A 1,153,433-nucleotide genomic window follows, 5' to 3' on the forward strand; every position below is an offset into this window, starting at 1 on the left:
TTCAGGTTCTGTAAACTTCCATTCATATTCATATTCATGCCCTTTCATCCTTCTTGATTTGTGGCTTGAGTAACAGGGCCACAACTTACATGTACCTATTGAGGAGAACTCTGCTCTTAATCGTGATTGTGAGTTTTTAAGAGTGTACTTAATTAGGCCTTAATAAATGCCTATGTACCATTTCTAGTCAGGTCATATTTGTTTGACTTCCTTTGGGGCTTTACTGTATGAAAAAGAAGAGAGAGAAGAAGTCTATGTTCCTTTATGTTCAAGTCTTTAGGAGTAAACATTTAATAAAAATGATTTTTATGTGAAGTAGGACTTTAGAGATTTAAATGAAAAGTATGTATATATTCACTTTACAGTGACAAAGTCAGCCTGCAGCATTGCCAGAACATGACTAGGCACTGCCAAGCCCACAATTCTCCCTTTATCTCAGCTGATGATTTCATTTTCTAATCCTAGATTGTAAACAGACAATGAAGATCTGGTGCGATGAGCATCTTGAGTGCGAAACAGGTTCCTATGGTAACAGAAGCAGAGTCTCTTTCTTAGGCTTGGTAGGGGAGGGAGGTCTGTAAGTCTTCCTGGAGGAAGGGATAGCTTCAATAAGAGTATAAAAAGAAATTGATTAGCCTTCAATTAGCAGTCAGGACAAGGGTGGGGGGAGAGAAGCCCAGAAGTGAAAAAAGCTGGGCTCGAAAATAAATTCAGCAGGACTGGAGATTGTAAAGCATCATTCCATTTCAAGTATAGCACTTGTTACCTTCTGACCATTTCTTGTTTGCTTATTTGTTTACTGTCTGTTCTTCTACCCCCATCCCCTCACACAGAACAGGAGCCCTACCTGGCCTGCTGATTCCTCAGCCTGGAACATACAACTGTTAAGTCTTTCCATGTGTCAGATCCAGCTTCCCTCACCACCACACCAATCTCCCCTCCCTCTCCCCCCAATACCGTCCAACAGACAAAATTCTACTTCCTCAGAGTTGGCTCAAATGCTTCCTTCTCTGTGAAACCTCCCCCCATCTCTTTGCCCAACCCCTACCTTTAGAATTCTTTAAGGGTTCCCACAGCTAATGACCCTTCCTTGCAGTATAAATTGAATTCTACAGCGTTAGTTTGCTGCTCCCTTCTCTCCCCTATTCCTCATTAAATCTTTTTTTTGTTGTTGTTCCTCATTAAATCTTAAATCATATGAAGATAATGTGTTTTAGGCATCTCTGTAATCCTCTCAACATTTCTTGCAGGCTTTTACACACAAAACGGGCTCGAAAATACTTTGAATAAATGAATTCAGGAGAAGGTCATGAACCCTTCTTCCTCCCTTCCCCCAGTGCTCAGAGCAATCTTTTCAAACTTAAAATCTGACCACATCACAGCCCTACTTAACTGTGGTGAAGGCCGCTCTTCATCCTTGGAATAGAATTCTAACTCCCTAAGCACACTGGTTACCTCAGGGCCCTGTGTGAGCTTGCTCCCATCCACGTCGATTCCCAACACCTGGTCTAATAAAACGGGACTGCTTAATGTGACCGCACCACAGGGCTGTCCTGATTCATGCCACCAGGCTTTTATTTCAACGACTCTCTCTGCCTGGAACGCCCTTTCCATTTTCCTTGCCTGGTTTGGCTCAGGAATGACCTCAAGCAAGCTTTCCTTCTTTGACTATAGATCCTATTAATAATTAAAAAAACCAAAACCCAAAAAGCTAAGTACAGAAAGGTTTATGGTGCTGCCCTCCATTTATGTGATTAAAAATGAAAAAAACCGTAAAATGTAATTCTTAAATGACACACAACTTACATGGATGCTAGATTTAGAATACCATCTGTTTATAATTTTTCTTTCATTCACCCTCTCTCTGCATGTACCCATTTTGACCCAGAGTCTACCCGATAACCCCACTGCCGGAATCTCAGGTTGGGTCAAAAGCCTCCCTCCTCCGCTTCCGAACACCACTCTATTTTAAATTAACTTGAACAGACTGCAAGTTTGCCTGTCCCACTAGGGTGTGAGCGACAGAGGTGGCGCGAACACCATCCCTGTCCACGGAGCGCCGGACCCCGGTCGGCTCCAGATTTATTTTCTGAGTTGAAGTAAAGGCTCCTCCCCAGCTGACAACGCATTTCTTCTTTAAGAAGACATTCCTTCCTCGCCCAGCAAGTGAAACTGGCTCGCACCTACCAAGGGTTGGTGCTGGAAAAAGAGCGACCTATCGACCGGCCCTGAAAGCCAGGACGAGAAGATTCTCTAAATTCTCGGGCCCAATAACGCGACACGCCACGGAGACGCCCCCAAATATTCAGCGGAATGGGCGGGCCCGGGAAAATGACCAACACCGGAAGTCACGTGGCGAAGTTCCTCTTGAATTTCGCCAAGTCGGCAGTCGACTATTCGGTCTTGCACGCGCCTCAGGCGGGCTCCGCTGAGATCCAGTCTTTCGGCGCTCGACTCGCCCGTGCTGCTGCCGCTGCCGAAGGAGGGGCAAAGCTCAAGATGGCGGACAAAACGCCAGGCGGCTCTCAGAAGGCCAGTTCAAAGGTAATTTCTTAGAGGATTTAGTAAGTCAGTGAGTGTATCACTGTCGTCTGGGGACTACAGACGCTTCTGGCCAGAGGGAGGAGATTGGGGTGGGGGTCCGCGTTCTGGTCGCGACGGTAGGCCGGGCGCAGACGCACCGTGGTGCGCAGGTTGAGAGGCCTGGTATCTCCCCTTAGTCCCAGCCTGGATTCGGCTCGAGACTGGCGGGCCCAGGGCGGGTGGCGTGAGTAGTTCGGCTCCCGCTTAGCAGTGGAGTGAAGTCAGTGATTTAGACTGAGGTCTGAAGTCGGGAAAACGCGCCCCTGTATTTCAGCTTATTGAGCTCTGAGGCCGCGGGACAGAGCCTGGGAGAGGCGGGAAGCGCTTCCCGGTGCTTAAGTGTCTGCTTCTGTTTCCTCGGCTCTTTGGGTTTGGACCTCGCACGCTTCCGGCCTCGCTCAATTTCCTTCACGTCCTCCAGGGAATAAATAATCTCTAGGGCCGCAAATTGTGAGGGGAGGACCAATAGTGGAAGGAAGCGGGGTGGGAAGTGCAGTTCTCCTTTGCGGTGATGCCTCGCCAAGGTTAATGCTACGCTCTACACGTGGTCTTAGCTCACATAAGAGGAAGTGTAAAATGAGCCCTTCTTTGGAGGGCTCGTTTTCGAGGACTCGGGGTCTTCCGCTTCTTCTGAAAGGAAAACTTCCGTAGACTTGGAAGCCACCTAAGATTAGTAAATTGCTATTGAGTTTACAGGGAACCGCGTGCACGTATTGTGAAACCACTGAGCTGTAGAAGTGGTTTAGCGTTAGTTAGGTTGTGATTAGCACCAGGTCCTAAGTTGCCATCCTGGAGGGGTCGTATAATCGTTTTCTGCTTTGAGTTTTTCATCTCCATCCAACACGATATTAAAAGTAATAGTGCCCGAAGTAGTTGTTAAGCTTTTTGATGCTGATGCAAGAAGTGTAATACTTAAAGGTTCTAAGGACTTACATCTTAAAGAGTGTGTACGATAGTAAGTAGGTTATTAGGAAGTTACGTTTACGGTAGACGGGGCTAGTCTTGTGTGTACAGTTTGTTCTGGGAAACGTAAGCTATTATACACTTGCTTTCTCAGTTTCTATTAAATCATAGTCTTTATGCCATTTGGTGAATGATGTTTATAATTAGTTCGTAATTAGTGATGGATTTACCAGAAATCTTTTAGTTACGTAGAAACTGTGGTAGAGGGCCAGTCTTGGCTGCTTTACAACCTGCGTTTACTCCTTGTTTGTTTCTCCCCTCCCCAGTACATTTCTCCTTGGTGAGGAGGGGCATAGTTGGGTCCATGACTGCCCACTTCCTCAGCGGACTCTGACAAAAACAGCCCTGCTTACTATTAGGGAACTATTACTAAAGCTAGTGCATCCATAAAATTCACGCAGAAGCCTCACTATTTTTGTTTCTACTCAAAGTAATATTTAAGTGTCTTCTGTTTGAGGCTTTGGCTACATTGAAAACATATTGACGTATATATATGTTCAGGCCTCCTTCTCTAGTAGTACTTCTCACGGTTGTGACTGTGTGGCTGCTCCCTGTAAGTAAATTGTTGGATCTTCCAGTCATCTTCTTAGTTTATATTGCTTTAGATTATAATCAGTTGATGCTGTTAGATTTCCTACCGATGTCTGTAAAATATCTCAGGAGAGTGCATGACTTAGTGGAGAGATTATGGATTTTGATAACAAACAAAAGGTATTTGGATTCAAATCCTGACTTGGTAATAAATTATATTTGCGATATCAAGGCAAATTGCTTAAACTTTTCAGCCTCAATTTCCTTGTTTGTAATATGGACATAATCCCTTTTCTACAGGGTTGATGTAAGGATTAAATGAGTGAATATCTATAAAGTACATAAAAAAAACTTAGTTCCTTTCCTCTCCCCTTTGTTCTTAGAGGAAATAAAAAGTACTTTTCAAAATGTCAGGTTAAGTTCTAATCCTGAGATTTAGAATCTGTTATCCATGACTGCTCAGATTACTGCTTTTTATTCCTAACACAAGTCCAGAATTTATTGGAGAGAGTATAAGATCATTTTGGTTAATATGACGGTGTTTGGAATTTCTAGCCTTTGATCTCTGTTTTGATTTCTTCCTTTGGGGAGTACAGATGAGTGACATATTCTACCATACTGATGGAGTAAAAAATTCTTTAGTTTCATGTTCATTCTTACTCTTTGGTAGTTAAAATTCCCATTGCTATGGGTAGGGATGCTTGTTAATCATATTTCTAGACCCTGAGGAAAATGTTAATTAAAAATGTACAAGAGGATGTAATGTACAGCATGGTGACTGTAGTTAATAATACTGTATTGCATATTTGAAAGCTAAAAAGAGAGTAGATCTTAAAAGTTCTCATCACAAGAGAAAAAACTATGTTTGGTGACGGCTATTAATTAGACTTATTGTGATGATCTTTCTGCAGTGTATACAAATACTGAATCATTATGTTGTATATCCAAAACTAATACAGTGTTGTATGTCATTTATACCTCAGTAAAAAAAAAAAATGGAGGTAATTGAGGTAATTTAAGGTATTGAGGTAATTTAACAAATAAAATGTATAATAGGGTTTTTTGCTATTGACAATGGCAAAATTATTTGATGTGTCTTAATTACAAAGTAGATTAAATTAGATAGCCTCTACAGTTTCTTTTAGCTTTGAAAATTACATTTTAAGTGTGTATAGTCAAATGATTTAACCTTTATGTGTAGTTGTCGCTAATGAAGAGACCCTTTATTTTCTGTGTAATTTTGCTGTACTTTTTATTTTAAAGCCTGACAAATATAGAAATTCAGTAAATGTTTTAGGAATTAGCTAAAAATTTCCTGTGCGTTTATTCTTGTATCACCAGACTAAAATGATGCTTTGGGGGAGAGGGGTACCATGTTGTAGCTTTGATTTTGGGAGGAGAGGCAAAGAGCCTATAATTGCTTAGAAAAATGTTAAATTTAATATATAAAATTAGAATTGAATTCATAAAAACTAATTTATTTTGATTGTAAGAGTTGTTTGCTTAGCACAATGAGGATATGAAGAGAATGTGGTATTCTCGTTCCCTCTGCAGCTCGTGTGCTGATAATACTACTAATATAATGGAATTGTGTGCCCTGTTATTTCACTCTGTGACAGTGCTTATTTTTTTGCCATAGTGTCAAAAATTGGGTTAGAGAGGTAAATGAGCTAAGTAGGAAATACTGCTGGCTTCCTTGGACACCCAGTGCTAAATTGGTGTGGGAACTATTTTAATTGACTGCTGATTAACAAAAGTATTTCAGTTGTACGAAATAGGTAGTGATATAATGAGGATCCATTCAAGGCTTATCCTTAGGGATATATTACTGCTTGTGTACATTTTTTTGGTGGTACCTGAAGGTATGTAAGAGTTAAATATGATCAAAAACTCCAAACAAAACACAAACCTTGAAAAATTAGGCTCTGTTTGCCAGTTTTAGTTTCAACTGAATCTTTATTATGATATGGTTGTAAGATAAGATAACCGTCTTATCTTAAAATATAAGGTGGTTAGTTTTCTGGGTGGAAGGCTGTGTTTTGGGGTGGAGAGAGGAATTAGGAACTTTTGTTTTCTTGATTGGTGTTTTTTAGAAATTGGAGTATTTGTAGCACTGGTGCTCGAATATGACTATTAATATGGTTTTAAAAATTTTCTATCTTATTGGATTGAATTATTTGTTTTCTGAAAGTTTAGTTTTTATTCTCTTCTGGTTTTTATTCCTGAAGCTTTTTTTTTTCCTGGAAAGTATAATAAATTGACAAAAAGATACTCATTTGCCAGTAAGGCAAATGAGAGGAGGGCTCATTTGGTATGCAAGTTGAAGACTCCTGCCTCTCTATCCCTTTTTACAGAGAGCATCATTTTTGAAAAACAAAAACAAAGAAACAAAAAAGAGCCCAAAACTTCCTACAGGATATTAAACTCAAAAATATTAATATTACAAATAATTTGCCTCTTATACTGTTAAGTAGCTTTAACAGTTTATTGCAGATTGGCCACATGCTAGATATTTTGCTGAAATAATTTTTTTTTAAAAGCAAGATACATTTGCCAATAGCACTTGAGGCTGTTTGGTACTGTTAGATGTCTCTTCCTTGAGCAGTTAATTTTTTTCACCAGGCTTTCCTCATTTTAGATTAACTACAGATCATTCAAAATGTACTTACAACGTTTCGTGTACTGGTAGTGTTTTGGATGTAATTTTAAGGATAATTTCAGGTTTATTATTTAACTCAATAGATTTGATGAATTCTTTTGAGAGGTAGACTTTGGTTTGTCTTGGAAAGTGGTATTCAGCTAGGTAGCTGTTACTTGTTGGTGAGTGGACAGCTTAGTATGTTGATAGTGAGGAGTGCAATTTTGTTGTGTAGGTCCTCGTTCCAGCTGGGTACGTCAGCAAGTTTATTGAGGCTCCGTCACTTGCCAGATTTTGTTTGACTCTGAGGAAGAAAAAATTAAATAAGATGATAATCGGTTTTGGGGAACATGCTGTCTAGTGGAAAAAGAGTCAACACATGATAGTTCAAAGCGGAGCCATCAGAAGCGTCTAAAACTTTAGGGAAAGAAATGACAGCTGGTTGATTGGAGGGTGGGTGGGGAGGCTGCAGGAATAGAGGAGTTTGAGTCTTTTTAACAGTGAACAGAGTTTTGAAGGGTAGACATAGGGGTATAAAAAAGAGATGGGTGAGGTAAAATAAGTCACTGGCAAATGGGTTGATATATGTTCTGGTTTAGCCAATGTATATAGGACATTTGCATAGGGATAAACGTTTCTGAGACGGAAGGATAAGTTTGAGCTAAATTGTGGCGGCTTTAAAACCTATGGAATAAAATTAGAGAGCCATGGAAGATTCAAGGCAGGAAAGTCCTTTAGGAAAGCTCTTCTGGAGACATAGTTTAGGAAGAATTTGGGAGTGAGGAGGATTAGTTTGAAGATTTTTGTAGTGCTGCTGATAAATATTAAAGATTGCTTCAAAAAATCTCACCTCAGATACTCTTTGGGAAGCTTTTCTGACGTCGTCCCCACTCCCATTAAGATTTGCTTGCCCTCTGTGCTCTGGTGGTATAGCCATGCTGTTTTACTTGTCTCTTTTATTTATTAGCTCCTAAGGACATTTATATCTCTGATGTAAGGCACAGTACCAGTAAGTGGTTGCCCAGTAAGTGGGTTGAATAAAGGGAAGATCTGAATCACAATAGTGTCTTTAGTAAAAAGGGTCCCCAGAGAAGAGTTTCAGTAGAGGTGGGGTGAACAGAATTTGATTCAGTTGGTTATGGGGGATAGGGGAGTAGTCAAGGATGACCCTGGTATAATGCTGCTGGCTAACACTCATTGAGCACTTTTATGTACCAAACACTGTTCTTAGTGCTTCACCTGTCTTTGTCCTTCACAACAATCCTATAAGGCAGGTGCTATGCAGCATTACAGATGAAGGAACTAGGCCAAGGTTACAAAGCTGGTAAGTGCTAAAAACAGGAAGTCTGATTCCAGAGTCTGTGCTCTTAACATTTTACTATTTCCATATTATGACTGATTGAGAGTTACCATTCGGTGTCAGAAGTAAGAAGGTCAACAGGAGAAGCTAGTTTGGGAGGAAACTATATTTTATATATATAGGATGTGAGGAACTTGCAGATACTCAGGTGAAGATGTCCAGGAAGTTGTTTAAGAACAGATTGGAACCGAGGAGAGGCACCAAGGTTGAAGATAAGGAATTGGGAGTCATCTCAGCACAATAAAAGTGTTGATATGCTTCCTATGGGAGTGATTGTTAAACTTGTGGAAATGTAAGTTGATGCTTTAGAGGATGTGAGGAGGAAGGAGGCAGATGGGAATGGAGAGCGGACTAGGCAGAGTGGAGGTGTTGGAGGAATGTTGCTGTGGGTAGCTTGCTAATTTGAAAACTCAGGTGTGGCGGTTTTTCAATTGAAGTGAAGTAGGAGCAGCTGGAAAAAAAAGTTTCATGGTATCGTTTAGTTGGCTTCACCTCTATCTCCTCAGCAGCCATCAGAATGATCCTTTTTTTTTTTTTCCCCCTTGCTGTCCTTCCCCACATCTGTACTATATTTGCTTTCTCAAACTTGAGATAAGTTTTTCTTGTGTTTGCTTCTTTATTGCCTCAAATCTCCCTTATTTTGCCCTTTCATTTCTTGCTTTTGGGTCTTTTCATTTGGATGAGGAATTGTGCTGTGGACTTCAGAAGTTCTTTAAACATCACTAATTTACTGTTCTTCAGTAAAAACATAAAACCCAAACCCAAGACAAATAACGTAGTGCAGTTCCAGGTTAAGTAGAGGGAAAGACTCGGCTTCAGAAGTAGCGTTACATTTACTGCTTACCTGGACCATTAGCTTTAAAAGTTGGTTATTACTTTAAAATTTTTATTCACTACTATTTGCATCTCTTTAACTGTTCTCAAGCCTAAAATTTCATTCTGATGTTGTGTAGCTATAACTGCATATCAGTGGAAAATGTTTGGTTTGCAGTAAATATGACTCTTAGATTAATTGAAATCAGCTGATGCATCGTCTTAAGCCATGCTGTTATTTTTAAATCCTAGAAATGATGATTTGGATGTGGTGGCGTAGATTAAAGAAAGGCTAGCACTTTCTTAGCTGCTCTTTCGTGCTTATTCTTCTGGGTGAACTTCAGAATTATTTTTGGCAATCCCTCTTGTCCCCTTGCAGAGACTTCCCTTTAGGATTTTGAGCTGTGGAATGAAATTGCATTAAATGCATAAATAAATTTAGGTGCAGTTGACTTTGTCTTAATAATGAGTTTTCCCATCTAGGAATGTGATGAATCTTTTCAAAAGTTGACTTGAATAACAACCCTTCTGTGAAGTTTGTATTTTTTTTGCACAGGTGGTACATATTTCTTTAGTTGGTTTCTAGGTGTTTTATGTTTTTTCTCACTATTATGATTACCGTGTTGTTTTTGTTACCTAGCAGGTTAACACTGGTATATTAGAAGGCAATTGAATTTTTTTTTCTCCTCAATTCACTCAGTCTCTTGACGGAACTTTTTTTTTCTTTTTTAAGAGGAGTTATTTATTCTCTTGTATTTTTTAAGTGTCTGCAAATGGGTGCATTTCAAACTGATTCAAAGTAGGTTTCACAGGGTTAAATTTAAATACAAAAATTTTTTTTCATGCTATCTTGCCTTTTAGGAAAGGTTAGCAGGGAGAAGAAAGTGAAATAGGAGGGGCACAATAAAAGTTGGGGACAGAAAAAAGATGGGTAGAAAGAATGGAGATGGCTGGTGGCTCAGTGCTTGGTTGTCTTGGGCTGATTTTGCCTGGGGTCCAGTATGGAGTTCAGAGGAATAAATTGATTCAGTATGGAAATCCGATCAGCTGTTCTTAGCCTTATGTTTCAACAAGATAAGTAAATCAGTACTGTGTGGACCCATAGGAATCTTATTGGCTTTTTTCTACATCATACAAATTTTTAATTTTTTTCTTAAAAATAAATATATTGTCTTGTGCATTACATTTGAAATCTAGAACTGGGAGCTAGGATGGATGAGGTACTCGTGATCTCAAGATTCTTGATTTCACTTTTAATACTTAAATATATATAAAATAAGTAAAATCTCACTACCCAATACCTTGAAAAATAAAAACAACTCAGTGCCAGAGTTAAATTCTGGGCATCCAATTAAAATTTCAGAAAGATACCACATATTATTTATTTAGTTAATAGTGTTATAGCTTGGCTTCTTCATCCTTAGCTGCATAGTGAAAAATCAAATAAATTATTATATGCCATATGTAATCTGAAATGTAGATCAATTAAAACAACATCAGGTGAAACTTTAACACTTGACCTTATTGGAAAGTGCCATTATTTGAAGACTGAACTTGACTGACACATTTATTTTGGATCACAATTCTTTTTTGTAAGTCAGAGATTGCCTTTGTTTGGTTTTATTAGCTGAGAAGAAATTGCTACAAGTTTGGAAAGATTGTCTGTATAACGCGAGAAATACTTGTTTTGTTAGCATAATACATTTTCTGATTATTTAAATGTTGGCTTTTATTTTTAATGCTTGCAGACCAGATCATCAGATGTTCATTCATCTGGATCTTCAGATGCCCACGTGAGTATAAAAAGCAATCGTTGTCTTTTTTCCTTAAAATTTAATTTCTTATTGTATATATCTCTACTTGATATGTCCCTTATGATTTTACTTGATAAATAGATATGATTGCGTTGTATGTGCATATTTTCTTTAACCTTTTTTGCTAGATGTTCTGTGTTCGTTTTTTGTGTTGTTATTCACGTAAGTTGGCCCCTCAAACCATGTTAGAAACCAAGTGTGTATATTTCCTTTTTTTTTTTTTTTTTTTTTACTGTGCTTGTAAAATTTTGTACATAGGTGTGTGTGCTTATACATTTTTTTTAACAAGTTTTGCGTTATACACATTTCTTTTCACAGTGCACAGTACACCTATTGCAAATCCCTGCAAGTCAACAGATACAGCTCTAATCTAGTCTTTCTAATGGCATCTTAATGTTCCATGGGGGAGGTGCAATTATTTATTAAGCTGTTTCTCTGTTGATGGGCATAGACGTTTTGTTTCAAGCTTTTTGACGTTTTGAATAAACTGTGATAAACTTTCCTTTACATGTGTTATTATAGCAGTGCTAAAAGTGTGGTCTTCAGACCCCTGGGGTTGCTGAGAATTTTTCAGGGTGGCTGAATTCAGAACTATTTTGTAATAACACTAAGACATCATTTGCCATCACTGTGTTGACATTTGCACTAATGGTGCGAAAGCAATTGATGGGTAAACTGTTGGCACCTTAGCATGCATCAAGGCAGTGTCACCAAAATGTGCTAGTAGTCATTGTGTTCTTCCCCACCAGACACAGTAAAAATATGCTAGTTTCACTTAAGAATGTTCTTGATGAAGCAGTAAAAATTATTAATATTAAATCTTGTCCTTGTGTGTGGGTGTTTTTAACGTTCTGAGTGATGAAATGGGAGGCACATATAAGGCACTTCTGCTTGCCAGAGTGTGGTGTTTGTCTTAAGGAAAAGTAATACTTGTGGGATTGTTTAAGTTGTGAAATAAAACTGGCTCCTTCTTTCATGGAATACCATTTTTACTTGAAGGTACAACTGACAGACAAACTGTGGTTAGTCAGACTTGGGTGTTTGGCAGATATTTTCTTGAAAATGAAGGAAACTAACCTGTTCTTTTAAGGAAAACAACTATTTGTTAGTGATATAAAATTTGATCTTTCAAGTGCAAGTTGGAATTATTGAAAACTTCCTGTGCTTAAGAACTTTTCTGATGACATCAGTGGTATTAAGGGATGGGATTAAGGGATAATTAGTGAAATATTTTGATAGTGTAAAATGAAGTTTGTCAATATTTGAACATTTGGGTTGATTCTAGTTTCAGTACTACATATATGATTTTTAAAAACTCGTTTTCCTTTTCTCGAAGATGGATGCATCTGGACCCTCAGATAGTGATATGCCAAGTCGGACACGACCTAAGAGCCCAAGAAAACATAATTATAGGAATGAAAGTGCCCGTGAAAACGTTTGTGACTCTCCTCATCAGAATCTCTCAAGAGTAAGTGTTGATAAAGATAAGAAAGGATAGATAATGATTTTGATCTGCCCTTGATTGAATTTGGTAGTTGAATATCTTGGTTTTGTACTTGTTGTTTCATCTTGTACTATTTGAAAATAGAATTCATTATTCTTTTTGGGTTAACAATAAATTCAGACTCATTAAGGAAATGGTTTTTAGCTCATATGCAAGATATGTTTCATTTAAAAATTTTAATTTTATTTTAAAAAATCAAGGAGTGTTTTGAATGTAAAATGGTCAATAGATTTATTGTTCTCCCCTTATGCCAAACCTTTACTGAACCAAGTGCCAGAGGCCAGTCACTGGAAATACACAGATGATTAAAACACACTTCTTGTTCTCAGCTTATACATAGTCCCAGCCTGGGAAGCTAACAGGAGCAGATGCTATTCACTCTGGTCAGTGCAGTTCCCAGGGCGATGCAAGCACCCAGAGAAGGAGCATCTTCACTGCCTGTATCTGCAAAGTACTCTCGTGTTCTTCTAGTCTTTTTTAAATTTCAAATAATGTTTTCTTGTCATGGTTAAATTTGGAAAATATAATAAAGAGGACAGTCATTACCAGCCAGTATTGATACTGATAACACTTTATTTTTCTTGTTTAATATTTTTAAGCATAAATATATTTTTACTTTGCTGAGGTCCATTTTACAGGAACACATTTTAAAAGATTCTTCAGGTCTAATTTTTTTTAATTTTAGAAAAAACTCTATAAACAAACTTTTTAATGGATGATTATATTTTTTGAGTAAGTATTCCATAATTTCCTTAACCATTTCTCTCTTAGGTGTCTAAGTTTAGCTCTTAGGATATAAATAAAATTGAGGACACAAATTTTGCTTTGTAAAATTATGTTTCTCATTGAATTTGTATGTAATTTTACCATTTGTTTAAACTTCAGAAGTTGAAACCAAAGGTGCTGAATGATGGCAAAACATTTTCCTTTCTATTTTGGGAAAAAATTTACTTTGAATGTGTTCGTGAAACCCAGTATTGACTTTTGAGTTATGAACTGCTTTATTTTTTTTTTAAAGGGATTTTAATGTAACCTTGAAGTAGTTCGCAGCAATATTACTTTTCCATTTTGTATCTTGCCAAGGGCAAGCCTGTTTAATAACCAAGGGATTGATAGTTTAATTTCATAATTGGTTAACTTCTCATTTTGGTAGGTGAGAGAGAAACCTTCAGATTTCAACTACAGATTAGTATTTTACACTGTATTTTTGAATTTTATTTTATTGTTTTATACAGCAGGTTCTTATTAGTTATCCATTTTATACATATTAGTGTATATATGTCAATCCCAATCTCCCAATTCATCACACCACCACCACCCCTCACCGCTTTCCCCCTTTGGTGTCCATACGTTTGTTCTCTACATCTGTGTCTCAATTTCTGCCCTGCAAACCAGTTCATCTGTACCATTTTTCTAGGTTCCACATATATGCGTTAGTATACGATATTTGTTTTTCTCTTTCTGACTTAACTTCACTCTGTATGACAGTCTCTAGATCCATTCACATCTCTACGAATGACCCAGTTTTGTTCCTTTTTATGGCTGAGTAATATTCCATTGTATGTATGTACCACGTCTTCCTTATCCATTCGTCTGTCGATGGGCATTTAAGTTGCTTCCGTAACCTGGCTATTGTAAATAGTGGTGCAATGAACATTGGGGTGCATGTGTGTTTTTTTTTTTTTTTTAACATCTTTATTGAAGTATAATTGCCTTACAATGGTGTGTTAGCTTCTACTTTATAACAAAGTGAATCAGTTATACATATACAATATGTTCCCATTTCTCTTCCCTCTTGCATCTCCCTCCCTCCCACCCTCCCCATCCCACCCCTCCAGGTGGTCACAAAGCACCGAGCTGATCTCCCTGTGCTATGCGGCTGCTTCCCACTAGTTATCTATTTTACATTTGGTAGTGTATATATGTCCATGACACTCTCTTACCCTGTCACATCTCACCCCACCCCCTCCCCATATCCTCAAGTCCATTCTCTAGTAGGTCTGTGTCTTTATTCCCGTCTTGCCACTAGGTTCTTCATGGCCTTTTTTTTTTTTTTTTGTTTCCCCTTAGATTCCGTATATATGTGTTAGCATACTGTATTTGTTTTTCTCTTTCTGACTTACTTCACTCTGTATGACAGACTCTAACTCCATCCACCTCATTACAAATACCTCCATTTCATTTCTTTTTATGGCTGAGTAATATTCCATTGTATATATGTACCACATCTTCTTTATCCATTCATCTGTCGATGGACATTTAGGTTGCTTCCATGTCCTGGCTATTGTAAATAGAGCTGCAATGAACATTTTGGTACATGACTCTTTTTGAATTATGGTTTTCTCAGGGTATATGCCCAGTAGTGGGATTGCTGTGTCATATAGTAGTTCTATTTTTAGTTTTTTAAGGAACCTCCGTACTGTTCTCCATAGTGGCTGTATCAATTTACATTCCCACCAACAGTGCAAGAGGGTTTCCTTTTCTCCACACCCTCTACAGCATTTATTGTTTGTAGATTTTTTGATGATGGCCATTCTGACCGGTGTGAGAGGATATCTCATTGTAGTTTTGATTTGCATTTCTCTAGTAATTAGTAATGTTGAGCAGCTTTTCATGTGCTTCTTGGCCATCTGTATGTCTTCTTTGGAGAAATATCTATTTAGGTCTTCTGCCCATTTTTCGATTGGGTTGGTTGTTTTTTTTAATATTGAGCTGCATGAGCTGTTTATATATTTTGGAGATTAATCCTTTGTCCATTGATTTGTTTGCAAATATTTTCTCCCATTCTGAGGGTTGTCTCTTCGTCTTGTTTGTAGTTTCCTTTGCTTTGCAAAAGCTTTTAAGGTTCATTAGGTCCCATTTGTTTACTTTTGTTTTTATTTCCATTACTCTAGGAGGTGGATCAAAAAAGATCTTGCTGTGATTTATGTCAAAGAGTGTTCTTCCTGTGTTTTCCTCTAAGAGTTTTATAGTGTCCTGTCTTACATTTAGGTCTCTAATCCATTTTGAATTTATTTTTGTGTATGGTGTTAGGGAGTGTTCTAATTTCATTCTTTTACATGTAGCTGTCCATTTTTCCCAGCACCACTTATTGAAGAGACTGTCTTTTCTCCGTTGTATATCCTTGACTCCTTTGTCATAGATTAGTTGACCATAGGTGCGTGGGTTTATCTCTGGGCTTTCTATCCTGTTCCATTGATCTATATTTCTGTTTTTGTGCCAGTACCATGTTGTCTTGATTACTGTAGCTTTGTATTATAGTCTGAAGTCAGGGCATCTGATTCCTCCAGCTCCGTTTTTTCCCCTCAAGACTGCTTTGGCTATTCGGGGCCTTTTGTGTCTCCATACCAATTTTAAGATTTTTTGTTCTAGTTCTGTAAAAAATGCCATTGGTAATTTGATAGGGATTGCATTGAAGCTATAGATTGCTTTGGGTAGTATAGTCATTTTCACAATATAGATTCTTCCAATCCAAGAACATGGTATATCTCTCCATCTGTTTGTATCATCTTTAATTTCTTTCATCAGTGTCTTATAGTTTTCTGCATACAGGTCTTTTGTCTCCCTGGGTAGATTTATTTCTAGGTATTCTTTTTGATACAGTGGTAAATGGGAGTGTTTCCTTAATTTCTCTTTCAGATTTTTCATCATTAGTGTATAGGAATGCAAGAGATTTCTGTGCATTAATTTTGTATCCTGCAACTTTACCAAATTCATTGATTAGCTCTAGTAGTTTTCTGGTGGCATCTTTAGGATTCTCTATGTGTAGTATCATGTCATCTGCAAACAGTGACAGTTTTACTTCTTCTTTTCCAATTTGTATTCCTTTTATTTCTTTTTCTTCTCTGATTGCTGTGGCTAGGACTTCTAAAACTATGTTGAATAATAGTGGCGAGAGTGGACATCCTTGTCTTGTTCCTGATCTTAGAGGAAATGCTTTCAGTTTTTTACCATTGAGAATGATATTTGCTGTGGGTTTGTCGTATATGGCCTTTATTATGTTCAGGTAGGTTCCCTCTATGCCCACTTTCTGGAGAGATTTTGTCATAAATGGGTGTTGAATTTTGTCAGAAGCTTTTTCTGCGTCTATTGAGATGATCAAATGGTTTTTCTTCTTCAGTTTGTTAACATGGTGTATCACATTGATTGATTTGCATATATTGAAGAATCCTTCCATCCCTGGGATAAATCCCACTTGATCATGGTGTATGATCCTGTTAATGTGTTGTTGGATTCTGTTTGCTAGTATTTTGTTGAGGATTTTTGCATCTATAGTCATCAGTGATATTGGTGTGTACTTTTCTTTTTTTGTAGTATCTTTTAAAAATATATATATATATTTATTTATTTATTTTTGGCTGTGCTGGGTCTTCATTTCTGTGTGAGGGCTTTCTCCAGTTGCTGCGAGCGGGGGCCACTCTTCATCGCGGTGCGCAGGCCTCTTACTGTCGCAGCCTCTCCCGTTGCGGAGCACAGGCTCCAGACGCGCAGGCTCAGTAGTTGTGGCTCATGGGCTTAGTTGCTGCGCGGCATGTGGGATCTTCCCAGACCAGGGCTCGAACCCGTGTCCCCTGCATTAGCAGGCAGATTCTTAACCACTGTGCCACCAGGGAAGCCCTTTTTGTAGTATCTTTGTCTGGTTTTGGTATCAGGGTGATGGTGGCCTCATAGAATGAGTTTGGGAGTGTTCTTTCCTCTGCAATTTTTGGAAGAGTTTGAGAAGGATGGGTGTTAGCTCTTCTCTAAATGTTTGATAGAATTCACCTGTGAAGCCATCTGGTCCTGGACTTTTGTTTGTTGGAAGATTTTTAATCACAGTTTCAATTTCATTACTTGTGATTGGTCTGTTCATATTTTCTATTTCTTCCTGGTGCAGTCTTGGAAGGTTATACCTTTGTAAGAATTTGTCCATTTCTTCCAGGTTGTCCATTTTATTGGCATAGAATTGCTTGTAGTAGTCTCTTAGGATGCTTTGTATTTCTGCAGTGTCTGTTGTAACTTCTCCTTTTTCATTTCTAATTTTATTGATTTGAGTCCTCTCCCTGTTTTTCTTGATGAGTCTGGCTAATGGTTTATCAATTTTGTTTATCTTCTCAAAGAACCAGCTTTTAGTTTTATTGATCTTTGCTATTGTTTTCTTCATTTCTATTTCATTTATTTCTGCTCTGATCTTTATGATTTCTTTGCTCCTACTAACTTTGGGTTTTGTTTGCTCTTCTTTCTCTAGTTCCTTTAGGTGTAAGGTTAGAGTGTTTATTTGAGATGTTTGTTGTTTCTTGAGGTAGGATTGTATTGCTGTAAACTTCCCTCTTAGAACTGCTTTTGCTGCATCCCATAGGTTTTGGATCATCGTGTTTTCATTGTCATTTGTCTCTAGGTATTTTTTTTTTTTATATAAATTTATTTATTTATTTATTTATTTATTTTTGGTTGTGTTGGGTCTTCGTTTCTGTGCGAGGGCTTTCTCTAGTTGTGGCGAGCGGGGGCCACTCTTCATCGCGGTGCGCGGGCCTCTCACTATCGCGGCCCCTCCCGTTGCGGGGCACAGGCTCCAGACGCGCAGGCTCAGTAGTTGTGGCTCATGGGCCCAGTTGCTCTGCGGCATGTGGGATCCTCCCAGACCAGGGCTTGAACCCGTGTCCCCTGCATTGGCAGGCAGATTCTCAACCACTGCACCACCAGGGAAGCCCAGTCTCTAGGTATTTTTTGATTTCCTCTTTGATTTCTTCAACGATCTCTTGGTTAATTAGTAACATATTGTTTAGCCTCCATGTGTTTGTATTTTTTACAGTTTTTATCCTGTAATTGATATCTAGTCTCATAGCGTTGTGGTCAGAAAAGATACTTGATACGATTTCAGTATTCTTAAATTTACCAAGGCTTGATTTGTGACCCAAGACATGATCTATCCTGGAGAATGTTCCATGGGCACTTGAGAAGAAAGTGTATTCTGTTGTCTTTGGATGGAACGTCCTATAAATATCAATTAAATCTATCTGGTCTGTTGTGTCATTTAAAGTGTGTGTTTCCTTATTAATTTTCATTTTGGATGGTCTGTCCATTGGTGTAAGTGAGGTGTTAAAGTCCCCCACTATTATTGTGTTACTGTCCACTTCCCCTTTTATAGCTGTTAGGAGTTGCTTTATGTATTGAGGTGCTCTTATGTTGGGTGCGTATATATTTATAATTGTTATATCTTCTTCTTGGATTGATCCCTTGATCATTATGTAGTGTGTTTCCTTGTCTCTTGTAACATTCTTTATTTTAAAGTCTATTTGATCTGATATGAGTATTGCTACTCTAGCTTTCTTTTGATTTCCATTTGCATGGAATATCTTTTTCCATCCTCTCACTTTCAGTCTGTATGTGTTCCTGCGTCTGAAGTGGGTCTCTTGTAGACAGCATATATATATGGGTCTCATTTTTGTATCCATTCAGCGAGCCTGTGTCTTTTGGTTGGAGCATTTCATCCATTCACGTTTAAGGTAATTATCGATATGTATGTTCCTATGACCATTTTCTTAATTGTTTTGGGTTTGTTTTTGTAGGTCCTTTTCTTCTCTTGTGTTTTCTACTTAGAGAAGTTCCTTTAGCATTTGTTGTAGAGCTGGTTTGGTGGTGCTGAATTCTGTTAGCTTTTGCTTGTCTGTAAAGCTTTTGATTTCTCCATCAAATCTGAATGAGATCCTTGCCAGGTAGAGTAATCTTGGTTGTAGGTTCTTCCCTTTCATCACTTTAAATATGTCCTGCCACTTCCTTCTGGCTTGTAGAGTTTGTGCTGAGGAATCAGCTGTTAACCTTATGGGAGTTCCCTTGTATGTTATTTGTCATTTTTCCCTTGTTGCTTTCAATAATTTTTCTTTGTCTTTAATTTTTGCCACTTTGATTACTATGTGTCTCGGCGTGTTTCTCCTTGGGTTTATCCTTCCTGGGACTTTCTGCTCTTCTTGGACTTAGGTGGCTGTTTCCTTTCCCATGTTAGGGAAGTTTTCACCTATAATCTCTTCAGATATTTTCTGGGGTCCTTTCTCTCTCTCTTCTCCTTCTGGGACCTCTATAATGCGAATGTTGTTGCGTTTAATGTTGTCCCAGATGTCTCTTAGGCTGTCTTCATTTCTTTTCATTCTTTTTTCTTTATTCTGTTCCGTGGCAGTGAATTCCACCATTCTGTCTTCTAGGTCACTTACCTGTTCTTTTGCCTCAGTTATTCTGCTATTGATTCCTTCTAGTGTATTTTTCAGTTCAGTTATTGTATTGTTCATCTCTATTTGTTTTTTCTTTTATTCTTCTAGGTCTTTGTTAAACGTTTCTTGCATCTTCTTGATCTTTGCCTCCATTCTTTTTCCGAGGTCCTGGATCATCTTCACTATCGTTATTCTGAATTCTTTTTCTGGAAGGTTGCCTATCTCCACTTCATTTAGTTGTTTTTCTGGGGTTTTATCTTATTCCTTCATCTGGTACATCGCCCTCTGCCTTTTCATCTTGTCTGTCTTTCTGTGAATGTGGTTTTTGTTCCACAGGCTGCAGGATGGTAGTTGTTCTTGCTTCTGCTCTCTGCCCTCTGGTGGATGAGGCTATCTGAGAGGCTTTTGCAAGTTTCCTGATGGGAGGGACTGATGGTGGGTAGAGCTGGGTGTCTCTGGTGGGCAGAGCTCAGTAAAACTTTAATCCCCTTGTCTGTTGATGGGTGGGGCTGAATTCCCTCCCTGTTGGCTGTTTGGCCTGAGGTGACCCAAAACTGGAGCCTACCCAGGCTCTTTGGTGGGGCTAATGGCAAACCCTGGGAAGGCTCACACCAAAGAGTACTTCCCAGAACTGCTGCCAGTGTCCTTGTCCTCACGGTGAGGCACAGCCACCCCCCGCCTCTGCAGGAGACCCTCCAACACGAGCAGGTAGGTCTGGTTCGGTCTCCCTTGGGATCACTGCTCCTTCCCCTGGATCCCGATGTGCACACTACTTTGTGCCCTCCAAGAGTGGAGTCTCCATTCCCCCCAGTCCTGTCGAAGTTCTGCAGTCAATTCCTGCTAGCCTGCAAAGTCTGATTCTCTAGGAATTCCTCCTCCCATTGCCGGACCCCCAGGTTAGGAAGCCTGACGTGGGGCTCAGAACCTTCACTCCAGTGGGTGGACTTCTGTGGTGTAAGGGTTCTCCAGTTTGTGAGTCACCCACCCAGCAGTTGTGGGATTTGATTTTATTGTGATTGTGCCCTTCCTACAAGGCGCAATGTGGCTTCTCCTTTGTCTTTGGATGTGGGGTATCTTTTATGGTGAGTTCAGTGTCTTCCTGTTGATGATTGCTCAGCAGTTAGTTGTGATTCCTGTGCTCTCGCAAGAGGGAGTGAGAGCACGTCCTACTCTGCCATCTTGAACCATTCTAGGCTGTATTTAATAAACATTCCTCTCTTAAAAGTTTATGACTCAAAATTATCATTCAAATAAATAACTGAACAATTAAAAGTCTACAATTCGTTCAAACCATATTTACAAGGAAATTGCTTCTAAGTTACATAAATGAAGAATTCATTAAAATACTGTATTCTCATATTCAAAATTAATTGATGACTATTTACTTGTCTGAAACCTAGAACACAGTATGTGATATTTTCCCAGCAATGAAAATGAAATTATTTTGTTCATAAACATCAGTTTTGTTGATGAAGAATTAGGTAATTTACTGAATTACAAAAGGAAGTGATGCGATTTTTGTACCTGAATTGGGGGTTCTAGATGGTAATGATTCCTGCTACTGAACCATGGAAATAGATGCCTCTTTCTCCCTATTTGAATATCTGTTTTCTATCACTGCTTCTTTTGCCCAGAAACATCTATACTTTCCTTCCTCAAGTGCTTGTATTCTTGCCGCCAAGTAGGTTGCATGAGTTCTAAGCCTTTGTGTCTCTCTTTGTGTTTTATTTTTACTTTATGTATTTAAAAATGGCTTTTTAAGTTACTAACCTTGAGGTTAATAAGTTAAATTGAGAATGTGTATGTAAAGGTGTGCTTTTTCTTTCTTTTCACAGCCTCTTCTAGAAAACAAACTTAAAGCATTCAGTATTGGAAAAATGAGTACAGCTAAGCGAACTTTAAGTAAGAAGGAGCAAGAAGAATTAAAGAAGAAGGTAATGCTTAAAATGTATTTTTATTTATCTTTATAAGTGTGTCTAAGGAGGCGTTACGTGTATGGACAGTAGAGAAATGTTTTTGAAAGATTCTTGACCTCCAGGGTATTCTCAGCTCCCACCCCAAGTTAAGTCTATAACACAAGATATATTTGGAGAAGTCCAGCTTTATCCCTGTCCCCTCCACCATTTCCTCTCTTCTTTGTAAGAGTTTTGATTATTTTCTGGTCTATTCTTTTTGTATAAGCAAGTTTTTATAAATGTATGTTGTGCCTGCTCTTTCTTAGATGAACAATAGCTTGCTATATTCAGTACACTTTTCTCCACCTTGCTTTTTTCACTTAACATTATATCTCAGAGATTACTGCAAGTATATTGAAATATTGCTTGTTCCTTTTTTATAGCTCTATAGATATGCCATAGTTTATTCACTGAAATCCTACATTCACTACAATGCCTATTGAGGGCATTTGTGTTTTGGTCTTTCGCCGTTTCCAGTAGTGCGCTTAGGGATAGTGTTAGGAATATGGGTTTATTCCTAGTGTATCTTTAGGATATATTCCTGTAAGTGCGATTACTGGGTTGAATGGTAAATGCATAGCTGTAATTCTGCTAGATAGTGTTAAATTGGTCTCTCATGTATATGGACAGGTCCATTTTGCATCCCTATAAGCAGTGTTTGAGAGGTTGGTTCCCCATAGCCTTGCCAATATTTTTGAAGGACTTTTGCCAATCTGCTAAGTGAAAAATTGTATCTCGGTGTAGTTTTAAATTTGCATTTCTCTTGTAAGTAATGTTGAACAATTTTTCTTGTGTTTGATTTTTTGAACTGTCTGCTCATATCTAAACCATTATTTCTCTAAGTTAGTAGGATATTTCTGTTTTTAGAAACTCCTGTATTATGTATATTGTAACACTTGTCTATGACATAAGGTACAGTGTTTTTACTCAGTTTGTTGATTGCCTTTTTATTTTGCTTCTGGTGTTTTTTTTCCATGCAGAAACTATTTTTTGTTATATGGCCAGATTTATTATCAGTCTTATGATTTCTGGTTTTTCAGTTTACATTTTTTTACTCCAAGCTTTTAAAGGAATTTCCTCATGTTTTTCCCAATACTTACATTTAAAAAAAATTAAATCTGATTCATTTGCAATTTCTCTTGGTATGTGATGTGAAGAATTGGTTCATTTTTATCTTTTTTTCAAATAACTTTCAAATTATCCCACCATCATTCATTGAAAAGTCCATCTATTCTCCACTGATTTGAGAGGCCCCTTTTATTGAATACTAAATTTCCACGTGCTGTTGGATTTATTTCTATATTTTCTCTTCTGTTCTATTGGCGTTCCTATTTATACATGTTTTGGGGACATTTAGAATAGTTATAATTGTCAAGGTTCTTTTGAGGTTTTTTTCTTTAATGCCAACTGTCTGGAGATACTGCTTCTTCAGACTTCTAATACTCATGTCTTCAGTGGTTTGTGAAGGAAATGTTTATATTCAGAGTTAAACTGTTGTGCCTTAGAAATGTCATAAACATTAATAGAATAATATATTTTGTGTAGTCAGTTGTCATACGGTTGGACCCTTGAATTTTCTCTAAACAGATTTACTTAGTGGGTCCTTTTCTTGTTCCACAAATTACCTGTAGAGGAGCAAAGCCCCTTTTAATTCCAGTGTTAATTAGTATCTTAAATATCTACTAAGCATTAGATATTACTGCCTGTTAAGGTTGCTTAATAACCTGCTTTCCCCATCGGAGGGAGAGGTTTTGTTTACATTATTCTTGGGTGAGTTTCACCGTATGTACAGTAATTTTTATATCAAGTGATGTTAATATTTTCGTGTGTATTTAGGAGGATGAAAAGGCAGCTGCTGAAATTTATGAGGAATTTCTTGCTGCCTTTGAAGGAAGTGATGGTAATAAAGTGAAAACGTTTGTGCGTGGAGGTGTTGTTAATGCAGCTAAAGGTTAGTGTGAATATTATAGTCCTTGAGCAAACCCAAAAAGTCTTGGTTGAATTGCTTTTGAGTTTCATGTTTCCTTTCTATCAGCACCCTCTAGTGGTGATAATGATTAGTAAAATTAATGGCCAAATGTGGATTAATGACAAATTGGAGCCAGATAAGTTTAAAAAATGTTTTTAGTACCTTTCAGGTTTCAGGATGACAGAGAACTTTGCAAACATTTTCAAGTATTTTATAGTTTTACTGTATATTCCTAGGAGTGGAGTTACTACTCATATGGTAACTATTTGTTTAACCTTTTGAGAAACTGCTGTACTGTTTTCCAAAGTAGCATTTTACAGGTTTTATAGTTTTACTATAAAATGATTAAATTAGTATTTTTGAGAGTAAGGCAGTAATATTTGAATAATATTTGAATTAAATTTCATATTTTGTCACTAGTGATATATCTTAATGCTAAAAGCATTTTACTAAGTTGTGTTTATTTTTAATAAAAATAGTAAGTAAACAAAATCCACATAATGTGAAATTAGTTTTGAAACTTAGTATTTTAAATTTCAGAAGAACATGAAACAGATGAAAAAAGAGGTAAAATCTATAAGCCATCCTCAAGATTTGCAGATCAAAAAAATCCTCCAAATCAGTCATCCAATGAAAGACCACCATCTCTTCTTGTGATAGAAACCAAAAAACCTGTAAGTCATACTTAAATAAGTGACCATTTATGTTCAGAGATGACACTGCCAGTAATATTTTCTGTACTTCCATTGTAAGCAGGACTTTTGTTTCTCGTTTCTAATTATTTTGGTAGTAGATGTTGAGTTTTGATGCTTAACCTTCCTAGATGAGAGATAATAAATTAGGGCACATAGATGATACTCTTTCTATGTTTGTTGAGCAGTGAACATTTGCTGTTACTCATAGCATACTGCAAGTTGAAAGTTAGCTATAGTTTAGGCATAAATGTAAAATAATGGGATTGTCTTTTTAAGCAATGCTGAACTTGGGTATTTAAATGTCAGCATGTGTAGTATCAATTACTTTGGAAGACTGTGTACTCCAACAATGTGTCTGTTGCCTGGAACATTCTTGGAATTTATTTGGATTTACTATTAGAACTAGTGACACTTTCCTTTAAATATTCTCAGTGTTAGAAAGTTTTTATGTTTTGAGAGTGGGATTTTTCATGGGGGATGGTAGGTAGATGTGGTTCTTGTCATTTGGAGCCAAATTTGAGGAAATGTGATTATGCTGAATAGTGAGACTGATTTTTCTTCTGTGACTTTTAAAATAGCTCCGAAAGCAACTTAAAAAACAGCTGTATTAAGTGTTTTTTGACGTATGTTGATAGTTGTGCAACAGTCACTAATCTCTAATTTTGAAGCATTTTTATCATCCCAGAAGGAAACCTTATACTTAATTTCAGTCATCCCTAACCTCTGGCAACCACTAATCTACTTTCTATTTCTTTGGATTTGCCTGTTCTGGACATTTCATGCAGATGGAATCATACAGCATATAGCCTTTTGTGTCTGGCTTTTTAGCATAATGTTTCAAAGTTCAACTACATTTTGGTGTATGTATCAGTACTTTGTTCCTTTTTATGGTTGAATAACATTCCATTTTGCAGATGTACCTCATATTGCTGATCCATTTATTACTTGATGGACATTTGGGTTGTTTCTACTTTTTGGCCATTATGAGTAATGCTTCTGAAAACATTCATGTATAGGCTTTTGTGTGGACATATATTCTTAATTCTCTTATATTCCTAGGAGTGGAATTGCTGGTCATATGGTCACTAATTGTTTAAGCTTTTGAGAAACTGCCATACTGTTTCCAAAGTAGCTGTACCACTTCACAGTCCCATCAGCAGTGTATATGAGTGTTCCAATTTTTCTACATCTTCATCACCACTTGCTAAAATTATTTTAGTCAACTTAGTGGGTGTGAAGTTGTGCCTAATTGTGGTTTTGATTTGCACTTGCCTGTGATGTTGAGCACCATTTCATTTATCATCCACTTGGAGTCTTCTGTAGAGAAATGTCTTTTCAGATCCTTGGGGCAGTTTTTAATTGAGTTATTTTTCTTTTTATTGTTGAGTTGTGAGAGTATTTTACAGCTTCTAGAGTCAAGTCTCTTATCAACTGTGTTGTTTTCTCCCAGTTTGTGGGTTGGCTTTGCCCTTTTTTGTTAGTGTCCTTTGAAGAACAAAAGCTTTTAATTTTAATGAAGTTTATCAGTTTTTTGTTGTTGCTTTTTCTTTTGTTTCTCATGGTGTCATATCTAAGAAACTATTGCCGAATTCAGGCTCATGATGATTCACTCCTGTGTTTTTAGGTCTTATATTTAGGTCTGTGAACCTTTTGAGTTAATTTTTGTATATGGTATGAGGTAGAGGTCCAACTTCATTCTTTTTTATGGGTGGATATTCAATTTCCGTACTTCCATTTGTTAAAAAGACTATCCTCCCCCATTGAATTATTTTGGCACTTTCAAGAGGGATTCCAAAAGCATTTTTGGAAGCAGTTTTAAGAGAGGAATTCCAGCGGTGTTACTGTTTGTTTCAGTAATTCATTTCCTTCTAGGGTGATTGTTTTGAAGGGTGCATATTTTTGGTAGTTGTTCATGGCAGTTATTTACATGGCAGTTCAGTTACTTTATGTTTATTAATTTTCCCTCCAGTACCCTTCCAACAGTATTCTGGCCTAAGTATTGTACGCTTTGGGCGGGGGGTGGGGCAGGGGATAAAGTTGGTAGCTCCTTTAAGACTGCTGCTTGTTGTTTTAATAATGTGTTAAATTCTCAGTTTTAGAAAATAGGAAGGAAAGTTCAGTGGTAACAGAAGCATTCTTTCTTTTTAATTTAAATAATTAGATCATAATTGGCACTAAAATAAAAGTTTATTTAAAGTGATCTGATTATCGAACCATTAGTTTTGTTTAACCTTGTTTTCTTTGAAGTATAACTTATCATATCCTTCATAGCCACTGAAGAAAGGCGAGAAAGAAAAGAAAAAAAGCAATTTGGAACTCTTCAAAGAAGAATTGAAACAGTAAGTTTTATAGTGTTGAGAATGGCTCTCATAGATATTTTGAGCTGATACTTACAGATGCACATATGAAGAATGTAGTCTACCAATTCGTTTTTAGTAACTGGCTTACCATGAAGCTGTTTTAGATATTTTGTGGGTTATGTTTGAAAATGAAATTAGCATTTTGTCCAGCATCTAGGTTGCTTCTATTAACGTGGATGCAATTAAATTGATTTAACTAATGTCCAGAGTCCTGTTTGCAGTGGAAACAATATAGTCACTGAGATATGGGTGAGGAGTGGTCAACCTTTAGCTAAGAAAGAACAAATTAAGTGGTTTTAATGTTGAATTTCCTTCTCACCTTAAAAGTGGGCTTTGTATTCCACTGCTTACATGATATATCAGAAGTTTGCTGATGACTTGTAGCTGAGGGACTCTTTAATCTTGGTTGTCAGTACTGGCATTACACACAAATATTTCAGGTTATTTCAAGATGATACCTGGATAAGTTCTGTTATTAAATGTGAACAAACAAATTTTGGCTCGTTATTAGTGATTATATATATTTTCAACAGAATTCAAGAAGAGCGTGATGAGAGACATAAAACAAAAGGCAGGTTAAGTCGATTTGAGCCGCCTCAGTCAGATTCTGATGGTCAGCGTCGTTCTAGTAAGTGACATTTGTTTTAATGTTTGTTTTTGTGACGAACTATTCCAAAAACTAAGAATTGTTTTCTTTTCCCCCTTTTAAAGTGGATGCGCCTTCAAGAAGAAATAGATCATCTGGTGGTAATACAGTTTTTTGCTTTTTTTAATTCATAGAAATTGTCCAAACTTTGTATTTTGCAGGTTATAATTTTTTCTTCTCTTTGTCTTAGTTCTCGATGATTATGCACCTGGCTCACATGATGTAGGAGATCCAAGCACTACTAATTTATACCTTGGAAACATTAATCCACAGGTAATATTAGAAAAGTAAGATGAATGTTGGCTCATATGCTGTATACTTTTGTAGGAAAACTGCTTTGTCAGTCATTAAAAAAAATGAAGTCAAGAATCTGAAGTAAGCAGATGTGGTGGAACTAGATAAGTCTCTAAAATTATCTTGTGAAATTGAGCCTTAGCGGTATGGGCCGAATTTTCTTGCTACAATTCCTAAGGGCTTGTCTCCCCTTTCTTTCTTTTCTTTTCTTTTTTTTTAAAAATACATTTATTTAGCTTTGCTCTTCTTCTTATTATTATTTCTTTTAAATATTTTTGGCTGTGTTGGGTCTTCCTTGCTGTGCGCAGGCTTCCTCTAGTTGCAGTGAGTGGGGGCTACTCTTCGTGGTGGTGTGTGGGCTTCTTGTTGTGGTGGCTTCTCTATTGTGGTGGGTTCTCTGTTGCGGAGCACGGGCTCTAGGCATGTGGTAGTTGCAGCACCTGGGCACTGTAGTTGTGGCGCACAGGCTTAGTTGCTCCGCGGCATGTGGGATCTTCCCACAGCAGCGCTCAAACCCGTGTTGCCTGCATTGGCAGGCACATTCTTAACCACTGTGCCGCCAGGGAAGTCCCTGTCTCCTCTTGCTGTAACTGGACTGTCCTCTGATTTTGAAATGTTTTGCTAGGTGCTGATTTTATTTATCAGGATATGACCAGTGGTAGACAATATTCTTTTGAGACTGTCCCCTTCTGATGCATAGCCTACTTCCTTATGGATTTTTTTCTTTTTTCATCTTAATAATAACAAAGTAATATTTCTGCTTTGTCTTTTATATTTTAATTCTTTCCCCTGCTTCATTCTTAATTGTTATGGGGAATATAGTGGTTGTTCTGCATAATAAGATCTTTTAAAAAATACTATATATTTTGGACCTCATTGCATATTTACCCTTTTTTGTTTTCTCTGTTCTTGATTACACTGGCAGCTGGGTGCTGGAAAAAGAAAAAGTGACCAGATCCTTTATTTCTTTCATTGCCAACAAATATTTCCTCCTTGACTTAAGTGTGGTAATTATTGCTGCCTGAAAAAGGTTGCTAAATGCTGAACAAACCATTGCTGTAGAAAGCGTATTTTAGGTGCAGGATCTCAGAAGGCGGAAGAGTGAAGGTAAAGGTGTGCTTTTGATTTCTCCAGCCACCCAGCCTCTTCACCCGGCCACTTACATAAAACAGAATGTTTCTGGTGTGAAAAGATTTGTGCATGCCCCATGAAGGCAGGATTTCACCCTTGTAGAGGTCCCAGTACTTGAATGGAAAGCTGTAACATTGATAGGTCTCTTCTCATTTTGCAAAAACTGCTCTGTGCTGCATAGAGTTCTTTTTTCTTTCCTCTTTGCTTACCAAAAATATCTTACGCCTTTTAATAGATGAATGAAGAAATGTTGTGCCAGGAGTTTGGAAGATTTGGGCCCCTGGCCAGCGTGAAAATTATGTGGCCCAGAACTGATGAAGAAAGGGCAAGAGAGAGAAATTGTGGCTTTGTGGCCTTTATGAATAGAAGAGATGCTGAAAGAGCTTTAAAAAACTTAAATGGTAAGGAAGCCCATCTGTAAAACTCAGATATTGCTTTGGTTTTGAAAAGTATTTATAAAAACTCGAGAGGAAAAATGGACCAGAAAGGTAAAGGTTAAACATGAAAATTAATTTAAATCACCAGAGAGCCTTTTTCTTTTGAGAGTTACCAGGGTGACTTTTCTTTTCTTTCTTTTAGGAAAGATGATTATGTCTTTTGAAATGAAGTTAGGTTGGGGTAAAGCTGTGCCTATTCCTCCACATCCAATATACATTCCGCCTTCCATGATGGAACATACGCTTCCCCCACCTCCGTCAGGACTGCCTTTTAATGCGCAGCCTAGAGAGCGGTTAAAAAACCCCAATGCTCCCATGTTACCACCACCTAAAAACAAGGAGGATTTTGAGAAGGTAATTTAAAAAATGTACATAGGGCCGCATCTAATTTGTAAATACTAAATCTGTGGTAGTATTTCTTTTCAACAATTTATAGAAAGTGTGTGTGTAATTCTGTTTGGCATCTCTTAAAATGAAATAACTTAGATGTGTTCCCTGCCTTAGCCCATGGAAACCCTGTATTGGGATACTAGGTCATATTTTTATTTGTGGCTATCATTCCTTTTTTGACCACTTATTAAGTTTTTTTTTTTTTCCTTTGTCCACTGTTGTATCCAGGTTTGCTTAAGTGTAGTATCTAAATTTACTTTGTTTTGAGAAAGTGATACTTTGTATTTGGTTAAGTGCCTTTTCAGTTAGAAAGACTCCTAAATAGTTAAACTGTTTGGATGGCAGCTAGCTAATAACTTCGTTTTCAAGATCTAAGGTATTAGAATATTTGAGAGCATATATGGTTTTTAAAAAGTTAGCTACTCTAGTAAAAGCAAAAGGTATTTTCTTTTTATTAAACATAAAACCAACTTAATTTCAAGTTATAAGAATTTGTTGGTTCTATTATGAATTAATTACACTTAAAATGACAGGGCTGGTTTTAAAGGCTTGGGAACAAAGTAGCAAACTGTATGGTCAGAGGCAAACAGTTAATGATTTCACAAATTAAAATCTTTATCTGATAATTCTCAGTGTAGTACCTATTTCAGTGCATTGATGTGCATTCTGGCAGGAATGTTCTGATTCTTTGCATTTGGTGAACGTCTACTGTTCACTGAACACATCCATTTGCATTTATGTAATTGCTTAGTGTATAATTACTTCAAATGCAGTGATTGCCTGCAAAACTTGTGATTAGATGTGTAGTATTTTCAATGCATATGTATATTTTTGCTTGTTACTTGTTAACAATACTCACATATTCTATGTTTATTATCTGATGTGACTTCATATACAGACTCTGTCGCAAGCCATAGTCAAAGTGGTTATCCCAACAGAAAGGTACATGTTTTTCTTTATTATTACTGATCTAAATATAGACAATATCCCCTTCTGAATTAAAAAAAAAAATGGTGTTGAGGAAAAGGTAGTATCTTGACTGAGCAATGGTTCCTTCCCAGTACTTTTTGGGGGGGATATGTGAAATTTAACTAACTTTAGTATACTTTGCAATTTTATGTCATTATCTTTTTTGTTTTATTGTTAACAATGTAGGGTATTTTGTAGCTTTAGTAGTTACAATGTGTTTAATAGATTTAATCTGGAGTTGTTAGTCTAATAACATTAGATTATTGGGATGGGAAAATAGGTGTTTTAAATGTATCTTAAATTTTAGATAATGTTACATTTTGACCCAATCTGTTATTTTTTTTCTTGGTTTCTGAATTGTGTGTGTTTACTATGCAACCTTAGTTTGAGTTTTCCTTACTGAAAGCATAGCTTTATTTTTCCTAAATGATTTTAAGAAGGAATTTCTATTCTCGTGAACACTGACCATAACTAGAAACTTTTTTCATGGTAACAAAGGTGTTTGGAATTCTTTTATTTTCCTTTCTTCCGTTTTTTCTTTTTCAACATAATGTTAAAGCAGAAGAAAGAATTCATGCCGTAGGTATGCTCTTGCTCAGTCAAGCTAAGCCTTTTCCCAAACACAGGAACACAACACTGGTTGAATAATAAATGAACACAAAAGAATACCAAATTCTCTTTGACATTGGCCTTGGTGAGCAACACCAGCTGAAGTGTCTGCGGCAGCGGGGGACCAGGAAAGCAGCATGGGATGGATTGGGAAAGTATACAGGTTTTGACCAGACATTGGTACGATCGACTCCAGTAAATGTGGTTTTATTATAACTGAGAGACAATTTTTGTTTTTTTGTTGTTGTTGCCCAGAATAAGATAATTACCATTTTAAAATAAAATAATGCACTTTAAATTATATCATCTTTTTGTACTACACTGTTTCATTCTGATAGAAAAGTCACCTTTTTAAAAATAAGCACATAATCCTTAAGGAAAAAAGAATGATTACCGTTCTTTAAGAATCTTGAATTTAAGTTAGCAACGACTAATTGTCAGATTTTGATTTTAAATAATCATGAAACATTCTAAAACTTCTTTTAAACTTTAAATTTTCTAAAATAGATATATCAGTTACAAGCCTGTTTAAAACTATAGTGGGTTTTTTTTTTCCACTGGTAAAGCACTCACAGGAAAGTAGTATATTGGCAGCACTTAAAAAGCATATATCCAGTATTAACTTTATATGTGGCTCAGCTTATTTCTAAACAAAATTTTGAGTGTACATTTTGCTGTAAAGTCTTGACTCACCATTACAATGAATCCTTTGTTTTAAACTTGCTAAATCATTTTTCATCTATCTTTAATATGCAAGTCAAGTTGCTTTTGACTTAATTCATGCAAATTTCTGGATGTGTAGTATTTGTCCACCTAGTCATTGATTTTATATATTATGATACATAAAATTTCCCTTTAATTTGACATATACCAGTGGGAGTTTTGGGACTGAATCAGTACCATAGCTCCCTTCTTTTAAAACAATGTCATTAACCATATGGATGTTGAGAATACATTCTCATTTGGATATCAAGAACTGCATATTTGCAGACCAATTAATACTTCTGTGAAAGAATTTTTAGATTTAAAATTGATACTTTTGGGTTTTTGTTTTAACAGTTTGAGGTTGAATTAATAATTTTAATATATAGTTTTCCCTCTGTTAAAGATTTATTAAACCTTCATATTTTTCTTTGACCTCTATTAGGAGGTCAAAAAAATTCATTTTTTCACTATAGAGATTTTAGTGTCCACTTAAGTAGGTTTGTTTGAAAACTGAGAAAATAATTATAGTCAGCATGAGATAAATTATTTTACTGTTCATGTACTCTGAAGCAGGGCTTTATAGAGCAAAAAAAAGGTCTTATTCTATAACTATATATTTATTTATATTCTAGCAGTTATATGAACTTAATTTGAGCTGGGAATGCTAAAGGTGTAATTTAGTGTGTGCCTTGTACCAAGAGCCAATATCCTTTTGCTTTTCCCATTTGTTATGTGCCAACTCTATATGGTGGAGACTGGTGAAATGAGAAATCAGAAGTAGCTATCATAAGCTGAATCATTTTTGCCTGACACTGTAATCAATGTCTAAAATTGTGTTTGGAGCCTAATAAGGTATCAGATTTTAAAAATACTTTATAAGCCCAGTCAACAAAATGATGACTAAAAAGTTACATATGTTTATTTTTGGCTTAAATATTGGGAAGTAATTGTTATGAAAAATGGGAAGGGCATATCACCATGTCCCTTATTTTGGAATATTTTGGAAACAGGACTCCATTCGTTTAAGGCTTTGGCAATATAATTGCTTTATTGATTCAGAACACACAGGCAGAATTATACATGTCATGAGCTATGTGAACTAGTTTGAAGTGTGGTCCAAAGGGATGTTGCCTCATTGAAGGTCAGATTCAATAAAAACTCCATCTGCTATATGTGTACCAGAAGAGCACAGGAGTTGGATGGATTTTTTTAATTATTAAATCAGACCTTAAACTTGTTAATAGTTGTGCATTTTTATAAATTATAGTCATGTATATAACATTTCAGTATCACTATAAAAGTGCTTGGTTTAGGAATGTTTTAAAACTGAGATAGTGTGTAAGTTTTTAGATGGTTATGATAACATGTAAGCTTTAAGTTTCTGATTTTATATATTTGCAGCTTTCCAGTTAGTTGTGATTCATAATTTAATGTTTTGCATTTGGAAAGTAAAACTAAGTGGTGTTTAGACATTGAAATCTTTATTACTGTGAGGCTGTGTTGTGGTTTCCCACCCTCCCTTCCCTTCCCCTCCCCTCCCACTCCCTTATCCCCATTGCCCCTCTCCCTCTTAATGCACAAGGTGTTAACATATGCTCCAGGTTACTTTCTTGGTATAAAATTCTGTATTAGTCAGCAGAATAATCTTTTTCTGCACAATTATAGTAACTTAGGTCAAGTGTAGTTTTATTTAGTGGTAGGTCTGAATCCATTTTCTTTAACTGTGTTGTTGTTGTAGGAATTTGCTCGCCCTGATACATCGAATGATAGAGTTTGTTGTACGTGAAGGGCCAATGTTTGAAGCTATGATTATGAACAGAGAGATCAACAATCCTATGTTCAGGTGTGCATTTTTTTTTATTGTGGTAATAACATTTACATGTAACATACAACTTACCATTTATTTATGTACAGTTCAGTGGCATTAAGTACATTCATGTTGTTGTGCAACCATCACCATAACTTTTCACATTTTCCATAACTGAAACTCTGTACCCCTTAAGCAATAACTCCCCATTCCTTTGGTCCCTCAGCCCCTGGCAACCACCATTCTACTTTCTGAGAATTTGATTACCCTAGGTACCTCATCTAAGTGGAGTCATACCTTATTTGTGCTTTTGAGACTGGCTTATTTCACTTAGCATAATGTCTTCAAGGTTCATCCTTGGTGTAGCATGTGTCAGAATTTCCTTACCTTTTAAGGCTGAATAATATTCCATTGCATGTATATATCACATTTTGTTTATCCTCAGATGTGCATTTTAAAAAATACTTTAAAATTATTTTTTGGAATTAAAAATACTCAAAGAAAAAAGTCCTAAAAGTATGAGGTTATTTTCATAATGGGGTGAGAAGGCAGTTTTAATAATTAGACTAGAATGTGCCTGGGTCAGTTTTCCAGTGATTTCCATGGTTTGATTAATTAAATAGCTTTGTTTTTAGCATTCTCTAGGAGGAAAATATTTTTCATTGTGTTTTTCAATGAAAGAGTCTTTCATAAGCAAAATACGGTAGAATAAATGAGGTTTATAAGAAACTACTTATCTTCTGAATAGTTATATCTAACACTTCATTTGCAATTTACTTAAGTCATTTAAAAACCACTGCTTTTGAAGTTATATCTTGGGAAGACCTCTCCATTGCCAGACACAGTACCCGACACATAGTGTTCAATAAAACTGATTGTAAGACTCAGCAAGATGCATACATACCTTCTGAGTATTAGTGTCAGTCACAAAGGCGGTCTCGGGTTGGGGTGAGGAAAGGGATAGATGGCAGTGGGTGAGGATTTCTCTTCAGGGATCTTTGCTTTGGGTTTTATTTAGAAGTAAATAGGCAAATAATATTTCTCATTTGTTCATATTTACTTGAAGATAGTTCTCCATGAAAGAATCCAATGTTTAATTTTGATTTTGTTTTTGTTTTTGTTTTAGATTCTTATTTGAAAACCAGACACCAGCCCATGTTTACTATAGGTGGAAGCTTTATTCTATTCTGCAGGCAAGTATAATCAACTACTTTGTTATTTTGACTCTGAGGTATTAGATCTTTCTAATAACATTCTGGACACTTAACTAGGGAGATTCTCCAACTAAGTGGCGGACAGAAGATTTTCGTATGTTCAAAAATGGATCTTTTTGGAGGCCACCACCGTTAAATCCATATCTGCATGGGATGTCAGAAGAGCAGGAAACAGAAGCTTTTGTAGAGGAGCCTAGTAAAAAGGGAGCACTTAAGGAAGAGTAAGATTTTTACCTTTCTTGTTTTATATTCAGAAAAGTTGCTTTAATGGTCAGTTTAATTAATGGTCTTAATAAGATGTGTTAACCCTAAAATAAAATGGTTTTTAAAATTTGTGATTGTTTAAAATAGTAACATCTCTTAACGTATGCATTGTAGTTTTAAAAATCTTGGCAAGTATTATAAGTATGTGTCCTACTCAACTTGACCTCTTCCTACTGATAAAAATTATTGATGATCTCTTAAGTGATGGTACTCCAGCAGTGGAATACTTTATATTCTTATAGAAATTATTTCATGGCCCTTAGAACTCTTGCCTCTTTGAATGCAACGTAAAGAGGTAAAGTTATTTTATGGCTTAGTGAAGTCAAATGGGTGACTGCAAAGCTGCTCCATGCAGTGCCGTGTGCGGCCACCATGGAAACATGTTATTATTAGTGCTCAGTCAGCACTGCTTCAGGGCAGTTAGCCTGGTTTAAGAAGCAGAAACAAATTTAACTATTGAAATGTTTAGAGGAAATTCTGTATACCTGAAGGGGGAAAAAAAAGGCCAAAATATTTTTTAGCTTATAGGATTATATACTTCACTGTCAGTAAATCTTAGTGCTAGTTGCATTGATGCATTGTTTGTGAGAGCATTGCTGATAGAGAACTATAGCATTTGAGAGTATATTTGCTTCTGAAGATGTATGTTCATCATTACTTTTGCCCAGGGATCTGCATACTCAGCCCATAGGCTAAATCTGGCTACCTCCTGTTTTTGTAAATAAAGTTTTATTTGAACACGGCCATACCCATCCCTTTGCATGTAGTCTGTGGTTGCTTTGGTGTTATAGCAGCAAAGCTGAGTAACTGTGACAGAGACTGTATGACTTTCAAAGCCTAAAATATTCACTCTGTGATCCTTTACAGAAAAAGTTTGTCAACCCTTGCTTTATAGCCTGTCCTAATCCTATGCAGAAGTGCTAAAGTAACAGACTTCCTTCAAAGGAGAGTGAAGGCCATGAAGGTTCTTCTTCAGTGTAATAGGATAATAGGAGTGGGACATTTGCGAAGACTCTTGAAAAAATGCCTATAATTTAAAATTTACTTAATTTGTAAACTAAAAGTCACTAAAATAATTTATTAGTTCCTGGGATAGTTTTCTTCCCCATATAAATTCTTTAAAAAAATGTAACATATTTGGAATACGTAACACAAATCAGACTTAACACAACTTAGTCTTCATAATTTTATCTGAGTGGGTTTTAAAGAAATTAACGTGCGAGCAGAAACTATAATGGCATTTGAAATTTGTATTTATAAATACTTATAAGTTAAAAAATTCGTATTCAGACAGAGGGACAAATTAGAAGAAATTCTGCGGGGGTTAACTCCAAGGAAAAATGATATTGGAGATGCAATGGTTTTCTGTCTTAATAATGCTGAAGCTGCTGAAGAAATAGTGGATTGCATTACCGAGTCATTGTCCATCTTAAAGACACCCCTTCCCAAAAAGGTATGGGAATAATTTCTCCTAATGGAACACTTAGTTAAGTAAAGGAGAGGTAATAGTTGGCTTCTGTTTGAATTGAAATTGGTTTCCTTTTTGAATGAAGAAGTTGACTGAAGAAATCTTTCTGGTGCAGTTTCATTTTCCTTCTGCCTGGGAAATTTATCTTAGTTATTAACACACAGATTATCAACAGATTGAAATGTAAATGAGTTACAACTTTTGTCCCTGCCAAAGTCATGGTTGTGGTGATACTGAATTTCTTAAAACTCTTCTCATTAGTTAGGATTATTAAATTATGGCTAAACATTGGCCTTATGCTGTTGATTCAAAAAATTTCAATACGGAAATTTTTTTAGATACGTTTTTTGCTGTTGGTTTTTTATTTTTAATCCATTTTATGCTATCTTTTGGTATTCTAGATTGCCAGATTATATTTGGTTTCTGATGTTTTGTACAACTCTTCAGCCAAAGTTGCCAATGCTTCCTATTATAGAAAATTGTAAGTATAGTGATGTAAGTTGATATGCCTGAACTAAAATATTTAAGGGTAAGGAGCTCAGAAAAGAGGATAGTTTTGTTAATTAATACCCTCAATAATAAGAAATAATTTGAATTTCTTCATAGTTTGTTGAATATTCTAAAAATTGGATTGTATTCATTGAAGTAAACCACTTTAAGCTAAATTATTATAATCTTTTGAAAGTTTTTCTATCAGTTTCTTGATTAACTTGATAAAAGAACAAATAGGAAGAGTTAAAAAATCACTTTATTCCTGTTGTGTATTTAGCCACTTGTGTAATAAATAAGCTGAAACACTAGAAATAGTGGCCAACAAAGGAAGAAAACAAAGGAGCATTAACTATTTACAGAATCAGTGTTCTCTGATCATCATTGTATTGGTTGTGGTTCATTGTTAATGTTTTCCTAGGTAATAGGAAATTATGTTGCTGTATATTAATATATAACTCCTCCTCAGTTCCCCACAGTTCCTTTTTGGTGTTTATTTTATGAATTAGGGAAGCTTTTCTTTAGGAACTGGCTCTGAAGGGAAATTTGGAGGTTTGGGCCCTAATCTTAGCTCTGCTATTCCTTCTTTTGCCTTGGACAGGTCACTTACCTTTTCTATTTCCTGTTTTATAAAACAAAGTGGTTGGACTAGATGGCTCAAGGTATCCTAGATGTAAGAGTTCCTTGTTAATTAAGGGAACTAGTTCTTAAGGCTCTTCGTGCGATTTTGCAGAAGAAAAATTCAGAATAATAGGAGTTAAAGTTATAGTTTTAGAGTTTAAACACCTAATTCTTATTTTTAAAGATTTACTTGATTAATTTATTTATAAAATTAAAAGTCCAGAGTGGTTTTCATTGGCCTAGCATGTTGAAGTAGATAAGGATTTTTAAACACGTTCTATTGTAAAAAACATATTATTTGAATTTCAGTTTTGAAACAAAGTTGTGTCAGATATTTTCAGACCTCAATGCTACCTATCGTACAATTCAAGGCCATTTACAGTCTGAAAACTTTAAGGTACGTTTATTGTTTGGGTGTTTTTGCCTTAGTGTTTTAAATGGGAAGTGGGCACCGGAAGCACATTGGAGGGCTAAAAGAGTATGTTAAGTAAGTGTAAGACATAACTTAGATGTTTCAGAAATTATTGTTTTAAAATTTACTGCCATTTTACCTTCAGTATCAAAAAAAGTCTGAAATTTAAAAATATGTCTAGTGTTTTGTTGGGTGTCTGTTTTAGTTTTAAGGATTTTATTTAAACATTTTAAATACTGGTCTTTTCACAGAAAACACTCAGAAGATCACTTGTTTTATAGTGGTATATATTATTTGGCTGGATTAGGAATATAGTTATTCATGTTGAAAGTATATTCAGTTATTAATTTTTTATTAACGCTCAAGCTGTAGACCAGTGTTTAAGAAAAGCCAAACAGAATACCTTACTTATAGTTGAAAAAATAGATACACTTTCATGGGAAGAATACTCATTAAGGAAATTTTTAGCTTGGGAAGATGCCCAATGACCCCACCATTTAGGAGATTCAGACAAACAACTCCATTAAAATTTTTTTTGACCATAAGACAGAGATTATAGAAAAGTTTAAGGAGGGGACAGAGAGAAGTGTTAGCCAGAATCAGGAAGTACTTCATCGGACCGTAAAGGAATTCAGATCAAAATGTGGGCTACCTTGATATCCAGCTTTCATAAGTTTCTAAGCTAGTGTTTCCCAGAATGTGGCCTCATGTGTACCACCAGTGGTATGGGACCTTGATCTTAGGTGACTGAGAGCAAACAGTTACTGTTTCTTTTTTATTACATTTATTCTTAGTTTCTTTCCTCTTTTAATGGGGAGGTAATATTCATTTTTAAAAAAAATATTGTAATGATGAATAGTTATTTCCCTTAAACTTTAAAAAGAATATTGGTTTAAAGGAAAATTTAGCAAATTGTGATGGTCATTATCATGAGATGACGTTGGATAGTTATTGCCCTAAATAATAATTCATTGTCTTTTTCCTGTTAGCAACGGGTAATGACCTGCTTTAGAGCATGGGAAGATTGGGCAATTTATCCAGAACCATTTTTGATCAAACTACAAAATATTTTCTTAGGACTTGTAAATATTATTGAAGAAAAGGAGACAGAGGTAGGTATTCAGTGTATTTGTCTGATTATCTTAAAATTTATTTCTGGAATGCTGTGGAGGTATGATATGTTACAGATGTGAGTAACATTTCTTTGTGGAAAATGCCTACTGTTTACCACTGAACAGTGGATTTTTGTTGCTGGCATTGCTGGAGCCCAGGACTTGAAATTATATGTAATAGGAATTCTCTGTTTTGTGTCCTTATGTGAAAATTGGTGACTTTTTAAATTTGATGACATGAAAGGATTTATAGTATATTAGTAGAAGAAAAGCAAGTAATAGAGCAATGTATATAGCATGATTTCATTTTGTTAAACTAAAGATAGCTGTGTAAGTAAACATGTACCTGAAAAGATGCACCAGTGGTAGCAGATTGTATTCGTCACCATTCTGTTTTTTTTTTTTTTTTTTAAACCTCCTCGATAGTTCTTAAATCCATCATCTTCATTTCTACCATCCTAATCCAGCTATCATACTTTCACTTTCACTGCTCCAACCACATGGTCCTTGTTTCAGTTTCTTAAGTATGTTTCCTCCTACCATAGACCTTTGTACATGTTCTTTCCTCTTTCTGGAACATCTCTTCTTTGTCTGAGACACTTCAGATCTCAGTTTGAGCATAAATTCATTGAGCCTTCTCAGACCTCTTTAGGTGGAACCTACTTATTACACATTTTAATAATACAGTGCACCTCTTTGTTATAGCAGTCATCGTATATTGTTGTGATTATCTGATTGCCTGGCCCCTTCTCTGCCCCCCGTCCCCCCCCACCCCCCAATTGTACTAAGCTCTACGACGGGAGGGACTAGGGGACCAAGGCTCGTTTTTGCTCATCATTGTATCCTCAGTGCCTCACATGGTACCTGGCATAATTAAGTACTTGGTAACTATTTGATAAATATTGCACAGATGAATGCGTCTTTGTCAGCTGGATGATAAAAATATATTCTTATTATATCCTCACATTGTACCTGGGCATGTTAGTTGGTTTATACTGGATTGCAAGTTAATCTTTTAGCAATATGACTTTAGCAAGCAAAAGAAAATGTTAACAGTAGTATGTGTTTTTATAGGATGTACCAGATGACCTTGATGGTGCCCCCATTGAGGAAGAGCTTGATGGTGCACCTCTAGAAGATGTGGATGGAATTCCTATTGATGCTACTCCCATTGATGACCTTGATGGAGTCCCTATTAAGAGCCTTGATGATGATCTTGATGGAGTGCCTTGTAAGTTCAAACTTCAAACTCATTAAATCTAGCTAATAAGTTTGATTCCAAGCCTCTTTAATTTCCACACATGCTGATATGGAAAAAGGTTATAATTTCTCAGTAAGGTTGTCAGTCATTAACTTTTTTCTGTCTTTTAGTTCTGACTTTTCAGAATTGAACTACCCAGTAATACATTTGTGCCAAGAAAAAGGTTTCCTTTCTGGTCACGTTTATTTGTTGGGACAGTCAGCCTCTTAAAATATTAGCAGGTTTTTCCTGTCTTAATTGTTAGGAAACTATAGGCAAAATCTTGTGTTCAATTGTATGCATAATCCCAGGTGCTTGGTCTTATCAGTTCTATTTTTATTATTAGTTTTCCTAACTTATAGATTCAGTTTTCCTAGTTGCCTGGAATCATTTTTGGAAATAAGTATACATAATCTTTAGTACATTTGGATTATATGTTAAAATATTGAATAATATATGAATTCTGCAGTTTAAACAATAATTAGATAAAGGTACTAAAGTTTCTTTTACTTTCTCAGCTTCTCCATTTGCTTGCAGTAACCACCTCTATGTTCTGGGTATATGTGTGTGTGCGTATATATATCTATATATCTATATATATATATATAGATATATATACGCACACACACATATATATGCATATGTATGTATATAAATTATATTTATACTTATATTTAAAAATTGGACCTCAGGTGCAGAGAGTTGGATTAGTCATAATCCTTGTTCTTGACACTAGCATTATTAGTCCACGTGTGACCTTATTTAATTTTACTTTTTAATAATAAGTGAATGTTCATGAGCTCTTTAAGTCATCCTCTAGTAGTCGGAGTTAATGGCTCATCTTTCTTCAACAGTGGATGCGACTGAAGACGCAAAGAAGAATGAGCCTATATTTAAGGTTGCCCCGTCAAAATGGGAAGCTGTAGATGAATCTGAATTGGAAGCACAGGGTAAGTAAAAATACAATTAATACGAAGCTTTAAAAAACTGAGTACTTAAAGTTTTACCAAATCATTGTTGTGTGTGTGTACGTGTACATTTTCCTTTTGTATTTTATAACATGTTTCAACCTTAAGACCCAGTGTGGTCATATTTTATGTCTAGTGGCTAAGTTTTCATTGTGGTTGCTGTTTAAATTATCTTAGATCCTTCAGTTTGGATGCTTCAAGAGTAATCAGAGAAATCACTAAAAACCTTTTAGGTTAAGCCATTTCAGTAGAAAATGTAGATGGGAAGCTGTACCTATTTGGAAATTAGAGGTCAGTTTCAGAAAAACCAAAGCTTTGTCTCTCTTATAATGCTTGACTTCTTAGATGCAGTTTAGACCTACCTTTCATACTTGCTTGGACATGTATCCTAGAGCTTATAATCTATAATTGTTAATTTAGTATTTGTAGGTTCTAATGAAATAAATCTTACCATCTAGCATAGAAATAAGGATGACATTATTTGTCACCTCATGAATTTGAATAAAATTATAGTGTAGGTGTGAGGAAAGAAATACATTTAGTACATAGAAATGGCTATTCAAAGAAAAGATAAATGTAGATAACTTCTGTAATATAAACTTTCAGTTCTAAAGCTGGGCTTCTACTGTGCTGCTGCAAAAATGCTGATTTACCTTATGGAATTACATCCTTTTTTTCCTTCCATTCAGCTGTAACAACTTCTAAATGGGAGTTATTTGACCAGCATGAAGAATCAGAAGAAGAAGAAAATCAAAAGTAAGAATCTAAGTTTCGAATATACTCAGTTTCTTATTGCATTTGCACTCCCTTTTTCATTAAGAGGTATGCTTGAAATAATAGTGACGAGGAAAACTTAACTCAAAAAAACTTGTTTTAAGAGGATCATTTTTAGTTCTTCATTGTTTTTCCAGTGAATAAAGAGCTTTTGCTTTCTGGTTTTGACGCATCTGGTTTCACTTTGCTTTTGAGTTTGTTTTCCTATGCTAGGTTATACATTCTTACTTTGTAGTTACTAAATGGTCAACTGCATTTATTTTAAGTCTTTGTCATCAAGTATTGTTTTGGCTCCACAAAAAGTGTTTTTTAAAAGGTGAATGGGAAGGTTATGCTCCTTTTTGGGGGGAATTGTGCATTCCTAAGAAAAATAATGCATTATGATCATTATGACCGTTAAGTTATTTAAATATTAACACCTCAGAAGAACTAAGAATAACTAAAAGAAAAAAACCATTTTACCTTTATTGTATGGAGAAATTATAGTTTTCAATTTTGCTCTTTGGTAATTACCCCCGGTTGATTTTGAGTTTAACACTGAATGTGATTATAGGAATTCCTGCTCCCAAATTCTCCTGCAAGTTTATGCTGGTAGTTTTTTTTTTTTTTAAGATAGCACTTGACACCTTTAAAAATCATTGCAAAGAAAGTTAGTTTTTTTTAGTAGGGAAAGAGATGGCATCAAAGCAGAGGTTTCTGGGTTTTTGTTTTTTTTTTAAATCTTCTTTTATTGTTTTCATATGGAAGAGTGCACAAAAGGAAAAGTCCCTTTGTGTCCCAGCACAATTTGAGCATTTGTATGGATTCAATAAATGGGTGTTAGCATTTAGATTTAAGGCAATATGATTGATCAGCATTTGTGGAAACACAGTTTGATATGATGAAGAAAACTTGGCAATGGTGATGTCTTTCCAGAAACAGTGTGATCAGACAGAACAAGTCAGCAATGATTATGACAACATGTTTACAAAATATAGATGTGGTTCGCTGATGGAAGTACCTCTCTGAGGCTGTTTAGGAGTACAGGAATTGGGAACAGTCCAGTTTGTTTTCATTTTATGTCTGCAGTCCCATCATTAGTAACATCTCTCACCATTGTAGAATCACTGCTTTTTAAAATGAGTCTGTGTATTCATAAAATAATTATTTAATTTAAGGGAAAGAAGGGTAGAAAAGCCATTGCAGAACTCAAATATTGTTCAAGCTGTTTTGTTTCTAAAGGTGCTAATTTTTTTGCATTGAATTTGATATTTATGTTAATGTTTGAAATGTGAAAGCATTTTTGTGTTGATGGTAATTGTACATTCATACAGTGAAGCATGGATCACTGAAAGTATAATTTATATTTTTGATGTTTCCTAGGAGCTCCAAGTAAGTCATGATAACGTGAAAATAACTTTTTGAAAGTACAAAGCAGGGAAAAATACTTTTTCACATACTACTGCTTTCTGGTCCTTGAAATTTTCTTGCGCCTCACTGCTGCTCTCTAGTGGCTGAATCCAAAATGCCTTTTTACCAAGGAGCTGCTTTTTTTGGGGGTGGTGGTGCTGAGTTGGGTCTTCGTTGCTGCGCGCAGGCTTTCTCTAGTTGCGGTGCGCGGGCTTCTCATTGCAGTGGCTTCTCTTGTGGAGCACGGGCTCTAGGCACGCGGGCTTCAGTAGCTGTGGCTCGCGGGCTCTAGAGCACAGGCTCGGTAGTTGTGGTGCACGGGCTTAGTTGCTCTGCGGCATGTGGGATCTTCCCGGACCAGGGCTCGAACCCGTGTCCCCTGCATTGGCAGGCGGATTCCCAACCACTGCACCACCAGGGAAGCCCTGGAGCTGCTTTTTGACACTAGTAATTATTGTCTTTGTGGCAGAAAGGTGATTAAAAATATATATATAGCACTACTAATGCTTTGGAGAAAAGTTCCAATAGTAATTTAATTCGTTGGTAGTGAATTCTGTATGGGTTTAGAGTCTTGAATTTCCAGTTCTTTAAAAGAAGAGCAAGATGAGGCCGTGGTGAGATCTGAACCTAGAGCTGGTAACTAAGAGCTAAAGTCAAAGCCAGTTAGAACAGATCACTCAGGCCTTACAAAATTTAAATAGCAGCTGTAAAGTATGTATGTATTTTAAATTCTCAAATTGTGTAGTTCATTTTAAAAGTCGTAAATAATATGATTAGTGTTTAGTGCCTAGCCACCTATATTCTTTCTCTGTGTGTATAAAAACATGCATATCTATTTAAAGCATAAGTTATGTAATATTGTACATATTATTCTGTGACCCATGTTTTTCACTCAAGTATCATGGGTTTTGTTATTCCATGTCAGTCCATATGTTTATCTGCTGTGTATTCTGCAAACATTCAGATAAGTGTACAAGGAAGTTTATCAAGGAATATTTCAAATTGCAAAAAAAATTTTTTGAAAAAATTGTAAATAACAGGCTGGAATTGGTTGAGTAATCTCCATTGCATAGATAACACAGTTTCATTAGCTATGTTGCATCTTTATTGATTAACTCTTTCCAGAATAATCCTTCAGTAAATAATCTGTATTTACACACACACACACACACACACACAGTTTAACCACTAAAAGCATCTGAGACCCTTGTAAAACTATTTTGCACCATAAAACAGGAAATTCTCGTCTTTTAAAAAATTAGCTAAGAACTGCATTTAGGAAGTTTCTGACAAATTAATGAGAAATATTAAGTAAAAGTTTATTTCTGAAAAGAATATGTTTTTTAATCGTTGGTTTTGACTTTTTCCTCTTTTTTCCTCACCTAAGTATTGTATTGAGTTGTGCCTATATGTGCTACTAATAATTTGTGGGGCTCTGAGAGTATAAAGTGTGAAAAATATTTTATTGGTATTCTAGAAAGGACCTTTAGATGAGAAATAAAAAAGCTAGTAGCATAGTCCTCTCTTTATTTTTATCTAGCTTGCTTAAATTTTTCTCATTCAGTGTGTGACTCTAAAATAATTAAAATTTTATTTGGAAAGAATTTGGTTATAATTGTTTTTATATTATTATGAATAGTTTTAAATATATACTAAAAGAACTCCTCTTATTCATGGTAGAGTATAGTACCCAAATACCAATATATAAAGGCTTATCAGGTTCAAATATTAAGGGAAAATGGCATATATTCTAGGCTGTGCCAGTAATGTTCATATCACAATATTGTTTATGAGGAATTTTGTTTGTATATACATAAACATTTTGACTTTGTACATGGAAGACTTGTTTTGCCCAGATCCAACATTTACACTCACAAGGCCCAGTCCCAGAGCATACGACTTTTTTTTTTTTTTTTTTTAAAGTCCCATCATTCTTTGTGCTTCAAGAACATTGAAGAACATTTGTTAATCCTATCCTGGCAATGATGAGCAGCTTGTCATAGTTGCTTCCCTGTCTGTTTCCACTTGATTGCTTCTGGAAGGACAGGAGAATTTTTCTTCGTTGTATCCTTAGCTATGGTAGTCACTTAGTTTATCATTTTCTTTTTATCTGACATAGAACCAATACAACTTTCATAATCAACTATGACATGAATACTAATGTGTGCTAAAATTTAAAATTAATACACTGTTTTATTCTTAGGGTTATGTGTTAATTAGATAAGGTCTTTTACTTGCTGCATAGAAACTCTGTGACTCAAACTTATGTATTTTCTAGCTTACAGGCTCTGCTGAAGGAAGGGTAAACATTTGGCTTTTTAAACATTGACCATCATGAAATCATTCTGAACTATGAAGTATGCAGAAATCACTGATTGATTATTCATTTCATTTAACAGTTGAAAGGAAAGTTTGTGGCAGAATGAAAAGCACAGAAATAACATTAACATAAGCAGAATTTTTAGAAGTGTGATTATGTTGAAGCTCAGATTTTTTCTATGGAGGAAACATAAGAGTTTTATAAAATTGTTATTTGATCAGATATTTAGTAAAAAAATGTTTTAGTGATGAATTGTCCTCTTATGTTTTGTTAACATTATTTAAGCTCTAAGGCAGTGAAAAAATCAAAAAGCTGTACTGTAAAATGTAATTTTTTTCCTTGTTGTCGTGACATACAATGTATTCTGCTTATTTATTTCCAAAGTCAAGAAGAAGAAAGTGAAGATGAAGAAGATACTCAGAGTTCCAAATCTGAAGAACATCATTTGTACTCTAATCCAATCAAAGAAGAAATGACTGAGTCCAAGTTCTCTAAGTACTCTGAAATGAGTGAGGAAAAACGAGCTAAACTCCGTGAAATTGAGGTTAGTATTGCATTGAAGTTTAAACTACACTACACTGGCCGCCTTTCACTTTTCCCACCAAACTGTGCTTCCTCTTAGCATCATACCTTGGTCCATACTGTTCCCTCTCTGTCTGGAAACCTTCATACCAGCTGTCTTCCTTCAGGTCTCTTAGTTCAAGCATCTCTTCTGTCTTTCTGTTACGATTTTACATGTGTTGTGGTATGTGTTTTTTTTTTTTTTTTCTTGCTTGCTTGTTTAGTGTGTTCCCCACTAGGCTGTGATTTCTGCAAGGGTAAGGGACCATGTCTGTTGTCTGTTCAACATCGTATCTCCAGTGCCTGGCACATAGGAGACCCTCTGCAGATATTGATGTAATGAATAGATTATATCTCACATTATGAAATCCATCACATTTTGAGCATAAATAGTATGTAACAAAAAAAGTGAGATATTTTCTGACACGTTCAAGTTATGTATACATGGTACTATAGTAGGCTCATTTTCAGTGTCTGCACGAGTGATGGGGAGAGAGTAGACGTTGATCGGGGCTTAACAATAAGAAGGGGAATAACTTAAGTGGGAATCCAAACTCTCAAGACTTCTCTCTCTCCATTCCCTTTTCTATTATAATGCCTTTTTAAAATTACCAAAGGTATTCAGACACGTCAGTGAGGGGAGGGTTCTGTAATGGGAGACTTCCTTATTTCTTGCCCCAAGGTGGTGGAACATTCCCAGTAAATATTAGCAATCGTGTAGCAGTCAGTCCAGAATCTCAAAAGTGTACATGAGAGTGAATTTTAATACTCTGTCCATTCATTTAACAGTATTTTATATGCTACTGGTTGTCAGTGCTGTTCCTCTTACTAACTTATAATACCTACCACCTTAATTTCCACTTCTCCACTTACTCACTGTTGGGCTGGTACAAGTTCTTGCCCACCTCTTTCTCGATATCACCAAGCCAAAAAGTTAATAGAGAAAACGTTTTGTTTCAACCTTACACAGAATCAGTATGATGTCAATTTTAAGTAGAGAGGAGGGATTTTCAGAGTTAGTAAGTTGATTCATTTTTCCTGAGGTATATTCATATACATTCTTTATAAAATTGTAGGGGAATAAGATGTTGTGTTATCAGTGAATGTGCTCACCCGTGGACCTTTTTCAAGCTGCACTCTCCCAGTCTTACTGAACTGTGCCTTACTGACCTGATGGATCTGTTGGAGTAGAAACAAAGATTGAGTTCAGTAAACAATGTATTTTCTTGATAATTGAATTACCCTCTTATAAATGCCAAAACAGACTGTTTCTAAATGTTCTGTTTTTTTATTGACTTGAAAGAAAACCGTATGATACAACTTTTTTGTTAATTTGGATGGTTCTACACTGTATATGTATATACTGATATGTGCTATACATGCATACACAGAGGTGCACATACCAACACACCTTATATATATACATATATATACATTATATACATATATATATATACACACATTTCCCTACATATACATTACATATATATACATATATATGTGTATATATATACATTTCCCTACTTTATATGTTCTTTGAGAATCTGGCCTCTCTCTTTGTTAGATACTCAGCAATTGTTCATCCTGCTCTCATAGTGGCTACCCTATCGCAATTTACTTAGCCTTTTGGGATTTGAACGTGAGCCAAATCCTGATTTTAAAATGTAGATCTTGGCTTTGTTATAGAATTATCTATTCTTCTCCCTTATTTACTCTGAGATTTAGTCACCTGAGTAAAGGTCCACAACTGGTGGCAAATTTGAACTAGAACTCAGGGCTCATGAGCTTTATTCATGCACGCTTTCTTCTCTGCCCCTAAATTCAAATGTCAGTTTCTGAATTGAGAATTCAGTGAATACCTTTTTATTGGAGAACCCTTAAATAAAGAATTAAGTTCTAATTAGTTTTATTATATACTATAGTATATATAGTATGTATAATGTATATTTATAGTGTAGTTTTTCTTTCTAAAAGCTCTTTTCTTCCCCACATGTGTCGTAATAAAGACGTCTATAGCTGAATATTTTTTACCATGGGATTAATAAAAACCAAAGGATTTGTGTTATAAAATATTGACATTCTCTGCAAAGCACTTAGAAAACATGCAGCCATAAATTACAGTGTTTACTGGAAGCAAGTTCTTAATCTTTCAGATTCTGCTTAGAGCAGTGCCTAGGCTGGCGTTTTCTTTTCTCATTCTGCTGTTGTCTCCGTTTCTATCATAAGGGTTGGAGGAGTGGAACACTAGGTGGGGAGCCAGGTGAAGGGTCTTCTTTGTTGTTGAAGTAGAAAGATCCCTTTTCTGCCCTCATCCCTGAGGAAAGAGTGAATAGTTGAGGGGAAAGGTGATACACTCGGCACTGTCCCAGGGCAGCCAGGGGATAGATGGCTAACAAGTCATCCCATGGGCTGCTCTCTTTTGAGTTGGGACCTTTGTGACCTGTTTTCTGGGTGCCCTGGACTTGTGCTTGTGCCTGGGTTAGGCCACATCAGCAGGAACTGTAGCTAGGGATTTTATAATAATCTTCAAAAGGTGCTCTAGGAATGCCTTTCTTTCACCAAAGTAACATTCAGGTCTGTTGTTTGACTCTGGGATGCTTAACTCTTAAACTGATTTACCACAAATTAGAACAGTCATTTTTGTCAAGTCATCTCGTGTGGCTCTGCAGAGAGCACGTGGGCCAGAGTCTGATTACTTGAATTCTGCATAGTTGGGCTTGTCTGACAAGTGGCCTTCCGATTAGAGAGTTACACATTGATGTTATATTTTGACTGAGTCCTTAATCAGTTACTGTATGTTTTTATGTTTTATGTTGCTATACTTCTGCTTTTCGTTTTTATACACTTGTTTCAAAGAAGAGAGTGTTTTTTAAAGGAGCAAAGCACTGCTTGAGAAGCTATAGTGATAAAAAGATTTATTTTAAATATGTGTTATTTCACAGCTCAAAGTTATGAAGTTTCAAGATGAATTAGAATCTGGAAAAAGACCTAAAAAACCAGGCCAGAGCTTTCAGGAACAAGTAGAACACTACAGAGACAAACTTCTTCAACGAGTAAGGAATAAGTATATGCAGTAATATGCATTTTCCAGAGTTATTTGTTTGACTGCCTACAATATTGATATGTTGGGGTATTTAAGGAAAAGAATATTTCAAATTATATCCTTTGTCTAAATGCTGAATATTGGTAGCTAACTAGGGACATTTGAAACTTGACGTTTTACAGTTATTTCAGCGTGGAAAGCAGTCTTAGGGCAACAGCACACTGTTTTATTCCTGATACTACCTGTGGAGCATGAAATCCTGCTAAGAACATGCTTTCAGAACTGGAAGATCCTATAGAAAGAGTCACATTTGTGACAGTGAAACACCAACAACCCTGAGAAGTAGCACAGGGTCACAGATGGAGTTAGGGTTTGGGAATTTCATTTAGGACTCCTTTTCCATTGTGTCCAAGGAGGGACAGCAAGTGGCAGAACATCTCATCTGTGAGTTCTAAGCTTTTGAGGGACCTCGTATTCTTATACATAAAAAAGTGTGTAGGGATATACAGAGAATTTTAGAACAAGGAGGCCTACATGATAATTGTTGAAAGAACCTAGGAATTTTATTGGAAGTGCTATTAATTTTTACCTATATCTTGACTGTCATTACAAATAAAAGATTATAGAGAGAAATAGAAACAACTAGAAGGGAGCTTAAAATCATACAAACCTATTAATGGTGACGGGAGCACAACAGTATGGTAAAGCAGCTCGTCGCTGTGCAGCACTGTGGACTCCCGGCGCCGCTGTCTGCTGTGCGCTCCCAGGCACGCCACTGAAACCTGCTTTTACTCTGTGGAACTGGGTTGATAAGTCCCAATTTTGCAGGATTGTGAATTAGATAATAGCTGCATTACTCTTTATTATTGAATTAAAGTGTTTAAAACATCTTGAGTGTTTTAACTGTAGTCTGATTCCTATGAAAGTATCGATCAGGAAAATGTATCCTACAGATCACCAGAGGAATTCAGTCTCCTCAGCATCACTTTTTAAATTTGTGCTCAGTATGTTGTATTTGGAAAAAAGATAAATGAGTTGTTTTTTTTAAAAAAAAGATGTTATGTATCGGAACCCCACGAGTCCCTTTGGAGATGGTGGTAGATGTTTGATCTGCATGGAAGACTACACCTTGAGATGCCCACTGGGTCTAATGTAGTAATACATGTATTACCATTTTAGTCTCCTTGCATTCCATGGTTGTAATTGGAGGGAAGAATGTATTTTTTGAAGGTATATACTAGGGGTCAGCAGACTAGGGCCATCACCTCTTTTTTGTAAATAAACTTATTAAAACACAGCCATACCCCTTCACTTATTATCTGCGTATTATCTATTGTGGGTTTTGGACTAAAGTGGTAGAGTAGACCGGTTGTGGCCCACAAAGAAAATATTCACCACCTGGCCCTTATGGAAAACATGTGCCAGCATCTCGTGTAGGCTTTTTATCAGATATCAGTTAGCTTTCTTGATGCATACAAATCATAGAGAAATTTAATTCCTGTTAGTGGAGAGCTGAGTTGGCTTTGTGGGTTCATTGTCTATAGCCACTCCTTTAATTATCAATAGAAATCATAATTTCAAGTGAGAAGTGGCAGTTGTAGCAGTTGGGGATTAAGCAAATAAGTTATTTTTTGGTTTATATAATTATATAGTCATGTAGTCAGTTTGTACTTTTATAAATTAGGATTTAAAATTTCCAATATGATTGGTACTTGTTTCTCACTAATAGTATTATCTGATGGCCGATTATTGTGAATAGCTCTTTCTCCTTTTCAACATATTACTTTGTAAGGGCTTTCCTTTGATTAAATCAACTTGCTGTACCATTAGAATCACTATTGACAATTTTATTGCAGTCTGAGTTGGAAAGGTCATTGTACTGTTAGCTTTTTCCAATTTTTTTTAAAGTGGAGGGACAGCACTCTATAGGTAGTGGCTAAGAGAGCCCTGGCTCTAGAGCTTTGGCTCAAATCCTGACTTCACCATCCTGTATGACCACAGGCATGGTACTTAGCCTTTCTGAGTCTCATTTTTCATCTCTAGAATGAGGATAGTGCTATTCCTAGGCATGTTTTGAAGAATTACATGAAATGGTATATGGAAAATTGTTTATTAATTGCTTGGCCTGTGGTAGGCACTCAGAAAATGTTTAGCTGCTGTCTCTGGCATCACTATTATTATTCAGTATAAGTAGAAGAGTAGAAGAAATGACTGGTTTTCTGGAAGAGTAGGTATTTAAAAAAAATAGTTATACCTTCAATAGTAATTTAAAAAATAGTTAACTAGAAGAGGCAATATTGTTTCATAAATGAGATTAACCAGGTTGGTGTTTTTAATGGCTAAATACTTTCTCTTTAAAAAAAAAACAACAGGAGAAAGAGAAAGAATTAGAAAGAGAACGAGAAAGAGATAAGAAGGATAAAGAAAAATTGGAATCTCGATCCAAAGACAAGAAGGAAAAAGATGAGTGTACTCCAACAAGGAAAGAAAGGTATAACATTTCTCATTTAATGCCTATACTGGTTTCAGGATTTAGAATCATGTTTCATTTTGTAATATTTTCATCACTGGTGCCAACAAACTGGAAAAGTATTTTTGTGTGTGTGGTAAACATGTTTGGCTTCTGCCTGCAGGAGGCAGAATTAGCTGAGAAATGGGGCAGTCAGTTGGCACTTGGCTTAGTTATCTGGGACATCATCCCTTTACATGGTTCGTATGGTACCTTAGCCTTAGTTCAGTGCAAGAATTCAGTTACTGTATTAGGTATCAAACCTAAGACTTAAATAACTAAACAGCCTGCTAGATCTTACCTGTTGCCTCCAATATAAGCTTTTCTTCTGTGCTGAGGCTGATATCTGTAAACTTGAGTCTCCTGGTCCTGTTTGTAAAGGGAGTTTGTGTACATAGGCCATAGGGACTTGGTCCTCACTTTAAGTCTTTATTCTAATCAAAATCATTTCTCTTTTAGTTTTTATTTCTTACTTTCACAGTTCCTAAATCTCTGATTAGTAGAGAAAATTACTTCAGTTAACAGAATTGAGGTTTTCCTAATAAAAACCAAGCAAATGCCAAGAAAAAAAATTTGGCTCAGTCACTCTACATATAGTTACAAGTAACAGTTATACTAATTGGTTAAGTAGTAAATCTATCACTTTTTTGTTTTTTATTATTATCTTGATATAATTTCAGATTTATAGAAAAGTTGCAAGAATAGTATAAAGGATTCCCAGATATCCTTCACCCACATTCCCCCAATGTTAAAATATTTCTCCTTTTGCTTTATTTTCTTCTTCCTCTTCCTTTCCCCCCTCATCCCCAATCATTTAAGAGTAGTGTGCCTACATGATGCCCCGTTTTTATACTTAACTACTATAAAAGTTTCAAGATCAAACAACAACAACAAAAAAGTTTCAAGAGCAGGAAATTAACATTTTAAAAAACACTATTGTCTAATCAGAGACCTTGATGAAATTTGGTCCATTGTTCCAATAATCTTTCTTAGAGCAGGAGAAAATCTAATTTAGTTGAATTCAGTTTTTGTCTAGATCAACCTATCTTTAAGACTTATTTGTTCTTAGTATAAAAGGCTTTGAATGTTGTTGGAAAATAACATTAATAAGGTTAGTGAAAATAAAGATAGTGTAAGCTGGTAGGAATTAAAAGCTAATTTAGTAGAAGGAAAATGAATACCTGATCCTTTGCTCACTTATGGAATGTTTTGGGGGCTTTGTTCCGTAGGAAAAGGCGACACAGTACGTCCCCTAGCCCATCTCGCAGTAGCAGTGGTAGACGAGTGAAATCCCCATCACCAAAATCGGAGCGATCAGAGCGTTCAGAAAGATCTCATAAAGAGAGCTCACGGTCCAGGTCATCTCACAAAGATTCTCCTAGAGATGTTAGCAAAAAGGCCAAAAGGTAAACGCAAGTCATTTTTTTGTAATACTTGAAATGCCAGTTTCCTTGTCATTCCACCAGCTTTTGAAAATAATTTGGTTGGCAGCCATTTTTTAAAGGATTTTAGAAAACCAAACAGATATACTTTCATTTTAGAATCTTCCTTCCCATCTCCCCACCCCAGCCTTGTCATGACTAAAGCACAAGAAAGCTTCCAACAAGTAAAGACCAGCCAAGAATTTTAAACATCAGTTTCCTGTGGAGTAGGGATAGCTGCTTTCCTTTCCTTTCTGTTCTTTAGCTTCTATAGAATATTCTTTGATTTTTGTCAAGGCTGAAAGAAAAATACATTCTCCCTCCCCACCCAACAGTAATCTTATTAGCAAGTTCTTGGGTAGAGGCTTATGGACATAGATACCATTTCTTCAGTGTTTAATTTAGTGTGTTATATACTTTTCTCCTCCTAGTTCCAGAAAGGTGGTTCAGAAATGTTTTATTTATCTAGTGTTTTATAGAAGAATTTTTCTGAGAGCTAAAACTGCTTTTTATCCTAAAACGTTTTTATTGTAACCATTTTTAGTAAAATCTTTATACAACAGATAAGTTTCTTTTTCTAAATGGTGCTTGTGCATATATTTATATACATGTTCATGAAAATTATATATATGTATATATAATTATTTGTTTTGGTAATTTTCATGAATAGCACTTACAGAGTTATGCTGTCTTAAATGATTCCCTCAAATGATATTGCAGTAGTTGGTTCTTTTCCCTTCAAGAAGATAGGCTGCAAAGCTGCTGCATTTAAAAGTTTGTGAATGATCTTGGATGCCATTTTGAACTTTGGCTTATATAATCTGGGGAGCTTGTTAAAATGCAAATTCCCAGTCCCTACCTCTTGAGATTTTGATTCAGTAGAGCAGTGGTAAGGCTCAGGAGTCTGTCTTTCTAAGCATGCATACCACCAATGATCACTGATGCGGTGCATAGGAAGTACAAAATCTGTGTGTGTGCGTGCACACGGTAGGCAAAGTATAAACTTGGAAAGTTTACAGCCTTTTTTATTTCAGTGACTTTCATTGTGCTCTCTTAAAGATCACTTTAGATAATTTAAGGATAGTCAGTTTTGATCACATGAGTACTTTGGTTAAATTGTTTTTGTTTGTTTCCTCAGATCTCCATCTGGTTCAAGGACACCTAAAAGGTCTAGGCGATCACGGTCTAGATCCCCTAAAAAATCAGGGAAGAAGTCCAGATCCCAGTCCCGATCTCCACACAGGTCTCATAAAAAGTCAAAGAAAAACAAACACTGACATAAATTTTTAAGATGCTGTCACTTATTGGAAATGCGATTTTGTTTTGTGCCTGAATGGTCTGTTTTTTAAAAAAAAACAAAAAAACAAAAAAATCTAATGAAAGAGCATTCCTGGGGTTTTTCTTTGTTTGTGAATGCATGTGTAAACTCATAAGTAACTGCATCTGTAGACCTGTCGTTGTTTTATATTGTATAAATACTTTCATTGTGGCTGTTTCTCAAGGTGAAATTTTTATTGTGCTAATGAATTTCATCAAAAATGTGTATAATGGATCTGCTGGCAGTAGTAATATTTTGTTTTAGGATGTTGTGACTTAGCAAAAAATAATACAGATGTCTTCCCCCCTTTTGTAGCTTTGACAATTTGAATTAGATTTCAAATAAAATCTGAACAGAAAACTATAACGTTGTTTTTTTGCCCTATCGATGACATCAAGTCCCTTAAAGTCCTACTTAAGTGAGTTTAGCACTTCTGCTGTGTTTCTTATACCTAATGCACTTTACAAGCTCCATTGTTCAGGTAGCTAAAGTTTTATATTTACTAAGATGACTGTCAAAATTTAGGGACCTGAGACTCATATTTGGTAGGTTTGCCAACCAGTTTCTTTGGTAAGGTTCCCTTAAGTAATACTGATACCCAGAGATCAAAAGACTAGGCAAATGTGGTGTAGTCTTTTGTTAATGCAATGCCTGGTTAAAATATTTTTTTCTTTTTCCAAAGAAGCAATATGGTTTCAATACACTTAACCTGTGTCCTGAGCAACTACTTATTTTCAGGGAAAAATTAAATTTCCATCTTTCGATTTCATCTACTTAATTCATTTACTTAAAAGAAGTTTTCTAATAATAGTTGGCCATAGAATTTTTTTTTGAAGGTTATCCTTTTACAGCCCTCTGTAGGCTGTCTTTCAAACACTGTTATCAGAATATTTCTACAAGGTTCAGTTTAAAGCACCTTTGTTGGTTTTTTGGGGTTTGTTTTTAAAGAATTTAGTTTTAGGTTTAGCTTTAAGTAAAATTTAAAAGTAAAATAATTTTCAGGAAACTTAACATCCAATGGTTTGTAAATTAAAGGTGCAAAAAGTGGATTTAAACCATTTGCAGAGTTGGAATCTGTAATACAGTGGTAATAAATTGCAGTATGAGGAAGAAATAAGAAAACTTGTGTAATGTTGAATATAATATTGCTATAATGTAATAAAGGGTTATGTAGACTTGAACTGACACTACTACTATTTGTGAATCTTGCTTTCAGTTTTTCACTTAGGCACTTTATACAATGGTTTGATGTTTTTTCCCCCTCTTAATAGAGTAGAAAACTGTTCTAATAATGGATTGTTTTGAGTTAGCTTGTTTTTTAAAAATATCTTTTCAAGTTGTTTTACTTAGTCTTGCCTAGTCACAAAATAAAAAAGCTGTACTCATGATTCAAGGAGTAGGCATATCAGCTGAGCAGTGAGGCATGTTATTGCCAAACTGGGCAGACCTACAATAGCTGTAGAAATGAGCCAATCAGATTATTTTACTTAGTGGTTCTTATCAACATGCAATATTGCTTGAAAGTTATTCCTTTATCATTCACTCTTTTGTTTGTCCGTATTGTTAGGGTGTTAATTACTAAATGTTGCTCAGAATAATTAAACATGAACATTTGGTGCTGGTTTTTAAAAACCTACAAATATAGCCATTTTTAAAGAGCATGTTTTTCTCCCCTGTTCATTGCCTGGGAGAGTGGAATTTTATATAATTACCTTTTTTGCAGAAATAACAGTGTTGAGTTGCTGGTGATTGCGGGCACTCTGTCATTCATTGGTATCTAGTATAGGCTTAGAAATTAGTCAGGAAATGATTTTGCCAGTCAAGTTGCAAGGAGTGCTTCTTTTTCTCTCTTTAAAAAAATATCCTGGAGAAGCAGGAGTGTGTAGAAATTGTTAGGTCAGTTTCGGGTGCTTATATTTAGTATTTTTTCTACTGCAGTGGGACTTAGCAGTTCTTTTAATCTGCATCGAGATATAACGAACATCGTTTATCTATCTTAGTTAGAGTGGGTGAGACTGGCTTCCTTTTGGGTGATGGGTGGGGATTGTGTAGGCTTGGTAGAATATGTATTCTGTGAAGTTTGCTGATGTTCGTATTAGATTGTATTGGATTTTTTTCCCCTGGAATTGCAAATGGTATTGTGTTAGGTTATTTCCAACTTAATGAGAAAATATCCAGAGTAAGTGTGTTTAATTCTCCATGGATTCTTAACGGTCAGAAATTGGTGAATTGTAAGGGAGGAGATATTCTCTACCATATTTTTATAATAGTATTTTATTCCTGTTTCCTGTCTAAAAAACACTTAATTAGATAGCAAGACTTCTACAGGGTGGCTAAAATGTTTGTAGGTGTGGCCATCCAGTTATAGGAAACACCCTGTTTCAGCTCTGTGATAGACGGTTATCCTCTACCACAGGTACATGTAGGAGGAAATCCTGTTGGCTACTCTTTTTATAAAGGACGTGGCTTAAACCCTTCACTCTCTAACATGCACAGGGATTCCTTACCAGGTTAATACCACTTAATCTCTCATTCTTTAGCAGGTGAGAGAAAGTAAATCATGTTTGTGAATCTTTTCTTTGACTTTGTATTTCCTTATTACTGTTAATAAGCTTATGGGCACTTCTGGACTGCAACATGTTGAGAAGTTAGAGACTAAAGAACTAAAACCAAAAGCCCTGACCCAAAACATCACTTTTATTTGGCTCAGAGTGTTCTTGGCATTTCTGCTAAAGTTTGCAGAAATTACTATACACTGACCTAGTTTTTCTTTATTGCAGACCATTCCTGAGACTTTTATCCCAATTAAAGAATCTTAGAGGGAGGAAATACTTGCTTATGACTTTTGCATTTTTTCCCACAAACTTTAATATTCTTGAGCACTTGAAAATATTTTAAAGAAATTCTAATCGTGAGCCAATATAGTTTATTAGAAATACTCTGCACATATTTGCCTCCATTGTGGTATAAGTTCTGAAAAATTACATGGCCACGATAATAGTATATGATTATTAAAAATGAGGTAAAATAAGTATTGTCAAAGTGACTTAACCTGTTCTGATGACCACAACAGTGTGATTTCTTTAGCAGAAAAAGTTGTTTTTAAAAATAAATAGTACCACTTTTGTAAGAAAATAAGAGCTTCTTTTTGCTTTGTTGTTTTCCTCTTCTATTATATATTAATGGAAAAGCTACAGAAAATTCAGTGCAGGTACTAATGAAGACACTAGTATAAGTTTAAAGGAACATGTGACTATAAAAACTCATGAAGTGCTTGGTTTCTTCATATTTCACATGCATGTTTTAGAGTAGATTTTAGGGAGTATTTAATTCATTTTCCTTTTGGCATTTTTCTTTATTTTGTTATCAACTTCCCAGGACTTAGATGATACACAAATACAGATCCCAGGGGATGTGTTGTGATGCTGGACGAAAAGGTGGGAATGCGCTGCTGTCCAGAGTGAGCCATGTTCCAGTGTTGAAAATTCAATGCCTCAGTGTTTTTTCAGTACCACCTCATGGAGCGTCAGTGTACACGGATTATATGTATAATTGGTTATTTGTATAGTTTTGTAGATCTGTAGATAAATGCCCTCATTCATTTTTATATGTAATTGTGCTTGGAGTATTTTTGTGTTTTATTCTTTGACTTCAACAGGGTCTTGTACGTTATATCTTTGGTGATTTGAAATATCAGGAAAGACAAATTTTCAGAAATGAGAATAATACAGTTGAAATCAGCTTAGCTGAAATATTCTATAGCAAGACAATTTCTTTTGGGTGTACTGATTCCATAATTTAGTTACTCTTGATGTAAGGATTCAGTTTATTGTGGAGTTGCTTTCCAGACTGTCACTTTATAGTTTTTCTACATAAAGATTATATAGTTGCAAACAAAGGTTGTGGAATTTCCTTTTTGTTGTTGTTTTTTGACTTTTAATTACTTTAATAAAATACGTTGTTTTCATAGCAAACTTTAGACTGTTCATGTAATTTTCTCCATACAGTTTTTCTAATGTATCTAGTTTTCAGCAGTGTTATCCCAAGTGAAATAAGTGATGTGTCGTATTTATCATTTATAGCTAAAATGTTACTACATTTTACATGTTTAAACCATAATAAAATATTGTCATGATAGATGATTTTTTTGATAAGGAAATTTTAGTTCCTTATTGGTTCCACTTTTTTTTTTTTTAATGATTTATTTATTTATTTATGGCTATATTGGGTCCTCGCCTCCGTACGAGGGCCCTCCCCAGCCGCGGCAAGCGGGAGCCACTCTTCATCGCGGTGCGCGGGCCTCTCACTATCGCGGCCCCTCCTGTTGCGGAGCACAGGCTCCAGACGCGCAGGCTCAGCAACTGTGGCTCACGGGCCCAGCCGCTCCGTGGCATGTGGGATCCCCCCAGACCAGGGCTCGAACCCGCGTCCCCCGCATCGGCAGGCAGACTCTCAACCACTGCGCCACCAGGGAAGCCCGGTTCCACTTTTTAAAGAGAGTTTGTTCAGTTTTATGGAGGCAATTTTCAAACATATATGAAAGTAGAATAATAGGATGAGCATTCCTAGTACCCATCGGTCTGCAAATACCAAGTTATTAGTCTCTAAATGTCTCTAAGTGTTTTCTTTTAAAAACATAACCACAGTATCACTATCACATTAAAAATAATTTATTGGTTCCTTTAAAATCTTGTAAATTGTGGTAAAATACTCATAACAAAATTTACCATCCTAACCATTTTTGGGTGTACAGTTTAGTCGTGTGAAGTTATGTTCACATTGTTATGCAACCTGTCTCCAGAACTTTTCATGGTACAAAACTGAAACTGTGTACCTATTAAACATTGCTCCCCCATCCCCACACCCACACCATTTTTTACTTTCTGTGAGTTTGACTACTCCAGATACTGCATGCAAGTAAGTGGAATCATACAGAACTTGTCTTTTTGTGACTAGCATATTTCACTTAGCATAATGTCCCTTCAGGTTCATCCATGTGGTAGCATGTGCATTGGTTCTTTTTTAAAGCCTACTTTTTCTTTTAAAATTTCTATATTTCCTTATAGAATTTGAAAAGTTTTTTCTGCAAATGGCACATTAGCATTTTCTATTTCGAGTAAAAACTTAAAAAAGAAAGTAATACCAAGTGTATATGCCAACCACTGACTTTTTAAATCACTTTTGTGCTGTGTTCTCTTTAAATGATTATGTATGATATGATTTCACATCAACATTTCATAGCATGGGGTGCAAAATACACTTGTAAAGCATATGTGATTTTGAAATTGTAGTGTATTAATATAAATGACCATACTCAAATGCTTTTTTAGTTTATTTATTGCCTGATGAAAAGGAAACTAAAATTTTGGCATTTAGTATACTCAGTGTTTAGATTAGACACTCATTTTGCCACAAAGGAAGAAAAAACTTTTGTTTTAAGTTTTTTTTTTTTTAGTTATTTTTTCCTATTAGAAAACACAGAGCATGAAACTGTTTAGAATAAAGAACTTACTTTTTGATTTTTAAATGAGATGTGGCATAGCATAAGGGAGGAAGAGGAAGAGGCTGGTCTGTGGCCTTATATTTGAACTTATTTGAACTTGAATACCAGCTCTTCCCCACTACTAGCTGTGTGATCCTTTGGAATCTATTCTTCTTGCCTGTAAGATGGCAATAACCTTGCCTGTTTATTGTAAGGATGAAATCACATGTAAATCACTGGCGTGTAGTTGTCATACGGTGATAGTTTAATAAACTTTCAGTGTTCCTGGAGACTAATGATGGGAACATCTTTTAACTAAAAATAGATTAACACTACAATTCTGTAGTACTGGTACCTTTAAAAGATATATTTGTGTACTTGATTTGTATTTATTTAACAGATTTTGTGGACTTACACTTAGGGATGTGTTGCTTTGTTGCACACTGAATATCACTTCATAATTTGCTGTCAAGTCTTATAGATGACGTTTAATTCTTGATCTCCTTTGAGAAAAACATTTTCATTAAGCAGGTTTTTAAAGATACTTTTAAAATTGTCACTTGTTATTATCGAATTCCATTAACCAAAGTTCCTGAAAGGAAGCTCATAAAGCAAAATCCAAATGTAAACAGCTTAAATAGGGTATATGTGTAAAGAGCCTGGAAAATAGTATAAAATAGGATGAAACACTGGATTCTTTGACCAAGTTCAAAGTAAAAAAAAAGAAGAAAAGCTATACCAGTTACCAGAGCTGAGCAACAGTATGTGCTGTTCACAGAATGAGTGGACAGAACAGCATGAGGGAAGACTAAAAAGAGGGTTAGTAATGTGAGGGGAGTTGAACTCCTGTATTTTGTGTATATTTGCAAGTTACGATTTGTATTTTCAGATTATGCAGAAATAAGAAATGTACCCTAAAACTACTTTTAGAAAGGAGAGTTGAAACTACATAGAATTTGAAAAGGAAATTACACTTTAAACTCTACTCAGAAATAATGGCTTTGTAGTAAAGTATCTTTCAGGACATATGTAATGATCTTTGGAGTTCTCAGCAGCTGCACCAACATGAATCTAGAAGAGCAAAACTTTGGTTAAAAACACTATTTCGTTCTCCATATAGCTGAAACACTGAAATCGAAACAAATAAGTACCTCACTATCCATTGGCTACCTTAGCAGCTTAAATAGTCCTGTTACATGAAGTGCTATTAGATGATTTTTCTTCTTTCAGCATATTTTGTTTCATTGCTGCAATAACTATTGGGTGTGAGCAGTTTGTTAAAAAGCATTTAGGAAGATGTTTTTTAGATGGTTTTTAGCCATGCTAAAGTTTTAATAAAGGATGTGTCAGACTCTTTACTCACTTCTGGGAAAGTTAGCTATCTGGGCCTAATACAGGCCTCCCTTATAGGGTGTAGTGTGGTATCAAAAACCAAAAGGTGTTCTGAGTAGGTTTTCTAATCTTTATAGTCTCTAATCACAACATTTAGCTAATGGGAATTTCAACTCTAAATTTCGAGATCACATATGTACCTTATGTATTTCATAGGGTGCTTATCCTCAACTTCTCCTGATATATCCATCTTACTTTAAGAATGTGTCCTCTCCAGAAAAATCTGCAGCATGACCAAGTCTGTGCTAAATACTACTATATATGTGTGCCACAAAGCGGAAGTATCACTCAAGTACTTCTCAAGAGGCATCAACGTCAAAGTACCGGTTGAATTCTGAATTGATTGCACTAACTCAAATAGTAGGCATACGTTAGAGAACGTCTTTAAGCAGGGAATCATCTTTTTACCTGTTCTCTTGACTGATGTGGAACTTGTCGAAACCTGTCAGAATATTCTTCATTTGCATGTATTATGAAATCTAATGTATTCTTTTTCTATTACATAATAAAATGGTGACTAACAATATATGAAGAACGAGAGAAAGTTTTGGTGCTAAGATAAAGAATTACTCTGCCTGCTGTATGTTTCAGAGCTTATGGTACCATTCACGACAAGTTGCAGAATTCTACTAGATCTGTTTCCGTGTATTTCCAGAACAGCTTATCTTATAATAGTCTTCATGATTAACAATCACGGCACATACACTGATATTGTCCTACTCAGTGAATAGTTCACATGATTCTCTTCAGGTACCATAGCCTATCACAATGGAATTCAAAGTACTTAGCTACAGAGATCATCACATCGTGGCTTTCCTTGTACCTTATACATCCTTGGAATATAGGAAAAAAAGCCTTCAAGCTATTTCTAGTGCCTGAGTATACTAGTACCTACCCCTCTTTATCCTAGACTTTGGCCTTTTGTCAGTTTATCTTGATGTCCTTACATGCACCCATTGGGGATCCAAAGGCCCTTGAAGACCTTGCAAAGCTCCTCATGTCTGTGTGGAAGGTGTTTTACCTCTGTTGAAACAGACCCTTTTGTTGAATATGGAGGATGATATAATGTACTTTTGGAGAAAATAGAGGACTTGCCTGACCTCCTTACCTCTTCTGATTGCCTTGTAGTGCTTTTTTTTTTTCCCTCCCCACTTTCTCTGAAGTTTTTAGTTCTTTCCTTGCAGAATGTGTTGAAGACAGCAAGGTAAACATGATAAAATATCTGATCGTGGCTAAAATGATATTTCTCATTGATTTGTACAGATGCTTACCTCTGACCCAAACACTGCCCAGGGCAAGAAGGAAGACTGAGGCGAAGACACAAAATGTTAGACATAATGTCTTCCATCATCTCATGTATGAATGAGTCTAGTTGTCAGACCTCAAGACCTTAGAGCTTTTTGGATATTTTGGGTGGAATGTGATTTCTAAAGAAGAATTTCTGACCTTGATCATCTTAAATAAATCTAGATTAGCTCCTACAGGGCTTGATAGAAAGTTCACAGAAGCTGAGTGCCTCCTTGAGAACCAAGTTCTTTGTATTTTGTAGCCCAGCAGGACTTGGCCAAACAATATAACACGATACCCGGACTCCAAAGACTCCCTTCAACTTTGCCTCGTTGCAAAACGTGGCTTCCAATCACTTCCCAGCTGTGTGGCCTTGGTCACAATGCCTATTTCCTTATCAGCACAAGTGCACCATCCCCTTTATAGGGTTCATCAACAAACTGAGCATTTGCTGCGCACCTGGCACTGTTCTAGGCGCAGGGGGGTATATGGTGATAATAGAATAAGGTCTTTCTCGTGGAATTTACATCTTAATGGGAGGAACCAGACAGAAGATCAAACAAGATCATTTCCAGTGGTAAAAGGTCCTGAAAAACAAAAAGCGGGCGGTGAGACAGAAAGTGGATGAGAGGTGCCTCTTTTAGATAGGGTAGTCAAGGAGGGCCTTGTAGTGGTGGTAATGTTTGAGCTGAGACCTGAGTAATAAGGTAGGACTGGCTGTGTGAAGATAGGGCACTGAGTGCTCCAGGCCCAGGGAGCTGCAAGTATGGCTGTGTTAAGGAAGGAACAGTGTTGGTGTGATGAGGGATGGAAAGCAGTCAGCGTGGCTCCAGTGCAGTGAGGAAAGGAAGGCGTGGAATGAGGTGAGGTTAGGAAGAACTTGACAGTTTTAAGCAAGGGAGTGATGTAGTTTCAGATCACTGGCCACTGTGCAGAGAGGCAAGAGGGGAAACGGAACTTAGGAAATTCTTGGCTGTGAAAATTAAATGAGATCGTATAAGTGAAATATCTGGCATTGCCCCGAGCACATAGCAGCTCTCTAATAATTCAACCTCTCCTCTCATCATTTTCTTGGATCTTGTGATTCCTTTCTTCCCAGCAGAGGCCAAGCATTCACTTTAAGATTAACTTCACTTGACCTCTCTTAAACAAATTCAACCAGATCAGGACACAGCACCCCTGTTGCTGGTATATGAGGAAATTATAAATTGTGTAGACTACATAGCATTCCTTCACTGCCACCCGCTGCTACTACTGCCTACTGCACTGCAGGGTGTTAATAGGCACTACTTGGAAAAAGGAGTTGTGTGGTCAAATCAGTTGAGAAACACCAGGCTAGATAGGCTTCTTTACAGCAGTCCTTCTCAGAACCTTGACTATGGACTATGTATGCCCAGGCAGGAGACATTATGTCATATTTCCCAAACGTATCTGATCTCAGGGGGCTAAAGTTCCTCTGAACATACTTCAGAAAACACTTTCAAACTGTGATTGGGCAACTTTATGTTTTGGAGTCTGATAATCTGAGTAATGGGTTGGTTAGATGAGTCAGAGTCCTTGGGCACAAGTCAGTGAGACCATCTCTCGCTAAATTAAGCAAAAAGGAATTCAGTGGAAGCCTGTCTAGACTGAGAGAGCTGACAGTGCCCTATGGAAAGCCAGATGTGGAAGTCAGCAGGATGTAGAGCGCAGCAGGCAAGGGAGCTGGAATCACAGTGGTGGGCAGTCTGGCGAGGCCCCCACCAGGAAGGATCACAGCTCCAGCCTTCTTCAGCCTCTTTGTTCTTCTCCTGGAGGTTTGGGTTCCAGGAAGGGGGCACCTGATGGACCTAGCTTTCCAGTCATAAGCTTTTAGAAAATATATAACTTTAATGGCTACAAACAATCCTTTACTGTAGTTTGCGAAGACCCTGTTAGAAACTTGGGTTGTTTCCACTTTTTTCTAAACAATGCTGTGATGAACATCACCGTGTATAACATTTTTGTTTTCATTCTTCAAAAAACCTTTTGGATTATTCCCAGATATGGAATAATTGGTTCAAAGAATGTAAACATTTTAAAGCTCATGTGATGCATGTTGCCAACTTTCCAAATAGGTACCATTTTAGACTTTATGTAATGTTGGGGGTTGGGTATTTCACCACACCTTTGCCACCATTGGGAACTTGTGACGTACAATTTAAAAAAGTAATTCAAATTGGATGAAATTACTTGCTCCCAGCTGGGGAGATTTCTGGAATCCATAAAACAGAGGGTGATTTTGGCAGGCTATATAGATGAATGAGGTAACTGGTCCAGTCATCTGAAGAAACGTGTAGGTTTAAAGCAATCCCACTTGCAGGAGCCATACTGAGTGGCAGCCATATCCCTAGAGCCACACTAATTTCCTCTGACATCTGAGGCAAAAGGCCAAATACTCCTGATATGAATCTATTGTCACTCAGTTTTTTTAAAAAATCACTATATTATCTTTAGAAGAGAGAAATTATATATAATAAATGTAAGTCTTTGGGTGGCTTTAGCTGTTTTCAATTTTTTGTGTAATTTTGGCAAGTTAGTTTTCCATGTGCATACGTGTCTGAGTATGGTTATGTGTTACAGAAGGGGGCTGGGGGAGATAGAAAGGAAGACACCTCTGGTACATGAAAAAATCAAGCCAAGCAATGCTGTGTGTCCTCTTTTCCAGACCAGGGACCACCTAGGCAGGTTTCCATTTTTCTTCTATATCCTGGTACGTGGTTAAGAGGAAACTTCTCCCAGATGACTCGAGATGGAATACTGCGAGATCCTCCCTCACTGAGTCAATAAAAAATTGGACCTTAAGATTCTTATCTTCCAAATCTTGTGTTTGATTAAGCTAAAGAGTAGCAATATTGAACATTAAGCGTGGTAGATAGCAAGGTGGAAAGGGGAACCATACCTCCCAAGCTTCCTAACCCCATCACCATGCACCCAGTGATGAGACACCCCCAGCTTCTGGGCCAGGAAGGAGCCCGTGCTTTTGGTGTGGGTTTGCCCCTTTAACAACAGGGGTCAGATCAGCAGTGAACCTCCCTTAAGCCTCTACCCCCATCACCAAATGTCAAGAAGAGGTCCTCACATCTCCTGTGGTCCAAAGAAAACCACAGACACCCAACTCTCCCTCTCTCCCTTTCCCTTCTCACAGCTTCTCACAACTGATTCGACCATTATTTTTCTTTCATCCACCAAGGCTGAATTTTCCCAATCCTTCAGCCCGGGTTATGTCAGTTATCATGAGGAGCCCCAGACTCCCGCGTCACCCTTCACCTCCAACATTCTAATACACCTCAGGCTGAATATTCCCTGTTCTGTTCAGGATTCACGGACCAACAGAAACAAAATCCCCAGTGTCCTCAGTCTCCTTTCTGAATGTTCCTGCTGCCTTCTGGTTTTCATTTGAGCAGAATGTAATAGGATCATTCAGAAAAGGTGTTGCAGATACAGGAGATTTTGCTACTGTTGGACTGTGAATCCAGGAGGACAAGGTTTATGACCTCCGTGTATAATCTCATTCGGAAATAACATTGGAGATTCTTTCTTTTGAATTTTTGAATTGTATTTTATTTACTCTTTTATACAGCAGGTTCTTATTAGTTACCCATTTTATACATATTAAGTGTATACATGTCAATCCCAATCGCCCAATTCATCACACCGCCACCTCCACCCCCCCGCTGCTTTCCCCCCTTGCTGTCCATATGTTTATTCTCTACATCTGTGTCTCAGTTTCTGCCCTGCAAACTGGTTCATCTGTACCATTTTTCTAGGTTCCACATATATGCGTTAATACACGATATTTGTTTTTCTCTTTCTGACTTACTTCACTCTGTATGACAGTCTCTAGATCCACCCACGTCTCTACAAATGACCCAGTTTTGTTCCTTTTTACGACTGAGTAATATTCCATTGTATATATGGACCACATCTTTATCCATTCATCTGTCGATGGGCATTTAGGTTACTTCCACGACCTGGCTATTGTAAATAGTGCTGCAATGAACATTGGGGTGCATGTATCTTTTTGAATTATGGTTTTTGCTGGGTATATGCCCAGTAGTGGGGATTGCTGGGTCATATGGTAATTCTATTTCTAGTTTTTTAAGGAACCTCCATACTGTTCTCCATAGTGGCTGTATCAATTTACATTCCCACCAACAGTGCGAGAGGGTTCCCTTTTCTCCACACCCTCTCCAGCATTTGTTGTTTGTAGATTTTCTGATGATGCCCATTCTAACTGGTGTGAGGTGAAACCTCATTGTAGTTTTGATTTGCATTTCTTTAATAATTAGTGATGTTGAGCAGCCTTACATGTGCTTCTTGGCCATCTGTATGTCTTCTTTGGAGAAATGTCTATTTAGGTCTTCTGCCCATTTTTGGATTGGGTTGTTTGTTTTTTTAATATTGAGCTGCATGAGCTGTTTATATATTTTGGAGATTAATCCTTTGTCCATTGATTTGTTTGCAAATATTTTCTCCCATTCTGAGGGTTGTCTTTTCATCTTATTTGTAGTTTCCTTTGCTTTGCAAAAACTTTGAAGTTTCATTAGGTCCCATTTGTTTATTTTTGTTTTTATTTCCATTACTCTAGGAGGTGGATCAAAAAAGATCTTGCTGTGATTTATGTCAAAGACTGTTCTTCCTATGTTTTCCTCTAAGAATTTTATAGTGTACGGTTTTACATTTAGGTCTCTAATCCATTTTGAGTTTATTTTTGTGTATGGTGTTAGGGAGTATTCTAATTTCATTCTTTTACATGTAGCTGTCCAGTTTCCCCAGCACCACTTATTGAAGAGACTGTCTTTTCTCCATTGTATATCCTTGACTCCTTTGTCATAGATTAGTTGACCATAGGGGCGTGGGTTTATCTCTGGGCTTTCTATCTTGTTCCATTGATCTATATTTCTGTTTTTGTGCCAGTACCATACTGTCTTGATTACTGTAGCTTTATAGTATAGTCTGAAGTCAGGGAGCCTGATTCCTCCAGCTCTGTTTTTCTTTCTCAAGACTGCTTTGGCTATTCGGGGTCTTTTGTATTTCCATACAAATTGTGACATTTTTGGTTCTAGTTCTGTGAAAAATGCCAGTGGTAGTTTGATAGGGATTGCATTGAATCTGTAGATTGCTTTGGGTAGTATAGTCATTTTCACAATGTTGATTCTTCCAATCCAAGAACATGGTATACCTCTCCATCTGTTTGTATCATCTTTAATTTCTTTCATCAGTGTCTTATAGTTTTCTGCATACAGGTCTTTTGTCTCCTTAGGTAGGTTTATTCCTAGGTATTTTATTCTTTTTGTTGCAGTGGTAAATGGGAGTGTTTCCTTAATTTCTCTTTCAGATTTTTCATCATTAGTGTATAGGAATGCAAGAGATTTCTGTGCATTAATTTTGTATCCTGCAACTTTACCAAATTCATTGTTTAGCTCTAGTAGTTTTCTGGTGGCATCTTTAGGATTCTCTATGTATAGTATCATGTCATCTGCAAACAGTGACAGTTTTACTTCTTCTTTTCCAATTTGTATTCCTTTCATTTCTTTTTCTTCTCTGATTGCCATGGCTAGGACTTCCAAAACTATGTTGAATAATAGTGGTGAGAGTGGACATCCTTGTCTTGTTCCTGAACTTAGAGGAAATGCTTTCAGTTTTTCACCATTGAGAATGATGTTTGCTGTGGGTTTGTCGCATATGGCGTTTATTATGTTGAGGTAGGTTCCCTCTATGCCCACTTTCTGGAGAGTTTTTATCATAAATCAGTGTTGAATTTTGTCAAAAGCTTTTCCTGCATCTATTGAGATGATCATATGGTTTTTCTTCTTCAGTTTGTTAACATGGTGTATCACATTGATTGATTTGCGTATATTGAAGAATCCTTGCATCTCTGGGATAAATCCCACTTGATCATGGTGTATGATCCTTTTAATGTGTTGTTGGATTCTGTTTGCTAGTATTGTGTTGAGGATTTTTGCATCTATATTCATCAGTGATATTGGTCTGTAATTTTCTTTTTTTGTAGTATCTTTGTATGGTTTTGGTATCAGGGTGATGGTGGCCTCATAGAATGAGTTTGGGAGTGTTCCTTCCTCTGCAATTTTTTGGAAGAATTTGAGAAGGATGGGTGTTAGCTCGTCTCTAAATGTTTGATAGAATTCACCTGTGAAGCCATCTGGTCCTGGACTTTTGTTGTTGGAAGATTTTTAATCACAGTTTCAATTTCATTACTTGTGATTGGTCTGTTCATATTTTCTATTTCTTCCTGGTTCAGTCTTGGAAGGTTATACCTTTGTAAGAATTTGTCCATTTCTTCCAGGTTGTCCATTTTATTGGCATAGAGTTGCTTGTAGTAGTCTCTTAGGATGCTTTGTATTTCTGCAGTGTCTGTTGTAACTGCTCCTTTTTCATTTCTAATTTTATTGATTTGAGTCCTCTCCCTGTTTTTCTTGATGAGTCTGGCTAATGGTTTATCAATTTTGTTTATCTTCTCAAAGAACCAGCTTTTAGTTTTATTGATCTTTGCTATTGTTTTCTTCATTTCTATTTCATTTATTTCTGCTCTGATCTTTATGATTTCTTTGCTCCTACTAACTTTGGGTTTTGTTTGCTCTTCTTTCTCTAGTTCCTTTAGGCGTAAGGTTAGAGTGTTTATTTGAGATGTTTGTTGTTTCCTGAGGTAGGATTGTATTGGTATAAACTTCCCTCTTAGAACTGCTTTTGCTGCATCCCATAGGTTTTGGATCATCGTGTTTTCATTGTCATTTGTCTCTAGGTATTTTTTGATTTCCTCTTTGATTTCTTCAGTGATCTCTTGGTTATTTAGTAACGTATTGTTTAGCCTCCATGTGTTTGTGTTTTTTATGGTTTTTTCCCTGTAATTGATTTCTAGTCTCATAGCATTGTGGTCAGAAAAGATGCTTGATATGATTTCAATTTTCTTAAATTTACTGAGGCTTGATTTGTGGCCCAAGATGTGATCTATCCTGGAGAATGTTCCACGTGCACTTGAGAAGAAAGTGTAATCTGCTGTTTTTGGATGGAATGTCCTATAGATATTAATTAAGTCTATCTGGTCTATTGTGTCATTTAAAGTTTTTGTTTCCATATAATTTTCTGTGTGGATGATCTGTCCATTGGTGTAAGTGAGGTGTGAAAGTCTCCCACTATTATTGTGTTACTGTCGATTTCCTCTTTTATAGCTGTTAGCAGTTGCCATATGTATTGAGGTGCTCCTATGTTGGGTACATATATATTTATAACTGTTATATCTTCTTCTTGGATTGATCCCTTGATCATTATGTAGTGTCCTTCCTTGTCTCTTGTAACATTCTTTAATTTAAAGTCTATTTGATCTGATATGAGTATTGCTACTCTAGCTTTCTTTTGATTTCCATTTGCATGGAATATCTTTTTCCATCCCCTCACTTTCAGTCTGTATGTGTCCCTAGGTCTGAAGTGGTTCTCTTGTAGACGGCATATATATGGGTCTTGTTTTTGTATCCATTCAGCGAGCCTATATCTTTTGGTTGGAGCATTTCATCCATTCACGTTTAAGGTAATTATCGATATGTATGTTCCTATGACCATTTTCTTAATTGTTTTGGGTTTGTTTTTGTAAGTCCTTCTCTTCTCTTGTGTTTTCCACTTAGAGAAGTTCATTTAGCATTTGTTGTAGAGCTGGTTTGGTTGTGCTGAATTCTGTTAGCTTTTGCTTGTCTGTAAAGCTTTTGATTTCTCCGTCGAATCTGAATGAGATCCTTGCCGGGTAGCGTGTTCTTGGCTGTAGGTTCTTCCCTTTCATCACTTTAAGTATATCATGCCACTCCCTTCTGGCTTGTAGAGTTTCTCCTGAGACATCAGCTGTTAACCTTATGGGAATTCCCTTGTTGCTTTCAATAATTTTTCTTTGTCTTTAATTTTTGTCAGTTTGATTACTATGTGTCTCACTTATTTCTCCTTGGGTTTATCCTGCCTGGGACTTTCTGTGCTTCCTGGACTTTGGTGGCTATTTCCTTTCTCATGTTAGGGAAGTTTTCGACTATAATCTCTTCAAATATTTTCTCAGGTCCTTTCTCTCTCTCTTCTCCTTCTGGGACCCCTATAACGCGAATGTTGTTGCTTTCAATGTTGTCCCAGAGGTCTCTTAGGCTGACTTCATTTCTTTTCATTCTTTTTTCTTTATTCTGTTCCGCAGCAGTGAATTCCACCATTCTGTCTTCCAGGTCACTTATCCGTTCTTCTGCCTCAGTTATTCTGCTATTGATTCCTTCTAGTGTATTTTTCATTTCAGTTATTGTATTGTTCATCTCTGTTTGTTTTTCTTTAATTCTTCTAGGTCTTTGTTAAACATTTCTTGCATCTTCTCGATCTTTGCCTCCATTCTTTTTCCGAGGTCCTGGATCATCTTCACTATCATTATTCTGAATTCTTTTTCTGGAAGGTGCCTATCTCCACTTCATTTAGTTGTTTTTCTGGGGTCTTATCTTGTTCCTTCATCTGTTACATAGCCCTCTGCCTTTTCATCTTGTCTATCTTTCTGTGAATACGGTCTGTGTTCCACAGGCTGCAGGATTGTAGTTCTTCTTTCTTCTGCTGTCTGCCCTCTAACATCGGAGGTCTTAAATGTGAGTTCCTGTGTGCAGATGTGGCTCAAAAGTCCTCTTCTTCTCCATGATAGACACTGAGGTCCTCACGGATCAGGTAGCCCCATGGGACTATGATTACAGAGTGATGAAAGATCCTAGACCCGTCCCAGGGTGCCTTCCGGCCACGTGTATTTAAACTGGGTCAAAGCATCACGTTGCCTAAGAGGGGAATACATTTAGGAGTGAAGGCATTTGCATTCAAGAGGCTGCCTATTATTCTGAAAATGATCCTGGGCCAGAGTCAGGCAACTTGGGTTCTTCCATGAACTAGCTGTGTGACTTGGGCAAGAAATGTGCTGTCCTTGCGCCTCAGGGTCTTTGTGAGTCAAACCACTGTTTCCCAAACACCAGTCCACAGACCAGCCACATCAGAATCACTGGGGAGATCTCAGAACTCAGATTCCAGGTCCCACCTCTGAGATCCTGGTTCAGCAGATCTGAGGTGGGACTTAGGACCTGATATATATATATATGGCTTCACTTTTAAGTATGGAAAATTCAAACATATGCAAAAGTAGAAAAAATAGTATAATGAACCCCCCGACTACATCACCCAGCTTCAACAATTATCCCTTCACAGCCACTTTAATCTGTATAAATCCCAGACATGTTATTTTAATCATACATATTTTTAAAAAATTTTTATTGGAGTATAGTTGCTTTACAATGTTGTGTTAGTTTCTACTGTACACCAAGGTGAATCAGCTATACGCATACATAAATCCCCTCTTTTTTTGGATTTCCTTCCTATTTAGGTCACCACAGAGCATTGGGTAGAGTTCCCTGTGCTATACAGTAGGTTCTCATTAGTTACCTATTTTATACATAGTGTCAATGTTTCTCTACAAGATACAGACTTTTAAAATATCCACTATGCCATTATAAACCAGAAAAAAAATTAACAGTAATCCCTTAATATCATTAAAAATCTTGTCAGTGTTCACAAATCCACAATTGTCTTATTAAAAAATGTGGTTTTTTCCTGTGTGTTTGACTTGAAACCCAAGTAAGGATCCTGCATTATGATTGGCTAATGTATCTCTTAAGTAACTTTTAATCCACCGGTGTCCCTCATTTTAATTTTTTTCCCCTTAAATCTTTTGTTGAAGAAGCTGGGTTGTTTGTCCTGAAGACTTTCCCATAGTCTGGATTTGGCTGATGGCACCTCTGCCTCCTACCAGGTTTATTCTCTGTAAAGCAGTCATTTGATCTAGAGGTTTGATGCCTTGGGTTCAAAAGTTTTGGCAAGGAAACTTCATAAGAGGTGGTGTGCACTTCCATTAGGGCACATAATGTCTGCTTGTGTCTCTTTTTGTTACATTAGCTGCCACTGATGGCCATTGCCTATGTCTATTAATCCATTATGGTTGCATATGGTGATGTCCTAAATTTATCATTTCTTTTCCATTTGTTAGCTGAGATGATACAGAGAAACTTCCCCTCATCTACTGTTTGCTCAGGCCACAGTACAGTTCAGATAGGAAAGGCAGCCTAAATGCTTGATTCTTTCCCTTTATTTTCCAGTTTGCAAAATCATCTCGATGCAGGGAATATCACTACCATCCTCCAAAGTGACCATTAAAGTTTTATTATTATTATTAGCATCATTATAACCGCATGGATTTTTAACATGTTTGATGTGCTTTTATCCATTGCTTCCTGAGTCTTTTTGACACATGACATTGGTCTTTCATAGCTTCCTTGTTTTCTGAAATGACAGAGTCTCGAGACTCATCTTGTGCATTTTTTACCCCCAGACCTAAACAGCCATTTGTCAAGCTTTAGTGGAACTCATATTATTAAAAGACTCCTCAGGTAATTCTGATTTGCAGCAAAGTTTGGGAACCACTGGGTTGTATGAGATTCCAGCTCCAAAATGCTATTTTTTTCTTCTTGCTAATTACAGTAGCAAAAATATATTTGAAGTGATTTTAAAATATTTATATGAAATACAAATATATTTCCATACCTGATATTCTTTTCCTTTGCTCACTGCACTTTAAATTGGTACAACTTTTTAAAATGCACTTTGACCACACCCTGAATATTTTCATACACTTTGACCCAGAAATCCCACTTTTAGAAATCTGGTTTAAGGAAACAGTAAAAAATATATATGTATCTGGAAAAATATGCATGCACCAACGCTATATTTGCAAACTGTAAAAAAAATTAGACATAGCTTGAACATCTAAAAATGGGGGAGCAGTTTGGTAGATTGTGGAGAGTTTACTGGAAGGAATATTATGAGGCCATTAAATAATGCCTGGGAGGACTATGCAGCCAGATGCAAAATTGCATTTATGACATTATGTTAAAATATGCATATGAGGGCTTCCCTGGTGGCGCAGTGGTTGAGAATCTGCCTGCCAATGCAGGGGACACGGGTTTGAGCCCTGGTCTGGGAAGATCCCACATGCCGGGGAGCAACTAGGCCTGTGAGCCACAATTACTGAGCCTGCGCATCTGGAGCCTGGGCTCCGCAACAAGAGAGGCCGCGATAGTGAGAGGCCCGCGCACCGCGATGAAGAGTGGCCCACGCTCGCCGCAACTAGAGAAAGCCCTCGCACAGAAACGAAGATCCAACACAGCCATAAATAAATAAACAAAAAACAAACAAACAAAAAACCAACTGATGGATAATTTAAAAAAAAATATGCATACGAAAATATTTAAAATGGAATATATCAAAATGAGAGCAGTAGGTTAGTAGACTTACGGGTGATTTCTCTCTGCTCTCCCCCTTTTCCAAAGTTACTTAAACGTGTATTTAAAAATTCTACGAGTCTGTGATATTTCATGGTTAACTGACTTGCAGTGCCCTGTCATTTAGAAACAACAGGGCTTGGGGAAAAGGGGCACAGAGCATAAGACACAGCCCAGAGTTGGTGGGGGGGTGTTACCTAGGGAGTGATGGGGGAGGGGACACGAGCACCGGGCTGAGAAGGGCCAGCAGGGGTGACAGTGGACGCGACTGTGGCTCCCCTTCGGTCTTACCTGAGCTTTGTCTCCATCACGCTCACGAACAGTTCAGCTACAAGCATGGGCTTGGAATCTTTCCAAGCTCCTAGTCTCCTTGGTGGACCCTCAGGCATTTCATCGGGGCTTGATGGCAGGGATGACTGTCTAGCCTCGCAGGCTGAGGAATTTGGCTTCAATGTATTCAGGTAACCAAGGGAGTCAATGAAAATCTGTTTGGGGTTTGCCCTTTCAATTATTTAGACTTAGAACAAGCGTCTTTGGGTTGTATTTATTGGTATGTGAAGCATCTTTTCTCAAACCACTCCTCACATCTGGAAGGCCCTCCCCTGGCTTTCTCTCTCTCTTGTTAGGAGGTGGTGCCTGAGGGGAAGCTGAGGGTGAGGAAAGGGATGAGCCCAGGCCAACTGCCAGCACCCTTTGACCCCATCTTTTGAACTCTAGTCATGTGCCCTTATGGTCCCAGGATTTCCCCCTCACAGGAGAGAAGACGTGAGAGGCTGGGAAGGAAAAGTAGAGAGAAGCCACATTACAGGACTTGGAATGCCACGCTGAGAATTTTGGACTTTCTTCTCTAGGAACTACAGGGGGTTTTGAGCAAAGAAGTGATACAATCTGACCTATAATTTAGGAAAACCACTCTGGCAGCTGAGAAGGAAAGACATTGGCATGAGGTAAAGTCAGTGGGAGGGCAGCCAGAGCCAGGGGCCAGGTGAACAAAGGGAGCTTGAATGGACATGGCAGCAGCAGAAAGGGTAGCATGGATTTCCCACTGAGGAAAAGGCTGCGATTATTTACCAGCGTCTGTTGCCTTTTCCTCCTTGGCACGCAGCTGGACCACATGTATTAGTCCCAGTGCAGCTGTAACAAATGACCACAAACTTAGTGGCTTAACTCAACACAAATTTGTTCTCTTACAGTTCTGGAGGTCAGAAGTCGAAAATCCAGGTGTTGCAGAGCTTTGTTCCTTCTGCAAGCTTCAGAGGACACTCCGTGTCCTTGTCTTTTCCAGCTTCTAGAGGCACCACCTTGGCTTGGGCTACTTCCTCCATCTTCAAGTATGTTACTCCAACCTCTGCTTTCATCTTCACATCTCCTTTTCCTGACTTTGACCCTCTTGCCTGTCTCTTCTTAGGACACTGTGATTACACTGGGCTCACCCATATCATCCGGGACAATCTCTTCATCGCAGGATTTTTTAACTGAATCACACCTGCGAAGTCCTTGTGGCATGTAACATAGAACATAGGTTCTGGGGACGTCTTGGGGCCATAATCTGCCTACACACCACTCATCCCAGGCTCCCACACAGTTAGGTGGGGTTATGAGGCCAAATTCCAGCCATTGGAATGTGACCAGAGGATGTGATTTCTACTCTTCCCTTCCAGGCCTGGACCATAAAGTCTCCCTTGTTGCCCTCCACACTCTCTCCCTTTCCCTGTGCTGAGGACACAAAGGAAGGAAAAGGCAGAGATGTACGTGCCTGGGACCCTGGATGGCCAAGCAGAAAGCTGTCTGCCACCGAGGAACAGCCACATTGGACCTAGTTGAGTGAAAAATAAACCTCTGTGTTAAGCTACTGAAATTTGGGAGTTTGTTGTTAGTATTACTTACCCTAATACCTCAAGTGGCTGACTGTTATTCAGGATTGAGAGTGAGAAAGAGGGATGGTTTAGAGTCTTAGGAGGTGGGGAGGCTGGAGGCCCTTAGTGAAGATAAAAATTCAACTTGGGGTGTACCTTGAGACACTTTTGACTGAGATGTCGGGTGGGTGTCCTGTTCCATATCCAAAGTCCAAATGTGAAAATAAGAATACATCCGTAAACACACACACTGCTATATACAAGACAGATAACCAACAAGGACCTACTGTAGCACAAGGAACTCTACTCACTATTCTGTGACAACAGAATATATTGTTGAGAAAAGAATATGAGAAAATATATATGAGATGTGAAAAAAGAATATAAGAATATAAAAAAGAACGAATATGTGTATATGTATAACTGGATCACTTTGCTGTACACCTGAAACCAACACAACATTGTCAATCAACTATACTCCAATAAAATTAAAATATTAAAGAAAGAATACATCCATACCTCAGAGCGAAAACTAAATAAGGCAAAAGATCTGAAAGACATTCTATAAATGCTTCTTCTCCTTTCAGTATTCTCACTGGGTTTTTATAGGAGCCCATTTCTGGGAAGTACTGAGCGTGTTTAGATGCAGCAGATTCAGCTGTAGTCTTGCTTCAGTCAGGCACCTGAGAGGCCTCATGGCAGCGAGTGGAGAGTTACAGGGCTGGGACGTACAAAGTAAGAGAGAAAAGGGACAGGGCTGAAAGGACGAGGGGGGAGAGGGGAGGGAGTGACCCGGCTGGTGGTCAAGGTTTCTGGATGAAAACAGTTTTGGTGAGGGTTTTAAGTATTTTTTTAGTTCTACGTAAGCTCAGAAATAATAAAAGAAGCAACTTTAAAAGTTTAAAATTTAGAGTGTAAGAGTGAAAATTCCTGGTGGCAATGGCTAACAATATATTGTTTCGATTTTCTGATTTTTTTTTCTATTCATGTGCTAACACACACACACCCATTTTCAACTTGCTTTTTATACTAAACAGATCTTGAATATACTTCCTCGTCATTACCTATAAATCTGCCTCATTCTTTAACTACCATTGGTAAACATTTGATTCCAGACACCATATCAGTGAACATCCTTTGAGCCCCGGGAGAGCACTTCAAGGAATCTATCCACCGCAGGACAAATAAATCCCTTGGAGTGGGATTGCTGCGTCAAAGTGTAGAAACGCTTTATAACTTTCACAGGTATTTAAGTTTCCCTCCAAAAAATATACCAATACCCCCTTTTTGAGGGGCAGAAGTTGTGGAGTCAAGGAGGTGGGGCATGGTGTGGAGGGAGGGTGGATTGTTGTGTGGAGACATGAGGGAGACGGGAGGATGGGGCAGAGCAAGACTCAGGACTCGCCTGCCTGCAGCCTGGGGGCCCAGGGACCCAGCCCTGGGAAGAAGGGTGCGTGCTTGGCTTGATGCTCTGTTGTCACTGTACCGAAGCTCTTAATTTTTAACAAGGGGCCCCCTGTTTTTATTTTGCTTTGGGCTCCACAAATTATGTAGCTGGTCCTGGAGAAGGAGGAAACAGGGGCAGAGCCAGTGATCACTTGTCCTCGTGGTGACGGGGTGCTGCCTGGACAGCCCTTGGCCCTCAGGTCAAAGCGAATGGGCCTTGGGCCGGTCCAGGGATGTCTGGACTCCTCAGGAGGGGGGCTCACATTGAGCAGCGGGGGCCTGAAGAACAGCTGGATTGGGGCGCCCCACAGAACCTGTGTCCACTGGCCCCCTTAGAGTGTCCTAAACCAGTGACCCATCTTGGAACCCCACTGGTTCTAGAGTGTGGTCCCCAGGCCAGCTGAGGCAGCATCTCTGGCGACTGGTTAAAAACGCAGATTCTAATGCCCAACCCCAGATGAACAGAATCAGAGACTCTGGTGGGACCCATCCATCTGTGCTCCCGCCAGCCCTCCAGGTGTTCTGATGGGCGCTGAAGTATGAGAACCCCCATCTAGACCAACTCCTATCCTCAGGTCGCCTCTCGGAGCTGGTTTCCAGAATAGCGTAAACCTTCTGGCCTCTGAAAGGCAGAAGTGAGCCCAATGAGGGAGCCTGCCTTTTTTCTTGCCCAGGCTGGGGCTTCTCCCTCCTGCTTCGGCCTGAGGGAAAATCTTTGGACCATTACAAGTCTCCTGGGGTATCAATGTGCTTTTTCTCCCTCTCCATCATGAACATAATCTATTGGGCTAATGACATGCTATGCAGACCTCATTTCTGTGGTCCCCTGGTGGATCCAAGATAGAGTCTATAATAAGTCCTCCTCACGTAGGGGGATAGAGGAAAGCTAGGCAGAGATGAATATCCTAAAAGACATATTAATTATGTGAGTTCTGCTTTGGAGAAGCTAAAAACCACTGTGTTAGCTAATAGCTTTATGATCGTCTTTTAGACTCCTGGAAGTTACACATATCTAAGGTAAATATCTTTGTCAGGAAAGGGGCCTCTTGGGATGCACAGAATATGAGAATATTAGAATTAGAAAGGGCAGCTAGAGATGGTAATAAAGTTGTGTCTCATCGAGGAATAATATTGAAAAATGCTAACACGAATGGTTTAAACTCTCTGAAGAGTCAGGACGGACTGTATAGAATGGAAATTACAGGCACGTATTGGGCCCTATGTGGAGTCCAGGTCTGCACGGCCCCCTCCACATCTCCTTGGGCTAGGGAGAGCCGAAGCTATTTGAACTTGTAGAGGCTGATGCTCAGGGCTGCACACGTTTTGAATGCAGGCGACGGAAGTGCCCATCTCGGACTGAGTGGCGGCCTTTCACTGTGCCTGAGCGAGGGGCACCGTAGGCTGAGGACAAAGCTGGGGCTCCCGGTATCCCCTATTCTGGGAGCTGGGGCACCCCAGGCCTCTTGCACCACGTTCAGCTGATGACTTCAGAGGTACAGCGAGAGGTTGGAGCTTGACCCTGCCACTGCCTGTCTTCCTCATTTTTTTTTTTTTTTTTTTTTTTGCCTGCATGTGGGATCTTAGTTCCCCGACCAGGGACCAAACCTGCACCCCCTGCATTGGAAGTGCAGAGTCTTAACCATCGAACCGCCAGGCAAGTCCCTGTCTTCCTTCCTCTTAATCCTACAAGTGCTTGTGAGTTTGTCTGTCTGCTGGGCACTCCCTCCAGGAGTGTGGAGGGATGAACAAAGTCAGCCTCTGGGGGGAGCCCAGCGGTCCTCTCTCTGCCCCTCGGGCCCTGTGACCAGGGTCTGGTTCTGTGCAGACAGCAGGAGGTCTGCAGATCCCTTCTGGGCGCCCGGGCCTTGACAATCTTTTGGTAGCACCTTCCCCTAAAAGGAATCTCTCTTTGCCTCCAGCCAGCTGCTGCAGCCCCATCTGTGCCTGTTAGAGATGTGCAAAGGGTGAGCTGGTGACAGACTGATTCACAGAATTGTCCCTAAGCTGCAGGTGTGAAAAGGAGATGGGTTCAGAGCGTCATAACTGAGGAACAAGGCTCAGTGGAATAGACGTGACTTTCCAAGTCATTGACACCGGCAGGAAATGTTACCTCTGGTCCCAGCAGCTTGTTCTGGTCTGATGTCCCGCATTCCCTGGGGCTCCCTCCTCCCTGTGGGGTCACCCAGGGCTGCCTCTTGTTCCTTGTCTGCAACACATATGCAGCGAGAGGGGGCACGATGTCCTTGGATGGATTTGCAAGTGTGTGATATTCTCTAAAGGTTGTGGGTACCTTGACCTTACAGGCTTTAAAAGAAAGTCTTAATGAAGCAGTAGTCTCCAGATGCTCATTTCCTTTTTTATTTTTACCTGTAAGTGACCTTTTCTTCTAAGAATGGGCTTCTGATGTGCAAGGTTTTCTCGTGTTTGCTGCTTTTTTTTTTTTTTTTTTTCCTTCTGGGCTCATTCTTCGTGACTTGATTACCATGTCCCTAGCCTCTACCTTGGATGCTACAATTGGACATTACAGCTGGTGAGAAGAAAAAGGCTCCAACAGATGAATTCTTAAGAGACGGAGGTTCTGTATTTATCTCAGCAGCTTAAAAAAGATACAGGGAAGGGAAACACAGAGATGCTGTGACACACAGGGGAATTATGGCTAGGTGGGATGCTTTTCAAAGCTTTAGATGGCATTGTTGGGTCCGTGAAAAAAACCCGTCTCTTCTCCTAGGTGGCCCCATAAATTCTGAAGTCCAGTCAGGTGGCAGTGCGGGCTGGATTTCCACTTACTGCCCAAAGGATCTAGAACAAGGATATTCAGTGCAGTATTTCTGCATGGGGGCTTTTGTTTTCTCCTCTAGCTTTGAAATTTGCATTCCTTTTAATAAAAGGTGCTGGTTCAAAAACATGTACGCATATGTGTTTTGTCTATGTTACTTCATTTCAAAAATGTTTGCATTTTTACAAGTTATTCTTTTCAAGAATTCGGTGAAACAGAGTGGTGTTAGTAGCTCCATGTTTTAGGTGGGAAACAGAGGCACGTTTGAGGTCTGGCATCTTGTCCAAGCACAGTGTTCTCACATTCCTTGTTCAAAAATGAACGAGTCAGGTTTTTTTTGTTTTTAATTTTAATTTTTTTTATTGAGGTAACATTGGTTTATAACGTTATATAAATTTCAAGTGTACAACTTTATGTTTCTATTTCAGGATACCCTGCAGCCTACTCACCACCAGAAATTTAGTTTCCATCCATCATCTTTATCTATTCCACCCCCTCACCCCCATGGCCCCCTCCTCTCTGGTAACCACTACTCTGTTCTCTGTATCTACATGTTTATTTCTGTTTGGTTTGGCTTGTTCATTTATTTTGTTTGTTTGTTTTTTAGATCCCACATATGAGTGAAATCATAGTATTTGTCTTTCTCCTTCTGACTTATCTCACTTAGCATAATACCCTCAAGGTCCATCCATGTTGTTGCAAATGGCAAGGTTTCATCCTTTTTATGGCTGAGTAGTATTCCATTGCATATATATACCACATCTTCTTTATCCATTCATCTGTTGATGGGCACTTAGGTTGTTTTGATGTCTTGGCTATTGTAAATAATGCTGCTGTGAACATTGGAGTGCATTTATCTTTCTGAATTAGTGTTTTCGTGTTCTTTGGATAAATACCCAGAGTGGAATCGCTGGATCATATGGTAGTTCTATTTTTAATTTTTTGAGGAACCGCCATGCTGTTTTCCATAGTGGCTGTACTAGTTTTCATTCCTACCAACAGTGTATGAGGGTTCCCTTTTCTCCACATCTTTGCCAAATAAGCCAGGGTTTTTAGCTGAATGCAACAGAAACTGACTAGTGCTGATTAGGGGGAAAAACAGTTACTGGGCACCTCCTAGAATCACCAGGACGGCAGTGAGCCAGGCTCACAGAATGAGTGGGAATAGAGGTGCTAAGGGCACAGACGGCTGTCGGGCTGGATTCTCATCTGTTCTGCATCTGCGAGGCTGGTTAGTAGAACTGTAGCCACAGTCCTGGGCCCTCCCTACAGAGCTGCGGAACGTGAATTTCAGCCCCCCTTTGGCTCCTCTAGTGGAATGGACTCATGTTGGGCAAGTTTCCGAACATGGGAAAGGGATTTGGTTGCTGGCGAAGTGTCTGTTCATATCTTTTGCCCATTTCTTTATCGAGTTGATAACTCATTAAAAAAAATTCTTTCTGAAAAGTCCTTCTTCAACATCTATCTTTGGGAAATTTCTGGGAAACAATAAAAAGCTTAAGAAGCTGAGAGCTAGCTTATCCCTAAACCATATATTTATAATTAAATATATTTATTTCTCAGACTAAAATATTTATTGTCAGCGGTGTATTATATAGGGTTATTTGGGAATGTTTGGTGTGTAGAATTAATAAGGGGTCCTGAGATGCCTTGATCTCCCATTTTTCTAGCTATCAGGCACAATCCCAGGGGTGAACAAAAAATAATCAAACAACTGGAGAAAAAAAGGAATCTCATTTGCTGTGCTTTTGATTTTCAGAAAAGATAATGTTCTCAAGACATAACCTCAGAAAACTAAGGAACAGTTTATTTGGAGCCCCTTGTTTGAATCTCTTAGTTTTTCTGTAATTGTAATAAAACACTTAACCCAGAGTGCATTGATCTGCTAGAATTTCATACCACTTGTTTCAACTGCACAATCCATTCTTCCTACCGCATCTATGAACATGTATCGAACATTCAGTACAACCTATCATTTAGGAGACGTAGAAACACCCAATCTCGAAGCGTTTACCAATTAGGTGAACTGAGTCGGTTCCCCGTGAGTGCCCCGCATTTAGCTACTGCAGTTCATGAAGGAACAAGGCTGCTGGACCTCCCAGCCTCGGAGAAGTCAGGCAAGGACCTCACCACTTGATTTCTGGCTTGAGGATCTGGTCAAGATATTTCACAGGCTTTTCTAAGGGTTATATCTTGAAATTTCCCTGCTTCCTGGGCCCACCACCATTCGGCTCCTCTACTTTCTCCCTCCCCCTTTCCCTCTTCAGACTCTGCACATACCTGACAGCCACAGGGCAGTGCCCTCTGTCAGCATGTTTCCTGAGAAAAAGGGAGAAGCTGTCCAGTCCTTCGCCTCAGAGGGCCAGTGCAGGCCCAATGCAAACAAGGGAAAACTCAGATAGCTCCCAGATCAGGAAACAAAATCCGAAGATCCCTAGGCATCTTGGTGGAGTGGCATTTTGCTAGATTTAGACCAATGCTCTGGTCCAATTACAAGTAAGAGTTTTCATTTAGTTCTGTGACAGGTTTTCTCATGGAAATCACGCACACTTGTATCCAGGGACCCTGGCACCAATGCTGTGTGAAGAGTTGATTCCTATGATCTCAACTCTGTGGGTTAAGACTGTGAGTTTGTGACACAGACAGACTTAGAATATGCCAAGCATGCTTCCCCTTCTCACTCCTGCACTCTCGCCCAGACTATGTTTGGCTGGCTCCACTCTTCCTTCCATCTTGGTGTCCTGGACGTCCCTTCCTCAGAGACGCCCCTCTGACCACTCTCTGAAATGCTCCAGCTCCTCATCTTTCATGGTGCCTTCATAGACACACAGACATAGAGAACAGACTTGTGGTTGCCAAGGGGACTGGGGGATGGAGAAGGGATGGATTGGGAGTTTGGGGTTAGCAGATGCAAACTATTGTATAAAGAATGGATAAACAACAAGGTCCTACTGTATAGCACAGGGAACTCTATTCAGTATCCTGTAATAAAGCCTAATGGAAAAGAATGTAAAAGAGAATATAAAAATACAAGAAAAAATGATCTGAAGTTGAATAGGTAAAATCCAACTTCCTTAGTTCTTTAAAATTACTTGGATAAATCACCAAAATTAATATATAGTCAAGGAAATAAAAAAGAACAACCAAAGCATCTTTTTCATAAAAAAAAAGACTGTGAGTTTGTGGAACTGGTGTGTTGAGAGCGTAGGAGTTCCGAGGACTAAGAAACCGCTTATTCTCTCATCTTGTCCCTTACAAGCCTCTGACTTCTTCCCATAGGAGAAGAGAGAGAAATATTCTCTCATCTCTCTAAGAGCTTTCTCCATCATCTCTCAGCTTCACCCCTTTAGTACCCTCAAGGTGGCATTGGGCTAAACATTGCAGTTTTTGAGCCCCTCTTTTGCAAGTCTTGTATGGGGGTGTCTAGTACCAACCTGTGAAATATGGAGAGTACTTGACACTTATTGATTTGTTCTTTTTTTAAAATTTTATAAATTTCAGTTTTATTTGACATTTAAAAGAGCTATGTTGACAAATATTACAGTAATACACAAGCCTTCGATATCATAATGTATATTGTATTCTTCAACCTATTGATTTGTTCATGACCATATGGAGTTTTGGCCAAAACTGAGACTGAAAGAGGCCCATCTTAACATTCTGTTGTGTGTGTATATTGTATTTGCATCTTCATCATCATCACCTCCCAGCTTGTTCTGTATCATATTTAAGGTACCTTTGAAGGATACAAAGAGCGAATAATATGGCGTAAAAGGAAGTAGGTAGAGTTTAGGAAGGAGTGATACAAACAAGAAAAACAAGCATGAATATATAAAAATGGAGTGAGGCTAAAACCAGCACAGTTTCCGTCCGTGGACCAAAGTTTGGCTCTGAACTTTCTGGTTAAAAGAGGAGGAGCAGCTGGTCTTCGAATGTGAGCCAGAAGGAATTTCTTTTGGGTCCAGGTAATCAGTAGATTGTGATGATCAGAGTACTTTTAATCTATTTAAATCAGATTTATTTTTAAAAGCTGGACAACTATAGTGTTATTAAATGTCCTCTGTGACCCAATCTTCCTCCTAAAAGATTCCAACATCAAACCAATAAACAACATAAGATCTCCCCCAAAGAACCAAGTCTGCCCAAAAGACACAAAAGTATTTCCACCTTCAGAATAAAGTTGGTGAAATACTCTACCCATGAATATTTCTGCAGAGGCAGTCTTCAGTTAAGAAGGAAACAAGAGTGGACGCTGGGTGTTTTGATGGTGCAGCACCCATTTTATCATTGCACCTGAACCAGTTGCTAAGAGGTGGGCAAGGGACCCAAGCAGGATGAAGGGAATTCCCCCCCTGGAATTTGAATCACTTTTTGATTTGACCTAGGGACAGAAGATGCTTGGCGTCATTCACTCCAGCGGGGCTGTGCCTGGCGGAGGCTGGAACACAGTCTCCTGGGCACCCGCCGTCCCCTGACCAGACCAGACTGGCTCTGTCCCTTGTGAGCCTGGGACTTCCACCTTCCTCTCTCCTGTGACACTGCCCTCCCCTCCCTCCCAACCACCCCCATAGCTTCCTAATAAAATCTCCATTCATTTATGATGGTCAGACTTCATTCCTGTTTCTTGGCTCCCAAGTATTCTGACACTTTCTCAACGTGGCTTCAGTGTCCTCGGTCCACCGTCAGGGGCCAAAAGGTTAGAAAGTTTTTTTTTTTTTTTTTTTAAATTTTATTTATTTATTTATTTTTGGCTGTGTTGGGTCTTCGTTTCTGTGCGAGGGCTTTCTCTAGTTGCGGCGAGCGGGGGCCACTCTTCATCGCGGTGCGCGGGCCTCTCACTATCGCGGCCTCTCTTGTTGCGGAGCACAGGCTCCAGACGCACAGGCTCAGTAATTGTGGCCCGTGAGCCCAGTTGCTCCGCGGCATGTGGGATCTTCCCAGACCAGGGCTCGAACCCGTGCTCCCTGCATTGGCAGGCAGATTCTCAACCACTGCGCCACCGGGGAAGCCCCAAAAGGTTAGAAAGTTTTTATCTCGGGTTGTTCAAAATTCTGCTTATAAAATATCCCCTGCACGGAACACTTTCCCACAAAGAATCTATCAGGTTTATCTGTATGCTGAATTTCTAAGGTAGCTAATGTGTCTTGCGTCTAGATGCCCGATTATCAGGAAGAAGATGCAGCCTCTGCACATTCTTTGGTTAATTAGATCTGCTATGAAATCATTCATTTGATGTCCAGCTAATGAAGCTAATAAAAGCCTCCTCTGAAGCGGGCTATTCTTCGTACCTTAAATACTGTACCTCGCTCAGCGACGCTGGCAGCCGAGCTAACAGACTCATTATCTTCCAAATTCTGATGTCTATTTTCACGCTCCATTGATTTCATTAGATACAAAATAAAATCACTACTTATTAAAATTGCATTAAAGTCCTAACTTAAACTGACAAAAGCTTGGAAACTTAGAGGCCGGGCTGTTGTTCAGCCTCCCGTATACGAGAAAGTCCTGCATTTTGCAGACTGAGTGGATTGGACCTGGCCTGTACTTTATGGCCTAAACATTCGGTGTTTCCCCAGGCTGGGTGGGGAGCCAGCAGTGCGAGCTGCCAATGAAATTACTTGGTTTCTCATCAGTCGGTGATTCAACCATATTTTAATGGGTCAGCGGTTATTTTCTGATTTCCGGAATCAAATGAGGCAAATGTGAGGATGGGAAGAGAGACGATTTTTACATGGCCAACTGCAATGCCTTCAGAAAAGATCACCAGTAGAGATGTTTCCGCTGTTGATGCTTTGGGGCTGCTTATGGAGAGGCCGGTAGATTGGTTATACTTCCATATCACATCATCAATGTTACTTCCCGCAGAGAATGTAAAAAACAAAAAATAACCAAAACCAGCCTTGGTTCTTATAGAAAATAGGAACAGAGGGTTAAGTGGCCACGACTTTCCAAAACCAACGTGTAACCTGACTGTATCCGGGGGAGAGAGGCAGAGTGGGCATCTGAGGGACGCTTGGAAGCAAGAAGCTGGCGGTTGCACAGGGGAAAAGGCGTTGGCTGAGAAAAGAACTCTGTCCCGGGCGCGGATCGGGGTGAGCCTGTGACCTTCAGCCAGTTATTCTGTGGACTTTAGCTTCCTCATCTGTAAAATGGAGCTGTCGTACCATATTATACTATTACTCTCACCAGACAACTCAGTGTGTGCGTGTGTATGTGTGTGCACGTGTGTAGGTGTCTTTGTACGTGTGTGTGTGTGTGTGTGTGTGTAAATTTTAAAAGCTGCCTTCCTCAAAATTGCCCCTCCTCAAATTGAGTACCACTGTTCTAACCCATCCTTCCTGCGGCTGCCAGGGAATGTCCCCTTTGGACCCCACATGAGGAATTTTGTTCTGATCACCTTGAAGACTGCAGTTCTGACAGCCTCTAAATCAGTGTTTAGGAGGACAGTGGCCGGTCATCTCAAGCATCGGAGGAGGGAAAACTCTGCCTCTTCTCCTCCCCTCTTCCCACACTTCCGCATCCCCTGATTTCCATTTGAACTCTCCCAGCTGATTCCTGAAGTTGGGACCTCAAGGCAAAGATCCAGTCGGTGACAGGACACTGTCCCTGACGCACTCACTGAGATCCTGGCGGGTTCACAGCAGCTCTCTGGGTGCCATGACATTCTAATGAAAATTGCCATGCAGTTGAAGAATGACACAAAAACGTTAAAGAAAAACTGACAACAAAGCCACTGTTTATTGACCGCTTGTTATGTCTGAGGTGCTGTGATAAAATACTTACATACACTATCTTGACTCCTTATGACAAGCTAGTAAACATTATTATCCCATATTACAGATGAGAACACTGAGACTCAAAGAAGTTAGGCAATTTTCCCAAGGCCTCAGAGCTCCCTAAGCGGTTGATCCAGGATTGGAGACAAGCAGAGCTCCTTGCCACCTGGCCAAAGAGGAATCATGGAGCAGACTGATTTTTGGTCTGTGTTGCAAACAATTTATGGGTCATGAAAATAATTCAGAGGTTAAGGACAGTATTAAAAAAGTAGAATAGACTAGAAAATGTCAGAGGACCTCTCATGTTTCATGAGTGGCACACATGCGCACTAGTTTGCGTGTGTGTGTGTGTGTGTGTGTGTGTCTGTGTACAGGATTGTAACGTAAGATCGGTTTCCTACTGTGAGTTGTGATTTAAAAAAATGTTTGTAAAATTCTGGCTTGGAGAAGTTAATGAATGAGATGGAGTGAAAAGGGTTAGGTGTTGGGGAGTCTAGGTTTTTCCATCCAGAAATTGACCATTAATTAGTTTTTGCGTTTCAAACGCTCTCATTACATCTCTCTCTTCTTTTCTTATCGTTCTTCCTAGCTCTGACATTCTATGATCTTTTGAGAAGCACACACAGTTAATTTGTGTCTTAGCAGTTTAGAGCATGACCAGGTCCCTTGGCACCGAGGAGCTTTATGGGGGATGTCACCTGAGCAGAGAGGAGGAGGCTATCTTTCCTGGACAGGGGGACCAGCTGAGCCAGGGCCTGGAAGTGGGGCTCCGGGAGTATAGGAATGCAGGGGTAACACAGGAGGGGTGAGGATGCAGCACTGCTCATGCTGGGCTGAGGACGCTGAGGCAGATCTTGGCAGTGGGGAGCGAATGAAATCTTTGGATCAGGAGAACGGCTTGATAAAAGTGCATTTGATGCTGGGATTGCAAATTTCTCCGAAGCTAGGCAGGTATCATGAACGAATGAAGGGCACCAGGTGTGGGCTCTGGTGACCTGTCCATCACATGGTCCCACTGAGGGGACAGCCACCCCTCAGCTCTGGAAGATTATCTTATGAGAATGCAACTCCAGTGTTGCTAGATCTTCCGATTTTTCAACAGAAATCTGAATTTTTATGTGAAATCTCCTGATTGGCAATGTAGGCAACTGCATTAGTTATGGTAAAAGGCAGTGCTGCTGTAACAAATACATTTCAAAATACAGTGGCTTTAAGAAGATGGACCTTTATTTCTCTGAGGTGGTGGCCCAGGCTGGTGGGCTGGGAGGTTGGGGGCCAGCTGAGCTCCACGTGGTCATTCGGGGACCACGCTCCCTCCATCTTGCTCTGCCATCCCTTAGGGGACTGTCCTTAACTGCACGATCAAAGCTGGGTCACCAGCCTGTCTGTGGTCCAGCATCTCTATAGCTGCGGTCTTTCTGCTTTTGATCACTCTCATTTCTCTCTCCCTCACTCCTTCTTTCCTTCTCTTCCCCTCCATCCCCCTCTCCTTTCTTTCCTTCCTTTTCTTGCTTTATCTTCTTCTCTTTTTACTTCCTCTTATAAAATATACCACACATAAGAAAAGTACATAAAATATACATTATAATAAACACCCTCTAAGTTAAGAAATGTAATATCATGAGCTCCCTGAAAGCACCCCCACCTGCCTTCTCAATCAACATTTGCTTTCTCCTCCACAGAGGTAACAACGACTGACTTTCGTGGAAAGCATTTTCTTGATTTAAAAAAAATATAATTAAAAAAATATGTAAAGAACATAGTGTAATTTCTCCTGTTCTTGAACTTCATAGGAATGAGACAATACTGTATGTCTTGCTTCATTTTTACTCAACAGTGTCTGTAAGATTCATGTTTTTGTTTATACTCTAGTTCATTTCTTTTCATGTCATATTCCATTGTTTGACCATATTATTTATTGATCTGTTTTGATGTTTTGGATTTTATAAACACTTCTGGTCTGTCTCCTGGTGCCCATGTCCACAGATGCTCTAGCAAATATGCCCTATGAGTAGAACTGCTGGGTCATAGAGATGAACTTTTTCAAGTTTATTAGATAATGTCAAAACTTTTTTCCAAAGTAGCAATAGTTTATGATTCCCACCAGCAGCGATTGAGAGTTCCCTTCCTCACCAACAGTTGGCACTGCCAGATTTTTTATGTTTTTAGCAATTTGGTGGTGTGTAGTAATATTGCTTTCTGGTCTTTAATTGCATCTCCTTGATTACTAATAAGATTGAGCACCTTTTCGTGTATATTGGCAATTTCAGTTTATTCCTTTGTGAAGAGCCAATGCAAATCTTTTGCAGTCTTTTCTATTAGGCCACCTGCCTTTTTCTTACCGAGCTGTGAGAATTCTTTGTGTAACGTGGATTGAAGTCCTTTGAAACTTACATGCGTTGCAATATCTTCTCTCATTCCACGGTTTGTATTTCCATTTCCTTTATGCTATTTTTCTGCTGAACGGAAGCTCTTATTTTTAATGTAGTTAAATGCATATATATATATTTTTCTTCATGGTTAGTGCTTTTTTATGTTTACAATTTTTTTTTCTCTATTGAGATCATTAAGCTATTCTTCTACATTATCTCCTAAGAGCATTAGTGTTTTACCTTTCACATTCAGGTTTGTAATTTAGCTGGGCTTGAATTTTTTGTATTGTATGAGATAGGTGTTCAATGCCATCTTTTTTTTTTTTTTAAATTTTTTTTCTTGTGATTCATTTATTTATTTATTTATTTATTTTTGGCTGTGTTGGGTCTTCGTTTCTGTGCGAGGGCTTTCTCTAGTTGTGGCAAGCGGGGGCCACTCTTCATCGCGGTGCGCGGGCCTCTCACTATCGCGGCCTCTCTTGCTGTGGAGCACAGGCTCCAGACGCGCAGGCTCAGTAATTGTGGCTCACGGGCCCAGTTGCTCCGTGGCATGTGGGATCTTCCCAGACCAGGGCTCGAACCCGTGTCCCCTGCATTGGCAGGCAGACTCTCAACCACTGCACCACCAGGGAAGCCCTCAATGCCATCTTTTTCCATATGGACATTCAATTGTCCTAGCATCATTTATTGAGAGACTGTCTCTGTCCTACCCCTTTGCAGTGACAACTACGTCACAGCTCAGGTCCGTATATGCATGAGTCTGTGAAGGAGCTACCTGGTCTATTCCAGTCCATGCTCGATTTTTCTGTTCCTGCACCAATATCACACTGTCTTAATAACGAGAGCTTTATACCAAGTCGTGATATCTGCAACAGCAAGTCTTCCTACTTGTTCTTCTTTGAGGTTTGCTTGGCTTTGCTTGGTCCTCTACACTGTATATCCACTGTGAATGAAAAATGGTGCTTGCCTTCTCAGTAAATAAAGGATGCTGCAGCCTTCAAGCCACTACAGCCGCTCCTGACGGTGAGCCTTGAGGGAACTCAGGATGGAGACAAACAGGCTGCCCGCTGCCAAGCTGTCAGCCACGGAAGGCACCCCCTATGGTGCACCCTGAGGGGACTCGGGCTGGGAAAGCACAGGATAGTGGCCTTACCTAGCTAGCTGAGGTACATATCAAAGGAATGATTTCAATGAGCCCAGACTCTTGCATCTTCCCGTACATTAGGAAAGTGCTAATTTCATTAACTTGAGGTGGCTGTTTTTCTTTAATTAGCAGTAATCTTTTGATGTTCCAACTACCTGGTGTTTTGTTGCAAAAGCCCCCATGTATCCTGGGTCCTTCCTTCCTTCCTTCCTTCCTTTCTTTATTTTATTTGGTTGTGCCGGGTCTTAGTTGCGGCAGGCGGACTTCTTAGTTGCGGCATGCCTGTGGGATCTCATTCCCTGACCAGGGATCTAACCCAGGCCCCCTGCATTGGTAGCGCGGAGCCTTAACCACTGTGCTACCAGGGAAGTTCCCTCCCTTTCTTCTTCCAGTCAGTCCCTCAAAGCTATCTGATTGGCTGCGTCTCAGGGTTAAGTCCTCAGTTCTGTCTGCCAAATAAAACATAATTCTCAACTTTTAGGCTGTGCATTTTTTTTCAGTTGACACCACGAACTTTCAGTAAGTGGGTATGTTAATCCGAATAACCAAGTTTGTCACTAATGGAAGCAATACCTTCTGAGTAGAACATTTATAAGGATTTGCATATGTTACCCCCCCAATGGCACTCTAGAAAACAGGATACAAATGTACACCCCCAAAGCAGGTCAGAACAAGATTTAGCATGGAGAAGGACCATTTATATGTTTTGTGATTTAATTTAAGTGGTGGTATAATGTTGACCTCATGCCTCTAGTAGCTGTTCAAAAAGTATGTGCTGAATATAAGAATCTTTTGTATGAATAGAAATGCCGAGTGTAATGGCAAGCAGAACGTGTTTTCCCTTCTCATTGTAACTGTATGTGTGGCACTCATGTGGCTTTGATGCTTGAAAATAATTGATTATATACTATTCTGAAAAGAAGAACGAGATACACTTAAAAGCAAGTTGAGTGTTTTAGAAAGGTCCTTCTTAACTCTAAACCTTCACAACAAAAGGGAATTGTATGTATGTATATAGTTCACAGAAGCGTTTCAATGGAATTATCAGATTTGGGGTGCATGGAGTTTGCCAGCACCTTTTGGAGTGCTCATGAGCCTGGAATGGAAATATTTACTGTTAAGAAGGAAATAGCATGAAGTCGTTCCGTGAGCTGGAGCCAGGGCTGCAGGTTGAGCATAACCGCTTTGGGTTGCACAGACGTAAACACAAACCCTCAGCAAAGGAGAAGCTAGAAACTGGAGGATTAATATTAGACATACAATCCTAAACCAAAACCGGAACATAAAAACCAATCAGTGGCTCTAGTAAACCGTGTGGTTCATGACCTAACATAAGTGAGTGGGAGTGCTCTGGCACGCCAGATGCAAAGTGTAATAAACAAACCGAGAACCCCACTGCAGCCTCTGTTAATGAGCATTCTGACCCTAATCTAACCACATGCAAGTCAGGAATTGTATAATCGGAACTCACCACACAGGGGAAGGAGTTCATGGGGTAGAATCTGCATTGTACCAGGAAGACCCTGAACTGGACCACTAAATGTTAACGGACTAATTAAATGGAGGAAAGTTGCACAATCAAATTTTACAGTCAAGATGTTTGTACATTCCCTCATTCATTCACTCAACAAATATTCAATCTTTGTTCAGTGCCTCCATATGCAAGGCACTTGTGCTAAGTCCTAAAGCAGTTTTAAAGATGTACATGATGGTATTATAAAACGTTCAGACAGATTTCTTAAGTGGCAATCTACTTTTAAATTGTTACCTTTCCCATAAAATACAGTCCTTGTCTTTGAGAAACTTCAATTTCTGGCACGGTGTTTCTTAAAGACTAGGAACCCTACCACTCAGGGTACGTCAGATTGTTTTCAGGAAAATGAAGAATAGTTTTCAATTTCGGTCTGGGGCTGGTCTGTCTTCAATACCTACTAATTTCCCCCTCCTTTTAAAAACAAAACAAAAAAGCAAAAACAAAACAAAACAAGACAAACAACAACAACAAAAAACACAAAAAACCAAAACAAAAAAGAAACCAAAAACAAAGAAAGGCTATAATCTCACTGAATTTAATAACTTTCTTTTGTTTTTTATTACATTTGTATTTGGTTACTTTTCATTTGCAAAAACTGATAATGGTTTTCCATTTGTAGTGGTGATAGACAATTTCTACCTAAAATAAATATAGGTTAGCTCTTGAACAGTGAATCAGATAAAATAAAATATTAAATAAACAATAAAACAGGTGGTATCTGGACATGACAAGAGCGAGTGAAAGTGGAAGAGGAATGAATGAGGTTTGGTAAACTGCCAGAGGAGAAGTAAGAGACGCACACACATATCTGCTCAGCTAACTCAGTGGTTCAGACATGAGCTACAGACAGAAAGAGCTCTGGGAATTGGCTGCTTTTCTTCCTGTAGTAATCATGGAAGGCTCCCTGGAGGAGGCTTTTCAGCCTATCTATGGATGGGGACTAGCATTGGAGCCAAGGGCCTTGCAAAACGGGGGAGATGACTGTGAAAGCCTGAGGGTCAAGGCGTGTGCTGCAGTTGACAGTGGTCCCCCCATTTAAGCGCATCAGAATCAACTGGAGAGCTTTTCCAGGACCCTGCCCTTGGAGATAATGATGCTGTGGGTTGGGGGAATGGGGTGTTTAAACCTCACTTTGAGCAGGTCCTTGGACCACAGTTTGAGAGGGCCTGTGAATCTAGAGACTAAACACAGTGCTGGAGGTCAGAGCCCATTGAGCATGGAGTCAGCATCCCTCTTGTGGTCATAAACTTGCAACATGGCTGGGCTGCTTCCACTTTCCTGTGTCTTCACTGCAATCCCGGCTAACATCAGTTTCAGCACTCTCACGTGGCCCATGAGGCTTATACACATATTTGCTACCGGTTTGGCTGTGTTTTTGTGGGAGAGATTGGGAGGAGAATGCCTGGATGTGGGAAGATGGAGAGAGAAGATCTGCTATGAGTTCTCTGTTCATGCTTTCTATATAAGCCTCGTGCAGGGCTAGGCATCCAGTACTGGGTCCTTGGAGGACAGGATGAAATAAGGATGCTAAAATTCTGCTGGACCTAGCTATTCATGGGTAAAATTAGTGCCTCATTTCCAGTCTTCGTGAAATTTCTACCCTTCTCTGGTGGGAGGTTATAAGGACGAGCTTCTGTAAATTGCTTTGAAAGTGAACCATGATTATGCAAACAGATGACATTATCTACCTTCTACTGACAGCAAGAATTGGTGATATGGGGAGTCTTGCAGGTAAATAAAGACTTTTTGAATCAGGAGGAACCATGGGATTAGATTAAATGGGAGCCCCCAAAGCACACAGTGCATCTTCAGCACTTTGACTTGAACTACCAGATGGATAGTAATCTGTTAGGGGATATTCTGAGTGGGTTATTTAAAAGGATGTAAAAGATTGCTGACCCAGGCTGGGATTGTGGGCAAGCTGTGGGCACATCTGCAGCTATTGAGTACATATTTCTAAGGGTTTCCAGCAGAACATAAGCAAACAATTGCCTGCCTGAGCGATATGGGAGTTTCATAATAGCCATAAATACTTAAGTTGATGGCCAGCATGGTTGGACAAATCCAGCTGTGTGCAGAAACAATGTCGTTCAGCCAAAACATACCAAATGGCACCATCTCTCTTGGGTTCTTCTCCAACACAGCACACCAGGCAGAAGGGCAAAACTTGAGCAATGGATACCCAAGTGCTCTGATGTGGTGACACTGGCAAAAATGCTGCAAATAGGGGAAGATGTTGTGGCTTTCATGTCATTATGGACAGAGTTCAACAGGCCAGGGATCCAAAAGCTTCCAGAGCAGTGCTATGCATATTAATTGAGAAGAATTAATTTTCACCAGAAGGAGAGGGCTTTCTTCTGTCATTAGTGACCATTATTCCCACTTTGTTGTTACTGCTATTCTGTCAAGCACATCATCATATGCTATGATGCTGTCCATCATATCTTCATTCTCTGGGTACAGAGTCCGGGCGGTGGCAATGGCTGAACGTTGCTTCTCTATAGTGAGTATAAAGCCATGACCACTATGGTCTGGGCAGAGGAGATTTGAGGGAAAAAGAAACAAAACATCCATCATTAAAACGATAATGGGGGCTTCCCTGGTGGCGCAGTGGTTGAGAATCTGCGTGCTAATGCAGGGGACACGGGTTCGAGCCCTGGTCTGGGAAGATCCCACATGCTGCGGAGCAGCTAGGCCCGTGAGCCACAACTACTGAGCCTGCGCGTCTGGGCCCTGTGCTCCACAACAAGAGAGGCCGCGATAGTGAGAGGCCTGCGCACTGCGATGAAGAGTGGCCCCCGCTTGCCGCAACTAGAGAAAGCCCTCACAGAAACGAAGACCCAACACAGCCAAAAAAATAAATTAATTAATTAAAAAAAAAAGATTAATTAAAAAAAAATGATAATGGAAAAATAAATCTGGAGGAACCCAGATGTTTGTCATAAAAATCAAAACAGATAGTTTAGTATAATAAATTCCTAATTTCTTACGTTGTACTGAAATTTCATCGAGTCAACTAGATCCTGAAATAAATGAGAAATGGGGCATTGGCTGGAGATGAAGAGAATGATATATTTTTGTACGAAGGCTAGGAGTTTAGACATTTATTGGATTGGAATTTGACCTGTGGCATTAAGATGTAGATTGTCTCCCAAAACTGTAAGTGGGGCACGGATTTGCAGAAGAAACTTCTCTGCATAAAAAGTTGTGTCCTAACAATGAAATCTTGCATAAAAATAGACAGCTAACAAGGCGAAGGAAAAGAAACACTCAACAGATCAACAGAACATTTTGTGTTCTCAAAATGGAAGTGGCAGAAAGCACGCTTAAGCCGAAAGGTTGCTCCTTTGAAGGAAGTAAAGCCACTTGTTACGTCGTGACTGAGAAAAGAGAAATCTGTCGAAAAACAAGGATATATCATCTGAAAACTAATGAGACGTTACATTCTGAGCCAAAATTGCGTCCAACTTTTCAGCATGTAACTAGGCAAGATCTGAGCCAAAGTATAAAGAGTTGACCTAAAACTTTGGGAATTCAGAACTCAGAAGCTGCCACAGAAGATGAAAGCGGGGCGTGGGCCAGGGAGGGGGGAAGACCAACTATAGACGGAGGAGATGCAGAATGCAACTATCTAGGTCAAGACCTACTTTCTTTCTCCGATTTTTTCCCCGCTTGGATTTTCTATCTTGTGACTGCCAAAACAATGTATGCATGAAATTCTACATTCCCCTGCATTCACCGACACACCATAGAAATTACACACATAAGCATGGAGGTCACCTGTGGAAAATCGCTGGCTTTCTGCATAATAGTTTGTCTATAAGTTACAAGGACGGAGATAACTTGGCCCAGAATGGAATTTGCTTTTGTGCGTGGGGCTGAGTACCATGAGACTCAGAACATGCCCAAAGCACTTGCCTTTCTTCAGAAAAAACTGATGTCACGATGGGTTGCTACTGTAATTAAGTGCGGGCATAGTTTCTTTTTTTTTGTTTCTATTTAATGCCAGCAAAGCAGCTATTTCTATGGCTTTAGGTAAATACGGAAGTTGAGAGTGAAGGACTAGTTCTGGACATTTGTATTATTTTTACTGATTTTTGTGCCAAGAACATTCCCTCGTGTGGTTGTGCAGGTTGTATTCTGCACAAAGTTTCCAGCATCTGCTCCGCTGGCTGCGCACCCTGGCCTGGGGCTGTACCTGGGGTGGGGACGGTGGGGAGGAAGCATTTCTTATTAATATGTGTGCTAGCAACTGCTCCAGAAGGAGCCTGTACTAGCCACCTGATAATCCTGCGCAACAGAAAAGGGAGTGAAAAACCAGTCCACCCACCTGCGTGACCTTAAGTTATTTATTTAGGTGTTCACGCCCATTAACACCAGAATGGCTGCTACCAGGCTTCCCAAACTCTAAAGTGCAGACCAGTCACTCAGCGATCTTGTTAAAATGCAGATTCTGATGGAAGCCGTCGGAGGCCTGAGATTTTGCATTTCTAACAAGCTCTCAGGTGACCTTGATTCAGCCCATCCACTGACCATATTTTGAGTAGCAAGGCCCAGGGGACGTCAAGGCCAATGAATCCCAAGGTCAAACTCCAGTCATGATGGCTTCATCCTTCTGCTAACCACTGAATCCTTCTCCCATCTTTCTGCCCCTACAAATCTCAACCAGAACACTCCCTGCCCTGAAAAAAAATCCCTCGCTGAGCCAGATCCCCAAATGTCCTCACCAAAAAAGGGGTAGAAAAAGTGATATGGCATCCTTCTTTTTGCAGACCCCAGAGTTCACTCCTCCCTAAGGAGAAGATGCCCTTCACCTGGGGTGGGGGGCAGGAACTGTTATTTACTAACCACCCTGAGCCACGCTGTGTGCCTTCCTCCTGCACTTGCCCTGGCTTTTACTAGCCATTCGAGGAGATGGCTGTTATTATCCCATTACTACAGATGGAAAACTGAGGCCCGAGGAGATGACATACTTTGTCTGGGAACATAGAACTAGTAAGTAAACTTGCAGGGAATTGAATCCAGGGCTGATTTCAAATTCTGTACATGAGCCACTATATCTTTTTTTTTTCATTTATTTTTTATTTTTTAATTTTATAAATTTATTTATTTATTTTATTTTTGGCTGCGTTGGGTCTTCGTTGTTGCGCGCGGGCTTTCTCTAGTTGCGGCGAGTGGGGGCTATTCTTTGTTGTGATGCGCGGGCTTCTCATTGTGGTGGCTTCTCTTGTTGTGGAGCACGGGCTCTAGACGCAGGCTTCAATAGCTGTGGCACGTGGGCTCAGCAGTTGTGGCTCGTAGGCTCAGTAGCTGTGGTGCATGGGCTTAGCTGCTCCGCGGCATGTGGGATCTTCCCGGACCAGGGCTCGAACCCGTGTCCCCTGAATTGGCAGGCAGATATAATAATAAAAGAGCCCAGCAGATCAGGGGTTATGAGTGAGCAGCGCAATCAGTGTTAGTGTGAGATAATGAGAAATATACATATACTGGTCTCTGTCTTTGGTTCCCGGCGGCACAGGACTCCTAAAACCCTTGCAATTTCCTAAGTGATAAAAGTACTAGGAGCATCTTTTGTTCTAATGAGGTGACTCTGGGTAGGCTCCTGGGTGGCTCCTGGATAAGGGATGGTCACCAGAAGGACCAAGCCATATTAGAAACAGAATTCTCAGCCCCAGCCCCCATCTTCCAGCGAGGGAAGAAGAGCTGGAAATGGAGTTAATCACTGGTCATGACAACATGAGAAGCCTCCATACATTCCAACAGTAGGGGGTTCAAAGAACTCCTCGCCAGTGAACACGTGTTGGTGCCGGGAGAGTGGTGAGCCCAGAGAGGGTGTGCAAGCTCCGTGCCCCTTCCCACATACCTCGCCCTGTGCATCTCTTCCATCTGGCTCTTCGTCCGTATACTTTATCATATCCTTTTACAATAAACCGATAAACATAAGTAAACTTCTCCTGAGTTCCGTGATCCGTTCTAGCAAATTAACTGAACCCGAGGAGGGGGTCATGGGAAACCTCTTACTTAGGACCGATTGGTCAGAACCCCAGGTGGCAATCTGGATTTGCGATTGGCATCAGAAGTGGGGGGCAGTCTAGTGGGACTGAGCCCTTAACCTCTGGGATCTGACACTATCTCCAGGCAAACAGTGTCAGAATTGAGTAAAGTTGCTGGACACCCAGCTGGTGCCACAGACTTGCTTGGTGTTGGGGAAAGAATCCACACGTTTGGTGACCTGGAGTGTCAGAAGTGAAGTGAGTAGCAAAGTGTTCTGTGGAGGAGAAAGACACAGGTGGGAACCTGTGGGTTCTTCTCATCCAGCTGGTGATAAACAAGGCCAGGGAGAGGTGTGAGTGGTGAGGTCACTGGTGCTGATGTAGAAGCTGGGCTGGAGTTCCTCAGGATGACTGGTGGCTACACGCTAGAATTTGAAGGTGGGAACTCCAAAGAGTTCCTTCACAGCTGTCAGACGACTCAGGCTATTTCCTTTTTTGACAGTTAAGGCAAGCCCCTCTCCCCCCACCCTGAACTTGAGCATTTCATTTCAGCTTTTAAACTCAATTAAGCAGAGCGGTTACCTCTGGAGTTTCGTGGGCTCTGTAATGGGTTCATGAGTATTCATTATATTATTTAAAATCATATAAAAAAGAAAAGGGCCACCCTTGGACTAATGACAACAGCGTGTTTTAGCATTTTTTTTTTTTAAACTTATTTATGGCTGTGTTGGGTCTTCGTTTCTGTGCGAGGGCTTTCTCTACTTGCGGCAAGCGGGGGCCGCTCTTCATCGCGGTGCGCGGCCCTCTCACTATCGCGGCCTCTCTTGCTGTGGAGCACAGGCTCCAGACGCGCAGGCTCAGTAGTTGTGGCTCACGGGCCTAGTTGCTCCGCGGCATGTGGGATCCTCCCAGACCAGGGCTCGAACCCGTGTCCCCTGCACTGGCAGGCAGATTCTCAACCACTGCGCCACCAGGGAAGCCCAACAGCGGGTTTTAAATCAAGGATTATGATTAATCCAATTCTGTACACTCAAGTTCCCCTGACAATGCATATTCGCTGAAACGATGACTGACTGAATCTATCTTGGTGCCTGGGGGGCAGGCATTCCCCAGAGGGGAATTTTGTGGTTCCACAGTGACACAGACAGGCCTGGACGGAAACTGGCCGGGTAACCCAGCCTGACATCTTTTCTCGACAGACTATGGAGGAAGGTCTGGGAAGATCTCTCTGCCACGTCCCACAGGCTGGGCCCTGGGCCTACAGCACCCCAGAACGTTTGGCCTCCTATCTGTCCAGGATTAGGTAAATGCCACAGCAAGTTTCCAACAGCAGTTTCCTTTCCACAGCCCAGACCGCAGAGGACGGACTGAGGAGCCTCGTGGAAAAGACTCTGAATTGCAATAAACTCAACAGTGAACTGAAATTAAGGACAGCCCTGTGGCCTGACTCCTCTGGCAATGAAATTATGTGACTTCTTATAGGTCTGGGTCATTACTATGCTAACGGGATAAGTGGCTTAAAATGAAAGGACATCCTGAACCCACGTGTGAAGACAGGCATTATCAAGTCTTTGGGTGTCATTCGTTGTGACGAAGGTTGGAATTAATCGTGACACGCAAAACGGTAAAACATTTGCAAGCAAGGAGAGGGTGGAGATGCTGGAACCTGTAAATTGATGCCAGCTGAGCACTCACTGGGGGAGTGTCTGGCAAATGGATTTACTATTTTGCCAACTTCAGGAAAGTGTTACAGAATGGCAGACAAAACTGTTTCTATGCAAACAATTGTTTAGAAAAGGGTCCTTACAGCAAATAACTGCAATTCAGGGGCTTTCTGAGTAACCACAAAGCCAGGGACTAAATTTTAGATATTCGACATTATTTTTCTTGGAACCAGGCTGAATACTAACGTTGAGGTTTTCTTGCCTCCCTAACTCCCTCTCTTCCACCAGTCTTTTAATGTGTCAATATCACTTCAGTTTTGTGGGGAAAGGGTAGAGGGAAAAAGGGAGAGGGATAGAGACAGCAGGGGGAAGGGCAGTGGGTGGGCCCAGAAATGGAGAGATGGGAAGTCACTCCATTAAACTATCACCTTCATCTGTAAACAGGGATTAAAAATGTCTGTCTGTCCTGACACGCTCCCAGGAGAAATGCCATGCTGCTTGAGAAAGCTGTGAATAAAATTCGATCTCTACTCTCCCTCCCTCTATTTGCATAAAATCTGTCCCAGAAACGTCTCACCCTTACATTTTATCAGAACCACGGGGGGAAAAAAATTATCTGAACTCTACCCGTGGCATTATGGATTTTTCTGGAAAACGAGGCTAGGTCAAGTTCTTGGAACATTTTTCTACCCTGAAAACTCATATGAATTAAGTCACTTTCTAAGACTCCTTGCACTCCGAAGATTCGTACTTCAGTAAGACTCACTGAAGAATAATGGCGCAAACAACATTTTTTAATTTAGAAGGATCTTGCTGAGAAAGGCTGCCCCAAATAGTACAAAGATAAATTCGCAGTAACTTTGTCAAACTTCTAAAAACTCCATCAGGACAGGAGGCAGCAAAACGTCTCCAGGAGATCAGTCTGTTACCAGCGGCCCGTGAGCTTCAAGACCGGTCGCAGTTCGTAGCGATCCAGCCCAGGGCTCAAGAGGGGTTTAATCATCGGGGCATCTAGCTCCCCATCACCGTTCAGTTACTGGAGGTTACTATAATTGTCCCCATTTTGCGGATGAAATTGAGCTATGGCTCAGTCTCTTTTGGTGAGAGATTGAGAGAGAAAGAGAGAGGAGGAGGAGGAGGGGAGGGAGGGAGGGAGGAAGGGAGGGCTGTTCCTCATTATCCTAAAAAAAAAAGTACTTAAACCTTAACTTAAAAAATGATCTACTTCCAAAAACTGCGTTTCCTTTAGGGTGAAATCGTTTGATCTCATCTCTAACACCAAGAAGCAAAACAAGTATTTTACTGTAAATTGGAACAAAGAGTCACCCCCCGACCCCCCATCACCCCAATTCCCGAGGACGTCAGTCACAGCGGACGCGTCATTACGATCGGAGGTGGGGAGAGCGTCTGCTGGGGGCTAATAAAACCGAAGAGGCCCTCTCCGTAGGTGGAGTAGAGCGGGGAGAAGACGCCCCGCTGGCACACACCTCCGGAAAACTGAAGCTTCTTCTTTGACCCAGGGGTCAGAAAGATTTATTACTTCCTCGGTGAGGGAGAAGCCTCAGGCCAGCTGAAAGGGACGAGCCGGGAGTGGGACGCCTGAGAGCCGCGCTCGGCCTCCTCGGAGCGCTCCGGGGCGCGGGTGCGTCCTCGGTTCTCGGAGAGGCCCGGCGGTGCCGACCCCGGGGGAAGAGCGGAGTGGGAGGCCGCTGGGGGATTTCTGCCCAAACTTTATCACCAACTCTTTCCGAGAGCAAAACTGTGCGGTTGAGCACGGTAGGGGCACGGAGAATCCAAGTTTCCCAGAGGTCGGGACGCCCGAGCGCTCCGCACCCCGCGTCCGTACCCTGGCGCTTGGCGCACGGATTGCTACGGCCTACGCCGCGCGGATGGCGGCCCAAGCGGCGCCGCTGTAAATCGGAACCCGCATCTCCAACCCCCAAGGTGGCGGCGGCGGGAGCTGGGCGCTGCAAGGGGGGGGCGGGCGCGGGACGCGCGGAGGAGGAGGGCAGCACGCCGAAGGGGAGGAGCCGCAGCGACAGACGGCGGCGCGCACCAACCCGGCGCCGGCTGGCAGGAGCCGCGCAGAGGCTGGCCCGAGCGCGTTGCAGCCGCTCCGCGTAGGGAGAGTCGGGTAGCAGCATCCTCCCGGGCGCCGGCTTTCGCGCGGCGGCTGCGGCGGCGGCGGCGGCGGGGTATTCTCTGCCCCGATGCCTCGTTGACCTGAAGAGGCTGGTGCCTCTGGCGAGGCGGGCAAGGGAGCGCTGCGGACCCCGGCTCCTTTGCCTAGAGCTGTGTGTGTGTGTGTGTGTGTGTGTAGGGGGTTTCCAGGCCAGTCGGAGGCTGGGGAGCGGCGGGGGCTGCCGGCAATGCCCGCCCGGGCATCCTTCGGGTGATGGAAGAAGCAGCTGCTGCCGCCGCCGCTGCCCAATCGCGCTGCGCCCCATCTGCCACCGCCAGAGACATGGGAAGATTCGGGGCGCGGAGGCCGAGAGCAAGAGAGGCGGAGCCGCTTTGCCGGGAGCTGGGTCGCGTATAAGCCCCCTCCCCCTCCCCTCCCTCGGCCAGCTTCACCCCCCCCCCAAGCGAGGAAGGAAGCTACAGTCCCGAGAGGGCGTTGGAGACGCCGATGGAGCCGGGCGCACTGGACTCAGCGGAGCGCAGAGCAGGGCTCCGGGCCCGGTGAAAGTTTCCCTTCCCCAGCCGCAGGGCGCCCGCTGCCCGGAAACTCTGCCCAGAGCTTGGGCTGCCAAGTCCCTCGGCCCCCTCGGAGGCGCGCGGACCCCGGGCGGAAAACAGCGCTCGAGAAGGCGAGGAACGAGTGACAGCAGGACTGACCGCCGGGCCGTGCTCCCGGGCCGCTCCGGGGAGCGCCCGCGGCTCCAGGTTAGCGGGGTAGCCAGGCAGACCCGAGGGTGGGCGTGAATTAGGGGGAGGAGGCGGCTGGGGAGGAGGATTGGGGCGCACCAGCTTACTCCGCTTCCCCTCGCAGGTCCTTCTCAGAGCCGCTGCCATGGGAGAGCCAACCCTGGGTGCCGGGGACCAGCCGCCGCTGCTGCCGCGCCCGCCTCGGAGTCGCGGCCCAAGTCCCAGCGCCCGAATCCGGGCCGCTGCGTCCTCCTCCCGGGTTGCAGGGCCGCCTCCGCCGCGCTGCCGGCCCGGGTTGTGCCTGTGATGAGCCGCAGCCCGCCGCGAGCCCTGCCCGCGGGCGCGCCCCTCCGGTTGCTCCCGGCCGCGCCTGCCGCCGGGCCGCGCGCCTTGCTCCCGCCGTGGCCCCGGCGCCCGGGTCGCCGCTGGCCCGCGTCCCCGCTCGGAATGAAGGTGTTCCGCAGGAAGGCGCTGGTGCTGTGCGCGGGCTACGCGCTGCTGCTGGTGCTCACCATGCTCAACCTCCTGGACTACAAGTGGCACAAGGGGCCGTTGCAGCAGTGCAGCCCCGACGGGCCGCTCGGTGCCGCGGCGGGGGCGGCTGCGGGCGGCTGGGGGCGTCCGGGGCCTCCTCCGGCCGTGCCGCCCCGCGCACACACCCGCTCGGACCCCCGTACCCCATACCGCTCTCCCGTCGCCCCCGTCCGGGCGGCTCCGGCAGCCGGGGCGGGGGCGGCGGGGGCCGCAGCCCCTCCGGGTAATGGCACTCGGGGCACCGGGGATGGCGGGGACAAGAGGCAGTTGGTGTACGTGTTCACCACGTGGCGCTCGGGCTCGTCCTTCTTCGGCGAACTTTTCAACCAGAACCCCGAAGTGTTCTTCCTCTACGAGCCAGTGTGGCACGTGTGGCAAAAACTGTACCCAGGGGACGCCGTTTCCCTGCAAGGGGCGGCACGGGACATGCTGAGCGCTCTCTACCGCTGCGACCTCTCGGTCTTCCAGCTGTACAGTCCCGCTGGCAGCGGGGGGCGCAATCTCACCACGCTGGGCATTTTCGGCGCGGCCACCAACAAGGTGGTGTGCTCGTCGCCACTTTGCCCCGCCTACCGCAAGGAGGTCGTTGGACTGGTGGACGATCGCGTGTGCAAGAAGTGCCCGCCGCAGCGCCTGGCGCGCTTCGAGGAGGAGTGCCGCAAGTACCGCACTCTGGTCATCAAGGGCGTGCGTGTCTTCGACGTGGCCGTGTTGGCGCCACTTCTGCGCGACCCGGCCCTGGACCTCAAGGTCATTCATCTGGTGCGGGATCCCCGCGCTGTGGCCAGCTCACGCATCCGCTCGCGCCATGGTCTCATCCGTGAAAGCCTGCAGGTGGTGCGCAGCCGGGACCCCCGAGCGCACCGCATGCCCTTCCTGGAGGCCGCTGGCCATAAGCTGGGCGCCAAGAAGGAGAGCATGGGTGGGCCTGCAGACTACCACGCCCTTGGCGCCATGGAGGTCATCTGCCACAGCATGGCCAAGACGCTGCAGACGGCCCTGCAGCCCCCTGACTGGCTGCAAGGCCACTACCTGGTGGTGCGGTACGAGGACCTGGTGGGAGACCCCGTCAAGACCCTACGGAGGGTGTATGACTTTGTGGGGCTATTGGTGAGCCCTGAAATGGAGCAGTTTGCCCTCAACATGACCAGTGGCTCAGGCTCCTCCTCCAAGCCTTTCGTGGTGTCAGCACGCAACGCCACGCAGGCCGCCAACGCCTGGCGGACCGCCCTCACCTTCCAGCAGATCAAACAGGTGGAGGAGTTTTGCTACCAGCCCATGGCCGTGCTGGGTTACGAGCGGGTCAATAGCCCTGAAGAGGTCAGAGACCTCAGCAAGACCCTGCTCCGGAAACCCCGGCTCTGAGAGGGGTTCCCGGGAGACCAGACTCCCTGTGGTGACACCCACAGAAGGATTGTGGTGTGTTTCAACAAAAACAGCCCAGATCCAAACTGAGGAAGCCCACACATTCTGTTATAGATACATAATATAAATAACCACACAGGCACTTGCTGTCAGTGTTTTGAGTCATTGAATTTCAAGGAACAGCCACAATACACACACATCTCAGAAAAGGCAAGGCTTGAAAGTTCTGACCCGCTGCCCTTCCTCTTCTCTCCCCTGCCTTTTCTCCCTTTTCTTACCCTCTCCCCTACCTGCCTTCCATTTTGAAGTGGGATGTTGATTAAATCAAGATCCAGTAACCCAAATCTTGTTTCCAAAATTTTCGTGGTATCTGTGAACATGTAGAAGAGTCATTTGGATGTCGGGGGTGGGGTGGGAGGTGTGGGAGGGTAGAGAAAGGGGAAGTGGTCCAGGAGCAAAAGCCCCACTGGGCATGCTAAACCAAGGAGGCATTCTTCTAAGTAGACTTTTGTGTAAAAAGCAAAGGTTATACGTGAGTATTAATAAAGAAAATAATAAATAATATTCTTTTTTATATTTGCCTCCATTACTTTGGCTTTGCTTGTGTTCCTTGTCCTGTGCAGCTTCAGACAGAATCTGCTTCTCCTCCCCCCACCCCCTTTTCCTGTCTGTTTCCTAGAAAACAGCTAAGATGGGTGGGAGCAGCTTCAGACTCCTTGATAAGAGCTTTGGAGTTGTGTTCTCCCGTGTAAATCACAGCCTGTCAGGTGCCCAGGAATGGGAACAAATCTTCAGATTCTAAAGGCAAAAATCAAGCAGGGCAGTGGAGAAAAAAGCACAGCACTACTTTCCTGTTCCACTTGGAGCACGGAAAGGAAGAAGCAACCCCTTGAGGATCTGAAGGCATTCGGTTTTGATTACTCTTGAGTAAACACTGGGAAACCTTGAAGCAGAGACCAGTGTTTTGGTCCTGAGGTTAGTTCAGAAAAAGGATTTTTAAAAAAAGAGAAGTATGTAGTTCAAAAAACTTCTGATGATAAGAACACAAACCTCAAAAATTAGTGTGAACGTTTTGTTGGCAGCGGTAGCAAGTTCTTCGGTTAGAAAAGTGACAGAAGTATTTGAGTTTGGAGCGTTTTTCTGCCTCTGACACAGTCCACGGAGGCATATGAAAAGGGAAGTTTGATCTGGGAACTGTAAGGGTACCCGCAGGTTATCCCCCTTATTCCTGGCTTCCCATCCAAATTAGTGCAAAAGAGAATGTGAATTTATAATGGTTTACTTAGGTTGCTTGTGGGGTACATTGCTTTTCTTTTATCATGTTTTCTGAAAGTAAAAAATTGCAAAGAAGCTACGTGTTGCTGACAGTATAAGTCTTCAACCAAGAGCTTCTTTCAGATATGAAAATAAATTATGGGAAAGAGGAAATAAAAATGAATTATGAGTTTGTATGTTGGATTTTGAGATTTGGTATTTTCCAGGGAAAAAACCATTGCAATTTTCCTGTAGTGGTAATGGTGTTGCTGCTGTCCTGAGCCCATTTGTACTGAAGCATTCTGCAGAATGTTGTATTATGATAAGAAGTTATGAAGCTAAATAGGAACAAGGGAGTGTAGTTGTATATTACATTAAATACGGTACAAGTTCAAGTTCATCATAATTTTATTTTACTGTAATTTATTGTGAGATTTGTGCAAGCCAATCTGTATAGGTTAAATGCTGAGGATTTCATTTTAAGGAAAATATAATGAATGTGTACGTGGGAAATACTTTAAGTATAATTTTTATTACAATGTGAAATCTAACTACACTGTTAAGAATTCTGAGAGTTTAAAAGCACAGAGGTTAAAAAAAGGGATGTATTTAGCAGTGGATTTTATAACACATTCTAGAATGGTTATTTCTTAATTTACTAAAATTGTTTATAGTAATTGTGTTTATTAATCCAGATTACAGCTATAACACACTGATCATGGTTTCTATGATATTTTCATGGTAGCGCCTATGCCGAATTATCTTCAGCAGCAGTAGAATATTTGTAACAACTTTAAGAATACTTTAAAAGTAAATGAACAAAACAAATATTAATGTTGGATGACTAGAGATGAAACAGGTTTAGCAGGAAATTAAGACAGCATCATTAAAAAGCAACCACTCTGAATAAAAGAACCATTTAAAAACAAATTTCATGTGGCATTAGAATCAACTCGTTTCACTTAATCACAGTAAAATTCATGCCTAGTGTTTGAGTGAAGGATTTTTAAGCAGTTGAATTCATTCTTCTCTCTGGATAGCTAAGGACTTTGATTGCATTAAAGTGGAATCACGATGTTTTTGAATCTTGTATTTAAAAAATGTGAGATGCCACGTAGAGGCTTTGTAGCCTGCAGCACATTCGCGGTCTCTGCTCCGGTGAAATTTTAAGCTAAACACCAACAGTTCTGCCGTTGCTGTGTTTGAACGGGGTTTCCGCCCATAATATCCTTGTTTTGTAGCAGCTGCCTTCTCTCCACTCTGCCACTCCTGGGCTCGGTAATTTGACAGGGTGAATTGTTGCTCCTGGAGATTTGTACCTCGCTGCATTCTAGGAAAGCGAGACAGGTGTATTTCCCACTAACAGCCGAGATCGTCATATCAGTGACATTCACCTTCTACAAGTCTGAGAAGGAGAGAAGCAATTTTGGACGTTAGTCAGCTTCTGTCAGCCCCCCGGAGCAAGCAGACTTGTGCCACAACAATTTGTGACAGCCTGTGACCATTTCTGAAGCAGCAAATGTGAAGGAGTTCCTTTCACCGTTCCCAACTTGGCAATATGTCCATCAGCAGGAGGACATATTCTTCAGAGCAGGTTATCAGAGTGATTTTTATTTTCACATTCTGCTTGACTGATAGCACGCCTGATTTACCCCATTGACTTTGGAATGCCTTTGTTAATTAGAAAGCTCTATTTGTAAAACAAAGTCTACTCAGTGCATTTAGCCAACAAATATGAGTTTGGAACAAGGGCAGCAGCTCAGGCTGAGTGCTTGAGTTTCAGGGAGCTCAGGCCACTCAAAGGCCTCATTCAGACTGACCCGTGGGTACCTTGTGGGCAGGCATGGGGGCAAATCCTGTACCCTTCAGTGTCTACTACACAGTGGGTACTTGATAACTATTTATTGAGTGAAATATGTAACTATCCAATTTTGAAAGTGCTCAGAAGGGAGAGAGTGGGGAAACGAGTTACCTGTTTGGAGAAAGTGCCAGGCTGTTCATCAAAGTTTGCTCAAGAGGATGGGCCTTAGGCTCTATTTAGATGTGGGGCATAGGCACTAGGAACACCTTCAAGATTTCCAGGGGGATCTGCGTATAGACCAATATTTCCCGCTGTTGAATTAGAATTTCTGAACATGGAGAGGTAAAAGTCTCCAAATGAGGAATTCTATTTTTATTATTTGTTTTTCCAACGGCATGAACAAGATAAAAGGCAGGGATCAGAACATACCGGCAGAATAAATGCTGCCCTGGTACCTAAGGGATGTTGTTCATGATTGCAGAAGCCTGTGATATTTATTTATGGTTTCGAGTGCTGTGAATTTCACCCAGGCAGAGAATAGTTACTTGCAGGAAGCGAGTCCTATTGTGGATAGTGGACGAGACAATGGCTGCCTGTCCCCATGCATCCCCTGCCTGGCCGTGGCCAGTTCTGTCCAGGCTTTCTGTTGCACACTGGAGAGTTGTGGCTGAATTAACGCTGTCTGTTTGAAATTAATGTGAATCTGAGTGAGGCCGTTAAATGAATATTCCCTTGGTCTGAACAATGAAATAAACATCATGTTGGAAACCCAGTCTCTAGAGATGACTTCAGAAAGACTAAGAGGGAAGTAAAAAGGCGTGTCTTATCTGTAGTCGTGAATAAAGACGAGGTGTCACTTTACCACCGTCCCCCGACCTCCTTCCCTTCCCTCTCTACACACAGCACACATGCCCGCCCGCACATACAGGTGTGTGCACCGTCTTGAGGTCTGGAAGAGAGAATGTTTTTATACCAGCTAATGGGTGTGTGGCGAGGGACACTTTTTGATCTCAGGCCTCTGAGAGCTCGTGGGCGATGATTCTATCAGAACCAGTGACAGTTCCGTGTCAGGATCCAACGTGGACAGGTAGAAAATGTCAGTTGCAATCTGCGGAATGGCTCGAGGTAGGTGATGGGATGTCCCAAGGTAAATGAACAGTTTGTAGACCCCTTTTGTCACTCACATTGAGAAAGACCCTTTCAAATCTGTCACGGCTAAGAACACAGTTGGTTTCCATACCTTTCCTTCTTTCTGGCAATCCAGCTGCTACTTTTGCAGTTCAAGTACGAGCCACTGAGCTGCTTGGGTATGGGCTCTGGTACAAGTGTTTAATAATTGAAATTACAGGGCTTGACTTTTATTACATCTGATACAATTCTGCACACCCTTCATCAAATTATGCTAAGGAAATGGTTCAATTCTGACTAACACATTAAGTTTGTAGAATGGGAAACTTTATGAACCAGTGTTTGGGGGGTGGTATTGTTTATAAACTTGAAGGAGCCTTGAAGAAATAGAGCCTGTCTGTATACCTGGCAGGATGAGAGAGGATGGCCAAGGCCAAAGCTTAACTTTTGACCAAGCCAGTTGTTTGTAATCAGACATCAAATGTGTTCTGGGGCTGTTTGAACATTCAGGTTGGTGACAGTCACCCTGCCAAGTAAATGACTGTGAAAATGATCACTGTAACCAAAAGCTATACTCAGAACCATTCAGTAATGGCTCCCATCCTGAGTGTGTAGACAGGGCTTGATAGAAATTCACCTTGAGGCAGTGAATCCTCGAGACAGGACCAGCTACATAATTTGTGGGGCTCCGTGCAAAATGAAAAGGCAGGGCCTCCTGTTAAAAAATTATTAAGCATTTCAATTCTGCAGCAGCAGAGAATTAAATCAAGCATGGGCCCTTCTGAGTGTAGGGCCCACAACCTGTAGGGGTATTTACCGTGAAGCCAGTCCTGCATCCAGACACAGAAACGAAATGCTTAATTATAGGAGAGAATAAATAACAGTGGCCTACAATTTCCTGGAAAGTGGCTGCAGGGTATCATGTGTAACTATAATTAAAGCCCAGACATCCTAGTGAGACAAGTTCACTCTGCATGATGGAATTCTAAGGAGGTGAGCGCACACATGACAAATAATCCTTGATGATTGTAGCAAGTGATTGACAAGGCCCTCTGAGTCATCAGTTGGGCTTGAGACAACTTGGGACCAATGCTGTTCAGGATGGATATTGCTTTATTAACTTCTGGTCCTGATTTTTCTTCCCTTGTAGCTAACCTGTTTATTCTTTTTGTTTGTTTTATTTTCTTTTGTTTTTTCCTGTCTTCCAGAATTCTTTTTATGAAAAATTAAAATGTCAAACTTCCACGAGAACTAGTCTCTTTATGTGAATTTTGTCTAGTATTCATCAAGCCCATTTGATCTGAATATTTACTTCTTAAGTTCAAGAAGTTATTTTCTATAACTTTATATAAATATAAATATATATATATACGGTCTGTGCCGTCAGGGGAACCCTTCTGGCAAGAACAGGTCAGATAGTCTTCCATGAGGATGGAGAGCTCGACATTCTTGCCCTCAGCGTGGATATGCTAGCAACTTCTGCTGACAACAATGTTCCCTTCCTTCTGAAACTACTGTGGGACTCTCTGCATTTGCTTCGTGTATAATAGAGAGGGAGAGTCTATGCATAGAAAAGCAGGAGGTCAGGTTACAATGAACGCAAGGAGTAAAGGTGCAGGGTGTGCTAAGCCAACAGCTAAGTCTCCTTATTGCGCCCAGTCTCTTTGGCTAAGTTTATTTCATTATAGGTGTGGGATGTCCCGCTCTTCTCTGGGGAAATTTCTCTGCACTTTCCTCCCCTCTCCTGCCTGCCATTTCTTCTCTACTTTGTAAATTCCTACTCATTATTGAAGAGCCTAGATCTGTTTGAAGGTTTTATTTATCAGCCCTGCTCCGAGATGCAGACGTGTCTTTCTGTCTCCTATTCCCTCCGACTGCCTCGTGCATGAATCTATCGGTATGTATCCCTGCAGATTGGGATTCTTTGTTTATAATCTACTTCCTCTTCTAGTCATGGTCCTTCAAGAGGAAAGAAACTGGATCGTATTTGTGTGTGTGTCTCCCCAACACTGAAGCAGCATCTTGCTCGTAGGTCTTTAAAAAGTGAGTGCTGGGGACTTCCCTGGTGGTGCAGTGGCTAAGACTCCAATGTTCCCAAAACAGGGGGCCTGGGTTCCATCCTTGGTCAGGGGACTAGATCCCACATGCATGCTGCAACTAAGAGTTTGCATGCCACAACTAAGGAGCCCGCCTGCGGCAACTAAGACCCAGCACAGCCAAAAAAAAAAAAAAAAAAAAGTGGAGTGCTAAATAAAAGAGATCACCCAAGAAGCCACCACAGCAGAAGGGATTGAGGGGAGCAGACACTGTCAGAGGCTTTCGAGTTGGGATGTGACATTCCACCATGGTCTGAGTTTCATATGTGTGCCAGACAGAAGCGGGAAAAAGCCAGACAAATCAATACGGACGAAAAGGAATTCCAAAAAGTCTTGTGGAAGGCCTCAAATGTGGTCTTTCCATATTAATGTTTGAAACAGAGGAACAATAAATTGGAGCCCCCCAAAGAAAGATAACAACTGAATTACAGTCAATAGAAATGATACAATTCTTTTGGTCCTACCCATGCACATAATATATATGTATTCTTTTTACATATTAAAAAAATTTTAATACAATTTTTAAAGGTTACTTTCCATTTACAGTTATTACAGAATACTGGCTCTATTCCCCGTGTTGGACAATACATCCTTGAGCCTACCTTACACCTGATAGTTTGCACCTCCCACTCCTCTACCTCTACCTGCCTCTCCCCCTCCTCCCCACTGGCAACTACTAGTTTGTTCTCTATATCTGTGAGTCTGCTTCTTTTTTGTTATATGCACTAGTTTGTTGTATTTCTTAGATTCCACATATAAGTGAGCTCATACAGTATTTGTCTTTCTCTGTCTGACTTACTTCACTTAACCTAATGCCCTCCAAAGTCCATGCATGTTGCTGCAAATGGCAAAATTGCATTCTTTTTTATGGCTGAGTAGTATTCCCTTGTGTCTGTCTATCTATCTATCTATCTACCTATCTATCTATAGATATAGATATATACACAATGGACTCTATCTCTACATATAGATAGATATATACACAATGGAATCTATATATATATATATATATATATATATATATATATACCACAGTTTCTTTATCCATTCATCTGTTGATCGACACTTAGGTTCCATATCTCAGCTCTTGTAAATAGTGCTGCTATGAACATTGGGGGGTGCATGTAGAAATGATACAGTTTTTAAGGGCCCACTAGGAAAATGTACTGCGGTCATGTAGGCTGAGCCCATGTATTTATTTTATCATATGGAGCTCATCACTGGTATGATCATCTTTTAACTTTTTCAGGGACTGGAAAAGTTTCAAGGAACAATGTGGAGGTCTGAATATTACATTTCCATTTTCAGATGTCCCAGTTACTCTGGCAAACTCTTATTCTCTCTAGGACTGAACTGGCTCCTGGGAGGAATTAAAATATTTGATGTTCTCATATTCATGCTCAGCATCTTTAGATGAAGGAGGGTATTATGTTATTTCTTTCTAAAAGAAAAATAGAAATGAAACACATTTTCTTTCTGAAAGAATGGGCATTCACATTTACAGTTTTTAACCCTGTTATTTAACCAGCCATACTTGCTGGTGAGACCAGTAGCCTTCCAGAATGTGAGCTCCGAGTGCACTTTTTTAGGTTAAGTCTTCATTTATATTTTTACATTTCCCAAGTGACTTCTCGATGTGTTGTGCTTTTTATAACTTTCTATCACCATTTTAGTTTCACTTTCAGATGCCCTAATTGTGATGGTGATAATAATACTAATACTGTCATTTACCCTTTGTAGAGCATTTGCTATGTGCTAGTCAGTGTGCAAAGTACTTTATATGTAGGATTCTATTTGATTCTCATAACAATTCTATGGAATAAGTATTATGGTCTCCATTTTTTTCTTCCAATTTTATTGAGGTGTAATTGACATATAGAACTGTATAAGTTAAATATGTACAGCATCATGATTTGATTTACATACATCATGGAATAATTACCACAATAAGCTTAGTGAGCATCCCTCATCTCATATAGACACAAAATGAAAGAAATAGATTTATTTTTTTTCATTGTGATGAGTGTCTCCACTTTACAGAAGGGAACTATAGGGTTAGATGCTTAATTTTCCTCAGCTCACACAGCTATTTAAGTGACAGAGCCTCTTTCTTTTTGCTTGGTACATGAGAGGTCACAGTATTTCCATATAAGGGATACCAACAAAATGGCAAAGCTTTTTATCCCAGCCAAATGCTTTCTGAGAAATGCTTCCTAAATGCTGGAGGCATTATGCCTTCAGCCAGGGAACAGGTGTTATCAGTATTGTTAGAGATGCATTTTTTTGCAGCAGAAAGAAGGAAGCAATTGTTGGTCAGAATTCCTCTTGGAATGACCTTTGTTTAGCAAAACATGTAATAGGCCATTTTGGTGGTGGGAAGAAGGCGTGGAAAATCTGAACAGGAAATTTGGGGACTGGGAGAAAGAGTTTGAAAGGAGAGGGGAAGAGGTAGAGGGAGGAGAGAAGCCACATGACGGGATGCTGGAGCCCAAGGAGGGGACCCTGCAGTGATGTTCTGGGAAGAGAAGGGAACGGCCAGTGACAGGAAGAGCCATGTTCAGCCTGGAGGTATTTGCCTTCCTCCGCTGCAGTGTGTAGTAGCCTCTGTTACTCCAAGCCTTCAGCAAGGCTGCTACGTGCTTCGCCTTGAGCGGGTGGTGCTTTTCAGGCTGAAGGGATCAGGGTAGTGCCACCCAGGACGACATGGGGTGAAAAACTACAGGAGGTGAAAGGCAGGGAGGCAATTGCAAATTCAGTGGAAGCAAGAACTCAAGCTAGAATTGACCTGTGGGAGTGTGGGCTTACCCCAGGACTCCCTGGAGGCGTTGGGAAGGGAAGGAAACTTCTCTCCCACTGTGAGATGGGGCTTCTAGGCAATCTTATTTAAAATTTCAAGGATGAGGTGGTGTGAGCACTGCTCAAGGAGTAGGGGTGTCCAGGAGGTGGATGTATGGCTTGCGACTCCAATGCTTTGCAGGTAGGGACTCAGTGGGCAGGTGGAGACCTAGTAAAGTTAGGAAGTACTGGCATATCATAAAGGTTGATGTGATAGAGACAGCTCAGTCATCTACAGGTGTGGAAATGGAGGTGCAGAGAGGCTGAAAGATGTCCTCTGTGTCTCTAGTCAGAGAAACTGCCCAAACTAGAGATCACAGCTCTTGGTTTCCTGACACATCCTTGCCCTAAGACTTATTTCCTTGGCTCCTACCAGCTTTTTGGCCACTCCAGTGTTTCACAATATCTCTATAGAATGTCTGGGAATCAGAGAAGAAGTGCCCTTTGGGATTCTGGTCAAGTTTTAGTAGGAGATGAGGTTGAATCCAAAGCAGACAGCTGAGTTTCTGGGTGGTCTGCAAGTGTCATTCTCATAGGCATCAGTCAAGGTTCTCTGGTTGAAAAGCAGACTCAATTACAGTAAGTAAAACAGGAAATAAGCTGGAAAATATATTGGGAGGCCACAGAATTGAAGAACAGCTAAAAAGCGAGGCCGGATACACTGGTTTTCTTGTTTCTTTCTTTTTTCCCTCCCTCCCTCCTTCCCTCCCTCCCTCCCCTTATCCCTCCCACACTCCCCCCCCTCTTTTTTACTCCCTCCCTCTCCTCATCCTCTCCCTCTCCCTTTCTCTCTCTTTCATTTGCCTTGCTACACACATTCAGAATTCAATGTCTAGGAAGAGAGAGTTGCATTGGCTGAGGTTGGGGCACCTGAGCAGGGCATCTTGACTGACAGTCCCACTGAGGCAGGAGATAGACGGACCCCAGGCTGAGCAGCTAGAATCTGTCCCCTGTGGACAGATACTTCAAGATAAAGATAATGGCAGGAACAAGGAGGAGATGAGCCCTGCCAAGATAAAAGATAAAGAGACCACATATTTCTCATTCTTGAGGTCAAGGAGACCTCCTGACTACACATGCGCAGAAACGCTCCTTGGGGGTCAAAAAGGGAGGGGACACCACCCCATAATAGGTGGTGTCAACCTTCCCACAGGCCTCTGCGCTGGAATCCATCTTGGCTAAGAGATGTGCGTGCACGGGGTGGGGGGACCCTGAGATAAACCAAATATGGACTCAGAGCCAGGCAAAGCAAGATGATTGGCCAGAGGAAACCTGGCAGAAATGCCCCATATAAGTGATTCGAACTACCACAAATCGTGACTCTCTCTCTGAGCCCGTCGGTGTGTGTCTATTCACAGGTACTTTTTCCCTCCTAATAAACACTTTACTTGTTTTACTACTTTCTGTCTCTTTGTTGAAATTCATTTCTCCAAAGCAGACAAGCCAGGGTCTTGTCACCAGCCACTGGCCCTCGTGGTCTAGTGGTGAGGAGTCAGTGCTGTCTGTGCTGCGGCCTGGCTTCAGTCTCTGGTCGGGGAACTGAGATCCTGCTTCAAGCCACTGCAGGCCGAGGCCACCCGACTTCACCACCAACCTGCACACAATGTGGGAAAGTAGTGTTCCACGAGAAAATCAGGGTGCAATGATCAAAAGTAGGTGAATAAATTCCAGGTGGCCTTAAACCAATAAAAGTCTTCTATATTCATTTACATACTTTCTTATTATCTCCTGTTACCTTGAATAATTGGGTCCAATCTTCTTCAGAGCCCACTACACACAAGGTGGTTCGCTCTGCGTTGCTACGTTAAAATGTGGGCAGCGATATACCTTATTAGTGAATTGGGCAGCCATGCTCGTTGGATGTAAATAAGAACATTCACTTATTTAAGTGATGGGGATTAATTCAGGTAATGAAATTCATGTAGACAGTGCATTTTGTGATGTGCTTTCATTCAGGTTTTAATAATAACGCCTCCTTACCCTTCTGTAATGCTTTGTAGTTTACTAAGTATGACAGGTATTGCTGGTTTCCTACCCACTATCCATTATCCCCTTCTTTCTTACTCACAGAATCTTAGGAGGCAATATGCTCAGCTAAAAATATTTCCCAGTCTCCCTTGCAGGTAGGAATGATCCTGCGACAGCCAATGAGATGTAAATGGAAATCTGCTGGGGATTTTTAGTGTCATGTCTCTGATAGAGACAGAGCTTTTTCTTGCCTGTTTTGTCTTCCTACCTGCCTTCTTTCCTTGCTCCCTTTCTCCTCTCCCCCGTCCTTTCTGTCTATCTGTCTGTCTGTCTGTCTGTCTTGAGTCTGGAAGGGGAGACTCTATGCTGTGGCTGAGAGGTGCCCATGAAGGTAAAGGCCACTTGCAGAAAGACAGAAGCCGGGGATGTTGATGAGATCATGAAGTCACCGCACCAGTCATGGACCACCAGCCTTCAGAATACCTGTGTTGTAGGAAAAAAAACACCTAATTGTTTAAGCTGCTGCTGTCAAACTTTTTGTTACTCACAGTCAAATACAATCCTAATGAATACACTAAATATTCTCACTAATACTTTATTAGCTTATTGGAAACTTGCCACCACCCGGCAGAAGTAAGAGTATGATCCATCTTCTATAGGAGAAGGAACTGACTCTCAGAGAGGCTAGTGGCTCGCTCAAGGTCAAAGTACATACAGTAAATGTCAGTTTTGAGGTCCAAATTAGTACTCTTTCCACTCAGCCACTGGTTCTCACAACTGTCCTTTCAATCTGCTTGGTGGGGAGGATTGAGGGCCAGCCTTTGGAAAACTGTGTGTGTTTGCCATGACACTGGCATTTAGTGGGCTGGGAGCAGTATTGCTGAATGTTCTGTTGTGCACAGGACTGTCCCAGGTAATGAAGAATTGTCCTGCTCCAAATGCCAATAGTGGTTCCTTTGAGAAATACAGAGCTAAATTAAGCCAAAGAGAATTATGTACTTACTGACTCAGAACCAACAATAAAGCTGCCTCATAATGATACTCCATAAATGTTAGGTGATAATGATATCACCACCATCGTCAACATCATCATCATTGCTATTTGGGGCATTTAAGGCGGTAATGAATTTAAAGTTTGCATGTTTCTATAGCTACATTCTGTGGCTTTAGGTCAGGTGTAGAGAAGAGGGCTGATTGGATGATGGGTAATGAATAGGGAAGAAGTAGGAGAGATACTGAAACTCTCAATGAGAGCAAAGATTTGAGATTATATATATATATATACAGTTCTGGCAGGATAGATTATAGAACAAGCAGTCAGGAATTCTTGAATCTTATATTTCTGAGATGGTGCAGTTGTTCTCAGTCAAGGGCTAAGGTAGTTGTGTGGATTGAAGGGGAACATGTTAAGGAACTGAAAAAGTCTAGGATATCAGATAGGTTCCCAATGTGGACACTCAAATCATAGATAATGGTGGTCTAGGCCATGGTCGTTGATCTGGGCGCTCAAATCTTGCACTTATCCCTGGTGTTTGAAGTTGACACTGTCCTCTTCTACAACTTGTTTAGTCTCTTCATGTCCCAATGCACAAGCTAGATCATTACTGCAACTCTGTGTTCATGCCTGTGGAAGCTTCTGTTCCAGCTTACACCAATGCCTCCTTTCTTTGAGGACAAATCAGTACTTAGCTACACAGTATTTTGTATTGGCTTTAAAATATTTGATGTGTCAATCTGGTCTATATTCCAATTTAACTCTAATCTCGGAAACAATTAAACCATACTTTTCACTTCTCATTTCCTGCACGGAAAGTAATGAATGAAATATTTCTGGAGTGACTGAACTACACCATTGCTGAGGTAGAGGTGGAGCAGTGTCATGTTAAAGGCCCCCAAGAAACCAATCAGCAGTCTTTTCCAGATTGGGCACTGTGTGTGCTTTGCCTGTGGCTGGTGACACACACACACACGCGTGTGCGCGTGCATGCGTTGTCAACAGTATTTATCAGGTACCAGTGTTTTTCTCTATGCACATGCTTCCATCACACCTCTGTTGTGGTGACTGTGGCCTTCTGGCTGCCTGGCATCCAACCGCTGATTTTCTTTTGGGAATCCATGCCTCCTGCTCTTTTGATGCACGTGGTTCTGCTGGGGCTAACTCCACCCTAAACACTAGTGTTTGCCATGGCGGAAGTCTGGCTTCCCAGGACACAGTGATTGGTTAAGTGTTGAACACATGACCCAATTAGAGCCAATGAGATACCTTGAGATTTTTGCTGAGGTTTCTGGGATAAGCAGGCACTCTTATTAAGAGGAGAAGAAATATGGACTGGTACCCACATTGCCTCCAGGAGAAAAGAGCCAAACCACAGGAAGCAGAGCCAAAAGACTGAGAGAGAGAAAGCAGGTACTGGTGGAGAAAGAGAAACTAGGTATTCATGATGTCATTTTAGCCCTGCTTCAAACCGGACCTGAAGTCAGCTTATCCGAGCTTTGCAATTACAGGAGCCAGCTACATTCCCTTTTCACTTGAACCACTTTGGATGGGTGTTTCTTGCTTGCGATGCAAAGAATCCAAACGACGGCTGAATTTTCCCAGAGTGTTTTAAGCTGTCTCTCCTATGACACCAGCTTCTCTAAGGCAGGGCCCCCGTCTTATCTTTGTATTTCTAGGAGAAGGCACAGTGCCTGGCACCTGGGATGCCTCCAAACTATGTTTATTTAATTGTGAAGGGAAGTGGGGTCCTCAGATCAGTGGCATCAGCCCCTCCCTATCCCGCCAGATTGGAATCTGCATTTTAATAGGCTCCCAGGTGATCGATGTTCACATTCAAGTTTGTGGCCGACCTATAGGCAATTTCATTTTGCCAACATTCAGCCTGGAGTGGTTCTGTACGAGGAGCACCGTCACAGTTCAGTAATTCTGGCTGCATGCCAGGCTTCTTTCAGTGGGCATCTTGCTCACTTCCATAAATGTATAGATAAAGATGCTCAGAAAGACAGGAGCAGCACGTGTAGCTGGTCCAGTCCCATGGAGTGAGGGACGTGAAAGCCCCCCATGGCTTCACCATGGATACCTGGAACTCACCCTGCTCCACATTCCTGGCCACCTGTCAAAGGACCAAACGTTTGTTTACTTATGAATATGCTAAGAACCCACTAGATTCTTCTTGATTTGGAGAGCCTGAAGAAAGCTAATTGAAACCTGAATTCTGTCACAGTCTAGGGAATACTACATGTTAAAATGAATTCTGGGCTTCCATCCTGCAGCACCTGAGCCATGTGGCTGACTCCAGAATTTGATTTTTACTCTTTCTGAGTGTGCATTTTTAGAAGGACCAAAGGCAAACAAGCATTGTATAAATCACAGAAAAAATGACGGATAGTCTCATTTCTTAGCATGTTTTCAGGTGATAAGAAAACTTGACATACCAGACCCTCTAAAGATTAGATGCTGGTTAAAAATGACAATGTCAATCTTGTTCTTTTTTTCTGCTTTCTGCTCACCTCAGTTAATAAGAATATATTTCTACCATGAGAGCTTTACACCAAATCATAACATGAATTTTGAGTAAATTTAGAGTCTCATCTAAGGGTCATATATGCATGTTTTATACATATGTACATGTAACGTAAATAATTTGCATAACTTTTGATTAACACAGGGCAGAAAGAATGAGTCATTTCTTTTCTGTAACTTAAGAATTTGTTTAAAAATGGCTGGTTGGAGACTTCAGGCTGGGGGTAGGCGAGGAACATGGTCATGTGCTTCCTAGCTGCGGTTTGCTCTCCAGGACGAGGGAGTGATGACTGATGCAGCATTGTCCCCAGGGGGGACGTGGTCCTGGCATTGCCATTGGCAGTTGCTCTTCAGAAATAACTTCAGACTTTTGGCTTTCATTGCTCAGTGTAGAGCTGAGAGTCAGCTGTGGATCCGTTATCTGGGCTGCCGTGATGTGATGATGCCTGATGCTCATATCTAAGGACTTCCAGGAGTTCCTAATGGCCTAGAGATGATTCCCTAACCACTCTGATGAGAGCTGCCCAGTGTGGTAACTTACATTTTAATATTCAACATGTTACTCATCCTTTGTTTCTTTGTGGCAGGTTAAATACCTTCGTTTCCACAATGTTTGCCAGCCAACATTGTTTACAGCTCCAATAAATGGTAGGGAGCAAAGACACCACAGCCTAAACACGACACATTGTGCAGGACACTCAACCGGCCGTAGCCTGGAGGAGCACTTATGGGGCAAGAGCTCAGGACAGTTGGCCACACCAGCTCTCATTGCTAAGGCTGAAGCCTCAGAGTGTGGGGAAAATCAAGATCGTGGCCATAGATGGTTATCTATACATTATATCCATTTATCTATATAGGTACACACATATATATGCTTGTGTGTATACATGTATTTTAAAGGAAGCCATTTTAGGGACAGACAACTCTTTAACATATCAGAGCTGAGCAAAGAGGGGGAAAACACCCCCCTTGGGCTTGAGTACACCTCCCAGGTGGTACCTAACCTAACAGCTTAGGGCCTGAGTGTACCTATCAGCCAGCTGGTGCAGGCAATGTCTTCTTCCTCCAGGAGAGGTACCAGCCCTTTTAGATTTGCCAAACTGGTGGTTGGTTGGTTCACTTTTCAAAAGCAACTTTATACTGACAGTGAATGAGTAGGAAAGATCCTCTTGCCTTTGACCTGCAGAGGATGATAATAATTTGCTGACCTCCACTGGGTGTGCTGTTCCGGCCACTGTGCTAGGCATATATGTCATCCACCCAGTGACCCTCTAAGGTAGCCACTTCTCTTAGCCCCACTCACAGACAAGGCTCAGAGACAGAGTAACCTGCCCATGGTCACACAGCCAGGAACCGGGAGAGCCAGCAGTCTCAGCCCAGAGCCCAAGATCTTACCATGCAACTCTTTTTCCCAGTTAAAGAGTTTGTAGTTGTTCTCATTTCAGACCGACATAACTACCTTCTAAGTTGAAAACCTAGAATAGACCTAATGATTTGCCACGAAGAGGAAAACTCCTTCTTTACATGTGGCTAATTATGAAGGGATCTTTGTTTTTGGCTTTTTCAGGCTTTCTATTCTTTCTTTTCTTTTTTTTTTTTTTTAAAGAAAACTTCAAGTTGTTTATCCAGAGACCCAATTAGGATCTAATTTCCTATTTGAATCATCATCACGTATCATCCTTATTTTGAATCAAATGAACAGTTTGCATGGAAATGTCCTATCTGGGTGCAAGAGGAAAGCAATTATTTCTGTTTTGGTGCCATTTAGAATCAGCTGACAAGGAATGATTTAGGAGGACTTATTTACGTGTTTTCTTAATCAGAAGTGTGAGCGGGGGACTTCAGTGACCCCATTGCTAATAAAGATGCACATTGAAAACTTAGTCACACGTGGATGTTGGTTTTTTAGAGATTGAGTTCTCAAGTCATTATGAAAATATCCGGTGATGTTCTGAGCAGGTTGAAAAAAAAATTGCCAAACCTGTCATCTTCCACAGCATTATGTACTTAAAAATAAGGATAAAGACATTGCCTGTGTGTGACAACTGTTACTGTTTCATGTCATAGCTCTGTGTTCACCGACAGGAGACGGCTGTGGAGCACAGATTTTGTTATCCAGGGAGTACACACAAATCGCTCTGGCCTGTTGAACAACCAGTAAGAGGCAAGAAGGTAGGGAGATTTTGATTTAGAGTGGTGTTATGGGCTGGTGACATCACAGACTAGTATGGGCCAAGGACCCAGAATGATGTATGGGCTTATTAACTTCCTCGAGAAAGAGTTCTTGGGTTTTCCTTAACTTTCCTTGAGTATTCAAAGAAAACGTTGTATCTTTGGCTTCTTTTCCCAGGTGGGAGGTGTCTGATGAGAAGACATTGTCATTTACCAGCTGGGGACCATTCTGATCCCTGCTTTGTTATTGACCTTCTATCATCGGCAAGAAAATTAAAGGAGATGAAACTTCTGCTGCAGCCCAACGTTTAGAGGGCTCGATGTCTAATACTGAAAGAACTCTTCCTCACAAGAAAAAAAGCAAGCCCTCCATTGACAAACTCATGTTCAAAACTCTGATTTGGGAGTGAGGGAAACGGCCCTCAGGGAGGAAAGGACGATGAGCCGGGGTTCTAAGCCTGGTAGTAGAATGAGAGTTAGGATTAGGTTTAAGATTAGGTTTCCTTCAATACAGCATCCTTAGCAATCGGTAACTTTATTTTTTTTTTGAATACATAATTGCACAAAGGAGGAGACAGAGCAGAAGCACATTTTTCCTATCCCCAAAGCTAAAGTTACAAACAGAAAACAGTATTGAATCCACAGTCCAAAATTTTGACTGGAGGATGTTGCTAGCTGTGTTCTTCTAGGACTTTCCTTTGGTTTCCCAGAAACCCACCATCCCTACTCTGTTCAGAGAGATGCCCCAGACCAAGGGATGACCAGGCTTCCAATTTCCTTCTCTATCTTGCTTCCAAAGTAGTGATTAAAGGTAGACGGCTGGGAGGAGTAAATGAATGACCCTCCCGTGAAACCTTTAAGACACTCACAAATTGGTAAGTTTTTATTCTTCCATCTGAGCTTAATATTTTTCTCTCTTCCCCTTTGTTGAAACTTGGACAGCAAACAGCTTAGAACTACTGATATATCCTTCACTCTCTTACCTCAAACAAACCAAAACAAACATTGAATCCACAAACATGTATTTAAGACACTGATTTGGGACTCATGGAAATGGTATCAAGCAAGGAAATTTAGAGTTTTGGTTGAAATGCCCTTTCTCCTTGGCTCATACAGTTTTGTGTACAGCTTGCAGGGCACCGAAGGAATTAATCTGGAAAAAAAACAATCAAAGGCTTTTAACATTAAACAGGCTTTTCATGTTCATAAGCCATCTGTGCTGTGACTTCAACCAACAGAGTCCTGATGTTGCCACCCGAATGCTCCTTGCCCAGGAAGCGAGCCTGTGCTGTCCTGAGCTAGAGACGGCCCCCAGTCTGGCTGATTTCACGGAGGGAGGCATTGGTGATGGGGCTGTGTTGTCCTCCAGCTCAGCCGGGTATAAACAGGAGTTGGGGGCAGAACAAACATTCCCAGGGTCCTGTGGGGCCCACAGCACCTGGATTCCTTCCTTTCTTAAGCAGTGGGTCTGATTTCACTGGTATCTTCTCTACTACCTGCCTGGGTCCAGGGTGGTTATGTTCATGCCAAGAATATTCTTCCACTGGGCAAAGCAACAGTAGCTTGGAAATTCAAATACAGATTCTCAAAAGTATATATACTTAATAATTCAGCAGAAATTTAAAGCACTGTAATGTGCAAGGGATACAGACAAGCATATTCTCTGCCCTCTTGGAGTGTATATTGTAGTAGGAGAGACAGACTAATAAACAGTTTAGGTACAGTGTGACAAGTGCCACTGTAGGACAAGTTCAGGGACAGTGAAAGACTTGCATGGAGGGAGGAGGACCTAATCCCTACTGGGTGGTGATGGGGGTGCTAGAAGTCTTCCAAGAGGAAGTGATGTCTCTTCAGGGGTCTGAGAGGTGAAACAGGATTTTCTAAAAGGTGCGGGGTTGAGGCCAGGCTAGGGCACCAGGCAGAGGGAACAGTGGGTGCAAAGGCCTGGGAGAAGTGGAGTGGGGCTGGCTTCTAGAGTGGGAGAGATGAAGCTGGCGAGATTGGAAGTACTGCTGGTGGCTTCCGAATAGCGTCATCCTCTTCATCTACAGTAACAGAACCACCAAAAGCTAGCAAGGCATATGGCTGCCCAGAATAAAGACTACATTTCCCAGCCTCCTTTGCAACTGGATGTTGCCCATGTCTAAGTTCTGGCCAGTGAGATGGAAACAGAAGTGCGTGTATATCCTGTTGGCTGTGCCCTTAAAGAGTGTGTCCTTCCTCCTGCCCTTTCCTGCTTCCTGTGGGCAGGAATGTGAATGAGGTCATGAGCCTTCTGGGAACGGCCCTGCCCCAAGAGTCCTGTTCCTGGAAGCATCTTACAGTTATGGGCTGCTCATACTCAGATGACTATGTGGGAGAAGAATAAACTTCTCTCTTATTTAAGTTACTGGTCTCTTGGGTCTCTGTGACAACAGCTGTATTTCTGTTCAAAATAATTCCAGAGGGAAGCTGTGCCAGATGTTTCTTTCTTCCATTTGAGTAGCATGCCTTATTGAGTGTCTGCTCTGTGGAGGGACCATGTAAAGCTGGAGTTACTGAGGTCACCACGCTGGACAGAGTGCCCACTCCCATGGAACTAGACTCTAGTGAGGCTGTTTGTAAGGCTTTGCAAGCAGAATCATAATAATGATGATGATGGAAAGGAGTATGATTGTTAGAGCAGCTAACATTCATCAAGAGCTTTCTCTGTGCCAGACACCATGCTAAGTGCTTTTCATGTTATGTCATGTAACCCTCACAACGGCCCTATGACCTACCTGCTATTATGGCCCCATTTTGTAGACGGAGAATGAAGAGGTTAAGTACCTTGTCCAAAGCCACATTAAGGAGTTTGTTCTCTATTTGGAGAGCAGTTGGAAGCAGGGTGAGGTCTGAAACATATGTGGGTATGAATAGGTGTGGCCAAAGGTGTGGGTTCGGGTTAATAGGTTAGTGCGGGGTTTAGGCTTGATCTAGACCTTGCTCTTTCAGGTCACTGCTGCCTCCTGTTGGTGGCTGACTCCTTAGCTCTCTGCCAGACCACACAGTTTAGTCTCTACAAAGCTAGCTGCCCCTTGCTTGCCAGCTCCAACCACAACCCCAAGGGGAACCATTTTATCTTTTAATGCTTAATTTTGAAATAATTTCAGACTTACAAAATGTCTCAAGATTAGTACAAAGAATTTTCTTATCCCCTTCACTCAGATTCCCCAAATGTTAACATTTCACATAGCCACAGTAAAATGATAAAAACTAGAAAATTAACATTGATGCCATACTGTTATGTAATCTAGAGACCATATTCATGTTTCTCCAATTGTCCATCTGATGTCTCTTTTCTGGTCCAAGATCCAATCTGGGATAGCATGTTGCCTTTAGCTGTTATGCCTCCTAGTTTCCTTTAACTTGTGACAGCTTTCTCCTTAGTCTTTGTCATTCATGACGTTGACCTTTCGTGGAGAGTACTGGCCAGCTACTCTGTGGAATGTTCCTTAATTGGATTTGTCCAGGTTTCATGATGATTGAATTCAGGTTATGCGTTTTTGACAAGAACATCACAGAAGTGGTATTGTGTCCTTCTTGTGCAACGTATCAGGAGGCACTTGAGATTGATTTGTTCCGTAACTGGGGATATTAACTTTGAAAACTTGGTTCAGGTGGTGTCTGACAAGTTTCTCCTTTGGGAAGTTACTATTTCCCCCTCCGTAACTAGTAGGTATTTTAGGGGGAGATACTCTGAGACCATGTAAACATCCTGTTTCTTATACTCGTGCCTATTAATTTTAGCACCCATTGATAACTCTTGCCCGAAACAATTATTACTGTGGTATTTGTCAAATTCTCTACTGTCATCATTCTTTCTACATTTATTAGTTAGAATTCTACTGCAAGAAAGAGCTTTCCCTTCATTCTCATTTATTTGTTTATTCTCAATTGTTTATTTATATCTGTATAGATTAATGCCTTTTATTTTACTCTATGGGCAATTATCTATTACTATCTTTATTTATTTTATTGCTGAAATTGTCCCAGATTTGGCCACTTGGATTCTGTGTCATTTTGACATATCTCCATCATTTTTTGAGCATTTCTTACTCTTTGGCGCCATAAGATGGTCCAGGTTCATCTTCTTTTCTTTCCCTGTCCTGGAATCAGCCATTTCTCCAAGAAGCCGTGATTTCTTTTATTGTAGAATGGTGTTTAGAAATTAAGATCTGAGTGCTAGATCTGGTCATCAACTAGAACAAGTGTAAGCCTCTATACAAGGGGGCATGGTTGCATGTTGCCACTTTTCATTCTTTTCAACTTAGTTTTATGGCCTGTGAGATACTGGGATAAAAGCCACTGTTCTAACAGTCACAGAAATATCAGTGCGCGTATTTATGTTTATTTACTATCTTTTGACAAATATTTATTGAATATTTACTGTTCTAACAATTCATCTTTTTACCTGTGAGCATCAAAATTTATTGCTACTAGAGCTGAAAAGAAAATAGATTATGGATAATCTAACTCTGATTATATACATGTATGTGTTGGTGTGAATAGACTAGATCTATTTAATGCCTTATCACCTGGTTAACTCAGCCCATTTGCTCAAGCTACTGGTCAATTTAGTAAAGCAAAAATCAGCTTGGCTAGTTGTTTGGCATAGTTAGATCCTAATCAGCTAACTACATTTTTCATTTTTTAAATAATTGTACTGTTGTGTAGAGACAGCTTTAGTTAGAAATTCAATTTCCCAGTTTGTAATACATTTGCCAAGATGGTTGAGTCATATCAAATCAGCATAGCTAATACTTCTTCTCCTGATGGATATCATAGTTATATGCATAGTCAACAGGTAATTTATGAACTCTAAGGCCAAATCTCCCAGTGCAAAAGCTAATGCTGGTCTGTTTTGGTGAAGGATGTCTCTATTTCATTTTCGATGGATTCCTAAGCAAATTCACTCTATAGATCAAACAGAAGTGCAGTGAGGAAACCCTTGGAACATGATTCAATCATGCTGATTTAGCCAACAATTTCCCACATGGGTAATGCAGTTAGAGCAATCATATAAATCAAAACACCTAATTCTTCTTATCCAGAAAGTCAAAGACTTTTCTACATTGTATTTGATGTATTTGGTGGCACATAATAGATTAAGAAGGAAAAATACAAGATTTCGAAAGAGAAGTTAGGAGGAATTATATTCTTCTTCTTTTTTTTAATTTTTTAAATTTTTTTTTAATTTTTATTTATTTTTTTTATATTCTTATAAAAAGATTTTTTTTGTGTTTCTATTGTCCAGAGCTAGTTCCCCAAAAGATGAGCAGTTCCTGATATGATCAAACCCAGGTTGTGATTATAAAAGTAATTGCTGTTCAAGAGATACATCTGAATAGGTTGTATACCAGACTTGATCATGGCACCATCCTTCCAAAGAGAAGGACACCCCCAATAGCCTTGGAAAGATCACCCAGAAATCTCTATTACTCCCTGTGTGCCTCACGGGACAATTTCAACAGAACAGTGTTTCTTACGGGTAGTTCTTCCCTGAAAATTGTATTCTGAAAAAATAAGGTCCATTCAAGTCTTCCATCTTAGCCTCTTGAGACACACTGTGATACCATTTTGAAGCCACTTGGCAGCATCAGTTCTTCATTCAGAGCTCCTGATGGAGAGAAAGTCAACTTCTCTCACCCCAGCACAGAGACTCCTCTTCCAGTTGGCTCCTGCTCCAATGGATAGTCCTCAACTCCAATTCTCCTTCGTAGATTACCCCCGAGGGCAGGTGTTGCTGCCATCATGAGAATCGTGGGGAAGAGGAAAACTCGAGACAGACCCAGATCAACCAATTTGGCCACAGAATATGCTCTCCCTCAGTATTTGTTAAAAACCTAACAAACAACCTGGTGCTTGTTAAACACCTTCTCAAGACCACCCCCCAGCCCCACATACATTTTGAGTCCATGTGTCATTTCTATTGGTAATTGCCCCTAGAAGGTTCAGAGGGGGTTCTGCAAACCAGTTCTTGCACCTTGAAAACAGCACTTATGTTCTCCTACTCTCCTGGGATTCTGTGCCCTTATGATTCTTTAACATTACATTCACTTCTTCAAAAAGGTGCTCATTTTCTATGTTAGAAACATGCCCATGTTCTACCCTGGAGAGCTAGGCCATCTGTTCAAGAAATGCTGCAGTGAGATCTGACAAGACATGGACCTGTTTTGATGGTGAAAGGAAAGGAACACGGCACAGACTCACCCCAGGGCCTTTGCACTTGTGGTACCTTCTGCCCAGAATGTTGTTTCCTGAGATCTTTGCATGGCTGTTCCCCTCCGGCCATCAGGTCTCAGCTTAAATATACCATCCCCAGAGAGGCTTCCCTGACCGCACAGGCACTCTCTTTCCTGTCCCAGTTTTATTCTCTTCATAGCACTCATCATGACCTGATATTATTTTGTTGGTTGATTTGTTTACTCGACACTTGGGGGCCTAGAATACGAAGACCTTGGGAGCTGGGACCTTGTCTGTTTTGGTCGTGAGCATATATCCCTGGTTTAGAATAGGAACGGCGAAAACTTACCACATGTTCACGATGCTTGTGTCAATTTGTACATAGAACCGTCAACTTTACCTGGAAGAAACAAGTATGCACCTCCTTCATTTGTATGCTGTGGTCTCGGGTACATCCCAAATTGTAAATCCACATGCCCCTGTAAGCTGCCTGTCTTTTGGAATTTTATTATTATGATCACCCTCTTTGTAAGAGATTAGAAAAGATGGATTTTGGTGGCAAGTGAAGGGTCATTTGCCTCTTACTTACTTCCAAGCCTTCTTCCCTCGCTGAACATTACATAAATTAAGCAGTTGTAGTGTCCAGGCCAGCAAGCTGTCAACTGCGTGCCAAGTGTACTTCACACCGTAAGTCACTTCATAATGTAGGGGTGCCGATAGGATTTGCTTTACTCTGGCATCCGGGTCTGGCTGTGGCTTCTCAGGGGCAGAGGAGAGACTGTGCCACTGGCCACCTCCCGGGGTAAGCCAGCTCTGAGCCCTGCCATCTGATGTCTCTCTCCTAGCTCATCTCTCTTCACCCCAATTAATATCACGAAAGGGCAATGTTTATGTAAAACCACATGCCGAGCGGCCTTTCGTTCCTAATTTAAACTATTAAAATGCCATTAAGAATTGCACAGCACATTTCAGCACTGTTTTCCTTCATTATTTCTTGTTGAAGAACAGCCACGTGGAAAGGAATGCGTTTTGTTTCTGTGCAAAGTGGAGCTCGTTTTTTTCAGGATGGTTTATGGTACCCACTGGTGGAATTTATATCCCCAAATACAATCCCCTCCCACCTAGAGATGGAGTTAGTAGATACACTTTCTGTCAGCGAAACTCAGGACAATCAATACGAACATACCAAGGCATTTCTTTTAAACATTTGGCTGAATAAATCATCGTGGCCACCATGCCGGAGACAGCCTTCATTTCAACTGTGGAACATCTTGGAGCCTGTGAAATTTCTATTCTGTTGCTTGTTTCTTTTCGATAAAGCATCAGCCTTTACTGTACCATGGCAAATGCCTCATCAGAGGTTACACCTGCTGCTCCGATGCAAAGCTGTTTATCCAAAGACCAGTTCGTATGTCACGGGAAACTCTTCATGAATATATAGTCTACCGGCAGGGCTTGTTATTTTTGAAATTTTGGCCCAATTTACATGGTTTGGAGATTAAAACACACGCAGTTTCATCTCAGCTTTGACCTTTTAAGTTGCTACAAGTTAATCTTCGGCTAAAAGCATGGAGAGTGGGAATAATTATATTTTGTGAAGGAAGCAGGCTATGAGCACAGAAGGGGACCGCGGTTATGGAAATGTGTCTCTTAGACAACGTTTCAATGCTAGAAATGGTATCAACAAAGAAAGATGGTGTTTTCGTGCATCTTTAAAATTGAAAACGTGCACTTAGATTCTGGATGGCTGCTTTGCAAGCAAGCTGCTCTTGGGTGTTTTTCTTTGCCCTGCTTGTCTTCGTGGGAGGGATGGTGTCCCCGGGCAGACGCACCCGAACGGTTCATTCAGGGAGCCAGTGTGGTTGCATCTGAAGCCAGGGTCCCTTTAGGCAATGTCTTCCTGACCTTGGAAGGAAGAGCAATTTTTGCCTCCTCTGCCCTGTTAAGGGCCCACAGTTAGCTGGGTGGTAGTGGCTCCCCCAGGACCCTCCATTTCCAGCTGAAATAATGGCGAGCTTGCTCAGTGCCTGCGCTGAGCTCAAGGCTTTGCATCATGAGTTCATCCAACCCTCATGTCCACCCCTGAGGAGTGCACCAGCTACCCCACTGTATTGCTGGGGGAAACTGAAATTATTCACCCGGTGGCTGGCAGAGATGGGAATGGAACCCTGGTCCACCTCACTCCAGAGCCCATGGCAGGCTCCAAACCATCGTGATAGGTGGCCTGTCATCTATGGAATTCAGAAGGTCCTTCAATCCCACCATTTGCTAGACTGAGGAGATGAGCAGAAATGCCGAGAACTCTCTACGCCCCAGTGTCCAGGGGAATACATTCTGCAGAGAGGGCCTGATGATATTTCCTCCCTGGGGAAAAGAACCACCAAGCCTTCACGTAATGACATCTCAGGAGTCGTGACTATGAAGTAAAATCAATGGCTTTTTAACACACATGGGGATGGCGTCCTCCACCGTCAAAGCCTGAGCCACGATGGGCTGATTCCAATGACACCGCCGGGTCTCTCTTCCTCTGTCTCCTCGGCTTCTGTATCCCGTCCTAGACAATGAAGCTCCTCTTAGAAATGGAGGAAAAGCACAGGGTTTAGTGTCCTAAGATGAGAGGTCAAGCCTGAGCTCCGCTGATGACACAATACATGACCTGAGCCATGGAGTCAAGCTCTGAGCCTTCGCTTCCTTCCTTATAAATTGGAGCTAATTAGAACCTCGTCATCACCTCCAGTGATGCGCCAATCTTTATCCTTTGAAGGTGGGTTTGATTTTTGGATTAGAGCTAAAAATCCTTTGCAGAAAGAGGCTGTGAATAAGGTGAGCTTTCTCTCCGGGAGAAGCTGGGCACATACGATGAGACGGCCAAGTCATAATGCTCCTTTCCTCGTGTGATTTGTGAATTGGCTCTATGGAGATTTCGGAAATGCCTTCCTCTTGGCATAATTGTTGGAAGAAGTATAGCACCTTTTAAACTAAGATGAAAGTGTCCTGTTTGTTAAACTCTCTTATGGATCTTTATTTCGTTTGAGACTGTGATTGAATGTTTACTGCCTCTCAGATTTTCCTGGTGAAGATCTCAGGCCTGGGAAGGCACTTAATTCTTCCACAAGATGGTGAAACTTGGTGAATAGGAATACCAATCCTCCATCCCCTCTTTATGACACAACTTTAGACAATTCATTGAAACTCTTGAAGGCTCTGTTTCTCAATTTAAAAATGGAAAAATGCTGCCTTCTTTACAGGATTGTTGAAAGGATTAGAAATAACGTACGAACAGCATCCAGCACATTGCTGGCATGAAGTAGGTACTCAAATTATATCTGTCCTTATTGAAATTGCCTGAGCAGAAAAAGATAACTATTTTCACAGTTGGCTTTAAAAATGTAGGTTATTTCCAACAAACGATGACTCTCTCAAGCATTTAAGGACAGTCATACAGTTTTTAATAAATGTTTACTAGTGCCTATTCTGTGCCGAATTCATGATGGGTTAAACGAGGCCTGGGGTCACTTCAAGCAGTAGGAAGAAGGGAGAAAAAGATTAAGAGGTAAGGATAACTGCAGAACTGAATGAAGTCCCTGAACAGTAGACAGGCACTGCTACAACCCACCCCACTGTGTTGTGGAAACTTCTACAAGGTGAAGGCAGAATAAAGCAGTGGCTAACATCTTTGCTCCGGAGCCACTGTCTGGCTTTGAGTCCCAGCTCTGCCATTTACTGTGCAACTTTAACTTCACTGAGCCTCAGTTTTCTCATCTGAAAATGGGATGACAGCATTTACCTCATAGGGTTGTTGTGAAGTTTAAGTGAATTAATATATGTAGAGCATTGAGAATCATGCCTGGTAATATTTGATAAATGTTTACTTAGAAGTTCTTGGACTGACATTTATTGAGCATCTTCTCTATGCCAGGCACTGGTCCAGGCACAGGAGAGAGTGTTGGCAGAATACTTGCCCTCGAGGAGCTTTTAGACATGTAATAGAGGCACCAGGCAGGAAAATAGAGAACAAGGAAACACCAAATGTATTAGGCAAGGTGGCCAGGGAAGGCCTCTCTGAGCAAGTGACATTTGATGTGACATATGATGGATGTAGGGTGACCTTAGAGTCTAGATCAAGGATTGGAGGTAGAGAAAGACTAACTTTCATGAGAGTTTCACCTGTGACATAGTCCTGTGGTCAGGATCTCCCTGAGATATTATGTTGTTCCACAGCCACTCCCTTCAATGGAATTAGATAATGGGTAATTATGGGAACACGTCATCACAAATGGTAGACTCTATGCAGCGGCGGAGGAGAACTAAATCAGATACATGTTCCACACTTTTAGGAGGGCTATTTGCTCCGTCTCCTCACCAGATAATTCTAACTCCGCTTAGACCCATTTCATAGATGTAGAAAACTGAGCTACTGACAAGACTAACTCATATACTACACACTTATCAGCATTATACATTAATATAAAATGCCAGTGTTCTTCAGACAGCCACCTGAACTCAGCAGATTACAACACAGGAACTGAACGACAGACCCACTAATTGTCTGGGCTGGTGCTTGTGATCGTACATGGTATAATTAGCTCAACTCTTGCGGTGGCCCTGCTGTTGCCTATCCAATATGTATTTTAACTTTATTAATAGAATGGTCATTTTGTGTGGGGTTGGCATTGTGTCCCACTAGAAACGCACACCTCTCAGACTCCATTGCAGCTAAGAGTGGCCATGGGACACTATTCTGGTCACTGAGGTGTAAGCAGAACGCTGCTAAGGGGGTTTTGGAAAAGCATTCGCTTTCTGGATGCAGTGCTTCCCCTTTCTGTTTCTTTCTTTTCTTCCTGCCTAGAATGTATATGTGATGACTTAAGATGCAGCAGCTATTTCGGAGCCATGTGGCAACAAGCATGAGAACAGAGGCCTGAGATACAAGACTTGTGGGACAGAAAGAAGAGGAGAACCTGGAATCCTGATGCCAGTGTTGAGTTTCGGAGCTATTGCGAGACTGCAGACCCCCAGATTGCTTCATGCATTAGACCAATAAATCCTTATCTATTTAAGTCCCTGGTAGTCAAGTTTTCTTTTATTTGCATCTGCACACATTTCTAACTGATACAAATAGGTTCCATAACAATGGGCTAGCAGACAGCAATAAATTTCCCCATTTGGAAATGGGCACTCGATTTTATGTGAAAACAGAGGGCATATGAGCAGATAATGAAAACAGTATACGGTCTAGTTCTCTGTAGGAGAATTGGCTTTTCTAGCTACTGCTTTGTCTTAACTTATGGCATCTGGCTTCCTATGTCTTTTGTTCCTTAAAAAAATTTAAATTGAAGCAATCATTTGTGAGGATGCGGACAGGCCACTTACATCTCCAGATCTGGCAGGGTTCCTTCTGCTTTTATTTAGCCTGATTTCTTGTCCTGGCTCTTTTCCTCTGGGTCACATCCCCCAGCATCTTCTTGGCTCTGTCTGCCACCCAAATATTGCTCTCTCTGCAGTTAATGATTTCGGAGGCAGTTCTTGTCTCTTCATTTTGACCGGGAGTGACTTGACCTAAAGCCATGAGAATGGCTCAAGAGAGACCAGTGTAGTCCTAATTGCTTTTCCTGGCCCTTCAAAAAAGAAATTCAACAACCAATACATTCGGAGGTAATTGTATTATCTCAATTAACCCCCTTGTTTTAGCTCCTGGTTTACTGGATGGGAAAGAGGAACGTGGTTTTAGGCAAAAGGCTCCTGGTGTGCAGTTACAGCTCGGAGTGTGGTGCCCCCCTACCCACTCTTCCGTGTAAAAGCGAGAAAGTGCTGGGAACAGCCTATGCCCGCTCCTTTAGCTATCAGCGAGTAGGGGCTCTGATGTCTGCCAAGATGTGACCAAGCCTTCAGATTCCTCTTTGTTTGTGTCCACATCTGCCCAGAGATGTCCCAGATTAAAGAAATTCACGTATTTCCTTTCCTGAAGTGATGAGGGTCACGTGGAGACAGCCTGGGGTGAAATGCAGAAGTGAATATGGTTATTTACGAATAGCTCTTACACACGGGAAATAATCACCTTCCGAGTCCCTCCTTTTCCAATAAACATGTAATTGCATTCTAAATCAAGAAGCGCCAATACCTGCAAAAGCTGAATGTGGTAAAAAAAAAAAAAAAATTCAAATGAATGGGCCTCTCCAAAGATGTTTTGCTCTGCTTTGTGCTCTGGAAGCTACTGCCTGCCAGAGGAGCATGCCTCATCTAAACTCCTGGTTGTGTCAAAGAGATTTTTTTCCCTAGTCTCCAATTTCATTTTTTTCCCTCCCTTTGTCCTTGTGTTATTTATGGGACAAGGCTGAGAGTGAGTTGCTGAGGCACTTTTCAGCATATGCTTCATGAGTTCTATGAACCTCAGTTGAATTTGCTTTTTTGTCTCCCTAGTCTAGGCTGAATAACTCTTCTCTGGAGTATAAACTATCAGCCTGCTGAAGGCAGTGGATACAACCCACCAGCCCTTGCAGCCAGCCAGCCAGCCTAGACACTTCCCAATCATTTGCCTCATTTCCTGATGCAATGGGGCACCTGAAATGGGGCTCATCGTTTCAGCTGAAGGCTGTGGGACAGGGCATCGGTCACTCCCTCTGCCCCTCAGCTCAATAAATACTCATCTCGTGGATGTTGCCACTGAAGCCTTCTTCAGAAGTGAAGGCTCCTCTTCTCTCTGGAGCCTCCCTCCCTCACGCGGTTTGTGAAGTGCTAAGCTGACTTGAAGTGCTGGAAAATCCAAAGCAAATAAATTTGTTAGACCAAGGCAAGTGGACCGGCAGGTGGGGCATCTCTTCAATAATCAGGCAAAATCTGAGTCGAACTACCCAAGTGTGGTGGACATTCATCATCGTTGGCTTTCTCAGCATCAAAGAACCCTTCTTATTTGAGACAAGCCTCTGCTTGTGGGAGTCTTGGGGATGGGCAGGGCCCAGATGTCTATGACAAAATCAAGGAGAAGGACAGATACTCTTTACTCCTTACTCCTTGCTTGCTTGGCAAATAAGACGTTTCCATCAAGGCTTGGAATTTTCAGGGAGTGATGCAAGGATGCAGGGTCCATTGGAGCAAGTTGTAGCAGGCAGAGGTGGGTGCTTTTGGCTCTCCTGGGGGTGACCTGACAACACCCTGCCCGGATGGGAACTTGTCTATGTTCTTGGGCTGCCCAGGTTGCCTTTTTCTGTCTGTTTTCCAAGCTTACATCTTCAGTCTTCCAGTGGATTCAGAGAGTGCCTCCATCCTTTCAATACATCCCTTTTGGTAAGACCTACAACCATAACTGGCACGTGAAGGAAAAATTAAATCTCCATTCCTCCCTCCACCACCCAACCCATTAGAACAAAATCAGGAGAAACTGATAGGTGTTCCCTTTCAGCCATCATTTCTAGCTGAGATGGACAACAGCCCATTTCTTGCATGAGAAGAAAGGCACTCCTCACCCATCACGATCTGAATTAAGGTCAGGATTGTTTTCTTTATTGCATTTTCAGGAGAGGTTTGGAGGAGGTGACCGATTGCTCATGTTTTTACCACACTAGTAATACATGAATGCATAGTCCTCATAAAAGACTCCAGCAATGCAGGAATATTCAGAGGGAAACAATGCAGGAATATGCAGACAGCCTCCCTGACAGCATGCCCCCAACCCTCTTGCTTCCTGCCCCAAGAGACAAGCACTGTGAACACTGCTCTGTATTCGTTCGGTCCTTGCACTTTTAAACACACAAATGGGATATACTGTGGGTTTTGCTTTGTGACTTGCTTTTCAATTAACAACTTGTCTGGAAGATCTTTCTATAAAGGCTCAATATATTCTTTTAACAACTGCACAGTATTCCATACCATGCTTTATTTAACCTCTTCCATTTAGGAAGTAGGAAAAATATTTTTTTGCTGGTAGAAAAAAATGCTCCCACGAACAACCTTGTATATCTTTGTGCTTATACATAATTTTCTTTTCTAGAATAGGTTTTTCTAGAACTGAGTTTTTTCTAGAATGGATTTCCTAAATCAAATATTATATGTATATTTTCAACAAGGACCTACTATATAGGACAGGGAACTCTACTCAGTATTCTGTAATAACCTATATGGGAAAAGAATCTGAAAAAGAATGGATATGAGTATGTATGTATATATGTATAACTGAATCACCTTGCTGTACACCTGAAACGAACACAACATTGTAAATCAATGATACTATAATATAAAATAAAAATAAAAAATATTGTATACATGTACAATTTTGATAAGTGCCATCCAACAGCTTTTGAAAAAGGTTTTACCAATTTACAGCCCCTTTAATAGAACGGCCTAGAGCCCAATTCTCCAGCCCTTTCAATGATTTTATAGGCACTTAATTCTCTTTCCACTTAAAATTGCCAAAGTGGTTTTGATTTCCTGCAACAGAATCCTGCCTGATAGTCCATGCTATGATCACAGGACTCCTCTGCTTAAACCACTGCTGTGCAAAAAACCCAAACAAACCAATCAAAAAATGGGCAGAAGAACTAAATAGACGTTTCTCCAAAGAAGACATGCAGATGGCCAACAAGCACATGAAAAAATGCTCAACATCACTACTTATTAGAGAAATGCAAATCCAAACTATACAGTGAGGTATCACCTCAATCCGGTCAGAATGGCCTGTACCATCAAAAAGTCTACAAATAATAAATGCTGGGGTGTGGAGAAGAGGGAACCCTCCTACACTGTTGGGAGGAATGTAAATTGGTGCAGCCACTATGGAAAACAGTATGGAGGTTCCTTAAAAAACTAAAAATAGAGCTACCATATGATCCAGCAATCCCACTCCTGGGCGTATAGCCAAAGAAAACTCTAATTCAAAAAGATACATGAACCCCAGTGTTCATGGCAGCACTATTTACAATAGCCAAGACATGGAAGCAACCTAAATGTCCATCGACAGATGTATGGATAAAGAAGAAGTGGTATATATATATATATATATATATATATATATATATATATATATATATATATATATATATATATATATGGAATAATGGAGTGTTACTCAGCCATAAAAAAGAATGAAATAATGCCATTTGCAGCAATATGGATGGACCTAGAGATTATCATACTAAGTGAAGTAAGCCAGACAAAGACAGATCTCATAAGATGTCACCTATATGTTAAATCTAAAAAAAAAATAAGATACAAATAAACTTATTTACAAAACAGGAAGAGACTCACAGACATAGAAAACAAAGTACAGTTATCAAAGGGGGAAGGGGAGGGCAGGGATAAATTAGGAGTTTGGGATTAGCATATACACACTACTATATTTAAAATAGGTAAATAACAAGGACCTACTGTATAGCACAGGGAACTCTACTCAGTATCTTGTAATAACCTATATGGGAAAAGAATCTGAAAAAAAGAATATATACATATATCTGAATCACTTTGCTGTACACCTGAAACTAACACGACATTGTATGTCAACTGTACTTCAATTAAAACAAACACACTCACATACAAAACACCACTTCTGTGTATCAAATACAGTCCAAACTAAAACATTCTGTGCTTCCCTTGAGTCCTACTTTTCCTCAAGAACCAACCACAGTTTCTCTTGCCTCTAGCATCCAGAACAACTCAGGCCGCCTTTCAGGCTCTCCAGAATTCTGCTCCATTCCCAAGTTAGTCAGTGTGGGTTTGTTTCCTCACATTCATCCCGTGATCCAAACGAATGTATCTCCCACTGGTCTGCCTTTATCTGTAAAAATAATGGAAAAATAAGTGAAAATGGCTGGCATCTACCCACATGTACTCCTGTCTTCATGCCTTTGCTTCTTCCCCTCTCGGGCTCAGTTGTGCCCCCCAAGCCCCATCCTCTCCTTGTCGGTGCGTGCCACGCTCAGGACAGCTCCACTGCTCTTGAAGGCTGCCCAGGGGATGCTGGATCACATTTCTCCCTTCTCTACTTTTGTTTGGGTTGTGCTCTGGTACACACTGTCCCACTCTCAGGTGAATGCAGCATTTGATTATATCAGAGGGTAAAGCCATTCTTTGGTCATTATTTTACACCTGTGTACATTTTGTCCCAATCTAGATTATAAGGCCCTAATGTAAAAGGGAGCACATCTTGTTTTCCTTTTGTATTCTAACATGCTTAAAACAAGAGAAAAGAAAAGAAAACAAATTCACTGAATACTTACTATGGATAAAGTGCTTTCTTAAGCATGACCTCATTTAATATTCATGACAACTCTGGAAAGATCTTATTGAATTTCAGAGGTGTGAAACAACTTTCCCCTGACAAATTCCCAAAGTTCAGACTCAGATCTGCCTCAGCCCAGTGCCACAGTGCTTCCTAAATCCATTGCCTCATCAACAGCCCCTTAGGGCTTTATATTCTTAGCGGGGAGAAGTGGTGAACTCCTATTGTGAGTTACTAACTCATAAAAAATGAAAGTGTGCCTTCTTTGCCTAGAAAGATGATGTCTCAGGACTCTCAAAGTTTTCACTCTGTGTGCCTGTATTTTTCTTCAGATATTTAAAAAACGTTTAATTTTGAGATAATTTTAGACTTTCAAGGAAGTTGCAAAAGTAGTACAGAGAGTTCCATATACCCTTTATCAGGCCATCCCTAAGGTTAAAATCCTATAGAAATGTAGTATAATTATGAAAACTCAGAAATTAACATTGACACAGTACTATTAACTAAACTACAGATGATTTTAGAATTTCCGGAGTTTTTCTGAGAATGTCTTTTTCTGTTCCAGAATTCAGTGAGAATGTACTTAGGCATAATGTCCCTTTCATCTCCTCGGATCTGTGACAATCCCCCAGTCTCTCCTTGTTTTTCATGGCTTTGATAGTTTTGAAGAATACTGATCAGAGATATTGTAGAATGTCCCTATGTTGGGGTTTGTCTGATATTTTCTGGTGAGTAGACTGGAGCTGTGGATTATTGGGACGAACACCACAGAGGCTATGTGCCCTTGTCAGTGGGACATGTTGGAGGGTACATGATGTCATAATGACATCACTAGTGATGTTAACCTTGATCATTTGACTAAGGTGGTTTCTCTGCTGTACAATGACCATGTTTACCTTTGAAATGAATAAATATTTATTTGGGGGGAGATAGTTTGAGATTATGGAAATATCCTATTTCTCCTTAAATTTTCACTCACTAATTTTAACAACTATCAGTGGGTTGTTCCTCCATTGGGCACTATGGTGGTGTTCTAATAGTGATTTCCTATTTCTCTCCTTCCTCCTACACTTATTTACTGGAATTCTTCTGTAAGGAAGTGTTGTCCCTTCTCTTCTATCTATTAATTATTTAATCATTCAATCATTTATTTATCTCACTATGGACTCAGGGGATATTTATTTTAATCTTTGGATTATGATCCAATACTTTTGCTATTTATATTGTTGCACACATTGTTCCAGCTTTAGCTATTTCAGGTTGGCTCCTGTGCCTTGTAGCATGCCTTTATCTTCTTATTTTTTGGTAAAAAACCCCTTTTTAAGTTTCTGCCAGTGTGAGATGCTCCAAGTTCATCTTTTTTTTAAATAACAGAATGGAGTTTTACTTTGATTTACTGAAAAGATAGACATTAATAAGCAGCCAGTTGATAACTAGTCACAAGACATTATTGTTGGGCATCAAATTATTCTACTTTTCATTGTAAGCTAATCAAGATTTTAGACACAATGCAGATTAATGGCCATCTTATATTTTTCCTGCTCCAGCCCTGGAATCAACCACTTCTCCAAGGGGCGTGGGTTCCTTTCATGGTAGCATGGTATTAGAAACCAAGATCAGGGTAGTAGGTATGCTCATTGCTACTGGGTTATTACTACTTCTAGAGATTTTTTTTTTTAATTAAAAAATTAAAAAATTTTTTTGGCTGCACTACACGGCACATGGGATCTTAGTTCCCCAACCAGGGATCAAACCCCTGTCACCTGCATTGGAAACGTGGAGTGTTAACCACTGGACCACCAGGGAAGTCTCTATTACTAGTTCTAGACTCTTTCAGGAGACACACTGAGCTAGGACACACATGTGTGTATACTAACCTATGCATACATCTATATTTCCTTCTGTATTTTTGTAGCTGTATATATATTACAATTAACCATGAGCCTTGATAGCAAAACCAAAGACACTACAAGAAAAAAACAATGGGACAATGAGAAGTTATCATTGAATGGGTACAGGGTTTCAGTTTGAGGTGATAGAAGAGTTCTGGAGATGGATAGTGGTGACGGTTGCACAACAGTGTGAACGTAGTTAATGTAGCTAATATTTTAACCACACACAAAAAATAGCCATAAATTCACGTTGCTACCTCCCATTCCCATCTAGCAGGACAGGGATTATTCTAGCCTCCTTCTTGCCTTATTTGGAACTTCTTCCTCTAGCAGTAGGAAATTTAGCTCTCATTATCAGCAATATATGTTCTTGTATGTTCAACTCTAGCATACATAGAAAATGGTTTCAAAATTGCTAACCCAATACTCCTGTGAGAAACAAAGTTACCAACTAGAGTACATTCTTTATGTCTTTAGCCTTGTAGTATCCAGTCAAGATATTGTTTTCCAAAGTTACTTAGCTCGGTTCCTTCCTTCCTCACCTTCTTCAATGTGGTTATGTCGTTCATTTGTAATACACTTGGATTCATTTGTCACAAGTGCTGGCTTGACGGTCAGTGAGATAATGCATGTGAAGTGCCTAATGCACTACCTGGCATGGCTCAGGGTCTTAAGAAATATGAGCTGAACCTGAATTTGTGGCAGTGATTAGTGTTGTCCGTCAGCTTCATTACTCCAGCCCTGTGAAATGTCAAAAGAGCTTTGATCGGGTTTCGAGTGCCATTCTTGGCTGTGACTCAGAACTAAGGTAACCAGCCCACAAAAATCAAGTCAGAAGTGCTGCCCTCATTAGCATCATGCCCTAGGCAGCTGAGTTACCTCTCACAGGACGATAACTCTATGGGCTTAAATGGTGAGTAACCGTAAAAGGTGTGAATCATGCAAGGGACAGAGAATTTCAGGGGTTAAAAACTATCTAGAAACCCAACAAAATGAGAGCCTATTCTTTCATCTTCTTGTCTCTCAAAACAGCCCCATTTCTCCACTCATTTGCTCTCCAGTAACAGTCACCCTCTGATCTCAGTAGTGGATTCTAAAGGTTCAGACTCACCAGTGTCAAGGGGTGCCTCCCCTTGGGCAACTGGAGATTCAGTTAGGATTTTTTTGGTTGCAGGCAACAGGAAAAAAACCCTAGCTACCTTAAGCAGAAAAGGAATGTGCTGGAGGATATGAGGTTGCTCACAGAATGGAAGAGAAAGCTGCTGGACCCTGTTTCAGAACCACAGGGACTTAGAAGCTCTGGGAAACTCCATAGCAGGAAACAACTGTCACTGTGTCCAGGCCATGGCTGCCAGAATGAATCAATTCCAGAAACCTCTCTTTGTGTGTCTCCACACAAGACTCAATTTCTGGGAGTGTTCTATTGGTCTAGCCTGGGCCACATGCCCACCTCTGGTTGTGGGAAGGCAGAGCACCTTGAATAGAAACCCACCAATGGGGAGAGGGGGGTAAACTGCCAATAACAGAAGTCCAGTACTCTCTGTGATATGGTCATCTTTCTTCCATCTATTGTGAGCTCTAAGTTAATTTAGCAATAAAAAAAAAAGTTGAGCAATAGGCAGTCTTTCCCCATATTCCCTACATGTATTCGCTGTAAATCCTACGAAGTTCTCCCCTCCCTGCCAGGGTAAGTGTGAGTCAGATGGTGACACATGGTTGGCTTTGCTGTTGTCCAAAATGTGCTCTGGGTCATACTTCAGGGTGGAGTGTAGCGAATGGTCAGGGTGTGTCACTTGGACGTTCACCCAGCTTCTCTTGAGACAGTCCTTTACTGTGGAATTGGGTGTTGGTTTGAAGCCCTGGGATTCCCCTGATTTCACATTTTATGAAATCCTCAAATAAAATGCAAATAGAAGTTAGGTTGGGTGTGAAAGTCAATTTAGTACAATACCAAGTTGAAGAGCGTGGAAACTTGGAATTAGGATGACTGGAATTCAAGTCCTGACGTGGCCACTCACCAGCTGTGTGTTCTTTGATGTATTATCTTCTCTAGGGCTCAGCTGCCTCATCTGTAAAATGTGGGAAGGTCTCGTAGTCAAAGGCACGAGCAATGGGATCAGACACTTGGATTGATTCCGTGGTCCACAATCCCTAGCTCTATGACCATGGGAAATAGATTTAGTGTCTTTACATTTATTTAATGTCCTTAAATTATTTCCTGATCTGGAAAATGGGATAATGATAGTGCCTCCCTCCAAGGCTTGATCTGACAAACAAAATAATTGACATAAGTTGCCATTGTTATTATTATCACAGAATTTCTGTTTTGTTTTATTTTTTGGCTGCGCTGCGCAGCTTGTGGGATCTTAGTTCCCTGACCAGGGATTGAACCCTTGCCCCCTGCAGTGGAAGCGCGGAGTCCTAACCACTGGACCGCCAGGGAAGTCCCAATTACAGAATTCCTTGAGGATTAAATTCCTGTATGTGAGGTGCTGGGCATAGGGCCTGCCCTACTACACTAAACCTTTAATAAATGGTGGCTGTTGGTATTATGTGGCTTAATGGCAGTTTGTGAATTACCTGTTCTTCCTTTCATTTGTCTGGGTAATTGAGTTCCTGTGTTCGTACATATATTTTAACTAAATTGCCTTGTATCTGGTGAGAAACTATGTAGCTTTTGTTTTCTTCAGAGACTAATAAGAGATTACAAAGACCTCAGGAGACTTTTAGAAAAAAATGTTTATTAAACTGATTTGATTCAACAATCTAACTTTCTCTGGAGCTACTGAAATGGTGAGCCTTGTCTTTAATTGCAAGGTTCTATTTGTAGAGCTCTAAAGGTAGCGCTGAAGATACATTCTAATAATTCAGATGAAGAAAGCAACAGACAGCCCTTTCTTAAAAAGCCTGAATCCTTTGTCCCCAGTTTCCCAGGGATGTGCTGAATTCTCTGCTTTGCTTGTGGAGACAGGAACGTTTGACTGTGTCCCGCGGGTAGGAGTGGTCCACAGATCCCATGAAAGTGATTTTCTTTTCTTTTTTTTTTTAATTGAAGTATAATTGCTTTATCATGTTGTGTTAGTTTCTGCTGTACCACGAAGTGAATCAGCTATATGTATACATATATCCCCTCCCTCTTGGACCTCCCTCCCACCCTCCACCCCCATCCCACTCATCTAGGTCGTCACAGAGTACCGGACTGAGCTCCCTGGGCTATACCGCAGATTCCCACTGGCTATCTATTTTACGCATGGTAGCATATATATGTCAGTCGTAATCTCCCAATTCATCCCACCCTCCCCTTCTCCCCACCCCCCGTGTCCACATGTCTGTTCTCTACATCTACGTCTTTATTCCTACCCTGCAAATAGGTTCATCTATACCATTTTTCTAGATTCCACATATATGTGTTAATATACGATATTTGTTTTTCTCCCATGAAAGGGATTTTAAAGCTAAACTCCTCATCGGCTTCTGCATCTGAGTGTTTCTCTTTCTACCGCTTAGATTTCGTTCTTTGTCATGAGTTCTACCATTTTGTTTTTAATGCCTTCTGAATTCTTGGACAACTGGCCTTCTGTCCTCATGATTGATCACCTCTGTGTTTCTCTAGAGGCTGCCTTAGCTCTTCCCTGGAAACCTTAGCCTCTAGCTCTGGTTACCCCATGATTTCTTGCTGACAGTGTCTTTGAGATGGAAATTGCTCCATCATCTCTTCTGAGGGGCAGGCTGTTTTGAAGAACTAATTTAACTTCTCAGTAACCACACTCACCCCCTGCGTGGACTGTGGCTTCTCTGACCCTCAGACACCCTGCCCTACGAGGGCATGGCTTCTTAGCTGCATTTCTTGGTGCCCTTTGAGCTTCCAGTGTGGGCGTCTGTGGCCAGCAGCTCAGCTCAATACCTTATATCTTTGGGACGCCTTAGAAGCCTCCTTTTCCAACAGTGTCCCATGATTCAGTCTTCAGTTTCTTTTGTAATTCCTCTGTGTCTAGCGGCACATACATGTTTCCTATTTATAACAAAGCTACAGTTTTCTGGAGACTTAACTATTTTTGAAGGGAATTTACGTATTACTTTCTTTTTCTTATTGAAGCATAGTTGATTTACAATATTATATTTGTTTCGGGTGTATAACATAGTGATTCAATGTTTTTATAGATTATATTCTATTTAAAGTTATTACAAAATAATGGCTATATTTTCCTGTGCTGTACAATATATCCTTGTTGCTTATTTATTTTATACATAGTTGTTTGTATCTCTTAATCCCCTACCTCAATATTGCCCCTCTCCCCTTCCCTCTCCCCAGTGGGAACCACTAGTTTGTTCTCTGTACCTGGGAGTCTGTTTCTGTTTTGTTATAGTCACTAATTTATTTTTAGATTCCAATATAAGTGATAACATAGAGTATTTGTCTTTCTCTGTCTGACTTATTTCACTAACCATAAAACTCTGCAGGTCCAGCCATGTTGTTGCAAATGGCAGAATTTATTCTTTTTTATGGCTGAGTAGTATTCCCCCCACCCCACCCCCCACACACATATATTCTTCCTAATCTGTAAAATAGGGAAAATACACCACAGGATTGTGAAGATTAAATATGATAACATGGTACTTGACTGATGTGCCAAGTTATTTCAATGCAAGACAAGAAAGTCTTTTCAACAAACTGTTCTGAAACAATTGGATAGCCCTGCAGCAGGAAATGAGCCTCGACCCCCTACAAGTCCACATTTAAAACTAATTTGAGATGAATTATAGACATAATATATAAAATCAGAGTCCTAAATCTTCTAAAAGAAAGTATAGGAGAATATCTTAGTCAAAGATTTCTTTGTCAGGATGTGGAAAGCACCAACCATAAAAGATAAAATTAGTAAGTTAGACCACATCAAAATTAAAAAATTTTTGTTCATCAAAAGATACTGTTAAGAAAATAAACATACAAGATACAGACTAGGAGAAAATATTTGTAATACATGTATCTGTATAGATCTGACAAAGAATTTGTATCCAGAAAATATCAAGAATTCTTACAACTCAACAGTAAGACAAACAACCCAATAAAAACACGGACAAAAGATTTGAGCAGAGACACTCACAAAAGAAGATATACGAGTGGACTAAAAATACATGAAAAGATATTCAATATCTTTATTCATCAGGAAAAGGCAACTAAAATCAGAATGAGATACCACTAGATATCCATTAAAATGACTAAAATTAAAACAACGGATAACACCAAGTTGTAGAATACCTGGAACATTCGTATGCTGCTGGTTGAAATTTAAATGGTGCAACCACTGTGGAGAACTGTTTGCCAATTTCTTATAAAGTTAAACATACATCTACTCTATGACCCTGTAATTAAACCTGTAGAAATTTATCTAAGAGATAAGAGATATGAAAACTTATGTTCACAAAAAAGGCTTGTGCAAGCATATTCATGGCAGTCTCATTCCTAATAGCCAGAAACCAGAAACAACCTACATATCCATCAACAGGTTGAAAAGATAAGCAAATTATGGTATATCCATGTGATTGAGTACTGCGCAACAATAAGGAAGAACAAATTACTGACACATAACAACATGGGTGAACCTCACTATGCTGAGTGAAAGAAGACAGATACAAAAGAGAACATACAGCATGATTCCATTTATGCTAAATTCTAGGACAGAACTAGATGAATCTAGAGTGATAGGAATCAAACAATCGTTATCTTCATAGGAGGGAACTGACTTGAAAGTGACACAAAGCAACACTGGGGTGTGATGGACGTGATTTCTATCTTTACAGGACTGGTTGCACGAGTGCATAGAACTGCCAGAACTCATTGAGCTGAACACATAAGATGTGTGCATTTTACTGTATGTAAACTATTCCTGAAAAAAAAAGGACAATGTGGTAAAGGGCACAGTACAGGGTAACTTCTCAGGAATGGTGGCTGTGGGTATTACAGGCATGGACAACAATACCAGTAGTTTTAGTTTTGATCTGCTGCCCCAATAAGTCAGAGGCTCTGTCAACCATGTCCTTTGCCTACCAGGGTCCTGTGGACTCACAGGGGACTTTTAGTAGATGTTCTGATTTGATTATTGTTACCCACAATGATGCACCTGAATTCTTTTTTTTTTATTAAGGTATAGTTAATTTACAATGTTGTGTTAGTTTCAAGTGTACAGCAAAGTGATTCAGTTATCTATATATATGTATTTTTTTCAGATTCTTTTCCATTATAGGTTATTACAAGATATTGAGTATAGTTCCCTGTGTTATACAGTAAGTCCTTGTTGTTTACCTATTTTATACATAGTAGTGTGTATGTGTTAATCCCAAACTCCTACTTTATCTTCCCCCTACTCCGCTATCCCCTTTGGTAACTGTAAGTTTGTTTTCTATGTCTCTGAGTCCCTTTCTGTTTTGTAAATGAGTTCATTTGTATCATATTTTTAGATTCCACATATAAGCAATATCATATGATATTTGTCTTTCTCTGTCTGACTTACTTCACTTTGTATGATAATCTCTAGGTCCATCCATGTTGCTGCAAATGGCATTATTTCATTCTTTTTAATGGCTGAGTAATATTGCATTGTCTATATGTACCACCTCTTCTTTATCCATTCATCTGTCGATGGACATTTAGGTTGCTTCCATGTCTTGACTATTGTAACTAGTGCTGTCATGAACATTGGAGTGCATGTATCTTTTTGAATTATGGTTTTCTCTGGGTATATGCCCAATAGTGGGATTGCTGTGTCATATGGTAGCTCTATTTTTAGTTTTTTAAGGAACTTCCATACTGTTCTCCATAGTGGCTGCACCAATTTAATTCCCACCAACAGTGTAGCAGGGTTCCCTTTTCTCCACACCATCTCCAGCATTTATTTGTGGACCTTTTAATGATGGCCATTCTGACTGGTGTGAGGTGATACCTCATTGTAGTTTTGATGTGCATTTCTCTTATAATTAGTGATATTGAGCATCATTTCATGTGCCTGTTGGCCATCTGAATATCTTCTTTGTAGAAATGTCTATTTAGGTCTTCTGCACATTTTTTCATTGGGTTGTTTGTTTTTTTGATATTTAGCTGTATGAGCTGTTTGTATATTTCGGAAATTAATCCCTCATCGGTAGCATGGTTTGCAAATATTTTCTCCCAGTCTGTAGTTTGTCTTTTTGTTCTGTTTATGGTTTCCTTTGCTATGCAAACGCTTTTAGTTTAATTAGGTCCCATTTGCTTATTTGCACCTGAATTCTTAACTCACACATAGTCTCTCTCTTTCTCCCCATCTCTCTCTCTCTCAAACACATGCACACACACACACAGACACAGAAAATCATGGACCCTCTCTTTCTTTCTTCCTTCTTCCTTCTCTCCTTCCTTCCTATTCATTTCTCATCTTTATCCCACCTCATTCCAAAGTCAATTTAACGCGGTTATAATAATAATAGAGTCAGCTACCGGATAAAATGGTGTAGGAAATAAATGTAAACCTAAAGCCACAAGGAAATAGACACCATTTGGTTCTCAGCCCTTGCTCGAGGTAGGCTACAAATTGGGCTCTGAGCTTCCTAGCCACAGCAACAAAAAGGGAAATATGATTAGTCACTAAACAGCCCACAGAGCAGATTCACAGATGCCCTCAAACAGCATCTTGAGCTGGTACCTGTTATTCAGAGCCCCAGGTGTCCAAATTTGTTTGCCCGAGTGGTGGATTAGTGGTGAGGCGAGAAGGAGCTAGAGATTTATTTGCTCTTGGCTCAGTTTTCCTGGCGGGGAGACATTGAAGGTTTCCTTCTGGAAGCTAGTGTCGCCAGGGCTCTCCATGCAGTGGAGATCACATTATCTGTATTCTGAATCTCTGTGGTCATCCTCTGGGTGAGCAACCCACTCCACTGCCCAGTTCATCCTTCACGCTGTTTTTCTGCAGTTTCAGTTTTGATGTTGACACCTTTTCTTGAGTGGTATTCTGGCAAGACAAGCTTGTTGCTGAATGGCCCTTCCCAGCAGAGGTCTCTTTCATTCGTCTTGGCTGTATTTCTTTGATTATGGTAGACTTATTTTTTCCCTTCCCCTTCTCAGAGTTATTTTAGACTTTAAAGCCTCTTCTTAGGGTTTCAGCCGAGCTATCAAGTGCATGGATGCAGGAATTTTTTAGATGGAGAGCCCTCTCCCATTGACCCTTTTAAGAATGAGCTTCCTAATTACGGGGAGTCACTGGCCTTGCAAGATATTACAGATCCATCTCCCTCTTGTCTTGAAGAGTTACTTTCCCTAAGAACTTGCTGTTTCGTAGCTGGAAATGAGATTTTCAGGCTGCTCACTGGAATTAAACCTTGACTTCCAAGAATGAGCAACTTGTAGTGTCAAGTACACCAGACTGGGTGTTGGCAGATGTAGATTCCAGATGAACTTCCAGGGCTGACCCACTGTGTGATGTTAGGCAAGTGCTGTAAACTTCCTGGGCCTGCTTTCCTCATGGTGTAATGGAGGAAGTAATCTCAGAAGGTCGTTGTGATGATCAAACAAGATATAACACTTGAAAGTGTTTTGAAAGTCTCAGTGCTTTAAATTCTAAGTCTGTAATGGAGAGGAAATGAAGGAAATAGATTTTCAGTAGTATGGAAGTTGCAGGTTGTATTCAGTGCCTTGGTGTAAAATGTAAAACATTTACTCTTGACGGCTCTCTGAAGTGTTTGTTTTTTTTTTTTTGGTCTGAAGATTTTGGAGTCAGACTTGCTTCTTTAACCTCTCTTCCTCTAAATATTTAACTTCTTCCTCCTCACACTGACCTTTAGGCATTACAAAAATAGCTCTTACCTCCCTTGAATAGTATGTTTCAGATAATGAGAATTTCAGAACTCATCATGTTTCTCTCTTTGCTTTGGCTACCAGTAACCTCAAAGCCATAACTATTGCTTAGTTTAAATAACCATGATATTCATGGTGCTTGAAGCATTTCCTTTTGCTTCTTCTTTTTCCTACCTGATGTCTGAATTTTTTTTCTTTTTTTGGATTTGAATAACCTTATTGAATATATCTTTTTTTTTTTTTTTGCTGGAAGTTGTTACAGATTATTTTTGGCAGTATAAATAATTTATAAATTAATTTGGAAGTATAAATAATGTCGGCACATAACAACAGATAACAAGCACTGTCCAATGGGAAAAATGCATTCTGAGTTCTAATTCAGCGTTTCTCCTGCTGTCTCAGTGGTTGAAAAGAGGACTCTCTTGAATTCTAAAGCATCAGCTGTCGCAGTCAGTGACTCCCACTGAAGGAACTGAGTGCCAGGTGGAAGTCTCTGACCACTTGAGAATTCTCTAGATTTGTAGAGGAGAAGGACAAGCTTAGGACTGGTGCTTTCTCAGTAGCTCAGAATGGTCTGTTCAAACAGATTTCCTGGTCTCCATTTGTAGATATATGTGTAGCCAATGCTTGCCACTCAGAGCAGTTCTCCTCAAACTTTAACATGCCTATGAGTCACCTGTGGATCTTGTTAAAATGTGGATTCTAATTCACTACTTGTGGGATGGGGTCCAAGAGCCTGCATGTCTAACAAGCTCCTAGGTGACGCTGATGCTGCTGGTCTGGGGACCAGACTTTGAGTAATGAGGACTTAGAAGTCACTCGACCCAATCTGTTGAATGGATGAATCTGACCTGTGCATGAGTCGTACTTCCTAATTTTAGAACCACTATATTGCTAGACCTGTCTCCTCTTAAGAACCCTAATTCTTCAACGTTCCGAATTTCTTACTGTCAGTTGAGCATCTCTTCCCCTTCTTGATGAGCTTTCGCCTTTCTTTTCTTCCCTCCTGGCCCGCACCAAACTCAAGTCCATTCCTAAAGGGAATATACTGTGAGCTGCAGTGTCACTGGATGGGTCCAGTCTCTCTAGTCTTAGAGGTAGACTAGCTTGTACTTTTCCTTAGAACTGGGGTGATGGGGGGAGGGGTGGGGTGGGCCTGCAGGGTTTTGTGCCTAGTGGGTGCTTCTTAGATATTTGTTGCTTGATTGATTTGCCTGTGAGTGTAAAGGTTTTTGATAATGGAGACTGAAAAATTGACAAAAATTGGCTATCCTTTACCGACCTCTCCCTGCCTACAGAAGCAGAGGCTAATGGATGCAGTAGTGATTGAATAAATCACTGTGAAGATTAAGGCCCTACTCTGCAAGGGACCAAAGTGAGAGAATGGGTACTGGGGTCCAAACACTGGTGCATTTGGGTCAGGCTCTCAGGCAGTTCCTGTAATGCTGGTTCACCACAAATTAGGCCGCAGAGACCAAAGGTATTCACAACTCAGTGGCTGGAAAATGGTACAAAGTGTACTGTGAGGGTTGCATATTTGAAACCATCAATACTGCCTCTATACCACATGCTCTCTGCCATGGTCCTTTTCCACTCTCGTGATTCTCCATCACTTTCCTCCCTGCTTCAGTCAGAGAGGTGAATCAGAAACGTAAGGTGCAATTAGCCAGGATTCCTTTACCTGCCCACATGACATGCAAATTAGTAATACAAAGTAATACTTAACACTGTCATCTTAGAACTTACATATCTGCATAAATGACTCTCTCTACTGAGTCCTTCATCTTGGAATAAGATTATAGTTGCCCCCAACAAGGAAAGTTTCCATTTATGTTGCAGAACATCAGTCATGAGGTGTGTCAAAACAAACTTGTTATTAGTCATGCTTACAGTATGCAAGTTCACTAACAATGTATTTAAAAAAATAAATTAGAGTAGATTCAGGGATTTCTGTCTAACCATTTCATTCTCACTGACTTGCATTTGATATGGTCTCATGAATGAGTGGGAGAGAAAGGTTTTGTAACAATTAGTGAGTGGTAACTTGCGTATCCATCAGGTGCTGAATGGCACTTCTGCCATCTTGAAAAATTCAGCTGAAGTCCCAAAGCCAATAATGATTGGGTGAAAAGTTCCTAGGGAGTTGCTGTTAGCCATGTCCCTGCAGCCCCTACTGAGAAGGGGTCAAACCAGCCCAGTGAACCTCAGTCCAAGAACCACCTCCAACCTATATGAAGAGAAGACAAGAACTTCAAAAGGATCATCAAGGAAATGAGTGATGTGGCTTTGGCTCTTCCTTCCAAGCCTGAGATGGGGGCTCCCCCAGGGCACCAACACTGAATCACAAAAGCACTGATCAGGTATGTCCACTTTACCCCATCCCCCTTTCCCTGCTCCTACCCCAGAAGAGAACTGGGTGGAGGTGGAGGAGGCGTGAAAGGGTGGTGGAAATACAGACAACTCTCCAGCCTCTGCAGGTCAGTGCTAAGCTTGAGGGGACAGGGTATCAGTGGTTGAAGGAGAGGAGGTTGAGCCTTGAATTGCATGGGACTGATATTTTGATTTTGAGTGGACCAGGCTTGAGAGTGAGTCTTGATGGCCAAAATGAGGCTTGTTCTTAGAAGTGGCAGAAACAGGAAAGTTATGGGATCGGTCAAGTATGTCAAGGGGTAGAGGAGGGCGGTCTGATAAGGCAGATCTGAGGGCAGCGGCTAGAGGAAAACAAAGCTGTTTCCTGTTTGAACCCTGCTTGCTTCAGACTGTTCCATGAGCTGGTTTCCCACGTGAGCCTGGGTACACCCATGGGAGTATGTTGTGTCCGTGACTATCACCTGACCTGGGTGTCTCAGGGGAAAAAGTGTAGGGAGACTTGGGGCTAGAACTCCTTTATCTCCCAGCCTCAAGGAAGACCATCCTGGTGTGGAAGGGGCTTTCGGAGGACTAGTTGTGGGTGCTGTCCCAAGATACGTCCCTTGAAGATATTCTCTCATTTGACACCTATTTCTTTGCATAAGCAAACACATTTTTTTTTTTTGCCTTTATGGAGTTTTTTTAAAAAAATTAAAAAAATTTTTTATTTTATATTGGAGTATAGTTGATTAATAATGTGTGTTAGTTTCAGGTATACAGCAAAGTGATTCAGTTATACATATACATGTATCTATTCTTTTTCAAGTTCTTTTCCCATTTATGTTGTTACAGAATGTTGAGCAGGGTTCCCTGTGCTATACAGGAGGTCCAGGAAGTTTTAAATTGAAATATAAATATTTCCTGGAGGGCAGCACCTTGAGGTAATATTAATCAGTGGTTTTGGGGAATTGTTTGGTGGGATCAAGTCCCCATCCCTTCTCAGAAGCCTTCAGTGGCTCCCCAGTGCCCATGTGATTAAGTCTGAATAGTCTAGCCTGGCCCACAGGGGCTCTCAGAACTAGTGCCAGCCTACTCTTCTGGACCGGACTCCTCCTGAATTCTCCCATCCTACCCCGCAAGTCAATATTACAGCTCTTCCGGAGTCCGTGCATCTTCTTGAATGTGCTACTCACTTTCCCCATGGATTCCCATCCTGCTGGCCTCCCATCACTGTCTTTAAAAAGTCTACCCATTGGGCTGTGTTCGGATGCCACCTCCTACAAAAAGTCTTCCTTGAGCTTCCTAATTCATTTCTCTCTCCCTTAGTGATCCTTAATGCAGAAACCAGCCCCTACTTTGATAACATCGCACATCAGGAGTTAGAGAAAGAGAGGTAAAGTTTCAGCAAAATGAAAGCTCGTGAAAATTTTATCTGACAAACACTGAGACTTCTTTCAAGTGTATCATCGGCAACTCCCCTTCCTCTCCCCCCGCATTTTTTTCTTTTTTACAGTTCTAAGGTTTACCCTTCCCTCTCATATGCAGTCTAATGAGATCTCCTCTCCCCTGAGTGTCATCTGGGTCCCCTTCCGCTGACCACAAGGCAATTCTCAGAGGGCTTTGCTTGCAAATTCTATGTGTTAACTGGCTAATGAACACTCCCCTCCTCCCTTCCCTGCAGATCTTAGTACCACAACGCTTAAAAAAATTCCTGTGTCTGTAGCCATAATATTTACATCACCCTATAGCTTGGTCTGTACACAATTCTAGCACACAGTACTCCCTGCCAGCCTTAGAATTTTCTGTCTGCTCCCCTGACAGATTGTATACTTCTTGGCCGTCCCTTCATGTGGTACACACGTTCTACCTACTTCATGTAGAGAACTTTGTAGGGGCTTAGTAAATATTTAGTGAATGACAACTCATGAGATCTCAATCTGCAGGCGAAAAACTCCAGGGAGAGGCTAAAAGAGAGCTGTTGGAGGAGGTGTAGAACTAGCCGTTCTGTGGACCAGCTTCCGTCATGCTGCCATTTTGTCTGAGATTGATCTGGAATCAGGCTGCAACATCCCTATTCACATAAGGCTACAGACCTCCAGCATATAAGGAACATTACACCTTTCTCCTTGATTTACCTCTTCATGCCTGCTCAGGCACTCACGTTGGGGTGTGTGTGTGTGTGTGTGTGTAAGATGGGGGCAGGCAGCACACGTGGGCTTGGGAGTGAGGGAAGTTGTAGTTTTGACCGCTTACTCCAATGTGTGAGGAAGAGGGTTTGAGTTTTCAGTCTGATCTCAACACCAGGTCTAGGATATTTCATTCTTCCCTGGCTGGTTGGCAAAGTGCAGTACACATGTTATACCCAGACTAAAGAGCGTGTGAGAGACACACGAGTGTTTCCAGGGTTAATTCTCCCTTCTCCATGAAGTCTGCAGATATTTACAGTCTACACACATCACCCCTTTACAGAAGATCCTACAGCATTTAATACTTGATACTACTCCAGCCCTTGATTATAGCCATTTTTGGTTAGTTTCTTTAATAACGTCTGTCTTTCATTTGCTTCAAAGCTCATCTCTTCCACTGCTCCCTTGCTTCCTGTCATATGAAGCAGTGTTGAACATGTAGGAGGAGCTTGGTAACTATTAACTGTTTTACTCTCTAATTAGATCCACCATGGAATAGCTACCAGAAGGTGCTGGGTTTTAGGGGGTGTAGGAAAGTAATTTGGGGGAATCATCTCTAAAGACCAAATGTATGAATATTAATTTAGGTTGCTTCTCCGTAGACCTCATGGGACTTAGATCAGATCAACAGACTTTTCAAGAAATAAACCACAAGTAGCTGAAAAACACAAAAGTTCAAATTACATCCGGTGTAACCCTGTGAGAGAATTTCTACAGCAGAGGAAGTCAGTTATTCTTAACCTGAACTTCAGTCTTCTGCGATAACATGGGGGCTGCAAAAGTGTTTCTAATCTCACTGATAAAGTTATATTCTTACCCGTAAATCTATCTGAAATGAGAGGAACCAACTGACTGAGAGCAGAGAAAAAATTTCCCCAGTGACAGTACACAGTCTATGCATATGTGTATATATATTTAAATCAAAGTAATTGGTTAATATTATGGAAACTTCATCTCGGTTTTAAGTGGTGTTTCTCTTAATTTGATGTGCATTATTTTAAAAACATGGCACAGATGTAGCCTTTAACAGCCCCCGACCTCTGGCATTATTCATGCTGAAGCTTTCAACCAGCCGAATAGGAAAGCACTTTTAATTACAGTCCACTTCATTAATGTTTCTGCTGTCTAAGCAGAAAAAATTGGGATATGGCTCAGCAAAAGGCTGAGGAAAGCATAAAACAGGAAGAGTAATATATCTATTTCTCATAGAGTTTTCCTATGTAAGGAGCATCTTAATGATTTTCTTTCAATTAACATAGTTTCACACATCTGAGAATGAGAAATGCAAGAATATATTGTTAGGATAATCTGTATTTCCCAAGACGTGTTCAGTTTGGAGTCGCTGGTCTTTATTCAGCTCTTGCTCTGCCAGTCTTCCCCTTCTGGGCCCTCACAGCTTGGTGTCAGCTCCTGATCTTGCTTCTGGGTTCCAGGCTGAACGTTTTAGCTCTCTAATAAACATTTCAGAAAAGTCCTATTGAAATTTCTAACTCAGAAAGCTAACAGTGACCTCAAGATATTATCCCCAAACAATATTTGCATCAATACCATTGACATCCTCCACAAGCCTGAGTCAACTTTGACTTATTTTTCTGTCTCCTACAATCAATCCGTGGTGGCTGAGTCTTGTTGATTCTGCCTTTGAAATGTCTACAGAATACGCTCTCCAGTTTCCATTTCTCCTTCCACTGCCATAGTTCCTGCTTGCCTGGGTCATGACAGCAAAGAATTGTCCCAATTGGTCTCATGGGCTGCCATCGATTCCCTCTCAAAAGCACCCTCATGAGGCCTCCGGGTTTTCTTCCTAAAGAATGACTTGGGTGATGCCCTTCTCCTGCTGAAAAACTTGTGGTGGTTCCGCCACTGCCTATTGAATCTGTTTCCAACCTAACGCTTCAGCCTCATTTTCTGCAACTCCCCGCCATCTCCCCACACTGAGCTCCAAAAGACAACTCACTTTGCTCAATGAGATGCCCACTGTGCTTTTGCCTGGGCTGTTTTCACCCTCAAGAGCCTCCAGCAAGACAACATGCAAATATCCTGTATCTTCCCCTAGCCCCTCACCCCCGACTGGTCCAAGCATCATTTGTCCTCTGTTTTAAAAACAACCCTTCTTGGCAGGCTTTCTGGAGACTTTGTTTACATTTCCGTCTCTCCTGTGCACCAGATTTGAGCTCCTGGAAAGCAGGGACTATGTCATTTTTATCTTTTTTTTTAATTTAAAAGATTCAAATGGATGGATATGTATTCACTGCTCAATGAATTCTTCTTGTTGAATGGATGAATAAATGAATTGTTACCTCCTTTGTGAATATCTGATCCTCTGAAGCAAAACTATTTTTCTCCTTTATGTGACAATAACATTTTGCATATTCTTCCAAGATTTTTCTCTTTGCATTTGGCTTTTAGCAGTTTCCTGTGATGTGGGTTGGTATATTTTTCTTGTATTTATCCTGTTTGGGGCTTGAGGGGCTACTTGAATCTGTAGCTTGATGTCTTTTTTCAGCTTTGGAAAATTCTTTGTTATTATTTCTTCAAATATTGCTCTGCCCTTTCCTTTCCTTCTTCTCTTTGGGACTCTAATTCCATATGTTAGATTTTTCTACTGGGTCCCCTATATCTTTTTCAATATTTTCCATCTTTTTTTTTCTCTCTGTGCTTCATTCTGGATAATTTCCACTGTCCTATCTTCCAAATTATTAGTCTTTTTTCTAGCTGTGTCTAATCTATTAAATCTATTTACTGAGTTCTCAACTTCTGATATTAGTTTAGAATTTCCATTTGATTCTTTTTTATAGATTCTAATTCTCTGGTGAAATTCTCAACCTTACCATCTATTTTTATTAACCTATAAATCACAGGAGTTTTAAAGAATTTAAATAACTCCTTGCATTGCTGGAGGGGGAAGGTCTCTTTCTACTGTCTTTCTCCCCTCTTGGTCATCGCTCTTGGATGTCTGAAACATTTTGTTGAATGCCAGATATGCATATAAAAATTTGTAGAAATTATAATAACACTTTCTTTTTCCAAAGAGAATTTAAAAAATCTTCCAGCGCTCTGGTGTTGCTGATAGCTCTGCCCAGCTTGTTATAGTCTTAGAAACCACTATTTGCCTTTCCTTAGGTGCTTGTATGAATCAGTAAATGCCTCAAGGGTAAATGCTGCTCAGATTGTTGGGTTAGCCCCTCTGGCTTCCCTCTTCCCTGAATCTTGGCCTTTTAAGTCCTGGCCGTCTTGCTGGCTCTGAACTCCAATTTTTGTCTCCTTATCTCTGTGAGATGGTGAAAGCTCTGCTCAGCCTTTTTGTCTCAGCCGTTGTTTTCTGCTTGGCTTCTCAGCCGTCACACACACTGTGTATGAATCAGAAAATATCCTAAAGGGAAAAGTGTTATGAAATATTGGGCTCACCTCAGTGAGTTTCTCCTCTCTCTGGGCTCCTGCAAATCCTGGCTTCCTTAAGAGTTTCCAATGTCTTCAAACAGATTTTTTTTTTCTTTTCATTTTAGCACATCTTTGTAGTTTGTTCAGTGGGATGATTGCTCTGTTATGACATAGTCTGCTGTAGCTGGAAGTGGTACTCTGTGTATTCTTCTATTACAGCATGCTCTTACATTATACATTTTCAGGTGTGTTTCTTTCTCCTCATTTATGACTTCCCTGAGGTCAGGAACAGTATTTTCTTTCATTTACCTTTCACAAAATGCCAATTCATTCATCAATTCATTCATTGATTTTGTTTTTGAGCAGCTACTATGGTACAAATGCTGAGGATACATCAGTGAATAAAACAGACAAGGTCTCAGCTGTTATGGTGCTCCTGTCCTAGTGGCAGAGAAGGTACACAAACAAACAAATGAATAGCAAAAAACCCCATGCCCAAACCAAATAGTAAAAGATGTTATGTACAGGATTAAATTAGAATGTTGGGGTCCAAGGTGGGTCACCATTGAGATCTAAATGATAAGAAAAAGTCAACCATAAGGAGATCTGGAGAATTGCAGGTAGAGAGAGGAACCAAGGGCAAGGAAGGAACCAGCATGTTTGCTAAAGTTGATGAATTTTGTGAGAGTCTAAATTAAAGATTTCAACACAAGCTTTTTCTTTTTTTTTTTGAGAACATTAATTTATACATTTTGAAACATTTCGAATATTTGCTAAATAACTGTCTCTGAGGTACTTTAACTCATTTAGGAATCATGAATGTTACTTATGGTTTTTAAGAGCTAAAATATCTGCAATAGGCATAACTCCCTATAGGAGGGTCCCTTGCTCACCAGGGTGGCAGAGCTGAGTAGAAACAATAATTGTTTTTTTCTTACCTTTGAGGTTATGTGTATCTGCAAACATGCTATTTTTGTTTAATAATTACATAAAAGTATTATATTTTTAGTACTGCTCTGTATCAGTCAGGATCCCAACAGTAAACAGAAGCCCATTCACATAGTTCAAGAGACTGCAAAGAAGAGCCTGCTGAGAATAAAAAAGAATGAAATAATGCCATTTGCAGCAACATGGATGAACCTAGAGATTATCATACTAAGTGAAGTAAGTCAGACAGAGAAAGACAAGTACCATATGATATCACTTATATGTGGAATCTAAAAAAAATGATGCAAATGAACATACTTACAAAATAGGAACAGACTCACAGACTTCAAAAACAAACTTATGGTTACCAAAGGGGAAAGGGCAGGATAAATTAGGAGGTTGGGATTAACATATACACACTATTATATATAAAATAGATAATCAACAAGGATCTACTGTATAGCACAGGGAACTCTACTCAATACTCTGTAATAACCTATATGGGAAAAGAATCTGAAAAGGAATAGATATATGTATATATATAACTGATGCACTTTTCTGTGCACCTGAAACTAACACAACATTGTAAATCAACTATACTCCAATATAAAATAAAAACTTAAAAAAACTTTGATAAGGAAAATACAAAATATAAATATCCAAAATATCTATGTTCCTAGGCCTGAAGACTTGGTGGACTTGGGCTAAGTCGTGTTTAATTCATGCCCCGTGTTTTTCTCTAAAATATCTCAAACTGAACAGTCTCTCATCCCACATCTGAATATTGTGTAAATTTTCAGTCAATATTTTTTAAATGTCTAGCTTAAATTTCCATCGTTTCTTTTTCGCATTGAAAATGGGACAGTTCTTGGATGGGGTGTGGCAATGGGATAAATCTCATTGGTTCAAAGGGTATGTATACTCTTTTGTTCCTGAAAGTTTGAAACAATTTATGTCACATATTACTTTCCAAAAGCTTAGTGTTTACCATTCTAAGTACTTTATAAAATTTTAACTCATTAAATTTCCAGCAATGCTGTCAGTAGGTACTATTATTACTATCCTCCTCATTACACGTATGGGGCAGCTGAGAAGTGTGGCACAGAGGGTTTAAGTACCTAACACAAGGCTGCACAGTTAATAAATCGGATTAAAACTGGGATTCAAACACAGGAAGTCTGGCCCCAGAGTCTGTGCCCTGAACCACTACCTCAGGCTGTCTGCATTCAGTGGAGGCTTGAGTTTACAATAATTCCACTACTGTGGGGTTCAGATTTCCACACCATGAATTGAAGTGTTTATCAAACAATTAAACCAAGATTTTCAAAAGTGCCTAGTAGATAAGTCCTCACCTTAAAAAGACTGTTGATTAGACTTTTACCATTAGAGAATCCATTAACGTTTCTTTGGGCCAAAGAAACGTTAATGAATTCTCTTAAGGTAAAAGGGAAAGATCTAATTAACATTTCTTAAAATGTGTTCCTTGCAGGAATGCCCTTCTAGGATGCTCCCTGTAAAAAGATTTCCATCATCAAATAAGTTTGGAGAACCTCACATGCTATATACATATATTTGAGATTCACAACACACATATTAAAGGTACTGAAAAGTCCTTCAGGAAAAACACTTTCTTAACTTTTTTCAGCCTAGAATTTACCAAGTTAAACTGACCAAAGGATTATTTTTTCACAAAATTCTTTTTAACATCCTATAGCACCAGTGTTGTACAATTTTAATCGGGTTCCTTAAAATCAAAGTGTTGGCTCTGAGGCTTCTAGAAAGCAAGCAAAAAGGGGCTGAAAAAAATGACCAAGAAGTGAAACAATGATACAGACGATTGTCTTTTTGCTTGTACTGTCTGAATTCACCTTTTAAGTCTATGATAATCTGCTAAACTGACATTTCCCATCATGGAATAACATATTGTTGGATTTCTTCCTGATCTTGGTCAGCTCTAGATGTAAGCTTGGGAAGTATTGTGGAGAAGCTCACTTGCCCTCCCCATGTGTGCTGTGGATGTCTCCTCAAATAGCTTTGCTTTGTTTGATATTTTACAGTGATTTCTAAATGCTCAGAAAGGGCAGATTCTAAATCCAGATCTGGTGAGAGACGTTGTTACTTATCTGAGAAGAACAGCTATGGAGTGCACACACATATGTGAAAAGATCTTTTTAAAACAAAGAAATGAGAGAGAGAGAGAGAGAGATCGAGAACTTGATATAGAGATTTGTCATGTACTGAAGACTCTGTATTCGTCATATCACTTCATGCTTTGTCTACATCTGGGGACTGGAATTCCCAACCACATTCTAAGAATACTGTTAAAAAGATTGTATGCTCCCTTCTCTGCCATACACTCTCTCTCTCTCAACACAGTCAGGTTTAAGTTCACTGTATTTTGGACACCTGGTTCTGACTATGGTGTTGAGCCCCTGGCTTTGTCCTCTCTCCCTACCCCTTCCTGATGGTAGTGACCTCACCCCCAATCTTTTGGTTCCAACAATCCCAAGAGCAACACAGAGAACAATTTCCCTTTCTCACGGTCATTATTGCTCTTCCTGTTTCTCTCCCTCAACTGGGCTCCCAAAGCCCAGGACGGTCGGGAACCACTGTCTGCAGGGACCCTGGGTGCTGCCCTTCAGTTGTCCATTAGACGCGGGCCTGTTTGGGCAGGGAGGAAACTGCTCTCTGAAAGTGAACCTGTGACCTGTGCAAAATGAATTCACTTTTCCATGGCACTAGAGGGCTATTTAGTAAATGACTTTCATTGCACAGAATTCCACCCTGGTGTCCTGGAAGACAAGACTGGTGTCACACAGGTGAGCTATTTTCTCCCTGAGCAAAAGTGTTCCTACACAGAGGGTTCTGGGGGGCTCATGTGCCTGAGTCTTGTAGGCGGACTGAAGGATGTTTGGCTGAAGGTCTGCTGGGACGGGACAAGCATGGGGATTGTGTTTGGCCCCTGAAGCTTCTAGACCTGGGTCAGGAGGGTTTTCTGGAGGACTCTGAAAACTGAATTCTTTTTTTTTTTTTTTTTTTTTTTTTTAAATATCTTACAATTTTATTTTTCAATCATACATCAATAAAGCTGAAAAAAAAATCCCTAGTAGCACCTACACAGAAAAAAATAATTAATTAATAATTAATTAAAATATTGGGGGGAGAAAGGAAGTGGTGCTAAAGAACCCACAGATGGGCTCAGTTCCAGCACCACACAGTCATGTTCATAATGGAAGGTGCTCAGGGTCTAAGATACAGAGCCCGGGGGAGTCAGGGCAAGGCCTCACCCTGGTCACATTTGAGCATAGATGGGTAGGAGTTTGCTAAAGGGATTGCTGGGGAGTGCCATTAGGGTTCTTCAGACAAACAGAACCTATAGGGTGTATATGTGTGTGTGTGTACAGGTGCATTTGTATGGAGACAGATTTTTTTTTAAGGAACTGGTTTATGTGATTGCGGGGCTGCAGGACGGACCAACAGGCTGGTAACCAGGGAAGGCTGATGTTGCAGCTTGAGTCTAAAGGCAGGTCTGAGGGCAGGATTTCTTCTTTTTGAGGACCTCAGTCTTTCTCTCTTAACTCCTCCAAGTGTTTGGATGAGGCACACCCACGTTATGGAGAGTAATCTGCTTTACCCAAAGTCTACTGATTTAAATGTTAATCACACCTAAAAAAAACTTTCATAGCAACATCTAGACTGGTATTCTACCAAACATCTGGGCACCATGACCAAGTTGACACGTAGAACTGACCATGACACAGTGGGACCTGAGAGTCTTGTGTCCTCTCTGTGAGCTGGGAGGCAAGGTCATCTGCTGAGAGCCAGGTGATTAGGATGCCCGGGAGGCTGAGGAGAGTGGGAGTCAGAGAGGTAGTGGCAGGACCCTGGCAGGGAGTTCCTGAGCCACGTGGGGCGCGCTGAGCCTGGGTGAGTGCATGAATGTATGAATGAGTGAATATCTCAGTGACAGCAGAGAGACTAGCTGATGCTAGGATGTGTGACACCTCTGTCACAGAACTGGGAGAGGAGATAAACACGGGAGCAGGTGCAGATAGGTGTGTGGCTGGGGCAGGAGGATGAGGGAACCCAGCAGCCCTCCCCTCTCTTCCGCTTCTCTGCCCTGAGCACCCCAGGGGCAGTTCATGGTTTCAGTACTTCTAACTTCATTTCACTGGTATTGGATGAGGACCTCGTCACATGGTCCCTCCTTATCTGATGTCTTGGAACATCCCTGGGCCTCTATTTCTCCTGCACTTGATCATGCTCAGGGCCCCAGCTTCCTGGAATCTGCTGTCGACTGAATGATCTGGAGTCTCACGTGTGAAACTGCACACTAGCTATACAAAAGGGCCCCTAAGGGGAGAATCATGTGATGAGGGGAAGGAGGGAAAAGTGCCTAGAGAGGCAGCTGGGGTTAGGCGGCAGGAGGACGGGAATTACAGCTGGGGTTCTGGTCCCAGCTCTGCCCTTTACCACCTGTGTGACTTGGGCAAAAACTGAGGCTAACAGTACCTGCCCTGCAAACCTCGCCAGGTTATCTAAGGGTATAACAAGTTCATGAATGCAGAAATGCTTTGAACATTAGAAGACATAACAACCACAACAGGTACTATTTAAAGACACTCAATATATGCATGAAGCACAGAAAAGGGAATTTCCAGTGTACTGGTTGGAGTGGGATGGGGTAGGAGAAGGTGAAAACTGAATTCTTGATCACCTTTTGCTGTGGCAACATCAGTGATGACCACAACAGTGGTAACAACTCCTTATGTGGCTCCTATCAAATTCTGGCACAGTTGAGGATACTTCACACACATTATGTCAGTTAATTTAGCAATAGCAAAATGAGATATGTTCTGATATCATTTTATGGGTGAAGAAATGAAACTTGAGAGGGTTAAGCCCCATATTTAAGGTCATGCACATAGAATACGATGGAGTGAGGGTTCAAATTCATTCATTTATTCAACAAATATTGACATTCTAGGAATAGTTCTAAATGCCAGGGATGTAGCAGGGAACAAAATCCAGAAGTGAATATAGTCTATTAGAGGATGAGAAGACTAATGGAGAAAAACGGAGCCGGATGAGGAGATAGCATTTGTGTGGATGACTGTTCTATTTCATGTGGGAAGGGGTCAGGGATGTCCTCTCTAACAAGGTGACATTTAAGGACAGAGTTGAAGGAAATGTGGAAGCAAGCCATGTACATATTCCAGAGATAAGGGAACAGTAAGTGCAAGAGCCCTGTGGTGGGCGTGTGCTTGGCCTGGTCAAGGACGGAGAAGACCAGTGTGACTGGAGCAGAAAGGGTGAGGAGGAAGTGGGTACTAATTGAGGTCAGACAGGTGGCCAGGTCATGTAAGGCCTTATAGGGCACTGTTAGGGCTTTGGTACTTACTCTGAAAGCCATTGGAGAGTTCTAGCAGAGGCATGGTATTGAGGCCTTACATTTAATTTTATTTTCATGATATAATAAAGGACATTTTAATCCAACAGTAATTCATTTCTATATTACATACTTTGAACATTTCTCTAATTTCTTAAAGGTAATTAACCAGTTAACCACCAGAGATTCCCAATAATGTAACAGAAAGAAGGTAATTCATAAATTTCTGTTTTTGAAACCATGAAAAATTATTAAAACATACCAGATAGAATTCTTAACATCTTTTCTTTTTCATGGTATTTGAAAGGCATTATAAAATGTCATAAAAGCCCTTCAGGAAAGAAATCAAACAAAGTGACAAAGGGACTATCATACTTTACAAATGCAGTATAGTACTGTCTCTGGGGTCAGAGGCCTTACATTTTAAAAAGCTGATGTGGAGTATAGACTGTCAGGAGGCAAGGACAGAAGGTAAAATACCATTATGAGCTCTTGTAATAATCCAAGCAAGAAAGGATGTATTGAGGCCAGGATGGTGGCCATGGAGGTGATGAGAAGTGTTTGAAGGCAGAGGCTACAGGATTTGGTGATGGTTTGGATACAGGATGTGGGGAAAGGAGAGGAGTCAAGGATGATGCCGAGGTGTTTGTGCCAGGAAACCGAAAGGATGCCATTGTCATATATTGAGATAGGAAGACGGTAGGAGGGGCAGGTGGGGGAAGGGTTGGGAAGGGCAGATCAAGAGCTTGGATTTGGGCGAGTTAAGTTGGAGATGCCTAGTAGATACCCAAGTGGTGAGACTGAGTGGGTTGGTGTACATATAAGTCTGGAATTCGGGGCGGAGGTCTGAGTTGGAGATCACGAATCTGGGATTCTTGCTGTTTTCTAAACCATGAATCAGAAGAGATCACAAAGGAGTGAGTGTAAATAGAGGAGAGAAGAGGTTGGAGGCCTGAGCCCCAAGTTAGGGACATGAGATGGGCATGAACACAGGAGACAGAGAAGAACCAAGGGAGGGTGAAGTCCTGGAAACCAAGTACAAAGGTGTATCAAGGAAGAGGATGTGATCTTCTGTGAAAAAATGCTGCTGACATTTCCAGTAAGATGAGAGCTGGGAATTGACCACTGGATTCATTCATTCAACAACAACAGCAGATGAATAAATTCAGTAGAAAGGAGCTGTTTTGGCAAAGTAGAGAGGCTGAAAACCTGTTTGGAGTAGGCTCAAGAGAGATGGGAACAAGAGGAATTGGAAGCAGTGGATAAACAAAACAAAACAAAACAAACAAAACAAAACAACCCTCCAAAACTCCTTTGAGAAATTTTGCTGTGAAGTGGAGTTTTGGGATGGCATGGGGAGCAGAGTTAAAAGATTTATTTTTTAAAAGATACTTGGTATTAGGGCAAGTTTATAGGCAGATATAAACAATCTAGCCAAGAAAGGAAAAAAGTGATGCAGAAAAGATGGGGTAAATGGTGGAGCAATATCTTTGTGTGGGCAAGAAAGGAGGGAGAAATCTTGGGCACAAGGGGAGAAGTTGGTCTTAGAAGTATGGATGGTTTATCCACTGAGGGAGAAGGGAGGCACAAAATAGAGGATCACATGTGTGGGTGGTAGGAGCATGTGAAAATTCTTCTCTGATTGACTCTATATTCTCAGAGAAATTGGAAGCCAAGTTGTTAACCAAGAGGGAAGATGGGGAGGAGATGTTGGAGGGTGTAAGAGAGGAGACAGGAGAAATCTAGGAGCGAGGAGAGTGAGTGGACTCAGGAAACAGACGTGGTGGCAGCATGAAAGACTGTAGATAATGGTCCTGAACTTAAGTTGGGACCTGTCAGCCTGGTTGTGTGCTTTTCTCCAGCCACATCCAGCTGGAGTGTACGAGTGTGGATGAAGGAGGGTATGAGGTTAAACTAGGGCTGTGTTTTTTTCCAGATGAATAAGAAGAAAGGAGGAAAGGGCAAGGGAATGATTACAGTGGTGAACCATAGATTCTAAGCTATGTAGAGAGGGAAGTGAGAATCTGAACAATAAAAGTGGTAGGATCAATAGATTTTATCCTGGTGGGTCAAAGAGTTGTTGCAGTTGGGGTACCAGAGGGAGTGATGTAATTGGTGAATGGGCAGCAGGAGATTTAAAGTGAGATTGCAGAGAGCATGTAGTTATTGATACTGACAAGATTTAGGGCGACCATGTGACTGAGCAGTTGAGGTAGATCAGCAGTGGTGGGGGGAAGGAACAGATCATTGGAAGAAGGGTAGGTCTAGGAACTGGGAAGCCAGAATATTGGAAGGTTCATTTCCATGGGTCTTGAAATCAGCGAGTATTAAGGCAGGCAGGTGCTAGTTTGTGAACTTGTAGCTAAGAGCAGTAAAGAATGAGGGAGTGTGACGAGGGTCTTGCGATCATGGCAGCAGGAGAGGTAGTGGACGTCTAAGCTGATAGCTGGCTGTGCAAAGCTGGGAGAATTTTAGGAGAGGTGAGATGTCAGTGAGAAGCAAGCAAGTCACCCACTCCACCTCCAGGCCCTGTGAAATGATGACCGCGAGACAGAAAATAGCTCACAATGCCTGAGGGCTGAAGGGGAGGCAGCGTCCTCAGATGACAGGCGGTTTCAAATGGAGCAGGGAGGTGATGGAAATGTTTAGAAAAGATGTTGCGATGTGGGATTTTGTGGGTGTGCAGTGAGCTTCAGAGGACACAGTGGGAGAGTTTCAGGAGTTGGGGAGGGGTGGGAGGGAGAATCAGAGTAGAGGATGTCTGGGATGAGGGCTGGGGTATAAGGGATGACCTAGAGTAACGCGTCTGTAGAGGCTGGCAAACGGGGATCCAGATGGTCTCTACAGCAGACAGTGATGTTGAGGCTATGAGTGTTGGTGGCGGGAGGGGGCAGGAAAGGTGTGTGGGGTCTTCCCAGGAACACACAGAGCTTTGGAGCCCCCTCTTGTCTCCTGCCAATGAGGGTGTGGGGACATGGCTGGGTGGTGGTATCCAGAGCACCTGAGCTTTTGGCCTCATTTCCATTCCTGTGGACAGAGGCCATGAACTAGGTGCCAGAGTTTGTGCTTAGCACCGAGGACCAAAGCTGGGGTCAGTGGCTCCTGTGCCACACCATGGTGAGACTGTCACATGTGGGTGTCCTGCACAGGAGAAACAAGATCATCTAGCTACCGTCTCTCTTCATTTCTTCACTCTGCTCTCCACTGAGTTGTCTTCATTTTCAGGAAGATTCTCTCCATGCCATGGTAAAGTCAGCCTAGCAGCTCCAGCCTTGTATCCATTCATATGACCACCCCTTAGGAAAGAAATCTCTCCCCCAGTGATTCTCCAGAAAGATACCCTGGGTTCTTCTCTCTGGCCTAGCCTGGTTCATATTCCCATTGTGGCCAAGAAGATGTGGAACTGCAACTGGCCAAGTACACCCCCCGATCCTGGAGCTAGTTCACATGAACTGGGAGTGTGGAAGGATAGGTCCCCGAAGGAAAAAAATTAAATGATTTGCATCACGTTTATTTGGAGGAAATCTGAGTGAAGAGATTGAAGGCTGTGGGGACAGCATGTCCAGCCTTCCTCTGTTATCCTGAACAATTCAACATTGGCCCCAGATTTGCATAGACGTTCAGCTGAACAAAAGCCCAGCAGTTCATCAGACCCATCCATTTTGGAAAGCAAGTTAGGCATCATCCGTTGTTAATTACCTTTTTCCAACATCAGTCAAGATAGTCTAGGTTTTGTCACTGTTACAAATAACTACCAAAGTCTTAGTGGATTAAGCTTAATTATTGCTCATACAAAGTCCACTGTGGGTCCCGGCAGCCATCTGTCATGTGGTTCCTCAGGGACCCAGGATGCTTTGGTCTTATATGGTTTCACCATCTCAACACGAGGCCTCCCCGAGAGCATTGTACCAGGATGAGAGGAGACTGGAGAATTGGCGGGGGTGGTGGGAGTGGGGGAGCTTGTCACCGTCTCTGCTTGACGTGACAGACTTCACTTCTACTCACATCTCATTGGCCAGGACTTGTCACGTGTCTGACGGGAGACACAGGGACTCCTCTTTGCTTCCATAGATACCTGTACACTCCTTTGTCATAACACCTGCTTTACAGTGTGGGAACTACCTGTTTAAGTGTCTGTCCTCCCCCAAAGGCCGTGGGTATCTAATTCATCTCGGTGTCTTTGGTGCCCAGTACCAGCCAGACACATTACAGCATTAAAAAAATGTATGAATTGAATTAGTCCAACCTATTCATTTGGCATATAAACCAAATAAGACCCCTAAAGATGAATGAGCTCAGAGAGGAGAAGTGGTTGACTCAAGTTTGCATAATCAGAACCAACACAAGAACCCAGTGCAGCTGACGTTTAGTCTGCTTCCAGCCTGTGCCACCATGTATTACGTGCAGGTTGTGCATTATAAGGGGGACACTTGGCTGAGCCCATGTCAGGCTTGGTGTCCTTGTTATAGGCTGTGCTTTCTCAGAGGAAGCAGAGGCCTTTTCTTTCTATAAAGCACTGTGTGCTGGTCAAGCCAGGTACCTTGGAGGTTGCATCTGCCTGGAGAGAGTGTCTTTTCCTGATTTGCATTAAGGTACTGAAACATAGACTGAATGTTTGTGTGCCCCTAACATTCATATGTTGAAACCTAATCTCCAATGTGATGGTATTAGGAGGTGGGACTTTGGGAGGTGATTAGAACACAAGGGTGGAGCCCTCCTGAATGGAATTAGTGGCCTTATAAAAGAGACCTCTGAGAGCTTCCTGTTGTTTTTGTTTTTGTTTTGTTTTTTTTTTTTTGCCATGTGAGGACACAACGAGAAGACAGCTGTTTAATTACCAGGAAGTGAGCCCTCATCAGACTCTGAATCTGCTGGCTCCTTGATCTTGGACTTCCCAGCCTCCAGAACTGCAATAAATATATTTCTTTTGTTTATAAGCCACCTAATCTATGGTATTTGTGTTATAGAAGCCCAAACAGACTGAGATGTACTGTAAAGACCAGTAATGGTTCCTCTTTTGCCATGGGACATGCCTAGCACCTAATACCCTTTAATCACCCAGGGTCAGGTGACCTAGCCTCTAAGGCCCAGGAAGAGAATAATCACCCTCTGGGCTTCCAAAAATAGATCACAGATAGATGCTCTGATTCTTCACCCTTCCAGCCAGGGAGAGATGGGAAGACCCCCTTTCTACCCCCAGCCTTGTACATTTTAAAACTTGCATAGGAACTGAATTGCTCAGCAGAACAGCTCGGAGGAGGCCTCTGCCATCCCCTAGACCCACGCATCACTTTGAGCCATAAGAATGGCCAGCTTGTTCTGGATCTTTCCACATTTCTTCTTGAGAGACTTCTTGGACCAACCCCCTGTGGATCATGAATATTTTTGCCTTAATCCTTACTCCCCATCTGACAACCCCTCGTTACCTGCATGTTGCCTTATCCCTACACTGTTCTGTACATCCTAAAATATGACCCTTCTTCCATGCCTTTGCATCTGTCCAAACCCTTCCACTATGCCCTTTGGAGCTCCTGGTTTGTCTTTATCAGACATAAATTGTCATCTTTTCCCCCGAATGTTCCCTTTATCTTCTCACTCTAACTGGAACCTGGCTCTCCCTGAGGACTCTGCTTCCTCCACAGTTCTCTCAAGGAGAGACTTTGATTTCATACCCCATGGATCTGAAAGCCTGGAAAAAGGGTAAGTCTCTACCTTAGCCCCCTTTACTGCTTCTAATTAATCATTGCTCTTGCTTCTAACTTCAAAGACCTGAGCCCCTTTGAAGCACAGCATCAGATGTTACCACCTGCAACACCTGCTTGCTGCTGTCATTCACTGACCTTAGTCCTTGGTGCTTCCAGCATCTGCTTTGCTGTCCTTATCTCTACTGCCAATGATAATGACAATGATAGTTAGCATTTACCAAGTGCTCTCTTTTCTCCTGGAACTCTTCTAAGCTCTCTAAAAACATTATTTCATTTAACTCCTATAATACTATGAGATGGGTACTATTATCATCCTCATTCTATAGATGAGTAAGCTGAGGTGCAGAGAGTAATCAAATATCACACACAGTTAGTGACAGAGTCAGGGCTGGAAATACAGTCGGGCTCCAGAGCAAGTGCCCTTAAATACTGTATTAAGCTATTTCCATGTCGACGTTCCTGGCAACCTTAACATCTCTGCAGATGACCCACTTGACACCCTGGCCATTCTGCTCCTTAATCTCCTTGGTTCCCCTGTTCTACCACAGCTGCCCACTCCTGCGATCTTTGCTTCAGTTACAACAGCATTATCTCCAAATATGGATTTCAAGTTCCCTCCTGTCTGGCATCAACCCCTGTTTTTCTTTTTCTTTTTTTTAAAATTTTAATAAACTTTAATTAGCATACAATAGGGAATCACTGGAGTTGTTTTTAGTAGGAGCTTGGCCTGAGAATATGTTAGGAGGACCGATTTCCAATACTGAGCAGGTTGGATCAGAGAAGAAGAGGAAGGAATCAGAGAAACAATTCAGGAATGTGTCCCAATATTCCAGGAGCAGAAATGAGGAGGACTAAACTCAGGAATGAAATACAGGGAACAAATGCAAAAGATGTGGTGACTGAAGAATCAGTGACTTGGTCTGGTGTGACAGAAGAGACTGAGGGTATCACAGGGGAAACACAAGTTTCCCCTGAGGGCAAATGGCCCTCAGAAGAAGAGCTGATTTGAGGGACAGTGAAATATTGTCTGGCTTTGGGGAAGTTGTCAACTCCTGTTTTTCCAACCCTCTACTGTAGTGATTCCACTCCAGAAATTCCTCAGCCTCATGGAAGCCTCAAATCCAACAACTCCATTGACTCGGTATTATTTCACTTATAATAACACCCCCTGAAATCCTCATTTCCTTTTGGTGGACGATGGCAACAAGCTAGGGGAGCACTTCCTGTTTCAGTTATGTAATGCCGTGTAACAAATCACCCCAAAGCTCAGTGGTTCAAAACAACAAGCCTTTTATTCGCTCACAATCCTGTGGGTCAGAAATAGAGCAGGGCTTGATGGGATGGTTCTTCTTCTCCAAGTGGCATCAGCTGGAGTCTCTCATGAGGTTGTAGTCAGATGATGACTGAGATTGGAGTGTCCACAATGGCTTCTGTCTCATGTCTGGACCCTTGGTGGTGATGGCAGGGATCTCTCACTCTCTCTCAATTCATACTGCACTGCAAATGTCCATCCTGGGCTTCTTTACACAGCAGTTGGATCTCAAGAGTGAGTATTGTAATTAACAAAGCTAGAAGCTGCAGAAGTTACACAGCATCACTTCTGCTGCATTCTCTTAGTCCAAAACAAAATGTATGGTGAGCCCAGATCCAAAGGGAGGGAAAATAGACTGTGTCTCTTGTGGGTGAATGGCAAGATTACACTGCAAAAGAGCATGTGGAAAGAGGTGGGGGAAGATTGTTGACACTATCCTTGGAAACAATTTAATTATGACACAGCATTACAATTTCTCCTTGGAATGGGCTTGTACCTCCCTTATCCTCTTTCCCTTCCTGCTTGCCTGGCAATATTCCTGAGCTGGTCAAACCCAACTATCAATTGACTCCGTGTTTGCACCTGGGTAGCTGAATGTTTCTGGAGAAAGACCACACAACTTTCTAATTATTCTCACTTTTATATTATTACCATGAGTCTCAAACGATCTCTGAAGACTTCTAGACAATCTCCACACAGTTTCCTGATGTTCACCCTTCCACTCTCCAGCAGGACCATTTCACACCTCTTCTCCTTCCTTAAATCCCCAACATCATTCTATCCCTCTAGCCCACCCTGGGGTTAACTTTACCTCACAAATTATATACACAATCAGATGAGAAGTACCTCATTTTCCCATCATCATATCCATCAACTTACAGGAATCTGCACTCACACACCTTGCCTTCCATTCTGTTGAAGTGGAAAAAGAATCCCTGATGCCACCCAAGGCAAACCCTTCCAGTCGGGCATGGCATCCTTTATCCTTTCTCACCTCATTAAATACTTCATTCCTGCATCTCTCCCTCCTCTCTCTAACATCGTCAACTTCTCAGTCTCTGGGGATGTCTTCTTGTCTCTATGTGCACTCTCTTCTTCGTGATCACAAATAATCTCATGGTCTTAATACAATCCGTCCTTTGATGATTCCTAAATTATATCTCTAGCTAGGGCTTGTATATCCTGCTGCCTACATCATGTCTCCACTTGAATGTCTAATAGGCATTTCAAAATTAACTCAGCTAAAACAGAACAATGGATGTAACCCCCTTCTCCTACCCTAAACTGCTGTTCCTCAGCTTCCCACTGGAGCAAAGTCCCCCACCATCCATTCTGTTTCTTATGACAAAAATCCCACGGTCCTAACAGATTCCTCGCTTTTCTCCATCCACCCATCCACCCATCCACCCATCCACCCATCAACCCATCCACCCATCCACCCATTCCTCCCTCCCTCCCTCCCTCCTTCCATCCCTCCCTCCATCCATCCATCCTTAAGTCCTTCCACTCTACTTCAAAATATTCTGAATATGACTGTTTTACCATCTCCACTGCGATCATCCCAGTCCAAGCCACAATAACATCTTATAGCTGCGCATCCTGCCTTCACTTTCACTGGCAGCAACTTACTTTATTACTAGTTGGGTAAAGCCATCACTATGTGGTTAAAATCACAGTGAATTGCATCAGACTGCCTGATTCAAATGACAAACTAATTAAAGAGAGTGAGAGACAGCTTATTAAGGAGAATATCAGGCCATCTCACTCTCCTCCTTAAATCCCTTTAATGACTTTTCATTGTAATTGAACAAAATCAAATAATCATGGCTGAAAAGGCTCCTGCCAAACTTTCTGAACTCAGTTCCTATATTCAACCTCCCCTTTTCCTACTCCGTTCCAACCAGCTGGCCTTTCTAGCCTGAGAACATGCTCCTTCCAATCTCAGCCCTTTGAATGTGATACTTCCTGCATGGCTGCTCTGAGAGCATCATTCACAACTCAGTTCAAGTCACCTCTTCCAAGAGGCCTTCTTTGATTACTGTAGGTAAAGGAGATTTCATGTGACCCTTTGTAGACTCTATATCAGATTACTCCATTTTCTTCAAAGCAATCACTATCTAAAATTTGCTTATTCATCAAGTTCCAAGTTTATTGTTAATCTTCCTCACCAGAATGTTAGTTTCTTGAGGCCAAGGACTCTCTCTTGTGATTCTCGGAACCTAGACGAGGCCTGGCACAGAGTATGTATCTGTAAATATTTATTAACTAACTGGACCAATGCTTTTAATTTATTGAATAATATGAGTAATTCAAACACATGAGAAAATTTTCAAATAGCATCAAGGCATAAAATAAGTAAAATTATCCATCTGTGTGTTCTCAGGACACCAACCCCTTCACCCCCATCCGGTTCTCACTCCCAAGAAGTAAGTTGGTTTTGGAAGTTTGTAGAATTTATCATATTACCATCACTTCTCTCCTCTTCTTTGTCCATTTTTAAAAGTTACATTATTGTTTAAAATGTCTTCTTTTGGTTAACTTTATAACCATAAATAGCACACATAAACCACTATTTCTTGTCTTCCCATTATGGAAGAGGAGAAAATATACACAGATACTTCCTTCCCCTTTTCTCTGGGCCCTCCCCTCTTAGCTTCAGTCATTACTTTCACATGATCAAGGTTTATTACATTTATATTCTGATCTGTAACTATAATTAAGTCTTCTGTGCTTTGATGATAGGTTGGTTTCTTAAAATTGAATACTATTAAATGGCAATTGGAAATTATGATTATGTAAATATTATTCAGTGTAGAACCAAGTAGTTTGATTAGACTTGTAGAGAAGGAAAAATAATCCCAAATTACCAAACCCATGAAATGCAATGGAGAAAAATCCAATCTTCAAGGTCAAATTAATTCTCTGTTTTCCACTCCACATTCTTTTACTTGCTAAATTCACCCTGCGGTTTAATTTGCTTTGACATATGACATTTCTTGACAGCTTTGTTTTGTTTTTTCCAAAATCTCTAATTGTCTTTTTTTCTGTTGATACGAAAATTATAACAATAAAAAACTTACTGAGGGCCAGGCACTAAATATTTTGCATGTATTATTTCACTGAATACCCACAATGACCTATGAAGTAGAAATTATTTTTATACCTATTTTTCAAACAAGAAAACTGAACCAAAGAGAATTTAAGTAACTGCTCAAGGTTACACACATAGTTTGTAATTTGAACCAAGCAGTCTAATTTTGGAGACTGAGATTTTAATCACTTTGTGATGTCTTTACCCAATTAGTAAGCATATCAAACTTCTTAATTACAGTGTTATTGAAGTAAATATTTTTTTCTAAATTGAAGACCTTTTGTGGGAAGGTTTCTGACATCCTGTTTCAATTTAAACTTTCAGGTTTAGTACTGCTGCATAGTTGTCATCTTACATTTTTTATTTTATTGTACTTCTGGTTTGGTCCATGTCTTCCTCTTTCTTTTATTTCACTTAAATTTTTGCTGGCATGCAATGACAGGTAAGTTCTTCAGAATGGGTAACTGGAAAGTAAAATTTCTGAGTCATTGTATGTTTAAAAAGTTCTTGCACTATGTTGCCCTCACACTTGACTGATAGTTTGGCTGGTTATAAATTTAGGTTGGAAATAATCTATCAAAACTTTGTCAGTATTGCTCCACTATCTTCCAGCATCCAGTATAGTTGATGAGAAGTTTTATGCCAGTTGTTTTGAAGATATTTTTCCCCCTCTGGAAGTTTTATGTTCTTTTTATCTTTGATGTTTCAAAATTTTATAAGAATATGTTTAGGTGTGGGCCTTTTTGTTCAGTAATTGGTACATCCCAGACTTGTGCTTCCTTCTACTCTAGGAAATTTTCTTCTATGATTTATTTGATGATTTTCTTCTCTCCAGTTCTTTTTTTTCCCCCTCTCCTTCTAAAACTCCTGTTGGATTGGTGTTGGAATCCTCAGAATGAAGTTAAATCTACCATGTTGCTTAAGTTTTTCTCTTTTTTTTCTTTAAAAATTTTTTCCTTCTTTCCTTTCTTGTTTCTTTATAATGTACAATCTTTCTTTGACTTTGTCTTCTAGCCCTTCTATGATTTTTCTTTTGACAATTAGGTCTTTAATTTCTGAAAGGTTGTAGTTGTCTCTGCACATGTTCAAGTGTCCTGTTCAATTTTGATGGATGTGGTGTCTTTTTGAATCTGTCCATGTATCCTTGGTAATCAGTTGCTCTGCTTACCTTAGAGTTTCTTTCATGTTGTTGATTTCTTTAACTGTTTGCTGAGCCTTGGCTGCTTATTTCTCTTTGTAATAAAAGGATTAGATTTTCTACTATGGGCCACTAAAGTAAGTTTCTTCTGGAGCTGATTAGATCTGTTTCTACAACTGATATCATCCTTCTCTTTCAAAAAAAATGTCTGAGTTACTCATCCTCCAGGGTCAGTATATAACCCGTTGTATTTTTATCCAGCTGAAGCCAGAATAAAGTGAGTCTTGTGGGAAGATTTAAGAGAAAAAGACATAAAAAGTCAATGTGTGGCTTGAGGGATAGATGTGCAGAAAGGGAGTCTGTCTGATAAGTGGAGGTTCTGGCATGGGTTAGTATTTAATGTGGCTGATTGTGTACAAGGGAACCTTAGAGGGTTTTTTTGCTTTGTTTTGTTTCTTTAAAGAAAATTTTTTTAGAGCAGTTTAAGGTTCATAGCAAAATTGAGGGAGAGTTACAGAGGTTTCCCATATACCCCTTCTCTCCTTACATGTGTAGCCTCCTCCATGATCCACACCTCCCACCAGAGTGGTACATTTGTTACAACTGATGAACTTACACTGACACATCGTTATCACCCAAAGTCCATAGTTTACATTATGGTTCATTCTTTGTGGTGTACATTCTATGGGTTTGGACAAATGTATAATGACATGTACCCATTATTCTAGTATCATACAGAGCATTTTCACTGCCCTAAAAATCCTCTGTGCTCCACGTATTCATCACTCCCTCCCCCCAACCTCTGGCAACCACTGATCTTTTTATTTTCTCCATAGTTTTGCATTTTCCAGAATGTCACGTCGTTGGAATCATATAGTAGCCTTTTCAGACTGGCCTCTTTCACTTAGTAATATACATTTAAGGTCCCTCCATGTCTTTTCATGACTTGAGAGTTCATTTCTTTTTAGGACTGAATAATATTCCTCGTCTGGATGTACCACAGTTTATTTATACATTCAACTATTGAAGGACATCTTGTTTGCTTCAATTTAGAGGATTTTTGATGGTTGTGTTATTTCTCCCCTTCTCAAAACTCAGAAATCAGAACCGTCTCCTCCAGCCCCTGGGCACCTACAAAGTCACTTCCCAGCCATAACCATTAACAGCACAGCAGACCTCTAGGACTCAGAATATAGAGCCACTGTTTAAATCTATATTGTCTAGAGAAGGGGATGGGCATGCTACCCCTGGACCAGCTCTGGCCTCTTCCTAACTTGGTATTCTGTATTATTTTACTAATAATATTTTTCTCTTGTGAATATAAGATCATTGTGAAAAATTTGAAAAATTCAGAATTTAAAATATTAAATATCACTCAATATTCTACCACCCAGAGAAAAGGTTACAAATTCACTGTATACCTTTCCAGTTTTTTGAGAAATAGATAGCATACGATGTACATAGTTTTTATTTGACTTTAGAAAAATTTATAGTTTATGTCTTTAAATATGCTTCAAAACATGATCCTTGATGTTGCATGATATTTATCACATGGCTACAGTACAGTTTATTTGCCTATTCTTTACTTTTGATTTTTGGAGCATTTCTAGATTTTCTATTATGAGTCATACTATGAGAAATATCCTTGTTCATAAAGCTCCTCCCGCCCCCCATCTCTTAGTTCCTTGGATTAATTCTTAGGATGGCAGATATAGGCCAAAGTGTTTCAGCACATTTTAAAGCTTTTGGTACATACTGCCAAATTGTCCATCTGTTGAGATAGTATCAATGAATACATTTTTTTGTTAGTATGTAAGAATTCCCTAACATCTAAACTTGATGTTATCTTTTAAAAAAAGAGAATGGGAAAAAAGATTTTCTATCAGCATGTTAGAAGAACATGTTTTTCAATGTTCTTTTGTGTTTTTTTGATTCTTACCAAAATTAAATATGTCTGTCTATCTATCCTATTTGCATTTCTTCTTTTGTAATTTTTCCTGCTCAGATCTTTTTGCCTATTTTTCTGTTAGTGTGTCTCTCTTCTATTATTTATAAGACTTTTATGGATTAAGAATTCTTCTCTTCTATATATATGTATATGGAAGAGAAGAATTCTTGAATATATGTATGTGTATACATATATGTATATATATTCAAACAATTTTTTTAGTCTCTGAATTTCTTTTTAGTTTTGTTTAGGCCTTTTTTTTGAATAGAGAAGTTTTAAGTTTTTTGCATGAATCCTTTCTCTTATGGGTTTACTTCTTTGGCACTTTTGAAATTTAAATCTTTAAACCATCTGGAATTTACCTTTCTGCAAGCGCGATAGAGAGATCTAACGTTATTGTTTTGCTAAACATATGGCCAACTGTACCAACACCATCCACCAAATAATATTTTATTTATCCACCAAATAGAAATGTTATTTTTGAAATATACTTAATTCTTACATACGTTGGGATCTGCTTCAAGGATATCAATTCTTTCCTACCACTGTATCTGCTTACTGAAGTGCTACTACACTGTTCTAATTGTTGTATTTTTACAGTATATTCTTATAAGTGGTAGTGAATATTCCAATGACTTGCCTTTCTCAAATATTTAAAAGCAATTCTTGCCTACTTATTCTTTCATAAGTACTTCAGAATAATTTAATCACACTCTTTCCTATCCCCAGTGAACTTAATCTAATGTGTTAAGCCTATAAATTAATTTGAAGAGAAGTAGCGTCTTCTCATTACCCAGGCTTCTTTTCCCAACATGATCTATCTTCTCATTTATTCAAATAGCTAACTTGTTGTTATATTCAGTAAACTATCTACAGTGTAATATCTTTGATAAACCCATAAAATCATGAAGAAATGTGATTTGACCCAAGCGGTCCTGGAACAGAAATCAGGAAACTTGGATTCCTGCTCCAGCCCTGCCACCGATTGGCTGTGTAAACTTGGATGATGAGCATCTTTGGGGCTCTGTGTTTTCACCTGTAAAATGAGGAAGTCTTGATAAAGACTTCTCTAAGATCTCTCCAGCAACAGCATCTGTGATTCCATGAATCATGATGCAAAATTTGTACAGCAAGTGGTCCCCCGCCAGGAGAATGTTACTCTAGCTCCCTGCACTGGCATCATAGGTGTGCACAGAACTCTGAACACATCCACCCACCATTCCTTACATGAAAGTCAGTAAGAGAAGAACTGTGCACACTATGGAATTAGTTTCATTTCTTACATTTTCTAGCTTTCAGTGCTGTGATAAAAACAAATTTAAAACCACCTTACCAGGCCATTGTTGCTGTTCCAAAGCAGGGTTGAGATGTGAGCTCTCAGTGGGAGGAGGGGGGCCTCATGGAGGGGCATGGAGCCGTGGGCACTGTTACCATTTTGCAAAGCTCCAGGGAAGCGAAACAAAAGAAATGGAGCTGCTTTGAAGGTCCCTGCCAAGCTCTTCTTAAGAGCAACGGGATTAGGAGGAAAATGAGGCTTCTAAGAGCATGACCAAGCATTTAATACCCCCTGGAACCCACAAAACAAAAGCACAGTCATCTTTATCTCACCAGTAAAAAGAAAACACGAAGGACAGTGGCTTTGCTTGATCTCATTAATTGGATTATAAAGTTTTTATGGAAATTCTACTGCAACGAAGTGACCAAAGCTTTACGGCCAGGACAGAATAACTCAGAGCAAAGCTACAGGTCCACCCAAGATCCTTCATCCCTAGAAAAATGGGGCTTAATTTCCACATCATAAATGGTTTGAATCTGCACAACTTTTCCTATTGCTTTTGAAAACAATTCAGTTTCAAGAACAATGGAAGATTGAACTCAGTTTGGTGATGGCCATTAATAGTTCTCATGTAGAAGGATATTTTGGAAAGCTCTTTTTTTCCCATTGTCACAAAAAAAATGAACTGGTGATGCCTAAGCCAGCACTAGAAGAAGAGCTTAATATATTGGCAGATAAAAACACAGCACATACTGAAGGAATGTATTATGGACGTAAGCCATAAAAATGTTTTCAATTTCTTTTGGTGTTAAGCTACAGTGTAAGAAACTAGTCAATTTCTGGAGACTCACTTGAGGCAATTTGCATGTAGAATGTTTATTGCAGGATGGCAGCTGTGACTATGAATAAATGCAGCCAGTTCTTGTGAACGTTGCCTCCCATCTCTGTCCAGGCTACCAGCATCTGGAAGTTGTGACCACGCTGCATTAAGAAAAATGATTCAAGGGACTGAGAGACAGTGTTCAAAGTTTATATAATTTTAACTTAATTTGCAGCTAATTGATGTAGTCCTTTATGAGGTTTCTGTGAGTCCTCTTAAGGAACTCTTCCAACAGCAAGAGAAATAAATGTTTTCTCCCAACTCCAGAACCTTCCTTTTCTTTTCCTTTGTTCTGTTTTTAAAAGGATAAATTCACCCTGTCGGTACACATTGAGATCCTGTCCCTTTTCTCTTTGGAAAATAGCTGACTGCGAAGCCTCCTTTACAACTGGATTCTGGGGAAGCATTTAATTACACACCAAGGAAGGAAGGTGCTCATGTGGATAAAAGAATGATGAAAATGCGATGAAAAGTGACAAGGATTGAAAGAGAGGATAATATGCCAAATTATAAAACCAAACAGACAAACGTCTTTGACTTCATTCTAGACCTAAGAAAGAGGGAGTGTTTACAAACCATCCTGCAAACAGAAGGCTTGTTTTCCCTGGGAGCCCTGGGAAAGGAAGGGGGTGGAGGCAGCAGAGCCAGCCCACAGGTTGCAGCTCCTGGGAATTTCTCGCTCCAGATGCAGTGAGGGCAATGGACCAGCTCCACTTCCTCTTCCGGTTGCCTTTGAGGTCTGGTCCTAATGCTGAGGAGCCCGCGAGCTCCACGCCAGCCTCTCTTCCCGCTGCCCTGCACAGGCTCCCAGTGTTTCTCAAGAGCAAATGTCACCAACGGAGGTTGGCCTTCCATGACCTGCAGGTCTAACTCAGCTCTCCCAGTTGTATTTGCTCATGGCATCCTGTGGGTTTCCTTCCCGGCTCTCACAGCCGTCTGTAAATGTGCATTGACTTGTGTGCTTACTGGTTTCTCTGGCCAGGTTGTACATCCCCGTCAGGGCTCCGCTGGGCTCCCCAGCACCTGGAACAGGCTTGGCACACAGCAAGTGCCCAGTACATCCTCGGTGACCAATGAGCGAACTTTGTGGTTTTCCGAGGAGGATTCATCTCCACTCCCGTCCCTGCCTTGTCCTGGCAGAATTCTCCAACAGCTTGATTTCCATCTGTCTCCTTTTTACTTTCTCACTCCCTTCCTCTGTCCTTCCCTCCTTCCCCTATTCATTTGTAACAACTTTATTGGTTTCCTTGTTTTTTCTCCCATACAGCTCTAGAAGGAAACAGATGGGTAGAGGATTTCGGATGAATACTGAATATCACATCCCCATTGATGAGATCATTTTGGAATTTTCTAAAAGTACTCTTTGTGGTTACGTGGCCAGGGAGAAAATATCCCTGGGTTTTTGAGAGTGGGGATGCTTCTGCCAGGTTTAAGTCATTATTAAAGAGACAAAGACTCATCAGGATAAAGCTGCTGGCAAGTTTTCTTTCTCTCTTTAGCAGTAGAGCCTATTCAATAAATAGCACTCACCTGGAGGTACGCTGGATGAGAGCTCCTTCTTTTGTGTGTGTGTGTGTGTTTATGTGTAATTACTTGTCACTGTATCTAAATGTCATATCTGGGAGAAATTATCTTCCTTTAGACATTTCCAATAGCATCCACTTTGGGACTGCCAATAGGAGATTACTCAGCCCCAGAAAGAAGATTTTTAATGGCTCATATTAATAGCATATGATTTTCCTCCTCCCTTTAAAAAATGTGGGCAAATGTGTCAGAAAGGCAGTGTCGTGCCTTGACCATATGAAAGACGTTCCAGGTATTATTGCCTGCTTGTTACGTTTATCTCATCCCTTACTCTCCAGAAAATGAAGTGCATACGGACTTGGCTCCTTCAGAGAGGCAATCTCAACTTTGTCAGGGTTAAGCCCATCGGTTGGGTGTTGAGCCGTCTCTAGCATTGATACTACAAGCTGGGATGTTAGATTCAAAGAGCAAGTGGACACTGCCATGGTACTTTGTGGCTAAATGCCCTCTCTTCCCAGCGATGTCCACAGCAGTTTGACTCTAGGTCAACCACCTCTCTCTCCCACCTTCATCTCAGCTTGAGAAAGGCTGCCCTTGGTGCAAAGCTGCAGCGAGTCTCGAGTCTCGACATTTCAGGGAAGACAGGGAGATCTGTCGGTAACCTAGCAACGTGGCGACATAAGCATCCGTGTGCTGTTTAGTTTTTCAAATAATGAAATGATAGTCGCAACATTTTGCATTTAAACAGCACAGTCTCCAAAGACCTTACAGACTGTTGTAAATAGAGAACAGGAGTCACAAGAACCTGCTCTTCTGGAGATGGTTAGCTCTATTTTACAGATGGCTAAGCTAGAGCAAACACAGCACAAGAGTCCATTTTACATGAGCGGCAGAACTAGCTAGGAAGCATGCAGAACTTCCAACCAATGGAAAATGCTAAAGAAAAGGATCTGTAAACCAGCTCATGTTTTCTCGTTAAACTTTTCAACTCCTAGGGAGCAGAGAATGTGTTCTTCATATATTTTGAAAAGTAATTGCCTTACTGATTGCTAAATGGTAGATGAAGTCAGTGGGTAGGTGGTCTGCCTTGCAGCCTCACTGCTGAAAAAAGAATCAGCTCTAGGAAGGGTTTGCAAGATGTTGTTAGTTTTCTAAACTTGTGGTTATTCTGGGATTGTTTTCTGAAAATGAAATTTATTTCTGATCCGAAGGCAGATGCTGTTATTTATCTACTCCTTTTTTGCTAACAGTGTGGTTTCTAAAAATTGGCACAATTTTTTTTTTATCATACTCCTTCCTTTGAGAGATAGGGTCTTTGTAATTTCTCCTTGAGTCTGGTGGGCTTATGACTGATTCAACCAATAAACTTTTGTGGAAGTTATGCTAGATGACTTTCTAGGCTGATTCATACAAGGCGATACAGCTTCCCTCCTGTTCACTGGAACATTCACATTGGGAGCTCAGGAAGCCATGAAAGAAGTCCAGCTACGATGAGGCCGCCATGCTGTGTGGAGACCCAAGTCGCACTGTGGGGCTATGAGTAGGCATTCTGGTTGAGCACCACCCCCCCCCCCCCCCACCAGCTGAGCTCAGACCTCCAGTCATTCCCGCCCGGGCACCAGATATTTGAGTGAAGAAGCCTCCAGATAATTATGCTGCCCACCACCCCACTCTGGCCATTCTCATTGTCCCATCTGAAATCTCAGACCTTGTGAAACATATTAGCCATCCTTTCTGTACCTTTCTAAATTATCGGTAAGAATGATTAACTCATCATTATTTTATGCCACTGCGTTTAAGGAAGTTGGTTAAGCAACAGTAATAACCAGAACACTCAGAACCCCTGTCGTCCACCCTCCTTTGCAAGTTTATGTCCTGAAGGAGAGGCTGTGGCCCTTTCTTGACTCCTGAGGGTGAGTATTTATTTGTCCAAGGCAATTGTGGCCATCTCATTTCTCTTACTACGTGTTTAGGTTGGGTATGGTCAGGAGATGCAATTCTGGTCAATTAAGTGAGTAGAAGAGTTTGCTGGGGCTGCTTTTGGGAAAATTTCCCTTCTTCTCCATAAGATTTGAAGGACAGACTGGTTCTCCCTGCTACCTTTGGATGCTGTTGTCTGCACATGACGCCTACACCCGTGGTACCCATCCTAGGACCATCAGGAGAGCAAAGAGGACAAGCCACACACTGAAGGGGACAGGTCAAAGAGAAGGATGGAGAATCTACGTCCTTGATGAGGCTCAACACTGATGACGCCCAATCCTGGAACTACCTCTGCTTTTGCACTTGTTACGCTGACATTTTCCTCATTGTTTAAGCCTGTTTGTGTTGGGCTTTCTGAGAGCTTCAGCCACAGATTTCACATTTCAGAGCATAGGTTCTGGTCCTAAAGATCTAGATTCAAATTTTGGTTCTGCCACTTATTAGCTGTCAAACTTTGAGTTGTTCTCTGTTTTCTTAGGCTAAAAAAGATTTTCATCACTCAATTCTTGCGAAAATAAAATCAGTCATGCAGTAGGTGCTTATTGAGGGCCTGCTGTGTGCCAGGCGCCATTCTCAGCTCTGGGGAAATGGCTTTGTATCAGACAGATAAGCTTCCAACCCTCATTGTGGCTACATTCGTGTGAGGGAGATAGATCGTAAATGAGGACATAAACAAGATAATCTCAGGCAGAGGCAAGCACGATAAAGCTGACATAAGATGAGGTCTGCAGAATGCTTAGCACTGGGCCTGGCACAGTGCAAGCAATCTGTAGTGGCATCTATTACCTTTATCATTCAAGTTAATAAATAGTATTGAAATCGCCATTAGGGAAAGTAAGTGCGCATGAGTGAACTTTGATTTTGGTCTGAGGATTATAGAAACATGAAGGTTGTTTGTTCCCCCTCCCCCATTTCCATCCATTAGGATTCAGTGGGTAAGGCCTTCTCTGCAATGCACTGGCCTGAATTTTTACCCTTCAGGATCTTGCAATTGGCTCTTCCTGGGTGCTGCCCCTCCCCAAGTGAGCCGAGGAGAGATGTGTGGTTGGTGGGAGAGCTCCACGGACAGTCCCCCGCTGGGTCTCTTCTGACCCTTGGGCAGCCAGGGCTATTGAAGTATGTCAGATGGAGGTGGCCAAGTGCCAGCATGTTCCCCTCCACGGTTGTCCCCTGCCTCAGGTCTCCCAGCCCTGCAAAGTGGGTAGATGGGTAACACTGGCTCCTAGAGTCCACACTGAGGCTGTGCATTGGAAGGCGTGAGGGCTTGGCTTGTGATGAAGCTTGTTTAGACTTTAGAGCAGCAGTTCTGTGTAAGTACCCCACGCTAACCGATTGTGCCACTGGAGCTCCTAGAGCAGCGGTTTTCATTCTGAGTATCCCAAATACCTAGAAATTGGAGAATAATGACAGAAACAGCGCAGTATGGATTTTTGGTAGGGACCTACGGGCCAGGCATTTGTGAACTATTTTCAAGTTATAGTGGTGTCTAAGAAAGATTAATGTATGAAATGTCCTGATTCCCAGCTCCAAGTGGCAGAGCAAATTCTCTCATAAGATGGCCCGCTGCTAATCCCCTTCAGTGACAGAGGCTGGACCATGTTTTTTGCACCGTCTTATTTCTCTGTTAAGGCATCCAACTACTCCTGTTTGCTTTCTCCCTAATATTCACAGCTTGTCAATGCTAAATAGTGCTGAAAAGCAGTTTTGAAACCTACCCACACCTCCAGCTGAGAGATTTAGTTGAAGGGTTCTCTGCCCGTGTGTTTCGAAACATTGCTTATGCCATGCACTGCCTTGACCCTGGTTATCCCGAAGAATATCCCCTTCTCACGTTTCAGCTTGCTGAGCCGGGTTGGAATTCAATCTGGCTGTCTTGCCAGGCAGCGCTTCAGACCTGACTGAAGTCTTCAGGCTGCTGCTGTCAAGTGTGGAGAAGAAAAACAAGTCACGTCTGCCCAGCCCTGTCTGCTGGGTTCCTGAGAACGGCAGCTGTGTAGCCCTGGTGTCCTGAGTGATGGGCCACGACCACTCAACTGTGCAGAGTCTCGCCTCCGAAAATGCACATGCAGCCCTTTCTTTCTGTGTGTGCATTTGCAGCTGCTCACTGAGGCATTTCCCTGGAGCTCAGGATAGTGCATTTTTTGTTTAAAGGGGATTTTTGGTTTCAAGCGCTTCTTGCAGTCTTGTGGAGGAAACCTGTTGAATCACTGTGGGTGGCCAAATGCAGGGGCCAGAGGTGGCATCTGATGGTGTTTCTGATGGAGGGGCCACCGACAGTTCCAGCCTTAGGCCTCTGCAAAGGGGTGAGGAGGTCTTATTAAGAAGGGGTGTAGGTAAGTAGTTGCCTTCTGGGACCCCACCTGTCATCCCACATTTTCCATCTCCTCTTTTGGTTATAGAGAAAATCCCTGGGCTCTTAGACAGACCTAGGTTTGAAAGCCGAACTTGCCATCTAGATACAGTTTGACCTTAGGTAATACGCTTAACCTCTCTGAGTCTGGTTTTTTTTTTTTTTACCTATGTTAATGAAAATAATGTTTAACTCACAGGATTGATGGAAGAATTAGATGAGCTCACTGCATAGCACGGGGCTCAATAAATGTCTCATTTTAGATGTCCTCTTTGAAAATACAAGTGTCACATCAAGGATTCCTACAATACAATGAGTGCTTATCAATGAACACTCACTCAACACTTAACGATAATTAAAACAAGGATTGGCAGGAATTAAGTGGAGAGGGTCAAAGGGGAGAGAGAGAATCTCATAGGAAATGGGTAACAGCACCAAAGACATTGATCTTCTCACCTCACAGCTTTCCTGGATGCCAGGTCTTTTATGGAAAGCTAGTATATATATATAATATATTATGTATGTTAAAATCAGTTCTAAGGTATATATATATATATATACATAGTATATATAATATGTATATATATTATACATATTTTAAAATCAATTCTAAGGTACACATTTTAAAAAGTTAATATCTCTGAGTTTTGAATCCATTTGACAACTTATGACATTTATAATTACAATTTTTTTATGGTATACGAAATAACATATCTCGTAATTGATGGCATCTTAGTTTGGATGAATAGGGTAATACTTTTGATAAACAACAATAGTTTCAGGAATCTAGGGCCTTCTTTAGGATCTCTTAGAACTGCACTGCCCAAAACTGTAGCCACTAGCCCCATGTGGGTTTTGAGCACCTGAAGTGTGGCTAGTCCAAACGACGATGTGCTGTAGCACAAAATACTCACCAGAGTCTGAAGACTTCTGTATGGAAAAGAATAATGCTAAGCTATCTCCTTAATACTTTTCTGTTGATTACATGTTGGAATGATAATATTTTGGCTATATTGGATTAAATAAACTATATTATTAAAGTTGATTTCATCTGTTTCTTTTTCCTTTTGTAAGGCTACAAGAAACTGTAAATTTCCATATGCAGCTCACATTTTTTTCTCCTGGAAAGTGCTGCCTTAGAACAAAGATCGCAGAGTTGGTCTGCTGTGACCACCCGGTAGAAGCTGGATGGGCTTCAACCCCAAATTTGGTTCAGATGTTGAGACTGATTATGCCACATAACAAGAGGGTACGAAAAGGTTTGCTACTCACGAAATGAGGCTTTCTGGGGAGAACAGTGTAGGTCCTAGGCAGTTCCAAAAGTACCCTGAGAGCTGAGGGATAGGAGACTGGCTTGGGGTTTTTATGGCCGTTCGGGAATGGGACTGGGGTGAGGGTTCCCATGTGCTGGCAGAGGCTTGAGTGACTAGAAAGTCCCCGGAGGGAACATCTGGGCTTTCTTTTCAGCTTTTCCAGATGTGGGGCAGAAGGGGAAGAGGGAGGGTGAGGTTAAAAGCTGTCAATTCCAACTGCTGATCATAAAAGAGTCAGACGTCTTATTACGTGATCTAATCCTGTGCCTTCATTTTACCAATGAGGACTCAGACGCAGAAAGGGAAGGTGACTTGCCAAAGGTCACACAGCCAGCTAGTGGCAATGCTGGTGCCGGAATCCAGGCCTCTGGAGACCAGAGATTTTTCCTCCCCTTCACAGCACCTGGTGGAAAGTCTTCTTGGAGGACAAGGAAATTCTTTCTCCAGGGGACAACAGTCTCCACGTTTTGTGGATCTGTTGGGAAGAAAGAAGTGCTGAAGGATGGCGGTCAGGCTCAGCATCAACCACCTGGGACTCTCTCTCTCTCTCTCTCTCTCTCTCTCTCTCCCTCTCTCGCTAGGGCAGCTCCAGGCCACCTTGCCTGATGTTTGCTGACAAGCTGGCTCAGGAAAGTGACTTGAAAAGTAAATACTAACTCAACCTAAAATGAAAAGGAAATCAAGAGCTGAAAAGGAAAACAAAAGAGAAAACCCCCCAAAAAACAAACAAATCTGTGAGAACAGAGTAGGCATTGTGTACTCACTTTTTTGGATGTTAAAGTGGCTTTGAATCAAGCCAGAAAGCTCTCACACCTACATTCTATGCGGATTAAAAACTTCCACGAGAGGTTATGAGTCCAGGGACAGAGGGTTCCCATTGCAGGTGCAGAGCTTAAATGCTTTACAAAGGAAAGGAAATAAGCTCGTTGGGGTTTGTTTGAATACTTCCAGGAGAGTTGTTTCAAGTTGACAGCATGCATTTTGGAAGCCCGAGTACTTAAAAACACACTTGAGAAGGAACTGGTTTTAAAATCTGAAACTTTGCCTGGTTCTTGGTTTCTCTGAAGTGTCAGTAGTTTTGTGTTTTCTATTTATTGTATCACACAAAAATCAGTCGGAATTTGTTTTGATTTTTTTGATTTTCTCCTACCCAGGGAAATTGAGCTACCTTCTCAGTGGAAATAAGTTTGCATAAAGTCTCCAATAATGACCAGTTTCAGCTGACACTCGATGGGACCCTGGAATACGCTCTCTCTGCTGCCTTCCAGGAAGAACAAAGGGTAGAAGAGGTTGATTGAGAAGCAGATAAAGAGCTCCTCCTGTGTCATGGCCAACCAAGAGAATTTCATCCCTATTTGTGTGTAGGGTCAGCCCACAATTGTCTGGCAAATGAGACATGATGGATAGAAAAATGTGACAGCTGTGGATGATACCCAATTACTTATATTTAGCTTTGAACTGTCTTTTGTTGGGTTGTGTCTTTTGAATATGGGGAATTTTATGGTTATAGCAATACCAGCATATATCAAATTATATATTCTATGCCTACCCTGAGGAAATAACTTGTGATATTGTCTCTATTGATTCTATTATTTACTATCTGAAGGGCATTTTTTTGCTTGGAGAGGAATACTCGCTACTACCTATCTTTCCTCTCATGCTCAATTTATTAATTTTTTGGACTTTATAAAACAATAAGCATTCACATAATTAAATAATTAATATTCTTCTAAATATTTGCATGCTCTTCAACACAACTAATAAGTCAAAATTTAGGAGTTTGAGAAGATATTCCCCCCCCCCACAAACTTAGAAAATTATCTGATTAAATGTTTTCACACAGTAAATCTTTACAAGTCCTATGTATCAGGATTCTTCTAAATGCTCTAAACACCCAAGAGGGAGGTAAAACACACAGAATATCACAATGATTGCAGCCCTTATTCTTGTACTTACACTATTGATTGCAATGTTTTATTGTTTCTATCCAAATCTGTATCCTCATTCGCATCTGTATTCTTATACTTTCCCAGGGTGGCAGTAAGTGTACCAGACCAACTTAGATGCCAAGTTCTGGGATGCATCAGCAGATTCTTGGTCTGGATGTAGGACCAAGTTCGAGATGATTTAAGCCAGAACCCTGGTCAATGGCCCTGGCTGGGTCCACTTTTTAATTGCTTCTCTTGCTAGTCATGAGATTTTAGATTTCTGAGGCTTTTAGGCTTTTGATATTTGTTGTTCTTTCTCACTATCCTGCCATTATTGTATGTTGGCCAGGTCTTTAGGTCTTATTGGAACGTAGTTATGCATTCCTAGAATCTCATTCTTATTAATAAATGCATTTAGAAGATTAGGTTTGTACGGTAAGTTCTCTTCTTTGGGTTACGTATTGGATGCTGTGATGTGCCTTCCAGCTCCTCCCCTGAGGACTGGGGCACTCGTTTCCCAGTGGGTAGGCGTGTTGCCTGCTGACGGCTCAGCAGAAACTGTCCTTGGGCAAAGGGAGCTGCCTTGCCCCAAAGACAGGTTGGTGTAGTGGTACAAATGCTGATCCCCTTGCTTCAATATTCTAAATCTTCAATATGGGAGCCAGTCCAGTCTTGGAGCTCCGCGTGGGCTTGGCTTAGGCTTAGCTGCCATGCATCACAATTCAACTCCCCCCACCCCATTTGGCTTTCCTCACTTGCTTACAGGAGTCTTTTCCAACAAGACACCCTAACAAACCTCTATTTCAGAGTTTGTTTCCAGGAAGCCCACCTACAAATGTTTGTGCCAAGCATAGTCCTAGCAAGCGGCATCCAAAGTAGAATTTTGGAGCTGGATCACTGATCAGGTGGCAATGAGGACCCCATCATTGGTGGTAGCCCCCTGATATGTGGTGCAATTGCTAAAATGTCCCTGGTGGTGAACCGGGATGGGGTACTGGTGGAAGGGAATTCACTGGCAGGTGCAACACCTCAGCAGTCGAGAGGTTCAGGGAAAGTAAACTTTTTTAGGATTATGGAATTGGATGGTGGTTGGTTGGAGAGAAAGAAAGGCTGAAGGTGATTAATCACCAATTTCAGATGAAGTGTGAAAAGCAGAGCCAGCCCGCATGTCTGGCAGCATGTGAAGAGATTCTCATTTCCTGCAGCCAAAGGGCAGAAAACAGTCAGCATCAAATCTAAGACTTCATTATAAGAGTGATGGTGCTCCAGAAGAGGTTGAATTCTTAAACATGGCAAGTCTGCCACCCCAAGTTTAGGATTCTCATGAGAAAGGTGTAGGACTCTGAGATTTGGAATGGGGCCATCTGGGTTGATGTAATTAAACTCAATCCCTGGAGTCCCCCAGAGTCTCTGAGCTTGTAGAAATGGTCAGAGCCCTCACTATTAAAGACTAGTGTACTCCTTTCCTGAAGACAAGGAGGAAGTCTCTGCCTTGGAAAACAATACATCAGCCATGCCCGCCATCCCCAGGATCTATCTCCACCTTTTCTCTAGACCAGTAACTAGAGTTAAGCCACAGTATAACCTGGCCAGAGAAGTGCTGGGTCTGCTAAGGGAGGAGAGGGAACAGCAGTACCTGGGCAGCACGTGGTTCCCAGAACTGGGAGAGTATGAATGGGAGGCCGGATCAAGTGCGGGTGAAGGTGAAGAGGAAATACAAGGTTGGTCAAAGGGGAGTTTATGGATATGGGAACACCCTCACAGGATACATGATTTAACACCTTGGCAAGGACCCTGGGGGATGAGGCTGACACGCTGCTAGCACATTGCTCTTAGAAGCTTAGAGAAGGTGACAGTCTACACTAGGTGAAGTAGAAATTCCAGAACTGTGGCAGATGGTGGAAGGGATCAAAGGCTCAGAGAATTGAGGATGCTAGAGAGAATACACTAAGGAAGGATAAAAAGTTCCCAATTAACTTCCTGGCGTTCCATGAGAAAGCCAGAAGAATAAGGTCAGAAGGATACCAGCCTCACCGAGCAGTTCAGTGGTGGCTGTGTTCTGAAGGCCAGGGCTAACACAAGGTGACGCTGTTATAGCACCTAGTTTGGTGACGGCAATGGGGCTGATAGGATCCACAGGACTTCACTCTCAGAAGTGAGGAGGGCACAATAATCATAATTAATGGCAAGATCAAAGTGGCAGCCAGAAAACCTGACCCACTGAGAGCTATGGAGGTGGTTAGTAAAATGTAGCATTGCTGCAGGTGAGATAGACGGGCAACCACAAAGGATTGCTCAATCCATACAATCAAAAGACATCAAGGCTAGATGATCAGGAAGTTGAGGGAACTAATCTAATAAAAATTCATGATGTCCCTTGTCTAGTTTCCAGGCCTGAGCCAGTTTTTGGACTTGGAATTTTTCGACTGAAAGAGAGGTAGAGTCCCTAGGAGGAAGGACACTGCAACACCATGGCAAGGGAATATGATATAATTCCTCTGGGTAATGATGCCCCAGAGGGCATTCCAATCATTTACTCAGTTAACTGTACACTGGATAAAGGGGAATACCCAAACATTTCAAAGACTGTTGGCAACAGAGTTGATATTAGCACCTGGGGTCCCTTCCTCTTCAATAACATAGTCTAACTCACAGAGTACATTGAGTTCATGGACTCATCCAGAGGTCTTTCCCTGGAACAGACATACTCGGTAGTTTGCAGGGCCGCCATATTTATTCCTAGGTTCTAAGCTAAGAGATACTGTAGTGGAAAAGGCCAAGTGGAAGACTTCGCCGCAGCTGCTCTCCTCCTAATGGTCAATCAGGCAGTAACTTTGGTGGCCCTGAATGCACCACCCCTCCCAGTATTCACAGCTTTGAGTTGTCCCCTCCAACACTGAGTCTGAGCTTGGGAAAATGGGTATGAGCAGGCATGATGCAAGCAAAGGCTTGATAAGAGTTTGCACATAAGGGCTTGTCTTCTTGGAATGCTTGCTCTTGGGATTGGCTGCCATGTAAAGATGCTCTAGGTAGCTACGTGAAGAGATGATGTGGACTGCCAGCCATCTCTGCTAAGATGCCAGCCATGTGAGTGAAGACATCTTGGACGTTCCAGCCTCAGCTGCCATCTGGTTGCATCTGCGTGAGAGACTCCAAGCAAGACCAACAGAGGGATGGTCCAGTTGAGCCCCTGTTAACCCACAGAATTGTGCTAAATAATAAAATAGTTGCTGTTTTAAGCCACTCCATTTTGTGGTAATTTGTTATTCAGCAAGAAATAAACAATTGTAAATAAAAAATATAACATCCTGGTGGAAATGGCGGCAATTAGCATAACTGATAAAGACCTAGAACCTCTCAAAGGGCAGAATTTTGAGTGTTGCATCTGGTCTATACTTTTATGGAAAGAGAAATGGTTCAAGGCAGGAATACGAATGGACTCCTGGGCAGTGGCAAACGACTGGTTGGCCAGAGGCCTGGCAGGAGAAAGATTAGCAGACTGGGGACAAAGAGGTCTAAGAAAGAGGTGCCAACTAAAAATTGGCATTTGCCATCTGCCTCTACGAGGATTAAGCCACTGCAGCCCCTGACCCTTCAACACACCCTGAAAGGAGTTCAGGGTGGAGACCAGGAAAGAGGCGCTCTGTACTCTGGGAAAAACTGGCAGAACAAGCTTTCAGAGCGTTAGATATTTTCAGGAGAAGATTTTATAAGCCCATTTTTGGCCTCTCCTTCTGTCTAGAAGAGCAATAAAATCATTCATGGTGACATCTGCTGCTTATGACTAGCAGCAACTTTCTGCAAAAATCTGTGCTTGATTGCATGTACCCCCCTTCACCAAAATCATATATATAATGACCTTCCCCCCTGCCTCTTCGGAGCAGTTTCTCAGAGCTATCTGAAATGCTGTCTCCTGGGCTACAGTCCTCATTTTGCCCCAAATAAAACTTAACTCACAACTCTCACGTTGTGCTTTTTTTTTTTCAGTCTACAGAGGCATGTGGATGGACCTACAGGAGTGGCCACAAGGTGTACCCTGTGGGTCTTGGAGGACATTTCACTTCTCTGGTCCAAGCATCTCTCCTCCATGCTGTATGTGAGAATTACATTCCTAAGTTGAAAGTCTCTGTCATTTTTGTACTGGTTTATACCTTCCTAGGAGCAGGTAGGTCATTATATGCTTAAGGCTGAAATGACTTTCCTGATGGTTGGGTCTGAATGTGGTGAGAAAACGCCAAACCTTCCTTCCTGGGGGATGGACTAGGGTTCAGATGATTGTGCAATCACTAATGACGTTTTTCTGATCTATTGGTTTGAACTCTGAGGTTTGCACAGATTGTGAACGAGAACTGCTACATCAGTTCTAATTCATCCTTAACTATGTAATCTGAATCTTGAATCCAAGAAACATGTCCAGAGATAGCCAGGATCACACTGCAATTTATATTATTTGAGGTAGAAGATCTTATCTTTCCTTGATTAAGAGGCCTGAGTAGGTAGTTGGCTTGGCCTTTAACTTGACTAGGTACCTGGCTGCTTTCCCAGCTCACACTTCATAGAGAAGGACTCCTGTCCTCACAGGGGTCTTGTCCTGCCCGCCAGGTTTGTTCTCCTGATGCTGTCTTTCTGGCCACGGTTGACTGGAGCCAAGGTGAGCAACTGATCCACGCTGAACCAACCATATTTTTTCTCCTTGGACCTTGGAACTGAGCTATGACCCAGTTAGTCCTGGCTGCTCTATTGAAGCGAGAGGACAGAGACTTGGGAGCTGAGACATATTCACCCTTTGCTCACACACGCACAGAGAAGCATCAGAGGCCCTTCAGAGGGAAAAGAGAAGTGGATTCCACAGAGCTTTCCTCCTTTTGGCTTCCAGATCCCACCTTCCTTTTGCTTCCTGAATATTCTTATATCTTTATAAGAATTTTTATATCTTATGTCTTTATTCCTATATCTTATATTCTTATACCTTTAAGCCAACTTGAGTTACTTTCTGTGACTTAAAACCAAAGAGATTTAACTAGCATAGACCCATTTTCCTGAACATACTTCTGGTGCCTGGATATTGCTGCTTGATTTTCCTTTCTTCCTTCTTCCCTCCTGCTCTTCTTTCCTCTCTCCCTCCCTCCCTCCTTTCCTCCCTCCCACGCTTTTCTTTTTTTTGCTTTTCATTTACCCCCAGGACTGCATTGCCATTGTGTATTCAGGTTACAGAGAATCCCTGTTCTAACCCAAAGTGGTTTTCTTGCCAGGAATCCCATAGGTACAAACCCTCAGCTTTGAAGCCTAAATTAAGCTTAAGGGTGTACCTCCCAGAATATAGCTCACAACTTATTATCTGAAGAAAATAAGCAAAGTCATTGTTCTTCCCTAAAGGCAGCCTCCTCTTAGTTAAGTACGTATGTCTAGTTCCATTTGTGTGATCTTCAACAGCTCTTTGCACTGAGAAGGGAATAACAAACCCCCAGAGACAAGGGACAACAAGAGGGCCTTTCACACGAGTTTCTTCATCTTTTCTCAATGTTCTTTAATAGAGAAGAAGAGAGACTTGACAGTCCCTTCACCTGTCAGTCCAGGAGAGGTAAAAATGCAACACATTTGTTTAAATATATTTGATAAATCTCCACTCAAATTCAAGTACTCTTGCTTGTCATGGCAAAGAGAAAACAACAAAAGCCTGGAAGTAGGACACATTTTCAGAAATAGGAGGATGGTTGGAAAAACTATGATCACCCACACTTTAGAGAATTGAGCGATTATTAAAAAGAATGATTGGGGGCTTCCCTGGTGGTGCAGTGGTTGGAAATCCACCTGCCAATGCAGGGGACAGGGGTTTGAGCCCTGGTCCGGGAAGATCCCACATGCCACGGAGCAACTAAGCCCATGCACCACAATTCCTGAGCCGGCGCTCTAGAGCCCGCAAACCACAGCTGAGGCCTGTGTGCCTAGAACCCGTGGTCCACAACAAGAGAAAACACCGCAGTGAGAATCCTGTGCACCGCAATGAAGAGTAGCCCCTGCTTGCTGCAGCTAGAGAAGGCCCGCACGCAGCAACAAAGACCCAGCATAGCCAAAAATGAATAAATTAAATAAATTAATTAAAAAAAAAGAATGATTGGTTATTAAAAAGAATGGTTATTAAAACCAGCAATATGTATTATAGTAAGAGCTTTATCTGGGGCAAAGTCTGTGCGTTACCCCCACCCCCCAATAAGTCTATCCCTTTCCATGAAATTTAGCTGGCCACATAGCTGCCAGGGGAAAAGACTACATTTCCCAGCTTTCCTTGTAGCAAAGTGTAGTCACGTGACCAGGCCCTGGTTAATGACATATGTGGAGAAGTGAGATAGGCAACTTCTGGGCATGTCCTTTCCTCCCTTCTTTCCTTCATCTTATTTCCTGAACGTGGCTGTGATGGCAAACTTAGGCCATGTAGATGAGGGGTACTGCTTGGGGAGAATGGGTAACAAGATAGAAAATTTTGGATGCCTGGCCCACGGTATGGGGCAGAGTTCCAGAAGGCCCCTTGACCATCTACCTAGGGACTGTTAAGTCAGATAGAAAGAAACTTCTGTCTTCTTAATTTGGATCTCTGTTACCTGCAGCCAGACTTAGAGCCCAATTAATACCTCATATAAGTAGGAAAAAATTTTCAGGTGTAGAGTCATGTGTATAGTATGATATGATTTTAAAATATCTGTGAAAGAATTTGCCTTGTATGTATGCATATATGCTTGAAATGTTTAAATGATCTTCAAGAAAGGTGGGAAAGTATATGGCCAAGCTTCTAACTTTGATTTCCTAAGAGGTGGGGTAGAGAGAAATTGTTCACACTTTCAATATCTTTTTTTTTTTTAACTTATTATAACAATCAAAACATTTTTTTAATTTATGGAAAAAATTATTTCAAGTCTTCCTGAAATAGGAGTAGCTAACATGAAGGTGCTAATTAAAACCATGCAGTGGAAGGCTTTTGAGCTAAAAGTTCAGGAACAGAAGCCCAGCCCGCTGTTCTGCTGTGACAGGACGCTATATCTGCCTGAGAGACTTATGTGTGGGGGGCTATTCTTTTTTTTTTTGGCTGCATTGGGTCTTCATTGCTGCGTGAAGACTTTCTTTAGTTGCGGTGAGCGGGGGCTACTCTTCGTTGTGGTGCGCAGACTTCTCACTGCGGTGGCTTCTCTTGTTGCAGAGCACGGGCTCTAGGCGCGTGGGCTTCAGTAGTTGTGGCTCGCAGGCTCTAGAACACAGGCTCAGTAGTTGTGGCAAACGGGCTTAGTTGCTCCGTGACGTGTGGGATCTTCCTGAACCAGGGCATGAACCTGTGTCCTCTGCATTGGTAGGCGGATTCTTAACCATTGCACCACCCGGGAAGTCCTATATGGGGCTATTCTTACAAACTTCTTTCGAGATAGAGGTCTTGCTGGCTCTTTTATGTGGTTGGGTAAATGCTACTGAGGAGGACTGATTATTTTGTAGTAAAAAGAGAGGATCTATTTTGTTTCATAGAACATTATCTCTCTATTTGCTTCTATTATGGAGCAATTGTGTGACGAGGTGGACAGAATAAGTGAGGGAAATAATTAAACTGTGGAAAGACATCTCCCTAGTGACTTCTGACCAGTTGACCACATGGCCAAAACTCAGAGTGAGAAGGGGTGTCTGAGAGCTGTGAATTTACTGCCCGCAATGAATACAGCACCCTCACCCACAGGATGCAGAGAGATTTGCACATTTGTTGATACGGCCCCAGTTGGAAATGAAAATTTGGAAATCCTGGGCTTCAGAGTCAGTAACCAGCAGCAAAAGCTTTCAAATTCTTTTTCTAAGCATTTGTTGAGACGATATTTTTTCTTTTCGTACTCCGCCCTACCTCCCTATTTTTCTAAGGAAAGAATGATGCCACAAGACTATAGTTTGACAATAGTTAAAACGGCGCTATTCATTGAGAAGAGGAGCTAATTAAATTTTTCCACTTGACCAAGGAAAGGGAAACTAATAGCTTCCTTTGGTTTTCCATATCTGGGTAAAGTGGTCAAAAATCACTGAGAAGAGAAGGATGTGGCACAGACACATTTGGAAGGACATCTTTTCCAGCACCAAAATGAAGACTATCCAAAAAGTACTAAATAAATTCTAAATGGAATTCTGAATTTGAATTTGGAGGTTGTCTGGCATAATAGAAAGAATAGGGAATTTGGAATCAGCTAGGTGTGGGTTCAAATCCTGATTTTCCACTTATAGCAGTGTAATAGGATGTTAAAATAAAACTTTTTTTTTGGTATCACTTTTGGCCAGGGCTTTAAGACCATGATATTAATTAACATTACAAAGTGGGGTATGACACCACCATGTAGGACTTGCAACAAAGTGTTTAACACCGTTTTGGGACTCTTATCCCCTCAGCATCAAGGATATAAAAGGGTTGAATAGAGATTAGAAGATTTTTATTTGGAAAGGTGGGACATTTTTCTTTAACCTCAAGCCCAGGGAGAAGGTCTTCAGTGGGACCACCAGTGAGTTTGACATGTGTCCCAACGGATTGATGTTTGAGTCACGCTGAAGACATCAGAAAGGTAAGAGACCGTTGTTGCTTCGTTTCACCAAGAGAAGAGTGAAAAGATGCTGCATAAGGATGACTTTCACTCCCCAAGCTGACTGGGGCAAAGAGCCTATGTTTCCTTCTGACCAGATGTTGCCCAGGAGGGCTGTCTTAGCTGCCAACCAGGAAGGTTGCCTGAAAGGGCAAAGTGAAGTCAGGAGAGAGTGTGGTTGGGTCCTGCTGGGTGAGGTTTGTGGGAGAAAACCCAGTCTTTGAGGAGTCTCTGAAGAACCCACATAAGTGCCCCTTGAGACAAAGAGTCAGTTGTATACAGCTGCCCATCCTAGGAAGTGCTGGTGTCACAGCACTGCGGTGGCAGGTGGGGTAGGATTGCTAAAGAAGACTCACAGGACCTCAGCAGTCAGCGCTTATCAATCTACAGTTCATTGCAGGAAAAGGATGAAATAGACCATCAGCATTAAAGCCAGGACATACATCTCAGCCAAGGGCGGCCTCACAGCAAGGGGTCAGGAGAGCCCAAGTTCCAGGTGTCTTCCTCTGTAAGGGCTGAGGTGGGCTGCCCCTGCTCTGTGAGCTCAGGAACCACTGATGTGTGCACAGAATACCTAGGAACCGGGGAGCCCAGAGGAGAGTCTGGGCCAGGGTTTCTCATACTCTGCCGGTCACATGGATATAATTTTGCTATGCAGCCAGCTCCAATGGCCAAGGTTTTTGGGGCGGGCTCTCACCAAGACCAGGTGCAAATCATCAGCCTCACTGTTATCTAAAAAGATGCTGTCAAGCTTGTACAAACCACCCCAAACTCCTCAGACACATGGTTATAAAGTGACACTATTAATCATGCCTTGGCATGTCAGTGCCATACTGGTGCATTTCATATCTGAGTAAAACAGCTCAGAATTATTCCAGGCTTGCTGGCATTAATCCTCTCCATGCACCAGCTCATGACTATCTCTGTCTAATAAGAATATTTCTGCCCCTGGCTTCTCCCTGCCCTCTAAGCCTAGAAGAGGTGAACGTGGCCTAGGGATTGGAGGGGAACAGAAACTCAAGATGAAGAAACAGAAAAGGAGCTGACCACATCTATTTCCTTCTCAAAGCATGTCTGACAGGAAGAAGATGTCATTCTAAATGTAATCGAATCTTGTGACTCTTCCGTAAGACTGGATATTTTAATTATTGAACTGAGACTATTTTCATGAACTACACATAGCTGGAAAATTCTTTTTTTTTCTTATTGGAGATGATTGACCATAAAACCATGAGACTTGTCTTCAATTTCATCTAGCAAGCAGGGAAAAAATTAGGCCTCACAGGATGTGTTTGAATAGGTAGGAGGAGAAGATGATCAAGCCACATGAGCTTGATTCTTTTCCTATATGGATTCCATGAGAATATCAAAGGTGAAATTGGACAAGTGTTAAGGAATGTCCCAGAAAAATGAGAGATGTGAAATAAGTAAAAATTGATGATTAAAACTCTCCCTTTCCCACTTCAGACCTAACTAGAAATAAGCACTGGAATCCTATTGCTTTCTTTTTTTAAATTTTAAATCTAAATTTAATTTTTTTCATTGAAGTATAGTTGATTTACAATGTCTCAGGTGTACAGCAAAGTAACTCAGTTATACATATATATATATATATATATATATATATATATATATATATATATTTATCTATTCTTTTTCAGATTCTTTTCCATTATAGGTTATTACAAGATACTGTGTACAGTTCCCTGTGCTATACAGCAGGTCTTTGTTGTTTGTCTATTTTATGTATAGTAGCGTGTATCTGTTAATCCCAAGTCCCTAGTTTATTCCTCCCTCCCTTTTCTCCTTTGTAACCACAAGTCTTTTCTTTTCTTTTTTTTTTTGCTTTTATTTGCATTTATTTTTTGCGGCATTTATTCCCGGGCCATAAGTTTTTGTTTCTTCAGTTTCTTCTGGGATATCTTTTTCTTCTGGGCAATCTCCTCTTCTGGTTTAGGAACAATCTGTTCTTTTTCTGTGAGGATCATCTCAATGTGCCAGGGAGAGCTCATGTATGGGTTGATCCGACCATGAGCTCTGTAAGTCCTGTACCGCATCGTTGGGGCTTTGTTCACCTGGATTTGCTCAGTGACCAGAGAATCTACATCTAAGCCCTTAAGTTCAGGCTTACTGCCAGCTCCAATGGTCAAGGTTTTTTACTCTCTGCATTTTTGAGCATGTGCAGTAAAAATTCAGCACTCTTTTTGGGCCATCCACCCTGTGTCCAGCCCCATTGTTTGGCCTGGGCACACCTACCAACTCTACCATTGTAACAACGGAATGGCACACATTGCTTCTTTAAAGTGACACCCTTCAGATATTTGGTGGCTTTTCGGATATGCATACCCTTAATGGCCTGGGCAGTTTCACAAGTGTTCTTAAGGTGAACATGAAGATTTGAACCTCTTGACTTGCATGATTTTGTGGGGTTTTCTGGGTCAAGTGAATAACAAACCATTTATAGAGGTCACCTCAGGCCGCTTACTGGAAAAGGAAGCGCAAGTCTTTTCTTAACAAAGCAAAATGTTTACTTACATTGTTTGATTTTATGATGAAGGAAAAGGGATTAAGATACCAGTTTCATGAGTTTTAGAGCTGGTTTGCAGGATTAAGAGAGATCTTGAACAGCTGGGAAGATTGCAGGATTGACACATGGGACGTGCTCTTCCAGGCCATTAAGGCACGTCACCAGGAGCGGAATGATAGCTCCTTTTCCCCAGGCCCTCTTGCAGTTCTTGGTTTCTGGCCATCCGATGAGGGCGGAAGTGGTGTAAGCCACTTGCAGACCTGGCTCTTAAAAGCCAGGCAGACTCTCCAGATTCCTCTTTCTCTGCTACTCTGAAGTTTTCTAGATGAAAACAAGACAGAGGAAGTTCCCCTGACCTGTATAGGGCTTTGTGTGAGCAAGTTCAGCCATAGAAATGTTGGGTTAACTGTAGGTTAAACCATCCTGACTAATATGTGGGAAAAGACCTAGGAAGAAAGGAAGCAGCAAAAACATAAAGCAGTTTTCCCAAAAGAGATCTAAAGGTGGAATCAATATTTCTCCTACATCAATATTTGTTGAAGGGAGCAGGGAATAGGGAAAGAAAGAAGAAATGATATTAAATAATTTTACCTTGTGGTTACACTAAAAAAAGAAAAACTTCTAAAAAAGAATAATACATATAAAGAAATGTATAAAAATCATACAATTTTCACAAACTGAATATGTCCATGTAACTGACAAGTGAGTAATAATATTAATAATAGTAATAATAATAATAAATCAACCCAGAGTATTACCAGGATCCTAGAAGCTCTCTTCGTGACCCTGTCAGTCACAAGCCCACAGAAATACCTCTGTTCCGACTTCAAACTCTGTGGTCGCACCTGAGCTCTGCTTGACCATGTGGTTACAAATGAACCTCACTCCCCAGACCCACTTAAGTTTCCATAATACCCAGAAACTCCAGGCTTCTCAAAGTTTCTTAATTTTTTTGCTTTCGTAACTAGTAGAAAAAAAATAAGTTAAAACAATGAGGAATTGAATGAAACAATTATCAAACTGATTTTAGTTCTCAGTGGATTTTATTTTCATTAATTTTAATTTCATTTTCTTGGGATAAATAGCATATGTGTGTATGTCCACAAAAATTTATAAAACTAGTTATATGTTACCAAAAAAAGGTCATCTTATTACATTTTTAAAGGTAGAGATTTTACAGGCAAATTGTATGGTTGTAATTCAATACAATTAAAAACAAAGACTGGAAATACCAAAATATCACTGCATGGAGAATAAAAATAAATAGAAAACACTTGGTACAATCCAAAATCAAAACTGAAGTTACAGTCTTTTTAAAACCATGAAAATAATGCTTTATCTTAAAACCTAATAGCCACTGCAAAAGCTATTCTCATAGAAAAATCCATAGCCTTAAATATCTTTATTATTATAGAAGGACTGAAAATAAACATTGCCTATCTTAGAAAAAAATATAATAAATCAAACAAAATAAGCCAGGAAGTGAGGATTACCATATTGCATCAATTCTAAGGCCCACTTTCCTTTTTCTTTTGACATCTCTTAAATCAGAACATGTCCTCAATTTCTGCTGACCATGTAGCAGTGTGACCTCGTTATTACCTGTGCCTGTAAGAACTTGGCTGTTCTTCCTGGTGGCATGATTGAAATCCCTTTAGATGTCAGTCAAAAAACCATTTAAGCACTGTTTGAAGAAGGGCTACGAATACTGGTTGATGTCTGAAATACTTTGAATGACACTTCCAGTAAGAGAGAACTAGCATCAAAACTTGAAGAGTGAGTATCAGCAATTCGGAAGAAAATCTTGGAAACAGTTGTGGGATGCTCTTAGGAAATGCTGTGTCACCAGCACGGAGGACAAAATTGTGTGGAAAAATTGGAACATTGATGACTGAGTGGATGATGATTTAAAAGAGCTGGTCTCTCAATCAGAAGACATCTTAGAAGTACTTTAAGTGATTTTATGTTTTCTTTTATGGATGCATAAGAGAAATATGATTAAAATTTATGCCTAATGAGTCTAAAAGAGCTCTTCCAATAAGTAAAAATTAAACATTCTAAGTGATAAGAAAGCCTTATGTCCTAGATAACGTCGAAGAGTTTTATTTTTTTAGCGGTGTCCAAAATAATGATAAAATGTGGTTACATAGCCAAAAGTTAAAGTTATGAAATAGAAAAATGAAAGAGTAGAATGTATAAATAAATGGAAAAACTAGCTTTTTGCAGAGATTGGTAACGTATAAATAAACTCTTCATGGGCCTGATTAAGGACAAAAGTGTGGGAGCAAAAATATACAGGATTAGGAGTAAGAAAAGAGACAGAACTAACAGAGAAGGTAGATTGAAACAGTAAGAGAATATTACATGCAAATCATCAGCAACCTATCTGAAAATCAAGAACCGGGGTTGGTTGGACCTAGGGTCCGTCATACAGAGTGAAGTAAGTCAGAAAGAGAAAAACAAATACCGTATGCTAACGCATATATACGGGATCTAAAAATAAAATAAAATAAAATGGTACGGATGAACCTAGTGGCAGGGCAGGAATAAAGATGTAGACATAGAAAATGGACTTGAATGTAAAGCAATTATACTCCAATAAAGATGTTAAAAAAAAAAAAAAGAAAATGGACTTGAGGATATGGGGTGGGAGGGCGAAGCTGGAGTGAAGTGAGAGTAGCATCGACATATATACACTACCGAATGTAAAATAGTTAGCTAGTGGGAAGCAGCAGCATAGCACAGGGAGATCAGCTCGGTGCTTTGTGACCACCTAGAGGGGTGGGATAGGGAGGGTGGGAGGGAGGCTCAAGAGGGAGGGGATATGGGGACATGTGTATGCAGATGGCTGATTCGCTTTGTGTACAACAGAAACTAACACAGTATTGTGAAGCAATTATACTCCAATAAAGATCTATTAAAAAAAAAATACCAGGGGTTGGCAAACTTTTTCTCTAGGAGGCCGGGTAGTAAGTATTTTAGGCTCTGTGAGAGGTAAATCGAGGCTATTACGTAGGTATTTAAATAACCATTTAAATATTTATAGAGAAAGATGTGGCCAAGACGGGGGAGCAGGAAGCCCCTGAGCTCATCCCCTTCCATGTGCACACCAAAATTACAACTATTTACGGAGCAACTATTGATGAGAATGACCTGAAGACCAGCAGAAAAGATTTTCCACAACTAAAGATACAAAGAAGAAACCACAGAGAGATGGGTAGGAGAAGTGGAGGCACAGTAGAGTCAGGATTCATCCCCCTGGGGCAGGCAATCCACAAACAGGAGAACAATCACAATTGCAGAGGTTCTCCCCAAGGAGTGAGAGGTCTGAGTCCTGCATTAGGCTCCCCAGCCTGGGGGTCCTGCACCGGGGACATGAGCCCCCGAATGCCAGGCTTTGAAGGCCAGCAGGGCTTGCGTACGGGAGAGCCAGAGGGCTGTAGGAAACCAAGACTCTGCTCTTAAAGGCTGCACACAAAAATCTCACACGCTCCGAGTCCTCGCACAGAGGTAATACTTTGAAAGAAGCCTGGGTCAGACCCCCTTGCTGATCTTGGAGAGCCTCCTGGAGAGACAGGAAGCAGTTTGGACACCCCCTAGGGACAAAGATGCTAGCAGCAGCTATTTTGGGCGAGCTCATTCTATCCTGAGGACACTGGGGCTGACAAAGGCCATTTTGGAGTCCTCCCTCTAGCCTACTAGTGCCAGGGGCTTACTGCCCACCGGCAGGCCAGCACCAGTCTTGGGACCCAGTCCTCCCCCACTTATGGGCCGTCATCAGCCCTGGACACTCTGGGCTGTGCAGCCAGCTGCACGGGGACCTGGTCTGGCCCAGCAGGAGGCTGGCAACCACCACACGAGGCCGGGCCTGGCAGCCAACTGGGCTGAGTGCTAGCTTCAGTGACCAGTGGGTCCACAGCAGTCACCCCTACCACAACAGAAAGGCCCACACAACCCAGATGAGGGGCACCCCTAGAGCATAAAGCTCTGGTGACCAGCGGGGAGTGTGCTGCTGGGTCCCACAGGAGGTCTATATAAAGCCACTTCTCCAAGATCAGGAGACGTAATTGGCCTACCTAACATGTACAAATAAATACAGCAAAGTACCGAGTGAATGGTATATTATAACCAAGGAGAAAAGGCAAGGGTGGGTGCCTCTAAATTATCGAGAAATTTATCAATAATTAATTATATCAGCAAATAAGAGAAAAGCAAATATGATCAGAGCAATAAATGCTAAAAAAATTTGATTAAAAACAACCGCAGCAGTTATTCCTAAAAAAAAACCCCTCTAAATAAATGGCAGTTAAGAAAAGCTATTTAAATATGATTAATGAGTGAAGAGGGTCAAAATATACAAACTACCAGTTATAAAATAAATAAGTCATGGGGATGTAATGTGCAGCATGGTGACAATAGTTAATAATACTGTATTGCACATTTGAACATGGCTAAGACGTAGATCTTAACAGATCTCATCACAAGAAAAAAAATTTGTAACTATGTATGGGGACAGATTTTACCTAGACTTATTGTGGTGATCATTTTGCAATATATACAAATATTGGATCATTATGTTGTACACCTAAAACTAATATAGTTATAGGTCAACTACACCTCAATTAAAACAAAAGGCTCTTTTTTGAAAACAAAATAGGAAACATCACTCTATGTACTGAAATGATGAAGGCAAGTCAATGAAATTCATAAAAGACATGCCAACTATTACCTTTATCATTCTATATTATTTTGGAGGTTCTATTGTATATACTAAGACAAAATAAAAATAAAATACAGTAAGTCCCCTACATACGAACCTTCAAGTTGCAAACTTTCGAAGCTGCGAACGTGCATTCCATCAACGTCTGGCATGAGTGAAATTGCAGCTTGCCCTCCGTCTGCTATTGCTGACCTTCCTTCAGCTCTACCATCTCCCTCCTCCAGTCAGTAACTCTTCTTGCCTGTTCACTCGATGCCAGCTCCTGTATGCCAGATGTTATACTGTACTACTGTACTTTTCAAGGTGTTGTACTGTAAGATTAAACATGTTTTATTTTTTGTGTTTTTTTTCATGTATTATTTGTGTGAAAAGTATTATAAACCTATTACAGTACAGTACTATAAAGCTAATTGTGTTAGTTGGGTACCTAGACTAACTTTGTTGGACTAACGAACAAACTGGACTTACGAACGCACTCTTGGAATAGAACTCGTTCATATGTAGGGGATTTACTGTAGTAAGTATAAGCAATGGAGAAAAAAGAGGTAAACTGATCATATGATTCTACACCTAGAAAAACCAAGAAATTCTAGTTTTAAAAATTTCTAGGAAAAGAATTTTTCCTAGAGAATAAAGAGGAAATAAGAGGATTTGGTGATGTGGAACACAAGCTTTTCTTTATTCTAGAAATAAGACATGGAAATGGGAAAACATTTCATCGATAACATCAACAAAAATTTAAACATATAGATAAGAATGGTACAGAACCTGTAAAATAAATGATAGTATGAGATGGAAGGATGTAAATCAACATCTGAATAACTGGAAAAACTTTCATGTTCTTGGATTGGAAGTGTTAAAATCAAACAAAATCAATTATGTCACTACTAATATGTCAATGCAATTTCAATTAGAATTCCAATGAGAGGTTTTGGGGGGATAATTGATTATGATGATATTACATTTCATATGGAGGAAAAAATGCCTATGAACAGCCAGCAAAAGTATAAAAAGAAGCATAGTAAGGAGGCATCTGCTTAACTAAAAAGCCACCATAATAAATCAGTATGATACAGGCATAGGGATGGCCATATAGATCAAAACACAGATGGACACTTCAGAAATAGATCCCATTTTATAGGATTAAAAAAAAATTTTTTTATTGAAGTACAGTTGATTTACAATGTTGTGTGAATTTCTTCTGTATAGCAAAGTGATTCAGTTATACATATATATTCTTTTTCATATTCTTTTCCATTATGGTTTTTCACAGGATATTGATTATAGTTCCCTGGGCTATATAGTAGTACCTTGTTGTTTATCTATCCTATATATAATAGTTTGCCTGTGCTAGGATGATTTTACATATGAAAATGTGGTATTTCGATTCAATGGAAGAAGAATGATTTATTTAATAAATAATGTGTGCAACAGGCTATCTGTCTGGAAGAAAATTAAAGAGGACTCGTATCTAGTATCATTTATAAAAATAAATCCCAAATAGATTAAAGGAATGAGACTTGTAGGGTCTCTTTGATCGGATGGACTTCACATTTTGAAACTCTACTTTGGCCCCTGTATCTGGAGTCAACCCTGTCCAAAGTCCTCACAGGATGAAAGGGAAGCTGGCATCTTCCCATCTGCCTAGCTGCAAGGGAGTGGAGGCTTTGAACACAATGAAGGAAGACAAGGAGAAGGCATACTGAGTAGGCGACTGGTGGTATCTGCTAAAGAAAGCCAGTTGGAGAGAGAGAGAGAGAGCGAGAGAGAGTTTATATTGGAGTATTTTTGTCATTGGTTGGGATCCATTGCTGTTGCTACAAGACAGGATGGCTTTCCCTTGCTTTGATTGGCTTTGGCTTCTGGCCAGGTCTTTGCTGTGGTACCTGCAGCCCCTAGGAGGACAGGAAGACTGACTTCTATCTTAGGTACCAAGGAGGAAAGAGTCCAAATATCATGTCTAGGACACCCGCCCTGCCCTGCCCCCAACTCTCTAGAACCGCTCTTTCGCAGGAGGGAAAAGACATGTAATGACTGCTGCGTCTTCCTTCTTACTTAAGTACTCTGAAGAAAAGGGGATGAAAGCCAGGAAGCTAAGCAGAAGGCCAGCTGCTTTCTTCACCCACTTTTAAGGGATGCCCAAGACAGGTGCGGGGTCATTAACCGTTTCGCCAGCATCCTGCACGGGACGACCCTCGGGTGGGGTGTCTGGAAGTGAGCCGTGAAGGCCCATCCGATAGTCGCCCTTGAAAGATGTCCTATTCCTGGTGCTTCTGGCATCTGGTCCTGAGAGACAGAGGGCCCAGCATCACCTGAGGAGCGGCGGGTGTGGGGAGGAGAGAAGAGAGGCCAGCTGAGCGGAGAGCCCGGGAGAGGATTCTGCACTGTCCTCTCAGGCCTGGGGCTTGCTGGGGGAGCCGCTGACCGGAGCTGAGGACCTCAGGGAAGGGAAGGAGCCCTCTGCCACGCTGCTCACGGATGCAGAGGACGCTGAGCTCGGATCCCGAGGCGAAGCGTCGCTGCAGCCACAGGAAACCGTCTGAAGGACTAGAGGTGCTGGCGAGGGCAGGGGTGGCATTCTCCCCAGATGCCACATTACCCTGCCCTGGCCAGAGAGGTGTTTATTTCAGGGCAGAGGCCGGACACATCCAGAACCTTCAAGGCTTCTGTCAGGGGTTCTCTGACAGAGCCGGGGCCTGGGTGGGGCCTCTGTGCCCAGGAAGTGACAAAGAGGCACAGCACTAACCCCCCCCTTGCCCTGTCTCTGGCTCTCACCAACAGTGCCAGCTCGGAGAACTTCCCAGGCTGCCCCTCAGCAAGGGTGTCTGAGGGAAGAAGTGTGGTTTTGGGGTCAGACAGACCTGGGCTTGAGTCCTGAGTGACCCACTTGCTAACCATCTGTCTGATCTAGGGCAGGTCTCAGTTTCCATGCTGTTTGTTCATTTGTGAATTAAGAGATCACACAGAGCTGGGGGGAGTGGTCAACAGGAATGAATGACACGGCACTTAGCACAGTCTGGCACAAAGTAGGCACTTAATCAATGTGAATTTCCTTCCTTCTCTCTGAGGAAGCAAGGTGGCCTTCCACGGCAGGCAGCCTGGAGGTCCTTTTGTTTTCCTTTTGTTGGGCTCACCTGGCCCTGCCTCTGGTGGGTGCAGCGGGCATGGCTTAGTGAGCTCTATCTCCCGGCACCTTAGCTTACATTGCTACCTGCTGCTTTATCTAATTTCTTTACTGTTGTTTTGCTTTGCCTAGGACAGTGCCTGGCACATAGTAGGTGCTCAGTGAAAGTGTTCAATGAATGAATGAATGAGTTCGTCTCTTCCATCCTTAGACTGCTTTGAGTGAGACCCCCAAAATTCTATAATTTGCACCTGGACGATTACTGTCACTTGGAGATCCATCTCTGTTTTTTGGTTTATAGTTTTTCACAAAGAACTGTCACATTCTAAGGTCAGTACCAGGTTTCAGACCACATTCAGACATTATATGTATTAATACATACCCAAAGCCTGCATTAGAAAGAACTATTTTGCTGTAAAACAAGCCAAAGATTTCTTTGGAAATTATTGGCTACTGGAAACTTACTTAATTCACAATTTGCTAGGATTTCTTGGCAATCATCGTGCCTGCTCAGGAGTTTCTGCAAAGTGAGCAAATCTGACTTACAAATGGTTTTCAGATGTAAATGAAATTTTTATGAATACTAAACTGAACAATTAACGAGGTTGAAATAATGTTGTATTTTGGCAATAAACATTTATTAATTTATGTTTTGCTGGTTTCTTTTCACATTTGAGAGCCAATGATTTTATATTCTGGCCTCAAACATTTTTGTAGGTCCCTGTAGAACTCATGTGACATGAGCACAGGGCTGAGAGCGTCTGTTGGAGAAAATAGTCTCAGAGGATTGTAGACTCGGAATGTCTGTAACTTATTCTTATCTAGAGTGGGTCATGGGCTATCTTGGTAAAGGGAAAGGACATCTTAGGAGACTGTCTTTTCGCTCTAGCCTCTTTGGCATTCAGCCCTGATTCTCCTTTTAGTGTCTTTTAGTATCTTACCCCCTACCTATTTCCTTTTGGTTTTCACCCTCTGCACTGAAACCTGTTATCTCATTTGCCCTCAAGTCCACAATTCTTGGCTTATCAGGCTCGCTGATCTGCATTATTAAATTCTTGCATCGTTGGGCTGAGTCATTCATTTTTGTATTCCCTTAGAAAGGAAAGTTAGTAAATGTAAGTTGAAGGTAAGAAATAGTAGATGAAGTCTTTACATCAACTAAAAGGCATCTTCCCTTCCCAGGCAATGTGGCTATATCCCGTGGCCTCTGGTGGAGGTGTTCCTATCTGGAAATCCCCTCATTCTGTGTCCCTCTTCCTCATTCTGGCAGACGCCTCCGGTCTTCTCCCTTTTCAGAGAGAGGACAATGGGGATGAGAGGGGGAAAGGAATGGAGAGTGAATATCTGAGAACAGTTTATCAACTGCTTTATTAGACTGCTACGCAGACTATGGTCTGAGGGCAAGTAGCATCTGTACCCGCTGGGGGCTTGTTGGAAATGCAGAATCTCAGGCTCCACCTCAGACCTGCGGAATCAGAAGCTGCATTTTAAGAAAGTCTCTGGGTGAATTCGTGTGAACATTAAGGTTTGAGAAGCCCTGGACCAGACATCATCACCTGGATGTCCCTTAAGTACTCAATGTCCACAGGTCTGAATCTAAGCCCATCATCTGCTCCCACAACTTGCCCCCTCCTGAGCTTCTTCTCTTCCTCTGTGTTTCCGGGGTGCCTGAAATTATATTTCATCACAGGACTTGTTTACTGTCTATTATGTTACTTTCTTACTGTTTTCTCCCAATTAGATTGTAAGCTTCCTGAAGACGGGTATTAAGTCCATTTATTTTCTGTCACCAACAGTGTTCGCTGAGCCTGAAACAAGTTTTGGCTTCTCTAACCTCAGTTTCCTCATCTGTAAGGTGCAGGGGCTGGGCTTCATCTCAAAGACTCTGTTTACCCATAACATTCTGTGATTCTATGATGTGCCTTAAAGAATCAGAACTGCAAGTTTGAGAAACACCTTGGAAGTCACCTAATTTGACAACTGCTCCCCAAACCCCCATATCGCCCCATGATACTCTGGCTAAAGCAGAAGCCCCTTCAGCCACATCCACATGTAATGACTGTCCCACTTAAGCATGGACATCTTTAGTGACAGAGAAGTTAGGACCTCTGCGGTCAGTACATTCCATTTTCAGAAGGCTCTACCTTTTTAGAAACTTACTTTATAGTTTTGAGGCTTCATAGCTAAATTAAAAGAGAATGGATATTGGAATAGGATAGAAGTGGTCTCCAATTCCACGAGAGTTACTAACTGTGTGAGTTGAGCAGACTCTAAGACGAGCCCATGAGCCCTGTCTCCTGGTGTTCCTGTCTTTGTGTAATTCACTTTCCTTGAGTGTAGGTGAGCCCTGTGACTTATTTCTAACCAACAGAATGTGGTAAAAGTAATGGGTTGGCACTCCTCTGGTTACATTATGCTGTGTAGCCAAGGTGATGTCACTCCCATACCCATGATATATAAGACTCCATGTCCCTCGCAGACCACCTCTCTATCTTCAATGCTGGCTTTGAAGAGGTAAGCTGTGATGAATCTTACAGCCACAAGGAAATAAATTCTGTCGTCAGCCTGAGACAGCTTAGAGGTGGAACGTTCTCCAGTCAAGCCCTCAGATGAGAATCCATCTCTGACTGGCACGTTGGTTTCAGCTCTGCAGAGGACCCAGTTAAGCCATTCCCGACCTCCTGACTCTCAGAAACTGTGCAATAATCAATGTGCGTTACTTTAAGCTGCTATTTGTGTAATTTGTTACACAGCAAAGAAAATGAATAACATACTGTATAATCTTGGGCTTGCTTCTCAACTTCATGGATTTTCTATAAAACATAATAATACCTACCACCTAGGGTTCTTGTAAGGACTGGAGACAATTTGCTTGCCGATAGTGGGTGCCATCAATGGTAACTTTTCTCCTTGTTGTTATTGTTATTTTCTCCTTGTATCTCCCGAGGCTTTTCATAGCCAACTTCATGAGAGAGTTGTCTTTGGAAGCCATCTCCAATTCCTTGCTTCTCGTTCACTGGTCAGCCTTCTCCCATGTAGTTTTTGTCTGCATCACTCCATTGTCAAGATTACCAGCAACCTCTAGTTTATAAATCCAATGTCTCCTTTATTCTGTCATCAGCTTACTGACCTCTCAGACGATTTTGTCATAGCTGACTGCTCACTCCTTCTTGAGATACCCTGTTGACGGCCACGATAGAACACTCTTCTGGCTTTTCTCTTTGATGCTTTTTTTTTCCTACTTGGCTGATAACCCATCTCTACCCAGTCTCTAAGTTCTAATACAGCACGGTGTTAAGCCCTCCATTTCCTTACATACTGCTCCCTTACATGATTCATCCGTTTTTTCCATGGTTTTCATTAGCATCTGCAGGGTCCCAAATTTGTAGGTCCTTCTCTGAACAATCCTCTGAGCTCTAGACTCATATATCCAACTGCCATCTTGACTCCTCCATCTGGCTACCTCACAGGCGTCACAGATTAACATGTCCAAAACTGAACATTCTATCCTCTTTACCCATTCCTCTGTGGATGGACACTTAGGTTAGTTCCATGTCCTGGCTATTGTAAATAGTGCTGCAATAAACATTGGGGTGAATGTACCTTTTCAAAGTATGGTTTTCTCCAGATATGTGTCCAGGAGTGGGATTGCTGGATCATATGGTAGCTCTATTTTCAGTTTTTATAGGAACCTCCATACTGTTCTCCATAGTGGCCGCACCAATTTACATTTCCACCAACACTGTAGGAGGGTTCCTTTTTCTCCACACCCTCTCCAGCATTTGTTATTTATAGACTTTTTGATGATGGCCATTCTGATTGGTGTAAGGTGATATCTCATTGTAGTTTTGATTTGCATTTCTGTAATAATTAGCGACGTTGAGCGTCTTTTCATATGCCTTTTGACTATCTGATAAAGAAGATGTGGTATATTTATACAATGGAAAATTACTCAACCATAAAAAGAATAAAATAATGCCACTTGTAGCAACATGGATGGACCTAGAGATTATCGTGCTAAGTGAAGTAAGCCAGACAAAGACAAATATCAAATGATACTGTTTATATGTGGAATCTAAAAAATGATACAAATGAACTTATATGCAAAACATAAACAGACCCACAGACATAGAAAGCCAACTTATGGTTACCAAAGGGGAAAGGTGTGGGGAGGGATAAATTAGGAGCTTGGGATTAACATACACACCCTACTCTATATAAAACAGATCATCAACAAGGACCTACTGTATAGCACAGGGAATTATACTCAGTATTTTATAATAACCTTTAAGGGAAAATAATCTGAAAAATATATATGTATATATGTATAACTGAATCACTTTGCTGTACACCTGAAACTAACACAACATTATAAATCAATTATACAAAACAAAACAAAAAAAACCCCAAAACCAAAACTGAATGTTCCATTCCCCACTCTCCCAGACTATTCACCAGCCTTCTTCCTCATCTTGATAAATGGTATCACCGTCCACCAATTTGTTTCAACCAGAATCACCCTTGATTTCTTGCTTTCACTCATTCTTCCTGCCCCCCTGTAAGCAAGTCCTATCTATTACAACTAAAATAGTATGTCTTGATGCGTCCCCTTCGCTCCCTCTATACTGCCACCACTCTGTCCAAGCCCCCAGGAGCAACCCCTTGAACAGGGACAACATCTAACTGCTCTCTGCCCTTTCCCTCAGGCCTCTCTTCAAACCATTCTTCAGGCCACAGCCAATGATCTTTTAAAAATTTAACTTGAATTATATCCCTCTACTTTTAAAAAACTTTACAGGCTTTTCTTTGTATTTAACATAAAATTCAGACTTTTAAATGACCTAAAGCCCTATATAGTGTGGGTCCTCCCACCATTTTCCTGTTCTTTCTTTTCCCGTTGTTACCTCACCTTAAATATTCTTCCCCTTGTTCTCTGAATAATGTCTTCCTTTCAGTGTTTTGGCTTCAGTTTAAACATAACTGCCTTAGAAACATCATTTCTTACTGCTCTATTTACTTTAGAATTCTGCTCCTCTTCTCTAATTCAGCACCTTGCTTCATTTCCTTCTTTGCACATTTTATACTTTGTAATAATTAATTTGTTTGCTTATCATCCATCTGCCCCACTAGCCCATAAGTTTCATGAGGGCAAGTTCTAGCTGTTAGGTTGCAACTTGGTAGATCTTTATTAAATGAATGAATGAATGAATGAATGACAATAGTGTATTCTATTCTTACCCTCTGGGTCCACCCAGAAACAGTGTCATCCCTCTCACGCACTCTGCCCCTTCAGTTCCTTGAAGACACTCTCCTTCCCTATCCCAAACAAGGCTTCTTCTTCCTTAAAATAAAATATTTTCCAGCTTTCCCTTTGTCACGTGATTTTGATGTCACTTTATAATCCTTGCTACTCATTCAATAAATCTACTCAATAAAATAACAAATATTATTCACTCTCCTTTGGACAGACCTCAGCTCTATTTTGTCAGGTTCTTATTAATATGTGTTCCCCTGTCCCCAGTAAATGGATATTTCCTAGAGTTGAAGAAACTCTTGTAGATGTTGACTGACTAGTCCAGCTCAGAGTTGACGAGGACTGTCATATCCCTCATTTCAGAGTCCATACTTCTATTGATTCATCCCAAGTGGGAGTTTCAAGAAGTCTAGAAGGGAAGGTGACATCATCACAATAGTGGGGAGGCGGGAGTGTATCAATTACATGACTTTGGGTGAAAGTAACAGAAAACTCAACTATTAACAATGGATTGAACAATAAAGATGTTTAATATCTCCTATAACCAGAAGCCAGTCTTTAGACTTGGTTAAGAAAGTGGTTCAGTGATGTCATTAAGGACTTAGGTCTTCAGTGTGTGTCTTTGTCCATCGGTTTGCTTTCCTCATGCTTGCAAGATGGCTGCAGTAGCTCCAGGCATCACCAAGCCCAGAGGTAGAAAAGGCACCTTTCTTTTCTTCTCATGCATCTTTTTTTTTTTTTGGTCTGGTAAGTTTAGGTTGAATTTATTAAGAAACATTGTCAACTTTATAGCAAAACTAAATACCAAAATCATTCAGTACTCAATAATAGTGTCTGAGGACAGTTCTCATTCAGAAAAAATTCAGTCTCAGTCCTAAGCTCCAAAAATTAAAATGTAACTTTACCACCATTAAGACATTAAGCTGCTATAAGGTAGGACCAGTCATTATATTCACCTTCTACTTCTGACAAAAAGTCATGGAACTGATGATATTTAAGTCCATAAGAGCAAGTAAAATACCCCATGGACAGTTCTGTTTCAATAACACATGAATATTTTACACAAGTGCTGATAAATAGTACAAGGAATAAAGATAGACTTTTAGAATTTTACATTTTAATAAATATAAAATGTAAAATTTGTAAATTTCTCTAAACCTTTTTCTGCCCCACATGTATTTTTATCACCATCAGTTGTAGCACATCTTAGCAGATTCCACTTCAGGTTGTAATAAATTAGTGCTTTTTCAACTTCTTTGAAAATATATATATATATATATATTTTTTTTTTTTTAAATTTTTATTACTATTCAGAAAAGCTTAATCCATATGGTGTTAACTGAGGCACCAACTAACTTTTGACCCAGTAGGAAAAGATGAAATAAAAAAATAGTAAAACTAGGACAAAATCAAATACACGAAGCACTTACATACATAAGTAACATTCAAAAGCAAGCTAATTGTAAAATGTCTCAAAATTCTACTATTACATTATAAAGTCACAACTAATATAAATCTAAAAAGTGTAGCTGGATCTTTTTTTACTTTCTCTTTTTCTTTTTAATTTTTGAATTTTATTTTATTTTTTTATACAGCAGGTTCTTATTAGTCATCAATTTTATACACATCAGTGTATACATGCCAATCCCAACTGCCCAATTCATCACACCACCACCTCCACCCTGCTGCCACTTTCCGCCCTTGGTGTCCATAGGTTTGTTCTCTACATCTGTGTTTCAATTTCTGCCCTGCAAACAGGTTCATCTGTACCATTTTTCTAGGTTCCACATATACGTGTTAATATACAATATTTGTTTTTCTCTTTCTGACTTACTTCACTCTGTATGAAAGTCTCTAGGTCCATCCACGTTTCAACAAATGACCCAATTTCGTTCCTTTTTATGGCTGAGTAATATTCCATTGTATATATGGACCACATCTTCTTTATCCATTCATCTGTCGGTGGGCATTTAGGTTGATTCTATGACCTGGCTATTGTAAATAGTGCTGCAATGAACATTAGGGACATGTGTCTTTTTGAATTATGGTTTTCTCTGGGTATATGCCCAGTAGTGGGATTGCTGGATCATATGGTAATTCTATTTTTAGTTTTTTAAGGACCCTCCATACTGTTCTCCATAGTGGCTGTATCAATTTACATTCCCACCAACAGCGCAAGAGGGTTCCCTTTTCTCCACACCCTCTCCAGCATTTGTTGTTTGTAGATTTTCTGATGATGCCCATTCTAACTGGTGTGAGGTGATACCTCATTGTAGTTTTGATTTGCATTTCTCTAATAATTAGTGATGTTGAGCAGCTTTTCATGTGCTTCTTGGCCACCTGTATGTCTTCTTTGGAGAAATATCTATTTAGGTCTTCTGCCCATTTTTGGATTGGGTTGTTTGTTTTTTTTGATATTGAGCTGCATGAGCTGTTTATATATTTTGGAGAATAATCCTTTGTTTGTTGATTCGTTTGCAAATATATTCTCCCATTCTGAGGGTTGCCTTTTCGTCTTGTTTATGGTTTCCTTTGCTGTGCAAAAGCTTTGAAGTTTCATTAGGTCCCATTTGTTTATTTTTGTTTTTATTTCCATTCCTCTAGGAGGTGGATCAAAAAAGATCTTGCTGTGATTTATGTCAAAGAGCGTTCTTCCTATGTTTTCCTCTAAGAGTTTTATAGTGTTCAGTTTTACATTTAAGTTTCTAATCCATTTTGAGTTTATTTTTGGGTATGCTGTTAGGGAGTGTTCTAATTTCATTCTTTTACATGTAGCTGTCCAGTTTTGCCAGCACCACTTATTGACAAGACTGTCTTTTCTCCATTGTATATCCTTGCCTCCTTTGTCATAGATTAGTTGGCCATAGGTGTGTGGGTTTATCTCTGGGCTTTCTACCTTGTTCCATTGATCTATGTTTCTGTTTTTGTGCCAGTACCATATAGTCTTGATTACTGTAGCTTTATAGTATAGTCTGAAGTCAGGGAGTCTGATTCCTCCAGCTCCGTTTTTTCCCCTCAAGACTGCTTTCACTATTCGGGGTCTTTTGTGTCTCCATACAAATTTTAAGATTTTTTGTTCTAGTTCTGTAAAAAATGCCATTGGTAATTTGATAGGGATTGCATTGAATCTATAGATTGCTTTGGGTAGTATAGTCATTTTCACAATGTTGATTCTTCCAATCCAAGAACATGGTATACCTCTCCATCTGTTGGTATCATCTTTAATTTCTTTCATCAGTGTCTTATAGTTTTCTGCATACAGGTCTTTTGTCTCCCTAGGTAGATTTATTTCTAGGTATTCTTTTTGATACAGTGGTAAATGGGAGTGTTTCCTTAATTTCTTTTTTAGATTTTTCATCATTAGTGTATAGGAATGCAAGAGATTTCTGTGCATTAATTTTGTATCCTGCAACTTTACCAAATTCATTGATTAGCTCTAGTAGTTTTCTGGTGGCATCTTTAGGATTCTCTATGTGTAGTATCATGTCATCTGCAAACAGTGACAGTTTTACTTCTTCTTTTCCAATTTGTATTCCTTTTATTTCTTTTTCTTCTCTGATTGCTGTGGCTAGGACTTCTAAAACTATGTTGAATAATAGTGGCGAGAGTGGACATCCTTGTCTTGTTCCTGATCTTAGAGGAAATGCTTTCAGTTTTTTACCATTGAGAATGATGTTTGCTGTGGGTTTGTCATATATGGCCTTTATTATGTTCAGGTAGGTTCCCTCTATGCCCACTTTCTGGAGAGTTTTTGTCATAAATGGGTGTTGAATTTTGTCAGAAGCTTTTTCTGCATCTATTGAGATGATCATATGGTTTTTCTTCTTCAGTTTGTTAACATGGTGTATCACATTGATTGATTTGCGTATATTGAAGAATCCTTGCATCCCTGGGATAAATCCCACTTGATCATGGTGTATGATCCTTTTAATGTGTTGTTGGATTCTGTTTGCTAGTATTTTGTTGAGGATTTTTGCATCTATATTCATCAGTGATATTGGTCTGTAATTTTCTTTTTTTGTAGTATCTTTGGTTTTGGCAACAGGGTGATGGTGGCCTCATAGAATGAGTTTGGGAGTGGTCCTTCCTCTGCAATATTTTGGAAGAGTTTGAAAAGGATGGGTGTTAGCTCTTCTCTAAATGTTTGATAGAATTCACCTGTGAAGCCATCTGGTCCTGGACTTTTGTTGTTGGAAAATTTTTAATCACAGTTTCAATTTCATTACTTGTGATTGGTCTGTTCATATTTTCTATTTCTTCCTGGTTCAGTCTTGGAAGGTTATACCTTTGTAAGAATTTGTCCATTTCTTCCAGGTTGTCCATTTTATTGGCATAGAGTTGCTTGTAGTAGTCTCTTAGGATGCTTTGTATTTCTGCAGTGTCTGTTGTTACTTCTCCTTTTTCATTTCTAATTTTATTGATTTGAGTCCTCTCCCTGTTTTTCTTGATGAGTCTGGCTAATGGTTTATCAATTTTGTTTATCTTCTCAAAGAACCAGCTTTTAGTTTTATTGATCTTTGCTATTGTTTTCTTCATTTCTATTTCATTTATTTCTGCTCTGATCTTTCTGATTTCTTTCCTTCTGCTAACTTTGAGTTTTGTTTGTTCTTCTTTCTCTAGTTCCTTTAGGTGTAAGGTTAGATTGTTTATTTGAGATTTTTCTTGTTTCTTGAGGTAGGCTTGTATAGCTATAAACTTCCCTCTTAGAACTGCTTTTGCTGCATCCCATAGGTTTTGGATCGTCATGTTTTCATCGTCATTTGTCTCTAGGTATTTTTTGATTTCCTCTTTGATTTCTTCAGTGATCTCTTGGTTATTTAGTAACGTATTGTTTAGCCTCCATGTGTTTGTGTTTTTTATGTTTTTTCCCTGTAATTGATTTCTAATCTCATAGCATTGTGGTCAGAAAAGATGCTTGATATGATTTCAATTTTCTTAAATTTACTGAGGCTTGATATGTGACCCAAGATGTGCTCTATCCTGGAGAATGTTCCATGTGCACTTGAGAAGAAAGTGTAATCTGCTGTTTCTGGATAGAATGTCCTATAAATATCAAGTAAATCTATCTGGTCTATTGTGTCATTTAAAGTTTCTGTTTCCTTATTTATTTTCATTTTGGATGATCTGTCCATTGGTGTAAGTGAGGTGTTAAAGTCCCCCACTATTATTGTGTTACTGTGATTTCCTCTTTTATAGCTGTTAGCAGTTGCCTTGTATATTGAGGTGCTCCTATGTTGGGTGCATATATATTTATAATTGTTATATCTTCTTCTTGGATTGATCCCTTGATCCTTATGTAGTGTCCTTCCTTGTCTCTTGTAAGATTCTTTATTTTAAAGTCTATTTGATGTGATATGAGTATTGCTACTCCAGCTTTCTTTTGATTTCTATTTGCATGGAATATCTTTTTCCATCCCCTCACTTTCAGTCTGTATGTGTCCCTAGGTCTGAAGTGGGTCTCTTGTAGACAGCATCTATATGGATCTTGTTTTTGTATCCGTTTAGCAAGCCAGTGTCTTTTGGTTGGAGCATTTAATCCATTCACGTTGAAGGTAATTATCGATATGTATGTTCCTATGACCATTTTCTTAATTGTTTTGCATTTGTTTTTGTAGGTCCTTTTCCTCTCTTGTGTTTCCCACTTAGAGAAGTTCCTTTAGCATTTGTTGTAGAGCTGGTTTGGTGGTGCTGAATTCTCTTAGCTTTTGCTTGTCTGTAAAGCTTTTGATTTCTCCGTCGAATCTGAATGAGATCCTTGCTGGGTAGAGTAATCTTGGTTGTAGGTTCTTCCCTTTCATCACTTTAAGTATATCATGCCACTCCCTTCTGGCTTGTAGAGTTTCTGCTGAGAAATCCGCTGTTAACCTGAAGGGAGTTCCCTTGTATGTTATTTGTCATTTTTCCCTTGCTGCATTCAATAATTTTTCTTTGTCTTTAATGTTTGCCAATTTGATTACTATGTGTCTCAGCATGTTGCTCCTTGGGTTTATCCTGTATGGGACTGTCTTCGCTTCCTGTACTTTGGTGGCTATTTCCTTTCCCATGTTAGGGAAGTTTTTGACTATAATCTCTTCAAATATTTTCTCTGGTCCTTTCTCTCTCTCTTCTCCTTCTGGGACCCCTATAATGCGAATGTTGTTGCATTTAATGTTGTCCCAGAGGTCTCTTAGGCTGCCTTCATTTCTTTTCATTCTTTTATCTTTATTCTGTTCCGTAGCCGTGAATTCCACCATTTTGTCTTCCAGGTCACTTATCCATTCTTCTGCCTCAGTTATTCTGCTATTGATTACTTCTAGTGTAGTTTTCATTTCAGTTATTGTATTGTTCATCTCTGTTTGTTTTTTCTTTAACTCTTCTAGGTCTTTGTTAAACATTTCTTGTATCTTCTCGATCTTTGCTTCCATTCTTTTTCCCAGGTCCTGGATCATCTTCACTATCATTATTCTGAATTCTTTTTCTAGAAGGTTGCCTATCTCCACTTCATTTAGTTGTTTTTCTGGGGTTTTATCTGGTTCCTTCATCTAGTACATAGCCCTCTGTCTTTTCATCTTGTCTCTCTTTCTGTGAATGTGGTTTTTGTTCCACAGGCTGCAGGATTGTAGTTCTTCTTGCTTCTTCTGTCTGCCCTCTCACATCTTTTTTTTTTTAATCCAGAAGTCTTCCCTCCCCCTCCCACTCCCATATTTTCACATCTCATTGGTAAGAACTGGGCCACGTGTCACCCCTAAAACAACCAATGGGAAAGAGAAGCAATCATGATGTTGGGATTGATTAATGAAACTTCTCTGGAGTGGAGAAGGAACAAGTCTCTTCTGAAGCACAAGGCCCTGTCAGCCTTGAATCAACTCCGGGTTCTGCTAGCAAGGAAGGCAGGGCAGGGGATGACAAGCAACAGCAACTGCTTTAGGGCAGGTGATGCTTTTGGGTATGCAGACCTGTCTCTATGTCTCATCAATGCCTGCAGTGGTTGCCCTCTCCTGAAATGTGAACTTATCTTTTTCAAATTCTCAAGCACTTTAAAGGGTTTTCTTGGAGGTGAAACTTATTCTGGACATACTATATTTCATCAAACCTAAGAAACCATAGACTACAAGGTTCACCATTATCTAGTGAACTTCTAAGATAGAAAAAGTTATTTTAAACTCTTACGTAATGTCTTAACAGTCATTCTGCATGGTCCTTGATTGGTCATACTAACCTGTGCTGCTTTGAAATTTCTTTCATCTCTTCTGAAGTATTTGTCAATTTCTCCTGCATTCAGTTGCTTTGCTGGATGTGGGGCAAATATAACTGCTTCATTTCTTGTAGATTTCATCCTTTTTGAGGTCTTGAAAGAAGTTGATTGTTGCTTTGTGAGAAAGTATAGAATGGCAGTTTTCCTGTAGCAAGAAATACTTGCTTCACAAATGTCAAATTTACAGCCCCTTCCTCTGTTTCTTTTTGCATCCACAATAGCTCATTGTTCGAATACCAAAATATAGGATAATCTTTGGAGGGCCTTTTAAATGGCATTGAACCTCCACACCCGTCCTTGCAGCCATGCATTGAACTCAGCTGAAAGTATGATAGCATGAACAGCTGTGACCAAGTTTGCCACACAGAGGCCATGACAACTATCCCGTGATTGCCTTGATTCTAAGGCACATTTTGATTTTAAAAGATGTTAAAATGTGGAGGGCGGGGAAGCCTGTCTTAGAATCTGTGAAATATGGTACATCTAAATAGCATGGTAGTCTGTGGCTTAATCAAAACTATTGATGGTTTCATGTCCCTCATTAATGGCCAACTCGGGCATGGGCCTGCGTGGACTAAAAATGCAGAGACTGGCTGGGCAGCCATGGCCCGAGTGGTTCTAATTAGATCAGAGAGACGTGGAGCGGGGCTCTTTGCTGAGCTGGCTGTTCGACATGAATGGTCACCACTGGAGCCTGTGATTTTCTTATTGCTAATTGGACAAAGGCTTGTGTCGTCTGTCACTTCCTGCATTTGTTTTCTGCTTCACTGCACTCTTTGCCAAGGCAGTAAGATGTGGCTAGAAAGGAAGAGGGGTGTGTGTGTGTGTGTGTGTGTGAGAGAGAGAGAGAGAGAGAGAAAGAGAGAGAGAGAGAGAGGGAGAGAGAGAGGCAGGCTTGCCAGTCTTGAGTTTAGTGATGAAAAACACTCACCTTTAAAAAATCGGTTCCTGGACTTCCCTGGTGGTGGAGTGGTTAGGAATCTGCCTGCCAATGCACAGGGAACATGGGTTCAAGCCCTGATCCGGGAGGATCCCACATGCCGTGGAGCAACTATGCCCATGTGCCACAACTACTGAGCCTGTGCTCTAGAGCCTGCGAGCTGCAACTACTGAGCCCGAGGGCCACAACTACTGAAGCCCACGTGCCTAGAGCCCATGCTCTGCAACAAGGGAAGCCACTGAAATGATAAGCGTGCACACCGCAGTGAAGAGTAGCCCCCGCTCTCCACAACTAGAGAAAGCCCGTGCGCAGCAACGAAGACCCAACGCAGCCAAAAATAAATAAATAGGATAAATAAACTTATAAAACAAAAATAAAATTAAATTAAAAAACAAACAAAAACAAAAAACAAAAATCGGTTCCTGAAATGATGGGATCCAGTAGGCCATGTGAAATCAAAGAGGAAAACACAAGCCCTGGGTGGGATTCTGGCAAAGGGACTCATGGGCACAATTTTCCTCTAAGACCCCCTCTCTGAGGCAAGGTCGGGCTCCTGCTGTGGCTGGGTCTGGACACTGCAAATCATGGAAAACAAAACCAGACCCAAGATCAGACTGCCTTCTGATGAACCTACGGGCAGGACAGGAATAAAGATGAAGACGTAGAGAATGGACTTGAGGATATGGGGAGGGGGAAGGGTAAGCTGGGACAAAGTGAGAGAGTGGCATGGACATATATACACTACCAAATGTAAAGTAGATAGCTTGTGGGAAGCAGCCACATAGCACAGGGAGATCAGCTCGGTGCTTTGTGACCACCTAGAGGGGTGGGATAGGAAGAGTGGGAGGGAGGGAGATGCAAGAGGGAAGAGATATGGGGACATATGTATATGTATAGCTGATTCACTTTGTTATAAAGCAGAAACTAACACACCATTGTAAAGCAATTATAGTCCAATAAAGATGTTAAAAAAAGATGATCAATTAAAATAAAGAATAAAGAAAGGAAAAAAAAATGTGCGAGAACCGTCTTGTCTGATGTCAAGCAAGTGAAAAGGCCCTCTCGGTTCGGATGATTCGCTGAAAAAAATGTGCCCTTTCGGCCAAGCTCCCTCTGCCTTGAAGTCTGTTGTTTTCAGCGTCTCAGTCCCCGGCCCACCCACTCTGCATTGTGTTCGCAAACCATCCTAACACGTCAGCGTGTGCTTGTCAGCTTCAGAAAGGAAGGACCAGACGGAGGTCTGTTCCCTATGGTGCCCTTTTCCCCCCAGCACAGGCAGGCTGGGGCAGAGGCAGTTTCTGTTTCTGTTTTAGTAATCCACGCCCTCCTTCTCAGTTCTCCTAGCCCCCAAATCATGGTTTCTTCTTATAACGTTTGCATTGTAAAATTTCTCCTCTTGGTAAGGAGCAGAGGAAAAAAAAATAGTTCTTTTCTTTCTGGAAATAGTAAGTGGGATTTGCACCGCAGGTTAACTGTTTGTGCTCTGCACTCTGATAAAATTGGTGGCAAAACCCGGCTCCTTCCCTTATAATGTATAACCCGGGGCAAGTCCCTTAACCTCCACAAATCTAGGCTTGCTTATTTGAAAAATGAAGACAGAAATGGGAGACATGTTGCCGATCGTTTGGGGATGACGTGGGATCACTCATGCACTTCCTGGCACCTGCTAAGTGTCCAACAAATGGTAGCCAGCACCGGCGTATTATTTTTATGCATTTGAGGGGCTGTAAGTTTCTTATTAGTCATTACAAAGTCCATCACTGTCAACCCCTCTTTTTCCAGAGGGAGGATTCTCGTCTTGACTACGTGTGCATCTCACAAACACGCTTTCTGTGGGCAATCACATCTCCCTCCATCCTGTATCCCCAGTTTTGTATTTCTATTGTGGTCAAGCCTCTCATCCCAGCCCCAGATTTACACGTTCACCTGCTGACAGGACCCAGCTTGCAACTAACACTAAAACTGAACTCTCCCCAAACACGCTTTCCTCCATGGTTTCTCTCTCACCAGCATCTCCCAGGCACCCAGGGCAGCAACCAGCTCATCCCAGCCCCCACTTTCTCTCCTCCTCACTCCTGCCTTGGTGCCCCTTGATTTCTACCATTTTATGCAACGAGCAATCCCAACTGGCTTCCTCATTTCCATTTTCTCCATCTTCCAATCCATCCTTCACTGTGCTGGTCTTATCCATTCACGACACTGTTTAAGACCTTTGGCGACTCCATGTTACCTTCCGTGTAAAATCCAAACTCCTTAATGGGGGTCCTCAAAAGCCCTGTGATTTGGTCCACCCCTCCTGCTCATCCCATCTCTTTCCCTTTGTCTTTGAATTCCTCACAATCCAGCTGTGCTGGATTGCTTGAAACACTCTTCCTGATCCACGGACATGTCTTGGACTTTGCATAAACTCTTCCCTCTGCCTGGAATGCAATTTCCGTAATTTTTCTTTGTGTTATTTATTTCATCTCAGTTGAGACTCCCATAAAGCCTTTCCTGACTAAACCCCTCAAATCTGGCTTTTGTTCCCCTCACATTGCACATTGCATCCTAGGCATTCCTTCATCCCAGCTCTTTCTGAAACAGAGCAGGACCCTATGGTCCTTCCCCGCCATGTCCTCAGCCTGCTTTTTGTCTGTGGAAAAACTTTAGCCAAAGAAGAAGTTTAATCAAAGAAGTGAGAAAATGCAGAAACAAAGGAAAACATCCAACAAGACTAAATAATAATAGTTTAGTCAGTAAGCAAGGTCAAGAACCTTGAGTTCCTCCTCAAGGGCTATAGATAATATTCTGAGCCGTATCCTGTGAGCTGTCTTATAGACACTAAAACCCCCGCCAGGTGGAAGAAGTGAACTACATGATGACCAGACTGTAACCATGACATAAGCTGCCACAATTCCAAGAATTAGCCTCAAAGAAATGGGAACAAACTGACCCTGGAGCTGAAGATTCATTGTGCTTAAAACAATCAAGATGACGCTGGTCAGACCATTGATGACCAATTTCAAGATGACTGTCAGAGCTGACTGTGCTGTTTCTGCATGTGACCCCCTCCCTCCATCTATAAAAGCTGTTGCCCACTGATTGTCAGTGGTGGGGAGTTGGCCTTTGGACAGGAGTCCGCCCTACCCCCAGTTGCTGGCATCCAAAATAAAGCAAACTTTCCTTTCCACCAACCTTGCCTCTTTAATGGCTTTTGAGTGGTGAGCAGCCGGACCCCCCTTTCAGTTACATTACCACACTCCTTGAATGAAGGGAATTTTTTTTTTAAGCTTGGTATCCACCATACTTTGCATTAGGTCTGGCACACCGTACAAATATAATATGTTTCCTGAAAGAGTGAACAGAAGAAGGAAAGAAGAGATGAATCATTTTGATGGGAATAAATCAAGAAGGTAGGGACTTCCCTGGCAGTCCAGTGGTTAAGACTCTGCCTTCCAAAGCAGGGGGTGTGGGTTCAATCCCTGGTCAGGGAGCTAAGATCCCACATGCCTCACAGCCAAAAAAACAAAACATAAAACGGAAGCAATACTGTAACAAATTCAATAAAGACTTTAAAAATGGTCCACATCAAACAAACAAAACTTAAAAAAAAATAAATCAATCAAGAAGGTAGATGGTTCTCCAGGATAGTATGTCTGCATCTCGGTGCTTACTGCAGGGGATGGCATCCTGAGATGAATTGCCTGCGTTCCGTCTCGGTTATCTGCACACGGAGAGAACCCTAGTTGCTTCCTGTGCTCTCCAGAATCAAATAACATTGCCCACTAGGGTCAGGTCCCCGGCCTGGGAGGAATTAACCAGCCGGCTTCCCAAGTTCTGTCCTTCTGACAATGGCGATCACATAAAGAGTTTAAGTCCACTTTCTCAGCTACTCGACCTCGGAGTACTGAGGACTTTGGAAGAACGAAGGCTAAGCTGCATCTGTAAGTCAGCCCTGACCCTGGTCTTTCTCACTGGATATTGTTTAGTTTTTGTATTGGTTTTTATTGTTAAGAAGGCTTGTCATGGTTAATAACTTTCTACCCTTATTTCCTGTTTATCTGTAACAAGAAAGAAATTTTGACAAGGCACGAATTCATCTGTAGATATGGAGTGCTCTTTGAAAGCTTGTGGGTTTTTATGCTTTTTTAACAGATTGTTGAGACTTCTGACGCTCTGATTTACCCTGAACATATTTCAACTCTGAGTAGCTCTGATCAGCTTAATTTTCAAAACATTTATCTTCAGTGCACTGAGGGAGCTTTAATATGTCCTTAATCTAGTTTGGTGCATTTCCAGTGGTTTTGTCTCTTGTTTCTGTAAATAGAGAAGTAAAGCAATGGGGAGGGAGTAAAGGTAGCATTTATCAGGAGGAATTGTCCTTCTCTCCCATTAACAACTTCTGTGGCTTGTTTTTTCATTCATTTATTATAGGTCAAAAGTTACTTTTTGATGAGAGCTAATGCCTTTTGTTTCTTTAAAGGATCTTTAAAGGGTCAAGAAGGCCATGCCTATTCCTCAAGTGGGTAAACTTGACAAGGGAGGTTAATAGACCTTATCCAAGGTCATATAACAAACGAGTGTCAGAGTCTGGGAAGAACAAACACCCAGGCCTAGACATGGTGTCACTGTGAGATTTTGCTAATTGTACCCTGGTGGTCTGATCCTTTATAGCTTAGGGGACAGGTTTCCTTTATCTGTCATTGTCTTCCTTTGTGAGTAGACAGTTTTTTTCCACATAAGCACGGATTTGCCCTCCTTTAAAGCTGACCTCAGGATCCTTTAATTCTTAAGCTCATCATCCTCAGGTATTCAAGACACAATGAACAGGACACACAGTTCCTACGATGTTTGTAGATGTCTCTTCCCAGGTGACACCAGCCTGCAGATGAATCAGAAATGATGATCTGGACTCATTCCCTGAGAAGCCCAGCATCTTCTAAGCCAGGTGTCCCCAACCCCCTGGCTGTGGACAGGTACCGGTCCGCAGCCTGTTAGGACCCGGGCCGCACAGCAGGAGGTGAGCGGCGGGCGAGCGAGCGAAGCTTCATCTGCCGCTTCCCATCGCTCGCATTACTGCCTGAACCTCCCCCCAACCACCCTGGTGCCAGGTGCCAGAAAGTTTGGGGACCGCTGTTCTAAGCAGTAGTTCTTAACTTAGCTTCACGTTTAAAAGAAAATTCCATAATTTAGGCCCCAACCTCAGAGATTTGTATTTAATGGGTTTGGGGTGAGGTTCTGGCATGGTAATCTAAAAAAATCTCCTTGAATGACTTTAACGTATAACCAGGGTGAAGAACACATATTCTCGGCTATCTTGCCGATTTGGTGTGGAACCACTTTATCCTAAAAAGCAGGCTCTGTAGAGCCATGGCCAAATGGGTTGGAACCTTGCTTTATTTTTTTTTTTAATTAATTAATTTATTTATTTTTGGGTGAGTTGGGTCTTCGTTGCTTCGCGCGGGCTTTCTCTAGTTGCGGCGAGCGGGGGCTACTCTTTGTTGCGGTGTGAGGGCTTCTCATTGAGGTGGCTTCTCTTGTTGTGGAGCACGGGCTCTAGGTGCACGGCCTTCAGTAGTTGTGGCATGTGGGCTCAGTAGTTGTGGCTCACGGGCTCTAGAGCACAGGCTCAGTATTTGTGGCGCTCGGGCTTAGCTGCTCTGCGGCATGTGGGATCTTCCTGCACCAGGGCTCGAACTCGTGTCCCCTGCATTGGCAGGTGGATTCTGAACCACTGTGCCACCAGGGAAGCCCTCTACTTTTTATTTAAGCTACATTTATTGTACTCTGCAGATGCTGAAGAAAAAATCTCATCCTTGGGAATTACAGACTGATGATATAACTTCTCTGTAACGAGGCTGAGACAGACAAAGCAAAATGAATCACTCAAGAGTCTTCTAAAGCACCTGGATGGGTAGAATTTGAATGGAACAAGCTGGCTTGCCTCTGGAGTGGGTAAAATTATGCCTCTTGAACCTGTCAGAAGTCCTTGAAATAAAGCCGTGGATAAAAGGGACTAGTGGCTACAATTTATTTAGTCTTTCCAGAAGCCTTTGATAAAGTTCTTCATGAGAAGAGAACCTGGTAACTGGGGAGGGAGACTGCAGAACTGCCAGGGATTAGGACTGATTAGGAACTGGGACTCCTGGGGTCAGGAACAAATGTCTGTTTTCAGTGTAGCCAGCTTCAGCGGGGACCCGCACAATGATCTGATCAACAAACTTCGTGATGTCTAAGATTCTCTTTTGTTTTTATTACCCAATTTTACAGCATCTTTTGAGAGACAAGGGTTCTCAAGCCAAGTGGTTAATGACCAGCTCTCTGCCCTCCTCCTTGTCTATGACAGCTTGTCCAGAACAGGGCAACAAGGTTGAGTGGCTATTTGTCTGGCTTTGACCCCAGACCTTGATTCACACTCTGAAAATGTAAGATCCTCTAAAGTGCTGTAAAGAAAATGAATCATGGGTATTCCAGAGACTGGAAAGGCTGATGGGATGTGGTAATCTACATAATCAAAGGCAGACAGGGCAAGAATTATAAGCAGAAGAGCTGCTAGGAAGTTATGTGTCTCTCCTCCCATCTCTGGGGTCTGCTGTATTTGCTGGGGACCTTTTGGGGCTCAGTTAACCCAGGCCCCCTGTGTCTTAAGTCCCCTGGAAAGTTGTGCTTCGTCAGCGTCTACTTCTGCTTCTTTTAACCTTAGCACTTTTCTCTTTCTTTGGCAAACGACTCATCACCCACTCAATCCATGGAGCTCAGGAGGGAGCTGTGACTCACCCGCCCTCCCAGCACGCACCTATCTTAGCTCCAAGGTGGGCATGTTCCCTCAGCCTGGCCATTAGCATATTCCATCTCTTTGGCCTCAGTGACTTGTATAGGGCTGGTCACCTTGCCCAAGTTGGTCCAGTGAATTCCAACCCAGGGATTTTGTTGGAACTCTTGAGAAAGAGGCTCCCTCTGTCCATTGCATTTGCTAAGCTGGTGACCAGGGGCCACCCTGAAGAGGGTAGCTTCTTGAGACAGGGAAACAAAATGGAAGAAGGCAAAGCCAAGAGGTGGAGCATGACATACTTCTTGACAACATCTTTGGAGTGTCAGGATCTAGGCGTATTTACGAGATATGTCCACTGGACTTTTCTGTTATATTAGTCAACAGATTTTTCATCCCACATAGTCTTTCCTTAAGCTTCTTAAAGCTGTGTTTCTGTCATTCACAGGATCCTTTCATAAGAGGTCCCTAAGTGAATACCCTCCTACACACCTTAGTGGCCCATCCCATTAAAACTAGTCTTTCCTTTCTCCTTACGGACAGGCTCTCTGGACAGTGGTAGTGGCAAGCTCATCTAAGAAATGAGTCTGTGTTGAGGAGCCAGTCAGGGGGTTGTCTCAGGTAAAAAGTTTACATTAAATAGAAATTATTTTATTGAAGTATAGTTGATTTACAGAGTTGTGTAATTTCTGCTGTACAGCAAAGTGACTCAGTCATACATATATATATATACACACACACACACACACACACACATATAAATATATATTCTTTTCCAAGGATACTGAATATAATTGCCTGTGCTATACAGTAGGACCTTGTTGTTTATCCATCCTATATATGAGTTTGCATCTGCTAATCCCACATTCCCACTCCATCTCTCCCCCACCCCCTGACCCTTCGCAACCACAAGTCTGTTCTCTATGTCTGTGAGTCTATTTCGTAGATAAGTTCATTTGTGTCGTATTTTAGATTCCACATATAAATGATATCATATGATATTTGTCTTTCTCTGTCTGACTTACTTCACTTAGTATGATAATCTCTAGGTCCATCCAGGTTGCTGCAAATGGCATTATTTCATTCTTTTTTATGGCTGAGTAATATTCCATTGTATAGATATACCACATCTTCTTTATCCGTTCATCTGTTGATGGACATTTAGGTTGTTTCCATGTCTTGGCTATTGTGAACAGTGCTGCTATGAACACAGGGGTGCATGTATATTTTCGAATTATAGTTTTGTCTGGATATATGCCCAGGAGTGGGATTGCTGGATCTTATAGAAACTCTATTTTTAGTGTTTTGAGGAATCTCCACACTGTGTTCCGTAGTGGCGGCACCAATTTATATTCCCACTGAAAGGTTTACATTTTGACAGCATTTTTCTGGAGCCAATAGTTCTTCTTTTCAGTTAACCTAGCAGAGTGATTGTGAGGAACACAGGGAAGGAGGGGATCGGGAATGAATTGTCACTGAGCATCTTCTACATGCTGGGTCCTGTGTCAGGTGCTTAACATAATGTTACCTCATTCTTACACAAATTGTGTGTATATTATTATCTTTGTTTCACAGAAGGGAAAAAAATATCAATAACAATAATAAATAGCTACAATTTATTGAGTGCTATGTTCTCATGTTAGCTATAATTCTACTTTATTCATTACAATAATAACCTGCAAGGTAGAGATTAGAACCTATATTTTATAGATGATGAAGCCAAGGTTCAGAAATGTTAAGTTCACTGTCATGCAGCTAAAAAGAGGGCAAATCTGTATCCAGACAGACTCAAGTTGGAAGCCAAGCTTGATAGGAAGCAGGTCTTCATTATAGGCTTGTGATGGGACTGGATGGGAAGATATTTGGGGCTAAGGAGGGACTCTTGCCATGGACGCACAGTCAACAGGAATAAGTCACAGATAGTGTTGACCTGAGCTACCTGACTCAAGCCCTGGCATACTGACCACCAACTTTAGTTGGGACCTCTGGTCAGGTTACTTGCTTGATGAGATCTAAAGGAGTTTTCTACTTGGGACTTTATAAAGAAAAGAAGAAAGTATAATTAAGAGCACAATGTAGAGCACAGTTGTCATCTAGCCTATATATTGTAAAATAAACCCTAAACACACTGGACACTCCTTAATTTGAGCATCAGTGTCATTACCAGTTGGTAAACGTGGAGCTGACTGGGGCTCGGGATGTCTGCCGGGCACTGTTAGTATTCTCTCCTAGGTTGTGCCGGTCCTGGGAGTTCTGTTGGTCCGTGCTAATGTCCTGTGGTGATTTGTGTCCCACGTGGATCCATGCCAGCCCCCTTCAGATGTGCAGCTCCTTTCTCAGTCAGAATTGATATCCAAGATACAAAGAGTTCTCTGTCTTCTAGAATGCAGCCCCTTGGAGCTCAGTCTTTAAGGTTTATCAACTGCATTTCAGTTGTGCCATTTACTTCTGTCCCAACCGTTACATTAATTAAACAAGGAGGCCATTAGACTGGCTCCAATGCCTTGACGGCCTACGTAAACCAACCAACATCTGAGCCCATAAATGCCTCCAGGTTACAAATCCAAAATGCTAAGGACAACGAATCACAAACAGCCAATCAGGCTTTACGCTACAGATGATCAAATCATTTCCTTTCTTTGCTTTTGTACCTTCTCTGCATAAGTCTTTCCCACTGCGCCTGTCTGCAGAGCGCTCCTAACCACTTCTGGTTTGGTGCTGCCCCAGTAGAAGAGATTTTTGCTCAAACTCTTAAAATTTCAAGTATCTTACTTTAAATATTTTATCTTTCAACACCACCCATGGCTATGATGCTGTTGTAGGCTGGAAATGGCTCCCACAGACATCCAGGTCCTCATCCCTGCAACCCGTGGATGTTGCCTTACGTGATGAAAGGGATTTTGCAGGTGTGATTAAGTTAAGGCTTTTGAGATGGAGAGATTATCCTGGCTTATCCAGGGGGGCCCAATTACAAGGTCCTTCTAAGAGGAACGGTCAGGAGGCTCAGATTCAGGAGAAGGAAATACGATCACAGAAGAGGTTGGAGTGATGCGGGGAAGGGGTGATGAACCAAGGAACATGGCAGCTTCTAGAAGCAGAAAAAGGCAGAGAGACTCTTCTCCTGATCCTCCAGAAGCAACCAGCTCTGCCGACACCTTGACTTTAGGCCAGTGAGGCTGATTTTGGACTTCTGACCTCTAGCACTATAAAATAACAAATTTGTGTTGACTTAAGCAACTGAATTTGTGGTAATTTACAGCAGCAATGCTCCAAACCATAGCTTAGATGCTTGAGGAACTTTTTTGTTTTCCTCCAGCAAATGCCTTTAGCAAACACATGCCGCACATTGTTTTACTGATGTTCGTGAAGGTGTACAAATGACTTCCCCTGAGCCACCTGGGGTGGGGGGTTTCAAGGGTTCCTCCGGCTTGAAGAGGGGAGAGGATAACTTTTGGTTTGTGTGCAGCCTCAAAAACGCTCCCCTTCCTTACAAGGTCTCGATTCTCCACTTACTTCCTGTGTTGCACTAACAATCGCTCCCCTTGCCACAGCAGCTGCCTGTAAAAACTGTCCCCTTGCTCTTTCACTGGGTTTTACTGTGATAGAAGAGTTTTTGTCAGTTGATGGATACAAAGTTAACCATTTAATTCACACTTACATGTTGTAATTTGAAGATAGTGGTGGAAGGCCAGGTTCTTCTGGGTTACTGAAGGCCTCGGGGGGTGGTGAATTCATCACGGGGCTGGGCTTCAGCTGGACAGGAGGATGACTTGACTTGGGACATGACTTGTGTGTTATTGGAGCCAATTAAACTCAGAAGAGACTGATGATTCAGCTGGATTTTATACATCCATAACTGAGCGTATTGAATGCCACCGACTGGTATTGATACTTGCCATTTGGAGCCTAAGGAAGAAGAATTATCAGAAGCTTCCTTGGTAGACATGAAGTCAGAGCAAAGGGAGGTATTAATATATCACAGTTTGGGGACATTTAATTCAGGACAGTTTTCAAAAGAAGGCACTTAAAAAATGTTTGGGGAAGTCTAGTATGTGGAAGTTGGTGCATCAGGGGTGGAGGTTCCTCTGCCCCTGTGGTGGCCCCCAAAGGCCCTCAGAAACCCACCAGGGCTCTTCCAGGGACAGGCCTGGTGTGTCAGCCCTGTACCATGGCACGATATGCCTGCTTGCTGATGCCAGCTTTGGGATCTCTCCCATCCAGCCTGACAGAGCTGAACAAACACTGTCAGTGATGGGGTCTCTGGGCTTCCCTGCTGTGTGCTCCAGGCCAACCACGCCCCCTGAGTTCCAGAGACTGTTCTTAAACTGGGTACAATATAATTGATTAGGATTGATTTTTCTAAATTACAATTACAGTTTGGTTTTGTTTCTTTAAAATTACACTCTGGTCCCCTTGATTGGAGTTTTGAATATTCCCAATCTTTTCAGTTACACATTTACAGTCTCTGGGTTTATTTCCACAGATGGCTGAACTCATGCATTATGTATGGGTTTTACAGGTGGTGTCTCGGAGGGCAAGTCTGTTCTTGAATGTTTGCTGGGTCCTATGGTCACTCCCATGTTCTATCCACATGTGTGGTGCTGTCTCCCCGTTGAGTGGGGCTGCTGATACTCCTCATGGGAAACCGACCCCTTAGCATTGCCAGTGTACCTGTGAGGGAGTCAGGATGTGTTTTCATCTTCCCACCAGATTCCTGTAAGGGGAGGGGATTGTAAGTGTTGACATTGGATCAGAACTGTCAAAAGCGTATAAACTCAGCTTCAAAACTTGAGAAACTTGAGTTGTGGTTCTCTTTGTTCTGCAGCAGGGCTAAATCCCCTTGTTTCTAGCAATCTAGAACAGAAAAACAAAGAAACACATGGAACCCTCGGGTGCTACTCAACTGATGAGGACACTTCCATGCCAGCATCCCTGTCCTCAGGGGGGCCGTGCTCACTCAGCTTGGGTTGGCGGAGGACCCAGATTTCTTACTCTCCTTTAATCAATTGCGATTTCAGCTGTGGTTGGGTGGGACTTCTTGTAATTTTGTTTAATTAACATTGATGTCGAAACAAGAGTTCCCCCCTACCCACAACCCAGGGCGTCCTTCAGGGACTGCACCTATAGTAGAGCTTCTGGTCACCCTCTCTGCTTCCTTTTCTCTCCCACCTCCACCAGCTGTGCCCTCCCCTGGTTCAGAATTCCTGTGAAAGGCTGAATGGGAGGAGCAACTACACCAGCACACGTCAATCACGTGCTGCCTGTCCCCCATCCCCAACTCCTGTCAACACTTTAGTCACACACTGTAAGGTTCAAACTATCGTCCTGTCTCCCAGGGCATCAGTGTTTGTTCAGAGACCCTCAGGGCTCCGGCCCTCTCTCCACAGAGGGCTTGCTCTCATCTTCTGCAGCTGTACCACCTGCCTTCCTCCCTTGAACTTGACCTACTAATGCTTCCCTCCAGAGGATCAGCACAGTGTGGGAGATGCACCAATGGGCTAATTACATATGGTGGAGAAAAGCTTACCCCTCAGAGCAGGAACTCTTTTGAGGTTAAAGCCACCATAAGCGCTTATGAAATGCTGATGCCTGGACAGAGAGAGAGAATCATTCCTTCTGCCCCCTGCATCATTTCCAGGCCACAGGAGAAAGCCAAGGCTAGTGGGTGTTGGAGGAAGGAGCTGTCATTGGAATAAATGTGATGGCTAGAGGTCACCTTAACTGAGCTGCTAAATGAAGTTGTGTGCTTTGTCTTTTTAATGTGGATGGGTCACTGTTTTTATGGCTGTACTTATGTCATCTTTCTTATAACTGGCTTGGCTTATTGGCACCGCTGGGTATTGTGGACTGAGAATTATTGGGAGTAATTTTTTTCCCTTCAAATGAAAAGCCTGCCCTACTTCTTCCGAGCTTATCCGTCAAAAGTACTTAGTATCACCTGACTGGTGGTAAGTGAGTGACTGAATTGGGTTTACTTGCAGCTTCTTGGCGTGTGTTTCTCAGAATGTTAGCCTACCAGAATACCTATCAGACATTTGATACACCCACGGACCACCGTTTTCATAGAAAAAAGATGCAACACAATTTTTAAAATAGTAAAGTGAAAACTGCATTCAAAATGAAAAACAATGTTTTTTTTTTTTTCCCGGTGAGAGACATGATATAGTTTACCATCTTTCACTAATGTGTCCATATCCATATACAGACCCATCATAACGTATCTGTTCAGTGAGGGAGAGTTTGAGCCACAGAGGAGTTTCCCTATAATCTATTGCTTTTTGGTTTGTATTTCTCCTGAATTTGAAAATCCTTATTCATAATTATGTGTTTGGTAATGGAGGGACATATAGGGTGACTCTGTCAGCTAGTTCTGGATATCTGCATAGGAAGGACAAGAACCCCAGATTATGGGGTGCTTTCTCATTATTGTCTTTCTGCCCATCAGCCCCTTGTCAATTAACATGTCCTACTAATGGGGATGTTTCAACAAGGAAGATGATGGCGAATGAATTCCTTATTTCTTCTTTGGTTTTATTTGTAAGTTTTCTTCATATTCTTCTGCAATATTCAGATATGGATTTTCAATATGCCCATTAATAAGCCATATATTTCTCTCTATCAGAAGACAAGAGAAATTGTTTTGGAAAATAGCTACTTCCAGGGATGGAGTTGTCTGTACCACTGTTTGTTTCTTAAAAATCCAGATGTCTCATTTCCAATATTAAAAATGATGGCATTTCAGCTCTGAAGTGAGAGTTGCAGGCTGTTTAAGACACTGAAAGTTCAAGTGTGATATGTAACTTGAACAACACAGTTGAAATGATTAGTTACAGAAATGGTTCCTACTGGAATCCAGAGTCATGAAGTAAAAAATCATACTATCCATTAAAAAAAAAAACTACGTGAGTCCCTTTCTCCTTGACATTCAGGATATTTTGGTGAGTCAAACACAGAGGACTCCCCGTCCATGCTTTAGGTGGTACACGGAAAAACTCTATACTTGGTGACCACAATTTGATTTGATATGCCACTTTTTATTGTTAAATCAAGATCATGGCTTAAAAGAAAAATACCATCTATATGCCAATGATTCTACTGAAAAGAAAATTCCAGGTCTAGCCTGCTGGTCCCAGAGGAGGATGGGATGGGAGGTACAGCAGGGCTAGACCGGTGACCACCCCAGTGGGACCCAGCCTGGATTAACAGACATGCTCCCCGCCCCCCAACAAACGACTCATGACACATGAGTTAAATAAATGCATACTGTTTGTATTGCTGAGATTTTTGTATTTGTTTGTTATGTAGCGATAGCTGATCAAAACACCTTATTTCTATCATTACCTTCCTAGAGTCTATTTTCAACACAGCAGTTGGAATGATCCTTTTAGAAGCCAGATTTTGTCAGTTATATGCTGCCCATGCCATCGGTTCCCATTTCACTAAGGGTCAAACAAAAATTTTTACAAGAACCCATATGGACGACCTCTTCGCCCTACTCACTGCCTCCTGATTTCATCGTTCACAAGCCTCCTCCTTGCTAGCTCTCCTCTAGTCACACTTATTTCCTTGCTGTCCTTAAACATTCCAGACAAGACTAGAACTCTCTCCCTGCAGGTATCTCCATGGTCTTTGCTCAAATGCCATCTTCTCAGAGAGGCCGCCTCTGATCATCCTACTTAAAATCCCAACTTTCATGCTACTCCTCATCTTGTAATCTCAACCTCCCTTACACTGCTCTATGTCCTTCCCCTATGGTGCTATCACTAAGTAATCTACCACTCAGTAATCTACCAGACAGTCCTTGTTAAAGTCTGTCTTTTTCTGCTAGAATGTAAGTTTCGGAGGTCAGGAAACTTTGTTTTATTCACTCAGTATCCTAAGCACCTAGAACCGTGCCTGACATAGTGTAGGTGCTCATTAAGTATTTGTAGAATAAATAAAGGTCAAGAGGTATACTGGTGACCAGAGAGGTTCTCTCTGAATAATGCAGTGTGTGGATGGACATTTCTGCTTGCTTGTCAAAGCCCTCGCTGGCCACCTAACAGTATTTTGTCAGTATGATCCAAGCACACCTTTCCTGGTCTACCTCACCAGGTACGAAACAATCATTTCCAAAATAGTCTTTTCTGTAGCAAAGGTTTTTAGTAACAAAGAGAACAAAAACTTGCAGGGTGTTTTTTACTTCATTTATTTATTTCACATAAGCCTAGAGCTGATTTATATTCTATTCAATGGTGGTATTATCCAAGTGAAAACTGAAATACCCACTCACAAACTCACAAGATCACAAAGACCTTTCACCTAGAAAATCGTGTCCTAAAGTTTACTCTTGTTTTCCCTCTAAGCGGAGTATTTATAATTAAACTGGTTTAACAAACATTTTGGCGAAAAGTATAGTTTGACCCATTTTTTGCTGTTAGGCATACAACTTTGAATGGTGTTTCTGTGGCTTATAACTCTTCTTCAACTTTGGGCCAAATTTGTTAATTTTGTACTGGAATGTATTATTTTGTATTTGTTGTAGAAAAATGGAAAGATTTTTTTAAAATTAATTAATTAATTAATTTTTTATTTATTTGTTTTTTTAGCTGTGTTGGGTCTTCGTTTCTGTGCGAGGGCTTTCTCCAGTTGCGGCGAGCAGGGGCCACTCCTCATCGCGGTACGCGGGCCTCTCACTGTCGCGGCCTCTCTTGCTGCGGAGCACAGGCTCCAGACGCGCAGGCTCAGTAGTTGTGGCTCACGGGCTTAGTTGCTCTACGGCATGTGGGATCTTCCCAGACCAGGGCTCGAACCCGTGTCCCCTGCATTGGCAGGCGGATTCTTAACTACTGTGCCACCAGGGAAGCCCCCAAATGGAAAGATTTTACCACAGAAGGAAAAGAAGTTTCCCTCTGCGCTCTGAAGTGGAAGTAAAGCTTTATGCCCTCCTCTCACAAGTTTTGTAAAAGATGGCATTCTTCGAGGGAGGGGTGACCTGATAATTGAGTTTCAGATACTTTTCCTTTGTGCTGCTTGTGTGCAGTTGTCATTCGATGAATTCACCTGCCTGGTCAGACACCAGAACCGCAGAAGCAAGCTCTCGCTCGAGTCTTGTTTGCTACCTATGTGTATAACATTTTGAATTATAGTATTTACATGATTATTTCTATCCCTACTTTTATGCTCCAATGACCTACTTTTGAGTCATCGATCCATCTTTGGGAATGTGGTGACACAGTACTAAGGACAAAAATGCATATATAACAGACATAGCCGTTTTGCCCAAATAAGGAGAAAATATATTAATTAAGATGAGTTGCGCCCTGTAAACTGAAGATTAGATAACTGAAGGATTAGCTAACTGAGAAGTAACTGGGGAAAACTGAGTGATACTATCCTTACCAGACACGGACAAACTTTAAAAATAGAAGAATTTTTGTGAAGATCACAGTTAACATTACATTTCATATGAGTGCCCTGGCTGCGAACCGAATGGTTCTGTCACTTCATTTCTGAACCCGCCAAACTGCTTGCCGACCCCTTGACAGATAAAGATTGCCTGTTAACTGCATCCCAAGCCTGAGAAACACTGCTCTGGCCTCTAGCTACGTGAAGTGTGGTCCAGGGACCAGCAGATCAGCATCACCCAGGAGCTGGCTGGAAATGCAGAACATCAGGTCCCGTCCGAGACCTTCGGAATCTGAATCGGTATTTAACACAGTCCTCAGGGCATTCAAATGCCCTTTAAAGTTTGAGAAGTGATGCTCTAGACAGCCCTTCTTAAGATGGGTGTCAGGAGGGCGGGGTTACTCTCCTAATAAAGAACAGCAGCCTTGTAGGCCTTCGAGGATGGCAACGACACCCGCTGAACGGGCAATTGAGGGCCAGCAGAATAAGCCACCCCTGGAGGCGCCACTTGGGCAAGTGGATTATCTCAGCCTGAAGACAATCGGGGCCCAGCAGGCTCAGGAAGAGCTTTTTACCTCCCCTTTAACTGCCTAAAAGAATTTAGATAGGGGGTCTGTACCAGGAAGAGAGCTATTGCCAGAGAGAATTTTTATACCCAAAAGACTCATCTGCGTGGCGAGGCAAACATTTGTTCCCAAACGTTGGCTCTTCCCATCTTCCTGTGAATTGTCTTCCTCCTCTTTGAAGCCCCAGATCCCTACTCCCTTCTCCTTAGCTCAGGATGGCATAAAAGCCTCAATTACCTGACTGCGGGGGTGTGTCATATTGTTATGGGGCTCCCATATGTACAAAATTTGTTTTTCTCCTGTGAATCTGTCTTACGTCAATTTAATTACTAAACCAGCCAGAGAACCTAGAAGGGAAGGAGAGAAGAGTTTTCCACCCTACGCAATCCCTTACTGTATCAAGAGTCATCTCTTGGGCTTCCCTGGTGGCGCAGTGGTTGAGAATCTGCCTGCCAATGCAGGGGACACGGGTTCGAGCCCTGGTCTGGGAAGATCCCACATGCCGTGGAGCAACTAAGCCTGTGCGTTGCAACTACTAAGCCTGCGCTATAGGGCCCGCGAGGCACAACTACTGAGCGCGAGCCACAACTACTGAAGCCCGCATGCCTAGAGCCCGTGCTCCGCAACAAGAGAAGCCACTGCAATGAGAAGCCCGCACACTGCAACGAAGAGTAGCCCCCGCTCTCTGCAACTAGAGAAAGCCCGTGTGCAGCAACGAAGACCCAACACAGCCAAAAATAAATAAATAAATAAATTAAAAAAAAAAAAAAAAGAGTCATCTCTTCATTTCTAGCAGGCGCAGATTGTTGGGGGAGGGTGGGAGGGGCAGGGCTGGCTCTTGGTCAAGGTTTCACCAGGAAAAGGATGCACTTGGAGACCAAGGCCAGCTCCTGATGCAGTTCGTATCTTTGGACCCAGTGGTATGAAAAGGAGACAATTTGAAGTGATTTGGTGGGTGACGTTGCATGGTCGCGGGGGCTTGAAGGGAGCAGTTATTTTTTCTTCTTTTGTTCAGGCAGCAGCTGTGGCTCCCAAATGCGTTGCCTGCTGGGGATTTGGAACTTGATGATTCACAAGTTTTGTGAGTTGGTGCTTTTCTAGCCGGACAGTGGTCTCGGCCGTGCGTGTGGTTATAGCCCGAGGGTTGAGAATCAGACACAAATGAAGGCAGCATCCTCATGACCTCTGTTACTTCTTAGCCATTGTGTGGTTCCTTGTTGCCCCAGCAAGCAGGATGCCAGGGACGCGCCCTCCGGCCCCTGCCGTCACAGTTTGCCCTGCTCTTCCCCTTCCCTAGGCTGTCCCCCCGCCCCACATTCCCAGCCTGTACTGCCCGTCCCAATCACCACTTCCTCTTTGATGATTTTCTGCAACTGGGTGATACTGCTCCCTCCTCCAAAATCCCTTTCATCTAGTGGTTTGCAACCTTGGCTGCACATCAGAATCGTCTGAGAAGCTTTAAGAAATCCTAATGTTCAGGCCACAGCCCAGACCAGTTAAGTCAGGATAGCAGGGGGTGGACCCAGGCATCAGGAGCTTGTAAAGCTCTCCCGGTCCCTCCAATGTTCAGCCAGTACTGGTACCATAACACTTGTCTGATCACTGTAAACTGCATGAAGCTGAGGTACATCTGTCTGGCTTTCTGCCCCCGGTGCTGGGGCATCAAGGGTTCTTAGTGCATATTGACAGATTTGTGCTAAGTCTGCCTGCAGCCTGGTATAATTGCGGAAGAAGTCATGGTCTTTGGAACTATACGGTTCTGGGTTCAAAGCTCCCCTCTGCCATGAATCAACTGCGTGATCTTAAGCCAAGACTTAACATCCCTTTCTCCCAGGTCCACGCACGTAAAGCAGGAGTTGAAATGTGATGCTCCCAGGGTGATTGTGAGGATGAAATGAGATATTGTATCTGGAAAAGTGAGGCCCATATCAAAAGGTCAACTAATATTTGTTTCCTTTTCTTCCTTTTGTCATTTTTCCTTTTTCCCTTTAGGCATGGTGCCAGGTACAACCAAGCTCTACCAAGCCATGACTGAATTCAGTTCAGTTCTGTTAAGTCAGCATATCCTGAATGCTGGCCATCTGCAAGATAATGAGTGGACAGTGGGGTTTCAGGGAGGGGGACCTGGTGATTTTGGTTAACTGAAGGCTGCCTGTAGACCAGGCAAAAGATGGGTGAGTTTCACAATACGACTGCATTGCTTAGGCCACATCCTGAAGTAGGGGGCATTTGAATCTGATCTCTTGTGTTTGGTCCTTGCCGAGCTGCTCCCCTCCCACTCATCAGTTCCCAGTGGGGAGGGGGCACAGAGGAGGATGCTGATCTTCAGAGAAGCTGCCTCCTGTGGTGCCAAGGCGCAGATGGCACAGTCCCCTCCTTTACCTCCAGGCTGGCTTGGTGGAGCTCCCCTCTCCTCTGCACTCATTGCTAAAACTAATCAGTCTGCCTGTTGAAGTGATGCAATGAACCAAGATGTCTTTGAATTCATGTGCTGTCTGGACTCATCATTAGTCATCTGTGCCATCTTTACTGATCCCATTAATGATGTTGACACTGGCAATTCCTAACTTGGATTATCAGCAGTATATTGTAAGCCTCTAACAAATGTTTGTGAAACTGAAGGGATGACAGGTTGATGAACAATATTTGGGAAGACTATGGAACCTTCCATAGGCAGGCGTCTTACTCCTTGCAACCTCCCCAAACCTAGCCTAACAGCTGCCAACGCTCAGTGATAAACACACCTGAAGGCTTCTTGGCTAATCTCACAAGTACTTCAAGAGCGTGCTTCAGGATCATCCTATGAACATCAGTTATCCTTGAACTGTGCTACGTATCTCCATGCACAGGGATAAGAGACTGGGGCAACGCTATGAGTAAATCAGAATACAGCACGGAAGGTGGTGTTTTTAGAACCAAATCCCTGAAGTGCTCCTTTCAAAAACATTTGAATTGATCAAATAATCTACCTGTTTCATTTATTTTTTATTTTATTTTATTTTTTTAACATCTTTATTGGACTATAATTGCTTTACAATGGTGTGTTAATTTCTGCTTTATAACAGAGTGAATCAGTTATACATAAACATATATCCCATATCTCTTCCCTCTTGCATCTCCCTCCCTCCCACCCTCCCTATCCCACCCCTCTAGGTGGACACAAAGCACCGAGCTGATCTCCCTGTGCTATGCGGCTGCTTCCCACTAGCTATCTATTTTACATTTGGTAGTGTATATATGTCCATGCCACTCTCTCACTTCGTCCCAGCTTACCCTTCCTCCTCCCCATATCCTCAAGTCCATTCTCTAGTAGGTCTGTGTCTTTATTCCCATCTTGCCACTAGGTTCTTCATGACTTTTTCTTTTTTCCCTTAGATTCCATATATATGTGTTAGCATACTGTATTTGTTTTTCTCTTTCTGACTTACTTCACTCTGTATGACAGACTCTAACTCCATCCACCTCACTACAAATAACTCCATTTCGTTTCTTTTTATGGCTGAGTAATATTCCATTGTATATATATGCCACATCTTCTTTATCCATTCATCTGATGATGGACACTTAGGTTGCTTCCATGTCCTGGTTATTGTAAATAGAGCTGCAATGAACATTGTGGTACATGACTCTTTTTGAATTATAGTCTTTGTCCTTCTGTTCCCATCTGGAAGGAGAGGGGAAGGGAAGAGGGAGGGGAGAGAGATCAGGTGAGGGAGGGCATATCTCGGCAGGCAGGCCATCAGAGTGGGCAGTTTGGAAGTCTCTGCTGTGAGCTGACACTGTGGTCACAAGCAGAACTTCTCCTCCTCAGAAACCTCAGTTCTGCTCTGAAGGCCTTTAACTGATTGAATCAGGCCCACGCAGATTAGCTAGCCTAGTCTCCTTTAAAGTCAACTAATGATGGATGTTAATCACATCTACAAAATATGCATTCATAGTAACACCTAGATCAGTGTTTGAATGGGGATTATATCATAGCCGAGTTGACAAGCGAAACTATCACAGCTGAGGAGAGGTAGGGTCATACACGACCTCTAGAACAGTAACGGTAGAAGTCGATGTTTCTCTGAGCTAGTTCCCTGTCCCCGGAATGCCAGAGCTTCTTGAATTCTCCGTGAGGGCTCATCCAGGCTCTTTTCCCGGGTGCACACTCCATCTATCCACTGAATGTAGCACTTAGCCTCTGTCCGATTCTCTCTTTCTTCTTATTGTCAGTGGTTCTCCCCAGGGATTGAGTGAGAATCATCTGTGGTGCCTTTTGAGGAAGAATATGCTTGTCCTCTTGGAGATTCTGGCACGGTCCTTTTATGGGGAGGGCATATCAGAATCTCTTTGCAGGAGTTAGAGAGAGGTGATGAAGGTCATGTGGCATTTGAGAAACTCTTCAGTGAAGCTGTGATGCACATCTCATCCCTCCAAACACACAACTCCAGCCTGGACATTTTCCTTAAACTTCAGATCCTTGTAAACCTCTGGATAGCTCCATGAAGCTCTACATGGGAACCTCAGGCTCAGCATGTCCAGAGCTGAATCCACTGGCTTTTCCTTGTTCCTCCTCTTAATACCCTCAGTGAATGGAGCCATCAACCTATTGTCACCTAAGCCTTAAACTTGGGATTGTTCTGGGCTCCTCCAGCTTCCTCACCTTCCATATCCAATCAGTTACCAACTTTGTAGATTCTCACTCTGAAACCTATCTAGAAGGTGCCCCCTCTCCATCCTCCTTGATTCCACCTGAGTTAAGTCTCTTATCATTTCTCTCCTGGGCTAGTAAAATAGCATCCTAACTGGGTTATTGCACCAACTCCCAGTCTTACTTGCACTCTGTCTCCTCACAATACATGTAATTTTCTTCCCTGTTTAAAATATTTCAATAACTCCCCATTCTCAAAGGATCATGGCCCAGACTGCTTCATTTGATCTACATCTCCAGAATTATCTCTTATTCTTCCATTTTCTCACACTCAAACACATAAACAGCCCCATGTGGAATAATTTACAGTTTCTCTAATGTGCCAGGCTGCTTCATACCCCTTTGTCTCTGCCCAGGCTGTTCCCTTTGATTGGAATGCCTTTGCCATATTCTAATGATCCACCGCACCTCTTGCCCCACGGGCCAGCACCCATCATGTCTGCTTGGTCAAATCCTCTCATCTTTCAAGACTTCACTCAAATGTAAGTTCCTCCTTGAAGCCTTTCTTGACCATACCTTCACCCCCCACCCCCATCTTGAAGCCAGAGCCACTCTAAGAACAGATCATACATGAAAATGGTATCATTGTAAAAATTAAAAGTCATGTGGATAAACCAAAAGGCTCTCTTGATTCAGTCCTCCTATTCCCACTCCTCTTTTTGTTATCAGTCTGCTGTGGATCATTCCAGACTGTTTTTTCACTAACAATTTATCTTGAAAATATTTCCATGTTGAGTGCATATGTATGGGTCCATCTCTACATAGAGTATAACTGCTGCAGAGTATGGGTACAATACAGTTTAGTTAACTCTTCTGCTACTTTTTTTTTAACCTTTTAAAAGGAGTTTTATTGATGCTATGCAGGCATTAACATTTCTCAAAAAATTTCAAATAGAAAGAATTAAATTGCTTTGCTTAGCAATCTTTTTTCCACTAATTTATCTTTTTTTTTGAATTTTTGAATTTTATTTTATTTTTTTATACAGCAGGTTCTTTTTTTTTTTTTTTTTTTTTTTTTTTTTTTAACATCTTTATTGAAGTATAATTGCCTTACAATGGTGTGTTAGCTTCTGCTTTATAACAAAGTGAATCAGTTATACATATACAATATGTTCCCATTTCTCTTCCCTCTTGCATCTCCCTATACAGCAGGTTCTTATTAGTCATCAATTTTATACACATCAGTGTATACATGTCAATCCCAATCTCCCAATTCACCACACCACCACCACACCCCCGCCCCCCACTGCTTTCCCCCCTTGGTGTCCATACGTTTTTTTCTCTACATCTGTGTCTCTATTTCTGCCCTGCAAACCGGTTCATCTGTACCATTTTTCTAGGTTCCACATATATGCAATAATATACGATATTTGTTTTTCTCTTTCTGACTTATTTCACTCTGTATGACAGTCTCTAGGTCCATCCATGTCTCTACAAATGACCCAATTTCGTTCCTTTTTATGACTGAGTAATATTCCATTGTATATATGTACCACAACTTCTTTATCCATTCGTCTGTCGATGGGCATTTAGGTTGCTTCCATGGCCTGGCTGTTGTAAATAGTGCTGCAATGAACATTGGGGTGCATGTGTCTTTTTTTTTTTTTTTAAGCTTTTTTTTTAAAATTTTTATTTATTTATATTTATTTTTGGCTGTGTTGGGTCTTCGTTTCTGTGCGAGGGCTTTCTCTAGTTGCGGCAAGTGGGGGCCACTCTTCATCACGGTGCGCGGGCCTCTCACTGTCGTGGCCTCTCTTGTTGCGGAGCACAAGCTCCAGACGCGCAGGCTCAGTAATTGTGGCTCACGGGCCTAGTTGCTCTGCGGCATGTGGGATCTTCCCAGATTAGGGCTTGAACCCGTGTCCCCTGCATTGGCAGGCAGATTCTCAACCGCTGCGCCACCAGGGAAGCCCGCATGTGTCTTTTTGAATTATGGTTTTCTCTGGGTATATGCCCAGTAGCAAGATTGCTGGATCATATGGTAATTCTATTTTTAGTTTTTTAAGGAACCTCCATACTGTTCTCCATAGTGGCTGTATCAATTTACATTCCCACCAATAGTGCAAGAGGGTTCCCTTTTCTCCACACCCTCTCCAGCATTTGTTGTTTGTCGATTTTCTGATGATGCCCATTCTAACTGGTGTGAGGTGATACCTCATTGTAGTTTTGATTTGCATTTCTCTAATAATTAGTGATGTTGAGCAGCTTTTCATGTGCTTCTTGGCCATCTGTATGTCTTCTTTGGAGAAATGTCTATTTAGGTCTTCTGCCCATTTTTGGATTGGGTTGTTGTTTTCTTAATATTGAGCTGCATGAGCTGTTTATATATTTTGGAGATTAATCCTTTGTCCAACTTTTCTGCTATTGATGGACATTTTCCCCCCAGTATTTTGCAATAACAGTGTCACAATGAATATCATTTTATACACTTCCTTATGCATAAATGCCAAGTATTTCTTTTCTACAGGGATGCCTAAAAGTAGAAGTCTGGATAGAAGGTATACATATTTGATTCTACATTTCTTGACATATTTTTTTATTTGGTAGTTGTTTTCTTTCTTTCCTCATGCATCAGTAAAAGTTCTTTGTATATTTTGAAGAATGATCCTTAGTCACACAAACAAAAAGTATATATATATATATATTTATTTATTTCTCCACTTCATTTAAAAAATTTTGCTTACTGTGTCTTTAATTATAAGAAATTTTGTATTTTTATGTAGTCAAATGTATCATTCTTTGTTTTTGGTTTTTATCTTTCTCAGGAAGACCATCTGTATGCTAAGGTTATTTACATATTCTATTTTATATTTTTTGTTATTCTGTAGCTTATTTTTTACATTTAGCTGTTAAAGTTACTTGGAATTTAATTTTATGATGTTTGAGAGTATTACCTAATTTTCCTTCTTTTTCCAAATTGAAAGTCCACTGGTCCATACTATTTATTGAATAATAGTCTATTCATCCATGCCCCCAAGTTGAAATGACATTTTTTATGTATTAAGTTTCTAAATATATTCATGAGTCCATTTCTGTCCTTTGTAGTAGATTTTCTTGATCGCTTTGTTTATTTCCGGGTCAATACTACACTGTTTTGGTTACTATAGCTTTATTGTATGTTTTGATACCTTATAAGGAGTCATTATTTTTTAGCTGTCTGTCTCTACTAGATATAGGCTGGATGGGGCTGCGTCACATGTCTTTGAATTTTAAAGATTTTTACATCGTTTGCATCCATGTGTGTTGAATGATGCAAATGAATAAACCAGAAGCTATTGGTGCTACTGATCCTATAGTTTGTATTCTCAAGGTCTCAAAGATTGCAGTGTAAAATAGCTTTTCCAGTCCTTACTTCATATTGCAACTCAGTATCTTAATGTGTTGCTTCATAGGAATCTTCTTCTTATTATTATTTTGAATAAATAGTGCACTTACAGTGTACAAAACCCAAAAGCTGCAAAAGTGAGAAATCTCTCTTTAATTCTTAAGAGGCAATCATACTACCAATTTCTTCTTCAACATCCAGAATGACAGCACACCATCTGTTCTGCACCTTGCTCTTTTTGTTTAACAATATATCTTGGAGATCATTCCATATCATTACTTACGGTGCTGTTTCATGAGATGGCTGTGTCATGTTTTATTTAACCAGGATTGCAATTCAGTTGCTTTAATAAATATTCTTTATATGTATAAAATTCTCAAATATCTGGAATAAAAATTTTGCTTATGAAACTGGTGGGTCAAAGGGTATTTGAATTTTCAGCTTCGATTTTTATCATTAAGTTGTCCTCCAAGAAGTTTCCAGAAACTTCATGAATGAAGACCGTGATGGCATTTGCCACCAGGCTTCAGACTTGCTCAGACGTGTGCCGAGTACCAGGGAGAACACTACAGAGATGTTAGCTGGGACCCTGACAGTGAAAGGTACTCGTGTGTGTGTGTGTGTGTGTGTGTGTGTGTGTATGTGAGTGTGATGTATACATGGTAAGAAGTTCAAGGAAGAACCTTAAGTGAATTAATTAGGGTCCTATTTAAAGCTCTAATAATGAATGCAAGCATTAATGGTTTGAATAAAGCTCCTTTGCCTTTATTATTCATTAGAAACTGGCAGTAAATAATAGGTTTGAATTCCACCATCCTGATGCTGCTAATCAAAGCACAGAGCATTTCTTAAGATCATAAATTATTATCCTTCACAACAGGAGCAGAAAGGGAATTTGGTTTTATGAATTGCTAATGGGACACTAGCTAGCCTCTGTTCTGGTCTTGGTCTGATTCAGAGGCAAAGAGGCTGGTTATCACATCTCGAAGCTGGAACCCTGTCCAGTTGGGCAGGACACACATTTCCTCAAACTCACAATATCATACCTACCTGGAGTCAGCTGGGATAAGTGGTCCAGCCCAGATTAAAGAGCCCTCATTCTCCTTGTGGGTAATGGTTCATGATGTTCAGATGGAAAGAGATGTTTTTCCAAGCAGGAAGAGGGCTTTGCCTGTGGGCCAGGAGGCTATTTCGTTGTCTGCCCTCTTAGCCAGTTGGTACTGGGTGTAGACGGTGTATCGTCCCCTCTCCACCTCACCTCATTTCCATCCAGTGTGTCATATTTCTCTCCCTTCTCTCCACTCCTTCCCTCACTAACGTTTGTCTGTTTTGGGGGGATCTTCTCTTTCCCTGATGTGTCTTTCTCCACGCAGAGGAAAAGAAACAAAACACCGAGTTCTCATCCCTCCCTTTCACATGATAAAGGCAGAAATAAGATGAATCCTTCTCTCCCGCCTTTCCTTCCATCCTTTCTCCTCTAGCACCTCCTCCCCTGTTTTGGAAGTTTCTGGTCCCCTGCAGTGTGAAAGGAGGAGGAGCTCCCCTCTGCCTGACTCCGCCTTCCCTTCTCACATCCTCCCAGCCCGCTGTGCTCTCTCCACGCGTCACTGACTAGGCCAGCAGCCCCCATGGCTCTTCCTGGCCCAGAGGACCCCTGCATCTCCCTTACATCACCTTTCAGTCCCCCTTCACCTGGCACTTCGAGAGCAAGGGCTTAGCACTGCCAATTGGCGTGGACAGTAGAAGATGGCTTTAAATACATAAATAAAACAATCGTGCTTTTTAACAAAATTTTATTAGGATTAAGTCAAATTAGAAAACTTCCTGCTTTGCCATTTGCCATATTTACCCGGAATGACCATGTTATACTTAGCTGAGTAGAAAACAATTTGTGCCCTTGGATTCTACTGTTTGGAAAGCAAGAGAATCTGCGTAGTGGCGTGCCCGGCACCACCATGGTTCACGTCTAAAGCCAAATAACTGGTCAGCAAAGCCTATGTTACTTCCGAGCTTTGGGTCCCAGGAAGATGCCATTCCTAACCTGTGACTGGGGTCTGCTTTCTTGGAGTCTGATATTAACATTTGTATTTCAAGAGAAGCTGTGTTTGAGGTATCTTAATGGCTTAAAAGTTGTGCAGCTAAATTAAAAGCTATTGCGTTGGTCTCCCCGCCATGGGCCGTGAGCCATGCCTTGTAAAAATGCCCCTGATGCTGAGCCCTTGTCTCCTCCGCGCGGTCTCTGCGCACCCTCCGCCCTGCTCCTCTCGCTCCTGCCCCTGCGCTGCTGCTGAGCTGTGAGAGTTGGAATCGGAGGACAGGTCAGGGTTCCTGTCCCGACTCCTGCTGTGTGGAGAGGAACCTGTGCTAAGGAATCTCATCTCTCAGCGGACAGAGGGACCTGCCACGGAGCCAGGAAGTGACTCAGATGCAAGCAAGGACATGGTACGGAGGAGAGGACCCCGCTGTCCCTGGAAGGGGTCCTACCAAGGTGAAAAGTGGCACTGCATTTAGTGCAGAGCGCAACAAAGCTGTCACCAACGGCTTCAAGCAAGGGGAGGAGCAACTTGAAGAGGATGCGGAGGAGAACGGCGGGTCCCCAGGCGCCGTGGGTTCTGTGAGGCCGGCAACAGTGGTATCAAGCAAGCACTTATCTGGGCCAATATCCCCGGATCATTAGGAGCGAGTGGGCGCCTAGGTTCTAAACATATAAAACGTCTCACTTCCTGAAGAACTGGGCATTCCCTCCAGCTTAGGAGGCACACATTTAAGCTCAGTAACTCTTTTTCTGATGTTTAAAGTCTCCTTAATGAAGGGAATAGGATCCCAAATCTGAGTGAAGGGCCCAGAGAGCTGCACACAGAAAAGAAACACCTGCAGACACAGCACATCTGTTTCATCCTCCCAGCGGCTAGACTCCTCCCTCCCTCCCCCTGCACCCTTCCCACCCCACCCGATTCACTAATAAAAATGGCGCTGTCAAAAACTTAAATGCAGTTGCGTAACGTAGAGGGATGATAATAAATTCTCATTTCTGCAGGCACCAGAGGATACACGTGATAAGGTTTTGAATCTCTCCAATTTATGCCCTTCAGACATTTTCCAGCCTCTCCTCCATGCAGCCTCATCGGCTTGGCTTGATCGTCAGTGATCCCTGCATTACCTGTGATTACCTCGGCGTTGTTCACGCCCATTAATTCAGCTGGGATTCACCCGGAGTTTGCTCAAGCTTGAGTTCATAGCCTCCTAGGCCAAGGTCCCCCTCATAAATGCTTTCCTTGCTTGGAGTCTGGGGTGAAGCTTTCTGGTCCAGACCCGGCCTTGCAGGAGGGCTGCAAGGTGAGGTGGTTTGTTCCTGGTAATTCATGGCCAGTTCATCCTGGTTTACAATACATTCTACATCATCCTCTTTAAGCTGTTCCTGGTTTTGGAAAGAAAGAGAGGTCACTTCCTGATAAAAGCAGAAAACAATAGCAGTCCTACAGTGTTAGAAACTAGGATGTTTGCTTTCCTTTTTTAACTGCCCTGTCTTGTCTTGGCTGAAGTGGCTGGTATGGCAGATGTCACGTTTTCCCTCTCTGTGGGTAAGAGAACATGTGCTAATTGAGAACCTCTGTGGATAAGGAAGTTAAAATAAAATGCAGTGGATTTTTTGAATGGATACCTAATCTGGGTGAGAGGAGTTAGGAGTTTGCAGAATCCTGTGACCTCAGAGTATGGAATGATTCTCAATGTAGGTTTTGTAACGCCTATCACAAAATTCTTAAAACTCAATGTCTGTTATATTTTCTTTGAAAAGTATATCCTCACAGCATGTTTCTTGGGATGAGTGTCACAGGGCTAAAAAGGGTTGGAAGTTACCATAGCAGATAATGGTGGAAATGAACTAGATCCGGCCACTAAAGTTTTCCTCAGACAGAGATTCCCTTAAAGAAAGGAATTAAAATCTCAACTCTTCTTCCATTGTTTTTTGGAAGACCACACGAAATTACCTGTAGAATGAACCCTGGCTAGGTGACCTCAGCTCAGTGGTTTCCAGCTTTGGCCTGTCTTGGAATCACTCGTTGAAGCACAGATGCTGGGCCCCTGAGACCAGAGTTGTGATGTAGGGCCTGAGAATTTGCATTTCTAACAAGTTTCCAAGTAATGCTGAGGCCGCCGGTCTGAGGACACACTTTGAGAACCACTGGCTCAGGCTGCGGTGTCCTGAGCACTTCTGAGATCTGAGACGCCTTTTTCTCTGTTTAGACAAGGGGTCGGCCAGCTGGACAACCCCCAAGGGTGCCACAGACTCCAAGATTCTGCTCCTCGCCAGTCCCTGACACTCTGATTTACTGATAAGGATTCTTATTGCTTCTCAGCATTTTTGATTCCACCCCCTTGAGCTATAAAGCACAGGCCTAGTATTCTAAATCTCAAAACACAGCACTTTGTGAGGGCACATTCCTTCTTTTATATTTTCTAAATTCATTTTATGGTTAAAAATAGTGGTCACAATAAAAAAAAATTGCATTTTTTTAAAAAAGAAGAATGAGCCCACATCAGCAACAACTGAAAAGAGAAGAGAGATGATTCTTGGTGCCGTGAATTTTAAAAATGCTTCCTCCTCAAGCTGGGAAGAAATAGCTCCGAGGTTCCCCGGGCTCATCAATATTCACCATGCCTGTCCCTCTCGGGATATTTACTCACCCCGTAGGCCTGAGGACTGGTGAGCAGTCTGGAAATTGGGTCGCACCATTCAGGTAATGTTGTGGTCAGCGGAGGACCAGAGTGGGTTAAAATTGGTTTCAGATATCTGCGAGGGCTGTTAGGGAATACTTGCCAAGAGGAAGCCAGGATTTAGTTTCTTACACAGCACAAACATTTGCATGCCGCGAAAGAGACAGTTATTTTTACATTTAAATCGCCTACTCCCTCATTTAGGAGGTAATTTGGCCCGCAAAAGTGGCTAATTATATTCTTTGCTCCACACACATTCCCAGCCCTCCTCGTAGTCTTTAATCATGGAGAAATGGCGCCTCGACCTGAATGACTTTAATAGCAGCATACGAGACTGTGTTTTCCTAAAACCGCACACACATCTTAAACCAGAGGTAATTGTCACAAAGAAGCAAGAGGTATTTCATAAAACGTTCACTCATTCTAGGACTGGGTAGTGAACAGAGATTGTTTACCAAAATACTTTATTTTCACTATTCAACACAGTCACTTTATACTTCATACATCAATGCATCTCCATACGAAATAATGTAAATAAGCTGGAGCCAGGTTTATTCTACTGTCTAGCACCTGCCTTTCTCCTCTCTTCATCCCAAAGTGCTCTAACAAGTGAAAAGAAAAACCTGTTCATCTAAAGCCGTTATGTTTCCCTCCAATCTATCTATAATGAAATCCCTAGAGGCTGCCTCAGGTTGCCTTATTTATTTATTTTTTTCCTCCAAGAAAAGTAGTGAAATTATTTCACCATTCTATCAGAAACAGTTTTTAAGCTTTGTATTATTTCCTCTTCTGGAGAATAGCTCACCTCATCGACTTTCTGAAATGCTCTAATAAATAGGGAAAGGGAAAACAAAATGGAAAGCAGTTACCATCGGCTCGTGAGGATGTACAGTCACCCCCCAGGCACTCAAGACAAGAGGTAATCCAGGCAATGGCTCTGTCTGGAGCCCACCCACCGCTGGACGACACCATTCTGTCATGCCCTTGATACTCTGAGCGTGTGGGACAGAGGGAGGATGCAGCCCACATGGGCCAAGAATCTGGTTGCCTCTGGCTTCAGATCACTCACCACCACAGTGGGGACAAAGCAGACGAGGCTCATGAACACAGCCTAGTTATGATGCGAGGAGAGCAACTGAAAAGATGCTTGAGAGGGTCTGTAATTGCAACTGCGAATAGAAAACTTGACGACTCTTTTCAGATGAGCAGCTGTTGTGCTCAGTTAAGGACCGGGAAGATATTAAAGTTCAGAGCCTGGCATTCTCTGCAACATCTTGTAAGTCTATCTACAACTCTGGGAAGCCCTTGATGATTTGCCATTAATTTTTATTACAGAGTGTTACTACCTTCATTTTATGCATGAAGGAATTGAAGCCTAGAGATATGATGATTTTAAATAATCCGGAGGCTCCCTTTGCTATTCGAATCCACCACCGTCACCCCCTAGTGAAAGGTAATTTATCAGAGCAGAATCGTGCATATGACCAGCTGGTTCTCTAGAGAGAAAAGCTTGCAGACAGCACCCCTGCTGGTGAGCTGCGGACCCTCTCAGGCAGGGGGCATGTGGTCTTACTAGGTTTTATGGTGTGCATAGGTCAGAGAAGGTTTTTTTTTTTTTTTAGGGAGGTGAGGTGGACGAGATATATATAATATACAACTGGAGTATAAATCAAAGAAAATCCAGCCAATTTTATTTCCAGATGGAAAAGTGACAGCAAGTAAGCAACATTTTTAGCGATGTTGTGTAAATAAAAATGAGGTCTGTTGTTCAAGAGAGGCCTGGGCAACTTCCATTGTTTGAGATTCTCAATATAATGAAAAATCAAAATGCCAAAATCATGTTACAGAACGAAAACACAAATTTAAACTTGCACAAGGCACATTTTCTTCTTTTCATCCTGATGAGGGATCTCTTCAACTTTATGTGTCTTGTTATTGGAGCTAACACTTATGACTTACTTTGTAGCTTTCTGTGACTGTGAGGCCTGGACAAAATGGGTTACCATCTGGCCCCTCTGGACAAGCTCTGGGATTTCCGACTCAGAAGACCTGAGCACAACTGCCAGCTCTGCCCCTTCACCGACTCTATGACATGTGGTCTAGTGATTGACCCCTGTGAGCCTCGAGCATTGCCATGGGTATTAACTGAAATAACATGGAAAAGAGGTGTTACACTTTCACATGCCATTCAAATGCTATTTTATTTAAAAACATTATTTTCTAAGCAATACTTTCTGGAGAGAGTGGTGTGTCAATTATTGTTCAAATAACAGAGGGGAAATGATATGAGGGTAGAGATGAGAGAGTGGCACTCCTGGCATTTGCTGCGGCATTGAGAGTCACAGGCTAGTTAGTGGTTGGAAGATTTGAGCTGCTCCTACACCAAAAATAGCTATTTGGGTTAAACATTGTTGTATGGGGGGCTGGCGTCAGGTAGTAGGTGAGAGCTGGGAGAATTTGCTGACATAAGACTCTTCTAGGAAACTCACAATGCCATTCTGGCTGTGCTGGAGTCTCAGTAGCGGCAAGTCAAAGGAAGGACACATACACCGTGTGGCAAAAGTGAACGGAACGTGTAAGCACCATCTGCAGACACGGCAGATGTGGACCAGAGTCTACGTTCTCCAACGTCTTGGTTTGCCCAGTGCTTGCCATATATAATGTGCTCAGTGGATGTTCGTTGAATTTATAGTTTAGGAAAATATTCAGGGGTATTATGAGTGATGGAGGTGGATTCTGGGTGACTGTGTCAAGGGAAGAATGAAGGGAGCAGATTACAGCCAACAAATGAGGATTTCCTGAGGATAAAAGCCTAAGGAAGGTCAAGTCAGAGATGGATCTCTTGGGCCTAGGTTATCAGAGAAAGGGGACCATGTGGTAATGGCATAAAATAAAGTGGTTAGAAAACAACTTTGTGCTTTACTCATTCAATCATTCATTTGTTCCTTCATATACTCACATGTTTTTATATTATGCGCTAAACTACTGAAGTACCCACACAAGGAAATTAACAATTACATTATAGAATGGAAAGCTCCCTTGTCTCTAGACGGTGGTCTCCTTGAGGGCAAGGCTGTCCCCTTCAGCTGGATACAATGCTTGGCACATTTTAGATGTTCAAGAAATAGTTGTTGAATTAATGATGAAAACAGGCTCAAAGAGAGTAAAAGAATTGCTCAGTGGAACAGAGCCAGCTAGTTATTGGCAGAGCTGGGCCCGAGACCCCAGACATTTCCACCACATTGGGCACCTTCCTGCTGGTATAGAGACACTGAGTAACAAGTCTCATCTAATTGGATAACTTATATGGAATTGCGGACTCAGTGACTTTCTGCGTTCTTCATTGCTGAGCAGTATCTGGGAAGTGGCTGGATCTCCAGGATTACCTGAATTATTAAAAAATAAGAAAACTCTTTTGATCTACAGGAAACCCCAACTGCCAATTTTGCAAAATGTGTTATTTTTCTTATCAGGTTCTAGTATATGTTCGGAGAGAGAGAGATTCCCCATTGGATATTTCTGGTACAGCTAGTTTTGCTTTTCTGATAAGCTCGAAATGCATCGAGATGAAATGTTAAGCTCTGGGGGGAAAAAAAACAATGACTTTTCTCATCTTTAAAGGGCATAAGTTTGGGAAGAGCAGTCTGGTTCAGGAGATGTAAGTAAAAGCTGGAACTCTACCCGGAATTAAACATGTGTGAAATAGGAAAGACAATTAACTCAGGCCAAAGGCGAAAATGCATCTGCTATCAGCAGGTCCAGAGCTAAATTTATTGCTTAACTGAACCAACATCCAAACTAGTGGTGACATTGATTTCTCTCTTTTGTTAGTTTCTGTTTTGATTATTCTAAGTCCTCATGTTTTGTCCTTTGTAAGTTGCCAAAACCAATGGGTGCACAGCTTGCACTTATAAGAGGCCTATGCCTCTTATAACATGGTCCTACATACATTGGTCAGATGCAGAAACCCCAAGCAAAGATTCAGCTCCACAAAGAACATCTGCCCCTTTGAAGGGAGTAAGCCCCATTGCCCTGTACTATGGATTGAATGTTTGTGTTCTCCCAAAATTCACATGTTGAAGCCCTGACCCCCACTGTGATGGTATTTGGAAATGGCGCCTTTGGGAGGTAATTAGGGTTAGATGAGATCATGAGGGTGGGACCTTCCTGAGGGGATTAGTGTCCTTCTAAGAAGAGAATCCAGAGAGTTTGCTCTCTCTCTCTCCACATGTCCACAAAGGGGTCGTGTGAACACACAGTGAGGTGGTGCCTGTGTTCAAGCCTGGAAGAGAGTTCTCACCAGAACCTGACCGTGCTGGCATCCTGAGCTCAGACTTCCAGTCCCCAGAACTGTGATAAAATAAGTTTCTGTTGTTTAAGCCAGCATTTTATGGTATTTTGTTATGGCAGCCTGAGAAGACTAACATGCCCCTGTTTCTGGACTTCTTGAAAAGTCTTTGATTTTAGAACCCTGAAGAGCTATGTTCTATCTTGGCTTTCTCTAAACATACCTCATCGTGAAGACCATCTTGGCATTTGTTAAAAATTCAGATGTCCAAGTCTTGCCCTAGAGATTTTGATTTGGCAGGTCTGGGAAGTGGCCTGGGACTCTGTATTTTCAATGGTCCAGGCGACTGATGATCAGGCAAGTATGGAACACAGTGGTCTCTCTCCAGAGTATTGCCCTCCATATGAGATTTAGATCTTAAATAGGAAGAAAAAGAACATGGCCTCTTATGTCCATAAAGTCATCATTTTTAGGGTGATGATAGGTATAAGATAAGCCCATTTTGCCCAGAACCCAGACCTGACTAATGCCAATTTTTTCAACTTGTCCCTGGGGGATGGGTCAGCAACTTGGCTCAACAAGATACAGTCTTGATGATGTTACACCTGAGAGTGGAGTAATGAAGCATTGCATCTTGTAGGAAGACTTTATAGGAAGTCTTTGTAGGCTTGTGTAGGAAGACTTTGTAGGCTTGTGTAGGAAGACTTTGTGCCTATTGGGAGCATTTGCATGTGTTTGTATGTATAAGCTTGATAAATGGTCTTGTTATCAGGAAAAAATTCTTGTTAATTCAGAGGTGTGTAGAGAAGGAAAGCACATTTATCTTTTTAGGAATACACCCTGCATCTTTTTATTTATAAGACATTTCTCTATACCTTATTTTCTCTTTACAACTGTAGGTGGGTATTATAGTCCCATTTTATAGATCAAGAAATGTGTAATCAGATGGCTTTTCGATTCTCTTCTAAACTATCTTTACCTCCCTTTCCAGAGTGCATTTAACTTCCAGGGCTGACTTGCTACCAGAGATGGTCAGGGATCAATGGCAGGTGGGTGGGGAAGGGTAAGTGCATCCCAGAGTGGGAGCCGACCTTGCCCTCCAAGCCCATATGTTACTGCAGGAAACCAGGTCCCATTTGCTATGGACTTGCTGAGTCCCCATGCTGGTATTTACTCAGCATCCATGAACAGAACAAGTAGAGGATACCCCCAAATTGTACACACCCCATCATTCTTTGATTCCAATATACAAATCACACCCTTTATGCTTTATTTCACAGGAAATGTGGGCTAACAAATTGAATTGAGTGTGTTCTCCCTCTTCCTTAGGATATGTTGGATTCTGTAATTGGAAACACTGTCTTGCCATCTTGCTTAAGTATGTGATGAAAAATTTTGCCGAGGTGTATTTGGGGTTCAGGTTGGAGGAAGGCTTTAAGAGTCCAACCAAAAGCCCTCTTCTTTAAGCTGTTTCATCACTCTGTTCTCTCTAGCTTGAGGGAGGACTTCCCTTTCTGCACTGGCACACGCAGAGAACGTAGAGGTGTGGTCCTGTCTTTGCAGCAGCCACTCTATTTCAAGAACAAGCTATCAAGAATATACAATGGACTATTACTCAGCCATAAAAATGAACAAAATTGTGTCATTTGTAGTGATGTGGAAGAATCTAGAGTCTGTCATACAGAGTGAAGTAAGTCAGAAAGAGAAAAACAAATATCGTATATTAACGCATATATAGGGAATCTAGAAAAATGGTACTGATGAACATATTTGCAGGCCAGAAAAGAGACACAGATGTAGAGAATGGACTTGTGGACACAGGGGGGAAGGGGAGGGTGGGACGAAGTGAGAGAGTAGCACTGACATATATACACTACCATGTGTAAAATAGATAGCTAGTGGGAAGCTGCTGTATAGCCCAGGGAGCTCAGCTTGGTGCTCTGTGATGACCTAGAGGGGTGGGATGGGGGGGTGGCAGGGAGGCTCAAGAGGGAGGGGATATATATATACATATAGCTGATTCACTTCGTTCTACAGCAGAAACTAATACAACATGGTAAAGCAATTATACTCCAATTAAAAAAAAATAAGAAAAAAAAAAATAAAAACAAGGAAAAGGCAGAAACCCGCTATTCACATACAAGGGTGAACATGTGTTCCTTTGGTTGACAATCCTAACCTTTACCATTTTAAAGGAAATTGCCCTAGACAACTGCTAGGGCAGAAAGGAAGCCCGAATAAACACGCTGAGCGGTAAGCAGAACTGCCTGGAATAAGATAGCAAGGAGTGACTGCAAGCCCCTTCAGCCTGGTCTCTGAGCTCTGCTACTCGCATGTCTGTTTGGAGAATGGCTCTCCCTTCAAGGCCAGGCTGGTGTGTCCCTTCCTCCCAATAGCCATCTCAGATCTGCCACGCTGAACTGCTTCAGCTCCATGGCGGATCTGGAGCAACATGTATAATACGTTCCTGCCTGACTGCATTTATCACATTGTCTTAAAGCTGATTGTTTACATCTCCATCTTCTTCTTTAGACTCTAAGCTCCTTGAGGGAGCTTATAAAATAAAATCTTTTTGTTGTAAAATGAAAAAGTGATACATCAAACATCACAAATCTAATGTGTATCTTAATGGATCATTATAAGGCATGGAAACCTTCCAGATTCCAGGAAACGGAACTATGTCGCCTACCCTTGAAACCCTTTTCAGGTGTCTCATCCTAGTCAAAACGTCTTCCTTTCTCCAAAAGTAACTACTTTCCTGATTTTTATACAAGTCACTTCCTTGAGTTTTTATTACAGTTTTGTCACTTAAATGTGCATTCTGGCACACTACAGTTTGGTCTTGCCTATTTTAAAAAATGTGTTATGTCTTTTAATCTATAGATTCCTCTTCCACCCTTTTCTTTATAATTTATTTGCTGAAGATCGTGGGCCATTGGACCTGTGGAGTTTCCCATGGTCTGTATTGCTGATTGCAAACTCATGTGTAGCCCAGCATGTTCCTCTGCCCTTCGTATCTCCTGCAAATTGCCAGCTGGATCCAGAGACTGGATGAGATTCAGGTTTTATTCTACCCCTTCTGCAAGACTAAAGAAGGCACATCATATCTGGTTGTCTCTCTTTGTGTGATTTTAGCAGACACTGATGTGTAATAACTATATCTATTTGCTCACTGGGGTGTGCAAACAGTGAAATTCTAATTTTATCTTTTTATTATTTTATTAGGTAGAATACTTTTATAAAGAGACACTTTTCATTTGTCCTATTGGGATATTCAGTGGAATAGTCAATACAGGAAAGGCAAGATAAATGTTTGATTTATTCCCTCTATTTACTAGTTTTCCAGATAATGATTGGTTATGACCCTCTGAAAATGACTGATACTTTGTTTAAATATCACCATAAAGTAATGCATTTAAATGAATTTGATTGCAATTTTTATCACTGTTGAAGCTCAAACTGAAGCTCTTTGGTCAATGGGAATCTTCAGATTGGCTTCTGAGTCCTATTGACATGATGCCAGTATCTTTGATAGCTTCCTTGTCATCTGCATGGCAAGTTGTAGGTTCATCTTATACATTTCTGTTTCAGACCTCAAAGAAGCTATTTCTCCAAACTTCTCTGGGTTTTTTTTTTTTTTTCCAGTGAGAAAGGATATTTTAACAGCACAACCTGGGCACCAAAGGTTGCAATATAAAATGGGGTGCTGGCAAATGTTTAACAACTGGCTCTCTTAAAAAAAGGGCAGATTTGTAGCATTTCCCAATTTTCCTGGTGTAAATACTCCCATTATGGCTGACTCCAATATACCAACATGGAGTCATTAAATGTGGAGTTGGGACAAAATGTGTACAATCTGTTCTTACTAGCTCTTGTAAACCAGCTTCACCATACCACTGATTATATATCTCATGAGTTCCTATGGATACTTCCAATTCAAGTTCAAGAACTTCTGATTCTCAAGGACATAGGGGATGATAGAATTAGAATACTCCACAATGACTCATTTGTTTTATCCATAGTATTGTACTTACAGTAGTCTCATAATCATAATATACTACCACCATAATAATTACATCATATATTAAAAATTTTTGCTTATCCTTCCTCCATTCTAACTTCTCATTAAAAAAAGAAAATCTATAGTAGAACTATTCATAGTTGTACTATATTTACATTGTCAGAATATATAACCATTACATTCTATACTCTCTCTCAGCCCTAATGTAATCTTAGCACTACAGGTAACTGTATATTTAATGTTCACATTCAGGCCTTATGTCAATGTCTTTCTAGTCATTTTGATTCTTTGAAGCTTGTTCTTTAGTAGATTCCTTAGGAAGCACTAATGGAAACATTCTGAGTTCTCGACTATTGATAAGAGTTAGTGCCCTTTATATATTGAAACTCTTTTTCTGGAAATAAAATTGTTGGCTTATACTTTCTTTATTTGATTACTTAAATATGTTTCTATTTTCTTTTAACATAAGGAGTTGCTCCTGAAAAGTCTAATGAAAATATAATTTTCTTTCCCTTATAAATCACGTTTTTTTTCTCTAGATGTCTGAAGGACTTTTAAAAAAATTTCATTAATTTCACTAATTTTTTTCTGATGTTTGCTGTTCCTAGTTGATAGTCTCAGGTACATGGTGTGCTCTTTCAATGTGTAGTTCCCAATGTGTCAAATGTGTTGTATTTCAGGGAAGTTCTCTTGAGTTAGGACTTGTTCTGTTGCCTTGCTTTGCTTTTTCAGGGATTCCTGTTTTCTAGATGTTCAATCTCCTGTGCCTATCTTCAATATTTGTCACTTTCTCTTGAACCTTTTTAATATTTTTCTTCATTTATTTTTGACTTAAAAACTTCTCTTTCTTTTCACTTGCATTTTCTCTTAAGGTATTATCCATTGTGTTTATTTGCTTTTGTAGTCTTTCTAATTTACTATTCATTTCTGAAATAATTTTTTAAAAATCTTAAATTGTTTCCAGAGTTTTTTTCTAATTCTGATTTATTTCGTTCTTTCATAGCGCGTATCATTTTCTTAACGTCTTTTAACTTGTTTTAATATAGTATGTTATAGTTTTGATCTATTTATGGGCACATCTTTCTGGCATGCTTTCATTATTTGTAGAGATGTTATTCTGCTCCTCATCCTCTATTTTTTTTTTGTTTTCCTTATAATAAGTCTCTATGGGATTTGACTTCTATTCTTTTCTGTTGTCCGTTTTTATGCAAAATTAGTTTTCCTAAAGTTATAGAATAAGGTAGGGTTCAGGAAAGCTGTTCTGACTTCACAGGGTTCCCTCTTCTGTTGTTTTTATATAGTGGTAAACATGGTGGCTTGCATTCTGAGATTTCCTGCCCTGTTTCCTGTGCCCACCGCACTTCTCCCCACCCCCCAGCTGATCTGGACCTTGTCTTTCCTTTATCACTATTGTCTCTATGCAGCTCAATTTTAACTCCACTCCAAGGCCATTTCTCCTGAGTGTAGGGCCCTGACCTGGAAGGGAGACTTCTGAAAAAATGCCTGTGTGCTCATCACTCGTGTACAATTTTGAGAGCTCTCAGGGGTCTCGACAGCTCCAGCCCATTCAGTCCTTCTTCCTGGGACCTTCCACTTACTCCTCTTAGAGAAAACTACATCCCCCACTCCCTGCCCCAACACCAGGTTTAGGGATGTTTATCAAATTGGTCCAACTACACTTTCCAGGAAATACTATTGGCCATTCAGTTCTCCTGATTTCAAGCCCCTCAGACGCTACGCTATTGCTTCCTTTTTCCTCCTGGATGGACACTTGTACTATTGGTGGTTTGTTTCCCCTCACTTTTAATTTGGAGTTTGTGAGAAAACTTGCCCCTAGTTTTGCTGTACATGTGTCCATGGATTTTGGTTTTGTTACCTAATTGTTCCGCCTATTTTTTTTTAAACTTAAAAATTTTTACTTACTTTTTAAAATTGTTCTGCCTATTTTTATGTAGGGATTTGGAGAGATTGAGAGACTGCTGTTGATGTCACTGCCGTCTTCCCAGAATCCTCCAGGACTGTATTTTATTTGATCTTCTATGTTTGGTGATTAGTATCTAGCACATTACTAATGAATGGGGATGTGGTCTAGTTAGATTTGTAAATTGTGCTCTGTCTGAATTACCTAAGCTAACTGGGGACTGTCCATAATTCAACCAATGTGGCTTAGATTTATCAAAATGGACTTTCTATGTCACAGCCAGGTGAGCTGATGGTACCTGGAGCCATGATTCCTAACCTTCTCTGGCCTTGGACTGGCATCTCTGAAAGAATGCCCATGTGCTCATCATTTGCGTAAAATTTCATGTGACATTTCAGAGAGTTCCCAGATGCCTTGAAATGCATCCATGTTCCCCTAGAGGTCCTGAGCTAGGAAACTCTGGTGATTAAGTATTAAGGACAAGGGCAGACTAAAGGCCGATAAAATGATGTGCTTGCTATCTTATTTGTACCGGGGCTTGGTTTTATCAGTGATATCTATAAGATCTACCTATCAAATGTTAATTCTGTTGGGCTTCTCGGTTCCAGATAGACAATCCAGGGACAGAGAAAGGGCAGTGGAGTTTGTTTAAAGGTTAAAGGAAAGAAGACAGTTGTAAGATACCAAAGCAGCCAGTGTAAGTAGGGCAAGTGGACAGGAGATAAACAGGGGGAAATATTGGAATCATGAGGCTGGAGGAAACCTGAGAGTTCATCTGAGCCACAGCCTTGGATCTCAATACAAAAGAAAGTCTAAACCTGGGGTTTCTGCAAGTGCGGTCACCTGCTCATCTGCATCAGAATCATTGTTGCTTCTTAAAATGCAGATTTCCAGGCCCTTGACCCTGACCCCCTTAGGTGGGGGCCTAGCAATCTGCATATTAAGAACTCTCTGAAAACCACTGGTCTAAATGATGCAGAGCAGAATGGCATCCTGTCTCTTGAAGAACTCTGGATGTGGAGGTACAATATCTATGAGCTGCACAGCGCAACAATAACAATAATAATGATGACAATAGTATTACTTTCACTCTTAACCACCATTGCTTCTCTTCCTACTATTGTGGCCTTAAAATTTTTCCCTTTGGGCACAGGATGGGATCACAGATTTCCAGGAATCTTTGCTGCCTATCAGATGCAGTTAAATCCATTTGCACCATATGGGAGGTGACATTTGGCTCATTGTTTCCAGAGAAAACAGTTCTGGAGAAGAATGCTGCTGATACTCACATGGAGTGGGTCTTGGCTTTTCGTGGCCTTCTGGTTATTAGGGGAAGTGTTGCCAAAGACCCAGACCTCCTCTGTTAGCTCACGGTGATTTTGACAAGAGGCCTTTATGGGTCGCCTCCCTTGCGGTGTTTTGGAGAACCGGGCTCTGAGAAGTAACTCTGTTCCAACGTTCCAAGTCTACACTCTTGTTTGGAGGGAAATTTTTATTTGATTTCTTCCCCCCAACACTGATTGCGTCTGGTCTTGTGAGTATTGGAGCCTCAGCTGGCTACCCCAGGATTCACATTTAAGACGGAGGTGGCCAGCCCTGCCCAAGCCCTCTCGGGCTCATCCACGGGGCTGGGCCCTTCCAGAACAGAGTGCGTACCTGAGGGACATGCTTCCCCATGTGGGCATGGGCAAGGACCCCCTGGGGATGCAAAACTGTACTCATCTTCTACCTCTAGGGAGCCAGGAACAGTCACTTTTGCACTGACAACTTCAGCGTGGACTCCAGGGGTCAGGATACTCAGAGCACGAAGCTAAGGAGGAAATTACCTTCAATGTTTTCATGGGGAGGCAGATGGCAGACACCAAACACAGATGGCTGAGGTTCTGGCTCCATGACTGCTTCTCAATTTGAGCAAAAGTCTCCAACTCTTTGTGGCTCTATTTTCTCATTACTGAGGAGACTCATAATGCAATGTTAGATCTGGTTAGGTAAGTATTTAGAGATTGCAATTACCTCGTGTCTTTGTTTCCCAGGGCTGCGTTAACAAAGCACCACAAACTGGGTGGCTTAAAATAACGGAAGTGTATTATCTCACAGTTCTGGAGACTGGGAGTCTGAGGTCAAGGTACTGGCTGGGTTAATTCCATCTGAGGGCTCTGAGGGCCAAGCTGTCCCATGCCTCTCTCCCAGCTCCTGGTTACGGCCAGAACTCCTTAGTATTCTTGGCTTGTAGGTGCATCACTGCATTGCTACCTTCATCTTCCCATGCTGTTCTCCCTGAGTTTTCACAGGACTGTCTTCTTATGAGCAAACCAGTGATATTGGATTAGGGACATGCCCTATTCCATTATAACTTAATCTTAATTTAAGTAATTACATCCGCAACGAACCTATTTCCAAATAAGTTTACATTGTGAGGTACTGGGGCTTAGGACTTCAGTATGTCTTTTTTTGGGAAAATAATTCAGCCAGTGATTTCCCGCTACTTCTGAATAATCCCAAGTCTTCTGTGTGTTTATCTATTTATTTTGGGGGGAGTAGTTAAAAAGTCAGACAGGCTGGGTTTGAATCACAGCTCTTATTATCTGTGAGTAAGCAAATTTCCTAAGCTCTTTGAGCCTCATTTTTGCCATCCATAGAATGGAAATAGCTTACAATAGTGACTTCATGGGGGGGATTAAGTGAGATAAAAATAGATACTTTTTAAAGCACAGGTCTGGGCACATAATAAGCACTCAGCAAACATTAGTTAACGTTATTATTATTATAATTTTCACTGTGTCCTTTGAGGAGTTGTATGTATTAGAAATATATTCCAAATATCCCCAAGTCAATTTACTCATGAAAACCCTTCCATGTGCCCCAAGGATTTCCTAGTATTTCTTCTGCTGGCTGCTGGAGCCCAGAGGAAGGTACTGCAAAGTTTGTCTCAGGAGATTCTCTTCTGTTCTTGGAGCTGTGCCCCAGGTGATGGTGCCCAGGGAGGATCTGCTCACTGTTTCATGTCAGCAGGGTTTCAATGGAGCACTTACGTTCCGAGGCTCCTGACACAGGAACGACCTGTCTCCACGGGAGTGAGGCACTCACTCAGAAGGGGGTGTTTTCATGTTGGGCATCGGGTTTTTAAGGTCGCCCTAGAGCAGCCCTTTCTCATCATTGTATTTGTTTCTCTGGGCTCTGTTGTCCTTGAGGCCGATCCAGCTTTCCTGTACTCTGAAGACACCGTCTCTTCCTGGCCATTTAGTGAACTCCTTACTATTGAGAAAGACAAATCTCTGTCGCTCTGTCTCTCTCTCACACACACACAAACACACACACACCCCAGCAACACTGACTGCTGTAACCCACTGAGTTAGTTACGCATATGGGAGTCAGGGTATGTGTCACTGGGTTATTTGGAGCTATGGAATGAAGCCCCATTCAGGAGACATTAGAAACTCTTTTTCCTTTGACTGAGAGGACACAGGAGGAGAGCCCTTTGTTGTTACAGGGTCACATGTCATAAATAATCGCATTCTGCTCTCCAGGCACATTTTTCTCTCAGATGCAGTCACTTTCAAACTTGTTTTCACCTCTAACCCCTACCTGGAAATACATTTTATAATTGTTTCTCAGTACATGTCCTAACATCTGCCGAGTCATAAAACTAAAAATACTTCTGTGATGCACTTGGGTCTATTCCTATTCCTATTTTTATTTATTTATTTATTTTTAATTTATGGCTATGTTGGGTCTTCGTTTCTGTGCGAGGGCTTTCACTAGTTGTGGCAAGTGGGGGTCACTCTTCATCGCTGTGCGCGGGCCTCTCACTATCGCGGCCTCTCTTGTTGCGGAGCACAGGCTCCAGACACGCAGGCTCAGCAATTGTGGCTCACGGGCCCAGCCGCTCCGCGGCATGTGGGATCCTCCCAGACCAGGGCTCGAACCCGTGTTCCCTGCATTAGCAGGCAGATTCTCAACCACTGCGCCACCAGGGAAGCCCCCCTATTCCTATTTTTATTCTTTGTCCTATTCTCCATCCTATCCTAGCCTATCCTATCCTGTCCTATCCCATCCCATTCAGTCTGTCTTCTATATGTTTCTCTTGAGCATTACTAGGATGCACCAATATCCAGGCCTCCTCGTCTTTCAGGTACATCAGCATCTTTAAAGAAGGTGCCTCGGCTTCTTTGAAGTAGGTGGGGCTATATCACTAATTCTGGCCAATGTGCTGTGGTCACGGTGACTAGTGTCACTTCTGCGCTGAAACATAAGAAGCCAGCAAACCTCCAGCTGACTCTTTCTCTGATATACTGATCCCAGGAGGCCTCAGGTTGAGTTAGTGGAGCCACAGATCAAAGCTGCCTGCATCACTGAGTTGCCTCATGGAGGTCTGTTGCCCTAGAGGGTCACCTGCATCCTTAGCAGCCTTGAAGTAAGAGAGAAATAAAAATGTCTGATGGGCCACTGAGATTTGCGAAGTGTTTGTTACCACAGGATAGTCTATCCTATTCTAATATGGTATTCTCGTGTATTTCTTTTCTTTCTTTTTTTTAAGAAATGCTGGTCCTGGGTTACTGAAACGATTCCATGACCCACTATGGGTAGCCTCCTACAGTTTGCAAATCTTTTTTTCAAAGCATCTGTCACATCGATAGCCCCAAAGTTTAGATAGAGAGAGAACGCCACAGAGGAGGGCACACACATGTCAGTGCTGTCTCTCTGCAGGGCTCCAAATACTGGGGATTGGTTGACTTAGGACTACTTGGTTGTATGACTTGGGACCTAGAGAGTGAGGTTACAATAGTTTTGGTGGGGAGGCACCAGAGACCAGTTCCAAAGGTGACTGAGTAGTGCATTTACCCTCTCTGTGGCACTTTTTTTTGGCTTTTGGATGCACATGGATCCAGATTCAGGCCTCATATATGCTGCATTTTCTCAATAGTCCTATGTGCACTGAGAACCGGAATAAGCAGTGCATCCTGCTTATTATTAAAAGAAGTTGGAGTACAGTCGCATGGCTGCTACTACTGTACTGTCAGGTGCTGAGATCAGAGGCCTCCTTCATGGCTGCGTCCTTGACTAGATACTTGAACTTCATTATCCTCTCCTGATCCCACTTACTTTCCCAACCCCATTCCCCATACTGTTCCACGATCCTTAGTCTCTGATGAATGTAGTTGGGCACTGATTCCTGTTTATGTATCACTGTCTCTCTGGGCCTTTGCATATGCTGGTCCCTCCATTTGAACAGCTTTTCTTTTCACCTTGGCACTAGGAAATCCTACATCCTTTCAGACACAGCTCAACTGTCACTGTCTCTGAAATCCCATTGATCTTTTATTTACTCCTCTTCTAGGACTTACCACTCTCTACCTTATGATGATTTTTTTTTTTTTAAATAAATTTATTTATTTATTTTTGGCTGTGTTGGGTCTTCGTTTCTGTGCGAGGGCTTTCTCCAGTTGCGGCGACCGGGGGCCACTCCTCATCGCCGTGCGCGGGCCTCTCACTATCGCGGCCTCTCCTGTTGCGGAGCACAGGCTCCAGATGCGCAGGCTCAGTAGTTGTGGCTCACGGGCCCAGTTGCTCCGCGGCATGTGGGATCTTCCCAGACCAGGGCTCGAACCCGTGTCCCCTGCATTGGCAGGCAGACTCCCAACCACTGTGCCACCAGGGAAGCCCCCCTTATGATGATTAAAGTTCAATTCTCCTCCCGCAATCCTACCTTGAGCCAGAGCTGCTCTCTTTTAGCTTTTTTTATCTTGGGGTTCCTCATAAAATTCCATCCAAATAAAAGGCTGCCTATGAACAACAATAACCATAACACATACCCTAAAGTTAGAAAATCCACTGACTTAAAAAAATAAGGTTGGGGCTTCCCTGTGGCGCGGTGGTTGAGAATCTGCCTGCCAATGCAGGGGACACGGGTTCGAGGCCTGGTCTGGGAGGATCCCACATGCCGCGGAGCAACTGGGCCCGTGAGCCACAACTACTGAGCCTGCGCGTCTGGAGCCTGTGCTCCGCAACAAGAGAGGCCGCGATGGTGAGAGGCCCACACACCGCGATGAAGAGTGGCCCCCGCTTGCCACAACTAGAGAAAGCCCTCGCACAGAAACGAAGACCCAACATAGCCATAAATAAAATAAATAAATAAAATTAAAAAAAAAAAAAAGAAAATGCTCCCTATTTCACTTACAAAATTAATTTAAAAAAATAAAATAAAATAAGGTTGAGGGACTTCCCTGGTGGCGTGGTGGTTAAGAATCCACCTGCCAATGCAGGGGATATGCGTTCGAGCCCTGGTTCAGGAAGATCCCACGTGCCACGGAGCAACTAAGCCTGTGCACCACAACTACTGAGCCTGTGCTCTAGAGCCTGCGCGCCACAACTACTGAGCCCGTGTGCTGCAACTACTCAAGCCTGCGTGCCTAGAGCCTGTGCTCCGCAACAAGAGAACCCACTGCAATGAGAAGCCTGCGCACCACAACAAAAGAGTAGCCCCCGCTCTCCACAACTGGAGAAAGCCCGTGTGTGGCAATGAAGACCCAACACAGCCAAAAAATAAAAAATAAAAATAATAATAATAATAAATTAAAAAAAAATAAACCAAGGTTGATTTACTAAGACATGGAAGGCCTTTGTAGGCTACTCACTGTTCCCATAGTTACCAAATACTATACGGACTTTTATCTTTGCATGCTCTGTTTCTTTTACAAGGAATGTCCTTCCTCACTGTCTTTGGGGGAGGCCCATTTATTCTTTAAAGCCTGTGGGATAGATTGCTTTTTGCCTATCCAATATCCAGTCTCTCTTTCTTCCTTATGATAGCAAGTGGTTCTATTTCCTCAGCAGATTAGGTGGCCAGTGAAATTGAAGAAGTTTGTTGGGTAGAATTTCTAGAGAAGCTCTGCAAAGAGAGCTTCAATTTTGTCCTTTTTCCTTTCTTGCCTGGGACTTGTATGTGCTGTCTGAAGCTCCAGCAGCCGTTTCGGGGTCATGAGGTAAACTTGAGGATAGAAGCTGTATACTAAGGATGGTAGAGGAGAAAGATAGGAGGACCATAGGAATACTGATGACATCATAGAAGTCTGTTACCAGCTGTAGACTGTTTAATGCTGGACTTCTTTTACATGAGATGAAACCTCTATTTTGATTAAGCTATTGTTATTTGGATTTTTGTTATATGCAGCAAAACATAATCCTAATGGATATACTGCTCAATTCTTCTTTGTCACCATCCCTGTATCCTAACTAGGGAAATTTTTTACTGGGGCTCCCACAGGCCTTCACTCAACTTTCTGAGTATATTTATGTTGATATATAAGAACTATTTGACTATATATCTCCTCCCCTGTAAGACTGTGAGCCCCTTGAGGGAGGAACATTGTCTCATTCCTTTTCGTGTCTGCAGTGCTTAATGTCCAGTAGCTAGAAATGAGTCCTCTCAATTGATGTTTGTTGAGTTGAATTGAGACTTGAAAAGGATTTCGGGTTTTCTGTTAACTTGCAAATTCTTTGGGAAAGGGTATTATCTGAAACCTGAACCTTATTTGGGATTTAATTGGCAAGAAATAAAATCATGGGAAATGACACTGGACGGGGGCCTTTGGGATGAGGGTGTGAGGGATGAGTAGGGCTGAACTGGCCACAGAAGGAAAGGTGGGAAAAACCACAGCCATGGATTTCAGCCCATCTGGATCTCCCTAGGGCAGCTCTTGTTTGCTGTTATGCTTTTCTGTACACAGAACCTCGCTCCCTGGAGAGCCCTAGAGGAGGCTGCCTGCGTTAGGAACGCTTTCCCTCGTCCCTCCTGCCTCTCTGAGAGGCAAAGCTTCTCTCCCGAGACCAGGTATCACAGATAACTGGCTCCTTGGGCATAGCTGCGAGTGCCTCCTGCATGCCCCAGCCCTGTCCCCTTGGTCCTCCCAAACCACTTTGGAAGGGTCTGTCACTCTTGAGTTGCAAGATTAAATGAATGCATGTTTGGATAAGATGCTTTTGGGCCCTAGATCAAAGCCTTCCCTACCTGGGCTCTAGACCCCTTTCAGAGCGAGTATAAAACCTGCCCCCCCCCCTTTCAGTGAATTACAGGTGCAGGAGAGAAGTCCTACATATCCACCGTATCAACACATCTTCTCAGGAGCAGAGCTCAGGTGGCGTCCTCTGAAACCGGTGCGCTGAGAAAATGGAAAGATGCACTTTCTATTAAAACCGTTCAAAAATTTTATTGGCATGGACAAATATGATCCTTTGGCTAAATAAAACCACTGGAGGGCCAATTAAACCATGCCACATGATATGATTATTCTCTCCTTGTAAAAATAATAAAAAATGTTTTGGTAGGTTTGCTGTGCTTTTGTGTGTCTGCTTTAATAAACGGTTCCAGGGTCTTTTTTTTTTTTTTTTTTTGTAAGTCACAGATCTGGATATAAGCCAAACCAGTGGCAGGAGCTGTCCCGCTTGCCACAGAAAAGGAAGAAAAAGCACCGAGTCGTACAGTTTCACCCTCCTAAATCAAACCTTCCATTTGCCACAATTATTTACCATTGCTTTGTAATTGTGAGGAGACAGCTGAGCGGAGTTGGAAGTCTATTCATTCTTTAAAGTGACATAAAATGGCACTTGGAGTGCCAAACGATAATTGTTCTTTTCTCCTTGTTAATATCCAACCGCTGCTAGGAGTTCTGTGAAAGATTCATTTAATGCCAGCTCCAGAAACTTCTGTGGGATTTGGCTCTTGGCCTCTCTTTTGAAAACCAATTTGAAATCACCCTCAGGAATTGGGAAGGCTGAATTGGTTGTGACTTTCAGTCAGAATTCCTCTCTAAATATTTTAGCAGGATGGAGAAATTTCCCTCATTTACAACCCTATCCTACTCGGTAGGGGTATGGGTGAGAAATATTGGCCGTTTCTCAGAAATATGATCACTTCAAAGACATTTCCAGCTCCACCTGAATCTTAGGAACTGGAATTTGGTAAGGAAACTAGATCTTATGAGATTTTCACCTAATCTAATAGGACCTTGGTGGCGAGACAAAATCTCGAAGTCCATGGGAACCACTCTGCAAGGATGGGAGGGTCCTTGCTCTTTGGCTACGCTCTCAGGGGTTCCCCCACCCCACAATGAAGTGACCATTTATGGGTAAATCTGCCAATCCAATGAAACTTTCTGCTGACAAAATGAGCGATACAGATTGGCTGCGTCCTTTGGCTTTACGTGAGTTTCCAAACACCCTTGAGATCCCTGTTGATTGACTACAAATAGGGCAGGGAAGGTAAAGACGTGCTGATATCAATGGGCCTTTCTACTGTACGGATGAGTTTCTGCTACTCCTGCCCTCCAGTTTCACATTCTATGCAACACTGTCGAGTTTCTGACCTGGGTTAGAATCAAAAGCAGCAAGCTCATGCCTCTCTGACCCTCTGGCTCAGAAGTGCAATATTAATGGTGTCCAGCATTTATTAACGCTAAGTATATTGGAAACTCTGTGTTAAGTGCTTTACATGAATCATCTCCTTTAATCCTAGGAAGTAGCTTTATCATTATCCCCATTTTACGGGTGAGGAAACTGAGGCCCAGGGAGCTGAAGCCATTCAGCTAGGAGATGGTGAAGCCAGAATGCACACTTGAGCTGCTACACTGCCAGCCTCACTTCCCCTCGCTTTGACTCTGGAGCTCAGAGCACGACGATCATATCCCTGGCTTCGGAAAAAGTCAGCAGAGGTGCCTCTTAGAAAAGACCTTCATTTTCTGTATTCTCGGAGCCTGCTTCAGCACCATTCATACCTGAGGCCATCAACCCAGTAGGTGACTGTGGCCCAGGAACTTTGTGGATTGATAATGGGCTTAGGTTCGGAACAGAATTATTGGTGTGAAAAGATTTGCCGTGGGGCAGACTTCCATTTGCAATGGTTGGAGTTTTAATAGTTTGTCCCACGTAGCCCTGGTTCCTTGAGGAAAAAGAAGAGAAGGAGAGGAAAGCAGAGACACCCTGGAAGAGGAACTGGGCTGTCTCAGCCTCCTCCCTTCCTTTCTACGACATATAGTTTTGAGGTTCTATTCATGCGCTGTAGTGTTTTGAGCCTTTTAGGAATTGAATACACAGTTGAGGGAGTATGAGATGTGACTTAATAACCCAGAACCCAGGAGGGGTTGGATACAGAGTTTAGTAATGTACTCAGAACTGAAAGATTCTCTTCTCTTTCAACCAGCAAAAGGGAGGCCGAGGACATTCAAGAACTGGTGACTTTGGAAGTTGGGGAATTTTCATCTTCCACGTGCCATCTGCTGATTGAACAGTAGTTGTTATTTTCTCCTAACTGAGCTTCTTTTTTTGAGGCTGATTTTAAGAGTGTTTGCAAAGGAAGGCGAGTGTGTGCTCTGGAGGTGGTAGGGGTAGGAAGCAGTGGGGTCTCGATAAACCTTCCCAGGATCTGCCTGAGAGCTTCGGCCAGGCCCTGGGCCTGTGCAGTGTTGCCAGACATAGTGGCTCTGCGACCTTCTTGAGGATTTGAAGGAGGCCAAGCCAAGCATTCTACGGCTCTTTCCGTTGGCTCCTGCAGGGTCACAGGGCTCCTGATGCCATTCAGAGCCCTTGGAGTAAATCTGACATTTTGAAAGGAGGCCAGGGCATTCTCGGTATAGGCGGTGCCCGGGCTCGAGCCGATTACCGAGATTTATAGCCTGGTGACATTCCCTCTGGCTCCCAACCTTCCTCTCGGCCAGGGCCTCACAGGGTGTTCTTGTTCAGGCTAAGGCTGCATTGTTTTGTGCTGTGGACGGACATTCTTTTTCTCCCATTGATTCTTCCCAGTTTAGGGATGCAGCTCTGTCTGGATATAAATGGAGGTGGAAACAATCACACCAGATTTCGGTGACTTCAGATAACCATCACAGTGGCATCTTCTGGGGTTTCCCCCAGGAAGTAAATAACTCAGATTAACTCCAAACTCTTTAGAATAAAACTTCATAGTGTCTGCTAGACTGTGAAATGCAGGTGCCAATGCAGGCCACCTTTGAGTCATCATAGCCCGTGACATGAGAAGTCTTAGAGCAAAATGTGGCTCCCCTATTTCTGGACCTCACAAGGTAGGTGTCAGCAAAATTCTCCATCTCTCAACCCCTTCTCTGTCCTAGTAGCTGGGCTGGTGGGGAATGGGAGATAACCACTGGCAAACAGGGGAGGCCCAAGAATGCCTGGCCAAGCAGCTCTAGAGGGGCCGCTGGCGTGACCTGGATGCGGCGGCAAAGCAGATACCATTTCCTAGTCTCTGTTTGACCTGAGGCTTGGCCAGCTTACACCCTGGGCAAAAGTCTTGCGTTGCCAATTTAGAAGAGTGCTAATCCAGCAAACTATGAATAATTGGATGACTCAAAAAATAGCCTGTTAAGGGGCAGACATCAAAGGGTGCAATGGACCAGAGGGAAAAATTCTTTTCTCTCTTCCTTATCCTCTGGGAGCTTCTCTTCCTGTGCTTACCATTGTTAGCTTCTCTTGTGATTTCGCGTCTCATTTCTGTGATTCACAGGTGACTGAAGTGGAAATACGATCCAGGAGCAGATCGCCCATTGTTTTGAGTTATCCCTGCAAATTCACTCTCTTTGCCGACACAGTGAAGGAGCTGACTGTGTAGCTATTCCCCCTGGGTTTGGAATAATTCCCGTTGCTGCTATTCATGCAGGACAGGACAATCATTTTCCCATTTTCTGCTCAGCACCTTGTCCTTCAGTGGTGATGGAATAATAGTGAGTTTATAGAATCGTGGTATCTATAGACCTTTGCACTTTAATTAGGAATGGCCTGGGCTAAGAGGAGAATTTGCATGAAGTGGATGCCAAAGGGGATTTTAGAGATTAAAAAATGTCCCAGAGGTAAACTATTTGGTTTTTCCAGAAGGGCTCAAAATTATGCCAAGTGCTTACACTTAAGTATCACTAGGATGTTATTCTCCAGTAGATTCTGGCCTGTCCCCCCAAAATGTCTTCCTGGAAGAAAAACAAATTTAGGCTTTTGATTGGTTTGTTTTTATTCAGAAAAGCTGAAATGGAATTAATTTTATATGTGGAGAACTGGTCTTTGCTTCTACTGCTGACAGTAAGTACTACAATAGGAAAAAAATGGAACATTTCCTTCCGAACAGAATTGTAGTGAATTGAGAACTAAAGAGCTTATGGAAAATAGCTTTCAAATGATTATTTTTGTTTGCTTAAATGCTTGATTATGATGATTGTAATTCCAGCTATACACAGAGAGAGCATGGAAAAAAAGCTAAGCCTAGACTCCTCTTATAACAAAAACCACAGAACACATCACACTTCATAAAATCCAAGTGCTCATAGGTTTCTTGGGACTGCTAAGTAAAGTATAAATACACTGTTCAGGTTCTACTTGTTTGCATTTTCAAGGCCAAGAATTCTTTTTAGGCTTTCTTTAAAAGGTTTACCTTGGCCTTGGGTCACTGTAACACTTATGAAGTGAAACTTGAACTTGGAATTTTCTTGATTTGCCTGCAAAGGTTGGCCCTCTGGATTACAACAAGGGGCTTTTGGGGGTGACGAATACATCTGCTGGTGGCTCAGGGTTTCAGACAACAGGATCATTCCAGCCCCTGAACTGGACAGTTTTTGGTGGGATGATTTCATCACTGGTACAGAGGCGAACCCGGCTACAGCATCACTATCAAGCAGAGCTCTATTGACAGCCATGTTCCGTGAAGTAATTTTTCTTGTTCTTTGCTTAGAAAGAGTACGACCATTACAGACAGGCAGTCACTTTAACTTCTCAGACCATGACCAAGATGAATAATATGAATAAACCCTGAACCAAGAACCTACAGGCAAACATGATGGGACAATCAAGTAGAGAACTTCAAATGATCTTGGAAGATCCAATAGCTGCCTTGGCAATTTTAAGCTCTGATCTTCTCTGGCCAAAAGCAAACCAAATCCCCTTGCCTCTGCCCTCATGCAACCTGCACAATGGCCCCAGGGGTGATGAGGAAGCAGTGGCAAGAGAACTGACACTGTTGGTGGATGGCTCAGGGGGCTGGCAAATGGCTTCGAGAGCATTCCACCGTCAGCCTGTAAACCTGCCTCAGCCTGAGAACGACTGAGGCCACGTGATAACTGCTGGTTTGCTCAGCGGGGCTGTCAGTGGTAGCACAGGCTGGGAGCAGAACATTCTGTGCTCAGGGTGAGTGGGAGGGATGCTTACAGGGCCCTTGTCTACACCTGCTCTGTTTCAGAGCGAAACAGATGAGCTTGGTGTTGGAGGCTCAATTCACTGCCTCCCAAAAAACCGGCAGCCAGCGACACGTTGTGCCAGTAGCAAGGCTGCTACGGTACACTTTGACTGGGCTTTTTGTTTCATTCCGTTTCAAGAACGTTTGTGAATCGTTTTTTAAAAATGCGCCCTTGTCTTTACCCCTTCAGCCCTGAAGCTCTGGAAAAGGCCAAGACACGGCAAGGACACTTCACATTTGTCCTGGCCAAAATTGACCTCCTTGTCTCCCTCTCCCTAAGACCTGTTCCTCCCCTTATACTCCCTGTCTCACTGAAGAAGATTCCATCATTCAGTTTCGTGCTCAAGCATGGGGTTGCCCTTCAGCTCTCTCTTCTTCCATCCCCACCATAGCCAATCAATCAATCAATCACCAAGTTCTATCTATTCCACCTGCCAAAGACCTCCCTATCCATCCATCCATCCATCCATCCATCCATCCACTTCTCTCCAGCCCGCAGCTGCAGTCCTCACCCAGGCTGCCAGCACTTCTCCCCTGGGTGGCTCTAACAGTCTCGTCACTGGTCTAGGGGCTCTGCCGACTGACCCCAGTTCACTGCCCCACTTCCACTCCCAGTCACAGAGTGGTTCTTCTTCAATGTCGACTAGATCATGATACTTCCCTGTCTACAGCACCATCAAGGGCTTCCCATGGCCCTGAAAAGTCTCACCTCCTTAGCCTGATACAACTGGACTCTTTGAGACCTGTCTCCTTCAATGTAACCACACGTGCTGAGTCCTATCTTTTCTCATCCTTTGCACTTGCTCTTTCCCCCACCTGAGTGCTGACTCCACCACTGTCCGTGGCTCCTCTTCTTCCTCAGTTTTCAGGACTCAAGGGTCAGTTCCTCCCAGAAGCTTCCCCTGACCCTCCCTCCTCTGGACTTCCACAACCTGCACCCATTGTAACTAGTGGGACGTTGTCATCTAATGTCAGAACTAGGACACCTATGGGAGTGAAAGGGGCACTTGTACATATTATGCACAGACAACAGGCAAACCCAGGCTGTATGGTCACCCTTATCATGGCATTTATCACACCTTCAAATTGCTTGTTAACTGGCCAGGTCACTCCCCGCCCTGGCCGGCAGACGGCAAGGTCCCTGATGACAGAGAATGACCAGTTTTCAATGTAGTTGCTTCCATAGTAGGTGCTCAATACATATTTTTTAAATGAATGAAAGGAGGGATGAAAATGACTGAAACAAATAAGAGTCTGGTCATGTGGTCCCAGACTCCAGAGTCTGATGTAAAGTCATTTGTCCCCAAACCCTGCTGGTAGGCCTTGACGTCTAATGGACCTAGGTTTTCTCTCTGTTTCTCCTCTGAAGAAGCCCTCAGCCATCACAAAGAGCACAGAGAAAGGGTGTATTAGATTTCCTTGCTAACACTCCCAAAATTCTTAATTCCAAAGCACGTCTGGCTGAAATGAAGCAGATGGGTCGGGTCTCGAAGTGTGTTTCCTGGTGGATAAGCACCTTAGGATGTTGCGACATGTTAAATGATAAATGGGTTCTGGGCCCAAATGAGTCATGGAAATTAAGCATGTCTCTTTATTGCTAAGGCTCACTGTGAAATAAGCAGTGTTTCTGAAGTTTAGATAGTCACAGAACCTATCCCCCTTACCTCTCCCATCTCCCAGCCTTCATGTTCCATGCAACCTGCTTTGAGAACCAATAAAATCATGTTGCCAGGCCATCTCTATGTAGGTGAAAGCTTTGAGTCCCTCAAGGCCAGGCCTGTACTTTGCTCATCTCTCTCCATTGCCTAGACCAGTTGGCACACAGTTGACACTCAAAAACATGTTTGTTGCATGTGGGCTGAAATGCCATGCACTCAATGGAAGACAGAAGAGCTTGGGGTTGAGGGAAGCCATGTCATCCTGCCACGCTGGCCCCGCAGGTGGCCTAGGAAAGGGGAGGAGGCCGACTTGCCTGAAAGTGACACGGGGAAGCGATGAGGTTGGTGAAACTTGTCTGTCACGCTTTGAGCCATGCCCTCCTTGACCTCATACCCTGTTCCCATCCCACCTCCCCCATGGGATTTGGCTGTCATTGTCTGTTCACCAAAACACTGAGCTGGTGAAGCTTAGTCTCACCCAGTGGTGTTTGCTTAGATGGTTCCTGCTAACACCCTCTGGCCTCAAGGGAGAGCAACTCGAGTGGCAGAAGGCCAGGTGGCAGGGCTTATTTCAAGCAGGCTCCTGCTGCCCCACTAAGGTATGTTGCATTTCTCGCTCTGCCCACTTGGGTGGTTGGCCCTGATCATGCACCAAAGCCAAATGTTCTGTCCATCGCCCAGAGGGGGGCCTCACGGGTGAGTGTTCAGAACGGAAGAGTGTTCCTGAGACATCAGGAAAGAAAAGCACAAAGCCAACCTAAAACCACCCAATGAGGGAGGAAAAAACAAAGATGGCACTCAGAAGTTAAACGCTGCTCCTTTGGAGCAGGTTTAAGAGTCTGTCTTGAAGAATTTTTTGGCAGTGTAACTTCTTTTTCCTTCTGGGATACTATTCCTTCTTCCAAATTAATTATTTATTGTAGAATGACAAAATTTCATGAAGCTACAAGCTGAATCTTCTCCTTTTTCACTGTCCTTTTTCCAATCTAAAAGGGGAAAAACAGTCAGAAGATGCCATCCTGAAACTTGGCAGTTGAGCCAGTATGGGCTGCAAGCGGGTCCAGTGGGAGGGCCTGTCACCCACAGGGCTGCTCTAAGCCAGCGATGCTGGGGCCAAAGGGACTCTCCTAGGAAAGAGGGGGTCCATCTGCAGGGAAATGAATTACTTTAAGCTTTTAGAATACGAGTCAATGTGACTTCTCCCTGTACCTTACTAAAGAACGCTTTAGACTTTTAGATTTTGCTCCTATAAAGAAGAGCCGACCTCTTGGCCTAACCTGCTACCAACCAGAACAGCAGGCAGGAGTCAGGGGCTTAGAAACAGCAGAAGCTTCTTCATTGAGCACGTGGGATGAGGACACAGAGCCAGAGGGCTTCCATTCGGCTTAGAAGCCCCTGGACTGGCCCCTGGCAGGTGCTCGGCTGCCATGGGATTAATAATGACGCTATGTAGCCTCGTTCCTTCAGGTCGGCTTTTGCCTCCAAGTAAGTTCAGTCTGGGCTGACTCTGCTACCAAATGAATTAGGAAATGCTTTTGCTTTTCAGGGCCGTTTAGATTTCTGAACTACTGACGACAGCTTGTGGATTTATACTGTTATTTCCACTGTAGAGGTGAGTCGCCTGAGGATCAGAAAGGTTGGGGATTTGGTGCAGTTTATACATCTGTGATCTGAACACAGCTTGGCCTAGTTCCAGAACCCATGTTCTTTCTACTACATCCTGCCTCCTTCTGGCCACATGGAGGTCCCCTGCTTGTGTTTTCCTGCGTCTATGTGGCTGGGGGATGTCCCAGAGTTCTAAAATGAGAGCTGTGGATTGGATGTCCTAGAAGGTTCCTTCCTGACCCCTCATTCCATAACTCGAAGCAAACACATGTTCCACTGTCTACAATGGGGTATATACATCCAAGTGGATGCCTAGGAAGGGAAATCTGCCCCCTTTAAGACCTCTTTTCCAAAATGTAAGACCCTGGTGCTTTTGGACCAAGTGACATATGTGAATCCCTTGATCCCTCTGTGCCTTGATGGCACTGCTCTGGCTGCAGCATGGGTGGTCTTAACTGACACAGGAGACCCGGGCTGGTTAATGCTACACTTTCTGGGGGGCAACATAGAAGACCCTTAAGTACACTAAGGCCCCAGAGCTATAATTAAAGCTCTAATTTTTTTTTTTGGAGGAGTTGGGGGTGAAGGTGGGGGAAGAGACCCTTTAAATTGAAGAACTTGTGGGTATAAATCTCTCTTCTCATCTGCCTTTATTTTGGAGTGTGTTTAAGGATACATATTTATAATATGCATTCCTCTTCCCATATATCTCTATGCTTATATCAACTCATAAATAAAATATACAGCTGCTCGGCTGAAATGTATTACTTGTCTGCAAGATTCCTCCTGCAGGTTAATATCTCCTGCCAGGGGAGCTGCCCTGGTTTGTATTGACTTTCAATGACCTACTTGTATGCACTGGTTCAGGCAGGGTTTAACAAGTGGTCTGGTAGATATGTGCATCTGCATGTATTCTTCATTTTTACTTTATTTTAGTATTATTTGGCTTCACTACACCAAAAATCAATAGTATGTGTATAAAGTTAACTTGGCAATTGCACCTTTAGACAGGAAACCTGTCATGAACAGATACTTTAAAAAAAAATGTATTTATTTATTTATCTATTTATTTATTTATTTAGGCTGTGCGGGCTTTCTCTAGTTGTGGCGAGCAGGGGCTACTCTTCATTGCGGTACACAGGCTCCAGGTGTGCAGGCTTCAGGAGTTGTGGCTTGCGGGCTCTAGAGCACAGGCTCAGTAGTTGTGATGCACGGGCTTAGTTGCTCCACTGCACGTGGGATCTTCCCGGACCCGGGCTCAAACCCGTGTCCCCTGCATTGGCAGGTGGATTCTTAACCATTGAGCCACCAGGGAAGCCCTGAATAGATACTTTTGGAAATGGCTCCGGAGGGGAGACTAATTCATGCTGTTTATCATTCTACAGCTGTTCTGTTATTGGCATAATCGGCATTTTCCCGATAACTGCCTTCAAGATCTTCAGTGCTTATGGGAGAGAGAACCTTGAAAACGGAACCCACCTGAGGACTGCACATCATTGTGCAAGTTCCCTTTCTGTTGTTGAATGTGATCTGAGACTGAGGTTGGCGGCTGTGAATTTTAGTATGTTACTGTCAATCACGGGAGCTTATCTGAGTCTATTTGGCTTGGAATTGGAAATTCCTGAATAATGTGACATTTAAGCATTGGGTAGTCTCAGAATCAGAAGGCAGTTTAATCTCCATGATCAGATTTTAAAATATGATTCCTACAGTATTTACTAATACCGTAGGAATTCCATCTTTGAGCACAAGTCAGTGTTTTGAATGTGCCTGTAACCCTTGCAGGAGGTATTTCTTGTTAAAACCAAGCATTCAGTTAGGGACCAGAGAGCAAAAAAAAAACCATTTATAAACCTCTTTTCTTACACACATCTGTAAAAACAAATAGAACAAATAATATGAGATGATGAAACGTAAATTCATATAAAATGTTGTAGAATATACTCAGTCAAGTCAAGCACTTGGTGCATTGTGAATAACTGTTTCTTGTAAACTAAATTACAAAAAATTGGATAAAAAAATCAATGGACTATTATTTATGTTCCATTTAATCTAGGTGCTTTAATAATGTCTATCTGGCCAAATACAATATTGATTTTTCATTGCTGTGGGATTCACTTAACCTCAAACAAAACTAAAGAAAACTAAACCCCAATTGCTTAACCTCTCTTGTAATTGTTGGTGTTTACAGTGGGAAACAACACGTTGAATTTAGGCAGCTGATGGGGAAAGGGGAAGAGATGTAGGAGCCTTGGTTTTCTGCCTGTTTTCAACTGACAAACACTTATATTAGGTGTGAGATAATAGAAAAAGTGTATATATATGTGTTGGTCTTTGACCCTGGGTCCTGACACTGGGCTCCTGAATCCCTTGTAAATTCCTAAGTCATAAGCGTACTCGGAGCATCTTTTGTTCTAATGAGGTGACTCTGGGTGGGCTCCTGGGTGGCTCCTGGATGGAGACTGGTCACCAGAAGGACAAGCCATGATTAGAAGCTTAGAATTTTCATATCCACCCCCCTCCTCCTGAGAGGCGAGAGGGGCCAGAAAGGAAGTTAAAAATTGGTCATGACTACGTGAGGACGCCCCCATAAATTCCCTACAGTAGGGGGTGTGGAGAGCTTCCAGGTGGGTAACCACATCCATACCAGGGGGGTGATGCCTCCCAACTACACAGGGGCAGACGCCTCTGCGCTCGGAACCCTCCCAGACCTTGCCCTATGTATTGCTTCATCTGCTGTTCATGTGCATCTTTTATCATATCCTTTAATAAGCTGGTACATGTAAGTGTTTGCCTGAGTTCTGGGAGCCTCTCTAATGAGTTAATCCAACCTGAGGAGGGAGTCATTGGAACCTCCAATCTACAGCGCAGGTGATAAGCTGGGCTTGTGGCTGGCGTCTGAAGTGGGGGTAAGGGTAGTCGCCTTGTGGGACTGAGCCCTTACCTGTGAGATGTGACGCTATCTCCTGGTAGGTAGTGTCAGGATTGAGCTAAATTGCAGAACACCCCGACATCTGGTGACCGGAAGTGTCAGAAGTGAAATGTGCTAGGTGAGTAGTAAAGGAGATTACCAGGAAAGAAGCACAGCAGAAAGGAACTGGGTGTCCTCTACTCTGGAAGGAAAAATCTGGTACGAGTAGGGTAAGGCTCAAATTCGTACTGTGCATTTTCAAATATATGATATATCAAATGATAAGGCAAGACTATTGCCAAACAAGGTACCCAGTAAGTGTGTGACAAGGAAGCCGAGAAGTCTAGTGGAGGAGACTGCTTCAGACAAAAGTAGAAGTTCCAGTTTCTATTTTACATTAACTTTTTGAGAAAATCAGTTGTATTCCAAGTGGGTTGTCCAAATATTGAAAGAAAAGAAATTTTCAGGTGAGGGAGGGTAGAGGGGTGGAGGGGGGTGCAGTGGCAACCCTTAGGGCCTTGCCCAAGCTCTTTCTGACAGGCCTTGTGCACTATAACTTCTAATAGTTGCCTAATTTAAATCTTATTTTGATTTCGTAATTCACATGTCAGTGTCTCCATTTTGCAGATGAAGAAACTGAATACTCAGAGAGGTTGAGTTGCTTGCTTTAAGGTCACACAGCTCTTGCTTAGCAGGACTGGGGTTCTAAACTTGATCGGACAGCATGTTTTTTCTACACATGTCCCATGTAGGAAATAGATAGAAATGTGTCAAAAATAACATTATCATGGGGATTAATACATGTACAAGATGGAGGAGCTGATCAGAAGATCATTGATTGAAGTCCTATCTGTGATAAAGTTTAATGATTTGAGATTGGATTAGAAAAAGCTGAAGTCACCTCTGGAAGTCCATGAACAGAAATTAGTTTGCAGATAGGTTTTGTTTTGTCTGTTAATGAAACAGGTAAACATCTGAGGTTAAGATTTTTTTTGAGCTAACATTAAAACAAACACTAAACCTTATATAAACTTTATATAAAAATCTGAATAATCAGCAGATCTGGCAATTGAGTCTGCACTCCTGAAAGGTAACAAACAATTGGTTCTGAGTACCAGCTGTTCACTTTAGATGTTGTCTGCAGTTTTCCACTTTGCCATAGTCCCTACCAATCCCTAATGTCTCCCTGACACTGAAGCCATGTATCGATTGCTTTTACTTCTTTTTTTCCCCTCAAACCTGGCAGCTCCCTTTATTTGTCCTGCCTGCTTTGTCCCTGTAGGCACTTTTAGGTGGGTTTCCTGCTACAGAAAGCAGTAGAAGCTAAAAGAAGAGGGACTTGCATTCAAGAATCTACCATGCCACTAATCAGTTCTATGATCTCAGGCTAATGCATTAACCACTCTGAGCCTCAGATTTCTCATCTGTTACGTGGGGATGATGAATGATTTGGGGAAGATTAAATTAAAAAGTTTATGAGATTAGGTTCAATAAATGTTAACTGACTCTAAGACATTCTTAGAAAACAGTTCTTAAAGAAATTTTGCCCTCACTACTAATCCACAGAGGATGCTAAAACTTGACAGTGTACCAACAGCCTCTCACATCCATCTTATAGCTAACCTTTCAAATCACCTACACCCTTTTCTAGACCATTTTTTGCTCTCTTTCATTCTTCCTTTAGTCAAATGATTTTTAATTGTGCTTCAGACCGTTTCCAACATTACTGTAATTACATAGCAACATCTTTTCATAATACGAAATGGAGCAATTGAGCAAAACATGCAAAGACCCCTGCCTCCCCAACACCCCTTCACACAGCTGCTCATGGTACACCTTCTTTGCCCATTGGGAGATGAGGTGCCCACACTTTCTGGCATGTGGCTACCATTTTGGATCTTTCCATCATCACTCCTGTTTCAAGGGCCTACAATTGTTAATAATATGGTAGTGCCCAATCATGTCTGAATAACTTTTTTCTTGACTTTAATCTAAGAGTCAGTCACAGTGGTGGTGTATTTACTTGGAAGGTACAATGGGAAGTGGCATTTGGAGTCCCAGTAGTGACAAGTAAGTGGTAGTAACCCTTGGGCTGGATGCAGGTTTTCAAACAGTCCCTGACTTAACCTCAAACAAGAGGGAAAATGGCCCATGGAGGCCCTTACAGAAATAACTGACCTGCATTTTGGCCAAAACGTATAATTCAAATAAAATTACTCAGAGTGGAAAATGGCTTTCTCCTTGCATGAATGAGAAAGGTTGAAATGCAATTTTTGTTTTGCCTGCTGATTTCTGCATAGCATTGATCTCTTTGGACCAAGTGTTGGAAGGGCTTCCCACATCTTGGGGTTCAGATTAACCAGTGTGTGTCCATCCTGCGGGTAAACGTGGTGATCGGGAAGAGGGTGTTTAGAGGTTGTTCTGGGCAGGTGCTGAGGCAAGCAGACAGCAAAGGAAGTCTGTATGGATCCACGACCCAATGCTAACCTTTAACCAGGTGTCCATCTCATTCTGTGATTGAACTAGCCAGCATCCTTTTGGTTGGACTTGTCGGATCATAGCTCAGAGCCTTCTTGCATTTAATGGCATGAACGTGAGCTCTTACTGGGGATGTGGGGAGGACGTGGCTCACTGGCACTATCTTCACGTGCTCCTTTCTCTTGGGATTTCATTTCCCAAGTTCTAGGTGTGGCAAAGAGGTTCCCTGGTCTTCTGAAGAGCGAAGCTCAAGGCTGCTTAGCAGGGCATTGGCAACGCAGGACCCGCTAACTTGGAACATTCGCTGCCGGTGAAGAATAGATTTCTAAGTGTTTCAGGGTGCTCAAGCACAGCTGAACTATTTCACTTTCCATGGCTGATCTATTCTTATGCTTTGAGAGCAGCTTCCGTAGTGCAGCCAGAACACACAAGAGGTTTGTTGAGCTAGGCATCCCGGGGCTTTGAGTAGGCGGATCTATTTTGGGAGCTTGCTGTGAGAATTCTGAAACCCAACCATTCCAGATACTGAGTGTGCCCTAAGCTCTTTACCTTTCCTGCTGGAGAGGAAGGAATACAGGAGCACAGGCTGTTGGAAAAACCCTGGGGCTACCATTGCCACTTTGTGATTTTAGGCAAGTCACATCATCCCTCTGAACCTCAGTTTCCCTATTTCTCAGACAGGGATCACTCTGTTAAATGAGAGGATAGGTGAGCAGGGTATATATGCTGTATCGCTGTATGCCTGATGCCTGGCATACAATCGGTGCTCAAGAAGTGCCAGTTCTCTTTTCTTTTTCTGATGCCCCCGTGTTTCTTGCCCTAGCAGAAAGTGAGCTGAAGGCATGGAAAGCGTGCTTAATATTTAATCTGTTATCCATCATATTCTTTCTCTTTTCTAGAGCATTACGGTTCTTTCCTGAGAGGTGAAGAAGGCCCTAAAAGATTAAATCAGCATGTAAATTTCAGCTTAGTTCAAAGCTAAGCCCCTTAAGAAATCTTTATTTTGCAGAGGGTCCCCTCCTGTGGCAGGGGCTCAAGCACAGGAGTTGCGGGCAAGCACACTGGCAGGGCCACTGGGGCTGCTTGCCTTAGTGTGCTGGCTCAGGATGGCCTGGAGCGCTTGTTAAAACAACTTGCTCGGTGGGTCCTGAACATTTGCATTTCTCACAATTCCCGGATGATCCTGATGCTCCTGGTATGGGGACCACAAGTGGAGAAACAGTGCTTTGTGGGAGGAGACACGCAGGCAGTTGGGACTCCAGGGCTCTGGACCCATGCTGGCTTTGAAAGGCTGCATGACCTTAGGTAAGTCATGTAAGCCCTAGGAGACGTGGCTTCTTCTCTGTCCAACAACAGGCAAATAGTGTAATTTGGAAAAAGTACAATTTAGAGCAGAGCTTCCTAATCTTTTTTCTGTAGCGAGTGGCCACCCCAGGTCCTGCTACACTGATGGAGGGCTGAGGGGATCACTATTTTGGCACATCTGTAACCCATCCCAAGTGTTTGGCTGGGAAAGTCAGATTAAGTGGTTAAGAGCGTGTGCTTTCGAGTCCTGGAAATCTTAGGGTAAGTCCTCCCTCTGCTTATCTGTGTGGTCTTGCAGCTGTCCACCTAGGTCTGAGCCTCAGTTTGGTCAGCTGTGAAATGGGCCCAGTGCTTGTATCTATATCATAGGTTTGTGGTAAATATCAAACAAAGTTGTGCACGTAGAGTGCCTGGCATGCAAAGTACCTTGCATAGAGTGAAGGCTAATAAGTATTAGGTAATATTTCTTATTACTAGCTATCATTATTGCCATTTCTAAAATTCTGTGATTCACTCTTGCACCTATTCTGGACCTTATTGGAAGAAGGAGATAAACCTTCAGTGTTTAGAAATGTAAGAACATTTTTGCTTTATAAATTTTTTTATTTTGGCAGGGGCATGGCTCTAAAAGAATGCTTCTCAGACTTGAATGTGCACCCAAAGCACCTGGGGTTCTTATTAAAATGCAGATTCAGGGGGCTTCCCTGGTGGTGCAGTGGTTGAGAATCTGCCTGCTAATGCAGGGGACACGGGTTCGAGCCCTGGTCTGGGAAGATCCCACATGCCGCGGAGCAACTAGGCCCGTGAGCCACAACTACTGAGCCTGCGCGTCTGGAGCCTGTGCTCCGCAACAAGACAGGCCACGATAGTGAGAGGCCCGCGCACCGCGATGAAGAGTGGCCCCCGCTTGCCACAACTAGAGAAAGCCCTCGCACAGAAACGAAGACGTAACACAGCCAAAAATAAATTAATTAAAAAAAAAATGCAGATTCAGGTTCAGTAGGTCTGGGGCGGGGCCTGCGAATCTGCATTTCTAAGCAGCTCTCAGGTGACGCCCGCACTCCTGGTCCAGCTCCTACTCCACAGACCTACACTTTGAGTGGCAAGTCTCCTCAGCAGTTGCTCTTGAACTTGGTTGCACATTGGAATCATTTGGGGACTTTTAACAACCTCAGACCATACTCCCAGCCAATTAAGTCCCAGTCTCTGGGGTGGGGTACAAACATCAGTCATGGTTGAAGCCCCACGGCTGATCCCAACATGTAGTTTTGACAGCACTGGTTCTCAAAGTTGGCTACATATTGGAGAGTTTTACAAAATAATGATGCTTGGGTCCCACTCCCAGAGATTTTGATTTGGTCCAGGGTGAGGCCCAAGCATTAAGGTTTTCAAAAGCTCCCGGGTATTTTAATGAGCAGTAAAGTTTGCGAACCTCTTTCTAAAGTCCAAAGCACTCTTTAGTAAGGCAAAGGGAGAAGTTAGATTGACTTGTATTCCAGGAGATTGAAGCAATTAATTTCCTTTCAAATGGGCCCCCTTTTCCCTAGGAGATCTGCACTGAAATATGGCCAAAATAAGAACATTTTTTACTCTTATTTTAAAGGCAAAAAACTGTTTAACATCTGTATTCAGGAAGCTGTGTTGTACAGTAGCTCAGAAATAGGCTCAAGAGAGAGCATTCAGCACCTAATTCCTTCCATCACCACCTTCAGCGTGACCTTGGAAAATCTTTTCATGTTTATGTTTCCATATTTTCTCATTTGCGAAACCTGGCTAATCCTACAAAGTGACCACAGGGCTGGTGTATGGTCAGCTGCAGCTTCAAAAACACTCCTGCTGCACTTCTCCCGAATTGTTCTGATTTGCTGACTACATTTGGACATTTATGCAAAATGCATACATCGTGAGTCTTGAAAATCTGTCACATTTAAACTATAGTTTTCTCTCTCTCTCTCTCTTTTAAGGGTACCAGTTGCTTCCTGTTCTATTCACACAAAGTTTAGGCTTAACACACCCCAGGGATTCAGAAAAATCAGCAAGAGGGCGGAAATGGTTTTTGAAAAGCTGTGGTTTTGCAGGCTTGGCAGGGTCAGTCTTTTTCTTGACCCCCTAAGTGGAAACGTCCCACAACCTTCCAGTGGTCCACTTGGCCCCCCGGCTCGCACTTCTTCTGCATGATTGCCTGTACTTTAGCTTTGTGAAACAAGCTCATACATCTTTGTTTCCCTAGCGCTTAGCACACTGCCTGGAACATAGTAGGTGCTTAAGAAGTGCTGGTCCAACAAATGAATGAAGTGGCAGAAAGAAGTAAAATCGGACAGTATGGAGGAGCCAAAGGATTTCAGGAAACAGAAAGGGTACGATGTTTAACGGGAAAAGTAGGTAAAAATGAGGTATTGATGCTAATAAATATTGAAGGGAATGAAGTGAAGGGCTGAAAAAGCTCAGTAAATGAGATGCAGGAAAGGCCAGGAGGCCTGAGTGAGGTTTGTGAGGGGCAGAGAGGATGAAGGGGCCCCTGGGACAGCTAGAGAAAAAGGGGGAAATGACCGGAGAGAAGGAAGTAAAGGTAGTGACTGACGAGGGACCTCGGGCAGTTGAAGATAGAGGAAGGGAGTGAAGGTAGGAAGGAGGAGGCGGGGGAGGGGGAGAGCTGTCATGGGGACAGAGCCTCCCAGGACCAGGACAGCTGGTCCCCTCGCTGAGGATAGACAGGAGTGGCTCAGGTCTGACTGAGGCAGGGCTGGAGGGAAAAGCCAAACCGGTGCGAGTGAAGTGGGCCACTGTCAGCGTTCATCACATTTTCTGGAATCGGATAGTTTCAAACTGCATAATTCTCTTTGTTTTCAATTATCCTCTGCGAGAGAGCACAGTCCCTGCCACCTCGCAAATCCACCTCGGTTAAGCCCAGACAGCCACTGCTAACACCGGGATGACCCCTTGGCCGCCTCCCGGCCCTCCCTTTCCAGCCACCGCATCCTGCCCCTCCGCCCCCAGAGCCCCCGTTGCATCTCCAGTCATTTCCCCTCCCGACTTCCAGGCACTGCCGGCCAGTGTGACACACGGACTCTTAAGCCGCCTTCCTGTCCCCACGGACCCTCGTTCCTCCAGGGCCACTGCCAGCCTATCCGCAGCCTTTGTGCAGTTGGGAAAAAGGGGCCCGTGGGGTCCTGGGCAGATGAGTTGGAGAAAAGTGCCGGTGGGATAAGACAAGACTTGTGTCGCAGTCAGCAACTCTGCGAGGGTGCTGTGTGTGTGTGTGTGTGAGTGTGTGTGTGTGTGGGGGGGGGAGGGGTGTGTATACAGAGGTGATTGGCGGAAGCTGCTCATAAAAAGTGATATTTGAACTGAGTTTTCAAAGATGAGCAAATGTTTTCCCTCTTCCAGATGGTTTTGCGGGGGGGTGGGTGGAGCAAAGGGAAAGAACTGCTTTGGGGCAGGAATAGTGTGTGCAAAGGAGCAGAGGTGGGAAACAGTGTGATTTTCAATATTGCTGGAGCGTTTGTGTGAAAGGCGGTTAAGAGGGGACCCAGTGATGGAGATGAGGTTAGAACAGGGAGGAAGGACCCGGTCACGAAGGAACTTGAAGGCCAGGCTCAGGACCAGATATCACTTTACAGGAACTAGGTAGTGTCTGGTTCGAAGCAAGGATGAGATATGTGATTTGCATTTGCGAATGATTACTTTGGAAAGGTATTATTTTTTAGTTTTTTTAATATATGATCAAACTCAGCCTCAGAGGGGTATTTATAAATGACCTGCTCCATGTCACATAGTTAATGGCAGAACCAGAACTTGACTCCGTTTTGCTGTGCTTAAACCTGGATCTCTTTACCCAGACCTCAGGTCTGAGTGACCTGTGAGATTTTCCTTGCAGAACTTGCTAGGCCCATCTCACCTTCAAAAACCACAAAGGACTAGATTCAGGCCAGTTCAGAGGATGCCCCTTGGGCCCCTAAAGAGATACTTTAAAAAATCTAGTTGCTTCACTTCTTAACAGAAAGACTTTATTCATACTAGGCTAGTCTTTAGAAAGCTGAACCAAAAAATGCTCCATTGGGCATTTATTGACACTGATTTCCAGAAAATATGTATATTGTCAGCTGGAAAGAGGGAAATTGGGGAAAAGAGGACTCAGTGATCTCTTAGATTTCCGTGGGAAGACAGCAACTACAGTCAATTGTTAGTGGCCACTGGATGGTGTATCTACTGGTTTTGGTCTGTGACCTCAACATAACTTCATTCCAGGTCTGCTTATGAAAACAAAATGGAATTCCTTCAGCGTTTTTCTCCTTTTCGTGTCTCCTATACATAGGTGAGATCTCTACCAAAGACAGATGGCCTCAGGGAGGAGAGAAATGATAACGAGCCTTGAAAATCCAATTTCTGGGGTTCATCTTCTGAATCACTGGTGGCCGAGGCATCCAGGAAATATCCACCTTAATGGTTGTGCCTGGGAAGTGCTTTTGTTCAACTCCAGCAGTGAGAAACTGCTTCCTGTGTCTAAGACATGAAACTGAGAGAGGAACCCAAAGTCTCTTAGTCATCTGGAGTTCTGCAAGAGAGGCACTTTGGGATTAGAGGGGATGTTTATACCTTGTTTACACTCAGCTTCATCTTGGTGGCATTCAGGCCTCGGTCAAGAACTTGGTTTCAAGTTGACAGACTTGATAACAGTCCAGCCAAGGCTGGCTCATGAATGAGACACCCAAGGTCTATCTTCAGAGCAGCCAATAAATTACTATTATCACTGCTGATAAGGCTGAGTTCTTTGAGATTTCTCTAAATAAAGATAATGCGAACAATAACGACTTCCCAGAACATTCCCACAGACATTCAAAATACATCTTCTATTAGTAATTTTTTTAAAAAGCGTTGGTTTAACATCCTCTCCTTCCTTCTAGAGTATTCCTATTAAAATTGAAGTCCAGTGACATTAAATGCGTTAGTTTTACACACAGATTTTTTTTTAGTTTTATTTTTTTAATTTTTTTAATAAATTATCTATTTTATACATATTAGTGTATATATGTCAATCCCAATCTCCCAATTCATCCTACCACCCCCCACCCCTGGCTTTCCCCCCTTGGTGTCCATATGTTTGTTCTCTACATCTGTGTCTCTATTTCTGCCTTGCAAAATGGTTCATCTGTACCATTTTTCTAGATTCCACATATATGCGTTAATATGTGATATTTGTTTTTCTCTTTCTGACTTACTTCACTCTGTATGACAGTCTCTAGGTCCGTCCACATCTCTACAAATGACCCAGTTTCGTTCCTTTTTATGCCTGAGTAATATTCCATTGTATATATGTACCACATCTTCTTTATTCACGCGTCTGTCGATGGGCATTTATGTTGCTTCCATGACCTGGCTATTGTAAATAGTGCTGCACTGAACATTGGGGTGCATGTGTCTTTTTGAATTAACACACAGATTTTTTTTAAGGGTTGACTATTTGCAAGCCCAGGTGAAGAGCAACCCCACCCTTAGGTCACACCTCCCCTGTACACACACACACACACACACACACACACACACACACACACACACACTGGCATTCTAGCTCCTCCTGCTGGTGGCCACTCAGCTCTGCTTATAACTTTATAACTCAGGGTCAACCAATTGATCTGGGTCTATAGATAACAGCTTTGGAGAATATTTTATATTTTGATATCTGATCCTGGACCAGATGTCAAAATTAGATTTTTGGGCTTAAGAAAAAATTCCCTTTTCCTTTGCTCAGGAAGTGACAAGGCAAAGTCACAGCTTTTTTATTAGTATCTTGGTGCTCAAGAATCCTAATGCCAACTGTTGTGGGCCATTTGGGTAGATAGGGAAAGGGAGAGTTGAGGCCAACTTTTTGAGAAGCTCCGTTAGGCCTTTTTTTCTGCTGCTTCTCACTCTGTTCCAGCAGGTGACCCCTGTCTCCTCTTCTAAACCTCTCACTGAATCATGATTATTTTGTTACGCAGAGGTAGCTACCGATGGTGATGCTAATAGCGACAGATACACTGAAGGCTAAGAACCTCATACTCTTTACCTCATTTATTCTTCTTGACAACCACATAAGGTAGGTAATGCCATTTTACCGTTGGGAAACTCAGGTTCAGAGAAGTTAAGTATATTTCCCAGTCACACAACTTGAAAGTGGTGGAAACCAGTACTGGAACCGGGTCTATCTGACCTCGAAGTCTGAAAGCAATTTTGTTGTCTTCATAAAAGTTCACGACTATTTGGATTTCACTTTCCTTATGACAGGGCTGCTGGGGGGAAGTGAATTGATAGGAAGAGAAAGTCTGGGGAAGGGGCTGCAAATGAAAATATAAATACTAGAAGGTGGATTGGTCTCAAGGAAATCTTTTGGCAAATTTGATGGATCCGGTCAATGACAGTCAATTCTACTTAAGACCTCTGATCAAAACTAACTGGCCATCACTCCATAAAAAAGAAATGACTGAAGATAAAAAGAAATATATTTTTGACCAGAAGTGGATTGGCAGAAAACCCAGCTCAAGTCATAGAACCGTCTCCTCGGCTTCTTTCCTGGCTTGTCTCAATTTCTCAGCTGTCAAGTGGTGAAGAAGAATGTTTGCTATTTGTCAAAGTCATATTTATTTGAGAGTGAGCAAAACAGTCTAACAAAACCTCCTTTTGTGGTATATTCGGTAATTTAATCAGATTATGAACATTTGTTTTTCTCTCTTTGGCACATATGACCTGAAAAATCATAAAAGTGGAATTCCTTAAAAACATTCTGAGACACGGACAAACATGGACATTGTTTTCCTTACTGTCCGACTCCAGCCTTATTTTTTCCTGAAAGATATTAATGCAGCTCAGAAGCACCATCAGGAAGGCTGTGGGGAAGTGCAGCAGGGGTGCTGGGTAAGAAGGCAGGAGTTTGCTGGCTCCCTGGAGGACCCGGCCTCTTTCTGCCATCACACCGGCATCCACCTGCCTTCCAGCTAAACCCAGGCACCAGCACCATGAACCTACCTGCTTTCAGTTTATGACCTAATATTTCACGCAAGGGCAACATTTAGACCTCCCCTCTAGAATTATTTGAGAATTAATGAGGCAATGCATGTAAAATGGTACTGCATACCATGCCTGCCATGCAGGAAACACTCCAGAGTTAGCTATTATTCTATCTTTTAAAACAATTTCTCCACTTGCCTAGAAGATCCATGAAGGTTGGGGCAGTATTCTCACTGATGAATCACCAGGACCTTGCACAGGTATACGTATATGGCACAAGCGCAATAAATACCTGTTAACACAAATATATAAAACCTGGCCCAGGACACCAGCATCTTCCACCTGGGATGCTGCCATGGCCTGCCTGGTCTCCCTGCTTGCCCTCTTGCCTCTAGACACATTGCCCACACTTAGCCAGAGTGATGGTTCTAAAATATAAGTACTATGTCCGTGGCTGCCTTATCATAACACCCAGCTCTGGAAGCTGGTGAACTTGGCCCCTACACTGTCTAGCTGTCTGACCTCTCCTTCTCCACAACCTTGTCTTTCCCTGCTCCAGCTCTTTCTCAAACATGCTTTCCTTTCTTCCTCCCTCTCTTTCCTCCTGGCCTGCAAACATGCTGTTTCCTTCCCCTGGTCATGTCTATGGTCTCACATCTATGTCTTCAGGTCTCAGTAGAAATCTTCTTCCTCAAGGAGGTCCTCCCTGCTCTCTGTCCACAGTTATATTGACCTGTTTCCTGCTCTCCTTTTTCTTCTGTAAAACTTTCAGGGTTATAGTTTGTTCTTTCTAATAGATGGTAGCTCAGTGATATGCTGGCATAGGTTCCCTAGAGCAGATTCAGCACAACTTTTCCCAACTCTGTATTCGGTGACCTCACACTGGTAGATTGATATCAGCCATGGTGGGAATACTTATACCATGGAAACTGGCATATATGACAAAGCAATTTTTTACTTTTTCTCCAGAAAGCTGGTTGTTAAACATTTATTGGCACACCCTTGGTTAGTCCCACAAGAGCTGAAGGTATCCCCGTCCCTCCCACAGAGGCTGGCTCATAATAGGGTTCTTTAGATATTTATGGAACTAAATAAGTATAAATTGAGACTTTCAGGGTGACCATACTGAACTGTGCACTCTATCTATCTATCATCTATCTATCTATCTACCTATCATCTATCTATCTATCTATCTATCTATCTATCTATCTATCTATCTATCTAATGTCTCATTCTGACAATGACCTCATGAAGTAGGTACTGTGTCTCTTATCTTTCAAATGAGGAGAGTTAGGCTCAGCAAAGTAAGTGATTTCCCCAGTGTCACGGAGTGAGTAAGCTGAAGATTCCTTGAGCCTGTGCCCTAGGGCTCTGCTCCAGCCTGCTGCCCCCTGCTCCTGGCTGTCTGCACCCACGCTGTCTCTAGCCCGGCTTGGGTCTCTGAATATGGACCGAAGCCTGCCTGTTCCCAAATAGACTGGTCCCTCTGGATTCACTTGCCTGGTCCCCAGGTCTCACAATGACAGCTGGTTGGTTGCCCACCCTCTGCTATGACCTCCAGCCTGCCCTCTGGATGAGCCCTGTCTTTGGGGACCTACATGCGGCCCAGTGGGCACAGGACGTGGCACAACTGATAAGGTCTGGGAAGCCTCCAGAGCCCCATGCCTGCGACTGCATAGTAGGGTAACCAACTCATCTAGGTTTGCCCTGGACTTTCCCAATATTAGCACTGAAAGTCCCATGTCCTGGGAATCCCTTACAGTCCCAGGCAATCTGGAATGGTTAGTCATCCTATTTAGAATACAGAGACTTCTGAGGCCAGCAGAGGAAGGGAAATCCCAAAGGGGCTTTGGAAGCACAGCATCCTCTTAGCCAGTCCCTTTGGTCACCTTCACACTGCCTGCTGACTCTGTACGTCTGTGTCCCTATCTTTGTGAGTGGCTAGGACCAAGAGCAAGCCATTTAATTTCTCTAAGTCTCTGTTGATACATCTGTAACATGGAGATAATGAGGACCAGCTACATAATTTGTGGGGCTCAGTGTGAAATGAAAATGGGGGATCCCTTGTTCGAAAATTAAGAATTTCAAGATGGCGATCGCAGAGCACAGGGCCCTTCTGAATGGTGTCTGTCTGCGACACCACTGGTCTCAAGCCCATGAAGCTAGTGCTGGTTATCAATGACACCTATCATCCAGAGGTGTGGGGATTCCATGGCCCAAAGCATCGACAGCATCGAGCACGGTGCTTGGCCCAGGGAAAATGTCCAGAACGCGGGGGTGATTGTTTCTGTGGTCTGGCCTGGCTCCCCCCTGGCCTGCTCAGCCTTTTCCAGAACAAATCCTGAATTCTTACCTTGATGGTAACGTGAATTGGGTGATTTTTTGTAAGTCACTTCAGCTTTTCTAGGCTCAGATTTTTCCCTCTATAAAACATGGGGATTGCAGGAAATCTCTAAAGAGCTTACCAGCTCTAAATCTGTTTTGGCCAACTCCGTGACATTTGTACATACGAGCAAAGTCTTAATGTTCTTTTGAAAGCAATTTCTCCCTCCCTGGGTTTGCTGAGATTCTATCTGGCCCTCAAGTTCATTTCATATCAAAGAGTCTTTCCAACCCTGAATACATAAATCAGGGTATGTATTCTTTCTAAAGTTCCTCTAATTCAAAGGTCAACCCATTTTACACGTGAGCAGTCTGAGGCTTGGGATGGCTGAATGCTTCTCCTGGGGCCGTATAATGAGATGGAGGAGGGTAGGAATCAAGACCTGCTCCTCCACAGGATTATACCATTTCTTTCCTGGTGAAGGAAACGTCAGAAGACATCTTTATAATCATATGTTGCAATTATTCTCTTCTGAAAAAGTTTTCATAAAAACCAAGAAGAAGTAGAAAAGCAAAAAAAAAAAAAAAGTAAATTTTCCTTTAGGCTCACTGGATGATATTTTTTTCAAGTATGTTCCTTCCTACTTTCTCAAATGCAGGACACCTGACCCAGGCTTAGTTTCATCATTTCTCCAGTAATTTCTATTTAGTAAGGATGAGGGTTTCCTCTCTTCCCATTTGAGTGTAGGATTCCCAGACCCTTTCTTCTCATGTTTCTGTACTCCCGGGTGAATAAACAGATGTTCCTTTAAAAGCACATCTTCTTTTATTTATTTATTTAATTTTTTAAAACATCTTTATTGGAGTATAGTTGCTTTACAATGTTGTGTTAGTTTCTGCTGTATAACAAAGTGAATCAGCTATATGTATACATATATCCCCATATCCCCTCCCCCTTGCGTCTCCCTTCCACCCTCCCTATCCCACCCCTCTAGGTGGTCACAAAGCACCGAGCTGATCTCCCTGTGCTATGCAGCTGCTTCTGACTGGCTATCTACTGGTCAGAATGACCATCATAAAAAATCTAGAAACAATAAGTGCTGGAGAGAGTGTGGAGAAAAGGGAACCCTCTTGCACTATTGGTGGGAATGTAAATTGATACAGCCACTATGGAGAACAGTATGGAGGTTCCTTGAAAAACTAAAAATAAAACTATCATACGACCCAGCAATCCCACTACTGGGCATATACCCTGAGAAAACCATAATTCGAAAAGAGACATGTACCACAATGTTCATTGCAGCTCTGTTTACAGTAGCCAGGACATGGAAGCAACCTAAGTGTCCATTGACAGATGGATGGATAAAGAAGATGTGGCACATATATACAATGGAATATTACTCAGCCATAAAAAGAAATGAAATTGTTATTTGTAGTGAGGTAGATGGACCTAGAGTCTGTCATAAAAGCATATCTTCTTAACTTTTTGTTTCCCTCTATCTCAACTGGTCTTTTGGGGATATCTAATCATTCCCTTAAAAGAAAAGGTTGAAAAGAAGGAAGGAATGTTCTCAGTCATTCCCTGGGTCTGGTCCATGTGAATTCCCAGTAGACCTCTCCATGGGGCATCTGGTCATGTGCCTAGTGGCTGGAAATTTTTGAGCTTTTCCCAAGGTTGAGAGTTAGAGACAAAAAAAAAAAAGTCTCTGTCTCTGGAAATCCTGTTACTTCTAAAAATCATACCCACCCCCATTTGTGCTGGTTCTTTCACTGCGGGAGCCCTGGCTGGACAATGGATCCAGCTTATTTTTGAGTGATATATTTTTAAATTTAAGGTTGTACTTTTCACATGAACTGGCTCAGGGCTAGACTAAACATGTATTGTTTTAGTGGGAGTGAAGACTGTAATTTTATCTCTTCTCTTAGTTTAATCTGTCCTTCTTCTGCTGCAGTGGTCCTGAACTGACAGATACTTCAGAGACAAAGGGAAAGGGTTTTTTGTGCCACTCTCAACATTCATTGAGATTTAAGGCCATATGCCATTTTCTCCATTTTCAAACAGCTTAGAAAGGAAGCCCAAAGGCTCAAATTCTAAGGAACTGTGATTTGCCAACCAGTTTGAATCAGCCTGTGAATGAGGTTTGTAAACTAAGAACAGTTTCCAGTGGGCACTCTCTCCCTTTTCCATAGGCTGTGTAATAATCTCCTTTCTAGAAGAAAGTCACAGAAGTCTGGGGCTGCTATGAAATTTTCAGCTGGTATCAGGCCAGAATGAGGGCTGAGAAGCTTGGAGTGAAATGTGGAGGTGGTGTGGCCTTTACAAAACAAACCCAGATAGTCTTGCACTTAAAAAAAAAAATCCCAATTTAGAATCTAGGTTTCCACCAATTTCAGAAATGGATACTTTCTGCTTCCTGCCCCCATCCTGACACAAGGGATGCTTTCTAGTTGTAAGGATTATAGAGCTGTAGGGGTAGTTATAGCTGTGTAGGTAGATGGAGCATTCCCTAGAGGGACTAGGAAAACTAGGGGGCAAATCCTGTGTGTGCAGGAGAGGGCAGTGATGAGAATTGGTGTAACCACAAGAATTTGTGTCTCACAGGCTCATGAGATCATGGAGACACTAATAAGCACAGGTGATCATAATATTCATGAATAGAAAATCAGAAGAAAATTTCAGATCCAGAAAGATATTCCGGGCCTAAAATCCTTCAGGGCTAAGAATGTCCTCAAGTCAAACCGGATTGTTGATTTGGGAGGATGTCAGATGTCCTTAGACCTCACATAGTTTAGAGATCAGAAAATGGGCACCCTGAAAGGTTGAGTTACAAGAGGTTGTAAAAGCTCTCTGTGTAAACGACTTGATTTCCAGAGAAATTTTCCCACCCAGTTTAGCCCAGACTAAAACTGGCTTCTTACCTACCCTACACGGTCAGTGGGAGATGGTGGTCTTTTCTTTAACAGCAAGTCCATCGTGCTCTAATTGGCCCTTGGTCAGCTGCCTTGTCTTTAGGGGCCAGGACTCTTCTTACCTGCCCGGTCTCTCTCTTGTAGGAGGGTTTATACTTTGCAATAAAAGGAAGGATGTCTCAGTGAGCAGAAAAGACAGTGAAACACTTCTGATAGCCAGAAACCAAAATCAATACTGATAGTACAGGTTTTGATAATTTGGGCCTACCTAGGGAAGACCTTACATGGCTGGTGAAGTGAAATGGCATATTATTTTGGTATGGGATCATAAATATTCTACATTAATAAATTAATGTGCCTGCTTTCCCTATTGGTTATGACCTTCTCTTACAGTTAGTCGGGAAATGTAATGGAACAAAACCATTTAAATATCATTCAGTATTATACATTTGTATGGCACTCAACAGTTAATGAGAACACAGTGTTTCATCTGCCCTAAATGTCTGTTTTGTGAGGTATGTGTTCCCATTTTCACAGATAAGGAAATTAAAAACATAGGGAAGAATGACTTGCTCAAGGGCAGTAATTAAGCGGCAGATGTAGGGCTTGACCCAGGGACTTTTTATTCCAATTCAAAATTTCCCTTCCATCTTAAAACAATTCAACTTTTCCAGGTTATGAGAAATTCTTTTCTAGGACCCTGGTGAAAGCAGACTTCACTCCCAGGCAGGTTAGGTGCTTCTACTGACAATAACTACACCTTTTACCTTGCAGAATTAAACAACAGTAATGGGGGAGATTAGGACAAGTAAAGTTGTATTAGAAGCAGGTGATATGTCAGGTCTTATTACATAAAATAAAAATATTGGGAAAAAATGTCTCTTCTAGTTATGTTGACATAATTAGTGGGGAGAGGAACTACCTTCTGAATGTTCTTTTGTCTCTACCTGTTGCTCTGGCTGACTTTGCTCCCCTGTGTACTGAATACCAACCCTAAACATTATGAGACAGAAGAGTGATGATTGCCCTTCCATATTTTAGTTTCTCTGAGATCGTCCTAAGTTCAGCCTTAGAAAATAATTTGAAAATATATTATACTTCCCTACCCCATGGGGAAAACAAAAACATTAGATGAGTTAGTCCTTTTGAGGGATGAGAGACATCCTATTTGTCTACCAGAAGGTGAAAAAAAGCATTAAGCTCCAATCCTCACGCAGAAACAAAATCTGAATGCTGACCATTTGGCCTGTTAAATCTTCTTTAAGTTACAGAGAGTCAAAACACCCCAGGAAAATACTCAGTTGCCCTCTCTCCATGTCAGAGGACACGGTGTAACCTACTTCTGTCGTTTGCTGAGCAAGGATTGATGTGTGGGCATGTGGGTGAGGGATGGTGGTGGATGGTTGAAAATGTATTGCAACAGGGCTCAGTCCAACAGGAAGTCAAAGGAACCGGAATGAACTTTGGAGGAAACACAGAAACGGTTGCCAAAAAGTTAACCCTCAATTGTAACGTCACAAAAGCACCTCTACAAAAGGTCTGGCCGTGCTGTTTCCGGAAGCACGAGCATTTGTCTGGAAAAAGGCTGCTCTCAAATCTTTGCTCCAACCTCCATCTGACTCTCTCTGAATCTGCCCCAAAGGAGAGAAGCAGGTTAGCTGCTTGATGTCACACCAGGGCGGAAAAGCATGGTCTTTCCAAACTGGACCCTGGCTCACCAGGCCTGAGGATGAGGTGGGATCCAGTGAAGTCATCTGTTCCATCATCCTGCCTTTCTCTAGTGGATGAAAACCTACCCTGCTTTCTACAGCTGGCAGAGAAGTAATATTCTACACCTTCCTTCAGGCAACTCCTTCCTTGGGGTAGCAACCCCACCTTCCTAGAAGGTCTTCTCACTTTTGAAACTGAGTTCCTCATGTCGCATCTTGTTTCAGTGCAGCTGGCTACCGTTTTCTAATAATATCAGACATTTGGGGACTGACGTTATCCCCCTCTCACCTCTGGTCAGTGCTCAGACCAAGATGGCATCTCGTGCCCCGTGACAACCCGTGCCTTACGTTGCTGACTCAGAGAGCTCCCCGGTGAATCCTCCATCCCAGAGAACAAGCTCTTGTTAGAACTATACCTCCTCTTTTCTCAAATATCCTCTTTCAGGTCATTCTCTGGGCAAGAGAGCTAACGAATTCGTCTTGTGAGACTTCGATAAAGCTAATAATATTACATAGGAAACAGCGCAAAGCGTCAGGAGGTTAAAAAAACCTTAGGAACTAGAATTAATTGATCTTCTACTGTGGACCACATGGACCCTCACAGTTAATCCTCAGGATGGTTCTTCAAGGTGGGTTTGGCCGGTGCTAGCTTTGTACTTGAGGAAATGGAGCCTCAGTTCCGTAGTGAATAGAAAAGCTGCAGTTCAGCGTCTTACTGATTCTAAGGCCACACACTTCGGGAGGGCAGGGGCCCAGTGATGGGGAAGGGTTCCATGCCCAAGGTTAAATCCTGTCCCTGCCTCTTTTTTTTTTTTTTTTTTTTTTTTTTTGGGCCACACCACGTGGCTTTTGGGATCTTAGTTCCCCAGTCAGGGATCGAACCCAGGTGAAAGCACAGAATCCTAACCACTGGACCACCAGGGAATTCCCTGTCCCTGACTCTCTTTGAATTTTTTGGTCCCCTCACAGCCATAGGGACATAGCTCCACAAAACACAGCCAGGGCCCCGCTGGTTTGGGATGGGCAGAGTGCTCTAAGCTACAGCCGTGCTCAGACCCAGAGCCACAACAGCCGGGACCTGCTTGCTGCCTGTCGTGAGATTCTTCATGCTCTCTCACCAGAATGTCAATACCTCTGTTTTCACCCTGAATCCTCCCCAAATGTTCTCAGAGTTATACCCATCCTACAGATGGAGAAACTCATGTCCTGAGAGCAATGAAGGAGTGAAAGTTCACACTCTTTTTACCTCTTGGCTTTTGGGGGCACACGTGGGTCTTTCCCTTTCTTCCATTTTTGGTAGAGGCAAGGCAGCACGTCTCTCTTCTCCTAGACTGTCCTGGAGAATGGCCCTGCCTGGGATGCTGACCACGCTGCCAGACCTGCCGCTTTGTGGGACTGAAGATGTGGGTGTGCTTGGGAGGGGTGGAGAGTACGTTCAGCAACCCTCCTGGGAGCTCCCGCTGCCCTTGTGCCCACCTCCATCATGGGACTTAACTCTGTGAATTATGACTTTTTTTTTTTTAATAAATTTTTATTTTTATTTATTTATTTATGGCTGTGTTGGGTCTTCGTTTCTGTGCGAGGGCTTTCTCTAGTTGCGGCGAGCGGGGGCCACTCTTCATCGCGGTGCGCGGGCCTCTCACTATCGCGGCCTCTCTTGTTGCGGAGCACAGGCTCCAGGCGCGCAGGCTCAGTAATTGTGGCTCACGGGCCTAGTTGCTCCGCGGTATGTGGGATTCTCCCAGACCAGGGCTCGAACCCGTGTCCCCTGCATTGGCAGGCAGATTCTCAACCACTGCGCCACCAGGGAAGCCCGAATTATGACTTTTTAAGTCCCTGTCTCCCCATTGGACCATGAGCTCCTTGAGAACAGGATTTGCATCTTCTCATTTCCATCCCGAGCAGGCAGCATAGTTTGTTAGCACATAGTAGCTGTTCAATAAATATGTCATGGACGAGTGGAAGGAGAAACATGGCTGCCTCCTTCCTTACTGCTAAGATCACAGACTGCTCTATTATATATGTTGTCAGGGTCCCACACTCCTCTGGCTCACCTACCTCTCCCCACATTTTGCTGGCCCTTCTCCTTCTGACCTGTCCCCATAGAGGGGCTGGCCCCAGGGAATAGAGGTAAGGAACCCAGCAGACAGAGCCATATGCATGAGCTTGATGAGTCGACTTGGGGGTGAGGAGAGAATGGTTTGAATTCTACTTTTCCAGGGTTTGAAGGGGAACTGTGTGAGTGACACACAGCAGTTGTTTCCACTTAAAATTGATTACCAAGTATCACTACAAATGGACTCAGAATTTAAAACAAAACTCCATGGAAATGAATCATTCTAAATGGGTTGATGGAAAGAAGTTTCTCCAGCTGAAGACCAAAGAGCTCTCTGTTAGTCTTGCTTTCTGACTACTGGACAGTCCTTCTAGAGGCTACGGTTCCCCCCACATTACAGAGATAAAACGAATCCCAATTCTTTCTTGCTGGCTGCTTGTCATGAATTCTAACTGGTCCTGAGCAAATGCCCTGGCACTGTCGGCAAAGCTGGAAGTAAAGTGTTGCCGGAGACGGAGGCGGCCAGGCTAGCCTCACTCTACTTTGGGGCAAGAGCCACACTCTTGGAGATGAACCTCAGAGCAGCCCTTGGACTCTATCATAGCCCTCAACAGTGAGTAGCTGATAGGCTGGTGGGCAGTGCCATTTCCATTAGCCCTTCAGCACCTGGGAAGTTAAACATAAAATACTGTTTGGTTTTTGATTTGTTCTTGTTAGAGAATTAAGAGTCTAATTCATAGAAACAAATAACCTCAAGGTGTGATACTCAAGGAAATTTCAGAGAGTCCCGGGGTTATTAATGGCCATACCATGGGCAGTCTTCGTAGAAAGCCTGATAGAGGCGGCAAATCAAATAAAGAAAATCAATTTTTGAGAATAAATTAAATTTAAAACGCATCAGCTGTAAGGCCCCAGCAAAGACAAGTTATAGTACATCTTCTGGTCATCTAACTAATGGAAGTCACATTTTCTTCCTATTGTACTGGGCACACATTACCGACCTCTGGTCTCTCTAAAATTAGATCTTTGCAAAGATATAGTTGGCTCATCCTGACAGGGCTGATGGGCGGTGAGAGCCTCTAGAAGCAACACACTCCAACGGGGAAGATTCTGTTCTGCAGCTCTGTAAAGCATTCTTTGTGTTTCAAGAATTGATGTACTGCTGTGCGGCCTGAGAAAACGAAACCCAGCGGTCCGCTCCTCTATTCTCCGCTGCTGAGCTCATAGAGTAGGTACACGGCTGGCCCTAATCAACATCCAGGTCGCCTCCAAGGAGAACAGAGATGCCACTTAGTCCCTTTCCTACCTAGATTTGTTCAAAACCACGTGTGGGGATCATGACTCAGGACCCATAAGATAATAAAGACCCAGGGGGCTGCTTGTCCTTTCGTCAAGGAGACTTGACAACACTTACTTGTTGTCTGTACCGGTTTTAGGCTTTTATATGATCTTCCTTAATTGGAAGAATTCCCGCTTGGGTAGAGCTAAAATAAACCCAGGGTTTAAAGCTTCCCTGGGGTAATGCTAAAACGTGTATTAATTGTGTGCCGGTAGAGTGAACGTGATCCCACGGCCCTGTGCTGTGGAAGGTCCTGGAGAAGACAGAGCCTGGGATCTGGATGGAGAGAAAAGGGCTCCAAATGGCAGCCAGGAAGGACCTCTGGCTGATGAAAACAGCCAGGAGGCAGCGAGGGGAGACGGTGACACCTAAGTCCCCTTGCCCAAAGCTACAGCCAGAAGGTTCTGTGATTGATAGGTATCTGAGTGTCTGAGCCAGACAAATTGGGTTATACTTAGCGGAGGCACCCAGCACTGAGGGATGCTGGGGTGTTGGAACGTTTGAAACTAGATATGAGGAGGAAATGAGGCGTTGTTGAAACTGCACAGGCGAAAACATTCCCACATCTTTAAACATTGAGAACCACTTGCCACTCACAAGACCACGTGGGCAAAGGGGGTTGCCACCTTTATTTCATTTTCTTGATCGATCCACCCAACATTTACGATGTGCAAATACTACATGTCAAGGAGCTTGCTAGGCAATGGTGATATAACCATAATTGTGACGTCGTTCTTGCCCTCAGACTTTCTCCTATTCTGGTGAGGGAGACAAAAAGTAAACAGGCAACTTCAAGTCCTGTGCTCAGTGATCTGAGAGGGTCTGGATAGGAGTCTTTGGAGCATACAAGACTGGAAGTTATTACCAAACTCAGTGGCAAGAGGACCTCTCCTACATTCCCAGGAGAGTTGGTATGCAGCAAAGTGCCAAGCAGACAACACTCCATGCAGTGAATTGCTCTGGAGATGGGCCTTTAAGACTGCACTGATGTTGATACCACAATGATATTAATAAAATACCTAGTTGACCCCATATCAGGCATGTAAATACCAAGTAATGCACTCTTGACATTTGATAGAACCCTGACCATCTGACTTGGACAGACAGTGAGAAAATCAGCCCTGCTGGGAATCAGCAGGATATAATGGACGCACCAAGGAATAGAGAAGAATGACGCTGGCAATATTAACAACAAATTCATATTGAGCACTTAAAACAATTTACAAGTGTTACTGCGTTTAATTCTCCCAGCAACCCTCCCAGGAAAGAAATGATCGCTATTTCCATCTCATAGATGAGCAAATCAAGACTCACAGAGGTCAAGTAGCTTGCGTGGGCACACTATCACACATATAGTAAGTGATGAACGTAGGAGTCGATCTTAGTTCTGATCTTTGGGTTGTCATGAGGACTAAGCATGTGCGAAGTGCACGTGGGCCCTGAAACGTAGCCAGCACCCGATGAGAGTGAACCATTATTACCAACACAGATAAATCTCGCCTGCAAATCTCTTCCGAGAGAAAAATAAATGATCTCCCCTCAAATGACCAACTTCATGCAGACCTCTCAGTGATTAAAGGCACTGATTACCTGCGCCTAAAGGAGAAAAGAAATGAGGTGAGAGCTTGCCAGCCCCCTGTGTCCAGCCAGGGTCAGGCTCGTGGTGTGCAGTGCACCTGGCCCTCCACGGAGCCGGCTCCACGATGCTCCCTGCCCAGGTAGAGCCCAGTGGGGGCCCTGGGAGCCCAAGGCGGGGACAACTCCCACCCCATTTGTCCCTCCATTTTCTCTTGGGCTGGATGTTTCAGAGTTACTGATTAAAAGACTTTCTTCAGTCAAAATCCTCCTGATTCCCACGCCAGCAGGAGGGCGTGAGGTCTTTGGTGGGGCTCGGGGAGGGGGAGGGGTGGGGACGTGCGGGGAACAGGTGAGATGTGATGAACCACACTTCCCAGCAGTGTTTTCCAAGACGCAGGCATTCTGGGCACTGGAGAAAGCAGACATCTATTTTCTTTCTTTTAAAGGAAGCAGTGTCTGCGTCTGGAGCCTGTGCTCCGCAACAGGAGAGGCCGCAATAGTGAGAGGCCCGCGCACCGCGATGAAGAGTGGCCCCCGCTCGCCGCAACTAGAGAAAGCCCTCGCACAGAAAAGAAGACCCAACACAGCCATAAATAAATAAATAGATAAAAAAGAAAGCAGTTTCTACCAAATTCATTATTTCTAGAGAGTTGATATGTTCTGTATTTCATTTCTTCCTTCTCTCCCCATCCCAATCTCTTTATAGGCTTTTGCCACCCAGCGGGGTTTCGAGAAGTTTGTTACAACCGCCAGCAGTGGGGCTGGATGATGATATATAGTCATCTTTTAATTTTTACTTTTTATTAGACAATCTATTTTTAGAAAGTATACCTAAGGTTGTTTCTCCACTGACTAATAAATACTCTTGCACGCATTTCACCCTTCTTTCAACAAATCAAGACTGGGATATTTCAAAGGGAAGATGAGAAATAAATTAAAATTGTATTGAGAAGAAGCTGCCATTATTGCAATCTTTAAAATAAGAAAGATAAGCAGCATTTTTGCATTATTTCTTTGAGGAACTCAAAGTAACATTCAATTAGCCCTGTGAAGTAAATACGAGAGAAATGTGATTAGGTGCACTTCTCTCACGAGGAAACAGACATGGGGAGGGAAAGTGAAGTGCTCGTTCAGAATGCACAGTGCAGTCAAGCAGAACTTGTAACTACATACAGACCTCACAGTTAGCCGGTAAATGTAGTAGGCAACCTCCAGAAGCACACATTGGACCAAAGAAACCAAAACAACCTATCAGTCACAAATGGCTGCCCTTTATGGGGCATGAACCTTGGACTTGCCGGAGTTCCCACCCTTTCTCCCAGACATGGGGCGGAGTCTCACTTGTCATTCCTGGTCTTTACTTAGCCTGTGATACCCATTTCTGTTGCCTGCCTGAGAATAAGGTACCAGCAGTGGACACAGGTTGGACACAGGACCAACTCAAATAATATGACAGGGAAGCAAAGGGACAGTCGAGGACTATCAGCCCATTTCAGAGTTAGGAAAATAGAAACACAAAATAGGAAGTCATTTACCCATAGTTCCTCCAGGCTTCTACTCTCTCTGCTACCATTTTGCCCTGATAATCTTGCAGATGTTTCCTGAAGATCTTAAATTTCAGTTGCAACAGAAATCCTTAGTGGCTTGCTACTCTCACCACTTAGCTTCCCCCCAGTACATCTATCCTTTAGGAGTTTGTGACTTGCGACAGACTGCAAATGTCAGATGGGGGAAAAGAAAAATGATAATAATACGCTGGGAGTTGTAGCCTCTTTGCTAATTCACAGAAGCCGTTTCCAGAAAAATATTGCCTGCTAATTAAACAAACCCTTTTTTTTTTCTGACAGATGAAAACATGGGAAAAATCTTATCCCATCAGATGGAGAGCAGCCACTGCTCTGGGAGGTGGCTTCTTTTTCTAAGGGAATTGACTTCTTGGGAACAGCTGTAAAAAGCTTTTACAGTAGGTAGAGCTCTGATCTTCAAGCCACGTGACAAACCTTAACTAATGAATATACCCACACCCTGTGGGGAGGTATCATTCATTAGCTCCACTGCTTCAAGGTCTTTGCTATGACGCCCTACAAACACAAGTTGTCTGTCATTGGAGGTCCACCCAGTTCTCTGCAACCTGGATGGCCACTTTGGAGCAGCTGGGATGATGGTTCTTACCACCCTCTGAAGTTATTTTACTTGTTTACTTGTTCATACTCTGTCTCTCTTCACAGCACTGTGAGTTCCATGAGGGCAGTGCTGGCAGATGCCCCTTGTCCATCTTACTCACTATGGTATCCTCTGTGCCTGGGACTGCCCTGGTGTATAGTAGTTGCTCAATAAACACTGCTTGGATGAATTTACTGCTTATCCTCTATACGCTACCACTTCAATGACAACAAGCTCCTGTTTAGAAGAAGAGGAAGTTTCTGTATTTGTAGTGCTGTAGTTGAAATGTATCCCCTCCAAAATACATATTCAAGTTCTGATCCCCAGTACCAGTGAATAGGACCTTATTTGGAAATAGGGTCTCTGCAGATGTGATCAAGTTAAAATGAGGTCATCCTGGGTCAGGGTGGGCCCTAAATCCAATGACTGTTGTCTTTATAAGAAGAGGGGAACTTGTACGTAGAGACACAAATGCACGGGGAGAAGACGATGTGAAGACGAAGGCAGAGATTGGAGCAAGGCATCTACAAGCCAAGGAAGCCAAAGAGTACCTGACAGAAACCACCAGAAGCTAGAAGAGGCAAGGAAGGATTCCTCCCAGGGGCTTCTGGAGGCAGCATGGCCCCGCTGACACACTGATTTCCGACGTCTGGCCTTCGGAACTGTGAGGGAATACATTTCTGCTGTTTTAAGCCACCCACTTTGTGGTACTTTGTTACAACAACCCTGGGAAACCAATCCATGAAGGTTATTACAGATCAGCAAGAGACCCTTTGGGGAATGAGACAGGAAGCTCTGCTCACTTTTGCTTGGAAGCTCAGTTTGCTTATGGCCTCCACTGCAGAGCAAGGCAGTATCATAGCAGCTGTGTCAGAGTGGTGGTAATAGATACGGATGGGAAGAAAGGGAAGTGTGTGAAATTTACTGAGGCCTTCCCTTTGTGCCCAGGAGCCCTCTGACCCAGGTGGGTCTGTCTGGTCTTCAGATAGGGCCCCCCTGAAGTCCTTCACGTTCCAGGAGGTGTTTCTCCTGGGGTTAGCTTCTCTTGGCATGTTCACCGTCATGGATACCACCAGCCACCTATTGACTGGCTGCCCTTCATTTTGGAGCTTCAATCTCTTACTTTGCGTGGTCTACATTCTCTGTTTCTGGTGAGACAAATGGGTCTGCTATGGGCACTGCAGTCTGTGTGTCAGGTATGCTCTAGGACATTTCCCCTCACATTAATCATAATCACTGAGGTCCAAAGAGTCAGCTGAAATAGTACATCCATTGCTCTGAAGTATATTCCTTCTCGTAACTAAGGAATATTTAAAACTTTAAGTAATTTTGGAATGTCAGTGGTTCTTGATCATGATTTTTAGCTCCTTAGGAAGACTCTGGAGCATGATTCTTAGACTTTTTAGGTGACAGACCCTTTGAGAGTCTGAAGATGTTATGGAGTCTCTCCAGGTGGACATCCATGCAACATCTGGATGATGCTTTAGGCCTTGGATCCTGAGTTAGGAATTCCTGCTCTGCCCTAGGTGGATCACCTTTTTCTTCACCTCAGCTTGTCAAAAGGAGAAGCTGCTTGGCCCTTCCAAGGACTTTTCAGAAGAGGAGTCCTGGCCTCTGGCTTTTGGGAAGTTAGTGGAGGAGCCCTGACCTTTTGGTTGATCTCAGCTGACTTTTTCCCTCATTTACGTAATTCACCAGTAGGACGGTTAATATTATTTGTCAACTTGACTGGGCTACGGGGTGCCCAGAAATTTGGTCAAACATTATTTTGGGTGTATCTGTAAGAGTGCTTCTGGATGAGATTAACACTTGAATCAGCAAACTGAGTAAAGCAGATTGCTCTCCCCAGTGTGTAAATATGTATGTGTATCTCCTGTTCATTCTCTTTCTCTGAAGAGCCCTGACTAATATAACCAGGGAAAGAGGAGTCAGAATCTGTACCTCATTTTGCCTGTGAACTGCTTCTTCCTCAGTGGATCTAGGCCCTTCATGTGTGTGTGTGTGTGTGTGTGTGTGTGTGTGTGTGTATGTTTTCAAAGTAGAAATTCCAAGGCTTACTTTTAGGGTATTAATTAGTGCACAATAGGTTGCCTACAGATTAACAGAAAGAAGAAGCCTTCCAGACCAGAGTGCCTGGCATGGTCTTCACACAGGTGTAATCATAAAAGATGGTTATGTTTGCTTTGTTCCTGGCATATGGATCCATTTATAATACGTATGCGCCCTGAGGAAACTAATATTTTTGAAATGGATTCTTGAAGCTGGCTTATGTAAGTCTTCAGTTTGGCAGCCTAAGAAAATGGTTACCTAATCTTCCAATTATTTAGCTGGCCCTCTATACTCGGTCCCAGTGAATCCAGTTTTCTTTGCATTATATTTATCAGTCTGTTCTTGGCGGTGGAGGTGACGGCCCAGGTTGAAAGTTACGTCCTCTGCTGTTCTTCGCTGCTGTCATCGCCTCTCTCCTTTGCTCAACTTAAAGCTCCTGCTCCCCTGGGAAAGGACAGAGATGGGGTCAGGGGAACAACAGCAGCCTTCCTTGAATGAGCCCTATTGAACGAGTGGGAGCACCGTGGGGTCATTGTAACGCTCCCCAGGCAACGGGTGAGCCTGGTCTAGGTCTTGCTCTCCATGCCCACAGCCTCCCTGTGTCCCCGAAGCTCCAACAGCATAGCCCGGTGGGAAAGCACTCTGCAGTCAGACCAATCTGGGCTTCATCTGCAGTCGGGGGCCCTTCCTCTTACTAGGGTGTGACCCTCGTTGGGTGAGTTCCTCCATCTCTGGAAGCAATACTTGTCTCTTGGGGCTGAGTGAGGACAGTGTAAATGTAAAGGCCCTCGGGTGGTGCTGATAACAGTGTGGATGCTTAGTAAATAGTAGCTGCTTCTCCATTCATCTGCATTAAGGCTCTCAGGGCAGCCTCTTAGAGGCTACTTCTCCCACCTCCAACACGGCTGTCAGCTTACTCTTCTTAATGTCATCAAAAATCTTCTATGGAAAATAGGTAAAAATTCCCCAAATCCTTTACTCTGGTTGGTCAGATTATGGACAACCTGCTGTTTTCTTTTTTATGTGTTTCTGTCTCTTCTCACTGACCAGAAAATAAATAAATAAATAAATAAATGAAAGCAAGCCTCTATCGCTTCTCCTTTTTCCATGGTGGAGAGAACAGTTCCAAGCCTGCTCTCCGTTGGCCCTGGTTGAATTTGTCCTCACTGGCTATGTCACTATGTCACTTAACCTCCCTCAACCCCCGATTCTCCTCACGTATAAAATACTGTTTGTGCAAGGACTGAATAGGAAAATGCATGTAAAATACCCAGCACAGTGCTTAAGCACTGAGAGCTTTGAGCGCCAGGAAGTGCCTGAAATACTGGCCTTGCTAAGGGTTTGTTAACAGATCTGCGGAATATAGTCAATTACGTCTCTCATTTCTTCACCCTCCATAACCCAAGACTTCTCCCTTGGCCTCAGTTCAGACAGAGCTTACTGTCAGATTAGGTTCTGTTCTGGCAGGGTCATCTTGGCTGTCCTTTTCGTGTCCCCTCTGCCTCTGACTGTAGGCTCCCAAGACCAGGGCCCTGCCTTATATGCCACATGTGCAAATCAGGATCAAAAGCTTCCTTACCTTTGCTAAGGGTGAAGGTGCTGTGGGCAGGAGTAACTGAGAGGAACAGATACTCCTGGATGGCCTTGGCCTGTTCCATAGGACAAGACATCCCCTTGGGCTCTGCAGTGTGTTCAAATCTTTGAAAGCCCATGGCCTTGTGCCAGTCAGGATTATCAGCAGCGGCATCAAAAGGTACAGTAATGGACTGTTTATTGGTGCCTTGTCAGTAACTGTTTAAAGTGAACCCTTCAGACCTGGTCTCTGCCTATAGGATGAGCTCCAGGCAGACACAGAGGGTGTGTGAGCCATCACTCACGCAGGTTCTGGAATGTGCTGATGTGCCCTCAGTTAGTCCTGAGGCATTGCAAACGTGTCCTGGCTTAATGTTTTGCTTAATGTTTTTGCTTTAGGAAGGATGAATCTATCTTCTTATAGTTGAAGCTCTGATACCACTTGGTATTGGTTTTCTCTTCGTGCACGCAACTCTTCTGTGAGTGCTTTATGTATTTGCTTGCACGTGAATATTCATAGAAAATTCAATAAAACGTTGTTTGCAATGTACAAATCTTGGATGTGCAGCGAAAGGAGGTTTTGACTGTCTTTGGACCCAATTATTGGAGAAATGAATACTTTGAAGGAGCGGAGGAAGGATTGGAAGAAATTTCTCCCTACGTCCATTTCATCCTCTGTCGGCCTTTCTGGGTACCTCTTCTTCCCAGGTACCTGTGGGGTGTTTGGGTTTCATTCTACAAAGAGTTTCTAGTTCTGTAGGCGTTTCTGAAGTGACTTAGTGTTAGCACCTGAACAGGGACACATTTTGTGGCAAGTAGAGAGGCTTCTTCTGGAGAAAGGAAAAAAAGATCTTCTCTCGGAACAGTATTGGAGGAAATCATTGACCTGAGTTGTGGTAACAAACCTCAACTGGGTATTTAACTGTGCTAGATGACCCTATTGTGTTTTTTTAAGAGATTTGCTTTTCTTCCCTGAAATGACTTGCCTTTCTCCCCTTCAGTTTCCTGCTCCACCTTCACTGTCAGCTGATGACCTCGCCACGTACTCTACTGAAAATAAAGAGGAACCATCAGCTGTACCAGACGGGAACCACCTCCCCTTCCCACCATCAAACTCCCACCCGGCTGGCCTACGCTCTCCTCCTCTGTTCCTCTCTCTTCTGAGTGTTCGTCCTGCCCCCTCAAAGGCCAGTCCCTCCTCCTGGGATGGGGAGTCCATCCTCTTTCACCTTTTCAGGGAATTCTTTTTTTATTCACTCTTCAGTACTGCTGTCTCTCTCCCTCCCGAATCATTTCCATCAGCTACAGACCAGCGTGATCTGGTATCTTCCATATTTCACTTTCCTCCATATTTTGCCCCATTTCTTTGATTCCTTTAAGAACTCCAGTACTCAGAAGAGTTAATTTATGCTCACTACCTTCACTTTCTCATTTGTATTCACTCCTCAATCTAGCCCCAGCCAGCTTTTGCTCCACTGAATTTGCTCTAGTCAAGGTCAACCAATGACTTCTGTGGTGCTAACTCCAAAGGACCCTTGTCTGTGTCCCTCAGCCCCTGGCACAGTGACCGTCCTTCTCCACACACCCTGCGACCTGAGTTCTCAGGTTTCTGCACCCTCTTGCCTCCCCACCTGCCATTCATGGGCCTATCCTTTGAAGTCTTCTTTGCAGACTCCCATCCCTCTACTTAAGTCTAAAAACTGGTATTCCTGGAGGGTCTGCCCTGGGACCTCCTATCTTCCCCCAAAACACCATCTCTCTAGGTGATCTCATCTATGGTTTTAAATAGTGTCTAGAGATTAACAAATCGCATATAACAAATATTATATCTCCATATGTTTTCTGAGCTCTAAATGCACATATCCAGCTGGCTACTTACCATTTCCATTGGCCAATCTCAAACTTAACTAATGTAACCCTGAACTCTGGAGCCCTCCCTGCCCCCACCAGTCTTCCCTATCTCAGGAAATGATGTCACCAGCCACATGGTGGCTGAAGTCAGAAACCTGGGAAGTGAGTCTTGACTCCTCCTCTTCCCTCAGCCCACCCCCCATACCAATGCCTGAAAGTCCTGTGATTCCACCTCCAGACTAGATTCAAGGCACCACAATTCCCTGCAACCAGGCCACTGTTCTCTCTTGCCTGTACTAATACAACTGCTTCCTAACTAGTCTCCCAGATGCCATGCTCACTCTGCACAGCATAACCGGAGTGATCTGTAAAAAAGTAAATTAGATCACAAGATTCCCCTGCTTAAAACTCTTTGATGCATGTTTATTTCACTTAGAATAAAGTCTACCCTCTTCAGCCTGGCCTCCAGGCCCTGCAGGATCTGCCTTCCTCACCGGATTTCCCTTGGACCTTGCTCCGCAATCATCCTCTCTCTCAGCCACACTGGCTGCCCTTCTGTTTCTTAAACATGCTAAGCTCTTTCCCTGCCAAGTCTTTGCACGTGCTGTTCCTTCTGCCTGGAACCCTCTTCTCAAAGCTCCTCAAGAGCCTGGGTCCTTCTCATTTTTAGTTTCTGAAGGAAAGCTCTTCCCTGACTGCCTTTAACGTAGCTTCTACCCTCTATGGTTCCTCTCCATCACGGTAAAAGATGACGGACTCTGTAATTATTCCACTTGTTTGATTTAATTTTTGTTTTATTCCCCTGCTAGATTGTTAGGCTGCAAGCTGCATGATAAGAGGGGCCATGTCTTCTAGCCCCAGCCCAAGTACAGAGCCTGGCACTTAGTGGGCACTAAATAAATATTTGTAGAATCAATAAGGTGTTATATGTTTGCGCACTTAAATCAACAGTCACGTGTGTCTCTGCCTCAGGGGTCCATTTTCTCTTGCCTGTGTTCATAGTTCTTACAAATGGTGATAGAGGCCACTCATCTACCTTGTGGTGAAATAATGTAATTTTTTTTCATCAGCAGTAATGATCCCCTTGAATCTGTCAGCAGACATGGGTTCAGAAATAAGTCTTTTTAGGATAATTTCAGCTGAAAAAGCTCAGAAAGGGTCCTTGCAAGTATTCTGAGAGTACAGTGGAGAGCTGGAAACACGTTTTTCCAGAACTTCAACTAGAACTCTCACTTGCAGAAGCTCTTTCAGACAGGAAAGAAAGAGGAAGGAAGTCTAAAGTCTCCAAAAATTGCAAATGATAAATCCAAGTGAGAGCTAAACTTCCTCTCTTAAAAAATCACAACCTCCCACAATGAAAGAAAAAAATCTATAAAAGTAGACTTGTGGGTGTGAGGTAGAGTGGGGCGAATGAACAGTGAAGGAACTTGACTAGTAAATGTGGGGAATAAAGAAGAAAACCAACTTAGACACTGGATCAGACAGTGCGAAAAGAAGTTCCTTAGTACAGTGCCATATGGAACAACTATGAATTTTAATTCAAGAGAAGGAGACAGAGCTTTTGTCTGTTTGACTTTTTCCATCTCCTCTTATTATTACTAGTAGATTGATTCCATTTCTTGCGCCCTGAGGCTTTTCTTGTTTCCTGTCATTAGAACTTAGAAGTATTTTCCTCTGTCCCCCACACCCCCTTCATTGTTCTTAGTTCTTCCACAAACATCCTTCATCTATGGTCACCTACTGGAGATAGAGAAACAGCCTCTAACATCTTTTGTACTCAGTGTACTTGAGGGTAATACTCTGAATGTAACACAGGATTAACAGGACATTCTGATCTCAAAATTTTTGTGTTCGCACACTGTTCCAGAATGTGGTAGTAACTAGATTTTCCAAGCTATCTAGGGGACAAATCAAGCACATGTAATAACTTTTGTGAGAAGCAGTGCCAGTTCTTCCAAATTCATTCTAAACTCTTTGAGCACTAACTAGTCCAATCCCCAGCTTTCATGTTCCACTAAAAGTTGCAAACCTGGATGAGCTATTCTTACCAAGAAAAGGTTCTGAAAGGCTCCCCTCTTCCTGCTTGCAATGTGTGTCAACAGAGGGAGTTTTTCTACATAAACGTTTCTGCTCCTTGTACAAGTACTATCAGTTTTTCTTGCCTGCAATAATAGATACTTATTTTAATCAATAATAGATAGATACCTAGAAATCAGAGTCTCAGCTGTCTTTAAAAAAGTAAACTATTACATATGTTACTGTAATGGTGGATACATGTTATTCCATATTTGCCAAAACCCATAGAATGTACAGCAGAGAGAGTGGAACTCAATGTAAACTATGGACTTTAGTTAATAATAATGTATCAATATTGGCTCATCAATTGTAACAAATGTACCACACGAATGCAAAATAATAATAGGGGTAACTATGTGCCGAGAGAGGTGAAGTATATGGGAACTCTGCTCAACTCTGCTCAAAATTCTGTAAACCTGGAACTGCTCTAAAAAGTAAAGTCTAGTAATTTAAAAAATACAAAGTAGTTATAATCCCTCTGGTTTCAAGATCTTTCATGATATTAAAGATTGTTTCACAGAACCATTCTGAACAGACTGAAAACACAGGAACAGTGAGCCATAAAGAATCAGGGGAACTCTGCCATCTTAAACGGGTGCTGACGTAACACTGGAGTCTAGATGTCCCGATCATGTCCGACACATTCCCCTTCCTTCATCTCCCTGATTCAAAACCCTACACGGTATTCTCAGCCCAGTTCCCTGAGATCCTCTTTTTCAGAATATCCAGTTCTCCACCTGGAAGTAATTTTGTCACCGTTGCTGGAACTTTCCCAGCTTCCACAAGTTGTACACAGGGCTTCTCCTGTTTCTGTCACAAGTCAGCTTTAGCTGCTGGAGGATATCTGGGTTGTTCTCCCTGATTAGCTTGATCTGTTTCCCCATTACCCTATTTGTTATGGACCCGAAAGATTGTTAGAACAGTGCCTGGAGTTTTCCTTGCTGGTAATGCTGTTCTTGCCTGTCTGCAAGTGTGCTTGTTTTGTGCTGTTTTAGTACTCTGCATCAACTTTGCTTGACCACGTGTGACCCATTTAAAGATCTCGTCAAAGAGCCCTGAAAATATAACCTTCTTGCCTGATGTGGGCCCCAAACTTTCCACTCAAGTTGATCTTTGCATGTGGCACTTGCTCGAAAAGGGTCAGGAATGCCAACAGCTGACTTTCAAGAGTCCAGCCATTTAAGAACAAGGAGCTGTTTCTGAGCCTCAGGACAGCCGTGACCCAAACAGCACATTGCTCCATAATGCTGACAAGAAGTCCTACCGTATAAGGAATGTTTCCTGCTTAGGGCAAACTTTTACGGATCTAGTAATTTATTGCCCCTTGAAGTGTGTGTGTGTGTGTGTGTGTGTGTGTGTGTGTGTGTGCGCGCGCGCGCGCGCGTGCGTTTGGGGTGGAAGTGGTGGTACGGGAGTTGATGCAAAAGGTGAGAAGCTGAGCCCAGGGGCAGAGCGGGTAACTCAGTAAAGCCACGAGGAACAAAATAGCCAAATGGGAAAAATGAATGACTTGTAGACCCTGTAAAGGAAACTCCCCTGTGTGTTGGTAGCAGTGGGTCTCTATTGACATGAAATTTAAAATCATTGATTAGCAAGACAATTTTGATTTCCCATCAGATTCTTGGGGGGGAGGGTGGTTACACGGGAGAAGCTGGGGACACCTGTGTGCACGGCCCTCTGCCTCCCGGTGCCCGCCTGGCGGGGCCTCGGGTCTCCTCCCGGCCCAGGGAGCACCTTTCCTCTTCCATTCGTCTGCGAAGCCTCCCAGCGGTTCCCCTTCGGGAAGGGCTGGTCCCGGCCTCCGCGGGAACTACGGGGTCCTCGCTGGTGGGGCCTCAGGAGCCCGGGGCCCAGGTCCCTGGGCGCGGCTCCCTTTCCCCGCAGCTTTTCTTCAGCACCCGTACCTGCAGGCTTGGCTCTGTGGGGTTTTTTTTTCTCCGTAATATAGGAGGGAGGGTAATTAGAAGGAAATCCTGAGAAAGAGCTTTCAAAATCCTTTTTACAAAAATGCTGGAGGTGCAATTCTAGGAAAAGTGGAATTTGACCGGGCTATGACCCACCACACCAGGCTTTGAGTCCGAGGTGGAGGAAACAGATGGTGAAGTGAGGGACCGTGTGTGCCACCTGATGTATGGGCCAGGGCCATCGGTGGGACGGCACAGCATCGGAGGGAGCAAGTAGTGTGAGCAAAGGGCAGCCCAACTGCGTTTTAAACCAACATGAACTTGAGGGCAGGAGAAGAAAAGGATAAAGCGCTATCAATGGGAAGTCAAGACGTTTGTGAACGGAATGAGCTCAGTCATTTTATTTTAAATTCAGTGCCAAGTGGTGGGGAGTGGACTTAATGAGTTTCAAGTCTCACCTTCAACACTGGGGACAGGCAGGTCATCAGAAGCCAAGAGGGACAGTCTCGACAGTCCTGGTCCGTTTCTGAGGACTTTGACCGACAGTCAGCTAATCAGACCTGAACTGTGGAATAAACGGCACTTGGACGTACCTCTCTCTTTCATTAATTTTCATTTAAAAGTAGTTTGGATATTATTTTGAGAGTGTTTCTTTAAGCACAAATTTATTATTAATGGCTAATATTTTAGGATACGGTTAGCTACATTTTTCTTGGGTGTCAAGCACATGCTGTTTCCTGAAAATCATTAAAGATCTTCCTTCTGTTCGTAGGAGTGACACATCCCATTGTCTTGTTTCCACAATGCTTAACTGTGTTAGAGCAAATGCCAATAGCGAACTAACTATCCCTTTGACTGTTTCAAATGTGACTTTTAATTAAGTGTATTAACCTGATGAATCATCACTTGAGCAGCAACCAAAATAAGATTATAAGCATTTTCAACTTTTGGATGTCCACGGAACATGAAAAGCACTTTATGAGGCTTGCATTAATGCATATTTCATTATAATGTAATTCTATATTAGATACTCCACTTATGCATGGAGCCAAAATAGTTTCTGCTCTGTAGCGATGCTGATTTAAATGAGTAAACCACAAGGAATCGAGAAAGCTTAACTCTTTGTGTATCTCAGCATGGTCGTGCTTACAAAAGAATTCTCTGGGGGCAGAATTTCAACTTTAGTTAGTGGAGAGAGTACAGCATTTATGTTTCAGGTGGGATGGGGTAAGAAAGAACGGATGCAGCATTTCTTCTGCACATTAACTGATTAAGGATAATCCTGAGCAAACCCTGAGCACTTTCCCTTTACTCCACATAGAGAGCCGATCAGTTTCGCTGCACCGGGCAGTCAGCAAGGCCAAGTTGCACACAGGAGGGTTGTGAGGGGCTGGTGGGCTGCCTTGACCACCTGGATAAGAAGAACACCTGCAACAGAAATGCATAAAGAAACCCTGGGAACTAAATGGATGGCCCTCTGCAGGGCTGCCATAAAGCACCCTGCACAATATTACTAATAGACCTTTTACAATTTTTATAGCTTCCCGAGTTATTTTTGAGTCAGTGCTAGCATTCAATTATTTCCTGTTGAATAAGGAACAAAACAGGCCTAAAGACTGAAAGGAAAAGCTGCTGAGGGGAGTGATCTCTCCAGATGGAAGTTTTCTGGCAGATTGTGATTTGTGACTCAGAATGAGCCCAGATCACTGTGCCATATGGATGGCAGCAGAGCCTTTAGACACTGACTCAGTCACTCAGCAGGCTTCTGAATTCCTACTATGCGTCCGTTATTAGCTGGGCATTGGGAAACAAAGATGAGTAAGCAATGTTATCTGCCACCAAGGAGTCCATTCATTCATTCATTCATTCATTCATTCTTCAACATTTACTGAGCATTAATGATGTGCATCGTATATTGGGGGACTTGAAGATGTAAACAGAGAGTAAATTACCATATGGCACTATGACAAAGTCAGTTATAAAAATAGGGGAAAACGCTTCGCAAGGATGGAGGTGGAGAGAGAGACTAATTATATCTGGCGTCGTCATAGGAAATTGATAAAGTGACCTTCAGCCTGAATTTTGAAGATGGATTAATGGATTAAGGAGTAGTATTGGTGGGGTGGGAGGAGGGCAAGGCCCTTTCCTTTCCTAGCAAAGGAGTAGTATGAGCAAAGTCACAGACTTAAGGATTCATGCTTGGGAGGAAAAATAAGAAAATAAGAAATTGATTGTGGATAAAGCTTGTGGCTTCATAGACAGGAAATGGAACTAGAGAAATAACCTCTTCAGCATCTTCAATGTCATATTAGAGCTTTAGCTTTATTCTATATACTGGGAATGGCAATCCCAGAGCTTCCCCCTTTCTACCCTCATGGCAGATGACCCCAGTCTGCCATGAATGGCGTTCTTTCCTGCTGAGCCCAGGCCGACCCATGGAATCTTTCTCTGCACAGGGCTTTCGGAAGCCACCTCCACCTTACTAGGATTGGAACATAGGAAAAGTATATTCACTATCTTTGCTGTAGGCAAAGGAAGTATTCTAAGGTTTTTAAATATAGGAATGACAAGGTCAGATTTGATTATTGGGAAGCCTATTTTACTAGTACACTAGAGAATGGATTGGAGTGGGCAGAATCTTGAATCAGAAAAACCAGTAGTAAACTGTTTAATAGTTTAAGCCATTGGTTCTCAACCCCGGGTGCACATTGAAATACTTGAGTGCTTGTTAAAAATATCTTGTACCTAGGTCCCACCCCAAACCAACGAACCCAAATGATTCATGTGTGCCCAAGGGTTGAGATCCACTTGTCTGGGTATTAGTTAATGAGAACATTTATTAAATATAACAGGTTTCATCTTCCTTCATGATGATCTTGGAGAGGGGAGAAGATGACTTGGGGAAGATGGGAGAGGATTTGCCCTTGTTTGACCTTTATTCAAATAGTATAACTAATAATGACTGTGCTTTCTTGGCAGTCTTCCGTGTGTTTATGTGTTTGCTAACTTATATGCAGATGTATAATTTCACTTGATCCCCACATTAATCCTGTAAATACGTATTTATTATCCCCAATTTACAGCTGAAGTAACCACATCTCAGAGACCTTAAGTAACTTGTTTATGATCACAGGGTACTCTGATGCCAAGAGTTATATTCTTTTCACGCCTCCATGTAACTTTCAGGACTTTTAATTTAAATCATATATAAAACGCAGGAAATACATTAGAAGAAATAAGAGCAGTTGAGGAGTGTATTGTTACTCTTAGGTATGATCAAGTTCACTTTCGGGAACTAAAACCTGAGCTTCTTGCTCTGTCAAGTAGGCTGAGCTGGCCCTGTGGCTCAGGAAATGGGTGACTTTTAAAAAAATTTATTTTATTGAAGTATAGCTGATTTATGCTGTACAGCAAAGTGATTCAGTTATACATATATATACATTCTTTTTCATATTCTTTTCCATTATGGTTTAATCACAGGATATTGAATATAGTTCCCTGTGCTATATAGTAGGACTTTGTTGTTTATCCTTTCTATGTATAATAGTTTACATCTGTTAATCCCAAACTCTCAATCCATCCCTCCCCCAGCCCACTTCCCCCTTGGCAACCACAAGTCTGTTCTCTATATTTGTGAGTCTGTTTCATAGATACGTTCATTTGTGTCATATTTTAGATTCCACATATAAGTGATATCATGTAGTATTTCCTTGTCTGTCTGAGTTACTTCACTTAGTATAATAATCTCTAGGTCCGTCCATGTTGCTGCAAACGGCATTAAGGAAATGGGTGATTTTACACCTACTGTAGTCTTTTTATGGAGTACTGATGGGAACATCAGTGTTTCCCTCTGGTCCGGACAAGGTAATTCCCACCCACCAGGAGCTATGCTGTCACTCTGTGTCCTGGTTGGCCTAAATCCTCATTGTATGCACATCACATCATTGCCCTGACTAGGTGCGTTTGCTTGGTTGTGATTCCTGTGAACAGATAGTACAATGAAACCTCTAAAATTAAAAGACACATTAGGTCCTTTTGCAAATGTATATAAAACTTGGATTTGTCCGACCAATTGTTATTTAGCAACCAATTAATGCTCCAAGGCTACCTAACTATCCAGATCATTTCAGAACTAATAAACTGGAAACTAGTGACTCACAGGAAGCACTAAGTTCTTACTTGGTCTGAAACTTCAATTCTATTATCTCTCTCTATACAACAGAGGCAGCTAGAATAGCCAGCAGCCATGACATGAGTTGAATTTGACAACCTGTATCTCATCTACAATCCAGCAGGCTGCTTCCTGGCCTGGGTGATTGGCCATGAAGGTTGGGCTTGAGGAAAGCATGTTACTGCAGCTAGGTGAGCCCCATGGCTTGCCCTGGTAATAAAAGCCGCCAGCAGAGGAACACACAACAGAGTGCAGAAGTCCCTAACTTTGTCTAAAGTCTTCAATTATCAGATTGTATTAATTCCTAACAATGGAGCCAAGTAAGGGGTGTTTTATTCATTTGTTATGTTTTACTCTCTCGACAAAATCTTATGCATTTCGTTAGCATCTGTTTTTTTTTAATTGCAACGAGACCCTAGGACCTTGGCTTTCCAGCTGTGTTCTGTGGAGCCCCAAGATTCCTTGCTGTATGGGAGGGACCTCAGTGGATGTCATGGGGAGGAGAAGAAGGTAGGAGAGAGGGTTGGACTCTAGGCTCTACGATGTTCATCCCATCTTCAACCTGAGCAGTTTTGCTTTTACTAATTTTATATTTGAAAAAAAAAAAAAGGCTATAATTGGTGTGAAGAGCACTGAACTAGACATAAGAAATCCCTGGATAAGCATTTGCATGTGTCAATCAATTGGACTTCTTTTAATTTTAATTGTCTGGAAATTCAATTTTGACCCTGTGCATGTCTGAAAAAGTGGCCTGAACATAGCAGAAAAGAGGTGTCACAAAGCCCATGAACTTGGCTCTCGGGAGAGATCTGGATCTACCTACATGCCCTTATATCATGACCATGGAGTTAAAACGGGTTTAAAGTCAAGGTTTCTGATTTAACAATCCTGGTTATTACATTTCAACAGCATATATTAGTAGAGAGCTGTTGGAAGCTGACATGCGGAAAACTAACAGAAGCCACAGCAGAGGAAGTGACATGAGACTCAGTTACCCACTGCACTGGAGGGACTATCCCACTGTGGGTCACCGTGTGGACTATGGACTCTAACAGATTTCGGTTCATGAGCCAATTTGGCCCCTTACTTACTTTGTGACTTTGAGCCTCAGTGTTCTCTTCTGTAAAATGGGCACGGTAGTCAGGCTCTACTGGAATCTGACAGGGCAGCTCCTTCAGAGACTTCTGGACTTTCCCAAAGCTTTCCTGTTGACCTACTCTAGCAGAATCCCCTGGAATATTGGTTAAATATACAGATCCCCTGGCCTTACACCCAGGCTGCCTAAATCAGAATCTGCAGGGGGAGGACCAGTGATCTGAACTTTTAATCAGTGTCTCAGGGGATTCTGAGCTGCCTCCATGTTTAGAAACTACTACTTTAGAGACAGCTTGACAAACCCTGATGAAGATTCTTGGGGAACTAAAGAGTGGGAAGGGGAATCTCCAGCCTATGGAGACCCTGGCCTTGCACCCACATCCCTTTCTTCCCAGACCTACATCCTCTCTGTTGGCAGAGCAGCATCCTTGCCTGGGTACTTTGAAAGTCAGAACCCACTGCTGCTTCTCGTCAGGGCCAGAGTGGAAGCAGTCATGACCCCATGAAGGAGAATCTCATGCTTTTTGCTTTTCTCTCAAGCAAGGAGGGATCCTTGAATGCCAATTAAGTGACTTTTATATATTATACAAGAGACTAATATGGATGTCTCTTTAAATAAAAAGCCTTATTAAAACATATACTCATGTGGTTTTGGAGAGGTATGGAATGTGTATTTTTTGTACCAGGTTGAAAACTGGCCACATTACCGTCGTGGTCTTGCAGAGTTTCAAGAAAGAAAAGAGCTCTCATTTTTTATTGCAATGTCAAAGTGTTATGGTTGTCAACCCAGTTGTGCCTAAATCCATTCTAAGAGGCTTCATTGTAAATAAAACTGAATCCAGTTTTCTGTAATCTTTCAGTTTGCACAAAAAATGTGGCAAAGGGAAAGGCATTGTAAATATATTTGGCCTGATTTGGTCTGTGTTTTTGTGTGTCAGACTGGAGCTCCTGACAGGCAGACAGGGCAGTGTTATATTAACAAACACCTTTGTGAAACCCATAGAGAGAGAGAGGGAGAGAGGGAGCAGGTGGGAGCCAGTCAGCTCTGTTTAATCATTTACTTTTGATTTAACTCATTCCTAGCCTAGAGTGTGTGTACAGAACTTGGGACATGCATACACATAGTTTTAAAAGATTCTTTAAAAATAATGACACACCTGACTGCACCCAAACCAGGTGCTGGCCTTACACAGGTGTTTGCTTCCACTCACAGCTGCCACTGGGTTGAGGAAAACAGTCAGAATGGTCCAGGGTAATCAATCACCTTTATGTTAAAAAATGACTTAAAGCAGCCTGAGGATTGTATGTCTAGGCTGCCAATTGATTAAAATAATCATGCATGTGGGTATAGTGCTTGATACTTTGCCATTATGACAATAGCTTCTTCCCGTTTTGAAGATTACGAAAGAGATTTGAGAAGTGACTTGGCCAAGTCACTCAGTTATTAAGTGAAAGAGACAAGGGTCTGAACCCATGTGCTTTGAATCCAAAGACCTTCAAAGTTCCACAAGTCACACCACCTTAGCTTATAACATAAAAGAATGCCATGTGATCTCTTCCCTATTAGGCGTTGCTGGAATTATAACCAAGGAGTGGTTAAGGATGCTGGAAACCTTCAGATTCCGTAATTTAAATCTTACTGATGCCTCCTACACAAGGCTCTGTGTCAACTGACAGCCCGAGGGACGGACTTCTGGCTTCCCTACGCCACTACCTGCCACCGAGGGCTTCACTCTCAATCATCATCAATGGTTATGTGTGCGTCCCTGGAACGCCACCTCGCTCTGTCTCACCGTCTGCTCAATAGCGCTCCCTCCTGGTGTGGAGGCTCATCACACTGCTCCCTGGACAGGTGCCCTCAGCCTCCTTCACTGCTAGTGTGTGTTGGCTGTCATCTTTCGCTTTTGTAATTAATTACAATTTGCCGCATAGGAGCTGAGTGTCTGGAGGGAAGAAATGCAGTTTCCAGCTCTCTCGCTCACCTACTCGGCTCAAGCCTCGGATGAGGATCTTCTCCAACTGGGCTCCAGGCTGCTTGATTCTCACTCAATGCACAGAATTCCTTTTCCCTCCTGCCTTCCTTTATGTCACATTCCCTCCTTCTGCATTGACATACTACTTTGTTTCTAATATGAATAAATGATTCTTCAGATCCTTTTCACTGCTGTTCTTAAGGCTCTCCATCATATTGCATTGCCCCATCATTTGAAAACCCTTGTTGCGCCTGGTGAATGATAGTTGTCACTACAAGAGCAGATTGTTGACGTGTTCTCTGGAGTTCTCAACAATCACACGACTCTGATCATTTCCTCTCCTGTTCCAAAGCCGAGCTTGGCTGTGTTCAGTTCTGATCGTTAGGCTCATGTTTACAACTGTTGCTCAATTCACTGTTTTCTCACAATTATTAATACAACTCTGGGAGTGACAACTGCTTCTGTAAAAGAATGGTGCTGCCTGAATTATGGGGTGTGCTACGTACAATTACAGCTCCCAAAAAGGTGTTAACTGACATGGAAAAAAGCAATCAGGTCAAAGACTAATGCATAGGAGAATTCTAAAGAGCATGAAAGACACAACATGAGAACGTGTGCATCGTGACAGTGTAAACAAAATAATCAGTGTCTTGGAATCATGGTTGATTAAATTCCTGTTAGAAGCCCTCAGCACTATTATATCATGCTTAGTCTCCTAGGCACCCTTGCGCATTATCAGCCAGCAAACTATAATTTCATGCTTGAATGGCCTAATACAGTCTTAGGTTCCAGGTTCTGTGCACAACCACGCTAAGCCAGCAAAATTAAGTGCAAAGCAAATAAATAAATAAAGCAGTGGGCAGAGGTCAAAAGCCAATGCCCAACACCAGCCTGAAATAGAGCAAGCCTTTTTGTGGAATACGTTCGTGTTTTTACTATTATTTAACTGAAGGACCTTTTTGATTACCTGCCGATTAAACATTTACTAGAACACCTGCTATGTGCCAGGCACAGTGGTAGTCCTAGAGGCTATCATGGTGAGCAAACAGTTACTGGTGAGCAGTTGGGATTTCTCAGTGGAAAACCAAGATGGGTTCCTATCTCAACCACTGTATAGCAGAGTCTGAAGAGACACTGTCAATGGGGTTTTGGTTTGGGCTTTGGCAGCTTTCCCAGGGCTCTCTGTTTGCACCCTCTTCAAGATTTCTTCTGGAAAGGGGGCACCAATCTTATTCCAGAGGCGATTCATAATAATTATTTGCCCTTACTATACTCATCTGTCTGTATTTCAGAATATACTCAGAAAAGGTCTTCTGTTCAGATCTTACCTCCACTCAGTAAAGGTTCTCTTAAGATCCAAAAACCTGTCTGCAGGTGCCCTTTCATTTGCTCTTTCTAAGATGACAGTATGAATGGCTTGGTATGAGGAATGTAAAAAAGAGAGATGAGGAATTTATTGAAATTTGTCAGTCATCAGGACAAACGTTTTTATGCATTTCTACATATTTTGTGCAGTTAGGATCATCTGAACTTTACCACTCTTGCTGGTAGCAGAATCATAATTAAAGCTGAAAAGGGTACTTAATTCAAAGAAAATTCTTTTAAGAAATCCTTAACAAAACTCTTAGGACTGCCCCTCCCACTATCCTTTAGGCTGAAAAATCTGCCCAAATGCCTTTTGGCACTTATATTGAATATAATCAGTTCTTTTCCCTGGGTTTATCTCAGGATAGCTTGAATTTGGTATGATTGGGAGGTAATTTTCCTTCATTAGGCTTTCTGTCACTGTTCTTTAGTGTTTCTATTGTGCAGACCCTTTGGAGCAGAAGACTTACAGGTGCCGAGCTCCCATGAAGTCTTGATCATGAGAACGTATGCCTGAGATGGGACCAGTTTGGGAGCCTCCAATGCTTGAAGTTAAGGATATGTGGTCTGGGGTGGTTTGGGGGATCCAGAGTAAGATTTCAAAGGAATCATCAATTCGTAACTGTATCAAGTGGCAAAGGAGGGCAAGAGAGTCATTCTAGGTCATTAGCTGTACAGTGCAAATTTAGACTGAAGAATGAAAGATATTGGAGGACATCCTGTAACAAACATGACTGGGTACCTGTGAATTTAAGCACACTTTTCAGGAGGTGACAAGGTACTTGCCATAGCATGATGAGCAGGAGAAGCCGGGCAAGGTGGTTGGGGAGAGATGTGGAGAGGAATAACATTAGTTTCAGATACCAAATTGAGGATTAAACTTCCCGAGGAATTTTTGAGCCCTGCTGAAGTAAATTGAAAATATATTATTTTACCAAAACTGCTCCAATAAGCAAATGCAGAAAATGGTGCTAAGTGGGTGCCAGAGATTGAAATCTTTCACAGTGATGTGACACATATAAGACCAAGCAAACTGAAAATTAGCTGCAAGAATTCCTTTTGGGTGATCTGTTTAATCACTCAGGTTGGGTACGGTATGTCTAGTGCATGTTCAAGCCAGGACATACAGGCATGCACACACATGTGCATGCACACACACAAACATGTCTCTCTTTGTGAAAAGACCCTTCCTTCTTTCTATCTTATCTCTCTTTGGACAAATTGTCAAAACAATCCTCAAATGCTACATAATATAATCCTCAAATGCTAGTAATACAAAAATGACTGTAATAATACAACTGGTATTATTGCCATTCGTGGCATTGACACTTTGTTTCTCAAATCTGCAACTATCCTATTTTCTAGTCTTTATTCTTTTGTCCGCTGAAATGACTGATATGGGCAGTTTAGACACCCAGAGAAGGATACAATGGTTTTGACCTTAATAGATGGTTTGACTGTGTAGCACATCTCATAGACTTAATACCAGAAGAGGTTATGAACGCTTTTTTTCCTTGGTTCTCTCCTTCTTTATTATGAAGGGATTAATTTTGTGTGATCAGGCTCACACGAGTACGTGTGTGACAGGAAATATTAAACTCCTTTTGATTTCTCACTTTGTAGTGACAGGAACAGGAGGGCATTCTTTTAAAATTCTTCTCTTTTTCTAAGCAAAGTGTGGGAATGAAGGGCGAGAGTAAGCCAATTTTCAGAATGAGATGTTTTAGCAAGATGTTAAGAGGGAAAAAATGTAATTTTCAACAGCTAAGAGAGAACTGCCACAAGTGGTAGTCGATCAAATCAATGATATGGCTTCATAATGTGGTCTTGGATTCAGCAAAAAAAAAAAAAAAATGCTGTAAAGAGAAAACTGCAGGAGTCCCCACTGTGTCCCCCCAGAATGAATTTAAAGGGTCTGCTGGAACTTGGAAGGCTGTGAAAGTGGCCTGACTACCACTGATTCTTCTGATGGTGTCCAAGATGATTCATGGTTATATATAAAAGGATGCACTTTTATCTGCTATTCATAAGTTAAAAATGACAGAGGGTGTACATTTTCACTAGGCTATTTACCCAAAACTGCTGCCTTGGAAGCCTGGTTCTAGGTCCCATGAGTTCCCATGAGTTCTCTCTCTGTGATGTGAGCTCTGAACAAGGTCCTGAGCTGACTACCTGAGCAACATTATATCTAAACTAACAGCCAGGTGTAGTGATCAATGATCTGAACAGCTCGCGAGTTACGGCTGAAGGAATGGCTTACCATCAAACCCACATAACTCTCAGAATAATGATTCCAGCTTTTGGGCTGGAAATTATTTAAATGAAAGATTATTTACAAAGGGAACAGCAGGGAGAAGAATCATGTAAATTAGATTCATTAAGTGAACAGATTTATTCGCAGTTCATTTTGGGATAATTTATGCCCGTTTTCTCTGATGTCATCTGTTGTTCAGGTTAATAATTAGTCATGCTCATTATTAACTGATGGAGGTTGTTTTGTATTTTGGCAGAGGGAGGCATATTATTTGAGAAAGCTCCTATCAATATTCCTATGAATACTAAGCTTTCAATGTAGGTAGAGGGTTTACTTGCAAAAATACACCTCTTTCATTTTTCCAAGCAATGCAATATTCTGATGCATTTAGTTCTATATTCTTAGGAGGTTTTGCAGAAGAATATATCATTCTTTACTAGTGTAAAAACAGTCAAGACCAAAAGAAAACAGGGTAAAATGTTCATTTTAAGTCTTTAGTGCTTTCTGTTTAGAACCAAAGATAATATTTTAAAATATATTAAGACATCTCTTTTACAGGCTAAGTTACAGATCTCTTGAGAAATCCAATACGATGAGGAGGCCCATTTAAAAGATTTTATGATCAGAAAACTAACTTTAATACTCTGTTTTACAATTCCTCCAAATGGAAGAAATGTATGTATCTAAGAAGATATGACAATCCATTTAGACCTTTTGAAATTCTTGGGTGTAGCTGCGAGACTGTGTCTCAGTCCTGTGTAATTTCGTGACTCTGACCTTGAGAAGGTGACAAAAATGATGTCCACTATTAATGTTGTTTTTCTTTAAAAAAACAAAATATTTCCTGGCATGTAATTGTTTTGTTTTGTTTTGTTTTCAAAAAATACTTGATCCTGTGCAGTATTTTACACTTACATCATTTCCCATTTATAATTCTTTCTTGTTTCAGTGTGTTGGAGGAAAAAAAAGGTGTCAGGTAGTTCTTCTAAAAAACTCAACCAAACAATAGCAATCAAAACATTCTAAGCTATCCTGCACGTAAATTCTGAAGGTAGTAAAACTGGTGAGAGATGATTTACATAACAGCTGGATAAAGGAGAGGGAATCCAAGAAAATGCTTGAGCTTTTTGTCTGTGTTAACAGTACAGAGGGGACACTGGACATGGATTAGTTTTGCAGGGGAAATTCCTGAGTTTAAGGCATATGTGTGGGGCTATCAAGTAAGTTGCATCTACGTACCTGGAGTTTGACAGAGGTTTAAATTTGTGACTTATCTCTGTTTCCCTGTTATTTTAATCCAAGAGTATAGATGGACACTTAGGAATAGAGAAGAGAGTGAGAGGAGGGCCTTGGATAGAATCTTGATTAATCCCGGCATTTAAAGGACAAAGAAAGAAGAGCCTGAAAACGACTGGCTAGAGTGACAGGAGGAAACTCAAAGAGAGTGTTGAGTCAGGGAGGACAGGGAAAGAGCATGACAAGCAGGGAGCCATCAACAGCACCACATGCTGCTAAAAAGACACGTCAGGAGAGAACTGAAAAATATCTGTATGGTTTAGAGATCTGGGGGTCATTGTGGACCTAACAAACTGCTTTAGTAAAGTGGTTGAGATGGAAGCCAGAACTGAGTGGGATGAGGACTGATTAGAAGGAGAATAAATGGAGACAGTGATTAGAGTCATTTTTTCTGAGAATTTCGACTTTAAAAGGGAAGGTGAAAGAAGATGATTGATGAAGGGGTTGTGAGGTTACTGAAAGTTTTTATTTATGTGGTTGGTGTTAAATGGTTAAGACTTCTTAAGTTTGGGGGGAGGGATAAATTGGGAGTTTGGGATCGACATACACACACTACTATACTTAAAATAGATAACCAACAAGGACCTACTGCATAGCACAGGGAACTCTGCTCAACATTCTGTAATAACCTAAATGGGAAAATAATTTGAAAAAGAATAGATACATGTATATGTATAACTGAATCACTTTGCTGTACACCTGAAACTAATACGACATTGTTAATCAGCTACACTCCAAAATAAAATAAAAAATTTTTAAAAGTCATTTCAAAAGATTTAGTTGAGAAGGAGTGGCTGACCATATAAGAAAAGAGAAAGTGTAGAAGTAGGTTGGTTTTAACGTTTGACAGATAGATGAGAGGAGTTCCCATCTAATGGCGTCTATTCTCCATTAGCCTCCTCTCTCTATTAGGAGGGGAGCTCATTTGTTGAGAGCGAGATGGGAAAGTTGGAGAGTTGAAGTTTCAGGAGAGCAGACATAGGTTTGAAAGAGTAATTAAAGATCAAAGTTATGAATGTTGTGAAGTAGGAGAGTTGAGTAGTACAGATCCATTTGAGGTTGGTATTCAACAGTTTAATGGAGAACAGGTCTTCCCAGGTGTGTAACTCTCTCTAACAGGGCTCAGCGACTCAGATGCAGTTTCCCCCAAAAGCAGAGAGTTGGGTTCGCCACTGCTTGGGGTTTTGTCAGATGGGTGTACCAAAAGGATAGCGGACAAAGGAATCTAGAGTGCGTGGAAAGGTGTTATTGAAATGATGGAGCATGGATTCCAATCTAGGTAAGTAGAAAAGTGGGGAAAGGATAGACCTTAGTGAACTGGAGTCTCTATCACATCAAAGAATGGTCTCATCTATGCCTATGCCCCCCTTAATACAGCTTGTCTACAGAAGGAGGAAAAATAATGTCTTATTTAAAGTTATAGATATTTAAGGCCACTGAATATAAAGAATTTCTTTTTGATTAAACTAAAGGGAAAAAGAGAACTAAATCCAATTTTAACTACTCCCTCTCCCCTCAAATTTGTAGGAAGGTCCAAGCACAGACAAAACGGATTTCAAAGACAAGCTCAGACTTGTATAAATTCTTATCTGAATATAGATTTCTCCCTATATGCCAGTTAAAACTTTCTCAGCATAATAAATTTGTGGGAAAAATGCTCTCTTTTCATTTGGCTAAGGCTAAAGGAACACCACTGTGTACAAAGAACTGGAGACCAGATGAGGAAAAAAAGTGGAGAGAGAAGATGAAAAGCATAACTTTACTCAAAGGGGAACCTCATTTAATTTTTCCATTATTCTCAGCAAAATGAGTGCTGAGCTAATTGCAAGAGAAAACTGATACTTGATGTTGTAAATAATACACTTAAAAATAATCATACTAAAGTCTCATTTCTTTCTCAGCACTCTGTGGCCTTTTTGTATTATATTATTTTTATTAAAACCTTTGGATAAAATGAAAAGGAAAAGAAAACACTAGCTATTAGAAAACAAGAGAAAAATCGTGAGAAAAAACATTACATTGAATCTCCTCAAAACTTTTCAGATGACTGTTGTTAATTTCCTTCAACAAATAATATGTAATATCACAGCCAAGGGCAAGTTTAACTTTTCTTTTTTTCCAGAAAGGAAAATGACTAGTTATTGCGGAAAAGCAAATGAAAGGAAATGGAATTTCTCCTCACTAGCTAAACCTCAAATAAACAAAAAGCATCTAACAATCCAAGGACATGAACTTGGACCTAAGTCCAAGTTCATGGGGACATAACTGAAGCAATTGCTAGAATCCCAGAATGTGCCCATCTGTGAGCCTATGAGATAATGGATAGCATTTTTCTCAACAAGGAACATCGAAGATATATTTCATCATTGAATTTGGTCATGTACTGGTTCAAGAACGTTCCCAAGCATGGCAACTAATTTAGGGCTTTAATAGAGAAGCGGCTTTATGTATGGTTTAATCAGATGGCAGCATGGGAAAGGAGCATTTGTTTGCGTTAACAAATGGAATGCTGAGACAGATAAAAGGGGAAATCAAGAAACTCACTCAAGGAAACAGATAAGTGAAGGAATAAAAGTGAAGTTCAAAATTCCTCCAAAGAGAATTTGTTATAAGAAAATGTAGGTGTTTTCGGCTAAACCAGAAATCAAACGGCAGCTACTCCCAGCTGAAGTCCAGGGCGATAAAACACAAGATAGGGAAAGGGCCCCTGGATGGGGGTGTCCCATGCCCAGGGTTTCGGTCCCAGCTCTGCTGAGCCTCAGTTTCTCTACGTGTAAAGAGAAAGAAGCATCCTGCTCTGTGAGAAAACGAAGAGGCCACCACTCTTGTCACCTGCCCACTCTTATCCACAGCCAGACGTAGCAGAGCAGCTATTTCTAACTCTGTCTTGAAAGAATTATTTTGAAACCAAGATGATGAAGAGGATCCAGTTAGAAAAAAAAAAATTGTAAGGTGACAATTTAAGGAGCATCATAAAAAGGTGAGTTCATGGCTTGTCAAAAGTGATTAAGATTTCTTCCTTTGTTTCTATCAGAAATAGGGTAAAACCAGGTCTTGCTGGAAGCTGGATGAGAAGGTAAGCAGCTATTGATGGCAGCTTATTGGACTTTATTTCATTTCTTTCTTTCATTTTCACGTATGCTTCCTGTGATTGAATCATAGAAAGTCACTATGTCAATTATTTGCTTCCTGGGAGTCTAAGAAAGAAAGTACCTTTATTTACTACATGCCATCCAAATGGGATGTTGCATCTTGTTAAGTTTGCAAGGATAAAAACATGACAAGTGTGCCCTATTTCTGAAAAATAGACTCCAAGTTTGCAACAGAGAGCCAGGAATGTCTTTCCTTTCTTCACTCAAAACCACGGGAGAATAAATACTCCTTTTCATAAAGGTGGCTTTTTTGGGGCCAAATTCTCACAGAAGAATTTGTTTTAAGCACTTGCGTTGTGCAGTATGGTGTTGGTTGGAAGCATAAATAGACATACAAGACTGAAAAATGAGCTCTAATTTCCAAGCCTATAAAGATAGTGGGGGTACTGTGTGGGAATCATGGGTTGTCAAAGCTTTGGGTTCCTGAACTTGCACGAGGAGTGCTCTGTGTTGGGGTAGTGGTCTCCTTGTTAAAGAACAGGCAGGGGCATTCCAGGTCCTCACAGATGAGGAGACTGGGGCTGGGAGGGGTTGCCTCAAGCTCACATGGTCCGCAAAGCCAGGACCCCAAACCAGGACTTCCGCCTCATATTCTTCCTGCTTTGTGACCTCTGGGGCCCAACTGCATACTCTCTGAATATGATTTCTGGTTTAACTGACTTTCTCACAAGGAACACCCTATTCACATCAATAATTGCCTGGATGTAATGCTTGAAATCATATTTTATGATAGAAAAATAGGCACTTTATTTTCATGGCCAGATGGGATTCCCCAAGGATTTTTCTGATCATGGGGCAGGAGGAAGCCAGCTGCCCCAGGTCTCAGCTGACTGCAGCCATGGGAATCCTGTCTTCCCCCACCCCCTGGCTACTACTGGGTGACTTGAGTGGTACACATGTAGGAGTCCTATTTCTGTGTGCTTACTCCCAGTGAGGGACACCTGGCATTTTCGGACCACTGTTGAGCTGGAACAAAGTAATTTTGCCTGAAGAGCCTGTAGGTGGGCTTAAAGCAGAGGGGCAGCGATAGCTTTTTTCTCCTGCAGACATAGGTGCTGCCAGGTCGGTCCCGGAAGCCCCTCTCTTTGAGCAGAGCCTGGGTAAGCCTCATCTTGTGGAACTAGGGAAAAGCTGTAGTGTGTGGTTAGGAAGGAGTGTGGAACACATCCATTCATATCCTTGAGTAAGAATAACAATAGCAGCCCTTTACTGAGGGCCTATTTTTTTAAAACCCTATTCTAGGTATGTTTAACATTTCGAATCTTACAACAATCCTGAGAGATAGGTATTATTGTCATGGTCATCATCACCATTTCACAGATTAGGAAATTAAGGTTCAGAGAATTCAAGTAGATTCCGCAGTGTCACACAGCTAGTAAGTGGCAAAGATCTAAACCCAGCTATTTGACTCATCCTCCATGCTGCTCCAAGCTAATGAGTTTGAACTTGACTTGGTAGGATATGGTATCAGGGCTGTATTCATAACATAAGTTAACCTGAGGTTTAATTTAAGCAAAGTCTACAAATAGAAAACAGATTGATGAGACTGAATTTTCACAAAATACTAAAGTGTTTTGCCTCTTTTTGAGTAGAATTTTTTTTTTTCTAAACATCTTTTTTGGAGTATAATTGCTTTACAATGGTGTGTTAGTTTCTGCTTTATAACAAAGTGAATCAGTTATACATATACATATGTCCCCATATCTCTTCCTTCTTGCGTCTCCCTCCCTCCCACCCTCCCTATCCCACCCCTCTAGGTGGTCACAAAGTACCGAGCTGATCTCCCTGTGCTATGCGGCTGCTTCCCACTAGCTATCTATTTTACATTTGGTAGTGTATATATGTCCATGCCACTCTCGCATTTTGCCCCAGCTTACCCTTCCCCCTCCCCGTATCCTCAAGTCCATTCTCTAGTAGGTCTGTATCTTTATTCCCATCTTGCCCCTAGGTTCTTCATGACCTTTTTTTTTTTTTTTTTTTAGATTCCATATGTATGTGTTAGCATATGGTATTTGTTTTTCTCTTTCTGACTTATTTCACTCTGTATGACAGACTCTAGGTCCATCCACTTCACTACAAATAACTCAATTTCGTTTCTCTTTATGGCTGAGTAATATTCCATTGTATATATGTGCCACATCTTCTTTATCCATTCATCTGTTGATGGACACTTAGGTTGCTTCCATGTCCTGGCTATTGTATATAGAGCTGCAATGAACATTTTGGTAGATGACTCTTTTTGAATTATGGTTTTCTCAGGGTATATGCCCAGGAGTGGGATTGCTGGGTCGTATGGTAGTTCTATTTTTAGTTTTTTAAGGAACCTCCATACTGTTCTCCATAGTGGCTGTATCAATTTACATTCCCACCAACAGTGCAAGAGGGTTTCCTTTTCTCCACACCCTCTCCAGCATTTATTGTTTGTAGATTTTTTGATGATGGCCATTCTGACCGGTGTGAGAGGATATCTCACTGTAGTTTTGATTTGCATTTCTCTAATGATTAATGATGTTGAGCATTCTTTCATGTGTTTGTTGGCAATCTGTATATCTTCTTTGGAGAAATGTCTATTCAGGTCTTCTGCCCATTTTTGGATTGGGTTGTTTGTTTTTTTGATATTGAGCTGCATGAGCTGCTTGTAAATTTTGGAGATTAATCCTTTGTCAGTTGCTTCATTGGCAAATATTTTCTCCCATTCTGAGGGTTGTCTTTTTGTCTCGTTTATGGTTTCCTTTGCTGTGCAAAAGATTTTAAGTTTCATTAGGTCCCATTTATTTTTGTTTTTTTTCCATTTCTCTAGGAGGTGGGTCAAAAAGGATCTTGCTGTGATTTATGTCATAGAGTGTTCTGCCTATGTTTTCCTCTAAGAGTTTGATAGTGTCTGGCCTTACATTTAGGTCTTTAATCCATTTTGAGTTTATTTTTGTGTATGGTGTTAGGGAGTGTTCTAATTTCATTCTTTTACATGTAGCTGTCCAGTTTTCCCAGCACCACTTATTGAAGAGGCTGTCTTTTCTCCACTGTATATTCTTGCATCCTTTATCAAAGATAAGGTGACCATATGTGTGTGAGTTCATCTCTGGGCTTTCTATCCTGTTCCATTAATCTATATTTCTGTTTTTGTGCCAGTACCATACTGTCTTGGTTACTGTAGCTTTGTAGTATAGTCTGAAGTCAGGGAGCCTGATTCCTCCAGCTCCTTTTTTCTTTCTCAAGATTGCTTTGGCTATTTGTGGTCTTTTGTGTTTCCATACAAACTGTGAACTTTTTGTTCTAGTTCTGTGAAAAATGCCATTGGTAGTTTGATAGGGACTGCATTGAATCTGTAGATTGCTTTGGGTAGTAGAGTCATTTTCACAATGTTGATTCTTCCAATCCAAGAACATGGTATACCTCTCCATCTATTTGTATCATCTTTAATTTCTTTCATCAGTGTCTTGTAATTTTCTGCATACAGTTCTTTTGTCTCCTTAGGTAGGTTTATTCCTAGATATTGTATTCTTTTTGTTGCAATGGTAAATGGGAGTGTTTTCTTAATTTCACTTTCAGATTTTTCATCATTAGTGTATAGGAATGCAGGAGATTTCTTTGCATTAATTTTGTATCCTGCTACTTTACCAAATTCATTGATTAGCTCTAGCAGTTTTCTGGTAGCATCTTTAGGATTCTCTATGTATAGTATCATGTCATCTGCAAACAGTGACAGCTTTACTTCTTCTTTTCTGATTTGGATTCCTTTTATTTCTTTTTCTTCTCTGATTGCTGTGGCTAAAACTTCCAAAACTATGTTGAATAAGGGTAGACTTTTAATTGCAGAGCATCTCCCTGTGAGAGAGCAGCTCCGGAGAAAAAAACGAAGTTCTCTCAGCAGTCAAGAGGACTGTATTTGCAAGGCCAGACTGGGCCAGTGGCTTGTTTTCCCCAAAAAACAGGCTCAGCAAGAACACAGAGCAGGTTCATATAAATAGGTTTCCACCTGGGGGGTTACCAACTGCTTCTCTCCATGAGACTAGTCTTCCTGCCTCCTGTTTCTGTGACTGGCAGAAGCAGAGGGTTGGAACCCCCCCAGCTACCCACAGCCCCCCACTCCCTAATAACTGCACCTCCTGGCCCTTCTCTCTGCAGCCCCAATACCCACAGTATCACGGCATCAGGTTCTATGGATTTGGGGCCAGGGTTTTCTAGCATCTGTCCCTTTTCTTTCTAGTCCCGTTGCCACTAGTCCCATTTAGACCCTTGTGACTTCTCCCTAATCAATGCTGTTAGATCAATCTTTCTGAAACAAGACTCTGTCACTCTTGTGTCTACAAATCATCTGCTTCCCCATTATCTACTGAATCAAATCCAGATACCTTCACCTGATACTCAAAAGCTTTACAGATTTCCCTAAACACAGCTTTTTAGCCCCTTCCTCTCTCATGGCCAGCCCTACATTCACCAAGCTGCCATCCTCCGTCTATCCCAGGCACAGTCTCACCTTCATGTGAGACTTTTGCTTTGCCTGGAAAAACTTACTAAGCATATCTTGCATTTGATATTTCCTAGTTTTCAAAGTGGTTTCACTTACCTTATTCCATTGGAAAATTGTAATTGCTAAGCAGGGCAGATAGCAGATTAGAAAATATTGGCTCTGAGCAGGCCTAGAGCCTGAGGTTCCACCGCCGAGAGGCAGGCCTAGGAGCCAGATCTTCAAATTCCCTCTCTCCACAGCTCTGGGATGCTTTTCTCTCTCCTTCGTCTGCCTTTCCTCTGGCTCCCTCCAGTTTCTACTTGTCAAGTTGTGCCTTTTTTCCAAGTCCAGCTCAAATCCACTAGCTCCATGAACTCTTCCAAAATAAGTAAGAGTCAATGGCTCTCTCTTCCCTACGCTCTTACAGCTCCTCACCCAACTACCCTGGCACTTAAAGCAATTAGGTGAAAAGGCCTGAGAGTTGCAGGATAAGGGTTTGAGGCCAGCATAGATCAAGGTTTCAAGTCTTTCTGATTAGGATTTCCTTTAAGAAACACATTTTATATCACAAAGTAGTGTACACACACACCCACACCCCTGAAACAAGTTTCATGATACAGTATTTCTAATGCTGCAGTGCATTATCATATTTTCTCTAGTCTATTTTTTTTTTTTTATTATTAAAAAGTACTAGTTAGGAACCCACTAAATTGATTTTGAGGACTAATGAGTCCTGGTCAGCAGTTTGGAAAACTGATTTAAATTTAATCTGTCCTTTGAAATGGCCTAGACAACATTTTCAAAGATTTGTAAAAGACTGAGCTAGCAAGAGAACTATGTTCGTTGGGGGTTTAATCTGTGCTCCTTATCAGGAACACAAATACCTCTCACAAAGGCGAGGCCAGGAAGGAAGGGCCTCAGTTGGAGAGCACCAGCTTCTACTTGCTGGAAGGTCAAGAACAGGGATGTTTTTCCCCGGCTTTATTCAGGCATAGTTGACAAATAAAAATAGTATATATTTAAGATGTATAGCGTGATGTTTTGATGTATGTATATATTGTGAAATGATTACCACAATCAAGCTAATTAACAAATCCATCACCCCATACATTTACATTTTTTTTTTTTTTTTGGTGGTTAGAACACTTAAGATCTACTCTCTTAGCGCATTTCAAGCATAGAATACGGAATTATTAACTATAATCACCATACTGTACATTAGATCTCCAGAACGTACTCATCCTGCATAACTGAAGCTTTGTATCCTATGACCAACATCTCTTCATTTCCCCCAATTCTGCCCCTGGTAATCACCATTCTACTCTCTGCTTTTATGAGTTTGACTTTTTTGGCTTCCACATGTACGTGAGATTATGCAAGGAGAGGCATTCTTAATGGGCTAATTGATAGAGGAATGGGATGCATCCCTTTCACAGTGGATCATCTTCAAAAGAGAGTGCCAGAGATCTGAGGAGAAAGATTTCTCAATAAGGCACATCTGTAGACTGAGAGCAGATTTGTGTGCTCGTCATAATCTTGACTAGAGCAGGAAATCAGCTAGAATTTAAAAATAATAAAAACGTAATAAAATTTTTTGTTTATATCTGCATAGTGAGTCTGAGGGCCTTCAGGCCTATAAACCTGTCAATGAATTTAGTATCATTTCAACTTTATGAAGCACTTGACGTTTGCAAAGTGCTTGTACAGTTACCAATTACCATAATGTTCATCTTCCAAACACTGCAGTTCAGAGAAGGCCTGAGGACTTCAGACTGAGAGTAAAAATTTTAAAAAAAGTAAAGGAAAAAGAATTGGTCAAGCTAAAGACCAGGCTTCTGGGCTTATGCTGCCAGAACTGTTCAAGATGTGGGGTACCTGCTTCAGAGTAGGGTCCCCTCTTCCTGCAGTGCATGCAGCCAACCTTGGCACGCTGCTCTTGGAAGCTCCAAGCATGATCTGCGTTTACATGAAGCATGGGAGGGAAAGGCAAAGGGCTTGACACCTGCAACCCAAGTGCTCCTGGTGTTGAGGGATGTAGGAAGAGGTGTTGGCGACTGCTGGGAAACAGTAGTGAGGAAAGGGACAAAGGAGTTATGGCCTTTCCTGTTCCAGCTCTTAAAGGCTGTATGTATAAGCTGGAAATCAGCTCTGGCTATGTTTATAGGCAACAGGTCAGTGAAACTCAACACACTGGTGTACTTCCAGGAATTCCAAGGAAATGGCTTTAAGGAATGTCAAAGGCAATGCTTTGAGGATGTGTCTGTTTCCTCTGGAGAAAGGTTAGCTCTCCTGTGCTTCTTCCCCTCCACTGGCAAGGGGCTCACCCCAGGGCTGAGCATGGCCTGAGGGCTGGCGATGTTCTAGTTTATCAGTTTAGGAACAAAAAGCAGCCTTTTCTTTGGAAGTGATTTTTTTTTTAAATTCTTACCATCTTAGTGAGGATTAATTTTTTTTTAAATTAATTAATTAATTAATTTATTTATTTTTGGCTGTGTTGGGTCTTTGTTTCTGTGCGAGGGCTTTCTCTAGTTGCGGCGAGCGGGGGCCACTCTTCATCGCGGTGCGCGGGCCTCTCACCATCGCGGCCTCTCCTGTTGCAGAGCACAGGCTCCGGACGCGCAGGCCCAGTAGTTGTGGCTCACGGGCCCGGTTGCTCCGCGGCATGTGGGATCTTCCCAGACCAGGGCTCGAACCCGTGTCCCCTGCATTGGCAGGCAGATTCTCAACCACTGCGCCACCAGGGAAGCCCATGGAAGTGATTTTTAATCCAACATTTTCTGTTAGATTAGTTCAAACCTCTGTCAGAAGGGCTCCCTTTTCTGACCATGGTTAGGTAACTGCAGTACCAGAAGCTGAGCTGCGAGACTGAGTTGGCTTTTGAACCAGAAAACCTCCTGGTAGACCCTCATAGTTTCACCACCAGATTTTCCTTAGTGGAAGTTAAAAAAAAAAATCAGTCTCTTAATGAAACGATACCTTTCTATGCTAATACGTTTGTGTTTCGAAACACATATTGAGCATTTCCCAAATGCTTTTCAAAAGGAGAATGAGACCATTCCTGTACTTGTTTTTATCCACATAGAAAACGGGTGGGTGATTTTGAGAGCAACTGTCCAGAATCATCCTAAGTTTATTGTTCTCTCAGTCGCCCCCTTCCACACAGCCACGAGTTCTCTTCATTATAACAAGCCGGACTGTGTGACTCCGTGCTTAAAGCGCGGCTTTGGTATCCTGCTGTCAATAAGATAAAATCCATTTTCTTGACCGTGACACACGTGGTCCAGCCCAATTTGTTCACATGAGAACTCTCTAGTTTCACCTCCCACTGATCTAGCTGCACTGACTCTCTTACCATTTTCCAAATACCTCACACCCTGTTTGTGTCTCTGCCTGAGCTGTTTTATCGCAAAATGCCATTCACATCCTCAGCCCAGCTCCTTACGGATTCTTACTTTTTTCTCCACCTGGTCTCTAACTTACTTCTGTGTGGCTTCTCTGATTCTCCAAAGCTGGTGAGTGCATTGGCTACACCCGCCTCTGGCTTCCGTAATGCTTTTTGCTCATAACTTTAATACAGTTCTTTCTTAGTGCATTGGTGGTTGCTGTCTCTACCTCGTTAGGTTACTGGCATCTTGAGGGCAAGCACAATTTCTTATTTATCCCTGTGACTTCAGAAGCCAGAAGACATGCTCATATTTTTTTTTCTAGGAAAGAAGTATTAAAACTAAAGTCAGCTAAAACAATTAAATAAAATTTAAGCAAAATACTTGTTTTCTTCCAGGAGAAATATTAAAATTAAACGTAATTCTGGAAACATTAAATGTGTAGGTACCTGATAAATGACTGTCAGACAGATGAATCAGATTTGTGACAGAAAGGAAACTTTAAAGGCACTTTAGCCTGTGACACGCTGCCCTACCTTTAGCCATCTGAGTGACCAAAACAAAGAAATAAAATTAATACCAGTGGGAGAGAATTCTGATTGCGCTAGGTGTAGGGAATAAGAGTCTCCTCCTTTGCTTCAAAGGGTGACACTATAGTTCTCTGGAGACCACCTCCTTTCTCTTCTCTCAATTCTGTGCCTTACAGGCAGCTTTACTCAGGCTTCTTTGAGCTATTCATGCCACACTTGTCATGGGACCATCCTCCATGGTATTTCCTCCACGCAGAATGCTCTTCTTCACTTCCCATTGTTTAATTTCAGGTTAGGAAATCCCAGTTCCTCCATGGACTCTTTCCCACATGATTAGAAGAACAGTAGTGATTTCTCCTGTAATCCCTTCTTCCATTCACCGCCAGCGCACGTACCTCTTTGCCTGCTCTTATTTATGCGTTGGTGTGACATACGTTGAGAAGGTGTTATCACCAGCCACCTTGTGGAGTGAACTTTAATTAGGGTGGGGTCATGTCTGCCCACATGCCTCGTGCTGTGTCTACCACAGCTTCACAATCAGACAAGGGCTGAGTACCGCTGTCCACGAGATAGACTTGGCCTCTGTCTCCCTGTCAGGTGAGAATATGTGAGACCGGCAGCCAAGGCTCATGCTGCTCAGGTGTCTCTGGTAGCTCCTGAATTTGTTGGCAGCCTGTAAACGCCTTGTCTCCTACGGCTGAGAAGGAATGACCAAGTAGCAATTAAAGACAATTTAAGCAAAATACTCTTTTTTTTCCCATGGGGAAGAAATATTGAAACTAAATTCAAAACTGGCAACATTAAGGTAATACATATGTTTTTGTCAGTCTTAACATTGTTTCCTTCTCCTTTATTTCTAATAAAATGATTCAATATGTACTGACCTAGAAATCTTCAAAGGTGACATCACACTGCTCATGACAAAACATGATGGTTTCACCTGAAAGGTGCAATTAAAAGATTTCCTTTATCACAAGAAGGTACAAGAGGAATAATTATCATCAAAGGCTTGTATTGCTTCCTTTGTGGGACCGGAAAACTGTTGCACTTTTCTATCAAGCGAAAATCGCTTTCTGTGGTGTAATTTCCAGAAAAATAACTATGGGACGAAGTACTGTAGCTTAGGAAAACTGTAAATGAAACAATCACATGTGCAGAACAGGGGACACAAGGAAGTGCCGAGCACCCAGGTACTTCCATCTACTCAAGATCAAATCAGAAGAATTGTGTCTGATTTATAGCCCGCGTGGAATCTTTTGTTTCTGGAGACTGAAGACTTTCTTACGGTATTAAAATATGGCTGTTATAACAAAAAATTATTACAAGCATACAAGACCATGGATATTTTGGTCACTCAGAAATAATAAATGACAATGAATACCAAATACATTACATGATGCTGCCCTTTAAGAGAAGCAGACATCAACAGGTAATAATGACAATAATAAAGCTCACATTTTCGAGCACTTAGCTGAGTGCTTTAACTCATCTAATCCTCAAAACAAACCTATGACGTAGGGACTTGTATTATCCCCATTTTGCAGCTGAGAGACTGAGGCACAGAGAGGGTAAATAACTTTCCTAAAATTACACAGCTAGTAAGTGGGTAGGCTACAGTTGCAGATCAATAAATCCTGACCACTGAGCCAGATTTCCCTCTATTTGATGAAAACCAATAGTGGAATGTCCAAGTGTATCTTTCTTTATACCATAGTCATTTCCTGAAAAGACATCTGTAAATCAGAAACCTAAAAACAGAACCAGATTGGAATGTAAGCTCTGTGAGGATTTGTCAACAGTTGTATCCTTACTGCCTAGTATATATAGTACATGGCCCATGGTAGCCTCTTGATAAACATGTGATGAATACGTGAATAAATAGAGAAAAGAGGAGAGTCTAATACAGTGCTTTGCAATGAGAAAGTGCTCAACAGATTTTTTAAATTGGATTTAAAGGAAACTTGTTTTATGTATCCATTCGAGGAGGATTCATCTTCTGATTTCCTGTTTGTGTAAATCCAGATTTTCATATTGTTTGCTTACAGTGAAGATGAAATGAGAAAGCATTCTCATTTAAGAGAAATATTATTAAAACTTTTACAGGGGAAAAGGCAAAACAAATCAGGGATGCCAAAACTCTTGTAGAATCCTAGGATTATTGTAGAAAACTCAGCTATCATCTTGGGATCCACAACTTTTCACCTTCACAGCAGAGTATCCAACATGTTTGGGCAACGATCTGCAATGTCATGCTTCTAGTCACTTGTCAGGACTCCAGAAGGGCTTAAGTCCAGTTACGGGATATTTCAACATATTTAGGCCACAGGGTCTTAAGAAAATTGCACTATTTAACTGTTTTAAACATGTTTTGGCTCTGAGAGATAAGTGAACAAGTTGCCATCAGTAGGAAGCTGTTTTAATAACTAGCCCAATTTTCCAATGGATTTAGCCAAAACAGAAGATAATATTTATTGTTCCCATTATATGGAAGAAGAAATCATGGAAGACCCAAGTTATGACCTGAACAAAAGACAGCTCATGTTTCCAGGCACTGATAACACCCCCTACATTGGTCCTCACCAAACAGTCAAGGATCCAGGAAGCTAGTGTTTTCTTTTAGTGAATTTTAATTTCATTTCACTTAGGTGCTAAGTCAAGGGCTATCTACGAGATCTTTCTACGCTAGCATTTGTGAGGACACGGATGACCAGAAGTCAAGCTGCATACCCAACGGATTAACCACGTGGGTGGGAGTGCTGGCTGCACCACTGCCCCATACAAGCTCAGCTCCTCCCTATAGCCAGCTTCCCAGGAGGGAAGCAGTTATAATGCCATGTACATCCTCACGGGGGATACCACTGGGGATGTATTTAGAGAGAGTCTTTAGAAAGCTGATTGCTTACATTTGTTTCAAATATTTTGAAATGTTGGTGCTTTCTGAAACCGCTTGTGGAGCTATCTGGTTACATTTTGCAAGTGAGGGTTACAAATTATTTTAATTCATGGCTCCCCAAAGAGTTCCCCCATTAAACTCTGGTGATGCCAATGTCTCTCTTTCCTACACAAAGGGCCACCTGTCATTTCAAGGGGCTTTGGGGTCATGACTCATTTGAATGAATCAAATAAGCAAGACTTCATGAGAGTCAACCATGCCTACCTTGTTTGCTGTAGGCCTCAGTACCTCCTGTATTGCTTGGCACATAGTAGGCACTCAATAAGTTGAACAAAAGGCATCTTACTTACATCCTCTGTTATCCCTCTGGCTTTCTACTTAAAGTAAAACACACCCTACCTCCAGACTGGTGAAGATTTTGATGAGCCACCCAAGAAGCTATCACGTCGAACTATCAATTGTATGCCGGGCACACTTAACAATAAGAGCATCACACACATATTAATGCCACCAGAGCTCACTGGATGGATTACCCGAACCAGGACCCATGGATTCTTCAGGTGGACACAGCCCACTCTTTGTTGATTACGAACGCTGCCTCCAAGCCCATCACTGACCTTGGGTGTGCCTTTTCCCTCCTTTGGGCTCAGTTGCCTCATCGATAAAACAGCAATCACAGAGCTAACGTTCCTTGTTCCTCTGAGAGTTTTTTGCTAAGTGAACTCAAGTCATTCACAAGGCCACAGTACCAACCCAATAAATAATTCATAGATGCTTCAGCGAGTCAGAATAAGAAAAAACTGCAATGCAGTGATCATCATTTAAAATGGAAATTGCTGCTTACAATATTCATACCTATGATTTAAAATAAGCATGACTGTGTGGGATATAATGAATTCTGTCAAGTTTTAGGAGGAAAAGGGTTCTTTTCCCTTCTTGTTTTTTTTTTTTTGTTGTTGTTGTTTAAAGACTACAATGCCGTTACATTTAAATCCATTAAATACTTGTTTCCAAGGATCATTTTGAATGATCCTGATGTTCACGTTTATTTTTCCTGGAATGCGGTCTGTCACACTTTGGTACAGGAAGGGGTCTGGTACCTGCCACTTTCCTTGCCAGACTTCTTAATGGAAAACTCACGAGCTGCAACATCCACACATCTGCCACGGGCCTTTCATTTTCTTGGTGCACAATTCATTTCAAGCCAGTGATGGGAAGGAAGTCTCCATCCATGTGACTTTGTAATTCTGTTACTGTGTCAACTTGCCAATCCATTGTTATCTTTGTGCTATCTTTACACTTATGTAAAATGTTGGCAACCACAGGATAACTCCTTATTTTCAGTTGATGTCGGCGTACAGGAAGCGCTAAAAATGATTTTAGGCTGCCCTTTTTATTTTGGAAGAAGTCATTCTTATCCTCTGTCATTCACATTTGTAGAACTAATATATACACATGCTTAAGGGGAGAGGTGATAACTGATAGAATGGATAGAGACTGTAGAAAGTAGACAGTCCAGCAGCATCATTAGTCACCTACGAATAAGGCAACCTACGATTCCCACACCAGCTGCAACACTGCGAATTCAAGCAAACCGTTTTATCTGATGTCTTAAAATCTGAATAAGGGGGCATCAATTTCTGCTTCTAACCTTCTCATTATAAGAGATTGTTAGTGAGGATGATAGGTGGCTCTAAATTCTGATTTCTGTATACAAATAAAATCAACACACAATCGGTGAGATAAGATACAGTCACCCAGGCAGAGAATGGCTTCTAAGCCAGAGCCAGGCTTGAATATATGAGATGAGGTGTACAAATTAAACCTAAGGAAGGATGGACCAACCATAGGAAGGAGGTCAGTGAGGCAACAGGGATCCAACTCTGCCGTGGTGGCCGTCCCTGCCCCGGGAGAGGGACCCTGCAGCTGGGGGAGGGGTGGGCGTCCACCCGGGATGTGTCTTTTGGTGCCGAAGGGCAGCCTGGATGAAAAACACTAAGATTATCCCCCCTGCCTTGCTCTGCTTTCAGACTCACTTAGCAACCCTCAGATAATTAATTGGATTTTTCTGCTACATCAACGTTTTAGAGTAAATGTGCCCTGGATAGAAAATATTGCTTTCTTGCTTGATTCATTCATTCAGTGAATATTTATTGAGTGTCCACTATATGCCAAACACTGCTCTATGCTTTGATTACAGACCCAAATCCCTGTCCGCAGGAAGCATACATCCTGGTTGGGGGAGAATATTATAACAAATGCATAAAGTGCATACGGTGTCAGATGGTGATAAGCATAATGGTGACAAACGAAGCGGGGAAGGGGAGAGGGAGTGCTCCTGTTGGGACGGCTAATTTAAATATGGAGCCAGGAAAGTCTCACTGCCGGGTTGGATGAAAGAGATGAAGGAGGGAGGCCTGCGAATGTCTGAGAGAAGAGCATCCCAAGCAGGGGGAAGAGGAAACAGTGCGAAGGCCCTGAAGCAGGAATGTGCTTGGTGTATCTCAGGAAGGCCGGGGCGCTGGAGTAGGGTGAGCCAGCAAGCAAGAGGAAGAGAAGGGGCCGGAGGGACACTGGGGACCAGATTGCGACTTGACCCTCCGAAGGGCTGGGAAAGAATATCCCTCCCCATGAGGATACATGTGATGATTTAGGAATTTGATGTTTGGTTTCTACTTGTGCCTCCTTGAGCTTGGCTAGAGTGCATCCATTTCTATGAAACTAAACCGTTCTCGGAGTCTTTGGCATATTGAACTTTCTGCCTTTGAAAAGTTGAGAACATGATTCAGAAACTTGGAGACTCCTTTATGGTGGTGTTCTTAGGGTGACCGACCAGGACCCCTAACCTTATCACCTCCTATATCTTCAACAGATGTTTGGGATGTGAACTCTTTATGACATAATGTAAGCAGTCATAACAGTCATTGCTTTAATAGTGACATTCTGGACGTATGGAAATGGGGTATATGTGTAGATAAGAGCTATCATGGACATAGAGTTGTCAGTGAGAGAGTTCATTTAAGTATATTTATGGATTTTATCATTATGTAATGCCCTTCTTTGTCATTACAGTCTTTGTTTTGAAGTCTTTTTTTTTTTTTTTTTGGCCGTATCGTGCAGCATGTGGGATCTTAGTTCCCTGACCAGGGATCGAATCCAAGCCCCCTGCAGTGGGATCGCAGGGTTCTAACTGCTGGACCGCTGGGTAAGTCCCTAATTTAGATTTCCACAGATCCGGGCTTGGATCATGGAATTGACACTAGCTATGGAAACTTAAGAAAGTTAAGTTCTTGGAGACTTTGTTTCTTCCACCTCAAAGAGAGTCTTTGTGAGAATGAAACCGAAAGGGTGGTTATTAGGATTAAACGAAAGAATGTTCTCGATGGCAAAGCACTGGTGCTCAGTAACATGGTTCCCCTTCTCATCGCCCCCTTCTCAATTTCTGCTTTGCACCGCAAGATTCAGAATTGCTGCCCACAGGGAATCATAATGAAATCTTAACTAATTGTCAATTTTGGCACCATAGGCTTCCGGCAACGTTCTTGAACAGGAGAGCACAGGCTGTTTTTGTTTGTTTTTTTAAAAAATTTATTATTTTTATTTGTTGCGGTGCGTGGGTTTCTCATTGCAGTGGCTTCTCTTGTTGCGGAGCCTTGGCTCTAGGCGTGCGGGCTTCAGTAGTTGTGGCACGTGGGCTCAGTAGTTGGTGGCTTGCAAGCTATAGAGAGCAGGCTCAGCAGTTGTGGTGCACGGGCTTAGTTGCTCCGCGGCATGTGGGATCTTCCCGGACCAGGGCTCGAACCCGTGTTCCCTGCATTGGCAGGTGGATTCTTAACCACTGCGCCACCAGGGAAGCCCGCACAGGCTGTTTTGTCAGAGGCCAAGACAATCAGCAGTCCATTTGTGTGGTACTATACCCTTGGACCCTCCCTCTTACAGAGCTGTGGAGGTGACATGAAATTATAATGTAAAGCACTCAACATGGTACTTGACCATGGTTCATCCTTATGGAATGTTAATTTTTATTATTTTTATTTTTCTGTAGCTTTCGGAAAATTTTTATGGGAATGCATATGTATTAATTATGCTATGAAAAAACGAAAAGAAAAGTATATGAGCAATAGTGACTTGTTTTACTGATACCGATGGTGAGTTAAGAGCATCTTTGTATCCTTGGGTCTGAATATTGGGCATAAGTTCAACGTGAATTGAGTACTGTGACACTTAGTTTTACATGTTTACTTGACTAGGCTACCTCGTTATTCAATCAGACCCTAATCTAGGTGTTCCTGTGAAGGTATTTTCTAGGTGTGGTTAACATCTACAGTCAGTTGACTTTAAGGAGATGATCCTCAATAAGGTGGGTGGGCCTCATCTGATCAGTTGAGTGGACTTAAGAGCAAAACTGAGGCTTCCCTGAGGAAGAAGAAGTTTTGTCTTAAGATTGCAGCATCTCAGCTCGTACTGGAGAGTTTCTAGACTGAGAGCCTGCCCTACACATTCTGAACTTGCCACCTTCACAATCACATAAGCCAATCCCCATGTATGCATGTGTGTGTGTGTGTGTGTGTGTGTGTGTGTGTGTGTGTGTGTGTACTCCTGACTGGTTCTGTGTCTGTTTCTCTGGAGAATCCTGACTTACAAAGGTGCATATGAAGGCTCATTTCTTCTTCTTCTTTTGTCAGTAATTCTTTATGATGCCTCATTTGCATGATGCAATTTTACTAAAATGAAACTTGAACAGCTCCAAACTGCAAAATCCATTTCTTTCAGCCTCACAATTTCTTTTTGGCCTCAGCCAGGCAATCTGACCCCGGAGTTGGGGGGATCATCCTTACATTGACAGCAGCTGGCATAGTCTACCCATGAGGTTCATGGGGCACATCGCCTGGGTTCTAGGTGGGCAACAGGATGAAGATAAATGCCAAGGGGATAATTTGTCTCTAAAAATATGGATAAATCAAGAGTTTACGGAGTGGAAACTGGTTGGTTTGCTACACTCTGGGTATGAATTCAGAGCATAACTAGGATATAAAAACTCTGTTGTCTAAGTGAAAATATATTTATGCAGTGATGGTAGCCCCGCAATTTCTAGGATGAATGCACAGGAGGACAAATTACCATGAGAAGAGATATTACTGAGAGTGTAAGTCTGCTTTCATTTTTTTGCTAGTTTGTCCATAATCATATGGAAATAACCCCCCGGTGAAATGTGAGACAAAAACTATGACATCATCTGAATTTAGTGTCACTGCTCTAAGCTAAAAATTTGGGTGGGTTCCTACTTACATTGTCTTGTCTCCAAGTTATCTTTTCCATTTTGCTCCTTTTCTTCATTATAAAGCATTCCTTACAACACTGTCAGAATTTGAACAAAAACATCTTTTATCTAATTTCTGATTTGCCATTTTGTGATATTGTGATTTATAATAAGAAATAGAAATTTGGTCTTCATCCCCAGTTTTGGCAGAGAGCTCCTAAAACCCTTGAATTTCCTAAGTGATGAAAGCAAAAAGGCATCCCTCTGTTATGTTAATGGATGACGTTTGGACCCCAACTAAGGTTGGGCGCTGGATGCCAGGAGAACCCACCATGTGATTAGAGGGCTGGAACTTTCAGTTCTTGCCCTCACCACCTCTGGGGAAGAGGAGAGAGGCTGGAGACGGAGTTCAATCACCAATGGTCAATAATTCATCAGTTGTGCCTATGCAATGAAGCCTCCATAAAACCCCAAAAGGATGGAGTTTAGGAGAATTTCCAGGTTGGTGAACAGGTGGAGATTCGGGGAGAGTGGTGCACTCAGAGAGGGCATGTAAGCTCCATGTCCTTTCCCGTACCTTGCCCTATGCACCTCCTCCATCTGGCTGTTCCTGAGTTATATCCTTTTATAATAAACCAATGATCTAGTAAGTAATGAGGTCTTCTAGCAAATTAATCAAACCCAAGGAGAAGGTCATGGGAACCTCCAACATGTAGCCGATAGATCAGAAGCATAGGTAACAACATGGGCTTGTGACTGGCGTCTGAAGTGGTGGTGGTAAGGGCAGTCTTGTGGGACTGAGCCCTTACCTGTGAGATCTGACACTGTCTCCAGGGACATAGTGTCAGAATTGAGTTGAGTTGTAGGACACTGACCTGGCGCATTGCCAGGTCTTACTGTACATCTTGTCATAACCAAGCAGCCTTTATATGTACTCTTTAGCCACATTTTTATAACTTCCTACAAATTTGGTTATCAGATACTTTAAGCAATGGCAGGAGAAAATTGTGTTTCCAGAAGAGAAACAAACTGGAACATAAACCAACGTAACCTGCTAAGAACTGGCTTCCCTCAGAGAGACCAGTGACTGGTTAATGAGGTACCAGAACCTCCAAGAGGCAGTTAATGGCCAAGATGGACCACTTTTAGAGTGGTGGCAACCTACACTGTCCATGAAAGCTCAAGATCGAGTGAGGCAAGGTATTTGCCCATAGATAACAGAAGTATGGAAAAGCAAAACTGTAGCCTCAAAAAGCCTCTACCTTCCACATCTCATTTCATAATTCTTGGAATGTTCTACTTTTTCAGAATTGCTTTCTAATTTTAACCTTGTTTTACTTTTGCTTATCTCTGCAATCTTCAATTGGCTTCTCTTCACTTCACTCTTACTTATTTTTTTTTTTTCTACAGTCATTCCTCAAATTTGCTTTCCTTTCCTTCCTGCTGTGAATTTCCTGTATTTCTCTTGCTTCTTCTCCCCTTTCCATTTTTACCTCTTCTTCATCTTATTCTTTGAATTTCCTTCCCCTGTGCTTAATTCTTCTTCCTTTCCCTCTGATCTGTTGTGGCTTTAATCATTGCTGAGCTGCTTTAAAATCACCCAGTGACTGACATTTTCTCCCTGAAAGGAGAGGGATTTGTGACTGTGGAAAACTAACTACAAAGACCCAACACATTCAATTTTCAGCACAGTTCTTTCCTTTCTTCTGTGGCGCTTTTGCCTGGGATTAGAGGTGGACCGCTTACTGCAACTCACAATGGCAAAGCCCTTCAGGCCTGACTTCTCAGCTCTGTGAGTCGCATGGCAAGGTGTATCTGAGCCACTATGTTTACACTGATTGCTAGAATTTTAAAATTGCCCGTCACTAGAAAAAGCTTACTCAAGTGTTTCCTGGAAAACAAAGTAGTATTATTTCACAATGTGATGACCAGACTTATTCTTCTCCTTGGACTATTCGTCCTCCCTACCCCCTCCCCCTTCATTTTTTACAGCATGAAACAAAAACAGACAAATGTGTTCCTGGCAGAAGGGTGAAGGAGCTTTGTCACCCTGGCCGACTCCACCAGAAGTAAGATTTTTACAAAGGGACGAACAGTAAAATTAGTAAAATAGATCAATTTTTCAGGACTCTATGATTTTATCATAGGGCATTAGGAAATAGTAGATTGCCACGAACAGACCAAATTCATTTGCCTCTGAGAGATTTCACTTTAGCTCTTTGTAACACTTAAGTATGGACTACACAGCTTTTTACGTTTTGAAATCATTCTTTTGGCTAAATTGGCTCGTGAATTCACTTTACCTTTCTGTGTTTCTTGAAGAGCAGGAGAGCATACCTCAATGGTTAAGTGCTCGAAGCCAGTGTATGTCATGTAGCAGGACCTGGGAGGTTATCATTATCAAAGGATACTTGTGGTCAAAGCTGTACCACATTCTGAAGAGACAGGCACTCTCTGTTTTTGTCGTGCTTTTGCCAGAGTTGTTTGCTTCCTAGGGACAGAAAACAGAAAAAGGCATTGGATAAATTATCACTATAATTATTGATATATAATATCAACATTAATATACAGTATGTATATAATATTAATATATTTTAAGTATAAAAATATGTGTCAAGCCAAATTAAACTTAACCACTTTTAAAAAATCTTTCCAGATACAGGTATTTTCGTCTAAATGCTGAACCTGCTGCCAAGCAGATTAGCTCATGGATCTTGCCATAGGGGTGACGTTCTTGTGGCACAATTCAACGTTGACTTTTTTTCAAAATTCCTATTTTATTAAACAGCTAAGAAATGCCACTTTGTTGACACCAGCGAACATGATATTTCTGTCAGATTGCTGTTGTGGGAATTTTGCAGTTACTTTTGTCAGATTTGGATGGTATTTATTTACGATTTACCAAAAGGTCAAGACTATAGGGATAACAGTCTAATAATTGTTAAACTAGTTTTCATTCATTTTATTTTTGATAGATCACTGGCAAAGCCTATGGTTAATTTTTGATATCTTCCCCCTTCGATTCTTAAGTTTTGAAATAGATATCCCGGTTAAGAAGCCTGGAATAATTTAATAACTGAATGAATGTGTTTGTCTCCCCCTGACCCCATGTTCACTCTCTCTTTTTTTTTTTCCCTCAAAGGACCACAGTGGGAGGGAGGAAGAAAAGGACAAAAGAGAAAGCATTTGATAGGCGTTTATGTAACAGTAGAGGATGAAAATGTGAGAAAAAGGGAAAAAGGTGAAAAATTTTTGTGAACTTTAGGTAGATGATAATGAACATTGCAATGTGGTATGAAGGAGATTCAGTGACATTTTTACCTCTTCTGTGTATCTCATTTTGCATATTAAGAGAATTCCAGACTTCAATCAGTTGTAATTATCTTCATCATTAAAAGCATTTATATCTTAACATGGACTTCATTGCTTTGTTTGGGCCCTCGGTTTCCAGCCCAAATTGTATCAGGAGTTCACAGTCCAGTAATAATGTGAACATTCTCAAGAAATCATGAGGCATGGAAGACAGTGAGAAACCACTGGCTGCTCCAAAGCTAGCCCTTAGTTGAACCCAAGTTGATTTACTTTACTTTGTTTATTTACCTTTTTGCCCCTTTCCAGACAGTTCCACTGATGGTTCATGATAAATAACTGAACACAAAAGGCTGTATTCTGCTCTCTGAAACACATGTAAAAGCAGATGCTGCAGTCCCATGCCCCACAAACAAAAGGGGAATACAAGAATGCTAAGTGTGGTCCCTCCCTTTCTAGGCAGCATTTATCCTTTGTCTAAAATGGTTGAAGCAGACACTCAACAATAAAATGAAAACCCAAACTGGCAGCCCTTCTCATTGGTTGTTTTAAGATCTCTGATTTCCAACACTGAACAGTTTCCTAAAAGGCGTTCCTTAGTATGCCACTGTTCTACGTAATGTTGATGGAAATTCTGTGCCAATTGTTCAGGAAAGGATGGGTTTGAGAGTGTTAACCAGGTTTGTTATATTCAGAAAGTTTTGGAATCTTTCATTTGTAAGTGAGCGTTGTAAATCTTTGAAAGGTAAGCCTTTCTCAAACTTACCTGGTCATGGACCACAGGCCCCATTCCCAAGTCCCACAGTGGGACATCTATGATCTTTTCATGGATGTTAGAGTTTCATAGATCTGTTTTCTGATAGACCCAGAGTGCCATGCCCTGTTATCTAGAGCTAGAATGTACCCATCGCATTTCCACAAAAGGGAAACCAAGGTGTCCAGTTCAATTTCCATCCTTCCCTGAACCTTTCTCTAGCTATTTCTACCCCAAGAAAGGTGTCAGACTTGCAAAGTCACTGCTATACTTAGTGTTTTCTTCATCATCTTGCAACACTTGCAAGTTGTTTCTGAGTCACTGTCTCTCAAACAGGTCAGCACGTTGGGGCTCAGCTGGCAGAGTAAAACTGTTATCCCTAAACTAAACGAGGTAGTAAAGCTCTGGGCTAGCCCTGGGGAGTTCTTTCTCTCCTTTCTTTTCTCCTTTCTTTTTTCTTTTCTTAAGAACAATAAGGAGTTACAAATTTTATCCATCCAGAGGCACAGGTAATTTTGATAGCTGACAATATCTACTGATGACAAGATAGTCATTTAAGAAAATTGATAGAAAGGAGTGTAAGCAAATTCCTGTTTTTTTGTTTGGTTGTTTGCTTCTAAGTTAAGGTGGGCTGTGTAGTGTTGAGCTTGGCTGGCAGTCAGGGGCCCAGGATTCTAGCACCCGTTCCACAGCAGCCCACCTGAATGACATTTGTAATAATATTCCCCAGCTATGGAATGCTCATTCATTCCTAGGCAATGTGCTGGTCACATTATCCAGTCACTAACTTTTTCAGTCATTGTTTTTCAGTTTTCACAACAAACCCTCAAGGTAGGTTGCATTATACCTATTTTACAGGTGAGGACCTAGAGAGGCCCAGAGAAGGGAAGAGATGAGTCCAAAGTCACACAGCTAGCAAGCTACAGAGCTGGAATTTGAACGTAGGACTAAAGGACTCCAAAGATGATGTTCTTTCTGCTGGTATCTCACTCAGCCTTTGAACTTTGGAAAGCACACACACTGTATGATATTTGGGCTATTTGGGCTGCAGTTTCCTCATCTGTAAAATGAATTGAGGGAATTGGATTGGCTGGTCTCTGAGGTCCTAATCATATGGAAAATACTGTTTTTTCATTAATGACAACAACAAAAAAAACAGCTGGCATGTTCTTGAATAGATGCCATGTGCCAGAAACTGTTCTAAGTGCTTTTCATATATTATTATTCCCATTTTACAGATGAGGAAACTGAGGCAACTGGCGCACAGAGAGGTTTCCAAGCACACTTGTGGCCTCTCAGCAGCAGCCATGATTCCTGTCATCTAGGTGGGTGTAAGTGAAGAGCAAACTGGGGCAAATGGGTATCTGAATAGCAGATGAGGTCAGGATACTGAAGGTTGAGATGCAGCAGCTATATATCCCCCCAAACCTAATGAAAATGCATGGCTCCCCTCAGCTGGGTGAACGCTGATGGGTTGGAAAATGTCCCTGTAGAAACTTAACTTCAGTGTTAGAAATTTCTCTAGACTCCTAAATACTGGTTTCAGGGATTTCTCAAGGTCTTGGAAACCCTCCCTGCCTTTCACTCCCTTTTTCCTCTCCTTTTTATTTTATTTCCTGAGGGGAATATATCAGAACTTACAGGCACTCCTGAAAGAGCTTATACTCTATTTCTGGGAAATCTTCCAAGGTTATTTTTTGCCAGCTGATGAGAGCAACACATACTAGGTAGCATTTTGGAAAAAAATGTTAACACTTGCAATGTATTTTTCAAACTTTAATTTACTTGGGATACTGGAGATGTTATTCATTTCACTGCTTTGTAGAGAAATAAACTGGGTTCCAATTAGAATGAAACATAGAAAATGTTTTTCCAGGTAAGGGAAATCCCATGGATGACCCAGCATTGACTTTTCTGCTGATCTGAGATAAAATGTTCAGTGTATGTCTTAAATATCTGTTGGCCCAGTTCTGGATCCATTCATTTATTTCTCTGAAGTTATTGATGACTTAATAACTCGGTTATGAAAGGCCATCAATAAATGAGTAGAAATAAATGAGTTAGGCCACTGTGTGCTCTGCTTGTTCACTGGGGGCTGAAGATAAATGTGCCAAGGGAAGGCCAGCCTTTGCAGTCACCCTGGAACAGGGAAGAGACCCAATGAGGCAGCGCAGAGGGCAAGCCCCTGGGAGGGCCCAGATGGGCAGAGGACAGCAGGTAGCCTCAATTCACCTGGATTATTCTGGAGCAGAGATCAGATCACACCCGAGGACAACGGATATAAGCAGTCATCAGAAGAAGAATCTGGAACTTGGTGACAGTCTCTTTATTGCTAGCAATATGTCTTCTGTTTTGAGTTCTTTGATGCCAGAGGGGCAGTGTGGAACAAGCAGATGATCCAGAAACTGAAGACCAAGATCTGAGTTCTGACTCTCTACTGTCTACCATTTAATAATAATGATAACACTTTCCAGATCTGAGCTTCATGTTTCACAGCTGTAAATGGGAACTGGAGATCCAAGGGCATTGCATGTTAGCTTTTATTTGCCCTTGCTACTTCTAAGAAGCAGAGTGTTTGATATATGTGTAATTTCTGTTTCCTTTATTATCCTCCATTTCTGGGAAAATGTAAAAATGACTGGGGCATTTGCTATCTTTCCTTTTTCTCCTTAAACAAGGGAATAGATCAGAGGTTGGGAAGTGGCTGAGCACAATAAGGAATGAGTAGCTGTCTTTTAAGTGACCCCTCTAGCACCACCCTAGACAGGGAGCAACAGGAAAATTAGGAAGGTACTCTTTGTTTTATGCTTATTTGGATCCCTGAGGGAAAACAAAGGCTCTGGCCAGAAATCTTTAAAAAACAGACACTGGAGCAAGAGGGGATTGTTTGCTGTATTAACCTTAATGAAAAAGAACTAAGCAAATGTAAATACATTCCTCTATCAATATTCAAATCAGGGGCCTTTGCTAAGTGAACCGGAGGAACTCTGCTCTGGGCTAGTCATATGGGATTACTCCTCACTTCAGGGGCATTCAATGGATTAAGAGAGAGAAGATTTTCCTTTCTATTTCTAAGATTTCATATTCAATACTAATGTCAGTGGAGGTTGTACAGAATGATGACAAAGACAGATAATTATCATAACAAATCTGTAGAGTTCCTTACGGGTTCCAGAGCACTTTTTCAAGCAGTAAGTGTGAATGGGATTTGACAGCAGTACTTTTGCCTTGCCATCTCCCAGTGTGGAATGTATTCATGTAATAATTTCAAGTTTACTGCCTTGCTTTACTGATTACCAAGGAGAAGACCGGATTCTCTGTCCCTAAAGAGAACGATTTCTGGATTCTGAAGAAGGGGGACATGATACAGTTGAGAGTCAATAGGAAATCTTTTTCAAATTTATGTTTTAAAAGGTAAAATTAACTCTTAGCCTCCACATAGAGAGCATTTTATGCAAATATTTTCACCTTCCTCACACTACGATAAATTCATAAACGTTCCCAAGAAGGTATAGTCACAAAATACATGCTTAGGGAGAAAGAATGAAGGAAACAACTAGATAAGGATGGGTAAAAATGTCAAGAGGAAATGTAGAAATCTCAGATACACTACCAGATGGGCTAAACTCATGGTTTAGCTACCAAAAAAAAAAAAAAAAAGGTCTGCTTCAAATAACTTTGTCCGTACAAGAGATTCAAGTTAATCCAGGGAAAACTAAATTGTTTGGTTCAGGTAAATATAGTATTTTGGTGATTTAAAAATGTATATTCACAAATTCCCTTTAAAAGATGGAGACTAATTTCCCTTCCTATTGAGTGTGGGCGATACATAATGACTCATTTTTAATCAATGGAATGGGGCAGAAGGGATGGTGATATACAAAGCTAGGTCATAAAAAAACATTGTGGTTTCCTCCTTTCTGTCTGTGTTGAACCACTTGAGGGACGTTAGTTACCATATTGTGAGGACCCGAGTCACTCTATGAGAGATCCATGTGGTAAGGATCCGAGTCTCCCTGCCAATAGTCAGCAAGGCACTGAGGCCTCCTGCCAACATGGAAGTGAGCCTTTCAGACCCAGTCAAGCCTTCAGATGACTCTAGCTCTGGCTGACATCCTGACTGCAACGTCATGAGAGACCCTGAGCCAGAAACACTCAGCTAACTTGCTTTCAAATTCCTGACACTTAGAAACTGTGAGATAATAAACGTTGGTTATTTTAAGCCACGAAGTTTTGGGATAATTTGTTCAGCAGCAATAGAAGGCTGATACAATTACATATTGGAATTATAAGTTCTAGATGTAAAAGGCACTGGAGTAGAAAATGCACCTTGGAACAAGAAGATCCTAGCTCATGCTGTTCCCCAGTGACAGTGCCCCAAACCACAAACACCATAGCAAAGTTAAGGGTTCTACATTTAGACTTGTGATTTGAGTATACAGTATTATATTTTTGTCTGAAAACAAAACAAAACAATGTTTCCCCCTGCAAAACTACTTGCAAAATACATAATGGCTGATAAGAATAACTGGTATCATAAATACATGATAGAATTCAGATATTGGGCAACAGGCAGCAAAGGGCAAATGAGGTAAGCCCTATATTCTGTTTTCTTTCTGCCTGGAGGCCCTTTCCCAATTGTAGTACAAGCAGCTAGAGTCCAAGCAGAGAACAATTCAAGCTGAGAGCAACAGTCTTACTGAGTTGAAGAACTACAAATTGGAGATTGGGTGTTATTAAAGTGGCTGGAATTTTGTTGTTGTTGTTGTCTTGGGAAAGTTACTTTAATTCTTTGAACTTCAATTTCATCATTTATAAAATGGGGTTTATAATATGTATCTCGATTGGTCAAGGTAAAGATTAAATGTGATTTTACATATGGCACCTAATTGCTAAATTGAGGCTACCATCTTCCTCCACTTCCTCTTCCTCATTATTATTTCTGTTTTCTAGAGCATGTAATTATAGAATCTGTAAATATACATTCTATATTCTGTTCCATATATATATATGGAATTTAGTCTTAAGCAGTAAAAATGTAGTGGGGTGGGTGTATACTTTTGGGTGTATAAGCCGTAAGTAAAACCAAAATAAATTCAGTGTTGGCCAAGGGAAAACCCAAGATACTTGCTCTGAAATAGTCATTTTATTTTTCTCAAAGTACTATTAGTTGCAATAACATAAAAAAAACGTCATCTGGGTCAGGTCAATTTTAGAGCTTACTGTTCTATTTCTGAAATATTTGTTGGTATAGCATGGAATTTACATTCTGCGAGGCCAGCTCCAACAGCATGGGGACATAGTATGGAAAAATATTGATAATTGTTAGATCTGAGGAACATATACGTGGGAATCTTTATTCTGTTTTCTATAGGTTTGTTAGCAATAACTAGAAAATATTCACAAGGCAAAATTAAATTTTATTTAATGACTAGATGACCCTACCATCTGCTAATCTCTTTCCCTCTTGAACCTACTTATATTTCCAGCATTTAAGTATCAATTGTGCAGAAGAACACATACTTTTACTCTTCTCCAAATGAGCTCTTTCAGTTTTAAGGGTGTTTTAAGTTATGGTTTTCTGTGATTTGGCAAACAAGTCTTTGTTCACCTGACTCATACCCTCCATATTTTTACAGACACTTTGTTGTATCCCTTCTTAGTGCTAGTCTCTCTGCTGGAGAAATCGTAATTCTTTTAATCTCCCTCTGCTCATTGAAGCTGCCCTTCTCTGGACCTTTCTCAGCTCTGCTTTGACTTTCTTGAGCTGTGGTGACCAGCACTTATCCACCCAGGTTACACACAAGCGTAAATGACAACCAAAACCAGAATTCAATGAAGGGACTTCTCGAAGCAAAAATAAAAGTGGAAGTTAGCATTAAGAGAGCATATAGAGAAGCCAGCATAGTGTTCAAAATAAAATTATGTTGGAAAAGATGAAAATTAGCCTCACTGTCACGGTTGGCAGAGTCGGAGATGGAAGAAAAATGAGTTTTTAAAAAAGTTGATTCCATTACTTTTAAGTTCCAAACGTGCAAGTTTTTGCTGCCATCACACATAGAATGAAATCAAACTCACCACCGAGGCCAGTGACCTGGCCCCTCTCGGTCTCTCCTAATCCACCTGCACTGGCTCCCACCTTGCTCACTGGGCTCCGGCCACACTGGCCTTCTCGCTGCGCGTGGAGCGCACCACAACCCACTGTGAGGCCAGGGCAGTTCCCTCTGGCTGGACTGTTTCCCCCCAGAGCCCACGTACACATCTCACTTCTGCACATCGTTCAGGACTCTGATCAAATGCCACTTCTTCAGAGAGGCCTGCCCTGGCCAGCCATAGCCTCTCCTCCATTGTTCTCCATCCTTGTACCTGCTCTACTGTGCCCATTCTCTAAACGTATAGTATGTAGCTGTTTACCTTTTTGTTCCCAGGGTCCCCCATTAGAGCGTAAGCTCTGTGAGGGTGAAGACTTTGAATTGGTAACTGCTGCATCTTCCTCACACTTAGATTCGTGCCTGACATGGGTGGGTTGTATGAATGAATAAATGAATGAACGAATAGACGCACGCACACCAATTAAGAGTGGAAGTTCTAGAACCAGATTGTCTGGGTTCGAATTTCACTATGTGTCCTTTGGTACGTTATTTAACTTCTCTGTATACAGTTTCCTTATTTAAAATATAAGCATAATAACAGCACCCACTCATAGGTTTATCTTGGAAGATAAATGAGTTAACACAGATAAAGTGCTTAGAACAGTGTTAACAACAAGAGTCAGTACTCCACAAATATTAGGATGATCATGAAAAAGGGCAAGAAGGGAAAAAGAGAAGCAATCGTGGCAGCCCTTCTTGGGTAGCGGGAATTTTCTACTGAAAGATTAAGGTGGGCGTGGTGCTCCAGGGAGCCTCACCTTCTTTGTGATGCGGGGCTGCCAAGGACACAGAATCAATGACAAGGAAAACTTGTTGGGGCGAGGGTGGGGTGGTGGAATTTTGTCTCAGGGTTTGTTTTTGTTTTTTTTTTTACATTTAAGAGACATAAAATCACAACTGCGATACCTTGCATTTCTCAAAGTGGCACATTTGCATAGACTATATATTTAAGGTTGAATACTTGCTTGTGGAACATCCTTTTTAAAGCTTCTGGGTCTGGTATGAGTAAGAATGTAACACCATTCACACTCTCAAGGTATTACAAGGCAAAAAGGAAAATTGTGACATTCCTGGTCAGTCACAGCCACAAGTTCGTATTTCCCAAAGGTTATTTTACTCTCCAGAAACAGAGAAAAAGGAAATTCCTTCAAAAATATGTACATGTCATTACATATGCTTATTATTGATTTTGATAGTATATGATCAGTAACTGCCACAATTATCTGAAAGTTTTAGCTTTTGGCAAGTAAGAATAGTCTTTATTTTCAGAAGTTGACCAGTGCAAAGATTATCCTATTTGTTAATGCAAGACCAATTTAATAAGTGCAAGCTGAGTGGAAAAATGCAATCCTCCTAAGAATTAGGTTTCTGGTCTGTAGTCAGAGCAACAGATGTTGATAATAAGCGAAGAGTTGTCAGGCAAAATGAGGGCCGACAGGTTCTTGACACATAGTTTGGAAAGTACCAAAAAACCCCCTCTGTCCAGGTCAAGTGGCAGCTGCATGGGCACTGTGGTTTGTTACTTCTGGCCTGAGCCCACCGTTTCCTGTACTTGACATTGAACATAAGAATTATTCCAAGGGTGGAAAAAACCTTTTTCTGAAACGTAGTTACCTCGGTAGTCAGCCATCATGAATAAGAACACTTCCAGGACACTTTTTAAAAACAATAGCAGCAGAAGATCAGTAGGAACCATGTAAATTATGCCAGGATTAGTTAGATAACTCTTTATGTGTCCTCTACAGGAAGCCCCAAGTGAGAAATTGTGGCCTGTGAAGTTCTGTACAGCTTGAGGACAGAGTATAATTTTCCCCTCTAATTATAGTAACTTAGTATATTACTGGTCACCATTTCCTTTCCCCCCCTTTGGTTACCAGAAAGCTTACTTGTGGTTCAACTTCAGCAAGTACATAGGACCTTATGATCTGCTTATTCATGATTCTTTTTACTGCTCTGGTTTTGTTCCTGCTTTCATTAATTTTTTTTAACTGAGTTTTAAAGTTCTTAAAAAATATTTTACTATTATTTTATCATATGTGGTGGTGTAGGCTGCTTCATCAAATCCTTCATGAGATAAGATGGTTTTAATGAAATTAATTAAGTTAGGTAGTTTTCATAAATATAATTCTAACGACCTGGAGAAGTAGACATTATTATCATTCACATTTTACAGTTAGGAAAATTGCGATTCAAAGATGTAAAAAACTTGCCCAAGATCCAAATACCATGTAGTTTTCACTGTACTATGTTGTACTATCTCATTTCTCTAATAACAACAACACAAAATACTTTTTACTGGTTTAAGTATCTTCAGGTAAGAGTGATTACTAAATTGACAATGGTACGAATGAGCTAAAATAAAGTACATTTAAATTACAAAAGAAAAAAGTTAAGCTAGCAGGTAACCTTACCAATAATTATATGTAATTGTAAAATATCAGGCAGTTAGAGGAAGATGAAGAATTTTCTTTGATGAATTTTCTTATTCTATCACTTTTCTTTTAAAGAAAAAGATATAAGAGAAGGACAAAATTTAGATAAAAGTTCTACGTGAAAGTAGGAGAATGGATTAGTTGATCTATATGAGATTTATAAAATGCTTTGTGAAAATCTGTACCACCAGCCCTCCCTAAGGACTCATTACAGCCCACCAGTGTAAGGAGATGCTTTGATCCCCTTTCGAAGGTCACCACTCTGGCCCTAATCCCAGTACGCTGACACCCTGCTGGGCTCAGTCCTGCAGTTAAGTGTCTTTCCTGGGCACTAAAGTCTGTGAAAACAGCACCAGCATGGGCTTGGAACACATGTGACAAAAAAATTCAAAGTACATATGAGCCAGGATCATTGCCAACTTCATTTTCCAGCCCTTTGTGTAGAGCATAGGATCCTTTCCTCTTTACATGAACCAGGAAAGCAGCAGCGTCTTCCCTGGCGGCACTAACCAGCTGTGCCTCATTGATGGGACTGTAGGAAAAAACACCATGAAATAAAAGAGAGATGGCTCCTCTTCAGATCCAGATATGATCAGGACACAATTCATTAAGCAGCACCGCTTATTTGAGATGTTATTCTCTCATGTCTGTCTACCTGCAATTTCAGCAAGAGGTGCAACGTTTCTACACAATTGTTTGCTTTATGTACTGAGTTAAAAATGACTAAAGCAAAATTGCCAATGACAGGTTTTACTCTGATGTTAGATTCAAGTCCAGAGTTTGCGGAGACTACACTTCCCTTACTCAAGGCGATAGCACATTGTTCTGAATAATTTTCCCTGAGGATTTTCAGGCTGTGCTTTTGCAGCTTTTCAATGTTTCTGTATTTCTATATACCTGGACCTGATAAATGAGAAGTCATGCAGGAGAAGCAGGCCCATCTGTTGTGTGCCCAACGTGCATCGAACGTGCATCAAGTAAATTTCACTGAGACGATGGCGCTAGCAAGTTGCTGGGCAGGGATTTGAACTCCGGGCTGCCTGATTCCAAGAGCTGTGCTCTTGCTCCTACACTGCAGTTTCCAGGCTTCCTGCAGCCGCAAGGAAGGCACGAGTGTATGCTAGTTCTAAGCACTCTAGAGGTTATGCAAATGTTATCGACACCCTGAAATCCTGCGTATTTTAGAGTCATCTGATTTATGTTATCTGCGGGGGCAGCCCCCTTTAGAATGAGCCTCCTGGCTATGGAACAGAAGATCTCATATCGCTGTACTCTATGCGTCGGCGTCTTTGACTTGCCTGGTGTGAAGAGGTCTCCTCCTTCTGATCTCCATCTGGGTCCACACCAACCCTGTTAAAGAGAACAGAGGACTGGTAAGGGCCTTGCTGCAGATGAGATGAGACAGCCTCTTGTGTCAGATCACCTGAACCAAAGACAATATGAGTCAGAGGAAAGGTTCGGCAGAAAACCCTCCTACCTCTCCCTGAATCAAAAGAACTTCAAATAGATGTATGGCAAGAGGAGAACTTGTACAGCTGGGCCTCTGCACAGCTGGTGACATGGGGCACCGACAGCTGTTCCCTGCTGCTGTCTTTCCCAGCAAAAGAGCCTGAGAACCTGGGATAGGAGCGCTCAGGAAAAGACCTCCATGGCCCCCAAAACAGGGATCCTAGAAGGAAGGCCACCTGCTCCTCCTGCAGGACTCACTGACAAAACTGCTCTGGGAATGTGGTGGCCCAGGCTGGAGGAGGCTCCCCAGGACAGAGAAAAAACAGATCCTTTGTCCAGATGCTCACGGAGGCTGGCAGCAGGGAGGATCCAGGTTTGTGGGGCCTGAGGCTCATACAATTTGGGGGGCTCTCTTTAAGCCAATTAGTACAAAAATACAAATAGAAAATTAGGGATGAAAGTGACTCTTTGAAGAGAAAGAGAAAATAAATTATAACACATTTCATAATTTTAAAATCTGGCAAATGCAACAGACATCTCCACATCTATAAAATACTTAATATTCTAATTAATTTACTGCCCGACATACCTCTAAAATAACTTTTTCCTCCTAAGTTTTGCCTGCATACTTTGTTACTCTCTTTATATGATATAATGATTTTGTACAAGAGAGAATAGGAGGACAAGGTAGTCTCTCCTCTAGCAAGAGTCATCACAATTATTAATAATTGGGAGGCATTAAAACATGGTTCCTTACACACAGACACGCTTGCTGTGTGCAGCACCGCTAAAGGTTTATACCCCGAAAAGACAAGATTTCTGATTAATATCACTTCACGCAATTCTCGTCAACAATACCCAGTACGCTTATCAGTGTATATGCTGCATCCTTGAATGTACGTATTCCTGAATTTCCGTTTTGACAGGGCATCAATGAGAACAGAATCCTCCACTTTGAATTGCACACATCTCATGACTGGAAGAATTTTCCACAGACTAGCTTCTGGCTCAGTGCATCTGAAGCCTTGTTTTTCCTCCACTACCCCCAGACTTGTGAAGCCAGGCGCCATAGGACATGTTCATCTTCTATCCAGCCTCGTGACACGCTTCCTGTAAGCCGTCGCTGCAGAAGGCTGGCCAGCAGTGACCTGCCCTTGCACAGAAGTGGCTGCAGACCACACAGCCTCGTCCCACTAAATGCAGACTAAATGCGCTCCCAATTCAGCTTCCCCTTGGTCGGACCCCACAGCTGCCCAGGGCCACTCCAGAGCCATCTGACCAGGCGAGAGGTATGACGGAGGGGAAACTGTAGTACAAAGAAACAGTGATCAAACCCAACAGTGGTTAAAATATATTCCTTTTGCAAATCTTACGAAAACATAGGACCATGGGAACACAATGCTGGGGCTCTTCCCAGGGCCTTGGAAGGGCCGGAGCATGTGAGGGCCTGGAGCTTGAACTTCCTCTGCTCCGGAGAGCGGGCCTCTGCCTGTGGTGGGCGGCATGGGGTGCAGCTCAGGGCCTCAGCCACCTGGCTGGGGCTCCGCCAGAGCCTTTCCTGAGAACGTCACAATTTCTGCAGCTTTAGAGTCTTTGCTTCCACTCCGGCCCCTGTAAACACTTCTGCAGTGCCCTTGTTCTGGTCCCTAGACGGGGGGGAGGGGAGGCAGGTTAGAAGCTACCAGGCCTGCAGATGTGTTAGCGTGCGAAAGGAAAGCCAGGGTGGAGAGGTGGCTTGTTTAAAATACCTCTGATTCTTCAAAAATTAGTGTCCTCTGGGCATGAATAGCCCCTTTTCTCTAACCCAGAGGGTGAGATGGGCAGCTATTTATTGTGTGCCGAACCTTTTGGCCTTCAGGTAACTAGAAAGAGCCTCTGGTGGGGACTAACCTTTGATTTTCTTAGAGTAGAAAGAGCTATTTGATCTATTTCGTTGAAGTTGGAGGGAGAGAAGGACAGGAAGAGGGAGGCGAGGGAAAGGGGGTCAGGAAGGAGAAAGGAGAAGGGGGGAGGAAAGAGAAGAGAGAAGGGAGGGAGGGGGCGGTGTAGGGATGGGGGGAGGAAGGAGGGGCAGGGAGGAGAGAAGACTGGGAGAGGTGAAGTGGGGAGGGTGGGAGGATAGAGAAGAAGAGAGGGGGAGGGAAAGGAGGAAAGGGTAGGGGAGAGAGAATGGAGCGGAGTTAAGGCCCAGCCTCTCAAGGTGGGTCTAGACAGTGACCTTGGGGTATAGGTGGCCTGAGTCCAACCTCTATGAACAGTGGGGTCCCAGTTGGAGGCACCCTGGTCCCCTTTCTCGTGAGGCTGGGCCACCTTCAAGCCTCTGGTGGATCTGAGCTCTCTGGTGGAGGCTGGGAGCCCCTAGGGGCCTTTATTACTGAGCCCTAACCCCTTTCCCAACACCAGGAGCTACAGGCACCCATGCAGGCTGTGAACTGAACTGAGGGTCCTGAAGCTCCCACTGCTGCATTTGCTTAGGGCCTTTTTCTTTTTTTTAGTTCTCTGTCTAGAAAACTGGAGAGAACAGAAATCAAATTTCACAAGAAACCCAACATTTAAAGTTTGAGGCAGCACTGAGGCCTTCCTCCCCGGTAGCAGTCATAGCAGACATTGCTAGTTTCAATTATTCTAGAAGCCAGATAGAGCGGACGAATGATAGCAGTGGATTAAGTGCTTCAGTTTTTATGTGGGACTCGGTGAAAAGCATCTCAGGGGCCCGAGAGATTGGCTGTTTTCCTCGGAGCAAGAATACCTCTCTTCCCTCCTCCCGTTTCAGAGAAGCTCAGGGTCTGCTCCTGGGGCCAGGCCTGCAGCCCTCTTGCCTAGAGCAGACTAAACATCTCAAGAGGCTTGAGGAAAGAGAGACTCCGTGTGAGTTATTCCCTCCTGGGGCAGCTGGTGGGGAACAAAGCAGATGTGGTCCCTGCCCTCACAGGGCATACGGTTAGGTAGGTTTAATTAGAAAAATCTGAAAAGTTTATTATAATTTTTCTGGTTTTATTTTTTTAATTAATTTTTATTGGAACATAGTTGCTTTACAATGTTGTGTTAGTTTTTACTGTACAGCAAAGTGAATCAGCTATACATATACATATATCCCCTCCCTTCTGGATTTCCTTCCCATTTAGGTCACCAAAGTGCATTAAGCAGAGTTCCCTGTGCTATACAGTAGGTTCTCATTAGTTCTCTACTTTATACATAGTATCAATAGTGTATATGTGTCAACCCCAATCTCCCAGTTCCTCCCACCCCCCCTTCCTCCCTTAACCCCTTGGTATCCATACATTTGTTCTCTATGCTATTATAATTGAGGTGCTATGAAGGAAAGGCACCTAAGAATCATGCCTTCTTCCTCTTATGATTTTGCCTCCTTTTCATAGCAATCTTGCTAAAATATATTACCTGGGCCCCTGCTTCCTTAAACAGAGTGTGATGGGGCTACTCGGAACTTTACTGGAGGTTTCAGTATCGCCACTGGCCCCATAAAATCTAACACTCACTTTTTATAATGATTTCCAAGAGGTATGTGAACCTCTTTATGCCCAGATTAAATGGTCCCTGGCTACTATTCTTTTTCTTTTTGAAATTCTTGTATCTGCCATTTAGATTGCCTTGATTTCCTACCTGCAACAATATGTTAGAATATTGTCTCTATGCTTGCCCCCTACTTTTTTTTTTAACATCTTTATTGGAGTATAATTGCTTTACAATGGTGTGTTAGTTTCTGCTTTATAAAAAAGTGAATCAGCTATATGTATACATATATCCCCATATCTCCTCGCTTTTGCATCTCCCTCCCATCCTCCCTATCCCACCCCTCTAGATGGTCAGAAAGCACGGAGCTGATCTCCCTGTGTTATGCGGCTGCTTCCCACTAGCTAACTATTTTACATTTGGTAGTGTATATATGTCCATGCCACTCTCTCACTTCGTTCCAGCTTACCCTTCCCCCTCCTCATGTCCTCAGGTCCATTCTCTACGTCTGCATCTTTATTTCTGTCCTGCCCCTAGGTTCTTCAGAACTATTTTTTTTTTTTTAGATTCCATATATATGTGTTAGGATACGGTATTTGTTTTTCTCTTTCTGACTTACTTCACTCTGTATGACAGACTCTAGGTCCATCCACCTCACTGCAAACAACTCAATTTCGTTTCTTTTAATGGCTAAGTAATATTCCATTGTATATATGTGCCACATCTTCTTTACCCATTTATCTGTCGATGGACACTTAGGTTGCTTCCATATCCTGGCTATTGTAAATAGAGCTGTAATGAACATTGTGGTACATGTCTCTTTTTGAATTATGGTTTTCTCAGGGTATATGCCAAATAGTGGGATTGCTGGGTCGTATGGTAGTTCTATTTTTAGTTTTTTAAGGAACCTCCATACTGTTCTCCATAGTGGCTGTATCAATTTACATCCCCACCAACAGTGCAAGAGGGTTCCCTTTTCTCCACATCCTCTCCAGCATTTGTTGTTTGTAGATTTTTTGTTGATGGCCATTCTGACTGGTGTGAGGTGATACCTCATTGTGGTTTTGATTTGCATTTCTCTAATGATTAGTGATGTTGAGCATCCTTTCATGTATTTGTTGGCAATCTGTATATCTTCTTTGGAGAAATGTCTGTTTAGGTCTTCTGCCCATTTTTGGATTGTCACCCCCTACTTTTTAATTTAGTGTGGGACTGATAGCCTGAGAGTCAAATTTAGTACATTTTTTTCTTTTCAAGTTTATAATACACACACACATATGTAACAAAATAATACAATTGAAACATTACAGAAGGGCTTACAAGAAAACACAGTAGTCTCCTGCCACACCCTGCACACCCACAGACCGACTCCCCTCTTCTGAGGGCAATTTTCTGCCTTTTCTCCATTGTGATGTATAAACTGGCATCAGCATGCGTGGCACATTCACACAGCATCCCCAGCATTAAGCAAACACGCCAGCTGCGTCTGTATCTCTTACTCTCCTCTTCAAGAAAGCAAGTCAGAGTGTGAAAGTAACCCCCTAAAGGGTTAACCTTGAATCCACTCACTTTTATGCATAAGAGATCATTTACACGCTGTGGGTTCTTGAGAGATTATTAGAAAGAAGACACAATGAACCCTGGCATGTGGCACCACAGGTGTATACATACAGCAGCTCCCAAGGCGAGATCACAGGTGTATGGGATGAAGTGCACCCTCCTTAGGTGTTATCCAAGGCTCTTCGGCACCTTTCCCACAGCCTCGTACCACCCTTTCTGCTCATCTGATCTAGACGCAGTGTTCCAGGGCCGGTAAATGGACCTGTCCTTGTTTCTGGGCCTCAGTACCCAATCGGGCCCCTGAGCTCTGGTCCTGCCCGGATCAGTGCCTCTTCCATTGACTGAATCCCCTCTCTCCAAACTCTAGTTGGTGGTTGGGCCATGCTGGCCATCGCTGGCCATCTGTGATGCCCCGCCTCCTTTCCTGAACTTCCCTCTCCTGCCCTTTCTCTTCGGATCACCACCGTGGACCATCCGTTTTGTTGCCCTAACTTGGTTCAGGTGCCCCATCACTTAAAGTGTTCACCGACTTGGATGGCAAGTAGCAATACACCTTCGACTCCGTTCTCCGCTTCCCGGCAGAACCCCTTCCGGGGTGTCCGTGATCGTCCTGCTGTGTCCCTGGCCCACCCTGTGTTCACCTCTCTGGTGCCAGCCAGACGAGTGGGGCTAGCCAGTGCTCTTCAGGATATGCCAGCCCTGGCTGGAATCCCAGCACTCAGGATCACCCTGTGGTTGTTGAGGGGTGAGTGAAAGACCCTCTCACTACTGGGTGACCCGCATCACTCACTGCCTTGGTTTCCTTGTGAGTACAATGGGGATAATGACAGAACCTGCTCCCTATAGTTGTGGTGAGGATTAAATGAGAAAATACTTGTAAAGTGTTAGCTTAGGGCCTGGTACCCACTGAGCTCTCAAGACACGTGAGCAGCTGTTGTCCATGTTATTATTTTTATTATTATCAGTACTTTTTTTTAAATCAGTGGGGCCAGAACTCAGTACTGCCATACTCACTGCTCAACCCTTCTAGTTCCTGGTTCTGCACTGGGCCACCCTTGGGTATAAACTAACAGTTACAGCTGAGCCATAGGCAGTGGCCAGTGCACAGCAGGAATTTCCAGTTTCACAGTAAAACATCATTTCTATTTACAGAGGGCCAAGCTCTCCAGATTGGAATTCATTTACAATTTACTGGTAGGCTAGGGAGGTAAGAGGGCAACAAAGAAGGAAAGGAAGGTGTCTAGAGAGCAAGGGGAAGGAAGGAAAGCGTAGAACTGAGCAGAAAGGAGCAAAGAGAAGGCAGGTGCAAAGGAAACAGTATCTTACTATAAAGAATAGGTACGGGTGGTGGATAAATAACCACAAAGGTGCGTGCAGTTTCAGAAAGGGAAGCCAAGGGTGGGTAGAGGAACAACCGCACGGCCCAGGATAATCTCTAAAAATATAGAGAATTGAAGAGACAGTAAAGGATTAAAAAGCAATTAAAGAGTCTGGTTAAAATTTTATACCATGTTTTGCATTTTTGATGCACCTTTTAATTTTAAACAAGTCGAGGGCCGCCTCTGTGGTATTCAGATGAAAATGAAAACGAGCTTTGCACGTATTCCCAGCTGTGCCCTCCAACGTCTCACTCCGGGTTCCTCATTTATGGCGAGCAGCCAGCGCCGTTTTCAGAGCCAAACACGACTCTGTGCACCATCGTGCACCTCCCCTCCCATGGCACCTCCATTCTTTGGTGAGTTTTATTAGACATATTAAAGTCTCAGGATGCTCCCATAACCAACCACGGCAAAAAGAATGCTCCAAAGTTGGGTTTTTTCATAGAGGGGAAGCAAGGTAAGTAACTAACAAAAGCCTCGCTTTTCCCATTAAAGCCAACAAAATCCATTCTGATCCTTATCACTTAGCACCTCCGGAAAGGCAGTGAAATATTACCAGGGCTTAGTCTCATTGTGTGAATTCCAATAGTCTTGCGTTCCGTTTGGTTCTTTTTGACCCCCACCCCCTGCTGACAGGGGCCAGGTGGTAAGGGAGGAGAAAGCATTTCCTCTAAGAACTGTATTTGATGGCTAAATGTAAAAAATGACATTTTCAGTAAGGGAAGAGCGACTGGATATTGAGTGCAATAAATACAGCAGGACAATGGAGGAGTCTGAAAGACACCCGCTGAGGTTTGCAGACTATTGTGTAGCCATGAGAACATCCCACAGGGGCCCAAATCTGGTACTTCACCCCATTTCCACCCTATATTATTTGAATAAATATTAGTGGGGCTTGTGTATGACCCAAATCAATCTAATATAATCACTCAAATATTTTAAATTTATTTTGGGGAATTAAGAAAATGGACTAACGTAATTGGAAAGACTCACCTCAGTTCATTTTGTGGTTTCGGCGTGGCACAGTAGTTAGATGAGTTAGGAGCCTGCAGCCAGGCTGTATGGGTTCAAATCTCACTTCTGTGATTTACTACACTTGTAACTTTGGGACAAATTACTTAATCTCTCTAAACCTCAGCTTTCTCAATTGTAAATGGGGATATGTATATATTAATGTAGCGGTTATTATAAGGATAAAATGAGTTAATACCTATAAAGTGTGTAAAATATTGGCTGCCACTTAGGAAACACTCATGAAACATTAACTGATATTCTTGGTGTTATTAGCAAGAAATTGATGTACCCTAAATTGAGTGGTAAATAGGTTAAAGCCAAGAGTAGATTGTCTATAAATGATAGGTGCTAAGCTATAAAGATCAGTGACAGGATTCCTGCCATCAATGACTCCAGATCTAACGGCAAAGACAGACATTGTAAGCGAAGAACTAGAGTACAGTGAGGTAGGCGTTGTACACAGAATTATTGGAACACACAAACAGAGAGCCCAACCAAAATGGGTTGTGGAGGGATTGGGCACATTTCAAAGAGGAGCTGGGTTAAAAAAAAAAAAAAAAATCATCCCCAAACCATATTCCACAGCCAGGTTAATGAACTTTCATTCTTTGTACACTGCAATATAAATTGAAGAGGAGTGTAATTCAACTAACTAATTGAATATTAGTTGGAGTTTAGAATAATATTAAAATTTAAATAGCTTCATCAAGTTAAAACAACAACAACAAAAAAACCCCCACAAAAAGCAAAGAACTGGGTATTGAAAAGGGAGTGTAGTGTATGTGCTTGACATTAAGATTTGATTGCCGAGGGGCTTCCCTGGGGCTTCCCTGGGGCTTCCCTGGTGGCGCAGTGGTTGAGAATCTGCCTGCTAATGCAGGGGACACGGGTTCGAGCCCTGGTCTGGGAAGATCCTACATGCCGCGGAGCGACTAGGCCCGTGAGCCACAACTACTGAGCCTGCGCGTCTGGAGCCCGTGCTCCGCCACAAGAGAGGCCGCGACAGTGAGAGGCCCGCGCACCGCGATGAAGAGTGGCCCCCGCTTGCCGCAACTAGAGAAAGCCCTCGCACAGAAACGAAGACCCAACACAGCCAAAAATAAAATATAAATAAATAAATTAATAAAATTTAAAAAATTAAAATAATTAAAATAATTAAAAAAAAAAAAGATTTGATGCCGAGGCATCCATTTCTAAAGACATCCATCTTCTATAAACACATTGCCTGCTATATGATACAATTCCTAGCATAACAACCAGAAGAGGAATTAAGCTGCCCCACCCATAAAGTTCCCTCTTTCAGAAAGCCCTGGGTAACCCAGATGACTGACTGCTTGAGTGACCCAGGTTCTCCTTTCTCATCCTCGAATTCCTACTCTTATGCTTCAAATTAGCCAATAAAGAGTGAGCACCTGAAAACCTAGACACCCCACTCTCAGACCGAATAAAGGCAGAGCCCCAGGTCCATTCTCTCTCTCTCTCTCTCCCCCCACCCCCATGACCTTGTTGTGTGGCCTCAGGGGTGCTGAGTACACCCTGTGAGCAATGAAACTTGTTCCTGAAAGTTCCCTGATGGTTTTTGGAAGTGTGTCATGCAATCATAACAAAAACCACAAGGGCTGGTCCAGCCAAAACATTGGCCCCAGTGGGAGAAATGTCTGTGGCGTCTCCCTACGAGGAATATGGGCGAGTGAGTGCCTCAGGCATTCCTAACTCATAGCTTCACTCTCAATAGACTGGGACCCACACCACATGAGGAGTTAGTGAAAGAGAGGTTGGGAGAGGGTACTCCAGGCTGAGGGCACAGCATGGGCAAAAGGGCTAGAAATTTAAAAGAACAAAGTAGACTTAGGACATGGTAAATAATTGTGTGAGTAGATTGGGAGGGCTATGCATGTTGAGGTGGGCAGAATTGCTCTGGGTGAGATCAGAAAGTAATTTGAGGCCAAATTATAAAGGATCTTGAATGCTATGCTTATGAGAGTGTTTTTTGTTTTGTTCTGTTTTCCTGTAGGCAGTAGGAGTTGAAATAATTAGATTTATGTTCTAGAAAAACAACTGGTGGCAAAATTGTGATATTAAGAAACTGGAGGCATGGAAGTCATTTAGTAGATGACTGCAAGAGTCCAGCCAAGAGTCTAAGCTAAGACACTGGTGGTGGAGAAGAGATGGATTTGAGATATGTGTACATGGCGGGGCAGGGGGTGGTGGTAGTGGTACATGATGGACTGACTGTGGAGGGAAGGAGAGGAAACTACCGAGATGATTCTGAGTTTTTAACTCAGCACACCTGAATAGTTCACCCCTGCCCTTAACCATATACGGGAGGCGTATATATGGATTTTCTCTCTTTCTTTTTTTATAAAATTTTTATTGGAGTATAGTTGACTTACAATGTTGTGTTAGTTTCAGGTGTACAGCAAAGTGAATCATATATATATCTATATATATATCTATATATATATATATCTATATATATATATATAGATATATATATAGATATATATATATATCTCCATTCTTTTTCAGATTCTTTTCCCATATAGGTTGTTACAGAACATTGAGTAGAGTTCCCTGTGGTACACAGTAGGTCCTTATTAGTTATCTATTTTATATATAGTAGTGTGCATATGTTAATCCCAATCTCCTAATTTATCACTTCCTCCCATATTTCCCCAAGGTCAGCCTGCTACATTCTTATCGGCTCAAGAAAATAGCCCCTCCTCCTTAAGAGTTTTAGTTATTTGCTTGTCCGAAGTGGAGGTTGAGACTACATGGTAAAATCCAAGGAATAAGGGAGGGAAAATGGGTGTTTCAAGGACAAGATCAGTGCACTGGAAATGTTCACAGAAGCTGGAGAAGGGTGTATCACGATCAATATTTGAAGACAGTTTGGACATCTTATTTAAGAAAGGCTACAGAGAGGCTAAGGAAAGAGGCTCAGGAGAGTAATTTATCATAGTCTTGAAGAGAGGTGAACATTTTCTGGATGAAGGCTGTGGCAACAGAGGTAGAAAAATTTCAGTTTGGATTAACCTCCGTTACATGAGACAGACAGTAGTACCACATGGGAATTACCCAAATGTAGACAATGTGGGCTCAGAATCAAGAAAAGCACCCCACTTCCCCATTTCTTATTTGCTTTTAAGCAAAGAATGATGGATCACGTCAGAGGTATGAGAGTGAGTCCCTTGATCAGTAATTGGGTAGATGGTTTACACTTCTATCAGAAGACTGGATTTAGAGCGCACAGAGGCGTTGAACTTGAGGAGTGATAAGATAATATATCTGCCAATGAAGTGAAGGGAGAAAGGGAGGTTCCATAATTTGGGGACATGGAGCATTTGATATGACTGTGAACTCCACAGACAAGTAGGATACCGGTGAGTCTGGGGATGCTGCTGAGAGCAGAGCTGTCTCTCTGGGTTTCCACCAGCGCGTGGACACGCTGTCATCTGTTGGTCTCCCGTACGCTCTGCTGGATTACACTTTCCCACCCCTGGGGCTTGGCTGATCACTAAATTGAAAATGGCTAGATCAAGTGTTCAGGTGACACTCCTGCCCTGGTGTCCTGTGGCTGTCCGCATGACTTTTGTTTTTTAGGAGATTATGGATGTGGAACAGATTCCTTGGGTCACTGTCGGGCTGATCAGACTAGAGAAGGGTCTGATGTCTCTTTAACTCTTTGCTGATACAGTTTACTACAAATACTAGGTAACAGCTAACAAGGCATATAGCCTAATCATTAGGAGCTAGACACCCTGACAAGCTGGTCCCACCATTTACCTGTGTGGCTATAGGCAAGAAGCTGTGCCTCGCTTTCCCCTTCCATAAAACGGAATATGAATAGTAACTATCCATGGGGTTGTTGTGAGTTGGTGGATGTAAGGGGCTCAGCGGAGGACTTCACCGAGAAGTCCTCAGGAGCGGTCGCTGCTGTTATTGTTGTGGTTCTTGTTGATGTTATCCTGGCTGCTTAGGCCTTCTGGATAGAGATTTAACTGTGTCTCCAGCATGGGAGTTATGTTTCACCGTTCGTCACCTGGCCTTAAAGTCCGTTTTCCACGTAACTCCCGGTTCCAGCGGAGGCTTATTTACAGTGTAAACACTGAGAAGAGGAGGTGTTTTCTGGATGCATAGATGAGCCATTGGGCTCGTGTTTATAATCTCTGACAATTTAGAAATACATTTGGGAACATATAAGTATGCTGAAAACGTTATGTTCTTTGAAAAATAAACACCAGTAAACAAGTACATGTCACAGACACAAACCAGATCTATATCCTGTTCTTTAAGTTTGGCAAAACGTCCCTTGAGTTTGGAGTGTTTAGTTTTGCCAGGATGTAAGCTAATTTCAGGCTACAGATAAGAGTCAATTAGAAAGGGGATTGGGACTGAATACACAGACTAATTTCTTTTGACCTAAGCTGCAAGCACACCGACACACTTTGGTGGGAAGACAGATGTAATAACTTATCAAGGCATCTGGCCTTTCTTCCCTAAGGCTTCACTCTGGGTGCCCTGTCTGGGCAATTAGGGATTTATCAGAGCCAAGCATTCATCCCCTTTCAAGGAAAGCCATCCTTTCAAGTGGATTAGCTTGCTTACATTCTAGTGTGTTACCAGGTGAGGCGTCTTCTCAATGTCAAACTGAAGACGTTTTATGAGAAAAAAGAGAGACATTTTATTACTGGATATAAAGAGGTTGTAGGAGTCTGCTTTAAATGTTGGTGTGAAACCAAAACTGGTTGAAAATAAATCCCAGACTGTCAGCTGTCTGAGTGAGAAGTGGAAAATTTAAAACTTGGAAACTATGGTGGTTCCTTCACAGTCAAATAGCCTCCCATGGCAATACCAGAATTGCGTCTCCTTCCCTCACTCCAAACCACCCCAGGCTATAAGGAACTCAAGGTGGAACTGTGGCCTAATCCCTGCTCTCCAGGAAAGACCACACTTGGCATGTAGCGCTGGTCTAGAGGCCATCTCAGAGCAAGACTTCACACTGCTGTTCTCTGATGCGCTCAGACTTCAGTGGGAAGGAGCCTGGATGGGGATGTGTCCTCCTGATGCAAGGAGCATATTATCCCCATGAGAAATCACCCACAAAAATCAAGAATGGACTTTGACGATAAGGGGGAAATACATGAAACATACATTTAGGGAACCATTAAATTTCTTTAAGCAATAACCCAGGAGAAAAGTTGACCCAGCCAAAGTAAATGATGGCCAGGAGACATTTATGTGGAATGATGTCCTGGAAATTATCCTAAGAGGAAAACAACAAAGCTTTGCAACACTGATGGATGTTTATCTACAGTACAGCTGTTGCAGGAGGTATAATTCCAGTGGCTGGTTCTGAATTCTCCATCCCAAGTTGGCTTTACCTGTTGGTAGGGCACGTAATCTACAAGGTGTTTTGAGAAGGCTACCTCCCCAAATCGTGACCTTCTCTAACTTCTAATGTCTGAACTTCCTTAACATGAGATAAAGTGCTTCATTCCCAGTTGAAGATTAGACCTAAAGGCAAGGACTTGGTAGAGGCAATATTTGGACTTGTATTCACACAATGTACAAGTGACTGGATTAGGCTTATCCCTGAGAGCAGGAAGAGGTGAGAACAAAAGCCCAAAGGGCACCAAGGTATTGAGAGAGGGCATCATGGAACGTGGAAGTAAGGGCGGCAGAGTGTGAAAAGGCACCTGGAAATGTAAACTTAATAGTAGCAACTAATATATATTGAGTGCTTAAGGAGTGTTAGAATAAGCATTCGGTAATACTCCTGTTTTATCTAAAGCATATGGAGGTGGGGAAGAGGATCTTAAGTTATCATTGTAATACCATGTATTTTAATAATTAAAAATTTAAAAAAGATTTATAACCCATTTCTTTAAGTTGGCCATTAAAAAGCACTTGCAACTGGGTTCTATAATAATTTTGCACCAGTAAATCTGTTGCTTCTGGCTATCCATCACCAACATCCTGCAGATAGTACAGAATTATTAACCATGTGGACGTAAAACATGAAAAAATAGCCAAAGAAAATTGTTTCACCAACACTAATAAATCACTAAAATTGAAATGAAAACATCTTTGGGGTAAATAATGGTTGCCCAAACCATTACTTAGGCCCCAAATTGGAAGTAGATTGTGATCCATAATCTCTGCAAACAACTGAAATCTTATCCTCCTTTGGGGTTGACACTTTTTAAGGCCATGTGATGCTATTAATAATTAATACTCAGCCTTGCGATATACACATATTTAATTTTTTAATGAAAAAACTTCTTCCTTATCCTCAGAAGAGAGTTAAGTCAGAAATACCAGTCTCAATATTGCATTATAAATGAGTAAATGTCTGAATTTTAAAAGGGAAATTCACAGGAAGAGGTAATGGCTAAACTAGGAAGCTGTTACTGCATGACTCATCAAAAAGAAGACAATAATGTTAGTTTCTTGCAGAGAGGGATTAAAGTAAATCGCTAGAAAAATAATGTTTTCTCTGGCCAAACCAGCTGCTATTAACCATGAGACTGAGGTGCATGCCTGCATGCAGGGCTGTGTTAAAAGGAAATGAAAATTTTAAACTTTAAAGTAAAAGAATTCATGGTTAATGCTAGAATTACACTGAAAACTGCACTTTGACTTCAGAATCAAAGGCTTAAAATCAGGGATGTGAATTGAGAATTAATGAAATGCCATTGGGAAGAAGTTATCTTAGAGCAGATGAGAAAGAGGAAGATGAAAGAGTGACTGAAAATCTGCTGTAAAACGGTTTCAGATTGTCGTGAAGACTACAGGAAGTGCCCAGCATGGACACAGAATTAGTGTCAACTTGGCAGAAAATGAAATAATGAGAGTTAAGTGAATGCTCATGGTGAATGCAACATTCAGGCTTTTTTAGCCTATCATTGCAGAAGATCGTGATGAGAGCTTAAACTATTGTATACGAACTAGTATTTTTCCTGACACCACACTATCCAAGCCCTAAAAGGAACCATCAGCTAGGACAGGAGGACTCTCTCATTCATTCCCTCCTTCACTCACTTATTCATCCATTCATTCATGAAATCCTGGTTGAAGATATACCATGACCATTATTACATCCTAGGTATGTGTTAAATCCAGATACATGCTCAAAGTATTTACACTGAATTTCATCAAATCAAAGATGCCGTCAATTAATAAGGCACACTATTACTCTGTATATCTCTAAGAAGAAAAATGCTGCTAATTGTACTTCCGACATCATTGATGATAAGACAAGATTGACTTCCGCAATGTTAAGGTGTGAAAAAATGTGCAGTTGGAATCAATGACACACCCACACAAAATAATCAAAATCCAGGGCTCAATGCCAATGCCGGGCCGTTAATCACACTAGCCTCTGGACACTTCATGTATGAGTAGTGTATTATCTGCCTGGACCTCGGGGGGGAAAAGTCTAAAGAGATATTTTTAAAATCTCTAAAGAGATATTTTTAAATCTTTGAACAAATGCTCTTTTTATACTTACAGATTAAAAGGTAGTACATTCCCTCTCTTAATTGTATTGCAAACAACTCTTAATTCCCTGGGTGAATCAGGGCCGGGGCTAGGCGACCCCTCTTTCCAGGTCAGGAAAGTGCTGAACCTTAGCCATCCTGAGTGAGCGCCTTCTTAAATTTTGCATCCTGGGTACCTTGTTTGCTTCACTCTAGTCTTGATCTGGGATAAAATAACCTCACAATTGTTTTTGCTGCCCCACCCCTGGATTTGGGAAACGCGTGACTTTTCCATTTGCCCTTCTACCTTCTCCACACTGTCCTGGGCTCCGGGGTGCTCCAGCCTTGTGAACATCATTAACTGTGCTCTCTCGCCCTCTGACTTTAGATTGGTTTTGGCCAAAGGGAAGTACTGGCAGGATATTGGAAGGAGGGAGGAGAGTGAAGACAGGGTATTTATTCCTTAAGCTCCCTCCTTGCTAGGCCACCATGGTTGTCCATGTCCCTCTCCCAAAGCCTCAGCTCCTAATTGGCAGTCTTCTCTACATAGCTTCTCTCTCCGGGTCCTGGTCAGTACTCCCTCTGCCTATCCATTTGGGTGGGAACTTCTCTCCACTGATTCTAGGTCTGGGGTACTGCACTATCCCTTGTTGGTTTTCTTAGGCCAGCCCATATCTTTGTAAATATTCCCTTTATTAACTTTCTTTAAATGAGTCAGTTTGAACGTGCGACTTGCTTTCTGCCTAAACTCAGGCTAGTATAAAATATTCCACATCTGCAAGCATGCAGCTGCGGTAACTTCTTACTTTGAACCGGGAATTTTGTAGGCACTTGAAATTTCTTAAGGAACTCATGAATATAATAAACAAATCTTAAACAGAGTTTTGTTTCCAGCCTTAAAAGTTAAAACTGCGTTTTTTACGGTTTCTCTAGGGCACCTGCATATTCATGCCCAGCTTGACATAAACTGCTGTCAGCCCTAGGCTGGCTTAGATTTTTCACTAGGGAAATCTGCTGACTGCAGATATTAGGAGTGCAGATCATACCACAGACAGGACCTAAACAGGAGGAACTGGGAGTTTCGGTTTGACATATACACACTGCTGTATTTAAATTAGATAACCAGCAAGGACCTATTGTTTAGCACAGTGAACTCTGCTCGATGTTCTGCAATAACCTAAATGGGAGAAGAATTTGGAAAAGAATAGATACATGCATATGTATAACTTAATCACTTTGCTGTACACCTGAAACTAACACAATGTTGTAAATCAACTATACTCCAGTAGAAAATAAAAATTTTTTAAAAAGTGTTTTGGAACCGAATCCACTGATTACAACCAAAGGCAAAGTGTGCTTTATTAAATCTGCATCTTAAACTACTGAATTCTGTAGAAATGTTAAGAGTTTGCAGAAGTCTTTCTAGAAGCTGAAATTGTAACCCAGTGAAGCAGTGAGGTGGACCTCACCAACTCAGCAATCAGGATCCTGCTGACCTCCTAATGGTGAGCTTGGTGAAACGGTTCACACCAGGCTCAGAAGAGACCTCAGATGGTCTCATTCTACCACATCGTTTAAAAGATGAGAATGCCAAGACCCATAGAGATTACTTGGCAGAGGCAATTAGGTTGTAAGTAATAGAAACAAGACTTAAATCAGTTTTTAAATTTAGGTTGTTTCAACTTTGTATGTTGCCTACCTTAAATAAGCAAATGAACAATGATGGGGGAGATTATAAAATCTTTTTTATCCTTTGGTGAGAATGGACTTTTAGGAGAGGGAAATATTAAAATGAAAAGATTAGTGGAAGATAACTTATTGTCTGAGACGTCAGGATATAACAATGCAGAGTGAACTTGAAATTTGAGAACAATATAGCCTTAATGTGGTGTGAGGTGGTATTTCTCAAACTCTAGTAATTTGCTTAGTCCCTTTGTGATTTTTTACATTACTGAAAGCCACTTGTACCATTATTTCTTTAATATTTTTCTTTAACTTTCCTTTCTTCCATTCTGTCAGTTTTGCTTCATGTATTTTGGGGCCTTATTGTTCAGAACGTGTGTTTATAATTGTTATATCTTCCTAACGAATTGACCCTTTTTTTCATTATAAAGGAGTCCTCTAGTAATGTGTGTGTGTGTGTGTGTGTGTGTGTGTGTGTTTCTGACAGTCCGCTATTAGTATACTTCTCCAGTTCTCTTACAGTTACTCTTTCCACGGTGTATCTTTTTCCATCTTCTGCCTTTTAGCCTATTTGTATCTTTGAATCTAGTAGGATCTTGTCTTTTTAAAATCTAGTTCAATAATCTCCTGCCTTTTGATTCAATTGTTTAGTTCATTCACATTTAATTACTGATATAGTCAGATTTACCTCTGCCATTTTGGTATTTTTTTCTATATCTTTCATGTGTTTTTTATTCTTCTGTTCTTAATTTATTGCTTTCTTTTGTATTAAATGGATATTTTCTGTGTACCATTTTAATTCCTCTAATAACTTTTAAAATATTTTTAAAATAATTTTCTTAGTGGTTGCTCTGGGGATTACCATATACATTTTAACTTATCAGACTCTATGTCAGATTTATACTAAATTAATTCCAGTGAGATATAGAAAATTTGTTCTACTCTATCCCCCCTCCCCTCTTTTGTATTATTAATACAATATATATCACATCTATATATGTTACAAGCACAAAAATATAGCATTATAATTGGTGCTTTATATAATTTTGTGTCTTTTTAAGAAACTAAGAAGAAAGCAGAAAGACATATTTATAAAGTTGTTTACTCATCTTCTGATTTTCCATTTCTGGTACGCTTCATTTCTTGCTGTGGACTCGAGGTATCGTCTCATGTCACTTCCTTGGACTCGAGGTATCGTCTCATGTCACTTCCTTGCTCACTATAGGCAGCTTCCTTTCTTCCTTTCCCCTTTGTAGGATTATTATGCTATAGGCCCCATAGTTCAATTTTATATTGTTTAATCTTGTTGACTTTTAATTAATAAAGAGAAGAAAGGAAAATAAATATGTAATTATGTTGTCTTTTATGCTTAATACATGATTTCCCCTGCCGGCACTTTTTGTTTTTCATATGGATTAAATTACACCCTAGGGCTTCCCTGGTGGTGCAGTGGTTGAGAATCTGCCTGCCAATGCAGGGGACACGGGTTCGAGCCCTGGTCTGGGAAGATCCCGCATGCCGCGGAGCAGCTGGGCCCGTGAGCCACAACTACTGAGCCTGTGTGTCTGGAGCCTATGCTCCGCAACAAGAGAGGCCGCGACAGTGAGAGGCCCGCGCACCGTGATGAAGAGTGGCCCCCGCTCGCCACAACTAGAGAAAGCCCTTGCACAGAAACGAATACCCAACACAGCCAAAAATAAATTAATTAATTAATTAAAAAAAAACAAAAACAACAACAAGAAAAACTCACTGTTTAAAAAAAAAAAAACAACTACAGCCTAGCCTTAACTTCTTTTCAGCTTAGAGAATTCCTTTAGTAATTCTTGTAAGGCAGGTCTGCTGGCTACAAATTATCTTAGTCTTTGTTTATCTTGGAATGTTTTTATGTTTTCCCCACTTTTGAAAGATATAGTGTTCTTGGCTAACAGTTTTTTTCTTGAAGCACTTTAAATATGCTATCCAGTGCCATTTGGACTCTACCATTTCTGATAAGAAGCTGTAATGTCATTGAGATTCTTTCCTATGTGATGACATTTTTCTCTGCTGCTTTCAAGATTTTCTCTGTCTTTTACTTTCAACATTTTGACTATGATATGTCTAGATATGGCTTTTTTTTGTTTTTCCAATTTGGAGTTCATTGAACGTGAATGTGTAGATCAATGTTTTTCATCACACCTGGGAAGTTTTCAGCCATTATTTCTTTGAATATTTTTTCTGCCCCTTTCTTCCCTCTCCTTCTGGTACTCTCACTACATGCATGTTTGTGTGCTTAATGGTGTCTCAGAGGATCTATTCATTTTTCCTCATTCTTTTTTCTTTAGGTTTTAAGATTGTATAATTTCTAATGACCTATCTTCAAGTTTGCTGATTCTTTTTCCAGTTCAAATCTTCAGTTGAACCCCTGTAGTGAATTTTCCATTTCAGCAAGTGTACTTTTCAACTTCAGAATTTCCATTTTTCAATTTGATTTCTATCTCCTTATTGATATTCCCTATTTGATGAGTCATGGTCATCATACTTTCCTTTAATTTTTAAAAAATGGTTTCATGGTTTTAGTTGTTTGAACATATTTATAATAGCTGCTTTGAAATCTTTGTCTCCTTCACCTGGGCTCCCTCAAATGCAGTTTTTATTGCTTACTTGTTGTTTCCCTGTACAAGGGTCACAATATCCTGTTTCTTTCCATATTTTATAATATTTTGTCAAAAACTGGACATTATACTGTACCAATTCTGGATTCTGATTAGCCCCCTTTCCCACCCCCAGGGCATGATGATGTTGCTATTTGTTATTAGTTTATCTGTTTAGTGGATTGCCTGGACAAATTATGTAAAGTCTATTTCCATTTTGGAAGTCCTGCTCAATTGATGTTTTACAAGCTTAGTATATCTTAAGCAATAATATCTATGAAATTATGGTTTGATATGCTAGCTATGTATTTTATATATCCCTTTACCCTCAGTGTACCATCAGCATTCATTGGATCTAATTTTAGTTTTTGAGTTTATTTTTTGAGTAGTTCTATTTGTAAGTATTGCTATTTCATGATATTTTCCTTCTTTCTTATAAGTCTTCCAAAGCTCAAGGAGAAATCTTACATATTAAAAAAGTAAAATAATACCAATTTTTTTTTCTTATAATTCTAACATAGGTCCACTGGACCCTTTTAAAAAGCTAAAATATATTTTAAAATCTTAGTGATCTTATTTTTCCTATCTTGAAAAATTTTGCTATTCTGTCATCCTAGAAATTATGTCCTCATCACTCATTATTCCAAATGATGCTATAAAATACTAAGTTAAGAAGAAAACAAGAAACCTGATGGGATCACCTAGATACACTAGTGATATGAGTCATCATTATTTTATTATCCTTTAGCTTTCTTATTATGTTGTCTAAAGTATTGCATTACCTGTTGAAAAGGTGTAAGGGAAGACAGAAGACACTCTCTTTGTAGTCGTAGTCTGCTTTTAGTTTTCGTTGGACACAATTGAGAATTCAGAATTTTTTCATTTCCCACCCATAATGATAAAAAGAGTAGAATTTACAACAGAAGACATTTCACAATTATTAGACAAGTGAGAAAACAAATGCAAAGAGACAGCAAAACTCTATTCTCTAAGGATGATGGTCAAATTGATTGTATTAGCAAAATCTTAGACCATAATTCTTCCAATAACAATATCCTAGATGAATTGTTTTAAACTCCAGAATCCATGAGTGATGAATATAATTCTAAGAGCACAAAGGAAATATGGCATTCTCATCAATTTAGTCATTGAACAGGAAGAACTTTATCATGTAATATTTTGCAACAAGAACTTGGATTATCCCATGTTTCTAAAAGGACATATCCATTAGTTTTTTATCTTTTATGATGATTTTGTGCCAAAATTATTTGATATTTTTGTAAGTAGGCAAATGCTGAATCAGATATATATACAAGGATGAGTAAAGGAAAATTAAAACAATTCAATAGACGTTATTATTTTAATTGCTGTTTGTAAATCTAAAATGGAAATGTTTTGTAATGTGAAATTAAAAATATGGCCCCTTCAACGAAATTATGATTAATCAAAATTTTAAAAAGTCTTTACGTTTTCCATTTTCATGATGCAAATGCAAAAAGAAGACCCATAAGTAATGATAAGCTAGATCCTCTTAGTGATATGTTTGAAATCTGGAATATGTTCTAGGTGCATGCATGACAGTTGACAAGCAATTAATTGAACTAAGAGAATGTTGCCCAGTTCAGATTTCTCTTTCTCATTTATGTACCTAGAGAGAGAAAGAGAGGAAAAATATATAACAAAAATTGTGTTTTATGTGTTTGTATTCTTAATAAAATTTTGAATAAAGTTGCTTTTCACTATCCTTTTTTTAATATCTTTATTGGAGTATAATTGCTTTACAATGTTGTGTTAGTTTCTGCTGTACAACAAAGTGAATCAGCTATATGTATACATATATCTCCATATCCTCTCCCTCTTGAGCCTCCCTTCTACCCTCCCTATCCCACTACTCTAGGTTGTCACAAAGCATCGAGCTGACCTCCCTGTGCTATGCAGCAGCTACTCACTAGCCATCCATTTTACATTTGGTAGTGTATATATGTCAATGCTACTCTTTCACTTCGTCCCAGCTTCCCCTTCCCCCAGTGTGTCCTTAAGTTCATTCTCTACGTCTGTATCTTTATTCCTGCCCTGCCACTAGGTTCATCAGTACCATTTTTTTAGATTCCATGTATGCGCGGTAGCATATGGTATCCTTTTATTTTTCTGAAAATTATTTATAAAATGTTTTAAAATATAGAAAACAAAAGCATATTTGATCTAGATAGTAAATGGTGATGAATATTTTTCCTATTGTACTAGGGATTAACCACAAATGTGTAACTTAAAAAAATTTAAAGTTCGTCATTGTACCTCTTAAAATACTCCTGCATGCATATGTATCACACTTTAGGCAAAGGGATGTGCTAGGATGCCTAATGGTTTTGGAACCAGGAAGACCCAGGTTTGAATTATGGCCCCACTCCTTTTAGCTGTGTGACCATGGACAAGAAACATCCCTTCTATAAATTCTAGTTTATTCATCTATAAAAAGAGGCTAATAGAACCTGCTCTGCAGAGTTAACATCATATTCAGAGATGAAGACAAAACACCCAATGTATTTACTAGGAAACATTAGGTGCTCAATAAATGCTTTCTTCTTCCTTCTTTCCTTTTGGTATTAATAATCTTTGTTGAGGAAGATGCATGACTAGACTAAGACTGATGGAAAAATAGGTCTGGCTCAAAAGAAACATTATAAATAGAGGAATGGCACTGTGTGTGTGTGTTTAAAGACATATAATTAAGAGAAAATAAACAAATCTTAGTGGAAAAATGAGATGAAGAGTGTTTCTGCATGGATGAAAGAGAAGTGGAAGGATTATATCCTGGGAGTATTATACAAACTTCGAGGCCAGGTAAAGGCCTTGACATACTCTCTTAGTATTGTGTACAGACCCATACAGAGAAGAGCTCCTACAGCTAGATCTTCAGTGCTCCAGATATCTGTTGGAAGTTTAAGTTGTTTTTTTTTAAATATAGGGCATCTGATTATTTCTTGGTTTTCCCTGCTGACAATTTCATTATCATTACTCAGAAGAAAATGAAAGTAACAAGAGGGATTTCTATTTTGCTGTCAATACTGACCAAGAAATCAGAACAGTGATGACAAAGAAAGAATGGAAAATTTAGGGAAGGTTTGGCACATTATCCTGGACTTTACTAATGTGAAGGGAAAAAAATGATAGGCTCAATTAGGTACACCTCTGGCTTTAGGAAGGCATACTTCATAACACTCAGGAAAGACATGGCTAAACAGTCAGTGGTATTAGAAATTGCTACAGCTCTTTTGTAGAACAATTAGGCAATATGTAAAAGTCATATACTGTTTGGCACCAAAAGCCTACTCCCGGGAATTGATTTTATTTCAAATGCCCAACTGACATTTCAAATAAAACCTAAACTAAAAGCACCATCATGGTCACCATAGATTATCACCAACAGTCCAAAAACCTATCATCTAGAAACAACTTAGGTTTTGTCCCTTGACCTCCACTCCAATTCCCCTAGAACTGCAGTCAGCAAATGCTTTCTGTAAGAGGCCAGTAGTGATTTAGGCCATACTCTGTTGCAACTACTCAACTCTGTCGTTGAAGCATGAACCCACTCATAGACAATATATAAACGAATAAGTGTGACTGTGTTCCAATACTTTATTGCTAACTCTGAAATTTTAGTTTCCAATAATTTTCACATGTCAAGAAATATTATTCTTTAAGAAATGTTTCTTCAACCATTTAAAAATATAAAAATCATTATTAGCTCATGAACCATACAAAAACAGGTGGCACACCTGCCCAAGGATGCTCCCACTACTGTGGTAGAAGAGAGTCTTGGAGAGGGTGGAGTCCTTCTTTCCTCCCACTCCAGAACTGGGTCTGGATTTTTCTGGTACCATCCTATAGTAAACATGTATCTCTTGCTCATTTGTCACTTGAGATGCCAATTCCTATTTGTAATATTCTTTTTGAGAAAGACACATTTGTCCAATGATAATGTTCTTCTGGTCATGCATCCTATCTCACCAAATATTACTGATACCAAGGAGAAAGAAGGAAGAAACAAGTATTTATTGATTATCTTCTATAATGGAAAAATATTCAGGTTTCTGAAAGGGAGTAAATGTGATTCCAAAAAACATAGCCCTGTAAACGTGATGGACCCCCCAAATAGACTGAAGAGCCGACTGATGCCACATAAAAATAAATGCACCTGTAGGATGGGAAGCCTCTGGTATAATCCAAAGAATTGTGCTATTCGTTCAATTTTGCACCATACAATCCCTGCTGACCCTCTTATAGAGTCCTCCTGAAAAAGGACTGTAGCTTTCTGTGCTCACAGATGTGTAGGGTTTTTCAAGGAGCACCTCTTCCCTCTTAACCAGAGAACCAGGATTCTCTTCATTTCAGCGATTACGTGGCAAATTGAGGCTGGCAAGAGTCTTTAGAATCAAAGAGTCAGGGCCTAACCAAGCCTAAGGCTCATTTCAAAGTCCATCTCAGTCCGTGACTCAAGTTCTTTCCATGGGAAAAAGACAGAACAGGGAATGGGTTTAAATAACGTCTTGATCAAGGTTAACTAAGCAGTGTCTTGCTCATAATTTAATATGCATACTCATCATCTGAAGATATTGTTAGGATGAAGAATCTGATTCAGAGGGGCTTTAGTCAGCTTGGGCTGCCATGACAAAATACCATAGACTGGGTGGCTTAAACTACAGACATTTATTTCTTACAGTTTTGGAGTCTGGGATGCCCCAGATAAAAGTAGTGACTGATTTGGTTACTAGTAAGATATCTCTTCCTGGATTGCAGATAGCTGCCTTCTCACTATGTTCTCACATGACCTCTTCTTTGTGTGTATGGCAAGAAAGAGCACAAGCTCTCTGGTGTCTCTTCTTATAAGGACACTAATTTGATTAGATCAGGGCCCCACCCTTACAATCTCATTTAACCTTTATTACCTCCTAATAGGCCCTATCTCCAAATACAGTCACATTGAGGGTTAGAGCTTCAAAATATGAATTTGGGGTGGTGACACAATTTAGTCCATAATAGTAGGTGTGTGTGGGGCCTGAGATTCTCTATTTCTAACAAGCTCTCAGGTGATATGGATGCTATCTGCCTTTGGACCACATTTTGGGTATCAGAGAACCAAAGTTAAAGGTCCCAGGTCTTGCTTTAGGACAGAATCAGGGTGCTCAATGATAAACGGGATGACACGGCTAATCATGTTAGTAAAGCTTGTTCAGGAATGATGCCAATGAGAATAACAGCACTGCATCCTATTGATGTGTAAAATGTCATCAAAGAAAGCACAAAGACATGAACAGATTAGCACAATGGCAGTCAATTCTTCAACAAATGACCCTAAGTGAAACTGCCTTGAACGGTATCTTTCAGATTTCTGGATTTTTTCTAAGACATGTGAAGTTCTCCAGATGAAATGCTTATGCCTCCAAATCTGAAAGCTTATTACCAAAGACCCCTTCTCTGGAGCATTATTAAATTTTCAGCAAAGAGACAAAAACATCATTACTATATGAGGAAAATAATCTTAGCACATAGAGGGGAAAGAAGACTCCGCCTGAATTTCCAAATTTGTACTACTAGTAACTCTACAGGGACAGATGCAACTTAGAAAAAGATGAAGAATCAGGCCATTTTGCCATCATTTTCTTTGGGCTGCTGATAAGCATCACCAGCCAGGAGAAATGAGGACTGACTTTACGAAAAGAGCTGCACACACACACACACACAAAAAAAAAAGGAAAAGAAAAAGAAAAGAGAATGCCTGCCCAGATGTATTTTGACAGTTTCCTACAAATGAGGCAAGATAATTCTGGGCTCAGGAATACCATTTTTCTCTAGTGATATGTCAGTGGTTCTCAGAACTACTTTGGGTATCTGTGCCTTTATTTTCCTTGAGCATGAATCAGGCTCATTTGGATGTGAGGTCAGGCCACTGTGCCCATTAATGTTATTAACTCAAAGACAAACTTTAGAGACTTCAACTGTAAATAGTGTGATATCCTGCTATTTCTTCTGACTGGAAAGTGGTGGGTAAAAATAATTATCTGACCTTCCACGGCCTGAACATGGAAGAACACTTCTTGGGATACTGCACAGATGTTCTCAGATACAGGCTCATGGCTGGAGGACCAAACTGAGTTCTCCATATTGTAAGCATCTCTGGGAGTCCAGAATAGTGACTTAGCCTCTCAGCAACAAAGTATAGCCTCAAATGAAGGACCAGAAAGGTTTGATTAAAATCAGCTGCCAAAGCACTATTTACAGTAGCCAGGACATGGAAGCAACCTAAATGTCCATCGACAGAGGAATGGATAAAGAAGATGTGGTACATGTATACAATGCAATATCACTCAGCCATAAAAAGGAAAGAAATAGTGCCATTTGCAGAGACATGGATGGACCTAGAGATTGTCATGCAGAATAAGTCAGAAAGAGAAAAACAAATATCATATAATATCTCTTCTATGTGGAATCCAGAAAAATGGTACAGATGAACTTATTTGCAAAGCAGAAATAGAGTCACAGATGTAGAGAACAAACTTACGGTTACCAAGGGGTGAAGGGTAGGGTGTGACGAATTGGGAGAGTGGGATTGACATATATACACTACTATGTATAAAATAGATAACTAATGAGAACCTACTGTATAGCACAGGGAACTCTACTCAATGATCTGTGGTGACCTATATGGGAAGGAAGAGGGGATATATGTATACATATAACTGATTCACTTTGCTGTACAGCAGAAACTAACACAACATTGTAAAGCAACTATACTCCAATAAAAAAATAAACAGCAAAAATAAAATAAAATAAAATCAGCTGCCAATATTCAATGTTTCCAGTTCATTCACAGGTTAAACCTCACCAAAAGACTAAATTAACATGGCACAAATCAGTGGTAGAGAATTAAGCAAATATACTTTGCCTGAACCTATCCTTCTCCATCCAAGAGAAAATCAAGCTGGCCTAAGTAGAGGCACAGAACAGAAAAGTCTTTCCTGGATGCTTCACTGCCTGGCTCTTTTTTTTCCCCCAAGCAAATATTATCATCGACTTGCTGCTTTTCTAGAAGCTATGCAGGAAGATTGACTTGGATGGAATCCAGAATGTTTGTTACCAGTTTTGTTTGAAAGAGTTATCTGAATATTAAGACATCTTGACCAGTGATTCTTTTATTTGATTCCCAAGATCTAGATTTCTCAGTGATATGTTGTTAGGGTTCTGGACTACAGGGGCAGAAGGAAAGAAGGACAAAGAAAACATAAATTGAGCTGAAGTGCTAAAGCTGTATTAATAGTCATTGAGTTACAACTGTAAAGTTGTGTTTAATTACTTTAGGAACAAGTCTCTTGAGAAGCTCACTTGTTCCCTAAGTAGGACATTAGAGTTGAATAATGAGGCCTTGAGGAATAATAATGAGGAAATGCTGACCTTGCTTGTTTCTCTCTGTCCCCACCCTCCATCCCCAATCTCCTAGGACGGGCCCTCTGAACTGTAGCAGAGAGGGTTGGAGAGGATGGAGCTTTCTTCTCTCTCACTCCAGAGCTTGGCTGGACATTTCTGGAATCAGTCTATATTAAACATATATATTTTTGATTATTTATCACCTTTATATGCTAACTGCATCCCTGGAATGGTGACAGAGGCATCTGGGTGAGCAGGGGCATATTCAGATTTATGATGAGTACAGCGCCTCATAAAGTGCCTTGCCCATCACAGGCACCTCAAACGCTATGTATTTGAAATTGAACTTCATGTCTTCCCTCTCCAACTTATTCTTCCTTCTCCATTTTCTGTCTTACTAATAGTATCACCTTCACCTGATGACCCAATCTCCAACTCTCGCTCCTCTTTGACTCCTTTTACTTCCTATTTACTGCTTCCAAATGCCAGGATCATTTCATTCCAGAACAGCTTCTCAATCCAGCTCTTCTTTCTGATCCTTCTGCTTCGGTATTTTAGGCTTTCATCACTTTGCTGCAGAATTATCTCCACCCTTATCTCAGGGCATTGCTGCCAGAATTGTCTTCTTCTGCACTTTGCTACCCCTCTTCTAGTTTCTTAAGTTGAATAGGTACATTTTATTTATCTTCAGTCTTTCTTTACTTTCATTTTAATTTTTCTAATATACTAAAAGCATTTAAAGCTTTACATTTTCCTTTTGAATACAGTTTTAGCTGCGTCCTGTACTCTTTGGTATGAAATGTATACTTTTTTGTTACTCTCTAGATAACATCACATTTTTGCTAGGACTTGCCTATTATGCCAAAGAACGTTTCTTAATTTGCAGGTAATTACACTTGTTTTGGGTAACCATTTGTTGTTGATTTACAATATACAGTAGACCCTTGAACAACATGGGTTTGAACTGCATGGGTCTACTTATACGCAGATTTCTTTTTTTCAGTAGTAAATATTACAGTACTACATAATTCATCCGTGTTTGGTTGAATCCCTGATGCAGAATTGCGTATATGGAAGAACCTTGAATACGGAAGGTAGACTACGAGTTATAGGAAGATTTTCAACTGCACTGAAGGTCAGCACCCCTAACCTCCATGTTGTTCAAGGATGGGGATTATGATATTGTTTCCTTTCCCTTTCAGGTGAATGATACTTAGGTTGGATAAGATTTTAGGATCATAATCTGTTTTTATTAATAATCTTTCTTTCTCTGTACAGGTGTTATTTCAGCGTTCTTTAGATTCTAGTATTTCAGATGATGAACAAGTGACCTGTTCTTTCTGTCAGAAGGTCTGTAATATTTCCTCCCTGTCTTTGAAAGGTAGAAATTTCACTAGAGTATGTCTCAGGTTTTTATTGTTGTTGCTTTCCCCTCTTAATTCATCTTCTCTAGGACTCAGTGGAGCTTTCAGTCTGAAGGACCAAGTATTTCTTCAGTTTAGGGAATATTTTCTTCCATTATATGCTTATTGCTCTGCACACGTTACTTCATATGTTAACATGGTAGATCCTCTGGATGTGTCTTCTAGGGCTCTTTTCTCATTCCACATGACTTATACTTTGGGAACTAGTTCTCTGTGTCTTGAGATATTTCTTTAACTTGATCTCCCAGAACATGAATTCTATTCTCAGCAGTGAGCATTCATTTTTTTCAATTTGTCTACTGAACTTTTAAAATTCAGAAATATCATTCTTGTTTCCAGAAAGTCTTTCTGTGCTCTAATTAGATCTTGCTCTAATTACTGTTATTAATGTCCTCTCTCTCTCTTCCATTAGTTCTAATGTAAATGAAGTTGCCAGCTTTACTTGCTCAGCCTTGTCTTTCTCCCTCTGTCTACAGAGTCCCCTTAAGTGGGTTGTAATTTTTCATTACCTACTGAGGTGGTGTGCTCCCTCAATCCGTGTACCCGTCAGCCCGTTGGGGAATTCTATCAGTGATGGCAGAGCATGGGGCAGGAGGCATGCCAGTGCCCATTTTTATGGTCTGGCGGCCAGCAAGCAGGAAGAAAAGTGTTACTTTCTGCTGAGGTGCTGATCGAACTCTCTCTCAATAGAACAGATCCAGCCCACCAGGGAAGCCCCATGTAGGTCCAAGAGGGTGAGCATAAATTGGTGACCTCTTCGAATTCCACATCTGTAGTCGGGAGAGTCACAGCCCCCTTCCGAGGGCACAGACAGACATCTGCCAGATGGGCTTCTTTGGGGAGTCACAACATCCAAGGTCCTCACTTTATGGCTCCTCCTCTGCCATTGGTCACCCGGCCTTGCTGGTGACTGCCAACCACAAATTGGCACTTGCCATCTGCCTCTACCAGGGTTAAATTATGAGCTGCTGACCTTCAACACCCCCTGAAAGGAGTTCAGGGTAGAGATCGGGAATGAGGCACTCTGTGCTCTGGGAAAAAACTGGCAGAACAAGCCTTCGGATAGTTAGATATTTTCAGGAGAAGAATTTATGAGCTCAAATTCCTGCATCTTCTCATATCTAGAAAAGCATTAAAATCCTTCACGGGGCGGGGGTGGGATGGGGAGGGTGGGAGGGAGGGAGATGCGGGACGGAGGAGATATGGGAACGTGTGCATATGTGTAGCTGATTCACTTTGTTATAAAGCAGAAACTAACACACCATTGTGAAGCAATTATACTTCAATAAAGATGTTTTAATAAAATAAAATCCTTCACGGTGACATCTGCTCCTCGTGACTAGCACGTAACCTTCATGAGATTAGAAGCAACCTTCTGCCAAAAATGTGCGCTTGATCGCATGTATCCCCCTTCACTCAAATCACATATAAACGGATCTCCCCACCACTTCTTTGGAGCAGTTCCTCAGAGCTCTCTGAGATGCCGTCTCTCTGGCTATAGTCTTCATTTTGCCCCCAATAAAACTTAACTCACAGCTCTCACGTTGTGCATTTTTTTTTCCAGTCAACACTGCCATGGAGCCCGAAGTCCCCAACATGCTCTCCCTCGTTGTGTCCTCTGGACTCTGGCTCTAGTCTCACTTCTATTGAGAAGGACAGGGGACAAGGCCATGCTTTCTCTCTGGCAGTCCCCTTCTCAGATTCCAAGTTATCTTCCTAAAGTGTAGGCAATACTAATACCTTCCAGTGGCCCCCCTCTCCTATAGCACAATATCCAAGCCCTAGGCCCTATGAGCTGAACCCTCCTTAAGCTGGATGCACTGAACCAGGCCTCACCCCCTCTGTTTTCTGTCATACCTGACTCCTCACTTTCTCCAGACCCATGCCGTGTATTCCCTTTTTGTGTTGACGTGCACGTTCCCTTCATCGGGAAGTCCCACCACTTTCCCTTGCTCTGACTTCCGGCACCCTCTTCATTCTCTGATTCAGATACCACCTTTTACAGGAAGCCTCAGTTGGAATTTATTCTTCCCTCCTCAGTGCCCCTATCGCTCCTAGTTGTTCCTCAGTGGCAGCACTTCATACAAGCAGCCTTTTCTTTTCTTTTCATTTGGCCATGCCGTGTGGCTTGTGGGATCTTAGCTCCCCAACCAGGGATCGAACCCGGGCCCTCAGCAGTGAGAGTGCCGAGTCCTAACTACTGGACTGCAGGGAAGTCCCAAACAGCCTTTTCTTAAATTACTCTCTCTCTCCCACCCCAGACCCTACATAACATGAGGGCAGGTTCTAGGTCTGTTTTATTTTATCTCTTCTCACAGTGTCTTCCATGAAATGGATGCCCAATATTTGTAGTGTTGAATTGACAATGGAAAACGATTAAACTGGACATTGGTGGAGCAACCCTGAGCTTTTTTTTTTTTTTTTAACTATTGGTGGAAGATAGTGTCATTAAGATCTTACTGGAGTTTAACAGAGGAACTGATGTCCTCAGCATCAGTTGACAGACTTGCACCTTCAGAAAAGGCCTCTGAATCGCATGGGAAGGACTTCCAATTATTTTCTCCTACCCCACTGAGGTGTTATTGTAAAGAGAGAGATGGGATGTGGGTAACAGGGTTTGTGGTCAGTCACAGCCACTGCATGTCATGCAAAGCCTCTCCTCAGTTGCCTGGAAGTATGCAGCTTAGTCAGGTAGAAGATGGCCGGCGAAAGACCAGAGGTTCATGCTTTTCAGAAGACCTGTCTGTCATACGTGAACCATTGCAAAGATAAGCTCTGAGGGGGAAATGCCTCTGACACTTTAGGAAGTTTGAAAAGATTCATCATGTTAAGAAGTAGAGAGATTAGTCAAGCAAGGTGCAGTCCTACAGAATGCACAAGAGTTGGGAGGTGCCTTTCCCAAGGTGGCTGATAATAATGAAGCAGGACTCACCCTACTTCCACCTGCTTGCAGACTCCCACTTCCTAGAGAACCATAACTTTCTGAAGAACACTTCACCTGTCACCAGACCTCTGTGTGACTTGGGAATGAGCAAAGATGACACAATTGGATAATCAACAGTCTAACCTTGACTAGTTTAACCATTTTCCTGCCTGGGGCTCCTTGAAGTAGCTGGTCTCACGGTGCCATTTTCTTGCTCTTGTTTAGAAAGCCAAGTTGAAGGTACTAAAATACAGAGACCTGTATTATTAACTGAGTGTGTGTATGTGTGTGTGTTTATTGTAAAGATGTATTAGCAGCAGCCATCCCTCGGTGAGAATATATTGCAGCTCTTCCTGGAAAGGAGCCTATTGGCCCCTTTAAGAATCCCATTTAGCACACTGTCACTTTAAATGCACCATTTAAAGGCAAGGGCCAGTGCCTCACCCAGGGCCAGACACATAGCAGGCTCTTGAAAAATGTGCTGAAAATGGAATAGTCAGTATTCAGCGGAAAGGTAGAGATTCAGTCTGATCTTTCCTTTCTTTTTGGCCTTTACACCATTTGTTTTTGTAATTGCATTCCAATTTCTCCTTTCCTCTCCACAACCTCTTCAAGACTACATGTGTATATGTGTGTGTTTGTATGTGTATGTGTATATGTGCTTATGTGGGTAAAGTTGTATATGCTTTTATATATGTGTGTATATGTGTATATCTGTATATATGTCTGTGTATACGTGAAAATATTTTTGTGTGGAGGAGTATATGTGTGTAAATCTGTACATATCTGTGTATGTGTATATACTTGTATATATCTACATGTATGTGTTTATGTATGTTGGTATGTAGATATATGTGTGCATGCACACATTTAATATATATAGTATAAATATATATTTTATAAATAAAAAATGTGTATATCAGATACCCACTACAGTTGATGATCAAGCCATTTCTTCATAAAAGCTAGCCTGAAAAGAGTCTAAACGACATCTTGCTTAAGTTTATTCCTTGATTCTTGCAGCATTACTGGAGGAGGACAGGGGAATGGGGTATAGGAGAACATTTGGGATGCTGATATTAGCCTTCCAGTCTAAAGGGAGATATTGATGGTACAGGAAAAAGGGAGAGGAGGACTGAAGGAGGGAAGATCTGAGAAGTGAGAGAGGATAGAATCCAGAGCTCAGGGGAGAGGTTGCTTTAGATAGGAGAAGGGGCAAGCCTTCTACTAGGTTAGGAGGCTCCTTCCAAGCTGGGTAACCCTGTTTCTGTGTTCTGAGGGCAGTAGCAACTGTAGCAGAAGGCTCTGAAATTCTCCTTGCTATGCACTGAATTGGGTCCCCTAAAATTCATATTGAAGCCCTAACTCCCACGTGATTGTATTTGAAGATAAGGCTTTTAGGAGGTAATTCAGGTTTAAATAAGGACATAAGGGTGAGGTCCTAATCCCATAGGATTAGTGGCCTTATAAGAAGAGGAAGAGAGATAAAGGTCTCTCTCTCTACCTGCACACACCGAAGAAAGGCCATGTGAGGACATAGTCAGAAGACAGTCATCTGCAAGGCAGGAAGAAGGTCCTCAATTGGAACTGAATCTGCTGAGAACTTGATCTTGGACTTCCCAGCCTCCAGAACTGTGAGAAATAAATTTCTATTGTTTAAGCAACCCAGTCTCTGGTGTTTTGTTCTGGCAGCCTGAGCAGACTAAGATGCCCCTCCTAAGGACTCGTACCACCCAGCCATTGACCTGTGAAAGAGTAGCTTCCAAGGCCCAGAGGGACTCTAGCTTTGGAAAGAGCACATCTTTGCTTTGTGTGATGGTCACAGAGGCTGGGACAATGGGAGACTCTCAGAGGAAGGAGTATCAGGATTCCATAGCCTTACTCTCCAGTGCAAGGAGCTTCATTACATGCATTTCTTGTGCTCCTCTACCATGGCATTCTATTTGGTTAATTCCTACTCAATACCCTCAAGAAGCAAGCAGACCCAGCAGGAGGGTCTGTTCTGAGCACAAAAAGGTTGACATAAAAATTCATGATTTATTGCCTCTTCTTCCCACTTCTGCTACCCATGCTTCATGGTGAGGCTGTACCCATTTAAGAATTCAGTCTCTGGAGCCAGATGCCTGGGTTCGTCACTTTACTGGTATCGTGACCTAGGGCAGATTGCTTCACCTCTCTGTGCCTTTGTTTTCTTATGTGTAACGTGGGGACAATAACACTATCCACGTTGTAGGCTTGTTGTGGAGAGTCAAGAAAGTTAATGTATGTAAAAAATCTTAGCATGTGGTAAATACTCAATGTTGGCTCTTATTATTTTTTTCTGTTCTTCTTCCTTGAGTTCATTAGCAGGGGACCCATGGCAGTTCCTGGAGCTGAAGCATGGCCAGCTCAGTTAGTCCAAGGCATGTGCTTCTAAAGGAAAATGGTCTTGACTGTATCGGGAGAAGAAGATGGGAGCAAGTGAAGTTGGGGTGGCAGGTTTGGTAGTGGAGGGTGAGAGGGTGTGTGCCTGCTGGCTGCTGTTTTCTCAGTGAAGCGCGAAACAAGGTCATCAGCTGATGGGCAGCGTGGAGGAGGGGCCGTGGGAGGCTTGTGAGGCTGGAGAAGGAATGAGTTAGATGTCTAAGAGAGGGGGAAAATGAACCTTCTAGAGAAACCTAGCAAGCTTGCTGAGGAATACTGAGTGCCAATTTGAGTCTTGAGATCATGAATTTAAAGTGAAAACAGAGGCTTGATTGTGTGAATTTCTTCCAACATCCAGCAACCCAGGGTGATGCAGGGAGAAGGCGTGGAGCTGCTTTCTGATCGACTATCCTCGTTTGCAGGGCTGTGTGTCCACTGTGCACTAACATCTGCTTTTATACATGACGATTGTGCCGGTTTTGTTCATAACACACTATGTTAATGATGAAGGAAAATATTCTAGAGTCTTCTCACTTCGTTGTAGCTTCATTTTCATTTCCTTGTCCCTTTCCCCTGAGACCACATGTGCAAATGACCAGTTTATGGTAATTTAATTTGTAGAATGCTTTGGACAAAGAACTCATTTTCTTAGTTTATGTGGCTTTGGGTACTATATTTTCTTTTTATTACCCTATCAGGGTTTTAATCTCTTTGTGCCAAAGCAACAAAGGCACAAGATGACAATGAAAGCTCATACTTCTAGAGCACTTACTATGTGCCAGGCACTGTTCTAAGCACTTTACATATATGAACTCATTCATTTTTCAGGTAGGGCACAGGGAGTTTAAGTAACTTGCATGAGGTCACACAGCGAGGAAATATCAGAGCTAAGATTCAACCAGGCCGCCTTGCTCTGGACTCCATGCTTTATACCTCTATGCTTCTCTAGGGCACCCTTGAAAAGAAGTTAAAAAATTTGTGTCTCTTTAAAATATTTACTTTCTGAGAAAATTTATAATAGATCTACCTACCTCTAACTAGGCTATTTCCTTACCTTCCTATCACGTTGCATGTACCTCCCCGCTGTCGACATCATTAAGGATAAAGATGACCAGTACCATCTCTCCAACCAGCCAACATATATTTATGAAAGGCCTACCTTGTTTTAGCACGAATGAGATAAAGATGACCGAAACACTCTCCTTGCATCCCCAGAACTCAGTCTAGCTGGGGATCAGACAAATGCACAGGGAAAGTACAACAAAGGATACAGGGAAACCCCCAGAGACACAAGATCCTGTGAAAAAACGAACTACATAAAGAAAAAGAACAGGTCAATGGTGCTGAATTTATTTCATTCTCAATGGCAGCCTTTTTAGTCCCTGAGCAGATGCCAGCTCTTCTGGTTGTGTTACAGAAATACTCTGGCAACAAGATGCCAAAAACTCTAGTCATTGTGCTCTTGAGTTTCCGGAACAAGGGGAATGTGGAATGCTGGGAACTGGAGGTGGTGTTCTGAGCTCATTGTTAGCAATTTTAATTTGCCTCTTTGGCCAAGTGGGGCACGGTCAGAGTTCCACAAATCAACTGGATGGGGTCACGTCCTGGGCATATTTCTCTTGACGAGTAATGTGACAGTGGGCTGAACAGAAGGTAGGTCTGGAGCCCCTCACACATTGGATCCAATCTGGACCCAGCCATTTACTGGCTGTGCAGCCTTGGGAAGACATTTAAGTTTTCCAAACTGCAGTTTTCTAATCTATGAAATGGACCTTCCTTGCAGGGATGTTGTAAGGATTAGCAACGAGTTTGCAAATTTCCTAGTATAATATGCATTCAATCAACCCAAAGCCATCATTATTTATTATTACACAGAGTTAAAACTCCATGGTAAAATTTTCTTAAATGCATCCTTTATTGCTGGAGCAGTCATCTCTTCCTCCTAGTTCTATCGCACCTTGGAAATATTCAGAGAGGGTGAAAATGCCATAAAAATGCAACTTATTATACTCAATTGCTCTTTTAGAAGGTTATCTCACTGAACCATACTTAAGAAATTACATGATCATTTTAACTTCGCTGCCCATTTTTTAACTCTATATAGGTATAATTATAGTTGTATTATTATTGTTACTATTATTATTACTTAACATTGTGGTGAGGGGAAAGGTGAAGGGAATAATTATTTATTAATTGTTTCTATCTACCAGGCACTCTGCCAAGCAGTTTTGCATACAATTAAATATCACAACCACTTGGGAGCTTGGTGGTAGTATTATTTACATTTTAAAAATGAAGTAACAAGGCTCAGAGAAGTTGAGTCACTTGTTCAAGTTCACACAGCCAGTGGGTGTCAGAGCCAGTCTGGCCACAGGCCCTTTACTCTGACCTCCATCCTGTGTGTCCTCCTGAAACAGGTATTATGGTCACAGCTGTTTTACAGATGAAGAATGGCAAACCGGAGCAGTTAAGTGACTTGTTCAAGATCATACAGCTATTGAAGAGGAGGCCCAGGACTCAGTCCCAAGTTTCAGTGCAGTTTTCTTCCTTTTCCTTGAACCCCGGGGGGCAGACAATAGAGTAGAATGGTTAAGAGCACAGGCTGTTAGGTTTCTTGCTGTCAGAGATGGAAATATGGAAAGGGAGAAACTAGAACGGTATTAGACTAGTTTTGAAGGCATGGTATGAACTCATATATAAAGGTATATGTAGCCACACCCAGAATAGAAACGAACGTATATGTAAATCTCTCTCTCTTCACGTATACACGTAATTCCTAATTCTTTCTACCTAGATGCCCAGCTTTGAAGCAGCAATGAGCACACCAACACCACATCTTGGTTTCTAAATACCATTCTTCATTAAAAGAAACCAGGGCTCCTTGGAGAAATGGTTGATGCCAGGGCTGGAGCAGGGAAGGTACAAGATGAGCCTGGAATATCTTATTGTGCCAGTTCGCAAGGAAGTGCTCTAAAAATGATGGGAAAATTAAAAAAGACAAAGCAGACAGGTTGAAGGGGCTCCCAATAGGCAAACTGAAGACAACTGGAATATCAAAATAAAAAACAGAAGTAATACATTATAATCCACTGAATAAGTAGAAAAGCACAAGTCTATGCTGGTATTCATAAATAAATGAATGACTTGAAAATTGATAAGAATTGGAATATTTACATAGCTTCAAAATACCCCCCTCCACAAAAATACTTGTTAATTATGGAGGGTAAAATGCAATGTGATAAGTCCAAATCATGAGCCCCCGATAGCACGCAATGAGAGGAACTCAGCATCACTTCTGTGATATTCCCGCTAAAGATGAAAATCTGAATCTAATCATGAGGAAATATCAGATACCCACCAAAGGAAGGATCTCTACAAAAGATCTGGCCTGTAATCTTCAAAGGTATCAAGGTCATGAAAGTTAAAAGATTGAGGAACTGTTGCAGATTAAATGAGACCAATGAGATGTGACAAATAAATGTAACACATGATTTTGCTTTAAGGGACATTAATGGTAAACCGGTAAAATGTGAATGGGGTGTGAGAATTAGATGGAAGAAATGTTTTGAATGTTAAATTCCTGATCTCGGTGGTTGTGTTGTGGTTGTGTAGGAGAATATCTGGTTTATTGGAATTGCATGCTAATATACTTCAAGGTAAGATGTATCAGGTGAATGACTTACTCTCAGATGGTTCAGGAAAAAAAAGGTCTTTGTATTGTATTTGTTTTCAAGATAAAAAGTTATCTCCTCCAACAATAAAAATCTCAGAACAAAAACAACAATAAAATGGAACACAGGTGGTACATGCAGAAGTTACAGTAAAGTGGTTAAAAACATTCTTTAGGCTCTGGATTTGAATTCCAGCTTTGCCACTTACTAGCTATGTGAACTTAGGCCTAAGTTATCTGTGACTTACTTTCTTGGTCTGTAAAATGGGGATAATAAAAGTACCAACATAGATTCTTTGTGGATTTAAATGAGTTAGCAACCATAAAGTACTTGATATCGTGAGGTCTATAATCAGTGCTTAATACCGCTGGTTGTTCTCCTTACATGGTAGGCAATGATATGGTTCTCTGTGATCCATGTTCCCCTCAAGGTGTATGCCAGGGAGAGAGATCTGGTGTACTCCTTCCGACTTATTCAGCTAGAAATAGAATTCAGCTAGAAAACACGTGCTATGTGGTCAATCCTATTATTCAGGCAGATGGCTGTAGATTTCACAGACTGAGAACGTTTAAAATAACACAGATGTGTTTGTAATCTTTGGATATATACTTTTTGATGTAGGGCCCAATGGGGATTAGTTTTTTTTTTTAAACTATACATAATTTTCGTATCAGGCCAAGATATTGTGTTAGGAATAATCTAGGCATTACTATGAAGAAAAAGTGATTATCGCATTGACAAGATGTTTCTTAAGCAGTTTAAAAAATATACATGCATGGCCTACTATAAAGGATTAAAGTGTATCCACTACCAACAGTGGCTAATTCAGTTAAAAGTGGAAATAAAAAATGGAAATTAAAACAATGTTCTGGTTGGGAAGGAAGCACAGACAGCACTTTGATGTTGATTCTTTGAAATTATTCCTTTTCTGCCCTTTGGATACTTAATACCGAGCAGGAATGACACAATATGAGAAGCTGAGGGTGGGTGTGGGAAGTAAGACTAGTATTTTGCTAGTTATCTTTCAATGCATATTTTTTTGGGGGTCCATCTCCACTAATGAAATTCAGTTTTAAGAACCCTGAGTTCTTTTTCAGTTAGCTTTGGTTGACATGAGAGCCGATGGGCTCTGACAAAGCCTCTTTGGTCTCTCATTTGGCAGTCTTTGAAAATGTTACTTGAAAACGTTTTAGAGGTTCACCATGACCACTGCTAACATGACAAAATGGGATCCACCTCACCCCTTGGAAAAGAGTGACAACCTCCAGCTGGGCTGAGCTCTAACCTTGACCCTGGGATGTCCACATGAATATGCCCGTGTTCTGAACTAAAGAGCCACATTGGCTTTTTTTTTTTTTTTTCTTCTCAAAAGGCAGAGAATTTTTGATGCACCTTCAAGATTCCATTTATATCAGTGACATAATAGTGTCAGCTCTTTGAAGGAAGAAAGAAGAACAGGCAGCAACTGGTATTATATTGTTAAGTGCCCAAGAATCAATTACATCCTTGCTGAGACAAGAGGCAATTTTCCCATTTAAACTTCACAGATGCACGGACTGGCAAATTATTGTTGGGTTGTTGCTTCTATTATGATAATTAACAATTAAAAAACACACTTTATAATGTAATTAGCTGTTTACTGGCTGTTACTGGCTCAGGTCATAGCCGGGACTTTACTTTCAGCGGTATGAACTACTAAAAAAGTATTTTAATCAACTCTTTTAGATTCAGTCACTAGTGTGGAACCATTTTGGCCCCTCACAATTAAGCCACTGGAAATTTCCAAGCTGATCTGGGTTTATAAGAAGCATCTTGTGGAAACCTATCAGTTTCCTTTCTTAAAACATTCAACTGGGAGTTCACTGATTCTTCATTTCCGGGAAATGTAGCAGCAATTTTCTTGCCTTCCCCCTCCCCCAACGTTTTTCCTCTTGTTCATCCTTAAATAAATTATTTTATCTCCATGTAGGCTTATATTCTTAATATTTTTCAAATACACACACACATGCAGAACACACAAGAAGCTAATTTTGTTCAAGGTCAAATAGAAATTTTATGATTACCCTTACACTGCCAACCTATTTGAAAGAAGCTAATAATTTAGATAATAAGCAATGCCATGTTGGAAAATGGCACTAGAAATGGAAATTGTTAAGTGTAACAATGGATGACTGTTTATAATTATAAAAGCTAACACTTATAGGGCACTTATGTACCAGGCACTGTTTAAAGTACTGTATACGCTGTCCACAATTTAATTCAGTTAATGACCTCACAATGACCCTCTGAGGTGGTTTCTATTATAGTCCCCAGTTTAGAAACAGAAAAGGGAGGTGCCAGGAGGCTGGGTGATTAGGCCATGGCTATGGAACTTGCAAGTGGCAGAGCTGGATTCAAACCCAGGCAGCTGGCCCCAGAGCCCATGCTTTCAGCCACTACAGTCTACTAGTATCTACAAAACATGATGACTGTTGAAGCAAGGTCAAAGCTTCTTGTTCGTTTGTTTGTTTTTAAATCCATAAAAATGAAGTAAAAGTGATTTGAGAAGCAATGTCTTCATATACTCATTGACAATCCGCACTGATGAGATTCCTGGGGAATATACATTTGCTTACTATGAACCAGGCTAAAGCATGAAGTGGGTTAAATGTCCAGAAAATATCCATGGAAATAATGGCAAAAGTTATGCTTGTGTAACACACTCATGCACATAAGGTTATTGAAGTTACCCATACCTCCTTATGTGGTCTCAGACTCTAAGAAAAGAAACCACCATATGTTGTCACATATTTAAAACTATTATTGTTATTATTTGCAAATTTAGGCTACTTTTTAGGTATTTAAAACTATTCTTGGATCTTCTTCCTATTGCATCAGGGCATCTTGTGTAGAGTAAATGGTCTCTAATAATGATCAAGTAAGGTACTTCTTACCCATACCCTATCCTTTTACAAAATAGGAGTTGAGGCAACTTACGATAGAAGGTCACGTAGTTGGACAAGGACAAGTGTATGTCATGATGTGGGGGATGGGCGGGGGAGGGATGGGTAGAAGATGATGGTTTTAGAAAACTTAGGGCTGGACATAGTTACTACAACTGAGCCCAGCATTTCGTGCTTAATTGGCACCAAGCAATGGTGTGATGTTGGTGAAATGTGTCTTAGCTCCTGATATTCCATCTTTTATCTTCGTTCCCTGCCCGGCTACTGGTACTTAATGGTGATATTTCTCTCCACATGTCTCCTGAGGCTCCTTCCTCCCAGGGTCTCTCAGCTGGCTGTCAGCTCATCTCTTAGAAGTCACGGCTTGATATCAGTTTGAGAAACTACCTCTCTCAAGAGAGCGGGGTAGAATAAATGAGAACACTTGGAAAACTTGAACAGGTGTTAGAGGTATTTATTGTTATTATTAATGGGACAGTCAAAGCAATAATACCTTTAAATTAGGGGACTGATTCAAGTGGTGACTCGGGCAGCTGGTTAGGCTGTGAGGATGTCTGGATGATGTTTGGGGTAAGGGGTCAACTTGGGACTCCCTAATAAGACTGTATGTAAAGCAGGCATTGACTTGCATTAGGAAGAGAGGAGAGAAGGCAGGCAAAGGTAGAATTCAAAGCCCCACTGAGTCTAGCTGCAAGGAGAGGAGTGGAGAAAGAGGTCTATCCCTGCTACCTTTCTAACCACAATTAGGGCAGTTCATCCTTACAAACATTTGTTGAATGCCTGCTGTGTGTCAGCACTGTGCTGGATGCTACGGTACCATGGTGACCCAGACACATCCCTGCCCTCAACAGGTTGATGGTCTAGTGGATGACGCAAGGAGGCAGCTCCTCTCCATGGCTGTCCACACCAAGATACTCACTTTTAGAGGAAGTCAGACAGGGGTCTGGGAGGAAGGGCTTGCACACCTGGCTGGAGATCACCCCTGAAAAGGGAGAAGCAGAGTATCTGTGGTCCTGGTGGTCAGAGAGTGTGTAGGACAAAGCCTGCGTCCACGATGGCCACTAAGGCCCAGCGGAGGCCAGAGTCACGGTGTCCTGGGTTCATTACTTGGCTGTATTGGCCTTAGAGGTCATCTCCTCCAAATCTGTTATTTTACAGATGAGGCAACTGAAGCCTGCAAGATATACTGATTGACTGGGCAGTGAGTGGCAGAGCTAGAAATAGAAACCAGATGCTCTGATGCCCTATTCATGCCACACTTAGGCCTGAGCCACAGGGGCTTGGCAGTTATGAAAATAAGGACACACTTAGGGGAGGGGATATTTTCTGTCTTATGAGTCATTTACACTCCAGGGGTAGTGACTTCATCAGAGCCTCTAGGAGAATAGATTTGGAAAGAGGGTGAAGAGAGATAGGCAGCAGTCACCTGGGGTCGGGGAGAGCTGGTTGCGGCCACTGAGATCAAGTTTTGCAGACTCATAATGTGGCTCAGTCACACACAGCCACGGGTGCCCTCACACGTGTGCCTTCCTGCTACATCACGTAGGCTGACAGGACAGAAGCCTCTTCTGACAAAACACAAGCGAGCTCTGCAGGCTTAGGGAAATTTTGAGTGTTATATACACGCGTACATCCCTCTTCTCTACTGAGAGGCAGACCCCAAAGGCAGCATAGGAGCCCAACCCACGGCTGAGTCAGTGGTGCTCACAGACACACAGGAGAGGCAGGACTTGGAAGCCCCAGCTGGCCCACCTGGGCCCCTGTGGAGGGGGCGGGGCAACGACAGCCAAGACGGGGCGTGGGTGCTTCCAGGCAACTCTCCTTCCACTGAGCCCGCCTACAAGGGGTGGGGAGGCCGTGCAGCTGCACGTGGCCTTCTGGGAAAGCATCCTCTGCACTTGCGTCAGCTGCATGAAGAGCTCGTGGCAGCACTGTTAGTCATGGACACACGTGGTCCACCAGCCCTACTGCTCAATCATCTTCCAGGTAGCGATGGTCATGTGACCCAGTTGGGCCAGAGATCCACAAGCAGAAGCTGTTGGATGGGGCTTCTAGGGGATCTGCTTTCCTGGTTAAATAAAGGAGGTGACAGGTTCATGTGTTACACACGCTCTCTTCACCCATCTTCCTTCTGAGGACACGGATCTGTGGCAGCCTCTTATGACCGCGACAAACTAACACGACAGAGATGACGGAAAGAGCCTGAGTCACCATTGTCATCATCGATTTTCTGCACTAGTTCTGGACAGATCCTTGGATTTCTTAATATGTGAGACAAAGAAGACCCTATTTGTGTAAGCTACATAGTTGGGTATTTTCCTGGTATCCTAACAAGTAACAACCTTGGGATTCAAGGCCTTTCACAATCCGATGTCACAAAACCTTTCCCGTCTCACCTGCTGCCACCTCCCTCCCTTCTCGAAACCCCATTCCTCTGATCCAAATATCACAGCCCTGAGAAGTCCTCCGGGGAACTGGTCGCACACCCTGCTCTACACTCTAACCTTGTTCGTACCATCGCCACGACACATAAAGCCATGTATTATTTGCTGATTTGCTTAGATTCTTTCAATTGCCTCCTAACTTGACTCCCAGCCTCCACCTTTGCCTCCCCACGGTGTATTCTCAGGATGAGAGGTTCCTTTGAAACACCAGTCAGATACATCTCTCTTCTCTGTAAAATCCACTAGCGACTCCTCGTTCTTTCAAAGTAAAAGTCAAAGTCCTTACAATGGCTTGTAAGGCCCCATACGACCTTCCTGCCCCCATTTTTTCTCCAGGGTCTCCTTCTAACTCTAATTCTTTGCCCACACTGGCCCGTAGACACTGCCCCAGCGTGTCAGGCTCGCTCTCACCTACAGTCTGCGTAAGCAGCTCCCTTTGCCAGAGCTCTCTTCCTCCTCCCCCTCCTTCAAGTGTTTGCTCAAGAGAGACCTTCTCGTTAGACCTACCTGGACCACCCTAACTCACACTGCAACCCAACCCCATCCCCTGTATCCAGCCCTCCACTCTCCCTTACTCTGCTCTATTTTTCTCTATGGCACTCACAGCCTTCTAATATACTGTATAATTTACCTATTTATCGTGCTAATTGCTTATGGTTTACTTCCTCTTGCCAGAAGGAAAGCTCCCTGAGGGCAGGCATTTTTGTCTTTTTCAATAGCTGACTTATTTCAAGTGCCCAGAATTGTGCTTTGCACATAAATATTTGTTGAGTGTATGAATAAATTGATTCGTATAAGATTAATATGGCACTGAGGACCTACCATGTGCCATACCCTCTCAGGTCCTAGGGATGTGGTGGGAATGAGCTACGATCCTGGCTCCTGAAAAGTCTGCAGCTAGATGATTGTTTACCGTCCCAGTTACCCTACTTAGACTAGTCTCACTAATAGGTAGAGGGTATATTCATCATATAAAGGAAGAATAAGAATTAAAACATTAATTTCTGGAGGGCTCCTTCATTACAATCCCATCCATAATTCATACAGAAAGGGAAACAGATTGGGTCCAGGTTTTGAGGAACTTTACAAAGAAAGATGTTATTACAATGAGCAGGCTGCCCAGGAATCAGTATTTGAAGGGCTTTCTTTCCTTGAGATGGAGGCCAGCTGGCTGATCTTGCCCACATTTTATCTCATCTGAAGGCACTCTCACCTTTTTGACTACAGCTGAAAATCAGCGTCCAGGACATAATCTGATTGGAGCCACAGCATCAACCAGCTCCCTCGGGAATGAAGTTACAGCTCTGGTAATTTCTTTGAACTTAACAATGAAAGGAGGAATTTAAATAAAAGCCTTGAGACAGCATTCCTTTTCATGCACATCTAATTGGACTTGATCATAAGATTCAGTCTTGATAAGTTTGCTCTTGATTTCCTGGAAAGGTGGACAGTTCCCGTAATGACTGCAGAGGTTTCCTCCCTTTACTCAAATGTGTCAGGGCAACAAGAGCACCTCTTGATTTTGACTTTATGGCTTTTTTAAAAGAGATGGTCATTTGGTCTTTTTTGGGGGGTGGGGGGTTTATAGCACAAGCATCATGGAGATTTATTTACTTGTATTCAAAAATAGTGTGGTGAATAATTTTTATTGTGTGTTTTGACTCTGCTTATCTCTTTGACGGAAAAGTACTTTATAACTGATAGGCATTTCAGCACATCAAGGAGATTCATTACCCTGGCGGTTTTTCATTTTCAGATAGGAATGAGTAGAAATTATCCAATTTCTCTTTTTGTAATAACGTCCAATACATTTAGTGTCCAATTTCACACTGCCCCTTGATTTATAGCATTTGCCAGATTGATCAAGATCTGCTGATATTATAAAAGGTTGGTGTCTCTTAACCCTATGAAGCCCAGGAGGCAGGCATATAGAACCACACAAGGATTAAACCTGTCTGACTCTCATACACACTCCAGAAAGCAATTCATTTATATTCTGTTTACTCGTGTGTTTCTATCTTGTCCTACCCTGCCCCACATCTTGAGGAAATGTGCAGATTCTTGGCAGCAGCAGGAGTCTCTCAGAAACCTTTATTAAAACCACCCATAAAGTAAAGTAAGTGGGGAGTTGCATACCAAACCTTTAGTGTTTCAATGGTTTTGAAGTTTTGATAGCCTATATCTTCCTTATTTTGCACATCAAGTTTTCATTTAGGTGTCTTCCTACCTGATCTCTGCCTCACTAGAGGGTGATGTGCTGCAGAGGGCCTTCGGGGCAGGCTCTCCTGGCTCTGCCAGAAGACATGCAGATGGCCAGCACACACATGTAAGGATGCTCAACATCACTAATCATTAGAGAGATGCAAATCAAAACTGCAATGAGGTATCACCTCACACCAGTCAGAATGGCCATCATCAAAAAATCTACAAATAGTAAATGCTGGAGAGGGTGTGGAGAAAAGGGAACCCTCTTGCACTGTTGGTGGGAATGTAAATTGATACAGCCACTATGGAGAACAGTATGGAGGTTCCTTAAAAAACTAAATATAGAACCACCATCTTACCCGTCAATCCACTACTGGGCATATACCCTGAGAAAACCATAATTCAGAAAGACACATGCACCCCAATGTTCACTGCAGCACTATTTACAATAGCCAGGTCATGGAAGCAACATAAATGTCCATCAACAGATGAATGGATAAAGAAGATGTGGTACATATATACAATGGAATATTAGTCAACCATAAAAAAGAACAAAATTGGGTCATTTGTAGAGACATGGATGGACCTAGAGACTTACAGAGTGAAGTAAGTCAGAAAGAGAAAAACAAATATCGCATATTAACTCATATATCTGGAATCTGGAAAAATTGGTATAGACGATCTTATTTACAAAGCAGAAATAGAGACACAGACTTAGAGATAGAGAACAAATGTATGGATACGGAAAGGGGGGGTGGGATGAATAAGGAGATTGGGAATGACATATATACACTATTGATACTATGTATAAAATAGATAACTAATGAGAACCTACTGTATAGCACAGGGAACTCTACTCAATGCTCTGTGGTGACCTAAATGAGAAGGAAATCCAAAAAAGAGGGGATATATGTATACATATAGCTGATTCACTTTGCTGTAAAGTATAAACTAATAAAATATTGTAAAGCAACTGTACTCCAATTTAAAAAAATGGGCACAAGAATAAGATAAAAAGTCAAGTATATGGCACATAGTAGCACTACACTATGATACATGCATTCCTCTCCCCAACACACACATACTTAGTTTCTTCTAATTTATGTAATGTTTCAAGTTTGCTTCAAGTTTCAGCATCTTTTTCAAGGTGGCCTTTATCATGAACTACAGTATATGATGCTATGTTGACATGTGGATGCAGTTCTATCTCTGCAAATATATTGAGAGTCATTTGAGAATAGGAACTAGGTGTTAAATTGTGTTTCTTTGGTTTCTTGCATAATGTGACTGCTTTATAGACATTTAGTGACTGATGACTTAAAAGAAAGAGAGAGGCAAGAAAGGAAAATGAAAGAGAAGTTTTATAGGTTATCTTTCGTGCTTATTTAGAAATCCTATGTTTAGCTTTCATTATGCTGGCATCTCCTCTAGCGCCTCTGAACTGAAGAAGTTCTCATGGAAGAACATCCTGTAATTTTTCCTTTCCAGCCTCTGTACTGTGCTGTAATTTTCCTTTCCAGTGTTCTGTTGCAACTACTAACCACCTTGGCCTCCTCTTGCTGGCCCCATCCAATCTGCGGGCACAGGTTGAAAGAAAAATCCTTATTTCTCCAGAATCTACTGGTTCTGTCTCGAAAATGCCTCTTGTGTCTGTCCCTTCTCCCTATCCCCACAGCTACTCCCCTAGGTCAGGTATTCATCTCATCTCATTTGGATTCAGTTCCATAACCTTCCGTCTCTCCCCACCCCCATCCATAACCTCTGCTGCTGGACCAATTTGATGTGGGTAGAGTCCTCATCATCTCAATGCCTCTGATGATAGAATCATCTCCCTCAGCCTGGTCCCCAGCACCCTCCATGACCTCTCCACACCCAGCTCTCTCAGCCTTACATCCATCTCTTTATGTCTCCTGGGCTTCATGCTAACCAAGCTCATGTGGTCCATCCCATGAGCCTCTTCTGACCTCTCTCCTACCACTCATGTTAACCCCTTTTTTGGTCACCCAATATTGCCCTTGACTGCAGCTCTGGACCCCTGTTTTCTTTCAGGCATGGCTCCTGTGCTTCTTCATCATCAAGCTTTCCCAACCTTCAGCTGGAATAAACACCTCCTACTGGCATCACTTAGACCTTATCAAGATACCTTTTAAAATATTTATCCCTCTCAATCTTGTCTTATATTTAATATAATATTTCATATATTTTGTATTATAAAAAGTTCTATTTTGGGATGTATTTTCTCCCCTACCTATTTTTTTTTTTAACGTCTTTATTGGAGTATAATTGCTTTACAACGGTGTGTTAGTTTCTGCTGTATAACAAAGTGAATCAGCTATATGTATACATATATCCCCATATCCCCTGCCTCTTGCGTCTCCCTCCCACCCTCCCTATCCCACCCCTCTAGGTGGTCACAAAGCACCGAGCTGATCTCCCTGTGCTATGCAGCTGCTTCCCACTAGCTATCTATTTTACATTTGGTAGTGTATATATGTCCGTGCCACTCTCTCACTTCATCCCAGCTCACCCTTCCCCCTCCCCGTGTCCTCAAGTCCATTCTCTACATCGGCGTCTTTATTCCTGACTATCTTGTAAGCATCTTGAGGACAGAAGGCATGACTGTGTCTTTGCTTTTTAAAGATTTTTTTTTCCCGTATAAACCCAATGCACCTGATTCTCTGAGTTGGAGGAAAGGCATTGTAGATAATGAGAAAGTTGGAGTCCAATAACCTTGTATTTTCTTGATGAAGAAGAGAGTAAAGTCAAGGTTTTAAAGTAAGAGTTTCAAGTAACTTATTAAAAAAGTAATAATTTGTTTATGTATCTAATAAATGCTTAGCTTACATATCCATTTTCAATTATAATTCTACAGCAAATCCTACTGTCCAAAAAAATTTGCAGACTCATTACAGAAAATTTGGGAAATTCAGAAGTCAAAGCAAGGGAAAAAGTCTTCACTTTGAGTCTAACACATTGCCTGACACCTTAGACTTTCAGTAAATTATCTTTAAGTAATTAATCAATGAAATCCAGCTTTCCAGGAGATAAGGGCTTTGGAATGAGAGGGCCAGGGACATGGAAGCCTAGGGCAGATTTCAGAGCAGCCTGTGGAGTGGCAGGATTTGAGGGGTGACGGAAAGCCCCACTTAGATCTCCCCCAAAGGGTCCCAGCTTGAGTGCCACTCAGTCTGAAATGGCACATGAGAATCCATCTCTCTACTCTGCTTAGTCAAACCACTAATACACCTGGAGGACTAACATAATTATATACAAAACAGGATTGCACCACACATGTTACATCCTTTCCTCCCTCGAGGGACATAGTGGCGCTGGAGGTAGGACCAGGAAGAATCTAGGACCAGGAAGAATCGTGTAGAAAGGTAAGTCACAGACCCTGACACTAAACCTTTAAGATGATTGTGCCAGCTTTTATGTCACTGTAATCAACCCCCTAGGCCCTTTTTCCTTACCCTCCCTCATCCTCAAGACAGGCCTTTCCTGCTTTACCTCTAGTCTCTCTTCGCCCTTCTCTTGCTCCAAGTTCCTGTCAATCAGCCCTCACAGCACCTCTTCAGACACAAGGGCCACGGGGGCTCCCTTCTCCATGGGGAGAAGTAGGTTCAAGCCTGCATGAGGCTCACACTCGGTGTCTGCGGTGAGAGCACTGTCTGGTTGGCACAGGGTCTAGTCTTAGCTGACAGGCTCAGCTCATTACCCCATCCCGGGCATGCCCCTCTCCCACCCCAGGTGGCTAAAGAGCCAGACCCTGGCCTGTGAACATTTCATATGAGAGCACTTAGCATTCACACGAGACCCTGTTATCTGTCATGCTCACAAAACATTTTGAGGCCTTCAGGTGGAAAGTGCTATAAATGCAAAACAGCCTCAGTCAGACCTCGTTTGGTCCATCAGCAAATGAGAGGTGAGTTACCGTCCTGTTCCAACGAATCCCTTGCAATTTGGTCAGATGATTTGTGAAAATCAGAGCAGAAGCAAGGGCCTCTCCCTTGCTTTCTTCATGGCGCGGAATGGAAGAGGCAACAGTGAGAAGTACGGCTGCCCTGATTCTTGGTCTAATATAGCAAAATAAAATATTCCCTCTTCACGGACAGTAATTTGTGACTAATTAGGCATAAGTGCTTTCTGGCTGACCAGCTCCAATCCAGAGGTCAGCTGGTGTGTTTCCTAACAGATCAAAAAGAGAGAAGGCAAATGCTTGTCACGGGGAAATGAGCTTCCTTAGCTGGGATGCTTGGCCGAGTCTGTGGTAGCCTTGCTGCTCTGTCTGCATGGGTCTGCCTGAGCCACCTTCTTCCTAGTTAACTCATCTTTTATGGGTTCACTCACAAGTCACTCCCTTCTAAAGGCCTTCCTCCGCTCCCTGGATATGTAGAGCCGGGCACTGAGCTAGATCCTCCGGTTATGTCTCATAGTCTTGTGTGCCCTTTGTGTACAGCTCTAATCAGAGTATTATCATCTCACACTTGATTCAGCTTGTTCCTCCCACTAGACTTGGAACTTCGTGATGGCAGGACTGGGTCTGCCTCGGTTCCCCACTACTGCTCCAGCCACAGAGGCTGCCGCTTAGCCGATGCTCAATAAAACTGAATGAAGGAATTGCAGACTGTTAGCACTGGAAGGGACACCGAAGCCCCCAGAGGTGACATAATGTGTCCAAAGACACAGTGTTCCTTATAGCAATCTTATTTTCCCGATTTCGAATTCCACATTCCTTCCCACATTCACTTGTGAGACCCCCTGCCTTCAGAATGAAACGGGTCGCTTCCAGAACTACCCTGGTCCTTGGCCTCAGGCTCAGATTCCAGGATGGTAATCAGTGGACATAGGGTGGCTAGAGGAAGGGGATGCCCTGTGCGGGTCCTGTCATATTCAGCACCTTCAGACGGTTAGTGCAACCTGCTTCTTTTGAGGACTTGGGATACTGTATTGAGCTAAAGATCTAAGACTTTAACCCAGAAAAACAGCTGATCTCTACTAGAAGAACATTTGAGGCCCGAGGCAGCTCAACAGGCAGAAAAGTAGGTCAAGTTAAATTCTGTACACAGGGAGATCTGTGGCTAAATGATGGGAGGCGTGTTGTGATCCCACTGTTACGGTCTCAGGGAAAGAAAGATTCCCCACCCCCTAGTCACCAAATTGGAGGAGGAAAAAAATGAAAGGGTTTTACTTACTAGAAACATCTTTTCTGTTCAGGGAAGAAAAATAGCTCTTAAGAGTGTTCAAGAAATAATTTCAATCAAGAGCAAGGCCATAAACATAACAGCATGAATGGTACAGAAGGATGTAAAGAGCCAGGTGCACCAGGAAACACAGTGTCTTTAAGTTAAACAGCTGGTTTCCCTCTTATGGTCACTAGAAAATTATAGAGGGGAACTGTTAGCTTGGCATTTCTTTTTTCAATAGTAAATCAATGGATCCTTCATTTTCACTAAATTGTTTTCCTGCCCTCCAGGGAAAATATGACACAAGCATAATGCAGACGAGGAAAGGAAAGGCCAGGCTGGGACAAAACATTTAATTAAACCCCCTTTTATAAAACAACCTTCCTTCAGCTTGACAAATGGATGGAGCAAAATGTGCTTATACAAGCAAAACAATGAACCAGGTCCGTACAGTTTAGAACTCGCAGGGATCAGTCGCAGGTGGTAACTCAGCCCATTGCTCGTCAGGTGTGCGCTGTGGGGAGGGGCCGGGGGCGGGAGGCCCGGGAGGTCTCTGCAGGAAGGTGGCTTTAGAGAAGCAACTCTGCACTCCCTTCACAGAGCAGAGGTTTATGTGGGATTTGGCAGTGCCCAGGTTTCTGTGTTTCTGGAGCAGGGTGGAGACGGATTCTACCGAGTGCCCCCTGGTGCGCATGCTTTTGTGTGTGTGTGTGTGTGTGTGTGTGTGTGTGTGTACGCATGCGCACGCACACGCGAGGTAGGGGCTGGGAGGGAGCGTGGTGGAATTCTACAAAAGAAGTACACTCCAGGGTACAGCCCGAAAGCCATCTCTGCCTTCCAGCCTGAGAAATCGTCTAGCTTAGTTGTTCAGAAACATGTGTCTGAGATTCACAAACACCTGGGGAGTTTTTTAAAACGCAGATCCCCAGCCCCACTCGAGACAGCGGAATTGGTCTCCCAGGGAAGAGTAAGAACACTATCTTACAAGCCCGTAGTCTGGAATGACCCACAGCGTTTGGGGCCCTTTGGTCCGTCCAGCGCCTGCTTTTGGCAGCTGAGGAAACCAAAGTTTGAGATTGTTGGAGCCACATGGATCTTGAACCTCTGATCAGGGAGTGGACCCCAGTCTCCAGAGCCACACCCCACCGCCTTTCCTCAGGAATGCGGTTGCTGGAGGACTCAGGGGCTCATTTGACTGAGGAAGGTCACACTGCCGCTGGCTGAACTCAGGCCTCCCCGTTCCAAGCCCAGGGCTATTGCTACAAGATGCTGCTTCCTTTGTCCTTGCTAAGGTCCTTTTGCTTGTTGATTCAGTCATTTATGCAGTTGTTCAATTTGTACAGTGTTCACCTTGTGTGATTGCCCACTCTGTGCTACTCACAGCTGCAAGGGGTGGGGATATAAAGTTAAATGAGCAGTGTCTATATCCTAGGGAATAACACAGCCTAACAGGAGTGACAGCAGTAATAATGCACAACAATTATAGGAACTTATCACTTGCAAGGCACTGTTTGGAGCCTTTTCTGTTCACTTAGTTAATCCCTCACAATAACCCTGTGCAGTAGGTGCTATTGTCCCATTTTGCAGATGAGAAAACAGAGGCACAGAAAGACTTGCTTCAAGTCACACAGCTAAAGAGACCTAGGATTTAGTACCTTGGTAGTTGGGCCTCCGAGTCCGTCTTCCTAGCCACAGCCTCGCACTGCCTCTGGCTAAGCTCGCTGTACCTTGAGAGTCCAGTGGAGGCACAGGGTCAGTTCTCCGTGGGATCAGGAAAGGGTCACAGATGAGAAGTCGCCACAATCAGCACCAGGTGGAAAGTGGAGTAGGAAGAAGAATTAAGGCAAGAAAGGCAGCCTGAGCTCTGGGGGTTCAGGAGTACAGGATGGAGGAGGGACCTCGCAGTGGGTTACCTGTCACTTCCTGGTTTGTGGAGTCATGTGGCTTTTATGTGACCCCTAGTAAGGGGTCACCTTTTGGGACCATGCCATTCCTCTGTGTCCCCCACCCAGCGCCCCCAATAAATACCAGGTGAATGAAAAGGAGAGGGTGGGGCAGAGAATGCAGGGACCCTGGCTCTGAGGAGAGGAGACAGTTCAGGGGCAGCTGTGGCCACAAGGATGAAGCAGAAGCCAGTCCTGCTAGGGGCAGAGGTGGCTCTTCTAAAGCTCTGGCCCCTACGTCTGGGCTTTAAAGGTAAGCCCACAGTGGCTCTATGGGTTCAGGAGTTCAGAGGCTACCCTAGTGCCAAATTCAGCCTGCCCCTGACCTTATGGGCTTCCCAGGGCAGCAGAATTAGCCAATGCAAGTTGCTTTGTCTTCATGCTCACTTAAGCCACATTCAAACTGTGCTTAGAGCAGGAAAGGGACAGTTAAGATGGACTGAATGGTGCAGGAAACAAGGGGAACACAGGCTGATGCTAGTGGAGAGTGTGTTTGACCTTGGTTTGCCGCTTTCCTCGGCAGGAGAGACCCACCTAAGGATTTTACAAGCTCTGAGAACACAGTGACTTCATGTTTCCTGTAGGAAATCAAAAGGTCCTTTAAGGCATTCTAATGATCTCTTTAATCGCCGCCATGCTAATGTGGTTTGAATTCTGGGAGACTTCCCTATTGTTTATTGTTGACAGAGTGGGGACACATCCCAACGGGTACGTGAAGTTCTTTATGAAATGAGCCATAGGAACCTGGAGGGGTTCGCCAAGGGCCTCAGCAAGCCTCTGCTTCCCAAGGCAGGGTCTTTACTAAACATCGAGATGCTCTTTCTCTCTTTGATGCGAACTTCCAGAATGATCACAGAGGGCTTTGTGGTAGAAAACCACTTGAACAAGTACATCCCCCAAAGGAGCTTTGCTGGCAAAATTGAAACTGTTTAAATATGTTCATACAGAAGAAACTTTAAAATAAGTCTGGCATAACTTTTGCGGGTTGTTGTTCTACAGAGCTTGGTCCAGAACTACAGATTTAAAGATGCTGTTATTGGGAATTCTGTTCACTGAACTGAGCATCCTGAGTGGTTTGGCCTCGCTAGAGTGAGTGAAGGTGGGAGGGTGGAGCGGGAGCCAGGGCTGCAGAGGCAGGCGCTGGCACGGTGGAACGCTGCCTTTTAAGTACCATATGAACCAAAATGGACATGCAGCGACAATTTCACACAAACAACAAGTTGGACTTCCGACAGAGCAGTTTCTGAAAGGACTCAGTGTGTTGTTGGAGAACAGCATCTTGGCGCCCTGGTCCAACATAACGGAGAGAATCCACTTTCAACTCCCCAGTTCAGAATGTTCACCAAGCTCTCACATGCCTGACAGCCAGACGATGGCAGAGTGATCAGCTTTTGTAAACTGCTTGCTACCCACGCAAATCCTAACTTTTAAAAGCCACCTCTTTCAAGTATCCTTCATTAACTGGGGAGAGCGAAACAGGATGGGTGAGGCCAGTTAGTAGGCTGGGTTAGGTGTGTGACGGGCTGCGAGGGTCCGCAGGGTCGTGTAAGGAAACTGGGTGGGTTTGTGGGACCCAGTGGGGTAGGAGCTGGTGGTGAAGGACAAGGCTTTTCCTATTTCAGTTGGTAGAATGTTCTCTGAGGTTATAATCCTTTGTTTCCAGTACTTAAGCATCATCAACCGCCCTTTAAGCCGTGTAAAGTATGACTGAGGACTCCGGTTACAGCCTCTGGGAAAGAAAGGAGTTTCTGAACCCTCGGTAACCCTTTCTGGCTGAACAGACACGTGAAAGCAGAGTGTAGAGCAAGCCACCCTATAGGTGAACAGAGTAGGGCAGAGGTGGGGAGGGACGGAAAATTACATTTTGAAGCAAGGTTTAGAATAATTTTATCATCATGTGCTTCCCATGTATGATTTCTCAAAGCCACCCCAAGTCTCCTGTGCACTGCTTGCATAGGTGCCTCCCATACTGATAAGGGGAGCATTGTTTTCAGGTTTTAAGCATAATAGTGTTTTAAGATGTAACCTTATTTGCTGCTCTCTTAATTGCTGCTTTGCAATGTTTTATCTATTTTAATTACTGTTTTAATGTGCTGCGTGTATCCCAAGATGCTTCTGTGAAGGGTACCATTTTAAGAAGTGAAGAACTAAATAAATAAATCCACATAAGGATAAGATTACATTAGTCAAACCTGTGTCTAAATGAGCATTTTTTAATTTGCCCAGTGTTGAGTGTTAATGAGCAATAGTCTCTCTTTCAAGTGTAAGGACTGAGGTGTGATATCCAAGGTCAGACGTGGAGCATGGGTCGAACTGGGAGTGGAAGGCAATATTCCCAAGGGCTCTCTTCGTTTCCAATAACTAGAATCCATGCTATCATGTTTGAGTTTGAGCTTATGTTCTCAACAAGTCTTTAAAAGTAACAATAGCTCTAATGAAGGCAAAAGTATATATTTTCCACTTAACTCTAGCAGCAATTGAACTGTAGTTCTCTTGGCCGGGAAACAAATTCCACAGACCCAGTTCTTAACCTGAATCATGTTACCCTTGGTCACACACTCGACTGCGTTCCTTGGCTTAGTAAAGTAGGAAACGGATGGTGGGTTTGGAGTTTCCTGAAGCTGAAGTAGGTGCTGTAATGACATAACGCCTCTCCAGTGCCCCACGGCCACACCAAGCTTTTTATTTCTGGATTTAAGCACAGGCAAGGTGAAAACAATAGCTGAAATTTCATAAAACAGTAGTAGTTACGCCTAAATGTTTTTACTGACTTCCTAAAAACACGTTGGAATCAGCTCCAACTGCGTTTATAAATGAAAAAGGAAATGAAGTTCAACACCCCCACTGCAAAATTCTTTGGTCCTGAATTGGCCAGATACCTAGATTTCCTTTACGTAAACGGGGTCAAATGTGAGGGCAGCCAATTGTAAACTAAGGTTCTGGCCTCCTGGAGCCTCATGATCAAAGATGTCAGTGAAGACACCACGAAGTCGTGATGTAACTTCTTAGTATGGAGAAAACCCAGGCAGATGGAAGCAACGAGCCCAGGGGTCAAGAGCCCTTGGAGCAAATGTGGCTCATGCAGCAAGAAAGAAAACACCTTTCTCAGGCCTCTCTCCCCTCCACCCAACACACACACACACACACACACACACACACACACACACACACACAAACACACCCCTCTGCTTCTACAGACTCCTTCTGTGGGGCTGGTCCTATGACTTTTTATTACTCTCAGATAGCTTAAAAAATAGTCCTCTGATCAAAACAATGAGGAACCACCTCATTCTGGGCAGAATGGCTATCATTAAAAAGTCTACAAATAACAAATGCTAGAGAGGGTGTGGAGAAAAGGGAACCCTCCTACACTGTTGGTGGGAATGTAAATTGGTGCAGCCACTACAGAAAACAGTATGAAGGTTCCTCAAAAAACTAAAAATAGTGTTGCCATATGATCCAGCAATCCCACTCCTGGGCATATATCCAGACAAAACTATAATTCAAAAAGATACACGTACCCCTATGTTCATAGCAGCACTATTGACAATAGCCAAGACATGGACTCAACCTAAATGTCCATTGACCCATGAATGGATACAGAAAATGTGGTACTATATATATATATATATATATATATATATATATATATACACACACACACACACACACACACAGTGGAATAGTATTCAGCCATAAAAAAGAATGAAAAATTGCCATTTGTAGCAACATGGATGGCCTTAGAGATTATTATACTAAGTGAAGTAAGTCAGAAAAAGAAAGACAAATACCATATGATATCACTTATATGTGGAATCTAAAATACGAAACAAACGAACTTATCTATGAAACAGACTCACAGACATAGAGAACAGACTTGTGGTTGCCAAGGCAGGAGGGTGGGGGAGAGATGGATTGGGAGTTGGGATTAGCAGATGCAAACTAGTATATATAGGATAGATAAACAACAAGGTCCTACTGTATAGCACAGGGAACTATATTCAATATACTGTGATAAACTATAATGGAAAAGAATGTGAAAAAGAATGTATATACATGAACCACTTTGCTGTACAGCAGAAATTAACACAACGTTGTAAATCAACTCTACTTGAATAAAATACACTATAAAAAAGAGTGTGTATAGTATGTTATACATATGGGTGGGGCAGACTTACTTTTCATTATTTACTCTTTTGTATCTTTCAAATTTTGTACTTTATATAAGCATTTCCTATTCAAAAAGAAATAAAATAATTTAAAAAAAGAGTCCTCTGGTCACTTGTAATCACAGAAATAGTTTCAGGTAATAACTATGTTCCGTCGCATGTAATAATATCAGAATCTGAATTTCATTCCAAGTGAGTTCCCTTCACCAGCTTGGGCCCGCTGCCAGGATCCATCTTTCTTTTGACCCTCCTGATGTTTCCCACTCCACTCCTACTTGCTAGCTTGGCTTCTCCAAGGTTAGGGGACAGGAGAAGGAGGAGAAGTAAATAGTCAAGAAAGGTTTCATTGTCTGGCACAACTAAGGTGCCATTTCCCTTTGGCTGTGACAGATGTTGGAAGTTGACTGGTGTGGGCATTTGTGAGGGCTCTTCAGGAAGCCCAGAGGGCTCTCTAACCTGTGGTTTCCTACATGGTTTGTGCATTTCATCCACCCCTCCTTTGGCCCCTGAACAACCAACTGTATAGCCCTGGCTTTCTTCCACTGTGATCCCTGGCCTCTCCAGGTGACAGTCTAGGGCCAGGTCTATGACAACTCAACACAACAGGATCAGCCTATTACACCACAGGATCAGTCAATAGGAAACATGCTCCTTAGATGCGTTCTCAGTGGAAACACATCAACTTCCTAAACTGTGGCTCTCACTCTGCTGCAGGCCGTTTCAGCCAGCTCCTGGCCCTTTAGATTTCTCAGGTGAGTCAGGCCGCAGGTGTGACACTGTGTCTCTCAATCCTCTGGGGACATTCATCAAGCTTGTCAATGGTCTCAATGAGCCTCGTCTCAGGGGCTTAAGGGGAGGGGCAAGCTTCATCTGTGTTGTCCCTTTCTTATACATGATGTGACTCACAGATTTACTTTGCCCAGTGGAATGTGAGTAAACATGATACACACCACGTCCAAGTGGAAGCTTTTAGAGACTTTGGAAGTTTCAGCCCTTTCTCCTGTCATGGGAGAGGAGCGTGCTCCAGATAAGGCTGCTCCTTAGCCTGGGTTTTAGGATGAGAAAACAGATGGCAGAGCTCCAGCCAACCAGCAGCCAAGAGGAGTCAAGCCCAGCTGAGGTGCGGCTAAGTAGAGCCCAGTAGAGGCAAGCAGACATGTCGGTGACTCCTAGCCTTTACATAACTTGAACAACAAACATCAAACATCAACAAACACCTTTGTGGTTGCAGATCACTGAGATATTTGGGCTACTGTCCCTGCTGCAAAAACTGACTAGCTAAATAGTGGCACAGTAGGTATTAGGAAAATTAGAGGGAGCATGTCCTAGAATCCAAGTGAAGAAGGAGGTTTCAAGTAAGAAGGAGGATCAGTTGAGTTAAATGTTGTTGATCGTCCAATAAAGTGAAAAGTGAGGCTTGACCATTGGATTTAGCAACATGCAGGGGAGCATCAAGATTGGTGAGAACAGGAACTTCCCTGGTGGCCCAGAGGTTAGGACTCCGCATTTCCACTGCAGGGGACCCAGGTTCGATCCCTGGTCGGGGAACTCCTGCAAGCCCCACAGCCAAAAAGAGAAAAGAAAAAAGACTGGTAAGAACAGTTTGGCGGAATGATGAGGGCCACTGCAATATCAGAGTGCATTCAAGAGAGATTGGGAGGAGAGGATTTGTAGATACGGTGATGTGAAAACTCTTTTGAGGGGTTTTGCTGTAAAGGACAGCAAAGAATGAGGTTATAGCTGGAGAGGGATGTGTGGGTAGGAAAGGTTTTTTGTTTTTACTTAAGATGAGAGTGATTACACTAGGTTTTTAAATTATTCAGGGAAGGGGGCAAATGGGGGCAAATGATGATATGAGAGAGAAGAGAGATAAATGCTGGAGTGATGTCTTCCAGTAAGTGAGAGAGGATGAGAGTAACACGCAAACAAGAGGATGAGCCTTAATCGGAGCAAGATCGGTTTGTCCCTTGTAATACAACAAGGTGGAGTTTAAGGGCATTGATACAGGGAAGTAGGTAGATGAAGGGGGAACTTGTGAAAATTATCTTCTGATTGCTTCTGTTTCCTTAGAGAATTGAGAAGATCATCAAAGGAAAGAGAAAGCTGGGGAAGAGGTGACGGGGGCTTGCGGGGAGGAGAGAAGGTACGAATGAGCTTGTCTAGCAGAGTGGGATTGTTAATGGGTTGGGGAATTTTAGGATTATTTCTGGGCAGTCCTCAAAGGCCCTGAGTGCCTTCTGAGTGCCAAGCATGATGCTAAAAGCTAGGAGACAAAGGGAAGAGATCCAGACCATGCCCTTGGGAGTCTCACAGTCTAAGGTAGAGAATGCTACCATCAGCAACATTCTTCCTTTTTCCCGTTTCCATTTGATGTGCATCACATACTTGAAACTACCTCTGTATCCCCCGCTAAGCCCCACCTATCTCAAATACACTTGGCAGAAGACAAAATTACGATGTTGTTATTTATTTTTATAGCATGTATTAGAACTTATGAGACACACTGAACAATCCAATGAGAAGTTAACTGTAAGATGTAAAAACAGGCCAGATTTTCATTTCACCATAGTATCCTACTGAGTTAGACAGGATTTGGCTCAGTGACAGAAAAAGACAAAATCACAGCCAGATGTTTGTGTTGAGGATTGGAGGCAGAAATATTAAGTAAAACAAAAAATCAAAACTATACTATCAATAATCATCAGTAGCTTTACAAAATATATTTATTCCTATACTTTTGTGCTTCTTTTGTTGTGTTGCCAACAAAAAATTTTTCCGAAAATGATTGCCTCAAAGTTTACCCTGAAAAAAGGAAAAAGAGCAAGTCGAAATTTGCAAATGCCCAGTGTGACTTCTGTTTAAAATGGTTTCACATTAGCAGTCCCAAATGGTACCCCTCCTAATTTCCTACTAAAATGCTTTTGAAGGCCCAGAAAAGGCCAACAACTCCAATACCATTGAAAACCTAAAATAACGGGCAGGCTAGTGCTAGAATCTCACAGGAGTTTTCAATAATCATAAGCTGGAGGAGGGACCTTCAAGACGGTGGAGGGGTAAGACGTGAAGATCACCTTCCTCCCCACAAATACATCAAAAATACATCTACATGTGGAACAACTCCTACAGAACACCTATTGAACACTGGCAGAAGATCTCAGACTTTCCAAAAGAGGCCTAAGGGTGACCTACATGCAGAGGCGGGGCCAAATCCAAAGCTGAACCCCAGGCGCTGTACGAACAAAGAAGAGAAAGGGAAATTTCTCCCTGCACCCTTGGAAGCAGTGGATTAAATCCCCTTGATGTACCCTACATCTGTGGAATACCTGATAGACAATGAATCATCCCAAAATGGAGGTGGTGGACTTTGGGAGCAAATGTAGACTTGGGTTTTGCTCTCTGTGACTGATTTGTTTCTGATTTTTATGTTTATCTTAGTTTAGTTTTTAGCGCTTGTTATCATTGGTGGATTTGTTTATTGGTTTGGTTGCTCTCTTCTTTTTTTATTCTTTTTTTTTATTTTAAAAATTAAAAAATTCTTTTCTTTCTTTTTTTCTCCCTTTTCTTCTGATCTGTGTGGCTGACAGGGTCTTGGTGCTCCGGCCTGGTGTCAGGCCTGAGCCTCTGAGGTGGGAGAGCCGAGTTCAGGACATTGGACCACTAGAGACCTCCCAGCCCCACATAATATCAATCAGAGAGAGCTCTCCCAGAGATCTCCATCTCAATGCTAAGGCCCAGCTCCAACCAATGACCAGCAAACTCCAGTGCTGGACGCCCCATGCCGAACAACTAGCAAGACAGGAACACTACCCCACCCATTAGCAGACAGGCTGCCTAAAATCATACTAAGTTCACAGACACCCCAAAACACACCACAGGATGCAGCCCTGCCCACCAGAAAGACAAGATCCAGTCCCACCCACCAGAACACAGGCACCAGTCGCCTCCACAAGAAGCCTACACAACCCACTGAACCAACCTTAGCCACTGGGGGCAGACACCAAAAACAACGGGAACTATGAACCTGCAGCCTGCAAAAAGGAGACCCCAAACACAGTAAGTTAAACAAAATGAGAAGACAGAGATACACACAGCAGATGAAGGAGCAAGGTAAAAACCCACCAGACCAAACAAATGAAGAGGAAATAGGCAGTCTACCTGAAAAAGAATTCAGAGTAATGATAGTAAACATGATCCAAAATCTTGGAAATAGAATGGAGAAAAAACAAGAAACATTTAACAAGGACCTAGAAGAACTAAAGAGCAAACAAACAATGATGAACAACACAATAAATGAAATTAAAAATTCTCTAGAAGGAATCAATAGCAGAATAACTGAGGCACAAGAACAGATAAGTGACCTGGAAGATAAAATAGTGGAAATAACTACCACAGAGCAGAATAAAGAAAACAGAATGAAAAGAATTGAGGACAGTCTCAGAGACCTCTGGGGCAACATTAAATGCATGAACATTCAAATTATAGGGGTCCCAAAGAAGAAGAGAAAAAGAAAGGGACTGAGAAAATACTTGAAGAGATTATAGTTGAAAACTTCCCTAATATGGGAAAGGAAATAGCCAATCAAGTCCAGGAAGCACAGAGAGTCCCATACAGGATAAATCCAAGGAGAAACACACCAAGACACATATTAATCAAACTATCAAAAATTAAATACAAAGAAAAAATATTAAAAGTAGCAAGGGAAAAGCAACAAATAACATACAAGGGAATCCCCATAAGGTTAACAGCTGATCTTTCAGCAGAAACTCTGCAAGCCAGAAGGGAGTGGCAGGACATACTTAAAGTGATGAAAGGGAAAAACCTACAACCAAGATTACTCTACCCAGCAAGGATATCATGCAGATTCGATGGAGAAATTAAAACGTTTACAGACAAGCAAAAGTTAAGAGAATTCAGCGCCACCAAAGCAGCTTTACAACAAATACTAAAGGAACTTCTTTAGGCAGGAAACACAAGAGAAGGAAAAGACCTACAAAAACAAACTCAAAACAATTAAGAAAATGGTAACAGGAACATACATATCTATAACTACCTTAAATGTAAATGGATTAAATGCTCCAACCAAAAGACACAGACTGGCTGAATGGATACAAAAACAAGACCCATATATATGCTGTCTACAAGAGACCCACTTCAGACCTAGTGACACATACAGATTGAAAGTGGGGGGATGGAAAAAGATAATCCGTGCAAATGGAAATCAAAAGAAAGCTGGAGTAGCAATTCTTATATCAGGCAAAATATACTTCAAAATAAAGACTATTACAAGAGACAAAGCAGGACACTACATAATGATCAAGGGATCAATCCAAGAAGAAGATATAACAATTGTAAATATTTATGCAGCCAAAATAGGAGCACCTCAACACATAAGGCAAATGCTAACAGCCATAAAAGGGGAAATCGACAGTAACACAAACATAGTAGGGGACTTTAACACCCCACTTTCACCAATGGACAGATCATCCAAAATGAAAATAAATAAGGAAACACAAGCTTTAAATGACACATTAAACAAGATGGACTTAATTGATACTTATAGGACATTCCATCCAAAAACAACAGAATACACTTTCTTCTCAAGTGCTCATGGAACATTCTCCAGGATAGATCATATGTTGGGACACAAATCAATCCTTGGTAAATTTAAGAAAATTGAAATCATATGAAGTACCTTCTCTGACCACAACACTATGAGACTAGACATCAACTACAGGGAAAAAAAACTGTAAAAAATATAAACACATGGAGGCTAAACAATACACTACTAAATAACCAAGAGGTCACTGAAGAAATCAAAGAGGAAATCAAAAAATACCTAGAAACAAATGACAGTGAAAACATGACCACGCAAAACCTATGGGATGCAGCAAAAGCAGTTCTAAGAGGGAAGTTTATAGCAATACAACCCTACCTCAAGAAACAAGAAAAATCCAAATAAACAACCTAACCTTACACCTAAAGCAATTAGAGAAAGAAGAACAAAAATACCCCAAAGTTAGCAGAAGGAAAGAAACCATAAAGATCAGATCAGAAATAAAGGACAAAGAAATGAAGGAAACAACAGCAAAGATCAATAAAACTAAAATCTGGTTCTTTGAGAAGATAAACAAAATTGATAAAACATTAGCCAGAGTCATCAAGGAAAAAAGGGAGAAGACTCAAATCCACAGAATTAGAAATGTAAAAGGAGAAGTAACAACTGACACTGCAGAAATACAAAGGATCATGAGAGATTACTACAAGCAACTATATGCCAATAAAGTGGACAACCTGGAAGAAAAGGACAAATTCTTAGAAAAGCACAACCTTCCATGCCAGAACCAGGAAGAAATAGAAAACATAAACAGACCAATCACAAGCACTGAAATTGAAACTGTGATTAAAAAGCTTCCAACAGACAAAAGCCCAGGACCAGATGGCTTCACAGGTGAATTCTATCAAACAATTAGAGAAGAGCTAACAGCTATCCTTCTCAAACTCTTGCAAAATATAGCAGAGGGAGGAACACTCCCAAACTCATTCTACTAGGCCACCATCACCCTGATACCAAAACCAGACAAAGATGTCACAAAAAAAGAAAACAACAGGCCAATATCACTGATGAACATAGATGCAAAAATCCTCAAAAAAATACTAGCAAACAGAATCCAACAGCACATTAAAGGGATCATACACCATGATCAAGTGGGGTTTATCCCAGGAATGCAAGGATTCTTCAATATATGCAAATCAATCAATGTGATACACCATATTAACAGACTGAAGGATAAAAGCCATATGATAATCTCAAAAGATGCAGAAGAAGCTTTCCACAAAATTCAGCACACATTTATGATAAAAACTCTCCAGAAAGTGGGCATAGAGGGGACCTACCTCAACATAATAAAGGCCATGTAAGACAAACCCCCAGCCAACCTCATTCTCAATGATGAAAAACTGAAACCATTTCCTTTAAGATCAGGAAAAAGACAAGGTTGCCGACTCTCACGACTATTATTCAACAAAGTTTTGGAAGTTTTAGCCACAGCAATCAGAGCAGAAAAAGAAATAAAAGGAATCCAAATCGGAAAAGAAGAAGTAAAGCTGTCACTGTTTGCAGATGACATGATACTATACATAGAGAATCCTAAATATGCTACCAGAAAACTACTAGAGCTAATCAATGAATTTGGTAAAGTAGCAGGATACAAAATTAATGCATAGAAATCTCTTGCATTCCTATACACTAATGATGAAAAATCTGAAACAGACATTAAGGAAACACTCCCATTTACCATTGCAACAAAAAGAATAAAATACCTAGGAATACACCTACCTAAGGAGAAAAAAGATCTGTATGCAGAAAACTATGACACTGATGAAAGAAATTAAAGATGATACAAACAGATGGAGAGGTATACCGTGTTCTTGGATAGCAAGAATCAACATTGTGAAAATGACTCTACTACCCAAAGCAATCTACAGATTCAATGCAATCCTTATCAAACTACCAATGGCATTTTTCACAGAACTAGGACAAAAAATTTCACAATTTGTATGGAAACACAAAAGACCCTGAATAGCCGAAGCAATCTTGAGGAAGAAAAAAGGAGCTGGTGGAATCAGGCTCCCTGACTTCAGACTATACTACAAAGCTACAGCGATCAAGAAAGTATGGTACTGGCAGAAAAACAGAAATATAGATCAATGGAACAGGATAGAAAGCCCAGAGATAAACCCATGCACATATGGTCACTTTATCTTTGATAAAGGAGGCAAGAATATACAATGGAGAAAAGACAGCCTCTTCAATAACTGGTGCTGGGAAAACTGGACAGCTACATGTTAAAGAATGAAATTAGAACACTCCCTCAGACCATACACAAAAATAAACTCAAAATAGATTAAAAACCTAAATGTAAGTTCAGACACTATCAAACTCTTAGAGGAAAACATAGGCAAAACACTCTATGACATAAATCACAGCAAGATCCTTTTTGACCCACCTCCTAGAGAAATGGAAATAAAAACAAAAATAAACAAATGGGACCTAATGAAACTTAAAAGCCATTGCACAGCTAAGGAAACCATAAACAAGATGAAAAGACAACCCTCAGAATGGGAGAAAATATTTGCAAACGAATCAACAGACAAAGGATTAATCTCCAAAATATACAAGCAGCTCATGTGGCTCAATATCAAAAAAAATAATCAACCCAATCCAAAAATGAGCAGAAGACCTAAATAGACTTTTATCCAAAGAAGATATACAGGTCGCCAACAAACACATGAAAGGATGCTCAGTATCACTAATCATCAGAGAAATGCAAATCAAAACTACAATAAGGTGTCACCTCACACCAGTCAAAATGGCCATCATCAAAAAATCTACAAACAATAAATGCTGGAGAGGGTGTGGAGAAAAGGGAACCCTCTTGCACTGTTGGTGGGAATGTAAATTGATACAGCCACTATGGAGAGCAGTATGGAGGTTCCTTAAAAAACTAAAAATAGAACTACCATATGACCCAGCAATCCCACTACTGGGCATATACCCTGAGAAAACCATAATTCAAAAAGAGACATGTACCACAGTGATCATTGCAGCTCTATTTACAATAGTCAGGACATGGAAGCAACCTAAGTGTCCATCTACAGATGAATGGATAAAGAAGATGTGACACATATATACAATGGAATATTACTCAGCCATAAAAAGAAACGAAATTGAGTTATCTGTAGTGAGGTGGATGGACCTAGAATCTGTCATAGAGGGTGAAGTAAGTCAGAAAGAGGAAAACAAATACCGTATGTTAACGCATATGTATGGAATCTAAAAAAATATATATGGTTCTGATGAACCTGGGGGCAGGACAGGAATAAAGATGCAGATGCAGAGAATGGACTTGAAGACACAGGGAGGGGGAAGGGTAAACTGGGACGAAGTGAGACAGTGGCATGGACATACACTACCAAATGTAAAATAGATAGCTAGTGGGAAGCAGCCGCATAGCACAGGGAGATCAGCTCTGTGCTTTGTGACCACCTAGAGGGGTGGGATAGGGAGGGTGGGAGGGAGACACAAGAGGGAAGGGATATGGGCATATATGTATACATATAGCTGATTCACTTTGTTATATAGCAGAAACTAACACAGCATTATAAAGAGATTATACTCCAATAAAGATGTTGAAAAAAATAATAATCACAAGCTATTTTGAGAAGAGCAACCAGTGGCCTACCCCTACCCCACTTCATGGAATACAGCATCCTTGCCTGTCTGCAAGACAGCTGAAACACACTATGTTCTTTGCCTCACTATCTGCTGCAACCTAGAGAACTTGTATCAATGAAACAACCTAGAGCAGAAAGTCATAGGGTGGGATGCAAGGTGGCAGTTGGGGGTGTTGTGTCAGCCTCACAAAGGCAGGGACTGTGGTTTCTTGTATTCTATGCTTTATCTGGTGGCTGGCACAGAGTAGAAGCTCAATAGGTATTTGCTGAATGACTGTGAATGAGTGAAGGAAAGGACAGGGGACAGAGGTCAGCATTTGCAATGGCACATTGCATTACAGGGGTATAAATGTCCCATAAGTAAAGTGGTAGCCAAGGGTGCAGGTGGGGAGATGCCAGGAGCAGAGTGTGCAGCACTGGTTCAGAGGGCCTCAAGACTGAGAAGTGAGGATGACAGAAAATTCTACACATAGGGCATGGCTTCAAAGAGGAATATTTGCTTCATCCTAGAGCCTAGGTTACAAATGTTGCATATTGACTTGCTTGCTATGGCTCCCAGAAAATAATGTGATGAACAACCAGATGGCCGTTTAGCAGAGCCAGGGGCAATCCACATACCTGTCTGTTGGCAAATACCAAGTCTGGAAATCTTTCTCCATATTCAAATACTACTGGAGACAAGAAAAATCACACAGAGCTTACCAAGATGTTTTATAGAATGAAGAAAAAGAAACATCTTCCTGAAGACCTAGAAGAAATGAGCTTCTGGAATCAGGATAAAATTTTAGAAAACTGTTAGGCATCCTCAAAACATGCAGTAATCCTGGACTATAAGAAACAGGTTGGAAAGTCACCAAGGAGAGAATAGATTACATTATTTGTGTTTAACCTGACCTTACTAGAAACAATTTGGCAAAATATATTTTGAGCTCTAGAAAATATTCTACCCTTGACTCCTTAATTTCATTTTTATTCTAAAAAAAAATCAGAGGTACTAAAAGTTTTATGCAAGTATGTATGTATGTATGTATGAAATAATTACATCATTTATAACAGTTTAAAATAAATCTAGTCTAATATATTCTAATGCTGATGTAGATAAATAATTTTGGCATATTCATGTGATTTTGTTATTCAGTCCTTGAAAACATAATTTCAAAGGATAGCTAATAAAATTGGAAAGTTATCATGCTATATTTTAAGTAAAAAAATAACAGATCTGAGTTTTGTTTAAAAAAAACTGATTTCCAAAAAAAAAGTCTATAGAAAAATGTACTGTTAGTAATTATCTCTGTATAGAAGGACTTCAGCTGAATTTCTTTTTTTAAAATAATATTTTAGTTTTCTAATTTTATATAATAAGCATGTATTAGTTTATACTCATAAAAATTAAACACCTGCTTAAATGCCTGGTAACGGCTCATGAAAAATAGAATTAAGATTACTGTTTCAAACATTTGTATTTTCTCCCCTTTCTCTGAGAATCCCTTTGAAATGCTAAGAGTGCTGTATGAAAATGAGTAGATCCATGGCGACAGTAAAACAAAAAAAAAGAGAAGGGTGGGATTATTTTGCTGGCTAGACCAGAATAAACTGCAACCCACATGGACAAAGGCGGCAGGCAGGCAGCTGCACTCCCTGGCAGAGTCCCAGGAGGGCCACGCAGAGGGGCAGGTGAGGAAACCCAGGCTGTGGTGGCCCCGGAACGGACTGAACCAAATCCATTCCCAGCTGGAACTTTCCAAACAAAGATGATCACTTGCTTGGTGGGGACTCATGAGTGGGTGCTGTGCCCAAGGAGAAAGAGCCACAAGGAGGCTCAAGGGGACATGCGGTGACCTTTGAGGTCCACTTTGAATCCTGCAGAAAATAAGAAATAAGCAGCCAGTGCCACTGAGAAGTCAACTGTTGAGATGCTTTTCACCCTCATCTCCAAACATGAGTGTTGCTTCATAACTGGCCAGTTATACTCTGCACTACAGATCTAGCATTGGGAAGCATCGAACACTCTGCCCATTAAAAAAAAGGAGAAGAAAAAGAAAAGAAAAGAACAGCTAAGACTCTTCCAAACATTCCTTGTACCGAATACAATGAAATCTGCATTAAAGCATATTTTGCCTCTAATGGGCAATTCGCTGTCTTAAGCAATTTCTTCCAAGTGACTCTGTGTGATAGAATTCAACACTTATTTTTAAAAACTCCAGTTAAAATCCCATATTTTGGCTTGCAATTGATCTCTAGGGTAGATGCTAAATGGGAGCTTTATTGTAATTCTTTGGATTTTACACATTTTAAACCATAAGGTTTAAAGTGCATACTAGCAGGTAAAAGATTATAATAGATTAAAAAAATAAGACTTTATTTTCTGAAGAGAAGTTAAGGACTTCAGGGAATGAAATGATGTTGATCAAAACACTGAAATCTACTAGCTCACTGCTCACTTATAACCAGAATGAAATGGAGGAAATAGGGAGTCCCCACTGTCTAGTGCTAATGAAAATGACTTTTCTATATTACTTTTACTCTTTAAGATTCCACATTATGAGAACTAGGGGATAGAAGAGGGGCATGAACATATAAGAAGGATACAACCATTTTAAGTTTCATTTCTGGGATGAGAAAGACATACCAGACAATTTGAAGATTCCCTATCATAAAATGGTGTACTACACACAACACATCAGAAATATGTGAAAGACTGTATAAAATTAGAATGCAAGACCTTGATTACAAAAAAAAAATTATAGTGGGAAATTTAATGTACCTCTTTCAGAATCTGACATCTAGTAAAAATATAGATAAGGATATAGGGAATTTGAGTAACATAATCAAGAAACTCAATACATACGTACAGAACTTTTTTCTTAAAAATAGCAAATATACTTCTTTTCATGTCCATGGGATATACACCCAAATCAGACATGTACTTGATCACAAAGAAAACTTATATTTTATTATTTAAAAAAATTTTTTTGATGTGGACCATTTTTTTAAAGTCTTTATCGAATTTGTTACAATACTGCTTCTGTTTTATGTTTTGGTTTTTTGGCTGCGAGGCATGCGGGATCCTAGCTCCCTGACCAGGGATCGAACCCACACCCCCTGCACTGGAAGGCAATGTCTTAACCACTGGACCGCCAGGGAAGTCCCGAAAATCTTACATTTTAAAAGTAGAATTATTACTGATAACATTCTCATAATTTGATAAATTAGAAATAAATTTTTAAAAAGGTGATCAAAACTGTGATCGTTTGGTAAACTAAGAAACTGTCAAAAAATTACCTAGCAAAGGAAATCAAAACTGAATCATCTCAAATGTAATCATTGAATCAGAGAAGGATCATCAATGGACGCTAAAAACAGTGGCTTACAGAGAGATTGGAGACAGGAGATTCACACAGTGCTCAAGTATTGCCCCATAGGTTAAAAACTAATTCCAGGGTTTCCTTGGTGGTGTAGTGGTTGAGAATCTGCCTGCCAATGCAGGGGACACGGGTTCGAGCCCTGGTCTGGGAAGATCCCACATGCCGCGGAGCGGCTGGGCCCGTGGGCCACAACTACTGAGCCTGCGCATCTGGAGCCTGTGCTCCGCAACAAGAGAGGCCGCGATAGTGAGAGGCCCGCACACCGCGATGAAGAGTGGCCCCTACTTGCCGCAACTAGAGAAAGCCCTCGCACAGAAACGAAGACCCAACACAGCCATAAATAAATAAATAAATAAAAGTACTCTTAAAAAAAAACTAATTCCAAAGGTAAAACTATACTTTTACAATGGGGGTTAGCACTATAACCATATGAACAAACTTAGCATCACCAAGAGTGGGACAACTTGACCTTACGTGCCTGTTGATATGAAATACGCATTATTAATTTTTTTTTTTGAAATACACGTTATTAAGCATAGAGCATTACCAATGAATATTCTTTTCTTTTTGGCTTAAACAACAGACATTTATTTTGTCACAGTTCTAGAGGCTAGAAGTCTATGATCAAGGTGCCAGCATGGCTAAGTTCTAGTGAGGGCATTCGTCCTGGTTTGCAGACAGCCGCCTTCTCCCTGTGTCCTCGTTGCGTTCCTTGGAGCGTGTGTGCAGGGAGACAGTGACTGATCTCGATCTCTCTTCTTACAAGTCCACCAGTCCTGTCAGCTAGGACCCTACCCTCATGATATCATTTAACCTTCATTACCTCCTGAAAGCCCTGTCTCCAAGTATACTCACACTGGGGATTAGGGCTTCAATATATGAATTTTGAGAGGACACAGTTCACTACACAGCATGGTAAGTCTCAGTTTGGACTAGCCACATCCACATGGTCAAAAGACATGGGGCTACCAGGTACCATGTGGAATAGTACAGTCCAACAGTTATACTTGAAGCATACCCCTAACGAGTGAGAAAGACTTGAGCATTTGCCAATGAATATACTTGTCTAAAAGGTTCAACCTGAATTTCAAGCCTTGACCTAATTTCTAGTTTACAGGAAATATAGCAGAGAGAAGAACATATTAATGGATGCTAGGAGGAAACAAGTCCAGAATGTGGAATAGTGTGCAAAACAACTGACCTGGTTTCTTCTAAAAATCAATGACATGGGGAAGAAAACGAGAGAAACTGGTTTAAAGAGACTAAAAAAAAAAAAAAAATTGACCAAATGTAATACATAATCTTGATTTGATCATGAATTAAAAAACATCTATACATAATTTTTTTTGCAATAACTGGGGAAATTTGTGTATGTACAAATTAAAATTATAAAATTATTATAATTAATAATAAAATTAATTAATAATAATAAATTAATAATAAAATTATTGATTGTTTTTAATATTTTTAGACACAGTAATGGTATTTTGGTTACCTAATAGAATGTCCTTGTTTTTCAAAGTTGTATCCTTCAGTATTTAGATAAGAATTGTATGTCTGTTTTTACATTGAAATGATTCAGTGAAAAATAAAAGAATAAATAAAAACACATATTTAATATATGTGATATATATATGTATATATGTGATATATATGTATATATAAAGGCAAGAAAGCAAAACGGGCATATTATTAACAGTGGATAAAACTAGGTAAATGGTATATGGATATCCTTTTTAGTTGAACTATATGAAATTCACAATACTTGACCATTTTTGAGTTTAAAGAAATGACAGTTTTACATTTGAATACACCAATTACCATAGGAGACACTTGAAGGGTGATTAAAAACCCGCCATTAAAAGAACTCCAGGAACCAGATGGGTTTACAGCTGACTCCTAACTAGCCTTTAAAAATCTGATCATTTCTATGCTATGCTATTTCAGGCCATGAAAAAATAGAAAAGTCTTTAGCTCATGCTATGAATGTAGCACTTCCTTAACACTATTTAAACCCAATAAAGGCAGCCCCCTCTACCCCCAAAAAGAAAAAGTATAGACTAACCTCAGTTATTGTTATAGATAGCAGAATTGTAGGAAAAAATAGCTATCCTGAGATTGTAAGAATAACTCAATACCAGGATATCTATCAATATATTTCATCACATCAATAAAGTACAGGAAAAAACTATGTGATTATCTCAATATATGCTGAAAATACTATTAAAATTTATCTGACATTTCTAATAAAAGCTGTGAGTAAAATAAGGTTACTAATGAGTGCTTAGTTCTGCTTAAAGGACTTTAACATGTATTTTCTTATTTAATGTTCACACATTTAATCTTCAGAGACAGATCCTGTTATCCCCACTTTGCTCTCTAGGCTAAATGTCTAGAAGATGGAATGTTGAGTCCTATAATAATTGTATGTTTAACTTTATAAGAAACTGCTAAAGTGATTTACAGATTGGCCATAACGTTTTGCATTCCCACCAGCAATGCATTCTCTTTAAGTGTGAGTATGTAGCTTGTATTTTCATTCTCTTAACAGTGTCTTTTGCAAAGCGAAAAATATTCATTTTGATGAAGTCCAATTTATCATTTTTTTCTTTTGTACATGATGCTTTTGGTATAACATTTAAGACTCCTTTGCCTAATTTACGGTCATGAAGATTTTTCTCTTATGTTTCCTTTTAGAAGTTTTATAGTTTTATATTTTACATTTTGATCTATGATCCACACATGCCCTGCATGTGTGCCATCCAGCGTACAGTCTGGGACCTGAGTGATGCTCTCTCTTGTAGCTCATGTCTCACACTTTGGTGTGCTGTTTAGGGTCAGATACATGCTTACATAGCTTGGAGGTGAGCCCAAAAGTTTATACACAATTTTATCGGATCACTTTCTTGTATTCCCTCTACTCCACAATCTCTTCCATGTTTTCTGGCTTCCCAAAGCCCAGGGCTTTCGTTTTCCTACACTGCTACATGTTTCCCATGATTTTTCCGTAATATTGGGCCCGTTTCCAAGCTCAAGCAGTGATAAGATTAAGAGAGAAAAAAAATGCAGTGGGACTTCTTCCCAAGGCCTCTGGACCTCAGTTCCTCTGGTTGGGAATTTGGGGTCCACCCAACTGTTGCTGCCATCATTACCACTGCTGCCCCAGGTTTGCCTGGTATTGGGATGAGAATGAAGTAAATGATAACAACAAACAAAAAAGGGGATTTCCCTCACTCTTTTGACCCTCAGCAGTCCTCTGTCCTGTTCCTTATGTCCCAAACAGATAATTTCTTTTGCAGTTCTGTCTGCCTTCCTTGTTGTGCAGTTCTGGCCCTTAAACTGCCTTTGAGTTCAGGTCAAGAGATTCCAGAGAAGAAAAAAAAATGGGAAATTCACCACTGTTTTAATAGTACTCTGAATTCTGGTTTCCTTCCCCAATCTATCTGCTACCACTTGCTTTTAAGAGTCGTTAGATGACTGCTACATTCATTCTGGCCAGGGATTTTAGTTGCATTCGTTGGAAGAGACAGAGGGGAGTAAGTGTGCTTACACCATCTTGACCAGAACTGGAACCCCTCCATAGTCTTTTGGATCACAAGTTCCATCTATTGCATTTAAAATTTTTTTTTTTCAGACTTCACCTATTACCCAAAGTAAAGATACATCTATGACTTAAAGTAAGCCACCTATATTTGATCATACTTTATGGTAGCAAGCTAATAAATTCTCTTCGATAGAGAAAAATGTTCACTGTTTGGTAAACTTAATAAATGGGTGAAGCTTATTAACATCGATGTTCTCAAGAGCATGTTGGAGGAGATAAATAAGAACATGCCTAGTGGAGGAGAGCTGGCACTTATGAACATAAAGACTATTATCTCTGAAACTGGGAAGATTCAGTACATAGAAAGAAAGCATATTAATGAACCCAGATGGCATTGGAGGCAAATTTAGGAGCTGCTAATCCCTGCTTGTTAAAAACCTAGGATATATTTAGGTTAACAATAGGTTACTAGAGTTATACAATATCTTTAATAAAATATGTCAAACTAGATTGATTTAAGCAATAAATATTTGGAGTTGTGAAACATTTTTTAGAAGAGCCTACAGAAAATAGAATGTAATTTTAAATGGGGGTGAGAGGTAGGGGATATTAAGTATAAGTTTACATTCAAATGAGTAAACTGGTTTTCCATGTTTCATGACAAAGGGTATTTCTCGGACCTGCCAATTAATAAAAATTGAGACAAAATGTACAGATTGGTACACAGTCAATGCAAAATAATGAATTGATACACATTGATGAAGCGGTGCAAATTAAATATCTGAAGAGATCCTAAGCAAAGATTATCATGTTCAGAAGGAAATAAAGCAAGCTCTAGAAAGAATCTTTCCGAGCTGTTGGATGAATATAACGCTTTTTGTGAGCATTTTTCCTTAAGAGGTTTATCATTTTGAATGCAGAAATAGGAGCTGCCTGTAAAACTGATGAATCTAATCATTACATAAAATGAACTAAGCTCCCCAGAGGCTATTTCTTTCTATTCCCCATGTAAACCATGCTTTCATAAATACAATTAATTAATAACACTTTATGTGTATGTATGTGTGTGTGTATATATATATATGCCGTAGGCAGAAAAAGAGTGTTTGGATAAGAAAAGGCTCATAGGTGGTCTTTTGGGTAGTGTTACAGCAACATTTATTGAGCACTTACTGTGTGCCCTAAATTTATACGTGCAATACTTAATCCATATAAAAATCTAAAGAGGTAGGTATTATTATTGTTCCAAGTTTACAAATAAGAAAACTGAAGCATAGAGAGGTTGAATTTCTTGCTCAAGATCCCACAGCTAGTAAGAGAGGGAGGCATGGTTGGGCCCCATACCGTCTGCCTCCAGAATGTGTGCACTGATTTACTATGTTAATACACCAGTGAAGTAAATTGTTAAACATGCATGAGACTTTGGATGCTAGAAAGAAAACCAGGCACAACACAGCTGGATATGAAGGGAACTTGATTATACGTATTCTTCCATTATATAAAATTGACATTGCCTCACCTCAGCAATAAAGGAAGTCTGTATGTAAGCAGGTATATTTAACTCTACTATTGTTTAAGATTAAAAACTATTACTAAAGACAGTTCTCTCTTTACCACTGTGTGCATTCCCATGGTGGCTGTTATTATAAACTTTGTGGCCAGTGGGTATATATGATAAAGAAATCATTCTAGGACGACATAAAATAGGATGGGCCATAAACCCAAAATAAATTTTAAATACTTAACTAAAATAATGGTAGTGGAGACATTGCACTAGCTAAAAGTTATTCACTCTGCAATGGACACAGGGCAGTATGTGTGATTTTTTGTTTGATCTGAGGAAGGGGCTGACAGCAGGCTGACTTGGGATCCCGAATGGGGTTGGGAAATGAGCCTGAGGGTAACAAATTCCTCTAATTCCAAATTCCTATAATTGAGGAAGACAAACGTCCCTGCTTGGCTACCTGAGATCAGGGCTGGCCTTGTTTACCTTTAACTTTTCTAGATCGAGGAAAAAAATCTGCAGCAAGAAACTTCTGTGTGGCACTAGCAGGTCAACCCCATCACTCATGAGGGATGAAGATTTCCTGTGTTTGTTTTTAACTGGCCTGTCTTGCTTATAAAAGTACATCTCTTTTTCCCCAGAGAATTTGTTAATCAAGGTAGTTTGCAGGCTTCAGGAATTAGCTCATTTATTTGGGGCAGCAGAAGAATGAACCAGTTGGGAGCGCAGGCCCTGGGCTCAGGCTGCCTGGCCTTGTAGTCTGACTCTGTACCGGACAGTGGGGTGACCCTGGGCCACTTTGCCAGGCCTCACCCACCCTAGGAGGCAGCTACTGCTATCATCCCCGTTGTATAGATTAGAGGCTGAGTCACAGGGAGGTCTTATGCCTGCCACTTTATTTTCTAAATATCTAGCACAGAGTAAATAGTCAATAAAAGCCAGCTATTACTCTTTGAGATGTTCGAAGCAAAAATCTGGAAACTGTAGAAGTCATCTTGCTGGGGGCACTTTTTCATATTGTCTGGAATACAAGTTCTGAATTGCTCTGGTGTGCAAGGCTTTCTGTACTGTGGTTGAGGTATTTCGAAGAGATGGGTCCAGCATTCCTATCTGGGAGAAGCCAGGAAATGTTGGCACTGTGGTATGGGCTCCATTCTCATGAGTTCTGTTAACTCCATGTGACACCCTATCCTAAACTAAGGATGGGGTTACCATCCCAGATTACTTACCACTGCCGGAGAGCTCTGCCCCACTGGTTTCTGAGGTGTATTTGTAGGCATGTGTAATTATTTGGTGGACAATACTGTTTATTGGCCTCTGTAGGGCAAAGCCTGACACCTTTGATCTCTTGTTTCTTGGCTAACAGCAGAGCTAGTCCTTGGAGACTGGGAGCTGGGTTTTCCTCACCACTAGTATTAATGTAATTCACAGAAGGGAGGATATCTGGATTCTAATCGAGAAAACATTCTGCTTTCTTTTACATGAAAACCTCCAAAATAATACTGGGGGAGTCTTTTCTTTTTCTCTAGAATTTTAAGAAACAAAGGTTCGCGATTTATTTCAAATGCTGCATTAAAAATATTTGTTATTATTAAAAAAACATCAGCTTTAGGACAAGAAATTTGAATGCGCTTAGGATAAAACTTAACCAATGAAGAATTTGTTTCATATGTTAAGATCATGCTGAGTCCCTTTAAGCATGAAGTCATTGCTGTTTTAAAGTTTTTCTATCAAAGTGCAACTCATATTAATATTATCAATTTTTACCTTACATAAAACATTTTATCTGCATCTTATGGTGGTAGTTTGCAGCTGAATGGCAAATTTTATAGGGACTAAAAAAATGAATAAATAAACTCAAGTACATACCTGATAATTTAAGAGAAAAAAAATGTAGAAATTTTAAAAAACCAAAAAGGGAGGGCAATGTCAAATGTATAAATAAATCATAACCAAGTGAGGATGCCTGAGTTCGTTCAATATTACATTTGTACACCTGCCCCTTGGGTTTCCCTTTATGTATCATCTTATTAAAGCCCCAATTTACTAACATTCTGGCGTTTTATGGAAAGAAGCTGACATGAAAGTTGGTCAATGAGACGTTGCTCTGTAAAGAAGCAAAGTCTTGCTAAATATAGTGTAAATGATGGACAACTATCATTTAAAAGCGATAATGAAATGAAGGATTTCTTTGATAGCATTATAAACCACAGTGGAAGTGGGGCATATGCTGGTATCACTGTAACATGGTCAAACCAAATTTATGTCATGCTTGTGTGTGTGTCTGAACACACACTAACTTATGATCCTACTCTTTTATGCTTATTCTATTGTGCTCTATTTCCTTCTCGTTGATCAATGCACAATGAATTTTTCTCTTCAAGTTAGCCCCTGCTTCCCTCCAGCATAGGTGCTAAAATTTTTAAACTTGAGGCTCAGGTGTGGGGCCCTGGGCAACCCCAGCCAAATCTGACAGTATTTAATATTAGCCCCATCTCTATGTGGGGTTATAAGTCTAAACCAGTGGTTCTCAAAATGTGGTCCTAGAGCCAGCAGCAACAGCATTGCCTGGAGTGTGGTTAAAATGCAAATACTCAGGCCCTGAACCAGACCTACTTGATCAGAAATGCTGGGGCAGGGGCCCAGCAATCTGGGGGTTTAATGAGCCCTCCAGTTGGTTCTGATGTTCGTGAAAGTTTGAGAGCCTTTGGTCTTAACTTGGTCTTGCTGCCCTGTATCCTGCCTGCCTGGGTTGACTTCCTAGATGCATACATACCTATAAAGCTCAGTTATCCCCTCTGATTTCCTCATGACTGGGTCTCTGTCTCTCTGACTGGGTTTATGCCCTGATTTCAGATTAACACTCTAGCTCGCAGCTGGGATTTCCACCTGGCCTGCTGGACCAGAGCCCTGTCAGCTCCTTTCCTTAAATATATCACGGTCCTGCTTTTACTCTTCTCCCCTCCTGGCTGGTGGACAAGTCTGGCATTGAATCAGTTGGGCCGTTTGGAGCCAATTCGCACTGGGGCATCTCCACGACCTGGCAACTCCATGCTGTGCCTCCCAGCAGGCCATAATAGCACTGGCCTAGGATGACCTCCAGGCCCCTCAACCGTGGACGTTATAGTTGACATTACTATCCTTCTTTATTAGTCCCTGTCCTATAACCTGATAAACATTCTAACTGCCTAAGGCCCCATTTTATATTACCCTGTCCCTACTGATTTGGATATCAAGAGACTGCATGAGCTATGACATCTATCTGAAGTCAGTGGATATCTTTGGAAAACACTACAGTAGAGTTAGGTGAACATTTTAGGGTAAAACATGTTATTGATTTGGGGACAAATCCTTCAGGGTAAAGAAAGACAATAGTAGAAAATAAGTTATATTTGAATTACTTTAAGAAAATGTTGCCGGCACCACTTTATGTTCTGAATATTCTAATTTACCTGATAGAGCATTCAATACATTTATCTTGTGAGGATTGGTATCCTCTAACTTCTGCTTTCCAGGTCCTAATTTTTCCATGCATGGATCCACCTACTGAATTTATTTTCCCGAAACCTGAACACACCATTATCTTACTATCAGTTAACAGGAGACTCAACACTATAGCGTTTAATAAAATATTCGTGCTCATCCAGAGGAGCCTATAAGCAGCTACCACCGTGAAAGAAATTGAAGGTCACATTTATATGCCTAGAAAATAGTTCAACAAGTATTTCAAAACATTCTCCATTTCAACCTTTGGTCAAAGCCCTTTTATGTGTTAGCAATGTTCACAATACTTGAAGAGGTCCTTTTTTCTTTGAATTCGGTTTAATGCATAACCACTTGGCCCAGTTTAGACATAAGCTTTCTTACCCTAAACTCATGAGTCCTGCTTCTGCTTCTATTTGTCAGATGGATAGAAATTTGTCAGTAAAGGCTTAACAAAAGGAATTTGCATGTGTGGTTATATTCATTCAATTTTTCATGGAGCAATTATTTATTCCATTCTACTATGTGCCAAGCTACATTGGTGCTGGAATACCAGAGTCCTTGCCTGAAAAAAAATCTTCTTGGAAATCCCTTCCCAGTCAGATGGATCTTTTCTTGTCAGAGGTGGTGGGTATGGACTTGCCTCACAGAAAATGGGTGGGGACCAGGGAGGGGCTGCATGATCATCAAGATGTATGGCTTTGGAAAGTAAAATGTGATTTATGCAAAGCACTGTTACGTTCTGGGATATGAAAATGAGGACCCAGATCAAAGAAACAAAGACAACAACATTTTACTTTTTCACAATTGGCACAAACTATTCATTTTTCATCATATCTTCTACTACCTGCACACTTTGGGTTAATACCAATCATCTTCCAAGCACTGCTTATTGGATGGCCCCTAACTGAAGCCTTGACCCGATTTTCCTTTAAGAAATTGTCTAATCTGTGTCTATAGCATCCCTCTGGCCAAACATATGGCTGAATAATCAAATGCATTTAAGCATTTCCTGTGTCTCTAATTCTATCCTAAGTGCTGTGACAAATTAAAAACTAAGCAAATTCATTTTCTCCTTGGTATTATAGCTTTTTCTGTATAAATTCTACTGTATCATAAGTATCTTGAGGACAAGACTCATGTCTTACTCATTTTTGTAAACTCCATAGATTATCACATTATACTCAGTAAATATGATTGAATGGAAAAATTCATAAAGAAATTCATTTCTAGGGACTGTAGACTATAAACATCATCCTGAGATTTCTAGAACTCTTGGAAAAGGCAATTCTGTTGGTGATAGGTCATACCGTTTCACCTTGTGAATGAAGGTCAACTTGACCCCAGGGAAAGTTAGTGTACAGACATGCCATTGTACTCTTGACCAGTCAGCAACATCAGAAACGGAACAGTGCAGCCATGCCTCATAATGATTTCCTTTGTTAAGCAGTGTCACTCACCTGATCTGAAGCCAGGTCAGCATGGGGGTTGTTCCTCCTCCGAATACCCAGACTGTGAAGAACACCAGGAGCAGAGTGGTGGTAAACATCATTTGCTTGGGCTGAGATCCTGTGTTCCGAATAGCTAAGGCAAAAGCTATCGCTCCTCGCAAACCTTACAGAGAAAAACCAAAGAAGGAAAAGAAACATCTGCACGAGTGTCATTCTCATTTCATTGAATTTATCTTTACAATTTACTGACAAACACAATTACATTTTAAAATTAAACTTTTAATTTTGAGATAACTGTAGACTCACATGCAGTTGTAAGAAATAATAGGGACTTCCTGTGTGCCCTTTCCCTACTTTCTCCCCAGTGGTGACCACTCGTCTTGCAAAACTATCTAGTACCATATCACACCCAGGATTTTGACACTGATATAGTCAAGATTCAGTACAGTCCCAACACCATAAAGATCCCTCATGTTGCCCTTTATAACCACACCTACTTCTCTCCCACAAACTCAACATCTGGCAGCCAGTAATCAATCCTCCATTTCTATAATTTTGCCGATTCAGGACTGTTATATAAATGGAATCGTGAAGTATGTAGCCTTTTGTAATCGGCTTTTTTCACCCAGCGTAATTTTTGGATACTCATCCAGGTTGCCAAATGTGTTGAGAGTTTGTGCCTTTTTATTGTTGAGTAGTATTTCCATGGTATGGATATTCCACAGTTCGTTTAACCGTCAACTGTTAAAGGACATCTGGGTAGTTTCCAGTTTTTGCCTATTACAAATAAGGCCTTTGTGTGAGTGAACGTAAGTTTTCAGCTCTCTGAGATAAATGCCCAGGAGTGCAATCACTGAGTTATATGGTATTTGCATGTGTTTTTTTAATTAATTGATTTTAATTAAAAATTTTATTGAAGTAACATTATTTAAATTTATATGTATAACATTGTATATATTATAACATGTTTCACGTGTACATTATATTTCTTTTTTTAAATTTAATTTTATTTAATTTTTTTATATAGCATGTTTTTAAAAGAAATTACTACCAAACTTTTCCAGAATGGCTCTACCATTTTACATTCCCAGCAGCAATAGATAAGTCATCCAGTTTCTCCGCCTTTACCAGCCTTTAGTGTTGTCATTATTTTAAATTTTAGCCATTTTGATAGCTTGTTGGGGTTATAATTTCCATTTTCCTAATGGTATTTACATTTTTTAATGTGCTCATTTGTGATCTATCTACCTGCTTGGGTGAAATGGCTCTTTGTGTCTTTATCTCATTTTCTAATTGAATTGTTAGATGTTTGTTAAATTCTGAGAGTTGTTTATATATTCTAGATAATAGTCCTTTGTTGGATATATAGTTTGCAAATATTTCCTCCCACTTTGTAGCTTTTTATTGATAAAGTCTAATCTGTTGATTTTTCCTTTTATAAATCATCTATTTGGAGCCAAGTCTAAGAACTCTTTACTTAGCTCTAGGTCCTGAAGATTTTCCCTTATATTTTAAAATTTTTTCTAAAAGTTATTTAGCTTTACATTTTACCTTTAAGTCCATGCTCATCTTGAGTTAATTTTGGTATAAGGGGAGAGTTTTAGGCTGAGGATTTTTTTTTTTTTTTTTTTTTTTGCCTATGGATGTTTAATTGCTCTACTGAATTGCTTTTGTACCTTTGTCAAAAACCAATTGGGTGTATTTGCATGGCTCTATTCCTGGGTTCTCAATTCTGTTCCATTGATCTATGTGTCTATTCCTATTCTGCTGGTACACTGTCATGATTATTGTAGGTATATGGTAGGACTTAGTACCGGGTAGACTTCCTGCACTGTTGGTGGGAATGTAAATTGATACAACCACTATGGAAAACTTTATGGAGGTTCCTTAAAAAACTAAAAATAGAACTACCATATGACCCAGCAATCCCACTACTGGGCATATACCCTGAGAAAACCATAATTCAGAAAGAGTCATGTACCACAATGTTCATTGCAGCACTATTTACAATAGCCAGGACATGGAAGCAACCTAAATGTCCATTGACAGATGAATGGCTAAAGAAGATGTGGCACATATATACAATGGAATATTACTCAGCCATAAAAAGAAATGAAACTGAGTTATTTTTAGTGAGGTGGATGGATCTAGAGTCTGTCATACAGAGTGAAGTAAGTCAGAAAGAGAAAAACAAATACCTTATGCTAACACATACATATGGAATTTAAAAAAAGAAATGGTACTGATGAACCTAGTGGGAGGGCAGGAATAAAGACGTAGACATAGAGAATGGACTTGAGGACATGGGGCGGGTGGGGAAGGGGGAAGCTGGGGCAAAGTGAGAGTAGCATCGACATATATACACTACCAAATGTAAAATAGTTAGCTAGTGGGAAGCAGCAGCATAGCACAGGGAGATCAGCTTGGTGCTTTGCTACTACCTAGAGGGGTGGGATAGGGAGGGTGGGAGGGAGGCTCAAGAGGGAGGGGATATGGGGATATATGTATGCAGATGGCTGATTCACTTTGTTGTACAACAGAAAACAACACAGTACTGTGTAGCAATTATACTCCAATAAAGATCTATTTAAAAAAAAATCGGGTAGAGTGATTCTTATTTTTCATTTTCAAAAGTGTTTTAAATATTCTAGATCTTTTGCCTTTCCATAAAATTTTAAAAGAATATTGTCTGTATATACAAAAAAAATCTTTCTGGGCACAAATACTTTTAGAAAATCAAGTGTGTGAGACAACAAGGAAAACCAAGCTTATGGACCATTGAAAATTAATAAACGATTAAATGACGTTTAAGAATTATTCCAGCCTGAGAACATACTTTTACAAAGTCTATAATCTAAACTGACCTATTAAAACCTGCTTTTTTGTCTATTTTTCTTCTTTAATAATAATATGTTAATTGAATTTTTATGAATCCATATTAAATATATTTGCAAGAAGAGGTTAAAGAAGATTAAATGCTAAAATTTCAAATCAAAGTGTGATGACATTATAAAAACAGATGTAGACTTTGAAGAAAAGTAAATAAAAGCACAAGTAGTAAAATAAAAAAGTTAAAATCGAAAATCTCTCTTGGGTAACACAAGACTTATAAGACATTTACAGGCTCTGTTATACCACATAACAGGGGCAAATAAACATTTATAATGATAGCAAGTATAAGTCAAAGGTTTTTGTTACTTTTATAGGAAGGTTTAAGTCACATACATAAAATTTCAATGGTCCATTTTTTATAATATTCATTGTATTAATATCATCTAGGTTTCTTATTTTCTAAATCTTTATTCATACATTAAAAGACTTTTAGAAATTGGATACAGGGTAGGATGAGAAAAACTGTAACTTCCTTGGTCTTTATCCTTGGCTTGGCAACTTAGAATATAATGCCCCTTTCTTATCTTTACACTGAGAATATACAAGAGACAAGTTGCATAACACAAGATCCAGAGTATTAGAATAGAGAGACTTAATATATTTTGCCTGAAACAAGGAAGCCTCAGAAAGAGAGAGGAACATGCACTCTGATTATAAAATTATCTTCAAGGAACAAAATGTAATGGAGGAAGAAAATTATTCTAAATCTCCATGTAGACAAGGAAATGGCCTGAAGATAAGAAAGATAACATTTGAAGTAGATATTAATAAAGAAAAGTTCTTATACATCAGAAATTCTGAACACTTAGATGGCTGTACTCAAGAAGAGTACACCAGAGACATTCATGCACTTAGACCCAGCTGGGGACAAGAGAGTGGGGATATTAATAACCCTTATTACTGGAGAATATTTCAATAATGTTCTCTCCAGGAAATACATATGGTGTCATTAGGGAATGAGAACTGAAAGAAACAGTTTTCCAACAGCCTTCTATATCTGAGGAGAAAATTTATAGGTTAAGGTAAAGCTCCTAGCAGTGTTTAATCAGGACAAGATTGGAGACAGAAAGTGATCTTTTCTTTTTCTCTTTTCCTCAAGCTCACATTGCCAGAAGTGTCCATAAAGAAGCATTACTCCAGTTAAGTGGTGTGTATTAGAAATATTAAGTGATAAGACTCTAAGTATTTGTTTTCATTATATTGAATATCTGTGTGTGTTTGTGTGTGTGTGTATGTTTTTGGCTTTGTTTTTTCATTTTTTGTTTTGTTTTTACTTTGAATTTTGTGAGAAAGAAAAAAATAGAGACTGGAATAAAAGTTAAAACTTGCTATATCATGTTTATTGTAAAGTTCATGTTTATTATCAAGGGCAAGGAAGGACATAATCATTTATCTTCCTGAATATGTTTAATAATGTTATTATGTTAAACTAGCATAACTAGGCTCTTAAATCTAAATTATCTATACATGAGCAGTTCTGAGTTTAAAAATATACTCAAAAGATATATGTTATTCTGACTTCTAAAAAAAATCTATATCCTATAAATAAAACTCTATATTTACAGGAGATGCAATGTAGAGATCTCTTTAAAAAAAAGAAGAAAGAAAAAAGCAGCCACTGCCTTGTACTTGTACTTGTGCAATATTAAGAAACATTGATATTTAGAACCAACTTCCAGATGGCTCAATAAGAGGAGCCCTTCCCCATATAATGGTCACCTAAAAAACCACAGAAACAGTGTGCTTTTGGAGAAGAGAGTATCTGCCTGTAGCCCTGGCCACTTGTCGCAAATATGGCTCATGCCACATGTGAGATGGCCTAGTAGCATGGGAAGCATGGAACTGAGAAAGGTGAGGTCACTAAGTAGACAAAGCAAAGCTCATTTAGAACTCTAGATGAGAACAACTGCCTGCATACCATTCATCCTTTATGATGCCAAAGTTATTGATCACACATTTGGCACCTAGACAATTGTCAAATCAATGGCCATTCATTGCTTCATTCAGCACATTTGTGTCTTAGTCTGACATAACAAAATACCATAGTCTGGGTGGCTCCAGCAACAGAAAATATTTCTCACAGTTGTAGAAGCTGGGCTGTCTACGATCAGGGTGTCAGCATGGCCGGGTCTGGTGAAAGCTTTCTCTCTGGCTTGCAGAAGGCTACCTGTTTGCCATGCAAGAGCAAGCTCAGTGGTGTCTCTTCTTAATTCTATCATAGGGCGCCCCACCCTCATAACCTCATCTAAACCTAATTGTCTCCCAAAGGCTCCGTCTCCAAATAACATCATATTGGAAGTTAGGGCTTCAACTTATGGATTTGAAGGGGACACATTATGTGAGGGGAGTCCATAGCAATACGTACTGATTATCTGTTATGTGGAGGCTCTGGGCACACTTATCCTATCTCCTTCACACCACGGATTTGGGAAACAGAGGACTTTAGGACTGAAATAAATTACTTAGGCTACCAGCAAAATACTAGAAATTAAAGATTAGTATTGACTTAGGAGTTTCTTTTAGCAAAACACTATTTTCCAAGAACACATGCTATTTTGCTTACAAACCAGGAAATTCAGAACTCATTGTCAAAACTTGTGTTTTATTTTGTTTTATGGTACTTTGATTCTTTGGATTTACCTTTCTTTTTCTCTTTGTTTTGGACAACTAATGGACATAATTTTATACTTTTGGGGGTTATAGACTATATCACCTCATTTTAGATGGGTTTACTGTTCAGAGACTTTGACATATTTCACATACTCAGTTGGAAAATTAGCATCATCTTGGGGAATAAAAGAATTACCTGAAATTAAATGTGGTTTCATTTAAAATTGGCCTCTAAGGGATTCTTATGTTAATTATGTTGATGTTCTATTCATAACAATAGAAGACTATTGAACCAAGGAAAGCTTTCAGGCAAGGACCCCTGCTGCAGAAAAAGTGCAGCTTCCTGTTTATCTTTAAACAGCAAAAGTGAAACTTAATCTGTTATAAATTTGCAAATGTGTTCTGAACAGGGTGAAGGTCATATACAGCTACATTTAAATCACAAGAATACAAGTACCCCCTAAGGCATTTTCATTGAAGGTGAAAAGCAAGAGTCTAAACCTAAACATTTATTGAGCACTCACTCTGTGCTACCTGTTACCCAAGGCACAGTGGGAGATGCAATGGTGAGGAAGCTTGGGCTCCTCTATTCTAGGGCTCATGGTTCTACAAAAATGAGTCTCTTAACAGGTAAATTATGATCAAGTATATTAGAGGTATAAAGAGTATGCTTTGCATGTATAGTCTGATGAAGAAAAAGGTAAGATTGCTAAACTTCATGAGGGCCCAAATCATGGCCATTGTCAACAAATGTGCAATGTTTAAGGCACTGAAATCAATGGTGGGATGAAAGAGGTCTTTGCACATGTGGTTTTCTATACTTGAATCATTTTTCTCCCATTCAAATTTTCTCTAGTTCTTTCTTCTATAACCCTCACCCAAATTTCACCTAATTCCAACTGATCTTCAGAGCTCAGCTGAGCCTCTGATTTCTCTAGGAAGCCTCCACTGAGGTCTGGGCCTGGGTTAGGCTGACTGACATTCCCAGTACAAACTGTGCTTGGCCTATCAGGTGACTTATGACATTACACTGTAATTGGCTGGCTCTTTGTTTATCCACACACGTAGAGCAATGCCAAGCACATGAAAGGTCAATGAACAGACGAATGTTCTGATTCTTCATGATTCTTGATTACAAATGGAAAAGTGGTTGATACCTCTTAGTTCAATGGAATGGTTGAGTAATTGTTTCTTCAAGTTTGGCTTCTGCCCTTTTATTATTTATTGAGACCCTTAAAGCCTCGTACTGAGAGTCAAGAGACCTGGGATCTGTTCTCAGGCCTGCCCGACAGGATGCGTGATCATTTGCCTCATCTGAATCTGTGCTGTCTCATCACCAAATGGAGGTTTTTAAGACTAGCTTGTGGCCTTTAGCCAGAAGTACACATCAGAATCAACTGTGAAACTTAAAAATGTATGAGCTATTCATGCTACTGTCCTGACTCTAGAGATTTGGATTCAGCAGAGAATGAGCTACCTGAAAGCTCAGGCTCCTCTCTCTTCCCTCTGTACCACCTTGGTCCAAGGCCCATCACCTCACACTCTGACTGTGCCCCTGACCAACACCCTGGTCTCTTGGCCTAACAGCCTCCATCCTTTCTTCCTTCCAGACTATCGATGTCCCTCTGAACAGTTTCCTCAGAATCTAGCTTTATGAGGTGGTGATCTGACCCAGGAACCATAAGTGGCTTCCTACAGCCCATAGAAACACTTCAATCAGAATTTTGCCCCCCTTTCCGGGTCTACCTCCCCTTGTCCACTGAGAGCTTTGCATACCAACAAGGTGGTCTTCTTTCTCTCTGTAAACAATTGTTATCCTTGCCCCTATGCCATGATCCCACCGTTAAGCCTGTGTTTCACTTCTTTCCGCCTCTATTCCACCCCCATGAAGTTTTCCTGGAATACTCCAGTCCACATTGCTCTCTCTTTCTTGGAAATCCTATAAAACATATTGCTCATGCCACTCATATTATTAAATGATAGTCTGAGATGAATCAGTAGTTTAATATGATCTATTCTTTACTCTCAATTATTAATCTTTTAAAAGGTTGGAATTACAACTTCTTTACACAACTTAATATCTCTCATAGTATCCAAAACATGAAACTCAGTAAACGCTTTTGAATTGAATGATTACAGTGGCTTCAGACTCTCAAGATACGAGGTGGTGACGTTCATGTGTTCCTTCATTCATTCGGGCTCTAGGAGATAGCAGAAAACAAGAGATAGTTTCTGCCTTAAAGGGGTTTCCAGATTAGTTTAAAATAGAAAAAAAAAAGTAATATGTAAGTTGTTGTGAAGGAAACAAAAGTAGGATAAGAAGATAGAGGATACATTTATGTGAAGGGTTGGAGTGTTCAGGGTGGTTAGGAAAGCCACTTTGGTTAGGTGACATTTGAGCATAGACTCTAATGAGGGAGAGGCCGTGTGGGTGTCTGGAAGAAAAGCACTCCAGGCTTCTGGAACAGTAGGCGCAAAGGCCCTGAGGCAAGGATATGCCTGATATGTTCACATAGCAGCAAAGGGGCTGGTGTGGCTAGAATGGAATCAATGGGGGGCGGGAGGGGGTGGTGAGCGGAAGGAGATAATGCCAAAGAGGTAACCGAGCCAGATCATGCTGGGCTCTTGAACAGCAAGGCTTCTGAATTTTATTTTGAGATGGAAAACTTCAGGAAGGTTTTTGGCAGGGTAGTGCTAGGATCTAGTCTATGATTAAAAGGATCACTCTGGCTCTGCTATGAAAAACAGATCTCCAGGCTGGAGGCAGGAGGTCAGTGAGAAGCCTGTTGCATAATCCAGGCAAGAAGCGGAAGTGCATCAGAACAGGATGGTAGCATGGTAAGTACTGGAATAATGTCAAAGGTTGACAATATTTGCTGATGGGTTGGATGAGGCGTAGGAGAAGAAGAGAGAACTCCAAGAACTTATGGCCTGAACAACTGGAAGAATTGGGGGAAACTGTGGGAAGAGCATATTGGGGTGTCTGGGGGAGATCAAGGGTTATATTCCAGCCATGTGAAATCTATGATCCCTGGTATTGATACAAGCGCAGAGGTTGAGTGGGTGGTTGGATCTAAGAGTCTGGAGTTCAGGGGAGAGGTTAGAGTCTTCTTTACTGGAGACAGTGGGGAGTTAGGAGGAAAGTTTGGAGTTTGAAAAGTGTGGGAAGATAAAGCTTATTTTAAACCATGTTTTTTCTTGCTTTAAGGACTTTGTGCTGCTCTTCTCAGGCTTCCCCTCTCCCCCTTCCCCAGTCTCCCCTGCCGGCCCCCAGCCCTGGCTGCTCCTCTTCATCATTTCAGTCCTCAGAAAGGCTGCCCTGACCATGCCATCTAAGTGCCCTCCACTTGAACCCAGGCCTTTTTTACATGTCATTTATTACACTGATCACCATCTGAAATTATAAGTTTGTTTTTTAGCCTTTAAGACCTGTGTCCCTCCACAAGAAAGTGAGCTCAGTGACAGCAGGCCCAGTGCTAGGATGGTGCCTCTCATATAGTAGGCACTCCTTAAGCATTGGATAAATGCATGAGTGAATGGATGAGGGAAAGATCATATTTTGCCTTTGAAACACAATTGGAATCCAAAGGAAAATGAACAGTATTTGGACAGGGATGGAGAAATGTCCCTGAGAAACTGACCCATTCTTTAAAAGAAATATCCCTTAGATAAGTTATTTTGCTGCCTTTCTTTTCATTTGGGATATAATCCATTGCAATACCTTTTTTCCTTTCATTTCAAGTACATCACTCTGATAAATCAAACCCTAGTTTGAGTCTACAATAGAATTATGTATTGCTTTTACCTTTGCTGAAGTCCCATGGCCTTGCAAAAGGTAACTACTTTCAGCAAAAATGTCAGTCTGATTTCAAAATACATTTTCTAGGCTAGTACAACCTTGCTATACAGTCCCATTTTCAGTTCAACGTCGTTTTATCACATGGAAACGAAGCCAACAGATTGTTTCAGTGAAAAAGCCTCTGCATTCAAAAATAAATTGAGTTTTTCTGGAAACTAAGTCTGTGTTAGACAAGCAGAACTTTCTTTCCTTCATCTCTCTTCCTGAACTTGAATCATTTAAACCTAAGGCCACTGAGAAGGAATGCGACGTAACTTCAATATATTTTTGCATAAAATGAAGTGTGTTTTTGGACAACTTAGGCAGCCAGGAAGGGTAATTGTAAATAGGATTAGCTCTGTCACAGCTCTGAGTCAACATGCATAGATGCCTCTGTCTTTGGAAGTTTATTTTTACGTAGGGAAGGTAGATGTGGTAGGAAACTGTGGAATAATCCTTGCCACTAGCTGAAATCTTCAATGGAGGGTTTCAAGAGAAAGGCTAAGAGAGATCAGAAGAAAGTCAACTTTCTGTGAGCAGTACCCAACTTATGGCCAGCTTGTGTTTCAAAGGTCAACTTATAAGTTTCCTATGTGACCAGTGGTTCTCAACTTGGGTGAGATTGTCCCCCAGGGAACATTTGGCAAGGTCTGAGGACATTTGTGATTGTCCACAACTGGAAGGTGGGAGGCGCTAATGTTAATCTAGTGGGTAGAGACCAGGGGTGCTGCTAAATATCCTACCATGTACAAGACAGACCCCACAAGAAGGAATTATCAGTCCCCAAATATCAATAGTTGCTGGTTTGAGAAACCCTAGTTTAGACACTGGATTGCTTTTTCCCATAGGAGCAATGCTAAAAATGTTCCTACTCCAGAGGGCTATTTTGGCAAAGATGGCTATCTGTCCACCGGAACCTATTTTTATCATCCATGCTATGCTGCTATAACTGCATAAACTACATTTCCTAGCATCTCTTGCAGCTAGGAATACAGCTGGTTCTCACCAGAGAAATGAGAGCTGAGGTGATACATGTCATTTCTGGGCCCAGTCTCTCTTTCCCGTTCCACCAGCCAGTTATAAATCATGATGAATCCCTATAGCAGTAGCTCCCAGACTTTAGCTACATCAGAATTACCTGGAGGACCTGTTCAACCATAGATTGTTGGGCTCCACCCCCATAGTGTCTGATTTCAGTCGGTCTGTGGTGGGGCTTGAGGATTTGCATTTCTAACAAGTTTCCAGGTGTTGCTGATACTGCTGGCCCAGGGACCACACTTTTAGAACCCTTGACTTAGGGGATTATGATGCCACAAGATGGAAGGAGCCTGGTGATATCTGAATCACCACCTGGAGGAGCGGCATCTTTCCCCCACCCTCATGTTAATATCAACCCTACCTGTGACTTGAATGAGAGAGGATTTACTACTGTGGTTCAACAACTGAATTTTAGGAGTCTGTGTGTTCTAGCAGCTTAGCCTATCATAAGGCTCTCTACATCTACCTACCCTACATCTCTCTCCCTTACATGTCCCTGTAGAATCACAGAATATTTTCTTAACAGATGAGGGAATATGGGCTGGGAAGGATGGAGTAGCCAAGGTTACATAGTAAATGGTATGGCTCGTTATTCAATCTGTTTCATTCCCCCCATTGAATATATAACCCATAACAAAGATAAAAAATCACGATTATCTTAATAATTTGAATTTTTAGGAAAGATGCGAAGAAGAAAATTTTCTTCCCCTTTCCTAGGCAGACGATCAACCTGAGGCAACATTTTGAAAAAGATGTTTTGCCTTTGCTCTCCCTCCCCAATTCTTCCTGTGCCTTCTCTCTCTGTGTCTCTGTGTCTCTGTCTCTCTCTCCCCTTCCGTGCATTACTGCCTTCGTGCTGCCCTCCCCATCCCAGTCCCAGCCACCCTACTCTAAAATGATCGGTTTTTGACTCTCCAGTCAAAACCCCCATTTCCGCATGCAGCCAAAATGAGCTTCCTGCCAGGAAGAAAACAATTGGAAGGAAGAAATCTGCTGGGGAAGGGTAGCACACAATTCTCCTGAAGGGCGTGCTTTTTAAAATAGTTAACATGCATGCTTTCACGTTTACTTGTGGAATTTAAAACAGCTCCAGGAAGGTCTAGTGACATTTTTCAGGCACTGAGGGAAGTGGACGGTGAGTGGGACTGAGGATCCTGTAAAGGGAGGAAAAGGCTGTTATTCACAGGCAGGGCATCTCTGGTGTCTCCTTCTGCCCTCGAGTGCGACCACAGGTCTCTAAAAGTTCCTGGTGCTTTTGGAAGAGGGTCAGTGGGAGGCTGGGCAGTGCGGCTGGGACCCAGCCCTACTCACAGAGGTTTGGTCTGTCTGTGAAGGATTTGGTTGCCCAAACAGCACTGGAATGTCCCCAGTATATTACAGCAAGTGCCGAAAATTCCTAAATGATGTAATGGCCCTATGGAAATTTAGCACAAGGCATTTTTAAATGTAACTGCTTCTTGCTTATTTGCACATATAACTTACTAGAGTCAGTCCTATTGACTTCTTCTGAACTCTATCCACAGAACCTGAGGGCAGAATTAGAGGGATTTATGCATGGCACAGACAGACTTATTTTTTGAGCTTTGTTCGTGTGTATTGATGGTTTTCTAAGGTTATGTCTACCGAATGCCAAAAACAAGCAAGCAATTAGTCAGCAAATTCAGGAAGAAAATAGGGAAAAACAATGTGGTCCTTTTGTTTGCCTCAGTGGACAAGTTAGCTTGGTTAAAACTATCAGTCAGACATTTGTGATATCTGTGACACTCCTGAAAAACTGAAATGCACAGGGAAAGTTCCCAAATTAAATAAGATTATTTATTTTTCTGTATCTAAGGCCTTATCCTTGAAACACAGGGAGAGGTGACAAGTGTTCTGGGTTGTCCCCTTTCATTACTCAGTGTCTCTCAGGGGCTAGAGTGTTCTTATTGGCTACTCTCTCTATATAGTGCAGTTGGGTAATCTACAAGGCCTTGTCACTTTTTCACACTCAATAAATGTCTAAAAGTAGATAGTGGCATTTTGTATGTGTCAACTTGCCCCAGAGGGGGCTACAATATATTTTCCTCACAAAAACTGGTATTTTGAGTTTCACTTTTGAGTTTACAACGTTTCACGTCTTAGTGCCAGGAGTAGGTCACTGCTGCAACTAAAAGTAGAGTATCAGCAATTGTCCTTGAATGAAGGGGAGGGGAGTGGAGCCTTGGATCTTGCCTTCCACAGGTATGTCACTGGCACTTAGCACTGGCCTCAGACTAGGTCCTCAGCAGTGATCTGACGGTCAAACCTTATTTAGAATAAAAACCTTAATCTCTGATAGGAGGTTTTTCCGAGAGCAGTTGTGAGTTTATATGAATCATGTCTCTGTGAAGCACTAACGGCTATCCCCTCTCTGGTGGTTAAAGAAAGTGATGGAAACTCCCAATTGTCGAATGTGGCCTAAGTGGCGGTCCCTGTGCCAGGCATTTTATATACACTTTGTGCTCTGGTTTTCAGCACTGACCGTCTAAGGTAAGTACCATTTTACAGCCACGGGAGCTGAGGTTTAGAGAGAGTTAAGCACAGAGCGGCCCATGGCTGAGACTGCTTCAGAGCCTGAGCCCTCTGCATTTCACCAAAACAGTAGTTCCTATTTAGAAAATATGTGGGCTGCCCAATAGAATCTAACATGCCGCTTAAAAATGCAAGAGCTAATAACTTTTCCTGTAAATTTATTTTGGAAATAAGTGAAGAATATGCTATTTTGACCTAATCATAGGAGAACACTATGGGGCTGGCTGTGGCTCAGAGCTCGTTCTCAGATGTTCTGAATTTGTCATCATCACATAAACTTTTCTCAGCATTTGAAACCATGAGGACTTAATGGGATCTTCAGTTCATACGGACCTACCGTGCTTGTCTACTTTGTCACGGCAACACGGCACGTGGTTATTTGTTATTCAAGATGTCTTTTTTCTGACTGTTTGATACGCTGGTTAGAACATTTTCATGACTCATTTTCTGCATAAGCTGGTTAACCCTGCCCCATCTGAAGACCTCAGTAGACCTTCACCCGTCAGCCACCTGTTCACTAATGCCTGCCCCGCGCCACAGTGGGTGCCACGTGAGAGAGGTGGGGACTTTGTAGAAGTTCATCCTCTCTAACAGAGAAAATGTCCTCAGCCTATGTCCCATTAGCTGGTTAGTGACCTTGTACTGGTAAGAAGAGAGAGTGGCCTAATTAATTGCACAAGATACGCCCAGAGCAGGAAGGAGATGTACCACCACGGGAGCGGGAGGGAACACTGGACTCTGGGAGAGGGGCTGTGAAGAGGAAGGCTTGGCAAGGAATGCTTGACAGCATGATGGCATCATCTGGGCTGTCGCTCTCTGGAAGGATGAACAAAGGAAGAGACAAGGAGAGAAGGAGTCCTGTCAGGAATTCCCTGGCGGTCCAGTGGTTAGGACCTGGCGCTTTCACTGCCAAGCCCGGGTTCGATCCTTGGTCGGGGAAGTAAGATCCCCGCAAGCCAAAAAAAGAAATAGTCCTGTTGCTTAGAAGACTCAGACTCTCAGACAACACTTGTATATACATTTAAAGAAATCTTTTTCCTGAGCTGAAGTCAAGCCTGATTCTTGATTCAAATCATTTGGCTTGGGCTTCCCTGGTGGCGCAGTGGTTGAGAATCTGCCTGCCAATGCAGGGGACACGGGTTTGAGCCCTGGTCTGGGAAGATCCCACGTGCCGCGGAGCAACTAGGCCCATGAGCCACAATTACTGAGCCTGGGCGTCTGGGGCCTGTGCTCCGCAACAAGAGAGGCCACGATAGTGAGAGACCCGCGCACCGTGATGAAGAGTGGCCCCCACTTGCCGCAACTAGAGAAAGCCCTCGCACAGAAACGAAGACCCAACACAGCCATAAATAAATATAAATAAATAAATAAGTAATTTTAAAAAAAGTAAATGGTAGCAGAATTCTTTAAAACAAAACAAAACAAAACAAAAATCATTTGGCTCATATAAAAGTCCCAGGGTTTTTAATGAGATCTTAGGTCTTTAACTGGAAATCATAAACATCCATCCAACACAAAGCAAGCAAAGATTTGAAAAATAGTTTCATATCCGAATGCTACTGTTGAGGAAGTGTTAACAATGTTTACTGTTACGAATGCTCAGGGAAGGGTTTTTTAGCCTGAAGTGAGTAGGTGAAAAATATTTTCTTTTATTTCAAAAACGAAAGTCTTTATTTGTTGATCTCTTTCCTTAAATTTATTGTTGCTTATCTCCCACCTGGGCAAACATGGTCTGAGAGCTGCCTTTGGGGTCAATTCTGGATTCAGAAGTTTCCAGGCTGATAGAACAGGAATGGATAGTCCTTAAGTGAAATTTTAGTGAAATGTACACTTTTAGTTGCATAGACATTGTTGTAGGTTGTTCATTTGCCTATTCATCCGTCAATTATTTGTGGAAGGTTCAAGTAGTGGGCTGGGTGCTGAGGTACAGAGTGAATGAAACAGATAAGTATTTGGCCTCACAAAGCTCCCTGTCTAGAGGGGCACACAGGCAGGCAAACCAAAAATCATGGTAGCATGTGATGGGTACTAGGAGAGGAGAAGTATTGGGTGTTATGGAAACAGAGGAGAGGGACATCAACCCAGACTTGAGTTACAAGGTTTCCTACAGGAAGTGATGTCTAAGCCAAGATCTGAAGGATAAAAGGTATTAGCTGAGTAAAAGAGTGAGGGTGGGGGGTGGTGTGTGGAAAGGGGTCCGGGCAGATGGAGAGCCTGAGTGAGCAGGGAAAGAGTTCCACGTATTCGAGGAACTGGAGGGGATTCTGTAACTGGGTAAACATTGCTGTGCTGATCAGACAGCAAGGGGGAGAACAAGAAGTAAGACTGGTACCCAAGAGGGTCCAAAGCAGAACAGAATAAGGTGGGAGGGATGGACTGAAGAGAGAGCTTCCGAACAGAAACCACGAATCGTGATTATGTTCTGGGATGTGCTTCTCAAACTTTCACGTGCATGCAAATTGCCTGGGGATTTTGTTAGAAAGCAGCTTCGGATTCAGCATTTCTAAAGAGACCCCAAGTGATGTCGTAGCTGCTGGCCCCTGGACCACACTTTTGGGTCTGAAGGATCAACAAAGCATGGATGTGTCCCTTTTACATGGTGGCTGGTAGCTATTGTGGGACAGTCCTGGTGGGTTAATAGCGTTCCATTAATTTGGGTGGTCATAGACACAGAGTCCTGTTCCTAGGCGCTGCTGAAAAAATAACCTTGACTCTTCACTTTCATGAATTCCACTTATGTTTTCTTCCTGGGTATAACTGATCAATCAACTGGGAAGGCCACTTCTTGGTCAAAGTCTCAGACTGGCTCTGACAATGGCCTGATTGGTGGCTCACCAAAAAGACACTGAGAAAGGTCGTCACCTACACCTGGGCAGTGGTCCTTCAGCTGTCCTTCTGTAGAACACTGAGGTTCTACACAGTATTTCCCAGAACTTGAATAGTAATGGCAGTCTTTTTACCATTAGGGGGGAAAAAACTGAATGCTAATGGGAAAATTTTCTTAAAGTTTTACTTCCAGGCCTTTCTCTCAGTTCTTTGGTGCCAGCGGCTATCTGAATGCTAATGAGTGCTGGGGACAATCAAATGAGCAACAAGCAACATAGCAGCAAAGCCTGGCCACGCTTGGTGCTGTCGTCTTTATGGCTATGTAGACTCATGGATGAGGTTTTATATTATATCCATACACTGAGGTCACATTTCCCTGGTTAAAAACCCTTCCCAGTTTATGCAATAGGACACATCAGGGTTGCAATGTCTCTTCAAAGTGCAACAGAAATGGACAAATTGGAGAATTATGTCCTGTGACACACCGTTGGGCCCCTTGAACCTGCCCGGGTGCTTCAGGGCCTCCGTTCCATCCGGATCAGCACAGCAGCTCTGCACGGAGCCTCTGAAGCCCAGTGGGTTAAAGTCCCCAGCCACGGTGGTGGTTTCAGGAAGGCTGCAGGGGCTCAATTGGGCTTGGTCTTTCCCCTCCTTCAAGCAACTCCCGGCTCTTATTTAGTTTTAAATTAAATCAAAATTGCAGCACATGGATTTGAATTAAAACAAGAGGCCCGGTCTTTGTAATATGCACCACATCAATAGGAAAGGTAATTTGTGCAAAGCACATCCCCTCCTTTAATTTAAACCGCAGAGCTCTGCTTCTCTGGTTTCAAGGGAGCTGAGCGCTGGGCAGGGCAGCTCACGCCAGGCACTAACTAGGGCTGTGCTGAGAGGGACAGGAATAGTTTCAGGGGAGCTTAGCGGTCCTCTTAAGCCCTTTGTGCTGGGTGTCACATGATACAGCAGAGCAGTTATGCACTCCTGGCCTTGAATTTAAAGAAGGTCTGAAAATGTCTCAGGGTAAACTTCCCCAACTGACTCTTAACTGCAACCTAGCTACCAAAAACAGAATTTGCGTTATTAAAAGCTTCTCAAGGCAAATGAGGCAGAGAGACCACACTACTCCTGACCTTGAGACCTCATTTTAAGGTTCCAAGGTTTCATGTGTGTGGATTACTAGACTACACAAAACCAATCGGGTAGGGTCTGTGCTAGGTGAGAAATTCAATCTGGGTCCTGACAGTCACTTCGCTCAGTTTAACTGGCTCTAGAGGTCAAAGGTGGAGACCTTTGACCTCTAGAGCCAGTTAAAGTGAGCGAAGGGGGGGGTGGGAGGGCACAGTGTGGTGGAAGTGGCAGTAGGGTCATCTATGAACAATGTGAGCTTTGCTCAAAAACACTGCTGTACCCCAGCCATCTACACAGCTCCACGCCTTGCTTCAATGCTCACTGCCGGTAGTGTGTGCTCCCCACCAGGAGGTAAGTCATAAGCAGCTGGATCCCTCTGCAAACTGTCACCTCCAGGCGCATCCAGATTTGGAAACGGGTCTGATTCAGGTTTTGTGGGGCCTGAAACTTACACATTTTTGGATCCTCTTTAAGAAAAATGATACAAAAACACCTTTCACAAATTTTATATACCATCTGGACACACTGCTAGCGCCCATCCCAGGGTCTTGGAAGGTGGACACGGGAAGCTTAAAACTGAAGCTTCTTTAACTTTACAAGTAAATCCACTTCTGCTTGAAAAACATCACCAGTTCTCTACCTGCCCAGTGCAAAAAGGCATGCACAAGGTGAGGGTAAAGGTGATGGAAAAGGCTTTGTCAAATAGTAGGTGTAATTGACTAAGACAGAAGTTCTGGCTCTTATTTGATTGGTCTTTGAACCATCTGTGGTGCATGGGCTTAGTGAACCAAGCTTGACCCAAAGTCAAGTTCTCTCTCTTAGGCTGCAAGCCACCTTAAGGGCAGGGTTCTCGTTGCTGTCTTCATTCACCCAAATACCTACCAAAGAGAGCCTGTCAGGGAGTGTCTGCTGAATGAGTGGCTGGGTGACTGATTGAGGGTTTGTGTAAATAAATTCACGCTCCCATTTTAGATCGAGGGTCATTGTTGTTTACCTTCTCCAGAGGACTCTTTGAAAAATGTTTTAAGCTATGTAAAGAAAGGCTCCATCTAAATTTATTAGTGAGGCATGGACAACTAGTTTCCACCAGAGAGCTTCTAAACTTATCCTTCTTACTGGATGACCAAAACCACTCTAGACATGATCAATAACATTAAACTACATTATAATGCAAATATTCTTCAAGGGGTTTGGCTGTTTCTTCTGGTTTCAGCAGCTGTGGTGCCCACACACCCAGAAAAGGCTAGATAGTGTGTTATTTGATCTGCTTTTTCACTTCCTCCTCAGGCTTACATTATCTTACGTTGACCTTTTAAATTCTTTACTTCCTGGCAAATATATTTAAAACTTTAGGTCCTGAGTGAGGTACGGCATATCAGAATTCATGCAGAAAATCAAAGCCCGGTCTGAACCATTCTCTTTTGAAGAAAAGTACTGCTCTGCACATGGTGAACTCCTCTGATCCTTCCTACACTCTGAAGGGGGTCAGTGGGTGCAGTGTAGAACCTGAGCCTATGGCTGGGAGGGGTGTCACCCACGTGTGTGGTTTACTGTGAACAGGATCGGGGTCAGGTTTGCATGAGAGACATGTTGAGACATGCTGGAGTTGGCCTGGGCTAGGAAGGGCACGGTTTTGCTTTAACTTTTGTTCTCATGACCTTGAGGGTAAATCTGAAGTTGTGTCAAGACAGGTGAGAAGGCTCTAAGTTCAAAGTCAAGAGGCCTGGGTTCAAGTCTCAATTTCATCTCTTAATGAGTTGTCAGATCATGAGCAAGATACTCAAAAACTCTCCATGTCTTTCTCTCTCTCTTTCTTTTTTTTAATCTGCAGGAAGAGACCAAGAGTGCCTATCTTATCTTGCCCTGGCTATGAGTCTCAAAACATTACCCACAAAAGGCCTTAGAAAGGTATAAAGTGACTTTGGAGTTGAGCATCTATGATTCCATTACATAACCATGTAACATTACAATCTCCTCATTTTAAAGCTAAGAAGACTGTTTTTAGTGGAAAATCCAATGTTCTTAATGATAGGAACTAGCAGATGGATATTCCCTTGAATTAAACTATTAATGTCAATCCCATTAAAGTGATGGGGTTATTATTTTTCTTCTAGAGGATGAAGATGATCTAGAACAGGGCCAGATAGTAAATATTTTAGGTTTCGTGGGCCATACAATTACTGTTGCAACATTCACCTCTGCTCTTATAGCACAAAAGGCAGCCACAGACAATATGTAAACAGAGGGGTATAGCTGTGCTCCAACTTTATTTACAAAATTCCTGTGGGCTAGATTTGGTTCAAAGGCCATAGTTTGCTGACTCCCTGATTTAGAATATCATAAAGGTATCACCGAATTCTGGGCTTCCTCACATCCCCTGGTCATACACACCATACTGCTGGCCTCAGTTTTTAATGCAGCTCCAATCCAACAGCTAAGCAAACATAGAAGGTGCCAAATCCAGAAAACCACCAAGCCACGAGGTTATTTGGGCAGACACTTCACATCCCAAGATGGCTATCTAAACCTTGCATTTCTCTCACAATCTTCTTTGTAAAAAAACAGCATTGTTTAAAATATAATCTCCAAGTTTTAAAAATAAACCACCATTCTCCAGAGTAAAGCTACTGGTATTTTGATGGGAAAGAAGGAAAAGTGCTTCCCAGCTCCTAGAAATGCTTTGCAAAACTGCAACCCAGTGCCGACTTCTTATTTATGTGATCCAATTTGCCTTTTGCTTTCCCATAATAGGAGTCAATCATTACCAAAGTTCATCACTGCTCTAAGTCAAAGATCACCTATCGGTACGAATTATCCTCTGTATGACTCCCTCTCTCACCCCGCCGGCATGTCTGGGAATGTAGAGAAGCACTGTCAGAGGCCTACAGAAGGACATTTTTAAACTCTGGGTCTCCATGTGCCAGTACTTGATTAAATGACTCGTTCTCAGCCTGAGAGCTCCCACCCTTTACTGTGTGGAACAGGCTAGGAGGGAACTGAAGGTGAAACAAGCCTTTTATTCCTAGTACTACTTCTAAAAATGTGGATTTGGGACACTTAGTTGGGTTTGAGGTGAAGTCTCACAGACCTGGGTTTAGGGATGATTTCATCCTTGGCCAAGTTACTTGACCTCTTTGAGATCCTGAATCTCAGTTTTTCCATATACAAAATGGGTTAATATCTGCTTTACAGGATTGATATATAGTGAGTGGCAAAGAGCAGATATTCAATAAATGATAGTTTTTCTCACTCTTTCCATATCTCCCTGTATACCCCAAATTTTGTTTGCTCTATTCTGAAGCAGTTTTGTTTTACTCTCATGCATCTTCCAATGAACTACCTCTGAGTGTAATATAAGTGTACAAATACATAGAAGGTATGTAAGGGGAAAGGTCTCCAAACAAGAAAAGGCTGATGGTAGGAAGATTAATTGAACAGAGAGAAACAGAATCCCCAGAGTAGTTCAGGGTCAGCAAATTCATTTTGTTTATTTTCTTTGGGAAAAAAAGAGCCTCCAGGTATGGTTTGAGAGCAGAGATCCTGTCGATTTCATCCACCTGTGCCTAGAATGGCTCTTGGCATTTGGTGAGAGTGCAATTAGTACTTGTTTTCTCAACTAATAACTGATCATACTTAGATATGATTTGCTTTTGTATTAACCATAAGAAGTTCCTGGAGCTTGGCATTAGGGAAGGAGCAGGGGTTCTAAGGAGAAGGAGCTTTAACATTGAACAAAAATGGTACCATTTACACACTATTTACCTGCCAGTATGCAATTTATGAAATTATTAAATTATGCAAGTTCTCCCAAGTGAAAATTGATCTGAAATAAGTCAGGGGAAAGTCCAATGCCTACTCCAGGCCAGTTTCTGGTAGATACTGAACCTTGAGGCCATTCCAACAAGATTCCCTTTAATTTCATTTCCCTTCTGGAAAAAAGAAAAAATCCCATTGTTGTTCAGAACTTATGGATATCCACATGGTAGTATGTACAATGGGATAAAGAGCAGTTATGCTTCCCCAGAAGGACTCCAAGTATCCTCATGGTTTTCCAAGTACTGGGAAATTACGAGAGAAGACGTGCGATGACACACAATGTAGTTCACCTACCTGAAAACATCATCATGTGCTGAAAGTTCCAGGGGATCTTGTGTTTCCGGCCCAGATTCAGGAGGAAGGAGAGGGGATATATGTTGCATGCTCTGGCTACAAAAATTGCTAGCTGTGGATAAGCACGGGGAAACATTGAGGAAAATGTTGCTGCAATAAGGGTGAGAGTTCTTGAGCTTTAAATATTATGTCCTTAAGCGTCTCTATATTACGACCCAGAAAACAGGAATAAACATGTCTATACATGTATGTCCAACTTGCTTCCAAAATTCATTTTTCAATGTCAGTTCCTTTCCAGAAACAGTAGAGAACTCTGTCTTCTTTGAACATATACTCGGTTTAAAATTGTTAACCCAATACCATTTCAATCACTGTAAATTTTCTCATCATGTTTATGTGGCTGATAACTGACTCTACACTAAGTTTTGCTGCAAAATGTGAGGCAGGGACCGTTCCGAGGCTGTGGCGTCATCCTCTCAAGCAGCACTTTAGAAAGGATAAATGTGCTTCAGCTCACGACTATCATCTTACTTTCCATCAGTTTATACTCCTTAAACCTAGCAAGTTTCACTTAGTTTTTTTCTTTTAGTGGATTTAATTATGAGAGGAATTGCCTGTCTAAATGTATAATACAACTTCTGCTTTAAGAGGTGTTTCACTAAAATCCAAGCTTTCTAGGTTAAAAATCTATGAAAATATTTGTGGTAGTCATCTCTCCCCTTTTGACATCTTGGACTCCTTCCCTGATAGTCCGTCTATTCTAGTTTGTCCTCAAATGGGATGGAGTTATTTGGGAAGAGGGAGCTTCCTTCTAAGATCCAGGTTTTGGATGGAATTTGAAAATTCACTTGACTGCTCAATGAAAAGAGAACAAGAGGTAGGTGCAGGTGCTTAGTTGGACCCTGGCTTCCAGAAAGGAGTTGGCTCTCCTAGCTGTTACGATCATCTGCCTGTGATCCGAGGGGCCATCTGCCCATTTTCCAAGTGGGAACAAGGACAACAGCTGCTGACTGTCCTTGGGGACATCTGCAGTGGCTCAGTATCCTTTCTGATAGACATCCCTTCCTACTGGTAATGCTTATACCCCAGACCTAGAGCTAGAAAAGCCCCCTGCATTAAAACTGAAGTCTAGATTTTACCTGTCCTTTTACTTACAGGAAAGGGGCTATCTTATTAAAATAAACCTACATGTGCACAATGCTTAAGACATTGAAAGCACATCTATCATGTTAATTTCACTTGATCTTTACTCTATCTTTTTTTCAAAGTCCTCACTGGAAAAAAAGATTTTACCATCTTGCACTGAAAGTATTTCTGAAGTTCTAAATCCTGGCTGTCTTCTGATACATTCTAATGCAGATTAAATATAAAAAATGGATTGACATAATTTTTATGTAAATGATTCATAATGTGAGTTAAACATATTTTGAATGTTCAAAAAATGTCATTTTCTTTTAGTTTTTCCCCCTTACTTCCCTCAGTATTGTCCAAATTTTTTTTTTGTTTTGTTTTTAGTTTTATTTATTTTTGGCTGCATTGGATCTTCGTTGCTGCACACGGGCTTTCTCTAGTTGCGGTGAGCGGGGGCTACTCTTCGTTGCAGTGATTTTCCAAACTTTTTATCCTGAACCATAACATTTAATAAAGGCCCCAATTTCTTAGGATGCTTTCCCCCCCTAATTAGAATTACTTGTCTGCCTTGAATTTGAGCTTTGCAGTAAACCTGAGGAAATTACTTTAACAATTTAACAGAATAATCACTAAAGGTAAGTAGTTTGTTCTCTTTTCTCATCACCCATTGTTCTGTATTTCAAAGGATACAAAGGCTCCAAGGATGAAAAGAACATTAAAGATATGATTCTGGAACGTGAACAGCGCCAGGCCCATGTAACAGAAGATGACATTCTCAGCCAAGAAGTTCATAAATTCAAACAACTGAAAACAAAACAGAAAACAAAACCCATGAATTATGACTCAGCTTTGAGTCCATTTAATTTCCTGTGACTGTACTTGGTGACTGGATGGTCCTCCTGTATCTGGGAAAGCCATCCTTTGGCCTTTTGCTCAGCCTCTGGCGGGGTGCAGGGGCCCTGCCTATCCTGCCAGGTCAGCTGACTCTACCCTGGCTCTCTACCCAGTGACAGATGCTGCAGCCGCGTCAACATCCCACCCTCCTTTCCAACTGCAAGGCTGCCAGAGATGCCCCAGGGTGCAATTAACTGGTATGATCCTCCATGGAACAGTTCCTACTAGGATGAAAGAATAGTCCCTGTTACAGAAACTGAAACTGCATGATCTGCTTAACGTGTACCGTAGTGAATGATGCAAGCATTGTTTAGCCCCTTCTGCACATCACCCAGTAGATGCACTTGAGTTCCCAGACCCTGGGGAACTAAATTAAAAAAAAAAAAAAAAAAAACCTTTAGCTAAATTACGTTCCTCAGGCAGGCAGGAAGGGCAAACCTGGAAAACTTAGAAACCTGTAGTGAGGATGAATGTCGATTATATTTCAACATTAAGAATAATCAGTATATTTCAAACTTCAGACAATGAGACTCATTAAATTGACTGATGCAGGTATATCCATTAAATGTCTACAGTCTCTAGCTGGTAAAAAGAAAATGATTAATCCCAGGGATCAGTTAATTCAGCAAGAACACAATAGATCCATCAAATTCAGTCGGAGGGACACAGTAATAACATGTTATGCTGAGGGATGCTCCCAAGACTTATCCTTAGACCATTAACTAAACGATTTAAGTTGAACAAGAAAAACATTCTCCAACTTCCAGATGAGAAGCGAAAGGGAAAGGTGTCCAGGGGCTACAGCAAAGGCAGATTTAGAAGAGATTTTAGTTTATGTTCCAGACTCTTCATTTGGAAGTTCTGAAACTTCTTTCCCAGACCTACATAAATCACCATGTTAGGTAATCATCTCCGGAGACATTTCTCTTGATTTTTTGAGGACTCATTATTTTTTCATGTAATGTATTTACAGCCCCACAAATAATGCCCAATATCTGTTCACTGACAGCTGACAGAAAGAAAAGGAGAATCTTGTCAGACACATTATTTAAAACCAGTATTAGAAAGAATGGATTAAAAAAAAAAAACAACAGCTCTTTTGGTACAGGATGGTCTTTCTGCAGGGGTAGCGATCGTCAATTATCCTGAGTACTCACTTGACATTCTAGGCCAGCCCATCTAAACAAACACCGTCACTCAAATAACCACAGACAACTTGAAAATATGGGGGGAAATATAGGAGATGGGGGACACTTTTCTATCTCATTAGGCCTTTACTTTTTCAAAAAGTGAGATTTGGCTGCTGTCTTAATCTGCCATAACATGTCAGGCTGCTATAACAAAATACTATAGACTGGGTGCCTTGAACAACAGAAATTTACTTATCATAGCTCTGGGTCTGGGAAGTCCAAGATCCAGGTGCTGGCTGATTTGGTTCCGGTGAGGGTCCTCTTCCTGGTTTGCAAACAGCAGCCTACTTGCTGTATCCTTACATGGCAGAGAGAAAGAGAGATCTTCTCTCTTGTGTCTCTTTTTCTGAAGGCACTAATTCCATTCATGAGCACTTCACCCTCATGACCTAATTACCTCCCAAAGGCCCCACCTCCAAATGCCATCACACTGGGGATTAGGACTTCAACAAATGAATTTGAAGGGGGTTAGGGGGAGACACGCAGTCCAGAGCAGCTACCCAGTTTTTGACATTAATAATCACATATCAAGGTTAAATTCATAGGGCTTCTCCTTCTCCGGTCCCCATCCCAAGTGTATTTTACTCTAGAGGGGACATTTTGCTGACTAGGATCCATTCAGCCTCTTGTTAGTCGTCATACCCCAATTTGCCTCTGTGGTCCACGTCTTTCCCCACGCTCAGCCCAGCGTGTTTGGTTCAGAAATGTGTGTGATGAATTCAGCAATTATTAGCTGGAGTTAGAACGTCTGATTGTGAGACATTAAAAAAAAAAAGTAAGCTAAGGAAACAAAGGATATGTTTGTATACATATGAATCCATCGTGTATTAACATATACATATACACGTAACTTGCACTCCACTTTACAGACGTTTGACATTCCTATTAAATTTTGTTTTTTACCATGAACATGTTACTTTCATAGCTTAAAAAACTGAATTAAATTATAACAAAAATTTTAAAGTGGAATAAAATACTTCCCAAATGTTTCCCTTCTTTAGCCTTGCTCAAGCACCAACTCTTCATCTTTTTACTTTCAGGAAGTTATCAAGCATTTTTATCTATTTCTAATATTTTTCTTATTTTCTTTAAAAATTGTTCTTGAGTGCAGGAGAATACAAACAACAACCAAAAAAAGCATTTCTCTTTTTGTGGAACATCTTTTTCAGTGATCTCTTTATTCACAGATCCATAGATTATGTAGACAACATGCATAATGTTACATAAATCTGACCGTATTTTTATATAATTTACTTCAATTAACTCAGTAATATTTCACAAGCCTCTTTCCATGGCAATAAATCTCAATCTACTGAACAATTTTTAATGGCAGCACAATATCCCTTTGTATCTTCATACCCAATTTTATGTCACTGTATCTATCATTACCCATTATTAGACATTTGGTTGTTTCAGATTTTCCCCTTATAAACAATGCTGCACTGAGCATCTTTATACAAATCTCTCTCCCCAGCTGAGTGATTACTCCTTAGGTGAAATTCCTAGATATGGGCTACTTCTGTCAAAGGATATATATTAATTTTTCTTTTTCAACATACTACCAGTCTGCCCTTCAGAAAGATTATACTAATTTACATCTCTAATAGTGGTGTAGAGGCTGCCCTTTCCTCACACTCTTGCCAAAATTAATTTTTATCCATTTTAAAAAACCTTTGACAATCTAATAGACTCACTTATTTTAAATTTTAGATGGTTGTTAGCATTTTAAAAAAGATTCCCTTCATAGCAAGGCAGCAGCACTGATTAGCACGCCTTTGTCTATTTATATCATGTAACAACAATCCTCTGAATGAATAGGCTTCATAATAACTTCCTTCTCAGGGCACTTAATGAAAATGTGTGGGCAAATTCAACTTTGTGTTTCACATGCAAAAATCTCCTGAAGACATGTTTCAGAAAGAGAATGTACACTAAGGCCAAGCTGACAGAAGCAACCAATTTGACCTTTAAACCTTCATTGCCTGAGTCTGGCCCAGAGTAGTCAATTACTGAGGGAATAGATTTACTGGTCAATTTTAGAAAAAAGAAAAAAGAACAAACTCCACCCCCAAACCAATAATAATAATAATAATAATAATAAATGTCAAACTAGTTAATTCAGTATTTAATATGAATAACCTCGAATCTACTTCCTTCCCACTCAGGGTCAATGAAAAATAACTTGAGTCAACATTTTATTTATCCAGTACAGTAAGAAACATTTATTTCCCTTAATTCACAGTTTGTGAGCCTGAGGAGGGGACCCAGGTTAAAAGTAATATTTGCTTAGCAAAGCTTTTCTTCAGGACAAAAAAGCACGTTTAATAGGGCAAGCAAGACTAGGGAAATATTTAAACTGCATAAGAGGACAATCTGTGTTTAAAAACTCTGAAAGTTCATGGTAACAACTTACATGTTAAACAACTTAATCTGGTCAGCAAACCGTGTTCCCTAAAGACTTATTCGATACTATGTTTTTCAGTTGGTGTTACTTACTGTACTTACTAGAAAGTAAGAAAAAGTCATATCATCTGTTTTATAAAATATGTTTATTACTAATTCTGATTGACTTTTTCTCCTATTAGTAAAAGAATGAAACAACCATATTACTGTGGTTCATATACAGAAATATTACAGTTCACTATACCCTGCTTAACTAATACTAATTAAATTCACATGAACTCCTCAATATGGCTTTTATTTGACTTAAAGTTTGTGTCAACATATTGACTTTCATTTACTTGGCCAAGTAATGCACTGAAATTCATTTTAATTGGGATGTTAAAGAACCTACAAAACTATAATAAAAGTGAAAGGAAAGAAAGAACTAAATATATTCTTTTATTTTCCCCATAATTTTGCCCTGGGATTAATTTTTTGTTTGTTTGTTAATAAAATTTGCCCTTATTGCTAACGGGGAGCCTTCTTTAGAGAATATCTCAGATTTCATTTTTTTTATACGTTATTGGGTATATCTATAACTACTCTGAACAAACTGGAATACAAGTAAACAATTTTTATTCCTATATTGGGGGATTTGCAAACAAACATTACAATATATTCTATTAAAATTATAAACTTTTGCTCCTGGGATTCTAATATTTGCTTAGTCCCAAGTCCTGAGGAAATCTGTTCAAGGTGAACCCAATAATTCCTGTGGGCTCTACAGGTAGCATAGGACTTGAATTGTGCTGAAGACCTGTGACCTTTACCACCAGGACATAAGGGATCTGAAAGCTTTGTTGCCAGTCAGGGTCATGGTTCCCAGAGTGAAGCCTCTCATTAGGAAGCCGAAGATCTATAGTTACAAATAAGTACAAGTGCAATCCTTTGAGATCCTCTTCTAGATTTAGGACACTGTAATAATATCAGTATTACTACTTCTAAAATAGTAATAATGCTAATGGGACTCATTTTTTTAGGACTTAACTTGTGCTAGGGAATGAGTTAAAGGCTTTTGCTTGCTTTAAACATTTTTAGCAATTCATGTCATTATGAAAAGAAAACTCATAAATTGATAATATTATTTCTATTTTACAGTTGGGGAAATTGCACTCAACCATAGTAATGCATTTGCCCACGTAAAGCACAATAAAGGGAAGAACTGAGTTGTCCTGAGTTTTGTCCAAGGCCCATGCCACTTCTGCCAGACTAGCTGCCTCTCCATTAGACAAGATTCAGGTTCAGGGACAGCAAGAAGTTTGTAATAATAGTATTGGTGAATATTTGTAACACATTGCAGTCTGCAAAGTATAGTTTCATTCATATATACATCCTGTTTGCTCATCAGAGCAACTCTTGGTTGGTAGGGAAGATATCTGTGACTCTGGCCACATTGTTTTTCAAGTAAAGAAACCCGAAAGGTAAATTTCCTTGTACCCAACTAGTGGATGCAGGGGGTGACTTGAGGTAGGGGATACTTATCCCCACGCAATGTCTACTACCATCCGCTCACCAAAGTCAATTCTTCCAACCCTTTCCCTCCTCTCAAAATACAAAAAGTAAAAACAAAGGTCTTGCCATGCATTTGTAACTTCAAGACAAATCTCCTTCCCATTCACCCCTTTCCCCTTAGAGAAATTCTGGACTTTTCACTGTGCCTTATATAATGATTGTATACGGTTTTATATATATATATTACGATACATATATATATCTTTATATCTCTATCTATCTATTTATCTATCTATCTATGGCCTAAAATAAGACAAACTTCATGCAATGTCTCTGCCCCATTTGCAGGAGGTGGGCTCCAAATCCAAGATCAGATTCTTCAAGGTTAGGACTATACAGGCCCTGAAGTAAAGTAGGCTCAGAGAGCTCTTTTACTGAGCTAACCAAGCTGGTGCAAATGATTTTCAATGCTTGATTTGGGTATTTTGAGCATGTCGGCTATCTCCCGCGTGGTAGAACATTGATTGCTCTCAGGTAATGTCTCGATTTGATCGCTATCAACGTCAACTGGTCTACCCGACCGCGGAGCATCGTCCAGCGAGAAATCTCCAGTGCGAAACTTCGCAAACCACTTTTGACACGTTCAATCAGTCACAGCACCTTCTCCATACACTGCACAAATCTCTTTTTGCATCTCAGTTGCGTTTTTACCTTTCTTGAAATAAGAAAGCATAATATGCTGAAAATGTTGCTATTTTTCTTCCATCTTCAATATTAAAATGGCTACACAAAAATTCACCAATTTTGATGTCTTTTTAAAATGCATGCTGATATGACAGCTGTCACATACAATCTAACAAAATTGTTTCGAATGAAGTTAAAGACAGCTAAGTGCTACTAGACCCATCTTACAGAAAAAAAAACAAATGAAACTTTTGGCCAACCCAATATTTCTTTGTTTGAGAATTCTTGGGTTCCTTATGCACTCCTGGCTGCTACCCAGCTCTCTCCTGTCCCCTGCATTTTTCATTGTTTTCTTTTAAACTTAATTTGACTTTTTAAAAACATGAGAATTTCAAAAGCACAGCCTATAAAAACACAACAGAACACATTTTAAGAAGATGAATAGGCATCATTAAGTAAGTAAAGCTAATATAGGAAATAAATATAGTTACAGCTACAAGGAATTGAGCTTCATTAAACTGAATAAATACTAAAGCCAGATTTTCTTGAAATCCTTGAGCTTATAACTTAAGGGGAAGGTTATTTTCTATGAATTTGCTAAATTACTTTAGCCAGTAAACACTGATAATAGTGTTCTTATTTCTGGAGGTTTCCCAGTTTTGATTCTTCCTTTTTTGGGGGCTATTAGGGTAAAAGTGTAGTTTTGTAAGGTTGCATTTAAGTTAATACACTATTAGGTTAAGAATAACTTCTCAAGTCTGCAACTTCAAAGTTCTTATTATCATGATATTGATCAGGAATATTGGTTCCCCAAATAAGACTGGCCTTAGATCTATTTTGATGAATTTAAACACACACACACACACACACACATGCACACACACAGGCACACCACAATATAGGAACACAAATTTCAAAGGTAGAGTCACCTTGTGATGTATGTAGTCCAGACATCTAGCCAATGCTTGATTGCTCCAACACTCTTGTTAACGGGCTCTCCAGCTTACAACTGAGCACAGCCAAAGGCAGAAACCTCACCACTTACCAAGGAAGCAAATGGCATTTTTAGACATCTATAACTGTAAGAAAATCTTTCCTTATGTTGAGCTGAAATTTGGTTCTCTATCACTTTCAACTACTTCTCCTAGTTCTACTTCTTTAGCTCATAAAAAAAATAAGTCAAGTAGGGTATCATTTTATTCCATACTGCTTTGCTCTAACAGCAGAAAGGGGATTTCTATCAGAAGAGTTGCAGTTTAGGCAATTTTACAGTGTAGGCAGCAAATGCCACTTTTCATCCTACTGTCTTGTTAGTCTTGAAAGTAAACATTTTGCTAGGAGTTTGTGGTTGGCATGTGGAGCCTCTAGTCTAGAATACCTGCAAAGGCTTGGGGGGCTAGAGTCACCAGAATTATGTTCAAATAAGTGTTCTCCAGAAGGATCTTCTCAGCAAATCTAATAGTACTGGCCTTTAGGAAAACAAAAAAAAAAAAAAAAGGAGACGGCATAACATAATTTCTCGGTGGTTTGGCCAACAAATAAATTAGCTAGTTGAAACAATATATGTTCTTTGAAGAAATTAAGTCCATGCTTTAAAAACATCTTTTAATGAAAAAACCAAGAGAAACATCGATATGGTTAGGCATTGGTATAAAAAAATTCACACATTATCAAAAATTTTAAAGGTCAATATCCCATTTCTTCTACGTTTTCATTTAGCTATTCTTAATCTCTTTTCTTATTCATCTTGTGTGTCTTTTTATCTTTATAATTAGCCTATGCTCAATTCTTTCTTGAGCGGGAGTGTGAAGAATGTACACAAAAAGGAAGATTTCTAATGATGTCATTTCTTTGGGTCTCTGAGTTGAATACCAATACCCCAGCCCTTGCCACTGATCTGAGTGACGACCACCCACAACATGGTTGAGGATATATTGTTCAATCCACCATGAGAATATTGTGCTCTTTCTACATGAAGATTTGCCACTGGCAACATACAGTATATTGAGCCCCAAACACTGTGAGCTGTGTTTGACTTCTTCCTGCCATCCCATTTCCTTGATGAAAGTGTTACAAACTAAAATGCCTAGTATTAAGGACATTACTCAGTGTTGTTTTATGATCAGCTATTTCACAATGTAATGCATAGAATATCAGGACAAATGCAAAACACTAGAGCCAAACCAGTATTCACTGAGAAAGGCTTTGCCTCAGTATTTCAGATTGAGAAGTTGAAGCATGTGTTTGGAATAACACTTAGTTGTAAAGCTAGCTTGAAAATTTCCAGAGATTCTTTGCTTCATGTTATGTTACACCTAATAAACACTGTCATTTATGTTAGTGCATCTATCATATTTGAATTCCTTTGATAAACTTTCTGAATTAGATAATTTTGAATAATTTACTGTAATGGTACGACAGTAACCAGAACTTCTCAGAAAAAACTATTTTACCACCCTTACCCCACCTCCTATTTTTGAGGGAAAGTAATTTGAAGACTAGTTCAACTGATTTGCTATCTAACCTGACCAAACTCTTTGTTCAACTTTTCCTTTTGCTTTGAGGTCATCTCTTGTACAATACATGGAGGTAGGTTTTTCACAATTTAGAATGTAAAGAGGTATATATTTTTTCTTATGTATTTCAATCTGATTTTAAGTCTGATACAAGTATATAACACTACTTTATATTATATGTAAATAGTAATATTCAAACTCTTAATTTTTTGTTTTCCAGATGGTTAAAGAGTTCATTGATTTGACTGACAAAGAAAAAAATCACAATGAAGGGTTAAAAAGCATTTTAATTATGAAGAAGATTTTGAATTCAATTTCTGAACTATGGTGGATTGGATTATGGAAAGGCATTCAATAGAAGGTTTGAAGCTTAGAGTAGAACATTGTGCTAAACTTGATAAGAAACTGGAACATGTGAAAGAGTCTTTATAAATCAGAGAAATCAATGAAAATGAGACAAAAATATATGACAACTGAATAATGCCATGTAATTAGAAAACAGCTGCCAAATGATTTTTATGAAGGCACGAATATCACTAAATCAATAGCTGATGAAAATTAAGTTTGCTTGACTTGTTGCTTTGTAATGGAGAGTTAAAATGTAGTGAATGTAGATTGTCAGTGCTTGTATTGAACTCCAGAAAACTCTTATTTTACACCGATTAACTTTGTTGAGCTTCTTTTTCAGCAAGATTTATAAAGCCCCCTCCCTGAAGCCTCTTTGTATTGAAGCTACTGCACACCCTTGACGATATAAGTAAAATGTCAAAAATTATGAATGATTACAGTACGTGAATGTATTTCCCTTTGTTTCTAAGGAAGGCAATTTTATTTTCACATAAAAACCAGGCATGCATCAATCGATTCTGAATGAGAGTTTTAGCTTTGACTTACTTTGGTGGTTTGGAGCTAATTTTATTTTTGTTCCAAACTCTTTGGGTACTTCAGAGTTACCACACAAAGATCCCTCAGAAAGTTCTCTTGGGCTACATGTGTATTTTTGATGATATTCAGAATGAGTTTGTGTGCAAAACAAATCATATTCAAATATCGAGGGAAAGACTCAGCTGTAGATATGCCCTAGAAGATCTTAATCAGTCTCTACTCTCTAGTTTAACCCTCCATTCCTTCTTACCACGTAGGCTTAATGAGAGTCAGTTCCACTTGTTCCAAAGTCTGTTTATCTTTGCTTTAAATTGGTATTTGTAATTGTTAATTTAACTACGTAGATTAAGTGTGACTATGAAAGAAAGAGCTGATGCTTTTCAAAACTAAGTTAAATATGTAGAAAAGACTTGGTAAAATTTAGTTGCATAGAAAATGCTACTAAATTAGTGGTGAGCAGGACAACTATAAAACGTTTAAATACAGAAAAATTCTTAACGTATATGCTTTGCCGATGTCTTTAATTCTTGGCTCTGAACTAAAGACACAGAAATAGAAACTGGAAGTTCTGGTAGATGTATTTTGGGTGTGCTTTGTGCAAGAAAGGCATCCGAGAACCCTAAGATTCAAAGAAAAAGCATTGAATCTTTATCAAAAGATTGGCAAATGAATATGCATTTATGTAAGTGACGATTAAATGTTGGAGGTATTTGTATCATTTTAAAATGATTCCTTGCTTTAACTGACTTTTCCATTGACTGATGCTAATTTTGTTTTAGATAAAAGTGGTGCCTGTTTTTCTCTCTTTTAACACTTTTTTTTGTATTTAATATTTCCATTTGATTATTTTTTACAACATCTTGTACCTGTTCCAAATTACTAATATTCTTCTTTATCTCTTTAAGGATACTAATTATGTGTATTTTAAACTGTTGGCTTGCCTTTTCCAAAAGTTTTGCTTCTTGTGGTCTATGTCCAGATTTTGGTCTCTGTTTTAAGTGGTTGTGCTTATTGGGCATTTTGTTATTTTGGCCTGTGAGCCCATATTTTCCTGGGGTCAATCCTGTCTGCCAATGTTATGAGGAAATGTTATGAGGGACACACACTAGAGTGTTCCTTCAGTGATTTTTAGGAGATGAGCAGGGATGAGCTCCAGGGTGGAGAAAGCCCTCAGCACCATCAAACTTTTGATCACCCCCCAAAAATGAATTGGTTTCACTCCTCTGGCAATTCCTCTGTCAGGGATTCACCCTTAAACCCTTAGAACATAGCAACACTGGGAAGAGGCAGTCTCTCTAGGTCATTTTCCATCATCCTGGGGGTTTGGAGGCACAGGAGATGGAGGACAGAGGATGCTCAAAGGCAGGGCAACTGGTCATCCTGCACTTTTATCAACTTCTTCACTGCCCAGATGCTACTTCCAGGGCTACCACAATGGATGCTCTAGGCTATTGCAATGAGGCGGGCGAAGATCACCCCAAAACAATAAGGGCAAGAGGCAAATGCAGAAGTTAAAATCTCTAACCGATTCTCTCTTCGGGTTCCTGCTTTCGCTGCTGTGCAGGTGTGGCCATCCTTCATACCACTTCGACCACCTCTGGCCTCTGGCCTCTGGCCTCTCCAGGTATTCTTATAGTTTTTATTACTTGCTTGGTTCCATGTTTTCTCTCAATTATGTAGTTTCTCCAGGTTTCATTTGGGAAGAAGGAGCCAGCAGCTGAAGCTAGTTTGCTATCTTGTGATCACTGAATTTTGTATTATTTTTAAAGTTAAAGTTACTGATTGAGAATGATAAATGGTATTGAAGTGTTCTCCTCCATAGGGGTTTCTGAGTTTAATTTGAGTCAAACTACTGAAAAGCCTGCTCAAGGCAAAACTGGGGATATGAGGTAGTCTATGGCCTATGCCCTTGGCCTCTCTGTGTGTGGCACTTCCTCCCTTTCCATGGGTGAGGAAATCATATATTTCAGACTTTTGGGGACCGACCTATTTTCAGACACTTTGTTCTTTTGTCCCCATCTAAGTACTATTGTGCTTTTCTATCCTCTATTCTATTTTTGGTTTGGAAAACAAAGTTACTCTACCCTAAGAGATTTCATTCCTTGTACCCCTTATACTTCAGACGCCAAATATCCTAGAATCTTGACTTCTGGAAAATCAAACCGAAAATTCAGGAAAATGGGTAAGTCACAAACAAGCAATTTCTTAAAGAAGATATACAGATGACCCCAAAACTAATCTGTAAGTTTCAGAAGGGCACCTAGCACATTTGTTGTGTTTGTCACTGAACACCAACTCCCAGCAGAGAGCTTAGCATATCATAATGCTCAATAAATATCTATTGAATAAACAAAGTGAATAAAAAGGGAACTCTAAGGAATTGCCTGTGTCACTGTAAGTTTGCACAATCTTCCTTCATGGAAATTTAAGAAAATATAATAAAATTTATAAGATGTAAAACCTTGATCTGAACAATTCTACTTCTTGGAATTTTTCCTAAGTAAATAATGTGACAAGTATACATAGATTACATCAAGATGTTCATTGCTTAAAATAAAAAGATATGGAAGACAACCAAAACATACATCAAAAGAAGAATACTTAAACAGTTTAAAAGGGATTACACTTCTGAAGGTTCACTGCCATGTATGATGTTTCCTATGGCTTTTTACCAGATACATTTTATCAGATAAAGGAAATTCTTCCCTTCTATATTTTGCCAGGAATTTTTAAAATAAATATTTGTTTAATCTTTCATATTCAATGCTTTTTCTAAATCTACTGAGATATTTTCTTTTCATTTGTTTATGTGGTAAATTATACTTACAATATTTTAATATTAGAGCATACTTACATTCCTGGGACAAACCCAGCTCAGTCATAATGTACTTTTGTTCTACATTGATGAATTTAGATTGCTGATATTGTTTTCACAATCTTTGTGTCTATGTTCATAAGTGAGATTGGCATACATGTTTCATTTTTATTACTGCCATTGACTGGTTTTTATTTCAGGAGTATTATAATAGTGTCATTAAATGACTTGGGAAGCATTCCTCCTTTATCTTTTTTCTTAAAAGGTAAGTATAAAATTGAATGATCTGTTTCTTGAAAGTTAGATAGAACTCACCTATGGAACAATCTGGGCCTTGGTTTTTTTTGGTGAATGGATTTTTAGCAACTGATTCAATTTCTTTAATGATTATAGGTCTACTTAATTCTTTTTCCCCTTCAGACAGTTTTTTTTTTTTTTGAGTATCACAATGTTTATTGATAGATACAAGTACATAAGATCAGGGCATGAACATGACTTGATAAATTAAGTAGACTTAATTTCAATACTATAATAAGAGGGACCAATTCAAATTCTCACCATTTGTTTCACACCCACAAAGACCACTTCAAGGGCATTTACGATCTCTCAAAACTGATCAGTTTTGTGCAAGTAAACCACGTTTCTTTTAAAAAGACTTGTGCACTTGCCCAGGCTCAAGGATATTAAAATCTAGCACATAAAGCCCATTACTAGAGGTAGAAATACAGGCAATACACTATTACGGCAGCAACCATCAATTACAGTTAAGAATTTTTCTGTAACAACCAAATGGATAATCAAATATTGCAACAACTCAAGTATTACTGAGCAAAGTGCATTTCTACAGTGTTCAGTGTTGCTATTCAGTTTTCTAACTTAAAACAGCCTATTGGGCTTCCCTGGTGGCGCAGTGGTTGAGAATCTGCTTGCCAATTCAGGGGATACGGGTTCGAGCCCTGGTCTGGGAAGATCCCACGTGCCGCGGAGCAACTAGGCCCGTGAGCCACAACTACTGAGCCTGCGTGTCTGGAGCCTGTGCTCCGCAACAAGAGAGGCCGCGACAGTGAGAGGCCCGCGCACCGCAATGAAGAGTGGCCACAGCTCGCCACAACTAGAGAAAGCCCTCGCACAGAAACGAAGACCCAACACAGCCAAAAAAAGAAAAAAAAACAGCCTATGATAACTGGCAGCAAAGAAGGTCCTTGCAATAGACTGCCTCTGCTTAACTTGATGTAATTATTGCATGCTGCTAATATACTATCTAAACATTAAACATACTCCTAAAATATTTGATGGTAGACTATGATTAAGACATTACACAACAAAAAAACCTTATGCAGAAAGAAATCCTAACAGACGTGCTTCTGCTTTAAATATTGTGAAAATGCTACAGCGGAATGAATTTTCGTAGTGGTTAGGTCAAATGCAGTTACATCATAGCACCAGTATGTTTTGCACAATTTAAGGCTTTGGCTGGTTTTTTTAGTCAGCTTCTTCCTCTGATTCTTCTTTTTCAGCAGTTTCTAGCCAGGTTAGCCACTGATTCACCTGGAACAAAGCCTTGCCTTTCCCTGGAAACTCTTGGGTTATATCTTCTTTCCAAGCCAAGAAAGCTTCTTCTTCAATAATCTCCATGTCATAGAAGTGAACAAAATGTGAAGTAACATGCCTTTCGGGAAGTTGCTATTGTAGCAGTGCACCTGAAGAGCATAGAGGGCACTGACTTGTAGATCAGCATGATCATGAAGGAATTTCTGCATTACTGGCTTGAAGGAAAGAAGCAGTTGTTTTTCCTGCTCTAACTGTTCTTTGGAAGGAGCAGAGGAAGAATCTGTTTCATCACTGGGTTGGTTTACTTCACTAGAAACGTACTGTAAGAAGCTAGTCATTAAGATGTTCACAAATCCTTTATCTACATGAAGTTTGGGAGAGATGTTATCTTTAACCCACTTATATATGGTTTGAGGAGATGGATCCAACTTTATTTGCTTTAACAGTTCCTTCTCCAATTTGAGGAGTGGGAATAAGAAACTCAGTCCCTTTCCTTCCAAGATCTCCAATACGCGGTCCTTATTCTGGTCAATTTCTGGGAGCATTTTCTGCATATTGACCTTGCTTTGTTGGAAGAGCTCTGTTAACCATTCTCGAGCTTGTAATTTAGCTAATTGCTGAAGACAAAGTAAGAAGAGAGGAAAATGGGTGCCACTTTCCAGTGGTTGAGCTAGTTCTGAAATGCTGCAGCTCCAAAATGATAGCACGAGCTGCAAACTGTGCTAAATATGATTTCACCAAGGGGATGTCAACCTCCAGTTTGGGGCACTGGTCCAATACATTCAGGAAAGCCTGCATGAAGTTGTCACTTGTGGCTGTCCCTTCCTGTTTGAGTAAACTGATCAAAGAACTTGCTTTTTCTTTATCTTCATCACTTCTGTCTAGTGGCAGGATGATTACTTTGCTTAACATCTCGGGGAGAAAACGTTTAGAAGCCCTCATCTCTCTTACACCATTGACAGCTTCGTTTCCATTTCCACTATTCAAATATTCGGTAACGACAGTTTTGGTTAATTTAAGCAGCTCTTCCTTTGATGGTGGTGGCTTTTTACTGGTCTTGGCAGGCTTTTCCTGAATAAGTGGTGGATTAGTTTTGAGACCAAGCTGAGGTGTCCGTCCCAGAGGTGGTGTTTGAGTGAGTGGTGGTTGTGCACTAGGAGAAATCATAGTTATCTGGCACTTGATTTTTATTCATTAGGAAAGACTGAGCAGGTCTCAGGCTAATCTTATTTGCATTAAGCTGTCCTTAGAAAACCGAGGTGGCATATCCTTCGACTGTCCTTGCAGCTGGGATAAGAGTCCCTGACTCTCGTTATGGTAGAGCTGGCTTAGCCCCTGGTTTTCATAAACTTGCCTTCCATCTCCCCAAACTACGATTGTGTGGGAGGCATGATGTGTCCCCCATGGCCATTGAAGAGTTGATTTGAACGATGACGCCCCAGGGTGGGTGAAAATCTATCCTGGATAACTCCTGGACCAGTACCAACTCCGCTACCTGGCATTTGTCCAAACATGTCAGCAAGTCCTCCAAGTGCGTCCCTATCCATTTTCATCCTGGGTGGCATGAATGGTCCTTCCAGAAAGAAGTCACTTCTAATCCCTTGAGCCATAGGAGCAGGAATAAACACTCCTAGATCTTTTAATGCATCTTGACGGATTTGATTGATCGTCTTTGGTCCATTGTCAAGAAAAGCCTTGCAAGGAACTCAGTGGTGTTCTCTCAACTCTCCAGTATCCTGCAGCGGCAATTCCTTACTTAACATCAAGGAGCACATTCGGGCAAAGTACTGATCCACTAAGGACTTGGCTTGTTCATGGTCTAACCTAGGTCCCACTGTCCTCATTATCTGACAGAGGCACTCTAAATCCTCTCCCATATCTTTGAGTTGGACTCTCTTCTTTTTTTCCAAAAATGTTTTGATGCACTTATGAAGGATAGACTCATGAATAAGATCAAGCTTTCCAAGTTCTCCAATGAATTTGATGTTCCCCAACATCTTGATCTTAGCAATGGCTCTCTGTTCCTCCTCCTCAGGGAGGAGGGGATTTTCATGCTTATCACAGACATCAACATTTCTGGTTCGGTTTTCAAATTCATCTTGTAATTTGGAAATTAGGAGGTGTCTGAATGTTGTGCTTTGCTTCTGTCCTGGTGACCCTCTGCTGCTGGACCATCAAAGTTTGGTGCATCTTCTGCCAATCGCAGACATAGCTGAGCATACAGTGAGCTATATTTTGGCTCTTCTAGGGCTTTGTCCACAATCAGCAGTATGACCCCTTTAAGGATGAGTTTAGACTCTACACCCACATTGAGGAACTCAAGGCATAGCTTGTCAAATTTCTCAGGAGTAAGCTTATTTAGTATGCCTCTTACTTTCCTGAAGATTGTATGTCGTTCTTTTTTTTTTTTAATTTTTTTTTTTTTAAACTTTGGGTTTATTTATTTATTTATGGCTGTGTTGGGTCTTCGTTTCTGTGCGAGGGCTTTCTCTAGTTGTGGCAAGTGGGGGCCACTCTTCATCGCGGTGAGCGGGCCTCTCATTATCGCGGCCTCTCTTGTTGCGGAGCACAGGCTCCAGACACGCAGGCTCAGTAGTTGTGGCTCATGGGCCTAGTTGCTCCGCGGCATGTGGGATCTTCCCAGACCAGGGCTCGAACCTGTGTCCCCTGCATTGGCAGGCAGATTCTCAACCACTGCTCCACCAGGGAAGCCCATGTCGTTCTTTTCCATTTGCGGAGTTGTTTGCTGCGGAGTTGTCATCTCGTCTAGTGCTCGATGCAGGAATCCATTTCTGAGCGTTTTGCCTTGGGGTTTTCCCCAGGAACTCGCTGTTGCCAGCAGTCTTGGGGTAGTGCTGAGGTGCACCCTTACTTCCTCCTCCACCCGAAGAAGCACTGAAACGAGAAGCACCCACTTCTACCATCACACTCTCCACTTTGGCAGCTTGACAATGAAGAATCTTCAAAAGAATAATATTAATGGATGGGGTGGGGAGAGAAGGGGATGGGAGAAGTGAAAAACCTTCACCGAGAACTCAGCAGCTGCCAGTGCAGCTGTCTCCTCAGGATCCGGTCATCCGGGACGGGGAAGGGAGGGGGAGGGGAACGGAAAACAAAAAACGGGGAGCCCCTTCAAACAGTTTTGGTAAGTTATATGGTTCTAGGAAACTGTCTTTTTCACCTAAGTTCTTAGATTTATTTGCATCGATTGTGCATGACATCTTCTTATCTTTTTAACCTCCACAGCACCTATGGTATTGTCCTCCTTTTCTTTTCTCACATTGTTAATTTTTGTTGGTTTTTTTTTTTTTGCCTTATCCAGATTGTCTATTTTGTTGGGTTTTTTCAAAGAAACAATTTTTTGGCTTTGTTGATCCTCTCTATTGTAGTTTTGCTATTTCTTTTCTTTCCTTTTTACTGCTTTTACCTTTATTTTTTACTTAATTTTGTTCTTTGGACTTGTTCTGCTTGTTCCTTTTCTTAACTCTTAAACTGATATTTTTACTCATTAAATTTAAATTCTTTGTAGTTTGTAACATAAACATTAAAGGATATAAATGCTCTAATTTCATTTCAATACTACATTTAATTAGTTGCAAATTTTGATGTGCAGCTTTAATTGTATTTCTTTTGTAAAATTAAATACAATTAAACAAACAATACATAAATATGCTTAGAAATAACTAGAACATTTCAGATGATAGAGTCCCCTTTGACTATTCCTCCTGGTCCCTCCCACATCCATCCCATGTAGTCCATTTTTATCTAGAAAGGTATTCTCATTAAAATATATTTTTTGTACATGTTTTTCAAAAACAGTATTATTTTGAAAATATGCTGAAGGAAAATATAGTATCATTTAAAAAATTTGCTGGTTGTAGGTTTACACATGACTAATTTAATAGATACTACAAAATTGCCCTCTAAATTAGTATATTTTTTACCTTTACATGAGCAGTTTATTGGAATATCTGGTTCCCTAAAACCTTAAAACGCCTAGCCTGGTCAACTCTTAAAAATTTTGTCAATCTCATGAATATTATCTTATTATCATTTTATTTGTCGCCCTGATTAATAGGGAGTTTGGGCAACTTCTCATGTTTATTGACCAATTGGAATTGCTGTTCAATGAATAGCCTATCTTTTTCTTTAACCATTTTCTTTAGATTTTTGTTTAAAATTATTCTTGTTATATATTGAGTAGACAATATGTAATATTTATAACTATGAAATATAAAAATAGATAATAAAACATACGCCTACACATTCCCCATACTGTTAAAGAAAAAGAACATGGCCTTTATACTTCAGAATTGCTCTCTGCTCCTCTGTGATCCCATCCCTTCCTTTCTGTCTCTGTGGTAATCACTATCCTAAATTTTGTGTACCTTATGGCCTTGTTCTTTATACTTTTTCTGCAAATTTTAACATCTCTAAACAATATATTATTTTGTTGTTATGTTTTTCAAATTTATATAAATGAAATCACATTGAATATATTGCTCAATATTTTGTTTTTGAGATTCATCGTGTTGTTTTGCTATAGTTCTGATTCATTCATTTTCCCAGCTATATGATATAAGCAATGGAAATGCAGTTATCCATTCTACTGTTGATGAACATTTGGGTTGTTTCCAGTTCTTTGCTTTTACAAACGGTGGAGCTTTGACTTTTCTTGTACCTGTCTCCTGATGCAGGTATGAAGCACTTAACCAGAGAGTATCTACTAGGAGTGGAACTGCTAGGTCAGAAGGGACATTGATCTTTTGCTTTACTGGTACTGTCAAATTGCTTCTCAAATTTACCCTCCCCCCAGCAATGTGTAAATGTTCCAGTTGCTCCACACTCTTGCCCAAACTAGGCATTCACTCATTCATTCATTCATTTATACATTCACACAACAAAAAGTTATTGAGGACTTACTAATACCAGCCACTATTCTAGGTGCTGGAAATGCAGTAGTGAACACAACTGACAAAAACACTTGCCTTTTGGAACTTCAATTCTGTAGAGGAGACATTAAACAAGATAAACAACTAAAATATATAGCATATTAGTGATATGAACTAAGGTTAAAAAAATAAAGCAGGAAGGGAGATATAAAATGTCAAGGCTTTTTTTCTCCCTCCAAGGAGTTCACTCTGCTGCCAGGGAGGTGAGAGCCACAGCTGTTAGACAGCAGTCCTGATACTCTCGCCTGCAAGAATGAAAGCTAGAGTTAACGACCCCCCCTTCCCCCAGGAGAGGGCAAACCTGATGGAGAAATATTGAGAGGGAAAGTGCAGAGGTCAGAAATGATCTGACGTGCCACGTGGCCAAGACAGGAAGCTAAGTAGGAAAAAGTGGGGTTATTCAGTGTGTTGGCTGAACAACCCCCTTCTTCTCACTGACTTTGTCCCAGAAATTTCAATAGCTCTGGATTATTTTTGGCTTTTGGTTTCCCCTCACTGGAGGCTGAAAAATTATTATCAAGGTGGATGTTGAAATTTTAGATAGAGTCCAATGAAACTATTACTGACTTAAAGTAGAGACAAAGTAAAGACCTTAAAAAAAAGTGAAGATGCAAGCCGGGTAGACATTTGGAAGAGGGACAGCCCGATTAGAGCTAGCAGCAACACAAAGGCTCTCAAGAATATCAAGGAACCCAGTGTGGTTGGAACAGAGAAGCAGAATGCGAGAGATCAGAATGAGAACCATGAACACGGTGATCTAGGAACTTGAAGGACTTAGTGAAGGATTTCGGCTTTTACTGGGGAAGATGACAGGCACTGGAGGGTTTTGAGCAATAGAGTGACATGGTTCTGATTATGCTTTAACACCATCCTTCTTGCTACTGTGCTGCAAATAGAAGCCAGTGATGAAGCAGAAGGGCCAGTCTGATGGTCATTGTAATAGTCCAGGTGGGAGATGTCAGTGAACCTGGACTAGAGTGGCAGTGATGCAGCTGGTGAGAGGAGAGAATATTCTGAATATATTTTTAAAATAGAAGTGAGATGATTTGCTGAAGGCCAAAGATGAAGTCAGAGGTGACACAAAGATTTTGGCCTAAACAAATAAAATAATCCTAATGAGGTTAATGCCTCTATAAGGTAGGAAGAATGAATAGACTCATTTAATAAATGAGGAAACCAAAGCCCAAAGAAGTACAGTAACTTGCCCAAGAGCAAATAGCTACATATGTGGATCTGGGATTTGAACCCAGCTAGGCTGACTCCAGAATCTGTACTCTTAACCACTCAATTATATTTTTCAATTTTTTTCAACCTGGTAGTTATGGTTTGAATTCCCTATGTGACCACTGATTTGAACATTTTGTGATATATTGATGACTATTAGGATTTCTTCTCATATGAAATATCTAATATCTTTGTCTAGTTTTCAAATCAATGGGTAGTTTATCTTTTTCTTATTGATTTGTAGGAATTCTTTATATATTCTGGAATATATGATCCTTTGGTAGTTACATGACAAATTGCAAATATTTTCTCTTGTTTATGACTAGCCTTTCTCCTGTTTTTATGATGTCTTTTGATGAACAAATGTTCTTTATTTTAGTGAAGTCAAATAGATCAAACTTTTCCTTTATTTATTTTTTGTACTTTAGAAGTCTTCTGAAATAAAAGGAAAAATTAATCTATGCTGTTAGAGTCAAGATAGTGGTTACTCTTTTGGGGAAGAGCAGGGAAGTGACTGTAAGGGGCATTAGAGAGGCTTTTGAGGTGCTGATAATGCTTCTTGACCTGGGTGCTGTTTACACAGATGAGTTCAGTTCACAAAAATTCAGCAAGCTGTGCACTTATATGTATTTCTCCTATGTATACTATAATACATCAATTAAAAAAATTTTAAGTTAAATCTGACAGTCCCTTCCTTTTAACTCATGAGTTTAGTCCATTTACAGTTTTGTTCACTATTAATGTACTTGATTTTATTTCTACTGTCTGCTTTCAAATTACTCTGACTTTTCTATGCTTTGGGGGTTTTGTTGTTGTTGTTGTTCCCATTTCCTGCCTGCTTTTGTATTGATTGACTTTTTTCCTTCTTTATTTCCCACTGGGTTGGAAGTTATGCATTCTATTATAACATACATATCTTATGTAAAGTGAATTTCTGTTAGTACGCCCTTTCAATAACTTAAATTAAAATGCTTTGATCTGTTTGTGCCTCATTTTAATAATTTACTTTATTTTCTCATTTTTGCTTCCACCTTTTATTTCTTTAATATTTTAAATATAAATTTTTATAATCTTTACCCAATTATTTATTGTATCAAAATCTTGAGGTCTAGTTCTATTGTTTGCTATTCCTGCTGTCTCTCATGGTGGTTTGTTTCCTTGTGTGTTTTTAATTTTGATCTATGAGCTAATGGTGGAGTTTTAACAGAGGTGACATCTTTGTGGCCTTTTTCTAGAATGTGGCTTGCCAGAGATGCTTTGTTTTTGTTTTTGCCAGTTGTTCCAGGCATATTTCCAACCTGGACCACATTTTAAATTTATTTTTTAAGTTTGGGTATTGTAGCTATCATAGACAATATAAATTTAAACCATAAACTTTCATAAGGTCAAGCCTGAAGTCTAAATTTCTCAGGGGATACATCTTTCCCCACCTAGAACCCACCAATGTTTTCTGAGATAGTGTAGACATAGTAGCTCACATGTAAGAACTATTTAGGAGACAAGTCTAGCCTGGAAATTAGACTTGAAAATAGTTTAAAATCATTATTTGTATCCTCTTAATTCAATTCCCATTTATTTCCAAATATTGGTTGATTGTTTGCCTTATGTTAAAGATGTGCTAGTCACTGGGGATACAATAAGAAATAAAACATAATTCTTATTTTCAAGGAAATAATAGTTGGATAGAGAAATTTACAGTCTTGTTACATAGAAATGGTCAAAACCTAGTATGTGCACCAGAAGTTCTCCCTTGTATGCCCATGACAGGTATTTAATTGGTCCCAGCTTTCTTTTCCATTGATTTTGGAAACAGCCATAAAACTCCACCTCTACATCATATTGTCAGTTCATCTGAGTCTTCATATATCATCCTTTCTTGTCTTTCCTGATCTAGAAGAAAGACCTGAAGCATCTAGTATTCCCTCCAATTATAACCAGCTTCCAAGGGCAGAAAAGACTGGGCACCAGGGTGACATAGAAACAACCATATCTAACAAGGATTTCCCTGTGCTACTTTAACACTGCCCTGGATATTTACCTACACTGTGGCACAACCTTGCCACTTCATGCCATTATATTCACTACATTAGAAACTTATAAGAATGTAAGAAAGCATAAGTGAAAATATGCTTAAAAATTCAGTAAAACACAACCTAAAAGATTACCCTGAAAAATAGAAAAAAGGTAGTAGAAAGAAACAGGATCTGTAAAGTTTCTCATTAGGCCAACTGCCTGCCTCTCGTTACCCACACCTCCTGATTCTCATTGGGCCTGCCCGGATTTCATTTGGTTCTCAAGTCATTGCTTATTTTCATATGGGGGTTACATAACAGGGTCTCTTCCAGTCCCAGAATTCCATGGAGAGAAAAAGAGAAAATGTCAATAATTAATGAACTGTCAGGGAGACACAGCTTCAACACGTCCTGAATCATGTAAAAATTCCTACTCTACAGCTCTTAGGCGTGACCAGCGAAAGGCCAGCATTTAACTTTTCTGAATGTATTTTCATATAATGCTTATCTTTGCTTCCAAAACGCACGATTTCATAAGGTAGGAAAAAATTGATACGTAAATTAAAATGAAAAATGTGGATAGGAGTGACTTATTTTTACTTTTCACAAAACTCAAACTTTGCAGAACTTCATATTTTTCTTAATTTTTAGAAAAACAAATGAATAAATTTAAAAAACCCATATAATTAATTTTATCAAAACTCATAGCTAACCCCAGTAATCACCCCTCCTAATAATTTGTACCTCTTAGGAACTGTTATACTTAATGTCGAGTCATAAAAAGAAAGTGTTGAGTTATAAAGACACAGCTTGAATCCCAGCTCTTTGGTTGCAAGCTGTGTGAACTTGAAAACTTGAAGCCTCAACATTATTCCATGTAGAATTGGAGAATTTAATACCTACTGTGCAACATTGTTGTTATGTAAACCTTCCGGCAAACATGAGGGGCTCAATGAAGGGTAACTGTTATCATTATATTTTTCTGTAATCCCCTCAATGTCTAGCACATAGGGATTCTCAATTATTAATCGTTGAAAGACAACCAATCATGACAAGACTGTGTGTATTGTGTATATCTAAGGTAAGAAGGTAATGAGAAAGAAACAAAATATTTATGGTACATATATTTATTTTTACTTCTGCCACATAAGCTATGTAAAAAGAAGAAAGAGTTGAATATAGATGTCTCCTTTACCCAAGTCAAACAATGAAATCTAACAATAATGTTACATTTCTTTGATATGCTGAAAGGACATGATATTGGGGGTCCTATTTTTTCTTCTTCTTTTTTTGGCCTCACCGTGTGGCTTGCGGGATCTGAGCTCCCCGACCAGGGATGGAACCCTGGGCCCACAGCAGTGAAAGTGCCAGGTCCTAACCACTGGACCACTAGGGAATTCCCTGGGTGGTCCAGGGAATGGATGCCTTAGCAGAGCAGACGCAAGACTGAAAAGGGAAGACCAGGAAGGAGGAGGAAGATCAGGAGAGGACTGACTGTCTCAGAGGAACCAAGTAAAGAGGTGGATTGAAGAATGTATCTGTTGTCTATGGTGAAAAACACTGTGCTGAGGAGAAATAGCTAGAAGGGATGGAGAGGTTGAAGACACAGGGGGAAAGAAGATGACCCAAGTCCCTCAGGAGATCCAAGTCCCTGCTCTCACAGGAGAGGAAAAGGATAGAGGCTGAACTGAGATGAGGGATCAAGGTTAATAGATTCCCCATCCAACTAATAGTCTCAGGTATCACAGTCAAGCTGAAGGCAAGGGTGGCATGGGATTGGAGAATGTGCAGAAAGAGGAGAAAGTGGATCAGCTTTAATAATCAGGGAAGAATGTGTGGTGGCCACATTGTTTCTTCATACGTATATAGTTGTTTCGAAAATGCTTGACTGTACTAAAATCAGTTTTTGCATATATTTTTTGAAACAAGACCATAGAATTCTGCCTATACTAATCGTTTGGGTTTCCAGAGTGCCCATCATTATGACCAATTAATGGAATTAGATTTCTTGAGATCTATATCCGTACTCAACCAAGATGAACAAAGTATACTGAATGCTATACAGATGTCAAAAGAAATTGTCAGCCTAGGAAAAATATGGCTAACTGTTCTAAAAAATGCTAGCTAAAGGAGGATGCAGTTAAGGAACTGGTTCTTATATTTTTAAGGCTTTTGAAAATGTCATTTCTCTATTTTTATATTGTTTAAATTCACACAAATCCATTATGAAAAAGACCTCATCTTGCATAGTAAGGACAGAGTTCCAACAAGCGTCGATTATATGCTAGTGTCCCTGCGTGAGGTAAGTATTATTTCTCCCATTTCCCAGAGGAAGCCTCTGTGGCTCAGATTGTTGAGTGACATATTTAAGATCACACAGCAAGTGACAAGTAAGGACCCTGGCTCTGTCAGCTTAGTGACGGATGCTCTCTCTAGAATGCTGAAGTAGCATATGAATCTCGTCCTTCAAATCTCCCTACCATCTTCTCTTTGCTCTGTGAGTCTCTTGGGGAACCATTTCTTCTTTTACTTTAGGAATTAGCATTCAAACGTCATTACAACCTTAAGAGCATATTTCTGGGTCTGTAATGAAGAACAATTTTATCCCTTTAAAACATACCCTTTCACTTAGATGGTGTCAACAAATTGTTGTGGCATCTGATTTAATCTGATATATAAATAAGAAAGAAGGAAATGATAAAAATACACAGGTTGTGAGAGAAGAAAAGTAGATGGATCTAGATACATCTATTTGGCCAGTAATGACAAAACAAAGAAGACTTAGAATTAATGGGAGATGCTTAGTTTGTAACTGTCAAGTAGATGGTGCAGGACACAAAATTGTACACACACAGTTTATTCCTGACTAAATTAAAATAGCTAAGAAAGACTAGCAGAAAAAAATGCCAAGTTCAGGTAATATGCAATGAATTCTTAGCATACATTTGTAAATCCTGGAATTGTGGGTAAATAAAATACCTATTAGTTGTTCTGATCAGGAATGGAGAAACTGTGTTGGTTCTTTGGAAATACAATGATATTCTAAAAGACAAAGAGAAGTGATGATTTGAAAGAAAGGCAGTTTGCAACAGATCAGCAAAAAAAAAAGAAAAAAAAAGCCAAAGTATTAGCAGTTACAGTGGTTGCTTTTAGGCAGTAAGATTTTCTTTTACTCTCATTATTCTGTTTTATATTTACTGGTATACTACAAGAATTATGTTATTTTTATAAATAGAAAAAATAACAGAGTCAAAGCCATTACCAAAAGCTTTTGGCAGGTGCCTTTGAAGTCTGGGTCTTTTAAGTCCACAGGGGGAACGACAGCAAACCATCAGACCACAGAATCCCTGCTTGTATGGGGCAGGGAGTGACAAAGCAGTCACCAGAAGCGCCACAAGGAAAAGTCTCTTGGGCTTGTTGTCTTGTTCCAAGGAATAGCCCGAATGCAGGTCTACACAGGATTGTTTCAATTCACCTGTCATGGTGGCGAGGACGTGAGCAGCCGCCCAGAAATGCTTGGGAGCAGGCTGCCCTGTGGGCACGTAGTAATCAAAGAAAACAGGCAGTAATCGTCCAGCAGTTCCAGCTGTCTTTAATGTAACTCCAAGCTAATATACTTACTTCCTGTATTTTAGCATCTACACTGGGTTTAAAGAAACTGATCTGCCAATAATTTAAGAGAACAAAGGCCCCTCTGAGCCCACACACGCCCCTCCCCAGCACTGCATGCTGCCCCCTCGCAGCTGTGCTCACCTCCAGCAATCAGTTCCATTTCTAAGGAGACAGAACAATTTATTCAGCTTCAATTTGCTGAGAGGAAAACCTCCTATTCTCTAATATTAATTCTTGAAGCAGATTCAAAAACAATTTTTGTTCCTTGCCAAGGTTTGGGGCTTTGAAAGATATTAATGTAGACAGTCTTTGAAATATTAGGAGTTGGCAGCCATTGTAAGGATCTTGAACTTAGCAAGGAAGTCTCAGTGCAAAGTATATGCTATCTTATGTGTTGAAATATATATCAAGCTTCCTGTGCGGTGAGGGGCTTGGGCACCCTCGCGGAACTATGGACGCGGACGTGGACAATTGTTGCATTCATTTCAAGCAGATCTACCCCGTATTAGGGACCAGGGTTATTTGGGGAGATGTTTTCTTATTTTAAAGTAGGTTTTTACATTTCCAGTTCTGAAACTCCTTCCATGCAGTTTTAGGCAAATCTACTTGGAATGCACAAAAATATACCCAGAACAGTGATGACCTGTTTCCCCTTCACAGATTTAACATTTTCATTTTTGTTTTTGCTTTTCAGCGTTTTTCATAGATAGCATGAAATATGTTCTGGCGTTCCTTTTTACGCCTTAACATAAGATTAATACACTATCATTTTAACTAAACATATTAGCCGTATTGGAGCACAGTAGGATCCAGTACAGTGAAAAGTATTTAATTGACACTTGACAAAACTTGACAACTTGTGTCTTTTCATTGTTAGCATTTTCTATCGGTTCAGGAGAGTGAAAATCAGGGAACATGGTCACAAGGCTGATGTAACTGGATTAGGATGATTGTTTTCATCTAATTGACTAGTTGTCTTGGTGCCACACAGTATACGCTGAGCGCTATTGCATCAGAATTTGCCGGCTCTCATATGATGAAAGCAAACCTAGAGACTCCCTGCCCCAGCCCACCTTCTGACTTATCTTTCTAAAACACAGTGTGCTCCTGCCATTGCCCATCAACTTTAGCTGGCTCCTAATTGTCTGTCAAATAAAAGCCAAACTGCTTAGCATGACTTTTAAGACTCAACCCTCTCCAAGATCTAGCACCAGGCCCATCTCCTGATGCTTAGCCCTCCTCCTCTCTGCCCCTTAGTAGTGGGAGCAGAGCCAAGGGGTGGTATGGGCCACATATGAAACTGTTTTGCAGGGAGTGGTGGTCCAAGCAGAGGGGAGGGACAGGCTTAGAGGACAGAGAGTGGCACCTCATGTTAAGAGCCGGGCATGTGCACCTGGGACAAGGTGACGAGAATGCCACCAGGTTGGGGCTAGGCAGTGGCATGACCAAGGCTAAGTGGTTGTAACGAAAGTAAATATCCAGGGCATGGAAGTGGGAGGGAAAAAAAGAAGACTAATGCCGGAGAGGGATGGAGAAAACTATATCCATTCCTTTCCCTCAGAAACCACTTTCATCGGCAGACTTCGCAGAAACCATAGACACCCAAGGAAGGGAGAAGTGAATATTTCTCCTTTGAGCACTAACTTTGGGTTCAGATTCTTTGGGCTCAGCTCCCTGCTCCACCACTGCAGGTTCTGTGACCCCACTCAGGCAACTTTGCTTTTCTGTGCCTCCTTTTACCCACTGGTAAAATGGAGATAAGAAGAGTTCCTACCTCATAGAATTATTGGAAGGATTAAACAAATTAACTGAGGTGTCTGCACATGGTGGGTCTTCAATAACTCTAACTGATGATTATATTCTTCTGATAAATTTGGACATTTTTTTCTTTACACATTTAGGAAATAAGAAATCACAGAAAGCAGAATTTGACTGTAGTGTACTGACTAGGGTGACCAACTAGTCTCAGTTTGCTGGGGTCTTTTCCTGTTGTAGCACTGAAAGCTCACACCCTGGGAGCCCCTCAGTGCTGGGCTAACCAGGACCATTGGTTGGTCACCTAGTAATGAGTGTGGGAACTCTTGGCAAACAGAATGCCCAGCTGCTTAGCAGCATGGTATTAGTTGAATCATACGAAATTGCCATTTCTGTAGTTGAAAACATCAAATAGCCACAGTTTCATATGGTCCAACATAGTAAAAAGTCCTAACATGTCTAGGAGTGGGTAAGGAGAAGAAGGTGCCTTCTATACTTTAACTTGTGCCTTTAGCTTAAAAGAAATAAAAGGCAACAAAGATTTCTTGAGTATTTACTATGTGGTAAATCAGGACTTTACTTTGGTTAATCTTCATGATTCATAAGTGGGGAAAATCAACAACATGAAACAATGGAAATATAGAGCCAGAAAGAGCATTAACTTGAAAGGAAAAGAAAAAAAGCCTGAAGGAGAACATGTGCATCCTAAAGATGAGGAGAGAGCTAGGGCCATGGTGGGAGGAGAGAGAGCGTCTGAACAGGGTGCAGTGACCCTTGGGGGAACCTAACTCGTTGAGGTTCAGATCCAGAAGCCTCTGGAGCAACAATCACAGTATCTCACTCCAGGGTGGGAAATGCCTTTCTGGAAGGAAGTCAACCTTCCATGGCCTAAACCACAACACTGAGATAGTTAAGAAAAACATAAGTTAAACTTAAAAGAATTGTTTTTTATAAAAACACAGGAGGGAGAAAAAGTCCAAGTTCATTGGCTTTTGGAAAAGACCTAGAGGATTTCTTATTCATCTGAAGCATTTTGGCCCCATTTCTACTAAAAAATTTTAATTGTTTTTGATATGTAATCCTCTCTAGGGGTTTGGATAAAACAAGGGCATTATGAAGTTTTGTTTGGGGAATGTCATCCCATAAAAGGATCTGTGAGTGGATTTTGGAAGGATCCAACACTGTTTTGTTGGATAGTTTTATATATTGGATGAACTGAACACACTAGAGCAGGGATTTTTAACTCTTAAGAAAACTCGAAGTACATTTTAACAGAGAAGAAAATAGAAGTCGTAGCTTTCAATTCCAAGGACTCTGTGACCTATGAATGGTTACTGGCTTCAAGGGAGAGACTGAGATTTATATAAAGTATTTGATATTTATATAAATTTGTATAGTATTTATAAAGTATAAAGTAGTTGATATATATTAAAAAGTGAAGAATTCACAAATGGAAGCCTAAAAAAATTGGACATTATATCTGATGCTGTATTTTTAGTTAATTTCTCAAAAGAAAAGTCTGTCCAAGGAGTGCCTTACTTCGTTTTAAATTTATGATGGGAGGAAGGGATGCCACCCCCCATGACTCCAGGATGGAGGAGTGAGAATGAGAAATCTGGGGTCGTGCTTGCCAAGAGTCTAGCCTGAGTATCACCTGTTCTTACAGCCTGGAAGGCAGCTGCAGCCTCGTTTAAGCTTTATGGTTTATTTCAGCCTGCATTTATTGAGTCTGTGACACACACTGTGCAAGCAGAAGGGGAGGAATACCTGCCTTTGAGGAATGGAGAGGTTTGTGGCTAATAAACAAGATGTGGCACCTAAGCAACTGAATTATCATGGTTGGTAGAATATCCAAGTTATTTTATCTGGTCAAGGTTTTCCCTTACTGACCAGATGGAAAAATGCCCATGCATTTTCTCAAGTCTGTCAGAAGTCTTGACAACACTATCCAAATAGTTGTTGCAGCACACAGCAAACAGCGACAAGAATCAGGCAGCTAAAGGGCAGATATGGCCTCTCACTGCTCTGTCAAGACATGCGTTCCCCACTACCTGTTTTCTGATCTAACCAGCTTCAGATTGGTTGCTACTCTACCTAAATTCATTGAAAAATTGCTATAATGTGATCCATCATTTGCCTATGTCAACTGAGCTTCTTTTAGCATTTTAAATTTGACTTCATGGAATAAGATAATTCTATTACAGATCAGAAGCTTGAACTGCAAGGTGTAATTATGAGTCCTAATTCTAGCACTCAGAAAACAAATAAAACAAAACAAAAACAAAATAACCAAAACCAAACCTAACATGCATATAAGTGCCACAAACACTGTAAAAATGAGTGTGTGAAAACTTATTTAATCCTCACCACAATTCTATTCATTCGTCAACAGCTATTTGGTGAACTCTGTTACAGATTCTGATGCCGTGAAGTAGAAGCTATCATTATCCCCATTCATGAAGGAACCTGATTCACCCCCTCAGGCCTCCTTTTGGGTACCCTGGCCTCACCGACCTCTCGAGATTTTTGAATGCTCTCTTGGCAAGGAAAGCAAACTGCAATCCCCAAACTTCCTCTTTCCTGAGAGTTCTACTCTGGACTCTCCTGAGCCCACAGTGGATTCAGCTGAGTTTAACTTATTTGATTCTCTTCAAAAGAGTAGCAAGGGCTCCTTTTCTTGTCCTTGGGGATTGGGACTCAGATGAGGGAATGAAAGAACCCACACCACAAGTGGTCCACAGTCCGTCCTCCTGCTGGAAGTGCAGTAAACCAGGGAGGAGATGACATGTGGGAAGCTTGTCTGAAAAATCTTTAGAAAAGAGGCAGTCTATGCAAACCTTCCTTCACTGGGTTCCTTCTCATTTCCTCTTTATAGCTTAACTCTCTATAAAATACAAAATGTGGGTGTAGATGATGAGAAATGGTAGGAAAAAACAAGACCAAATGATCTAGGTAATTGTTACTCAGCATATATCCACAAGCCTCATTTTAATGAAGGATATCTATATCGTGGCCTGGAACATTGCCCATGACATAGTAAGTTAAAAAATAGTAAAAAGTAAAAGAAAGAATCTTTGGTGTAGGGAGATACCACAAGTGCATGAGCAGACCCAGGCCAAGAGCCCAGGTTTCCCATGTCCAGTGTCAATTGCCCTACCTTCCCTGCTTCCCAGATGCCAAGGTTGTGTGAAGACTGACTTGGAGACACACAGTATAATTCAGTACTTGTATTCTCTCGCTTCTGGGAGGCATTGTGCAGGTGTTAATAATTCAATAAGTCATGGCTCTAACCCAGCAGAGGATGCTTTGAAAAGGACAAACACACTGAAATCTGGGAAAGTGCAGTAAGTGAGGCTAAACAGGTAGAAGTAGTCAGATATATGAGCATACCACATGCAAAACATAGCAAAGCTGACCTTTGTTGTGTTACTGATGCATAACCATGAAAAAAACCCTACATCTTTAAATATCATATATCTTCGAATCATCTGGAGGTAGAGGTATGTTAAAAATGTATCTGAGAGAGAGAGAAAAATAATTCAAACAGACCATTGTAGCCAACGTGCCTTTGTCAAGGAAAGGTCTTTGTAGCTAAAGTGAAATGGCATTTCTTTTTTAATGAGGTGAACATTTGTGAAGAGCTATTATGCATATTTTTCAAAAAATAATAGCGTAGATCTCTCCTGTAAAGCAATAAATGTTGGGTTTAGTCCACCTAACCTATTGTCTAAAATATAATGCAATTTTTAACATAAGCATCTACGAATAAATTGAGTTATATATTGCAAGTTGGAACAATTCACAAAGCTATAGCAAAAAGCTTTTCTTATTAAAGATTTCATATGGTAAAAACTGAGTGTAATAATTATCTTGCCCAGATTTCACTTAAAAAAAAACCCAAACTGTTATGTTTGTGGGAAGAAAGCCCATATCTTACACATTGAAAATTAAATCAGTTGTCAGATGATACTTTGAAACTAAAGACCAGCTCATAGTAATTAAAAGAATAATGTTTCAAGAATCAAGTAAATCTGAAAGTCAATAAAACACAAAAATAATTTATTGGTGCTTTTAAACACTTGAAAATAAATTCTAAAAAATTATTTTAAATGATGTGTAACTTCTGTGCAGCAGAACCACAAATCAAATCATCTCTCTGTTCACCTAGTTCAAAGTTTGAAAGGTAAAGCGTGACTTTTTGAAGTTGACTGACCGTAAAATGTGAATTTTTTAACTGGATTTCTCAATATTCCTGTGGTAACAGATTTCTCCAGGAGCCCACTGCATTTGGGCACCTCTCCCAGAACCCTGGAACTACTCCCCCAGGGTCAGGCAATGATGTGTTTTGGATGCAGGTGCTGGGCATGTTTTAGCAGGGGGATCATTTGTTCACGTTAAAGATCATGGGTTTATTTACGGACCCCAGACTCTTTTGGTCCACAGAGCTCGGGTTTACTCCCAGGGCGGAGCTAGGGGTCCTGGCATCCCTCTGAGTCTTTTGTGCTGACCAGCAGGGTAGATTTAAGTGTTTCTTTATCAACCCTGGTGGTTGCTTGGCTTGACATTTGGAAACTGGTGGAAGAGCTGGGATGCTGGACAGTGGGATCAGAAAAACATATTTGGAATAAATAAGTTTGGCATGAGGTTTTCTTTGAACTGCAACCCTTAAGTCATTGGGAAACTAATGGTACAACTAACATTTTACTTAAAAAAAAAAAGGCTTAAAAAAGTCACTTTTGTGTTCTGTGGCATAAGCTGAAGCTTCTGTTGCAATTTAAAATCAAAAAGCATTTTCTTTTCAAATGGAATTTCTAGGTTGAGGGAGGCCTTTTAAAAAATGATAGAAAAAGAAGCTTTGATTGCATAAATCGTTAAATCATTAGAATATTCGGATGAACAATAGAAATGAAATCATCTCTCTTTTAAAAGCAGATCTGAAGTTTAACTCCTGTAGGTTACCACTTGAATCATCATAATAAATCACAACCAAGGAAAACACTTAGGAAAGAATCAATCACTTAAAAGCACTTAAAAGTGCTGAGAAGGCATAGAATATATACATTCAAGTCAAAGTAAAATTAAGATACTGATGAACATAGAGATTGGAGCAAGTCTTAAGGCAGCTTAGAAGACTTTAGTGTTCTGTCATAGAAGTTTCTACATCACAAAATCCACTAGCACATACTGTTCCTGAACAAAAAATTCATGTTAGAAGCAGAACCTGGAGTCAGCTTCAGTCCTATCACTTTCTGCCAGTGATACCTCGGTGTTTTATTTTCATGTCCAGTTGAACGTTGTCAATGAATTTACATTTTTAAAATTTTGCTTAACTCTGAAAAACATGGTGTAAATTGCTTGAAATTAAGTACTAATATATGCTTTTGGAAACAGCATTTTTTTTCTATCTATTTCCAAGTAGTTGAGTATGTCCCCTATGGTGATATGAGCTTTCAGAGTACTGATAACTTATGACACAAATGTGTTCTTTGTGGGGGAAGGATTCAGTGAATAGAATAAGGTGTTCTAAGATGAAAGCTCTTGAGAATGTTAAAGAATCTAAAATTCTTGGGACTTCCCTGGTGGTCCAGTGGTTAAGACTCGTGCGTCCAATGCAGAGGGCATGGGTTAGATCCCTCTTTGGGGATCTAAAATTCTTAAACATGTACAATAATCGCACATAGATTATAACTTTAAACACACGTTTGATTCTTCTTTACACGTCTACCTCATCATATAGAAAACATTGAACTTTCTTTTGTACAGTTCTGAAAATTATCAAAGTGTGCCTTAGCCATAGCTTCTGAGAAATAGACATGGCAAGTTTCCTCTCAATTCATACATGGTAGAGTACAGTAATTAGAATCACTGTCATTTAAGAATACCACCTCCTGAGCTGAAGACATTGGAGATTTGATTTCAACATTCTCAAGAGTATTGACTCTAAAAAGATATTATTTATTGAGGCTTCAAATAATTTTACGTGGAAAAAATTCTCTATCGTAGAATTATCTATAGTATGGGATACTGTAGGTAAGTCTAGATTCATACGGATCATATACTTAGCAACTTTCCAAAGGTATTTCATGAAATTCATCACAAATAAATGCTCCTATGAAACTAAAACTGGAAATGAAAGTTAAACTGTGGGATACTTTTAAGTCAATAAGTAGAGGTGGAAGAAAGGCAGCTTGGTGAGGTGGGAAAAAAAACCTGAACTTGGAATCTGTCCTAAACCCATCCAGGTCTATTTGTTGTGTGATGAGTTAGCTCTCTGTGTGCCAGTTTCCTCCTCAGTAAAACAGCTGCTCTTAAGACCTAACTGACCAGTCGTTGTCATGAAGATTAAATATACTAATTTTCAGTAAACCACCTTAGACAGTGACTGGCACCTATTAGATATTCAATAAATATTAATCAAATCTGCATTCTCCCAAGTTAAAGATGAAAGTAGTGAAAATAAATACCCTTAAATAGCTCATTCTAGTTGAAGTACCATTTTTTATGTAGTGCAACAGTTTTGCACGCTGTGATCACTACAGTGAATCTGTGACTTTTAAAGTGAAACCTCCATTTGTCTGCTTCAGACAGGTGAGCAAGTCACCCTACGAGGGGGTCTGTCAACTGTTCTCTTCGGTTTGTCAGTTTGACTGCCTTCCCAGATCTAAGAACTGTGGAAATACTTATCCGGGTAATGTCCCTGAAACATCCTGACTGCAAATATAAAGGCATTTGTACAAACATCTAAATCCTGATGGCTCTGAACCTCCACCTACTTACACAGAATGTAAAATCCCTTCCAGAGTCTCCTTTTCTCTTGAATGTTTATGGGAATCCCAAAGGGGAACCTCATGAGTGATGTTAATGTCCCCCAAGTCACTGGCTCTCAAGCGTTGCTGTACATTAAAGCCACCCAAGGAGATTTAAAGAGCTCTGCTGCCTGGTCCATCCCACCCCATGCCAATTAAATCAGAATCCCTGGGGGAGGCACCGGGCACAACTCCTGGGTAATTTCAGTGTGCAGCCTGGTCGGAGAAGGGCCTCAAGCCCACCGGCGTGCAGTTCCCACCCCACGTGAAGTCCCCTGGACAGTTTGGCTTCTATCTGCTGGATCAAAACCCCACCTGTCAAATGACAGAACCCCAGCCCTTCCCCGTCCAGTGTCTTTCTAGAGTCCCGGCTTTGGTCCCTCATTAGAATCACTTAGGTAGAGTTAAAAAAAAAAAAATATTGCAGCCCAGGCCCTACCATAGAGTAACTCAATCAGAGTTCCTAGGCATCTGGGATTTGTAAAAGCTCCTCAGTCATTCTAAGAGAGTCCAGGGTTGAGAACGCCTGCCCTGAGGGCTTTCAGGAGGAGGGCGCGGTGCAGGGGGTGGGGTGGGGGGGTGGGCGGGGGCACATATGACCAGAGTCTGGAACTTGCCACGCCTCAGCTCCAGCTGCCCACGTGCTTGCTCGGCTCAGACACAGCCCTGCTACCTGCGCCCACCTACTCTCGCTGTGCTCCGAGCTGCTGGCCGCGCTCTCCATGCCGCCTGCACTGCAGCTGCCGGCTGCCTGCAATTCTAGGACAGCATCATTCCTGCGGGCACCTGTTATTTTTGCCACCAGCACCTGAAGCTCTATTTCTGCCTGCCTCCTGGTCTTTGCCACTTATCTCTCCCTCCAACTTCTTTTCCTTGTGTCCAGTTCTTTTAGAGGTGGTCCCTTAGTAGAGGTATTTGGACACCCACTTAAATTCTTTCTAGTTTACCAGCCAGCATTCTGGGAAGAGAGGAGGGTCCCAGCAGGGACACAATGCTGCCTCCTCCTCTCCCTATTTTACCAATTAGTGCTCTCATCCTCAGAGTATAGGCAGGCCAGCAGGTGGGTGGATTAGGAGGGCCACGTCCATTCTCACAAAGTCCCACAAAAAGGTGCTGACCCTCAGGGCTGTACTAGACCCCTTCCCATTTATAGGAATTTCTCGCTTAAGGGTTTGGTTATTCCTCTCTGTGTCTGGCTTCTGTCATTAACCCCTTCCTCATACATATATCACTACATGCCTGAAGCCCAATCAGGGATAAAATTCAAGCTCCTTCCCTTGGGTTGTCTGGACCTTGGACAAATCAGGAACTAGGGCTAGATGCCTGTATTAGTGCCTGGGAACATTCTGGAGCCTTTAATAAGGTAGTTTTTTGCCCAGAACATAGGGAAGACCCTTAAGGAATGGTGGTTTATTCCACAGGCCAGTGTATCTGAGACCTAGCAACAGTCCAGCCATTACATGAAACATTCAGTAGGGCCAAACAAGCCATAAATGTTCCTTTAAAATCAGACTACTTTTCCCTGGAAGGTTAGATGGTTTCAAACTCTTTTGTCCCTAATAAAGTTGGATGAAGCAAAAGACCCCTGTAGACTACCTGCCCCCACTTGGTACTATAAAAGCAAGCCAAAAACCGAACAATAAGTCAGCACAAAGGGGAAGAATGGTGGTGTTTTCCCTAAGAGGGTGGTGTAAATCATTAATTTATGCCAGAACTGAGTACAGGCAGTGTCATAAAATTGAATCATTATGACACTAGACTACAAACCACCATTGGGAACACCTGCAGAAGGAATAAACAGTTAAGATATAGTTCGCCTTGTGACCCTAGGAACGAACCCAGAGGCTGCTCATAGAACTTCACAGTAACTCTCCAGAAACCTGCTATGTCAGAACTCAGAATAGTGAAACTCGGCTGGTTCTCATCTCATCCCACGTGCTACCTGGAGCCCTTCTCTGCCTGTCTGTTGCTAGTTGGCCAAGAGATCTTCTACCTCGGCCCTGTGTTGTAGGTCCCTGTGCTATCATCAGAGCAGCATCTTTAGACAAGAAAAGCAAGTCAGAGGATGACTAGTGCTGAGGTCTGAAGTCATTGTCCTAGAAACCCAAAATAACATTTTTTCCAGATCTGAGTCCCAAGGACCACATTTTCACAGATCTCTGGGGAAGAGAAGAGTTGTGTAAATTCAGTTACCAAAAATGACAGAAAAGATTAGACATTCTTTCTCAACAGAAGAATTCCTTTATTTTTCCATCAGGCGTCTTTGCCCCTCTAGTTTGTCCTTGAAAATTTAATTGGAATGGAGCAAGGCACAGTACGAAAAGGGAAAAGAAGTATGTTTTCAAGCATAATTTTTAACATCTTGGAACCAATGGAAAAATACATCAGGAATAGTTTGTTATTTGGGTGTTCACTGCTAAAGCAGTCCATAATAAGGGACATTCTCTTCTCCCTCAAGAACAGATTGGTCACTGCTGACTCCAATCAAGTTCTTTCTCAATGTAACCAACCCAGAACAACTGCATTAAGTGACTTTCCTAAAACCAAAGTCTTATTCTCATTTATTAGATTTTCCTTTCAGGTAATTTGGAGTTCTCTATCATCTCTCCACTGATGAGATTTTTTGGATTTTTGAGCTGTGCCTCCAGAAGCAATTCAATTTCTCTTCTGGAGGAATTGCACAAAGACTTAACATTTTATTAAATCCATTTGCTTCATGTTTCAAGACCATCAAGGAAATGGCATCCTTAAATCTGGCAGTATTCTTTAACAAACACACGCTCTGGTGCATGTATTCAGCCTTGATGTTTTCTGTGCTGCATCAATCAAATTTAATTAAAATGAGTAGAAAGATTACAGTAATTTCCACTTATCATCCCAAAATGCCATTATGAGACTGAAGCCCCTCATACCTGCACCTGTCACGCATGGTGATAAAACTATAATGGGCTATTCAAGGGGGTTATGTCATTGCCATCCTTAGAAATTTTAAGGTAATAATGAGCAACCATCTGTCTTGAATGTCATCAAAATGGGGACCAGGCCAGCTGATCTCTTAAAACCTATTCAGATAAATTTTTCCCATTAAGCAGTGAATCAGACTCATACATAGAAGGACATGGATCATATATATTTATATGTTAATACTTAAGCATTAATAACGATTTTTTTTTCTTGTTTTCTAAAGGTGAAAGAAATGAGAAAAAATTGAGACAAAGGGCAAGAGAGAAAGAGAGAGCGAGAGGACCATCTCTCTGAGAGGCTGAAACTCTACATAGCGGTAAAGAATACAAAGCCATGGGGCTTCCCTGGTGGCGCAGTGGTTGAGAATCTGCCTGCCAATGCAGGGGACACGGGTTCGAGCCCTGGTCTGGGAAGATCCCACATGCCACGGAGCAACTGGGCCCGTGAGCCACAATTACTGAGCCTGCGCGTCTGGAGCCTGTGCTCCGCAACAAGAGAGGCCGCGATGGTGAGAGGCCCGCGCACCGCGATGAAGAGTGGTCCCCACTTGCCACAACTAGAGAAAGCCCTCACACGGAAACGAAGACTCAACACAGTCATAAATAAATAAATAAAAGAACGTGAATTTCTAAAAAAAAAAAAAAGAATACAAAGCCATTATTTTGGGGAAAATGAGGTAAAAAATTAAATTTTAGAAAATGCTGAATGAGGTAAATATACTTTCTAAGGGTTAAGATAAGACAAAAATTAAGAGAAGGCTTTGAATCTTGTTGGCAAGAAATGTCATGGTGAATTAATATGGATCCCCAAAATGTTGCCTATTGGGTAGAGATAGACAGTCCTGGCAGGTGACTCAGATATAGAGCCTTTTATGATCGGGATGAAGAAGCAGAAGCAAACAACAATAATACTCAATTACTCTTAGCTACATGGAGTACTGATGAATCCGGAAGAAAGAGGAAAACAACAGCAGCAAAATGGAATAAAATATCTGTCACAAGATAAAGAGGTGAATAGGATAGAAGATGTGACAGCATCGATACTTTGGTGGAAGAAGAAAAGTCATTCTTGGTTCTACCTATCAAGGCCGTCTCCGGTTAGTGTTAAGGCTGAGAAAGGAAAAGAAGAGAAAAGGGAGGAGTGTTGGTCGGCAAGGACAGGGTTACTTGGGTTCATTGTCATCTACAAAGGGGACAGGGAGGAAGAAGCGAAGCCCAAGGAGAGGAAGAAAATGACAGTGATAAAAGGAGAAAGGAATGAATTAGAGAACATGGTAGTAGAATAGATAAACAAATCCAAGTGCTATTTCTTAAAATGATCAGTATAATATGCAGTTTCATAACTTAAAGAAGGGGGAAAATACATACACATCACTTTCTACAGGAAAAGTCTATAATCAAATATATGAAAAAGACATGAAACTAATAATGGGTTATGGTGCACAACCCTATCCTTTGGGTGACCTTTTTAACTTCTCTAAGGCTTGTAAAATATGATTAATATTATTATTTACCTCATGAATTTTTTGGTGAATTTTAATTGGAATAATTTATGTGAAATATATATTTATAATGCCAGGTAATAGTGTTCAACAATTGTTGTTATTAAAAGTTTTGAAAAGCTGGAGAGAATAGATGGTTTACTAGGAAAGTAAAGTTGACTTTTACAGTAAGTAAAGTTGAACAGTTTACAAAAAACTGTCCACAGTGGAAGGACTTCACAAATTACCTCTAAATGTGTGGCTCAGTCATTTGTAGCCCCAACACTACTGACATAGCCCCAGTGGGCATTGCTGCCAGCTGAACTCCACTGCCGAGAGTGGCTCTATAGTGTCACCTCCCTCAGCCACGCTAGTGAGGAAGCAGAAAACCTAAGTGTTCAATTGCATAAGAAATTGAAACCATAATCAAAAGATCACTTCCCAAAATGGCACCAGGCTCCATGGTAGTTTTAAAATATGTTCACAATTCTTTGAAACTCCTCCTTTCAAGAGGTGGAGCTTAATTCCCCTCCCACTGAGCATGGACTGGTCTTAGTGACTTGCTTCTAACGAACAGAATATGGCAGAAGTGACAGTGTGTGGCTTCAGAGAGTAGTTAATAAAGGGCATTGCTGCTTTCTTCTTGCTCTCTCTCTTTCCGGTTTCAGTTGCTCTGGGGGAAAGTTACCTTCACACCATGAGGACACCCAAGCAGCCCTATGGAAGGCACATGGTGAAGAACTGAGGCTTTCTGCCAATGGCTATGTGAGTGAGCCATGTTGGAGTGGATCCTCCAGGCCCAGTCGAGTCTTCAGATACTGCAGCCGTGGCCAGCAGCTTGTCTGCAACCTCATGTGACACCCTGAGCTAGAACTACCCAGCTAAGCTGATGCTCCTAGACGCTGATCCCTCGAAAACAATACAAAATAGTACAAGTTTGTTGTTTTAACGGATACATTTTAGGGTAATTCGTTACACAGCAATAGATAAGTAATACACCAAAGGTTGCTTTTTGAAGGTGGGTATTGCATATTTTTAGCTTGCAGGGCATATCCCTTGAGCATTGGTCTATGCCCAGGTTGGCCCCTGGGCTGCAGAACTGACTCTACCCCTCAGGTCATCGAACTTCCTTGGGCTTCAGTTTCCTCCAACATAATTCTGGGTTTAAAAGTTTATATTCCCACCTTGCTCTGAACTTCTTAGATTTTATGACTTAAAATTCTCAACTGCAATTATATACTATGATAAACAAACACAGACGTGTGGTTAAAAGAGTAGCTAAAATTTAATCGAGAAGTTACGGTACCATTATGTTACAGCTTTATCAGAGAAAAAAAACTTACATGAAAAACTTTCAAGGGAAAGCACATCTCATGTCTTACTTGGCTTTATTTCTCCCTGGGCCCCAGTACCTGGCATATAGGAGATACCTACTACAGAGGGTGCCTAATGTTCATTTGTGGCCCCTACTATAATCCAAGTTGGTTGTGGCATACAGCTTCTTAACTAGGGGTTCACAGACAATAATTCTTTCTGGGCACCGAAAGTACAGTGTGTTCTTGCCATTATGTGGGAGCTCCACTCTCATTAGCATTTAAAAGAGAACACTTATTAGCTGAACTACTAAATGTCCTTTATACAATATAATGAGTTTCATTGAAAAGAATCACCAGCTTAGCTAAGGAGAAATTTAAACACTTTGCCATCATTTATGAATTCAACCCTTCTAGGATGGTATTTTTAAACGTACTTTGAATGAAGGGAAGAAGAAAAGTGGTAGAAATCTTGACAAAAGAAATGTAATTAGAGTTTTTTAAAAATGGCAATTCTATGCTTTATGAAGATATCTTTGATCTTACTTCTCAGAAGCCAGGGAGACAGGGGCATTGCTGCCCCCGACTTTCTCTCTACACTGTGCCTCAGAACAGGTAACTGGGATGGAACGAGCTTGCTTTTGTTAAAAGTGATGGAGAAAAATTGCACAAAACCATAATCAAAAACCACTGTAATGCAAATCAATAAGGCAGAGGCACACTGCAGGAAACAAGCAATGGAATTATACTTGATCTTTCTTTCAGTATCTGAAGATTACCCTAGACATTTGCTTTGTACATCCAACTCATTACATTTAAATTAATGCATCATATCAGAATTAAATAAAACTAATAATTAGCATACACTGTTCCCCCTCTCTATTTTTTATCTTGGAATGTTAAAGGTCATAATTCATTCACTCATTCATTTATTTATTTATTAATTCAGCAACTCCTAAGTTCAAGACAAAACTAAATGGTAAATTTCCATAAACTTTTCATATAGACCACAACATCCTAAGAGATTATACAGGACAAAAGTATACCTAGAGCCACAGAAGGTTAAGATAAATTTAGATGTTACGTATGTAAGCATTTATCAAAAGGACGTGTGGTGAGCAGGGAGAGTGATGTCATGGGTTGATGTCATTTCCTTCATGATCCTACCTTCATTATTTTTGTAAGGCACAGATCTGATTATTATCATCATCTCTATGTCTAAAAGCCTTAAGCAAGTATGAGCCTTATAGAATATAGTTCTTCTAAACGTAGCACAGTGAGACACTAAAATGTCCACCTGAACTCACCTCTCCATTTTAATCCTCAACCCTGTCCCACACCTTCCCCTTTCCTGCTCCACAACCTATACCAGCAGCCCAAACCCACCCCTATCTACTTCCCCAAGGCAACCTGAGCCCCAGGCAGAGTGTGCTATCTCTTTGTTTCTAGGTCTTGTCAAGATCATTCTTAGTTTTCTGCTTTTGCATACTCTCTTCTCTTTGTTTTCATTTCCCATGAAATCTGCATGATAATCTCCTAATTATCTTTATAGCCATCTCTAAAACACCCAACCCACAATCAGCTTCCTGTGAACACCTTGCCTCCAGGGAGCAATTCAGTCCCCTGGTTGCCTTTTTTTTGCCTTTGTCTCCCTGGATTCTAGCATGGTGCCTGCCATGCAACCATGTGGTGCTTAGTCCACACTCGGTTCATGCTTGAAATGCAAAGCTGGGAAGCCCTTCAGTCAGACCCTGCCACTGAGTGGTAGCAATGTAAGCTTTGTTCTCTCCACCCCAAAGAAGCAGGCAGTCTTTGAAGAACCCATTACAATCACTCACGTAGGAACAGACAATTTTTCCAGAAAAAAGTATCCAGCCCTCAGTGAAACTTTTCACCCCAGGATAAATCAAGGACTTTGATGTTCTACAGCTTCATCCTTGGATTTGATTTGACAGCTTATTAAAATGTCTACCCAACGATTTGTCAACAAGAGTAATGGCAAACTTTGACTGCTCCTCTCATCTCTATGCATTGCACTGTAATCAAGTGATCCCTGCCCATCCCAGTCTGGAAGAGGGAGCCAGATGCGTGTTTTATGCTCTATGTCAAGTCAGAGAATTATTAGGTTTATAGCATCCTCCTTAAAACCCAGTCATATAGTTCAATCATTCATTTTACAAAGGAGAAAACTGAAGCTCACAGGTGTTAAATTAATTATCCAAGGCCCCACCATTAGTTGTAGAGATAATGGACAAACTCCAGCTTTCTGGACTCTCGCTGAAGTGTTCTTTTCACCATATCATCTGGATTTCCCCACATTCCTGTTCTTTTTCTTGAATTTTTATTTTACAAAGTCATGCACAGCACATCTAATTTGGCTCCCATTGTCTTTTTTTTTTTATTATTGGAAATTTATATTTGGATTTGCATTGCTGCTTTTCCATTCAATGGTGATAAACACTTAAAATATCATCTGGGGGAATGGAAATAAAATAAGCATCTGGAAAGAATGTGCTGTAATGAAGATGTCATTGTTTGCCCATAAATGCTAGGCAAAGAATCTGGCTTTTCAAAAATAAATGCACGAAAACATCTATGTCCATCTCGATCTATATTTTAATAAAAAAATTAAAATGCACTGAAAGACTTTCAAAGATGACAGAATTAAATATAAGATAAATGACTAATTAGCTGAAAGGATAATAAAGATAGCCAAACATTCATTCATTCATTCACTCATTCATCTATCCATCCACTCAAGGTTTACTGAATAAATGATGCTAAGCCCCCCAACTGCTACTAAACCCATTTACTAATCAAAGAATAGTAAAAGGCAAAACAGTTTGAATTACAAATCAAAAAATCTAAGTTAAAAATTTCCCTCTGCCACTCATAAGTCTTGGCAAACCCTCTAACACACGGTCTTCTACTCTGTATTATTCCCATCAGCATACAAAAGTACTGTTATTTCTCCCACCTTAAAAATAAAACGATTTGTCTTTCGGCCTCACTTTTCCCTCCAGCTATCATCTCATTTCTTTGCTCCCCATCCTTTGAAAGACTCGTCTATACACACAGTTTCCAATTTCTTTCCTTCCATTCTCTCTTGAACCCATTACATTCAGGCTTTTACCCTGACACTCCACCAACACGGTTCTTATCAATGTCATCAATGACATTCATGTTCTTCACCTTACTTGACCTTTCAGCAGTATTTGACACCATTCATCATGCTCCTTCTGGAGACTCTCCATCTGACTCCCAGGACACCATACTTTCTTGGTTTTCCTTCTCCCTACTGGCTTCTCCCTCTCGGTCTCCTTTGCTGGTTCCTGACTTCTTACCACCATTGGAGTGCCTCAAAGCTTGGTTCTTGGATCTCTCCTCTAGTACTTCCTTAGAGATCTCATCCAGCCTCATGTTTTCAATATCATCTCTATCCTGGTGACTTCTAAAATTATACTTGTAGCCTAAACTTCGCTCCTGAACTCCAGAATTCTTTGTCCAACTGGCTATCAACAGCTTTGCTTTGTGGACTAATACACATCTCAAATGTAACAAATCAGCACTTGGTTGTCGATTGTCCCTCAAATGTGCTATCTTGCAATCTTCTCCAGTTAATACGTGACACCTCCCTTCTTTTCAAATTTAAATCGTATCATGCCATGCCTGAACTTAAAAGCCTCTGGTGTTTTCCCACCTTGTTCAGGCTTCCCAGGACCCGTCCCTTGTCACTGGTCAGATATTGTCTTTCAGGCTCTCCCCTGGTACGCTCCACCTCAGCCACATTGGTCACCTGTCCCAGGGTGCCACTGTGTATGTGGTTCCCAATTTCTGGATAGCTCTGCCCCAAATGTCCACATAGTTCCCTCTTTTCTTTCTTTCAAGGATCACCTTCTTTTTGAGGCCTTCCTTGGCCACCCTGTTTAAAGGAGCAACTCTGCCTTCCCATATACACACACTCCTTCCTCCCTTCCTTGCTTTATCATTGGCCTTATAACTTACCGTGAATGCTCTGTATGTTTTGCTTATTTATTCTGATTACTCCAAACTCCTCTACTAGCAATTCTTTTTGATTCACTCTCGTATCCCAGCACCTTGAAGAGCAGCTGGCACAAAATAGGCTCTCACAAAATATTAGATGAATGAATGAAGGTAATCAGTGATAATAAGAAGAGCTACCACTTAGGTAGAGAAGTAAGTAAAAATTAAATAAGTACTTTGTACATGTTAATGCATCATAGATGTTAATTATTTAAATTAACATTATACACCCATGTGTATCTGTTGGAAGTAATTTTTAGGTGGGAACTGCAGGAAGGGAAGGAGAAATTCTAATTAAAAGGGATGGTAGATCTGTGATAAAACATAATGGAAAAGAATATGAAAAAGAATGTATATATATGTATTACTGAATCACTTTGCTGTACAGCAGAAATTAACACAACATTGTAAATCAAATACACTTGAATAAAATAAATTAAAAAAAACAACAAAAACCCAAAACCTTGGAGGGAAAATTAAAGGATACCCTTTAATCTTTAAAAAAAAAAAAGGATGGTAGAGAAGTACAAGGTTTTGCAAGTCAGCCTCAGTCAAGGAAGAGACAGCTGATGGAAACACCCTGGAATCTGGCCCAGATAATCAGCTCCCAGGCCTGCCTAGGGGGTAAGGGCATGAGGGAGGAAGGGGTTGGGAGGCAGGCCGGGACTTGTGTGAGTGGGGTTGGGAGGTCGGTATGCGGTCTTCTTGATGCTTCAGGGTGAGACGTCTAGGCTCACAGACTGCCCTGTGCTGATGTCCATCTCGAGCATCTCTAACGGTTCTCAGTTTCTAGGTCAAGAGTCAGGGCTTGCAGTATTTGTCTGTCTCTAGGGCTAGATGTGCACAACCTAAAGTAAGCAAACCGCTTTGAGTCCAGGGAAAGGGTTGCCACGTATGTTCATATACTCTTTACTAGAGTGCTGTGCTATGAAAATAGAAATCCTCATGGTGGGTAATAGCACCAGAATGTCTCTATTATGCTGCTTTGTGCCTAACACACAGTGATGCAACATGTTTCTTCATGGTTTGGCGTGAAAATCAATTCACCGGCATCTAGATGGTCATTATCAGTTACAAAACATATTTTAATGTAAAACTGCAGTTTTAAAAAGGCACTCTAATTCTTGAAGCTACAAAGGATATATTAATTCTCAAAAGTCTTTGTATCCAGATATAGCCGTTTCATTAGCTGATCTAGGCACAGTCCAGGAATAAAATTCTTTTGTAAATCATATTACCTAAGGATTTTTTTTAATATATAAATTTATTTATTTCTTTATTTATTTTTGGTTGAGTTGGGCCTTCCTTGCTGCACACAGGCTATCTCTAGTTGCGGTGAGCGGGGGCTATTCTTCGTTGCACTGCGCGGGCTTCTCATTGCTCAGTAGTTGTGGAGCACGGGCTTAGTTGCTCTGCGGCACGTGGGATCTTCCCAGACCAGGGCTCGAACCCGTGTCCCCTGCATTGGCAGGCCGATTCTCAACCACTGTGCCACCAGGGAAGCCCATAACTAAGGATCTTATAACACAAAGTTGATTTTCATTGATTTTTTCCTACACTTCACTAATTGACTTCCTTCACTCCCATTAAACAGTCCTGGGGACAGAGGCAAAGAGGCTATTTCTCCCACTGACAATGAATACAACTCAGGGAGATGCAGAGGAAGATAATGTATTCTGTAACCATGTGTTGTCATATAATACTTTCTAAACCTTCGCCCGTTTCTAAAGGAAACAGTGACAATCTCTATAATACCTGTCTCAGCTTTTCTTTACAATTTATAATTGGTTTCCCACATGGAGTTTAAACTTTGCTTGCTACATTGGTGCAGATGTGGCCAAGGACTTCTGATCTGTGAAGTTCCTTAAAGGACTTGATCTCATTTTTTTTTTTAAATGGTGACCTCAGACTCTATATGCTAGAGTGGGGAATATGTGTGTAGATGTATGCATATATATTCATGTATAAATGTGCACAGTTGCTATGTATGCATATATTGAGAGAAAAAAATAAATAGAAAATGAGAGATCCTGAAAGAAAAAAAGTGAGAAAGGTATGAGAAGGGAAGGGAAGGGAATTAGCATTCATTAAGCTCCTACTATGAACCAGGCACCCAGGAAAGAAGGCGATGGGGGGAACAAAGATGGAGGGATGCAATTATCTGGATGTTAAAGAATGAACTTGTAAAAATCTCCTTCCCTAAAGGAGACTGCTGTAAAAATGGATGCTGGCAGCCCATCAGGGAGTGCTTGTCAAGCCATTCAGAGGAGAACAGAAGGCTGTGGGGCACTGATTTTGGCTTTGTCTCCCCTAGGTGCTGGGCTGCTGTCTCGCCATGAGATGAGTTATCTTTGAAGTTCTGCTGAGCGGTCTAGATAGCGTGACTTAAAAGTGCAAGTCCCTAAACAGAGTTCAGCCTTTCAGAATACAAATGCTCAGAGAACCATATGAGGTCAGGAAAAACCAGCCCAAGATATTTCCCTTTAAATTCTAGAGAATGCTAGTAGTCTCCATAATTAAAAGGATCCTAGGAGACTATGTGTTGGAAGTTTCTAGGTACTGGTATCAGTTTTTTGGTTCATTTTTTAAAATTGGGGCTCCTTAAAATGTCTGTAATTGCATCTTCTGAGTCCTCTGATGGGCAGAGATAAGGGTGACCTTGCAGAGTCCCTGCTGCGTAGGTGGGACGTGGGCTCAGGTCCAGCTGAGCTTGGGACATGACAAAGAGAGAAGGATGAAAACAATAGCCATTTTACAGAACTTTAAGGTAAGTCTTCGAAAACTGTTTAGGAATTCCTAGCCGATCACAGGTTTGCTTAGATGTCTTTTTGGTTTTTTTCCACTCCCACTGCCCCAACATCAGATGTTCTCAGCATCATTGGGCTTATTATAGGAGCCTATCTACCTCCATTTGCATTTTGGGATAGATTGCAATAATTTGGTTCTATTCTTCATAATTTTCTATATCCATGTTCCTTGTCATGTAACTTTACAGTGCTCTCCCACTGTGAGCTAGTGACCTGCTCAGCCCCTTGACCCTGGGCTCAGCCATGTGATTTTCTTTGCCTATAGGATGTTTAGGAAATGTGATGCAAGCAGAAGCTTGAAATGAACTGGCACACGGGGATTTGTTCTTCTGCCAGGAGAAGAATGACAGACACAGGGCACTGGTTAAGGTGCTCTAGTCAAGCCCACTCTAGCATAGAGCCCCACCAAACCCACAGACAGTGAGTCATCCTAGTTGAGACAAGTAAAGCCACCCAGATCAACCCAGATCAAAAGAGCTAAGCCCTGCAGATGCATGAAAAATAAGTGTTTATTGCTAAATGCCACTGGGGTTGCTTGTTACACAGCACAAGCTAGTTGATACAAGTGCCATTTGATCCATGCTCTTCTTGTCTGTCAGTTGATATTTCTAAAATGGAACTTCAATTATCTGTAAATTACTCTACCTAAGACACTTCAATGACTTCCTGTTATGGGCTGAGTGATGTCATCCTAAATTCATATGTTGAATTCCTAACCCCCAGTACCTCAGGATCTGACCTTATTTGGAAATAGGGTCCTTGAAAATGTAATTAGTTAAGTTGAGATGAGGTCATACTGGAGTAGGGTGGGTCCCTATTCTAGTATGACTGGTATCCTTATAAAAAGGATAAATTTAGAGACAGACATGCTCGCAGGGAGAATGCCATGTGAACGTGAAGGCAGAGATCAGGATAATGTGTCTACAAGCCAAAGAACACCAAAGATTGTCAGAAAACCTCCAGAAGGTCAAAACAAGGAATAGAACAGATTCTCCCTCAGAACCCTCAGAAGGAACTAATCCTACCTATACCTTGATCTCAGACTTCTACCTTCCAGAACTGTAAGACAATAAATTTCTGTTGTTAGAGCCACTTCCCATTACCTTTAGGTTAAAGTCTAAACTTCTTCACAAGGTATGAAAGTCCTTCCATAAGCTGGTCTCTGGCTGTGTATGCGGTCTCATCGCATACTGTATTCCACTAGCTTCAGCCTTACCCCATTCACTAGCCACACAGAACTATTTAAAGTGCTCCAATCAATTGCTTCAGAGCTTTTGTCCATGCTACAACCTTGGCCTCGAATGCCCTTCCTGCTACCTTCTCATCCCCCACTGGATCCCACATCTTTACCTAATTAACTTCTATTTGCATTTCAAGCTCCAGATTGGGCTATCATCTCTGGAAACTTTCTCTTCACCTTCCCTGTCCTAACCATGGGAGGAGGCCCTATTGAATTCTCCCCAAACAACCTAGATAGGCATTTCTATCTCAGTACTTATCACACTGTGGATAATTAATTGCTCACTGCACATCTCTATCGTCCTCAACAGACTTGATAATGAACCACTTAAAGGCAGGGTCATATATTATCTGCCCTTTTATTCCTTGTACCCAGCACGGTGCTTGACACAAAGTGGTGATGCAGCAAATGTTTGTGGAAGGAATCTGTGAGTGTTTATGCGCCAACATCAAAACAGATGTGTTCCTGGCATATGGGAGATACATTCTGCTTATGTGACAACTGGCAGTTGAGTTTACTTGGAAGCAAAAGCACCCAATTAAAGACCAAACATTACTTCCTTATCCTTCTTCATTTCCTTCTTTCTATAAAACTACCCAATCTCACATGCTTTATAATGCTTTTAGATGTAAGTGACTGTGAATTATTACTGACGGTGGGCCTTTCATCTTCAAGACTGACAGTCTACGTTCCACATTTCTCAGGAGGGAGAGACCATTATAACTATATTTTTGCTTACCAAGAGAATTGTTAATAGTTATCCTGAAGAAAAAAAAAATCTATAAATAGCCAACCTATAATGAAGACTTCAGCTTACTGTCTTCCTCTACTAATGAAATTCTTTCCAAGTGCCCTGCCAGAGTTGCTACGTAACCATTACACTGAGAAAAGAGACAAAGCCTGTAGTGAGCTTTTTCTTTTACCTGTTTAGTCCTCATTTTGGAATCCAACGACAGATTGTTGTAGGTATAATGTGCCTGTGTGACTCCACAGAAGAGAACAGCAACTATCCCTGAAATTTAAAAACATACCAGTCAAAATCAATTTTCTTTCCCATCTAAGTCAAAGGGGTAGGGCTATCCCAGCTGGAAAACAGACCTGGTATCAGTAGAGTTAAAATTGCTAATAATTATGGTGATGAAACCTTTGGTAAACCTGGCTGCTTACTTTAAACATGGAACTTAACAGGATTAAAGTTAAAGAAAAGCATTAAGAAGTAGATTCTTCCTGGGGATAAATGATTCTCTGGTCATGAGTTAGGAAAGTTATACTTGGAAACCCATGAATAAAAGACTGTATAGTTAATTCCAGGCCTCTCACAGCTACTGCCAACTACTCGGCTGCATTTTATACTAAATGCTGGCATATTTGCTTAGACATTTGCTTTCCACTGTGTACCTTCAGGAGCCTGAGAAGTTCCTATCATACCATAATTTAGTATTAAAAACCACGAGTCATAAACCTAAGACATCTACAAGGGTTCAGTTGCCTCGGCCAATACTCCTACTTGCCAAGCCCAGAAAGAGATCCTTGTTTGCCTCTACACCTCCTTGGCAAAGCTGGGGGCTTTGTCTTTCTGCTGCTGGATAATCTCGTGAACACATCCAAGGCACACACTCCTTGAAGGTAGGCTGGTCTGTTCTTGCGTGCTTCTTATCCACAGTGGGCCCTCAGCTGCTTCTTGGCTGGTTGCAGGATTTATTTCTTAAGCCATCATTATACCCAGCTTTAAATGTTACATGAAGCCACACATACACTAGATGCTGTCTGGGGACAGAGGAGGAGCAACCATGGGACAAATGTGTTATTTGTCCCTGGGGTCTGTTATTCTCTGTGTTATTGCCCCTGAGCTGGGGTGGGGAAGCGGTAGGGGCTGCATTCTACCTTGGATTAGAGATTTGATTAGCTATGGGAAATTGGGCATAGAGGAGGGCTTTGGGAAAAACACAAGATGTAAGTAGTCTTCAACCCAAACCAAGGGGATTGAATTGAATTTTAAACAGCACACTCTTTCCAACTAAAAACACTCATAAATTAAATGCTGATGATTCTTAAGAGTATAGAGATATGTGAACTGAATACTGACATTTCAAATGAAATAAAAATTCTGCAGTAAAGAATTTTAAAGAACCAAGCATATTTTTTATATGTACACTGTATGCTTCTATTTATATGTTGGTTATTTCGGGCGTTGGCTTTGGATAAAATATTGCTAAGACATATTTGTCTAATACATTTACATCACTTATTTCCTTCTAATATTATGCTTCAAACTTTTAGGCAAAAGAATAAAAACAGTTAGGAAATTGTGCCAAGAAATAATATATGCAGTAAGCATTTATATAGTTGCTTTGGGTAACTTTTCAGTTTTCTAGCCTCTCTTCAGAAATTCAAAGAAAAAAATGCTTATGAAATACTATATTTCACTCTTCACAGAATTTCTATTAAAAAACAACCAGTACCAGGGAAACTTTGGGGGTACTGAAGTACTTCAAGGACTTCGAGGAACTAAGAGGATTGCCATGCATGTTGTTTTGTCATCAAGTAGTTTTCTTTCTTTATTTAAAAATGCAATTTATCTACCTCTGCTGATGCAGCAGTCTGTTGGAGGTTTTTCTGGGTGAGGTTTAGCCGACCTCCCACTGTTGTGGGAATGTTTTGACTATATATTGATCTGCGGAGAAGTAGTGAATAAAAAGGGAGGGGGGGTGTGGGTAGTGCACAAATGCATTCTGAGAACAAAAAGAAGTAACAAAGAATAAAGGATAGGTAAGGGCCCTAAGATTGGCTGAATGCTTATTGTGGGCAAGCAACACACTAGTTTTATTCACATCATCTTATTTATTTCATTGATTTATTATCTCACAACAGGCTTCGCACGATTCACCAGCCCTTCCCGCTCTCTTCCCCTCCTCAGTAATAGCATCTCCATTCTTCCTGCTGCCCAGGCAAAAAACTCTGGGAACACTCTTTACTTCTCCCCTCTCTGTACGTCAGCAATGCTGTTGACGGGTCCTTCAAAACCTACCCGGCACGCGATCACCTCTCAACACCTCCGCACTAACACCCTTTTCTAAAGCCACCATCATTTTCTGCCTGGATTACAGCAAGAGCTTCCCAATTGCACCTCCGACCCCGTCTCCCTTGTTGGCCCCCCACAGTCTACCTTCCACCCAGCAGCGCTAGTGAATCTTTTAAGACAATTCAGATCATGTCAGTCCTCTGCTCCCAGCTCTGTAATGGAAACCCATAACAAGCAGGCCCTGTAGGATCTAGTCCTGTTCCCTCCTCCCCTCCCCACAGCTCCCTGACCTCCGCCCTTACCATGCTCCCCCCTTGTCACACACCGTCTTCGTCTTCGCTAAGCAGGTTCCACCACAGGGCCCTTGCATGTCCGGTTCCCACTGTTTGGAAAAGTCTTCTCCAGACATCCACATGGCTCCCTCCTTTCCTTAAGATGTTACATTATCAGACTGGCCTCTGCTATGCACTGTATAAAAATAATCCCTCTCGTCGTTCTCTATTTGCCTACCTTGACCTATTTTTTTAATATTATTTACTGCCACCTAACATTTTATATATTTATAGGTTTATTTTCTGCCTTCCTGCACTGCAGTGGAAAGCTCAGGGAGTGCAGAGTGATTCACTGGCCCCCAGCCATTAGAGCAATGTCAGGCACATGGTAGGCACTCCACATATTTGCTGAATAAATAAATGAACATTCCTATCACCAGGTAACAAGAAACCAAAGTAATTTACTCAAGGTCACCTTGAAAGTGGCAGAGCTAAGATTCAAAATTCCACAGACTCCCTGTACTTTTCTGCCTGTATTAGACCCTCCAGGAATGTTTTAAGGTAACCTTAAGCCATCTAAAAAATATCATTTCTGATGTCCCAGGGAAAGAGTCAGAGATTTGATGATGAAGATTATATACCTGAGTTGGCTGGACATCTCCTTTGAGGATATTTTCTCCAGTAGCTCCACTGGTTTTCCCATTAGAAAACTAATAGGCAAAGTTTCTGCTAATATTTTTTGAGTTTTGTCTACAGATATGTCACACGAGCAGCAAACAATGGAGAGTCTGCCTACATGACCAGAGTCTTGGTGTTGTAATTAAAATAAAACAACAAAGCTGATCTGACCCTTAGTATTAGCATACATAATCATAATTCTATGGCTTGGTAATTAATTAACTCACACAAATTAAAACACACTTTGAAAATGTTTCACCCGAATACATCTATTAGCTATAAAGTTGTCCGCCATCTAAACAGATTCACAGTTGCCAGTTTTCTACCTTACAAAAGTATATTTTAATTGCCACTATATTTTTACATCCCTGTGCCTGCTAGCCCTAGTTGTACCACTGTTATGTGAGGCCCTAGACCACTCTCTTACATGCGCTGGATCTCAGATTCTCAGTTGTAAAAAGGAGGGGGAGGGGGACTAAGTGTTCCTTGTGCCGGTCTGTGATCTAGTGTCTCAGCCCCGAGCCCACCCTCCTGTGCTGCCTCTGTGACCCTGAGGCTGGGGCTCTCCAGACCACATCTTCCTTTGCCTGATGGGCTCTGTCAGCTGCATCTCAGCAATGGTTCTTCACCACAGCTTTGGCAGCTGGTCCCAGCCTTGTTTTCTCTTTTTGTTTTTTGTTGTTTTCCTTCACTTCCAGACCAGCCTCCTGGGATCCCCTCAGAGAAAGCACCAGCAGTCAGGCAGTGTCCTCAGAGGTCTGGGGCCCAGCTCCATGGTTCCTTCTTGGGAGCTTCTAGATTCTCTTCCCTTTGCTCCCCCAGTCCAAGGGGTCACACTTGCTTCTTGCAGTGACGACCTCTGTGCTGCCTCAGTGCCCCTTTTTTACTTTCGCAGCTCTTGCTAACTATAAAAATTTTTTTAAATTGTATTTTTGTGTCTTATTCTCCATTTTTTCTTTCTGTGACTTTCTAGGATTGACATGATTCCATGAAATAATTTTAGGGTCATGGAACAATTATCTATTAAGAATGTTTGAGGAGTTACAAATTTTTTTCTTTATTTTAAAATTATTTTTTAATCCCAGCAACACTGGAATATAAAAGAAATTAGTTAACATGGAATAAATTGATGATATATTTTACTATCAAATAGTTCAAAAATTCTTTCCCCCTCTAAAAATCAAAACACAACAAAACAAACAAATTGCATCCTTTGATCAAAATGTTATAAAATTGGAAATTAACAAAAAGCATAGCTACATAAATGTATCCATTAGAGATTTTTAACTGTATTCTTTTAAATAAAATGGGAGTTGAAGATGAAATCAAATTTGAAATTTTAGCTTATGTAGAGATAAATAACAGTAAGTGTATAGTACATTTCTTATCAAAACCAATGGGATAAAACCAAAGGATTATTCAGAGGAAAGGTTATAGTCTAACATGCATTCTATTAGAAAAAATAAAAGGAAAATAAATGGACAATTTACCTAAAGAATCTAGACAAAAGACATAAAAATGGAACCAAAGACAGTAGAATTAAAAACTTAATAAAGAAAAAGGAAAAAATACAGCCAAAGAGAACATTCCTAATAACCATATGGTTCATGCCTCTCAGGCCTTGGGGTCCCTCAGGTGTCCATCCTCCCCAGGCTGCCGTTCTCTGGCCGTGGCTGCAGGTATGCAATGTGTGATGTTGGCCAAGGGCTTCACCCACCTAAGACTCAGATTTCTCATTTGGATAGGGCCCACCTGTCTCACAGGTCTGTTCTAAGTATAAAGCAATACAATGGATTTTTAAAATGATTTGTAAACTAAACACTAAAAAGTAAATATAAGGTTTTACTATAATTACTAGAAGTAGGTGAAAGGAAGAAGACATGAAAAGAAGGAATGACTCAGAGAAGCTCATTACAGGTCTAAACACAACAGCATTTCCTATTCAACAAGTTGCTGGGGGAAGAAATACAAAACATCTAGCACGTCTCACACATTTTATGTCCTTAATCATTATTTGTTGCCTTCTCCTCCACATCAACTCCTGCAACAAGGAAAAGCAGACGAAAATGTGTGCCTCACTCCTAGAAATCCAAACTTAGACAATTCTCAGTAATACTACAGTTAAGGTATCGGAATTTTGCAAGTTCTATCTATCTACTGAGATATTCAATGAGGAAAGCATGGGTTATGGATATGGGGAATGCAAGGATGAATAAACCCAGTCCTAGACCTCAAGTAGCTTTATGTCTCCTACCAGAGACAACACATACACAGAGATATCTAAAAGCAGGTAGAATGAAGTAGGTGAGAAGAAAATGGGAATTCTGAAGGAGTGATTTCTTTGGGGCTGGGGAAAGTGGGAGAGAGATGGGGAAAGTTTTCCTAAAGGACACAGAGGCATTTAGGTCTTGGAAGATACGAAGAATTTGGAGGTGCAGGGTTGGGGGTAGGGAATTCAATGTGAATGAAGGGCAAAAGCTAGGAAACTATGTGGCATGTCCCAGGAACATGCAGTTTACCTGCACACTTTGGGTTTGAATCTGTTATAGGTTAGGGAATAAATACACGTTGAATTAATTAATTACATTTTTCCAAATACAAAACTTAGAAGAAACATCTAATATGCTCTATGTTTAAAATGATCAAACTAATTATTATAAGTATGAAAGTATTTCTCTTACATGCTGTATTAGTCCTAGTATCCATAAAATAGAACTATGAAACATCTAATATGTTGATCTTCTGCTGGCAAACATTACTGCATTTTCTTTCCTAACTGAGGTAAAATCTGATCATTCTGCTTCCATCTCTTCTGACGAACACAAGCGGTCATTAAATGCAACTACGAGGGTTGCATGTCTAAGGTTTTGGTTTCAAGTTGTATTTATGGGGCCCTGTAGCAATGACAAGTGGAAACAAGTACATACAACCAGATCCACAGCGACGGAGCATGCTCAAGAATATCTGAGAACTAAAATAGAGAAGGAGCTCTGAAAGAAATCAAGAAGTGGCTTAGAGAAAATAACAATAAGAGTTTCTGACTCACGTGTGTGCTCAAAATTGCCTTTCAGTTTGCACAGTGAGCTTTCAGTGGTGGGCAAGATCCCTAAAGAGCTGTCTGCAAGGACTCATTTGTGCAATTTTGAATAAGAACTAGAACCGATACTTTATGACACTAACTAAAAGAGCTGTATGACAAACCACAAAGAGGTACACAGTTAAATTCAAATTATTGGCAAGCAAAGGAGTTTAGAAAACAGCATGAGGAGGTCTGTCATTCTTTGGGAAGAATAATGATTCTGCTGGCAACTAAATTCTTTCCAGAGAGATCAATTTTGAGAGGACAATTAGCTCCTTTTGGTTAACAGAACACCATTGACACTCTTCTCCATGATTCCCACTTCTGGACCTTCTCAGAAAGCATTAGTATTACTAATGCTTGTGTATATACAATATTTAGTAACATTAACCTATGCTTACACACATCACACACAAACCTATGCTTACATGACATCAAGGTTCATTGTGTGGTTGTAAATTATGTTAGAAAAAATGTACTACAATGGGTATCAGGAGACCTGGGATCTATCTGGCATAGTTCGGACACTTAACTAGTTGAATGACTAATGCAATTCAAATTCATTGCCTGGTCCATTGTTTTCTTCTCAAAGAATTAAAGAAGATGGTCTGCATTAGCGTTCTTTAGATTGGGGTATGCAAGAAACCCACTGAAGGGTAGAAGAAAATATAAGAACTTCATAAATTTTTTAGACTTTTTATTTTATATTGGAGTACAGTTGATTAATAATGCGATAGTTTCAGGTTCATAACTTTTAATTAGAACTTTTGTGTATTTTAAGGTAAGTAAGTACCATTGTGGGCAAAAAAATACACTTGTGTGCAGATAAGTGCATGATAAAACTATCTTATTTTATTTTTTTATGATAAGGGTCAAGAAACTGTGGTAAATACTGCTCTAGATGATCTCTAAGCACCTTCCCATCTTAAGTGTCTGTGATCTGAATTGCTGTTTTTACATTTGCTTCAAGGACTGCATATATGGAATTGAAGAATTACATGGGACCCCCACGGCCTCATGTGGACTTCCTGACAACTAGATTACCTTCTCGACCTAGATCCCCTCAAAGGCTGGGTCTATGACCTCCTTCTTTGTATTGCTCCCCATCCCATAACAGTGCCCAGTAGACATCAGACACTCAAGTGCAGGTTTGTCAAAGTAATGAATCTCTATTTCAAGAAATATTTATCTGCTCTAAAAAGAGAATGAAGGAGAAATTATTTTTGATCCTCACATACAAATAGATGTTTATCTGGACTTATTAGTGGCAGAGTCTATTTTCTTCTAACATTTAACTTTTCTTATTCAAGACTATTGTCACGTACGGTCTCTGCTACTAATAACATTATTCAGTAGTTCTTTTCTCATTAAAAGTTGATGAAGACTTCAGATACAGAAGCTGAAAAATAAACATCTGCCACATGGAGCATGATTTTCTTTGACATTAAATGCAGACTTGAGGGGTTTCTAAGACTGGAGAATATTGCGTTTCTGGACAGGAAATATTGATTATATCATCAGAACACAGAAAGAGAGGGAGTGAGAAAGAAAAAAAATGTGTCTTGCTCTCAGGCGGCACTCTGAGGAGTTTTAAGGTTGATGGGTTATTTTTCCATGCCACACTTTTATTTATTTTTGATCTAGTAAAACGAGACGTTTCTGACAGGTTTCCTACCACCACTGCTGAACGTGAACCTGGAACTGAGAAGTCAAAGATTTAACGAAATGGAAAACTCCTTCAGGGAATATGAAGGATTCCAAGTTTGCAAAGAATACAATTACCGTCTAGTTTACTATATTTGGCAATGCTACGGTTGGCAGATGAATGATGAGTCTGTGGGATACAAGAATATCAATATAGAAAACAGCACAAATCTATGTTCTTCTTTCTAGATCCTCCAGTGCAGAGGGTAGGCATGCAATTAAGATTACTTCCTGTCTGTGTTGCAAGGTTTATAAATTTCCATTTAAAACAAAAAATTCCTTTAATAATGTAGTAGTGAGTACTTATGCAAATTAACTTGAGGTCTGGAGGAGAAGAAAAATAACCTTTTGTTTAGATCCCTGGCTTTCCACCTCAAATGTTGGTGTTGTCAGGTTTACTCCTTTTCAGTTTTCATTTCCTTGGAGTCACTGAAAATATGTACACCAATGTCACCTAAATCTCTAGTCAGCGGCCTCATCCCAGATATCCATGTCCAATTGCCCACTGTACCTTTCCATGTAGAAGTTCCACACTTGTATAGAATCCAGAAGACTTTCAAATGAACTAATTTTTGTGTCTCTCTTTCTGCTACATGTATTCACTCACATTCCCCATTTTGGTGAAATGAACCATTGATTCATTTGATATAATTCCCAGTATCCTCGACTCCTCTTTCTCCTTCAACTGTGTTAATCATTCGTGCCAACTGTCTTCTGAAAATTTTCTACACGCCTGTGCAGGACATGAGCAACTTTCTCTTTTCCCTATGGCTGCTGGCACCGTGAGGAGATGTTAAGTAAAGACAGAAAACATTTACAGTGAAGAAAGCAGAGCTAAATTTGTCCACTATTCAAGTTACATGTGCAAGATTGTCTGAATATTGAAACGATGAGCTATTTGGTTCAAGAAAGTGCAGGTGTGAGTTAATGAGTTATTATGCTAGGAGATGTACTCTACACCTGTGTTTATTGAGATGGCATCTTTGCGTGTTTGCCCTTGGTTCAGCAAGCTAGTTAATAAATCCCCTTGGGAATTTTGGGTGTCTATTGCTACAGCTTGAATGCCTAATATTTTGAGCCTCTGGCTCTATTTTTGGCTGGGAAAACACTCAGTGCACCTCATTTGTTGGTGAATTGTTGGCTAATTAAGTTGGATTCATATGGTCCTGTCAATATGAAAGCAAGAACAGTTTGAAGCTGAGATGTCAGCTAATGACATGTATTTAGAAGCTAAAACTGGCCAGATTTGAGTTGAGAAACAATTCAAACTAAGTCCTCCTGGTGATTTGCTTTATTTACTGAGATCTAGAAATATATTTCCCATCCAGTCATGCAATGCATCAGTGGCAAGCCAAATGGAACACATTTATCTCTGAACTAGAAACCTTCTTAAGAGTTTCAGACAAGTATTCGCCAAGGCGAGAGATGATGGAGATGAGAAGTAATGAGCCAACTTACTTACTCAGATCAAGTAAAGTCTCAACGTGTCCAGTAATAGTCATTTCGTTTGGAAATCTTTCCTCGTCTGTTGCCAAAAAGAAAGACATTCCCAGTTTCCCCTTTTCCCGACTACTTATTCTACAAAAGCCTTTCAAGAGCTGACCTGACAGATAAGCAGGACCTGAGCTTTCAGGTGTCAGCTTTTCCTTATCATGACAATGTAATTAGGCCCTTGTCATTTGAGACCAAGGGGGGAACAAGGTTGGGTGATGGGATTGAGGTGAATTGACTGTTTATGTTGTGCTTCATGTTTGTGTGTGCTGAGTTCTTCTCTCGTTCAGACACCTTGGTCAATTCCTTAGTGAATGGGCCAGAGCGACATTTGCTTTTACCCTTCTACGTGCAAAATTTTTTTCTGAGTCTCTTACTCTCTAGAGTCAGACTACAAAGCCCAATAGCATTGCTTAGTACAGTAATCAGGACTTTTTTTTCTTTCAGATTTTTACACATTTGTTTTCTTAGATGGAAACCATTCTAAGCTGAGTAAATAGTGGGCTATACTATTTAACTTTTCGTATGAGAAAGTGAGGGATGCCAACGGCCTCCCTCCTCCTCCTTCACTTCCAGCTGACATAAAATATGCCCCAGGAACCTAAAAATGGAAGCTGCCTTTATTACAACAGTGCCTGGAAGCAGAGAAATCATTAGATGCAGTGTCAATGTTGCCATTAGAAATCTTACTCTTTGGGTGTTTAATGACAGTCCCTGAAAGTTTGCTTCTGGCAAAAACCTGACCCCCAAAGTCTCAGCTGGGAAACAGATTATAAAAATGAATTTTCAAACCACCTGTCCAGCTGTGCTTTTTGGTTATCTTTATAAACTGAAAAGCAGCTTCTATGACAGGATTCAATGCCACCAGAGATTATGCTATAAATAATACTGCTGAATTATTTTCAATATTCAATTTAAAATAATGGCTCAGTAACCTAATGACTTTTAGAAAATAGGCCAAGAAAAATTCTACTTGATCAGAAATTAGGTATGCATGTGTACCAGGTACCTGACAGAGAGAATACCTCGGGTCATGTATTTACTCAAAAGCCACATTTTGTATGTGTGCCATGTCCTTCCACTACAAAATAATAAAATCTTTTTACCTCAGCAGTAAAGAAAACTGAGATACCAATTAATAGGGTGACATTCCTATCCCTCAGCAAGTTAGCAGAAGAACTAGAAATCCGAGACATACCCCTTAGTGGCTGATTTTGTAATTAGGGCAGAAACTTCCATATACATTCTCTTCCTTCTGTGCTCTCCCAGTTTGTGAGGACTCCCTAAAGTCCATTTCTATCTACACACCCTCATCTTCTAGAAAGACTTCTCACTTGCATTTGATATTCTGCCCAGTCTTCGTAAATAAAAGTTTTCTCAGACAGCACTTGTACATTTCCAGCAGGAGAGCATCAGACCTTTGGGTAATAGAAATGCCAACCTTCATTTGCATGTCTAAAAGCCACTTGTTTCCATAAAACTAAGTGCTTCTGTGTGACTATTGAACATTTGCAGGTGCAATTTCCAAGAGACTGAGATGAGGCGGCTGCAAATGTGGCCCTTGAAGTAAAAGGTGATCAAAATAAGTCAAATGATCATCATCAAATTAGTAACAACTAAAAGTGAAAGCAGCAAATGTGGTCATGAGCAAGCCCCGCCCACCACACTGAAGTGTTCATAATGAATCTTATAAGGAGGCGAATCGAAAAAGAATAATGAAGACTGTGCAAACTGTCTTTGTAAGCTTGATTCTTTTTGTTTGTCTATCACTATGCACCTGGCATGAGATGGTCCCAAGCATCCTAGCCTAGAGGCTGTGCTGTCTTTGAGCCTCTCTTCCCTTCTGAATTGTCACCAAGTTATGCAGCTTCTTTTGTTGAAATACCTCATAGATTATTCCTTCCCTTGTACTATTTAGACTTCTTTGTTTGCAAGCAATAAACACTGATTCTGGCAACTGTAATCAGAAAGGAATTTATTGGAGGGAAGCAGCATAAAGGCAGCTCCAGAGATCCGTGGCAGGAATAAATAGAGGGTCCCAATAGGGTTTTGCTGTTGCAAAGTCTGGGTGCCAACAGTTGTATATACTTCTAACTCCCTCCTAAAAGTTCATATCACAGGGAAGGAGTGTCTGGTTGACCTAGCTTCGGATGTCCCTATTCTCTTCGGCTGGGGAGGGTGGAGTACCTTGGTTAAGAAGATGGTATCTGATGGAGGAGGGGTAGGATAATAACATCAGAATGCTATCCTCAGTGAAAGTGAGAACAGGTGCTGGGCAGCCAAAGCCGACATATGCCCACCATATTCTTTTAGATTAGGCTCTTGTTTCCCAAGGTCTCCATGTCTCCATTTTAACTTAAGAGTTAGGGAAATGAAATTGAAGATTAATGTAATTTATGATCTATCCTTTAGTTGATGTATGAATCTGCTCTGAAATATCCTGACCGGTGGACGTAAAGAATCTACAAGGATATTATCAGGCATAAGGCCCTCACTAACTCATAAAACAGTCTGTTATTCAGATATTAGAAATTTTTCCTTTTGTTAAGCTAAAATAATTCATTCCATTGTTCAAAAGATATTGAATGCCTAGCACGCTTCAGCTACACTGCTGGTGTTGATATAGTCCTCACAAACCTGACAGTCTAATATAATTTTGGCCCATCAATCCAAATTCTACACATCAGCTATGGCTCTATATTTCAGAACTGCGGAGAGTAAATCAAATAGCATGGTGAGGTCTAGATGCACATAAACAAACAATAGCCTTCCAGAAACTATAATGGAAGAAGTTTCCATTCATCATAGTACGCCAAAATATAAAATAGCTTAAAAAGTACTTAACAAGAAATTTGTAGGTCTAATGTGAAGACAACTATAAAAATTTACTAAGGGCCATAAAAGATGAGTTGAATAAATGGAGAGACATAACATAGTCCTCTGTGGGAAGACTCAACATTGCAAAAACACCATTCCTCCTCAAATTAATCTAAAAATTTAATACAACCCCAATCATAATCCTAAAGTTATTTTCTGCTTGAAACATAAGAAAGTTATTTTAAGTCGTTCTGGAATATAAATATGTGAGTATAGCAAAGAATCTCTTGAAATTGGGGAAGGGGGATGAGAAATGGATCTATTAGCTATTAAAAGGAACCATGGAGTTGAAATGATGAAAACAGTAAAGACCAAGAGCTCAGTGGAACAACAGAAAGCCCAGAACATATATACACATATATGTACCTACATACATGGACATTATATTGTAAATTCATAGGTTAAGTTTGAAGGGCGTTAGGATGAGTGAAGAACAATCTAGGAAGAAAATCAAATCCCTACTATATCTCGCACCTCATAGCAAGACAAATTCCAGATGGATTCCAATGCAAAAATAAAACCAGACAAGTATTAAAAAAAAGCATACATTATTATTAATAACAGTGGGCTTTATAAGTAGAAATCAATAAAATCTTGGGCTTTCTAAGGAAGAGATAAAATTAACCACATGAAACTTGAAAATGTCTATACCTACCTTTCCCTTACATAAACAAATAAAGCATAACATATTTAAAAGGTAAAGCCATGAATTGGAAAATATTTATAGCCTACACGACAGTCAAAAGGTTAATATGTTTTAATAGAGAAAGAGCTTCTGAAATTTAACGTGACAAAAATAAGCACTTCCATAGGAAAAAAGGACAAAGGTCATAAACAGGTAGTTCACCAAGGGAGAAATACAAATTGCCAATGACATATAATTAAAATGATTTCCTCAGTAAAAATATAATGAATTTATATCAGAATAAGATGGAACTTGATTATCAAATTAGCAGGGGTGAATATGAGTTTGGGTGATGAAGATGTGAATGAATGAGCTCTCCCTTACATCACTGGTGAAGTATAAAGGAATGCAAATTTTCTGGAGGATAACTCAGATAAATTTTTCCAAGACATTAAAATGTTAGCATTCTTGTTAACCCAGGAATTTTATTTTTAGGCAGATATATAAATAGAAGTTCATACATCAAGCTATAAGGATTACCATTGCAATCATATTAACAATGTTTAAAACTATAAACAATCAAAAGGTTGGTATAATAAATTATGGCAAGTTAATATGATATAGTACTAGGCAGCAACTAAAAATAATACTATAGAAGAATATTTAATGCCATGAAAAACATTCACTATAAATTGTTAAGTGAAAAAAAGCAAGTTACTTAAAAATAAAAAGGTAATTACATATATGTATGCATGTATATATTTAATTACATATATGTATTTGCATATAATTAGATCAATCCAGACAAATACTAACAATAGTTATTAATAGGCAGTGAGAATACAGGTAACTCTAATTTTATTTCCTTCTGTAAATCTACATTTTCCAAATTTTCTACAATGTATATGCCTTACCTTGGTAGTAAGAAAAAATAAAAAATATATTCTTAAAACAGATATATTTTGTTTAAAGCAACAGAAATCCTTTTCTTCAAATGAAATCTTAGGTGAAAACCCAGTCTGTGGAACCAATAAGAGGGGTGAAGTAGGGACGGCAGGCCTAGAGGTCTGCTCCCTTGATGGGCACCCTCGAGCCCTCACCCAGCAATGTCAGGGCTGGGGGAATTCTGCTGAGAACCCACTGTGTGTGAACACCATTTCTAGGTCCTACATGATGTGTTGTCAGTGAACCCATTCAGGGCCCCAGGATGGCTGGTTACCACTACAGTTACTCATAAACTATTTAATAGCTCATTTCATTTACTTCACTATATTCATTGTCATATGTTCATTCGTTAAGCACTTTCTGAAATGTTTTTCTAGATTTTAGTTTTGCGTTATATTAGTTTACTTGTGGATTAGAGATAAAAAGATTTTCTTACTGCATGAAATATCCTCAGAGAATATAATTTGATGCCACACCACCAGATTTTATTGAAGGTTGATATGAGAAATGACTACATGAAGAATGGATCTCCACCTTCCCTAAAACAACACATTGTCTGTTACGGTGCTCAAAGGCCCTTACATAAAGATGCGTGTGATAAATTCCCCTAAAGTTTTAGAAAAAAAGTTTGCCCATTTTTACAAATAATTGTAACTTCCTTTTATAGTACTGTATTATTCCTATATAACTCATCATGTTTCCCTTTTGGCTTTGGCTGCCAGAAAGCTCGGAGCTATATTTATTGTTGCCAAACCACAGCAATGAACAGCTGCCTTATTTTGCAGAAAAACTCTATCCCGAAGCACTTGAGTGTCTAGCCTCAACTAAACGGTCCCTTGATATGCATGGCTCATGTTATGAGTTGTCTCAAAGCCAATTTAGAAATAGGCGAGGATTAAATGATAAACAAACAAACACATAAGTAATTTGGACTAAGCAGGCTTGGTCTTTGGCAGTACAAAATGCTCACACCTAAAGTTTGATTTGCATCAAATGCCTTTCGGGCATGTTGCTTCATCTGGAGTACTGTTCTGGATGAGCGCTCCCCTGGGTGCAGACGTGGACATTTGGGTCTTTCTGCTACCAAGGCCCACACATGCATCGACCCACCCCATGACGCTGGCTCCTCAGAAGTGATCTGCATGGTATCCAATAAGGGTATCAGGTCAAAAGCATAGCAAAAGAGCAAGGCACAGATAAACTAAGAGTTTATACGTGGACCATAACCTTAAAAACAGTTAAGAAAACAAGATATTACTGAACTGGATCAGGAAATAGACAATCTTCACAAACAGAAACAATCTTAAGCATTGGGATGTGTGTATGTAAGTGTGTGAGTGTGTGTGTGTGTGTGTGTGTGTGTGTGTTTATTACAATGATCAACAGTAGACTAAAATATATCAGGTGAGTTAAGGTACTTCTTTACCTTTCCAGAAGGTCAAATATGTATTCTTATTGTTAACATTACTTACATCATTTTACAATATGGTAAGTGCTGAAAAGGGCATAGAATGTGGAGGAAAGGGAACCACAGTTTTTTGAATGACGTATGTAAATTGTTTCCTCCATTATTTCATTTAAGAGACACTCGCATCCTTTTTCTTTGCAATGCATAAGCTCTTTAGCAACCTTTCTAATAACATGGTAAGGCTCTAATATAATGGATGTTGGGTTAGAATAGTTTGGAATGATACTGGGCCTGGTAGGATGGCCTCTGGTAATGCAGTCTTGATTTATAGTGTCGTAATAACTGGCAGGTGGCTGTCTGTATCAGCAACAGACACCCTCAAAGTCTGTGGAAATAGCTTGGTTCCCATGGCTATGAAGTAAGGTGGGTCAGCTGCCCAGAGCAACAGATTATCATTACAAAAAAGATTTGCCATGGCTTTCACAGGAGAGGCCAAACCAGCCTAGAAGCAAATGGACGAGGCAGGCTTCTGGGGCCCCAAATATCTTCCTACTCCTGGGGGCCTGTCTCATATTCTATAGATAGAATTTCATTCAAGGTAGCAGTGCTTGGTACCCATGAGCCCAGGCTCTAGAATCAGATCTCCTTATTTGAAATCCCAGCTCCACCACTTACTGTTGGCTGAGTAAACTGGGCATAGTCGCTAACTTTGGGTCCTTCTGTAAATGAATGAGAAAATCCATGAAAGGCAGTTAGCCAGCACCTGGCTCATGGTATGCTTTCACTATATATCAACTTTTATTATTATTTACACTTAAAGTACCACCTTTTACAATGCAAGTACCCAGGGAGGCATACCTTATTCCCAGTTAGTACTTCGGAGGGGGGCGGGGGGAGTCTCACCACTTGAAAGTCAATTAAGATGTAGTGAGCAGCAAGGGATCCAGGTCTGAAACCCGGGAGAAGCGAGGAGCTAAGCCAACGGAGAGAAACAGCTTTGAAAGTTTGCTCAGAGCCACGGTGATTCCTCTACATGGAAAAGTACCCAATCGTTGCAGCTAGCCAAGCGCAAACCCTCGCTGTTGCAGAAAGGCAATCTAATTGCCGAATCCAGATACAAGGATGCGTGGCCCCTGGGACCTTAGGGACTGCCTCTCTCTCTATCAACTGCTGCATCTCAGAGGACTCTACATACAGACTTTCTACAGTAAGAGACATTAATTAAACCGTGAAGCCACCAAGTGAGCTCCTTGTTTTCTGGCCTGCCATGGAGCGTACGCAAAGATCTTTAAACACGGCCGTGTGTGGAGGTGAGCACAGCGGGAGAGGCTGCCTACGTGGGCGCTGCTGTTAACAGCCAATGGAAGGCCACCACCCCTTCCCCCAAAGCGGCTGTGCATCCCTTCACACTCTGAGCAGAGACTCCTATTTGTAAAGTCAGCCATCGCCTCAGTATACCAGTCATTCATAGATGTCAACATCCCCTTCCTGACCAGCAAGGAGAGAAGAGGAAACGGCAGTTTGGAGACTTTCAGTTGACCTGTTGTATAAATGGATGATTTTTTTTCTTCTCCCCAGGGTGCCCAGGAGAGGCTGATTCTGACACAAACCTATAGAAAAGGGCCTCCATTCCACCTCCGGCTGGGTCAGGGAGGGGGGCATGGGGAGAGGCAGGGGAACACATGTGTTCACACATCCAGTTTGCTGCGCTGGACGAAACACTGACCTGTTAGGCCAGCGGCCTCGGCAGACAGGAAGGCGCTCCAAGACAGGAGGAAAAACAGGCCCGTTTCCAGCATAGGGAACTCACGCAGTTTGGTAAACTTGGTCAAGTGACAAAGACGCGTTAAGGGAAATAACAACTGCTTTTATGAATAAATCTCCTTTTTGGCTGAGAAAAACGAATCTGGTTGTGTTTTAGATGAGAGAACTAATTTTCAGACCTGACAGTAACTCTGACTGAGACTTTACTTTGAAGGCCAGCAGGAGTCATGCTTCATTGCGGGCTGAACACTCCTATAAAAATGCAAACTGGTGTTCAGATAAAAAAGACGTCTTACTAAGAGGATAAAATCAGCTAAGTGTAGACACAAAATTTCTAAAATTTGGCCTCAGCCCTTGGGAAGTGTTCTTCCCCTCAGAATACTGGCAGATCTGGGAAAACAAAGCCGAGGGGAGTGAGGCTGGGTGAGACGCTGCCGGTGTGTCAATACTGCAGGAGGCCACTGCTGCCCAGGGAGTGCTGGTCTGGGGACAGATCACCTTGGAGAACCTTCTCTCTTGGGGATAGAAATTGGATCAGGAGGAGCATTTATGTTCAGTGATAGGGAAACTGCCCGGACTCTCTTTGTAAAAGTAGGATGGAGGAAAATGGGTATTATTTCTAGGTCGAGCAAGATGCCCTTTGGCGGGCAATGGTTCATTTTGGCCAGGATGACACTTGGTCAATGGTCTATAAATTGCAAATAGAACAAAGGCACAGTGATCTGAGTCAGGCAGAGAATGGGCTATGGGGAGATGATTAGGAGTAAGTGATGGATGGGAAAGGGCTACATTGTAATTGTGTCCACCACTAGGCGGAAAATGCCCTGACAGATAAAAGAGATGTTATGCTGTTGCATTTTTTATGTTTCTACAACAAAGTGTAAGGAAGATTCCATATTAAGAGATGTTTGGCAGCAGGGCAAGGAAGCAAAAAGTATGACCTCTGCGTTAGAAGATCTGGGTTTGAGTCTTGGCTCTGCTAGTCACTGGCTGTGTGATCTCTGAGCAGCATGGTAACCTCTGTGAGCCTTATTTGTATCCTAGGTGAACTGGCAATAAGAATAATACCTGCTCAGACAATGTGCAGAGGAACATGCAATGAAGATATTAAAAATGTTTTGTAAAGTCTTAGAAAGCACAAAATACTAAGGATAATGTCATGGTTGGGAGTGTGGCTTCTGGAAGGCAACTCTACCTGGGCTCGTATTCGTTGTATCAGCTTAGACGGGTCCGTGGGCCACTCTTCGCTTTGGTTTCCATGTCTGAAAATGGGCATAATAGCGCAACCTACCTCCTAGGTATATCAACCACTTATAATATGTTAAGCACTCAGAAGAGTGCCTGGTATGTAACAAAGGATGTGTAAGTTTTTCAATTAGTGTGATTTAAATAAATTTGTTTTGTAAAACATCTTTTCTGGAAAGAGATTCAGTAAGGGTCTGGAAGCAATTCTTTATCTGGAGGAAAACATGGGCTGCCCTTTGACCCTTTTCCAGTGTCCCCTCTTCTTACTTGGAGGGAAGGCTTTGTTTCTAAGGGAGTTTGTTCCTCTGAATTCCCTCTTCTAGTTTGTTGTAAAGATAAGGCTCAGGCCGATTTGAGTCACAGAATACCAACTGGGCATAAAGTGTTCTTCTCTCTCCGTGGCCTCCAGGAAGTTGTTCAGTTCTGAGTCAAGCCCTAAGCTTGTCCGGAGCCCAGGGGCCCACACCCTGAGGAGCCTCTGCCTCACAGTGGACAAGGCATCCAGGCGGTTATGGTGGCGGAATGGACTGTGCCCCTGTCCCCTTCACAGCCTGAGTTTGTGACCCAAGGCCATCAGGTGTTGCCACTGTTACTGAGCCCCTGCCTCTTCCTTTTCTCCACCCCTTTCCCCAGATCTGATCCAATGTCAGGGCAGACATCCAGCCTCCAGGAATTTTTACCTTCCTTATCAATTTGTTTACTTATGTGTCCATACATTCCCTGCACACTGGGCAGAAAAATGTTCCAATCTCAGCCCTTCCACCTCGTGCCATCCCTGGGACCAAAGGCCTGGTTTTAAACTCCTGCCCTAAAATATTCTAGCTGTGTGGCCTTAGACAAGTTGCCTAACCTTATGTGTCAGTTTCTTCAGCTGAAAATTGGGGGAATAACAGTATCTCCCTGCCAGGGTTCTTATAAAAACTATCTGAGATAATCTATGCAAAATACTAAGGACAATGGCTGGCACATGGTACGGTTCTGAACATATGTAAGATGACATAATTAATATCATGCTCATTATTACTGATATGTGACTCAGAGTGAGCTACTTAACCTTCTTGAGCCTCGGTTTCCTCCTGTGTAACCCTGTGTCTTACAGGGTTAATTCGAATAAGAAGATATATATAAAGGTCCATGCTAGACATTCACTAAATGCTGTGATCATTACTATTACTCTACTCCAAACAACATGTGACTTCCATCGTAATTCCACTTAATAATTAAGAGGCAACAGGGAGTAGTGATCAAGAGCATGGTCTGTCTCTCGGTTTCACTCCTTGGGTTTGATCTTGGCTCTACTTCCAAGCTGTACGACCTTGGGCAATAGCTTACCCTTTCTAAGCTCCAGTGTCCAGTAAAAGTAATATCTGTGTGATATAACCATTGTGAAGGTTAAATGAGTTATTGCATGTAAAACAAGTAGTAGGGGGCCTGACATGTCTCCAGTACTGGGTAGATTGTTAATCATTATTTTTAGCTGGAAGTCAGCCCTACCTTTTCCGACTTACTTTTGTCAATGGAGTTGACATTCTCCAAGGTTTCCAGGACATGACTTTGGGGTGGTCTTTTGATTCTCTCCTCTTCCTTATCTCTTAGTACCAACCAATCACTAAGTCCTAGAGATTCTTCTAAACATTGGCCTCCTTCCCAATTTCCCCCCACAGGTTATCATCACAGTTTTCCTTGATCTTAATCTTCCTTCTCTCATTCACCCTACATACCAGTTCCTTATTTATGTTTTAAAAACAGGACTTTCATTGTGTCCCTCTCCTGAGCAGAAACCTTCAGTAACTGTGGACCATAGAAAGATGCCCGGGCTCCTTTGAATAACACTCCAAGATACTCCACAAGCTGACTCCATCCCACCTGTGTCCCCTCATCTTCCACCGCTCACCAGCCTGAGCCCTCAGGTCCTTGCAGGCACAACTGCCATGTGCCATGTCAGTGCCCCCTCCACCACACCTCCATGGATGCTGGTCTTCTCCTGAATCTCTTATCATGTGACTTTTGCCTGTATCCTACCCATCTTTCAGGTCAAGCCCAAGTCCTACTCTGCATGTAAATACTGCTTTTCAGATTATTTTCCAGAATCATAAGATTGGCCAAGAGTCTGTTGGACTATCCCAGACACAGTGGCCTCATCATCATTTGAATTTGTATAATCTTAATAAGGTGGCTGCAGCTTTAGCCCTCACTTGCCAACCAACTCTTACTGTAGAGCTTGTCTTTCCAAGTTTGTCATTAGTTGAAGGCAGAGTCCATGTTTTATTCATCTTCTGACTTATCTTAGAAAACTTCAGTAGAACCTAGCCTTTTAGCAGTTGTTCAGTGAACTGTTAGGCTAGTCCTCATGAAAAAAGACCCCAACATTTTGCTTTCTTTGCCTTGATCCCTGACCCTTCTTGCATCTTTCTCCTTTCTTACTTCTCTTTTCCCCAAGGTCTCTGGTCCTTTGTTCTGCCTCTTCTCTGTAGCCTCAGTTAACACTTGACATTAGCCTTCTGGCTTTCCTCTTCAAATCTGACTTATTTTTGTCCCATCCAACTGCTGTGAGTGAAGAGCTCACCAGACCAGCTTCTTTCCCTGGCTCAAATCCTCTAGGAACTTTACCCATCCTCCCACCTCTCTGCTGAAAAAGAGGGAGTAAGATGACACAATTGCCTGGATATGGCAAACATCATTTCTGCTTTGCTTGCTGTTCCCCTTCCATAAAAGAGCTGTGGATTCTCGTTTAAACTCACAGTGATCTTTGGCTTGGCCAACCCTGTGAACTAGTGATTGATACAAGTTTGAAAAGGAGGCAGAGAACACTTAGTTTATCAGTCCCAGTCAATCATGTTTTATTCTTGATCTTGGATCTTCAGTTCTTCCTCTTGACCTTAATATATCCAAGCCTGATACCCCCTGGCCACCTATATTCCTAGGTGGGAATTTTTTAAGACTGTTGCTATCCTAGGATCAGACAGTATGAGCAGTGCTAGAACTGGCCTTGGGCAGGAAAAGAGCCTGGGCCCCTCTTCCACTGGTACCGACCTATGCTTCGAGGGGTGGCTTGGAATCAAGATGGCTCCAGTGGTGCCCTACTGCACTTGAACAAGACTGTCTAACCATTTCCTAGCCTGGAATTTGTCAGTCCTCAGAAACGTTCCAGGGAAGCTGACTGCTCTTAACAAGTCCCCAGCTTTCCACACAAGACAAAGGATATCAGTGCCGTGACCACAGCATACGCAGACCCCATTGCAAATGAGCCGGCGAAGATCCCCAGGAAATTCCCCACGGACTGGAAGAATGCCGCAGCGTCAAATGCATTCGGATTCTCCTTGGGACTGTAAATGGATATAGAACTGAAAAGAGAAGAGGGTGAAGGTTAGTCAGTGACTCCCATCTCGTGGCCCAAACACCAGAAGTCAGAATTTAGCACCCAGTTTTGGGAAGGGCACGTTTTCCTACGAGGTTAGGTGCTGGTTGGAAGCTTTCGGGGGGAAACGGATGAGGACAGGGAGAGGTGGAGAAGGCACAAAGCTTTCCGCTTCCTTACAACCCAGTTCCATGGCATCCATATATTGCTGTCCGTTACTAAACATTTTTATATAGGAAGGGTCGTAAGGAATATTGTTTCTGAGCAAACTAGGCATTAAAACATGGTAGGTGTATAAGGAATCTGCTGAGGAGATGATAGATAACTGTGAATTATTTAGTGGCCATATGTCTTCAGTGCTGTTCTATATTCACAAATGTTCCTGATAAAAAGTGTACTTTTATGGCCTGTGCACAAATGGGCGATACAAATCACAGCATGCCCAAAATATTCTGCTGTGATCTTGTCATAAACCACAAAGCATTGCTCCTCTCCAGTGTAACCCTTCAGAAACAGCGCCCAGAGGACGCTCAGAGCATCACAGTATTAACCCCTGGGGAGAGACAGAAACCCTCCTTTTCCCACTGAAACAAATGGCAGCAGCTGCCTGAGGTCATCTTTTATACCCCAATTCTGGTGGCTGCCAACAGATTTATATCCACAGAGAAAAATCAATCCACCAATAGGCAGTCTGTTCACTTAAATATTTTTGAGGATGTCATATTTGTTATTTTTTTGTTTGTAACTGGGGCCTCAAATCCCACAGTGTTAATGTAAAGACAAGGTGTGTCCTATGTTAGGAAACATGAGCTCCGTATTATAGCATCAAAATGAACAGATGTGCTAGAACCAGTAGCTTTCGGGAGACTAATGAAGTAACTTTTCAGATTTTTTTTTTGCACTTTTTATTTTAATACAAGGTCTTCAAAGCTAATCAGACAAAATCAATAGTTTCTCAGCGGCTGCTGGGAGGGACTTTGTAGCTCTTAGAGAGCAAACAGTACACCAGACACACTGACTTGAGATTAGACAGGATTTTACAGAGATGTAACTGAATCTCTTGTGGCTCGGATGATGAGAGTATGTTAACTCTCTGACCTGACTTTTTGTGTCTAAAGACTAGTTAAGAGAGAACGGGGGAGTGGGTTCCAATTTTCCCTGGATGTCTTTAAACCCCCAAAGTAGGCCAAACACTTCTCTTTTTTTTTTTTTTGAATTTTATTTATTTTTTTATACAGCAGGTTCTTATTAGTTACCCATTTTATACATATTAGTGTATATATGTCAATCCTAATCTCCCACTTCATCACACCACCACTTTCCCCCCTTGGTGTCCATATGTTTGTTCTCTACATCTGTGTCTGTATTTCTGCCCTGCAAACTGGTTCATCTGTACCATTTTTCTAGGTTCCACATATATGCATTAATATACAACATTTGTTTTTCTCTTTCTGACTTACTTCACTCTGTAGGACAGTCTCTAGATCCATCCACATCTCTACAAATGACCCAATTTCATTCCTTTTTATGGCTGAGTAATATTCCATTGTATATATGTACCACATCTTCTCTATCCATTCGTCTGTCAGTGGGCATTTAGGTTGCTAAAATGACCTGGCTATTGTAAATAGTGCTGCAATGAACATTGTGGTACATGTGTCTTTTTGAATTATGGTTTTCTCTGGGTATATGCCCAGTAGTGGGATTGCTGGGTCATATGGTGATTCTATGTTTAGTTTTTTAAGGAACCTCCATACTGTTCTCCATAGTGGCTGTATCAATTTACATTCCCACCAACAGTGCAAGAGGGTTCCCTTTTCTCCACACCCTCTCCAGCATTTGTTGTTTGTAGATTTTCTGATGATGCCCATTCTAACTGGTGTGAGGTGATACCTCATTGTAGTTTTGATTTGCATTTCTCTAATAATTAGTGATGTTGAGCAGCTTTTCATGTGCTTCTTGGTCATCTGTATGTCTTCTTTGGGGAAATGTCTATTTAGGTCTTCTGCCCATTTTTTGATTAGGTTGTTTCAAACACTTCTGCTTTGATCATGTAATTGGATAAGGAAGATGAATGTGGATCTCAAATGGAGCCCTGATATGTATGTGAGAAAGAGACTGCCTTTGAAGTGTTCTTCTTTTTGTAAAGTGTTGTGCTTTGCAGAAAAAAAGGAAAAGTAAACCCATATTTGGGTCCTTTATAGCTGACAGTCCTGGGAAAGGGTGTAAAACCCCATGGCCATTCTGAAACTTGGTGCCCATGGATGCGTGTGTAAAAAAAACAGTAGTGATGAGGAAACATTCCAGTTGCTGTCTGTCTTTCAAACAAAGGTTTTTGCACAGTAACACAGTTTTGTAAATACTTCTGTTAATTCCTAAGGCTGCTCCCAGCAGATCTGACCCTTAGAACAGGCATCTCTTCAACCCCATCTTCACCTTCGCACTCGCTGGAAGTGTTTTCTCTGTCCCGATGCTTCCCTAGCTTGAAGCACCACCATCACTTCTTTTGGCCATATTCTGTATCATTATTTATGTAATGTTTGTTTTTAAATCAACTCATTTTTATTCAAATGCAAAAGCTTTTATTAAATAATATTTATGAAATCATAGTTTTGATTTGCTTCATATATTGCTTTTTAATACACATGAGATTATGTAATTATTAAGTTTGAAAAAAAAAAGTTCCCCTTTGTGTCACCTAAAATCGTCTGGGTATCTCCACTGGTTCATAGTCTGCATTTTGGGAGATGCTGTTTTCTTCCTGGGCTCTGATCCCCACCCAAAAGGGTGCAGCCAAATTTCATACCTTCCCTGTGAGATATGATTTAACTAAAGGGAAGAGCTTAATTCTCCTTGACCTATGGAGACTCGTTCATTGATTTGCCAACCCTAAAGCACTTCAGGATGTTAGTCGGGATGCATGAGGTACCTGCTATGTACCAGGTGATGGATTCGATGCAGGGAGTGGTGGGCTGGCAGGGAAGGGCATGGAAAGGAGAAGCAGAATTTGAGCCAACAAACATTTTACTGACCATGTGCAAGGCATAGGCAGAGAAGCCTAAGGTAGAGATGACAACTAGCTCAAGTCACAGAGCTGAGTGTGATTGTGAGAGATGTGCAACATTTAATGGGGCAAATGAGGAAAGGGGCACTAGTTTAGAATAGAGGGGATGGCATTTGAGCAAGTCAACAGTCAGTGATGGGGAGCAGGCATTCCAGCTAGTGGAAAGAGTGGAAGCAAAGGCAAGGAGGCAGGAGAGTTGAGGGCACTTCAAAGTGGGACTATATAGTTATGGCTGGAGCCTGGGAGCATGTATGTGGGCACTGGCGGAGGGGTAAAGGCAGGTAGGTGGCATCACTCGGAGCTTTAAATTCCACCTTAAGAATATACAAAAGCCCTCACATTTATGTAATATTTAGTCCTTTTATGCCTGCATTATAACTGTATTTGATCCTATCACATCTCTGCCAGGTAATTAGGGCAAGTATATGGTTATCCGTCCTTTTCTTTCTTTTCTCCCCCTTCCTTTTTAAAAATAAAATACAGAAGCTAAGAGTCAGAGAAATAAAGATCATATAGCTACTAAGTTCAAAATGTAGATTTCTTGTTTCTCCCTTGAAAAAGTGATCTTGTTGGGAGGCAAACATGAACCCACATCAGGACTGTTGAGTGAGTGTGGTTCTGATTCTAAGGGCAATAGGAGCTCAGGCACCAGAACCCTGGGTTTCATGTGTGGATGGAACACGAGTGGCACCCTCCCACGTGCAAGGAGAGCGCGGAGCACCTTGCATGGGGCAGCAGAACCCTCTCTCCCGTCCCACTAGCAGGTGAGACGCAGGGCTTCTCCTGGAAACCTGCTTTCATGCCTGCCTCCTGCTCCTGGACTTCAGCTTTGCTAGGCCTGGCCTGGGTCTCTTTCCTCCTTGTATGCCCAGGACACAGCCTGATGCCCGGCCCGTGGCAGGCTATATAAAGGCTGAGGGAACGAGGGCAGGCTGACTGGAAAGCAGGAAGGAAATAAGGAAGAAATGCAGGAAGAGAAGAGGCTTGCAAAAGCTAGTCATCTTGAAAAGGGATCATCATCTACAAGATTTTTTATCAGGCATTGACTCCATGTAGTCATGTTGTGGGGACTTTTAGGGTCATCAATCCAAGCTTGAAGTTAACACTTGAGACCCTTAACTTGAGCCTCAAAGATCTCATCCTTATTGGCTGTATGGCCTTGGTTAAGTTACTCCATCACTCAGGCTCGGTTTCAAAGTCTATAAAATGGCCATAACAGTACGTATCCCACAGAAATGTGTGAGAATATGAGGTACATTTAAAAACCTATTAAAAAAAAATAAGAGGGATTTCCCTGGCAATCCAGTGGTTAAGACTCCGTGCTTCCATTGCAGGGGGCACGGTTTCGATCCCTGGTTGGGGAACTAAGATCCGGCATGCCTCAGTGCGCGGCCAAAAAAAACCATTAAGATTAAAAAAAAAAAAAAAAAAAAACCTATATATTTATCTTATAGGTTGTAGGGCCATTCATTGAGTGCTGATTATGTGCACAAAACATAGGCTCTCAATGAATGTTGACCATCGTCACCACCACTGCCATGATCATCACCATTCTGCTAAGAACTTCCACAGGCTTGCAATCAGAGAGAGCAGAGCGCTGTGGCTGAACCAGGCCTTGGTTCCAACTACGGGCCGATGGGGTGTGGCTTCCCTCCCGGCACACTGTGCTTCCAGGTTGCTGCAGAGGGACAAGTCACTTGTGCACGGGAACATCAGGGTCTCCAGGGAGGAAACAGCCACAGAAGTGACGCCAGTAGGTTGTTACGTTTTGTGCGGAGCCCTTGGCTCCGTGGATTAAGGAGGAAAGGAGCGTCCTCAGCAGCCCGGACAGGGACGTGCCCCAGGACAAGAACAGGCCAGGAGACTGAACTTGAGTTACATCTCCCCAAGTTTAGCAGAGGACATTCTGCAGGCAAAGCCCTCTGGCTTCTGGTGAAGAGTGAGGCGAAGAAAGCAGGAGCCTTAGGTCCCAGAGACATTGTATCTCCCCCGACTGCCAGGATTTTAGGACGTTGTTCCTCCAGGCTCTAAGCCCTGGCAAAGGAGGCATCTCTCTGGGCTCTGGTTTGCAGCTTCAACACTAAGCCTCTGGATTATAGAGCAGCAGCTGCAGAGGGTGTTTTTGGAAATGACCAAGGGTTTGGGTAGCATCTGTAGAGTTTTCTGACTTCAACCTGAGAAAGGACGGAAGATCATGTTCTAACGGTTTCAGCACTTTGGACTTAAAAGGGAAATACCTCCTCCCGTGCACCAAGGGAGATGCTTGAACCATTAGCGGATGCAAATATCAGAGCGGGGAGAGGCAGGGAAGAGGAACTGGGCTTCCTGCTTATCTGTGTGGTGCTTGCTCTTTGGGACACCACTCTGAAGAGGCACTGTTTATAGCACATGCTGGTGAAGATAGATCTGTGATCTGCAGATTTCTGGAAAAGAATGTTTGAGTTGGATAGAACCGATATCCTTGAAAAGGACATGGCCAGAAATACACAGTGGTGTTTAAATATTCATCTTATAAATTGGATATAAGTCCAGGTTATTGATTCTGATTCATTCTGTTCAGGAACAGATTATTCACCAAAAACTAGTTTGATGATAGTGTACTGCATACAGTCTCAGAAATAAATATGCATATCTTTTATTCAAAATTTTTGAAATGGATGAAATATCCTAAATTCCTTTGATGAGAGCAACATGAACAAGGATCACACTGCTGGCTGTATCATTTAAGACTCACAGACACCATCGAAACTCCAGTGCTTCTCAACAACCCATCTTTTCATCTTTATGATGTTCCTACAGGAAACCCCCTGGCAACTGAGGTAGCGTTAAGGGCATAGTATCTGAATCTGAGATCTGGGTTGAAATCTCAGCTCTGCCACTTACCGGCTGTGTGAAGTTGACCAAGTTACTTAGACTATATGCACCTCAGTTTCCTATGATGATGATAATTAAAAAATGATAATAAAATGAGAATGATAATAATAGTACCTATCACATAAGGTTGCTATGAGAAGTCAATCAGTTAATGTTTATAAAGCATTCAAAATGGTACCTGGCACACAGTAAGAACTAGATAAGCATTTCTTTCTTTTTTTTTTTTTTTTTTTTGCATATTTGTGATTACTCTTTTTTTTTTAAACATCTTTATTGAAGTATAATTGCTTTACAATGGTGTGTTAGTTTCTGCTCTACAACAAAGTGAATCAGCTATACACATACATATGTTTCCACATCTCCTCCCTCTTGCGAGCATTTCTTAAGTTAATCATCCTTCTTCAAATAACCCATCCTCCTCCTCCTCCTCCTCCTACACTTACTCCTTCTTCTTCTTCCTTTTCTCCTCCTCCTCCCCCTCCCCCTCCTCCTTCCTCTTCTTCTTCTTCATCATCGTGTTGTTTGTCTGTCTTTCCATCTCTTTCTCAAGCTGAGAGATTGGTTTAGTTCTAAAAGAAGTATCCCAAACTAGATGTCCAATCAGTACCTCAACCAAAACAGAACTGAGATGTCATCACCTGTCTCTCTCACACTCTGACTGGTCCCTGGTCTAGAAGCTCTTGGTATCAGGGATCATTTGATCATACAAATTGTTTTGTGTAGAATGGCATGTGGCACATATGCTCAATAAATGCCAGCCATGAGGAAGAAGGAGAAGCGGGGCGAGGAGGAGAAAATGAAAGAAGAAGAAGTAGGGAAGAAGTTATTGCAATCATGCTGAGAATGAAGACGAGATAATGTATAGAAAGTATTCTATAAATGGAACCACCATCACTGCCGCCAATGCCATCCCTTCCAAAACTCTGGCCACCTTCCCATTCTGGACCCTACTGAGTCATCTCTCTCCTGATTCTTACAATCTTTCTCAAGACCACCCGGCTTCCATTACCACCCACTCCTGTTACTCTTTACTGCTACTGCTAAAATATTTTCCCCATAATTACCCACAGAAACTACTCAACAACCTCAAGCTCCTGGGCAGCCTTCTTTCATAATGATGCTCACCTCTGACAGGTCCTCCCAACTCCCACAATCTACTCACTATTCTGGGTGCCTGATTGGGACAACCTGCTTCTCTATCTCCCAGTTCAGTCTCACTTCTCTTGTTAACATGAATCAATGCCACTTTAAAATTTTAAAAGGAAAGTTTTTTTGTTGTTTTTTTAAAAAATTATTAGCACCTTTTAAAATTATTTATTTATTTATTTATTTATTTATTTATTTATTTGGCTGTGTTGGGTCTTCGTTTCTGTGCGAGGGCTTTCTCCAGTTGCGGTGAGCGGGGGCCACTCTTCATCGCGGTGCGCGGGCCTCTCACTATCGCGGCCTCTCTTGTTGCGGAGCACAGGCTCCAGACGCGCAGGCTCAGTAGTTGTGGCTCACGGGCCTAGTTGCTCCGCGGCATGTGGGATCTTCCCAGACCAGGGCTCGAACGCGTGTCCCCTGCATTGGCAGGCAGATTCTCAACCACTGCACCACCAGGGAAGCCCAAAAGGAAAGTTTTAAGCATATATATCACATCCCTTTTTGAATTTCTATGAATGTAATCAAGAAAAAGATGGGAAGATGATTACTATAGCCAAAGATATACAAAAAGGACCTTCCATTTTCTCTGCCAAATCTTTAATCCCTAACAAAAAAATTTAAACTACTAGCACCAGTTTATTACAGAGTTCTTGATTCTTCCAACTGTACTATATTGAATCCTCTTTGTGCTGGGTGTATAGGTCCGTTAATGATGTCTTGGTCAAATTCCATTATTCACTTCCTTTCAGTTATCACAACTTAGTGCTGTCCAGCTTAAAACCTAAATCTTCAAAGCAAGGTCCTTCTTCTCCCTGCAGAATATTCTAGAGCAGCAGGCAGGATGACGTGAAAGGGAGGAGTGGTGCACTTGTTGGCACAGTGGTTAAGAATCCACCTGCCAATGCAGGGGACATGGGTTCAAGCCCTGGTCCAGGAAGATCCCACATGCCGTGGAGCAACTAAGCCTGTGCACCACAACTACTGAAGCCCGTAAGCCTAGAGCCCGTGCTCCGCAACAAGAGAAGCCACCGCAATGAGAAGCCTGCGCACCACAAGGAAGAGTAGCCCCCGCTCACCGCAACTAGAGAAAGCCCTTGCACAGCAACAAAGACCCGACACAGCCAAAAAAAAAAAAAAAAAGTGCTTAGGAATGCTCACCTCCACCTCCCTCCTGAGCACCAGCGCCCCCTGGTGTTAGAGGCATGGAGGAGTGATGGGGAGCCAAGCTCTCCACCTTTTGTGGCCAATTGTTTGGCCACAATGGACAGGGTCCCTGGCCTCACTCTTGTCCCTGCTTGGTCCGTTTCTTGGAAGCCCCTGCTGACATGGTGGCACCTCCAATTTATTAAGAATCCCCTCACAGGGACCACTCAGTTTTCCTTCTGCCCTGCCAGCTCTATATATTCCCAGCCCTTTTCTATGGCGTGGATCGGGGCCACTTGGGGAATTCGGTGGCTCTCACACCTCTCTTGATCTCCAGTCCCCTTTAGCTGGGGCACCCCGAGCACCCTCCAGGGGCCATGCACCACGCTTCTAGGAGGGCTCACCTTGCGCACTCCCCAAACACACCAGACTAGGGAGCCTTCAGGTCCTGCTGACACAGAGGACTCCAGCTGACTCCTTTCAGAAATCTGTAGGCCAATCCCCGCGTTCTGCTCTCTCACTCCGAGAAGCCACGTCCAAGAACCTCCTTCCCCGCTCTGTTTTGAGAGGGGCTCAGCCCCTCGGCAGTTCCTCCCACGGGGACAAGCTGGCAGCCTTCCTCTTGCAGCAGTCTCGATCTATTTGGGTGATTCCAGTGGCGTTCCTTCCACTTGACTTAGGGGAGAGGAAGCTCCCTCATGGGGAGGGGTAACAGCTTCACACCTCAAACACTGCAGTCTCTCCAAGGAGGACCCCCTTTCTTTCCCACTCCTTTCATACACTGTTTTGAGACCAAGGAGATGGGGTAGGAATTGGAGGAAATGAGGCTGATTCTGTTGCCAGTTAAGCCTGTTGGGAGGTGTGTGGTTCTAAGTGCTGGGGACCCCTGACGCTCCTTTTAGTACCGAGGCATTTAGCAACTTTTGTTTCAGGTCTGCTCCCTAAACCCAGTTTGGAAAATGGGCAAAAACCCACAGGATGACGCATCTTGTGACCTTTATGTCCGGGTGCTTCTGGTTTCTTTTCTCCCCATCTATCTAGAGTTGCCTTGTCATTCTGCTCTGAAGGATACATTTTAAGGAGAAATACAACATAGATGGAAATTTGTAAAAGCCGCTCTGTTTGGTTGGCCCTGAGTTTCACAGGTAAGAAAGTAGAAGAAAAACTAATTACAGTGCTATTTTGTGTTTAAAATTTTTTATTTCCCCCCCAAAAAAGAAACAAGTGGATCCTTATCTATTATTTATCTTTTAATAACTCTACCAACCTGCCCTTTCTCAAGAAGTTGCTTAATTATGAATAAGGAATTGATTTTATGGGGCCAAGAATTGTGTGTACACATTGGAATTCATTCTGGCATCTGCCTGCCCATTATTCTGGCTTATGTTCTGCCAAAGGCTGATGAAGTTCTGTCAGGAGAACCTGCTGTAAAACATAATGACTTCAGGAATTGGGGGCATTCCAGGCACCCTGGGAGGTTAGAAAAGCTGCCTTTTAATAATAAGTGGTTCTGGCCAGAAGTTCACTGAGCTTGAGTTAGAACCACAGGGTCTCACCTTCCCAAGGGCCAACAGCCCTGCAGGGTCAAGGGCTGTGTTTCAGGAGGGCCATTAATGAACTCTTTCAGCTTCTGAAGGACTGTTTAGTTAATGACCGCTCCCTTAGGGTCCAGATTCACACCAAACAGTGATTTTTCCAAATCCTTGACAAATATCACTTTGCCATTTTGATGTCTGGCACCACAAGACAAGGAGAATTTTGTGGGAAGTATGAGTTAGTATATCACGGCTGCCCCCAGAACAATACGATCTCAGGCTGAATTAATGGATTCATTCTAACAACAAATGTTTCTTGAGCACCTACTATGTGCAGACATTGTTCTAGACACTAAAGATCCAGCAGGGAACACAACAAAGCTTCTGACCTCATGTTCCTTACGTTCCAGTGGAGAAAACAACATAATAAATAGCTAAACAAGTAAACATATGATTTAAGGAGAGACAGAAAAGAGAAAGAAAGCAGCATGAAGGGATGGAATAGAGAGTGATGAGGGTGCTGTTTTAGTTAGGATGGTCAGGAAAGGCTTCTCTGAAAACCATTATTAAGTGGAGTCCTGCATGAAAAGAGTGGGGAGAGTTTTCTAGTCCCTGAAGCAGAGGCAGTGTGGCTGGAGGGGATTGGGCAAGGGGAAAGTGGTAGGAGACAGGGCTGGAGACTGGGCTGGGGCCAGGTCTTGTGGAAGTTTTCGGGACTTTCTTAGGACTTAGGATTTTCCTCTAGGGGTGAAAGGGCATCCACTGGAGGGTTTGGGGTAGGGGAGCATGGTATAGAACATTCCAGGTGAAGGCTATGTTAATAACAGTAGAGGAAGCTAGACAGGAGTCAGCATGGTCCCGTTGTCCTCCCCCATGGCTGGATCAGAGGGGGCTTTCTTCTTTGGTCTGGATGGCACCACCTGAATGAAACCTGACAAACCATAGCAGACCACAGGAGAAGGAGTAGGGTGGTGGGGAAGAAGAAGTAAGGAAGGAGGGGAGTTTAAAGGACAGATGAATTTAGCAGGAACAGCTACAGTGAGCATTTGAAAGGTGGTCATGCAGAGGGAGGACTGGCCTCATTCTCTGTGTTTCCAGAAGGCAAAATAAAGTCCACGAGCAAAACATCAGAGGGAGAAAGATTTCAGCTTTATATTCTATTGCAGAATTTCCTAATTCTTAGATCTGATGGAAAATGAAATGAGATCTATAAAAGTCAAGTTCTCTGTCACTGGAGATACTTAAACATAGAATGAAAGTGTTACCTGTCAGGGTGTTATGGAGAAAATTCACGCACTAGACAGCTGGATAATGTGGCCTCGAGGAACCTCCTGCCCCCAGGTCATTGACCCCCTATCTCTTTCCAGCTTCCTCCAGGACTATCAGGAGAGGAATGGAGGGTACTTGGCTTTCTACCCAAATCCTGCCATTGGAAATGGCTGAGTATTCAGCGAGCAAGGGGCAGTACTTCAGTGGGGATGCAGTGAAGGCGCCGATGATTTAGGTGGGAGCCATGTTGATAATGACATCAAGAACAGTTACAAATTTCAGCACGGAATAAAGTCTTTGACAGGTTCCTAAGTGGCTCTGGTCCATTAAGTTCCAACTTTAAAGTGACAAAGAGAGCTCTGAGCTTAAAATTGGTTAAAAGGGAAGAAGAGTTAAAGGTTTGTTATGAATTATATGTACATTTTCTTTGAAAGGAGATATTAAATTACTTTGCGATTCAGCCTGAAAAGTCTTGTCAGAATTGGATTAGTCTGTGGGCTTTGAGAAATTTTCTCTTGCACCTAATATTGAGAGGAAAGTGAATCTGAGATAGTCCTAAAGATAAAAGTAACTCGCAAATACTCTTCTTATTTTGTTTTCTTTCTTTCTTTCTTTCTTTTCTGAAGCAGAAACAGGAATTTGAATTCCACTACTGTGAACCTATTTAAAAGAGAGAGAGAGAGACACTAATTCTCATGATCTAATGGGGACTTCAACCCTTTCTCTAACTTTTCAGTTCCTTTAATCCTCACTAATGAAATCTTAGCTCCAAAGAGTACTGTAATATGTGAAACTTTTAGTCATAATAGATATAAAAAGATATAGAAAAGTAGGTTAATAGCCACTAAAGATGGAAATCTAATTAAAATTAAAATATAATCATTAACAGGTGTAAGAAAGACCAAATATTAATAATCCCCAAGGTTGAAATGGAGAAGGGGGTCAGGTGCTCCAACATTTACTGAGAACTCAAAATACATATTATTCGCTGTATTTGTTACTATGGAGCATTCACTATGTGTCAAGCGCTATGTTAAGCATTTTTATAAACATTATCTCACTGAACCCTCACAGTGACCCCCTAAAGTAGGTGCTATTATGATTTCCATTTTATAGATGAGGAAACTACGGCTTATGGAAATTAAGTAACTTTATATATCTCACCTCATTTAATCCTTCCAACAATGTAATGAAGAAAGTATTTGCATTTTAGAGATAAACAGACTCAGGGATGGTAAATCATTTGCCCCAAGTAACTCACTAGTAACTGGAGCGGCAGCCATTCAACTCAGGTCTCACTAGTGAAAGCCCGTGTGCCATGTAGACTGGGAAGTGAAAACACTTGGATCCATTGCCTGAGTGTACACACAGATAAATAACTCAACAAACGTTTCACGTTCATAGGATAGAGGCAAAGACTACTCACGGAAGGTTAACATTTTAGGACTTCTAGTACTAATTTGTAAGAAAAAAACTGCATTAGTGAATATATTCATTTCGACATGAGGAGTTTTGCTGACCACCTACTGCTGCTTGTAGGTCAGGATTTCTTCATGCAGGGCTCTTCTCCACATCGAATGAGTTTGTCATGAAACTACGTACACTCCGTGTCTCTTGATGTTCATGCCAGCACCAACCCAGGTCTCATATCATCTCATGCAGTTGTTCACCCTGTGCTGCCATGTGGTGACTACTGTCTCTTTATAGTAATTACTTACTTGTGTCACAGTGTCTTCATCTAAAACATGGTGATAATAACAATTGTGCCTCCTTCATAGAGTGGGGATTAACTGGGTTAATACGTGTACAGTGCTTCTACTTGGAACATAGAAAGCACTCCATAAATGTGAGCTGCTATTATTGTTGTTACTGTTATTTATATCAATATTATTGTTGGAATGATTATCTTTCACCATTTGCTCAAAAGAAATCAATAAAAACTGAGCTCTTCTTCTAAGAATATAGAGGCATTCAGGAATTCCAATTAAGGTGTCAGAAACATTATAAGAATCTTCTGAGGTGGAATGAGTAATACATGTACTGAATTCATCTTTTTCTTAATGAGGCCTGTAAAGCAGAAGGTTATTGGGGTAGTACCAAAAAAGAAGATGCATGTAAATTGTTAACAATAGTTAAGACCAAAAGATCCACGGTTGTTTTACAAATCCAGCAGAGTTTAACTTCCAGCAGCCTTGCTGGAGAAGGGGACACCAAGATAGACATACCACAGAAATCCCGTTGCTATACCTGAAGCAAAAATGTTCATGAACAGAAAGTATCTAATGAAGTTGTATAGAATTGCAGATCAGCAACAATCAAGGAAAAATCATGAAACCGATGTAGTTTGCTTTCATGGCGATCACCAATTCACAGCTCACTGCACGCTGCATAGAGATAAAAAGAATCCAAAAACAGGCACTTGCTTTCATTGGGGCCTGCAGTGCTTCATAGATGCTGTGTGCTGAGGACAGAGATGAGGGGCTGAATGACACACTAGCTTCCTCTGGTTGGGTCAAAGGACTTTTCATAGACAATGTCCTATGAAAAGCTTTCCTAATCTGGGTGCCTTTCATTCCTGTGTTAAACAAAACTCACTCCTGTTATAAACAGCTTCCTGAGACAGCCTGATGGAGTTTCACCTGGTGACAAGCCAACTCCCAGAAAATATTTGCACTGATCAACTCATATCCCCAGATCCTTCTCCTGTTCTTCTATTTATTAGCAATTAAGTGAGCATCTGGGCTCCAAATCACAACCTAATTGAGAATCTGCATCCATAAATAGAGTTGCAACTAAATAGAGTTGCAGATAATTTTGCTTGAGTACAAGTTTATCTTTGGGGGCAAAGCACATAGGTATGTTGCCTCCCCTCTACAGATTTTGATTTTATGTTTGAAGCATGGGAGCTGTGGACCAACAAATCTTACCAAAGAGGGTTTTGCTTTCACATAATGCTTTTAAATTACATTATATGTGTCTAGCAGTTGCTATAAAGTATATATTGCAGAATGCTACAGTTCCACAGTAGAGTCATCTCTGATACTGCATCTTCAGGATACAGCTTTATCTAGGATAATGATGTAGACTTTACAGTATATTTGAATGTCAAACCAATACAACTTGTAAAAATTGAGAGATTTCTAACTCAAGCAATTAATAGGTTTTCCCCACCCATGTAGTAAAGATAGTTACTAAGACTTGGAGTCAGATGCCAAGCACCAGGATGAACACTTCATTTACCAAGGCCATTGCTGAGTCGTGAAGGAGCACAGGCTCCTAGGACTAGGGCCCTGAGCCCTGGGCCCTGAAGCAGTCTTAAAGATTCAAAAAGATAGGTTTTGCACATCTAGGTGCACAATAGGTCAGAGGCTGGGGAAAATGCAGACTGGAAGACTTGGTGGAGGACTGGGGTGGAGGCAGGTCAGTAGAACACTTCAAGTTAGACCCAGGTGAGCAAGCCACAATGAGTATATATACAACCAGCAAGGCAGCCAGGGAATCAATGATTCAGGGAGTCCAGGGATGGATGTGAACCCAACATAAATGCACACAAGCACTTTGCTGGAAGGAGAGTCCTTAACTTTCATACACCTTCGCCATTTATTCCATGACCTCAAAAAGGTTAAATACCGCTGAAGTAGGGGTACACAAATTCTGATGGCAGAACAAGGAGGGAGTGGTCAGAAGCTGAGGCTAACAGTGGTCTGCAGAAGGGGAGATAAGAGACAAAATCAGATAACCAGACCAAGGTACAAGAAACAGGAGTGGGGTCATGGAGGAAACCCCGTGCTTAAGCCATGGCCTTTCACTCACTGCCTGCTCGGGTAGGGGTCGTATATGGCAGCTGTGGGCTAGCAGGCGATGCACGGGAGAATGTAAGTAAATAATGACATCTAAGTATATCTGGAGAGAAAGGTGAGGTTTTGAGAGTTGTATTTACACAGGAATAAATGACAGAGGAAGTATAGCAGATAACATCGTGAAGCATAAATTAACTGTGGCTTGAATCAATCCTACTCTCTATTCAGGGTTTAGCTTATGTCAACTTTATTGATTCAAAACATCCAAAGTCACTCACCATCACCACCACCACTACCAGGGCTTGGTTCTCCCCTTATGTCAATCAGAATGTGTGAGACACAGCAGCTCCCAGGCCTTGTTCAGTGCACCCATGGCAAGATCTTCAAAAGATCTACTGTCTTTATTTATATGTCATGAGAGCACATTGGAGAAACAGGGAATTTGGGAGAGAAATGTTCCTTGATGACTCAGTTATGAAATAAGTAACATGTTGGTAATAAAAAGCATTTGGGATGTAGATGTCTCTCTCTGAGATGGGTTAAAAACTAGTGAATTGTTCATATTGTTTGTAAGGGAAGAAACTGGTAGCCAGGGTGGGTCAGAAGGAGGGGCTGGAGATGCGGCTCCTCCTATTTGGAGGGCAAGTGGCAGGTGGTGAAGGCTGCTTTTGAATAATTCCCCTCTGCTCCTTTTATGGTAGGGGGTCTCTCTCTCTCTCTCTCTCTCATTTTGTTTTTTGTTTTTTGGATTTCTTTGGTCAGGTCTATTTTGTATTACCATTCTACCCACCACTAACTGGGTATGCTACCAGCTAGTGTTGAACTTTACTACTTAAATGGGACTAAGGTTATATAGAAATTACAAAGTCTTTGAGATAAAGGGCGAAATTCAATAATTATACCTCACTGTCTCCTCTGGATTAAGTGTATTCATTAGATTTTTATTCAAACCTATTACCACCTTCTTGGAAAATCCAGTTTTTAAAAAAAATGCCTCAGGGCCATTGCTAGAAAGCATCCAAATGGAAACAGAGATGAGCCAGTGACAGAAGAGGGGAATGCCATTTAGATGAAAACAGTAGAGGATTGTGTTGCTTTCATATCCATTTTGTGTGTGTGTGTGTGTGTGTGTGTGTGTGTTAGAGAGAGAAAGAGTGAGAGCGAGAGTGATAGCGAGAGCGAGAGCGAGAGAGAGAGAGAGAGAGAGACAGAAAAGCTCTGAAAAATCTTATGCAGAGAAATAGCAAAATCCATGTTTTTGTGTGAGAAAAGCCTGCTTTATCCCTTAATGCTAATGAAACATCGTCAGGAGGAGGCCAGTGCATAATTAGAGATTATAGCACCATGGATGCATATGGAGTGTGATGGTGAAGCCCCAGGTGACTTCATCACAGGAAAGGTATGATAATCCCCGCAAACTTAATGCCAGAATTTGGGGAATGTAATGAAATGGAAAGTCTCAGAGAACCAGACAAGCACCTCTGCCATCTTCTGCCTTGGATTGCCTGACAATCTTTGGCTCTGGCACCAACTGGTCTGTGTAGGTGGCAGTGGATAGGAAAGAGAACAGTGGTCCTATTAAATTATTTACTTTGAAAGCATTTTGCCTTCAAACTTCTGGATTTATAAAAAAAGGACTCAGTAAATTACCAAAATGACAACAGAGAAAAAAATAATAATTTCTGGCTTTTCAAACCATAATAAAATAAACTAGTAAGATATAAAAAGATAGTTTGTTGGTAAATTGAGCGATCAGTCCGTGCAATGCCAGCTTAATTTTAGAGTCTTAAATACTGAACTTGGAAAGCATATATGGTATGTTCCTGCAAAATATTCAGTGTTAAAATCCTCTTGGACTTTGTGCTTTCCACATTGCAAAGCTAATAGCTGCCACTTATTGAAGCCCTCTTGCAAGCCAGAACGGTGATCAGCATTTTGTATACATTATTTGTAGTCGTTCCAACAACCCCACAGGAGAGATAATATTATCTACATATTACAAGCAGAAACTGAGGACATTGAGGAAGGTTAAGCTACGTGGCCTAAGACACATGGCAAGTAAGTGGTAGGACCAGCGTTAGAACCCAGTTCTAAACCTCCTGTGTTGCCTCTCCCTTACGGCCCCCTCCCAGTAAACTGTCCTCAAGTGTGCATCAACAAAAGGGTAGCTATATGTGGTGTTCCCAATAGGTAAGTCCTTCCCTTAGGTAATCTCTACTGGTGAGGTGAGGTCTCTAAAGTATCTATGTGTATATTTCTTTAGTTCTTCCTTTGTGTGTTTATTTAATAGCAAACCAGCAGAAAAAAAAAAAAAAAAAGGTCCACAGGGCTATTGAACCTGAAGTTGAACAGGGTCAGCTCTCGTCCAGACTTTCCCCTAGGCTTAACAAAATGTTTGTGTTTGAAAGGTGGAATGTTTTGTCTGTTATCTGGCAGGAAGTAGCATATCTGTCCTTGGCTGCTACTAAATTTTATGGATAATCAAAACATTATTTTTCTATCAGAATGGAATGTAGTACCAAACGGAGTACCCAATGATGGAAGCCTACACCACCAAAGCAGACTTGAAGACAGATGTCACCCAAAAATGCAACCCTCGATGAGTTCTCCTTTGAACACACCAGATTTTGGGGCAGTGGTTCCTTGTGACCTAAGCACAGCAGCAAAGGTGGATCTGATCCACCTTTCAGATCCAAGATCCTCCCAACAGAATCATATTCCTTTGGCTTCAGAGTGGTCCAGCAAAATGGAATACATTTATTAAATGAGAAATTAATTATACTAACATGCATTTCATGCCAGATGGTGATTCCTTCTCAACCAACAACTCTTATCAAACATCTGCCTGAGGCTATCAGATCCAGGAAAATGTACTGACTTCTTATGAAGAGAATGATTATCTCCCTTCTTTACTGCTGCATTCCTTTCAATGTTCCCTTTCCTGCATCAGGATTAAATCAGCACGTCCTCCCTTTTTGCCTAGTTCAGTGAAAATAAAATTGTTAGAGTCACCTTCTTGAGTCTCTCAAGTAAGATATGATGCAATGCCATGAATAAACTGAGTCGGGTGGTATGGGTGGAGTGTAGAAATAAGGGGAGGGGTAAACCACGAGCACTGAAGATTTCTCTGGAGACAGTCCATCACATGGTGTTCTGATCCCAAATTCTGGCTTATTTTGTGTAACAGTTGCTTGGTTGGCTTGAATGGGAAACAAACTTGGCAGGAGAAAGGAGAGAGATGGGACATATTGCTTGCTGCACAATAGATTCTAATATGCTGCCTTGTCTTCTAATAAACATAAAACAATCCCTAGTGGCTGGGCTTAACGGGGGAAAAGTGTTTTGTTTTACAGTCATTTCCTGGAATAGGATGAGACGGAGCCTTTTTGCAAGATGTCGCCTATAGCCCAGGGCAAAAACTTTCTCCATGGGCTTCTCTGCTTCTTCCGAGTGATGGGAGGAAAACAAACCATGGCACAGCATAGTTTAACCAAGTTCAGATGAAATATAACTTTGGTGGTGAAATATACACTCTAAAACTTTAGGGTCCAACAACCAGAAAAATATATGGAATCACTTTTATGTAAGGGATTTGAACTTCGTGAGAGATAGAGCAGATCATGTAAATCCTAATCTTTTCTCAACACACACACACATACACACACACACTCAGAGACAAAAGTAGCCACACACCCCTGCACAAATGAAGCACCTCATCGGGTGCCAGAGTTCTTTGGAAGTGAGTGAAAGACTTTGGTTTTGATGGATGTTTGTGCTATGCTCAAGACTTATTTATCTGTAGTCTTAGAGACCACAGCTTTTGGAGCTTTTATTATTTCCATAAGGTACCCCAAATTGGTATTGCTTTTCTGTTTCCTTATAGTTAAACACTTCCTGTTGAATTATCTGGCTGCTTCCATCAAGAACATGGTCTACGGGATCATTAAAATGATGTGACATCATGCTTAGGGAATATGAAAAACTTGTTCAAAACTCAGCATGCAGATGCTCCCCCCATAACGTATAAAGTCTTGAACATACGTCGTGGCAATCTTCTTTGCTAGCTTCCTTTTCACTCTACTTCTTAATACTTAGCAAAGAGAGAGTGCCAGAACATTTAGCATGAGCCTATGAAATATGTCATTAATCTCAGAACTGAGTTAAAAGAAAACCAAAACTTACACTACTTTATACTTATTGGCTGAGATGAGAGCGCATTGGGTCCTATAGTCCCAAATTTAGAGGTTCCTCCAAGTTCGAAGGAAGGTGTGGTGCTAAAAGCAGAAAACTGGCTTCAATTAATTCTAATCATCACTATCCTTGCTAGTAAGCAATTCTACTTAGAGTACCATATTAGGTACCATGGAGTTAAAAACAAACAATGAGCACTGCTCTCCCTAGAATCCCATTTTTGGGAGCTAGTAACAAACAGTTGGATTTTAACTCAGGGGCCACAGATGAAAGCCTCCATTCTTGCTTACCAATTCCCTGAGCTCTCCAGTTCCCTGCTAAATTTCTTTTGAACACACTCTTATACTTTTGTATTTTTTAAAAATGGAAATGTTAGCAGGAAAAATCCACTCCACTGTAAGGGGCACATTATTCTGAGAGCATAGCTTTCCTCACAAATACCAGCATCACTTCCACTGCTCTGTAATAAGTGGCTGCAGCTGTTGCCATGGCGATTTTCATTTTTAAAACACTGTATCCACACAAAGACAGGCAACACAGCTGTTTCCAGGAGGAATCATAAAACACGTCCAGATGTAATGATGCTACTGTCTTTTGCTGGAGTAAGAGGGACATGCGTGTAAGTCTAAGCAGAACTAAAGATGGGGCTGTAGCTATGCTGCCGTCAGGGCTTATCGGAGGGTAACTTAAAGCTGATGAGAGTTCAACTTATACCCAGTATTCTCAGGCAGATACTCAGCACCAGGTTTACATAATTTTCTCCAGTAGCTGCCTTTCCAAAACATACCCTCATGCCCCAAATCTCAACGTTACCCGAGAACATTCCAGAAGCAAGCTCAACTGACGGCACTCACTCAGTCTTTGTTTATCTGAAGTTCCATGGCCTCCTACCTATGTGTTATTAAAAGGCTGCAAGGAAGTCCACACAACGTATTTAAAATCATTCCCCACTTTCCAGTTGGGGAGAGTGTGCTGCCTGCTGCTGCCCTGGTCCTTCAAGAGGGAAAAAGTTTGGTCTTCTCTGTGTGGGGTGCAGCAGGCATCAATAAAGACACATAGATACACGTGGAGCTGCCATTTCTTTAACAATGACATTAGGTTTCTCAGGGAGCAGGACCCTTTTGCTTGTTGTTTTGTTTTTTGTTTTTAAGGCCTTGATTTGCTTGGCAAATCAGATGCTGAAAATTATGTGAGTAGCTTCAAAATGTTGGTGGCCTCCATCCCTCTTTCTAAACAAGATTCAAACTAGTTATCCCTTCGTTAACCTGAAGGGGCAGTTCCTGCTGTCACACAGGCGCAGTGGGACTCTGGCAGCAAAGTAGGAAAGGAAAGCTTACCATATGCCTCATGGGAAAAGGGTTCGAAAAGAAATTATATTCCCCCCTGTCTCATATCATTATTTAACTCTTAAAAAACATAATTATGTTTCTGGAATTCTCTGTATTTTATCAAGCAGTTGGTTACAGCTATTTTGTTATCACTAAGAGCATTGCATTATAAATGGTATAAGTCACCAAATGCCCAGGAATCTAATTATAAAAGGACTTTACTTGGAAAGCATAATTGGTCCTTTTATTCTGTGAGGAGGGCCTTTGTTTGCAAAGAAATACGGCTGTGCTTAACATCTGAGTAATCAGCAATCTTTGTGGTGGTTATTGTTATTAAACATAAGGTTGAGATGCGACCCACAAATAATCCACGGGAAGCTGTGGGGCTTTATGAGCTAAACAATTGCCTGTGTTTGGTCCTAACTTGCCACTGACATTCTCTGTGACCCAGCAAAATATCACTTCTCTCCTTTGTACTACTGCAATACAAATGCCGCTGAGGCTGACCAAAGACAAGGCTGTGAGGAATAGGGAATCCAAGTTCCTTCACAGTGCCCTGAAGTGTTCAGTGCCATCCATAATGAAGTGTATAATAAAATAGAAATAAAACAAACTCGTCTGGGTCCCTCGAGACCTATAAGAAATCAGTGTCGCAAAATATTCCATTTGTCTTCTCATGATGTCACAAAGTAGGAAATCAGTGGCTCTTTCCATTTTTTTAAAACTCAGAAACCAAAGGAAATATGGAGAATGAAGTCACTTGTCAAGGGTCATGCAGCTAATCAATAACTGTCCCAACTATTATTTTCTTGGCCTCTCACCTATCAGTCCAGTGCTGCTTGCAGATAGTCTGCTGCCCTGAAAGGCAGCAAAAACAGAGAAGTTTCCTCTAGACAGATTAGAATTCTTTAAGCGTGCAAAAAATAAACAAAAGTAGAACTCATTAATTTATCAGATTTAAATATTAACCTTGGTAAGTCAATCCTTAAAGCTAATAAATATTATTAATAAAAATCATTAATTCAATATTAATGATGTACAGAGATTGGTGACATTCTTGTTCCTCAGTGGATTTGAGATGACTGCCCCCAAACTCAACTCCCAGCAAATCCGAAAAACTGATCAGTATGGAAACACCTATGTTGATCAGCAACCATGGCTAAGGAAAGAATTGGGAAATGATTTCATAGTCGTCTAGAGGAGCTAAGGTAATGAAATATGGGCAATACAGGCTGTTAAATAGACCAGAAGGCCGAAATATTTTTTTTCACAAATGCTTTCAACTACTTCAAATGCTCTTTTTTCACTGTGCCCAAGGCTGAGAGAAGAGACCCACTGGGCTGTCCCTCTAGCTCTTGGCAGAGCTTGCTGAAGATCAGAAAACAATATGGGGAGGAAGCTCTGTGTGATTTATTTTAACTGAGCACAAGAAAGTGGCAATTGGGGATGCAAGTGTAAATGCTGCAAGTGTGTATCTGTTTAGGTACACATTTCATTTCCCTTAGGCATGGAACGCTGAGGGGAGAAACAGTCTCAATAATGATAGTAGGGGAGTTATTTTTCAAAATTTCTTCTCTTTAATTAAATTCCAGTATGATTATTTCTATTGGTTTTCATGCTTATTCATTCAATGAATGTTTGCTGAGTGCTTACTAAGTGCCTGGCACTATTGTAGATGCCATAGGTGAATATAGAGGGGGGAGGCAAAGAGACAGAAAATAAATATGAAAATCAACAATCAATCTTTTGAGATGGGGAATGATCTGTGACCCTCCCCACACAAAGATTTGAAATAATTCAGAACTTAGAATTATAAAGTGACTTCATAGACAACATCTTATCTGAGTTTCATCGTATTCCAATGATATAAGTTTTGTGGCGAAAGCTCCATTTTGTAGATTTGGGAATTGAATTTAAGCAAAGTGAAGTGACTTGGCCAAATCCGTTTAAACAGTGAATGTTACGGGCTGGGGGGATGGGGGGGATGGTGAGGGGGAGGGATAGGTTGGGAGTCTGGGATTGACATGTACACACACTACTATGTATAAAATAGATAACCAAGAAAGACCTACTGTATAGCATAGGGAACTCTGCTCAATATTCTATAATAACCTAAATGGGAAAAGGATTTGGAAAAGAATAGATACATGTATATGTATAACTGAGTCACTTTCCTGTACAGCTGAAACTAACACAACATTGCTAATCATCTATGCTCCAATATAAAATAAAAATTTAAAAAAATGAAATACATAAAAAACAATTATGAAAAACAAAAACAAAAAACAGTGAATGGGGAAGCCAGGGTTTAAATTCAGGACACCTTTCTTCAAAACCTCTGCTCTTTTACTGTATCATACCACCTCCAAGGATTGATTTAAAATTTTATGTGCCTATGTACAGTTTCCAAATCCACTATTAAATAATTCTCCAAATTCATGTATTTAACCCTCCCACTCCATACTGCTAATTTATAGCTTTGCAGTTTAACCATGGCTTTCAAATTTCACTGTGCAGAGATAGGAGGGCTGGTGCCAGACACTCTGGGTTTGAGAGTAAGTTCTATCACCCTGGAGGCAGCAATTTACTGGGCAAGTCATTCAACCTCTCCAAGTACAGAAACTTACAGAACTGCTGTAAGGATTCAGTGGGATAAGAGGCAATGCATGGCACATGCAACGTGATGGTTACAGATGTAACCCTGGGGAGTTACCACTACTTTTCTTTGCCTCTGTTGGCTCACTGGTAAAAAGGGAATGATAATTATGTTAGTTTACCTTATTTATCTCTTAGGGTGGTCATAAGAAACATATTGTACGACAGTCGTAGGAAGACTTTGTGAATGGTGAAGTGTAATTATCGCTAAAGGAATCCTCTAAATCAGATGCCCGACACAAGACATGTAGCTAGACTAGGCTTCTCATTATTTCCATTCACGAAGAGGACCCAAGTGGTCTGCTGAAGTTTGGGGCCAATGCCATGGTGTGAGCAGAACTGTAGCTAACAGACCAGGTGGTCTAATTCCTAGGTTCTCAAGCCCAGAGGGCTGCAAAGCACACCTTTTGGAGGGCTATTTAATGAGCCCATTATCTAGCTCTCATATGAAGTCACCCAGAAGGAAGACCCAGTTCTACATATTTTGAAAAATGCCTGAACTCGATGGGATGTGTCCACGTGTTTGCACAGGAGCACTGCTCCCTCTGTAGACTCTTCTGGAGGAAACACCCTCGCTGGGCCCAAGACCCTCTCACTCGCCCTCCCCTCACCCCTCACGGCTCCCACACTCATCCCCACCTCCTGCACCCCGAACCCCTACCACCATCCCTCCGAGCTCTCACACTCCCCTGGCTAAGACTTGAGGCCCTGCTGGGGAGATTTCCTGGAGAAATTCTCCTCTATTACATTTCCAGCCTGTATATAACAGCTTTCTAATGTTCTCTTTCCTATTTATTTTAAATTTTTTGACAATGCCTTTCTTCAATTTTTAAAAACTTATTACTCCTGCAGGCTTTATTCGTCCTTAACACTATCATATAAAAAATTAACTTTGCTGTTGTATTATTCGATGTTTCAAAGCAGCCAAGAGTCAGGGGAGAGAGGAGGCCCGTTGAACCAGTTTGCTTTGAAAAATCGCTGGCTTGCTCATTGTGGGACCAGCGGCACGTAGCCAGCCCCATTGTCATGGGCCTCCTTCCTGTGTATGCTCCTGACCCGGGCTGGAGGCTCTGACTCAGATCCAAGGACTCTAGGTCAACACCTCTCAAGATCTCAATGGTGAGATCTTAGCTAAAGTCTGCCCCTTAAGAAGTTCTTCCCGGTGAGGAAAGCCAGCTGCGTATCATGTCAGCTGCTCCAAACATTTACTAGTTGCCTACTAAAGGAATTAAAGCAATTTTTTTACACTCTAGAAATTCTTAATATTCAAATACATTACTTTAACTCTGTTTAATACTAGCTTTTGTGCTTCTTTTAATTAATATTTCATTCATTTTTAATGGTTTAATAAATCCTTTTAAAAGGCTAAAGGAAATATGGGTATGAGTGGGACAATTCTGCATGTAGTCTAAAATGAGAGCGCCTAATCTCTTTTTTCCTGGCTGAATATATCTGATGCTTAGCTCTGTAATATTGGGTAAATTACTTAATCCCCCTGTACAACAGGGATAACAGTACCTGGCTTTCTCCAAAGGAGTCCCTTTCACATTTTAAGACAGTTCCCTTCTTCAGCTCTGTCCCTGAGGACCATTTAAGATGCAGTCCTACTGAAAGTCAAGCATGTGAAATGGCATTTCTAAGACCTGTGGCTGAGAATGCCTGTGACCACACATGGCTTAAAAGTTTTAAAGCCAAGAGTTTTTCTTCCATATTTTACGTGCAGAAATCTATGTGCAGCCTTTCTGAGTAATTGAACATAATCAGATTTCTTTCAAGGAACCTGTTGGCTTTATCACTGCAGGGCTGGGAAAGAAATATGTGCATCAGGCCTGCACATTTTCACCCCGTACCAGGTACAATAATCTCCTGAGACTGGAAGTATATACATCTCTCATTAATCAACAACATAACTATTGACTTGCAACCTCAGAAGTCAACTCTGAATGGTCTTCGTGCACTACTTATAAGTGCTCACATCTGAGACTCCAGAAGGACCATCTAAAGTACATGAGAACCAAACATTCTTTGGTTGCTTTGGCAGCCATCCCTTGAGATGGCCTCCAATGGTCCCTGACACTTGGTATCCACACCCTTGTGTAGTCCCCTCTCCCATTGTACCAGGGCTGATCTGTGTGATCAACAGAAGTGATAATATGTCGTTTCCGAGACTAGATTGAAATAGTCACCACGGCTTCCATTTTGGTTGCTCTTTCTTTCTCTCACATGTGCTACATCATAATATTTCAATCTTTCTCTTGGATTGCTCTCTGTCGGGGAAGTCAAGTCACGCCCAGCCCTGTGAAGGAGAATGTGCAGCATGGCAGTTAAACGTTCTGCTGACAGCCATGTGAATGTGCTTGGAAGTGGAGCCTTCAGTCCCAGTTGAGTCTTCAGAGACTGCAGCTCTTGTCAACAGCTTAACTGCAAAGTCACAAGAGACCTTGAACCAGAACACCCAGCCTCAACAGACCCTCAGGAATGGTGAGATGAACGTTTGCCATATTAAGCAGCAAAGTTGTGGCGTAATTTGCTACCCAGCAGTGGATAACTAACGGTCACTTAAGCTCTAACTTTGTTTCACATCAGATCATCAGGAAACAACTTTAAAGAACTATTATAGTAGTGGCTTTATTTAGTTAGGGATTATTGCTCTACTTTTAGCTTTGGCAGAGGGCGGATTTTAGAAGGTCAATATGAAGAATAATTTTGTGTCTTTCATAAGACTGTAGTCAAGAACATTGTCTACTATGTCACCCTATGCCCTATTTCTCATGGAGTTCAATAACAAACAACACTGGCAGATGATCTGTGTGTTTCCTTCAGCTGGCTTGAAGAACTATATAAACTGATGTACTTCCCTTTTCACTTTGTCGCCAGGAGGCTCTGAACAAAATTTAGTGCTAAATTAAGTATCTAAGTGGTGCCAGATACTCATGTTCTTGTTTCTTTTAAGAGATGTCTTTTCATCTTTTACTTATTATCCTTTTTGAAAATAAATAATTCCTTAGTCCTGTGAACTAATTCAAGTCCTTTCTGGACATAATTAAGTCTAATTCAAGATACTGTGAGTTTGTTGAGTAACTCTTAGGTGCCAAGCAGGGTACCAGGCCCTAGAAATACAAAGATGAATAAGACGAGAAGTAAGTCTTGCTTTTAAGAAGCTCAACATCTAGTACTGAACAGCTATGTGGAGAACCAGTCATAAAACCAAGTGACAGTCATTCTCATCACAGAGTGAATGAAGCAGGATGAAAGTGTTAGCAAGAGAAAATGACTCCTGACTTGAGACAAAACCAAAACTGGGCCTGACGAAGAGGGAGAGGCTGGCGTTATGTTTCAGGGAAAATAAGCGTCATCTAGGATATGGTGAGAAGCTTAGTGCGGCTCAGGTGGGGGTGAAGTGGAGGTGGAAGTGTATGGGGTACAAATGAAAACAAGTAATATGCTTCTGAGTATCTGGAAACACAGTTTACATGGAAGAGGTTGTAACACAATAAGGCCTATTTTTTCCACATGAGTACTGACCAAATTAATAAACAGCTAACATACCAGGAAATAATAAAGCTATTTCATAACAGTTTACAGCACCCTTACTTGGCTGTGATACTGCTGAATTCTTGCAAAACTAGAAAGAAGGAATAATTTAAAATTGGAAACATGTCCAATTCTTATTAATTACCCACAGATTCTACCAAGTTTCCAACAAGGGGCCCACTGGTTGAAACAAGAGTTAGAGAAAGTTCTGGAGGCTTTGCTTCCAAAGAAACCACGAAACCTCACAAAGATACAAATGCACAAATACGAGGCAAAAATGAAAGGTTTTCTGCTCTTTTTTGCTAGTCTAAGTCACACGGGAACCCATTGTGTTTATATTTACTAAAATTAGTGTCTGTGTTTTCTTTACAGGACCTCGGATTATTCCCCAAAATAAATATGCTTCCCTTGGAGTATGTCAAAAGAGCAGATCATCTTTCTGATCTTAGCGAGTTAAAGAGCCTACATGCTAAAGCGAACTAACCAGATTAATCAGCCTTTTACATATTTATTAGGAGCTGAATGGTGACGTATTTTGTGGCACTCCACAAATTTTTTACTTCCTTAGACCAGAAGTTACAAACTCAGGTGCGTGCAAGGCCACACCTATAATGTAAAGGAACAAACTGTCTGTGGAAACAAGGGAGAGGGGTGAGAACTCCATCTTTCAGTACTGGCACAGGCATGCAGGAGGAACTGCATTTTTTTGGTTACTTTGTTTGTAAGAGACACTAAAACTCTTAACCATTATATAAAATTGGCCAATTTTTTTTTTTTTTGAAGAAATTCACGTTCTTTTATATATTTATTTATTTATTTATGACTGTGTTGAGTCTTCGTTTCTGTGCGAGGGCTTTCTCTAGTTGCGGCAAGTGGGGACCACTCTTCATCGTGGTGCGCGGGCCTCTCACCATCGCGGCCTCTCTTGTTGCGGAGCACAGGCTCCAGACGCGCAGGCTCAGTAGTTGTGGCTCACGGGCCCAGCTGCTCCGTGGCATGTGGGATCTTCCCAGTCCAGGGCTCGAACCCGTGTCCCCTGCATCGGCAGGCAGATTCTCAACCACTGCGCCACCAGGGAAGCCCAAATTGGCCAATTTTTAAATGTTGGAAACTAATACCAAATTGTAAACATTGTGTGGACTAAACAAAATGTGTCTGAAGACGGGATGTGAGCAGTGGGCCATATGTTTGTAACTTCAGCCTTAGAAAATTATATTAGCAGGTATTATCTTTGGCACATATTAGAAACCACTTTTAAGATTTGTATTTGTTTTCATTGACTTTATGACATCACTGAGTGCTGACAGGAGTACAGAGCAGTGTTAAGGAAGTTAAGTGTCCTCAGAAAGTCATTAATAGGGAGTTCATGCAACCAGTACAACTAAACTAATGTAGAGTTTCTTCCCGTATTAGTGTATATAAATTCAAATGTAAATTATAACAACTTTTTGAACTCATAGCTGAATGTGAAATGAAGAAGTGGAAATCCCTAGGAGTAAGAAACAAAAGGAAAACTGAAAGCAAGAATCAGCTCCACTTGATGCTACTAAAAAAAAACAAAACCTTCACAAAAGACAAGTTTGTGTGCTTTCTTTAACGGACTTGGAGGACAATTTAAATCAATATCTTTCACTTTTCATTCTAACTTTGTTTAACAAAAAAATTTGAAAATATATACATAGTGTAAAAAGAGAAACCACTATGAGGGAGAGGCAGAAAATAAAAAAAATTTAAAAATGGAGAGCTAGAACCATAAGAAATAGAAACAGCAGCACAGTCTGAAAATCCCTCCAAAACAGTTACATTTAAAACGATTAATGGTAAGTTAAAAATAAATATAAAACATAATGAAAGAACATAGCCAATTTTAAAAAGAAACAAACCAAAATCTAGAAAGTAAACTGCAGGCAATGAAATTAAAAACTCAGTTGGCACAGCTCAAAAGAGAAGTAGAGAACAAGATCTGAGGAAATCACTCAAGTAACATAAAGAGAGAAAAAATTAAAAAAAATAAGACACATGGAGAATAAATTGAAAAGATCCAATATATATCTAATAGCAGTTTCAGACGAAAGAAAAGAGATGAGGGAGAGACAATATTCTAGGAGAATTTTATATAATTGAATAATCATTATTCTGAGTGGAATAAAGTAAAATTAATGCATACTTAGACTTGCTGCAGTGAAACTGCACAATTACAGTATATAAGGAGAAAACCAAAAATCAACCAGAGAGAAAAGATAGATTAGTTTTAAAAAGATAACGATTATAGAGCATATTTTTAATCAATAGCAACAAAGTCCAAAATACAATTTTCTAACATGTCTAAAGTTCTGAGGGAAAATATTTGTCAACTTTGAGTTCTATAACTAGATAAACTATATTTCAAAAGTGAGGACAAAATAAAGAAAATTTTAAGCCAAAGACTAATAATTTACTGCGAAATTACCATTACTGAGATAATCTGCTAATCTCACATCTTTAGCAAAAGAACCATTACAGAAGAAGCTTCAAAAAGAAGAAAACTGGATACAGAAGAAAGAGTAGGTTCATGAAGCAATGTTGATTAAAGAAACTATTAAACATGAAGATGAACCAAAATAAGCATTAATTGTAACAATAATTATTATTGAATGGTTAAAAATGAGGTAGAATTAAAATACTAGCCAATTAATAACATGAATGATGGGAGAAGTAAGAAGAGTTAAAGCATTTTAATTTCTTGGTATTATCCAGGATGATGCTAGAGATATTTATTTATTTCAGACTTTGTTATTTATGAATGCTATGTGAATTATATATTTAAAATTTAAGGATAATGACTAAGGTAACAAAAAGAACTGAAATGAATCACTCAACAGTAGTGTAACAACGACAATATAAAAGGGACATAGAGCACTCAATATTCCAAATGAAAAAGCAAAGGAGAAAACAAGAAACATAGAAAAGCATTTACATTGAAAGCACAAAGTAAGGTATATGTACACACGTATATGCACACGTGTGTGTGTGATCAGAGATGAAAATGACATGATCTATCATCCTATTTCACTATTTAAAGATATATTTTATATGTATTCAATAATAATATATAGTATACTATATATAATATAGTATGTAATATATGTATTATATATTACATCTTTAATCTATATGTATTATATATACAATTATCACATGAGTACAAAGATATATATATATATATATACACAGAAGGATTTCATTTTTGTAATAGTGAAAATATGGCAACAACTTAAAGGTCCATCGATAGGAAAATACTCAAATAAATTTTGATATATTTATATAATGAACTACTACTCAGCAGTTAACATGAATGGATTATATCTAGAATTACCAATATCGATAAGCTGAAAAAAAAATTGATGGCAAATGGAAAAAGCAACTGTTAAAAGAATAACCTAGCAGACATCATGACTAGCTACTTAAAAGTTAATAGCTCCCCTTTTCCCCAGTGACTTTCTCTACTAAGGAAGCTGAAAAGCTAAAATATTCAATACTTTGCCCTCTCTTGTAGCAAAGGGTATATCAGTTCTAGCAAATGAGTTGTAGTGAAATTCTCTGGGTGTCTTTTCCTTCCCAAATAAAATGACAAAACTTAACAAGGGAAAGGCTGTTGCCTTCCCTCTTTGTCCTCCCTGGAATGTGAAGTCCTGAGGTTTCATAGCCAACTCACCAGCAGGTGAAGAGTTACCCACTGCGACAGTGGAGCAGGATGACAGATAACATCACTATCATCTCAGATGACATCACTGAGCCACTGGATCACCACAGGACCACCTTTCCTTAGACTTCTTGTTTTGTGAGACAAATAATACTCAATTATTTACTACTTTATAGTGTATTTTTCTGTTACTTGCAGCTGAATGCAATCTAATCGAAATAAATAAGCATAATACCATTTATGTAAATTTTTACATAAAATTTACAGAAATATGTTATATGTTGTATACAGATACATACAGACATAGGGCATAATAAAAAATGGTTGGGAAGGGCAAACACTGACTTTAGGGTAGTGGTTACCTTCGGGGAGAAGGGAGCTGGGGGAAGGAAGAGAATAGGAAGGAACAGAACTACAATAGTAGCTGTATTTTTATTCCTTTAAAAAGAGTTCTAAGGTAATATCAATCTTTTGAAAAAAATCTGAGTAATGGGTATATTTTTTTCCTTATACTTTCACATAGTTGAATCATTTTAAACATTTTCTCTAAAACAAAAGAAATGTGAAATCATGTAAAATCTCTAGTTATCTATGCTGGAACATGGTTTGTTGTGTCCCTTGTAGGTAGTGAACCGTAACTCCATTATCTGACCTATTTCCACACTCCAGGGAGTTAAAGCAGGGGAGAAGATAAGTCTATTCTCAGTCTGTTCCAGGTACAGTTGCTATAACTGTAGCAAATGACCTAAGAGAACAGATATCTGGGAAACTTTTATGTTGCAACAGAGTAAGTAAATAAAATTGTGGAGAGAGTGTTCTAAGAAGCAAGCAAGAAAGCATGATGATTTGCAGTTGGAGTTGGTGTAGGCAAAAATATGGGATGATGACAAGCCTGAAGAAATCCCAGCTCCTGGGCCAATTTGTTACAGGGCAAGCCAGCCTAGAATCAATATTTTTTCAATTACATTTAAAAACTGTTTCACAATCTAGTATTTGGACAGCAAGCTAGCAATGTTGTAGTTATTAATTTTTAACAAAATTTTAGCTATACAAGATATGTATTCTCATGGGAAAAAAACTGAAAAAAAAAATTCAGAGAGTGCAGAGACTATAAAATGAAAAGAAAGACTTTTCCTTCCTCTCCAGGCCCCAATTCCCACTCCCAGAAGTACTATTAATATTTCTTCTGCTTCCAAAACTTTTATGTATGGATTAGCAATATATACCCGCTCTTATTTTTAGAAAAAATATGAGAAAATACCATACGTATTATTCAATAAATTGCTTTTTAACTTAAGTGATATATTGGATGTCTTCCAAATTAGCTCACATTTAATGATTTCATTCTTTTGAACAGTTGCAAATATTGTATGAAGTGATCACGTTTATTAAACTAATTCCATATTGGTGGACAATTCGGTTGTTTTTAATTTTTTGTTTTTATAAACAATGTTGCAATAAACATCCTGTTATAATTCATCTTTTCCCTACAGATATGAACAGCCACTTTTATCATATCCAAAATTCCCACATGTGTTTGTTTGGATTTTTTCTAACTCTAGTCTTCCATAAAGCTGCCAGCCTTTTCCTTCACAGCACCAAACTTTGATGGCTAGAGCCTCACAGTACATTTTAGGATCTGGTAGATCATGTACCTCATCATTACTCAGGACTTCCAGAATTTTCCTTGAATGTTTATTTTTCCGGATAAACTTTAGCATCATTTTCTTAAGTTTAAAATATCCAATCTGTTTCTCTGAGCTGTCAGCCATTATTGTGCACTCCATCTCCAGAGGATTTACTTAAGAAATTGAGGCAGGGAGGGTCTGGACTGGGGACAGCAGGCACAGGGGAGGAAGACTGGGATACAGAACTGAATAGAGGTGGGTTAAATAAGAGTCCATACCATAAACTGTGAGAACCCCCAGATCCTTTTCCATGCAGTACTCCCAGCATGTTGGTAATCTACTTACACCTCCCATTAGAAGGACTATTTGTAGACGCTGACTGGTTCACAGGTACTTAGATTTGGAGGTGCCCCCAAATAAAGGCCAGGTTCCCCAATTACCCTACAATGAGGCTCACCAGTTGATAGCCAAGACTTGCCCCAGCCCACATCCTATGCCTTCTTAGGCTTTTTCTCCCCCCTTTACTCTTAAATATAGATATTCAGCCAAGCCTGTCTAGAGAGGTGAGGAAAAACAGAGAGCACAATGAAAAGACAGGAAAAAAAAAAAAAAAAAAGAATATTCAGAAAACAGACACAACTTAAGGTACTGAAAAAAATCTTCCAAAACCTATTATCAGTATTTTGAGGCAAGAGAAAATATTGCATTCATGAAGCAAGAATAGGACTCCAGAAAAAGAAGCAATCAGAAAACAAGAAAGGGGGCTTCCCTGGTGGTGCAGTGGTTGAGAATCTGCCTGCCAATGCAGGGGACACGGGTTTGAGCCCTGGTCTGGGAAGATCCCACATGCCGCGGAGCAACTGGGCCTGTGAGCCACAGCTACTGAGCCTGCGCGTCTGGAGCCTGTGCTCCACAACAAGAGAGGCCGCGATAGTGAGAGGCCCGCGCACCGCGATGAAGAGTGGCCCCCGCTCGCCGCAACTAGAGAAAGCCCTCGCACAGAAACAAAGACCCAGCACAGCCAAAATAAATAAATAAATAAATTTAAATATCACAACACCAATTCATGATAAAAAAAATAAAAAATAATTGCTCTTTATGTTCCCTTTGCAGAAACATACTAAAGGATATGCTCCATGAAAATATAGGGCAAAGATGAAATAGAGCGTGGATGTGAAACTATGAGAAGAGATAAGTTATTGAAGGGAGTAAATGCCAAGAGAGAAATGGAGGTGAGGACAGAGACTTAAGCCTCATAAACTTGGGACCAGGAGAAAGATGCAGTTAAGACAAAACAAAAGGGGGTCTAGAGAAAGACAGATGGAAAGCTAGGTTAGTGCAGAGTTGAGAATAGATGGAAGTGGAGAGAGTCCTAAAAAGTTAAGCAGTTTTTGATGCTTCAGAGAAGAAGTCTGAATTCTTGGAAAGCACAGTTTGAATAGACACAAAAGGAATGGAGAAGCAGGTTTGTTGAGTCAATGGGATGGAAGTCAGTTTACAGGGGTTAAGAAGGGATAAGAGAAAGTAGAGTAGAACAATTCATTTACTAGTTTGGTGATTCAAGGAAGAAGAAAAATATATTCGTAGTAAAAATAGATAGTAGAGACAAGCAAAAGTACTATTTAAGGAGGAGAAAATAATGGCATAGCTGAAAGAAAAAAATAAAGGAGATGATACAGAAGAAGAGAAAGAGATACAGCAAAACAGAGGAAGAGATGAGCTTAGAAGCAAAGTCTTAAAATGGACACAAATGGATGAGAATCCAAGTGAAGTCAGTCACTCTAACAAGAGGGAGAGTTTATCTGAGACACATGAAAAGATTAAGAAGATAAAGGCAGGAACGATGATATGTTAAGGTCTGATTGACTGTGTAAATGTTAATTTATAAGCAGTGACTTGGGTATTACTATAAATCAATGTCTGAAGGAGAAACTCAGAAGGAGGGTAAAAGAATCAGAGGTTTAAGGAGCAAGGAATAGATCTGAAACGTTAAATGGCAGAACAGTTCGGGCTCAGCAAGAACCACTCTCCTCATGAGAGACAGACACTTGCAGCAAAAAACTTTAATGGGACCCAATAAAGGGACTTGGTGATAGGAAATAACTAGTTCACGAGAAATGTGTTAAACAAGATAATTTAGTCAAAAGAATGAATTGCTGAAAATAATTATCAAAAACACTTTTTTTTCCCTACAAATAGGTAACTTGGGTGCTCCTTCAGTTTTATTTAAAATGTTTTGTTGTTAAATATTTTTGTCAATTTCCAGAATATTTTTTCCTTTTTCCTTTCTTAAGTTTTCAGTATCTATCTTTATAATTATTACTGTACTTATTTGTAATAGTAAAAATTTACCAAAGACACTCACACACACTCACAAATAAAACTAATATCCAACAATAGATGATTGGTTAAATGTTCTCAAACGCTAAGTATGGTATGAGATAATTTCTGAATAAGGTATATATGTATATGTTATTCATATGTATGAGCAAAGAAATGGTACATCTATAATAGTGGTTGTCTCTAGGTTGGATCATGGTGGGGTTTCTGATGTACGTCTTTTTGCTTGTCTGCAATTTATGATTTTCTTCTGAAGTACGTAAATTACTTTTATTTATAGGTAAAAAGAAAAACACAGAAAAGGAAAAATACTAAAATTTTTCAGACTTAGGCCTTTTAGATATTTTTCTTTAATTTATAAAGTTTGAGTTAATTCTTAGTCAAGTGTGTCTACTCAGCCGTTAGGCCTGTTCTGTGGTCTCCTCATATACTACCTCATGACCTTTATACAAAAAGTTATAAAGTCTTGATAAAGTGAAGGGAAACATTCATTTTTTCACCCTCAATCCATTAAAAACTTTTCCAAACAATTATGGCAGGCATAACCCCCAACTGTTGAGTATTTAGGTTTTTTCAACTTATCAATAATACATTTTTTTGAACATTTATTTCCCCTTGTATTCTGGGGGATAGGGGTGGGGTGGGGAGACTTGGAGGAAACAGCAAAAAACCAAAAAGAGATGATCAGAGGAGAACAAAGCATTTCAAAAGTGATCTGGTGCACTTCAAAAATCGAACTGCTACATGAAAAAAAAAACAACCAGAATGGAATTGATTTATGGAAAAAAATTATTGTATTGATAGATCAATTTGTTAGCAGCCAGTTGGTCTTTAAAGTTGTTTTAAATTGGATCCTGTCCTGCAAGATGACTAGGAAGTGTTCTAGGGCCTGGGAGCATGAATGAAAAATACAGAGTGGGTTGACTCAGAGTGGATCTTGGTTGGAAAAAATCAAGAGGTGAAAGACAACGATATTATAGAGGTCGACGTGAAGCAATTGGAGATTAAAGCAGGGGATACTTTTAAGTCAATGCTTTAGGTCAATCATCAATGTTCGAAGCATTCAAAAGACAGATAATGAGTGCTAGACTTCACGCAAGGCAGGATCCCAGCCTGCCCCACGTGGGGTGCGTCATTGCAGAGTTACACTGGCCCTGTCTCCGTGCACAGACAGTGATTGCCAGTGACACAGCAAGCTTGAAGAGAGGTAGGTATCACTATATATATAGCAGCATGGCAGTTAAACTTTGCATTTTCGGCCTGTTTCAAAGTCTCAAACCCTGAACCCATGTGAATTTGCATGAGCGCAGCCCAGTTAAATGAAATATTGTCTGCAAGGTAGAAGCAAATCCTATGCAATCCTATGGCCTTCAGACAGTCTGTCTCACTCATGGGCTACTCTTACATAAATAAGCAAGGATCTGGCTTGGCTTTCAATCACACTGACCTTCAGGGTGGTGCCCTTGTGCTCTGACAGGTTTGCAAGAGGAACGTTGTTAGGATGCCAGACCACCAGTATGCAAGCCGATTGAATACAGAGGTAAATAATTTCTTCCCTGAGGTGATTTCAAGGTTCTCCGACAGAACTGTTTATCAAATCTCCATTTCATAGTATCCTTTTGTTTATAGAAAAACAGACCAAAATACCTGCAACTGTCCTGAGCAGATTTTAAATGACATGCTTGGGAATTCCCAGCTAATTTGCAACAAGTTACATGTTCATACATCCCTGAGGGCAAACTCTGTGACACCTCTCACTGAAATGTTCCAGCTGACACTTAGAGAGGACGACTGTGATTTCAATTTGAATATGACATGTAAACAAAAGGAAGTACCTCAATAGCAACTTACTTAACGGACTGCCTTAGAAACCTGAAGCACTTTAAGAAAGCTAAATCAAACCAATATGGATCTTTTTTCCTAATGTAGAAAAAAAGAAAAAAAACTAACACAGCAGGGGCTGAAATATGTGACAAACAATTTGGAAACAGCTGTGCAGATTGCAATAGTCTCCCAATAATATACTGCTTGTATTTTCTTCTCAGTTTGATTCCTTGACTCCTGGAAGTACTGAAAAGTTACAAAATATTTTCTTATGGCAAGGTGTTTTACTGTGATCAATTACCTTTCCTTCTGTGTGCTGTGCTGTCGTTAGTCACATGATTAATGTCTAAGGGGGCAGAGGGGGCGGGGCCCCGAGGTATGCTTGTTTTTTTTTTTTTCTTTCTTTTCAAAAAACATCTTAGAATTGAAAAGTGTGTAAAAGAAATTCCAAATGTCAATAGCAAATGATTAATTTCCTGGCAGTTATGGATAATAACTTACTAAAAAGAAAATTAAGCATGGAATCATAAAGAATTTGTGAAATTTCTGTAATTTTAATATGTTTGAAGCCTTGGCAACCAGTCTTCAGAATATATCAAAACCTCTCAGATTTTGCAATTAAATCTTATGGCCACAAAATCTTCCACAAATATATTTATTAAGTGCTACTAGCTAGTATTAAGTTGTAGTAAACCTAGTACTTCTGGTGATTTTACGTACATTTTTTTACATGTCATCTGGAATTTGTTTTCATGTAGGGTATGACAGTAGAGTTATAATCTTTTCCTCTTGTCTTTTTATAATTAACCAGCAAAATGTCCCAACTTCATCTTCTTTTCAATTTTTCACTGAATTGTAATGTTACTTTAAACATAAAACACGTGTGCATACATGTCCACAGACACACCTCTGTTTATTTCTGAGTGATCTATTTTTTTTATTTGACTTGTCTATTCCTGTACTGGTACCATTATAATTGTATCATTCCATTAGGCTTTCTTTTTCAGGATTGCTTTAGACATTATTGTAACTCATTTATTCTCCTATACAAAATTTAAATAATTTTATCCAGTTTTAGTAGAAGTGGTCATATTACTTTTGGGAATTGCATTACATTTTAAAACTAATTTGGGGAGAATTAACATTTTTAATAATGAGTTTTCTTATGCAATAGTATATCTCTCCCCTCTTCAAATTTTATAATTCTCCTCCTATAGTTTCTGAGCATTACCTCTGCTTGTGTTTTCCATCGCCCATCTGCTCCAGAGCAGGACCCAATAGCTTGAATGAGTCTGGGTTATTCCACTGTTTGCCTTGGGGGAGTCTTCAACGAGCCATGTGATGAGTACATCATTTCTGAGGAATAAGACTAGTGTTTCCTAGGCTCAGGTTCTCTCTAAAAAAGTCATTCTACTCATTTGTGGTATGCTTGTATCAGTTTCTGATCCCCTTTCCCCCTCCTTCCACTCCTGCTACGTCTCATTTGGTAAGCTGTATTTTTAGTTCTTTGATCAGTCTTTCTGGCTCTCAATCATTTCTAACTCTCCTTTCTAATGAACCACAAAGCTTATTCAGAGACACCTCTAGCTTGGGAGAAAATAGACTACGCAGAGCTCTCTTCTGATTCCAGGCACTTTAATTCACAGTCCTCCAACAGACAATAAGAGTACATCTTACTCATTGCCTAATAAAACCAGGAGAAATTGCTCTCTCAATGTGCTATAATTGGATCATATCTTTGCTCACATGGCATTCAATAGGGATCCAGGACAATTTAAGGCTTTTGGTTTTTTTTTTTTTTTTTGGTTTCTTTATTAGCATAAGAAAGATATAAACCATGGTTAGGACATTGAAAACTTTCCACTCCCATGATGGGTGGTGGAACTATCAATTCAGATTCTACATTCATGGGATCTTTTTATGTGTCAGATGGGGTACTTGTTCTCTCAGATACTATCTGGCTTTATGACAATCTCAGTTTTTCAAAAGGTAGCTGTAAGCCCAGACATTTGAAATAAAAAATAATAGGTTATGAAAGCTTAAGTCCATGTATTAAAATGATCACAGGAGATAAGTCAGAGCCAATAGTAATAGTAAAATAAATGTAGCAGGCATCACTTGTTGAGTTTTTTTTATGTACTAGATGCTGTAAATAATTTATCATCATTGTTACAACAACTGCATGAGATATGTAAAATTAGCCCCATTCTATAGATGAGGAAAACATCTCAGAGAGATTAGGTACCTTCCCCAAGGCTGCACATTGTGAGTGAAAGAAGGAGGAATTGAATCTTCATCTGACAAATGTTTGTGTTCTTTTCAGTACAGTATTTTGCTTCCATTCATCCTTACTATCTACACAATTCTAAGAAGCTTAGAGAAATTGATTATCCAGTTTTATACTGTAAAACATATTAGAAATGGCAAATTGGAAAGAGTTTGAGAGACTTCTGGAAGTACAAAAGATTACACTGTACAACAATGACAGAGTTAAGTTGCCACAGAGACCATATGGCATATAAACCTAAAATATTTATCATCTGACAATCTACAGGAAAAAGTTTGCAGAACCCTGGATTAGAGTAGATGGAAGCAGGGGGACAGATTATTCACTGATGGCCTATGGGCTTCATCTGATTGCCATGTTTTATTTGGCCTATACATTGTTCTTTTGTTTGTTTAAAAGAAAATATGAAATCTTTTCAACATTTAAAATTGAGATCACATATAAAAAAATCCAGATTCCTAGTTACTCTTGAAAAATCAGAAGTTCTAACAATTTTGGATGTAATTTTCTGCACAGCAAGAATTAGAGATGAGTAGGGGCAACCCCCTGCATGGGCATGAGCTCTCCGTTTTCCCATTGTCCTTCCACTCCCAGCCTAATCCACTCGTCAATCTACCTCTGTCCTGCAGGAATCTAAGTGTACAAACTCCAGAAGAAGCTGGAGATAAAGGTAGTAGTGATTCAGTAAAGAGCTAGGAATGCCCTGTTGAGGAGTTTGAACTTGATCCTGAGGTGCCGGGGAGCCACTGAAAGGTTTGAAAGAGACAACTGACCTGAGGAGACTGGCCTTTTAAAGAACAATACTCTGATAGCACCATGAAGAATGAACTAATGGAAACAGTGACTGAAGGCAGTAAGACCAATTAAGAGGCTTTTGAAGAAGTCCAGTAAAGAGTTGAGGGAGGCCTTAACTTGGTGTCAGAGGGAAAGTAAAGAGGCAATCGGTATTAGGAATATTTACAAGGCAACCAAGAGCACAGCTGGGACTGAGCTACAAAGAGGAGATATTAGATTGACAAAAGCTCACCACTGCTACTTGTACTAGAATGGTGTGGGGAAAAGCGTTAGCACTGACCATTTTTTGAACACCCACTTGGGGACTGTCAACAAACTCTTAAAGTCAATAAGGCATAGGGCCTGCTTTGTATGGTTGACTGATCGACCTTGGGTCAAGACAGCTTATGTATCAGGAGCTTTGGGGATGACAGGCGTTGAGGTGGGGTAGAGAAGCTCTTCGGAAGAGACTATAAAAAAAATATCTAGGGCCAGTGGCCTTCCATTATAGGTAGGTGTAGAATATTAGGGTAGTTGAAGGGAGAAATGGCTTTGTTGGGAGCCTTGGGGTCCAATGTACATCCTAGATTTGGAAAGTCTGGTAGATACACATAGATATAGAGACCTCACAGGGGCTCAAAGATAATACCAAATCCACGTGCCTCTTTCTACTCCTTCCTAATTCTGCCTCCAAAACCAAGGATGGTTTCTGATGGTGGAAGAGCAGCTTCTTCAGGACCAACCTAGGACTATGAAAGGAGACTTACCATTCCTCTCAGCCTCCTTAGACGCACAGCAGACGAGTCACTTCTTGCCTGCTGGAAAGACCCTCACGAGCTTTCCAATAAGGATCTATTCCCACCTAATAGTAAGGAGAATTGAAATGCTACTTTCACTTGTGAATGGAGAGATAATCTCAAAACAGTCATTTATTTGAAGAAAAAAAAAGAAAACACAAGCACTCAATAGCATTTTCTAAAGATTTTGTCCAAATGGAGAATGAAAGACACAGAGGGTTTAAGCCATTTCTCTGAGAAGACATGGCAGTTTCCATAGAGCATCACATCAAAGGAACTCAAACCACAGCACCCTGAATTTTGAAAATAATGGTAGCTTCCCCAATCAAGTTCATCATTAACAGTGAACTGAATCTTACAGAAGAGGAAGGATTTTTCCTTAACAACCCACACACCTCTGTTGAATTCATTCGGAAGAGTAGCTGAGGCAATTTTCTAAGCCCTATATTTTACCCGTATTATAGAGAGGTTGCTGAAGAAAGTCCACAAGGAGTAACTGGAAGACAACGGGAAAAGCAAAGAGGTTAAAAAGGAAACCTAGAAAATGCTGTCACTGTAAAGATTACAGTTTCTGAAACAAAATCTCAGACAATGCTCACTGTTGGAAAGAACTTGTGATAACTGCTCTAGGCAGAGTAATTTTGTTTGCGTACGGAGAAAAAAGAAAGAAAACACATTTTGAAACAGTAACTAATATTTAGAAAGGAAACTTACTGGAAGCAAACTAGAACCATTATGCTTGTCTGATAAAAATGGGATTTTCAAATTTGCAAAAATTTGCATTCTCTACATAATGCACACACATTTTCCATGCACAGCATTCAAATATTAAAATCTTTACAGAGCCTTTTATTTAGTGTAATGCATGTGTACAACATTTTGCACTGCCCCAGATAAAAATTCATCTTGTGGTGTCACGCTGTGTGGATCCTGAGGAAAGGCACACAAATCCTCATTTTAACAGGACAATAGCTTTGGGTAAGAGGATAAACTAGTCCTCCTTAATCTCACTACCCAGCAGCTGACTCTGGAGGGCCACCCACATGGCCAGAGATTTGAGGAAGAACTGAGGTGAAGCATTTCTAAGAATGGTCTTTTCTTTCTCAGTATCTCAACAACTTCTGGACCCACTAAAAGAAGAGACCAAATAATAAATACCACTTTCATGGTGTTTTACAGCCAACAGAAAGCCCATCTCATTAAGTTTTCATAAAAGTTGCTGTTGATGACAGCAATGCTGGTCAAATAGATTGAATAATTGTCCTGGATCATTAGGAGGTGGCAGATGCGGGGCTTCAACCCAGGCAGTGTTTGGGTTGTCACAGCTGTGTCTTGGCCAAAGAACAGCAGCAAGAGTGGGGGAACCCCTCTTCCTTTCAGTGGCCCCTGTGTCCGGGAGTCATGACATGATACTTCAGTTCATTTTCAGGGAGGGTCCTTCTCTTGCAGGTCCTCTTTCTTTTGACATTTATTTTATAATACTTATATCACTTCAAACTGTACCCACTAACTATCTGTGCAGTGGCTCCATTACTAAGTTCTGCCACTTTCTAAGGAGTTTTAGGCAAGTAGCTTAACATCCCTGAGCCTAGGTTTTTAAAAATCTGTTAAATGGGGATAAGAAGTATCTATCACATAGCATTGTTGGGAGGATTTAATGTAATGGTGTATGCAAATCACTTATCAATACATAACACGTACTAAACACTCAATAGATAAGAAAAAATTTTTTTTAAATTAGCGGGAAGCTGGTAATAGGCAAGTTCAGTGGAGAACATTTACTTCTCCAGTTAAACTGTGAGCTATCAGGAGGACAGGCCATTATTTATTTAATGTATCTATATTTATTGTATTTTATTTATTTTATTTAATGTAGTCTGTATTCTACCCTGGGGCTCTCCCTAAGAATATGTTAATCCTTTCTACACACTCTTAGGAAAACACTACTTTCTCACCTCTTAGAAGGAAGATGGTCTTGTTTAGAATGTGAGAGCCTAGGGGGCAGAAGCAATTTCCTTAAGGGACAGATGGATGGGGATGGAGAGACGGAAGGATAAAAGGGTAGAGAGAATAACATAATAACTCACTCTTTAATATTCACCGTTAGTTAGATGGAATATAGAGACCTATTTGAGTCACTTAAATTGATTATTTCTGTTAGAACAATCATTTTCTGAACTAAGTTATCTTCTGCACTATACTTTGGGATGTCAGAGTTACACTACATAAAATAAGAGGCATTTCATTAACACTCATTTTGCAGATGACATAAATCAGGCCCAAAGAGTATTTTCAAATATGTCTTTGAAATGTCATAGTTAAACCACCTTATTTTCTCCAAGATTAATGCATTCAAAATTTCTTCTTGTGCAAAAAACAAAAAAGTAAAATACATTTTAAAATTTAAAATGTAGCTTAGGGAATTCCCTGGTGGTCCTGTGATTAGGACACGGGCTTTCATTGCTGTGGACCCGGGTTCGATCCCTGGTGGGGGAACTAAGATCCCACAAGCCGTGTGGTACAGCCAAAACAAAACAAAACAAAACAAAATGTAGCTTAGTTAAGTATTTTTCTTTTGCTAGAAAGATTAAAACAGACACAAATACCAGCATTAGAGGAGCTTCAGTATCAGCGGTTTACTAATCAAAATCTCTTTTGGGTAAGTTCATGACCATTTCTGTTTCCTCTGGATCACCTGCACTTAGGTCACTTTTTTGGTGATGTCATCAAAAGAAAAAGGTAATATTCTTTAAATGTAACTAACTGTAATCAGTCACCATGTGGTGGGGGGAAGCACTAAGCAATAAACGGTCTGTCTATGCAACTCATCAATCAATTAATGAAAAATCATTTATTAAGCTTGATAGTTCATCTGATCTCCAATCAACTCACTCAACAAATATGTATTAAGCATCTACTAGTGCAAGGAACTGTGTTGAGTGATAATGACATGTTGGTAAGGAAAACAGACATGGTCCTTGCCCCCATGGAGTTTACATCATAGTAGGGGATAAGAGACAATAAATGAGTAAATAAATGAATATATAATTGCAAATCATGATAAGTGCTATGATTAGGGCACCATACTTAGGGTTGGCAGTATTAAACTTACATATACTAAAAGAAATTTTCATTGCTGATCTGAAGTTCAAATTTAACTGGGAGTCCTACATGTTCATTTGCTAAATCTGGCAACCCTACCAGTATAGAAAATAAATGTGTGTGTGTGCGCATGTGTGTGTGTGTGCACACGTGCGTGCGTGCGTGTGTGTGTGTGAGAGTCGGGGGAGAGATATATTAGATAGGATAATCAAGCAAAGCTCACTCTAGACACTCTATTTAAATTGACACTGAACAGATGAAAAGGAGCCAGCCAGGAAAGGAATAGGGTGGCATATGGTGGGATGTTGTTGCAGGTATGGGTAGGGAGTACAGAATTCCAGACAAAAAGGGGTTCATAGGGGGTTCAAAGGGGTTCAAAGGCCCCGAGATGTTCATTCATTCAGCAAGTATTCACTGAGTGTCTATTATGAGCCAGGCCCTGTGCATTGGGGGTACAATGGTGAGCAGGACAGAAGCATTCTCTACTCTCACGGACCTACAAGTCTAAAGTACCAACTGAGGACGACAGGGCACAGCAGCAGTGAAATCATATTTAGCAAGGGGACGGAAGATAATTCAACTATACCATTTTTATTCCCTTAGCTGCTAATATGAGGCTCAATGAAAAAACAAAAATATGTATTTGTTGAATTCAACACCCATTTATCCTGAACTTGGCCAGGGGAAAAAAAAAAGAAAAAAAAGAAATTGACAGACAACCTTTCGTTACCCTTTACAATAATTGTCTTTGGGTTGCTTATCAATAAAATGCCTCAAAATTAATGAGAAGTAAAATGAACCGTCTAGAGAAAATTCATACTCGTTTAAATAACTCCCTAAACCAATCAACTCAAGTGGAGAAAAAAGGCAAAAGGCACAAAGACATGAACACAAAACAACCACTTGGTTGATCCAGTGTGCCTCAAGAATAGCAAAGATGCTCTGGATGCGAGAAAAGACCAAAAAAAGGATAAATTCTAGAAATATAACCATCTGGAAAGTTCCAGGATAACCACAAATATCTTATACTCCAGTGAATTGTCTTTTTGCTCTGAAGATCAGTTCATCTGGGGGAAAGGAGTGATTCTTGTGGATAAGAGCACAAAGCCATCCCTCTCATCATAGAAGCTAAGGCAAATTTTTTCTGCCTTGACAATTATCTGAGATTTTTCAGATAATATCCATTGTATTAATGGTAATGCAGTTCAGGAAAAATGATCAGAGATTACCTTGCAAGCCATGAGTTGAGTTCATTATGTGAAAATCTAAGGGGAAGAAATAGAATCTGATTTAAGGCTCAATTTTTAATTTGCTTATCTGAGCAAATTAAAAAATGAATTCATATTCCAATGTATTTTATGAATATTACAGACTTTGCTTAAAGTGTATTTCTTTGCAAATGCTCTTACCTAGGTTTATTCACCAATTAATAGCCCAAAACAAAACAATCTGATAGGATGATTATGATATGATAATAATTCAGAGACTAGTTATGTCAAACTAACCTTAAATACATAGGGTAGTCTATTTCTCTAGCCTGTTGTTCTCTCTTGGAATCTCAATATCATATTCAGTCTATTTGTTATACCTCTTAGAGTCATATCAATTGCAAATTTGACAAGTCTGCAATCTGTCCTTCCATGTCAGTCACCGATAAAAATATTAAACAGAATAAATCCCTCAATCGAGCTCTCTGCCAAGCTACTAGAAATACGGACTTTTATTGCTACTTAAATCAATACCCAATTACTTAATTTTGCTTCTTACTAACTCTAACTTCTCCATATTATTCCACAAGTTTCTAATGAGAGGCCAAGTGCCTTGCATAAATCCAGACGAAATGTAGTAGGGATTAAAAATAATCCCTGCATTTGGGTCAAAAATTCTAATGCACTTTTGAAAACATAGCAGCAAACTCGTTCACAGTAGAGCAACTAGGATGATGAATGAAATCAGAACTATGTCGTACGTAGAATAGAAATAGGGATTTGCAGAGAAGAAAACATTGAATTTTTTTTGATAGTTTTTTTTTTTTTCTAACGTATAAATGGCTTTCATATGAAAAAGAAGGTGTTCGTCTTCATTGCTAAGGAGGCAAATTCAAACTTCCACAGAGGTCTGGCAGGCAATGTGAGTGAGGGAGGACAGCCTTACTCTTGCTTTTCCTCCTTTGATAGAGAGAGAAGCACAAGAAATAATGCCTTTCCTCTTAACTCTCCTGTAAAAAGGCACTGTGTAAACTCAATAGCCCATGGCAGACGATCCCTGGGCTCAGTTTAGGGGCAACACGGAGTGGTGGGAACTATGACTGAGGTATTCTGCGCGGATTAAAAGCGGGGGCAGCCGTTTCCTAATGCCAGCTCATTGTTGTCAGGGGAGATGTTATCTATGCACTCCCAATATTAGTACAGCTAACAGCTTTTTCAAAAGTAATCAGAAATCTGGGTTTTTATCTTAATTCTCTTGATTTTTAAATCTGGGCAATAAATTCAGAGTTTAAAAAGAAAACAAAAAACTTTGCCAGTCAACACTGGGGAAGCCCAACAAAACCAAGCTTCTAGTTACTATAGGATTCCCAGAGGTGAGCCCAGGACCAGTGATTTGCAGATACAGGGAAGCAGGTAGGAGGTGAGTGGAAAGAAGCACTCGCTGCTCCCCAGAGCTGCCCTGCTTTCCCTCCAGATCACCAGCTCTGGGTGGAGTGACCTCCTGCTGGTCATGACGGAAGGCAGCCTTATCTGAGACTGCACTGATTGAATTTTAATGCCCAGTCTCACTCTGAGAGGCTATGGTTCCAAATAAAACTTTCCCTGGGGGCTCAGAGAAAGGAATCTATGGCTGGAAGGTTCTTGATAGTGTGTGTTGGAGAGGTAGGATGTAATCTCAGCTTTGCAAAACAATAACCATTTGGAGACAGAAGACTTGGGAGGGAATTCCTAACTGATAAAAGAGCAGGCACAAAAGAATTAAGGTAGAAATGAGGATAGACTGAAACGGAGATGGCAATGAGAAGATTCTAATGGAAGTGTATTGTTTATGTCACTTACACCTAGGGTCACAAACTGGCCCCCTCCGGTTAGGCTTGGCTATCACAATGCTTAAAATTAAAATTGAACCGGAAGTACTTTTGGAGGGCATGCACCCTCTACTTAGTCACCGGCCCCACCACTTTTTGTTGTCTTGTGTCCTGGACCATCACAAATTCGTATTACCTGCTTTGTTCACAAACTACTTAGGGCTGTATTATCATTAATACAAAGGCAAATTTTTTTGATTTTATGTGACTATATTTTCCTGAGTCAAGTTCATGATGCATACATCCAATACGTCTTAAATATTCTTATAGGAATTTGGAACTTCGAAAATGATCTAAATGAATTGGCCAAAGATTTCAATTTTCAATCAACTGTTCTGGCATCTGAGACACACACATTTCTAGGGTTTCACTCTTATAATTTAAAATCAGGTTTTGCTGTCACACAAATACCTGTGCTTGTATAAGCCTTTTACAACCATCCTCCCATTGGATTCTCGCCAAATCCCTATTCATTCATTCATTAGACAGAGGCCTACTAACTACAGATGGCCAACTATTATGCCAGTTGTAGGTGCTCAGAATGTAGCAATAAACACAACTTAAAACCTCTACTAAGTAAGCAGGTGAGGCACTTTTTTTCCCATTACAAATGCATTTACTACAGAAGTAAAACAGAAATACGCCCTCTGTATTGAAGATTAAGGCAATGCAAAAGTGTACAGAGTAAAATGTGAAAGCCATTCCCTTACGTTTATATGCATTTACATACAAATGTCATTTTTGCATAAATGCTATTATACAATATGCACTTTTCAGAAACATTATTTTGTAACTAAAAATGTTGATTTTCCATGTCTTCTACTTTTTATAGGCTCCAAAGTCTTCCCTGGTTTGTATGTAGTAAAATATATATATATATATATATATATATATATATATATTTTAATCCTTATTGGAGAGTAATTGTTTTACAATGTTGTGTTAGTTTCTGCTGTATAACAAAGTGAATCAGCTATATGTATACATATATCCCCATATCAGCTCCCTCTTGAGCCTCCCTCCCACCCTCCCTATCCCACGCCTCTAGGTGGTCACAGAGCACTGAGCTGATCTCCCTGTGCTATGCAGTTGCTTCCCACTAGCTATCTATTTTACATTTGTTCATGTATGTATGTTAATGCTGTATATAGTACAATATATTTAATCTCTTCCTTATCAATAGACATTTTTGGCTGTTTACATTTTTGTTGTCGTTATACTGATGCCCTATATAGGTATCTTTGTCTGCATAAGGAAATCTTTCTTGAGGTATATTACTAGAAGTAGCTTAACTGAGTACATTTAAAATGTTGAGTGATACCGACAAAAATGTGTATAAGAACACCTGATTCTCCTCATTCTTGCCAACACTGAACTGAATGTGAAAAAACTCTTTAAATCTTGTTAATCAGATGGATGTAAAATGTCTCATTTGAATTTGTATTTTCTCCATTTGGAAATAAACATCATTTTACTTGGCTATATATATGTGTGTGTATATATATATATATATATACACACACACACACACATACAGAGATCTGCAAATTATTTTTTCATATTTTTATTCAACTTTCTATTGAAAATGTTTCATATTGATTTGTAGGTGTTCTTTGTGTATTTAAAATATTAAGACTGTAAAGATGTTGCAAATATTTTCTTCTAGTCTGTCATTTGTCTCCTATTTATGCAACTTACTTTTAAAAATTTGTGTATAAATTGGTTAATTTTTAATTTTACTGTTTTTAAGTTTTGAGTGGTATTTTTTTGAGTGTTATTTAGGAAGACCATCAACATTTCAAAATTATAGAAATAGCTCCTGGTATTTTTATAGTTTTTTCTTAACATTTTGCTCTGTAAACCCTCTAGAGCTTCTTTTTAGGAATAATATGAATTAGGCATTTAACTTTGTCTCCCAAAGGAATAGCCCATTGACTCACACTAATTATTAAAACACCTAATCTGTTGCCTTTATATTGGAAGAACAATTTGGCTTGGGTTTCACATTCTGTCCCTCAGAAGTAAAAATGTGCTGCCTTTCCATCTTCTGAAATTGAATGTCACTTGGGCCTTGGTCAAGTCCAAGGCCAACCTGATTATTCCTGCTTTTGTAAGTGACTTGGATTTTCTGCTTAGATGTCCCCATAATTCTTTCTTTAAACTTGAAATTCAATAACTTTGCCAGATTGTCTCATCGTGTTGATGATTCCAAATGAAAATTTCCTGGCATCTGGTGGGTCCTTTAAGTCTTTCCATCCACTTATTACATCATTTCAGGAGAATATTGTTTTATTATGTTTTAAAATAATTTCCATGTGCTTTCTTCCTCAAAAACACTCAACTATCTGCCATCCACTTCTACCATATTCCCTATAGTCATTACTATAACTTTGTTCTTTTCTACTTTGTTTCATGTTATTTCCTTAAATCTATCTTCTATGTCCCTAACAGTGCTTTCAGAGAAGTTCATTCTATTTTTGTTGCTTCTAAAGTCTTTTTTATCTCTTAAGTGATTTTATTTATCTCTCCAACTTTTCTCTTGAGCTCTGCTGGCACAGTTTTAATCTCCCTTGATTTTTTTATGTCTCTTCTGTGAAATCTTTAATGATATATCTGTATCTATCTATATCTACATCTAGAGAGAGAGAGAAAATTCATGCTGTCCTTCATAATAATGGAGAATTCTTTGTCTAAACTTTTCTTTAATACTTTGGTAAATTTGTTTGGGGGATTGTGGGCTCTTCTTTGGCTTAAATTAAAAAAAAACATTTTGCAGTTTTGATGAACATGTCCCACTCCCTCCGTTTTGATTATTACTCATCTTTAAAAGAGACTGGCTATTTATTAAAGAATAGTATAGTGCAGGGATACAGGGAAATGGGTGGAATAGCGTTGAGTAAGCGGAAGCCAATTGCAGTTCTAATTTGGGTTTTGTTCTGGTTATCTATCATTGCAAAACAAACCACCCCAGAACTTAGCGGTTTAAAACAACAATCAGTTGCTTTGTTTACAAATCTGCAAATTGGGTGGAGCTCAGCAGGTTCACCTCATTTCTGCTGCACGTGGTATCAGTGGGGCAGCTCTAAAGAGGTTGAAGGATCCACTTCAAGGATGGCCCACCCAAAGGTCTGGGAAGTCAGGCTGGCTGTCATTCTCTCCCCAGGTGGTACACTTCACAGAAAGGCTTGACTTCACAGTAAGGTGGCTGCGTTCCAATGGGGAGTGTCACAAAGAACAGGAAGTGGAAGCTGCTAGTTTCTTAAGGCCTGGGCCTGGAAATTGGCACAGCATCCCTTCCTCTGCATTTTATAGATTTACGGGGACAAGGGGAGGGAACATAGACTTCATCTCCCCATGGGAGGACTGTCAAAGAATTTGGGAGTCATGTTTGAAAAACTGCCCCAAGTTGTCTGTCTCAAGCATTTGTTGCTAAATCTGTTTTCTTTCTTTTGGGAATACATCTTTTTGCAGTCCATGGCATTCAAATTGAGTGCCATAGAGAAAAGATCCATAAGTTACAGATAAAGTCTGTTTTGGTTTGGAAAATTTTGCCTCCCTCCCTCCCCACCATGCAAATAGCCTCCTGCAATGCCCTAGCTGAGAAACTAGAGTGTAGGTCAGCATGATTTCTACTCATCTTGCATTTTGAAGGGTCAGATTATTTTCCTCCATTTCTTCCTTGGCCCATCCAACCTGATCTTATCTGTGATCTAAACAATGGAATGTTAGCTAGGCCTTTCAGTGATGTGATATGCTGTCAAGTCTGAGAGGAATTGACCTGGCTCAGCATCTTTCCATCTCTTGTTCAAGATTTCACATTATTTGGCAGCAATACTTCATACGTAAATATTTCATAGTTTGTGGTTTGGAGTTGTGACTGTTTCTATGTTTCACGTGCTATGAAAATTTCCTTTCTATTTTTCAATGTTTTTCATAGTTTTAGTTTGTTTTGAGGGAGTCTAGTAGAATAAATATTTTATCCTCCTGTTTTAAGCAGAAGCTCCATGTGAACTTCAGAATCACCTTAAAAAAATCTGTTGGGATTTGAGGAGGCAGATTATTCTGAAGGCACAGATTACTTGGGGGAAGGGCTGACTACTTTACAATATTGAATCTTCCCATCCTATTTCGTAGTAGGGCTCCTCATTTATTGAGGTTGTCTTTTTGTCCTTCACTAAAGTTAAGATTTTTCTTCTCACATATCTTATAGGTTTATTATTTAGGGCTATTCTAATTATTTTAGATTTTAAAATGTTATCGTGAGCAAAATAATTTTCCCATGACATTTTATCATCAGTTGTTACTGAAGTCTAGAAAAGCTATTGATTTCTGTGTGTCAGTCTTCTGTCCAGCCAGATTTCTGAGCTCTCTAAATTTTGCCATTTGAGTCGCTTGTATTTTTAAGTAGACAATCATATCATCTCATCTATTAAGTATTTAATTTTAATTTTTATATTTTAAATTTGTATGATTTTACTTTTAAAATTTCAACTTATCCCTGTCTTCAGGATATAGTCTTTTATCCCATCTTAGTAAATAATTATACATGTTTTGGGCTTTGGTTTTCTATAGTTTTGTTTTCCCATGACACTGATCTTATTGCTTTCATAATCTATATCTTCAGTGCAATCTCGCTTCTAAAATCCCAACAGATTTTTATATTTTAAATTGGGATAGATGTGCATACTGAGGCTGCCATCATGATGAAATTAGAAAGCAGGCTTGAAGAAACTGACTGACTTGCTCAATGGTATAAAGCTAGTAAATGATAGAGTCATCATCCAGACTCCCAGCCCAGCCTTCGCTTCTTCGTGGAGAAAATAAAACACACGTTCCACACATGAGGTATGATCTAAGATTAAAATTCTTCCACCAAAACTTTTACCAGAACTCCTAATAAAACGAAATTGAATGCATACATGTGTATATTTTTTACTTTTCATAACGTGCTCTTATAAACATGCTAATGAAAAGGCTAAAAGCAGACTGCTGTTAGAACAATACGCAATGTCTGAAAATCTAAATGTTCAATAGTCACATAATGAAAAATTAACTCTGCTTTGAAGATATTCTGATGTCCATAAAAACAGAGTAGGCAGATGAGGGTGGGGATGGGGTTAAAGATAAAAAAGGATAAACCTCCAAATATACTGGGGTCAGGATTTAATATAATGGCACCAGGGATAGCATGCTCAATCAATGGCATTAGATCAAATTTGACCATTTAGCTGTCATTCTGGAAATAAGCTAATTGGCACAGGCTTCAGAATTTGACTTTCATATATTCAGTTGAATTAAGTACCTTTAGAAAAATCAGATGGAATTACATAACGATTCTGATACTATAGGATAATGCCAGCAAGCATGTGGTCTGGATTTTATGTGTTTCATTTCATAAAAGAATTCACTGGGCACTCACTCCACTATCTTTCGAAATGAGAAACTCTTGATGTTAACCCATGAAGAGCAACCTAAATACTGGAAGAATTTCTTCCTTTTCCCTTCAGCACTGCCTGTCATTCTGGCAATGAAAAAAAATGATGTATTTGAGGACCCCCGGGACAGGAAAATTGATAAGAGCTCCCAACTTCTTTTCCATAAACAACCGATCTTTTAAAGCTATTAACACAGGAGCTGGGCATTCAAAGACAGTTCATTTATCATCTAATAGCAGGCCAGGGTATCAGGCATTATGGTTATGCTCTGAAAAATGGGCCCTGATTTCACCCTCTATGGCTGAACAGCTGCTCCTTCCCAAAGTTTTAATCTGATTCCCTGAGCATTACATGCCCCAGTAAGGCAGAGCCCACATAAAACCTGCAATAAGCCTGCCATGTAAATTCATTATGGAGCCCAAATAACATGAACAGATTATATTCTCCAGGCCAAGAGAGAGCTTTTAATTTAGACCAAAATTATGATCGCATACTGATTCGACCCCTTGTTCTCTGGAAATTTTTTTCTTGGGAAAAAATTCAGAATTGATCACCTAAAATAAAAGGCATTTTCTTGGTTGTTCAGAATGAGAAGTTAAGCTTAAACACATTGGAAAGAAAATATGCTTTAGGTCAAAAAAAAATCTTAACCCAGAGCTCCTGAAATATAAAGTTTTGTGTTTTTTGTTTAGATACACTTCCCTCTCTCTGACGTGAGAGCCATAGCTTTCTACAGATTCTAAAAGAATGACCTCGTCCACAAAAGTTTACTGTGTAGTGTTTTAGATCATGTTATGAACAGAAGCCAGTTTGGCAATGTTGGAAATCTTACCTCACGTGAAGCCAAAGCCATAATTGGTTCTTCTCAAAGATGCCCCTGATACCTAATTATGAACTATCCTCCATCACTAGGCCACTGTCTTGTGAATGTATGCCACTGGTCACAATACAGAGAAGGGGAGACAATCACTATTAATTCCCCCACCAGATATTAAAGGACATTAAACAGAGACAAAGGCATTCATGTGTAGTGACAAAAGTGCAATGTATCAATCAGAAGAAGGACTGACTAGTCATAGAAGAATTGAGAATCACAGAATCAAACACTGCAAGCGACCGTCCCAGGTTTATCTAGTGCGGAGAGAGCAAGGTTTAGTTATCCTAACAAATGCAGAATAGTTTTAAATTGTCTTAAACGTCAGTATGGATTTGGGGAGTGGTTGCCTACCACTTCAAAATTCCAAGTTCAGTTGGGAAAAAAAAAAAACCTTTTGTGTGAAAGATGCAGATAAACATCTGATTCATCAATCTACCCTTCATCTGTCCCCATGCTGAGCATACAACCCTTTGGATATTATTTGTCTTTATATGCAGGTCAGCCCACAGGAAATATTGCTTTTATCATGTGATCTTTGGGGTACTTGAAATCCCGGTGACAGTAATTTCTTGTGGTGAATTAATAAAGTGGATGCTGATTATGATTCAGCTTCCTAAGTAGCTTGACTATAGAAAGAAAATGAGCTGATCATGCTAGCGTGGATAGTCTGGTCCATGGGTCAGTAACTTCTTGGTGTTTATTATATCAGCACCCTGGTGTCCACCTCTGCCTCATGCATGCTTGGCTTAGTGCAAATCATCCTCTTAGTACATGGCTGGTCATGCCAGCCCTAAACTAGAGAACATCACCAGGTTCTTCAGTGTAGAGAGAGAGCCAAAATTTCAAACAGGGGCTAAAATAAATAAGGCACTACTATGACTTGGTGACAATGTACATCAAAAGACAGAACTACCTCTTTCAACTCTCTCTCAAGACTGGTTTTTTGCCTAAAACATTAGCTCACAGTCATTTGTGCACATAAAGAACAATTTTTAAAAGAATCTCCATCACACAGCATATCAAGAACTGGTGTGGTAGAAAACGTCCCCTGCTTTCCACCCATGGAAGTAACCTCTTCTCAGGAATTGGCAAGAAGTGAATAGATGAATTCCTAGTGTGGAGCATAAATCTGGCAATAGGAGAACATGAGGAAATCAGAACAGAGAGTACGCAAAAGTAGGAAGACAATGAGAAAGATGAAGGACAGATCCAGAGAGAACATGACGAGTCCCACACTTGAGACACTAGAGGTACAAAGGATACAGCCTATAATCTTCAACAGAAAAATGGAGGGATCCCAGGGAAGATACTTTACCAGCTTCCTAATGTATAGAAATACCTCGTACAGTTTGAAATTATTAAAGACTATCTAAAGTTTCAGAGCAAGCGTAAAATGATTGCAGCATTTCCAAACCAAACTGAAAAAGATTATTTGTTGTCAGACTCTTGCACCACTTTGAGAAACATTTCGGTAAATACGGCTACTTGAGTGAAAATTGGATTGCTTTAAAACAGCTCTTTTGCTGTGTCTCCACTTCTTCTATGTACCATCCATCATCTCTCAGTCCATTATCGTTCAATGTCCACTATCTCTGAATATTGTAGTGGATAATATAGTGCTTGTTTCTTCCATAATTTACCTCCCCCATTAATCATCATTATTGTTGTCACAGTCATTGCTTATTAGATTTATGATTGTTTCACCAATATTTTTGCTCACCACTCCTTGTCTCCCAAGTCTTTGTGAGTTCAGTTTCTTATTTCTATAATTGATTATCTATGAGTGGTAAACTCTATTTACCTGAAAATGTCTTTATTTCATTCTTTCCCTTGAATAGTATTTTAGTTGAATTTAGAACCTTGTTTGTAGGTTATTTTCCCTCATAACTTTGTACATATTATTCTACTGTCCAAATTGTTTTCCACTGTAAGTAATTCATCTTTCCTCTCTGGTTGCTTTTAAGATTTCCATTTTGTCTTTGATGATCTCATATTTCACTATAATATATTTGGATGTGGGTTAGTTTTAATTTTTCCAGCTCTGGACATAATATGATGTTTCAGTTTTTCTCTTCAACTCTGGAAAATTATCATCCATTATCTCTTCAAATATTGCCACAGATTAATTCTGCTCTGCATTCTGGGTCATTTGCAAACTTTATCTTCTGGTTAACCAGCTGCATTTAATAGGACATTTATCTCATCCGTTTAGTTTTTAATGTCGATATCTGCATTATTCTTTCCTAACTTGTTTTCTGTTCCTCCATTTATCTCTTTAGTCATTTTAATACGCTTATTTTATAATATATCTCAAGATTTTATAATTTTTGTGTAGTTCCTTAGGGTGCTTGTTCTTCTGATTTACTTTTATCTCCTGACTTTTCTTCATAGTGGAGTTATTTCCTTTTGTGGCTTGTAAATTTTTATTGTGAATTTACTTTCAGGAAGGGTTTTTTTTTTTTCTGTGGGATTTCCATGTGTCTGGGTTGAGATAGTATCACTTCAGAGAAGTTTAGCATATTTAGAAATAAGGGAAGGGAAATAATGCTGGGGCAGATGTTTCAATAGTCCTAAAATCTTTTAATCTTAATTCATTGGCTTGTATTTCCTACACACAACTTCCCAGGCCAGGGATTCTGATGCAAAATCCAGATAAATGACAAGTTTCCTCACCATTTTTTAAGGCTGATGGACAGAGTCTGTGACGGAGGGACCACTTTGAGAATCCAGGCTTTATTCAAAGAGCTTTACTCAAGATTATCATCATGAGTGAGCCTACAAGAGAAAGGGCTCTGATTTCCACATGGAAATGGGACTCCAGCTCCAAAGCCTCTGGGTTTATATCCTATACAAAATCATGCAGCTACTGACAGTGGTATCTTCCCACTCTTGCCTTGTACACCTGGGAATTTCCTTTTCTCTCCTTCAAATCAATTCTACATTTAGCAAAGATTGTTTGCCTTTTTAGATAAAACTTTTTTTTTTTAACATCTTTATTGGAGTATAATTGCTCTACAATGGTGTGTTAGTTTCTGCTTTATAACAAAGTGAATCAGTTATACATATACATATGTCCCCATATCTCCTCCCTATTGCGTCTCCCTCCCACCCTCCCTATCCCACCCCTCTAGGTGGTCACAAAGCACCGAGCTGATCTCCCTATGCTATGTGGCTGCTTCCCACTAGCTATCGGTTTTACATTTGGTAGTGTATACATGTCCTAGAGAAACGGAAATAAAAACAAAAATAGATAAAGCATTTTTTAAAGTTTGTAAAGGCATAGGGCCTATGTGCTTCATTTCAATTCATTATTTTCTGAACATTCCATTATTGTGAAATATGGTAGTTGTTGTTCTGGGATTAAACTTGACTTCCAATCACTTTCTTCTAATAATAGATTCCATGCCACTGGCCACAGGATGGGGATATCATTCAGATCTGGCCAATCACCATGTTTAATTTCCATAGAGTACTATGTGATTGGCCTAGAGGTGATCTTCTGATACAAGCAGAGCCAATAGGAGTCCTTCTCTGTGGCTGATATGCAAATATTGGGAGAATTAAGTGTTATTTTGAACTAGAAAAATATAAGCCTGGAGATGCCATAAGTCACTCTCTCCTACTTCGTAGTCATCTATCTGTGCAATCATCTGTCTGTACTAGGAAAGAATGACACTAGCACTCAGAAGGAATCAGAGCCAAGAAAGAAAAAGAAAGAATAGACAACCACATTTGAATCCCTAAATCCTGGCATGCCCAGAGTCAGCCCAACTCGTGTTAAATAGGCCCGTGGATTCCTTTTGCTTAAGCTAACTTGAATTGGGTTTCTGGCACTTACATCTGACTTATACACCAATAAATTAAAGCATAAATGGAATTGAGATAAGAAACCATCAATATGGATTTCTTATTTTTTTCTTTTTTAAAAAATTTTAATTAATTTATTTATTAAGTTTATTTATTGATTTATTTAGTTTTTGGCTGCATTGGGTCTTCATTGCTGCACACGGGCTTTTCTCTATTTGTGGCAAGTGGGGGCTACTCTTCATTGTGGTGCGTGGGCTTCTCATTGCTGTGGCTTCCCTGTTGTGGAGCACGGGCTCTAGGCGTGTGGGCTTCAGTAGTTGTGGCTCGCGGGCTCTAGAGCGCAGGCTCAGTAGTTGTGGTGCATGGGCTTAGTTGCTCCGCAGCATGTGGGATCTTCCCCAACCAGGGCTCAAACCCGTGTCCCCTACATTGGCAGGTGGATTTTTAACTACTGCGCCACCAGGGAAGTCCCAATATGGATTTCTTTTATTTATTTATTTTTGGTAGTTCAGTCTGTAGTGCGTGGTTTGACATGAAGCAAAGCAAGTTCTGAGTTCCTGAGAAGCAGTGAGTAAACATCAGATCTAATCTGAGAGGCAAGGGATTGGAGTCACAGGATAAAGTCAATGTCAATTCCCAGTAATCTGAACAGGGACATTAAAAGATAGGGTAGGGGAGATGCCAGAGTCATAGCCAGGAAACAGGAACCAGGGATCAGGAATAAGGAAAAGCAAACAAGGCCGCAGCAGCAGGCAGGAGTGTGGGCAGCAAACACTGGGCGTCCTGAGTTATGCTGGAGGTCAGCTGAGCTTTGCCTCCCAGTAGCTTCTTAAAGATGCCAGGACGCTGTCCCATTCCTGCTAGGTGGTGCCACCTGGTGTCCAAAAAATGAAGTTGGCATGGAATTGACTGTTAGGGCAAGGAGTCCTTAAGCAAAAAGGACCATAATTTTTTTTTTTTTCTAATTATGTATCCCAGCAGTATCTAGACAGGCATCAAAATATATGTATTTTATGCTGATTATCAGTTTCCAAGGCAAATATCAAAGTGACTTACCCTCAGAAAGATGTGTCAAGATATAAGAAATTTGTTTTTAAGTTAAGCAGATTCATGAGAAATATTATACTTTCTGGTGGTAATAACAGTTTTGGTTCATCCTCATCAAAAGAGACATCTCCTTATCACCTCTATGTTTACAGCTATGGGTAAGATGGGAGAAGAAGTAGCGCTAGTGAGGGTAACTAATAAGGCATTTCATAGATTTAGAAGAAGCAATATGAAGAATATTAAACATCCATCCTCTGGAATGGATTTTAATGAGAGGATTAGTAAAATGTCCCCACCTGTGTTTGAAAGGTTGAGAAACTTCCAGATAATTAGCTGCATGTCATGGCGGATGGAGTAAAGTATATCTTTCGTTCAAGGAGTTTGTAATCTACTTAGAGATGATGGTACCAAGAGAAAGAATAGATTTCCTTAATGATATATGTTTAGAGCCAATCCCCACATAGCTATTTTCTGGGATAATTCATAGAGCAAGTTTTTGTTGCACATATTAAATCCTGCTTTAGCTATCATTTGCCTCGTTTCGGTGGAGAGCCGTTGAGAGTAGGGATGAGTGTGCCCCTCCATCTATATTACCAACGCTCGGCATAGAGTCGGGCACATACAGGGCCTCAGTACATTTTTGTCAAATGGCTGGATGACATCTCAAGGTTCCTGTTAGTCGCATGGTACTTGGAGTCTCACAGCCATCCCATTCATTTCCATGTTAAATTTCCCTTAAGATGCTTGGACTATAAGAAATGTGGTCTTTCAAAATGTCCCTCACTCTTAAGTGCCAAGTATTCACCAGAATCACACTTGAAATGACATTTTCTAGTAAGAGCCTCTAAGCAGCATAACACTCTTATTTAAAAAGAGAGAATGGTGTCCATTTCTCCATCTCTTTCAATAATCTATATTAAATTTCCTTGTAAGCATTTGCTTGACAGAAAATAAAGGCACCTAGTATGTATTTATTATCATCCAAGAGCCAGCTGTTTAATGAGGTTCTTATTTTATCTCTAAGAAAATCTGGAGCCATTTGTATACTGTGGAATTACTTTACAAGAAGATGTTTCAGTACAGTACTGGCAATATTTCAGTTTTGCAGATAAATGGCTGAGAACAAATCATCATCCTCTTTCTTCTCTTTCATGGGTAGAAAAAAATTTCAAACTTAAACCTCTGTAGAATCTGCATTTAAATGAAGATTGCCAATTATCAAGTATGTTAACAGGGGATTCTTTGGACCAGAGTCGATCATAAGTAGTTTAATCTATTTCCAATACATATATACAAGCAAATAGGAGAAAATAAAAATCACCTATGATCCCACCTAACGCTCTGATTTTGTATATAAATAATAATGTGTTCTAATTATACACCCACATGCATACACACACATGAATTTGGCTGTGATTTTTTTTTTAACCAAAATAGATCTTAGAGTATACACCGTTTAAAATTTTTCCTATTTTCTTAAAAGATATATTGTGAATATCTTTTAACATCAACTCTCTTTTTCTATCATTTTTCAAATGTCTACATAGGATTTCATGATCTTAATATATTATAACTTACTCAACCAACTAGTAACTTATGTACAACTTTTTGTTCAAATCAATGCATTCATCTTCATGGAGAAATTTCTGCGCATGCCCTTAACTGCTTCTTAGGATAAATTTCCAGAAATAAAATAAATGGATGAAAGGATTCACAAAATCTAATGACTGTAAATATCGCCAAATTGCCTCTGTAAAAGTTCTATCACTTTTCTCTTTTTGCTCAGTAATGTGGGAGGGTTCCCATTTCCCCAAACTCCAATTTGCCCCAAGTTATGATTGTTCTTTTTTGAGTTCTGAAAATTTGAAGATTCGCTAGGCAAAAAATGATATGTAATTTGTTTTATTACTAGTGAAGGCGATCTTATTTAGTGGAGCATCAGCCATTTTTGTTTCTTCTCTTGTTCATTATTTATATCCTTTGTCCATTTTTCTATTATGCTTCCCTTTTCTTTATTGGTCTTTTATAACAGAAGTAATATCAGCAGCAAGTATCTAATGTTTATTGAGTGTTATGAGCCAGGCCCTGCTCCAGGAGCTTTATGTTTAATCCCACCCAACGAGATAAGTGCTGTTACCACCCCTATTTTATAAATGACACATCTGGTGCACAGAAAGTAATTTGCCTCAGGTAACATAACTAATATACATTTGGTATATTAAAAAGATTAACAATCATTATATATATTATAAAGACTATTAACCTATCAATATGTGTGTTGAAACTGCTTTCCTTGGTTTATCCTTTGTCATTTAATTGTATTTGTAGTGAATTTTGCCTGCTAGGATTGCTTGACTCTACTCTCATCAAAAATATTGGCTTTTATTTTGATATTTGATCACCTGAAGAATGTTTTATATAAACATAATTCAAACACATGCAAGCATTCAGACAGTATGAAAGGACACAAAGAGTTAAATTATCGTTTCCCCCTTTGTCATGGTCCTACAATAGCAAAATTATCTCCTTTTAACCATTTATGGTTTTAGTTCTTCCGATGGCTGCCCCATGACTCTAAATAATATGTATATGCTTCCATTTCTTGATTTATCAACTCCACACATATATATTGATTTCTTACTGTGAGAGATGTGACATTTTAGGTAACTTAGCCCTGCCTTTCTCTCTCTCCTCCTCCAATTATCTTCCACAAGTAATATCAATTTTGGTTGTGAGTACCTGTATAACTTTAAGTAATATACTTCAACCTCTAGTTCTTTAGACAGTGTACCTTAACTAAGTGGTTCATTCCTAATGGGGGAAATCACATGTAAAAATGGTTATTCTCTCTATTCCTTGGATCATAAAATGCCATATTTATGAAGGAATACTTCACTAGAAGCAGGTCTATCTTTAGTCATAACAATGAAACCAGAGAGATCTGTGTAAGTACAATGAAAGATATTGATATACGTGACTATATAAATTATAAGTATATACATTTATAAGCATAGATTATGTAGATTATACAGATTATAGAGCTTTTCCAAATATATTGCTTTATTTACTGCCCAGAATAATTTTGTAACGTACACAGAACTATTCTTACATATTATAGGTAAGGAAACAAGCATGAAGAGTTTATGGCCATATGAAGTCGCTGTCGTGGTCTTTTAGGTTTTGTTTTGTTTTGGTTTGGTTCTGACCAGCATCCACTTTTTTGTGGCAGTATTACTCTGAGCAAGAATCCCACCTTTACCCAGTCTCAGTTCATGTGCTTCCAAGTAAAACCAATTACTGCCCTGAATTTATGAACAATGTGACTTAGACCTGAGACAGTAAATGAAGCACATTTCCCTGGCCACAAGTGGGTCTGGAATGGCATCAGAATCTATAAGGTGTACTAAGATTTATGTTGGGAATAATGGGATAAAGATTCTTGCTCTATCCTCCTGAAGAAAGATGCAGCCCTGGGACTTGCTGGCAGCTATCTAGTGACCAGGTGAGGGAGATAACCCTGAAGAAGCTGAGTGAGGTGAGAGTTCAGCTCATTTCGCTGGATCTTTTCCTGAGCCATTTCTACTCCTGCTGTTCAGTTACATCAGCCAACACAGACTCCCCTTGTGTTTACTCCAGTTTGGGTTGATTTCATGTCAACTGTAATCGTTGTACAGTTAATTCGTGACAATCCTGACACCACCACTTTTGACTTAAATCTAGGGCTCTTTCTACCCTACCATGGTGCCTCTGAAAGTAATGTCTTTGTTCAGGATTCAAAAACACACACCTTTCAAGACGTCTTCATTATGTCTTTTGCCTTCCTTCACAGTCTATTACACAATCTTTAGAAATGCAAATCCAATCCATGGAATTCATTCATGAACAAATACGCATACATATTTGGGTATGACATTCCCTATATACTTGAAATAATAGCATGGATCAGAGAAAAGTTAATTTCAGAACTTTTTTGTTAAATAAAGTTACTTTTATCTTAAGATAATTCTGGATCATTTTAAGCGTTAGGGACACCACCCACCACGTGCCGCTGTGTACAAGAGTTGTGGTCATCAAATTCAAGTATAAATTAGTTGTCTGAAATTCAGAGCACATTTAACCTAAGAAAAAGTATTGTAATTAGTTACTCGCTTCTTAGATTAGCACAGAAAAGCTGATTTAATCTAAAATGCGGCTAAATTACTTTGTATTTGAATGAGAAATACTAGAGCACATTACTGTCAAAAAACTAACAATAAAACTTTTATAAATACTAAGAGGATGGTTCTTAAGCAAGGAGATTTGCTTGTAGAAGATGGAAAGACAAATGAAAGTGTGTGGCTATTCCAAAGAGGCTCTGGAGTCACTGCCAAGGTCATAGTGGCTGATGATTTAGGTCATTTACTGTACTTGATTTCACATCAAAATGTGTCTTTTCCTTTCCATGGTACAATAAAAGCTCTACCTCTATTCTTGAACTTCAAAACCACACAAAGATGGAACTGAGAAAGGGAAAATACAAAGGAGGTTTTCATTTGCTCTTTTAATGTACGTTTCAAGTGCAAAGTCTCCATCTTCAGAAAGTTACTATCTAGAAAAGCAAATATACGTGTAAACCCAAGATTGCATGGCCGAGCTGGCAAGGAATCGATGGAGGCACATACAGAGGTGGAGGAGGGACTTAGCATGTGGGCTAGTGGTTCCCAAAGGAGGAGACTGAGGTACATGGTGAAAGACTTGATGGGGCAGAAGCAGGAGCTGGGAAGAGAGAGCTTTGCGCCTGTGAAGAAAGGCATGAGGCTACAAGCCAGAGAGATGTGTCTGGCTACTATGCGAAGTTAGAGTGAAGGAAGAGAAAAATGGAGAGACAAATGTTTGAACTCCCGGTCTGAAAGTCATGGAAAACTGTTAAATAGGGTTCTTCCATGGGAACTAGAAGATAGTTGGAAGAGAGAGTGTGGGGATGCAGCATTAAAGGAGAGGGAATGTGTGTGTAAGTAGATGTATAAAAAGAGATTGTCGCATCGCACAGGGAGATCAGCTCGGTGCTTTGTGACCACCTAGAGGGGTGGGATAGGGAGGGTGGGAGGGAGACGTAAGAGGGAGGAGATATGGGGATGTATGTATATGTATAGCTGATTCACTTTGTTATACAGCAGAAGCTAACACAACAATGTAAAGCAATTATACTCCAATAAAGATGTTAAAAAAAAAAAGAGATTGTCATACGTGCTGTAAACTAAGTTTAAGAAGCAAGTGAGAAAAGTGAAGAGTAGAACACATGGAGGATTGTGTAAGGTGAAAGAAGAAGTGGTCAACAGACGGCACAGGTGGACAGAGAGTCTAGACCCAGGGTAACCTAGTTACAGGAGGCCCTCCGTATCCGCGGGTTCCTCATCAAACAATGCGAGGTTAGTTAGTTGACTCAGCAGACATGGACCCCACGGATAGAGAGGGCTGACTGTACTATGCAATTTCATATAAGGGACTTGAGCACCTGTGGATTTTGGTATCCACAGGGGGCCTGGAACCCATTCCCTGTGGAGACAGAGGTACAGCTGTACATTAACACTAAGTAGAGTTCCTGGAAGAGGCTGGTGGAGTCCAAATGCACCAGGTGGAAGAACGAGCTTGCAGGTGTGAATGTGTGGAACTTTCCGTGTCAAGTATTCCTAATTTAGAATTATCTTTATTTTAAAGTTGAAACTCACTGGGGTCACTCTGCACAATACCTGAAATGCCAAAGCTGGGAAGCACAAGATTTCAGCTAGACTGGCAAGTGTCTGGTGCCTAGAAAGGAAAGGACCTTGCCATGGTGGGAAACACATTTTATTAAGACTTTAGGGGTAGGGGAGTAGAAAAGGTGCTACCAGTAATAACCACATATTGACCCGAGGAGATCTTAAATGGACTGTTTCAAATGCCCCCCAGGCTTGTGCTCAACAGTGTCAACATTCATCCTTGGAGTCTGCATTTTTAATGGAAAACTACTGTGCATGGTAGTGCTGAAAGTAGAAAGGCCACACCTTTCCTTGGCTGTAGCTGCATGATTCTTTCCCAAGGCTCATTTGTGCTTTAGTCGTTTTGCTTTGCTTGGCCTTTTTACAACATGGCAACTCAGGAAGTGAAGATGAGGGACTCAGGAGATTTTTAAAAATTTTTCCTCCAAATGTTCCTTTAATACTAGTATATCTTGGACAAAGATCCCTGATGTTTTAATTAATTGTTCTTGGTGTTTCTTTAAAAGCATCCTTTGGCATTTGTGAATCTGCCATGGCTTTTGCTCTTAATTTGCACTCACTGGTATTTTCCTTTAATGCAGGAGAGGCACTTCTCAGTAGCCAGGTAAAATATAAGTTTTTTTGGAGACTCTTTCTTGAAAGTTGCTGAATTCAGTGGTAACTTTGGGGTGGCAGCCTTAAGAAATGTCAGCTGGCAGAAAAAAAGAATAGTGCGGCTCTGTTGCTTCTTACTCCCCTCTGGGCGATCTGACTTTTAAAAATCCTTTGTTACTTTGCGATACATTTTCAAATGCATTTGAAGTAATTAACACCCTGAATTGAATCTTGTTGTCACATTTAATTATTAGATAGCTACCTTCCTTTAGGGTATTTGACTGTTGCCCAAAATGTTGGTCTTAATCTAAAACCAAGAAGAGACCTCTGACATAGTGAAAGCCACCAAAGTGTCATTTATTAAATATAAATGGTAAGCATCTAAAGGGGAGGTGAAGAAAGAGCACTAGTTCTCATCTGGAAAAGAAAATTCTTCCAGGATGAAGGGAAAATTACATTAACTCTTAGCAGACGAAGCTCCATCATTTTTACTTGTCACGTGATGATTTTAAAATGTGTGTGTTCCTATACCGTGTTACGTTTGCACTGATAAATAAAGAATATTCTGACTCTCAACTTCTATCTCCAATTTGCCAAAATTAGTATAAATACAAAGGTTTCTATTAGTTTATTGTCTGGAAAGTGCCTTAAGGAAAAAAATTAAATGATATCGATTTGAAATGAAGAAAGCTTATTTATGTGCATTTTAGGAAGCCTAAGTGAATCAGCTAAATACATACACCGAGAAAAAAAATGTTACCCTTTGAGTAGTATCTTGTAATAAGCTGGAAACATGAAGTTTATTAATGGTGTTAGAAATTAAGTGGCTAATGAAATGTTCCTATTCTTGGACCTCTTCTGTGATAATAATTCCTTAAAAGTTAGAAATTGACTGTATCTCTATGACATAACAGAGAAGATACTATTAAAGCCACTAGGAATTATCACCAAGTAGAAGCATATTTTACACGGTCAAAGAAGCACAGGCCAAGTTCTGGTACTTACTATGTAAGGACTATGGCAACTGCATCATTCAACACACTCTCCCCAAACAAGAGTGTGTACAGGTCGGGGTCGACATGCAGTTCATGGAAAATGGCCAACACCGTCACTAGGGAAGACACACAGATAAGCAGAGTTAGCTGGGACGTAGCCATGGACTTGTCCTTGGTTGTGGTCACCTGTATAAAGCACTCATTAAATGTTCATCTTCTCAAATCCATCACTATACACGCACCGAACCTTTAATCAAAAGCAATCTGACTGTTCACTCCCCTGCTTAGAGATTTCTCTGGGCTCCCCACTGCTTACAGAGAAAGTCTGAGCTCCTTGGTACAAGTCTTCTATAATCTTCACACTCTTTACCTTCTAGCATCTCTGTCTGTACCACTCCCACCCCCCAACCACCCTTTGCTGCCTCCCTCAAGCCACAAGGAACTTGCCATAATTTCCCAAACACGTGTCATTTTTTAATTACCTTGGCATTTTGATTCACTTTACCAGAGCAGCTATTTGTTTCCCTTCCAAGTGCTACTGTTCCCCTCCTTCCTTAAATACGTAAACACAGACACACACAGACACACACACACACACACACACATACACACATGCACACACACACTTCTTGCCCCCCAAAAAGCCAAAACAAAGCAAAACAAAAAACCTTTATTCCATCTTTGAAAGCCTTCCAAATTTCCCCTCCACCCCCTTGATCCCTCAGCAAAGACCTGGGTCACTCCTTTTGATCCCAGAATTTGGGATCGCAGAACATATCACAGAAAAGACTGTGAGCTCTTGGCAAACGCTTAATAAATGTTTGATGCGTGAACGACTAAGTGAATGAATGAATGAATGTTGTTGCAGCGACTTATTCCTGTGAAGGGAGAGGTAGTCGGCACCTGGCTCTCATTCTCTCGAGATCAGACTCATCTATAAAGATGGACTCAATGCTCCTAAAAGCAAGACCTGAGGATTCATTTTTGGCAGTCTGCTGCATGGCTACTATATACCTCATGTCTGTATGGAGGCTTTGGGAGTACACCAGGCAGTAAATAATCACACACTGATTAGCTGTGGCCATCAAAACTATTCAGTGTCTTGATACTTGAAACAGTCACGCAAAGTGTGAACAGTAATCATTAGGAAAATGATCCACTGAGTTGACGGCCAAAGGGGAAAAGAGGGTGGTTGAACATGACACTGATGGTAAATTTTTAAGGCAGGGTGGGCATTTTCATTTCTGCTCTTTCTTTTCCTATTTCATGGGCCGTGAGGTTAGCAACTGTGTTGTATAAAAGAGTGCTGGGGGGAGAAAAAGCTGAGTTGGACTGTTTTGTAAGTAGAATCAAGAAGTTTGGCACTTGTCCTGCCATAATGGAAGGGTTTTAGTCAGACGGTGACACAACCCAATTTAACCTTTGGAAATTAAGTTCAGGCAGCAGGGCAGAGGGCAGAATGGACATGTGGCTAGAAGCTTTCCCAAATGTTCTGGCAAGAGATGAGTTGTACCAAGACAGGAAGAGTCCTAGATTCAGTCTCCTAAACTCTTTCACATCCTGCTCTGCCCTGAACATCCACCACCCTGGGTTCTCATAGGTCAATGACCACCGTGCTTTGTACTTTACTTACTCGTTGGTTCTCATCTTCCCTCTGTGTCACTAGCCCTTAGCACGGTGCTAGAATATAGCAAGCCTTTAGTGAGTGAATGAATAAAAGATAATGTCAGGGAGGATACAGCAGAGGTGACAATACCCACAAGATATTTGGGATGGAGAATTGGTGGGTCTTGGTGCTTGAGAGACAGCAAGGAGTGATCTTGGTTTCAAGCCTGGGCAGTTGGTAGATGGGCTGCATAAGAGAAATTAGTTTGTAGACAGGGGCATTTTGTAAGTTTGGTTTTTGACATGTTGACTTAAATAGCCAGGTAGAATTTCCAATGGAAATTTCAATAAGAAAGCTGGAAATAAAAGGCTGTAAGCTGAGTTGGACAGAGTTAAAGCAGAAGAAAGATTTTAAGTGTTATAAGCATGTAGATGGAACATAAAGCCACAGGAGTGGCTGAGATTGCCTGGGCAAAGTATATAGAAAGAGAAGAGAGTTCATGAGAGATCCTTGGGGAACACTTACAGCTAAGGGGTACGTGGAGAAAAAGAAGCATGAAATATATGCGTGGGATATTTGCCAAACCTGACCCTAAGCATGAACAAGTTGGCTGAAAACCATATTCATCATGCAAAGAGTTTTATTTACTAAAAATTATCCTAGGGAAAGGAGTATTGAATTCAACAACTAGCTTTGAGGTAAAGAGACAACAGATATAAAATGTCATGAATTGGCGTGACAATTAGCTGGCTCCCATTTTACTAGGCATAGAGTCAATTTCATTATTCTAGCTGAGTAGATCCTTAATCACGATAGGCAGAATGGCAGAGATGTCCTCTCTACTAGCATGTAGCTGTTCACATTTCCCACCACTCTTAGCCTTTGCAGGCGGTCGTAGGAGGGGCTAACAATTACCTCTGCTAAGTAACCTCTGTCTCCTGGTAGGTTAGTCAAGACCCAGCATCTAATCAAAACAAAAAGACTTCCAGTGGGGGTTTTAATTAGCAACATTTTCCTTTTGCTAGGATTTTGTGGAATAAAAGTAATTTTTAAATTAGAAAATTCTATCATGGAAGCTCTATTGAATATTGGCTGTTGTTTTATTGTGATTGTTGATTTTCCAAGCTTTGAAGATGACTTGCAGCTTGTCTGCACTCCCAGACACACAGGTTTCCTGGGCTCACGAATAGTGATGTAAGGCCCAGGGTTTCTTTCCCCACGTCCCCAGTTACAAAAGGTGCTGGGACGGACTCTGCACCTTTCCAGTGAGAGCTCTGGGCCTTAGGAGGGAAAGGCTTGTAATTGAATATCCAGTTTTGTTCAAAACTGTTCTGACATTCCCACAATTCCTTTTGCACAAAGAACTGAACTCCACTTCATAAACGTTATCCCACACAAGACAGAAAGCTATTACTTTGTGCATTCCTATTTACCCTGTGAAGAAATGGAACGGCTTGGAAATAGAGCCAGGCAGTGTGTCCTACAAGAGGGAGTATTTGCTGGGACCACAAATGAGTTGAATAGGTGAGTCAGGAAATTAGCCGCCCACACTCGCTGCTAAGCTTAGAGCTTTTAAAAAACACATTTAATTAGCTCACTGGCAGGGCTCAATCTCACACACAATGTCCAAGACTCTGTGGCACCTTCCCAGGAGAGAAGCTCTTGGAACAGCTGTGGACATGCTCACACCAGCTCTGCCCACGCGTTGCTGGGTTTGTAAGGACAACCTAGGCCCGAGGCTGGGCTGAAAAGCAATGCCTAGTTAGATGAGCCTTCTTGTGACAGTATGAGGAGAACATTCTAGACCCCATGTGGATAAGAAGGGGAGAGGACATAATCCAATTTCTTAAGCCTCTGATTTTATCAGGGGATTTAGTCATATTTGCCTTTGTCATGCTGTGGTTGTACTCATCGCTTAGTGGTGGGTTGAAAGCTCCGCTTGGGGCTCGGGGCCCCTCCCCAACACATCCTCTTTCTACTTGACTTTTTAGCTGGAGAAATATCCGCTTTGTCTCCCAAATTGGTAGTAAGGAATGCAAGCATACATAACTTTATGCTCAAACACACATATACACACACACACAAACACACACAACTACCCCCAGGTAAGAGCAGTGGATGGTTGAGAAATGCCACTGACTCACTGGAGATATCTGAGAAAATAGTTTCAGCAATCAAACAGCGAGGGGTCTTGGGGGAATGAATGAGGCGGTGGTGTGGATGGCACTTCTGAGAAGCTGGGATAAAGGGAAGCCTATGGAGCAGAAAGCCAAGCGAGGCTTTCTCTTCCATTTCTAAATCACAGATTGAGAAGAATAAGCGGAAAGAGAAGTTGAAGAGGGAGGAAAAAGAGGGGAACCCCTTTAAAGCACTGAAACTATTTTCTCATCTCAAATGTAATAACCATACCTGGAGATAAAAATTCAGATAATGACTGGCTGACCCCATCAATACCTCAATGTGCTGACTCTTAAATGATGTTTTGCTTTTTTTTTTTTTTACTGCTAGCTTTTGAACTGACCTCTTTCCTAATGCTCCTTCAGTCACTTTTAAGTCTTCAGGGTGATTTAGTGACAGTCCCTTCCCTAGAATCTCCATTAGCAGCTCTCTGACCCATATTTTCTTGGTGTTTTACAAGGAATTTAAATTTCAAATGATATGGGTCTATGGACAACATCACACAATGGTTCCTACCCCTGTTGCGCTAAGTCATCACTGAGCCTTGTCAAAATGCTGACGTTCCCTGGAGAGTGCTCTCTGTGGTTTTCTGTGCAAATCAGTACGTATGACACTCGTCCCTGACACATGGAGAATCAAAAATGTCTCTGGCTTGTGCAGCTGAACCATGTCAGGCCTGACAGGTGGAGAACCCTGGTAGTCTCAAAAAATAAGGTAGCATTTTTGCATTTCCACAAGTGATTATTGGGAAAATGTGGGATTTTTTTTTTTTAACTCCTGTAATTCCTACAGAAGAAATTCTCCTGTAACTCTTCCCACTTTTCTGAAATACTATACAGAGTGAGATTTCAAGGAGAGGCTTCCGAAAAAGCTGAGGCATCCTAGGCTCGAATACTGGAATTATTTTGAGCCTAAACATTCTCAGTGAAGCCTTGGCAGCAGAATCAGTGCATGTACTGGTTTTGCCAGTCAAGCTTTGCTAATCATATCCTAGAATTACAACTAGAAAACCTAACCCTTCTGAAATAAGTCAGAGAAACTATGCCAGATCTAGAAAGCTAACCACTAGATTTATTTCTTTGAGGTTATTCTAAATCAGAAGTTACACAAACCATCATGGATGATTTAACCCTAAAACACTGCAATTTTATTTTGGCCATCAATATGATATGTTATTTTGGTACCAAGTTAGTAGTGAAGAAAATACCATATGCAAGCACACTATTGCAGCCCTCTTCACCAGGGATTCTTGGGAGAAACAAGCCCTAATGCCCCAAGGCAATGGTTTCAAAGTATGGTCCAGGGTCCTTTGGGAGTTCCTGAGACCTATCCAGGAAGATCCCCAAGGTCAAAACCATTTTCAGAATAATATGACAATGTCACTTGAGTTTTTCATTCTTATTATGTCATCTGTGTACGGTGGAAATTTCCAGAAGCTGTATGATGTGTGCGAGTGCAACTGAATGCAGAAACAGATGTGAGAATCCAGCTGTCTTCTACTACACCACACATTAAGGAGATTTGAAAAGATGTAAAACAATGTCACTCTTCTCAGTAAATTTTTTTGTTTTGGAAATAAATTTATTTTTATAAAAATATGTCATTTAGCTTATAAATGGTTTATGATGGCTATTTTAAATAGATCAATGAAAATATGTTAAAAAAATTTAAAGTTCTAACATGGCAAGAATTGATAGATGTAACACCCATAAACAAAAAGCTCCTTGAGGTCTTTCCTAATTTTGAAGAACTGTAAAGTGGTTGTGACACCAAAAAGCTTGAGAATCATTGTCCAAAGGCATTTGTTGTATGTAATGAATTAATTTACATCCTATGCAGCCAGAATGATACTGGCTAAGCATCATCTTTGAGAGAAATGAGAAAATAGTTGCTCAAATCATTTTCTGTAGAATTTAACTCTCTTGTTGGATTCCTGTTGAGAAAGCCTTCCTAGATCTTAATATCTTTTGCCACACTATAACCAGCTGATTCTTCTGGCATATATGTAGAGGATTTCTAAAACTCCGACATGAGGAAAATTATTCTTTTCATATTAATTCCACTGGCACATTTCTGGAATCACAGTTCTGTCATGAGTGTTTCTGTTTGTTTAAGTCCGTTTTTGGAATGTAAGTGCTTTGTGGACAGAGATTATTTCTTCAATATATGAATAATAAAAACACTGACAATCATATGTCCTTTCCTTGACTTCAAACATGGCTGAATGTTGTTCCAGAATAATCTACTTCCTCTTTTGCTTTAAAACCAGGAGTACAGTCCTTAGCAGTTACTGAGAATATAAAAAGGTAATCAGAAGATCACAAGGTTTGGTATTAAGAAAAAAAAGATATTTAAAGATTAGGAAGGGAGAAACCTGAGAATAAATACAGGGGTCGGGGGGATGTTTCCCAGATTCCGTATTTGGGAACTTATGGGCTGAAATCTGTTGGCACTTTAGCTGGTGCTTTAAAATTTTTCCCAAAGGTACCTGCAACAGAAATATTCTAAATTTAACATTAGCACAGAACATAAACATTTAAAATAAGACCCAGTTTTCTCACCAATGGGGTTTAATGAGCCATGGTGCAGTTTAATGGGGAATCTTTGCAGTATGCTCAATATCTGAGTGAAGACGACTCACCCTGTCATCAACAAGCGTTCTCCAATCAGGATTACGACAAGCATTTTGCCATTTTAAAAATGAACACAGCAGGCAAGGGTTTGCCTACAAATCATGAAATAAATTCAGAGAAAAGCTCAGTGGAGCCATAAAGCAGACAAAGCTTGGATGGGTCATCAATGGAAGGTAAAAACATCACTGTGACCCATTAAATGTAACAATTGTAGGAAAAAAGATGGTAGTGTTAGTCATGAGCATATTATAAGTGGGTTTCACAAATAAATTTTTCTCTTGCTACAGAAAGATATGAAACAAGCAGGTATCTTATACCATCATTGCCCAATCTGTGGATCAAGACCCTGAGGGACGTTACAGAAAGGTTTCAATTAGAGGGTGCATATTCCTGCTCTCTAAGCAGTTTAGACAAGCTGCTAAGGGTGAACAAGAGTAATATTGAGAAGAGTCCACACTGGGCGTGTGTGAGAGAGAGGGGAAAAGGGACAGGAGGAGAGAGATCATACCATGTGTCCAATCATTCACGCCATCCCTCTGTGAGGTAGGCTGGATAATGCCTGCCCCTCCCCCCACCGCCAGAGACGTCCATGCACTAACCCCTGGAACCTGTGCATATATAACCTTACATGGCAAAAGGGACTTTGCAGATGTAATTAAGGTTCCCTTAAAAGGGGCAGATGATGTTGGATTATTTGGGTGGGTCCAACCTAATCACACAGGCTCTTAAAAGCAGAGAAATTTCTTTGCCTGGTCAGAGATGCAGTTGAAGGCAAGGCAGAAGAGAGACTGAAAAAAAGAGGGAATCAGGAAGATTCCAAGTGTGAGAAGGATTCAACACTCCATTGCTAACTCTGAGATGTAGGGACTCACTTGCAAGGGCCAGAGGGAGATCTCTAGAAGCCAAGGTATTCCCAGCTTTCAGCCAGCAAGGAAACAGGAACCTCAGTCCTATAACTGCAAGGAACTGGATTCTGCCCACAAACAGAATGACCCTGGGAGAGGATTCTTCCTAGAGCTTCCCTGTAAGAGCCCAACTAGCCAACACCCTGATTTTGGCCTTGTGAAACCTGGAGTAGAGACCCCAGTTGAGCCGACCTGGACTACTGACCTATAGAACTGTAAAATAATAAATTTGTGTTGTCTTAAGCTGCAACATTTCTGGCAATTTGTTATAGCAGCCCTAGCAAATGAATACACTCTGCTACCCTCTCACCATAGGAACTACAAAATGGCTAAACTTCCAGGCATTTGACTTTTCAGTATATGAGTTACTGAGTGGGGATGTAGCTAGAATGGCCCTTCAGTCCTCCCTGCCCCTACCCCACCAAGGGTAGAAAAGAAGTCACTTAGACAAATCTTTTAGCTCATGCTTAGCAAGGGAAAACCTGGACCGATGAGAAGGCTGTGGGTTTGAAAATATTTGTGCGCATGGGGCCCTCTGTGCTAATTAATTATCCGTGTGAGTCACCCTTGGTACGATCATCACACACAACAGATCACTCATTTACTCAGAATGTATTACTTTATAGCTCATCAGATTACTTTATTTTCCGCTGTTTATTTTATATGACCTACACTGTGAAGAATTGGTGCTGAAGTGGTAATGATGACTTCCAAACCAGGGTGGAAAGTTAGCACAATTGGGTAAGCCAAGTCTAAAGCGAGCAAGCCAAAAGTCATAAATCAGCTCTCAGGATAATTTTTATTTTTTTTCTTTGAACTTTGTTTTGTATTTTATAAATTTTTTAAAATAAGCATGCATTATTATTTTTATTTTTCATTTCGTGGCCATTTTTATTTTTCTTCTTTGAACTTTGTTTTGCATTTTATAAATTTTTTACAATAAGCATGCACTATCTTTAGAATAAGAAAGGTAAAAACCATCTTAAAAACTGGCCAAACTTAATAAGGAGATACAGCATGGAACTGGGAGTCTCTTCCCACGGCCCAGGATGCCATATGTGAGGACCCCTCCCCTCCTCCCTTTCTCTCAGAACTTCCTCCCTGGGCTTCCAGACTGTTGAGCCCTCTATGTGACATGACACTGTGGACACTTCTTGTCTCTCCAAGTGCTCTCCTTTGTGTTGGGGATACAAGCTTCACCTAATTTCCCTTCAACCCCTCTTGTCTCTTTTTCTCTCTCTCTCCTGTGTAAACTCAAATCTTTTTCTCTTTCTCCTGTGTAAACTCAAGCAGATGCTGCCCAGGAACTCCTCCTCGGTTCCCTTCTCACTCTACCAACTCTCCCTGAGCAAATCTCATCCACACTAAGTTATCTCAATCTCCAGCCCATCTCTTCCTCTCCCTCAGCTGCAGACTCCCGTATCCAGCCACTGCCAAGACAACTCCACCTGGAGTTCTTCTACTGGAACAAATACTTGTTAAGCATCACTGTGTGCCTGGCACTGGGTATGGATGTGTTATAGATTCCCTATCCCCTAACCAGCCTTTGTCAATCGGCTGCTCTGGCTCTTGAACTACCAGTCTCAAGGAATGGCATCATCACCTACCCAGAAACTTTTTGTTTGTGTTAAAAAATGTGACTTATCTTATTTACAATGAAAAAATCTCTGTCATTATAGGATATAATTTCAAGAGACAAGCCACACTTTGCAGTTCAGTGGTTTACGAGGTCAGTCAAGGAAAGAAAAAGAAACCAGTTCCAGAGGTGCTATATTACATCAGATACTGCAGTATGAACTAGCTTTGTCATATCTGAAATTTTAGCCCTCTACAGTAATCCTTTCTGGATTGGAAAATAATATAAGCGGGCAGAAGTTCAGGTGCAGATAAATGCTTTTTCTTATGTGAAAGCAGTATTAAAAAACAAACAAACAAAAACACCTCCCAAAAAACAGCCTGCAAGCGTTTTTACTTTTCTTTAAATTGGTCCCCTTGGATAAAAAGTTGGTCATCACTGGTTATTCATCTATATATTTGTTGATGCCTTTGATGGTTTTGGCAAGCAGCAGGCAATTAATTCTGTTGACCTAATGAGTGAACAAATGAATGAAACTTGAAGGTCATGCGCCATGTGGCTAACTCCTTGAAGATCAGACCGGCTCCTGCCTCTCTTGTGTCCTCCCATTGTGGTCAATGACTTCTTTGCCCACTTACTGACCTGATAGCACTTGTTATAAAAAGCTGTCTCTGTTTCAGTTCAAAATAATACATTGAACACTACAATGTGTTTTTTTTAATAGTACCCAGGTAAAAGGTCAGTCCCTGTCCTTTCTTGGCTGTGTTCTAGAAGGAGGGAAACCACTTTTCAAGGAATCCCAACCCCAGGGGCCTCTGAGAGGCTTTGTAGAGCAAGGGGACTCAACCCAGGCTGCTACTTGGGGTGCTGTCCTGGCTCCGTAGGCATCTCACCCTTCAGGAGGTGCTCACTTTCAGGTTGTGCAAGTGCTGACGCTGCACTTACGTGACTCTGAGAGTGAGCGCTGCCTTCAGTGTGACTCAGTAGTTGCCTCATTGCCTCATGGTTTTGACCTCAGTCAGCCAAGCCAAACCCTAAAGGGAGCCAGAGGGTGCCCTTGTCCAAGGAAACACTCTCCAAGAAATTTCTGAATCCAGTCTGCCCCCATATGCAATATCTTCTTTAACACATAAATGGAAAGTGTGGGCTGGACAATGACTTTCAAAACTTCTGTCCTGCAGGTCTGTCTTTGAGCACTGCTGAGAATGAACTGCTTTCATTTAAACAGAGCCATTCTGTTCCCCAAAGCAGCGAGCCAGAGAGGTCTGTCAGCCACAGCTGTTTCCCAGCTGTCCCCAGAGCTGTTGAATTGCTTCAAACGGTTTTTCAGTGCGTTCTTGAAATCCCATCCTCAGAACACCTGGAGTCTTGCTTTATCCACTCTCAATATCCCGGGCATTTATATAGTTGGTTGTCACCCACTATCTTCTCTCATTCTGTTCTGTGGAGCTGACTTTCCATAACTAGGCTTCCAATTTCTGAAGCAAGACCTTTGTGCCAAGACCTTGCTATTCACAACTCTGTTCTGAGGTAGACATAATGGTTGGGAACTTGACTCTGACGTCAAACCAACATGTGTTCGGATCCCAGCTGCAATGCAAATGAACTTGGTGATCTTGAGCCAGTTACTTAACCTCACTAAGCTTTCAGTAAGCTTCATTGGCAAAAGGGAGATAAAAATATTCCCTCCCTCGTAGGTTTTTGGAGAATGATTAAGTGGGATAATTTATGTAAAGTGTCTGGCATATTGTATTTCAGTTAATGGTGGTTACCATTAATGCTATTATTCATGTCAGCAAAACCTTCAGAGGGTTTGTCCATTATAAAATGGCATGACACCTCCTGTGTGTTTCCCCTTTGATACTCAAAAATGCCTTCAAGAGAGGTAAATAGATATTATCAAGCAGAGAAGTGACGAAAACTCTTCTCTGCCTCCCTCCATGTCTCACAAATTACCCCTTGAATTTCTGCATTTGGAAAGAACACCTACTCCTACCCAACGTACATTTACTTTCTCTTTCTGAGTCTCAAGGTCCCCGTCTAAAAATGAGATTGAGAGAGCTTGTCTTTAAGGTCCTTCCAAAGCTAAAATTCTATGGCTCTCAGACCTAAACTCCAAACTGTAGACTCTGGGTGTGGAGAGTGCATATTTTCCTAATTATGCTGATGGAGCCTGGGTGGGAACTGAGATCAGGGGTTGCAGAGCAACAGGTGCCTAATAGTGTCAAAGACAAATGATCATGAGCTTGACTCTTCTGCATAAGTGAGGAGAGAGCTGTTATAATAGCAAGAGTGTGTGCTCTCGATTTGACCCTGGCCCCCAGAATTATTAAGCCAGGACAGGCTAGAGCACTCATTCTTAATTATTCCACACCCAAAGGGAGTCTGAGCCTAGGAAGATCTTGCTAATATTGAGAAGGTCATGCCATCTGTGGCCTGAATGGGAATTTTAAAAAACCCTACTCAAATGGCCACCTCTTATAGGAGAGAAACACGGTTTGTGGTTCCTCCAACTGACATGTTGTCTTCTTCAATCAAGCAAAATACTGTCTTGAAGGAGGTCCTATGCCTTCCCAGGACCCTCTTCCTACCAGAGTGATACAAGAGTTCATGGGGCCCTTCCTCTGAGCTCACAAAGCTGCCTGGCTACCCCTGTCTTATCTTTTAAACTTACTGCCAGTTGTCATATTTATATCTCCCTTTAGACTGGAGTTTCCTGAGGGCAGGATACGTATATTGCTTCTCACCCCCTCCCTCAGTCACTCCTATAGTACCTAGTGCATAGCAGGTGCTGAATAAATGTTTGTTAAATGAAATCAACAATAAAGTGAGAACTTGACTATTAGGTTTCATTTTGTGCTAAGCCTAATAGGCACATCACTGTTCTATAATATTTTGAGAAATAACAGTGGTGTAGGACAAGGAATGTTGGATACACTTTGTCTCCAATCTCTGCCATTTATGACCCTTGTAGACTTAAATAAACCATTCAGGTATTTATAATCTTAAGTTTCTTAAAATGGAGATAATTGACTGGCTGTGGTGATGATCAAATTATATGATATATGTGTACACACTTAGTTAATTGTTGTTATCACTAAATGGTATACACTCCAGGTAGAAAAATTCAGATGGAGGTTTTCGTTTGCTACCAATTGGTGGCTTTGGGTTCTAAATTTTGACTTAACAGATGCTTTGATGGTTAGAATAAGGACATTACTGATTTTAGAGCTGGCTGCACGTTAGCTGAAGTCAATAATACATTTTGATCATACAGATGTTAGTGTCTTATAGAAAACATAGTCTAATCATCTAAGAAAATAGAAGTCCTGGCTTTTGTGTCAATCTTTCATTGACTTACTATAAGGTCTTAAGAAAAACCCAACATTTCTCTGTGCCTCAATTATTTCATCTAAGAAATGGATCCTCTCTACCCAAGAAAACTACATGAAAGTAATTGAAATACTGCGTGTGGAAGCTATTTCAGTTCACTGACAGAGATACATAATATAAATTCAACCTGCTCTTTTTATTTCTGGATAAATTAGCCCAAGAATAGTATCTGGGTTTATATGATGGTGTTTTATAGACTTGGGTTTATGTAGAGACTTTTAAACTGATGCTATCCCAGTGTGTTTAACATGGAATTGAACAGACACACAAAAATGCAACCGAATACTGTTAAATGACACTGTGTACAGGTTTGAAGCACAGATTGCCTCGTAAAACTGGCTGGTCTGTCTGCAGTCTCTAGAAGCCTGCTGCCTTCTATGGGAAGTACACTGGTCTAATATCCTCTGACTTCCTCAGAGGTGTAATTTTTTTCTACCTGGAATTCAATGAAAACGTATGAAAAGACCCCGAATGATCCCTCACTGCTTGCCTTCTTCCACAGCAATACTAATACAGTACTTCTCTACCAAATATTAAACAATAGAAGTAGAGTCACCCAAGTTTCTCTACAGATAACTAGGCAAATGATTTAGGGACATAACCTTATACTGTATGTGAGCTTTTTTTTTGGAATATGGGAATAAAACCATCTCAATCTCTTCCTATGCTGCTTAGCAGATACTAAATGAATGTTGTCTTTGTTCTCAAAGCCAGCCCTGGTGCTGAAGAGACTGCTTTGTAAATACATCTTATTTTTTTCTGTCTGCAGATAGAAAGTTATTCAGTTTTCTCTTGAATTCCTGTGTAGAATGCTGCTAACACCAGTGTTGAGAAACTACAAACTTGGTGTATTCTGAAACTCCGAAACGCAGAGGCAGAGAAGACCAAAGAAGAAAAAGAACAATATATATGACTGTAAAAGAAGAAGCTATAATACAAACAAAAGAAATGAATGAAGACCACAATTAAATATTGAAAAAAATAGTGAAGAGAGTGTGTGATCAAAGGGACCTAAGAAAAACAGAACTAAACAATGAAAAGTCTTCTGATTATGACAATGTTAATAATCATTCCTCCCATATTAAAAAAAAAATCAGGGCTTCCCTGGTGGCGCAGTGGTTAAGAATCCCCCTGCAAATGCAGGGGACACAGGTTCGAGTCCTGGTCTAGGAGGATCCCACATGCCGCAGAGCAACTAAGCCTGTGCACCACAACTATTGAGCCTGTGCTCCAGAGCTTGCGAGCCACAACTACTGAGCCTGCACCCACAACTACTGAGCCTGCGTGCCACAACTACTGAAGCCCGTGTGCCTAGAGCCCGTGCTCCACAATAAGAGAAGCCACCGCAATGAGAAGCCCGCGCACCGCGACGAAGAGTAGCCCCCGCTCGCTGCAACTAGAGAAAGCCCACGCACAGCAATGAAGACCCAATGCAGCCAAAAATTAATTAATTAATTAAAAAAAAAAATCAAAATTCTAACCAGAGAGTTCAATGACAAATGAAAAAATATGAGAGACAGCCCAATTAAGTCACCCTCACTGGAGAGGCTTTTCTCCAAAAATAACAGTTCTGCTTTTAATTATAGATTCTTGGGTCTATTAATCAGCCATCTTCCTCAAGGCTAAGCTTGGTGCAAATAACAGGGAAGGATTCAGCAAAATGCCTTGTTTAATTAAAAAGAATTTAATTAAAAATATTTTTATACACATGACTAATCACCATTATTTATGCAGATGTTCCTTCGTGCTTCTTTGGAAAGGCTTTTTTTCTTTCTTTTCCTCCTTTGTTAAAAAAATATGCTGTTCTTCTGCAAGAACCACTGTGAAATGAGAAGCACCATGACTGGTAGTTAATACCTATTTTTATCAAAACAGCAGTGTAGCTCGCACATCACCCGTGCAGCCGTAACCATAGTAACCCCAAATAGAAAGGGTCTTCTTCAGATTATCAACACGATCAAAGGTAAGATAGTTCATGTGCCTCTGGAATAGTTACACTGCAGCAAACTTTAAAGGATAAAGGTGGCATTTTTCCCCTTACAACTTAAATGTTAAATGAAAATAGTGACTTGCAAGTATGGTGTATAAAAACACCTTTCATTTTGGAAGACTCTTATTTCCTCAAAGTGTTAATAATAGAAAAGATGAAAACTCAGTGCTGTTCATTTGTCCAGTGCTTCCATCTGATTATGCTGAGGAGACAATAATAATCATTTTGCCAAGTTGGAGAATTTGTGACAGGTAAAACCCTACCCTTGGGCGCCCTGCAGGATGAGAAGTCATGTTTTGTGCCCATGCACTCAGAGGGTAGCTTTGGTCAGTGGTGATTGTAGACACACATTACGTGGGATAAGCTATAGTCAGTGACTCAAGGTGTGGGCTGGCAGTCAAATTATGAAGAAAAGGAGCCTTTAATTAGAGAAGTGGAACTCGTTTGAAAGAGCAGTGAAGTACCAACCCAAACACAGATCTGAATTTGGCTTTCTAATTTGCGGTAGTATTAGAATGGGGTGAGGAGGGATGGGTGAGCAGGGAATAAAAGGCTAGAGCACTCATTCTTAATTATTCCATGATCTATATAATCCAAAACAGAGGCTGGTATTCAAGCCTTTCTACTACATTTTGCAATGCCTGATGTGACTCCAGGAGCAGCATCTGGAAGCACAGGGAAACGACTCTGAATTTTACATATTTAAATAACATACACTGGGAAACCATCAACAAAATGAAAAGACAATCTACAGAATGGGAGAAAATATTTGCAAATGATGGGACCGACAAGGGCTTAATTTCCAAAATATACAAACAGCTCATGCGGCTCAACAACAAAAAAACAAACAACCCAATCCAAAAACGGGCAGAAAACCTAAATAGACGTTTCTCCAAAGAAGAAATACAGATGACCAATAGGCACGTGAAAAGATGCTCAACATTGCTAATTATTAGAGAAATGCAAATCAAAACTACAATGAGGTACCACTTCATACCAGTCAGAATCGCCATCATCAAAAAGTCTACAAACTATAAATGCTGGAGAGGGTGTGAAGAAAAGGGAACTCTCCTACACTGTTGGTGGGAATGTAAGTTGGTGCAGCCACTGTGGAAAACAGGAGGTTCCTCAGAAAACTAAAAATAGAATTACCATATGATCCAGCAATCCCTCTCCTGGGTATATATCCAGACAAAACTATAATTCAAAAAGATACATGCAACCCTGTGTTCATAGCAGCACTATTCACAGTAGCCAAGACATGGAAACAACCTAAATGTCCTTCAACAGGTGAATGGTTAAAGAAGATGTGGTACATATATACAATGGAATACTACTCAGCCATAAAAAAGAACAAAATAATGCTATTTGCAGCAACATGGATGCAACTAGAGATTATTATACTAAGTGAAGTATGTCAGAAAGAGAAAGATAAATACCATATGATATCATTTATATGTGGAATCTAAAATATGACACAAATGAACCGATCTATGAAACAGAAACAGAATCACAAACAGAGAGAACAGACTGGTGGTTGCCAAGGAGGAGAGGTTTGGGGGAGGGATGGAGTGGAAGGCTGGGGTTAGCAGAGGTGAGCTTTTATTTATAGAATGGATGAACAACAAGGTCCTACTGTATAGCACAGAGAACTATACTCAATATCCTATGATAAACCATAATGGAAAACAGTATAAAAAAAGAATATATATATATGTACAACTGAATCCCTTTGCTGTACAGCAGTAATTACCACAACATGGTAAATCAACTCTACTTGAATAAAAATAAATAAATAAATAATGTACACTGGATGCTACAAAAAGTAGAGAATCCACACAAAGATATATACAATTAAATTGTTGTTTCTTGTTAATCTTTTTACATTTGGGATTTACCTTGAAAGTGGATGGAGAAGTAATGAAATATCATGAGACAACAACTGTTTCATCATGGTTACTTAAGAAAAGAGTGGATATCTGGCAATTTTATGTTCAATTATAAACAAATAGGAATGTTTTGACAGTGTCATCTAAAAAGTCAATAAAGTGACTTAGAACAACTCATTGTTAGTAAAAATTTGTTTAATAATAATACCTAGCAATTTACAAATAACAACATTTCTTTTGACCTCACAAGAATTCTGTGAAGAAATTGAAGGTACTTGATGTTTTGTTTTGTTTTTACAGTATCTATTTTAAGGACATGGAAAATGAAGTTCAGAGAAGTTAAATCACTAAAATGTGGTGCTCCATTCACCCATGACACTAATCTTGCCTTAATGAACATATACTTTCAATATCCAGGATAATTTGGCCACTGGAAGGCCCCATCCTGACCTCATTTTTAGGTAACTCTCCTACACCATCACACACCTATTTTATTTTTAGTGGCAATTCCTCTTGGGATTGAAAGTTTATGATCCATCCCTAACTGTGATCCTTTTATGTGGAGAATTTCCTAGGCGATCTCTTAAATGCTTTAACCCACAAACATAGGAGCTGGTAATGTATTCCTCAGTGCCCTGGCTCACTCTAGCTTTCCACTTGAGACCAGCTAGCCCCAGAATTAGAGTGACACCTAGCTGTGATTTTAGGTAGCACATGCTGGGAAAGCTGGGCAATGGCGGCTGCCCTGCCAGGAGACAGTCAGGTGTGTCTCAGGAGGGAGGGCACCACCTCCCGGAGGTGGAAGTCTCCGAGGTTTTCTAGCAGCACTTTCTATACTTCTGCAATCTCCTGGGAACTAGGACATTTACAGTTCACATTCTCTGAGGAGGGAGCACATATGTTGGTGAGAATTTATCTTTACTACAATTATCCTAACAAGTTCGTTTTTGCCACCCTTGAAATTACATACATATCCTATAAGTGCGTAAACCGATATTCACCTCAACCTAAAAACATCAGTACTGGGCCTACTTCACTCTCTATGATTCACCATGTTTACTCAGGGTTGCAAATATTTCACTCATCAGCTCTTATATTCATCAGGCTTCTTTCCGGACTAGCATCATCAGCGTCAGCTGGACATTTGTCAGAATTGAAGTTCTGGACTCCACCTGGACTTACTGAATCAGAATCTCTGGAAGCAGAGCCCAGTAATCTGCATTTTAACGAACTCTCCAAATGCGATTTACATACGCTCAAGCTGGAGAATCACTAATGGAGAACAGGAAGCGAGTGACCTCAGCAATCATCTAATTCCTCTAGGAATATATGAGGAAACCAAGCCTAGAAAGGTTAAGTGGCCACCCGAATTTGCCCTGTGAGTTAGTAGCAGGAACTGAACTAGACCTTAGATCTCCCAATGCCCAGTTACAAAAATAACATGGTAGGCTTCCCCGGTGGTGCAGTGGTTGAGAATCCGCCTGCCAATGCAGGGGACACGGGTTCGATCCCTGGTCCGGGAAGATCCCACATGCCGCGGAGCAACTAAGCTCGTGTGCCACAACTACTGAGCCTGTGTTCTAGAGCCCGTGAGCCACAACTACTGAGCCCTCGTGCTGCAACTACTGAAGCCCGCGTGCCTAGAGCCCATGCTCCACCATGAGAGAAGCCACTGCAATGAGAAGCCCGCGCACCGCAACAAAGAGTAGCCCCCGCTCGCCTCAACTTGAGAAAGTCCGCGCGCAGCAACGAAGACCCAACACAGCCAAAAATAAATAAATAAATAAATTAAATTAAAAAAAAAAATAACATGGTGCTACAACACTTGTCAAGAAGCTGGTTGGGCTCAATATTAGCAAAGCAGAGACTTAGACTTTGTATCTATATTCCTCTTGGCTTCTAATTTCAATAAATGAATTATCCATGCATTTAATTTGGGCTGCAGACAGGATAATGGCAGAGTGAATATTGTAAATTCAATTAACATGAGCCAGTAGTCTCCTTATGAAAGCCAACACCCAGGGTCCAGGGCTTCATCAAGCACTTGGGATTCTTAGCACACTTTAGCTGCCAGATCAAGTCAAGATGTGTGACTTACATGTAATATGCAAAGTCGTTGAATTTTTTTTTTTTTACTTCATAGTATGCATAATATCATATTGAGTTTGCAGATTTTCTTTTAAGATCTTCTAATTACACATTATAGTGGTTTAATAACATGACATTAAAAAATTCATCAATTTTCCCATTTCTATGAAATTTTGAAGTTTTCTTTTTGCATACATAGATGTGCTTCCATATGAATGCATAAATATGTAAATGTCACATTATATTTATATACTTTTTGTTTGCTTTGTTTTAATAGTCTTTTTTTTTTCTTTTCCTTTTTGACATGTCTCCCTTTTCCCCATCTCTTCTTTTCCTTCCAAAGTAACCCAACTTTGCAATCTAGTACATGTCCCACCAATGTCTCTTCATACGAAAATTCTCTTTATATTAATCACATACACACACATTTGTAACAGATTAAATCAGAAGTTTAAACTGAGGAGAAAAGAATAAAATAACATTTTCCACAGTGAGATGCACAATTTTAAAGTACTTATCCAAAAACCAGTTACATGATTCCTTTAAACCTCTCACCTACCTTAAGAATGTGAAAGGGTCTCTAGACTCTAGCCTAGCAGGTTAAGATTTGTGAATGGTGTTCTGCTACTTGTGAATTGTGACTCTCACACTCCCACATGGGGAGGGCTGGGGGTGTCTGACCTCATCTCAAGCCTATGAAAAGGAGTTAGAGTCTGTCATACAGAGTGAAGTAAGTCAGAAAGAGAAAAACAAATACAGTATGCTAACACATATATATGGAATCTAAGGGAAAAAAAAAAAAAAGGTCATGAAGAACCTAATGGCAAGACGGGAATAAAGACACAGACCTACTAGAGAATGGACTTGAGGATAGGAGGAGGGGGAAGGGTAAGATGTGACAAAGTGAGAGAGTGGCATGGACATATATACACTACCAAATGTAAAATAGATAGCTAGTGGGAAGCAACCGCATAGCACAGGGAGATCAGTTCTGTGCTTTGTGACCACCTAGAGGGGTGGGATAGGGAGGGTGGGAGGGAGGGAGATGCAAGAGGGAAGAGATATGGGAACATATGTATATGTATAACTGATTCACTTTGTTATAAAGCAGAAACTAACACACCATTGTAAAGCAATTATACTCCAATAAAGATGTTAAAAAAAAAAGAAAAAAAAGAAAAGGATCTTTGCCTAGACCATCAGACAGCTTAAGATGTGACCCCTGGAGTTGGGGAACACAGTGGAATATTGGTTGACTCTCGCCTGAGAAATCTAAAGGGATGTGGCTGTCCAGCTGCTCTAATGGTGGCTTATCGTTAATCAAATAAAAAATTTCCTTACTTCATCTCTGCCCGCATCTTGTAGGAGTCAGGAACTGCATCTAGCAAGGGGTAGATGAGGCATGTGAGAAAGAAGACCCCAACCAACCTGCCTTCAACGGGCTAGGAGATGTGGGGCAAAGTCTTAAATTAAATTGAAAACATGCAATATTACATGATATTGGACATATTCATTGCTGAATTGAGACTCTGATTGCAACTTAAAGACCAAAAGTTTTCATCCACGTGGGAAAGGAGTAGTCTTTTAAAGAATACTTTTAAAAGAGCAATGGGAGAAAAAAAGCCGTTTCTACAGTTATACCCCATGAGTCTTGCTTTATACATATATATGTAAATACAAATACAGGCATTCCCATGTATTTATGTATATTTATGTATATAAATGTACTTATATACATAATGTACATACATAAATACATGGAAATGATTGTTGTTTTTAAAAAATTTGAATCATATATATACTTTTCTGCATTTTGCTTTACATAGTCAACAGTGCCTCCTGGAAAGCTCTCAAGTCAGCTGGAAGAGCACTAATTTTCTTTTTTAATGGCTACATGACATCGTGTAGATGTCCTGCAACCTATCCAACAATTCCCTTATGGATAGGATTCACTTTGCTTCTTTTTTTTCTCCCCTCCACTTAAAAAGATGTTGCAATAAACATCCCTGTCCATATATCCTTAAGAACCAGTCTTTTTACTTGTGTGGGACAACCTCCCAGGAGTCAGATCGCTGGGAGAAGGGGCTATGTATTTTAAATTCTAATAGCTGTTGCGAAATTGATTTCCAAAAGTCTGTTGATGATTTAAATTTCCACTAGAAATGTGTAAGAGTCCACTTTTCCCTGCCTCCCTGACAGCAATGACTGTTACTTGCTGTTACAATTGTTGCCAAACTGTTAGGGGTAAAATGATATGCTGTTACTTTATTTTACATTTTATGGTTTCTGATGAGTTTGAATAACTTTTCACATTTGAGGCCCAAGAGGATTTGCACTTCTATGAATTGTCTCTTTATTGTCTTTGCCCATTTTTCTGTTAGTTATTGCCAGATTGTCCTTTTTAAGTGTCTTTGTATATTAGAGACAATGATACTCTGTCCTCTATATTTAAATGTTTTTTCCCCAACAATTTAAGCAATTTAAAAATTGTTTTAAAACAATTTTATATAGTCAAGTATGTCTATTCTTTATTTGTAGATTCCAGGTTTCCATTCTTTGTTAAGAAGAATTTCCTTATCTATAATCTGCAAATATAAATGTACAGATTTTATTGCAGAAGTTCTTTTACTTCATTTTTTCATTTACATTTTAATTCTTCTAGGTATATTTTTGTAAATGGTAGATAAGTATCCAATTTTAATGTCTTCTAAATGGATAGCCAGCCAATTTTACAAATATCATTTGTTAAATACACAATCTTTTCCACACTGAATTGAAATATCACCCCTCAAATTCCCATTTATACTGAGACTTGTTTCTAGATCCTCTATTCTTTTCCACTGGTCTCCCTATTCCTAGGCCAATACCATATTAGTTTTATTATAATAGCTTTGTAGTTTATTCTTATATCTGGTTAGGCAGTTCCCCTCATGCTTTTATTCTACTTTATAAACTTTAAGATAATTTTATCCAGTTCCAAATTTTTAAAGTGTTAGGTTTTCATGGGAATTGCATTAAATTTTTATATTAATTTGAAAAAAAGTGGCATTTTTATCATAGTGTTCTTCCCATCAACAAGACGATGAGCTAGTGTAAGCTACTGGCTTCCTCCCCTAAATCAATGATAGAGAAAGTATACAAAGAAAATGGAATTGGAGCTAACAGACAATAATAACAATACCAACAAAAGCCATGAGAAATCCCCAGGAAGAAAGAAGTCTGTTTTGAATTGCTGCTTGTGGAAGGGAGGTGAGGGAGTTGGGAAAGTTACGTACATAAGACTCCAGCAAAGGGCAGCTATACACAGCAGTGAAAAGACAAATTAGAAAAAAACAAAATAAGCGCCACCCTTTTGGCTCACTTGCATTCCATGGAGTAATTATTGCTCAGCTCCTTGCCACACTAAGCATACACAATTAGCTAGACACCAGAACAAGTGTTCATGGGAGTAATATCAGGCAGTACAAAAGATCTCCTGGCATAAGGAATTGACGAGAATCTTAGTCATTCTCTTTCCATACAAATCCTGGGGCTGATGGATTCCCAGTGCTGTCTTTCCTTAAGGGTCTAAACCCGACCCGAGAAATTAGCTAATGTGGGTTTCTCAATTTTGGCACTATTGACATTTTGGGCCAGATGATTATCTGTTGTGAAGGGAAGGTCTTAACTGCATCATCCTTTGATTTATCTACTCAATTGCTTACTTGGAAAAATCATGAATTTTATCTGCCCTTGATCCTCTTAACTTTTCTTATAAAAATGTTGTTCAAATTGTCCTCTGACTACTTCAGGAATCTATTCTCTCTCTCTGTGTGTGTGTGTGTGTGTGTTCTGTTTGTTTTGACTGATTCCTATCTCAGGCTACTGAAAGGCCATGTTGTGTTTTTATTTTTCTTTGTTGGGTTATTGGGGCTTAAGACTGTTCGTTGGACTACCCTCCAAGACAGCAGTCCCATAAGTGGCAGAAAGTAGGTCAGTGGTGTAGAAGAATGTGGGCTACCCTCAGACAGCTAGATGAGGCTACACCTTTGCCCAATAATCAAGGAAACCAAGTTCACTCATACAGAATCAAGTGGGTCAACCTATTCCCCCTTTTCCATCACCAAGATCCACGGACTTCTGCAAACCCAAACCTTTGTTGAGTATTCATAGCTTTCCAGTCTCCATCTAAAAACATCTGTGAAGACGGCATCTAGATGCTCATGCTACTCATGGTAGAGAAAGCTCAGTGCTTGTTATTTCACTTGTGGTGGGCTCACTGCTTCACCAGCACTCAGTTGCATAGAGGCTTCTATCTGATTTTAGCAAAATCAGGTAGATTAGAGTGAGTAATAAAAGGCAAGGAAGTCAAGTTAAGGCCATCACTTTCCCAGAACTCACTGCAGACCTTCATGAATTTTTCAGAGTGATTATAATGTTGTTTTGACATGACTGTCTTAGGGTCAAGTAATTCACCTCTAAACCTTAGTTCACTCTTTTGTAAAATAAGAGTGTTATCTTAAATGATTTCTAAAGTCTCTTTCTGCAAAGTGGGAGGGAGACGCAAGAGAGAGGAGATATGGGGATATATGTATATGTATAGCTGATTCACTTTGTTATAAAGCAGAAACTAACACACCATTGTAAAGCAATTATACTCCAATAAAGATGTTAAAAAAACAAATAAGTAAAAAAAAATTTAAAAATAAGTTAATTAATTAATAAAAAAAAATCTACAATTTTATTATTTTAAATTACTCCTTATACCATCCAAAAGCAATGTGCAGACATTGTCTTGATCCTTGGTCTAATAGAGAAGCTATAAAAAATTTTATGAGACAATTTGAGAAATTTAAATCTAGCTATATATTTGATAATACTTACAATTATATTAGTTTTCTATTGTTGTTGTAACAAATTATCACAAACTTTAAACAAAACAAATGGATTATCCTATAGTTCTGGAGGTCAGAAGTCTGACATGAGTCTCAATGGGATAAAGTCAAGGTGTCAGCAGGGCTGCACTCCTTTCTGGAAGCTCTATGAGAGAATTGGTTTCCTTGTCCTTTTCAGATTCTAGAGACCACCCTCCACATTCCTTGGTTAGTAGCCCCTTTCCTCCATCTTCAAAACCAGAAAAATTTTATCTCTTTGTGTCTTTCTTCCATAGTCACATCTATTCCTGATCACTGCCAGAAAAGATTCTCCAGCTTTTAGTGACCCATGTGATAAGATTGGGCCAACCCAGATAATTCAGGGTAATATCCACACTGCAAGGTCTTTAATCACATCTGCAAAGCCCTTTTAACAAAGTAAGGTAACATAGTCACAGGTTCTGGAGATAAGGACATGGATGTCCGTGGAGGACCATGATTTTGCCTACCACAAAAATTATTGTTAATATTTTAGTTGTGATGATGGCACTGGGGCTATGTTTTAAGCCAGATGTTTAAAATGGAAATTTGTTTACAGCTGCTTTATTTGACCAAAGATCCAGATATTGTCTACTCATTCCTTTTAGATGATATAAGGATTGGTTTAAAGTAATAACATAGGATTTTTTGCAGCAATAATAATTCTAGCTAATAATTTGAAAGAAATGACAAAATTAGAAAAGAATCACTATTTTGTCAATCTTAATGAAACTAATAGGTTCAGACAATAAGCATCAATGGATGAAACTATTACATGAAAATTTCATGGGAAAATTCACAAGGAGGAATCAGGCTGTCACCACCTGAACCCAACTGATCACACTTAACATCACTAAAAGTCAACACCCAGAGAAGGTGTAACTTCTGATATGATGCAACATGACCTATACAGCATCCCCTATGCAGCATTTTTGCAAAACTGGTGAACCTGAATCTAATCAAGATTTTTTGAACTAACTTTCAAAATGGAAATACAGGAACAATTAAATGACACCACCGGGGCTTCCCTGGTGGCGCAGTGGTTGAGAATCTGCCTGCCAATGCAGGGGACACGGGTTCGAGCCCTGGTCTGGGAAGATCCCACATGCCGCGGAGCGACTAAGCCCGTGAGCCACAATTGCTGAGCCTGCGCGTCTGGAGCCTGTGCTCCGCAAAGGGAGAGGCCGCGATAGTGAAATGCCCGCGCATTGCGATGAAGAGTGGCCCCCACTTGCCGCAACTAGAGAAAGCCCTCACACAGAAACGAAGACCCAACACAGCCATAAATAAATAAATAAATAATTTAAAAAAAAAAAAAAAAAAAAAAAAAAAAATGACACCACCGGTAAGTGAACAGACAAATCTAGAATGTGGGATGTCCTATAGAGCTGACCGATTTCAACAAGTCAATAGCATAAAAAGTGGCGGGGTAGAAGAGGGCAACACTGCTTTGGACTAAGAGAGAATGCAGAGATATAACACCTAAATGTCAAATGTGAAGCTTTTTTTGGGTTCTGATTAAAGTAAAAGGCAAAAATCAGGGAAATTGAATGTGGACTGGTTCATCGATCAAGCCCTGCAAGTACTTCTCTCTTCCCATACCCTGCAGTTTATCATACATGGTCTCTTTGGGGGCTCTGCCTTTAGTTATCCACTCTTTCTGTTAAGGGATGCTGATGACATTTACATCATCAGCAAGATCTTCATCAGTGAGGAAAGGAGGAAATTAAATCAATCAAATAATATCTAAATCACCCGAACTGAAGGTAAACTGAAAATTGGCTGAAGCCAGTCTGAAATATGCAGGAAGAATTAGATTTAAGTCTAAATATGTAACTGTAAAAGAAAAATATGAATAGTTAATAATACCTCACTAAGATTTAGCTAAGGCTAAATGGGAAAGAATTAATTTAAAGAAGACCAAGAAAAATCAGACCTGGAGAGCATAGGTTCTCTTTCATAAATCAGTGAGTCACAATAATTTAGGCAATAAATGAATAATTGTGGGGTAAGATTAACTAGGTGTTTAAAGGTTGTTGAAGATCTTAAATTGCACCAATTTAGCAGAGAGTAGATTCAGTGTGTTTGAATATAACAATTAGCTCCCAGAAGAAAAGGGAGCTTAAGTATTCCTGTTCAAGTGTGGGTCTCTGCTATGTGAGATCTTCTCTAACATTTGCTGAGTTGGTGTCAGAACCCCCAAATGTCTGAGTGGAGGGCTTTGGGTTCACTTTTAACTATTATAAAACAAAATCTTGTTTTAAAATAAAATTTTTAAAAAACCAAAAAAGCAGTCTCACAGAAATAAGTGCCAAATGTTAGAGCTGTAAAGGGCTCTAGTCGAAACATTTCATTTTACAGATGAAAAGTCAGTTTCTTCATCTGTAAAATGAAGGGGTTGGAAAAGATGAGATCGAATATCTTCCACTTTCAATAACCCATAAAATCTAGAGAGGCTAAGGGGTGCCCAAAGTTGTTCAGCTGGTCTGTGCCAGACTTGGAAAGTGGACTTGATTCCCAGGATTCTCGTTATGGCTGTGAGTCAATTCTGTATTTTAAAAAATTCAGTCAGCTCAGTTGTTTGATACAATGTAGATAAATAACCATCTTACTGAGCTAGATTTTTTTTTTCTATTTCAATCAGTTTTCCTGTGTCATGTAAACATAACCTCAGGAATATCGCTAGTCACAGAAGGAGCAAAGCTTGAACACAACACACTTGGAGCCGGCTGAATCACTCCATAAAATACAACAACTTGGCCATTAGCATTGGGACCAAGAAACAATGGATGCAATGCTTTTCAAAATGCAGATTTGTGCACAGGTGACCTAAAATGGGACCTGACCATGAAAAGCAAAGTATCCATATATGGCAGAAGAGAGTAACTTGAACTAACTAGAAATCACTGATGGATTGAAAATAATTTACTTGAGGCCCCATTTCCGTGGATGCCAAGGGACTTCTGCATTTCCCTGGGGTTGGGGGAGGTAGCATGAAATATTCCAGCAATGAACAGACCTAGTGGCCAGGTCTTCTCTATGCCTGGAGATGGAATGGTCTATCCCTGTACACCACTCTGGGACTCTGATCTTCTAATCGACACCACGGGTTCTAAATCTGAGACATACTTTCATTTCATCTCTTCCAGGAAGCAGGTCAACATCATACATTAAAAAAGGCTTTTTCCTCCCCCATCCCATAAGCAAAATAAAACAGACAAAAATGTGCAAAAAATATTTGTAACTTATATTACAGACAAAGGGTTAATATCCCTAGTATATTAAGGGCTTCTAAAGCATGAAAAATAAAAGACCAACAACGCTACTGGAAAAAGGGCATCTTATAAACATTTGATTTTCAGAAAAAAAAAAATGCATATGTTCCCTAAACGTATGAACAAATGTTCAACCTTACTCATATTAAGAGAAATATTAAGTCAAGCCACAGAGAGATACAAATCCTCACTTATTGTATGGGCAAAAACCCAAAACTGTAACAGAATTCTGCATTGGCAAGGCTGTACAGAACAGATACTGTCATATGTTGCTGGTGTGAATGCAAAATGGTACAAACTTTATGGGGAGGAATTTGGCATCTAGGAAATTACAAATACCTTTTAACCTGTTTCTACAAATCTATCCCAAAGAAACAGGAGCAAAATGTGGAAAGCTATTAATTTTAAAGTTATTAACTGTAACACCATTAATAATTGCTAAAGACAAAAAAGAACCCAAATGTCCATTAACAGGCAACTGGTTGAATAAACTATGGAGTACTCTGCAACTATAAAAGAAAATGAGAAAACTCTTTATATGTTGCTATGGATTACTCTTCAAAATACTGTTAATTAAAGAAGAGCAAGGTGATGAACCATGTGTGCAGTAGTATATAGTCGAGCGTGTTCATGTTTGTTTGCTTAGATTTAAAAATAGAAGCGTACCAAATGTAAGGCCAGACACTATAAAACTCTTAGAGGAAAACATAGGCAGAACACTCTATGACAAAAATCACAGCAAGATCCTTTTTGACCCACCTCCTAGAGAAATGGAAATAAAAACAAAAATAAACAAATGGGACCTACTGAAACTTCAAAGCTTTTGCACAGCAAAGGAAACCATAAACAGACAAAAAGACAACCCTCAGAATGGGAGAAAATATTTGCAAACGAAGCAACTGACAAAGGATTAATCTCCAAAATATATAAGCAGCTCATGTAGCTCAGTATCAAAAAAATAAAGAACCCAATTCAAAAATTGGCAGAAGACCTAAATAGACTTTTCTCCAAAGAAGATATACAGGTTGCCAATAAACACATGAAAGGATGCTCAACATCACTAATCATTAGAGAAATGAAAATCAAAACTACAACGAGGCATCACCTCACACCAGTCAGAATGGCCATCATCAAAAAATCTACAAACAATAAATACTGGAGAGGGTGTGGAGAAAAGGGAACCCTTTTGCACTGTTGGTGGGAATGTAAATTGATACAGCCACTATGGAGAACAGTATGGCGGTTCCTTAAAAAATTAAAAATAGAACTACCATATGACCCAGCAATCCCACTGCTAGGCATATACCCTGAGAAAACCTAATTCAAAAAGAGACATGTACCACAATGTTCATTGCAGCACTATTTACAATAGCCAGGATGTGGAAGCAACCTAAGTGTCTATCGACAGGTGAATGGATAAAGAAGACGTGGAACATATATATACAATAGAATATTAGCCATACAAAGAAGCGAAATTGAGTTATTTGTAGTGAGGTGGATGGACCTAGAGTCTGTCATACAGAGTGAAGTAAATCAGAAAGAGAAAAACAAATACCATGTGCTAACACATATATATGGAATCTAAAAAGAAAAAATGGTTCTGAAGAACCTAGGGGCAGGACAGAAATAAAGATGCAGATGTAGAGAATGGACTTGAGGACACGGGGAGGGGAAGGGTAAGCTGGGATGAGGTGAGAGAGTGGCACTGACATATATACACTACCAAACGTAAAATAGATAGCTAGTGGGAAGCAGCCGCATAGCACAGGGAGGTCAGCTTGGTGCTTTGTGACCACCTAGAGGGGTGGGATAGGGAGGGTGGGAGTCAGACGCAAGAGGGAAGGGATATGGGGATATATGTATACGTATAGCTGATTAACTTTGTTATACAGCAGAAACTAACACAACATTGTAAAGCAGTTATACTCCAATAAAGATGTTAAAAAAATAAAAATAGAAGCGTAAACTAAAAATCAACCAAAATGGTTGAAAAATTAGGATAGAGAGGACAGGTCTAGAAGCTAGATTTCTCTTCTTTTGTCCTATGGTTTTCATTTTGCAATTCTGTAGGTATTTAATCTAATTTTAAAACAAAAATTAAAAGCAAAATGAAACGAACATTATTGTATAATTGACTTGTGGCTTACCCACACAGAGGATTATTTCAAGAGCTCTTAAAACAGAGTAATTTTTAACTGTTTATCCTAGTGGTGTATACACAAAGGTTAAAAAGAACCACAATGAAATCTAAGCAGTTTTCAATAATCATATTTTTAGTAATAATATGTGTATTGTAAATTTGAAAATATATATATTTAAAGGAAGTAAGAAATTATATTAATGTAATAGAAAGAAGAAAAGTAGGCAGAAGAAAAATTTAAATGCAAAATAAATTCAAAGCAGTTAAGTTAAATTTCTATAATCCTAAATTGGAAGTAACAATATTAATATGAATTTGTGATATTATTTCTCCTTCAAAACAAATAAAAATATGTAGAAACAATGACCAATACAATAGTAATGAAAACACCCAGTGCCCACATTTTGGTCTCTAAATAAATTTCCCTCTTAGAAAGAACCACGTCTTCTTAGAGAAATGTCTGGTTCTAAGTCAGGGTACAGGAAACATACAAAATAAGGTTGGAACATTTAGTCCTGCTCCAAAAGAAGAAATCTATGAAAGACTATTGGGTTTGTGGCAAAAGGATATAGGAGAAACTTGAAGAGGCTCCCAGTTGTCAAAGATGGAATATTTAAAAAAAAAAAAAAAAGATGGAATATTTTGATCAAAAAGTATAAATACAATAGTAGATTGAAACATATCAACTATGTTTAAATCCATGTGTTGATATGATACTTAAAAAAAGCCCCAAACCACCTCCTTGATCATATGTGGGAGATGATAGAGAAACAACTCATTATTTTGAAAATTAGAACATTAGTAAATAAACAAAAAGAATACATAATTTATCCTGATTTTTTGTTCAAATAATTATCACAGGGTACTCAAATAGTTGATCTGGAAAACTGCTTCTTTCAGGAGAGTACCAGCTAATACATGCAAAATGTAGGATAGAATTAGCATACCACTAGTTTGTAACCCCTAACAAATACTAGACTAAGCATAACCATCAACAGGTACTAAAGCCATTAGGTAAAATGGGGACGTCTAACATTAAGAGCTTCTCAAACTTTACTGTGCATATAAACCACTTGAGGATATTAAATTCTAGAATCTGATTCAGTAGTTCTGGAGTTGAGCCTGAGATTCTGCATTTAAAACAAGCTACCACATGGTGCCAATACTGCTGGTCAGAGGGCCATTCTAAGAAAGAGAAGAGCAGCCCCTAGTATACGGGAACTGGCCTGGTACTATCAGCTGGGTTTTGTTGTTCTCTTGTTGAGTGTAAACAATTTCACAGAAAACATCAGACAAATTTACTCTGTGACCATGATGGATCAAGACAAAAAACAAGCCTACCGTGTAATCACATCTAAACACAAAAAATGAACACTGTCCAAACCACAACATCCTTATCTTGGTTATTATAAGTGGCGCTGCTTCTTTACAAATTGTAGCCTTAGGCTCTATTCAGTCTTTCCTCCTGCTGGATAAGACTTACTAAAATGCCCAATCACTCATGCTTTCTGACAGCATCTAATCCAGAGCAAAGCTCCAATTCCTTAAGCCTTCCCTAAAATCACCAAGCATAAGCCCAAGTCCTATAACAAGTTCTTTCTAACACTGTCTGAGATGTCTCATGGCTCCTCTGGTGAGCATTCTCTTCATTACATGTAATAAACACACCTTGTTCAACTACAGGTGTGTTCTGGTGGTCTTTGGTGGAGTAGCAATTCAGTAGTGTGTTGGATCAGGCTGACAGGTGAGTCACTAAACAATATGTGTTTCCTGATGTGATGCTATAGAGATTCATAGCAAGCAAGTAATCTTGCCAAAAAAGATGAATGCTGATCTGATTAAACCTCTAGATTTAACCATCAGTTTACAAGAAATACAGAAGCTAGAGGAACATTTTAAGCAACCGTATTTAATTCAACCATGAGACAATTTGCCTTTTTTTCCAACAAATAAGCGACAAGAAAAATAGAAGATGGAAGGGGAACATATAGATTAAAAGAAACTCAATAGTCATATCCATCAATTGTAATGTGTAGCCCTTATTTGGGTCCTAATTTATACAAATTACTACACAAACTAATAATGATAATGACAAAAAGACAATTGGGGCTATATGAACAGAGGCTACCTCTCTGATAACATTAAAAAAGATTATTAATATTTTTAGGTTTCATAATGACAATGGTCATTTTTCAAAACATTTACAAATAAAATGATATGCTGTCTAGGATTTGCTTTAACATAATTCAGTCATAGCGAGAAGGAGTGTAGAAGGGTATACATAAAAACATTGGCCATATTTTATAATCATCATAATTAGATAATTTTAAGGGTATATGATTATTCTTTTTATTATTCTCCCTACGTTTAATATGTTTAAAACATTACATAGTAAACAATTTAAAAAATTATTTTTTACCATTTAATTCAATAGAGCATTTTTGAAAGAAGAAAGTTAAATAGAGAGAAATTAAGGACCACAGCTCAAAATGGCTACATATTCTACAGAAATAAACAGTAATGAATTTTAAAGAGTCTTTCCCATTACTGAAATTGCTTTCAGAACTATTTTTTGAGAGGTGTTAGAATATTCACCTGTTTCTTTTCTTTTTTTTTTGTAATCACTAACAGATATGTCAACTGCAAGTGAAAAGGAATAAGGAATATTATTATGTAGACTCGGGTGATGGTCATTAGAGAAAAATTCAATTTAAATGTTTGACTCTTAGAAAGAAGGAAACATATTATTTGGGCAATTACCTGGATCTGTAGCAGACATCAGTGAACCAAAAAACAAACAGTCAGTGAAGTGAAAGTCTCCATTTTTCAGCTGGTCAGCATATACCATAGCCTTCACAAAGCCATACATAATTAACCTGTTGAAGAGAAAAATATGATCTTCAAACATCAACTTGAATCCTGTGTAAACCCATGCCATCATAGCTGACATTCTAATGGGCTTCCTGAATAAGCATGATGCACAAATTACCACTAGTCTGCCGATTTGTAGCCATGCTAGTTCTCAGTACACTGTACCAAATATCACAATTTATTCACCTGGCAAAAGGTAAAAGAACATTTTATAGTGTACTTCAGTGAAAACAAATCTCAAGGATATAAAAAATTATCTGTGAAATATGGCATAGCAAGTCATACCCACAAATATAGTGGCTGGGTTGACATCTGTAAATGGATTGCTTTTCAGTTTTACTGTTTTGTCTGCTAGGGTGTCTGAAAAGGGTTCAAATGTCAAGTCTGTCACTGTGATGAGAAGGATACTGGCCACTCACCGGGCACTCAGTCAACCAGTTACTTTACAATAGATGAGTCTCTACTACTGGTGGTGTCAGGACACTTCCACACCAGGTAGAGAATCACTGTTAGGTTTAGAGCACCTGTAACTTCAACACACAGTTGAAAATGAATCCTGAAACAGTTACATTTTGATCTTGCAAAGAAAGCTATTCTGTTCATGAGATTATGTTTACCAAACCCATGGAATGCAAATTATCTGTTTTGGTCATCATTTGCCACCCTATAGCTTCTAAATTGTATTTAATTATTTAATTGACTGATTTTTCTAAATCCTAGTGGAGGAAACACAAAAATTGGTGAACTGGACCACGGTAGAATCGCTAAAAGTGACTGTAAGGGTCCTTAGAAACCACTGACTCTCAGACCAATAGACTGTTGCTTAGATATTCACACGTATTTAAATTAGTTTCTTGAAAAATGTTCTAGGGTTGTGAGCATGACTAAAAAGACGAGAAATCAGATATTCGAAATTTTAATGACAGTGAGAATGTAGATATTTCGAATTCTCTTATGAAAACTTTCTCTGTGAGAGAATATTTCAGACACACCTGCATTTAAATCCAGTTTCTACCACTTACTAGTTATGTGACTTTAGGGCATTACTAAAACCTTCTGAGGTAGGGATAACAATTATGGTTAGTCTACAGAGTTGTTCTAAGGATTACCTGAGGTAATATAAATTTGGGTTTTGACACATAGTAAATTCTCAATGAGATTATTACTGCTAATAGTAATTATCAAAATAGGTAATATTCACTTTCTATATCTATTTCTTCACATGTTTTAACTCCTTTCATCCACACGTTGATCCTACAAGGTAGGTACTATTTGCATTTTACAGATGAGAAAACTGAACACTGTGTGATCAAGTAAATTGCTCAAGGTGACACAGCTATTAAATTGTGGAACCCAGACTTGAACTGAGGAATTTGACTCCAGATCCCAGGCTTTTAACTCCTACATCATATTGCCTACATGAACAGTTCTATATTGTACATTATATGTTATCTCATACAACATACTCTTAACTAGTCCATAAGGTGGTTGTTCTACGTAGGACAAAGGCACAGCAATGGAGTATCGCTAAGAACTTGGAAATACTACTACCCATGAGTTGAACTATTAAGACAACCAACATGGGTTCGAGCAGAGACCCAATATTGCTGTGAAGCGTGTGGATTCTAGCAGGGGAGGCTGAATCTTAACTAGGCTGCAAGTGTTAACATATCTGAGAAAGCCTGTGTCATGCGACACAGCAATGGTTTCTGGGAAGAGGCCTCAATCATGGCAGCTCACCTACACTTATCTTGGGGAGGGCATTCTGCTGGTTACCAGGGTGTGCAGCCTCTGGATAGGTTAAGAGTAGAGTCATTCAGCTTGTTTATTCAATAGATGTTTATTACTGAACCCCTACTATTGTCAGGCTCTGTGCTAGGTGTTTAAAATACATCAGTGAACAAGACAAAGATCCCTGTCCTTATGGAGCATGTCTTTTATAGCAAGGCAGATGGCAATAAATATAATCATAGATTTTAATTATATATGTTATCCACATCACCCTCTGAATTCGAATCTGCATGTCTGATGAACACTGAGACTTTCTGGACAGTCACAACATTACCAGGGAAATGCTCTCCGATAGTCATCCCTTCAGCCTCACCTGGTGTTAACCTGACTTCACCACAGTTCTTTCTCATTTGAGCTACACTTCCAATATGGAGCGTGGACAGGCTCTGGAATCAGTATCAACTTTACGACCTATGACTATATTTCTGAATTCTCTACCCATTAGTTAATTTTACAAGTTAGGAATCTGAGGCTTAGAATTAAAATGACTTGCCCCATATTGCCCTACAGAAGCCATTAGATTGGGTAAGATAAAAAAATATATATGCATGCATATATATTACCCAGGCTTGGGAAGATTACTTGGAAACTAGAAGCCTCATATATATTTGATGAAAATAAAATTAAAGTCTTTATAAAAGCCAATTTGACAATTTATTTTAAAAGTATTAAATTTTTTATATTCTGTAGCTTATTAAATGATTTTCTATGAATTTTTGCCAAGAAATTAATCTTAATACACACCAGAAGGTGAGTATTTAGATTATTTCAGATTATTACTATTCATGAGTGAAAAATTCAAAGCAATCTAAATGTCCAGTGAATAAATTACTGAACACACATATAATGAACTAATATGCAACTATTAATACTATATACAAGAGTGTATATTAGGCATAGAAAAGTAAATTTATAAAGCAAATTATAAAGTGGTAATATATAATAATTTCTAATTTTATAAAAATTGAATATATTTAAGCACACATATAAACAGAAAAAGATCAGAAGCATATAGCCTGGGATGTTAATAGTGGTTATAAAATGACATGTGACTATTTTCTTTTTTCCTATTCTGCATTTTTCAGTTCTTTCTAAATAACAGTCATAATAAAAAAATAACAATGTACATTAGTGAGCGCTATTATGTGACATGACATTCATTATGTCATTTAATCTTCATAATACTTGAGTTAGGTACTATAATTATTCCTTTTTACAAAGGTGAAAATTAGGATTCAGAGAGGTTAAGTAAGTTGCCTAAGGTCACAGAAGTTAGCTTGTGACAGAGCTGGATTTGAAACCAGGCAGTTGTATACCAAAACCTGCATACGCAACCACCATTCTATAAAGATATGGAATTGTTTTGAAATCAAGAGAAACACATGTGCCTGTACACACACACACACAGGCACACACATACACACATACCCCTATACACAGTTTGTTCTTTTAAAAAAAGAAAGTAAAGGATTTGTTTACTCCAAATCAACCCCTGGACACAAAATAACTATAATTCCAATATCTTCCTTGAGATAATACCTTAAAAAGCAAGAAAAACAGAAAAAGCCCAGTGCAGTATGAGCTCAGTATGATCATTTTGTTATTATTACCAATAACAATGATCATTGTCACTGATAATTATAATGTCAATAATTAGTGTGTATCTATTATGTGCCAGGCACTTTTTTTTTTTAAATAAATAGCTATTGTTATTGTTGCTACATTATTATAACTAACTAATTATAACTATATTAACTGGGAGGATAAAAAAATGAACCCATTAGCAACCACCACATTCTCACAGGGTGGTATGTTCTATCAGCACTTCACAGAAACTATTTCAGATGGCTCAGGATACAGGAAAGATGTGGTCTGATGGGGAGAGGGAAGCCAGTGAATTCCAGTGCATGCAATGCTATGAAGATGGTGGACCCAAGTGAGATGTCCTTCTGGGGTCAGCCTGTGCTTAGGGACAGCCCAGGTCACAGGGATGGACAGAAGCAGAACTGCCATATAAAAAGCAAAATTGCTGATAACACTGATTTCAACAAATACCCACTTAGTGCCATTCTTTAAAAAGCAGAGTGCTTATGCTACAGAGGATACAAAGGTGCAAATCCATGACCCGCCTTCAAAGAGTAGAGTTTCACAGGATGGCAGTCATGTCACTTATAGAAGGCACTGGGTAAAAGAGAATTTGAAGAAATGTCCTACACAATGCTCCACATACTCACTTTATTGAGTGTTTGTGACACACGTACTGATTTTAAATTTCATGAGCTTGTTTCACACTATTAAAGCTCCACACCTAAAGGCATGTTGCAAAAATGTTTCAAAACAGAAAGTTCCAGAAGGCTCAATTGCTTGGATGATCTTTAAGTATGCCATCTTAGTCTCTCTCAGTATTTTTTAAAAAGAATACATCTTTTTTAAAAATAGTCTTGATCAAGCTATGAATAGATCTACTGGAAAAAGCAGTTTTTTGAATTGCTAGAGATATGCAAGGGGAATTGTTGTCAGTTTGGAAACAGCTGTGTGGACCAGGCCTGTTAACTGTCAGAAGAGCCACATTCCTGCCTGTGAGAGCTTGTGAAACAGACCATTACGTGGACCTCACTCTGCAGTGGGAAAGCCCAGCACCAACAGGCTCTGGAAGCAAAACAAAGATTATAATCTGCACCTAAATTGCTGATTTCTATACTCAAACATTTCCTCTGGATAAGCATCTTTATTTATTTGTTCACATTTTATGGATAGTTTCAATCTCACAGTTTCTTTTTTTTTCTGGGGCATGCATTCAAGGGCAATACCCCACTAGAGAAGTCATAAATTCTTTTTCTTTACAGCTTTACTGAGATATAATTCAAATATAATATTGTGTCAGTTTAAGGTATACAATATGATGATTTGATATATGTATATATTGCAAAATGATTACCACAATAAGGTTAGTTAGCATATCCATCACCCCACAGTTATAATATTTTTGTATGTGGCGAGAACTTTTAAGACCTACTCTCTTAGCAACTTTCAAATATACAAGAAAGCATTACTAACGATAGTCACCATGATATACATTACATCCCCAGTCATCTTATAACTGGAAGTTTGCACCCTTTGACCATCTTCACTCACTTCTCCCACCTCCCCCTTGCCCCCTGCCCCTGGCAGCCGCCAATATGCTCTCTGTTTCCATGAGAGAACGCATAATTTATTAATGTTGGGATGGATGGAATTGGGAAGGTCTTCTAGCCAAATTCATTCACTCATGCATTCATTAATTTGCTCATTAACTCATTCATTCAACAAATAAGTACCAACAGACATAATTCCTCCTCTCAGGGAGCTTATATTTTATTGGGGGAGCCAGATGTTTAATAGCTAATTTATAATTTACTATTTTAACAGTATTGTGGTTAAGTCCTATGGAGAGAAGTACAGATTGCACATGTGCACACTTCTATTAGCCGGGAACAATAAAGGGGGACTTTATTTAATCAGAAAGAGTACACGTTCAACTTGAGAAATGTTGAGATTGAGGAACTGGTGAGCCTATTGGGTATTCAGAGTTGGGTGTGGATGAAAATGTGAAGAGAACATAAAGTGGAAGAGGGCCCACGATTGAGGCCTGGGAACTCCAGCATTTGAAGATGAGGTAGAGATGATGAGGAAAAGAGGATACAAAGAATTGGTCAACAGAGACATGAGTGGAAATCTGGTAGAGTGCCACAAGAGTCAAGAGAAGAGTGTTTCAAGAAAGAGGGTATGGTACATAGGATTGAATGTGGCCAAGAGAGCCCTTTCATTTAGTGTCATTAGAAATGTGGGAGCTCAAGCGAGATTAGAATGGCTTGAAGAGCCCATGGTAAAAATGAGGAAATTGAGACAGGCAAACACCCATCCTTTTGGGAGGTTTGGCTATGAGGGAAATCAGGTCTGTCTCCAGAAGGGGGTTTAGGGTGAGACTTGAGCTGATCTTAAAGATGTGGGGAAGAAGCTGTGAAGACGCTCACATCTCACAGGTGCTCACAAACAGGAGTTACAAAATAAGAATTCTGCTTTGTCCAGAGTAGTGGCATGAGATGGTGAGTCTGATTTTAGGTGAAACTATATGGGCCTTAAAGGGTCTGTAGGATCATTTGCTCCTACGGGTATCAAAGAAATGATTCTCCTCTTTTGTCACTGTTTCTCAGTTTGTGTGTGTGTGTATATATATATATCACACATATGTTAATATATATATATAAACTCATACATATATATGATAGTAAATTCTCTCTATATATATATATTTATATATATAGTATTTAATATCATAAAAGACATTACTAAGGCTTATGAGAAATGCAAAGATAAGTCAGGCATGATTTCCATCCTCAGGAAGGAGAGACAAGTCACCTACAAAAGTAGAATACGTGATAGAAAGTGTTACGTGTCCTAGGTGAGTTGCAGATCAAATGCACTGAGTTCACAGAGGAGAAGCAGCTCTCTTGGGGACTCAGGAAAGGCTTTGAGAGGAAGGTGGCAAATTTGCTGAATCTGAAATATACATTCAAGCAAGGAGGCTGCCAGCAATATCCCATCTATATGTGAGATGCCCAAACTACTGATTTTCTTCCCCTAGAATGCAAAACTGTTCCTACTGAAGGTGGTTTCTTCTTGGATCAATAAAAACACAATGGACAAAGAAATGAAACCTCTCCTTTAGCAATCCAGGAAACCATCTGCCATCTGCCACCCACTGTAGAGATGGCGGGGAAAGGCTTGTCCTGACTGTACTGTGACTCTAGTTATGGCCTTTATCTCAGCACCCACAGTGGGCTGCTCGGCCCCAAGAAGCCCACGAAACCCGTGGGCCCTGCTGTAGCTGTGTCAGGTGCTAAGATTTCATACACTAGATGACCCCTTGGCCCGTTCTAGTTTTCCCACCAGTCCCAAGACTTTGTTCCTTCTGTTTTAGTGAAAGCTGAGAAGAAGAGGAGGATGAGGGAGTCAACTGGGTGGCTTGTGGGCATGTTAAAAGAAAATGGGGGGGCTTCCCTGGTGGCACAGTGGTTGAGAACCTGCCTGCCAATGCAGGGGACACGGGTTCGAGCCCTGGTCTGGGAAGATCCCACATGCCGCGGAGCAACTGGGCCCGTGAGCCACAGCTACTGAGACTGCGCGACTGGAGCCTGTGCTCCGCAACAAGAGAGGCCGCGATAGTGAGAGGCCTGTGCACCGCGATGAAGAGTGGCCCCCGCTTGCCGCAACTAGAGAAAGCCCTCGCACAGAAACGAAGACCCAACACAGCCATAAATAAATAAATAAAAATTAAAAAAAAAAAAGAAAATGGGGGATCGGGTGAAGCCCCACTCAGCTTTGCTATGGTGACAAGTGAGCTCCTGCCCAGTTCCTCTATCAGGTATCTTGTACCAGCAACTAGGAGGAGTGCAGACTGCCTGCCCTTAAACCTCTTTCCTCTGAAACGGGTAGAGGGAGAGAGGATCAGAGGAAGGGAAAGGTTGTATCCAACTTTTCTGTCCCTAAGTGGAAAGAGGAGGCTGGTTAGGGAAGGGGGTGGGGGTAGGAGGAAGAGGAGAGATGAGGGGAGGGTTCATTGTCAGGGGCGTAAATGCGTGTGTCAGGGTTGGGAAATTCTATGCCAGAACACTTGACTGCTCAAAAATTTTGTTTGCGACAGCCATCAGCAAGACAACTGTACCCCCATGGCTTCTACTCTCCTACTTTCTTCTTGGCTGCCAACCCCATGGAACTTTAATTCTTTTCAAGGCGCTGAACTGTCATTGGGTAGGTGGCTCTCTGGCCCTGAGATTTTAAGGAATAAAAGTATTAGGAATAAAAATGGGGGAAGGAGGAAGGCAATGAACATATGAACATTTGAGTTCCTACTCTGTAGAGCTCCCATGTGAGTGCATTTTCTATATTTTTTAAATCTTCACATACACACACACACACACACACACACAGACACACACAACAGTTGGTCAGCCATCAGGAATCTTATATTACAGACAAGGAAATCCAGCTAAGGATAGAAATGAGATTTAAATATATGTTCCTTTCTACTTTTTAGTATTGGACACTGAGTAGAAAATTTAAGATATCTTTGCCTTGGCTTCCCAAATTTTAAAAGTCAATTACTATACTCTTTGTTTCTGAAAGAATGTTTTTGGCATGATACATAATGGGACCAGCTTTTTAAGGGTTAGGTATGCCTTGAAGACCTTGCTTTTCGGCATAAATTTGGCTGTAAGAGGGTTTGGAAAGCACCATACCTTCCATGATTTTCCCTTTAAGTCAGTTCTATATCAGGTTTCCTATGGGCCTAGAAGAAAACATGGTCACGATGTCTTTTCAAGAATGGAAAGAGTGCAGAGAGGAGGTTGTGATGAAATACACTGTTTTTTAACAATGGCTGGGGTCTGAGGCTTTGCAACCTTGGGATCCTTGGAACAAAGTTAAGTTGAGTCCATTTTTCCACATACTCTACTGCCTACTTTCCTGTCAACTTGTCACTTTCTTGGACCTCCCCAGAGGCCCTATAGCAACCTACATAGTTGCCTGCAGGGAAACAAGTTTCCCTCCTGTTAAGTGCTTCACAGTTCTTGGAGGAGAGGTGATATAAATCCCAAGCATGAATATGGAATGGGCAGAAGTCACAATGCTGAAATGCAGTAAGAAGTTGAGATCTACTGAAAGGTGAACTACACACAGGTGAGAACTTGACCAGGCATCCTAATTGCGTGTCTACTCAGATCCACTTTCTGGGAGTACGCTGGCTCATCCAGGGGTGAAAGAGGATTGCTTTTGAGAAGACTGAGAGGGACAATGAAGGCAGTGTGGGAGTCAGTCACACTCACTAAAGGCATCAGGTACCCTAAATGACAATCTCCCTTGCAGAGTTTGTCAGCCTATGCCAGCAGCCAGGGATGCTTGGCCCTTAGAGTGTTCTGAGTCATCTCAGCTCTCTCTACAACCTGGGCACCTGCCTTCTCCTTTCAGAAAACCATGCATAATACTTACTGGATATAATCACTGCTCTCTTGCTGCCATTCCTCTTTCAACTTGTATCCCCACTGTCCGCCCTTTGATGTGGTTACCAAATCTCTCTTCTTTATTTCATCCAGATCCTAAATTCCACTCATGCATTCTTTGTGTGCCTATCTTACCTGACTAATTTGAAGAAAGACAGCACATCTGGACTGTTCTGCCTTCTTCCCTCTCTGTTCCCATCTCCATTCTATGCACATATTACCCAGCCTTGCTAGATACTAAAGGTTACAAAGATGAATCTGATACGGCTTCTGCCCTCTAGGAGCTAATTCTAGAGAAGGGACAAGCTAAGTGTGTAAATAACTGGACTACTAAGTGAAAAATAACAAGTTTGGTAAGAAAGCTAAAGGGATATGGGGCTCAGGGGAGGAAAGGAGAACTATGGTCTGGGGGAAGAAAGCACTGGAGGTGCATATTTCTTGAAGGACCAATGAAGTCAGACACGAGTTATAGTCATGTAAAGGGGTGGTCACTAAGGAAAAGTTAACATGGGCCACCAAAGCAAGTGGGTGGCAACACATGAGGTGTGGACAATGAAAGTTGGGTAATTTAATGTGATGGATTCTTCCACTATGAATTACTATATAGTCTAATTCAACGGTTCTCAAATTTTGGTGCATATTAGAATCACATAGGGAGCTTGGAAAGTCATGATGCCCAGGCTACATCCCAGACCAAGTATATCAGAATCTCTGTAGGTGGGACACAGGCATTAGTATTTTTTTAAGTTCTTCCACTGTTCCACTATGCAGCCAGATCCAGACCAAGTGTTCTAAATCACCACATCATGTCTCTAGTGTCCAGACCAATCACCTAAGGATCAGCCAGGAGAGTGTGGCCTGCCATTCTGCCTTTCTGATGAGCTCCCAGGTGCCGATGCTGCTGGTCTCATGCCACACTTTGAGTAGGAGACCCTAAATGAGGACGCTGCTAACTAAGCAAAATCACTGAGACACTTGTATACATTCTGGCTCTAATGGTAAACTCTAGGCAGCGCTTTGAATTCACACATGGAGCTTGCCTGAGATGCAGTTAATACAGGTTCACATACAGATAAGCACCTAATACTTACTACCCACTGCATGGTGACTTGGTCTCCCTGCTGATTTGTGGATGAGTGATGAGGCTTATTGAATAACATATGAAGATTCAAGGTACTGTTACCTCTCAGTTCCAATCTGGAGCTCTTTGTAGAAGAAAATTTAAAAAGAGGTGGGGAAGAGGGAGTGAAAGAATGTCTCTCCCAGTAAAATGTAAAATTTAACAGACTTCCATTATGCCTTTGATCTATAGCTCCACGGAGACTTCTGTCCTAGGTACAGAGACCCACCCTTCACTGACACAGGGAAAGAGCTTGGGTGACTGCTTTGGTCTCATCACATCTGAGGCTGGTCACTGCAAAGTTTTACTGAGTCTTCAAAAGTGATAAAGGGTATCTTCAAGCTTTTCTTTTGAAATTTTTTTTTTTACTCTTAGCAGAAATTTGCATGTCTGTTAAAGGAATACTATGCCTGTTAAATAAAACAACCCATTTCTTTGCTTTGGGATGAACTATATCAACTCAGAAGCTCTGATTGGCAGTACAGATATGTGTATATACGTGTGTGTGTATGTGTAATATACACATGCACACACACATACATACACATATATGTATACAGATATATACATATAATCTTTGATTAATAACAAATGAGCTTGTACAAAATATCTCCAACTATGAAATTCATCCAGGCTAAAGCAGCAAGAGAGGACCCTGCTGCCCTGTACAGTTAGGCCCTTAGCCACTACTTTTCATCTTTAAAAACACATGCATGACTGTTGCCTCACTTGCTCTCACCCTTCCTGGGAGGTACATAAAGTCAAGCTCCATTATCCTACTTTCACAGATGAAGTAACCGTCACAAGGAGCTTAGTAGTCTATTACCACCTCACAGCATTTGCTCCACTATTTTTCCTCAGGTGTGAAACTGAAACACTTTGGAACCAGTTGTTTAGATCTGGGGAAAAAAAGCTTAAAAAATTATTCAACTCAGAATCCTTATTTAAAAATATAAAAACCATGACTCACCTAGGTTAGTGGCTTGGTCAAAGTCACACTGAACCCGGCTGGTAGGGGATCCAGGACTGGAATGCCAGTTTTCTCCTAAAGAGATTTTACCAGAACTAGCAGATACCACAGATGTTCTGCTGCCTAGGATTTCAGCAAAGGGAATAGAACCTGTGATTTGAATATAATTTGCCTAATCTATTATTCCCAGAAAACTTTTCATCCCTTTTCATATTCCCTAAAGCATATTTATGTTCTTCAGCTGTACCATTTGGAAACCTAAAGCCAACTGCTGGTTGCAACAGAATGTAAATAACAAGAAAATGCAACTCTCTGGATTTTCCCCAATCAGATGAATTTTCCAGCAAGTAGCAAGCTCATAAATAATGTAGATGTGTAAAACATATTTAGCTCAAAGTAAGATGTTACACTATTCACTGTTTGATTGATGGCTTTAAAATATATTATCATTATTGGTGACAAGATAGAATGAACAATGTATCTTGTGAGTGATGAAAATCAAACATTAATTCCTTGCCCTGATTCTTCTTTTTCAACCATGTCAATATATTTTTGAAAACTTTTTCATCTAGAATGGAGAGTTTCCAATGGTCTGTTTTGCTTATGATGCATGTAATACAACTTCTTACTTGAAATTCCTTTGTAGTTATAAAGTGAATTTCTTTTGGAATATTTCAAATCAATTATCAGAGCCCAGAGACAGATTGTTCTCATGGGCTTCTCCACTAATAACAGAGTTTACCAACTAACCAAATACAGAAAAAAATCACCCAAATGATTTAGAGAACAAGAAAACAATAAAATACTTAGTGCCATAAAGAAATTATGTATTTCCCTATAGATCCTGAGCTTTGAGATCACTACTGCTTCTCCCCATCAACCCAGCAACACAAGCATTTCCTAAAAAAGGCCATTTGGTTTGTTAAATCTTGTTACTCCCAAGTGTCCCTGTCATAATATTAAATGATGAGACTCCAGGGCTAGATCTACATGGGGCCAGCCTGACCAACCTATGGGAACATTTCTGACAATTACCCACCTATCTGGTCTACACAGCACCAGACAATTGATATAACTACTCTTCATCTATGCCCCTACTTATTGTCTACTAACCCCCATCCACCTGACATACAGACTGCTTTACACTATTAGGCATTGAACTGAAATGTAGACAGTTGGGCATGTCCCCATGTGATTTGAATTGAATGGGCTTTTAATTCAGCTGTAAGACAGACATGGTGGTATGAACCATCTGCAGAGGATTCACCCAAGTAAATGGGCCAATAGTTAATGATTTAATTTCTTAACAACTCTACACCTCTGAAGAACAAAGCACCTGTTATTATCAAGCATAATTTCATCTTTAAAAATGCAACATATCAATAGAAGGAGTAAATGTTTTCTTCTTTATAAAAAATGAGGCTCAGAGGGAGAGGTAAGAATCAAGTTTATTTATTAAGCCATACAGTACATTTTTAATTGAGTGCCTACTATATACCCAGAACCCTGCTAGGTGCTAGGCATAAAATGGAAAAAAAAGATAATGAGCAGTCTACTCAGGTACGTAGAGAAGTAACGTATTGTTAAAATCTGTTATGGTAAATGCCTCTGCTGCTTTCTAGCTCTTTGACTTTAGGCAACTTGTCTATCTCATCCTTTCCTCAGTTTCCTTGTCCATAAAATGGGTATAATAATAGTCCTCCTTTTGTACAATATTATTACCAGAGAACCACTGTTGAATGACCCAAGGGCTTATTTAGTTATTCCAGCTCTTACTTTTGTTGAGAAACACAAAAGGCCATTTAGCCTTTGAGACCACCTCCCTCAAAGAATCAGCAAATTGAGAAAGGCTCAGATTTGGAGTTATCAAGAGAAGCCTTTAAAAGGTTGTTTTCAACATAGAAACATACATTTTCATCTAATTTCATTATAGAAATTTGCCAAGACCTCACTGGCAAAGAGATTACTCCTTTAAATGATTCTTCAACAGGATCTAGTGTTGTCAGCACAGCACACAACTGAGAGACCACCTCCCCCGACCCCACTGCATCCAATTTTGGGCCCCCCTGAAAAAAACCAGCAAGTAGCCAAGCAGAAGATGGTGAAGAGAAGCTTGCCAGGAGGTCACGAATAGCGTAATTAGGTTTATTCACCCACATAATGAAAATATTCAAACAAATATCACAAAATTCCCAACGCTAGTGACGTGACAAGAGAAGATGATAAGAGAAGACAGATCTATGGCAAAAGAAGTAGTGGAGGGGAAAGATATCTGTATTGATGAAAGTATATTTGTGCAGACCTTGAGACATACTAATTCCACTGTATTCAAAATTGGTCTGATCTCAGCTAAAATATTTTCTTTTTTTTTTTTTTCACACACACACACTGTATTTTATTTTTACAAGAGATAAACAGACTGACACCAAGCATTGTACATGGATGACCACAACAAAAGCAACAATGATTGCAATTACCAAACATGAAACACACTCATACTATGTCATAATATTGACATTCAGTCCAGTAATCCTCCACTGTAACAGCTCCTTTACTTTGCAGTGAAAATTGATTTGTATATTCTTTGCCTCTGAGTCCTTGTGGGATTTTTTTTTTTTTAATTCAAACAGAAAGTCACAAAAATTATACTCATCCTCATCAGTTCACTCAGTCCCATGTAATTAATTTTTTTTTCATCTTGATCTTTTGTTAGCACTTTTATGAGTTCATCAGTTTTTCATTAGAGTTCTGAGAATGCTTATTCATTCAGTTCAGCAGTACAGTCAGTTACCAGAAACCTGTACTTGTCAGAGTCTTTCCCATGAATTTCTTGAAGATGAAACCCTTTTATAGGAACATATTTGCAAAAGCATCAGAGTACACCCAGAACTGTCTGTAAATGACAAAAGACTTAAAAATGACCACGGTTAAAGATTTGATGAAAGTTCATAATAATGCAGTTGACAAGAAAATTAGTTATTTCTGAGATATACATTTTAAAGTAATAACTAGGATTATGACTTATAACATTATACCAGAACATATAAGATTTTTAGATAAAATATTTTCTTATTCAAAACACCCCATTGGAAAATGGCTCTTAAGATACTGAGGGGTTAGAAACATGTTAGATGGGCAGGAGATGTAGAGCTGGGTTTGCCACCTGAGAGAAGGCCAAGAAGCAACATGGCACCCAGAGTTTAGAATTGGAAGGTGGTCATTGGAAGGGAGAAAGAGAATTTAATCCATTTTCCTCCAGACAACCAGGACATTACAAAGAGTCAGATCAGCCTATTGAAGAACTGTCCACAGTGTGGTAGGAATCCACTATGGTGGGAAGCAGTGAGTTTCCTTCCCTGGAGGAATTTTTTTGTTTTTTTAACATCTTTATTGGAGTATAATTGCTTTACAATGGTGTGTTAGTTTCTGCTTTATAACAAAGTGAATCAGTTATACATATACATATGTTCCCATATCTCTTCCCTCTTGCATCTCCCTCCCTCCCACCCTCCCTATACCACCCCTCTAGGTGGTCACACCCTGGAGGAATTTAAGCATCCCTTAAGTATTCTACAAAAAGGATGCTGGCTTATTATATGAAAAGGATACAGGTGTACTTGAGAGAGTGAATTTAGGGGGTGGAGCTAAATAAATTTTAAGGTGATTTCAAACTCTAAAATTTCATGATTTTATAAAAATATGAAGAATAAAATAAAAGCAAAGACCAAGAGAGGAAGATGGGAAACTTCGTAATTGACAATACTTTCCAGCATTTAGTCAGTTATCAAAGTAAAAATAAAGACAGGTTTGACAGGACCTAAAGTCTGGCACCAGGAACTGATTTTATTAACCAGCACTCTTTTCCTAACTTGACAGTAGCTCCTTCACAAATGCTTATTTTGGAATAGAATGCAAACAGATGAAGTTATCCTTGCCTGTGTCAAGTACCTCAACCTTCCCAGGAGATGGGAGGAGACATTCACAAAACTCATTGAATTCCCCAAGACTGGGGAACAACCCATTTTTATTTCCCAGATGACACTGAACAGGATGCCTAGCAGCCTCTCTACCTTATCTAATACCCAGGCTCCTGTTCTGGCTTCTAGGAGGACCTGTAGGCACCTCAAACTCACTAGCTTTGAGTCTGAACATAGAATCTTCTCCAGAACCCTGGGGTTATTCCAGTGTCTTTTTTCTTTCTTTTTTTTTCTTCAGCAAAGGCAGCAACTCCTACCCAGAAGATTGGAGGTCATCTTAGACATATCTCTACCTCCTCCCCATGCCTCTCCCTGTAGGCAATCTATCACTAAACTGCTATTTTACCTCTTGAGTTGGTTTCAAATACATCTATCTAGCCTAGGCCACATCTCCTCCAGATATCTCTATGCTTGCTGAAATTGTATCCCTGTATCCCTTCACTTCCCACCAATGTGTAGCCAGAATCATTGTAAAACACAAATCTGACCATACATCTCCATGTTCAAAACCTTTTCATGACTTCCCATTGCTCTTAGATTAAATGCCAGAATACTTGTGGTGGCTATTCCTTTCCAGGTCCATTCTCCATCCTTTCCACCCTGCTCTGTGCTCCAAGGGGCTGACATGTATGAGCTCCATCAGTGGGCTCTCCTATTCTCTGGATTTTGGTTCGATTTGACCAACAGGTCAAAGGGGTGAAGGGACACTGGCAGGAGATCAGAGTGGCAGACAAGCATAAGGTTGGGGTGTTTATTCTTTATGCTTTCAGTTCTCTCCCTTCAGGGTCTATATGTGCTCTTTGTCCTTCAATAAAGGTCACACCTAAATTCAGTTGGTCCTGTCCACACAGATCTCTTCAGGTTCTAATACATCTTCATCACTTCCCCCCCTCAGATAATTGTGCCCCACTATTACCAGCCCTGGGAAACCAGACTACCCCTTATGTTTTTTCTTTGCCCTGCCCACATCTTTTAAATAGTCCTCAAACATCACTCTTTCAATGAAACTATTCTGGACCCTCCTGCAAGAGTCAGATCTGCCTAATAGAAGCTTTGGTCATGCCTTCTCTTCTTCATAGCACTCACCATAGAATTAAATGATTAATTGTATAATAGACTGTCTAATATCTGTCTTTCCTGCTAGGATGAGGGTAAGGACCATCCTGTATTAGCCATCCCCAAATCCCTAGGACACTTACACATAGGTGTTCAATAATTATTTATCAAATAAGAAGGTTGGTGAGAGTGGGGAAGAGGGATAGGTGGAGAGGAAGGCCAAGGCAGGAATGAAAGAGCCCCAGTCAGACTGACCAGAGCCATCACAAACCAAAAACTTCCACACTACAAGGCCACGAAGTGAGGGCAGCATAGACTGTCCTCTAATTGTCATAGAGAATTTGGGGGAGGTATGACATCAAAAAATTGTTTGGCAGGATACTTTTCACAAGGAGATTGTCAAAGAGAATATCTTCAATTAAATACGTTTTCAAAATGTGAGGTTTATACCCCAAAGAGTAAGTCATTTTCTGTTACTGCACACAAAGCCACCACATAGCAACTTGGCTGGAGTTGACATAGGCGTTGCTTTGAGTTACTTTCAAAAGAGAAATGGTGTTTTTTCTTCAAGACTCAAATATCAATATTTTTCAGAAAAAAAAACCACATACTTAATTTCTTATTAAGCATTGCTTGTTAATTATCAGTTCATATCAAAGAAGAGATTAATTAAAGTGTCTCATTCCAGACTCCTGCCAAGTCGTGAAGAGTGGCCACGGTTAGCCCCAGAGCCTATGCTGAACTCTGGCAAGTTTCTCCTGTGACGTGGCTGTGAGGGGAGAAAGGACACTCAGAAGAAGCATCATCAGAGAGCACAAGGTCGAGGTTAGGAAATCAGTCCAGCATGCGGTTGTCAGCTCTGAGGGTGATGGACAAAGGCTGAGGCGAAACAAAACAAAACAAAACAAAATCAAACAAACAGAAAACCAAGCAAGATGATGACCAAGCGAGAGATGGTAAGTGAGGCAATGTGCAGCAGGCAGAGGGAGAAAAAGGAGAGATAATTATAGAGTGGAAGTGGAGGAGGTTGCTAAAGCCCTTTATGTGGCTCTTTTGCTGTTGGCTTGGATGTCTGGGAGATCTATGGGGAGCAAAAACATAACAAAACAACAACAACAAAACAAGAGCCATGTTTTCTCCAACCACAACAGGTGAGACCCGGGATGGGGCAAAGGAGGACGAGCAAGAGGGTGAGGGAGAGAGGACTGCAAGTGAATCACAACCTTCAGCTGCTTTACCGTCTGTAGCTCCTTGAGCTTAATAAGCCTCTTCAGGTGCCTCCCAGGGTGGGTGAACATGGCAGAGCCCCTTTCCAGAACATCAAAGCTGTCCTTACACTAATCATCACCTTATACAGATATCAATGCTTCTTAATCTGTAATGTACAGATCAATCACTTAGGGACCTAGTTAAAATGCAGATTCTGATTCAGTAGGTCTCAAGTGGGGCCTGAGATTCTGAATTCTAATGCATTCATATTTGAATACAGGTGATATGAATACTGCTGGTCAATGGACCACACTTTAAGGAGCAAGGTCCCAAACTACACACATGATAGGCATTTTCCAGTGAATGGCGCTATCTCAGCATGGCGCCTCTATTTCATTCCTCACCTACCACAGAGACTGTAATCTGGCTGCTGAGAGGCAGTTGAATGCCTTGAAAATTGTTAGGATTAGTGGCTAACAGTAGAAGATCACACACAAAAATTCAGACTATGAGCTTCTCTTGGAAAATAAGATCTAGCAGCGTTGGACCAGGTTCCCCTCATGGAAGCAGCCCATTGGAACTGAGCAGTGGTTGCCTGCTTCCCTACCTGACCACAGTCTGAACTACTCTTACATCTAGCTGGCTTCCATCTTTACATCCCCTGCCACACCCCCTCTGCATTGGTGTCTGTGAATTCTGATATATTACTCTGAACTGAGATGCACCCCGTATTTTGAAAGAGAATTTTGCTTCCATTCAAGTCTTTTTAGTTATCAACGCATTTCTCCATTTTAGAAAGCTATGTCCCTGGTATTAAGGATGCAGACAAGTTCAGAAGGAACACGTTTTCTATGGCAAGGTGGCCTTATCCGCTTGCAGATAAAGAGAGAAAAATGATCAGTTGAATAAACAGTGGCAGGGTTAGTAGGTCCACATGTCACAATGTGGATGTAACGATCTCAAGGGGTAAGAATTAAGCAGCTAATCATGTTCAGTGATGACTGAAGGATCCAGATGGTGATGGAAAGTTCAAGCCACAGAAGTTGAAGATCAAATAGGTTATGAGGAGTTAAACAGGGGAGAAGAGAAGGACTGAAGCTAAGAAGAAGGAAACAGAAGATAGCGCAGCCCAGCTAAGCCATTTCTTAGGAACTGGCAAGTTTACACGCCTCTGACTTGAAAACATTAAGAACAAACAAGAAACATTCAGAGAGAACAATATAAAGCTGAAATAACTCCTTTTTCTTCCTTGCCATCTTGGGATGTGCAAGCTCGCCTACTGGTTTGATTTGCACTGTTTACTTACATTTTTCTGTTCTTCTCACATATTTCTCTCTCCCACACATACACACATATTTGAGAAGAAACTCAGGGGAAAATGTTTTCCTTGAATAATGCTTTCTTGTTTTTGTTGAAATGGTATCCAACAGAGTCCTTGCAGAGTGAACATTTCTGCCCCTGCTAGGGAATCAAGAGCTTTGAATGAAAAGCACAGGCAGCAAAGTGCCAGCGAGACTGGATCGGGCTCAGTTACGTCCCTGCTGTACCAGCACCTCTCACCTGGAGCTGAACGCCTCATGGGGTGAAATACCTGGGCTCCACTCCTTCCCAGCCCATTCCCACTTACCACTTGGACAGGCAGGCTCTGTGATTGCTCTCGAGCCCTTCACAGCTCCCCTACAGGTGGCCCATGCCCAGCCCTGCAGCAGCTCACCTGGGTCTGCCCACCCTGGTGGTATCTCACGGATCAAAAATTTCCTTATCATTTCTCGTCTTATAAAAATTATTTAATCTTGAATTCCATTCCTTAGGATCCTGCTTTCTGAGTTTAGAGGTGAGAACTGAATATAGGGGAAAGAGCATTTGACTCGTCATAAACTCTGGGTTCAACTCCAAGCGCTGCTATTTAGTAGCTGTTTGAACTAGGAAAGCTCAGCTTCTCAGAAAGTCAGTCTCCTTCTCTGTTAGATGAGGATAACAATACCGACTTGGAAGGCTGTTACACAGCAGGTAGCCAAACAAATGGTTGTTGAATCTTAAACAGATTTTTGAAAATCCATGCTAATATGTTCATGGACATTAATTTCGTAATGTGTTCTTTCAATTCTCATTTGCTTCTTTATAGAACATAGTGCACATTACTGAGAGGCTCTAACTGTGGAAATTTGTATTCCATGATGGATAAAGGGCTCAGATTTTCCTCCTGCAGACAGGTGACTTGCCACCGTCTATTTTACAAGATCTTTGGGCAGGATTCGTAGCTCTCTCAAGGCACCTCCATTCCTATGGGGAGACATCTGGGCTGCAGCAGCCCAGGGGCACCAGATGCACAGGCATGATGCTTGATGATGATAAAGTAGATTGTAAATTTAAACCCTGTTTTTACTTGGGAAAAAAGTCCCTTTTCTTGTGTCTTTGATAAAAACACAAGCAACCAAAACATATCCTTTAGCTTTCAAATAAGCCCTTTCAGGAACGGGAGAAATTAGTTTACAAGACAGTTTTGGATCTTCAGCTTTTAATTATCTTTGCCCTAATTAATCCAGTCACTATTTTATTTGAGTATTTGCTTGTTTTTCCTAATAGGGAGATGGTGAGAGTCTTAACAATGTGGAAGACGTGGTACTGGAGAAATACGAGTCCCTATTTTTACTTGGAAATAAAATATATGCAAATATGTGTGTGATGTTCCTTGTTGAATAACATGTCAGGCTGATAAAATTGCACCTTGGTACTTGCTGTTTCTTTCACATGGAATACCTTCTACCTCCACCACTCCCACTCTTGGACAGCCCCTGAAGTAGTCTTACTCGTTCTTCAAGTTTTAATTCAGGGGCTGCTATCTTTGGGAAGCCATCTGGACCTGTCCACCGTTTACACTGGGTCTTCCAAGGTAGTGTTCTCTCCTTCCTTCTCCTATTCGTGATTCCATGGTAGATGTAGCTTATCTTGTCGTTTGGTAACATTTGTTTTCTTGTTGTTACTAGGCTGTGTATGCCCTCTGCAGGCACCATATTTAATTCTTCTCTTATCTTCAATACTTAGCACAGTACCTGGCCTTTAAGAAGTGCTGAATAATCGCTTGTTGAAAACATGTATGATAAATGAAAAAAAAGAAATACTCTGGTAGCTGTATTGAACTATCTCCAATCCTAGTCCTGTGTATGCCCTCTTGTCATTCTGGGATATCACCTTCCATTTTTCACTCAGCGACCCATATGTGTGTAGGTCAAACATGGTAATACTTTCAATCAGAGAATCAGAGGCCCTCCTACATGGAGACTCCTTGAAGTTCCCTCCTGAAAAACTGCTTCTACTATTGCTCCTACTGTTGAGTAGATGCCCAATAATTATACAATTAAATAAATAATCTACTTTTTATTCTAATGCTTGGCTGTAATTCCTAACCCTAAATAACTGCCAATATTTTTAAAATACTGAATGTTCTAAATTAAACCCAGTTGATATTTGTAAAGATTCTGATGCACACACACACACACCAATGTGCCACACTTGGGTTCTCTACTGGAATTATGAGGCAGATATTCCAAGGGTTCTATCCATATAGCTATACACATGATAACTGATTTGAAAAAACAAAAGAGATTTCTACCTAGGCCCAGGGTTTTTCTTTGCAGTTCTTTGCCCAGCAATCAAAGTCAGGACTAACTGTGAGGCTGGAGGCCACCTGAGGAGGATGCATTTGGCTGCCAACGACTCGGGTCTCACTTGCTGAGGAAAGAACAAATGAGCAGGTGAGGAGTTTTACTTTTTTTAATTCAAGCCAGATGTACAGAGATGTCAGGAAATCAGGCTCTCCTGCCAGTAGAAGCCTCCTCAAAAGGCTTAGGCCTAGGTCTCCTAGGCCTGCGGGTGTCCCGTCACACCCTTGCAGGGATAACTGCAAAGAGCCAGTATCCCTTTCTACCTCCACCTTCTGTTGCTTCCAACAGCCTCAGCTTCCCCCTCATTTCCACCCCGCTGTCTCTGAGGAATACATGTAGCCTTCAACAGGAAAATGGGCAGAGCATTGAAAAGTGCCTTCTTGGGTTCTCATGTTCAACTCTTTTCTAGGTCCAGTTTAGGAAGGCAAAAGAATGGGTAAATGAAAATGTTAGCTGTCTAGGTATAGGAAGAATTGATTTAATATTTTGAGGCTATAACCCATGTATAGTTCAGTCCTTAAGTATTTTCCTTAAGCTTTATCTTTGTTACAAGAACAAAGTCCAGGTCATCAGATATAATTTTTGAACCTAAAAGTGTCCCAACAATACCTCTTCAAAATCCTCCCTTACATCTCCCACCTGCTGCAATCACATGTCACATCCTCAGAGCTTGTGGGAGGAAGCTATAGGAGAGGACCAAGTCAGAAACCCCTCATGTGGGCAGACAGAGGGAGGAGAAATGCTAGCAACTTCCGTTCATTAATCCTTTTAATGGCATGGTGTAAAGAAACAGAAGTGGTGAGTTCTTTCTTTAGATATCAGTTCAATTACCACTTTTTTGGAAAAGCTATCTTTTACTCACTGACTATATAAATTCCCGCTATTAGATTCTTCTCAGCACTTATCAGTGTTATGATTCTACATTTATTTCAGTAGGTCTTTTATTAATGTCTATCTCATTGAATTCAAGTTCCATGAGGAGAGGAAATATGCTCTTTTATTTTTTGTCCTCATCAATGTATCTCCAGCACCTAGACAATACTGAGTATCTAAAATAAGAGTTAAATATTATAATGCTATCAACATGTTATCAACAGAAAATTGTTAAATGAATTAGAATTCATCCACAAAGACTTTAAATAGAAAGAGGAAGCTCTTCTTCATACACTAATACGGAAAGATCTCTAAGCTATGTTGTTGAGTTAGAAACAAAAGAGGAGGTGGAAAAGGTATGTTCTACTATAAAATAAATAATCCAATGTGTAACTGAAAAAAAATAAGAAGTGGTGAGTTTCCACTCTCTGAATCTGAGGATGCCTCTGAAGGTGTAGGAAGGGAATCTCTGGAGAAGGAGGTAGTTAATAAGAAGAGAGTGGAGGGGGGCTTCCCTGGTGGCGCGGTGGTTGAGAACCAGACTGCCAATGCAGGGGACATGGGTTCGAGCCCTGGTCCGGGAAGATCCCGCATGCCGCAGAGCAACTAAGCCCGTGCACCACAGCTACTGAGTCTGCGCTCTGAAGCCCGCGAGCCACAACTACTGAGCCCGCATGCCACAACTGCTGAAGCCCATGCGCCTAGAGCCTGTGCTCTGCAACAAGAGAAGCCACAGCAATGAGAAGCCCGCGCACCGCAATGAAGAGTAGCCCCCGCTCGACACAACTAGAGAAAGCCCGCACGCAGCAACGAAGACCCAACGCAGCCAAAAATAAATAAATAAATAAATAAAAAGAAGAGAGTGGAGGGGAAGAGCTGAAAGTGTGTCTCAATCATCCATCCCAGGTCCCGGGGAGAGGCCTTGTTACAGTGGCTGTGGAGGTGGGTAACTCCCCTCCAGCCTCATCCCCCTAACTTCTTCGCAGCAGCCCAGGCTTTATAGAGTCCCTTGGGCAGAAGTGAGGCACCAAATCACTGGTGGTGGTGGTTGTACGGCTCAGCGGTGGTGGAGACTGAGGAGAGGGGAGGAGGGAGAGAAATCCCCACACAGTTGCAGCTCAGCACATGGAGAGAAAGTGGCCAGCCCTTTCTGAGGTGACCTTTAACACCGAGGGTCGGATGGACATCAAAGACCAGATGAAGAAGAGCCCAGGAAAACATCATTTTTTAAACAGAAGGTTTGCTTTTATATCTCAGCAATCTGACAAGTCAGTGTCTAAAACAAAAGTATTATTGAAAACATGGCCTTTACGAAGACTTTTGTGAGCCAAAAAAATTTTTTTAAGTGAACGAAGGAAAGCAGTATCATGTTAAGTTTTAAAGAATCTGATGAATGGAGGGGTGGGGGGTATGATGGGGAAATAAGGTGCAATTTTGCCAGGTGTAAATCTGGTAACACTCTCCTTCCTCCTGAATTCAACAGTTTTCTGCAGGCTAAAATGAGTCGTAGTCATCAATAAAATTGATAGCACACCCTAGGGCCAAGCCAGTGTAGCGAAGGTCTGGCTTCCTGGAGTCTCACACAAACTGCAGAATCACATAGAATGCAGGTTTCCCCCTCTCTCTCCTTGGTCAAAAATTCTCTGACCTTAACTTTCTTTTCCTTTTGTTCCCCTTCTTTGGGAAGAGGACATTTTCTTTTCACTCCCCAACTCCCCTTCAATTTTCTTTTCATTTTTGGTCAATTTTGTCTTCAGTGGCCAGTAAATAGTCTCTGTGCTACGTTTCCAAGACCATTTTCTGTTTATTTATCCATTCTCTATTCCTAAGGACCAATTATTTTTGGAAATTGGTATTTTAATATTTGCTGAGTACAAACAGGGCTCAGAAGACCAATAACTTGGCTGTCTCCTAACTTTCTCCCCAGCCTTCTGACTATAGTTAGATGATTACTGTCCACTTCACTCCTAGCTAGTCAACCCAGCAGGCAGGTTGAGTTCTGGTACCCCTACAGATAAATAAACCCAACAACACATAAATCTGCTCTGAGTTTCAGTATCTGCTTTCTTTAGGTGATAAAAATAATATGTCTTCCTGGTATGTGATTGATGGAACAAAGATTGCTTTTAGAAATCAACAAACCAATAAGCAGAAAACAAAGCAAAACAAAACAAAAAAACCTGTGTTCCTGAAAACCACAGTCAGGAGAAAAATTTGGTCAGACTCTTGCACACAGAGAATTAGAAGCTAAACTCCAAAAACAAGTGTCCTGGGTAGAGAGACCCAAACCTGCCATTGCCTCAAGTTTAAGTCCATCAGAAGGCCAGGATGGTGATGGATGGGGCCTCTATTTCCTGTATACAGGTCCCTGGGGTTTTAGGGCAGGAGATAATTTTCATATTTTTCATGTTAATCCAAAGAATGAAACATTTTCTAGCCAGAAGGCTAGACTAATGGGTTGGTTGCCCAATGGAAAATGTGTGTTTCAATGACATTTTCAGAGGGCTGCCTCTATATTGGACTCAACTCTCTATATTGGACTCGACTCACAGGAAGAATATTCCCTGAATAAGTTGACATTTCTAAACTATGCACCTTTTATAACACAAATAACTTGAAGTAGAGCGGTCAGTAGGTCAGTTATCCAGAAAAGGTGATCTATCTAACACTTCACCACCTCAGTCACCTGTCCAAGTGTGTCCTTGGTCCAAAAGCATCCACACCACCTGGGAGTGTGTTAGAAATGCAGAATCTCAGGCCCCTCCCCAGACCTGCTGACTTGGAATCTGCATTTTCACAACATTCACAGGTGATTAGAATTTGAGAAGTTTAACCTGTGAAAGTTTGAGAAGCCTAATGAAGAAAAACAAAACACCCTTAATAGTCAGAGAAGCTAGAATAATGTTTAAATAATTGCCCAATTATTTACTGGAGATGGAAGCTTTACCCTTGCTGGAACTGAAGACCACTGTGGAGATCTCTTTTCCTCTGTCTTCACTTGCTCTCTCATTTCCTGTTTGAGTTGTAACTTTCTGGAGATTTAACTTTTTGGAAGGCCACCTTTGAGTAAAGGAGACCGGTCAGCAGGGGAGATGATGGACAACTGAGGACAGTCTCTTGCAGCTATATCCTGGCTAGAAAACATCAATTAACATATTTCTCAAACTGAACCAAAAAGTAGCTCCTTCAAATTATTTCAAATTATGTAAGTAGACTGAAATAAAACTCTATTGATGGCTTCTGATGAGAAGATCCTAATATGCTAAACACCAAAAAAATTAACTTTTATGAAAATGTGTTTGGTGAGTGAAGTCAGACATTTTACCTACCACAGAGTAATTACAGACTTCCGCACCAGTGGTGGTCCCACGGACTTGAGCATTCACTCCTCACAAGTAAAATATAAAGGCGAGACACCAGAAGGGCCTTTAGAGGTCAGGTGGTTCAAGCTTCTCATGTTATAGTTGGGAAAACCAAGACAGAAGGTTAGAAATAGAGTCTGTACAAGAAAGAGCCCAGGCCTTGTATGTATTGCTTAATCCACACCTCTTCCCACCGCAGCACTGCCTGCCCCCAAACCCCGTGATTCTTGAATATGTTACTATCTTGCTGCTGAATTTCTTCAGTGTCCATTTTCCCCTCTCCCATTATTGCATAAGGGCTTTGAAGGCAGGAGATGTGTCTTGTCCTTTATCCTGCCCAGTGATTAGGAGAAAGTTAGAAATACAGAACTAATCAATGTTGCCTGTGGTGAGGATGAGGGTGACTGACTGCAGAGGGACACCAAGGAAACTTTTGGGATGATGGACACATCCTTCATATTGATTGAGGTGGTGCTTAAATGGGCATACATTCGTTAAAGCTTATCTGACTGTACACTTAAAATGGGTGCCTTTTATTGTATGAAAATTACATCTTGATGAAGTTCATTTTAAAAGGTAAAAGAAAAGACTATCAGACATAGATATCACACATAATGATATCACATCATTAGATTTGTGCTTGCCCCTGAATATTCTGAATACAGTCTGTGACATGTCTTTTCAGTGGATAAGCTACTTGTCCATGAATAAACTATAATATAAGTATGTTCAGATAGGAGGCAAGGAGAGGTGAACTCTGACTTTTGTAGTCAGAATTTTAAAAAGTATTGACCCAGTTAATTGAATAAGGTCTTCAGAGATGGAAAAAATATCCACCTCCTTTCTAAAATGCTTAAGGAAAATACTCTGGGAGCATATGGTTGACTGGAAATATAATAACAAAGATAGCAGTTATCTTTACTTAATTCACAAGGAATCCATCATTCCAGCATAATGTATAAAGGATTCATCACAGTGCCTCAAGATTGGACTTACTGCATCACTTGGACTATTTAATAATCACTTGAGGATTGAGATGAATCACAGAAGATTTTAAACATAAAAGACCCCCACCCGCACAAAAAGTCCTGAGTAATTGTAAAAAAGAAAAAAGAATAATAAAAAAAGAAGATCCACCAGAGGGCAGACAGCAGAAGCAAGAAGAACTATAAACCTGCAGCCTGTGGAACAAAAACCACCTTCACAGAAAGATAGACAAGATGAAAAGGCAGAGGGTTATGTACTGGATGAAGGAACAAGATAAAACCCCAGAAAAACAACCAAATGAAGTGGAGATAGGCAACCCTCCAGAAAAAGAAATCAGAATAATGATAGTGAAGATGATCCAGGACTTCAGAAAAAGAACGGAGGCAAAGATCGAGAAGATGCAAGAAATGTTTAACAAAGACCTAGAAGAACTAAAGAACAAACACCCAGAAGAATTAAAGAACAAACAACTAGAGATGAACAATACAATAACTGAAATGAAAAATACACTAGAAGGAATCAATAGCAGAAGAACTGAGGCAGAAGAACGGATAAATGACCTGGAAGACAGAATGGTACAATTCACTGCCACAGAACAGAAAAAAGAATAAAGAATGAAAAGAAATGAAGACAGCCTAAGAGACCTCTGGGACAACATTAAACGTAACAACATTCGCATTATAGGGGTCCCAGAAGGAGAAGAGAGAGAGAAAGGACCCGAGAAAGTATTTGAACAGATTAGAGTTGAAAACTTCCCTAACATGGGAAAGGAAATAGCCACCCAAGTCCAGGAAGTACAGAGAGTCCTATACAGGATAAACCCAAGGAGAACCACGCCAAGACACGTGGTAATCAAATTGGCAAAAATTAAAGACAAAGAAAAATTATTGGAAGCAGCAAGGGAAAAATGACAAATAATATACAAGGGAACCCCCATAAGGTTAACAGCTGATTTCTCAGCAGAAACTCTGCAAGCCAGAAGGGAGTGGCATGACATATTTAAAGTGATGAAAGGGAAGAACCTACAACCAAGATTACTCTACCCAGCAAGGATCTCATTCAGATTTGATGGAGAAATCAAAAGCTTTACAGACAAGCCAAAGCTAAGAGAATTCAGCACCACCAAACCAGCTCTACAACAAATGCTAAAGGAACTTCTCTAAGTGGGAAACACAAGAGAAGAAAAGGGCCTACAAAAACAAACCCAAAACAATTAAGAAAATGGTAAGAGGAACATAAATATCAATAATTACCTTAAACATGAATGGATGAAATGCTCCAACCAAAAGACACAGGCTTGCTGAATGGATACAAAAACAAGACCCATATACATGCTGTCTACAAGAGACCCACTTCAGACCTAGAGACACATACAGACTGAAAATTAGGGGATGGAAAAAGATATTCCATACAAATGGAAATCAAAAGAAAGCTGGAGTAGCAATACTCATATCAGATAAAATAGACTTTAAAATGAAGAAGTTTACAAGAGACAAGGAAGGACACTACATAATGATGAAGGGATCAATCCAAGAAGAAGATATAACAATTATAAACATATATGCTCTCAACATAGGAGCACCTCAATACATAAGGCAACTGCTAACAGCTATAAAAGAGGAAATCGACAGTAGCACAATAATAGTGGGGGACTTTAACAGCTCACTTACACCAATAAACAGATCATCCAAAAATAAAATTACTAAGGAAACACAAGCTTTAAATGACACAATAGACCAGATAGATTTAATTGATATTTATAGAATATTCCATCCAAAAACGGCAGATTACACTTTCTTCTCAAGTGCGCACAGAACATTCTCCAGGATAGATCACATCTTGGGTCACAAATCAAGCCTCAGTAAATTTAAGAAAATTGAAATCATATCAAGCATCTTTTCAGACCACAATGCTATGAAATTAGAAATCAATTACAGGGGAAAAAAATGTAAAAAACACAAACACACGGAGGCTAAACAATACGTTACTAAATAACCAAGAGATCACTGGGGAAATCAAAAAATACCTAGAGACAAATGACAATAAAAACACGACTATCCAAAACCTATAGGATGCAGCAAAAGCAGTTCTACGAGGGAAGTTTATAGCTATACAAGCCTACCTCAAGAAACAAGAAAAATCTCATATAAACAATCTAACCTTACACCTAAAGGAACTAGAGAAAGAAGAACAAAGAAAACCCAAAGTTAGCAGAAGGAAAGAAATCATAAAGATCAGAGCAGAAATAAATGAAATAGAAACAAAGAAAACAATAGCAAAGATCAATAAAACTAAAAGCTGGTTCTTTGAGAAGATAAATAAAATTGATAAACCATTAGCCAGACTCATCAAGAAAAAGAGGGAGGGGCTTCCCTGGTGGCGCAGTGGTTGAGAGTCTGCCTGCTAATGCAGGGGACACAGATTCGAGCCCTGGTCTGGGAAGATCCCACATGCTGCGGAGCAACTAAGCCCATGCGCCACAACTACTGAGCCTGCGCGTCTGGAGCCTGTGCTCTGCAACAAGAGAGGCCACGATGGTGAGAGGCCCGCGCACCATGATGAAGAGTGGCCCCCACTTGCCACAACTAGAGAAAGCCCTCACACAGAAATGAAGACCCAACATAGCAATCAATCAATCAATCAATAAATAAATCTTAAAGTGTACAGTGGTTTAAAAAAAAAAAAAAGAAAAAGAGGGAGAGGACTCAAATCAATAAAATTAGAAATGAAAAAGGAGAAGTTACAACAGACACCGAAGAAATACAAAGCATCCTAAGAGACTACTACAAGCAACTCTATGCCAATAAAATGGACAACCTGGAAGAAATGGACAAATTCTTAGAAAAGTATAACCTTCCAAGACTGAACCAGGAAGAAATAGAAAATATGAACAGACCAATCACAAGTAATGAAATTGAAACTGTGATTAAAAATCTCCAACAAAAGTCCATGACCAGATGGCTTCACAGGTGAATTCTATCAAACATTTAGAGAAGAGCTAACACCCATCCTTCTCAAACTCTTCCAAGAAATTGCAGAGGAAGGAACACTCCCAAACTCATTCTATGATGCCACCATCACCCTGTTACCAAAACCAGACAAAGATGTCACCAAAAAAAGAAGGCCAATATCACTGATGAGCATAGACGCAAAAATCCTCAACAAAATACTAGCAAACAGAATCCAACAGCACATTAAAAGGATCATACACCATGATCAAGTGGGATTTATCCCAGGGATGCAAGGATTCTTCAGTATATGCAAATCAATCAATGTGATAAACCATATTAACAAACTGAAGAATAAAAACCATATTATCATCTCAACAGATGCAGAAAAAGCTTTTGACAAAATTCAACACCCATTTATGATAAAAACTCTCCAGAAAGTGGGCATAGAGGGAACCTACCTCAACATAATAAAGGCCATATACGACAAACCCACAGCAAACATCATTCTCAATGGTGAAAAACGGAAAGCATTCCCTCTAAGATCAGGAACAAGACAAGGATGTCCACTCTCACCACTATTATTCAACATAGTTTTGGAAGTCCTAGCCATGGCAATCAGAGAAGAAAAAGAAATAAAAGGAATACAAATTGGAAAAGAAGTAAAACTTTCACTGTTTGCAGATGACATGATATTATACAGAGAGAATCCTGAAGATGCCACCAGAAAACTACTAGAGCTAATCAATGAATTTGGTAAAGTTGCAGGATACAAAATTAATGCACAGAAATCTCTTGCATTCCTATACACTAAAGATGAAAACATCTGAAAGAGAAATTAAGGAAACATTCCCATTTACCATTGCAACAAAAAGAATAAAATACCTAGGAATAAACCTACCTAAGGAGACAAAAGACCTGTATGCAGAAAACTATAAGACACTGATGAAAGAAATTAAAGATGATACAAACAGATGGAGAGATATACCAATGTCTTGGATTGGAAGAATCAATATTGTGAAAATGACTATACTACCCAAAGCAATCTACAGATTCAATGCAATCCTTATCAAATTACCAATGGCATTTTTTACAGAACTAGAACAAAAAATCTTAAAATTTGTATGGAGACACAAAAGACCCTGAATAGCCAAAGCAGTCTTGAGGGAAAAAAATGGAGCTGGAGGAATCAGACTCCCTGACTTCACACTATACTGCAAATCTACAGTAATCAAGACAATATGGTACTGGCACAAAAACAGAGATATAGATCAATGGAACAGGGTAGAAAGCCCAGAGATAAACCCATGCACCTATGGTCAATTAATCTATGACAAAGGAGGCAAGGATATACAATGGAGAAAAGACAGTCTCTTCAATAATTGCTGCTGGGAAAACTGGACAGCTACATGTAAAAGAATGAAATTAGAACACTCCCTAACACCATACACAAAAATAAACTCAAAATGGATTAGAGACCTAAATGTAAGACTGGACACTATAAACCTCTTAGAGGAAAACATAGGAAGAACACTCTTTGACATAAACCACAGCAAGATCTTTTTAGATCCACCTCCTAGAGTAATGGAAAAAAAACCAAAACTAAACAGATGGGACCTAATGAAACTTAAAAGCTTTTGCACAGCAAAGGAAACTACAAACAAGACGAAAAGACAACCCTCAGAATGGGAGAAAATATTTGCAAATGAATCAACGGACAAAGCATTAATCTCCAAAATATATAAACAGCTCATGCAGCTCAATATTAAAAGAACAAACAACCCAATCCAAAAATGGGCAGAAGAACTCAGTAGACATTTCTCCAAAGAAGACATACAGATGGCCAAGAAGCACATGAAAAGCTGCTCAACACCACTAATTATTAGAGAAATGCAAATCAAAACTACGAGGTATCACCTCCCACCAGTTAGAATGGGCATCATCAGAAAATCTACAAACAACAAATGCTGGAGAGGGTGTAGAGAAAAGGGAAACCTCTTGCACTGTTGGTGGAAATGTAAATTGATACAGCCACTATGGAGAACAATATGGAGGTTCCTTAAAAAACTAAAAATAGAATTACCATATGACCCAGCAATCCCACTACTGGGCATATACCCAGAGAAAACCATAATTCAAAGACACACATGCACCCCAGTGTTCACTGCAGCACTATTTACAATAGGCAGGTCATGGAAGCAACCTAAATGCCCATGAACAGACGAATGGATAAAGAAGTTGTGGTACATATATACAATGGAATATTACTCAGCCATTAAAAGGAACGAAATTGGATCATTTGTAGAGACGTGGATGGATCTAGAGACTGTCATACAGAGTGAAGTCAGAAAGAGAAAAACAAATATCGTATATTAATGCATATATGTGGAACCTAGAAAAATGGTACAGATGAACCAGTTTGCAGGGCAGAAATAGAGACACAGATGTAGAGAACAAACATGGACACCAAGGCGGGAAAGTGGCGGGGGGTGGTGGTGGTGGTGGTGGGATGAATTGGGAGATTGGGATTGACATATATACACTAATATGTATAAAATGGATAACTAATAAGAACCTGCTGTATAAAAAAATAAATTAAAAAATTCAAAAAGAAAAAAAGAAGCTGCCTCCCTAATTATAGTTCAAACAACAAAAAAAGGCCTAGAGTTTTAACATGACAAAGGAGAAACAAACTTTAATTAACACTGTCTGGTACATAGCAGATATTCAGTAAATATTTGTTGTCTAATAAGCAGGAATAAAAAAAAATTTCTGAGTACTTTGAGAAGAGGATACAACTGTCTAAAATCTTATCTTTATTTCTAACCAAGGTAGCTCAAACATAGACTGCATATTATCCAAATATAAAAGGTGAACAGTAAAGAAAATCTGCGTTATTAAATGCTTCCTCTATAAGTGCTACTTGGGGCATCAATGGAACTATTGTTACATTTTAAAATCCAACTCCAGTGATTGGATTGGTGTGTTGTGCTGTTTGAATTATAAAATTTAGAATTGAAATATATCCCTATCCATGCATTACCCTATGCGGACCAAAGATTCTCTGGCCACTCTTCAGCCTTGACATTTGTTTCTCTCACTATTATTAGATTACTCTTAGTGAATCATATTTTATTTACTACCATGGAAAAAGCCTTCTGCGTCTCTCCTGCCAAAATTTTATGGCTAGCAGGGCTCATCTTCCATAACAAATTATATCTTGGCTTCAAATTTGTATAGTAAAGAAAAAAAGACAGCTGAGAAAATAAAACAGATTAATTCACTGTGTGCTTTCCCTTCACAGATGAAGAAAATGTTTTAGACAGTGACCCAGCTTGGGCTATTACTTCTACTTGCCACTGTGAGGTCTGTTAGTATTGGATTATTCATCTATGTCAATAGATTCAATCATTTAGCTAATATTAATTTATTTAACAAATATTTATTGATGACTATTTTGTGCCAGGCACTGTCCAGAGGAGTTACCATGTCCCCATGCCTCCTAAATTGAATTTATCATCATGCTTCCCTATATTTCCTGCACAAATTTTTATTTATTCTCTGTATTCTTCTATATCTCATACTGTCCCTTAAAGTTGTTTTTAAGTCTTCAGTTATTAGTTGATGGTGCTGTTATTAAACAATTAATGGGAGACAGCTACACTTCTAAGGACTGTGGCTATTCTGGGCCAGGCATTCAGGGTAAGGTGTGAGCAAAACAACATGGTGCTGTCCTCTTGCAAGTTTACAGACCAACAGAAGAGACAGACATTTAATGAGCAAATAGCATGGTGACTTCTTGTGGTGAGGATGCTAAGAAAATCACAATATCAATGATGGAGAACAAATCAAAGTAGGATGGAGGAGAATGGAAAGAGGAATCAAATAAAGCACTGTTAAAGCTGAAATCTGAAGGATGGAAAGCAGGAAGTCATGTAAAGATCTGGAAGGTGGTCATTGCAGGCAGGAGGACCAGCGTGGACAAAGACCTTGAGGCAAGGGATATAGCGTATTCTAGGACCTTGAAGGAGGTGGAGCAAAATGGATGAAGGGGACAGAGGGGTGAGGTAAGCTTGGAGAGGAAAGCAGAGCCTTGATAGCCATGGTAAGGTGTTTGGATTTCATCTGAAATACAGGAGAATCCACAGGAGGATTTCAAGCAGGGATGAGGAGGTAGGTGGTCTGAGTTACATTTTTAGAAAGTTGCTGTGGCTGCTAAGCATAAGTGCAAGGTCATGAAGGAGGCCCTCACCATATCCAGGTGAAGAATGATTTGCTCGGAGTTGGGAAGCGGCAGTGAGGATGGAGCGGGGAGAATACTAGAGATATATTTAGAAGGAAGAAATGGCCTCACTTAACTCTTGATTCATTGGATAAGTGGGTAGAGGTATGGAAAAATCAAAGACGACTATCAAGGTCTAGTCTTAATCGAGTAGATTATGGTTCCAATAACTGACGTGGTGAAGATGTTTTGCAGGGAGCTGATGATCGTGACATGGTTGAAAAAGAAATGTTTTTTGGTCAATGTCCTATCCTTATCATATAAAGGTCATCCATAATCTCGTCGCTGCTTACATATTTAGACTCATCTCCTTCCCCTCTTGCCTCATAACGTATGTGATACCAACACCTAATTCCCTCTACCACCAGGCAGTTCCTTATCTCCACACCCTTGTTCATGCTCTTCCCTCTGCCTGGAATGTCCTTCCTTCATCACCTAGCCAACTCCTTCTACTTTGCAAAACTTAGCTTATACATCATCTACCTAAGGAAGACTTCCTTGATCCTCAGCCTAAGTACCACTCTATTGAGCTTCCAAATTTATACACTATTGTGTTGGCTCTAGAATACAACAGACCTGAGTCTGAATCCACACTACTTGTTATTTTAGCTGTGAGGTCTTGGAAAAGTTACTTGACCTCTCTGTACCTCAGTTCCTCTTCTGTAAAACCAGAATAATAATATTCTATTATTGGTATGTTGTGAGGCATACATCATATAATTGAGGTAGAGTGCTAGCACAAGGTCAAGGCTCTTCAAACATTAACTCTCCTCACTCCTGTCCATGTGTCTATCTCCTCCACTGGTCCAGGTCTACTGGAGAGTAGGGATTAAAACTTGAAATTGTATCTGTGGATCCTAAAACTCCTGGGCACATGGGAGACACTCAACATATATATAATCAATGAAATTCAAACTCCTCAAGACTGCATACAATACCTTTATTGGTCCATAAGCCCTCTCCATCTTGTCACCTCACACCGCTCTCTCATCCACTTCTCTGTGCCACTCCCCCAATTCACCTCATTGTACCTTCTTGCCCCCTAGAAGATTCTCACCTTAGATGCCCTCTTTTTCTGGGGTTCCCTGTTTTTGTTGGTCCTTCTATCTGGAAGTCCATTCCCAACTTGGAAACTCCTACTATTACTTACCATTCAGAATCAACAGAAATACTATCTACTCTCTATACGTGGCCAAGTTCCCCCTATTGTATCCCTCAAGGATTTCACCTGTGTACATACTTTTATGGTAATGTTTTCTATTGTATGATAGGTATGTGTTATGTGTGTGTTTTCTCTTCTATCCTGTGGGTTCCTTAGGTACGAATCCTGGTATTTATCTCTGTATCTTGTTCTTCAAACTGTATCACATATAGTAAGTGGTTGATTACATAAATGTTTTCAGAATTGAAGTGCACATGTTAAGGCCAAGTGTGGTGGCCTTATATAATTCTGACAATCAGAACCAGAAAGGGGGTCACAAAAACTTCAGGGAGCATACTCACTGTTGGACCACCTTTCAAAGGGAGGTATTTTGGAGACTTTGGCATGACTGTGTAACTCAAGAGCAAGGATTAGTCTTATAACCCATCTTCCATCATTTCTCAAACTTACCTTCTTTCCCTTGCAGCATCTAAATAAGTAAACTGTCTTCCTTTTTTGTTCACCATTCTCTGAGATTCCCTTATGATGCAGACAGTCCATTTCTACATAGCCTGCCTTTCTGAATGGATTTACATCTAGGGGTGAAGCAGTTAGTTGGGCTTTCCTTACTACCTCTCTTCGCTTTTTCAGTTCCTACTCCCTGAAACATACTTTCTGCTGGGCAAGTTCTAATCAGTCTCTGTATGTCCTACTCTACGTCCAACCTGGAGATTAGAGCTCATCACTACCCACTCTGGACTACCAAGACATTTTGTACATTCCTATCTTACAAGACACATCATACCATCTGTTAATAGGGTTATGAGCACTGCAAGGGCAGGGGCTATTTCCAATTCATCTTCATACCTTCAATGCTCATCTAAATGCCTGGTATATTGTAAGCACATAATAAATGATGGATGGATGGATAGATGGGTGGATGGAAAGAGCAGAAGATAGAGCCTTGCAGACTAAGCCACCACCCCTCCCCCAGACCTCTACTAAACTTTCAGAAAAGTTAGCATGACTTAAAAAAAATCTGTCAGTTAAGATGATATAGGTTGCAAGTGACAAAACAAAACAAAAAAACACCAAAAAAAACCTTGACTCATATTGGTAATTTTCCAGCTCAGCCACTTTCACCTGATCAACATAGACTGTTTCCTTGTGGTCACAGCATGGTTTCAATATCTTGTTCCAACCCTTATATATAGACACAATAACTTTCAGAGATGAAAGGGCTATCTCCCCTTAGGAGAGAGGAAACCTTTCCCGGAAACCCCTCAGAGGCTTTCCCCACAAGCCTCATGGGCCAGAACTAGTTCACATGCCCACCAATCTCTGGCAAGGAGGCCTAATCATGCCTACAGAGATTTACTCTTGAACTAGGGAAGAGATCACCATCCTCAGAGCCATGTGGGTAATGGGTAGATGCCTAAACAAAATAGGAGTGCTGGTAGCAAGGGGGAGGAAGAGAGGATGCTGGGTAGATATCTGTTCCTCAAGCCAAAGTTCCCAATTGATTCCCTTATTCAATATGCATACCCAAACAGGTTTGAGTTTGAATTCTACTGCTCCTTCCTGGCCTGTGCAAGGTCTAGAAAGGGACAAGGACAGCGTCCCTGCTTGTTATCAGCCCTCACTTCATTCCCTCAGTGTCTTGATTCTCGTACTCCACAGTCCGTTCTCACTCATCTTCCCACCTGTAGGCTCAACCACATAATGTGTCCTCAGACATACTTCTGAGCTAGGAAGTGCTTGAATATACCTGTCCTCCTCTAATATCAAGTATTCTTACTGTTAAGATGACTTGTGATGCAGAGCCCCACAACGAATATAATACTCTTAAGATGCGAAAAAGTCCCCTTTGCTGCACCCCTGACCCAGGATAGGTCCTTGGTGCCCAAGTTGCAGTCCCCTCTCCATATCACCTTGCCCTTTTCTGAGGAGATCCTACTGTGTCTTTTGCTCCGGTCATCTTTGAATGAAATCATTCCTTTCCAAGTGGTAACATATCCCCATGATCTGTTTGCTTCTATCACCATCCAACTGTCAAAGGATGTGAGACATCACTTGAAATTGTGCTCCGGTGGCTCCTTTAAGCACTTCTCTAGCCCGCCATCTGTTCAGCTATAGCAATATGCCCAGGAATTGCCTTGATGTCTTAGTCTGGTTCCCTCTCAGTGCATGACCTGCTGAACAGAGTTTATTTACATGGCTTCTGTTCTTGAGGATTGGATCTGCTCCAGGAACCCTGTGTTGGTTAGTGACTAGGGAGCTGTAACTTGATGTTTGCTGGAGCATGTGTCACTGATTCAGAGGATGAACTTGACCACAACAGAAGGCCCAGATCTCACACTTCAAAAGATAAGCACACTGTGCCATGAATTTAAAATATTTCACTTTGTCTGAAACTTGGTGGCAGTTTATGCCTCTCTGTCAAAAATCCACAAGTCCGGGCTTCCCTGGTGGCGCAGTGGTTGAGAATCTGCCTGCTAATGCAGGGAACACGGGTTCGAGCCCTGGTCTGGGAGGATCCCACATGCCGCGGAGCGGCTGGGCCCGTGAGCCACAGCTGCTGAGCCTGCGCGTCTGGAGCCTGTGCTCCGCAACAAGAGAGGCCGCGATAGTGAGAGGCCCGCGCACAGCGATGAAGAGTGACCCCCACTTGCCGCGGCTGGTGAAAGCCCTCGCACAGAAACGAAGACCCAACATAGCCATAAATTAAAAATAAATAAATAAATAAATAAAAAAAATTAAAAAAAAAAAAAATCCACAAGTCCCTTCATTTGGCCTCCTAAATTCTATTTCGCATTTTATCTGTAAATATCTTAATTTGCGTTTAATCTGTGATCTCATCATGGACAATGTAGAGAGTTTACAAAGAAAAGTGGGGCAGCTCTTCATCATTCTCTCCTTATGTGACAGAGATCCCTCAAGTACCATTAATGACCCTTTTCTCATAAATGAAAGTGCGTGTTTATGGTGTTAACCTCAAAGAAAGAGCTTTAGGCAACACTGCCTTCAGCTGCATGTGTGAATGTCTCAGAGAGACACATGGGAATTGTGAATGGGGATTTAAGGACAGCCTCTGACCACTTGAACTTCTCATTAACAAAGCCTTTGCTTAAATGTTTAATGTCCAATTTTACAATAGACAAATCCATGCTTCACTAGAATCCATCTAAATACTTCATTAACCTTCTCCCTTGCCACACCTCCTGGGAATTCAAGGCACCGCTGAGTTATCTCCTCTAAAGGAATTTTGTTACTCACAGAAAATAACAATGACCAGTTTGTGAACTCCAGAGAAATGAAATTTGGATCAGAGATAAGAAAAGTGGTAAAATATGACATGATCATCACTAGAACCAGTTCAGTTGGACCACATGGCTGTCTTAGACTGAATATGCTGAGTGGTAACTAGCACTTGGAATGGTGAAATGGGGCTAAAAAGTTGTCAAAACCATCAACTGACCTATCAGTTAGTAAAGACAATACTTTGCCATATTCTCTACATCAACTGGATATTTTATTTTTTCCCTAATTGTCTGTTCCATGAACTATTACTTCTTACAGGTTTCACTTTGGCTCAGCTTTTGGCTTTATAATCCTCAGATTCTGAACTTTAAAACTGACAAACGTTGGAGAGAAAATGGCTTTTGAGTTTTTCTCAAAAGCTTAGGTTTGGAATGTCAAAAGCAAAGGCCTTGAAGGATTCAGTCATAATGAATAGATATGGAAGGATATGATTTCAATCATATGCCAGGTTTTCCAATCCCTCTACCCTCAGCAAGCACCAAATCCAGATGAGGGACAGTTTTCCAGGCTAAACAGAGAGAAGAGATGGGGATGGGAGGAGGGTAAAGAAAAGACTTTACACAGTGGTTCGTCCCTGGCTGCATGTTGGGAGTGGGGATGGGAGGATAGATGCCACTCCTCGGGTAGACTTGGGGTATTTGAGAGCATAGGCTGTATGGACTGTTTTCTAGGTAGGTCCCAGTGAGGGCACCTACTTCACCTTGGTCACTGGTGGAGCATGCCTTGAGAGACGTCGGGTAGAGACAGAGGTGTGAGGTATCCACACACACAGGCCTAAGGCAACTTTTCCTAGGTACCGTGGTGTGATTCATGGCAAACAGGCAGATAGCCAGCAGACCCAAGAGGTCTTGCTATACAAACAATGAGGACATGGTCATCATCTATTTGAACCAAAGATGAGAAACTACCCAGGATTCAGATCTAGCCATGGACTGTGGACAGAGGACACTGAAATAACAAATGCCCTGACTTTCCATTTTTCTCCTAAATTCCAGGAGTCCAAACTGTGACTCCTGGAATTTAGAGAATCCCCAAGAAAAGAGAAAGAGAACATCTTGAACTGACTGAGGATAACTCGGATTGACTAATTAAAACCTTGAATTGATTGAGATTAATGTAACTAGTCAAGATTTTGTTTTTGCCCCCAGGCATAATGGTGATTTGAATTATGGAAAACATAAACTTACATGGCTTATATACCTGAGATTTTGACAGATTATATATATCTATAATTTATGGAAAAACAAAAGAAATATACAAAATAAACCCCAGGATAGTAGAATTATGTCTTATTTTTATTTCTTCTTCACATATTTTTTATTTTAAACATGTTTCAAGAGGCATGTGAACTTCAATATTGGAAATAAAACTATTAGTTACATAAGAAAGAAGAATTTGACGTAAGTAACCAGTTTGTGAGCATCAGAGAAATGAATCATCAATAAGAGAAGATCCTATCTAAGCCCTTCCTACTCTGCAAGCTGTTTAGAAACCCCATGAGCACTTCTGTCCCAGGATGTAACGGGATGCATTTGCTCACCTTAGGCCCTTTCCTTCCCATCTTTCTTGCTAGCAGAACCCTGAGTTTGTTCAGGTAGCCTCCCTTGGTTGCACTCTGGGTGACAGGCCGCATGCCAGGCCCAGGGGTGAAGCAGGACAATCTAAGCCAATGAAACATGAGGGGAAATCTGCTAGGGGTGGGTGGGTACTGTGGAAAATGTTCCTTAGCTCTTAAAAGGAGACTCAAGATGGACAGAGTCCCCATTTCAGCTTCTGGTCACTTGTGTGTGAGAAATAGCTGCCTGGAACTGTTTCTTCAGCTATCGTCCAACCTCACAGCTACTGTGAGGAGGGGAGTTAGCTTGGTGGGAAGAGACTGAAGATAGCAGAGCAAAAAGATGAGGGGACACTGGCCTGGATTTAAGTTGCTCAGTTAACCAACTGTGAGAACTCCAGATGTCTGGTTATTTGAGACAGTAAATCCACTTATTGTTCAAGTCATATTGAACTGTTGTTGTTTTATTTTACTTGCAGCCCTGTTATATGGTGCACATACTTAGCACATGGTACGATCAATAATGACTGATTTACTTGTTTGTTTTCCACTTTCCATGTGTCCTTCCCTCATCCTGCCCTGCATCATGACCATCTTGAGAACACAGATTAAGTATTATTTATTTATCTTTGTATGGCTGACCCAGGACTATGAAAATGTAGCTTAGGCTATACAAAAATTATTCAGTCATAAAAAGGAGTGAAGTTCTAACACGTGCTACAACATGAATGAACCCTGAAAACTTATGCTAAGTGAAATAAGCCAGACACCAAAGAACAAAGACTGTATGATTCCACTTACATGAAATATCTAGAATAGGCAGATTCATAGAGACAGAAGGTAGATTAGAGGTTACCAGGGGCTTGGAGGAGGGAAGAATGGAGAGTTATTAATTAATGGTTACAAAGTTTCTATTTGGTATGTTGAAAAACTTTTGAAAATAAATAGTGATAATGGTTGTACAACATTGGAAATTCAATTAACGCCACTGAATTACATACTTAAAAATGGCGTTTTACATTACAAATATTTTTTTCACAATTAAAAAAAAAAGAATGAAGGAACACTGTCCCTACTACCTACCACTCATGGATCTTACACTCAGGATGGCCACAAGGAGGATTTTGACAGGGATGGGGGGCGGAGGGGAGGGGAGAGCAAGCTAATGGTCACAAGGCTGTAGGAAGCCTTCTTTAGGGGCTCACAATTCAGAGGAAGGAATGAAGGGGGATAATTTGTCTCTTCTTTGTCCTCCATTTGTAAGGGCCCAGGAATCCCACAGTAACCACTTGTGATTTACAGGCATTTTGACCACTGGACAGATCATTCCAAATAGGTACTCTGAGAGAAGGACCAAATTGGAACCAAAGGTGGAAGCAACTGCCCAGTGGAAACAGAGAGAGGAAAGTCTGTCTACTTGAGTCAATAATACTCAAAACTGTTAATTGTTCATATTTCTTTACAGTTTTATTCTTCAGCATTTGGAAAGATGCCCTATTTTCATTCACTCAACACTTAACTACCTCTGAGCACTAGTTTAAATTTGTGCTAATATAATAGAAAAACACATAGAATCATTATGGTAGCTGTCACCAGTACAGACCGCCAAGGGGAAAGCCTGAGGTCGCAGCCTGTCATGTTGCATGCTCAGAACTAGCCCAGCTTCTCCTCGGCCCACCTCAGGAGCTATGAGCAGCATAATACCTTTCTCTCCTGCCTTTGTTGCAGCCTCGAATCCAGGGCAACTACCACAAGGGCAGTAGAACAATGTATATCTGGGGCCCAGCCCCCTGCATGCTGAATCCTGGGTAGCTAGTATAGCATATTCCATAGGTGCTGTCAAAACAAGCATTTTGGTATCCTTTTCTCCTCTTATTCCTTCTCTTGTCACTAAGCCTCATTGCCAAAGAATTTCATCCTCTGAGACACTTGAATCTATATTAGTGGGTGTGGTTATTTCTAAATTTATTATGCAATATTTAACATATTCAGAAAAGTAAGGAATAAATCAACATACAAACATACAATTGTAGTAACTACATACCCACCCAGCTCAGAAATAACACGTTATCAAGACAGTTGAAGGCCCCACTTTAATTACATCTCCATTCTTTTCATTTCATCAGATAAAAGAGTTTTTCAACCCCTCTCAGTAATAACCCAATGTTCAAGAAACATAAATACTAGGAAATTATTCCACATTTGCTCATTAATTCATGTATGTTTTCATTCAACTAATGCATCAAGAGTCTAGTGTGTGCAAATATCATGGGAACAACTTACTTGTCCCCTACTCACCATTCTGTATCGTAGGCCCCAATTTTCCTACTTTGTATTCAGTTAAATGGCAAACAGCTGATTGCCGTCTTTGGGATAATAACGTATTGCTCAACACCATTAATAAATTGTCTTCCTCCTTCTCATCTCTAATACCATGAACCTCAGTCTCTATAGTCTTCCATTCCAAAGCTCATTCTTCAACCTTCAAATTAATCTTGTGGTTCTTCTCTAAACCTTTTCCAATGTTCTCATGTCCTCCCATGTATATGTGCTGTTACACTAATGAGTAAAACATCTATGGTTCCTAGAAAATAATGTCAGCACTTATTGATTACTGATTATGTTCTGGTTACTTTACATATAGCTACTATCTTTTATCTTCATAAATACCCTTCCTAAAAAAAACCTGGGGAGGTTTGTGGATGAGCAGACTCTATTATGGAGAGATTCAGTAATGTGTTCAAGGTCACAGAGGTGACAGAGTTGGGAGGTGAACTAAGGTGGAGTAACATGGCCATGCTCTTTCCTCTACTCTCCCTCTCTAAATGGCTAAAGAAACTCCCTGGTGAAGTATCTTGTGGTTAAGTCATAATAAAGATGATCAGATTGTGAATTGTGTTGTCACACGCACTTTAGTAAAGATGCATCAGTCAATCTGGCTACAGCTCAATCAGATCCATTTAACAAATGACAATAATTAGTGTACTCAGAGCCACAAACTTGCTTTGTGTAGAAGGAAGGGCCTGTTCACTAGAACACAGAATGCAATCCCTGACAAAATCAACACTAATCCATGTGAGAGCCACACTTCTTGTCCTGTTGGTAAAATAAAATTCCCCATTCCTCAAAGAGAAAGCAATCACTGGAATGGCTTTTGAGGACCAACTACCAAAATGAAAAGCTTAATAATGATTAAAGCTTCTGCAATCAATAATGTGAAGCAGAAAAGCAGACAACAGACCTCTAAAGGCCTCAAATAAAAGAACTCCCACCCTTTGGGGAACCCCAGGAATTACTCAAGTAATATTTTCTTCAACCTTGGAATCCTAGATTTAAAAGATATGCTATCTGTAAAATTAGATTTGCAGGAACACTCCAGTGAGCCTGAGAAAGTAAAGCTGGAAATTAAGACTTTCCCATGGTCTGTCCCACAAAGCCCAAGGTAAGGAGTGTTACAGAGTCAATGCTCAGCACAGTGCCTGGCATACATGAGCTATGAACTGCTGACTGAACGAATGAAGCAATGAACCTGCGGAAAGCTGAAGGGAAAGTAAGACTCTGTAAAAACATTCAAACCATAGGCTTCCTTCTTTAAGACTTCATGCTCACCAAGTAAGGCTTTGAATAACTAATCTAATTTCTCAGGTACAGTAATTCAAGGAAAAAATTAACTAAATGGATGCCTCACAGATACTGCCAAGAGTTAGTGTGTAAGATCATGGGTTGTAAAGACAGATGAATTCAAATCCCTGATCTCCCATTTGCTACTTGTCTAACGTTGAGCAAGCTACTTAGCCCTCTCTAAGCCTTAGTTTCTTCAACAATGATTTTAATGTGCCCCTTTCAGATTCCCCTGGCAACTTATTTGTTCTTTCCCATATCTTGTCATTTTTCTTTTTGAAAATCACGACATGAAATCTCAAAAGTTAGTGGGTTATGCAGACAACTTCCCTTGAGATATTTTTAATAGAGGATGCTCTTCCAGGAATCCATACCTTTATATACGTTGTGTTCTTTCCCTGGAACCTTTCATTTGGCTTGTGGAGTTCCTAACGATTCTTTAAAGTCTATGCATCTCCATCCTTGGAAAGTTTGCTCTGCTCCTACCCCACCCCCCTCTCTTGACACAAAATTTAGTCTCTCCCTGACTCACATTCTTCCTTGCACCTGTATTATAATAGTTCATCACCCACTACCTTATAGCTATTTGCTTATGTGTCTGTTTCTCTTCTAGCCTGGGAGTTCCCGACAGGTAAGAACAATGTTCTCTTTGCCATTATGCACGAGCATCCTGTCAAGTGTTCATCTGCTCATTTAATCATGTTTACTGAGCATCGACTACATGCCAGGCACAGTTCTCAGCATGTGGATTCCAAGGTGATCAAGGTAAAAATCCTACCCCCTTAGAAGTTATGTGCTAGAGGAAGTGGATATTCAATAAATGTTGAAGAGACACAGAGTACACCCTAAACAGGGGGCTCTGTGGAAGTAACTATTTACTCCCTCTTTCAAGTTTTACCTAAATTTCTGGGGTTTGTTTTAACGAATAGCAAGGTCTAAGACTGAGAAATCTCTGTCTTATTTGCTGTTAGTTCTCATGATATTCAAAATAAATGACTATGGTAGGTGACATCTGTAAAAGACAAACACACCACAATTCTATGCTCCTGCGCACTAAGGAGAGGGTAGTTAATTGGCTCACTAATCAGTTTTTGAGCAAAGGGCTAACAGGATAATGGGCCAGTAATGAGATGACTCTTCCAAGCCAGGCTGCCAGCTAATCACATCTGGTTTGTAAAGTATTAATCAGCTCTGAGTCAGTGGGCAGGGAACATTAAGAATGCGGTTACTTCCTAAATAAATTATTTTCCACTTACACTGACAATCATAATTGGAGCATTTGAAAGAATTATTTTAATACACTAAGTAGAGAAAAGCTCAGATATTGAGTCATTCTAATAATATTCTTTGATTAAAAAATCAAGTTATAATATTTTAAATTATTAAAGATTTATGGTAATAATAACTCAATAGACTTCATGCCACATTAAAAATGTCAAGGCAGTATGTCACATTTTAAGATTTGCTCTGGAAGTACCAGGCTTTCTAAGTCTTTACATCATTTCATCATGAAAACAACATTTTCTGCCCCAGTATTTTAATTAGTCCTTTAACTGGAATTGTCTCCCTGGGTTCACTGAAAAATTAGCTCTTTTCATTTTCCTATTACTCTTTATGTTCCAGGTACATTTGATGTTCTTCCTGTTAGTCATTTGCCTTTTCCAATTTTTACCAAGATGTTCTCACAGGAATTGGATGCACTTTTATTTTTGGAAGACAGCAGGTAGAATAATTAAGTTTGAATCACAGAAATAAAGGCTTGATTCAGAATTCACTCAATACCTAAAATAAGAACCCCACTAAAGGGAGTTTTAAAACTCCCATGAATGGCAAAGCTAGTGAAGATTGTGCTGATGGCATGTTTCAATCTCAGGCTTCAAACATGTGCAGGATGAAGGTCAATGTATTTGGTTTGTGTAGAAAACATATTTTGCTTATGAGTTTATGTACAATTTCTTCTAATATGCTGTCCTATACTAATATTTTTATATACACCTACAGAAAATATGATTTCCTAGCATTCATGTTGGTATTTAGTTTTCTTCTAAATATATACTAAGCTTTTACTGTAGAAAATTTGAAAGTGGGGGAAAAGTATAGAGCAAGACCTTATCCATCTTCTCCCTCACCCTCTAAGACCTTATCATCATCATCATCAAGAATGTTTACACTAATTCAATACTTAAAATGTGTTCACATGCTCTATTAATACTTCACATGAATTTCTCACTTAATCCCTACAAAATCCTATGAGATAGTATGCTAGATTTTTAAAACTATTTTAAGTGATTAGCTTATAATATTCCCATGCTTCTTTGTGCCTTTCCTTTATCACAGGGGCTGGAAGACCAAGAACTACATGTCCTAGACTCCATTACCACTTAGGCTCTGCATGTACTTTATATTTTGCCATTTAGTGAAATACTCTAGCACTAAATCTGGGAGACAAGAGGGAGTCAGAATGCATTCTTCTTTCTCCTGCAGTGGCAGATATGTGGGCCTTAGGAGAAATCAGTCTTTCAGTGGCATCTGAATCCCCTTCCAGTCACATGCCATAGGACACAGGCATAACTGGGATAACAGCAAGGTGTCCTACAGTCCCTCACCACTGGATGGGATCTCTGGCACACAGTTGTAAAATCTAATGGCCACCCTCTTGACTTCCCTCTCCCGCCCTTCCAACAGTTTTGTAAACCCCCAAATATTACATAGTTTCTGCTTGAAATACCTAGAGTGGATCTGTTTTCTCAACTGAACCGTTAGTGTTACAGCTAAATAATAATATGACTCCTGGGGCATTTTACAACATCAATAACCAATTCTCCAGTTATCTGGACACCAACTAGATGTCCAACAATTTAATTTAATTCTGACACTATCTACTTGGAGTTAGCATCAAATTCTACAAGGGCTCAGTTCCACAAGACTGCCCTCAATTCAAATGCCAGTTACAAGTCCTGAGCCACTTTTAGTTCTGACCCACCAGCTATATAAATCGGGAGTTTCCACAGCCCCTTCTCGGTTCAGTAACATGCTAGAATAGCTCAGAGAACATGTAAAAACTTTTTACTCATTATTACCAGTTTATTATAAAAGATACAACTTGGGAACTGCCAAATGGAAGAGATGTATAAGGCAAGGTATAGTGGCAGCGGGACAGCGGGGGCAGGGGGTGGGGGGGAAAGGCACACCACCCTCCCAGCCCTTTGATGTGATCACCAACCTGGAACACATCGTTGAACCCCATCATTTAGGGCTTGCATAGAGGTTCTATTATATAGGCATTGTTGATTAAATCATTGGCCATTGATGGCTGACTTAATCTCTCTCCCTTCTTGCTTCCCTGGAGGTCATGGGGTAGGGCTGAAAGTTCCAGGCTTCTTTCTGATCATGCCTTGGTCTTTCTGGCAATCAACCCCTGTCCTGAAGCTACCTAGAGGCCTGCAAGAGTCACCTCATAAGCATAAATGCAGGTATAGTTGAAGGGAGCTTATCACAAATAATGAAAGACACTCCTATCACTCTGAAAATTCCAAAGATTTTAGGAGCTGTGTGCCAGGAAGCCAGGAAAAAGACCAAATATATATTCCCCATTGTACCACAACTCCCATTTCACAGTGGAGAACAAAAAGAGACTAACAAACTCATTCAAGGCCACACGACTAGAAAGTGTTAGAGCTGAGGTTTATGTCCATTCAGTCTGCATCCAGAGGCAGCACTTTTAAGTCCTATGATAAATTGTATATAACTTTAGCACATTTTATGCCAATCTAATTTTTATGCATTTTAACCCATTTGTGACCCATACCATTTATAAAATGTTGCAAATTGCTATTTTTCAAATAGTACATGATTTTCTTTCTCGTTTACACACTTAACTTATAAGAGTCATAAAACATTTCATTTTATTTAACATAATATATTTATACAGTCTTTTAATATTGGACATTGAGACAAATTCCAGTTTTTACTCTTAAATAATGCTCTCAAGCTTTACCTGCATTTCACATTGTACCATAAAGAGAGATTCCTAAAAATTGGGTTACTGTATCTCAGGCTACAAATTTCTTTAAGATTTTTATACTTATATTTTAAAATAATGAGCAAATGAAAAATGAAGCAAATTTGAGGTATATTTCCAAACTAAACAAAGTAAAAGAAATTTCTTCGTGCCCAAACCACTTGTTCCTATTAACCACCACCCCCAAAAAACAACAAAATGTTCCTGATTTAAAAAAGGTCAAACCCAAAGAGAATAGTTATTTAATACTTACTTAAAATCTGACATGAAAGGAAACAAAGATGATGAGGTTGATAATTGTCACGTTTATTAAATTTGCAGGTTTAATATTTCCTTACTAACCTTACCTGGTCTTGTGATCAGTGACCACAATAAAATTAAGGAAGCTCCAAAGTTCAAGTTTAATTTCATTTAGATACTTAAAGTTTCATTTGCCTTCAAGCAATGATATTTTCTATAATAACATATACAGGGTTAACCTGTTCTTTTGCTTCTGTTAAGCCACTGCCTGAACACCTGAACCAATGGTTCTCACAGTGTGGTCCCTGTACCCCAAACTTCAGTATCTCCTGGGAATTTGTTAAAAATGCAAATTCTTGGGACCCACCTATACCTACTGAATTAGAAACTTTGGGGTGGGACCTAGAGATCTGTGTTTAAGAAATCCTCTAAGATTTTTTTGTCTATTTTTTAAATCTCTATCCCTATCCTTGTCAAGGTATCTTGGTCTTACCTATGCTCCATCTGAGATGCTATTTCTCTTAGTTGGGTGTCTGTAAGGTGAGTTAGAGCATTAGTGTTGTCAACCAGGACTGTCTTATTTAAGAGTCTGACAATCCAGCTTCCTCCATTTGGAGATCCTGGAATTCTCTAGAGTATACCATTTGAAGAAGTTGTGAACTTAGTGAGAAGTTGGCCAAAGTTATGAATTGACTGTTGCCTCATGTGTTGTAAAATTAAATGAGACTAGATCAGAGAGAGCAGCATCACTACTTTAGACAAAAAATTAAGAGAAAAATATATAATGTATGACAGATCATTAATATCTGTACCCCAGATGGTTTTGAACTGTTGAGAATGTTGTAGGTTGAGGATCTCAAGCCAAAGCAGGATTCTCAGTTGGCTATGCATTAAAAGTAGATATAGGTATGATGTAGATGGGCCTTGTGCATAAATTAATTCAGTTTTTCCCAGACTTCAGCCTTCCCCCGTCACTGCCAATTTTCATTAATAGGACCCAGCTTTAAAATTAAATATATTTACCTTTGTCCTAATCAATAATTGTCATGAAATCCTAGTTTTGTTAGGCTAGTTACATACTTTTTTCTAGTACAAATTAAAATAAATGCATATCAGTGATATGTTTGGTAAATATGAGATTAATTAATGTATTAAATTATCACATCTCTTCATTAGAGAATCTCAGGAAAGAACGCAGACTTTGACAAGAGTATCTAGCTATATCACAAATGTACGAAACAATTCACTAAAGGAGGAAGGAGGAAAAGGCTGATCTAAAACTAAAGGCAAAAGGAACTGCACATAAATGCTTTAATTGATAAAATTGTTTTCCATGGAGGTAGAGGTTAAAAACTCTGATACTGCTATACATGTATATTGAAATTAAATAAGTAAATGGTTCTCCCCTTTGGAGAGAAAATTTATAGGTCAGCAAGGGGAGGAGGCTAGAACAATCCTTGTGGTAATAGAGTTGGAGACTCGGTAAGAACTCATGTTTAAGTTAATATAGATTCAGAAGGTGACACATAGAGATATTTATAGATATATGCATGTAGACAGTATACACACATATATTTCCTTGCTCTGTCAGCTGAGGGGCCTAAAAGAGAGGACCCAGTAGCAATGAGTACACGTAGCCCTCAGATCTTGGTTTCTAACATCATTCTCCAACAAAAGAAACCAGTGTTCCCTAGAGAAATGGCTGATTCTAGCGCTGGCCAGGAAATATACAATCTGAGCCTGGAGCATGTTGTAGCTCCAGAAAGTAAGGAAGTGACCCACCCCCACTCAAGGAATCCCACAGTGATGGGAATATGTCAACGGGGTATAGGCGCCAACTGAAAGAGTTCCCAGTGGCCAAAGCTAAAGTAATTTGAGCAATAAAATAAAGTAGTATTGGATTATCAACCAGAATATTAAATATCCATGAGTCCATACTGAAATAAATAAATAATTCAACAAATTAATAAATGGGGGAGAAGAGACAAATCTCTCCATGTAGAATTCCAAAAATTGATGCAGATACTCCATGGAAAGGAAAAGGAACATAACTCTCTATGCCATAAGTGTGGGCTGCACATAGTGACTCCCTTCCAAAGAGTAATTGGAAGGAGGGGAAAAGAGTAACTTTAGAGTGGAGAAACCTGACAAACAAACACTAATTCAGGCAGGTGACCAAGGTCAACATCAATAGTCAAAAATCATGTTGAAACTTTGTACCCTTGATATGATATGATGAAAATGACAATTTACCTTTGTGATCTTTCTCCCTAAAATATATAACCCCAGTCTTAATCATGAGAAAAATATCAAACAAATTCCAGTAGAGGGACATTCTGTAACATATCTGACAAGTACTCGAAATTGTCAGTCATTAAAATCAAGAAAAGTCTGAGAAACTGTCACAATTAAGAGGAGCCTAAGGGGACATTATAACTAAATGTAATGTGATATTCTGGATGGGGTCCTGGAACAGAAAAAGGACACTAGGTAAAAACTAAGGAAATCGGAATGAAAGCATGAACTTTAGTTAATAATAATGTATCAGTATTGGGTCATTTGTTGTAACAAACGTACCAAACAGTTAAAAAGGAAACAACGGGACCAAATGGAGTCACTTGTGGTAAGCCTCATGTCAGCAAATCAAGACTTAATACCTACCCTAAATGCAGCTACAACCTCTCCCAGGAATGTAGTCTTAGCCAGTCAGTCTGGAACTCTAATCAGGACGAATGCGGTCATCTGCCACATGTGCCCTTCCATCCCCCATAGGGAGGAGGCACCCAAGCCTGAGGTCTACTCTTCCTCCCCCTCTGCCTATAAAAGGCTTCCATTTTGTACAGCTTCTCAGAGTTCCTTTCTACTTGCTAGAGGGGTTGCTGCCCGATTCATGAATCATTCAGTAAAATCAATTAGGTCTTTAAAATTTACTCAGTTGAATTTTTGTTATTTAACAAAACTAATGTAAGATGTTAATTATAAGGGAACCTGCATGGGTGGGGGGTATGGGGAGACATAATGGGAACACTCTGTACTAGCTGCTCAATTTTTCTGTAAATCAGTAACTGTTCTAAAATATAGCCTATATTTTAAAGAGTTAAAATAAATGTATCACGGCTCTCCAGGAGAGCCTGCTGCCTGTTCCCAGGAGGTTCTCTTCATCTCATTCCAATTTATGCCAATTCAGGAGGGTGATTCCGGGCTTCAGCCCAACTCTCACTCTGCTTATACAGCCTATGGCCCAGGTAATAGACTGCACCCCTTCAGAGGGGTCAACTTTGTGTAATTTGTATAAAGGCATTGGTATATGCTTGTAATTTGCATAGATGCCTTGGTATGTGCTAGTTCCTGTGTTAGTTTCCTGTGGCATTCCTAATTATTTCGGGAATGAAAGCATGAGGGTGAGGAGAATATTTTTTCTGCTGAACAGTTCTTTAGACATGAATGCAAGTGAGAAGTTCACCTTTAATATATTCTGACACTTTTAAGCCCCTAAAGGCAGAAGTCTGGACCAGATGACCATCTAGGCTTTAGATGGTCTAAAGAATTCTGATTCTGTGGATGCAGGTAGTGAGTAGCTAATATGATTAATAGTAATAATAGTAGCAACATCAGTTAAAGACTTAACCACATCCCAGGCACCAGCAATATAGAGTTCAAAGTAATTTTTCAAAAGTCCAGAGTCTTTAATGCCTCCAGGTTAATGTCAGTTCTCAGTTTTGCTTTAGAGCACCACAATGTTCCAGTTGTGCCCTAGGCTCCGGTGTCCCCAGACATCGGCTCAGCTGGTAGAAACCTGTTGCCGCCCTAGTCCTCTTCAGGAACATTGGCAAAGGCTACTTCACACCCATCAAAGACATCCCTCATGGCACCTCTTGCCTGGGGAGACCGAATCTCTAACAGGCCCTGAATGTGTCTCCCTCATCACGGGACTCCAGGCTGTGCTAATCAGAAACGACAATTACCTGTACGTAGTCATTTCCCACACAGGTGTCCCTAACTCAAAACCGCTTCAGAGCTGAGCCACAATAATAGAAAACTTGGCTCCCCCTCTCCCCTGGGCCCCATCCGCTCACTCCTCAGCCTACCCAGGCCCTCCCTGCATGTGTTCCTCTCACCATTAAAAAGAACTTCCTGTTTCTTTTTTTTCCCCTGTCTTATTTAGATAATAATTAGAATTCACCATTTTATGCTCTAAAGGTTTTAAAAGGCTTAAAAACATCTCCACTGGTCTTGTAGCTTTTTTAGTCAAAATGATTAAGTGAAAAACAGCTTTAAATGTTTCCTGAATTAGGCAAATGAATAATGATCAAGTCTGATTAAGTGGAGAATCAGAGGAAAGGGGTGTGAGCCAGGGGCAGCTTTTTATACCAGGTATTTACTGTGCCAATATCCAGAGGAAGTTTTTAATGAGAAAGGAATTAGATGATACTTATCTGAAGTGAGCCCACTAAGAGGAATTACCTTAGGTTTGGTGGATACCCAGAATGCAGAGTTAGGCATTCGTTTTTAAATCAGTCCAAGTCTAATGGCCAATTAAGCCCCATTTGTTCAACTCTGCCATCCTCTTTTGTTGTTTACTGCTTCGACTTTGAATGCCAAAAGCTTTTAAAAGAGAGCTTGACCTTTACACAAAGGAGATTTTTCAGTTTAACTTCTAATTTAATATGACTGGCATACAAAATATACTAGTTTGATGCTCAGGCAATAACTCACAGGAGAGAGAGAGAGAGATGGAGCTTCCAGACAAAACACGGCATAGAGACTGATAAATAAAAACTACTGACCAGTGAGCATTTTCAAGCAACCAAGATATGTTTTTATAATAAGCTTCTTTGATTGCAAAGCATTTACAGATATTTTTATTGTTGCAGTACAGAAAAAAGCCTCCAGAAAAAAAGAGAGATTTTCAAATAACTAATTCAAATCGTCACAATTGTATCTCCTGGATTGTTCTCATTTTAAAGTGATACTGTTATTTTTTAAGACCATTTCTACTCCTGTGTCATAATTCTAGCTCATTGACTAGCCTAGAAGTCTGCAAAGAACACTAAAATCATCCTTCATGAAAACTTTACAGCTGTGCAACGCTGCCTTTATGGGATTAACTCTTAAGCCTACTTAAAGGATTGGGATAATAATGTCACCAATACTTAGAACACTAGGGCTTGCTGTACATTTTTCTGGAAATTCTCTTCATCAAGGTCCTGACTTTGGGCAGTGTAGATTTAGAGTTTTTATTCATGGCAGGTGTCAAAGTTTACATCTATCTTGAGACAACCAATAGGGATAAAATGTATAAGATTAACAAGGTCCTGCCTCATGGAAATTGCATTTCAATTGAAAAGAGATAAACACAGGAAATCACTTTGGAAATTGATACTTGCTGTGTGTGATCAGATGAATTCCTCTATCAGGGGGACACCTGAGCAGAGACTGGATGAAAAGAGAAGCTAAGGTAGAACAAGGGAAACTGCAAGAGCAAAGGTCCTGAGGCAGGAATAAGCTCAGAGTTTCCAGGAAGAGAAAGAAGGCCAACGTGGCTGGAGAAAGTTGACCATAAGCAATACTCTAAAGGTAGGCAGATGCAAACTGGTATATACAGGATGGATAAACAATGAGGTCCTACTGTATAGCACAGGGAACTGTACTCAATATCCTGTGATACACCATAATGGAAAAGAATATGAAAAAGAATGTATACATATGTATAACTGAGTCACTTTGCTGTACAGCAGTAATTAACACAACATTGTAATTCAACTATATTTCAATAAAAAATTTAAAAAGGTAGGCAGAGGGTAAACCATGTCACTTAGGCCATAGCAAGCAGGTGGGATCTTATTCCCAATATGCTGAGAAACAATTAGAGGGTCTTAGGCAGAGAAGACATGGATTTCCTGCATGGAGAGTAGATCTGGTGGGCTAGTTTGTAAGGTCTGAGAGTGGTTCAAGCAAGAAATGATGGTAGCTTGAACTCGGAGCAGGTGCAGGAGGTGTCAGGGAGGAGACAGCAGTGTCCATTCATTCAAATATTTACTGAGTGCTCCTTGAATGTCCGACAGTTTCCTATGTTCTCTTTTTTCTCCTCCTGAACCTTCAGCCTTAGCACTTCCATCATATCCCTCTCATAGCACGTACCACATTGTATTTTCATTTTCTTAACTGTTTGTTTCTGTGCCTCTTTTCACATGCTAAATTGTGAGTTCTTGAAGGACATGTATGGAATATAATTGAGCTTTCTATTTCCAAAGCCCAGGGCCTGGCATCTAGCGGTGTCTCAATAAATGTTTTTGTGTTTAATTAATATGTTGAATTGAATTCAAGACTCCTATCTCAAATTCTCAGGAAAAAAGCTTGTCATCAAGCCCTGCCTATCTGAGTACATTCACGAATTTTTTGAAGTGCTCATACAATTTCCTTCCAAGGTAGTGTGGTTTGCCACCGGCCCATTCCAAATAAAACTAGTGCTGATTAATATAAACAAAATAGGAAAACAGTTGGCTAGAAAACTTTGCTTTCTTCTTCATCTGCCATTAGCTTTCCTCCATAACCATGGAAAAAGGTGACCAAATAGAAAATTTTTGTCTTCACTGGTGATGGTCTTGACAACATCCAAGATGAAAATATTTCTCTCTCTATATTAAATCATGTGACAAATCTAATCGCTTTTTCCCTCAGAAGTAATATTTTTAATTCTTTTGGACCAAATATTATAACTTGAACCATCAGACAAAGACAGTGCAGTGGTAGGCTGAACAGTGAGCCCAGAAAATGTTAGGTCCTAATCACCAGAACCTGTAAACATTATGTTATACAGACACAAGGACTTTGCAGCTATGATGAAGTTAAAAATCTTGAAGTGGGGAGATTATCCTAGATTATTCAAGTGGGTCCTAAATGCAATTACATATATCCTTATAAAACAGAGGAAGAGAGAGAGCTGAACACACAGAGAAAAGGAGATGTGAAGATGGAGCAGAGAGATTTGAAGATGCTGGCCTTGGATATCGGAGCGATGCAGCCACAAGCCAAGAATGCCAGCAGCCAGCAGGAGCTGGAGGAAACAAAGAAATCGATTCCCCATTAGAACTTCTAGAGGAGAAGCAGCCCTGCTGAGACCTTGATTTTAGACCAGTGAAACTGATTTCAGATTCTGGCCTCCATAACTGTGAGAGAACACATTTCTGTTATTTTATGCTTCCAAGGTTGTGGTAATTCGTACAGCGGCCATAGGAAACTAACAGCAATGTTATGCTTTGAGTTATTTTTTTAAGACTTCTCCTCGGGCATCTGGTCTGCTTTCTGTCCTCTGCAGCATCCCACTTTACCTCTCAGCTCACTGCACAGGCAGCACTAATCTCAGACCTGGTGAAATGACCACCTGTCCAAGGTCCTGTGCTCTAGAGACCCAACTACCGACCTTGTCCAGATGTCCCCTCTCCCCATGGTGGAAAGTGTATGGGCCATGAGATGTGGCCACCCTGAACCCATAACCCTGCTATTCAGGCCACACTCTTGTTCTCAGACTCCAGGATCCCCTGCCACTAATGGTGCCAAGCCAGCTCCTGGGATTCTATGGGCCCTTTTCCTAAGTCTGAGATGGAGCCAAAGTGGGTGGCAGCCAGGGACCAGAGACTCACACTCTCACCGCCCCTATGTTCCGGCACTGAACTTGGCGTCTTGAGAATTCCAAATTGGAGTTGGCCTTCCAGGTCATTATAAAGGTATATCTGTCAAGGTATAAGTATGAACATATTTATTTAGCAGTCTTTGGGCCTGCCTTTTACCTTTAAATATGTAGGCTTATGATATGTGGGTGTCCGTCTGTGCTCTTGTCCTGGTCCCCACAAATGTTATAGACCCAGGAATAGGTCTGGGCTTACCAAGCTGACGTCTTGTGACTTCCTCTTCCTTGCCCAAGTCCTAGTGTCTGATAGCTAGTTTAAAGATCATTCCATGTTCTTGAGCTCCTTGATCAGAGTTCTTGTATAATACAAGTTCCTGGCACATTACTACAACCAACAGGTGAGAGGATGCAATAACAGAAAGAACTGGGGCTTTGGAATCAGACTTGGCATCAAATCTGTGCTCCACCACTGGTGGCATAATCTTTAAGTTCATGGGGCTTCAGCTGCCTGTCACTTGCCCCAGTGCAGTGACCTCAGAGTCTCTACTCTTGCCCCCCAAAGCCCATTTCCCACCCGGGAGCTGGAGAGATATTTTTAATAAGACAATCAGATCATGTCACTGGCAAAGACTCTCACCTTTGTCAAACTTAGTCAGGCTCTTGCCCCTTTTCGATTAGGCCCTGTTTGGGGTCCTTGTCCTCAAGAGCAAGAATCCTTCTAAGTCAATTTATGGAGAATCCTTCACCCTCAATATCTGATCACCCTGGCCTGCCTTCAACAAGAAGCCTGTTGAGTTAGTTTAGCCAGAATCCCCCCCTCAGCCCTAATGTTTCCTCTAATAATTATTTTGTCCACTGACCCTCACCCTGCTCATTGGTTGTAAAACCCCTCTTGTCCTTGTATTCAGAATTGAGCCCAGTTCTATACTGAGGTCTGTTTCCCCCATTGCAATAGTTCCTGGTTAAAATCAGTTTTGACCACTTTACTGTGCAGCTCTCGTTTTGCTTTGGCATCAGTCCTCTGCGGAAAACTACCTAAGGACTTCCCGTCACACTTAGAAGAGCCAAACTCTCCAGGACAGCCCACAGTTGGGGTGTGGCTCCTGTCTGACTTCCTCTCCTCCCTGCTTCTCCTTGCTCACCTTTCTGTAGACCCACCTTCCTTCCTTTGTTCCTTGAAGATGCTCTATTCATTTCCTTTTTAGGGTCCTTTGTTATCTGCCTGGAATGTTCTGCCTTCACATTGCCTCAGGATGGGACCCCTTCTTGCAAGTACCTCCCAGCTCAACTATCATTTCCTGAGTGCCACTCCCAGGCTCATTCTATCACATGTTCACTTGTTTGTTTCTGTATTGGTTGTCTGTTTCTCCTAACGGAGTGGAAGCCCCATGTGGGCAGGGATTTGCTGACTGGTTCCCTGCTGTATTCTCCGTGCCTAGCATAGTGTTTGCTCTGTAACTATATCCTGAATGAACACTTGTCAAGGGCTTGCTCTGAGGGTTCAATGAATCCGTCACCCATCTCACATGAGATTTTTAATAAATGCCAGTCTTCCTCACCCCCTTCCCTTTGACAGGATGTGTGATTTATGACCCCCTGGGCTCACTACCTCTTAATTGTTTCAGGAATGTTCATGCTTTATCTGGTACCCCAGTGCTTCTCTTTCCCATCATAAACAGAAAGAACCTATTCCTCCAATGAAGCTCCAAGAGTTGATTATTTTACTCTTGCTGCTTTGGATTTTGTTGCCTTGATAACAGAGAGGACCTTTCTCATGGAGAGTTGCTATTCTTCCTTCAGGCCTAAGCACAAGTATTTCCAGAACTTATCTCATGGAACAGTGATAGCTTGTATACTATTCTGTCCTTTCCTATGACCACAAGCTGCCTGAAAGCAAGGATCACATCTTATCAACCATTTCTTTCCTGCAAGTGAGAAGCATATCCAATAATCCCAATGAATATGTAAGTTAATTACATACATTTAATATATATGAAGTCTAAGAACAGCTTTCTTCCTGATTGAATTCATTTGTTCATTCAAGTACAGCCATGTAAGAGGTGCAGGGCCATGTATGGCTATATATATATATATATATATATTTTTTTTTTAAGATGTCTTTGTTTATTTACTTCCTTGCTTGCTACCACTATCCTCCTTCCCAAACACACACACATGCACACATATATAGAGACACTTTCTTTATAAAAAAAGATTTCAGGGGGCTTCCCTGGTGGCGCAGTGGTTGAGAATCTGCCTGCCAATGCAGGGGACACGGGTTCGAGCCCTGGTCTGGGAAGACCCCACATGCCGCGGAGCAACTAGGCCCGTGAGCCACAATTACTGAGCCTGTGTGTCTGGAGCCTGTGCTCCGCAACAAGAGAGGCCACGATAGTGAGAGGCCCGCGCACCGCGATGAAGAGTGGCCCCCACTTGCCACAACTAGAGAAAGCCCTCGCACAGAAACGAAGACCCAACACAGCCATAAAATAAAAATAAATAAATAAGCAAATATGGTTAAGAAAAATATATTAAAAAAAAAAAGATTTCAGAAGTCTTAAAGAGGTAATGTAAAATATGAAAGATTTATTTCAGCTATATAAAATAGTTGAAAGTAGGGTAGAAGAAGATATAAAAAAAGGATGGTACTAACTGAAGACAGGAATAAAACTAAAATTGCAGACCAAAAAAACCCAAACATAATAAAGATGTGCATAATAGAATTATACAAGCATGTGAATAATAAAAGTGTCATTTTTCATAGAAAACAGTTAAATATGGCATGTATATTTTCTAACTAAACTTAATTTTTTAAATCTTTATTTTTTTTCTAGACTTTCATGCATTTTATGGATGCAAGTACAGACTATTTAAAATTTAAAGCAGTTTTTACTATAAATATTGTGAACACATGGTTTTACTCATTTGCTTGTTATTTTAAATTGATATTCATAAAGCCTACATAAATCTCTTTGCCTTGTTTTGGACGAATTGAAACTGCTGGGAGGTTTAAAACAGATAGCTATGGTGCCATTCTTTATCATACACAATCAAGATGCTTTCTTCCTTTATTCTTTGTTTTTTCCTTTTAGAAAAATGAACCCATGGTTAAAGTTAAGAAGAAAATTAACTGTAAAATCACATTTTAGAAACACTACAGTAACTTGAAAGACAACCCACAGCAAAATGCTGCAGCATTAAAGAGCTAGGCTAAAAATTCTACATCTGGAGACTTAGCTGGAATTCCTTTTATCCCACTTAGGAAAACATTCCTAGATGCCAAAGATTAAGCATGCTACTTTATGGGACTAATGTTTAATGTTCTCTACTTCATTCAAAAGTGAAAAGCAAATCATTCATAAAGCTCAACAGTTTATCAGAAGCCTAATATTTGTGTTACATCTTAAAGCTAGAGTTGAGGAGAATGGCTTCTTGGGACAACACTCTTGATGTTTAGTTGATTTCAAGGCCTAAGTGGCTCAATAGTTGATTTGCTTCTTATTATAATTCTCAGATAGCCAAAATTGCCCTTGAACACCCCTTATTGGTCCATGAGGCATAACTATCCTGGTTTCAAGAACATACTTCTGTACAGTAATCCTTGAGTATACCATTAAAGTTTCAGAACCACTGGTCAGACTAAAATAAGGAACAAAAGGAAAATCTATATGCCGATGCTTAGGCATCTAAATTATTCTGCCTTTCAGATATGATTAAACCCTAGCAGTGAGTAGGGGGAGAAATGTAAATTATGCAGGCTCCTCTGCAGGTGCTACTCCATTTTTTGGTAAGACTAAGCCTTCATGATCTTAATATTTGTTAGTAGATTTATCGTTGTAAGGATAAAAGTAAGTCAGCTTATGGTTAACTGCATGATACTGTATTGTCTTGATTTTGCAGTTAAAAGCGGCCCTAAATTCAAATAGAAGACAATTAATGCATCAATACCATCTTCAGTTATATCCATTTATTTTGAACTTTGTTCTAACTTTCAATTGAGCCTTTAATGGCTTAGTAAAAGACAATGTGTTTAAATTTTCACTGACATTTTCTATTTTCACAAGCTTCACGTTTCTTCAAAGAGCCCCAAACTCAGTGGCATATTTTTCGTAATACCTGTAATCAAGGCCTTCACCCAGGTCCTAAGCAAAGCTAACAAATAATTATCCTTCACAACAGAGCTAAAAACAGGAGTCTAATTAATTAAAGCACTAATTGAACTTCCCCATTACTGATACATTAGTTCCTGCTCTGACATAAACATTAATCAAAGTCGTTGAATAATTCAGCTCTCCACTTCCCCCACCTGTGTAGACAAATCTACCCGCTATCCTATAATGATAACATAGAAGAAAATGTTTCATAATGCTGTTTGGTAATGTCTTTGTTAAGTACCAATAACCGATAACTACTCTACAGAAAAGTGGGAAGAAGGTACAGGGTAAAAGCAAATTGTAGTCATATATATGACTACATATGGTATGTAAAATATATACTTAAATAAAATATATTTCTTATTTAAATAAAGTATATTAATATTACATATAAATATATTTATGTATTTCCTCTTTAAAAAAATAAATCCATGGAGGAAAGAGTCTTTTCAGGAAATATTTTTAAGTATTTCACAAAACTTTTGCATTTTAATGAAGTGGGCCATTTAGACTGCAACTGTACAGGGAGGGACAGTGGATTTCCTTTAATTATGTGATTAGATAAATATTTATTTTTTTTTCTCTGTGTTGAAATTCAGGCTTCCTGTTGAGTCTAGCTGTTGGCTCTCTCCTTTCCAGCTGGCAGAACCAGTTTCCAGGGCTGCTGGAGGAGATGCACATCAGATGCTGCTTCGATAAGATAGGAAGTCACCATTATGGACAGTTCTGCTTTTGAAGCCAGGCTGGCGGGGACCCCAGTCCGGCGTTGCAGGATGAGTTGTGGTGGCTGCTTTGGCCACCCCTCCATCAGGTTCTTGCTGATGCACAGGTTCTTGGACAGGAGGATGTACACTCTCAGAGGGCACCCTCCTTTCTAAGCATCTATCACCTTAAAATCACTAGTAGGATGTTCCTAGAAGGCCCACCTAATGGTTTAACATGGAGACTGTAGTACATGATATGATGCATGGCCTCATCTCCCTTCAGGAATGCAGGACTTATTCCCCTGCTGCTGTCAGCGCCTTAGAGGGATTGCCCTGGTTGAAGAGACTCACCTTGTATAAGGGCATACTTCCTTCCAAAGGCAGTTTACATCCAGTGCTATAAAGGGTATAAAGGCCTGGCCTCCTTGTGTCAGTTTGGGGCAACTCTGAAGGGTGGTCCTGGCTCGAGGGTCTCCCATCCCCTTGGGGTCAGCTAGGGCCTTCCTTGGGACTGCGTTGTAGCTCAGCTTCTCCCTCTGCCCCATCCTACCTCCCTCCACAGGCCTGTATCACGAGAACACTTCCTAATCTCTGCATACTAACCTCTGCTTCAGAGTTGGCTTCCTAAGGAATGGGCCTGTGACAGAAATGACAGGAAGTTCCCTTCCAGAAGAAGTAAATGGTTTTTATTCTTCAGTTTGTTAATATGGTTTATCACATTGATTGATTTGCATATATTGAAGAATCCTTGCATTCCTGGGATAAGCCCTGCTTGATCATGGTGTATGATCCTTTTAATGTACTGTTGGATTCTGTTTGCTAGTATTTTGTAGAGGATTTTTGCGTCTATGTGCATCAGTGATTCTGGCCTATAATTTTCTTTTTCTGTAGTATCTTTGTCTGGTTTTGGTATCACAGTGATGGTAGCCTAATAGAATGAGTTAAGGAGTGTTTCACCCTCTGCAATTTTTTGGAAGAGTTTGAGAAGGACAGGTGTTAGCTCTTCTCTAAATGTTTGATAGAATTCACTTGTGAAGCCATCTGGTCCTGGACTTTTGTTTGTTGGAAGATTTTTAATCACAGTTTCAATTTCATTACTTGTGATTGGTCTGTTCATATTTTTTATTTCTTCCTGGCTCAACATCACTAATTACTAGAGAAATTCAAATCAAAACTACAATGAGGTATCACCTCACACCGGTCAGAATGGCCATCATCAAAAAATCTACAAACAATAAATGCTGGAGAGGGTGTGGAGAGAAGGGAACCCTCTTGCACTGTTGGTGGAAATGTGAATTGATACAGCCACTATGGAGAACAGTATGGAGGTACCTTAAAAAACTAAAAACAGAGCTACCATATGACCCAGCAATCTCACTACTGGGCACATACCCTGAGAAAACCATAATTCAAAAAGACACATGCACTCAAGTGTTCTTTGCAGCACTATTTACAATAGCCAGGACATGGACGCAACCTAAATGTCCACTGACAGACGAATGGATAAAGAAGATGTGGTACATATATACAATGGAATATCACTCAGCCATTAAAAGGAACGAAATTGGGTCATTTGTAGAGATGTGGATGGACCTAGAGACTGTCATACAGAGTTACGTAAGTCAAAAAGAGAAAAACAAATATCGTATATTAACACATCTATGTGGAATCTAGAAAAATGATATAGATGATCTTATTTGCAAAGCAGAAATAGAGACACAGATGTAGAGAACAAATGTATGGATGCTGAGGGGGAAGGGGGGGAGGAATTGACACATACACACTCTTTATACTATGTATAAAATAGACAACTAATGAGAACATACTGTATAGCACAGGGAACTCTACTTAATGCACTGTGGTGACCTAAATGGGAAGGATATCCAAAAAAGAGGCGATATATGTATATGTATAGTTGATTCATCTTGCTGTACAGTAGAAACTAACACAGCATTGTAGAGCAACTATACTCCAATAAAAATTAATTTTAAAAAAAAGAAGTTAAATGGTATGACACTGATTACAGTCATTAACAAGGTGGGCATGGAATCAATAGGCAAATGATAAAAGGATGTGAAAGAAAGTAGTTGGAGGTATGGGGGGAGAAGTAGGTCACACTGGAGACTAAAATGAAATAGGCAATGTTTTCCTTTCTTCTCAGGCTGAGTTGAGTCAAGTGGATTCTGGACCAGAGCCTGGGGCCTCCTCGGTGAGTCTCACTATTGAAAAATCTGTTCTCACCAACATGGCCCGCTGTTGAGAGGAAAGGACAACTAGGGTTGAGAGGAGAGACTATTCCTCCATCCATAGTCTATTTAATCACCTCTCAGACACTCATCAAACTCTTCAGAATCAGCTTCAGAGTTACTTTAAAGAAGCCTTACTTCAAAGTGATGTTCAGAGATTTGAAAATAAACTCCAGAGTTCTCAGAAATCTCCTCAGCAGCAGCAGTAGAGTGGGCACCTCTCCTGCCCTTATCGTGGTTGGGAGATGGCAGCCCAGGGATCTGTCTCATTAGCAGAGAGAACAGCAGCCCATCTTTAGCACTGCTGATACAGACACAAACTGTTCACAGGTTTCTAGCAGAATCTGGCCACCATCCCGTCTGTTCTGAATTCTCCTTTTTATCACCTTCACCATAGGTGGTCTAGTAAGTCTCCAGATGAGACCATGGGCTTTAGACACCACTACTTGATGAAGGTGAGACATGATTTAACACAGGAGATCCTCACTGGGCTTTACTGACCAACGTGCAAAGAAAAACCATCACAGCTGCCAGCATAGGCCTACCCACCTCGGGGGAGTGAGGGTGGGTGTTGTAGGAAGGCAGAAGGTAGAGGCACGAGTATGGCAGCAACTTTAAAGAAGAGTAAGTGTAGACCTAATACTTGGTGATGTCTTTATCCCCCAAAGCCTGGCTGTCTGCACACAGCCCCATCTCAGGAAAAGGCCACTGGGAGAGCTGTGTGAAAAGGTTCCTTTTCTGTTCTTTTTTTTAAGTTATCTGCCAGATGCTCTGAAAACAGCTTTTTGTGTTGAGCTTAAGGCAGCTCAGTTTAACTAGCAGTAGGCAGAGCATTGTTAAAATGGATAAAAATGGGAGATAAGCTTTGCTCCCACAATCTGCTTCCAATGGATATGGGAAAGAAGAGAAGTGGCTTCTCGGAGGCACATTGTCGCTGCACTTCCTGGGCTCAAAGGCCTTCCTCTAAAATTAATATTTACCTCCAATTACAGTTTCCTGGGGTAAGGAGTCCCCACTAATGATCCTGTTCTGAAAAGCTTTGATTTGTTGAAGGGGTAGGCAAATCCACTCACTTAGGTACCCCCTCACAGAAAGCGCCAATGAAAAGATTAAAATCAGAGCAGGAGGAATGTTTTATTTACATTTCTTTGAAGTTCAGGCCTTCATTCCTTCTCTTTCCCCACTCCCTTGAGCAGAATGGCTCCAATAAGTTTTGCTCTGCTTTTAGAAAGCTCACATCTGCCCCTTGGCTGTAGTTTTGCTTTGTATTTTGCCACATTTGGAAGGCTTTTCTGTCTCCTTGAAATTAGGATTTGGCCCATGTGGGAAAAAAAAAGAAAGATGTAGATGTATGACTTTGCTGACTCCACATGCATGCAAACCGGTAAGTAGCAGACTAGCTGCACCTTGAAGAGATACCAAACATCAATTGAAAGCTTGCTTTCCCCTCCCCACCAGCCCCATTTTCTGTTAACTGCAGCCATACAGAATTCCAATCCCTTCTTTGGATGGGTGAAAAAAACGAGGTGGAATTTTTCCTCCAAGAGAGGAAAAGAAAGGAAGCCAACGGAGGCCGTCCCCAGGGCCTGATGAAGCACCGGCCTTTGTTCTTTCCTGGTGCCCTTCAGGACCCTAACAGGTTATTACAGCTGAGTTTTGGAATGGTGACCATCCATGGCAACGTTAGAGGATTTCCAGGGATGAAGCTGTACTCCACTGCGGCAGTCCCGGGAGCTTTTCAAACCCCTGTGGCCCCTCACTGTAGATGGACATGGCTGAGTGTGGAGGAGACTTAGTCCTCTCAGGCCTTCAGCCTTGCCGATCCTCAGCCTTGCCGAGATCACTTGCATATCTCTACCGGTACTGCCCAGAATGGTGTGTAGTTATAACAGATATAAGAAAGTATCTTGAAACTAATTATTTTTTCTTTTAGGAGTCAGTCGTTTTTTAAAATTTTATTGAAGTATAGTTGATTTACAATGTTGTATTAATTTCTTCTGTACAGCAAAGTGACTCAGTTATACATATATATGTATATATATATTCTTTTTCATATTCTTTTCCATTGTGGTTTATCACAGGATATTGAATATCCCTGAGCTATATAGTAGGTCCTTGTTGTTTATCCATTCTATATATAATTGTTTGCCTCTGCTAATCCCAAACTCCCAATCCTTCCCTCCCCTAAACTCCCTCCCCCTTGGCAACCACAAATCTGTTCTCTATATCAGTGAGTCTGTTTTTGTTTCATGGATATGTTGATTTGTATCGTATTTTACATTCCACATATAAGTGATATCATATGGTATTTGTCTTTCTCTTTCTGACTTACTTCGCTTAGTATGATAGATCTCTAAGTTCATCCATGTTGCTGCAAATGACATTATTCTTTTTGATGGCTAACATTCCATTGTATATATATACCACATCTTCTTTATCCATTCATCTGTCAGTAGACATTTAGGTTGTTTCCATGTCTTGGCTATTGTAAATAGTGCTGCTATGAACATAGGGGTGCATGTATCTTTTCAAAGTATAGTTTTGTCTAGGTAGATGCCCTAATTCTTTATGTGGAGAGAGGAAGGAAAAAGGGATACTGAAGAAGAAAGATTTTTGATAAAGAGAAAAAGTAAATAACTTACCATATATTGTCTGATAACAGGGAACAGACCAAGACATGTGCTGAATCTTCCCCTATAATCAGGTATGTCTGGATGTCTCAGCATTTCTCTTTCTCCTCCTAGGAGCCAGGAAAAGGGCTCGAAGCCCATCCATCCTCCACAGTTTTGGACAGACCTTTCAGAGATCACGTCTGAGAGACTCTTAAGACAAAGGTATGGAAAAGAGATGGCCAGCTGTCAGGATTAGCCACCTGAATCCACAATAGGGGAAAAGTGAGACTGAAGAAATAGAAAATACAGAAAAATGTAACCACTGAGCTGATAAAACAAGGGAAAGTGTTCTTGTAGCCACCCTGTCTCAGTAAAATTTAGTTCCAATATGGTAACCCCAGGGTCAGGCTATCATGCATTGGGACTTTTTCCTGCTCTTATCCCTCTGAACAGGAGTAAGGTCTATGGCCAGGAAGCTCCTGCCAATGAATATTTTCTATTCTTCCTTTGTCAGGGTTTTCCTTTTCAAGCTCCCAACAAGATCATTTTGCCAGGGGAGTGTTTTCTTGTGTGTGAAGGGTTTGGGGGATTGTTTGTTCTGAAAAGCATCTGCAGACAATAATTGGGAAATGTGTTAAAGCTGCCATCAATTTGCTTTATTGATATGGAAGCCTCAGTGGGTCCCCGAGGAGAACAGACTTTTTCCCCATATGAGCAAGCGACTGAAAAGGCTGAGACACTGAAAAGGACAAGTCAGACAGAGGCAGGGGCCGGGAGAGGAAAGTGACAAGGGGAAACGGAGGGGTGGAAACTGAGCCAGAAGTCCTAAGACAAAGGCTGCGATGAAAACAAAATCTTCTCGAGATGTTCAAAAGGAAAGCTGGTTATCACAGAAGCTCCTCCAAAAAAAGGAATTTTCAGGGATTAAGACAAGGGTGGGTGGTGACAAGAGATGAGGGAACATGTGTATCAAAAGAACCTCATCTGGATGGCATGGTTCCTGTCTGTTAAGCAGTTTAGTTTTTACAAAAGCTTTCTCCCCCCATTACAGCATAGTGTTTAGTTCTGCCATAGAGAAATCCAAAGTCTCTTGACTTGTTGTTTATGGCACCTGGACAAATGGTAATTATCAGCCTATAATTCCCTTGAGGGGAACTGATGTTTCAATAAATTGTAACAGCTGAGTCTGAGTGGTTTACAGTGCCATCAAAACCTTGCTATGGACATATAATCTTATAACCACAACTTGCTAGTAAATAGGTGTTTGCACAATGGGTGATTTAGGAGCTTCCAGCCCTTCTCAGGGAGCAGTGTGGGCTGCCGGGCTCTCTCCAGCTGCCCCCAAGCCACCCTAGAATGAACTGAAGACACGTCCCCTCTCAGTAGGTTGCCAAGGCTCACTGCCTTGGCTTCTCCACGGTGAACACATTTGGATCCGCACTGGTATACACATCTATAAGATTTGTTGATTCCCCCAAAAGAGTACTCCCCAAAATGACCACAAGTGTGTTCTCAAGCATTTAACATGTTCACAGGTATCTCAGAGCAAGGAAGAGCTCTACAGATTATATTCAAGGACAGAGCGAAAGAGGGACTGCCTAAATCAGTATGCAACCTTGGTCGTGGTGATTTAATAGTAAAATTTACAAGACCTGTTTTGAAAATGTGTTAGAGCCCTATTAGAAGCATTGGGTTCAAGACATTCAAGAAATATTTATTGTGAGGCTCCTACATGGACAGGACATAGAAGTGTCCTGTTAAACAGTCAGGCAGAAGATAGAAATATGGCAGGATTGCTAAAAAGCACTAAAAAAAGTCATAATTCATTACTTATCTAGTGTATTTAAAGTATATACTCCTGTGACTTCCAAAAATAGTTTGAAGTTGCTTAGAATATAATGTCATAATATATATTATGCCAAATATAGCTATTATATATGCAAATATGCATGCATGTGTGTGTATATAATTTTTAAAACATACCAAGGGAAGAGTGGGAGAGAATTGTATTGGATATTAAGAAGTAAGTTAAAGTAATTTGGCTCTAAGTTTCTCTTTGAACTTCCTAGAACAAGAAAAGAAATGAAAAAAAAAAAAAAAAGAAAAGGAAAGAAGAAAGAAAAGATGATGGATATAACTGTTGAGGAAACTGAGGTTCCAGTAAGAAACCTGATCAGTGGCGCATCTTAGGTAATGCAGTGGGGACTCCAGGGCCCGAGTCTCTAAAACACCATGGCAGGTAGAGCACCATTTCTTACCAATCGGGTCTTCTTCCTCCTCTCTGCACCCACACAAAAGCAAACAAATCACTTTTCATCCATCACACTGTCTCATAAAGAGAAAATATCTACAGGCCTTTCTGCGCCTATGGTCACAAAACATGAAGGCCACAATCCCACAATTAGACCTCAGGATTCAGGAAAGAAAAGCTCTCCTTCACAGAACAGTGGCAGTACCCAGGCCTTATAAATCCTTGGAATAAACCAATTAAAGCCACTGACTCACCAGGCAAGGGCTTTAGCATGAAAAGAGAGTTATTGCTGTCATTTCCATACACTATCTCATTCTAGTACCATATTTTTAGTGTGCTTTCTTAAAAATATCTATGCTCCAAATTGCCTGACAAATTTTAGCACAAACATCCATTTGCCTTATAATCTTTGCCCTACGTATGTTAAGCCTCCAAAGATTTTCAAAAGTACTTATTTTCAAAAGCATTCATTGGTCCTCCACACCTTCACACTTCAGAAACTAAGGCACTCTGGGGAGAGTGTTGGTTTATTGAATGGATAATCCGTTTTTGTAACAATAAATAGAGACAGGCTGAACATACTGATAGGAATTACCACACTATAAGAATTTCTGCAATAAAATATTTTCAGACTTCAATATCAGCTCAAGAGGCCCATCCCTCCAAACAAAGGTGTATGCTTCCGTTAACTGGGCAAGAGAATTCTAGAGTCTATTCTTTGATTAATCCAAAGCACAGAGTTAAATGTCTGGCTGAAGTAACAAATTAATCCTGGTAGTTCTACTCCTTTTAATTGATCTCTTAAATGGTTCTGTTTCTATTTTTAATTGTCCTGTTACTGTAAGCTGCCTCAAAGTCTTTTTTAAAAGGTGTAAATCATGTATAAGCAAATGTAATAAAACACAAATGCTTTCTACAGGAACTTATGTAAAATGCAGGATGAACTAAAAGATGCATATCAGGGTACAAGACAAATGAGAATAAAGTTTCCTTGTGATATCCCAGAAACTGTCCCCTGGAACAATATCAGGTCCACAGAGCCAAACAGTTTACACGTGCTAGAGGAAGAAAAAACCAAACCAGTAACAGGGAGAACTCAGGGTTCTCTTTTCAAAAATATAGATTTGTGACATCTAAACCAGAATCACTGGGCACATTTAAATGCCTTCAAGTTGGAAGTGTGGGTATAAATGAATGAAGTGGTGAAAAACCACAAAGGGTGGGCCTTATGGGGAAATGGAAAATGTGCCTTCCCACCATTCAAATGTAAATTTTTATAAAACATGCCTCAAGACAGACAAAATATTGTACGTCTGTTGACCACAGTTGTTGGCTCAATGGCTATGTTGTGACCCCTGATCTAAATAATCAATATATTTCACGCCACTAAAGTTTCTCAACAGTGGAACTACTGGCACTTGGAGTGGAACCAACCTTCACTGTGCAGGATTTTGCTGTGCATTGCAAGTCTATGGTCATCCGGGTCTCCCAGAAACAAAAAGCTATAGCATCATTCAGGCAACTGAAAGTGTTCCTCCCCCCACCCCACAAATTTCAAATGTGTGTTTCCCACCCCTTCCTCCCGCCCCAAGGTGGGAACTAGTGTCTAGTTCCATGTCTAAACTATTCTGCCTCTTGGTATTTTCATATCTCACCTTGTATTTTTCCTTCTTCACCAAATGATTTTCAGGATTTAAGAAGAACAGTATAAAAGCAGGCCCTTTCCTTTGTCTTACATCAAATTAGAAAGGGTACTATGAAGGGGCTGGCGGGAGATATGAAGATAATGAGATGAGGAGGAAGAGAAAACGATCAAGGGCAAGTCAGTACAGTCACTAGGCAAAGGAAACAGCAGGGAAAGTATGTGGGGATGGAGGCTGGACTAGTGATTTTTATTATTGCTACCACCACACAGTTTTTCAAAGCTGCTCTCTTTCATCCTCTTCCATCACCTTGGAACTTTCCCAGAATGCCCAGTTTGAGAAACTTTGCATTATATCTTTGGCCCCTAAATTAAGTTAGAATCCTGTCTTAATGACCACCATTTATAACATCCAGTTCTACATAATGAGGCCATTGCCAACTCATGGTCAACAGCCCACAGTAACTCAAGGTTGCTGTTATGGATATAATTAGCTTCCTTAAATGAAAAACTCATGTAAGACAGATGTATTCCCAAGTCATTGTTCATTTACCAGTCAACCTAGTTAATACACCTACTGATATAGTGTTTCATTCAGAAATAGAAATTACTTTTGGATGATTGCATGTTATAATATCCTGTGTAAATCTGGCATCAATTCTCAAAGTTCAGTTTTCTGTTTCCTCTGAGTGGAGAATGTTGTAAACTATAAGGGCCTGATGACTGTGGGGATTCCCCCTGATGAAGAAATGGCCCTCGCATTTTTAAAAATGGTAAAAAAAAAAAAAAAAAGGTCTCAGGGATATGCAGATTTGAAGATGTTTGGAATAAAACTGTTAACAGAGAAGAGAAAATGAACCAAGGTGGGTGTGGGAATATAGGTGTCAGACAATTTCAAAAGTTCAGAATAGAGGAGTGTCAGACATAGGTAAAGCAGGGTGGAAGAACCAGTGTAAGGAACGGTCAGGAGGTATAACTGACACTAAGCTTGGTTCTAGCAGAGAAGCAAAGACTAGCAGACTGGGCGTGTGTTGCAGGGGAGAGAGGGGATACGGGGGAGGGGTGGGTTGGGGGGAGGAAGGAGTCCTCTAAGCCTCCGTATAAAGCTGGGCTTTTAAATGTAATGTCCACGCTTATTGACAAGGAAGGGAGGATTACAAAATAAGAGGTCACTAACAAGTTCCTACAGCCTCAGAAACGGATTCAAAGTAACTCTTGATATGTTTTTAAAACATCTGTACTTTTTAATAATCATGGTAATATCAACAACTAGTTGATAGTTCATTCGTCAAGCTGTAGGCAATGTTCTGTTAGCTTTACATGGATTAGCTTCTTGCATCTCAACACTGTGGCCATCCTCATTTTACAGCTGAAGAAACTAAGGGGGAGAGGGTTAAATAACTTGTTCAACTCTGTCACATGGGTACTAAGGGGAATTTGAAGGCAGGCATCTGGTTCCAAATCCCTGCTTTTAACTGTCAAGTGACACTGTCTCTTTTCACATCTGACACCCTCTGTTATTCCCAGGATGACAGACCCCTTGAGAACTATCTCTACCCCACCAAGAGTGGACCCCAGAAGCCCTGCGTGCACTATCCCCTCCCCAGGACGGAATTGTTCAAATCAAGGTAGGCACCTTGCCCCAAACTAATCCCTTCAGATTCTCCCCAACCCCAATAGTTTGGAATTGGGATAGAAATAACCAGTGAGTTTGGTCCTTTATGCTGAGAAATGTCAGTGTAGGGGCTACCATGTATCTGCCTTCTTCCCTTCAGGTCTATGAGAGACAGAAGATGGGGAATGAGTGGAAGGACACAGAAAAGAGATAGAAAGGGAGCATTTCCTAGGTCCTTAGTGGGTGTCCAGCTCCTTTTTTCCAGGCCAAACTGAGACCAGCTCCATTCCTGCCATTAGATTCAGTAAAATGCCCTCTATCCTCATAATAAGAATCCCTTTTTGCTTATCCTGCTCTGATTTGGTTTCTGTCACTTACAACCAGAGATGTAACTAAAATAACATAGAGACCTCCAATCTGTAGTTTCTATCTCTTCCTCTGTATTTTACTGTCTTAAGCATTTATCCCTTTCATCAACATTTTCTGTCTTCTTTCAGATAAGAAACCCTTTCCTAAATCCCTCTGAGATTTAGTCTTAGAACAATAATAATATCACAGACACCAGCAGACCTCCATCTCCTACTAGAAAGACTGGGAACAAAATAACCACAGAGTGTACAGTACATATTTGCTTTATGGAAATGATTTTTAAAGTGATAACAATAGCCACCACCACCATCACATCTGATATCATAAATACCCTTTTTATTTGTAGAGTAGACATTAATTTTAATGGTATTTGGGCTCTTTTGATAGTCTACCAATTTCATTAAAATGGAATTCTACTGTAATCCCTGATAAATAATTAAAATAGCCCCTGATAGAAGCTTAACTTTTATACTCGCAAATAAAACTTTGCAATGGATTGCTTTAATAACGTGATGATCTCCAAAGCAACTTTCCCACATCAACTGTTTTTATGAGGGGGATGGAGGCAAGGATACTGCCTATGGTTATTTTCTCAAGTTGACCTGAACTTGCCTGAGCAATTAATATGCCTGTGACTAAACACAGATAGAACAGAGAGACCTTCTCCATCATTCTCATTTTGCAGACGAGGATGCTGAGGCCTAAAGAGCAAGGTCACACAATTTAGTGGCAGTGTTGGCACTGGATCCTGAGTCAGCTAATATTCCTGATTTAAAGCGCTTTACATTTCACCTCTTTGAGAAGGCTTTGTGGCTTTTACAAGTTTCATAACATTAAGAGGCGACCTAAGGTTGAGGAACTCAGATCAATTCACATGAGAAGTATCCAGTAGAATGGCCAGGCACTGGATGGGGAGTTCTGGTCCAGGCTCTGCCATTTACAGAGCTGTGCTTTTGGGTCCCATTTGAAAAAAAAAAAAAAAAGGTGAGGAGATGCAACTAGTTCCAGTGGTTTCTTGACATTTTGGAGAGTCCTCAGATGCCTCTAGAAAACCTGGCTAGCCTCCCATTGGGGCTTTTGGTGGCAGCTTCTACTGGCTTTCCTATACAGTGATCAGAACTGGAAATTCATAGGCTCTTCTTGTGAGCCAAGGGAGTTCCCCACCCTCTTCCTTCAGAACCCAGATAATGTGCATGAGATTCAACCCACAATAACATTCAGGTATCTGTGTCAGTCACTAAAGCCAGAGCCGTTTAGTTCACAAGCTTTGGAAATTTACATCCATCTACTTTTTTTTTTTAACTTGACTTTATCTTACTAGTTTCTTTACTGAGCAAAGAAATTTTGAGTTCAAAAAAATCTCTTAATCTGACTTAAGGTAAATGTCTTTATAAACAGATAAGTTCAAATAATAGACGTGTGATTTGGTCACTGTGGTTCTAAAACAAAGCACAAACCCCTGCACTTCTCTTTTATAAAAAAATACCATCATGGATTTTGTACTCCTAGTTTCTGGTATCAATTCAGCCTCCTGCAATAGGTGTTACTAAAAATCTTTGGAGTGCTTGTTTGTACATGCCAGATTTTCTTTAATATACCAACCAATAAATAGTTCCACTCTGCAATCTTTCAGAAGAAAAAAAGCTATGAAAAATGAAGTAAAAAGCAAAATAAAATATTTTTCACATTTCTTCATTTTTGTCCTAAAGCATGGAATGTGGCTCAGGATCTCCACCTAGTGGAGTCTTAAGGTGATAACTCTGTTGTAAAATCTCTAAAACTTAAGAAATTTGAGGATGGGGCCATCAAGTCAGATTTTTCTACACAAAATGTATTTATTGAGAGTCTGATATGATAAGTCAATATTGCTTCTTTTTAAGTGGGAGGGTTCACATTTCCTAGGTTACTATTAAGAGATCTTTTTCAACTCAGATCTCTGATCCCTGAAAGCCATCCTTTGTCATATCATAAGCAGGGTACTTGGGTTCTTCCTCTTTCCCTTTGCCAAGCTCATATCAGAAGACAGTGCTTTATAAAAAATCCACTCTGAATGGGTAGGGAAAAGAAAGGGACTGTTGATCAGGAAAGGACATTTTTTCCTAGTTATTAATTCTTATCAAAAGGTTGATGGAGAAAGTTGCTGATAAGGTATCTAACAAGGTGATGTAAGTGCTCTCAGATAGATTAAAGAGACATAATAAATCATGGGGCTCTCATCTACTTCTCAGGATGAATACAGATTATATCTGTGTAGACAACTGAATGAATTTCAATGATAGCATGTAATTTTCCAGATAGACCACTTCTGATCATTTTTCCCTTTGAAAGGTAAAACATATGCAATGCAAGTTACACATCCACAAGCAGTGCTAACTGCTGCTCTCAGAGTAACTTCCGGAGAATCTTTAGGTGCATAGTCACCACCTCATGTGCCCACCTCAGTGATCTGGAAAGGCTAAGACTTCCTTTGCTGAATTTTCCATCTTCTCTTCATCACATCTGGTATTTTGTTTCTGGCACCTGTGCTCATTACTAATGATCCCTGAGAGATCATTGAACCAAGAGGGATCCCTGAGTTCATATCCTATGAGTCTGTCACACTATCCATATGCTGCCTAGAAAGATGCGGGGCATTTGGGGTTCAGTAGGGATCTTGTTATAATTATGCTGTTCAATAGACTAGCTGTTTTTTCATGGCCAACACATAATTTATACAATAATTGTCCTTCCAAAAACAAAAAGCATCAGTGGTCAATTGGTATAAAGACTGCTATCTATGAAAAATATAAGCCTGTGATTGCTGATATAAGTCACTGACATAAATCTGTGCTTCATGGTCACCCTGGGCTCTGTGCAGCCAAATTCAAATTACTTTCCTGTCACATTTTGGTGTAATGATTGCATTAATGGCCCCAATTCCTCACCCTTCCATCTATTTGCCATGTCTCTTCGTAATGCCCTCTCACTCTGCCTATGGCCTCAGCCCTGTGGCTTGTTTGGCCAATAGGATGCTAGCAGACTTGGCTCAAGCAGGTGCCTGGCAAGGTACTTGCACCATTCTGCTTCCTCTCTTACATCATTGCCATCACCGTGAAAACCTATCCAGGCAAGCCTGCTAAAAGATGAGAGGTAAGTGGCCCAATCACTCTTGTCACCCTAGCTGAATATCAGATATGTGACTGATACCAGTTGATATAAGAAGAACCAGCCAGCAGAGCAAAGCCTAAATCACTGATCTATAGATTCTTGAGCCACTATTACCTTAAGCCACTGGGTTTTGTGGTAGTTTGTTACACAGCATTATTGAGGCAATAGATAACTGATAGAGGATGCACACTAAATTTTGGGATGGCTTAGGGGTTAACCAGAGGAAGTTCTTATTGAAAAATAGTCATCTGAGAGCAAAGAAGAACTGTAGTTTGGGATTTTGAAAAATGACAGCTACAGGGAACAAAAGTGAAAAAGTACTTCATGGTGAAAATAAGCGGACATTTAAGAAAGTTGAAAAGGATATAGTATCAGGCAACAAGGCTAGAACCAATATAACCATGCTTAGTGAATGTGTATGGAAGGAAGGGATTCTGATGGAAGAGAATGGCTACCACACAGGATTTGACCTCACCACATATTTAAAAATAGCGGGATGAACATAGGCAGAACACTCTCTGACATATATCGCAGCAAGATCTTTTTTGATCCACCTCCTAAAGTAATGAAAATAAGAACAAAAATAAACAAATGGGACCTAATTGAACTTAAAAGCTTTTGCACAGCAAAGGAAACCATAAACAAAACAAAAAGACAACCCACGGAATGGGAGAAAATATTTGCAAATGAAATGACTGACAAGGGATTAATCTCCAAAATATATAAACAGCTCATGCAGCTCAATATCAAAAAAACAAAAACCCAATCAAAAAATGGGTGGAAGATCTAAATAGACATTTCTTCAAAGAAGACATACAAGTGGCCAAAAAGCATATGAAAAGATGCTCAACAACCCTAATTATTAGAGAAATGCAAATCAAAACTACAATGAGGTATCACCTCACACCAGTCAGAATGACCATCATCAAAAAAATCTATAAACAATAAATGCTACACTGCTGGTGGGAATGTAAATTGTTACAGCCACTATGGAGAGAAGTATGGAGGTTCCTTAAAAAACTAAAAATAGAGCTACCATATATCCACAATCCCATCTTAGGCATGTATCCAGAGAAAACCATATTTGTAACGTTACATGCACCCCAATGTTCATTGCAGCACTATTTACAATAGCCAGGACATGGAAGCAATCTAAATGTCCATCGACAGAGGAATGGATAAAGAAGATGTGGTACATATATACAGTGAAATATTAGCCATAAAAAAGAATGAAATAATGCCATTTGCAGCAACATGGATGGACCTAGATACTGTCATACTGAGTCACACAGAGAAAGACAAGTATCATATGATATCGTTTATATGTGGAATCTAAAAAAAAGGTACAAATGAACTTATTTACAAAACAGAAATAGAGTCACAGATGTAGAAAACAAACTTATGGTTTCCAAGGGGGAAAGTCGGGGGAGGAATAAATTGGGAGATTGAGACTGACATATACACACTATTATATATAAAATAGATAACTAATAAGAACCTACTGTATAGCATAGGGAACTCTATTCAATACTCTGTAATGACCTATATGGGAAAAGAACCTAAAAAAGAGTGGATATATGTATATGTATAACTGATTCACTTTGCTGTACAGCAGAAACGAACACAACATTGTAAATCAACTATACTCCAATAAAAATTAATTTAAAAAAATAAAATAAAAAACATAAAAATAAAAATAGCGGGATGATTGCTTTAACCATTAAGGAATTGCAAATTGCATTCCTACAAGTAGGTCTTGGTTTTTTTTAGCTGTAAGTGGAGGGGTAGACTAGAAGAGTTCCAAAGCTCCTTCCACATGTCCCATAACCCTATTATCTCAGTATACCAATTCATTGTTTTGAGAAACAATGCATGGTAGTCATGCCCACAATTACTGTATGCAATTAGAAAGCAGTATATGTAGCATTAATACCACTATGATTTGAGTGTGTCTGAGCTGAAGAATACTTCATGAGAATTATGCTAATAGGATGGTTAGGGGTTTACAGCATATGTCTCATTCAGGAGGTATGCCCCTTGATTGGATCTCCAGAGGTTTCTGCAGGGGACAGAGTGAAAGAATTGATGTTTGACTACAATAACAAGGCCAAACTTCATGCATGTTATTCATGCCTTCATGCCAGGGTATCTTCAGACAGGACTGGGCAATAAGACCTCTGAAGATGTGGATGATCCCCCAGTTACATGCAATTTTCCATACTGAGTAAAGCTATTTACTCCTTTCCTATCATATACACACATGAGCTGGCATGGCCCTTCATATGACTTGGTTACTGAAACAGAAACAGAAAGAGAGAGAGAGAGAGTGCAAGAAAGTGAAAAAATAAATTGACTTCAAAGGCTACCTTAACTGACTATCGTGTTTTGGGAGAGGAAGGATAGTTTCATGAGCAAATATCTCATTAACCTCAACTAGAAAGCTCCCTGTGGCCAGGGACTCATCTCACTCTTAAATACCTGTAGCATTCAAGCCCATTGGAATGAACACTGTAGACCCTCAACAAATATGTTCTATTTTTTCTCCTCTTTTGTAGTAGGGGACTTTTAGTGCAGCCTTGTTTTTTTGTTTTTGTTTTGTTTTGTTTACAACTTTATTGGAGTATAATTGCTTCACAGTGTTGTGTTAGTTTCTGCTGTATAACAAAGTGAATCAGCTATATGTATACATATATCCCCATATATCCTCCCTCTTGCATCTCCCTCCCACCCTCCCTATCCCACCCCTCTAGGTGGTCACAAAGCCCCGAGCTGATCTCCCTGTGCTATGCAGCTGCTTCCCACTAGCTATCTATTTTACATTTGGTAGTGTATATATGTCAGTGCCACTCTCTCACTTCATCCCAGCTTACCCTTCCCCCTCCCCGTGTCCTCAAGTCCATTCTCTACATCTGCATCTTTATTCTTGTCCTGCCCCTAGGTTCATCAGAACCATTTTTTTTAAGATTCCATATATATATGTGAGCATACGGTGTTTTTCTCTTTCTGACTTACTTCACTCTGTAGGACAGACTCTAGGTCCATCCATCTCACTACAAATAACTCAATTTTGTTTCTTTTTATGGCTGAGTAATATTCTATTATATACATGTGCCACATCTTCTTTATGCATTCATCTGTCGATGGACACTTAGGTTGCTCCCATGTCCTGGCTACTGGAAATAGTGCTTCAATGAACACTGTGGTACATGTCTCTTTTTGAATTATGGTATTCTCAGGGTATATGCCCAGTAGTGGAATTGCTGGGTCATATAGTAGTTCTATTTTTAGTTCTTTAAGGAAACTCCATACTGTTCTCCATAGTGGCCGTATCAATTTACATTCCCACCAAGAGTGCAAGAGGGTTCCCTTTTCTCCACACCCTCTCTAGCATTTACTGTTTGTAGATTTTTGATGATGGCCACTCTGACCAGTGTGAGGTGATACCTCATTGTAGTTTTGATTTTCATTTCTCTAATGATTAGTGATGTTGAGCATCCTTTCATGTGTTTGTTGGCAATCTGTATATCTTCTTTGAAGAAATGTCTATTTAGGTCTTCTGCCCATTTCTGGATTGGGTTGTTTCTTTTTTTGATATTGAGCTGCATGAGCTGCTTGTATATTTTGGAGATTAATCCTTTGTCAGTTGCTTCATTTTCAAATATTTTCTCCCATTCTGAGGATTGTCTTTTTGTCTTGTTTATGGTTTCCTTTGCTGTGCAAAAGCTTTGAAGTTTCATTAGGTCCCATTTGTTTATTTTTGTTTTTATTTCCATTTCTCTAGGAGGTGGGTCAAAAAGGATCTTGCTGTGATTTATGTCACATAGTGTTCTACCTGTGTTTTCCTCTAAGAGTTTTATAGTGTCTGGCCTTACATTTAGGTCTTTAATCCATTTTGAGTTTATTTTTGTGTATGGTGTTAGGGAGTGTTCTAATGTCATACTTTTACATGTAGCTGTCTAGTTTTCCCAGCACCACTTATTGAAGAGGATGACTTTTCTCCATTGTATATTCTTGCCTCCTTTGCCAAAGATAAGGTGACATATGTGCATGGGTTTGTCTCTGGGCTTTCTATCCTGTTCCATTGATCTATATTTCTGTTTTTGTGCCAGTACCATACTGTCTTGATTACTGTAGCTTTGTAGTATAGTCTGAAGTCAGGGAGGCTGATTCCTCCAGCTCCATTTTTCTTTCTCAACATTGCTTTGGCTATTCAGGGTCTTTTGTGTTTCCATACAAATTGTAAAATTTTTTGTTCTAGTTCTATGAAAAATGCCATTGGTAATTTGATAGGGATTGCATTGAATCTGTAGATTGCTTTGGGTAGTATAGTCATTTTCACAATGTTGATTCTTCCAATCCAAGAACATGGTATATATCACCATCTGTATCATCTTTGATTTCTTTCATCCGTGTCTTATAGTTTTATGTATACAGGTCTTTTGTCTCCTTAGGTAGGTTTATTCCTAGGTATTTAATTCTTTTTGTTGCAATGGTAAATGGCATTGCTTCCTTAATTTCTCTTTCAGCTTTTTTGTTGTTAGTGTATAGGAATGCAAGAGATTTCTGTGCATTAATTTTGTATCCTGCTACTTTACCAAATTCATTGATTAGCTCTAGTAGTTTTCTGGTGGCATCTTTAGGATTCTCTCTGTATAATATCATGTCATCTACAAATAGTGACAGTTTCACACCTTCTTTTCTGATTTGTATTCCTTTTATTTCTTTTTCTTCTCTGATTGCTTGGCTAAAACGACCAAAACTTGTTGAATAATAGTGGTGAGAGTGGGCACCCTTGTCTTATTCTTGATCTTAGAGGAAATGGTTTCAGTTTTTCACCATTAAGAACAATGTTGGCTGTGGGTTTGTCATATATGGCCTTTATTATGTTGAGGTAGGTTTCCTCTATGCCTACTTTCTGGAGAGTTTTTATCATAAATGGGTGTTGAATTTTGTCAAAAGCTTTTTCTGCATCTATTGAGATGATCATATGGTTTTTATCCTTCAATTTGATAATATGGTGTATCACATTGATTGATATGTGTATACTGAAGAATCCTTGCATTCCTGGAAAAACCCTACTTGATCATGGTGTATGATCCTTTTAATGTGCTGTTGGATTCCGTTTGCTAGTATTTTGTTGAGGATGTTTGCATCTATGCTCATCAGTGATATTGGCCTGTAGTTTTCTTTTTTTGGTGACATCTTTTTCTGGTTTTGGTAACAGGGTGATAGTGGCCTCATAGAATGAGTTTGGGAGTGTTCCTCCCTCTGCTATATTTTGGAAGAATTTGAGAAGGATAGGTGTTAGCTCTTCTCTAAATGTTTGACAGAATTCACGGTGAAGCCATCTGGTCCTGGGTTTTTGTTTGTTGGAAGATTTTTAATCACAGTTTCAATTTCAGCACTTGTGATTTGTCTGTTCATATTTTCTATTTCTTCCTGGTTCAGTCTTGGCAGGTTGTACTTTTCTAAGAATCTGTCCATTTCTTCCAGGTTGTCCATTTTATTGGCATATAGTTGCTTGTACTAGTCTCTCATGATCCTTTGTATTTCTGCAGTGTCAGTTGTTACTTCTCCTGTTTCATTTCTAATTCTATTGATTTGAGTCTTCTCCTTTTTTTCTTGATGAGTCTGGCTAATGGTTTATCAATTTTGTTTATCTTCTCAAAGAACCAGCTACTAGTTTTATTGATCTTTGCTATGGTTTCCTTCATTTCTTTTTCATTTATTTCTGATCTAATCTTTATGATTTCTTTCCTTCTGCTCACTTTGGGTTTCTTTTTTTGTTGTTCTTTCTCTAATTGCTTTAGGTATAAGGTTAAGTTGTTTATTTGAGATGTTTCTTGTTTCTTGAGGTAGGAATGTATTGCCCTAAACTTCTCTCTTAGAACTGCTTTTGCTGCATCCCATAGGTTTTGGGTCGTCATGTTTTCATTGTCATTTGTTTGTAGGTATTTTTTGATTTCCCCTTTGATTTCTTCAGTGATCTCTTGGTTATTTAGTAGCGTATTGTTTAGCCTCCATGTGTTTGTAGTTTTTACAGTTTATTTTCCTGTAATTGATATCCAGTCTCATAGTGTTGTGGTCAGAAAAGATACTTGATACGATTTCAATTTTCTTAAATTTACCAAGGCTTGATTTTTGACCCAAGATATGATCTATCCTGGAGAATGTTCCATGAGACCTGAGAAGAAAGTGTATTCTGTTGTTTTTGGATGGAATGTTCTATAAATATCAATTAAGTCTCTCTCCTCTAATGTGTCTTTTAAAGCTTGTGTTTCCTTATTTATTTTCATTTTGGATGATCTGTCCATTGGTGAATGTGGGGTGTTAAAGTCCCCTACTATGATTGTGTTACTGTCGATTTCCCCTTTTATGGCTGTTAGCATTTGCCTTATGTGTTGAGGTGCTCCTATGTTGGGGGCATAAATATTTACAATTGTTATATCTTCTTCTTGGATTGATCCCTTGATCATTATGTAGTGTCCTTCTTTGTCGCTTGTAATAGTCTTTATTTTAAACTCTATTTTGTCTGATATGAGAATTGCTACTCCAGCTTTTTTTTGATTTCCATTTGCATGGAATTTCTTTTTCCATCCCCTCACTTTCAGTCTGTATGTGTCCATAGGTCTGAAGTGGGTCTCTTGTAGACAGCATATACAGGTCTTGTTTTTGTATCCATTCAGCCAGTCTATGTCTTTTGGTTGGAGCATTTAATCCATTTACATTTAAGGTAATTATCGATATGTATGTTCCTATTACCATTTTCTTAATTGTCTTGGGTTTGTTTTTGTAAGTCTCTTTTTCTCTTGCATTTCACGCCTAGAGAAGTTCCTTTAGCATTTGTTGGAGAGCTGGTTTGGTGGTGCTGAATTCTCTTAGCTTTGGCTTATCTGTAAAGGTTTTAATTTCTCTGTCGAATCTGAATGAGATCCTTGCTGGGTAGAGTAATCTTGGTTGTAGGTTTTTCCCTTTCATCACTTTAAATATGTACTGCCACTCCCTTCTGGCTTGCAGAGTTTCTGCTGAAAGATCTGCTATTAACCTTATGGGGATTCAATTGTATGTTATTTGTTGCTTTTCCCTTGCTGCTTTTTTTTTTTTTTTTTTTTTTTTTTTATACTGCAGGTTCTTATTAGGCATCAATTTTATACATATCAGTGTATACATGTCAATCCCAATCGCCCAATTCAGCACACCACCATCCCCACCTCACCGCAGTTTTCCCCCCTTGGTGTCCATATGTCCATTCTCTACATCTGTGTCTCAACTTCTGCCCTGCAAACTGGCTCATCTGTACCATTTTTCTAGGTTCCACATACATGCATTAATATATGATATTTGTTTTTCTCTTTCTGACTTACTTCACTCTGTATGACAGTCTCTAGATCCATCCACGTCTCAACAAATGACTCAATTTCGTTCCTTTTTATGGCTGAGTAATATTCCATTGTATATATGTACCACAACTTCTTTATCCATTCGTCTGTTCATGGGCATTTAGGTTGCTTCCATGACCTGGCTATTGTAAATAGTGCTGCAATGAACATTCGGGTGCATGTGTCTTTTTGAATTACGGTTTTCTCTGGGTATATGCCCAGTAGTGGGATTGCTGGGTCATATGGTAATTCTATTTTTAGTTTTTTAAGGAACCTCCATATTGTTCTCCAGAGTGGCTGTATCAATTTACATTCCCACCAACAGTGCAAGAGGGTTCCCTTTTCTCCACACCCTCTCCAGCATTTGTTGTTTGTAGATTTTCTGATGATCCTCATTCTAACAGGAGTGAGGTGATACCTCATTGTAGTTTTGATTTGCATTTCTCTAATAATTAGTGATGTTGAGCAGCTTTTCATGTGCTTTGTGGCCGTCTGTATGTCTTCTTTGGAGAAATGTCTATTTAGGTCTTCTGCCCATTTTTGGATTGGGGTGTTTGTTTCTTTAATACTGAGCTGCATGAGCTGTTTATATATTTTGGAGATTAATCCTTTGTCCGTTGATTCATTTGCAAATATTTTCTCCCATTCTGAGGGTTGTCTTTTCGTCTTGTTTATGGTTTCCTTTGCTGTGCAAAAGCTTTGAAGTTTCATTAGGTCCCACTTGTTTATTTTTGTTTTTATTTCCATTACTCTAGGAGGTGGATCAAAAAAGATCTTGCTGTGATTTATGTCAAAGAGTGTTCTTCCTATGTTTTCCTCTAAGAGTTTTATAGTGTCCAGTCTTATATTTAGGTCTCTAATCCATTTTGAGTTTATTTTTGTGTATGGTGTTAGGGAGTATTCTAATTTCATTCTTTTACATGTAGCTGTCCAGTTTTCCCAGCACCACTTATTGAAGAGACTGTCTTTTCTCCATTGTATATCTTTGCCTCCTTTGTCATAGATTAGTTGACCATAGGTGCGTGGGTTAATCTCTGGGATTTCTATCTTGTTCCATTGATCTATGTTTCTGTTTTTGTGCCAGTACCATATTGTCTTGATTACTGTAGCTTTGTAGTATAGTCTGAAGTCAGGGAGTCTGATTCCTCCAGCTCCATTTTTTTGCCTCAAGACTGCTTTGGCTATTCGGGGTCTTTTGTGTCTCCATACAAATTTTAAGATGATTTGTTCTAGCTCTGTAAAAAATGCCATTGGTAATTTGATAGGGATTGCATTGAATCTGTAGATTGCTTTGGGTAGTATACTCATTTTCACAATGTTGATTCTTCCAATCCAAGAACAAGGTATATCTCTCCATCTGTTGGTATCATCTTTAATTTCTTTCATCAGTGTCTTATAGTTTTCTGCATACAGGTCTTTTGTCTCCCTAGGTAGGTTTATTCCTAAGTATTTTATTCTTTTTGTTGCAATGGTAAATGGGAGTGTTTCCATAATTTCTCTTTCAGATTTTTCATCATTAGTGTATAGGAATGCAAGAGATTTCTGTGCATTAATTTTGTATCCTGCAACTTTACCATATTCATTAATTAGCTCTAGCAGTTTTCTGGTGGCAGTTTTAGGATTCTCTATGTATAGTATCATGTCATCCGCAAACAGTGACAGTTTTACTTCCTCTTTTCCAATTTGTATTCCTTTTATTTCTTTTTCTTCTCTGATTGCCATGGCTAGGACTTCCAAAACTATGTTGAATAATAGTGGTGAGAGTGGACATCCTTGTCTTGTTCCTGATCTTAGAGGGAATGCTTTCCGTTTTTCACCATTGAGAATGATGTTTGCTGTGGGTTTGTCGTATATGGCCTTTATTATGTTGAGGTAGGTTCCCTCTATGCCCACTTTCTGGAGAGTTTTTATCATAAATGGGTGTTGAATTTTGTCAAAAGCTTTTTCTGCATCTGTTGAGATGATAATATGGTTTTTATTCTTCAGTTTGTTAATATGGTTTATCACATTGATTGATTTGCATATATTGAAGAATCCTTGCATCCCTGGGATAAATCCCACTTGATCGTGGTGTATGATCCTTTTAATGTGCTGTTGGATTCTGTTTGCTAGTATTTTGTTGAGGATTTTTGCATCTATATTCATCAGTGATATTGGTCTGTAATTTTCTTTTTTTTAGTGTCTTTGTCTGGTTTTGGTATCAGGGTGATGGTGGCCTCATAGAATGAGTTTGGGAGTGTTCCTTCCTCTGCAATTTTTTGGAAGAGTTTGAGAAGGATGGGTGTTAGCTCTTCTCTAAATGTTTGATAGAATTCACCTGTGAAGCCATCTGGTCCTGGACTTTTGTTTGTTGGAAGATTTTTAATCACAGTTTCAATTTCATTACTTGTGATTGGTCTGTTCATATTTTCTGTTTCTTCCTGATTCAGTCTTGGAAGGTTATACCTTTCTAAGAATTTGTCCATTTCTTCCAGGTTGTCCATTTTATTGGCATAAAGTTGCTTATAGTAGTCTCTTAGGATGTTTTGTATTTCTGCAGTGTCTGTTGTAACTTCTCCTTTTTCATTTCTGATTTTATTGATTTGAGTCCTCTCCCTCTTTTTCTTGATGAGTCTGGCTAATGGCTTATCAATTTTGTTTATCTTCTCAAAGAACCAACTTTTAGTTTTATTGATCTTTGCTATTGTTTTCTTTGTTTCTATCTCATTTATTTCTGCTCTGATCTTTATGATTTCTTTCCTTCTGCTAACTTTGGGTTTTGTTTGTTCTTCTTTCTCTAATTTCTTTAGGTGTAAGGTTAGATTGTTTACTTGAGATTTTTCTTGTTTCTTTAGGTAGGCTTGTATAGCTATAAACTTCCCTCTTAGAACCGCTTTTGCTGCATCCCATAGGTTTTGGGTCATCGTGTTTTCATTGTCATTTGTCTCTAGGTATTTTTTTATTTCCTCTTTGATTTCTTCAGTGATCTTTTGGTTATTTAGTAACGTATTGTTTAGCCTCCATGTGTTTGTCTTTTTTACGTTTTTTTCCCTGTAATTCATTTCTAATCTCATAGCGTTGTGGTCAGAAAAGATGCTTGGTATGATTTCAATTTTCTTAAATTTACTGAGGCTTGATTTGTGACCCAAGATGTGATCTATCCTGGAGAATGTTCCGTGCGCACTTGAGAAGAATGTGTAATCTGCTGTTTTGGGATGGAATGTCCTATATATATCAATTAAATCTATCTGGTCTATTGTGTCATTTAAAGCTTCTGTTTCCTTATTTATTTTCATTTTGGATGATCTGTCCATTGGTGTAAGTGAAGTGTTAAAGTCCCCCACTATTATTGTGTTACTGTCGATTTCCTCTTTTATAGCTGTTAGCAGTTGCCTTATGTATTGAGGTGCTCCTATGTTGGGTGCATATATATTTATAATTGTTATATCTTCTTCTTGGATTGATCCCTGGATCATTATGTAGTGTCCTTCCTTGTCTCTTGTAACATTCTTTATTTTAAAGTCTATTTTATCTGATATGAGTATAGCTACTCCAGCTTTCTTTTGATTTCCATTTGCATGGAATATCTTTTTCCATCCCCTCACTTTCAGTCTGTATGTGTCCCTAGGTCTAAAGTGGGTCTCTTGTAGACAGCATATATATGGGTCCTGTTTTTGTATCCATTCAGCCAGTCTATGTCTTTTGGTTGGGGCGTTTAATCCATTCACGTTTAAGGTAATTATCGATATGTATGTTCCTATGACCATTTTCTTAATTGTTTTGGGTTTGTTTTTGTAGGTCCTTTCCTTCTCTTGTGTTTCCCACTTACAGAAGTTCCTTTAGCATTTGTTGTAGAGCTGGTTTGGTGGTGCTGAATTCTCTTAGCTTTTGCTTGTCTGTAAAGCTTTTGATTTCTCCATCAAATCTAAATGAGATCCTTGCCGGGTAGAGTAATCTTGGTTGTAGGTTCTTCCCTTTCATCACTTTAAGTATATCATGCCACTCCCTTCTGGCTTGCAGAGTTTCTGCTGAGAAATCAGCTGTTAACCTTATGGGAGTTCCCTTGTATGTTATTTGTCGTTTTTCCCTTGCTGCTTTCAATAATTTTTCTTTGTCTTTAATTTTTGCCACTTTGATTACTATGTGTCTCGGCATGTTTCTCCTTGGGTTTATTCTGTATGGGACTCTCTGCGCTTCCTGGACTTGGGTGGCTATCTCCTTTCCCATGTTAGGGAAGTTTTCGACTATAATCTCTTCAAATATTTTCTCTGGTCCTTTCTCTCTCTCTTCTCCTTCTGGGACCCCTATAATGCGAATGTTGTTGCGTTTAATGTTGTCCCAGAGGTCTCTTAGGCTGTCTTCATTTCTTTTCATTCTTTTTTCTTTAGTCTGTTCCGCAGCAGTGAATTCCACCATTCTGTCTTCCAGGTCACTTATCCGTTCTTCTGCCTCACTTATTCTGCTATTGATTCCTTCTAGTGTAGTTTTCATTTCAGTTATTGTATTGGTCATCTCTGTTTGTTTGTTCTTTAATTCTTCTAGGTCTTTGTTAATCATTTCTTGCATCTTCTCAATCTTTGCCTCCATTCTTATTCCGAGGTCCTGGATCATCTTCACTATCATTATTCTGAATTCTTTCTCTGGAAGGTTGCCTATCTCCACTTCATTTAGTTGTTTTTCTGGGGTTTTTTCTTGTTCCTTCATCTGGTATATAGCCCTCTGCCTTTTCATCTTCTCTATCTTTCTGTAACTGTGGTTTTTGGTCCGCAGGCTGCAGGATTGTAGTTTTTCTTGCTTCTGCCTCCCTTGCTGCTTTTAATATTTTTTCTTTGTATTTAATTTTTGATAGGTTGATTAATATGTGTCTTGGTGTGTTTCTCCTTGGATTTATACTGCATGGGACTCTCTGCATTTCCTGGACTTGATGGACTATTTCCTTTCCCATGTTAGGGAAGTTTTCAACTATAATTTCTTCAAATATTTTCTCAGACCCTTTCTTTTTCTCTTATTCTTCTGGGACCCCTATAATTCGAATGTTGGTGAGTTTAATGTTGTCCCAGATGTCTCTGAGACTGTCCTCAATTCTTTTCATTCTTTTTTCTTTATTCTGCTCTGTGGCAGTTATTTCCACTCTTCTATCTTCCAGGTCACTTATCCGGACTTCTGCCTCAGTTATTCTGCTATTGATTCCTTCTAGAGTATTTTTAAATTCATTTATTGTGTTTTTCATCATTGTTTGTTTGCTCTTTAGTTCTTCTAGGTCCTTGTTAAACATTTCTTGTATTTTCTCCATTCTATTTCCGAGATTTTGGATCATGTTTACTATCATTACTCTGAATTCTTTTTCAGGTAGACTGCCTATTTCCTCTTCATTTGTTTGGTCTGGTGGGTTTTTACCTTGCTTCTTCATCCGCTGCATATTTCTCTGTCTTCTCATTTTGTTTAACTTACTGTGTTTGGGGTCTCCTTTTCCCAGGCTGCAGGTTCACAGTTCCTCTTATTTTTGGTGTCTGCCCCCAGTGGGTGAGGTTGGTTCAGTGGCTTGTGTAGGCTTCCTGGTGGAGGGGACTGGTGCCTGTGTTCTGGAAGGTGGGGATGGATCTTGTCCCTCTGGTGGGTAGGGCCGTGTCTGGTGGTGTGTTTTGGGGTGTCTGTGAACTTAGTATGACCTTAGGCAGCCTCTCTGCTAATTGGTAGGGCTGTGTTCCTATCCTGCTAGTTGTTTGGCATGGGGCATCCAGAACTGGAGCTTGCTGGCCATTGGGTGGAGCTGGGTCTTAGTGTTGCGACAGAGATCTCTGGGAGATCTCTCACCAATTAATATTACATGGGGCTGGGAGGTCTCTGGTGGTCCAATGTCCTGGACTCAGCTCTCCCACCTAGGAGGCTCAGGCCTGACACCTGGCCAGAGCACCAACACCCTGCCAGCTGCACAGCACGGAAGAAGAAGAAGAAGAAGGAGAAGGAGAAGGAAAAAAATGAACATACAGAACCCCAAAACAAACGTTAAAAGCAAAACTGAACAGACAAAATCACACACACACACACACACACACACACACTCACTCACAAAAAGAGAAAAAAAAAAAAAGGAAGAGAGCAACCAAACCAATAAACAAACCCACCAATTAAAACAAGCACTAAAAACTAAACTAAGGTAAACATAAAACCAAAAACAAATCAAATGCTGAAAGAAACCCTAAGTCTACAGTTGCTCCCAAAGTCCACCCCCTCAATTTTGGGAACTTTTGTTGTCTATTCAGATCTTCTTAAAATGCAGGTTTATCAAGTTGATTGTGGGGATTTAATCTGCTGCTCCTGAGGCTGCACAGAGAAGTTTCCCTTTCTCTTCTTTGTTCACACAGCTCCTGGGGTTCAGGTTTGGTTTTGCTCCCACCTCTCCATGTAGTTTGTCCTCAGGCGTCTGTTCCTTGCTCAGACAGGAAGGGTTAAAGCAGCAGCTGATAAGGCTCTCTTGCTCACTGAGGCTGGGGAGAGGGAGGGGTACGGTAGTCCTAATTGGAACACGGGACGTGCCTGCAGTGGCAGAGGCTGGCATGATGTTGCAACAGCCTGAGGCATGCCGTGTGTTCTCCTGGGGAAGTTGTCCCTGGATCATAGGACCCTGGCAGTGGTGTGTTACACAGCCTCCTGGGGGAGTGTGGGTAATGACCTGAGCTTGCACACAGGATTCTTGCTGGCAGTGGTGGCAGCGGTAGTGGTCCATGCCTGCCTCTGGGGTCCAAGATGATAGCTGCGGCTCACACCCATCTCTGGAGCTTGCTTAGGCAGTGCTCTGCTGTCTGTGGGCACACGGAGCAGGAATCCCCTCTCCTTGCGCACCCCGAAACAATGGTCTCTTGCCTCTCTGGCAGGTCCAGACTTTTTCCCAGACTCCCTCCCGGCTAGCTGTGGTGCACTAGCCCCCTTCAGGCTGTGTTCATGCAGCCACCCCGAGTCCTCTCCCTGGGATCCAACCTCCAAAGCCCAAGCCTCAGCTCCCAGCCCCCACCCACCCTGGCGGGTGAGCAGACAAGCCTCTCAGGCTGGTGAGTGCTGGTTGGCACCGATCCTCTGTGCAGGAATCTCTCCACTTTGCCCTCCGCACCCCTGTGGCTGCGCTCTCCTCCGTGGCTCCGAAGCTTCCCCCCTCTGCCACCCGCCACCCGCAGTCTCTGCCAGTGAAGGGGTTTCCTAGTGTGTGGAAACCTTTCCTCCTTCACAGCTCCCTCCCACTGGTGCAGGTCCCGTCCGTATTCTTTTGTCTCTGTTTTTCCTTTTTTCTTTTGCCCTACCCAGGTACGTGGGGAGTTTCTTGCCTTTTGGGAGGTCTGAGGTCTTCTGCCAGCATTCAGTAGGTGTTCTGTAGGAGTTGTTCCACATGTGGATGTATTGGTGATGTATTTGTGGGGAGGAAGGTGATCTCCACGTCTCACTCCTCCACCATCTTGAAGGTGTCCTTCAAGAACCACGCTTTGAGAACCACCATCCCGCTGGTCTTGGAGAGTCTCTGGGAGAGCGGAGGGCGTGCAGCTGTGGCTCACCCTGGGAATGTGAACACTGGTGGAGGACACACTGAGGAACATTCAGCCGCAGGAACACTGCTGCTGGAAGCTAATTTCTTGGCTCATTTGCACTGAGACCTGGCACCACCCAACAGCCCGCAGGCAACAGTGCTGGGACGCCTCCAGCCAAACAACTAGCTGCTTGTTTTTATAGAGGTGAAAAGCTTTAGAATTTTTTCAACAGTAAGTATGAATCTTCCTTCATCCTTTACAGCATGATTTTTTTTAAAAATCATGGAATGTTTAAAAATAACAGCCTATTTCCTTAATGAAATGGCCATTTAGATGTCTGGTTTCCCAATCATCTTTATCATTTCATGTATTTCTGTGACACCTCTCTAACTTATAACTAAATGATTATAAAGGAGAAGCCTAATGGTTTAGAATTAACTACACAGACAGTAATTATATCTTTCCAGTCTCTCACTTCCTCAGAATTTTTTAATGATCAAAATATATTCTCTTGAAGAGAGCTGGTATGAATTCTCATGTTTGCTCTGTTTGTTGCAAAGTTTGTACCAGGCAATTAAAGGTAAGTAGATGACAGCTATAGAGATACTCTCCATAACCACGCTGTTTGCTACACCCCTTCCAGCTGGACTTTTCCACATTTCTTATCATTTCCTTTCCCCTCTTATTCTTCACACCACCCCCTCTTCTCGCTTGCATGCAATATTCACCCATTAACTGCTCTACACTAAGTTTACACACCTGAAGGGCTCCTCTCTCTCAATGATTCTCAGTCAGGAGGAAAAATCATATAAACGTTTCTACCTATATATAACAGTGATGGCTGTGATAATAAGCAATCAGAACACTACTGACTGAGGGGACAAAATGTATCTGGCATCGTTCTAAGAACTTCTTATATATTAATTCATTTAATCTTGACAACACCCTGCCCTATATTTTGTCCCTAAGTTATAGATGCTGAAAAAGGTTGTTCTATATTTTTTAAGAGAATGAAACATAGTTCTCTTGGAATCAGATGCACCACATTCCTCTGAGCATGTGAATCTAGTAATAGAACACGATTTAATGAGGTATTGAAACTGGATGGAGTGTATCTCATCTAACCAAACACAGGAGAAACTGTGTTTAAGATACCAAAGGGCTACTTCAGGTGAAAGAACTCCTACTCATGAGTACAAAAAGACACAGATTCTTTATAGTGAGGTTACTGAGATATTCAGTGCTACATACATAATAGGTGTTTTAAAAGTAATTGCTGAATAAATGGCATGGCATGTTAATGCTCTATGAATATGTCTTCATTCAGTAAAATGTGGTAAATAAAGGGAAATGGTATTTCTCGGTAAAGTTTCCAATTCCAAAGTACTAACGCTATTTAAAACAAGATTATATACCTCTATGCAACATTTAGTACAAATGTTTATATTTTGTCACTTTGAGTAAATGTTTCACATTAAAATATGAATAATTAAAAATAATAAGGTTTTTTAGTCTGTTATAAAAGGTTAAGCATGGATTAGTGGTTAAGTGTTTAAACATTCACTCAAGTTCCCCCATTTACTGTCTGTGAGACTTTGGCCAAATTATTTAACTTTTTCAAGCCTAGATTTCCTCATCTACAGAGTGGAAAGAAACAACATGATAGAGTTATCAGATTAAAGGAGAAAATGTAAGTAAAATACTTAGCAACTGGCACATAGTAGATAGTAAATGTTGTTACTACCGGTAATTAAAGGTGAGGCAAGGAGCTGTCAAATTAAATGAAAATAAATTGTATTTTATAATCTTAAAAATACAGGAGTGGCTTCTTCAACGCTTACTACAACCTGAACTTGCTTTGGCCCCTGCTCTGCATCATGCTTATCCTATGCCCAGAAACCAACACTTCTCTTTATTCCCCTCAGTGGATTTATACAATCCTTATCCATGTTAACATTAGTGAAAACAAGCCCATATTGAATTCAGTTGCTGATACCAGCCTAGTCTTTTTAATGTTTTATTCTTCAGTCCCTAAGGTATTCCTCTGAAACAAAAGCAAAATCAGAAATAAACACTAGAAACTGTGAGAACTCTTTCTTTTCCACACTATTACAAATGTTCTCTTTTGCTATTTTCTAAGAGTAGCTTGCGGCCACCAAATTTCCAGCAAGCTGTGCTAACTTGTAATTCCATGTAAGCTAATGAATAAAAAGTACAAGCAAACATATAAAAACTAAAAATATAGCAGCGAGTTAGGTCAATACTGATCTCAAAAGGTAGTACTCCAGGAAAAGGTCAAGAAAGCACAGCAATCTGTGTTAGATAAATAGGAGCATAGGCTCTGGCTAAAATTCAAAACCTTTTTCCTCCCAATGTGACACAAGGATGGATGATGTTTACATGAAGAATACACACCCTTGAGTACAGAGATAAGATATGTCAAGAGATGTGTGGAATTCCTAGGGAGCTAGCTGCAAGCTTGGTCTCTTTTTCCCCAGTTCAAGAGAAGATATAGCTGCATGCAAGTAAACATGAGTGCTTATGGATAGCCTGAGAGTCATTCTAACTATATAAAGCCTATAAATTATTTCCTCTATTGATACTTTATCATTCAGAATAAATTATTGGCAACATATCATGTTTCTCGAATAGGAGGACTCAACCGCATAAATGTACAAATTTTTCACAAGTTAATTTATAAATTTAATGCAATCCTAGTAAAAACACCTAGTTCTGGATGATTTTGGTGCAAGATTATACTGGTGATTCATAAGTTAATATTGAAAATAAACAAACAGGAATAGTCAGAAAAATCTGGGGAAAAAAGGAAGAGACACTAGCCCTTTCATATATGCAAACATATTTTATAGCCATAATAATTAAGAAGAAGGAGAAGAAGAAAAAGATAGTGAGGTACTGGTGGTGCTTTAAAAAAACAATCAATAAAACAGATTATACTGTTCACAATAGACCCAAATAAATGTGTAAATATAGTATATGACAAAAATAGTATTTAAAATAAGTGGGCAAAAGATTAGGTGTTTCACAAATACTATAGGAATAAATAGCTATTTATTGGGGGGGGTTTGGATGGAGGGTGGATAAAGTTAGAGCCTTACATCATAACTTTTATGCCAGAAATTGAAGATAGACCAAATAATTACTACAAATACAAACAGGCATGAAAGCACTTGAAGAAAACACGGGAAAAATTAATAAAATTTAGACTGGGAAAGGCCTTTGTGAGAAAAATCTAAACGCCACAAAATAAAGTATTGATAACAACAGTTATATGGGCAAAAAAAATTTCCTGAAAATAAAAATGACAAACTGGGAAAAATATTTGCAACTCACATCACAGTAGACTAATCTCACTAATGTATAAAGAGCTCCTACAACTCAATAAAAGACAAAATAAATAAAAATTATGAAGAAGACGATTCACTGACAGGAAATATAAATGGCTTTTAAACAAATTTAAAGATGCTCAGCCTTACTCACAGTAAGAGAAATGTAAATGAAAACTACAAGCTATTTTTTTTTTTCACCTATCAAAATGGCAAAGATCAGATCAAAAGGTTTGTAGAAGGGAAAATGCCTCCCCTGTTATGTTCCACTTGGTGCCCTGATTCTAAGCACACATTATATAATATTCCAGCTTGGCTGCTATAACAAAATGCCATACACTGGGTTGCTTAAGCAATAGACATTTATTTCTCATAGTTCTGGAGGCTGGGAAGTCTAAGATCAAGGTGCCAGCAGATTACATTCCTGGTGAAAGCCCTCTTTCTGGCTGGCAGATAGTTGCTTTCTTGCTGTGTCCTCATATTGGCAGAGAGAGAGTGAGGCCTGGCCTCTCTTCTTCTTATAAGGACACGAACTCCATCATTGGATCCTACCTTTCTGTTCTCATCTAAATTTAATTACCTCCTAAAGGCCCCACCTCCAAATACCATCACTTTGGGGTGTTAGGGCTTCAACATATTAATTTTAGGAAGGGGACACAAATATTCAGTTCATACAACACAACAATGCAAAGAAGCAAAGGGATCTCATCACAGGCCTGAATTGTAATGGCTGATGAGAGCGTCTGTAGGGAACTGGGAAAGGAGTATTCTCTACATAGAACCAATGTTCACTGAGTGCCAACCACGTAAAGGAGGAGGAGGTATTCTTTATGATATTTATTTCCTTCTTATGACGTGTTGGGTGGGATTCTGATTCAACTGCAAGTAGTGCATGGCATGTACCAAAGAAGGGAAGCGATGGAGTGACTAGACTGAGTGAAGCTTGCTTTTTCAGATTAACACTGTCATTATTAGTCACACACACATACACATAGACAGACACCCTGACCTTGCAGAGAGTAGGTGCCATGAGGGAAAGGCTGAGATCTCAAGCTCAAGGATAAAGAGACTGAATGGGGATTTATCCTCTACACTGAACTGTCCCATTTTAGGCTAACTTGTCTTTGAAAACCCAGGAAACTCCTTAATTATAAACAGGAATTTTATTGACATTGGGGTAGACTCGGTTAATAAGACATTATGATTTCCTCTCTACTCCTGTTGCCATTCCTTGTCATATTTTTGGCTGTGAAAGTAGTGGAAACCACTCAGACTCTTTTCTCTTCGTGCCATCACTTGGAGAAGTGACCACTTCCCCTTCCTGAATTGACAGAGAGGAAGAAGCAGCCTCCTTTCCAGACTACCCTCCAGTCTGGGCAGCAGAAACAGAAGAAGAAGTGCTCAAGGATGGCCAGATGGTCAGCTGAGCCACAGTTGGGCTTCCAGCCTAGGCAGATGGGTTCAAGGCAGCCTCAGAGGAGCTCCCGAATGTCTGTGTGGAGGGGCAGCAGAATGTTTCTCATGGGTCCCAGAGTGGCACACTCATGACTCAGACTGCTGGAAGCCCTGGCGAGACTTTGCTGCCAGGACAAGGAAGGGTATACAAATGAAATGTGTAGACCAATGCCTGAAGTCCAGACTATGGTGTCTCTGTGAATGCCAGCATGCCCTGATAACATCCAGGAGGCCCCCCACCCTGATACCTTGGGGATCCAAAGTCTCCTAGTATTGGACATGATCCCAGGGAGAGAGATTTAGCTTCAGCCACCCAGACAGGATATTAAAGCCTCAAAACCGAAACAAATTTTAGTTACAGGAAAAAAAGTAAAGAAAAGTTTCTTTCTGGTACACTCAAGCTAGTGGATTAAAGGACAGTCAGTATAATCAAATACAGATATTTGAGAAGGAGGGTTCTAGTTAGAAGGGCCTCAAACTCCAGGTTGGGTCATATGTAGTTTATCCTGTAAGCCCAGGGACTCTGTGGTTGTTTCCGAGCATTCTCTCTGCCTAGTTGTAACCTGAAGTGAAAGCAGGTTCTGGAAGGAGCTGTAGCACTTAACCCCTATTAGTTAAATACTACAAATGGCCTTTTCACTTCAAAAGAAGAGTTGTGACCACTTTTGTGAAGTGCTAATTAGCAAGCTTATTGGTTGCCCCAAAGTCCAGTTTGTGGAAAACCGTCAGGTTGGAGCTGTGACTGGAAACATTTATAGAGACACCACTGCCCCCAAGAGGTCCTGCCCAACTGATTCCAATTTCAGAAGTGTGGCAGCAGTTCTGTATTTCCAACTGCAAATTCCAGAGAAATATGGAAATGAAGTTGATTTTAACTATGTTGAAAGGTAATACTTTAAAATTATCATTGTTGGAGACCATGGTGGGTTTTGGTGTTTGTTTTATTTATTTATTTTTGGCTGTGTTGGGTCTTTGTTTCTGTGCGAGGGCTTTCTCTAGTTGCGGCAAGCAGGGGCCACTCTTCAATCGCGGTGCGCGGGCCTCTCACTATCGTGGCCTCTCTTGCTGCGGAGCACAGGCTCCAGACGCGCAGGCTCAGTAGTTGTGGCTCACGGGCTTAGTTGCTCCGCGGCATGTGGGATCTTCCTAGACCAGGGCTCGAACCCGTGTCCCCTGCATTGGCAGGCAGACTCTCAACCACTGCGCCACCAGGGAAGCCCCTTGGTGTTTGTTTTGTCCAGCTTTTTTTTTTTTTTTTTAACATTTTGAGTATGTGTATTGTTCAAATAACTAGTTCCATTAGACCCAGAATTCTTTTTTTAGTTGTATATTAATCTTCACTGTATCTAGTGGTGTGCTGCTAAATGTTTAAAAACTAGCTCTTTAAGAAGAAAAGCCCTGATTTATAGCCTTTGCCGATTTCTATGATGTAAATACACAATAGCCAATTTCAAGCTACCAATGTGAGATCTCTGAAGTAGATTTGGGAAAAAATGCACAGTTGCTAGCACATTCTTACACTGTATTTCCACCATACAGATACACTTGTAAATAACCTCAAAAGCATGAATAATAAAATGTAGCGAAAATTAAGAAGTGATGTTTTTACTATTAACTTTGTTTTAATATAATTTATATATTTGTATATTCACATAATTTAATAATTTTTAATAATGGATGTGTTTGACAACTGACTCACAAAAGTCCTGAAACATTAACCATTGGCTCTTGTGAGCCAGTACAAGCCACTTCAGTGTGGCACTGATTGTCACACTGTCCTTAGCATGGTGATTGCCACCTAGTAGGTGTTTTACATATGTTTGGTGAATTAATTGGTTCGTTAGTTAATGAGTAACTCTCTGAGCCTAAAAGTCTTCCAAATTCAAATGCAATAAAAGATTCAGGTCTGTTTAAAATCAAGTAAGGGGTGGAGGGGGTGACCCCCGCATATAAGGCAAAAAGGCATGTAAGGCAAAAATTCTGTTTTCTTGGCTTTAATAAATAATAAATCAACTAGTAAACTTCCACTTTTGCTACTATGTAGCATCCATATAAACTCAACGGCTGAGTGTTAAACTCAGCAAGACACCATAACCAACTGTGGGACAGTCACTTAGCCTTTCTGAGAAAGGAACCTTCACTGGTTGAGGGCCTCACGGGTACCAGTGATGCCTTTCATTTCTAAAGCTGAGCCAAGGGTTTAGAGGTGTTTGATTTATTATTATGCTTCATAATAGGCATGGCATATTGGTTAGGAGCATAGGTTGAAGGCAGCTGGCCTGGGTTTGAACCTTCACACGTACTGTCCCTGTGACATCTGTCATGGTTCCTATTCCCACTGGGCTGTGGTCTCCTCACCAGCAAACTGAGGACAACACCACCATCCACTCCACGGGGTGTCTGTGAGGACTGAATGGATTAAGATATATGAAAGGCTTGGAACAAAATACATACATAAATGATGGCCTATGAGGTTAGCTATTATATTATTATTATGTGTATCACGTATCATATTATAAAGAAGGAAAGAAGACAATCTTTAAAAAACCGAAAGTTGAACTACATATTGCTGCAACATTTTCTAATTCTAAAAATGTTCATATTATGTACATATTTGCCAACTCTGAGCCTTTCAAACTGACCTAGCATATGTGGACAAGCCCAAGGCTGGATGAAAATGCCCCATCGCGTTCCAGCCATCCCCCACCCCTACCCCAGGACCCTCCTCTCCCCTGTCTCCTTGGTTCATTTTCTCCTCAGCTTTTTCAGCTTCACAAGCCTCACTGTGGCCCACTGCCATGGACTTTTGTCCCCACCTGGCCCGGGATAGGTGACCTGGAGTTGGATTTCCCGGTCCCATTGCTAACTTGTGTGAAGGACCCCAGGTCTCACTAGTCAAAATAGAGCGGCACCTCCTGGGACCCACCCCTACCCTGCTGGCCTTGCCCCTCCTTGGCCCTCTCTGAAAGGGGAGAGGAAGTAAATAACATTTAAAACCTGTATTTGCGGGGCTTCCCTGGTGGTGCAGTGGTTGAGAACCTGCCTGACAATGCAGGGAACACGGGTTCGAGCCCTGGTCTGGGAAGACCCCACATGCCGCGGAGCAACTAGGCCCGTGAGCCACAATTACTGAGCCTGTGCGTCTGGAGCCTGTGCTCCGCAACAAGAGAGGCCACGATAGTGAGAGGCCCGCGCACCGCGATGAAGAGTGGCCCCTGCTCGCCGCAACTAGAGAAAGCCCTCGCACAGAAACAAAGACCCAACACAGCTAAAAATAATAATAAATAAAAATAAATAAATAAATTTATAAAACCTGTATTTGCAAATATGAGTAGACTGGAGATGAGGCTTTAGCTCTGGGAAGACCTTAAGGTAACAGGGGAATGAAGAGGGAAAGTGTTGGACTGAATTCAGAGTTAATGAGGTTAGATGAAATGATGATTATATAGTGTCTGGCACTTAAGAGGTATTCAATAATTAATATTTTCCTGGGACAAAGGAGAACTGAACAATAAATAGTTCACTTTTTTTTTAAGCCTGACTAAATTATTTATCATCTCCAGGTAAAACTGGGAGGTTGGATTAGTTGATGCCGTAGGCAACCCTGCCTTAAAAAATCAGTACATTTTCTCCCTTAGGCTAAAGTTTGATTATACATAAAGCCCAGAAATAAGAAATAATAAACCTTGTTGAGTCAGTTTGAAACTGTTAAAATTGTGATTTATAAATTTTCCCACCAGAGGGCACAATATAAAAGCCAATGGCTGCTGAGCTACAGCTGGTGTATCGTTTACTGTGTATAATCATTTCATTCTGCTGATTTTGGAATGGAGTTTCAGCTTCCTAGGTGGTGATAGTTGCCCCCTCCTGTTTAACATCCATTTTAATATAATCCACACTCCATTCTTCACATGTTTAGGGTTTGCCTTGAGTCTGAAATCCACAAATAATTTTATCAAAATGGCTTTTCACATCTGCTTATTGAAACAGACCTTTTTTAAGTTCCAACTTTTCTTTCTAATAGGCAAAAGATTGTAACTTTGAAATGATCTTGAAATGTAAACTTACAATAACACTCTATGGTGCCTTTAAACACTGCCAAAATCTGTCTTCAACTCTGTGTGGGTGTTAGTGGTTAAAAAGCAAAGGGTGTAGCTTTATCAATTTGTTTTGTGCTCTGAATCTAGTTTACATGCAAATTCTCGGGACACTGAGAAAATATACACATCCTTATCATGTTCTAAATAAAATCTATCACCTTCAAAATTTAAATGTATGTTCTTTAAATCTAAAACATCACAATTTTAAAAACTAATTTACTATTCTTTTCTGCTTTCTCAAAACATGTGTTTATTTAATATAATGGCAGTTTGAAAGGATTTTAATACATGTAATAATAAGCTATGTATTATTCCTATCCTTCAAAAGGAATAGGTATAAAGATTATCATTAGATCTTTTATTTATATCTTTGTGGCAATTGTGTAATTTTTCAAACCAAATTTTGTTAAGGGAATTTCCCCGTATTGAGATGTTCTTCATAGTAATTTAATGGACTTATCCAGTGAAGTTGTAAACTAGTAAGAAAACATGTGAACATCCGAAAAAATCTGAACAGCAAGGCAGGTGATGAAAACAAACCCTAAAGCATTATAAAGTCAACTCTTCCATTCTAAGGAATATAATTTGTAATGTTCTCTCCCCTCTTTTATTTTATTTTAATTTATTTTTAAAATATAAAATTATTTACTTATTTTCTCCCCCTTTTCTAAAAAGGATAAAGCAGGAATATGCCATGTAAAATAAAAGCTATTTCCCATAACTATAACTTCTCCTACAGACTTATGGATTTTTAAAAATCCATAAGTAACTGGAGGGAAAAAAAAAAGACTAAAATTCAAATTAATAAAACAAAAAGTCTCATAAATATTATTAGATGTTAAAATTTTAAAATCTGAGAGGGGGGGATATTTTTCTAGATCAGAATTCTTTTCAATTATAAGTAATGTTTTGAAGCAATATTTTACCAATATTTCCCCTTCAACATGAATGAATTTCACACCATGGTAGGAATGTTGCTTCAACTGAGGAAAATCTATCCCTACATATGTTTGTTATTTTAGAAAGACTACAAATTTTGAACATTTCCCATCATAAGAATTTTGTAAACTCACTTAAGAGAATGCTAAGATATATTTTCAATATAAAAATTTTCTTCTGGGGAAGCAACTCACAATATTCAGGAACTGAATATCTATCTGGTGAAAGATGCATTAGTTTAGTTCTTTGGGGGACTAAGGAGGCCACCAAAAGGCATTTTTATCACCTCTTCCTTGACCCCATTCTCTCTTTCTTAAAAATACTAGGCTGATGTTGTTGTACCCATCACAGAGATCATGCCTGAATCTCAGTTCTACTGGACCCATCTTGGAAAACAGCCATTTCTATTAAAAACTAGATAGCCAGAGTTACTTGAAGTCTGGCTGCCTCAAAGAAATTTACTCAATATGGAAAGCTTACATCAGGAAGAAACGTAGTTAAGTTAGATTTCAAGTATCCAACTGAACTGCCTCCCTTTCCTCCCTGACTCCAATAAAAGAAAATTTGTAGCAAAGTTTATCTGAGTTATATTTTTATATATATCTTAAATTAAAAATCTCCTTCTTGAAAAAATGTCATCTCATAAAAATGCTTCAGTAATTTTCTGATGAACTTTAATGGAATTAAGATTTGTTCTGAGAAACTAGTTACCCACCTAGTGGACTTTAACCAAACTTTTTTTAAACCATAACCTAGAATTGATTTTCTAACCATTTTCTTTTCCTCTATGAAATACCCCTACCATAAGAACATTTTTGAATTGACCTCCTTGAGCACTGCTTCTCAAACTCTCTGTGGTGAAGGAGCATTAATCAATTAGTTAATTATTATTATTATTATTAATTCCAAACTATTGCCACTGATACTTTTGTAAAACGCAATAAAAATGAAATGCTGCATAAAGTGTATTTTTACATTACACAAAATGCAAGTCCAAATATTTTATTATTAAATTCAACAGATATCAAATGACTGTGGATATTCCTAAATGCTTATTCTCAGTTTTTGTAATTATTCCTCCCAATCTAATAGCACCCAGCTCACAAACCAGCACCAGTCTGCAGATAACACTCTCAGTAGCATGGTACTCATGGCCTTTCCTCTTACAGCAAGGTTGTAAAAAACTTGACATGTTCTCATAGCTACATTGCCTGAAGAGTACTAACACTGCTCAAAATATGTTTCAAAGTATCTAAATAGCTACGAATGACTCAAGGTTTAAGTAAAGTCCCTTTCATCTTGCAAAACGTTAAAACAAAAATCCCATAACTATTACTGAATGCTGAAATTCTTCAAAATGGGAGGAATTGAGTCAGAGAACGGCTTTTGGAACTGTATATCCGTGCTTAACTATGTCCCTTGTAAACGTATCCATCTGGGAGGCAGGGAGGAAGAGAAAAAGGAGGGTTGGAAATCATCTGGCAACTATGTAAGAAAATATCTTTAAAAATAGCTGTATTTTCCTAAGCTGATATATGGAAAGTTAGTTAAATTTAGAAGGAAAGAGAGAAAAACCTTTGGGGAAACTTCTGTAGTTTTTCCCAACAGGAAAATCGATTTCCTTACAAAGAGTTATTCATTAGAAGTAGCCAAGCTAAACTGCACATCAGTGGAAGTAATAGAACAGTTGAATCTAAGATTAGAGACACAGCTCCTAAAAAGTATAATTTGGGCTGCCATTGAGTGAGTTAATGCTGGTTGACTTGCATGCCCTGTGTATGTAATTTCCTCTAGAGATCAACTAAATACAGTTATCCAAACTTCTGTGAACACAGCACTAATTCTAATGTAGGACTCTTGCAATGACATGAAATTACACCTCCAGTGTCCTAAACAATTTCACTGGATTTATATTCATTTCTGGATCTGGCTCAGGGATGTCTTTGGGGGGAAATCTCACATCCCTGCTGGCTTGATAGGCAGTTAAACTAATAGATGTAAAAAAATTTAATTAAAAATTGAAAGTGGTGTGTCTGTGTGTGCGTGTGTATGCGTGTGTAGGTATGTATATATATATATTACGTACGTATGTGTATGTATTATACATATGTATATATGTATATGTATACCTGCAGTGTATGTAATACACTGTTATTATTTATCATGTCTATTATAAGTCTCAAATTTCACTTGTTGTATTGAATGATCAGCAAAAGAATAGATTTCAAGAGTGGAATAGCCCTTAACCAAGGATGTAAAGCATTTGAAGAGATCTAGGAATTAGAAAAAATAGATATTATTTCCAGTTTTGACAAATACTAATGAAAAAAGTACCTTAGAAAGTAATTTAACTTCTCTAATATTCAGTTTCCTTATGTATAAAGTAGGATAATTTCTGCCTCTGCCTGTCTGGTATGGTTGTGGTAAAATGCAAATGAATACACTTTGTGAGGAGGGCAAGGGACTATGAGAATAGTACACTTTGCCCATATTTCTAACATGAGTATCATTTCTGTGAAAACCGGCCATTTGAAAGTAAAATTTTTTCCTAAAGCATGTGCCATCCACAATAACCACTTACATTCTTCCAAATGAGTCTCCATCTACTTTCCACCCTTAGAGGATAATGCTTACCTTTTCCTACACACTTAATTTCTCTCTGCTGGGATAAGGCTGTAATTGTATTTAGCCCTGTGAAGCACAGTGGATAACTTGTTAAATAATCAGGTTATTGATTCCTGTAGAAGTCTTAAATTTGTGACCTAGAATAGATATATATACTTTTGCTGCAAATTAAAAGCAATGCCTTCACAATCATGTAAGCAATTCATCTATTACATATACATATAAATATACATACACATATACATATACATATGTTAGCAGCCATAGGTCACCTGGATAGAGGACAGCCCAATAACAGAAGCCAAGCTATACAAAATCAACGGGAAAAACTAAACACATAAGTAAACTTTGAAACAGAAGTGGCAGGTATTACACAGAGAGAAAGAATCAATTAGTAACAAATGACTAAATTACGGTTAGTATTTTGGAGGGAAGAAAACGTTGGCCCATTACATGCAACCAAAAAACATAATGAAGATATTATGATCACAGCCATGGAGAAAATGATCTTGAGAAATGTGATTAGTGAATCACAGCCAATTAGGGATTGATGATACATTATGATCACTCTGATGAAAAGTTTCATTCAATCATGACTTTGTCAGTAGTGTAGTTTGGACACTGAAAGAGGAGAAGCAAGAAACTCACGAGTGCTAATATCCATTCTGTAAAATAGAAGAAATATGATTTAACTTGGGCAATTAAGAAAGCATCATCCTCATAACACCTAGTCTAAGGGATTGGGGAGGTGGCCACCATATAATAGAGGCTAACCAGAGGGAAAGTTTCCCATCAGCCATAAAGAGTTCAGCTTCTAGTTCTATTATTCTTAGGACCCCTGGTACTATGATAGTGATGAAGTGTAGTAGGGCCATTGCCAAACTGGTCAACTAAGGTGCTACCACTAAAACAGGCTAAGTGGACTTTGGGAGTCCATGAGCCCAAAAGAGTTACGGTCCTAGGTTTAGATAAGGATGAGAACCTCTAGTTTTCATCCAATATCGGACCACTAGGGCTATAGGAAATATCTGGTATATTCTATATGTTATCAAAGAAAGAGGTTGTGTAAAAGATTTATAAAGCGGACATTCTTTTTTTAATTAATAGACTATTTTTTTGAGTGGTTTACAGAAAGATTGAGTAGAAAGTATTCAAAATCTCAAGATAGTTACCCATATACCCCTTCACTCTCCTCCAGTTTCATCTACCATAATCCAATATTGATACATTATTATTAATTAAAGTCTGTAGTTTACATTGGGGTTCATTTTTTGTCTTTGTGGACACTCTTCCTTAAGAACCCTAAGCTTCTACTGTATATTAACAAAATTCCAGCAAGAGTCTATTCCATAAGTAAGAATATTTGTGAAAGTATTTTGCTAAACTTTTTAACATTCTAAGGAAAAATTAAAAATTGTTTTAGTAAATAATATGAAAATGTATATTCTTATGATGAGAAAAATCTTTAAATGGAGGGTTGTGATAATGAATGAGTTTTATGTGTATAAAGTGCATGTCAGTGGCTGGCACAAAGTAAATGCTCAATAAATGCAAGCAATTATCATCATTAGAGTCAATAGTTCTCATAGTTGTACACCTTATTCGAAGAGGGGGACCAAGTGATATGGTATCCTTGAGAAGCTAAAGAAAAGATTGAGTAATCCACTTCATCAAGCACTAGAACAGAGTTGCCAAGAAAAATCCAGTCAAAAGCAGGTCAAATTCATATAGATGTTGAAATCACAAGGAGGAAGGAGATGCAACCACAGGGCAAATAGTCAAGAATCATATAAAAATAGATCATAGGTACCTATCATCCTGTAGCAATGACCTTCAAGTTTAAACTTGTTCATTGATGCTAAAACAATGATGTCATCATTCATATTCATGATTCTGTTGATAATGTAGCTTACCTATTGGAAACCTTTATAGCTGCCTCTCACGCAGAGGGAATTAGTAAGTAAGGGTGAAATAGAGCAATAAAGCATCTCAGAGCTGTCGTTAAGATTGACTTCTATTCCTTTTATTGGGGCCATTTCATTTTAATGACATCAGAGCGTAATTGCTATATCAGGTAGAGTACCTCCCACACTGATACTGCTGAAACCCTTAGACCAGAACTTTGGGCATTTCTCACTGAGATGGCTCTATGTGCCCCACTAACAGTAATCTACCAATTACCTTCTACATAACACACATACAATATTTGACTCGGATATGTGCACAGACACAGATAGCTATATAAATCTTGTGGATATAAATTCTGAAATTAATTGATTTGGTTTAGTTTCAGTGGTGCCTGGGTAATATGAATTAAACGCAAGTTAAAATCATCTTGATTCCTATAGTCTGTTCTTACTAAATACCTAAGTAAGGTATTAAATCTCACTACCAGTTTGGAAGTGCAGCATAGTAAATTTACCTAGGGCTTTTGTTAATATGCAGATTAGGACTCAGGAGGTCTGGGATGAGGCCCAAGACTGCATTTCTAAGAAACTCCAAGTGTTGCTGCAGGTACAAAGATGCAACTTAAGTTGTAAGGATGCGTTTAGCATACGAGCTCTGGAGTCAGTCACGTCTTGGAAAAATTATTTAAGCAATATGAGCTTCATACTTCTCACTTACAAAAAGGGAACAATAGAAATTATCCATCTCTGCTGTTTGTTGTGAAGATTAAATGAGATAGTAAATGCAGAATGGTCAGTTCAAGGCCAGGAACCAAAAAAATGAACCAAAAAGCTAGCTTTTGTTGAAACTTTTGTTACTTCTACTACCTCTTTGTCAACCAAAGGATATACATTTCTCAGATCTTTTCATTAATTCATTGATTCACTTGGCAATATAGTTACTGACTTTTACTAAAAGTAAGGGCATGATTACCAAGAGGTTAATTCTATTAGGGAACATAAGACAAGGATGGAAGGGGATAGAACATAAGGTCCAAACTGTGCTAGATTTGACAGTCAAATTCAGGGTGAGCTTATGGTTGAAGCCACAAGATTGACAGTTACCCATGATGTCCTTTATTTCTCTAAATCTGACGAATGGCCATGTCCTGTCAGTTCCATCTCCCAGTCAGCTCTCAAATCCAACCAAGTAGTCTCCAGGTTTAAAGTAGCATCACCTTCTAGCTGCTCTCTTGTTTCCCACCTTGACTTTCTCTCATCCATTTTCGTATTCCAATTGGAGTGAAATTTTAAAAGTGCATATCTCCTGTTGAGCACTCTACGGCCTACAGAGTTATGTCCAAACTCCAGAACAAGGTCTCAGGTTCCCAGGAAAAATTCTGCCCTCACCCTGTGTATCTCCTACTGCTTCCTATCCATACTCTGGCCTCCCTGGACGAAAGCCAGAACTAAAGTTTCACCTTGCTGCTGGACTCCCACGTGCTATACTCTCTGCCTGAAATGTCTTCTCTCAGATCTTTTCCTGGCTTCCTCCTTTGAAATAAATGTAAGATCTCAGGTTAGAAGTCATTTCCCCAGAAGCCTCTCCTGGCCTCCTTGGTGTGCTCCCACAGCTCGCCCTACCTACCCCGTCAGAGCTCTTATCACTCCAGACCCAAGCCTCAAGCAGATCCTCCAAGTCCCTGATCTCTTTGCAGCATTCACTTCTCTTTGCTCACACTCTCTGTAGCTGTGCTTTTCCATGTGTTCATGTGACTCCCTCATGAATGCCTCCCTTGTAGACTGTAAGCTCCAGGCCAGCTAGAAGTGGGCCATTTTATTGCTTTTCAAGACTGCTAAATTGCAACACTGAGAAAATGAAATGTTGAAAATAAAACCATTTATAATATAATACAATATTCCTAGGAATAAATTCAGTTAAATTTGTGCAAGACTGTTACTGGAAGACTTAAAGAAAACGTAAGTAGAAAGAGATATCAGATTTTAAGAATAGAAAGGCAATATCATAAATATGTCAGTTTTCCCTAAACTGATCTATAGATTTGATGCAATTCTAATCAAAATACCAACACAGTGAGTCAAAGAATCTGATGAGATGATTCTAAAATTTTTACAGTAAAAGAAAAAGATCCAAAGAGCTATGACACTCATAAGGAATACTGTAGGGTGTGTGTGGTGGGGAGGAGGGTAAGGTTGTTCCTATTAAATATAGTTAATTACTAGAAGGCAACAATGTTTAAAGTAGTGTGATACTGTCACAGGGCTAGACAAATTGATCATGAAGTCTGACAATACTAAGCACTGGTGAGGATGTGGTGCAATGGAAACACACCAACTGGTAGGGATACCACTTTGGAAAACAATGTGGAATCACACATTCCACTTCAAGTTCATTGTTTAAAGAATCTTTTACAAGAGCCCCAGGTGACTTGTACAAGAATATTCATAGATGGGACTTCCCTGGTGGTGCAGTGGTTAAAAATCTGCTTGCCAATGCTGGGGACACAGTTTCGATCCCTGGTCTGGGAAGATCCCACATGCCGCGGAGCAACTAAGCCCGTGCACCACAACTACTGAGCCTGCGTGCCACAACTACTGAAGCCCGTGCGCCTAGAGCCCGTGCTCTGCAACAAGAGGAGCCACCGCAATGAGAAGCCTGCTCACCGAAATGAAGAGTAGACCCTGCTCACCACAACTAGAGAAAGCCGGCGTGCAGCAACGAAGACCCAACACAGCCAAAAATAAATAAATTAATTAAACAAAAACAACAAACAAACGAACAAAAATAAATGCAGCTTTATAAAAAAAAAAAGAATATTCATAAATGGAAGCAACTCCATCAATAAGAGAATAAGTAAAGCGTGGAATATTCCCACATTTGCATGTTACCAATGACAGTAAATGAAAACCATAACAGCTGAAAACCATAACATGGATAAATCTTAGAAGAGTCATGAGTGGGGGGAAAAAAGAAAATGGCTTGATGACATAAAGTATAATACTGTTTTTATAAAGTTCGAAAGCACATGGAAAGACTGTAAATAAAAATTCAGCGTAAGATTTACCTCTGGGGATGGGGGGAAAGGAGAATGGGGAGGAGCACACAGGTAAGCTGGACAGTTTTGGCAATGTAGCTTATAGTATAGTGAAAGATTCATGGGTTTCCATTTTTAAGGTAATTTTCAAGGCCCTGAAAACATACAATAAAGGCCATGTGGCATAATTCCTTAACCTTATTTCTTCTTAAACTGTTCAAGCAAAATGAATAAGCTGCCAAGATCAAGCTTTAGTCATCTCCAAAGCTCCACCCTTTCCCAAAGCACCACAATCAGTCAGACAAAAGTGAATGCAAATCAGGTTTGTTATGACAGCCCTTGGCAAGGGATGTGCAGCCATGAAAGAAATCTCCTCAGCAAGGATGTTGTTGCCTTTACAGCTAACATGGCCACACCTTTGCCTCCACATTCTCCGCATCACTGGTGGGAAACAGAGCAACTGAAATTCTCAAATTAGATAAAACTTTTCCATAATTTTCCACTCTAGCTGAGCAGGGCTCAATTTTCCATGAATACCATTTACTTTGGTAGCATAAAATCTTAGTGAGCCATGCTCTCTACTTTATTTCCTTTGAACTTTTGTATATTTTTGCATAAAATTTTATATCCAAACATAGAATGTTATGATACTTCTTCGAAAATCACTTAAGTCATCAGGGTACAGATTCATTATTACTCTTTTCAGAACATCAGGAAGTGTAACAGAGAAGGCTGGTGAGTTGGCCTTTCTAAGGTCAACTTGATTCTCCATCATGTTTTCCTTTCATAGCCATAGGTTTCACACCAAGTTTTGAGTCCCATTTTTTAATGCCAGCTCTTACCTTGATATCTCTGAAGATATTTTATAGTTCCTTCCTGTGGTAGAATATTTGCAAGGATGACCACAATAATTTTCCCATCCCTGTATGCGTACCCCTTTGTAATGTGATTTTATCACATCCTGCATCAAGAGCTGGAGCCTATTTCCCCATGCCTTGAATCTTGGCTGCTCTTGTGATAAATTGACCAATACAATGCAGTGAAAGTGTTATTGCAAGACTTCTGGGACTGAGCCTTAAGAGTCTTGCACTTCGGTTCTCATCATCTTGGAATGCTGCCCTGAGACCACCATGGCAAAAAGCCAGGGCTAGCGTACTGGGGAGTGAGAGGTTACATGGAACAGAACTGAGTCCCCAGACCAACCAGCTAATAATCAGAATCAGCCACCAGACATTTGAGTGAGCCCATGTTAGAGCACCCAATCCCTGTGAAGCCCCAGATGACTGTGGTCACATGAGTGACCTCAGATGAGAACCACAGAACTGCTCAACTGAGTCCAACCTAAATTGCTGAGCCACAGAATTGTGAACTAATAAAACAGCTGTTTTAAGCCACTAAGTTTGGCGAGTGGTTTGTTACACAGCAACAGATAACTGATATATTCCCCTTCTTTTTTTTTTTAACCTTTTATCTGCAAGGGCTGAGGTGTGTGTGTGTGCATGTAGAAGCGGAGCCACATTTAAATTTTCTCCATCAGATTTTGGTCAAATTGAGAAAAATGTTTGACTTTGTGCCCAAGGGTACTGAAGAATGAAGATAAACTAGGTAATTCCAAGACTTGAATATTTCATTTAAAAGGAATCCCATAGTTAGAATCTTTAGAATACATTATTTAATAATAAGACTTATCAGGTAAATTATCTTTCAGAATAGATTGTTTCAATTATGTTTATACTTTTTTTATTATTATATATTTCTCTTTTTCCATGTCGACAATCTCACATATTTTGTTCCTTCTACATGATTTTCAGCATTTCTCTTCCTAATTTGGAGTTAGGTTTTATTTGCTTTCCTTTTTGAATCTTTCAGAATTTGTTTACTTTTCTCTGTCCTGTGCTGTCATTCTTATTCCCGACATCTTCAAGGCTGTGATAGAAGGAGTAAAGTGGTAACTAATGCATAGATCCATATGGCGCTCTGACGGCTTCACCTCCTTTACCTCCAAACTACATCTCTGATATTCTCCACAGTCCCTCCCTCCCTCCCTTTTGTTTCTTTTCCTCATAAACTTCACTCTCCTCTTTGCTGCCAGAAATACAGCCCGTGCCTGCTGTGATATGGATATGAGAAACCACACTGCTAAGCAGCTCGGGCTGTACTTGACAGATTAGAGATTATTTTTTTCTCATTTGGCTGTGTCAGGGCAGCAGCATATTTATTTTTCTCTTTGACACCAGTGACAGCTATTACTGTGCCAGCTCCGTATCTAGAGAGTAAATGAATGCACTGAGGAGGCATGGGGCCTTCTAGGCTGACTCAACACAGCCTTCCGAGCTCTGCTGTGATGCAGCCTACTGAAAATGGAGTCTCAGAGAGCAGCAGCCCAGACAGAGTCTCAGGGGACAGTGAGAAAAACACGGTTGGGATGGAGGGGAAGAGAGTGGGGAGAAAGAAGAGAGAAAGTGAAGATAGATAAGGGAAGAGAGAGGAAAAACAGAGGGCTTTGTGGTTGATAAGAATTAACCAGGGGATACTGGCAAATACACTCTTGGCACCTTTGCATCTCTGCTACTGCCTGCCAGCCAGAGTTGTTCTTATTAAAACACACACGAAGAGAAACAATAGAAGAGTCTGAGTTTCCCAGAAATGGAAGTAAGCAACGTAATCAAGCTGCTTATATTTATAAATCTATTAAATAGCTCCTTCAACTTGTTTTCCCTTTTATTTTCTTTTTAATACAATTGACACATGCAAGAGAATATATAGAAGATATATGCAAGTTATAAATTATAGTAGTATATGGAATTCCTGGAAACTCACTCCAACCCATGAGCCAGAATATTACCAATAACTTATTTCTTCTATGTGTTTCTTTCCATGCCATTCTTTTCCGTTTCCCAGAAATTACCACTTTGCTGAATTTTGTGTTCTTAATTCCCTTATTTACTACACATATGCATATATGCATTCTCACCTATATGCATGTATGCTTATGCAACATTGCTTAATCTTGGTTATTTATGAACATTATAAAAATAAGGTCTTATCGGACTTGATTTATTGATCTTACCTTATGTTTCCAAGATTCACCTCTATTGTCATTAGCAATTTTATTTCATTGCTTTTCACTGCTGTATAATATTATATACATTTATTTCTCTTTTCTCCTTTTAATGAAATATGAGTTGTTTACAAGTTTTTGCTATCATATAATATATATATTAATAATATATATAACTATATATGATAATATATATTATTATATAAAATTGCTACAAATATTTTTATGCATGGTGCACATGTGCAAGGGGGTCCCTAAGGAAAACACTCAGAAATAGAGTTATAAGTTATACAAATATGTACAAAGTATATAAGAATGTATTTATAAATTTTAAAATTATATACTCATAAATATATACATTGGAATAAATTTATATTCAAGAGTAAAGAAATAATAATAGACAAGGTACTCATGAAGAAGAGTTTCTTTTTAAGATATAAAGACTTATGATGAAGCCATCACAATTAGGACAGTGTGGTATTTCTGCAGGGATAGATTAGAGACCAATAAGATAGAATTAACTGTCTAGAAACAGAAACCACAACATATAGTACAGGAGGAACTGTAGATACTGGGGAAAAGTGGGACTAGATAATAAATGATGTTAGAATAATTGGCTGTCCCTTTGAGAAAGAAAAATTTAATTGGATGTCTACTTCATATTATACACAAAAATCGATTCCGGAAAATGGACTTACTGCAAAAGGCAAAACTTTAAAACACTTTAGAAGAAAATGTCTTTCTGATTCTGGGGTAGGGAAGGATTTTTTAAATAAAATACAAAAACGTTAACCATAAAGGAAAAAATTATAAATTTAACTACATTAAATTTAAGAAATTCTGTTCATTAAGAGACATGAAAAAGTAAAAGCACAAGACACAAACTGGGAGAAAATATTTGTGGCATATGTAACTGAATACAGACTACCATGCAGAACATACAAAGAAATCAGGCAAATTAATGAAAATATGGTAAAACAACTCATTAGAAAAATGGACAAAAAGTTTGGTGAGTTATCATATGAAAATATAATCAACTTCATTAACAATCAGAGAAATACAAATAAAAGACCACAGTATAATTTCACTTTACACCTATTAGATTGCCAAAAATTAAGAGGAAAAATTGGTACAAGTGCTTTGGAAATGATTTTGCATTATTTTGTAAAAATGAGTAGTATTTTGCAGACCCTACCACCTGGCACTTCCACTCTTAGGCATGGATACAGAATGGCCACCAAGTCTGGGACCATGGACAAATACGTAATAGCTAGTTTATTGCTATTACATTATAGTACATGATAAGATAATAGCATGCATATTTCCAGACTTTATGGCCACACTGAATGCAGTCTAGAGAATTCTTCAGTTCTAATTAAATATGGAGATATGTGAAATCCTTCCTTTCCCAACCCTCTCTTTGCTTAGGCTCTTGAAAAACATACTTGTTCTTTGTCAACTTCAATCTCTTAGCAAAGCTGATGAAACAGTTAAATCTATGCAGACTCTCTCCCATGAAAAATTCATGGATGATTTCAGGGGGTTGAATACCCCACCCTGAAGTCCTTCTATGAACCATTTAAGGGTCTGTGTTTCCTGGATTAAGAATTGGATTAGCAATTTTCACTGCAAAGTAAAGGAGCTGCTACAGTGGAGGATTACTGGACTGAATGTCAATATTATGACATAGTATGAGTGTGTTTCATGTTTGGTAATTGCAATCATTGTTGCTTTTGTTGTGGTCATCCATGTACAATGCTTGGTGTCAGTCTATTTATCTCTTGTAAAAATAAAATACAGTGTGTGTGTGTGAAAAAAAAAAAAAAAGAATTGGATTAGGAATTAAGAACTGCTCTAAGTCATTCTCTTTCCCGTGTTAGAACTTAAGGCACTGAGGTATCACTCGGTCTCCATCTATGAACTAAACCTCTTCAGGTTTTGGTTCTAGACACTTGTTCCTTCTTCCAGGTTTAGGAGTCAGCCTTTTGAGACTACTGAACCTCAGCATACATTATCCCATTTAAGGACAGAGCAACAGCGATTCCAGAACCAGTACCATGGGCACTTAGACCTACGGGTCCCCAGCTCAGCAGGCATGATGACACAAGAGGGCAGTGTCAGGCATGCTTCTGTGGCATATTAAGGAGCCCAGCAGGAAAATCAACATTCCTGAGGAATGTTGATATGAATAATATAAACAACCTCACACTTCTGAATCCAAGTTTTCCAGAGTGAGTTACGCAGAGTCCAGCAATTCTAAGCAAGTAAAATGGATTCATACCATCCCTCCACCTACCTCCGGTAAGAAAAGACAGGTTCCATTTCTACTTTGCAATTATATTCACAGCTCATTCTTAAACATTCAGATTTTTCGTAATTGCTAGCCATAATGATAAATACAAGAATCTGAAATTATTGAGGACTTGGTTTGTCCGGCATATATAGTTATTAATTGCAAAACACTACAGGAAATGTAACGCATCATCTTAGGAGGAGGAGGAGGACAAGGAGATTCTAAGTGTATCTGTTCTAAAGCCAGACTGGCTATGCCATTTAATACCATTTACTTACTGTGTAACCTTGAGCAAGTCTCAACCTCAGCAGCCTTGTATGTAAAATAAGGATAATAATAGTACCTGTCTCGTAGGGGTATTATGAGAATAAAATGAGATAGAAGCATAGGTCAGTGTCTGGTACATGGGATGCGATTTAAAAAGTGAGCTAGTTTTAACATTAACATCCCATTCTTCATCATTTAGATCCATGTCCCCTTTCTTTCTTTCTTTCTAAATTATTATTTATTTATTTTTGACTGTGTTGGGTCTTCGTTGCTGCGCACGGGCTTTCTCTAGTTGCGGAGAGCAGGGGCTACTCTTCGTTGCGGTGCGCAGGCTTCTCATTGAGGTGGCTTCTCTTGTTGTAAGCATGGGCTCTAGGCACACGGGCTTCAGTAGTTGTGGCACGCCACGGGCTCAGTAGTTGTGGCTCACAGGCTCTAGAGTGGAGGCTCAGTAGTTGTGGCTCACAGGCTTAGTTGCTCCGCGGCATGTGGGATCTTCCCAGACCAGGGCTCGAACCCATGTCCCCTGCATTGGCAGGCGGATTCTTAACCACTGTGCCACCAGGGAAGTCTTCCATGTCCCTTTTTTCCAAATATTTTTGAAACTGTGGCATTTGTTTTAATTCTTCATTAACAGAGAAGCTAAAAGGGTATCATTTTCATTGCTCTTGAAGAAGAAGCACTTCATGGGTACTAATGAGTTCTTAGAACAAAAATGTATGTGCTGACAGTAAGCATTAGGTAGGTTGTCATTGTGATGACACATCTGTGTGGCCATAGAGTGGAAACATGGAGTCAAAGATAAAGGAATAATCCCCAAAGATGAAGGAGATGAATAGCAAAATAATTCAAAAACACATGGGTTTTATTTAAAAACAGATATGTATTTAAAATATTTCTTGAGTGATAAAATGGGGGAGAAAACTAGAAAAGATGGTTTGATTCTTTAAGAACAATCCATCCTATAAAAAAATCGTTAAAGGTTTCTTTGACTTTATTGCCAGGAGGATACTGTTAAAGTTTCCCATGTAATATGAAAGATGATTTACATCTAATTTTTGAAATGAAATGAAGTTAATAAAGGTTAAGAACTCTTTCCTTTAAATGGACCCAATGATCTAAATTACTAAAGCCTCTGAATCCAGCTCTAAAACCAACCTGTAGTTTGATTACAGTGTTTACCTACAGAAGACCATGACCCCACTACCTGAGTTTTCATTCATATTCCACAATCACTCTTTGTGACCTTCACATTCTCATAAATTTCTGATCCTGGGTCTTCCCTGGTGGTGCAGTGGTTAAGAATCCGCCTGCCAATGCAGGGGACATGGGTTCGAGCCCTGGTCCGGGAAGATCCCACATGCTGCAGAGCAACTAAGCCCGTGAGCCACAACTACTGAGCCTGTGCTCTAGAGCCCATGAGCCACAACTACTGAGCCCGGGTGCCACAATTACTGAAGCCCGTGTGCCTAGAGCCCGTGCTCCACAACAAGAGAAGCCACCACAATGAGACGCCCGCGCACCGCAACAAAGAGTAGCCCCCGCTCACCGCAACTGGAGAAAGCCCGCATGCAGCAATGAAGACCCAGCGCAGCCAAAGATAAATAAATAAAATAAATAAATTTTAAAAATAAAAATAAAAATATAATATATTTCTGATCCTGGGCTTCATGGCCATCTGTCAGTTGACTCTCCAGTATTTTAGTTCCCACATTCTCTTACATTGCTCAGTAAGACTTACTCTCTAACTTGGAAACTTGCACAATATTCCCCATACCCACCAGGACTAATGCACTTGAGAGTATGGAAAATCCAACTACCTCATCCCTCTTCACTAAATGACTACCCAGAATCTGCCTCCTTTATAAAATCATTCTCAGAGTCCAATCTGACTGTCCTCTTGCCCATTTTATGCAAGTATAAATAGATCTGCATAAACTCAGGCCTCCCCCTTCTTCCCCTTAAAAATGTGGATTTCTTTTAGATAGGGTTCCCTAATAGAAATCTCTCATGTCTGTGAGAACTTTTAAGGGGATAAATGAAGAAACAAGGGGCATGTTAGTAAATATTGACTGATTTACACCATTTATTCTTTAGTTTAATATTCTAAATGCTATTTTTTTAGTGATACCAATACATAGAAGTAAAGCACATTTTTTGGCATTAAGAATTTGACTCTGGAGCCAAACTCTCTGGTTACTAATAGCAGCCCTATTACTTACACTGTGTTATTCTTTCTGAACCTCAGCTGTCTCAACTGTTAAATGAGGGTAATAACAGTATCTAGTTAACAGGATTATTTGGAGGATTAAATGAAATAATCCATGTAAAGTACTTTTAAAAAGGGCATGGTACATATTAAGCACTGAATAAATGTTTGTTGCATTGTTCTTACCACCATTAATTTATCAGAAAATATAACTGGTCATTTTCTAAGACTTAAGTGTAAGTTTGAGTGACTCACAACAGGACTTACCAAATTATGAAAGTGTCAGTTTGGTCTGAATTTAAGTGTGTGCCTTTCTTTCAAAATTTCTGACTGTATCTGGAGAACAGCATAAAAATAAATGATTGTTTCTCATCGTACAGTACCCCAAACAACAGAACCTACCAATACTCTTCCTCTATTTCTGCCCATAGCATAAGTGTGGAGTCACCCATCATTTCCTAGGGGTTGAATCCAATGCACCTACGCCTATCCCACTTGACCTCCTCTGTGTTAGACACTGTCCACCCTCCATCTACCTTTTCCTTTAACTTCCAGATACATTCCCTGCTGGTTTGCTTCCTGTTTCTTGGGCCCAGTACTTAGTCCTTCGTGGGCACCTCTTCCTTTCTTCAAATAGTGCTGTTGCATAAGTACCTTCCTTTCTCACTCCACATACTTGCCCTGGATGACCTCATTCTCTCAAGATTTCAACAAGTTGATAGCTCCATATCCACCTTTACTGCCACTGCCTAAGACTAGGCCCTCGTCACTTCCAACCTAGCCTGGAAATTGCCTCTAAAATAGTCCCCTTGCTGCCTTTTCCCCACTTCACATGGCCACCAGAATGTCCTTCCTAAAGTATAAATCTGACCTTGTCACGCTCAAGCTAAAGCTCTTCAACGGTTTCCCTTACCTTGCTGGATAAGATCCTAAAATCTTTAAACTATCTAACCCTTCTGCACTTTAACCTAATGACCCACATTAGGAAGGCACCCTACAAGTTTTTGCTGTTCAAACAAGGAACATTATTCTAAAAGTTTTGCCAGGGCTGTACTTCTTATTCAAATCACTTTTCATTATAAATTATTGATCGCAGCCTTAAAAATCAATTAGAAGAGTTTCTCAACTCCAGTAAATACATATCCCTAGATCTCTTGAATTGAAATTTTTAAGAACAAGTCAATTATATACAATGCACAAGTGTAAGCATACACACACACACACACACTATACATTATCGGGCTTTAAAAATAGATGTATAGCTTTTTAATAATAGTAAAGCATATTATATAAATGCATACACTTATATATACTTAAAATCAGTTATGCAAAGGAAACAGAGTAATAATGAAACTGATTATGCCATAATTTGACAGCATTGTCCACAAGTTTAGAATTTGGATCTATTATAAATCTCGGATTTCCATATTATAGAACTGCTAAAGATCAATCTTGCTATAAACTGATAATCATTTATAGAGTCCACACATCTCAGAGTCTTGTGTCAATGTATAGGAATAATATTAGGGATGTATAGAAATTCAAGATAAATTGCTAAATGAAGAGGGGGGAGTGGAAAGACCTACCGGATCAAGAGCAGAAGTTCTGAATTTTGTCCTGACCAAGGTCCTACTTCTCATAGATGGTGAGACTGAAACAATTAATTAGCCTTTCAAGATGTTACATTCCTCATCTTCAGAAGGAGGGGTTTTAATTACACAGATCTCTGAAGCCCTTGCCAGCTTTGAAATTTGGATATTTAGCTATGGCATACCCACAGAACAGAGAAGCCCCCCTGGCCCCGAACAAGCTTTGAGAAAGATCAAATCCACTGTGACTCTCAATCACAAACAGTTGATAGATCTCTTAGTTTTCCAGATTTTATAAGGCTCCCCAGTCTACATCTCTGCAAGCCTCCACCTTCAGGTGCTAAAATCTTCAGCTTCCTCACCGCCTTAACCATGCTGGACATTTTCATATAATGTAGCCTGAGTTGTTCTAGGCTTGAATCAATAAAAATTTAACAGAGAATTCAAAATAACACCTCCCCCCCGCTCCCCACTTTCAGGTCCAAGTAATGATAGCTCCTTAGCCTTCCAGTGACACACACTAAACATTTCATAAGGAAAAGGCTGGATGAGTGACTAATGTGTGTTTTTAGCCTCAGTTTCTTGTGTTAGGGATATAACAGCTGTATGCAGTAAAATTCCAGGGTAGAACTGGCTGTATCGACAATTTAAGACATCCACGCCACCGCAGTCATAGCAGCTGTACATGTTTTCTGCAGTGGAGATTTAACGTATTGGATAGGATTATAAGTGAATTGGATTGGCTTCACCATTTTGTACCACATTTTGCTTTATGATGAGCTGCAAGCCAGAGTCCGTATAGTTAGACTTGGGGCTTAGCTGCCTAACCAATAAAATATAATGAGAAAAAAACAAGTCTGCATTCTACAGTGTATCCCAGCATTAAACAACTCTGCTGATATTTAGAGATGTCTGTCTCAGACTGCTCTCTTGTAAACTTTCCCTTAGAAAGAAAACCCTTAACGTATAGTTACTATTTTATTCCCATCAACTATAGGTAAGGTTCTGCCAAGAAGAAGGAAAACGAATGCAATGTGCGTATCTGCGTTATTTAAGCCAAAAAAGGCAACGTGCTTCACATAACTCAAACCAAATTATCCACATCCCCTAAGTCAGAAATTCAAAACTCACAGAGAAAATCCAACAGTCTAATTCTAGTTTGCTTTGATTTGAAGACTTGTGTTTGTCAGAAGACATGCAAGCCTTGGAATTGAGTCAGAAAAATGTGTAAAGAGGTGATATACTGAAAAAAATAGACAATTCACCCAGTCAGTGTGAGTCCAGGAAATGTGAGATTCCTCCCACGTTTCCAGAGCACCGGCCCTACAGCCTTCTGGAACTTGAGCTCCGAATGTCACTTACCCTATGACGATACAGGAGATGGCAGTTCCCAAGAAGGCATATGTTAAAATAGATCCTAAGTTCTGAAAAAAGTGTCTCTGGGGAGAAAAAGATATATTTTATATAGTACATCAGCATTTTTCTTCTAAGTGTTAACAGGAAATAAAAATAAATGCAATAAATTGCCCCACCCTTCCCTCACTGTTGAGGCAAATTTTGTTTTTGGAGCATTAGTTCCTGGTCTTATTGTACAAATAAGGCTTAACTGATTTACACAGCAAAGGACAGAAATTTCAAAAAAACAGGGGAAAAAATACACCTGGAAGGTGACAGGGTAGAGATTAGGGAAACTACTGCCAGAATTGGCTGGACCTGAGAGAGAGGGAAGGGACTGGGGCAATGGCCATGCAGGATTCTGGGATGATTAAAGGAAGACAGAGTTTTTCAGAAGTTTTGTTGTCACTGAAACCCCTTTAGCACTTTAAATGCACTATTCTAGAAGATTTAAGTTGTCTTTTGACTTTTATTGGATCTCTGATTTACAGTTCTTCTGAATGTGATGAAACAAAACCTTAATCACCTACAACAGTTTATTCTAATGAATCACACAAAATGATGCCTAGTCTTGGGGCTGGGGATGAGGAAGGATGACTGGAATAAGTCTAGCTTTCTAAATCTTTTCAAATGCTTGCTTGGGAAAACTCCCTTCCAGTTCTGTAAGTGGCATCTGAGTAGCCAGAACTGACAGAAAGAGGGAGCCTGGAGTACACAAGAAAATCAGGTCTGTGCTGACAAAGCAAAGGCTGCTGGAGCCCACAGACCAAAGGAGGAGAGCCCTAGGAATCTCTGGAGTGGGTGGTGGGCAGCAGAAAAGCAACTGCACTACCTCTGCATCTCAAAACTCATTCAGGCCAGAACCTCACTCTGCAGCACTGGGGATGCTAGCACCTAAACTTTTATGTGAATTACTAATTTAGGAAATGTGAGCATTCAGGCTGCACCTAAGTAATGTTTTGCAAGTGCATAGAAACTGCAAAACCGGACTTTGTCTCTATGAGCATTAACAGCTGAGTATTAGCAAAGCAATCTTAAGTTCTCACCCAATGGGTGATGGGTAAACCCAATGTAATTCACAGCAAACTCTTTGGTTATAATCATCTAGAATAATATTGCTCAGTAGAAATATAATGTAAACCATATATGTCATTTAAAATTTTTCTAGTAGCCACATTAAAATAAGTTTTTAAAAAGTAAAATGAACGTTGATAATAAAATGTTTTATTTAACCCAATATATTCAAACATTATCATTTCTATATGAAATCAATATAAACATTATTGAAATAATTTACATTATTTTTTGATACTGAGTCTGTAAAATCCAGTGCATATTGTACACTTAAAGCACGTCTTCAGGGGCTTCCCTGGTGGTGCAGTGGTTAAGAATCAGCCTGCCAATGCAGGGGACATGGGTTCGAGCCCTGGTCTGGGAAGATTCCACATGCTGTGGAGCAACTAAGCCCAGGCACCACAACTACTGAGCCCGAGCGCCACAACTACTGAAGCCCGCGTGCCTAGAGCCTGTGCTCCACAACAAGAGAGGCCACCGCAATGAGAAGTCCGTGCACCTCAACGAAGAGTAGCCCCCGCTCACTGCAACTGGAGAAAGCCTGCGCACAGCAATGAAGACCCGACGCAGCCAAAAATAAATAAATAAAATAAACTATGATAACTGTAGAAAAACGACTGATTAAAAAACCCCAAATATTAAAAAATAAATAAATAAATAAAAGTAAAAAAAAAAACAAAAAAGTAAAAGCACACCATTCAGACTAGTCACATTTCAATGGCACATGGCTATCAGTCAGTATATCGGACATAGCAGGATTTAGAAGAATTCTAAGCATGTCAGATTTGAATCTGTATCACTTATGATCTAAGATAATGATATTCTTACCAAATAGGTAAACCCATAAAATAAAAAAAATTTTTTCATTAGTGCTGGCAAAATTCTCTACTTAATGATAAAAGAAGAAAACAATCACTGTATATTTACCTTCTTTAGGCTATATCCGGCATGAAATATAATTGGTGGCAGTAAAACATTGAAGAAGATTTCTGGATCAAAGGTCATCTGCCAGAAAAGACAAAAGTATAGTTAAGAAGATGCTCCTTTGGGCTACTAAAAATAAGTTTAAAAAAATTGTTATAGTCACCCTTGCTAAGGTTGTCTGAGGCATATTAACATGATATTAAATTAGCAAAGATGAAAATAAGAGAAAATGCAAACTTAGAAATTCATAATTGAATACAACTATAAAGTAATATTTTAAATGCAAAACTTACACTCTATTCTGTAGCTAATAAGAACATCAAAAAAACCTCAATGAAACCTCTCTAGGCAAAGAAAACCTTTTCCTTTTACTTTGATTAGTTATTCATTCCTCATATTTTCAATGTTTTTATTCTATTTTATTTTTTTCTGGTTGAGGGGATTGGTAGTGTTCCAACATTTTAGCTCTGGCAAGGATTTATTTAAGGTTTTCCCAAATAAAACATTTTTAGAAATTTAGTCTTACTTTTCCCACTTTATCCCATTCTGAAGTTCAAAATATTTTCTGGACTCTGGAAAAACACATTTGAAAGTGAAACTGGATTTTCTAGTATCTGTTTATTGGCTTTTACTTAAATGTTAAAATAAACTTGGCAAAAAATTCCTTGGTGTGAAGTACAATGAAATGAGATGTAGAAATTCTTGAATCCAATATCTGCTATTTGCTGGGTAGTCTGAAAATGATAACTCATTTAATCTTTAAAACCTTCCTTAGGCTCATTCTCTTCTTCCACACTTTCCGTCTCTCTCTCTCTCTCTCTCTCTTCACACACACACACACACACACACACACACACACACACACTGCCATTCATTATTTCACCACTAAGGGCTTCTTACCATTACAGCACTCGTCAAAATCTTTGAGATGTATGGGTTTCACAACTATACTTTCGAATTTCCTCCCCCTTTTTGCCTGAATTCTTACTCATCTCTGAAGCTGGATCTCAAAAGCTACTCCTCTCTGAAACATGCTTTGATTTCCCAAGTCAAAACTGACCATTCTTTCTTCTATGCTCTTTCAGCACTTTGTACCCTCCCTTGCAGCATATGTGTTTCATAACATATTTTACACGATTATTGGTTTCCGTTTGACTGTTTTCCCAGTTAAATTGGGAACCCATCAAGGATCACAATGATGTCTTAGTCAATTCTGTGCTGCTTTCATCCTCCCCCAGTGCTAGCCCATTGCTCAATTGGAAAAAAAATTAATTGCCTTTGAGAGACAAATCTATTAAAATGGAATGAATTATATATATCCCTAACAACCTTACACATTACAGGTAAGAATTACTTAAGTAAAAATTAAGAAAAGCCTTCCTTAACTCCCATTTTTTACTTTGGGCCTAATTGAGCATTGCCAGAGTCCCTCTTAGCTTTTCCGCATACTGGTCCCTCAACTCTACTCTTCTAATATTTGGGAAGGGGAAGGGGGGGAAGTAGGAGCCACCTAACTCAGCTGGGCACCCTCTCATAAACCTAGTTATTCCCTCATTGATGCTACAACTTCTTGTACCAGTGAGCATTCAGATAGATCAGCTTGGCCCATCCCTAACTCTCTGTGCCAGTTTCTTCATCTTGAAAATGAATACAATAATCTGGTACCTAATTTTAAGGTGGTTATAAAAATTAAATGAATTAAATGAATTAATAATTACAAAGCCCTTGCAGCGTTGCCTAACATCTAGTATTTTAAGTATTTATTACTAAAGAAAATGAAGTATCTGAATTAATATTTTGAAGTTATACTATTTGAAGAAGTTGCCCTGTTGCTAGGAACTCTTTGAGTGCTACAACTGTGTAACATTTGGGCAAAGATATTACTTTTCCTTCTAAGTTTACTCTTTTTTCTAAGATTATCTGAAACACCATTATTGATCTATTTTTGAGGCCTCTTTGAGAGTGTATCAATTGCATATTTGAAAGTTTTTAGCAAAGAGATGCATTTCTGAGTTCTGGAGGAGAGAAGCAATGCAGCCGTGACCATCTGGAAGAGAGAATTACAGTGGCACAACATCTTGGACAGAAAATCCCTCGCCTTGGCAGTTTTTCTGCAAAAATCAGGTTAATCACTCAACCAGAACATTTCAATAATCAGAATGCCCCATTCCCTGCATGCAGGTTAACTAATGTGTTATTGAATTATATTTTCTGGAGCAGCCAGATGAAACTGGCAGGCTGAGAATGGCATGCAGCGTACGAGGATTTATTTGTATATACAAAACAGATTTGTGTTCCTTTCAGACTTGCTATAAGCTTGGGAACTGCTAAATCAGAGTTCTGGGAGTAACTCCAAACCCAGGCAATTTCTCAGAAAGGGCTGGATCTGCCGCTGCACCAACCTCCAGATGGCGATTCCACATGTCATTTTCCTCAGACTTTGTGTTCAAATCGTGGCCTTGGAGATGAGACTATTTTTAAGGCCCAAACAATTAAAATTTTTCATTATAGTATGAGGGGGGAAAAAACCTAAGACAGGTGTGAAAGGGAAGAGCAGAAAGTTAAAAATCTTCCAGCTAAATACATTAGTCTTAAGTTACAAATTTTATAGACCAGCACTGTCCAGTAGGACTTTCTGTGATGTGAAAATGTTCTATTACTGTCCTGCCCAACACAGTAACCATGGGTCACATGATCTATTGAGCAATTGAATTGCAAGCTACTGGAACTGAGGGACTGAAATTTTTATTTTCTGTGGCTAGTAACTATTGGACAGTACATTTATAGACAGTTACTAGAATTTAAAAATTCAGACCATTCAGTTCTTAGATGGTTTATCGTCCCATATAAGGAATGGTTAATTTGGAGAAACCGACCTGAGACTCAGGTGGTAGAATTATGGATGCTTCATGAAAACTGTGAGATTTTTAAATACTGAGATTCAATTATTAAAATACCAGATAATATGAGACAGAAAAATACCAATATGTTCAACTACTACACGGATGCAGTAGTTTTACTTATTAACTCAAATATGCACCGGTATTTGGCTAGGAATGGCCTGGACATGTTGATAGAGATAATCAACTTGAAAACTTCCAAAAGCAGAAAGCAAAGGTACCAAGTTTAATTCTCATCAGAAGGTCATAGATACAAAAATTCTGTTTGGGGCTTCCCTGGTGGCGCAGTGGTTGAGAATCTGCCTGCCAATGCAAGGAACACGGGTTCGGGCCCTGGTCTGGGAGGGTCCCACATGCCGCGGAGCAACTAGGCCCGTGAGCCACAACTACTGAGCCTGCGCGTCTGGAGCCTGTGCTCCGCAACGAGAGAGGCCGCGATAGTGAGAGGCGCGCGCACCGCGATGAAGAGTGGCCCCCACTCGCCGCAACTAGAGAAAGCCCTCGCACAGAAACGAAGACCCAACACAGCCAAAAATAAATAAATTAATTAATTAATTTAAAAAAAAATCTGTTTGGTCCTGAGTATTAAGGCATCCAGCAACTCAATATGAACTATCTAGGAAGAAATATCAGTGTTCTAGGCAACTACTAAATAAATAAGCACTAAAAGAACGACTTTAATAGGGGACTGGGATTTATGTGGCATATTACTCCCAAAGAGGCCTTTTAGAAACGTAGTTTCATCAACTCTGACAGCATTCCTGAGTGGTAACTGGCAAATGCAATTATCCCCTTTTTCCAGAGACAGGAGAAGAAATGAATGGCATGCCCAGTGTCAATGAATGTGTCAGGGATATGGCTGGGAATTGGGTGTATCTGCATGGGCAAGCTAAATGTGTGCTTTCCAAGGGAGAACCAGGCTAACATAACTACTTAAAGCAAGACTTAGGAGTGTTTAAGAGAAGTTGGGACTCAGAAGTCGGCTTTCATTATTTTGGCAATTCCCAATTCTTTTGGAAAAGTAAAAGTGGTTAACACAATAATGCGTTCACTTATCTTCAATGCTTTGTTCATTAGCAATCTAATAAGCCTCTTCTCTGTTGCAAAGTTCTCTAAGATATATGATAGATGGACTGAATCCATGAAGGTTATAGTCAAAAGAAAGACGCTGTGTAGTTTCAGTACAAGGCACAGGGTTACGTTGTAGTTCATGGTTCTCTAGGACAGAGACACCACTCTGGGCTTGCTGACCCTGCACGGAGGCTTGATGTTGAAGCAGTGTATGAGCTGGGTTTTGAAGGATGGGTAGGAGCCTCTCCATGGGGCATCAACATACAGAACCATGCTCCTTTGTCTGCCCTGGAAGCAGTGGGCCAGGGTTCACCAAGCCACAAGGGAAACTGGCAGCTTCCTGGAGTTTCAGTTATACTTGATAGCAAGCAGTTTGAAATATTTTAAATATTTTTAAAATGCAGATATATTTAAAAGTGAAAATCAAAACCCATATGCATTTTTAATACAAATATGAGAATTCAAAGAAAACTTGGCTTGCTCGGGGGAGGCAGCTTTGGGATATACATAGAGACAACTCAAGGGTGTGCGTTTCCTTTCCTCTCCCCTAAGTTCTGGTATGAAAAGCACCAGAGGGGGAGAATGGAGAACAAATTCAGAATATCTGATGAAAATATACCACCTACTAATTAGATGAGCTTAGTTCACTTAATCTCTCTGAGGCTCAGTTTCATCATTTGTAATATGGGCATGCAAATGCCTACTTCCTAGACTTGCTTTTGAGGATTAGATGTAATAAGAGATGTAAAGTGTTCTACTTGGTACCTGACACTGATTGTTTCTCAAGAAATGCTCACTATACCTGAATTGAAATGGAAGAAACTGTTGAAGCGATGGGTTAAGGATTGGAGGCACAAGGTGCACTTCGGGAACAGAAGTAGAAAATGTAGACCTCCTGAGTGATGTGGGAGGAGGTCAAGGCCTGGCTGTGTATACTGCCCAGACTATGAACCGCTCTAGCCCAGCGGAAATGAACTGAAACTATATTCATTCAAACACGGAAAAAAGTAGAGATATTTTACACAGCAGGATTAATCAATAAAATGGCTATTGGGAGTATAAATTTATATAACCTTTTAGTAGAGTCATTTAGCAAAAGGTATCAAAATGTCAAATATTCATACTATTTGTTTTGTTTTGTTTTTGTAATTTATTTATTTATTTATTTTTGGCTGAGTTGGGTCTTCATTGCTGCATGCGGGCTTTTCTCTAGTTGCAGGGAGTGGGGGATACTCTTCATTGCGGTGCACGGGCTTCTCATTGCAGTGGCTTCTCGTGTTGCGGAGCACGGGCTCTAGGCACTCAGGCTTCAGTAGTTGTGGCACGTGGGCTCAGTAGTTGTGGCTCACAGGCTCTAGAGCGCAGGCTCAGTAGCTGTGGCACACGGGCTTAGTTGCTCCGCGGCATGTGGGATCTTCCCGGACCAGGGCTCGAACCCGTGTCCCCTGCATTGGCAGGTGGATTCTTAACCACTGTGCCACCAGGGAAGCCCAAATATCCATATCGTTTGATTCAGCAACACCTCATCTGAGAATTTATCCTGCAGATATGCTTGCACATGTGTGGAATGACATAAGGACAAGAGTATTCATTGCAGATGAATAAGTGGGAAAAAAGAAAGCATCGAGGATGATTGAACAATGGACTGGTTAAATAAATCACAATATTCAGCTAACCTTGACCAAGGTAGGGGTTAGCGGTGCTGACCCTCCATGCAGTCGACAACTGGGTGTAACTCACAGTTGGCCCTCTGTGTATGAGGTTCTTCCCTTTCTGCAGTTCCTGCTTATCCATGGCTCTGCATCCGCGGATTCAACCAACTATGGACCATCTAGTACTGCAGTACTTGTTATTGAAAAAAATCTGCATATAAGTGGATCCATGCAGTTCAAACTTGTGTTGTTCAAGGGTCAACTGTAATCTGTAAAACTGAATACTATGCAACTGTTAGAAAGGCTGAGGAAACTGTATATGAACTGATATAGTTGCTTTGTAAAATCTGCCGTCAAGCTAAAAAAGCAAGGTGTAGAACAGTCTGTCTGGCATGTGTAACAAACACCGCTATGGCCTCACCACACCCCATTTTCTTTTTGTCCTGGCCAGACACTTAGACCACATTTCCTTGTAGTCACATGGGGCCATATGGCAAAGGTCTGGCCAACTGAATATGGATAGAAGTAATATAAAAAATTTCCAACCCCGGTCTCTAAAAATCCCCTAAATCTTCCAGGTTCTCTGTCTTTCTGCCTTTGTTAGCTCCTGTAGAACATCTGGCAGAGGTCCCAAACACTAGGGACTCGCAGAACCGCTAGATTAAAGGAAGTTGGGAATGATTAGTGGCCCCCGGAGAAGACTACAGTGGTCCCCTCGTGGCCCAAAGGCCACACTGGATTGGAACACAAGCAAGAAATAAACTTTGATTGTGTTAAGTCATAGAGATTTGAGGGTAGTTTGTTAAAGCATTTGGCCTATTCCATGATTTGTGTGGAAAAGGAGGACATGTAGAATATTTACCTGCATATTATAAATATGTGTGTGTGTATATATGCATATATATATACTATTGTCTATTGCATATTATATATATAAGTTATACATATATATATATATATACACACAATCAGTTGCTTCCGGGGAGGCCAGGGAGGAGAACTTGGTGGCAGGAAGCACGGGGGTTGGGAGAAGGATTTTCTGTATGTACTTAGTGAGGGATGACTTTCTTTGCCCTGGCTTTATATCTATGGATACAGAGAAGACTGCTGCTTAGAGCAGGGCATCCCAGCATTTTTGCCATCATGACACACACACAGAAAATGAGTATATTGGGTCAGTGGGGTAAACTGTGGGGAAATTAGGGTCCTGATGAGACTACTCAGGGGTGAAAAGATGAGATTAGGACTCTGACCATCCTCCGCCTGAGGATGAAGGGATCGATATCTCGTGGCACACCTGTAACCCAATAGCACACCAGCTGCGGAGCACTGTACAGGATTTAACACTCCTGGCCCTGGTCCCACCTTTCACTCACCCTCCCTAGGAAACAGAGAGTGACTAGTCTAATTGGTAAGCTGGAGTAAAGGAACTGAGTGTGTGCATCTCAGCTCCCTCTCTCTCCGTGTTAGAACCGGCCTGCTTGCTCAAAGTGGATGCCCCTGGCTCCTCCCAGGCCTCGGGAAGGCTCATGCTGTCCAGCTGGGTCCGTGGCTGGGTGGGTCAGTCTTTCTAATTCTGGGGTGAAAGATGAGCAAGTCAGCTTACAGACTGAGCCTCATTATTTTACCTAGCTTTTGCTCTCCGTCTTTCTCATTCCTGTACCTATGTCTCAACTAGCTATAAAATCAGATGGGCAACTATACTGCAACAACAAAAAGTCTTTTTTAATAAATACTATCAAGTTAAAAATCAGATGGGCAAAAGAAATGATATTGAATAATGTCTTCAAGATTCCAACCTACCTTTCTTGTACCTTTTGAACGTTGAGCCACATGAATGTATTACTTACTCAAAAAATAAAGTCATTTAAAAAAAAAAAAAGGTGTCTCAGGTAGATTAGTTTGAAGGGGCCTCAAGTCTAGCCTGGATGAAGGGAAACTATTGTCAAGTCACAGAACCAAAATGAGCACAAGGTAATGACAATGTGAATGAAGGTGACTGTGACAGAATGGAAAGAAAGGACCAAACCCAGGAGACATCCATTCATTCAACGATATTTACTTAGAATAAGTAAGATCAGGACAAAGAATGGTAAGGGTGTAAGTTTAGGGAGGTAAAGAAACCATACAAGCAGCAAAAAGATAATGAATTACTGTTTTTTAAAAATGGGGAGAAATCCTGTTGACATTCAAATCTGTGGAATGGCCAGGTTAGTAGATAGTTATTCACAGTGAAAAGCATTCTTCCATTTTTCCAGATGGAAAAATGGTTTCCTACAGAGCTCATCAGAGGGACTCATCAGAGAAATAGGTTTTACCTCCTGTAGGCTGTTGTTTAAGAAATACATAGTGCCACAGACACACAGGCTGTCAGAAGGAGAAGCTGCCTTAGAGGTCACCCAACTTAGGGGGTCTGCAAATTGATTTCTGCCAATCCCTGGGCTCCACGGAGGGAGTGGTGGTGATGGCAAGTGGAGACAACTGCGCTGCGTCCACCCTGGCTCTGCCCTCCAGGTTCTGCCTGAGTCGTTTTGATTTCACCTGTTTCACACATTGTGAAGGATTTTCAGATTTTCTTTGAATGAAGTGTTCCTCTGCTAAAAAATGTTTGAAACCCTGACCTAATGTTATCCCCCAGAAAGTTCAAGGGACGTGTGGAAAATCACAGGATCACTCAGAGGCACCACTGAACTTTGAAACCCTAAACCAGAGCTGTTTCTCTTTTTTATTATATTTATATTCTTAAGTTTGCTTCAAACAAGTTTTAAATGATGTGTCAGAGTTGAAGACCCTTCCCCAGAAGTGACCAATACCCTGAAGTTAGAAAGTGTTTTCCGTCCATGACTGTATTCTTGTACTTCATATACATGTATCCATAGCAATAATTAATATTATTTGTGTATTTTTAAATTTTACAGAAATTTATCCATAAATAGCCTTTTGCATCCTGCTTTCTACATTCAGAAGTGTTCTTACAATTTATCTACGTTAATACACGTGCATCTTGTCTATTCGCTTAAACTGCTGTATAGCCTTCTGTTGGATGAATATATCACGATTGTTTTTTCCCTTCTCTGATAAGAGAATTAGGGCAATTAGGTATTTTCCTATTTTCACTATGACTAAAAATAATGCAATAGATTTTCTTGTACTTAAGCCTTTGCACACATGTGTAAATTTCTCTAAAAGAGGAAAATACATAGCAGTAGAACTGCTGGATGATAAGGTATACGAATCTTCAACCGTAGTAGGTTGAAGTAACTTTAAAGTGGTTACACCATTTACACTCCACAGGAAAGTACAGGAGTATTTCTCCACCTTCTAGCCAACACTTAGTATTGACAAATTTCTAATTTTTACCAGTAAGATATATATGAGCTGCTACCACATTACTGTTTTCTTTGCATTTCCCATTACTAATGAAATAAGCATATTTTCCTTGTTTATTGGTCTTTTGTGACATCTCTTTAGTGAATTTTTGGATCATACCTTTTACCCACTATGACTTTTTCTTGTTTTTTAGTTCTTCACACAACCTGATTACTATTCTGTTTTGGTTATTTACACTTCAAATACATTCTTCTATTCTCTCACCTCCTTAAACTTTTTAACATTGTTTTTTAACTTTGTCAGTGGTATCTTTTCATGCAAAATTTTTTCATTTTAATGTAGTAAAATTTATTCCATTTTTACTTTGATTCAGCTTTTGGTAACTTCTTTAAAAAAATCTTCTCTTATCTTGATGTCATAAATATATTTTCTCCTAAAGTTTTATAATTGGCTGTTTACCCTAAACTTTTAAAAGCCTGAGGAAAAGTAAGGGTATAATAATAAATAAATAAATAAAGCAAGTTGCAAAGTTCGAGCTTCTAATTGTGAGTCCATTGCTTTGTTGATAACAATAAAGATAATAAAACTAACAGTTAATATACCTTGAACACTTACTATGAACCAGGCACTATTCTAAGTGCTTTACATGTATTTTCTCAATTGCAACTCACAATGACCCTACAAAGTATTGATAGTTAGGAATATCCCATTTTACAAATGGGGAAATTGAAGCATAGGGAAACTAATCATCTCACCCAGCATCACACAGCTGGTAAGTAGCATTTGAACCAAGTAATATGATGCCAGGGACCGCCTTCTTAACTAAAATAGTCCATCTGCCACCCACCTATGGGTTCAGATTATCCACTCCACTACTGGATGTGTCCTCATGAGCTTAAAATACATAAAGACCACCTACATTTTCCAGATCATTGCCACAGCACCTAGACACCGATGGGCAGATAGTCTCCTATGTTTCTGCATAAGATTCTTGACATATGACCTTACCTCTGTTACCTTTGTGACCCTTTACTAAGGTAACCATACCTTCTGCTTTGACCAGAACAGTCTCAGGTAATACCTGTTGTCCTGGCCTAATTATTTATCATGCCTCACTTGGCTCTCAAGAGTTCCAGTTTGAAAATCAAATGATATGGTTTCCTACTCCCGACCCTAGACACCCAGACTCCTGACCTTTTAACTCCCTACATATAGCTTGGATTGGCTGCTGGTGCCCTTTGCTGTGTGGGTTGCCTACCCGCCCTTACCTCCACTAGCTGTGGTATTAACACAACAGGGGAACTCCCTGGCTACAGATCAGCAGGGGAAGAGAAAATCATAGGTGTGTGTGAGAAGGGCCTGATCCCCCATCTCACGAAGAGTATTCATTCCTCAGTACCCAGGGGAGGATTGCAAAAGGAAAGACATCCAACACAACTGAAAACCTGTGCCTCAAGAATGGTTTCCCCCCTAATCTGGAACTGATCTTAATCTTGGCCAATTTTTATATTATAAGCCAGAGAAACTGTGCTTTCCAACCCTTGGAATATACAGGAGCACCACAGTCCCACAGAGTTTCTTTCTTGCCTTACAATTTTTCTGAGTTTGCATTATCTTTTTGGGTCTTAGTTTTGAAGTGTGCTTGCAGCTTCCCCATCACAAGACCTCACCAGGGAGCAACTGGCCTGGGGAAGCTGGACAGGGAAGGCCTGAGTCAGCAAGGACCACAGTCACAGCAGGCATGCTTGAGGGGATTTGGGGGAAGTGGGGTGGAGGGGGGAGGTGCTGAAATCAGCAGAAAATGATGCCAAACATCTTGATTTAAAATGAAAATGATGTATTTTTCAAACAGTGCATTCACCTTAAAAATGATGCATTAAAAAAACAACACCAGGGCTTCCCTGGTGGCGCAGTGGTTGGGAATCCGCCTGCCAATGCAGGGGACACGGGTTCGTGCCCCAGTCCGGGAAGATCCCACATGCCGCGGAGCGGCTAGGCCTGTGAGCCACAACTACTGAGCCTGCGCGTCTGTAGCCTGTGCTCCGCAACGGGAGAGGCCGCGACAGTGAGAGGCCCGCGCACCGCAATGAAGAGTAGCCCCCGCTCGCCGCAACTGGAGAAAGCCCTCGCACAGAAACGAAGACCCAACACAGACATAAATAAATAAATAAATAAATTTATTAAAAAAAAAAAAAAACACCAAACTTCCTTCAACAGGCCCACTTCAAACTTTGTCCCAAGGAGGAAATCCATGCTTGCCAAGGGCCGATGTTAAGGAAGCAGAGTAATATTTACAGCACACCTAACACTAAATAACTTTTTCTCCTTTATTTTGTAAAACTAAAGTGGGTATCACTGATCCCTGTTTTATAGATAAAGAAAAATATGAGAAGTTAACTTCTCCAAGTCTCAATGCTGAAAGTGGCAGAGGTAGGATTCAGTCCTAGGTGTAATTGCAAAACTGCAATGGACTGAATATTTGCATCTCTTCAAAATTCATATGTTGAAATCCAACCCCTAAAGTGTTGGTATTAGGAGGTGGTGCCTTTGGGAGGTGATTAGGTTGTGAGGGTAGAGCCCTCATACATGGGATTAATGTCCTTATAAAAGAAAACTGAGAGAGCTCTCTCATTCTTTCTATCACATAAGGACACACAGCAGGAAGACAGCCATCTATGAAGCAGAAGGCTAGCTCTCACCAGATACCAAATATGCTGGTGACCTGATCTTGGGCTTTCCAGCTTCTAAAACTGTGAGAAATAAATGTTTGTTGTTTAAGTCATCCAGGCTATGGTATTTTTGTTACAGCTGCCCACAAGGACAAAGACATAAACCTTACACATTTCTCTATATCACCTTAGAGGCAGTCAGTTCAAGCTGATGATATGAAGCCCTAATAGTGAAATTTTAAGACAGTCATCATGTGAGAAAGAACTTTTTTGTGAGATGAAACATGTGGTTTGTGGGTATTTTCAGTTCTCCTAAAAATGCAATGATATAGGCATATATTCAGTGGTGTGCTAGTAAATCATCTCTCTGGAGTAAAAAAAGCCTACAGGCCTCGATTTGCAGTAGTTGACAATTTCTGTAGTCTAAATACTCCTACCACGGCCCATTTCAAGTTGCCAGTGTTTGATCACCCGGCTTGCAAGATTCCTGGATAGTTAATAAATAATCAGCTCTCAGAGCACAGACTCCTAGTACTCCCCTGCATTATTTTACTTCAACTATGTTTTAACTCATCACTTGGGTACTCTTCTTTCGCACAAAACCTATATAAAGCTTCTCAGACTACTGAAGGTATAGCAGACCAGAATATATTATATCCCCCCAAAATACGCCTTTTTGGCCTTAGAATTATTTTGACCTGATTATTTTGAGAAACAGCGGACACAGGAGAAGCTCTGAAAACAGACTAGAAGTTACCCTTTCGTAAGGGAAACTTACATTAAGGAAACCTCCGTTTGTAAGGGGTGTTTCCTTCTAGGAAGAGAAGGATGACTCTAAATCGTATGAAACTTATCAATAAAAAAGGCACAGACTTAAATCTGCATAATAACCTTACCCTCTTTACCATACATGTCCTGGTCACCTTCCTAAAACTTGCCTGCCCTACACACTTTTCGTTATTTTAGCTAAAGATGGTAGTGAAGCCTGAATTCTAAGCCATCTCTTTGGGTTACTCATTCCCTACATTTCTCCCAGGTATTCATGAAATAAATATGTTAATAAACTTCTGTTTGTCTTTCTCTTGTCAATCTGTCTTCTGTTACAAGGGCCTTAGTCAAAAACCTAGACAGGCAGAAAGAAAGATTTTTCTCCCCTACAAGGGTCCATGTGTTAGACGCTGGGATTTTCTTTCATTGAAGGCTTTGTCACCTCTGCTGCTTAGAATGATGTCAGCCCCTTCAGAGACTGCCAAGACTGAAGAGAGCCAGCTCACCCAAAGTCACGCCCTTCCCAGAGCAGCCCACATCCAAAGACAAAATGACTTGGTATTTTAGAGTCCAAGCCATCTCAGTCCAACTGTGGATGACTCTGAAGAGCCGTTCTAACTCCAGAGCCTCCCAGGGAGTCAGACAAAATTGTTGGGCCTGCATCACAGCTTAACTTCTCCCTTGGCCCTCTCAGGCTTTCTTCCTCTTCCATTCATAAGGTGTTGATCTCAAGGGCACTTAACCATCCCACTAAACTTCACCTCTGAGTCCTCTAGGAACCCAATAGTCAGAAAGAACGGTGAAGAGGGGACTTCCCTGGTGGTCCAGTGGTTACGACTCTGTGCTTCCACTGCAGGGGGCACGGGTTCTATCCCCGGTTGGGGAACTAATATCCTGCATGCCGTGTGGCATGGCCAAAAAAACAAAACAAAACAAAACAAAAAAGGAACAGTGAAGAGAACCTGAATTTGTAGACAGTCTCGATTCACACACCTCCACCTGAGGCAGAACTCTGTAAATCAGACCATGTCTAGTTAGCCTTATAATTAAAAATGGATCTCAGGGGAGCAGCTGGGAGACTCCTAACACAAGACAGGCTTACACGGCATCAGGAGACAAGCCAGTTAAATGCACAGCTTCCTTAATGTTCTCACCTCTCCTGAAGGGTTCCCACCCTTCCTGTGCCACTGATGCATATCCTACCTTCAGGCTGTATAAGCTACTAATGAGGAGCTTCTTAATGACCTTTGGGAAGAACCAGGAAATGCAGTTGGATGGAACCTTATATAACTACTCACTGGAGCCCAGCAATGATAAATGTGCACTCTCGCCACAGTTTAATGTTTTAGAAGGAATAAAGCAAAGAGGAAAGAAATTGAAAGATCCATTTTAAGTTTTATCTACTCAGACTATAAGCCTTATGAGAAATCTCTCTTTCTCCCTCCCTCCTTCTCTCTCCCTCTGTTTGTCTCTCCCCTACCCAGCCTCCTCTTCTCCCTCTCCCTCTACCCTTACTCAATTATTTGGAGATGAGACTGCCAGCAATTCAACCCTCCAAGTAGCAAAAAGCCATCACCAAGTCCTGGTACTTCACTCTGAGGAGAAATCTGTGATAGATACTTGGGTATAAAATGGCTGACAACTAAGACAGGACACAGTAGCAGAGAGAAGTCGCAACTGAAAAGCAGAGAAGAATACTTCATTATATCACCCACTCACTTGCCAGGGTCCACAGAGTATCAACCATATGCCAGGCACCAGCACGCATGTGCTGTCAGCTGGGAATACAATGTGACCACAGACAGACCTGGTCCCTCCTCTGCTGGGGCCTAGAGTCTGGTGAGGAGACAGACATTAATCCAACATCATAGATATAAATCTCAATTTACAACTCAGCTAAGATACAGTAGGAGAACACCAGCTGGAGCTTTGAGACAATAGAACTAGGTACTGAAGTATGGCAGTGTGGGATCACTTGGGGTGGGATTGAATGTTCTCACAAAGCTAACAGCCCCTAAGAGCGTCCCTATCTCAGGCCAAGAGCCCATGTACATACCGGTGCTGCTGAGACTCAGAATATAGTAAGGTTTCAGAGAGGAGCAGAATTTTTCAGGAAACATATCAAAAATAGTTAAAATAAAAATAAAATTTTAATAAAATATGAACTGTTCTATTGGTCCTTAAGTTGAGGTGTACATATGTTAGGAAGTAAACAAGATGATCCACCTGAATGTGCAAAAAACTTCTTATATTTTATTTTTATCTCATCCTTTAAAAAATTCTAGTTTGATACTGCTTTATAATATACACAGTACATTGGTACAATAGTACTTTCATCTCATTTGTAAATAAATAGGCATATATTAGGTACACATAATAGTGTTTTACTGATGCACATATCAAAGTATGGAAATAAGTGTTTTAAAGTACTTAGCAGTTAGCTGGTGCTTAATAATAACATTAATATTTACTGAGGACTTATTAATGCTATAACATATTATCTGGTTATATGAATTATTTAATTTAGTCCTCATAATAACCTTTTGAGGTTGGTACTAGTATTGCCTCATTTGACGAAACAAAGGCACCAAGGGTTAGGTCACGTGCTAAAGATCAGGTTAAAGGTAGACCAGGGATTTAAACCCAGGTATTCTGATTGCAGCGTGGGGCTCTAACCATATTATGCTGCCTCATACACGCCAGTTCCCAGCATGTATGTGTTGATGTTTAAAAGAATATTTTGGTGTTTTTTGGAAAGATCACCTAGGAGGAATATTTTGTTCTGAGATAACACACAATAAATACAAGACATTAATAATTACAGAAAATAGTATCAAATAACAAGGTATAAGTCATTTTTTTAGGATTGGTCTCTCATGGAATATATTTCACCATGATCTTGAACTGAGTAGGATAGGGAAGTGGAGAGAATAGCTTCAGAGCCCTCAGCCACCCCCCTCCCCCCAAAATAGCTTTGAAAACCTGTCCTTTGAGAGCTAAATGGATGGCTACTCAGCACCCTAAAATGCTAGTCCACAGTGTGGTCTGCCGTGCTGGCTCCCATAGTTCCTAAAAATGTGTCTGTGCTACCACTTTAAGTCCCTTCTGGAACCAGGCAAACGGATGACCAAATGGACGTGCTAAGATGGTCCAAGACCAGGCAATAGTCAGGAGGCAGAGGTGATTGGGAGTTGGGTGGGCATCTCAGTTGTTTCTCCCCATGGTGGTCTGGGATATCTTCTCGGGCTTGAAGCCAGGAATCTGAGAAGCTATCCCTTTACTCCATAGCTGCTCTCCTCTTATCAAATTTTGTCATGTTAGAAAGAGCGCCACGCCAGTGTTCACCCTACTCATACACTTTCACATGACTTCTTTCCTTTCCCAGAGAAGAGTGAGTGTGAGAGATATCAGTACCATCTGTGCTGTAATCACATGACACTCCAAGAGACCATTGCCACCAACAGTTTTTACATTCTTTTGAGTAGCTAGGCTTTTTGTTAAGAAATAAAATCAGACAGCTGGTTGGAATGCAATCCCTGCCACAAATAAATGTTCCAGTGGTCAGTTTCCTTAGAACATGAGTCTTGAGTGATGATCTGTGAAGAAGAAGAAAGGAAGCCATAAGAGTTTTTGAGTGCTGCCTCCATAGCCCTGTGTTAGAAAGCCGAGCTGCCTTCCAGGTGGCAAGGGCTTAATCCAAACTCTGCCACATAGATCTGTCTAGGGTAATTCTTCATCCTGCATTGGGGGTGCTCCAAGTTACAATCAAACTGTAGTAGAACAACTCCTTCGTGCCTGGACTGTGCATTCTGAAGGCCAGACTGCAAAAGTTGCCAGGATGCTAGGCAGAGCCTGAAAGTCTTTGGGGCACGATGTTCTGTTATTTCTACATTTTCTGCATTTTCACTGCCCATTCCAAGTGGATGTCTCTCTTCTTCTCCTCTACCCTTCTCAATCACAAGAAATAGAATTTTTCCAGAACTTTTTGTATAGACAAAAATGGCCTTGGATGTTGATGAAAAATATAGCAAAGAACTGGCAAGGGAAAAAAATGACCTCCAGAAAGCAAAGGCATCTAGTCTTATTTAGTTTTGCCCTCTGTTTTGAAATTCTCCGCTTACAGATCTCTGCGTGGCTCACTCCAATTTCATTCAGATCTTGGCTCCAGCTTCACCTCCTCAATGAGACTTTCCCTGCAGGACATACTTAAATACACTTCTCTCACCATCCCCTCATTTTGTTAACCTTTCTTTATAGCACGTGTATCCACCTGGCATTAGATTATGAATGCTTATGTTGAACTGTACTTTATCTATCTCTCCCCTAGAACCTAAGCTCCATGAGATCGAGGACTTTGTTTTGTTCACTACTGTATTTGCATCATCTAAAACAAACAAAATATGATTAGTACCCAATCAATAAATATTTGTTGAATGACTAAATGAATAAAGAAAATCTATGTTGTTCAATGACTAAATTAAAACCAAATGGAACTAATCATCAGGGAAATGCAAATCAAAATCACAAGGACATAGGAGATATCATCTCACACCTGTTAGAATGGCTATTATCAGAAAGACAAAAGATAACAAGTGTTGATCACGCTGTAGAGAAAAAGGAACACTTTTCACACTGTTGGTGGGAATGAAAATTGGTGCAGCCAGCATGGAAAACAATATGGAGGTTTCTCAAAAAATTAAAAAATAGAACTACCATATGATCCAGCAATCCCACTTCTGAGAATATATACAAAGGAATTGAAATTAGGATCCTGGAGAGATAGCCACACACCCATGTTCATTGTCTCATTATTTACAATAGCCAAGACATGGAAATGACCTAAGTGTCCACTGATGGATAACTGAATTAAGAAAAGGTGGTGTATATATATAGATATATGCAATTGAATTATTCAACCGTACAAAAGCAGGAAACCCTGCCATTTGTAACAACATGGATGGACCTTTAGAACATTATGCTAAGTGACATAAGATAGGGAAAGGCAACTACTGTATGATCTCACTAACTTGGAATCTAAAAAAAAAAAAAACCAACGAACTCATGGAAAGAGAGAACAGATTGGTCGTTGCGAGACCTGAGAGATGAGGAGTGTGAAAAATGGTTGAAAGTGGTCCAAAGTTCCAGTTATAAGATTAATAAATCCCTGGGATATAATGTACAGCATGGTGACTATAGTTAATAACATTGTATTGTATATTCGAAAGTTGTTACGAACTTAAAAGCTCTCATCACAAAAAACTTTGTAACTACATGAGGTGATGAATGTTAACTAAACTTATTGTGATGATCATTTTGCATTTGATATATATACAGATATCTATATATCTATATAACATCATTATGTTGTGCACCTTAAACTAATGTAATTTTATATGTTAATTTTATCTCAATAAAATTGGAAAAAAATTTTAATGGACTATTTAGAGTCGAGACATTTCTGAAGTCATTTCTCAGGCCAACGTTCTACAAAGAAAGTTGAACAAAGGTGGAAGAAAACAGATAAAACAAATTTAAAATGTTAGCTTTCTTTATTAACAACAGATCTCTTAACTAAGATTTACGATGGAAGTAGCTAAGTCTATCCAAACAGCCTCATGCTCTGCCAAGCTTGAGATTCCCCCAGGACAACCTCATGTGTAAGAGTCAAGACTTGTCATGACAAAGAAACATAAATCATGAATCCCTGTTCTCTACAGAATGGAGAAATAATTGATAGTGTCCTACAAATGTTTCTCCAAACCCAAAGTGCTGATTTATCATGATGCTTGCGTCTCTCATTGTGCCTAGCACAGTTTTAGCGATTTCTTTCCTGTCTTTTCTTTATCCTCTCCAAAAGTGTCCCAGCACTAACTGCACATATTTATCTCATGGTCTAATGACTCCTTCTGATCAAGCTGTTCCTGTTACCAGAAGAGCTTGCCTCTGAGCCAGAATAATCAAGCAAAAAGAAAGACTGGAAAGAACAGAAATAGTTTACAAATAAATATGTGAGAATTAAGACTCTGAACCACAAACAGTCAAAATCACCATCAGAAAAAGTTGGACAGTGAGAAAAATATTAAGACACTGATGTTTTGATACTGCAAATACAAAATTATTTTTTAAAGTCATATAATTAGCTGTGGCTATAAGGACTTCCTTAAAATATCTCAAAAATATACAGTATTATCAACACAATTGATAATAGCTTCAGTGTGACCTATTTGCCTGGTAATTCTCTTTACTGAAACAATAGACAGAACAGATTACTCAGCAGTGTAACTTACTCCAAAATAACTTTCCTTACCAAATGATAGTGTCACTTGTCACACAGGAAGTGAAGACTTGGCAAACATTTCACTGGGTAGTTTCCTTTGACTTTTCACATTACAGTCAACTGACTTGTCAATTATAGGAAGTATAAATTTAACTGTGCTGACAACTTTTTGAAAACCTACTGGGTCTGCAAGACTTTTCCAGCCAAATGGTCTGCTGACCTTTCCAACTCAATGTGGAAAAACATAATGTGTTAAATCAATGATAAATAAATTAGTGATGAGACAAATTAATTCATTCATCAGTTTTAAACTATACTTGTGATTTTCCACTACAAACCAGCTCCTTCCCTTAACTTTTAAGGTCCCCATTTCTGTCCTGCCACTCTCTGTGAACCCACAAGAGAGGGTGGCAGAATTAGCTCTTCTCTCTTCCTCCTTGTGCCCAACTGGTCCAAACTCTACAGCGTCTTCCTTCCTTGCTTCTCTTCCATCTGCCCCTTGGTTACCATTCAAGCTTAGCCTCATCTGTCTCTCTGCTTTCACTCTCTACTTTGTACACAGGAGCCTATTTCTTTTCTTTTGTCAACATTGCACTCTTCTACTGACTACCAATAGAGCAGGCATTACTCAGCTTGGCGTTTAAGGGATTCCGTAACCAAGACCTGCCTTTATTCCCACCCTATGTTTCATTGGTCTTCCGTACTTCAAATTATTGAAATGTTTTTCTTTCTTGGAATACTCTCTACCCCTTTTTCTACCTCCACATCATGCTTTTACCTCTGCTTGGAATGACTCTCCTACCTTCACACACTACATATATCACCACCAGAGTTAATCAGCTATCCTTCTTTGAAATCTTTCCTGTCACCCTAACAAGAAATAATATTGCCCCCTCTGAATGTCTGTGGTATCTGACCCACTCCTTTGATAGCTGTCTTGTGGTGTATTTGTTCATTTATTCATATGCTGTGTTTTCCCCAATTTACTAATAAACTCTTTGAGATCATTCTTTATTTCAGAATTGAAACGGATGAGACTCACTCAGTTCATTTGTGTTGAAAGAATGAATGAATGAATGAGTGATGGAGAAAGTTCTTTTATCTCCTGCTCTTCAAGAGCAAGGTTTAAACTTCCTATTGATATGAAATTTAGAAATGCTTCGTAGACATTTTAGTACGCCTAAACACTCTGTAACAAATTAATGTCCGTAAAGCCACTGTGTAATAGAACATAGGCCCTACTCAGTTAAAACTACTTAAGGATACATTAGATCCACAGAACAGTTTGACAAACAGTGTTGGAAACATTAACTGGATAGATACAAAGCAGCACGGTCTAGTTTTATTCTCTCAGAAGGTTGTTTTGAGATCATCAGCTGCTCATAACATATAGAAAAATACTGTTTTCATACATCTTTAAGTGAAAATATTTTTTCCTTATCTGTATTGAGCATGACCAAAAGAAGCTTGGCATATGGTATTTCCTGAAATTTTTACATATTTATAATGTGGCATAAAAGCACAGTACACTGCTGCATATATACAGGCCAACAGCTCTCATATTTTCCAGTTTTATACCTTCTTATTGGAAGAAACTCAGGGAGCCATCAAGCCCAGAGCTGTTTCCAAACACATCAAGGCCTAACCATCTCAGAAATACACATGCTCTTACAAGTATTCCAAGAGATGATTATATAGCACAGGAATTTATTTCAGCCTCTTCAAATCCTGAAGTCAGAAATTTCATCCAAGCCCTTAAACTACATTCTTCTGAGAGTAAAACTCATTTCCTCATCCTGTAACTTTTAGAAACAAAGGCCAAATACTCCCTTAAATCTGTACCACAAAGAAAAAGGTGCCAGTGGAGCCGCACCAGTGGCTTCTGTAACACCATGGTGCTAGACCTCTTTCTGTAATTCTGACCATCCTCTTCTCTTTCCAGCACTGGTCCTCATCTCCTTCCACCCATCTCAGTGTAAGATAGCCCAGGCCTCAGTCCTTCTCTGTCCACAGGGCCACTAAAGAGCCTGGTGTGGGATATCATAAATCACTCAGGACTCAGAGTAAAGTGCTATGGGTCTCAGTTCTGCCTCTGACCAGTAGTGGGGCCCTGGACCCACCATGTAATTTCTCTGGATATGAATTTCTATCTATATGTACACAACTAAGATTAGATAATATCTTAGTCTCTTCAACCATTAAGTATCCAGGACACTATTCTACCAACTCCAAAATGATAACTTCCAAATAGCCTAGCTGTGTATACTCCACCAAGCTCTCAGATTCTTCCATTTACTCATTCATTCATTCACAAACTATTTATTTAGCAGCAATATGCATCGGGCACTGTGGTAGTCTTTGGGGATACACTGGTCAATAAAAAAGGCATGATCCCTGCCTTTGTGAAGTTTACAGTCTAGTGGACATCAAACAATGTAAGAATGATAATTAATAAGCAAGAAAATACATGTAAAATTTCATATGGTGCTAAGTACGTTGAAACAAAAGAGAGGGCAGGAGAGAAAGAGAGAGAGGGGATACAGTGTGAGAAAATCACAGAGCAAGCCCTCTCTGAAGGGATGGCATTTCAAGATTCTAGGGATAAGAAGGAGGCTGACATCCAAAGAGAAGGGGTAAGACCATTTTAGGCAAAAAGAATAACATGTGTAGAGGTCCAGAAGCAAGAAAAGTACTTTGTGTATAAAAGGGCCTGATAGATCTGCAGCAGTGGAGGTGAGGAGAAGAAGCAGAAAAGTGGCATTTCTCTCCTCACTATATTCACCTGAACACAACACAGGACCCAAATCAGTGGTTCCCAAACTTGTCTGCACATTAGAATCACCTGGTGAAAGAGGGGAAAGCGGGGCCGGGGGGGTGGTGTTGAATTGAGAGATTGGGATTGACATACATACACTAATATGTATAAAATAGACAAGTAATAAGAACCTGCTGTATAAAAAATAAAAATAAAAAAAAAAGAATCACCTGGTGATCTTCTAAAAGTTCCAAAGCTCAGGTGGCACCCCAAACCAGTAAAATTACAAACTCCAGGGGTGGGACACAAGCACCAGGATTTTTTGCAGCTTCAAATGATCGCAAAATTCAGACAAGTTTGAAAATCACTGACTTAAATCAATTTTAGGGCTTAAGTTCTTCTTTGACTCATCTATAAAATGATGGAGTTCGACTTAATCAAGTCAGGGCTCTTTCTTGCTCTAAATTAGATGATCTCTCTCCAGATGCAGATCCACAGTCATTTTCACCCATCCTCTTGCACAAATCTTCCTTCCCTCCCTTCCCTCTATCCTAGGACTCCCACATTCTCCCAGCCAGACCTGAAACCTTAGAATCTTAGATTCTTCTCTTCACAGTGTTCCTATAAATCAGGCAGGTTCTGTTGATCCAAAGCGTTGATGAAGCCCTTCTTCCCTTTTCGCCTAGATAACCACTTCCTGCAGCCTCACCCTCGTCCTGCCCACATCTTTCTGAACTCAATCCTGCTGCCTATTCAAGCCATATCCACATTTCAAAGCCCTTCTCAAGTTCCACCTCCTCCAGGAAGACTCCCTAACAAGCTCAAGTATCTATGACAACTAATCCATAAAGCTTCATAATCCTCATTGTCTATATGATACAATTTAGAACTGAATTATATACTAGCATATATTATACATTGGTCTTATCTCCCCAAGGGATGTTAAATAAATGGAAAAAAACCCCACATATTTTATTAATCCCTGGCATATATTAAGCATTCAAATATTAGTAGCAGCAATGGTAGCACTGGTCTTAGAGGTAGTGCAGTGGTGATGGTGTTGGCGGTGGTATTAGAAGTGGCAGTGGAAGTAGTAGTAGAGGCAGTGACAGCAACATAAAGGGCCTTATGGCAGTCAGGTACTTTATATACATCATCTCATTTAAACATTAAAACAATCCCACAAAATAGTTCTAATCTCCCCACTTTACAAATAAGAAAGTTGGAGATTAGGAAGTTCAAGGAACTTACTAAGGATAGACGGCAGATCTATCTGGTCCTGAATTTTTTTCCCATTACTCCATGTTACCTCCCTATAAGCCTTCCAATAAATAGGCCCTTTTTTGGAATTCTTTTGCATCTAACATACATTAATTGCTCGATTGATATGAATACTTGCATGCAGTGGACAATTCCCGGTAACAAATACAGACTATGGGCATTTCATTTTTGCAGACTAACTAGGGTCCCCCAACATTGGCACTTAAGCAACAAATGTGTGTTAAGATATACTCTGGCCTTTTATAAAAAAGATCTTTTCCACTTAAAGTTGTCTAATATGGTAACTGTACCAGTGGATGCCCCTTTCTCCACCAGCAAGGAGCTGGGGGATTTACCCTGGGTACTGAGCTGCCGATTGCCAACCTGGGATGCCACGAGGAACAAATGCTAATTGTGAGTCAATACGTCACACAATTTAGAAGTTGGTCTATAAAATACTTGAGCATTCAAGGTCAATGAAACATTTCATGTGCAGAACTCATAATCCACCCAACGGAAAAAACAAGAAGGCCCCAGAAACTTAGACATTTTCTCCATCTCTTGCCTTAATTTTTCAAAAGCAAACACTGGAGTTTGGCTGCTGATAAAAAAAATCAATAGGTCAACAACACAGTAACAAATTTTCTGATCAGGTGTTTGTAGGCTATCCTGTTAGAGAACAAGTTGCTATAAAAAAACCAGAGATAATTATCAGCATCTTTGGGGCGGGGGGTGGTGGTCAACCTGTTTGGAGAAATAGTGCTGCTTAGAAATGCAGATAAAATAGGTAAGAGAGTGAGGAGGGAAATAATTTATGTTCCGATACTAAGCAAAGTAAAACTGAAGACAGTGTTTAAATTATGCTGCTAACAAGGTCACTTTAAAAAATTATTTCAAGATAGATAGTTTTCTATTATTCATGTAAATAGAAAGATCTCATGGAAGAGATCATCCAAAATAGCAGATCTAGAAGTTGCTCCTATTTACTTCAGAAATACATTATTTAATTTGCTTTTTTGTGCTTCACTTCACTTTACTAAGTCTGATTTAGGCTAGTATTATAATCAGTTTGACTTTCCTGAGCCCTCACCAAGTGCTAGGAGGAAGTTAATCTAGAATGTGCTAGTGTATCTCCCCTCCTGTCTCAAATCTCTCGAAATGGAAAAAAAAATGTGTATTTTAAAAGAAAACTAAATTTATATGGGATAAAATTGATAAAGTGCACTTCCATAACAGCAAGGAAGTTCTCGGCTCTAACACAAAATGATCTAGAATAAATCTCATAAGATCCTGATTCTTAGCATGTACTTGTGTTGTTAAACACAAATTCACTTATTCCAAAGACTGATCCGCACACAAGACACCACAGAAGGTAACCTCACCTGTTTTCTGACCCAGAGTCCTGAGAGCAGAAGAAAGTTTCCCTTCTAATAACTGAAGCAATTCACGCATTTGCAATAATAAAAACATTTTTAAAAGATGAGTAACTTCACAATCTTCTTTTTTCAATCTAAGATTCCCTAACTAAACTGATGGAGTCAAGATCTCTTGAGATTGACTGTGTGTCAGTGTATAAAACAGCCAAGTGGCCAGTGTTTTGTGTGGGCAGCTAAAAGTCAGCCATTCTAGATCAAGGCTTGCAAGTGAAAATTTTTTTATTCTCCTCCATTTTCCTTTTGACTTAAGGGAGATTTAAACTGCATAGCCAGCTGGTAATATATACAACAACACTTAAAACACACACGTGGGACTTCCCTCGTGGTGCAGCGGTTAAGAATCCGCCTGCCAGTGCAGGGGACACAGGTTCCATCCTTGGTCTGGGAAGATCCCACATGCCATGGAGCAACTAAGCCCATGCGCCACAACTACTGAGCCTGTGCTTGAGAGCCTGGGAGCTACAACGACTGAGCCCAACTACTGAGCCCAAGCACCGCAACTACTGAGCCCGTGTGCCACAACTACTGAAGTCTGCGTGCCTAGAGCCCATGCTCTGCAACAAGAGAAGCCCCTGCAAGGAGAAGCCCGCGCACCACAACAAAGAGTAGCCCCCGCTCACCGCAACTAGAGGAAGCCCATGTGCAGCAACCAATGCAACCAAAAATTTAAAAAAAAAGAAAAACCCAACGCAACCAAAAATTAAAAAAAAAAAAAAATGTGAAAACTTGAATCAAGTAACATGAAAGGCAGAGTCAGCTTAATTACTATTATCTTTGTACCTTATGTAACTGTGGCTTGCAAAACAGTTATAATAAAAAGCATTATTTTTTGCAACTTCTAGAAAAAAAATACAGACAACTGAGCTTACAATCAGAGTATATCAAGGCATTAACCACTTAGCTAAATCGCCCCATTAGTGTGGTGTTGGAAAAGGGCGTATGTAGGTGTATGGATGCATTATTTATGGTGGCTCATATATGATGCAATTATTTATACTGGAAAACAAAAATATGTGACCAGAGAGGGAGGAGCCTTACCTTTTCAAGTATAGCGTTGCCTTGATGAGGATTGATGTTGTGCCGGCTTATTTCTCTCTTGTATTTATATTCATAAACTTGGTCAGTGATATTAATCAGCAGAGTTGAAGGGCTGAAGACCAGTTTTCCACAATCATACACAGTTCCACTTTCAATATCAGTTGGTGCTGTAGCATATCGTAAAATTAATCCCATTACAAGGCCTAAAATAAAGAATAAATAATTGCACTGGAGAAATGTAATCTAAAATGTTCATTACTAGATGCTTTCAAATATATGATTTGTAACTTGTATAGGTGGCAGAAGAAAGGGTCGTTGCCTGGTTTAGAAAATTGTTTACTCTTCCATAGATACCAGCTCAACAGACTGTATTGTTAAAATATTTGCGATGGACACTGTTAATACTTCTCCTTTTTTCCTTCCTAATGGACACACAGATTTTGGAGAGAAGAGCTACCCACCTCTTCTATCCATCCAAGTGCTCAAGAAAACCTTGGCTCCATGAGAGATACTGAGCAATCTAATCAGTCAGGAGATGGAATTCCCCTGGAGAAAGTTTCTGGTCCACAGATCAGCACATATCTGAGACAGCCCCATCAGACTAAAAGGTTGCACTTATATACTGTGGTTAGGGGACAAGTGTTCTTATTCTCTCCCTCAGGACATGATCAAGGCAATATGTTTCTCTACTTTTTGCTGGCAGGTATCTTGTGACCTTGAGGGGATACAGTCCAAGGACACAGTCAATATACTGAGGATGGCTGGACTGAGATATAGACAGAACCCAGGTCCTGGATGGCTTCACTGAGCCCTGGATCAACCTATCCTGGAGCTACCCTAATTCTAGACTTCCTGTTATGTGGCATAATACATTTTCTAATTTTTCAAACAATGTAAAATCAAGTTTCTGCTTACCTGCAGCCAAACGCATTCTAATGATACAATATTCCCTTAGCAAAGAGTTGAACTCAAGTGGCAATCCTTGACTTTTGAGTTTACAAACTCTGTGAGGATGCTCATGGTAATCTGATAAATGTGAACTCTCTTAATATTGTGGATTTATTAACAAAATCACAAAGAAACTTTAGAGGTCCACACATTCCTCAATTTAAAATTAGGATTGATGTATTTGTTTTAGGATAAATCCACAGTTCACTCTTTAAAACATCAAAGGTTGGAGGTTTTACCACTCTTTTGTAAATCTAGTCATCTAATGGCCTTTCATTTATTCAATAAAACATTTGTTGGGTGCATATTTTGTTTCAGACATTTATAGACTTAAAATAAAACTACAGTCCCAGTCCTACAGGAGCTGAAGTTTGTAAAATGAAGACCCATAAGCAAACAATTATAATACAACGTGACATGTGCTATGACAGCTGGTAAGTACCCTGTGTTATACGAGTATAGAGAGGAGACACTCCAAAGCTCTCTGAATGATGCACAGCTTTAGATGAATCTTAAAAGGTCACATAAGATTTGTCCAGATGACCTGAATCAGGGAATGAGCTGGGATCCAGGCTGCACATGTGGGTGGCAGCACGTGAGTAACGGCAGAGACAGATAAACGTTCCCTAGGAATTTTGTTTGCCGACGTGTAGAATAGTTGTCAGGAAGTGGCTGCTTGGCCAGAGGTTGTGTTTCCAGCTCTCTGGCATTTGGTTGGGTTCTCACCGATGGAATATAAGCAAAAGTGATGTGTGCCAGAGCACTGAAGAAGTAGGTGAGTTTTCCCCCTTCTCTTTCCCCATTTATCAGATGGATGGGGCGGAAACAAAGGCCCTATAGGTAGAGTCACCACACTGAAGAAGTCTGCGTCCCTGAGACACCAGGTGGGGGAAAGCCATCCACCAACCTGGAAAACCTGCACTGGACTGTTACTTGAGTGAAAAGTTAACTTCACTTGTGTAGTCACTGAAATGTGAGTGGTTCTGTGTTAAGTCACTAGGATAACCTAATAATAAAATGTATAAATACAGAGGAATTTAAGAAATCTGATGGATTTAGGGAATCAGCAGTGGAGTAAGAAGAGAATAGGTGGAGAGACAGAGAGACAGAGACAGAGGCAAAGAGAGAGAAAACCTCTAGACCACAGGGGCCAGGTCATAAAGAGACTCCTCTGTCATGCTAAGAAGTTTTTATTTTTAACCCAATGGTAATACAGAACTATTGAAAGATTTTAGGCAGGACAGTAAAACAGTCAGATTTTCATATAAGATCTATCACTTTGGCAGTAATGTAGAGAACTAGAGTAATAGGTGAGAATGAAAGCAGATTTCTGTCAAAAATATTTTTACCTTACTTGTTTCTGCTTCAGTATTTGGCCCACTCCCCCATAATAGTGAGAAATATTTTATCTTAACCTTTGCCAGCAAGAAAAAATAAGTGATGGGTATGTAACCACCATGAGCACTTGACCCATCACAGAACAGTGGGCAGCCTTCCATGTGCAGTGTCAAATGACTACAATAAAACTAGTCAGGACAGAGAAGGGAAGACACACCACATACACTGCACATGGTTTAGGGTGCCTGCGTAAGAACATCACTTTTCCAACACTCTGGTGGAATCCTAGGAAGGATTCGTTTTCTAAAAGTTACTTGGCAATTACCATGAATGATACTATGACCTCTGTTTTCTGCTAAGTAGAATATAAAGAAGGGAAACAAGGTACTACATGCATAGGGCTTGAATGGAGAGAACCTGTATTGATAATATCTGAAATTCCCAAAGGGTGAGCCGTGAGCCGCTTATTTTTGCAATATGCTTTCAGTGCAGTAACAAGAAGTAAACACGAAGTGTCCACCGTTTTTTCTCAAGCAGGGGAAACAAGTATTTGTCATAATAACAAGTGCTTAGTACCTGGGTTTCTGTGGTTAAATTCATACAATGCCTCAAAAGCTAAATGGCGGTGCCTGGCCCTCTGTACCATCTCTGGTTCCAGCCTTCGAGAGGCGGCACACTGGAGTAAGTGGAGTAAGCTGCTCGCTGCCAGAGGTGACCAGATGTAATAGCCATGCAAATGCACCTTGCAGATAGATCTCCCACTATGAGAAGTGTGTAGTCTGACCGATGGTCTGGAATTCACTGCAGTCATGCTGAAGCCAGCCAATGACTGATCGCAGCAGGGGCACTAAGACAGGGAGATGGGACTCCTCTGAAGGGTCACCATGGCTCAGACTCTGCATCAGCTCTGCCCAACCTTTCTTAGAATTGCACCGCAGCTTAAACCTTTTCCTACGCAGCCTCCCCTCCTTCCCTCTCTCCACAGGGGTTGGTTGGGCTGCTCCAAGACCTGATAGCTGGCCCAGCATCCGCAGTCTCCCTCCCCATTTTTCCTCAAAGGAATTTTCCCCCAATAAACCTTTTGCACAGCTAATCTCTCTCCAGCATCTGCTTCTTGGAGGACCCAAATTAACACACTAGACAGAAGGCCCTGGCCCTCCTTCTCCCCAATCCCAAGGGTTGAGAGGAATCAACATCTTGGCACAGTACGAGGGCCAGTGGGGAAGCTGCAGCCTCACCATGCACTCGGTTAACAAATGTATCCACCCATTTGTGTGCAGTAGCAGCAACGAGAAAATCCTTAATGTTGGAGGCCAGACACCTACTCCTAGAGCCTCATAATGCTTTTGACAGCCACTCAGAGCTTTAGCTGTATGCTGACACAAACGTAGAATGTTGAGTTAACACGCTCCAGACCAGTATTGCATGAGAGCAGGTGACAGATAAAGTAGGATTGCTAGTAGGAAGAAAATGCTAATGAAAAGGGGTTATTTCTATACTCCCACAAAGATACAGGGTAAAGAGAGCATCAACCACTTTTACACAGAAGAAGAAAAGAGGGGACTGTTTACCATGACTTATGGACACAAACCAGTACTCTCTTTGGTAAGCCATGAACCACAACCCTACCTGCCCGGGGAGAAAAGGAGGCAGCCTGTCGCAGCAAAGCAATACCACCAACACATGTGTGCATAGCCCTGACCCCAGGTTGTATCCTCACCAGCATGACACTTTGCTGAGCTCTGTCACTTGGCCGGCTGGTGGCATTACCTTCTCCAAGCAGAAACTCTAGTCCAGATGCATCCCCTGGGTCTACAAGTTTGAGCATCTGGGCAACTAGGGTGACAGTAGTGGGAACTTGCTTTCTAGTGAACGCTGACCTTGCCCCAGAAGCACACAGACCCCCAGGACAGATCTTGGACAACAGACCGCATCCCTAAGGTCCTCACAATCCTACAAAGTCCATCTCAAGTCCCAGCTGGGGGACCTGTGCTCTGATGCAGCCTGTACTCACTAAGTTCCCTAATCTTTGAGTACTTATAGTTTGCACCACACCCTTTTTGGCCCCATTTTATATAAAGATATATATCGTTCAGCACTGCTCTGTGGACTTTGGCTTTGTCACCCCTACTGGATAATGAGACTGCTTAGGGCAGAAGCTGTGCTATTCTTCATCTCTTCTTTTCTCTAGAAAAGCCAAACACTTTAGGCAGTTATAACTCAACTTTCTCCAAGTCCACAAACTCCCTTGGATTCAAGAAGAAAAGGATCCTCTGAGTTTATGTAGTTAGTCAGTGACATTTTAAAATGTCACATGTAAGGAGCATCATGCCAAATGTTGTGATGTCCCTGTCCTTACAGAGCTTGCAATACAACTCTCACAGCAGATGCCTGACATACAGTTGACATGGTGATGTCTGTGGGAGAGGAAAGGAGGGACGGAGGAAGGAAGGAGGAAAGAGCCTCACGAGCACTCAGAATGCGAACCATTTAGAAATATGAGCCTCCGCTTTCTGGACTGGCTCTCCATTCTCCACATTGAAAATATGAGAACACCCCACTCCCTTCCTCCCTCCTTCTCCTTTCATGCTACAGACATGGAAGGCATTGCTCTAGGACTTGTGGGAATTATAAAAATGAATAAAATATGGCCCTGATCATAAAATATTAAAATATTTTAATCCTACCAGGCCTCTTCCTTCTGCCCAATCCTGTGATCCTGATTTCCAGTGAGAATAAGGTACAAGGGTTTCCTAAGTGTCTTCTTATATTAAGCCTGCATTTCATAACCGGTTCCCCTGCATCTTATTTAGTCATTCTACATGATGCTGAAATGTTATCCTAAAGAGAATTTTCTCAGAGGAATATAGATGGGGATTTACTTTTAGATATAATGATCATATTTATATGTAATGAAATGGATAACAGGATGGTTTTTAAAACACAACATGTTGAAATCTCTTTGTCTATGTTCAGACCAATGATTGTGTTCACACACTATCACACACACTGCCACGCCACATGGCACACTCCAGCGGGCTCCTTTCGGATTCTCTTCCTGTAGGAGTCACACAAAGCAACAAGCCCAACTATACACATGCGTCTAATCAGACTATCACACAGGTATATTTAAATGCCACATGACATTGGAGAGAATTTAGGAGCCTCAAGAAAATGTAGTTAATACATGAAGATTGAAGAACTGAGTTTTGTAGTTCTTTCACTCTCTATGCACGGAGTGGCTACCAAGAATAATCTAAATAAATGAGGTATTGTCTCTTACTGAAAAAACAAGATAAATCCTTAAGCTACGTAATATGATATTTCAACTTAATAAGGGTATCAGACACTGCTGATTGGCAACTCAGCATCTATCCCCTCTTTTTCCCAACAAAACCCTGATTTGTTTGGCTAACCATCCCTCCTCACATGTGCTCAGGGTAAGTTGACCTCTCTCTCAGGTCCAAGGGTGTTTCTATTCCCCTTGCTGATAATTGGTACTAGAAGGCATGTAACTCTATTCCTGTCAATAAAATGTGAAGAGAAGCTTGCTAGGAGGCTTCTAAGAAAAGTTTTGACATCCTAAAAGAGGGGCAGAGGAGAGATGAGCTCTCTTCTTCCTCAGGCTATTATTGTGCCTGGTCAGGACACCAGGAACTGCCATGCCCACCTTGCTCCCAGCCTGGCACTGAAGTCAGCACTGGGAATGGCAGAGCAGAGAAAATGAAAAAAAACCTGCATCCTTGAAAACAATAGCAGTTGCTGAATCAGCCAGCCCTGAAGACTACTCTTCTCTAGACTTCTAGTTATGGGAGATAATTAATTGCCATACTGCTTAAGTCTGTTTGAGTTAGGGTTCCTGTGACTAGCAGTTGAACACATCCTAACAGATACAGTTTTTTTTTTTAACAAGTGAATGTACAAAGTCCCAAAGAACCCTAAAGGAGAGATCAACTAACTCCACCCCCTAAAGTGTTAAGGAAGGCTTCGCAGAGGAGCTCCTTAAGGATGCACAGGATTTGCAAGGGAGAGAAGAGGGCGTGGACTTTATAGGGAGAAGCACATGGAAATCAGTAAGTGGGGTGCTAATCGGGAACATCGAGCAGTTTGGGTGGCCCACTAGGGCACCTGAGATCAAGGACCCCCGTGCAGCTGAGAAAAAGAGGGTGCTCAAGAGGGAGAGATGGTTGCCAAGAAGATCCTGAGGAAGAACAGAGTGAGTTCCTTTTGGAGAGGCAGATTTGTTCTGTTTCGGGGCAGAGGAAAGAGCGTTTGGAGAAAATTATCCGAAGAGAGAAAAGAGAATTGAGATACAGTGGGAACGTGGAGAGGAAGTTAACATCAGAAATAGTGTCTATTTATGTGAAAAATAATTTAGCAAAGGAATTTGAGTAGAGGAATTTCAAGATGACAGGAATAAAATAAAGCCAAGGAAGAGTGTTCTTTACCACTCTTAAGACTTTTTATAGTGGGAGACTCTTTAAGGCAGGGAATCTAAGATGTTATTTCAGTCACTCAGATTAAAAAAATATGAACTAGGGATCCAAATGTGGAAATGAAGAAGGAAAGGGTGTGATAAATATTCTAAGGAAGCCAAATCAGTGGACACCATTTAACTGTAAGATAGTATTCACAAATATTAGACATTACGTGTTATGGCTACAATTTTTAACTGTTTACTTGATATTTATCCACCTCTACCATCTTATCAAAGCCTTTGTCAGAACACTGATTTAGAGGGGATGATATGGGTTTGAGTTTCAAATGCTAAATGCATTCCCTAACATTTTCCTTTAGCAGTTTAGTTTTACACTGAGATTAGTCAGGGATAGAACCAAAAGTAAAAATACACAATGCCTTCTGGCTATTTAGGGCTTTTGTTCTCTCTCTGCCCTCCCACCAACCTTCTAAATTCAAAGGACTAAAGGAAAGTGTGGGTGTTGTTAAAAGGGACATAATTTATTGCTTTGTGCTGGCTCACTATCAACTTGCTTTGCTGAAGAAAAGTATCCCATAAAGATTTCAGAACAGGTCTGTCTTGCGGGGCATCTGCCCGCAAGAGTATCCCATGATATTCCAAGGTGGAAAGTGGTCCATGAAGCTGTTCCACCTTGGGATGCTTCATCCATTCAAAGTTCTATCTTCTCACAGGTTAAGAGTCATGCGAAATGACAGAGTCCCAACCATGAGATCTTCCACCATGGTAGGCTGCCCGATGTGCACATCCATCCTTGGTGCATACCAGACAACACACACATGCACACACTCGTGCACACAACACACACAAACACACACATTTCACAGCACTCCGGGATTCCTAACATAGCACTATAGGTAACTTTTCTCTAGAAACTATCTCAGCCACAGCTTATATGTAGCTAATACCGTTCCTTGAAATCATCTTAGGAAGTTTACAAAAGAAATATAGAGATATCTAACTAGATAAATACTGACTAAAACAAAATGATTTCTTTTATAATGTTTACACAGAATAATCTATATTTTCTCAAACCAGAGGTGGAAATGTCACAAAGTATTCTAGATAGTGATAGAGGAAGGGACTCTCCAATACATGGAGATTGTCTCCCAAACTCTGTCTTCATCACAGCAGGGTAATGAAGTGAGAAAGAAAAAAGACAGGAGAAAAGAAAGGAGACAAAACTAGAAACTGCATGTTTCAGTATCCTAGTGGAGTAGTTCTCAGACTTTAGTGCATCAGAAACCTCTGGAAGTTTCATTAAAACGCTGCTTTGCTGGACTCCAAGTTTTTGACTTAATAAGGCTGGGTTGGGGGCCACATATATCCATTTCTAACAAGTTTTCAGGTGCTGCTGCTGCTGCTGCTGCTTCTGGAACCCTACTGTGAGAAGCACTGTCTTGTAAGGCAGCAGTTTCTACCAATACGACTGCCGTCACAGTCACAGAACTCCATCAAAATCCATGTCACCTCAGGTTCATGCACACAGGTTTCGTCACGCTTGGAGAGCCCAGAGGTATAAGTAATTTTATCTTCAGTCTCTTCCAAAAATTTAATTCCATTAAACTAAGATTAGATGAAAGCCTAGTTTTGCATACTCCACATGAATAAGGCATTTGCAGTTCCTTCCCCACCCATTCTGACAACCACAGGCATTTAAAACCAGAATCACTGTGGCCTTGCAACACCGCCTTCTCTGATGCTGGGGCAGGTGTTTCCGGGTCAGCCCCATCACTCTCACTGGGACATTTCAACCCAGCTGCTTGGCATGGATGTGCTTTCACAATATTGCTCCCACTGTCTTTCCCATGCTGGGCTTTTTGCTATGGACAGTATAATGTTTCTGAGGCCTCAAGGTAAAAAGAAAACTTAACGACCCACCTCCCTTTCCCAACCTCTCCTCACTCCTGACTTCCTGGGAGAGCTAAATACCAACAGCAGACTTTGATGAGAGGACAACTGTGGCCAGAATTTGAGAGCACCAGCTTCCAAAAATGGTGTTTCTCCCAATTATTGTGGGCAGCCTTGGCCATAGTTGTAAATTTTTTGAGTTTCTGTTTCCTTGTGTACAAACTGAAGATCCTCAGGCCTATTCTGCATGGATATGGTGATGATTAGCCATGAGGGTTAGTATGTAGTTAGATCTTTCAATCTCTGTCTTTCTTTTATAAACTTTCTAAAGTACTATCACCTGGCACAAAATAGACATTTATTAAGTAACAGCAATGCTTCTAGGGCTAAATGTGTGACACAGGTGAAAGAATATGGGTTTTACGATCATGGGTTTGAAGTTCAGCCCTGGTGGTTACCAGGAAGTCACTTTATGTCTCTGAGTGTTGGTTTCATCATCTGTAACATAAAAATGACAATACCTCCCCCGTGCAACACACACATGCACACACAAACACACCCATGTTTGTGATACCCAGTGGCATTATGGAGCCGAACTGCCAAGGTATGAGACCCAGCTTAGGTATCTAGTACATGTGTGACCTTAAGCAGGTTACTTAATTTTTGGTGCCTCAGTTTCCCCACATAAAGAATGGTTGTTGTGAGGATTAAATGAGTTAATATATGTAAAGTGCTTATGACAGCATAATTCACACTGTAAATGCTATTTGTGTTAGCTATTTTCATTATTGTTATTGTTATATTGTTATTTTTATTATGTTACTTTGACATCATAAATATTTAACAAATATTAGTTTATCATGTTCCCACTTGCCTAACCACTTAGACTATATATAATATCTCCATAAACAGTTTAAATCAAAAATTCATTTTCTTGATGTGCACACTCATTAGCCTTTAGCATCTGAGATGGGATCTTTTGAGGCAACACAGTAGTTTGCTCTACGGCCTTCCTCTGTAGCTCCTTAGTGATTCAGAAGCACAGCAGAATATATAGGAGGTTATTTTCTTAAAATCAACTTTTAAAAACCTACACAGAGCAATACGTCTTTGATTTTTTCCACTTTTTCAAACTTTCTTTGGCTAACACTTTACAGCATGGAAAACCTTGCCCTGATCTCCGAAACTTCTTAAAACCAACTTTTTTCCCCCAAGAGGGAAAGCAAGTTTAATTCATTAGGTTCTTAACCCTAATTACCTTTCCTGCAGATCCCTTCAAATTAAACCAGAGCCACTCTGGTTTTCATATGACATGCATCCACAGATCTCCAAATCCACAGCCAGACCTCACTGTTCTGATGGTATAACTTTCTCTCTTTGCCTTTCTAACAGGAATTCAACAGGATTTACTGAGCATTCCGTATAAAATCAGAGCAGGACTGGAAGAACTAAGAATGGTAAAATAACACTAATTAAAATCCCATCTGGGAGAAAGACTCGGATGTCATTATAGGCTGGTAGCGTTCTGGGAAAAAAAGCTATTGGTTTGAGTTGCAGCGGCTGAGAGTTGCCTGATGGCTAATGTCAGTCTTGGCCTGAATTTTGAAGGACTTTTGCAGCTGGAAGGAAGGTTAGTGAAATCTATTTCATTTCTTCCTCATTTTGTAGATAAGAAAACTAGGGCTAGAGATTAAATCACTTGCCCAAAGTAATGCATCTAGCTACTGAAAAAAAAGAAAATCATAAGGATTTAAAAACCCAAATCCCCAAGAGAGCATCCAATGCTTTCTCCATAAAGCATGCTACATTTGAATAAGTAAAAAGCCTCAGAAGGGCCTTCCAGGCAGGGAGAAGGGTGTGAAGTGGCAGTCAACATCTCTTATGGGCCTGGCAGTCAAGGAGGCAGGGCTGGACTGAAGCAGAGTAAAAGGCATCAGTAGGGGAGAGCCACACCATGTCCACCAACCCAATTTTATCCTGAGGAACCTCCAAGCAGTGTTAGGATAAAATTAATGCCTTATGATTTTTTAAGAAAAATAGCTTTTAAAACCTTAGTGCTTGACTATGTAACTATGTTTTCTTTAAATCTTGAAAAACAGGCTGTTGAGTGAACTCAATTGGCCTTACTAAACTGCTAAATATATTCTTAGAGGATCAGACATAGTTTAATACGTTAATATGATATAGTTTAATGAATTCAAAATCTAAACTTTGTGGCTTAAAATTTCTCTTCAGCCCACTAAACAGTGAGCAAGATTTCCCCTTGTATTTGAAGACTGTCCCTTATATTTTAAGGCTGTGAAATCAAAGGTAGAATTCTAAGGTATTTAAATTGTTTTGTCCCTAAACTCAGATCCCAATCCTCAAATGCATGGCATTATGAATATCCTACAAAGTAAGGGAGCTCCCAGTGATGTGTAATGGAATTGTTAATGCTATCAGGGAACAAGGAGCAATTTTTCTTTTACGAACAAAGAGCAATGGATACAGGGCCCTAAGCGAGCAGCGCTTAAGTGCACCATCTGTTGCCAGTCAATATTTTGACCATTAATACTCTCTTAAGCTTTTAGTCCAATTTAAATGAATATCATCATGGCTTATACTTTAAGCCAGTTATGGATTCTAATCCTTTGATTTTGAAATAATGAGAGCTGTAGAATGTCATGAGACACAATTACCAACCACTGTTCCTGGTGAAGCAAAAATATTGTTAAAATGCTGCCACTAATTTTTAAAAGCATCCTAGGACGCTTGATACCAAGAAAGATAGATTATTTGTATCTGGAGTATCAGAATTATCTCCAATGAACTCCAGAGTCAAACCAAACACCACCCATGATTTTCTTGGCCTCTACAATACTTCATATAAGGTTAACAACTTGGAAATTGTTCCTATAACAATAACTATAAAAGAGCAGTTAAATGTTCTGTTTGATCACTTTTCTCCTCACTTTTATTTAATTGCTCATTTCCTAAGACCCCGCTCCCTAAAATTTTTTAATTGGATTTCCCCATATACAGATAAAATGCATCAACATCTAGTGTGTCTTCTAAAGGATAACTGACACATATCGGCAGAATAGTGACAGAAAGGCAAAAGGCTGGCTGGGCTGAAACAGGAAATCCAGTGCCTTAGAAAAATATTTATGGTTCTGATACAGAGGAAAATGAAATGTTATACAAATAGTTGATGAGAGTAAGAGCAGTAGTCAGTCCAGTAGGGGAACTGTTAGTCAAATTCATTGATAAGCGTCAGGTACAGGACCAAGCAATTTTAGAAGGTGTTTCATTACAAGCATATCTGTCTGTAAGATGGAGATGACTGAAGTACAGTTTACTTTCAAGTGTTCATCTCCTTTAAGATAAAAAAAAACTTTTAAAAGTTCAACGTGAACCATAGTTTTGTTTCTTTTCTTCCCCACTGATTATCACCAGGCCCCTGGCAGAACTCTCGCAAGAGCCACGGCTTCCATCCTCTGGTGATGAAGGCCTTTATTTGGTCTTACTCTGAAATTTCATTCTTTTGGACTTTCTGGAAAAGAGAATCTATCTGACTAATCTTGAAAGCATAAACAATATGAGGATGCATCTGGATCTCACAGATACATCTTCTCTCTACGACAATCATTGAAAGAATTTATTTATTTTAAAATATCTTCAGCATCTCTTAATAGAGATAGATAGATAGCCCAGCTTGGTGGCTAATTACATGACCTTCATATCTCTAAGTCTTCATTTCCTTACCTGTGAGATGAGGATGCTGGACTTACAATCTCTGACTCCTTCCCAATATATGAATTTCAAATTCAGTTATAGCTACTGGGAGATTCATTCACTTGGCATCTCCCTTCCCCTCACCATGCTAGTGGGAACCTGCTGTATAGCGCAGGGAGCTCAGCTCGGTGCTCTGTGGTGACCTAGATGAGTGGGTTGGGGGGAGGTGGGAGGGAGGTCCAAGAGGGAGGGGATATACGTATACATATAGCTGATTCACTTCGTTGTACAGCAGAAACTAACACAACATTGTAAAGCAATTATACTCCAATAAAACAACAAAAAAAGGTTTATCTGAATGTCCCATCTTATTTCTCTGTTGTCATTTCAGACGATTTTATTACATCACTGACAGAAAGTCCCTAATAAATATTTTAGACATAACATTTAGATCATCCCTGAAGAAGAAATATGAGATGTTACCAGTGCTATCCATATGGACTATTTTCAGAGATTATCAGTGAGAACTCTTTTGAGATGAACATGAACCTTATTAGACATGTGGATGAGTAAAATCACATGGACGCCGCCATGAGTGGCTATTCAGTTTGGGGGAAGTTCACTTCTTTGAGATTTAGTTTCTTCCTCTGTATAATGAGGTGGCTAGAGAAAATAACCTTTAAGATCTCCTTAAATTCCAACAATTATAATTCTATGCCAATAAAAAAAAACTAAACAACACTAAAATAAAAGTCTTTTCACTGATTTATACAGTTCAAGATAACTCAAGGATACTAAAAATTCTAGTAATGGGATAGTTATACGTATATATGGATGTCTCCATAATTTTTATAATCCTTAGACATTGCAGTGTTTCAGAACTTGCTTTCAATAACTCCCATATAAAAAATTTATAAAAGAAGGACAGAAATCAGACAACTCAACTTAATCCCACACAAACCTTAAGCTTAAACTGCCTTAAGAATAGAAATTTAGAGAAACGCTATCTCAACTATTGCTCAATGTGCTAATTTTTTTTTTCTTCTTTATTGAAGTATTGTAGATTTACAATATTGCATTAGTTTCAGGTGTACAGCAAAGTGATTCGGTTTTACATATATATACATACACACACACACATATATATGTATATATAAAACCAAATCTTTTAAAAATTCTTTTCCAGTATAGTTTATTACAAGATATTGAATATAGTTCCCTGTGCTATACAGTAAATGTGCTAATATTTTATGACTTCAACCACAACTTAAAAGTATTTCATGCAGTTTTTAAGGATTAAAGTTAATCTGGGAATTTTCATGTTAAAAAGTAAAAGTTACATTTATGTGTTGTGAGTACAAAGTATGTCTGAATTTTAATAGGTCACCAAAATTTAATCAAAAGTTTTACAAAACAGTATCTCCATCATAGATAAGCTGAAATTGGTAAATGAGTCATAGTTCAATCAAATTCAGGGCTATGAAGAAATCTTTCCCTCTAATAAAGGTTTATAATTTTAAAACCAGTGTTGTTTTGCTAAACTATATATAGCCCTTTAATTTAATGCCAAGAATTACATTGTTTCTGGCTTCTCAGATTACATCCTATATCCTCTTTGATTATTTATTAGAAGAGTCAGTAGAAAGCCTGGTCCACTGATGGTGGAGAAGGGCAGTGACTGGCGCCAAGGGCTTTACATCTGGTGGTGTCACTTCCCTTCTCTTTGACTATTTCTCTTTAACCTGATTGTAAGTTTTTTCCCTCAAATGAGAGTTTTGTTATGTGTTTTAAGTCCCTCAATGGAAAGGAACTTAACTGTGCTCTGAATGGACCAGCACATCAGCTTCCTGAAAGAAATTACACTGCTTAGCCTAAAACTTCTGCCTTCTAGCTCAAGTATCTCACAGTGGGATCCAGTTAAGGCATCCGATTTCTTATGGTCTCAAATCATGACTGTACTTTGTTATCATCAGGACATCATATGGTTAGCATATAAAATGTGCACTGATCCTGTTCCTTGAACCTCAGGGGTATAAAAGGCTTTAGGACTTCCAAAATAAGGGAAGTGAAATATAAAAGTATATTCTTTACTAGGACTTATAACAATGCCTCAGCTGTTTCCATTGTGTTCAAAGTTCCTATCCATTATCAGGCTAAGAGTGGTAAAGCAAACTATTTCATAAATCAGATCAGTTTTAAAACTACCAGTGTCTTACACTTTACTTTAAAACATGCGAGTACAGACTGGATAATCTCTGTCACATTTTATTAAGCTTTCTGAAAGGAATGATGTGGTAAGTTGCACAGAAAGAGCAATACCTTGGGAGTTTAAAAGGTTAAATTCTTTTCCACACCTTGTCCCTCCCTCCAAAAAAGAAGGTACATAGTAAATCATACTAACAATAACAATAATTATAAACTAGAAATTATGAAATCGGGCTAAGAAATGAAGAGCACTGCATAAAGAAACTTGTGTATTATAAGAAAATAAAACATGCTCATATAATTAAAATCAATTTGAACAAAATTACTCCAATAGTAGGGGTGGAATACATACGTTTCTTCAAGTTTTCTTCTTGAAACTAGTTGATGTAAGAGGATTTACTCAATACATGTTTAAGTGATGTTATTTCTAGGACTCATCAGCCCCTCCAGTGAAAGAAGGCTGCTCTCTGTGACTTCCCAATATCTATCATTACAAAAACAAACAGCTAGCCCTGTTTGTCTCCCCACATGACAATGGACCTGCATCTGTCAACAGACTCGCATTATGTGCCGCGTGAGAACATGACTGTGACATTTACTCTTGTGACAAGGCAAATTTTGGCAGCTCATCTGGATAGAGATGAGCATTCATTATGCTGCAGCACCTTTCATCAAGCTAATGACATTTCAATCAGCACGTTTTCTCCAGTTTCGGTACTTTGATCTGAGCACACAAGTCTCTAATTACGCCCAAGCAACAAGTTTCACATCAATCCAACAGTTTCTGCACTCACCGTACACCATCGCTCCTCCGGTTTCATGCAAGAAGCGAAATCGATGATTTTTAAATAACCAGATTGTCAAAATGGTAAGGATGAGCAAAAAATTAAAGACAAGCAGCTCCACCGCTCCCTGATGTTGAAACTGATATTCGTCCCTCTCTGACATGAACCTTTGCTGTCTCTCCATTTTCCAGTCTACTCGGGATTCCTTAGATAAAAACCTGGATAAGGACTGTTTTATCAAGGTTTGCCTAAGACGGTCTGGCTGCCTGAGGATTTCAGGATAACACTGCCACTTAAGTTGCTACTTCATGAGCATTCTGCCTTGGCTTAGTATTCAGATGGCTTCTAGTTACAACTTCCTGTTTCTCTCTTAAAGCAGCCTCGTCTCTTTTCAAACTCCAGAGTGTGGTTTCATCATCGACTCTTACTGTCTTTAAATGATTCATTCCATGAAATTAACTTTCATATCGGACAAACCTGCTATCAGTCATTCTGAGATCTTGAGTCAAGATCTTATCGTTTAGAACAAGTCTTCTTAAGCTGCATAAGAGGTGAATTGTAGATTAATAATAAAGCAGATCACCTTACATCACCAACATTTTCTAAATTCAAAAAGCCAATTCCTGAATCATAACCTCACTCACATGTGAGATTTTTCCTTTCCAACCACAGCCTAGCAATGTGATGGGGACAGACTGAAAATGATTTCACAAGGATTTTTTTTTTTAAGTTTAGAAGTAAGAAATAATTTCTTATATGACTGTCTCTCTCTCTGGTTTTATATAACTGGTAGTCACAAGAGCAGCATTTAAACTCGGAATCAATTGCTTCTCTTTTAACAAGAATAAATGAAAGCACAAGACAAAAAGAATTTTGTCCTATCTCTACAGCTGTGTGCTGTTTTTATATGCTCAGTCAAAAAAGATAAGAAACTAAACACGTGTCTTTGAAGGAAGAAACCATACAGCCATTCCCAGTAATGCCACATTTGTGGATTTCTCTTTGTAAAGCTCCTGGTCCAGACATTCAGGATCCACAGAATCTGCTACGGATCACAAATCTCCTCTGTCCTATATGCAAAACAATGTGGTTCACTGAGGAATAGTCTGCCACCAACAATGAAGTTTCCAGAATTCCAGGGCACAGACAGTGATGATTCTTCAGATCATCTTGCATGTGGCAGGTTAGTTCTGTTTGAATTAATATTCTTATGCTTTTTGAAAAAGATCAAGATAACACTACCATAGGCTCTGCTGTTTTCTTAGTAATTGTTGTGATTCGTTTGCCTTATTGGTCTTATGATACAATTAGATACAGGGTTAAGTGAGGTTCTTCATCATTTCATGATATTATTATAACTCAGGGGTTGGAATAATCATCTAGTATCCCCATACTTGACGGAATTAGTATTCAATTTATATGGTGTAAGTGATTCATTGAGTAGGATGAGTCCAAATAGAGCCTTAGAATATCTTGTCACCAAAAGCTAGAGGTCAAACACACAGTATATTGGGGGCTAAACTAGCTCCTCAATAACAGTTTTACCCACAGAGAAAGTCTATCAACCACTTAATACAAAACTCTGCTGTTTCAGCCTCTTTGCCTTCTGCAACTTTTGAAGCTGATTTCCTGAGTTTAACTCAGCAGGGGGTATTTATGTGGGCTGCAGATGTTCTTTTAACACACTACCCTTTTTGGCAGACATATCCGTGATGACTAATGTTCAAACTGTTTTGAAATCTGTCAGATAATGCTTGCAAGCATTTCATGAAGCTTTGCTAGCAGGTTCTACCTTTACAATTTTGCAACCCCTCAGGTTTAGTCTCGAGTTGTTAGATTTACAAGATAACCCAAATTCAAAACGTGGCAATTTCCTATCTTTTTTTTTCTTTTTCTTTTCAGTCATCACTTAATTACTTTGGTTTCCTTTTAATAATGATGATTATTCCATCTGGCCAGAATAAACTTTCTTTGCTTGTCTTATTACGACATCCAATTTTACTCTCTTACCCAATGAAGCAACTCAGTGACAGGATTAAAGGCCTATGGAATGTTTTCATTGGTTAAAAATCCTAAACCTGATGTCAACATATGAAAAAAGGTATATTTCACATAAAAATATCAGACACATGGTTTCTCTAGAAAAAAACTGGTAAGACCTGGCACACTGGACCTTCCTTCCCATGTGGCCACAGCCTGTTAAGGCTGAGGGGTTTCCTGTTTGCCACAAGTCCCATTCATTCTATTTCACTCATTTATGTTCCCTGCATGACCCCTACTGTCATTTGAACATGTGGCCCCTGGTTCATTCCAGGAATGGAATACATTCACTATTCCATTGTCCAATCCTGATACTGTTTAACATTAGGATGGAAAGCTGAAAAGAAAAGGGGGCTTAGGAAACTTTTCCAATTCTTCCATTCAGAAAAGTATTTCAATTCCTCCTATCTTGTGTTTTCTTCTCAGAATATCATTTAATATTCTTATGTACCAAGAAAAATAAGAAAATGAAGAAGCACATATTACTTTGGAATCTACTATGAGCCAGGAAGTATGCTGGGAAATTTAATTTAATGTAATAGTCATAAAAACCCTATGTGTGAGGCACTTAAGGCTCAGAGAGGGTTGGTAATATATCCAAGGTTGCACAGCCAGTAGGGGTTAAATTTACACACAGGGTTTAGTGGCGTTAAGATGGCATTTTAGCTGGGGTGATCAATTCACCTTGCCTTGTTAGAGACTTTCGTGGTTTTAGGACTGAAAGTCCTGTATCCCAGCAAACTCCTCAGTCACAGGCAAACCAGCACAACTGGTCACCCTAATAGCCAAGGTTCCCCAAATTTACAAATCCTGTACTATCAAAAATGACTGCTCTTTATGAGATTCCTGAGGGAGATATTCACAAGAAGAATATCAATTAAAAATTAAGGCAGTATTTTATTAGCTGGTGACATAAACCTTAGTACTAGGTCTCTGACCAAGTTGGGATCTCAAAACTTAAATACAAAACTTAAATACTCCCAAAGAAGAATTCTTGATTGTCCCTTAATTCAGATCTTAACACCTATTGGCCACTGAGTCAAAGGTTCTTGCTGCAAGATGCAACATGCCAGTAAGAGGAAGGAAGTAAAGAGAAAAACAGGATGGCCGAGCTTATGCAGTGAAATTCCCCTGTCTCAGCTTGCCCATTTAGTCTCATGGAAGGAAAATCTTGAAGAGAAGAGACTTCCAAGCCAAATAACTTGGTGTAGCATAATAACCCCACCCTTAGTGAATGTGACCAGTTAGAACCCCTAGACTGTGTTTCATAATCTAGCCAATCATTTGAGAGTTCCTCATTCTTGGAGAGGACAGTGGAGATTGTGGGCTCAGAGGATGGAGAAGGGAAACTTTCCTAGGGTGAGGAGAGATGCTGGGAGTTCCTCTTCCCTGCTCCCTAGAGCCCCACTCTGACCAGTCTTAGTTCTCTCTCAACCATCGGGCTTAACAGAAAACACTTAAGTCAATTCAGGCCCTGGGTTAGAGGAAAATCCCATTTCCTCATTCACTTGGCCTTTCTCCTGATAACTTATCCCTCTCTGAGACCAGTGAGATGGCAGTTTCATACTTTGCCCCCAAAGGTTCTAAAATAGACCAGGACAGGACTGTAATTAAGTTTACTTGAAGGTCACACAATGCACTAAACTGAAGATTCACCCCCTCTTCTATTTTCAAACTTTCCGTAAATCCATCTGTTAAAGTAATTAAATGAGGCAACTATTAGACTGCGGTGACGCTAATGCCTTGGTCACCTATGCAAGCAAACCAAACCTAAGCCAGAGTCAAGGTGCTCAAATCCAAGAAAATGAAGTTTAAGAACAACCAATCACAAACGGCCAACTAAGATTTCCCCAATAAGGCAACCACGAAAGCTAGAGCAAATCAAATACTGTCCTTGCTTTGTTTCCCTATCTTTTCTACAAAAACTTCTCTCTAAGCTTCTGTTGGTGGAGTGCTCCTAATCACGTTCAGTTTGGTGCTGCCCCAGTTTGAATGCATGTATGCACCAATGAACTCTTGAAAATTTTAATGTGCTTCAGTTTATCTTTTAACACATCTTAACTTTCCCTACCCTCCAAAAGTCACATGTTAGCATAAAAATGTCCCTGATTTGAACAATATGAACTGCACCCATTAGTAGATTCCCACAGAGAAATGAAAGTTCAAAACTTTCACAGAAAGTTAAATTCCATGTAAACACTTGGACAGTATTAAGTCCCAAAGACATTCACTGCCTAATACCTGGTTTTCCTCTTCAGACTCTGAGGCTATGGGACCAAGGACCATGAACCCAGGACATAACCCCCAACTGCATGTTTTTTTTCCACTGCTCTTCATTATGGCAGCAAAGTGAAATAAAGTTCACTGAAAACTAGTGAGAATGAGAGGGCTTGTATAATTTCATTAAACAACTCATATATAGAAACAAGTGTGCATGAATGAGGATCTCGTCCTTCTTCTACCCCACCAAGTTCCAGCCATGCTCTGAGGAAGGAAAACTGGGGTACAGACCTTACTGTTTTCCAAGGTGAGGTCTTATCTCTAGATTGTTCATCCTTGATGTACACAAGTACATAATAAGGACCCCAAACCAGTGATGACCAGAGAAAAGGGGAATCGTCTTACACTTGCACTAGATGTCACTTGCTGGCTTTGTCCCAGCAAACATATACTGGATCCCACTATTTTTATTTAAGCATTGCTTCATTGAAGGGTCCCAAAGCTGTGCAGAGCTGAAGGGAGGCAAGGCTGGCACTTTGCCTGTGATCTAGCCATGTCATCCCTGTGCCATCAAAGGGCCTCACGGCTAAAGCCTCAGAGTGACGAGGGCCCCAGATGAACATCCCTTGATTCCTAATTCTGCCTCTTCTCTTTCTTTGTTCCTAGACTTCTATCCACAGCATATCACCCCTTTTCTTTTGTAGAGGGTACCACTGTAAGAAATAATAAATGTTACATGTCAATTATATCTCAGTTTTTAAAAAGTTAAAAAAAAAGTAACAAGCTTCGGTCCATTGGTCCCCTCTTCTGTCTTGAACATACTGAAGGGTAAGTTGTGAGAAAAATTTCACTCACTGCCTTTTCATTTTGTTCAGTCAGTTCTTCACGAGGCAGGGTAAGTGCAGGCTGGCCACAGTGGCTGAAACCTCCCCACAACCCAGGATGGAGACTTCAGAGCTGGAAAGAAGTATGAGCTCTGGAGCCAAGGACAAGGGAGGACGAGATGGAGAACTGACACTCCAACGTGCATCTATTGATAGTTTTAATGCAAAGTTTCTGTGATCAAAGACCTGAGAAAATTCATTCCTTTGATCTCCTAAGTGTCTACAAGATAAATTCACATTCCTCTTAGGATGTAACTTCTATTCTGTGTCTTACAAACTAATAACTCTGACCTCATTAGCTGAAATATATTGATAGTTTGCCCTATCACTTCTCCATTAAATTATTAAAATTTTATATAAACTAACAAAGAAAGGCACCATGCCCCTCACCTCTCTCTGGTCTCTGCATATTTCTCCAGTTAGAGAAACGTACACAGGAGGAGAGAATACAGAGTTCCCAACAACATGAAGTTGTATAAACTTGGAAATATTTTTCTGAAATGAAGTACATAAATGCCAAGCAGATTTTGACAGAAGTGTCTCTTAGACATTGGGTGGGGGAAAGAACTATTCCCCAAAATATTATCAGGGCTTATAAATCTCAATTAAGCTGTAACAGAGAACATGATGTTATAGCAGGTCTTCCAGGTTCCCAGGTTCTTCAACAAAATTACTTTTAAAAGAATAGATAACTTTGAATATTTATTCACTCTTAGTATCCTTGTTAAAAGAAGAATTTTTCTTCAGTACATTTAGGCTTCAAAATTGAGGGACTATAAACTATATAAGTTTTTAAATGTTAACTGAAGAATCTTTTTTTTAAAACAAAAATGCCTTTTTAACTCTACTTTCAACTTACTTAAACCTTGTCTGTTAAGGCACTCTAATTAAGAAATATTGAATTTGGAAAGAGCAGAATCAATTGGTTGTCAGCAATTCGAGATAGAAACAGTATTGGATTCCACCAATCTACTATAATAGCTAGATTCATCTCCATGTGAAAAATGGAATCGTTCTGCTGGAATTGTTAGGCTCCGTGAGCAGCCTAACCTCACAGCTCCTCCCTGCCACCAACTTAACCAAAGGAGAATACACGCAAAACAAATAGCTGAACAAAATAGTCACATCTGAAATATAAAATTTTTGTGAACTATGTTTGAGAAGGTGGCTTAGACCACAAGTCTCCCACCTCATCCCAAATCTACAAAGAGGCTGAGGAGAGCACATTCAGAGACACACCTAATGATGTAAGACCTTATCAGCAGAGCAGAATACACATCCATGCACTCAGCCTGTTTTAAGGAGGTCTCCTGCAGAGACACAGCAGGAAAAAGAAAGAAAGAATGTTAGGGCTTCAACCACCCCTTAACCTTCTGGGCTCACCTTGACTGTAGTAGTCAAAGAAAGAAACAGTTCAGACTTCTCTGCTCCTAAGCCCAGGAAACTCCCCTCTAATAAGGCGTGGCCCAGCCCATGTGATGCCTGGATCACCCACTGAACATTCTTGTTCCAAGGGATCAAGAGTGAAGCAGAACCTCCTTCATGGCACTTGCAAAAAGTCAGAAGCATAGGTAGAAGTTTTCTCCTGCATGAACCAGTGTGGAAATGTGGGGATAGGAGCAGAAATGTTCCCCATAAACTCTCCCCAGGTATTTGTTAGACTTCACTGCCAGGCTTGTGATCAACCAGGAGCAGACTGACCCACTCAAGAATGGAAATCAGCATTGTATCTAAGCAATCATGCTCCTGTGTTCAAGAGGATGCTTCTTTTGCATCCACCTGGGACAGTGTGTTGAGTGGTCTAACTACTGCTCCCAAAAGCTGTGAGGAAGAATAAGAACTCATTAAATTTGCCTTAACTCCACCACACACCAAAGGATGAAAACTCACTCCTATTCAATTCTTTTTTTTTTGGTAAGTTGTGTTGATCCACATTATGCAACTCACAGCTTAAAAAAAGTATAAAAGCTCCATGTGCCAGCATAAAACTACTCAAAAAACACACTATAGAAACAACATTCAAACACCCCAAATTTGAATATTAATTATTTGATTGTTAAATTATGAGAGAAAGTACTAATATTCTAAATCAAATTCCCCTTCTCCTTGTAAACTAAATTCAATTTTTTTTTCTGTCTCTTTCGGGGTTTAACGGATTCATCTCACTCTGATGTGGCCAGCTTTCTTTTAGCAGCTGCAGTGTTGTGCGCCATCTCTGAAGCACTAGAATAACTATAGCTTCTTCAGCAGCTACAAAGTTGAATTTACCCAATTACAAATTACTCATGCATTCTGCTGTGCCTGAGAATCACAGCACCAGACTTATTCTAACAAAGTTTAGAAAATACAAGCAAGCTACTCCTGTGCCACCACAGCATTATCCCAAGCAAAATTATCTGTCCAGAGTTTTGTAGACAGTACAATCTAGGTCTGTATTTTTGTTATCTGCAGAACATTGCTGAGAGTTTTATCCTAGGGAAAGACAGGCACATGAAGAAAACACAGTTATAGATAAAATATTTTGGTTTCAGGCTAACCGACAGACATCAATCTGGGCATGTGGTCCAGAGGCCATTTCCAGCAAATTTAAACCCACAAGGGAGAAATTGCCCATTAATGGTCATACCGTGTTTCCTGCAATGATGGGAAAATTCACTTGGATATATTGTCTCACCATTAGAAAGAGGCATTTAAAATGCTATCTTCTTGCAGAAAAAGCATTTGATAAAATTTAACATCCATTCATGATAAAAACTCTCACCAAAGAGGGTATAGAGGGAACATATCTCAACATAATCAAAGCCATTTATTACAAACTCACAGCCAATATAATACTCAACAGAGAAAAACTGAAAACCTTCCCACTAAATTCTGGAACAAGCCAAGGAGACCCACTTTCACCACTACTATTCAACATAGTATTGGAAGTCCTACCCACAGCAATCAGACAAGATTAATAAGAGGTATCCAAATAGGAAGAGAAGAGGTAAAATTGTCATTATATGCAGATGACATGATACTTTATATAGAAAACCCTAAAGACTCCACACAAAAACTATTAGAACTAATAAATGAATTCAGCAACGTACAAGGATACAAGACTAATATACAGAAATCTGTTGCATTTCTTTACACTAACAATGAAATATCAGAAAGAGAAAGTAAAAAAAAAATCCTGTTTAAAATCACGTTAAAAAAAAAACAACAAAAAACCTAGGAATAAACCTAACCAAGGAAGTGAAAGACCTATATGCTGAGAACTATAAAACATTGATAAAAGAAATCAAAGATGACTCAAAGAAATGGAAAGATATCCCATGCTCTTGGATTGGAAGAATTAATATTGCTAAAATGGCCATACTATCCAAAGCAATCTACCGATTTAATGCAATCCCTATCAAATTACCCATTGACATTTTTCACAGAACCAGAACAAATAATCCCAAAATTTGTATGGAACCACAAAAGACCCAGAATTGCCAAAGCAGTCCTGAGGAAAAAGAACAAAGCTGGAGACATAATCCTCCCAGACTTCAGACAATACTTCAAAGCTAAAGCAATCAAAACAGCGTGATATTGGCACAAAAACAGACATATAGATCAATGGAACAGGATAGAGAGCCCAAAAATAAACCCACACACCTATGGTCAATTAAGTTTTGACAAAGGAGGCAAGACTACACAATGGAGAAAAGACAGTCTCTTCAGCAAGTAGTGTTGGGAAAGCTGGACAGCCTCATGTAAATCAGTGAAGTTAGAACACGCCCTCACACCATACACAAAAATAAACTCAAAATGACTTAAAGACTTAAATATAAGACATGACACTATAAAAGTCCTAGAAGAGAATATAGGCAAAACGTTCTCTGACATAAATCATAGCAATATTTTCTTAAATCAGTCTCCCAAGGCCAAAGAAGTAAAAGTAAAAATAAAGAAATGGGACCTAATCAAACTTACAAGCTTTTGCACAGCAAAGGAAATCATAAGCAAAACAAAAAGGCAGCCTACAGACTGGGAGAAAATATTTGCAAATGATGCAACTGACAAGGGATTAATTTATAAAATATACAAACAATTCATATAACTCAATATCAAAATAACAAACAACCCAATCAAAAAATGGGCAGAAGACCTAAATAGGCATTTCTCCAAAGAAGACATACAGATGGCCAACAGACACATGAAAAGATGCTCAACATCACTAATTATTAAAGCAATGCAAATCAAAACTACAATGACACCAGTCAGAATGGCCATCTTCAAAAATTCTACAAATAATAAATGCTGGAGAAGGTGTACGGAAAAGGGAACTCTCCTAAACTGTTGGTGGGAATGTAAATCCGTACAGCCACTATGGAAAACTGTATGGAGATTCCTTTAAAAAACTAAAAATAGAATAACCATAAGACCCAGCAATACCACTCCTAGGCATATATCCAGAAAAGATGAAAACTCAAATTCAAAAAGATACACGCACCCCAATGTTTATAACAGCACTATTTACAATAGTCAAGACATGGAAGAAACCTAAGTGTCCATCAAGAGATGAATGATAAAGAAGATGTGGTATATATACACAATGGAATATTACTCAGCCATAGAAAAGAATGAAATAATGCCATTTGCAGCAACATGGATGGACCTAGGGACTGTCATATTGAGTGAAGTAAGTCAGACAGAGAAAGACAAATATCATATGATATCGCTTATATGGGGAATCTAAAAAATAGTACAAATGAACTTATTTAAAAACAGAAACAGACTCACAAACATAGAAAGCAAACTTATGGTTACCAAAGGGGAAAGGGTGGGAAGGGATAAATTGCGAATTTGGCATTAACAGATATACACTACTATACATAAAATAGATAAACAACAAGGATTTCCTGTATAGCATAGGGAACTAGATTCAGTATCTTGTAATAATCTATAATGGAAAAGAATCTGAAAAAGAGTGTATATATATATATATATATATATATATATATGTAGATAGATATCACTTTATATATATATATATATATATAATTTATCACTTTGCTGTGCACCTGAAACTAACACAATACTGTAAATCAACTATAGTTCAATAAAGAAATTTAAAAATAAAATAAAATGGTATCTTCTAAAACTCTGAAATGTGCAGGGGTGACACCTCTAGTCCAGTACTCCGGATTAACCCAAGGCTTCATTGGTCCGCTCTGTGTCTGTCCTGTATGTTGAAAACCTCTTAATTATTTATTAATGAAATAATAAACATCTGGACCTTTAACGTAGTCCACCATAAAATCATGTGAAGGAATAGTTAAAATAAGAATGGCAACAATTTTATGGTTGCTGTGACTGCATAATGGGAATGTTATATTATTCTATCTATTTTTATGTGTAATTCAAAATTTCCACAATAAAAAATTTTAACTATATTTTTATTTCCTTCTTGATTGCTGCTTTTAGAGGATCCAGTTCCTCCCAGAGCCTGAACTCTGTCTAGTGATACTGCCTTCATCCCCTTCTAAGCACATTCATGACCCAACATTCTATGTAAACTCAACCTCTTTCCTTCTCTATTTCTGCATTCCCAGTAGAAACTCAAAAGGATTTTAGCCTGTGCTGGAGCAGATTTGGAGCTGGAATTCCTTTAACCTTAATCTAAGGAACCATATCTTATAGATGCAGTTCCCTCTTATCACCCTGATGGCCTCATTTAAAGAATTATCCTCAGTACACCACTAACTGAATCCTCTGTGGATAGTTCTAAATGAGGATCATTGTGTTCTTTTTCATGTCCTTTCCCCCCAAACCTTGCCTTTCCTTGGCTTTTGGACTTTTCAGACCTTGAACATCTCTCTTCCCACATCATTGGTAGCAGAGCTATTCATTCAGCTTCATCTTTTCCTACAGCAGTTTAATATCCCCTAATGTTCCATTTCCTTCTCTTCTTCCATGAACTCTGCAGGCTCAGCAGAGCTTTGAATTTTCTTTCCTCCTGGGTAGCACTTATTGCTGGATCAGAGTTCCTGACTTTTTTTTTTTCAAACCAGACAGTTGTTCTGGGATCCCCTACATGAAATCAGTCAGTTCTGGGTCAGCCAAATGTGTTCACTGTTCAAACATATCCAATTACCTTCACCATCCCAAGCTCGATAATTCTACCCATTAAGTACCTTCCATCAGCCTAGCACCTGACCCTGGCCTGGAATTGATCTCTTTTAAACCTACCAGGTTCCCCTTCACTGTACCTCATCTTCCCTAAATCTTTGCTCAGAGTCCTAACCCTATGATTTTCCTGGACATCTTCCCCCAAACAATGGCCATACGAGTTTGCCACCTGAAATGACTCTGTTACCTTCGGACTCATCAAACAATGTTTAATGTATTCTCTGCTAATCTTCCCAGTCCTTCTATCATAAATGTTGTCCACTTTTTCTTTCTTTTTTAAAAAATTTATTTATTTTTGGCTACATTGGGTCTTCGTTGCTGCGCGCGGGCTTTCTCTAGTTGTGGCGAGCGGGGGCTACTCTTCTTTGTGGTGCGCGGGCTTCTCACTGAGGTGGCTTCTCTTGTTGTGGAGCATGGGCTTTAGGCGTGCAGGCTTCTGTAGTTGTGACATGCAGGCTCTAGAGCACAGGCTCGGTAGTTGTGGCACATGGTCTTAGCTGCTCCGCAGCATGTGGGATCTTCCCGGACCAGGGACTGAACCCATGTCCCCTGCATTGGCAGGTGGATTCTTAACCACTGCACCACCAGGAAAGTCCCCGTACCCAATTTTTCTGCAACCACCCAATACAGCATTTCCATGAAATGTCCATAAATATATGGATAATAATACACGCATAATATGAGGGAATTATTGCTAATATTTTTAAAGACAGTTTTTAGAACAGTTTTAAGTGTTACAAAAAAATTAAAAGGAAGGTGCAGAGATATATAGTTTGCCCACACACATGCATAGCCTCCCTATTATCAACATCACTCATCAGAATGGTATATTTTTTACCAAGTATGAACCTACATTGACACAACATAATCACCCAAAGTCCACAGTTTACCTTAATGTTCACTCATGGAGTTGTCCATTCCACGAGTTTGGACAAATGTATGATGGCATATATCCATCATTATAATATTATACAGAATTTTTTCACTGCTCTAAAAATCCTCTGTTCTCTGCCTATTCATACTTCCCCTCTCCTCACCCCCTGCCCCTCACTAGCAATCACTGATCTTTTTATTATCTCCATAATTTTGCTTTTCCTATAATGTCATATAGTTGGCTCATACAGTATGTAGCATGTTCAGATTGGCTTCTTTCACTTAGTAATATGCATTTAAGATTCCTCCATGTCTTTTCAGGGCTTGATAGCTTATTTTTTTTTTTGCACTGAATAATATTCCATTGTCTGGATGTACCACGGTTTATTTATTTATTCACCTACTGAAGGACATCTTGGTGCTTCCAAGTTTTGACAATTATGAATAAAGCTGCTATAAGCATCCATGTGCAAGTTTTCGTGTGGACATAAGTTTTCACCTTCTTTGGATAAATTCCAAGGAGCAGGATTTCTGGATCATATGGTAAAATTATGTTTAGTTTTCTAAAAAACTGCCAAACTGTCTTCCAAAGTAGCTGCACCAACAATAAATGAGAGTTCCTATTACTCCACATTCTCCTCAGCATTTGGTGTTGTCAGTGTTCCAAATTTTGACCATTCTAATAAGTGTGTAGTATCTCATTGCTGTTTTAATTTGCATTTCCCTGATGACATATGATATGGAGCAACTTTTCATATGCTTATTTGTCATCTGTATATCTTATTTGTTGAGCTCTATGTTCAAATCTTTTACCTATTTTTACTTGGGTGGTTTATTATTCTATTGTTGAGTTTTAAGGGTTCTTTTTATATTTTGGATAGCAGTCCTTTATCAGATGTCTTTTGCAACTATTTTCTCCCAGTCTGTGGCATTTCAGCACCATTTACTGAAGAGACTGGTTTTGCTCTATTTTATTACTTCTGCTCCTTTGTCAAAGATCTGTTGACTACACACTGAAGTAGAGATTCAACACATCTTTAGACTGGTTTGGGTATATTAGGAGGATAATATATAAAATCAGAAAATATGAGTATCTGTTATGTATAAGAGTATGTTATATATTCTAAGAAATAGAAAGAGATTTAAGGCACAAGTCCTCTTCTTTGGACCTACACTGGACTGCATCAGGGTCCCCAAGACCACCCCTGGGTTTGGTGATTTCCTACAAAGACTCATAGTACTAAGCATATAGTCATACTGATGGCTAAGATTTATTAGAGCAAAACCAGCAAAAGGAAAAGGCACATGGGACGAAGTCCAGAGGAAACCAGGTGCAAGCTTCCTAGAGTTCTCTCCTGGTAAAGTCAGTCAGCGTGAGCTTAATTCCACCATGGTTGAATTGTGACAACGTGTGAAATGTTGTCTCCGGGGGAACTCGTTTGCGACTCAGTCCTCAGACTTTTAACTGGGAGTCGGTCACGTGGCAGCCTCTGCATAGCAAGTACCAAAATTCCAGACTCCAGAAGGAAAGCAGGTGTTGAACACAAACCACCTGGTTTACCCAGACAGTTTATAGGCGCAGTGAGTGGCTCTCATCAATTAGGGAATGGCGGGAATGCTCCCCAAATCCAGGTTCTGATGCCAGCTAAGGGCCAGCCTTGTAAGCAGGCCTTTCTAAGGAGAACAGTGTCAGGCCTGCCATGGTAACTCTTTTCTGCACATGGACACAGTAAAAGTTATTATGTATTTAATAACTTTATAATAACTAAATAATTGTGTTCAACCAAAGTTATTATGTATGCCTATTGGGCCTGATGTCATGCTAGTGGCATCTGTCAGTTACAAGTACAGCTGAATGATTTTTAAAACAACTGAGTAAAGTATATGATTTGGTCATTATTCATTGACTTAGTGGTTCTCAGTTACATTTATTAATTCACACTTCTGTTGTAGGACTTAATGATTGTCTTGACTTATTGGTCTTGTTTCTAAATAATGGCAACTTTGTAACAAAATTATCTATAGTCAGACATCAGTACTCTTGAATAAAATGGCTAGTTCTTATTTCACAAAGAAAGGTGCAGTATGTTTTAGTTTTAGAAGTTAAGCTAAATCTTTAAATGACTAAATTAGCAGGGAATATTGTCAGAGCAGATGAATCTAGTATTTTTAACAACTGATTTATGCAACTCATCTCTGAAGGTAAGAGTGAAAAGTCTACATTTGAACACAAAGCCAAAAAATTACATGGCTTGAAACTTAGAAATACTGTTAAATTGAATAAATATTATTAATAAAAATGTGAGTTATAACTTCAAAAAAAAAAAAGACCAGTTGACTATATTTATGAGTGGCTCTTTCTGGGCTTTATGTTCTGTTCTATTAATCTGTTATTTGCCAATACCAAGTTATTTTTTTTAATTGAAGTATAGTTTCTGTACTATATTATGTAAGTTATAGGTTTACAACATAGTGATTCAAAATTTTTAAAGGTTATACTCCATTTATATTTATTATAAAATATTGGCTATATTCCCCATATTGTACAATATCAAACCATCTTGATTACTGTAGCTTTACAGCAAGTGTTGAAGTTGGGTTGTGTCAGTTCCCCAACTTTGTTCCTTTCCTTCAGTACTGTTTTGGCTATTCTGGGACTTTTTCCTCTCCATATTAACTTTAGAATGAGCATGGCCATATCCATTAAATAACTTGCTGGAATTTTGATTAAATCTACAGATCAAGTTGGGAAGAACTGACATCTTGACAATATTGAGTCTTCCCACTCATGAACATGGAATATATCTCCATTTATTTAGTTCTTTGATTTTATTCATCAGAGTTTTATAGTTTTCTTCATATAGGTCTTATACATTTTTTCTTTTAGATTTATACCTAAGTAGTTCTTTTTGGGGGGGAGGGGTGCTAATGTTAATGATATTGTATTTTTTATTTCAAATTTCACTTGCTCATTGTTTGTGTATAGGACAGCAATTGACTTTTGCATATTAACATTGTATCCTGGAACTTTGGTATAATAGGTTATTAGCTCCTAGAGTTATTATTAATATTTTTAGATATGAAAGAACCTTGTGGTTAAATTTTGCTTTTTAAAACCTTATTTCTTTAAGACAATACAAATGAAATTATATGGTGTCTGAAATTAACTTTAAAATAATCCAGCAGGGGATAAGGGGCTGGGGGAGGAATGGAGAGGTATAGATGAATGAGAATGACCATATGTTTATAACTGCTGGAGCTGAGAGATGAACACATGGAGGTTCATCATATTATTCTCTCTTCTTTTGTGTTTGTTAGGAAATTTCTGTAATTAAATTTTTTTTTTTTTTAAATACGAAGAAGGAGGAGGAGGAGAAATGAAAGGGAAAGGAAAAGAAGAGAAGAGAAGGGAAGGGATGGGGAGGGAAGGGGAGGGGAGGAAGGGGAAGTTTCACTCTCAACAGTATTCTCTATCTGGGCTCTCACTGGGAGAATTAATCCAGTTAGCTCTCTCAATCTCATTTCCTTTATTTGGTTTCATGAGCTCCCCAAACTCCTTGATTGAGTAAAAACTAAAATTTTTCCCAGTTACATCTTTTTTCAAGAATTCAACCTTTCTTCAAAGGTGAAAGTTCATTCTCCATCTCTATCTATACTCTCAGTGTGTATGCCTTCATTTTGCTTTTACTTTTTCTCATTGATGTTTTGATTGTAAGATCAAACCTCTTTCCAGTTTTCTTTCCTCAATGTATCACTAAGCAAACCAAATTCCAAATGACAGAGTGTCCTGGAAGGAAATCTTGAAATTGTTCCTACTAGCCTTCGGTTCATAAAGAGGATGGTTTTGTTTTGAGCTCTACTCCAGCTTAAAAAGGTGACATAGCTCCTTTGGAGAAATTCCACATTCCTCTTTGCCTGTTGCACTACCCTTCCATGGTTGAAGCTGTAGTTGGGATAAATCCACACCGATGAGCAGAATTGCTAAAATACCCATTTCAGAGCCAATTTACAACCCAAAGGTAGAGGTTGTATATTTCCAAAAATCCTATAATGGAGCCTCATGAGCCCAAGAGACTATTTGTAAGATTTGGAACTTACCTGGAGCTGCTACTCAGGCCTGATGCTAACAAACTGGAGGTCAGAACGAACACATTAGTGTCCTGTGCCCCAAGCACTATATGGAGAAAAAACACACTACGAAAGTAGCAATCATTCTTTCTACAAATGTCTAAAAAGGCCTCACATAGTGAAGACCACGTGTTTTGAGGTGGCATTTAACCAGAACTCTGCTTCTGAGCATCCCGTGCCTTATGTACCAGCTATGGCTGTATAATAAACCACTGGGAGCTGCCCCAGCCCAAGCTGACCACTGAGGCTTACACTGAGATCCTCAGTCTCCCTAGGTTGCCTTTTGCTGCCCACATGCCCATCTTATGTATATACTTGCTTCCCAGCCTATTTTAGAGGTCTTTTAGATCTAAAATCCTATTCTGCTCCCCTTCAGAGTGCTGACTGATAAAGCAAACACTTAAAGAACACATAGCCAATTGTATGAATGGTTTAGCAGGGCTTCTGCTAAAACATGTTGGAGACCACAGCTTAGACCTTAAGTTTTCTTAGATCTAGGATCTGCACATTTACCCTGGGGCTGTGTCCAGGTTGCAGATAGGACTCTGTGTCCACTTACCCAGTCAGCTGCAAGGACCAGGCTACACTGTGTACTGTCTCCAGCAGGGACTGATGCCCGTGGAAGGGTGCTACCCAGGTGGGCTTACTGCTTGGCCACAGAAGTGCAGGTAAGCCTGTTTGCACCTGCCAGCCCAGGGGGTCACAGAGATTAAGGTGGCCCCCTCCTCTTTTTATGGCACAGTCCCCACAACCAATATGGCCCAGTGAGTATCACGCTCTGTCCACAGCAGGTGGAGGGAGGGGCACAAGCTTTCTCACCAGAGCTCTTCTGAGAGGACAGAAATATGGGTGAATGCATCCTTCTCTCTGGGCCAAGATGGGATCATGTGAAGAAGAGGAGAAATTTTTCTTTACAACTTTTTTTTTTTAATTGAAGTATAATTGGTTTACAATATCATGTTAGTTTCAGGTGTAATACTTCCTTCACAACTCATAAGTTTGAGGTTTTAAAATTGAGGAAACTACAGTGGGAAGGCCAGAATTTCAAGTGAGTCATCTAATCAGAGAGAAGTCACAAACTCAGAAACTTTCCTGAAAAAAGTCATAGAACTCTTTGATTTTACTATTGATAAAATAATATAATTGATAGTTTTGTATAGTAATGCTTCTCACAGTTTTTCTAAACTCTAAAAATTCCATCCTTGGAAATACAATCTTGTATTTTAATATCTCTGCAGTAATAGAATTTGCACCCAGTAGGAACACTCTATTATTTATCAAATACTGTGGTTCTCAAAGCGAGGTCTGGACCAGCAGCAGCATCATGGCCTGGAAACTTGTTAGAAATGAAAATTCTTCCACTCCAGACCACTACATACGCAAGAAACTCTGAAGGGGTAGAGCCCAGAAATCTATATTTAACCAGCCCTCCAGATGGTTCTGATGCTCATTATAGTTTGAGAACGACTGGTCCAAGAGATGTCTAGATAGATGTATGAATTGATAGAGCAATAAATGACTCATATCATAAAGTAAAAGGAGCAAATAGACAAATGAAAAAGTGCCAAAGCCTGGTTTAAAACTAGTAAAATAACTGGTATGGAACATCACATGTAAGTAATAACACACATGCCAAATCCTCAAGGTGACACCCACTCTCAGATAAATTGGATGCCAATATGTTCTTCTTTAAGAAACAGTTGTGTGTAGCCAGTGCTATCATTTTTTTTCCTTTTTTTTTTTAATTGTGCAGAGAGATAGTAAACATCCTGCTCATTTTCACAGGCATTGCATCACTTTCATTTCCAAGGATTCAGCATTAGCGTCTCCCTGTGGTGTCTTGCAGGACTGGCTTCCTATCTCTTCCTTCATCATTCATCCAATTTCTCCTCCCCTTCAGACACTCTGCTTCACCAAAAGCCATCATTATTCTGAAACAGTATTGGATGTGGTTCTGCACAATGTCACTAAGAGCTTTGACACAATAGACATAAAGATGATTATTAATCCAGACATCTAGGATAACACATAGTGTTTTCTTATTCCTCTAACCTCATTTTCTCCTACCTCCTCTACTCTCAAGAAGTTCCTCCTGACACAATGTCTCCTCTCTCCATTCCTGTATCCAATTCTAGCTCAACACTCCAGTCCAAGCTTCCTAGTGATGTCTCTGTGATTCCATGCTTGTCCCATTCTCATGCTTTCATCTCTTTCTTCCCCATATTATCTCATTTTCTTCCTTCTTTTCCTTTCTCTTTCCCTTCTCCTTAATTTTCCCTCACTCCTCTGTATTCTTCATTGGTTCCCTCTTTTTCCTTGTTGTCTTCTCTTCCTCACCCTTCTTTCATCGTATTTCCCCTTTCAGTCTAGCTTACTCACGAGAGACTGAGCCACCTGGGAGGCAGACAGGAAACACTGGAGGTGCTCTTGGAACACTGAGGACACTTGGTGAAGGGCCCTGTCCTGTGCTCGGTGCTCTTGGAGTAACAATATTTAGAAGCCAGGGTTGGCCTGACAAGTATGTTATGCACATTTCTTTCCAGGAGTTTACCCAGTTTAATTCTTCCAGTTTCAAGCACTTGACTTCTCTGGCTTCATTTTCCTATCTCTCCCCCAATCCAATTACACTACATCCTGAAAATATCTGTTTTCTAAAACAGGCAAGATTGTCACCTCACTCCCCTGTTCTAATTATCATTAAACTGTTGCAGAAGAGATAGGTAACAGGGACTTCCCTGGCGGTCAAGTAGTTAGGACTCCATGCATCCACGGCAGGGGGCACGGGTTCGATCCCTGGTCGGGAAACTAAGATCCTGCATGCCACACGGCACGGCCCAAAACATAACAGTAGGGCTTCCCTGGTGGCGCAGTGGTTAAGAATCTGCCTGCCAATGCAGGGGACACGGGTTTGAGCCCTGGTCTGGGAAGATCCCATATGCCGCGGGGCAACTAAGCCCGTGAGCCACAACTACTGAGCCTGCGCGTCTGGAGCCTGTGCTCCCCAATGCAGAGGCCGCGACAGTGAGAGGCCCGTGCACCGCGATGAAGAGTGGCCCCACTCGCTGCAACTGGAGAAAGCCCTCGCACAGAAACGAAGACCCAACACAGCCAAAAATAAATAAATAAATAAATTTATTTAAAAAAATAATAATAACAGTAATAAAAAAAATTTAAAAATAAAAATAAATAAAATTTAAAAATTAAAAAAACTTATTTGTTAAAAAAAAGAAAAAGAGGTAGTTAACAAATAAAATGTACATATACAACAGCCTTTAAAACATCAGGTGGCAGAGGTTTAAATATCTTACAAAATTCTCATTTTCCCAGGGTGTGTGCTATTCCCATAAATTCATAAGCCTCAACAAGAATCCAGAGGGTTTATCAGAGTTCTACTATTCAGGCTTTCTGGGAAGCCGTCTGCTCCTTGTTGTGTCCAGTAATAATCCGTTAATAATTTTTGATAATCTTCTCCCATTTACGGTGGATTTCTGCTCAGGAACATCCCTGTTTCTTGCTGAACACCACCTTCTTCATTCCTCAAATTCAGCTATGTCCTCTTGAATCCAGTGACCGTTGTTGCCCTTAGGAATAGCAGCACTGGACAAAAGTGTGCTCTTTGTCACCTCTCAACAGTCTACCCTGTAGTATTTTACAAAATGTGTTTGACATAGGTCCTGCAACTTTGTAGCATGTGTCGCAGGTGTCCCTGACTTAGTTGTGCTGATTGTTTCCTGGTTTTTACAGACAATAATAATAGCTAACATTACTGTGACAGTACCATTTCATACAATCCGCTTAACCACCCAATGAAGTAGGTACTATCATTATGTCCATTTACCACTTGAGGAAATTAAACACAGAGAGAGCCACTTGCCCAAAGTCCCATGGCTAGGAAGTAGTAGAGCTGGGGAAGGAAATCTCTATATCATCCATCTCCGGATTTGAAAATAAAGATAGTAATAATATAGACTTAATTAAGGCCTTTTTGTATTTCTGTTTGAGCTCTTTTTTTCCTTTTCCTCTCTTTGATCTCATGTCATGTAAATCTTACTAAGTCGGAATTTGGATAAAAGGCTTTGAAATGGATAAATTTTTTCTTGAAAATAACACCATTAATTAAGGGCCAAGTTTCTTTTCATTGAACATAACATTATTAAAATTGCCAGACCATTTTCTTGGGTTGAAGGTGGAGGGAGATTCTCAGCAGCACAATTCTGAATGAAGTTTTGATCACCGATGATTTTTCTTCACTTCCTTTTTAAAGCATGAATCCACTTCCTGTTTAGGCAGTTAGATATTCTCCTTATTTTGTCCCTGTTTTTTTCAACATGTAGTATCAAAAGAACCCCCTTTTTACTGCTTATAACAATGTACGTCAGGAAAATAACAAAGTAATATGACCTCATTTCTTTTATGCCAGGATAGGATGATGCTTTCAGTGTGTGTTTGGGTAGCTATAACAAATTATCATAGACTGGGTGATTTATAAACAACAGAAATTCATTTCTCATAGCTCTGGAGGCTGGAAAACCCAAGGTCAAGGCACCAGCAGATTCAGTATCTAGGGAGACCACCTTCTGGTTCAAAAACCGCCATCTTGCTGTATTCACGTGGTGGAAGGGACTAAAGAGCTCTCTGGGGTCTCTCTTTTCAGGGCTCTAATCCCATTCATGAAGGCTTCACTCTCATGACCTAACCACCTCCCAGATGCTCCACTTCCAAATATCATCACATTAGGGATTAGGTTCAACGTATGAATTTGGGGGGCACACAAAACTATTACACAGTATAGAGCAGTGTGTAAATAGACTTAAGTTCATTACTGGTAGAGGATATTATTTCCTCGCCCTCTTCTAATGTTGTGCATAAAGGCATTTTATTCACAAGGATAAAGAGTATAAAGTACATGGTTAGCTGGATCTTAGTTTGAATATACATACACTATGAAACTTTAAATGCTTAGGGCTTAGGGCTTCCTTGGGCTGTGTCATGTCCTGCATATCAAACTTACATGAGAAAGCCAATTACACACCAGACTGTTAGATTCTTTGATTTTTAATTCTGAGTCTGCCACAGGCATATGTGTCTCTGAGAAAGTCTTTGAAAAGCCTTGTTTTCACTTCTACCCTTGTAAAGTGAGATTTTACAATCTGCTAGGGACATTCTGAGGATTAAATATCAAATGATAGCAAAGCACTTTGAAAGTACTAAATGGGGTTATTAATAATTTAAGAGAGAAGCAAGCCTTCATCTGAGTTGTTGAAAGGAATATGTGGCATATTTATTTCAATCACTTATCATTTCATTGGAACTTCCTCTACCTTGAGCTACTCAGAAAACATCTGATTCCCTTAAAAATAGGACTTTAAAATTAGTTCTCTTTTTATAGTTTTTCAAAGTACTGCCACACCAGTTATCTTGTTGGATCCCCACAAAACCCCAGGAGATATAAATAACATATTGTATAGAAATTGTATAGACTACAAGGAATAGAATACCCTACAAATACTTGTTTAAATAAACAGACGTTTATTATTCTCACTTAAGGAAAAGCCCAGGGGTAAGAAATTCAGGGCAAATGCAGAGACTCAATGGTGTCATCAAAGATCTTAACTCCTGTCTTTTTCCCTCTATCGTCTTCGGTGAATTGACTTGTCACCTCATGTTTACAAAATGGCTGCTATATGACTCCAGGTGCCGTATTTATTTTTAAGGTAGGAGAGAAGGAAGGAGGGAGTCCTGTTAATTATATCTTTTTTTTTTTAAATAAGGAAAACAAAAGCTTTTCTAGAAGCCCCTCCAGAGTTCCACTAGAACTGGATCATATGGTCCCTGCTAGGGCGAGAGAAGGGAGGGCAGTAAGTGTATGGCTTTCTCTGCTCTGTGGCAAGGAAGAAAGGGGCTGAGAACATTGGGGGAACCCAACGCTAGTGTTGATGAAAAATGACAGGCATCAAAAAGTCAATTTTTCAAGGTGGCACAGCAGAGGAGATAAAAACAGATCCGAATCGCTCTGCTCAAGTGGAAGAAATCTAACAGTAAATTGTAAAATCAACTGAAATTCTTTCGGGGGTGATCACAGTGAGGACTACTCCAGGCACCCTCACTACATGACCCCAGCGCACTCCCGTAACAGTGCAGCAGCAGAGGAATGGCTTTCTCCCTTGTGCACATGATGAACTTGTTTGTTATTTTTTGAGGAATCATCCTTTATCAGCAATCCAACTCCTTAGCCCGCACCCTCCTTTTCTTGTTCTCCTCCATTACATAGAGAAGCTCAGCAAGGTCACATGGAATAAGTTGGAAAAATTAATCACTTGACAGAGGACTACCATGGGGAAGACAACTTCTGTGGCTTCCTCTCTGAATCAGTCAGAGTGTGGCTGCAAGAAAAGGAGCTGAAAGGATACAGTGTAGGAAATTGGGTGCTTCTGTTAGTGGTGTAGGGGTTGGAGGAATTACTCCCAAACAACATCATGCAACAAGCCCTCCAAGAGAGCTGCTACCTCTGACACGTCCGGAAATGTGGGGCTTCAGGGGTTGACGTTTGGATTGGTTGACCTCAAAACCCACTGCCACCTACTGCGATCCAGGGATCAAGAAGCTGCAGCACTGCCCTCCCCATCACAGCTGCCTCTCAACACACATGGAACTAGTGAAGGGATGCTGGACTTCTCCAGAAAAATCTCAAAATCCTCACAACGATGTTTGCCAGTAAGATCCAAAGCAACAGGAAGATGGCACCCATCTCATGTCCACCTTAAAGACTCTGCATAAGTGTGTCAGATTAAAGAGTTAATCTGTACCCAGAATACCAGCTGTGTGGAAGATTAGGAAAGGTAGGTTTCAGTATGCCAGTCTCTGCATAACTCCAAGCACATGCGGAGGAGTTCGGAACTAAGGCTGAGGGCCAATCTACCATATCCATAACATCCCACCACTCCCAAATATGGACGGAGACAGGAACCAAAGGGCAATAGAAAGGAGTTTCCCATTAGCATCTAACTTTTGGCTGGGACTTGTTCACACTTGATGAATTTAACTTGATTCTAAGTTCCAGTGACAAAGACTTAATTTAGGATAAATTCTACAGGATATCTGATCTGATGTCTGGAATATAAAAGCAGGAGTCATTATTCATTGAGGACTCATTTTGTGCCCGCCACTATTATTAGTGCTTAGCATGTTAATTTATTAAAACCCACAATAACCCTGTATGGCAGGAAATGTTGTTAGCGCCGGTGTTCGGATGAGAAAACTGAGGCACAGAGAGACTACTTGCTAAATGTCATAAAGATGCCAGTGGTGGAGCCACATCGAGCAGAGCCATCCGGCTCCAGAGTCCAGGTTTCTAACAACTATAATGTATTGCTGCTCCATAAAATTAGTTTACATTTAAAGCCATACTCAATAAATTTACCCTTCACAGTCTCCCCTTCAATTTACTATTAACATCCTGCTGGCTCCCTAATCAATTGATCTTGATGATTTTTATCGAAGATCCAAGATGGTACCATTAGAAGAATTCCTGTTCAGCTAATCCTATTTGACACTGATTCCCATCATAAAATTAGACCTACCTTTTGCTTGAGATTCTGAGATTTAAACTCATGCAGAAAGCAATTTATTATTTTCCTAAGAGTTCCCCCAAAGTCAAAAGTGAGGACTACTCGTTTTGAAATTTTCTCTTCTCAGAAAATAGCCCTAAATCTCCAGAGGAGCCCCTAGGGCCAAATGTTATAGGACCCTCCCTTTAGGCACATTTGATTGGTCCAAAGTTGTTCATAGGATATTGAACCCTGTAACTAAGAAAAGAGGCTTAGTTCTTCTTAAAGGGCCAAGCTAGGAATTGGGAATTGGGAAAGCATACCATGCAAATGAAGCCAACAGACCTAAGAGAATGATATCCAGAAAAAAAGAAGCAGCAATGACCAACGGATGGGGAGAAACTGATATAGAGAGAGGAAATTGTGGAAGTGACCAATCTGATTCTAGCTGTGCCCGACACCAACCTGTATCCCTGCCTTTATTTCATGAAAGTGCCTCAGAGGTCTTCTCAAAAACTTCCAACAACTTCCCCTCTGTTCTAGTTATTCATTCATTGCTGTGTGACAATAAACCATCCAAAACTTAGTGGCCTAAAACAATGTATCATTTATTTTGCTTATAAATCTGCAGTTTGGGCAGAGCTGGGAGGGGACAGTTTGTCTCTGCTCTAGTCAGCACCAATTGAGATGGCTTGAAGGCTGGGGGCTGGCTCACTTAATCCCAAGTCTGGCAGTTGTAACTAGCTGCCACCTGGACCTCAGTTGGGGCTGGGGTGGAAACACCTTTACAAAGTCTTTCTAAGGTGCTACTTGACTTCCTTACAACAATGTAGCTAGATTCCAGGGGCAAGCGTCTGTAGAAAGAAAGAGAGACTGGAGCAGCTATATCACCTTTTATGACTTAACCTTGAAATTCAAATAGTCATCACACGGTTCCAGGCCCACCCAGATTCAAGAGGAGTGTCAGCATCATATTGTGAGAAGAGCTCGTGAGATGGGATATACTGATGTAGCGACCTTTGGAAAATATCATCTGCCACATCCTCTGTAAAGTGATATCGTGTTACTGTGATGGAATAAATATATGTTTGGTCTTTGTCTGTGGTTCCTGGCACACAGCTCCTAAAACCCTTAGAATCTCTGGAGCCAAAGAGTGTCTCTTGTATGCTAATGAGATGTTTGCTGACTGAGGGCCCTTGATAGCTTCGGGATGGGGTCTGGTTGCCAGAAAGACCAAGGCACTACTTGAGGGTTGGAAATTTCAGTGCCATTGCCTAACCTACAGGAAAGGAACAGGGGCCAATGACTGAGTGAATTCCTGAGTTACACCCTTTATAATAAACCAGTAACCGTAAGTAAAGTGTTTTCCTGAGTTTTGTGAGCTGCTCTAGCAGATTATCAAACCTGAGGAGGGAGTCGTGGGAACCCCCAATTTATAACTGGTTGGTCAGAAGTAAGGTGATCCGGAACTTATCAATACAATTAGTGTCTGAAGCAGGGGCAGTACTACCCTGAGAATGAGCCCTTAACCTATGGGGTCTGTGCTAACTCTGGGTAGTTAGTGTCAGAATTAAAATGAATTGTAGAACACCCAGTTGATGGCTGAAGAGTAGGAGAATTCATTGGTGCTGGAAGAACACCATGCATTTTATGTCAGAAGTGTTGTAAGTAGAAACAGCTCACAGTTACTTAAAAGTGTTTGCTACTTATAAACAAAAGTGTGTGTAAGATTTAAATAGATAATATATTTGCGTGGTCCAAACTTCAAACAAAAAAGTAATTTGTGTATTTGTATCTGTGTAGATAGATAGAAATATAGTGAAAAATGTCACTCCCTCTCCACACCCGAGACCTCCAGGTGCCCTCTGTGGGGACAACATATGCCATCAGTTTCCTGAGCTATTTTTTGCTACTATAAGAAAATGTTGTACATAAATAAAGACCTCCCCTTCAACTATTCTATACATATAGTAGCCCCCTTTCAATACTTTGCCCTTTTAACTTATATTTAGACATCATTCTGTATCTATGTAAATTTTCTCAGTCTTCTTTTTTAACATCTTTATTGAAGTATAATTGCTTAAGAGTGTTGTGTTCATTTCTGCTGTATAAAAAAGTGAATCAGTTACATGTATACATATATCCCTATATCTCCTTCCTCTTATGCCTCCCTCCCACCCTCCCTATCCCACTCCTCTAGGTGGTCAAAAACCACTGAGCTGATCTCCCTGTGCTCTGCAGCTGCTTCCCACTAGCTATTTATTTTACATTTGGTAGTGTATATATGTCAATGCTACTCTCTCACTTCATCCCAGCTTACCCTTCTCCCTCCCTGTGTCCTCAAGTCCATTCTCTAGGCCTGCAGCTTTATTCCTGTTCTGCCCCTAGGTTCACAAGAACCACTTTTTTTATTTTTTAGGTTCCATATATATGTGTTAGCATACGGTATTTGTTTTTCTCTTTCTGACTTACTTCACTCTGTATGACAGACTCTAGGTCCATCCACCTCACTACAGGTAACTCAATTTTGTTTCTTTTTATGGCTGAGTAATATTCCACTGTATATACGTGCCACATCTTCTTTATCCATTCATCTGTCAATGGACACTTAGGTTGCTTCCATGTCCTGGGTATTGTAAATAGTGCTGCTGTAAAAAGTGCAACATTGTGGTACATGTCTCTTTTTGAATTATGGTTTTCTCAGGGTATATGACCGGTAGTGGGATTGCTGGGTCATATGGTACTTCTATTTTTAGTTTTTTAAGGAACCTCCATACTGTTCTCCATAGTGGCTGTATCAATTTACATTCCCACCAACAGCGCAAGAGGGTTCCCTTTTCTCCACACCCTCTCCAGCATTTATTGTTTGTAGATTTTTTTTTAAATTTTATTTTTATTTATTTATCCTTGGCTGCACTGGGTCTTGGTTGTGGCGCATGGGCTTTTCTCTAGTTGCGGCGAGTGGGGACCACCCCTCGCCACCGTGCGCGGGCTTCTCAGTGTGGTGGCTTCTCCCGTTGCAGAGCACGGGCCATGGCACGTGGACTCAGCAGCTGTGGCTCGCAGTCTCTAGAGCGCAGGCTCAGTAGTCGTGGCACACGGGCTTCAGTAGTTGTGGCTCGCGGGCTCTAGAGCGCAGGCTCAGTAGTTGTGGCGCACGGGCCCACCTGCTCCACAGCATGTGGGATCCTCCCGGAACAGGGATCGAACCCGTGTCCCCTGCACCGGCAGGCAGACTCCCAACCACTGTGCCACCAGGGAAGTCCCCTATTGTTTGTAGATTTTTTGATGATGGCCATTCTGACCAGTGTGAGATGACATCTCATTGTAGTTTTGATTTGCATTTCTCTAATGATTAATGATGTTGAGCATTCTTTCATGTGTTTGTTGTCAATCTGTATATATTCCTTGGAGAAATGTCTATTTAGGTCTTCTGCCCATTTTTGGATTGGGTTGTTTGTTTTGTTGATATTGAGTTGCATGAGTTGCTTGTATGTTTTGGAGATTAATCCTTTGTCAGTTGCTTCATTTGCAAATATTTTCTCCCATTCTGAGGGTTGTCTTTTCGTCTTGCTTATGGTTTCCTTTGCTGTGCAAAAGCTTTGAAGTTTCATTAGGTCCTATTTGTTTATTTTTGTTTTTATTTCCATTACTCTAGGAGGTAGGTCAAAAAAGATCTTGCTGTGATATATGTCAAAGAATGTTCTTCCTATGTTTTCCTCTAAGAGTTTTATAGTGTCTGGTCTTACATTTAATCTTTAATCCATTTTGAGTTTATTTTTGTGTATGGTGTTAGGGAGTGTTCTAATTTCATTCTTTTACATGTAGCTGTCCAGTTTTCCCAGCACCAATTATTGAAGAGGCTGTCTTTTCTCCACTGTGTATTCTTGCCTCCTTTGTCAAAGATAAGGTGACTATATGTGCGTGGGTTTATTTCTGGGCTTTCTATCCTGTTCCATTGATCTATATTTCTGTTTTTGTGCCAGTACCATACTGTCTTGATTACTGTAGCTTTGTACTATAGTCTGAAGTCAGGGAGGCTGATTCCTGCAGCTCCGTTTTACTTTCTCAAGATTGCTTTGGCTATTCGGGATCTTTTGTGTTTCAATACAAATTGTAAAATTTTTTGTTCTAGTTCTGTGAAAAATGCCACAGGTAGCTTGATAGGGATTGCACTGAATCTGTAGATTGCTATGGGTAGTATAGTCATCTTCACAATGTTGAATCTTCCAATCCAAGAACATGATATATCTCTCCATATGTTTGTATTGTCTTTAATTACTTTCATCAGTGTCTTATAGTTTTCTGCATACAGGTCTTTTGTCTCCTTAGGTAGGATTATTACTAGGTATTTTATTCTTTTTGTTGCAATGGTAAACGGGAGTGTCTGCTTAATTTCTCTTTCAGGTTTTTCATCATTACTGTATAGGAATGCAAGAGATTTCTGTGCATTAATTTTGTATCCTGCTACTTTACCAAGTTCATTGATTAGCTCTAGTAGTTTTCTGGTGGCATCGTTAGGATTCTCTATGTATAATATCATGTCATCTGCAAACAGTGACAGTTTCACTTCTTCTTTTCCGATTTGGATTCCTTTCATTTTTTTTCTTCTTCTCTGATTGCTGTGGCTAAAACTTCCAAAACTACGTTGAATAATAGAGGTGAGAGTGGGCAACCTTGTCTTGTTCCTGATATTAGAGGAAATGGTTTCAGTTTTTCACCATTGAGAACGATGTTGGCTGAGGGTTTGTCATATATGGCCTTTATTATGTTGAGGTAGGTTCCCTCTATGCACACTTTCTGGAGAGTTTTTATCATAAATGGGTGTTGATTTTGTCAAAAAGTTTTTCTGCATCTTTTGAGATTATCATATGGTTTTTATCCTTCAGTTTGATAATATGGTGTATCACATTGATTGACTTGTGTATACTGAAGAATCCTTGCATTCCTGGGATAAACCCCATTTGATCATGGTGTATGATACTTTTAAAATGTTGTTGGATTCTGTTTGCTAGGATTTTGTTGAGGATGTTTGCATCTATGTTCATCAGTGATATTGGCCTGTAGTCTTCTTTTTTTGTGACATCTTTGTCTGGTACCAGTATCAGGGTGATGGTGGCCTCATAGAATGACTTTGGGAGTGTTCCTCCCTCTGCTATATTTTGGAAGAATTTGAGAAAGTTAGGTGTTAGCTGTACTCTAAATGTTGGATAGAATTCGCCTATGAAGCCATCTGGTCCTGGGATTTTGTTTGTTGGAAGATTTTTAATCACAGTCTCAATTTCAGTGCTTGTGATTGGTCTGTTCATATTTTCTATTTATTCCTGGTTTAGTCTCAGAAGGTTGTACTTTTCTAAGAATTTGTCCATTTCTTCCAGGTTGTCCATTTTATTGTCATATAGTTGCTTGTAGTAGTCTTTCATGATCCTTTGTATTTCTGCCGTGTCAGTTGTTACTTCTCCTTTTTCTTTTCTATTTCTGTTGATTTGAGTCTTCTTCCTTTTCTTCTTGATGAGTCTGGCTACTGGTTTATGAATTTAGTTTATCTTCTCAAAGAACCAGCTTTTAGTTTTATTGATCTTTGCTATTGTTTCCTTCATTTCTTTTTCATTTATTTCTGATCTGATCATTATGATTTTTCCTCCTGCTAACTTTGGTTTTTTTTGTTCTTCTTTCTCTAATTGCTTTAGGTGTAAGGTTAGGTTGTTTATTTGAGATTTTTCTTGTTTCTTTAGGTAAGATTGTATTGCTATAAACTTCTATCTTAGAAGTGCTTTTGCTGCATCCCATAGGTTTTGGGTCGTCATGTTTTCATTGTCATTTTTTTGTAGGTATTTTTTGATTTCCTCTTTGATTTCTTCAGTGATCTCTTGGTTATCTAGTAGTGTATTGTTTAGCCTCCATGTGTTTGTATTTTTTACACTTTTTTTCCTGTAATTGATATCTAGTCTCATAGTGTTGTGTTCAGAAAAGGTACTTGATACGATTTCAATTTTATTAAATTTACTGAGGCTTGGTTTGTGACCTTAGATATGATCTAACCTGGAGAATGTTCCATGAGCACTTGAGAAGAAAGTGTTGTTTTTGTCTTCTGTTGTTTTTGGATGGAATGTCCTATAAATATCAATTAAGTCTATCTGGTCTAATGTGTGTTTTAAAGCTTATGTTTCCATATTTATTTTCATTTTGGATGATCTATTCATTGTTGAAAGTGGGGTGTTAAAGTCCCCTACTATTATTGTGTTACTGTCGATTTCCCCTTTTATGGCTGTTAGTAATTGCCTTATGTTTTGAGATGCTCCTATGTTGGGGGCATAAATATTTACAATTGTTATATCTTCTTTATGGATTGATCCCTTGATCACTATGTAGTCTCCTTCTTTGTCTCTTGTAATAGTCTTTATTTTAAAGTCTATTTTGTCTGATATGAGTATTGCTAGTCCAGCTTTCTTTTGATTTCCATTTGCACGGAATATCTTTTTCCATCCCCTCACTGTCAGTCGGTATGTGTCCCTAGGTCTGAAGTTGGTCTCTTGTAGACAGCATATATACGGGTCTTGTTTTTGTATCCATTCAGCCAGTCAGTGTCTTTTGTTTGGAGCCTTTAATCCATTTACATTTAAGGTAATTATCGATATGTATGTTCCTATTACCATTTTCTTAATTGTTTTGCGTTTTTTATTGTAGGTCTTTTCCTTCTATTGTGTTTCCCACCTAGAGAAGTTCCTTTAGCATTTGTTGTAAAGCTGGTTGGTGGTGCTGAATTCTCTTAACTTTTGCTTGTCTGTAAAGGTTTTAATTTCTCCGTTGAATCTGAATGAGATCCTTGCTGGGTAGCGTAATCTTGGTTGTAGGTTTTTCCCTTTCCTCACTTTAAATATGTCCTGCCACTCCCTTCTGGCTTGCAGAGTTTATTCTGAAAGATCAGCTGTTAACCTTATGGGGTTTCCCTTGTATGTTATTTGTTGCTTTTCCCTTGCTGCTTTTAATATTTTTTCTTTGAGTTTATTTTTTTATAGTTTGATTAATATGTTTCTTGGCGTGTTTCTCCTTGGATTTATCCTAAATGGGACTCTTTGCATTTCCTCGGCTTGACTATTTCCTTTCCCATATTAGGGAAGTTTTCAACTATAATCTCTTCAAATATTTTCTCAGACCCTTTCTTTTTCTCTCCTTCTTCTGGGTCCCCTATAATTCGAATGTTGGTGTGTTTAATGTTGTCCCAGAGGTCTCTAAGACTGTCCTCAATTCTTTTCATTCTTTTTTCTTTATTCTGCTCTGCAGCACTTATTTCCACTATTCTATCTTCCAGGGCACTTATCCGGTCTTCTGCCTCAGTTATTCTGCTACTGATTCCTTCTAGAATATTTTAAATTTCATTTATTATTTGTTTGCTTTTTAGTTCTTCTAGGTCCTTATTAAACGTTTCTTGTATTTTTTCCATTCTATTTCCAAGATTTTGGATCATCTTTACTATCATTACTCTGAATTCTTTTTCAGGTAGACTGCCTATTTCCTCTTCATTTGTTTGGTCTGGTGGGTTTTTACCCTGCTCCTTCATCTGCTGAATCTTTCTCTCTTTTCTTTTTTTTTAAATTTACTGTGTTTGGAGTCTCCTTTTCCCAGGCTACAAGTTCATAGTTCCTATTATTTTTGGTGTCTGCCCCCAGTGGATGAGGTTGGTTCAGTGGCTTGTGTAGGCTTCCTGGTGGAGGGGAGTGGTGCCTGCGTCCTGGTGGGTGGGGCTGTTTCTTGTCTTTCTGGTGGGCAGGGCTGCATTCAGTGGTGTGTTTTGGAGTGTCTGTGAACTTAGTATGACTTTAGGCAGCCTCTCTGCTAATGGGTGGGGTTGTGTTCCTGTCTTGCTAGTTTTTTGGCATGGGGCATCCAGCACTGGAGCTTGCTGGCCATTGGGTAGAGCTGGGTCTTAGTGTTGAGACAAAGACCTATGGGAGAGGTCTCACTGATTGATATTACATGGGGCTGGGAGGTTTCTGGGGGTCCAATGTCCTGGACTCAGTCCTCCCACCTCAGAGGCTCAGGCCCGACACCCGGCTGGAGCACCAAGACCCTGCCAGCCACACAGCTCAAAAGAAAAGGAAAAAAAGAAAGAAAGAAAGAAAAAAAATGAACAGACAGTACCCTAAGACAAATGGTAAAAGCAAAAGCAAACCTATACAGACAAAATCACAAAAAGAAGCATACACATACACACTCACAAAAAGAGAAAAGGGAGGAAAAGAATATATATATATATATATAAAGAAAAGAGGAACCAAACCAATTAACAAATCCACCAATGATAATAAGCACTAAATACTAAGCTAAGATAAACATAAAACCAGAAACAAATTGGATGTAGAAAGCAAACCCCAAGTTGCTCCCAAAGTGCACTGTCTCAGTTTTGGGAACTTTTGTTGTTTATTCAGGTATTCTTAAAATGCATGTTTTATCAAGTTCATTGTGGGGATTTAATCTGCTGCTCCTGTGGCTGCACAGAGAAATTTCCCTTTCTCTTCTTTGTTCGCACAGCTCCTGGGGTTCAGCTTTGGTTTTGTCTCCACTTCTGCGTGTAGGCCACCTTCAGGCATCCATTCCCCGCCTAGACAGCAGGGGGTTAAAGCGGTGGCAGATTAGGGCTCTCCTGCTTACTGAGGCTGGGGAAGGGGAGTGGTATGGTAGTCATGATTGGAATGCTCGGCAAGCCTGAGGAGGCAGAGGCTGGCATGACATTGCAACAGCCTGAGGCACCCCATGTGTTCTCCTAGGGAAGCTGGCCCCGGATCATGGGACCCTTGCAGTGGCATGCTGCTCAGGCTCCCAGGGGTGTGTGGATAGTGACCTGTGCTTGCACACCAGGTTCTTGATGTCAGCAGCTTTAGCGGTTCATGCCCGTCTCTGGGGTCTCAGCTGATAACCGTGGCTGGCGCCTGTCTCTGGAGCTCGCTTAGGCAGTGCTCTGACTTCTGTGGGCACAATGGGAAGGAATCCCCTCTCCTTGTGTGCCCTGAAACAAAGGTCTCCTGCCTCTCTGGCAGGTCCAGACTTTTTCCCAGACTCCCTCCTGGCTAGCTATGGTGCACCAGCCCCCTTTAGGATGTCTTCACGAAGCCAACTCCAGTCCTCTCCCTGGGGTCTGAACTCCAAAGCCCGAGCCTCAGCTCCCAGCCCCCACCTGTCCCAGTGGGTGAGCAGACAAGCCTCTCAGGTTGGTGAGTGCTGGTTGGCACCGATCCTTTGCATGGGAATCTCTCCACTTTTCCCTCTGCACCCCTGTTGCTGCACTCTCCTCCATGGCTCCGAACCTTCCTCTCTGCCCACCCCATGTCCCTGCCAGTGAATGGGCTTCCTAGTGTGTGGAAACTTTTCCTTCTTCACAGCTCCCTCCCTGGGGTGCAGGTCCCATCCCTATTCTTTTGTCTCTGTTTTTTCTTTTTTTTTTTGCCCTACCCAGGTATGTGAGGAGTTTCTTGCCTTTTGGGAAGTCTGAGGTCTTCTGCCAGCGTTCAGTAGGTGTTCTGTAGGAGTTGTTCCACATGTAGATGTATTTTTGATGTATTTATGGGGAGGAAGATGATCTCCACATCTTATTCCTCCGCCATCTTGAAGGTCTCCCCCTCCTCAGTCTTTTTAAGGCCGCTTAGTATTCCAATGTAGGGATGTAGTATAATTTTTCCAACCCCTGATCTATTAATAAACATTTAAGATTGTTTCCAATAAAACTATTAAGAACAACTCTACAATAAACTTCTACATCTGTCTAAACCATTAGCCAGACTTATCAAGAAAAAAAGGGAGAAGACTCAAATCAATAGAATTAGAAATGAAAAAGGAGAAGTAACAACTGACACTGCAGAAATACAAAGGATCATGAGAGATTACTACAAGCAACTATATGCCAATAAAATGGACAACCTGGAAGAAATGGACAAATTCTTAGAAATGCACAACCTTCTGAGACAGAACCAGGAAGAAATAGAAAATATGAACAGACCAATCACAAGCACTGAAATTGAAATTGTGATTAAAAGTCTTCTAACAAACAAAAGCCCAGGACCAGATGGCTTCACAGGAAAATTCTATCAAACATTTAGAGAAGAGCTAACATCTATCCTTCTCAAACTCTTCCAAAATATAGCAGAGGGAGGAACACTCCCAAACTCATTCTACGGGGTCACCATCACCCTGATACCAAAACCAGACAAAGATGTCACAAAGAAAGAAAACTACAGGCCAGTATCACTGATGAACATAGATGCAAACATCCTCAACAAAATACTAGCAAACAGAATCCAACAGCACATTAAAAGGATCATATACTATGATCAAGTGGGGTTTATCCCAGGAATGCAAGGATTCTTCAATATATGCAAATCAATCAACATGATACACCATATTAACAAACTGAAGCAGAAAAACGATATGATCATCTCAATAGATGCAGAGAAAGCTTTTGACAAAATTCAACACCCATTTATGATAAAAACCCTCCAGAAAGTAGGCATACAGGGAACTTTCCTCAACATAATAAAGGCCATATATGACAACCCCACAGCCAACATCGTCCTCAATGGTGAAAAACTGAAACCATTTCCACTAAGATCAGGAACAAGACAAGGTTGCCCACAATCACCACTATTATTCAACACAGTTTTGGAAGTTTTAGCCACAGCAATCAGAGAAGAAAAAGAAATAAAAGAAGAAGTAATGCTGTCACTGTTTGCAGATGACATGATACTATACATAGAGAATCCTAAAGATGCTACCAGAAAACTCCTAGAGCTAATCAATGAATTTGGTAAAGTAGCAGGATACAAAATTAATGCACAGAAATCTCTTACATTCCTATACACTAATGGTGAAAAATCTGAAAGTGAAATTAAGAAAACACTCCCATTTACCATTGCAACAAAAAGAATAAAATATCTAGGAAAAACCTACATAAGGAGACAAAAGACCTGTATGCAGAAAATTATAAGACACTGATGAAAGAAATTAAAGATGATTCAAATAGATGGAGAGATATACCATGTTCTTGGATTGGAAGAGTCAACATTGTGAAAATGACTCTACTACCCAAAGCAATCCACAGATTCAATGCAATCCCTATCAAACTACCACTGGCATTTTTCACAGAACTAGAACAAAAAATTTTACAATGTGTATGGAAACACAAAAGATCACGAATAGCCAAAGCAATCTTGAGAAAGAAAAACGGAGCTGCAGGAATCAGCCTCCCTGACTTCAGACTATACTACAAAGCTACAGTCATCAAGACAGTATGGTACTGGCACAAAAACAGAAATATAGATCAATGGAACAGGATAGAAAGCCCAGAGGTAAACCCACGCACATATGGTCACATTATCTTTGAAAAAGGAGGCAAAAATATACAATGGAGAAAAGACAGTCTCTTCAATAAGTGGTGCTGGGAAAACTGGACAGCTACATGTAAAAGAATGAAATTAGAACACTCCCTAACACCATACACAAAAATAAACTCAAAACGGATTAAAGACCTAAATGTAAGGCCAGACACTATCAAACTCTTAGAGGAAAACATAGGCAGAACACTCTATGACATAAATCACAGCAAAATCCTTTTTGACCCACCTCCTAGAGTAATGGAAATAGAAACAAAAATAAACAAATGGGACCTAATGAAACTTCAAAGCTTTTGCACAGCAAAGGAAACCATAAGCAAGACGAAAAGACAACCCTCAGAATGGGAGAAAATATTTGCAAATGAAGCAACTGACAAAGGATTAATCTCCAAAACATACAAGCAACTCATGCAACTCAATATCAACAAAACAAACAACCCAATCCAAAAGTGGGCAGAAGACCTAAATAGACATTTCTCCAAGGAATATATACAGATTGACAACAAACACATGAAAGAATGCTCAACATCATTAATCATTAGAGAAATGCAAATCAAAACTACAATGAGATATCATCTCACACCGGTCAGAATGGCCATCATCAAAAAATCTACAAACAACAAATGCTGGAGAGGGTGTGGAGAAAAGGGAACCTTCTTGCACTGTTGGTGGGAATGTAAATTGATACAGCCACTATGGAGAACAGTATGGAGGTTTCTTAAAAAACTAAAAATAGAAGTATCATATGACCCTGCAATCCCACTACTGGGCATATACCCTAAGAAAACCATAATTCAAAAAGAGTCATGTACCAAAATGTTCATTGCAGCTCTATTTACAATAGCCAGGACATGGAAGCAACCTAAGTGTCCATTAACAGATGAATGGATAAAGAAGATGTGGCACATATATAAAATGGAAAATTACTCAGCCATAAAAAGGAACGAAACTGAGTTACTTTTAGTGAGGTGGATGGACCTAGAGTCTGTCATACAGAGTGAAGTAAGTCAGAAAAACAAATACCGTATGCTTACACATAGATATGGAATATTAAAAAAAAAAGAAAGAAAGAAAAGAAAAAAAAATGGTCAGAAGAACCTAGGGGCAAGACGGGAATAAAGATGCAGACCTACATGAGAATGGACTTGAGGATATGGGGAGGGGGAAGGGTAAGCTGAGACAAAGTGAGAGAGTGGCATGGACATATATACACTACCAAATGTAAAATAGATAGCTAGTGGGAAGCAGCCGCATAGCACAGGGAGATCAGCTCGGTGCTTTATGACCACCTAGAGGGGTGGGATAGGGAGGGTGGGAGGGAGGGAGATGCAAGAGGGAAGAGATATGGGAACATATGTATATGTATAACTGATTCACTTTGTTATAAAGCAGAAACTAACACACCATTGTAAAGCAAGTATACCCCAATAAAGATGTTAAAAAAAAAAAAAACTTCTACATCTGTCACTTTGCCCGTGTGTGAGTATATTTACAGGATAAATTTACTGGAAGTGGGACTTGTCCCTGGTGGCACAGTGGTTGAGAATCTGCCTGCCAATGCAGGGGACACAGGTTCGAGCCCTGGTCTGGGAAGATCCCACATGCCGCGGAGCAACTAGTCCCATGAGCCACAATTACTGAGCCTGCGCGTCTGGAGTCTGTGCTCTGCAACAAGAGAGGCCGCGATAGTGAGAGGCCCGCGCACGGCGAAGAAGAGTAGTCCCCACTTGCCACAACTAGAGAAAGCCCTCGCACAGAAACGAAGACCCAAGACGGCCATAAATAAATAAATAAATAAATAAATAAATAAAAAACCAACTATATGCATTGTCAATTTTGTCAGATTTTGCCAAATCTCAGCACCAATTTTGAGGGTATCTGTTTTCCAACATGTTTCCTAACACAGCATGTTATTAGGGTCCTCTTGCCTGCCACCCAGTAAAGCCAGTCTATTGACACCTGGTTGTAGTGAAGGAAAGTACAGTGTTTACTGCAGGTGTCAAGCAAAGAGTACAGGCGGCTCATGCTCAAAAGACCCAACTCCCTGATGGTTTTCAGGGAAGCGTTTTTAGAGATAAAATTTAGGGGTAGGGCTGCAGGGTGTGTGACTTTCTTCTGATTGGTTGGTGGTGAGGTAACAGAGTGGTGTTCCAGGAATCTTATGCCAGGCTTCTGGTTGGGGTCTGAGGTCCAAGTTTGGTTCCGTAACAAAACCTGAGTGAAAAGTGATTCTTTCTGTTATTTTCTTCCAGTGTAAGCATAATCTGTAGGTTTTGTTTGCTTGCTTGTTCACTTTTATTCACCTTAGAGTAAGTACCTTACAGTAAATTATAGACTAAGATTGAACGGAGTTAATAACGTGAGTCTAAACACTTTGGTATAAAAAAGGGAATATTGATTGTTTCTCCTGCATGAGTAAAACATAATCTGGAACTAGATGTGTGGACAAAATGAAAGATAACTAAGACTTGTTATCATTAAACAGATACATTAAACTGCAAGTAGCACAGTGTTCCCTTTGTGCAATGAGAGCATTCATACTAGAAAGAAGAGGGTCTTCTGGGCAACATGCTAATGCTCTCACTGGCCCTCTATGGCTTCCCTCTTTGAGTTCTTTTTCCCACTCTCACTTGTAACACAAAAGTGAGTTGTAGCTAAGATGTCAGCTTTTGATGCTTAAGATTTTGCTTTCACCAGTGTGGAGTTTAAACAAGGGTCCTTTGAAACCCAAGAGCCTTACAAATGCTGACATGAATGGCAGAACTTGGATATTAATAGCTCTTGAATGTGTGATGGCAGGATGGGAAAGGCAGGACCACTGACCAAGACAGGAAGGGGTGCTTCCAGATAGGGACAGCCAGGCTAGCATGGACCTTCAGGGTTGAAGATAAAAATAAGGAGCAGGGTAATATTTTCAAATATCACCCAGTGTCATTTCTGTGCAACTCAGATGTTTTTTCCCTCTTCAGCTTTTCATCATAAAGACAAACCCAGAAAAGCAACAAAGTGGTAAGACCTGAAGTTAAGAAGACTTGTTTGAACTTTTTTTCCTAGCAAGACTTTTTTTTCGTACTAATAACCTGACTTTTCAATGTTTTTATCAAATATCCCACAACTTGGTTTTCACACATCAGGATCTAAAGCTGGAAGATCAGACAAGGAGGAAAAAGGTCAAAGCTCAAAAGGAGAAAGCTCATCCAGAAGCTAGAGGGAGAAAGTGAGTTTCCCAAAAGTTCTCGGGAAGGCAGGCTCTGGAAAATTAGAAAACAGTGGGACAAATTCCCTTCTCTCCCTGTGAGGACCCTGGATAAACCATCAGCCTGTCATTACTGCCTCCGACAGCCTTGGCAAGGCAAGGTAATGTAGCAATGCTTGTAGAACCAAGGTACAGACTTGTACGTAGGTATGGGAACAACCTCATAGGGTCCAATTTCTCCTGTGGAGAAGCAGCCAAGGGTTCCTGTAACTGTGAAGAAGGGGTCCCAAGGAGACCTGAGGTCAAATGAGAAGCCCACAGTATGAAGGAGCCTGACAACTGGGGGAAGTGACAAGGTCCATGGACATTCTGACCTTGACACTTACAGACTGTGGGCAAAGTACTTACTCTCTCTGAGCCACAGTTTCCTTACCTGTCTATCTATCTCATAGAGGTGGCATGAGGATTGCACAAGCTAGTACCCCTCAAGTTGTTAGAATGCACGACCTTGCACATGATATGTATTCAATAAAAGCTGGTTGTTATAAGCATCAGTTGCACACACTGCCCTGAACACCGGGTGAGACCATCCTCACTCCCATAATTGATGCAACAGGACCCCAGTCACTAAGGGGCCAAGAGACACTGAGGCAGATGTGGCAAGTGGTCAAATGAAGTGAGATACTGTAAGCAGGTCCAGCAAGAATGAAATGACACGTCTCTAGAGCAAACTCATAAAGCATATCTCCCAGATTTACATCAACCAAAGAAGGAAGTGATGGAATAGCACAGTGTAATTGCTATTTTAAACTGTATGAGATAGAGGCAACATCGGCTGACAAATCAAGTATTTTCTACCATAAGAGGCATGGAAGAATGTAGAATAAAATGGGACCAGTTATTAAAAAAATAAATAAGAAAAGGAAGTTCCTTTTTATGAACATCTGAGCCATAGACGTGAACTGAAATCTTGTTATAAGGTTCTCTGGCCTTGTTTTGTAGGAAGGTAATTTAATTTTATGCACATTTGATTCACATTCATTAATTCACTGGTCCACACCTGTCTGTGGAAGTGTTAAAGACTGCCAGCATTCATTGATCAGTAGTTCCTCTGTCAATTATAATGATTTTAAAAAATAAATTTTATAGGCTTTTCTGATTCTAAACATAATAAAATTTGAAATTTAAACAAAGTATAATGAAGAAAATTTAAATCACTAGTTATCCCACCAACCACAATTAACCACAGGTAACATTGTAATGATTTACTCCAATTTTAAATTTATGCATATGTATTTTTAATTATAATCATACGATATCTAAAGTTTTGTATTTTGTTCTTTTACTTAGCAGTTTCCCAGAGGTAAAAATTTGTTTGGAAATCATGGTAATACCTATATAATATTCCATCATGTGAGTAGACAAACAGGTATTAAACTTTTCCCCTATTGTTGGACATTTAGATTGTTCCCGATTTTTTATTATGATTAATAATGCTATAATAAGCTCCTTTTACCTAAATCAGTAAGTATGCATATTCTGGATTTATAGTTGAAACTACTAAATCTTAAAATGATATGAACTTCACAAAATTTACATTCTTTTTTCCAAATTTTTTTCCCCCAAATATTGTCTAAATATACATGACCTCAAGCAGTATATGAGAGTGCCCTTATCAACGAGCCAATGATGAACTGTATCCTTTCTTTAAAAAAAACTCTTCATAATTCATTGGTCTTTTTTTTTCTAGTCATCCATCCATTAATTCATTCCTTCAAAAAAAATTTAGTGAGGGTCCGCTCTGTGCTAAGCACTGTTCTGAGTGATAGCGATAAACAAAGTTCCTGCTCTCACAGAGGGCAAGGGTGTGAATAAGGTCAGAAATGCATCCACAACCAGATGGCATAAGGCTTTCTGTGCCATGGCGTGTAAGGCCTTTGGATTTCACTTTTAAATGTAAGGAAAGCCATAAAGAAAATTCAGGTAGAGCAATGACATGATCTTGTTTACATTTTTAAAGGATCATTCTACTGTTAGTAGTGAACAGCACATAGGCAGACAAGAGAGGCATCCATTAGCCTAAACTGCTATGCTTTTGGGCCAGGAAATTGGTAAGTGGTTTGTACAGGGGAGGTGGGGTACAGGTGGTGAGAGGTGGACTCTAGATTATTATTTGTAAAAGTGTTTTTTTTTTACATAATTATGTAATGAAGCAGCATCTGGACCTATGGCTCTACCAGTTAATGCCGGACCTCCTCCTCCAGCTCTCAGAATCAGCTTCATGTGCCAGGTTCACCATGGTGAAGGGCTCCAGTTACCTTCCAGGTCACCCACGTCATTGAGGTTGGAGGTGATAAGAAAAAGAAATGCAATTTCCAGTCTTTCCCTGCTCTCCCCCACTTAAGACCATCTTTCTTTCCCATTTGTCAGCTCTGCTGACATGAGGCCAGCACCAGATGCAGAAACAACTGCTGTACATTGATTTCTCAACTGGTTCCCACAGTTGTGTAAGGTCCAATCCTTGAATAAATCCCTGACTCTCATCACTCATAATGGTTCTGCTTCATTGACAGAACCCTGACTGGTAAAATGTCTCTACATTTATTCAATTTTTTCTTTACACCTCTCAGTAAAATATTGTAGTTTTCATCATGTGTGCTTTACACATTTCTTGATAGGCTTATTCTTAGCTATTTTATGTCTTTTGTTGACATTGAGAATGGGATCTTTGGTTTCCATATTGTGTCTTCTAATAGGTAAACTTAGAGAAATTAATGTTTTGTATATTTTATATGATATCTGGGCACTGTAGCAAACTCTTATCAGTTCTAGAAGTTTTTTCAGTACTCTTTACACCACTTAGGAAAGGAGAAAGTACTGGAAGTACTATAACTATGCCCTTAACCCTTAGGCATATTTCAGCCTGTTCCAGGATAACTCCTTTATGTTCCTTTTCCATTCTCCCTTCTTTTTCACCCTGGCAGGAAGTGTTTCTCCCACCTTCATTCTTCAGCAAAAATCTCAAGCTTTTTTCAGTTGTTCTTTGGAAAATGGTGTTTATAAACTCTCCCATGATATTCCCCTGCTGAGAAATAAAAAGCAACTACCCTCCAGACTCCCGATTTCTCCCAGTTTTACCCAGACCTTGGAATGGATTATCCAGTTCAGCCCACATTAAAAAGCCCTTAGTGTTTCTTTTCAGCCAGTGATAATCAGATCAAATTGCAGACTTGAAATGTAAATGACCCTGAATCTGAATGAACTCACCCCTGGTGAAATTTCAGCCCCACAGAAAATTGGGTCTGCTTCAGTCGGAAGATCCAGTACTGAGCCGAAAGAAAACAAGAAGGCTAAAAAAGGGGACAAAGATTAAATAAGCAAATCATAAACACTCAAGAAAAAGAATAATTTTCCTCAGTCCATGAGCCTATTAAAAATTCAGTTCTTAATGACTGGAACACAACAGCACTGCTTACATAAAAAGGGCTATTCTTCATCCACAGCTCCTCTTAGCTGAATCACTGAATCACACAACACAAATCATACTTTAAAATGTAAGTTAAAAAAAAAAAAAAAAGAATAAATGGTTTTGCTGAATGAAAGTACTGTGCTTCCTTTAAAAGAGATGGGAGCAAAAACCTTTCTATTCACTGGGACCATGGGCCAAATCAGGCCCAGCCCTTTTTATTGTATGGGTTGCAGGCTAGAAATGGTTTTTCTTTTATATTTTTAAATTGTTGAAAAAGAAAAAAATCAAATGAAGAATAATATTTTATGACATATGAAAATTATATGAAATTCAAATTTCAATGTTATTAAAAGATAAACTGATTCATATTAAAAATTTTAAGAGTTTATTCGAGCAAAAATTGATTCAAATGGGGCACTGCCAAACCAGAAGTGGTAAGAACAGCTCTGCTGACAGGAGCTCAGGAAAGACTTTTATAGAAAAAAACGTGGAAGCAAAGAGAGGAAATTATTGATGGGTACAGCTTAAAGCCTAGTTGGCTGTTTGCGATTGGTTGGCCTTAGGTTTCAATTTCGTACATTTGTGGTATTCTAAGCCTTAGATTTGGGTTTGCTTGTGTAGGCAGTCACAGCATTAGGGCTACCTCAGCCTGATGGCTTCCTTGCTTAATTAATTTAACAGTGTTCATAATACAATTTCATTGGAACACAGCCACACTCATTTATTTACATGTTGTCTATGGCTAGTTTCACGTTACAACCGGAGTTGAGTTGTTGCAACAGAGTATGGCCTAAAATGCTTACTATCTGGTCCTTTACAGACAAAGTTTGCTGACCCCTGGGTAGACTAGTTTCAAAACCTTGGCACTATTGATATTTTGGACCTCCCTAACCACCCTTCCATCCCTTATGAAAAAACATCTCCAGACGTGGCCAAACGTCCCCTGCAGGGCAAAAATCCCTCCTGGTTGAGAACTGTCACAGGCCAAGCCCACTGGGGACTGAGGTGAGGGGAGTAAGATGGAATCTAGGTGATAAAATCTTACACCTAAGTTATGGATTAGCATCCTCAGCACAGAACCACTGTGCCCCATACCCCAACTTGGCAGACCATGTGCAGAAGCGCTGCCCACAACACTGAAGTCCAGGGTGGCAACTGCATACTGTGTGCAGAGATGCTGTGCCCAACACGTCAGTCTGGAGCGCTGTGAGCAACATGACTGCAAAGACCCGTAGGAACTCCATCCATCCTTCCCTCCGTAGCAGAGAACCCTATAAAGAAGCCCTGCCAGCATGTACTCTAGAGAACACGTACTCTAGAGTCAAGCTCGCACCTCTCCATTCTTTGATCAAAGGATAAAGCTTTCCTTTGCTTCTGAATGGAGCTTGATCTCATTCTATTTACTTGATTGACACTGGGCAGAAGAACGCTTCTTGGGGGCCGACTCAGACTCAGACAGGTCGGTAACAGAACCACTGCTGTAAATGATGAAAACACCACCCCAGTAATTTTCACAAGGCTATAAGGATGATTCAGGTTGTTAAAGACAAAAAGGAGGAAGGGAAGGGAAGGGAAAGAAAAAGGAAAATGTTACCTTATCTCTTGCTGAGTTTTTTAAATACTATTTTTAACTTTAAAACTCCCCAAGCAAAAAATGTATAATAGTGTTTAAAAATACAACTCACGTGGACTCTAGGTATGCAGAGATTGTAAAGTTACTTCTGGTTCTCAAGACATCAGCCTTCCTCTTAGCAGCCCCATTAATATAATGTAGCACCTCCTACTTGCAAAGACTTCTTACATGTTAATTTTCTGATAAACTTTCAGTTGTATGAGGAAGTTGCTACGCATTTATTTTGCTAAAGGCCCTGGGCCTTATTTCTTTGGGTTCCAGAAAGTTCTATTATGAAAGAGAATTTCCCCAGTCCCTTCAGTGAGAATTCACTCTGTGGAGAGTCTTTTCCCTCAGAATTCTTTTTGGTTTAACTTTGTTGAAACTTTCCTGACTTCAGCTAACCCTTGCTGTGACCTCAAAGACCAGCTTCCCACCTGTCTCTTGGGGTCCCAGATTGAGTTTAGCCTGGCATTTCTGGAAATTGTGCAGTGGGCTCAGTAGCAGCCTGTTTCCCTGAGGACTAAGAGCCTCCTGAGGGAGAACGCATGCTGAGAGAAGTAGATGCCAGACACAGGGGGCTTAGCCAGGAACACCTGAAGGGAGAGAAGACTGTGAACACAGTGAGTTGTCTGCCATGCACATTTGTCTCTGGGTCCGGTCCCCACTTGACTGGGACTCATGTCCCTAAAATAAACCTGGAAGAGCTACCACCCTAAACCATCATAAGACACTGGGCACTTGTCTATCTAAATAACAAATTTTGACACCTAAAAAAGGTTAAATTTTCTATTTTAATTTTCAAAAAGCTAAAAACATAATTCTTATACCAATATAGTGAGCATGTGTCAAATAATTTTTTAATTCCGTAATGAAGGAACTAACATCTGTTTTGAAAAGCTGGTTCAAAATAGAACATGAGAAACTAATACAACAGATCCTCATTACTCGCAGATTCCATATTTGCAGATTTGTCTACTCACTAAAATTTATTTGTAATTCCAAAATCAAGCCTTGCAGCACTTTCGTGGTCATCTGTGGAGTGTTCAAGGACACACAGAGGTCATGTGCAGAGAGGCAAAAAATTTGAGTCTCCCAACATATAAGCTCCCGGCCAAGGTCAAACAAGTGCATGCTCTGACTTCTTGTTTCAGCTCTCATATTGTAAACAAGTGTCCTTTTTGAGGTCTATTTATTGCCACTTTTTTTGCATTTTTCTTGGTGATTTTACTGTTCAAAATAAGTCCCACATGCAGTGTTGGGAGTCTATCTATTGCTTCTAAGCTCAAGAAAGCTGTGATATGCCTCACAGAGAAACTCTGTGTGTTACATAAGCTTCGTTCAAGCACGAATTATGGTGCTGCTGGCTGTGAGCTCAATGTTAATGAATCAACAGCATATACCAAATAAGTTGCCCTTTAAGCAGAAACACATATAAATCAAGGTTAGATATTGATTAAAATGTGACCAGAAGCTTGAAGGAACCTAACCCTGTACTCCCTCTAGGAGCAATGGTTCAGTATTCACTAATTCAGCGTTCAGAGTGACCTTATAGAACGTAACTACCACAAACAATGAACATCAATTGTATATATATTCAGAGAAAAGAAAAGAATGCTGGAATAAATTTCAAAGTTAGATTTTAGAAAATGGTCAGTGACTACTAGGACAATAAAACTTTTGTACTAGACAGAAATCATTGGCAGTTTATCAATCTTTTGTAAGTTAACATCCAACTTTACATAGTCTAAGACTTAATCAATAGGAAATAGAAAGTCGAACAAAGTTATAGTCCCCTGGAGCACCAGCTGCCCCTTAATCAGGCTTGGTAGGCAATGCTCTAGAGTTCAGGGTTCCTCAGCCTTGGCACTACTGACACTTTGGGATGCATAATTTGGATAACTGTCATGGGGGGGTTATTCTGTGGTCTGTATGATGTTCTGCAGAATCTCTGCCTCTTCCCACTGGACACCAGTAGCACCTACCCTCCCAGTCATAACAATTAAAAGTGTTTCCAGATATTGCCAAATGACCCTGGGGGACAAAATTGCCCATGGTTGAGAATCACTAGTCTAGTACGATTTTGAAAAAAGCACACAGTTACCTGTTGCTTTTTCTTCTGTTTTAGATTTTTTTTCTTAATACATTCATAAAAAGAGGGAGAAAGATGTACTTTTCCCGCCATAACACACAGCTTTGAAACTTTAAAACATGTACCATAATTTGTAGTCATGTCTATAATGCTTCACTAGTTATATTCTGTCTCACCCATGGTGGTAAATGAAGCACAGTGCCAGGAACACAGAAGACATTCAATAAACATTTCCAGTAGGAAGTCATGAAGTTTGAAGGTTCCAGGATCTAAGCCTGGTGTGAAGTATAGTATTTGGGGATGGAGAGGACAGGTACCTTAGGAGAGACAGTCTTACTGAAGCTGAATTATAGTTGCCCATAGGAGGTATCTGCCTGCCATCTCCCAGAAGCACTGGAGGGCTGCAGTCTGAAAGGGATGAGACCCTGAATGAGCAGGAAAGGAGAGATCTAGTGGAAATTTAACTCCATTTATAGAACAAGCTGCTAAGGCCTAGGGGATTAGGTGATACTGACATCAGCCAGTGATACTGTCCCAAGGATAGCTCTATGAAAGTCATATGGTCTTCCAGAGATCAGAATTTGGAGATAGAATGGGTACAATTCCTGGCTCCTCCACTGATTAACTGAACCTCTTAGAGCTTGATTTCTCCATCTATAGAATGGAAATAATAATAGTGCTGTTATGAACTGAAATGTTGTCTTCCAAAATTCATATATTGAAACCCTAATGCCCAGTGTGATTGTATTAGAAGATGGGGCCTTTGGGAGATAATTAGGTTAGATGAGGTCATAAGGGTGGGGCCCTCATAATGGGATTAGTGCCCTTATAAGAAGAGATACCAGAGAACTTGCTCATTCTCCCTATCCAAGTGCACCAAAGAAAGGCCATGTGAGGACACAGGGAGAAGGTGGCTGTCTGCAACCCAAGGAGAGAACTCTCATCAAACATCAACCCTGATGGCACCTTGATTTTGTACTTACAGCCTCCAGAACTGTGAGAAATAAATTCTTGTTTAAGCCACCCAGTTTATTGTATTTTGTTATGCCAGTCTGAGTTAAAACAAGTATCAACCTCATAGCATTACTGTAGGGATTAAAAGAGAAATATATGCACATTTCCTAGCACAGTGTCTAAGAATTCTCTACATCTTAGCAAATGGCAAATATAAGAACTCTCTACAGTTTAACCAAAAAAGACAGAACCTGAAATGACAGTGGATAGAGGCTGACTTGGAATTGCCCCCTATACACAGTATTCCTTTCCTGTTTGGGATCCAATGGTGCATTTATAGCAGCAAAAGTTGATATTCTTACTAATTTATTTTGAAATTAGAACTGTGAAGCAATACCAGTCCCCAATATGCAGTTTGATTATTTTTATAGCTATCAATTTCTATAACTACCAAAAATGTATCAGGCCCAATCTATAATAATAGATAAATAATAATCCAGTGTTGCTTTTGAAGGGATGCTGCATGTTGTATTCCATTTATGCCACACCTAATAGAGCACCCAATAGAGCCATATATTATGTGACTTGACAGTTCATCTATGTGCAGAAAGTGAGAAGTTGGGGCCTCTGCACAAATAATGTAAAGCTTAGTCTGAGACTAAACTTGGTAAGTTCTGTGTCAAATAGTTGTGTGGTCTGGACACAGCAGGATATGAATTAATGATCCAGTGTGAACACCATACTTTAATAATAGGGACATTTTCCACTTTCTTTCACAGTGGTTTATCTCACTGTCAACATCTGATAAGTATTTATAAACCTTATTTATGTCACCTTCTCTTTCTACTCTCAGGTCCTTTAAGTATAATGACCAACTCCTTCCATGTTTCTGTGAAAATGGCCAGAAAATAATTCAGAAAACAGACATTATTTTTGGCTATGCTTAGAACTTCAGTCAATAAAGAACAGGCCAAAGCCAAAATGAAGGGTAATTTTGAAAGGACAAAGTAGAGCATTATATGAAATATTCCAGATACTTTGGAGATTTCCCTGACAAGTTTCTAAGAAGACACTTTGTCCCAATAAATACGTTATTTGGGTAAGTGTATGGAAAAAAAGTTTGTTTATAACATTTGGATGGTAAACATTTCTGATTGAGAACATTTGTTTTAAACATCTTGGCCATTTATACAAAATGGCCTTTTGTTTGGGAGAATTGAAGAACAATAATAATTTTTGCAAAAGTTTTCCACTGTTGCTTAAATGAAAACATGTTTATAGAAGTGCAGCAGCTGAGTGTAGCCCTAAGCTCTAGATAAAATGGAGGTCAGCTGAACCAGGGTACCAGGTCCCCTCGCTCATAAACTCAAAACAGCTGTGCTGGCAGTGCTGGATGGGCAGAGGATCAGAGTCATGGGCATGATCTTGGCCTCCTGCCCCAGTCCTCTTCCAGAGCTAAATCACAGGGCTTATAAGTGACCTTTTGAAGTACTCTCCCTGTGGCCGTGGAAAGATGTACAGGTATAAAGAGAAGGGTTAGTGCCCTAAGCCAATCCCTGAAAGCAACTTAGTCAATGAAGCATGTAGGAATTTTACCCTGTAGCCCCAGATGTGCAAGAATGTCATTTTCTTTATTCAAATCATAATTCAATCTCCGTCTTGATTGGTCAGAGCTGTTGGGAAATTCAATCTCAGGATTATTAGGTCCACTCACCAGGGTCATGGGAAAGTCCTGGGGATCTTACACAGAGAAGAACATTTCAAAGGGTGAGAAGCAGCCAGGAGTTTGGTCCCTCTTTGTTATGTGCGTTAGCAAAGCCCACATGTCCTTTGAGGTCAGGGGCACTGCTCCTCTTTGGGAGAAGGCAGGAGACTCTGATGCAAGCCATTGTCTGACATCTAGTAGGTCTCAGGTCCCTGGGACCTCTGACCCCTTCTCAGCCTGAGGAAATTGTTTTCCTTTCTTATGCTGCTTCTGAAGTATTCTTGGGACACTCTCCTTCCTACCTTACCTCTCTCACGGGGGTTCTCTAAGTGTGATTTTGAGAGTAGCAGCAGCAGTACTGGGGGAGCTTGTGAGAAATGGAAATCATCAGAATCTCGGTGTAGACGACCAGAAGGAAGTGTTTTAACAAATCCTCCACGTGACTCTGATTTGAGGCTACATTTTGAGAAAGACTGACCTAGCACAATGCATTCAATTAACTCAAAGTTTTGAAAGCAAGAACTTAGGTAATTTCTGTTTTTAGCCTTCAATATAGCACCCCACTCCAACTCAAGGCCACAGAAGGAAGAGGCCTGGCTATGATCAAAAAATAAACACTCAACATAACACATAAGTGTCTTGCACAGCAAAGGATCTGAATAGACATTTTTCCAAAGAAGACATACAGATGGCCAACAGACATATGAAAAGACGTTCATCATCACTAATCATCAGGGAAATACTAATCAAAGCCACAATAAGACATCACCTCACACCTATTAGAATGGCTATTATTAAAAAGACAAAAGGTAACAAGTGTTGGCAAGGAGTGGAGAAAAGGGAACACTTGTGCACTGTTGGTGGGAATGTAAATTGGTGCAGCCACTGTGGAAAACAGTATGGCGATTCCTCAAAAAATTAGAAATAGAACTACCATATGATCCAGCAATTCCACTTCTGGGTATTTATCCAAAGAAAATTGAAAACACTAACTCAAAGAAATATATCATCCCCATATTCACTGCAGCATTACTTACAATAGCCAAGATGTGGAAACAAACTAACTGTTCCTCTGTCGATGGATGAATGGATAAAGAAAATGTGGTATATATAAAAGAGATAGTATTCAAGCATAAAAGAGAATAAAATCTTACCCTGAAGGCATTACACTAAGTGAAATAAGTCAGACAGAGAAAGACAAATACTGTGTGATCTCAATTATATGTAGAATCTAAAAACAAGTGAGCTCATAGATATAGATTTCAGATTGGTGATTACCAGAGGTGGGGCATGGGAGGTGGGCAAAATTGGTGAAGGGAGTTAAAAGGTACAAACTTCTAGTTATAAAGTAAAAAAGTCATGGGTATGTAACACAAAATATGGTGACCATAGTTTGATATACCATATTACATATTTGAAAGTTGCTAAGAGAGTAGATCTTAAAAGTTCTCATCACAGGGAAAAAAAACCTCTGTAACAATGTATGGTAAAGGATGGTAACTAGGCTTATTGTAGTGATCATTTCCCAATACACACAGACATTGAATCATGCTGTACATCTGAAACTAATATATTATATTTCAATTATATCTCAATTAAATAAATAAATAGGTACTCAATAAACTTTTAGAGAATAAAAAACAAAAACATAAGCACCCCTCTGATTTTTCTGAAATTGGAAAACAAAAACACAAATGAATATCTCAGTAAATATTTTAATAAATTATCTGGCCACAAGGATTAACTTTAACGATAATAGATTTCTGAGCAAGCAAGTTCCAGGAACAATGAGATGTGGTACAGTTGGGGTGATCTGGGGTCAGGAATGAGTCTAGGAAAGTGAGATAATAGATGAAGGAAAGGTGCTACATCAACTATGGGGAAGAAAAATGTCATTTTCCTGGACCAGCATGAAATTCTAGAGAAGTTGGTCATCAAAATCTTTATTTCCAAAAGTGAGGCCTCAGGATAGCTCTGCAGTGGTGATCATAAAAAGGCAGTGACTTACACTGCTCAAAAACAAAGTGCAAAGCATAATAAGCCCTGACTGTCCTGAGGCTGTAACAGACAAATTTCCACTCTTCCCTTTCTGCATGTGAGTGCAGTTGTACCTGCATATGTGGCCACTTAGCTGTGGGCTACTGAGTCCCAGGCCTCCTTGCATCCAGGTGTGACAATGGAGTGTGAACAGAAATGATGTGCGTCTCTCCAGGCCTGGGCCTTATACATAGCCTCCTTCCCACTCTTCCTTTCTGTGAACTGGAACAGGTTGCTGCTTGTGATCTACCTTTGACCATGCAAATGAGGGCGACAACCTACAGTGGAAGCCAGAGGGAAGGAAGCTGGGTCCCTGAATAGCCATGTGGTGCATAGCAGCTCAGTAACCCACCCTGGAACACTAGATAAGCGAAATAATTTTCTTTAATCCCCTAGCTTATTGGCTTCTTTGTTATAGCAACTTAGATTTTCATGTAACTAATAGAAAAATCAAGGTCCCATGTGAAAAATCAAGGCAATGCTTAGAATTCATTGAAGCCCAATAACACCAAAGCCCACACAGCAGGTGCTTCATAAATAGTTACTAAGTGAACAAGTGTGGCACCATGAGGAGCTGCTGGGGCAAGAGATGCCAACTGTCTCATAAAATAATCTGCCTGAAAGTAAATCTAAGTGGTGGGTTGCCATCTACAGTGAGAAGAACAAACAGCACACAAATAGCAACAATGGGTTAAAATCAAATGGGAATCTTTGTGTGTACAATGTAGAAATGATTGCTAATTATACAGCAGTCATTTAAGTGACTTGCAGAGAGTAATCAGAGTCACTGTCATTTTCCAAAACAAAAGATTTATACACACACAGACACATACAGACAGGTAAATTCTTCTTTTAACAAGTTTGATGAGACATCAAGATTGCTATTCTGTTCATGGTCCATAAAATAATGAAAATCCATTGCTACAATATGCAGATTGAATACAAAGTAGCTTTTTACGTACTCTGTAAAGGCAGTTTTTGGTAGTATATGGCATATAACTCCAACTCCATTTGCTGAACCTTTTGAGGGCCTACTATGTTAGAAGTATTGCAAAGAAAAATTCAAAGATACCAACAAAAACATTAATAAAGATATCAGAGGGAGAGAATGTTATATAAAATAGAGGTTTACATTTCTAAGAAATGGCAATTAAGGAGTGCCTGAACCATTCTGGCTATGTCGAAACTTTCTGTGGTGTCTGTGATTAATGCCTATCACAGAAGTTGTTCCGACACTTAAATAAAATAACATACATAAGGTACACGGTGAATTAAATGAGCTCCAGAAAATGCTAGTTCCTTTCTTCATACCCTGTAATATAGTATTTATTTTTTTATAAATTTATTTATTTATTTATTTATTTATTTTTGGCTGCGTTGGGTCTTTGTTGCTGTGCACAGGCTTTCTCTAGTTCCGGCGAGCGGGGGCTACTCTGTTGCAGTACACAGACTTCTCATTGCGGTGGCTTCTCGAGCACAGGCTCTAGGCACGTGGGCTTCAGTAGTTGTGGCACACGGGCTCAGTTGTTGTGGCTCGCAGGCTCTAGAACACAGGCTCAGTAGCTGTGGTGCACGGGCTTAGTTGCTCCGTGGCATGTGGGATCTTCCCGGACCAGGGCTCGAACCCGTGTCCCCTGCATTGGCAGGCGGATTCTTAACTACTGCACCACCAGCGATGTCCCATATCCTATAATATAGTATCTTAAAAACTTGAAATAATTTTAAAAATGTTTCATTGGTGATGTGTTCTAGAGCCATAAAAATAGTTTTACCTATCTCAAGCCCAACATATATGCTTATGTTAACACACACGCTCCATCCAGAGCAAGCAAAGAGTAATGCATTTTGCAAATCAAAGGATAATTGGCTATGATGGATATCAGGGTTTTCTGATGTAAGCCAGAAAACTCCACTCTGATTATTTATGCTGACAGCTGATTTACTGGAAGGAAATCTAGTAGCTTAAGGATCCACAGAAAGCTAAAAAATGATTGCTCATTTATATTTTTGCCTAATCATGGGGACAGCTGTTATAATGTCACTGTTGGCATGGCCACCTTGGGACACAAGATATGTCCTTAAATAATCTTCAGTGGTTTCCTTGACTACTTCCTAGTGCCAGAGCCAGTTTCTGTACCAGCCCAGAGCTGCTGGGCCCTCATGCTCTCAGGCCTGAGCCACTTGCCTGGCTTCCTAGACACATAGCTCCAGAGATGGAGCATGCTGTTTCTATGGTGCTAAACCTTTGCTGCAAACATCATCACATCTCCTATTACCATCCACCTTATCAGTCTCCTCTGAGATGGGATTAGGTGTTGTATGTCCAAAGCAGCTCCAGGGCCAGTCCAATCTGTCCACACATACTGAGCCTTCCCCAGAGCTGCCCCTGAGGGCAGGTGATCACAACCAAAAAGTGCAGGAGATTAAACACCCAAATGAGGAGGACTTTGATCTACAGGAGATGCAAGATAGGAAGAAGCTGACAGGTAATTCTTCCTCTTCTCTGCCGCTGCTGGGCTGTTCTGAGACAGACCTCCGTGCACATACTGTGGTCATGTCTCACATAACTGAGCTACCAATGGCGTCTTCTTGAAAAGCTGTGGCCAGATCTGTAATGCATCACTTTGTATTTTCTTTCCCTCCTGCTCTGCTTCACTTCCCTTTTCCTTCTCACTTTTGTTTCCCTGGCAGACAAAAAAACTTGGCATCTAGGGTTTTCTTCCAGGCCCTTTTATTGAGGGAACCAGTGTTACATCAGTGTCACAACCTTAACTTTCAAATTTCCAGGCTGGAGCAGTCAGTTAGTTGATATTGGGCTACAATGCTCATGTCCCACGCCGGTGAGCTGGGAAAAGGCACCTCTGCCTCACCTATGATGCTATGGTGAGAGGTGGGGTCCTGCTTCTCATCTATTTGGAATTAACCCCAAACAGGAAAAGTGTTTGGATTCTGAACAGTCACAGAGGTGACACATTTCCCCTCTGAACGAGCTTGGCCTTTGGAGCTCCCTCCCCTCCCCTGGGTTTCTCCATGTGGGGTGTCTTCCCTCTATGCAGCATCACCCCAAGGTATCTCCTCCACGTTCACCTCCTGACCCTGCCAAATCAGTTTTCACCTGTTCTAGACTCTCTGCTTCTGATATGCTTGTTGTTCCCATTTTCCCCATTAGACCAAATATTCCATATTGACCCATTCTTACTAGCTTCCCTCATTCCCAAATCAGAATTCATTTCTCCTTTGCATTTCACAGTCCACAGGCCAACCAGCCAGCTCTCACACCTAGCCCTGGCATTGGTCCCTTGTCTCGGTTAGCATTCCAGTTCTTTGCTGCCTGAAAAGTAAGAGTAGATGGTTTCAGGTATAAAGAGAAAATGCTGGACATCATACATCTTTCAGGACAGAGGAAGATTAAGCCAGATTCAGCAAGGATCCAATTCTTTGGATTTGAACAAGGTGACCAGACATCTCAGCCTTGTTTTTAAAAGAAGTGTCTGGGGAAAAGTCTTGGACTGCTTTCAAAGGGGACTTGCTGATAACTGTAGATGCACTAGACTATAGTGTCTATGTAGTCATCTATATTGCTGCCCAGTTTGGTGAAAATATACACTGTGTGTAATTGTTTAAAAACATCATTCATTCATGCAAACAGAAGTGGTAATGTTCTCTTTAGCCAGTCCTAACCTGCTCTGATTAGTAGGTTCTCACTTTCAAATACTTCTGGGGATTTCCAAGGTATGCTAATGAACTGCATCTTTCTCTCATGACCACAGATGCTGTGTATGGTTATGCAGGTCTGTAATGTATAGGGGAACCACACATAAAGGGGAATCATTCCCACTGCGGACATCATAGAGTTATTACAACACTTTTTCTGGCAGATAGACGTAAAGTGTTTTGTTTTAACAAACTAAGGTATCAAGAGTTTAGCTAAGCTACTCCATAGTATTGCTGCCTCAGCATCCGTTTTGTTCAGCCAAGCAGCCTGCAGTAACCTTAAATGGACACTAGCCCTGTCACACAAGTACATGCCCCAGATAGCAGCCAGTAGAATCAGAAGCAAAAGTCAGTTCCCGAGGGGCTTCCCTGGTGGCGCAGTGGTTAAGAATCTGCCTGCCAGTGCAGGGGACACGGGTTCGAGCCCTGGTCTGGGAGGATCCCACATGCCGCGGAGCAGCTAAGCCTGTGAGCCACAACTACTGAGCCTGTGCGTCTGGAGCCTGTGCTCCGCAACGGGAGAGGCCGCGACAGTGAGAGGCCCGCGCACCGCGATGAAGAGTGGCCCCCGCTTGCCACAACTAGAGAAAGCCCTCGCACAGAAACGAAGACCCAACACAGCCAAAAATAAATAAATAAATTAAAAAAAAAAAAAAAAGTCAGTTCCCGATAAGACTTCCCCAACAGCCCACGTGATCAAGCCCTCTGCCTCCCAGTGTCTGCTTGCCTTATGCACCCCTTAGATAAGACCCTCATGGACTCACCAAAACACAGCTCTTTTGGTTTGAATTGGTCAATCTGTCCTTTACTTGGGAACCCCAAAGCACCCCACCAGTGCTTAATAAAGGCATGTGCCCAAGGTCCTGTCTCTTTCTCTCTGACTTGACCTCCCCATGTGGCCCCTTGAGATGTCCTGGTCACTTCCTCCAGGACCTATGAGTAATAACTTCTCTATTTCAGTTTCTCTTGGGTCTGTTGTTGAACTGCAGCTCATCATCCAGAACCCTGGGCTGCACTTAACAAATGTTCATTTGTTTATGTAAGTATATTAGATCAATTTCCTGGCAAAGGTAAGTAAGGGGTACTGAAGAATGGGCACCTTCTTCTAATTTTTACAAGGGTGCCGTAAGAGCTAGTGGCAGCTCTTCTTTTTCCCCATACAATTTCTTTGGGTTGGTTTAGACATTCTCTTTAGAAAAAAATTGTTCCAGCAGGGGTCTCTCTCCGCACATGGTACAAAAAATTCTTAGATGTTGGAATGGAATATTTTCATTTTGCTTACCAATCTTACAATGTAAATGGATGTGGTTGCAAAATATATCAAAACTCTTTTCTTACACTATTAGAAAACCATTGAAAATAATATAGTAGAATTTATTCTACTATATTATAATATAGTATATTATAAATATGTAATATAGTGTTCCATATCGTGATTTGGATGATTAAGCAGGTATGTTCACTATGTGATAATTCATCAAGCAATGCATTTACAATATGATTTTTAGGTAGTTTTCTGTTTATATATTATACTTCACAAAAAGGTTTATTTTTTTAAGATATAATCCATAATTTGACTTCTATTTGCATATTCCCCTCACTTTTTTGTTTCATTTCTTAAGTATCTAGAATATTAGAAATGGGCTATTTTATTTATTCATTTCATTGAATTTTATACATAGTTTATAAATTATGATGCTTGGTGTATGTGTTGGTAGAAAAATATGGAAAAATTAAAACCTAGCTGTAATATTAAAAAGAAAAATGCCACTTGTTTGAGAGTATTATCCAGGAAAAAGCTTTGCATTGGTGTTTGAATCACAGACTTTGACAAAGAGGCATTATCACTGTTGGCATCCAAGCTCTTGGGAAGGATCCCAAAGACCAGATGGATATTTGCCCTGTGATATGCTCTGGGGCTCGGTCTGTACTTCTGGTGGGAACAGGTCAGAAGGGGTCAATGGCTACTGAAAACGTGGACCTTCCTAAAGAGTTTTGTTCATCTCTGGGGTCAACCAGTTGACTTTTTCTGAGCAGAAGAGAAATGGCCACAAACCACCCCTTGCCAAGTTAGCAAATGACACCTAAAATACAGTGCTTGAGAGAAATACTTGGCATTAAAATAGAAAACAGCAAAAATTAAAATCCTATTTAAATTCTTGTGTACAGATTTATGCAAAGCACCCAGACTGCTGGTTTTATTTCTATGTTTTAATCTCAAGCTTTTGTTATTTTTCTTTTACTTTATTTCTTTATGACTGCACCTATCACATCTTTCCCTGTCTCTATTTTCATTCCTTCTTTAACCTCTCATTTCTCAAAATCTTCTCTTAATTCTAAAAAAATGTAACAACATTTTAGTGGCATCTTTTCATAAAGTAGATATTTTCCATTTACAAAAATTAATATTGGTCCATTAGAAACTTCAATCTGTCTGAGCACTAATAAAACAGAAAATATTAAGTGAAAATGTTTTATTCCAAATGGCATCGCCACTTACTTTTTAATAATATTAGAGTAATTACCTTAATTCTCTCTTGGAAGAAAACATCCATTAAGATACTTTAATGAAGGAAATATATATTTGTAATGGACCAAATGGCAACATGCCCTTGTCTGAAGCAATCACACTGTCCAATAAAGGAAGATCCACATTTAAATGTGGTGCCTCTGAACACCAAGTTATTACAAGAATTCCTAGTCAGAAGGATGCTATGCCAAAAGCACTCCATAAATTGGTTTACCCTTTCTTACTATCTTGTGGCCTCATTCTAAATATTTCTTTATTAGTAATGGTAGTGTGCTGGATAGTTCCAACAATATAGACCTTAATATCTTATGTTTATCTCTGGGCTATTCAAATCAATAAATATTACAAATCCTTCATTGGAAACACTTTTTCACCATTTTATCTTTACCATTTTATGTTTCTTCCTGCCTTCCTATTTCTTATGTGAGCCACGTCTCTGCCCTCTGGTTTTTTTTTTTTTTATTTTATTTATTTACTTTTGGCTGAGTTGGGTCTTTGTTGCTGTGCACGGGCTTTCTCTAGTTGTGGCGAGCGGGGGCTACTCTTTGTTGCAGTGCGCGGGTTTCTCATTGCAGTGGCTTCTCTTGTTGTGGAGCACGGGCTCTAGGTGCGCGGGCTGCAGTAGTTGTGGCATGCAGGCTCAGTAGTTGTGGCTCACGGGCTCTAGAGCACAGGCTCAGTAGTTGTGGCACACGGGCTTAGTTGCTCCGTGGCATGTGGGATCTTCCCCGACCAGGGATCGAACCCGTGTCCCCTGCATTGGCAAGCGGATTCTCAACCCCTGTGCCACCAGGGAAGCCCCTCTGCCCTCTGTTTTGTTTATTGTTTCCTTTCTCTCTTGTTTGTTCAGCATCTGTACAATCATTTCTCTTTGCTCTGCTCCTTGCTTCAGCCTCATGTTCATTTCAGCCTCCACATTTTTTCCTTCACAAACCTCTTTGATTCCAGTTGACAGTTTAAGGGTTTTTTTTCTTTTACTTTCCAGAGGCTCCTGTTGCCATAGTGATACTTGATGAAGACCATGACTGCTTCCATTGGCACTCTGGTTGCTATAACAATGCCAGTTAGCCGAGAATTCTGTGGAAACTTGTGAGAAGGATGCTAGCTTACACCTTTGTGTGGGACAGCCTGCCAGGAAATGTTTCTTAGTTAATGGTTGTTTGTAGCAGTAAAACTCGAGGCCATAAACTTAAGGGCGGCCCATTCAGGAACTGAAAAACCAAGACACCAATGTTTGTATCTTCACACCCTGAAAAATTTCTCTCCCTTCCCTGTCTTTGTTTGTCTTCCCTTCCTATTCTAATTATTCTTGATATTAAAAACATACCTGCTATGGACTGAACTGTGCCCCCACAAAATTCATAAAATTGAATCCCAGTCCTCAGTGTGACTGTATTTGGAGACAGGGATTTTAGGAAGTAACTAAGGTTAAATGAGGTTGTAAGGGTGAGGCCCTGATCCAATAGGATTGGTAGCCCTATAAGAAGAGGAAGAGAAAGAGATCCTTTATCTCTCTTTCTATCATGTGAGGACACAGCTAGAAGGCAGCTGTCTGCAATCCAGGAAGAGAGTCCTCACCAGGAACTGAATTTACCTGCACCTTGTTCTTGGACTTCCCAACTTCCAGAACTGTGAAAAATTAATTTCTGTTGTTTAAGCCACCCAGTCTATGGTATTTGTTATGGTGGCCTGAGCTGACTTATACAATACTTTAATATTAACATTTATAGATCTTGTTAAGTGCTTTTGCTTTCAGAGACATCAATTTCTGGAAATATACCCAAATAAGAAGTTATAGACTATCGCAATGTACATTATCAATATTTCATTCTTGAATACTAGATGAACAAGAAGAAAAAGATGACAACATTTATTGCCATTTTTGTGATCCTTTTTGTTGTTGTTAACAACTTTCTTATTCTCAAGAAAATATAAAGAAATGTGTAATTATCTTTGCCTTTATACACACTATAACTCACAAAAAGCTGGACAAAGTATTTCTTTTATTTTGTTGCAATTGTGTCACCTCCCTAGGCTGTAACGCTAAGCAGCTTACAAACATTCACACTGGTCTTCTCATTTGTGCCAACTCGTGTGGAGTAAGGAAGCAACTATAGCATCAAAGCTTACTCAAAGCCTCCTCAGGACTGATGTCAAAAGAGCTAAAACTGCTTTAAAAAAAATAAGGTCCATAAAAAAATATCTTTCTAGTGACAGGTGTTCCAGTACACAAAATGCCAGAAGAATGTCAAAAACTGACCATACACAACCAGAAGGGAAGAAGAAAACCCTGGCACATTACAAAGTCTGTTAGTAAAGGACATCAAAACAGAAATTTTGCTAATAAAGAGGTTATGGAGCAGCTAATTCATTGGCCGCTACATTTGCTTCTACCAAAGGATGAGGCACTATCATGTTGAAAAAAGCAGTGTCAATATGTTGTATTATCAATGCATAATTTTACAGAAAATTTTGGAGTGTAAATACTCTGAAATTGTTTGAGAATTCTTAGGGATTTCAAGGAAAATAAAGGTGCTGCTTGTAGAATGATACGGAAAGTAGTTTCTAATTATAATTGTTTTACTTGTGCTATAAAACCAGCTGATTTTTTTTCTATTATAATGATTGAACAAGAGCATCTGTGTTAGTATCATTAATAATGCTAACAATAACTTCCTATAATGTGCCAGCACTATACGAAGTGATTCACATCTATGGTCTCTACTTCCCACTACAAACTTGAAAGATGAGAAACTAACAGATGGGGAAACAGGTTCTCAGAAGTAAGGTAACTTGTCTAACTTGGCCACATTTGCATTATTTCCCTTTCAGGCTCAAGAATTTAAACTGATAGTACAGTCCAAAGCATGATCAACCCAAGGAGCATACCACAAACCCTAAGGTTGGCCCTATATTGAGTTGCATAAATTCTGGAATCACAATAACTGAATCAAATTAGTTGAACAATTGCTACAAATGCATATTACCTTTAATTCAACTTGTTGGTTTATTTCTAGGACTATCTGAATATTAATCGCAAGCAGTTTTCTCACCACTCCATCTTGATGAGCCTGGTATGATGTGGCTTGAAAAAAGCAAATGAAATTTATGAAAACTTGAGTGATTTCAGACTAGGTTTAATTATTCAAGAGAACTTCAAACCTGAAAATGTAGAGACTTTGATTTCCAAGCTGCTGCAGCTTTGAGTGACTGAGTCACTGTGTGTGTGTGTAGAAAGAGAAAAAAAGAACAAGTGAGCCAGAATGAGAGCAGACTGACTCAAGAGGAATCATGTTTGTTGCTACATTTTGTAATTTGTCATTGTAATTTTATGAGTGATAGATTAGAAATTATTGCAATATATAACTATAACCAATTTTAGGACATCTGCATATTGCTAATTGACATATAATATAAATAAATTGCCCTTCTGAGTGTTGTGATTTTGCACATACTTTTGTCCCTGGAAACCCCAGAATATGAATGATTCCATATAATATCTGGGCTTTTCAGACCAAACCTTTCATGTTTCTAAAGGGGAAAAATCCCATCAATAAAATGTTCTCCAAAGAACTGTCTTTTCTTTGAAAATGCTCATATCATACTCCACGTATTTCTAAGAGGTGCTCCCACTGAAAGGAGGAGAGATTGGAATTTTAGGGATAGCATGGAGGAGGGCCAGACTAACCCAGCAGGCAATGAAGCAAAGGCCTGTGGACTTCTGGGCTGTTTAACACCTGATGATTCAATGGTCCCTCAGCTCCCAACTCCTTTCATGTGCTAAGCCCAGGTAGTGGTGTCTTCCTAGTTCTAAAGTCTTGGGTCATCCAGAGTGCATCCTTCAGGTTAGTGTTTAGAATATAGTCTACATGGAATGAGAAGCAATGACTCTCCTTTATTGATCCCTAAAAATTAGCAAATCAGTAAGTAATGTGGATATGGCGTGGTAAGAAAAGGACTGAGTGAAGAATCAAGAGACCTGCCATCTCATCCAAGCCTAAATAACTTTATTTCTGGGCCTCAATTTTTTTTCTAAAAAAACACTTCTGGGGTGTTATAGAGGAGAAACAGCTGATGTACTATAGTGGTTTTCAGCTGGGATATGCAACAGAAGAATCCTTCGTTAACATACAGAATTATATGTTAACATTTAGAATCATAACCCTGGCCCCAGTCACAGGGTTATGATTCAGTAGCTTTGCATCTGTGCATTTGACAAGAGCTTCAGGTGCTTTTTTTTTTTTTTTAATTATTAGCACCTTTAATTATTATTTATTTACTTATTTATTTGTCTGTGTTGGGTCTTCGCTTCTGTGCGAGGGCTTCCTCCAGTCGCGGCAAGCGGGGGCCACTCACCATCGCGGTGCGCGGGCCTCCCACCATCGCGGCCCCCCCCACCCCGCGGAGCACAGGCTCCAGACACGCAGGCCCAGCATTTGTGGCTCACGGGCCCAGCCGCTCCGCGGCATGCGGGATCCTCCCAGACCAGGGGTCGAACCCATGTCCCCTGCATCAGCAGACAGACTCTCAACCACTGTGCCACCAGGGAAGCCCCAGGTGCTTTTGATGTAGTCAGGTCTGTGAACATGTTCTGGAGAACAACCCCTACAATAAAGATGATGTTGAGTTTCAAGCGTTGTTTTTTCAATGCATTCTTCAACAGAGGCAGATGGCAAAACGACAAAACACAATTAAATAAAAGCAATTTTCTGATGACCAAAGAGTACAGTTTGAGTACACAGTTCTCTGAGGTTCATGTTTGATCTTATGTTAAAATATAAAACATCAAGAGGGATTCAAAAATAGGTAACTCCCTATTGTGAGTTTCCCTTTATTTTAAAGGGAGGTGGGTCCCAAACAATCGCACTGATAGGCACACAGAGAGAGTCCAGAAGCATGTGCAAAAGTGTCTTTTCCTTTGGTTCAAGTTGATTATTCCAGTCCCTACAGAGTTCACAGAGGGACGGAGATTCAGAATTGGCTTCTTCACTCTTATTTTCTGTAGTTCCTTAAAAACCTGAAGTCTAACTTTTAAACTGTCAAGGCATCCGCATGTGGTCATTCCTCTGAGGTTGGACATTGGAGGGTGGCCAAGAAGCTCCTCCCCTTTTGATTTTCTCTTTCCTGTCCTTCTCCTTTTTCCCACTCCTTGGTCATTTTAGCTCTTGGTTTGCCTCACCCTCCTTTTTTAAAAACAACTTTATTGAAATATAATTTACAAACCATAAAGTTCAAAGCATATACTTCTATGGTTTTTACTACACTCACAGGCTGTGCAACCAACAGAAAATCAATTTTAGGGCATATTCATCCCTCCCTCCAAAAACCCACACTCCTTAGTGGTCACTACCTGTGGCCCCTTTCCCTCAGCCCCTGACAACCATTAATTTATTTTTTGTCTCTATAGATTTGCCTATTCTGGACATTGCATACAAATGGGATCATATAATACTGGCTTCACTTTCTTTTACAGAGTCCACCCTCTTCTACCTTTGGTTTAGCCTCTTGTGTTAGATTTTTCTTAGGCTAGACAGGGATAGGGATAGGAAGAGACTCTAATCCTATATTATGAGGTACCTGCGAGGTAATCACACTACACTGTTAAAATCTTTTTAGCAGCTCTTTCAGTCAGCTTTACTAAAAGGCCTTCTCTATTATTCTCACCTTTGGAAGTGACTGGATCTGATGAGGAAAATGGAGGCATAGGGGAAAAAAATAAAACCTCTGTACAACTATATTTCTTAATTAATAAACATTTTTTAGAGCAGTTTTAGGTTCACAGCAAAATTGAATGGAAAGTACAGAGAGTTCTCATATACTTCCTATTCCCACACATGTACAACTACCCCCATTATCGACATACCCTACTAGAGTGGTGCATTTTTTACAAATGATGAACCTACATTGACATATATTATCACTCAAAGTCTGTAGTTTAAGTTTCACTTGCAGTGGTGTATATTCTATGGGTTTTGACAAATGTATAATAGCATCTATCCACCATTGTAGTATCATACAGAATCATTACACTATCCTAAAAATCCTCTGTGCTCTGCCTATTCATTCCTCCCCTCTACCCCCAATCCCTGGCAATCACTGATCTTTTTACTGTTTCCATAGTTTTGCCTTTTTCAGAGTGTCATATAGTTGGAATCATATAGTATGTAGCCTTTCAGTTTGCCTTCTTTCATTTACTAATATGCATTTAAGGTTCTTCCATGTCTTTCTATGGCTTAATAGCTTATTTCTTTTTAGCACTGAATAATATCGTGTTGTCTGGATGTACCACAGTTCATCCATTCACTTACTGAAGGATATCCTAGTTTCTTGCAAGTTTTGGCAATTATGAATAAAACTGTTTTAAACGTCTATAAGCAGGTTTTTGCGTGGACGTAAGTTTTCAATAAATACCGAGGAGCATGATTGCTGGATCATATGGCAAGAGCGTGTTTAGTTTTGTAAGAAACTGCCAAACTGTCTTCCAAAGTGTCTGTACCATTTTGCATTCCCACCAACAATGAATGAGTTCCTATTGCTCCACATCCTCACCAGGATTTGGTGTTGTCCGTGTTTTAGATTTTGGCCTTTATAATAGGTGTGTAGTGGTAACTCATTGTTGTTTTAATTTGCAATTCCTTAATGACATATCATACAGAACATACTTTCATATGCTTATTTGTCATCTGTATATCTTCTTTGGTGAAGTGACTGTTCAAATATTTTGCCCATTTTTAATTGGGTTGTTTGTGTTTTCACTGTTGAATTTTAAGAGTTCTTTGTATATTTTGGATAACAGTCAGATATCAGATATGTCCTTTGCAAATATTTTTTCCCAGTCTGTGGCTTGTCTCCTCATTTCTTGACATTGTCTTTCACAGGGCAGAAGTCTTAATTTTAATGAAGACCAGATTATCAATTACTTTTTTCATGGATAGTACCCATGGTGTTATATCTAAAAAGTCATCACCATACCCAAAGTCACCTAGGTTTTTTCCTAGGTTATTTCCTATGAGTTTTACAGCTTTTTGCTTTACATTTGTGTCTCTGATCAATTTTGAATTCATTTTTGTGAAGGGTGGTCTGTGTGTAGATTCATGGTTTTTGCATGTGGTGTCCATTTTTTCTAGCACCATTTGTTGAAGCGACTGTCTTTGCTCCATTGTGTTGCCTTTGCTCTTTTGTTAAAGATCAGTTGACTATATGTATGGGGGTCTATTTCTGGGCTCTCTTTTCTGTTCTATTGATTTTTCTATCTTTCACCAATACCACACTGTTTTGATTACTTTTTCTTTATAATAAGTTTTGAAGTCGGGTAGTACAGTCCTCTGACTTTGTTCTTGTCCTTCAATACTGACTTGGCCATTCTGGGGTTTTTGCCTCTCTATGTAAACTTTAGAATCAGTTTGCTGACATTTACAAAATAACTTGCTGAGCTTTTGTTTGGGATTGCGTAGATTCTCTGTAGATCAAGTTGGGTAGAACTAACATCTTGACAATATTGAGTCTTCCTTTCCATGGACTTGGAGTATCTCTCCATTTACCTATTTGATATATTTCTTCAGATTTTTGTACTTTTCTTTGTATAGGTCTTGTACATATTTTGTTAGATTTATACCTAAGTATTTAAATCTTGGGGGTGCTACTGTAAATGGTAATATGTTTTTTATTTCAAATTCCACCTGTTCATTGCTGGTATATAGGAAATTGACTGACTTTTATATGTTAACTCTTTATCCTGCAACCTTTCTATTTTACTTATCAGTTCCAGGAGATACTTGATGATTCATTTGGTTTTCCTACATAGATAATCATATCATCTGCAAATAAAGACCGTATTATTTCTTCCTTCCCAATTTATATACGTTTAATTTCCTTTTCTTTCCTTGTTACTTTAGCTAGTACTTCCAGTACGATGTTGAAAAGCAGTGGTGAGAGGGGGACCTCCTTGACTTGTTATTGGTCTTAGCAAGAACACTTAAAGTTTCTGACCATTAAGTACAATGTTAGCTGTAGGTAGATAGTAGATATGCTTTATCAAGTTGAGGAAGTTCCCTCTACTCTTCATATGCTCTGAGTTTTTATCATGAATGTGTATTGGATTTTGTCAGATGCATTTCCTGCATCTATTGATATGAGCGTGTGATTTTTTCTTCTTTAGCCTGTTGATGTAATAGATTACATTCATTGATTTTCAAATGTTGAACCAGCTTTGCATACCTGAGGTAAATCCTACTTGGTCATGGTGTATATTTCTTTTTAAACATTGTTGAATTTGACTTGTTAATATTTTGTTGAGGATTTTTTTCATGTATATTCATGATAGATATTGGTCTGTAGTTTTCTTTTCTTGTACTGCCTTTGTCTGGTTGTAGAATTAGGGTAAGGGTGGCCTCATGGAATAAGTTAGGAAATATTCCCTCTGCTTCTATCTTTTGGAAGAGATTGTAAAGAATTGGTGTACTTTCTTCCTTAAATCCTTGGTAGAATTCACCAGTAAACCCATCTGAGCTTGATACTTTCTATTTTTGAAAGTTATTAATTACTGACTCAATTTATTGAATAGATATAGGCCTATTCAGATTAACAATTTATTCTTATGTTAGTTTTCAGAGATTGGGTCTTTCAAAGAATCAGTCATTTCATCCAGGTTATCAAATGTATGGGCCTAGAAGTGTTCATAATATTCATTTATTATCTTTTAATGTGCCTGGGATCTGTAGTCATGTTCACTCTTTCTCTTCTGATATTAATAATTTGTGTCTTCTCTCTTTCTTCCTTAATTAGCCTGGCTAAGGGCTTATCAATTTTATTGATCTTTTCGAAGAACTAGCTTTTAGGTTTTGTTGATTTTCTCTACTGATTTCTTATTTTCAATTTCATTGATTTCCACTCTAATTTTTATTATTTCTTTTCTTCTGCTTCTTTTGGGCTTAATTTTATCTTTTTTTTTTTTTTCTACTTTCCTAAAGTGAAAGCTTGGAGGACTGATTTTAGATATTACTTCTTTTCTAGCATATGCATTAATGCTGTAAATTTCCCTCTAAGCACTGCTTTTGCTGCATCCCACAAGTTTTCAGAAGTTGTGTTTTCATTTCATTTCGTTCAAAATATTTTTAAATTTCTCTTGAGATTACTTCTTTGGCCTATGTGCTATTTAGAAGTATTTTGGTCGTTTCCAAGTACTGGGGCAGGGTGGGGGTGGAGGTCCAGCTATCTTTTTGTTATTGATTCCTATATCACTTAATTCCATTGTGGTCTAAGAGTAGACACTGTATAGATTACATTCTTTTAATTTTGTTAGGTATGTTTTAAGGCCCAAAATGTGATCTATCTTTGTGAATGTTCTGTGTGAGCTTGATAATAATGTGTAATCTGCCATTGTTGGATACAGTAGCCTTTTGATGTCAATTGTATCCAATTGATTGGTGGTGCTATTGAGTTCAACTATGTACTTACTGATTTTCTGCCTGCTGGATCTGAACATTTTGAATAAATGGGTATTAAAGTCTTTGGATTCTTTTATTTCTTCCTTGCAGTTCTATCAGTTTTTGCCTCATGTATTTTGACACTCTGTTGTTAGGTGCATACACAATAATGATTGTTATGTCTTCTTGGATTATTAAATACTTTATACAATGCCGCTCCTTATCCCTGATAGCTTTCTTTACTCTGTGGTCTGCTCTATCTGAAATTAATATAGCAACTCTCATTTGGTATTATATAACTTATACAATATACTAATGTATATTGATTAGTATGGTGTATCTTTCTCCTCCCTTTACTTTTGATATATATATGTCTTTTTTTTTAATTTTATTGAAGTATAGTTGATTTACAATGTTGTGTTGATTTCTGCTGTGCAGCAAAATGATCCAGTTATACATATATATTCTTTTTCATATTCTTTTCCATTATGGTTTATCACAGGATATTGAATCTAGTTCCGTGTGGTATACAATAGGACCTAGTTGTTTATCCATCCTATATATAATAGTTTGTGTCTGCTAATCCCAAACTCCCAGTCCTTCCCTCCTCCACCCCTCTCTCCTTCCCCTTGGCAACCACAAGTCTGTTCTCTATGTCTCTGAGTCTGTTTCTGTTTCATAGATAAGTTCATTTGTGTCATATTTTAGATTCTACATATAAGTGGTATCATATGGTATATGTCTTTCTCTTTCTCACTTAATTCATTTAGTATGATAATCACTAGGTCCATCCATGTTGCTGCAAATGGCACTATTTCATTTTTTTATAGCTGAGTAATATTCCATTGTGTGTGTATGTATGTATGTATGTGTATATATATATATATATATATATATATATATATATATATATATATTCTACATCTTCTTTATCCATTCATCTGTTGATGGACATTTAGGTTGTTTCCATGTCTTGGCTATTGTAAATAAGTGCTGCTATGAACACAGGGATTCATGTATCTTTTAGAATTATAGTTTTGTCTGGATACATGCCCAGGAGTGGGATTGCTGGATCATATGGCAACTCTATTTTTAGTTTTTGGAAGAATATATATGTCTTTATATTTAAAGTGGGTTTCTTGTAGATAACGTATAGTTGGGTCCTTTTTCTAAAATTTACTCTAGCAATCTCTGTCTTTTATTGGTGTATGTAGGCCATTAATGACTAAACTGATCATTGACATAGTTTGATTAATATCTACCATATTTGTTACACTTTTCTATTCACTGCCATTGTTCTTTGTTCCTATTTTTTTCTTCCACAATCTTTCTGCTTTTTGTAGTTTTACTGCAAAACTTAATATAATTCCTTTTTGAGCATATCAGTTGTACTTTTTTTTTCATTGTTATCCTACAACATATATTTACAATTAATCCAAATCCACTTTCAAATAACGCTATAGCACTTAACAGGTAGTGCAAGACCTTATAATAGAATATTCCTAATTTCTCCTTCCCATTTATTATATTATTGCTATAATTTATATTCATTTATACATAAGAATTTATAAATGAATATGTTGTTGCTATTATTATTTTAAACAAACTGCTGTTAGATTAATTAAGAAGAAAAATAAAATTTTTATTTTACCTTCACCCATTCATTCTCCAATGGTCTTATTTTACATAGATCTGAGTTTCTGACCTATATAATTTTCCTTCCCTCTAAAGAACTTCTTTTAATATTTCATGCAAGGTAGGTCTACTGGTAACAAATTCCCTCAACTTCTGTTTGTATGAGAAAGTGTTTATTTCTCCTTCACTTGAAGCATAGTCTTGCAGTGTACAGAATTCTAGGTTGTTTCTTTTGTTTTTGTTTTTGTTTCTAGACTTTAAATATTTCACTCCATTCTCTTCTTCCTTTCATGATTTCTGAGGAGGAGGTGGATGGGATTCTTTTTGCTCCTCTTAAGGTAAGGTGTATTTTTGTCTGGCTTCTCTCAACATTTTTTCTTGTTCTTTCATTTTCTGAAGTTTGAATATGATATGTCTAAGTGTAGGTATTTTTGATATTTATTCTGCTTGGTGTGCTCTATGCTTCTTGAATCTGTGGTTTGGTGTCTGACATTAACTTGGGGAAATTCTCAGTCACAATTGCTTCATATATTTTTTCTGTTCCTATTTCGTTTTCTACTCTTTCTAGTATTACCATTACACATATGTTACACTTTTTGTAGTTGTCTCACAGTTCTTGGCTATTCAGTTCTGGTTTTTCTTTTTTCTTTTTAATTTCACAACTATTTATTATTTTAGTTTTTTATTGGAGTATAGTTGACTTACAGTATAATATTAGTTTCAGTTGTATAACTAGTGATTCAATATTTTTATACATTATGAAGTAATCACCATTATGAGTATAGTTACCATCTGTCACCATAAAAGTTATTACAGTACTATTCCCTGTGCTGTACATTACATTCTCATGACTTATTTATTTTATAACTACAAGTTTGTACTTCTTAATCCCTTTCACCTATTTTGGCCATTTATCTCCCTTCCCTCCCCTCTGACAACAACTAGCTTGTTCTCTTTATCTATGTTTCTATTTTTTGTGTGTGTTTGCTCATTTTTGTTTATTAGATTCCATATATAAGTGGAAATCATACAGTATTTGTCTTTCTCTGTGTGACTTATTTCACTTAGCATAATAACCTCTAGGTCCATCCATGTTGTTGCAAATGGGAAGATTTCATTCTTTTTTATGCTGAGTAATATTTCATTGTAGATACATACACCATATCTTCTTTATCCATTCATCAATCTATGGATACTTAGGCTGTTTCCATGTCTTAACTTTTGTAAAGAATGCTGCAATGAACATAGGTGTGCATATATCTTTTCAAATTAGTGGGGTTTTTCCTTCATAAAAATACCCAGGAGTGGAATTGCTGGATTTTATGGTAGTTCTAATTTTAATATTTTTAGGAACCTCCATACTGTTTTCTATAGTGGCTATACCAATTTACATTCTCATCAACAGTGCAAGAGGGTTCCCTTTTCTCTATATCCTCACCAACACTTGTTATTTGTTATCTTTTTGATAATAGCCATTCTTACAGATGTGGTGATATCTCACTGCGGGTTTTGATTTGCATTTTCCTGATGATTAGTAACGTTGAGCATCTTTTCATGTGTCTGTTGGCCATCTGTGTATCTTCTTTGGAAAGATGTCTATTCAGATCCTTTGCCCATTTTCTAATCAGGGTTTTTTGTTTTTGTTTTTGATGTTGAGTTGTATGAGTTCTTTGTATATTTTGTATATTAATCCCTTATCAGATATATTGTTTGCAAATATCTTCTCCCATTCAGAAGGCTACCTTCTTGTTTTCTTGATAGTTTCCTTTGTTACACAAAAGCTTTTTATTTTGATGTAGTCCCATATGTTAGTTTGCTTTTGTTTCCCTTGCCTTTGAAAACAGACCCAAAAAATATTGCTAAGACTGATGTCAAAGAGCATACTGCTTATGTTTTCTTCTAGAAGTCTTCTGGTTTTAGGTCTTGCATTTAAATCTTTAATTGATTTTGAGTTTATTTTTGTATATAGTGTGAGAAAGTAGTCTGGTTTGATTCTTTTGCATGTAGTTTTCCCAGCACCATTTATTGAAGGGCTATTTCTTCCCTCATTGTATATTCTTGCTTCCTTTGTCATACATTAATTGATCATATAAGCGTGGGATTATTTCTGGCTCTCTATTCTGTTCCATTGATTTTTGTGTCTGTTTTTGTTCCAGTATCATTATGCTTTGATTACTATGACTTTGCAGTATAGTTTGAAATCAGGGAGTGTGATACCTCCAGCTTTGTTCTTTCTCAAGAATGCTCTGGCTATTCGGGGTCTTTTGTGGTTCCATACAAATTTTAGAATTATTTGTTCCAGTTGTGTGAAAGATGTTACAGGTATTTTAATAATTGCATTCAATCTGTAGATTACTTTTGGTAGTATGGACATTTTAACATTATTAGTTCTTCCAGTCCATGAGCATGGTATATTTTTCCATTTATTTGTGTCATCATCAGTTCCTTTCATCAGTATCTTACAGTTTTCAGGGTATAGGTTTTTCACCTCCTAGGTCGAATTTGTTCCTAGGTATTTTATTCTTTTTAATAAAATTGTAAATGGGATTATTTTCTTAATTTATTTTTCCAATAGCTTGTTATTAGTGTCTAGAAATGCAACAGATTTCTGTATATTAATTTTGTATCCTGCAACATTACTGAATTCATTTATTAGTTCTAACAGTTTTTTAGTGGAGTCTTTATGGTTTTCTATATATTATATCATGTCATCTACAAATAGTGACAGTTTTATTTCTTCTCTTCCAATCTGGATGCTCTTATTTCTTTTCCTTGTCTATTACTGTGGCTAGAACTTCCAATATTGCTCCTCCTGCCTCAGTGAGAGTGGACATTCTTGTCCTATTCCTGATCTTAGAGGAAAAGCTGTCAGCTTTTTGTCATTGAGTATGATGTTAGCTGTGGGTTTGTTGTATACAGCCTTTATTATGTTGAGATATGTTTCCTCTATACCAATGGATGTTGGACTTTGTCAAATGCTTTTTATGCATCTATGGAGATGATCATGTGATTTTTATCCTTCATTTTGTTAATGTGGTGAATCAGGTTGATTGATTAGTATATATTGAAACATCCTTGCATCCCTGGAATATATCCCACTTGATCATGGCATATGATCCTTTTAATGTACTATTGATTGGTTTGCTAATATTTTGAGGATTTTTGCATCTATGTTCATCAGGGACGTTGACCTATAATTTTTTTTGTAGTTTTTGTCTGGGTTTGGTATCAGGGTAATACTGGCCTCATAGAATGAGTTTGGAAGTGTTCCTTACCCTTGAATTTTTCAGAATATTTGAGAAGGATAGGTATCAACTCTTCTGTAAATGTTTGGTGGAATTCACCTGTGAAGTCATCTGTTCCTGTTTCCCCCACATGGAAGGCTAAGTCATCTGATTTGGTTATTTCCCTTTCTCCAGGTAGATTATTGCTGACAAAATCCCAGCAGGTTTAGGCTCTGGTAAAATAATTTCTCCTGAGGGAAAGGTTTGTTAAGAACAGAATGCTCTGGTGTACTTGAAAATGGTTCATTTTCCTCTCCTCCTGCTGGAAGCATGAGGGGATTTGTCTCTAACATTCACTACGAGAACCTGGTAGAGCTCCTGGAGGTAAATCTCACAATACTGTGGGCCCTCTCTATGACTGGGTCTCCCTGGAGTTTTTAATTCTCAGACTTGCCCACACTAAGCCTCTAACAATTCATCAATTACAGTTTAGATTTTCCTACCCTGGCACAGGCTCTCATGGGTTGCTGATCTGGTTAGTTATGATTCTCCATATTGTCTGTCTCTCCAATTGTCATGGTTAATTTTATATGTCAGCTTGTCTGGCCATAGAGTACCTAAAGGATAAACATCATTTCTCAGTGTCTTTGAGGGTGTTTCTGAATGAGATAAGCATTTGAATCAGTGGGCTTAGTAAAGTAGATTGCCTTCCCCAACGTTGGTGGGCATCATCCAATCTAATGAGGGCCTGAATAGAATAAAAGGTAGAAGAAGGAGCAATTTTCCCCTTTTTTCTGCCTCATTATTTCACCTGGTACATCTCATTTCATCTCCTGCCCTCAGAGTGAGATTTATACCATTGGCTCCCCTGCTTCTTAGGCCCTCAGACTCAGACTGAATTACACTTCCAGCTTAGGTCTCCAGCTTTCAGGCAGCAGACTGTGGGACTCCTCATCCTCCATAATCACATGAGCCAATACATCTTAATAAATCAATCTCTCTAGATAGATAGATAGATAGATAGACAGATAGATAGATAGATAGGTTCTTTTTCTCTGGAGAACCCTGACTAATACAGAAGTCGGTACTATGAAGTTGGAGTGCTGCTGTTGCAAATACCCCAAAATGTGGAAGCAGCTTTGGAACTGGGTAATGGGGAGAGGCTGAAAGAATTTTGAGGTAGAAGTTAGTTAAAGATTACATTTTTAATGGATCATTAAAGGTGATTCTGGTGAGAGCTCAAAAGAAAAGAATAGAGCTGTAGAGAAAGCTTCAGTCATCTTAGAGAATACCTAAGTAATCCTGAACAGAATATTGGTAGAAACACGGGTAAAGTCCATTCTGATGAGATCTCAGATGGAAATGAGGAACATGTTATTGGAAACTGGAGAAAAGGCGATCCTTGTTGTGAAGTGGCAAAGAACTTGACTGATTTGTATTCATGTCATAGTGTTTTGTAGAAGGTAAAACTTTTGAGCAATGAAATTTGATATTTTGCTGAGGAGATCTCTAAGCAAAATGTTGAAGGTTCTTTCTGGCTGCTTGTAGTAAGATGTGACAAGAGAGAAGTCTTTAGAACATGGAATTGTTAAGCAAAAAAGAACCAGAACTTAAAGATCTAGAAAATTCTCAGCCTATCCATACGCAAAAATGAGAAAGCATGTTCTAAAGAGAACATTAACAGTACAGGAAAAGATAATCTGATAAGGAGATTAATGTGGATATGAACCATGGACCTAAATGGCCATCTCAGCAGAAGCCAGGCACTATTCTCCAAGACAGGAAAGAATGATATCCCGTCTTCCCAAAGTGATTCAGAGATCATCAGGCCTGCCACTTCCACCACAGTCCCAGAGTGAAAGGGCCCAGGTAGCAGAATGGTTTCAAAGGATGAGGCTGCCTCTCCAGTTCAGCCGGCTAGAATGCCCAGTACTTCAGTGACATGGCCCCAGTGCTTCAGTGATATGGCCCCAGCAGAGAGCTGCAGCAAGGGCAGGGCCACCGCAGAGAGCATGGCATTAACAGTGCCCCACTGACTCTTGGGGTGATGTTGCTATCCCAGTGGGATGAGAGGGCAGAACACTGAGCCAAAGAGGATTAGTTTTGAGCCTCAAAGTTTAATGTTATTTGCCCTGTTTGGTTTTGGACTTACTTTGAACCCATTAGCCCCTTTTTCTTTCTTATTTCTCCCTTTTGGAATTGGAAATGTCTATCCTATGTCTGCCTCACCACTGTTTTTTGGAAGCACACAACTTGCTTGGTTTGACAGGTTCAAACCGATAGAGGAATTTGCCTCAGGATAAATCTTACCTTCAGTCTCACCCATATCTGATTTAGATGGTATTTAGATAAGACTTTGGACTCACACTTTAGAGTTGATGCTGGAACAAGTTAAGACATTTGGGGTTGTTGGGATGAAATAAACGTACTTTGCATGCAAGAAGGACATGAGTTTTGGGAGGTCAGGGATGGAAAGTTACAGACTGAATATCTGTGTTCCCTCAAAGCTCATATGTTGAATCCTAACCCTCAATATGACAGTATTTGAAGGTGGGGGCTTTGAGAGGTGATCAGGCTCATGAATGGGATTAGCGTCTTTACAAAAGAGAACTCAGAGAGCTCTCTTGCCCTTTCTTACTATGTGTGAACGTAGCAAGAAGAAAGCCATCTATGAACCAGGTAGCAGACTCTCACCAAATGGTAAATCTGCTGGTGCCATGATCTTGGTCTTCCTCCAAAATTGTTAGAAATAAATGTTTGGTTGTTTAAGCCACACAGTTTATGATATTTTTTTATAGCAGCCAAAACTGACTAAGACACTGATCTGGGGGGCAGTGGATTAGTCTATAACCTCACTGCTCTGATAGACTGAGTTGTTGATTTGTTCAAGTTTTTACTTATTGTTAGAACAGAGTGATAACTTCTATGATCCTTACATGCCAGGCTGGATACCAGAAGTCCCTGATGAAATTATTTTTTGGAAACACATTTTTGATTAAGGCTGAGAAGCAAGATTCAAGGCTATATTACCAGGCTAGTACCAGACTAGTAGCATCCAGAATACTAAGTATTTATTCAACATGTATTTATTTAGTCCCCACTATGTTGTGTATTAAGGGCTCTACAACTGTACTAGTTACTGGGAATATAACAGGAGCCAGATATAATCACTATTCTCAAGGAGTTAGAGGGAGGCAAGACAGAAAAATATATGTAATCACATACTGAAAAAGAAAAAGTTGTTCCAAGCCTGATCTGAGAAAGAACATATTTTGAGTTATGTAATTCATGATGTCCTTTTGGGAGAAAGTATTACTTCTGATTAATTTTTAAATAATATCCTTACAAATTTTAATAGATAAAAAGTTGTTCTGGGGAATCAAGTAACCCATCATCCTGATGACTGTCAGTCAAAAGTTTGATAAACTTTTACCAAATACTCTTTTCTTTTTGATCTGATTCAACAATAACTACCTAATCATTCTTTTGACTATAAAATTCCTTACCAAGAAAGAATCTTTAACCAGCATACACACTCATAGGCTTTTTCCTTGCAGCAAAGTTGTAATGAAACTTTGACACATACTCATAACTAAACTGGCTGAAAAGCAGCACCAGGTGCCCATCAACAGATAACTGGATTAAGAAGATGTGGTGTATATGCACAACGAAATATTACTCAGCCATAAAAAGAGTGAAATACTGCCTTTTGCAGCAATATGGATGGACCTGGAGAACATTATGCTTAGTGAAATAAGTCGGACAGAGAAAGACAAATACTGTATGATATCACTTATGTGTGTCTAAAAAATAATACAAATGGATATATATGCAAAACAGAAACAGACTCACAGATATAGAAAACAAACTTGTGGTTTGTTTTCTATAAAAGAGATAGAGACAAAGATCCAAACTACTATGTATAAAATAGATAAGCAACAAGAATATACTATATAGCACAGGGAATTAGAATCATTATCTTGTAATAACTATAATGGAGTATAATCTGCAAAAATACTGAATCACTATGCTGTACACCTGAAACTAACACAATATTGTAAATCAACTATACTTCAGTTAAAAAAAAAAAAAAGAAAATTACTAAGAGTTGTAATAGAAGTTAGCACACGGATATGGGGAGCATTTGAATTTTGGGTGTAAGAGTGGGTGGGCATGGGGGTGGGGAAAATTCCTCCAGAAGTGACATCTACAGAGTGAATAGAACAAAAGGCGTTGGGGAGATGAGAGGAGTCTAAGAGTAGCAAAGAAAAGAGACCTAGAAGAGGAAAAGCACTACCTCTATAGCAGGGCTGTGGCTGCCTTGTCTACGTCCCTTGGCTTGAAAATTTCCTTGTTCTCAGGGCACTTTCACCTGCCTATATCTGCATCTCCACCTGAGAGTTTTCCTCCAGGGCAGCAGAAGGCCATTCTTCCCTCTCTTGGGAAATGCTGGTAAAAAGCTTGAGAGGACTAATACCCCCTAGAGCAGCCCTCAACCAATGACAGAGTGGTGCAGTTAATATGAAAACACCCCAGTTCCTTCTTCCCTCAGGTGGGATAATTCTAAGTGTGTTTTATGTTTCTCAGGATTTCCCCAGGGATGTAGCTCCAATCCCCCACTGTGGGCACTGGCTTCCTTTTCCTGTGTCATCTCCCCACTCCTTACCAGTGTTTTCTCTGCTTCTCAGATAAAGTGCTTTCCCTCCAGTCCTTGTCACAGGGTCTGCTCTGGGGAATCCAGACTAAGCAGCCTTATTGGGTGAGGTGCAAGCAGCTGAGCAACAGAGAAAACTTGTAATATCCAAATAAGTTAAAGCAAGGTTAGGCCAGAGTATGCAGGGCGCTAAGCTGCCAAATTTAGCATATAAAAATACAGAATGCTCAGGTAAGCTTTCATTTCAGATAAATAACAAGTAACATTGTAGCATAAGTATGTTCCAAGTATTGAAAAAACTATTCTTTGTTTATCTGAAATTTAAATTTAACTGGGCATCCCGTATTTTATCTGGCATTGCTACATGATCTAGAAAGGATTTGGAGCTTTATCTATAGGACACTTTGATTGCAGGGTGAAGCATGGATTTGAGAAAGGCTGGGGAGACCAGTGAGGAGGCCTGGGCCTGGGGCTGTCAGGGAGATGGGAAAAATAGACAGAAAGCATAAGGGCATTTAGAAAGCTACCTGCACATCTCAGACTAGCTGCCAGGGCAACAGAACTATCTCACTGGATACAATGGGAAAAGACTTCCAAAAACAAGTTCAAGATGTCCTGAAAATACCCTCAGGCTGTTTACAGAAAGACATCAAAGTAGCAGTACAGGGCCTCCTTTCCCCGCCTCCCCCACGTGCTTATGCCCATGGAGTGAAACACTCTTCCTCAAGCCCAAACACCTAGGCCTCGAATTCAGGCTGCAGGGGTCCTTTGGGCCTGACCACTCCCCCTAAGCTGTTCTGAAGACCTGCATTAGAATGGACTCAGCTCAGCCCTGTCCCCAGACAAGCCTCTGACCAGAGCTTCCGGGAATTACCAGCTCTGCATGGCAAAGGGCACTAAGGAAAAGCAAATTCTCTTGTTGGTCATTTTCCCTTTGTTGTTGTTGCTTTTCCTTGAGATGGACCTTGCCCTATTTGATAACCCCAGCCGTTATGCCCACATTTCTCAGTGATGTCACAGAAAATTCATCCTCATTATGGAGATGAATGGAAACCATATTTGGAATCACGCAGCCTTCTCTTTGTGAAGAGCTCTTCGGTTTCATTTCAACTTTCATGAAGGAAATTCTATTCCTGGGGGAATCTACTTCAAAAACAATATGTTAAAAGAGAAAGAAGAAAAATGAAACCTATTATCCCAATGGTAGATTCTTTCTTCTGTTTCATTCTGTTTCTTCAATTTGTAAACTGCACACCAAAGACCATTAGGGGACATAATTTGAATTGCTTTACTCCAAAGTTAAAGTGTCGAAAGATTAAGAAAAACAAAAAACTGCACCAAAATGAAAACAGGCTTTCCTTCATTTTCTAACACCTGAATTTGACTGTAACTTTCATTTCTGAAATTGTATAGGGTTTTTCTTCAAACTAAATTAGAAATACTTGTGTCAGACACTAGAAAGGCACATACATGAGTGGTTATTTAATGGTAAACTTTTGTTTTTTTGGCTGCGTTGGGTCTTTGTTGCGGTGTGCCAGCTTTCTCTAGTTGCGGCGAGCAGGGGCTACTCTTCATTGTGGTGCATGGGTTTCTCATTGCGGTGGCTTCTCTTGTTGCAGAGTACGGGCTCTAGGCACAAGGGCTTCAGTAGTTGTGGCTCACAGGCTCTAGAGTGCAGGCTCAGTAGTTATGGCGCACGGGCTTAGTTGCTTTGCGGCATGTGGGATCTTCCCAGACTAGGGCTCAAACCCGTGTCCCCTGCATTGGCAGGCAGCTTCTTAACCACTGCACCACCAGGGAAGCCCATGAGTGGGTATTTAGAAGTCATGTGTTTTCTACCCACATTCACATATACACACAGGCACCATAGTATGAGTGATTTGAATTAGCAGAGTTGTTAATCACACATTCAGGCACCCCACAGCAGTCAAGCTGGCATCCCAGGGTCTCTGGAGTGCCAAGGATCATTTTCGTTATTTACATATACTATATGTTTAATTCTCATAATAACTTCATAGGGTGGTTATGCCTTTCTCCACTTTATAACTGTAGAAACTGAGACTTAGAAAGATTGGATAACTTTTCCAAGGTCACACAGTCAATAAGTGACAGTTATGGGCTGAATTGCATCCCCTCCAAAGCTTATATATGTTGAAGTCCTAACCTCTAATACATCAGAATGTAACTGTATTAGGATATATGATCTTTAAAGAAGTAATTAAGTGAAAATTAAATCATTAGGGTGGATGTTAATCCAATATGACTGCTGTCTTTATAAGAGAAAGATACCAGGGATGGGGGCCCACAGAGGAAAGACACTGTGAGAAGACAGCCATCTGCAAGCCAAGGAGAAAGGCCTCAGGAAAAACCAACCCTGCCAACTCCTTTATCTTGAATTTCTAGCCTCCAAAATTTTGAGAAAATAAATTTCTATTGTTTAAGCTACCCAGTCTGTGGTACTTTGCTATGGCAGCCCCAGAAAACTAACTACAGTGACTAACCCACAGTTTTCACCTGGCCTGAAATCTTTTTTCACCAGGGAATCAGGCCTAGGAGGAAATGGGGTTAAGGGAGAATTGACTTTATTTAATATCCAACATCCCAAGGCAAACTGGGGATTAGCTCAGGCTAACTAAGTTATCCAAGATGATCCAACGTGGTAGCTATGGTGGTGATGTTATGATGGTGGGTATTCTAGGGAGGAAGGACATCGCAGCAGAAGTTCCTAGGCAACTCAGCTCAAACCCAGAAGAGCAGGCAGTAGCACTGTCCTTCCAGATAATCAGTTTATTGAGTAAGATCCCAGCCCATGACCTGATTCTCAGAAGCAGAATCCAATCCCCCTCATGTAACCCAGCACAAGGGACTGGCAAAAGTGTAGTGTGTGGTCCACATTCTCTTCCAAGGCACCTCCTCTCCCACCGGTATCCCGGGTATTACCCTAGAGCCTTGACGGCTGAAGGATGAGGCCTCTCTCCTGGTCCAGCACAGATTAGCTGGGGTGCGGCAGGGCAGGGCAGGGCAGAAACTGGGCCCAGGCCCAATGATCCAGAAAAGATCCCCAGAATGTTGAAGGGGGCCAGTTCTCCTTCCCACAATGAACTTTTTCTTCTCAGAATTTTTAGCATTTCCCAAAAAAGAAGGAGGGAGTACAGTTATCTATGGAATCCAGTTTGCATAGATGCCACTTTGAATAAATAGCAGCCAGCTTCAAATAAAAAGCAGCTACTCCCTCTCCCTGGTTCCCCAAGGCAGAGGCTGTGATTTTATTCTACCCACCCCTTCCCACCCTCACCACCACATTTACAGGCGAGGGTTCTCAGCCCTGCATCTTCTGGGCTGGATAGATGCCCAGTTCAGCTCATAAATTCCTCTCTTATAACTCCCATTTGTTCTATCAGTTACCAGACATCCAAAAAACATTCTCATAATCTTTGCAGTTTGATATTTCTGATATGCAGGCTGTCCAGAGTTCAGGGCTCAGGGTGGAGGCCCTTTCTGCCCAGGTTTAAGGGCTATACTGGAGTATATAGTTCCCTAGAGAACTGGAAAGCTGAACAGAAAATTGAGGCAGAAAAAGTACTGACTTTGACCAGACCCTTAGTGCAGGGACTGACCAGCATGGAAGACCAGAGCTTTCAATACATGGAGGCCCAAGGCTTGCTGAATCCTGAACCTAAAACTACGTCCAATCCCACTCCACCCACCACTGGCAAGACAAAAGTTCCTAATGCCCCTGTTCCGTCCTACCATTGTCAGAATCAGTCAGAGTGGGACTCCCCAGATCCATCAACGATGGCCTTTTTTGCCTCACAGGAGTGGGTCTGGGGGTGAGCAGTACTTGCCATGGTTAATATAATCAGTGGGGTCCTCTCAATTCCAGAAGAGTCTAACCTTGGAGTGGGGGACTCTCTGGAGAAAAACTCCAAAGTACTGAGATATTGAAACTACTCCCTAAAAGCTCCTGGTGGGTCAGATGTACAGTGACAGTGTAACATCCATGGCCTTGATGTACTAAGTGGAATATAACTTCTCTTACAGTTGTTACAGAATTACAAATGTAGAGCCATTTCCATTAATACATGCACCTCCCTCCCTCACACATACATTCCTGAGGGGTGAGGTCTCTAGGGTGGTAGCTGCATTGGTCCATTGGTTGCCTTGTAGGTATGAACGCTTTCTCTCTGCCAGGAAATTGTCTGGGCTGTTGTCATGGAGCAAATTGTATTGTCAGAGTCAAGTGGGATCCAGAGCCTCAACTTTCAAGTGTGGGGAAAGCAGAGCAATGGCTCCCTGCTGAGGGAGCAAGGCCATCCAGCCATGGAAGCCTGGGGTTCTGCTCTCTGAGGTGAGGTGCTCCTATTCTGTGACTATTTCACCCAGAATTACTTCTCTTCACACTCTTGGTATTATTGGATATATTCAAATTAGGCTAACCTAATATGTTACGTGTTGGAAAGCTAAGGTGGTCCTTACTGACAGTGGGCAGCCTTTGTGTGTTGGTATTGATGAATTTCTGTGGCCAGAGCTGGCACTTACAGTCATAATTCATATCATCTTATACCCTACATACTCAATATTGTTTTCCTCAACTGCTTCTCTATATTTCAGTTGTCTGTGGTCTCTGCCCCCGCTAAGATGTCATACAGAACCAGAAGATCTATGAATATTAGAGTTATAATGAACAGTCAGATGTCATTTGAGCCAAAGTAGAGGAAAACTCTACTGACATGTCTCTAAAAGTTGCACCCACCCCTTCTTCAATACTTGCAGTGTCAGGAATTTCACTGCTTTGTGAAGGAACCTATTCCATTGTTACACAGCTCTAAACAGGATATTTCTATTTCTTTTTCTTTCATTTTCCAGATTATTGCCTCATCTCATAAAGCACACAGAGAGAGTGTCCTGATCCTGCACGGTCTTTGAGCACACGCGATGGGTATCCACTCTCTAGGAAAGCCTGACATGGCAAGCTTAACCTGGCCCATTCCCACAAGGTAATTTACATAAGTGAAAACAAGGGGCAAAGAACAAAAGCATAATATGCTTTATAGCTTGTCCTTTGTTCAGCAATTTTGCATGCTTCTGACCTTGTAAATTTGTCAGAGAGAAAAGAAAGGTGGCCTCTCATCACCACAAATGAGAACAGGAAAGTTACTGATGATTTCCTCACTGTCAATTATCTTTCTTGGGTCTGAAAGGGAGAGATACCTCTTCTGAAGCAGGAGGAAGAGTGACCAGATTGTGCCATGGATCTTGACCATGGATGACCCCCTTTGGATCTCTCCTTCCTAGGATAGGTTTCTCAGATCTTTGAAACAGTTGGAAGAAGCAAAGCGTCATCTGTCAGGGCTGCGAAACCAGTGCAGGTGACATCTGACTATTACCTCACCTTTTCTTAAGTATATAAATAAGCAACTTTATTCAAAACCTTGACTGATGACTGTCTCTTGGCATTTTGAACCTTTTTATCTATTGCTGTATAAAAAGAGTTTATTAATTTATTTGAGGCCTGGCATAGAGAAGGGAATCTTCCCTAATCTTTAGCCAAATATTCCCTTAAAACATCCTAGAGGAAAAAGAAGTTGGGGCAGAGGAGGAAAGTGGAGAAAGAGAAGAAAAAGAAGGAGAAGAGGGGACAGGGAAGAGGAGGGGTGGGGAATAGGAAAGGAGGGAAATTTTCCAGCTCTTTGTGACTAATGGATTAAACGGCTTCAGTCGTCTGTTAGAGGTGAGTCGTCTGTTTGCAGCTCTACTTAGATAATATCTGTTGTGCTTTGATGTGGCAGCCCTAACAGACTAAGACAAAAGAGCAAAACATATGCTTGTTTCACAGTTTTTCAAAGAAAACATAAAAATAACACTGACCTCCATGTGTATATCATCAGACATTTTACAAAGGTTGTCACATCCAGTATTAAATTAGATTCTAACTGCAGACTTAACTGGTACATGATGATAGCCATTTTACAAAAGGGAAAAGCAGACAGACGAAGGAAGGTAATTTGTGCAGTGTCACACAGAGGGGTCAAAGTCTGGACTTGTACCCAGACCACTGTTCTTTGCACAACACTAAACTGCTCTCATAACAATCAATCTTCACACCATGATGTCATTTATAAATCTAATAAGAAGGTTTCAGTGTTTTCACACAAACATCAATAAAAGCGTTTCAAAGGGAATTGTTAGTCATACCTTCTAAACTAAAGATGACCTATGGATTTCATCTTGCAAGCCAACTATGATCGCTTGGGAGGGGCTGCCAATCCTGTTTACTGATGAGGATTCTGAGGTCATGAGGATTCTAATACCCAAATTAACTAACAATGTCAGCCACAGGCACAGGAAATGGGGTGTGCAACAGGCGAACCTGGGATTACAAATGGTACGCCAACCCCCAGAACAATATGGGGTCCTCAGGGATGAACAAATGAGTTTCCCAGTGGGAAGAACAAAAATATAAACAAGGTTGGCCAAGGACATTTTTGTTTTTCATTCTTTTTTGAGTTGCTTCTGTCTAGTTGCCTCTCTCTGACCTCTCATTTTCTTTGTCAGTATGGAAAGTTGGAACCTCAAAACTAAAGTCTAAAAGAAATTCCTCACGTGAAGCTTTATACGTATGGAAGATAATGAGTTTCTGAGAGACAAGGTCTTCAAGATTTTACAGTAAATGCAGAAGCAGATTTTATGAAGGACTGATAAGGAGAAGCAAAATTGGTTCTCAAGAACATTCCTAGCAACTGTTTCACGGTTGGTAGAACAATTGGATATATAATCAGGGAGTACACAGCTTTGATTATAGTGGATTATACCAAAAGACATAATAATACTGCTATAATTACATATCAGCAGTTAGGCCTCAAATTCTTTTTTTAGAAAATAGTTACAAGTTTTGTAAAGCTACAAGTTTTATAGAAATAGATCCAAGATAACAAGAAACACAAGGATCACAGTAAAAATCCTTTGTGACTAAAAAAGTGGCATCCTGTTCCTCCCCACTCCTCCATCCTAAACATCCTCATAAATAAGTCCTTACTGCACAGGACAGTAAACTGCAAAGCATATTCAGATTTTAACTTAATTTTTTTTCAAGGATAAGCTAGATGCCTGCTTTCAAAACAGATAACACACTTAAAATGATGTAAGAAGTTAAATGGCTCAAACAAGACTGACCAATTTAGCAATATTTACTAACAGAAGTAACTTCATATAACTGCTTTCCTTACCAAAGCCTATAAAATGCCACTTTCATTTAACAAAAATGATGAAAGCTTTTTTATTGTTATGAAAACCAGAAATATATAAAGATCATTTTAGAATAAAATTAGAACATGTTTTAATTCAATCTTGTTGACTTTTTAAAAGTTATGATTCTTGAAGCTAATGCTTTTCCCATTAATTTTTAAAAGTAATTTTCCTAAAGGTCTTTTATTTTATTTTTTTTTAATATTTATTTATTTATTTATTTATTTATTTATTTATTTTGGCTGCGCCGGGTCTTAGATGCAGCACGCGGGATCTTCACTGTGGCATGCAGGATCTTTTTTTTTGTTTTTTTAGTTGCGGCATGCGGGATCTTTAGTTGTAGCATGCTGACTTCTTAGTTGTCACATGCCGACTTCAGTTGGGGCATGCACGTGGATTTCAGTTGCGGAATGCATGCGGGATCTAGTTCCCTGACCAGGGATCGAACCCGGGACCTCTGCATTGGGAGCGTGGAATCTTACCCACTGGACCACCAGGGAAGTCCCCTCAAGGTCTCATCTGAGCTATGAGCCAGATATTTGCTACTCCTAGTATTTATATTCTTGAGAAAAGCTCTCTGGTAACATAAATAATAAAGCTGAACTTCTAACGTGGTTCTTTGTAAAATGAAGGTAATAACTAATTATAAAATCAAATACAGAAAAATTGAGCAGCTGTGTGATTCTAGCAAGAGCACTTACATTTCATGTAAAAACAAAGTGAGGGGGCTTCCCTGGTGGCGCAGTGGTTGAGAATCTGCCTGCCAATGCAGGGGACACGGGTTCGAGCCCTGCTCTGGGAAGATCCCACATGCCGCGGAGCAGCTGGGCCCGTGAGCCACAACTACTGAGCCTGCACGTCTGGAGCCTGTGCTCCACAACAAGAGAGGCCGCGACAGTGAGAGGCCCGCGACCGCGATGAAGAGTGGCCCCCGCTCGCCACAACCAAAGAAAGCCCTCACACAGAAACGAAGACCCAACACAGCCAAAAATAAATAAATAAATAAATAAATTTTTAAAAAAACAAAGTGAGGAAGATTCAAACTCACTCAGTGGCAGGTTTTACTTCAATAAAAACATGGATTCTTATTTCATAAAGTACTTATTTCCAAGTTAACAATCGATTACTCAAATATTTTTTTCTTTGAAAATAGGGCTCAAATGAGATAAGAGAAAATTAATCTGAGTTATAAAAATACACAAGGGTCTGAAACATTATATTTTTACATCAGAGTAGGACACTTAAAATACTCCATTGTATTTGTATCAGATGTAGTTAAATTTTTGATACAAGTTACTAGATAGAAAGTAATAATAATTAAATTAAATAATAATATACTCTTAACTTTATGAAGTGCATTAGTGTTGCCAACTCTCACGCTTATGGTCCACATGTCATCTGGGCTCCCTTCCCATGCAGTCTGGGAGAGACTGATCTGACCTCTGCTTGGTGACATCTCTGAGCCTTCCTCAAGTTTCCCACAAGTAGAAGGTGAGAGGACAAGGAATAATCTATATTCTTAAGGTCATTTTGGCCTCCAGGCTCCTTCTGACCCAGTTCCAGTGCTAACTCAGATGCAAAACATGCCCCTTCTTGAGTCGCCCAGAAAATTTTGCTCTCCCAAAGCATGTGAAAGTGTATAGAATTTTCTGAAGATTATGCCTGATGGAAGATTTGGAAGGGTTTATCTTGAAGCACACAGGTTAATTTCATATGGACATATTCCTCTCTGCTTCTTTCCTGTCCTTCAGTCTCTCCATTACTGGGAATGTGCACTGGCCCTTCTCCCCATGGAGATTTTTTTTTTTTTAACATCTTTATTGGAGTATAATTGCTTTACAATGGTGTGTTAGTTTCTGCTGTAATAACAAAGTGAGTCAGCTATATGTATACATATATCCCCATATCCCCTCCCTGTTGTGTCTCCCTTCCACCCTCCCTATCCCACCCCTCTAGGTGGTCACAAAGCACGGAGCTGATCTCCCTGTGCTATGCGGCTGCTTGCCACTAGCTATCTATTTTACATTTGGTAGTGTATATATATCCATGCCACTCTCTCACTTCATCCCAGCTTACCCTTCCCCCTCCCTGTGTCCTAAAGTCCATTCTCTACGTCTGCATCTTTATTCCTGTCTTGACCCTAGGTTCTGCAGAACCATATTTTTTCTTTAGATTCCATATATATATGTTAGCATACAGTATTTGTTATTCTCTTTCTGACTTACTTCACTCTGTATGACAGACTCTAGGTCCATCCACCTCACTACAAATAACTCAATTTCGATTTTTATTATGGTTGAGTAATATTCCATTGTATATATGTGCCACATCTTCTGTATCCATTCATCTGTCAATGGACACTTAGGTTGCTTCCATGTCTTGGCTATTGAAAATAGAGCTGCAATGAACATTGTGGTACATGACTCTTTTTGAATTATGGTTTTCTCAGGGTATATGATCAGTAGTGGGATTGCTACGTTATATGGTAGTTCTGTTTTTAGATTTTAAGGAACCTCCATACTGTACTCCATAGTGGCTGTATCAATTTACATTCTCAACAACAGTGCAAGAGGGTAACCTTTTCTCCACACTCTCTTCAGCATTTATTGTTTGTAATTTTTTGATGATGGCCATTCTGATTGGTGTGAGGTTATACCTCATCGTGGTTTTGATTTTGCATTTGATTTGCATTTCTATAATGATTAGTGATTTGAACATCCTTCCATGTATTTTTTGGCAATCTGTATATCTTCTTTGGAGAAATGTCTGTTTAGGTCTTCTGCCCATTTTTGGATTGGGTTTTTTGGTTTTTTTGATATTGAGCTGCATGAGCTGCTTGTAAATTTGGGAGATTAATCCTTTGTCAGTTGCTTCGTTTGCAAATATTTTCTCCCATTCTGATGGTTGTCTTTTCATCTTGTTTATGGTTTCCTTTGCTGTGCAAAACATTTTAAGTTTCATTAGGTCCCACTTATTTATTTTTGTTTTTATTTTCATTTCTCTAGGAGGTGGGTCAAAAAAGACCTTGCTGTGGTTTATGTCATAGAGTGTTCTGCCTATGTTTTCCTCTAAGAGTTTTATAGTGTCTGGCCTTACATTTAGGTCTTTAATACACTTTGAGTTTATTTTTGTATACAGTGTTAGGAAGTGGTCTAATTTCATTCTTTGTTATGTACCTGTCCAGTTTTCCCAGCACCACTTATTGAAGATGCGGTCTTTTCTCCATTGTATACTCTTGCCTCCTTATCAAAGATAAGGTGACCATATGTGTAGGGGTTTATCTCTGGGCTTCCTATCTTGCTCCATTGATCTATAGTTCTGTTTTTCTGCCAGGACCATACTGTCTTGATTACTGTAGCTTTGTAGTATAGTCTGAAGTCAGGGAGCCTGATTCCTCCAGTTCCGTTTTTCTTTCTCAAGATTGCTTTGAGAAGATAAACAAAATTGATAAACCATTAGCCAGACTCATCAAGAGAAAAAGGGAGAAGACTCAGATCAATAGAATTAGAAATGAAAAAGGAGAAGTAACCACTGACACTGCAGAAATACAAAAGATCATGAGAGATTACTACAAGCAACTCTATGCCAATAAAATGGACAACCTGCAAGAAATGGACAGATTCTTAGAAATGCACAAACTGCCGAGACTGAACCAGGAAGAAATAGAAAATATGAACAGACCAATCACAAGCACTGAAATTGAAACTGTGATTAAAAACCTTCCAACAAACAAAAGCCCAGGACCAGATGGCTTCACAGGTGAATTCTATCAAACATTTAGAGAAGAGCTAACACCTATCCTTCTCAAACTCTTCCAAAATATTGCAGAGGGAGGAACACTCCCAAACTCATTCTACGAGGCCACCATCACCCTGATACCAAAACCAGACAAAGATGTCACAAAGAAAGAAAACTACAGGCCAATATCACTGATGAACATAGATGCAAAAATCCTCAACAAAATACTAGCAAACAGAATCCAACAGCACATTAAAAGGATCATACACCATGAGCAAGTGGGGTTTATCCCAGGAATGCAAGGATTCTTCAATATATGCAAATCAATCAATGTGATACATCATATTAACAAATTGAAGGAGAAAAACCATATGATCATCTCAATAGATGAAGAGAAAGCTTTTGACAAAATTCAACACCCATTTATGATAAAAGCCCTGCAGAAAGTAGGCATAGAGGGAACTTTCCTCAACATAATAAAGGCCATATATGACAAACCCACAGCCAACATTGTCCTCAATGGTGAAAAACTGAAACCATTTCCACTAAGATCAGGAACAAGACAAGGTTGCCCACTCCCACCACTATTATTCAACATAGTTTTGGAAGTGTTAGCCACAGCAATCAGAGAAGACAAAGAAATAAAAGGAATCCAAATCGGAAAAGAAGAAGTAAAGCTGTCACTATTTGCAGATGACATGATACTATACATAGAGAATCCTAAAGATGCTACCAGAAAAGTACTAGAGATAATCAATGAATTTGGTAAAGTAGCAGGATACAAAATTAATGCACAGAAATCTCTTGCATTTCTATACACTAATGATGAAAAATCTGAAAGTGAAATTAAGAAAACACTCCCATTTACCATTGCAACAAAAAGAATAAAATATCTAGGAATAAACCTACCTAAGGAGACAAAAGACCTGTATGCAGAAAATTATAAGACACTGATGAAAGAAATTAAAGATGATACAAATAGATGGAGAGATATACCATGTTCCTGGATTGGAAGAATCAACATTGTGAAAATGACTCTACTACCCAAAGCAATCTACAGATTCAATGCAATCCCTATCAAACTACCACTGGCATTTTTCACAGAACTAGAACAAAAAATTTCACAATTTGTATGGAAACACAAAAGACCCCGAATAGCCAAAGCAATCTTGAGAACGAAAAATGGAGTTGAGGGAATCAGGCTCCCTGACTTCAGACTATATTACAAAGCTTCAGTAATCAAGACAGTTTGGTACTGGCACAAAAACAGAAATATAGATCAATGGAACAGGATAGAAAGCCCAGAGATAAACCCACACACATATGGTCACCTTATTTTTGATAAAAGAGGCAAGCATATACAGTGGAGAAAAGACAGCCTCTTCAATAAGTGGTGCTGGGAAAATTGGACAGGTACATGTAAAAGTATGAAATTAGAACACTCCCTGACACCATGCACAAAAATAAACTCAAAATGGATTAAAGACCTAAGTGTAAGGGCAGACACTATCAAACTCTTAGAGGAAAACATAGGCAGAACACTCTATGACATACATTACAGCAAGATTCTTTTTGACCCAGCTCCCAGAGAAATGGAAATAAGAACACAAATAAACAAATGGGACCTAATGAAACTTAAAAGCTTTTGCACAGCAAAGGAAACCATAAACAAGACCAAAAGACAACCATCAGAATGGGAGAAAATATTTGCAAATGAAGCAACTGACAAAGGATTAATCTGCAAGATTTACAAGCAGCTCATGCAGCTCAATAACAAAAAAACGAACAACCCAATCCAAAAATGGGCCGAAGACCTAAATAGACATTTCTCCAAAGAAGATATACAGATGGCCTACAGACACATGAAAGAATGCTCAACATCATTAATCATTAGAGAAATGCAAATCAAAACTACAATGAGATATCATCTCACACCGGTCAGAATGGCCATCATCAAAAAATCTAGAAACAATAAATGCTGGAGAGGGTGTGGAGGAAAGGGAACACTCTTGCACTGTTGGTGGGAATGTAAATTGATACAGCCACTATGGAGAACAGTATGGAGGTTCCTTAAAAAACTACAAATAGAACTACCATACGACCCAGCAATCCCACTACTGGGCACATACCCTGAGAAAACCATAGGTCAAAAAGAGTCATGTACCAAAATGTTCATTGCAGCTCTATTTACAATAGCCAGGACATGGAAGCAACCTAATTGTCCATCGACAGATGAATGGATAAAGAAGATGTGGCACATATATACAATGGAATATTACTCAGCCATAAAAAGAAATGAAATGGAGGTATTTGTAATGAGTTGGATGGAGTTAGAGTCTGTCATACAGAGTGAAGTAAGTCAGAAAGAGAAAAACAAATACAGTATGCTAACACATATATACGGAATCTAAGGGAAAAAAAAAAAAAAAAAGAAAAAGGCCATGAAGAACCTAGTGGCAAGACGGGAATAAACACACAGACCTACTAGAGAATGGACTTGAGGATATGGGGAGGGGGTGGGGTGAGATGTGACAGGGTAAGAGAGTGTCAGGGACATATATACACTACCAAATGTAAAATAGATAACTAGTGGGAAGCAGCCGCATAGCACAGGGAGATCAGCTCGGTGCTTTGTGACCACCTAGAGGGGTGGGACGGGGAGGGTGGGAGGGAGGGAGATGCAAGAGGGAAGAGAAATGGGAACATATTGTATATGTATAACTGATTCACTTTGTTATAAAGCAGAAGCTAACACACCATTGTAAGGCAATTATACTTCAATAAAGATGTTAAAAAAAAAAAAAAAGATTGCTTTGGCTATTTGGGGTCTTTTGTGTTTCCATACAAATTGTGAAATTTTTTGTTCTAGTTCTGTGAAAAATGCCATTGGTAGTTTGATAGAGCTTGCATTGAATCTGTGGATTGCTTTGGGTAGTATAGTCATTTTCACAATGTTGATTCTTCCAATCCAAGAACATGGTATATCTCTCCATCTGTTTGTATCATCTTTAATTTCTTTCATCAGTGTCCTATAGTTTTCTGCATACAGGTCTTTTGTCTCCTTAGGTAGGTTTATTCCTAGGTATTTTATTCTTTTGTTGCAATGGTAAATGGGAGTGTTTCCTTAATTTTTTTTTCAGATTTTTCATCATTAGTGTATAGGAATGCAAGAGATTTCGGTGCATTAATTTTGTGTTCTGATACTTTACCAAATTTATTGATTATCTCTAGTACTTTTCTGGTAGCATCTTTAGGATTCTCTATGTATAGTATCATGTCATCTGCAAACAGTAACTGTTTTACTTCTTCTTTTCCAATTTGGATTCTTTTTATTTCTTTTTCTTCTCTGATTGCTGTGGCTAAAACTTCCAAAACTATGTTGAATAATAGTGGTGAGAGTGGGCAACCTTGTCTTATTCCTGATCTTAGTGGAAAAGGTTTCAGTTTTTCACCATTGAGAACAATGTTGGCTGTGGGTTTGTCATATATGGCCTTTATTGTGTTGAGGTAAGTTCCCTCTATGCATACTTTCTGGAGGGTTTTTATCATAAATGGGTGTTGAATTTCATTGAAAGCTTTTTCTGCATCTATTGAGATGATCATATGGTTTTTCTTCTTCAGTTTGTTAATATGGTTTATCACATTGATTGATTTGTGTATACTGAAGAATCCTTGCATTCCTGGGAGAAACCCCACTTGATCATGGTGTACGATTCTTTTAATATGCTGTTGGATACTGTTTCCTAGTATTTTGTTGAGGATTTTTGCATCTATGCTCATCAGTGATATTGGTTTGTAGTTTTCTTTTTTGTGTGCCATTTTTGTCTTGTTTTGGTAACAGGGTGATGGTGGCCTCATAGAATGAGTTTGGGAGTGTTCGTCCCTCTGCTATATTTTGGAAGAGTTTGAGAAGGATAGGTGTTAGCTCTTCTCTAAATGTTGGATAGAATTCGCTTATGAAGCCATCTGGTCCTGGGCTTTTGTTTGTTGGAAGGTTTTTAATCACAGTCTCAATTTCAGTGCTTGTGATTGCTCTGTTTACAGTTTCTATTTCTTCCTGGTTCACTCTCATAAAGTTGTGCTTTTCTAAGAATCTGTCCATTTCTTCCAGGTTGTCTATTTTATTGGCATATAGTTGATCGTAGTAATCTCTCATGATCCTTTGTATTTCTGCAGTGTCAGCTGTTACTTCTCCTTTTTCATTTCTAATTCTATTGATTTGAGTCTTTTCCCTTTTTTTCTTGATGAGTCTGGCTAATGGTTTATCAATTTTGTTTACCTTCTCAAAGAACCAGCTTTTAGTTTGATTGATCTTTGTTATTGTTTCCTTCATTTCTTTTTATTTATGATCTGATCATTATGTTTTCTTTCCTTCTGCTAACTTGGGGGGTTTTTGTTCTTCTTTCTCTAGTTGCTTTAGGTGTAAGGTTAGGTTTGTTATTTGAGATTTTTCTTGTTTCTTGAGGTAGGATTGTATTGCTATAAACTTCTCTCTTAGAACTGCTTTTGCTGCATCCCATAGGTTCTGGGTCATTGTGTTTTCATTGTCATTTGTTTCCAGGTATTTTCTGGTTTCCTCTTTGGTTTCTTCAGTGAGCTCTTGGTTATTTAGTAGTGTATTATTTAGCCTCCATATATTTGTATTTTTTACACTTTTTTTCCTGTAATTGATATCTAGTCTTATAACGTTGTGGTCGGAAAAGATACTTGATATGATTTCAATTTTCTTAAATTTACCAAGGCTTGATTTGTGACCCAAGATATGATCTATACTGGAGAATGTTCCATGAGCACTTGAGAAGAAAGTGTATTCTGTTGTTTTTGGATGGAATGTCCTATAAATATCAGTTAAACCCATCTTGTCTAATGTGTCATTTAAAGCTTGTGTTTCCTTATTTATTTTCATTTTGGATTATCTGTCCATTGGTGAAAGTGGGGTGTTAAAGTCCCCTACTATGATTGTGTTACTGTCAATTTCCCCTTTTATGGCTGTTAGCATTTGCCTTATGTATTGAGATGCTCCTGTGTTGGGTGCATAAATATTTATAATTGTTATATCTTCTTCTTGGATTGATCCCTTGATCATTATATAGTGTCCTTCTTTGTCTCTTGTAATAGTCTTTATTTTAAAGTCTATTTTGTCTGATACGAGAATCGCTACTCCAGCTTTCCTTTGATTTCCATTTGCATGGAATAACTTTTTCCATCCCCTCATTTTCAGTCTGTATGTGTTCCTGGGTCTGACAGGGGTCTCTTGTAGACAGCATATATACAGGTCTTATTTTTGTATCCATTCTGCCAGTCTATGTCTTTTGGTTGGAGCCTTTAATCCATTTACATTTAAGGTGATTATCGATATGTATGTTCCTATTACCATTTTCTTAGTTGTTTTGGGTTTGTTATTGTAGGTCTTTCCCTTCTCTTGTGTTTCCTGCCTAGAGAAGTTCCTTTAGCATTTGTTGTAGAGCTGGTTTGGTGGTGCTGAATTCTCTTAGCTTTTGCTTGTCTGTAAAGCTTTTGATTTCTCCATTGAATCTGAATGAGATCCTTGCTGGGTAGAGTAATCTTGGTTGTAGGTTTTTCCCTTTCATCACTTTAAATATGCCCTGCCACTCCCTTCTGTCTTGCAGAGTTTCTGATGAGAGATCAGCTGTTAACCTTATGGGGATTACCTTGCTGCTTTTAATATTTTTCCTTTGTATTTAATTTTTGATAGTTTGATTAATATGTGTCTTGGCATGTTTCTCCTTGGATTTATCCTGCATGGGACCCTCTGTGCTTCCTGGACTTGATTGACTATTTCCTTTCCCATATTAAGGAAGTTTTCAACTATAATCTCTTTAAATATTTTCTCAGTCCCTTTCTTTTTCTCCCCTTCTTCTGGGACCCCTATAATTTGCATGTTGGTGTGTTTAATGTTGTCCCAAAGTTCTCAGAGACTGCCCTCAATTCTTTTCATTCTTTTTTCTTTATTCTTCTCTGCAGTAGTTATTTCCACTATTTTATCTTCCAGGTTGCTTATCTGTTCTTCTGCCTCAGTTATTCTATTGAACCCTTCCAGAGAATTTTTAATTTCATTTATTGTGTTGTTCATCATTGTTTGTTTGCTCTTTAGTTCTTCTAGGTCCTTGTTAAACTTTTCTTGTATTTTCTCCATTCTATTTCCAAGATTTTGGATCATCTTTACTATCATTATTCTGAATTCTTTTGCAGGTAGACTGCCTATTTCCTTTTCATTTGTTTGGTCTGGTGGATTTTTACCTTGCTCCTTCATCTGCTGTGTATTTCTCTGTCTTCTTATTTTGCTTATCTTATGTGTTTGGGGTCTCCTTTTCACAGGCTGCAGGTTCGTAGTTCCCGTTGTTTTTTTTTTGTCTGCCCCCCCCCAATGGGTAAGGTTGGTTCAGTGGGTTGTGTAGGCTTCCTGGTGGAGGGGACTGGTGCCTGTGTTCTGGTGGATGAGCCTGGATCTTGTGTTTTTGGTGGGCAGGACCACATCCAGTGGGGTGTTTTGGGGTGTCTGTGAACTGATTATGATTTTAGGCAGCCTCTGCGCTAATGGGTGGGGTTGTGTTCCTGTCTTGCTAGTTGTTTGGCATGGGGTGTCCAGCACTGAAGCTTTCTGGGTGTTGAGTGGAGCTGGGTGTTAGCGTTGAGACGGAGATCTCTGGGAGAGCTTTTGCCAATTGATATTACGAGGGGCCAGGAGGTCTCTGGTGGACCAGTGTCCTGAACTTGACTCTCCCACCTCAGAGGCTCAGGCCTAACACCTGGCTGGAGCACCAAGACCGTGTCAGCCACACGGCCAGGTACATGGGTGTTTCCTGCCTTTTGGGAAGTCTGAGGTCTCTGCCAGCGTTCAGTAGATGTTCTGTAGGAGTTGTTCCACATGTAGATGTATTTTTGATGTATTTGTGGGGAGGAAGGTGATCTCCATGTCTTACTCCTCTGCCATCTTGAAGGTCCTCCCCAAGGAGATTCTTGCCCCATACTTTCAGAAGGTTCTAGCTTCCTGCTTCCGTCTCTTCCTGCCTCATTCCCTCAGGGGTAAACAAACTTGTCTCTCCATCTCCAGAGTCACAAGTTCTCCAACAAGATGCTCACCAAGATACTAAATATACCTGAACATAAGAAACCCAAGAATGTATTTTCCAAAAGAGAAGATCCCCTTTAAAATTTTTTAGCCAACTTAAATATGTATATAAATGATTGATATAGAAGAACCCGTCATATGTCTTCTTACAGTATTGAATTTATCAATTTAATCACACAATCATACTTAAAAGAATGCATTATAGAGGACCTATATTGCTTTTTTTCTAATTGGAGTATAGTTTATTTACAGTGTTGTGTTAGTTTCATGTGTACAGCAAAGTGATTCAGTTATACATGTACATATATTCATTCTTTCTAAGATTCTTTTCTCATATAGCTTATCACAGAATACTGAGTAGAGTTCCCTGTACTACACAGTAGGTCTTTGTTGGTTATCTATGTTATATATAGTAGTGTGTGTGTATGTTCATCCCAGGCTTCTGATTCATCCCTCCCTGCAACATTTCCCCTTTGGTAACCATAAGTTTCTTTTCAATACCTGTAAGTCCATTTCTGTTTTGTAAATAAGTTCATCTGTTTCTTTTCTTTTTTAAAAAAATTAGATTCCACATATGAGTGACATCATATGATATTTGTCTTTCTCTGTCTGACTTACTTCACTTAGTATGGTAATCTCTAGGTGCATTCATGTTGTTGCAAATGGCATTATTTCATTCTTTTTTATGGTTGAGTAATATTCCATTGTATATATGTACCACACCTTCTTTATCCATTCACCTGTCAATGGACATTTAGGTTGCTTCCACGTCCTGGCTATTGTAAACAGCGTTGCAATGAACACTGGGGTGCAGGTACCTTTTCAAAGTATGGTTTTCTCCAGATATATGCCCAGGAGTGGGATTGCTGGATAATATGGTAGTTCTATTTTTAGTTTTTATAGGAACCTCCACACAGTTCTTCATAGTGGCTGCACCGATTTACATTCCCACCAACAGTGTAGGAGGGTTCCCTTCTCTCCATACCCTCTCCAGCATTTATTGTTCGTAGACTTTTTGATGATGGCCATTCTGACCCATGTGAGGTGATACCTCATTGTAGTTCTGATTTGAATTTCTCTGTTAATTAGTGACGTTGAGCATATTTTCATGTGCTTTTTGGCCATCTGTATGTCTTCTTTGGAGAAGTGTCTATTTAGATCTTCTGCCCATTTTTTGATTGGGTTGTTTGTTTTTTTGATATTGAGCTGCATGAGCTGCTTGTATATTTTGGAGATTAATCTTTTGTTGGTCGCTTCGCTTGCAAATATTTTCTCCCATCCTGTGGGTTGCCTTTTCATTTTGTTTGTGGTTTCCTTTGCTGTGCAGAAGCTTTTAAGTTTAATTAGGTCCCATTTGTTTATTTTTGTTTTTATTTTCATTACTCTAGGAGGTGGAACAAAAGAGATATTGCTGCAATTTTATGTCAAAGAGTGTTCTGCCTATGTTTTCCTCTAAGAGTTTGATAGTGTCTGGCCTTACATTTAAGTCTTCAATCCATTTTGAGTTTATTTTTTTGTATGGTGTTAGGGAGTGTTCTAATTTCATTCTTTTACATGTAGCTGTCCAGTTTCCCCAGCACCATTTATTGAAGAGACTGCAGAGGTTCTCCCACAAAAGTGAGAGTCCTGAGCCCCACATCAGGCTCCCCAGTCTGAGGGTCTGGCATCGGCAGGAGGAATGCCCAAAGCAGTTGCCTTTGAAGGCCAGCGGGGCTTGAGTGCAGGAGCTGCACAGAACTGGGGGAAACAAATTCTTCATATTTGACATAGGTGTCCTTTTGCCATCAATAGAGCCATTGTTGAGTCATCTAACACAGTTCTCTAAAACACATGAAGTTCATTTCTTTCTAATTTGAAGTACAGCATACTTAATCCAGTCAGCCCAAGCCATAAAAATCAACCTGTTATTTATGTTCTCCATAATGTAACCACTTAATTTTCTGCTTTTTAAATTGACCTTTAAGCCTTATTTACAATGACATTCAACACTTGCAATTGAGAGCTTGTGCTGGGGAATAATGATTACAGCTGGGTTAAATTTCCTTGCGTCCTTTTTTGTAACCAATTCTCTTGAGTGACCTTTATAAACAACTGAAATTAACATTGATTGAAGTGGTTTCAGGCTGATCTTCCCCAAACAGTTCTTTGTCCTCCAACATGATACTACTGAAATAATGTCCTATGAGATTTGAATTTAAGGTTGCTATCTTTTTTGGAGGGATAAATAATTTTGAGGGTAAAAAAACCCAAACTCTCACCTTATGTTCTAGCATATAGGAAACTGTCCCTTAACTTTCTCCCGAGGAAGGACTGTGGTATCAGTTGTTAAAATTTTCCTTATTACACATATATTAATAATATCATTTAATCTCCATAGCAGGGCAAATATTAATCCTACATTACAGATGAAGAGAATGAAGTTCCAAGAAATATAGCATTACATGGCTTGACATTGGGCTAAGTCTAGCCAAGTGGTTTTCCCTAGAATACGATAAAAACAAAATACAAGAACCTCTGAAAGTTGCTAAGAGGGTAAATCGTAAGTATTCTCACCACAAAACAGAAATGGTAATTATGTAATGTGATGAAGGTGTTAGCTAATGCTAGGGGGTAATCATTTTGCAATATATACATGTATTTTCAAGTCCATATGTCAATTATATCTCTAAAGCTGGGGGAAAAAAGAAATGTGTACAATGAACTCATAGTACGGTTATAATATCAGAAAAATAAAAGACCACCAAATTAAATATTTTTTTTTTAAATACAGTAACCTGGAGCGGATAAACGCGCTCACCTTAGCTCCTGGACGAGAGGGAGGATGCGGCAGTGACTGCGTGCTGAAAAGCGAGGAAGCAACTAAAGGAGTCGGTGACCGATAGAGCAAGAGCCGTGCCACGCCGGGGCCTAGTGGCCGGGCCAGACTGACTATTTTCAGTGTCACTCTTTCACGCCGGCAGAGGTGGCCCAACATAACCAGCCGGAAGACCTCTGGGTGTCTTACCTGGGAAACGTGTACGATCTAACGCCGTTATTACAGGAGTACAAGGGAGACCTGCTGCTGAAACCCATCGTGGAAGTTGCGGGCCAGGACATCAGCCACTGGTTTGATCCAGACACCAGAGACATCGGCAAAGCACACAGATCCGCTGACCGGTTCCCTGAGATACCGCAACCCCCGGGGCCGCTTTCTGCAGGTGCCGCCTCAGCTGCCCCTTTCGGACTGGGCCAATGATTTCGGGAAGCCTTGGTGGCAGGGGTCGCGTTACCAGGTGGGGCGGCTGTCCGCCAAGACCCGGAATATCTGCATCATTAACACGCTCACATAGCAAGAGCACACACCGGAGGTGGGAGCCCGGGAATCAATGTGGGAAATCCTACACAGCTATCTCTCCTGTGCTGCACATGCTGCCAGCTACACATGGAAATATGAAGGGGAGAACCTGACATGGATTATACCCTGGAAGAGAATGGCATCTGGGATGAGGAGGAAGAATTTGATTATCTCAATATGGACAGTACACTCTACACACCTGCAGTACTGCTGTACTTCAATGATGACCTCACAGAGCTATAGAAAGGGAGATGTATGCTCATGTAGGCTCAAGACATATTTTGAGTTTAGCTGTTTCTGTGCCCTGTTGGAAAAGAGGTGGGGATGGGGTGGGGAGGGCGGTACCTGGACCTAGACCTCCATTCTGCTCTGGGAGCTGGCCTGAGGTTCCCATGCCCGACTGAAGTGTAAAGGTCCTATTCCTCGGGTTAATTACAATTTACTCTGAGAAAGTTAGGAATAATGCTAGAAGTGAATTAATTTTTAGGAATGATACAAGAAAATAAAGTATCTTAGATCAGGGAGATGTAGAAGAGGATAGTCAGATAGAGCTCAGGCAGAACTTTTCAATAGTAAGAGAAAGAGAAGTCCAACACAGGGATGAGGGATGGAAGAACTTTTCTGGCAATGATGGAAATGGGATGGCTGCAGGAAGATGGGATTTACAAAGACAGGAATAGGAAATGTCTATCACTGGCCATATAAAACTGGCTAATCTCTCTTCTGAATAGTATTTGGCAGCTGAAACCCAAGAGGAACAAAGGAAGTGAATGGTCACCAGGTAATTCAGGCTAGATATTACGCTATGTGCTTTATATACCTCATTTAATACAACTACCCACAAAACAGATACCATTACCGCTATTTTACAGATGAATCTTCTGAAGCTTAGCAAGATATAATAGCACAAAAGGCACACCAGTTAGTAACCAGATTGCAAACCCAGGTCTTCCCAATTCCAAAGTCTATGTTCTTCTCAATGTCCAGGCTCATTGCACAATGGGAACCTATAGGCCTATTGTGTAGTCAGCTGTGGTGTTGTGCTTTTTTGTTTTGTTTTTTTAGTTACTGTCTTTGCAAGGGACTTAGCAGAGTTCTGCAGTGGCAGAGAGGACACAGGGAAGGCTATGTGTCAGCTGAGTCATAGCTATTGAGGCTACTTCGTGGTTAGTCGCATAGCAAAATTTTCCTCTGACTTTTCTGAGGCAAAGAGGTGGCTATATACTGACTCCAGGAAAATTAGAGTGGGAAAGGGCCTTTGGATTGGGACCGTTTAGAAGGGGGAGCAAAAAGGGGGCAACAGCATGTATATTCATGATGGGCCTGTGCCTCTGAAGGGAAGATGAGGAAGACAGGGTCGACTTTGCCAGATGGTGACTCTACAAGGAGGGGCTTGACAGAGGTGATGTAAAGAGAAGTGCTAATTAAGGCAGAAAACTACTGGTGTTCAAAAGAGAACAACCATGGAGGGCAGTGGCCAGATTTGGTTCCCTATGACCTAAGCAGGGAAGGGGAATGAGAATCACAGGCGAATTTCTTGACAGTAGCAGGCAAAAAAGCAGGGAGATGCGAGCGCACCTTTGTGGAAGGTGGCGCCCTATGAGACACTGGGTAGGCTGCAGAAGAGTGTGCTGAGGGGCTGACTATGAATGGCATGGACAGAGGTGGAGACATCTGTATCCACCTGCAGTTGTTTCATGTGTATCTTGTTTGCTCAACTAAACCCTAAACTATTTGAGAACCAAAGCTACGCTACTGCTGTAACCCCAGCCTCAGGGCCTGTGCCTATGGGACCTGCGCAAACTCGTCCTTCTTCCAGAGTTTCCTACTGTAGTGCCTCTCGCCAGAAACACATCCCTCTCCGCACACACCCAGTCACTCTCCAAGTAGATTCTATCTCCTAAACATCTCTGGAATCCATCTTCTTTTCTCGAAGCTGTTATCATCACCTCTGGTCTGGGACTGCTGCAATAACTTCCTAACCAGTCCTCCCATTTCCACTCTGTCCTCCACACACAGCAGAGTGAGCTCTGAAAAACAAACCTAAACATCTAACTTTCCTCCTTCAGATTCTTCAGTGGCTTCCAGTTGCTTTTGGAATAAAGTCCTAAATGCAAAGTCCTTGCATAAATCAGCCTCTACCTTGCATCACCCCTCTTTGTTCCCTGGCTTTCTGTTCACTAAAGGTTTTCTTGCCTCCGAGCCAGCACACAGGCTGTTCTCCCTGCTTACAATACTCTTCCATTTCCCACCTTGCTGATCCTAAGTGTTTCTTCCTCAAAGAGACCTTTTCTGATTTCTCGATGCAGGTCAAGACTTTCTGTTAAATCTTCTCTTAGCACCATGCCTATTTCAGAGCACTTATTACAATAGTAATGTTAAAATTATGGATGTAATTGGCTGGCTGGCTGCTAGATTGTAAGCTCATGAGGGCAGAGATCGTGTCCATCTTGTTCACTGCTGTATTCCCAATGTTGGGCACACAGCTGCTGCTCAATAAATTTTGACTGAATGAACTCAAAAAAATAAAAATAAAAAATAAAAAAATAAAAATACAGTAACCTGGATAATGGCTTGAGATTAAGAGGAAGGTTTTTCTAGCAATTAGCTCTGTAATATCAAAAATAAACACAATTCTTTTATTTCTTCATTACTAAATACTTTCAAATATCCCTTGGAATTCTCTTCAAAGCCCTTTTCTTTTTTCCTGTGATAGGGTCATTTGTTACCAAATTCAAAGGTTTGAATAATCAATCTCTCAATATGCTATTTTCATATTTTTAAAGAATTTGTGCCTATGCTAAGGTGAGAAATTATCCATCTGATACTTGCTTATTTTTAACATGAAAGTGACACATCACGTCAAAGCCTATTTCTAAGGAAGTTTTTGTTTTCACCGCTGAGCTGAGGTAAAGGATTTTTTTCTCCAGCATCTCAGGGGGACTGCTCAGCATGAGGAGTGCACTATTCTCAGGAGAGGGCAAGCCAGATGTTAGGTGGGATTCTGGAAGGGTCTGGGCTGAGGACTGTGAAATGCAGGCTATGTGGGTGATAGAACTACTTGCAGAGAAAGGCTGGGGAGAGAGACTCATTTTTAAATAGCTGCTCAAGGGTGAAAACGTGGAGAAGGAGAGCTGCTAATAGATGTGTGTGTGTGGAAGGGGGGTGGTTTGCTATATGATGCACAGTGTGAAATAACTGTGCCACCCTTTTAAGAAAACTCATAACACATGTGCAAGTTATTCTTCAAGTTTTTTGTAGTTTCTTTGTTCTTTAACACAGAGGTGAAAGGACTCGGTGCTTTGTGTTCAAATTCCTTTCTGGGTAAGGGAGAGAGAGCACAGAAGAGGTAGCCAAGCTAAGTTCTTTAAGCAAAGGCTGGTTCATCGGACTGACAAATCCTGGATTCAGGCCAGCCTTTCAACATTTTGCAATGCCAAATATTTCACTTTTATCCTCACTGAGGAATGATAAGACCTGAGCAAGATTCATGGTTCCTAAAATGAATGTGAGCTGGAAGAAGACACCAGTTCATGCAGAGTAAGAACTCTCTTAGATTGGACTGCTGGGCTCTTCAGCATGGTCACCTTCTCAGCTTGAACCCCACACATCAGCAGAAGCCACTTAATTAGTTTACTTTAAGAAACCACTATCACAGGAATCAGGAAAAACCCAAATTCATATAATCAGTATATCTTTCTCCTTTTAAGTGAGCCCTTGTGAGCAGCCAAATCAGAAAAAGGACCTTTGTTCAGAAGGCTCCTTGTTGGGATGAAATCAGATCAGGCAGAAACACTAACTTGAACCTTAGAAGGGGGAAGGTCTTGCTTAAAAAAAAAAAAAAAGCAAAAAAACACCCTATAAAGTTCACTGGTAATACTCCCTGCATCCGTAACTATACCAGGACTCACTGGAGATCAAACACTATGAAGTCCAGCTGCTAGGTCAGCAGGTGCTCCTTGACTGAACAGCCCCACCTTATTGGCAAGCCTTTCTTGGGACATGGCGATTCGTTCAGTCTGGGGACAGCCAAGACTCCTGTCTTTCTAGTTACTTAGCATATGTCCTCTGCTTTGATCATCAAGTTTAACTGTACATAAGCAATCTTATTTCCTTACTTTCCTACACCTTGCTGAGGCCCACAGTGCAGGTGCCTGAGAAAATACTCCCATTCCCTCCTAAACAGCAGGGCTATAATTTCTGTATGAGAAGCTATGCAGTCACACATTCCTTTCTAAAAAGAACTCTCCCCTAAATTTCTATTTCTCCTTATTACTTAATTTTAAAGACTCTAAGAAACCTATATAAACTTAAAGGTATAAAGATCTATAACAAATTTAAATTATATTCCTTCTTAAGGTTTAGGCTTTGAACATTAGTAGAAGATATGGCTTTGTAAGTATCTGTGTCAACACCTCATTTTGCTCCCTTTCCACATTTTTAGAGTCAATAGTAAATTCTTCCCTAATCTCCTCTTCATTAAGTCCAAATGGAATTCTAGCCTATCAACCACTTATGTTTATTTATTTGTTTTTATTTTTGTTCTTGTTCTGCATAAAGTTAAAAAATGGGAGGGAATGCATTTTAGAAGGCTCTGTGCTTCCTGGGGCAATGCAGTATCACAGCAATCACTAAGTCTAAGTGTCCTGAAAAAAAGGTCTGGAAAACATTTACTCTGCCTACTTATATATTGGGCCTGTTTCCATGGCATTCCCAGATTTAAGTAATGCATGGGGCCCTTCTCTACCCATTCCGATTAATCATTCATTCACAAATATTTACTGAGCATCTCTACTCTGTGTCAAGCACTGTATGAGGTACAAGTCATACAAAAGAGAACAATGAAGTTTATATCTAGAGACAGTGTCTACAAAATTTTTAAACTGAGCAATACTATTAGGAAAAAAGAAGCAGTACATCCATTATTTATTTATAAGTAACATACATGTGTTCCTGGACTAATATTGTATATATTATAAGAATTCATAAAAATAGCCATTTTAAATGGATCAGATTTTCAAAAGTTAACAAGAAATATATGTTCTAACATTTTCTCCCCACACATCACTGGATCAATTTGCATAGCAATTAAGGTGTGGAGGTGCCCTACTTTGAAGACCATTGAAACTGTTGACCAATGTTTAATGCATCTGTCATTGACATTGAAACAGTGAATTTGTAAAGTGGAAGTGTATTTTTTGAACTATTTTACAGATGAATAGACCTCTTTCAAAATGTTATGTGAATTTAAGAATTATATGTCAATGTAGGAAAACAACTTAAGAAGAAATATATTTTTCTTCAAACTTCTGCAATTTCCCAGACACAAAATTATGCTATGTTATGATTTCCGATTGGTAACAAATAATACATGGCATGAAATGAGTATCTCAACTTGGAATTTAGACAAAGAATATAAATATTTTATTTTACAGTTCTACTTCTTTACCTCTGTATTAATATGAATTAAATTTAATGACATGCCAATACAATATATAATATAGTCATTACATAGCATCTTGTAAACAAATAAAACATTAACTGATTAATAATTGTGATTCTTTACTAAATTTTTCTTTAACAAATAATGGAGGTATTGTTGCTTGTTGTCATAACTCATCTTACTGCTACACTAATAACTCTTTTAAGGAAGACTTTTCAGAAGATGAATAAAAAAGGTAACAGCCATAGACCTAATTGCTAAGGATGTGTTGGGTAAAGGGAAACATCTTGTCATTTTTTAAATATACTAAAATCTTAAAATTTAAAAATATATACATATTTGTAAATAAATGTATATTTGTGTATGTTTGTATCTATAAGCCATAGGATTTGAAAAGAGAATGAAGTGACGCTACATGGGAAATTCCCTTAGTAGGAAAGCAAATCTTCGAGATTAAGTATGAAAATAAAATACTGGAGGTCAACAGGGAGAAAACAGTTCCTTGAGAAACTTCAGTAATCAATCCCCAAAGCTTTTAAAAGCCTCATTTTAGATCTGATGTGGAATTGGAATATTTTAAATGGAAAAAACATTACTTCAAGTGAAAATTTTTAGCTGGACTATTAAAAAAGGGGATGGCTATATTTGAGCTCTCTTGATCTCAAGGTAACTGAAATTCATATTACTACGTGAAAGAAGCTTTACCTAGAAAGGTTACATACTGTATGTTTCCGATCATATGACATTCTGGAAAAGGCAAAACTATGTAGACAGTAAAAAGATCAGTGGTTGTCAGGGGTAGGAGGGTGGCAGGGGTGAACAGGCAGAGCGCAGAGGATCTTTAGGGCAGTGAAACTATTCTGTATGATACCACAATAGTGGATACTTCTCATTACACATACGTTGAAACCCGTAGAATGTACAACACCAAGAACGAACCCTAATATAAACTATGGACTTTGGGTGCTTATAATGTGTCACTGCAGGTTAATCAATTGTAACAAATGTACTACTCTGGTGGGGGATATTGATAAAGAGGGAGGCCATGCATGTGTGGGAGCAGGGAGTATATGGGAACTCCGGACTTTCCTCTCAACTTTGCTGTAAATCTACAATTGCTCTAAAAAAATAAAATCTTAAAAAAAATAAAGCCTACTTAAAAAATCTATAAGCTCTTGGATGCTACCATTTTTAAAAGGAAGTAAATTTTTTTCAAGTAAAATTGTAATATTGTTTCCTCAGGTTTTAAAACATTCCACTATTGTGATTTTTAAATGAAATCATATTACTAAAATGAGCCATTTTATACATAGATGGTCCAATGAGTGTAAAAAATATTGACAAAGTTTTGGTTGGTTGAAGTACCTTTCTATAAATGCCATTGACTTTTTCCATACTCTTGTTTGAACAAATAAAAGCAACAATTAATTGGAAAACATTTTTAGTTTGGCACATGCTCAGAAAGACAACTCAAAATATTCAATAAAAGACCATTTTCAGGCTGTACTTTGAAGTAAAGCAGAAAACTGAATGAAAAGCAGATAATAGACCAGGATAGAGGGAACTGTGAGGCAAAGGATCAAATAAAAATTATTGGACATCCCCAAGAACCTTCCAATGGCTTAAATGTGCCCTACAAATAGTTTCAAAGATCTGTAATTTTTATCCTTAAAGCAAGATCTAAGGGGGGAAAAAATGCTTTGCTTTTTGTGTTTCTATAGTATTTACCTCACTACATAAAAATGTTAACATGAATTTCTCCTCTTATAATAATGATGTCTCAGAAGTTTTGATGTTGTAAGTAACAGAAAACTAGACGTAAACCGTGTGACACACTGCTAGTTGTCTCCTAAATCTATCTCCCCCTTCTTGCTTAGTAATCAAGTTTTAGGTAGGCATGCAGATGGAGACTACAGTTCCCAGTCTGCTTTGTAGCTTGATAGGACCATGTGATTAAATTTAGACCAATATGTGAATAGAAATAACGTTTGCCATTTCTAGGCTTTGGTCTTAAAAACACTGGGGATATATCTCTCCAGCTTCTCTTTCCCCTTTTCCTACAGGCTGGGGTATAGACATGGCAGTGACCCAGCTTCAACTATTCCCCAAAAAGAGGTAACCCTAGTGATAGCAGAGGAATAAAATGGAGGGTTCTTGGTTCCTGGACAGCCTCATGGAGCAGAGCTGCTTCCTCAGCCTTAGATGGTCAAGTCAAACTATAACACAAGAAAGAAATAAATTACCATCTTATTTTAGCAACTAATTTTGGGTTTCTTTTTTTTTTTTTTTTTTGGTCTCTTTGTTATAGCAGCTTAATATTTACCCTAAGACAGAACAAATTTAAAACTAAAAGGGATTTACTGACTAATGAAACTAGAAAGTCTAGGGTTTCTGTGGGCTTCAGGATTGGTTTGATCAAGGAGTCATTCCTTTCTAGGTCTCAGTCTTCAATGTATTAGCCTCATTCTGAGTCTGGCTTTCCTACAGTGGTACAACCATTAACCAATCACTGAGATCCAAACATGAGAATATAAAATCTACTTTGAGCCTGAACTTCATGCCTCACCCTAGAGCCAGGGGTGTATGAAGTCATTGTGTCTACCAAAATGAAAATTCAGGGAAGTTTCTAAGAAAAGAAAAATAGAGGCTGGAGAGAAAGTCACACCACAATATTCACTACATGTGATTCTCAAAATTCTCATTCACTGGGAATTTTAAAAAAAAAGAAAGAAAAGAAAAATGTTCCCAGGTCTGCCCTTTCTCTGTAACTCCAGCCACTCCGAGAACCTCTGCCTAATAAACTGTGAGCTTCTTATTTGTTTTTGCTTCCCCAGGACTTAGGATATGTGCCAGGCACACAATAGAACCCAAGAGATATTTGTTTAATTGAGTTCACTTAAATTAAGTTTGAAAGAATAATTAGGAGAAAAGAGAAATCGTATTTAGGCAAAATTTCAGGTTAAATTTTTTTAACTTCAATCTTAAGTTTGGGATATTAGGGGACTAGGCTGAATGAAATATCTTTGAAGAAAAACAGGAGTCTCTTGGATAGATTAATATATTTTTTAAAAATGTAAAGGGAAGATATAGAAATCATTCACCTTTCTTTCATGAGGCTTTTGTTACACTCCACCAGGGGAAGAGTGAGGTGGGATGCTGACTGCCAACAGCGATAGGCAGTATGGAATATTTGCTGAAGGGATTAAAGTTGCAGAGGGTATAGTCCATCTCTAGCCAGGACCCCAGCTGACAATTATAGACAGAATTGTGGTGTTCAGAGCTGGAGAGCAGGCCAGGAAAGTAGCACCATAAGAATGCTGTCTTGAGGAACTTATTCCATTCACATTCTGCCCCTTCTCAAAAGCAACTTGGAAAGCAAGAAAACTCTAGACCATACAAAGTATAATTATTATCATTCCAGCCTCTGAAGTCCATCTTGTCTGTGCAGACACATTACAGAAAATCACACCCTTCAGGCTTCTCCCAGAAACCGTATGTTCAGGGCCTACAATGTTCCACTTGAGCAAGAGCGTTTGGCTTTGTGGCTACATCCCTGTGGCCCACTGTCAAAGGAAACATCTTTTCTTTTTCTTTTGACTAGGCTGAGCTAACCATAGGGTAAGGGCTGTGGAGAACCAGATTCCAATCCTCGGCTGGCTTTAAACATACTACTTAGGAGAGAAAGCCTAATAAAGCAAACAGTGGTGAATGATGAAAGATGTGTACATCCTATAGACATTAGATCATAAACTTCTTGACAGAATTGTCTGTCTAATTTGGTCTCTTGATCCTCTAACAATGAGCTCAAAGAATAAAAAATGTTTCTTTTTATGAAAAGTTCTTCATACAGAATAGCTATGCTGTTTAAGTGAACTGTAGGCAGAGTAAATAAAATTGTAGTAGCTAACTGACAAGTCCTAAGATGTTCCTAAAGTGTTGGAAGATATTTTAAAAATCGCCTTAAGAAAGCATTGCTAGATGCTTGAAAGTGATATCTAATCATTATTATTAATAAATATATAATCACTAATCTGTTTTATATTCATTTGTCCCAAACTAGTCCTCAAACAGTAATCATTCCATTTTATATATTTGTTAACAATAAAAAAATAGACATAAAATGTGTCTTTTACAGGCAAAATTAATCTATTGTGGTAGAAGTCAGAATAATAATATGAGAAGGATGGGTATCAACAGGGAAGGGGCAGAAAGGAACTTTCTGGCAGGGTGGAAATGCCTATATCTTGATCTGGTGATGGTAACAGAGGTTTATATGTTTGTAAAAATTCATCAAGCTTTCCTTTTAAGATTTGTGTATTTTACTGTATGTAAAAGATATCTTATTTTAAAATATTTTTAGAGTATGTTTTTTGCTTAGGCGAAATCCTAGATTTAGATGCTTTTGGCTTCAAAGATTCATTTTATCTGTAACAGCATGAGCATAAATACTACATGGTATGTTGCAGAGGCAGCATTTTCTTCACGTATGGGCAAAAACTCCTGTTGAAATTCTCATCACATTCCACACAATAAATTAGTTCCTGAGGTTGGTTAATATCGCTGGAAATTAACAGTCTTTTAAGGTAGTTTTTTTAAAATGGTAAACTAAGAAAATCCTGCAACTCCAGCTAATTTTGCTGCAGTTTTGCAGCAGTGAAAATATATCTTTGTCTGTAGTCCAACTACCATAAAATCCTGTATCCCTGAGATTATAAACCTGTGGCTATGATTATGTCACTGGTTTAAATATAACTCTTTCAATATAGTTAAATTTTGAGAATAAATACAAAATTAGAAGGAAAAAATAATATATGGTACACCCAAAATTTTGAACACAAAATTCAGTGTTAGGATCAACTCAAAACATGATTTTGTTTTTTTCATTCCTTTTTGACACTCCCACCCCTACTCCTCAAAACACAAAGCCTGTTTAGGACATCAATCCCTCCACATACAATTATTTATTCAGTGCTTATAAGTTCCTAGGCACTGGGGCAATAAAGGAAAAGAAAGTAATGGCCCTTTCCCCAGAGAATTTGCAATCTAAATGAGGAGACAGAACAACTCATTTAAAAATCATTACTTTTAAAACATTTAAAATTTATTTTATTATTATTAAATTACCATTTAAAGAAAAAAATGATAAAAGATACCATACATAGTGGTATGCTGGTAAATGTTTAACAACTGGCTCTCCAGGAAAATGAAAAAGCCTTGATTTGTAGCTTTTGCCAATTTCTATGTTGTAAATACTCTCACCATGGCCTGATATCAAGGTACTAATGTGAAATCAAGTGGCTGGCAAAATTCCTCCAATTTTGACCACCTGCTCTCATGAGTTGGTATATACCGGTTCTGGCACACCACTGCTTCAATATCTAGTGAGAATGCAAATTATTTCTATAGCAGCTTCAAACCATGTAGAATTATCAAAAAATTCACTTTATTAAGCATCTACTAAAAATCAAGTACTGTGTTAGATATTAGGAACAAAGAAGATTAATTATAGTCTCTGCCCTCAAGGATTTTATAATCCATGAGAGTGGGATTAGATAAGTAAGCCACAGACTATAAATACGATTAGTAAATGCCATGGTAAGGGAAACGCAAAGGAGGGAGCAAGTAACCGGATCATGGGTCAGAAACGCTTCCAAGTGGAGGTGATACTTGAGTTGAACGTTGGACACAGGTAAGACGTACTTCCTCTCAAGCACTATTGGTGACCTGACTTCAGCAGATCTAACACTTCGAGGCAGGCAAAAGTTATTTACCAGAAATTTTGGGAAATGCCGTATTATTTTTTCCTTATAAATCTGTTCAAAGGTAACAATTTTAAATAAATATTCAAATCAATTGATAGATGACAAAAATAATCAAGTGAAATAGTAGCAGTTTTCCTAGTGATTAAAACCAAATATCTTAATACCTTTTACCAGCATTTCCTAAAGTAAGTTCCATGGAGTGTTAATAAGTCATGTTCAAAATAAAATGTCATGGTTAAGTAAGCTTGGGAAACATTTAGTGAAGAAAGTTAAACAGGTTAGTTACTGCCAGTACTTCCCAGAGGCTTTAATCTTCCCCTGTGCATTGTGATCCTTCAAGAGTGGGTTATAACATGACTCCTTTGCAGAGACTCATAGGATTAGTGTTCCAAGAAGTAGACTTCAGGAATTATAAAAGTATAAATGGCTCATTAAAAGAGTTTTAAAGGGATTTTTTCCCAACAGATTCTTTGTGACACATACCTAGTCAAAACAGTAATATCTCTGTCATTAAGATACCATGAAAAAAATCACCACTTTAGTTCTACTTCATCATCTCTCAATTGTAGCATGGATAGCATAACACCTGACAATTGAGAATAATTTAAAATATCTCTAGAATCGGAACTTCCCTGGCAGTCCAGTGGTTGGGACTTCGCCTTCCAGTGTGGGGGGATGCGGGTTTGAACCCTGGTCGGGGAGCTGGGATCCCACATGCCTCGGGGCCAAGAGACCGGGACATAGAGCAGAAGCAATATTGTAACAAATTCAACAAAGACATTAAAAAAAAAATGGTCCACATCCAAAAAAACACAAATCTTTAAAAAAAAATAAAGTATCTCTAGAATGGTAGTAAAGGTGGTACCAAACGTGAATAAATACTATGCCACTTGTTAAGCCCTAATGGCATTTGGTGAGGTGACACAACAAACCTGTGCCTCCAAATCTTGGTTCACTGCCAGTATCAAGGCTGAACTTATGAATAATGAATTTTCTCTATGGTAGGAAGTGCCAGAATGGCTCTTTTGCCCTCATTTTCCACAGGGCAGCTTTTGGTACCATCTTTATAAATTCCTTTCTTATTTACTTTTTAAGGCATTTCTTGGAGTCCTCTAATAAAGAGACATCCACCACCCACACACCCCAGGGTTTAGTCAATACTTAGCAGACTTATCAGCTGTTTTCTAAGTGACAATCAGCAGGAAGCTTGCCCTGAGAGAATATATTCAGAAGCAAGACACTTGCGTTTGGAGGAGAGGGGAAAGATTTGTGCACAGTATGGGTTTCCCTTAGAACACAGCAGTCAGGTTTGGTAGGCAGTGAATTATCTGTGTCTGGGAGAGGCACTCCAAAGTTGGAAGAATTTCTCCCTCCTTCTAGCTTCTCATCTCCTATTGGTGTCACACAAATGTCCAGTGGTGATGTAGTGTGTTAAGGTCAGCCTCCCAGGAGACAGAGGAGGGCAGAGAAGGGAGAACAAGGACGTGAGGGCCCACGAAGCATAATCAGCACATCTTCAAGGCCAACTAAACAGGGATAGATGCTACCATTTTGAAATTTCTTCTCCCTAATTTATGTTGACAGATGTTTACTTATTACCCAAAACAGAATATATCTAGTATCTTCAGTGTGTTTAGACCTAGGCCAAACAAATGCAGCCCACTGTTGCTTGCTTTGGTAAATAAAGCTATGTTGGAATCCAACCACACCTATCAACTCTACAAAAGGCAGAGCTGTAGAGTTTCAAGAATGATTTTAGGCTTGCAAAGCCTAAAATATTTACTATCTGGTCTTTGACAGAAAAAGTTTGCCAATCTTTCCACTCAAATTTTCTAAAATGTTTCCAAAGTGACTTAATGTTTATATTTTTGATATCAGATTTTCTCTGTGAAAAGATTCAGGTTATTTTACACTAAAAAGCAAATTATAGTTAAGTCTGATAATAGCTAGGCTAGCACATGCAGCTGAAAAGTGGGAAAATAAAATGTTTGTTTTGAAAATATCCTTTTTTAAGATCACAAACATCTGGATATTTCCCAAACATCTGGAACACCAACTGATTGACTCATTATGTTTAGCCAGGCGCATTTTGTAAACACTAGCAGTCAAAACTAAGCATTAGAGGTAAAAAATAATAATTTCATATAACATCCTTATACAAAATACTTCACATCGGCTTTCTTCTTTTAAAATGCACCAAGAGGTACAAAGAAGTCTATAATTCTGTCAGAGATTTTGGAGAATTTAAAGAATATGATATTGTCTTTTTCTTTATATCTAATTCGGTTATGAAATCTCTGTAATCTCATTGTCTGAATGATAGAAGATAATATCATTATGATGTTTTTTAAAAAGGCCTCAAAACTTAGAGTAAACAATGAACTTTTCAGTAACTGTATAGTAGAGTATCAGCAAAGTGGTGTGAGGAATTTCCCATCTCCGAACAATTAAATTGAAATAAAACTTGTTCCTTGGTTGCTCAATGTCAGCTCTTTTGATGTCAGAATAGCCATTGGTTAGAGCCAAATAGATTGTCATGAAAGGGTGTGGGGCTTTGGAACCAGACTGGGGTTTGACTGCGGGCTCGAATTCCTTTTAGGCTGTTTGGGCCAGTTTCTACTTAATAAAATGGGGATAATATTTTTATTGGTGATAGATATAGTATATATGGTGCCTGAAAAAAGAATAATAATAACAATAAAACAATGGCTCCCATTTATTGACTTGCTTACTATGTGCAGGCTACCAAACTCAGTATGTCATATACTTTACATCATTTAATCATCACAAAAGCCATAAAGGTTAAGTACTGCTGTTATCTATCATTCAGAGATGAGTTCATTGAAATGTTAACTTCCAGTTTACAAATTCTACCCTTAGAAGAGCAGCTACCAACCATCTACTGCCTACTACATGCTGGAGACTTGGCATTTATTTTCTCTTAAGGTTTAGAGAGATTAAATAGTTTGCCAAAGTTACACAGCTCATCAGAGACAGAGCTAGGGTCAGAGCCCAAGAAGAAAACCCCTCAGGGCCACTGCCTTTAACCTTTACTGTACTACCTCAGCAAAAAGTAGCTATTATTATTATTATTATTATTACCATAGGTATCAGTTTAAAAAAATAAACATAAAATCAATGTACTAAAAAGATACACCTATGCATATGTTTGAAACTTGACAAATGTAATTAGGGAATCAAATAGTTTCAGGTATAACCTATTGAATTGAGAGCATCTATCTTTGTACTGAATTGCAAAGTAAATATGAGGACAACTCCTAAAAGTCAAAATAGAGCTACGCACTAAGCACTCCACACCTGAATCCACTTTCCCAGGACAATCCTTCTAAGGAACAGAATTTGAAATTTTGAATTCCAAAGTTATGTTCACATCTGCATCAGATATCTTAAATAGTGTGTGTTGCTGAAAAGTGATAAAGCTTGCAATTATGTCATCTCAAGCTCTGAGAAAGTAAGGTGCAGTAATGTTTGTGAAAGAGCATAGGGCCATATGCAGTCCATGTCAGAAAAATCAATTTGAGTTCCTATGTTCTTGTATCCTCACTTCAGATTGTCAGCCAGAGCGATATGCAGAAAATATATAGCTTGTCTGAATTTGCCCTTGCCGAAATAGTCTCAGACTTATGGGATAAACAGATTAAAACTTCTATCTGAGATAGACCTTTTCCCCTCCTGATTTTTTGGTTTTGTTTTTTTTTAATCCATCATTGGATTTAGGGATGGCTGCCTGCTAACATGTCTACAAAGAAATGGCATATAACCAAGAAAAGTGCTGCAAAAGTTTGGTTTTTATTACAACATTTGGGCAAGTTTTGAAGAAGATGTCTTCAAACAATAAAAGGTAGTGTTCCAAGAAAATCAAAAATTTTGACCACCTAACTCTCAGCAAGCCATTTCCTGCAAATTCTGCAGGAAGCATAGAAACCGGTCCACGCTGTGCACTTCAGTTGGGGACAGAAAACATTACAAATGTGAACAGCCTTTTCTGTTCTGCCTTTTCATCATTCCATTCTTTCCACACTGATAATCAACCGGTAATTGATCCTTTTTTGGGTCACCCATTCACTGGAGAGTTTCTGAACATATGGGCATGCCACCTTCTGGTGAAAGGTGTTTATCTGCCATTTACAAAGGATTGGAACTTACACGGATCCTTTAAGAAAAAGGCAATGTCCTTGATACTTCCGCTTGCATGACAAATTATTCAACTGATTTGTTTCAATAATTTTCTTTTTCCAGAATTAAAGTCAAGTATTATTCATTATTATCATTTAATCTTAGTTTTAGCTGGTCAGTATAATGAGCAGAAAATAGCTAGGGAGAAATAAAGTCTATAGTCTGAAGGATTCCTGTCTTTCTCACACTTCCTAGGGACCTGTGGAGAATTCAAGACACAGCACCTTAATGTAGCCCCTGATTCAGAAGTCATGCTGAGAATGTACTTCATAGGTCTTAAAAACAGTCTGAATTTTGCTTTCCTTACTCTATGGTACAAGATTTGATAGCTTGAAAATAGATACTGAAGAATTTAAATTCTAAGTTCGTTTGGAAAATCTATAATGCACAAGAACTCACCTCATTTTTATGATTACTCTATCAATAGCTTAACAGTGCAAAATTAAGTTTATTCCTAAGGATAATAGACTGCTTCTATGGTAGCTTTTCATAGCTGAAGATAGGAGAGATTAAATTACCGCTTTAACAGTGAATTGCCGGGCTTCCCTGGTGGCGCAGTGGTTAAGAATCCGCCTGCCAATGCTGGTGGCGCAGTGGTTAAGAATCCGCCTGCCAATGCAAAGGACACGGGTTCGAGCCCTGCTCTGGGAAGATCCCACATGCCGCGGAGCAACTAAGCCCGTGCACCACAACTACTGAGCCTGTGCTCTAGAGCCCGTGAGCCACAACTACTGAAGCCTGCGTGCCGAGAGCCCGTGCTCCGCAACAAGAGAAGCCACCACAATGAGAAGCCCGCTCACCGCAATTAGAGAAAGCCTGTGCGTAGCAACGAAGACCCAATGCAGCCAAAAATAAATAAAATAAATAAATTTAAAAAAAAACAGTGAATAGTTTTAAATATTTTAATAACATGCTGATTTTTACAAGAGAACCTGAACTGTTCCCTCATCAATAGATAGGGTTGCAACATAAAATACAGGATGCCAGTTAAACTTCAATTTCAGACAAATAATAAATACATATTTTTAGTATAAGTATGCCCCCCCTACAATATTTGGGACATGGATTACTGAAAAAAGTTCCTTGTTCCTCTAAATTTCAAGTTTAAATGGGAATTCGGTATTTTCATTTGCTAAATCTGGCTTTGAATGGTTTTCAAGAGTTCAGCTGGCTATCAACACCCTTTACATTCACCCATTCATTCAGTCACTCACTCATTAATTCATTTAACAAGTATTTGAATACTTCCTATACTATTGTCAGCATGGGGAATAGTTTTGCAAAAATCCCCTACCTTATAGATCAGTGGTTCTCATTCTTAGTTGTCCATTGTAATCAGCTGGGGAACTTTTAGAAACATATTAATAGACCCCTGGATACAACCCTCAAAGATTCTGAATTACTTGTTCTGGGGTCGGTCCTGGTCATTAGACTTGTATAATCTCCCCAGGTGATTCTAATGTATGGCCAAGGTTGAGAACCACTGCTGTAGATGGAGACAAATTGTTTTTTTAGTCTTTATTTTTGCAATACCTGCACCTGCCACCAGGTGTGTCCATTAATGCTTGATTCACTCAGCATATCAACTCTCTTCATAGAAGCAAACCGCATACAATTTTAACTGAGATTTTTCCAAAGCAATATAACTTTTTTAAGCGAGCATTATACATTTTTTAATTAAACTATTTTGCCTCAATTTTAAAACTATGAGTATTTAAATAAATGCATTTATACATTCATTCAAAAATACTTATTTCTGTCTAAGCATTGGGCATTGTACCAGGCACTGGGGATGAAGCCATGAAAAAGACAAAGCTACTCTTCTTACAGGAGGGACAGACAATTCATATGGAAACAAAAAATAAATACTTCCTATGAAGAAAAAGAACCAAGGAATACAAAAAAAAAAAACTAAGTAGTGGAGAAGGGTAGCATTGTACAATAAAGCAATCAGGAAAAGCTTCTCAGGGGGACGTTTGATCAGACACCTGAATGAGGTGAAGGACTGAATCTGCAAAAATATCCAGTGAAAGGTAAAAGAAATAGCAAGTAGGAAGGTCCTGAAGCCAGAGAAAGCTTGGTGTACTTGTAGGAAGAGTTGGAAGGATAGTGTGGCTGGAGCAATGGTAGGGGGAGAGTGATATCAAATGAGGCTAGACAAGGGTATGTAGGCCCTTAGGCCAAGGTAAAGACATTGGGCCATATTCTGGGCTATGGGGCAACATATATGGTCTAACTTACAATGTAAAAATATCACCCTGGCTTCCATGTAGAGACTGGATGGTAGGGTAATGGTCTGGTAGGAGCAGGCAGACATTTAGGAGACTATTGCTGTGGTTTGAATAAGAGATAATGGCGACTTGGACTAGGATGGTAGGGGTAATGGTTTCAAGAAGTGGTCGGACTCAGGATATATTCTGAAAATAAACCAAACAGTTCTTGCAGATAGGTTGGATGTAAGGTGTGAAGGAAAGAGGAAGTAAGACTCTGAGATTTTAGCCATCTACAAAGATGGGGCTAAAAGGCTGACACAAGTGTTCTGTTAGGGCCAGGTTAAACTTGAGGTGCCTAATGGTCGTCCCAGTGGATAGGTCATAATAGCAGATATGTGTGTATGGGGCTCAGAGGAGCAATCAAGGCTGCAGATATAAATTAGATCATCACCAGTACATGGAAGTGTACCATTTTTCTCAAGTTTAACACATTGGACTGTTTTTAAACAAAGTGGTGCAGTCATTTCCTTTCAAAGTGAAATACTTTTTCTAGGAGTTATACCCATGACCTTCTCAACTACACTGGCACCTGATGACTTATAATCCTTTACTACAGAAAATGTATATAAAAGGAAACATTGCCCCCACAACTTTTTAAATGTCCCTGGGATGAACACAAGAAGTAATTGTGAAAATTATATTGGATGATGCATGAGGCCTTTTTAGACTATAACTAAAAAAACCTTCTCATGACTAAGAAATGATCGTTTTCAGCTGTAACTGCTTTTTTCTTAAAATTGTTTTATCACACATTTTAATATTCAAACAATCCAGTGGTATTTTTAAAATAGTAAGTAAATTATAAATAAAAATTAGATTTTTTATAACATTATATCTTTTAGAATGGAGTTCATACAAGTAGCATAATTTTTGATAGATTAAAAGGAGAATTTTAATATACTGACTAATCTTTATTATAATATTCACTAGAGAATATTCAGTTTGTAACATTGCTGGAAAGCTGAGTTTAGTAGAAAAAAAAGGATTTTGAGTTTCCTATTTGCCACTAAACTAGTTACATGACTGAACACAAATTGTTTAGCTGCCTGGAAACTTAGTTTTCTTATTTGAAAAAAAGGCTACTTCTAAATCTACTTCTAAGGGCTTTTGATTAGGTGAAATAGTGTATGTAAAAATATTTCATAAATAATAAAATTATACATGAAAGAAACAGTAAATAAATCATGGACTGTTGTCCACATTCTTTTCTATTAATAAATATCACACATCTAGTACTTAAGAACTCAAGGCAGATGGCAATGACGATAAAGTCGCTGTGAAAAATTAGTCACAAAGTATTTTAGACTCAAAAATATAAAGTCTAAAAATCTTACCTCTTTTTTTTTAACTTGTTTCTCTCGTGTTATGACTTTATTTCTTTTTCTTGGGTTGTTAAGGTGACTGAGTTTATCTTTTTTTTTTCCTCTCTATCTTTGATAAGGATAAATGAGGAATTTGAGATGGTAAGATTAAGGAGTCAACACTGACAGATGGAGAAAGAAGAGAACTATGAAGAATTCAGATAAGGCACAAATAAACTTCAACTCAGCTCTCTTTCAAAATTTAAAGTATAAGCAATATATAATTATGTGTTTACATTAGTGATTAAAATATTGCTAAAAGCTTTTTTAAGAGAGTTAATTTTAATTAATCATCAAAACACTATTATTGGTCAACTTAGTATGGAAACAGTTGTATTAAACAGCAATAGGATTCATTCCCATTTCTACCTCTGATACCTGGCCCTGTGAGTACTGGCTATGGAAGAAACAATACCATATATTGGATGCTGATTTAGACGCAAATAGCCTCCTGAAGAATATGAAAGTGGCACCACTTACTATTACTCCTAGTGATCCACTAGCAAAATTTTTGCTCCCTATACCTGCAACCTTACACTCTGATCTACAGGTCTGAGTTTCAAAGGGAGGAATGCTTCCAACAGGAGACACAGGTAGAACACTACGTGAAGACAGAGAACTGGAGTAACGCATCTACAAGCTAAAGAATGCTAAAAATTGCTGTAAACTACCAGAAGCGAGGAAGAGGCAGGGGAGGATCCCCCTGTATGTTTCAGAGAGAGCATAGCCCTGCAGACACCTTGATTTTGGACTTCTAGCCTCTAGATCTGTGACACAATAGATTTTTGGGTAATTTTTTTAAGCCACCTAGTTTGTGGTACTTTATTATGGCAGCCTTAGAAAAATGAGACAGCCACTGTTTTAATAAAACTTCTAGATTTAACAGGGCACAGAACTTGTTTAGAATGATTTACTATTTTCTAGGAACTATTAGCAAAGGGGCTGTGTCTCCTGTCTTTCATAAGCAGTTAAGAAGGAACAAGAAGGTAAATTGAATCAGGTAGTACAATCTTTAAGTAAAAAAAAATGTTTATGCTCTCCACAATTAAGCACATTTTATTTTTCTCACTTTAAGACAACATTAGGAGATTCTAGATATGTAACAACATTGGCAAGTAGACTTGGAGAACATGAGCCAATTTTATAAGTAACAGGATGATTTAACGTCCAAGGATGTACTTTTAAACTTTACGCAAGCCAAGGGTCTACAAGACAGGAGAGGTCATTTATGTTGTCCAAACTCCTAGAGCAATATTTGATTTGGGCCAAAGAAGTACAGACACTCCAGATAGATGGGAAAAGGGAAACGGGAAATTTTAAATAATACCAGAAGGAAACTTTTAAAGGAATATAACATCCATCATTTTGTCAACAGTGATTTGGTTAAGGCTGAGATTTTAGAGCAGTTCAATTGGATTTTGAAATCTAAAATGTGGTGTTATTTTACTGCTCAAAACACATTTTAATACATTGATATAACTCTGCACTTTATCACTAGTTAAAAACCACCAGAAAATCTGAAAAAAAATCTATAAATATCATAGTCAGAAATTCTTTAGAACTTTAACAGAAAAAACAGAAAATTCCATTTTGTGAGAGAGAAAATCATGGCATCTGAGTTAAAGGAGAGATTCGAAAAGTGGTTCCAGGAGATAGTAACAAGAAAGATATATTCAGTAACAAAAGTGGTAACTAGAAGCTAGCAATAACTTTTTAGTTAAAAGATCATGAAAAAGGCTGCTGGAAAAACCAAAAATCATAACCATATGTCAAGAGTAAGTACACAACATAAAAAAAGAAATTATTTAGACAAAGGGACATGCTAGGAATTAGATCGTTCTCATCAAATGGTTGGACTGACTTGAAAATATTAATAGTTGGACAAAGCTTTGATGATTTAGAACCTTTACATGGTGGAAAGTAGGTGAATAAAAATGGTTTTTATACATATGGTTACCAAAGGGGAAAGGGGGGGAGGGATGAATTGGGTATTTGGCATTAAGAGATGCACACTACTATATATAAAACTGATAAACAACAATGGCCTACTGTATAGCACAGGGAACTATATTCAATATTTTGTAATAACCTATCAGGGAAAAGAATCTGTATATTATATATGTATAACTGTATAACTGAATCACTTTGCTGTACACCTGAAGCACTGTAAATCAGCTATACTTCCATTAAAAAAAGTGGTTTTTATATTGCACTACCCAGCAATATTTCAACATTACCTTTCCCTTGAAGCTTAAGGATATCTGATAGTTGGGATTTGAGCAGATCAAGGCCCCAGAACTAGGAAATCACCCCCAGAGATGCTATCTTCTGGTGTGGAGGACCATATTTTCTAGAGGAATAAGTATAAACTATCATCTTTATATATTTATATTTAGAAAAGAGTAAATTAGTTCAAGCCATCTACTATGACCCTCTCAGAATTTTATGCCGGATCTTTTGCTTTTAGCTGGCTAAGAGAAAAAGTGAGAAGGTTGCATGAAACATTTTGCTGTCAACCCTGGAAGTGGATGTATCCCATCTACCACACTACTTTGTCTAGAATCCAGTCACAAGGCCATATTCATATTGCAGTTTGGGCCGGGAAAGGCAGTCTTCCTATGTGGAAGGAGAAGTGGGACTGATAAGCACCTAGCAATTTCTGCAAAATAATTGACACATACAAACATGCACAAATATCCCCTATTTTCATTTTGTTGGCATTTGCAGGTATGTCTGTGCCCAACTATTAATTTTCAGCCTTTCTGGATTAGATTGGTTTTAGATGAATCTCTTGAATCTACAGTTTATACTTAGGTTTAGCTCTATGATTTGACCTAAGAGATTCCTCTTTCACTAGGTGAGTTTATTTTATTTAAATTTATTGATCTGATAGATATGTTTGCTCTTAGTTTTGTCAAATTGTTTTGTTTTCTTCTTTTAACTTTTTAATGTTTATTATAAGGTTATCTTTTTTCTTTGGTTTAGTTTTAAGCTTATTTTCTTCCTAATAATTTCAATGGTTTTCTTTTTAAAATTAATATAATCTATCCTCTGATTTTTTAGGCTTGAAAACTCTGTTTGTTGGTTTTAAACATGTATAATAATTTGGTTTTGTATTAAATTCTTCTGATGTTCTTTCTTTTCCTGAGGAAAATGTAAATAATGTTGCATCATCTTCTAGCACTGATTGTAACTGGGATGAATTTCTATATAATTTTCTCTTTATTTTTGGAATAAGGTAAATTTTTAGGCTATTTATTGACATTGACTTATTTGTGTAAATGTGTTCTACAACAAGATCTTGCTGAAACTGCTAAATAGTTTTCCAAAGTGTTTTACTATTTCACAATCCCACCAGCAATGTATGAGTTTCTGTTGCTTCACATCCTTGCCAGCTCTTGTTATTTCTAGTTATTTTAATCTTAGCCATGTGAAACGATGTGTAGTAGTAACTCAGTTGCATTTCAGTTTGTATTTTTCTGACAACTATTGATAGTGAGCATTCTTTCATGTGTTTGTTGACTACCTATATTTTTACATATTTATGTAATACATATAGTTTTATATAAAATATAATTATAATATAAATATATATTATGTGTATTATACATGTATAATTATACACACATACACACATATATATATAAAATTTGATAGATATAACATTTTCTCCCAATATGGCTTACCTTTTCATTTTCTTAATCATGTGTTTTAAAGAGCAGAGGTTATCCTGAAAAAGACGAATAAAGTGGGAGGCATCATTTCCTGATTTCAAGCTATATTACAAAGCTAAAGTAAGTAAAACAGTATGATACTGGCATAAAAACAGACACATTGACCAAGGGAACAGAATCGAGAGCCTAGAAACATAATAAATCCACACATATATGGTCAACAAATATTTGACAAGGGAGCCAAGAATACTCAATGGAGATGACAGTCTCTTCAATAAATATCGCAGGGAAAACTGAATATTTCTAAGAATGAAATTAGACCCCTATCTTATACCTTTCACAAAAATTAACTCAAAATGGATGAAAGACTTCAAAATGAGACCAGAAGCCATAAAACTTCTAGAAGAAAACATAAGAAAAAAACTCCTTGACATAGGTCTTGGCAATAATTTTTTGGATATGACATCTAAAGCACAAGCAACAAAATCAAAGATAAACAAGTGGGGCTACATCACTAAAAAGCTTCCGTACAGCAAAAGAAATAATCAAAAAGTAAAAGGACAACCTACAGAATGGGGAAAAGTATTTGCAAACTGTATTTTTGATAAGGGGCTAATATCCAAAATATATAAAGAACTCATACAACTCAATAGTATAAAAAGCAAATAATCCAATTAAAAATGGGCAAAAGACCTGAATAGACATTTTCCCAAAGAAGATATACAAATGGCCAACAGGTACATGGAAAGGTGCTCAACATCACTAATCATCAGGGAAATGCAAATCAAAACCACAATGAGATAGCACATCATGCCTGTTAGAATGGCTATCATCAAAAAGATAAAAGATAAATGCTGGTGAGGATGTAGAGAAAAGGGAACCCCTGCACACTATTGGAGGAATTGTAAATTGGTACAGCTACTATGGAAAGCAGTATAGAGGTTTCTCAAAAAATTAAAAATAGAGCTATCATATGATCTAGCGATTCCACTTCTGGAAATATATCTGAAGGAAATGAAAATGCTAATTCTAAAAGATACATGCACCCCAGTGTTCATAGCAACATTATTTACAATAGTTAAGACATGAAAACAGCCAAAGTGTCCATTGACAGATGAACGGATAAAGAAGTTATGATATATATACACACATATATATATATATATATCACCATATATATATATATGTATATGATAGAATATTATTCAGCCATAAAAAGAAGGAAATCCTGCCATTTGTGACAACATGGATGGACTTTAAGGCATTTATGTTAAGTGAAATACGTCAGACAGACAAAGAAAAATACATATGATCTCGCTTATATGTGGAACCAAAAACAAAAACAAAAAACAAATTCATAGTAAAAGAGATCAGATTTGTGGTTACCAGACGTGGGGCTGTGAGGGTAATTGGATAAACAAGTAATAGGGGTGTAATATACAACATGATGACTATAGTTAACACTGCTCTGTGGCACATTTGAAAGTTGTTGAGAGAGTAAATCCTAAGAATTCTCATCACACACACACACACACACACACACAATTTTTCTTTTTTTTTTTTTGTATCTATATGAGATGATGGATGTTGACTAAATTCATTGCAGTAATCATTTCACAAATATGTAAGTCAAATCGTTATGCTGTACAACTTAAACTTATGCGGTGCTGTTTGTCAATTATATATCAATAAAACTGGAAAAATTTAACAAAGATACTATTGCAAAATCTAAAAATAACTCATTTATTAAAACCACTCCAAAAGGAACCAAGACTGTGACTGTGTCATAACAAAACACATAGTAATACAGGTTTACACCAGAAAGCAGTTATCACCATGAGATCTTTTGGCACCTCTACATGTCCTTCAAGCAAGGAAAAACAATTAAGTAAGGATAAACTGGGTGAGCATTGTAAACCAACAGCTAATAATTAAGAAGAAACTGGAAAAGAGAAAAGGAGTAGGAAAGTCAGAATCATAGAATAAATGTTAAAAAAAAGAATATTAGTAGATTTCAAACTAGTCTTAAAACATATAGCTGCTCTCACATTCTACCCTGGGATGAAGTGTGGTCTTACCCTGCCAAATAGAGTTTTAAAAGCTGCAGTAATTTCCTGGCATGAAGAATTACTTCAGGATGTTAACGGAGTCAGGATGCTCTCCTTGTTAGTACCTGCAATTTATATTCAGACAATTAGATCTCAGAATCCACATGCCCACTCTCTCAATAACCTTTGTAACCAGTTCTCCAGTTACTTTAGTTCCTTACCTCATAAAATATATTTTATATATTTTATTAAATAATTTGTTAAACTATAAAATTTACAATAAAAGCATTTTAAAAAAAGTTTTCAACTTTGATAAAATAAATTTATCCTTGTTTTTTTTTTTTTTTGGCCGCACCTTGCATCTTGTGGGATGTTAGTTCCCCAACCAGGGATTGAACCTGGGGCCACAGCAGTGAAAGCACCGAGTACTAACCACTGGACCACCAGGGAATTCCCCAAATTTATCATTGTTTTTGATTTCATGATGAGAACTTTTGGTGTTTTATCTCAAAAACTTTTTTCTACTCCAGTTCTGTGAAGATTTTCTCCTAAGTTTACTTCCAGAAGTTCTATGATGTTTTAGCTTTTATGTTTAGATCAATGACCCATTTCAAATTAAGTATCTGTAGTTTTTGAAAATTAAATCAATCTTTCATTTCTAGAATAAATTCCACTTAGTTATGATGTATTATTTTTATATATTGCTGAATTTATAATATTCTGATAAGAATTTTTGAATCTATGTTCCTAAGGGATATTGGTCTGTAGTTCTGTTTACTTACAATGTCTCTGTCTGGTTTTAGGGTATTAGGATAATGTTGGCATCATAAAATGAATTGGATATTGGTAATAGTTTCATTACCACTATTTTCTGAAGGAGTCTGTATAAGATTAGTGATGTTTTCCTTTTAATATTTGTTTTAATCTACCAGTCCAACCGTGTGGGACTGCTGTTTCCTTTGTAAAAGGGAAGTTTTAAAATAATCAATTTCATTTTTTTAAATAGGAGACTTACATGTTTTTTTCCCCCCATGCCAGTTTTAATTTGGCCTTTCAGGAGTATTCTATTTTATCTAAGTAGTCATAGTTTTTAACAAAATATGTCTTTACTATCCTTTTAATGTATGTAGGCTCCATAGCGTTTTCTCCTCTTTCATTCCTGTCTTTGGCAATTTTTGTCTTTTTTCATTTTTTCCCGATCAGTCTAGCAAGAGGTTTATCAATTTTATTGATCCTTTCAAAGAACTAGCTCTTTGTTCAATTGATTTTCTCTATCGTTTATTTTCCATTTAATTTATTATTCCATTCCTTATTTCATTCCTCCACTTACAGTGGGTTTAATTTTTTGTTTGTTTGTTTTACTTTTTAAAATAGAAGCTTAGATCATTGGTTTTAGATCATTGGTTTTTAAATGTTTCCTCTTTTCTAATATCAGCACTTAAAGCTATAAATTTCCCTGTAAGTTACTGTAGTTGCACCCTACAAATTTCGATGTGTTATTTTCATTATAGTTCAAAAATAATATCATTTCATTCAGTTCAACATTTTTTCTAATTTACCATGTTATTTATTCATTGACCAGTGGGGTATGTAGAACTGTGTAATTTAATTCTAAAATATTTAGATATTTATTTCAAGATAATTGTTGCCATTGTTTTCTAAATTAATTTCATGTGGTCACAGAATACATGCTGTATGACTTTGTTTATTTTACATTTATTGGAACTTCTTTTATGGCTCAACATATGATCTATCTTGATGAATATTTCCTGCCTATTCAAAAATAAGATGTATTCTGTGATGGGTGTAGTTTTCTATAATTTCAGTTAGGACAATCAGGGTGCTATTGTTATTCATGTTTTCTAAAATCTTAGAGAAATTTTCTGTCAACTTATTTTATGAATTACTAAACTGTGTTGAAATCTTCAACAACATTTATGGATTAATTTATTTTTCCTTTCAGTTCTCTTAGTTTTTGCTTCTTGCATTTTGAAGCTCATTATTAGGCACATACACATTTAGAATTATGTCCTCTTGATTAAATGATCCTTTAATTATTATGAGATGGCATTCTTCACTTTGGTAATATTGTTTGACCTGAAATTGATTTTGTCCTATATTAATATAGCCACTTTATCTTCTTTATGCCTAAAGACCTATAATTGTCTTTATATTTAAAGTGATTATTGTGGACACCATAAAGTTTGGCCTTGCCTTTCCATCCAGTCTGAAAATCTCTACCTTTTAATTGGACTGTAAGAATATTTGTGCAGATCCAAATTTCCATCTATATTTTTATTTAGCCAAAAATAACTTCCTTTATTTTTGTAGTGCTTGTAGCTGGACTGTTAATGATATATTTTCTTAGCTTTGTCTGAAAATGTCTTTATTTTTGCCTTTATTTTTGAAGGATATTTTAACTAGATATGGAATCTGATCAATAGTTTTCTTTTTCTTTCATTATTTTGAAGATGTTTTTCCGTTGCCTTCCAGCTGATATTGTCTCTAATGAGAAGTCAATTTTAACCCTTATTAATTCCAAAGCATGGACAATGCCCCCCCTTTTTTAATCTTTGGTTCATTAAAAGTTTTCTCTTTATCACTGATTTTCAACAATTCGATTTTATGTCCCTTGGTATGGTTTCTTGTGTTTGCTCTACTTGGGGCTTATTGAGCTTCATGGGATTGTGAGTTTATAATTTTCTTAAAATTTGAAAAAATATTTGACTGTTATTTCATCAAAAAAATTTCTGCTCCCCTCATTTGGAACACCATTTGTACTTAAGTTGGATCACTTGATATAGTGCCATAGCTCACAGAGTGAATATGTTCATTTATATTCAGCCCTTTTGCTCTCTGTGTTTTAGTTTAAACAATTGTTAACTGCTATATCTTTAAGTTCACTGATTCTTTATTTTACACTGGACAATCTGCCATTAAGCCCATTTATTGTTTCCTGTGTTTTTTTTTTTCTTTCATTTTGGATATATTTTTCAGGTCTCAAAGTTCATTTTAGTTCTCTTTTCATATCTTTCTTTCCTCTTATAATTCTTTAAAAATATTTCTAATTGCTATTTTAAAGAATGTGTCTGCTAATATCATTATTTTATTTATGGGTTTGTTTCTATTAACTAATTGCATTCCTAGTTATTAGTTGCTTTTTCCTGCATGTCTAGTAATTTTTGATTCAATGCTGAATATGATAATTTTCATGTTGTTGAGTCTGGATTTTTAGTTTTCCTCTAAAGAATGCTGACTTTTTTGTGTAACACAATTATTCATCCATTTGAGGTTGTTTAAAAAGTTTTGTTTGTGAGGTGCTAGACTAGCCTTAATGTGGATGTAATTTAGCCTTGTTACTAAGGTAGTACCCTTTTGAGGTCTCTGCTGAATGCCTGGACTGTTCACTAATGTTACTACACTTTGGCTGGTCTGAACTCAATATATCCCAGGTCTGTCTATGCTCTACCTTCTTGCTTTTCATTCTGGAAAGTGCCTCCAGTTAGAAAGGTAGAATGATTGTTGGACTCACTTAAGTGCTTTCCCTTCTCTTTAGGATCACAGCCTTGTGCTGCCTGTTTTCTGAAGTCTGAAAACAGTTGTCTCCTATACTTTGTCCAGTTTTTTAGTTGTATGCCAGTCTAGTACTTTTTACTTACTTTATTTCTTTTTTGTCTTTTTATTGTAAAACAAAATAAAATTACAGAAAAAAACACAAAAGAAAATGAATCTTAGTGAATTATTATAAGGTTAAATACCTGCTATGGTCTGAATTTTTGTGTCCCCCCAAAATTCATATATTAAAATCCTAATCACCAAAGGTGATGGTATTAGTAGGTGGGGCCTTTGGGAGGTGCTTAAGTCATGAGGGTGGAACCCTCACAAATGGGACTGTGCCTTATAAAAGATGCAAAAGAGAGCTCCCTAGCCCTTTCTGCCTACTGAGAAAACAAGAAAAAGTCTGTGACCTGGAAGAAGGCCCTCATCCAGCCATGCCAGTGCTGTGATCATGGACTTCTGGCCTCTAATACAGTGAGAAATAAACTTCTGTTGTGTATAAGCTACCCAGTTGTGGTATTTTGTTATAGCAGCCCAAACAGTCTAAGACTATACCTTTGTAACTACCACTCTGGCCAAGAAACAGAAATTGACTAGCCATCCTAGAAGTTTCTCTGTGTGCTCTTTCCCTCGCACAGCCCCCTCCCACCCATATCTAGTTTCCCAACTTTTATAATACTCATTTCCTTGGAGTTTTTATGGTTTTCAATCACTGAAGTGGGCATCCCTAGAACCTTACCCATTTTTGTTAACTTGAATTGTCTTATAAGTCTCTTTTTATATACAGGTGTTCCCTTCATCCCTTTCTATTCTTTACTATTTGTCTGTTGAAGAACTGAGCTGTTTGTCCTGTCCATTTTCTCACAGTATGAATTTTGCTGATTACGTATTCATGGCGTAATTCAAATATTCTATTTTTTCTATTTCTTGCAAACTGTCTTCGGGATCCAGAAGCTTGATAAAACTACCTTTTTATCCCTTTGGTAAGACTATAATTTTCATCTGAAGGCACTTATGGCTTGTTTTCACTCAGTTTTGATGTGTGCAGCCATTTGTGTTCAATGCCTAGATTCATTAATTCATTGGTGTTTGTGAAATAGTGATATCCTAATGTTTTTATTAGCTGAAATAAGTTTATAAGAAGACACAAACTTATTTACTATTTACCAAGTGGTATGGTTCACTTAGGTAGGGTGACATGAATGCTTGCTGTTTACCTTTCATTTGTTTTTAAGATAATGATTTGTGACTATAGTAGTTTCCTATGGCTGCTGTAACAAATTACCACAAACTTGATGCTTTAAAACAACATATATTTGTTCCCTTACAATGCTGGAGGCCAGAAGTCTGAAATGAGTATTATGGGGCTAAAATCAAGGTTTTAGCAGGGCCACACTCACTTCAAAGACTCTAGGTGAGAATCCCATGTCCAGGTGCTTCCTCCATCTTCTCTCTTTGACAATGTTTCCATCATATGGCCTTCTTATTTTCTGTCTGTAGTCAAATCTCCGTCTCCCTCATAAGAATACTTGTGATTATGTTTAAGACCCACCTGGATAATTGAGGATAATCTCCCCATCTAACTATTCTTTTTTTTTTTTTAATATTTATTTGTTTATTTGGTTGTACTGGGTCTTTAGTTGAGGCAGGCGGGCCCCTTAGTTGTGGCTCAAGGGCTCCTCAGTTGCGGCATGCATGTGGGATCTAGTTCCCTGACCAGGAATCGAACCCGGGCCCCCTGGATTGGGAGCACGGAGCCTTAACCACTGTGCCACCAGGGAAGTCCCACCATCTAACTATTCTTAATCACATCTGCAAAGACCCTTTTTCCACATACAGTAAAAATTGTATATCTCTGGAGGCCTACCACAGTGACCAATGAAATCTTTAAAAAATATTATTTAATATTATTATGAACTCACAAGTTTAAACATATCTGATTGGCTTCAATCTATTGTAATTTTTATACAAACTATGGCCAATTAGAGCCTCAGTTTGACTTCTGAATCCTTGTGACATGACCCTTGTAATTTCTGATTGTTTTTCTGCTATATAATACTTCAAGATGTTCTAGTATATTTTCTGCTGTAGACCTGGAATCAATCATATCTTGAAGAAGCCTTTATGGTTTCCTTCAAAAGAAAATGATATGTCAAAAGTATAGTCTGGAAGCTAGGGTTGCTATTTGCTACTGGTTGGTGATTTTTTTTTTTTTTTCCCCTAGGATTTTTCAAATTCAGGACTACAGGGTTTTTAATTAACCTTTTTTATTTTACATCTTTCTTTTCACACTGAGAATCCTTATTCTCAAGGTCACAAGTAATGATAGATTTAGAATATATCACAATTGCTCATTTGTTTTATCCTTATTTTTTATCCCATATTTAAGTATCTTAAATATGTTGTTCCATTTCTTCCTGCATAAAGCATTGCTGTTAAAAAATCTGATAATTTTGATGCCCTTCTGAAATATGTACTCTTTTGCCTAGATTCCCAATGATTTTTTTTTTCTTTTCCTTTAAAGTCCAATACCTTTACTAGAATATTTCTTGGTCTTAGTTCTTCTGGATATTCTCATGTAAAAGTGTGCTCTTTTAATGTATATTTCACAGTAATATTTTTCAGCAAGTTTTTAATATTTGTTCTATTCCCTAGATGTTCTTTTTTTAGGGACTCCTATATCTGTATGTTGAATCTTCTTTTTATAGCTTCAATATTTGTCATTTTCCCTCAAATCTTTTTTTATTTCTTCATTTTTTTTTTTTTTTAAAACTCCCTCCCTTTAATTTACTATTTCTTGTAAGGAATTATTTGTTGTATTTCTCTGTGTGTGTGTGTGTGTGTGTGTGTGTGTGTGTGTGTGTGTTAAGTGTTTTTCTTCTAATTTATTCTTCAGTTCTGAAATATTTTTTCTTTTATTTCTTTTTTGAGCTTTATTAGCTAATTTGAGTTTTTCTAATTCTAATTTTTGTTTTCATATCTTGTATTTTTTCATTAAGCAACATTAAGTCTCTTAGCTCATTTTGAAATGGTATGTTTGTTTGTATACACGTTGAGCATGTCTTTCTAGTATGTTTTCTTTGCCTGCAGGGTTATTCTGTTTCTTATTGTCATCTTTTCTTATAGTTACTTGTATGTTATTTGACTTCAATAGTTTTCCAATGTTCATTTTTACATGGATTTAATTTGCATAACTTCTTAGATTTGGTTCAGATAGCTTTTCTAACTTCCCATGAGCTCCCTTTTCTATAGTTTACTACATTAGTAAAACTATAATTGCTTGCTTGGTGCAGTTACCAGCTCTGTTTCCTTCGCCCTTTTCTCTGGATCTTCTTTTTCCTTCGTCTTAGTTGTTCCCATGCTGAACAAATTTGTGTCATCCCAGCAGTTTCTCTTCAGTATGAGACCTTGTACTTGAAGTGAGCCCTAGTCTCAGTTGTGAGAATTTATGGGAATGAACCAACTCTAAGACTTAGGTCTGATTACTGGAATATGCTACAACTCTCCCAGTTTTAGCTGCTGTTCTCAAATTGAATTGTCATGATTTCCAGTGAATAACTTTTAGCTCATGTGGGGTTTTTCTGTTCTCAGGTCCGTCAGATGTTCCTTGGCTTCACACTGCTTTCCCCTACATAGACACTGATAAGACACAAGTCTTGTGACTATTGTCCCACCTGCTTGTATTCTGGGGTTTGTGAGGACAGCCAGCCTGTTGTTTGTTTGTTTTTGGCTTTGTTATCTAGTTGCAATGTCTTTTTATGTGGGGATTCAAAAGATCTCAAACATATGCTACCATCTTCATTACCATCTTCTCAGAATCTCACACAGTTATTTAAGTGAGATGACTTAATATAAAAAAGTTATTTAGATGTTAAAGAACTAAAAGGCATAAAAAGAACTCTTGAATATCACAGAGCTAGAAACTGCAGGAAGCAACTACCATATCTAGATCTGGGAAAGCAAAGAAGTGTTTATTGCTTGGCTGGTGCTGGCATTTCTGAGTTCAGATGAGGGGGCTCATGGAGTTGGGCTCCAGCTCTAAGAGAAGCTGGAGCAACATTCGTGCTGGTTTCCCTGAGGGGGCATAATCAGCATGATATTTGAAAGACTGCAAACTACAGTCAACTGCTGCTGCTGAAAGGAAATGTTAGTGCCAGAGTGAAGCTTTATTGGGGTGATGCTAATAGGAACAAGGAGAAGATAGTAGGAAAAAGAAGAGTTTTTTTCCTCCTCCTTCTGTCCTGTGATCACCCTATACTTCCCCCTATTGCCAGAGCTTAACAGGGAGCAAGCTGACAAATCACAAGTGCAATTTCCAGAGTTCTAGTTCCAGCATCACAAAGCAAAATATACAAGGGTCAATTTGAAGCTGAGAGATAATACCTTAAAAACTGGCTTATAACTGTTCTATTCTCTTTGTAAACTGTGACCTTTATCACTGCATAATCTTTATCTTAATACGTTTAACCTTTTTATTTGATCTGATATGAATGTTGCCTTTCCTCCATTTTTTTGTATGCAGTTGTTTATCTCTTTTCCTATTTTTTATTTCCAATATTTCTTCACTGCTTTAAGTGTGTGTGTGTGTGTGTGTGTGTGTGTTTAGGAATACATTGATAGGTTTTGTTTTTATCAACTCAATCTGAGAATCTGTTTTACACAATGGGGAATTTAAACATTTGTTATGATTTATTCCTTTCACCTTATACTTTGTTTGCATTTTTAAACATTTTCCCTTTTTCCTTCTAAATATTTCCCTTACTAGTTCCCTCTCTGATCATTACTATTACTTATCTTGTTCCTCTTTATAATTAGCAAATTTTATTATACTTTTCCATTCAACTGGTGATTATCATTTTCATATACTCAACATGAAACCCATATGAAAGGGTTATATGAAAATAAGAAACCAATTAATTCTGTTTTTAGGTGCTCTGCTCCTTTACTGGATGAGCCCTTTAGAATACTTTTACTTCCCCTCTCCCCACCCCCCAACTGCTAGGATTTATGAGCATATTTTATTGATAATTACCTTTAGTTAGTCTATTATCAGGGATTCCTCACATATGCCACTTCTATTTCAAGAATCAACAGTCTGTACTCATATTCTACATACTCAGCCTGCATCTCTGTTTAGATTTCTCTTCAGGTAACAAATGTGTCAGAGCTCATCACTCTTTCATCTAGTCCATCTTCCCATGTCTTGAGGGCTGTATTTTCTTTCATTTGTTTGCTGTTTGATAACAGTCCTTTCCTTTACTATTTCTTCAGTTGTACTACTGAGTGATATATTCTATCAATCTTAGCATAGTTCCAAACAACTTTCTTTGAAATTGACAATTAAATGATATCTTAGTTATATTAGAGTTATTGGGTCATAGTCCTTTTTCTCAATATAAATGATACTAAATTTTCCTCTTGCTTCTCACATTGTAAGTAAAAGGTGGTCTGATTATTTTTCCTTCATGATTTATTCTTTTTTTTTTAAACCTTTATTTATTTATTTATTTATTTATTTATTTATTTATTTATTTATTTAGGGCTGTGTTGGGTCTTCGTTGCTGCACACGGGCTTTCTCTAGTTGCGGCGAGCGAGGGCTACTCTTCGTTGCAGTGGGCAGGCTTCTCACTGCGGTGGCTTCTCTTGTTGCGGAGCATGGGCTCTAGGCAGTGTGCTTTTCAATAGTTGTGGCACGCGGGCTCAGTAGTTGTGGCTCACGGGCTCTAGAGCGCAGGCTCAGTAGTTGCGGCACATGGGCTTAGTTGCTCCGCGGCATGTGGGATCTTCCCGGACCAGGGCTTGAACCCGTGTCCCCTGCATTGGCAGGCGGATTCTTAACCACTGTGCCACCAGGGAAGTCCATGATTTATTCTTTTTCCAAGGAAGACAGACATTTTTCTTTATCCTTGGAACTTAGAAATTTAAGATTATTTCTAATATGTCCATAACAAGATAGCATTAAAAGTCAGCATGTGAATAAAGAAAGTTGAAACCTCAACAAAATGACAGGTCCTTAAGATATTATTGAGTAGATTCTATGACCCTTTCTAATTGCATGATATTGGCATATCTTTCAGGTAGTCATTTTTGTTTGCTAATTTGTGACTGCTGATATTTCCTTTCTCACTGTCACTGAGGTCCTTTCTTCCCTTTTGCCTATAATGCAATTCTTGGAATTGGGCTTTCATTGTACTGCTGTGTAATATAAACCATGATAATTCTGATGTATTAAGACATTAGCTATGGTTGCTTTGCTATAGCTGATGGGAACTCCCCTCCTTTTCTGCAATGTCATTCTTAGTAAATAACAAAGTCTTATTTAAAATTTGGAGTCTATGGTCTTATTTTCCACAACAATGTTTTCATTCATCAATCCTGCCTGAGTGAGATCTTTTATTCTGCAGATGAATGTCTTTCTCCAGTTCAGGAACATTTTTTCTATATTTTTTTATATGAAATGCTACTCCATCTTTTACTCTTCCTCCCTTTGGAACTCCTGTTACTCACTGTTGGTCTTATGTGTCTTTCAGTTCTCTGATCTTGTCTTTTATGCTTTCCATCTACTCTTGTATTTTTGTTCTGTGCTCTCAATTTTCCTCCATTTGATGTTTCATACTATTAATTCTGATATATGATTTATGTGCTGAGTTTTTGGTTTTTTATGTGCTGAGCTTTAAAGTTCAAAAATTATGATTCAAATCCTTGGGTTGGGATAGCATGAGATAGGGATACTAGTTAATGTGCTCCTAAAATTTCCAGGCTAAAGACTCAGGCCTGAAATAAGCATATAAAATCAGCAGAAATGAAGGCGTAATAAATTGTGTTAGTTCGCTGGGGCTGCCATAATAAAATACCACAGACTGGGTGGCTTTAACAACAGACATTAATTTTCTCAAAGTTCTGGAGGCTGGACGTCTAAGATCAAGTGCCAACAGTATTGATTTCCTCTGAGGCCTCTCTCCTTGATTTGCAGATGGCTGCACACTTGCTGCCTCTTCACATGGTCTTTTCTCTGTGTGTGCACACCCCCTGGTGTCAGTTTTTGCGTCCAAATTTCCTCTTCTATAAAAGCAAATGACTAAGGCCAAAAATAGCTTCTCTTATGTCAAGAAAGCCATGCCTGGTTCTCTTTCTCCAAGGATTCCCCCACTACCCTATCTGCTTCACTTTCAGTCTTACCTCCCCAGAACACCAGTCAGATTGGATTAGGACCCACACTAATGTCCTCATTTTAACTTAATTATATCTTTAGAGACCTTATTTCCAACTACAATTATACTCTGAGATACTGGGGATTAGGATTTCAACAGATGAATTTTGGAGAAACACAATTCAGCCCATAACAGCTGTCACTGTAAAAGTAAATACTTGCTGTTTATTCACATCAACTAATTCCTGTATCAACTAGGTTTCCAACAATTCAATTCAATTCTGACACCAACTCCCAGAGTTAGCATCAGGATCCACAGGTGTCTCGGTTCCACAAGAGTGCCCCCACTAGAGACACTGGCCACAAATGGGGTGCCAAAATACTTACATTTCTGCTCAGCAGACTAAACATTCAAGGGTTCCCTCAGCCCTCTCAATAGGTTTGGTAACTCACTAGAACAACTCACAGAACTTAGGAAAGCATTTACTTATGACTACTGGTTTATTATAGAAGATATCATTCAGGAACAGTCAAATGGAAGAGGTGTGTAGGGCAAGGTATGGGGGTAGTTGTGTGAAGCTTTCATGCCTTCTCTGGATGCATTACTCTCCCAGCACCTCAGTGAGCTTACCAACTGAAAAACTCTCCAAACTCCATTGACGAGGGTTTTTAAAGGAGGTTTCATTACCTGGGCATGATTGATTAAATTATTGATAATTGGTAAATAACTCAATCACCAGCCCCTCTCCCTTCCTGGAGGTTGGAGGGTAGGGCTGAAAGTGTAAGCAGACAGGGTAGGAGGTCCCAGAGAAAGAGAATCAGGCATGACTTTTTAGACATAAAAGAAACCATTTTTGGCCTAAGTCCTTTTGTGATCTAAGCCTGGCCACAATGTTTGCCCTTGAACAGGTCTCAGTAATTAATGATCTTAAGAGAAGTGAGGCAATGTAGGAACAAAGGAAAAGCAGTCAAGAAACAATAGTTCAGGGATAAAACAGAGTCCTAGTTCCTCCTCAAGGGATATACAGAACACTCTGATACATATCTTTGAGTTCCACAGGAACTAAGGCCCACACCCAGCTGGAAGACACTAACCCACGCTGAGACGTCAGACTGGTGGAACCCAAGGAATGATGATGTTGACCTTTTCTGACCCTCATGACTTTAATCAACTAAAGCTTGGACTTGGTCAACCTTTGCTCCAGTTCAATGCTAAATTCTCCTCTGCTTAAGCCCCTTCATGAATATGCATACACTGCCCAAGCCCCTTCATGAATATGAATGTACCCTTAGCTTAAAACTTCCTCAGTTTTGTTTGGGGAGACAATGCTTTGGGAAAGATCCCCGGTGTTCTCGTTACTTGCTGCAAGTAATAAATCCTTACCCCGCTCTTTGGCTTGGTTGCGTCTTTTGGCACTCACTAAAAGGCGAACCTGTTTTCAGATAACAAAAGTTCCGAGCTTCTAATCACTGATTGGTCTTTCTGGTGACCAGAACCCATCCAGAAGCCATCTAAGGGCCTGCCTTACCACTAAGGAAGTTCCAGAAATTTTGATTTTGTGAGAGAAACTGGGGACAAAGACCAAATATTTTTCTATTGCACATTTATGCAAAAAGGTGACACACTGGACTGCAAGATGCTTTTGAATCCTTGATGAATACAGAGTGGGAAAAATGCCATTTAAATGTTATAAGCATGTCTGCCTTTTAAGAGGTTAACTTTACCTTTAGATTGCATCTTTGTTCTAAGAAAGCCACAAAGTGGGCCTGTAAAGTAAATCAAGTCATCTGTCTATTGTTCCTGAGAAAACCACAAGAATCTTGAATGTAAATATCTTAGAGCAGTTAAGAGTTTTGTTTTGTAAATCAAATGTACCTAGGTATCAGGTTTCTACAAGTTTTGTGGCTTCCTTGGCAAAAGTATCCTTTTCTGTTTGGATCTGGATCACCCTGTGTATTATTTTTGTCCTCTTTCTTTGAACAGTTGTAGGAACTCTAGTATTGTAAAAGAAAAAAAACTCTAAGAAGAGAAAGCTGACTGGAAAGGTGACACTAGAAATCAGTTGCAAACTCAGCCAACTTTAGAGACCAAGCAGGTGGCATAAATGTGTGTGAAACTGTTCATTCTAAAACTATATTTAGTGGTGAGTAGTTTAGGGGTAAAACTGGAAAGTTTGTGCCTTCTCAAGGAATTTAATTTCAAAAAATTTTTTGAAACACTCTGAAGTAAGTTTAGTTTCCAGCTATGGTGGAGTAAGAGGGACCAGATTTTATCCTCCTGCCATAACAAACAGAAAATTGGACAAAATATATGAAACAATGGTTTTCAGACTCTGGGCAATGTCAGCACAGGACAGTGATCACTGACCCTGTTAAAAAGGAAATAAGGAAGGTAAGCCCTATTTTGCCCAAGCTTATTTCTGGAGTTTCCAGGTTGCATCATATGAAAGGGTACCCAAGCAGAAATCAGCAGTCACACTAAATTAGGGAACTGGAGTTTGGTGTTTAAGGATGCCAAGTTTTCTATAATTTGCAAGATATAATGATGTTGAGGAGATATAATAATGTATAGAAAGCACTGCAGAGATCTGTAGAAGGCTGACCTAGAGTCTTGCTGAGGATTAACCTGCACATTGCGCTGTGACTTTTAATAATATCTGTGGAATTTGAAAGTAATTTTTAAAATAAATTTTTTCTTAGTATTTTCTCTGAAATTTCCTTTGAAATTACTTCCAGTTTTAAGAGAGAAAACAATGTAAAGAAAATGTAATTCATTGGTAGTCATTTTGGTACAAACAAACATTCCAAAAAATGAATAAACATACATGTTACGATTTATTGATTTTTATAGGAAAGTTTTTACTATTTACTATTGGTCATTGCTTTGGTATTTAAGACTTTAACACTGAACTAGTTTTTCTCTCTTGATTGAAGATTACTTAACTGTTTTTTAAATTGTCTTTCATTATCTACAGTTCCATACTAAGTACTAGTGTCTTAAAGACTTGGGAATCAAAACCCAATCCAACAAAGAATTAAAATCTGCCCTTGGGAATTCCCTGATGGTCCAGTGGTTAGGACTTTCACTGCCAGGGCCCAGGTTTGATCCCTGGCAGGGAAACTAAGATCCCGCCAGCCGCGCAGTGTGGCCAAAAATAAAATAAAATAAAATCTGCCCTTATATAGAGTTTAAAGCTTCTTTTAAAATACATTCTAGGACGTCAATTACTGTATTTACTACTGAGTCTGCAAACTAATAGCTGCAATTAGGTACTACCTTATGTTAGAATGATATAACATTTATAAATACATAAATTATTTTTACATTTCAGTTTAATCCACTAAGTTGCTATTTTTACTTTGTCAACAAGTTCTAATAATTTTTTTTATCATTAATTAGATCACTACACATGTTTTACTTATACAATTATTTCAGTTCTATTTTCTAAGTATCAGGCAAATCTTCAAGGAAGCTTAGTTATAATAAAGGAATATGTAACATTTCTAATCCCTTTGATGTGATTTAAGATTTTAATCCCTGACTTTGAAACTGAGCAGGATCCTTCCGGCCCCTCCCAGGTACAAAAACCCCTCCATGTCTCCTGGTTCTTGTTTGCAGAAAAAGACTTTAGTCTCCTAGGCCTTCCCTGAGTTCCAAAGAGCAGACTCAAATAGTTACTAATTAGGGAAGTTAGGGGACGCAGAAACAAAGGAAAAACAGTAAAGTAAGAAAAGTAATGATAACCTAAACCAGTGGTCCCCAACCTTTTTGGAACCAGCGACCAGTTTTGTGGAAGACAATTTTTCCATGGACCGGGGTGGGGGCATGGTTCAGGGAGTAATTTGAGCAATGGGGGGAGGGATGGTTCAGGAGGTAATGCGAGTGATGGGGAGCGATGGGGAGCGGCAGATGAAGCTTCCCTTGCTTGCCCGCTGCTCACCTCCTGCTGTGCAGCCGGGTTCCTAACAGGCCGCAGACAGGTATCGCCTGGGGGTTGGGGACCCCTGGCCTAAACAATAGTTCAGTGAAAAAGAAAAAGAGTTCTAGTTCCTCCTCCAGGGAGATACATAACGATCTGATGCATATCTTCCAGTTGTTGTGCAGAAACTAAGACCCCCTACCCAGGTGGAAGAAGGTGGACTACATGCTGACCACAAGCACATAGACCCCAGACTGGCTGAAACCAGAAGGCTGACGGTTAAGATTCCTGAAAGGTCATGCTGTTACCTCACCACCAACCAATTAGAAGACAATCCCTGAGCTGCAACCCTCATCCCAAATGTTGCCTTTAAAATCCCTTCCATGAGAGCCATTGGGGAGTTCGGGTCTTTTGAACATGAGCTGCCTTTTCTCCTTGCTTGGGCCCCTGAAAATAAATGCTGTAGTTTCCTTAACCACAACCTGGTGTCAGTAGATTGGCTTTGCTACAAGGCAGGCAAGCAGACTCAAATTCAGTTCAGTAGCAACTTCTCAAAACATAACCAGAGCTTTACTATTTCCTGGAAGAAAAAAAAAAAAAAGGGGGAAAAAAAGGGATAAAGCATCAGATTGTTATGTATATCCCTTGAGGAGGAACTAGGACTCCTTTTTTTCACTGAACTGTTGTTTAGGCTATCATTACTTTTCTTGCTATACTGCTTTTCCTTTGTTTCTGCATCCCCTCCACTTTCTACAGAAAGTATAGGGCAGCATAAGAAGTACAGAAAAGTAGTAGATGATCTGTCAAATTGGAGAGACCAGTGAATCAATTATATCTCTATTGTGAACTCATAGTTCTACTGGCCTTACTCTGTAATTAGATTATACTGGATAATAAGACATCTCTACAGTTAGTTCCTGTGACATAGTGATTTATAATAAAAAATACATATTTGCCTTTGGTTCCTGGCCCATAGTTCCAAACCCTTGTAATTTCCTGAGCAGAGAGCAATGTGAGCACCTTTTGTTACAATATTTGGTCTTTTGTCCTCAGTTCCTTAAATCACTTCAGAGCCATCAAGGTGAAGTGGGTGTCTTGTTATTCATAACAAGCCCCCTTCCACCACAGCTGGCTTTTGTTAATGAGGTGACTTTTGGAGAGCACCTAAGGATGCCGCTGGTTGCCAGGGGAAACAATTTGAATATAGGATTGGAACTTTCAGTCCCTCTCCGTGATGACGGGAGAGGCAAGAGGAAAGGGACTGGAGGTGGAATCAATCACCTATGGCCAATAATTTAATCAACTGTGCCTATGTAATGAAGCCTCCATAAAACCCCAAAAGGATGGGATTCAGAGAACTCCTGGGTTGGTGAACATGTAGAGAGTCGGGAGAGTGGCACACTTGGGGAGGGCATGGAACCTCTGAGCCCTTTGCCCATACCTTGCCCTATGCATCTCTTCTATGTGGCTGTTCCTGAGTAATATCCCTTTATAATAAACCAGTAATCTAGTGAGTAAAACGTTTCTCTGAGTTTTGTGAGCCACTCTCACAAATTAACCAAACCCAAGGAGGGCATATGGTAAGAAGCATAGGTGATAACCTGGACTTACACGACCGGCTTCTGAAGTGGGAGGGGGAGTCTTGTAGGATGGACCGCTTAACCTGTAACCCAAAGAGGGGGTCGAGGGAACCTCTGATTTGTAGCTGGTTATCAGAAGCACAGGTAACAACGTGGGCTCACAAATTTCTTCTGAAGTAAACGGCAGTCTTGTGGGACTAAGTCCTTAACCTGTGGAATCTGATGCTCTCTCCAGACGTACAGTGTCAGAATTGAGTCAAATTGTAGGATATCCAGCTGGTGTCAGATAATTGCTTATTGATGTGGGGAATGCCCTCCCATACACATACACCACACACACAGGAAGTGGTGACCAGAATCTTTAGGTCCCCAAAATGGGATTCTTAATTATTTACCTACAGGGTTTATAAACCCTTTTATAAGGAAAAAACCCAAAACGTCGACCTATATCAACCACATAATTTTGAAAACTAAATACACATTACATTTGATACCCAAGTGCAAAACATAAATGGCCTTCCTCAGCTGTGGCTGACCTTTATAACGGGCACAGCCATTAGGCTGAAGACTACGGCAGATCTTTTACCTATACATGTGGTTTCCGTGAAGGGATCCTTACTTAGAAAGAAGTCCGAGCGTTAGCTACCCAGAAGATTCTGTTGCTCTGAAAAGGGCAGTTGTGGTTCTCCCAGCTTTCTGGCATGCTTGCTTAAAAAGAGCAATGGGCTGCAGCTGCCATCATCCAGCAGAGGTGGCAGGAACGTCAGTTGCGTAAGCCAGTAGATTCAGAGGGGTAGGAGACATAAAATGTGAGGCTTATGAGGAAAAGAGACTGTCAAGGGAAAAAGAAGCAAAATTATCCTAGTGCACAAAACCTACTCTCCTAAGAGTGCTATCAATGCAAAGATAATGTCTATAGCTATAGGAATTTCTTCCTTATTTATGAATCTTTAACATTTACTTATATCTCAGTATTTCTCAAACATGTAATAAAGTTAATATGTATGTACCCGTCTCTCCACTGGACTCTGAAAACCCAAACCCTCAGAATCTTGTACTTGGGTGGAATTGAATAAGAGGCACTTCCAGTATGTATGCCAACTCATAAAGTAGATAATAATAATGTGAATTTACATAAGTTTTGGTTTAACTTTTCAAAAGATCTTAACAACTGGGTGTGTTAGTGATCTCTCATTGAAATGGTGTTAATTTTTTTGTCTTTGCATATCTTACTTTCTCTGCTGAAAAAAACTGGGAAAAAAACAGAAGTAATAAAAATTTACTAAGAGAAAATGTGCCTCTCTGGATTAGCGTAGTCAAGGTAGAAAACTCTTATGTAACACTACATGTTAATCTGAATTAATATACATCAATAATTATAAATTGCAGTTGCAGTTGAGCTAATTTGAATTATTCGGACCAAGTCAGAAAACTATATGATTCAATTATCTCAAACAAAGTGATGGTTTTAAAGTTTATTAGTTTGAGAAGTCTATTTTTTACCTCCAACGAAGCTAACTGTTTGATATTAAACCTGTCCTAAAAAACACCTGTGTATAGTGTCATTGATTTAAAATACAATAAAATGTGCTTAAAATTCTACTGAAATACCGAACAGCTTTTAACTACAAAACCTGTTCTTACGGTACATCTAATATACATAAATGAGATAATTAACATTACTTAGTATTAAGAGTTACAGTTAACATTGTCAAGTGTTTGAATTTTAGGTATTGGAGTTGGAAACAGGGAAAAGACCCCATCATTTTGTGGGAAAATGACATAGGTCTTTTAATTAGACTGAAAGTAATATATATTATTATTATTCATATTTTGATAGGTAGCTACAGGTTTCAACAGCTAAATTAAGCTTAGAAACACAAATGTGGCACTGAAGTAAATGGACATGGAAAATTTTACGTGTATCTTCCTCATTCTTTTCCTCTCAATCTCCCCCATCTCAGTAAACAGTATCTCTTCCAGTAGTTTGGGACAAAAACTATGCAGTGATAGCTGATGCTTTTCCTTCTCTCACATCCAAACCTTGAGTAAATTCTGTTACATCTGTCTTCGGAATATAACCAGAATGTTCTTACCAGCTTCCTTGCTATCAGCTGTCATTTCTAGTTTGGATTATTACAATAATATTTAATCCTAAAGTGTTCATTGCTTCAACTGTTCATCCATCCACCCATCCAACAACTACTAATAAACAACCACTTATATCAGACACTGTTTGGGGTACTTAAGTACACAGAGAATTGCCCCTTTGGCCTTTACAAAAGGAATAACTCTTATCCATCCTAAATTTACTATGATGCATTGTCCCAGGACAAAACTACCAGGGGACTAAACAGTCAATAATGAGAAAATTAATGACTCAGTAAGGAATCATTTTCCAAGTCGAGATTCCAATGCTTTGCTTCTAAACCAGACTAAACTGGAGAATCTAATTGATATGTCATTAAGAATATTCTGATAGATCACTATCTGTAATGATTTTTGGCATACAACATTGAAGGAATAAAAAGAATTGAATGACATCACTTTATAACATTCTTTTTACTCCTCTCAACTTAAATGAACAAGACGTTTTGGCCTTTACATCTCTAAAACTGAAAAAGAGAAAAAGAATGTACGTTGAACTCTGTCAGATTACAGCAATAAATAATACTCATCCATGAAAATTTTACCTAAATGATAAAAAAACCCAATCTCTTAAGAAATGTATTTCAATAAAATATTACTTTTTATAATACTCAAAATTGTGACATTTATACTTTGATCAGCTGTATACTAATAACAGTTGTGATGATAAAAAATTTCTCTGAATTGACAACGTTCAGAACATTATGATCACAAGATATGCAATAAATGTAAATATACAAACTTTTTTTGCTGCAGAAAAGAATAACCAATAAAACTTTCATACCTAAAACCTACTACCTAACAGTGGCATTTTGTAGGTTAAGGGTTTCTCAATAGTATAGCACTATTGACATTTTGGGCTGGTTAATTCTTTGTTGTTGGGAATTGCCTTGTGCAATGTAGGATGTTTTGCAATATCCCTGGCCTCTCCCCACTAGATGCCAATAGCCCCTACTCCCTAGTTATGACACCAAAAATGTTTCCAGATATTGCCACATGTCCCCCCACCCCACTGAGAGGCAATATTCCCTAACTGAGTGCCACTGCTGTAGGGAATATAATAGCAATGTAATGTAAAACTTTATCAAAGAGCTAGTTCATTTTTTAAAAATATATGATGGGTATCAAAATACTATATTTAATCCCATTGCATACATTTAAAAGAGTGATTGTAAAATTACATTTTATGATGTACTGGAAATTACATTATTTGTCATTATTTGAACTTATGGGGAGGAACTCTGGATGTTAGCTCACAATCCATTAGCCAAAAGCATTCAGTAATTCATAGATAGCTGGGTAATGTACATTAACATTCATTTACAGATCTTTTCCCAAACCCTAATAGGTACCTTAGAACACTTTTGAGTTTATCTCATATAGCTCTAAGCCTTTTTTTTCCCCTTGAGGAATGTATTAAGTTCTTGAAGACTATCTTTCTTTGTAAAAGTCTAGAAAACTTAACTGAAAGAGTATCAAGGCTTTTAAACACATGTAATATATTTAGATACAAATATTTTTCAAAATTCAACTTACATAGGCTAGTAATCTCTTTTACTTCCATTCTTCAAATAATGCCTATACAATTACAAAGATTTGGAGACTGAAAATAGCTTAAGAACTCCAAAGATCTTTTCTATACATAGAAGCAGTACTTCCTTAATCCTGCTACAAGGCCCCTAAATAGTGTCTCACTGCGCCTCAATCCTCCCAGCTTAATCACTGGCAAAAGTGCCAATGGAATCATTCATTCTAAATAAAAATATAAAAATGTATGTAGTGCTTTTATTGTTTTAAAGCAATTCCACATAAATTATCTACTATTAACTGAACACATCTAAATGACAGGTAGAAAAGATGTTAGGGATAAGAAATTTGCATTTAGTAATAACTTGCCTAGTTTACAATTCAGCAGAGCTGACATCTCCAGACCAATCGCACCAAACTCTTTTCTTACGAAATCCTCATTTGAGCTATTGCTCATAATTTTACATTTTATGAAGTTTTGGGATGCTTTGAAGGTAAGTTAAATCCAATTACTGCCAAAGGCTTCAAAAAGTCCTTAGCTTTATCACATTTCTCAAACACTTTGCACAGGGTTTGTACAAATTGGAAGACTAAATTGTCCAACTTGTCTGTAGTCAATGTAACACCATTTAAAAGTCACTTCTGTGTTGAATACATTTATTAAATTGTACAAAGGTGTTTTTTTTTCCTTTTTCAAAGGTTGAATTCTTATATCATGAAGGTCAAAACACTGACTTCAACAGTACTTCTCAAGAGAATGGCTCTGCCTTTTACAATTAAACAGCTATTGAGAACAACACAGAAAAATGAATTTGATAATCCGGTATAGATGTTTCTCATTAAGCCTTCCAGAGTTGATGTATACAGGCCAGTTAATGGTTCTTCTAAAAATCACTGTCCAATCCCTATCATTAACTCAGTTAAAACCCAGATATTTAATATCACATCAGGAATCACTTGTCCATCAGAAAAACAACTAGTCCTCTTTTTAATTATTCTAGCGCTAAAACTGAAAAGCATTATAATTGCATATTCCAGCTACTGTAGAGTCTGGGTCCCCTAAAACTTCTACCAAAACAAGGCGCTGTAGTTCAGCATTTCCCAGTTATTTTTGCAGTTGTGGCGTGAATCTGAGCCAAGGTGCCCGTATGGCGCACCAGGCGGCCCCGGGTCCCCATGGCTACCGCCACAGCAACGCGTCGCGTCCCGCAAGGCAGGCCCCAGCTCATGGGGAGGGGGGAGGGCGACCGCCCGCGCTTCAGGGACGCTCAGGGGAGGCGCCGGGACACTGTCTTCCCCGACTTGAAGGAAACGGCTTCAGGGCCGGGCTGGGAAAGCTGGCGGGGAGCAAGCCAAATGCTCGTCCCTGCTTCTTCGCAATGGCTAGGACAGAACTCCCGGCGACACCAGGCCGCGTCAGTTCCCTCTACATCTTTCTTTCCCTTTTTTATCACGGTGCCTTGCAGACTTCGTTTTTTCCGTGCCCACGCAGAATAATTTAAGATGCCTCCACAAACGTGACAGACGCCAAAGGTGAAGCCCCCGAACAGTCCCGCCAAAACTCACGCCTTTTCCCTCGTTTTCTCCGCAGGGCCGCCCGCGAGTGAGAGGTGTGCGGGCCCAGGAGGGGACTCCAGCTCGCGCCGCGGCCTCGCTTCACCCCGCCCCCGGGCGCGCGCCCCACCCGTATAAGGCTCGTGGGGCACGCCGCTCCGCCCACCTTGCCTCCAGCCCGCGCGCGCGCGCGCGCGCCGGGCGGAGGCAAGGGGTTGCAATAGGTTTCCGCAGTTTCTATTTTTTTTTTTTTTTCCCCCTTAGAAGACTGTTTCCACAATGGCCAAAAACAGGCCCCAGTAAAAGTCAACAATCATAAAAGAATAACTGTTGCTAAAAGTAATTTCAGCACAGGAGCTCGCGAGTTTACCCCGCCTCCAAAAAAGCTCGAGCTCCGCCCCCATGGAGCCGCCCCCCCGAAAGCCGCCCCTGGGAGGCCGCGCTTACGCTTTCCGGGCGGTGCGCGACGCGCTCGCTCCGCCCTGCCAGCCCCGCCCTCCGGCCCCCCTCTCCCTCCCTCAGGAGAGCCAGCGCGCACGAACTGGGGCATGCGGCGTCAGGGACGCGGGGGCACCTCATCCTTCCCACCTTCCTACACTGTTGCTACTTTTCGATGTGAGACATTCCAGCTTCTCATCCCCTTCCGTGAGTCCCTCCTTTCCTCTTATTAGAGACCCCATTCGCTCGACGGGCGGCCACCGGCGCAACAGCTTTCGCGCCCCAAGCAAGAAGAGCGCGTGCGCGCACACGGGCGGACGCGGGCGCGCGGCCGTCGGGTCCCCGCGCTCCCTCCTCCTCCCGCTGCTGTATAACTTGACTGGCTTGGAGGAGGCGCCGCCGGAGTCGGAGGGCGGGGAGCTCGGAGGAGGGAGCTCGAGAGTTGTGGAGACTAGTGACTGGGAGAAGTCGCAGCCTGCTCCGGTCGGCTCCTTCCCGCTCCCCGTCTCTCTCTCTCTTAACACACCTACTCCACCTTCAGCCCCAGCCTGCGCCCTCGCTCCTTTTCTCGCCCGGGGGCCCCTGCCAGTCACTCTCCGGGTTTCGGCGCGGCGGGGGCGCCCCGGGGGTGCCCTCGCCCTCCGGGTGCGGGCGGACGGGCGGTGGGCGGGATGTGGCGCCTGGTGCCCCCAAAGCTGGGCCGCCTGTCCCGCTCGCTGAAGCTGGCGGCGCTGGGCAGCCTGTTGGTGCTCATGGTGCTGCACTCGCCGTCGCTGCTCGCCTCTTGGCAGCGCAACGAGCTGGCCGACCGGCGCTTCCTGCAGCTCAATAAGTGCCCGGCGTGCTTCGGCACGAGCTGGTGCCGCCGCTTCCTCAACGGGCAGGTGGTGTTCGAGGCGTGGGGCCGCCTGCGCCTGCTGGACTTCCTCAACGTGAAGAACGTCTACTTCGCGCAGTACGGCGAGCCCCGTGAGGGCGGCCGCCGCCGAGTGGTCCTCAAGCGCCTCGGCTCGCAGCGTGAGCTGGCGCAGCTCGACCAGAGCATCTGCAAGCGGGCCACCGGCCGGCCCCGCTGCGACCTGCTCCAGGCCATGCCCCGCACCGAGTTCGCGCGCCTCAACGGCGACGTGCGGCTGCTCACGCCGGAGGCGGTAGAGGGCTGGTCCGACCTGGTGCACTGCCCCTCGCAGCGTCTGCTCGACCGCCTGGTGCGCCGCTACGCCGAGACCAAGGACTCGGGCAGCTTCCTGCTCCGCAACCTCAAGGACTCGGAGCGCATGCAGCTGCTGCTGACCCTGGCCTTCAACCCCGAGCCTCTGGTGCTACAGGTAGGCGCGGAGCCCGGGCGGGGGGCGTCCTGCCGGGAGGGCCGCCGGGGGAACGGGAGTCCTGAGAAGCGGCCCCGCCCGCGCCCGTCGCCGGGTCAGGACCCTGTGCGGCGGGCGTGGGGAGGGGGCGGCGCTGGGGGGCCCCCTGGCACTGTGAGGGATCGCGGAGGGCGACTCGGCTGCTGGAGAGTCTGCTCTTGTCAGCTGGGCGCGGGCGCATCTCGGGTCTGACTGCGGATCTTTCAACGCCAGAGGGAGCGCGTCTTGTACGCTCGCAAAATGTCTCTCCGCCGAGTTTCTTTCGGCTCTCCTCCCTGCCTTTCTGCTTTGATCCGCCGGGGCTTGCGCTTCCGCGGCGCAGTGTGTTCACGAGCCCTTGGACCTTTGTTAGTTCTCCAGTGTTTGTGTACCGCGTCTGGTCTCGTCTTCAGCACCCCGCGCGGCTGGCCTCACTTCGGCCCCAAAGTCTGTCTTTGTTTTATTACTTAGCTCATTCACCTGGCACATCACTGGGGCCGCCAATCTGGGGACAGACTCGGGAGGATGAGGTCAGAGAATGGGGACCGGGGTCCGGGGTGGGGTCAGTCTGCGAGCCGTGCTTTGGGTGGGATTAGAAAGAGGAAAAAGTAAGGTCCGTTGGACTTGCGGCTGCGAGGCTTTAAGGCCAAGACGGACATTTTCATCCTGATCCTGTGACCTGCTCTGTTCATGCGGTAATTTGGCTGCAGGAAGGTGAAATGTTAGGCCAGGGCTAGAAAACTGGGAAAGGAGAGTCATCTCTCTTCTAGCTGACTTATTGGTTCTTTCGTGACTTTATTTTGAAACCAAACGAGCCTTTTAGGGGAGTAGGTTGGGATCTTTTTACCGGTGGTGACAGCCAAAAAGAAAACAAAAACCTCTCAAAGCCGTGTTTACCTTGGGAAAAGTTGCTGAGTTTATCCACATTCCCACTCGCCTTTAGTGCAGTGTCCTTGGATAGTGGTTGCAACTGTTGGGGTTTTGATCTAGCCTGATAACCGCAGGGAAGGTTACCTTGCTCATTTTCCATACCAGTTGTGCTGTATTTCAAATACAAAGGGGAAAAAAACATGACGTAAAATTAATCACAAGTAATTTTGAATACTTCACGCCCTTTCGGCGCTGCTAAGAATGTCGTTGATGGCTGGGGGCGTTTTACAGGGGTGCATTTTTTTTAATCTAAAGTGCATAAATAGGAATGTGCAGTATTCATTTATATTGCTGGCTTTTCTCAAGTTCTCCGCTGCCCAGCTTAACTAAGAGAAACCAGCATCGTTTGATTAGTTCAGCCAAATAATTTTAACACAAAATAAGTACTTTGCCTCCAACAAAACCGTAGTAAATTTTAAGTCGTCGTAGGATGTATGTAACGGGTCATTTAAAGTACCGATAGTATATTAAATGCTGCTCTCTTTAACAGTGAATGGTATATAAAACTGGTTCAACTTTCCTCGAAGAAATTACATTATTCGGTAGTTCCAAAACTAGTCAGCCTGTAAAGTTTAAGTCCATACTTATGATACGTACATTTGATTTGAAAGTTTTTTTCCATTTAAGCTGCTTTTTCTCTTTGAGAAATAGATGTTTATGTTAGCAAGGTTAGTCCCTGGAGAAAGCTCTAGCAGTATGGTTTGCTTAGCAGATAGTCTCTCAAATTCTCTGGGACCCAAAAATTTAGTAAAGAGCTATCTTAGTAATACACATTTTCTGCAACTATAATAGTGGCTGTATATTGAAAGGTTTTTATCAGTTAATTCTACTTATATTAGAACCAATATTTTAAGAACGTTGTATATCCAGTTCTATAAATGTATGGCATTTTAATATGAGAAACGTTGACATTTGATTTGCACTAAGGTAAATCTGCTTTATTTGGGAAACTTACATGTTTTTGAAGCTTGAGGTTGTCTTGGTATTTTCAGTTTACTTTATAGTTGAGACAGTCAAGTGTACGTATATCTTGTTTTCTGATGAACTCTTCACTTAAACTTTTTCTTTTTCTGTTTTCATCTTTAGTGATAAAAAAACGTTTAAAAATCAGTTATATTTTTGTAATTTAAGCTTACTTGACACAATTGCAGTGAGCAGGTGGCTAGGTGGGTTATAGGATAAGAGTTAGTTTTCAGTATGTGAAGAAATATATGTATCAACATTGTTGACTGTGATATTTGTAACTTGAAATTTTAATTTAGTTCTATAGCTGTTTACATGCTGTGTGAAATATAAATTTGGGGTCTTTAATACCAGTCAGTCATTGGTATTTTTTTTTAAACTCTTGAACAAACGAGTAGAATAAGAAGACTTATTTTTAAATAAAAGATCTTCATAGAGCTGCTACTTACTTTATAGAACCACTTAATCTTTGGTAAAAACTAATGAGTTAAGTATGAACAATATAATTAAAATTTGATGACAGTATAAAACCACTGAAGTGAAAGGAATCTCAAAATTCTTTGGTCAAGTACAAAGATTGTTATACACTAAGTCACATCATGATGTTCATTACTTTTTGTTAGCTAGACAGACATACACAATTTTAGTATTTATACAGTTTTCTGTGAAACTGTTAATAGCTGTTTATGGTAGTATTAGGATATTAATTGATAATGGTAGAAAAACTCACTCAGATTTGGCTCTCTATATATTTTGGGGTTCATGTATTTTTAAAAAATATTTTTAAGGGTACAAGTGTGTGTTTTACAGCTTGAAGAGGAACTTGCTTTTTTTTTTCTTTTCTGTTTTTTTTTTTTCCAGGAGAGGGAGCTACTTATTGAATTTTTGGACAGTTGATAACAAACTAGATTTTTCTTATATTGCCCCCAGATTAACTACTTGAGAGAAAAAGTCTTTTGGATTGAATTCATCACACGATTCTTAAGAAAAGTTCCAATGTAGGAAACATGCTTCCAAAAATAAACATTTAAAAATCTCTTTTGATAAGGTACTAAAGAAAAAACTGAAAAGTATATATTAATTTAACCCATTAAACATGCATCTTCTGATTTTAAGAAACAGTAACAAACTGAAGTTTCTGTTATGCCTTGAAAGGAGCCATGAATGGTCTTACATGTCTGCAAGATATGTTATGGACATACCTTACCTATGTAAGGCTATACAGATTTGTAGTATAGATTTCCCAATATGAAATGATACAGAAGTACAACTCTCTTCCCATTGTTAGATAGTTTTACTAGCCTTCAGCAGGTTATCTAATTCTAAGGAAAGTTGTTCTGCCATAGAATTATCTTCTAAAAAATTTTTATAAGCATCAAGCAACAAGATAATGCTAGGATCTTTATTTTCTACTTTTTCTCTTCACATTTTTACTTCACCCAGAGGTATATTTTAATTACAAGTATGCTAATCTTACCAGAAAAAAATGTGGAGAGGAACTATATAATATTCCTATGGAATTTTTGGAATAGTCAGAAATTGAGGTGTTGAAGTATTTGGCAAGATAGCAGGATATTTTCTGTTACTGATAAAATTTCTACCAGTATTTGTACTTACTTATCCTTGAATTTATAAAAATTGTGTGTATAAGGGAGAAAAATGCTGTCTGGATTTTCTGAGGCCCAAACTGTCTCTCTGACGTTATGACTTGGACATAGCGAAGATGGTCTTGTTTATAGAAATAAGCAAGCTCTTGGTTGTTTGGGGCAAGGAGGTGGGAATTTGCTTTATTATATTTGTAGAACTTTGTCTTAAATTTTCTGAATCATGGTTTTAATGGGATTTCCTTAATATTTACAGTGTGTAAGTATCATTGTTTAAGCTATAGATTTTAAACTTTTCATTTCTATTCTTGTAAATGACATAATACATTGAAAGCAAGCACTCAATAATTAGAGTGCTTAGATATTAAATAAGTGACTTAATTAGCCAATGCATTTGATTAGTGGTTTTGAAGCTTGTTTGGAATATGAATCACCTTAAAAATAGTTATGATTCTGAATATCAACCGTATCTTTAATTACACTGATTTATTCCATTCCTACATTACAAGATGGATTTTATAATTAAACTTTGAGTGAATGTTGTTGTTTTTGTCCTTAAAAATAATTTCTATAGGAAAAGAATGTACTTTTAAGATGCACTAAGATGCAGTTTTTGATGTAAACAGAAGATTATGGCCATTTATCTAATTGTCTTACTTTGGACCAGTTGATAAACTTTTTATGGGACTCCCTTTACTTAGCTATAAAGTGAGACTACTGGATTAAATTCTTTTCAGCCCCAACATCCTGTGACTCTCAAACTCTCGACTTGAGAAATTATTCTTCTTCTGAGCTTGATTTTAACTGGTGGGTTTAAGCTCATATAAAAGGGGGTTGGGGGTTTTTGTACTTGATCCCTGCTATGGTTTGGAGGCCAGGATAGATAGTCCTGTTTCAAGCTTGTCTTCCTAGCCTCAAATTTTTACACACATGAAATCAGATTAAAACAAATCAAAATTTGAGACTGCCTTTAAAGGAAACAAATCTGGAGCTAAAGGTAGCTAAGAGTCTTGTGGGGTATCGGCACCTAGAAAGGATGTTCCAGACTTTGTCACGGGAATTTCTTTTCAAGCCACAGTTTAAGGGGCTACCTCCTTCTCTCCTCCTGGCTGCTGCTGCAGTAACCGTACTCCTGCACTCCCCGATTTAGGTTTCAGAGATGGTTCTGACTAGGTAGTCCTGAGTAGAGCACTTTTTATCTAATAAATGAATGAGCTTAAACCTAGAGGTTTTTTTTTTTTTCCTGTTTTTCTTGCTTTTTATCTGAGGTTTCATTGACACTTGATTGTGCTTCTTGACAAAGCAAACAATAAAATCTGTGTAACTCAGGTCCAAAAAAGAAGGAGACTTTCATTTTGGAAAGATTATAGAAACAGTCACCCATAGGAAAGCACCACTTCCAGATCAGTGGAGCAAAATCATTTGACACCCTAGCCTATTTTCTGGATATGTTCATATCTTTTGACTATTATTAGTTCTGAGATCCTTTCTGTACTTTTGTCTAATCTTTGAACTATTTTCCCTCGTATTTCCATTGCTTGCATCAGCACATATTCCTCACATATGTTGGTGGGGGGTAGAAAGCTTACTTTTGGGGGATCTACTTTCTGGACATAGGTGGTCAGTTTCTCAGTGGCTCATCAGGCTGGTTTTTATTCTTATTTTCTGGCTTATGTCTCTGGTCTACTTCCTATATTGCAGTTATTGCTGCTGACTCTTCACAGAATGCTGACACGTTTTCTTTCTTTACTTTTCACTCATTTTGTATATATTAAACTAACATGGCCTTAGAATATAAGCCCTGCATTTTCCCTATACATGCAATGAACTTTAGTAAATGATCATAAACTGTCTTGAGACTGTAAATTATTGGTGTAAGATGAGGATAGTTATTCATCCTGGTCATAGACCTTGAAAGGTTTTAAATTATGTAATCAAATTTTTTATCCAATTTTTATGTCTTTTTGTAGATTATAGGAGGAAGTTATCTGTAAAATACCTGGAAGCTCTTTGGACTTACATAGCCCTGGACTTAGAGTCAGAAGAACTGAATTTTGTTTCCTCATTTGCTAAATAGTCTGTTATAAGGCGTTTGGATTGAAACCTTCTTTCTAGGCAGCTACTAAGTAGCTTAGCTGTGTAGGAGGTAGGTATATAAATGGCTGATTACCATTAATTATTATGCTATCATAATAAGCCCTACAAAAAAAAAAGGATATTGTGCACCCTGTCAGATGACTCATTTAGGGAGGGACATCTGGGTGTATCTTCATAAGAATGGATACCAGGGAATATTTCACAGAGGAATTGAATTCTGAGGATAAATGGGATTTTGCCCATAGATTTGGGAGGTAGGGGTTTGGGGGGGCCCAGGAGGTGTGGTGAGGACAGTATTGAGGTAGCGTTCTGTACTACCACAAAGTTGTTGGGTGGCAATGAACAAGTCACTTAATGTTTCAGAGCCTGAGTTTTTTATTCAGTAAAATGGGAATGTTAATACTGATCGAAAGGATTATTTTAACGGAGATAGGATTATTCAGATAATATACGCAAAATATCCTTATTTGTGAAGTTTTTTACAGTATATTATTACTTTGCAAATCAGCTTATTCCATTTTTAGACATCTATAGTAAACTTCCTTAGTACACTGTGTTGATATCTTAGAAATATGTAAATTTTACTCTTCCTGTGGCAAATGTTCAAATGTCACCACCCTTACGTACACATACACACATCATAAATACCTATGTAGCTACTGCTTCAGGCTATAGTTTTTTTGGAATAGTAATTAAAAGGGGGTTAGGGATTTGTCCCATATGATGAATAGAGTGAATATTGTATGAAACATGGTTTTTCGTAAGGATTCACTAATACAAAGCAAATAGTTTAATTTTTCTCTGTAAATCATTATTAAGCTTAATAATTTTGTTTAGTACATTGATGAATGATAATTTTAAAACTAGAGGTTAAGTCTGGGTTATTTCTAGACATTCTTAGACTCTGAGACAGAATGTTAAAAGATTTATTATTTGAAGTAAGTTTGATGTTTCAGGGTCTTCATAATTTGCCTTAGTGCTCATTTGGAATTTTAACTATGAACTGAAAAGATCTGACAGGAATTCTATAACATTGCTCCGTAGTACTGGGAACTGACCTATATGCCCTTAGGGTACAGTAAAGATGACACGCCAGGGCACAGTTTGTGCAGTCTTTGCTTTCTGGGGCATTAGATGTGGGCAGCAAATAGAGAACAAGGTGATCTTAGATTTTACATACTATGAAAAGAACAAAGCAGATTCCTATGATGGAGAATTGGATTAGGGATAGAATTTTAAATTTGGTGGTCAGAATTTAGTGACATTTTAGCTGAGGTGCGAATGATGAGAAAAGGCCAGTGGTGCAAAGTTCTGAGGGCAGAGTGTTTTTAAGCACGAGGTATGACAAATTCAGAGGCCCCAACAGGATCAAGCATGGAAGTAGCAAAGCATGGTAGAACACAAGATCATAGAAGTAGGCAACATCCATATCCTGTATGGCCTTGGAAACATGCTTAATGAGTTCAGAATTTTGTTTTCAGAGCACTGGGAAACAGTAGAAGTGTTTTTAGTCGGGCCTGATTTGTGGAGAATGGGTTATAAGAAATAAGACAGGAATCAATCAGAAAGGCTTTTGCACTGGTTTGTAGGAGAAAGCTTGGTGGTTTGTATTAAGGTGGTTGCAATTGAGGTTATGAAAAGCTGTTAGACCCAATATGTTTTGGAGAAATAGCTGACAGGACTTGATGGTTGGGATGGGTTACAGTATGAGGGAAAGAGAAAAATAAAATACCTCCAGGGTTTTTGGTCCGAGCAACTGTTGATGAGGAAGCCCAGAGAAGGAATGGCTGTTGGAGTAGGGGGAACCAAGAGTTTTGTTTTGGCTATGATAAAGTTAAGACAACAGGAATACAAATCTAAAACCAGGCACCAAGTATTTAATGCAGAGATAGTATGTTCCTAGCAGGTATTTTGCTTTACTTCTGAAGGGCTGTGTTAATTCACTTAAAGGGAAGGGGGGAAGTTAGTATTGTTCTGTTGGCAGACTTTTTAAAGAAATCAGGTCTTGACTAAAGAAAGTAATGTAGGTTATTGGGTCCAAAAGAAGCTGCTTATATCTTTTTATTTTTTTCTTTATTTGACATTTTGTTTTACTGAAAGTAAATATTTGGGTATAGTGTTTCTAGGTGTATCTTTCCACTTAGAAACATGGATCACAGTTGCTGGTTCTCATGAGGTAAGAAAGGGTCAGTTGAGATAGTTAAATATTTATATATTTAAAATTTTACATTTACAATTTGTGGCCAAGTGATTTTTTTTTTTTTTTTTTTTTGGTGTGGGAGAGCATTTCTTAAGCTACTCATTCTAAAAGATGAGTTATTTCTGTTAAACTTGGTAGATTTTTTGTTTTTGATGTGTTTTGACATTAGTTTCCAATTTTAGATACAGCTGTTGCACATGATATTCAGTGAAATAACACAACCATGCTATTTTCAAGGCATTGCTTAATATTGTTGGAATTCTAGGTGGGTGGAAATGGCATTCAGAAAATTATTTAATGAAATAAATGGAACATAGCCTGTGACTTGAAAATCTTGAGATTATTAAGATTCTACAGTATTTGCAATGGATTTTGGCCACTATTGGGCAGTATAAATTAAGAAGCTGAGGTCTTAGAGAAATTTTATCAAAAATTAGGTAACCATTAAATCATCCCAGTAATTTTACTATATTTTCCCTCCAGACAGTTCACAAAACTGTGAACACATTAGTCTGTCACCAGCGCATTTGACTAATCTCTATGAACAGCTGTTACAACATGCGTTACTACAATGGGATTTTGTTCAAATTTTGGCTTTTAAAAATAATTTTGAAGCTCAAATTGAACCTTTAAGCATTTTCTATGCTTTTAATAATTTACTTTCTAAAAATGTTCTCAAGTTTAAATTTGCGTGTACGTGTAGAAATGCCAATTCTTTAGAAAACCTATTAACTAGATTTTAGATTGCATGTTTTGACTATTAATGGATTTTTTTTTTCAAGTCAGTGTCTTTTTACTAGGAATTTTCTCCTTTAAAAAAAAAGAGCCAGTCTTGTAACACATTTCCTTCTTAGGCGAACTGCAAAGTTATATTCCTTTTAATGGAATGTTGTGAGATAATAAATGGCTATAAAATATTTTATGTTTTTTGTATGAAAGGAATTCGGATCTTTTAAACTTAGTATGCAAACTCTACTTTTGGTCATGTAAGGAGAGAAAAAGATAATAGAACACAAACTCTTTAGAGTTGACCTTACTTTGTTCTATCAGTTTTTCTTATACATCACATATCTCCTTTTTTGGGGACTGTGTTCTGACATAATAGAATAAAATGACCTAATTAATCTGGTAGGACAATGGCTATCGATTAAAGGATATTGTAATATTGTAAAAACTTGTTTTTCGGAATGATGTTATATACCACAGGATATTGACTAACTCCAGTAAGTAAGATGTTTCTGAATGTTAAGGCTTGGACACATACTTTGTTTTTTCATGGCATGTGGACCATGTTGAGGAGTTTGTGTTTTGTTCTGTAAGTCCCAACGTGATCTGATCCCTACCTCCCTCTCCAGATTCCATTACCTCAAGCAATTCCCTCCTCATTTCACTGCAGCTGCTTCGGACTTTTTTCAGTTCTGAGAGGACAGTTTCTGTCTCTAACATATGCCTCCAACATTCTAAACTGCCTCATCCCCAGTCTACGTAATATTATACTCATCCTTTAGATCTCTCCCTAAGTAGCACTTCCTTAGAGAGACTGCCCTTTACCACACCATCTAAAATAGGTCCCTACTCTTCTTTCTCAACATATTGTATACTTTTCTGTGATTTGCAACAAATTCCATAATTTATTACTTATACACGTTTAATAATCGTCTTCCTAACTCAGGCTAAAAAGCCTTCCTTAGAATAGGGACTATGTTTTATATACAGCTCTTTACTTGACATTTCATGATGGAGTTAGGCTAGATCTAGGATTTTTTAATTCAAGATTTGTATTTTTTCATTCCACAGTAACTGTCTCACTGCCTTTTACTCCAGCTGCTTGTAGTACTCAATGAAATGTGGGTTGACCTACAATCCCTTATCTGTAATTCCAAATTTAAAAATCTGAAGAAAAGTAGGTTTCGTCAAATTAAAAACAAACAAATGTGAAAACACGAGGTAATTTATGTGCTTTAGCCCTCTTAGGATGAATAAGCTTGTAGTATTTTTGCAGTGTAATATGTTTTCTTGTGAGGTGCTACCCCAGACTCTCCTTGAGGCATTGCATAATATGAGTATGAAATATACGTACTGTAACCTTTCCAAAATCTGAAAACTTCTGAAACAGAGGGATATTGGATTGAGGGGTTGTATTAGCCTGAGTTCACCTCTTAACTACCTGTGTGACTTGAGGCAAATCACTTAAACTGTGCTGATAAAGTTGAACTGTATTTACAACTCAGGTACCCTCCAAATCTAGAATTCTTAGATTTCACATGACCATTTATTGGTCACATAAAGTGTCGTGACATTTGGTTTTGATCAATAGATAGGTGATAGTTATATCAGCATTTAGAATTTACTTTGTGGTGCTTACCTATTATAAATGAAAATCAAATAACAATGCTGTGTTTATACATATTACCAAGTTTTAAATTTTTTATATTTTTAGTGCTTGTGGGTGCCCTATACATTTCTCATAGCATTGAGCCTTTTTAAAGTTTGGTAACTAATTTATACATTCCTTTGTAAATTAAAAACTACTAGAGGACAGTGAAGATAGATTTCTAGTTCAGTCGTTCTTGGCTACGTTTGGAAGGTGTTCATTATTTGTAGATGCCTTTCAGTAGGCGGTTTGCAAACAAGCATCTCTATTGATGAATGTCTGGACTTATATAAATAGGAAGATTTAAACAGGAAGTATAAAAATGTTTTGGTAAGCAATTCTTTATAAAGCAGTAGTAAATTGTACATTTCATACTTTTTTCTTTGATCTTACATTGCCCTGACGAATATGGGGCAAATATTATTCCAGTTTTACAGAGGAAGAGACTAAAGCTCTAAAAAGTTTTGGCTTTGCCACCATCACACAGCTAGTGAGATGCAGAGGTGAAGGTGGAACTCAAAAGCTAGACTTGTGATATCAAGTCCATTATTCTGCTCATATACTGTTTTACCCTTTAAATATAGAAATTTTATGAAATATTATATACCTTAAAGAGTATAAAATATTAAAATTTTTTCTTTATTGATTATATATGTTTTGTGTCACCTTCATTTTATTTTCTCATAAAATGAAGATGATCCTAGTGGTTTTGTTTGTTTCCGAAACCTTGGCTTTAAGCTAAAAGATACCTAGACATGATGATTTATCTTAGGTTTCATATTCACAGTACTTTTTATTATGTAAATTAACAGTGAAGGCATTTAATGTTGCTTTAAATCTTAGAGTTAAGCATGTTTGACGTGATACTTAAATTTCCATTTTTAATTTTTAAATTGGTAGTAATACTCTGTAGACTTTCTTTGGGTAGTCACCCACTCAATATAAAAAAAAACAGTAATAGAGTAGTAAATATATTGTTTTGTAACTATTATGTACCTTTGTGTAATCTTAAACTAATAGTTATAAAAACTTCATATACTACGCTTTATGACATATACATTCAAGCCTGATGAGAAGCCCTGAACAGTTAATTGGAGTGCCTCCAGTCCAATTAGAATTTTAACCATTCCAGGTTTAAAGACTCTTTCCTTCACATGAAAAGTGTTTGTAAACATTTTTTCAGTAGTAAATAATCCTGTAAAATACACACATTTTCTTACACAGCTCAATATCAGAAAAAACCAAACAACCCAATAAAAAATGGACAGAAGATCTAAGCAGACATTTCTCCAAAGAAATACAGATGGTCAAAAGACATATGAAAAGATGCTCAGCATCTCTAATTATTAGAGAAATGCAAATCAAAACTGTAATGAAGTACCACCTCACACCAGTCAGAATGACCATCATCAAAAAATCTGCAAACAAATGCTGGAGAAGGTGTGGAGAAAAGGGAACCCTCCTACACTGTTGGTGGGAATGTAAATTGGTGCAGCCACTATGGAGAACAGTATGGAGGTTCTTTAAAAAACTAAAAATAAGAGTTGCCATATGATCCTGCAATCCCACTCCTGGGCATATATCCAGAGAAAACCATAAATTCAAAAAGATACATGTACCCCAGTGTTCGTTGCAGCACTATTTACAATAGCCGAGATGTGGAAGCAACCTAAATGTCCACCAATAGACGAATGGATAAAGAAGATGTATATATACACCGTGGAATATTACTCAGCCATAAAAAAGAATGAAATAATGCCATTTGCAGCAACATGGATGGACCTAGAGATTATCATACTAAGTGAAGTAAGCCAGACAGAGAAAGACAAATGTCATATTGATATTGCTTGTGGAATCTTTAAAAAAGAAAAAAAAGATACAAATGAACTTATTTCCAAAACAAGAGGAGACTCACAGACTTCGAAAACAAACTTATGGTTACCAAAGGGGAAGGGGGGGAGGGATAAATTAGGAGGTTGGGATTAACATGTGCACGCTACTATATATAAAATAGATAACCAAGAAGGACCTACTGTATAGCATCAGGAAATATGCTCAATATTTTGTAATAACCTATAAGGGAAAAGAATCTGAAAAAGGATATACATGTATAACTGAATCACTGTGCTTTACAACTGAAACTAACACAATATTGTAAATCAACTATACTTCAATAAAAAAATTAAGTAAAAATAGAAGTAAAAATGAAATACATGCATTTTATTTCAGGTTACTTTAAATTGTGTGCCTGTTGTGCTACGTAGTTTGAAAATCTGATTTTAAGATTTTGTTTAAAGAAAAAAAATGTGGACCTCAGCAGTATACTTCTTATCCTAGCTACTGTGTTTTGTGCACTGTGGGAGTTGGGTAGTCAGGAAGTCAGAAGTTGTGTTTCTTATTGCTTGATATATTTAATAAATCCAAGCAGTAACCTCTTAAAAGTTTGTCTCTCAAACTCTCCTTCATCATGGTAATTTGATTCTAAGCCAGAATTGTTTTAAATACAAATTATAAATATTTTGGCTTCCTTGAAGCATTTTCAATAGAATGCTGAATAGAATTCTGTTCTCATTAATGAAGTCTGACTATTTTGACTACACAATGAACATTCTTCTCATGAGTAAGTGATGTGAATTCATTTGTTAAAGTTCTTCCAAAAGATTAGGTAGCAAACTGTATGAAAGAATTGTAGTGCTCTTCTTAAAATGAGGTATAACAGGATTTCAATTAAGGTTGTCAGAAATTACTGTATGAATGTAAAGTTGCTCAGTATGACATTTGTTCATATATTTTATCATCTTCCATGAGGGACTTGAGTAATGAAGTGTATATCTGACTGTCGTTTGCCAGTTGGAAAGCCTCCAAAAACAAGGAGGCATTTGTACGTGTGCAGAGGTTGGCAGGGTTCCCTTTTCTCCTGTTGTCAAAGACCATTTTATTTTCACAAAGATATGTTTGTATCTGTTCTACAATATGGCATGTGAATAATATACCAATAGTGTATGGAGGAGTTTTTTCGTTTACTTTTTGCACAACAAAACTATGTAATCTCACATATTTACTTATTTTCAGTGCTTTCATTTATATGTCAGGTTTTATACATGAATACTTCTGGGAAATAGTTAAATCTTTTGTAATCATTTTGTCTAAATAAACTTTCAAGGTTGTGGAGGTATTTTAAGTTGAGAGGAAAGGTTGAAAATAACATGTGGTTAGCAGTTTTTGCATGTCACATTGGACATGAGCAATCTGTCACTCTTCCCATTGCCCACAAGAAATTTTAAAATCTCAGGTAATAAGATTAAAAATGTACTTTCCTCTGATTATTAAAGAATCAGTAGATATTGTCTCTGAACAAAATTGAATCAATTAATTTACTATATTTAAAGATTCATACTATCATATCTAAATTTTAATTTACATAATTAGTATTTTATCACAAAACTCCAGATCTTAAAATTTAAAAGAAAAAAAGGTATATGTACCAAGAACAAATACAGTTATTGTACATTGATAGAGTTGAAAGGAAACACAAATGAACATAGGTAATTATGGATGAAGTTTGGTTCTAAAAATCTTTTTTGTTTTAAAGTTGATAAAAGTTTTAATGTAAGGGTATTATTGAGTTTTGTCAATTTTATAAAAACTCAGGGTAAAATTACTTACTTTTCTTGAGAGGCCCAAGAAGAGCCTCATCTCCAGCTCTTGTATGTAGATTGTTCAATTTTTAGCAATAGAAGTAGGCTACATTTATATTCTGTAGTGTTTTGCTTTGTTTCCCCTGAAGTTTGTGTAAACATCATCTTTATATAATTTCTTCCCCCAACTTAAGGAAAGGTACTAGACTGAAAAATGTCTCTTAAAAAACACCTCTGGTCATGTGATCTTCTAAAAAGTTGTTTAAAACAATACTTCTCACCCTTTTGCACTCCATTGCTCATCTTGTAGTTGGGTGTTTTAGCTTTGGAGAGTGAGTACCTTAGAATAAGCCTGCCATTTTACTTAGGTTGAAAATGACTTGTTCATGATCCTGGAAGATTTTTGTTTTAGGTTGTTAATCTTCCTAGTAGTTATAAAATCCATTAGAAAATCTTGCCAAGATTAGGAGAATAATTTTGAAGTTGGGTTTAAGGTGAATAGACAATGTGATGGCACTGGAAAGGGAAGCAAGACTAACTTGGGACCAGAGGTACTTCAGTAGAGATTGCATTGGTAGGTTATCAGATTGCTCTTTACCAACCTTTGGGTATAGATAGAAGATACTTCCCAAGAATCCTTCTAGAATTCCACGCCTGCTTTCCTCTGGACTAGATAAGGCCCCTATTAAAGACTTTCTTAGGACCTGCCCCACCTTTTAGTAACTAACACTTACCACACTCATAATTATTTGTTTGGTATATGTTTTTTCTTCTAAAATTTTTATTTTAGAGACTATGTAGTTCACTCTTATTTCCAGCATAACACAGTGCCTGGTGCCTGGTAAACACTTGCTGGCTAATAGGCCTACAGTCCTATTCATTCAGAAGACAGGATTGGTTGATTGTACTTACAGGAGTCAAAAAGATAAAGGAAAGCATACATACTTTTAGATCTGGTAATAAAGAAGGTGTCTTGTGTTTTGTTGATCAATTTGGTTCTGAGATTTTGATAAGAAAGACTTACTTTATTTTAGCTTTATGATGTAATCTATTAAAAAATTTTCACGTCCATGGTAACGGTATGAGTTAAAGAAGAAATAAAGTTACTCACAGACATTGAGAACAGACATGTGGTTGCCAAGGGGAAGGGAAGGAGTGGGGGAGAGATGGACTGGGAGTTTGGGGTTAGCAGATGCAAACTACTACAAATAGAATGGATAAACAACAAGATCCTACTGTATGGCACAGGGAACTATATTCAGTATCCTAAGATAAACCATAATGGAAAAGAATATTTAAAAAAAGAATGTGTATATATGTATAACTGAATGTAAATCAACTATACTTCAAGAAAGAAAGAAAAAAAAGTTGATCTCTATTGAACTGTTGAATATAAAAAGAAAATCCAAGCTCATGCCTAGTAGAAATCCCTACGGAGGATCTGGGGTAGACCTAGGATATCTTCATCAGAATCTCTTATAATAAGATAATTCTTTTGTAGAGTTTTCCATCTGATGAAGGTTGGCCATTTGCAAAATATCTTGGAGCTTGTGGAAGAATGGTGGCTGTAAATTATGTTGGAGAAGAACTGTGGAGTTACTTTAATGCACCATGGGAGAAACGAGTTGACCTCGCTTGGCAATTAATGGAAATAGCAGAGCAGCTGACAAACAATGACTTTGAATTTGCACTCTACCTCCTGGACGTCAGCTTTGACAATTTTGCAGTTGGTCCTAGAGATGGAAAGGTGATCATTGTGGATGCTGAAAATGTTTTGGTTGCTGACAAAAGGTTAATTAGACAAAGTAAGTATATAACTTTTAGATTTTCTCTGTGTCAAAATAATGTTTACATTTATGTGAAGCAAACTTTTAATTTCCTCCTTAGAGGGCAACCTTGCATCTTTCTTTGTTTTATTTGACCAGTATCAGTAAACAAATACTGATTTATTATACTTAAGCTTGTACTCTTAGTCACAGTTTGTCCTTATTTAGAAAATATCCTTCAGGTTCAAATGGATGCAGATATACTGTCTGTGTGTGTGTGTGTGTGTGTGTGTGTGTGTACACACATGTCTTTTTCATACTGTCTGCTTTATGCTGTGGTTTAGGATCTAATGCAGAATTAAGTTTTTATATAGTTAAAGGCTACCAGAGAGACTATACTGCTTTTGTGGAGTCCATATTTTTCTGTGGAATCTCTTACAGTGATATTCTGTGTTTCATTGTTCTGTGAGGTCCCTTCAGTGATTTTTTTTTTCTTTTTAACCATTTAGATGATTCCTAGCACTGCAGATCTCTAACTTTGGTTTGACATTATTACATCTCGTCCAAAACTTTGCTCTCCGTTTATTTATGAGCTCTTCAAAGGATAGGTGGGCAGAATGGCTCAAGTGTTTTGAAAGTTAAGTGTCATAGGAATTTTAAAGTTTCAGGGACAAAGCCTGTAGTTCTATAACTAACGTACTTAGTAAAAAAAAAAATCCCGAAGGGTTGTTATTCCATGGTGAAGGTCTTGTATTCTTAATCCCCTCGTGTCATATGGGGGTCTGTTGATGAAGAGACCAAAAATTTGTGGCACCTACGGAATGCAGTGAATGTAACAGCAGTCTATTAGGTTTATATTTTTTACATCAGCTTGATCTTGTTAAATACTTTATTTTTCTCAATGCCTTGATCTGATTCCATACTCACGAAACTACTTTCTGATTATTTCTTGACCTGCCATGTAGATCCTTTCATGGGGAGTGGATGCCATGCTCTGGAGTGCTTCATTTCCTACTTATCTCTTCCTACATTTGTGAATGTTGTAGCAGCTTACACCATGCTTTTCTTTTTCAAAGTATACAATTCAGTGGTTTTTATTATATTCAGAGTTGTGCAACTTGCCTAAACTTTAAAACACTTTTATTCCAGTATTCGTAAAAATAATATTTTTGTAATTTTTTTTTTCTTTTTAATGTGGGCATTCCTGGAATACATGTTACAGTTTTATACCAACTAATTCCTGACCTTGAATGAATACAATATAGCTTCTGTATTCTCACATTTCATACAGTGAGCATTGCTCCAGTGCTACTTTAGCTCTGGCTAATTCTTTTCAAATGTCTCATGGTAGGGCTGTCTAAATAGACACTTTGCAAAAGGCCATATTTAGTTATTCACCCTCTTTTCTGAACTCTTGTAAATGACCTTTACAGGGAAATTGTGATTTTGTTGTAGCAACTCCCTCAACGTCCTTCCTTTTATCATCTAAACTAGTAACAACAATACACATTCATTTTTTTCAAACAGAATAGATCCTTCCTTGAGAAATTGTTGCATCAGTTATCTTCTTCAACTTTCCACCCTCCTCCTTAAAATCCAATTTTTCTTACCTTCCCCAAAACAAGTATGCATAAGATTCTTTTCTGCTTTCCCAGCATTTTTAAAAGTACTGCTTACTGCCTGTCTCTGCTTCCTCAGCCTCCATTCATTTCTCAACCCATTAAACCTGACTTAGAAGACTGCATTACCATCTGCAAGCACCCAATTGGCAAATTCGTGAAGTGACTGATTAGTAACAACTTTCTGAACTTCTTTCCTCCTTTGGTTTCCTTCTATTCAGGTAGTTCGTTTTTTAAAACATAAATCTGATCTTAGCACTCCTTTGCTTAATGCTTTTAATGACTTCCCATGGTTCTTCGAGTAAAATTCGAACTCCTTACAAGAGAACAATCTGTGTGACTTGGAGCTGTTCTGCTTCATTTTTAACATCCCTCCACTGCCCTTAGTGCTTCAGCTACAGTGGCCTTTTAGTTTCTTGAATGAACCTTTCCACTGAATACCTCACAGCTACTTTATATTACTCTGTATTTATGTATAAAATATTAACATTATGTTAATAGTGTCTGTCTTGTCATCTAGTTAGAACCTCAGACTTTACTCATACACTTCCCTGTTAATTTTTGTCTCAAATGTTTCTACAGTCTGGCTTTTTTTCCTGGACCATCTTAGTCCCTCCAGTCTTCAGCCCAGATTTACATTTCTATTGGACAAATCATGGTCATGACCATCCAAGGTACAGACTATTTTCTAGCCTTATCTGTACCTCCTCCCCAGTTATCTGTCTCATGCTCTAACCACAGTGAATTTATTGTTTCCTGAGCCAGCTGGACCAATCCCTTAAATCCATGCCTTCGTACATACTGTACCCTGGGCCTAGCATGCTGTTTTCCCTCTTTGCTTTTCAGACTTGCTTATCTTTCAAGACCTAAATCAGTTGTTCTCCTCTGTGCAGCTTTCTGCAGCCCCAGGCACAGGTACTGCTTCCTCTGTACTCACGTCGCACTATGTCATACTTCTGTGTGGCACTTTCTCTGTATCATGGAGAGTTTCACTCTACGCTGAACCTTTTAGTATCAGGGACCTTGTCCGATCCTTCTGCCTGGCATTGGTGGACTCCTAATAAACGTTTGTGTATAAATTAATATATTTAAATGTTTAATGTTATACAATTTTAAGAACAAATACTGTGTTAATTAGTCAAATGTTACATTTTGGGAAACAGTGAAAACTCTCTTAAAATGTATTTTTTCTCTTTCTCCTTTTTCCCTTTTCACAGATAAACCTGAAAATTGGGATGTATGGTATGAAAGCAAATTTGATGACTGTGATAAGGAAGCTTGCTTATCATTTTCAAAAGAAATTCTTTGTGCTCGTGCCACTGTGGACCACAATTATTATGCTGTTTGTCAGAACCTCTTATCCAGACATGCCACCTGGCGTGGCACCTCTGGAGGACTGCTTCATGATCCACCAAGTGAAATTGCCAAAGATGGCCGACTAGAGGCCTTGCTGGATGAGTGCGCCAACCCAAAGAAGCGCTATGGCAGATTCCAGGCTGCAAAAGAACTGCGTGAATATCTAGCACAATTAAGTAACAATGTGAGGTAGTCTATGGTGAACTTTTCTTTGCTTTTCTTCATTTAAATAGCACTGGCTAAAACGAAACCACCAAAACTTATCTGGAAAAATGAAATTTGGAGGTAATACATTCAGAGGATGATAAACTTGCACTGATAGATCTCAATGTTAACATCCATCAAAGTAAGACATAATTTCAAAAAATCACATGATGCTTCTGCAAATAAGTTTGTTCTTACACTTTGGAGGCTTGAGCTATCGTTAACTGCTTTACCCCCTGAATGCCTGACTGGATTAATGAGTATGGTTAAGCTATTGGAAATGAGTCTGATAGTTATGTTGGCTTGTGTATCAAAGGGTACTTGGTACTTGACTTAGTTTGCATTATGATCATGATTTTGTGAATCTCTTGTATTTACTTTGAATGTCAAGTTAGATCGGCCTGTTTTATAGGCTACTTTTTCCTTCTGATGTGTAGGTTTGGTTTTTTTTTTCCCATTTTTATGTTTTTAATTAAATTTACACATTCAGGTTACTATAGGTATTCATTTACATCTGGGCTAGTTTTCATTCAGTGCTGTGTGGTACACATTTACCGTTAGGGCAGGATTCCCAGGTTTACTGTTTTTTCAGAAAGCTGAATATTTTATTATGTAAATACATTTCTTCCCACTTTCTGTGGTTTCACCATTGCATGAGATCATTTAAGGTTGTTTAACAGTTACATCCCTCTATGCCAATAAATTATAAGTGTACACTAAACATGAACTTTGGCATATGTTGCAAAATGTCATTTTTGTCCCTTAAAAGGCTTTAAGAGTATACTAGCAATCTATACCTTGATGTTAATTTGATTGAGGGAAAAAAAAAAAAAACAGTATTTTTTAAATGCTAACTATTCCAGGATAGTAATGCATATGCCAAAGAAATATTAGACCTAGTCCTATGGTTAGATTTTTAAATTGGTCACCTACCTATTTTTACTATCCTACTTCCAGTACTTCAGCTCTGTCATTATTAAATTCATATCTTCCTGATTATTCTCTTACATTGAAAAGTTAAGCTACTGCTTCCAAACATATGTAACTTAAAGATGTCGTACCTTTTATTCATTGGTAGTTTTGCAAAAGTCAACGTGGTAGTCATTGTTTGAGTTTAATATGGCATCATAACTTTTTATTTATTGATGGACTAATAATTCTTACCGTAAAGCAGACAAGTTTAGCCAGTCTGTCCAACTTGATCTTCATTACCCAATTGTTAACCATAAAAAAACATCAAATTTAAGTATATGGATAAAAGTTAAACGTGTAAGATTGCTGTGGGCTGTTTTTTAAAGTTACAATATGTTTATAAATTGGCTATCGCTAACGTAGGTGATATTTTTCTGTTTGAAATTACAACTTTTGTTTACCGCAAAGTTTGGTGTAGTGTGCAGTATTTAGTTCTAGACTGACCTTATTCTAATCAGAAAGTGATTAAAATATGCACAACCAAAGCCAAGTTTTTCTTTTCTTTTTCATTCATTCAGCAACTATTTATTGAGCATCAACTCTGTGCCAGGTACATTACTAGCTGCTACACACTGTCTGAACATGACATATGGTTAAGTAACTTTAAAATGATTATCAAAGACTTTAATGTGGGTATTTCTTAAGTTGAAAGAGCATTCATTAAATTGGGATGATGCTTTCACGTTATTTTACTGTTGTGATGGAAGTTCTACCTGTACCATCTACAACTGGGTTGCTACAAAAAGAGCAGGAGGAAATCAATAAAGTTAATCCCAGTTTAAAAACTAGAAGAAGGGTAAGGTCTCTTCGTTATAAAGTTAAGTTTTATACGTCAGTACATTACATATATCAACTAGCCCTCAAAGAAATATTTAAGTGCTGGAAATTTTACTAAGCTGACTTTTTACAAGTTTGGAAAACTTTTGAGGGGAGTAGGTAAAATTACTTGTCAAACATTCGCCTCTTATTCAAAACTTCAGATAAAATACACATTTTCAAAATGGAGCACCTTTTATATTTGATAAGTATTCATTACAAACCTTAGAATGCCAGTCATTAGCGGAGTTGTCTTTCTGTGGTTTAGCAGACACTTATCTTACTTTTTGGAAGAGTGATTGTGATTGCAGAACAGGAAGTGAGAAAACACTGCCAGCAGTGATTGCAACTTGAGGTAGTTTTTTATAACTACCATTTCCCCCATGAGATTATGTGTAATTTCTTTTACCTTTGGAAAAGTTGAGGAGAAGATAGTAAAAGAATTAGGAATTTAAAATTACAGGGAAAAATATGTATGTGAAAAGCAATAAATATTTTGTTCACTTTGCTATCAAGATGTTCACTATCAGATATTTATTATACAGCAGCAATTTATATTTTTAATCATTGCCCATTAATAGACGCAGTAAAATATTTTTGAATCAGACATTTGGGGTTTGTATGTGCATTAAAATTGTCTTTTGTACTGTAAGTTACTGCTTAATTTGAATATTTTATCAGAACTGTCTCCCTGTGCCTTTATTAATATAAAGTTGTTTCTACAACTTTTAATGATCTTAATAAAGAATACTTTAAGAATCACACTTTTCAGACTATCTCTTAACTTCAAATATACAGCTTTTTCTTGAATGGAAAGTGGGGTTATATAGATAAGTTTTTTTTTTTCTCTTGCATATATTTTGATATAATTTTCAGAAACTATCTGGTTGGATGTGATCTGAACTTAAGGTGTGTTTGTTTTCTTTTGTTTTTCTGTAGTAGTTGGTGACTTTTTAAACTTTTACTACTAAGATGGGATAGAGAACTGCATTATGGAATTTTTCAGATGTATACAAGAGAATAATATAATGAACAATAATAAACTGTGGTTATACTAATTTCAAAAGTTAGCAATGGGTGGCCAAACTTGTTTCATCTGTACCCCAGCCTACTTGCCCCAGCTTATTTTGCGAGAGATATCATTTGATTCAGCCATGCACATTAGGCATTTATTTTCTCTCCAACAAAAATTTCACATCTAAAACCTTAATACCTCAATATCGCCAAAGCAAGAGAGCTTTCAGAAACTCAAAGATGTTTTCTCAGAAGCTCAAGATCCAACTGCAGGAACTTTAAACCACTGGCGATATATACATGGAGTAATATGATGATAAATAAGGATAATAACTGAAATGCAATGAAATTCATTAAATATGTAACCTATGCATTCAAAGTGATAAACGTGAACAAAAACAAAACAAAACAACTCAGTTACCTTTGGAAAGATGTTGAGGAATTATTCTGAAAACTGGAAACCTGGAGAGAAAGAAGCATTTATCCTGCCTTACCCCAGGATAATCAAATAACTGAGGGGAAGAATTTTGTAGAATTATTCTAGTTAGTATGCAGAAGGAGTATTGTTAGAATATCACCGTTTTTAAATTCCTAATGAATTGGCAAGAGCTAGGCAATGCACATCAGTGGCAGCTGAAGCTATTAATTGAAAAGCTGATGAGGAACTTTGGATGAATGGATCTGAATGGCAGCACCTGATGAACTCATTGGTTAATCTTAATGTGTCTTCTAATACAACTCAATGAAAAAGTACCCAGCACCACCTATGAAGTGTCTTGACAGGGAAAAGAAAAAAAAAGCCTGAATCTGATCAAGCCCCTAGATCTACCCATTAATGGGAAAAACACAGCACAAAAGAACATGGTACAGAACACCATGGGAATACAATCAACAAAATCCAGAACACAGGGAATTCTACAGGATAAATGACTTGGCTTTAACAAATTGCAAGGAAAAGGAGGGGGACCCTATACGTTGAAAGAGACTTTAGTAACAGAAAGTAAATGCAAATGTCACCTTTGTATCCTGATTTGAACAAATCTACTTTAAAACCAAGTGGAAACAGAAATTTGAACAACTAAACAATAAGGTGGACGTCTTGAGTAACCTCATCTACTTTAATTTTGCACTTGCCTTAATATGTGGAAAAACCATAAAACTACCTATACTAAGTCTAAATTTTGTCTAAATTTGTCTATATGTCTAAATTCTGGATAAAGGCATTTTAGTTCTTTTTTTTGAGAAGTTATTTGCCCATGGTCACAAAAATAGGTAGTGGCAGACCTCGGGCTCAACATTGATGTTCTGGTTGACTTCAACACTCTCCTATACCATGTGGCAACTTTTAAGAACCAGAAGCATATAGTTGAGGACAAGAGCATATGAATATAATTGCATCAAACATTTACATCCATATCCTCAATTTTTAATAAATTAGTGGAGGAGAAGATTTGTGAGGCAAGAAGTAGAAAAATCCCAATTAAGATACAGGGTAGGGGAAGGGGAAGAGTAAGCTGGGACAAAGTGAGAGAGTGGCATTGACATATATACACTACCAAATGTAAAATAGATAGTGGGAAGCAGCTGCATCTCACAGGGAGATCAGCTCAGTGCTTTGTGACCACCTAGAGGGGTGGGATAGGGAGGGTGGGAGGGAGACGCAAGAGGGAGGAGATATGGGGATATATGTATATGTATAGCTGATTCACTTTGTTATAAAGCAGAAACTAACACACCATTGTAAAGCAATTATACTCCAATAAAGATGTTAAAAAAATTTAAAAAAAAATAAGGTAAAAAAAAAGGAGAGATGGGGGAGAAGAGTAGAGAGTGAGAGAAATAAAAGGGTAAGATCTTTTCTACTTTGACCTTGAAATGTTAGGCCTCATAGATCTATATAGATTAGATTACTCTTCCCAACATGAGTTTACTAATATATTCTGTCTCTAGGGATCTACCTCAGCCTTTCAAGTTTTTTTTTTTTCCCTTTCACCTTTCTTCACCCTACAGATAACTTGAAACTGTACCTCATGCCTTATACTCCCAAGTTCTAAGACTATATAGACCTATAAGAAAGTCTGCCTTGTAAGGTGACAGACCATTAAAATAAGCTCAACATTTATGCAGTCAGGCTTGGGATTTTGTTAATTTGTTTTCCTTTTAGTTGTATATCTCAGGTGTTTCGGTGACTCAATACTGAAAGAGGTCACCTGTAGGCTGTTAGATGAAGATAGCACAAGCAGAAGCAATGCTCTCTGTATTTTACTTTAATCCTGAAACAAAACCAGTGGCTCTCCAATGACACTGAGTGCTCTCACTATTTTTCCATTTTTTCTTTTTATACTTAAAGACATTGATTACTGGTTTTAGTTTCTTGTAATATGTATTCATTTTTTTCTTTTTTTAGCTACGCAAATTACTTAATTATACTTACAGTCTCCTAAGGACTTCTCATGTAGGTTATCTTTACGTTTTTTAAGTAATCACTTCGTAATAGGTTACCCAAATTATTTCCTGACACTTGCTTTGAAAGGTGTTTTCAGTTGTCTCGTTAACAATTCTGAAAGTCAACCTTCTAGAATTTTTTTTTTAATCAACGCCTGTATTTTTGAGTTTCTTTGATTTTTTTTTCCACTATTACTGGGACGCTATTTTTGTGGTCCTTTTATGTAATGATTTTCAGACACAGCTTGTTTTCAAATATTGTGGAAGTAGAATAAGGTAAGAATTAGAAGTTACAGGCAGATTTTGGTCTCATGAAACTAGTTAATGATACTGGTGTACTCAGAGGTCATGAAGTTTTGAGTATGGATCTTTTCTATCTTCCTCTGAAACTAATATTCTCTTATAAAAAGTCATTTTTTTGTTGTTAAAGCCACAAACAGAAATCTCAAACACTTAACACTCACAGGTCCCCCATGGAAAAATGTTTCTCTGATGTCATTTGAGAAAAGGCAGTGAAAAAGAGAAGGACATCTTTGAATTATTAAAAATGTATACTTAAATGTTTCTGAGAGTTTGAATCTCTTCTTTGACACTTGCCAGTTGTTCCCCTAGACAAATTATTTAACATCTGTAAGATAGTGTTCATATTAAAGAAACACAGAATTTCCTCTTTTGACTCTTAACTACAAGTTTACTGGCCAGATGCAGTAATGGATGGGAAAACACTTTGTAAGCTGTGAAGTGCTATACAAGTACATGGTAATAACAAATAAACATTGATGGTTTGCCCAGAGAGAAAGAAGAGGCTTCGTTCAAGGATTAAATAATTGGCTTCTTGCTAGCTGGAAGTGCACAGGCACCCATGACTTTTACCTCTTTATAACTTAAGGCTCTAAACTAGTTTTAGCAGGAGGAAAGGCAACAGATATTTTTAGAAAACTTCCTGTGGTTTAGATGAAATTGCCAAAGATATGATTCAGCATGAGAATTTTAAGTTTCCAGGTTCTTGTGCTTCATAGGCTAATAATTTATAATCCACCGGGGAAAAAGAAATCACAGACTTTTTTGGGGGAGGGGACTGTTCCAAGACTTCTGTCAAATTTATCACTTTTGAAGCTTAATTTTTGCATCTTTTGTTGAAATATCAAAAAGTAAAAAATATCGGTTACCGTGATACTTAAAGTATGGCTATTTATTTTCAGCTCATGGTTTTACTTAGAATCTCCTTTGATCAAAAATAATGAAACCAGTATAGTATATGTAACTTAAGTCTTAACAGTTCTGAAAAGAGGAAACATAATGGGGCTGACATGGCAAAATATGCAAACTTATTAATTATCAAATAATAAGCCACTTCTTCCGTACCCTCCTCGTTGGAAGGAAACAGTACCAGTAAAAATGCAGCAGATGAAGAGTTTTTCTTCTTGGCTTGGCAGAACATGAGTCTAGAGCAAGGATTTAGTGAAGGGCAAGGGAGGCTAGAAGGCAAAGAGAGAAATCCCTGGATGGATCCAGACATTTTCTTTGCCCTTTTTGACGCCTGTATAAGAATTCCAAAAGTAACACATGAATATATACCCATTAAAATCACCCCTCTTCCCCTACCCCAGCTCTTCTTCTTCAAATAAATAACTGCTGTTCATACTGTTTGTGTTGGATTGCATTTATGTAGCCATACATACAGATTTTTTACGTAATGGAGATCACATTAACTACATAATAGGCATCATACTAGTCTTCAACTGGATTTTTTTTTTTTTTTGGTAGAACTCAGAGCCTATCAGTCTAAATCTACTTCATTTTTCTAAATCAGGGGTTGGCAAACATTTTCTTTAAGACTTTGCAGGCCATGTGGTCTTTGTTGGAATTCCTGAACTCTGTCGTTGAATAGCACAAAAGCAGCCGTAGACAATACAAAAACTCAGGAGCATGGTTGTGTCCCAGTAAAGCTCTATTTGCAAAAATAGGCCAAGTTTGGCCCATGGGTCACAGTTTGCCAACCCCTGTTCTAAATTGTTACATAGTATTTCTGCATAAAAATAACCATACTTTATTTTTGTAATCACGTCCAATTTTTCACTATTAAACACAGTTGTTTTGACTATCCTTATACAAATAACACTGTACATATATGAGTACTTCTGTAGGAAGTGAATGCCAGGTCAAAGGTATGCATATTTAAATATGGAAATATAGCTTCCAATCTCTCCAAAGGCTTGCCAACTTATTCTCCCCAAAACTGTATGAGAATAGGCTTCTTACTGCCTGCCAACACTGACTATAACTTATTTATTTATATTTTTATATATATATATATATATATATATATATATATATATATATATATATATATATAGGCTGTGCTGTACACCTTGTGGGATCGTAGTTCCCCAACCAGGGATTGAACCCGGACCCTGGCAGTGAAAGCGCCGAGTCCTAACCACTGGACCACCAGGGAATTCCCTATTTATTTTTATTTTTACGAATATTATGTGCAAAATACTATTCCCCTTATTCCTAATAATTAGTTGATGAAGCTTGAGAGAACTAATAACACCCTCTTACCTTCCTGCCTGATTTAGAATAAATTGAGAGGCAGATGCAGGAATCAGGAAGATGGAGAATATCACCTATGCTATTTATCAATTTAAAGCTGTTGGACAGCATGGCCTATATCCATGATAACAATAGTCTTCTGAATACTATATCCTCGAATTAATCTTCCCCACTTTTATCACAGGCAGTGTTGAAAAACGACAGACCTTCTGCCATTGGTAGTCTCTCCTTGGAAAACATACATGGAGAAGCAGAGAGTTTGTGATTCAGAAGACAGTCATACCCCTTAAGGAAAGAGAAAGTGTCTGACCACACATGTCCAGTTCCCTTTCCCAACTCACCAGTTAGTTGAGTCACTGGGGAAGGGGAGAAGACAGATCAGGAGTGCCCCTCTCAGGCAGTCCTTCCACTTGGAAACATGAGTTGATGTCTTCCCCCAGCACTCCAGCTCCAGCCTTAGTGAGGTTAACCATCTTTCCAATAAGTTTGATGACCATTTAATTGTTTTGTGAACTGCTTGCTGTTATCCTTTGACCACTTTTAAAAGCTGGTTGATATTTTTCTGTTGATTTGTAGGAACACTTCATCTTATTAAGGATATTAATCTTTGGTTATTTACCACAATTACTGCATTTGTTAAATCTAAGGTGCCATTGCTTGTGAGATACCATTATTTTATATACTCCTAAGGGGAGTAAGCTTAAAAAACAAAATAAAATGCTGTTAGTGAAGCTATGTCACAGTGAGTCTTATCACTTAGAATTTTTATTTTATATGTACTGAAAGAGCTTGCTTAGACTTTTTGAGTGTATACTTAAGAGGGAAAATATAAGCAAAATAGATTGGCTAAGGTATTTGCAAAACATTTTATATTCAGAATTCATCCACTCTCTTGACCCACTTTTCAGAGCCCTTGCTGTACACATTTTTCCACACTATATGTCATCCTCTGTGTCACCAAGAACATTGGTGCAGCCATATTTCTCCAAAGAGTGCTTCGGTGCTGTCTCCAGAATTTTCTTCCAAGCCATAGCCACCAATTCTTTAAGTTTTGATGCTGGCACTTTCTTGAACTTACCAATAGAAGTAACAGGGCTTCAGACAATAAAAACTAGAAGTCTCATTCTTCTCCTTAAATGGTTCTTGAATAGTATGTCAACCCTAGTGTTTTAAGGTTGAACCTTTCCAATAATAATGGGAGTATCGACCACATTTGAACATGTGCAGGCAATGGCTTCATTTCACAACTACAGCCTGGTAGACAGCAAACGTAAGATGCAGAGATGGTAAAACAAATGTTGGTTTCAGATATATTAAAATTTGAAGAAATGTTTGTGTTCTAACTTATGAATTAGAGTGCTTTTTTTCCAATGTGTCATGCCTCTTCTTTTCTTTCTATGGTGAAATACATAAAACAAAATTTGTCATTTAACCATTTTTAAGTGTACAGTTCAGTGGTATCAATTACATTCACAATATTGTACAACCATCACCACTGTCTATTTCCAAACTGTTGCGTCACCTCACACAGAACTCCGTACACATTAATCAACAGCTCTGCATTACCCCTTTCCCCAGCCCCAGGCTTCTAATTTACTTTCTGTCTCTATGAATTTGCCTATTCTAAATATTTTATGTAAGTGGAGTCATACAACATTTGTCCTTTTGTGTCTGGCTTCCTTCACTTGTTTTCAAGGTTCGCTCATGTTGTAGCATGTACCAGAATTGTATTCCTTATTAAGAATATTGTATTTTATGTCTATACCACATCGTGTTCATCCATTCATTTCTTTTTCTTTCTTTCCTTTTTTTTTTTTTTTTTTTTTTTTGCCTCACTGCACGGCTTGTGAGATCTTAGTTCCCTGACCAGGGATCGAACCCGGGCCCTCAGCAGTGAAAGCGCAAAGTCCTAACCACTAGACCACCAGGGAATTCCCCATCCATTTATTTCTTGTTGGATGCTTGGATTATTTCCATTTCTTGATTATTGTGAATAATGCTGAAAGTAATGTTAGCATACAGGTGACTGTTTGTGTCCCTGATTTCAATTTTGGGGGTATATACATGAGTGGAATTGCTGGGTTACATGGGAATTTTATTTTTAACCTTTTCAGAAATTGCCAAACTATCGCATATCTTTTAACTTTAACATCTGATTGACACCATGGAGATGAACAGAAAGTTGTCCATTGTTGTCCCAGACTTGGTAAGGGTGCAGCAACGGCCCTGAGGGAACTGGGAGCGACAGTGTCCACACAGGTGTATGTCTTAGGAAGTACAAGAGCAGCCAGAGGTTCTTTAATTGTATCTTTGGAAACAAAGAGATTAGCCGTTGTAAATAAATCTATGGAGTAAGCCTATGCCCAGAGTTACTGAACAATTCATCTATTTAAATTTGGAAAAGCAGGTGGGAAGAGCTCAATGGCTCTGCCTAAGAAAGGAGAGAGACTGAGGAACCACAGAAATGACCTGGAGCTTGGGGAGAGAAGAAGCTACCAAAAGGAGACAGGGAGAGAGAAGGAACAAATGATTTAGGTCTATTAACATCATTTTCAATACCACTCCCCTTGAGCACATACTAAGTGACAGGCATTGTGCTTAACACTTTATATCTAATCTTTAAAGCAAGAGAGGTATGCTATTTCCATTTTACATACTGGAAACTATGGTCCTAGAGGTTAAGTGTCTGCCCAAGGCCACAGAACTAGTGAACTGCAAAGATGGGATGTGCCCCCTCCCCCAGCCCTCTTCACTGTGCCGCTCTGGCCCTTCAAGTTCCACATTTGAAATGCTTTCTTTAACTACCACCCTTTCCTGCCTACCGTTGTCAGAAAGAGCGAGGCCCCTCTTCCTTGCGGGCTTGCCTTGCCCTTCCTGGGACCGGCTGTTGTTCCGTTGTGATCCTGCCCGGAGCTGTGCGACTTTTTCACTGTGTCTGGTGTCTGGTTAGTGACGTACAAGGCTTCATTCCCAAACTTAAATCATCCCTCGTGCTGCTGGTATGAACTTGCTTTCTTATAACCTCCTCTGTCGACTTAGTGCATATTTCAACATCAAACTCCTGCCTCTTCCTGCATAATGGGGCCTCCTATTTTCACAGGAGGAAAAAAAAAAAGGTAGCTTATGGGGGTACCTTTCTAAAGTGTACCACCCACATATCTTATCCCTGCCCGCTCAGCAGACCCTCTATTTCCTATTTATTTATTTATTTATAGCTCAAAGATTGTGCCTCCTAAGAGCCATGTCAAGGGATCCTGTGCCCCTGGGGTTGCGACTGCTACTACAAGGGGTCTCAGATCTGTCACAGTTTCTCTTTTTCCTGTTACTCTGAGAGTTAACATTTGCAAAGCACACACACGCCATACTGATTTGTTGATAAAATGATTGTCATAATAACAGTCTCCAAACACAGCTTCCTCTCACTGACTTCCTTCTCAAGAACTCGCACTTATACTCTGTTGTCCCAAATTTACTCCCAGTTCTCCCCTCAAGACGTTTAGGGGCCAGGAGCACCAAGGACAGGAACGCTAGCTAGAAGCCTGGATTGAGTGCAGGGCTTCAGGGCTCAGAGGAAGCATTTTAGAGAGATGCTAACTCAACACCCAAGCGCAGATACTGAGTGATATTCCAAAGAATTAGAAAAGCTAGACATCTCTTTAAGGGATTAATTGAAAAAAGGTTGATCCATCCATGCAGTCAAATACTATGATGCTTTCTGGCACTTAAAATGATAATGCAGAGATATACTTATTCACATGGAAGTGAGTGAATCCAGGTATGTAGGGCCTGAAGTTTACACAATTTCTTTAAGAAGAAGATAGATTCTGTTACCTGGAAGGGGTCTATGCTTATGTGGGGCTTTAAAGCTTAAGCTTCATAAATGCACATTGTGAAGAAAGTAGTTTTCTCAATAGCATGTGAAACTTTGTTCTTATTTCAGAAAAGCCTAATGGGCTCTGCAGAGGGCTGCTAGCAGTGGTTATTTGTTGTATTTTTACTTTTGGTATATTTTTATTTTGTATCTCTGCAATGTGATTATATATGTGTGTATATGCGTATATGTATGTGTGTGTGCATTTCACATGTATATGTGTATGTATATATGTATATTTAAACATATATATATATTTATGTTTTTCATTTGAAAATCAATGGGTCATCCAGACTTCAACCCAAAGGGCTAGACAGATTAAGAGACTCCAGGTCCAAGATCGTCGGATGGAAAGTTGGGAAAGCAGATGTAAGTAAGGTTTAAACCAGAGAGTAGGAGCCAGGTTTGTTTTTTAATAAGGTTTTTATTAAGCCTTCTAGAGTTACAGAAAAGTTGCAAGGATAGTACAGAGAGTTCCTGTATAACCCTCACTCGGTTTCCCTATCATCAGCATCTTTCATTACAATGGTAAATTTGTCACAGCTAAGGACCTAACGCTGGTACATTATTAGTTCGACTCCATACTTTTTTGGATTTCACTAGTTTTTGCCTAATGTCCCTTTTCTGTTCCAGGATATCACATTACATTTAGTCCTAATGTCTCCCCAGCCTCCTCTAGTCTATGACAGTTTCTCCAACTTTCCTTGATTTTAAAGATCTTGGCAGTTTTGAGGGGTACTGTCTGATGTTTTTATCATGGTTATACAGGGATTATGGGATTTGGGGAAGTATGACCACACAGGTGAAGTGCCATTCTCATCTCATTAAGGTTCATGTTCATACCAAGGGTTCATGTTACTAGCATGACTTATCATTGTAGGTGTTAACCTTGATCACCTGCCTGAGGTAGTTTTTGCCAGGTTTTTCCACTGTAAAGTTACTTTTTTTCGCTTTCCTATTCTATTCTTTGGAAGCAAGTCACTAAGCACAGCCTATACTTGAGGGGTGGGGAGTTAAGCTGCGTCTTTCAGAGAAGTATCTACATAAATTATTTGGAATTCTCCTGTATGAGAGATTTGTGTCTTCTCCCCCATTTATTTATCTATTCAATCATTCATTTATATCAGCACAGACTCTTGAATATTTATTTTATATTTTGGGCTATAACCCAATACCATATTATTTGTTTTATTGCTTGAATTATTTCAGCTTTGGCCATTGGGAGCTCTTCAGATTGGCTCCTGTGTCCCTTTGACATGACCACATCGCTTATTTTTTCAGCGTTTCCTTACTTTCTGGCACTACAAAACACTCCAGGTTCATCTGGTATATTCCTGGCCCCAGCCCTAGAATCAGCTATTTCTCCAAAGATCACTGGTTCTTTAATTGGGGAATGGTACAGAAAGCAACATGTGGGCCCTTGCTGTGCCTGTCGCTATGGGAGTGTCATTGCTCCTATGCCTTTTCAGTGCAGAGAGCTAGGAAATATATGTATGTGTATTAACATACATGTACACATATGTATACACACATATCTATAGTTATTCATGTATCTATCCATCTGTATCTATATTAAGCTAAACATGAGTTCATGCTGATGTCGCCAAATTTAATCCAAGCCCACAGGGTTCATTCTAGACTGACCCTCTTGTTTAGCCTGTAACCTCCTTTTCCAACAGGGAGAGACCTGGCTCCCAGCACCTGTCCTGCCTTTATTTATTTGCTCAATCTCAGTATATATGTAGAGTACTTTCAGAAATGTTAACCTCCGCAGGAAACGACTTTATCAATCTAAGTACAGTATTTATGCACCTTTCCTTTTGTGTTTAGTCTTAACAGTTTCCAGACAAAACATATTCCAGAGTTACTAAGGTCAGCATCATTTATTTAAATGCCAGGTTCCCTTCCCTTCCTTTCTCTTCCCTTCCCTTCCCTTCCCTTCCCTTCCCTTCCCTTCCCTTCCCTTCCCTTCCCTTCCCTTTCCTATCCTTTCCTTTTCTTTCTATATTGGGAGCTGTCACTCCAGGTATGAGTGAAGAAAAATGCATTAAAGACATTGTGGAAGATAATCCATCCCACTTGTACACGAACTCCTTCGCAATGTGGCTTTTCTCCTCTTCCCATGAAGCGGTAGATTCTGTTCCCCCATTCCTTGACTCTGGGACTGGCTTTGTTACTTGCTTTGGCTGATAGATGATGGCAGAATGGTGTAATTTTGAACCTGGGCCTCAAGATGGCTTACAGTTTTTGCTCTTGCCCTCCTGGAGCACAGCTGCTGTTCTGTGAAGGAGCCTGAGAACATGGCCTGAAGACATGTGACTCAGCTGACAGGCAGTACCCACTGCCAGTTCTGTCTGTGAAATAAAATTCACATTTTATGTCAAGACAAGAAAAAGTTAAACATAAAAGATTTTCTCGACCCTTTGGCCTGCTGTCTACCACCTACTGTGCATTGCGGATCTGCATTATTGCATTGACCAAACCTCCCTCATCGTCAGAAATACCTGATCAACCATAAGGAGAAACATTCTCCTAGCGTCAAAAATACAACTCCTTAAAAGATAACATTCCTTCCTGATCTTGTAAGGGGCCCACATGACGCTTAGATCTGGATTATGTAAACTGCCCATAGTATGTCACTTAATGTACAACCCTTTGTCTCAAAAACACTTATATAACTGTACCTTGACTTCTAATGGACAGAAACAGTTCTCGGAGCCTTCTGAGATGCTGTTCCCAGGTTATAATCCTCAATTTGGCTTGAATAAAATTTCCCATTTCTTTCTTAGATCGACTGATTAATTTTTCATCAACATGTCCATGAGGTCATCATAGACCATCCTGTCTCAGTTGAGCCACCTAATACCTGCAGCCACATGAGTGACCTGGCAAAAGCAACAGAAAAACTGCTCAGCTGAGCCCAGCCTAAATTGCTGACTCACTGAATCATGAGCAAATAATCGATTTATGTGGTTGATTTATGCTTATTTTTTAAAGTCATTAAATGTTAGATACTTTTGTTTAGCAGCAATAGATAAATGATCCAGGCACTGATACAGCCTGAGCATTTTTCAACATTCAAGGAGGTTCTACATCTTACCCCACCTAAGTTTGTTTTTTTTTTTAACATCTTCATTGGAGTATAATTGCTTTACAATGGTGTGTTAGTTTCTGCTTTATAACAGTGAATCAGCTATACGTATACATATATACCCATATCTCCTCCCTCTTGCGTCTCCCTCCCTCCCACCCTCCCTATCCCACCCCTCTAGATGGTCACAAAGCACCGAGCTGATCTCCCTGTGCTATGTGGCTGCTTCCCACTAGCTATCTATTTTACATTTGGTAGCATATATATGTCCATACCACTCTCTCACTTCGTCCCAGCTTACCCTTCCCCCTCCCTGTGTCCTCAAGTCCATTCTCGACATCTGAGTCTTTATTTCTGTACTGCCCCTAGGTTCTTCAGAACCATTTTTTTTTTCTTTAGATTCCATATATATGTGTTAGCCTACAGTATTTGTTTTTCTCTTTCTGACTTACTTCACTCTGTATGACAGACTCTAGGTCCATCCACCTCACTACAAATAACTCAATTTCATTTCTTTTTATGGCTGAGTAATATTCCATTGTATATATGTGCCACATCTTCTTTAGCCATTCATCTGTCGATGGACACTTAGGTTGCTTCCATGTCCTGGCTATTGTAAATAGAGCTGCAATGAACATTGTGGTACATGACTCTTTTTGAATTATGGTTTTCTCAGGGTATATGCCCAGTAGTACCCCACCTAAGTTTTTAGACTGTTCCCAGTAGGCTGTGTAAACTGAAAGGAAAACACAGAACATAAAAGTTGTTAGTTAAGTTTTATTCAGGGACCTTACTGAGGACTATAGCCCAGGAGACAGCCTCTCAGACAGCTCTGAGGAACTGTTCTGAAGAGGTAAGTGAGGAGCCAGCATATATATACAATTTTGCTGGGAAAAAAATGTCGAACATCAAGAGCTTACTGCTAATCACAAAGAATGGACATCTCAAGTTAAAGATTTTAGTGCTTTTCTATGTATGGGAAGATGCAAGAATCTGGGGTCATTGAAATTTTTCCTTAAATATGTATCTTAACTATCTAGAGGCCCGTCAATCCAAAGCACAGAATACTTCCTGTTTTTCTCCATCCTGAATTCCCCTCAGCGTGCACTGTCAATGGGCGACTGCAGTGGCTAATAATTTGATCCTTGTAGAACTGTTATCGCAGGCAACACTTTTTCTTTACAGCTATATCATATCAGCCAAATTAAATCATTGCAGGTCACGTGATAAATAGCACTACTATTTCTATAAACAAATATTATGAAATCAAGCCATTGATTTCACATTTCTCCATCATGTTATGACTTTCATAAGGACTCCCAATGCTGGATCTTTAGAACATCAAAAGATTGCTAGAGGTTCCATTTGTGTACATACACGGCTAGGTAGAGCTTCGAACTCACAGCACCTCCTCAGCCATCATAACTTCTCTGCTGTCCCTTAGTAACTTTATTTTTAACTTCCGGATTCAGCTTTAAAATTGAAAGCTTTCCACACTTCCTGATTATTCCCATCTTTTCTGTTCTTTCTCACCTCAGTTTGTATGTAGATGATGATGATGATAATGATGACTGCACCTTTACATATAATGCTTATGCTACTTTTCTCCAGTATCAGCCTGGCCAGCTGGGACCTGCTAAGTCAGATCGGCTAGGACAGTGCTGACACAGAGCTTCCCAGGAAGGTCTGCTCTCCAGTCTTGGAGATTACCCCATCCTACTCAGAGCACATTCTCTAACACATGGACTGTCTCCCTCTGGGAAGGCACTTCAGAATGCGGGCAATACCTGGATTGTAGACAACACTTAAAAACATGACAAGGCAGCCACAGAAAGAAATGGATGTGCTACTCTTTAGCAGAGAGAATTGAATCAAGGGATCACAGCAGAGACCTTTAAATACCCATAACTAATTCTCACTTTTAAGAATTTAGGGCCAAAGGGACGTCAGTGGTTTAGTCCAGTAGTTTCTGAAAGTGTTACAAGCAGAGGTAAACTATTTGCAAACAAAATCCCCGAAGGATTCCCGATAGATAGTGAAGGCCCACTCTGACTGCTGTAGCCATCACCTATGTCAGCCTCAGGGTGACCTCAAAGGAGACACTTCCTCAAAACCCTATTACTTTGAAAAACACAGTTAAAAGAATCATTCATCAAATCTAGTTTCTTTTTTTTTTTTTTTTAATTTTATTTTTTGGCCGTGCCACACAGCGTGCGGGATCTTAGTTCCCCGACCAGGGATGGAACCCGTGCCCCCTGCAGTGGAAGCGTGGAGTCTTAACCACTGGACCACCAGGGAAATCCCCAAATCTAGTTTCTTCATGATACATGAAAAATTATACCAGGAGTGGTTAAGGTCATTACCAGGTAGTAGGAGGGGGCAGTTGGTGGCAATATTTAGCCTAGAAACTGGTCTCCTGCCCCAGTTTGGGTCTTCTTTCACTACATATCCTACTTCTCATTTGATCTGCTCCCACTCAATAATCTTTCATGATTTAAGTCCATATCACCAATATTTGAGGATCTCTTACTCATATTATTTTGTTAAGATTTATTTAAAATGGATGTGCTTTTTATGCGCATCATGGTAGGATGATAAATATTAAAAAGGAGTAGAAAATAAAGTAAAGGCATGAGGCAATACTTTTAAAAAAAGGATTCATTTCATTTTTAATGGTAACCACAATAAAAATTTAAGGTAAAAATGTATAGAAACGTCTTTAAATTTCTCACTTGATTCTAATTTTTTTCTTGAGATGCATACTTTTTCAAGTACAGGTATTTCAGTCTGATTTTGAGAAAATGATCTGTTCACCCTTACTGAATTCATAAAACTAAGTTCTGAATTATAAGTATGCTGTTACCGTTTCTAAAATCTAGATGAATCTTGGCAATCACGGGGAAAATTGTTAAGCTCTCTAGATCTTTAGCAATGCTTTTGTTATTCTGACAAGCTGTCCAGACTGTCAAAAACATATCTAGGTGATGCAGTCCCTGAGGAAAAATTTATTTATGTCATACCTCTGGATGAAGAACCCTCTTAAGAAAACAGTTTAGTCGTTTGGGTCCCATTTGAAATTCCCAGCAATTCTTTCCCCATAGTGTTTTTACTAATTAAGAAGCATTTACTTACTGTCTTTTTTGTGCATTCTATAGGCATAAAAAGAGTGATTAAAAAAACTGAATTCAAGCCATCAGTTTTTTATTTACTCTGCATGTCTGGTTTTAACAAAAATTCTGAGTTTTGACAACTGCTAAAAGTAATGTTCATATCTGTTTTGTGTTCCTTTTTAAAAGACTCTCAAGTCACATGTTAGGAGATGACCCATCAGATGAGATTAGCTTTTGAGTTTACATGCCACCTCAGGTTATATTTAGTGCTACTGGCAAAAGATTTTATGGGTCTGCAGATCTTTCAACTTTGTTCAAGTTTTTGGCAAGATTTTTTTCTGTGTGTGTGATATTTGTTTCCTCTTGGCAAGTTTCTGACAGCTTGATGCTTTTTAAAATATATGCCTGTGATGTGATCTTCAATACTTGCCTTGCACCATTTTATATTTTGACATGAAAAAGTTAGCTTGTACCAGGCCTTGAGCTCAACAAAATATATGCTCATACGTGTTCCCACATTTTAAAAGGTTGTCCTTTCTTTGGAGGGCATTTCTATTTGTGGATGTACCTAGAGTTACATATATGAGAAACTGGAAAAAGAAGAAGAGTTGTGGCCATGGGAACTCATCCTTCACCTACTCGCCACTGTCTTCAACAAGATCAAGAAGAAATGCCGGAACAATTTTCAGCCTGACTGTTTTCAAACAGGATACTGCTGAAAAATCATTCTTAAAGGAGGGAAAAGCTTAATCTGAAAAAGTAGGACACATTCATTAATTTTTTTTCTGTCTGTTTACATTTGAAGTCTTTAGGAGAGCAAGTTCATCTTTACCACTTTAAAGTGATAAAAAGGGACATTAGAATGGGCTGTCTCATCATAGTTAACCATTAGTCCCTTAGTTTACTGTAAGTTAACATTTTTGGAAACTGCTGAGGTTTCCTCCTTTTTCCTCTGAGCAGCTGCCTTGTAAATAAATGTGCATGTCTGGTCAGCACTGAGGTTGGCTGAAGAATGTTTAGGACATTTTCTTTGATCTCTACTGAGGGAAAAAAAAATCTAATTGTGTGCTTTACTCCGTAGGATGCAAGGAGGCAGTCCTAGACAAAAGCCTCCAATGTAATTTCCATATGGAAACCATGGCCCTAAAAGAACTCTTTCTGTCTTATAATGTTCCAGATTTGAATTCCATCTGTACCCACTTTTTAGTTCCTTTGCTGCCACTCCAGAGCTGAGTCACTGTGAATAATCTCTTCGTCTTTGAGGCTAGGTCAAACCTGAAGGATAACATAAGAAAATGCCTCATCCTTAAGGTTGAATTAGCTCTTTGGATTTGCGAGTAGATGCTCTTTGCTGAGAGCTACTACAATGTCTACCTAAATGTATTCATCTTAGATAATGGGGCACCAAAGTCAGGATGGCTGCAACCTCAAGGCAAAGGCTCTATATTTTTCCATTAAATATCATTTGGCAGAGAAGACTTAAATGCTGCTGTTTTGCTATGATGGAGCTAGTGGTGTCTATGGGTAAATTTAAGCATATACATTCTCAGAGCATATTTAAGCATTTTAAGGATATTTTACCCAATACTTTAAAAAATGCAGTTTGCTGAATTATAATTCAGAGTATTAACTTTTAAGTTTGAGGGCATTTGCCAAGTTTTAGAGAAAGAAGGTAAGATTTAGATGCCAGAGTATTTTTGACTGAGGCCTCTCCTTACCACTAGTGAGCTGAATAATCAGCTCACTAGTGGATGGGAAATGATGGGAAAGTATTTCTATCTAATGCGAGTTCTGAGCTATGCACCCAGTGATTTAATATAATGATGTGTGACCACACTTTCTCAGGCATTATGTAAACATGACAGAATCAGGAAAATGAACACATTATTATCAAAGTGCAGATGGGAAAATCACTTTTTTCTCTTTGATTTTCAACTTTTTCCTCCTAAAAAGAAATAGGATTAAATTATTCCTAAGGATAGTTTCAGCTGCAGTTTTCTATAATTTCAAGTTGATATAAATTGACTGTGGTCTTCATTATACACTTATACATCATATCTTGAGTTCTCAAAAAGTCCTGTCTAAAATAATAAGTACTCTGTGTTCTGAAATAATATCTACTATATCATTGGATAAGTCATATTGAACAAGTTACTAAAAAGTTGTTAAATAGTTAAAAATATTCTTTCAATAAATATTACACCATTAACGAACTGGAAGTCTGTCAGTATGATGGGAAGTGAACACGAATAACTAGAGTGTAAGGCAAAATGGATTGTATTAAAAGCTTGCTGGAGGATTAGATGTGTTTCGTAAACTGTAGTGGGTCTTAGCAGACTTTGCGTGAGAAACAGGTTGGTGCATAAAGTAATAAGACCAAGGGATAAAGTTTTTCTTAGACCTATTTTTCCATGCTTTCTTGTGAGTGATTTTAGTACCTTAATGAAATATATTTGCTTTCATAGACATTCACGTGTGTGTGGCGTGTTCTTTGTTGGGATGAGGTGTGTTGTTGATGGAGATGAATGTGGAGGATGATCTTGTTGCTAAGTAAGTGCTATTCTCTGGAATTTGGTAAAGCTTTTTTATTTATAGGAACTGTTTTTAAAGCATTATAAACTTGTGTTCCATTGACACATTTTTTTAAGTCTCTAAATAGCTATGTATTCTATTAGGTCCTAAATATTAAGAGTCTCATCAAATTTCTCTTAAATATCTATAAAACAAAATAATATTCACATTTGAAATAGAACATGAATGTGCCCCTGTGGAAAAGATGCATTGAATATGACTGAGCCCCTTCCTTGGTTTATTTTTCTCCATGGCACTTTTTATCATTTAAGTACTGTATATTTTAGTTGTTTATTTTCTTATTTCCACTTGCAAAAATGGCTGCCAGGGTTTCAGCCCAGTGTGTCAGGGGGCATTTCAAAGAGAATGGGGTAAATGGGCTGGTCTAATGTTTTGAAAATATATCTATTATATCTGAATGGGGTTGCCTATTTACTAGATTGTTCTATTACATACCCACTATGGGCTTCGAACACCAAAATACGAACACATCACATCTCCAATGTCTCTTTCTATACCCTTGAAATTAGAGTTTCCATTAGACATCACTTATCTAAGTGTGGTTTATCTTTTAATTAAAATATTTATTGGCATAATTAAATCAATTGTAGATGGATTACTAAAATCATCTTAGAAATAGTAGCTAAGGATCATTTGTTTATACTAAGAAAAAAAGTGACTTAAATGTCTGAATCTTTCCAATAATTGTTTCCAACAATTCTTTCTTCCATTGGAATTATTCCTTATAAGTATTCTAAAAATGGTGATGGCTACTAAAAAACAGAATTTGTGTTCTCAGGAAAACTTGTTCTTATTGGGAACAGATTCTAAGTTATTTTTTGTGAAATAGTTTCCAGTGCTTCTTTTCCTGTTTAGCATCTATTCCTGATTTTGCTTTTATTATGTATTTGTACATGAGAGTAAAATTGATATAGTCTATAATACCTAACAAATACACTGAACTAAGTTAACAACTGAGAAGACTTAGAGAACCAATTTATGGTTACCAGGGGGGAAGCATGGGGGGAAGGGATAGTTAGGGAGTTTGGGATCAACATGTCCACACTGCTGTGTTTAAAAATGGATAACCAATAAGGCCCTAATGTATAGCACAGGGAACTCTGTCCAATATTATGTGGCAGCCTGGATGGGAGGGGAGTCTGGGGGAGAATGGATACATCTATATGTATGGCTGAGTCCCTTTGCTGTGCAGCTGAAACTATCACAACATTGTTAATCGGCTATACTCCAATATAAAATAAGGAGTTAAAAAAATAAATTAACAAGTGACAAGGAAAATGTGACATTTCTTTTACACATAATTACTGATCAAAGAATAGAGCATGGGTGTTTTGCTACAATAGAACCCATTTTGAAACTTTCAATGATATCAAGGCAAATATTATAAGAAGATTTGTTAAAATATTTATAGGAAAAAATAAGACTAACGTCAAAGTGAATATTAAGAAAAATATGTAAACATGACAGAATCAGGAAAATGAACACATTATTATCAAAGTGCATAGCCATCATATGGAAGATATGAAATAAAGAGCAGCTGGGCAATTTGAAGGCTAGATGCATCCAGTATTATATTTGGAAAACAGCACAAGCCACTAGCATCTAAGAAATGACAGACTGTCTAGTGAAACTTCTCTACCATCAGGAAGAAAATGCCTGAGAAAGTGTGGTCACACATCATTATATTAAATCACTGGGTACATAGTTCAGAACTCGCGTTAGATAGAAATACTTGCATGGTAGAGGGAAAAGTGGAGAGAGCATTATGGTTAATATTCTTTGATTGTAAGTAACAGAGAGTAACTCAAGCTAGCTTGTGTTTTTAAAAATGTATTTATTATAAGTGTCTCATATGCTGACAGCATGACTGTGGTCAGGCTTCAGGAAGGGAGTGACTCCAGGAACTGGAAAACATCAATTTCTCCCCATTTCTTATCTCTGCTTCTTCCTGTAAGTGTGCTTTGAGCAACAGATCTAACACCTGGCTGGGAAGACACCCAAAGACTATGTCTACACAGACTTGTAGGGTAAAGCTAATGCAATTCTTGGAGTGTTGATCATGATCAGAAGGTTGGAACTGGGATGGTGACTCTTTTGATAGAGCTGGGAATCTTTAGGGCTTGTGCTCAACATGAAAGGAGTTTGGGGGTAAGACGGGTGTGTCATAGTAGGGCAGGTCAGAAAGTAAGTGTTTATGAGATATGATGTCTGCGAGGTAGGGGCTCCAGAAAAGGACCACAAGCTTGGCTAGGATCTTACAGGGCCTTACCTTGCCCTTCCTGCCCTTTCACTTGAGAGAAGGTTCTTCCCTGGGCTCTTGCTTGGCTTGCCTTCCGTCTCAACCCAAGTGTCACCTAATCAGAGACATCTTCCCTGACCACTCTATTTAATGAAACCCCTATACCACATTTAAAGTACTCTTTCATAATTACCCTGTTTTATCTCCTTAAGCATTTATTTTTCTGGAATTGTCTTGTTTGTTTACCCATCTATTATCTGTTCTCACCTTCTTACACTCTTTGTGACATCAGAGGCCTTTTCTGAGCTGTTCTCCTTTGTGTCTCTATCATCTAGCACAATGCCTAGCACATAACAGGTGCACAATAGATATCTGTTGGATAAATGACTAGGAGCATATATGGCTACTGTAGAATTGTAGCTAGGAGCAGTATGTAGTACTAGAGCTGGGGATTGTATGGTAGCTTGATTCTGTAGCAGAGTGAAGATTTTTCTTGTCCTATCAGAGGAGGATCTGCCCTCCCTCCTATTGGGGGCTTAAAGTACTTATTTATTATACCTATGCTTTAGTAAGATTAGGAAATCAAGACTTCTCAGCTGGTTTCGGGCTCAATCTTAGTATAGGAGAGGGGATTATGTGCTCAGAGTGTAAAGGGCCTTTGGGCACATCAGATACCTCTATGCCCTGTGAGGAAGGGCTCAGCCATCTCTTACATATTATTGTTTTAGAGCTATTGCCTATCTCCCAGATTCAAGGAAAGACAAATGGTGGTTTCGGGAAAGAAAGAAGTGGCTGCAGCTATTACACTGAATTTCTAATAGAGACCTTGTGGGGGGAGATGTTAATGAAGCAAGAATTTATTTTAAATCACCTCTATACATTTGAAAGATTTGAATTAGATTCTATGAAAAGGTAGGATATCTGCAGGGAAGCTTGAGTTTTGGTGTTAGGATACCATGGTTTTCATTGTAAAGTTTATCGATATCTTTAATATCATAGGACTCAAACAAGGTCCTATGCTCTTCCTTTTGGGCTGTCATTCTGAGGAATGAACTTCATGAAAGGATAAGATGTATGTCCATATAAGCAAGAGGAGTTTCTCCAAGAAGGAAGTTGGAGTGAAATTTGGAAGAAGGCAGGGAAGCTAGTCAGTCTTGAGGATTAACTTTTTCACTAGAACTTCAACTCAAATGGCAGGTTTTGGTAACATTACATTGAAAATATGTTGCAAGTTTGTCTATATTATATGCTGAAAATCATTTTTTATGTATTGGTCATTTCTTTAATTGCTTTTCTCTAAGAATAAACTTGTTTTTGCACAGCCAGGAAACTTTGCTCTCTGAATGTCAGTTTCAACAATCTCAAATGAGACTCTCAAATGAGTCTAACTTTAGTAACTTGTGGCTTTCACCACAGTCACTTCTCCCTATATTTATGAATCTATTATTTATATTCTTTCTTGGGGAAATTAAGTAATGCAATTAAGATTTGCTTATTCTAGAGAGTGTTAGAAAAGGGGAGATTTTAGCTTAGTCCCTCCTGAGTTCTCCCCTTAGAGGAATTTGCACCTTCGGATCATGTGTGCTTCTCAGGGCTGGTGTGAAAACACATTCAAAAAGTTCAGGCCTTCACAGGTTAAATGCCATGTGCTAATCTCAAGTTTGCATCCTCTGTTCCAAGTTCTGCTGAAACTGTGCTGGGTGAATCTCCACTGACTTTTCAGAAAAACTCAACTCCTATACAGAGGAGTAGGATCTAGGTCCAGTATATATCCCCCATTCCTAAGAGCACATTTCCCTAAGGCTGAAGTATTCTGAGAACTGGTGAAGGTGGGGTCTAGGGAGACAAGAAAATTTAGTTAATGGTGACTATCAGAACACCAAATCCCACTGAAGAGTAGAAGGGAGTAGGCAGATACAGGTTCCTTTCTCTTCTGACTGTACAATTCCCAAATCTAGTTTCTTTCAAGATCTTCTCACCAGACTTCTGCTTCTAGCTAAGAGAGAATACAAAGATTGAATTTAACCTCCTGCTTTAAACAAATAAGACAAAAATATATGAAAAAATAGTTTTCAAGGCACTGGACATAAACAATGAAAGATAGTGATCCTTGAAAGATGGGAAACACATGAAGTTAGCCCTACCATTGCCTCTGTTATTGCCTGAGAGATTTTTTAGGCCTTGGCACAGAAAAAAGAAATGGAGGCAGAGAAGGGTGGACTCCCTGAGTTAAGGAGATGCTGCTGGGAGTTCAGAGAGATTATGGTAGGTAATGTTCACAGGGCTGAGTGTTGAAAGAAGAGAGCTGCACAGAGAGAGAATCTTGGAAATCTGCAGAGGATCCTTCTCTAGTATTCAGTAGAGTACTAATCAACATCTACATGGGAGGAAACTACCTAAGGTCAAGGAAAGAACTATTCAAAAAAAAAAAAAGATTAGAGGTAATAGAACCTGGTATTCACATACTGCCAAGAAGAGTGCCTGATTTCACTGGCTGCACTGGAAAAATCTCACAATTCAGGGCATTGAGTAGAGTACTCAGAAAGGTCTCAACAGTGGAGAATAATTAATCAGCCCTAAACTAAATGTTACTCTAGTCCTACTTAACAAATCTTAAAAGCAAAATCTAAAAAGATCAAATTTTTCCGAAATAACTTGTGTTGAAGAAGAAAACTCTAGAATATTTATACAAAAACATGCAGCCATCAATAATATAAAAATCACAATGCCTGGTATCCAATCAAAGATTACCAGGAATTTAAAGAAGCAGAGACACATGACCCATAATGATGAGAAAAATCAATCAATTGAAGATGACCCAGAACTGGATTAATATAAGGACATTAAAACAGATTAAACTATATTCAAAAAGCTAAATAGAATATCTTTATTCTAAGACCCAAATCAAACTTCTGGAGATGAGAGTCACAGTGACTGAGATTTTAAAATATACTGAATAGGATAAACAATAGATAAGACATTACAGGAAAGAAAAAGATTAGTATACTGGAAGACATAACAATAAAATGTATCCAAAATCAATGGTTGAGAGACCAAAGAACATAAAAGAAAAGAGAAGGGCATCAGTGAGCTTTGGGACAACTTCAAGCAGCCTCATATGACTGTAATTGGAGCCTCTGAAGAAAGGGAGTGGGGTATAGAAAAATATTTGAACAAATAATGGCTGAAAATTTTTCAGAGTTGTTGAAATTTTAAACCCACAGATCCTGGAAGCTCAATGAATCCCATTTACAAGAAACATGAAGAAAACTACACCAAGTCACGTTATGATTAAATTACCTAGAAGGAGTGATGAAAGGAAAATCTTAAAAGCAACTAAAGGAGAAAAGAAAAAAAAACACACTACAGATGAATAAAGATAAGATTTGAGAGGAACCAAGATGGCAGAGTAGAAGGATGTGCTCTCACTCCCTCTTGCGAGAACACCAGAATCACAACTAGCTGCTGGACAATCATCGACAGGAAGACACTGGAACTCACCAAAAAAGACACCCCACATCCAAAGACAAAGGAGAAGCCACAATGAAATGGTAGGAGGGGCACAATCACAGTAAAATCAAATCCCATAACTGCTGGGTGGGTGACACAGAGTGGAGGACACTTATACCACAGACGTCCACCCACTGGAGTGAAGGTTCTGAGCCCCATGTCAGCTTCACAACCTGGGGGTCCGGAAATGGGAGGAGGAGTTCCTAGAGAATCAGAATTTGAAGGCTAGTGGGATTTGATTGCAGGCCTTCGACAGGACTGGGGGAAACAGAGATTCCACTCTTGGAGGGCACACACAAAGTAGTGTGCACATTGGGACCCAGGGGAAGGAGCAGTGACTCCAGGGGAGACTGAAGCAGACCTACCTGCTAGTGTTGGAGGGTCTTCTGCAGAGGGGGGCAGTGGCTGTGGCTCACTGTGGGGACAAGGACACTGGCAGCAGAAGTTCTGGGAAGTACCCGTTGGTGTGAGCCCTCCCAGAGTCCACCATTAGCCCCACAAAAGAGCCCAGGCTGCTCCAGTGTTGGGTTGCCTCAGGCCAAACAACCAATAGGGAGGGAACACAGCCCCACCCATCAGCAGTCAAGCGGATTAAAGTTTTACTGAGCTCTGCCCACCACAGCAACAGTCAGCTCTACCCACCACCAGTCCCTCCCATCAGGAAACATGCACAAGCCTCTTAGATAGCCTCATCCACCAGAGGGAAGACAGCAGAAGCAAGAAGAACTACAATCCTGCAGCCTGTGGAACAAAAACCACATTCACAGAAAGATAGACAAGATGAAAAGTCAGAGGGCTATATACCAGATGAAGGAACAAGATAAAACCCCAGAAAAACAACTAAATGAAGTGGAGATAGGCAACCTTCCAGGAAAAGAATTCAGAATAACGATAGTGAAGTTGATCCAGGACCTTGGAAAAAGAATGGAGGCAAAGATCGAGAAGATGCAAGAAATGTTTAACAAAGATCTACAAGAATTAAAGAACAAACAAACAAAGATGAACAATACAATAACTGAAAGGAAAACTACACTAGAAGGAATCAATAGCAGAATAACTGAGGCAGAAAAACGGATAAGTGACCTGGAAAACAGAATGGTGGAATTCACTGCTGCAGAACAGAATAAAGAAAAAAGAATGAAAAGATATGAAGACAGCCTAAGAGACCTCTGGGACAACATTAAATGCAAAAAAATTGCATTATAGGGGTCCCAGAAGGAGAAGAGAGAGAGAAAGGACCCGAGAAAATATTTGAAGAGATTATAGTCGAAAACTTCCTTAACATGGGAAAGGAAATAGCCACCCAAGTCCAGGAAGCACAGAGAGTCCCATACAGGATAAACCCTACTATGCCAAGGCACATAGTAATCAAACTGGCAAAAATTAAAGACAAAGAAAAATTATTGAAAGCAGTAAGGGAAAAACATCAAATAACATACAAGGGAACTCCCATAAGGTTAACAGCTGATTTCTCAGCAGAAACTCTACAAGCCAGAAGGGAGTGGAATGATATACTTAAAGTGATGAAAGGGAAGAACCTAAAACCAAGATTACTCTACCCGGCAAGGATCTCATTCAGATTTGATGGAGAAATGAAAAGCTTTACAGACAAGCAAAAGCTAAGAGAATTCAGCACCACCAAACCAGCTCTACAACAAATGCTAAAGGAACTTCTCTAAGTGGGAAACACAAGAGAAGAAAAAGACCTACAAAAACAAACACAAAACAATTAAGAAAATGGTCATAGGAACATACATATCGATAATTACCTTAAACGTGAATGGATTAAATGCTCCAACCAAAACACACAGGCTTGCTGAATGGATTCAAAAACAAGATCCGTATATATGCTATCTACAAGAGACCCACTTCAGATCTAGGGACACACACAGACTGAAAGTGAGGGGATGGAAAAAGATATTCCATGCAAATGGAAATCAAAAGAAAGCTGGAATAGCAATACTTATATCAGATAAAATAGACTTTAAAATAAAGAATGTTACAAGATACAAGGAAGGACACTACATAATGATCAAGGGATCAATCCAAGAAGAAGATATAACAGTTATAAATAAATATGCACCCAACATAGGAGCACCTCAATATATAAGGCAACTGCTAACAGCTATAAAAGAGGAAATCGACAGTAACACAATAATAGAGGGGGACTTTAACACCTCACTTACACCAATGGACAGATCATCCAAAATGAAATAAATAAGGAAACACAAGCTTTAAATGACACAATAGACCAGATAGATTTAATTGATATTTATAGGACATTCCATCCAAAAACAGCAGATTACACTTTCTTCTCAATTGCGCACGGAACATTCTCCAGGATAGATCACATCTTGGGTCACAAATCAAGCCACAGTAAATTTAAGAAAATTGAAGTCATATCAAATATCTTTTCTGACCACAACGCTATGAGATTAGAAATGAATTACAGGGGAAAAAACGTAAAAAACACAAACACATGGAGGGTAAACAATATGTTACTAAATAACCAAGAGATCACTGATGAAATCAAAGAGGAACCCAGAAAATACCTGGAGACAAATGACAATGAAAACACGACGATCCAAAACCTATGGGATGCAGCAAAAGCAGTTCTAAGAGGGAAGTTTATAGCTATACAAGCCTACCTCAAGAAACAAGAAAAATCTCAAATAAACAATCTAACCTTACACCTAAAGGAACTAGAGAAAGAAGAACAAAGAAAACCCAAAGTTAGCAGAAGGAAAGAATCATAAAGATCAGAGCAGAAATAAATGAAATAGAAACAAAGAAAACAATAGCAAAGATCAATAAAACTAAAAACTGGTTCTTTGAGAAGATAAACAAAATTGATAAACCATTAAGGCAACTCATCAAGAAAAAGAGGGAGAGGACTCAAATCAATAAAATTAGAAATGAAAAAGGAGAAGTTACAACAGACACAGCAGAAATACAAAGCATCCTAAGAGACTACTACAAGCAACTCTATGCCAATAAAATGGACAACCTGGAAGAAATGGACAAACTCTTAGAAAGGTATAACCTTCCAAGACTGAACCAGGAAGAAATAGAAAATATGAACAGACCAATCACAAGTAATGAAATTGAAACTGTGATTAAAAATCTTCCAACAAACAAAAGTCCAGAACCAGATGGCTTCACAGGTGAATTCTATCAAACATTTAGAGAAGAGCTAACACCCATCCTTCTCAAACTCTTCCAAAAAATTGCAGAGGAAGGAACACTCCCAAACTCATTCTATGAGGCCACCATCACCCTGTTACCAAAACCAGACAAAGAGGTCACCAAAAAAAGAAAACTACAGGCCAATATCACTGATGAGCATAGATGCAAAAATCCTCAACAAAATACTAGCAAACAGAATCCAACAGCACATTAAAAGGATCATACACCATGATCAAGTGGGATTTATCCCAGGGATGCAAGGATTCTTCAATATACATAAATCAGTCAATGTGATACACCATGTTAACAAATTGAAGAATAAAAACCATATGATCACCTCAACAGATGCAGAAAAATCTTTTGACAAAATTCAACACCCATTTATGATAAAAACTCACCAGAAAGTGGTCATAGAAGGAACTTACCTCAACATAATAAAGGCCATATACGACAAACCCACAGCAAACAACATTCTCAATGGTGAAAAACTGAAACCATTTCCTCTAAGGTCAGGAACAAGGCAAGGATGTCCACTCTCAGCACTATTATTCAACATAGTTTTGGAAGTCCTAGCCATGGCAATCAGAGAAGAAAAAGAACTAAAAGGAATACAACTTGGAAAAGAAGAAGTAAAACTGTCACTGTTTGCAGATGACATGATACTCTACATAGAAAATCCTAAAGATGCCACTCAAAAGCTACTAGAGCTAATCAATGAATTTGGTAAAGTAGCAGGATACAAAATTAATGCACAGAAATCTCTTGCATTACTATACACTAATGATGAAATATCTGAAAGAGAAATTAAGGAAACACACCCACTTACCATTGCAACAAAAAGAATAAAATACCTAGGAATAAACCTACCTAGGAAGACAAAAGACCTGTATGCAGAAAACTATAAGACACTGATAAAAGAAATTCAAGATAATACCAACAGATGGAGAGATATACCATGTCCTTGGATTGGAAGAATCAATATTGTGAAAATGACTATACTACCCAAAGCAATCTACAGATTCAATGCAATCCCTATCAAATTACCAATGGCATATTTTACGGAACTAGAACAAAAAATCTTAAAATTTGTATGGAGACAAAAAAGACCCCGAATAGCCAAAGCAGTCTTGAGGGAAAAAAACGGAGCTGGAGGAATTAGACTCCTTGACTTCAGACTATACTACAAAGCTACAGTAATCAAGACAATATGGTACTGGCACAAACACAGAAACATAGATCAATGGAACAAGATAGAAAGCCCAGAGATAAACCCACGTACCTATGGTCAACTAATCTATGACCAAGGAGGCAAGGATATACAATGGAGAAAAGACAGTCTCTTCAATAAGTGGTGCTGGGAAAACTGGACAGCTACATGTAAAATAATGAAATTAGAGCACTCCCTAACACCATACACAAAAATAAACTCAAAATGGATTAGAGACCTAAATGTAAGACCGTACACTATAAAACTCTTAGAGGAAAACATAGGAAGAACACTCTTTGACATAAATCACAGCAAGATCTTTTTTGATCCACCTCCTAGAGTATTGGAAATAAAAACAAAAATAAACATATGGGACCTAATGAAACTTCAAAGCTTTTGCACAGCAAAAGAAACCATAAACAAGACGAAAAGACAACCCTCATCATGGGAGAAAATATTTGCACATGAATCAACGGACAAAGCATTAATCTCCAAAATACATAAACAGCTCATGCAGCTCAATATTAAAGAAACAAACACCCCAATCCAAAAATGGGCAGAAGACCTAAATAGACATTTCTCCAAAGAAGGCATACAGATGACCAAGAAGCACATGAAAAGCTGCTCAACATCACTAATTTTTAGAGAAATGCAAATCAAAACTACAATGAGGTATCACCTGACACCAATTAGAATGGGCATCTTCAGAACATCTACAAACAACAAATGCTGGAGAGGGTGTGGAGAGAAGGGAACCCTCTTGCACTGTTGGTGGGAATGTAAATTGATACAGCCACTATGGAGAACAGTATGGAGGTTCCTTAAAAAACTAAAAATAGAATTACCATATGATCCAGCAATCCCACTACTGGGCATATATCCAGAGAAAACCATAATTCTAAAAGACACATGCAACCCAATGTTCATTGCACCACTATTTACAATAGCCAGGTCATGGAAGCAACCTAAATGCCCATCAACAGATGAATGGATAAAGAAGATGTGGTACATGTATACAATGGAATATTACTCAGCCATAAAAAGGAATGAAATTGGGTCATTTGTAGAGACGTGGATGGACCTAGAGAATGTCATACAGATTGAAGTAAGTCAGAAAGAGAAAAACAAATATCGTATATTATTGCATATATGTGGAACCTAGAAAAATGGTACAGATGAACCAGTTTGCAGGGCAGAAATAGAGACACAGATGTAGAGAACAAATGTATGGACACCAAAGGGGGAAAGCGGCGGGTGGTTGGGGTGGTGGTGGGATGCTTTGGGAGATTGGGATTGACATGTATACACCAATATGTATAAAATTGATGACTTATAAGGGCCTGCTGTATAAAAATAAATAAAATTAAATTAAAAAAATAAAGTGTTAGTATTTAGTCTATTAAGATTATATAGTACAGTTTTAACTTTGTCTTTTAGACATAACTGTCTTTGTACTGTTCACAGTTCGAATGTTTATTCAATATTTTATAACACCTCCCAGAAAATTTTAACTAACATCAAGGTGTTTTGTTTGTTTGATTTGTTTTATGCTTGGCAAATTAGTATTGAAAATATCACATTATTTCTGAAAATAAAATAAAATAAAAAGATTTGACAGCAGATTTGTCAGAAACGATTTAAGACAAGGATGTCCTCTGTGGTGTGGAGGTTTTTCCTTCCTACTTTACTTTCTTTAACACTACCACGGAGAGGGTTTGGGACACCTCGTTACAGCCTCACAAGTGTGGGTCCCTTGTCTAGCCTCTCCACTCTGCCTTTGAATGTTTGTGGCAAACCTATGTCACAAGCAAGTTTCTCTGCACCATTTTTCCAACAGCATTCTTTCCTTTTTTTTAAAAAATTTATTTATTTTATTTATTTTTGACTGCATTGGGTCTTTGTTGCTGCACGTGGGCTTTCTCTAGTGCGGCGAGTGGGGGCTACTCTTTGTTGCGGTGCGTGGGTTTCTCATTGCAGTGGCTTCTCTTGTTGCGGGGCACGGGCTGTAGGCGCACGGGTTTCAGTAGTTGTGGTGCCCAGGCTCAGTAGTTGTGGCTTGCGGGCTCTAGAGCGCAGTCTCAGTAGTTGTGGTGCACGGGCTTAGTTGCTCCGCGGCATGTGGGATCTTCCCGGACCAGGGCTCGAACCCTTGTCCCCTGCATTGGCAGGCAGATTCTTAACCACTGAGCCGCCAGGGAACCCCCAAACAACAGCATTATTTCTTAATTAAGTTATGTACATTGTTTTTTTAGACATAATGTTATTGGAAACTTACGAGACTAAAGTATAGTGTAAACACAACTTTTACATGCACTGGGAAACCAAAAAATTCGTGTAACTTGCTTTATTGCATTATTCACTTTATTGCAGCAGTCTGCAACCAAACCCACAATATCTTTGAGATCTGTCTGTATAATTAAAAAAAGATCTAAAATAACATGAACTCTACCAATAAAAATTTATATGTGTTAAACGTGATTCATCGGGTTCATATTAAACTCCTAAAATTGTCCTGAAAATGGAATTTATTTTATGTGTCCTTGTTTTAAAATGATTGTTTCAGCCCATATTGGACATTAGCCCTCAGTGAAATTTATGATTTGGAATTAATTATATTGCTCTCTAGCGCTGCAGATGTCACACCCTTCGCCTTTCCCATGGGAGCACAGGATCTAAGCCCTCTGAGGATAATACCATACCTAATCACCTAGTGATTAGGTAGGTTCTTGTGTTTGCTTCCACAGCCTTCTCTTTTTTCTTTATATGTTCACTCTAATATATGTGCCAAGAATGGATGGGATACAAATATGTGATTCCTGGAAAATAATTCCTCTTTATTATTTTCCTTTGGCATTGAGACTTTCATTTCTACCAACTGAAGAACAGTGAAAACTAATCTTTGTTAATAATATTCTTCAAATTACATTTTTACAATATTTCAGGAGTTCCATTTGTGTTGATAAGTCCATATTAAGCATTTGTATAATTTTGATATAAACTCTCTCATAAAATATTATTAACTACTAATCTATATTTCTAAAACATTTTCTTTTGGATTTAGAGAATTCTTTATGTCCCTGGGAAACTCCACTCAGAGGACAAGGCTGCAGGAAATCTTTGTGACAATTGGTATAGTTTAAATGGATTTGTTGGGGCTGGCAGTGACTGAAAATTGTTGGTGGGACTGAAAACATATCACATGAAAAGCTGCACACAGATGTTTATAGCGGCTTTATTCATATCTGCCAAAACTTGGAAGCAACTAAGATTGCTTCCTTCAGTAGGTGAATGGATAAATAAATGGTGGTACTACCAGACAATGGAATATTATTCAGTGCTAAAAAGGAATGAACTACCAAGCCATGAAAAGACACAGAGTAAACTTAAATGCATATTACTAAGTGAAAGAAGACAATCTGAAAGGCTACGTACTGTATGATTCCAACTATACAACACTTTGGAAAAGGCAAATCAGCATGGAGACAGTAAAAATAATAGTGGTTGCCAGGGTTAGGAGGGTGTCAGGGATGAATAGGTAGAGCACAGAGGACTTTTAGGGCAGTAAAGCTATTCTGTATGATACTACAGTTGTGTGTACTTGAATTGCATGTATATCAAAGCCCATTAAATGTATGACATCAAGAATGAGTCGACTGAAGAAATATACTGCTCCAGTGAGGGATATTGATAGTGGGGAAGCTCTGCATCTGAGGGGGTAGGGGGTATAAGGGAAGTCTGTACTTTTGGTTCAGTTTCTGTTCAGTTTTGCTGTGAATCTAAAATTGCTCTTAAAAAAAGAAAAGCCTTTGAATTAAAAAAATTGTTGGTGGGAATTTGGAATTAATCCATTTGATGCAATGAAAATAACATGATGGACGTTGAATCAGACAGACATTATTTGAATCTTGACTCTACCAATCATTAGTCTGAAAACTTTGTGAAATTTAACTTCTCTGGGCCTCAGTTTTCTTGGGAATAAATTAAGTGAAAAATTTTTACCATGCAGAATTGATATGAGGAGTAATTTAGATAACTTCCTACATGCTCAATAAGTAGCTATTATTTGTAATACATTTCAGATTTGGGACCAAAGGACTAATTCTTCATACCAGTGGGAGAACAAGGAAGGTAATAGATACAACTGCACCCTTTCAGAAGCAGTTTATGGGAGACAGAGAGAAGATTCAATCTGACCAGGCTCAAGCATATTGTGCTTAAAATTTTTACCTTTTACTCTAGCAGTGATAATGTGAGATCTCTTTTGATAAATTGTTGGTGCCTTTAAAATACCATGCATGCTCCCACCCCTGAAAAAGTATTCAAATGATGTAGTATTGGAAGTGATACACAGAAAATCTTTATTTCTTGATGAGTTTTCCCTCAAGTATTAGAAACTTGACTAATATTTCTAAAAATAGAAGAAAGAAAAATACATACGTGAAAAAAATTACTAGGAAGAAGTAGTCCCAGTATATTGGATCCTAGTCACTAATCTTATTGCGAAATTAAACTTGCAATTAGGCTAATAAATGGGGAGCAATGACAGGGCAAAGTATCTTGAAAACTCCAAAAGAAAAATTGAGGCAATTGGGAGGAGTGGGTAACCATGAGAACTGGCAAATAGCTTCTTGTCCATTTTCTTCTTTACCACACCAAAAATTCCCTACCTAAAAAAAAAAAATAATAATAATGTCCAGTGGCAGAGCTTTTGGTCTGTTAGAGCATCCATTCCTTCCTAACAATCCCCCTCCCCCGCCTTTTTTTTTTCTGTTTTTTTTGGCTGCGTTGGGTCTTCATTGCTGTGCGAAGGCTTTCTCTAGTTGCTGTGAGCAGGGTCTACTCTTTGTTGCAGTGCACAGGTTTCTCATTGCCTCTCTTGTAGTGGAGTATGGGCTCTAAGTGCACAGACTTCAGTAATTGCAACATGTGGGCTCAGTAGTTGTGGCATGTGGGCCCTAGAGAGCATGGGCTTCAGTAGTTGTGGCATGTGGGCTCAGTAGTTGTGGTGTGTGGGTTCAGTAGTTGTGGCTCATGGGCTCTAGAGCGCAGGCTCAGTAGTTGGGGCACATGGGCTTAGTTGCTCCACGGCATGTGGGATCTTCCCGGACCAGGGCTCGAACCCATGTCCCCTGCATTGGCAAGAGGATTCTTAACCACTGAGCCACCAGGGAAGTCCCTCCCCTGCCTTTTTTGTTAATATCTCCCCTTTGTCCCCCTGCAGCCCACGGGCTTCGGGTAAGAAGACCCTTTTGCTCAGTTCTAGGGATTGGTATCACTGACCAAAAATAATACCTCTTCTTTGCCAGTGATTGCTTCAGAAATGGGCATGTGATGTGACCCAGTTTGTGCCAGTGAGATGTAAAGAAAGGTTTGCTAAGTGTTTCAGGGAAAGAAATTTTCTTGCTCTTAAGAAAGAGCCACTTAAAAGGGATATTCTTGCTTTCTGTGGTCATCATGGAGGTGCAGATAAAAAGCTCAGAACTGCCACAGCTCTTTTTCCACCATGCAGAAGCTAATCTAAGGATGAAATTAATTCACAGTGGAGGATTTAGTGGAGTGAATTACAGAGAAATAGGACTGGAGCTTATTGGCTTGTTCCAAATCTTCACTATGCCTTCCTCTGGAATTCTAGGTATATGAGCCAATACATATCCTTATCCTAGACAGCTTAAATCATATTTTTATTTGCAGCTGAAAGCATTCCAGCTAATATCAGCTGACTAATGACCTATATTAGAAATGGTTATTTCTGACATATTGTTGTTGTTGTTGTTTTTTATTGATTGATTGCTATGTTGGGTCTTCGTTTCTGTGCGAGGGCTTTCTCTAGCTGCGGCAAGCAGGGGCCACTCTTCATCGCGGTGCGCGGGCCTCTCACTGTCGCGGCCTCTCTTGTTGCGGAGCACAGGTCCAGACACGCAGGCTCAGTAGTTGTGGCTCACGGGCCCAGTTGCTCCGCGGCATGTGGGATCTTCCCAGACCAGGGCTCGAACCCGTGTCCCCTGCATTAGCAGGCAGATTCTCAACCACTGCGCCACCAGGGAAGCCCCAGACATATTGGTTTTTTAATAACATTATACACAAAAATGTTAACAAAGATATGGTAAGACCTTTAGACCATGGCATAGGATAAAGAAAATCAGGAATTTGATACCCTGGGAAAGAGCTCTGAAAAGGTATTTGACTTGCTCATCTAGCTACCACCACTCATTTTTGAATGATTAAGCCCTTATGCTAATGTTCTTTTGATTCACTTTTTTTTTGACAGTTTTGTGAATTATATGACTTCATACCTATGTGGGTTAGAGACGTAGCAGAAACACCATGAATAACTATGTAAGAGAATTGGAATAGACTCAGTGAGACTTAATCATGTCGTGGATAATGGGAGCTGAGTAATATTGACAGTTATAGCAACGAAAATGGCAGGGAATTTTTTATAAGTGGGTTTAATATAACTTTGACTCCAGATGTAATAGCCTTTTAAGACTAAGTTTGCTAACAAGTATTTTTAAAAGGATGAATGTGTTATCAAATTGTGGAGATAGAGTCACACGGACAAATTCTATGATATGAAAACAACCCGTCTCGATTTTTCAATACACGAGTAATTGTCAACATAGAGGAGGACAGCACACATTCCCTAGTTATCCTGAATTGACTTTCATGTACTTTGAATTTTACTTGTAAACCTTCTTAATGGGAATGGGATTAGAATGTCACTGATGAAGAGTAAATGTAGTATGTCATTCATGATGAAAATAAGTGTGTATTTATTGAATGAATGAATGAATGAAGACTGTTTGTCACTTTTGTTTCAGTGACCACTTAAGTAACTGGCCTGTACAAGGAGTCCTATATAGTTAGTTAAGATGCTGGATTCTACAAACAACTCATGAAACTCTTCACATCACTTTATTGTCAGAGTTTTACTCTTCGCTCTAGGTCCAGGTTCATCTTTCCAGAGGCCTATAGAGCATTTTCACATGCATGTCCCACTATCAGCTCAAACTCTCATATCCTGAGTCAAGCCTCCCTCTTATCTGGCCCTTCTTCCCATCTCTCCACCCCTCTTTTCAATCGGTGGCATACCTCTCTCCCAGTCACCAAGGGATACGTCCATGAGTCATCGTTCACTTTTTCCTCTCCATTATCTCTCTTATTTAATTAGCCATGGAGTCTTGCTTACTCTTCCTTTGCAGTGTCCCTTCCTTCCTAGTGCCATGGCTACAGCCCTCCGCTGACTCATTGTTGTTACCAGCGTGTCACTCTTTCCCAGCTTTTATTTACCTCCGGGTCAAACCATACTGCACATTTTGGCCAGATTAATCTAACTAGAACATTGCTTTTATTGTGGCTCTCTTTGGCTTCAGAACTCACAGCAACTGTATATGACTTGAAGTTTGAAATCCAATTGAACTTGACTGTCATTCAAGGTCTTTTATCATCAGTCTAATAGTACTTATAGAAATTGTCTTTTAAATCTCCTCAAACTATACTCTCTGCTATAGCTTGGTTTCTGATACAAACTCAGCACATCCCCGCATCTTTGCTTATGTTGTCTTTGCCAGAGATGCCCATTTTCAAACCCTTCTCCAATTCAATCCCTTCTCTTGCTTTTTTACCTTCACTCTGACTCTCAGTCCAAATATCCACGCCATGCTTTCTTCCAGGTCCAGCTAAGTCTTACTTCTATAAATATTTCTGACTATCTCAGTTCAGTTATTCCGTTCTGAAGGAGCATATCCCCAAGGCTAAATTGCCTCAAGTTGTTTAAACTTATGAAATTGGATGTCAGTATTATGCAGCTTTGAATGGAATGAGCCTCTGCCCCCATCTCTGGCTGGATGTAGGCAGTGGGGAGCCCTGGGGCTGTGATCTAGTCATAATATAGCTTGGTGGTTGTCTGCTAACTGTGGTTTTCCTCTTTGTGACTTCTTTAATAGGACTTTCTCTAATGGAAAAGATAATTAAACGTTGACTTAAAAAATTCTTCCTTATGCATAGGTGCACTGTAGTTATAAAATCTACCCTGTGTTGGGAAATTGCTTTAAGAAAATTTAAAGTAATATTTAGAAAAAGACCAATACCTGGACTCTGTTACAATATATGTAAAAAGCAGAATAAAAATTTGGATATATTAATATCTTTAGTATATCAAAATATATGTACTCTAAAAAAAGACTGGAATATTAATATTAGCCATGGTCATTTTTGGATGATGGTATTGAGTGACATGCTATCTTTTAAAATACTTTATTTTTTTAACTTGTATTTTAGAAGAGTAGAATAAGATATGCTCTTAAGTGTTCTATAAAATTTACTGAATTAAGGCCCAGAAATCTGCTGCTTTTTTGAAAAGCATTAAAGAGTATGAATAAATAGAAGATCAAAAATTATTCATTAGGACTTATGGGACAGGGAGATAGTTAAATGCAATATAGTGACTATTTTGCTTTGAATTTCTAAAGTTAATAAAGTAACAGAAGTAACTTTAAAAAGATAAATAAATTTGTTTTGTTTCATTTATATTTATTATTATTAAAAATTTAAAACATACTGAAAAGTATAGAGAATACCACATATAAACACCCATACACCCCTTACTGGGATTTTACAATTGTTAAAACTTTTGCCATATTTGTATTTTTTCTGAAATCTTTTAAAATAGATTATAGGCATCATGACATTTTATCTGTAAATAGTTCAGAATGAATTTCTTAGAAAATGAAGGCAGTTTCCCACATAATTAACAATTCTACTATCACAGCTAAAGATATAATAATAATTGCCTTACACTATTTAGTACTGAGCCCATATTCAAATTTTCTGTCTTGTCCCTAACATGTCTTTTATAGCCAGTTACTGAAACCAGGATCCTAACGAAGGACGCACAGTGCTTTTGGTTGTGATGTCTTTTGTTTGTTTTTATCTACAACCCCCACTTTTTCCTCCCTCCCTCCCGTACTTCCTTCCCTCTCCATGATATTAACTTGTTGATGAGACTAGGCCAGTTGTCTTGTAAAACCACCTACTTTTTCAATTTGTTTAATTGCTTCCTGCTGATGCTGCTTTAGCTTGTTCTTCCAGCGCCTGTTTTTCTATAAACCAGAAGTTTGATCTTTAGGAGTGACTTGATTCAGGTTGTATTGATACATTTTTGACACAAATGCTTTATGAGTAATGTCACCTAGTTCCTAATGCATCCCACCACCCCTCCACCATCATGCCAAGACTGATTCCCTGAGTCCAAGAGGCCCCAGCCAGGTCCTTCCCTACAAACCTACATTCCTCCCCTCCAGCCAGCAGTCTCTACAGTGATGCCTCAGCACCACCAAGTAGCTGAACTTTAAGACGGATTACTTTTTTGAAAATAAAATCCTCTAATTAAATAGTTAATATTTAAATACACTTGATTTTTTAGAAATCCCTTGGAGGATGTGAAACATATATTTGACTTTGAAATATGGCCATCCAAAATCTACATCCTATAATAAGCGATATAAACACTGTATTAGACCAAATGACTTAACAGATGAATTCATTTTTCTTCAAGCATAAGCTCAGTTCTTTTAAAACTCTCACGTTCTGCTAAATAAAAATATTGATATGTTTCATGCATGCTGCAGAACTGATGGCTTCTGCTGTGTAAGCATCCTGGGGTCCTTACACTGCCTCTTTTCTGGGGCTCACAGGACCCAGAATACAAGTGCCCTTGTGTGTGCTTTGCGTGCCTCTTAAGGCATGCCTTCTGCCAGTCAAAACTGACTGTTCCCACTGTGCCAACCTTCCTGGGCTTTTGCCACTTCCTAAACTTGGCAAGAGAACTTGTGCTGCAAAAGTTTGTGTTGCTATATTTCCCGCTCACTTTAAATGCTGGGCAAAAATACAACTCTTTAATTTTTCTTTGGGAGGGTACTTAAATATTCCTTTAGAACTTTGGGCTCTCAGCAGATGCACTTTGTGAAAGGTGCTAAAATTTATGCAATTTAAATAAAAACTTAAATGAATGCCTATAACCATAATTGGTTGTGTATATTTGCTGTCATTATCATAGGGCATCATTTGCCTAATTAATGGAATATACACTTGATTCATTGACATTTTAGCAACATTTCAGAATTGCATCTAGGATGTGGCCATTGAGTTGCTCTTGAACTTTATAATATTCTTAGTGACATTATCATTGGAAGTTATGTGCTCAAAACAAGTCGGGGAATGGATTCATCACTTACTTGGTCTTTAATTTAGCAGATTTAAATCTCAGGATGCTTTGTCTTTGGGGTTTTTTTTTTTTGGCTGTGTTGGGTCTTCATTGCTGCGCACGGCTTTCTTTAGTTGCAGTGAGAGGGGGCTACTCTTCGTTGCAGTGAGTGGGCTTCTCATTGCGGTGGCTTCTCTTGTAGTGGAGCTTGGGCTCTAGGCACGCGGGCTCAGTAGTTGTGGCTCGCGGGCTTAGTTGCTCTGCGGCATGTGGAATCTTCCCGGACCAGGGCTCAAACCCATGTCCCCTGCATTGGCAGGCGGATTCTTAACCACTGTACCACCAGGGAAGTCCCCCTTGGGTTATTTTTGTATTACAGAAAATACACTTTTTTAAACATGGATGGTCAGAAAATGTGTAAGTTAGAAATACTAGTAAGGTAGACGATGACGTAGGTAGAAACATTTATTTTTCGCAATTATAAATAATCTGCTTTCCTTTTTAGAAATACCTTTGACTGGAAAGGATTATATAGTGTATGTTCTTCAAACTATTATGTAAAATTTTATTTCTCCATGAGTTCTTAAGCTAGAAGCCAAAACAATGTTTTTCCGGGCCTAAGTGCATTGCTTGATCTTGCAAAACCTATTTCATGGTCTGCTAGATTCTAATGGAGATGGTTGGTAATGAGATAATATTTATTTATATATAAAATAAATTTACAACAGAGTGCAAAAAGAATGTAACCAAGCAGTACCAGCTTTAAAGAATTCATAGTGAGACCACATGAATGTTTCTAGTTTTTCCAAGAGAACAGTTTCCCCACACACACAATATAGCTACCTCATGCACATACCTATAAATATATATATGTTCCTTTTACTCAGAGGTACGTGAATACCTTGGGGTATCATTGTGGGTGATTCTTGCTATCTAATTTAAGCTCTAGGATTCTTACTATCCCAAGAACTATTCATCAGCTTGCTGCTTTCCTTGAAATCGATTAATAGCAAATGTTGAATTTATTTGTTTAAAGCAAGTTCTGTGCACCAGTTAAGTGATTTATGTATTTCACCATCTAAAAACAGTTAAAGAAGCTTCTATACTGTCTTTTGGTGACCTTAGTAGCTGATGTGTTAATAACATTTCGGACTGACAATTTGAGGTAGGCTTCTTGCCCAAAGCTCTGTGGTGAATTATTGCTGCATTGCAGATTACAGTTTAAATCCTAAAAAAAAAAAAAATGCCTTGTTGATGTTCGGGCTGCAGAATCCAAAACCACACTCAGTCTGCTGCATCTTGGAAAAATCATCCTTATAGATGGAACTTAATGTGATTCATAAATACACTTCGTGCCAAAAAACATAATGTGATACCTTGATTAGTGAAAACTCTGGGAACTGGTCTCCTTTATCACGAAACTGGCAGTATTAAAACTGTGGGAAGTAAAACTTTGTATGTGGTTAACCGGCTTGACAGATGGCACTACACGGCTTCCACTTGTCCCATCTAAATACAGGTGGCCAGGGCTACAAGGAGCAAAATTGTGAGGCTGTCAAAATATGCCTCACCCCGTTAAACCAATGCCCTCCTGTGCTCCTTACTCTCAACTTTGCCAAAAGAGGAAGCTCTAATAACTCTCTTCCACTACTTTTCCTCATTGACTGAATGCCTCTTGATGAGCAAATTACAAAATGGCAATCTATATCCTGCTTTTGGCTGGCAAAACTTTTGTTTGCCCTCACAGAGTATTTTGTTTTGTTTGCTCGAATGAATTAGTTACCAGTGTTTTGAAAATACAAACGTTTTACATAAAAATAGGGGTCAGCATCTCTCTTGAAATATAAGAAGCTCTTGCAACATTTGTAACCATCCAGACTTTCCCTTGGCCACCCAAAGTTGAAGCTGGGAGATGTCTGTCCCCTGCAGACAAGATGTGCCCTCTCCAGCAACTCCATCTTTCTCCCTCCTCAGCTGCTTCACTCATTTATGTCACCTGCTGGCCCTTGTGGACATTTCTTTTGACTCCTGTATTTAATGATTATTTTACCCTCAATAGCACTTATGTTTTACGAACTTAAGTTTTATACTTATACATTCAAATTGTGAAGGGAGAGATTTGGTTTCCTCTTAAAAGAATATCAGACCTTGGGAAGCAGGTATGTAAGCAACTCAAATCATGTGGTCTCTAGATTGTGAAAATAGAGTTACTCCTATTAAAGATGGGGGGGAGATTGTGGGTGGAGGAAAGAAATAGATGAAGGAGATTAAAAGGTACAAACTTCCAGTTGCAAAATAAACAAGTTACAGGTATGAAGTGTACTCTGTGGGAACTAGAGTCAATAACTATGTAATATCTATGTGTAGTGACATATCAACTAGACATATCATGGTGATCATGTAGAAATGTATAGAAATATTGAATCACTATATTGTGTAACTAACATAGTGTTGTAGGTCAATTATACTTCAAAAACAAACCCATAGAAAAAGAGATAAGATCTGTTGTTACCAGAAGCGAAAGAGTGGGGAGTAGGAGAATTGGATGAAGGTGGTCAAAAGGTACAAACTTCCAGTTGTAGGATAGATAGGTACTAGGGATGTAATGTACAACATGATAAATATAACAGTGCTGTAAGTTATATGTGAAAGTTGTTAACTCTTAGTAAATCCTTACAGTTCTCATCACAGGAAATTTTTATTTTTCTATTTCTTTAATTTTGTATCTATATGCGATGATGGATGCTCACTAAACATTGTGACAATCCTTTCATGATTTATGTGACTCAAATCATTATGCTGTGCACCTTAAACTTATATAGTGCTGTGTGTCAATTATATCTGAATAAAATTGGGAAAAAATGAAAAAAAAAAAAATACAAATAGGAGGGGAGGAATGATACTTCAATGTTTTCCCTAGACTACTCCTCCCTGTCTCTCCCCCTCCCTCCACTGGGTCACCAATGGCACTTACTGGGGCGGCTGGAGCTGGATGAAATTGTGTCTTTTGCTACAGGGTCTTACTGAAACCAGGGCTGTCCTGCCCTTCAACAGGTCACCTGGTGAAACTTTTCCAATCAACTTTTCCCCAAACCTTCCACCTTTCTTAACTACAGGGTTAATACTGGGTTTCTTTCCTAAAATCCTTTAGCATGATTTCTCATCATTTATTTCAACACTGACTTATAGGAGGCCTGTTTTATGTTTTCCCACAGATCTGATGCTATTTTCTTTAGTATTTTGTCATATTCCCCTGTATTATATGTCATATTTTTACCCTCCTACATGAAGATCTGAAGCTAACACCTAGATCTTTTGTACTTTTTCTGTCTTGCTTATGAAATATCTGATGAATAAGTGTGTCATTGGAACACATCCTCTTCATTAATGGAGGTATTACTGCAAGCCTGTGTTAATGTCCCACTGGAAATAAGCCTGCAGGAACGCTCATATTTTCAACAGATTTTATTTGCTGAATTTCTCCCTGGTGCATTCTTTCCAAGTAAAGTAAGAAAAATGCATTTTTATGCCTGACATTTGGATTTTAATTTAAAACTGCCCATTGTTTTTATACACACTTGTATATATTGCTGCCTAAGGCTGCTTTGTAAAATTGCTTGTTCTTGAAACCTGTTGATCATAAAGTGCTCACTTTGGGGTTTTCTGTTCTGCCCCAAGCTGGGTCTGCTGGGGAGCAATGAATGTAGTCAGACCAGGCTGAGAGCGTTCCTTCAGTCTGCCCAGGATAGGATCATGTATGATGCTTTCCTTTCTATCCATTGGGATGTATGGTAATGGGATTTTACTAATCTAATATTCGTCAGGGGCATTGGTGGTATAAAAATAATGTCCTGAGAGGGGGAGTATTTCTTTCTCATATGAGCTTAGAGACAAAGGCTTAGTATTGAAGCATGTCAGAATATGGTGTGCTCAGAGTTAGGCCTGGCCTTCTGTGCCCAGTGACTATACAGATCCCAGTGTAGATGCAGGAATGTGAACTGGGAGGTCAAGGAAAAGCATGTGTAGGACCAGGGAGAAGACATGGGGTGGGAAAACAGGTTTTTTTTTAAAGCAAAAACCTCAAAGGAAATTTGACAGATATTCCTTTAAGTAATCCACTTTTTCTTCCCATTTGACCTACTTCCTAAATATGTAGACATTCCCAAGAGTTTTATCTACAGTCACAGTGTCAATGGAAAACTAAGTTGATCCAACCAGGGCGTTGGGTCCCAAAGGTTCTGAGAGGCCCACATTAGTAAAATTTTCAATCGTATTGATTGTGGTAACTAAGTAGACCATTACATTTAGAGAGCATTGTGATACCAACAAAATTGCATCTGAGTAAAATTTAATTTTTTGGCTTCATTTTCTTAAACTGCATAGAAGTCTCAGTATGGTATCCAAGGCCACCTATGGTTTGACCCTAATTTATTTCTCCAGACTCATTTCTCACTTAAGATTCTTGTATGCTGTGTGCCACTGGACTGCTTCTTTTTGTCCTTTCCCTTCACCAGGGAGTGTGAAATAATATAAAAAATATATGATAAAAATATAAATCTCTCTTTAAAAAACAAACAAACAAACAAAAAACTTTGGCCGTGATTCCTGGCCCAGAGCTCCTAAAACACTTGTAATTTCCTAAATGATAAGAGTGCTAGGAGCGTCTTTTGTTCTTATGTTTGGTCTTTGACCCCAGTTCCTGATACAAAACTCCTAAACACCTTGGAATTTCCTGGATGATAGGAGTATCTTTTGTTCTAATGAGGTAACTCTTGGTGAGCTCCTGCATGGGAGGCTGGTCACCAGAAAGACCAAGCTGTGATTGGCAGCTTGGAACTTTCAGCCCCACCCTCCATTCTCTGGCAAGGAGACAGGGGCTGGATATTGAGTTAATGTTCCATTATGCCTACGTCATGAAGCCTCCATAAAAATCCCAGTACTACAGGGTTTGAAGAGCTTTGGGTTTGGTGAACACAACTATGTGTCAGGAGGGTGGCACATCCCAACTCCACGGGGACAGAAACTCCTGCACTGCGGACCCTTCTGGACCTCACCCTGTATGTCTCTTCATCTGGCTATTCATCCTTATCCTTTATTATAACCTTTGTAATAAACCAGTAAATGTTAAGAAAGTGTTCCCCTGAGTTCCGTTAAGTTATTCTAACAAATTATGGAACCCAAGGTGGGGTGGTGGGAACCCCGACCTATAGACAGTGGGTCAGAAGTACAGGTGACAACCTGAGACTTGCAATGGATGTCTGAAGTGAGGGCAGTCTTGTGGGACTGAGCCCTTAACTTGTGGGATATGATGCTAACTTCAGGTAGACAGCGTCAGAATTGAATTGGATTATAGAGACTCAGCTGGTGTTGCAGGGAGTTGCTTGATGTGTGGAAAACCCACACATATAGTGTCAGAAGTGTGGTAAGTGTGAGAAAAAAGGAAAACACAGGAGTGTTTTTCCTAGAAATGGGAGAAATATCCTTCTATGCACGTTTGCTTGTTATATGCCACTTACTTTTGAAGACCCAGGTCAAATGTAACCAACTCTATGAGGATTCCAAGAGGATTCTGATGAGGATTACTCATCAGAAGTAATCTGTCCCTCCTTTATTTTCCCCATAGTATTTTAACATCTCTATTTTATCACATTCCATTTGCCTTATGTTTGTGGTTGCTTGTGTCACTGTCATAATTTTCACAAAAGAGAGATACATATATGTGTGTGTATATATATATATGAAGTCTCTCACAATGTATATTATGTATAATATCACAAAAGATTATATATATACATATATATTGGTTTGGCCAATATATATAAATATATAAAATGTTACAAAAGATTATATATATGTAGAGGCAGGACTGCCATGTCTTTCATCTTTTTTATTTCCTGTAGTACTCAGCACAGTATCTTAAACCCAATAGATGTTCAATAAATGTTTGTGAATTTGTAGATCTTTGGAATTTCAACTTGCCAAAAGAATTAATTTGATACCTGAAATACAAAGTAGAAGGAATAGATTTTATTTTGGGCAAAAACATTAGAATTTGACTTTTGAGAATGTGGTATTTTAGAGTAAATCATGAAGAAAGTATACATTTGAAAGCAGTTAGAACAATATCAATGTGATATTCAGGGAATAAGGGAGAACTGTGGCTGAAAGTATTAGTCCCTAGCAGGTTTCTGATTGGCCCAGTAATTCTCAACTTGTATGTGTTTCAGTTCAGGGATATCTACCAATTCGAGCAGTGTAATTTCAGCATGATGATTCAACTATTATCTCAGGCATTATGGATATCTGTGCAAAATGAAAGAAAAAATCTCTTACATCATATATACCCACTGTAGGAGGAAAGATATAGATATATATATATAGATATATATATATATATCTATATATATATAGATATAGATATATATATATATATACACAATACAGATAAGCAGAAAAGTTTTAAAGCGTTCTTTCAGAATCATGTACTCTTAGTCCATTCTGACTGCTGTAAGAAAAATACCATCAACTGGGTGACTTACAAACAATAAAAGTTTATTTTTTACAGTTGCAGAGGCTGGGAAATGTCAGATCAAGGTGCCAGCAGACTCAGTGTTGGTTGCTTCCTGGTATATAGACAACCATCTTCTTGCTATAACCTCACCTGACTGAAGGGGCAGGAGAGCTCTCTGGGTCCTCTTTTATAACAGCACTAATCACATTCATGAGGGCTCCACCTTCATGACCTAATCACCTCCCAAATGTCCCATCTCCAAACACCATCACATTGGGCATTAGGTTTTAATATATGACTTCTGGGGGGATACAAACACTCAGTCTAAAGCACATACCATATGCATACAGTCACTATTAATATTTTGGCATTTTATTTCCAATTATATCTTCATACATACATATCCATAAACACACATTTGGAAGAAGACAAAATTATCTCATTTTTGTTACATAATATCAAGGCTCAGAAAGAACAGATGCTCAAAATCTTTATTAATTTTTAAAAAGTTTTTTTTATGAAAAATTTCAAAATATATGTTAAAGGAGTCAGAATAGTATTATGAATCTCCATCCTCAGCTTCTACAGTTATCTCATGACCAATCTTGTTTCGTCTATGTCCTCACTCTTTTCCCCCTCCTGTATTATTTGAAGCAAATCCTAGATACTAGTTTGTGCATCTAAAAGATAAGGATTTTTTTTTTTATGTATAGCCACAAAACATTATCACAAACAAATATAATTAACAATATTCCTTCGTGCCATCAAAATCCAGTCAGTGTTCAAATTTCCAAGGGTCTCATAAATGCCAACTTTATAATATTTATTTATATTTTTACTTGAATTTGTTTAAATTATTTAAATCAAGCTCACACATTGTGATTAGTATGATTTTAAGCCTCTCTTATTCTATGGGTTTAAAACCATGCCATCTGTCCTGTACTTTCCTGCAGCAAGTTCTTTATTAATTTTGATTCAATTAAAACCTCAGAGCTTACAGCTACCTCTGATCTAACATGAGAAGAAAAGGAATTAGAATTTATGGGCAGATATATATGTACATGGGCAAACCATGTACAGTGTCTGAAGGATAACTTTTGTTTATTGAAGTTTCATTAGCATTAAAATGGTATCCTTATGATCATGAAATTCCGAACACAAATTTATGAGTTTCTTTTCAGAAATTAACTTCTAAGAAGGGTATAGTCCTTGAATGGTGTAATTATATTACTGTATCAAATCTCTAGAGGTACAATACTTGCTAAGATAATCCAATGCCATGGGTTTGAAGTCAATTAAAGCATAGTTCACTGTCTTTTTCTGTAATAAGCTTGCATAAGGACAAAACAAAGCAGTGTACAGCAAATAAACTCATGCTGATTCAGGTGACAGAGGTTATTTTTTCAGAATACATGGGGAAGAGTGGAGGACTAGAGGGCTCCCTGTGCAATCCTGGAAGACCAGGGACAGCTGAATGGTCAGGATTCATTGGGCAAAGCAGTGGTCCTGCAGTTGACCTCCAGCACTCTTGGAGATACAATGGCAGCTCTAGAAACTATGCATCCTTACTTTGGAGGAGCTTCACATGACAGCAACCCATCGAGCACCATCTCTGCCTTTATTGCTCCTGCCTTTATTAGTGGAATTCTTTCCACTCTCCTTCTCTTGGTGGCATGGTTTTTGACGCCCTGTGTCTTCTACCGCCTCATGACTTCTACAGACATACAGCTTCTTCTAAGTGCTTTCACTCTGGGTGTCTCTCTGCTTCTGATTCTGCTACCCACTCCTATCTTTCTGTGCTTTGCATTCAAACACCCACTTCAGAGACTCTGATTCAGTTACTCCCCATTGTCCTTTTCTGGCAGAGCATGAGTACCAGGTATGTTTTCAGTTTTTACTTTCTGATTAAATCTTTCTCTTTCTATACTCCCTACTTTAATGATCCAGACCACACACCTGTGTGTCATCCTTTTTCTCACCTCAACTAATCAAATGGTCACCAACTCCCACTGATTCTATTAATATGTCAGGCAAGTGCTTTTTTTTTTTTTTTTTTAGATTTTTTTGATGTGGACCACTTTTAAAGTCTTTATTGAATTTGTTACAATATTACTTCTGTTTTATGCTTTGGTTTTTTGGCCCCGAGGCATGTGGGATCTTAGCTCCCCAACCAGGGATCGAACCCACACCCCCTGCACTGGAAGGCGAAGTCTTAACCACTGGACCGCCAGGGAAGTCCCCTCATGAAGTGCTTTCAAATCATCTTTTTGATCTCCTTGGCTACTCTCTTATTCTCTTCCATTAGGATTATCCCAATACTCCTCTAGCAGTGTTCCCACCTCTAATTTCTTCCTTTTCTCTAACCTCCACATTACAACAAGAGTGATGTTTCAAAACCACGGGTTTTTTTTAGAAGTGTTACTTGGCTTACTTTTAAACTAAAAAAAAAAAAAAAAAAAAATTCTCCTATTTGTCTATGAGGTAAACTGTAAACTCCTTAAAATGCCCTCCAAGGTTCCTCACGAATCATCCCCATACTCCTCAGCAGCCTCATTTCTCACCAGCCTTCTCCCATGGGTGCTGTTCTCTAGCCACTAAGAATTATCATCAGTTCCACAAACAAATTATTGCCTTTGATCCCTCTAGCCCTTTCTCATACTGTTCCTCCTTCTTGAAATATGGACACCTTCTGCCTCCCTTCTCCACCTATTAAAATTCTGTTGCCCTTCAAGGCAAAACTAAAGGTCATCCCATCATTGCTTGCCTAGGATGATGGAGCTGTTCACCTGCAGTGTTTCCACAATATTTTATCTGCCTGTGTCAGACCACAGATCACATTACTCTGTCATTATTTACTCCTCTGACTGCTTCCACCACTGCTATGGGACCTCTTTTAGGACGTGTTCCATGACTTACATTGGTCTCCCTGATGAGTGCAGGACCTCACACATAGTAGGCATTTACCACCAGGAGTGTTTGTTGTATAAAAATAACTGTGAAATTATTCTTTCTGCTGCAGTGTTTAAAGCTCTTTGTTTCTATTAAGGATACAAGATACTGAGGCATCATTTCTGAAATATTACCTTGCTGAAATATGTATAAAACGGAATTGCAGCCAGTGGCAGCTCTAGCTGAAGAGGAAATCCATTGTTACTAAACTTCACTAAATACCTTACCCGCAGCAATCAGTAAAACTTCTGCTGGGGAAGAAGGGTCTCCTTTTATTTGTTTATGAGTAAAAGTTATGCTTTCTGATTAGAAAAGAAAAAAAGAGAACCCAGAAATTTATGTTATCATCTGAGAAGCATCTTTCTGTTTTCTGCCCCCCCTTTTTTTTCACATGTAGAACAGACAAAAGAGAGACTCTGGGGGTCCTGAATCTGTGGGAAATGATTCAGCAACAGGTCTTGAATGAGGAAAATCACAAATATTATTCTTTGACCCTTAAATACTCATGAACAGCAGTTACAAGATCCTTCAAGAATATCAGTGCTAAGCTGTTCTGAAGTCTTAACTCCAGAAACTTTCCTCTCTACCCCTATGCCATATGCCTCTCAAGTGATTGTCTGATTATTATTACCCAAGGTGGGGAGAGAAGAGTTGATTTTTAAAAATTGAGATTTTTAAAAAGATTCAGTTTATTTTTTTTAAATTTTATTTTTTCTGTAAAATTACAATTTGGGGTCTTCAAATAGCTGACTTTATTTTTCGTGTGACTTTGTATAACTACTAAAAACTTAAAAGCAAACAACGTGCAGAAACTGCATCATGATTCACTTTATTTTCATTAGAGACAGTTTCCTGTGGTAGGTAAGAAGTCGTAGTGTGGTAGGTTTATATTTTAATTCTTCAACTCATCTTCCTGTGTGATCTTGAGCAAGTTACATGACCTCTCTGTGCCTCAGTTTCCTCATCTGTAAAATAGACATTATAAGGACGCCTACTTCATAGGGAGTTGTGGATTCAATGAGTTGTTATTTCCAAATTGCTTAGAAGGGTGCCTGGAGCAGAGGAAGTGTTGTCTGAATGTTTGTAAAATATATAAATATTCCCATAGGAGTGGATAGTGTATGTGAACATCATCTATCATGTACTCTTTGTTAGTGTCCACAAAAATTAATCAGTCGATCTAAGAAAGAAATGGAAAATTTTATTTGAGTCATACTGAGGGTTATAACCCGGGAACAGCATCTCAGAAAGGTCTGAGAACTGTTCTGCCCTTTAGAAGTCAAGGCACAGTTATTTAAGTTTTTTGAGACAGAAGGCTGTACATTAAATGACAGTTTGCACAATCCAGAGCTAAGATCAAAAAAGGAATGTTATCTTTTAAGGAGTTGTCTTGTTGATGCTAGGAGAATAAGGCTAGAAGAATGCTTTTTATGGTTGAGCCAGTATTTCTGCTGTTGGGGGAGGTTTGGTGAATGCATAATGCAGATACACAATGCATAGTAGAGGGGAAAGAGGAGGCCAAAGGGCAGAGAAAATTTTTTATGTTTATATTTTTTGTTTTGCCATAAAATACAAATTTTATTTCACAGTAGAAAAATGGTTGACAACTGTAGCCTTATTTATTTGTTTTTAACTTTTTGAAGCATTGTCAAATATATTTTCTTCCTTGATCTTTACTACAATACTCTGAAGAAAAGGAACAATAGATAAAGGTATTAACATCTGAGTTACTTGCCCACAGATAATTAACAGCATGAAAAGAGGTAGAACTAGAGTCTTTTGACTTTCCAAAGGCATCTGCATTTTTAAGAAATTGGACTGCATGATTAGAAATCAATATGTGTTAAGTTTAAAAATATTTTATTGATAAAATGACAGGCTTTAGCCTGTTTATTTTTAAAATGCATACAAAGGTAGCTTGAAAAAATCACTGTGTCCAGCTTTATCTACAAAACACAAAGTCTGAGTTCTCATTATTAATTTTGATCTAGTAAGTAAGAATATTAATGTTTATAAAGAACAGACTTGTGGTTGCCAAGGGGGAAGTGGGTGGGGGAGGGATGAATTGGGAGTTTGGGGTTAGCAGATGCAAACTATTGTATATAGAATGGATAAACAACAAGGTACTACTGTATAGCACAGGGAACTATATTCAATATTCTGTGATAAACCATAATGGAAAAGAATTTTAAAAAGTATATATATGCATAACTGAATCACTTTGCTGTACAGCAGAAATTAACACAACATTGTAAATCAACTATATTTCAATAAAAAAGAATATTAATGTTTAATATAGTGAAATAGCCTTGTGCTATGACCAGAGCTGTTCAGCAGTTGCTAAGTTCTTTCGGTAAATATCAGGAGCTTCTGGTGATTCAGGATCTTTTAGGCCATATCTATCTCTCACCACCCTGTCTGAGGGGTATATTAGAATTAAAGTAAGTCTTAGGCCAAATTCTATGAAGCAAGGCATTACTTATTAGCAAAGAGATACCATAGAACCTATTCTTGAATCTTAATTAAACACCCTACTTCCTGTCATCAGACACTTGATCAATGAGATACTAGGTTTTATCCCCAGGCTCTGCCTTGGATAGGGGAAAAGAGTATAGAAGGCTTTTGGAAAAAGGACTTGTTATTTGTATAAAATTTACATGCAGGAAGAAACAAGGGAACATCTATCAGTCAGAAGTCAGACACTTCAATTCTTAGGACATTAGAAGTGACTCAGTATATATTTTGAAAATGGAAATATCAACAGTAAATTAGATCAAATGTGAATTTTTTAAAAATGAAATATACATTTGAAACAAGGGAGACATAATAAACAAAGTAAATACAGTTCTGAAAAGAAATTCAGATATCTATTGCAAAGAATTGGAGTGGGTCAAATTTTATTTTGGAAGAACAAAGAGCGATGTGATATTGAAGCGTTCATGAAGTTGCTTCCAGAGAGAAAAATCAAGAATTTTTAAAAATGAATTGAGATTTAAAATTTTAGAACATATATTAAACTTCTGTTGATTATGGAGGTTCTGATTCTGTCATCATTTTCTCTCTTTTCTGGGTATAAAAACCCACATAGTTATACCTACATAGTTTTTATTAACTCTGTTAACTCTGCCTTTCCAAGCACTATCATTGTTCACTGTGAGAGATACTTGGGGAAGGTGAAGTCTGAGAAATGGGTTAGAAGGAACGTCTTGTAGGGAGCAGCAAACTACAACTGTAAGTGAGGTAAAGAAGGAATGAATCCTATAGCCACTATTAGTGTAATGGCTTTTCAAATTCATAACACAGTCCTGAGGTTATTTGTCCTGTGTCTCCATGCAGTTCCTTCAGACTTCCTTGTTGTAGTGTGGTATTACTCAGGATACTCCAGAGAAACAGAGTCAATATAAAGAGACTTATTTTAAGGAATTGGCTCACACAGTTATGGAGGCTGCCAAGTCCCACAATCTGCCATGCATAAGCTGGAGACCCAGGAAAGCCAGTGGTGTGGTTCCAGTCTGACTCCAAAGCCCTGACAACCAGGAGGACCGATGGTGTAAGTTCTAGTCCAAATCTAAGACTTGAGAACCAGAGGGCCGATGGTGTAGATCCCAGTCTGAGGGCAGGAGAAGACTGATGTCTCTGCTCAAGCAATCAGACAGAAAATTCTCCCTTCCTCATCTTTTTGTTCTATTCAGGTCCTCAACCAATTGGATGATGCCTACCCACAATGAGGAGGAGCATCTGCTTAACTCAGTTCACCATTTCAAATGTTAATCTCTTCTGGAAGTACCACCCCCCTTCCCCAGCCACACACACATCCAGAAGTAATGTTTTAACCAGGTATCTGGGTACCTGTGACCCAGTCAAGCTGATGCATAAAATTAACCATCACTGTATACTGTGGTACACCAACCAGGTAGGCTTTTTAGGAATATGCTGAGTCCCACTTATGGTTTTCATGTCAATTATCCTCTATCTTCAAGAGGGTGGTGATCCTGTAGCCCGTTCTCCTGCATTCCAGTTCTTCCTATTGCCTGATTCTTCTATGTCACCATAGAACTCTGCAGCTCCCACTCATGTCAGTCTCCTCACTCTGGTATCCTGAGAAATGTCAAGTCTTGGGACCTGGTGAAATTGTGTATTCTTTTACATGTTTCAGATCATATAATTCTTAAAAATATTTAACATTATTTTAGTTGAATGTGTACATTTTATGTGGCTTTATCTGTCCCCAGGTCATACCTTATGGAGTCTTTCTATTGATATTTTCCATAATCAGAAAATGCCTTTTACCTATGTTTTTACATTTATTTGCTTCATTATAATTATAATGTATAATGAATCATTATAATTAATAATGATTAATTATTTATTAATCATTTGATATAATAAATGATTCAGTAAGACCATCTTGATTGAGTACAAAACGATAGAAATATTTTTTTTGGTTCTTCTCTCTCAGGTTATTTTACATTAGCCTTTTCCCCACTCATGTATCATTATGGATTTATGGCTCTTCAGATTTAAAGTATGAGTCAACTTCAGCCAGTTTTCTCCTTTTGATGCCCAGATGATTACAACTTTGGCCAATGGGAGCTCCGTTATGATTGGCCCTGGTGTAATTTTGACATGACCTCATAAGCTTCCTTACTTTTTGGCCTATAAGGTGATCTTCATTTGCATTGTAACTTCCTGCCACAGACACAACATCAGGCATTTTTCTAAGAAGCCCAGGAAAAGCAGTATTGGTGACCACAGAACCTGGTGCTAGGGCCCATTTCAGAAGTGACACTGCAGTTAGGAAAGTTTTTTTGGGGGAAGGCTTGTTTTTTAAATTTTGTGAAGAAATGAAGTAATCTTCCCTCGTGGGCATATTTTCCATGCCCAATCCCATTTTCCAAATTTCCAATCCCATTCTATCAGTAGAGTATTCCTACTTTAATTCTTGATTTTAAAATAGTTCTTCCTTTCTTTTATACTATACGATATATCGTATGCTTTGTATGTCTTATAGGATTCTAGATTCCTAACACAATCAACATAATTAATTACTTACTATACTAACAATACCATAGCTTCAAGGTAAAAATACAACATTAATACACACAGTGAAACTGCTAGAATAAAGTCCAAACATTTCTATGTATTTCCTTTTGTTTTTAAACTGCATTACTCTAAGGGTTTGCAGTTAAAGTGCTTTGTTCTAGAAATTATACAGCTTTTGTGTAGCTACATAATTATTATGTGATGGATAGTTTAGTTCAACTCTTTCCATTAGCTTTCATTTTGAGGGCCTTGTCATATTCTAGGCTGATTTTCTAAATTCTCAAAACAGGAGGCTTTTAGCTGCTAGTCTTTTCTTGGTGGCTATTGTGAACTAGGAGAGAGAAAGATCTGCTCTACTTGAGATAAAATGCGAATAGCTCAGTTTTCAAAATTCTGTACATTGTCTATAACATCATCATCCCTGATAAAAACTTAAAAGTAAATCAGATATTAAAATATTACTCAGTATTATTGAATTTCTAGAATATCAGAATCTATATATTTTATGTATTTAGTTATATATATTTTAAACTCTGCTAAATCATCTCCTGATCTTATTTTGCTTCCTTTTCTGAGCTACAAATCCCTATTTTATTTTACAATATATAACATCCCGTTAAGGACTGAGCATCTCATGACTTACGTTGTTATACCAAATTTATGGTATCCAAATCCAAATCTCCCAACTAGGATCATATTGACCCAATACTGTGAAAGTCTTCCATTTTGCTCCAGGGATATCAAGGCAACACCTCATATGTTACAACTCATGTGATTATCAAAGAACAAAACATGGATATATAGGCTTCTCAGGCTTTGTCTGGAATAAAATGTCAAAAATACTTACTACACATATATTATTGGTATCCTTAGTTTAATAATGATTCTAATAAACACAGCCATTTTTTCAGAAGCCTTTGGATAAACACAGATAGATATTATGTTAGGATTTATGAATTCAGACTTCTAAAACTCAACTAAGAATGTTAAAATCTATCAAGAGTATATCCAAATAAAATGAAATAGATTTAAAAATAATTGGAAAATGTGGAAGATTTTATACTCAAGAAATTCAAGTGGAAACTTTTCCATGGATTCATATAATTTTCAGATTCTCTCGGGGTCTTGTTAGAATGGTACTTGTAAAGAATACCCAGGTTTATAATTATAACGCATTTCAATTGCACTTTGTTCCAAATGAAAGAAATGTCATATTTTACATAAAATGTTAGCTCTTCAGATTTAGTGCAGAAATTCAAATTCTTGAATGGAAACAAATATGCTATGCCTGAGATTTCCAATTTCATATCTCATAGTAAATGCTCTTGTAACTAGAGTACAATATAAAATTATATTCCTTACGATTCATGTACACCAATAGAAATTTCATTTTTATTATTCAATGTTTTTAAAACTTATGGTTTGAGATTTAAAGATGTCAAAGTATAATAGGTAGATAGTTAAAAACATAATTCTCATAAAAATATAGAATGAGTCAAAGATATATTGAACTCATTAAAGAGGAAACCAGCAGGGTGGCAAAGCTGGATCAAAGGAGTATTCAAAAAAAGAATGCTGAAATAAGAACACTAAATTAGGTGCAAAACAAGACAATAAAGCTTTAATCTTTGGGGTTGTATTTTCTATAGGGCAGTCATTATTTACATCTCTACCAGATCAAAATCATTTGCAACTTATATATATTCTGCAAGTTAATAGCTAACTTTACACCGTCTGAACTTTAATCAACAGTAAATAGTAAGTCAAACAAAGGAATACTCCCCTAGTCCACTGACTCTTATTAGACAATGTTCCAGGATGACAATGAAAGGACACACACTCATACTTTTGCCTATTTCCATATATTAGATATATTTTTCCCAACAGGGATGTTTAAAACAGCAACAACAACAACAAAACCTCCACAAAATTGCAATGAATGTTTTGGAAAGAAAAGTGAGATAAAATATGAATATTTTATTAAAGAAAAGGATGTTATGAGGTCACCTCTTCCCCAGTTTTCTAGAACTGAAGTCTGGCATATGGGAGGATCTTAGTTCCTCAACCAAGCATGGAACCCATGCCCCCTGCAGTGGAAGCATGGAGTCTTAACCACTGAACCTCCAGGGAAGTCATCCTCCCTCTCTTTTTATTCACTTTCAAAGGTTGGCCTCAGGCTCAAGCCTAGTATCAGTTACTTGGCTTGTTGCTGGTCTTTATGAGACCACAGATAGCTTTTTCTTTTTGAGTGTTAGACTCTTCTTGTAAATAAATAAAAATTATTTAAGACTATTTTAAAATTTTCGTACACAAACTTTCAGTGTCATCCTGTCTTTCTGGTTAAAAAAATCAACTGTCATATTCAGTCAAAATATTCTGCTTTACATTCAATACATTCTATACTTTTTTAAAATAGACATTTTATATGGTAAATATATTTGGAGTGCTCCTTTTCAAACAGACAATTTTTAAGATTCTTAAAGAATTCTCAACATCATTTGTAATTCAACAAGTTTATGTTTGTAATTATCCAAACAGGTTTTTAGTTTTTTTTTTTTTAGGATAACATTTTTTTAGGATAATATTTTTTAGGATAATATTTCTCATCTATGGAAGAGAGATTACATTACAACCTAAAACAGAATTGCTTACAATTATACCTGTTTGAATTTCAACATCTACTCACTGCTTCCTGCTAGACTAATAATTTTTCTATTCCACTGTTCTTTGTAATTTATGCTTACTTGAGAGAGGTTATTTTGATCTACTTCCTACCATTTAAAAGTAAAGGAATGGACAGCAGAGGAAGGCTTTTTCTGGGGATTAGTTTTTGTTCCATTTACTCTAAGTGGAATGGCCACCACTGGCCATTATTTCTGAGGCGTGACCTCCTCAGGGTTTAGGAATTTCAATAATAATGCTTTGAATATTTACTCTTACACCGAAGTAATTGTTCAGAAACTTTCCTACCATCCTTGAGGAAGGAAATCTGGAAGATGGTAGGGGCTCACTGTATGGGTGGTTATAAGCTTAGGAGCAAAGTATGAAGGTTATTGAGGTTACTGGACACTGCTTTTGTTAACATGAGTTCGTGTGCCCAACTCACAGTGAGGCCAAACAAACACCAGAGTTTGGAGCAGAGAAAGGTTTATTGTAAGGCCATGCAAGGAGACGAGGTGGCTCATGCCCTAAAAAGCCCTGAGCTCGCTGAAGAGTTTCGACAAAGCACTTTTAAAAGTCAGGAGAGGGTGGGGGGCTCACAGGGTATGTGATCAGCTTGTGCACAGTTCTCTGATTGGCTGATGGTGAGGCAGCAGGGTGGTGTCACAGGGGTTAACATTATCAGTCCTTAGGCTCTAGGAGGCTTGGGGCTACGTGCTCATGGTTGTCAAGTAGTTAACATTGTCCATTTGTTGGAGAGGGGGGTTTTTTTGCATCTGCAAAACTCAGGAAATGTGCAACCAAGTACTATTATCTAGGTACTTCAGAGAGGAGCCACAGCAGAGGATCTGGGGGAAGGCCTGTCCCGGGAAGGCCCCCATGGGGTCCTGCTCAGTTACACTTTATCTGTGCCAGGAGTTTCACAGGGATCCAATCAAAATCTGGTGGAGGGACCTGAGCCTGTACCCCCTCTAAGGTAGGAGGATTAGAACATTTGCTCCTGGGGCTTTATAACAGATACATTTATAAGGTTTGTCCCCAAATTCTATCTCTGTACTTAGTAAGACAACTTACTAACTTAGTAGGACAACCTCTCCCGGGCATCTGAGAAGGAATCAATTAAAATATGGCTTTTTTTTTTTTTTTTTTGCATGCTTCTTCTTCCTGTAGATACCAGATTCCATCTGGCCAGGATGGAGTTTTTCTATTAGAAAAACATTTTCTATTTTTTCTGAGATGATTCAGGTCATGATGATCCTAGAAGTCATCAAGGGAATACCTTGGGTCATCGCTGGTACACCAAATTATGCAGAATGGAGTCCATTTAGTTGAAAATAACTGAGCAGGGTGGGGCTTTACTTCCCTGACTCTTGGACAAAGAGCATCCATAAAAAGTGGATCTTGCCTAAGGATGAAAATAGGCTACCTAGAAAAAGTGATTTATGGAACCTTTATAGAAAATATGTTACATGGTAGGGAGGGATGACAGGATAGACAGAACAAGCAAACACAGAAGTCGGGCTCAGTGTACTTGGAATAATGAGAGCCTTTTGAAGTGAAAACTGCTCAGGGAATGTTTTCTGGAGAATTTCATGAGACTTTTTCCTGTAGCCCATCTACTCTTTTTCAGGGTCTGTTCTGTTTCATGTCAGGCCAAAACTACACCAAAGTATGGTGGGAAAAGACCAGCATAACATTTGTCCCTTTGGAGGATGAAATGATGGGTCAGTCATTTCAGCTGGAGTCCAAGTACTAACACACAGTAGTTTTTTTTGTCGTTCTTTTTTTTTTTTTAATTGGGGTATAGTTGCTTTACAATGTTGTGTTAGTTTCTGCTGTACAAAGAAGTGAATCAGCTATGTATACATATATCCCCTCCCTCTTGGACATCCCTCTCACCGCACCCCCCATCCCACTGAGCTAGGTCACCGCAGAGCACAGAGCTGAGCTCCCTGCGCTATACCACAGGTTCCCACTAGGTATCTATTTTACACTTGGTAGTGTATATATGTCAATCCCAATCTCCCAATTCATCCCGCCACCCCCACCCTCAGCACATACTGTATATTAACCCATATATTGTGGAATCTAGAAAAATGGTACAGACGAACCGATTTGCAGGCAGGAATAGAGACGCAGACATAGAGGAAGGATGTATGCACACAATAGTTTTTGAACACACAAATTTAAAAGCAATTAAAGTATTTATTTTGCAAGTTTAGGAGATAGCAGTAAAAAAAAGGTCAAATACACATTTGAAAAGAAATTCAAATAAACATTTTAAGAAGAAGGGGCAACAGAGTAAACAAACATTTGAAATAAAAGGGAGCCAATTGGGAGTCAATTCAGAAGAACAAAGGAGAGCGTCCTGTCATGTAATATATTCAAGGCAGTGTATACCTTAAGGACATCTTTGTTATTGGAATTTCTACCTTTTAGAACAGGGGTCCCCAACCCCTGGGCCGCAGACTGCTACCGGTCCGCAGCCTGTTAGGACCCGGGCCGCACAGCAGGAGGTGAGCGGCGGGGCGAGCGAGTGCCGCTCCCCATCGCTCACATTACCGCCTGCACCATCCCCCCCCTCCTCCCCGCCCCGGTCCGTGAAAGAATTGTCTTCCACAAAACCGGTCCCTGGTGCCAAAAAGTAGGGGACAGGTGTTTTAAAATATAGGACATAATACACTTCCATGGGCTAGGAGGGCTTCTTTCATTACCATCACTGATTGGCAGTGAGACCTTCGGTGAGTTATGTAACCTCTCTGTGCCTCTGCTTCTTCATCTGTGCTACATAGCTCTGCGTATCTTAAGGGGGTTCAGAGAGACTGCATGAGTTTCTGTGTGTATGAAGCTTAGAACAATGCCCGACTCACAGTACGTGATTAATAAATCTTAGTTCTTCCTACTTTGAAGATGCACTCTGACATGGACGCAAACCACGTTCCACCGTTTTAGTGGCCCAACATTAACTCTGGAGTGGTCAGGCCACAGGTCACCTGGGAAGTGGGGAGAACCCAGAACCCCATGTGTTGCGGGAAGGGAGACCCCTTCCAGGGTCTGAGAGTGGGCTCTTGTCTAACACTCGGAAATGAATTGTCCGAGGGGACACACGTGCTGACAAAGCAAGAGACTTTATCGGGAAGGGGCATCTGGGCGGAGAGCAGCAGGGTGAGGGAACCCAGGAGAACTGCTCTACCACGTGGCTTACAGTCTCACATTTTATGGTAATGGGGTTAGTTTCCAGGTTGTCTCTGGCCAATCATTCTGACTCATGGTCCTTTCTGGTGGTGTGCATTGCTCAGCTAAGATGAATTCCAGCGAGAAGGATTCTGGGAAGTTGGTAGGACATATGGACTGGAATCTCCCCTCTCCTTTTGACCTTTCCTGAATTCTTTCAGTTGGTGGTAGCTTGTCAGTTCCGTGTTCCTTACCAGGACCTCCTGTTGTAAGATAACTCATGCAAGTGGTCACTATCATGCCTGGCCAGGGCGGGTGGTTTTTGTCAGTGGTTCCCCTAACAAACAGAGCAGTAGGTTTAGAGTGTGGGGCTTGCTGGCTTTTTGTGCTCACTTCATTCAAGGGTGGTAGAGTCTGTATAATCATTTTAGTCCAGGTAAACACCATGGAACACAATTTATTTCACGCATGAAAATTATTTTCTAAATACCCTCTATATTAATTAACAAATATCCTAGCGCATATTTCAATAAAGGCATTTGAAGGGCTTACTAGACACCTCTGTCCTGTAGATTTCTGACTGGGGTCTTCCAACCACTAATGAGCTACCTGGGAATATAAAGTTAATTTACACACGTGTATCATACTATTTATACTTAAAAATTACCACACAGATAACTTGACCTCTCAGTAAGTATGGAATAAAGTTTAAGACACAAATCAGTTCTGACCGCCAGATTACCTATTAGATTCCTCTGTCACCCTAGACTATACTGGAATGTTTATAAAGCAGGGCCCACATTTAATATTTTTACCATTTCTTTCCTTACCAATACAGCTGCATTGATTTAACTGAGGCATTAGGGTGGTATTCATAAAGTAAAATGTTATTACAGAAGATAGTTTATGTGATAGGAAATAAATCATGCGAGCCCTATGAAGAATTTTAAGTCTCATTATATCAAAGTTACAGTTTTTCAAATTTGTGCAGAGGATTCTCTTAAAGGAAATGATTAAGGAGATATTGGAGAAAATTGTGGTGTGATGCATATAGAAGTATTCTTTTTTTGAGAAAAGAGACTTTGAGACTCGAGATGGAAGCTTTGAAAATATAGAAGCATAAATTCACAAAATATTCCTTCCTCATTTAAAGTGAATATGCCTGGGCTTCCCTGGTGGCACAGTGGTTGAGAATCTGCCTGCCAATGCAGGGGACATGGGTTCGAGCCCTGGTCTGGGAAGATCCCACATGCCGCGGAGCAACTAGGTCCGTGAGCCACAATTACTGAGCCTGTGCATCTGGAGCCTGTGCTCCGCAACAAGAGAGGCCGCGATAATGAGAGGCCCACGCACCGCGATGAAGAGTGGCCCCCGCTTGCCGCAACTAGAGAAAGCCCTCGCACAGAAACAAAGACCCAACACAGCCATAAATAAAAATAAATAAATAAATAAATAAAGTGAATATGCCTTCACTTTATGAAGGGGAAACATGGATGAAAATTTTTGAAGAGACTGAAGTGAAAAACTAATGATACAAAAAATAGAGACTCATAAATCTCAAAAAAGTTTAATGTAATTTTTATTTTAAAACAGTTTTATCTTTACAGAAAAAATTGTGAAATAGTTCAGAGAGTTCCAATATGTCCAACATGCAAGTTTCCCCTATTACGAACATCTTACACTAATATGATACATTTATTAAGATTAATGAACCAATTTTGATAGACTACTATTAATGAAAGTCTGTTCTTCATTCAGATTTCCTCAGGTTTTTGTTTTTTGTTTTTTTGTTTTGGTTTTTTTTTCTTTTTTTTTGCACCACATAGCATGCAGGATCTTAGTTCCCCGACCAGGGATCAAACCCACACCCCCTGCAGTGGAGGCACGGAGTCTTAACCAGTGGACTGCCAGGGAAGTCCCCAGATTTCCTTAGTTTTTAACCTGATGTCCTTTTTTGTTCCAGGATATCATATTTAGTTGTCATGTCTTCTTTAGGCTCCTCTGGGCTGTGACAGTTTCTCAGACTTTCCTTCTTTTTGATGATCTCAACAATTTTGAGTAGTACAACTCCAGGATTTTGTAGAATGTCTCTCAATTTGGATTTCTCTGAAATTTTTCTCATGATTAGACTGGGGCGATGGGTTTTTGGGAGGAAGACCACAGAGGTAAAGTGACATTCATCACATCATATTAAGGGTATATAGTGTCAACCTGAATGAATGATCACTGTTGATACTGACCTTGATTACCTGGCTGAGGTAGTGTTTGTCAGGTGTCTTCACTGTAAAGTTATTTTTTCCTCCCTTTCCATACTGTACTCTTTGGAAAAACGTTATTATGTACAGACTACATTTAAGGAATACGGAGAGAACCTTAAACTTTAGAAGCTATAAAAGTAATGCAAAAAACCAGGAAAACACACACACAGAAAGAAGTGCCTATGCACATTGTTCAGCAGCTTAATTTTTTTCACCTGTGAATAAACTATGAAAATATTTTCATGCCAAAAAATGTTTCTCCAACATGATGGCAACAGCTGCAGTTATTCTATGGTGCTAATATCCCATCCTCCATTCAGCTGTCCATTGTTGGCCATGTGAATACAGACTCTGGGAACAGTAAAGCCCAAGGACACGGGTGTGCAGTCCTCACAACCAAGGGCTTAGTGCGGAACAACTTGGGAGAAGGCTGTTTGTTGTCATAATTTTTTTGAGTCTCCATCGTGCTATGATACAGAGAAGCTCACCTTTTTCCTAATCCTATCCTCTACTCTTATAGCAAAACAAAAAACGAGACAACAAGGTAATACGTAGAATTTATTTAATACATTTTAAGATATTTTATACATGCAGAGTAGATATAGGCTGATCTCCAGTATTGCCAGAAAAATCATTTGAAACTTGGAAATAGGTAAAAGAGATTACTGGGTATTCTTTCAGTGTAGTGCTGGGCTTCTTTTAACTTGGCTATTTATAATTCTGTGGGACAAAGGTTAACTTGTAAATTTATGTCAGGTAATATGCAAATAATTTCTGTCCAGTGGAATAGATAACCTCCGTTTTGGTCAATTAACCAGTTTTAAATCTAGCCCAGTAATCTTATCCTAATATTTTCTTCTTAAATTGCCGACGTATACCTTTTCAAATGTTCCTTGAACCAGTTCTCTCATTCAATAATGAGTTAAATAAAATCTTTAGCATGTGTTTATGTTTGCTTGAGAGACACAATTTGCTTTTTTGAAATTATATTTTAACAATGTTATATAATGAAGTTTGTTTGTACACACATTTCAACACTACTTTAAGACCCTGAAAGGTGCTTTGATTATGATGTTTTAGCAGAATACTATTTGCTTTTCATGCAATTTTCTATATAATCTAGCATTAGCACAATATTATGTGACACGTTCTAGTTTAATGAATACTTATGCATTGAAAAAAAGTTAGCCTAATTATATACTTAATCAGAATTTTTCATTTTCTGCATACTTGTGGAAATATGAGTTTAGTACAGTTAGAAAGTGCAGATGAAATAAATGCCAAATACTAGAAATATTAGGTAAAATTTGACAACATTGTTGGATCTGATTTTTATAGTGGGGTTTGGCTTTACTCAGGTGTTAACAAACTATGTTCTGTTGGTCAAATTGAGTCTGTTACTTGTTTTAGTTAATAAAGTTTTATTGGCTCACTGCCATGTTCATTCTTCAATGTATTGTCTATGGCTGCTTTTATGCTGTAGCTGCAGAGTTGGGTAATTGTAACAGAGACCAAGTGGCCTGCAAAGCCTAAAATATTTATTGTATGACTTCTTACAGAATAAGTTTGTCAACTCTTGGCTTTACCTGTTCTAGGATAGGACTTACCATCATACGTGGGTAATGTTTTACTTTACTAACAGAGAACGTTGAACAGCAAAACATATATGATAGCAAGAGCTACTTTTCTGTTTTGCAATGGAAATACTTAAAAAACAAAAATCTAATCTACCTCTAATATTTTATTGATCAACATACATATTTATTACATTTATTTTTTTTAATTTTATTTTTTAATTTATTTTATACAGCAGGTTCTTATTATCTATTTTATACATATTAGTGTATATATATCAATCCCTGTCTCGCAGTTCATCCCACCCCCACCTTCCCCCCCTTGGTGTCCATACGTTTTTTTCCCTACATCTGTGTCTCTACTTCTGCCTTGCAAACTGGTTCATCTGTACTGTTTTTCTAGATTCCACATATATGCGTTAATATACGACATTTGTTTTTCTCTTTCTGACTTACTTCACTCTGTATGACAGTCTCTAGGTCCATCCACATCTCTACATATGACCCAATTTCGTTCCTTTTTATGGCTGAGTAATATTCCATTGTATATATGTACCACATCTTCTTTATCCATTCCTCTGTCAATGGGCATTTAGGTTGCTAAAATGACCTGGCTATTGTAAATAGTGCTGCAATGAACATTGGGGTGCATGTGTCTTTTTGAATTATGGTTTTCTCTGGGTATATGCCCAGTAGTGGGATTGCTGGGTCATATGGTAATTCTATTTTTAGTTTCTTAAGGAACCTCCATACTGTTCTCCATACTGGCTGTATCAATTTACATTCCCACCAACAGTGCAAGAGCGTTCCCTTTTCTCCACACTCTCTCCAACATTTGTTGTTTGTAGATTTTCTGATGATGCCCATTCTAACTGGTGTCAGGTGATACCTCATTGTAGTTTTGATTTGCATTTCTCTAATAATTAGTGATGTTGAGCAGCTTTTCATGTGCCTCTTGGCCATCTGTATGCCTTCTTTGGAGAAATGTCTATTTAGGTCTTCTGCCCATTTTTGGATTGGGGTGTTTGTTTCTTTAATATTGAGCTGCATGAGCTGTTTATATATTTTGGAGATTAATGCTTTGTCCGTTGATTCATTTGCAAATATTTTCTCCCATTCTGAGGGTTGTCTTTTCGTCTTGTTTATGGTTTCCTTTGCTGTGCAAAAGCTTTGAAGTTTCGTTAGGTCCCATTTGTTTATTTTTGTTTTTATTTCCATTACTCTAGGAGGTGGATCAAAAAAGATCTTGCTGTGATTTATGTCAAAGAGTGTTCTTCCTATGTTTTCCTCTAAGAGTTTTGTAGCATCCTGTCTGACATTTAGGTCGCTAATCCATTTTGAGTTTATTTTTGTGTATGGTGTTAGGGAGTGCTCTAATTTCATTCTTTTACATGTAGCTGTCCAGTTTTCCCAGCACCACTTATTGAAGAGACTGTCTTTTCTCCATTGTATATCCTTACCTCTTTTGTCATAGATTAGTTGACCATAGGTGTGTGGGTTTGTCTCTGGGCTTTCTATCCTGTTCCATTGATCTATATTTCTGTTTTTGTGCCAGTACCATATTATCTTGCTTACTGTAGCTTTGTAGTATAGTGTGATTCCCCCAGCTCCGTTTTTTCCCCTCAAGATTGCTTTGGCTATTTGGGATCTTTTGTGTCTCCATACAAATTTTAAGAATTTTTGTTCTAGTTTTGTAAACAGTGCCATTGGTAATTTGATAGGGATTGCATTGAATCTGTAAGTTGCTTTGGGTAGTGTAGTCATTTTCACAATATTGTTTCGTCCAATCCAAGAACATGGTATATCTCTCCATCTGCTTATGTCATCTTTGATTTCTTTCATCAGTGTCTTATAGTTTTCTGCATACAGGTCTTTTACCTCCTTAGGTAGGTTTATTCCTAGGTATTTTATTCTTTTTGTTGCAATGGTGAATGGGATTATTTCCTTAATTTCTCTTTCTGATCTTTTGTTGTTAGTATATAGGAATGCAAGAGATTTCTGTGCATTAATTTTGTATCCTGTAACTTTACCAAATTCATTGATTAGCTCTAGTAGTTTTCTGGTGGCATCATTAGGATTCTCTATGTATAGTGTCATGTCATCTGCAAACAGTAACAGTTTTACTTCTGCTTTTCCGATTTGTATTCCTTTTATTTCTTTTTCTTCTCTGATTGCCGTGGCTAGAACTTCCAAAACAATGTTGAATAACAGTGGTGAGAGTGGACATCCTTGTCTTATTCCTGATCTTAGAGGAAGTGCTTTCAGTTTTTCACCATTGAGAATGATGTTGGCCGTGGGTTTGTTGTATATGGCCTTTATTATGTTGAGGTAGGTTCTCTCTATGCCCACTTTCTGGAGAGTTTTTATCATAAATGGGTGTTGAATTTTGTCAAAAGCCTTTTCTACATCTATGACGATGATCATATGGTTTTTATTCTTCAGTTTGTTCATATGGGGTATCACATTTTATTGATTTGCGTATATTGAAGAATCCTTGCATCCTGGGATAAATCCCACTTGATCATGGTGTATGATCCTTTTAATGTGTTGTTAGATTCTGTTTGCTAGTGTTTTGTTGAGGGTTTTTGCATCTATATTCATTAGTGATACTGGTGTGTAATTTTCTTTTTTTGTAGTATCTTTGTCTGGTCTTGGTATCAGGGTGACAGTGGCCTCGTAGAATGAGTTTGGGAGTGTTCCTTCCTCTGCAGTTTTTTTGGAAGAGTTTGAGAAGGATGGCTGTTAGCTGTTCTCTAAATGTTTGATAGAATTCACCTGTGGAGCCATCTGGTCCTGGACTTCTGTGTGTTGGAAGATTTTTAATCACAGTTTCAATTTCATTACTTGTGATTGGTCTGTTCATATTTTCTATTTCTTCCTGGTTCAATCTTGGATGGTTATACCTTTCTAAGAATTTGTCCATTTCTTCTAGGTTGCCCGTTTTATTGGCATAGAGTTGCTTGTAGTAGTCTCTTAGGATGCTTTGTATTTTTGTGGTGTCCGTTGTAACTTCTTTTTCTTTCCTAATTTTATTGTTTTGAGTCCTCTCCCTCTTTTTCTTGATGAGTCTTGCTAAAGTTTTATCAATTTTGTTTATCATCTCAAAGAACCAGCTTTTAGTTTTATTGATCTTTGCTATTGTTTTCTTTGTTTCTATTTCATTTATTTCTGCTCTGATCTTTATGATTTCTTCCTTTCTACTAACTTTGGGTTTTGTTTGTTCTCCTTTCTCTAGTTCCTTTAGGTGTAAGGTTAGATTGTTTATTTGAGATTTTTCTTGTTTCTTGAGGTAGGCTTGTATAGCTGTAAACTTCCCTCTTCGAACAGCTTTTGCTGCATCCCATAGGTTTTGGATCATCATGTTTTCAATGTCATTTGTCTCTAGGTAATTTTTGATTTCCTCTTTGATTTCTTCAGTGATCTCTTGGTTATTTAGTAACGTATTGTTTAGTCTCCATGTGTTTGTGTTTTTTACTTTTTTTCCCCTGTAATTTATTTCTAATCTCATAGTGTTGTGGTCAGAAAAGATGCTTGATATGATTTCAATTTTCTTAAATTAACAGGGTTTGATTTGTGACCCAAGATGTGATCTATCCTGGAGAATGTTCCATGTGCACTTGAGAAGAAAGTGTAATCTGCTGTTTTTGGATGGAATGTCCTATAAATATCAATTAAATCTATCTGGTCTATTGTGTCATTTAAAGCTTTTGTTTCCTTATTAATTTTCTGTCTGGATGATCAGTCTATTGGTGTAAGTGAGGTGTTAAAGTCCCCCACTATTATTGTGTTACTGTCGATTTCCTCTTTTATATCTGTTAACATTTGCCTTATGTATTGAGGTGCTCCTGTCTTAGGTGCATATATATTTATAATTGTTTTATCTTCTTCTTGGATTGATCCCTTTATCATTATGTAGTGTCCTTCCTTGTCTCTTATAACTTTCTTTATTTTAAAGTCTATTTTATCTGATATGAGTATTGCTACTCCTGCTTTCCTTTGATTTCCATTGCATGGAATATCTTTTTCCATCCCCTCACTTTCAGTCTGTGTGTGTCCCTAGATCTGAAGTGGGTCTCTTGTAGATAGCATATATACGGATCTTGTTTTTGAATCCATTCAGCAAGCCTGTGTGTTTTGGTTGGAGCATTTAATCCATTCACGTTTAAGGTAATTATCGATATGTATGTTCCTATTACCATTTTCTTAATTGTTTGGGGTTTGTTTTTGTAGGTCCTTTTCTTCTCTTGTTTTTCTCACTTAAAGAAGTTCCTTTAGCATTTGTTGTAGAGCTGGTTTGGTGGTGCTGAATTCTCTTAGCTTTTGCTTGTCTGTAAAGTTTTTGATTTCTGTGTTGAACCTGAATGAGATGCTTGCCAGGTAGAATAATCTTAGTTGTAGGTTCTTCCCTTTCATCACTTTAAATATATCATGCCACTCACTTCTGGCTTGTAGAGTTTCTGCTGTTAAATCAGCTGTTAACCTTATGGGAGTTCCCTTGTATGTTATTTGTCATTTTTCCCTTGTTGCTTTTAATAATTTTTGTCTTTAATTTTCATCAATTTGATTACTATGTGTCTTGGTGTGTTTCTCCTTGGGTTGATCCTGCCTGGAACTCTCTGTGCTTCCTGGACTTGGGTAGCTATTTCCTTTCCCATGTTAGGGAAGTTTTTGACTATAATCTCTTCAAATATCGTCTCAGGTCCTTTCTCTCTCTCTTCTCCTTCTCAGACCCCTATAATGTGAATGTTGGTGTGTTTAATGTTGTCCCAGAGGTCTCTTGGGCTGTCTTCATTTCTTTTCATTCTTTTTTCTTTATTCTATTCTGTGGCAGTGATTTCCACCATTCTGTCTTCCAGGTCACTTTTCTCCCTCAGTTATTCTGCTATTGATTCCTTCTAGTGTATTTCTCATTTTAGTTTTTGTATTGTTCATCTCTGTTTGTTTGTTCTTTAATTCTCCTAGGTCTTTGTTAAACAGTTCTTGCCTCTTTTGATCTTTGCCCCCATTCTTTTTCCGAGGTCCTGGATCATCTTCACTATCATTATTCTGAATTCTTTTTCTGGAATATTGCCTATTTCCACTTCATTTAGTTGTTTTATCTTGTTCCTTCATCTGGTACATAGTCGTCTGCCTTTTCATTTTGTATATCTTTCTGTGAATGTGGTTTTCATTCCACAAGCTAAAGGATTGTGATTCTTCTTGCTTCTGCTGTCTGCTCTGTGGTGGATGAGGCTATCTAAGAGGCTTGTGCAAGCTTCCTGATGGGAGGGACTGGTGAGGGGTAGAGCTTACTGTTGCTCTGGTGGGCAGAGCTCAATAAAACTTTAATCTGCTTGTCTGCTGATGGGTGGGACTGAGTTCCCTCCCTGTTGGTTGTTTGGCCTGAGGGCAACCCAGCACTGGAGCCTACAGGCTCTTTGGTGGGGCTAATGGCGGACTCCATGAGGGCTCATGCCAAGGAGTACTTCCCAGAACTTCTGTTACCAGTGTCCTCGTCCCTGCAGTGAGCCACAGCTGTTCCCCGCCTCTGCAGGGGACCCTCCAACACTAGCAGGTAGGTCTGGTTCAGTCTCCTATGGGGTCACTGCTCCTTTCCTGTGGGTCCTGATGCACACACTACTTTGTGTGTGCCCTCCAAGAGTGGAGTCTCTGTTTCCCTCAGTCCTATCAATGTCCTGCAATCAAATCCCACTAGCCTTCAAATCTGATTCTCTGGGAATTCCTCCTCTCATTGTCGGGCCCCCAGGTTGGGAAGCCTGGCGTCGGGCTCAGAACCTTCATTCCAGTGGGTGGACTTCTGTGGTATAATGTTCTCCTGCTTGTGAGTCACCCACCCTATGGTTATGGGATTTGATTTTATTGTGATTGTGCCCCTCCTACCATCTCATTGCAGCTTCTCCTTTGTCTTTGGATGTGGGGTATCTTTTATGGTGAGTTCCAGTGTCTTCCTGTCGATGATTGTTCAGCAGTTAGTTGTGATTCTGGTGTTCTCTCAAGAGCTTATTACATTTATTAAATAAATATACTTTGAACTTCTCATTCGTGAGCTAGTCTTATGTAGTCAGGCCTTCTAAAATATTTGCGTTATACTGTTGACAATTGATTGAGTCATAAAATAGTTTAATAGTTTACTCTGGCAAATAATTTCTTGGCTTGGGTATATAATGGCCTTTGCTGACTGAGAAATATAGAATATTTCTGTTATTTTACTCTATGCCCACTTTCTGATGAAGTGATATAAAGTAATACATTTTGGTAATATTTGTAAAGCTTCATTTTGGTAACTGTGTTTTCAAACAGAAGAAACCAGATTTCATGTTAGTGCAAGAGTAGAGGAGAAATATGTGTTTTCATTTATAACATTTAGAACATCTTTTGTTTCATGAATTGGTAATTTTCAGAAAGGAAAACTTGGGCATTATATAACAGATGACAAGTTCTGAAAATGCCAGGTCTTTAAAATCCAGATGATACTGATGGTAGTTTGATTAGTTTCCAAACTCACTAAGCCAACCTCTGTCTACAACTCTTTCTTCCCATTTTTTCTTTTAAATTTATAAGTGAATCTGTTAGTTCCTGTCCTTTAATCTATTGAAATGTTCCCATTCTCAGTTCTGGGCTATGTGCATTGTCAACAGATGCTCACTGAGGATTTCCTGTGGGCCAAGGGTTTGAGTGGTGTTTATGGATAAAGTAAACAAGGGCATAACAGGGAAAGGACCTTGCTGTACACATTTTTCTTTCTGTCTGACCAGACCGTGAACATGACAGACACCTCACAGGCACTTATTAAGGATGTTAAGTGGGCACCCGCAGACAACTCACACTTAGTAGAAGCTGCTGCTGACTCTGGGATTACATTTTCTAGCTGCTATGCAATCAGCTGCAGGCTGCAGGCTTCCAGAGCCTTCTACCATAGAGCTATCTCTCCAGCTTCAAGGTCACTGAGGAATCCATCACAATAGATTTACAACCTGCACTGGCTCCATTGTTCCTTTTTATCATACCCTACCAAGGCTGCTGGTGGGAGGCTAAGAGGCCCTCCCAGGATTATAGCTCTAATTCGGGGATTTAAGAGTTAGTTGGATTTATATAACTTCCCAGTACATGCTTGCTTTGTGTGCTTTGTAACTAATGATTTCCTGCTTATTTCTTGTAAGTCAGAGCCTAGAAGTTAGCTGGGGGTTTTCTTGATAAATCAAAGTCACATAGGTGATAGGGATTCTGTGAGATTGAACATACCAGCTTTTAAGGCTGTTCAGCTTTAGACACATTCAGAATTACAGGAGGACCCTCACATTGCTCTGCCTTGCCCAGTGTATGCCCTTTCAGACAGATTTTTAGTGTCAACATTTTTTGTACTCAAAGAGAAGGAAACAGTGAGTTCCAAAATAGGAAATGCTAGGAAGCACTACATGTACCTTTAGGAGTTCAGGAGAGGAAGCTCTTGGTCTGTGTTTGTCAATACTCTGCTCTGCTGACCCTGGGTTGTGGCTGAGTTCATTCTGTCAATACTGTAAAATCAGATCCTATTTTTGTTTGCCTAGTGCCTAATTGGGAAAGTAAGGCAGTGCTTTTCTAAGTAGTTGTTGAAAAAATCATTAGTATAATTAGGATAATCTTTGTTTAAAGAAGCAAATACAGGAGCTGTAATCAGAATCATGCTTGTGGGTTAAGGAGGAAATCCAAGACAAATATCTTCCTGTCTCTGATTCCCATTCTGGTAATCCTCTTTTTTTTTCATCACCTAATGATATGCTTCGCCTCTGTTGACTTGACCTCTCCTTTCTGTTTCTATTGATGGTTAATCTATAAAAGAGACAGGGCACATTCATCCAGCTTACAGACGACCCAACCTTCACCTCTGCTTAAAAACATTTCTGAGGGACAAATACACCTAAACTTGGGGGCTGGTGGTTCTTCTTTGTTGGTACAGGAGCAGTTGATCATGAATATTTTAAAATTTTCAACTTCAAAATCCCTTCTGTTTCTCACCCATGGGCATGTATACTTATGAAGGTTAAAATAATGGGCATAAAGAATCTTAATATTATGTTGTAAATGATACTTCAAGTTGACTATAACAAAACCTAAATTACACAAGAAGCAAAAATGGAATGACAGGTAATTTTCTAAAGTCAATGATATAGGCCAGCCCTAAATTGAAGGTTATTCAGATAAGGGGAACTTGGCAGGCTTGCAGACACTGTGTTTGAGTTTTGTTCCTGTCGGAGAACTCTCTGAAAGGTGCCAGGTTTAATGGAATTTAGATACAGACATTCTCATTTCAGCTGAAAGTTGAACATACCTCTGTGTCTGATTCATCCCTGTAATATTGCCAAGTCTGATAGGCTTGCAGAAGCACTTCAACAATTTTTACAGTCTCAGCTCTTGAGTAAGCTGTCACAGAATCTCCACTTGGGGGTTAGGAGAAAATAAGGAGAATCAGAGTCACTCTAGGCAGGTGAACTTGAGCCATACCAAATAATGGAGAATTCTAGTATAGTAATAACATTCAAGAGCAGAAGTGAGCCAGCTGACACAGGTGTGTTTAGGTAGCTTCAAAGGTTTGGGATTTAAGGAGTCTAGAGGAAGCCCCCACCCTTGCTCTAGAATCTTCCTCTCACTACTCTTAGATGAAGTAGAGATTCGTAAAATAAAGCATAGCTCAGAAAGCAACTATTAACATTTCACGTGAGTCAGTTGACTAGCTTTCTCTTGCAGTGTTGCAGCCTGCTTAGGGCAGGTCCCTATAGGAATCGCACAGAGAGTAATGAGGGACTGGGGTGGGCCAGTCAGTACATGAGAGGCAGGCTTGTGTGGGTTATTGCAGTGTGACCAAGAGTAGGTATAGAAACTGAGTGGGTGCTTTGGAGAAAAGGAAAACTGAAAAAGTGTCAGAGGAAGAGTTCAAAAGGCACCTTGTCTGGATCCTTGGTACTCAGAGTGTGGTCTGTGTGGACTGCAAGACCAGAATGGGCATTTAACCAGATCCCCAAGTAATTCATATGAGCACCAAAGTTTGAGAAGCACTGGTTTTCTTTTGTCAAGGGCCTGTTCAAGCAAGATAGGTTTGCGTTCTCCTGAGATCCCTGATAGACTTTCGGGACGCCCACTTGAGCGTGTGGATTCACCAGCCAAATGGAGAATCGAATCGCATTCACTTTTCAGCAATGCCATTTCTCTTGGCAGCTATTCTAGCAGAGGGAAAGGAAATTAAACCTTGTCTATTGCTATAAGGATGAAGGTGTCTTTGAACTGTCAAAAAGAAGAGTCAATACCGATTAAGGACCAAATCATGCCCTAAGAGAGAGTTAAATAATAGTTCTGAAGAGGCAGGAATTTGCAATACTAGGAACTTCAGAGGTAAATGTGACAGAGGTCAAGTCTTTATCATCATAAAGTCTTAGGAAGGTTTTTGACTACATTAAGATAGTTTTCAGGTTTTATAAGAGATTGGGGGAATTTTGTTATCAGGAATAATTTGTAAAATGTGAAGGAAAAGCTAGTTTTTGAAAGACCATTTTCAATACCAAGACACAAAGTTAGAGCCAGCATAAGGGTATTATGAAAAGCAAACTTTGTAAACAGTTTCTGGATGACAGATTCTGTTGGGAGAAGTGAGATCGTTCTTGATAAGGCTGGCAGCAGAGCCAGATAAGAAGGTAGAGCAGATGTTCGCTGGGGAATAGTTGAAGAAGAGGGAGCTACCAGGAAGCAATAGGGAAACACCATCATCTATTAGATTCACGTCAAAGTTTATGGAGCTGGTATTTTCTACCAGGGCCCCTGCTAGGTATGTTAGTGGTAATAAAATAAGCTTTTCCTGTTCTCCAGCTGTTCAAGTAAAGACAATTAACCACAGTATCAATACAAGCCAGCTTATGGTAAGTGCCATAATGAAGGAGCATGAGAATATTTTGCATCATCAGAAGAAACAAAAGAGTGAACATGGTCAGAATAGAGGTAATTGAAGTGTGAGGTGTTTTGGTCTCGTGGTACTTGGGATATGTAATTTAGAACCTGGCTGTGCACTTACCTCAATATTTGGCCCTCTTTTGAACCCTATGAGAACTTTCTAGTTTGCTACCCAGCACCTATAAACAAATTGGTTTGCAAAAAACACCAGCTGCTGTACTATTACTGTTCCTCTTTTGCTTTGATTTCTTGTTGTGTCTTGGTTGCCAGGGCTTGGTGGTGGTTTAATAATATGATTCTTTTGTTTTTTTTAAAAATTAATTAATTTATTTATATTTATTTTTGGCTGTGTTGGGTCTTTGTTTCTGTGCGAGGGCTTTCTCTAGTTGTGGCGAGTGGGGGCCACTCTTCATCGCGGTGCGTGGGCCTCTCTTGTTGTGGAGCACAGGTCCAGACGCGCAGGCTCAGTAGTTGTGGCTCACGGGCCCAGTTGCTCCGCGGCATGTGGGATCTTCCCAGACCAGGGCTCGAACCTGTGTCCCCTGCATTGGCAGGTGGATTCTCAACCATTGCACCACCAGGGAAGCCCTAATAATATGATTCTTAAATGTTTGAATGCTTTGCATAATGTTTAATTTTAACATGATGGATCAAAAAAGTTAGCAGCTCTTCCCCTGTACTGTACTTAGTTGATTGATTGATTCGGGGCTTATTACACTAAATTGCCAATAGAAATAGTTGTTTGAGAACAGAACTGGCCTCTTCCAACTTTTAGAGATCGCTGAAGCTTTTGCAGCCTCATCCCTATTCCTTGGGACTCTTGCAGAGCCTTTAGACCCTCAAAGCCTCCCAAGCTCATGTACTTCATTTGCATTAAAAAAATCCCTGACCATTGCTTCATCTACATCTAGGCTTTCTCATGCTACAACCCACTGCAGTTTTCTTTTTTAAAATTAATTAATTAATTAATTAATTTTGGCTGTGCCGGGTTTTAGTTGTGGCACATGGGATCTTCGTTGCGGCATGCATGCAAGGTCTAGTTCCCCGACCAGGGATCAAACCCCGGCCCCCTGCTTTGGGAGCGCGGAGTCTTACCCACTGGACCACCAGGGAAGTCCCTCATTTCTGGTAGTTTTAGATTAATTTTTTTCTGATTTTGTAAACTAAGACTATTATTAATATTTTTCCTTTCAGATAGTATAATTACATTTAAACAGTAAAATTTTTACCTTTAAAGGAGCAGGTACAGAGGGACTTGCACTTCTTGTAGGGATTTCCTACGCCAGAAGTAACAAAATAGTGGCTGGATATGGGCCACCAACATTTTTTATTTGTTTGATTTAATTCTCAGAGTTTTTTTTTTTTTTTTTTAAACATTAGTTGCTAATGGATATATAAATCCAAATTTCTGGCTTCCTTTGATGAATCAAAAGCTCTGTTTCATCTGGTCGATATTCTCTCCTAGCAAAAGTTGGCTAGTGCTGAGGGGCAGCTGTCTGCTCTGAATGGGTCATATCCTCTTACTGTGCAGGGCACTCCTGCTTTTCTCATATATTCTCAACGTTCTTGACACTGGTAGGCATTTGTGTTTGGAAATCCTGGTCTAGTTAGTCTGTGTATGGGAGCTAGTCTATATTTAGTGAGCAAGTAAAACGAAAAAATAAATATTCTCCCTCTTAGACATCAAACTAAAGTTTTAAATATCTATCAGCTCTTGAACGATACGAAAAAATTCTTTTGGATCTAATAAGTTGGCAAGGACTTCCAAAATTGCAGATAAGTTCTTGTATTACTATGGTTGAAATTGACAATTATGCAGAAAATAAGCAATTTTGTCTGTTGAGAAAGTTATCATACTTTGCAGATACAATTTAGAGCACTATTGGAAACTGTGCCTGTAGTAATAAAGAGAGATGCTGAGTAAATTATTTTAACAAAGCTCTGCTAACAGTACACTTTAATGAAAACTTCTGAAACTCTGAAAGTTGGAAGTTAGCAAAATTAATCTGTCAAAATGGAAGGTAGATTTTTAATCTCTCTTAAGAATTGAGGCAGAAAGTCAAGCATAGCTAAAAAATGATAGGCTTTTAATAAGGGAGGCAGTAAGATTACTAAGCAAGATACTCTAACACATTTCAAACTTAGTTATGCTAATAGATGCTTTCCACTAAAAAGCTGATTTTCCTTATTAATCTTTATGTTCAAAGTTATTAAAGATTAACTTATAACTGTGGATTACTTTTTTCTTTGTTTCAATGGAGAATTTCTTTTAAAGCAAGTAAAGCAGATTTTAAAAAAAGGATAACCTTAGTTTAAAGTAGGTTGAAGTAGAAGCAAGATGTTTTTATTGTAATAAGTAGTGTTAGAGAATATTTGAGGGCATACAGCTCAATGGAAAAGAGAAAAGTACATGAGAATGTGCTCCAAAAGTATGGCATTTGTAAATCCTTCTTATTCTCAGAAACAAAATATGGGGTTTCCTCACCTCAAAATTTGTCTGTATACCTGCAGTAACTTTTGCCACCAAGATTTCAGTGTTTCTTTAGTCCTCAGTGAAAAGGCAGGCATCCCTTTGAGGGGTGTATGTGTCTTGTGGGAGCAGTGTAGTGAAGACTTATTTTCTATAACTGTTTTACTATACTTTTTTTTTTTTTTTGCAAGTAGGTATTGTCTTTTACTACAAACTTTAAATTCTGATTTTGAAAGCATGGTAACATTGTGAGAAACAGACTTTTTTTTTTTAAGCAGAGTGACTTGCTCCAGGCCAGGAACTCAATGACTTGCTCCAGGCCAGGAACTCAACTTTATACATTCAAAACCTACTGTACTGCTCTTTCATTTTTTAGCTGGAAGCTATTATCTACATGTCTAAGCCTCCTCCCCAAGTGTCATTTTGATGGGTGATGGATTTGAACATTGAGTTCTGAAACCAAGAATCTAGATCAATTATTGTCCTTTTCTCTCTGTTGTTGTTGTTGTTTTAGTTTCATTCATATCACTTTAGAAAGAAAGGGATATAGAATTTTAACTTTTGGGAGGGAATTTTGGGTCTCTTTTTTATCCAGTTAGCAGTGTCAGCAGCACAATCTGCTAAAGAAATAGAGATGCCGGTGTCCTGGCTTTAGAAGAAGTGAAACTTCACCCTCTCTCTGCAACTCTTCCTACAAGGGGCTGGCCTTTCTGAGCCTAGGGTTTGGTACTTGTAAGAAATCTTGGAGATCATTTATTTTCTAGTATTCCTCCTTGATTGTCCCATGGCTCATTCATTCTGTCCCGTCTTTTTCCCTGTAACCTAAATTTATTTTATGTGTTCAATACAAAATGGAGACCAGACTTGAGACTTTCCCAAGCAGACAAAACCATTTAAGCCACATAAGCAAAAACTAAATCTATCTTGCTTTATGAACATAAGCAAAACTTAACTTAGGTCATTTCTTGTAAATGCCTCTGACCATCATAAAAACAAGTCATCTTCCTTAAAAAGGTATGAGATAATTACTTTTCACCAATACCCTGCTGCCTGAAAACCCTCACTATAATGATCAATCATTGTAAAGGTTAACAACTTTCTCATTTTCACTTTATAGTCCGTCTTGTAACTTCATGTTCCCGAGCTTCATATCAGTGTTAGAATTAAGAAGTTTCCAGCTTGCAAAATGTTCTTATATACACAATCAACTCTTACTATTTACTATTTATTGATTTGGTGGCTTTAATTTTGCTATTTCTGGATTTTTAACATTTGAAAAAAATTTTTTGGATCAATATTTTCCACCTTTATTATAAAAATAAAAAACATCTTCGATTGGTTAGATACATTATTTGGAACATATTTGAATTGTGAAAAATGGTTTTCCTATCACTAAAAACTATAGGGTGCCCAGAGGTGCATAGGCAACCTCTTATTAAAACATGTATATAATTTATAGTTTCTTCTCTATTAAAGTAATACGCAGTCACAGTAGAAATATTGGGAAAACTAAAAAACATAATAGAAATCATCCATAACTTTGCACAAAGATGAATTTGATATATTGTCTTTAAAAATATTTTGTGTGGAATCCTATATTTGTGATTTTTTTTACAAAATTTGACATCATGCTGTGTATTTTTGTATTCTGCTTTTTAAAAAATATCCTGAAAAATTTCCTGTATACTTATACATTCTTCAAAAACATTTTAAGTGACTTAATTGCATTCTATTTATAGAAGAAACATAATTTAATCAATTATTTTCAGTCATTTAGATTGTTTTCTGTGTTTTCCTATTATAAAGAATTCTGTGATACCTTTTTACCTAATGTCATCTGTGCTCCTCTAATTATTTCCTTAGAATAATTTCCTAGAAATAGAGTGGTTGAAACAGTTTTAATAAAATACCAATCCCAAAGATACTTTTCATTCTTGTATTTACCTGACTTCTCAGAAGTGTTGCACCCACAAAACTCTTTTTCTCCACAACTCAGCAGTTTCAACAGCAATATCCCATTCTCCTTCTGTTCTCTTTTCTTAGCCTATCTTATCTACTCTAGTGGCTTTAAATGTAAACTCTATGTTGACAATTCACTAATTTCTATTTCCCATACAGATCTCTTTTCTAATCTGTTTCCTCACATCTTTGGATGTTTCCCAGGCATGTCACACCCAACATCTTCACACCTGATTGCCTTTTCCCCTTCCCAGCCTGTTCCTCCTTTGCCCCTACTAGTGAAAAAGCCACCATCTACCCAGTTGTATAGTTGGTCACTTGCTCATGCTAGAAACCTGTTCTTGATAGCAGGTACCTCACATCTCACATCAAGGTCTATGACTTCTACGTCCAAAATAGATCTCAAGTCCATTTCCTTCTTCCAGTCGTCATCTCACACCATTACTGCATTACTGCAGCTATTCGTAAAACAATTTAATGCTAGTTTCCCCCACCAGATCGTAAGGAGAATTTTTCATGTCTTGTTCTCTCTCCAGTCTGCAGCAGAGTATCTGAGTTTTATTGGCACTCAGCAAATTTATCTTAAACAAGTGAAATAATTTATATGGACAAAGGACCTTTCAGAAATGCTGTAACAAATTAAATTCCCATCAGCCATTTATAGTTGTGCTGGCCTTCTTGAAATCTTCATCAAGTTGATAGGAGAAAAATGATTATGCTTTATTTTAACTTACAGTTTTTGTTATGGTGAAAATTGACCTTTTAAAGATATGTTTATTGATTATATTCTTTTGTGAACTGTCATATCAAGTTTTTGACTGTAATCTTTATATTAATTGATTTTGAGTTATTTATATGTTAAGTATACCAATACTTTGTTAACATGTTACAGATATTTTCCCAGTTTGTCATTTGTCATTTTAATTTTTGTTTCTGGTGTTGTTCTAATATGCATAAAGTTTTAATTTTTATTATTAAATTTTATCAGTGATTTATTTATGGTTTTTACCTGTGCTTTTATGCTTTGGAAGTTTTTCCTCTTCATATAAGAGATTAGTCACAATTTTTTTCCAGTTGGTTTAAATAAAAAAATTCATTCTTTTTGTCACATAGATTTTATTTTGGTGAATGGTATATGGTAAGGTTCTAATTTTATTATTTTTTCTCATATATGCATATTTAAGAAGAAAGAAATAGTTAATCTACTGAAATCTTATTAAATATTAAGAACAGAAAACACAGATTTTTTTTTTCTTTAATGAGCTAAAGATGTCTTTAATGTGCTCTTAAATATTATTTCTTTTATCACCCAAGTTGTTCTTCATAGCTAACTTTGATAAGGGATGGTGTGTATGTGTGTGTGTGTTCGCGGGTGGGGGGAGACAGAGAGAGAGAGAGAGAGAGAGGGCATTCTATCTGACATTGCTGAGGAGTAGAAATTCACATTGCCATATTTCCCATGTGCTATACATTAATAATTTGGAAGTAATAATCATTTTTACTTTAAGTAATGCTTCATGATATTCAAAGCACTTTTATGCCATTTTCTTATTCAAATCTCAAATAATTCCTTTAGGTTGACAGGGCAGGTATTATTAATATTATTATTATTATTATTTTTAAATAAACTGAGAGATGGAGTTTCATAGACTTATTGATGGAGATTTTTTTTTTTAATTTTATTTATTTATTTATTTATTTATGGCTGTGTTGGGTCTTCGTTTCTGTGCGAGGGCTTTCTCTAGTTGCGGCGAGTGGGGGCCACTCTTCATCGCGGTGCGCGGGCCTCTCACTATCGCGTCCTCTCCTGTTGCGGAGCACAGGCTCCAGACGCGCAGGCTCAGTAGTTGTGGCTCATGGGCCCAGTTGCTCCGCGGCATGTGGGATCTTCCCAGACCAGGGCTCATACCCGTGTCCCCTGCATTGGCAGGCAGGTTCTCAACCACTGCGCCACCAGGGAAGGCCCCTAAGGCTGAGCTCTTAAACCTGGTTTTAACAGTAAGACTTATGAGAACATATACATAGAACTGAGGAGTGATGATTCAGATTATCTAGGAGATTCAACACTATATATGGATCTTTCTAGATTTAAAAAAATATCATAGCAATTCTTATTTTTATTTTAATTCCCATGGCAACACACTAAAAAATTCTAGCCAAGGTCTCTGATACTAGAAAGCAATCTTTTCTTATCTGCCTCAAAGAATTTAGTTCTTTCTATAGGTAACCTCAAAAAATAGACATCTTGCTCATTCCCAAAATATTTGTTTCAGAAATTTTGGATAATTAAAAAATATTGAAGAGAGTAAACATGGAAAATTACTCATAATTCTAACCCATAATTCATAATTTCTACCTCTCAGAAATCCACATTCATTTTTTTGGTTGTTATTTTCATTTAGTCTTTTCTCTCTCTTTGTACATAAATACATTTAAAATATTTGGGGCAACCTTAAAGTTTTAACTTTGTTTTTGTTCCCTTAGTATTATACAATGTTTATTTTTATATGATATTTCTCTATAAAAAGTGTACTGAACAAAGACCAGGTCATTAATAAGTAACACAAAATCACAGAACCTTGGAAAACAACTATAACCAAGAAATCCTTTGTGGTATTTGATTTCAGTTACTCTATGGATCATTGTATAGGTTCTCAAAAATATTTGTTGAGTAAATGTTGAATTTCAATGAAAAAAAATGAAACTAGGCTAAAGGAATAAGAAGAATTATTTTCATCTCTTTTCCTCTATTTATTATTTTGGCTCTTCTGAGAAGCAGATACCAAGATGGGATTAAATTGCAAGAAATTTATTGGAGAAAACACCTGTGTTCTAGTTTGTTTGGGTTGCTATAACAGAATACAATAGACTAGGTGGCTTATAAACAAGAGAAATTTATTTCTCACAGTTCTGGGGGCTGAGAACTCCAAGATCAGAGTGCCGATAGATTTGGTGTCCGATGAGGATCCACTTCCTAGCTCATAGATGACTTACTTCTCATTGTCCTCACATGGCTGCAGGGGCAAAGGAAACTCTCTGGGTTCTCTTCTAGGAGGGCACTGATCTCCTTTATGAGAGCTTTGCCCTTATGACCTAATCACCTTTCAAAGGACCCCCACTTCTAATACCATCATATGGGGGTTAATATTTCAACATATGAATTTTGGGGGTACACATACATTTAATCTACAACATTCCACTGCTGGTCCCCCAAAACTCATGTCCATGCAAAATACGTTCATTTCATTTCAACAGCTCCAAAAGTCTTAACTCAGTCCAGCATCAACTGAAGTATAAAGTTCAAAGTCTTGTCAGAGTATCATCTAAATCAGATATGGGTGAGACTCAAGGTACAGTCATTATGAGGCCAATTCCTCTCCAGCTGTGAATCTGTGAAACCAAACAAGTTGTGTACTTCCAAAATATGAAGGTGGGACAAGCACAGGATAGACTGGTTCCAAGTAAAGTCCAAACTCCACAGCAAACGCTATGAGATCTCAAGGTTTGTGAACAATTCTCTTTGGCTCAATGCTCTGCCTTCCAAGCCCAACTATGATGGCATTGTTGCCCCATGGCTCAGTGGGATGGCCCTGTAGCAGCTTTCTGCCCAGACCCTGGGGCTCTCCCAGGTTGGGGTCCTGTGCCAGAGGCTCTGCTAGACAAGTCTCATCCTTTGAAATCCAGGTGGAGGCAACCATGTCCCTCAGGCCCACATGGAAACTGCCAAAATTTGCTGCCTGTGTCCTCCAGAGGGGCAGCCAAACCAGCCCATGCTGCATCAGGGCCCACAGGCACCAGTCTTTTGACTTTGAAATCATGTGGTCCCTTCTGCTCCCTGACCCTCCTCCCTTCCTCTGAGCTTGTGGTAGACTGGCAACTGTGATGCTCTCTGAATTGACTTTGAGGTCATTCTTCCACTGGCTTGGAGAATAGCGCCTGGCTTCTGTTGAGATAGCTGACTAAGTCCATGGTTCACACTCAGACTAAAATCTTCATCAAATCATCACTTGGCCACACCCTAGTTTTCCCTTCCCAACACGCTCTCATGTTTTGCAATGTCCACAGGCTGAGAGTTTTCCAAATCTTAAAACTAGAACTTAAACTAGTTTCTTTTTGCTTAACAATTCTTTTGTAAAGTCATTTCTCCTATCTTGCATTTTACTATAAGCAGCCAGGGGGAGCCAAGCTGCACCTTCAACACTTTGCTTAGAAATCACTTCAGCTAACTATCCAATTTCATTGCGCACAAATTCTACCTTCCGCAATTGAGCCAAGTGCTTTGCCACTTTATAACAAGGATCGCCTTTCATCCATTGTCCAATAGCATGTTCCTCATTTCCATCTGAGACCTCATTAGGATGGCCTTGACTGTCCACCTTTCTGCCAACACTCTGTTCATGGCTAGTTAGGTAATCTCTAAGAAGACTGAGGCTTTCCCTGGAGCTCTCCTCTCCTTTATAAGCTCTCAGCACCATTGCCCTTAACAGTCTCCTCATGGCAATGGAGGCTTTTTCTAGCATGCACCTCAAAGCTCTTCCAGATTCTACCGGTTACCCAGTGGCAAAGCTGCTTCCACACTTTCAGGTATTTTTTAAAGCAGCACCTCCACCTCTCAGTACCAGCTTCTGTCCTAGTCAGTGTGAGCCGCTGTAACAGAACACCAAAGCCTGGGTGGCTTATGAGCAACAGAGCTTTATTACAGTTCTAGAGGCTGGAAGTCTGAGATCAGGTTGCCCGCACGGTTGGGTTCTGGTAAGAAACATCTTCTGGGTTGCAGATGGCTGTCTTTTCACTGTATTGTCACATGGAGGAAGTGGTGAGGGAGGTCACTGGGTTTTTCTTTTGTAAGGGCACTAATCCCATTCATGAAGGCTTCACCCTCATGCTCTAATCATCCTGTTGGGAGACAGAGATATTGAGTAATATTCTCTGAACTGAGAAGGGACTTTGAGACTGAAAAACTGAGTGTGCAACTCCATAAAGTGCAATTATGAAGTTTGTTGTGGGTAAGTTACATACAGACAGGAAAAATGGGGCAGGCAGACAGAAGATCCAGAGGCATTTGCAGCTGCACTGTGCATCACTGAAAGGGGTACAGGGAGATTTAAAGGGAGCAACACTAAAAATAGTATTTGACTATCAAGTGAGAAACCTGTCTGTACTGACCAGAACTGGGATTTTTTTCCTTCCTCACCAGGGGTCTCATGACTATTAACCATCTGTATCAGAAAAAGACACTCTTCCAGTTTTCATATCAGATGAAGGCAAGGGTAAAAGTTGCTGGGGAACTTATCTGGCTTGGGCACATTCCTTGTGAGTAGGCTAAAGTTCAGTTACATAGAGAAGGGAGTGGGTAGAACTGTGGGTCTAAGATGCAGCTGACAAAATGGAGTTAGTCATACCCCTCAAGATCTTTTTTTTTAAAAAAAATTGAAGTATAGTTGATTTACAATGTTGTGTTAATTTCTGCTGTACAGCAAAGTGATTCAGTTACAGATATATATAGAATTTTTTTAATATTCTTTTCCATTATGGTTTATCACAGGATATTTGTGATAGTATCCTGTGCTATACAGTTGCCTGTGCTATACAGTTGGACCTTGTTATTTATCCATCCTATATATATTAGTTTGCATCTGCTAATCCCAAACTCCCAATCCATCCCTCCCTCACCTCCCCTCCCCAGTGGCAACCACAAGTCTGTTGTCTATATCTGTCAGTCTATTTCTGTTTTGTAGATGAGTTCGTTTGGGTCATATTTTAGATTCCACATATAAGTGATATTATATGGTATTTGTCTTTCTCTTTCTGATTTACTTCACTTAGTATGATAATCTCTAGTTCCATCCATGTTGCTGCAAATGACATTATTTCATTCTTTTTTTATGGCTGAGTAGTATTCCATTGTATATATACACCACATTTTCTTTATCCATTCATCTGTCGATGGACGTTTAGGTTGCTTCCATGTCTTGGCTATAGTGAATAGTGCTGCTATGAACATAGGGGTGCGGCACACACCCTCAAAGGTCCTGACTCCTAATACCATCATATTGGGGCTTAAGATTTCAACATATGAATTTTGGAGAGACATAGACATTCAGTCTAGAGCAACCTGTAAGGGAAAAATGGGAGGGAGCTGGAAGAGACTGAGAGAGCTGTCAGAGCCATGCAGGTCTGACCTTGGTGAAGGAGAGAGGGAGCCTCATACTGCAGCACCATTCTAAGAAAGTTTCAGTAAGAAGTCCTTGAGTTAAATTTGCCTCTCAGAGTAGGGCCACATTTTGCAGGAAGGGACCTGCCTTAGTGCTCCTACCACATCAATCATTGGCTGAGAGCACCCTAGGGGAAGCACAGCCTTGGTGCTAACACGTTGGTGAATTCAGAGCACCTGAGCCTTCAGTCCTTATGCCCCTGCAGCAGGAGATCCCACTGGTGCATTTTCATGGACACTGCATCCCAGATTTGCTGGCTTTTACTATGAAGGGTAAAACTGCTATCAGCATCTACTTATTCTCCCAACCTAGAAATCTTAGCATCGTAAGTGACTTTTTTGGTCTTTTCGAGTTTTTGTAACTAGCTTTCAAATATTTTCCCTCTTGTCCATCTTCACTACTATCACGTGTCGGGTCCTTGACAGGTCTCATGAAGATGATCATAGCCAGCCTCCAACTGGTCTCTCTTGCCTCCAGTCACTACCTCAACAATTCACTCCACACTGCCAGACAAATATTCCTAAAATATGACTCACTCTCTTGCTTAAAAACATTTCATGGTTCTCAGTTACCTTCAGGGCAAACTCAGAATTTGATGCAAATTCCAAAGATGAAAACCCCTTTCCAGCTTCAGCTCTTACCACTTCATACTCTGCATACCCTTCTAGGACCATGCTGGATTTCTCACTAATCCCTCAATACAACATGCACTTTAATGCCTCCATGCCTTGGACCACGTTCTTCTCTACCCTGGAGTTCGATTCCCTTGCTGTCCTCTGATGAACTTAAACTTACTCCCCAACCCCCAAAAGGATTAAGAAACATTCAAATTTTGTCATATTTCCTTCAGAACTTTTTTATAGCTATATTGAGGTGTAATTTACATTTCATAAAATCTACCTATTAAAAGTGTTCAATTCAATGGCCTTTAATTTATTCATAACCAATTTTAGAATATTTTCATCACTCCAAAAAGAAACCTCATATCCACTAGCAGTTATTCTCCATTTCTCCTCTCTCCAGCTCCTGGCAACTGCTAATCTACTTACTGTCTCTATGGATTTGCCTATTATGCACATTTCATATAAATGGAATCATTCATATGTGGCATTTTGTGACTTGCCTCTTTCACTTTGCATAATATTTTCAAGATTCATCCATGTTGTAGTACGTATCAGTATTTTATTTTATTACCAAATAATATTTCACTGTATAGACATACCACATTTTATTTATGCATTCGTCAGTTGAGGGACATTTGGGTTATTTCTATTAGGGGCTATTATTAACATTTGTATACAGGTTTTTGTGTGCACATATGCTTTCATTCCTTTTTGCTATATACCTATAAGTGACATTGCTGTGTCATATGATAACTCTACTTTTTAACTTTTTGAGGAAGTATCAAACTGTATCTAAAGTATCTGTACCATTTAAAATTCCCATCAGTAGTGTTCAAGGGTTCCAATTTCTCAACATCCTCACCAAAACTTGTCATTATCTGTCTTTTTTTATTAGCCATCCTAGTATGTGTGAAGTGGTATCTCAAGGTTTTAAGTTACATTTCCTTGGTGGCTTAACAGGATTGTTAAAAATGAGACCCAGCTATCGTCTCCTCTCTTAGGCCTTCTTTGATTCCGTGGATCATCCCCTTCCTTGTATTTCCATGGCTCACTACATGTTACTCTTACTCCATCTATTATATTGGACAGTTGCCATTTGTTGGTGAACAATTCCTTCCTAAATTTTGAGTTTCTTGAGGGCAGAGATTGGTCATTTATTCATTCTTGACTTCTACCTAGGTCTCATTTCTCCAGTGTGATTGAGAATAGACTGATCTCAAACCACATGGAGCACATCCTTTATTTTACCCATTATCTGTATGGCATAGACCTGCTCTTTTCATTTCTGCCAGGAAGCTTCCTGGTCACAGTGTTTGATGGGATATGTGTCAGAAAGAAATACGGCACAAAACTGAGATCTATGTGTTTCTATCCACACCTTCTCAGAACTGATCTCTTCATATGGTTCCATTTGCCCTGGGGAAACTGAGGCATCCCATAGTAGGGATGTACTATAGTTTGTTTATCCATTCATCAGTTGAAGGGTATTTGAGTTTTTGCAATTATGAATAGTCGTGGATAGGTTTTCGTGTGAATATAAATTTTTTTAGGAGTTTATCTTTCTTTTTTTTTTAGCATCTTTATTGGAATACAATTGCTTTACAATGTTGTGTTAGTTTCTGCTGTATAACAAAGTGAATCAGCTATATGTATACATATATCCCCATATCCCCTCCCTCTTGTGTCTCCCTCCCACCCTCCCTATCCCACCCCTCTAGGTGGTCACAAAGCACCGAGCTGATCTCCCTGTGTGATGCAGCTGCTTCCCACTAGCTATCTATTTTACATTTGGTAGTGTATATATGCCAGTGCTACTCTACAATGGAGTATCTTTCTTCTTTTTAAAATGGAAGTATAGTTGATTTACAATATTATATTAGTTTCAGGTGTACAGCATAGTGATTCAGTATTTTTACAGATTATAGTCCATTAAAAGTTATTACAAGATAATGGCTATAATTCCCTGTGCTGTACAATATATCCATGTTGCTTATCTATTTTATGAGTAGTTTGTATCTCTTAATCCCATACCCCTAACTTGCCCCTCCGCCCTTCCCTCTCCACCTGGTAATCACTAGTTTGTTTTCTATGTCTGTGAGTCTGTTTCTGTTTTGCTATATACATTTGCTTGTTTTATTTTTTAGATTCCACATATAATTGATGGCATACAGTATTTGTCTTTCTCTGTCTTATTTCACTAAGCATAATATTCTCTAGGTCCATCCATGTTGCTACAAATGACATAATTTAATTGCTTTTTTTTTTTTTCTTCAGCTAAGACAGCAAAAGAGATGATTTATTGTTACATGTTACATTCAGCCACAACTGAGAATAGAACTAGTCCAGTATGTCAAAGGTCCAGGGCAAAGGACCAAAAGGGACCGTTTTGATACAAGTAAGGTGGGTCTCTCAAAGGCGGTCGAGGCGATCAGAATGGCCATCGATGTTCCAGATCCACTGAGACAAGTTCTAGACAGTAGGCAAGCAGTCCAACAATTTGTACCAGCGTCCCTGTCCTCTGCCTTCCCTTGTTTCTGCTCCTGTGGCTTCCATGGGTGTACAAGTTTACTTGGACCTCTGCCTCATCTTTCTTCTTTTGCGCTTCAGCCTGCGCATTCGCTTCTTTCTCCACTTCGCTCGCATGGCGTGGAGGTTTCTCCGAAGATGGCGCTAAGGCCGAGAATTTAATTACTTTTTATGGTTGAGTAATATTCCATGATGTATATGTATATATCTATACATATATATCACATCTTCTTTATCCATTTGTCTGTGATGGACACGTGGTGTTGCTTCCATATCTTGGCTATTGTAAATACTGCTGCTATGAACGTTATGGTGCACCTGTCTTTTTGAATTAGCATTTTCATTTTTTTCCAGATATATACCCAGAAGTAGAATTGCTGGGTCATATGGAATTTCTATATTTAATTTTTTGAGGCCCACCATACTGTTCTCCACAGTAGCTGCATCATCTTACATTCCTACCAACTATACACAAGTGTTCCAATTTTTCCACATCCTTGTCAACACTTGTTATTTTTTGTTTTTTGTTTTTGATAGTAGCCATCTCAATGGGTATGCGGTGGTTATTTCATTATGGTTTTAATGTGCATTTCCCTCATGATTAGTAATATTAAGCATCTTTTCATATGCTTGTTGGCCATTTGTATATGTTCTTTGGAGAAGTGTCTCTTCAAGTCTTTTGCCCATTTTAAAAATAAGTTTGATTATTTTCTGTTGTTGTTGAATGAGAATTATTTTTCATCGTTCATTAAAGTAGAAATTCTTAATTCTTTTGACAAGAGTGGGGTGCACTTCTGATAAAGTACAAAATTCTTGTGCCCCTAAATTACCACAAGTTGGCTTGTACTGTGGCTAATTGTCTTCACTTGAACAAACTGAAAGCAAGAAAAGGTCATATTATTGATTCTTACTTGATAAATCTCAAGTTCCTGGGAAGGTAAGTAGCGTATCAGAGTCCAAGGGAGTAAATTAGGGATGCATGGGTATTTCAGAAAAGCTCTCAGGTGTTTCAGGCATTTATTTCTCTAACAAACCAATCCCAAACTGAATGGTTTAAAGCAACAACCATTTAATTTCTCATGATTGGTGGGTTGGCACAATGGTTCTTCTGCTAGTCTTCCCTGGCCTCACTTAGGTTGCTGCATTCAGCTGGCAGCGGGGGGGTGGGAAGGTCCAAGATGGCTTCACCCACACCATCATGTCTGGGGCCTTGTTGAGGATGCCTAGGAGGCTGGGAGCATTCTCTGTCCACATGGTAATGCATCATTCACCCCAGCTTCTTTACGTGGTGTCTGGCTTCCAAGAAGGTAAAAACAGAAGTTGTAAGTTCTCTTAAGATGGAGATCCAAAACTCAAAAAGCACCAAAGTCAGAATAAGTCACAGGGCCAGCCCGGCTTTAAGTGGAGGGGAAATAGACACCACCTCTTGATGAGAAAAGGGCACAATTACATTAGTGAAAGAGCATGGGGATGTAAGGGATCATTGTCATCATCTGGGGACAGTCTATCATGCCAGGTGATTCTGAGGTCTCCTTAGGGACAGGGCTCCTCTGGTTTGAGAATCTCCAGTGTGTAAGCTCAACTACTCTAATGACCGTTCCATTATATTTCTCTCTCTCCTCCACAGCTGCTCTGATTTTGTGTCTATTCATCATAGTAGCAACAAGACCCATACATGTAGGAAACTGTTGTGCGAATGCATGAAACTATAGCAATAGATCTGTAAACATGGTATCAAGTCTGTGGGAACAGAAATGGTTCCAAAGAATGCTGGGGGGTTTTTTTGTTTTGTTTTTGTTTGTTTTTTTAGTTGACTGTCTATAATAGAATTTATAAGTACATTTTTCATGTAATAAGATAGGTAGATAGTTCCTGACCCAACATTGGTAGAGCATTCATTTTAAATTGTTCTTATTGATTCACTCACAGCCTTTCACTGATAGGCCTCGTGACCCACAAAACACATTTATGAGACAGCTGCCTGGAGCAGGTGCAGATTGACTGAGAAACCATGTGGCACATATATACAATGGAATATTACTCAGCCACAAAAAGAAACGAAATTGAGTTATTTGTAGTGAGGTAGATGGACCTAGAGTCTGTCATACAGAGCCTGTAAGTCAGAAAGAGAAAAACAAATACCGTATGCTAGCACATATATATGGAGTCTAAAAAAAAAAAAAAGAAAATGGTTCTGAAGAACCTAGGGACAGGACAGGAATAAAGACACAGACATAGAGAATGGACTTGAAGACACGGGGAGGGGGAAGGGTAAGCTGGGACAAAATGAGAGAGTAGCATTGACATATATACACTATCAAATGTAAAATAGATAGCTAGTGGGAAGCAGCTGCATCGCACAGGGAGATCAGCTCGGTGCTTTGTGACCACCTAGAGGGGTGAGATAGGGAGGGTGGGAGGGAGATGCAAGAGGGAGGAGATATGGGGATGTATGTATATGTATAGCTGATTCACTTTGTTATACAGCAGAAACTAACACACCATTGTAAAGCAATTATACTCCAATAAGGATGTTAAAAAAAAAAAAAAAGCAGTCTTATCCATGCAAGGTTTGCACTCCTTACCCACTTTATGAGAAGCAGAGCAGTGGGGAGAAGCAGAAAGAACCCAAGATCTAGACCTGTTTTTGGTGCCAAGTTGTGGTATAACCTTGGCCATGTCAACTAAGGGCTCCTGAGCTTCGTTGTCCTCATTTGTAAATTTACAATACATGTCTCAGTGTTGGGAAAACCAAATAAGATGAGCTGTATAACAGCTGGCAGTTGCATCTCTTGCTAGCACGAGTGTCGAAACTAGCATCCAGAGCAAGTAAACCAGACACAAAGGTTCTGTTGATATATTATTGTACATTGAGCTCTGATAGTGGCCTATTACACTTAAAAGCAATTTCCAGGTGGTTTTCCTGTTTGTACTTGGCCTCTACTCACTCTAAGTCGTGGCTGTGATTGCTGCTGTGGTTGCTCGAGCACATCAAGTTTGGTTGCACTGATAAATGTATAATTAAAATCAAAAGTAAATGAAAAAATATAATCCAATTTATAAAATTCTATCTCACTATTCAACGTAATACTATCTCACATTGTATTATTATTTATCTTGTTTGTGTGTCCAGTTTCTCAATTAGATTGGTTAGCTTTTGAGGGCAGAATTTAGGTGCTTATGCTATTTGGATCTCCTGTATCTGCAACAGTTTCTTATAAAAATTTGGTGATGATCAAAATCAGTAACTTACTGCATAAAATGTGACACAGTTCTCCTAAACTGTGCATGATATTTAGGTAGCAGTGTCTTGTTATGGGCTGAACTGTGTCCACTCCAAATTCATATGTTGAAGTCCTAACTTCCAGTATCTCAGAATGTGACCTTGTGTGGAGATAGAATGTTTATAGAGATAATTAAGTTAAAATGAGCTCATTAGGGTGGGCCCTAATCCAACATGACTGGTGTCCTCATAAGAAGGGGAAATTTGGACATGGAGATGCACATAGATGTAAGAGAATATGAAGAGACATAGGGAGAATACAGCCATCTACAAGCCAAGGAAAGAGGCCTGGGACCGATACTTCCCTTCTAGCCCTCAGATGGAACCAACCCTGGTGATACTTTGATTTTGGATTTATAGCCTCCATAACTGTGAGACCATAAATTTCTGTAGTTTAAGCTACCTAATCTGTAGTACTTTGTTATGGCAGCCCTAGCAAACTAACTCATGTCTTAGGAAAATGGACAGAGTTTTGCCCAGCACCACTTGTTACCTGTAGAGGGGAGCTGTGTATTACCTGTGAACTCATTGGTGATAATCACAATGATAAATATAAATTAGAGAGGTTCCTCTTGTGAGGCCTCTATGCAGCTTCTCCCTGATGTCCTATTTGATAGGTGTCTGGAAGAGAAGTAATAAAGATACTTCTAAATTCATATGTTTTTCATCTAAGAGAAAAGTTGGAGACTCAGTGATGGTTCTCATTTCCAATTTGGATTACATTTCTTTTTCTAAGAATTCTTTTTAATCACAGGGACAGCTTTTGGGCAAAAGGATGGAATATGTGTTTTATAGTAAGAGCAAAAATTACTTGATGAGTTGATATCAGTGTGGGTAATTTGCATCGATGTGATCTTCTACATGATAATAAGATAAAATAACAAGTGGTGAAAATCTTTTTTTTAACTCAGATGATAACCTGTATAAAGGTGTAGTTAACCAGGCTTTGAGGTAGTAAATGGTTACATTTGGACACCATAATAAGGCCTCTTATTCCAGGTAAGTATGATCCACAACAGCGGGGCCACAACTGTGCATTTGGGTAGATCTTAGTGTCATTTTACTTTTATTTGAGACTCTGAAGATATCTCTTTCCATCCCTTCTCCCTTGTTGCAGTGAATATCTATTAAATGCCATGAAAATTTATGCTTGAGCTGGCTAAGGACATGTTGAATAATATGAGTACCTGTGTAACCTCCTAAGGCTAATTTTATTATCAAATTCAGAGTCTAATTACTAGTCTAGTTGTGTTTAAAGGCATGGACAGCAGTACTTTTTTTTTTTTTCTATATAACTGTAAGTGTTGCTTTACTCACTAGTTTTTAAGGAAAGAAAATTGTGAGAAATTCAAAGCTTGTGGAGTCCTAGTGAAAATGACACAAATTCTTCTTGCCTGGGCTTGCAGAACCACCAGCCTTTAGTAAGGAAAGACATATTATTGTAGCTTTTCTAATAAATAAATAAGTAAATAAATAAAAAGGTATGTGCATGCATGCACATGTGTGTCTGCATTGTATGTTGTGAGAATGATGGAGAAATTTACTTGATTATGATTCTAGAATCTGTCCAGATTTTCTTTGAGGGAAAGGAGGGGGCAGGCAGCAGTGAGAGAATGGAAAGAAGCACTTTGTGAAAAGCTAGTGGGCTATAGGTATTGGTTAGAATTACATTCAACTAGAACAAATACTCTCCATTCTTCAGTTGTTTTTATTTAGGAAAAATCTGTGCTAAAGCTAAGACAATGCAATAAATCTTCCTCGCCTCCTGCAGTTTCTTTGGATGAGCTAGTTTAGAAATAGCAGTCTTTGGAAACTATGACCAATCATGAAATGTGGTAATTAGGTTTTATAGAAAGATGTTGTAAGGAATGAGATGATAAATATGAAGACACTGTAAATTCTCAAGGGGAAAGTTATTACTAGAGTGGATTTCTTTATACATCTGGGTAACTCACTTTTCCTGGTTTTAAACATTTTGTGGGTGCGTGATTCATTAAGGAAGTGTGGCTTTGTTGGATTTGTTTTTAGGGGAAAAAAGTCGTGTTCAATTTTAAATATTAAAAAAATGCCCACAATGTAAAGTCAAATCAAGAGTAAAGGCTTAGGGGCTTCCCTGGTGGCGCAGTGGTTGAGAGTCTGCCTGCCGATGCAGGGGACACGGGTTTGAGCCCTGGTCTGGGAAGATCCCACATGCCGCGGAGCAACTGGGCCCGTGAGCCACAGTTACTGAGCCTGTGCGTCTGGAGCCTGTGCTCCACAACAAGAGAGGCCGCGATAGTGAGAGGCCCGCGCGCCGCGATGAAGAGTGGCCCCCGCTTGCCACAACTAGAGAAAGCCCTCGCACAGAAACGAAGACCCAACACAGCCATAAATAAATAAAAATTAAAAAAAAAAAGAGTAAAGGCTTAATCTTGTATGAGATAACAGGAGTGTCTGGAGGAATTCTATTTTATTCCATCACTGTTGAGATGAAAACAAGACTGGAGCATTCAGGATATCAGCAGGTTGTCCACACGCTAGCATGATATAGTGAGCTTTGGGGTAAACAGACATTGGTCATTGCTAGCTATCTGGATTTGGGCAAGTTATTTTACTTTTTTTGAGCCTCAATTTACTCAGCTATAAAAAGGGGATAATGCTGTCTTATCCACACTCAGATGACCTCCCTGTGATCACGTGGCTGTTAGTAGGGGTTCAAAAGCTGGCTTTGGGCATTCCTTGCTCTGAGTCTTACATCCTTGGTGGGAAACACTGTAGAATGAGAAAAAAAAGCCATTGAACTGCTCCTGTGAAGGAAAAAAACTTCCCCAATCCACTTTATTCGCCAGGAGATTGTCCAGCAAGCAGCCTTTCTTACAGAGAACATTTGATTGTGGAGTTTCCTTAAGCAAACCATTACACGAAGGAAAAAAAATTAAGGATTCTATTTTCATCCTGCTGAATACACATTAAAATGTACACTTTACTTTCTGTCAAAGTAATAAATATTGGGAAGTCAGAAGGTTGCTTTGTGAAACTCTAGAGCATTTAAACTTTTTCTTTTGTATTGGGACTGCTTCAATCTCTGATAAGAATGCTTATTTCCAGGAAGGCAACTAGATCTAATTCAAGAGATAAAGGGCAGATCTCTGACAGAAAATTGCCATCTGATGGTAGAATTTTCTATTTATTCAGTATAACTTATTTCAATCTTTCACATTAGTGTGGGCTTTGAGACATCAGAGTCTGACAAAACCCCAAGAGGCGATTTTTAGATACAATGTGTGTCTGGCAGAATGATTTACATGATATATTTAATTATATAAATAAAATGTTATTTCTTTGAAAATGGAAATTTTCAGCTATTCTAAGAAAGAGTCTCTCCTCCCCTAACCCCAACGCTCCTTTATTTGTCTTTTCCTATAATAGCATTTTTGTAATTTAATCAAGTTGCATCCATTCCCTGAACAGAAACAGACCAGAACAAATAAATTTATGACTTGGTTCTTATTGCATCACCCGTTAGTCTTAGATTGATTGTCTTTATCTCTCCTAAGAGAATCTACCACAAAGGCAGGCTTCATAGGGAAACAGTCGGGAATTTATTACACAGTGTGTTTACATGGGAGTTGCTGAAGGATGGTATCTCTTACAATCCTTAACCATGTTTGGACCTAGCCACATCCTTACTCACCTCTGGGCATCATTTGCTTGTTTACTGAGGAATACAGAGAAGAAGAAACAGCTTTTGGATGTTTTTCTCATTCTCAGACTGGTTCAACTAACTATTTTTTCAAGGTTTTTATGTAATATAAATCTTTGAATATACACAATATAACGATTTTTTAGAAAAAGGATTATAAGCAGTCTTCATTTAGATGGGTATAGCTGCAGTGTTATTCATAATTATCCATTCCATGCTTCTCTAATAGTTGGTACAAAAGGGACTCAGAGGGCTGGATTGACTTGTGCAAAGGCATGAAGTTAAGCCAATAAAAGGGCTGAAACTCAAATCTCGAAGTCTCACGCCAGTGCCCTTTCCTAGGAACCATTTTATCTTAGAGTGGAGATTTGAGTGTTATGACGGCAAGGCAGATTCATTTCATGAGAAAATTCAGATTATTTGAGGAAAGAATGTAAGGCCCGATGTGTTCTTTTCTTTTCTTTTTTTTTCCCGATGTGCTCTTGACAAAAGATATTTTTCTGGAGTTAGAGAAGTACAACAAAGGCTTGGCTCTGATCTTTTCCTAAAAAGTCAGCTCCATCATCCATTGTTCATCTTACAAGCCTCAATTCCATGCCTAGCATGGTCCAGGTCTGTGCTCAGTCTCACAGAGTCAAAGGCAAATAAGACACTGTTGAGGACCTCAAGGAGCTTATGATTCAGCACTGGTCTCTAACTACCCTTGCTCCCACCTGGAGGTGGAGGAAAAGATACTAAAACTTCTAAATAAGTTTGTTTCCTGAAAACAAGAAAAACATTAGGTTTATGAAAAATTTAGCATATGGATCAAAATAGTCCATGTAAATAATGTATAAATCAATATACTTGCTTTGGAGATGGATATGCAAAATTTTTTACTAATAGGAATGTCAGACCAGAAATGTCCAGAGTTACTGTATGGTGAGAACAGTAAATAAGCCTAGTGAATTTGGAGACTGGTATAGGGGAGATAATTTTCATGAACTAATTTTAATATTATAAAGGATTGATTTTCAAATTGGGAGGGGAAGACTCCCATAGGAAGTCATATTATATATATATATATATACATATATATATATATATGCATTTCTTTTTCTTTTTTAAGGGAAGAGTATAGTTTGAAAAACCTGGTGTTTTGTCCTGTTGCTTCAATTTATTTTTGAAATATAATACCCAATATAGCTATGGAATGGTGAGAAATTTTCTTTATCACTGAGTCATAGGCAAAAGAATGAGAAAGAGCTATTAAGTGAGGTTTAGAGGAAAGGCGGACTTTGGAATCAACCACTAGGAGTTTCACATCTTTGCTGACAACCCTGGTCGAGTCCTTGTGGTTAACACGTTTTTTTTCATCTGTAAAGTAGAAATAACAGTAACAATTTGGTAAGGTTGTGGTGAGAATTAAAGTGAAATAAAGCGAGCACATCCATACAGGGCCTGATAGATCCTAGAAGAGGCAATAAATGTAGTGTTCTTCCTTTGCAATAAGACATCTTAAGGGTTAAATACCCATCTTCCTGTTAAACATTGGCTTCTAAAGATTAAAATTCCACATGAACCCTTCAGTTCTTTATGAGTGGTTTTCATGTTGCCTCAAGTAATTGTGACTCTTGATATCTTGATAAGATCTTCATATTTGTTCCATAAAGAAGTACACAAAGAAACTGGCAGCGTTGTGGTGAGACTTAAAATTCTATCATGGATTTAAAAATGAGTTGAGAGATTAGCAAAACAAGGAAGAGAAAAAGGCAAGTCACAGCATGAAAAGAAATTAACTGTACAACATCCATGCCTTCTACACTGGGACTTGAAATGTTCATATTTTCAAAGAAGTTTCTGACAAGCTGGGCTGAATGGCCCGACGGTTAACGTGCCAGATGATAAATTATTTAGTCAGGGCAAAGATGAGAAAGGAGCTTTAAAGACTCTCAGTACATACTAAATAGATTAGATAATTGTGGAACAAACATAGTTAATTGAACAAAATAACAGCAGGAGAAATATGAAACAGACAAGTGTGAAGTAGGACACACTGAAGAATAGGATGTAAATTATACACACTGTACATTCCTAATTGATTGTAAAACTTCTCAGGGCAATGAACTAACAGGTACTGTGGGTCAGTTAAGGAAGCATCTTGCCTGGTATGTGAAACTTTCCATAGAGTGAAAGAGCATTTTCTTTTTTTTTTTTTAATTTATTTATTTTTGGCTGTGTTGGGTCTTCGTTTCTACGCGAGGGCTTTCTCTAGCTGCGGCAAGCGGGGGCCACTCTTCATCGCGGTGCGCGGGCCTCTCACTATCGCAGCCTCTCTTGTTGCGGAGCACAGGCTCCAGACGCGCAGGCTCAGTAGCTGTGGCTCACGGGCCTAGTTGCTCCGCGGCATGTGGGATCTTCCCAGACCAGGGCTCGAACCCGTGTCCCCTGCATTAGCAGGCAGATTCTCAATCACTGCGCCACCAGGGAAGCCCCCGCATTTTCTTATTAATAGCATTATCTTAATTCTTTAAAATATTATATTTGTATTCAATGTAGAACATTGCATAGAGGAATGGGAAAATTCTTGGAAAACAGCAAGTGGAACTGGGGTGGAGGGAGTGGGAAAGGCACACAAATAAAATTTTTTAACTATCTAACATGTGCCTGGCATGGGTTACCATAGTAAATTGTATTATTTGCCCACAGTTTTTGCCATTCTCTGTATTCAAGCCCTTTGTTCTGTGGCTTTGCAGTTTCTCCTACCAGAGGTGGGTATATTTCCATGTCCTATTAATGTTGGATTTGCTATGTGGCTTGCTTTAGTTAATCTGATGTTAACAGACATGATGTGAACAGATGCTGAAATGTGCTTGTACATGAAATGGACATGTTCTCATGCATGTCTGCCATTGTTGTGAGATCATGCCTGGGGTAGCCACTGGTCTAAGGAGGATGAATTCTTCTTGTAAACCACTAAGATTTTATAGTGATGGTTACTTCATGTGTCGACTTGAGTAGGCCATGGGGTGCCCTGATATTTGGTCAAGAATTATTCTGGGTATGTGTGTGAAGGTATTTCTGGATGCGATTCACATTTGAATCATTGGACTGTGTTAAGCAGATTGTCCTCCCAATGTGGGTGGGCTTCATCCAATCAGTTGAAGGTCTGAATCAAACAAAAAGGCTAACACCCTGGCAAGTAAGATAGATCTCTTTCTACCTGTCTACTTGTGCTGGAACATCAGTCTTTTCCTACCTTTGGACGCAAACTAAAATATTGGTTCTTCTTGGGTCTGAAGTCTGTTGGCTTTTGAACTGGAACTGTGTCATCAGCTCTTCTGGGTATCCAGCTTGCTTGCTTTAGAGCTTGGGATTTCTCAGCTTTAATAATCTCTCTCTCTCTCTCTCCATGTATCTATCTGCTTATGTATTTATCTATGTATCTGTATGTATGTATGTATGTATGTATGTATATATCTCTCTCTTTTCTCTCATCTGTCTCATATTGGTTCTGCTTCTCTGGAAAACCTAATACAAGAGTTCTTTGTTACAAGGCAATTTGCTATATTAGCATTGAGTTGATACAGTTACAGTATTTGTAGGTGGTTATCTCAATTATCATGATTATCCCCTGTAAAATTTTCTCCCCCCATTTTTACAGATGCAGAAACTCAGGTTCCAAGTGGTTAAATGACTAGTCTAAGGTCATATGGTAAGTGTCACATGGTGGCACTGGAATTTAAATCCAGGTCTTTGTAGTTTCAAAACCTGTGTTCCTTTCAATATGCTATGTTGTTTTCTGGTACCCTAGTGAGATCATAAGCAGAGGATATTAGAAAGTCAATTATGGTGCCACTATAGTTCTTTCTGGAGTTGTGCTCTAAGCTAGATTCAGTCCTCAGCTGGACATTACTCTCTAGTGCTCCAGATGTGCGATCAGTAGTCTAGGCTGACCCAGTGATCACTCCCATTGGGCTAAGAAATCACAGATGAGCTCCTAGCACCTTAATTACCTCCCACCTAAATGATACATAAGGAGTGACCTCTCTTTTGTTCCTGTCACTGTCTGTTCTTTTTATTCATGACATCACATGGGTCAATTATGTTTTTATCCTTATCCAAGTGGCCCTAGGAGAATTCTCATTAGGAGAAATGAATGTCTCAGGCCACTTGGTGTAACCCAAATAGCTCCCTTCCAGATAGCTAGGAAGGAAAAATACTAACCAATTTCAGAGGAATCCTGGAATCTTGTATCTTGTTGATTATCTGCTATATTCTGCTCTAGGCTAATTATAGTTAATGTTAACATAAATGTGAGTTTCTGAGTAGACAAAGCCAATATATTTACTTTTTTTTTATACTTTGGTTACATCTGACCCAACAAATTAGGTTGCTTAATTCTAGATTTAATAACAGTGTCTCTTTTACAGTTAAGACTCCTCCTATATTTGATATAGTTTTTTGTCGGGAGTTAAGAGAAAAGATGCTGCCAACATGCATTAAACCATAAAATTAAAACTGAAGTCTCGGTTTTAATGCTTGGTGATGGAGTGATTTTAATGGGGCAGTCCTGTATCATTGAAGCTCAAGTTTTCTACCTTGACACCTTGAGTTATCTTTTCTCCCTCAAAGGTTTTCTCCATGTCCAGATATATTTCCATTTCTGTTTTAAGAATACAGATGCCTCTTATGGAAGAAGACAGGTAGAATGTGCCTGATTCTACTAGGAATGTGAGAATAAATAGCCCATTGTTTATAACTGGAAGCAGGTAGTCTTGAGAAAATTAATTCTTTATTTTTGTTTTGTTTTTTAAAATTTTATTTATTTATTTATTTATGGCTGTGTTGGGTCCCTGTTCCTGTGCGAGGGCTTTCTCCAGTTGCGGCAAGTGGGGGCCACTCTTTATCGCGGTGCGCGGGCTCTCACTATCGCGGCCTCTGTTGTTACGGAGCACAGGCTCCAGACGCGCAGGCTCAGTAGTTGTGGCTCACGGGCCTATTCGCTCTGCGGCATGTGGGATCTTCCCAGACCAGGGCTCGAACCCGTGTCCCCTGCATTGGCAGGCAGACTCTCAACCACTGCGCCACCAGGAAAGCCCGAGAAAATTAATTCTTGCCTTGTGTCCCACTGGACTTTCGTGAACTGTGATTTTTAGTCAGTATAAGCACTTCTGAGACAGACCTTTTTTTCAGAGACATTCGTGTTAAAAATCTTACCAAGGTTTAATAGAAATTTTTGATCATCACTTTTATTTTTGCATTTCTTTTTTTACTGTTTTTCTTTTCTGTTTATAAGAATAATGCATGTTCATTATAGAACACTGCGAGAAAAAAGTATAAAGAATAAAATTTGCTTGCATATTCATAATGTAGACTGAATAATAATATTTTGATTATTTTGGTTTTACCTTTTACCTGTGAACCTATATGTACATACATTGCAACCAAAATGTATATATTGTTTTCTTTTCCCCCTTCAGAATATTTCCTGAGCGTTTTCCTATGTCTTTATAAACTCTTTGGAAACATTTATTTATAATTCTGATCTTGAATTTTCCCTTTTTGGGGGGATGACTCTCAAATCTATCATGTCAAGTTAACAACTCCTTGCTCTAGATTTTGACCCAGACAATCTCCTACCTACTCAATAGGCTGCAAACTGTCCTCACCGCCTACTTCTAGAATATTTTCCTTTTCAAATCCCAATCCCTCTGTTAATGGTGCTGAAATTCTCTTGATAATGTAGGCTAACAATTTTTTAATCCTCTTGCATTTCTCTCTCCTGTCCCCCTGTTTCCAATTACTCACTATGCCCCAGGGTAAGATCTTGGCAATGTCATTCATATTCTTTCTTCCTTTCCAGTCTTATTTGGACAATTTCTTAAGTAAAGCCTGTAGCAGGGCAGTCCTTGTTCCATTGTCGTGGACACCATGGCCTTCTTCCATTGCCACCTCCCTAGTGTAGACCACCAGTACCTGCCTCTGGATTATTATGATATACTTTTAACCAGATCCCAGCTTATGCTAAGGCAAGCTCAAAAGTCCTTGAAGAATTATAGAATATCAGTGATGAAAGAAGCTTTCATCTAGGAAAGAAAATGAGGTTTAGAGAGATTAATTTTCTTGATATCAAATAACTGTAAGTAGCACTAGAACCAGGTGTCCAAACACTTATTTTAGAATTCTTTCAATTCCATTACATCTTCTTCAGAGCTTTCTTAATGAGTGTTAAGTAAACACCAAAATCCTTAGCCAGCAATTCAGGGTCCTCCACAATCTGACTCCCAGTTCACACTTGCAGCTCACCTCTCCTTGCTCTTTGAACACCCCTTATCGTTCTACCATATTGCTCCTGCCTTTCTCCCCATGTAGAATGGCATCGCAGCCTACCATGACCTGCCCGCACCCACCTCCACTGGTTGAAATGCTTCTTGTGATTCAAAGCCAAGATGTAACCTAGCCTCTTCAGTCATGTCTTTCTTGAAGATTCCTGTTGAAATGCCCTTTAATCTGCCCTCTAAACTGCAAATCATTTGAGTATATAATAGTTGTCAGTTCCTGGTATTACAGATTTTACATAAAAACATGGATTGCAACATCCCTACTAAGTTCTCTGCTCCTTAAGGACAAGGATAAGGAGTTCTTAATCATTATTTCATTCAAAACATGTAGAACACAGCCTTCTGTGTAGTTCAGGATCATGAAATCTTTTTTTTTGGATAAATAAGTCATCTTATTGGTTCAGATACAGATATTAATTATAATTATATTCACAAACAAAAGTTCTAATAGTTTGAAAATTCTGACAAAATTACTAAATTATTTAATTTTGATATTCTATGTTAGGGTGTGCACATCAGAAGGAGTACATGATACTGGACTGTAGGAAGGAAATATTAAAACTTTTATATATGTTTATCTCTTGATCTTTAAAAATATTGCTGTTTCTTGTGTAGGTTTTATATGTAATTTATTACTAAAGAAGTCAATGTAGATAATTTACAAATGAATTTATTTGTAAATAGGATATGAAAGATGTAAAGGAGGCTATGCAGTCAAAAAATTATATTGCTGGGATGCACTCAGAAATGTACAAAGAGGAGTTTCATTTCTGGCAGTGGCTGGCTAGACTATTCTGGACAGTACTCCCACTATTATAGTTTCCCCAAATAGCTTGCTATAGTTCAAATCAGGTAAGTTTCTTATTGCCCAGTGTTCAAAATAGATATGTGCACTTGCTTAAAATGTGGTCCTGATTCTCATCTTTAAAGAAAATCCAATCTTCATAATGATACAGGTGAAGCTGAGGGTTGATCTTTATCATGGGTCTAGTCATGTTTTGCTGGTTTGTGGCAGATGAACAAGGAAATAAGGAAATGTATTGGCTCCTTTCCTGCCCTGAGGGGGCTCCTAGTGAGTGAATTACATGGCTACCACAGCAGTTGATGGCAGGATACCAAAGTTTGGATTTCTATACACAATCAATTTCTAGATGCTCACTGTTATAAACCAACTTCAGACACCCCACAGGCATCGTTTTTAGGAACAGTCAGTAATCAATGAGCAAATACTGTTCTTAAGTCTACTTATATATTCTTTTAAATTAAAAAGTGTACTTTTTCCTGAATAGAAATTTATATCGTAGGAGTTTTTTTCCAGCTTATGATGATTATTGTTACATTTTGTGAGATAGATGTTGAAGGAAACTTTTTAGTTTTATGAGGCATCTATCATAATAATTTTAAAGTGTTTTATTTAACTTTGAATAGGCAATGTACCTATATAGTTAAATACTCAAAAAATATAAAATGATTTACAGTGAAAACATTTTTTTCTCCCAACTTTGTCTCCCAGTTGTCAAGTTTTCTTCCACACGGGGAATCAATGTGATTAGTTTCTAAGCAATTCATGAGATAGTTAAATACGAGCAAAAATAGTATATATTTTTCCACTTTTCTAGAGCAAATATTATCATACTATGTGCGTTCTCTTGGTCTGTGGGTCTTTGAGATATTTTCACATCAGTATATATATGAGCACCTCAGTCTTCCTTTTTTTTTTTTTTTTTTTTGCTTTTCCTCAGACATACTATTTCTCTGTATGTATGCAGTATACTACTTAATTTTTTTAAACCAATCCTCTATTGACAGATATTGAGATGTTTCCAGTATTTTGTTTTAAAAAGTAATTTTGCAGTGAATTATCTTGTTACCAGAGATACAATATAGGACAATATTTTAAAATTGGCTTTGCTGGCTCAGAGGGCATGTGCATTTGTCATGTGGAGAGCTATCAGCTACTTACCCTGCAGAGGAGTCTCCCCATCTCCAATTTTATAGGAGACACACGCATCTCCTGCTTTTTTGAAGTTTTGCCCATGGAGGGCATTACCAAACTTTTGGATCTTTTCCAGTCTAACAGGTAAAAAATGGTATTGCGGTGTAGTTTTAATGTGAATTATTCTCATTTGTATTTCTTCTTTCAGGATCTGTTTCTTCATGAACTTCACCCATTTTTTAATTTGATTTTTTTCTCTCCAATTTGAAGGAACCTTCTTTCTTATATGTATATATATATAAAATCAGCCCTTTTCCTGTATGAATTGCAAATTTTTTTTACTACTTTTTTTCTGTTCATCTCAATTTTATCTGAAATGCCTTTGCAGCATTAAACCACCAGCTTCCTAAATTTCAGTCAAAAACAAGAAATACAACTAAAGAGAAGAAAATTTGGAAGAGAAAGATAACATTTCATGAAAGATAATTAACAGGAAGTTGAAAAGTAACATGGAATTTACAAAATCCCTTATTTTACAAATGAGGATGTCGTGACTCAGAGATGTTAAAGGTCATACACAGTCATCCAGCATGTAGTGGGAGACTATACAGCAGGCATTGTTGGTTGCCAACCGAAGGCCGTTTACTCTTCCTTGGTGGCTGATCCTACTTGTTTAGGTTTTTACCCCTGACTCAGTGACCCAGAGCTAATCCTGATTAGTCTCAGCCTTAAGAATAGGCATGCAAACTCTTCCTGGCAACTAGCCAATGAAATGAGAGGAAAAGTCTGTTCAAGGGGCTTCTTGTAAAAGTTCTCTGGCTCATGAAAGCAGGCACACAGGACTGATGCCCTCCTTTTTTCAGCTGGGCTTTGCCGATTGAGATTTGCTGCCTAGAACTGAGGCAGCCACCTTGTCACCACGAGGGGAGCTAGCCTTAAGGCGAGTGGCATGCTGAGGATAGCGGAGCAGAAAGGGAAATCGCTGGGGTTCTGGATGATGTTGTTGAGTTGCTGAATTAACCAATTTTGGAAACCTTCTTCCTTGGATTTCTAGTTATATGAGGCAGGAATTCATATTTATTTGTTTGTTTATTTTTTATCTTTGCAAGCATTTCTTTTATTGTTTCCACTCTTTTCTTGATGCCCCTCAATGGAAGCAGTGAGGATAACCCAACTGTTCTTGTGAGCTTAAAATTGTCAGTGTCACCTTCTCCTGCCCCCTTAATTAGTCTCTGCTTCCCTCTCCTCTCCCCTCCTCTCAGCCCATGACTTTGGTTATCTTCTCAGGTGTGGGGAAACTCAACATGCAAATATATACCTGAGTCTCTAACCAATGGCTTTTTGGCTTAAGAGTTGATTATTTTCTTCATTTGTTTCTGGTTTTTCAGTGTGCAGCCAACTCATTTTTATTTTAAAAATTTAGTTTAATTATTTTTAATTGCAGTATAGTTGATTTATAATATTGTGTTAGTTTCAGGTGTACAGCACAGTGATTCAGATATATATATAGATATATATATATATTCTTTTTCATATTCTTTTACCCTTATAGATTATTACAAAATATTGAATATAGTTCCCTGTGTTATACAGTAGGTCCTTGTTGGTCTTATTTATATATTTACTTTTTTAAAAAACTGCTTTATTAACTTCACAATATATAATGAACATCTCTCCGTGCAGTAAGTAAAACTCTCCTGCTGACAGAAACTTACAGATTGGGTCAAAAACACAACATTCAATTAGAAGCTGGAAATAGGAGACCCACAAGAAACAAGTAACACCAAAAGGTCTACAACAGAGGTACACCACAAACATGTAAGTTAAGGAAGCAGGTGTGTCTCCCTATTAACTTCAGGGAAAACATCAGGATTCAAGGCATAAGGCAAAACTCATCACGATGGTCATGGTGAGGGAGGTCCGTGCTAACTGCCCGCAGACTGCTTTTCCCTCAGCTTTTCCATCAGCTCCCTCACCTCCTCCCCAATCCTTTCCATATTCTCCTCTCTCATCCTTGCCTGTGGTTCTCCAAGCCTCTGAGTCGTGTCCCATCTATACTGCAGGATGGGCTGCCTAACATGGAACTGCCTAGGAACTGCCTATGAAAGTTGTATGCCTAACATGGAACTTTCCTCTAGGTACGTGATATTCACCAGCTTCCAAAGGGAGGGCCAAAGGCTCTCTTTTATTAGCATCTTGTTCCTTTTCATCCTTTTTTTCATTCTCCTGGTTGGCATTGTCCATGCTGAGATTTTTTTTGCTGCTTGTTCTTCTTGGGACGCCATTGCTTCTGGGCTGTCCTTGCTGTCTCCTTCTCCTCCCGATTCTCTCACTGCTTCACTGAAACCCGCAGACCTGCAGAAGGTTGGGGTCGGGGCAGGGGGGTGCTGCAGCGAGGCGGTTGGCTCCTTCCCGGCCCCTTGTTTATTTTTTAAGCTAGTTGAGTTGACGTTTCCTATCACGTGCAGCTTAGAGCTTTGATATTGATACAACCCAGGACTTAAATCTCCCACTCCAAGCTAAGTGAAGTTTTGAATATGTTGTGTTCTTTACAGATAGACACCAGATGTGAAAATCTTATCATTTTCATGGAGAAGGATATTGGAGAACTTTTTTCCTCCAGATTAAAAGCAAGTGGAGAAATTCGTATTTATAAAGCTAAATGAAATGCAAAATTATTTACCGTGATCCCACTTCAGGCAGGCTAAGTTACTTGTTCTGTATGGTAATGATTTTTCAAAATGTGTGGAAAGGTTTTGCTTCTTTGTGACATTGAAGTCAAAGTTGATACTGATATTTTCATTTGGGGCTCACTTACTGTAAAAGCACACACCTGCCCATTGTTTTTCATCATTCTCCTGTTCCTGTCAGTTGGGTGTATGATATAAAATAAGATGCTTCTGTGTAGCACTTGAGACCCTCCATATCCAGCCTCAATTTACCCCTCTGACCCCATTTCTCACTATATCTCTTGATTTATCCTTTGTGCCAGCGAGTCTGAATTAATGTTCTTCCCACCCATGACCTCCCCATGTCCTTGCTACTTTGTTCACCTTCCTTCACTTTGCAGGGCATGGCTTATCCTGTGCTTGAAGTCCAAATTCTGTACCTCCTATCTCCAATTCCATCTTCCCTGTGAAGTTTTCCATGATACCCCTTTCTCTGCTCTCAACTCAGGTGGCAGTAGGACTCCTTATTCTGAACTCCCGTAGCATTTTATCTTTGCCTCTTTAAAAGTTGATGCCTTGTATTTATCTTTATTTTTTTAATGTATTTTTCCTCTGGCTACTTTCTCCTGCTTTTTAAATATTTCTAAATTTGTAAGTATGACTTTAAAAATGGAAATACCTAAATGATCTTGAATTTCCTGACTACCCTCTTAAACTCTTTAAGGGCATACTTATATTTGTTTCATTTTTATAACTCTCCAATAGTGCTAACACTAACACTGAGCCTTGCCCATAGTATTTGTAGGATAAATATATTGGATATTTTGTCATTTTTTCCCAAACACTTTTACAGCTTGCTTGTTTGTACTTGTATCAACTCAACTATCCATCAATAAATCTCCAGAATGATCTCACAGAGTTGAAAAGCAAGGAGTCAATCACACTCCATAATTCTTCAAAAAGGAAAGGATTTCAATAGTGTCAGGTAGTGTTGGTCAGAGTAACTATAGCTACTATTCTTGCTAGTCATGGTAGAATTCAATAATTAAAAGTTGGATTGTTTTTTCTGAATCACTGCCCACCTCTGTCGCATTTGCTCCTAGGACGTCATAGCAGAACAATAAGACTCTAAAAAATACATCCATTAAGTCAATTAGCTTTGTGGGGAGTAGTAGGCTGTAATTACTTGCCTTATAGTAGACTGATCATAATGTGCTTTTAAAATTCACATATTTCCTGTGAAACCTAAAAAAGTTATACAAATGAACTTATTTAAAAACAGAAACAGACTCACAAACATAGAAAACAAACTTATGGTTACCAAAGAGGGAAGGGAGAAAGGGTAAATTATGAGTTTGGGATTAACAGATACACACCACTATATATAAAATAGATAAACAATAAGGACCTACTGTATAGCACAGGGAACTATATTCAATATCTTGTAATAACCTATAATGGAAAAGAATCTGAAAAAGAATGTATATATATATATGTATAACTAAATCACTTTGCTGTATACCTGAAACATTGTAAATCAACTATGTTTCAATTAAAAAAAATAAAATGTACATATTTCTATGAAAATAGAATTAATGTGTATTATATTCTAGATTAAAAATCCCTTCAGGAACAAAAATGTTTATTTCCCCTTGTTTCAGTTCAGATCCTCCAGGAAACAGAAGCTAAGACAGTAGGAAGTACAGGACATTTATTGGGGGCTACATCTATGAAGGATAAAGGGGAAAGGAAGCGAGAGTAGGCAGGGAAGGTCTTCAGATCTGGGTGTAGTACTGGTGCAACGAGTACTATGACTTAAGAGTAGGAAGGAAGGAGGATTGCGTCGGAAAAGCCTTAGGCTGTGGTGCAGGTCCAAGAAAGTCTTGTCCAGACCAATCAGAAGCTCTGGTGTAAAGATGGCCATGGAGAAGGTCCACATTGCACAGAAACGGCTGTGCCCTAGCACAACCTCTGAGCTCACTCATGGGCTGGGATTGAAAACTGTAGTAAATTGACAAGGTGGTGCACCTGGGTGCCCTGAGCCACCTGCACTTCCTGAAGCAGGTTCGCTCTTGAAGGAAAAGCTGAGTAGCTCCCTCCATGTTTAGGGCCACACTAAACATGACATCACATATGGACTTGTAGAGAGTAGAACCTGGTTTAGGAAAATGAGTGTATAAATTGAAAGCGTTGTGTTTTTATTCAATGCTTCAGTCTGTGCACATGCTGCAGCTTATTTGCAGATGAAAGTCTTTCTGTGACTCGGTGTTGCTCAAAATCAGAGAATTAGCACAAAAATGACTTTGTATTTTTCCCAATATTTCCAAGTGGCTTTAAAGTTTGCTCACAAATCAATGACTTTGGGTGACTAAATAATTTTCTTCACTTGGACAGTGCTTATCTTGCCTTAGATTGAAGCTATTGCTAAATTTAAATTTGGGCTGAAACATGCACTCTCATTTCTAAAAGCCGGTAATAACAGCTCCAATTTGCTGGTGTGTATTGTATGACTGTTGTTTACACTGTACACATGAGTGTACATGTTGATCTATAAGGTAGGTGTTGCTATCTAAATTTTATAGACAAGGAAGCTGAAGTTCAGTATGGGAAAACCTCTCAAGTTAGGTCATGCTTTTAGAAAGTGGTCGGGCTTGGAATGGAATCCAAGTCTCTCTCACCCCCAGCCTGCGGTTTTTCCACTGGCCAAGATGCCTTGCCTGATGGTTTTCACACAACTGAGTACGTACACAAATTACAACTTCAGGTCCATGCAAGAAATCAAGAGGGACGGGAGATAAATTTTATTGAGTCTTTCTTTACTATATCGCTGTATTATTTCAAATATTTTAAAGTTGAAAGTGGTAATACCTTTAATTCACAGCACAGAGTTTAACTGGAGAATACAGCAGTTACAGAGTTAGTCCCGTATCCTCGGTTTCACATTCTGTGGTTTCAGTTAACCCTAATCAACCGCAGTTTGAAAATATTAAATGGAAAATTCCCAAGGTAAACAATTCATAAGTTTTAAATTGCATTCCGTTCTGCACAGAGTGATGAAATCTCACACCATCCTGTTCCATCTCACCTGAGATGGGAATCATCCCTTTGTTCAGTGTTTCGCACCAGTTAGTCACTCAGTAGCTGTCTGGGTTACAGATCAACTGCTGTGGTTTCTCAGTGCTTGTGTTCAAGTAACCCTTCTTTTATCTAATAATGGCCCCAAAGCACAAGAGTAGTGATGCTGGCATCAGATATGCCGAAGAGAAGCTGTAAAGTGATTTCTTCAAGTGTAAAAGGTGAAAGTTCCCAACCTAATAAGGAAAGAAAAAAATATCATATGCTGAGATTGCTAAGATCTACGGTGAGAACAAGTCTTCTGTCCATGAAGTTGTGGAAAGAAGGAAAAAGAAATTTGCGCTAGTTTTGCTGTTGTACCTCAAACTGCAGAAGTTATGGCCACAGGGTGTGTGTAAGTGCTTAGTGAAGATGGAAAAGGTGTTAAATTAGGACAAGCTATTTTTTTTTGGAGGGAGGGATTCACATAACTTTTATTATAGTATATAATTCTTTTGTTTTATTATTAGTTGTTATTGTTAATCTCTTTCTGTGCCTAATTTATAAAGTAAACTTTATCATAGGTATGTATGTACAGAGAAAACAGTATATTTACGGTTTGGTACTACCTGTGGTTTCAGGCATTCACTGCGGCTCTTGGAATGTATCCCCTGTGAATAATACTGTATTAGCAAGGTTTTATTATATATCATGCCAGCAGAGTAGTTAATGTGTGCACAATTGAAATGAATACATTTTATAAATTTTTGTTAAAAGAACTAGCTGTATTTTTTCTTCCAGTTGGCTGAACGCTTTGGGTATTTATCTCTTCCTTTAATAATTTACTATATTACTATCTACTGACAGATCTTTAAATTCATATCAACAGAAGCATTTCCTAAGAATCCACAAGTATGTGGAGTTAAACAGAGTTAGTATTTAATGGAAATTAAAGATACTGTTCAGAGTTTGTTAAAAGGAAGCTGTTTTGCAAGTCAGGAAACCACTTTATATTTTTAATACTCTGTCCAAAAAAATATGTTTTTGAAACAAATTTTGGGCTTTTTGTGAAAGAGACAGTTTTAGAATTACAGATAACTAGTAAATTCTTAACATTTTTATTCTGTTATTTAAACGATAACAGACAAGTACAGTGAGTAACATGAAGAACCCCTGTGTACCCATTAATATAGTTGAAGCACTTCTTGTAACACGCCCAAATCCCATTCCCCTCCTTCATTTTTACGGGGTGACCTCTGTCATGAATTTGGTGTTTATCATTCTCATTCACATTTTTATACTTTATTCCATTTATATATATGCACATGCTGCCCTCCCCCACAAACTCATAAGTAATACTTAATGTGTTGCATGTTTTCAAAGTTTGTGTAAGTAGTACCAGATTATACATTATGTTTCTGAGATTTGGCTGTTTTGATTCACATTACCTTATACATGATCTAGAGGTCATTCATTTTAGCATTATGTAATATACTATCGAATGAATATTGAAATACCGCATGTTAAGAATCCATTCTCGACAGGTAGGAGGTTGTTTCTAATTTTCACAATTACAAGTAATGCTACTATGTTCATTCTTTCTTTTGTTTCTTTTTCATAGGTAGGAGTTTCTCTAGGGTATATACCAAGAATGGAACTGCTGGTTTGAAGTGCATATGCATCTTCAAATGTCACTAAAAAATACCAAGTTTTCTTTGAAGTGGTTGCATCGTTTCTGTTATCACAAAAATGGAATTATTAGATATTTTTAAACCTTTTCTAATATAATGGATATTAAATAGCATAACATTGTCTTAAGTTTTATTTTCCTGATTACCAGAGAGACTGAATAATTTTTATTAGCCACTTAATCTTCTCTTCTGTGAATTGCCTGTTGATATCCTTTGTCTACTTTTCTATTTGGTTTTTTGTCTTTTTCTTACCAATTTGAAGAAATTATTTAAATATGCATACTACACCTTTGTTATTTATTTCATTACAAGTATTTTTTTTCCAGTCTGTGTCTGGGAACTTTGATTATGGTTCCTTTTTTGAAAGAACAATTTTCACTTTTAGGTAACTGAATTTATTAATCTGCCGTGATAATATGTGGTTTTGTTGTGTTTAATAAACTCTTCTTTACCCTAAAGCAACAAAAATATTCTATATTTTTTCCTAAATGTTTGAAAGTTTTACTGCTTTACATTGAAGTCTTTAATCCATCTAGAATTAATTTTTGGAGTGAAGTAAGTGAGACCTAATTTTTTTTTTTCATGTAGATAATTATTTGTCCCAGCATCACATTTAGAATAGCTCTCTCTTACCCCATTGCGATGGTTAATTTTATATGTCAACTTGGCTAGGCCACAGTGCCCAGATATTTGGTCCAGCAGTATTTTAGATGTTCCTGTGAACATTTTAAAATCTAAGATTAACATTTAAACAATAGAATTTGAGTAAAGTATATTACCTCCCATAGTGTAAGTGGGCCTCATCCAATCAGTTGTAGCCCTAAATAGAAAAACACTGACCTCCCCAGAAGAAAAGGAGGGAATTCTGCTAGCAGACTGTCTTCAGACTTGAACTGCAGCATCAACCCTTCCCTGGGTCTCTAACACCTTGGCGTACCCTGCAGATTTTGGACTTGCTAGCCTACACAACTATGTGAGCCAATATTTAAAAATAAATCAATCCCTTTCTCTACTCTCCCCCTCACCCCCTTTACCTTTCTCTTCCTCTCTCTCTCACTATAGAGATGGATAGATAAATGGGTAGACAGATAGACAGATAGATAGATAGAGGTAGATACACACACACACACACACACACACACACACACACACACACACACACACACACACCTTATTGGTTCTGTTTTTCTGGAGAACCCTGACTAATATACCCACTATTTTATATGCAATCCCTGCTGTCAGATATCAAGTTTCTTTGTGTGCTTGGATCTTTTTCTGACTCTCTATTCTGTTTAATTTGTCTATTTTTCTACTCCTTTCCAACTTTATTATCTAATATCTGGTAGGGTAATTCTTGCCATTTAATTCCCTTCAAAATTGACTCTTAACCTCTTGTTCTCCCATGTGAATTTTATGATTCGCTTGACAATTTTATTAAAAACCCAGCTCAGATTTTTTATTGTAATTGCTTTGAATTTATTGATTAATTTGACAAGAATAAAGTCTTTGTGCTATTGGGTCTTTTCATCCATGAATATGGTATATCTCTCTACATATTCAACTTTTCTATTTTTTTTTTAATAATTCATAATGATTTTCTCCATCTTTTCCCACATGTTTTTTTGTTTGGGTTGCTAGTTTTTTGATTTATTCCTATGTATCATATTATGTATTATTATTATTATCAGTGGAAACTTTTTAAGTTAACATTTTAAATGGGTTACTACTATTGTGTTACTATCCTCTATCTATCTATCTATCTATCTATCTATCTATCTATCTATCTATCTATCTATCTATCTATTTTAGGAGGGGATCTGCTGACTTAACTGGGAACTGGGTTGCCTGGAACAAAGACCACATTTCCCAGCTGCATTTGAAGCTGGGGGTGGACATTTCATTAAGTTCCAGCAAAATGTATGTAAGTGAATGTGTTCTGTGAGGCTTTGAGGAAGTGTCTTTAAAGGAGGGGGGTCATGCTCTTCTTCCTCTTTTTCTCCTTCCTGTTGGCTTGGATAAGATCACGGTGACTGAAGCATTAGGCAAATGGCTTTAAAGTCCTGTTTAAATGCAACTTTAAACACTCCCTGAATCTTGGTATCATGGAATGAAATTTTTGGCCAGTTTGGCAAAAACTATAAGTTCTCCTCTGATTTTTTTTTTTTTTAATTTATAGCTGTTTTCTTTTGACAAAAACCTGAAACTTTAACACTAAGATAACCCTTCTCATTCATTTTTTAAAACATGTGACTGAATTTGATGTACTATTATTTATTTAATATTTTTGAATGCTCGTAATTGAGACAGATATACATTTTCTTTTGTTGTACTGTTACTATCCAGTTGGGCTCTCCAGGTTATATTGACATTCCAAAATGAGTTAAGTAGCTTCCTCACTTTTTCTGATCAGTGAGGCAATTTCTGTAAGATTTATACTATCAGTTCCTTGACGTTTTAGTAAAACTGCCAATATAATTGTCTAAGCCTTGTGTCTTTTGGTGAGGGAAACTTTTGCTCACTAGTTCAATTTCTTTAATTGTATGATTTTATTTCAGCTTTCTCCCACCCCTCACCTCCAGTGTTTCTCTGACCCATTGAGTCTGTCCTGACTTTCCTGAATTTCCTGGCCTCATTAACCTGTACCATTGATCTCCATCTGGAACTTCAAAATGCAGTTCACTTGATTTTTTGTTGCTGCCTCTCAGCTGTGCTTGGAAGGAGATAGTACCAAACAGGACCCCTTCCTTCCCCTTTCCACTGGGTATCTTTAGTCTCACCAAAATTGGCACTTCATAGTGGGCAGATATAAGTAGTTTTCCTTACTGGAAGGCTAGTCCAGTTATTTTGGACTTTCCATTGGGTCTCAAAGGGAAAGCCTGATGAAGTCTGAGGTGCTTTAAAACACATGTAGTGGGGGGAGGGGGTCTCTGGTGACACTTCCTTTTTCTTCTGACCTGACTCATCTGCCCTCAGATTCTCCACTTCCATGCCCCAGACACTGCTGTCCTTTTCTCCTTATCTAAAAATATCCCTTCTCAAAGTAAAAGACCTGGCCCCTTGGAGCATTTCTCTCTTCTCTTATTTAGTGAATCTTGCTGTATTGAGTACTGGGGAGGAGAGGTTTCAGTTCCATGGGTAGGGGATGTAGTTTCTCCAATTTAGCTTTTCCTTTTGATAGTCCCTCATCATGAGCCATGAATCATGGACTCTCTCTCTCTTTCTTTTTTTTTTATTTTGTGCCTTTATAGTAGAATTTTACTGAAGGAGGCAGAAGGATAATGTGGAAAGAATTCTAACCTTGGTTTTGTCCCTTCCTTTTTTTTTTTTTTAATTTTTATTGGAGTGTGGTTGATTTAAAATGTTGTGTTAGTTTCAAGTGTACAGCAAAGTGAATCAGTTATACATATACATATAGTCACTCTTTTTTAAATTCTTTTCCCATATAGGTCATTATAGAGTATTGAGAAGAGTTCCCTGTGCTATACAGTAGGTCCTTATTAGTTATCTATTTTACATATAGTAGTATGTATATGTCAATCCCAATCTCCCAATTTATTCCTCCCCTCCTTTCCCCCTGGTCATCATAAGTTTGTTTTCTACATCTGTGACTCTATTTCTGTTTTGTAAATAAGTTCATTTGTACTATTTTTTTTAGATTCCACATGTAAGTGATATTATGTGATATCTTTCTTTCTCTGTCTGACTTACTTCACTCAGTATAATAATCTCTAGGTCCATCCATGTTGCTGCAAATGACATTATTTCATTCCTTTTTATGGCTGAGTATATTCCATTGTATATATGTACCACATCTTCTTTATCCATTCCTCTATCAGTGGACATTTAGGTTGTTTCCATGTTCTGGCTATCGTAAATAGTGCTGCAATGAACATTAGGGTGCATGTATCTTTTCGAATTAGGTTTTCTCCAGATATATGCCCAGGAGTGGGATTGCAGGATCCTGCAATGGGGAAAACCACCTGAACCAAGCAGCTCCAACTCTATCACCTCTGAGTCACTCTCTCCTGGGGTAACCACTGCCACCACATACTGCTCTGGGTGGGGGAAGGCCTGTCTTCTCTGGAACGTTCCACCACTGAAGTAGGCTGGCGTGAAAAGACACGGTTTTCTCTCATGGTGCTGAGAGTAAAGCAAGCCAAGAAAACACTCAGAGCACACAAACCGTCCAACTGGCAGTTTTGTGATCCTACTCTCACTCGTTTTCTCTCTGGGCTTGTGGGTCTGGCCCCATCCTACATCCTGCAAGGCGCTCCCAAAGGACTGGGACATATTTTTGCCCACCTTATCAGGGAACCAGTTTCCAGCTTCAGCTGGCAGCAAGATAGGAGCTGAGACCTTGATTCCCTCATCACCTGAGGTTACTCCTCGGCTCGCTTTGGCTGCTCTGTATAAGAGAGCCGGGTCTATTGCCCACCAGGTGCCTCCCACCAAGTTGTTTTTCCAGCCCTAGCAGCCTCCTCTTCCTCCGGGAGTTGGCAAGACTCTGGTGATTGACACGACAATATGCTGTCCCTGCAGGTGCAGGCCTTTGCCCTGAGCCTGAAGGCCAGTGCAATGACAGCATCTCCAAAATTCAGCAGCACAAGCAGAAATGGCAGGGATGGGTAGCTTCACCACCGTGCTCTGCTATTCATCACCTAAGGTGAAGCAGGTCTAGGAGGAAGCTCACAGCAGCTCCTTTGTTTGATGAGTGAAATTGATCTGTAGAAGGCTGAATGCAGCAACCGGCCACTTGCCGTGACCCAAGTAGACCCCAGTGCACCCAGCACCCCTGAGTGGGCTCTGCTGACTCACTCCCTCTGGCCCCCGCTTCACTCATTTGCACGGAGCCCAAACCCACCAAGGGTAGAGAAGAGGGGGAGCATGAGAGATGGGAAGGGATGGGAATGGAGTTTCTAGCAGTGCCTGCGCCTATTCCAAGAAAAAACCTGCATCCTCTAAATCATTCCCCACCTTCCTCATTCATGTTCCTGACATCTCTCCCTACTCAGACACCCACCCTCAGACAGAAGAAATTCAGCTGCAAAGTGAAACCTGTTTCTCAGGGCAATTGTCCCAATAAGTATCTATTAACATATTTATTTTGCGTTCAGGCTTGGCCTTTAGAAACTCTCTTAATGGTGATTTTTATTTGAGGAGAAGATGTTGCTAAATTTGTTTAACTCTAGCATGTCTCTCAGGAAGGCACTCAAGACTTTTAAACTCCATTCCCCTGCATCTAGTTGCTTTACTGCTTTTAGGCTGCCAACATTGTCTACAGTCAAAAGTCCCATTTTGTAGAGACTGAGGCGCAGAGAGAATGAGTAACTTACAAAGTAGGGTCTTCTGTTTGTTACTAAATGTGGCCTTTCTCTTTCTTTGCTTCTTTCCTTTAATATCCAATTATGGGGGGGATTATGAGTTTAGCCACGTATCAGTGGACTTGAAGGAGTAGAGAAAATTCAGAAGCTCATCAGAAAGTATACATGGGAAGTAGGAGCAAGGGTGTGAGGTCAGGAAGGCTGTTTGGAGAGAACCATATTTCCCAGGTCATGAATGGTATTTTTTTCTTTTTCTTGCATCTCAAGAGATTCTTTAGAAGTTCCAGGTTTTGCTCACATTTGATTTTTGGTTTGTGGTAGTGACCCAGGTTGCTGAGTATCAGGAAGAACTTGCTTCAGGCAGTCACTTGTCCACACTTGTTTAAGGAAGATGAAAGACATCTTGAGTGGATCTGGTCCCAACGTGCATTCTAGAGCCAACCCACAGCCTAGAGCAGTCATGCCTGCAAAGCTAAAGACTTGTGCACAAGAAAAAGCAATGCTTATGTTGTAGTCCCCTGAGTTCTGGGGTGCTTTGTTATGCATGTCATTACATGTCTGTCATTAGATATGTAATGTCATTACAACAGTAGCTAATTGATACATCCTTTCTCTCCCCATCCTACTTTCTCTTGTGAAACAACATAATTTCTCCACCTGTAGCTCTGTCTTCATTTATCTGGATCACTTGGGACACCATAAAGAGTCGAACATCTCTTTTTCTCTTTGGGAACCTTGTCTTGAAGCTGGGAAACAACACAGGCCTTTTAGGAAGGAAAATATTATTAGCCTGAGGATATAAGAAACTGAATGTTGTCTGTGTGTAATCTCAGATGTCAAGCTATAAAGCTAAAATGTTTGCCCTATGCTCTAAGAAACATTCCTTCCACTATTGTTTCATGTTCTTTGGAAAATCAGAAATAGTCACTGGTACTTCTCAGGACAATGGTACAATAAACAGGCTGATTACCCAGGTGTTCAATGGAATGCTGCCTTTGTTCCCCTCTAGAGGGCTAAACACTCCAGACATGGCAAGATCCATTTAACCAGATCTGAGTAGCTATTGAAATCAGTATGTGGCATTTTATAGTTTTCACTTTAGAATTTCTCTACCAGTAAGAATGTATTAAAGATGATCTGGCCTAGTCCATACATCTCTACTGTGAGTTACCTAAGTGATCCAGAAACATTGCAATGGAAAAAATAGCAATTTGAATAATTTTCATGATGCCTTTGGCCATGGAATTATAAGGAACAATTCCATTCCAAGTAGGTTCTTACTTAACTATATTAGATTATGAAAAGAGAAAGCCATGAAAAAAGTAGAGTTGAAAAATGACATTATTCCCTACAGGCCCCACAAATTCAAAATTGATACCTTCCTCTGAGCCTTAGCTCTGTATTCCCTCTGCTTTGAACACCTCTACTCTTCTTTTAATCCACATTTCACTAGTTCTTCTTGTCTATCCTAAGTCCCACAACCTCCCATCTTTCCTGACTCATTTTGCTTTTTTTCTTAAAGCATGCGGGTCCTGCACCCACAGGTGCAAGATTCTTATTCCAAGGTGTTCTTGAATTCATCTACACATATATATGTGTATTCTCAATCAATAGAGATTAAAAGTATAATCACAATCATACGATCATATACCTTCCATTGCCCTACACACACACACACACACACACACACACACAAACACACACACTGGTATGTAAAAAAAGATCCTTACAGTCTGCCACATAGCACTACAGAGCTTGTGCACAATAAACTGTACTTGGCCTTAGATCCTCATATCCAGGATGGGAATCACTTGTCAATACTGCACACTCTTGCACTTGTGTTAGTGGTGTTCTCTAATTATTTTATATCTGTAGGGCTTGTCTCCTAGACAGTGCAAGCTCCTTGAGGGAAATATCCTCAGAAAGGTCTTTTTTATAGCTACCAGAGTGAGGCATATAATAATAGAAGCAAAATGATCATGTCTTGATGTATTTACTCTCTCAGCCATCCCCCCAGCCCCTACTATCCACCTGCACCGCCACTCTATTCAGGCTCCGTCTCCTGCATCTCCTTTGTGAAGCCTATTTTGAAGGGAGTTGGGAAGACACACGGTACCCTTTTCTCCAACGAGTCATCAGTCTGAATTTTTTTTTCAATTATAAAAAAAACCAAAAAACTGTCATCAGTTCATACAAGTAAAGTGTGTGTGTACGTGTGCTTAGTTTTAGGATATAAAAGTTCAGAAAGACAAGATTATAAATCATCTACCTTTATTAAAACTCACCCTCCCCCCACCGCCTCAGCACCATCACTAACAGTAGTAATGACCTGGACCAACAGATGGTACACAAGCCCTGGCATCAACAGCGTGGTTTCTGCCACTCACGCGGAGGGAGGTACATGAGCACAGAGGACAAGCCTGTGTGCTCAGGATGTGGTCTGGCTGGGTTCCCCGCTTTCCTACCGCTTCCTGTGCGTGCTCGTGCAATCTTGGCTAAGCCATGGGGCCTCTTGGTGCCCCATGCCCTCACTGGGTAATTCTGTACCTTCCTGTCAGGGTTGTCATGAGCATTAAGTGGGTTCACACACCTAAACACTAAGAGTAGTGTCTGCACAGCATAAACACCCCATTCAGTCTTAAATATTTTGTGTTATCTCCTTTCTCTGAGCTTCAGCTTCCAGAAGACAATACCTGTAAGATTCAAAAAGATCAGATGAGGTAAACATGGGAAAGTGCTTGTAATGTGTAAAGAACTATACAAACATAGGGCATTATGTCTTTTAAAGTGGCACTTTGAAACATAGTACTGATTTTTGTGCTGCTTCTTGGAAATTCCTCCCCCAGTACTGAGTTCTTTGCTTGTGTGATTTGATAGCAGAGTTATGGTGGATATTACTTTAGACACTATTACAAAGTAAGAGATGTCAGACCAGACCTTTGAAAGTTAATTCGGGAACAAGGTGGAGCGTGAGGGAAGGAAAGGAAGTGTGAGATGTGCTGGGGTAGGGGGTGAGGCTGAAATCATTGAAGAAGCAAAACTGGGGTGTGATTAGCAGCAGAGCTCACATGAATGCTCCTTTCATGGCAAAACTGTGAAACCCTTGAGTCTCCTGACAGACGAGGCGCATGAGTCACAGGTACTACCCCTTCCCAGACAGAATCCTATGGCTGCTTTCAGCAACACCTCCCGCCTTGACTTCACTTCCTGCTGCCACACGAGGCATCAGGGTCCACCGAGAGCACCCCACGGTGTGCAGGACACTGTTGTCTCGTTGCACAGAGGCTTGTTCTGGTTCTCTGCTAGTTGACCTCTAATTCAATGAACTCATCAATGCTGATGTGTAGACGGCCTTACTACATCTGTGTTACCTGAAATTGCTTGAGGCAGGGCACAAGGTTTACCTACCGTGGTGAATTACTTACACCTCAGCTCACTGCCTGTCTTTAAAACAGATTGGGCTTAGGCAAACATTGGTACCTGAATGAAGAAGGTGAAGTTTAAGGATGAAGGTTCTCAGAGGGCCTGACTTCCTCTCTGCAGCCCTGCAGGTTCCATTGCTTTGTGTTCTTAACCCCCACTTGCAGGTTTAGTCCTGGGCCCCTGTTTGGTAGCCCTCTCCTCCTTCCTCCCTCCCCCCCTTCCTTCCCTCTTCCTGCAAATATTTTTCAGTACCAACTCTGTGTCAGATAGCTGGGATTCACCAGTTCCCATCCTCATGGAGCTTACTTCCAGTCTTTTTTAGGATAAAGCCAGACTATAGGAAGTAGAGGTTTCATTATTTTTATTAAAAACATTTTTTAAAAAGCACAGTTCTTAAAATTAGAGTAATTCATGATTCTTATGGACTGAATGTTTGTGTTCTCTCAAAATCCAAATATTGAAACCCTAACCCCCAATAAGATGGTATTTGGAGATGGGGCCTTTGGTGAGTTATTAGGGTTAGATGAGGTTGTTAGTATGGGGTCTTAAGATGGGATTAGTGCCCTTACAAGAAGAGACACCAGAAAGCTCGCTTGCTCTCTCTCCTCTCACGTGCACAAAGAAGAGGTCGTATGAGCACGTGGAGAATGGTGGCTTCCTACAAGCCAACAAAAGAGGCTGCAGAATATCTACCTGCAGCACCTTGATCCGGACATCCCAGCCTCCAGAATGATGAGGTAAGTTTCTGTCCTATCAGCCACCAACTCTATGGTATTTTGTCATGGCAGTGAGAGCTTACTAATACAATACTCACTATAAAACATTCAATAAATAAGGAAGTATAAAGCAAAGACTCCAAACTGGAGGGTCTGCAGGTGACATCAGGCCTGTAGGCCTGACTCACTTGGTATTTTTTAACAGTTTTATTGAGGTATAGTTTATATACCATACAATTCACCCATTTATAATGTACAATTCAGTGACTTTTAATATATTCACACTGTCATGCATCCATCACTACAGTCAATTTTAGGACATTTTTATTACTCCAGAGAGAAGCAGTCATCTCTCATTTACCCCCAGCCTCCTCAATCCATGGCAACCACTAATCTGCTTTTTGTCTCTATGGATTTGCCTGTCCGGGACATTTTGTATAAGTGGAATCATATAATATGTGGTCTTTTGAGACTGACTACTTTCATTTAGCATAATGTTTTCAAAGTTGCTCTATACTGTAGCAAGGATATATATACATATATACTTGCTACAAGCCAAATTATATTCCATTGTCAAATTATATTCCATTGTATAGACATAACACATTTTATTTTTTCATTCATCAGATGTTGGACATTTGGGAGGCTTCTACTTTTTGGCTATTGTGAACATTTGTGTATCAGTGTTTTTGTTTTTTTGTTTTTTTTTAACATCTTTATTGCAGTAAAATTGCTTTACATTGTTGTGTTAGTTTCTGCTGTATAACAAAGTGAATCAGCTATACGTATACTTATATCCCCAATTACCCTCCCTCTTGCATCTCCCTCCCACCCTCCCTATCCCACCCCTCTAGGTGGTCACAAAGCACCGAGCTGTTCTCCCTGTGCTATACAGCTGCTTCCCACTAGCTAGCTATTTTACATTTGGTAGTGTATATATGTCCATGCCACTCTCTCACTTCGTCCCAGCTTACCCTTCCCCTCCCCGTGTCCTTAAGCCAATTCTCTACATCTGTGTCTTTATTCCTGTCCTGCCCCTAGGTTCTTCAGAACCATTTTTATTTTTAGATTCCATATATATGTGTTAGCATACAGTATTTGTTTTTCTCTTTCTGACTTACTTCACTCTGTATGGCAGACTCTAACTCCATCCACCTCACTACAAATAACTCCATTTCATTTCTTTTTATGGCTGAGTAATATTCCATTGTATATATGTGCCACATCTTCTTTATCCATTCATCTGATGATGGACACTTAGGTTGCTTCCATGTCCTGGCTATTGTAAATAGAGCTGCAATGAACATTTTGGTACATGACTCTTTTTGAATTATGGTTTTCTCAAGGTATATGCCCAGTAGTGAGATTGCTGTGTCATATAGTAGTTCTATTTTTAGTTTTTTAAGGAACCTCCATACTGTTCTCCACAGTGGCTGTATCAATTTACGTTCCCACCAACAGTGTAGGAGGGTTCCCTTTTCTCCACACCCTCTGCAGAATTTTTTGTTTGTAGATTTTTGAGGATGACTATTCTGACTGGTGTGAGGTGACACCTCATTGTAGTTTTGATTTGCATTTCTCTGATGATTAGTGATGTTGAGCAGCGTTTCATGTGTTTGTTAGCAATCTGTATATCTTTGAAGAAATGTCTATTTAGCTCTTCTGCCTATATTTGGATTGGGTTGTTTGTTTCCTTGATATTAAGCTGCATAAGCTGCTTGTATATTTTGGAGATTAATCCTTTGTCTGTTGCTTCATTTGCAAATATTCTCTCCCATTCTGAGGATTGTCTTTTCATCTTGTTTATGGTTTCGTTTGCTGTGGAAAAGCTTTTAAGTTTCATTAGGTCCCATTCGTTTATTTTTGTTTTTATTTCCATTTCTCTAGGAGGTGGTTCAAAAAGGATCTTGCTGTGATTTATGTCATAGAGTGTTCTGCCTATGTTTTCCTCTAAGAGTTTGATAGTGTCTGGCCTTTTGTCTAGGTCTTTAATCCATTTTGAGTTTATTTTTGTATACAGTGTTAGGGAGTGTTCTAATTTCATTCTTTTACATGTAGCTGTCCAGTTTTCCGAGCACCATTTATTGAAGAGGCTGTCTTTTCTCCACTGTATAGTCTTGCCTCCTTTATCAAAGATAAGGTGACCATATGTGAGTGGGTTTATCTCTGGGTTTTCTATTCTGTTCCGTTGATCTATATTTCTGTTTTTGTGCCAGTACCATACTGTCTTGATTACTGTAGCTTTGTAGTATAGTCTGAAGTCAGGGAGCCTGATTCCTCCAGCTCCGTTTTTCTTTCTCAAGATTGCTTTGGCTATTTGGGGTCTTTTGTGTTTCCATACAAATTGTGAAATTTTTTGTCCTACTTCTGTGAAAAATGCCATTGGTAGTTTGATAGGGATTGCACTGAATCTGTAGATTGCTTTGGGTAGTACAGTCATTTTCACAATGTTGATTCTTCCAGTCCAAGAACATGATATATCTCTCCATCTGTTTGTAACTTCTTTAATTTCTTTCATCAGTGTCTTATAGTTTTCTGCATACAGGTCTTTTGTCTCCTTCAGTAGGTTTATTCCTAGGTATTTTATTCTTTTTGCTGCAATGGTAAATGGGAGTGTTTCCTTAATTTCTCTTTCAGATTTTTCAGCATTAGTGTATAGGTGTGAAAGAGATTTCTGTGCATTAATTTTGTATCCTGCTTCTTTACTAAATTCACTGATTACCTCTAGTACTTTTCTGGTAACATCTTTAGGATTCTTTATGTATAGATAGTATCATATCATCTGCAAACAGTGACAGTTTTACTTCTTCTTTTCCGATTTGGATTCCTTTTATTTCTTTTTCTTCTCTAATTGCTGTGGCTAAAACTTCCAAAACTATGTTGAATAATAGTGGTGAGAGTGGGCAACCTTGTCTTGTTCCTGGTCTTAGGGGAAATGATTTCAGTTTTTCACCATTGAGAATGATGTTGGCTGTGAGTTTGTCATATATGGCCTTTATTATGTTGAGTTAAATTCCCTCTATGCCGACTTTCTGGAGAGGTTTTATCATAAATGGGTGTTGAATTTTGTTGAAAGCTTTTTCCACATCTATTGAGATTATCATATGGTTTTTATCCTTCATTTTGATAATATGGTGTATCACATTGATTGATTTGTGTATATTGAAGAATCCTTGCATTCCTGGCATAAATCCCACTTGATCATGGTGTATGATCCTTTTAATGTGCTGTTGGATTCTGTTTGCTAGTATTTTGTTGAGGATTTTTGCACCAATGTTCATCAGTGATATTGGCCTGTAGTTTTCTTTTTTTGTGACATCTTTGTCTGGTTTTGGTATCAGGGTGATGGTAACCTCGTAGAATGAGTTTGGGAGTGTTCCTCCCTCTGGTATATTTTGGAAGAGTTTGAGAAGGATAGGTATTAGCTCTTCTGTAAGTGTTTGATAGAATTCGCCTGTGAAGCCATCTGGTCCTGTGGATTTGTTTGTTGGAAGATTTTTAATCACAATTTCAATTTCAGTGCTTGTGATTGGTCTGTTTATATTTTCTATTTCTTCCTGGTTCAGTCTCGGAAGGTTGTTCTTCTCTAAGAATTTGTCCATTTCTTCCAGGTTGTCTATTTTATTGGCACATAGATGCTTGTAGTAATCTCTCATGATCCTTTGTATTTCTGCAGTGTCAGTTGTTACTTCTCCTTTTCCGTTTCTAATTCTGTTGATTGGAGTCTTCTCCCTTTTTTTCTTGATGAGTCTGGCTTATGGTTTATGAATTTTGTTTGTCTTGTCAAAAAACCAGCTTTTAGTTTTATTGATGTTTGCTATCGTTTCCTTCATTTCTTTTTCATTTATTTCTGATCTGATCTTTATGATTTCTTTCCTTCTGCTAACTCTGGGGATTTTTTGTTCTTCTTTCTCTAGTTGCTTTAGGTGTAAGGTTGGATTATTTATTTGAGTTTTTTCTTGTTTCTTCAGGTAGGATTGTATTGCTATAAACTTCTCTCTTAGAACTGCTTTTGTTGCATCCCATAGGTTTTGGGTCATCGTGTTTTCATGGTCATTTGTTTCTAGGTAGTTTTTGAATTCCTCTTTGATTTCTTCAGTGATCTCTTGGTTATTAAGTAGTGTATTGTTTAGCCTCCATGTGTTTTTATTTTTCACAGTTTTTTTTTTTCTTGTAATTGATATCTAGTCTCATAGTGTTGTGCTCGGAAAAGATACTTGATGCGATTTCAATTTTCTTAAATTTACTGAGGCTTGATTTGTGACCCAAGATATGATCTATCCTGGAGAATGTTCCATGAACACTTGAGAAGAAAGTGTTTTCTGGTGTTTTGGGATGGAATGTCCTATAAATATCAATTGTCTATCTTTTTTTTATTTTTATTTTTTTTATATTATATTGTAGTCTATCTTTTTTAATGTGTCATTTAAAGCTTGTGTTTCCTTATTTATTTTCATTTTGGATGATCTGTCCATTGGTGAAAGTGGGGTGTTAAAGTGCCCTACTATGATTGTGTTACTGTCAATTTCCCCTTTGATGGCTGTTAGCATTTGCCTTATGTATTGAGGTGGTCCTATGTTGGGTACATAAATATTTACAATTGTTATATCTTCTTCTTGGATTGATCCCTTGATCATTATGTAGTGTCTGCTTTGTCTCTTGTAATAGTCTTTATTTTAAAGTCTACATTATCTGATATGAGCATTGCTACTCTAGCTTTCTTTTGATTTCCATTTGCATGGAATATGTTTTTCTATCCCCTCACTTTCAGTCTGTATGTGTCCCTAGGTCTGAAGTGGGTCTCTTGTAGACAGCATATATACAGGTCTTGTTTTTGTATCCATTCAGCCAATCTACATCTTTTAGTTGGAGCATTTAATCCATTTATATTTAAGGTAGTTATCAATATGTATGTTCCTATTACCATTTTCTTAATTGTTTTGGGTTTGTTATTGTAGGTCTTTTCCTTCTGTTATGTTTCCTGCCTAGAGAAGATCCTTTAGCATTTGTTGTAAAGCTGGTTTGGTGGTGCTAATTTCTCTTTGCTTTTGCTTGTCTGTAAAGGTTTAAATTTCTCCGTTGAATCTGAATGAGATCCTTGCTGGGTAGGGTAATCTTGGTTGTAGGTTTTTCCCTTTCATCATTTTAAATATGTCTTGCCACTCCCTTCTTGCTTGCAGAGTTTCTGCTGAAAGATCAGCTATTAACCTTATGGGGATTCCCTTGTTTGTCATTTGTTACTTTTCCCTTGCTGCTTTTAATATTTTTTCTTTGTATTTAATTTTTGATAATTTGATTAGTATGTGTCTTGGCATGTTTCTCCTTGGATTTCTCCTGTATGGGATTCTCTGTGCTTCCTGGACTTGACTGAGTATTTCCTTTCCCATATTAGGGAAGTTTCAACTATGATCTCTTCAAACATTTTCTCAGTCCCTTTCTTTTTCTCTTCTTCTTCTGGGACCCCTATAATTCGAAAGTTGGTGTATTTAATGTTGTCTCAGAGGTCTCTGAGACTGTCCTCAATTCTTTTCATTCTTTTTTCTTTATTTTGCTCTGTGGTAGTTATTCCACTATTTTATCTTCCAGCTCACTTATCCGTTCCTCTGCCTCAGTTATTCTGCTATTGATTCCTTCTAGAGAATTTTAAATGTCATTTATTGTGTTGTTCATCACTGTTTGTTTTCTCTTTAGTTCTTGTAGATCCTTGTTGAATGTTTCTTTTATTTTCTCCATTCTATTTCCATGATTTTGGATCATCTTTACTATCAGTACTCTGAATTCTTTTTCAGGTAGACTGCATAATTCCTCTTCATTTGTTTGGTCTGTTGCGTTTTTACCTTGCTCCTTCATCTGCTGCGTATTTCTCCATCTTCTCATTTTGCTTAACTTACTGTGTTTGGGGTCTCCTTTTCACAGACTGCACCCGTTGTTTTTGGTGTCTGCTCCTGGTGTGTAAGGTTGGTTCAGTGGGCTTTGTAGGCTTCCTGGTGGAGTGGGACTTGTGCCTGTGTTCTGGGGGATGAGGCTGGATCTTGTCTTTCTGGTGGGCTGGACCATGTTCGGTGGTGTGTTTTGGGGTGTCTGTGAACTTATTGTGATTTAGGCAGCCTCTGTGCTAATGGGTGGGGTTGTGTTCCTGTCTTACTAGATGTTTGGCATGGGGTGTCCAGCACTGGTGCTTGTTGGTTGTTGAGTGGTGCTGGATGTTAGCGTTGAGACAGAGATCTCTGGGAGAGCTCTTTCCGACTGATATTACGTGGGGCCTGGTGGTCTCTGGTGGTCCAATGTCCTGAACTCGGCTCTCCCACCTCAGAGGCTCAGGCCTGACACCTGGCCGGAGTACCAAGCTCAGAAGAAAAGGGAGGAAAAGAAAGAGAGAAAGAGAGAAAGGGAAAAAGGGAGAAAGGGAGAAAGGGAGGAAGGGAGGAAGGGAAATAAAGTTTTTAAAGTAAAAAATTAAAGAAAGTATTATTAAAATAAAACAAGTAATTAAAAAAAAAAAAAGAGAGCAACCAAACCAATAAACAAATCTACCAATGATAACAAGGGCTAAAAACTAAACTAAGATAAACATAAAAATCAGAAACTGGTCAGTCGCATACAGAAAACCCCAAGTGTACATTTGCTCCCAATGTCCACTGCCTCAGTTTTGGGATGATTCATTGTCTATTCAGGTATTCCACCGATGCACGGTACATCAAGTTCATTGTGGAGATTTACTCTGCTGTTCCTGAGGCTGCACGGAGAAATTTCCCTTTCTCTTCTTTGTTTGCACAGCTCCTGGTATTCAGCTTTGGATTTGGCCCTGCCTCTGCATGTAGGTTGCCCTCTGGCATCTGTTCTTCACCCAGACAGGATGGGGTAAAGGAGCGGCTGATTAGGGGGCTGTGGCTCACTCAGGCTGGGGGGAGGGAGGGGTACAGAATGCGGGGATAGCCTGTGGCGGCAGAGGCCACTGTGACGTTTCAACAGCCTGAGGCACGCCGTGTGTTCTCTCAGGGAAGTTGTCCCTGGATCACGGGACCCTGGCAGTGGCAGGCTGCACAGCCTCCCGGGAGGGGAGGTGCGGATAGGGACCTGTGCTTGCACACAGGATTCTTGGTGGCTGCAGCAGCAATGTTAGCGTTTCATGCCTGTCTCTGGGGTCTGCAATGATAGCTGCGGCTCTTGCCCGTCTCTGAAGCTCATTTAGGCGGTGCCCTGAATCTCCTCTCCTTGCGCACCCTTTTGGGAAGTCTGAGGTCTTCTGCTAGCATTCAATAGGTGTTCTGTAGGGGTTGTTCCACATGTAGATGTATTTTTGATGTATTTGTGGGGAGGAAGGTGATCTCCACATCTTACTCCTCCACCATCTTTAAGGTCCTCTCCTGTGTACCAGTTTTTGTGTGGATGTTTTCTTTTCTCTTGGGTATATACCTAGGTGTGGAATTGCTGGATCACATGGTAACTCTATGTTAAAGCATTTTAGAAACTGCCAGACTGTTTCCAAGCACTGTTTTACATTTCCACCAGCAGTGTGTGAGGGTTCCAATTTCTCCATATCCTCACCAACACTTATTGTCTGACTTCTTCTTCTAGCCATTCTAGTGGGTGTGAAGTGGTATCTCACTGTGGTTTTAATTTGCTTTTCCCTGATGGTAAATGGTATCTTTTCATGTGTTCATGACCATTTGTATTTGTAAAAAATAAATCAGGCACATATCTGGCAAAGAACTGCTCCTGCAAACTTTGTTGCTTCTTTGGAAGAAATATGTCTTACATCAGCTTGATTCACTTGGTTATTTTGCCTACTTAGCCCTATAGGTATATTTTATTTCAAACTCTGGTGCCCCATGTGCCAGATACAGCTACTGTTGATGTTTTGGTTTATCGTCTTTCTGATTATATCCATGCATAATGAGGCTAGAACATTTACTGGTTCCAAAATAGCCTTCACTTTGAGCAGATTCATCTAGGAGGGTAGACATTGTTTGGGGGAGATACCTGCATGTTGGTGGGAGAAAACAATAATGGGTTGGTTTAGTGGCTCTGAAAAGGAAAAGGAAAGACTCAGGGCTCAGTTGAATGGAAAGCTTGAGACCAAAAATGCTGTTCATAGTAAAGTAACAGTTATTTTCACTGTTTCTAGAGCTGCATGAGAGCAAGCAGGGGGTATGTAATGAAGAAAACCTTGGATGTGGGAAAATAAAAGTTGTGAGGGTATGCCCAGGTAATAAAGAGCTGGTGAGGTGGACTCAAGGGAGTCTGGGAATCAGGAGGACCACAAGCATGGGAGAGAATGTTCCTTGTCAAAGAGTGCCCTGTGGGTTTAGGAATGGCAAGTGATGCCTGATATTCATTTTCAAATAGTTCTGTGTACTAAGCTGAAATGAACCTCCACTGTTCACAGGTCTTTAATTAAAGTATACTGCACAACCAGCCTTTTATTAGTGGTGATAGAGGGAATAAAGAAAGACAGTCCATGCTGATGGCCAAGTGTTGGAGGAAGAGGCCAAAGAGGTGCTTAGGTGAAGCTTAGAAAAACTAAGCAGGAAATTGGAATGAGGTGACAGGCAACCTCTAAGAGAATGTTAGCCCTCTCTCCTTTAGAAATGTGTCCCCCTCTCCTCCCAAAAAGTTAAAAGTGATTAGGACTAGAGGTGTTAGGTTTGAGTATTTAAAGGAAAAGGCTAAACCCTTGAGGACCTGGGACATCCAGGTAAAACTTAGATGAGATTGGACTATTCATATTAATTTGCAACTTTTTAAAAAAATTAACATTGATTCCTTTCTATATTCAACAAATATTTATTGAACGACGACTACATGCCACACACTTTTCAAGCACTAGGGACAGAGCAGTAAACAATGGAGTAGACAAATTGCCTGCTTTTGTGGATTTGCAGTCAGAACATATAGGTAAGCCACATTTTTAAAATGTAATTGACTCTTGAACAATGTAGGGGTTAGGGGCCCCGAGCCTCCACACAGTCAAAAATTCAAGTATAACTTATAGTCAGTCCTCCACATCTGAGGTTCTGCATCTGTGGATTGTGTAGTACTATTGTATTTACTATTGAAAAACATCCAAGTATACGCACACCCATGCAGTTCAAACCTGTGTTATTAAAAGGTCACCTCTAGTTGGGAAGTATTTCATTGTATGGCTGTATTACAATGTACTTAGCCAATCACCCATTGATGGACATTTAAGTCCCCCCCCCACCATCCCCCACAGTTTTTTTGCTATTAAAAAGAATAAATAGAGGGAGAGGGATGAAGGAATGGTCTGGGACTCCGAGTCTCACCACTTGGGTTCCTCTTCTGAATCTTACTTTGTGCCCTGTTCTCTATCTTGTTGGGCTAGCTGGGCTTCTATTTTGCTCCTACACCTAAGTTTTCCTTAAACTCCAGAGTCATCGTTGAACTGCATGAAGGGATAGAGCTCTGATTCCTGCTTGACCTGCTCTGGAACCAACTCCTCACCCTCCAGTCACTTTGCCCTGTTGGGTATGATTCAAAAGAGCTGTTTGATGTTCTACTTGCTAGCATTCTGGAACTCTCCTCCCCTGCTTGGTAGCATAACTGAAAGTCTGGAACTGTACATTGGGTTTGTGATCTCACATTGCATTTCAAGCATTGGCAACCAGTGCAGTTCTCTCCAAATGCCAAACTTTTTGTTTTATTTTTTAATAGTAATTTTATTTGAAAACATCCTCGAACTTACCAAAAGGATCCAAGGACAGTAAAATAAACTTTTTTTTGCAGAACCATTCAAGGATAAGTTGCCAACCTGACGCTTCATCACCAAAGAACATCTTAGTATATAAATCCCACAGTCAAGGACATTCTCACAGATAGCTGTAATACAACAATCAAATTCAGGAAGTTAACATCGAAGTATTGGGGTTTTTTTGTTTGTTTGTTTGTTTTTTATTGGTTCACATGGCTTTATTGGCTGAAAATAAGTAAAAGGAGCAAAAATAAGAGAGTTGTTAACAAGAATTTTTGCAAAATATTTCAAGCACATAGCTACTACATCAGTGAAAGTACTGAACAATTCATTTGCGATAATGTTGCAATCATGCTCATATAGTTATAATAAGAAAATAAATTCTGAACGTTTAGAAAATAAACCTCATTTCATATTTCTCTCTTAAGTTCTAATAAGGGAATGGCTATTTTAATTCATATATATAAATGCAAATGCATTACACAGAAAAAATATATTTGTTCTAACTTATCAACCTATCTTGATCTCAGTTATAACAACTGCATACTTGATTTTATTATTAACATATTTTAAAAATAAATTCCCTCACTAAAATATGTGAAAGAATTATGATAAGCCACTTTAGGAAGGCTTTTAACTATTTGGGGTTGTTATATAATAATCATCACCATAATGTTTTAGAGATTCAAATTCTAAGGAAAAAAAAACTTGTGCGTGTAAGCAAAAGCTTCTTTTTTTTTAAATTTTTGAATTTTATTTTATTTTTTTTTTATACAACAGGTCCTTATTAGTCATCAGTTTTATACAAATCAGTGTATACATGTCAAACCCAATCGCTCAATTCATCACACCACCACCCCTACCACCCCGCTGCTTTCCCCCCTTGGTGTCCATACATTTGTTCTCTACATCTGTGTCTCAATTTCTGCCCTGCAAACCAGTTCATCTGTACCATTTTTCTAGGTTCCACATATATGCGATAATATACGATATTTGTTTTTCTCTTTCTGACTTACTTCACTCTGTATGACAGTCTCTAGATCCATCCATATCTCAACAAATGACCCAATTTCGTTCCTTTTTATGGCTGAGTAATATTCCATTGTATATATGTACCACATCTTCTTTATCCATTCGTCTGTCAATGGGCATTTAGGTTGCTAAAATGACCTGGCTATTGTAAATAGTGCTGCAATGAACATTGTGGTACATGTGTCTTTTTGAATTATGGTTTTCTATGGGTATATGCCCAGTAGTAGGATTGCTGGATCATATGTCAATTCTATTTTTAGTTTTTTAAGGAACCTCCATACTGTTCTCCATAGTGGCTGTATCAATTTACATTCCCACCAACAGCGCAAGAGGGTTCCCTTTTCTCCACACCCTCTCCAGCATTTCTTGTTTGTAGATTTTCTGATGATGCCCATTCTAACTGGTGTGAGGTGATATCTCATTGTAGTTTTGATTTGAGTTTCTCTAATGATTAGTGATGTTGAGCAGCTTTTCATGTGCTTCTTGGCCATCTGTATGTCTTCTTTGGAGAAATGTCTATTTAGGTCTTCTGCTCATTTTTGGATTGGGTTGTTTTTTTAATATTGAGCTGCATGAGCTGTTTATATATTACGGAGATTAATCCTTTGTACGTTGATTTGTGTGCAAATATTTTCTCCCATTCTGAGGGTTGTCTTTTCGTCTTGTTTATGGTTTCCTTTGCTGTGCAAAAGCTTTGAAGTTTCATTAGGTCCCACTTGTTTCTTTTTGTTTTTATTTACATTCCTCTAGGAGGTGGATCAAAAAAGATCTTGCTGTGATTTATGTCAAAGAGTGTTCTTCCTGTGTTTTCCTCTAAGAGTTTTATAGTGTCTGGTCTTACATTTAGGTCTCGAATCCATTTTGAGTTTATTTTTGTGTATGGTGTTAGGGAGTGTTCTAATTTCATTATTATACATGTAGCTGTCCAGTTTTCCCAGCACCACTTATTGAAGAGACTGTCTTTTCTCCATTGTATATCCTTGCCTCCTTTGTCATAGATTAGTTGACCATAGGTGTGTGGGTTTATCTCTGGGCTTTCTATCTTGTTCCATTGATCTCTGTTTCTGTCCCTAGGTCTGAAGTGGATCTCTTGTAGACAGCATATAGATGGGTCTTGTTTTTGTATCCATTCAGCAAGCTTGTGTCTTTTGGTTGGAGCATTTAATCCATTCACGTATGTTCCTATGACCATTTTCTTAATTGTTTTGGGTTTCTTTTTGTAGGACCTTTTCTTTCTTGTGTTTTCCACTTAGAGAAGTTCCTTTAGCATTTGTTGTAGAGCTGGTTTGATGGTTCTGAACTCTTTCAACTTTTGCTTGTCTGTAAAGCTTTTGATTTCTCCATCAAATCTGAATGAGAGGCTTCCCTGGTGGCGCAGTGGTTGAGAATCCGCCTGCCAATGCAGGCGACACGGGTTCGAGCCCTGGTCTGGGAAGATCCCACGTGCCGCGGAGTGACTGGGCCCGTGAGCCGCAATTACTGAGCCTGCGCGTCTGGAGCTTGTGCTCCGCAACGAAAGGCCGCGATAGTGAGAGGCCCGCGCACCGCGATGAAGAGTAGCCCCCACTCGCCGTAATTAGAGAAAGCCCTCGTGCAGAAATGAAGACCCAACACAGCCATAATAATAAATAAATAAACAAATACTTAAAAAAAAAAAAAATCTGAATGAGATCCTTGCTGGGTAGAGTAATCCTGGTTGTAGGTTCTTCCCTTTCATCACTTTAAGTATATCATGCCACTCCCTTCTGGCTTGTAGAATTTCTGCTGTGAAATCAGCTGTTAACCTTATGGGAGTTCCCTTGTATGTTATTTGTCATTTTTCCCTTGCTCCTTTAAATAATTTTTCTTGGTCTTTAAATTTTGCCAATTTGATTACTATGTGTCTTGGTTTGTTTCTCCTTGGGTTTATCCTGTGTGGGACTTGCTGCGCTTCCTGGACTTGGGTAGCTATTTCCTTTCCCATGTTAGGGAAGTTTTCGACTATAATCACTTCAAATATTTTCTCTGGTCCTTTCTCTCTCTCTTCTCCCTCTGGCACCCCTATAATGTGAATGTTGTTGCATTTAATGTTGTCCCAGAGGTCTCTTAGGCTGTCTTCATTTCTTTTCATTCTTTTTTCCTTAGTCTGTTCCGCAGCAGTGAATTCCACCATTCTGTCTTCCAGGTCACTTATCCATTCTTCTGCCTCAGTTATTCTGCTATTGATTCCTTCTACTGTAGTTTTCATTTCAGTTATTGTATTGTTGACCTCTGTTTGTTTGTTCTTTAATTCTTCTAGGTCTTTGTTAAACATTTCTTTCATCTTCTCGATCTTTGCCTCCATTCTTTTTCCGAGGTCCTGGGTCATCTTCACTATCATTATTCTGAATTCTTTTCCTGGAAGGTTGCCTATCTCCACTTCATTTAGTTGTTTTTCTGGGGTTTTATCTTGTTCCTTCATCTGGTATATAGCCTTCTGCCTTTTCATCTTGTCTGTCTTTCTGTGAATGTGGTTTTTGTTCCACAGGCCACAGGATTGTAGTTCTTCTTGCTTCTGCTGTCTGCCCTCTGGTGGATGAGGCTATCTAAGAGGCTTGTTGGGAGGGACTGGTGGTGGGTAGAGCTGACTGTTGCTTTGGTGGGCAGAGCTCAGTAAAACTTTAATCCACTTGTCCGCTGATGGGTGGGGCTGGGTTCCCTCCCTGTTGGTTGTTTGGCCTGAGGCAACCCAACACTGGAGCCTACCTGGGCTCTTTTGTGGGGCTAATGGCAGACTCTGGGAGGGCTCACACCAAGGAATACTTCCCAGAACTTCTGCTGCCAGTGTCCTTGTCCCCATGGTGAGCCACAGCCACTCCCTGCCTCTGCAGGAGACCCTCCAACACTAGAGGTCAGTCTGGTTCAGTCTCCCCTGGGATCAGTGCCCCTTCCCCTGGGTCCCGATGCGCACACTACTTTGTGTGTGCCCTCCAAGAGTGGAGTCTTTGTTTCCCCCAGTCCTGTCGAAGTCCTGCAATCAAATCCCACTAGATTTCAAAGTCTGATTCTCTACAATTTCCTCCTCCCATTGCCAGACCCCAGGTTGGGAAGCCTGACGTGCGGCTCAGAACCTTTACTCCAGTGGGTGGACTTCTGTGGTATAAGTGTTCTCCAGCCTGTGAGTCACCCACCCACCAGTTATGGGATTTGATTTTACTGTGATTGTGCCCCTCCTACCATCTCATTGTGGCTTCTCCTTTGTCTTTGGATGTGGGGTATCTTTTTTGGTGAGTTCTAGTGTCTTCCTGTTGATGATTGTCCAGCAGCTAGTTGTGATTCAGGTGTTCTCGCAAGAGGGAGTGAGAGCACGTCCTTCTACTCCACCATCTTGGTTCCTAATCCCCCAAGTATTGTTAACATTTAAAGCTGAGATCCCTCCCCCCCACCAAAAGAAAAGATCAGTGTTAGTATTAGCCTACATTAGACACAATTAGAAAGGAAAATCTGCAAGAAATAAAAATACTGTGCTTTCCAAAAAAATTAAAAAATAAAAAGTAAATAAATAAAGCTGAGGGCTTCCCTGGTGGTGCAGTGGTTGAGAATCTGCCTGCTAATGCGGGGGACACGGGTTCGAGCCCTGGTCTGGGAAGATCCCACATGCCATGGAGCAACTAGGCCCGTGAGCCACAACTACTGAGCCTGCGCGTCTGGAGCCTGTGCTCCGCAACAAGAGAGGCCACGATAGTGAGAGGCCACGATAGTGAGAGGCCCGCGCACCGCGATGAAGAGTGGCCCCCGCTTGCCGCAACTAGAGAAAGCCCTCTCACAGGGCTTGTGAAGACCCAACACAGCCAAAAATAAATAAATAAATAAAGCTGAGATTCCATTCGAATTTCTTCAGTTGTCCTAATAATGTAATTAGGGCAAAAGGATACAGTTCAGACTCATGTGTTGCATTCAGTTGTCATGTCTCTTTAGCCTCTTTCAGTCAGTAACAGTTTCTTGGTCTTCCCTTCAGTTTCATGACTTTAATGATCAGTTATTTTGTAAACACCCTTCAGTTTGGGTTTGTCTTTTTTTTTTTTTAATGATGAGATTCAAGCATCTTTGAGGGGCTCTCTCAGATGTGATATGGTGTTCTTCCCATTACATCCTATCAGGAGGCTTGTGATTTTGAATTGTCCTATGTCTGATGATCTTCACTTTGATCGCTTGATTAAGGTGGTGTCTGCTAGGTTTCTCCACCATAAAATTATTCTTTTCTTCTTGCAGTTTAAAAGTAATTTTTGCAAAGGTAATTTGAGACTCTGAAATATTCTTTCTTATCAAACTTTCCATCTATTTATTTATTTATATAGTTTTGAACTCATGGATTTCTATTTTATTTAATGGGCTATTTTCCATCACTATTAGTATTTATTTAGATTCTCAAATGTCCCAGGTGAGATCAGTGGGAGCCCTGTCAAGCACATAGCTAAAACTCCTCACCCTACTATGTATTGCCTTCCTCTCTCTAAGTGTAACACATTCTTTACGTAGTTAGTATATTCTTCTGTTATCAGCTTGCTAGCTAAGGGTGCTTTGTCACCACTGAAAACTTTTATTGATTTCCACCGCAGAAAATTTGAGTAAATTACTGCAATTAGGCACTGAATGTCAGAGTATCCATACTTTTGGCTCATATCAATGTTTATTCCTGCATATTTTTATAGTATATACATTAAATTACTTTAAAAATAACTAAAATCTTTTAGTCTCTGAGAACTAACATCCCTTAATTATGATGCCATCTGCTATGAAATAATCAGCTTTCCATTTGTTGTTTCCAACTTAGAAATATTTATGATATTTATGTGCATGTTTGATTCCAGCTACCTCAAAAAAAGAATTTGAATTTTCCTATAAAAGTAACATGTTTATGAAATAGGAGAGCTAAAATAAGAAAGTAGGAATATAAACCATTACCAGAGGAGAATCAATGATCCCTCCTCCCCGCACTCCTTAACCCCCACCCCTGGCCTCTGGAAACCACCAGTTTGTTTTCTGTTTCTATGAGTTTGGTTTTTTTAGGTTCCACACATAATTGAGATCATGCAGAATTTGTCTTTCTCTGTCTGACTTATTTCATTTAGCATAATGCCCTCAAGGTCCATGCATGTTGTCACAAGGTCAGGATTTCCTTTTCTTTTATAGCTGAATAATATTTCACTGTAAACGTATACACCACATTTTCTTTATTCAGTCATCTGTTAATGGACTCTTAGGTTGTTTCCATATCTTGGCTAATGTAAATAATACTGCTTGATCATGGGGGTGCCCATATCTTTTCGAGATAGTGGTTTCATTTCCTTTGGATATGTACCCAGAAGTAGAATTGTTGGATCACATAGTAGTTCTATTTTTAAATTTTTGAGGAACCTCCATACTGTTTTCCACAGTGGCTGCTCCAATTTATATTCCCACCAACAGTGCACAAGGATTCCTTTTTCTCCGCATCCTTGACAACACCTGTTATCCTTTGCCTTTTTGATAATAGCCAGTCTAACAGGTATGAGATACTATCTCATTGTGGTTTTGATTTGCATTTCCCTGATGATTAGTGATGTTGAGTTTCTCTTCGTGTATTTGTCGGCCATTTGAATATCTTCTTTGGAAGAATTTACATTTTTAACAAGTTTCTATATAATGCTGATACTGCTGGTTCAGGAACCACACTTTGTTAACCACTGCTCCAAACAAATTGCCAATTCCATGTACTTAAAACTCACTATTATTATTTGTTATTGTTATTATTAATTTTTAGCCATTGCCCCTTTGTCTGGAACTATTCCTCACTATCCCCACCTGTCAAAACTCAATGCTCTTCCTCCTTCATAGCTCATTTCAAAGATGCTTCATCAATAAAACATCTACTCTTAATCCTAGCTATATGGGCTCCATCCTTCCCTGAGCCACCATTACTGCTTTGATCATAGAATGTGCCTTCTTTATTACTCTACCAGACAACACACTCCTTGATGAAAAAAGACTGAATCTTAATCTTTTTTTTTTTTTTTAATCCTTCTAGATTGGTTCCCTAAGAGCTTATAGCAGATCTCTTAAATGGGATTCAAGGATATAATTATATCTATGGTGCATTTTGGCTATTTCTTCCACCCTCATTTGTACAAAATCTAATATTAACTATGGTTAGACCCAGTATGTACATTTCCCAGGTTTTTCTATACTGGGAGCCAGGCTCGTATTTGACCTGTTATACTAAAAGGGTGCTGTTTGTTCAACGGTTTGGAACCCCAGATCTCTTCTTTAGCATCATGCTTAATCCTTTCTAAAACAGTTTGTGACGGGGAAGGGAATGTCTTTGAAATAATCCAAATTTAATTAGAAACACTGGGTGCTAAAATTTGATTTTTAAATATTTTTTTAGGTGAGAGAAGCTTTGCTCCATTCTTTCTGCAACTGGTTCTGCCTTTTCCTCAACCCCCTCTCTCTTTTTGGCCATTTCTCCCTGCCAGTCTTTAAATCCAAGGGCTAAATTCCCAGAGATTTCATTCTTTGTGGTAGAATGTGGCTTTGGGCAGTTACACAGACATCTAATTACAAGAAGTCGAATAAGCTAGTGCCTGCCTGAGGCATTCGCTGAGGAGGGGTTTTGGACACCCCTTCTCTGAAAGCTCTTTCTGCCTGTCACCTGCCTAGACATGGAGAGTCCTGCCCTCACACAATTTCCCCAAAGAAGGGTAAACATGGGGGTTTCCTAGGAGATGGCTTTTCCCAGAATTTGAATACTTGCTTTTCCCACCCTTGTCCAGAGAGGCAAACTGCCAGAATGTTGTACAGGGTTAGCTTCTTGGTTATCTAACAAGAGAAAATGTCCCCAGACTGTTAACTGTGGGAAAATATTAGAAATAATATTTTTCAAACTCTGCTTAAAATTTTGTCACTCATATTGTTGTTAATTTCTTTAAGGCAGGCAAAATATACATTTTATTTGGAAGTTAGCCATACATTTTTTTCTTTAAGAAAGAAAAATAAATTATTTAAAATTGTTTCATAATTTATTTACAGAAAGATTAGTAATCTAATAAAGATTAGATTAACTAAATAAAGTTAATACTAGCCCCCACCCCCCTGCCCCAGCAAATCATCCTGAATGGCAGGTTTTTTTCTTTGCCACAGAAACTCGAATTGGTTTACTGTACATCAAACCTTTTGGATCTGAGCTGTGGCCTCATAATACGTTCCCAGAGTCTGAAAGCCCAATTTGGAAGACCTCGGCTGCCTTCTCAGTGTAATAAAATTATTTCTACCTATATTGGTGTCAGATATTTTTCAACCTCTTAGTCTGTTCTTCAATGACTTAGGGATTGTTTATGCAAAGAAAATAAGGAAATAACATGGTTGGATTCTAAGAAGATTTTAAAAGTTTGTTTACAAAGATATAATGAAAACGACCTACACATAAAAGTGACTAATTGAATAATGATGAAGAGTATAATTTGGAAGAAAAAAAGGGGTCTGAAGGGACACATTCTCAAAGTTAGAAAAGTATATTGAGACAACTCATAGACTTGATCATCGTCTAGGATTTAACTTTCCAAGCTACACAATTCCTGAGACAATGTTCAAGTTAGAATTTGAAAGTGTTGTTGGAATGAACCACTAAGTAAAGAGGCTGAAGGAAGAAAATATGTAAATAAAACTCCTATAGTCCCAAACAACCAACGTGGTTTACTTATCCACAAAGGAGAAATAAACTTCAATGAAAGCGATGTAATAAAGTATTAATTAAAAATAGTAGTGACAAGTCACTGGGTCAGTGTCTGATGCTGAGGCCTTTGTGTGATAAGCCAACCCATGATGGTGACAAGCACCACATGATGTGGCTGGTGGGGACAGGGGGTGGAGGTGGGAGTAGACATGTGCGGAGAGGGATGTAACCCCCACATGGGTAGTGTGTGTGCTATGCTGGTTTGTGCTTTTACTGGGCATTCCCTGGTGATGCTCTGTTTAACTAGATCCCTTTTGGCCTTTCCAGGGTGGCAACTTGATGGGAGCAGCCTTACAAAGTATGTTGGGTTCTTTCCTCTGATGAGGTCACATGGAGATTCTACTAGCTGTTTGCCCATCAGTTTGTACTAGAAACTGGTTCTCCTGGAGGCTAAGCAAGCAGAAACGAAGCAGAAACACTCCGCTTTTTAAGGGGCAGACTAAGTGTTAGATGCCACTTCTGGGATGCAAATTAAAGTTCCAAGAACGGTTAAGCTCTGGGTACCTGAAACAGATATCTTTATCATTTCCTTGGCTTTGCAGGTGTGTGTGTGTGTGTGTGTGTGTGTGTGTGTAATTCGTACATCATGGTCACTAAAGGAATAATAATAATAAATTCTAATTATAGGCTCCTTTCCCCCATCCAATTTTTTTTAACTTTTTAATGGGTATTCACAAGAAAACTTTACGTAATTTAGGACTAAGCTTCAAGATCGGATGAAGACTGAATTTGAATTAGAGGCAGCTTTGGATAGTGCAAAAAGTATGAACTCAGGAGCTGGGCAACCACAGGATTCAAAACTTGGTTTTGTTTTTGTTTTTGTTTTTGTTTGTTTTTAACATCTTTATTGGCATATAACTGCTTTACAATGGTGTGTTAGTTTCTGCTTTATAACAAAGTGAATCAGATATACATATATATATGTTCCCATATCTCTTCCCTCTTTCATCTCGCTCCCTCCCACCCTCCCTACCCCACTCCTCTAGGTGGTCACAAAGCACCGAGCTGATCTTCCTGTGCTCTGCAGCTGCTTCCCGCTAGCTATCTATTTTATGTTTGGTAGTGTATATATGTCCATGCCACTCTCTCACTTTGTCACAGCTTACCCTTCCCCCTCCCCATATCCTCAAGTCCATTCCCTAGTAGGTCTGTGTCTTTATTCCTGTCTTGCCCCTAGGTTCTTCATGACTTTTTTTTTTTAGATTCCATATATATCTGTTGGCATACGGTATTTGTTTTTCTCCTTCTGACTTACTTCACGCTGTATGACACACTCTAGGTCCATCCACCTCACTACAAATAACTCAAATTCGTTTCTTTTTATGGCTGAGTAATATTCCATTGTACATATGTGCCACATCTTCTTTATCCATTCATCTGTCGATGGACAATTAGGTTGCTTCCATGTCCTGACTATTGTAAGTAGAGCTGCAATGAACATTGGGGTACATGACTCTTTTTGAATTATGGTTTTCTCAGGGTATATGCCCAGTAGTGGGATTGCTGGGTCGTATGGTAGTTCTATTTGTAGTTTTTTAAGGAACCTCCATACTGTTCTCCATAGTGGCTGTATCAATTTACATTCCCACCAACAGTGCAAGGGGTTCCCTTTTCTCCACACCCTCTCCAGCATTTATTGTTTGTAGAATTTTTGATGATGGCCATTCTGACTGGTGTGAGGTGATATCTCATTGTAGTTTTGATTTGAGTTTCTCTAATGATTAATGATGTTGAGCATTCTTTCATGTGTTTGTTGGCAATCTGGATATCTTCATTGGAGAAATGTCTATTTAGGTCTTCTGCCCATTTTTGGATTGGGTTGTTTGTTTTTCTGATATTGAGCTGCATGAGCTGCTTGTAAATTTTGGAGATTAATCCTTTGTTAGTTGCATCATTTGCAAATATTTTCTCGCAGTCTGAGGGTTGTCTTTTTGCCTTGTTTATGGTTTCCTTTGCTGTGCAAAAGCTTTTAAATTTCATTAGGTCCCAATTGTTTATTTTTGTTTTTACTTCCATTTCTCTAGGAGGTGGGTCAAAAAGAATCATGCTGTGATTTATGTCATAGAGTGTTCTGCCTATGTTTTCCTCTAAGAGTTTGATAGTGTCTGGCCTTACATTTAGGTCTTTAATCCATTTTGAGTTTATTTTTGTGTATGGTGTTAGGGAGTGTTCTAATTTCATACTTTTACATGTACCTGTCCAGTTTTCCCAGCACCGCTTATTGAAGAGGCTGTCTTTTCTCCACTGTATAGCCTTGCCTCCTTTATCAAAGATAAGGTGACCATATGTGCGTGGGTTTACCTCTGGGCTTTCTATCCTGTTCCATTGAGCTATATTTCTGTTTTTGTGACAGTACCATACTGTCTTGATGACTGTAGCTTTGTAGTATAGTCTGAAGTCCAGGAGCCTGATTCCTCCAGCTCCGTCTTTCTTTCTCAAGATTGCTTTGGCTATTCGGGTCTTTTGAGTTTCCATACAAATTGTGAAATTTTTTGTTCTAGTTCTGTGAAAAATGCCAGTGGTAGTTGGATAAGGATTGCATTGAATCTGTAGATTGCTTTGGGTAGTAGAGTCATTTTCACAATGTTGATTCTTCCAATCCAAGAACATGGTATATCTATCCATCTATTTGTATCATCTTTAATTTCCTTCATCAGTGTCTTATAATTTTCTGCATACATGTCTTTTGTCTCCTTAGGTAGGTTTATTCCTAGATATTTTATTCTTTTTGTTGCAGTGGTAAATGAGTGTTTTCTTAATTTCATTTTCAGATTTTTCATCATTAGTGTATAGGAATGCAAGAGATTTCTGTGCATTAATTTTGTATCCTGCTACTTTACCAAATTCATTGATTAGCTCTAGTAGTTTTCTGGTAGCATCTTTTGGATTCTCTATGTATAGTATCATGTCATCTGCAAACAGTGACAGCTTTACTTCTTCTTTTCCGATTTGGATTGCTTCTATTTCTTTTTCTTCTCTGATTGCTGTGGCTAACACTTCCAAAACTATGTTGAATAATAGTGGTGAGAGTGGGCAACCTTGTCTTGCTCCTGGTCTTAGGGGAAATGGTTTCAGTTTTCCACCACTGAGGACGATGTTGGCTGTGGGTTTGTCATATATGGCCTTTATTATGTTGAGGAAAGTTCCCTCTATGCCTACTTTCTGGAGGGTTTTAATCATAAATGGGTGTTGAATTTTGTCAAAAGCTTTCTCTGCATCTATTGAGATGATCATATGGTTTTTCTCCTTCAATTTGTTAATATGGTGTGTCACATTGATTGATTTGCGTATATTGAAGAATCCTTGCATTCCTGGGATAAACCCCACTTGATCTTGGTATATGATCCTTTTAATGTGCTGTTGGATTCTGTTTGCTAGTATTTTGTTGAGGATTTTTGCATCTGTGTTCATCAGTGATACTGGCCTGTAGTTTTCTTTTTTTGTGACATCTTTGTCTGGTTTTGGTATCGGGGTGATGGTGGCCTCACAGAATGAGTTTGGGAGTGTTCCTCCCTCTGCTATATTCTGGAAGAGTTTGAGAAGGGTAGATGTTAGCTCTTCTCTAAATGTTTGATAGAATTCGCCTGTGAAGCCATCTGGTCTTGGGCTTTTGTTTGTTGGAAGATTTATAATCACAGTTTCAATTTCAGTGCTTGTGATTGGTCTGTTCATATTTTCTATTTCTTCCTGGTTCAGTCTCAGAAGGTTGTGCATTTCTAAGAATTTGTCCATTTCTTCCAGGTTGTCCATTTTATTGGCATAGAGTTGCTTGTAGTTATCTCTCATGATCCTTTGTATTGCTGCAGTGTCAGTGGTTACTTCTCCTTTTTCATTTCTAATTCTATTGATTTGAGTCTTCTCCCTTTTTTTCTTGATGAGTCTGGCTAATGGTTTATGAATTTTGTTTATCTTCTCAAAGAACCAGCTTTTAGTTTTATTGATGTTTGCTATTGTTTCCTTCATTTCTTTTTCATTTATTTCTGATCTGATCTTTATGATTTCTTTCCTTCTGCTAACTTTTGGGTTTCTTTGTTCTTCTTTCTCTAAATTGCTTTAGGTGCAAGGTTAGGTTGTTTATTTGAGATGTTTCCTGTTTCTTAAGGGAGGATTGTATTACTATAAACTTCCCTCTTAGAACTGCTTTTGCTGCATCCCATAGGTTTTGGGTCGTCGTGTCTCCATTGTCATTTGTTTCTAGGTATTTTTTGATTTCCTCTTTGATTTCTTCAGTGATCACTTGGTTATTAAGTAGTGTATTGTGTAGCCTCCATGTGTTTGTATTTTTTACAGATCTTTTCCTGTAATTGATATCTAGTCTCATAGCGTTGTGGTCGGAAAAAATAGTTGATACGATTTCAATTTTCTTAAATTTACCAAGGCTTGATTTGTGACCCAAGATATGACCTATCCTGGAGAATGTTCCATGAGCACTTGAGAAGAATATGTATTCTGTTGTTTTTGGATGGAATGTCCTATAAATATCAATTAAGTCCATCTTGTTTAATGTATCATTTAAAACTTGTGTTTCCTTATTTATTTTCATTTTGGATGATCTGTCCATTGGTGAAAGTGGGGTGTTAAAGTCCCCTACTATGATTGTGTTACTGTCGATTTCCCCTTTTATGGGTTTTAGTATTTGCCTTATGTATTGAGATGCTCCTATGTTGGGTGCATAAATATTTACAATTGTTATATCTTCTTCTTGGATTGATCCCTTGATCATTATGTAGTGTCCTGCTTTGTCTCTTGTAATAGTCTTTATTTTAAAGTCCATTTTGTCTGATATGAGTATTGCTGCTCCAGCTCTCTTTTGATTTCCATTTGCATGGAATATCTTTTTCCATCCCTTCATTTTCAGTCTGTATGTGTCCCTAGGTCTGAAGTGGCTCTCTTGTAGCCAGCATATATTCTGGTCTTGTTTTTGTATCCATTCAGCCAGTCTGTGTCTTTTGGTTGGAGCATTCAATCCATTTACATTTAAGGTAATTATCGATATGTATGTTCCTATGACCATTTTCTTAATTGTTTTGGGTTTGTTATTGCAGGTCTTTTCCTTCTCTTGTGTTTCTTGCCTAGAGAAGTTCCTTTAGTATTTGTTGTAGAGCTGGTTTGGTGGTGCTGAATTCTCTTAGCTTTTGCTTGTCTGTAAAGGTTTTAATTTCTCCATCAACTCTGAATGCGATCCTTGCTGGGTAGAGTAATCTTGGTTGTAGGTTTCTCTCCTTCATCACTTTAAATATGTCCTGCCACTCCCTTCTGGCTTGCAGAGTTTCTGCTGAAAAATCAGCTGTTAACCTTATGGGGATTACCTTGTGTGTTATTTGTTGTTTTTCCCTTGCTGCTTTTAATATTTTTTCTTTGTATTTAATTTTTGATAGTTTGATTAGTATGTGTCTTGGCATGTTTCTACTTGGATTTATCCTTTATGGGACTCTCTGTGCTTCCTGGACTTGATTAACTATTTCCTTTCCCATATTAGGGAAGTTTTCAACTGTAATCTCTTCAAATATTTTCTCAGTCCCTTTTTTTTTCTCTTCTTCTTCTGGGACCCCTATAATTCAAATGTTGGTGCATTTAATGTTGTCCCAGAGTTCTCTGAGACTGTCCTCAATTCTTTCCATTGTTTTTTCTTTATTCTGCTCTGCAGTAGTTATTTCCACTATTTTATCTTCCAGGTCACTTATCCATTCTTTTGCCTCAGTTATTCTGCTATTGATCCCTTCTAGAGAATTTTTAATTTCATTTATTGTGTTGTTCATCACTGTTTGTTTGTTCTTTGTTCTGCTAGGTCCTTGTTAAATGTTTCTTGTATTTTCTCTATTCTATTTCCAAGATTTTGGATCATCTTTACTATCATTATTCTGAATTCTGTTTCAGGTAGACTGCCTATTTCCTCTTCATTTGTTTGATCTGGTGGGTTTGTACCTTGCTCCTTCATCTGCTGCGTATTTCTCTTTCTTCTCATTTTGCCTAACTTACTGTGTTTGGGGTCTCCTTTTCACAGGCTGCAGGTTTATAGTTCCCATTGTTTTTGGTGTCTGTCCCCAGTGGCTAAGGTTGGTTCAGTGGGTTGTGTAGGCTTCCTGGTAGAGGGGACTAGTGCCTGTGTTCTGGTGCGTGAGGCTGGATCTTTTCTTTCTGGTGGGCAGGTCCACGTCTGGTGGTGTGTTTTGGGGTGTCTGTGGCCTAATTATGATTTTAGGCAGCCTCTCTGCAAATGGATGGTGTTGTATTCCTGTCTTGCTAGTTGTTTGGCATAAGGTATCTAACACTGTAGCTTGCTGGTCGTTGAGTGAAGCTGGGTCTTGGTGTTGAGACGGAGATCTCTGGGAGATTTTCGCTGTTTGGTATTACATGGAGCTGGGAGGTCTCTTGTGGACCAGTGTCCTGAAGTTGACTCTCCCACCTCAGAGGCACAGCCCTGATGCCTGGCTGGAGCACCAAGAGCCTTTCATCCACATGGCTCAGAATAAAAGGGAGAAAAAAAAAAGAAAGAAAGAACGAAGATAAAGTAAAATAAAATAAAATAAAATAGTAAAATAAAATAAAGTTATTAAAATAAAGTAAAAAATAATTAAGAAAAAAATTTTTTAAAGTAAATAAATAAAAAACAAAAAACGGACAGACAGAACCCTAGGACAAATGGTAAAAGCAAAGCTCTACAGACAAAATCACACACAGAAGCATACACATACACTCTCACAAAAAGAAAAAAAGGGAAAAAATATATATATCTTTGCTCCCAAAGTCCACCTCCTCAATTTGGGATGACTTGTTGTCTATTCAGGTATTCCACATATGCAGGTACATCAAGTTGATTTTGGAGATTTAATCCTCTGCTCCTGAGGTTGCTGGGAGAAATTTCCCTTTCTCTTCTCTGTTCCCACAGTTCCAGGGATTCAGCTTTGGATTTGGCCCTGCCTCTGCGTGTAGGTCGCCTGAGGGCGTGTGTTCTTTGCTCAGACATGATGGGGTTAAAGGAGCAGCTGATTTGGGGGCTCTGGCTCACTCAGGCCGCGGGGAGGGAGGGGTACAGAGGAGGCGGGGCGAGCCTGCGGCGGCAGAGGCCTATGTGACGTTGCACCAGCCTGAGGCACGCTGTGTGTTCTTCCGGGGAAGTTGTCCCTGAATCACGGGACCCTGGCAGTGGCGGGCTGCACAGGCTCCCGGGAGGGGAGATGTGGATAGTGACCTGTGCTTGCGCACAGGCTTCTTGGTGGCTGCAGTAGCAGGCTTAGCGTCTCATGCCTGTCTCTGGGGTCTGCGCTGGTAGCCGCGGCTCGTGCCCTTCTCTGGAGCTCCTTTAAGCGGCGCTGTTAATCTCCTCTCCTTGTGCACCAGGAAGCAAAGAGGCAAGGAAAAGTCTCTTGCCTCTTAGGCAGGTCCAGACCTTTTCCTGGACTCCCTCCCGGCTAGCTGTGGTGCACTAACCCCTTCAGGCTGTGTTCACGCCGCCAACCCCAGTCCTCTCCCTGCGATCCGACTTCCGAAGCCCGAGCCTCAGCTCCCAGCCCCCGCCCACCCCGGCGGGTGAGCAGACAAGCCTCTCGGGCTGGTGAGTGCTGCTCGGCGCCGAGCCTCTGTGCGGGAATCTCTCTGCTCTGCCCTCCGCACCCCTGTGGCTGTGCTCTCCTCCGTGGCTCCGAAGCTCCCCCCTCCGCCACCCGCAGTCTCCGCCCACCAAGGGGCTTCCTAGTGTGTGGAAACCTTTCCTCCTTCACAGCTCCCTCCCAGTGGTGCACGTCCCGTCCCTATTCTTTTGTCTCTGTTATTTCTTTTTTCTTTTGCCCTACCCAGGTACGTGGGGAGTTTCTTGCCTTTTGGGAGGTCTAAGGTCTTCTGCCAGTGTTCAGTAGGTGTTCTGTAAGAGCTGTTCCACATGTAGATATATTTCTGATGTATTTGTGGAGAGGAAGGTGATCTCCATGTCTTACTCTTCTGCCATCTTGAAGCTCCTCCCCAAAGCTCTGTTTTAATGGCACATCTATTAGGCCAATTCATTGGCACCGCCCTAGTCTCTGAGCTCCCGCCCCTGCTCCTCAGGCCGTGTCCCCATGGGAGGCAGGGCTGTGTGCTCTCTTGGTTTTGTTTTTGAAACCTGTGTGAACTTGGACAAGGTAACACAACTTGTTGACCTGTAGCTTCCTCGTTTGTAAAGTTGAGATAATCACATCTACCTTGAAGAGTGGTACCTCAGATTAAATGCAGCATGAATGCTCAGCATTTAACATAGTGCCTGGTTCATAAACAGCCTACAGTCAATATTAGTTTCTTTTCCCCTTTGTCAGTGGCAAAAGCTAAATGATTAATTTTTTTCAGCTTTGGCCATTAGGAGCTCTTTTAGTTAGCTCATATATCCTTTTGACATATACTCATTATTCTGTTTTTTTTTGAGCACTTTCTTACTTTCATGCTCCAGGTTTTATTTCCTGCCCTAGTCCAAGGATCAGCCACTTCTCCAAGGAGCCTTTGGTACTAGAAACCAAGATCTGGGTACTAGATGTGCTCACATGTATTACTATTTTTTAAAAAATATACTTTATCTTTTATAGCAGTTTTAGATTTATAGAAAAATTGAGAAAATGGTTCAGAAAGTACCCCCATACCCCACAGTTTTCCCTATTATTAACATATTAGTATGGTGTATTCTATATAATTCATGAACCAACACTGATATTTTATTAACTAAAGTCCATATTTTGTTCAGATTTCCTTAGTTTTTACTTAATATCTTTTTTCTGTTCTAGGATTCCATCCAGGATACCATATTACACTTGGTAGTCATGTCTCCTTAGGGTCCTCTTGGTTGTGACAGTTTCTCAGACTTTCGTTGTTTGTGATGACCTTAATGGTTTTGAGGAATACTGGTCAGGTATTTTGTAGGATGCCCCTCTAGTGGAATTTGGCTGGTGTTTCTCTCATTAGACTGTGATTATGTGTTCGGAGGAGTAATATCCAGAGCTGAAGTACTATTCTCATCACATCATATCAAGGGTAATACTATCAACATGAGTTACACTGTTGATACTGACTGTGATTCCCTGGCTGAGGTGGTGTTTGTCAGGTTTCTCGACTTTAAAGTTACTCTCTTGTTCCCCCTTGTTCCTGGAAAATACTGTGCTCTTTGGAAGAAGTAACTATGTGTAGCCCATACTTAAGCAGTGGGTATGGTGTTCCCCCTTGAGGACAGAGTATCTACATAAATTATTTGGAATTCTTTGCATGGCATCTTTAATCATTTTTTTATTTGTTTGTTTTCTGATCTCTGTTTTTCAATGCTAGAAGTGAGGTGTCTGTTTATATTGGGCAAACATTTTTTTAAAATTTATTTATTTTTGGCCCTATTCGTTCTTCTTTGCTGTGCGCGTGCTTTCTCTAGTTGTGGTGAGTGGGGGCTACTCTTCGTTGTGGTGCAGGCTTCTCATTTCAGTGACTTCTCTTGTGGCAGAGCATGGGCTCTAGGCACGCCGGCTCAGTAGTTGTGGCACACAGGCTTAGTTGCTCCACGGCATGTGGGATCTTCCTGGACCAGAGCTCGAACCCGTGTCCCCTGCTTTGGCAGGCAGATTCTTAACCACTGCGCCACCAGGGAAGTCCTTGGGCAAATTTTAATTAAGCAAATATATAGGCCTTCACTCATTAATATTCAGAACAATTGATGATAGATAAACACTTTTAATCTAACATTACTCACTCCTCAGTTATTAAATCTATGGGAATATAGTGAGCTTGGCTCTGTTTTTCCTACTTGAACACTCATTTCTTAAATCTTTCTTTCAGCTTAAAGATATCAGAAATATCCCTACTAATGAAAAGTTGCTTTTCATTTTTAATGTATCTCCGAATTTCTACATTGCTGAGTTTCCTGATGGTTGACCATGAAAAATTAGGCTTTGATCTTATTTTAAAGAATAATTGGCCACTAAAAACATGAGGCAAACTAGACATACTGTGAAGAGCACATTTCTCACAATAATTACTAGGTTGTTTCCTAGTAAATGGCAGAGCTGTGCGACATCACATTTAGTACGAGAACACATGGAAGCTGAGAGGAGTTTAAGGTTAAAAGGAAAACAAAATACTCCCTGGGGTTTTAATCACTAATTACAGGTCTATAAATAGCCATTTCTTGGATTCAGAAGGCATTTGGTCTCCTGGATATGATTTAGTTTGGCATATGGGCTTGCCAGGTTCTTTTCCTTCTTCTCTCTGTGAACTGCTTGTAATGACTGGACAGGTCAGACATGAAGACAGGTGGTGCAAATGTTCGGGGGAAAAATACAAAAAGTAATTGTCTGCATTTGCCAGCAGTTCTATTTAGTGACCTACAGGAGTTGACCCTGCCCTATATTGAGATGTTGCAAGATGATATACCACAGCATACTGTTTATAGGCTCTCATTTGCTGAGTAACTATCGTGTTTTCATTGAAAAGGTTTATACTAGTTTGTGTAGCACCTGGTCCATGCAATGTATAAGGAAATTACAAATAGTTGATGAGAAATACTGAAAAAGAAAATTCAAACCAAGAGAGAAGTATAGCTATTTCCTCCCCTTTTGAACAAAGATTTCTTTTGCATTTCAAAGTCAGCAAAACTTTAATGTGTCTGTAATAACAAGCAATGGGTTCTTTTGGAAAAAGTAATATTTTAAAATTGAATTTGCATAACTGGAATAAAGTGTTGTATGGCTATCTGCCAATACTTTTACTCCTTGTTTTATGTATCATTATTCTGTGTAATTTAGGATTATGTCTGTTTTTAAGGCCCTGCTGGCTCTGGAATTATTATCTGTTTCCTAACATTTGAAAGAAAATTAACACCCAGATGCTAGTTCTGTCACCTATTTTGATAGAATCTAAATTCTTGTAAAACATAATTGGTTTCAAGGCACTTCCTGAGGAATCAGAAAATCTCATCTTGTACTTCAAAGGGAGAGTTGGTTGAATGTGAGTTAAAAGTTCCACTCCAATCAGAAAATTATACAATTCTGGGACTTCCCTGGTGGCACAGTGGTTAAGAATCTGCCTGCCAATGCAAGGGACACAGGTTCAAACCCTGGTCCGGGAAGACCCCACATGTCGCAGAGCAACTAAGCCCACACGCCACAACTACTGAGCCTGCACTCTAGAGCCCGTGAGCCACAACTACTGAAGCCCGTGCACCTAGAGCCCGTGTTCTGCAGCAAGAGAAGCCACTGCAATGAGAAGCCTGCGCACTGCAAAGAAGAGTAGCCCCCTCTCACTGCAACTAGTGAAAGCCCACATGCAGCAGTGAAGACCCAATGCAGCGGAAAATAAATAAATAATAAATAAAGTTATAAACAAAAAGTATAACTTTAAAAAAAAAAGAAAGAAAGAAAATAATACAGTTCCTTTACTTCATAAAGTTCAGTTTTCCCCTCAATATACTCAGTGTTTTACACATATAATTTCACACTTTTTGAAGGTGGATGAGAGTTTAATTTTTTATTTTTACATGATTTAGTAGAAAAAAGAGCTTGAGGCACTGAGCGGTTTAAGTCGATGGGTTTGCCATAGACTAAGCATTTTGAATTTTAACCTAGAACTCATTCTACTGGGATCTCATACTGAGATTCTGAAAACTTTACAGTAATAGAGATAGGATAGTAATCTTCCATGAGACTCTCTTTGCTTCTTTCTCCCTTTCTCCCAACATCTTCTGGACCTTTAACACTACAAGAAAACATGAAAAAAAGCTGCTGATCAAGCACAGCTGAGTTTATTAGACCTCTGTAGTGAATAAGAAGATCACCTTGACAATCTTAGCAGTGTCTCTGAAGTCAGGGAGGATATTTACAGGATTTTCGGGTGTGGGCTGAGTAATTTTTAAGGTGAATCTTCTAAGGCAAGAAACTGGTTGAAATTAGATAGAGTTTATAACATAATAATTTTGGTTAGGTAGCTATGTCAAGGCTATAGTTTTGAAGCTGTTAGTCTTTTTTTTTTGTATTTTCTTTAATTTATTTTTTTATATAGCAGGTTTTTATTAGTTATCTATTTTATACATATTAGTGTATATATGTCAATCCCAATCTCCCAATTCATCCCACCACCATCCCCTGACCCCGAAGCTGTTAGTCTTGACGAGTAAGCTATTTAGTTGGTTCTATAGTCTTGTCTTTAAGAAGCTAGTATTTCCTCAAGCAGTTAGCGAAGTTACTTTATGCTTGTTCTCATTACTATTTAACATGGAGAAAAGAAATTTTGCCTGTTCCGGGATCCTTTAACACAGGGACAGAGATTATGTTGTTTTCAGTCCCCAGTATATACACATCCAAACTCTCAGCAACTCTTGTTGGCTTCACTTCTTCTGTCCCTACTGCTACTCCTGTAGTTTCATCGCCATCATCTCTCGCCTTATAATTTCCAAATGTTTCTTCTTTTTCTTATATTTTTCTCAAAACTCTCTACACAGTTGTCAACTGATCACTCTTGTCTCCTACTTAAAATCTTCCAAAAGTTTCACATTGCATTTGTTGAGCAAGCGGCATCTGTTGCACTTCTGCCTTGGCGTCTTGGTAGCAGAGTCCAAGGAAAACAACACTGTCAGGCACTGGATGGAATGACACTTCACTCACTTAGAGGGGAGACAGAGCAAGATCAGCTTCAGTGATGAGTGTCATACCCCCATGGCCAGCAGGTTCCTCCTAGCAGCCCATGCAGGGCAATTGGCCTGCACGCACCCTTCTTGTGCTGCAGCGGAAGGACCCTGTCCTCCCCCTGCAGGTAACAGATATAGTAGTGGGGCTGACTGGGTGTCATATGACACCCAAGCAGAACAAAGCAGTACATGATTGAGTCTGAAAAAGGGAAAGATATTCTCACGTAAGGTCATAAGCCCATCGAGAGCTGTGAGGTTGTGAGGACTCTTTTGCTCTTGGTAAGGTAGGGCTGCAAGTTCATGGCCCATTCTTATGTGGCTGAGAGGGGGTTGAAGACAGCATGCATATGCATGAGACTGCCTTCCCCAACACTCAGCATGAAACCCAAACTTCCTGCATTGACATAGAAAGCCCCAGCTGTCTTCTCTGGCTTGAACTTGAGATATTCTCCCCCTTGGTCCAGCACTGTGTTCTGGCCATAGTGACCTTCCTTCTGTTTTGGCCTTGAGGCCTATGGATGGTTCCATTAAGTCTATCTAGTAGGCCTGTGCCTCCAGTCTTGGGGTAGTTTTCTCCTTGTAATTCAGATCTCATCTCAAAGATCATTTGATCAGAGAGAACTTCCTTGACTATTGAATCCAAAATAGTCCGCTTTGCCACCATATATTATGTGATCTTATTCTACTTTCTTCTTATGATTTATCATTATTTTAAACTTTTTTGTTCACTTATTTACTTATTTTTTTCCTGCCTTCCTTCATACAGAATATAAGCAGGAACCCTTTGCCTTGTTTAACACTATGGCCAGTGCCTAGAATATTGCCTTGTACATAGTAAATTTTTAAAAATATTTGTTTCACTGTGTTTGTGGGGATTTAGGGAAACACTCACATACACTGGAGGTGCAAGTGTAGATTGGTACAGCTCAGCAATATCTATCAGGATTAGAAATGTTATTTATGCTCTTTGATGCAGCGTTTCTCCATCTAGGCATTTATCCTACAGATATACTTGCACATGCGAAAAATCAGGTACGTGAAAAGATATTCATGGTGCAGAAAAGAATTAACATAGCAAGCCTGAGGCTGCTGTCTTAGAAGGACTTGCTTACAAGGTGACCCTTGGTTGGCATCTGAGAACCCAGCTGGTAAATAGCTACCTGCACTGATATAAAACTTTTCCTAAGTGATAAGGCTGTTATACCCACTTGGGGACATTAAACAACTGCTTTCCTTCTAGAAATTTGGAATTTTGGTAGTGGCTAGGCAGGGGGTACCTATGTGATCAGTCCCCAGTGAAAATCTTGTACTGAGTGTCTAATGGGTTTCTCTGGGCAGAAACATTGCACGCATGTTACTACATTTTTTTGCTGCTGAAGGAAGGAACACACTCTGTGTGTCCCCTCACAGGAAGAAGAGAACATAGGAAGCCTATGCATGCATTTCTCCAGACTCTGCTTGTGTCTTTTTCCCTTGCTGAGCCTGTTATGTATCCTTTTGCTGTAATAAACCTTGGTTGTGAGAACAACCATGTTCTGAGAGCTGAGAGTCCTTCTAGTGAATCGTGGAATATGCAGATGGCCTTGGGGACGTGTGAAACATTTATTATAAATTGTCTTCACAGAAAAATATTAAAACAAGTAAAATGTCCATGAAAAGAGAACTAATTATGGCACACTCACAAAAAGGAATACTGTACAGTACTCCTATATGAGGCAATTCTATATTCTGATGTGGAAATGTTAGTAAAATACCTAAAGGGAAAAACCAGAATTCTAAGTGGTTTGTATAACTTTCTATGCTGCTATTTGTGCACATTCACATCTATATGTGTTTGTAAATGTGTAGAGTATCACTGGAAATATGTTCAAAACTCTGATAATAATGGATTCCTTTGAGGAGAGGAACTTGGCGGCTGAGGGGAAACATTGGGAAAGAGAGGTTTTACTATCTATTTTACACTAATAAGTTGTCCACTAGTCACATGTGGCTATTTAAATTTAACTTAATTAAAATATAAAATATTCGGTTCCTCATTTGTACTAGCCACATTTCAAGGCTTCATAGTGTCATGTGGATAGTGGCTACAATATTGGATAGCACAGAAATAGAATATTTCCATCTTTGCAGAGTGATGTTTTGGATAGCACTGATCTATATTATTTTTTTTACCATTTAGTATTCATACCACGTTCATGTTATATTTTTTCAAAAAATTAACTAAAATGAAACAAAATATTAGTTCAATGAATGAATGAATAATAAATGTTGACAAAAAGTTCTTTATTAACAGACTGTTTTGAGAATCTCAAGAAAGTAAGATCAGGTCACCTGTTTTTGTGGTAGAAGTTTACATCTAGTTGAAGTAGGTAAGATAAACAGCAGCTTAAATTCTCTCTACCTATTAATAAAAGCAAATCTTCAGCCTAGGGGCTGAAGCCAAATCCAGATCTTGGAAACCCTAGCAAATTCACCAAGGAGAGTGCCAAGGAGCCCAGAATGGGGTTGTTGGCCTCTCCCCTTCACCAGCTCCAGCAATTTATGCCGTGGGCATTTGGCTAGCTCCCACATACTAGAGTAAAACAGACCTCCTTGCTGTGTTCTTCCTCACTCCCTCAGTAAACAGTGCTTGTACTTTCATGTCCCCCAATAAATTATGATCAATTTTATACGCTTAAGTCGAGAGATGTCAGGAATGGTACTATTAGTATTTTTACAGCTCAGTTCAATATTTATTAAGTGCCTACTGAATAGTAAATGGCCTTTACGCTTCTGCCATATTAGGTTCTTATGGTCTAATATGGCAGATGGAAAAAGGGAACAGACTATGTTGATATAATAACAATACATGGTGCCAATGTAAAGGTTTGCTCAAGATACACTGGGATGTCACGGAGCAAGGCTGCCTGATCCAGTCATGAAGGATGCATAAGGCATTTTAGGCACAGAGAGTGGGGAGTGTGCTCTAGGCAGAGGCAAAAACAAGAGGCTGTGAAGGAGCCTGTCTTATTGGGAGTCCCATAGTAGCTGAGTCCTAGAGTCCAAAACTACAGATGGAGACCAGGGCAAGAAGTGATAAGAAAGGCAAATAAGAGTGAGGTGGTGGGAGGCCTTGTGCCGAATGCTAAGTAGCTGGATTTTATCTTGTAGGGATCTGGAAACCTGAAAAGGGAGGGGTGTCCCTTTGGGTAAATTTCTCTGAATGCATGTTGAGATGGATTTAGGAAAGCAAAACCCAGGCAAGGTGACCGATTAGGGGACTGGTGTCACAGTCCTGGTTTCCTCAATATGGAAGTCATTGGTTACTTTTGTAAAAGCAGTCTCAACGAAGCCGTGGCAGCAGAATCCAGATCGCAGAGAACCATGGAGGGGTTTTGAGGTGAGGAAGAAGGAAATGAGTATAGATGGAGCTTCCAAAATGTGTGGCAAGTAATAAGGTGAGAGCCAGAAGAGACAAAGATTGAAGGGTGGGATTTCCCAGAATAAGAGAGGTTTTTATAAGGAATATGTCTAACAATATTGTGATCCTACCTCTCATATAACGGCTTCTCAAATAATTTTACAGTGGCTGAAAAGACACCAACATAGTAAAAGAAAGGCAGAGAGATAGAAAAAAGTAGATTCCTGACAGCATAATTTGAGCTTCGGGATCCAGTTTTGCCTGAGGCTTCCAGATTCCCCACCTCTGTAGCGAGACTTTTTTTTTTTTAATTAATTAATTTATTTATTTATTTATGGCTGTGTTGGGTCTTCGTTTCTGTGCGAGGGCTTTCTCTAGTTGCGGCAAGCGGGGGCCACTCTTCATCGCGGTGCGCGGGCCTCTCACTATCGCAGCCTCTCTTGTTGCGGAGCACAGGCTCCGGACGCGCAGGCTCAGTAGTCGTGGCTCACGGGCCCAGTTGCTCCGCGGCATGTGGGATTTTCCCAGACCAGGGCTCGAACCCGTGTCCCTTGCATTGGCAGGCAGATTCTCAACCACTGCGCCACCAGGGAAGCCCTGTAGTGAGACTTCTGAGTTAAGTGAGTAATTCTCCATTTTGCTTGAGTCAGATTGAGTTAGGTCTTTGTAACTTGCAAATTGTGAGTAGTCCAAACCTTTCTTCTGTAAGACTAATTGGAATACATTTCTGTTTTTACAAAACACACGCACACAATCTATTCAAAGTGTTGAAATGAAGTTAAGAACCAGTAGGGAGAAAATGAGAAAGTGGTATAAGATAGACCAAAAGTAATTCATAATTGATGAAACAAGGCCCTTGAGAGGATGGTAACTGATGAAAACAAGAACTTGAGTAAAGTGATTACTTATAAAAGTACTTTTTACAACATCTTAGTACGAAATTTTAAAACATGCAGAAAAGTTGAAAAATTATAAAGTTAGCAATCATATATCTATCACGTAGTTTCTAGCATTAACATTTTGCTACATTTGCTACTTTTGCTTTATTACATATCTCATCTATCCATCCTTCTATCCATCGAACAAAGCATCTAATATTTTTGATGCAATTCAAAAGAGTTTGCAGATATTAGTACTTTTCATTCCTAAATAATTCAGCAAGCATATCATTAACTTGACTTCCAAACTGGTTTACAGTTATAAGTACCTAATATTTAGAAAAAAATTATCTATAATACTTCTGTTATTCTAATGAGCTATCTCTTTGATCTTTTAAAATTCAAGCACTGTTATTACTTTTGTGCTTTACTATAATTTTAAAGGATTTTTTTACATTTTCCTCATATTTCAGAGTGTGATTCATTAGAAAAATTTCTGCAAAATATAAATTAGACTTACTCAAGTAGGTTTCTAATATGTTGCCTTACAGAGGAATCAGAAATAGTCATGCATAAGAGTATGAGGTTTGACATATGTTTACTGTCGTCTTAAAAATCAGCTGCATACCAGTGGCTCTTTCATTACTGTATTACCAACAGCCTTGCAAGTGATCATGCCTGAGTTTCAATTAATAATCTTCCTTGATAGAATGCTGACCCTGGAAGGCATTGTGAGCCTAGGCTTCCTAAGAGCTTTGGCTTTGTAACAGAGCCTGGGAGAATATTTTTTTGGCAAATATAGAAATTTAAATATTCCATACTGATAAATATTTCATGCAAGAATCCCACCTTGGTTCTTGTCCTAGCCTTTCACTGCATCTAAATATGTCCTTTGTTCTCTTTATATTATAAAGCCTTGCTCTCTGAGTTTAATTTCTGGACACATGAATATTATTTCTTGGTCTGGCATCATTTGCTAAATTGCTGCTGAATCCTCCTGGCTGCTCAATAGTCCGTCATTGTCGCCTCCTCTTGACCTCACAAGGACTCTTTGAACAGTGATCTAATGTGGCTCTGTCAGTGACATCCAGAGGACTAGGGTACAGTCTGGCCATGTGGGGCTTAAAAGAAACTACAGTCCTGCTTCATTCACTTTGCTCACATTTATGTGATTTTCTATCTTGAGTCATATGTGCCGTGTGTGTTAGTGTCCTCTTTTCTGGGATAAGATTGAACAAAAATGTTCTGTTGATTGCCCGTATGTAAACAATTTGTCTGAAAAACAGTTTAGCTGGTATTTCAGAATTTGAAAGAGTGTCCTTCTCTTTCCTCTCTGGTTCATTCCTCCAGCTGTGCTCTGGATCTCAATTTTGCTCTCCTTCCTATGGGACTTGTACCATCACATATGCCCTTTCTCTCCTGAAACTTCAATGTCACCCTCTCTATTATTTCCTATCAGCACTTAATTATACACAGATATCATCTTAAAATTTTTGGTTTTAAAAGTCCTTATTTAGCCTCTTATTTCCCTCTGGGGACCATTTTGCCTCTTATTCCTCCTTCTTCCAAGACTTATGCACACTCGCCATCTCTCCTTCTTTATCTCTTTTACTCCTTAAGTCACCGCAAGATGACATCAGTCTTTGCCCTCCGATGATAAGAGTTATTTTACCCAAAGTCAATAAGTTAATGGATACTTTCAGTCCTAATACTGCTTAATTTCCTTTGCAACCTAATAGCTAATATTTATTGGGAGATTACTATGTGTTAGGCCTTAATGGAACTGGTAACCTCACAACAACCTATAAGGTAAGTACTACTTTTATCTCTATTTGTTACATGAAGAAACTATTGTGAAAGAAGTTGGGAAAGGTCCTCAAGGTCACCCAATAGTAAATCATGAAGCCAGGATCCTAAGCCAGGCAGGTGAGCCCAGAGCCATTGGAGGGATGTCCTTGACTGTTCTTCCCATCCTCTGACCTGTGGACATTCTCTTGATTCTATTGTCTTTCTCTCAAACTGTTCAGTTTTCTCCACCTTACTGCCACTATCCTAGTTTACCGAACTAGAATTACTTAAAATGCTTCCCAGTCAGCCACTCTGCTTCCAGGCTTGTCGTGTCCAATCCATTTTCTAGACCATAGTCAGGGTGACCTTGCTGAAACTCAGATTCCATCACAGCAATCTCTGCTTAAAATCCTTCAATGGTTCTCTGGTTTTTAACCAAAGACACAAGTCCCTTTATGTGGTCTAAAAGGAGCTTCAAGATCTGAATCCTGTCAAATTTACCTCTTTGGTTTCATCTCTGTCCATTTTCCATTTGCCTTTGAGGACAGCAATCTTTTGACAAAGGGCCCATGCTCTCTCTTGCTTCAGCCTTTTTTTTTTTTTTAAAGCCTTTCTCTTGTCTTGCTCTTCCTCAGCCCCCTGTAGTCCGGTCTCATTTTATGCATCACCAATAGGAAGGCTTCCTCTGGCCCCCGCTCACCTGTGTTACATGCCCTTTGTTTACCCCCATAGCTCCCTTGCTGTACTTCAAGCTGGGACGTTCCATTCTGTTTTTTACTTACTCATTGATGGTTGCCTTTGCCATTAGAGTGTGTCCTGCGCACCTAACCCAATGTATGATGCATGGGAGGGTCTCATTAGATATTTATTGAATGACCAAGTGAATGTCAAGTCCTTAGAAACTTCAAATAATACTAAACAATGGACTCCTAAATGCATGTTAGTTTGCTTTGTAATGTTTCTGAGCCTCCCTTTCTTCACTCATGAAATGGGGATAGCATAGGTATCATAGTTCAAATATGCTTTTATGATGAAGGCACATAACTTAAGTAGCACACATTTTATTTATCAAAGTCAGCAGAGAATTTTTGTTATTAATAAGGAAAAGCAGAATTAAATGTTTTATGGACATTTATATAATCTATATTCTTACTTTATTTTTTAATATCAATTTTTGAGAAATAAGTTGGTTTAGGATGAAAGATTAATTTGTTGGCAGTGTGTTTATATTGTCTATATAATAAAAGCATGAGCCTTTAGCTTTTCAATTGCTAATTCACAGGGAAAAATGACAGTGTTATCAGAATAATGGAATGGTGCATTTTATGTATAGAACAATGTACCAAAAGCAAGGAAATTATTTACAAGTGCTTATGATAAGAAATTATTCTATGAATTATTTTTACTTTGCTTGAAGAACTGTAGCAAACACAAGGAAAATTTTATTTATGAGGATTATGCTTGTAGCTCTTGATTCACTGCTTCCCTCCAATTTTTTTTTCCCTGAAATATACTTGTTCAAGTCTGCTTTGCTGTACTTTTTACATTGTTCACGTCTAACCATTCTAGGATATTTATGGCCTTTCTGTCTTTTTATGACTTTTATCATTTATATCTGATTTCTTGAAAGGCCATTTAAAGCTTTATCATTAGGCCAAATCCACTTGGAAGTCACATATGTCTCAGTCAGAATATTGGGTTATGCTGAGGTAACAAACAACTCCAAATATCTGTGGTTTCAAATAACCCAAATTTATTTCTCATTCAGTAATGTGTATTGTGGGTCTAGAGTGGGTTGGATTCATCATCTCTTTAGGATCTCAGACTGAGAGACTGGCTGTCCACCTTGAATGCAGCTAACCACCATGCCAGATGGAAAAAAGAAAGCTTTAGTGTCTCCCACTGGCTATTAAATGTTCTGATTTGGAAATGACATACTTCATTTGAGCTTATGACTCACTGACCAAAATAGTCATATGGCTCCACCCATAGGGACACCTGGAGATTCCTGGAACATGGAAAACTGGACGTACTTGGCGAACTATGCTGACTCCCTCGGTATGTCTCTGATACCTTCATTTCCTCAATAACTTGACTTCCAAGACTTCTTTTTAACAGCCTTCTCAGCATTTTCAAGAGCAATCATTAATATCATGCTAGATTCCAATACAACCTATTTATCATATGCTCTTTGTCTAATGCTCCTACACAAAGGCACAGGGTCATTGTGCTGTTCATTAGCATGTTCCTACCACTGCCTGGCTCCTGCAGTATCACTGCTGCACCACCCTGCAGCTCTGGCCTGGGACTTGTTTTTCTGTTTCTGAGCATCAAGACATCACTTATGCATCAGACATACTTCCTTCTTTCCTTTGAGAACACCAGCATCTGAAAGAAATGGGAAATGTCCTATTCCAGAGTCAATGGATTTAAACTCTTATAAAAGAACTTTTGGATCATAGACTCCTACGTTGCTTACACTGTAACAGAGAAGAACAAACCTGACTCCATAGTGGATCTATTCCTTTAGTTCTAACCTTTGTGCTCTGTTGCCCGTGCTTAGTCATGCTGGCTCTGCACCTTTGTAAAGGATTGTCGCCTGTAGCCTGAAATATACATAATAGCCCTTTCTCAAGGCTCTGCCTCCCAGTCTTGGACTTTAAAGGTATAGCACTTTTCATTCATATAGAGATAAAAAGTTACAGAACAGAGAATAGCATTTGTCTTGGAGGTTTACAGGAACATTGTGACCAGACCTACATGGGCAGGTGCAAGTACAAAGGACTATCACATCCCTTCCGGGGTCTGGCCGGAATCAAGAAGTTTGCAACAACTAGCAACCCCCAACACACACACACACACACACACACACACACACACACACACACACACACACACACACACACTTTTATTATAAAAGAAGCCTGAATGCTAACTCAGGTAAAATGGTGCTTTGGGACACTAGTCTACCATCTTCTCGGTCTGCTGGCTTTCTGAATAAAGTCGCTATTCCCTGCCCCAACATCTCGTCTCTCAATTTATGGGCCTGTTGTGCAGTGAGCAGTATGAGCTTGGAGTTAGTAACAACACTACTTAAAAAAGAAATGTCTCTTAAACCTGGCTCCCCATATCCTAAAATTCTAACTAGAAAACAGCAAATGCTGGGACTTCCCTTTTGGTCCAGTGGGTAAGACTCCCTGCTCCCAATGCAGGAGGCCTGGCTTCAATCCCTGTTCGGGGAACTAGATCCCGCATGCATGCCGCAACTAAGAATCTGCATGCTGCAACTAAAAGATCCCACGTGCCACAACTAGGACCCAGTGCAGCCTAAATAAATAAATATTTTAAAAAAAGAAAACAGCAAATGTCAGAGGAGCACAAAAGGTATGGTACTGTAATTAGAATAAGAGAATAGCATCTCACTCTAGAGGTTCACCACAGATAGGACCAGCCATGCATATAGTATTGTCACAATGCCCTGTATTTGTCTGTTTTCTTGTTTGTGTGTTTATTCATGAATATATGGCTGTATCAGCTGTGATAAATTTTCATTACAGGAATTTTAAGGTGTTTTCTGTCGTGGTTATCTCACCTTTTTTTTTTTTTTCTTTTGGCATCCAACATTGACAGTGGGAAAATGGACTTATTATAGTTGGTAATTTGGTTACTTCCATTCCAAATGTGAGTATCAATTGAATTATTACATATGTTTTTCCAAACTAATTCTTAATTAATAGGCCCTAGATAAATCATGGCTTTAGACAATTTTGGACACACCTTTGATTCCAGGCACAATGCTAAAATTGAAAAGGAAAAAGCCAGATTTTCTTATTTTTCCATGATACTTTCGGAATCTTTCTTAAAATACAATAGTCTTTTCAAAATCCAGCCCCTGCTTTTAAATAATCATAACATGAGTTTTTAAAATATTTAATATGTCCCTGAGCTACCTACTAGTGTTCCACAATTTCTTTGCTTTCATTAGAAAATTAATTACATCACCTATGAATACAGGGATCCTATGAAAGAAAAAAATAAAAAAGACTCCAAGAGGCTGCTTTAGGTAAAATCTTCACAAGAGTTCTTCTTCTTTTTTTCCAAACAGAACCTTAAAATAAATTTGGAGCATGGAGCAGAGTATAATGGTGACAGCAGTGTGCCTGCTGCCTTCCAAAAGTTGAATTCTGTGTCAGGAATGATAATTACCAGCTCTGAAGCATAAAAACTATCTAACTCTATCCTGATTACTAATTAATCAGGTGCTAAAGGCATTAAACCCATGACCTTGTTTCAGCAATGGAAATTACAAACTCATGCTTAAGATTTAAAGGGACACTGGGTCCTTCTTCCTATTCCCCACACCTCTAAAAGGTTAAATGCAGTATTAAAATAATTCCCTGTTAGGGGTGTGTGTGTGTGTGTGTGTGTGTGTGTGTGTGTGTGTGATCATTTCTGTTATTCTCAATGAAGCAGAACTTAACAGAGAGAGTGTGGTTTTCTGAAGGCTCAGTTTTAAACTGTACATTAAAAGGAACATATACCATGATCAAGTGGGATTTATCCCAGGGATGCAAGGATGGCTCAGCATCTGCAAATCAATCAACATGATGCACCACATTAACAAAATGAAAGATAAAAATCATATGATCATCTCAATAGAGGCAAAAACTGCATTTGACAAGATTCAACCCTTATTTACAGTAAAAACTGAGTATAGAAGAAACATAATAAAGGCCATATATGACAAACCCAGAGGTAACATAATACTTAAAGGTGAAAAGCTGAAAGCTATCCCTTTAAGATCAGGAAAAAGATAAGGATGCCCACTCTCACCACTCTTATTCAACATAGTATTGGAAGCCCTAGCCAGAGCAATTAGGCAAGAAAAAGAAATAAAAGGCATCCAAATTGAAAAAGAAGAAGTGAAATTGTCACTATCTGTGGATGGCATGATTTTGCAAATAGAAAACTCTAAAGACGCCACCAGAAAACTATTAGAAATAACAAATACAGTAAATTGCAAGGTACAAAATCAATATACAAAGATCTGTTGCATTGATATACATTAAAGTGAGCTAGCAGAGAGAGAAATTAAGAAAACAATTCCATTTATAATCTCAACAAAAAGAAAAAAATACTTAGAAATAAATTTAACCAAGGAGGTAAAAGACCTGTACACTGCAAACTATAAGACGTTGTTGAAAGAAATTGAAGAAGACTCAAAGAAATGGAAAGATATCCCATGCTCATGGATTGGAAGAATTAAAATTGCTAAAATGTCCATATTACCTAAAACAATCTAGAGATTCAGTGCAAATCCCTGTCAAAATCCCAACAACGTATTTCACAGAAATAGAACAAAAAAATTCTAAAATTTATATGGAACCACAAAAGACTCTGAATAGCCAAAGCCATCCTGATAGAAAAGAACAAAGCTAGAGGTATCACAATCCCTGATTTCAAACTATATTACAAATCTATAGTAATCAAAACAGCATAGTGTTGGCACAAAAAAAACAGATACATAGATCAATGGAACAAAATTGAGAGCCCAGAAATAAACACACATATATGGACAATTAATTTATGATAAAGGAGCAGAGAAAATACAATGGAGAAAAGAGTCTTGGGGACTTCCCTGGAAGTCCAGTGGTTAAGACTCCATGCTTCCACTGCAGGGAGCACGGGTTCGAGCCATGGTTGGGAAACTAAGATCCCATAGGCCACAAAGTGCAGCCAAAAAAAAAAAAAAAGTTTTTTCGATAAATAGTGTTGGAAAAACTGGACAGCCACAGGCAAAAAAATGAAACTAGACCACTATCCCACACCATACACAAACATCAACCCAAAATGGATTAAGGACTTGACTGTAAGACCTGAAACCATAAAACTCCTAGAAGAAAACTTTGGCAGTATGCTCTTTGACATTGGTCTTAGCAATATCTTTCTGGATAAGTTTCATCAGGCAAGGGAAACAAAAATTAAAATAAAAAAAGGACTACATCAAACTCAAAAGCTTCTGCACAGCAAAGGAAGCCATCAACAAAATGAAAGACCTTCTACTGAATAGAAGAAGATATTTGCAAATCATATTTTCAATAGGAGTTAATATTCAAAATATATAAAGAACTCATATAACTCAACGGCAACAAAAACCAAAAACCTGATTAAAAAATGAGCAGAGTTGTTGAATAGAAAAATTTCCAAGAAGGACATACAGATGGCCAGCAGCTACATGCAAAGGTGTTCAACATTACTAATTATTAGGAAAATACAAATCAAACCACGAGATATCACCTCACACCTGAATTAACAGGTGTTGGAAAGGATGTGGAGAAAAGGGAATGCTCACTGTTGGTGGGAATGTAAATTGGTGCAGTCAGCATGGGAAACAGTATGGGGATTCCTTGAAAATTAAGAATAGAACTACCATATGATCCAGCTATTCAGCTTCTGGGTATTTATCCAAAGAATACAAAAACACTAATTGGAAAAGATATGTTCATTGCAGCATTATTTCCAGTAGCCAGGATATGGAAACAATCTAAGTGCCCATCGATGGGTGAATGGATAAAGATGTGGTACACACACACAGACACACACAGACACACACACACACACACACACACACACACACACACACACACACACACACACACACACACACACTGGAATACTACTCAGCCATAAAAAAGATGAAATCTTGCCATGTGTGAAAACATGGATGGACCTTGAGGGTATTATGCTAAATGAAATAAGTCAGATGGAGAAAGATAAATATCATATGATTTCATGCATATGTTGAATATAAAAAACAAACAAACAAACAACAAACAAAAAAATGAATGAACAAACCAAACCAAACAAAAACAAACACATAGATACAGAGAACAGAGTAGTGGTTGCCAGAGGGTAAGGAGGGGGAGAGTGAAATGGGTAAAGGGGGTCTACTGTCTGGTGATGATGGAAACTAAATTTTTGATTGTGAATATGCTGTAGTGTATACAGAAGTAAAAAATAACATTGTGCACATGAAACTAATATAATGTTATAATATTACTTCAATTAAAAAAAAAGATATAAAGGAACACTTGGTCCTCTTCCCACTCTCCATACTTCCAAAAGGCTAAATGCAGTATTAAAATATTCCTTGTTAGGTTTTTTTGGTGTATATAAGCATTTGTCTTACTCTTATTGAAGCAGAATTCAACAGTGTGTTTTTCTGAAGGCTCCGATTTGAATTATAAATGATATCCTTGGACGGGTTCCTAGAGATTATAAAATTCTACCTCCATGTTGATAAAGAAGTGAGATTTATCTTTGTAGGTAAGGTTTTATTTTTTGGTAATGCATGTTCATTGGTAAAGATTTGAACAATTATCAAAAAGAAATAAAGAAGAAAAAATCACTCATGATGATAGTGCTTTACATTTTGGTGTCTATTTTCCATACATTTAATTTTTATTGGTAGACCAATTTATTAAATCACACTGTACTTTTCTTCTATAACCTGATATTTTTATAAACATTTTTATGACACTAAATGTACCTTGTCGTATAACATGATTACTGGGTAGTAGTCAATTGAATAATATACAAAAATGTATTTACTCAATCCCTATTACTGGACTTCTTTAAAAATTTTTATTTTATATTGGAGTGTAGTTGATTTACAATGTTGTGTTAGTTTCAGGTGTACAGCAAAGTGATTCAGTTATACATATACATATATCTATTATTTTTCAGATTCTTTTCCCATATAGGTTATTATAAAGTATAGAGTGGAGTTCCCTGTGCTATACAGTAGGTCCTTGTTGATTATTTTATATACAGTAGTGTGTATATGTTAATCCCAGCCTCCTAATTTATCCCTCCCCTGCCTTTCCCCTCTGGTAACCATAACTTTGTTTTCTAAGTCTGTGAGTCTGTTTCTGGTTTGTAAATAAGTTCATTTGTATCATTTTTTTTAAGATTCCACATATAAGTGATACCATATGATATTTTTTTTTCTTTTTCTGACTTACTTCACTCTGTAGGACAGTCTCTAGGTCTATCCACGTCTCTGCAAATGGCACAATTGCATTCCTTTTATGGCTGAGTAATATTCTATTGTATATATGTACCACATCCTCTTTATCCATTCACCTGTTGATGGACATTTAGGTTGCTTCCATGTCTTGGCTATTGTAAATAGTGCTGCAGTGAACATTGGGGTGCATGTATCTTTTCAAATTATGTATTTCTCCATATATATGCTCAGGAGTGGGATCGCTGGATCATATGGTAGCTCTATTTTTAGTTTTTTAAGGAACCTCCATACTATTCTCCAATCTACATTTCCACCAACAGTGTAGGAGGGTTCCTTTTTCTCCACACCCTCTCCAGCATTTATCGTTTGTAGACTTTTTGATGATGGCCATTCTGACTGGTATGAGGTGATACCTCATTGTAGTTTTGATTTGCATTTCTCTAATAATTACTGATGTTGAGCACGTTTTATGTACTTTTTGGCCATCTGTATGCCTTCTTTGGGGAAATGTCTATTTAGATCTTCTGCCCATTTTTTGATTTTTTTTTTTTTTTTTTGATAATGAGCTGCATGGGCTGTTTGTATATTTTGGAGATTAATCCTTTGTCAGTTGCATCGTTTCTAAATATTTTCTCCCATTCCGTGGGTTGTTTTTTCATTTTGTTTATGGTTTCCTTTGCTGTACAAAAGGTTTTAAGTTTAATTAGGTCCCATTTGTTTATTTTTGTTTTTATTTTCATTACTCTAGGGGGTGGATACAGAAAGATATTGCTGCAATTTATGTCAAAGAGTGTTCTGCCTATGTTTTCCTCTAAGAGTTTTATAGTATCCGGTCTTACATTTAGGTCTTTAATCCATTTTGAGTTTATTTTTATGTATGGTGTTAGAGCATGTTCTAATTTCATTCTTTTACATGTGGCTGTCCAGTTTTCCCAGCACCACTTATTAAAGAGACTGTCTTTTCCCTATTACTGGATTTTTAGATTGATTTTTAGATTCCTACTCTTCACTGCTATAACACTGCAATAAACATCCTTTTACATAATTATTGGTGTACATCTCTAAGTAATTCCTTTAGATAAATGGTTAGAAATTGAGTTAGTAGGTCAAAGGACAGAAATATTTTTAAGGATTTTGACATATTGCTGTTCAGAAAGTATGTCCCGTTTTCATGACTATCATGACTATCAGCAGCATATAAAGGGACTCCTTTCATTAACCCTCAGGAATACTGAATATTAACCTTAAAACAAATCTTTATCAGTAGATAGGTGAACATGAGATTTTATTGTCTCAAACTGCATTATTTTACATTCTATTAAGATTGAACATTTATCAAGAATTCCTATGAATTCTTCATTAAGTTGTCTATTAACGTCCTTTATTTTCCCTTTAGGCTGCTTAACTTTTTTTATTGATTAGTAGAGAATTCTTTACATATTAAGGGTATTAGCATCTTTATCTTATATAATACAATTTTTTTTTCTAGATTGTCATTTACACTAGAATTTCTTTTGCCTTTTCCTGTATTTTGAAATGGGAATGTGGACTTTCAGTTTTAATAAATATGTAACCTAGAGAAAGAAATTTAATTTTTCTGGTACTCCGTTGCCTCATCTGTAAAATGTGTGTGGGGAGAAAGGGATGTGGGTGGTTGGGAGGGAGAAACTAAACAGATTAGATGAAATGACCTGTTCCAACTCTTCCAGGTCTAAAATTCTATGATTTCATTTCTTCCCAATTCTATCCTAATTACTGCCTATAATCAAGCCATATGGTACCTTTTTGATCTTGTATATTTTGGGCAAGCATTACCATTGCTCAGTAAATCACAGTGCTCCAAATTCAGGGTTAATTTTCTTTTAATGAAGAAACTTCTGCATGACTCCAGGGCTTTTTTCTTCTGTTAAACTCTTATGAACCATTTCCACTTAAAAAACACCAATAGCTTTAATGAGTTAGGCCTGCCGCTTTCATAAAATTGCAGCTAATGAATGACCTTGCAGACAGAAATGGGCAACACGATTAGAGTTACCAAAGTTTTCTTTCCGACTCTGAGCCAGTTTAACCTTTTCATCAAGTGCGTGGACACACACATAAGGCCTCTGAAAATGAAATAATGTGCTTATGGCTTCAGTGTTAAAAGAAGAGACAAAACAGTTTATACCTGAAGCCATCAGCAGTCGTCTGATTACTAGGAGATGCTGCAGCTTGTTGACAAGTGGTTCTCATGGTGATTTACAGTTATTAAGTTTGGAGATGTCTGTATTTCTAGATTTATATATTCTATGGCATATTCTCTGTTTTTATACTTTAGTAGGAGTAGCCTGGGGAAGTCCCAAAGCACTTCCCTTGTAGTAGAACAGCACGCTTTGCTTCTTGGTATTGGCAGAGTGTTGAATAGGCAGATCCTGAACCTCTGTGTGTGTCTTACCTTTATAGATCACAGGAGACCTCTGCAAAGAGCCAAGTGATTCTCCTTTTTTAGGCCTTTTTTTTTGGCATTACATTTAAAAAAAAAAAAAAAGCTTACTCATCAAGAACTCTAGAAACTGGCATTTCTTGCTGACAGTGTCTGTAAAGAACACTGAGGGACTTCCCTGGCTGTCCAGTGGTTAGGGCTCTGTGCTTCCACTGCAGAGGATGTGGGTTTGATCCCTGGTCAGGGAACTAAGATCCCTCAAGCCTCGCCGTGCCATAGGGCATGGCCAAAAAATTTTTTTAAAAAAGAAAAGAACCCTGACTTCAGGTTGTTTTTCATTAAGGTACTGTGTCTCCTGTTTTGTTCATTATAGTTTTGAAAGATCCATCTTATGGTCAATTTTCCCAGAAAATCTTAGTTTATAATTACCTGGAATCACACTTTATTTCGACTTAAAAGGTTTCCTCCTCCCCCAAATATCACTGAAGGAGAGGCTGGGAGACTTCTTTTCAGGAAATCACTTCCATGAGCTGAAATATAGTAAATTTCCGCTACTTCTCTGAATGCTACTCTCAATCCAATATGGCTGTTTTTACTTTTCTTCTTCCATCACTGAGTATTGGAAGACAATTCTTGCTGTTTTTTAGGTTATAAGCTAGTGTATGATATGTATGATATTTCTGGAAGCTTCCTGATGTGCGTCTCTTCGTTGGTAAGTTCTCCTCCACTCCGTCCACCACTGTGTCATGGCCAAAAAAGCTAGAGTCTGGAAGAGGAAGGTGTGGTGCAAGGGAAGGAAGACAGGAAAGAAAAGTAACAGAAAAGCTCCTGAGAGCAGTTTCATTCAGAAGGATAGTTGGAGGAGGAAGAGGGCGAGAGATGAGAGAGACAAGTGAGACTGAGACCAGCTCCTTTCTTTGGCTTTGGCCTGGGCACGGGGATTAGACAAACCGAAGGGAATGATGTGGGCAGAGTTTCCCCTTGATTCATTCTGGCGTTCTAGGAGAAGGCTGCCTCACAGCTTGCTCTCCTGCTGACCTGGATCTCCTCGCAACTGAGAATGCCCCATAGCATAGCATGGGAAGACCACCGAGGTTAGCCCTTTGAGCTGCCTTTGGCTGGTGTGTGATCTGAATAGAATCTGGAGGTCCTCACAAGCTCCCGTGGGAGATGGAAGTAAGCTCTCTGCCTGCACACCTTCCTAGCACAGCAGTGACAGTAATGGTAAGAACTACTTATATAGCACTTGTAGGTGCTAGACACTGCTCAAAGTATTTCACCTTTATTAATTCATCCTCTGAGAAACTCTGAGAGGTAGATACTATTATTATCCCCATCCCCACTTTATAGATGTGGAAACCCAGGCACAAAGATATTAAATTTCTTGCCTAAGGTCACAGATAGTAAGCAGTGATCTGAACACAGACAATCTGGTGTCATATCCTGGGTGACGATCATTGTTCAGATTGGAGTGGTCCTATAACCAAGGTCTATAGGACAAACTGCCTGGGCCAGACCTCAGGATGCCCCGAACACCAACAAAAATCAACTAGAGAAACCTGTGTAATCCTGATCAAATGAAGAGGCAGTTAAGTGATGGGCTAGTCTTTACTATTCAATAGGAGATGCTAGAAGGCTCGGTGATGAAGAGAGTTGCACAAGGTGCACAAATATGTATATGCCATGCCCGCTGCTCCAAGAGCATGTCGTTCTCTGTTATATACCCGCTGCCAACCTGAGGAAGGAAGGGAGAAGGGTAAAGAACAGCCTTTATCAAAACATGATTGTGTGACCTAAGCTGATCAGTGATGGGCTTGGCCTGGGGTTACTCTATCGCACTAAGATCTAGTTATTTTCTCTGCCATCATGTGAGTGGCTCTCAGGAGGGAAGCTGAATATGTTATAGGGAAGTTAAGGTAGAAAAATTTTCCTGCACATGTGAATGTAATGTAAGTACCCAAAAGACTGAAGTCATTTTCTTTTTCTGCACATGAAAGGTACTAGAGTATAGTTTTGTCATCATCCATGGGGGGAAAAATAAACCCTAGATGTATTATTATCATTTTCCACTAACCAGAGTGAAGTATGACTCAACCAAAATTATCTAAGTGCTTTTGTTTTGTTTTCTATGTGAAAATTACTGTAATTACATGACTCGAATTATTTAAGATTACTGAACTGCATTTTTCTTTTAAAGTGACCATTAGAACACAATGGTGTTCTACGCCACACAGTTTATTCTGATGGCTAATGTGAGAGCCAATTACCTTTCTATTTTTGGAAGGATAGGGAATAGTAAGATCGTATAAGACAGTTGCTTAACTTAAGAATTGTATAGATTTGTCCTTGACAAAGACTCTCTTGACTGTTAAGGAGATGGTCCAGGGAGTGGGTAGACAGCGCAGTTCAGATGAGCCAGAGCCTGACTCAGCACGATGTTATGAATGCCCAGGGTGCTTCCCAGGTGAAAAGAAGCGCTCAATCACACTTTGGGATTCTCAGGCAGAATCTACTGGAACTCCTTGAGAGCAGTTTGGAGCTTAGACAGACCTGGGGTTAAGGTTTGATATTAATTGACTTATTATGGTCTGGGAAACTTTGGGGTTGGGTGCAGTCCTTCATGGACTTTATAGAAGTTTCTATCTTTATAGGGTGGTATGTCCCAAACTTTAAGCATTGGAGGACAGTTTTCACTATGACCGCCTGTAGTGTTATTTATTGAATACTTTTGTTTAGATTGATTCACTATGTTTACTTAAATACATTTGTTTAAGAAGGAACATTTGTATGATTATCATAAGTGGTTAAAAAAGAGAAATCTTTGCCATAAAATAGGAGTTCATAATCAATATAAATACCATTAGACTTCCTCCTTGATGTGAATCGGATTGAAAGAGAATTGAAAAGGCAATGAGACTAACTCTGTGTCCATGTACCACTGAAGACCATCTGCTATATTACTTAACATCATCTCAACAAAGTTTTTTGATGACTATGGAAATATCAACTTAGGAGAAAATATACATTCTTCTCCCCAGGACAAGCTGGTCCTGTCTCACCCAACCAGAGGCTCCGGAGCACTGTTGGAGCTACCCTAATGATGAAGGGCTTGGGGGCAAACAAATGAAGGACTTTCAGTTGGAATCCAGTTGTGTAGCATGCATAAATGCCTCCTAACCAGCACAACCTATGGTGTCGTATATCACAAACTACCCAGGGTTTTCTTTTTTACTTTGAGGTGAAAAATATGCAATTATAGGGAAAACAGACATTTTTTATTTGGGTGTGCCAACCAAAGTGCACTTCATTTCATGACCTAAACAAGATGGTTGTCTTTGTGGATGGTGAAAAGAATTGCTGGTGTCCTTGAAAGGAGGGTGAACACTATCTGGTACCATAGCGTGTGACATTGAAGAAGTTAGGGATGGTATTCGTTTCCTATAGCTTCTGTAACAAATCACCACAAACTTAGTGGTTTAAACCAACAGAAATTTATTCTCTCACAGTTCTGGAGGCCACAATCTGAACTCAGTTTCACTAGCCAAAATCTAGATGTCAGCGGGACTGCGTCCCTCCAGGAGATCTAGGGAAGAATCCCTCCTTGTCACTTCCTGCTTCTGGAGGCTGCCAGCTTTCCCTGGCTTGTGGCTGCATCACTCCCATCCCTACTTCTGTGGCCACTGCTGCCTTCTCTTCTGTGTATATAGTCTCCTTCTACCTCTATCTTACAAGGATGCTTGTGATTGGATTTAAGACCCACCCAGATAATCTAAGAAAATCTCCTCATCTCAAAATCCTGAATCATATTTCTCTTTTTAGCAAATACTTTACATATACAGGTTCCAGGCATTAGGATATGGATAGCTTTTGGAGGGTTTGTTTTTCAGCCTACTACAGGGAGGGAGTGTTCCCTGATTTAGTGGAAAGGTAAGGTTTGTAAAGCACCTTCTGTGAACCAGACACCGTGCTGAGTACGTTGTGTATCAGCTTATTTATTCCTGACAACAAACTTACAAGGTATCGTTGTCCACATTTCACAGATGAGGAAACTGTAGCAGTTTCCTCACTTAAAACACGTCCGAGATTACAAAACCAGCAACTGGCAGATGATTTAACAAACCTAATTCTCAGCAACCACCTCCCATCATATTTACAACCTCACTGATCTTCTGTTAACCAGTGAACATAATCTGCTCTCCTAGATGCACTGGACCCATCTGGTGTCTGCTTAAGTTCCTCGTTCTCTGTTGAAGGCACCTTTACTGTAAGCTGCCGTGACAGGCCACAGTGAGGACAAACATGATTCTAGACCATGACCTGTAGTCCTGACTATCCTGAATTCATGGGTGCACGTAGACTTCCTTAATTAAAAAGGGGGGGAAAAAAACCCTCACCCTGGTAACTAAAGCACAACAAATATCTCCTAACTTAATATCTAAGCTGCTTCCGAGTTCATCATGTTTTCAGTAGTTTCACTGAATTAATCAATCATAATGATAAGTTGTTTATCTTGCCTACAGGAGGCGGAAACATTGCAATTATTCACCTTCACGTGCACTTTGTGTGGGTCTGAATTATCTTTAGTAGGTGCTGGAATTGCTGCTAAGAGCGGAGTTTACCAAGGCTCTTAAACACGAACCTGCCCAACAGCTTTATTTGGACAGAAACAAGCAAGGGCTACGAAACAAACACTCAGGCAGGAACAAACTTGCCTGGGATGCTTCATTCAAGGTCTAGGTTTGGGGAAAATTTTCAGTGATTTCCATGTGTCCTCCTTCAATCCAGGTGAGATTAGAAAGCAAATTATGATGAAATCTTTTACCACAATCTGGTTAAATGGGGTTTCCTAATTGCCTGTGTTATGAGCTAAGCTTATAGAGGTAGAGTGCGAGGAACTAATCCCCTATAGACCGAAGAAATGTTGACACTGTTTAAAACACCTGCCAGGGCCTGGTTTCTGAATCCCAAATATAAGGCTGCTCTGTGTGGGGAGAGGAAAAGAAGTGAGCTAAGGCATCCACGTGGAGGCCTTCTGTTGATACATAACAGAGAAACAGATATTGGGTGGATTCATCTAAGAGAGCATTCAGTATTTTGCTCCAAATATAAAAGTTTAACAACCACGTGTTTCTTTTTGCAGAGGTGAGTCTGAAACACAAATAAACAGATTTAGGGCATCATGCGCATGGAAAAAAAAACACGTTACACTTAAGACTCAGAGCTGTTTGCTTTGGAAGGCTGTGTTTTCCCTTTGCAAACTGGGTGAAATAAAGGTGCTGTCTCTCCAACTCCCCTCCCTCCTACCTCCCAAACTTCAACTCCAGGAAGTTTCCCGTGATCTCCAACAGCTGCTCCTTTCCAATTCCTAAAGGTTTATGATGTCGTCTCTTGGTATTTATCTTGGACTCTCCTCTGGGTTGAGCTTATTATCGTATTGCTTTGCCACTGCAGAATTTATTGAATAAAAGGGAGCCGCTGCTGGCCATGAGCTATGAGTGGTAGGTCCAGAGTTTCAGCGTCTCAGGAATTAGGGCACCAGACGCATCAGTAAGATAAAGCTGTTACCCCTCTAGCTCTTGGGATGAGATTTCTCTCTTTGGAATGCAACTTCTGCAGAGGTAACAATTCAGATTAAATTAGTTCAGAACACAAGAAGGCAATTTTCGGGCTTCCCTGGTGGCGCAGTGGTTGAGAGTCTGCCTGCCAATGCAGGGGACACGGGTTCGAGCCCTGGTCTGGGAAGATCCCACGTGCCACGGAGCAACTAGGCCCGTGAGCCACAACTACTGAGCCTGCGCGTCTGGAGCCTGTGCTCCACAACAAGAGAGGCCACGATAGTGAGAGGCCCGTGCACCGCGATGAAGAGTGGCCCCTGCTTGCCGCAACTAGAGAAAGCCCTCGCACAGAAGCGAAAACCCAACACAGCCAAAAATAAATAAATAAATAAATAAATAAAATTAAAAAAAAAAAAAAGAAGGCAGTTTTCATTTGTAAAGGGATTGAGAGTTTTTTTGGGTTTTTTTTTTTCTGCTTCTTTTTCTTTTTAAGCTAGACCACCAATCTAAACACAAAGATAAATTGATATGGGATTTCGTTTTTAAATGGCTTTAAGTAATACAAATAATAATATGAAAGGAAAGCTGTTGGGATGTTGCTGAGTAACATCTGATAATGGCATTTTAATAACTGTAGGTAATAAATTTAAGGTTTTAATTTGCGATGCTGGTATTTTAACTGCTTTACTGAAATACACCAGTGTGAACTGCTGAGGCCTATTAGGACCCTTCCTCCAGGAAGATTCAGGGAGATATTGATGTATCAGGCCCTAGCGTGATATCTAGGGCTGCACAGAAGTGAACCACAAAGGAAATAGTCTTTGGCTTGGAATAATTTACATTCCTAATGCATGTTAATCTGCAAAATATTTGGCTGAATGCTTTATACTGGGGAAATTCCTATTCATGTTATAAAATATAATCACATGACTTTCATGGCAATGAACTACTCAGATTTAATGAATTTTTCTTTAAATGTGGAGTTAATGTCCTATTTTAGAATTACGTTTGAACAGTGAATCTTTGAGTGAGGGATTATTCACTTAAATATTCTATGGAGCCCTTCATAGACATCAGGAAAACAGTGATAAAATGTCAGTTCCTCATTTCCATTTGCTTAAAAAGTACAATTATTAAAAATAAGCAGTATGGAAAGTCTAACGCGTTGATACAATTCATACTTTTCTGTGACTCGGGTGACTTGTGAAGGAAATCATGCGGTCTCTGGTTGCCACCTGCTTCTTTGGTCATAGATTAATAACATCTGACCAAGCATGAAGGCATGCTGAGGCCATCTGCCATCACACATAGCAGGATGGGTTCCCGCTTCTTCAAGTAGAATTCGACTACATGGCTCCACTCTCAGACGATAGTCATCCTATTGGGCTGCATGACCCAGTTATTTTGACAACAAGAATTCAGTACTCATCTCAGTCAAACCAGAACTACTTAATCTGCTTGGTAGTGGTTAAAGTATTAGGCCACCTGTATCATTTCAATGATAATTATGAGCTCTCTTCTCTGTTTATGTAGTAATGGATGTCAAATAAGACCTTTGCATTCGTCTCTACGCTTTGATGTGGTGCACAAAGCTAAGAAAAATAGATACTCAGAACCTTTTCATGTTAAAATGAATTGGATCCTCTTTCCTCCACACCAATTCCTCATCTCCCACTCCCTTTACCATATAATCTCCACCGCCTTCACCACCATGGTCATATAATTGTGATCACTGCTCTCTTCAAGATCTCTTTATGCTCTGGTCTTTTGATGCCAAGGAGCCAAGAGCTGATTCTTTGGATGATAGAGAAGGATGGGGTTATAGAGAAGGATGCTCCGCTGGTCTGGTAGCCATACGGTAAAAGTTCTCCTGAGTCAGTGACCCAACCTTCTCCTTACTTTTCTCCTTCAGGATATAGCGTGGTCTCCAGTGCTGTCATTATTTGGCATTCCAAAGGAAGCCCACCCGATAGCCAGAAAGTGTGGGGGGAGTGGGGAGCAGGTACAATAGAAATGACATTAGCCCAAGGACTAAAAGGACTTATTCTTGTTCTAAGTATAACTAGCTGGGCCACCTAGGGAAAGCCATTTGATCTCACAAAGCATTTGAGTTTTCTTTTTTTCACTAGAAAAAATCAGGGGACTAGAATTGATGGTCTTAAAATTATGTTATAAAATTTCACAGAGGTGTTCCTAGGACTACTGGTCAGACCTCACACCTCCCTTCCTTCTTCATCCCACCTGGAATGAGACTGATTACCTGGCAGCCAAAACTGCTACCTTGTGACCATGAGGAGGAAGGCCTGTACATTAAGATATGGGGATCTGGGCCCCTGATGACATCACTCAGGTGCCATTCCAGCCCTACACTGCTTTTTCTCAACTTCTGGTTGTGTGAAACAGTACACTCTTATATAGTGAGGCTACTTTTAGTTGGTTTTCTGTTGCAAAGAGCTAAATGCAGTTTTAATGAATGCAGCCTTATATTAGTACCGCTCATCAGGCAGTTCTGAGGTCAATAATCTAATCATACTTGGCATTCAGTCAGTATTTTGTAACCATCTCCAGTATAAACTGTTTCTATCAGATACCTGAAGGGTTTTTTATTTCTTTAATGGCAGAGTTTTTAGCACCCCTGCAGATAAAATTGCTTTAGTGTTCTTTTATAAATGTCTTGTTTTTAGATGACAAATCTGAGCACAATATTTGTAATCCACCCCTTCCTTATATATTCATAACAGAGAAAAGGTGATTCCATAAATCAAAGTGGGAAATACTAAACCAGAGAAACTACTCCGTCATTGACAACTAGTATAGTTAATCATGGTGATTTTTTAGACTTAAAGAAGAGGCTGTTCTCTTATGCCCTAAAGTAATTAACCTAGCCTCTTTGCTAATTTTTAGATAAACAGACATTCATTTCTTTTTGCCTTTAATAAATCAAATACAGTTATTGCCTGCAAAACTGAGTGACTAGCAATTTTAACTGAAATAAAACTTGTATTTGAATTACATTTCGAAAGTGAAATTAATTTAATAAGTAAATGTGTATCTTTAAAAATTTTGATTGAAATATTCTAGTCTTCTATATATTCACACTTTGATAAATGTCAGTGGATTGCTAAAATAAACTGAAATGCAACTGTAGTCTTCAAACAAACACAAAAATCCTTTGGAATAAGATTCTGGCTGAAATTTGAAAATGTTGAAGACATATTTGGTTGAAAGATGTAGTGGAAACATGTTACCTAGGTTACATGAATTTATGATCAAAAATATAAAATGGATCTTTTAAGAGCATAGAATCCATCCTCCTCCAACTTAAATTTATCTGAAGTCAGTTGTCAATTTGATGACTCCTGCTTTATAACATCACTTATATTTTTGATATCAAAGGGAAAACATATTTTCAAGAAAGTTAATATCTCTATTCCATAAAGGTACAATGGTTTATTTATAACATACCATTTTTATCGTAGGTCACCAGAGAGAGAAATCAGGCTTTTTTTGGAAAGAGTTCGGAATGGAAATAGAAACAGTTTGGATTTTTTTTACTAACATGTTAAATTCCTATAAAATAGTTTACATTCATGTAACAAGATATAGTATAGACTAGTGACAGGGATGTAGCCTTTGAAACCTAACAACAGGCTTGCATGGAATCCTTGTTCTCCGAATCCACCTGTGGCAGACACGTGTTTGGCTCACCCACTGCCTTTCCCAGCTTCCTTTCCTCTCCCCAACTTCCCACAGAGCAGCTGAGAAAGTAAGATTCTAGCTTCCCCAGACTCTCTTCCAAAGAAGTTGTATGTCCCAGTTCTGTCCACTAAGCTGTAAGGGGAAAGCTCCAGGGCATTTCTAGGAAGTTTTTCCCTAAAAAAGACAGAACAACATGAGGAGAAAGTCGTTTTCTTTCTTGCCACCAGCCCAACTTCTTCCTGTATTGCATCTGTAAATGGATAAAATGGTTGTAGTTATCTTCTGACCAAGAAGCAGAGAGCAAGAAGATTTCAGGACTCCGGCCTGCACCCCTATCTGGTTGAATCACTGACCCAATCCTGGGGTTATCAGCTTTCTGATTCCTTATAATGTGATAAAAAAAAAATACTTTCATTGCTTGTAGCCAAAAGCATTCCTTACTGATGTACAACATTTATTATGATGGGCAAACATGTTAACTTTTCTGAGCTTCAATTTCCTTTTATGTAAAATGGGACTAATAGTACTTAACTCAGCTTATGATTGTTGTTCTGTAAAGATTCATCAAATAACGTATTTTAACGGACTAACAGACGAGAGCAGCTCACTAATAAATACCTCTTTAGTTATGCTATTGGAGCTAGTGTTGGTTTAACCAACTTGTAGAAGAGAGAATTTAATAAAGACCTTCTAGTTTGCCAAAACTATACGATCAAAGTTTTAACTTCTTCTTTCTCATGATTTAATTCTTCCAGCAAATCTACAAGGAAGCTATGATTTGCCATTTACAGATGAGGAAACTGAGGCTTAGAAATACTCTTCCAAGGTCACCCAGTTTGAATGTGTCAGAGCTGGTGTTTGTGCCCTAGAGGTCACCCTATATGCCTTGGAGGATAAGAGAACCCTGAACTGGGACAGTGAGAAGGCATCAAATTAGAGAAACAGTGGATTTAAAAACTCAGCCAGAGAGGCCCAAGGTGAGTGCCAAAGAGAGATGCTGAGAGTTCCGGAATGTATACATACATATCTAAGGATACCAGTGGGAGGTGAGGGGGAGGACTTGGGCAGCAATTGGGATGGAGTGCAAGAGCTATAGCTGAGAAATAGGAGCTGAGAATCAGGGTCCAGAAAAGCAGATAAGGCCGGTGGTTGACTCACATGCCTTCATGAGCCCAGACGGTAACATGAATGTGTGAGTCTAGTAGAAGCAAGACAAAAATGGATAGTGGGGGGACTAGATACTGGAGAGGGGGTACATGACTCAACTAAAATCATTTAAATTGTTTTAAAATACTGTGCTGACCAAATAAGACACATCCTGGGAAAATATTTTCTTGCTGGCCACTGGTTTGCAACCTGGAAAGTAATATAGCAGAAAATAGAAATCCAGGTTGTAAATGACTTCAAGGCCCAAGCTATTTTCCTTACCACATATTATTTGATATTCATTTACTCCTTCATTCATTCATTGGTTTTACCAATCAACAGTATCATTTAGTGTCTTTGGACCACGTACTGTGGTCCAAAGGTGCTGGAGAGGAACAAGACATCGTCCCTGCTCTTAATAGAAAGAACGTCATATTTATACACTGGAATGGTCCAGGAGAGGCCTTAGAATAGCTCTTTTACAGAGTGCATTGGAGCTAAAAGGACAGAGCAACTGAATCTGCTGCGAGTGATCATGGGAGGCCGCTCAGAGGAAGTGAGACTTTACTGAGTCTACGTGAATAAATAGAATTTTGCTTTTGCTGTACATTGTGCATAAGACGAGGGCAGTAGGTGGAGTGAGGAAGATTAAGAAGAAACTCTGCTTTCGTAAATAGATGAGAATAATATTATTTTCCATATCCAAGTTTCCGGTTTAAGTAATTCATATCAAGCATAGGGAACAATATATGCAAGGGTCAAGAGACATGAGAATGGGGAAAGGAGTGTTGCTTTTCAAGGTACATGGCCTTGAAGGCGGGCCAGATAATAAAGGGCTTTTATGACAGCAAGTTAAGGTGTTTGTTTGGATTTTATCCTGCAGGCATTTGAAGAACTTTAGTTAGGAAAATTCATGTGCAAATTAGCATTTGGAAGGCTAGCTCTGGACTCTTTGTGAAGGCTGGATGCAGAAGGAGCAAGATTAAAGACAGGGAAACCATACAGAGGCTTCTTCCATAGCATGGGTGACATATGATAAGGGATCGGACTGGGATATGGGAAAGAATGGGACCGACAGGAAAAATAGGGAAGTACAGTGATGGGCTATGCTTACTGTTCAGAAAAAGCAGAAAAGAGAGAGAAGTCTAGGGTGGGGCTGTCAAACTCTAGTGAGCCACAGAACTACCTGAAAGACCCCTGGTTTTTTGGGCTGGGGCTTAATTTGCATTTCTAGCACATTTCCAGGTGATGCTGCTGGTCTGGGTACCACACTTTGAGAAAGCCTGGTCGAGGTAACTTGCAGGACCCTGCCTTGGGTGAGTGATGGCTTAAACCTACTCTACCATGAACTTTAGAAGTTAAGACAAGTACCGAATCAGCAGCATATCTTATTAACGAGTTATAAACAAGTTGTACCAAAATAAGTGGTTAGATAGGAAGCTTATGATTTGTCAAGTCTCTGGTTCTAATATGGACTAATATCATATTATCATGGTTCTAATATCAAAAGGTTTTGAACATCACACAGTTTTATTTTCCATGAATGATTCGGTCATTGAGGCAGAGAGAGGTGGAGGGAACCTCATAATTAGGCTTCTATAATTAGGAATGTAGAACAATTTGGGGAGATGATTCAATGACATTTCTTTGTAGTTTGGATCATAAGAAGAACTGTAAACAAGCAAATTATAAAAATATTGAAATAATAATTCATACTCTGTCGAAAATACTTTTTATAAGAAAATACAGGAAATGTTATTTTCTCAGAAGAGCATCTTAGAAGTAAAGTTTGGCTGGGAGATAATAAATGATCCTATAATTTCCAGCCATTGAAAATATATTTGGGTGTTTGATGTTGCAGCTGTGGTGGCGGCCCTCCACCAAAGACTGACTGAAATCAGAATCTCAGGGGATGGAAGTTCTGAATCTATATAAACAAATTTCCCAGGTGATTCACACTCACACTGAAGTTTGAGAGCCGATAGCATAAATAGTCAGCTCACAGGGAAAGAGGTTTTCTTCTCTCAAGAGATATCCTTACACTTATGTCGTTGATCTCGCTCGTGTGCCTCCACCATTGTCTCTTTTCTCCCCTCCAGTTTTATTGAGATTTAATTGACATATAACATGTAAATTTAAGGTGTACAATATATATATGCTACACATATATATTGTAAAATTATTACAGTATGGTTAACAGCTCCATCACCTCATGTAATTACCTTTGTGTGTGTGGTGAGAATATTTAAGAGCTACTCTCTTGGCAACTTTCAAGTATATAATACAGTATTGTTAACATTGTCTCTTAACAAGCAATTGTGGTAGGTATTCATCTCAGTCTACAGACTCTGGAGCTTAAGAAAGTAACTCTTTTTTTCTCTCTCCATCCCTCCTGCCTCCCTCCCCTCGTTCCTTCCTTCCTTTCCACATCTTTGCTTCATTTTCCCTTGGTTGAAGCTTGGTTACTCTCAGTGTGTGGGGAAGGGGAGGGAAGTATAGATTGCGTTGTAAGCAGATGGCACAAGTGTTACCCACCTCACTTTCACTCATGTCCAGTTGGCGAGAACTCAGCCATATGGTGCCTCCTGGATTCAAGGGAGCTTGGGTAATTTTGTCCTGGCTGGGCAAATGCAAGCCCAGCTAAACTCTCATAATTTGGAAGAAGGGCAGAATGGATTTTGGACGAATAACTAACAAGATGCCGCACTTCCTTTACATTTTTCTTTCCTCTTAATTTTGTCCAGCTGCCTCTCTAGAGGTTTACCTGAAGATTTGACTTATATCAAGTATTTTTCTCAAAGCTTGAGCAATATCATTTCAAGGCTATTTCCTGAGGATTGAGGAGATGCTTGGTAAAGGACTTAACCTGTGTTCACTGCCAAGTTTAAGAAACATCTAGGCATGTGGGGGAACTGGTGAATGTCCTGACAGAGGTCTATGTGCAGAAGGAAGGGCCTTCCCAGGGAGGTCTCATCCTAAAGCAAGAAGCCTGTCAAGCCCAGCTGGGCCTGCTAGCGAGGGCTTTCCCGTGGGAAGGGTACACCCAGCTAGTGCAGGGCGGTGATTATCCCCGAATCACTGACAGCATGTTTGGGTCCTTGAGAGGAAGAGCAATGTGTAACTAACACCCGAAAGAACTTTGTAACTATTTTGGACCCAAGACACATTCCTTTTGGGGACCATTCCGGTACTTTTTCACATGAGTGGAAGCACTGATTTCCTCCCATTGTACTATAATGAACACAAACTTTGATACCTGGCAGACTAGGAGCGCACCTGTGTGGGACTGTGGCATCTGAGGGACCGCCAGGGAGGGGTCCTCCAGGTGGAAGCAACACAAGGCACCCTGGGTGTTTGGTGAAACTGTTATTAGCATCGCAGTGAACATTATGCCTTGAAGATGCTGGTCCCAGCTGAGTACGGGGAGACGGCTGTATCCTGATAAGCACAGCAGATGGTCTAAGGAGCAAAGCTAAGCAGATTAACAGCAGTGTCTGGGGGTGTGTCAGCTTGGTCAGTGTCAGGTGAGTAGGCTGGAGGTCGAGCCCATGTGAGACCCTGCCTGAGGATGCCCCAGACAGGGAGTTTACCGTGGGCCAGAGCTCTTGCGTAAGTTGGCAGGAGCCAGAGTCAGAGCAATTTAGACTCCCTAAGATAGAGACCTGTATGGCTTAGGCCAGGTGCAAAACGTTCCCTGTCACTGTTAAGAAAAGAACTTCTACTCCATAAACTCTATAACTGAAAGCTCTGGAACTAAAATTTGAAAATACCTCATGATTTAAATTGTACTGGTTTGTACTAAAGAATACTTCCCAGACCTCATCACCATGCCTTAAACAATTTGAATTAGTACAGAAGGAACAACAATTTAAGGCGAGACAGTCTGTGTGATATTATAACTAAACCTGGAGAAACACTAACAAATAATCTTCCCTCCTGTGGGCCCTCATAATACTTTGTATCTCTCCTGTAGTTTATTGCTTTCAGCCTTTTAAGTTATTTGTTTTCTAAATTGTTAAAGCTGGAAGAGACCTCTGAGATTAATTATAGACAGGGACGTGCCTAACCAAGCTCTGAGAGAGAGATTAAGTGACTTGATTAAGATCACATAATTTCTTATTCCTCCTATTAGGTTACAATGTCCTCGAGGGCAGGCATCGTGGCTCACCTGCCATGCCACACTCTGCCAAGCCCAGTGCCTTGTTCATTGATGGTACTGTAGAAATCAGCTGAAATGAGCTACACTGGCTCTTATTTATGTGTGATGCATTTTATATTGGGAATTAAAAACGGGACTAAAATCTTATGAGAAGCCATACAAGAATTTAAAGGCCCATTTCTATGTAAGAAACTAGGACTCGGATGCATCTTCTAATGGGTGAAACAAACAAAATGTATTTATTTATAATTTATTTATTTATGTATTTATTTATAATTTATTTATTTAAATTGGAGTATAGTTGAGTTACAATGTTGTGTTAGTTTCAGGAGTATAGCAAAGTGATTCAGTTTTATATATATATATATACACACACACATACATATATATATATATTCTTTTTCAGATTCTTTTCCCTTATAAGTTATTACAAAATATTGAGTATAGTTTCCTGCGCTATATAGTAGGTCCTTGTTGGTTATCTATTTTATATACAGTAGTGTGTATATGTTAGCCCCACACATTTATGTAATTCTTACCATGTGCTAGGCATTGTTCCAACTGCTTTACAAATTTTCACTCCTTTGGTCTTCATAATAGACCTAAGAGTTAGGTCATATGATCTTCACTTTACAGGTCAGGAAAGGAAGGCATGGAGAGGCAAGTAACTTATTTAGGATCACACAGTGAATAATGACAGAGCTGGGATTCAAACCCAGTCAGCCTGGCTCCACGCTGCTTCTCCAAGGGTGTGGCCTGCTTAAGCAGTTCTGTGCAATTTCCTCTCCCTCTCTTTAAAATTATAACTGGTGTGCAAGGCTTTCTTTGGCAATTTCTGCAGCCTGGTCACAAGCACCATGTGAGACTCCAAGAAGCCAACATTTGCCACGGCTGACACATCTTCAAGTCTGTGTCAGCACAGGATGAACCGCAGCCAAACATGACACAACTGATGGGGCTCTGGGATGGCTGCCCTGTTAGAATCCTCAGGCAGAGTCAGCACAGGCAGAGGCTTGTGAGACTTTGCTGACACAGCCTGCCAGCCTCAAGAGGCTTTTGTGGTGACCAGGGTGGCATGGAAGGAAGTTAAGACATTAGGCGTTGTAACTTTCTTTCTGCATCTTGCAGAGGTTGTAATTCATTCTGGGGAAAGTGCTGGAACTTCAAGCATTAGATCTATGTCCTTGAATAACTTTTCTTATCCAAGATTTGAACAAAGTACAAAAGTGGTTAAGCTGTCGTTTAGACTTGCCAGAGAACAGAGAAGTGACTGGAACGATTTGCCATAAAAGGAAAAGTACTCATTTCCAAAGCCTTTACTGAAATGATTGCTTTACTCAAATTTCAGATTTTCCCCATAAGATATAAAACTAGCCAGAGACTCTTGGTTCAGACTGAGCTTGTTTTATCTTAATGGCATATGTGGATTCAACAGTAGAAAACTGGGGAGGTTTTAAGCCTCATATGTAACCTGGAGTTGATATTTAGTGGGAGAGTGGGAAATAGATTGAGGATAAGATGTGGGTGAATACCAAAACGTGAAACTTTGAAATGTTCTTTGTTGTGATTATTATGAGATATCAACTTGCAATAGTCTTATTTAAGCTCTTTTGAATTCCTAGGCTATTGTGATTTGGCCAGTGTAGAGAAAAGGGTCACTCATTAATGTGTGGTAGTTTCCCAGCCAAAGCCCTACCTTGGAAGAGACTGCTTGTCATCTGCTCAGTTGTTGTACAGAGATTCAATAAAGGGAACATCTTTTCCATTATAAAAAGGAAATTCCATTTTAAAAAGCTGGATAATTGTATACAATTTAAATCAACCCTGAAATAATATTGGAACCAGACCAGATTCTGAGGTTAAAATAGATATCTTGGGACATATTCAACAGTTTGATGACAAAAGCCCACCTCCTGGGATTTATAGCCTGAGACTTTCATTCAATTTGGAAACAAATTAAATGGAAAAATTTGGGCCAAAACGTGCAGCTCCCAACAATACATGGGGCTCAGATATTTACCATATGTTTTTCAAGATCAAAATACACACTGAATTTCAACGAGGTGCCAGCTATAGCGTTGTACAGTATAGTACAACAAGAGGTAGTTCTGACCTCAAGAAATTATACCTCTGTGTTAGCACTGAAATTCATGGAGATCTTTACCATTCTTTGATCTTGCATATTGAGTTTATGATGAAGCCATGTAACAATGCCTTTGGCCATTAGATTAATTTAAGTAATTATTGCACAGTTTTTAACCTTTTTGGTGTCATGGACCTTGGATCAGTTAAGATTAAATTCAGCTGGAAGTGACCAAAACTTCAAATAACTATGGCTTAAACAAGTTAGTAGTTTATTTTTCCTGTAAACCTAAGCAATCTGTAACTAGAATGTCATCTCCATGATCATCAAGGATTCTAATTTATTTTCCTGTTATCTTCAACACTTGATTTCCACGTTATATTCCAAGATGGCTCGTCAAACCCCAGCCATCATGTTGATGGAAAGAGGATGGAGATAATCTCTTTTTCTTATTTAGTAACATGGTCATCTGTTGATGCCTTGCTGCAAGGGAAGGTGGATAGGGAAGTCTTTATTCTGACATTTCTGTTTTCAGCTAAAAATGAAGGTAAGGATGAATATTGGTAGGGTTGACAATCATCATTCTATGTGACAGACACCTTTAAGAATCTTTTCAACTACAGGAAAAAAAAAAAAGGAATGAGAAAAAAACCTATCACATGGAGACTAAACAAATGCTACTTAAAAACCAGTGGGTCAACAATGAAATCAGGAAATAACTCGAGACAAACAACAATGAAAACACAACCTTATAAAATCTATGGGATGCAACAAAAGCAGTTCTAAGAGGGAAGTTCATAGCGATACAGGCCTTCCTCAAGAAACAAGAAAAATCTCAAAAGACTCTTTTTAAATGCTAAGATGTCTTTAGAAAAATTCACATATGCATACACACATTTTTAATATGATTTTAGGATGTTTTTCAGACTTCCCCTCTGATAGAGTCTTACCAAGTTCCCCAGAAATATGAAAATATGTAAATGACACTTTCATCAGCACCACCCTTGTCACAAATAGGATTCTCCAGGAAGCAGATCTAAGATGGAGTTAGAAGTTTTAAAGATTTTGGTGGGGGGAAAACACTTGTCAAAATAAAAGGAGAAGAAATAGGGTTTGGCAGATGGGAGGCATCAGATAACTATGCAGAACTGAGAAAACTCTGCTAAATCAGTGGGGGGATTTTTGAGCAGAGACTGCCTTTTAGAGAAGTCTCACACTGGGCAGAAATGGCAAGGCCCCACTGCCTTGCTTAATCATTGACTGGTGTCTTTCCTGGCTAGAGTGAGACCTTGAGGGTAATGCTTAAGGGAGGTCCTAAAGGAGATAAAAGTTAGAGGCTCTCTACTAATCACAGGCTTTGCAGCTGGGCAGGGGTCCTTTCTTGAAGGGATATGAGTGGTACATCCATTGTCTGCAACAACCAGCTACCATTCAGAGGTTTAAGTTACCATAGGACCATCAAAACCTGCTGTGGGTGTTAATGTTACTCTTGCAAAATTATACCTCTGTGTTAGCACTGAAGTTCATGGAGATCTTTCCCATTCTTTGATCTTGGATATTGAGTTTATGATGAAGCCATGTAACGGTGCCTTTGGCCATTTGTAATGAATGGCTTAAGAAAGGAGCAGGACAGCATCACTGTAGGATAACAAAATGGAGGAGAAGCTTCCACAACTGAGCCATCTGTGGCTGAAACGTCATCTCTACTATCACCTACTAACCTGAGAGGGGCTAATGTCGGTCAACACTTAAGAGTCTTGGACACTCCCCATTATCCAAGAGCGAGTTTAGTGGTAACAATTGCTCTATCAGGCCAAAGAGTGATATGCCAATGTTCTATGTCCAGTTCAGGAAGGAAGACTGTAGATTCTACACGAAGAATGTTGACAAAATTGTTGATTACTTAAAATGATCAAAATGGAGCTCAGTTAGTCTTGTAGAAGTTAGCCTTGTAGTCTTGTAGAAGTTCAGCTCACCTCCTGTCATGAGTTCTTGATTATTCACATAACTTAAAGCCTAGGAGTTGTATTATACTTAGGAAGTTATCAGCAAGTTGCTGCATAACTTATCCACAAATGATGAGTTTGCTCAGTGCCAGGAAGGCCTCCACCATGACAATATGTTAACCATCTAGTGAAAATGTGAATTTGAGATATCCAGTGTCATTTTTTTCTTTCTTTCTTTTTGGGCAACAAGTGTTGAGAGCTGATGTAATTATACTCTTCAATTCATGGCATACTAACTCAGTGTACTATTTAAAGCTTTAGCCTTAATTTAATTTTATTTTCCCCTTATTATTTTCAATCCCCGACATAGGCACTCACTCTTGTATGTTTACTATATGTCCTCCAATAGGCCTGTATCTTTGTAAAATCTGTATGGTTTTTCTGTGTGTATCTGTATTTTAAATTTCTATGCACATTACTCTGTAGATCTCCCTTAATTTTTAAAGTTATACTCATGTTGCTGTATATCCGTCCAGTTCTTTGCTTCTAACTGCTGCCTAGGATTCCAGAGCATGCATCCACACCACTTTATTGACTCCCTCCCTAGCGATAGATCTCTTAGGTCACCCCCAACTCCTCGATGCCACCATCAGGGCTTCTGAGAGTCACATCTGCTGAGATAAGATACATGAAGTGTAAGCAGTAACTCTGCCTTTAAGGCACTCTCAGAGTTGGAACTACAAAAACTGTTAGAACAATAAAAAATCTTCTAGCACAGTGATACCCAACAGGGGGTGATTTGGCTCACCTCAGGTCAGGAGACATTAGGCAATGTCTGGAAATGATTGTCATGACTGGCATCTGGTGGGTAGAGGCTAAGAATGCTGCAATGCAGGATAGCTCCCTACAACAGAGAATTATTCAACCTAAAATGTCAATAGCACCGAGATTGAGAAACTGTTAAAGCACAATTACTTTTACCTCTGCAAATCTATTCCCTTTATACATTCTTTGAGTTTTGATCTGGTTTGGTTTTCTTGCTTCTGCTTCCTTGATGTACTGTGACACTGACATTCCTTTCCTTGTTTGTCCTGCTTTATTTATTGGCTTTGACTTCTGCTCTGTCTTGTTCCTCTAACTGTGGTCACTTGTTTTGACTGGGATCAGTTCATGGTAATTTCCATTTGTATATCTGCAGGCAGCTCCTACTTAATGGCTTGACTTTTCATCCCAGTTCTTCTCATTCCTTAATATAACACAGTAATATTTCTTGCTGTAAATCAATAACTTGATATTCTGATTCATATATCTGTGGAAGAGATATTAGTTATGAAATAATCATCTCCATTCTCCTCTTCTACCTTACTAACTGCACCCCAATTTTATTCCAGGTGGAATCAGTAAAATATTAAATACCCAGGCCTCATTTTCAGTTATTCATGACATGTAAGCAATCATTGTTGATGGGTCTTCCAAAATGTTCCTTGAAAAGAAGACCGACAACTCCCATGCTCGTTCTTTGCTCTCTACCTCTTCTTCTGTATATCTTCCTGGAATGTGGACATCTTGGGCATCTTGAATAATGAGGCAGCCCTGATAATGGAAGGAAATGACAGGAATAGTGGAGTAGAGAGATAGAGTTTGAATCCATGGTGGTAAGTGTAACCACTACACCAGCCATGGTTCACAACTTTGGACTTATTTTACATAGGAGAGAAATAATACTCTATCTTTTTTTTTTTTTAACATCATTATTGGAGTATAATTGCTTTACAGTGGTATGTTAGTTTCTACCTTATGACAAAGTGAATCAGATATACGTATACATATATCCCCATATCTCCTCCCTCTTGCGTCTCCCTCCCACCCTCCCTATCCCATCCCTCTAGGTGGTCACAAAGCACAGAGCTGATCTCCCTGTGCTATGCAGCTGCTTCCCACTAGCTATCTATTTTACATTTGGTAGTGTATCTATGTCCATGCCACTCTCTCACTTCGTCCCAGTTTACCCTTCCCCCTCCCCGTGTCCTCAAGTCCATTCTCTACGTCTGCATCTTTATTCACTCTTATTTAATGATGATGTGAGCTTAGCTCATATGAATCCCCCATGTGCCCCGCCCCATGATGGAAAGAGGAGCTTTCAGTGTGCTGGCAATATGGAGTCTGAGCCTGGAAAGCTAAAGATACTAATTTTAGACCATGTTGGACTCATGAAAGTAAATTCTCCTCTATGAAGCCTCCCACCTGTCGCCACCTTTTCCAGGTGATTGATAGACTTTGTCATCACCTGCCTGAAAGCCTCAAGATTCACATCATTACAAACCTTCAACATGAACTATCCACCTATGAAACCATTTTCTATTTCTAGCGAAATGTTATTTTAGAAGATGTTAACTATATATGTATACACACACACACACACATATATGTATATAACATTATGTATTGTCTGCCTGAAAATATTAGCAAGAAGCAAGGTGTCATGATCTGGAAATGGTAACTGACGTTCAAACCTGGAGAAAGTGCCAAGTTTCCAAACTGACCAAGAAAATGGTCAAGTATCATTATTGATTTTAAAAGACCATTGCAGGGGAAAATCTTCTTTTTTTCTTAGATGCCATCCCAAAATGTTTTGCATTTTTGTGGAGCTTAAGGAACATGTGAACTTCATTCAAGGAAGCCAGAAAGCCCATGTCCACAGGACCTGAGCAATGGATGTGCTAAGTCTTTCATCGAAGGCCTGCCTTCTTTAACTGTCTCCATTCTGCCCTAGAAAAAGACGTATCATGTAGCAAAGGATGTATTATGGCGTTGTTGGATCTATAGCTGTTCTTTACACATTGAAAAGAGGTTGTGCATAATAGTTTAGGTCATGGATAGCGAATATAAAGGTGTCACTGAGCTCCTCATCAATTATGATGTTACTTTTGCGAGGCTGTATGAACAATAGTATTATCAGTATCCCTCTAATCCAGAGACAACAAAGGTTCATATTTTAACTACATGACTCACCTGTTAAGGACGTTTCAGAAACTATAAAATGAAAGTGACAATAATCCTTCTTAGGACACTACAACTGCTGAAGTGGAATCAGCTTAATGGATTTGGAAATATCAGTGTAACCACCTCAGAATATGATATCTGCTTATCATATAAAGATAATGCTAGATCAAGGTACAGAGGTATTATAGGAGCCGAGGAGGCTGAGATTCACTGTTTCTAGTCCTGGGGTATATCTAGGCCAGTGTGTAGCCTGAGGAATGACCTCTTTCCTCTGTCTACCTAAAGTGCAGGAGCAGACCCAGTGCTCGGGCTGTACTCTAAAGAGATTGCTGTCTGGCTGAATTAGTGCTGAGTCACTTGCATCTACCCAGGGGAGTTTTATGAAACTTCATGAAAATCTGACCAGTGTCTTTATTTTTTTTTTTTAAACTACTACTGACTTACTCTGACAGAAGGCATGAGAAAAGCTAGAGTTAATTCCTGGGGCAAAGCTGGAGAATGGAGAACATCAGGATATAACCAATAGCATAATATTAGGGAACACAGGTGTGCATGTCTATTGTTTGGATAGATAACCTTAAATCTTTCAGTCTCTTGGGACAAGCTGATTCTTCAAGATTTAATCAGATTGCCTTGAACGCCAACCCTTGTGGTCTTCCCCAATATCTCCAGGGATCTCAGAGACTTCGTTTTCCTGATTCACTTTAGTTTTGAGTCCTGACTTCTGATTTATTCCCTTCTCTGTTGTGAATTTCATGTACAGCCTCTTTTTGGCATCACCAGGCTGGACATTATCTACATCACTTTATTTTTTGAAGTGCAAGGATATATGACATAAGTAGCCGCCTTTCTGCAGGAAAAAGGAGGTACAAAGTGGTTAAGTAATTTGCCCAAAGTCACCCAACTAGTAAGTTAGAAAAAAACAACATGGGACCTGACAATCTTGGGACAAGGCAAACAATGACTATACAAAGTGATAAGAAGTGCTGGAATGGAGGGATGGAGGGTGGTGGTCAGTTGCTCTGCCTGGTAGAGAAAGAATACCCTCAGACAGGGAAGACTGCATTACACTAGAGTCAAGTCTTGAAAGACAAATAGACACTCAAAAGTTAGAGGGGAGGTAGGGAATATGGGAACAAAGACCCAGAGGCAGGAGACTATGGCAGTTATCCTGAATCACCAAATATGGGAAGGAGCAACAGCGGCTAGAAAGCTGCTTAGATAGAAGTGTGCCATGCTGAGGTTTCATACTGTGGGTATTAGGAGGCCACTGACGGATTTTGAGCAGGGACATGGCATGACTGAATTTGTAGGTTTTGCTATTTTGATGATTCTTCTGCTTACTGGCAGTGCCCTTCTTCCCTACTGAAGCCTGTCACTGATGTGCTATTAAACCTGGGTCTATGTTCTCAGGAACTGTCCAGCATGAGCTGACTCACCGTAAGAGTGAGCACCGTCCCAGACATGCCATCATCTCCCCCCAGTTACGAGAAAGCCACCTCCTCTCCGTCATATCTCTGGGTGTTTCTCTGTCCCAAGTCAGAAGAAGACAGCTTGAGAGATTTGAGCCAACCGCCTTCTAACTGCATCTCCACCTTCCCTTTGGAAACAAAATTACAGCCCATGGAAGAGAAGTATCACCGCACCAACGCACAGGCCCTATAATACGTATGATGCTGGCCTCAGCCAAGCCTCTATGACCCACCCAATCACATTCGCTACTCCTCCCCTTAAAGGCTCTGGGACTTGAACCAGCAGCCACTTCTCTGCATTGCAGGTGTCTCAGAAATGAGGTTCCTTGCTCACTCTACAGCAGTTAGAGGCATAAAGTGCTCTTGAGAGAGACTCTCACTGGTTCTAAAAAATAATGCTCTTTTAAATACGGCGAGAGTACTCTCTTATAATTTATTTAAGAGGTCATAAAGTTTCTGCCAGCTCTGCCTTTTCAAACCCCAGCCTCAAATTCTAAACCGGAGCACTGAGCAACCATTATCTTAAAATTCTCCTAATCATTCTGTGTAACCTTTCCCCAGATAGTCTAATAGCGTAAAGAGTTTTCCTTCAAAGGAAAGGTTCCAAACTTCATTTCTGATTTTTTTCCCAAGGCGGTTGAAACTACCTGAAATGTACGTAAGACTTATACAATGGAAATAAAATTACCTTAGTCAGACTTTAAACTCATGTTGAGTTTCTGGAGCTATGGTTCTTCTCCACGACAGGCCTGAGGCAAAATGATACCATAGGAAACATTTGCACATACCTTGTTGGCAAAATTTCTCTCAAGGATGTCTGCTTTCAGATTTTATACCTTAGTGTGTCTGTACAGTCATGTAGTACCTCTCCCAGAGTAATTTTCATTTTGAGACTAATTGCTACATCACAGGATCCGGATTTAACCGTAGCTGAGACTTGGATGAGTCAAGCAGTGGGGTTAGGTGACTCCTGCCCTTCTTTAACGAATACCAATATACATTTATTAATTAACCCAGGACTGTGAAATCTCTAGGAAAAATAAATCTTGAAGTGTGTTCACAAATTGCCTTTGGACTTATATAGACATGCCTGATGGACTTGGGAGCCAGGGAGCTCAGTATCAGTAATCATATGATTATATATGTGTATGATGATTTAATTCCTGTTTACCTCTTCCACTAGACTGTTAAGCTCCATGAGGGTGGGCGCCAGGACTGTTTTTTCTCATCATTATATTTCCCATACACACCACAGGGTACATAAGTGTAAATCTGTACTTGTGGGTAGAATAAAATGGCCTGGAAGCTACTTGAGAGAGACACATGAGAGAGACAGAGGAAAAGGAATGGGTGTCTTAGTCATCTCAAGCTGTAATAACAGTCTTGGTGGCTTAAACAACAGAAATTTATATTTTACATTCCTGGAGGCTGGAAAATCCAAGGTCATGGTGCTGGTCCATTTGGTTCCTGGTAAGATCTCTCTTCTTGGCTTCCAGATGGTTGCCTTCTCCCTGGGCATGGTGGCATGGCGGTAGTGGTAATGTGGGGAAGGAGGGGAGGGGGAAAGAATCGCTTCCTGTTCTTATAAGGCCACAGTCCTATGGAATTAGGACCCCTCCCTTATGACCTTATTTAACCTTAATTACCTCCTAAAGACCCTATCTCCAGATACAGTCACATTGGAAATTAGGGCTTCAGCATATGAATTTTAGGAGGACATAAACCTCTAGCAATGTGTTTCAGAGACAGAAGGACCTGAGGTAAAATTTACTTATGATCTGTACAGTCTCCAGTAGTTTAAAGTTTCTGAGTCTCAGTTTCCTTATATGAAAATGAAGATAATAATAGCTACCTGCAGGTTTATGAGAAGGATAAGTAATATAAACAACACTTGACTCAGGACTTAGGGCAGGAACCCAATAAATATTGGCCCTCTTGTTTATCTTTATGGGGCTTTCTTAGGACTGGCTTCAGATGGGACTGAGACGTGCCTGGCAAACACTGGGGGTGGGATGTCCAGAAGCCTCTTTACATGGGGATCCTTGATGAGGAAGAATCTGTGTTCAAGAAACCTGACTGTTGAACATCACATAGGTGAGATGAGTTTGAGTGATGACTGATTTGTCTGAACCCTCCTTTAACTTGTACCTAAGTACTATGGTGACCAGGGGCAGGAACAAAGAATAAAGATGTTGTCAGTAAAAACGGTGATGAACAATTTCACTATAAAGCCTGTGTATGGAATATTAATAACCTTACTTTGGTATTTCTCTAACAGAATGGAGGGAGGGAGAGAGGGAGACAGAGAGAGAGAGAGAGAGGGAGGGAGAGAGATTGAAAGAGAGATTCTTTGCTTTCTTTGCTATAACACAATAGAACAAAGTCCAAGTCTGGAATCTTGAGTTCTCTGGTGTTCTCTGGTGTTCTCTGTTAAAAGTGCCCAGTGAGTATCTGATGAGAAATGGTGGTGCCTTTCTGACTTGACAATACCCAGCAGACGCCTGGCAGGAAGGAATACTTCAGAATTTGTGTCCAGGTAGAAGCAGACATTTTCCAAAGCAAATCTCCTAGAAATACTGTAACTTCTTTTCAAGTGGATGAAATGCAACCTGAGCAGAAAGGAGCCAAAAGATGGGATGCTCTCGATGATTACTGTTAATATGACTTCTCTGATAAATCTAGAGGTCTCTAACTGCCTGGTATTTTTATTGGCTACTTAGTGAGTTGTACAGGGAAGAGAGCTGGATCTGCAACCAGAAGTCCCACCCGGAGCAAACTCAATTCTGTTACTTGCTAGGTATATAATCCTTTTTTTAAAATGCAAGGACTAGCTTCTTTATATGTATCATGATGATCATTATATTACCCTACAGGATGGTTTTTTAGATTGAATGAAATAAAGTATGAAGCACTTTGCACCTAGTGGGTAGTGAACACATTTATTGAATTGAGTTGCCTGGGCAGCAAGACTCGTGGAATGTTTCCACCCCTACAATCCACTAGCTGTGTCCACTTTAGCAAGTCTTTAATAATTGCTGACTTATTACTAGATTCTACCTCCAAGCAATCTGGCAATCCTACCAGTTTCTCTGATCTGTTTCTGCCTTGCCAAGTTCTATTTTTTTAAATTTGTTTTGCAATCCATTGGTAATAGGGACTGGCTGTGAGACTGCAGCTTCATTGCAGAGGTAGCATTTTTGAGTGAACCCCCATGGTGGTCCCAAGAATGGCGACTGGACTGCTGCATGGAATTTGTGAGACCATTTCATAAGTGATGTTTTCCAGAGGAACTCTGGTTTCATCAATTCCAGAGCAAACTTTGGACCTTGGTCAAGGTTTTGTAAGCATTTGTACTCTCTGGGGCCAAATTCTTAATTTATAAAAGAGAAGGTGTTGAGGTGGAGGAGATGGGTTTAAAAAAATGCAGTGACTCAGTGCTAAGGACAATCAGTCCTAAAGAGAAATGGTTGGTTTACCCTGAATTAGATCCTTTAACTTTGGCAAATGTGAAGCTTATAATAGATTGTTATGAGAAATTAATTGGCATCTTGTATTATTTTTCTGTGATGTATGTTCTTTAGAAACAAGAGGACTTAAATTGGGCTTCTTCCCAAGGTTTGGGCTCTCCTTGTCCCCAAGAGAGGATTAACAGGTTTTTGTGAAAAATAGAAAGAGTTTTAGGCATACCAAAGCTGACCCGAAAGAGCAGGCGAGAACTCTGATGGTATTTTGTGTTCTCACTGGCTAATTGCTCTACCCAAGAAGTTCATGCCTCAGACACTGAGAAGGAACACGAAAGGGTTGCAGGTGGCCCAATGAGGGCACTTGGAGGTGGCAGGACCTGGGAGTGAATGCCTGCCTGTGAGTACGAGGGCATGGCCACTGGACTCAGTGAAGTGTCCCTGGTGAGACTTGGTGCAGAGGGAGTAGAGCCTCAGACTTTTTTTTTTTAATTAATTAATTAATTTATTTATTTATTTATTTATTTTTGACTGTGTTGGGTCTTCGTTTCTGTGCGAGGGCTTTCTCCAGTTGCGGCAAGTGGGGGCCGCTCTTCATCGCGGTGCGCAGGCCTCTCACTATGGTGGCCTCTCTTGTTGCGGAGCACAGGCTCCAGACGCGCAGGCTCAGTAGTTGTGGCTCACGGGCCCAGTTGCTCCGCGGCGTGTGGGATCTTCCCAGACCAGGGTTAGAACCCGTGTCCCCTGCATTGGCAGGCGGATTCTCAACCACTGCGCCACCAGGGAAGCCCCAGAGCCACAGACTTTTCAAAGGGTTTCGTAGGCCTGGTCAGGGAGCATCCTCATCAATCCACCTGAGAGAATGATAACCAGACGCCTCATTCCATTCTTGTCTTAATAGGTTAAAGTTCTAGTAAAATGATGTGAGGGTGAGGAAACCATGAAAATTTGTGATTTCGGACATCTTGTTGGCCTTGGTCAACAGATGCAGGATTTTAGTCCGTTTAGTACAAGTAAGGAAATATGACATGTCTTACACATTGAGGGCTGTTGAACAAATTATACATGTTACTATTGCACCTAACCCTGGAATAAAGAACTACTCCTCCAGTAAATTACTTACATGCCTAAATGGGAACTGCTTATGAAACCTTTACTGTTTTGTTGATGGGAAAGCTTTCTTAAAAACAAAAACATAAAAGAAGCAAAATATCAAATCAGCATATTAAAAACTTAGAAACAGTCTAAATATCCATTAGCAGAGAATAGATAAAGTGTGAAGTTTTAATACAAAGGAAATCAATGGCAATATATCTCAGACCTTAGTGTGCATCTGTATCATGCAGGGACCTTGTTAAAATGCAGATGCTGATTCTGTAGGTCTGGAGTGGGTCTCAAGATCCCACATTTCTAATAGATTCCCAGGTGATGTGATGCTGCCGATCCAAGACACTACCTGGAGGAAGGTTCTATCCAACAGTTAAAGTGCACCAGAGCTGCACCTGCCAAGATAAAGAAATCTCAGAAATATATCTTTGAGGTAAAGAAGCATGTTGTAGAAGGATGTGTAGGATATAATACAATTTAAATAAAATTGAAACAATGCAAAACAATGTTGCATATTTTTTAATTGAGGCATGACATGTATATAGTGAAAGTGTAAAAACAAGTGTAAGATTGATAAACATTAAAATCATAATACTGGCTATCTTTGGGGGAATTGGAGAGGAAAGAGATTGAGGAGATTATACATGGGGCTTTGATATGATCTGCAGTGTTTGTTTCTTAAGCTTGGTGGTGTGTACAAAGGTGTATATTTTCTTTATTTTTGTATGTCAGTATGTGTGTGTGTGTGTGTGTGTGTGTGTGTGTGAATTCAGTTGTCCAATAGAGATTCTGTATAAAAATTTGAGCTTTTTCCTTGTGATCTTTTGTTTTGAAGATACAGTTAAAGAATAATCTCAACTGATTTTATTCCTTGGAGGCATGGAAGATGGGTAAAAGACAACAGTACTATACTGAGAAAAAGGAAAAAAAATATTTAAGAAGAGATACTATATTTTCTTAAGTATCTTCAGCAGAGGTTTCTGTTTTTTCCATGATAGGTAATTCAACACATATTTTATTGTTAACATTTAACATTTGCCAACGAGGGACTTCCCTGGTGGTGCAGTGGTTAAGAATCCACCTGCCAATGCAGGGGACAGGGGTTCGAGCCCTGGTCTGGGAAGATCCCACATGCTGCGGAGCAACTAAGCCCATGAGCCACAACTACTGAGCCTGCACTCTAGAGCCCACAAGCCACAACTACTGAGCCAGCATGCCACAACTACTGAAGCCCGCACGCCTAGAGCCCGTGCTCCTCAACAAGAGAAGCCACTGCAATGAGAAGCCTGCTCACCGCAACTAGAGAAAGCCCGTGCACAGCAACGAAGATCCAACGCAGCCAAAAATAAAATAAACAAATAAATTTATAATTAATTAATTAATTAATTAATCAATTAAATTTGCCAGTGAATAAACGTTGACATTCTGATAAAAGAGGAGCTTGTGTTAACACTGGAAGGGTGTTAATTAAAAACAAATCATATTTTATCATTAACTACATGTAGCATTGATGTACTTACAAGGAAACATTTTCTGTTTAGTTATTCTATTTCTGTTTAAAATTAGGGTCTTTTTTTTGAAGGAAATTAAAGAACTAGGAATTTTAGTGAATAAAAATAAATGTCACAAAGAGAAAAAATGGTAAGATCAACAAGAGGTAAATGGGCAAAATACACAAATAGAATTCTCACAAAAACAGAAATACAATTTATATACAAATATCTAGAATTATGTTCAAGTTCACTAGGTTTGAAAAAAATGCACAACAAAACAGCTATGAATGATGCTTTTTGCCCTTCTAATGAGCAAGAAGCTTTTATTTTTTCTTTAAACTATAATATTTAATTTTGCCGAGGATGTGTTACTCTGAGCACTTTCATTTAATTGGTATTAGAGTAAATTGTAACAATTTGGAACCCATTTGGCAGCATGTGCCAAGAGTCCTGAAATGTTCATTATGTCTCCTGAAGAATCTCATTTAAGAATTTTATCTGAAATTCAGAAAATATGCATAAATATTTTCATCACAATTTTATACATAATAGTGAAAATCCTGAAGTAACCTAAGTTGATTTGGATCCTACAGAAAGAGGATGTGAAGATGAGATGATATATATAAGAGATTTATTGGATAAATCTGTGAAAGATAAAGAAGGGGGAGCAGAGTTGGAAGAGCCTTCAGATTGCAGCATAGTTCTCAGAAAGCCTCAGCTATACTGATGGGGAGTCCTTGAACAAAGGTTGTAGGGTTCCTGCTTTGGGTAGGAATATCCCGGCTGTAGTTAGCGCTGTGTGCTCAGTCACTGGCTGGGAGCAAGCAGTCCAAGAGGAGCCTGACCTTGGTGTGAACACCATGGCCGAGCCAAGGAACGGTGCCTGGAGCGGTAAGTGATCTATGCTTCCTGCCACCGTTCCTCTTGTAGATCTGAGCAGTGCACTTCCATGACGCCACAGAACTGCTATGTCTAGAAGATAAAATTTTAGGGTAAGTTACCCTCTGATGAGGGTAAGCTTGATGACGTAACAGACAACCACCTTCATGACATAAAAAATAAAGTTCTAATTCTTGCTCCTGTCACAGTCCGATCAGGTATTTGGTAAATGGCCTTTTATGTGGTGATTCAACAGTGCAGATTCCTTCCAACTTCTTGGATTCCTGAGTCTTTAGCTTGTTCCCCTATAACCAGTTGAGAGAAGAAGGAAGGGAGGGCAGAGGGAAGATTTGGAAGACAGACTTAGGAGTGACATACATCACTCTCATCTATAGTCTTCTGTCTAGAATATAGCTAATCTAACTGCAAGGGCACCTGGGGATGAAGAGAAGCACATGGGTGCTGGCACTAAGAGTACCAATATTCTGCCACATCCATGAACCATCCATTCAGCAGAATGTTATACAGATATTTACAAATGTCTTTAAAACTCATCCTTAATTTTATTGAAAGCTACAGGTAAAGGTAATAAGATTATAAGCTATATATATTAACTTTAAAAAATAATCTAAATCTACGAAAAGAAATAATTCAAGAAAGAAATTTTCTCAAATATCATCATAATTGTCTTAGAACATGCCATTGTGGAAGTTTTTCCTTGTAACTATTTGTTATTTTTCAGTCATTTTCTATGCATTCCTGTAAATTGCTATTTTATATTTTACAAACATAATCTATAATAGAAGATATGAAGGAGTTAACTCCAGGCTGTTAATATTAATTACTGAAAGACTGGGTTAGGAATGGGGAAGGGTGAGCTGAATAAAAGGAAACAAAATTATTACAGTTAAGAGAAATAGTCTATAAAGGTAAAATACCCTCCAGACATTTAGTACAGAAATTTAGCAGAAGTTAGAGTTTAAATTTCAAGATGTAATATTATTTATTTTTGAAAAACAAATTTTTTATAACTCCTCAAATTTAAGGAACTTCTACATTGTTAACATGGGACAGTTTTGAATATAGGCCTCTCTGATCCGCTGAAATGTCTGCACTCTGCCCTTCTCCTCTTCCCTGGCCGCCTCTGCTCTCAACGACGAAGCTGCTCTTGTCCACTACTAATGCTCTGCTCTGGTTTCTTCCAATGCCACGTTCTCTCCCAGTAGGTTAGTGCTGTTTAACTAAATGACAGCTTTAATGTCAACCGCTACTGCAGCTGTTAACCCACTCCTGATTAAGCAGGATTCATGCCACACATGTAGTGAAACCAATATTTTAAAACAAAGTAAAACAGCACACACACATAACCTAAAAAACACAGCACTGGACACATTTTAGAGTAACTCTTTATCCTAAACATGCTGATATGAAGTGAACAAATGGTAAATTCAGTTCTCTTTTCAAAACCAATCAGCCATTACCAAAATAAATTAATCCGACTCTAGGGGTCTCCATTCTATAGCATGTTTACTTCTGTTCGTTGGCTTCAGTCTTGGAGGCCAGATGGGAATAAGACCAGCTGAACTTTCTTTCTGATTGGTTTGGGGTTGCTGTAGCAGCTGAAGATGATCTCTGGGGAATTTGGTTGGCGTGATTTCTGTCCCCTAAACGAAGAGGCTCACTTTATCTTCAACCATGATCCTCTAAATCTACTTATTTGCCATACACAGATACCAGCTACAAGTTGGCCTAGAATTTTAACCACTGTGATTTATTTGATGAAAATTCACCACAATTATCCTTATCTGGACCAATTTTGCACTGACTACTAGATTGGGCTCTGATTTGCGAAACCTTGGAAAGAAATTGTAGGTGGCCTATTTGCATAAAATAGCCAATAGTGCACTTACTTCATAATATGCTGGTCTGATTTAATTTGTGATTAGAAGGAAAGAGTCTAGATTCCCTCAGAAGCCATAGAAATAGCAGAGCTAACGGATGTTCTCTGCAATGAGCCTTGATTCATCATGGAACCGGGTCTAGCCACTCTTGGGTGGCAGTTCTTAGGCTTTGGAGCCCAGATTATGATGAACAGTCTCATTAGGTGATTTTATGTGTGAATACAATGCATCCATGAGAACTGTCACATGTATGATTTGTGAACTTTGGACTTTGGAGATGTACTACAACTCGACCTATTAACACCCACCGTTCCAAACGTGGATGTTAGATGAGCAACTGCTGATGATTCCTGCATATGTCCAATCCTTTGTGATCTTCCACGTTTGGTTGCTACTTATTTTATTCCCCACTGCCTAATTCAAAGGCCAGATATCTGACTTAGCTCCACACAGATGATGGTGTAGAATATTTCCCTCTTTCTGTTCTTGGGTTGCAGGTAAATGATTGTCTGTGCTAATACTGGGAAAAGAAAGTCAGAATCATTCAACACTTGGCTTAGAATTTGTTCTGTTTTGTTTTGTTTTTTGGCCATGGCATGCTGCATGTGAGATCTTAGTTCCCGGACCAGGGATCAAACCAGCACCCCCTGCAGTGGAGGCACGGAGTCTTAACCACTGGACTGCCAGGGAAGTCCCTTGGCTTAGATTTTTATCAACACGCTTTGGGGATTGTTACTGAGGTGTAATTAATAATATTGTCTCATCTCCAGGTGAGTTTCTTTGACCTGCTGCTGACTCAGCACTTTTTTTTTCTGTCATGGCTTCAGCATAGTTGAGGAACAGCTGGCATTGGCTGTGTGGAAGTCTAACTGACAAGGAAACAAGGATTTGCACTCCCACCTCTTCATACTCAAACTGGTTCTTCTTTAGCAATTCTTTAACCTGTTTCTATAGTTAGTTTTAAAGTTAAGTCCTGCCTCGAAGTAATGCTCTTTATTTTGGTGGTGTTTATCCCTCCTGTTTGCCCACACGTTGGAATAATTACCTTCCTGAGCAGTGGGTCTCCCCAACACCTATAGGGGAGATGCTCCATTGACCAGCTGTCTCCCTCCCCAGGAGTCTGAGAACAACTGAACTCAGTGCAAAAGGAAGACCAATATGTTATTTCCACCCTGTACCACCTTTGCAAAGAGTCAGGTGCACAAAGATTTATTTTGATTTGGGGATGGTTTTCTCCACGAGGCATAGCTCTTCCGTGACCATCTTCTTCTTTACTTTGGAGTTCACTCATCAACCACCTGTGAGAATAGCTGCAGAGGTGTGAGAAAATTAATAGGCTGGATGCTAGTAAACTTTAAAGATGAGGAGTACTTTACAACAGCTAATTATAATTTATTTAAGTATTAAAATTTTTTTATTATGTGAAACTGCATCTATAGAATTTCTGTTGACAAGAAAAATATGCTGAAACATCTTTGAGGCAAAACAAATAAAGTAGTTTAAGCCAAAATGATGATTCCCAAAATTTTCTTTTGGGACTCTTGGCTTAAAACCAAACTAAGTCCAACCAAATCAAACAAACCAAGCCAAACCATCCAAACAATAATGTCCTTAACGATGGCCAATATATCTTACTATGTCACCATATTATGGGGCAATGTTATGTGCTTAATAATATGAGTTTTGAAGTTGCAGAAACTAGATACAAATTCACACTTTGCCAGTTTCTAGCTGTAAAATATTGGGTAGTTATTTAACCTTTCTCGAACTCAGTTTTCTCATCTGTAAAATGGGATATTGGGAGGACTAAGTACTATAATGTGTTTGTAAAATAGTGACTGATTCAAAATAATTTCTTGATTAGTCTGTTTGGGCTGTTACAACAAAAATGCCATAGACTGGGTGGCTTAAAGAACAAAAATTAATTTCTCACATTTCTGGAGGCTGGGAAGTCCAAGGTTAAGGTGCTGGGAGATTTGGTCTGGTGAGAGCCCACTTCCTTGTTCATAATTGGCCATCTTCTTGGTGTGTCCTCATGGCAGAAGGGACGAGAACTCTCTGGGGTCTCTTTTATAAGGCACCAACCCCATTCATAAGCACTCCACCTTCATAACCTAATTACCTCCCAAAGACCATACCTCCTAATATGAACACCTTGGGAATTAGGTGTCATGTCAATATATGATTTTTTTAGGGGGGCAGGGGCGACACAAAAAATTCAATCCATAACAGTGCTCAATAAAAACTAGGACTTAGGAGTTGTAAAACATTGCCCTTCACCCAGTGTGCACCAGGGTCTCATTTCTCCAAACCCATGAACTATGTCCAGCATCTGGACTGATTGGTGATATTGGAGACTAATTAATTGCCATCCTTGGTGCACCTGTGTTTTAACATTTGCTAATATTACCCTTATGTAATAATATGTTGTGAGACTATTTCAAAGTGAAAAAAAAAAAAGCGCAAAGTAGCCTCTTCATTCTCTAAAACTCCCCCACCTCACATTTCACACTTCTTACCCTTTTAACAGACCTCACACTAAAAACAAACTAATAAAACAAACAAAAAATTCAATCCAAGCAACAAAACACTCCTTTTGGAGACTATTGTATTGATGTGTTGTGTAAAGACAAATGTAAAATGCAGATAGACAATAGCAAAAAACTTAAAATCCTCTGCTGGTTTCAGAAAACCTTTCCTAAGTTATTGAAGTTACTTTGAGTTACTTCATATGTTTGACTGAGAGCCAGCTTATCTCCCTTGTTATCTTTTGCTTGATCGTCTGTCTAGAGCAAAGACTATCTCTCTGTCTGTAGAGGAGATGGCATAGCCTTTGTTGAGTTCTAAATTAGGAAACATTTGTTCTAGTTCTGAATTGGCCCCTGACTTGCTGTGTGACTCTGGCTTCCTCATATAACTTCTCTGATCCTTAGTTTACTCTATTGGTAGCATGGTATATATAAGTGGTAACTATTGGGTCTTAATAATGATGCTATTTTGGCAAAATATATAGGAATTCTTAAATCTATTATTTTCTCAAGAATTCACCATTTGAGATAAACAAAAAGAAAAATAAGAATATAGTGGCAGCACAAATAAGGTTAGCAATGGCTTTGGCCTTCGAATTTAGGCAGTTCTTCTGATAACTCAGCTGAACCTTGAGGATTTTTTTTTTTTTAATTTAATGCTAAGTAGGCCAAGAGAACTTCAAACCAAAGCTGGCTTTGCTTGTTTTTTTTTTTCCCTAAGCACGAGCTACAGACCTTGTTCTTCTCACCCAAGAGACCTGAAGATAAGGCGTGAAAGAGAAAACCAGTAGTTAGGATTACCGCCTCAATGAGAGGGCAGGAGAGATGGAAGGAGAGAGGGAAGGAGGGGGAGTGAGAGAAAGACTGAGAATCTGAACAAGAGCTACATGTTGGTCATTCAGAAATCATAGAGTGAAAGGAACACCCCTCATGACTAACATTTACTTGGGTACAGTAACGCCATTAGTGCACTGCCCAGTATACGGGATACTCAACTTTTGTGGTGTTATTTGACAAAGTTGGGGTGCTATACCTTTTCAGTCAAAGAGAAAAATCACCTTTGGCTGTTTTACTGATTAAGAAATCAGGGGATTGAAACCAGGCTTTTACTGTAAACAATCTGACTTGGATCAGGCTTGGTTGGAAAGTAGCAGTAGCTGGAGGATGGACTGCAGTTATTGGGACTTGTTCTGGATCTTTCTGTGAATCAAATACAGCACAATTCAGTGCTTAAAAGCATAGACTCTGAGTTTGAATTCCATCTCTGCTACTATTTATATGGCCATGGGTGAGTCATTTGACTGCATATCTCAGTTTTTTCATCTTTAAACTGAGAACTACTACTAATCTCTATCAATGTAGTAAAAAATTCAACTTTGCACTAAGAGTGGTCTGGCCTTTGCCCTACTTGAGGTTATCTGTAAGCCCTTGGAATGTCTTGCCTGATGAGGGTGTCTTTGTTTACCTGGGGGCTTTGAGCCATGCCAGAAAGTCTAATAGTGTGATTTATGGTGGGGATGTTGAATTCTATGCTATCAGT

General features: G+C 39.9%; 4 protein-coding genes, 3 long non-coding RNA genes and 3 pseudogenes across 36 annotated transcripts; 6 read left to right on the forward strand and 4 right to left on the reverse strand.

The window, feature by feature from the left end:
• The first annotated feature begins 2,196 nt into the window (after window positions 1-2,196).
• On the forward strand, window positions 2,197-58,094 carry U2SURP (U2 snRNP associated SURP domain containing). Of its 6 annotated transcripts, none has more exons than XM_082461178.1 (28): window positions 2,390-2,544; window positions 10,637-10,681; window positions 12,039-12,170; window positions 21,226-21,324; window positions 23,182-23,296; window positions 23,855-23,988; window positions 26,281-26,348; window positions 26,903-26,997; window positions 27,081-27,116; window positions 27,206-27,288; window positions 28,676-28,841; window positions 29,020-29,231; window positions 30,166-30,209; window positions 33,289-33,393; window positions 34,484-34,554; window positions 34,633-34,792; window positions 36,126-36,288; window positions 36,705-36,784; window positions 37,723-37,810; window positions 38,815-38,937; window positions 40,012-40,168; window positions 41,032-41,127; window positions 41,835-41,901; window positions 46,013-46,172; window positions 49,132-49,242; window positions 51,605-51,723; window positions 52,971-53,147; window positions 54,301-58,094. In XM_082461178.1, exons 1-28 carry the CDS (start codon window positions 2,500-2,502, stop codon window positions 54,437-54,439), a joined length of 3,090 nt encoding a protein of 1,029 aa, XP_082317304.1. In that variant the 5' UTR covers window positions 2,390-2,499; the 3' UTR covers window positions 54,440-58,094. The 6 variants fall into 6 exon arrangements, with proteins under 6 accessions (XP_082317308.1, XP_082317304.1, XP_082317305.1 ...); XM_082461179.1 differs by having other exon boundaries at window positions 34,484-34,550; window positions 34,629-34,792; XM_082461180.1 differs by having other exon boundaries at window positions 27,081-27,113.
• A 43,580-nt stretch (window positions 58,095-101,674) lies between these two features.
• On the forward strand, window positions 101,675-104,906 carry CHST2 (carbohydrate sulfotransferase 2). The gene is made up of 2 exons (XM_082459833.1): window positions 101,675-102,451; window positions 102,558-104,906. Exon 2 carries the CDS (start codon window positions 102,740-102,742, stop codon window positions 104,330-104,332), a length of 1,593 nt encoding a protein of 530 aa, XP_082315959.1. The 5' UTR covers window positions 101,675-102,451; window positions 102,558-102,739; the 3' UTR covers window positions 104,333-104,906.
• Window positions 104,907-180,946: 76,040 nt separating this feature from the next.
• LOC309660433 lies at window positions 180,947-187,338 on the forward strand. Its single transcript, XR_014263398.1, has 2 exons — window positions 180,947-183,655; window positions 186,140-187,338. It is a non-coding gene; the product is annotated as an uncharacterized lncRNA (long non-coding RNA).
• Window positions 187,339-197,135: 9,797 nt separating this feature from the next.
• Window positions 197,136-200,878, reverse strand: LOC309660467 (large ribosomal subunit protein uL22 pseudogene; annotated as a pseudogene). Its single transcript has one exon. The product of its transcript is annotated as a large ribosomal subunit protein uL22 pseudogene (transcript).
• Window positions 200,879-245,801: 44,923 nt separating this feature from the next.
• SLC9A9 (solute carrier family 9 member A9) lies at window positions 245,802-928,928 on the reverse strand. 21 transcript variants are annotated; one of them, XM_082461233.1, is made up of 22 exons: window positions 927,338-928,926; window positions 923,880-924,125; window positions 907,115-907,209; window positions 905,049-905,092; window positions 831,554-831,692; window positions 831,356-831,446; window positions 827,133-827,215; window positions 770,117-770,319; window positions 744,964-745,041; window positions 742,930-743,006; window positions 626,209-626,324; window positions 594,894-594,999; window positions 530,189-530,327; window positions 525,701-525,806; window positions 508,797-508,885; window positions 459,926-460,039; window positions 458,105-458,216; window positions 437,122-437,275; window positions 358,430-358,485; window positions 346,900-346,975; window positions 248,712-248,817; window positions 245,802-247,443 (listed from the first exon to the last, which is right to left on the reverse strand). In XM_082461233.1, the coding sequence occupies exons 8-22, from the start codon at window positions 770,309-770,311 to the stop codon at window positions 247,216-247,218; spliced, it is 1,752 nt and encodes a 583-aa protein (XP_082317359.1). In that variant the 5' UTR covers window positions 770,312-770,319; window positions 827,133-827,215; window positions 831,356-831,446; window positions 831,554-831,692; window positions 905,049-905,092; window positions 907,115-907,209; window positions 923,880-924,125; window positions 927,338-928,926; the 3' UTR covers window positions 245,802-247,215. The 21 variants fall into 21 exon arrangements, with proteins under 21 accessions (XP_082317359.1, XP_082317357.1, XP_082317360.1 ...); XM_082461231.1 differs by lacking the exon at window positions 831,554-831,692; XM_082461234.1 differs by lacking the exons at window positions 831,356-831,446; window positions 831,554-831,692 and adding an exon at window positions 844,966-845,063.
• On the reverse strand, window positions 473,322-478,568 carry LOC309660544 (eukaryotic translation initiation factor 4 gamma 2-like; annotated as a pseudogene). The gene is made up of 2 exons: window positions 476,368-478,568; window positions 473,322-476,042 (listed from the first exon to the last, which is right to left on the reverse strand). The product of its transcript is annotated as a eukaryotic translation initiation factor 4 gamma 2-like (transcript).
• On the forward strand, window positions 508,892-701,564 carry LOC309660550. 2 transcript variants are annotated; one of them, XR_014263455.1, is made up of 4 exons: window positions 508,892-509,499; window positions 515,895-516,072; window positions 516,818-516,867; window positions 683,347-701,564. It is a non-coding gene; the product is annotated as an uncharacterized lncRNA (long non-coding RNA). The 2 variants fall into 2 exon arrangements; XR_014263454.1 differs by having other exon boundaries at window positions 515,895-516,867.
• Window positions 838,037-883,882, forward strand: LOC309659599 (cytochrome b5 domain-containing protein 1 pseudogene; annotated as a pseudogene). The gene is made up of 2 exons: window positions 838,037-838,220; window positions 881,841-883,882. The product of its transcript is annotated as a cytochrome b5 domain-containing protein 1 pseudogene (transcript).
• A 566-nt stretch (window positions 928,929-929,494) lies between the features above and the next one.
• On the forward strand, window positions 929,495-951,609 carry DIPK2A (divergent protein kinase domain 2A). The gene is made up of 3 exons (XM_082461283.1): window positions 929,495-930,288; window positions 945,614-945,917; window positions 948,715-951,609. Exons 1-3 carry the CDS (start codon window positions 929,632-929,634, stop codon window positions 949,044-949,046), a joined length of 1,293 nt encoding a protein of 430 aa, XP_082317409.1. The 5' UTR covers window positions 929,495-929,631; the 3' UTR covers window positions 949,047-951,609.
• A 57,203-nt stretch (window positions 951,610-1,008,812) lies between these two features.
• LOC309660555 lies at window positions 1,008,813-1,011,759 on the reverse strand. Its single transcript, XR_014263460.1, has 2 exons — window positions 1,011,676-1,011,759; window positions 1,008,813-1,011,370 (listed from the first exon to the last, which is right to left on the reverse strand). It is a non-coding gene; the product is annotated as an uncharacterized lncRNA (long non-coding RNA).
• Window positions 1,011,760-1,153,433: the final 141,674 nt, after the last annotated feature.

This window comes from Balaenoptera physalus (genome assembly GCF_965194825.1).
Source record: "Balaenoptera physalus genome assembly, chromosome: 4".
In the NCBI taxonomy this organism is placed as follows: domain Eukaryota; kingdom Metazoa; phylum Chordata; class Mammalia; order Artiodactyla; family Balaenopteridae; genus Balaenoptera; species Balaenoptera physalus.

Bases quoted from the DNA above. Each gene is read 5' to 3' on its own strand.
- SLC9A9 (XM_082461217.1), bottom strand. From the start codon at position 785,618: ATGGAGAGACAGCAAAGGTTCATGTCAGAGAGGGACGAATATCAGTTT. The intron at 770,320-785,443 runs GTGAGTGCAGAA...TCTTTATTTTAG, and splicing joins CGGAGGAGCGATGGTGTACG to GCCTTGTAATGGGATTAATT. The intron at 626,325-742,929 runs GTAAGTGACATT...TCTCTTCAACAG, and splicing joins ATCTCCTGTATCGTCATAGG to GTTAATTATGTATGGCTTTG.
- DIPK2A (XM_082461283.1), top strand. From the start codon at position 929,632: ATGTGGCGCCTGGTGCCCCCAAAGCTGGGCCGCCTGTCCCGCTCGCTG. The intron at 930,289-945,613 runs GTAGGCGCGGAG...ATTCTTTTGTAG, and splicing joins CCGAGCCTCTGGTGCTACAG to AGTTTTCCATCTGATGAAGG. The intron at 945,918-948,714 runs GTAAGTATATAA...CCCTTTTCACAG, and splicing joins CAAAAGGTTAATTAGACAAA to ATAAACCTGAAAATTGGGAT.
- U2SURP (XM_082461182.1), top strand. From the start codon at position 2,314: ATGGGCGGGCCCGGGAAAATGACCAACACCGGAAGTCACGTGGCGAAG. The intron at 21,325-23,181 runs GTAATGCTTAAA...GTGTGTATTTAG, and splicing joins AAGAAGAATTAAAGAAGAAG to GAGGATGAAAAGGCAGCTGC. The intron at 41,902-46,012 runs GTAAGAATCTAA...TTATTTCCAAAG, and splicing joins GAAGAAGAAGAAAATCAAAA to TCAAGAAGAAGAAAGTGAAG.
- CHST2 (XM_082459833.1), top strand. From the start codon at position 102,740: ATGAGCCGCAGCCCGCCGCGAGCCCTGCCCGCGGGCGCGCCCCTCCGG.